Source organism: Balaenoptera acutorostrata, chromosome 2 (assembly GCF_949987535.1).
Source record: "Balaenoptera acutorostrata chromosome 2, mBalAcu1.1, whole genome shotgun sequence".
Classification (NCBI taxonomy): Eukaryota; Metazoa; Chordata; class Mammalia; order Artiodactyla; family Balaenopteridae; genus Balaenoptera; species Balaenoptera acutorostrata.
The window spans coordinates 75,739,007-76,842,612 of NC_080065.1; the positions used below are offsets into that span (position 1 = coordinate 75,739,007).

General features: G+C 37.2%; 6 protein-coding genes and 1 pseudogene across 10 annotated transcripts; 3 read left to right on the top strand and 4 right to left on the bottom strand.

The window, feature by feature from the left end:
• Positions 1-248,658: 248,658 nt before the first annotated feature.
• Positions 248,659-269,442, bottom strand: CETN3 (centrin 3). Its single transcript, XM_007193022.2, has 5 exons — positions 269,304-269,442; positions 267,341-267,476; positions 265,626-265,740; positions 259,633-259,824; positions 248,659-254,263 (listed from the first exon to the last, which is right to left on the bottom strand). Exons 1-5 carry the CDS (start codon positions 269,318-269,320, stop codon positions 254,220-254,222), a joined length of 504 nt encoding a protein of 167 aa, XP_007193084.1. The 5' UTR covers positions 269,321-269,442; the 3' UTR covers positions 248,659-254,219.
• Positions 269,443-307,707: 38,265 nt separating this feature from the next.
• Positions 307,708-309,273, bottom strand: LOC103020856 (phosphatidylinositide phosphatase SAC2-like; annotated as a pseudogene).
• Positions 309,274-315,525: 6,252 nt separating this feature from the next.
• Positions 315,526-329,355, bottom strand: MBLAC2 (metallo-beta-lactamase domain containing 2). Its single transcript, XM_007193021.2, has 2 exons — positions 328,438-329,355; positions 315,526-318,848 (listed from the first exon to the last, which is right to left on the bottom strand). Exons 1-2 carry the CDS (start codon positions 328,889-328,891, stop codon positions 318,463-318,465), a joined length of 840 nt encoding a protein of 279 aa, XP_007193083.1. The 5' UTR covers positions 328,892-329,355; the 3' UTR covers positions 315,526-318,462.
• A 136-nt stretch (positions 329,356-329,491) lies between these two features.
• On the top strand, positions 329,492-370,525 carry POLR3G (RNA polymerase III subunit G). 5 transcript variants are annotated; one of them, XM_007193018.2, is made up of 8 exons: positions 329,492-329,617; positions 337,597-337,718; positions 339,964-340,093; positions 352,334-352,390; positions 354,570-354,620; positions 360,304-360,386; positions 364,282-364,428; positions 368,081-370,524. In XM_007193018.2, exons 2-8 carry the CDS (start codon positions 337,602-337,604, stop codon positions 368,165-368,167), a joined length of 672 nt encoding a protein of 223 aa, XP_007193080.1. In that variant the 5' UTR covers positions 329,492-329,617; positions 337,597-337,601; the 3' UTR covers positions 368,168-370,524. The 5 variants fall into 5 exon arrangements, with proteins under 5 accessions (XP_007193080.1, XP_057397849.1, XP_057397847.1 ...); XM_057541866.1 differs by having other exon boundaries at positions 360,307-360,386; XM_057541864.1 differs by having other exon boundaries at positions 329,539-329,660; positions 368,081-370,525.
• Positions 370,526-371,290: 765 nt separating this feature from the next.
• Positions 371,291-384,681, bottom strand: LYSMD3 (LysM domain containing 3). Its single transcript, XM_007193020.2, has 3 exons — positions 384,393-384,681; positions 379,841-380,106; positions 371,291-375,355 (listed from the first exon to the last, which is right to left on the bottom strand). The coding sequence occupies exons 2-3, from the start codon at positions 380,093-380,095 to the stop codon at positions 374,690-374,692; spliced, it is 921 nt and encodes a 306-aa protein (XP_007193082.1). The 5' UTR covers positions 380,096-380,106; positions 384,393-384,681; the 3' UTR covers positions 371,291-374,689.
• Positions 384,682-432,985: 48,304 nt separating this feature from the next.
• Positions 432,986-973,460, top strand: ADGRV1 (adhesion G protein-coupled receptor V1). Its single transcript, XM_057540356.1, has 91 exons — positions 432,986-433,085; positions 438,199-438,420; positions 452,731-452,915; positions 454,942-455,091; positions 456,181-456,276; positions 459,449-459,553; positions 460,950-461,063; positions 462,054-462,619; positions 462,993-463,263; positions 463,633-463,962; positions 470,521-470,697; positions 472,863-473,086; positions 477,820-477,946; positions 478,876-479,061; positions 479,819-479,999; positions 480,709-480,872; positions 482,163-482,286; positions 483,317-483,583; positions 494,100-494,226; positions 494,881-495,098; positions 495,615-496,358; positions 498,565-498,938; positions 503,192-503,368; positions 506,954-507,134; positions 508,122-508,324; positions 515,823-515,952; positions 518,594-518,674; positions 520,085-520,224; positions 523,700-524,309; positions 527,660-527,875; positions 529,332-529,547; positions 530,256-530,500; positions 531,762-531,943; positions 532,747-533,558; positions 535,833-536,042; positions 543,691-543,821; positions 544,894-544,993; positions 545,632-545,811; positions 546,453-546,616; positions 551,376-551,469; positions 554,885-554,963; positions 555,068-555,206; positions 555,856-555,997; positions 557,020-557,282; positions 559,481-559,656; positions 560,461-560,585; positions 563,270-563,427; positions 563,518-563,664; positions 563,996-564,103; positions 567,191-567,455; positions 568,204-568,326; positions 574,164-574,386; positions 574,719-574,923; positions 580,011-580,157; positions 582,810-583,065; positions 584,522-584,724; positions 585,986-586,162; positions 586,533-586,715; positions 589,168-589,347; positions 592,463-592,627; positions 595,647-595,764; positions 597,638-597,761; positions 604,660-604,798; positions 604,971-605,156; positions 605,424-605,656; positions 607,818-607,966; positions 609,567-609,768; positions 610,290-610,509; positions 612,567-612,806; positions 614,248-614,397; positions 622,821-623,294; positions 626,266-626,409; positions 628,928-629,102; positions 629,761-629,896; positions 631,154-632,259; positions 635,868-635,985; positions 636,843-637,014; positions 642,069-642,311; positions 646,230-646,637; positions 662,150-662,334; positions 667,343-667,592; positions 668,119-668,258; positions 669,797-669,957; positions 677,004-677,104; positions 793,588-793,704; positions 803,926-804,104; positions 875,614-875,771; positions 909,867-909,988; positions 960,054-960,245; positions 962,677-962,854; positions 973,039-973,460. Exons 1-91 carry the CDS (start codon positions 432,986-432,988, stop codon positions 973,155-973,157), a joined length of 19,227 nt encoding a protein of 6,408 aa, XP_057396339.1. The 3' UTR covers positions 973,158-973,460.
• A 24,333-nt stretch (positions 973,461-997,793) lies between these two features.
• On the top strand, positions 997,794-998,512 carry LOC103001389 (ragulator complex protein LAMTOR1-like). Its single transcript, XM_057541502.1, has one exon. It carries the CDS (start codon positions 997,837-997,839, stop codon positions 998,320-998,322), a length of 486 nt encoding a protein of 161 aa, XP_057397485.1. The 5' UTR covers positions 997,794-997,836; the 3' UTR covers positions 998,323-998,512.
• Positions 998,513-1,103,606: the final 105,094 nt, after the last annotated feature.

Below are 1,103,606 nucleotides of genomic sequence, written 5' to 3' on the forward strand. Positions count from 1 at the left end.
TTGACTACTGCCCTTTTCCAATTGAGTTTAATTTGCATAGAAAACTCTGAAGCTAAATTTCTAGTACAAGTATATAAAATACAGAAAGTATGTCAAAGTTCTGTTTTCAGCAATGAACATCATTGCTACTGACTTCTCTATAGCCCCTAATACTTTCAGAATAATTTCATTTAGTTCATTTTATTCATTTCCATGATGGTAATAGGTTTGTACGAAGCCCTCAGCAAATCTGTTGCCTAGCATGATCTGTAGTCCATGGATTGCTAGATTTTTGTGAGATGCCCTCTAAGAATTACAAGGCTAGTCTATGGCTACAAAATGCTTTAGGTTTGTGTTAAAACTAGCTTGTTCTTGTGAAGAGCAAATTTTCCCCTTTATTTCTTTAACACTGTACTCTAACTGAGCTATATGGCTCATATAAATGAATGTATAATAATACTAGAATACCAGAACTGGAGCACAAGATAGAGATTAGGTTTCTGACACAAGTTAGAAACCCAGATGTTACAATGGAGAATGCATCTACACTTAAACTAATAGCAAAATTGATTTGACTCGCAATTTCCAAGTGCTGGACCATAACTCCAAGCCCTGGAGACTTGACCTCTTTACTGTAGCTTCCTTCTTCTCCCTCCCCACAGCCACAACTTGGATCAGGTCATCACTACTTTTAACCCAGATCACTACCACAGCTTCCTATGAGAGCTCCTTACCACATACACAACTGCAGCTAGAAAGACCCATCTAAGATGCAAACCTAATGTACCATGACCCCCATCCCCTTGCCACCTAAAATCCTCCAGTAGGTCTCCACTGCTTTCAGAAGAAGGTCCAAACACTTTCACATTGCACAAAATGGGTTTTTTATGATAATGTTGTTGGCAGATTCCATAACTTCCTCTCCCTCATCCATACCCTACACTTTACTTAAAACACACTAGCAGCTATTTTCAAAACACCCCATGTCCTGTCATACTGCTATTTTGAAGCTTTATCACTCTTTTAAAAAGTCAGATTTCCTGGGAAATTAATAATTCTTGAGGAGAAGTTTGACAGAAGGTGGAATAAAGGAGAATATTTATGATTTCATGATTTTCCTAGGCCACCAATTCTTCAGTGTAACTATCTTTATTATCAAAATTGAAGATGAGGGGCTGGGTGGGTGTGGGGAAGTGTAGCAGAAAGTTGACTGGGATCACCAGTGTAGAGGCTATTGATACAACTACACTGAGCTATAAAATTATTTTTTAAAGACACACTGACTCAACTTTTATTCTCCATGTAGTCTTTCTGAATAATACTTCCAGAAATCATCAAGGTAAAAGACTCAGATTTCGCTATGAAAAAACTATAGAAAGTCACAGTGTCAATTTGACCTATCTGCTTTCTGAGCAGACAAGTCTCAAGCATCTGATGGAAACAATCTCCACCCCCGCCCCAAAAAAGAACAATATTTGGACATGATTTATCGGTGCTCTAGAAAGTATTCAAAAGAATTTTGAAAGATTTTTTAACATATTTTACTTTTTATAGGTAGACAATATGTTTCTAATATTTGATTTTCGATTTATTAATAGAAAAAAATGTTTTGGTAAATTTTGAATTGCAGAACTCACAAACGTTTAAGTAACAAAATATAGATTTTACTACCTTTAATATTGGGGAGGGGATTCCAGATGGGAAGAAAAGAGCAATGAATGAGGAAAGGGAGAAAAAAAGGGAGGGAGAGAGTGGGAGGGAGAGAGTGGGAGGGAGAGAAGGAGAGAGGGAGGGAGGCAAGAAGGGAGGATAAAAGAAAACAAGAACCTTTGCCAAAAGAACTATCTGTTGAGAGGCGCTTCAAGATGGTGGAAGTGTAAGACGTGGAGATCACTTCCTCCCCACAAATACATCAGAAATACATCTACATGTGGAACAACACCTGCAGAACACCTACTGAACACTGGCAGAAGACCTCAGACCTCCCAAAAGGCAAGAAACTCCCCACGTACCTGGGTAGGGCAAAAGAAAAAAGAAAAACCAGAGACAAAAGAATAGGGACGGGACCTGCACCAGTGGGAGGGAGCTGTGAAGGAGGAAAGGTTTCCACACACTAGGAAGCCCCTTCGCGGGCGGAGACTGCGGGTGGCGGAGGGAGGAGCTTCGGAGCCGCGGAGGAGAGCACAGCCACAGGGGTGCGGAGGGCAAAGCAGAGAGATTCCCGCACGGAGGATCGGCGCCAACCAGCACTCACCAGCCCGAGAGGCTTGTCTGCTCACCCGCCGGGGTGGGCAGGGCTGGGAGCTGAGGCTTGGGCTTCGGTCGGATCCCAGGGAGAGGACTGGGGTTGGCGGCACGAACACAGCCTGAAGTGGGCTAGTGTGCCACAGCTAGCCGGGAGGGAGTCCGGGTAAAGGTCTGGAACTACCGAAGAGGCAAGAGACTTTTTCTTGCCTCTTTGTTTCCTGGTGCACGAGGAGAGGGGATTAAGAGTGCCACTTCAAGGAGCTCCAGAGACGGGCGCGAGCCGCGGCTATCAGCGCGGACCCCAGAGACGGGCATGAGACACTAAGGCTGCTGCTGCCGCCACCAAGAAGCCTGTGTGCAAGCACAGGTCACTATCCACACCTCCCCTGCCGGGAGCCTGTGCAGCCCGCCACTGCCAGGGTCCCGTGATCCAGGGACAACTTCCCCAGGAGAACACACAGCGCACATCAGGCTGCTGCAACATCACGCCGGCCTCTGCCGCCGCAGGCTCGCCCCGCATCTGTACCCCTCCCTCCCCCCGGCCTGAGTGAGCCAGAGCCCCTGAATCAGCTGCTCCTTTAACCCTGTCCTGTCTGAGCAGGAACCGACGCCCTCAGGTGACCTACATGCAGAGGCAGGGCCAAATCCAAAGCTGAATCCCAGGAGCTGTGCAAACAGAGAAGAGAAAGGGAAACTCCCAGCAGCCTCAAGAGCAGCGGATTAAATCTCCACAGTCAACTTGATGTACCCTGTATCTGTGGAATACCTGAATAGACAACGAATCATCTCAAATTGAGGAGGTGGACTTTGGGAGCAACAATATATTTTTTTTTTTCCTTTTTCTCTTTTTGTGAGTGTGTATGCATATACTTCTGTGCATGATTTTGTCTGTATAGCTTTGCTTTTACCATTTGTCCTAGGGTTCTGTCTGTCCGTTTTTGGGGGGTTTTTTGAGGGGTTTTTTTGTATAGTTTTCAGTGCTTGTTATCATTGGTGGATTTGTTTTTGGGTTTGGTTGTTCTTTTTTTTTTTTTAATTACTTAAAAAAAATTTTTTAACAATAATTTTTTGGTTTTAATTTTAATAACTTTATTTTTATTTTATCTTTTTCTTTCTTTCTTTTTTTCTCCCTTTTATTCTGAACCGTGTGGATGAAAGGCTCTTGGTGCTCCAGCCAGGCATCAGGGCTGTGCCTCTGAGGTGGGAGAGCCAAGTTCAGGACACTGGTCCACAAGAGACCTCCTAGCTCCATGTAATATCAAATGGCAAAAATCTCCCAGAGATCTCCATCTCAACGCCAAGACCTAGTCCACTCAATGACCAGTAAGCTACAGTGCTGGACACCCTATGCCAAACAACTAGCAAGACAGGAACACAACCCCACCCATTAGCAGAGAGGCTGCCGAAAATCATAATATGGTCACAGACACCTCAAAACACACCACCAGCTGCAGACTTGCCCACCAAAAAGACAGATCCAGCCTCATCCACCAGAACACAGGCACTAGTCCCCTCCGCCAGGAAGCCTACATAACCCACTGAAGCAAGCTTAGCCACTGGGGGCAGACACCAAAAACAACGGGAATTACAAACCTGCAGCTTGCAAAAAGGACACCCCAAACACAGTAAGTTAAACAAAATGAGAAGACAAAGCAACACACAGCACATGAAGGAGCAACGTAAAAACCCACCAGACCTAACAAATGAAGAGGAAATAGGCAGTCTACCTGAAAAAGAATTCAGAATAATGATAGTAAAGATGACCCAAAATCACGGAAATAGAATGGAGAAAATACAAGAAACATTTAACAAGGACCTAGAAGAACTAAAGAGCAAACAAACAACCATGAACACCATATTCATGAAATTAAAAATTCTCTAGAAGGGATCAATAGCAGAATAACTGAGGCAGAAGAACGGATAAGTGACCTGGAAGATAAATTAGTGGAAATAACTACTGCAGAGCAGAATAAAGAAAAAAGAATGAAAAGAACTGTGGACAGTCTCAGAGACCTCTGGGACAATATTAAACACACCAACATTCGAATTATAGGGGTCCCAGAAGAAGAGAAAAAGAAAGGGACTGAGAAAATACTTCAAGATATTATAGATGAAAACTTCCCTAATATGGGTAAGGAAATAGTTAATCAAGTCCAGGAAGCACAGAGACTCCCATACAGGATTAATCCAAGGAGAAACACGCCAAGACACATATTAATCAAACTATTAAAAGTTAAATACAAAGAAAAAATATTAAAAGCAGCAAGGGAAAAACAACAAATAACATACAAGGGAATCCCCATAAGGTTAACAGCTGATCTTTCAGCAGAAACTCTGCAAGCCAGAAGGGAGTGGCAGGACATATTTAAAGTGATGAAAGGGAAAAACCTACAACCAAGATTACCCTATCCAGCAAGGATCTCATTTAGATTTGACAGAGAAATTAAAACCTTTAGAGACAAGCAAAAGCTAAGAGAATTCAGCACAACCAAACCAGCTTTACAGCAAATGCTAAAGGAACTTCTCTAGACAAGAAACACAAGAGAAGGAAAAGACCTACAATAACAAACCCAAAACAATTAAGAAAATGGTAATAGGAGCATACATATCAATAACTACCTTAAATGTAAATGGATTAAATGCTCCAACCAAAAGACATAGACTGACTGAACGGATACAAAGACAAGACCCATATATATGCTGTCTACAAGAGAGCCACTTCAGACCTGGGACACATACAGACTGAAAGTGAGGGGATGGAAAAAGATATTCCATGCAAATGGAAAGTAAAAGAAAGCTGGAGCAGCAATTCTCGTATCAGACAAAACAGACTTCAAAACAAAGACTATTACAAGGGACAAAGAAGGACACTACATAATGTTCAAGGGATCAATCCAAGAAGAAGATATAACAATTGTAAATATTTATGCACCCAACATAGGAGCACCTCAATACATAAGGCAAATACTAAGAGCCATAAAAGGGAAAATCGACAGGAACACAATCATAGTAGGGGACTTTCACATCCCACTTTCACCAATGGACAGATCATCCAAAATGAAAATAAATAAAGAAACACAAGCTTTAAATGATACATTAAACAAGATGGACTTAATTGATATTTATAGAACATTCCACCCAAAAACAACAGAATACACATTTTTCTCAAGTGCTCAGGGAACATTCTCCAGGATAAATCATATCTTGGGTCACAAATCAAGCCTTGGTAAATTTAAGAAAATTGAAATCGTATCAAGTATCTTTTCTGACCACAACGCTATGAGACTAGATATCAATTACAGGAAAAAATCTGTAAAAAATACAAACACATGGAGGCTACACAATACACTACTTAATAACCAAGAGATCACTGAAGAAATCAAAGAGGAAATCAAAAAATACCTAGAAACAAATGACAATGAAAACACAACGACCCAAAACCTACGGGATGCAGCAAAAGCAGTTCTAAGAGGGAAGTTTATAGCAATACAATCCTACCTTAAGAAACAAGAAATATCTCAAATAAACAACCTAACTTTACACCTAAAGCAATTAGAGAAAGAAGAACAAAAAAACCCCAAAGTCAGCAGAAGGAAAGAAATCATAAATATCAGATCAGAAATAAATGAAAAAGAAATGAAAGAAACAATAGCAAACATCAATAAAACTAAAAGCTGGTTCTTTGAGAAGATAAACAAAATTGATAAACCATTAGCCAGACTCATCAAGAAAAAAAGAAGACTCAAATCAATAGAATTAGAAATGAAAAAGGGGAAGTAACAACTGACACTGCAGAAATACAAAAGATCATAAGAGATTACTACAAGCAACTATATGCCAATAAAATGTACAACCTGGAAGAAATGGACAAATTCTTAGAAATGCACAACCTTCCAAGACTGAACCAGGAAGAAACAGAAAATATGAATAGACCAATCACAAGCACTGAAATTGAAACTGTGATTAAAAATCTTCCAACAAACAAAAGCCCAGGACCAGATGGCTTCACAGGCAAATTCTATCAAACATTTAGAGAAGAGCTAACACCTATCCTTCTGAAACTCTTCCAAATTAGAGCAGAGGGAGGAACACTCCCAAACTCACTTCCCTTCTTCTCACTCCCAAACTCACTCCCTTCTTCTACGAGGCCACCATCACCCTGATACCAAACAGACAAAGATGTCACAAAGAAAGAAGACTACAGGCCAATATCACTGATGAACACTGATGCAAACATCCTCAACAAAATACTAGCAAACAGAATCCAACAGCACATTAAAAGGATCATACACCATGATCAAGTGGGGTTTATCCCAGGAATGCAAGGATTCTTCAGTATACGCAAACCAATCAGTGTGATACACCATATTAACAAACTGAAGGAGAAAAACCATATGATCATCTCAATAGATGCAGAGAAAGCTTCTGACAAAATTCAATGCCCATTTATGATAAAAAACCCTCCGAAAGGAGGCACAGAGGGAATGTACCTCAACATAATAAAGGCCATATAAGACAAACCCACAGCCAACATCATTCTCAATAGTGAAAAACTGAAACCATTTTCTTTAAGATCAGGAACAAGACAAGGTTGCCCACTCTCACCACTATTATTCAACATAGTTTTGGAAGTTTTAGCCACAGCAATAAGAGAAGAAAAAGAAATAAAAGGAATCCAAATCGGAAAGGAAGACGTAAAGCTGTCACTGTTTGCAGATGACATGATACTATAAATAGAGAATCCTAAAGATGCTACCAGAAACCCACTAGAGCTAATCAATGCATTTGGTAAAGTAGCAGGATACAAAATTAATGCAAAGAAATCTCTTGCATTCCTATACACTAACGATGAAAAATCTGAAATTGAAATTAAGAAAACACTCCCATTTACCACTGCAACAAAAAGAATAAAATATCTAGGAATAAACCTACCTAAGGAGACAAAAGACCTGTATGCAGAAAATTATAAGACACTGATGAAAGAAATTAAAGATGATACAAACAGATGGAGAGATATACCATGTCCTTGGATTGGAAGAATCAACATTGTGAAAATGACTATACTACCCAAAGCAATCTACAGATTCAATGCAATCCCTATAAAACTACCACTGGCATTTTTCACAGAACTAGAACAAAAAATTTCACAATTTGTATAGAAACACAAAAGACCCCAAATAGCCAAAGCAATCTTGAGAAAGAAAAACGGAATTGGAGGAATCAGGCTCCCAGACTTCAGACTATACTACAAAGCTACAGTAATCAAGACAGTATGATACTGACACAGAAACAGAAATATAGATCAACGGAACAGGATAGAAAGCCCAGAGATAAACCCATGCACATATGGTCACCTTATCTTTGATAAAGGAGGCAAGAATATACAATGGAGAAAAGACAGCCTCTTCAATAAGTGGTGCTGGGAAAACTGGACAGCTACATGTAAAAGAATAAAATTGGAACACTCCCTAACACCATACACAAAAATAAACTCAAAATCGATTCAAGACCTAAATGTAAGGCCAGACACCATCAAACTCTTAGAGGAAAACAGAGGCAGAACACTCTATGACATAAATCACAGCTAGGTCCTTTTTGACCCACCTCCTAGATAAATGGAAATAAAAACAAAAATAAACAAATGGGACCTAATGACACTTAAAAGCTTTTGCACAGCAAAGGAAACCATAAACAAGACTAAAAGACAACCCTCACAATGGGAGAAAATATTTGCAAATGAAGCAACTGACAAAGGATTAATCTCCAAAATTTACAAGCAGCTCATGCAGCTCAATATCAAAAACACAAACAACCCAATCCAAAAATGGGCAGAAGACCTAAACAGACATTTCTCCAAAGAAGATATACAGACTGCCAACAAACACATGAAAGAATGCTCAACATCATTAATCATTAGAGAAATGCAAATCAAAACTACAATGCGATATCATCTCACACCGGTCAGAATGGCCATCATCAAAAAGATCTACAAACAATAAATGCTGGAGAGGGTGCAGAGAAAAGGGAACCCTCTTGCATTGTTGGTGGGAATGTAAATTGATACAGCCACTATGGAGAACAGTATGGAGGTTCCTTAAAAAACTAAAAATAGAACTACCATACAACCCAGCAATCCCACTACTGGGCATATACCCTGAGAAAACCATAATTCAAAAAGAGTCATGTACCGAAATGTTCATTGCAGCTCTATTTACAATAACCAGGACATGGAAGCGACCTAAGTGTCCATCAACAGATGAATGGATAAAGAAGATGTGGCACATATATACAATGGAATATTACTCAGCCCTAAAAAGAAATGAAATTGGGGCTTCCCTGGTGGCATAGTGGTTGAGAGTCTGCCTGCCAATGCAGGGGACAGGGGTTCGAGCCCTGGTCTGGGAGGATCCCACATGCCGCGGAGCAACTAGGCCCGTGAGCCACAATTGCTGAGCCTGCGCGTCTGGAGCCTGTGCTCTGCAACAAGAGAGGCCACAATAGTGAGAGGCCCGCGCACTGCGATGAAGAGTGACCCCACTTGCCGCAACTAGAGAAAGCCCTTGCACAGGAACGAAGACCCAACACAGCCATAAATAAATAAATAAATAAATAAGAAATGAAATTGAGTTATTTGTAGTGAGGTGGATGGACCTAGAGTCTGTCATACAGAGTGAAGTAAGTCAGAAAGAGAAAAACAAATACCATATGCTAACACATATATACGGAATTTTTTTTTAAATGGTTATGAAGAACCTAGGGGCAGGACAGGAATAAAGACGCAGACGTAGAGAATGGACTTGAGGACACAGGGAAGGGGAAGGGGAAGGGTAAGCTGGGACGAAGTGAGAGAGTGGCATGGACATATATACACTACCAAATGTAAAATAGATAGCTAGTGGGAAGCAGTCGCATAGCACAGGGAGATCAGCTCCATGCTCTGTGACCAGCTAGAAGGGTGGGATAGGGAGGGTGGGAGGGAGGGAGACACAAGAGGGAAGACATATGGGGATATATGTATATGTATAACTGATTCACTTTGTTATATAGCAGGAACTAAGACCATTTTAAAGCAATTATACTCCAATAAAAACGTTTAAAAAAATTGAAAAAAAAAGAACTATCCTGTTATAAAGCTGAGTACTTCACATAGCTTTAAAATCAGGCCAGTGTTTGAGGGTAACAGATAAAAGAAATCTGTATCTTTTGGATTAGAAATTATCAAGGAAGAATTTGGGTAACCAAAAAAAAAAAAAAAACTACCCAAAAGAAATCAAGGAGGATTGTAAAATGTGTAAGATACCCCAAAGGTAGTTGTACATATACGTGTAACACATTTTTCCCAATTCAGCCCACAAGGCCACTATACTTCTCACTCAGTAATAGGAAATAGTCCTAATTTACCATGATGAAAAAAGAATTCCCTTTAACTAAAGATTAAGACATACTAGATTTCAACATCTCCCTCATTGCTGACACTCAGTAAATATTTATTTTTACTGTTGATCTCAATAGATCTTAGAATTGTGCTTGTTCAGGACGGCAACAAATCTTCAAGGCCTCCAGGTAAAAATTATGCAGCCAATGTGTAAGTTTCTTTTGGATTCAATTTCAAAAAGAAACTCTGAGTTTGAAGCCTCATAATTCATTTTAGGTATCATGCTGTCTTTGTATCTTCCGTGATGCTTTCAAAATTAGGTGAAGCTCTTTTCCTGCTCAGAAATATACAACCTTGTTAGACTAGTATAAAAAAGGTCTTCAGGCTGAAACCAAATTCCCTACTTTAGAATATAATGCAAAATTTTTTCATATCCAAGAGGATATATGTCAGGAATACTGAGTTTGATGTTCATGACTGTGACTTCTTTCATTTTTTTCTTAACAGAATATATATATATATATAATTTGCTTAAGATTTGCAAAATGCATGTTGATTATTTTTTATTGTTTTTGTCTTAGTTCTCACAAACCATTAGATACAATTCTAAAATTAATGCACAGGTTAAAAGCTTCATTTCAAAGATACACCAGTAAGTATTTATGTGTCTTAGAGAATTTTCATTTTTAAGACCATTTTCATTCATTGAAAATAAGTCTACTCAGAAGTATAGGATTTCTATACTTATAGTAAGAAGGATTTTGTAACAAATATTTAACATGTACTTCTCCCAGGCCATTACTTTTGACCAAGGCATAACCTCCAGGGATTTGTGGACATAGATATTAACATTAAAAAAGAAAAATGTTTATGCATTATATCATATAGATCATCACAGCAATCTAGCTGTAACTGTCTTTCTCTTTGATTTCTCCTTCTCCATTACACAAACTAAGTGATTCTATCTGTAAAAGGTTAAGCAAAATCTTTTGGTTTGGGAATTTAGTCTCCAAAAGCTAGTATTACAGAGATCAGCTAAGTACATTGTTTCTTTGTGGCTAGTGGGACTTTATTTTGGCAAACCTCCAAATCAGAACTGAGAGAATAAGTATAGAGAAGACCCCTTAATGGCACAGAAAAAAATAAGGTCTTACCAAAGAGAAATCTACGTATACATCTTATCTACTTCATTTATTTAAGAAAGCAGACCCACAACTTAGGGTACATATGAGCTTGGATTTTTGTCTTGTACCAGCTTTTCTAAATTGTATATACATATGTATTTTTATTTGCTATATTTTATATGTATATATATGTATTTTATGTATATATATATATGAATTATATACATCATATATATAGTTATGGTATGAGTAAACATAAAAAAATATATTTATGGATATAGATTCCACTATAAGACACACAGAGAACCCATCAAAGCTTTTACAGCATATTCCCCATTAACTCTTTTATGACACTGACAGTGTGTTATAGTTATTAGATTGTGTGTTGTAGAACTCTTCATTATTTTCTGATGTCCATCAGGGGATATACAGGGTTAAGTTTTTTAAATTACAAATTTAAAAAACATTACTACATTCCTATTCAGAAACACAAATTAATTATAGATGCAAATAAAGAAAGAAATTATGAAGGAACAACCCTGGACAAATTCAAACATGAATTCCTGAGGACAGGAAGAAAGGGAATTCTGTCATTGGTGTTAAACCCTCAAACTCTACTCCCTGAGCTTCCTCAAGTGTTCATAAGTGAGCACGTTACCCCCACTAGAGTTGTTTCCTCCCACAGTGTTTTCATAAATTTGCCATATTTTAATTTTCACAGCAATGGTAAAACATACAATTATTATCCCATTTTAAAGAAAAAGAAAACAAGGCTATGTTAGGTTAAATAAGTTGCTTAAAGTCATAGAATCAGGACTAGAATCCATGGGTCCAACTGTTAAGACTACTGTTCATGTGGATACACCAAGGACAAATGTTTCCAACAATGTGTGGATTCCTCAGCAAAATTTTTTCCTCTCAAACAGAACACAGACAGCAAGTAGACTGGGGAACTGGTTGTTAAGTTGTGTAAAGTAGTAGATAAAAGAACAGAATGAGACTCTTACATCCTGACTTCAGCACTCTAGGTACAAGTCCAGAAGAAAGAAGACATGTTAGAAACTTGGGGGGAATGCTAAAAGCAAAAAGACTTTGCCCCAGTTCTCATTTAGGAATCTAGGAAGAGACAGCTTTGCAGCAATTCCACCAGCACCACTGACTTAGGAATTAGCAAAGCAGAATGATGGCAATAGGCAGAGAAAGAACCTAAGTTAATACTTTCAAGCTGTCTTTCTCTCCTATGTAGTAATAGAAGAGACTTGGAAGTTCCCTTGTGCCCTGAGGTAGAAGTAGAGGTAGCTGAGATCTGTTGGGAAACATGATGACAGCATGGGAAAGGCAGATAGCAAAAGGGAGTGCCAGCCCCTCTAGGCATTCTCTAGAGTCAGTAGGAGCCGAGGTGGGACCCACGAGAAATGGGGATGGGCTCCTAGTTTTCCTCATGAAAAAAAAGAAACAGGAGGTACACCAGTTATGAACTATAGGAACAGGAGAACAGGACACCTAGTACACTATCAACCAACCAGACCTCAGCAGAGACAGCCGACCCTCCCCCAAGGGCAACACAGCTACCCTGCAGCCAAGAACAGCACAAGATCAAGGGCCCACCTCTTATACCCCAGTGCCCTGAGATCATCAATATTTCTCCTAAACCCAAGAACTACTTTGGGAAAAGGGAAAGGGAGAAAAGGAGGAGGTCTGTGGACTAATCAAAAGATCAATTAAACTGGAAGAGTCTGAAGAACCATAATCCCTCCAAGTCTAAAGTTGTAGGTTAGGTTTGTTTGTTTTTTCCTCCACTACATAGCACAGTTGGGATCAAATGGGGAGATATCAGTGAGCAAGATTATATGAGTTGCGAAATAAAAAAGTAATGTTTGTGAAATATGAAAGTAATGTTTTCTTTGGACATTTCAAAGTCCAAAGACTTTAGAGTATGAATACATTTCTAAACCACTACAGAACCAACACACACTGAGATTCAAAAAATGAGAAGTACATAAATAATCATCTCCCTTTTAAAATCTTTCCTCCTCATCACTCTACTATTTGCCTTTTCTGTTCTCCTCCCCTCTTGGTTTTATTTGCCTTTGAAATAAGATAACATGGAAACTGAAAAAAACAGAATGGCCCCTAAAACTATATGAATATTTGTTCTGGCCTGCTGTTAACTCATTTGGGTACCCAAGCAAAGAAATTACATCTTTCTGCACCTTACTAAACTCTATAAAATGGAGACAACATACAAATTCAGTTCAGATAGAGTTGAGAGTAAGAGCTTTAAAAAATGCCTGTGAAGCACTTTGCAAATGTTATACAATATAAATAATTCTATATTTTTCTAACTGTTCCCAAAAGAGAATCAGGGCCTTGTCCTACTCTCCAGAGGTCAAGACAGAGTTAGGAGAAGAACTCCCTACAGCTCTGTTACATTTCCTAGTACCTACTGACCAAACCAGATGCTGGCAGGTATAAAATCTGAGACAGCTGCTTATCCAACCCCTTAGGGCCAAATGCTCCAAAAAATCACTTTTTTTGCAGCACACATCCTGATTCAGAATCTCTGAGCTAATTATCAGGGTTATGATTCTCAACCTAATCATTTCTACTATGCCTCCAGAGTAAGAGGGAATCTCAAAATTAACACTTAGTATGCGGAATTGTACACAGACAATATGCAGATGGCCCACGCAGGTTTAAATCATTAAGGCAGTTTCCATTTCTGTTTATGCTCCTCTTAGGTTTATAAAATCAACCAAAACTATTTACCGAGCTCTTACGGCATACAGCATGCTTCAGAGAGACACCAAGATGTAACCTATTTCCTACCCCTTGTTGAACTCAAGGTTTATAAAAATCGTAAGGCAAAGAAGCAACTCTGCACCTGATATTGCACAGAAAATAAGCAAAAATCACACAAACATGCAGGCTTAAGTTAGTGAATTTTGTCAAAGGGTGATTGGTAATGAGAATTACATACCATGTCATTCTTTTCCTGGTCTGTCCAGAAAAACTATCTGGAGTCAGGATTCAAATTCATGAGATTGGCACAAGAATTAACAGATAACAATGTGAAGTTTTTAACACAATCCCTGCCACAAGCACCTAGTACAGTTAACTGTTGATACTGTTGTTACTGTTATTTAGAAATGGATTTCAGGGATTGGTCTTAGAAAAATGTGAATTACAACCCTACCCTCAATTTCATTATTACATAGTACGGGATACTGGTAGTTTATTCATGAAAAGTAGAAAAAGATTGCTTATTCACCCACTAAATATATGTTTCATTTATAAAATAAGCATCTTAATATTTTTCAGATCAAGATTCTTTGAGGATTAAATATTACTATGCAGCTAAAATGCTTAACGTAGTTCCTGACACATAACATAATAAGTGCACAAATCTGTGAGTGGCTCTTATCATCATCATCATTTCAGTTATTTAACATTATCACTATCAATTAGGCAAAGAAAAATTGGGACTCAGATAAAGAATATGATATTGAGGAGAGAAATGAAAGGAAAATGTGTAGAGGATATATTTTTCTCCACCTTCATTGCAAACTGGGAGATGTGGAATGGGTAATTGATGAAGCTGAGATAAGCAGGAGCCTTGCTCTTAATTCTGGAAAGAATTATTAGCATGCTTTTACTATGTGAGCCAAGCTTTGTGCTATGTGTTTTACAAACATTAGCTCCTATAACCTTCACAACCACCCTGTAAAATAGGCGCTATTGTCATCACCCTTGTATTATCAACATATAATACATTTTAGCTAGAAAGGTGGAACATCTTGATAGGAGTCTCATGACTAGTAAGTAGTGGACAGAGTCAGGACCTGAACCTAGGTCTACCTACTTCTAGTTCAGGTTCTTACCTATAATGTGTCACTGGGAACTTTGAAGGAGGGTCTTGAGAGAAATACAAGGAAGCAAAAGAGAAAAAGTATCTGTGAGAGAGTGTTTCTAACTTGAAAGCCAGAACTGTCCAAGCATTCTCCCATTACCCATTCCTCTAGAAATGTGCTTGGTTTTTATCATTAATACTATGCACCATTTTAGAATGTTTTTCTGGGAAGTTCAGTGTTGAAAATTTTTCTACTCATGCTGGGAATCTACTACAGTATTTCACAGAATCTAAACAATTCCCAGGTAAAAAGGGAACTGAGGTTAACTTTGAAAAGTTAAGCCTAGTCACCAAAAACAAGTTAGTAAGTAAGATAGCAAGGGAAATATATATATATATAAATTATTTGAGACAGAATATCAAACTTAAAAGAAAATCCAACTAATTATAATCTCGAGATACTTTCTCATCTTCCACAGACACTTTCAACTACTTTATCAATAAAAGTCAAAGGCTGAAAACACCCATATCTGGGAAAAACATGGCATCTGAATGCTAAACAAGAGTATATTACAGTGTCAAGTGGACCCACAATTGGTGAAATAATAAATAATGTGAATATTTATCTTTGGATACTATTAAATAAACCATAACTAACTTTCAAATAAATTGAATTCCTCATCTTAAAAATTCCTAACCATGTGAATGTAAAAGTATGGACCATGTAGTAAAGTTTTTATTTTTCCAACTTTGGTTCAATTCTTTTTTTAACCCCCAAAATGGGGAGAAGCAAGATTGTAACTTATTTTGCTAAGTACCAATAACTTTAGAACACATGTTACAAATTCCAGTTAAATTAAAAGTTGAGTCAGGTAGTACACACAATTACATCTCTCCACCATCCTCATTAAATTTCAGTTCAACCGGGAATGCTGTTATTTCTTCCAGATTTTCCTATTATACTCTTATTTTAGGCCAATAGCACTGATACTCTGCAGCAAGTACTTGCAGATCTTATGCAAATAGCATTATATTACCAAGAAGCAGAATGTGTAATTGTTTCTAATTTTTCTATACAATTATTGCTTTGGTGTGAATGATCATAGATTGTTTCAAAACACACCCCGGGTGACTACTTGGCAAAAATCAACAGGCAAAAGTTAGGTCTAAAGTTTTCACTTGGGGCATCTCTGCAGTAAATTGTCTTCCTCAGAGTAACTTCAGCTATCTAATTTTTCAAATCTTGCTGGAATAACAAGTAGCAAATTAGTGGATCTGTCACATGAATGCTATCTGCAATTTACTTAGAGTACACTCTTACTTCACAATCAAGTTTTGTCCTGATGTAATTGACTTAATAAGCAAGTATTTATCACACTTACTGCTAGAAAACATTAATTACCTTTGATCCTGCTGAACTTCACACCCACTTATTTTAAGAAAATTTGACCAGTTTAAAAAGTTACTTAGATAATTACAACTCATGTTGTATTAGCAATTTCTTAGTAGAGAATGTTGCATCCTTAGGAGTCTTACAAAATTATTTAAGCTTATTCAAAAAAATTGAAGCAAAATATACCCATTATTTAATAGCAAATTACAATATTCCAGAAGAAACTGGGCTGTATAATGAAAGTAAATTCAGTAATTATCCCTTTTCAAAGTTGATGAGGCTAAAAAATTTCTGAGTACAATATCATACGTCTCGGTTACTGTGGCCAAGGTCCTGGTAGGGTGGTGTAACACATCCCTCTTTATTTAAAAAATGATAATAAAGATCATGTAATCTTTAATTTGGGGGAAAATCTAAATTTTACATCTCATCTTCAAGACTCATTGCTAATGATGAAAAATTAAAAGTTGTTTCAGGTGTTAGAAGTGTTCTGAACACAAACCAAGCAGTGAATAGCATTTAATTACTTCATGTAAAAATTATCAGGATGTCCAAAATTAGTTCTATGCATAAATGTTTGGATATTCAATGGAGTTGTAGCCTAAGATCATTTAACTTATACAAAATTAATTACATGCACTCAACAATTTAAAAAATAAAGAGGGCAGGTGATCTTCCTTGCTTTTTCACTCAGTGAGGACACAGGGTAGACTAGGGGGCTAGAAACGGGAGATGCGTCTACATGTCCCCTGTGTCATCACAGTTCACGTATGTGTCTCACAATCTGAGCATCCCATCATGCTCTGTATGATTCTGGCGGTTAACAATATGCATTTTCAGGTTAGTGTATCCTGTAAACAAAAGTTAGTCATCTGTTTCTCAACCAAGGAAAGAGCAATTTTTCAAACACTGAGATGAAAATGTGGATATTTTGGACTCAATGAAACAATAGGTTATGTCCTAGGTAACGACTTCTTAAGGGAATTTTAGTGTTATTTTGACTTTGCAATTTTTGCCCCACATGTTCATTTAAGAAACTGACATACATGTAAAAGAAGTCACTGTTCCTTAACTTACTGAAGCCACCTATTATCACATGGATACTCAAAGTTCTCTCAGTAGTGGCAAGAAACATTTTACTTCAGTGCAAAGTAGATTATGCTTGCATCTTTAAATCTCACATACCCACATGCATTACATACTCATAATGCAACTTGATTTGAATATGTAAATAATATACATAAATATTTAAATATCAAAGAAGATTTCACATAGAAGTAGAGGACATCCATAATGAAACTTGATATTTACCTAATATTACAGCACAATCCAAAAAGTTAGTGCTAACTATCAATTGGAGATGCCAGAAGCAAGCCTTTCCCCACCACACTGAAGAAGCCTGAGCAGGTCTAGCCAGAGCAGCATTCTCTGCCAGGAGGGTTCCAGCACAGAAGACAGAAAAGAATTCAATCAGAATTCTTCCTGGAAAATCCCAGCTTGCCTCTAGGCCATCTTTTTTTTTTTTTCTTTTTTTAACATCTTTATTGGAGTATAACTGCTTTACAACGGTGTGTTAGTTTCTGCTGTATAACAAAGTGAATCAGCTATACATATACATATATCCCCACATCTCCTTCCTCTTGCGTCTCCCTCCAACCCTCCCTCTCCCACCCCTCTAGGTGGTCACAAAGCACCGAGCTGATCTCCCTGTGCTATGTGGCTGCTTCCCACTAGCTATCTATTTTACATTTGGTAGTATACATAAGTCCATGCCACTCTCTCACTTCGTCCCAGCTTATCCTTCTCCCTCGCCGTGTCCTCAAGTCCATTCTCTACGTCTGCGTCTTTATTCCTGTCCTGCCCCTAGGTTCATGAGAACCTTTTTTTTTTCTTTTTTTTTAGATTCCATATATATGTGTCAGCATACGGTATTTGTTTTTCTCTTTCTGACTTACTTCACTCTGTAGGACAGACTCTAGGTCCATCCACCTCACTACAAATAACTCAATTTCGTTTCTCTTTATGGCTTGAGTAATATTCCATTGTATAAATGTGCCACATCTTCTTTATCCATTCATCTGTTGATGGACACTTAGGTTGCTTCCATGTCCTGGCTATTGTAAATAGAGCTTCAGTGAACACTGTGGTACATGACTCTTTTTGAATTATGGTTTTCTCAGGGTATATGCCCAGTAGTGGGATCGCTGGGTCGTAGGGTAGTTCTATTTTTAGTTTTTTAAGGAACCTCCATACTGTTCTCCATAGTGGCTGTATCAATTTACATTCCCACCAACAGTGCAAGAGGGTTCCCTTTTCATAGGCCATCTTAATTCAGATGAAACTCAACTATGATTTTAAAAAAAAAATTCACAAATATTTATAGAGTTCCCTACTATGCATAAGGAGCTGTCCTGGTTACTACAGGAAATATAAGATATATTTTTACAAGAGTTCTATCTATTTGAAAAGAAATTCATATCCACACACAAAGTTACAAGTAAACTATGGGAAAGTTAGAAAGCTGTTGAAATAGTCTAAGGGAAAAGTGATGAAGGCCCAGAGTAGGATAGTAAAATGGGAATGATGACTAGAGCTTTGAGAGACACCTAAGAACTGGAATAGTCTTAGTAAACAAATACATTTGGAGTGTGAGAGAGGAGTCAAAGATGTCTCAATTCTAATTGTGATAGCATTAACCAAGATAGAAAATAGAGGAACAAGAAAAGGTTTCGTTCAGAAAAGATAACACATTTTTTACTTTGTTGTTTTGGTTTTGTTTTTTAATACGGGTATTTGGGGAACATTTTCTTTATTTTTCCTTAATATTTTCTTTTTAAAATTGTTTTAAATTTTTTAATTTTTATACAATTTTTAAAGGTTACTTTCCATTTACAGTTACTATAGAATACTGGCTATATTCCCCATGATGTACAACACATCCTTGAGCCTATCTTACATCCAATAATTTGTGCCTCCCTCTCCCCCACCCCTGTCCTGCCCCTTTCCCCCCTGGTAACCACTAGTTTGTTCTCTGTATGTGTGAGTCTGCTTTTTTGTCACATTCACTCATTTGTTGTACTTCTTATATTTCACACGTAAGCAATATCATACAGTATTTGTCTGTCTCTGTCTGACTTATTTAACTTAGCATAATGCCCTCCAAGTCCATCCATGTTGCTGCAAATGGCAAAGTTTTAGTTCTTTTTTATGGCCGAGTAATATTCCATTGCATATTCTATTCATCTGTTGATGGACACTTTAGGTTGCTTCCATATCTTAGTAATTGTAAATAATAACACTATGAACACTGGGGTGTATGCATCTTTTCAAATTAGTGTTTTTGGGTTTTTTTGGATATATACCCAGGAGTGGAATTGCTGGGTCATATAGTAGTTCTATTTTTATAAATAAGGGTATCTCAGAGGAAGTTGGGAATCATCTGTCTAAAGTGATGTAGTAGGCTCTATGGATCTGTAAAATCACTGTCATAGAGGTGATTATTCTACCAGTGGATATAAATAAAATATCCAGTGAGAATACAAATAGTATAGAGAGAGAATTAAATCTAGTAGTGCCCACATTTAGGAGCTTACAGCAGGAATAAGAATGGTGAGATGGAGAAAAGAAAAACTTGTAGGATAGGAAACTTGTAAGTCTAAAGAGAAGGATAGTTCTAAGAAAGAGGGCTTGGTAATTTCTGGCTGCTATTATGCTGAGGTAAAGAAATATGAGAACGGAAAAAATATTGGCATCTGTTTTAGCAATTAGGTCATTTGTACTTTTGAGAAGGTAAGAAAAATGTAGGAGGGAAAAAGCCATATCTTATGCTAACAATAAGAAACTGAGGATTAAAAATGGAGTTATAACTATAGACCAAACATCCAAACAAGAAAGGAAAAAAATCAGATGGTCACTACTAGTTAAGAAATGTATTTTTCAAGGTAGAGGAGAACATTCTAGTAAGGGATGATCAAGAATCATACAGTATCTCTTATGATCACTCTAAACCATAGATTTCTTCAACCTCTTCCCCTCCTTCCAAACTCTCTCCCACATACACTCTCCTCCCCCACCAGAGCCACACTTTTCTAGTAAAGGCAAGACAAAGTTACTGCATTAAGTGGATACTGACACGCCTGTCAGAGGACATCAAGATGGCTGAACTGCCATCCAGGCTTCCTTAGGATTCATTTCCGTGAACATATGCAAAGAGCTGTTTCTATTAATCTAAGAACAGAAAGTGTGTACTAGGATGCAGGTTCTTCTTGGTTTAGTAGAAAACACAAACCCCAGTTCTAGCATGCGAACTAGTTCCATCTCAGAATGCTGCTGGAGAGAGATGATGCTAAATTGAATATCCAGACCATACAACCCTAGGCTAATCTCTGAGCATGAATATTAGTGGCAGAAATTAGTAAGCAGGAGAAATGTGAAGGTTCAGTTCTTATTCATCTTTGTACGTGAAACCAAACACAATACCATGTGTGGAGGTTCAATTATTGTTAGATTGAACAGAATTTTCTAAACATTTATCCAGTCTAAAATTACTCTATCAAACAATATGTTATAGTGACAAGCATATAAGACTAGGACACAGAAGGTTAGGGTTTCAGGTCTGTTCAAACTTTTGACATCTTTTATCTCCTTGATAGTTCTATCATCTGCATTCCCGTCCTGCCAAATTTCACAGGTTTTGAGAGGGGAACACATTAAAAAAATACATGCGAAAGTGCTTGGTATATTTTTTAAATACTATACAAATATTAAGGCACTTTTTATGACTACTATTAATATGTTATTTAAGGTGATCAGATGTTGACATAAAATGCTTTTTTCCTCTAAATTGGCTTTGCCACAAGTGTTATTTTATTCTTATTTACCCCTGTTTCTCTAATCCCTGTTTGAAATCTGCTAAACTATTTGCCTATTTATCAGGGTAGCCCTAATTTGGAATACAGAGACGAATGGCATTGGAAAGTTGTACTGAAAGGAGTCACTCATGTACTATGATAGATCATAAATATGGATGACTAGAAAGTAAGATGCTTCACTTAAGATGCAAATTAGCAGAGAATGAGATGCAGCGAGTTGTGCACCAGAGATTCAAATCCTGATGGAGAAGTCCCTGTAGGGTCACCAGACAAAAAGCAGGTTTCTGCTGTCACTCCCCCACGAGGCTGTAGACACTCCCTCAGCCTGCCATGCAACACTAATTGAACAGGATACTAACAGGAGAGAAAGTGTGCCAACCACATCCTTGAGTGCGGAGCTGCCAAGTCAGTCTAGGGAGGCACTCCTCGCAAGAAGCATACAAGCCTAGAACTACAACCCAGAAATCATCAGTTAGGCCAATCCAAGCAGCAGAGTGGCTCAGAAAAATGAGAAAAGCAGAAAGGGAGAAACCGAAGCTTTGTGTGGAATGCAAATAGTCATAATGAGGATAAAAACACTTCTCAAGGGAACTACAGTGCTCCAAAATCGAAACTCTTCTCCCTGCCCTCCTATAACTTCTGCAAAGTGTATCACCCAAATCCTCCAACCAGCCACCCTCCCAGCCCCCCCAGATAAGATTCAGATGATGAGATTCTTGGTGTAATATATCAGACAACAGGTTTGGAGTACATTTATTCATGCAGACATGGTAATAGTATATGAATATGCAGTCTTGAGTATGGCCAATAGCAGAGAGAGGGAGCGAATTTAAAAGTCAAGGAGAAAGGAGATCACTATGTAAAATGAAACGACAAAGTATCTGCTGTAAAAGTCCTCAACAGAGGCAGAAAGTAACCAGAAGCACAGTTTTAGTTTCATAGGTACTTGAATTGCTTTCTTTTTGCTGCTCTGTTTCTCTGCATACCTTCTCTCCATGGCCTGTGTTACGAGTCTCTTCTCAGAACTAATGTTACAATTCAAACAGGCCATGTTCTTTGAAATGTGGCAGTAAGCAGGAAAAGAGAAGGCCAAGAGAAAGAGGAAACATGAGAAAATAAAAATGAGAACAGAAAGAAGGAATGACATGAATAAAAACCAGGGCTTGTTTTTTTTTTTGTCATGCCTCAGTTTACCTATACACCTTTCACAAATTCTAAAACACACGCAGAGCCACATTAATCAGGACTGCAGCCTCAGGAACACCAGACTGAGTAACAGGCACCTCTCAAATCTGTCTTAGCTGACCCTCTTCCCAGCTGCATCATCTGTTAAACTGAACTGCAAATTTCTCAAAGCAGGTCACTGATACTTTCTGCTTCTGATCACAAGATAAAGTCCCCAAAGGAACTGCCTCTCTCCAAACACAGGAATTTGGTATTAAAAAAAGGCAAGAAAGGAAGATAAACAAGAACACATTTAGAGCTTCCATTCACATGGTGAATCAGATTCCACAAACATCTTGAATATCCCTTTAATAAAGGGGAAATTTAGGATTAAGAAAATTTGTAATTTTTCCAAATCATGTTTAACACAAATAGATTCAAATGACTTCAAATCCAACTCATTCTCTTAAATACATGAATGGATATATCAAGTGACATTTATCCATTAAGAGATGTTTATTGAGCCTCAACTGTAATGAGCCTCAGTATGAGGCTTGCCATCAAGGATACCATCTTTAATATCTATAATCCAGGGTGGGGGAGACTGTACGGGGACTCCACATTAAATCAAGATGCCCGCTATAATATGATATGCAAGATAACTCAGAATCCACAACCAGCATGGGGAACGGATTCAGGGGCACAGAGCAAAATAACCTCAGTGAGATCCCCATGTGAGGAGTTATCAACAATAGCTACAGACCACATGTCAGAGGGAAACAATAAGTATAGTTAACATTTACTGAGCTCCTATTATCTGCTAGGCACTAAGTATTATCTCATTTAATCCTTACCTCAGGAACAGCAGGTAATATAATGAAGAAAGCATTGTAATTATAAAACTGAGTTCAGAGAGATGAAGTAATTTGCTCAAGGCCACACAGTGAATAACTGGTGATACGGTGCAGGTTTTGAACCCAGGCACTTGACACCAGAGCCTCTACTAACCCCCGTACTAGACAGTGACAGGCTCATCCTCTGACCTCACCCCTCACTGATCCATCCCTCTGTGAACCTCCATCACCCCTCACTGATCCATCCCTCTGTGAACCTCCATCAGAATTTAGAATTCTACACGGGTCTCTCATTATCTCTCCTGAGTGTCTGCCCTTCTCTAAGACCATTTTTGTCTCCATTTATTTCTTTTTCTCCTTTTTCAATATTTCTCTTTTCTCCCCCCGCAACCTTCTTCCATCTCCCTCCCTCCCTCCCTTTCTCTCTTTCTCTAAATCAAACTGAATATGGAGTTCAAATAAGTTCTTAAAATGACTCTATTTTATATCACCTGTTTTGAATTTAAAGTGTATTCGCAGTATGAGAGAAGGAGTTACCCTTTTATATAGCTATGTCTCCTCCCCCAGAAAAGAAAATCAAAATTATGTAGCTTTTTACTTCGACGTGGCCCGTGAATGATCTGTTTCTTGAATCAAGGCTTACTTACATGAAAAGGTTTCACCCTACCCAGAATTAGTGCTGTGGGCTGATTTGTGTCCTTCCCAAAATGCCTATGTTGAAGCACTAACCCCCATGTGACTGTACTGGAGATAGGGCCTTTAAGGGGGTGACTGAGGTTAAAGGAGGTCAAAGGGTGGAGCCCTGATCTCACAGAACTGGTGTCTTTATAAAAGAAGAAGATATACCAGATATCTCTCTCCCTCCACCATGTGAGGACACAGGGAGAAGGTAGCTGTGTGTAAGCCAGGAAGAGAGCTCGCACCAGGAACTGAATCAGCGGGCACCTTGATCTTGGACTTCCCAGCCTCCAGAACTGTGAGAAGTACATTTCTACTATTTACGCCACCTAATTTTTGCTGTTTGTTATGGCAGCCCAAGCTGACTAATACAATTGGTCTTAAAAATATGGCTTTTCTTTAAGTGAAAATCTCATACTTTAAAATGTTAGCAGTATGATTTCAAGATGAGCATTATCATCATTACTGAACAGTTTTGAACTTACTGAGCCTTGGTCGTTTCCAGGACAAAGAAGAAGCATATTCCTAAAATGCTTATATTTAAAACATGCATTTTTAAAAATCACATCCAAGCTTTACCTGGCCATTTAGGACAGAAAACTATTTTTCTGAAAAGCTAACAGATTTTAACAGATGTAACCTAGATCCTTCCTATGAAAAACAAGAACAAGAAGAGAGAGGCCCCTAGATTTATTTACATGTGGGTTTGAAATGTGGTGACATTTTTTTCTGAGTTATTTTATTCTATATCCAATAGATGACCCTGTTACCGATTCAATCCACATCCGGTAAAAGAAAAATAAACCACTCATCTAGCTATCAGGTCCAGAAACCGGGAACAACCTAACACAAGGAAAATACTTTTTCAAAGTCTCTTTATTTTCCATGCTAACAGCAGTGTGAACGCCACTGCTGTGCAGCCACTCACTGGAGCTGCTGAAACATCAAACAGCTTTAGGAAGAAACCAGTTGTTTTAATTATTTCTCCACTGGGAATCTTTGGCTTCATTGAAAGGGGTATATGAGCTGTTTGACGGCCAAATGGCAAAGTAAAAAGAATACAGAGACCACCGCCACCAACATCCCCTTCTAAGTTTCATGGAACTTCAACAAAATGTGGTTTGATGGCCTGTTGGATGACCTCTGAGAAGTGGAGAGTTACACTGAATCCATACTTCTTCTTCCTGTGAGATAAGCTGAGAAATTTGAGAGTAGTCCTTGTATCTGGGCCCAACTCAGACACGCTTTTTCTGATTCAGCCATAGCTCTGCTTGGAAACCTGTACGTCATGGCCTTGGCGGGCCCCCAAGCTTCCTCCTAAGCAGTCTGCTATTTTTCCTCTAGCTTACCCAAAATAGCTGGGCAGAGATTTAGTACAGTTGGTATGCTGGTGTTTATAGGCCAAAGTGTTGTCAAGTTTCTTTCTGTGGGCAAGCAGAGGTTCTTGCAGACAGACAAGAACAAAAGGAAAGGTGGTTCTGCCCTTCTAGTTTTGTTTCCTGGAAGAGTTAGAGATCCACTTTCCTTCCTCCAAACAACCCCAGTATCAGGAGACCTTTACCATGTTTAAGCTCCATCTCTATCTTCTTTCATTCTCTGAAAAATCCTTTTTCCTATTCTGAAGCCCAACTGCTTGGAATTACAGCATATCATTAGTCATATATTTAAACATATCTATTACCTAGGATCCTGCACAGGCAAGACAGGTATCGAAATTTCCTTCTTCCCTTCTGGAGAATTTTCAGGTATACTATTTCTAGTGTTCTATTTAAAATGCAAAGTCCAACATTTGTGGGGAGAAATGCAAGTGGTAAAGAAAACAGATCCCACCCTGAGGAGAAAAGAAGAAATAGATTTGCTAACTTATAACTATTTTCTAGAAGCTGTGTTTCTTTCCCCATACAATATTTGAACCTTTATTTTCCCCTTTTATAGAAATGGGGACCCCCCCCCCATCCTTCCCTTCAATTTCCTCTTTTCTACTCAATGTAGCCCAATAAAATAAGAAGATGGTCCAGGTCTTCCTTATCTGTTATATTCTCCCCGGTAAGTTGCCACTCCCTTTGAAATTCCCCAATCACACCGTTGCTGTTACATCAGGCCATGTTGCAGGATAAGATACAAATTGGTGATTTGATCCAGGTTTTACTCTTTGAGCACTCAATTATATAAAGCATAGGTCTCTGATGCGGAGAAAAAAAAGGCAAGAACAAAATTACAGATTACACTCGAAAGTCTTCCCCACTTAGAATCACTGCAGCCACAAGAAGTAGCACTCATGGCTCTCAGCTGCTATTTCTCTTAGCTAGGGCAGGACTGTGACACTTCCATGCCCTAAGAACTCTACAGGTCCCCTACTCCTAACCCAAATGCATTATTAGAAACAAAACCAATAGCAAACCATGAATGATTATTTTATAGTTTCTGAAATAAGACCAAATTCATATTTATGCAAAAATGAAATTAAGTTCTATCTAGATCTACTAATGTGTGTATGTATCTTTCTGCATCTGCTTTGCTGGGCTCTTAACCACTGTGGTTTTGAGCGTCAATGAGTGACCTAGCCTTGCCTGAGGCTCCTGGATTGGGTGCTTGTCCTCTGACTTTGCATCTATATGAAATGACTGACCCAACCTGATATGGCTCATCCCTGTGGAGAATGTCTCAGGGAACGTTCGAGAAAAAACATCAGAGAGGATCAAATACCAATCTTTTGTCCAGCTGCCAATGTGGTAGCTCCCTAATAATGGGATGAAGGTATCAGGAACAATAGGTATTTACATTTATTTTAAAAACACCAGTCCTAATTCTATCAAACATTTAGAGAAGAGCTAACACCTATCCTTCTCAAACTCTTCCAAAATATAGCAGAGGGAGGAACACTCCCAAACTCATTCTACGAGGCCACCATCACTCTGATACCAAAACCAGACAAAGATGTCACAAAGAAAGAAAATTACAGGCCAATATCACTGATGAACATAGATGCAAAAATCCTCAACAAAATACTAGCAAACAGAATCCAACAGCACATTAAAAGGATCATACACTATGATCAAGTGGGGTTTATCCCAGGAATGCAAGGATTCTTCAATATACGCAAATCAATCACCATGATACACCATATTAACAAGTTGAAGGAGAAAAACCATATGATCATCTCAATAGATGCAGAGAAAGCTTTCGACAAAATTCAACACGCATTTATGATAAAAACCCTCCAGAAAGTAGGCAAAGAGGGAACTTTCCTCAACATAATAAAGGCCATATATGACAAACCTACAGTCAACATCGTCCTCAATGGTGAAAAACTGAATCCATTTCCACTAAGAACAGGAACAAGACAAGGTTGCCCACTCTCACCACTATTATTCAACATAGTTTTGGAAGTGTTAGCCACAGCAATCAGAGAAGAAAAAGAAATAAAAGGAATCCAAATCAGAAAAGAAGAAGTAAAGCTGTCACTGTTTGCAGATGACATGATACTATACATAGAGAATCCTAAAGATGCTACCAGGAACCTACTAGAGCTAATCAATGCATTTGGTAAAGTAGCAGGATACAAAATTAATGCACAGAAATCTCTTGCATTCCTATACACTAATGATGAAAAATCTGAAAGTGAAATTAAGAAAACACTCCCATTTACCACTGCAACAAAAAGAATAAAATATCTAGGAATAAACCTACCTAAGGAGACAAAAGACCTGTATGCAGAAAATTATAAGACACTGATGAAAGAAATTAAAGATGATACAAACAGATGGAGAGAAATACCATGTTCCTGGATTAGAAGAATCAACATTGTGAAAATGACTATAACTACCCAAAGCAATCTACAGATTCAGTGCAATCCCTATCAAACTACCACTGGCATTTTTCACAGAACTAGAACAAAAAATTTCACAATTTGTATGGAAACACAAAAGACCCCGAATAGCCAAAGCAATCTTGAGAAAGAAAAACGGGGCTGGAAGAATCAGGCTCCTGGACTTCAGACTATACTACAAAGCTACAGTAATCAAGACAGTATGGTACTGGCACAGAAACAGAAATATAGATCGATGGAACAGGATAGAAAGCCCAGAGATAAACCCACGCACATATGGTCACCTTATCTTTGATAAAGGAGGCAAGAATATACAATGGAGAAAAGACAGCCTCTTCAATAAGTGGTGCTGGGAAAACTGGACAGCTACATGTAAAAGAATGAAATTAGAACACTCCCTAACACCATACACAAAAATAAACTCAAAATCGATTCAAGACCTAAATGTAAGGCCAGACACTATCAAACTCTTAGAGGAAAACACAGGCAGAACACTCTGTGACATAAATCACAGCAAGATCCTTTTTGACCCAACTCCTAGATAAATGGAAATAAAAACAAAAATAAACAAATGGGACCTAATGAAACTTAAAAGCTTTTGCACAGCAAAGGAAACCATAAACAAGATGAAAAGACAACCCTCAGAATGGGAGAAAATATTTACAAATGAAGCAACTGACAAAGGATTACTCTCCAAAATTTACAAGCAGCTCATGCAGCTCAATATCAAAAAAACAAAAAACCTAATCCAAAAATGGGCAGAAGACCTAAATAGACATTTCTCCAAATAAGATATACAGATTGCCAACAGACACATGAAAGAATGCTCAACATAATTAATCATTAGAGAAATGTAAATCGAAACTACAATGAGATATCATCTCACACTGGTCAGAATGGCCATCATCAAAAAATCTACAAAGAATAAATGCTGGAGAGGGTATGGAGAAAAGGGAACACTCTTGCACTGTTGGTGGGAATGTAAATTGATACAGCCACTATGGAGAACAGTATGGAGGTTCCTTAGAAAACTAAAAAAAGAACTACCACATGACCCAGCAATCCCACTACTGGGCATATACCCTGAGAAAACCGTAATTCGAAAAGAGTCATGTACCAAAATGTTCACTGCAGCTCTATTTACAACAGCCAGGACATGGAAGCAACCTAAGTGTCCATCAACAGATGAATGGATAAAGAAGATGTGGCACATATATACAATGGAATATTACTCAGCCATAAAAAGGAACTAAACTGAGTTATTTGTAGTGAGGTGGATGGACCCAGAGACTGTCATACAGAGTGAAGTAAGTCAGAAAGAGAAAAACCAATACCATATGCTAATACATATATGTAGTATCTAAAAAAAAAAAAAAAATGGTCATGAAGAACCTAGGGGCAAGACGGGAATAAAGACGCAGACCTACTAGAGAATGGACTTGAGGATACGGGGAGGGGGAAGGGTAAGCTGGGACAAAGTGAGAGAGTGGCATGGACATGTATACCCTACCAAATGTAAAATAGCTAGCTAGTGGGAAGCAGCCACATAGCACAGGGAGATCAGTTCGGTGCTTTGTGACCACCTAGAGGGGTGGGATAGAGAGGGTGGGAGGGAGGGAGACGCAAGAGGGAAGAGATATGGGGACATATGTATAGGTATAACTGATTCAATTTGTTATAAAGCAGAAACTAACACACCATTGTAAAGCAGTTATACTCCAATAAAGATGTTTAAAAAAAAACAAAAAAAAAAACCACCAGTCCTGAAAGAGAGCTCTTTTTGGCAGGGTACACAAACATTTATATTGAACCTTTTATCCCCAGCATTTTTAAGTATTACCTCAGTAATCTTCAAAGCGGCTATTTAAGGCAGGTAGAACAATTTGCTCTGCAATTTTATATGTCCTGCTTAATACGAGTGGGAAAGCGTGCAGGACAGCACTACCAAGCGTGGCTCACGACAGTACAGGCCACCATCCAGAGAAGAGAAGCCTCTCCCTGAGCTTCATCTGCCCGCGTCTTTCCATACATTCCTATCTCCCCAACACCCTTAGTGACCTCTTTTAGGGCTGCATCCCATCTACAGGAGCTTCCTATCATCCCTCGCCCCTCAGCCCCCAACCAAAATTGCTCATCTTTCTAGAATCCCATGTCTTTGCCTTTATGCTGAGCAATACTGAGTTAATCTGAGAAATGTCTTTGTGTTATACAGTCACGATGCCCTACATGTCACCCTTCTATTTATATTTTGACGAAGAACTTAGGAAGATAACATCGTAATACAAATATAATAAAAAGAATGATACTTTAAGCAGGAGGATCTGGTGAATGTCCCTTAAATGACATGAGACTTTAGTAGGCTTTACCTAATCATTGGGTCTGTCCAGTGGAAAAGTAAACTAATAGATAGGAATGAAGCTTAACCACCTCTCACTCTTCTTTATCATATAAAGAAAGTATATGTGTATACATGCATTGTGTGTGTGTGTGTGTGTGTGTGTGTGTGTGTGTGTGTGTGTATCCCTTTAAGACTACTACTTTCCAGGTCTCTGCTTCTGCACTCTAACCTTCATCAATATGTAGGTCCTCTGTGTTTTCCTTAACTTTCAGATTTTAGGTATTAGTTTGCATTTCAGATACTCTATTTACTATTTTGTGGAGGGGATACCTGAAACTCTGTGCTTCCATCTTTAAGAAAACTGACTAATCCACAGCAGTTCTGGAATGATTAACAGCATCATTACTGTAACCATTTAGAAGTATTAGCTTCAAGAGACCAAAGAGTTACCCAATACCATTTATTGGTTTGCGTGTGACTTCCTGTCTATTCTAAAAGAGCACTAATTCCTATTCATTAAATCTTTTTCATACGTATTGAGATTTTCCTTAATAGTACAATTCAATTTTAATCATCTGACCAGACAATATGGCTTGTCAAAGGCAGAACTTGCCTCCTGGTGCATTGAGAACACTTGCTCTATATAAATCATTACTTACAGTTGGCCCTCAGTATCCAAGGGGGATTGGTTCCAGGAACCCCCTTACCAAATTCCAGGGATACTCAATGGCATAGTATTTGCATATAACCTATGCAACATCCTCCCATATACTTTAAGTTATGTCTAGAATACTTATAACACCTAACACAATGTAAATACTATGTAAATAGCCAGTGCACAGCAAATTCAAATTTTGCTTTTTGGAACTTTCTGAATTTTTTTCAAATATCTTTGATCTGTGGTTGGTTGATTCTGCAGATGCAGAAGTCGAGGATATGGAGGGCTGACTATATATCTCAGAAATTAATTAGCAACTAACATGTTATCTTAATTAATCAGCTAACATTTACATAATGACAGCTCTGTTGACATCCCAAATCCTCCATGCAGTTTTCATACAAAGATACCAACTAATCCAGGAGGATTCCTCCAAGTAGAGCTTGAGAGAAAGTATACCTTAGATTAACCTAAGAGAAAATATCAAGTCCCCACCAAGAGCAGACTTCTGGGAGGAGTGAAATATAGGATGAAAAATAGCTTCTCAATAGCTTCTCTACTGTTTAAATTGTACCTCTAACATTTTATCTAAGATGAAATTCTAAATTGGCATCCATGTTTTTATTCAGATGTATAAAAATGTCTCTAGTGCCCAGCACAGTGCCTGACACACAAAGATGCTCAGCAAAGAATTGCTGGAAAAAAAATGAGTATACAAACACTCAAATGCCAAATATTAATCATTTTTGGACTATTCTCCATTTTATATTACCCAAACCTCGGCTTTCTTCCATTAGAGGAATCATCAGCAGTTGGCAATAGTTTAATTATATTTTAGGATATATACAAAAACATAAAATCTATGTTCATAAAACATGAGCCAAAAAACATCTAACTGCCTAAGTATGGCCATTCTCAACTGCCCTCCATTTCCTTCTTAAGCACCACTTAAATGTTCCCTTATTGCCAATTCCAGATATGTCTTAAATAAGTAATAAGATAATTATCCCTGAAGCACACACACTCAACAGGCCAAATATTAAAATAATACAAGACCTTAGGAAAAAACTGCATTATAAAAACAAATCATGAAAACCCAGTAGAGAGTGAAATAAACTGGCTGCAGGGCAGGACTGAATCAGACAAGTATGTACTGCAGTCTCCATGATTCTACTTCAGCATGAAAATTTCTGGACAGAGCAGGGATTGTCAGAGAGATCTGGAAATCTGAGACCTAGCTGAAATGTAAAACGAAGTAGCTATGTGAGCCTGAGCATGTGATAGACTCCAGTCTGAGTTTTTGTTCTGTTTTGTTTTCTTGCACAATGTAGACACTAATATTTAACCCAACTTTCCCCATCTGTAAAAATGATCATCTCAAAAGTCCTTTCAAGAACTAGTATGCATGGATTCTGAGATTTCAGGTTTCACTTCATGGAATTAGAGACTAACTACAATTAGAAGGGGAAAAAAATATTAGGAAACTTCTGCTCTCTGAAATTTATCATCAATCTTCTCAAAACACTAGATCCATTCCAGAATCAAAATGAAAGCTTCCCATTTTCTCTAATGTTTAAGTGCCTTATGTCCACAATATGTTATTGTGCACTGAAAATTAGAGTATTGTGAATTTTAAGATATCACATGGGCTTGTTTTCATATTTTTACTTGAGGTGGATCCTTGAATGAGAACCAGTGTTGGAAGCCTTGCCATAGTCTAGCAATTAAAAAGATAGGTCAGGCTAGATTTTGACCCTAACCTCAGTTCTCATACATCTTAGGGACCTGTCTAGACCAGCACCCCTAAAGCAATTCAAACTGAGACCTCTGAGTAGCCTAAATGACTCAGCTGAACAAGAGACTAGGACCAATCACCACCTAGAACCACTGTAGACCTAACCATTCCGTAACGATTTCTTGTCCTCCTCCTCTGTGCCTGGTACACTACCCCAGACAATGAGGATTCAGAGGTGAACATGACATAACTCTCCTGTTAGAGTTCATAGTCTAACAGTTCATATGAAGAAGTAAATAGAGAAATACAGTGAGCTGAGTGCTAGGTAGAGATAAGGACAGGATGTACAATAGTACATACGAGAGGCATCTATCAGTCTACGGGGCAAGAAGAGGCAACATCTAACATGAGATCTGAAGGACAACTCACGTAAGGTAAAGTGATAAGACCCTGGGGGAAGAGTGACCCATCTGGTAGAACAGGAAGGAAGTCCAATGTTGGCTATCATTGTTGTAGCAACAGACAATGGAGCAGTGTTTCTCTACCTGGGTGTGCTCTTTTACCCACCTGCAGAGTCCCACCTAGGGAAACTGTTAAATATGCAGATTTTTAGACTCCACCTTAGCCTGACTAAATCAACATCTCTTGTGGGTATACCCCAGAGTTCTGAATTATAAAAGTTCATCAAGTGATTCTGATGAAAGTTGAGGTCTGACAACCACTGCAATAGCAAGCAGCCATTTCATGCTGGTGGCTGCCAGTGTTTAGGAGCTGAAGACGATCACAGGCCTGCACAGGAAGATGATCAGCAACAGAGAACCCTGAATGGTTTCCCAGTCATCAGGTTGGAGTTTGGGAACAGATTCAAGTCATGCAAGGAAAGGAACTGCAGTCCCGGACAAATTATCAAGTCAGGATTCCACCACAGAAGAAAATGTCAGCATTCAGAGACAAGGGCAGACAGAGCAGGACCAAGTCACAAGAACGAGGAAAAAGTTTAAATGATAACTAGACCTTAAGGTTAGAGAAAAACTGGCAGGTATAGGTGACCTCATGCTGAGTGCCAGAATGTTGGGCCAGGTCTGTGTTGAGGAGTCAGCTGGACTATGATGATGAAAGAAGGCGGTTTCTGAGACTGATAAAGCAGGCAGGCCCATGTGTCCTGGAAATAGATGATAAGAGTGTGGTGTGCCAGGTCATGTTATAACTTACTATTCTAATAAAATCATTGAATCCCTTTTGCCCTATTATCATTCTCAGTGCTTGTAGGTATATGGCTCTCAATATTTCAACATTCTTCTCCTTTACAGTTAGATGGAATCTGTTCATATTCCTAACCAGACCTAAATCTTACATTGAGGTGTCCTCCAGCAGGATTAGAGAACCACTTCTTTGATATGTGAGATCAACACGTATCTGTGATTGTAATTTGGAATCACTGACCAATGATGGCCTTTCTAGTGTAAAACAATCAATCAAAATCCCTTTATTCAAACCACTTTTCTGACTTAATCTGCACTTTAGAGGGTAATTAATTTCACTTGTTGTTTCTAAATGACTAGCACAGTTTCTGCAGGTCATGGGATCACTCAAAGTAACTATGAGCCATACCGAACAAAAAGCCCCAGCCGTGTCCTGTTATGTTCATGACTCCAATACTGGTGTTCATGCTCTTGGCATATCAGCCTGGCTGACTTTCAACCACTTCCAATACTCATGTTGGTTCTGATAAAAAAAATGTACAACACCCTCTTAAACTGGATTTTTTACAAGAAAACAACGTATAATATATGGTATAGGCTCTGGAATCAAAAACACCTGATTTAATCTCACCTTGCATTGATTAACTTGTGTGAACTTGGGGAAATTATCTACCTCCAAGATCCTTATCTGTACAATGAGGGTATTTATAATACCTAAATCTTTAGTTCATCAAAGTGCTTTAGAGATTAAGATAACTGTTTGTAAAGCATTTATCAGAGCACATGGTAAGTTTATTGTTATCCTTCTTGCTGCTACTGTTATTCGGGCCACTCCAGCCTAGAGGTACTGTGAAGGCACACCCATAGGAATCACCTGTTTTACTGGGCTCTGTCTCCCAGTGAGAACGAAAAGTGCCCCACAGGTTTCTTCTTGGAACTTGCAAGGAAATGTTGCCTGTCCTGATGATCAAGTGCAGTCTATTACAGTGTATCATCCATCACGTTCTTCCTATCCTGCCCAGTGCCCTGAGTTACATCCCAGGTCTACGGCTTGAGAAGACCACTGTCACTGCTGCTGCTAAGAGTGTTTGTGTCTGAGCCTAAGATGTTGCCTTCTGACATTCTCCAAACTCCAGCACACTACAGCCCCAACGATGTCACACTCCATCACCGGAAGCAGGGTGACTGAATACTAGCCATCCACAGTTTCTGTGAGAACAATTTTTTCAGCTCGTATGCGTAGCCCACCCTCCATACATTTCAACTATGGCTCCGTGCACTAAGCCAAGGTAACTTTTTCTGAAAGAAACCCCAGGCTATCCTTCATCTCCACCCCCTTCCAAGCTCCTTTTACCAACTCTCCCCAGATCAACCCGCCAATAGACCCTTAAAACAGTGATTACTGGAAGATAGTATAGTTCAGTCATTAAAAGCAAGGGATCTGAGTCAGAAGATGTGGGTTTCAGGGGAAAGTGACAGCCCCTCTGTCCCTCAGTTTTGTTTTGTTTTGTTTTTCAGCAATAAAATTGATATAATAATAGAACCTAATTCACACAGAAGTTTTGAGGGCCTAAATGAGATGAAGTATATGAAAGATAGCACAGTGCCCAGCACACGGCATTGGCTTGGTAAATGGTGGGAATGACATCAGCTGTCACTCCAGTTTGAGCAGTCACATGTTTTGGACTGAACGTCTGTGACTCTCCAAAATTAACATTTTGAAATCTAATTCCCAATGTTATAGTATTTGGAGGGGGGGGGGGTCTTTTGGAGACAATTAGGTCATGAAGGTAGAACCCTCATGAATGTGATTTGTGCCTTTATAAGAAGAGACCAGAGTGCTACTTTGTGCTCTTTCCATTGTGTGAGGATACAAGTCAACAGTCTGTAACCCGAGGGCTCTCGCTAGGACCCAACTATGCTGACATCCGATCTAGAATGTCCTAGCCTCCAAAACTATGAGAAATAAATGTTTATAGTTTAAGCCACCCGGTCCATGGTAGTTAGAGCAGCTCAAACTGACTGAGACACTACAGTTTCAGACAAGACTAAGACTTCTTCTGTGACCTAACAGAATCATAATATTTTCTATTCCTGTAGGGGGTTTTTTTGTTTGTTTTGTTTTTTCCTTTTCATGGTTACCATGGGCTCAGTAGCTGTTGGGATAAAAACCTTTTAAGTATGAGAAAATGATATGGAACTTTGTTTTTCAAAGCCAATAACCAACTATATCCTACGTAAGTTTAATATATCAGATTTACAAAAGATGCATTCTTCATTTTGTAAAAGCTTGCCACCCAAGCAGATTAGCTGAAAAATATGACACATTGATTTAATTAGTTTTATAGCCATTGTTCCCCAGAATTATTCCCTTGTTGAAAAAGTGAACCACAAAATGTGTTTACATAAATACATATTAAAGCAGGTTAACCCACTGTAATAACATTTGTATAACATCTAAAACTATAAAATGTCATTTCACTTTTGTAACTTAATTTAATCCTCACAACAAACATGTAAGCCAAGTACAGCAGATATAGTTTCTATCTTATGGATAAGGAAACTAAAGCTCAAAGAGTGTAGGTAAATTGGACATGTCACATAGCTGGTAATGATGAAGTCAACACTTGAATCTGAGACTTTCCAAATCCTATACTAATGCTTATTTACTGTAATACCATTGGTTAAAGTTGTTTGCTTTGATTGATTTTGATATGTATGCATTTTGGTATGCCAATCCATTACCTTCCATTCTGCCCAATTCACTTACTGAACATTTAAAAAGAATCCATTCCACCCTGTGTCACAAGATGATGCCAAGAATCATCAGAATTCTTTATCCTTCTCTGACCTCTCTTTTGAGTTTCCCACCTAGGAAAGATTCTGGGCAAAGAGAATCCAGAAAGCAATTTAGGAAACAGTCAAAAACCATGAATTACCTTCACTGGGTTTTCTGAGGCTCTGAGGGACCTGTGAGAAAACACAAAATTGAGGTTGAGAACTAAGACAGAACTTCGCAAATTGTTTTCTTCCTTCTTCCAAACTTTACTAGACCAGTGGTTCTCAACTTCAGTTGCAACTTAGAAATAACCAAGGAGCTTTCCAAAAATCCCAAAGCCCGAGCCACACCCAGACCACTTAAGTCAGAATATCTGAGGAGGGGCCAGGATATGGGTAGTTTATAAAAGCTCACAGGTGCTTCCAACGTGCAGTCAGGGTTTGAGAACCAGAGCGCTGGGCTAAATGCCACATCTCAATGGCAATGATAAACTGGGGAACCAGAGTGGCTCTTAGAATAAGCACCCACCGCTGGTATGAAGAAGGGCCGAGACCTTCTAATAATGAAAGAATGGTGCTGTGCCTGGTCCAGTGACAAAACTGGAATCTGGGTCAAGAGACAGCCAGATCCAGACTCCTCATATCAGCCCTGGCAGCAAGTGCTGAAATAACACAGGAAACCTTTTCTTCACCCAGGTTGAGCTCTCCATTTCCATATGTTGCCTGAGTTTTTTCTAGACATTAAGGATTACTCTTCTTCCAATTTTCATTGTGCCTTCTGTGACTGTGCTGTTAATGTTGTTAAAGCTTTGTTTATTAGGGTGATTGGTTCATTACCAAAAAAAAAAAAAAAAAAGAGGAAATCATTCAAAATTTATCCTTCAGAAAAGAATCTGGAAATGTAAAACATTATAATTTTATCCCTGTTTTATACATATCCTTTTTTAACTCTCTGAAATCTCTTTTAGACCAGATTATTTTGCAAGTTAGAATCAAACATCAGTCTTACAGATATTGAATGTTAAAGAAATAAATATAACAAGAAAAATAACTTTCACATTTGTTTTAGCAGTATATTTAAAACTCCTATTCTCTCATTGTCTTAACTGCTGATATTTACAATAGAATTGAGGCCACAGCATTTATTGACCTTTCTTTAATCTTAAAATAAGTCACCCATTGCTTTTTGCACCAAAATTCATATATGAGAAAAATCCTAACTTTGCCCTTAATTTATGACTAAAAATATTTTTAACGTAAAATCATTCCTTATGTATTTATAGTATATTTCAGAAGATGTAGTCTTTTTGCCACTATTCTGAACTTGTCCCATCTGCCCTGATAAAAATACAAGTTATAGATTTAAGAATCTCCATAGGAATTCTTTAACTTTGTATCAACAGACAAAGAAATCATCCTTGAAATACATCTGATGACATGATAGACTGGTAAAGTCAAATCTCTCCAGAAGCAAAAATTAACTATGATTACTTGATGTAAGACATCACTCAAACCAATCAAATGTTATTTTGGGAAATCATAAATTTATATCCAGCGTCAGTTTGTCACTCATTAAATTCTTATAAGAATGATTAGGAAATTATCTTAATAAGTAAACGTTAGTCTTAACCTCTTCTTAGTTTGATGGCTTAAAAATATAAGTTTACATCAATCCATTGAGTCTTGCTAAAAGTCTCTTGCTGCTTGGAGAGTTATTTATCCTAGTATTAATAAACTTTATCCAGGACTGACAAGGAAATTCCTGCATTGCTCCATTCTGCAACAGATTTACCTATCACGTGTTAGGAAAGCCTTCAAAATATGATTTGACAATATTAATAAATATTTACTGGGTACCTAACTATATTCCAGGCACTGTGTGTGATGCCTGGAATATATGAAAATCTCATTATCTAAAAGTGTTCCCATACAGAAAAACTCCAGGAGCAGACTGCAGTCTTGCCAAGGTGTCGTTTCAGTGACTGATGTGGATCACCACCTCCAGCAGTCAACAATGACAGCAGGCAAAGCTGCTTACAAGAGAGTTACTGATCCTGCAGCTGTATTTTGCTTGTCGCTCTTTGAAAGATGCTCATTTGAAGATCTCGATTATGTGGAAGAGAGGAACAGAGAGGTTTTAGAGCCACAAGTAAATCACCCTGTTGGTAACTCAGAGAGATCACAGAGGAGGGAAATGTAGTGGGAAAAAAAATACAGAAAAGATTCTATGAACTTGATGACAAAGGAGTCAATTTCTTCTCCAATAAACTTGTTTTTTTAAAAAGTACTACAGCAAGAATAGAACCAAAGAGTGCCCTTTCATTTCCCAAAGGGAGAAAAGATCTAATCAAGGGAGACTCTCCCTTGTTAAGGTATCACAATGATTAGTTCTGGTAACATCTACTTTTCAATGAAAAGTATGCACTCCTTTGATTTGCTTCTAAATTACTCCCAAAGTAACTATCTACATTTCTCACTTCCATCCTTATTGAACCTAAGGCAGAAAAAAAAAAATTTCTGACATATCAATGATCACTTATCAATTCCCAGAAATGATAATAGCAAACTTTCTCAGATTGACTCTTAGGGTCTGTTCATCAGAATTATACAGAATGTTTGAATGAGGTAAGGGGTTTTATATCTGCACTGATTTCCTCATTTTCCATAAAATATCCTGTAAAAATGGTGATATAATTCAAGTTTCATCCAATTTATTATGTTTTAAACATCTTCTACATGGAGACAGTGAACAGGTGTGATCAATGAAAATGTCTAAAAATAGGACCATGGCTAACATCTCTTAATTTAGCCTAATCCACCTAAATTACAGTAAAACCTAATTTATTTGAACTTCATTAATTTTAAATGTGACAAATCTATACGGCACTTGGCTGAAGTTAATCTGTGAAATTAGATGTAGAATAGAATACCAGTTTACCACTTCTAGGAGACTTGGTTAAACTCTCTAAGCCTCTATTTACCTACCTGGAAAATGGGAATAGTCTCTCATCTATTTTTACTTTCTCTTGTCACCCATACTGTTAATACTCTATTCAATCCTCAAACATCTTCTGCATAAAAATAATACAAAAGCCTTCTAACTGAGACTTCGGCTTCCATTCTTGCCTACCCCACCCCCCAAAATTATAGGCCATTATTTACACAGAAGCCATAGTGATTTTTGAAGTCTAAGTCAGAGGGCTTAGACCTGGGCCACCCCCCAACCCCCAGGTTGCACAGCCAGCCATGCCAGGACTCCTTCCCACACACCAATGGATCAGCAGCCACTGTGACAGGCAGGGCCTGGAAGCCAATAGGGCCAGGAGCCAGCCCTACCTACCAGAGTGCCCAAAGCAGTCAGCCCTACCACAACAGAAGTGCCCCTGCAGTTCACATGAGGGTACCCCTAGAGCACAAAGCTCTAGTGACCAGAAGGGTTGTGCTTCTGAGCCCCATAGAATGTCTCCTACATAAAGCCACCTCTCCAAGATCAGGAATTGTAACTGACCTACCTAATACATAGAAATAAACACAGAGATTCAGGCACAAATGAGGAGACAGGGAAAAATGTTCCAGATGATTGAACAAGACCAAATCTCAGAAGAACAACTAAACAAAGTAGAGATAATCAATCTACCTAATAAAGAATTTAAGGTAATGATCACAAAGATGCTCAATGAACTTAGAAGAATGGATCAACATATGAGGAGTTTAACAAAGAGTTAAAAAATATAAAAAAGAACCAAACAGAGCTAAAGAATATGATAACTGAAATTAAAAATACACAAAAAGAATTAACAGTAGATTAGATGATGCAGAGGAATGGAAAAGTGAACTGGAAGACAGAGTAGGAGAAGTCACTCAAGCTAAACAGAAAAAAATTTTTTAAATGAAGTCATTTTAACAGACCTCTGAGAAAACATCAAGTGTATTAGCATTTGCATTATAGGGGTCCCAAAAGGAGAAGAGAGAAAGCAGCATAAAACTTATTATAAGAAATAATAGCTGAAAACATCCTTAACCTAAGAGAGGAAACAGACATCCAGGTCCAGGAAACACAAAGAGTCCAAAACAATACAAACCCAAAGAGAGCTACACCAAGACACATTACAACTAAAATGGCAAAAATTAAAGATAAAGAGAGAAACCTAAAAGCAGCAAGAGAAAATCAACTAGTTACGAACAGGGGGACTCCCATAAGTCTATCAGCTAACTTTTCAGCAGAAACTTTGAAGACCAGAGGGAGTGGCATTATATAGTCAAAGTGATGAAAGAAAAAAACCTACAACCAAGAATATTCTACCCAGCAAGGCTATCATTCAGATTTGAAGGAGAAATAAAGAGTTTTACTCTAAAGCAAAAGCTAAAAGAGTTCAGCAGTGCTAAACCAGCTTTACAAGAAATGCTAAAGGGACTTCTCTAAATGGAAAAGAAAAGTTGAAATCTCTTTCAACTAGAGATATGAAAATTATGACAGGAAAAATCTCACTGGTAAAGGCAAGCATAGAGTAAAGGAAGTAGGTCAACCACTTATAGAGGGAAGTTTATAGTGATACAAGCCTGCCTCAGGAAACAGAAAAATAACAAATGATCTAACCTCATATGTAAAGGAACTAGAAAAAAGAAGAAGAAACAAAACCCAAAATTAGTAGAAGGAGATAAATAATAAATATCAGAGCAGAAATAAATGAAAGAAAAACTTTAAAAAAAATAGGAAAGATCAATTAATCTAAGAGCTGGTTCTTTGAAAAAATAAACAAAATTGAGAAACCTCTATCCAGATTCACCAAGAAAAGAGAGAGGACCCAAATGAAGAGAAGTTACACTTGACACCACAGAAATACAAAAGATCACAGGAGACTACTGCAAACAATTATATAGCCTAGAAGAAATCTCCCAAGACTAAATCAGGAAGAAACAGAATATATGAGCAGACAAATTACCAGTAATAAAACTGAATCAGGAATCAAAAAAAAAAAAAAAAACAACAAACAAAAGTCCAGGACCAGAGGACCTACAGGTGAATTCTACCAAACATTTAAAGAAAAGTTAATACCTATCCTTCTCAAACTATTAAAAAAAAAAGAAAAGGAAGGAATACCTCCAAACTCATTCTATGAGACCAGCATCACTCTGATACCAAAACCAGACAAAGGCACCACAAAAAAAGGGGAAAAAAACTTTAAAGGCCAATATAACTGATGAACATAGATGCAAAAATCCACAACAAAATATCAGCAAATCTAATTCAACAGTACTTTAAAAGGATCATACACCAAGATCAAACAGGATTAATCCCAGGGATACAAGGATGGTTCAATATCCATAAATCAATCAATGTGATACATCACATTAACAAACAAAATCCTACGAAGAAAAAAAAATCATATGATCATCTCAATAGATGCAGAAAAATCTTCTGACAAAATTCAACATCCATTTATGATAAAAAAAACTCTCAATAAATAAAAATAATAATATAATAATAATAATTTATTATTATAAATTATATATAAATTTATATAAATATATTATAAATATAATAATATAATAATAATAAATAAAATGGGTATAGAGGGAGCATGTCTCAACATAATAAATGCCATATATGATAAGCCCACAGCTAATATCATATTCAATGGTGAAAAGCTGAAAGAATTTCCTCTAAGATCAGGAACAAGACACGGATGCCCACTTTCACCACTTTTTCCAACACAGTATTGAAACTCCTAGCCACAGTGATCATACAAGAAAAAGAAATAAAAGGAATCCAAATTGGAAAGGAAGAAGTAAAACTGTCACTGATTACAGATTACATGATACTATGTACAGCAAATCCAAAAGATGCCATCAAAAAACTATTAGCACTAATAAATAAATTCCATAAAGTCGCAGGATACAAAATTAATATACAGAAATCTGTGTTTCTATACACTGACAACAAACTATCAGAAAGAGAAATTAAGAAACCAATCCCATTCACAATTGCATTAAAAAGTATAAAATACCTAGGAATAAATCTAACCAAGGAGGTAAAAGATTTGTACTTGGGTAACTATAACACACTGAAGAAAGAAATTGAAGATGACATAAATAAATGGAAAGATACATCATGCTCATGGATTGGAAGAATAATTATTGTTAAAATGATCATACTACTCAAGGCAATCTACAGATTCAATACAGTCCTTATCACAGTATCAATGGCATTTTTCACAGTACTAGAACAAAAAATGCTAAAATTTGTATGAAAACACAAAAGACCCCAAAGAGCTAAAACAATCTTGAGAAAGAAGAATAAAGGTGGAGGTATCACAAGCCCTGATTTCAAACGATACTACAAAGCTACAGAAATCAAAACAGTATGGTACTGGCACAAAAACAGAAACATAGATCAACGGAACAGAATAGAGAGACTAAAACTAAACCCACACTTATATGATCAATTAATATACAACAAAGGAGGGAAATAGGGAAAAGAGAGCCTCTCCGAACTTTAGTGCTGGGAAAACTAGACAGCTACATGCAAAAGAATTGAACTGGACTACTCTCTCATACCATATACAAAAATAAACTCGAAATGGGTTAAAGACCTAAATGTAAGACCTGAAACATAAAACTCCTGGAAGAAAACATAGGCAACATTCTCTTAGATATTCATCTTAGCAATATTTTTTTCAATCTGTCTCCTCAGGCAAGGGAAACAAAATCAAAAATAAACAAATGGGACTACATCAATCAAAAAAGCTTTTGCACAGCAAAAGAAACTATTAACAAACAAAAAGGCAACTTACTGAATGGGAGAAGATATTTACAAATGATATATTCAATAAGGGGTTCATGTCCAAAATATATTAAAAAAACTCATACACCTAAACACCAAAAACCAAAACAACTTAATTAAAAAAATGAGAAGAGGACCTGAATAGACATTTTTCCAAAGACATACAGATGGCCAACATACATGTGAAAAGATGCTCAACATCACTAATCATCAGGGAAATGCAAATCAAACCACAATGAGATATCACATCTGTCAGAATGGCTATCATCAAAAAGACAATAAATAACAAATGTTGGCAAGGATGTGGTGAAAGGGAAACCTCCTACACTGTTGGTGGGATTGTAAATTGGTGTAGCTACTATGGAAAACAGTAGAGAGGGTCCTCAAAAAGTTAAAAATAGAACTGCCATATGATCCAGCAATTTCACTCTTCACTATTTTTCCCAAGAAAACAAAAACTCTAATTCAAAAAGATATATGCACCTCAATCGTTTTTACAGCATTATTTACAATAGCCAAGATATGGAAGCAACCTAAGTGTCCTTAGATAGATGAATGGATAAAGATGTGGTACACACACACACACACACACACACACACACACAGAGGAATATTACTCAGCCATTAAAAAAATGAAATCTTGGCATTTGCAACAGCATGGATGGACCTAGAAGGTAAAATAAGTGAATAAGTCAGACAGAAAAAGATAAATACCGCGTGATCTCACTTATATTTGGAATCTAAAAAACAAAACAGACAAACAAAACAAAATAAAAACATACTCATAGATACTGAGAACAAATGGGTAGTTGCTAGAAGGGAGGGTGGTCAGGAGGTGGGCAAATTAGGCGAAAGGGATTAAAAGGTACAAACCCCATATAGAGGGAACATATCTCAACATAATAAAAGCTATTTATAACAAACCCACAGCCAACATAATACTCAACAGTGAAAAGCTGAAAGCCTTCCTGCTAAAATCTGGAACAAGACAAGGATGCCCACTCTTACCACTTCTATTCAACATAGTATTGGAAGTCTTAGCCATAGCAATCAGACAAGAAAAAGAAATAAAAAGTACCCAGATTGGAAGAGAAGAGGTAAAACTGTCATTATATGCAGATGACATGATAATATATATAGAAAATCCTAAAGACTTCACACAAAAACTACTAGAACTGATAAATGAATTCAGCAAGATAGCAGGAAAAAAGATAAACATAGAGAAATTGGTTGCATTTCTTTACACTAACAATGAAATATCAGAAAGGAAAAGTAAAAAAACAATCCCTTTTAAAATTGCATCCAAAAAAAATAAAATACTTAGGAATGAACCTGACCAAGGAGGTGAAAGACTTAATATGCTGAGAACTGTAACGCATTAATAGAGAAAACTGAAGATGGTTCAAAAAAGTGGAAAGATATCCCATGCTCTTGGATTGGAAGAATTAATATTGTTAAAATGGCCATACTACCCAAAGCAATCTACAGATTTAATGCAATCCTTATCAAATTACCCATGACATTTTTCACAGAACTAGAACCAATAATCCTAAAATTTATATGGAACCATAAAAGACCCAGAATTGCCATAGCAATCCTGAGGAAAAAGAACAAAGCAGGAGGCATAACCTCCCAGACTTCAGACAATACTACAAAGTTACAGTAATCAAAATAGTGTAGTATTGGCACAAAAACAGACATATGGGTCAATGGAACATAACATAGATCCCAGAAATAAACCCACACACCTACAATCAATTAATCTTCAACAAAGGAGGTAAGAATATACAATGGAGAAAAGACAATCTTTTCAGCAAGTAGTATTGGGAAACATGGACAGCTGCATGTAAATCAATGTGAAGTTAGGACACACCCTCACACCATACACAAAGATAAACTCGAAATGGCTTAAAGATTTAAATATAAGACACAACACCATAAAATTCCTAGAAGAGAACATAAGCAAAACATTCCCTGACATATCATACCAATGTTTTCTTAAGTCAGCCTCCCAAGGCAACAGAAATAAAACAAAAATAAACAAATGGGACCTAATCAAATTTATAAGTTTTTGCACAGCAAAGGAAACCATAAATAAAATGAAAAGACAACCTACAGACTGGGAGAAAATGTTTGCAAACAATGTGATCTACAAGGGCTTAATTTCCAAAATATACAAACAGCTCACAGAATCAATAACAACAACAACAAAAAAAAAACCCAATCAAAAAATTGGCAGAAGACCTAAATAGACATTTCTCCAAAGACATACAGATGGCCAATAGGCACATGAAAAGATGCTCAACATTGCTAATTATCAGAGAAATAGAAATAAAAACTACAATGAGGTAGTTTTTATAAGGGAAAAGACTCTGGAAAAGAATAGATATAGATAGTTGTGTATAACTGAATCAGTTTGCTGTACACCTGAAACTAACACAACATTGTAAATCAACTATACTTCAATTAAAAAAATAAACACTACAATGAGGTACCACCTCACATGGTCAGAATGGCCATCATTAAAAAGTCTACAGGAACTTCCCTGGCAGTCCAGTAGTTAAGACTTTGCCTTCCAATGCAGCGGGTGTGGGTTCAATCCCTGGTTGGGGAGCTAAGATCCCACATGCCTCATGGCCAAAAAACCAAAACATAAAACAGAAGCAATATTGTAACAAATTCAATAAAGGCTTTAAAAATGGTCCACATCAAAAAACAAAAAAAAAATCTTTAAAATAAATAAATAAATAGATAAATAAAAAGTTTATAAATAACAAATGCTGGAGAAGGTGTGGAGAAAAGGGAACCCTCCTATACTGTTGGTGGGAATGTAAATTTGTACAGCCACTATAGAAAACAGTATAGAGGTTCCTCAAAAAATTAAATATAGAGTTGTCATATGATCCAGCAATTCATCTCCTGGGCATATATCCGGACAAAACTGTAATTCAAAAAGATACTGCACCCCAATGTTCATAGCAGCATTATTTACAATAGCCAAGAGATGGAAGCAACCTAGATGTCCATCAATAGATAAATGGACAAAGAAGATGTGGTACATATATACAGTGGAATACTACTCAGCCATAAAAAAGAATAAATGCCATTTGCAGCAACATGGATGGACCTAGAAATTATCATACTAAGTGAAGTAAGTCAGAAAGAGAAAGACAAATACCATATGATATCACTTATCTTGTGATCCAAAATATGACACAAATGAACCTATCTATGAAACAGAAAGAGACTCACAGACATAGAGAACAGACTTGCCGTTGCCAAGAGCGAGGAGGGATAGGGGAAGGATGGATTAGGAGTTTGGGATTAGCAGATGCAAACTATTATATATAGAATGGATAAACAACAAGGTCCTACTGTAGAGCACAAGGAACTATATTCAAATATCCTGTAACAAGCCATAATGGAAAAGAATATGTATATACATAACTATATAACTATATATTTATAAGTAAACCACTTTGCTTATACCAGGAACTAACAAAACATTGTAAATCAGCTATACATCAATAAAAAAAAGTTTTAATGGCAAAAAAAAAGAGGTACAAACCCCAGTTATATAAAAATAAGCCATGAGGATGTCATAGAGCATAAGGAATACAGTCAATAATAGTATAAGAACTTTGTATGGGGACAGACTGTTACTAGATTTATTGTGGTGGTCATTTTTAATGTATGTAAATGTCAAATCATTATGTATGAAGTGCACATGAAACTATCATAATACTGTACATCAACTACATTTCAATTAAAATTTTTTACCTCAAAAAGCTTAGAGTAAAAAAGAAAAAATCTAAGTCAGAGAATATCACTCTTCTGCTCAAAGCTCTGTAATGACTTCCCACTTACTCAGTTAAATCCAAACTTCTTCCCATGGCTGATATGGGCTACATTAGCTCCCCACCAACACCACTTCTTCTCTAACCTCATCTCCTTGTTTTATTCCTAGATTTACTGAGGTACTATTGGCAAATAGAAATTGAACTATTTAAGATGTACAGTGTGATGTTTTCATATATAAACACATTTTGAAGTAATTACATTTTGAAATGATTAGTGAAGCTAATCAAAATATCCATTACCTCACATAGTTATCTTTTTACTTCTTTTGTGTATGTGATGAGAACACTTAAGATCTACTCTTTCTGAAAGTTTTGAGAATACAGTAATTTAGTATTAACTATAGTCACTAAGCTCTACATTAGGTCTCTAGAACTTATGCATATTATAACTGAAAGTTTGTACCCTTTGACCAACAACTCATTTCCTCTACCCCACCATTTCTAAGAGTTTCACTTTTTTAGATTCCACATATCAGTGAGATCATGAAGTATTTGTCTTTCTGTGTCTGCCTTATTTCATAGATCAATGTTCTCCAGGTTCATCCATATTGTCACAAATGGCAGAATTTCCTTCTTTGTCAAGGCTGCAGATTTCATTGTGTCTGTATATGTGTGTGTGTATATATACAACTATATATGTCTGTGTGTGTATATTACATATATATAATACATATACTTCAGTTCCATTTGGATGGAAGATCCAAATTAAGATAGCTCACCCTTAATAACTATGGTTAATTATACAAGAGCTGATACAAAAATTCTACTAATTCAATGTTAGTTTTATAAACTTAAAAATTATCAAAGCTGGGTGTGGTGATTTTAAAATATAGCCCCAAATTCTTTGACATTTCTCACTTTGGGAGGGAGGGTCTACCTGTCCTCCACTTAAATCTGGGAAAGTTGTGGCTGCTTTAACTAATGGAGTACAACCTTCCCAGGCTAGGTCAGAATATGTCATGCAGCTTCCACCTCATTCTCTGGGGATGCTCACTTTGGGGTAAGCCAAGTACCATGTAAAATGTTGGACCATTCAGAGACCTCATGGTGAAGGGGCCATGTGTAGGTGCTCCAATCAACAGTCCCAGCTAAGCTCCCATCTGATGACCAGCATCAACTGTGAGCCATCTTGGATTTCAGCCTATGGCATTTCATGAGAAACCCCAAGTGAAGACTGTCCAATCAAGCCTTTCCTGAATTTGACCCACAAAACTGAGAGTAAGATTAAAGAGTTGTTTTGCACTTCTAAGTTTGGAATCAATGCATTACAAAGCAATAGAAATTCACATACCAAGACATGTAAAAATTGAGTTTCTTATCACATGCCACTTCACATATTATTTTCTCTTTTTTTTTTTGGCTGCATCGGGTCTTTGTTGCTGTGTGCGGGCTTTCTCTAGTTGCGGCGAGCGGGGGCCACTCTTCATTGCAATGCGCAGGCTTCTCATTGCGGTGGCTTCTCTTTTTGCAGAGCATGGGCTCTAGGCGCATGGGCTTCAGTAGTTATGGGACACGGGTTCAGTAGTTGCAGCATGTGGGCCCTAGAGCACACGGGTTTCAGTAGTTGTGGCATGTGGGCTCAGTAGTTGTGGCGCACGGGCTCTAGAACGCAGGCTCAGTAGTTGTGGCACACGGGCTTAGCTGCTCCGTGGCATGTGGGATCTTCCCGGACCAGGGATCAAACCCATGTCCCCTGCATTGGCAGGCAGATTTGTAACCACTGCACCACCAGGGAAGGCCCTATTCTGACTCTTCTTTCCACATGGTAAGAAAATGATCCATGTTAAATGTAGTCAAATATAAACATTGGCTTTGATTCATAAGAAGATAGGAAAGTATTAAAACTGGAAGGTACTGTTGATTTCGGTCTCCTAAAAATGCCGCCCATGAAGGTTGTGGCTTATCAGTAGCGCTTGAGTTAGAGCAGGAGAAGTCCAACTATAGGCCAGCAGACCAAATTCAGCCCAACACCTGTTTGCATAAAATAAAATAAAGATGGCCTAAAGTAGTTATTATCTTGCCCTTTACTAAAAAAACTGCCAACCTGAGTCAGAGAATGGCAAAATTGAAACAGCAACGTAAGTTCTTTGACTCATATACTAGTACTCTTTTTTCACTATGCTGCCTAGACAAGAATAAAATTTTTCATTAAAATCAGTGTATTTTAATACGCCTATTTCATGACCCTGTGAGTTTAATTCACATCACTAGTTTTTACATTTTATAAAGACTCTTTAATTTTTGTTTTTAGGGGTGGATTGGTTCGGTGTTTTTGTTTTGCTTTTAGTTTTGTTTTCAAAAAGAGGAGGGTTAGCCACAGGAAAAAAAATATACACTATTTAAAGTTTTCTGTGATACCATCCATGAAGGAAAAGAGAAGAAAACTGATATTTTAGATTAGGGGTTGGCAAACTTTTTCTCCAAGAGCCAGAATATTTTTCACTTTACAAACCATACAGTATGTGTCACAACTACTCAACTCTGCTGTTTAACTTGAAAGCAGCCACCGACAAGGCTTAAATGAATGTGCACGACTATATCCAATAATACCTTATTTACAAAAACAAGTGGTGGTCCAGAGTTAGCCTGTGATCCTAGTTTGTCAACCCTGTCTCAAATAATTTGGGGACACACACACATGTGCAGGGATGCAATGCTTAGGGTAAGAGTTACAAATTCTACACAGAGAAGAAGGGGAACGTTAAACATGAGGTTCATGTAATATTTTCCCTGTGTACTACATGGTTTGTTCACTATACTCTAAAATAATATCCAGTTTGAGAATAATATTGAATTAGAGTTGAGTATTACTGAAAGACCTCTTAAGTTAAAATTCAGTCTTTATTATTACAGCTTGAAAGTCTTATCTTTTTACAGCTGATTTATTTCTCCAAGAAATAAAAGGAGGCCATTCTATATTTCAATAGCCCACTAAAACAACTACATACCAGCCTTAAAATCCTAAAACATGGTCTTTTTTCACTTGGTGGCCAAACTTTCTTAAACACAGTATTCTCAGACTGTATGAGATTTTTTTCCCTCCTAGTCTTCAGAACCCCTGAAGTTCTCCCAATACCAAAAAAAAAAAAAAAATGCTTATTCTTACCAGTTAGTAGAGGACATACCACTTTTAAAGGGAGAGAATTTCTAATCCCCTCCACAGGGCTTTACACTATCATAAATTTCCTGGACATGCTGTCACCTACATGAAGGACCAACATTGCCTAAATGCTAACCACTCTGGGGCAAAGTGGGTGGGGTGAAGAAGACAGTGACCCAGTTCCCACTGCACATAGTTGAAGGTGATATTAAAGACTAGACACTTGGAAAAGAAGTATGGTTTATCTCTCAGCTTAAAATAAATGCCTACTTGAACAAAAAATAAAAATTTTTCCAGTGCTAAAAGCAAGCAAGTGGATTTTCTAGAGATTCAAAAAGAAAGAAAATATTTCCTTTGTGCCTAAGATATACATAGATTCAGAAAGGTTTTTTAGAAGGACTGATTAAGTAAGCAACTAATTGATTAGAAATTCCTAGTGATGTTAATTATATAAATATATAATAATGTGTATATATAGTAATAATTATAAAAAGCAAAATACAAACATTATAGTACTATTACTTTCAACCATTTCAATCTAAAGAATAGGAAATTTTGAAGTGTTTGCTTTGAAAGCTCATAGAATTATCCACATGTGAAAAATCCAAAATTGCTGTAAAGTGTAAAAACTATCCTTTTTTCCACCTACAGGTAAGTCAAAATTGCTGCACAAATTTTCTTCAAACTTTTTGAAAAGGAATTATCCAGAAAGGAAAATGTCTGAAGCTACACAATAGAAACTTCAGGAACAGAAGGAAACTGTCTTCAGTGCCTGCTTCTATAGAGCACAAGCAAAATAAACCACCCCCATGCACGCACCCACGCAAACACGTCCACACACACACTAGTGTACATTTATTAATTGATTCAACACAATTTTATTGAGTGCCATGTAAATTAATTTGCATATGAGGTATATGTATGAACATGTATATATCATGTGGATATAACCCTGTGTGTGAACGTATCTGTGAGACCAAAGCCAAGGACAAGGCCTAAGGGCAAGGAAGAACCATGCAGGTAAGGTCCTCTGAAGCAGGTTATGTGTACACGAATGCTATAAAGGTTGATGTTAGAGATCATAATGGGAATGTAAGTGAGAAAAGAGCATAGAAACATATCCTTCTAGAGCACAGAAAATGTCAGTGGTGGGCAAAGATGGAGAGACACATGCTCTTGGGACAGGACATGGAAGGAATGGGAGAAAAGATAAGCTATGCTCCATGAGTGATGAAGAGCAATTACTGAAACGGAATTCTCTACACCTTTTGAAGTGTAATTAATTATTTTAAAATATTTCTGAAGTTGCATGGAAGACTGCTTAAGTTTGTGGGGGTTTTGACTGCAGTTATCAATGGTGAAAACCACTGTTTTCACTTCTAAAGTAAGAGAAAGTAAGGGCTGGCCATTAACTTTTCTCCTTACTCTCTGGCAAACCTGTATTTCAACTATTTTAATATCCATAAAACAAGGTACCAAATTAGTAAACTAGATCTGAGATGCTGCTCATGTGGGAAACAACTCACAGTGACACCAGAGATACAGAATGCTCTTATACTCACACAATAATCCTCTAGTAACAAAGGCCATCATGTTTGAGTTAGCAGGTGGATACGGCCATCATAAGAATACAGTAAAAGGAAATCCAACATGGTAGAATACTAAGCAGTAATTTCTGCAGAGATGAAAACAACTTAGTCATTATAAAAGTCACTCGAGATTTCCAAACTAATAGCAATCCAGTTTTTAATTCTGATTTAGACATAAGATGCACACGTATCAGAAGTTAGTAATTCATAACAGAAGTAAGTAGAAAAAAACTCTTGGCTCTAATAATCAAGAAGAAACAGTTTATTTTTTAAAGTGGCAAGAATGACATCTGATACAATGCAGGGGAAAAAAAGGAAATCAGAATATTCTCTCCATTGTTGCTCCCAGGGAGTCCAACATTCCTCTTAACAAGAGAAAACGGCCCACTGTGAAGCTGAGGAGCCAGGAAAACCTGACTGTTTAAGACTCAAAAGTCTCCCCAAGAGATGGAGCACTGAAAAGAAGTAGAACGTGGTCAGTCTAGAGAAGCATTCAGCAGAAGCTCACAGGCTTGGAAACAACTGATTTACCACCCTTAACTCCAGGCTTCCAGGGAGCATCCGACTTCAAAGCCCAAGATCTCTATACCCTGTCCTTCCGAGACAGCGCCAGACCAAGCCTGCTCACCTGGCTGTCCTTCATTCCCACTCAGACCAGCCCAGGACCTCACTGTAGACAGCCAGATAAGACTACCTTCTGGGTGCAGGAGTTCAGGACATGCCACTCCACAATATGCTGCTTTGGTATATCATTTTGTGCTGAAGCCTTGTAGAGGCTTTCTCTGAACTCCCCTCACCTGCCTAAAGACAGATCCTCCAAAAAGAATCCAATTTTCATAAATCCCACCCCCACTACAGGAGTTTCATCAATCAGGGAAGATGGACTCATCATGGGAGAAGAGACTAGAAGTCCACTGCACCCCCAGACAAACTTTGTCACAAACTATCATGCCCTCCCATCTATTCTTCAAAGAGCCCTATATCTTTCCCAAAAATCATTTACTCTCCCCTAAGTAGCCTACATTCCCCTCCCCCTCCCCTATTAATACAATATATAAGCTCTCAAATCTTACCATTTGGGGGAGGTATTTACTTTTTTTTCTCCCTCTGATGCCGCCTTGCATGTAATATTAAAAATTAATAAGCTTGAATAAATTTTCTCTTATTAATCTGCCTATTGTCCATTTATTTCATAGACCCAGCCGTCAAATCCTGGACGGTAGAGGAAGAGTCTTTCCTCCCCTATAAGCAGTCTCCTCCCAGCACCACGCCATCCCCGCCAGGCTGCAGGCTGCCCAAGACAGGTGTGTCAGAGGAAATTTTTTTAAAAGGAAGAAAATGACCTTTAATATTTTGAGCAGGATGATAATTCCTTGGTAGGCTGTACTGGAATAGCACTTTTGTTAAACAGTAAGCATCTCAATGTCACATTCATTTTAAGAAGTCTTTGCCAGAAAATAATAATAGTATTAAAAATGGCACAGAGGGATTTGTTCCAGGATGTGAATGCTTTACCAACACCAAAGTAAGCTGTGTCTCTATGGCTCTCTTGCGCCTATGCAGAGTGAGTTGCCAGTTCTCTGTGACTCAGAAGCCATGCCCGGGCAGCTAGTGCATTCCATGTCCCAACTCAGTGAGGGCAGGGAGTTTGACCCTCGCCTCTACCAGGCCTAGACCTCACCTTCCCCACCAGAGGCTGCTGATCGCAAGAGCCACCCTGCTCTGCCACCACAACTAGTCCACAGCCAAGCTGGCTGAAACTTCCTGGCACCACAACCAACATGGCTAATTAGAACCTTTGTTCCCAATACATTTGATCATCAAAATAGCATTGCATTTCCCCCAGAGAAATTCAGTTTTGTCTCCATTTCGAGCAGTCTGATGTGCGGTAATCGGAGGGAGACACAAATTTTGAACTTGAGTCTTATGCTGTGACTAACATTAATTTAAATACCCTACATCAAGGAGTGGGGCTGTTCCTCCAAAGTGCTTTAAAACCCACCATGATTTTTCGTTGTTTCAGAAACCCACAGTGCAATCTGCAATGCATTATAAATTTTGAGCAGAGAATCTTATCTATATTTTCTTGTGCATTCCAAAACCCCTTAAAATACTGATCAGAGACAGTGCCCACATTCCAAGACCAGTGCCACAATTCTGCTGCAAGTTGAGGGAGAAAAGATCGAAAAGTAACAGATGTTTGGGTTGCCTAGTCTTGTTATTTTCAAGACTTCATCAACAATGCGAAATTTTAAATTAGAAATGTACTATAGTTCTATTGTTCCCTATGGAAATTTCTAACTAAAACCAGAGTCTAAGAATTCATTTTCAAACAAAAATTCTGAATTTGGTTTAAACAGGAAAAAAAAATTCTCTTAGAAGGGAAGAAAGTTCAGTCTGATGAGCAACCCCCTTCCCACTCCAGTCAGCACCACATTGGAGAAGAGGATTCAATGGGTGGTAACTGCTCTTTCCTGCTCTTGCAGACTTGGTGACTCCATGGCATGTGCTCCTGGGCTCCTGCTGTCCAGAAGGGAGGCTGTAGGGGATGCTCACAGCCCCATTACAGCGAGAATGTTTTGTGGATCTGGTCCCACCATGCTTGGGATAGCTCCACATGAGGTATCCTGACTCACTTCAAAGACAGGAGAGCTTTAGAAGCCCCTCCAGAAGGCTTGTCTGCATCAATGCAGCCATCCACACTGCTCATCCCCCGCTAGGTTTTTGCATGCCTGGGAAGGAAAGTTATTAGCTCCCTCCTGGACTCAAAGAAGAGTGAGAAGAGTCCATTGTTTACCCTCAAATCTGCATCCTTGGTGGCTGTTGCTTCACATATTAGCCAACTTCAAAGGGACAGCAACACAGGGCTTAAATTATACAGGATTTCAGAAGAGCTCAGATCCAGAGCTTTGGGGGCTGAGGACGGACCAACAAGTAAAACTGGTAAAGCAGAGCCAATTTTATTTGAATGTAAATTTATAGGAGGAAGTCAGTATCTTCTTGTTGTTGTTCCTAAAATCCTTTTATCCCAAGTCTTCCATGAAAGCACTCTCAACTACTCTAACCCACAATGATCCCTTCATTCTCTGAACTCTAAAAAAGACATCCAGTATCTGCTGCCAACTAAGCACTTTTATTATATACCCACCTGTATTAATATTTTTAACACTGACTCCCCAGATTGATTTTGAGTGTCTCAAGGACAGACAGAATGTCTTACACTTACTTCCAAGACCTATCACGGGGATAGTGGGGATGGGGGATCCAAGAGAACCATTTGGCATAAGTCTCATATTCAAAACAAAACTCAAATGTAAATTTTTTGGTATCTCCAAATGAAAGTATACCTAAACTTTCATAGATATACTGGCAAGAGTTTTAAAAAGAAGCATTTCATCCAACAACTTTAAATTCGTCACAGTTTCTATGATCCTTTTTGGCATTAATTTATTTTTTTTAATAATCTAGGAGCCTCAAAAAAAAGAGAAATGGCTTGGTTTACCTCAGATTTTCTGTAGTGCCTGGCATCATGTTACAAAAGATATGTTCATAAGGAAAATGTTCCCTAATGGTCAACAGACATTTTTGTAGGTGGAAGGAAGATGTATAAAACTGGCATGACACTTCCCATGCAACCGGAAGTGAAAGGCCCAGGGCAACTGAAAAGGACCCCAGCTAGACTGCCTAGCTCCCACCTCCAAAGCAACTGTGTCTTCAGGTCTTTCCTCCTTCTGTAGGAAGCAATAACGTTAGTACCAAAAGAAAGATACCCTCTTCTACTGATAATGAGTACCCTCTAAGAACTTAGAGATAAGGTGGCCCTTTGAAACTGAAACTAGTAAAATCCAGAGACAATGGCTATATTTAACCTGTTTCAAGAGAAAGCCATGCAGGAAACTATCATGTATGACCAAAGGGTTCTAAAAACGCCACAACTTCAACCAAGGTAGTCTCTAGAAGTGATCTCAGGGAAGCAGGACTAGAATGTGACTGTACTGGAGTCTAAAATCCCATATACTGTTTGGAGAAAGATACTGTGAAGCAAAGTGTCTGAAGAGTGACGTGAAACACAAATTAGTCACGAGTTCCTTGTGTGAGTTCACTTTGTGAAGAGGCTCGAGGGCAGCTGGTCACCTTTTGATGACACCTCCAAAACTGTCCTTATCTCCTAGGCACCTCTTTCTGGCCCATTCTTGATTTTAGCTGATGTGGTCACCATTAGTCCTGTACACCAAATTTTTCTGGCTGCCTTCTGGAACTTTGTGGAACGGCATTCCCTCATTCTTCTTTGCAGTTGGGTATGACCTTGTGACTTGTGGCCCATGAAATGTGATTGATTTAAGAGCCAGTAAATGATTCACCACATGTCCACTGTCCTCCCTTGCCCAGCCTGGATTGCAAAAGCACAGAGATGGAGCCTCCCTCTGCCTAGGCCCTGCGTAAGAACAAGCAGAGCTCTCCCGCTGACCAGCAGGGGCTATTTGCCATGAGGAAAAATAAGCCTTTATTATTTTAGGCAATTAAAATCTTGGGATTATTTCTTGCCACAGTATAACCTACCCTATTCTGATTGATAAGACCAGATACTAGCTCACAGTGTCTAATCTCCTACTCCCTAAACGGAAGTACATTCGGGGTTACATCGTTATATGCCAGGAGACTGTAGAAGCCACAGGATAAGAAAGATCCATGTTACAGCAGCATCCACTGGACTCGTTAATATTAAATGTTTTTTTTTTTTAATACTTGAAAGTTGCGAAGAGAGTAGATCTTACATATTCTCGCCACAAAAAAGAAATGGTAATAATGTGACGTGACAGAGGTGGTAACTAATGCTAAGGTGGTAATAATTGTTCAATATATAAGTGTATCAAATCAACACATTGTATATCTTAAATTTACACAATGTTTTGTCAATTATATTTCAATAAAGCTGGAAATAATCAAGAGATCTCTTGTGGAGAAAATAAAATGTTATTTTATATTAAGACAAACAGACAGATGAGTGCAACATGTCATACATTTTTAAGATAGAATAGAAAATGTCAAACAATTTTGGAGGCATAGGTTTAGAGGATGAAACAAGTAATCAGAGCAGAAGAGGGATCTTTGAGAGGAGTAGCCTCAGTGAACAGAAGAGGAAACTGAGGTGCAGAGAACCTATGTGACTTATCCAGTGTCACTTAATGTAGTCCAAGTTGGCTTATTCCAATTCCAAAACTCTTTTGCCACCTTGAGTGTGCAGAAAAATGATTCTCCTAGTGTTCCCAACAACACAAGGGAGAGACAGATGCTCATGTAAGAACCAGGCATCTTCACTATTCACTTGCGGGTGATTCCTTATACTGGAGGCAGTGAGGTGGCTGACCTCAAGATCAAACCGTCAACTGTTCACAAAGAGAGATATCTAACAAATACTCTGCTTTCCTTTCTTTCCCAACTCCTCACCTTACATAGGTGGAAAGATAAAAAAATAAACAAAGATTTGCCTTCCCCTCCCTCTACATGCCTCCAAAATTTTCCAGCTTTTGATCTTTGTAATCTAATCAACTGTCTCCACTTTGGGCTCATGAAATATAATGAGTTTTTTTTTTTAATATGTCTCAGAGAAGGTTCCTCAGTGCTAAACAATCTCTTTTAATAGGTGTCTTTAGAACAAGGCAGGGGTTAAATAAATAACCCTCTACAGTCAGTTTAGTATCAGATCATTATTAAAGTATTATCTTAGGTAACGTTTGAAAGTAATATTTATGTTTTCATTTTTAGGTTGGAACATAGGTTTTTTGTTTTTCTTTTTCAGACTCTTTTGGAATTTTATGAACCTGAGTTTTCAAGTGGGAGAATTCTTTGGAAGCAAAGAAAATGACTTAAAAATCATAACACACCCTTACTCCCAGTCTTTCAGAGCTAACAATACATATGTAAGATAACTTGATCTGAAACTCTAGAAGCAACTTAGCCAACATTCTTTGTATATATAAAATCAGCCTATGACGATTTAAGATCAGTAGCTTATAAAAGTCAATATTCAAGTTCTACCTGTTATAAGTGTGGTCCATTTCTACTACAGACCTTACTGAATGCTTAGCATTGTGAGGTTCTATACGCCATGTAAACTCCATGCCATGCAATGTCCATGAGCACTGAATCACATTACTGCTTACTTGTTTTTCATGCATATCACTCACAAAAGAGGAATTTCTTTTGCTTTTGCACAAGTCCCTGCTTATTTTCGGAGAGCATAACTCTCACAAATGAACTTTTGTCTCCCTGTTGTATTCTCAGTAAATGGATTTTTCCTGTGATGCTTTTTAGATGAAACTTGTTTCTAGAACAGTGAGTACCACCCCAAGTCAGATTTTAGTGATTCTACTGTCATCACAGCTGCAGAAGAAAAGTCTTTAAGAAATTTCCAAAAGCTCCCAAACTAAATGCCACAGGATGGTCCCCATCTTACCTGTCCAAATCGTCCTCCATTCCCTCTTGCCAAAATCTTCTCTGCCAGGGCCACCTCCCAGCAGCATTCCACTTCTAAGCTTTCACTCATACTGTTTTAACATACACATACATATCCCATGTCTATGTTGCACAAACTTTTCTCTCCGCCCGTCTAAATCCTGCTCAACCTTTGAAGCCTAATCCAAATTCCAAAGCCTCCTGGAGCACTTTCTATATTTACCTTCAACAATAGTCCAATTCTGGGCTTCCCTGGTGGCGCAGTGGTTGAGAATCTGCCTGCTAATGCAGGAGACACGGGTTCGAGCCCTGGTCTGGGAAGATCCCACATGCCACGGAGCAGCTGGGCCCGTGAGCCACAGCTGCTGAGCCTGCGCGTCTGGAGCCTGTGCCCCGCAACGGGAGGGGCCGCGATAGTGAAAGGCCCGCGCACCGCGATGAAGAGCGGTCCCCGCACCGCGATGAAGAGTGGCCCCCACTTGCCGCAACTAGAGAAAGCCCTCGCACGAACCGAAGACCCAGCACAGCCAAAAATAAATAAATAAATAAAGTTAAGAAAGCTAAAGCATTGAGATCTTGACAGCTTAAGTGCGATTTAAAAAAAAAAAAAAAAAAACAATAGTCCAATTCTGTGAATTCTGACAGCAATTGCTGCGCTTGCCATTCATTCGGATGTTCAGTCTTACTCTGTTCTGCATCATCACGTAACTGCTAGATTGCATGCATGTGTCTTGGTTCTTTGATGTGATCAAAAGGTCATGGAGAGGAGGAAATATGTGTAAGCTAGAGGATGAAATACATGAGGAAAAGCCTACATGGCAAATAAGATCTTCATATATTGCACAGTTCTCAGATCATTATAAATGTTCTAGGTCTACTATACAATGACCCAAAGAGGTAGACAAAACTTCACCTCTACCCACCTACCACAACAGCCACCCCCAAAATTGTTTGCCCTTTGGAGTCATACTAATATGAAGGCCAAAACTCAGATGACTCTGATGAGCCAATCTAGCAAACGGACTGCTTCACCAGTGAGACTAACACATCAGACAAGACCAGGTGGCGGGAAGTTTACAAAGCAGCAGACAGTAGTGATGTGTCATGCATAAGCAGAGGAAATCAGCACCTAGCCACTGTCAGCTGCAGACACTGCCCTCGTTCCCTCCAGGTATAATCGACCTCTAGAAATAGCCTGCATCACAAAGATGGCCACAGAGCACAGGCATCCCTGACACATCCAAGAGATATGATCTTGAAAAGGCATGCACCTATGTCATATATGCAAGTTTGTCACTATACGTACAAGTAAAGATGGAAGTAGATTTCTATTACTTTTGGAATATGGGGTTGGCCAAAAAGTTCGTTCAGGTTTTTCTGGAACAGCTTACCGGTGAACGAACTTTTTGGCCAACCCAATATATATAGTTCTAAACATATTTCAATGTTTTGGCTGTGTGGTTGGTTTAGTAGAGAATGGGAAATTTTCAGTATTTTATCTGTATTAACCAAAAATATTGTTGATGGTAAATCAATTCACTCTTCTCAGCATAACAGAGGTAGATGGCTGCACGTGCACACATCCACACCCACACCATCTTCCTTGGACTTTACTTTTTTTTGGTTAACATTACAGTTAATGTGCACTGCAGATGGTCATCCACATAGAGGCAAAATGCTATTTTAAAAGTTGCCTTCGGGCTTCCCTGGTGGCGCAGTGGTTGAGACTCTGCCTGCCAATGCAGGGGACACGGGTTCGAGTCCTGGTCTGGGAAGATCCCACATGCCGCGGAGCAACTAGGCCCGTGAGCCACAACTACGGAGCCTGCGCGTCTGGAGCCTGTGCTCCGCAACAAGAGAGGCCGCGACAGTGAGAGGCCCGCGCACCGCGATGAAGAGTGGCCCCCGCTCGCCACAACTAGAGAAAGCCCTCACAGAAACGAAAACCCAACACAGCCAAAAATAAATTAATTTAAAAAAAAAAAAAAAGTTGCCTTCAGTTTGTGCCTGTTGTTCCAGAGCAGCAGTTCTCAACCATGGGTGATGCAGCCCCCAGGGGACATTTGGCAAAGTGTGGAGACATTCTGGGTTGCATGACTCCGGTGGTGGTAGTGCTACTGGCATACTGTTAAACATCCTGCAATGCACAGGGCAATCTCCCACAACAAAGACTTATTAGGTCCAAAATGTCAACAGTGTGAAGTTAGAGAATTTCTGCTCTAGGGGTAAAAGCAATATATAATCTTAGGTAAAGTGTGCTTCTTCTTTTGGGGTGGGGGGAGGCAGGGGGTGGGGAGGGGGAATTACTTTAATGATTCTTTGTTTTATGCAAAAGAAAAACCAAAGTCTTTTTCTGAAATAGGGAATTTCAGACTCAAAGGCCTAATAATGGCTTTGTGAACAGCATTTCTATGGAAACCAGCATGGTGTTAACTTCCTTTTAAATTCCTTGGCTAGGGTGAGAATTTTAACTGAGCAGGACCCAATGGGGCCTTCCCAAGACAGATCCCTCCCCCATATCCTCTGCTTTAGCTCCTCTCTGAAGTACCTAGATAATAGTATCTGATGCACATTTCCTGAGTTGTTTTATGAAAACCCCTACCAAAGGGAAGATGTTAACTATTTGATAACCATGAGCACATATCCCCCAGGCCTACTGGAGCCTGAGGATTGATAATATTAACCCCTGCAACACAGTCCTATTACTTCACCATCAACCAATCAGAGAATTGTGCATGAGTTGATCACAAATCAATCCTAAGACCCTCCCCCCTCCCTCACCTTGCCTTTAAAATACTTTCCTGAAACCTATCTGGGAGTTCAGATTTTTCAGCACTAGCAGCCTGGATTCCTTGTCTGGTGCCTTACATAAATACTGCACTTTCCTTCACCACAACTGAGTGTCAGTAGACTGGCTTTACTGAGCATGGCCAAGTGGACCCAAGTTTGGTTCAGTAAAACGAGGAAGGGGGCAGGGACAAATGGCCCAGATTTCCAGGAAGAACTGATTTGAGGGAACCCCTTCTAAAGGAGATAAAACGACTCCCAGCAATGTCACAATGTAGGCAAGGGATTAAGAAAAGCCAGTCAAAAATATGCTCCCTGTAATGAGCATGGCAGATGGCAACTAGAATTGATGAGACTTGAACCAGTGGTAAGTTTTCCTTTTTCACATTGTTATTCTCTTATAATACCCCCAAGCCTTCAAAAGAAGTTTTGTAAAGTATCACAGCCTAGTATTTGTTGTGTTCAGGGCATAATGATTACCCAGTCGAGGATTTAATTAGGGCAAGTGCAGGTAAAAGTGGGAAGGACACCAGGGGAGACTAGAAGAGTAGTGAGAGCCACATGCAAGCCAAACCCTGAGTGAGGCAAAGAGGGAAAAAAGGTTGGGTCGAAGTCTCCTAGACCATTCAGCAGCCTAAGGGAGGTTCAGCAAGGCAGTGGGGAAGTCCAGGAACCAAAGGTGGCTGTCAGAGGAGTTGCGTGTCTCCCAGGATGAGTCTGCCTTCGTAAACCTACCTGGCTCAGATACTGGCTGGGAAGTGTGGCCTTAGTGCAAACGTGAGGACAGATGTCAGCCTGCAACATCTGGGGAAGTTTGGTCAATTACAGTCCTTGTACCTGGAGATCTACTAGGTGCATTCTCATGGCCATCTCACAAATATGACCATAACCAACTATTGGACTGGTCAAAGTATCTGTCTCCTGGACACCTACCCTCAACCCTATCATCTGTTCAAATGCCCCCCTTTCAGCCATTTGCAATTGATGTTTTAATTATTGATAAACAACTCAACGATAAATAGTTTCCAACCAACAAAGAATAAAGAAAAGGAAAGGCCAAATCTTCCATAATCGCTGGAAAGCCTTCACCTATATGACAGCTTCACCTAGGACTGACATATGGCTATGCTGCTCAGAGCTCCAGCTCAGGGTGCCTTAGTAACTTGCCAACCTCTGTCATACAATGACTGCCAGCTCGCTTTCCAGACCTGAAACTGCTCCATTAGAGATCCTTCATTACCCACTACAGAACTTCTAAGAGAAAATTGAGTTGAATAAATTATTAGCAATTTCATAATAAACTTCAAATAATCTTCCATACATTTTCCTCAAACTGCCAGGGTAATTTATATATTAAACATTTAGATAGTATCATCCTTCCTTGTCAAGTCTCCCTTGTGAGAGACTGTTAAGTAAAGAGTAGACCATTATATTCCAGGAGAGTTTAAGTTCAGAAAGGCCTCAAGGCAGACCGTGAGCTAGAAGACTTCTCAAAGGCCTGCCAGCAATGTGATTTTATGATTTTGTGATAATCAGATGAAGAACCTGATAGCACATTGAGAAACTTTCCCCACAACAGAAAAGGAAGCCAGCGGAATAGCCAGCCTTAGGGAATGCCTCGCTTCTTGGGCTATCTCCTAAAATATGGAATATATTTTTAAACCATAGATAATCATGTTGTGCTCTTATTCAGAACTTCTTTTGGAATAAGTTGTCATTAGAAGACAGTATTTGTTTGCATTTGTAAACATTCTAAAAACAGCATGCTGAAGGACTAGTGAGCCTTAGAAGATCATCATAAGATTTTTGGTTTTGGTCTTAGACAGAATTTCAAACATGACCAGCAGGTATATTTCCAGTAACAGTGTGGACTAAAGTTCATTTCTCCCTTGTATCTTACACAGTGTGTTCACATTTGCCAGCCCAAAACAGAAGAAATATTGATATAGTGATTTCAGACAAAGTTACAGTCAAGTTGGCCTAAAACACTGCGGACATAAAAATGTCCCTTAGCGTGTTCTTCACTCAAATCCATATGATTTTTGGTTGCCCTCACACTAAAATTACTGTTCACATTGTTTCCATCTTCTTCCATTTGCCCAGTGCTAGAACAAAAATGTTATTAACTTCAGAGAGTGCATACACCGGCACACACATACACTCACACACAAAAAGCTCAGCTTGTCAACAGCTTTGGCGTAGTAAAATACAAATGATAATTAGAAACATGTGTCCCCAGCAAAGAGGCACAGAAACTAAAAGGTCATCTTTTTCCAAATGACCTAATTAGAAAAGCCTGGAGTGCTGGCTACAGCATAATGGTTTTACACAGCTTTTAACTCCGACTTCCTGTTTTAAAACAGTGCAATTTACTGCTCCTGTAGCAAATATGAATTGTCACTTAATGCCAACAGATTTAAGCCTCACAACACCACCCGCCTCCAGCAATCTCCTCATTGTTAGACCCATCAGCTGAGGATTGCTGATTTACCATCCCAGAATGACCATTTAAAACCTAGCGCCAGGATTGCTGCCAAGCTGAGAACAAGGGTTTCATGTAGAAGAGAGCCCACGAGGTACTTTACATTAATGCCAATTGAAATATGCATGAATAGACCAAAGGGAAAAGCAGTTGGTCTGAATCAGACTATCAGTGAATGCTTTTTTAGATTCTTTTTTCTAGTCCCAGAGCTAAGATTTTGATGCTGAATAATTTTAATTGCCCAGAGACAACAGACACACACTGGCTGAAAATGCTGCATGGTAGAAACTCAAACAGGCACCCAAATAGAATTGTCGTTTTAAATAGATGTCTCTGTAAATTTGTATTTAATCTCTCTCATATTTATTCAATATGTTGTGATGTTTCATTAAGTATTCATTTCACTTGTCTGTTTCATTGCCTCAATTCTCCCATCTGAAACACCTAACTAATGCTATGAGGAGGAATGTTTATCCAAGACTGTGAAGAATTTAAAAAGCAGTAATAGCAACGGGTGCCCCGCTACAGATTATATTTCCTAGCCTCTCTTGTAGCTAAGTGTGGTCATACGACAAAATTTAGGCCTACAGGAGGTGTATAGAAGGGATGCATACAATTTCTGAGTCACCTTTGTATAGACTATTTGCCTTGAATTCTCTGTCTCCCTGTTGCTGTCTGTGAAATGGTGACAGAGCTTCTCTGACAGCCTTGTATCATTTGTCTATATACTTTTCCATGAGAGAGAAATAAACTTCTATCACTCTTAAGATACTATAGATCAGATCCACTTTGTTACAGTAGTTTAGCCTGCACCTCAGCTGATACAAACAAAGGGAGGATCAAGAAGTTGCATCTACTCATTGTGCTTTTGATTTTGGATAGATCTTTTGAATTGTTCAATTCATTAGTAAACCAAAGAGAAAGTGACCTTAGGCTAATCTTCATTCTTGCTAATCCTTGAATCTATACCAGTCTTTAAGATCCAACTTAGTTCCTGGGTTCTGTTCCATAAAATAAGGAGGATGAGGGTTGTTGGAATTTCAAAATCCTATGGTCTAAGGTTCTATACTGTACTATAACCTGAAGTAGATCAGTATGACTGAATTATTTTTCATGGCATTATATCAAAAGAGATACATCTGTAAATGTTGTTTCTATAATTCCTCAGATAAGAGAACTTTTGATACATGCATTTCTTTCATTTAATACTTTTCTGCAATATTTTTAATTCCTCTCTTCCTACTGTTTCCTTCCTTTTATCCTTAGTCACACAAATATCTATTCCAATTTTTTAAATCCTTTCATTGGATTCTGCTGTCCCTCTGGTAAGTATCTTATTTTATATATTACTTTCTCCATCCAAACTTGTCAAACGTGCGGTCTAGGTCATCTGTGTGTATATTACATTCTCATTCTCTCCTTAAATCCCTAAAACCTGTGTTTGCCTCTCCCAAATCTACTAAAATTTCAGAAGATAACTATATACTCTATTTTCCCAATCCTTATATTCCTGGACTATTTGTTTATACATCCAACAAGCATTTACTGAGCCTCTCTCATGTATCATGAAATAAAGGAATTAGGATACAAATCACAGTGCCTAAAGATCCCACAGTTTCATACCACTGGGCTGTTTTAAAGAATCTCCTTGAACTTGCCTTACTTTCCATGAAAATACCATTCTTCTGCTTCTCACCCTACTGCTCTGATTATTCCATTCTCTTTCTTGGCTGTTCTTCTTCCAGCACCCCTTAACAGGATTTTCCTCCCATGCTCAGTACCAGGTCCTCTGTTCTGTCTCTATACTCCTTCTTTGGAAATAGCATCAGTTCTCCTGGCTTCAGTTATAATGATTACTATCTGTCCCTAGGCATAAATTTCCACCCAAGCTTCAGTTTCATATTCCCAATTATACCTCACACTACCCTTGAAATCCCAACATGTTCAAAACTAAACTAATTTTCTTTACACACACTCCCATCTCCACACCCTACCTATTTCCCTAGTACATTCCCCTACCTATATGTACATTGTCTCCTCTTTCTCTTTCCCTATACAGGTTAGACAAGCCTTCCTAGACAATATTAGGAACAGAAGTTCCAGTCAAAGCAACATTATTTCCTTGGCTGCTTTAATTCAGGCCAGTTCACTCATGGCAACAGAAGAGCAAGCATTTACCTTTTCTCAGAGCATGGTTTCTTCCATGTAGTGCCAAGTAGGTGGCAGAGCAAATGAAGGAATGTCAATAAGCAGCTACATAATTTACCACCAACATTAACCTGACAAGAATTAGAGGGAGAAGTAATATGCCCAATCCCCAAAGAGTTCTCATATATTCAGACTTAGATGAATATATTTTTAAAAGCATTTTACTCCAGAACCAAATTATATGAGTACTCCTGGTTCCTTCCATTTCTGTATTACTAAAAAAAATGGGAAGCTACATGTCTTTTTCCTTTCTTCTACTATGGTTGATGTTAAATTTACCTATTGTCCTCTTGTTTTTGGTTCCACTTTTGGTAGAGACCTGTTTACCTTGATTTGATACACATGTTTACATGTGTCAAAAAGACTATGAGACCTACTTTTGCCTCATTTCATACCTTATTTCACACATGCATACTTTTTATTGTGTGCTTTATCATTCAGAGTTCTTAGATACAAAAAACACAAAAGGATTCTTAAAGAATGAATACAGAGTGCCCAAGATCACCTAAGTGTCAGGCTTAGAGGCTATGCAGTCAGGAACAATACCCAAACCAACTGAAGGACTACCCAGCAAAAACCCCTCCTACACTGCCCAAGGGACCCAGCACAGGACACCAGAAACTCTTCTACTGCTAACCTGGAAGGCCAGATGTCTCTGCCATCACCTTCACCTGAAATTAGTTATTCATATACTTTTTCCCATTGCCCACTTCTGAACTGAAGTCTCAGTGAGGGTCATCTGACTGGTAATATGTCAGTTACATGACTGTACCATATCTGCAAGGGAGGCTGGGAAAGTGAATTATTGCCCTCAGCTTTGGAGAGAGATTAAAAAGGTAAGTTAATATCATCAAATTAGAAAGCATATTCAAAGATTCTGTGCAAACAGTAAGTCTGACAAATGTCCACTACATTCACTCACTGGCTTCCCTTCCCAATTTCTCTATCTTTGCCAGTATTACTATTATTTTACCACCAAGGCTTCTACTATCAGTCATGTACGCAATTTTTTTATCCTTCATTTCCTAAATCCAATTAATTAACAATTGTTTTCAAGCCATCTACTACTTGTCCAGTATAATTATTGGTACTGGGAGAATTCAAAAGAAATATAAGCCATGATTTGGCCAAAAATCTGTAATAAACATAAAAAAGAAAATGAAATAATTAAAAGTGATGAATGAAAAAACTGATTTTATTACAATAGGAATTTTGAGAAGAGATCTATCAGCATGGATCAAGAAGTCAAGAAAGGAAGGTTTTATAGAAGAATTTAGTATCCAATCAGGCCTTAAGTTTGGGCTAAAGTTGGAGATTGTGCATACAAATCTACCTGTGTTCTTCCCAAATCCTCACTAAAATAATAGTGAAGAAATAGAAAGTTATGAACCTATAACAAGTACTACCTACTCAGGAACAATGCCCAAAACACAGAGGGAATGTCCAGCAAAGACACTATCTACACTGCCTAGGGCACCCAGCATGGAATCCGGAGAGGGTCCATTGGCAGATAAGAGGTTGCAACAAAATTATGGTAAATGTTAAGCAGATAGAGGAATGATAACTGATGTGAACGAAACCACAGATTAGAATGTTTCACAGAAGGATACAGTTAATAAAGATGTCAATTACCTCCCACAAACTCTGGACTCATGTGCCACATATTACAGAAAATACCAGCAACTAGGTCTTTATACTCTTGGAAGAAGAATGAATATTTTTCCTCTGAAAAAACTGAGTAAGCCTAGAGAAAGACACCACATTCTGACACACAGCACTTCTCTAGCATAAGCATCAGCCTCCCAAACAATAACTATAAAATAATCCCTTCCAGTCCGTGAGCCACATCGAAAAACACAGGTTTCCCATTCAATTCTTTGAGGCCTTACTTTTAAATATGGACAAAATCAGACTTGAGAAAAATGTTCAAGATGCAAGACTGAGGTAAAAATCAATCAGAATATATGACTCCAGAGAAAACAAAGACTCAAAGCCTTTTTTTAAAAAAGCCCTTAGTTATTATATTGCACAGAAACAAGGTGCTCTGAAAAAAACAAACAGTCAAAGAACAAGAAAGAGCGCTTTCAAATTAAAAATATTAATGAAACAAGAAATTTAAATGATGGGTTGGAAAATAAAATAAAAATCTCTCAAAAGATAAAGCAAAAAACAGGGAAAAGATGGAAAGTCTGACAGAAACTATATAAAATACAAGGTTTTGATCTAGGAAGTTCAACATCTGACATATAGAGAAAACAAAACAGTGAAGAGAAGGAAATTATCAAAGAAAAGGTACAGAATAAAATTCTACAGTTTATGAGATTGGTTACCAGCTTCAAGTAACCCACTAAAAGAACAGAAATATTAATAAACAAATGAAAATATTCATACCAGGAGATGCCCTAGAAATATTTCAAAACACCATGAAAAAGAAGAAATACTAAAAATTTTCCTGCAAGAAGAAAAATGTCAAGAATAAAGACATTAATTAGACATGCAAGAACTCATACAATTTTTCTCACACATACCCTTTCTTAGGAAGTTATTTGGGAATGTGCTCTAGCAAAAGGAGGGAGCAAACCAAAAGACATGAGCCAAAAAAGTAAATCCAAAAAGACAGAGTTGACTCCAACAGGAAGGTATTAAGGGAAGTCCTAAGATTACTACTTTATAACAGGCTTGGTGATAACCATCCCACATAGGAACAAAAAGATGAAGATTGAGTAATGAAGACACCAGGAAAAACATTTTAAAAACTTGAAAAACAAATGCCCGATATGATAGAAGGTTTGAAAAATGAGTGAAGAGTTATTAAAAGGAAGCCATAGCAAGAAAAAAAAGGAAGACATGTGAAACTACAAAAAAAAGAAAAAATCTGTAGAAGGAAAAAAAATGAGAATGTGACTTAGATCTGGAGAGAACAATATTCACATAGTCATAGTAATGAAAACAGATTTGATTACATTAATATTATTATATAGAAAAAAAGAAGGAAAATGAGGAGTATAAGAAGCCTATGTTCTTATCTTCAGGGCAGGAAGTAAGAGTTTCTAAAATTGCTCATCACAAAATAGCAGCATAGAGAGTTAAACAGCTAAAAGAGTTAAAGATTTTTTCCTCTGGGGAGTCAGGGAGCAGGGTAGAGTTAAGTTTTTTTTTTACCAGCCTTTCCATGATATTTGCTTTTTTACCATATGAGTGTTAATTTTGCATTTTAAGTTTTTTTTTTTTAATTAAGGGCTTAGGAGGGTAAACAGGATTTGGCAGAACTGAGGGGTGAGAGTGCACATTAAAATCATCAAGGAGAAATGAAGTCTTGGGCTCACTGAAAAGCCTGGCTGGTCAGAGTTTAAGTGTTACCATAAAACACAGCTGGAAAGCAAGGGTGGGACTAAGTTATTGAGGCCAGCAGTTTGTTGAGAGCTTTTGTAGATAGGTGAATAACACTTGCATGAATGCAATGTTTTAGAAAAATCTGATTGGCTCTAGTGTGCAAAATGCCAGAGAGGAGGGAAAGAATCAACTTTCAGTCTCTCTCCTAGTCTATCTAATATATCTGGTCTAACATGTCCACCAATTCATTTTTGCCCCATAATCATAAAGCATAATTATCATGGTACTCTTTGCCATGATAAAGTCAAATCAGCATTTAGGACTCTCCATGATCAAGATCAGTGGTTCTTATTACTAACTTCTCATTAGTATCATCTAGGGATACTTTTTAAAAATACATGATTTTAGGGCAACATCTCAAACTAAACTCTCTGGGCAATAGTTCTCAAAATGGGGTGCCTAGACTAGCAGCATCAATGTCACCTAGGAAATTGTTAGAAATTAAATTTTGGGGTCCCACCCTGCAATACTGAATCAGGGTGAGACCTCCCGGTGCTTCTGATGACTAAGAGTCAAGACTAAGAATCACTGCTGCATGGTATACTGCTTCTAGTCCAGACTCTGGAGCCTGGCAACTCATTACATGACCTTCAGCAAATTACTCAGCCACTCTTGGTTTCCTCATCTGAAAAATGGAGATAATATCTACCTATCAGGTTTATGGAAAGGATTAATTTGAGTAAGGAATTTAGTTTATAAGTACTCAATAAATTATTTTAAAATACTATAGTTTAAAAAAAAATTTTTATATTCTCTATAATCCAGACAAGCCAATCTACTTACCCTTTCATACACTTGTGTCCACATTAACTCAGTGAAATGGTTCTGCCTTCAAGAAATTCACAATCTACTAGAAAAACACACATACACACTAATAAAAACTTAATAAATGTTGAAACACATTTAAACAGAGTGCTATTAGAATGAAAAGAAAGCTCCTTAAAAAGTCTCACAGAAAAGCTTAACAGAAAAGGCGGAATTCAAAAACTGGTAGGATATCAGCATCTGGAAAGGGGGAGGAAGAGAGTAATGCAAACAGTCATAAGGATGGGTAGCAAGTTAAACATAATCTATTTCAGCACTTTCAACATCGTGTAATAGCCGGCCCCTCCTTCTCTTACTATTGTCTCCCCCAGACAATCTTGAGCTGCACTTCATGAGCAGTACATGCAGACTTTCTGAGGACAAAGGTGGAATTCATTACATACAGTGTCAGGGGCCACACTTCGGCCTTCAGGTGGACATTTCAGCACACTGGACTCACAGCCTTTCTTTCTCTTTGAGTTCTTTCCCCTTCACGCCCAGCTCCTTTCCCCTGTCCATCCTGCCCTCATTCACATAAGCTCTGAGCCTCTGAACTCCATTACTTTCTATACCAAGAATGCTCTTCTCTTCGTGTCTCCCAAAAATCCCATTTTACTTTTGGGTCAAAATTCAAATGAGAGTTATCTCCTTTTTGAAATCTTTAGATATTTACAACCAGAAGTAGAATATTCCTATGTCAGAGCATTTCTGAATTTCTATTATATTCCTTAACATATGCATGCTTTAATACAACTATCAGTATACCTGCTACTATATTTATGAAACTTTAAAGAGCAGAGATCAGATTTTGTTCATCTTGTCATGTCCCTCTATAGTACCTTACACATTAGCTTTCAGTTCTTATTAGCTGAATTCAATTGACCTCTCTTGTTCAGGAGTATTCAGTTATACCCATGTGTCTACACCATCAAGTCTAACATCAGAATCTTTCCATCTTTTGTAGCTGCATAGTGCCTATTCTACTTTATTTCCTACTTGACCCCAACACAAATACATCAATACAGCTTTATCGGTGATTCTCAGCACCGGCTGTACATTAGAATTCCCTAGAGAGCTTTTAAGAAATACCACTGCCCAAGTCTCTCCACCACAGATTTTTTTAATTGATCAAGGGTGGGGCCTAGGCATCTGTATTTTTAAAAAGCATCTAGATGATTCTAACGTGCAACCATGGTTAAGAAATGCGGAGCTAGTGTATTTGCCTCACTTCTTCCTGACAGTTACTCATTCATCTTTAAAAATATTTTCACAATCTTCTACCTATCTATTTTGGTGATTTCCAGACAACTCAGTATTTGTACAGGATTCAATTAAAAGTCTCGCCTCCTTCAGGAAGCTTTCCACCTATTTCTATCTGCTCTAATCTTCTATAGTCCCATGTTTTACTGACTTACTATTTTACAGTTTCACGTATCAGTGCTTGACTTTCCACTACAAAGGCCAGTAGGGCAGGAAATCCAACTTAATAAATATGCCACTCTCAATTATCTCTTTGGTTTGATCACATTTTAAGATAAACACTTGATACAAAATAAATGAAAATAATAAAAACTAGATGTATACATATATTCTGATTATATTTCTGTAATATAGTGTGAAGAATCCAAACTCTAGAGTCAGGCATACCTTGATTTGAATCCTAGCCCTAGCACCATCTAGTTGTGTGATGTGGGGCAAATTATTAGCCTTTCTGAGTCTCAGTTTTCTGATACGTAGAAAGTGAGTAATAGCAGTACCTACCCTCATTAAATTATTGTGAAGATTAAATGAAGTAAGGTATGTAAAATGTTTAGCTAAACATCTGGCACATATTAAGCAATCAGTTCATAAATACAATTAATTATTATTTAAGTGAAAATTTCATACCTAACTCCTTTTAAATCAGAATTTTCTTGAGAAAAAGCATCCACCTTTTAAATCTTTTCTTCAGAAATAAAGTGATCCTTTATGCTGTACTGCTATATCTAACCAGATTATTTCCCTATCCCAAAGTTTAACTGCATTATTATGTTAGAATGCTCGTTACGTAAACTGCTCTAAGTAATTTCAATGCTTATGGATATATCATCACATTATATGCAGTTGCCTACAATTTACAGATTTTAATTTAGTTACTAAATAGTAGGAAATTCTGATTAAGAATTCACCAGAGGGAGGAAATCAAATTGAAGGGAAGTCTGTATCATGGGCCATTTAGCTGAATTTAAACCCAGCTTCCATGGGATGGTACAGAGAATGATTAGAATGCTACATCTCTGGTTACTACAAACATCAAGTTGATTACCACCCAATCTACGTCTCTTCCTTTTCACACTCACTACCCATGACTTCAGAGCATTTCAATAATGAAACTCAACAGGGAGAAAAACTGTTTGAGCGTCTTCCTTCACCTTGTGTAATCTCGGTCAGCTAACTAACATATACTGAAGTTGCCCCCAAATGACACCATTGAGAAAGATGGAGAAATGGGAACATGAAGCAAAAGGAGTGAGAGAGGGAAGGAGGCAGGGGGAGAGATCACAGGCCACAAATCATATAACTATAAAAATCAATGAAAATTCATTATAAAATAATACAGAAAAATGTTTAGTTTTATTTACTTTGCTCTGAACCCTACTCTTCAAGGTGCTTTATTGTTTTGCTGTTTAGAAAGTGCTAAGAGATTTTGACAACAGAAGTACTTCACTATTTTATTAAAGATCATTTTTAAATGAGCACTGAGCAATTTATAGAAAAATCTATGTCCTCTTCGGCTCATGTGATTCAGCCCTACCTGTGAAAGGTTCAATAAACTGTTATTGCTTCATATTACTGAATAGTTGCAACTATGAAAACAAAAATATAAGTTTCACTTTTCCATTCATTCTTCACATTTCCCCCAGCTTTCTCTCTCATCTCCTTCTAAAGTTTTATTCTTATTTCCTTCATATTTACTTTCACTATGTATCAGTACATTCACATTATTTAAACAGTGTTTTCAGATCAAAGCACGAGTCTTCATCTGAAGTGTATAGGTTTCTGCTGTGTTTAGCAATTTAAGCTCGGTGCTTTGTGACCACCTAGACGGGTGGGAAAGGGAGGGTGGGAGAGAGGCTCAAGGGGGAGGGGATATGGGGATATATGTATATGTATAGCTGATTCACTCTGTTATACAGCACAAACTAACACAACATTGTAAAGCAATTATACTCCAATAGAGATGTTAAAAAAAAAAAGGAAAAAAAGCAGCTTTGACAGGTTCATATTTTTCACTGTTCAGTTTCACTTACTAGGTACAACTGAAGAAACTTCAGATGCAAAAGCAGCATAATGTACACAAACTGTATTTTTTCCCATCAAATCACACATTGAAATGTTTGGCTGACTGCCTAAGAATCAATTATCAGAATTTTTTTAATTTTAAGAACTTCATCTTTGAATATAAAAATTGAAAATATTTTTCTCTTCTAAGTTTTTAGTTTTTGCTTATGAACTTTAAGTCAAAAACAGAAGTAGTAGCGTCTGTTGTTTCTGCCTAATAATTAGTACAGGCTGCAGGGTTACAAAGGTTAACACAAGGAAATCATTTGTTTCTTCCTACACATAGGAATATGAAAACACTTTTCAATGTAAACATACTTGAGATGCTGAGGTATATTGTGAGGAGTTAAACTGTGGGTCTTTTGTAAATTCACTTGTTTGCCTGACAGACAAGGGCATGTTTCAAAGGCTGTCTATGCCTGGAAGCTTATACCAGAAAGAATCTGGTTTTTTTCTTTTTCTTTCTTTTTTTTTTTTTTTTTAATGTGGGTTTGGGACCCTGGGGTGATGATAATATGTATTATGAATGAAGTACAGAAATTTGGAAGAGTGAAGGAGAAAAATTATTTTTCCATTTATAATACAAATTGGTTATTGCTTGTTCCTCCAAAGACCAAAATACCGTAACTACTGGGAAGTCAACGAAATTATTTTCCAGTTTTGTGAATTGACACAGCAGAATAGGAGATCTTCATTTAAAATCTTTCGCAGTCAAAATAAACCCATCAGGGCTTCAGTATTTGGTAGCAATGTTTTGATCTTTGGGGAGGAACATACAAATTAGAATTATTTGGAGACCCACTCACCGCAAAGTGACCAGTTAGTTTTTATGGAGTCTAGATTAGTGCTAGCATAGCAACACCTACTGGTACATTTATGAAGTAAAGTTGAAACCATCATGACCAGAAATCGGTTCCTCCATCTTAATGAGAAAAATTACAACCTAAGTTTTACCTGAGACGTCTATGTATGAAAACGACTGCTTCCAAACAAAAGAATGGAAAGGGAAACTACAGCTGTGGAAGAAAAATAACTTGATGTTTAGAGTGCCACCAAGGCAACTGTTACACTTCTCTGCAAACTGAATTTGCCATTCAGCCTGCTTCTAAAAATTATGTCATGTAGTTCATGGTTGAGACTGACCCTTCCCTTCCCCCTCTTCCTGCTCCTCGGCTTCCTCCTCCTCCTCCTCCTCCTCCTCCTTCATACTTTGTTTAAAGGGAGTCGCACAGTTACAGGAAACCATTCACAAGAGTACTGAATGGACTGAAGCAAGCTGAGAGGCATCACGTTTATTTTTACCACAGATATGAAGTCTAGTCACCAAACAATGAATAATACAGCATGTAATGTCAGAGTCTGCCAGCTCTACCAACTCCTAAACAACATCTTAACTTAAAGAGACATTCAGGAACAGCAAGGATCACAAAAAATAGAGCTGCAGAGGGTATAATAAGAACCAAAAGGAAAATACAGTCAGATTGCTACTAATCCCAAAGTTCAGTAGAATTTGACTTCGCCAATATTTAGAAAAGCCATAGCTCCTGTTTAAACCCCTCTGCTCTGTAATAATTCCTTGAAAAAACAGCCCCAGGAAAGTAAGCAAGAAGCCATGTGCTGCCGGTTAACCAAGTTGTAGACCTGGACACAACTCTGCCTTCTCAAAAAAGGCAACAATTAGTCTTTGCTCATCAACGAGTGAGCCACTGAAGGAGTTTAGGAGGTGGGCCATATGAACTCTGTCCTAATCCTTGAAAGCCAAGGCCTGAGGGAAAGTAAAGAGTATCTGAACTGCGGCAAGTCTGGTCAGTCTCTAAAACCCTGAAATAAAAATCCTTTCCCTCCTAGATAAGGTGGTAATGTTTGCTTTCCGTCTTCAAGGGTTATATAAATTGAGTGTCTGCTATTCCTAGTCTGTGCAGTTCTACCTTTCAGTTAAGATGGACTCCATAACAGGTTTATTTCTTTAGTTAATGATGTAGATACATCCACAATCCCTGTAGAAAATATTTAAGTGTCCTACTTGGTTTGAATCTACTGAGACTGACGGACTCTTGGAGAACACTAGAAAAGTTTGTGTTCCCAAAACATGTGAGTTTCGTACACAGCTGGAATAAGTCTAGACCTTTATCACCTGATGCCTGGCTTCCTGGGGCCACCTCCTAATTGCTCCCTCTAATATTAGTCTTACTCCCTTTCTGAACATTCCTGGCAGATTTATTTGTGTAAAATACTTCTTTCACTGAGTCATGTCCCTTCTCAGAAACCTTAGTTGCTCATCTTGCCAAAGAATTTTCACACTCCATAGCTTAATGTTCTGTTTTCCAGACATGGGCCCCAACCTTCTTTTCAACCATGGTTCTCACCAGCCCTTTAACACAGACCTTCCTCTCCTGTCAAGCTGACCAGCAGGTTAATCAGCCCTTTGCTCATACACACATTCATTAGTACTGCCTCCATGCCTCAAGTCTTGGTGTTTGCCTCCCCCTTCTCTGTTACTATCACTTCTGTCCCCTCACCGCCCCCCCACCAGTGCTTTCTCCATTCCCTCTTTCAAAATCTTCTAGAAACCTCTATATAGACCTCAATTTTTATTCCAGCCCCACATGAAGAATTCCTCTGATTTCCTTCCTAAGTTTTCTCTGTTCCAGACATATACTATCTTACAATTTAACTTTCTGTGTGTGTATTCCTTCTTCCAAATATGGCAACAAACTCCTCTAGAATAGGGATGGAACTTTACACTTTTATATATCCTACATAACTCCAAATACAATATACTAATCGAGAGGTGAAAAAAGGGAAGAAAGTTAAAAGCTACAAAAACTACTAGAAAAATAAACTCTGAGATACCATCTAGAATGAAAAGTAACTCATATTTTCAAGCACTTTCACATACATTTTCTCATTGAGTAAAGTATTACTATCTCAAAATAGAGCCAGAAAATTCAGGAAACTCTCACAGTTTCCACAGGATAAGAAAATAGAAAGGGTGGTGGAATTGGAAGGTGGGGTACCTATAATACCTTTTCAGTGATTCAGTAATACTTAATTCAAGGAAGATCCACCTCCTGAGATACTGCCCTGGCATATTTTCTGTAACTTAAGGTTAAATCACTGCATTTTTCTTTGTTTTTTATTGTGGCTATATATATATATATACACACACATATATGTATATGTATATATATGTGTGTGTGTATATATATATATATATACACACACACATATATATATATATATATATATATCTCACTGCATATTTTAAGAGTGGTTACTTTGTAATTCAGACCTCCCTAGTTTTCCTCACTGAATATTTCTTTTTCACACAAAAAACTTTATTTCTTTGGACTTTTGTACTTACCTATTAGGAACATATGTTGGGAAAAAACTGGGGAGTTCTTTTACAAACTGCTTTAGAGGCTCAGGGGACAACAGATGTAAAAATATACTCTTCAAATATAAACCACTCTACAAATTCCATTTATTTTTATTATTGCTGCAGTTATTCTCATGTATTCTTAAAAGGTTAATTTTCCTCATAATAAAATGCATTTGGCATCTAGGCAATTATACTAAACCCTCTTTTAAAGAATATTAAAGGTCCTATACATTCCCATGGTTTGTTTTTTTCCTATCACATCTCAAATTGCTGTTACAGTGAAGTCAAATGTTATGTTAAACTAGGCCTGTGATGAACTTGCTTTCAGATGCTCTTTCAATGTAGTATTTCCTTCCAGTCATCCGTTTGAAGCTAGAAACACTCAAGGTCCTCAAAGGGCAAAAGGTAATGAGTCATCTTCAGAGCCCTAGAGATCGACAGGCAAGCTGGGGGAGTTGAAGGAGGAAGGGTAGGGGAAGAAGAGGAGAAACACAGCCCTCATACCACATAATTTCCATATAAACTCATATATGAACCAAAGTAATACACCTAAAAGCTAAACAAAGTCAGTACAAATGCTGTTAAAATAACTGACGTTGAGGAAGATAAATAAGCTGCTGCCTATTGATCTGACTCCCTTTTGCCTGTTGGTTCTCACTTGACACCACACAATGACATTTCCCTTTGTGACCCCTGTGTCTTGATCTGGAAACCTAACCAGTCATTTCTCACTGAAAGAGAAAGAACAGTTTTGTTAACATCTGTTTTTTAGGTCTTTTATTTTCAAGTTCTTGTTGAAAACTCCTTGATCTGCCTACCAGGGAATTGGAGCACATACCATGTGCCTGCCACCTAAATCTCTTTTCTCTTTATTTGTTCTACAGAATATTGATTTAGATTTTGGCCTATTCGCATTGCTTTAAACTTTTAAACACTGGCTCTTATAGCTAGAGGAAACACTTTGCTGAAGCTAAAATGATCACCCAAGAGAACTTATTGGGGAAACACATAGACCAAAATTAGCCCTTGGCTCTGAATGTACAGCTCCCATTGAAAGCAGTGGAAGCTGAACTCTTAGGATTTGAAGACACATTTTCCTTTACATTGAATATAAAGGCTTTTTGAAAAGGCTGGGTTTATTTGAGTTTTGTTAAAGAAGCTGAATTAGCTCTCTGTCATATTATAAAAAGAGAGGCAGCCATTGCTTCTCTAATTTGTCTTGTAAGGGTTCTTTTGATATCTAACAAAATTGCCAAGACACCCTTTTTTGTTTCTGTAGACTGATTGTTTAATACTACAAAGGACTAGGCATTATACCAAGCACTTTCAGTCTTCTATAGCTCCTACAACATTTTACTATAACATTTCCTAATCCTTTACAACCAAAATAACAATAAAAACAGAGTAATATTTAGAATCAAGATGGGAGAAGGGGGAAATGATGGTTGAAAGCAAGCGGTCTGAGTCTCTGATGAAAGAAAAATTTTAAGTTCTGACTTTACCAACTGACGACCGCCATAAATCCTCTCACTCTCCAGAAAGGTCTTTTATTCTGCTGTGAATAGTGCTGTTGAGAAAGATCAGATTTCCAAATGCCTCACCTGAAAACTGATCTTACTACTGAAATGCTCAGGATGAATTAACTGGCACAAACTGACCCTAAGAGTCTGTGCCTCCAAACGTTCTGCAAGAGGCAAGTGCTGTGCACGTGCTGACCACAGGAAACCTCTGCACCAGCATGAGTCCTCCCGCAGCATGACTGCACAACACAGCACTTCTCCAGGGCTCATCCGGAGGCTAACACAGTGCCGTCAGGTTGCTAGTTTACTCAGGAGAACCTCACCCTGGTTTCCCCATCTGTCCACAAACATAAAATGCATATTGTATACTTTGAGGTAAGTAAGGGCAACAGCCACGCCTCACTTCCTTTTGCATCTTCCATCCCTAACATAATTCCTGCACAGAAGCAATTAGTGTTTATTAAATTTTAAAGAATGATGAATGAGAGATGCCAGATGACACAGGGTACCTTATAAGTTCATAAAAAAAAACAAACCTTGAAAGACCCTGAGATAACTTAATCCAGTTCTCTACTTATAAAGTAAGATTATACTTATACCGATAGGCACAGCTAAGAGATAGAGCAATTTGGGGAGCACAGAGACGGGAACCTGACCTAGCCTAAGAGGGTCAGAGAAGATTTCCTGGAAGCCTTGAGTCTTGAATTGAGTCTTTAAAATTATAAGAAGTGTGTGTATGCGTGTATAGGTACTCCAAGCAAAGACAACATTCAAGCCAGAGGACAGATCACGAACAATGCATACACAGAGCAGGAATCTGTGTAACAAACATGAGTCAGGCTGTGGAGAAGAATTAGCCTAGAGAGGTTGGGAGAGACCAGACAATCAGGAACCTTGGCTGGCAAGTCAAGGGGTTGCAAATTTTCCTGTAAGCAATGGGTAACCACTGAAAGGCTTCAGGCTAGAGATGACAGGGCTGAATGCATTTTAAGTAGCTCACTCTGGCTGGTTGTTGGAGGATGGTGTTAGGAAGAACAGGCCTGAAGATATGTAAGTGGATGTTGCAGATGTCACAGTCATTCAGGTGAGGGAAAATGAAGGCAAAAACAGGGAAGTGGTAGTAAGAAAAATGTTAAAAAGTGGAGTCAACAGGTCTTGGTGAGTGATTATATGGGGCAGGAGGGGAATCGGAGTGTTGAAAATGGGAAAGAAACAAAGAGTAGTAAGTCAAAGGTTTATGACTTGGGTGACTAGCTGGCTAATGTCTCCATCAAATGAAAAAGAATACAAAAACGAGAGCAGATTGTGTGAGAAGAAACATGGGTAAAATGATGAGAGTGTCATGTCATCAAAAACAAGGGAATAAAGCATTTTAAGAAAAAGAGAGTATTGTAAGTAATTGGGAGTACGTTGAGCAAGCAGACATCATGGAATGCAATCATATAAATAACTTGATCTTGTCTCTTGACTGGCCCTTTAAGTTTGCTCAGTGAACCTTGCAAGTCTTCCCCACTTGGTAAAAATCTATGAATCTTATGACTTTTCTGCTTATTTTCAGGTAATAGAAACTACAATCACCTTAAGTCACAAATACTTTTTTCTCTTTTTACTTCTTATTTTGAAATAATTATGTATTCACAGAAGGTTGCAGAGAGGCCCCATGTACCCTTCACCTAGTTCCCCCCAATGGTTACATCTTATATAACTATAGTATGGTATCAAAACCAGGAAATTGATATTGATACAGTCTGTGTGTAGAGTCCTACATCACTTTATCACTTGTAGATTTGTGTAACCACCACTGCAATCACACTATCAAACTATTCTATTACCACAAAGATCTCCCTTAGGTTACCCCTTAATTGTCACACCAATGCCCTTCAACCACCACCCCTAACCCTTGACAACCACTAATTTTCTTTTTATTTCCATAATTTTGTAAATTCAAGAATATATTTAATGTAACCTTTTGAGATTGGCTTTTTTCACTAGGCATAATGTCCTTGAGATCCACTGAAGTAGTTGCATATATAGTTTATTGCTTTTTATTGCTGAGCAGTAGTCCACGATAATGGATGTACCAGTCTGTTTAATCATTCACCTATTGAGAGCCATTTTGGTTGTTTCCAGTTTCTTAGTATGATGAATAAAGATATGAACAGTCATATACACATTTCTGTGTGCACATAAGTTTTCATTTCTCTGGGACTGCTGGGTCATACAGTAAATGTATGTCTTTTTTTTTTTTTTTTTTAAACAAACTGCCAGACTATTTTTCAAAATGGCTGTACCACTTTACAATCCCAGCAGGAATATATAAGAGATCCAGTTTCTCTTCATCCTAGACAGCTTTTGGTGTTATCACTATGTTTTCAGTGTTCTAATAGGTGTGTGGTGATACCTCACCATGGTCTTAGATTTGCATTTCTCTAATGCCTAGTTATGATCAATATATTTCCATGTATTTATTTGTAATCCATTTATCCTCTCCAGTGAAATGCCTGTTCATGTCTTTTACCCATTTTCTAATTGAATTGTTTGAATTCTTTTTACTATTGCTTTTTTTTTTAATAGATCTTTATTGGAGTGTAACTGCTTCACAATACTGTGTTAGTTTATGTTGCACAACAAAGCAAATAAGCCATATGCATACTCACATCCTCATATCCCCTCCCTCTTGAGCCTCCCTCCCATCCTCCCTATCCCACCCCTCTAGGTCATGGCAAAGCTCCGAGCTGTTCTCCCTGTGCTATGCTGCTGCTTCCCATCAGCCAACTATTTTACATTCAGCAGTGTATATATGTTGATGCTACTCTCACTTCACCCAAGCTTTGCTCTCCCACCCCATGTCCTCAAGTCCATTCTCTATGTCTACCTCTTTATTCCTGCCCTGCAACTAGGTTCATCAGTACCACTTATTTTTTTTAGATTCCATATATATGCATTAGCATCCGGTATTTGTTTTTCTCTTTCTTACTTCACTCTGTATGACCGACTCTACATCCAACCACCTCACGACAAATAACTCAATTTCGGTTTTTTGTGGCCAAGTAATATTCCGCTGTATATATGTGCCACATCTTCTTTATCCATTCATCTGTCGATGGACATTTAGGTTGGTTCCACGTCCTCACTATTGTAAATAGTGCTGCAATGAACATTGTGGTACATGTCTCTTTTTGAATTATGGTTTTCTCAGGGTATATGCCCAGTAGTGGGATTGCTGGCTAATATGGTAGTTCTATTTTTAGTTTTTTAAGGAACCTCCATTCTGTTTTCCATAGTGGTTGTGTCAATTTACATTCCCACCAACAGTGCAGGAGGGCTCCCTTTTCACCACACCCTTTCAATCATTTATAGTTTCTAGATTTTTTGATAATGGCCATTCTGACTGGCATGAGGTGATACCTCATTGTAGTTTTGATTTGCATTTCTCTAATAATTAGTGATGTTGACCCTCGTTTCATGTGCCTCTTGGCCACCTGTATGTCTTCCTTGGTGAAATGTCTATTTAGGTCTTTGGCTCATTTTTTAACTGGATTGTTTGTTTTATTGATATTGAGCTCCATGAGCTGTTTGCATATTTTGGAGATTAATCCTTTGTTGTTTCATTTGCAAATATTTTCTCCCATTCTAAGGGTTGTCTTTTGTCTTTTTTATGGTTTCCTTTGCTGTGCAAAAATCTTTTAAGTTTAATTAAGTCCCATTTGTTTGTTTTTGTTTTTATTTCTGTTACTCTAGGAGGTGGATCAAAAAAGATCTTGCTGTGGTTTATGGCAAAGAGTGTTTTTCCTATGTTTTCCTCTAAGAGTTTTATAGTGTCTGGTCTTACATTTAAGTCTTTAATCCATTTGGAGTTTATTTTTGTGTATGGTGTTAGGGAGTGTTCTAATTTCACTCTTTTACATGTAGCTGTCCAGTTTTCCCAGCACCACTTATTGAAGAGGCTGTCTTTTCTCCATTGTATGTTCTTGCCTCCTTTGTCATAAATTAGGTGCCCATATGTGCGTGGGTTTATCTCTGGGCATTCTATCCTGTTCCATTGATTTATATTTCTGTTTTTGTGCCACTACCATATTGTCTTGATTACTGTAGCTTTGTGGTATAGTTTGAAGTAGGGGAGCCTGATTCCTCCCCAACTCCGTTTTTCTTTCTCAAGATTGCTTTGGCTATTCGGGGTCTTTTGTGTTTCCATACGAACTGTAAAATTTTTTGTTCTAATTATGTGAAGAATGCCATTGGTAGTTTGATAGGGATTGCACTGAATCTGTAGACTGCTTTGGGTAGTATAGTCATTTTCACAATATTGATTCTTCCAATCCAAGAACATGGTATATTTCTCCATCTGTTTATGTCATCTTTGATTTCTTTCATCAGTGTTTTATAGTTTTCTGAGTACAAGTCTTTCGCCTCTTTAGGCAGCTTTATTCCTAGGTATTTTATGCTTTTTGTTGAAATGGTAAATGGGAGTGTTTCCTTAATTTCTCTTTTTGATTTTTCGTTGTTGGTGTATAGGAATGCCAGAGATTTCTGTGCTTTAATTTTGTATCCTGCAACCTTACCAAATTCATTGATGAGTTCTAGTAGCTTTCTGGTGGCATCTTTAGGATTTTCTACGTATCGTATCATGTCATCAGCAGTGACAGTTTTACTTCTTTTCCAATTTGTATTCCATTTATTTCTTTTTCTTTTCTGATTGCTGTGGCTAGGACTTCCAAAACTATGTTGAATAAGAGTGGTGAGAGTGGACATCCTTGTCTTGTTCCTGATCTTAGTGGAAATGCTTTCAGTTTTTCACCATTGAGTATAATGCTTGCTGTGGGTCTGTCATATATGGCCTTTATTATGCTGAGGTAGGTTCTCTCTATCCCCATTATCTGGAGAGTTTTTATCATAAATCAATGTTGAATTTTGTCAAAAGCTTTTTCTGCATCTACTGAGCTGTAGATGTTAATGTGGTGTATCACATTGATTCATTTGCATATATTGAAGAATCCTTGCAGCCCTGTGATAAATCCCACTTGATCATGGTGTATGATCCTTTTACTGTGCTGTTGGATTCTGTCTGCTAGTATTTTGTTCCGTATTTTCCCATCTATGTTCATCAGTGATATTGGTCTATAATTTAATTTTTTTGTGATATCTCTTTCTGGTTTTGGTATCAGGGTGATGGTGGCTTCGTAGAATGAATTTGGGAGTGCTTCTCCTTCTGCAATTTTTTGGAAGAGTTTGAGAAGGATCGGTGTTAGCTCTTCTCTAAATGTTTGATAGAATTTTATTTGTTGGAAGATTTTTAATTACAGTTTCAATTTCATTACTTGTGATAGGTCTGTTTATATTTTCTAAGTCTTCCTGGTTCAGGCTTGGAAAATTGTACCTTTCCAAGAATTTGTCCATTTCTTCATGTTTGCCCATTTTATTGGCATATAGTTGTAGTAGTCTCTTATAATCCTTTGTATTTCTGCAGTGTCCATTGTGATTTCTCGTTTTTCATTTCTAATTTTATTGATTTGCATCCTCTCCCTTATTTTCTTGATGAGTCTGGCTGAGGGTTTATCAATTTTGTTTATCTTCTCAAAGAACAAGCTTTTAGTTTTATTGATCTTTGCTACTGTTTTCTTCATTCTTATTTCATTTATTTCTGCTCTGATCTTTACCATTTCTTTCCTTCTACTGACTTTGGGTTTTCTTTGTTCTTCTTTCTCTAGTTGTTTTAAGTGTAGGGTTACATTGTTTATTTGAGATTTTCCTTGTTTCTTGAGGTGAGAATGAATTGTTATAAACTTCCCTCTTAGAACTGCTTTTGCTGCATCCCATAGGTTTTGGGTTGTCGTGTTTTCATTGTCATTTGTTTCTATGTATTTTTTTTATTTCTTCTTTGATTTCTTCAGTGATCCCTTGGTTATTTAGTAGCACACTGTTTAGCCTCCATGTATTTGTGTTTTTTACAGTTTTTTTCCTGTAATTGATTTTCAATCTCATAGTGTTGTGGTCAGAAAAGATGCTTGATACAATTTCAATTTTCTTAAATTTTCCAAGGCTTGATGTGACCCTAGATGTGATCTATCCTGGAGAATGTTCCGTGTGCACTTGAGAAGAAAGTGTATTCTGCCACTTTTGGGTGGAATGTTCTATAAATATCAATTAGATCTCTCTGGTCTATTGTGTCATTTAAAGCTTGTGTTTCCTTATTTATTTTCTGTTTGGGTGATCTGTCCATTGGTGTAGGTGGGGTGTTAAAGTCCCCTACTATTATTGTGTTACTGTCAATTTCTCCTTTCATGGTTAGCATTTGCCTTATGTATTGAGGTGCTCCTATGTTGGGAGCATAAACATTTATAATTATTATATCTTCTTCTTGGATTGATCTCTTGATCATTATGTAGTGTCCTTCTTTGTCTCTTGTAATAGTCTCTATTTTAAAGTATATTTTGTCTGATATGAGAATTGCTACTCCAGCTTTCTTTGATTTCCATTTGCATGGAATATCTTTTTCCATCCCCTCACTTTCAGTCTGTATGTGTCTCTAGGTCTGAAGTGGGTCTCTTGTAGACAGCATATATATGGGTCTTGTTTTTGTATCCATTCAGCCAGTCTATGTCTTTTGGTTGGAGCATTTAATCCATTTACATTTAAGGTAGTTATCGATATGTATACTCCTATTACCATTTTCTTAATTGTTTTGGGTTTGTTATTGTAGGTCTTTTCCTTCTCGTGTGTTTCCTGCCTAGAGAAGTTCCTTTAGCATTTGTTGTAAAGCTGGTTTGGTGGTGCTGAATTCTTAGCTTTTGCTTGTCTGAAAATCTTTTGACTTCTCCATCGAATCTGAATGAGATCCTTGCTGGATAGAGTAATCTTGGTTGCACCTTTTTCTCTTTCATCACTTTAAGTATCTACTGCCACTCCCTTCTGGCTTGTAGAGTTTCTGCTGAAAAATCAGCTGTTAACCCTATGGGGATTCCTTGGTATGTTATTTTTTGTTTTTCCCTTGCTGCTTTTAATATTTTTTCTTTGAATTTAATTTTTGTTAGCTTGATTAATATGTGTCTTTGTTTGTTTTTCCTAGGGTTTATCCTGTATGGGACTCTCTGTGCTTCCTGGACTTAGGTGACTATATCCTTTCCCATATTAGGGAAGTTTTCGACTATAATCTCTTCAAATATTTTCTCAGACCCTTTCTTTTTCTCTTCTTCTTCTGGGACCCCTATAATTTGAATATTGGTGCATTTAGTGTTGTCCCAGGGGTCTCTGAGATTGTCTTCAATTCTTTTCATTTTTTTTTCTTTATTCTTCTCCTTGGCAGTTATTTCCATCATTCTGTCTTTCAGCTCACTTATTCGTTCTTCTGCCTCAGTTATTCTGTTTTTTATTCCTTCTAGTGTGTTTTTCATTTCAGTTATTGTGTTCTTCATCTCTGTTTGTTTGTTCTTCAGTTCTTCTAGATCTTTGTTAAACATTTCTTGTATTTTCTCAATCCCTGCCTCCATTCTATTTCCAAGATTCTGGATCATCGTTACTGTCATTACTCTGAATTCTTTTTCAGGTAGGTTGCCTAGTTCCTCTTCATTTATTTGGTCTTGTAGGTTTTTACCTTGCTCCTACATCTGTGACATAGTTTTTTGCCATCTCATTTTTTTTTTTTTTTTTTTTTATGAGTGGGATTGTGTTCCTGTCTTACTGGCTGTTTGGCCTGAGGCTTCCAACACTGGAGTTTGGAGGCTATTGGGTAGAGTTGGGTCTTGGTGCTGAAATGAGGAACTGTGTGAGACCTCACTCTGATGATTATTCGCTAGGGTCTGAGGTTCTCTGTTAGTCCAGTGGTTCGGACTCAGAGCTCCCACTGCAGGAACTTCGGCCCAACCCCGGCCTCATGAAGCAAGATCCCACAAGCCTCGTGGGGTGGTAAAAAATAAATAAATAAATAACAAAGTAAAAAATAAAATTAGACTAGGAAACTAATAGATATGTTAGAAAGAATATAAAAATAGAAATATAGATGAATCAACAACTGGAAGGTACATCAGTACCATAATAATAACAAAGAGGAGGAGGAAAAAGAAAAAACAGGGGGGGTGGGGGAAGGCCTTGGCTGTGGAGGATGGGGCCTAAGCAAGGGTGAGGTTTGGGCAGTAGGTGGGGCCAATGCTCAGGACCCACAGGGCTGGAAAAGGCCCTGGTCCTGTGGGGGATGTGGTTTAGGCTCAAGCAACAGAAGGGAACCAGGCATGCCCCCCACCCCTGGTCTCAGAGGGCAAGGGACCTCATCTGGGAGCCCAGCAGGCTTCCTGGGTTCAAGTGGGTGGGGCAAATGCTCTCCTCTCCTCTCCTGCTCCTCTGGTCTGGGAGGGCCCCTCCCACCTGCCTCTCCTGATCTTCCCTGCCTCCTTCCTGTGCCCCCAAGGTCCCACACAACCTGGACAGGGCTTTGGAGGGCAGAGGATCAGCCTGGGAGCTCAGCAGGCTCCCCAGTCCTGAGTGGGTGGGGCAATCGCCCTCTGCTCCTCTCCTGCTCCTCCCAGAGGGCCCCTCCCACCTGCCTCTCCTGATCTCCCCTCAGCCTCCCTCCTATGCCCCCAGGACCCACATGGCCTGGAGGGGGCTTTGGAGTGCAGGGCACTGGCCTGGGAGCTCAGCAGGCTCCCAAGGCCCAAGTGGGCAGGGCAATCGCCCTATGCTCCTCTCCTGCTCTTCTCAGAGAGTCCCTCCCACCTGCCTCTCCTGATCTCGCCGGCCTCAGGGGCATCGATCCTGTCTGGCCTCCCCTTCTCCTCCCCCCTCAGTCCCCCTACATCCTACCAGTTCACTTTGGGGCTCCTCCCGTCTCTTTGGGTGTCAGAGTCCCCCACCAGCGGCCATCAGGCACCCTAGCTGTGGGGAGACACTAATTCCACATCTTCCCACACCACCATCTTGACTCCGCCTCCTGTTTACTATTGCTTTTTGAGAGTTCTTTACATATTCCAGATATGAACACTTTATCAGATCTATGGTTTGCAAATATTTCCCTCCTAGTGTGTACCTTATCTTTTTATCCTCTTCAGTCTTACATAAAACAAATTTTTTTTAATTTGATGAAGTCCAATTTATTATTCTTTTCTTTTTTTCTTCCTTTTTTTATAAATTTTTTTATTTTTATTTATTTTTGGCTGCATTGGGTCTTTGTTGCTGTGCATGGGCTTCCTCTAGTGGTGGTGAGCAGGGGCTACTCTTCATTGTAGTGCGCGGGCTTCTCATTGTGGTGGCTTCTCTTGTTGCGGAGCGCGGACTCTAAGTGTGCGGGCTTCAAGTGTTGTGGCACACGGGCTCAGTAGTTGTGGCTTGCAGGCTCGAGAGCACTGGTTCAGTAGTTGTGGCACATGGGCTTAGCTGCTCCACAGCGTGTGGGATCTTCCAGGACCAGGGCTTGAACCCATGTCCCCTGCGTTGGCAGGTGGATTCTTAACCACTGCACCACCAGGGAAGCCCTATTCTTTTCTTTTATGGATCGTGCTTATGGTATCGTATCTAGGAACTCTTCACCAAACCCCAGGTTTCAAAATTTTTCTTCTATTTATCGTCCAAAAGTTTTAGTTTTATATTTTAAATGTAAATCTGTGATCCATTTTGATTTAATTTTTGTAGGTATGAGGTTTACGTCAAGGTTCATATTTTTACCCACAAATAGCCAGTTGATCTAGCATTATTTGTTAAGAAGACTCTCCTTCCTCCACTGAATTGCTCTTGCACCTTTATCAAGTATCATTTGGCCTTAGGATTTTTGTGGGACTATTTCTGAGCTTTCTGTTCTGTCCTATTAATCTGGAAGTCTCTCTCTACCATACATTCCTAAATACTATAGCTGTATAATAATTCTTGATACTGGGTTAAATGATTCTTTCTACTTTATTCTTCTATTTCAAAATTGTTTTAGCAATAATAATACCTTTGCCTTCCCATATAAATTTTAGAAAAAAAGCTTCTCTATACCTACAGAATTCTTCCTGGGATTGTGATAGGAACTGCATTAAAACTGTACATCAATTTGAGGAGAACTGACATGTTTACTATGTTTAGTCTCCCATTCCATGAACACAGCACATCCACTGATTTATTTAGATTTTCTTTGATTTCTTTCATCAGTATTTTGTAATTTATAACATAAAAGTCCTGAACATGTTTTAAGTTTACTATTTCTTTTTTAAATGATTTTAAATGATACTGTATTTTTAATTTGTTTTCACAAACTTATTCATATTATATCGAGGCACAATTTATTTTCGTATGTTGATTTTGTGGCTTTGTATCCTGTAACTTTGCTGAACACACTTATTAGTTCTAGGGGTTTTTTTTGTTAGATTCCTTTATTTTCTACTTTATATTTTTAGATTCCTTTATTTTCTACTTTATATTTTTAGATTCCTTTATATTCCTTTAGATTCCTTTATGTTCCTTTATTTTCTACTTTATGTTTTTAGATTCCTTTATATTCCTTTAGATTCCTTTATATTCCTTTATTTTCTACTTTATATTTTTATATTCCTTTAGATTCCTTTAGATTCCTTTATATTCATTTTCTACTTTATATTTTTAGATTCCTTTATTTTCTACTTTATATTTTCAGGTGTCTAGGGGCAACAGATTTTTTTCTGTCATATTTGACTGGGTAGAAACGTAATTGTCTTAAAATTTTCTGTCTTGGTAGACTGATCCTTTGGTGATAAAGGGCAGGAATTTGTTGGTTGTGTGTTTTTGCTTTCGCTTTTTTTGATTTTTCTTTGTCTGCACCCTTTGGAATTTCTGGATTATTGACTCCTCTAGAAATGGAGAATTACCCAGTCTGTGATCTATGAAGCAAAAAGAAAACCCAAGGAACTCATCACCATGTCTCCCCTCAGGTCCCAAGTTCCCTAGCTGGTCTGCCTTCCTCTCTTTAACGTTCAGTCTACTTGTGTTTGTTTTATATATAATGGTCAGGACTTTAGCTCAACTTAATGAGAGGAATATGGGAAAGAATATCTACTCCATCCTTCTGGAAAAGGAAGTCATCCATATCACAACATTTTTATGTCTCAATTAAATTATTTAATTTTTAATTTTCCCAGCTGAGACCTCTAGTTCAGGAAAAGAAGAGTAGTTTCCTTCTTTCTCTCTCTTTCCCTCTCCCCCTCCTTCCTTCTCTGTCTTCATTTCAGGGTATCTATACTTCCATTGGCTAGATAAACACACTTCCCAGACCTTCTGTGGTTGAAGGCATTGGAGGAAAGAAAAAGAAATGGCATCATAACTCTCTAGAACAGGTGGATATTTAAAGTTGACTCTTCCTCTTAAAGTTGACTCAACCTCTTGGATGGAGGTTCTCCAGAATCTCTCCATCCAAGCCCCTCTGAATGCCACTCCTTTGTCATAGAAAGTACCTCCTCTTTAGCCACGTGCTGCTGATCACACCTCAACTGCAGATTCCAGGTAGTACACTCCACAGCCTCTTACTACAAGAGCTTCCCTATGGCAGGATCACTATTTACAAGTCCCTCCAAAACATTTCTACTCAGAGTTCCACATCCCTTCCTTAAAATCGAAATTCTTTTGGCTGCGATAGAGGCAAGATATGTTATCAAGGTACCTAGACATGGCCTCTATTTAGCTACCAAAGTTTTTAAATTTTTTCTCAGATGTAAACCTCATCTACTGTGTCCCTTCAACTTTAGGACACACTTACAAAACACTCCCCCACCAGTCTAGGATGGCAGTGGTGGGGGAGAGGAAAGGAATCACAACTCAGCTTTGTCCAAAGAAACCCTACTCACCAAATCACATCAAATTCTCAACCTCCACCTTTTTACATGTTCAAAATAAGCAAAGGGCTCACGAGTCCTAAAGTCAGGTCTCAATCATTTTCATTGAAAATATGCATCACGTGGTACCTCTCCCTGTCTTATATTACCATATCTTGATACTTGAGTCAAATTTTCCCATTTAACATCTTATTACAGTTACAATAAGGGCAAATTCAGCAGATGCTCTGTAAATATGAATGAATGTGGTATTACTGCATTTATTTAGCACTTCCATCAACTGATTAAAACAAAATGGAAGGCTCTTAGAATGGAATCGGATTTCTTCTCAATCTTAACTAAGATATCCATACACAGGATACACATAGTAGGCACTCAAATTGTGAATTACTGAATTGAGTTACAGTCAATAATGAAACACTATTGTTCAACCAAAGCTCAAGTAGCATATAACGAATTAGCTGGCATGCCATAATCATGTGTTACTGAAATTGTGATAATTTACTTATTATATGCAATGGGTTTCTGAAAAAACTACTCTTTCCATTAGGATTTCATTTTCAGCATTTTCTTGTCAGTAAAATCCTCACATCACTAATGTAACTTCTCATCACAGGCAGAATTGAATATTCATGCCTAGCTCAAATCACTGTTATTCTGGCCTGTTGCTTTTTTTTCCCCCCAGATAGTTAACCCATCATTCGTATGGAAAATTTATTACAGTTTGCCATTTATAGACTCTCTTTCAGTCTGTTCTATGAACTGTAAATGTGGTAAGAAATTGTATTGGATTATTATGGAGGGTGGGGACAGAAAAATTAGACACATAGTAATCTTACGTTTGTTCATAAGACACTTATCATTCTTCCTACTTTTGCTGAATGTTCCTAGTAACAGAATTCTTCTACTAGTTATGTGTTCTTCTAAAGTTTTCCTATCATATTAATGAAGAATCTTATTAAAGTCCAAAACAAACTAACCAGTATAAGTTAATTTGTTTTGTTAACTTTCTATGAATACGGACAGGATGAACTGCTATGATTTCAAATAACAAAAAAAGTGTACTTCTCTTCTTACCTGATAAATAGACTTGCATTTTAATTTTTCATTAGATTATTTAGTAATAGACCAATAAATGTAGTCTAGCACTTTTTTGCAGAAGTAATGAATTCTTTGTAATATGAGATTTTCATGACAGCTCTCTGCTATTAATAAACTTTGCTGAGAGTATAGAGAGAAGGGTGAGGTTGGTTTGAGAATTACTGGATCTGCAGATTAGTGAAATTAATGAGTCAAGTTCTACTATATCAAAAATATTATCCATATTAATTTGTATGCTAAACAGTTTATAGTGATTCTGTCCAGCAGCAGCAGAAGCCACCATTAATTCTAGTGATAACCCAGGGCTGGTATTTTCCTCTACCAGGCAACCTGTGAAAACAAGCCCAAATTATAGTTGAAGCTGAATATTAATTAGGCTCTCTCTTGCCCTGTGACTTCCCCAAATAATTCTCTGATAGTTAGGCAACCATTAAATGGCTAAGTATGCCCTGAAACAATATGTGTGCAATCTGGGAGTAATGCAAAAGGAAAACTGGATTAACTGAATCTTATAAACAGCATATTCTGTAGGGTGTTTACTTTCTAGGAGCTTCCATTCTGAAGCCTGGCATTCATCATTGACACCATACAGCTTTTAGCATAAACACCTTCTAAACAAATATTAATTGCATGTTAACAATATAACCCCTATATTTTGCCCACATAGAAAGCTAAAACTGTACAATCCATTATCAAAATAATATCTTGCTGTTAACAAGCAATAACAGGCATAAATTCCCTAAGCATATTCAGGCTCAAGTCATATACTGTAACCCATACAGCTTCTACATCATATTCAGCTCATTCCAGCCACACCCCCTCCTCAACAGGTACAGCAGGCTTGCCATCTTCTCTGTCTTCTTATTTCCCCAGAACCTCTTCCCTCTCTCCTCCATGACAGGTCCTGTAGTTCCTTAAAAACCATTGCTTCTCACCAACATCCACCCTACCTCTCAGCCAACCTTCATATCCTCGCCTGCTCAATTTTGGACTAGTTGCCAATGTTTCATCCAGTTTAAGAAAGTTTCGGTTATTTGTCCCTGAAGGTTGGGTTTTCTTCCCTTCTGAAGGAGATGAAGGAAAGTTTCTTTCAATTATTATGATTTAGAATCCAGCAGCTACAAGACAATCAGACGTCTTTTAAAATGCCAAGAGTCATCAGTTCGCAGAGTATCATGATTCCTATGAGTTATTATGCAAAAAAAGTTTTTGTCTCTCCTTTTCCCTTGTGATACATTACCGAAGGCCTCTTACTATTATCCTAGCTCAATGTGAACCTGACCACAGAAGGCAGAAGGGTATGTGCAAGGAAGCAATGGTGACGTGGGGATAGGAGTGGTGAGGGGAGGAAAAACTCTATCTTGCCATAATACAGATTAAGGAAAATGTGATCCTTGACCTCAAAAAATATATTTGAAGGCGAGCCTCATAAATGTTGATTCACCTAAAGTGAGATAAATCAATAGAAAAATAGAATCCTGGATTGGAAGGGGACTGAGAGATCATCTAGTCTAAGGTTGACCCTCTAAAAATACTCTTCAAGTGTCTTTCAGACAAGGAAATTAATTCCTTGGGTGAATGTCAGACATTTGAGAGGATAACTGTCATTAAAGGGTTTTATTTGCCATGTGCACAAGCAGGCAAGGCACTGTATGAAGGATTGAATTAGCATGGCTTCAGGACCCGGAACACTACCAAAGAGTTAATAAAGTAGCTAGCCAAGAGCAAAAGGATAAATGACATGCCTGGACCTGGTCAAGTTTAAAAGCAGAAATTATTGTCCATGGAAAAATGACCAAATGTAAACTTCAAGTTACACTGACAAACCAAAGCAATCTCAGGAAATTTAACAGTCTTAGCTGTAAAGTGATGGGTTAACAATCTACACTTTCAGGAGGAAAAAAAAAAAAGTAAGAGGCCAAAATAACAGTGATTTGAGCTAAGCATGAATATTCAATTTTGCCTATGATGAGAAGTTACATTAATGATGTGAGGATTTAACTGACAAGCAAATGCTGAAAATGAAATCCTTAATGGAAAGAGAAATATTTTTCAGAAACCCATTGCAGATAATAAGTAAATTATTACCAACTTCAATAAAATATGATGATGAACACGCAAACCTTTAATGTCTAACATTAGGCATTACTGAACAATAGAGGTTTCAGAAAGATGAGCACCTTTTCATGTTGCTCCTTTTATTTTTGAAGTATCCACCTCTCCTTAAGATTTCTTTCAGCTACTAATAAAAGAAAAGCTGTTAGAGGGTTTTAATGTATTCTTTACTTTTTAAAGAAATAAGGGAAAGTGGAGGATTCCCTTTTTTCCCTACTAATAAATGTGATTTTTTTGAAAGTAGTGTGTGATTATGTTTTTTTGGACATGTCAATAAACACATATTTATAATTATAGATTAAATTTTTACTAGTAAACAGTATTTAGACGTCTACTAAATTAGGAATAAAACAAAATTTATTCTATCAATTTTAAATACGAAAGTGTCCAATTGTGTTCAGTCAGTAGGTGTTAACCTGTTGTTCTCAGGGTCAAAGAAGAAAAACCAAACCTTTCAAGAGCTTCTTGTTAACAGTGTTACTTCACAGAGCAAAATTTATATTCGGAATTCACAGTGGTTTGGCCTTTCTGAAGGAAATGCCTAAGCAGAGGACTGTCTGTCAGTCAACTAGCAGTGCGAGTTTGGAGAGAAAGTTGATTCCTTTTTCATTCCTGCTTAGTGTCAGCCTTTTACTGGGTTAGAAAACCATTTCACCCATCAGGATGAAAATCAAAGACCCTTTCTGAAGCAGAATAGAAAAGAAAATCTGAAACTGAGGTAAGGTGCTAATTTCCGGTATCTCCAGTGGCTGAGCGGTGAGTTGGCCCAAGGAGGTGGGACCTTGGGAACCCTAGGAGTCAGAATTCCCAAGAGGTCTCTTGCTGCAACAGCCTTTAAAGCTCTACGGATGTAGAACAGAATGGAATAATCTCTCCCCCACATAAAGATCTATTACTTCAACAGACGCCAAGGTAATTTACCACTGAATACTTGGAATTATCCTCCTGATGCTTTCTCCTGGAAATAACTATCTGTGGAAAGGAGGAATAAAAATTATTTGAAAAAAAAAATTATTTGAAAAGTAACTTCTTATCCTCTCTTGATCCCATACTGGGTTAACATGATCCTAATAGCTCTGTTAAACTTCAAGATGGAAATGACCTCAAGAAATAAATCGTTTCAATACAGAACATAACATTACTTAGCATGATAATGGTTCTGAGAAGTCATGAATTAAAGAACTCTATATATTCTCAGTGAGTACTTTTTACTATATACAAGTGTTCCTCTGGACACACTTTGGGAAATAATGCCTTAAGCAATCAAAAAAGACATGAGTCTTCCTTTAAGTGATATTAAAACCTGGTGTTTGCCTGATAGATTTGTCTGCTCAGTTTCCTCTATTTTTCTAGTGTATCTTAATGACTCAACTTGAATTTAGAAAGAAAAATAGAGTCCTATTTTTTAATCAAAAAAATCAACTTCGATCACTGAATGAAATTGTAAAGAGCCTTGGTAATCTGGTTTTTACAGAGATGAAAACTAAATTGAAATAATAAATGCTTATGAAAAGGGAAATATGGCCAAAATCACACAGGACATAAAACCAGGACTAGCATGTGCCAATCCTGCCTATAACCCATTATAACTCAGCACACTGGTCCAAGCCACAGGCCTGATTTTTCTCCCCATCCTTCTCAAAACCTGCCTCCCACTCATCCACTCCACCATTCTACACTCTCAGAGCTCCTGACTTCTCAATCTACTCCCTTGTCCTCTACCTATCTCATTTTCCTGAAGAGATGCCCTGGTTGTAGACTGCTTCTCCCCATGGAACTTCAGTCCCTATCACCTCCACCTTATTCTTGGATACAAATCCTTTCCCTGACCTCCAGATCCACACACTGTCTAGTTCCCTAGATCCAACAGAAAGAAGCGAACAGAACCCAGATCTCCAAACTACTAATCCACCCATCATTCTTCTCATTAGATTCACTGACTCACTGTCTTTTCAGTAAATGCTCTCATTTATCTTATTGAAAAGGATAATCAAGATAGCAAGTTCCTAGTTGGGCGGGGGGAGAGGCAGCATGAGAAGACCTTAACAGAGCAAAAAAATATTGTTTCCCTATATATAGTCTTTCAATTAACCAAATACAGCACTAAGCTTTTATTTTAGTTTTTAATTAAAAATTATTAGATTAGTGCCCAATTTATCATAACTTGAGTTTTACATTGGACAGGCCAATCACATAGTTATTCAGTACAAATAAACAACAAACTTTCTTGAGTAATAGAAAGTTTTCCAGATAGGCATTGTAGGAGAGGAAAATAAACTTTTTTTTCTACCCTCTTAGATTTGGTCAGGCCCAGCAAACTAAACTAACAAAAGACAGATTAACAGGAGAAAAACAGTTTATGTACACATATAATGAGCATAGATACAAGTGAACTCAAAGGAGTAGTTAGAATTGGAGGCTTATATACCATCTTAACAAAGGGCAATAAATTGTGGAGAAGTGATAAAACAAAGGAAAAGGGATTTGGGCTTGTAAGGATGGTAAATTGTGGTAAGCTAAATATGAGAGGAAACTAATGGAAGATAAGAGTTATGTCAGTAAGGCTTGTTTATAGAGATTCACCTCAGTGCCCACTCTTTGCCTCCAGTGAGAAGGGTTGTTCTCCTGCTCCTGTTACAGGAGAGAGGAGGGGGGCATACCTTCACAAATGAAATTTATGCTCCGCTTTTAGGTAGAAATGGGGAGGGCAGATAATTCCTCCTGTGTCTGCTCTTAATTGCCTTCAGTTCAAAATGATCCTTACACCAAAGTGGCATGTTTTGAGGTAGCATATTCTGATTCCCTTCAGCACAGAATGAAATGAGGGAAAAGGCCATGTGCACTGGGAACTGCAGGGATGTGAATACATCCAGCCTTGGATCTAGGGGAAAAGTCTCTTAAAGTGATGGTTCCTTATTTCACTTTGTGTGAACTGATATTTGATTCATATCATATGCATCACATTTGATTCTACAGAACATAAGGCTTGAAACTGTAAATCAAGAGATCAAAAAATACAAATAATCCTTAAACTGTCTATCCATCACATATCTGGAAGACTTATTATTTTTATTTTCCTCACTAGGTAGCTATATAAATGAATATTTGGGACCTGAAACCTTCAAACAGAAAGTGCTTGTGCTCTATCAGTAAATACTCTATTACTGGCAAGATGGTCCTCTCATTTATTATAGCTGCTAATATACCTAAAAAAAGAATGAATGAGTAGCATTTTCCTATTTATGAAAAATAAGCATGCCTAATTCGATAATGAAAAAATAATGTTTTCCAGAGGAAGTAATAGAGGAGAGCTTATCTGATTTTTCACTTCATGCCAGTAGAATTAGTACTCTGCTTATTCTGGTGATGAGTGTGGAAGAAGTGAGGAGCAACAGAACTCAAGGATACAAATTAAACTGTGACAAAGACAGATAATTTTGAACAACCTTACAGAGCACAAACCAACTACAACAGCCTCCAGCCTCCTTGCCTCCCCTCTTCTCCATTCTTCTTTCTCTGTCACTCTCTCTCCCTCTCTCTTCTTATAATCTGTTTTTTGTCTTTTTTTTTTTCTCTATCTAGGGAAATAAGATTTGGGGGAACATGAATATTTTTTAGTCTCACGAGTTTTTATGTATATGATGCTTCCTGCCAAATAGTTGAGCCATTAGAATTATAGATCTAGCCTGTAACACTGTGTGTTGTCCTTTAGTTGACCGTCTGCACCAATGAAAGGCACTGTTGTCAAGACATTCCCCTTTGCCCTTGTGGTTACCATTTTACTCCAAAGGATCTCCAAGGGTGAAGCTATTATATTGCTCCAGTTACTGTATTCACCCTATTAAGTCACATTTTGGCTAAAAGCCTAATAGATGGCGGAGTCAATACTGAATTCAGATGAATTTATTCTTCAATATTTTTTAAAAGATACTTTTAGAACAAGGTCCTACTGGCAATTAACTAATATAACTGACAGTTATAAAATCAAAATAACATAGAAGCATGTATCATTTAAGTAATGCTTAAAAAAACATTCTTATATAAAGTGAATTTCCTTTAAAATGTCATTGATTTTAATCTAAATTCAGATACACATTCTCCTGGCAAAAAAAAAAAAAAATAGCTCTTGTATCTGGTAGCAGTTATAACTAAAAATGTGGTTACTTGTATAGAATCAAATATTTAAAAGAAAAGTAACATTGTTCTGATAAAACATTAACCAAATATTCAGAATTATAATAATATAACAAATAATATAAATAATTTATATTATAAATTATAATAATATAATAAAAAACATTATAAAACAAAAATGGAACTATTAATATAAGGGAAACTCTGAAAGTACATCCCATTATGCCTCATCTGATGCTGCTTTTATAGAGTAAGCAAATTCTAAATCTAAAATAGTCTACTTTCCACAAACCTCAAAATACTTCAACTCTTGAGGCAACTGTCTTAATTTTTATTTGTACTTTAAACACAAATGGAAGAAATCAATCTCTATCTAAGCACTGGGGTTTAATAATCTTTGGAGTCACTCCGCTGCTTATTCGCTATGTTACCCTGGACAGTTCACTTTAAATCTCTGGATTTCAGTTTTTTCACTTACAAAATTATGAGAGAAAGTATATATTTCAGTGGTTTTCACTCTAAGGTTCCTTAGAGATGCTTCAGAGACAGCAAGAGAGAAGCTCAATTTTGTCTCTGTTATGTACTGAGGTCCCACACGGGGACATCATGAGTGGGTTGGAGGGGATTTATCTGACTCCCAAAAAGCCATTTCAAATAGATGTATAACCTAACAAAAAAGACACGCCCCCCAGCCTCAACATACCTGCAAACAGGCTGTTACCCCCAAATCCTTCCATTTAGACATTCTTAAGCCACAGCAGGACCCACGTCCTATTTCATTTTATAAAAGGTTTTTGAGGGGTTTTTGCTCAATTTGGAAGGAAAATTACCCAAATCAAATGAGCTTTGGGTTTTATAGTTAGACCACTTGGGACACAAACTCCTAATCTGCTCTCTATGATACCTTGGGCAGGTTCTTTAACATCTAAGAGCTTCAGTTTCCTCACTTTAAAACCAAGGATAACACCCAACTGGTAAAGTTGCTGCAGTGATTAATAAAATACTGCATATAACTGGGATGTTAAACATTGGGTGGCTTTCCCTGGGCTGTAACAACTCCACAGTCCTTTGAAGTGACACCTCTAAGACTTCCAATAATCCCCAAGGCAATTATACACATTGGCACCCTTTGTCTTTTAGGCTCTGGCTTCCCCAAATTTTACCTCTGCCTCACTCCACATAAAAATCAGTATACTTATTTCAGTTTTCACAAGCATTTATAAGTAAAAATGTGATAGATTTTTACTTATAAACCACCTAGGGTGGTTCATACTTTTTTCTCTCTTCCTGGCTTCCTCTCCCACATCTATCTCTAACTTTCCATGCCTCCCTCCAGAACTGGCTTGGGAGCTCTAAATTTTTCTCTATTATGAAAAACATCTTCTCTTACTGTAAAATCTTGGCAATAGCTATTACTCATATTCTGATTCTAGCCCACACATCGTCCATGCATTATTTAACAGTTACAGAAAATATAATTCTAAAAAATTTTAGACATTGTGATTATCTCCCCCAAATTTATTCTATCAATCACTCATTATTAAATAGTTACTCTGTTTAGGTTTACATAAATCTTGTTACTCAAAGTGTGCTCCACTGACCAGAAACTGTCAACATCACCCAGGAAATCATTAAAAACGCAAAATCTCAGGACCCACTCCCGACTAATGAGTTGGGGTCACAGATAACCCCACCTCTCTTGCTGCACAATCCTTGAGACTTCATGCAATTCATGCCTAAGCCAACCAGTGCCATAAATCCTTGGTCTCAGGAATCGGTTTAGGATGTGGACAATGCAATGATTGTCCAATCAGAGTGATGCTCAGTATTTGTGCTTTGTGTTTATCAGCAGAGGCCCTCTCTTCCACATCATACCATCCGTCAAATATGAATAAGGAAACATAAAACCCTAGTTGTTCTGCACAGCCATCTTGCAATGATGAAGACAAATCCAATACAAAGAGGGTCTCAGTGAGTCTCAGCAGAGTGGAACCAGAACTCTGATGAACTGCCTTCTGAAACATATCCTACATTTACAACACATAAGCAAGAAAGTTCAGCTTAACTCTTGAGGCTGGATGGAAAAATCATGAACTAAGAGCCAAATCTGGTTTGTACTGCTCCAAACTAAGAATAATTTTTACATTTTTAAAAGGTATAGGAAAAAAGAAGAAGGAAGGGGAGGGGGGAGGAGAGAGAGAAGGGGGGGAGAAGAGGGAGAGGAGGGGAGGTGGAAAGGGAAAAAAAGAGTGGAGGAGAGGGAGGAAACGAGAGACATACATGGCCCACAAAACCTAAAATATATACTATTTAGCCTTTTACCTCAAAAGTTTGCTGACCCCCTAAGGCAACCAAAGCAACCAAACAGAGGTTCTCTTAACTTCCTCATGCATGTAAATGGCCTGGCACTTAGCAGGTATTCAATTAATATTAGTTCTCACTATCACTCTCCTAAATTCTCCCTTCCCTAAGATTCTGTGATACAGTACATAAAACTAACAAGCGAAATATGCAAATATTAAATAAAATCATATTTTTTACACTTATAATTCTTTACATTCATCAAGAGATTGTGTTGCATTATTAATGGTTAAAAGCACTAGTTCTAGAACTAGTCGGCCTGGGACCCAATCCTTATCACTCACTAGCTGTGAGACTGTAGACAAGTTATTTAACCTTTCTATGTCTCATTTTCCTAAGTTGGAAATAATATCCACAGTACCTACCTCATAGGGTTGACAAGACGGTTAAATGAGTTACTACATGTAAAGTACTTCAGATAGTGCCTAACACATGGTAAAACAAATTAATAAAGGTTATCTTTATCATATCTCTGCTTTACAATTTTCTAAAATGTTTAAATATCAATCAAGATTCATCCTAATGTTGATAGAGATGTATAATTGTTCAACAAATGTTCACAACTGTGGGGAATAAAGATGAGATTGCTCCCAATACTACAAACTTCATCTAACTGATCAGTGGAATCCTCGCTTATGCTTTCAGCACACTGTTCTTTAGTAGTGATGGTTTGGGGTTGGTAAAACATTCTTTGTTGCCTACTAGTTCTCAAACTGTGGGTATTGGGAAAGAAACAAGATTAAAAAGTACCTGAAGAAATTGCTATTCTGTTTCCTCCTTTATTGGTTTAAATGATAATCTGTCACTACTAAAGAACAAAAAATATCCCCAAGAGCATTCCTTTTGACCCTTCTTAACTTCCTCTTTTCCTCTGACTTTATTTTTAGATAGCTATCAAACAGGAAATTCCACTCCACTAAGAAATGGTGAATTTTCTAGCTAGAGATTGGATGGTGGGGCCCATCCTAGTAATTTCCTAATTACTAGGAAATTAGTAATGAAGAATAAACCAGGGAGTTGAGGAGGGGAAGGATGGATGGATACTGGTAAAACAAGAGGCTATTTCTATTTTATTTCCCCTACTAGGAGTGAAACCAGTAGCTTCCATTTATCCCTAAGGAACAACTTTTAAAAACCAGACCAGATGATTTCAGGCAAAATTCAAAAAATCAAAAGACTGGCAAGACTACTGAGCAGGTACAGCCAACAGAACTGTTCTAATGCCCCAACACCGGATGGATGAGGGTGTGTAGGTACCAAGAGACATAACAATGATTTGCCGCTTACTGCTAAGTGTTGCCAAATGTGCTTTAAGCACCTCATGTACTGGAAATACACTGCAAATTACCTTCCTTATGTTGTGAAGAGGAACAGAAGCTTTTTCTTTCTTTCCTGTTTATATTATCGATCACTGCATATTCAAATCCACCTCTTCTGCCTTGTAAGAAATTGATGTATAGGATGTACTTTATAACACTTTGTACCATTTGGATTTGAAACTGTAAGATGCCACAGTGTGACCTTTCTGAATGAGTCTATTAGCCTAAATGTAGTTTCAACTTCTTAAGCCAGGAAATATGAAATCTCATACAACTACTAAAATTTTACATATTTTTTTGCAATTCGCAAAAATAGCATTATATTCTGGATTAAAGAATCAACCGTAAACATAATTCTACAGGTCACTATTACTAAGGATCTCTAGTATTGGCTTCTGTAGTGTCGGAGATGTGGATATGGTAATATTCCAAGTCGAGAGATTATCATTTTTGTTGCAGCTTGCACATAACAAGGTAAAAGAAATGTTATACACTTACATTACCAAACTGGCAAGCTCACATAACAAACAGAGACTGGCCTGCTGATCTTAAAATACCTTTGTACAAAAATAATGATTAACAAATGATTTAATACTATGAAAGCTTTCTTAAAGTTTTAATCTATTAAAAATCATCAAAAATTAAGCTTTATTCTTAGTTTGTCCTCTTAATTACATTTAACTATTTTTTCAGCCAAGTAATATCTGCTTATAGTAAACAACTGAAACGGTACAAAAGGGTATATAGAATATATATATAAATATATATATACACATATATATATGACTCCCTTCCATGACAGACACCATCACAGAAGAAACTACATATTACTAATAGTTTATTGCATCCTTCCTGAAATTTCTATACAATATAGGAATACATATTCTTTTTTTTTTTAAACACCAATGGAGCATCTTCTGTACTTTGCATTTTTCACTTAATATTTTTGGATTAAATTTCCATCCAATCCTAGTGGCCATGCAATCTTTTCAATCTAATGATCAAATCTTAAAATCTGAATACCGTAATACTGCACAAAGTGTTATTCCTAGTGCATCTTCTACCTACTCAATATAAGTAAAAGAATGGTTGGTCAGACATGTATGAGAAACACTTGGTTAAAAAAAGGTAAATAGCCTTCTTTCTTGCTGAACTTTCCAGATTCCTGAATGTACTGATTTGCACAGTGACTCGTTAAAAGTCTTATGCAGTAAATTACATTTCACGAAGTAATTTAAGCAAGAAGTTTTCTTGCAGAGGAGCACCTTTTGGGGTAGGTATTCCAAAGAACACACTTTGGGAACTGCTGAGTTATAGCATCTAATTTAATCATCCTAAAACCCCTGGCAGATGGGTTGTACTGTGCCCACTTTACAAAATAATAAAGCTGAAACACAAAGTTTAAGTGACTTTCCTATAGTCACCAGCTGGAAGTGGCAGAACTGGCATTAATCCACCAAATATATCCTCTGCTCCTTATACCACTCAGAGCTCTTCATCCTTTTAGCATCACTAGTGCCTAGTGATATTAAATACATATCCCTTGTCTTTAACTTAACTGATGAGCTAAGCTTAAAAACATTTTAATAGTATAGGTCTTGAATATCAGAAGGACCAAAAGCACCCTACATATAAAGCATGCAACAGGATTTCAGAGAGGGAAGAAATGATTGTGGACATAAGAGACCAGGAAGGGCTGATCTATATGACTTAAGAGTATGTTAATCATGCCCCTCCATACTCAGTTTTTTCAGCTACAAATCTAAGATAATGCCCTTCTGGTAGTATTTAAAAGCAGATCAAATGAAGGCACTTACACAAAAACTGACTTCTCAAACAATGTTGGTTCTTATTGTCATCTCCCATAATTTCCAATTTCCTTCCACTCTTAATCTTCACATTATTTGGAAAAATAAACCATTTTGCAGAAAACTGCATATCTTTTTGCCATGATTCACATAAACTTCTGGCTTATTAGAATTCAAAAATGCCAAATCTTTTGAAAATATTTCCCTAAAAAAAAAATTCAAAAATATTTTTGAAGATTTCTAAGTCAAAAAGTATAAATATTTTCAAAATAACTGTCAAGCCTTGTAATTTTTGCTTACAGATTAGAAAATGGAAATAAGACCAGTCGTAGAAAAAAATACCATGGGCCTCAGGTGATGAGGATGGGAGAAGGTTATACGCATGAGGTCAGGAAGTGGCCTGAAGGAAGAATAAGGAAGACACTGACTTCTCCTCTCCTCTCTACCACTGAGTTGAGATAGAAGGTAGAAAGTGGATGGGAGGACACCAAGAGATGTCTACTGGCAAGAGCAACCTAACACAGGGTATCACTATTCCTCCATAACTTTCCCCATTCAGTTTCAGAATTCACCTGCAGTCACAGTTTTCTCTCTCTAATCACATCCGCAGCCCAAGGAATAACAAAATTATGGGACACTCAGTTTCCAGCCTTTGCTTTAATTTGCTCCCTAAATTGTTAGCAACTTGACCTATCTCTTGATAGTTTTTGAATTTCTGACAGCATCTCCTCTTTCTTGCTATGACCTATTGGCTTTGGCAGAGATAATGCCATTTCTTGGACTAGTGGGCCTCTTGCTCCAGTAAAATGCAATGTCTCCTAGTAAATTCTCATATAAATATGCCATTATTTAACCTCACTTGCACACTGCCCTGCTCAGTGTTTATTTTATACAGGGCCTATCTCCCACTCACTCTCACCCCTATTAGATCTAGACACTTTAAACGGAGGAACCAAGCTGCAGCTCACATATTTTTGAATTACTAACTTAATTTTCTCACCTTGAAATTTTAGCTAAATTTTTATAAGACATTCAAGAAAAGATTTTTAAATATCCATTTCTTATTTTGGTAATTACACCGAACATGTCTTATGCACCAATTTACACATTCTGCTGCCTTCATCTCTTATTCCAACCACTGCAGCAGCAGTCAGTTCTATGCAGGCTTCAACCACATTGGCGCTGATGAAATCTGATAGGCTTTCACTCTAAACAATGGGAGAGGAAAGCCAGTGGATAAATGTTTACTCCAATCTTCCTCCTATCTGCTCTGAGATAGATTTCATAGGTTTCTTAGAAGGGCCCATGGGATTGAAAACCCATTGCCTACTATACTAAAAAGCTACAATAATCAAAAGAGTATGGTACTGGAACAAAAACAGAAATATAGATCAATGAAACAGGAAAGTCCAGAGATACACCCACACACCTATGGTCACCTAATCTATGACAAAAGAGGCAAGAACATACAATGGAGAAAAGACAGTCTGTTCAATAAGTGGTGCTGGGAAAACTGGACAGCTATATGTAAAATAATAAAATTGGAACACTCCTGGGACTTCCCTGGTGGCACAGTGGTTAAGAATCCACCTGCCAATTCAGGGGACATGGGTTCAAGCCCTGGTCCGGGAAGATCCCACATGCCACAGAGCAACTAAGCCCATGCGCCACCAACTACTGAGCCTCTGCTCTAGAGCCCTCAAGCCACAACTACTGAGCCTGCGTGCCTAGACCCCATGCTCCGCAACAAAGAGAAGACACCACAATGAGAAGCCCACGCACTGCAATGCAGAGTAGCCCCCACTCACCGCAACTAGAGAAAACCCGTGTGCAAAGACTCAACACAGCCAAAAAATAAATAAATTTATTTAAAAAAAAAAAAAGAACACTCCCTAATACCACACACAAAAATAAACTCAAAATGGGTTAAAGACTTAAAGGTACGACTGGATATTATAAAACTCTTAGAGGAAAACAGAGGCAGAACACTCTCTGACATAAATTACAGCAAGATCTTTTTTGATCCATCTCCTAGAGCAGTGAAAATAAAAACAAAAATAAACAAATGGGACCTAAATAAAAGCTTTTGCACAGCAAAGGAGATCATAAACAAAAAGAAAAGACAACCCTTCATTTGAAAATATTTGCAAACGAAGTGACCAACATGGGGTTAATCTCCAAAATATACAAACAGCTCATGTAGCTCAGTTTCAAACAACAATCCAATCAAAAAATGGGCAGAAGATCTAAATAGACATTTCTCCAAAGAAGACATACAGATGGCCAAAAAGCACATGAAAAGATGCTCAACATCACTAATTATTAGAGAAATGCAAATCAAAACTACAATGAGGTATCACCTCACACCAGTCAGGAAAGCCATCTTCAAAAAATCTACAAACAGTAAGTGCTGGAGAGGGTGTGGAGAAAAGGGAACCCTCCTACACTGTTGGTGGGAATGTAAATTGGTACAGCCACTATAGAGAACAGTATGGAGGTTCCTTAAACAACTAAAAATAGAGATACCATACGACCCAGCAATCCCACTCCTGGGCATATATCCAGAGAAAACCATAATTCAAAATGATACATGCACCCCAATGTTCATTGCAGCACTATTTACAATAGCCAGGACATGGAAGCAACCTAAATGTCCATCAGCAGAGGAATGGATAAAGAAGATGTGGTACATAAATACAACTGAATATTACTCAATCATTAAAAAAAAAACAAAATAATGCCATTTGCATCAATATGGATGGAACTAGAGATTGTCATACTGAGTGAAATAAGTCAGACAGAGAAAGACAAACATCATATGATATCGCTTATATGTGGAATCTAAAAAAAGAATGGTACAAATGAACTTATTTACAAAACAGAAGTAGAGTCACAGATACAGAAAACAAACTTATGGTTACCAGCGGGGAAAGCCAGGGGCGGGGGGGGGGGGGGGCAGATAAATTGGGAGATTGGGATTGACATATACACACTACTATATATAAAATAGATAACCAATAAGGACCTACTGTATAGCACAGCAAACTCAGTACTCTGTAATGACCTATATGGGCAAAGAATCTAAAAAAGAGTGGATATATGTATAACTGATTCACTTTGCTGTACAACAGAAACTAACACAACATTGTAAATCTACTCCAATAAAAATTTTTTGAAAATAAAAAAGGTTATGAAAAAAAGAAAGAAAATCCACTGCCTGCTGGCATGACCAACTTGATAACACATCTTTGTATTGCTTTTTCCTTCCTCCTGTTTCATTCCTCTGTCCTTGTCTTTGGCTCCCTAAGATTATATCCCCAAACAAACAGCTCTCACAAAGGCCTCTGCCTCAGGCTCTTCTTCGGTGGGTAAGCTGGTGTATTAATCATGGTCCAGTAGGAAAACAGAAACCACGCCAGAAATTTTAAGAGAGAAAATGTAACATAAAGAATTTTTTGATTTTAACAGAGGATTAACTACAAAGAGGTAAGAGAATGGTAAAGAACATGAGTACATCAGATAAAGGAAGCAGCAGCTGCTTCCAGGGCTAAGACAAAAGTACTCAAAGCAGGAATAAATTTGGAAGAGGGCTCTCCCCAAGGCTGAGAGTCAAAGCTCATTAGCGAGGGTGTGGCTGTGGCCCTTGGATGGCTGAGGAGTCAGCTGGAGTGTCCACAGGCAGTTTCCCGCTGGCCAGCCCTATTGGGGGCCAAAGAGGAAGGCATCCTCTGAGACGCAGGGAAGACTCTCTGTGAAGCTGTGCCCAGGGGTTCTGGTGAGACCCCCAGGAAGCACTGCTGCTTCTGACTAAACTGGCCAGGAAGCTACCTTTGGGGGCACTGGTAAAACTCACTGGGAAAGAACCCATCGTACCAACAAAGCTTCACATTGTGCCAGCGGGCTAAGAAAAATGTCTACAGGTTCCCACTCCAGGAGTACAAAGCAGGGCAAAGACGGTGGATTGGAAACAGAGAGGCAGTGATAACTAGCACACAAGGCAAAGGCCGCAATCTACTCACAACTGGCAAAACGTGTTCTTTCCCCCGGCCATTTACCAAAGTCCCTGGGACAGAGAAGCTCAGGCATGAGCCGCAGCTTCCTTCCAGTATCTTCCCAAACCACCTTCCTCTCACCTGCTGTTCTTTTATCTGCCTAGCTTCCCAGCTCAGAAGAGAACCTGAGCCTTCCTTGCTTTCAGGACTCACATTTTGCACTCACCAGCTCCTCGTATCTGTCCCTGTAAGAAGGGCTCTCGTGCCTGGTTATAGCCCATAAGGGCCCACGTAGGCCATACCAGCTGGTGAGCTCCTCCACCAGGGAGAAGCATCCGACACCTCCCTTTCTCTCACACTTTCACTCGGAACTAGCTCTTGCATGTTAAGATATTACCCAGATTCTTTGAGTCCGAAGTGCGCAGGGGATCTTGAAACCAAGGGTAATCACCAGTTAGAGCCATACACCTGCAACTTGCCTTCACTGGTCAAGCTCGCGCGAATTGTTTTTACGAAAACTTACATGTCCTCCAGGCGCCACGTAGCCTAAACAGTAAAGTGTTTCCTCGAGTTGTTTTTCAGAGACTTGGAGTCAGCAGCATCCAGTTCTAGCTCCAGCCAGCCAAGACTGGTTAAGACCACCGACCTTCCAACTGGGCATGCGCCGGCGTCCACTCCGTGACCTTTTGACGTCAGAGGGCCGAGAATTCCACCCCCAGAACTTGCTGGGGCCAAGCGTCTACAGCTCAGTTGCACCTGAGCAGAATGATTGTCTCACCTCTTTCTTATCTCCAATTACCTTTCTCCGGGTTTCCCCACCCCTCAGCTTTATCCCATAAACATCCTGAGCCTTTGAGGAGGCAGATTTGAGATCCCTTATGTCGGCTCCTCGCTTCGCTGCCTTGTGAAGAAACCCTTTCTCTGCTGCAAACCTCTATGTCTCAGCGTTTGGCTTGCTGCATGTTGGGAAAACGAACCTGGTTCAATAACACTTTCATCCTGTCAACTTCTTCCTCACTCAATAAAGTCATCACAATAATTGAAAAACTTTGAAATGGTAAACTCAGCTAATCAAAATGCTTCCAAAGTCCTGATATTGAGAACATTCGTTTTGGAGTCAAACAAACCAGTGTTAAAATTCTGGCTCTGGCATTTGCTAACTGTGTGTTCTTAACCAAATATATACTTTTTTAACCTTTCTCTCTTCTGTAAATGGGAGATAAGGTTTGTTTTATAAGGTTATTTTAAAAATTAAAAAAGATGCATTTGTTCACCCAACAAATATTTATTGAGCACCTACTATGTGCCAGAAATTTTCCTAAACACTAAAAGGTAATGTATATAAACATCTGGTTCATGATTGAAGCTAAATATACAAGAATTTCCTTTCCTTTTCCTTCCCTTTGTGATTATGAACATTGCCCATAGTAAGTGAGCAACAAAATTTAGTTATCATTATTCTTCTTCTTTGTATTTCTTTGTCATATAGGAAGCACAAAAGAAAACTCTTTATAAATTACATTCATATACTAGCATTATTAGGGCTCATTCCTATAAGGATACCCAGGTGGCTTTTTTCATAAAGGTGTTTTGAATATTCGTTATTTATGTGAAATTTGCCAAAAGAGAAAAATATCTCAGATAAACTGCTGTGTGCGATTAAGATCATTGTTAGTGGGCACACGTGCTTTCTATCTTACCCATTATAAATAATAGTACACATGTCAAATACCTTTGACATTCTTATTGTTTCAAAGATTTTTGTAAACATGAAACATTAACATTTTACATAGGGGGATGGAGAGGTTAAATCATTTGCCCAAGGTCACTCAGTACATCACTGACCTAATTACTAGCTAAACTCTTAGCTTCCTGTGCCCTGGTCCTACTACCTTTTCCCTGTCCTTGAGAAAACATTCACATACAGTGATGCCTACTTGCTTTTTACTCTTAAGAAAGTACACTGAAAAAAAGTATAACTTGAATTTTCCCCAAAATCAAATTAATCAGAAAATAAAATTAAAGCACATTTATTTAGCAGAAAGCTACTCTTTCCATTAATGAGAATTTTATTAAATATAATATTTCAGGCAATTCTTTTCTTCACGGTTTTTTTTTTTCCTCTTCCTTTCTCAGATTTATTGAAAAGCATTTTTATTAGTGCAATAATAGGTTCTGGGACATGCAATTATATTGAGATGCTGACACTTTCCTGTTAGTTGCAGCCTTTGGCCTGAGGCCAAACACTGAACCCAAGCATATGAGTTTCTTTGCCAGCAGTCCTGGCATGCCACTCGCCTGCATTTGTCCTTACAGCAACCTCCAATTTTATGCAATATAAAGAGAATTAACTAATTTTTCCCTACCATTACAATGGATCCAAATAGATACTTCCATCTCTCTTTTAGGGAAAACAAAAAATTCCTTATAAAATTTTTGGAGGATGCAGTTAAGGACAAACCTGATTAGAAGCTTTTGATTGGTTTCATGTGGGGAAACACCATAAAGGGTTTCATTACTTTGTGAGTCATTTACAAACATGAAATGCAAATGCTTGTGCCTTTGTCATGAGTTTTCTTTATAGCTTTCACTTCTGTATATTTTTTATTGCAAATCCTCCTTCCAAGCTCTGAGCCAGAGCATTTCAGAGTAAAAGTGTAGATATCGACTATAAATAAAATACAGATCCAAACCTCTGGAACTTTTTTTAATTTCTCAGGCAAGAAAAACCATCCTAAGAAAAAAGAAACCACCAGAGGATGCTTCTGAATCTACTCCCACTTTTCGTTTAAAGACATTATGTTCCAATCTTAAAGAAGTTAAACCTTTTATCTTTGCTAGATTCTGTGCCATAGATTACTTTACCCACATATCCCAACCTCCTTCTTGGAAATGTTGTATGTGTTGTTAGAAAACCCACATACAAACCTTAAAAATTTTGCTTTTCAGTTAGATGTAAAGAATGAGAAAACACACACACACTAGACCATGCCCTCTAAAGATATCTCTGGGGCTTCCCTGGTGGCACAGTGGTTAAGAACCCGCTTGCCAACACAGGGGACATGAGTTCGAGCCCTGGTCCGGGAAGATTCCATATTCCGAGGAGCAACTAAGCCTGTGTACCACAGCTACTGAGCCTGCGTTCTAGAGACCACGAGCCACAGCTACTGAAGCCCACGTGCTCTAGGGCCTACGTGCTGCAACTACTGAGCCTGCGTGCTGCAACTACTGAAGCCCACACACCTAGAGCCCACGCTCTGCAACAAGAGAAGCCACTGCAATGAGAAGCCTGCACACTGCAACGAAGAGTAGCCCCTGCTCGCCGCAACTAGAGAAAGCCAGCGCACAGCAACTAAAACCCAATGCAGCCATAAATAAATAAATAAATAAATAAATAAATAAATAAAGGTCTCTGACCCAAATGTGAACAAAAACAAAGGGCAAAGTAGGTTCCTGCCATCCCTAGACTGCCCAGCAATGTACTGATGACCTTCCACCTCTACAGGTTGACTGTTCCAGCAAACTTTGGCAGTGTTTTGGGCATCACTTCCTCAGCCAGGAGGTTGAGACTAGAAAGATTAGTCCTTCTGACCTAAATTGGTGTGAAAGGCTCCTGGGAGAGGTCCCAAACACTCATGTGTCTTTTGAACTACAGCCCCTCAGCACTGACCATATCCCCTTCCTTTCTCACGGCTAGGGTCATCCTTGGTTTCCTGGGGCCATTTCAGTCCTACTGGATTAGGACTCTGACTGCAGTATATCTCTCATCAATCTCCTTTCTTGGGTACATACTGGCCAGACTCCTGCTTTAATCTAGTCAGACCTCACTCAGTGGCAAAGATTACTGGGAGCACTTTGAAACCAAACCAGATGCCAAACCAGATCAGGCCCAGTAGGCACAGTCCCTAAGACACTGACTGGACTCCTTTCTTTAGGTTGGACACCCACCTTTCTTTAGGTTGGCTCTACAGCCAGGTACTAAGCAAATGAAACCCCAGGCCTACACAACCACCCCACCACCACCACCCTCCAGAGATCAAGCCTCTAAGCTAGTCTCAGGGGTTCAAATGGTACAAAGGTCAGAGATGATCGTTTTTCATTCTTAGGAAGGTGTAAAGGAACAAAGGTCTCTAGGAATCTGTGAAGTTCAGAATAGGTGTGAGGTGAAAAGAAATTGAATTTGTAACCAGAATGGGCTTTCATAACGGAGGAGGAATTACAACGAGGCAGCTGGTGATGCTCTACTGACCACCAAATCAACTCCATTTTAGCATCACAGAGAGCTAGGATGGAGGAACAAGAACTGCTTGGGAGACAGGAATGGGAAAGGACCTGGTTAACAGGCAACAAGTGAGGCTCCAAGTCCCCTCTCTCTCACAGAGTGTAGGACAAGAAGCCACATTCCCACACTGATAGAGTATATTCTCTTGAATATAATCTATAATCTTTGTGTTTTAAAGTGTACTCATTTGTGATTCTGTTCTTTTAATATAATCATAATACAATCGTGAATATTAAATACAGAAATATACTCATATATGTATATGTGCACCTATATGTAGGTATGTATATGATATATCATGCATATATATAATAATGATGCATTAGATTTTTCACAGTACCCACTGGAACCTCTCTCATCAGTGAGGACATTCTCATGTTCTCCACCTCTCAACAACACGTCTAGCCCTCTATATAGTCCCTGACAGCACTTGTAATTTACATGACTTCTGTTCCCTTCTCACATGCCCCCCACACCTACAATACAGGTCTTGACCATCTTGTGTGTTCTATCGCCTACCCTCTTCCTTCTATCACTGGCCAATGCAATTTACCTTTCTCCTTCTTAAACCAGTTTCCTAGCCTCCTTACACACCAATATTTTGCCACCTTCTTTACATATTTTACTCATGGGTAAGAAATAATCCCCATGTAATTTTGTCCTCATAAATCCCATTCAAGTGCATTGAATTTTCTTTGTCAAATTACTTCTCTGTTTTTGTTCAGAGCCCTAAAATGACATGGACAAAGACTAAATATAAGCAATAATAAATTCTCTTTTAAATTAATATTTGAATAAGTATGTGGAAAATAATTGCCATTAATACCAATAACAGTATTAATTTTGAAGCTAGAGCCAGAGAATCATTAGGGCCATACAGATTGGGAATTACTCTATTTGAAATGCTCATTTCATTGGAATCTACTTATATAAAACATTGCAGGGAACTTGTTTCTATTGTACCCTAATTTTTATGATGCTTGAAAAATATACACTGGTCACATTTTATGTACAAGATGAATGAAAACCTTACCTAATTCAACAGTCACATAATTCATATATTACAAAGGATAGGAAAATTACTGTTTACATTTTAAATGTCATCTCCAGGAGGAAATAAGAAAAATACAGGTTCCTCGCTTGATCTACTTGACCTATCAGGTTTGAAATGTGGAATTGTTAGCAGAATTTTTTTTAATGCAGGAAGAGTAGTTGCTTCAGATTTTGAACGTAAAGTGAGAAATTGTTGATATTTTTAACAGATGTGGGTTTTTCTATAATCCTGAAATGAGCAACTAGGGCTCAAGGGTAAGGAAAGGGACAAGCTTAATACTTCCAAATTTTAAAGAGATTTACCAATGATTAGAGAGAGACGTCTTCCCCAAGGCTTACTAAGAGTCAGCTGAGAGGATTCTACCCAATTAACTACTGCTGTCCTACTACTGCCTCTGCCATCTATATTAGCCATGGCCAGGGAAAAGGAGGAAGAGTCACTGGGATCATTAGCCTTATGGGAAATTCAGATTTCAAGGTGAAAATAGATTCTCTTGCCTCCTCATGGATAAGGGAAAGTGTTGCCTTCCCCCTACCAGACAAAGGAGGAGGAATCCAAGAGAATCACTCGTGAAGTTCAGAAGAGGCTACTTGGAGGATACCAGGATACCACTCCTCACTGTGAGAGTTTCGGAGGCAGCAGACTTGCTCGTCTGCTTCAGTGTCTATTTCAGGAGAGAAAAGGAGAACTAGCGAGATGGAGAGCAAGGTAGGAACAGCTGACAGGTTCACACCAGTTTTCCACCATTCAAGTGAACACTACAAGGAGTAGCTAGGCCTGGGCTATCTAACCTGAATTCCACCCAAGAGGGAGACTACCGTTCAAGCGTGAACCCATAGAGCAGGGAAGAGTAAGGCACCTCCCCTCCCCCAGAGCTTTTTGAAGAAGTTGGACACATGCCCTCAAAAGAGCCAGCTTTCAGACACCTGCCATGCCAGGATCACTAAAATTCAAGCCAAAAAAGCAGTGATAACTAAATGAAAACCAATTAACGAACCTTCTCCTTCCCCCTCATCCCTCCCCGCTCCTTCTCACAATGCCAGGGGAGCTAGACCCAGCATAAGGAGGAAGACAAGAAATTCAAAACACACAGTGTGAGACCCTCCCTTTCAGCATGCCAGAGTGAGAAGAATGAAAGAAGAGACCTCACTCCCTTCCTCACTTCTGGTCAACCCTGCTCTGGAAGCAGGCATGGTGATACAATTCAAATCAGTCAATGAATTGAAGATTTTAACTGAACTAGACTGAATGAGCCCAGAAAGTTATACAGTTTGCCTAGGATGTGTCTATGGGCTCCACAACCTAGACAGAAATATTCTTAACTGTACCCTTGAAGGCAGATTTTTAAATGTAATAATCCACATGGCTGAAACTCTTCAATAAATCAAATATATTTCTATAGACCCCCAAGCATGCATTTGCATAATTTAGATTTGTATCAAATAACTACTGTGTACTTTACTTTTGAAAAATAGGATGTTTTGGAACTCAAGAGGGTTCATGTGGCAGTGGCTACCAAGATGTCTTGAGAAGGTTTATTTATGAATCTAGCCCAGATGGGTACAGAGGAATCTGTAGCCATGCCACATGGTGACCTAAGTTCAGCTTATACCTGGCAAAATCTAGCTATGCTGGTCTCAGTCACACCAAGTACAAATTCTCAATTTTGTTAACTAGTAAAATGAACAGTTTAATAGTTTTGTCCTACTGTACTTACCAATAGTCCAAAAACAGGTAAATTCTGCCTTTGCTGAGACCAGGAGTCACTGGTACAAAATTTTTCTTTTGTAAATTCTAGGCCAATGTCCCATTCGTAATTCATCTATGAGTCAGTTTTAAAATGAGCAGAGCTACAAGTGCAGTCACTGCCCAGCACAAACACGATTGTTTTGGTTGTATAAACCTAACTACCTAGATTTATATCCAATTTGCTCAGCCTCAGAAAGAACAGAAATACGAGCTTAATATTGATGGTGAACAAGTATTATATTTTGATTGACTTTTCCGTGCTTGTGAAGATTAAGGAGCCCATATTATTTGAAACTGGAGTCCTTCATTTTCTCTCATGTTAATAGCAGGCAGTTGTCACATGAACATAGTCCATCAAAGCCTCCTGTTGCCAGAAGCCACAGTAAAACAATAGTGGGTCAAGCAGCAAGTAGCACCAGATTACACAAAGTGCCTTTGTCTCTGGCTTCTTTCTTGAGCAGAGACCAGCAATACATATGTAGTGTATCAGAGGTTAGAATTAGACTATATCCAAAGATGAAAACTGATATTCCAATTTGTTTAAGGTATTTTCTTTCATAGCTACATTAACTCATGAAGTCAAAATGCAAACACCCCAATTTATGTCTAAAAGTATATTTATGTAGTTAGAAGTACATTTGCTATACTAGTGATAATTGATAAAAAGCAAGAACTCATAAATATGATTGGATGTAATACAAAGTATAAGCCTTAATCAGTGTCAGTTATGCTGGAAACACAAACCATTATAAAATAACTATGGTTGCTTTTTTTTTTCCTTATTTCATTAAAATAATTTAAGCTTTTGCTATACATTTATTATTTAGATTCATATAAGCAAACAGTCAACTTCTTTTATTTGGAGTTTTACAGTCTTTGTTTAGAGAGAGGAGAAGTTTGACGTAAGCAATTTAGCTCCATTTTTTCCCCAAAATAACAAAAGAAACCATTTTTCACCTACAGAATCCCAAGGAGATTCTCCTTATAGAGTTATCTCATCCTATGCAACTGCTCCCATCGACTTTGTAGCCAGTGACAATGTAACTGTCTAAGTATTCTAATGAATCATGATGGGAACCAAATTTAGATACAGTTCAGCTTTTCACTGTACGAATGCTTTATTTTGAATTAATCAAAAATAAAAGTACAGTCTGTTGTTCTGACCTGAGGAGACACAAATAATTTACTAAGTTCAAAAAGCTAATTTTAATATTAAAAATAAATATAAATATTTAGTATTCATGTACATTCAGGTTATCCTAAAAATAAAATGGAAAACAATCTGCAAGAATTATTCCTTAAATCTGTTTTGATAAAGCTTGGAAGTAACATGAAACTCATGAGAAAGTTCAATATCATAAAGTTTCTAGTTTGATATTTAGGAAAAAGGAAAATAAAGGCTCCACATTTTTTACTACTTAACTCCAAATTCCGTCCCACATTTCAAAAGAAAGAAAAAGAGGAAAGGAAGGAAGGAAGGAAGGAACAAAGGAACCAAGGTATGAAGGGAGGGAGGGAGAAAATAAAACTGAAATTTTATCTACAAAGGCTAGCAAAAATTAGTAAGCTATTTAGCTAGTATAATACTTCTGAAAATTAACAGATACTGTAGAAAAAAAAGGAAAGGCTACTGTTCAAAAATTGGAGTCATTGTAAGGAAATTTACTTTTTTTGTCAATAAATATTTATAATGCCTTCCATGTGCCAGACACTGTTCTAGATGCTGGTGAAACCACAATGAACCACATAAATAAAATTTCTCTCATAATAGAGCGTATATCCTAATGAGAGAGGCAGGTAATTAACTATATAAACCAAAATATACTGTAATGGTAGGTAGTAATAAAAGTTATGAGAAAAAATAAGCAGGGTATGGGATAGAGAGATGTGGGTAAGGAGACTTTTGTGAATAGGTTAATCGTGAAAGGCTTCTCAGAAGAGATGACTTGTTTGCAGAGACCTGGGGGATGATTAGGAGACAGCCAGGGGTAAGTGTGGGGGAAGACCATTCCACGAGGGAAAAAGAAGAGTACCAAGGTAGGGATTTTATCCTGATTCCTCACATCTTCTGATTCACGTGCCAGCTTTCTTTAGCTCTTACTAACGCACTCAATTTTTATCAACTTTTCAATGATAATTTCTTGCTAAAGAATGACTGTTTTCAGTGAAGCCCTCTTTTAATAATGTTTATTTAAGGGCTGGAAAGGCTCTTGGAGATAAAGTGGATCATACTCTTATTTTACAGATGTGGAAACTAAGTTCCAGAAAGGCTACATGATCTTCCTGCTGTCACACAACCAGTTAATAGTAGAACCAGGAGTAAGGGGGAAAAAAAAAAAATATATATATATATATATATATATATATATATATATATATATATATATACACACACACACACACACACACACACACACATACATACATATATGGAGACAGAGAGAGAGAGAGAGAGGATGGTGGCTTTTATAAAACTGGTGACAATAAATATTTCATGAATGACCAACTACTCTTCTAGGTCAGCCATTTTTCAAAACTGTACAATCTCTTTGGTAAAGTTGGTTTGTCTCCCCTAATGGAATTCTTCAATAAATTTGCAGGGATCTCCTTCACATACCATTCTATAAGTGCAGATAGGATTAAGCATGGTCCTTGCCAAATGGTTCGTGACCTAAATTAGAAAGGAAGACAGAATATAAACATAGAAGAATCTAGTAATATGCTCATTTCATGCCTGGATAGTCCTGCTGAGTAATATATAATTTTGACAGTAAGCTCTGAAGAAAGAAACTTTATGTTTACTGTAGACATCTGAACATATTGTTGGTAAGAAATAAATAATCAACATTGATAACAGCCAAAATTTAGGCAATGTGCTCTCAATAAAATACATTGGTCTCTGTTGATTGGCACATATGCTATTAATAAACATTTTCTTAAGTACAATATTAGGCTTCCTATATTGTTATACTTGCAACACATATAAACGCAAATCAGGACTACAAAGGCTATTATCATTTGATCTGTATTAATTTATCAATGATAACAAGGTACACTGTTATACAGCATGGGAACTTAAAACTGGAGTAGTTGATAGTTCTGAAATACAGTAAATTCTTCCTAAATTTGTTCTTCCCTTACATAAACAATATAAAAAAGAATTAAACCCTCCCTGAAAGACAGCAATAAAAAAATGACCTGGTTTTCTGTGCCCAAGTTCCCAGTACTTTGCAGAGCATAAGTTAAAAGTCTCAGCTTTTCCACCGTGCGATTCAGAGAATGTGGTGGGAACAGAATGCGAAGGCAACTCAGCTGGAAAATATCTTAGATGAAATATTTTTGTCGAGCACTTTTCTCATGTGAATTTGCCTCTAGTTTGGTATATACCAGTCACCAGAACATGGCATTCATTTTACCTCATGTCTTGAGGATTTTTTTTTTAAATCAACAAACTGCTGCATAAGCCAGCAGAAGAAAAGCAAAAAACAAAGCAACCATGTTTAACAGGAGCTGTTTCTCTTATGAGATCAACAGACAAGAGTCAAATTTCAATATCCTCAAAGGTCCTTTCCTGTGATAAAGTGGCAATGAGGAAAACTCCTTAAGGCTCTCTGCCTAGTTTGGCTTTCTTCCTAACATCACATCAAATCCTTACCCATAAGGATTCATTTCTATTTTTTAAAGATACATGTCAATTTGATAGCTTTTATTCAAAGTGAATAACAATCTAAATATTAAAAGCATGTTTTCCTCCAGATGTGCTGATGTCTCAATAGGTTCTTTTTTAAATCAAGGAAAACAAAGCATGTACAACTGCTTATCAGATTTACAAGCTTGTAAAACTGATGTCCTGGACAAAACAGCAGCTTAACCAGTAGATGTCATCTGATCAAACGTATTTCATATACACGAAAAAAGAAAGTTAAGAGAACCATATGAAAATGTAATCGCTAAAAAAACAATTTAGAAATTAATTAACTCCAATGATGGAACAAAAATAAATTAGGTTATCTTGACCCTATTAAAAGTTTACATTCCAGAGCAGTGGTTCTCAATTGCTCTCAAATTTAATTGTTCTGGGATAGGGGCCAGGTATTAGGAATTTTCTTTTAAGCTCCATAGGTGATTCTAATGTGCAGCCAGATACGGGAATCAATGTACTATATTAACAATAAAAACTAAAATGGGAAATGAGATCTAACTCCAAATAATTTCTCAGAATACAGCAATAAACAACAAAGGAAAAGAAAAATTAAAAGAGTCTTAACAATACGTGTTCATACAAATTGCCATTTAACTTTACCAATGATCAGCAACCAACCATGTTTCTATAGAGGTGAATCTTCCAAAGTGTTGCCAATTCCTTTTTGCCCCGCCACAATCTCATAAACCCCCTTTCACAGAGTACTAAGAAACTTTTTTCCCTCATTCATTGCTCCTCTAGCTGGACTGATTCTGGCTTCAAAATTGCTACAGATCACAGAGGAGACAATCATTAACTGCTAATTTATTATGATGATGCTGGTACAACCCTAGAAGCACTTCCTAAAAGATTAGCCTACAAAAAGAAACAGTCATCTCTACTGAAAATTTGTTAAGATTTTACAATTATTTGAGGTAATGGAATCCTTTGTTTGCTCAAATATCCAGAATTTCTCATTTTTGTAACAGTCACCAATATGCTAGGATGGGAGGGAAAAGAATGAGTTAAACAAGGTGTAGTCATTAGACTTTTTTTCTTTTTTCTTTTTTCAAAGATTTATTGAGGTATAGTTGGTGTACAAAAAAACCCTGCATATATTTGATGTATACAACTGGATGAGTTTGGATGTATGTATACATCTATGATACCATCACCACAATCAAGGTAATAAAATTATCCATCACTTCCAAAAGTTTCCTTGCGTCCCTTTGGGATTTTTGTGGGGGGGGGGGGAGGGGGGAGAGGGTTGTTTGGTTTTTTGTGGTGAGAACATTTAACATGAGATCTATCCTGCTAAATTTTTGAGTACACAATATCATATTTTTTAACTATAGGCACTATGCTGAAGAGCAGATCTTTAGAACATATTCATCTTGCAGAACTGTAACTTTATACCCATTGAACAGGAATTCCCCAATTCCCCCTCCCCTGGCAACCACCATTCTATTCTCTGCTTCTATGAGTTTGACTAGTTTAGATTTTTCATATAATGAAAAACAGAATCATGTAGTATTTGTCTTTCTGTGACTGACTGATTTCACTTAGCATAATGTCTTCCAGGTCCCTCCACGTGGTAGAATTTCCTTATTTTTTACGGCTGAATAATACTTTATTGTATGTATATACTATATTTTCCTTATCCATTAATCTGTTGATGAACATTTGGATTGTTTATTTTGGCTATTGTGAATAACGCTGCAATGAATATGGAAGTACAGATATCACTTTGAGATCCTGATCTCAATTATTTTGGGTATATACCCAGAAGTGGGATTGCTGAACCATATTGTTACCGGTAAACTGGGTTTGACTCTTGTTGGGTGTCAAGCTGAAAGACACAACCAAGACAAAGATCAGGAGAAGGAAGAATATATTACTTGCAGCAAGTAAGGAGAACACCAGGGATCCTTCCCAAAGCAGTGTCCCTCCAGCAAAACTGGGGAAGCTTTAAGCTAAGGGTATGTGCATATTCGTGTAGGGGCTTGAGCAGGGGAGAATTCTGCATAGAATTGGGGCAAAGGTTGATTGAATCCAAGCTTTAGTTGACTGAAGTCACAAGAGTCAGAAAAGGTCAACATCATCATTCCATCCTCCACCTGGATGGGGCGCCTTAGTTCCTGCACAGCTCAAAGATATATGTCAGATTGTTAAGTATATTCCTTGAGGAGGAACTAGGACTCTGTTTTACCATTGAACTATTGTTTCTTGACTGCTTTTCCTTTGTTCCTGCATTCCCTTACTTCCCTTAAGATCATTAATTACTGATACCTGTTCAAGGGCAAGCACTGTGGCCAAGCTTAGATCACAAAATGTCTTAAGCCAAAAATGTCTTCTCTTATGTCAGAAAAGCCATGCCTGGTTCTCTTTCTTGGGGAATTACCTACCCTATCTGCTTACAATATGCTATTTCTATTTTCAATTTTGGTGGACTACATCAAACTAAAAAGCTTCTGCACAGCAAAAGAAACAATCAACAGAGGAGAAAAGGCAATCTATGGAATGGAAGAAAATATTTGCAAACCATATATCTGATAAAGGGTAAATAGCCAAACTATTACTCAATAGCAAAAATAATAATAATGATGATACTGAGCAGGACCCTGTGGGGCTTCTGGGCACAAAAGCCTTTCTGTGTCCCCTATTTCTTGATTACAGGAAACAGGCTTCATTCAGCCTCCATGACCTTCCCTGAGTTCCAAGGAGCAGGTTCAAACAGTTGCTAATTAGGGAAGGGAGGGAATGCAGAGACAAGGGAGGAACAGTCAAGAGAAAAAATAGTGCAACCTTTTGTTTAGGGGCAAGGTCCTGGTTCCCCATCAAGGGATATACATAACAATATCTTTGAGCTGTTTTGCAGATACTGAAACCCACACCAGGTGTGAGAAATTAACAATATGCTGCCCACAAGCATGCAGACCCCAGACCAGTTGGAACCAGAGGTTGATGACACTGACTCCCACTTACTTCACCACCAACCAATCAGAAGAATGTCCACGAGCTGATCACTCTCTCTTTGAACCATTACTATAAAACTTCTCACTACCCACTCCAGGTTGGGACACACAGTTTTGAGGGCATTAGCTCGCTGTGGCCCCCTTTGCCTGGCAAAGCAATAAAGCTATTCTTTTCTACTTCACCCAAAACTCTGTCTCCGAGATATAATTCAGTGTCAGGGTACAGAGGCCAGATTCAGCTTCAATAATAAAAATAACCTAATTAAAAATGGGCAAAAGGCCTGAATAGACATTTTCAAAAGAAGACATACAAATGGCCAACAGGCATATGAAACATCACTAATTATGAGGGAAATGCAAATCAAAACCACCGTGAAATATCACCACACACTAGGATGACTATTATTTAAAAAAAAAAAAAAAGATAAGTGTCAAAGAGGTGGAGAGATTGGGGAAATTGGAGCCCTTGTACACTGTCAGTGGGAATGTAAAATGGTACAGCCACAATGGAAAACAGACCTTCACTTCTGATGCCAACAAGCCTACAGTTTATGTGATCACAAAAAGAAAAGAAAAAGAAACGTTGACTGGATCAGGACTTATCCTTTAAACCTCATTTTAGAATTTATAAATAACTTGACTTCCATTTAGTCAGAAAATACATTATCCACTGTTATCCCTTTTCCACAAAGAAATAAGAATATTGCCATTTTCAGTATGGGGCCCATGTGGCTCATAGAGATAAGCTGGTGTCAAAAATCTATCTTCAGACAAAGAAAACTATAATTAAACAGATAAGCACAATGAGGGGTGGTGAGAAGGAACCTTAATTTGTAGTATTTGTCAATTTCCAACTTGTAAATACTCTCATCATGGCAGAGTTCAAGCTACAAATGTGATGTCAACCAGCTAGCGAAATTCCTGAAAATGTTAACAGTTGGCTCTGGTGAAACAATACATGTAGACTTCAGTACACCACTGCCTATTAGTGTCTAGTTTATTTTACCTATTCCCTGCTGTATATGTATTAAAAGCTTGATCCGATAGAAGTAATCATTATCTCCTCACAAATGCCAAAATATGTTGAGATTGCATTTTACAGGAGACCTGACCTGGAAAAACTCTCCAGTCAAGATTTATACCCTTTATTTTATGCCACTTGCCCCATTTCTAGTCCCGCATAGGAATCACATTAGCAATCTCATTCATTTACTATTAAGATAAATTTTAACTTCCTGGTTTTAATTTGGGCATGGTTTGTGGTATTATATTGCACCAAATGTTGTCAGATTTCTAGTCCTAGCTCTGCAGCTCCAAGAATTTTGTAGCCCTGAGGGAACAACCACAAAGCCCATGTATTCATTTACAGACCACTGTTAATAAATGAGGTACTCTCCATCGGGTAGGGGCAGTGCTATTCTCACAGTGGTAAGTGTTGGAATGACATTCCAGAATCTCTCATTAGGAATTACAAACGGCAGAAGGATATTCTGTAACATAAATTACAATAGAGATCAATCATATAACCATGAAATTTAGTGTTCATCAACAACCAAATGTTTGTTTATATAAATATTACGTATTTTAGGGGCTTCCCTGGTGGCGCAGTGGTTGGGAGTCTGCCTGCCAGTGCAGGGGACACGGGTTCGAGCCCTGGTCTGGGAGGATCCCACATGCCGCGGAGCGACTGGGCCCGTGAGCCACAATTGCTGAGCCTGCGCATCTGGAGCCTGTGCTCCGCAAAGAGAGAGGCCGCGATGATGAGAGGCCCGCGCACCGCGATGAAGAGTGGCCCCCACTTGCCGCAACTAGAGAAAGCCCTCGCACAGAAATGAAGACCAACACAGACATAAATAAATAAATAATAAATAAAAAAATATATTACGTATTTTATATAATAAAAGAAATCATGCTTTTAATAAATTATTTTTGAAGTCAGGAAAGAACTCCCAATCACTTGGATCTTCTGTAAGTTCAGCCCATTCTTACAGTAATGGAGGTAATGGAGGAACCCCAAGAGACGGAGAAGACAGCGGAAGAAGAACATTTAATATTTATTAGTTTATGAGGTTTAGTTTTAATTAGTCATTCTATTCGTCTTTCAATGTATCTTTCTGAGTTTCTCCAGAAGGGTACAAAAACTGGGGGGTAAGGAGAGAAAGATGTTTTTGCTCAGCTTTTAGATAACCTCTTGGTCATTTGTCCCCTACCAAACACAACTAGTCATAGTAGGAGGGCATCATTCACCTAGTATAATAGTAAAGAGATACTGAGGGAAGAGACTACTGCTCAACTATATATGAAACAGTGATGAATTTATTGCCCAGGCTAAGAGAGGGCAAAACATAGTCTCCTGAACAAAGCAAAAACCTGATCTTGCATTGGGTTTGGAGGAATCATGGAGTTCAGGGATTGGCTGAATTTTAGAAATGGAGTGAGTATATAGGCAGTGGCTGACTTTCAGTGTGGAGTTTAGTGATTGTCTGGTTTTCAGAAATGTAGGTACCAGGGCAAGACTGCTGCTGATTGTTTGGGAAAAATTTAGAACTAGTTTTGTGGTACTTTGTCAACAACTGGGATTGGAACCAAAACACAAAACAAAAAAAACATTCTTTTACTTCCTTTCACAAACTTGAAGAACAGGAACATTTTAGCCTCAGAAAAAAATCAGGAATGGTGATACAGTCAAGTGTAGAATTTCTTCTAGATGACACCTTCCTAATATATTTTATGAGAAAATATATGGATTGTCTAAAGAAATTAATTTTTACTTCATTAATAAACACAATTATTATTTACTAATATAATAATGCATTGCGTTTTGTAGTTAATCATAAAATCTCTAACAATTCAAATATGTGATTAGGTCTAGCTTTAATGGTGAGAGAATAAACCTGATCTAAACAGCCAAAGTTAAAAATGTTGAAATACGGAGGACTTCCCTGGTGGTCCAGTGAGTAAGACTCCACGCTCCCAATGCAGGGGGTCCCGGTTCAATGCCTGGTCGGGGAACTAGGTCCTGCACACATGCCACAACTAAAGATCCCACATGTTGCAACTAAAGATCCCACATGCCACAATGAAGATCCCACATGGCGCAACTAAGACCCAGTGCAGCCAAAAATAAGTAATAAATATTTAAATAAATGTTTTTTAAAATGTTAAAATATGGACTATTGCACATGATAGTTGGAGGATGTTTTTTGTGTGTTCTATGTTTATCTACTTTCAAAAATGGAAATTTAGGAATCAGCTGGATCTGTTCAAAATCTAACTCTGTCATTTACTAGATGTGTAACTGTAGAAAAATTAGTCACTTTGCTTCATTAATAAAATAAAGATAGTAATAACTTTCAATGTTGTGAGAAGCAATATATAGAAGAAATGCCTGCATTCATGTAGAATACATTGTTGAAATTATAAACAGAAATGTAATGTGAGAAAAGTAAATGATAATGTTGCCTGTCATTGCATCTACAAGAATTGCTGCTGAATAATAACAATGATAATAACAAATAAGAAAATTATCTAAATCCTGAATTATGTTTTACAATATATTTCTATCATTTTTATATGCAGTCTTTATCTTTATTTTCTCCTCAATTGACTTCACAGGTTAAGTTGAGGAAGAAGTTTTACCACTTTCAGGACACTTAACGATTTCTATCTATGCCTTAATTAAACCTAATTTATGAGACCCACATTTATTAAGACCAGTAATAACATTTTCATTTTTCTATTTCCACAAAGTGGTCAGAGAAAAATGTAATAAAATATTCAAACTGTTGCAGTAATTGCCAAAGACAGCAATAGTGCCAAACTCAAATCACTAGCTAGGAGGCAACAGCGCCAATGCAATTCTCAAACCATCTAATTGTTGAGTCAAATGTAAATGTTGCTATTTCTTGTGGAAGAGATGCTGCACTAATACAGTGGCCATTAGCCACATGGGATGATTTAAATTTAATTAAAATAATTAACATAAAATAAAATTTTAAATTCAATTCCTGTCTCACTAGCCATACTTCAAGTTATCAATAGTTACATGTGGCTAATGGCTACCATTTTGGACAATGCAGGGAACATTCCAACATCACAGAAAAAATTCAGATAGTGTTGGTCTAGACACTTTTCCATGTATAATGTTTAAAAATGCAAATATTTTCTGAATTGTCAATTCTTCTCTCATTATATTTCAGCCCTTTCTCTCCATTCTCACAACTATTTATCACCTTTCAAGTTCAGGATTCTCATGATTTAGCTATTATAATCATCTGTAAATAGTCTCACAGTTTCTATTCTTTTTCCCAGCTCATCCATCCTATAACCCAAACTTGATTAATTTTTCCAAAGCAATGCCTTTTTCCCCACCCAAAACCTTCAGAGTCTTCACCTTGACTATAGTATACATGTCAACAAAAGTATTTAGTTCATAAGGATCTTCCACCAACTGGTTTCTTTCCTTCTACAAAAGGATTCCCAAAACTATGCAAGTTCTCTGTTCCATCACAAATATAAGTTCATTACTCCCTAGTTATGCTTTGCCCATTTCCACTTTTGCTCAAGCTATTTTTTTTCTATCTGGAAACACTATCCCCCATACTTAAATGCTCTGCAGAATCCTATCATAACCAGTCTAAGTCTGATTTTATCCTTACAGCTGAACTTGACCACCTCACAACTGTCTAATAACCCATGTCAGTGATCTCTCCTCTGTAACTGAGATAGTCCCCATTGACTATCATATTTTATGACATTCATCATAACTACTGCTCCTTGCCTTCAAGAACTTTACAATCTGTTTTCTAGAGAGAATTATATATCCACAAACAGTAGCCAAGAACTGTGAGAGTTCTTTTTGTATACCCCCATACCATTTACCACACATCTTCCATGAGGTATATTTTACAAAATAATAGATTCAGATTTTATCTAGAAAAGGGAGTAAAAGGTAGGGGAAAAAAACAATATTTCTTGAGCATAACTCTGGATCTTCACAACCTTCAAGGTTAAGTATTATTTGATTTATTTTACAGATGAGATTCAGAGACGTTAAGTAAATTGTTGAAGGTTATAGCTAAGTAAAGGCACATCAGAGATTTTAAAACAGAGCAGCATCTAAAGCTCATGATCTGTAGCTCAAAGGCATATCTCCTTCAAGAAAGGACCTGTGCTTTTTCCTCCAGAGCCAGTAATTTGAAAAAGTACTCATGGCACATAATCAAAAGTTATCTCTATGATTTCTGTCTTCTTCTGTCCTTTAAAACGTGATCACAGGGGCAAGTTTTACCCTTCTCATTGGATTGAAAGTTAGGCAGCCCCAGGGGCTGTCTAGGCTCTTTTTGGTAATAGAAATTCCTATGGTCACTTTAGCCCTTCATTCAGAATTTACAATATTTAATCCAACATATTAATTAACCCCTCAAACGTCATTCAGTGGGGAAGTAAGACTCTTCCCCGCTGCTCTCCAGCTAGTCCTGGCAGCAGATGGCCACCTGCCTTCAGGAGTGAGATGTGGTCTATTTCTTCTCTCTTTCCCTCACTTTTTTTTCTCCCTTACTCAATAGCTGCTGTTTCTTGACCGTCCAGGATCAAATGTGTGGTGGGAGGAAGGAGAGGTAAAAGAGATAGGAAAGTTCTTCCTTGACTGTAAGTCAGGAAAAGGTACCATGGAACATTCTTTAGGCCTGGCAGACTCATACTTTCATGGGTGCTTTAGCAGATTCTTTGGAGACTTTCATGCTGGGTACCTGCAAATGTAATTCCCTTGACTATGCTATGGCTGGCTGCTCCTAATCATTCTGTGGTCTCTGACCTCAGTGACATAGCTCTTAGCCTCTTACTCTAGGGTCCCCTCACCCTGATACACCATCTTCTTTTGCCAATTCCCATGTTTAAATGACTTCAGGCTAATATTCCTACTGAATTTTCCCCATGGCTACAATTCATGTACCTTTGTCCCCCTAACAGAGGCACATACAGAAACTTTGCAAATATGGTCCTTTTCCTTTAAAGGTTGCTTTAACTTACTCAGGTATGAATCGGACATCAGTCTACTCTGTTCCCGATTGTAAGGAATACACACATCTAGTTCTCTGAGCTGAACCTCTCTCAACAAGACTCCAATCACTCCCATGTCAAGGAGGAGGGGTGATATTCATAGCACTCAGAGTTCTCTTTAAAAACTCTCCCCACAAAATCCTATTCTGTCCTCACTTTCTTGGTTCCTCAACATGGGTTGCAGAGTCATCTCTCTAGTTCTCAGATTGGGGGGGGGGGGGTCACTCTCATAATTCATTCTTGAATGTAGTCCTCAATGTCTTTATGCCTCAGCCAAAACTGAGAGGATGAGTCCCATTGTAACATCCTGTTGTGCATATTAAAGGACAATTACCTCAGATAGAATATAATCTCTGCCATGGGTTATAGATTGTATTGATCCCAAAGTGGCAACTTTTGCTCTAAAATATCCATTTTCTATGTACTTACTCTGCATCCTTTCAGTTCCCAATTATTCATGGCGACATAATTTCTTCTCTTTTCTCACCACTCTATATATCACTTTTAGAATCTACCAAGTACTAAATTATATTTTGTTTTAATTTTCATCTCAAGCATCACTCTTGGCATTTGTACTCTTTTAATCTTTCTCTTTTTACCTAGAAAATGTTGTTCAATAATATTCCTCACTTCCACCCATTTTGAGTCAGAATGAACAAAAAGTAGATATTGTTTTTGCTCTGCCTCTAATTTCAGATAAATTGCTAGTGTTATTGCAAGTAGTAATCTTCACTCATCCAGTTGTCTTTCACAAAAGGAGCAAAGCAGAATCTGCTCCTAAGTTAAACAGAAAGCAGAAATCAGAATGTCAAATTATAATTGGCATATCCCAGACATAATCAATATTGCCTTTTGCAAGTTCCTCCCACAGTTAAAGCAAACCCTGGTTAGCGCTGGCCAAATCTTGACTAATTTGGCTTCAAGTTATTACCATACTTAATATCTCTGAATCAACACTGATGACTAAGAAAAGTGAACTACAAGAAATGATCAGTCTTCAGTGCAAAAACTTTTTCACTTTGTGCCAACTCTTGCTCGTGCACCTGTTTTATGTTCAGAGTGGGAAGAAAATCAAAAAAGATGTGGCCAATTTTGAAAGAGACACAATGTTTTCAATGTCTCAAAATAGCTCAAATACATAGCATTGCTTCTTCTACTTATTCAAACTGCAAGGCTGATTAAGCATATGTGTAAAGCAGGCATGCAAATAAAGAATTACCTACTCAAGTCCCACTTTACTCTCCCAGGTTTCAACTTCTTATCTAAGAATTGATATTCACCAAGTAGAGGCAGAGAGAAACCAGCAATTCAGGGGTTCATACAAGGAGGCAATGTGCGAGGAATTTCAGTATTGCATTTGTGAAGGGCTCTAGAAATAATCTAACCCAGCCTCTGTTTTTCAGAGGAGACCTCCAGTCTTAGTTCAAGTACATTGCACTGGTTAAGCTAACATAATACTACAATAAAATCGCTGTGATTTGAATCCTAGGAAACTGAGAAGAAATGGAATTTATGTTAAACAGAGTCAGATTTTTACCAAAGTTGTCATTCGAGAACCATGAAAGGGCTCAGAAATTGGTGATAAGAAGGTATTTTAAAGGATTATTAATATGAATAAACCAATTTCATTTCCCTGGAGAGCCCACACTGCGAAAGTAGAAATATGAAGAGTCATGTTCTAGATTCTTTCCTTCAAGCAATTATGTGAGTGCCACGGGTTCTTGCAGGGTTCAGGACAAAATATAGGGTTAGATGTATGGGTGAAGACTGAGACACATCTGTGCAGATCAGGTTTAGACTATGAGGGACAAGATGAGAGTTGGAACAAGGATCAACCATTAATGGATGAGCGTGTTGTAATGAGACAGATGGGTGATTCAAAACTGAGGATAAATCCCTAGGAGGAAAAGATATCCAGGGTTTTAGTACAAATAGCTAAAAACTCAAACCAAGTTCAAGATTCAAAGTATGTACCCAAGAAATAAAGGACAGGAAGTGGTTAAAAATCCAGATGGGTAATGTTACATATGCAAAGAAGATTCTAATCTCCCATTAGCAGAACAGTGAAGAATGTAATGATGCAATACTTCATTGAAGAGTGAATGTACATTATGTTGTATAGATATTTTTCTATTGATCAAAAATTTTATTTCATTTAATCTCCAAGGGTAAATTTTTTAAGTTGAAACAATGACATTTTAAATAACCCACCAATATTTTCTAAAACTATTAGGTCACACTTTTTTGGGCAATTGATCCACAAATTGAATTTCAAATCAACTCAGTGCAATGTAATACAAAAACAATTTTTAAGAAACTATCTGGGACAAGGTAACAAGGATACAATGATGAATAAAACATAGGACCTGCCCTCACAGAACTCAGTGTGACCGTGAAAATATCCAAGCAATTAAAAATGCGGTGAGTGTCAGGAAATGAATGCTATCGGAGTACTACAAGGGGGATTCAATCTAGTATGTGGAATCAGGAAATGTCTCCTTGACAATGTATCTAAACTAAGATCTGGAGAGTGAGTAGAAGTTTGTCAGGTAGAGATTTGAAAATGTATGGGGTTTATTTTGGACTGTCGCCATGACTGGAGAGGCTAGACTGGCATTCACAGGAGTTAACCACCCAATCAACTGACCAAATTGTGAAAACTAACATATCATTGTTGTTTTAAGCCATTCAGTTTTGGGGTATTTTGTTGTTTTGCCTTCACATGGCCTAGCCAAGGTGCTGATGAACTAAAAATGGTCTTCTGATCATCCAAACACAGTACTGACATCAGAGCCTGATTTTCTATGCTTTTGCTGACTAAAAACTATGAGTACCCATGATTGGATCTGGCATTTAATTATTTTGTTGCCACAATGATGGAGGGTGCTATTAGCATTTAGTGAATAGGGCCCAGGGATGCTACATACCTTGCACCACAAGAAATTATTCAGCAACTCATTTGACTTTGGAATATCATGCCAGACATTCAATCAGGGGGAAAACCTGAGCCTACAACTTGTTTCTTTCACATATAAACACAGAGTGTGCTTTATGCTGTTTTGATATCCATGATATTTGAGGAATGTAGCTACTATGAAAAGTGAGAGAAGATTGTATTTTATTTTGTTTGAAAGTATACCTGTAGTTGTTCATCATTCTGGAAAATCACATCACTGACAGCAACACCACTCATGGTATTTGGGCTGCTGGTATAACACAACTGTGTCAGTTTGCATTTGTGCCATCAAATCCACAGGGATTCTTCAAACAGGGGCACACATCTGACTACCTCATGATATCTTCTAGTGTCACTTTGCCAGAATATTTATGTATGGGAATGCATACTATTTTAACATTAATCTTTTTATTCATTTTTACATTATATAAAAGTTGTGGTATTATTGATTTTATATTATCTGTGGAGTTTATTTCAGGAAACTAGAGGTGACATTACCAAATATATATTGTAAAAAGAGAACTTTGGCTTGGAGACGATTGAGCTCGGAAGGAAAAACGTAACCACTGGAGCCCGTCAAATTCTTGTAAGCATTTTAAAATGTTGGTATTCTAAAAGAAGATAATACCTTTGCATCCAATTGATCACTTCCCTATTCTTAGACAGTTCCTTTGGATTGAGATATGAGTTAAAATGTGTAATGTTTGCAGCCAATCTTAACGCATACAGTTATTGACTGCCGTACGTGTATCTCATAGCTTGGGCAAATTGCTCAACAGTTTGGCCCTATTTTCCCCCAAAACCAAGGACTGAATCAATTGTATAGGTTCCCTCTGGTCACTAGTGCAGCCCAATCTTATTCAGTCAGGGTTTCAATCGATTCTTCTATGGAACATCAAAATTGTCTTATTTGAACAACTCAAGCATGGATCAGCATTAGGACTGTACTCTGTCCACTTAAGTTCCCTGAATTAACCTTTCTTGCTTTTCCTTATTTCATTTTCCATCTTTACTCACTGCTTTATCTATCAATTATCCCCATAAAATTCCAAGAGATATATTCCTTGTATCTTGAATATTATGATACTCCTATACTATCTATACTGCCCTCTACATAGCCATCTGAGTCTTCCAATCTCCTCTCCTGGTCACTAAGTCTCAACTCAATGAGTCTCTAGAGCAGGTATCCATCTCCTGATTGTTTTGCCTCCTCCTACAAAAATAGCTGTAAATAGCAGCCCATGTAGAGTTCTGATGAATTTTTTTATGCCAGACTCTCCCAGAAAAAAAAAGAAAAGTGGGAGCTTTTGTATAACCTTGAGTTTTTGTGTAATTTAGGCAAAACACTTAACCTCTTTTTGCCTTAATATCCTGATATGTTAGCTGAGGTTAAAAGAGAAAATTAATCTCATAGAGTTGTGAGCATAAAATGAACTTATATAAGTTAAGCAATTAAAAGAGTGTTTACACAGAGTGAACACTATACAATATATTATTATTATTACACACAATTTTGGAAGTTATACTTTACAGTCCAGTTTGGTGTTTAAAGGCAATAATTTTAAATATATTTAGTAAAACACTCTAATTCCCATTTAATTAGAAAATTTGCTGATTATGCAAACATAAACATACACTATAAAATTCTAGGGCCCCCCCAGGAGACACAGAAGAATCTGGCCTATTTCCAAATAGAATTTGCTTCAACACCAGCAGCCTGGGTGAGGCAGTCAGCAACAGCCTGTAAGCATACATTGTGCTGGCCCTTGTCATTCATTGGGCTTTTGTCCCAACTGTGGCATGGTAAGCCCTCCAATCTGAAGTTCACTCCAGGTTACATGAAGTGAAAAACCATCCACTGAACTTTCTAGAAGCTTTGTTCTCTTGCAAAAATGACTCAGCATTTAGGCAGTTGTTCTGCACATGCCAAATTACTACAGACTTTAAAGCCCAGAGAAGGTAAGAAATCAGTTTAAGGTCTTACCAGCATGAAAATTAATCAGAATTCAATTCTCCCCTCTAGCTCTCAAATCTGTGCTTTAATTAGACTGCTGAGGGAGAACCAGACAATAAACTGAAACCAGTCATGAACTTCATTTCATTAAGCCCCTGGCAAGCTTCCTTATTAATTGCCTACCCAACATCCCGTTCTTGACTGATAAGCTCATCCAGTTGTGCAAACGTCCAAAATAGAATTCTAATTGTATGGTTGAGGTCCCTACATCACATACAGCACTCCATTCTGAGATTCTCAGAAAAGAGGCAGATGAGTCCCAAGTAGTTGGTTTCAGCATTTAAAATTGGGTGTGAGAAGGAAACATGAGCATTGCAAAAACAACAGACTTAAATCACCAGGAGAGAGATAGTTTAAGGAGGTGCTGGATCCCATATTCCCACCATGGGCACTGGGAGAATCTTGGCCTTCAGATAAAGATGGGCTGAGGGAGAAGCATAGGCATGGGTTGTAACAATTATAGAGTGGCCAAGAAAGAGATATTGGGGGCCAGACAACAGTCATGGCTTTCATTAACTGTTAGGAGGAGAAAGATGATTTTCCAAGTCTTTGGAAAGGAAATTCCGGGCTTAGGCAGTGGAACAAAGAAATATAAGGATTCAAAGCACAATGAATAAAAGATTATGTTCTTACCCTCTTCCTCTTTCTCTTTCCCCTCAGTGTCTCATTCCTTAACTAGCCATGATATAAAATTGTATTTTTGTATGACTTGTGAATCTATTTTCATTAGAAAATAGATTAAACTGCTTTGGTTTGGGGGTTTGGGAATTTCTTTTCTGGTTTTGGCTAATGACTATTGGCCCGCCATAGAAAAAAGATACCTATCACTTTGAGCAGCTACTTTGCTAAAGCAGTAAACTGTATAGCAGAGTAACCAACTATTTAAAAGTACATTCAATTTATCTGAAGAAGTGAATTACCATCTTGCATGGTTTGAAGACGTGAATTTGTGGTACACATATAATGTCTGACTAATGGAATACATAATTAAAAGAAGATCACTCTTTCAGGCATACAAATTATACAAGAGCAACACTTTGGACAGTGAATCATTAAATGTCTCCCTACTTGGAGTAGGCCAATTAGCAAAAGGTGCCCCCTTCCTAAGGACTGACACAATTCCATGCCAGGTTGTACTTTCCAGTCCTCAGCCAGCCTCTAAGGAGAGCATAATCATACATTGGAGCCCTCAACACAAATAACATCTTATTTTATAATCTTTACAGGCAACAGAGCACATTCAATATTCCACATCCCCAGGGCCATTGCACTGTACAACTCTAGGGGATACCAAGCACATGAAAACATCATGATGGTCTCCCTGGAGTTGTGCCACATGGCTATCCTGCATAGTACTTCTTCCCAAAGGATGGAATTAGCATGCAATTTTGAGTATAGGGTGGGAAATCTCTGACAAATGAGGCCTTCTCCCAAACCCTTCCCAACTACACATTGTTCAGCAGGCATCTGATCTATCAATTCTACCTATCCATTCAATATCTAGTCAATATCCATAACCTATCAATCAATTCTGTCTTGAGTCCATGTCCTTCTCTCCATCTCCACCTTCTTTTCTGAGGTACCATCCTCCCTCAGCTAGACCACTGTTCTCATGTTTCCGCTATGTTCCCTCCTCCAGTACATTTTCCACAAATATTACCATAGTCATATTCTTTAAACAAAACTCTAATCATGTCAATGTTTCTTAAAACTTGTCAATCATTTTCTATTTCTCTTAAAATAAAATCCTAAATCCCATGGTCAGCAAAGTCTCTGCATGGTCTTCTCCTGTCTTCCTCTCTAGTCTCATCTTACATCACCCACTCTTTCTCACTATCCTGCAGGCACATGTGCCTTCTTTCAGTTTCATCAGAGTGCCAAGCTCTTTCCTACCTCAGGACATTTGGATGCCCTGTTACCTTTGCCTAGAATTCTCATCCTCCCCATCTTTCATTAGGTCATTCCTGCTCACTCTTCAGGTTGCAACACAATTGCTTCTTCCTTGGAGAAACTTCAAAATCTAAATCAGTTTCCATCATGAGAGGTGGTAATCTCTCATCATCTTCTGTGCTTTACTGAATACTAATCACAGTTCATAATTAGATATTTATTTGTATCATTTATTGAATGCATCTCCCCAGGTTGTAACCACTGCCAGGACAGGTGGATCCACTGCATCTAGCTCAGTGCCTGCTATACTTGATGAATAACAAGGTGGCTAAAGCGCTTAGAGAGAGCTGGACTGGATACATGATTTTAGAAATTTTCAGCATATATTAGACATAAAAGTGCTACAAAACACTCATAGTAAGAAGAGAAGATGATGAAAGACAGAAATCTGGGGATCTCAAACATCCCTATGTATGGACAGCCTATGCCCAATCAAGTTAATTCCCAGCTACCCAGATGAGAAAGAAAACTTTATGTGAAGATGATGGTAGTATTGGTGGCAGTTGCATTGAAGGTAGCATTTGTGTTGGCAACAACGATAAGAAATTTTTTTTTCCTACCCACCATTTTCTGCACGATTTCAGTAACTTATTTTGATGTCAAACTTTATCACAGTTGCGTTCTAACTTCTAAGCACATAAACTACAGAACATAAAATCCTCCTCTTTGAAAACCATAGACAGTTCTGACAATATATTTGAATTCATTAACCTCTTAACTCTGGTACAAGTCCATATTCACAAGTATGACAATGATTAAGTTAATGAGTTAATCATTCCCTTCTAGTTACAGTCTTTCTTAATTAGTTGATTTAAATTGGGGAGTGGGAGGAGGAAGGGGAAGAATATTCTGTGGAGTCTATTTTCATAGTGCCAGATAAGATTTCTGAAGGCTCTTTTTTTTTTTTTAAAGATGCAGAAATGTAGACATCTTTTTAATACTGTTTATGATTTTTTAAGCTACCAAGTCCTACTAAGCCGATTATCATATTTTAGTGAAATAAATCACTTGGCAAGCACTTTCTACATGCCTGTCCTGCCCTGCAGAGACCATACTCTAAAATTGGGCCCTAAGGGAACACAAAGAGGCCAAAGGATGTGACATGGGCCTGACAGGCTTGTGAATTTGAAGTTTTCTAGTCACCTAACCAAAAATTAAGGGCCATGGATCATATTTCCAGGATCAGCTGCATCCCCTTATAGGGCCTTAGTTTACATGTAACACCCTGTTCTCTGGTTTTAAAAATAAGTGTCAAAATTTACTCTAATGTCCCCACATGAATTGGATGAGGCCCCACAAGTACCCTATCATTACATTATGCAGATATTTTTCAAATAATATTCTTGGCATTTTAATTTCTCTTTCTCGTTTATGATTTAAAGAACTCTCTCAAGTGACCTTAAATGAATGCTAGATGACAGTCTCAAATTTCCTCTCTTCAATAATTTCTCTCTTATCAGTGCACTTGTAAGTTTTAAAATATCTTTGCTCCTCCCCCTATATAGTATAAACAATTGGAATGGTGTATACTCATTCTGTACTTTTGGAGTTCAGGAGTATTTTTCCTTTTACCTCCCAGTGTCTGTAGCAGAAAGAAGCAGAAAGGTGAGTGATTCACTAAAAGCAAACCGAGCTAAAGAACTTAGAAGATGATACCAGAGATTCATTGAGGCATCTAAGAGAAGTGATTTACACACAACTTCCCTTTCCACTTCCACTCTCATCTACTCCCTAAAACATTTCTCACTCTCTGCTTCTATGAGTTTGACTCTTTCACATACCGCATGTAAGTGGAATCATGCAGTACTTGTCCTTCTGTGACTGGTTTATTTCACTTAGCCTAATGTCCTCCAGGTTCATCCATGCTGTCACATATGGCAGGATTTACTTTTTTTAAGGCTGAATCATAAAAGCAGAGAGTAGAATGGTGCTGGCTAGGGGCTGCGGGGAGGGGAAAATGGGGAGGCGTTGTTCAACTGGTATGTAGTTTCACTTACGTGGGATGAATAATTTCTAGAGATGTGCTGTACAACTTGGTATACTTAACATAAAATTACCAGGTTGAATTGATTTTCCTCTTTCCACTATTTTTTAGTCAAACTCAAAACATATTTTAATTTAAATACTTTTAGGTTTTGTTTTCTGTTTTATTTTGTTTGTTTTACTATGCATTAGTCTCCAAGATCCTGAAGTAATCAAAATTGGAACTCTGTGACACTACCATTTGGCAGTATAAAGAAGAGAATTTTTTTCTTTGTTTCTTAGGTATCATCTAATTGTTTACAATTTTTACAAATTTATCTTCACTTAACAATGCGAATATTAAGGCCTCCCTGAGAGTGTCTTGCCATAATTCTCTTCAGTAAATTTAAGCCATTGTAAAAAAAGAAAGAAAGCTTGTAAGGGCAGGAATTTACTGAAAACTGAATCTTTGCTGAAGAAGGCCACTGATCCCAGGACTAGTAGAGAGGTCTCATACTATGTTTGGCTCAAATATTGGCCATGGGAATGGGGATAGGGTCTCAGCTTAGCCCTGAGGTCCCTAGCAGGATGAAGTAGAAGAAAAAGGAGGGAATGGGGGAAAGAAAAGCAAGTTAAGCACTGACCTGGCAAACCATTATGTCATTTCATTTCTGATTTGCATTTTTCCCATGTATTCTGAAAAACAAAGAATATGAAAATTAAATGTAAGAAATCAAGGTTGTTCTAAAAAGTAAATACAACCTAGCACTTTTCACTTTAATACAAAAAATAATTTTAAATTGTTTATACCTTTTATATTTATTTATATTTATATTGTTTATATTTGTTTTCATACTATATTATAAGCTTCTTGAAGGCAGGGACCTTGAAGTAGGGTTTGTATATGCCACTCAGGAATCACAGTGCACCAAGTACATATGTACTTGAATGCAGAGATGAAACAGAATCTAACGTTACTTACATTTTTAGTGCCGTAAGAAATTAAACGTTTCATATTGAGTTACGAGGGATTAAATTTATCTGTATTTTAGTAAATAATTTAAAAATGTGTTTGAGAAAATTTTTATAACTTTACAGAAGTGTTTCTTGTTTACCTGTCATTTTAAAAATTAAAAACAACAGAATATGATAATTCCAGTCTTTGTGTACGTGTGCACATGTGAGGTTATGTGTATATATCTTTTATATGCGTGTGTGTGTGTATGAGGGAATGTGTGTGTGTGTGTGTGTGTGTGTGTGTATGAGGGAATGTGTGTGTGTGTGTCTGTGTGTGAGGGAATGTGTATGTGTGGGTATGTGCATAATAAGAGAATGGAGGGAAAGAAGCATCTCTGAGCACCTGAGCAGCCACTTGACTGAAGAGGACCACAACCAGCATGGCGTCTTGTCCTTAAGACTATACACTTAGTCAGCACCTGCCTTGACACTTGCAAGTCAGATCTCTATTGATTTGCAGCCTCACTGCCTCAGAATGTGCTGTTGGTGAGTAGAGCGTCTGGCAAGTGGGAGAATTCAGAATGCAAAACACTGGGGGAGACGTTGGCTCCACTGGGAAAGAGGTCACAGGGCTTTCCTCTTCATGGTGCATTCAAGGGAGTGCAATCTTTCAGAAAAGCAACAGCAGCAAAACAGAGAAGACTAGTATAATGCATCCAATATGATCAGACAAAGAAAAATAACCCCAATGAAAAATAATATGTAACTCATGAACCTGACTCTATCTAGCACCGGATAAAGAAATAATTTAACCATTATAAGTCCATCAGATCAAAATAAGTAGTCAACATTTAGACTAAAATGGGTATTTTTCACACTGGTTTATGCAGTTTGGCCAATTTCACTCTCTAAATCAATCTGTTTAAGCAGATTGATCAATTTCACATGGATGTAGTTTAAGAATGTTACAAGAATGTAAAAAAATCACACACACAGTCATTTCATAGGTGATTGACCAAAAATGGAATTTCCAACACAAGATAAAAACGAATACAATTATATGAATGGTGTTGGAAGTTGTATTTGCAGTTGAAAGACTGCTCTAAAACATATGATACCTTATAAGTGTGTCCAGTTTTTTAAAGCTGCCCCCAGGCATCCTTGCTGTAGAAGGTTTAGGGGCAGGTTATCAGACACTCATGGAAGTATCTCTGGGCTAAGAAAGGGACTTTCAGGCCACAGCATTCTCATGAGTTCTAAGAAGTCATTCCCAGTGAGAGGGACCACATTCGAAGAGGATTGACAGTTTAGACTGAAAACAGCTTTCAAAGAGACTAATCTTATAAAGTATTGCAAATGAATAAGGGCAACAGGAGTAGGTGTTCACCTGCCAGTCTCCGCCGAGCAAGATGAGAGCCTGTCTGTACTCACACATGCGCTGACTTAAAAAAAAAAAAAAAAAAAAATCACATAAAAAACAACATCTTTGCTACGGAGACGTTTTTAACAAGTATTACAGAAAGAGCACCAGCTACCAAAAAGAGTTGCCAGGGCCAGAAGGAGCCATCAATCGAAACAGTTTACATTTCAAAGTTTTTCCAAGAAGAGTGAAACCATCTCCCCGCCTTGATAGAAAACGGAGGCACTGTAGTAAAGGTCCTATGTGCTGCCTTCTAAGACAAGTTCCTTTCTCTCCAGTGGTCCTTTAACCCTTAGGTTGGTGCCAACAGGTACAGACAAACGGAAGTGTTTTCATCTCCTGGGGCTGGTGATCTGAGCAGCTTACTAGGCTGTGGAGTTAGGATAAAAAATCCTCTTCCTTTTATGAGTTTTGTAAGAAAAGATCTTTCTTGCTCTTGGGTACTATTTGAGATTAATAGGTCACTTTTACTTCTATACTCAGTACTTCCTCCTATCGCTTAACAAATAATTACACATATCTGCCTTGGAATGTTTTTTTCCCCTGGAGATAATTCGAGAATTGACTCTTACTTAGCTTCTTTAACAATCTAAAACATGAGTGCTAACAGTGCTACATTTTACCAGGGTATTTATTTGTCCCTTTTAAGAAATGGGGTGGTTTTTTGTGTGTGTTTGTTTGAAAGAAAAAGTTTGCATGTTTTTCTTTGGCCTCAGGAAAAAAAGAGCATTTCTTAAATTCAGTAACAATTTTCAAAAGGTCCATAACCTAATGTATACTTTTGGTTTTACTTTTAATTTTCTGCTCAATTTTTCCATGACATTTCTAAACACCATATCTAATTTCCTGAATCTATTAGAATAAACTCTACATACTTTCATTCCTCGTTCTAGAAGCCAGTCAAATAGAAACACTAGTCTAAAACAATCTTTAATTTCATAATTAAGACTTGGGGAAAGAAAATAACAGACACTGCGAACCTTTTTTCACTGACTTGGTCCGGTGAAAATAGTTACTTGTGTGCCTCCCACCCACACGTATGTCCCTATGTCAACAATCCCGCCACTAGATCCAATTGTGTCACCACATCTCTTTGACCCACTGGCAATTTGTACAAGCATGATAAAGATTCAGACACCCTGATAACCCAGCAGCATTGCCATAACCATTTTCTTAGATTGCAGTAGAATAGATCGGATAGAAAAGGGGAAAACTGAAAGGACCATCCTCTCTTTTTGCACACACATACAAATGCTATTCATTATGATTATAAAAATTACAGTCACTTTCTTAGATTGATCTGTTGATATTAATTACACAGTATCACTGAAAAATATTACCAGTTTCCATGCCAACATTCTTTGTAAATACCACTGGTTCTCAATGAACTCATTCTGACCTTCTGGTCTGAGGCTGTCACTGTGTGATGTACATAATTCTCTCAACACTGATCCATTACCTCTGCTCAGTGTTGGGGGTCAGGCCAATAGTGTAAAGTCAAAGATAATTAGCATCCCTATCAGTAACCAGCTACACGATTGCCGCCTAAGTGACAGGCCAGAAAAGCTAAGAAAAGAGGTAGCAATATGAAGTAGAAGGGAAGTGCCGGTACTTTCTGTGGTTCGAGCAGCTGCTATGGACTATCGGCATCACCAGGAGACCTCATTGCATTAGCATAAATTCAAATGACAAATGCACAGTGCTATTCAGAGACTCATTAATTTGCAATGGGTGCAGTGCTCATGACATATTAGTGCAAAATTCAAATGTCTCTGTAGCAATGTGAATTCAGTTGTGAGACCAAAGTCGCTAAAATGAAAATGTGTGGGTTTATTTTAGCAGTTTATTAAATTATGAACTGTGATGACTATATCCGTGCATCTTTTTAAGTAGATGAGGTCCAGCGTGCTCCAGCGGCAAATCGCATGGTTTATGTTGATATTTTCCTGTCAGACAATTTCCAAGCAGCAGATAAGATACTAGACTGTCTGCTTTGCTCTGCTGCATGTGGACTGAGAGCTCCCCCTTCTGGACAAATGACACTGCCACTCTAAAAGAAAGCCCGACCATTTATTGTCTTCTTTCTATAATTTTAACAACAGGTTCTGATGAAAAAATTTCGGTGTCCACCGAGAGTCAAAAGAAAGTAATTTGGTATCATTTATTGTAAATGAAAGTATATTATCACCTTCTACAAAATGCAGAAAAGCCACCCTCAATTGAAGTTGGTCTTGTATAATTTTATATGAAGCTACTCCAAGATCTCATTTAAAAGTATCTTTTTTAAAAATAATTGCCTGATTTATATATACCAAGAAAGTAAGCAAAATACAAGATAATAATAAAAAACTGTCATATCCATATGCTTTCATGATGCCATAAACAAGCTTACAATTATTAGCATTCAATTGTATAAAGAAAAAAGCATGCATATATATAGACAGAGCTTTTTAAACAAAGCAACCGAGTGTATATTGTATTCAACTTTGTTGAATGAGATTATGAACATACACAGACAAGAAAAGTCAGATTATACCTGTGCCAAATGTGTCTGGTGGATTAATTTTTCTTTTAATATAAGGAATCTTCTGCCAAATTATTTCAAATTAGTCAAAGCAGATTTATCACTGGTGTGCCTTTTAAATATAGGCATGCCATATATATATATAAATAATGATTCAGATTAGTATAACAATGGGATAAAAGGGGTTAACTTTGTCTGCAGTACTGACAAAACCCAAACATACAAAATGTCAACCCCTGGACTTCTTAGTATCTAGGGTTCATAGCCTCTTAGAGGAGACCCAGATCTCAGTTTATATAACTACTCACGTTCGTAACTAATACTTACAAAGACATACATTTAGCATTTCGCAGTAGAAGACATAGCTTTCCAAACCATGAAAACATACCTTTGAATAAACTGAAAAGGAGGTTACCATTTAAAAGTTGCTTTTAGGAGAATAGAAAATCCACAAGTAAAAGTTTACCCTTTGGCCATTTGAACTAACTAGTCTCCACCTGGCTACCAGAAGTGTGCTTTAGCAGATCCTTATGTAAAACTATGTTTATCACTTTCTAAACTTTGAATAAATTATGTAATGTAAAAAGAGGGTTATGTCACACTATTATTGCGTCTCAACTTAATTATGTACTTTCTAAGTACTCAGTTTATGATGAATTTGGGGAAAGCCATTCCACTAAAAGCTGTGTACTTTAAAATCACATTTTATAATATCATTGATGTTTTGTGTCATCTTCAACAAGTAAAAGATCATTGTCATCTATTCTACCTACTTGCACCTGAATTAGTCTTCCGTGACTTAGTAGTCTCATTTTATCTTATAGTCACTGCTACAAGAAAGATACAGAGGAAATGAGGATTGAGAAGGATAACTGTACATTAAACATGTGGAAGGAGCATGTAACTGAGCAATATCAGATTTATCTCTGTATCTGGATGTACGGGCAGTGCTTTTCCCTACCACATTCTTTTTCACCAAGTAATTAGAATACTAGGCTCACAATATGTTAGGGCTGGAAAGGCCGATTATCATTGATAATTGTTGATTATCATTTTACAAACACAAGAGCCAGAGACTCAGAAAAGTCCATCAAATTAACCAAGATCTAATGGCTAGAAAGTGGTAGAACTGAAAAAAAGGAACCCTGATCTCTAGACATTCCTTCCCAACTTTATCACACAACAGAACCGCTTGGAGGGCTTGTTACAACAGATTGTTGGGCCCACACCCAGAGTTTCTGATTCCATATGGGGGGGGTTGGAGCAGGAAGGGGGGAATTCTCATTTCTAGCAAGTTCCAGGTGATACTGCTCTTGCTGGTCTAGGGATCACACTTTGAGAACTACTGGTCTCTAAACCAGTTTTTGTAAACAGCCGTTATCTTATTCCTAATAACTTTTCTCATCATAATGAGCAAAGCAAACTCAAGTTAATACCACATTAATTCGCTATAATCTCTCTAATAGAGGGCTGGGGTAATACCTACAGTGTGAAAAGTCTGGAAGGGTACAACAACAAAAAAAAAATTAAAGCAAGATTAAGGACTGTAGGGGCACTAAACACTAAAAAGATTATGGCCACTGAGGTGAATCACTATCCCAGCCCAACCCACCTAAATCTTAAGGTAAAAAGCAATATTAAACCATATCCAGTGTAAAAGAGACAAACAACACCCTAAAATGTTCTCTTTCTCTCCATCCTCAGAAATCTCTATGTCACTTATATCCTAAGAATTTCCTACTACATTTAAGTCATACCAAAGGCAGCTCTACTTCTATCATTTCCAAGTTACCCTTTTTCATTATCGCTTACCATTATCACGTGTCTATTTTGTGAGTGCAAAATAATCTCCGAGCTGCAGTTTTCTTAAATCATAACAGAATCTAGTCAGAAGCCAAACACAGGGAAGATGACCTTATCCTCTGCTGCCTTCCCCCACTAGCTGGCAATATTTAGACCAACACAGACGTTTACCTTCTTTTCAGTCTCTAAAACAGAATAGCATCCATAGACCTAATGAATCAAAGTGCAACTCATCATTGCCTATAAAGTATTAGCAAATTTATCTCACAAGAACCAGAAAGAAAGAGCCCCTGCATAAGGGAACTTGAAATTGCCGTTCTTGAAGCAACAGCTCAGAGGAACAGGAGTATATTCAAGAGGAGTTTCACTCAGGCATTTGCCGGTTCCTTAGCCTCCTGTACAGAAGTCAGCAAACCTGTTCAGCACCATGGTCTCACAGTTGTGATATCACTGCCTTTTTTCCTGGTTTGGAGAATGACTGTGATGAAGGTAATCACCAGAATACCACCAAAAATAAAACAGTTTTTAAAATAGTTTGTTTGGAAAGTGAAAGTGACTGATGGTGTAAAAAGATTTTAATTATATATATAAACCTTGATATGTTTGTGCTCTCTCTCCCATTTTTATTGGGGTTTAACTACCTCTTTTTTCATAAGATTTTTAATTAAATTACCTTTTATCAGTTTTGTTAAAAAATTGATTTCATGGAATAGGTTTGATTCCAATTCATACCATAAATAAGATAGCACTGTTCTGAACATTGATAATCCTCCCCCAAAAAATAACACCCCTATTTCTGGGGCTCTTTAGTAAGTTATTACATTAAAATCTGCTTTAATATATTAAACGTCTACAGAAAATAACTTTTCCATTTTAGAATAATTTTCAAATATAAATGGTTTATAAGCAGATTTCACTCTTTTTGCCTTATATCCACTTTCTACCATTGTCCCCATTTTTCAGATAAGCCAACCAATGCCAGAAAAATTAACATAGGTTTGCCATAATTACAGGTGCATCCAGGGTGTCTCTGGGCTTACTCCCTGCCTAAACCAACACTTTATGTCCACCATCATTTAACCTCGGCCTTCCTTTAATAGACTCTGAATCCCAAAATCTTTCCCACTCTAGGTGGTTCCTTTCTCATTTCTTCTTCAGGTTTAGATAAAATAGACCTTCTGTCTACCACAATCCTTGAATGTTTTGAAATTTCTGAATTGTAGCAAAAATTTTATTTTCTTCTGTCTGAATTAAACTGAGTGTTTCTATCATTAATAATAAATAATAATAATTTAAAAAATCATGAGTGGCAAACATGGAATTTGTTCAGAACAAAAGACTATAAGAATATGATTCTTCTTTACAAGACAATAAAATATGTACTCCTTTGAAAAAAAAATTGTCTTTTTTTAAAAAATGTATTGAGACCAAGTATTGTAACTCAGAGGTTATTTGGCAAAAAGTTTATTAATGTAAATGGCTAAAAGCTAGCCTCATGTGAATACTAAGGCAGAAAAATAGTACTCCATTAATTCAGGTTATCTGCTCTACAACTGTATTTTATTTATACCTTTTCATTTCAAAATATATGCACATATACTATTTTTAATCCCTCAGTAAAAATAAAACTAGATGTTTTCCGGTATATTAAGCAAGTCTGTTTTACCTATTTCTAAAATCTTCTCTCTGATATTTTTAAGACAGTTATCTTACACAGACTCTAGAAATGCAAAGGCAATAAAAATGAATATGTTTTGTCTCATAGAGGAATCTTTTTAAATGAATATGTGAACATTCTCCATACAATTTAATAATCTGTATCCACACATAAAATTCTACAAAGAAGTATATTTTTGTGTGTGAGCCAATTGGCAAATTTGATTTTAATAAGAAATCAGTAAAATATGCATATTAAAAATGAAGAGGGTTCGGGTCCCTATCTGCCATTTATAGTAAGAGCTTATATTTCAGAGCTTAATAATGAACCTCCCTGGGGAAGATTTAATAAAGCAGGTGCTTTGGTATTGCAGGCAGTTTCGCTTTTCTGTCTCTCTTTTTCCTACCCCCAAAGGAAAAAAAAAAAATCTAATGACCCTGTTTATCTAGCATAAATCTAGTAAAGTATAGTCTGGACGATAAATCACCTAAGCTGATCCAGATCTCCGACCCAACCCACTGTTCGTTACTGAGTTTATAAAGCACAACATGCCCCATGAAATTATAGGTTGAATCATTCTTTCTCCATCCTTACCACAAGAAGTATAAAACCAGTTTAGAGCAACTGGCAATTGCACAGTGTTTCAAATTTAAAGAAATACGTGTTATGAGGGGGTGGAGTAGGGGTAGGAGTCGTTCTTAACTGTTCTTTTCTCCAACAGAACAGTGAACATCTAAAACATGTTCAATCCTGATAATGCTTGTCAAATATTTCACAGTTAAGCTTTGTTCAGATTTTTTACTATGAAAAATCAATTTAGTGGGATTCAGATTCTAGAGATAGAAGAGCTGGAAGAGACCTTAAATAACCTTGTTCTACCAGGTTCTATAGGTGAAAAACTGAGTCCCAAGAAAATTAAGTGATCTGTCCAAGCTTTTGCAAAAAGTCCAGCATAAAACTCAAGTCTGCAGACATCCAGTCCAGCATCCTTCTGACTGCTCTTTTCATCTGATTTTTTTCTTTAATAATTAAACAATTTCAAGGAGCTATACAATCTGATTTCACAATTAAGATAAAGCAGTCATTTTATAACCAGGACTGTGTAAAAATTCACTTGGTGTTTAGTCATTATAGTCAAATAGTATCATTATCTTTCAATTACAGAGATCAATTTTAGTTCATTAGCAAAATAAAATGCTTGCAGAAGGTCCACGCGAATTCTTCAAAGCTGCAATCTTCTAAATGCCAGAAGTGAAATACATTTCATAAAAAAACAAAATTTGACAAAAGCACTTGAGGTTAAACCACAGCTGTGCAAGCCTCACTGCCCTGCTTTATCATAGATCTGCTATAAAAGCATGATTCAAAGGTCTGAAAAGGAAAATATGTGCCATGGCCAACTAAAAATTGCCATTTCCCCCTATTTCTTAGTTTTAGCGGCTTTTCCAAGAGAGAGTTGGGTCACGGGATAGTGTGACATGAATAGAGCATTATGCATACAGATTCAAGCTAAGATGATCTACCGGCTACATAAAAGGAAGACTAGAATAATCTTTAAGATTTACAAAAGGATTACTACCTATAGGTAAAAACAGTGGCCCAAACAATATAGCTATTAGGAATGGTGGCAACCTTATTAGACTTTCTGAAATGTGAGCCTTAATTGCTACCCAGGGAAATCCCAGCCAGCTAAGCAGAGCTAAAGTCAGAGGGGTAGCAATATTATCAAGTTTAAGTTGATGCTAATATACTCTAAGTAAGACTGTATTGGTATATTTTGGAAGAAATCATTTACAAAATATATATAAAGGTGTTGCAGGACTTCCCTGGTGGCGCAGTGGTTAAGAATCCGCCTGCCAATGCAGGGGACACGGGTTCGAGCCCTGGTCCGGGAAGATCCCACATTCCACGGAGCAACTAAGCCATGTGCCACAACTACTGAGCCTTTGTTCTAGAGCCCGCAAGCCACAACTACTGAGCCCAAGCACCACAACTACTGAAGCCCGTGCGCCCAGAGCCCGTGCTCCGCAACAAGAGAAGCCACCACAATGAGAAGCCCGCGTACCTCAATGAAGAGTAGCCCCTGCTCGGCTCAACTAGAGAAAGCCTGTGTGCAGCAACAAAGGCCAAAAATAAATAAATAAATTTATTTTTTAAAAAAAGATGTTGCTCCTTAATATGTTCAATTATTGTGAGGTTACATGAGAGTTTCTAAGATGATATGGACTTGTGTAAGTCAGGCTTCTTTTATACATAAACCCTTTTCGATGTAAATCAACTCTTCATAAATTTGGTTATGCAACTTAAACAATACATGATCTCATTCTTCTTAGTGATTATTTGTTTCATGGGACACAATCCCTGGAATTCTCAGTTACTAGAAATTCAAGATGTTCATCTTGTTAAACAGTTAGTTAATATAATAGAAAGATCTTTTTGTGTCATACTGGACAAAGGGCCGTGGTAGTCAGGGAGCCTGACAGTAAGTTAAGGAGATAAGCAAGTAAACTGGTTGGTTCAGGCCAATCAGGCATGTGGAGGCTTGAGCCAGTCCAAATTTAACCTAGCAGGGGAAAAACTATGTGACTGTCCTTGCATGAGGAGTCTGGGAAATGGTTTATCCCAGTTATATAATATTGTGTTGTGTTGCTGTCCCTTCTATTTTAAAACTATCATTACTGAAAGTAACTGCTACATGTGCAGGTGAAAGTGAAAACCCCACTGCACAACTCTTGATCTATTCTGCATTTTTCACCTGCACACCTAGTCTTTTGGATTATGATATTTACAACTAAATGCCTTATACATAAAATCTAGTATTGTTCCTACTCTTGCTCTTGTACTTTATTCCATAAATAAATCCATGTTATTAGGGATCCTTCTTGTCAAATTGTCCTAAATGCTGCCATTAATTCTTAGAAATTTTCAGCACTGCCTATTGTTTCATAATATGTTGCTGAGCATTCTTCACTTCACTTATATTTACCTTACGAAGAAAACAGAACTAAAAGAAATACTTCGGTATATTTATGTTCTCTTGATTTAGCTTAGAGATGAAGGAAAAAGTTCCAACCTTAGAGTTTAAAAAACACTGGAATGGGCTTCCCTGGTGGCGCAGTGGTTGAGAATCTGCCTGCTAATGCAGGGGACACGGGTTCGAGCCCTGGTCTGGGAAGATCCCACATGCCACGGAGCAGCTGGGCCCGTGAGCCACAGCTACTGAGCCTGCGCGTCTGGAGCCTGTGCCCTGCAACGGGAGGGGCCGCGATAGTGAAAGGCCCGCGCACCGCGATGAAGAGCGGTCCCCGCACCGCGATGAAGAGTGGCCCCCACTTGCCGTAACCAGAGAAAGCCCTCGCACGAACTGAAGACCCAACACAGCCAAAAATAAATAAATAAATAAATTAAGTAGCTATAAAAAAAAAAAAAAAAAAACACTGGAATGATCAGCTCAGTGCTTTGTGACCACCTAGAGGGGTGGGGTAGGGAGGGTGGGAGGGAGACACAAGAGGGAGGAGATATGGGGATATATGTATATGTATAGCTGATTCACTTTGTTATAAAGCAGACACTAACACACCATTGTAAAGCAATTATACTCCAATAAAGATGTTTAAAAAAAACAAAACACTGGAATGACTAGAAATGAAGCTCTCCATCAATAAAAATTTTTACATAAAAAATAACATGCTACCTTAAATAGCTTAGATATTCTGTTTAAGGGCAAGCACCTAGAAAAGATAACTTCTCAGATTATTTTACTTTTTAGTCTCTTAAGTGACACATTTATGCATTTGCATTAAACTACAAACATTACAAGAACTCTAAAGTTCCACTTGATCATCACCCTAATCCAAATCAGCTTCCAAGAGGTAAGCACTGTGACCAGTTACAAGTGTCTTCTACTAAACTCTTTCCTATGCATTTCTTTCTTTCTTTATTTATGTATTTATTTTTGTTTAAGGCCGCACCGTGCAGCATGCAGGATCTTAGTTCCCTGACCAGGTATCAAACCCATGCCCCCTGCATTGGGAGCATGGAGTCTTAACCACTGGACCACCAGGGAAGTCCCTCTTTCCTATGCATTTATAAAGATATATAGAATAAGTGCAAAACTGCTTTTATATATATATACAGAGAGAGAGAGAGAGAGAGAGAGAATCAGGATATATTATTTGTTTGGTTTTACATGAACACAGAGAAAATAACTTTTAATTCTTGGATTGCATAATTTGATTAATTGTTCTGGGCAAAATAAAACATTTCCTTAGAACCATTGGCCTATGAGCTAGCATTGAATTTTGCTTCTGAAATACATAAGCAGGAGCATCCCCTACCTAAGGAAGAAAAATCTGCTTTTGTAGCCCTATCATGTTCTTTGCAGCCCTCCAACAGACAGCATATATTTGGCTTCAGGCTCATCTACAAACGAGCAATGTTATTCACCCTCAGTATCCATTATAAAAACTTGTACCTGATGAACCTCAAAGTTTCTGGATCACATACCCTTTTGGTCCAGCAACCGACTTTGCTCATCTTTTATTGTCATGCTTGTTAAATTCGCAACACACACACACACACACACACACACACACACACACACTCATAAACATAGCCATGGAAAGAATTAAACCCTACACTGTTATTTCCTTAGCGGGGAAAAGGAAAGAAAAACAGGAAAGTCAATATTCAATATTTGCTGTGGTTATTTAAGTATACATATGTGTGTGTTTCCCCTTGGAGGCTGCTTGATAGAGGATGGGTTTACAGAAAGTTTAAATAAGTGGGTCAATCACTCTTAAGACATACAGAGACAAATCTTTTTCAACTCTATTATTGGGGAGCTGTTCGATTTGATGTTTGATTTGAAATTAAAAGGTTTAAATAAATGCTTGGAAAGTATACTGGATGGCAGTATTTAGCAATCTTGTTTTCTTTACATAATGTAACACACTAATGGACTACATTTTTCTTTGCTTTCTGCCATTAACTCTGAAAATAAGCAAGTTACTGTCCAAAACAGAGCCAAAAACACCACAGGGTTTCTGGCTGTGAAGGGACACTTCATGCATAAATGTGGGAAAGGAAAAAGTTGATAAACAGCCAGTTGGGAAGTGTGAAGAGATTATTTTTATTTCGTGGTGTTTTCAGTGTGTAGTAAGTATCTCAGATGTTCAAAAATATATTACTGTGCCTGAGAGTTTACAATCCCCATAGTAGCTATTATCCAATGTAGTTGATATGAAACACTTATATCAGGGACATTCTCCCTTAGTCCCTCCCTCTTGCTCTCCCTCTCTCTATTTCTCTACTCCAAATCCAACAGGGTTAAAATGCAGCTTAACAGAAATCAAACAAACATAGGTACCTTGGAATTTTAATGAATGGGTCCATGAGATGCAGTTCCTGAAAAAATGAAACAGATGCTGCCCCTTTGCTGCTGTTCTCTCTTCCTGGTTATTTTTCTTTCTTTCTCAGTCAAAAGAGTCTGGAACTTCAGGGTGATTTTTCTTTGCTAACCATCTTCTACCCAACATTGAATACCAAAGTATTATGTTCAGACCTCAAGGTTTACAATGATAGTGTTTGAACAAAACTGGGAAAAGAAAAAACTTGAACAAATTACAATCTGCATTCCATTGTTGATCCTGTAGAATTTTTTTTTAGTTATATATAAATACACACACACACAACATGGCCAACCTGGATCTCTGAAATGATAAAAATTAATTATCTGACCAGAGTGCCGACCTCCAACATCTTTGCAAGGTTTCCAGGGTATGATACACATTTTCGGTCTACATGAAACATTACCTGTGCTAGTCTTGCTCATTAGTTCATTCTTCTCGTTGTCATTGCCTCTGATCATTCTATTAGTCATGATCTTGAATTTTTTATTATTATTTATAGATTGTGACAGTTTTATAACACAGGAAACATTTGAAATTTAATTTAAAAAATAGAAATTGTCTTATTTAATCAATAAAGGTGTGTTGCTTGGGAGTATAAATGGGAAGTTAATTTGTTTTGCAAAATAAATGCCACAATAGTGGAAAGACAAAAATATTCAAAATTCTCTTAATAAAAAGCAGCATGAAGAATATTTTCATTTGATATCTTGGAATAAAGGAGTATTAAAATATAATCAATTGACACATGTATAATCATGATTATAAATATTTCTTATATATTCACCTCCCCAAAAAGGCTACTTTAAAAGCAAAGAAATTATCACATAAGAGGTCAAAAGGATCCACCTATAATAAATCTGCTGAGTGAACATTCAGAAAGGCAGAGAGTTAGAACTTTTGTGAAGCTAGAAAACAATTTATAAATACCATCTAATCATAATAGGTAGTGATTGCATGGGTAATTCCTCTAGGTATTCCATCCCAGTTCATTAGGTGAAAAACAAGAAAATCCAGAATAAAATTTGTTTCTTGGACCCTCCATCCAAAAGGAACCGAAATAAATCACAGAATTTCCAATTTAATTTTGGAAGCTAGTCAACCCTCTGTTTAAACTTCTGAAATAATATTGGTAAAATAGAATCACAGACTCCTATCTGTTAGCTTTTCAAAGACATGTGGTTCCTCTGTTCCTATGCAAAGAAAAGTTTTATTTCTAGTAAACAAAACATTGCATGGGAAAAAAACAATAAAAATGATTTTATAAAGATAAAATAATACTTCTAAGGAGAGAAAAAATGGCAGTGTGCTTATATTCTCTATTTTAAGATAGTTTCTTTTTATATCAGCAGTTTCTTATCAAAACAAGAAATAAACTGTTCTTAAGATATTGAAAGATCAGCCCCTGAAGGATATTGGTGTTTGACAAATAAAAAATAAAAAACATAGTGATTTTTCCTTTTGTAAAATTTGAAGATTACTAAACTCAAAATAAACCTCAGAAATAAGAGGGACTCAGTAGCACCAAGAGAAATGTAGTACGCAGAGAAAATTCTTAACCAAAAACTGCCAAATTTCCTACTTAGTTATATTGAATAAATAAATCCATTGGTAGAGTAAGGGGTTGGGTGTTAAGGCTTCCTTCTTGAGTCTCCCTACCTTAGAAATAACCAGACCAATGTACTCCCACTAAGTGTTAGAAAGTGACGTACATCTCTGGGCCTCAATCTTTGGAGGAAATGTTCCCATACTTAGATGGCCACCCCCAACTCTCTCTCCTGAGTGACATCTTTGAGAATACTCTTACAGCTGTCCTGCCTATAAAACTAATTCCACAGTTCATCAAAAAGTTTAACATAGAATTACCATGTAATCCAGCAATTCTCCTCCTAGATATATACTCAAAAAAACTGAAAACAGTTGTTCAAACAAAAACTTGTGTATGAATATTCACAGCAGCACTATTCAAAATAACCAAAAGGTGGAACCCAGATATCCATCAACAGATGAATGGATAAATATCATATACCCATACAATGAAATATTACTCACCCGTGAAAAGTAATTGATATGTGAAGTATCAATACATACTACATGGTTGAACCTTGAAAACATTATGCTAAGTGAAAGAAGTCAGACACAGAATGCCATATGTTATATGATTTCATTTATATGAAAAAAAAAACAGAAAGGCAAATGCATAGAGACAGAAAGTAGTTTAGTGGTTGCCAGGCACCGAGGAGAGTGGGGAATGAGGACTGACTCCTTAATGGGTATGAGGCTTCCTTTTGGGGTAATGAAAATGTTCTGCAACTAGATAATGGTAATCATTGCACACACTGTGCAATAAAAGCCACTAAATTGTAAGTGGTTAAAATGGTGAATTTTATATTTTATGAATTTTACCTCAATTTAAATAATAATAATTTCAGTGCATGTGACCTGGCCCAGAAAGCCTTCAGGTTTGGTGTGCCTGGCGCAACTAAGTTAGAGACCCTGGCAGCCAAGACTCCTCACAGCAATACTGAAGGTGCACTGTTTTCACGTTGGGTAAAGTTCCCACAGCAACACCTCAGTGCCTAAGCTAACTCTCTTAAAATGTGGCATTGTGGTCCTAAAGATAAAACCCTTGGTATGTTGACTTTTATTAGTCATTTTAACAGTATGCATTTTCAAGAGATCTGGATTTTAGAACATTCTTCTTTCCAAGTTAAGGACTTTCCACCTTTTAGCTCTTTGGCCATTAGATAAAAGATATTTTGCAGAGGAAGTGGTGAATTGGCTTCCTTATAGGGCAACCATACATTCAGCTTCCTGGAAAACTTCTAGTTCACATCTATTGACCTAGTGTAATTATTAGTAGTGTCCCTACCACTTTCAGAAGTGTCCCAGTCTGGATGATAAATTATATGGTCTCCCTACTTCAAGGGGACCACTGTTAAGCTTCCCTTCCTGATCTGTCCAACAGAAGTCTTTTTTGTGCCAGCTTTGATCCAGTTCTCTGGCAAGTTAGATATGATTTGTCTTAATATATGCATTCTGTTTGCCAAGGCATACATAGCATGTTTGGACAATATGGTCTCATTTTATGATCTTTTGCTCTTATTTATTCTTCATATCCTATGGTAGAGCTAATCGTTTGTGAAAACCAAAATGTTAGGAATGATGCCAACAGTAGACTTTTCTGTAGGATATACTTTCAAAAGTAGGTTAATCCGAAAGGAAAATGTCTTAATATACTCAGTTTGGGTAGACCCTGGTGTTACTGAATAGTAGTATTGAGCTAAATCTGGAAGAAATTTCACTTTCACCTATTTGATGGGACCAAGTGCTACAGATAATTTCATGGTTGTCTTCCAAAGCTTACTAACATCCCTCTAGGTAAAAAAGTTGTCATCCTTCTTTTTTCTTTTAATTTATTCATAGTCTTAGAAATTATCTTCATACAAGATTAGATCAGAGAAGTAAGCGGTCTGAGAAGTCTGAAATGGGCTGAGAGGTTTTCAAATTAGATTTCTAGTAAGCATATCAAATTTAATGCATTCCCTTAAATGTCTGCTTATCACATCTAGAAATTTCTTACTTCTAGGAATTTGGTGGAATAATGGTTACATACCTCAGTATTTGCTGTCAAGATTATCCTAAACAAAAATTAATCAGGCAATACTTCAGTTGGGCTCCTTTGACTACAACAGAGGATCACATAGAACGTCTTAAGAGAAGGGAAGTTTATTGTGAGATTATGCAGTCTTGAAGAATCAGTTTCTCTCTGCAACAACCTTCCCTGGGCTAGGTGGTCTTAATTACTGCCTTCCTTCACTTATTCAAAATGTAAGTTCCCTAAAATCTTCACTTTCCTTATGGCCCACCATGGTGCCAACTTCACTCCATAGCATACCTTGAGCTCCAGCTCCTAATTCTGTCCACTAATTTAGTTCAAATAACTAAAAGTGAGAATCTAATTGGGCCAACTAATCTTGTATTAGGTCATTGACTCCCCTATTGAACAGCTGCCCTTGTGTCAGATTCACCACCCCCTCTCCTTCCCCCCAACCAAGATAAGTTGTTTTGGTCAGAGAAGAAAGGCTGGGTCATGTAGCATAGTTAAAATGCACACCACCTCCCTGTTGGCAGGGATTTTAAGCAAGGGAATCTCCCTCAAAATGGGAGATTCGGTATACCCACCTGGGGCAGATTTTCTTTTGTATTTTCATCAATCTTTTCAGTCCATCTCCATGAAAAGCTAGCACTGTGAACATGCTTTACCTCCATTCCTGCTCCAGCTACCCTGGACTCCATTCTCATTAACTCCTACTCTTAATTAGATATCAAATATTTCCAACACCAACTGTTAATGACAACTTGATGCTTCTCCCAGGAGATTACATTTAAATTAGTGACTCCTCACAGCTAATGGAGACATATTGGGAGCCTATCTGTACTATTAGAGGAATATTTAGAGACAAGAACTGCTGAGCACCTCCTAGCCCCCAATTATATCATACTTCTATTTACTTGACTAACTCGGGATTTTCTTGCTTTTCCATTTAATTCAAATCAATACCCAAACAAAACATGTTTTGCTTTACATTTCCATAACACTGTTTCAAAGTACAAAATTCATACAATAAAGTCTGATATTTTAAAGTATTTTTTAGAATTGTAAGCATAAGGTGTATTTGAAAGTCCTTTCTGTGGAAATAAAGGCCAGAAATCAGGTGATAAAGCATATTGTATTATCTGTGGTCTTTGCTGCACAGTCTACAAAGTGGTTTCTATGAAGTTTAAATAATTGAATAAGATTTACTAAATGACTATCTAGCATAATATAGTACTGTAAAATAATCTACTTCTTTAATGAAAGCTATCTCCTTGTCCTCAAAGAGCCTATATTCAGTTTATGAGTTCCTCAGTATTCCCATCCTTGCTCAGTCTCTCAAGTTTTCAAATGAATAACTCATTCAGAGACTTGGGGAAAATAGCAAGTGAACAACCCTGGAAAGCTTCTCTGGGCAGAAAAAAAAAAAAAAATCCCATGGAATTTAATGTGTTAAGAAAATATCTTTCTTATTTCTCTGGTCCCCCAAGCAAGCCTCTCGAATTCCCTTATTTGTCTGCGTAGGAGACAATCAGGGACTGTACCAGCAGCCAAGGTTCAGGAGAGTGACGTGTCATGAGCAGAGCGTGGCATCGGGAGCAAGCGCAGAAGATAAAGGTACACCTATCTTTAAGGGGTCGCGTGTTTTGACTATCTTTTGTTCTCTTCCTGTGTCCCCAGGAAACATCATTCTGGAAGGTGAGGGTATGAGAAACAGGAGACAAGATGAAAGATATCAGGCAAGAGAAAGGGAGGGGAAGTAGATACACGGCCTGGCATCTCAGAATGTGAGGATTTTCTCTTTTCTGGGAAGCAAAAAAAGGAAAAAAAAAGAAATGTCTTCTCAAGGAAATTTAACACTTTCATGCATATAATTAATGTATTAACACTTTAAAAAACATAGTGATATCAACTGTAGCTAATTCTATACTGAAGATACTGTTTTCAGGCATAGACCATGCAAAGAGTCCGCAAGCATATAATGAATTACATTCCTGGAAGAGAAGCTATCAATGATATAATTGGGTCTAGATTTTTCAATAGAAGTAATGCCGTAAGGAGGATAGGGGGAGTATGTCCCCAGCTAAAGCTGATATTAAACATTTTATAGACTAGGCAGCAAAAAGCTATTTAATCCCCCCAATTAAAATGTTTGTTTTAAACTTGTACAGATTAAAACCTAAAATATGTTGAAATTCAACAGCACCCAAGTATGAATCCCAGCTCTATCACATTCTAGCTATGTGACTTCAGGTAAGTTTCCCCATCTATAAAATTGAGATAATACCTATCTCATAGGGTGTGATATTGTGATATAACAAGTGATACATATTTTGCTTTTCTTCCCTGACTCCTGGCCAGAGCTCTTAAAACCCTTGTAATTTCCTAAGTGATAAAGGTAAAAGGAGTGTCTTTTGTTATAATGTTTGGTTTTTGTCCCTGGCTCCTGAAGTAGCTCAAGAGTGATAAAGGTGAAAGTAATGTCTTTTATTGCTAATGACAAGCTCCTTTCAACCACACCTGAGTTTATGTTAATGAGGGGACCTACGGCTAGCCCCTAGGGATGGGAGGGCTTGTTACCAGGGGAACCAACACTGTGATCAGAGACTTGGAACTTTTAGGCCACCCCCCAACCTCAGGGTGGAGGAAAGAGGATGGAAGTTGAGTTAACCACTATTGTGCGATGATTTAATCAGTCATGCCTACCTAATGAAGCTTCCATAAAAGCTCTACTAACCAAAGGGGTCTTGGAGGTGTTGGTGAACACAGTTGCTGGGAGTATGATGCATCCAGAGAAGGCATGGAAACACCCCACCCCTTCCCACATATCTTGTTTTATGCATCTGTTCCTGAATTGTATTATTGGGCTGTACCCCACAGGCCTGCAAGCCCTGTACTTGCCCAACTTCAGGACCAAAGAAAGAGCCTGGAGTCAGCAACAGAGCCATTAGTGATTTAATGGATGGGGGATCTACATGTCTGAAGCAAGGTCCTGGAGCAACACACCATGGTGTGCAGCAGATGGCAGGGTGGACATGGTGGCAGTCTTCACTCCCAGGGGGAGGGGGAGGTTACCAGTTATAGGGAGATTTGATGTCGGATTGGCTCATCAGTTACCAGGGAAACCAGCAGAGGGGCATGTCCCTCACCACCCTTTTGATAAGCTATCATGGTAGAGATGTTCTGATCTAAAGATTAGGACAATCACTAGCTGAGGCCTGGGACAAGTAAGTGGGAAGGTCAGTCAGGTGAGTAGGGAGTAGGTGATACAGGCACTGGTCAGGCAGAGGATGTACAGAGCAAGAGAACAGCCATCTTGAGTGGCCTGACCATACATGTATCTTTTATAATAAACCAGTAATTGTAAGTAAAGCGCTTTCCTGAGTTCTGTGAGCCATTCTCGCAAATGATCAAACCTGAAGAGAGGGCTTCAGAAACCCCTGATTTATAGTAGGTCAGTCCGAATTACAGGTGACAACCTGGGACTTTTGATTGGTGTCTGAGGTGGGGGGCACTCTTTTGGAACTGAGCTCTTAACCTGTGTGGTGTGCACTAACTCTAGTCAGTTAGTGTCAGAATTGGATTAATTGTAGGACACCCAGTTGGCATCCACCAAGAAATGGAGACTTGGTGGGAAAGCCCCACCCATTTGGTGTCAGAAGTGTTATGAGAGTAGAGGAAACGAGTTTTTCTGGTATAGGGTATTGAAAGAGTTAAATTAGGTAATCTATATACAGTACTCGGCAATGCCTATCAAACACTATGCACTCAATAAATGTTAGTTGTTATCATTATCACATGTATTGATTAATAAACAGGCTCCTGTCTTGCCACTCATCTTATAAATTGGCCTGGTTCATCAAAGCACTTTGCAGCTCACATGCCCTAGACAGAAACACCAGCCAATCCTGTAATGTAGAATCTTCCATGGTTATTTCTGACGTGATTTTGGTTCAGTCACTTCTCCTCCTGGCTTGAACCATACCTCTGGTTCCCAATATCCACACTGCGCCCTCTTTAGCTCCAGCCCTATTCTGGCCCCCAACACTTAGTTGGGACCTGCCCAAGCTAGCTATTTCCCCTGCACCAACCACTCCCCCCACCTCAGTTCAGTGAAAGGATTTGAATCACCATAATCATCATATATTTAATACAGTCCAGTATAAAGATATAAAATATAATGCCCTCATAATTTTCCTTTAATTTAATTGAATCTTGATTCTTCCCCTACTCCTGTCCCACTAAAAACTGCTCCTTCTCATCTCAGTGAAAAGCCCTCCCCTACTTCTCCAAAATTCTAGGTGTTGATTCTTCTCTTTTTCTTCTTCCTAAAATCAACCCATCAACAAGTTCTATCACTCCAATTTTAAAATACATTCTGACTCTTTCCCCTTTTATCTGTATTGTTGACACCTTTGTCCACTGGAGAGTCAGCATCAGCCTCACCTGGGAACTTGCTGGACTGTGCTCAGGTCCCATCCCAGATGTACTGAATCAGATACCTGACGGAAGGGAGAAGAGAAAGGGCCTCAACCTGTGGTTTAACAGGCCCTCCAGGTGATTCTGTTGAACATTTCAATCTGAGAACCACTGCTTCCATCAAAACCACAATCATCTCTCAGTGTCAGTGTGTGGAAATATCTTAAAAGCCTTCTGACTCAACTTTCTGCTTCTACACTTGCTCCCCTACCATCCATTTTCCACACGGCAGCCAGAATAATATTTTTTGAGTTGAAATGCTCCAATGACTTCCTATGTCCATTAAACTAAAATCCATTTTCCTTACTCTGGTTTACAAATCCCTATATGATCTGGCTACATCCTACTTCTCCAGCCACATCTCTCTCCATCTTTCATGATCTTGCAACACTGTTCTCTTTTCACTGCTTGAACATACCATGCTGGTTTCTGCCACAGGGCCTTAGGAAAAACTTGTTCCTCAGCTGGAAGCATTCTTGTCATTTGGGTCTCAGTTTCAATGCTTCCTCCTCACAGTGGGCTTCACATTAATTTTATTTAATAAACAGCTTCTGGGATCCAATAACTAGTCACTATTAGATAACCAACATTCATTCTCTACATATCAATGTGATCTCATAGATTTCTTATTTGCTATTTTGAGAGTTTATTATCTTTCTTCTACTATAATAGCCTAAGAGTAAGGACTTGGTCCATTGTGTTCACCTTTGTTCATCCGGAAACCAGAACAATCACGGGCATATAGCAAATGTTTAACAAATATTTATTGAAATAATTAGTTAATTGTAACAAAGCAGCAGAGGAAGAAATACTTTTACCAGTGTCAGGGAATTTGTAAAATCTTTGAGGAGATTGTGTCAAGTGACTCGAAAAGGAGGTAGAGTAGTACAATGGATCAAAGCTAAGCTTGGAGTTGGATCCAGCAAGGCTCAAATCCCAGCTCTACCTCTCACAGGGTAGAAGACTTGGAGCAAATTTCTATCTTTTTTTTGTAACCTTTTCAGCATCTTCCTCTCAGGGTTGTCATTGGGAACAACGAAAATGATATAACAGGGAACTCGGCACATGGGAAATACACAGTAATTATAACTTGGAACTACAGAAGATTTGGAGTTCCTTAAAAAATATGTTATATATTGCATATGACAATATGAAAGTAAATCAAAATTAAATAAAGGAAAACATTCACCTATAATCTTGTTACCTCAAAAAAACAATTTCATCTTGTTATTTCCCTTTTATATACATGGAATATTTTTACATAATGAAAATCCTAAAGTAGATTCAATTTTGTAACTTCTTGACTTTTTGAAAACCCAATTCAGAGATGTCTCCTTTTCTGTCTCCTTTTTAAATTTCCCTCAAGAAGACAGAGAGAAGTGTTCAAGCGGCTGGTCTCTCCTGCCTTTGAAGCTGAAAGTTTTACTACCTTCTTGAACTGTAATCTCTACATTAGCAGTTTCATCTTGCACTCTGATATTATGAATGTCATGCCTTTAAAATGCATGAACCAACCCTTATTTGCACTAAAAATTCCCAGCCTTTGATCATTTCTCATCCTTTTGTCTCAAAAATAACTATTCCAGGTTTTGACTCGAATAGTGGTCAACTCAAAGGCACACATCTCTGTGTTTGATCATGAATCCACAAAATTAAAAGACTTTGTTCTCATTGGAGGAATGCTAGTAACAGGGAGAGGAGTGAATCCTGGAGGCTGGTGGAAGCTGGAAGTCACGGTAGCATGATGACTGTTATTGTTCAGGAAAAACCCTGAGTGCCATAAATTGTTGGCGTGCCCGTGGTCACTCTTAAGTACTGGGAAGGGATGACATAGATGTAGTAAGAGAAGCACTGTAAACTGATGGACTCTCAAAAGTAAACAGGGGAAAGTGAAAGTCCCCAAGTTCACAATCTATCCAAACAATATTAAACGAATGACTACTGCACGCCATACAATGTGCTAAGTGCTAGGAAGATAATAATGATCAAAGATAAATAAATGCATAAAACTGAAACCTAGCCATAGTTCCTATGGCCTTAAATTTATAATCTAGTGTAGGTAATCACAATGAGCCAAATAAACGCACAAATGCACATAAATGTGTAACTGAGATTATTGTTGGAAAGAAAGGTACATAGTGTTATAACATCATGAAATAATTGGATCTCACCTGGATTTGGGGATCAAGAAAGGCCTAAGAAGGGGGCATTGAAACTGAGATCTAAAAGTAAATGTTAACTAGGAAACTTTTTGAGTTGGGGGTAGAAGGGAATGAATGGATAGCAGAACATTCTGGACAGTGAGAATAGCATACACAAAGGCCGAGTCAGGAGGAACAAGGCATGTTGATGGAACTGATGGAAAAGCAATATGATGATGACCAAAACTGCTCAGAAGGTGAGCTGGAGCACTCTGGAAGTCAAAGTCGCATGTAACTGAATCAGTGATGGAGTTCTAACTCACAAAAATCTGTTGTGAGGATTAAAGGAATTAAATGAGATAATTCTGGTAGAGCACATAGTACCATGTCTGGCACAAAATAAAGCAGCTTGTGTTTTCTATTATTATTAATGGGAAAAATTAAATAAAATGGAGTCACTTATGTCAAAGGGTTTTTAAATGGAGCCCGGAGCCATTAAGGAAGTGGACCTTATGCCTGTCCTCACTGGGTGAAACATGAACTTTAGAACTGGGCCAAACTGCAAATATTCCAAATATTCCAAGAACTCTGCAAGAACACCTGCAACTTGCTCCAGTAACAGACTTTAGCTTAGTGATAGCCTTAGCAACCAATCATGTTTAGCCAAGACTAACTTTCTGTTGCCAACACCAATGAAAATTCTTTATAAGCAATTTATGCAAACATTTCCTTTATTTTTTATTTTTTTCTTCTTTGGCTTTTTTGGTTTTTAAAGCCCATGACTTGCCTCCCCAGGGAGACAATATTTGGGTGGCTACCCAGATCTGTGTAACAAAAATTGCAATTCTTTGATCCCAAATAAATGTTTTTGCTTGATTACTGCCTCTTAACATTGTTGGGTTGGCATTAACATTATTTGGTATTACCATGTCTAATGCCTACTGTAGGTCATCCCAAAATATTCCTCAATGGCATATTAATTATTTTGAATTAAAGTTTCTCAATGAACAGCCAACGTAAGAGGGACACTCTGACTCTCCTTTCTGTCTCCCTGAAAGCAGGAAATAATTCTATCATGTGAAAAGAGCACCTCCTACATCTGGAGGTATAAGGACACTCATCACCAAAGACAGGGAATTTGGAGACAAGAAGCCTTGTCTCCTATTTGGAGACAAGAAGCCAAGTAAACACACCTTGTTACTTCTTTAATTTACAACCCCAAGCCCAAACTCTGTTTAGATTCTTTACCAACTGGGCATGAGAGTTGAGAACAGTTACTTTGTTAATAATATTTATTTATTTTCTGGTCATTAAAAAGTATATTCAATACAGAAAATTTGAAAAAAAAATTTAAAAACATGAAAAAGCAAATAGAAAATCAGCTGAAAACATACATAAACCCTTTATTAATATTTTGATGTATTTCCTTACAGTACACTTCTCTCTATGTGTTTATGTATGGGTATGTACACTTTTCTAACAGCTTTATTGAGATATAATTCATACATCATACAATTCACCCATTTCAAATGTACAATTCATGTTTTTCAGTATGTTCACAGGGTAGTGCAACCATCACCACAATCTAACTTTATAACATTTTCATCCTCCCCCAACTTCTACTCTCCCCTCCCCCCCACCACCATCATTTAATTAGCAACCACTCCCTATTTTCTCCAGTGGCCCAGCCCCCAGCCCCAGGCAACCACTAATCTACTTTCTGTCTTTATGGATTTATGAAATGCCTATTCTGGGCATTTCGTATAAATGGAATCATACACTATGAATTTTTTGTGACTCGCTTCTCAGTATAACATTTTCAAAGCTCATCCATGTTGTAGATGTGTCAATACTTCATTCCTTTTTTATAGCTGAATAATATTTCATTGAATAGATATACTGTATTTTATCTATCCATTCATCAATTGATGGATATTTGAGTTGTTTCCATTTTTTGGCTATTAGAAATAATGCTGCTATAAACATTCATGTACAAGTTTTGTGTAGATGTATGTTTCCATTTATCTTGGGTATATACAGAGGAGTAGAACTACTGAGTTAATGGTAACTCAACGTTTAACATTTTGAGCAACTGCTGGACTGTCTTCAAAGTGGCTATACCATTTTATATTCCCACTAGCAACGTATGAGGATTCCAATTTCTCCTATACTCTTTGAATTAAAATCTTAGTGTATTTAGTTTTGTGTAGTGCTTTACAAACTACATGAATGCTTCTCTCTTTGAAAGAATTACTTTTAATGACTGCATTAGTCTGCTTAGGTGTCATAACAAAATACCATAGACTGGGTAGCTTAAACAACAGAAATTTATTTTCTCACAGTTCTGGAAGCTGAAAAGTTCAGGACTAAGGTTCTGGCTGGGTTCAGTTTCTGATAAAAACTCTCTTCCTGGCTTGCAAATGGCCACCTTTTCACTTTATCCTCACATAGCCTTTCCTCAGAGCACATGCAAAGAGAGAGAAAGGTCTGGTTTCTCTCCCTCTTTATAAGTACATCAATCCTATCAGATTAGGGGCCCACCCTTATGATCTCATATAGCCTTTATTACGTCCTTATAGGTCCTATCTCCAAATACAACATATGAATTTGGGTGTTAGGACTTCAACATATGAATTTGGGGGGAGTGGGGTAGAGAATTCAGTCCACAGCAAAGGCTAAACAGTAGTCTACTGAAAAATTCTATATGAAAATAATGCTCCAGGAGCAAGATACTAAAGTTAAGAAACTTTTTCCTTAAAATATATTATTTGCAAATTTCCTTTAAAATTCATTTTGTTGTGTTAGCTACATACCCTTCACGTCCAAGTGTGGATAAAAGTGTCTTTCTGAAATTTCTCACCTGCATCTACTTGCAATCTGGAAGAACAGACTTCACACTCTTTCAAAAGATATTTAAATTTTCTGTGTAGCTCAACTGTTGTTGTCTCTAACTCCATTTCTATGCTAGAGAAAATGATGCCTTTTACACTAGTGAGAGCCTGAATAATCTTGAAAGTTTTCATGTGAACTGATGAAAGAAAAGAGGCCATCCTAGACTTAGCCTTATTGGAAGCTTCTACTAAGCAAAAGAAAAACTTCAGAATTCCAAAGAAAACTAATTGGAACCCTGGAGCAGATGGGAAAAGCAGAAATTTCAGAACACCTCTGTGACCTCATTACAAGCATAATGAAGGAGGCAAGATGGAGTTAATTAGAAAAGAGGCAAGAAAAAAGATTAAATGAGAGTACAAAAACAACAAAATGTAACTCAGAGAAAGGGAGGCATTCAGCAAGAAATAGAATAGGCTGATCTCTGCAAAACTATTCAGAATGGAGGGAAATGGGAGCTAGAATCAAACAAAGGGAATATAAGCCAGGTGGCCACTGAGGATGAAAAGTCTGTAGAAAACACAAAGAACAGGCACCTAGGAAAGAACTACCATGTATCAAGCAGAAAATATAGGCCTGGTAGCCAAAGTAATTTAGCTGGTTACACAGGAGGAGTCATTCTTAGCTGAGTGGCACTAACTGTGTGCCGTGTAGGTGATGGATAAAATTCAAGAGTTTTTTAATAGTCACAAATAGACACTAGTCCAAATTTGTCCTTTGCCATTTAAGACCACCTTAAATTTTTGACATCTTTACCACTTTCTAACTTAAGGGATATTCCTCTATTAACTATGTGTAGAGACTGAATATGACCTCTAAAGATCAATGATTATTTTCACAAGTAATATTTGTGCTTCAGATATAGCCTGCAGACAGTAAATTTTAAGACTTGTTCATAAAACAGCATTTAAGACATGCAGTTTGTTCATTTGTCTATGGCTCACACTTGTTTTGACAACAATAAAAAGACAATGTCATACCCCCAAATTTCACTGTAAAAGTTTGTGACAAAGTATATCATGCTTTCTAATCCAAATATAATTTTGCTACTTGTGTAGACTGGTGGTTTAGATTACGAGAAATAAGTGAAAAAGGGATCAGGAAATTACTCAGATAATACAAGTCAACTTCTGGCTAGTTCAGCCGAAAATCATGTTTCTGAATTGTCTAGATGAGCTAGTTACAATGAGCACACAGATGAGACATTTTCCACATATTTTCTTTATTTATATTTAAAATAATCCCTGTCTGTATCCTGTGGTTGAATTGAACATGAATGAAACCGTAAAACATGACTTTCTATGATTGTTAATACAAAAATGCTGGTAAATTTAGGGCTCCAGGTTCTCACTCATGTACTGCCCCAGGGATGTCACCAAGCAGGCATCAAACTGGACTGACCAATCATTTTTGCTGTATTCATACAGCTCTCTGTGTATCAAGAATGTAAGATTTCTTCTAGCTCATGATGGTCACATGAATAATGTAGAGGGTATGTTTCTCACATGTACCATATCTTTAAACCTCTCACAGAGCTACATTACATTATAAAGGTAAATGAAAAGTTAATGCTGCAAACTTCCTTTACAGTATAAAGGAAGAAATGAAAAGTTGAAATAAAACAGAGAGGAGGGTCAAGTTACTTTGAATGTGATTTTTGGAGGGTAGATTCCAAATGAGAGGAAGGTACTATCTTATTAGAACTTATTTAAGGATTTATACCATGGCAGTCTACGTCATTTACCCACCTTGTGAGAATTATTTCCTAGCAATTAGTCTCTCCTAGAAAGTCAGAACCTCATTTTAACAACCATGGTCTTTCTAATCCACTAATCTCTTTAATCTATCTACCTCAAACCCTTCCAATTATCTGCCAGGACAATTCCAATTTCTGCCTGAAATTCCTGACTGTTCTCTTCTGCATTTTCTGAGACTGTAGACCATTTCTAAAAGAAGTCAGATAGCCATGTGGACTGGCTTCTACAAACTCTTACCACACGTTTTTTTCCCCAATTGTTTTTAACGTACAAGATTGCCATCAATGAATAAACAACAGCAGCTGTCCACTTGTCAGCACTGGAGTCATTCTTTTCCCATCTTTTTACATCCCCTCCCCCTGCCTTCTTCATGATAATCTGTGTTTGTTAATAACCTTGATTCCTTATATCGATTCCTTCTCTTGCCTGGCCACTTGGATTTGAGCTGTGTTTTGAACTGTAGTTATTTGTACTTAGACTTGCTTTTTGATGATGATCATTCAGTGCAAATACAACACTTTTTTTTTTTTAATATTTATTTATTTATTTAGCTGCGTTGGGTCTTAGTTGCAGCACATGGAATCTTCGTTGCTGCATGCAGGATCTTCATTGTGGCATGTGGGATCTTTTAGTTGTGGCATGTGGGATCTAGTTCACTGACCAGGGTTCAAACCCTGGCCCCCTGCATTGGGGGCACAGAGTCTTATCCACTGGACCACCAGGGAAGGACTTCAGCACTACTCTTTGAGGATAGGTCTTAATCACCTTTGATTCTCACACACAAAAATACAAGAGCAGCCACTGAATTAACCTGTTCCCATCACCTACCCCAAAATTACTACCAAACCAGATGCTCCTTCTTCCTGACTCCTCCCAGATAGGGGTAAATTCTGAACATTTTTCAAACTTATTTAGGCCTCAACACTGTTTGATAATCTTTTTTTTCCATGTCCTGGTTTAATTTTTATTTCCTTCTATTTTATTTTATTTTATTTATTTTCCTTCTATTCTATTTCCTTCCTTTTATTTCCTTCTGTATTCTTCCCAGCTTCTACAAATCTCCAGAAGGCTGCCCAACACTCCACCCCTCATTTGCAGTAGACATTCTACTCTATCAATCACTCCAAAGTCATTCAACAATATTAAGGCCGTTGACTTCTTAACATCCCAGGGGGCAAGTACCAGTTTCTCAAGAGCTGAGTTTGGAAAAGCCTTGAGTTTGCAATGTCTTTCTGTAGCCTTAATACTTGAAGCCACTGGCAGAATCCTTGCAAATATGGCAGAAACGAGGTGGTCTCCAAACCTAAGCCCCCTATCTGAAGATCTGCTGGTTAAATTGGTTTTATTTGAAGTAGATGGAAAAACTTAATAAAGGAAAGGGTATAAATATCAAAGTCACAATGGAGATAAAGCGTTACTGATACCAAATTGAGCTCATGAGGATCCTGGAAAATGTTTTAAATACTCATCAAGGAAGATGTGAAAGCCAGCATCAGTCACTAGGAAAAGCATCAGAGTAAACAAGCAGAAGCAAGCAGAATGCATATACCAGGGTGGCCCGGCAAATAGAGCAGGATGGGAGTGAAAGCACATCTCTCCTTAGATGGAGCTGCGCTGTGAGCGACAGCAACACAGTATGATGACAAGGGTAGAATGGGGAACTGACCAGCTGAGAACCAAGTGCCAAGACCTCTGCTCTCACAGAAGAGGGCGAGAGAGGAAATAAGACCACATTAACAAATCATGCTCCTCTTTTAAAACAAGTTTAGAATTTCATTGTTACAGATTGACACACACTCTTACACAATTTGTTCTTATCCTATTTTAAATCAGAACTACATGCAATGCATGGAGCAAGTATATTCTATACTCTGTAGGGAAGTCTTTCAGGGGAAAGGCTTAAGAGTATAATAATAATGCCACTATTATATCTATAGCATTTTATCATAATGCATTTGACAAAATACTTAATTTTATAATAATGAATAGTATATAATGTATAGTATTTTCTTATTATTATGTAGTATAATAACAAAGATTACATAATATATATTATAATATAACATAATAGTCAATACTATAAAGTGGTATTTGTCTCCAAGCCTTCCACCAAAGCACCGACCTTCTTCTCTCCACTTCTGGCTAGCTCCTAAATTGCTCACACTTCTCCTTATCTGTGATTGGACTGTGAAAGTATTTTTCCTTCCACTCAGTGAAGGTCTTGCTTTGTGGTTGCTCTTTGCACTGCCCAGAAAAGAAGCCAGTCCTGTAGCCACTGAGGCTACAGACTACCTGCTGCCTTTCCCTTCTCCAGCCCCATTATTATCCAAGCATCAGTGTTCAGGGACATATTCTTCTCATTTATCTCATCTTCTCTCAAAGCTTTTCTAATAGAACTGAAGCTTCTATTTCAGAGTTCCCTGGACGTGACCAGGTAAGCATCAGTTCACATTTTCAGATCTCAAAAAGTATGCAAAGGCCAAGTAAACAGAAATCAGAGACCTGCCCACTCCAGCTCCCCCAGAGATCTATAGCAAAAAACACAGGCTGCATCCTAAGCCACTTCATTTAGTACCTACTAGATAGATCATCACAGAGGGAAATATTGTGAAAGAGTTGATGGCAAGCAAAGACCACACAATAGCCTACTGTGGGTAGCTTACTAAGACCGAACTTTGTGGAAGACAGACAAGTATGAAGATGGAGGAGATGGTGCAGGATAGAAAGGGGCAAAGAGGAGGAGAAGGAAAAAGAAACAGTATTCTTATTCGAAAACACATAAGATACCACCACTTTTACAAGATAAGTATATTTGGAAAATGACCACTGCTCAGTTAGACCCTAGATAACCACTCATCCTGATGGCTTACTTCATTCCCACAGTTGTCACTTTCCTCTGAGCCATGGAGATCTAAGTTGTCAATTAATAGATAGTGTAAGTTTACCTAGATGTCATGTAAGCTTTTAGCCATGTAGAAATACTTACAATGTTGTACTTCTCTTTCAAGGCTATCATGCTAATTAAACTCTGTTTTTCTGAGGCAAATCAGTGTTTAACAAATGTTCAAAGATTATAGAGTCAGTGATCCTTCGGGATGGGAAGTAATACAATTATTATTTTTTAAATGGCTCTCCACTCCTCTGAGACTACAGAATGTAATATCAGCTCTGAAAAATGTTTATAGTATATATATATATATGTATATATACATAGATTATATAAATTTTGAAATATAATTGCATGATATTTAAAATTTCCTAATACTAAGCATGGATTAATTTTAAACAGTTTTGTTTCAGTAAATGCTTTTTCTCTGTTTTTAACACCTGAGTACCACATAATAAATGTAATACAAACTGGAAAAGAGCTAGATAATGGAATATGATATAATTAGAAAACACTTGTCTCATAAAGATACAGCATCAATGTCTCTGAAAGAGTTAATATAACTTCCAAAAATACCAAACCAGGGACTATGAGAAAGCAGTGAGAAAACTGGTTCAATATAACATTGATTTTTCAAATTCTTGAGTCCAGAGCGTGAGTTCCCCACTTGGTCTATAGATCCAGTCTAGGTATTCCTGGAACGAATATCTATAGTTCAGGCAGAGAGCTCAAGAGAGATCTAGCAATATAAATAAAGTTTGACCAAATTAATTCTAACATGGTTTAGCTACAGGTCTACAAACAATCATGCCATTGTTCTCCTGTGAACCCTTGGACTTTCCCATATTATCCATCTTGCTGTGAAATGCCCAGATATACTCCAGCAGCCAGGTAAACAATGGATGGCATTTAATAAAAGCAAATCAAAGTTAACATTTTGAATCAATTTCTTTCCCTAATATAGCAGCAGAGATTTAAAGCAAATGCTTTAATTGTGCATTTCTTCTGGCCAATCTTATTCTAGCATTAAAACAGTGCCTCCTACAAATTCGTCACTCCCACCTGCCAGTACTAATGTTGTAGTTGTGTAGGCATAACCCATGTGCATTTAGGCCCAAATTTAAAATATTCTGGAAGTTAGTGTTCCTTTTCAGTGTACTTATCTATATACAAACAGGAAGAAGTTAAGTCTAGACAAAATCTGTATCTCTTAGGACATTTTGTCTTAAGCATTTTCCTCACGCTTTTTATTCTTCTTCATAAAACTGCTTTGTCAGATAATACTGGTTAAATTCTTAAACAAAAATAGCAGAGAATTGTAAATAAAGAACAGTATAAACAGCTCCTTGCTCCAAATTAATACATTTCCTATTATATTTTGTCAGTGTAGTTACAGCTTAAAAGATATAAAAGGAAGGTCCAAAGCAGCTGTGTAAACAATAAATATTATCTAAATATGAAACACCCTTTATTAGCTTTTTAGGTCTTTCTATTTCTTTTGGCTAATAGAGTGAATAATTCAAATAATACATTTGAAGTTGAATCATAAATCCATCAAAGAGCTTATTTTCCCTAAATCCCAACTTCCAAAACATACGGAAAATTGCCGTAAGGTAAAGAAAGTTGTTGCTTTTATCACACTGTGCATCTAAATTCCCAAGATGATTGATTTAACGAGGTTCGCGCATTAGAAGCCTTTTCCATTGTTACAATAAGAGGAAATCACGAGACAGATTAATGCCCTCTGCATGGTACCACTGTATTAAAATGTCTTTGAAATGTCTTCGCTCCAGGAGCACTTCCTACCCATGCCAGTGCTTAGTAAAGTTGGTCTCTGTGTAAAGAATTTATTAGTTATGGCCGATGAAGCAGTTGTGCTGGAAATAAATACCTGCGACATGCTTACTTTCAAAGAGACATATAAGCCAGTCAGTTTGCAAACAAAATTTGATTTCATGGCTTGGTTACAAGGAGAGCACATCTCTGAGTTGCTTGCAAGTGAGGCCACTCACAGGCCTGTCACGGTATCTAGGATCATGTCACAACAGGGCAGTGTTAGCAAACTGGAAGCAAAGCCATGCACCCTCCTATCACTTAGGAAACTTCTCACACTTAGAGGCTTAAGGTGTTTTCTCTAAAGTGACAGAATGTTTTCTTGCCCTCACCTTCCCTCTTTTCCACATACACTGGAGAAGAGAAAATATTTCAACCCCCTCTTACAAATCACTGGGATGGTGATATCTACCTGAGTCTGTCCCTTCTTACACCACTCTGGTAATACAAAAGAGGTGACTTTAGAAGAATTTTTTTAAACCAGATTAAGCTCATACCACATGCAATCAACCCTCCTACTAATAACATTAACTGGGCACCAATCATATGCCTGGTAAGGTGCTGCATGCTGGGATATACACATGAAATGATTTATGAACCAAAAATATTATTTATTATTTCATGACCATGAAGTAGATAATAAAGTCCAAAGTATGTAGCCTATACAGTAATAAGACAAGTTAGAAATAATAAAAATCACATTGAAAAGCAAGAGAACTATGGCTGACAGATACCAAAATGTATATGGCGTAGAAAGACAATTGTTGGCACACACTGAACATTGGACCAACAAGCCTGGAAACAGAAAGGTTTCTATCTATCACGTCAGTCTTATTCCCTGGTATTATGCATTTCTGCTTCCTAGCCTTTACTTACGCTCCCCTGGTCTGGAGTGTTGTGGCGCCTCTCCATGTATCCAAGGGATGCTCTTCATAAAGACCCAGCTGAAATCCCACTTGCCTCATGGCGACTCCGAACCCCAACAACCTCTCACTTCCGTAAATTCTTACAGTTTTTTTAATCTCCACCTCACACTTCAGCAAATATCATCCTATACTGCTTGCTATGGTTTCCCCTTGGTTAATTTTATAATCCTAGCTAGCTAGCTTGCAAGCTTCCTGAGGGCAGGAAACAAGTCTTCCTTAACGTCTGCCTCCCCGCAATACTTACTATAGGAATGAGCCCACTGTTATTTGCGCTAAATAAATACCTGACAGTTTGCTCTAGGATGTGCTGTTACCAAAAGGGCTTTGTGTGGTTCTAAAAAAGTTGAGAAGTGCAGAATACATTTATTTACCACTTTAAAGTAAAAAATGAAACAGTTATCAAAATACATAGAAAACAAGAACACTGGGGTACAAATAGTAAATTTGTAAATGTTTAATTAGGTCATTAGTTTAAAACAGTGAAGATTAGAATCATGAAAACAATCCATAAGCAAACATAACAGGAACAAACAATGTAAGAAAATGCATAGTCTCTTTGCCTTACTCTGAAAAATTCTAGTATTGCTTCTTGAGCATCCCCCTCGATTTAAAGAGAAGATAAGAGAGAAAAGCTGTTGAGGCAGCTACTGGTGAGAGAGGTAAGCATGAAAATACAGACCAGGGTTCCACTTCTACTCAGATACTAACCAGCAGAAAGATTTGGGAAAGTTATTTAAACTCTTTAAATTACAGACTTCATATCTGTAAAATCAGACTGATAAAACCTAGCACACTGGGTTGCTGGAAGGATTAAGTGAGTTCTTAGCCTATGTTTGACTCTCAGTAAATGGAGTAAATGTAACCATGTTGTTATCCATAACAGGCTTTGAAATTTTTACTGATAATTACTTAGAAGAAAAAAAGTATCATTTGTTCCTACTTGAAAACATGCTTCCTCTTAGAAATTAGCATATCTCTAGGCGAATTTTAAGAACTGGACCCTATAAGAGGAGATCCCTATAGCAGAGACTAAACAGCATGCTGGTAGTGCATAGAGAAGCCAGGTGAGCATGCCAGACCCTGAACTTTGCACATGTCCTTTCTCTCCATTTTGCACTTCACCCTTCCCATTCTTTTGGCTATTTCTTCAAGCATTCTTGACCTCTTCCTACCCAAATCCTACTTTCACCCTTTCTTCTTTTCCTATATTTTCATGAGTTCCCCTTCAGCCATCCTGTTGCCTACACATATTGCTCCTGAGAATGCAGAAATTTTAAAAATGAAAACAAGAGGGAAAATATTGATTCTCTTTCATGTGTGTAATAAGTTGAACCACATGAAATTGTCATTTTATAGGTAAAATTTATAGACACAAAAATATACAGTATGTCTACCTACAAATATTACAGATATCTTTTAATGCTCTTACTGTTCTGAGTTTGTAAAAAGTGAAGGTAACTTCACTTTGGTAACTGAAAAGTCATGTTCAAAGTGTGTTGAAATTTCAACTGGTTTTGAATAACCTTAAAATTTCCTTGCATTTGGCCAAGATGTGACTACAGCTTGTAAGTCAAATTCTTTTTCAAAAAATGAGTCATAAAACATGGATCAGTGTGTGTGGGTATGCAGTTAGGGTTCTCTGGTTGCAAGCAATAGAAGCTCACTCTATCTAACTTAAGCATGAAAAGTAACTTAATGAAAGATAAAAGATAATTCATAGAATTTTTAAAAATCTGAACAATCAAGTCTTGGGAGAAAAAGAAGACGGCCAACCATGAGCTCTCAAGAGCAGGAATTAATGTTCAGAATCCTTAGGAAGCTCCCAAAGAATGATAAAACTCCATTAAAAAAAAAATAATAGGGCTTCCCTGGTGGCGCAGTGGTTGGGGGTCTGCCTGCCAATGCAGGGGACACGGGTTCGAGCCCTGGTCTGGGAGGATCCCACATGCCGCGGAGCGACTGGGCCCATGAGCCACAATTACTGAGCCTGCGCGTCTGGAGCCTGTACTCCGCAACGGGAGAGGCCGCGACAGTGAGAGGCCCGCGCACCGCGATGAAGAGCGGCCCCCACTTGCCGCAACTAGAGAAAGCCCTCGCACAGAAACGAAGACCCAACACAACCAAAAATAAATAAATAAATTAAAAAATAATAATAATAATAGACTTTATTTTTTAGGGAAGTTTTAAGTTCATGGCAAAATTGAGTGGAAGGTAAAGAGATTTTCCCTATACCCCCTGTCCCTACACATGCATAGCCTCCCCCATTATCACCCAAAGTGTATAGTTTAAATTACGGTTCACCCTTGGTGTTGTACATTCTATGGGTTTTGACAGATGTACGACATGTATCCACCATTATAGTATCATACAGAGTAGTTTCACTGCCCTAAAACTCCTCTGTGCTCCACCTATTCATCCCTCCTTCCCCATAACCCCTAGCAACCACTGATTTTTTTTTTTTACTATCTCCACAGTTTTGCCTTTTTCAGAAAGTCATATAGTTGGAATCTACAGTATTTGCCCTAAAACTTATCTGAAAAAAAAAAAGTGGTAATAAAGTTCTTATAAGTTAATATATATAGAGTGCTTAGAACATGGCTTGGGACATCATAATGCTCAATAAAAATTAGCTGGATATTATTCTCCCAACTCTCCTGACATGCGACTGTTATTAATTCTACCATTACAGTCACCCCTCACCCTTTAAGCTTGTATTTATACCCGTCTCTCTGGAATATGGTCTTAGCTTTCCCCCAGACTATATTTCTTTGCCTCATCTCTCAGAAAACCAACAGAGAACACTCCTTTTGGACTGACCTAATTTTTTCCCACCCACATATTGCCCCCATAATCAGTCTCTTAGTCTGATCTCTTATGACTCCAAATATGTCAGCAAACCAATGAAAAAGCTGACCCTAGGTATTCAAGACATCACCCTCATGTTGTTTAGAAAAGAAGATCACAGTAATTAGGAGAGCATCAATTTAGTAGTGAAACCACCATTCAAGTTAGGTAACTTGGGATAAAATCCTATACTCTGGAAATTTCACTCATCTATGCTAAAAGTTATCTTTATAGTATTCTTCTATGCCTAAACTTCATATAAATGTTTCAAATACTAACAAGGTGGCTTGGACAGCAAGAGCTCAGTGGTACTCAGATTGGTCCCAGGGAAGGAGTCAGGCCATGGGATCATAAAGCAATGGCAAGCCATTGAAAGAGAGGGAAGGAAGTAGATCAGCCATTAAAAGTTGTAGTGGATTTTGTTAAGACGTAAAAATAAAGGTTCAAGGAAACTAAAGAGTACTCAGAGTATACAGGCAAAGGATAAGGTTTATTTTAGTAAATTTAGTTAGCTTGTTAGTGATCAAAAAATAAGGAGTGACAATGACATACATATAGAAAGTTATGTTCCACCAGGCATTGTAGTTGCCTACCCACTAGCAAGTTCTCTGCCTTTTCATTACTAACAGCACTCAGTTTTTTCAAATATAAAGCAGCATCTTCTCCTCAAAAATCTGGGCTTCTATTCAACCCCAAGAAGGTAAGCTTGTCTGATTCAATTCTACTGTGGTAATTCTACTTCCCTTGCAAATGATCACTTCAGGAATAGACATGTGCTACCAAAGTGGCCAATAAGAAGTAAAGGGAAACTTCTGAAGATGGATGGATGTGCAAGTTTTATCACTCTTAAAAAAGGCCAGGAGAAAATTTTAAAAACGGAAAGGAAGTATCAAGCATTTATTCTCTCTTTCCTGTATTTTGAGTAACTAAATCGTTTATGAGGAAAAAATCTTCTTTATTCAAGAATTCCAACTAATAAATGCAACCTTTAAGAGAATAACAAATCTAGGCAACAAGTATCAATGCATGCCAAAATACTATGCAAAAGCTGATACGGAACTTTATAAAGAATGGATCTTATTGACAACTTCTGAATCCACTGATGAATCATAATATCACTAACAGTAGAACAACCAGATATTACCTGTCTTCTGATTTGAACTTTTAGGAAGTACACAGTATCACTTATGAAATATTCCTGCAAAATAAAACAAAAGTGAATCTGAATCTGTTCAAGTCTTTATATTTAAATATCTTAAATATGAGGAAGAGGATCAAGTTTAATGCATCACAAGGAAGCAATCAGCCAAATCCAATATGTGGATAGTCTACAGGATAAATGATACAGTTTCTTCAACAAAATAAATGGAGAGAGACAATTATAGATAAAAATAGATTTAGAAGAATATAACAACCAAATGCAGTGTGTGGACCTTATCTGGATTCTTTTTTTTTCTTTAGATAGTTGGAGAAAATTGAACATAGATTAGTATGTAAATGATTTTAAGGAATTACTATTACTTTTACATGTGATAAAAGTATATGATTTCATTAAAAGTCCATATTTACTAAATGCATGCTGAACAATTTACGGGTTAAATATGTGATATTTGTTGTAATATAGTCAAGGTTAAAAAGTGGAGGAAAGGAATAAATGAAGCAGATGGGCAAAATGTTGATAATCGTCAAAGCTGGGAGAAGGGTGTATGCTTGACATTTTCCAAAATTGAAAGATTTTAGAGACATGGGAAAAATCTGACATAGAAGGATGCACCCTCTTCCTGTTTCCAGATTCTGAACATTACAATGACCCTGATGGGGCACCTCTTCTTATGGCAGAGCAGAAAAAGGGAAAGAAATTCAGTCACTGATGACATCATTGAGCCACTGGATTAGCCAGCTCTGACACCATCCTACTGTGTGATTTTATTAGGTCAAGTAATAAATGCTTTATTATTTCAACTAATTTTAAGATGGGTTTTCTATTACTTGCAGCCAGAATTATCCTAATTGGCACAATGTGATATGAACTTATTTTATTACTGCTTTTTAAACTGTTATTTTTAATTAAACAAGGTATTGCCTGCTCATTGAAAAAATAAACAAACAATAGAGAAGAAAATAGGGCACAAAGTTATTATTCCTCTTCATGCTCCCCCCACCCCATTTCCCGCTCCTTATCAGATGCATCCACTATTAACACATTTTTAATTAACTGGAATATCTGCACCTATGTTTGCCCAGATGATACTGTTTATGAGTATTCCTTTGTGAATCTGTGTGCCTATATATCTATGTGTATCCTCATATGGGACCTAATCCTTTTGGGACAAAGAACTTGTCTTTTCATTCAGCTATGATTGTCTCCCTAAGTGGCTAATGTAGCACTAAAATTTCACCAGGCTCTCAGTAAACATTTGTTTGTAGGTGATCATGATGTTAAAAAGAATAGCTGGGCTCACAAGAATCATTTCCAAACTGCACACAAACTGAACTCCAAGTCTGCAAATGCAATATTATACCTTCCCCACCCCCGCAGAAAAATAACAATAGATCACAACTAAAGATACCAGCAGGTGTGCAACATGCAAATGGCAAGCATGGAAACTGAAGTGACTGACATTCTGAAGACATTTTCCAGCAAGATAAATTGTCAAAGCTGAGAACATTTGAACAGCAGGGCACAGCAAAGAGGCATTACATCTTCACATTTCAAGTCATTTGGCTGTGCACAGCAGAGTTACTTATAAAACTTAGTAAAGAGAAATCTACATTAACTGTTGAGCCATCCATAGGACTGCATTTGGTAAGGAGAGAGGGCATATGTGCCCATCTGTTCCGGATCTAGCTACCTTCCCAACCTTCCCTCTCTTGTCATTTTTAGAATGTAAACATTTTGAATGTAGGGAGGAACTGGGTTCTGTGGTATGTTCTGAACAGTTTCCAGCACTTTGAGCACTTAGAACATTTTTAAGGAATAACAACATTTTGCATTGGACTGGAGGGAATAGAACTTCCCCTTCATTTGCTAAAATGAGAATATCTTTTATTCACCAAAAGCTGTTCTTTGGCTGACCAATTTAGTAAAAGAATAAAGAACTCTTCTCATGCTTAGAAGAGACCTGTTCTTAAACAATGAAATGGTAATTCAAGAAGACATGTAGCATCAGAGAGTTAGTTTGTAAAAGTAGTACTTCTGTGAACAAGAAAGATAGTTTCAGAATGTAAAAGCTCAGTTGAACCCAGCCAGTGGTTCTGCTTTAGGAGGCCCAGTCTCTAGAGCAGATAAAGAAAAGTGTGCAAGATTAGGCTGGGCACTTACAAAAATGGACAGAAAACTTTTTAATTCCACATGTCCAAGTTGCAAAAGAGGGGAAGGGCTAGTGTCAATCTTGTAGAATCTTTAAGAAATAATAATAACCTGTTTCTTAAAAAGAAAATCAAAAAATTTTTAATCCTATTTGGAATTTATCCTACAAATATCATTGCTCAAGTGTGAAGCGGGTATGAAATTAAAGTGAGTCATTGTGCACTGTAATAGTGAAAGATGGGAAACAATGTAAGCACCCATCAATAGGGGACCAGTTGAGTCATTTATAGCACATCAACACAATGGAATACTACGTAGCTATAAAAAAGAATGAAAAAGTGCTCTACATCGTTATGGAAAGATCTGAGTTTAAAAAATACAGAATAGTATGTATAATATAATGTCAGTTTTAGAATAAATGAAAGATAAATATCTATATTAATAGCAAGTATATGCATAAACAAAACTCTGTAAGGGCACATTTAAAATTTTCACAGTAGCTACCTGGGGAAAGTGGGAACTGGTCATGTGTGAGAAAAGAATTGAAGGACTGCTTTACACTGTGTAGGTTTTCATAGTTTCTTATTTTGAATCACATGACTATTAAAAACATTTTAAATTAAGTTCCTTTTAAACTTTTATTAAAATTTAAAATCAATTAAACAGGCCAAATTTCTTTTTAGGATGATTTTTAAAAATACATTCTTCCAAATATTACAAAAGAAGGCCATGCTTCCTGCCCCGATTGCCTCAAAAAATGAAAAATTAATAAAAAATTGGAGCAGGTAAGAAGGATGTAAGTATACAACACACTATTTTTCCCTAGATAGCTGTTAACCAGAATATATAAATATTTGAAATGGTGAGTTGCTAATGTAAAATGAAAGATGTAACCTCAGGGGTAGAACTGAATGCACAAGGGAATGACTACAATTCAGAGAAAGAAAAATACACAGTCAGACTAATGCTAAAACCTCAATTTTGTCCACAGAGACTGTAAACAAGAAGTCTAGGTGAGTGACAAACATGATAAGATCTTCAACAATGAATGCTGGTTTATATTCTCCACTCCACTTACATCAATAACAGTTATATTTATGGAATATATAGCTGGCATCACCCAAAGGCCCTATTACCATAGAAAATAAAAGTGTGGATAAGGGCAACTCTGCCCATTGCCCCTGGTGAAAATAAATTGTTGAGGATACAATCTAGTCAAAAAATGAATGCCTAAAGGCCTCTGTTAAAAGTTTTAACTTAATTCCTAAAAACTTTTGTTGTATCTTTATTTTCTGTTATTTCTCAATTGTTTTGAAAATAAGTACTTATGATAGTAGGGGAAATAAATGCTGTATTAGGTTCTCTGCCAAGGCAATATGGGTCCTTCTCCCTCAATAATAACACAAAACAAAACAAAACAAAAAATTCAAGTACTATTGTTGCCTTCATTTTACCCTCTTTTCTTATTAAAAATAAAAGTTTAAAGAAAATGGCCACTGCTTTTTAATGTTGATTAAATGAGAAATAAGCCAATATTACACTAAAAAAATGCAATGAACATAAATGATAAACCAGCTAACACTATTATATTTGCTATTTAATTTAGAGATATTAATTATAAATATAAATCAATATAATGTAGGCATAATATTCTCTGATAGTGATAAATAATTTCACATTGTAATTCACACAAAAATCTTTCACTGGAAAATGAAGTCACTTTTTTAAATCAGGGAAAATACACTTGAGAAGATTGGAGCCTCTCCAAATAACTCATAGAAGCACAAACATGAGTTAATAATCTGAGTGTCATTTCAACTCAGTGTTTGTGAAGTATCAGATGTATGAAAAACTATGGTGAAAAACAAGGGGAAAACATGTCTCAACAAATTATCATTATAAGTTATTTTATTTCTATACATGGTTTTTAGGTTTGTTTTAAATCAGTTATCTTTCCTACAATCCAGACCACAGTATATCATAGATGACATTGTTTCATTTGTCTAACATCATTAAAATTTATACCCAAGTAGTTATCAGTAGTTGCAACTTAAAAAATTTATAAAAGGCCCTGTTTAACAATTTGGGTATGCTATACTGTGACCTAAAATCAATCAATCAATCAATCAAATCAATCCAAATGCAAAAGCAAAAGTGCAGTCACTCATCTTGATAGTTTGCCTAAGTCACTAAGTATCCAAAAGTAGAAGTGAAAACTCTTAAGGACTGGAAGGCTCTAAGAGGCTTTTAGTAACAGAGGGGACTTCCACAACACCCCTTGACAGATGATCATTCACACTGGATAACTGGGTAAGCATACCAGAGATGAGGAATTAACAGAGAGCAGTTCCTTGTTGAATAGTTCTAATTCTTATTGAAAAGCTTTCCTTATTCCAACAACTAGCCCCCATACCTTATAGCAATTATTCCAAATCAAACAAAAAAAAGTCTCTTTCCCCTACATGGCAGCCTTTCAAATATTCAAACACTGCTGCCATGTACTGAGGTTCTTTTAGGTTCCAAACCAAATATCCCGAAGCCATTCCAGTGTTTTCTTATAACATACTTTCCAGACTCTCTACCGTCTACCTTCCCCGATTCTCTTTGATACTCATATATGTCAGTGTCCCTCTTGGAGTGTGACACCTAGAACTGAGTGTAATACAAGTTTAGTCTAACCAGCAGACAGTGCCCCAGGAAAAGTCTCTTGATGTGAACAATGCCAAGCTTCAATGAATGCAGCCTGTAATTGTATGCCTTAACAGTCATACCACTTTTTTTGGTCTCATATTGCATTTAGGATTAACCATAATGCTAAGGTCTTTGTAATATTATACTTTCTGATTTCTTTTATATTATTTTAATGATCTTAGGACTTTATATTAATATTGGCAAAATTTTATGATTTCATCTTTCCAATGAGTATTGATTCTGTTATCTAGTATATTCACTATACCTCAAAGTTCATATTAGTTGTAATTTTTATAAGCTTGGATACTGTTTCCAAGGCATTAAAAAGAATGTTTAATAAGACTAGCGCATTATGAAACTTCACTAAAGAAAGTCTTAAAAATTGACATCAGTGCATTAATTAACCATTTTTTTTTTTGCATTTAGTTCACAGTCATATGCAATTCCAGTTAATTACATTATCACCAATTCTACATTTTATAACCTGTTCAAAAAGTACATGAAGAGGGGCTGTCAAATGAGCAAGCCACTCTGTACCATGGAATATTGCTGACGCATCAATTTCACAATCCAAAAAAAAAAAAAAGGAAATGGCATTACTTAAGAAGGACTTTTTGCTGGTGAATACATGCTGCCACCCAGAGATTACATTTCACATTTCTATATACCATGTACAAGTTTATTTTCTCATCAAAAAATTTTTCTTGTCCACCACAGGTGACCTTAGAATTTGGAATTCAACTGTTATGGAGTGTGAAATTTTTAAAACACTAGTGAAATTACTAAGAGTGGTCAAGGGCAAAAAGTAGAAATATGGTATGATTACTCAGTTCCAGTTGAATTGGATAGGTGAGTTCTATCCAGTTTTATCTCCAATGTAGTAATAACATAAAATAGCCTGGAGAAAACAGTCTTCTTTTAAACCATTATCTTATTAATAGTACCCAAAGTTGCATGAGTGTTTGTTTTGAGTGGCTTCTCTTCTGTCAACATTTGTTACCTTCTTGGCAAATAGAGGAAGAGTCTAGGAACAAGATACTCCTCCTTGGTTATGATAGTATCTAGGATGAGCAAGTGAATGAACTAATGAATAAAAAATAGGTAGAGAGAAGGAGAGACAGGGAGGGAGGAGTGAGAATTTTGTCTACTAACAAATTGATCTTGAAGCTCCCTTTGTTAGGGTATAAATGCTTTCCTTAAGTGACTTGTGGTGGGAAAGCAAATTCACCAAGGAGAGGAGCACAGAAGCAGTGGGAAAGAGGTACACTAATAACTTGAGACATACCACCCAAATCTTTCACACAAGTTCTTGGATAGACTTGATTAACTTATTCTAAAAGATTTTTAATTTTTAGTAGGGAAAGATAAACCCCTCAAAATTCTGTCTGTGGACTAATACAGAAACATAAGCCAGTTGAGAGACCGTGGTCTGTCTACATGCAACATTTTGGAAGGCCTAATTAAAGTTGTAAGAATGATATAAATTATTTCTTCAATTATTTTAAAAATATTCCTTTTATAACAGATGAGTCTAATGCAAAACACTTTTTTCCCCAAGGGAACAAAATAAACTTGAGATGAATAGATTTCTAGAAAAAACTAATTGAGTTGACGTAACCTTATAAGAAAATATTAATTATAATACAAGTAGACTATGTAGAGATTAACTGATCTAAAATGCTACACATTGTGTAGGTGAAGATGAACTTGGTTTCACAAAGCAATTCTGGTCATTAAAATTTCAGGTTATAGGGCAAGCTAAAAGTTTTAAAGAATATTCTCAATTTTTGAAAAGTAGTTTATTCTATAAGATTTCTCATTAACATGCATTCTTTTCTTGGATCTTTTCCCTTGACATTAAGAAAATCACTTGATTTTTTTTTTAACTTGCACTGTTCTGCCAACTACAAATTGGAAAGGCAATATTATTTGCTCTTCCTCCCCCTTATTAAAAATTATAAGCATTAAAAAATTTTATTCCTATTTATGTTTTGTGCCACTTTGGATAAAGTGTGTAGGATGTTAACTGTGTAACAGAGAAGGGTGATTCTTGTTGACTTAACTCTCCCCCAACATCTTCTTAGCACGATATTGTGTTGGTCCAGGGATGGCTAGGAAGAGGAGAGATGCATGGGTACATTGAGCCACACTGGCTCTAAGCTCTCTGGATCCTTGAAGCCCGAAAAACTACCTTTTCAATACTGTGAGCAACTTTATGTCCTCCAAGATGTGAAATCATATACCACTTTTTCCTTTGTCCTTAGAAAAATACCACAATGAGTCCCTTTGTTATATAGATATAAAACAGCGATGTTTGGGAAGCTGTGACTCCTAAGAGCTAAATTGTTCATTGAGATCATGGAAAAGGCTGAGTTCAACTTCCGCAGACTCTTTCCTTTAAAGAAAAATTCCTTTTTCATATCTGTTTTCATTGCAGCATACTTCTAAACTGTTGCTTTCCTTGTGGGTGAGGATGTGTGATAAATCTAATTATTGCTCACAGAATAGCAAGAACTAAGATTTAGAGCTACTGAAAAGATATCTGATATTGTACTCGTTTCAAGGATAGAAAAGTGAACTCAAGTCAGAATCTCTGGGGATGGAGCCTGCACATGTATATTTTAGAAAGCTCCATGTATGCTTCTGAAGAACAGTCAGGTTTGAAAAGCCTTCTACAATGGATTGTAGGTAACCGTCTCATGGTCTAATTTAAGGTTAAAAAACCCAGATTTTGAAAATAATCTGATGTTGGGCTATTATGTTCTGATGTGACTAGAGCAAAGACACACCAGGAATGTTCTAAGACTGAGGGTTTTCTAAGAAGAAGTGGAAGTGAGAAGATCCAGGGACAAGACTGAGACTGCACGTGTGAGACTGGGATGGTAAAAATTTCTCAGCTCACATTGGGCCTTATAGTTCAGAGTATAGGACCTTGGAGTATCAAGTCATACTAGACGGTGCTCCTGGAATAAGCTGAACTTCACTCGTAGAAGCAGACCAAAAGCCAGACTAGAAAGCACATGGGAATGGCAAGTGCCAAGGGAATAGTGGCAGGGCACTGACAGCTTCACCTACACTCAGGAGCTAGGTTGTACTTGTGCATGAATTATGCACAAGATTGTCTAGTTACCCATCTATTTCTCATTTTTTTGTGTGTTAAAGTTATCTAAATTTGGTTCTGCGCTTAAGTACAAAGATCACTCCATTTAAGATATTACAAATCAAAAAAAAAAAAAAAAGATATTACAAATCATCACTAGTTCAAAACATCCTCTGCCTCTGGGACAAACAAATAGAGAAGAAAAGTTTCATCTGTCATTCTTGGCATTCGACTTCTTCTCCATCAGCAGCTCAAGATGAAATCGAAACGCTAGCACATGCTCCAGGCCCTGACAGAGAGAAATATGTTGCAACAACAATTGTTGCTACCATGTTCAGATTCACATGGATAGTAGATATGACTTTGCAGGTTACCTAGCAGTGATGGGACTGTATTTCATGTAAGTGAAAAGTGTATGACGGTAATATCTGCATGTGGGCTCAGAAAACTAACATGTTGCAATGAAACGTGCAAGATTTACAATATTTAATGACTTTTGTGCCATATAATGCACAAGGATCCTTGGACTCCTTTTTTTGGTAAAAGATCTCATCACTGAATGTGCTGGTACTGTGATGCAGTGGCTACAGGAAGATTCTAAAATTTCATACAGATTTACACATAAGATTCCTATTGCTGGGTAAAAAGGGAAAAGTCAACCTGTTATTTTGTTAAATATTGCAAAATTCCTTCCAGAGGAGTTGTACATTTTACACCCTCTTCCCCCAGAAATGTAAGAAAGTGCCTATTTCCACAAACTTACCAACAAGAGTATATTACCAAACTTTTGGGTGATGATAATCTGATAGATGAGAAATACACCTTGGTGTCATTTTAACCTAACTTCACTTGTTATGAGTTTGCTTGACTATCTTCTCATGTGTCTAGGGATCACATGTACTTTTTTCTGTGTTGTGTATGTTTATGCCCTTTGCTCACTTTTCTATTGAGTTCTGGTCTTTTTCTTCTCAATTTCTAAGATTTGTAAGACTCTCCCTAAATTAGCTTATAGATTTAATATAAGTCCAAGAAAAAATGCCAACAGTTTTTTTTTTCCTGAAATAAGAAGTGCTGGGTTTTTTTGGATGCTTCTTTCTTGTTTATTTTTCTCTAAAAACTTGAGAACAACTTGGGTTTGCTTTAAATATATAGAACAACTTATAAGATTTGCATATTTCTTGTTAACTTTTCTCTAGGTACCTATTTTATCTTTATGTTGCTATTGTAAATGGGGTCTTGTTTTCGACTATATTTTCTAACTCATTTTTGTGTCTATTAAAGCTATTTTTTGTATATTTTAATTTCATATCCTGTTACCCTTCTGAGCTTTGTTTGTAATTACTTTTTAACAGATTTTCTTGGAATTTCCCAGATATCCATTCATAGATGGTCTTTTCCTTTCCTATTCTTATCATTTTAATTTTTTCTCTTATTTAATTGTGCTAGCTAACACTGCCAATACAATTTTAAATAGTAGTGCCAAAAACACGTGTCACTGTCTTATTCCTGACTTCACTGAGAATGCCTCTGATGCTTCCTTTATTGGGTAAGATGTTGTTTGGGGGATGATGACACACAAATATGCACATATGTGTGTATATGTATTTCTCCATTTAGATAGATATATAGATATAGTTAATCTACCAATCGCCATTTTATTGTTTTTTACTAAATCAGAAATGGAGACTGAATTTTGTCAAATGCCTTTTCAGCATCTATAGACATAATCATATGATTTTTTTCCCCTAAATCCCCTAACGTTACTAATATCAAACTATCCTTACTTTTATGGGATAAACCCCACTTGGCTATGAAGTCTTATTTTTTACTATACTGATGAATACTGTTTGCTTATATTTTATTTAATATAGTAATTGCATCAATATTTAGAAGTGATACTGATTTGTAGGGTTTTTTTGTCTTGTGAAACTTTAGTTGTTTTGGTAACAGTATTATACTCCCTTCATGAATGAATTTGGACATATTCTCATGTTTTCTTTATTAAACTGGAACAGCTTAAATAGCATAGGAAACACCTATTATGATATTTTTAAGGGATAACACTTTGACCAATTTTTCTTTTTTTCCTAAACCCATCTTCCTTTTCCTCCATCATCCAATTTTAGTCAATAATTATTTTGCAGAGTACTTATTTTGGGAATCTTATATATGTTTATACTTCTACCACTTGATTTGTCACCTTAAAGTGATATTACTTTACTTCTGGTTATTACTAAGGAAGCACTATTGAACTTACATTACTTTCTACCATCTGACCTCCTCCTTCTCCCAAGTTTTTCTGAGGTGCTCAATTCTTGCATTGTTGAGGCATATAACATTTATATACCATTATTTCACCCTTATCCTTTTGTACGTTTTTTAAAATTCTTGGTGCTATATTTATATCTATGTATTGCTTACTTCTAGTCCTTCTGCCACAGCTTCCTGATGGGAAAAAGTGCATCTTCAAGTTCTTACTTGTTCTACACTTTTTATCTGAAACTTCAATTTCTTTCCTGAATGCTATCAATTCCCATTTTCATTTCATTCCTATTGTCATTTCATTCCTATTGTCTGGCCATCTTTTCTCTGAGTTCCTTTATTTCTATTTCATGATTTTTAAATAGCTGTATGATATATATATATATATTATATATATATTATATATATATACATATACACACATTTTCCTTTCTAAGAACATCGTTTGCAATTTTCTTCTGATTGTGGTGCTGTTCTCTAGTGAGTTTTCTTCCATTGCCAAGCTCACTTGTAATTCCTTACTATGTGGATGTAGCACTTTTACTTTTTTTATTCATAATTGAATGAGTTTCTTTTTCTTGGCTTACCTATTATCAAGAGAACCTGGTGGATGCGAGAAGAGAGGTAAGGGTGCTTTCCCAGTTTCTTAGATCAAGGAATCTGCCTTCTGTTGTTACTGTGACAGGTATTTTCTTTACTATCTTCCACTGCATCTTTCCACAATCGTTCTCATTGCTTCCCCAAGCCCTAATGCCTTGTCCTACTTGTCCTCAGTCCTGCCCTCAGCAGTCCTCACTCAGATAGGACCCTCCCTCTTTTGGACGGTGAATATTTGCTGATTTTGTGTGTGTGTTCTGCTTCTGCTAGAAAAATCTTACTCCAAGTTCTTCCCCACAGCACCTGCCATCCTGCAGCACCTGCCATCCTGCAGCACCCTTTGGCATCCCAAGCTATTCTGGTTTCATACGTTCTTTCCTCAACTTATATTTTATTTAGAGTTGGTGGAGTAGGGTGTGGGGAGTTGTATGTTTTGTTGTGGCTTTTTGTTGTTTTTACTTGAACCCAGAATTCCTCTAGTACAAATTTCAAGTTATTATCTCTGTTGTTCTTACCTTGTGTTATCCAGGAACCTTTAGTAAATTTTGATAAAACTAATAGCCAGGTCTCTGGAAGATCGTGGAACACTCAGAAGCATCTGTGTTCACATATAGCATCAAACAGAAGGTGTAGAAGAGCTTTTCCAGTCGAAGGATGGCCAGCCATCTGAGACTAGAGAAAGCATGCTGAGCAGAGGGAAGCTAAAAATCAGAGTATATCTGCAGTGTCGAAACAGCCAAAATAACACATGATGTGTTATTTATGAAGCTAGTAGGCACACTCAAGAACCCTCACAACTTCCTGTGGGGGAGAAGAATAATAATAACAGCAATAACAGCTAACACAGAGTGCCTCCTATGTGCCAGGCACTGTTCTCAGTGCTTTACATTTCTCTCTCACAACACTGTGAGATGGTTACTGCCCTTTTCCCTATTTTACAGGTAAGAAAACTGAGACACAGAAAGTATGAGTAATTTGCCAAAGGTTACACAGCCAGTGAATAGTAGAGCTGAAATTCAAACCCATTCTGCTCCAAATGCCATGCTCTTGACTGGCATGTGATCTATATCTGTCAATCTTTTTCAAAAAAATTAGGCATCTTCAGAAAAGCTGATTTTTAAGGTGTCCTAAATATAGGACTCTACTTTCTTCAGTTTCTTAGGACATATGCCCAAAGCCGCCATAATTTGAGCAGTAATGTTAATGTGACTACATATGAGCCAATGTATAGATCAGGGAAATTTTGCTTTGCACATATATATTAAGAACAAATATCACTCTGGTACTTTAGAAACCAATGGGTAAAAATTCAAATCTGGAAGATAGTTATTTGAGTGAGAAAGTAAATGATTTACTTCAAGATGGCAATGATTTGATGTGCTCCACATTTTAAATAGAAAATGCGATTACAGTAAGTCCCCTACATAGGAACGAGTTCCATTCCAAGAGCATGTTCGTACGTCCAACAAAGTTAGCCTAGGTACCCAACTAACACAATCAGCAATACAGTACCAGCTACATCGCCGCTGCTTTTAAACTTGCTTCCGACATCCTGGGCTTGAAATAAAGATACTGTACTACTGTACTCTGTACAGTACTGTACAATAAAGTACACAAAAGCACAACCACTTGTAGAGGATGCACGCATGTGATAATGTACGCCAGACATGTGAACTAACATGCAAATGCACATTCACATCTTTGAAAGTTTGCAACTTGAAGGTTCGTATGTAGGAGACTTACTGTAATTTTATTTCATTTTAAAATCAAACTAATATTAAAAAATAAAACCTCTTCAAATTAAAAACCATACCTGCTCTGTTTGCTAAAATGACATCTTTCATTTGGGTTCTATGTATGGCATACAATCTTGCTTCCTTGAATATGGTCCCATGACTAAAAAAAGAGAACTCTTTTAACAATCACCAGAATGTACCAAACACCACTGATGAGTTAGTGTCACAATTATTAGAGAATATAGACATCGCATAGACAATTTGTGTTCTTAATTCCAAACTAAAATCTGTCTAAATTTTTTTTTAAAAAGGTATTTTCAGGAAAGCTGATTTCCCTGAAATATTTTACTCAGAGATGCCTAAAAATGATTACTCTGATTCATATAATAAACTGTCCAAAGAAGTTTTTGAGAAACATTCACAATCTTAAAATTTTAAATTTCTGCTCAAATGGTTTTCTTATTGGTTTTCAAAAAAATCATTAAGAAAATGAACAAGCAAACCAATGACGAGGAAAAAAATAGTTACAGTACATATATCTGAAAAGGACTTGGGGTATATAAAAACTCTTGTAAATTAACAATAAAAACACAAATCACCTAATAAAAAATGTGCAAAAGATTTAAACACTTCACAGAAGAAGATATGCAAAGGGTCACTAAAAAAGTTTTTTTAAGTGCACAACACTATGAATTTTTAGGGAAAAAGAATGAAATCTTGCCATTTGGGACAAAATAGGTACACCTTGAGGGTATTAAGTAAAATGAGTTAGAGAAAGGCAAATTACATATGATTTCACTCACATGTGGAATCTAAAAAAAGACAAAACAAACAAACAAAAGAAATGAAAACAAACCCATAGATACAGAGAACAGATTGGTGGTTACCAGAGGGGAAAGGGGTTGGGGGTGGACGAAATGGGTGAAGGGGTCATTTGTATGGTGACGGATGGTAACTAGACCTTTGGTGGTGATCACTTTGTAGTGTATACAGATATCAAATATAATGTTGTACACCTGAAACATATAATGTTACATACCAGTTTTACCTCAATTTTTAAAAAATGACAATGCAAAATGTAGCAAAGATGTAGAACAACTGGAATGCTCATTCTCTGCCCATAGAGGTATAGATGGTATAACCACCTTGAGAAATGGGTTGATAGTTGCTTATGAAGGTAAACATACATCTACACTGTCATCCAGTGATTTCACTCCAGCTATTTACTCAAGAGAAAGTAAAACGTATGTCCACAAAAAGACTTATACAGGAATACTCACAGCCCCCAAATTGGAAACAATCCAAATATCCATCAACAGGAGAAAAAATAAATAAATTATGCTGTATTCATACAATGGAATACTAATATAGCAATAAAAAAGAATGATTTCTGAAACACACAGCATGGATGAATCTCAAAAACATTACATTGAACAAATGAAACAGAATACATAAGAATATCTGTTGTATGATTTCTTTTATCTGAAGTCCAAGAATAGGTGATATGTGGTGACAGATATCAGAAAGTGATCCCCTCTTAAGGGTTGGGAGAGTGACTGAAAAGGGACATAGGAAACTTTTGGAAATTATGGAAATGTTTTTTATCTTGATTGTGGTGGTACTTATACACGTGAACCCAAATATCAAACTCATCAAACTGAACACTTAAAATATGTGTATTTTATTGTATGAGAAATATCCCTCAATAAATAAAAAGGGAAAAATTAACAATGGTCATTTTGACTTATTTATTCAAAAACATTTCTTGAGTAAAGTTAGTATAATTATATATTTGATTTAAATTTGGACTTAAAATGATAAATGCCATATATTTCCTGCCATCAGGATCTTAAATTTCATTATTTTTCCTTCTATGAGTAAAGGAAACACAATAGCATCTGAAATGATCCTTAAGTTCTTTGGCTGAAAAAGAACAGACCCTCATTCAAATTACCTCAAATAATAAGGATATTTTGTGAGCATGCACACTGACGTAATCTCAAGAAAACCCAGAAACAGCCATGAGGTGGACCTCTGGAATTTGCAACAGGTCAAAAATTGAAGGACTTCATGTACCACAATGTTCATTGCAGCTCTATTTACAATGGCCAGGATATGGAAGCATCAAAAGTGTCCATCCACAGATGAATGGATAAAGAAGATGTGGCACATACATACAATGGAATATTACTCAGCCATAAAAAGAAACGAAATTGAGTTATTTGTAGTGAGGTGGATGGACCTAGAGTCTGTCATACAGAGTGAAGTAAGTCAGAAAGACAAAAACAAATACCGTATGCTAACACATATATATGGAATCTAAAAAAAAAAAAAAAAAAAAAGGTTCTGAAGAACCTAAGGGCAGGACAGGAATAAAGACCCAGACGTAGAGAATGGACTTGAGGACACGGGGAGGGAGAAGGATAAGCTGGGATGAAGTGAGAGAGTGGCATGGACTTATATATACTACCAAATGTAAAATAGATAGCTAGTGGGAAGCAGCCACATAGCACAGGGAGATCAGCTCAGTGCTTTGTGACCACCTAGAGGGGTGGGATAGGGAGGGTGGGAGGGAGGGAGACGCAAGAGGGAGGAGATATGGGGATATATGTATATGTATAGCTGATTAACTTTGTTATAAAGCAGAAACTAACACACCATTGTAAAGAAATTATACTCCAATAAAGATGTTAAGAAAAAAAAAAATTGAAGGACTCAAAGCAGGTATGGGAGCTAATTAGCCTATCACCCCCTCAACAGAAGGACTTTGTCGATCTCCCTCTGTTACTAGCTCCTGTGCTTCTGCTCTAGCCACTACCAAGCCAACTATCTCGCTCTGTGCTGTAGTATGTCTTTTGCCTTCTGCTTATGAATGATTTCTGCTTGCTCATAGCTTAGTCTCTAAGTAACGACTGCTTACTCATCACTTCAGCTCACTCAGCCTTACTGCTGCTAATAAAATAACCATTGCTTTCTCCATATATCTTCAGTAAGATGTACCCAAATAGAACATCTAAGTTGGCCTAAATAAACATCCACACTTTGACAGAACTTACTTGCAAAATCACCAGGCCATTCACTAGACAGCTTAAAGACCAGCTGCACTGAGTTTATTGTCCTTCCTTGAGTCAACCACAGTGACATAAAGACGGAATAGATGATGCCATCATAGCAAGATATGGGTAAGAAAATACATATGGCTTTACTATCAACAGGGTGCTGCTTTAAGCAGAGCAATCTCCCTTAGATGGCGCAATAATTGGTAAGAACGTGATTGGCCTGTACTGCATGTTATCACTCCTAAATAATCCAAAAATATACCTGAAGTCCATAGTGGATTTTTCTGATGGGAGAGGAGAGACTGGCAGGAGGGTACCAATCCCTAGAGATAATACTTAATTTGCATTGTGTCCTAAAGCTCATGGAAGTGAAATGAAGCGTAATCAGTGTGCTCTTGGTGGATCCTTACAAAAAGAATACCAGAAACCAGGCCGGGAGTGAGGCGTAAGTCACCCCATTTAAGTGAGGGGTCAGTTAGATTAACATAATTATAATATAATAACAATTACATGGCACTCCCTACACACCAGGAGCTCTTCTAAGCACTTTATGTTATTAACTCTTAATTCTCATACATACTATGAGGTAGAGGAGACCAAGACACATATGGAAAAAGTCATTTATTCAATGCCAAATATCTCAGAAATGGCAGAGGTGGGATTTGATCATAAATAGCTTAGCTCCAGAGTACATTTTAACCACTATATTATTTGGCTTCTTTGTGGCTATTCACCAATTTACCAAGATAGAATCTAGTTTGAAAATGGAGGACTGATGCCTATTTTAAAGGAAGGAAACCATCCCTGCTCCCAGTGGGTGACCTGCTTCTATAACAGTGACTTGATTAAACCTTGTAAGAAACCATTAGAGTAGCTCCCCAATGAAGTCATGAGACTTCATTAATGAAGTGACTTAAGTGACTCTCTAGATCTAAGGGGAAAATGCAGGCTCCATTCCTGGTACTATCTGGATATCATTGGTGAGAGGGAGAACCTTCACCCATGAGGTGGAAGATAAGTATGAACCAAGAGCCAAGCTCAGAACCATCCAGCAGTGGCTGCTCAATCACCTGCAACACATGCACCCAGGAGAACATCTCACCTCTCATCTTACCTCACCTGACACTGTTACACAGCACCTAATAATTTTCAAAGCATCTCCACTCCTATTTTGAGCTTACACCAACCTGGTAAGGTAGGTAGAGCTTTATCATCCTCATGTCACAGATTATGAGGTTCAAGTTCCAAGACGGTAAGTGATCATGCAAGGCCACATGAAAAGTTAAATAGTGAAAAGGGGATGAGGACCCAGGGTTTCTGCACCCAGATTCAGTATTCTCCCCATAGCACTTTACCAGCATGGACATGTGAGAGACAATCCAAATGCTTTCAAATAATAGAGCAATGAGACAACTTAGCCAGGCTTTCCACGTTAGGTCTAATATCAGTAGTCAGATACCCAAGAATGCCATCCTAAGTATATGGCAGCTCATGACTTCTGATTTCTTGTTCAGTAGAGAGGGTACAAATTCATTTAGTTTTCTGTATATTTGCCTTTTGAAGTCATCCATCGGTCAACAATAACTGGGTATTAAGAGAAGAACTGTCATGTATGTTAATCAAACATATGCCTAAGTTTTCACCGGGGCAAATGAGAGGCTTACATGGGTTAAAACTAGCTGAATTTCCATTACAAGTACATTCCAATAGATTAAAATCAGTTGATTTAAACCCACACAAATGATCCACCAACACGATATTTAAGTATACTACATTCTATTAATAGTCTATTTTTACAAAAATTGTTTTTAAAAACTAAATAACTCTTTGATTTTAAATTATGAACAACAAAGTTTAAATTTCTCAAGAAATGTACCATTCTTTAGGAAATAATGCATTTGTTTTGAGAGTCAAATTACCTTTGACCAGAACTTTAAAGATTCCGGTCAGAAAAGACAACAAAATATACTAATGTGGTAGCGCTTGAAAGGTAGCAGAATACGCCACCCCAAAATATGATCGTAGGAGTTCAGGACAGGACACCCCACCCCAAACTATGCTGGTCTGGTATATGGATTATTTTGAGCTGTAGGTACTTAAAAACACAGAAAATTCAGGGACAGGTTTTCTCTGAACTCCCCTTATCTGCCTAAAGGCAAATCCTCCAAAAGTAACTCAGTTGTCATAAATCTCCTCCCTCGGGAATTTCTTCAACCAGGAAAGACTGACTCATCACATGAGATGAGAGTAGAAATGGCATCACATGGGAATGTACATTGGCGCAGCCACTATGAAGAACAGTATGAAGGTTCCTCAAAAAACTAAAAATAAAGTTGCCATATTAAAAAAAAAAAAAAAGAACTTTATGGATTCAATAATTTACTTCAGGAAATATATCCCCAACATATATGATTTCTTCATATATGATTAACACTTCCTAAAATTCTCATTAATTTATTTATTCATTCAAAAACAGTTACTAAGTACCTACTCTGAGCCATTCTGGACACAAGGGATGCAACAGTGAAAAAAATAGCAAATTGAAAAAATCTTTGCCTTCATGGAGACAGCACTGGGGGAGGAAGAAAAGCAACCGATAAAAAACGAGTAGGTAAAATGTATAGTATAATAGATGGTGATAAATGCTAAGAGAAACAGCAAAGGAGGGAAGCCAGTTGGACGGAGCTGTAGTTTAAATAGGGTGACAAAGGCATCTTAGTTTGCCTGGGACTGATCGGGTTTTAAAACTAAAGTCCCACGTTCTAGAAATCTTCAGTCCCAGGCAAAACAGAATACTTGTCACTCTAAATCTAGACTGAGTGGCCAGAAAAGACATACCATGAAAATATTATTTGAGTAAAAAGAACATTCCAAATAGAGGAAACAGAAAGTGCAAAGACTGAGGCTGGAACATGCCTGGCTTATTTGAGCAAAAAGCAAGGACCAGTGTGGTTGGAGCTGGTGTGAGCAAGGTGTGAGAGAAGTAAAAAATGAGATGAAAGTATGACCCAGTGTGGTGCTTCAGGGAAATGTTCAGTGTCCTCAGCAGGAGGAAGGAATATCGTCAGTACTGCTGCTCCTTACCAGGAAGAAACCTGCCCTGGATGCTGGTTGTTCCCAGTTCTGACTTCTGGTACTTCAGGGAGACCAAGAAGCAAAAGGGGACAAGAAAAGTAGTTGGGGAAGGGAGGAGAAAGAAATGAGCCCAGCCCTAAGGAAAGGATCCCTCCCATAAATTCATCTTCCTCAAGGAAGTTTGAGGTTAAATCCTCAGATGTGCCTGCGTATTTATCCCATCTCTCCATTTCTTCCTCTCTAATCCTGTTCAGCTAGGCTCCTTCTGTTTGTTGACAACTCAGGGTTTTAAAGTTAGTACTACCACCAGACATTCCTGCTAATGGAAGAAGTCCAAATTCTATTTGGCCACGAATACAATTACACCCACAGAAGTATATTTTTGCTCCTAGCTTCAGTCTTCTTTTTGCCAGGTAGATAATTTATACAGAGCTAGAAAAAGATTGCTTGGGGGCAAATGACACAATACACTTGGCACAGAAAGACACAGCCTCCATTTCTGAGACCGAGACATTGAGCAGTTCACTTCACTTTTCAACTCCCATTTCAGCATCTGTTTTAATTTAAATGGAGACGATATTTCTTTACAATCTACTAGCACCAGAAGGGTGTCATGCGGATACTTTTAAAATGCTTTCAACTACCCAAGATGAAAGATACTTTATGAGCATTATGCGATGCTGTCACTGAATCTTCATTCTCACTAGCCCTATTGATGTATCTTTCTTTTTTATTCTCAACAAACATAATCATGCAGTACACCCATTGTCTGCATACTTGGTAAATTTGCTAACTAGGCATTCGTGTGCTCCTTCAGGTGTTTCATCCATATTTATTGATATTCATCAAATAAGCAGGAATAGTGATGTAGCCTGTTTGCTTTTTTTATTTTCTGCTGCTTTAGTTGAAGACGAATTAAATTGTCTTTCACATGTTATCAGCAGCTGTCAAAAAGCATACCTTACTCAAAGACTTATTTTGTATTCAGAAAGCACGAAATCATGCAACCCAGTCACCCCAGAAGCAAATTCAATAGTTATCTATAGCTGTTTATTGAGAGGCAACTATGTGTCAACCATCAAATTCTTAAGACTGTATCTGGGAGCATTACCAGGAATGGGTAAACCACCATGTGACATATATGATTTCAAAGACTCCTAGCAATAATCCTTCCCCTGAATGTATTTTCCTAAATAGATGCCTCTAAATAATACAAGAGGGCCCATTAATGGTCTCCAGGCCTTGAGTGGAGGCTTCACAAGTAATTTCAGCCACAAACACCCTCATAAGAGGGGTGAGTTTAGGTTTGGGAGAGTAGGAAGTAAGAGGATAAGAGCATAAGCATAAGAAAAACACTTGAAGGAGATTAAACTGGATATGTGAGACCCCTGCCTGATAGAAAAATGAAGAGTAAAAATGAAAATATTGTATTTTAAAAGGTATTTTTATAAGTATTTGAAGTCATTCAATTTCTAGAAATTGACAATTGATACCTTGTAAGAGCTTATAATGTAGCAAACATTTAGCCTTTAAAAATTATTATGTATATTTAACATAGCAGGGATGGGACTTCCCTGGTGGCGCAGTGGCTAAGAATCCACCTGCCAATGCAGGGGACACAGGTTCGAGCCCTGGTCTGGGAAGATCCCACTCGCCACTGAACAACTAAGCCCGTGCACCACAACTACTGAGGCTGCACTCTAGAGCCCATGCACCACAACTACTAAAGCCTGCACGCTAGAGCCCGTGCTCCACAACAAGAAAAGCCACCACAATGAGAAGCCCACACACTGCAACAAAGAGTAGCCCCGCTCGCTGCAACTAGAGAAAGCCCGTGCACAGCAACAAAGACCCAACACAGCCAAAAATTAATTAATTAATTATCTTTAAAAGATAATTGGAGAATATTAGAAGCAATTTAAAAAAAACATAGCAGGAGTTTTTTTGTTCAACTCTTTTTTTTCTTTTGTTTTCCTTGTATTTTGTTTTGTTTTCTTTCTTGAAAAAAAAAAGAGGGAGGAGTAAAATATTTACTAGAAAATGTACACACACACACACACACACACACACACAGAGAGAGAGAGAAAAGAAACAAAAAGTTTAAGTTCATGAACCTCATTCTTAAATCTGAGATTGTTGACAAATTCATTTAACCTTCATATATATTGATTACCTAATCTGGCAGATGCTTATAACATAACCACCCTTCTCTTATCCCAGGATTACTCCATTATGTGAGATAATGTGTACAAAAACACTCTGAAAAATATATCACTATTCAAATATTAGATAGAATTCATTATTTTTTTAGTTTCAACCTATTAATTTTATTCTCCCTTCTGTCCATCAAAGTTTACCCTGAACAAACTTGCAAAAAAAACCTTATGTGGGACTTCCCCAGTGGCGCAGTGGTTAAGAATCTGCCTGCCAGTGCAGGGAACACGGGTTCAATCCCTGGTTCAGGAAGATCCCACATGCCACAGAGCAACTAAGCCTGTGCGCCACAACTCCTGAGTCTGCACTCTAGAGCCTGGGCGCCACAACTACTGAAGCCCACGTGCTCTAGGGCCCGCGTGCTACAACTACTGAAGCCCGCACTCCTAGAGCCCATGCTCCACAACAAGAGAAGCCACCGCAATGAGAAGCCTGCACACCACAAGGATGAGTAGCCCCCACTCGCCGCAACTAGAGAAAGCCCACACGCAGCAACAAAGACTCAACGCAGCCAAAACAAAACAAAACAAAAAAAGAAAACAAAAAAAAAAACCTTTGGCATTTTCTTATGCAATTGCACTCTGCCACTTCCATAGGAGACTATGTTTATCTTCGCCCAGCCTCTAGCAAGCATATCACTCCACCCTGTGTAGCCAAAGTGAAAGAATAGTCCTGAATAAAAAAATAAGGGTCAATCATTCAATAGACAAAAACTCCTTGTGTTTCAGTCATCTACTTGTCATGATGAGAAGCCACAAAACTATATTTGCATAGGAAGTACAAAAATAAATAAATAAATAATAAAGAAGGGGGAAAAAAGAAAAACCTGAGCAATCACCACATATTTTTCCTTTGAGGGAACATTCCTCAGTCTGTGTTTCAAGAAGGTATTTTTGTTAAGGATTTTTTTGTAGATTTCCCAATATGTAACCTTATAATGATGTAACCTGCATCTCTATAAATTATATAGCATGTGTCAAAATCAAATGCTCTTAAAATATTATAAAAGGTTGCTAAATATATTTTGCACATTCCTTCCTAACTATGTTATACAGTAATTGATACACAGCCCACAAAACATCTAAAAATACTTTTACAGCAAAATAAATGTCTGCAATTTCTTTCTACTCTATAGTAAATGTGGACCACAAAAACCAATGTAGAAGTTCAAAAGTACAATTCAGGAAGCGAAGGAAAGGAAAGATAAAATAGCGGTCTCCACAACTCAACATTTACTTCATCTCTGCCTAATTACCGATCCACGCATAGTTCAAAGAGTTAGAATCCGTTAGAATCATGCCCTTTTCCCAAACATATAGAAGTATTTTTTTCTCTGGTCAGGAGACTGAATTTAAATTAAGCAAATATGAAGAAGTAGCAAACAACTTGCTTGGACACACTGTTGTTTGTTTATCCCACATCCAGTCTCCCTTCATCCTTCCTAACAGAAGGATGGTTTTCTTTAGGTATCCATGTCTCCCCTCCATGACTCAGGAGAGGAGCTCCTGACTCCTCACCCTCTCTAAGCGTAGCTCTCCACTGAGTAAATAGAAAATTGTGTAACTCTCAAAACTGCTTTTGGTCTAAGGTAGGATGTGTCCTAAGGTACACAGATTAGACTGAAGGGAACAACTTGATTCCATATGATTCCATACTTGAGGTCGGGGATCTCACTCTCTCCTGCTGGATGTGAACAAGAAATCATATAGCCCTGACAGTAACCACAAGGGAGAGAAACAGGAATAGGATGAAGCTGATGCTGTGTATGCTAGAGCACAGAGGTAGAAAAAAACCTGGATCCTCAATGACTTCACACCAGCCATTTGATAACAAGAAGCCTGCCTTACTTCTGACTTAACCAGTTATATAAAATAAATGTCATAATTGTTTAACCAATTTAGGTTGGATTTTTGTTGTTGTTGCTACTTGCAGCCAAACACATTGCAACTGTTAGCAGACATATTCCTTTCAAGTGTTATTTTGTGCAGCTTATTAATGAGTAGACCTGTTAGGTAGGTACAAGCAAGCTCATACATGTACGTTTGCATTCATTGTATTGTATGCAAGTGACTAGTCCAACTAGCTGCTGTTACTGGGCTGGAGAGGTGAGGGAGTCAACAGTAAAAATGCTTCATGCATCTCCATACAAAGGTATCAGTTATAGCACTAACACAAAACGAGTAGTGACTCTTCCCTGCTAGGAGTTGTTAAAACAACATTCTCATCACCACAGTGTACAAAAATTATTTATGAAGAGAAAACTTAGTTTAAAAGGCTGCATGCTATCTCATCTTCCTGAAGGAGTCTTTCCACTCTTCCTCTCCACCTGATCTGGCTGAGTCTTACTCACTCTTCAGGGTTCAATATCATGGCCTCTTCTCCTGGGAAGCCCTTTTTGACCCATGAACACCAGACTAGATGCTCTTCTTATTTGTTTCCAGAGCATTCTCTTCTAACCCCAATCCCAGCTCTCTACTATATGGCAATTTCCTTTTTGTTTGTTTGTACTAACACCTAGCATGTAAGTTCCCCTGGGGCTGGGATGATGTCCAATTCACTATTGCATCCATAGTATCTAACCCAATGCCTGTGCATCATAGGTGTTCAATAACCATTAACAGAGTGAACATAGGCCCAGAATGCTTTGAATAGAACAAGACCTAGAGTTGCAGCATAAAATAGCCATTCCTTTTAGAAAATTGAATAGGAACTATTTTGGAAAAAGCAAAATTTCCAAAATAAGACTTTCTTTGAGGTGAATTCTGAGCATTTGTAATTGCATATTTCAAAAAATTTATTAAAGGCCCTGATGCAAGAAGAAAATATATCTTATGCTATAAGAGATAAATATATGTATGTATATACACATATATATATACATATATTTTTAAACTATGTAAACTAGGGAAGAAAAAAAATTGGGCTTTATAGCAGAGACAGTACCCTTAGCTAGATTGTCTAGAGTAATCATCAGTTCCTTAATGAGAAATAATTGAACATGGAGATCAGAATTCTATGTCCTTTATCATTTATTGTTCTTAAGTACAGTTATACACTTCAGTCATTCTCAACAATTTTGTACTGTTCATAAAGGTCCAGATTAAAGAGTTCTTTCAAGTATTTTTGATGTAGGTAAGTCCTAATTGACTGTTTTACCCTAAAGATTCTGTTGTCCAGAAATGATGATTTCTATTATGTATGAAGTTTTAATAATTATTAACTTTTTAAAATTTTAATTGGGATTTCCCTGGTGGTCCAGTGGGTAAGACTCCACGCTCTCAATGCGGGGGCCCGGGTTTGATCCCTGGTCAGGGAACTAGATCCCACATGCATGCCGTAACTAAGAGCCCGCATGTCGCAACTAAGACCCAACACAGCCAAAATAAATAAATAAATAAATAAATAAATAAATAAATATTATTTTAAAAATTCCCCATCTCCACCTTTAAGTAAGTATACAAATAAATAAAAATTTAATCACTAGTCATGTTATTCTGGGTGCATATAATTCTAGAGGTCAATTACTATTTAAAATGGAACCAGAGACAACCAAAGTTATGTTATTACACCACAATTTTTGGTATCAAATAATTACAAAAACTCAAACTTCACTAGAACTTGGAAATCTCAAGCACTTTTCTAATATAGGACTTTGTTAAAAATAGAACTTGTTTTATGCCATTAGAAAATGTCAAAACTTTAACAATATAAATTGTAACAGAAGGCTTTCATTTTCCTTAATTAGAGCAAAGAAATTTGTTTTTTTAAAGTAATATTTTTATTCATGAAAACTAACACCTCAAAGAGGTCATAAAGTGTGTGAAGAGCAGATTTTATGGGAGATAAAGCAGAATAGTCACACTATATATCCAGAATACTTGCATTTGTTTTTTTTTATACATCACGTTCTTATTAGTTATCTATTTTATACATATTAGTGTATACATGTCAATACCAATCTCCCAATTCATCCCACCACCACCACCACCACCACCACTACCCCCACTTTCCCCCCTTGTTGTCCATAGGTTTGTTCTCTACATCTGAGTCTCTATTTCTGCCTTGCAAACCAGTTCATCTGTACCATTTTTCTAGATTCCACATATATGCGTTAATATACAGTATTTGTTTTCTCTTTCTGACTTACTTCACTCTGTATGACAGTCTCTAGGTCCATCCACATCTCTACAAATGACCCAATTTCGTTCCTTTTTATGGCTGAGTAGTATTCCATTGTGTATATGTACCACATCTTCTTTATCCATTTGTCTGTCGATGGGCATTTAGGTTGCTTCCGTGACCTGGCTATTGTAAATAGTGCTGCAATGAACATTGGGGTGCATGTGTCTTTTTGAATTATGGTTTTCTCTGGGTATACGCCCAGTAGTGGGATTGCTGGGTCATATGGTAATTCTATTTTTAGTTTTTTAAGGGACCTCCACACTGCTCTCCACAGTGGCTGCATCAATTTACATTCCTACCAACAGGGCAATAGGGTTCCCTTTCCTCCACACCCTCTCCAGCATTTGTTGTTTGTAGATTTTCTGATGATGCCCATTCTAACTGGTGTGAGGTGATACCTCATTGTAGTTTTGATTTGCATTTCTCTAATAATTAGTGATGTTGAGCAGCTTTTCATGTGCCTCTTGGCCAGCTGTATGTCTTCTTTGGAGAAATGTCTATTTAGGTCTTCTGCCCATTTTTGGATTAGGTTGTTTTTTTTTTAATATTGAGCTTCATGAGCTGTTTCTTTTTTGGAGATTAATCCTTTGTCCGTTGATTCATCTGCAAATATTTTCTCCCATTCTGAGGGTTGTGTTTTCCTCTTGTTTATAGTTTCCTTTGCTGTGCAAAAGTTTTTGTTTCATTAGATCCCATTTGTTTATTTTGGTTTTTATTTCCATTACTCTAGGAGGTGGGTCAAAAAAGATCTTGCTGTGATTTATGTTAAAGAGTGCTCTTCCCATGTTTTCCTCTAAGAGTTTTATAGTGTCTGGCCTTACATTTAGATCTTTAATCCATTTTGAGTTTATTTTTCTGTATGGTATTAGGGAGTGTTCTAATTTCATTCTTTTACATGTAGTTGTCCAGTTTTCCCAGCACCACTTATTGAAGAAACTGTCTTTTCTGCATTGTATATCTTTGCCTCCTTTGTCATAGATTAGTTGACCATAGGTGTGTGGGTTTATCTCTGGGCTTTCTATCCTATTCCATTGATCTATATTTCTGTTTTTGTGCCAGTACTATATTGTCTTGATTACTGTAGCATTGTAGTATAATCTGAAGTCACGGAGTCTGATTCCTCCAGCTCCATTTTTTCCCCTCAAGATTGCTTTGGCTATTCAGGGTCTTTTGGGTTTCCATACAAATTTTAAGATTTTTTTTGTTCTAGTTCTGTAAAAAATGCCATTGGTAATTTGGTAGGGATTGCATTGAATCTGTAGATTGCTATGGGTAATATAGTCATTTTCACAATATTGATTCTTCCGACCCAAGATCATGGTATATCTCTCCATCTGTTTGTGTCATCTTTGATTTCTTTCATCAGTGTCTTACAATTTTCTCAGTACAAGTCTTTTACCTCCTTAGGTAGGTTTATTCCTAGGTATTTTATTCTTTTTGTTGCAATGGTGAATGGGATTGTTTCCTTAATTTCTCTTTCTGATCTTTCATCACTGGTGTATAGGAATGCAAGAGATTTCTGTGCATTAATTTTGTATCCTGCAACCTTACCAAATTCATTGATTAGCTCTAGTAATTTTCTGGTGGCATTGTTAGGATTATTTATGTGTAGTATCATGTCATCTGCAAACAGTGACAGTTTTACTTCTCTTTTCCAATTTGTTCTGTTTTTATTTCTTTTTCCTCTCTGATTGCCGAGGCTAGGACTTCCAAAACTATGTTGAATAATAGTGGCAAGAGTGGACATCCTTGTCTTGTTCCTGATCTTAGAGGAAATGCTTTCAGTTTTTCACCATTGAGAATGATGTTTGCTGTGTGTTTGTTGTATATGGCCTTTATTATGTTGAGGTAGGTTCCTTCTATGTCCACTTTCTGGAGAGTTTTTATCCTGAGTGGGTGTTGAACTTTGTCAAGAGTTTTTCTGCATCTATTGAGATGATCATATGGTTTTTATTCTTCAGTTTGTTCATATGGTGTATCACATTGATTGATTTGTGTATATTGAAGAATCCTTGCATCCCTGGGATAAATCCCACTTGATCATGGTGTATGATCCTTTTAATGTGTTGTTGGATTCTGTTTGCTAGTATTTTGTTGAGGATTTTTGCATCTATATTCATGAGTGATATTGGCCTGCAATTTTCTTTTTTTGTAGTGTCTTAGTCTGGTTTTGGTATCATGGTGATGGTGGCCTCATAGAATGAGTTTGGGTGTGTTCCTTCCTCTGCAATTTTTTGGAAGAGTTTGAGAAGGATGGGTGTTAGCTCTTCTCTAAATGTTTGATAGAATTCACCTGTGAAGCCACCTGGTCCTGGACTTTTGTTTGTTGGAAGATTTTAAATCACAGTTTCAATTTCATTACTTGTCATTGGTCTGTTCACATTTTCTATTTCTTCCTGGTTCAGTTTTGGAAGGTTATACCTTTCTAAGAATTTGTCCATTTCTTCCAGGTTGTCCATTTTATTGGCATAGAGTTGCTTGTAGTAGTCTCTTATGATGCTTTGTATTTCTGTGGTGTCCATTGTAACTTCTCGTTTTTCATTTCTAATATTATTGATTTGAGTCCTCTCCCTCTTTTTCTATTTTTTTTTTTAGAATGCAAATTTTATTTTTGAATCTGCATTGAAATAAATATGTTAATCTTTGAAAAATATTTGGTTATATGCCACTAAAATTATTCTTAGAGCCCCCAGTGATAGTCATGCCCCATTCTGGAAAACAGTACCATAGGGAATTACTGGAGGTACCCTGGGGAGGTAGGATGAGGCCACTGTTTGTTGAGCAAGGGTCATCTTTGCCCCAAGTAAGCTGCTTGTTGCTGTTCATAATTCTCTGAGCCCCAGACCTACCAGCATATTTGATCTTATCTTTCCTGGCTGGCAACAATTTGGTGGCTCCCTATTCTCTTCTAGATAGAAGAGTAAATGCCTTAACATAACCTACAAGGTCCTTGGGGATCCTGGGATAGGCCTACCATGGCCCCATCAGGCTGGTGAAGAGAGGAAGACAGGAGACAGGGAGGATCTCCTGGAGGAAGTGACATTTGAGCTGAAGTCTAACTGATTTATGGGAGAGAAGTAGGTGATGGTGGTGAAGAGCTTTTTCAGGTAGAATCTCCCTCTTTTTCTTGATGAGTCCACTAAGGGTTTATCAGTTTTGTTTATCTTCTCAAAGAACCAGCTTTTAGTTTTATTGACCTTTGCTATTGTTGTCTTTGTTTCTATTTCATTTGTTTCTGCTCTGATCTTTATGATTTATTTCCTTATACTAACTTTGGGTTTTGTTTGTTATTCTTTCTCTAGTTCCTTTAGGTGTAAGGTTAGATTGTTTATTTGAGATGTTTCTTGTTTCTTGAGGTAGGCTTGTATAGCTATAAACTTCCCTCTTAGAACTGCTTTTTCTGCATCCCATAGGTTTTGGATCGTCGTGTCATCATTGTCATTTGTCTCTAGGTATTGTTTGATTTCCTCTGTGATTTCTTCAGTGATCTCTTGGTTATTTAGTAACGTATTGTTTACCCTCCATGTGTTTGTGTTTTTTACGTTTTTTTCCATGTAATTTATTTCTAATCTCATAGCTTTGTGGTCGGAAAAGATGCTTGATATGGTTCCAATTTTCTTAAATTTACTGAGGCTTGATTTGTGACCCGAGATGTGATCTATCCTGGAGAGTGTTCCATGTGCACTTGAGGAGAAAGTGTAATCTGCTGCTTTCGGATGGAATGTCCTATAAATATCAATTAAATCTACCTGGTCTATTGTGTCATTTAAAGCTGTGCTTCCTTATTAACTGTCTGTCAGGATGGTCTGTCCTTTCATGTAGGTGAGGTGTTAAAGTCCCCCATTATTATTGTGTTACCATTGATTTCCTCTTTTATAGTTGTTAGCCTTATGTATTGAGGTGCTCTTATGTTGGGTGCATATATATTTATAATTGTTATATCTTCTTCTTGGATTGATCCCTTGATCATTATGCAGTGTCCTTCCTTGTCTCTTGTAACATTCTTTATTTTAAAGTCTATTTTATCTGATATGAGTATTGCTACTCCAGCTCTCTTTTGATTTCCATTTGCATGGAATATGTTTTTCCATCCCCTCACTTTCAGTCTGTATGTGCCCCTAGGTCTGAAGTGGGTCTCTTGTAGACAGCATATATATGGGTCTTGTTTTTGTATCCATTCAGCAAGCCTGTATCTTTTGGTTGGAGCATTTAATCCATTCACATTTAAGGTAATTATCAATATGTATGTTCCTATGACCATTTTCTTAATTGTTTTGGGTTTGTTTTTGTAGGTCCTTTTCTTCTCTTGTGTTTCCCACTTAGAGAAGTTCCTTTAGCATTTGTTGATGGTGCTGAATTCTCTTAGCTTTTGCTTGTCTGTAAAGCTTTTGATTTCTCCATCGAATCTGAATGAGATCCTTGCTGGGTAGAGTAATCTTGGTTGTAGGTTCTTCCCTTTCATTGCTTTAAATATATCATGCCACTCCCTTCTGGCTTGTAGAGTTTCTGCTGAGAAATCAGCTGTTAACCTTATGGGAGTTCCCTTGTATGTTATTTGTTGTTTTCCCCTTGCTACTTTTAATAATTTTTCTTTGTCTTTAATTTTTGTCAATTTGATTACTATGTGTCTTGGCGTGTTTCTCCTTGGGTTTATCCTGTCTGGGACTCTGTGCACTTCCTGGACTTGGGTGGCTATTTTGTTTCCCATATTAGGGAAGTTTTCGGCTATAACCTCTTCAAATATTTTCTCTGGTCCTTTCTCTCTCTCTTCTCCTTCTGGGACCCCTATAATGTGAATGTTGGTGCATTTAATGTTGTCCCAGAGGTCTCTTAGGCTGTCTTCATTTCTTTTCGTTCCTTTTTCTTTACTCTGTTCTGCAGCAGTGGATTCCACCATTCTGTATTCCAGGTCACTTATCCGTTCTTTTGACTCAGTTACTCTGCTATTGATTCCTTCTAGTGTATTTTTCAATTCAGTTATTGTATTGTTCATCTCTGTTTGTTTGTTCTTTAATTCTTTGAGGTGTTTGTTAAACATTTCTTGCATCTTCTCGATCTTTGCCTCCATTCTCTTTCCGAGGTCATGGATCATCTTCACTATCATTATTCTGAATTCTTTTTCTGGAAGTTTACCTATCTCCTCTTCGTTTAGTTGTTTTTCTGGGTTTTTATCTTGTTCCTTCATCTGGTACATAGTTCTCTGCCTTTTCATTTGGTCTATCTTTCTGTGATTGTGGTTTTCGTTCCACAGGCTGCAGGATTGTAGTTCTTCTTGCTTCTGCTGTCTGCCCTCTGGTGGATGAGGCTATCTAAGAGACTTGTGCAAGCTTCCTGATGGGAGGGACTAGTGGTGGGTAGAGCTGGGTGTTGCTCTGGTGGACAGAACTCAGTAAAACTTTAATCTGCTTGTCTGCTGATGGGTGGGGCTGAGTTCACTCCCTTTTGGTTGTTTGGCCTGAGGTGACCCAGCACTGGAGCCTACAGGCTCTTTGGTGGGGCTAATGGTGGACTCTGGGAAAGCTCACGCCAAGGACTACTTCCCAGAACTTCTGCTGCCAGTGTCCTTGTCCCCCGGTGAGTCAGAGCTGTCCCTGCCTCTGCAGGAGATCCTCCAACGCTAGCAGATAGGTCTGGTTCAGTCTCCTATGGAGTCACTGCTCTTTCCCTCTGGGTCCTGATGCACACACCACTTTGTGTGTGCCCTCCAAGAGTGGAGTCTCTGTTTCCCCCAGTCCTGTCAAAGTCCTGCAATCAAATTCTGCTAGCCTTCAAAGTCTGATTCTCTGGGAATTGCTCCACCTATTGCCAGACCCCCAGGAAGCCTGACGTGGGGCTCAGAACTTCACTCCAGTGGGTGGACTTCTGTGGTATAAGTGTTCTCCAGTTTGTGAGTCACCCACCCAGCAGTTATGGGATTTGATTTCATTGTGATTGCGCCCCTCCTACCATCTCACTGTGGCTTCTCCTCTGTCTTTGGATGAGGGGTATCCTTTTTGGTGAGTTCCAGTGTCTTCCTGTCGATGATTGTTCAGCAGTTAGTTGTGATTCCAGTGCTCTCGCAAGAGGGAGTGAGAGCATATCCTTCTATTCTGCCATCTTGAACCAATCTCCTGCATTTGGTTTTTATTTGATGCCTATTTTCACTTATTTCTAGTTTGCTGGTGATAACAGGATTTTCCAAGTTTATTTCTGTTGAAAGATAATGATTTTAGCTGCATATCTCAAGAGGACACCTATAGAAGCTTTTAAAAGCCAGCAAAGTTGCCCCTAATAAGAGTTCTCCAAATATAATTTTTTAAAAGCAAGCAAAAAAACAAACAAACTAGGTTAACTGAATCTTTTGCAAGTTACAATTCCTATCTATAAATGTTTATTGAAAACCCATTGTGGTTATCACTCAGCGCCTGTATGGGTTAGGGGTAGGAGGTGGAAGAACTGTAGTTAAAGACTTTCATCTTGCATCCTAGCATCTTCATCCTTGGCATGTGCCAATAGAAAGAAAGAGCAAGAGATCTAAGGAGACATGACAGAGTTGGCAACAAGGTTAGCTTAGTAAATTCTTTGAGCCTCTTATAACCACCATGAAGAGTCTTGGTTCACCTTTATTGAGTAACTACCTACTTAAATCCAAGCATGTTAATTGGGACAGCTTATTCTGTTACTGTGTGATTGGTTGGTTGACTGGGTGATTTTTGTTGACAAGGGAGGGAGTAGTTCCCTATACTACTATTGCCTAGACTAGTACATATACTACAGTTTGTTGCTTTACTAATATTTCCTTTTAAATAGTGACTGTTCTTATATGTCACCTTAATGCTCCTCCCAAGATATATTATATTTGTGTCTCTGTCTCATGCTCTAGTTCTCTATCTCTCCTCTTTACCTCACTCCCACTCTCCCATAGGTAAGTCTCTTTAGAAAAAAATTGCTAAGAGTATTAAATATGAAATGATGCACCCTATAATTATATGCATCTCATTTTAGAAGTCTAGAAAGGAGAGAAATTCAAAAGCAGCCAATAGATTTTACCTACATAACCTACTAGGAAGAAGAGATGTAAGATTATCAAGCTGACCAACTTGAGAGAGAGACAACGTAAGGTTCAAAGAATGATGGCATTTGGGCCCTAAATATTGTGAAACATCTCACAGTGCACCACACATACTAAAAACCTCATGTTAAGCAAAGAGAATGGAAAGCTTAGAAACCTGACATTTTGAAAGGAGAAAGGTAAAAGTTGGTTACAATCCAGAGATGAACTGTGAGGAAGGTAGCATTGAGAAGAGTGGAAAATAGAAAGAAATCAGAAATGCTGCCAAATCCCAATCATATCTATGGAAGATGCATAAAGAAGAAGTGGATGGCAAAGTGGGACATTTTAAAAAAAAGAACTTACCTCAGAAAATAAAAATGTCATCATCAAAAGTAGAAACAACAATAAAGGGAAAAGCTAAATAGATTGGGAGTAGAAATTATAAATGTAATTGCATGGGATTTTGAATATTTACATACACAGACACATATGAAATGTCTATCTAACAAACTGCAGAACAATGGAGAAGAGGTTCACCTTGGAGCCCCTTTGTTGAGTGGAAGTGAGTCTTAGGACCACACCTCCCTATGCTTGCTAAGACATTAATGTCAAAACCTAATATTGATATTAAATAAATCACTAAATCTTTGCTGAAGTCTGTAATATGTAACTAGAAATAATTCTCTAAAGATGTGTGGATAAATGTGAATACTCATAATAGTGTGCTGTACTACTATAAGCACTTTTTCCTTTTTTGATATTTCAATACCCAGCAGTGTGTAATTATATAATGTCAACCTGTTATGTTTGAAAGTAATACCCCCACAGGGGTTGGCTTATATCACAAGATCTTTGAATATGAATGTGCTTATAAAAATTTTCCTTTTGATTATACCTATGTTGAGGTAGTTTGTTGCTATAAGTTGTGGTAATAATACTTCACATTTTATAGCCCTTTCATACAAGGATTTGGAGAGATGTTACTAAAAATAGGAGAGCTAAAATTCAATAACTAGAAAACCTAAAGTTGTGGTTCTTTCTCTATTTATTGTGGAGTATTTTAAAGATAAGATTTTTTTTCCTTTGGCTATTTCTCAAATTTTTCTGTGATAACACAGAGGAAGATTATACTAATATAAATGCAGAGGCAATTACAAAAAACATACAATTGCATAATCAACTAGAGTATATGTAATTGAAGAAAAATTTGTATCTAGAGCAAAGAAAAGACAAGCAGTTAAAGATTGCTTTGAACTCTGATGAAAACGTGCTATATTTAAAAATAAGATGACATTGGTAAGCTTCTTTTTGAATTGCTTTCTTGGGAATATAACTGGACCCATATTTGCAAAACAGCAGACTATGTCTAGTATGCTAGGCTAATTCACCATTTGGAATGGAATCTACAACTAGTTCTTATATAAAATATAAAAACTACAATGAGAAAAATATTAGTAAAATTATATTAGATTTTGAAAATTTATAATTCATTATAGCAAAAGTCCCCAACCTTTTTGGCATCAGGGACTGGTTTTGTGGAAGACAATTTTTCCACAGACCAGCAGTGGGGGAGATGGTTTCAGAATGGTTCAAGCACATTACATTTATTTTGCACTTTATTTCTATTATTATCACATTGTAATATATAATGAAATAATTATACAACTCACCATAATGCAGAATCAGTGGGAGCCCTGAGCTTGTTTTCACTTGCCACTCACTGATAGGGTTTTTTTTTTTTTAATTTTTTTATTTATTCATTTATTTATTTATTATTCATTTATGGCTGTGTTGGGTCTTCGTTTCTGTGCGAGGGCTTTCTCTAGTTGCGGCAAGTGGGGGCCACTCTTCATCACGGTGCGTGGGCCTCTCACTGCAGCGGCCTCTCTTGTTGCGGAGCACAGGCTCCAGACGCGCAGGCTCAGTAATTGTGGCTCACAGGCGTAGTTGCTCCGCGGCATGTGGGATCTTCCCAGACCAGGGCTCGAACCCGTGTCCCCTGCGTTGGCAGGCAGATTCTCAACCACTGCGCCACCAGGGAAGCCCCACTGATAGGGTTTTGATATGAGTCTGCAAGCAATTGATTTATTATGGTCTCTGTGCAGTCAAACCTCTCTGCTAATGATAATCTGTATTTGTAGCTTCTCCCCAGTGGCAGCATCACTGCCTCAGCTCCACTTCAGATCATCAGGCATTAGATTCTCACAAGAAGTGTGCAATCTAGATCCCTTGCATGCGCAGTTCACAGTAGGGTTTGCACTCCTATGAGAATCTAATGCCGCTGCTTATCTGACAGGAGGGGGAGCTCAGGCAGTAATGCCAGTGATGGGGAGTGGCTGTAAATACAGATGAAGCTTCGCTGACTTGCCCGCCACTCACCTCCTGCTGTGCGGCCAGGCTCCTAACAGGCCACGGACTGGTACTGGTCCGTGGCCTGGGGGTTGGGGACCCCTGCATTATAGTGTGATAAGAATATAAGAATTTACTGCTAAATAGAGAAGGTGAACATACATTGCAAAAAATTCTTATTTCATGAATCACTTGATTTCGAAAAGGATTGGATTTCTTCATACTTGTGAGCAAAACCTGAATTTCAAAGTAAAAAAAGAAAAACTCATTCTAAAATAAGGGCTTCAGTGACAGACTAAGTTTTAATTCTAACTTTGCCATTTACTATGTTCCTTCAGCATTTTCTTTATATATATTAATACCTGCTGTGGAAATATGTTGTGATGTATATAAAGCACCTAAAACTTCCTGTTAAATATGGTGGATTAAACACACCTGTTCTCTGACAGCTACATGTAAAAGAATGAAATGAGAACACTCCCTAACACCATACACAAAAATAAACTCAAAATGGATTCAAGACCTAAATTTAAGATGGGACACTATAAAATTCTTAGAGGAAAACATAGGAAGAACACTCTCTGACATAAATCACAGCCATATCTTTTTTGATCCATCTCCTATAGTAATGGAAATAAAAACAAAAATAAACAAATGGGACCTAATGAAACTTAAAAGCTTTTGTACAGCAAAGGAAACCATAAACAAGACGAAAAGACAACCCTCAGAATGGGAGAAAATATTGGCAAATGAATCAACGGACAAAGGATTAATCTCCAAAATATATAAACAGCTCATGCAGCTCAATATTAAAAAAACAAACAACCCAATCAAAAAATGGGCAGAAGACCTAAATAGACATTTCTCCAAAGAAGACATACAGATGGCCAAGAACCACATGAAAAGCTACTCAACATCACTAATTATTAGAGAAATGCAAATCAAAACTACAATGAGGTATCACCTCACACCAGTTAGAATGGGCATCATCAGAAAATCTACAAACAACAAATGCTAGAGAGGGTGTGGAGAAAAGGGAACCCTCTTGCACTGTTGGTGGGAATGTAAATTGATACAGCCACTATGGAGAACAGTATGGAGGTTCCTTAAAACACTAAAAATAGAGCTACCATATGATCCAGCAATCCCACTACTGGGCATATACCCAGAGAAAACCATAATTCAAGAAGACACATGCACCCCAATGTTCATTGCAGCACTATTTACAATAGCCAGGTCACGGAAGCAACCTAAATGCCCATCGACAGACAAATGGATAAAGAAGATGTGGTACATATACACAATGGAATATTACTCAGCCATAAAAAGGAACGAAATTGGGTCATTTGTTGAGACGTGGATGGATCTAGAGACTGTCATACAGAGTGAAGTAAGTCAGAAAGAGACAAACAAATATCATATATTAACACATGTATGTGGAACCTAGAAAAATGTTACAGATGAATCGGTTTGCAGGGCAGAAGTTGAGACAAAGATGTAGAGAACAAACGTATGGACACCAAGGGGGGAAAGCCGCGGGGTGGTGGGGATGGTGGTGTGATGAATTGGGTGATTGGGATTGACATGTATACACTGATGTGTATAAAAATGATGACTAATAAGAACATGCTGTATAAAAAAATAAATAAAATAAAATTCAAGAAGAAAAAAAAAAGATAGACAATCTACAGGGACCCATGGAGAACAAAAACTGGAGCTGGACTGGAAAAAACAAAAAGAAAGTAGTTGCCTCTGGAGAGAGGGAATTAGAAGAGGAGAAAAATAAAACAGGGGCCAGCTATTTCTCATGAGTCTTGAAGTATTGCTTGGGCTTCCCTGGTGGCGCAGTGGTTAAGAATCTACCTGCCAATGCAGGGCACACAGGTTCGAGCCCTGGTCTGGGAAGATCTCACATGCCATGCAACAACTAAGCCCGTGTGCCACAACTACTGAGGCGGCGCTCTAGAGTCCACGAGCCACAACTACTGAAGCCCGTGTGCCTAGAACCTGTGCTCTGCAACAAGAGAAGCCACCACAGTGAGAAGCCCACACACTGCAATGAAGAGTAGCCCTCGCTCGCTGCGACTAGAGAAAGCCCACGTGCAGCAAAAAAGACCCAATGCAGACAAAAATAATGAATAAATAAATAAATTTATTTTTTTAAAAAAAGCTGGAATAATTTATCACTATCCACCCCCACAACACCCCAAAAACAAAAAAATCGTTTAACACTCACATTTCACCTCCAAGTAACAATCAGTTCTGCTTAGGTGATCATATATCTGAGAAATGGTATTTACAGTGTGGCTATTTACAGCTTCAAATAGCACAGCAAACCTGATGAGTACCTGCAGAAACAAAGTAGTCCAGAGCAGAGGCTCAGTGTTTGTTATTAGGATGGACGGATAGTTGGATGGTTATAAGGATGAGTACTGACTAAGAGGACAAAACATAATCATAGCACACACCTAATCTTAGTCTGAAAATATGAGAGTGAGGCTGTACCTCATGTATTCCTTCTTTCACAATTTTGGGTTACCTTATACAGTCACAGGTCTCAGAATTGGAAAGGATATTAGGAGTTCATTTCGTTCTCTTTATCTAACAGATGAAGAAACAAAAGCCTTAAGAATTCAAGGTAAGGAGAAACTCTGGGAAGACAGTGGTGGCAGTGGGGTAGTTTTGAATCTCCCCAAATTCTGTCATAAAAACAGAAAACAGTTATAACAGCAAAACCAAAACCCACAGACCAATACCTAAAACAAAGTAGGTGATAAGGTATCCTGTTGAACCCCCAAATCAAGCAGATAGGGACAAAACATCAGCATCTACATGACCTGCGTGGAGTTGGCATTTTTGTATAAGGAGGTGGAGAGGTGTCTGACTGACCTGAGGATGGCAAAAACCCCAAATCATTGGAAAGTGTTTCAGGCTAAGACTCAAGGCTTCTTCCTAATAAAAATAAAATTGCTGTTTTAGAGGTAAATGTTGATTTAATTGATATCACAAAAGATCGGTGAGCTATTCTTATGCTCTAGACTGCAGATTGGGTCACAGAAAATTTGAATATTGGAAAGTTATCAGGTTATAACAGTCACATTAGTTGGCAGTTTTTAAAAATTCGTAGGAAAATAAATAGCAGTTTGAAAGACTATTCATGTATGTGTGGGTGACCTTATCTATAACAATCTATCAATATTTTTATATAATCTTTCCTTCAGACTATTAGTTTTGTACTCTTTTTTTTAGTACTAAAACAAATATTCTAGAAAATCACTATATTTTGATTTTAAAATTGTTTCAAACTATGAAATTGACCTTTAAAAATACTAATGTTTTAGCTAAGGGCTGAAGTATCCTTTTAGCATCAGGAATACTTACTCTTATTTTGGGGATATCAAATCTGCTTTATTCCCTCAGAATGCATGAGAAGACCCTCCAGTATACATTGATATGGTGCCCTGAGGATGTCTCTATTTATAATGTGGGGTATCTCATGAACAATTCTGGTTCTAGGCAATAGTGCTCCAAGGCAGAAGAGCGTGGTCTGTCCCAGGTGAATTTCTTAGGTGGACCCCTACGATGTAAATTGGGCTGCCCTCAAGGCACCCTGTAAATTTATTATAAAAATCTAAAATAAAAAATACACAAAAACCCCCAAAAGTTTGCCTTAATAAAATGAAAACTGTTCCCCTGAACTAAATGTAACTTTAAAATAGAGCAGAGCAACAGCTGCCATAAGAAACAATGGAGCAGGCCTCCAGCACCTCAAAAAACACTTGTATATAACTCTGAAAGAAGTTTTTAAAAATCTGATTTTAAGTTGCTGAGGTGATTATAGTGTCTTCCGTGCTTTGCAATCATTACATTGCTTTGTGGGTAGACAATGAGCATTGACAATTGTTACAGTTTATTATAACAAATCCAGGATTTGTTTTAATAACCTTCTCGCTTTAATGTCTCCAGAAATGGATCCTAGCAAGAATTGCTGAACAAATAGTTAAATCCAAGTCTTAAACTACCTTTTAAACTTTAGTTATTTGCAACATCTGCTTCTGACTGTGACAGAGTAACAGGGAGCGTTCCACCTTAAACAGTTAGAAAACTTGACCAAAATATAGGAGAGAGTTGTTTTCAGACATTGAATAATAGGTGGCATAGGAGTATGGTTCCTGAGGAGAGGGAGACGCTGAGCTCTACAGCCCTCCAGTATTCTGCATGAAGACAGTTAACAGTCCTCAGGGAAGGGGAAGGAGCCCAAAGCGAACCCAGTGGTCTTGCTGAGTTGAAGAGACAGAAGTTGGAATTCAGAAAGGCCAAGACAGGTAGACTTTCTGGGGCAAAGTACCAGAGAGGAGGGAGCTACAGAGAGATTTCCAGAGTTCTGTGGAGAGTGTCCCACAGATCTTTGGCTAAGCACTAATTTGTACATGCAAGAGAAGATAGTACCTCTGACCAAACAAAGAAGCAGCAGAAAGCAGTAAGCAGATCAATTTTCACATCTCCTACAGGGATGGAAATAGTCCCATGTTCCCACCAGGCAGAGTGGGAAGACATGTAATACACTAAGCTTGAGGAAGAGTCTGCAGAGGGTACTGCCTTAGCCACAGGGCCAAATTAGCCCTAGACTAAAGGCTGTTCTGGATCTGCCTAACAAAGCTTAAAACTCAGCCTCACCCCCATTGTGAAAGTGCGAAGTGAGAGAGTGGCATGGACATATATACACAACCAAATGTAAAATAGATAGCTAGTGGGAAGCAGCCGCATAGCACAGGGAGATCAGCTCAGTGCTTTGTGACCACCTAGAGGGGTGGGATAGGGAGGGTGGGAGGGAGACGCAAGAGAGAGGAGATATGGGGATATATGTATACGTATAGCTGATTCACTTTGTTATACAGCAGAAACTAACACAACATTGTAAAGCGATTATACTCCAATAAAGATATTAAAAAAACAAAATTCACCCCAAAAAACAAAAGCACAATATCCATTATCCAATCAGTATTCACCACACAGGAAAAAGAGGAGTACATGACAGGGATGATAGAATTGGCAAACATGATGTGATGAGGTGAGAAATGGAAGATTTTTTTTTTATGGAACTTTTAGAGATGAAAATTTTAGGACCTGAAATTTTTAAAAAATATATCCTGATATAATTAACAGCAGATTAGGCACTACAGGTGGGGGGGTGGGAAGTGGATTTGAAGACATGCAATAGAAACTGCCCGAAATGAAGCATAGAGAGAAAAGACTGGGGAAAGAAAGTATCACTGACCTCTGGGACAATGTAAAGTTGTGTAATATATGTGTAATCGAAATCCAGAGGAAAGCCAAGAGAGGGGAGGAGAGAAAAATATATGAATAAATAATAGTTTGAAATCTCCAAAATTTGGTAAATTCTAGTTATTTTTTAAATTCATACTATCTCTAAGAAAATTCCATTCTCCAGTGATTGATGAGCCTAATATTTAACTTGGGGAGATAAAAAAGTCAAAAATTCAAAGCTAGTACTGAGAAATTCAACATAACATCTCAACTCTTTTATCAAAAAAAAAGGAACAGAGAGAGAGAAAGAAAAAGAAAATAAATAATAGCCATAAGAAGTGAATTAAGGTTGAAATGCCATGTGGTATTTTACCCTTAATTCTGAATTTCCTTGTTCTCATCTATCTAAATGAGGCCCTAATGATATTTAAATGAAGCTACTTGTAATTCCCATAATAGGCAAAGAGAAGGGAGGTTAAAATAATTCTATTATTTCACAATGATGAAACAGATTGAATATTTCAATTATTCTACTTATTATAGTACACATAGAACAATGCTCTGTAATCTGCTTCGATATATATAGGTTCTTTACCCACACCACAGTGGGACTAATGCAGTCAATTTGGTTGAGCCTCACTCGCTGATTCAGTGTTGGAATAAAGTACTTCACAGATTAGCTTAGTCTGCAGCACTTAAAGGTCAGGATTTATTGTAATGTAAATCACAAAGCAATTTTATCTTGACAGAGATTACATACTGTTACAATATTTCTCGCTGAATCTAGCGATGCGTTTGCTTTTTCTTTGCAACTGCTGTGCAAATTGGACCGTAGCCCAGAAAAGAAAAAGAGATGGCAGGCTGCTTTGGCTTTTTAGAAACAACTTAATTCTCTTCATTTTTCAAAGTTCCACAAAGGAAAAAAAAACTCTGAATATACACATAAAACCATACATAAATACTTGTAAACCTTTACAAATCCTGAGCTTGAGTGCACACAGATATCTTTGAATGACCATCTCGCAAATATTTTGACGTGTTTTAGGAAAGAGTATAATTGCTAATGGCTGACCTCTTATCATTCATACCAAAGTGTCTTGATATATTATCTAAATTGTCTCCATTTGAAGCAATAACAAGCATTCATGCTTTCTATTGTCGGAAGTCACAAACAAAAAGAAAACTGACTGCAAACAAAGTAAGGTGAGCGTTAGGAAGTCCACTGCTGTCAGATCTTGGTAACACATACTGAAAGACAGTATGGCAACACCTTCCTAATTTTTCTGTTTCTTTAGAGACTGCAATTAAAATAGAAGGGATTGAGACTAGATATCAGAAAGCCCTTTTTGATTACCAGAGAATTAAATGAACTACTCAAAGAGTTTGAAGAGTATTCATTCCTGAAATTCTCAAGACGAGATCAACTAAGTCTCCATCCTAAATCATGTATCTCAAAGAATAAACATGAATAAAATGTTCCCACAAAGTTTAAACCAGTGTATGTATTAAATTTTGCCAAGTTTTATCAATTCTTCATACATAGCTTCCATTAATAACATACAAAATTACTGGTGAGGCCCAGGACTTACCAGGAAATATAACCAAGGCTTATCTTCAGGTGCAAATACTCCATTTCTATTCCCCTCACCTGAGCCACAGTTGGGTATTTGTCTTTTCTCCAACTCTTGCAAAGCACTTTTCCTGGAATGAAAGGTGATATATTATAATACTGTTTATTCAAATACTGAATAGTTTATTCTTTCATTCTCCTGGCTGTATCCTATCAAGCAGAGCTTCACACATGTCAGTCATTCTGTAACCCATTTATATGATTTATTTGTTTCCTTTAAATCAATTCTAAATTTGGTCTAAATAAATTTATTTTAAAATTAAAAACTTTACTTCCAAAAATATAGATTTGACATGCTAGTTTAAAAAATTTAATGTTTGCTATATAACAATTGAAATGGTCTCAGGTAACACCTGTTGTCCATGTAGCAAACTTTGGGAAATACAAGCTATACAAGGAGTTGTGAAAATAAAAGATAAGTGGTACAGGTTCATCTTGTATGTGGGCAATGAATGATATTCTTATTCATAAAATTCAGGTATCTGTTTCCACAATAATATGTACAATTAGGCATAGGCACTTCCCATCTGAAAGTTCCCTATGTATGGACTGATCAGACATCCTGGTTTACTCGGGACAGTCCCAGTTTTTGTCTGTCATTGTCCTGGAGCCCCGTCTTTCACAGAAAATGTTCTGGTTTGGATGATAGCCAAAAGAGTAGAAAACCGGACACCCTCAGAAAACTGGACAGTCAGATGTTTCTGATTGGCCTTAATCTTATCTGCTGGACAGTTCTGCAGCTGTTCCATACACATTGCCTTATTCAGTCTTCACAACAAACCTGTGACTTAGGTAGTATGTATAAATTACAAATGGGGGGAAAGGCTCAGGGAGGTTAACAACCCAGGGTTCACACAGCTATTCCAGGACACAGCTAGAACTCACATCCAGTCTCTGCTCCACATCGAGAGAGCTTTTCTAGGGAATTGGGAGGTGTGGGGCTCTAGGAAGGAAAAAGTGGGGTTTAGGAGGCAGAAGCATTCTGAGAAACAGCCCATTCCCTTTCACAGTGGATTTGAAGAGATCAGAGCAAGAAACAGCACAGCTCGTCTGCAATGTTGCCACATTCTCATGTCATAAGAAGAACTCATTTTCCATGAAAACTGTAAGTACTGGTTAGATTACCAGGATTATAATCAACAGGCCTTGTGAGTTAAATGGACTGTTGTGTTCTGCCCTGAAAATCTAACCAGACTTAATCACAGTTAAATTGTATAACTCTGTTTTCTTTTTTTGATGCTGAAAAGAAAAGAACTAGATGGAGGAAAAGGAGGCACCCCTGTGTGGAGACATGGAGAAAAGGGGAGGAGGTGTAACAACATAGTCAGCCTGCCTTTCCCCAAGACCCTCCTTTCCTCCTGTGCCACTGTGCACTGCCAAGCACATCTCCCCTCCCAGCTTGCGTCGGAGAGGGCCAAAAGCTTTGCGTCACACCACTGGTTTACACCCTGAGAAACGTCGCGTGAGCTGCAAAATACACTTTGAAGCAACTTTCTAAAAGGCACATCTATATTTACCAATGTGTTCCACATGATTAAGCTGTGAAATTTGTCTCCAGTTTGGCAATACCTTAGAGAGATGTTGTGAGGTTTAGAAAGAAAATGTCTGTGAAGTGCCTTAAGTTCCATGGAAGGAAAGCACTGTATACATCCAAGGTGCTGTTACATGCCTTGATGCTATATTGGTGCAACAGCAAATAAAATAACGTAAGTTATGATGTCACAATGTTGTCACGCAACATCATCCACAGTGAGAGCAAGAAAAATCTGTTTTTAAAATGCCTCTTTTCCCCCTCCTCTTCAGCATGTTAAAGCATATGGTATCCAAAACTAGTTCGCAGTGAACTTCATTTCTGCCACTGCTGTAAATGAAGTTTCTTCTCAGGCAGATGTCAGTGCTAAAAGTTTGGTGCTCATAAATACCAAATTTACATAAAATCTATATAGCTTTTCTCAAAAGTCTTCCTTGGTTGGTTTAGGCTGATTGGATAGAACTCATAGTTCACTTATTTACTCCTGAATCCCTAATACATTTCCAGATTCACTAATTTGAAAAACAATAATTATGACAGAACCACAAGTGATATTCCCTGAGGCCTCTCTGACTGTAAATGTCATATGTCAAAAGAAAGAGAAAAAACTAGAAAGGTAACGGATATTCTTGAACTGTTAATTTAGGCCTTATGGGTCTAAACTATGAGTCACCACTTATACAAAAAGCATTTGTAGATGGAATAAGAAATAAATCTTGTATGTACTTTACTCCCTGAAAACACCACCATAATAACCTCTTAATAAAGCAAACCTGAATTTATTGCTTACCACAGTACGAGAGGCCAATTCTCTTGACAAGAATCATGATGGTGTCTCAGAAGAGGAAAGGCAAAGACATACATATAAGATTTGGGGGATCTAGTTTAAGATGGATATACTGGAGGGCTTGATTACAATTAGGCAAATTTGAGATCTGATAGTTTAGGACTGGTAGACAGAGGGAGGAGAAAGCTTTTTTTAAAAAAAGGGTTTCAAAGCACATCTTGAAAAGTAAAAAACTGTTTAATGCTACTTTAGTTTGAGTTGTCTAATATTGGTTTAAATGGATTCCCAGGAATTTTCTGAAATGAACAATAGGGTTATTGTCAACTTTATCTTTTTGGGCAAGAATTTTCTGAAATAGTAAGTAAAGTCATGTCAATGCAAACCATAGGCTGTTGTGGGTAGAGATCGTTTTGTTTCTCAACTGTTATTCAGCTGGAAAAGCCCAGCACACCAAGAGCAGCTCCTTTTCTGAGAAAAGGACTCACTTTAAGCCACCAAAACAATGGTCTCCTCTCAGATGCCACCTCCCTTCAACCTTGTTGTCATTGCTTACCAAATTCAAATTGGTCCATTATTTCTTAAAGAAGCTACTACTTCTTTAAGCTCACAGTTAGTTCTTGGGACCATTCCTTTCCTTTACGTGACTTAACATATCTCTATGTATACAACATAGTTCAACACTTTGAGGACAAACCTCCAGTTCTTTGGAAACACCTCATCATCATTTCCACAATAAAAATCCTGATCTTATCTCTACTCTGCTTAAAACTTTTTAGTAAGTCTCCTTTGTCCTCTGGATGAAGACTAAACTTCTCAACATGCCTCTTGAACTATATTTCCCTCTGCTCCTCTCTCACTTCTCTACATTTATGAGTTCATACATGAATTCTTTATGCCAATCACATTAAACTACTTGCAATTCCAGGACACATTTGGCTTTCTCTTCCCTCACTGAAAGTTCTCTTCTGTGCAGAGCTGTGGCTTTCTGGAAAACTCACCAACACTCCTTTACTTCTCTTTCCACTGGTTAATTCTACTCATGTTAAATATCCACTCAGCTGGATCTTTCTCCAGGAAGCCTCTTGCAAATATAAGGGAAATGCTCCCCTTTAGTGCTCCGTTAATACTTTGTACTTATTTGCATCAGCCAACTCCATCCTCAATAATAAGGTTTTTGTTACATTGTATTGTAATGGTCCATTTACTTGCTTACCCCGTCCTCCCTGTCAGTAAGCAACTTGAGGGCAAGTACCATGTCTTACCACATTGTCTGGGAAATAGAGGTCACTCAAGATATTTTTTGAATAGGTAGTGAGTGAGTGGATAGATAAAACCTTATGACTGTGACCAAAAAAATTATAAAACTTGACAGGATCTCAAAAAAAAATCATCTGATAGATCCTAAAAAATAAAAAGGAATTCTCAAAGTGTTAGTTCCAAATCAACAGTAAAATTTAAGAGAATTAAAATTAAACTTTACACAAACCAGATAAATAAAACTTTTAAAACATGGGAATGAACTCTGTTAGTGAGGCTGTGGGAAGGCAGGCACTTTCATACCTTAGGGTACACCCTTTTGGAGGGGAATTTGACAGCAACTAACAAAACTACATACGCATGTACATTTTAGCCCAACAATTCCACTTCTGGAATTTAGCCTGAAGATTCACTTACAATAGAAAAAGACATATACATCAAGTTGTTCATTGCAACATTGTTTACAATTGAAAAATACTAGAAACAATCTAAATGCCATAAATAGAATAATGATTAATAAACCATGCTACATTCACAAATGGAGAATTATGCAGCTAAAAAAAAAGAATAAGGGGGCTTCCCTGGTGGCGCAGTGGTTGAGAGTCTGCCTGCTAATGCAGGGGACACGGGTTCGAGCCCTGGTCTGGGAAGATCCCACATGCCACGGAGCAGCTGGGCCCGTGAGCCACAACTACTGAGCCTGCGCGTCTGGAGCCTGTGCCCCGCAACGGGAGGGGCCGCGATAGTGAGAGGCCCGCACACCGCGATGAAGAGCGGTCCCTGCACCGCGATGAAGAGTGGCCCCCACTTGCCGTAACTAGAGAAAGCCCTCGCACGAACTGAAGACCCAACACAGCCAAAAATAAAGAAATAAATAAATAAAGTAGCTATAAAATTAAAAAAAAAAAAAAAGAATAAGGAGTATCTCTATGAGCTGATATGGAGTGATTTCCAGGATACTTGGCTAAGAGAAAACAGCAAAATGCAAAAGAGTATCTATGGTATTCTGCCATTTGTGTTAGAAAAAGAAAAGGGAAATAAAAGAAGATATACATATAAAGGACAAACCAAAAACTAATAAAATTGACTACCTACAAGGGGTGGGAACAGAATGGAAGGAAGGAAGAATAAGAACAGGATAGAATGGATAAGGGGAAATATCTCTAACTACATCTTCTTGTATAATTCTGGTTTTTAGAAAAATGACATTGTTTCACATACAAAAGAATATAAATAAATGATTAAAATCAACCAGGACTTGGAGAAAACCCAAAATGGAATATAAATAGCAACAAATGAGCCTAACTGTGTTAGAAAGGAATAACATAACTAAGAAGAAAAGAAGAAAAGAACTAACCTAAGTAACTTTGGAAAAAAATTTTTAATATATATTTTAAGTCTAAAGACAATAAAAACTGTACATAAGTATTATACCCTAATTAATAAATTATTCTGAAACTAAATACATTCTAGAACTGAGCAAATAAATACATTATGGATAATAAAATCCAGGTATCTATTTCACTGTTGGAGAAAGGATTTACAAATAATGAAAGAGGGAAGGCTAGAATGAATCCTGTAGTGTAGGATTGGAATTAGAGCTATCAGTATGAAATTGTGGTTTTTATCTATACAGAGAAAGAGAGAGAGAGAATGTTTCCTTGCTCTGTCCACTGAAAGGGTCTAGAAGCAATGACACCACAGTAGTAATGAACACACTTAGCCCCCAGATCTTGATTTCTAAAGGTATCAATACAATGAACCAGGACTCCTTGGAGAAATGACTGATTCAAGGGCTGGAGCAGAGAAAGTTCAATATGAGCCTGGAACATCTTGTGGAACCAGAAAGTATGGAAGTGTTCGAATAGGTAATGTTGATCTATAGTTCCTACGCACACACAAATATACAAATCTCACAAAACCTAAATGAAATAAAGAGGGTGGAAAATATATGAAGTTTTTTTTTTTTTTTAAAAAAACCCCACTGGTGGCAAGGGAGTGTAGAGAAAATATATAGGGGCAATATTCAAAATAGGTACCTAAAATTAATTAATTAATTTAACTCTTATTTAATTTTTAATTTTATTTTGTCTAGGTATCCAACTTTCCCAGCCACTTTTTGAAGGGTATTTAGAATGAAAGCATAAGCAAGTATTTTATATCATGTGCTCTAATACCATAAGTGGGAAAAAGAAAACATTCCACTTGCTTGATCATTTTAATCCATTTTCTCTTTACCTATTATGGTCGTTACAAATAAAGATTAAATACTGCATACTTCAATGGTATTCTCAAGAATAATTTCCAACAGTAAGAATAAAGATCCACTTTTATGTCTCATAGCCTTACAATAGCGGTTGGTAAATAACTATAGACAGTATTTCTTTGTTCTCCCTGGGTTACCCCGGAAACAGAAAAGGGAAAAATGTAATTCTCGTTGCCAATATCAACTTCAGATGAATGCTTTTATTTCAAATGAAAGTTGACCATTCTTCAGAGAGTTGCATTAGCAGATATTTATGCTAATGGTGAGTGTTCGGACAATTACTCAGGTACTACCTGGGTCAGCTCTTCTAACGTTGCTTTGAATGTTATTTAAATCTTCTATTTTTATTTACTTTTCCACTTGTTTCTGATGTCTGTCCACTGGTGAATCAAAGACACCTGAGGGCACAGATTATATCTTACAATTCTCTTCTTTACACCCCCTACAGCATGTACCACAGCATTTGCTTAAAGAAGGAGATAGGGTTTGAGTAAGAGAGTGCTTATTACCTTGCAATTTTGATACATGCTTTTTTTACAAAGGAAGATAGATCAATATTACATACTATGAATAGAAAGGACAACCAATTAATCAGAAAAAAATACCTTTAATCATCTTCAAACTATTAGAAAAATATAAATACAAAAGAGAATTTGAAAATGATAAATACCTTTAGTCAAGTTAAATTAATCTAAGCAATTTTTTAAATGGCCAAAAGTTACTTTAGAAAAAAAGTAAAGGAGGGACTACCCTGGTGTCACAGTAGTTAAGAACCTGCCCGCCAATGCAGGGGACATGTGTTCGAGCCCTGGTCCGGGAAGATCCCACATGCTACGGAGCAATTAAGCCCATGCACCACAACTACTGAGCCTGCACTCTAGACCCCATGAGCCACAACTACTGAGCCTGTGTGCTGCAACTACTGAAGCCCACGTGCCTAGAGCCCATGCTCCACAACAAGAGAAGTCACCTCAATGAGAAGCCCATGCACCGCAACGAAGAGTAGCCCCCGCTCGCTGCAACTAGAGAAAGCCCACACAGCAACGAAGACCCAATGCAGCCAATAAATAAATAAACAAATAAATCTTTTTTTTTTAATGGGGTTTTTTCCTGGCACATTCCATTCATTTTTTAAATTTAATTTTATTTATTTTTTTATACAGCAGGTTCTTATTAGTCATCCATTTTATACACATCAGTGTATACATGTCAATCCCAATCTCCCAATTCATCACGCCACCACCTCCACCTGCCACTGCTTTCCCCCCTTGGTGTCCATACGTTTGTTCTCTACATCTGTGTCTCAATTTCTGCCCTGCAAACCAGTTCATCTGTAACATTTTTCTAGGTTCCACATATATGCGTTACTATGCGATATTTGTTTTTCTCTTTCTGACTTACTTCACTCTGTATGACAGTCTCTAGATTCATCCACGTCTCTACAAATGACCCAGTTTTGTTCCTTTTTATGGCTGAGTAATATTCCATTGTATATATGTACCACATCTTCTTTATCCATTCATCTGTCCATGGACATTTATTTTAGCTGGCTTCCATGTCCTGGCTATTGTAAATAGTGCTGCAATGAACATTGGGGTGCATGTGTCTTCTTGAATTATGGTTTTCTCTGGGTATATGCCCAGTAGTGGGATTGCTGGATTATATGGTAATTCTATTTTTAGTTTTTTAAGGAACCTCCATACTGTTCTCCATAGTGGCTGTATCAATTTACATTCCCACCAACAGTGCAAGAGGGTTTCCTTCTCTCCACACCCTCTCCAGCATTTGTTGTTTGTAGATTTTCTGATGATGCCCATTGTAACTGGTGTGAGGTGATACCTCATTGTAGTTTTGATTTGCATTTCTCTAATAATTAGTGATGTTGAACAGCTTTTCATGTGCTTCTTGGCCATCTGTATGTCCTCTTTGGAGAAATGTCTATTTAGGTCTTCTGCCCATTTTTTGATAGGGTTGTTTGTTTTTTTAATATTGAGCTACATGAGCTGTTTATATATTTTGGAGATTAATCCTTTGTCCATTGATTCGTTTGCAAATATTTTCTCCCATTCTGAGGGTTGTCTTTTCGTCTTGTTTGTAGTTTCCTTTGCTTTGCAAAAGCTTTTAAGTTTCATTAGGTCTCATTTGTTTATTTTTGGTTTTATTTCCATTACTCTAGGAGGTGGATTAAAAAAGATCTTGCTGTGATTTATGTCAAAGAATGTTCTTCCTATGTCTTCCTCTAAGAGTTTTATAGTGCCCGGTCTTACATTTAGGTCTCTAATCCATTTTGAGTTTATTTTTGTGTATGGTGTTAGGGAGTGTTCTAATTTCATTCTTTTACATGTAGCTGTCCAGTTTTCCCAGCACCACTTATTGAAGAGACTGTCTTTTCTCCATTGTATATCCTTGCCTCCTTTGTCATAGATTAGTTGACCATAGGTCTGTGGGTTTATCTCTGGGCTTTCTATCCTGTTCCATTGATATATATTTCTGTTTATGTGCCAGTACCATATTGTCTTGATTACTGTAGCTTTCTAGTATAGTCTGAAGTCAGGGAGTCTGTTTCTTCCCGCTCCGTTTTTTCCCCTCAATACTGCTTTGGCTATTCGGGGTCTCTTGTGTCTCCATACAAATTTTAAGATTTTTTGTTCTAGTTCCATAAAAAACGCCATTGGTAATTTGATAGGGATTGCATTGAATCTGTAAATTGCTTTGGGTAGTATAGTCATTTTCACAGTATTGATTCTTCCAATCCAAGAACATGGTATATCTCTCCATCTGTTGGTGTCATCTTTAATTTCTTTCATCAGTGTCTTATAGTTTTCTGCATACAGGTCTTTTGTCTCCCTATGTAGGTTTACTTCTAGGTATTTTATTCTTTTTGTTGCAATGGTAAATGGGAGTGTTTCCATAATTTCTCTTTCAGATTTTTCATCATTAGTGTATAGGAATGCAAGAGATTTCTGTGCATTAATTTTGTATCCTGCAACTTTACCAAATTCATTGATTAGCTCTAGTAGTTGTCTGGTGGCATCTTTAGGATTCTCTATGTATACTATCATGTCATCTGCAAACAGTGACAGTTTTCCTTCTTCTTTTCCAATTTGTATTCCTTTTATTTCTTTTTCTTTCTGATTGCCGTGGCTAGGACTTCCAAAACTATGTTGAATAATATTGGCAAGAGTGGACATCCTTGTCCTGTTCCTGATCTTAGAGGAAATGCTTTCAGTTTTTCACCATTGAGAATATGTTTGCTGTGGGTTTGTCATATCTGGCCTTTATTATGTTGAGGTAAATTCCCTCTATGCCCACTTCCTGGAGAGTTTTTATCATAAATGGGTGTTGAATTTTGTCAAAAGCTTTTCTGCATCTATTGAGATGATCATATCGTTTTTATACTGCAATTTGTTATTATGGTGTATCACATTGATTGATTTGCATATATTGAAGCATCCTTGCATCCCGGGGATAAAATCCACTTGACAATGGTGTATGATCCTTTTAATGTGCTGTTGGATTCTGTTTGCTAGTATTTTGTTGAGGATTTTTGCATCTATATTCATCAGTGATATTGGTCTGTAATTTTCTTTTTTTGTAGTATCTTTGTGTGGTTTTGGTATCAGGGTGATGGTGTCCTCATAGAATGAGTTTGGGAGTGTTTCTTCCTCTGCAGTTTTTTGGAAGAGTTTGAGAAGGATGGGTGTTAGCTCGTCTCTAAATGTTTGATAGAATTCACCTGTGAAGCCATCTGGTCCTGGACTTTTGTTTGTTGGAAGATTTTTTAATCACAGTTTCAATTTCATTCTTGTGATTGGTCTGTTCATATTTTCTATTTCTTCCTGGTTCAGTCTTGGAAGGTTATACCTTTCTAAGAATTTGTCCATTTCTTCCAGGTTGTCCATTTTATTGGCATAGACTTGCTTGTAGTAGTCTCTTAGGATGCTTTGTATTTCTGCGGTGTCTGTTGTAACTTCTCCTTTTTCATTTCTAATTTTATTGATTTGAGTCCTCCCCCTCTTTTTCTTGATGAGTCTGGCTAATGTTTTATCAATTTTGTTTATCTTCTCAAAGAACCAGCTTTTAGTTTTATTGATCTCTGCTATTGTTTTCTTTGTTTCTATTTCATTTATTTCTGCTCTGACCTTTATGATTTCTTTCCTTCTGCTAACTTTGGGTTTTCTTTGTTCTTCTTTCTCTAGTTCCTTTGCGTGCAGGGTTAGATTGTTTATTTGAGATTTTTCTTGTTTTTTGAGGTAGGCTTATATAGCTATAAACTTCCCTCTTAGAACTGCTTTTGCTGCATCCCATAGGTTTTGGATCGTCGTGTTGTCATTGTCATTTGTCTCTAGGTATTTTTTGATTTCCTCTTTGATTTCTTCAGTGATCTCTTGGTTATTTAGTAACATATTGTTTACCCTCCATGTGTTCGTGTTTTTTACGTTTTTTTTCCCTGTAATTCATTTCGAATCTCATAGCATTGTGGTCAGAAAAGATGCTTGATATGATTTCAATTTTCTTAAATTTACTGAGGATTGATTTATGACCCAAGATGTGATCTATCCTGGAGAATGTTCTGTGCACACTTGAGAAGAAAGTGTAATCTGCTGGTTTTGGATGGAATGTTCTATAAATATCAAATAAATCTATCTGGTCTGTTGTGTCATTTAAAGCTTGTATTTTCTTATTAATTTTCTGTTTGGATGATCTGTCCATTGGTGTAAGTGAGGTGTTCAAGTCCCCCACTATTATTGTGTTACTGTCGATTTCCTCTTTTAGAGCTGTTAGCAGTTGCCTTATGTATTGAGGTGCTCCTATGTTGGATGCATATATATTTATAATTGTTATATCTTCTTCTTGGATTGATGCCTTGATCATTATGTAGTGTTCTTCCTTTTCTCTTGTAACATTCTTTATTTTAAAGTCTATTTTATCTGATATGAGTATTGCTACTCCAGCTTTCTTCTGATTTCCATTTGCATGGAATATCTTTTTCCATCCCCTCACTTTCAGTCCGTATGTGTCCCTAGGTCTGAAGTGGGTCTCTTGTAGACAGCATACAGATGGGTCTTGTTTTTGTATCCATTCAGCAAGCCTGTGTCTTTTGGTTGGAGCATTTAATCCATTCACTTTTAAGGTAATTATCGATATGTATGTTCCTATGACCATTTTCTTAATTGTTTTGGGTTTGTTTTTGGAGGTCCTTTTTTTCTCTTGTGTTTCCTACTTAGAGAAGTTCCTTTAGCATTTGTTGTAGAGCTGGTTTGGTGGTGCTGAATTCTCTTAGCTTTTGCTTGTGTGTAAAGCTTTTGATTTCTCCATTGAATCTGAATGAGATCCTTGCCAGGTAGAGTAGTCTTGGTTGTAGGTTCTTCCTTTTCATCACTCTAAGTATATCATTCCACTCCCTTCTGGCTTGTAGAGTTTCTGCTGAGAAATCAGCTGTTAACCTTATGGGACTTCCCTTGTATGTTATTTGTCATTTTTCCTTTGCTGCTTTCAATAATTTTTCTTTGTCTTTAATTTTTGCCAATTTGATTACTATGTGCCTCAGCATGTTTATCCTTGGGTTTATCCTGTATGGGACTCTCTGCACTTCCTGGACTTGGGTGGCTATTTCCTTTCCCATGTTAGGGAAGTTTTCGACTATAATCTCTTCAAATATTTTCTCTGGTCCTTTCTCCCTCTCTTCTCCTTCTGGGACCCCTGTAATGTGAATGTTGTTGTGTTTAATGTTGTCCCAGAGGCCTCTTAGGCTGTTTTCATTTCTTTTCATTCTTTTTTCTTTATTCTGTTCCACAGCATGAATTCCACCATTCTGCCTTCCAGGTCACTTATCCGTTCTTCTCCCTCAGTTATTCTGCTATTGATTCCTTCTAGTGTAGTTTTCATTTCAGTTATTGTATTGTTCATCTCTGTTTTTTTGTTCTTTAATTCTTCTAGATCTTTGTTAAACATTTCTTGCATCTTCTCGATCTTTGCCTCCATTCTTTTTCTGAGGTCCTGGATCATCTTCACTATCATTATTCTGAATTCTTTTTCTGGAAGCTTGCCTATCTCCACTTCATTTAGTTGTTTCTCTGGGTTTTTATCTTGCTCCTTCATCTGGTACATAGTCCTCTGACTTTTCGTCTTGTCTATCTTTCTGTGAATGTGGTTTTTGTTCCACAGGCTGCAGGATTGTAGTTCTTCTTGCTTCTGCTGTCTGTCCTCAGGTGGATGAGGCTATCTAAGAGGCTTGTGCAAGTTTCCTGATGGGAGGGACTGGTGGTGGGTAAAGCTGGCTGTTGCTTTGGTGGGCAGAGCTCAGTAAAACTTAAATCCGCTTGCCTGATGATGGGTGGGGCTGAGTTCCCTCCCTGTTGGTTGTTTGGCCTGAGGTGACCCAACACTGGAGCCTACCCAGGCTCTTTGGTGGGGCTAATGGTGGACTCTGGGAGGGCTCACGCCAAGGAGTACTTCCCAGAACTTCTGCTGTTAGTGTCTTTGTCCTCACGGTGAGCCACAGCCACCCCCCACCTCTGCAGGAAACCCTCCAACACTAGCAGGTAGGTCTGGTTCAGTCTCCTATGGGGTCACTGCTCCTTCCCCTGGGTCCCAATGTGCACACTACTTTGTGTGTGCCCTCCAAGAGTGGAGTCTCTGTTTCCACCAGTCCTGTCGAAGTCCTGCAATTAAATTCCGCTAGCCTTCAAAGTCTGATTCTCTAGGAATTCCTCCTCCCGTTGCCAGAACCCCAGGTTGGGAAGCCTGACATGGGGCTCAGAACCTTCACTCCAGTGGGTGGACTTCTGTGGTATAAGCGTTCTCCAGTTTGTGAGTCACCCATTCAGCAGTTATGGGGTTTGATTTTATTGTGATTGCGCCCCTCCTACCATCTCATTGTGGCTTCTCCTTTGTCTTTGGATGTGGGGTATCTTTTTTGATGAGTTCCAGTGTCTTCCTGTCAATGATTGTTCAGCAGTTAGTTGTGATTCTGGTGTTCTCGCAAGAGGGAGTGAGAGCACAGCCTTCTACTCTGCCATCTTGAACCAATCCAACAAATAAATTTTTTTTTAAAAAGTAAAGGAAATAGGAATGTAAGCATCTATTTGTTTCATCCTTACGATAACCTTATAATGTAGGAATTATTATCCTCATTTAATAGATGAGGAAATTGAGGCTCAGAGAACTTATTAAATTTGCTCACAGTCATTCAGCTAGTAATTGGCAGAACTAGAATTCACAATTCAATTTGATTTCAAAGCAAATAATCTTTCTACTATATCACAAAAAGAAACATCTCTAATAAAATCTGAAAAAGATAAAGTCAAAATAGTCAAATGAAGTTTTAATTATATTAAAACTAAAAACAGAGCATGAGAGGCAAAAACAACCTTAGAAATTAAAAGCAACTCAAATAGCACTGGACTAGAAATAAGGAGACCTGGGTTCTAGATTATTTCTCACTTTACACCTCTTCACTCTTCTAATTCCTAGCTCATCTAAACCAGTCATTAAATATTCATTGCCTCATCCATTGACTGCAAGGTACAAATAGAATTCTTAAAATCAATCAACAAACTGTATTATAGTAAAGTTTCAACTAGCCAGAACAATTAGGAGATTGTTCATTTTAATATAATCCTTGGTTAATTAACCATAAATGAGAAAATCCTTTTTGTAGGTTCAAGGTTGCCATTGGAAATCTTTCCAACTCTATTTTACTAAGCAGAGCAAATTTTATTGTACAGAAGCAGCACTGGAGGACTTGCTACAATGCAGATTCCTAGGTTCCACCTCAAGAGAGTCTTATTTGGTATGTACGTCTGGAGAGATTCTTATTCAGATCTTAAGATGAAACTAAGAAGCATTAAGTAAAGGATACAAAACATAATAAAACCTTTTTTGATGGCAAGACTTGACAGTACCTCAGCCATCATCCTGACCACTAATCATTTTTTCCAAACCTCTGAAATTAGAGGTTGAAGGCACAGAATCCTGGACAAGAATCTAAGAGTCAATAACCCTGGCTTTTACCTTTGTTCTCTAAGGAAACTATATTTTAAAACTTCAAACTGAGGTTAGTTGCCTTCTAGTAAATTGAGGTTTTGAAATTTTTATTAGATTTATGTGACATGGAATACAAAGTGATATTTGGGATTATTAAAAACAATGTTCATGATACATCATATCTCAGAAATTAATAAGAATATGCCAGTGTCACACAAATGGTGTACACCAGACCTACTATTTCACACCTCCTATTTCAGTAGATCATAGGCTCAGTATATTCATGATTACAACACAAAGTGCATGGTCAATAGCTATGGGTTGCTAATGGATATATTAGGAATTAGTCTATAAGTAGCAGAATTTAAAAGATATGTTAAACAGCTGGTACAAATATTATTCTTAAAGAGAGAAAGAACAGTCTTTGTTTAGGAAAATGTCCTGATGAGCCACTTGGATGGGAAAATATAGATCAGAAGAAAACAGAAGAACAAAAGGAAGATTAAATTGTTCTGGATGAAAAATGTAAGAAATTTGGGAAAGATCTTCCTTGAGAGTGGAGAAAGAATGGAGAAAGATAAAGGTAAGCAGTATGGCAGGAGGTTAGAGTACAAGCTATGAGAAATAGCTAAAGTTTTTCATTTTCTTTAAGCACAGCAATGTTCAATACAATTTAAAATTATCTGTTTGGCTAAGATATAAACTTTTTCTCTCTCCAAACATTCACTGAAGTCCACTATTCTCTAAACTTATACTTTTCATTTTAATCCCTTCTGAATTGTTCTATTTTTAATGTATATATATATTCATAAAAAGGAGATAATATTCAAGTACTAAGCTCTTCAATATTTATTATTTCATTTAATCTTCAGACCAATTCTATAAAGAAGGTACTATTATCAAATCCATTTTACGGATGAGAAAGCTGAGTTTAGAGAGGTTAAATAACTTACTCAAGGTCACAAAGCTACTAAATGATGTACTGGGATTCAAACCATTACTAGATCAAACTTATGTTAACAGCTAGATAGGTACATACAGACATATACACATATATACATACATACATAAAGAGACATCCTAGTATCTACATTTAAGTAAAATACATTTTTATAAAATAGGAATATTCAAAATATGAGTAAATATTCAAAATACTAGCAACAATGTTATATTACTATTATTTTCAAAATATTTCAAAATCACTAAAAGTGAAAGTATAGTAATAATGAATTCTAGCTATTGAATTCTGGCTATTCAGCATTTCTACTTTATTCCTTTATCACATTATCATCTTTGAAGAGTTAACCACTAATTAATTAATTGCTAATATTAGTAAATAACTAATAACTACTTAGTTAAATACTAATTATAGAGTATAATCTGTACATTGATTTTAAAATATGCCCACAAATTTTTTTGACACTCCTCCCTCCAAAAGTGGATCCTAATTCCCCTTCCCTTAAGGGTGGCCTGGACTCAGTGACTCACTTTTAATGAATAGCATGTGGCATAGTGATGGTATATGACTAGGTCATAAAAGTCTGTAGCCTCCTCATTGCCCTCTATCTTGGATCACTTGCTCTGGGGGAAGCCTGCTGCCATGACATAATGACACTCAAGCAGCCATATGAAGAGATGCAGATAACAAGGAACTGAGTCCTCCTGCCAACAGCCAGTGAGGAATTGAGGCCTCCTGTCAACAGTCAAGTGAGTGGGCCACATAAGAAGTGGATCCTCCAGCCCCAGTCTAGCCTTCAGATGACTGCAGCCCTGGCTGACATCTTGACTGCAACCCTATGAGAGACCTCAAGCCAGAACCAGCTAAAGCACTCCCAGACCTGTGCCCACAGAAACTGTGTAAAATAATAAACATTTGTTTTAAGTCATCTAAGTTTGGAATAATTTGTTATACTAGCAATAGTTAACTAATACACTCCCTGTGTCAGTGATTCCCAAAATGTGGTCCCAAGACCAGCAGGATCAGCATCTCCTAGGTACTTGTTAGAAATGCACATTCTCACTCTCTACCCAAGATTTACTGAATCAGGAACTCTGGAGTTGTGGGGCAGCAATTTGTGTTTTAACAAGGTCCCTAGGTGATTCTAATGTACACTAAAGTTTGGGAACCACTATGCTAAGCCCTCAATAATTTGGCTAACAGTTAACAAACCTCAAACCTCCTTAATACCAGCCCTCACTCTCCACCTCCAGGGAAACCTGTATTTATTCTTGGAATATGGTGTAATATTTCAGCATCAGATTGCGGACATGCTTCATTCTCATGACAAAACATCAGCTCGGAAAAGGCAGAGAATCTGCCTATCTCCACATTGTGCCTGGCACATAGTCAATGTTAAATAAATATTACTTGGATAAATACATGAATAACTAAATACACAACCATTGTTTAGTGAAGATTAAAATGAAGTCTTATCTTTTTTCTTTTCCATTTATCATCACTTGAACTTGAACTCTTTTAAATTGACTTCAGCCAATATCATGTTTGCTATGATATCCATGGAAATGAGATGCTCCTAGTATATAAAAGTAGAGATTAAAATGACTAAGCTTGACTTCACACAGACACTCACTTTGGTGGCTTGTGGAGTTGTAGAACACAAAATGAAGTCCATCAATTATCAGTAATGTACAATATGTCCCCTGGTCCTTATTAGGGACCTTATTTGGTGTTTGAACACCGAAAAGAGAGCTTGAGGAACGTGACAAATGCTAACATTTGCCTGACATTTGTTCTTATCATTCCTTTCTAAAACATGTATTATTAGAATATGATAACTCCAACTGACTACAGGAGTGTAGGAAAATTAACAGGTAGTGATATGAAGCCCGCAAAATCAGCCAACTTGCTGAGCTCATAACACTAATTCTGTAGCATTTTTAATTAATTAAATGATAAAAATCTGTATTCAAACAATTTTGGGTTACAAGGTAGAACAGCCTTTTTTCCTAGTGAACATATCAGAGCCTTTGACATAAACTAATGTGAAAATATGGAACCTTTTAAAGGAGCAGCTTGTAAAGCTAACACTTTAGTAAACAACAGTCTATTGTAAACCTTTAACAATTCCTTTACTTTCTTTTTTTTTAATTGGAGTATAATTGCTTTACAATGTTGTGTTAGTTTCTGCTGTACAAGGAAGTGAATCAGCTATATGTATACATATATCCCCTCCCTCTTGGATCTCCCTCTGACCCACCCCCATCCCACACATCTAGGTCATCACAGAGCATGGAGCTGAGCTCCCTGTGCTATACAGCAGGTTCCCACTAGCTATCTATTTTACACATGGGAGTATATATGTCAATCCTAATCTCCCAATTCATCCCATCCTCCCCTTCCCCTGCTTGTCCACACGTCCATTCTCTACATCTGCGTCTCTATTCCTGCCCTGCAAATAGGTTCATCTGTACCATTTTTATAGATTCCACATATACGTGTTATCATACGATATTTTTCTCTTTCTGACTTACTTCACTCTGTATGACAGACTCTAGGTCCATCCACATCTCTACAAATGACCCAATTTTGTTCCTTTTTATGATGAGTAATATTCCATTGTATATATGTACCACATCTTCTTTATCCATTCATCTGTCCATGGACATTTATTTTAGCTGGCTTCCATGTCCTGGCTATTGTAAATAGTGCTGCAATGAACATTGGGGCACATGTGTCTTTTTGAATTGTGGTTTTCTCAGGGTATACGCCCAGTAGTGGGATTGCTGAGTCATATAGTAGTTCTATTTTTAGTTTTTTAAGGAACCTCCATACTGTTCTCCATAGTGGCTGTATCAATTTACATTCCTACCAACAGTGCAAGAGGGTTCCCTTTTCTCCACACCCTCTCCAGCATTTATTGTTTGTAGATTTTTTGATGATGGCCAATCTGACTGGTGGGAGGTGAAATCTCACTGTAGTTTTGACTTGCATTTCTATAATAATTAGTGATGTTGAGCATCTTTTCATGTGCCTCTTGGCCGTCTCTATGTCTTCTTTGGAGAAATGTCTATTTAGGTCTCCTGCCCATTTTTTGATTACATTTTTAGTTTTTTCATATTGAGCTGCATGAGCTGCTTGTAAATTTGGGAGATTAATCCTTTGTCAGTTGCTTCATTTGCAAATATTTGCTCCCATTCTGAAGGTTGTCTTTTTGTCTTGTTTATGATTTCCTTTACTGTGCAAAAGCTTTTAAGTTTCATTAGGTCCCATTTGTTTGTTTTTATTCTCATTACTCTAGGAGGTGGGTCAAGAAAGATCTTGCTGTGATTTATGTCAAAGAGTGTTTTTCCTATGTTTTCCTCTATGAGTTTTATAGTGTCTAGTCTTACATTTAGGTCTCTAATCCATTTTGAGTTTATTTTTGTGTATGGTGTTAGGGAGTTTTCTAATTTCATTCTTTTACATGTAGCTGTCCAGCTTTCCCAGCAGCACTTATTGAAGAGACTGTCTTTTCTTCACTGTATATTCTTGCCTCCTTTGTCATAGATTAGGTGATCATAGGTGCGTGGGTTTATCTCTGGGCTTTCTATCCTGTACTACTGATCTATATTCCTGTTTTTGTTCCTGTACCATACTGTCTCGATTACTGTAGCTTTGTAGTATAGTCTGAAGTCCAGGAGCCTGATTCCTCCAGCTCCGTTTTTCTTTCTCAAGATTGCTTTGGCTATTCGGGGTCTTTTTTGTTTCCATACAAATTGTAAAATTTTTTGTTCTAATTCTGTGAAAAATGCCATTGGTAATTTGATAGGGATTGCATTGTATCTGTAGATTGCTTTGGGTAGTATAGTCATTTTCACAATATTGATTCTTCCAATCCAAGAGCATAGTATATCTCTCCATCTGTTTGTGTCATGTTTGATTTCTTTCATCAGTGTTTTATAGTTTTCTGAGTACAGGTCTTTTGCCTCCTTAGGTAGGTTTATTCCTAGGTATTTTATTCTTTTTGTTGCAATGATAAATGGGATTGTTTCCTTAATTTCTCTTTCTGATCTTTCATTATTAGAAAGTGGGCATACAGGGAACCTACCTCAACATAATAAAGGCCAAATATGACAGACCCACAGCAAATATCATTCTCCATGGTGAAAAACTGAAAGAATTTCCTCTAAGATCAGGAACAAGACAAGGATGTCCACTCTTGCCACTATTATTCAACATAGTTTTAGAAGTCCTAGCCATGGCAATCAGAGAGGAAAAAGAAATAAAAAATACAAATTGGAAAAGAAGAAGTTGTCACTGTTTGCAGATGACATGATACTATACATAGAAAATCCTAAAGATGTCACCAGAAAACTACTAGAGCTAATCAATGAATTTGGTAAAGTTGCAGGATACAAAATTAATGCACAGAAATCTCTTGCATTCTTATACAATTTCTTTACTTTGAATTTTAAATTTTAAATTTTAAGTAAATTGTTTGCTTTATAAGATATGTCTTCTAGTGATATTTAAATCATTATTTCATATACTTTCTATAAACTTAACTACATACCCATTCCCAACTCCATAAATACTATTATATATTCATTGATATTATTATATACAAAGTAATTCTTTTATTATAAAGTACAACTTAGTTTTTAAAATTACATGCCCAAAATCACATCAATATTTTCCCCTTATGTTATTAATTTAAATAAAAACCATATAGAAATATTCTTAACAGCTCAAGGAAACAATTTTAGAAACTGACTGTGATAGTCAAATCCTTTGAGAGTATACTAATAATCTATATAATTGTACTGATAATACTCTAAAACAATGATTTCCAACTATACTGTTTTCCAACTGTTATCTGCAGCATACGCATTCTAGGTTGTCAACCTCATTCTCTGAGAACAAATATTTCACCCCATTCAGAGATGGGTCCTGATACTCATGTGTCCTGGTGCCATAGACCAGAATTAATTGGGCCAGACTTGGATACTCAACTAAAGCTTGTCCAATCAGATTCTCTTTCCAGGAAATTGTATTTAGGAATAAGAAATTCTAGTATGTCTCTGCTGGTGTTAAAAACTGAGTCCATATAAATTAGGGGACTTGTGGGATGACTATTAAAATAGAAAAGAAAAATCAATCTGCAAGAAAACCAATAAAACATACACACCAAGGAAAGTGTGTATGACCTTAGAAAGGTGCTTCATAATTTTCTATTTGTAAAAGCATGGCATGTCTTTATAATGGATGCTTTACAGATTTAACAAAGAAAAGTCCCTTCAGTTTGTCACAACCTACATGAAATATACACAATAGAATGGTTATAAAGTAGTAGGTAAATTGCGAGTCACAGAACCATACTTAGAAACTTCTACTTTAACATAAATAAAAAAATAAGGAAACAAATAGATAAAAACACTAAGCATTCTCCATTCTCCAAGGTCAGGCTTTCAAAGATCCTTTACCCACGTCTAAAGCAGCAGCCCTATTTTTATAAATGGCTTCTGTAGCTGAGCCACAGAACTCAAAGGCTGCTCTCTGTTCTTCTATCAGCAGATTTGATTCTAGGTAATGGGCCCTTGTAAGGAAAAACTTACTTCTGTGTGTTTCTCCTTTGCTTTCACACTACTACCACACTCACACTTCTGATACCAGATGTGTGGGGCTTTTTCTCACACCAAGCAATTTTTTGTGACACCAGCTGGGTGTCCTACAATTCAATTCAATTATGACACTAACCAGAGTTAGTGAAGACCCCACAGGTTAAGAACTCAGTCCTACAACACTGTCCCCAACTTTAGATGTCAATTATAAGTAGTAGGACCTTTGGTTACCCACAACTGCTGTCCAACTTAGTATAAATTGGAGGTTCCCATGACCCCCCTCCTTGGATTCAATCATTTGCTGAAACAGCTCACAGAACTTAGGGAAACATTTACTTACATCTACCAGTTCATTATAAAGGATATGATAAAAGATACAGATGAACAGTCAGATGAAGAGATACATAGAGCAAGATCTGGGAGGATCTTAACACAGGAAATTCAGTCACCATGGAGTTGAGAAGTACCACCTTCTAGGTACATGGATGTGTTTGCCAACCAAGAAACTCCCTAAACCCTGTACTATGGGGATTTTATTGGAATCTCCATCATGTAGGCACAATGGAATATTAACTCTGTCTTGTCTCTGGAGAATGGAGATTAGGGCTGAAAGTTTCAAGCTTTTAATCTTGGCTTGGTCTTTCTGGTGATTGACCCCCATCCAGGAGCCCACTTAGAGTCACCTCATTAGAACAAAACACATTCCTATCACCCAGGAATTTCAAGGAAGTCTCAAGGAGCTCAGTGTCAGGCATTCTTTTCACTCAGGAAATTGCAATGGTCTTAGGAGCTCTGTGTCAGGAACAACATTTTTAAAAAAATTTCACAGCCTTGCTGGAAAAACTTTCACCATCTTGTGAACTACCTGTGACTGTCATGACCTGCAGAGAAAGCTAAAGGTAAAACTTACAAACACTCCTTGCCCTACAAGAGGTGGATGAAAATATAAGCTATTCGGTGTCTGAGATTTCAACTCTTCCTGACTTACTAGTATATGATAGCCATCTGGGTTAAAAAGAAAAAAAACTATTCATTTGAAAAACCAACTATTCAGCAAATAATCTGTGGATGGAAATCTGTGTTGTTAAGATATCAAAAAATTATACTTTTGTTTACTTTTTTATCGATCCAACAAAACTGGATTATGATGTGATAATAAAACACCTCCAAAACATAGCAACTTAATACAACCAGTTTAATTCTTTCCATGCTAAATATTAAAGGTAGATCATAGGAGATTTCAGTCTTGTCACTAAGTCACTAAGAAACCCAGGCTGTGGAAATTCCATCTTAACATATAGCTTCAGGGTCGTCACAGCAAGGGAATGCCAGACTGCACATGGGCTCTTAACATTCCCACCACTGGTTGACACATATCATTTCTGCTCCAGTTTTATCATCCAAAACATATAATATAGCCCATCTAACTTCAGAGGTGGTGGGAAGTTCACTCCTTTCAAACTCCTAGAAGTAGAATGTAATACTTGTGAATACATTATGACATGTTTTGCATTGGAGCACCTGACAGTTCACATTTCTGTGTAAGAAGTAGAAAACACTCCTCCTCACCTCCATAGCCTCTTCTCACTTAAAGTTCAAGTCTGACCCAAACATTTCACTTCATACACAGCACCTCAAACACTTCTGAACTAGCTTCTTATGATATAGAAGAATTCGCTAAGGGATTCTGGCACAGGCACTAGCAACCTTTCAGAAATAAGAGGAAGACGATTTGTGTAAGCAAAAGAAATAGTGAGGCCTTGCTTTTCACAAATATCTTCTACCCCCAAAGTCTATCAGTTTTACCTCTTTAGGTTAAAAGGACCTTAAAATTATTTTAAATTTAAAAAGCAATGTATGCTCAGAAATTTCAGAAAGGGTAGGAAAGAATCAAGACAATTAAACGTACTCTTTTTCACTACCTAGAGATATCTATTTCTTATTATAGAGAACTTCAATACATATTCAAAAGTATCTAAGCCTTTGACACATGGCATTATATTGTTGGGCGTTTAAGGAGATTATAGTTTTATCATTATAAATAATGATGCAATAGGAATTTGTGTGCATCAATCTTTGCACAAATCTCTAAGTATCAGATTAGATTAATAAAAATATAATAACTAAATAAAAAAGTGAGGACATTTTTTAAGGTTTTAATGCATATTGCTCACCTGTAAAATCCATAAGGTCAGGAACTTTGTCTTATTTGCCCCTGGGTCAGCAGAGCCAGAAAAGTGACTGGCACATAGTAGACCTTCACTAAGAATGTGCTAAATGAATGAATGAACATATTGCAGAGACTGTCCAAAATAAACTGTACTTTCAAATATTATTTTTCCCACAGAAAGTTAAGTCTCTCACTTGTTGCCATCTTGATCTGATTCGTTGCTTAGCTAATTTCTTTCTTCCTGATACTCACTAAAGGAATAGGCACATTTAATGAGAGCCATTTCCTGGGAAGTAGTAAATGAGAGGATACAAATTTACTTTTCCCTCTAAGTCCTCCCCCAAATTTCCCTGAGACCTTAGGATTCAACAATTTGACAATTTTGCAGCAAGAAAAAGAAATACACTCCATAGGCTGAAAATATTTATATTTTCCTAAAGCCTGGGTAGGGGATAGATGTTTATAGTTGAATGAATATAAATACTATAAATTACTGGTGTGTGGGTGTGTGTGTGTACACCCACTAATGGACACAATAACACCAATTACATTTTGCCTCAGATGAAAAAATGTTAAAAAAAATTGTTCATATTCTTCAAATTAATCCACATCCAAAATGCATACATTGTTTTCCATTTCTAAACAGTACTATGATCTCAGCTAGATCAGCCTTTGACAAATTCTTTAGCTTGCCTGGCTCACTTTTCTCTAATAATACAAACGAAGTACACATGTAGTAGTTTGATACGAGCTTCTACATCTCAATTCCTAAATTAAGACCTTTCACAGAGCTTTTAATAATACAGTCCCATGCTCCTGGAATTACAAAGTTAAAAATCATTCCTTCTTTGTCTTTCAACAAATTTCAGTTCTCTCCTCTGTGTGCATGTAAATTCTATTAATGCTAATGGAGGCAATGCATGTGCATACGGCATGGAATATATCTCTAAACCACACTTTAATCTTTAGCTACATAACTCTGGCGCCTGTTCAAATGATGCATGTGCCTCAGATAGACACTGTATGTCTGTGGTTTCCGGTCTGGATATTAAAATTTATTCACGTATTTTTAGTAGCTATTACAACATTTTGGTCAACAAATTTTCCTATTATTATTATACATGTGTTGAGTTTTCACTGAGTGCTAAATGTGACTGTAAACATTCATGATTTATTATAATGTATTAGAATGTAAATGCAATTCCTGACCAGGTTATATTTGTTTTAAAAAATGGAAAATTTCTGTTGTTTTCCACCTGGTTAAACATAGGTAGTAAAGAGAAAACATAATGCAAACAAAATAAATATAAGTAACCTGGTTGCTTGTTTCTGTACTGAATCATGGTTATCCTTACATTAAAAAAAAAAAAATTTAATGCATGTATTTAAAACCCAGTTAAATGATATCATATTAGGTTTACTAAAAATACTAATAATATTTTATTAACCATATTAACTTTTTGGAGAAAGTGGTTAGCTAAATAATTTTGCATTATTTTTACATAATCCTAATTGATGTTCTGTAAAACCATGTAGCAATTTCTCAAGAGAGCCCTACGAATCTCCATCTTTACATTTCTTCTTTCCTTTTCCACTTTTTACAATATTGCCCCAAAAGATTAAAGAAGGAAAAAAAAGAAGATAATCCTGAAATATGTAAAACATTGCATGGCCAAAATTTATATACTTTGAGGTGAAGAAAAATGGTAATTCTTCTCTATAACTGATCTCTTCTTATTCTGAAGCCCTATTCCAGTAGGAAAAGAATTCCCAATTAAATGTAATTCAGTCTATTTGCATTTTGAAATGTGAATATTCAGTCAATGCAAAGTTCAAAATCTCTGTCAGATCTGTTTTTCCCCTTCCTTCCCCTTTCCCTTCCAGAAACAGTAGAGGGAGTGTGAAGCTTTCATATCCTCAGGCAGTGATGTAGGGAAGCTCTCCTGTGATCCATGCAGTTTTGTCAGTTCTTTTGGTTGCAGCCCAGTCATTGGCCTCAACCAGTCTTCGGGCATAAAAATCCACCTTCTACAGGAACTTCAAATTATATGGCACTCACATACCCTCTCAGACACCTCTCACTTGCCGCATTCTTCAGCAATCTAATCTCTTACACAGTGGCATGTTGGATGTGGCTTTATTCCAATTTCAGGACTTCTCTAAAAGACTTGCAATGTCCTGAACCATGTCTTAAGAAGCCAAGACTAAGGGTCCCTTCACTAGGAACCTGTGTGTTTCCATCACCCTTAACCTCTGCCTGCAAGGCCCCTTCCCAAGTTTAAACCCCAAGGTGTGGAGTCAGGACATTCATCACTGACCTTTCACTGCCTTTCTCTCTCTCCTCCTCTCAGTGAGAGAATTTTCCACTTTCCCTTCCTACCTCACCAGAACTATTGCTAAAATGTATATTTCTTCTTTTCTATTCCATGGCATTTGCCTTTCTCCTCCCTTATTCCTTGCTAACATAATCCTGACTTTATGCAGGTATGAGTCAGAGATGTGTTTCAGGGGAGGCTGAGCCCCTTCCCAACTTCAGAGAGCATTATTTGGAGTAAGCCAACCTTGGTAATTCCATTACTCTGGTGACTTGTTTAGGAATGACATGTGATGCAATTATGATCGTTGAGATGTGAGAAGAGACATGCTGGGGCTTCTGGCAAAATGTTCAAATGTGAATGTCTTCTTCTCCCATGCTGCCTTTGGATATTTATGAGGACGTAAGGCCTGAACTGATGCAGTCAGTTATTTTGCACCTATGACAAAGAGTAGCCACCATGCTAAGAATAGCACACAGAATAAAAACAAAAAATCTGGTCCCTAATAATGTCATTGAGCCATTGAGCTAGACACCCTACCTAGAACCAGTCATCTCAAGATTTCTTTTTATGTGAGACAATATTTCCTTATGGTTAAACACTCCTAGGTGGCTATTATTTGCAGCCAAAAGCATACTAACTGATTATATCTTCTCTGGGGTAAAGATGTCAGAACGGCCACACAGAGAGAAATCAGAGACCAGACAAGGAAAACTATATGGAAATATAGTGTAAAAAAAATTATACCCATAACAAATACACTGTTGTCAAGTGAGGTGAGAGATATGTAGTATCATTTCACAATTCTCTCGGTGGGGGGGGGGGGGTTCAGCTATAAAAGAATTATTGGTGGACTTCCCTGGTGGCACAGTGGTTAAGAATCCGCCTGCCAATGCAGGGGACATGGGTTCGATCCCTGGTCCAAGAAGATCCCACATGCCACAGAGCAACTAAGTCCATGTGCCACAACTACTGAGCCTGCTCTCTAGAGCCCGCAAGCCACAACTACTGAACCTGTGCCACAACTACTGAAGCCTGTGCACCCTAGAGCCAGCGCACTGCAACTACCGAGCCCACGTACCACAACTACTGAAGCCCGTGCGCCTAGAGCCGTGCTCTGCAACGAGAAGCCACCGCAATGAGAAGCCCACTCACCGCAACTAGAGAAAGCCCACGCGCAGCAATGCAGCCAAAAAAAAAAAAAAAAAAAACAGTTATTGGTGAATTCAGGTTCCTACCCAGGAGTAATGAGTCCCAGTTGGCTACCTGCACATTATTGAGGCTAGATTTAATCTAGCCTGCATTAAAAAAGAGTGCCCAAAGTGCTATTAGCCCCTATTTAGTGGCATCTTTGATAGAGACCCAGATGTCTACAGTGCTTGAAAGAGAACTCCAAAGAGTTCTTAATGACTCAGATAAAAAAAGACAAGAGATAACTGATTTATCAGATGCTGCCTTCCATTTTTTTTTGTTTGTTTGTGCTTTTTTTCAGTTATAAATATACACAGTTTACGGAATCAACGAGTTCCACAAAGTTTTCATTAGGAAAAAAAAAAAGCCATCTCTCTTCTGTACTATCATATCCTGCTTCCCAGAGACAACCACTCTTAGCTCTTTAAGGTAAATCTTCTGGAATATGACAATGTATTAGTTTGCTAGGGCTGCCATAACAAAATACCATAGATTGTGCCTTAAATAACAGAAATATATTTTCTCACAGTTCTGGAGGCTACAAGTCTAAGATCAAAGTGTCAACAGGTTTGGTTTCTCCTGAGGCATCTCTCCTTAGCTTGCCTTCTCTGTGTGCCATCTGTGAGGAGGACACACTTCTCCTCACATATTCTTTTCTCTGTGCCCATGCATCCCTGGTGTCTCTCTGTGTATGCCCTCATCTTTTCTTATAAGGACACCAGTCAGATTAGATTGAGGCCTACCCTAAAGGCTTCATGTTAACTTAATTACCTCTTTAGAGGCCCTAGCTCCAAATACAGTCTCATTCTAAGGTACTAGAAATTAGGGCTTCAACATATGAATTCGGTGGTGGGGGAGGGCACAGTTCAGTCCATAACAAATAATGTAAATTGAAAATATTTATATTGCAGTTACTACATAGCAGTACAGCGGTGATCTAAGCTCACTTACATATTACCCTCACAATAATCGTGTGTGATGTGTATCATCATATCTCCCTTTTATAGATGAGAACTGATATACAGAGAAGTCAAGTAACTTGCCTAAAGTCACACTGCTGGAGAGCAGCAGAGCTATCTTTCAAACCTAGGCAGTCTGAACCCAAAATTCATGTTCTTAATACTAAAGTATGCTCCATTCTTATATTGCTACTTCTCTCTATAGAAGATGAGCATTTAGTTCTCTAACACAGCAAATACAGACACATGAACACATGCACATACACATGTGCATGTGCACACACACACCCATTCTTCCCTCATCTTCTCAATATTATTTCATTACTTTTGGTTAGATCAATATTCAACATTTACCTTTTATGATTATGTATGTGTTTTTTACAGTTAGGCAGTAAAGACATTATTTCTTTCTCTTTCTTGCATAAGTTTTCATTTCCCTGGAGTTAATAGCAATCTTGTTTTTACATTTACTTAGTTTTATGTGTAGTTATCACCAACTTAACCCCAAACTCTCTGAAAATTATTAAATCTCTTCTCAATTTTTTATTCACGGTAGGTGTTCTAGTGATTTCATCTTGAATAATTCCTGCCAGAGCTTTCGGACTTACTCAAATCTGGATTGGTCATTCTCTAAAGCCTAGGGCACAATCAATACCTTGGTATTTGCTTAATCCACATCATATTTTGCTTTGCTTCTTCTTTCATGGACAATACATCTTATAGTTTCTTATAATATGTCCTCATTTTACAGGAGTGTATCTTCCAGGAGCTTCCAAAGAAGACAAATGGAGAGGTAAATTTTTTGAGAACTTTCAGGTCTTCAAATGTCTATTCTATCTCACACTTAACAGTTTGCCTGGCTATGGAATATTAGCTTAGAAGTCATTTTTCTTCAACATTTTGAACCTATTGATATATAGTCTTCAAGCTTCCAGTGTGCTAAGAAACCATTCTGATACTTAATACTTTGTATGTGACCTATCTATTCTCTCTGGAAAGTTACAGAATCTTGTTTTTGCTCCCTAGTATTCTGACATTTTGCTGTGAGGTGCCCTATATTCACAACTGGGCCAAGCACTCAACCTGGAAGCTCATATCTTTAAGTTCTTAGAAATGTTATTATTTTACTGATGATTGCTTTCCCCTTATTCTCCCCCATGACACCCATTTCCTCTCTTGTCTCTTTCTGAAGCTTTTTTTATTCAGATGCCAGATATTTAGACTCACCTTCAGAACACCTTTTGCTGTACTTTCTGAGATTTCCTAAACTTTACCTTTAAACTTATCTATTGAGTTTTCTACATTTCTACTATCACATTTTTTTTTTTTTAATTTTCAGCTCTTTTTTATTCTTTTTTCTTCTTACAGTGTCTTGCTTTTGTATCATGGATGTAATATCTTCTCGTATTTATCTGAGGTTATTAATCTTTTTCTTTCCATTTTTTTTCTGTTTATTTGTTTTAGATTCTGTAATAGATAGGGTTTCCTGAGGCCGAGATTTAGGGGCAGGTGGTTAATTGGGGAGTGCCTTCAGGAACAATACCTTTAAGTGAGTGAGGAAGGCAGGATTGGGCTGACCGAGAAGCTGACCTCTGATGCAGTTGCAACAGCCAATCCCACAGGGAATTCTGAAGCCGGAATGGCCCTTTAGAGTTGTTCCCCATTTTTGTCCCCAGTTGAGGCAAGGGAACCATGTCTTTGTGACCGCAACTCAACATCTTACCTCTCAACCAGATGTGGGCTGCTCTGAGGAGAGGATGTAACCCTAGGCAAAGTGACACTTTTCAGCCACTCAGCTGAAAGTGAGCCCTCAGTAGTCAACATTACCAGCAGCTGGAGGAAAGCTTCAGTCCTTGAAGGGCCAATCTGAACAGTGCAACACAGCATCTACTACAGTCTTTATCTTTCAGGTTAAAAACTTTCCTCAGTTAATTAGTGATCTTTGGTTTTTCATATTTAAGAGTGAGGTACTAAAACGTTGCCTGAAAGCTCTAAGTTCATGTTAGCACTTGTCAACTGTGAGCTTTACTGTACTGTGTTTGGGCCGGTCATTCCATTGGATTCCCCAGATGTCTTTTCTCTTGACTGGTCAGATTTCATAAAGAAGTATCTTCAGCCTAGACTGGACTGTGAACACTCTGCGCACCAAGTGGGAAAAGAGAAATGAGAGAAAGGGTCTTGATATTCAGTACGCAAATGCTCAATTAATCACTTTGTTTTCAGCAAGTTACTTACCCCTCCCCTACCTCTTCCTGGTACATCTTAATCCAAAGAGTTTTGTGGGATTTTTTTCTTTTTTTAACCCAGTCCAGAAACTAAACCAGAAGATTGGGGAAGGGAATTTGCCTGGCTGTGAAACTGGGAACTTAACTGCTTAAAGAGGCTTTCAACCATTCTTCCTATTTTTAGCCCCACCTTCAATCGCATTTCCAGAGGTAACTGGAGAAGCCAATTCCTGAACTTTTTGGATATTCTGCAATGTGAAAGCTTCTCAGCTTTTCCCACTGTCAGCGAAGAATTTGGCTTTCTGGGTCTGCTGAGTCAGTACCATTCATTCATCTGCTTTCCAGCTTCCAGAAATTCGCTATTTCTTCCTCTTCCAATCTCTCTGTCCTTGTCGGTGTACGCCTTTTCAAAAATACCTCTTTATTGTCATTTTAGGAAGCAAAAGTGTATGTGTCTACTTAATCTCTGACTTACATATTCTCTTTTTCTTTCCTCTTTCTCACATACACACTTTTAAAATAGGTAGAATATTCTCCTGGTTCTAAAGAAAATGTCTTTTTTACCCATCTCTCAGCTACCCAGTTGCCTCTTTTGCCTCCAATCCCAAGCAGGTAATCACTTGTATTAATCCTTTGTGTATCCTTCAAGAGTTTATGAATATAAAAGGAAATATGAATATGTATTCTTATTCTTTCCTTTTTAGACAAAAGGTAGCTTAAGACTGTTCTGCATCTTGCAGTTTTCACTTAATATTGCTTAAAACTCTTTGCATATCAGTGTAGAGCTTTCTCATTCTCTTTAACAGCTGTGTAGTATTCTATTTATCCAACCTCCTATCAAGGGACATTTATTTCCAATTTTTGCTATAATAAACCTATGAATAACCTTAAACATAAATAATTTTGCATGTGCACAAGTATATCCACAGGCTAAGTTCCAAGAAACATGCTGCTGGACCAAGCAGTGTCTATCGTTTATAGGGCTGATAGATGTTATCCATTGGTGGTTGTACCAATTTTTAATCCCAGCAGTGGAAGAATGTCTAGTTTATTTATTTATTTATCACCCCCCAACACACACACCTTCTAGTGTTTAACAGAGTATATTACAAAAATAACTGAATAGGTGAAAATGGTATCTCACAGTACTTTAACTTGGCATTTCTTTTAGTATGAGTAAAACTTTTCACATGTCTGAAACACATTTTCATCTCATTTTGCTTGAGTTGCATTCAATTCTTCATAATGTAGAGTTAAAACTTTTCTTTGGGGAGAAAAATGGTGTATGTGTGTGTGTGTGTGTGTCTGTAAACAGAAATTCAAAGGCATCCTTAAAACACTGTTGAGTCAAATGTATTATTATGGTATGAACAAAAAATATCTCTTGCTACAACTAAAACACCATGTGCTGGTATTTCCTAGGGACAATGGAAATTATCCAAATACTTTATCTAGAGCAAGGCATTTCTCGTACAGAAAAACATATCTAGTCAGAAGGTACACTAACTCAAATTATGAGTTCACTAGTCTTGGTTGAGAAATATGCTTAGAAAGATGATTAGTCCATATCTGGAATACCTTAAAATCAACTGTGGTATTGTGGAGAAAATCCTGGGCTTAGAATCAGAAGGCACAGTATATTACATTAGTCAGGTGATGTAATCATTCTCAGCCCCAGTTTCCTGATCTGAAAAATGGAGATAGTAATATCTGCCCCACAGAATTTGTAAACTGTTCATCACTGAAAACCATTAATGTAAATTACTTCTAATCAGTAAACTCAGGAAGGAGGTAGTAACATGAGTCATGTAAAAAACACCTAGAATATAGAAACAGAATTACTTGAACCATAAAAAAAATTAAGGAATATTAAGAAATATTAGTATAAACAAATAGAATAGTACCTGATGCTAAGAAAGCGTGTATAATCTGAAGGCACAAAAGAGAATGTCTTCACTAGAAATGAGGCAAAAAGATTTACCAATTTTGTGATTACACAACTTACCCATTTTATGATTATAAATATTATAGTATAAATTAAAATGCTCCATAAAAACTATAAGCCTTTACATCACAGACAAAAGCCAGTAGAGTAGGGAATAAAATATACTGAATTGGCAAAATTTAGAAACGTGTTTTGTGAAAAAGATTTTTCTCTGTTTTCTGTAGGTCATCCTATATATAATTTTAAATACAAATTATTCTCAAATAAAGACTGAATTTATATTTTCATTTTATAATTATTTACTAAAAGAAGTTTGTTAAATCAAGAAAACCTCATCTTATTTCCCTATTTTTATATTTTAATTTTTACATATAATGTAAAAATAAAATTATGAGAAATATTCATATGGAATATAAAAGCATTTTTTCAAATGTGTGTATACCTCAAAAAAAAAAAAACTAATGTCATGTAACTGTCAGTGAAATGCATGTTCTTCCTCAGATTCAATTTTTTAGTTGCAGTAATAGGTCCCCCTGGTGGAAGTTGAAAGTATATTTTGTCCTATTTTTCTCTCTCCAAATACTATTCTAATTTGAACAGATTAAGTACATTTATATTCTTCCTTGAAGAAATGCATCGAGAAAGGTTTAAGCGAAGAACTGGTTGATTAAAATAAGTTAGAAGGTCTGTGAATTAATTGTCAATTGCACCACATGTAAATTTGTTCTTAACACATTCATAATTACAAGAATCAAAATCCCTCCCCCTAAAAAGAACATCCTCAAAACATAAGATTTAGTTAATAGAGATTAACAAAGTTGAACATGTAACAAGATGAAGCTTTAAAAAATCAGACCCATAGATTACAAGAATCTAGCTAATGACTCCTCTTATTGGTCTACAGCTATTAATGTATACAAGGCAAATGGCTCCCTAGAGACAAAAGTGCAATCACTGTTCACTGAAAACTCACAAGAATACTACCAAATTGAGGTACCAAGAGTTATTACACTTCTCACTTTTAGGTTACATGGGATGATACCCTAAGTGATACAAAATGGGAGAAATAAGTGTGCCAACTTCTTCTATGCATGAATGAAACAAGTTTTTGAAATGAAACCAGAACCAGGTGTTCCCATTCAATCCCATCAGTGGATTCCCACCCAGTCACCTTAGAACAGTATGGAACTAAGATTTCATTCTGTGCTCTTTTGAAAACTGAGGTCAAGCAAAGTCAGTCTCAGGACAAAAACAGAAATTTGGATGATATTGTTTTCCACACCCTAGAGGTCCTGGAGATCCCAGAACATCCAAGATCAGATTGTAAATGCACAAGCCAATAACTACTGAGCAGTCCTTGCCATCAGTGTTTCTGGGCTACCCATCCTTTTCCGACAACTCCTTCCAGCTTCTCCCACACCACTCCTAAATCTCTGGCTTCCTTGAGGCTTAGGAACCCCTGAGCAGCTATTGATATGGTTAGCAGCTATTGAATTGGGCATTCCTCAATGCCCAATTTATCAGAATCCTGAGCCATGTTTTAAAATACTGGGCCATACATTACAGCAATCCTAATTTCTTTAATTTCATGTTTCTAGACTTTCTTTAGAAAGTAGTATATGGGGTATGTCACTGGGCAAACAATGAGTCTGTGAATTACTTTGCACTTTGGAAACTTCTACATCAACACAGTAAGTCAGAGTCTAAATCAAGCTTATATTTTTTTTACCTCTTAGCCCTCACCTTTTACCTTGGTCTGGATTCCTGGAACAAATGTCTTGATTATGTAGGAACAGGTTAACTACTCTGTAGATTAACAACACTAAGGTATAGCAGGAATCCAGTATTTTCCCTCCCCTATAGTCTAGGAGTTGGGGGCATGTACTGGAGAATAAGGGGCTGCTGTAGGTTCTCACCCCCACTTCAACCAGAGATGCTTCTCAGTTAACTCAGCACTTCTCCAATCCCAGGGAGACAAAAGGAAGAAGGAGAGACTAAAAGGGGTAAAAAGCAGCTATTTATGATGGGGAGATAAGCCTTGTCCCAGGTCTCTGCTAGCCAGTTAATTTGAAAACTCTTTCAAGTTAACACTGAATAACTGAAGTTGACTCTGATTTGTCTCTTCTTCCTTCCGTCTGGTTTATAATCTATTACTGCTCATTAAATAATCTTACTGTATTTGTGCTGGAGATGTTTGCTATAAATTTTTCTTTGGAAAAAGATGAGATATAAATTATCAATAAAATAGAAACAACTCTTTAAGGAAAAAAATTTGCCTTTTCTATCTCTTTTTCACATGAATTAGAAATGAAGAAATGAATACCCTTTAGAAATGAAGACCCTAATAGCTGCTAGGAATTAAGATTAGCTTTTTACAATAATGCTTTTAATATCTTTTGATCATAATAACTTAAGTAGAAATATAAACTGTTATGATTTTAAGCTTATTTCAACCAAACGGAAATAACATTATTATTGTTTTGACCAAATGTAAACAGTATATGATTTATATAATTCTCTACTTTGAGATATCCCAGGTTCCCTAAGAATATACTTCCTTCAAATGTACTGAACACTGTGCCTGCTCATATGCTTATGAACATTCCAAAGAAGAAACTAATGTGGGTTTAAAATTTTCCTCTAAGCAATCGCCTAGCTACCTGGGTCTGGGTACACCTGAGAGTCCCTTAGGGGCCTTGCAGATCCCAGAATTTCCAGGATCACACTATAGAACTGTAAGTCACCTGGGCCCATAGATCAATAATTCCAACCAAAGTACACACCTAATTATATAAAAATTTGTATTTTAATAAAATTTGCAATTCACAAAACATTTTCACAAGTATAATCTGATTTAATTTTTCCCAAAACCAAATAAGTTAGTTACAACAGATATTACATTTTCTAGTTTTAAAAAATCTTTCCTAGCTATTTTTTTTTCTTTTAATCTTTGCTATAGCAGTGAAAATAGCCAATTAGATTTGAACACAGTTTCCTTTCGTAAAGAAAATCTTTAGAATCTATATCTTGCTGCTTTTCTTTCTATGAGGGAGTTATTTTGTTTTTATTGCCAATGCTGAAAAACATCACACCAACTCTTAGGACTTAGGTTAGCAATAATCCTCTCTCAGCAGGATTGGTATAGAAAAAGTCTCCTGGAAAGTTTAGTTTTGGCCAACTATTCCAGATTTAATTGAATATGTTTATCTTAATAGAAAATGAAAAAGAAAAATGTAGATTTTGCTTAAAGTATGGTTAAGTTTACCAGCTTGGCAAGGACTTTAAATGCCTGAATTTTCAACACAAGCAAAATGCATGTTTTCTAAGGAAAGACTGCTCCTCAGTAAGCCAAACACAAATCATTAATCTGCTGCTAAATTTAAGGAGGTCATCCATGATAGGAAATATGATTTGGACATATTTTAACCATTTAGCATTTAGCCGATGTATGCTGAATGCTATTTACTCTAAAGAGACATCCATTAGGAGTAGGCTTGTATCAATGAGTCAACAGAATTTATGTTCTACAACAGTACACGTTTCCTAGCTGTCAGGCTTACACAGACCTTTTGGAAGACCTTGGGGGCAGACAGTCTATGATGATGCCACACGGAGAAAATAATTGCTCTTTTCAGAGAACACAGTGGTATGTTGGACAAATGTTACAATCATATTAAAATTATAAATATTGGACTCCAGAAGTCTATTAAGTATCCCTGATTTCTCTTATTATGGAATAAAGAAAACCCATTTAAAAATATTTTTAATTAAGTATAAAATGGAAGTAACCCTGCTGATCTTTGATTCTATAAAATGTCAGTAATCTTCCCAAAATTATCATACAAGGAAAAAATACTTTACATATTCTCAGAACAGCACAAGACATACAGCTTTCCCAAGTTCTAAAGAAAAAGACAACTTGGATTTTTGTAGACAATTAGATAATACTATTATAATTACACTCAATATTTACAGTACAACTCACAAAGGTAACTCTAACGTAAATATATTATCTCAGAAAAAACAGAGACTTGATTTCACTAGTTTTAGATTGTATTTGGCAATCTTTTGTAGAGTCTTAGATGAAGTTTTCAATGAATGCTGTAAATGTAGAATGACATATGACTTAACACAGAATCAGGATATGTAGGCAAATTACCTATTTCAATTGAATGGGTAAGCTAGGCTGTTTAATCAAGATCTCCAAGACCCAACTAAGCTGCCATCCAGATGACTGCCACATTTCATCCCAAGAATTTCTCTTTGCAACCCAAATCCTAAACAAGTCATCATTCTACCATTAAAATAACCTTTACTGACCCTCTTCTCTGACCACTGAGACCGACAAGAGCTTTGCTTTAGACTATCAGGTCCATAAACCTTCCTCCTCTCCAGCTAGATGCCTCAAAGATCTTCCCACACATCCTTTTACCAAATATACTCCTAAGCCCAAGGTTCCTTCCATTTCCTACCAAGAATTTAAAGAGTTCTTACTTCATTCAAACAGCCCCTAAAATAAAATCTTCTCCACAAAGGGTAAGTGGAAAAATGTTTTCTCAAAATGAAAATATTTTATGACTACTCAATAATATGCACTTTATCAATAAGCATTTGCTTAATATTGTATTGATTATTTTTTTCCCAAACATCTACTTCTTCAATGTATTGACTCCATGATTTTAGAAACAGTCTATCTAAGCTTATTAGCTTCCAGAGGACTGGCACCAAATGTTAACTCACATGGAATAATACATAATACAACAAATGCCGTGCTAGATTATGCATAAATGTTTAATGCTTTTGCTGCTGAGCCTCTGAATTCCAGATTCTATCTCTTAGTTTTGTAGTTTTAAAAGTCTGATCCTTTACACCTTGAGATAGTTTATAAAAGTCACTGTAAGGAGATAATACAATCTAGTGGCTATGAGTGGGCCATGGAGTCAGAAGACTTAGGATCAAATTCCAATTCCTATTCCTACTACCTTGAACAAGTTACTTAAGCCTAAGCTTTGGTTTTCTTGTGTGTAAAATAAAGACAACCCAACAGTATCTACCTCAGGTTACTGAGATTAAAATATATAATGTATGTAAATAACTATGTGTGCCTGGAACACAGCAGCACTTAAGTTACTAAATTTTTAAAGACATTTCCTTTATAAAACTTAGCTGAAGAATGGATAGAATATTCATGTGGAAAAAACTACTTCTATAATTTCATGTAAATACAAAGGAAACAGGTTGAAAGAATCTCTAAAATAACAATGGTTACTATCCCAGAGATCAGGTGACAGTTACGTCCTAGTCTGCCCAGGCTAGTTCTGAATTACACCTGTTGTGCCAAGATAAATAATAGTCTCCCCTAAGCTCCTTCACTCTCAAGTAACCCGGTTTAGATCATAAAATATACGGTCAATTGTGTTGGTCATTACACTTTTTTTCCCCACAGCTCCAAACCACTATTCTGTATTCAAATGTGTAACAGTAGGGTTAGGACTGTGTAAACTACATTTCCCCTTTGCCAGCTGACTTTTTTTAAGCTCCACTAAAAAGAGGCCTAGAAGAATAAAACAGTAAGGCAGGAGGGGAAAAGACTCTTGCTGTTTCCAGTTTGCCTGGAGTTCCTGTCAGCATCCCCAGGGCAACAGTTCTTCGTTCCAGGAGCAGCACTTGGTTCCATCCTCCAGCTTTTTCTCGAGATTCCCCAAACCAGCCTCATCATTCCCCATCAACATTAGCACCACCTACCAGTACCCCCTTCCTCAACCATCTCCGAGTCCCTGCTCCATAGGACCTCTCCTCCCAGCTTCTAGTTTCCAGTAACTACAACTTTTACCCTCAGCTATCCCAGTGTTCCTTTCCTGATTTTTTTTTTTTTTTTTTTTTTTTTTGGTTCTCCAGCACCAATTTAACCTATTCCCTATATTACACTCTGTTAAAATATCCAGTTGTGCTCCTCTTGATGTCTGAGGTCTAACTGAAACTGATACTATTCAGAGGAATGGGAGTGGAGCTGGCAGTTAAAAAAAAAAGAATTTTCACTTTTACTTTATATATTACCTTTATATATTACTTATGTAATTTGTTTAACTTCATATTTTAAGTGGTTTTTTGAAACTCTTTTGCCTTCTTCACATTGGTCTTCAGAACATTAGAAATTATCTTTAGTGTAGAACACATCACTAGCAATTCCCAAGAGAATTTACATCCAGAGATTAGCATCAGACAGATGGTTTAGGGAGTTGAGGAAATTAGCAACTCAATTGGATCGTCTAACTCCTCACGGTGTTTGCTAATGCAAGACCATTAACACTGGCACATCAACTCAATTTGAAAGTCTTCCATTAGAAGTGCTGTATGCATTTCCTGCAATAAACGATTAAATAAGCCTAGTGCAGTACCCACACCACATATTAAGTGCATAACAAATATGTTTTTGATTTCCTCCCCATCCCAACTACCTACCGCCAGACTCTAATCTAGGAGCTGTTAAGAGGTACATAACTTAAAGTAGGCTTTGTTGGTTTATATGTAAGACAAGATCTTAGCTGACAAATCCCAAACTATCAAAGCTTACCAGGATACCAGAACAGCAGATGCAGTAGGTAAGTTTAGCAAGAAAGTTATTTTCTTACATCATGAAATGCCATTGCATAATAAATATAACTATAATGGTAAATGACTAATACCCACCTCCACTTCCTTCTTGTTTAAAGCAAATTCACTCCTTTCTTCTTATTGCCGCCTCTACTAGCCAATTTTATAAGCCTCTGACTCTACAGTTATTAACACTGGAAAAAACTTGAAAATAATTCATATCCTTCTGTAGGAGAAAGCTTTCACAAACATAAAGAACTGAAGTGAGCACTCTTCCCTCAACCCACAGTAAGAAGAAACAAAATGCTGGCATCCCAAGGAGTAACCATTTATATTAAGAATAAAGAAATTATCTCTGTAAGTGACAAAAAGTACCTTAGGTTATTTATTCCAATAAAGTGGTAGAAGACTAGCAAGCCTAGATACGTTTGTGTTTTATTCTTCATTTTCTTTATTCTTCAATTTCCTGGAAATCAACATATTTTGTGATTGAGATATAGAAGGCAAATTCATCAGTAAACGTGATACAATTTTTTAAATTTCACAGTCTATTTGTTGCCCTGGATATTGGTATTACTGTGAACACTGATTTCATATTCAAAACTGAATTTTAATATGGTGAACAATTAACTTGCTTTCTAGATAACTATCTGAAATATCACCACCGTTACATTATTCTCTACTGATTTTTTGGTTAAATTTCTAGTGGATAACTCTTTCTGTAATATTCTAGGAGGCTCACAACATTTAAAGTGCCTCAAATTATTACTATGACCTATCTTCCCTAACCATGTGTTTCCCCCTAACATACACTTCTACAAGGAAGAAGAACGCACCAATATCTGGAAAATCTGTCTCCACTGTTTCCTGGTGAATCACAGAACGTTCCTTTATACAGCTAAAACAGAGCCTTAAATGATTTCTGTGGCTTAGTTTCCTATTTTCATCACTGTGACGTTTAATTGAGTGATAATTATCTTAACAGATCAAAATTCCAAAATTTAAATCTTTCACTTTGTCAAGAAGTTAGATGATTCAAACTATATTCAATTAGTTTAAGAAAGAAATATCCAGATTTAACTGTCATAACTTAAGATACCAAAAGCGTTACAGAACATAATATTGAACACATGAGGATAAATGAGTCTATATGCACAATACTTTTTCCCTCCAAACTGAAAGACATGACTCATGAAAAAGGAATTATGCCTATACTGAGTCATTTTGTACTGAAACATCAAATGTCAAACTTGTAATGGAAAAATGTGCTCTTCTATTGCAATTTATATTTCAATTTTCGTTTCTGAAAACAACCGTGTAAAGAGAAAAGATTTAAGAAAGATACTCTTGAGGGTTAGCAGACATTTGGAATCAAAATAAACAGAAAATTTACCAAATTTTAAAATACTAAAAAATAAACATTTTATTAAGTCGGAAAAACATGTGCACCAAAACAAAAGTGACTACTAATGCTAAATAAAAAACCTTCAAAAAATGTGTACCACGATTCAATTTTTTAAACTTTATATATAAAAACTATATTATAAATACAAAGCTAAACTATTAGAGTACTAACAATACTGTTCATATAAAGAAACTTAACAGTAGTAAAATATGAATACATAAGATGCTTATTTTTGGTCCTTTTGGAAAAAAGAACTAAGTTGTTTTCTTTTTTTAAACACAGCTTCAGGCACAAAAATAGAATATAAGATGATAACTGCAACATTCTTAGTGTTTATCCTTGTAATTCTTTAAATGTCACCAGTCATAATAGCAATGAATTCCTCTTGATTTACTGTGGTAAGAAAGAAAATGTAAGTCAGAAATACAAATTTTTTTCAGAGAACACTATTACTATTTTACTAAGTATCTTTAAATTTTATATTATACAAAATTCTTAATAAACCAAGACATAGCTTTTTGCTTTTACTTCTTTGCTAGGAAGTTGAATACGTTAATTAAATTGAACTTCATGAATACAAAAATACATAAAATATAATAAACAATATAAATTAACATTCTATAATATTAGCTAGGGAAAAGACAAAATGGTATATGTTAAAAAAATCCATCATAATAATATTTATACACACTTAATAGTTTTAAAAACTTAAAATTTTAAATTTCTTAGATAGTTAAACTCTCTTGATAATCATTATTGTACTAGTTCATTTAGCAAACCCTTTCTTAATAAATAAGCTTAAATATATCACACATGTAAGTTAGAATTCTGAAGGATAAAAATATATTAGAATTAGAAAAAACGTCAAATCATTGTTTTTTGGAACTTTTATATATTTAAAAGCCTATGTTAAAGAAAAACTAAATGAAACATAGTTAAAGAAAAAAATACTGCAAAAAATAAGCTATAAGGAGTTAAGAGGAATGAGCCGTCCAGGAGCTGATAAAGAACCATGAATTCATGCATTCAATATGAAACATCTACAAGACACTATGATAGACACAGTAGAAAAGAATACAAAACCTGTAATACAAAACTGAAAATACTTTCAGTGATTTTATAAATTGTAGTACTGATCTTTAACCTTTGCAGTTAAATGAATACGTTTCAGTATCTTATGAAAGCTATGACCCCTCTCGTCCTAGTTAAAAAAAAAAAAATCCAAATATATAAAAATTTTAAACAATTTCATCAATATGTACCTTCATTTAAGAACCCCTGATTTAGAAAAATCTAGAGTGAGGCATCTAGACCAAAACAGGAAACAAGGGTATATTTTTAAGAAAAACAACATAAGGAAAGCAGCCTTGGAATGATCTGACTACACATTATTTTAACAGCATAATAGAGCCATGATTAAAATATTCAAAATCTGAAAAGTACTTATGTTTTGTTACTTAAAGATCTAAAACTTTTTTCCCACAATTTGTAAAATCTCAATACTCAAATTTCAAATTAAGCTTCATATAGTTCTAAAACAAAGCAACTCAATATTTATATTCTTTATATGTAAACACTTTAAAGCACTGTAGCATTTCAAAAGTATTTTAAACTATTCCATAATTTCATACCTAAAAACAAAATACTTAAGTACAAAAAAGTGAACCTAAAAGCTGAAGGGAAGAAAGTGGCTAAGGAATTTAAACTAGCTCCTTTATCGTCAGTGAGACTTTCAGACAATTAGGAGAATCTGTGATGCCTTTATACATTCGGTTTTATAACCTTCTCTATCAATCGTATCTTATATCAAGTTCCTTGATGTAAGGAACACAATGCCTACCTTAAAATAGGCATTTGATAAAATATATATTGAATCAAACATATATGACACTTCATTTTTTTCTACACCGCCTTTTTAAACAAAATTTTCATAAATCAATCATTTCATAGGGTAAATCTTACTACATGTCATTAAAATAAAAAATTTTAGAGAAATTAAGTACCTTAGAGACCATCTGGCTTTGAGGGGAAAAAACAAATTTTAATATCTGAAGTGCCAGTTGAATATTTTACTAACACACTGTTTCCCATAATAGTATACAATTTTAAAAACCCCATAAACATAGAAACCTAATTAATATTTTACTTTAAAGCACAAGAGGCAATACAGTGTTATGATTAAAAGCATATTCTTTGTCATTATGGAGGTATGAGTTTAAGTCTGGCTCTGCCATGTATTAGCTTTGTAATAACCTTGGACAGGTTATTAAACTCTCAGAGCTAGTTTCCTCATCTATATATATGCATGTATCCTATGCATAAATGGGTATAACACTGTATTCACTTCACAAAAGCTATTATGTAAATTAAGCGACATAATCCACAATGTAACATGCTAAGCACAGAATCTAACATATATAAAGTACTAAACAAATGTTAACATTCATCATAATTATTTAGAAGATGGTCCACTTTGGTTTTTTAAACGTTGCTTCCACTTTTCCAAAATGATTTACTGTATTTTATTTTATATATCTTGGGAGGGATTCTTTCTATATCATTACCACAGCTGTATTTATATTTTGTATTATGTCTTCTTTTCCTTTAATTCCTCATTCACCATGTTTATTATTCTATATATACAATAAAAAAAAAAAATTTTCATTGCTCTCAAATATTGAAGTGTGAAAAATTCGTAAAAACAGAACAATCACCGAAGTCCAAAAAAGGAAGTGAAGTATTATGATCTTTACCAGTTTAACATATACAAAGAAAGCAGGTTAGTTATATCTAAGAAAAACTCTGCCTACAGTCCAAAAAAAAAAAAAAAAACAGATTACGTGATCAGATTAATAAATTATTATAAAATCTAACTTCCCACTTTTTCAAAAATGGGCAGATTTTCAGATAGCTACAGAGACCCAATATAAATTAAGGCAGTAACCCAAAGCCACACTAAACAGATTAGGGTTGGAGTTCTCATTGTTTCTGAATATGAAAATGCCTTTAAATAATAATTTTCTGGACTTGCCACAATAACAGCTATCCTTAGTGTATCTCGTTTGAGAAGTAGATAATGTCAAATAGCTATATAAACTCTGCAATCAATCTCAATAGCATTTAAATATAACCGAAAAAAGCAGTATATGTATGCATGTGCAATACTATTATTCATATGGTCTACAGACAATATTTGATGCATACATGAACTCCCAGACCCTGCACAATACCTCAGAAGGCCTCCACCCCTAGATACCCACATCTCAGATTGGAAACTACTGGATTAGACTATTTTAATATGATAAGACCACCCTCCTATCCCCCCCCAAAAAAGACACGTCTTAACAATAAAAGATTATGTGTCAGGTGTATTTTATTTGTAATCAATCACTTGGAAAAAAGAAATAAAAAGTGTTATTTTGCCTGTTATTTTATTTGTAATCAGTCACTTGGAAAAAAGAAAAAAAAAGTGTTATTTGCCTGTTAGTCATGTGAATAAATGACAGTAGGATGCCCAAGCAACAGTTGTACAGTGACTTAAAGTGGAATAATGCAAGCAGTGAGGACCGAAGAAATGTTTTAAGGATGCACTAAAATAAATCTCCCAGCAATGGAGCACAGGTGTGAACTCAAACTCAAAAGCAGCAGGTAGAGCAGTCTAGCAAGGGATGCAAGAAATGGACACATTTTCTAAGAAAAGTTTCACATGATGTTTGAATTTAAGAACAGGTTACTAACTGGTATTTTATTCTAATGTCAAATGAAGCTAATAACTAAAACCTAACTTGCATGAGCCTAGTACAGGAAAAAGAAACTGTTTATACCTCTGGTCGTTTGACACATAAGTAGCTGGAGTATGAAAAAGGCATACCAAGATTCTCTCTACCACTGAAGAGAGTACCTTTACATAAAGGAACTCATTTAAAGCTAATTTAGGGTAATAATCAACAGCTAGGGAAGACACAAACATTTTTTAACTATGAAGACAGCGGATTATAAATCCAAATATTAGAATTATAGCTTAAGAAGTCCTTTAAGTCTTCTCAAGTTTTAATCATCTCTGTTTTAAAATATAACTAACTATATCGATACCCTTCAAAGAGCTAGTACTAAAAATAGAAAAGTTGTATAATGCTCAAATAATAGTCAAATAAATATAATGAGAAAGCATAATAATGCGCAATTCTAATGGACAATCTGAGCTGATAACTATTTGCTACTGTCTTATCTCCTTATTGAAGCATGCCAGTATTTCCAAGGTTATATATATATATATTTATGTAAAAATGAATAGTTGGTACTATAGCAACATGTATCTACTGTAACGCACACTCCTGCTCGCTGCTTAAGTCAACAAACGTCAGTACTCATCATGTTCAAGAAAATGCAGGAGAATATAAAGATGAAGAAGAAAAAGGAAAACAAGTTTACATTTAATGCTAGGCACCTTCAATTATCTTCATTTAATACTCACAACCATCCGGAAAGGTATTACCATTCTGATTTTTATAAATAGGAAAACTGAGACTCAGACAATGTTAAAAACTTGCACAAAATTACAGAGCTACTAAGTAACTGGTAGAGATTCAATTCGAATCCAGGTCTGTATGATTTCAAAGCCTCAGGCCTTTCACACTATATGATTCCAAACTACTCTTCAATGGCTCACAATATAACTGGAGTGACACACATGTATATAACTAACAGAAGGCAGTGTACAAAAGGTCAAAATAGTTTATTTCTCTAAATGTTATGGGCCCTTAATGGAAATCTCATAATTTATAAACAGAGACCACTGAGGGAGGCTTTTGAGAAAAAGATGGAGTTTAAAACGAACCTGAGAGAACAACTAACATTTTAGCAGACAGCAATTGGCAATTAGAGCATTCTAGGATTAAAGAATAGCATGATGAAAGGCACAGCATAAAAAGATAGGACAGAGTATATTTTGTCAAAGTATGTATACTATATGGGAGGTGAGGGTTAAAGTAGAAAGTAGAAGAATACAGTGGGAAATAAAACTAGATAATTATGGTACGACAGATCATAGAAGACTTTGGACTTTACTCCATAGGCAATGAAGAATCACTGTAAGTGTTTGAACAGGAAAATGACATCACCAAACCTGCATTTTAGGAAAAGAATGCTGCTAGAACAAATTAGGAAGAGAAAAGAGGCTTATAGGCATAGAGGGCAATTAGGAGGCTACAAGAGACTGTAAAGTCAGTGAGAGCAGGGACAACATCAGCCTCTTTCATTAGGTAGCACCAGTCAGCACACAGAACACGGTACCCAGCAGGCATTCAAGGAAATAATGAACAAAGCTATGATAACATTCCTACAAAGAAACTAGGGCCTGAATTAGGACAGTAGCAGTAAACAAAGAAATAAAACAGATTAAAAATATCTGGAGGGTAGACTCAACAGAACTTAGACGTGCACGTAGGTTGAGGAAGAAGACATTAAAGGCTGAAATTTTACTGAGTGGCTGAAATTTTGGAGATATTTCACCTCAAAGAAAAGTAAAGCAGTTTCTTGAAGTGTGGAAGCTCATACTATAATCTGTACAGTTGGTTTTAAAGGTCTGCTTCATTCTAAACTGAGTATGTGAAATACTTATGCAAAAATCCCATTATAGGATGAAAAACATTTACACTAAATAGATAGCTTGCAAAGGGTCTTGAAAATCATTCGGTTTTAGAAAAAATTACTATATGTGTACAGTAGGAATATTTGGAATGTATGTTTTACTCAAAACTTACTTTCTCCATCACCATCTTTATCAAATTCTTCTATCATAGCCCGAAGTTCTTCATCACTCATGTTTTCACCCAATTCTCTGGCAACACGTCGCAAATTCCTCAGGCTTATTTTACCTGAATCATCATCATCAAATAGTTTAAATGCCTTCAATATTTCTTCATGTGGATCTCTTTCCAAAATCCAGTCTGTCACTATAGTTAAAAAAACATGAAAAGTAAACCTTCATAGTCTCAAAGGCATTCATTTGTGAAATCAACTAATTATTAGATGAGAATTAAAGCTGAGTCTGTCAACATTTAGTTTGACAATAAAAATGCCAAAGTCCAAAAACCCAAAGAGATAAACAGAAAATTAGAAAAACCAAATCCATATTTTAGAATTTAAACTTTACATTATCAACAATTTATCCTATTATAAGAATAAGTATAACTATATCACACAGAAGCAAAATTTTGAAAACTACATTTATACCATATTTATTTAAGGTTTACTATTATCAAGAATTGTACTAGGCTCCACTGACATCAAGCACACAAGTCTAGGAGTTTGTAACCTAGTTGTAGAGATGATATACCAACAAAACAATTAAAACCAACTAGATAAAAGTTGTTTGTTGGCTAAACTTAATAGTAATACTGATTGTTCTTCAAATTTAATACAACTTAAAAAGAAACAAAAAACCCCTGACAAATTTATAAAATTAACTGCCACCATTGATACAGATACAGTCTCAGACAGTAGATGAAAATTCCACTCATATCCTCATGATTTAAAAGAACCTCTTGGTTTCTCAAAAGTAGTTATTAAAAGGATTGAATCTGATTGTAGTAAGAAAAAAAAAAGGTCTAAAAAGGAGATCTCTCTAAAGTCAAATACATTTTGTTCATCAAGATAATAACTATCAGACAGCTAAGTTAAAATTAAATGTGAGTAATTTCAGGCCTCAATAGTAATAATTATTTTAAAATACTAAATGTAATAATATATAATAATAGAGTCAACTTAATATTTTCAATATAACCACAGTCTTTAATCAATAGCCACAATAACAGAAAATTTTAAATCTGTGGTATAAAATTTTTTAAGTTACTAGATAAAATTCTGAAAATATCAAAGGAAATATCTCTGAAGTAATTCTACATGCTAGTCTACCACTACAACAAGACGTATTTATGACCTTCACTGTCCCATTAAAAATAACTCAATCCTGTTGAGGTTTACAGAATCACTAAAAATTTGCAAATGCTTATAGATGGAAAATACTGGAATATTTAATGCATCCAAAAGAAAAATACAATTCAAGTCCCCCACAAATAGTTGTTTTGCTGCTGTTTTCATATTTGGTTGAATAAGCTTTAGAATAAGCACCTATTCAAGCTAATGTTAAGTCATCTACACATATATTCAATAGTTTTCTTTTATCCATTAATTTTATACAAAAAGTCTTCCAAGTAACTAATTGAAGTATATTACTATAAGTATGCAAATCATCAAAGCTCATAAATATTCAGTTAAAAAGGAGTTGGCATATATACAGCCATAACACCAAAATAAAATACCACACTTAACTCTATGGCTCATACTCAACTTATTTTGAATTTAGTCCCAACAAAAAAGCAGGACAAGGAAAAAAAAGTGTTAAGAAATTTTCTTCACCAATTAAATAGTTTACATGACAGGTGAACCAAAAAAGCAGCTTGCTGAAAATATTAATGTATTTAAAGAAGCAACAGGGTGATGTGGGGAACAGATGGGGCTCCAAGATGTATAAATTCCTATCCCACTGGTGCTTTAATTGTGTTAGTTACTTCAGACTTATGTGTCTATATAATCTTTTATCAATACTTTGTCTTAGAATGCAACTTTTCTTTGGAACTATAAATACCCATCATTCTGGACAGCTAAAACATTGTAACTTTATGGTGACTATCCTCCAGGCCTGCATCTTCTATTCTTATTCTACAAAGTAGAATTATAAGAAATATATTTATTTTTCAATGAAAATAAATCGACTGACATACAAGCAGTAAAGATGGGTTCAATCTATTTCACAAATTTCTGTCCATGTAACTCAATTTTCAAATGATTTAATTATACTCTCAGAAATGTACTTACTCAAAATACTTAGGCTTTATACATTATAACAATCACTTAATAAAGCAAATTCAAAAACATCACATTAAAACTTTAAACCCTATCAGTTACTTATATCCTAGAGTACTGAGGTTACCACCTTTTTTACTCTTGAATGTACCCCTTTTCTTTTTATTCTCACCACCCTCAGCATAAAAAGTCTATTACAGTTATCCCTCAGTTTCCATGGTATCCATGGGGGATTGGTTCCAGGACTCCCCTCAGATACCAAAATCTGGGACGGATAGCATTTGCATATAATCTATGTACATCCTCCTGTATACTTTAAATCATCTCTAGATTACTTATAATACCTAATATAATGTAAATGCTATGTAAATAGTTGTAAATATGATGTAAATGCTATGTAAATAATTGCCAGGCACACAGCAAATTCAAGTTTAGCTCCTTGGAACTTTCTGGAATTTTTTTTTCCTAATATTTTCAATCCGCAGTTCGTTGAATCCACAGAAGCAGAACCCAGGGATAGAGAGGGCCAACTGTATCTTCTGCCTGCAATCTCTTCCCTCCAACACATCTTTAATAATCTCAACAGTTACCTCTCTAAAACATATTATCTCCTCTTCTTTAAAAACTGACATAGATCCTCTGACTAAAGTCCAAACTCTGTGTTATGCAAGACTTTACCTAGCTAGCCCAGTCCTACCTTTCCAGTTATTTCCCTATCCTCTAGAGCAGGAGACTAACTGAAGTTTTCTGAACATGCTATATGTCTACTATTACTCCTTGTTGTTGCTGTTTTCTCTGCTTAGAATGCCTTTCTATACCCCTCCCACAATTTTCCCCTTGTGATGAAATCCTATTCCTGTTCCCAAAGCCTAAATGAAAAATCCCCTCTGCAAAGTCTTCAATTGCTCTAGATCAGGAATTGACAAACTTTCCTGCCAAAGACCAGACAGTAAATATTTTAGGCTTTTTTTGGGGGGGGCCGGGGGAGCATAAGGTCTCTATCTCAACCACTCACTCTGTCATGGTACCACAAAAGCAGCATAAAAGAATGGATGTGGCAGGGACTTCCCTGGTGGGGCAGTGGTTAAGAACCCACCTGCCAATGCAGGGGACACAGGTTCGAGCCCTGGTCCGGGAAAGATCCCACATGCCGCGGAGCAACTAAGCCCATGCGCCACAACTACTGAAGCCCGCGTGCCTAGAGCCCATGTTCTGCAACAAGGGAAGCCACCGCAAAGAGTAGCTCCCGCTTGCCACACCTAGAGAAAACCCGCACGCAGCAATGAAGACCCAACACAGTCCAAAATAAATAAATAAATAAATAAAAATTTAAAAAAAAAGAATGGATGTGGCAGCATACAGGCAACAGCTGAATTTGGCCCAAGGGCTGCAGTATGCCACTACTGCCCTATACAAAATTATAATTTACCACAGAGTACCATAGCTTGTTATCACCCGCATTTAAACTGTAAGCTCCTTGAAAGAAGAAACTCTTAGTAACTTCTGATTAATTCCCCTCCCTCACCCCAGCATAGTACTGAATGCCAAAAAAGTCAGCAAATGTTTGCTAAGCAAAACAAAAAAATATATAATATTCTATTCTAAATAGGCAATGAAATAATAAATAGTACATGCCAAAAATAGACGAGTACAAATAGCTGACTTATCTTGGTCTTACTTTAAAGCAGCAATTCCTAAAACACCTGTAACTCACTAGCCTCAGGCTGTCTAAATTCTAAACTTACGTTAAGTATGTTTTAGTACTTTTTTCTAGCATTGGGAAGAATATGAAGTGCCAAACTTTATCTAGAAATACCTGTAAATATCTGTGGAACAATATCCTTAAACAGTAATAGATAGTAGATAAAAGTAAGATTCAAATATTCTGATTTAGAGTTATTTGTCCCAAACTATAAAACATATATTCATCTGTGGCCAGTTACTATTTAAAAATGATCAAAAAATGGGGAAAGTAATAGTTTTTGATTATTTGATTCCCAAACAGTAATAAAATTTTACTTAACAGTTGATATTCTCAATAGGTAACCTTAGGATAATTAAAGTATGTACTAAGCCTGCCAAATGGTTGATCTTTGAAAGTCAGGCTGAAGTTTACTCATGACCATTTATTCTAGAAGGAACCCAGTATTTCTGTTCTGTTAATAACATAGAAGAGATGCAGGGTTAGGAAAGGCAGAGATTACATGGGACTCTGGCTTCAACTGCTAATAAAATCAAAATTTTAAAACTGTATTCACCTAAGATGAAATAATGTGTTTTGTAAAATTATTAGAGGCAAATAGTGCTTAAAATAACCTACAACTACAGGAAAAAGATAATGAGAAAAATATAAATACATGGAGCAGACTACTTTTTATGTTCCAGTGATATACATATTTTCCAGCCATTGAAACAAAGACTAATTTTTGAAGTAATAATAACAACAAATACTTAATAGAACTTACTACATACTAGGCCTTTTTCTAAATACTTTACATATTTTTAGCTTAGTTATTTCTCCTAAGAACCCTATGAGATAATACAACTATCCCCATTTTATAGCTGAAAATGAGGCACAGAGAAGTAAAATGACCAAGTTACACAGCTAGTAAGTGGCAAAACCAAGATCTAAACCCAGGCAACCTGGTTCCAAAATGTCCATGCTAAACCACTACACCGTACCAAATGTGCCTGAATTATAGCTCTTTCCTAATAGTATCATTTCTACTGTATCCTGATCCTTGTTTCTATAAACAATCTAAGTTGAAACTTGAACTAAGATCATAAACCCCAGAAAGCTTCAATACTGGGAAAATAAAGATGGCTCTCTACCTCTTCTCAAGTAAATAATTCTACGAACTAGAGAAAAAAAAAAAAAGACTATGCTCTCCAAAGGGACAAGCTGCCTCTCTAAATAGTCATCTATTAGTTCATAAATTGGGGATCTTCTGTGCAGTGGTTTTTTTTGTCTTTTAGATTTATCTGTTCTTTAATTTCTTTTTTCCTTGCTTTTGGTTTGAATTTTCAGATTTAAAAGAAATTACTAATGATATGAATCTATTTTTTCCACATGTACTAACTGCCATTTCTTTTCATTTCTCATATTACTTCTTGTTGAATATTTAAAATAAAGGGTTTGTGTGTATGTCTGTGTGTAACTGAATTTTCCTAGATTTTTAAAATATCTAAAAATAACTAAATAATATGCTGATATTATAACCCAGTGGGTTGTTCTAAAATGTTTTCTCCTGCTCCCAGTCTGCTAAGTGCCTCCCTTACTACAATCTTCTCCCCAGCAGCAACTTTAAAGAGATGACTTTATTCATTGAGATCAAGGTCATCCAGAGTAGGAAGCCCCTCATAAGCTTTGTCAACCTGAAGGCATGCACTTCATCTACAGCTAAAGATACCAACTGCTACCAATTTCCTCTCCTTCCACTTTGCCAACAAAAATCACATACTAGGATGATCCTGGGAAATATTTTCCAAACAAAAATATACCAAATTTTATCTTTTACTGTGAGAAAATAATTTTTTGATCACTCTTTTACTTTTATCACATAATATAGGTACATATTACATGGAAAGACATCTTCCCGGGAGAAGCTACACAATAGTTCCTTGGTTAAAATCTTCAGAACAAAAGACAAAAAGATAAATCCCATTTACAGTGAAGCTATAAATCTTATATTTTCTTTGAAAATTAGCAAAAAAAAAAGTACCAAAAAAACTCCAAAATAAGATCCACATTACACAGCAATGTTCAATAGCAAAATTCCATAACCCAGAGACTTCTAAAAATATTGATAGTAACCAGATAATTTCCTAACAAACTGCTGATTACAAAGACTATTGTAAAATAGTCTTTACAATATTGTAAAATACACACCAACTTCATTAAAATCTTCAAAGGTGATTTTCCCTGTGGCTTCTCTGTCATAATCTTTAAGAATCTTCAGTACATCAGCTTTTTTTACATCAAACCCCAAGGCTCTCATTGCCACCTTTTGGATTAAAAGGGAAAAGCAAATTATAAACATTTTTTACAAAAGAAGTGAATTCCAATTCTTAAATAAGTTTTTACTACTTAAAAGATGACAACACATCAATAAAACACACACTCTTTTGCATGTTTTATGTCTCTAAAATAACAGTGATAGTTCTTCATTACTGAAATTAAATGGCAATTTTTTTCATTTATATATCCCTTTTTTAATGACAAACTAATCAATGAGTGTTTATAGAACACATTCTACAATGTACTGACTTTAGTGCACAGATAATTTTAATAAGTTATTTTTTTCTCAAAGGATTAACAAACAAATCCAAAAAAAGGCACAGCATAAATATTAAAAAGTTATACAATAGAAGAGATTAAAAAAATTATAAGAATTTTCATCAGACTCGACATGATTAGTTACCAAGTAAGTGGTCTAAGAACCTGACCTTAGAGAAAGAAGAGATCTAGTTACTAGTAGGAAGGAGAGATGTTACTGGTTAAAGAAGTCTTATTTGGAGAGATTCGAGTTGTTCCTCAAATCGTATATGGATGAAGTAGAGTAGAAGGGCATTTAGAAAAGAATGACTAGTATTAAAACACACACAGAAATAAAGAATAGTCTTGAAGGCAATGAACAAAGCAGTTTACCTTACCTGAATGGGAAAAGATCAGGCGGAAGAAAGCAGCTAGCAAATGAGAAAAGTAGGTGGTAGTAAAAGTGTGGAGGGCATTCAATACAAATGAAAAAAATCTGAACTTTATCCAGGGTACAATGAAGAGCCACTAAGGGTTTATGAGCAATGAATAATATGATGAAAGAATTTTAGAAAGACGAATCTAATGATAGTGTACAGGAAATGGAGAAACCATTTAGGAAGTTCCAGATATAAAATAAGATCCCAAACCAAGATAATAAGAATAGCAACAAATGGAAGAGACATTATAAAGGAAGAATGGATTGAAGCTGGGTAACTAAAAGAAACAGTGAAAAAGTGAGCTAAAGAGATACAAAAATACTATCTTTCTCACTGTGCTGAGTTTAAGACCCAAACTACCTTAAACATCAATTTCCCCTTGGTTCTTTATAAATAATTCTAAAACTTAAAATTGACATTTTTTCCCCATTAGCACTGTGTCAACATCAGACATCACTTATGTTGTTTGCACCAGAGAAAATAGGTTGAGACTGTTAATAACATGTTCAAATTAAAAAACAAATAACACTCCCTCAATCTGAAAAATGAATGGATCACCAAAAAAACCAAACCAAAACAAAACAAAACACAGTGGGAAGAGGAATATAGTTAGAACTGTTTAAAACCTACAGTTTCAAATTTTTTAAGTATGTGAGTGGAAAATAAGCTCCTCCATAGGAATGTATTTTTACAGTTAAAATACTATTCATTTTACCATGTGAAAAGGAGTTTCTAAAAAGGTATGTTTTGAGTACTATTCAATTTTATTATAGTACTTAATGGTAAATGCTTAAAATGGTTTCATATTTCCAAAACCAGTTTAATTAAAACACTTTAAAATATATTTTTAATCAACTGTCAAAAATGCAAATCATTTTAACAGAAAAAGATATATTTTAAGTATATTACCTTTAATTCATGATAATCTATTGCTTCATCTTTGTCTGTGTCAAAAAGTTCAAAAGCATCTTTAATTTCTTGTTTCTGTTCTTCAGAGAGTTCTCTTCTTTTTTTCCTCTTTGTTTTGTCAACTACAAGCTCATTTCTATGAAATGATAAGAAAAAAGTCTATTTAGTCCACTTTAATCCTATTCTCCTAGGCTTCTAAATAATAAAATTCTAAAAATGCAATAAAAATTAGCCAATGAATAATCTTCTAAATTTCGAAAAAGGAAGTATTTTGTAAAAATATAAAGAAATTTTCCCTACGTGAGTCAAAGCCCTGCTCATTTTATAGTCTAGGCTGCTATAAATGTGTACTTCCTAAACTGAAAAGTGTTACAGGTTATTAAAAGAAATGAGGACCTAGCTTTCCCTCTTCCTAGCTTTGTATTTATTCCCACTAATATTACTGTGGAAGAAACAAGAACTGTGAATAAGAAACACTAGTTTTATGTCAGAAACCCCAACAAAAAACAAAGCAACCGTAGTCCCATCATTCTACAATATAGACTGTTAAAAAAAAAAAAAAAATTCAATTCACAACTGATGATCACTATAGATTAGGTTTACTTTTATAGTGCTTATAATTATCAAAATCATTGCAAAAAACATCTAATTCATCAATTAACTTACAAACTATTTTGGCATTGTGGGTTAAAAATGTTTTTAGATTACACATTTTTAACAGTTTGGCACTTCTTTGTAATTTCTCCCATTAATATTAACAAATCAGCCAAAATAATGAACCTAAGCATACCATGAATACTAAACACCAAAAAAAGTACATAATATTTGTGCTAATCCTATATAATAATGTGAAGAGTCAATAGTCTTGTAAATCTCACTTAACATATACATCTAGACTTAATTTCTCATAAACTCTGAAAACACTTTAAGAAAGTAATTTACTGCAAAAGCCAGAAATGTCTTCCTTAAGAGGTGTCGATCTAAGTGTTCCAAATTTTCAAATGGGGCTACAAGACTTGTATAAGAACAAGTTTTGAAACGGAAGAATTCTATAAATTTAAAAAATGTAAAACCCAGTGGACTTTATTTGCATTTGAAGTTGTTTTGTTCTCTGAAATCTACCCCCAAAAAGGCAAGAGACGACTAAAAATGACCAAAAGAGGTATGACAAAGCTGAGGAAGTTCTTTCACAAGAGACCTGACTTCACACAAACTTGCAGCTCCCGGGGGTCATTCTCTTCCCAAGATTCTGAAGGGACAAGTTCGCAACCCACCAACAGCTGACCCCATCCAAGAATACCACGATTATCCCTTATTAGAACTCGGTACCTTTTTAGTGTGACCTAACTACATAGACATTTTTAAGGTAAAACTTCTAGCTGGGGTTGGGGGCGGAGGCAACAAACAGTGCGTTAGAGGTTGGAACTGAAGGAAAGGTAAAGAAGCTTAAGACATTTCGGAAATCTAAGAGATTACCAACTATAATCACTAAAATGTGTCTCCGATTATACCGTAAAGCATGGCCGCAGGAGATGAGCGAGGAGTGGGTTTTGTGTTATTTCCAAAATTTATGGGTAAGTATGTTAGCAGGAGGTCAGCGAGCTGGAAGCCGCTGACAAGGAACTGAAACAAGGGATGCTCCAAGGCCTGGTTTCCCGCAAACACCACGCATAGAAACCTCGCGATATTTCACTGCCTCCTCGAGACTAAGACACCCCACCTTCTTGGCGGTCCAAAGCCCAACGCCCTGACAGAAATGACCACCTCAGCAGAAGTGTGCGGAGCTCACCAGAGCCTCCAGGGTGAGGGGTCCGGGCCCGGGAAGGTTGGCCAAAGATCTCTCCTCTCGTCCCAAACTGCATTCCCTTCCTCGCCTCGGCCCCAAGCTGCCTCCCTTCCACACACAGCCGCCCTGGGGCCCGCGGCGGAGTGTGGAGAGCATTGCCGCCTGCTCATTACCGACCTCAGAGCTAAACTCATGTTCTCTTCGGACAGAGACGTTCCTCTCGAGAACGATTTTAACCCCTACCCAAGGCAGCGCGACTTCCACAAGCCGTTCAACAGACACCAACGACCTCCGCGGCCTCAAGCACCTCCCACAAGGTAGACATGTCTGAGCTGGATTGGTTGAAATCGCTAATGTCCTGCCCATTGAGGCGAAAGCGTCACTAGTCCTCTGCTCTCATTGGGCATATTTCGCGTCAATCAAAGAGATCTCCCTGCCGGCCTCCCCCGCTACGCCTCCGGCCCTTTAGATTGGCCTATTGCTTTTCCCCCCTAATCCTTTGCGAAGCGTGGATCTGAGTGTCTGTTTGGCTTTTCGGTCGGAAGGTGGCTGAGCTACGCCTCAGGGGAGAAGGCCTGCGGCTTGTGGGCCAGTGTCTGGAGACGGGGCGGGAAGGGAAGGGAAGAGAGACGCCGCAGGCTGTCCTCTGGCTAGAAGGAGGGCGTGGCTTACGAACGCGGTCTGCGAAATTTGACTGCCTTGTGTTCTACATTTTTGGATGGTTTGAGTACATGGGTAGTTCGTTTAAAACGCAGATTTAAATATCTCTCATTTTGATTCTAGTAGGTGTGAATCTGCGTTGGTTTTTTTTTTTCCTTACAAACGCCAAGTGATTCTGAGGCAGGTGCTATGGATTATACTTTGATAAGCACTGGGTTGAATTATTAGGCAATTTACGGTGGAGCTGTACCTAAAGGGCCGTTTGCTCCCCTCTTCCTCCTTTGAACGTTTCTGTCCTTATTTTCAAGGTCTGTAAGCTGCTTATACACATGATGTTACCTTCACTTACCTAACCAAGTCTCTTGAAGCTCACTTGGGTATTTAATATCTTTACCTGTTCATCTCTCCTACTAATCTTGAAGGCCAGGATTATACCTTTCATTTAACGCTATTCCTAGATGCTCAATATTTATTGAGCATTTGTTGCACTGAATGGAATCTTGCTGTGAAAACTCATCAAGTACTGAGCTAAACTGAAAATCTCATAAAGGAATGAAATTGCCTGAGGGTAGGTGTCGAGCCAGGGGAAGGAGGAAGATATATAAACCCTGTGGTATAAATATAAAGGGATACATGTACAGGTTTAGAGAAGGGAGAGAACATAGCAGGGTAGAAGAAAGACTTCTTGAACGAGATGACATATATGTTAGGCCTGGAAGGATGAGCTAAATTTGGTTAAGTAAAGATGGTATGATGGAATAAAGCTAAATAAAAATTAATATTTACAGGATAGCCCCCCAAAAAAACAAAAGTAGAAAACTTCAAAGTGTCTTTATAAATTATCTTTGAGTCTAAAAGGACAGTAAAATTGTAATTACATACTTGAACATAATGACAATGAAAAAACTATGTATTAAAATTGTAAGATAGAGACCAAGCTATAGAAGAAAATTATTATTAAATACGAATGAAAATAAACCAAACATTTATTAGAATATTTTAGAAATGAAGAACAAAATTAATTGAAATTAGGAAGAAGAAATTACTAAAGATAAAACGACAACAAAAGAATTAGAAAACAGGTTTTAAAAAGAAAATTGTTAAAATAGTAAATTGGTAAGATATTCTCATAATCTAATAATAAACTGGTTTTCGGCAATACCAATAAAATTGACAGAGAAGTGTAACAGGAAAGGGAATATTGCCACTAATAAAGTTGGTAGTTTAAAAGGGAGGTTTAAAAATTATTAAAATACTTTATACAACTTCATTCTGCCAATAAATATTAATACCAAAATGAAATAGTCACTTTTCAGGGAAAACAAAGATAAGGACTCAAAAAAGGTAGAAAACTGATTTAGGTTAATAGCTATAGACAGGACTTAAAAATGATGCCAAAGTTCTGTATCACAAAATAAAAAGGCATCCAGCCTACTCAGATGTATGGGTGAGTTTTAAAAATTCTTAAAGAGCTAATTCTTGTGCTTTAAATCCAAAGCATGATGGAGAGCTTCTTAGCTTAATTTTTGAAACTAGCACAACCCTTAGCGTCTAAAAAAGCATTTAAAGTGCTGAATGCATGCTCCATGATGAGAGTGTGTGCATGTTGCTCACCATTGTATGTGTTGGCCTCATATTTGATATTCATTAGTGAACATATGTGCAAAAGTCCTAGATAGTGACAAAATGTATTTGGCATTGTCTTAAGGAACATTTCACTATAACCAAGTAGTGTTTATTTTAAAAATGCAAAGATAGTTCAAAATGTAAATCTGTATTAATTAATCATAACTAATTAATCATAATTCTAGGTTAAGGTGATCATCTCAAATGTCCAAAAAAACACTGGAAAATACTCAATACCCATTCCTAATAAAATACATATTAATAAACCAAGTATAAAAGATACTTTTTTTTAACATGACGAGTAATGTACCTAATAAAATGTTAGTGTTTTTCACACCTGGTCTCTGAAACACTAGAATTTTGTGAGATGTTTATGGTCATTTCGTGGAGAATGGGTTTTGTGGGCAAATAATTTGGGAAAATAGAATATGGTAATCAGAATGGTAAGTCCAGAGCCAGAGCCAAAAGTAGATAAAACTCCTGATTTAAGACGATAGTAGCATTAGTATTTGTTTAGTCTTCCTCCTGAAACCTTAATGAAACAATAGTCGAGAAATTAATTTCTAATACTGAAGTGACCTGGAGAAAAACCATCAGCAGACAAGATATTTCAAAAAATATTTGAAAGATCTAAAGAGACATGGAAGCCTGTTAACAAATGACACAGATCATCAAAGTGGCATCTCAGAATTTGCAGGAGATGACTAAAGGTTCAGAGAGAGTTAATCTGACTGGCAGAGCCCCAGAGAGACCCTAGGATTAGAGTTATACAGTAGAGGGTGGACATGAGAAGAAGGCTAAGTACAAAATGTAAATTTAAAAGCTCTTTAGGAAACCACTGCACTTCAGTTTCTCCAGATACCCCTCCTCATTATTCTTTCTCTTCACCTCTGTCTAGAACCCCACTCTTAAAAAAATGAATGAAAAATCAAAAACCATCAGAGATAGGAAGAAAATCAATGGCATGAAAGATAAAACTACAGAAAACAAACAGCTATCTAGGAAGACTGAGCTTAGGAACCAAAAGAAATTCATAATTAATAATATTAAGCTTTCTAAGAGGTGGTCAAGAAAATATTGGAGAATGGGATACTTTGAAAAAGGAACATCCTGACAGTAAGAAAAGACTTGAAAATAAATATGATTGCAGAAATTAAAATTTTAATACAATGGTGAGATGGTTTAATTGAAATATTTCAGAACATACAGCATTCAGACAAAAACATGGAAAAACTGAAAAAACGTGGAGCATTAATTCAATAGATCCATCATATGATTAATAGGAATTCCAGAAAGAGAGCAACAACTGGAGAAGAGACAGAAAACTATCAAAGTAATAAATACTTGAAGAAAAATTTCAAGGTACTGAAGAGTAGCACAAGTCTCCAGATTGACAAATATTCCTAGTGCTGAACAAAATAAATGGTAAAGAAACCACACCTAGCCACATCAACAAGACATTTCATAACATCAAAAAGAAAAGAAAAAGGCCTAAAAGCTTTCAGAGACAAGAATCTGATCTCCTATAAAAGAATAATAATTGAATTAGCATTAGATTTCTTTTCAGAAACATTAGATAGATGACAATACCGTCAAAATTGTAAGGGGAAATTATTTGAATTTAGGATTCTATTCCCTGTCAAGACAAAAATCAAATGTGAGAACATAATAAAGATTTCAGAAAATCCAGTCATCATTTATGCTGTCTGAGAGGTATACGCCATAAAAATGAGTGAAATAAAAAAATAAGATAGACATAAAAGACAAGAATTATAACCTAGTGTGGGAGGTAGAATGGCTCACCAAAAATGTCCATGCCCTAATTCCTGAAATTTGTGAATATGTTATATTACATTGCAAAAGGAACTTTGCAGGTGTAATTAAGGTTACCAACCTTAAGATCGGGAGATTATCCAGTAGGCTCAGTCTAATCACATGAGCCCTAAAAAGCAGGGAACTTTCTCCATGTTGAGGCAGAAGAGGTCAGAGAGATGTGCATAATGAGAAGGACTCAATCCACCACTGTTGGCTTTAAAAAGAAAAAATGATGTTATGAGTCAAGGAATGTGGGCAGCTTCTAGAAGTTGAGACAACCTCCAGCCAACAACCAGCAAGGAAACAGGGACCTCAGTCCTACAAAAGCATGGAACTGAATCCTGGCAGCAACCTGATTAAGCTTGGAAGCAGATTCATCCTCAGAGCCTCCAGAAGGGAGCACATCACTTCTGACACCTTGATTTAGGCCTTGTGAGACCCTAAGCAGATAACTGAGTTGAACCACACTGTACCTAGACTTCTGACCTGTAAAACTGAGACATAATGAGTGGGTGTTGTTTTAAGCCATTGAATTTGTAGTAATCATTTATGGCAGCAAGAGAAAACTAGTATGTTTCATAATTCAATGAAAAGAGAAAAGGTGAGATACAAAAGGCTTAGAAGGCAATTAGTCTAAAATAAATAGATGGACACCTAGAATGTTTTCAAGAAGAAAAACTGAATGGATTGCAAGCAATAGATAGAAAAAATATATGTGTAAAAGACAAGTATGATAATAAAACCAATAAAAACCCCAAAATACAAAGATTAAAAAATGGAAAGGCAAATAATGAAGTAGGAAAAATATTTGCAAAATACATGAAGGACAAGGAGGTGTTATTTTTTATAATATAACTGAAAACTGTTTACTGTACAATCTGACCTTGACCTGTTCCAAACAAGAAAGAAGTTTATTTTCTTGTTCTTCAATTACTGCTTTCAAGTATATTTTACCCAATCTCTCCTTCTGTTGCTTTCTGTCTAAGGCATATCTTATAGCTTTCTTTTCATTGTTGATTATAAGAATAAGTCCCATTTCTATAATTATGATTTCCTTTCTGGTATTAAAACATCCAATCTAGTCTATGGCAAAACCACATCTAGTCCATTGCTTTTCCCTAATAGTTAGATAAGTTGTATTGGAACTGGGTAGCCTTGTGGAAAAAAGATAAAGATGGATTCATGCCACAAACTTAACACCAGGATAAATTTCAAATGGATGAATGATTTAATAATAAAAAATGAAGTCTAAAAAAGTACTACAAGAGAGTGTGAAGAAGTGCTTTTATAATATTAAGAGTGGTGAAGTCCTGCCTAAATGTGACACAAAAGTCAGATGCTATATAAGTGTGTTATAGGCTGAACTGTGTCTCCCCAAAATGCATATATTGAAGCTCTAACCCCCAATGTAACTACATTTCGTGGTAGGTTCTTTAGAGAGGTAATTAAGGTTAAATGAAGTCATAAGTGTGGAGCCCTAATCCAACAGGACTGATGTCCTTATGAGAAGAGGTTGAGAAACCAGGGATATGTGCACACAGAGAAAAGATCATGTGAGGACACAGCAAGGAGGCAGCCATTTGCAAGCCAGGAGAGAGGCCTCCAGAGAAACCAACCCTGCTGGCACCTGGATCTTAAACATCCAGCCTCCAGAGCTGTGAGAAAATAAATTCCTGTTGTTTAAGCCACCCAGTCTGTTGTACAGGGTTGGCCAAAAACTTCATTCGAGTTTTTTGCTACATCTTATGGAAAAACCTGAACGAACTTTTTGGCCAATCCAATATTTTGTTATGGCAGCCCTAAAAGACTAATACAACATGCAAAGATTGACAGATTCTACTATATGATAATGAAATATTTCTGTACAGCAAAAACTCCATTAAGCAAAGTAAACAAGCAGACAAAAGCATCGAATTCAAGATAAAATAACTGCATTAAAAAAATTGATTTGCAATGGAGAACTGTATCTTCATATATTTCCGAAGCAACGCCACATAGATGACTTTCTGGTCCCAAGGGGGAAAATGTAATTTTACCACAGGGTGTCACCAGTCTAATCTAATGATTTAAGTTAGCATCAGCAACTTGGAGTATTACCAGATATCAAATATCTGCTAATGTAATTCAATATGAAGTACCCAACCCAACCTCTTACATCTTTTAGCCAAGAATGTTTAACTTCAATTTTATTAAATTGTAATGTTTAATCTTCCATTTTATAGGAAATACAGGAGATAAGGAAACCTCTTTTTTAAAAAAAAAAAAAAAAAAAGACACCATGAGGAAACAATCAGACAAGTCCAGAAAGTAAAACATTCTACAGGACAAATGGCTATTCTCTTCAACAAGTCAGTGCATGGAAAAAAAAGGGGCTGACCTAGATCAAAAGGGTCTTAGAAGAGAGTACAACCAGATAGAATGCCTTGTCCTGAATTAGATACTGGTTTGGACAAAGCAGCTATAAAAGGCATTATGTAGACAATTGAGAAAATTTGAATATGGACAGGGTGATAGATGGACAGGGTGACAGATGATACAAGCAAATTATTTTGTCAGGCATTCTAATAATATTTTGTCAATCTATGAAAATGTTCTCTTGTTTAGAGATACAAATTAAAGTGTTTAGAGGTGAAATGTTCAAAATATTTGTAGTTTACTTTAAAATAGCATACCTAAAACAGTTTAGAGATACAAATTAAAGTGTTTAGAGGTGAAATGTTCAAAATATTTGTAGTTTACTTTAAAATAGCATACCTAAAACAGTTTAAAATTTTTTTAGTGCAATGATAAATTCTATGATGAAAATAAGACAGGAGAGTGAGATAAGAGGTGAGTTGAATACTCAGAGGTTGAGTACTACAAATTTGGGAAGGTCTCTGAGAAAGTGACGTTCAAACTGAGATATAAAATGATTTCCAGCTGTGTTACCTCAGGTCCTGTAAAGTCCAGAAGAGAGGATAGAATTGGGTGTGACAGAGACTAGGAAACATCTGTGAGAATAAGGTGTGGCAAGAAGAAGGCAAGAGAGTCTTCAAACAACAATCCAGTTGTGACACATGGGAAAGGAGAGCAGGAAGGAAGGAAAATTAGGTAGGAAGAGCTTCAGAGTGAAATGTAGTTGTGAGAAAATCTTAGGCCAATGAGGAGCCCCAAAGCCAGAACTGCCCTTTCAAGGAGTCCTGTGTTAGGCAGAAATAGCCTAACACTAGCTCTGATACCCCTGCAGTACTCACTCATTGGCTAGGTGCATCTCAGGGTAAGTGTGGTCTCAGTGTGAGTGGATCTGAAGGTAGAGCAGCTCGAAGGTGTTAACTAATGATCCTCACAGCACGTTCTTTTAAAGGGAGATCTGACCAGGATGCCTTCATTACTGTTGCACAAACCTTGCAAAGGTCTGGAGGGAGAGTATATCAAAAAGAGGAAATAGCAAAGGCCCTAAGATAGGAACAAGATTGGCATATTCAAGGGAAAAAAAGAATTCAATAAGTTTGAAGCACAATGAGAGTGGCAGAGTGGTACAGAAAGGCAGATTGATAAACAGTCCTAATCACATAGAACCTAACAGATTATGATAAGGAGATGAATTTTATTTCAAGTGTAATGGAAACCCATCAGCATGTTTTAAGCAGTGAATTATTATGATCTGATTTAGGTTTTAGAGCCAAACTTCCTGAAACAATCTATATACAGCATCCATTTCCTCATATCTCATTTTCTCCGAACCCACAGCAAATCTGGCTTACATCCTTACCGCTCTACTGGAAGAGCTTTTACTAGGTCACCAAAGACTTCTTAATTGCTAAGTTCAATTGCTTCTTTTCAATTCCCATCCTAGTTGTCCCCTGGGTCGCATCTGCACATTGACCACTCACTCCGTAAAATTGCTCTCATGGCTGCTTTTTACTACTCCTTCCTTGTTTCCTTTGATGGCTTTTCTTCACCTACTCCCTAAATGTTTATTTTTTACAGAATTATATCCTTAGTACTTCCATGCTATCTCTAGGCCCTCTCATCTCCTAAATTCCAATAATCACATAACATGCTAACAACTCCAAAATTTCTCAAATTTTTTCCTCTAGCCCTCTACTCTCAGTCTTTCCATTTGCATGTTATGCATGTCCATCTTAATGGAAAATAATATACCAAAACAAAAATCTTTTCTCCTAAAAGACTTCTTATGTATTCTCTACATTGGATAATGACATCGCCAGTCACCCTGTTCACATAACTCATTGGCATAACATTTAACTCCTCACTGTTGTCAAAGTATAATTTTCAAAATTTAAAGATATGACTATTGTACAAATGTAGAATGAATATGAATATGTTTCCAAGATCTATTTAACTCTTTAATCAGGAAACCAGCAAGATGATAAAGCTGGTTTATAGAAAAATTAGAGAAACTGAGTGTACGTAGGTAGTCACAAAAGGTATGCTGAAATAAATTTGCTAAGTTACAATGTCCTGCAGGTTAATGTTTTTACAGGTCAAAATAAACTCTAGCCTTTGGTGTTACATTCTCTACCAGAGAAAAATCATTTGCAAAAATCTACAAGTTAACATTTTACTCAGTTTTAGCCCTAATCAATGGCAAATGTATCAGTGGAGTAGGCCTACTCATACAGTCAGTTGATTCACTACAAAGGCACTAATATCATTCAATGAGAAAAAGATCTTGCAATGAATGGTGCTGCAGCAACCAGATGTCACACAAAAGAGAAATGAACCTGATTCCTACAAAAATTGATTTGAGATGGATCATAGACTTATACATGAAAGAAAACGTTATAAAGCTTCTAAAGGAAAATATAGGAGAATATCTCCATGACTTTAGGGCAGATACGATTTCTTAAACAGGACTTAAAAAGCATTAATCATAAAATTAAAAATTGACAAATTAGATATCATCAAAATTTTACATTTCTCTCATCAAAGACACCATTAAAAAAGTGAAGAGGCAAGCCACAGACTGGGAGAAGACATTTACAGTACATATATCTGACAAAGCGTTACAAGTCAATTATAAAACTACGAAAACCAAATAAGAACATTGGATAAAATATTTGAATAGGCACTTTGCAAAAGTGGATATCTAGGTGGCCAATAAACATATAAAGAGGTGTCCAACAGTATTAGTTCTTAGGAAAATACAAGTTAAAACCACAATGAATATTATCACACGTGCACCAAAATGACTAACATTTTAAAAAATGAAAGTTTTTTGAAAGACTAACAATATCACATGCTGGCAAGGATGTGGGCCAACTCTTAAACACTGCTGCTATGAGTGTAAAATTAAGCAACCACTTTGTAAAATTGTCTGTCTCTACTAATGTCAAGCTCACTTACCTTATGACACAGCAATTTCATTCCTAAGTATATACCCAAGAGAAGTAGTATGTCTCCCTAGAAAGATTTTTACAAGAATGTTTATTGCAGCTTTATTCATAATAACTCCAAACTGGAAACAACCCCCATTTCCATTAACAGGTTAAAGGACAAACAAAGTGAGGTATAGTCATACAATGGAATACTACCAGTGATAAAAGAAAAATAATAAAGGACTATTCATAGAGTCAACAAAAAGATGGATATTCATGGATATTGTTTTAAGTGAAATAAGTCATTTACAAAAGAGTACAGGCAAATGAATTTGTAGCACATGATTCCATTTGTATAAAGTTCAACAACAGGCAGAACTAATCAATGTTTATTTAATCACAACAGTATTACCTTTGGGTAGGTAGTAGCCGATGGTATGTACTGAAAAGAAGCACAAAGGAACTTTATGGAGTGGTGGAAATATTCTATATCTTGATCTACATGGTGGTTATGAGTGTATGCATATGTAAAAATCTTCTAACTGCACACTTAAGATTACTGTACTTTATGCATTTTATTAGGTATGTTATCCATTAAAAAATATTAGTTTTTCACAGGATTTTTGGATGAAAGTTTTGTAGAATTAGGAAATATAGATTGTAAAGGGTTAAAGAATGATGAAGCAGTGATTAACTTCACTTTGAAGAAATTCGGCTATGAAGAGGAGCAGAAGATTAAGGAATTAATAAAGATATCAACAAGTCAAAGAAAGTTTTAAAAATTCCTTTAGAATAGGGAATGCTTTATCAGGGGGGAAGCCAATTGAGAGGTACAGGTCAAAGATAGGAGTGAGGTAGGAGAAGAGAAAGTTGATAACACTAGATGCCTTGGAGTCAAAAGTGGAGGATTATCTAAATAAAGGGAAAGAAGATAGAGTGAAAAAAGAGAGGTAGGGTGAAGATACTCAGAGACTGTGAGGTGGAAGATAATTTGAGGACTTTTACTGTACCTGTTCTCAAACTTCTTAGTAAACTAGGAAGTCAGGACATCTACTAAAAGTCAGGAGGTGGGATGAAAAGATAACTGGAGGGTTTGATGTAGCCAGTTAGCTATTTCATTAGCTGTGAAGGACTAGTTATTTACTTTTTAAGTTTCCTCATCCCTGTGATGGAGATTACATTTACTTCACAGAGTTGTTATGAAGATTAAATAAATTAATGAATCTAAAGTATCCATTAAGACAATCAATAAATGTTAGTTTCCCCTTTAAAAAAAAAGGACCAGAGTTGCAGAAAATCATTCTCCATGAGTAGTTTGAAAAACAAATTGAATAATCTGAAGTCAGGATAAAAGACCCAGTGGAGGACAAGGAACCTAGTCCCCAGCACTTCCTTAACATTTGTGAGGGCTGGTGCAAATGAGACTCCAAATACCTTATATACAAATATTTTAAAGTTATAAATCAAGCTGGCAAGCTGTTAAATAAAATATGTTCTATCCTCCTACTTTGACAAGTATAGCTTCATAATGACCTGAAGTCCAGGTTCAAAGTTAGAATTCTCATTCCTTAGTGTTTCATACTGAATCCTGGTAATGTGGGAAGATCCAGACCAACTCAGCCTTTCCTTCCTTCTTCCAACTCCACCCCACACTGTGAGGGGCCTGTAGTGTACATGTGTGGATACGCCAGCCTGGAAGCCCAAGCTTCATTCTCACCCTAGCAAACAGCGGCCACTTGGCCACCCATGAGCTTAGGGTTATACACTCCAATGGCAAGGTCCTTGTTGTGCAAAAACCCTAGAGGCAGGCTCAGAGCCATTTGCACAGGGAATTCTGGGGTCCCAAGTATCTGGAACTTGGTCGTGAAGTGGGTATGTGGGCTTTGGGTGTGTAGGGGAGGAAAGTAATTTTCCCTCTACCTTTTTGAGGTCTTGCCTGAGATCCCTGTAATAAAAGACAGATTAACAAGAGAAAAACAAACAGAAGTTTATTAACATGTTTACCCCTCTGGGCTAATAAGGGTCTGTCTCTAATAAAGGATTTGTATCCTTTGAAGGGGGTGGGTAGAGAGAGCTTTTCCTGCATTTGCTGCTTCTTAATTGCCTTCAGCTCAAAATCCTTTTTTTTGTCAGAGGCACATTTTAAGGTAGCGTATTCTGCTACTCTTCAGACGGGTATATCTTAGGCCCCTGAGACTCCTCACCTCGTATGAAGTACAGCTGAGGAAAAGCCAGAGTGGGTTCCAAAGTGTGGTGCCCTGAGTAGGGACCTCTTGTGCCCAGAGCTCAGGGCAATATAGCTAGTCACACTTAGGTCTAGGATTAGCCACACTTCCTGCTTCTAGCAGTGAATACACATAGACTCTAATACTATTAACTAGAAAGAACAAAAAACTTAAGATCAAAATATGCTGAAAAATATAATAAAAGTGAAGTGGAACATATACATCCTTAAGAGGCTGCTTTCCACTTAAAAAGTAAGCCGTCTAGCCTTTTGAGTTATTTTGATGGATTGAAAGCTTCCCTGTGAAGCACTGCATAAAATTGAAAATGATTTATTAATCTCAGATCTACTCTTCAGATCAGAGTATTTAGTTACCAGCAGTGGTCTGGTAACCACCTTTGGGGAGCCTCGGCTAAAGCAAAAATATGTCATGGCTTCTTTGTCTGGCTTTACATTTCTTAAAACCAGGTAAGCTGTATTTAGGTACTCATGCTTGTAGATTCATAGGCTGTCTTTGAACCCAAATTGTGTTCTTATCACAACAGTTAGAAACAAAGGATTTTGCATTTTTTGGATGAATTCTCATTAGTAATGAGTCACTAAACATGCTACTAAATACAATATAGAGAAGAAGATTAATAGAGTTATTTTTAGCTACCACCTATATACTATAGGCAGACAATATCGAGAGCAGGAGGGAAATAATGGTTCTTTTAGTTTAATAAATCATAATGTTCCTTAAAAAGTCTTCTCTTTCCTCCCAAAATTGGGGCATCCAGTTATATAAAGTGATTACTGTTGCAATAGCTAAGATATGAAGAGAAAGAAAAAGAGAGAGGGAAAAGAAGGGGAGGTGGGAGAGAGAGAGAGGGAGAATTGGGCTATTACACACAAAAAAAGATTAAAAGAAAAAAGTGTTTTGACTGAAGAGTAAAATGTGGTAACTGGTAACTAAAAGAGAAACGAAACACTGAAATAATTATGTTTAGGGCTTGAACAACTCAATATCTGAATATCAAAGTAAAGAAAAACTTTCTGAATGTAGATAAAAGAAACACAATAGTAGCTTGCATAGGATAGGGTGGGAAATATATGTATATTTCCAAATAAACCCTCAAGTCAAATTCAATAGAATGTAAAATACCATATGAAATGAGAAGATCAAAATTTACATGTTATATAGTGTATTATATATTATATATTGTTATATATAACATTTAATATGTTTTTATATTAGAACCTAAAATGTATGGAAGACAGCTCACATAAAAAGACGTACAAATAGCTTTTAAACATGTGACTTGCTCAGCTTTTCTAAAAATAAGTTAAGTGCTCAAATAAATTACCCTGAGATATAAATCTTCACCTACTAGATTCGCAAATGTCTAAGTCTGGAATTATAAACTTACTACGGAAAATAGCAGGAAAAGCCTTCCTTAAGCATTGTTGATAGTTAGGTAATTTGCAGCAACCTCTTTGGAGAGCCTTGGAGTTCATATTTATCAAAATTTTAAATGCACATACCATTTGAACTAACATTTATACTTCCCTGAAATTATCCTGTAGATGTACTTGTGCATAAAGTATGTGCAAAACTATTCATTGCCATTTAGAAAAAGATTGGAAAAACACTAAATGTCCATGAACAGAAGGCAGTTAAATATATTAATTTACATCCATAGCATGGAATTATTATACACCTGTTAAAAAGAATAAGGCAGATCTGTACATACTAATATGAAATATGTTTGAAATATATCAAGTGAAATAAAAGAAAGTACAAACCAGTGTATATAACATACTATTATTTGAGTTAAAATAATAATAACAATAATAATAAAGAGAGAATTAAGCCCACTTCACAATGTCAATGCTCTTCAGCCAAAGACTAAGAGAAATAACTGTAGTTGAACAAGTGAGTTTATTTATTTATTTTTGCTGCAAACACCACGAGGGAACTGTGAGGTGTCTCAGAAAAAAGAGTGTAAGAAAGGACTTGTCTCTGGTTGAGTCATTTGAGAGGGTCCAAGGAAGCAGGGGGAGCTATAGGATTGGGTGTCTAAACAAATTTCATCTATAGAGAGGACAGCCTATAGGAGGATAAAGATATAATTGGGTGAAGTCTCAGCTCCCCACTTGGCCTTTGCTGGCATGGGTGGGAATGGGGCCATAGCTTCTTCTGTGGTAAATTGGTTATTTTCGAACAGTTTTCTGTCTTGCTAGGCTGCCCTTTTCTGGTCATTTGGTTCAAGGGAGCAGTCTTTTTCTGGGCCTTTGTCAGTGCCCATTGTCATTTTCAGGTTGCCGGCTTCTCCGGTATTCGTTCTGGGATGATGTGCATAAAAAAAAAAAAAAAAATCCAGGCAACTCACCATGTTGTTTGTTCTTTAGATCCTGAAGTCCTTAGCTACTCTGCTTTCTCTTTACCTATCAGAATCTTCATATGTTTGTTTTATATGTTATGCCCAGTATTTTTAATTGTAATTGGAAAAGTACAGCTATTCCATCTTCCGGGAAATGGAAATCTCCTGGATGTATTTTTGCACTGCTTGAATTGTTTCATTCAAAGCGTGACTCATCCATTCAGATAAGTAAAAACCTACGTAGATACATGCCTTGCTTTTTTAGAACTGATCATTGCTAAATATCTATGAAGAAAATAAAGGAGAACAATAAGATAGAGAGTAGATGAAGTATGTAAAGGTGCGTGGATAGGGTAGTCAGGGAAAGCCTCTCTACAACACTTGAACTGGGATGAGAAGCCAGTCTAGTGAAGAGCTGAAAAAGAGCAGAAGAAGGGTAAATGCAAAAGTACTGAAGTAGGAAGAAGCTTGGCATAATCCAGGAACAGAGAGAATTCTAATATTAGTGGAGTCCTAGAGCTGGCTAGTGTTGTCTTACTTATCGACATAATGAAAAGAATTAATGAACATTCATATTGGAACTACATTTGTTTTATCAGTTGCAACCACAGTTTGAATACAGATACAAGGTTTTGACAAAACTCAATGAGAGAATTCTGCAATAATTGATATACTATGTGGAATTTATAATAAAGAATATTTTCTATTTTTATTAATATTTACAGCTTTGTGCAACATATTCTTTATATCATTAAAATTTATTCTAAAATGTATGAACCTTTGTATAAACACGTGTGTGGGTGTATGATGCTTCAGAAAAAAGTGAAGGCTAAGAATAAATTTGAGTCATCAGTATTTAAATGGTAAAGCTATATAACTAGATAAAATCAACTAGAAAAAGTAGCGTGTGTCAAAAAAAAAATAAAGTTCAAGATGAAATACTGGGCATGTGAAATGGAATGGTCAATATAAGAAAGAAAGAAAACCAGGACAAAATGTTGTTCTCAAAACCAAATAGGAGGAAGTGGTCAACTCAGTTGGACTTGGCAATATTGGTAACTTCAGCAAGAGCACATTTAGTGAAAGGTTGTTGTTGGAAGCCAGACTGGATTAATTTAAAATAGTCATAGCATTTCTATTGTTGATCAAGATTTATGCAAAATGTATTTTGAAATTTTCTCCTAAGTAAGAGAACTATAAGGTAGAAAGAAAACTACTTATATGCATAGGTTTACCTGATAATTAGAGAAAGAATTCCTTCCTTTAACCTGACTCTATTATGAGACCATCCCTTCTTGCTTGCCCTTCCCCTCCCTATCATCACTAAGAACCTTCCCACAAGACCACTGTTTTTCATACATTCCTTAGGAAACTGTATAAATATTGAAGTATTTACAAGTGAGATGATGTGATGTCTACAGTTGGCTTCAAAATAATCCAGTATGTGTGTAGGGTAGGAGAGTAGGGATTTGCTGAGAGTGTGGATGAAACAAAATTGGCCACATGTTGAAAATTGTGAGGATAATCAACTCAGGGGTTGATTATAGTACTATTTTTCTACATTTGTATATGACTGAAATTTTCCAGAATAAAAAGATTTTTTAAGTGTGGGGGAAGAACAAGGATAGTCTTTACCATCAAAAAACTTACACACAACTTGAGAAGGACCTTATTCAAAAGAGTTAAAACTTGGCAGGTGAAGCGGGGAGATTGTGCACTGACGGAGATGGCTATACCGTGTTGATGGAGGAAGCCAGACTGCAGCATGATTCAAGCGTAGTAGGAACAAACATTCATGGAATGCTTATTTCTGTGTGCTGTCTTACAGATGTTTTCTCATTTACTGCTCATACATCCTGTGAGGTCAGTGCCATACACACACACACAAAATTAATGCTAGGATATGTTAAGTTATTTTTCTTGGGTCACAAAGCTGGTAACTGGTAACTTCTGGGTGAGTAATCTCACTGGAAAAGCCAGAGTGAGGAAGTAATGGGCTAAGGAAGAGATGACCAGAGACCACCTACTAGCTTAATAAGACCTACAGAAGGTACGTTTAAAATGTTTGATTTTGCTACGAATATTTACAAACCAGGAACAAGGAACAAAAACTTGCAATTTCTAGCTTGTCTTAAAGAATCGAAGATTTAGCATTACAGATGCTGCCCCCTCTCACGGCCGAGGCACTGCTGCCCCCTTTCTGTGGGACTTGAGCTCCTTTATGCCGGAATCCCCTTCACTCGTTTTATTGCAAATGAACTGCTTCACTTTGTGCATTATGGCCTGTATAATTATTTGAGTTCATTTATATACTAATTATATTCAACTTGAAGTGTTATGACACACTAGTGTGGGTCTGATCAGTGAGAGAGAAAGGAATATAGTCATAGAAACAATGTGATTTGTCCACCACATGTTGAGAACTACAGTCCAAACCACTCGTCTAGCCATTAATCCTGTACTCTATGCCTATTGTAATGTCTCTTGCAGAGTTTTCTTGTGCTATAAATGTTAAGTGCCATATGAATGAGTGATATAATAATAAATGCTTGATGATTCAGAGGAGGGCACAATAATTTCTACAATCATTAAGGCAAAGAATTTTAAAGTTGGGTTGAAATTTTATAAGAGAATCAAAAGTATTTCAGATGGAAGGAAAATCAAAGGAAAAATGCATGAATTTAGGAAAGTACAAAACATGTGGAGGGACTAGGATGGCAGACTAGTATATTTAAAGCTGAGACTCCTTCATTCCAGTAACTCGAGTATTCCATCAGGATTGGATGGAATCACAGAAATGTTAATACTAGAAAGGAACTTACAGGTAATCTATACTTGAAGCCCTTCTTTCCACAGATAACAACCAAGATTTTGAAAAGCTAGGTGATTTGCTTAATGTCACACAGCTAATTGGTGAAGGAACTGAAATTAGATCTTCCGATTTCTGATATTCTTCCTCCATACTTCCCTTCAATGTGAGTTATTTTCATTATAGACAAGGAGAGGGAAATATGAGCTGAGTTCTGGATATATTATTTTTAATGACCTCAAGTAGCAGCTGCCTTTTCCTTTCATCACTCACTTCCACTTCAAATTTTTAACCAGGAATTAAAGCATGAAAGTGCTAGGGGGATCTGAAAGAAGAATGAAGGTTTAAGAATAGTTGATGTATCATACCACTTTCTGCCATTATATTATTATATTTACCTCATTCAAAAGGGATCGGCTCAGCTTCTAAATTCTACATGACTACCATTCTAGTAAGAGGAAGAAACTACATAATGAATTTTCAACCGTCTAAAGTGGACATGAAAAGAGGAAACAGGGCTTCCCTGGTGGCGCAGTGGTTGAGAATCTGCCTGCCAATGCAGGGGACACGGGTTCGAGCCCTGGTCTGGGAAGATCCCACATGCCGCAGAGCAGCTGGGCCCATGCGCCACAATTACTGAGCTTGCGCGTCTGGAGCCTGTGCTCCGCAACAAGAGAGGCCGGGATAGTGAGAGGCCCGCGCACCGCGATGAAGAGTGGCCCCTGCTTGCCACAACTAGAGAAAGCCCTCGTACAGAAACGAAGACCCAACACAACCATAAATAAATAAATTAAATTAAATTAAATTAAATTTAAAAAAGAGGAAACATATGCTGGCAGCCAAGTCTCAGGTTTAGCCTTTATAATAGTAAGGATCAGAATCTGAAAATAGTAATCAGTCTCAATATTGCTCAAAAGAGACTGACAGGCTGCCTCTGGCTTTCACTCCAAGTTAGTCATGCCTGGTTTTACATCTTGGAATTTGAGACTGGCAGTATAGCATAGTATTAAGATCACAGGCTTTGGATTTGAACCCAGGCTCTAGCATTTACCAGCTAAGTGATAAGAACAATTTATTTAACTTCTCCAAGCATTAGATTGCACATATATAAAACAGTGATAAGAATAGTTTCTACCACTCTCATTGAGTTCGTTGAGAATTAAATACCTTGGTTTGGGTTTCCTCCAGAGCAACCTCTTAGACAAGGATTTGGGTTCGAGTAGTTTATTTGGGAGGTGATCCCAGGAAGCATGGTGAGGGTGTGATAAAGTGAGACAAGGAAGGGAATCCTATTGGGGAATCCTCCACTGATGGGCTAGGAAACTTGGAAGGATAGTTATCCACGACCTCTATTCCCCACTGGTTGAGGGTTGCCCCTGGGGTATTAACTGTTACACACTTCTGGCTTACCCTGAGCACAGGTCAGGCACACTCCAGGGTCAGAGAAAGCCCTCACAGAGAAAGGTTCAGGGCTTGAAGTAAGAAGCTTTGGGTTTTTCCAGGAACTGTCAATGAAGGCTACAGGTGACCTCTGGAGGGGGCTGAGAGGATATGGGTAGGGCTTTGACAGCATCTTCTATAGGGAGATAATGTGTTTGTCATGGTAGCATTTGGAACATAACCAGCCCTAGCAAAAGACATTAGTTACTTAAAGTACAAAATACTAAGATTCCAAAGGGAAAGTCTTCCCAATTAAAAAGAAGAAGCATTCTTACCAAGGAGATGAGATGAATGGACTCAAAACAAAACCTAGAAGTCATCCTTCACTCTACCTTCCTCTCATCCCATCAATGTAACCACTTTAACACGTTCCGCTCTCTCTTCTCTGTCCCAGCAACACTCCTTAAAGCAGGCGTTTCACGTTTCTTGCTTGAATTATCAGGTAACCTTCTAACTGGGCTTCCTGCCAGTCTCCCTTTCTTGCCCCACCACTACCCCACTCAACCCCTTCATTCAGGACTATGAGAATGCTTTTTCTAAAACCCAATTCAGAGGGAGTTACCTTCTACTTCACTACTTCAATGATTCGCCACTTATTTGTGGGTGAGAATAAAACTTTTCAGCTTAGGATACAAGACTCTTCATGATCTAGTCCTGCTTACTTCTCCAATCACATTTCCCCTGTGCCACACTCTTAACTCCTAAATTCCAGATGTAAGAAACTTTCCTTGGTTCTTCATATATGCCACACTTTCTCATAATTCAATGCCATTTTTCATGCTCTTCACCACCTTTCTTCATCTAGAAAACTACTAGTTTTTATTCAGGAATTCAAGTTGGGATCTTTTTATAAAAAACTATCCCTGACATTTACCCTTCCCTTTGGTCTAGATCAGTGATCCAATAACAGTTTTGTATATCTCTTAAAACTTACCACGTGTATTATAAATGTCTGTTTACTTTCTTACTTACTAATTATACCAATGTGCTTCATAATCAGATACTGAGAATCTGTATTCTTAACAAGTACCCAGGGTGATTTTTATTCCTACTGAAGTCTAGGAATCAATTTATTGTACTAAGTGCTTCTTAAGGGAAAACATTTTTCTCTGTAATTCTAGTGCCTATTTATAGCATCTGGCATGTAGTTGGTATTCAATAAGTAACTCCTGGTTTAATAAATACTACTGTTTACATTTTGAGGATTTCCATTCTTTCACAGAGATTTTATCAGGTTGCCATCTATGGTAATATGACTCATTAAAAAATTATTCCCTGTACCAATGGTATTATAAATTGGGAATCTCACTGGTGATCTGCCAGTCCTCCAGCTAAGTGGCTATTAAATTTGACCTGTTGTTCCACTTTTTCACCCTTGATTGCCTTTAAACCTTTTCCATGAAAAGTATTTAGTCTTATTGGTTTTGTTAATGGTGTCTAGAAGAATAGTTCTCAAACTAAGATGTATCATAAAGACCTGGAGAGCTTGTTAAAAATAGATATGGCCCCAATCTCATAGATTCTAACTCAGTAGTATTTGAGAGAGGAGGGGCAAGGCTCTATATTTTTAATAAGATCTTGAAGAAGAAACTATCCCCTATAATAAATAGATCTACGTATTATATAGACAGAGAAAAGGCTGACATTTCTACAAACTGACAGACTCATGTTTTATTTCTTCCAGACAAATAGTGTGACCTGTTTCAGCAGAGACTGTCAACACACTTTACAAATAGCACTTGAAGTTTAGCAGTTCTATAATATTTTGCCTTGATTGACTTGCCTGGTAACTTAATGTACCTAAAGAAAATACATTGTCTAATTTTTTTTCTTTTGCTTTTAGTAGATATAAATGTAGATTACATACTTAATCTACCAGGATCCTTTGCTTTTATTAAATAGCTCCATGACAGCAAAATTGGAAATGTAGTCAAGGATTAGGAATGTGGTCATCCAGCTTTGGCTTGTGTGTGCTCACATGGCTTCCTTCCTGCACGTAGCCTTCTTACTAGATGCCAGAATAAAATCTTTCTCCAAACCTTGAGTCTGTGCTTTTTTCCATTAGAACCACAACAGGATCTGTAGTTACCTGAACCCTGACAACAACTGTGTGTGGGTCAGGTGGGTGCCTGCAGGATGAGAAGTATACACAGTAATACTACTTCCTTCTCCTTTTTGTTTGTTTGTTTGTTTTTTCCACCTACTATCAGTCATCTTTCTTTTATATGTATATTTCCTTGAAGTATAGTTGATTTACAATGTTAATTTCTGCTGTACAGCAAAGTGATTCAGTTATACATATATATATATATATATATATACGTTTATTTTTATATTCTTTTCCATTATGGTTTATCATAGGATATTGAATATAGTTCCCTGTGCTATACAGTAGGACCTTGTTGTTTATTCACTCTATATAATAAACTTCTCCTTACTTCTAAACACTACTCAGGGGTTATATGGCAATCTGTGCCACTGAACCATTTTCAGAGTAGAAGGTTTCATCATTTCACACAGGGATCATAAATGGAGCCTATCTGTCCCTCTGTCTAGTTTCTGTGTCTCTCCTTTAGATTTTTGTATACCCTAGAAGATGCCATGAAAAGACATCTTTTCTCTTGTTTGTCCCAGGCTGGATGGATTCCATCATGATACTTTCCTGACCAAGGATGAGAAGGCTCTGCTAAGTTCAATGTAACATTTTGGTTCCCAGGGTATAAAGTCTGCTTTAAAAGTGGAATCAGAGTACTCAGAAATTTTTATTTAAAAATTCCTCTTTGAAGAAACCTGGGTACATGATTATCTGAAAATCCAAGAGGAACCTGGAAAAATCCCTATCACAGCCAGATGGAGTCAGAATATCTGCAGGAGCTATTGTCTCTCATGCTGCTATTAGAAATGAAATAGTTCTTGGGACTTCCCTGGTGTCACAGTGGTTAAGAATCAGCCTGCCAATGCAGGGGACACGGCTTCGAGCCCTGGTCCGGGAAGATCCCACATGCTGTGGAGCAACTAAGCCCATGCACCACAACTACTGAGCCTGTGCTCTAGAGCCCGCAAGCCACAGCTACTGAAGCCTGCGCACCTAGAGCCCATGCTCCTCAGCAAGAGAAGCCACCTCAATGAGAAGCCCACGCACCGCAACGAAGAGTAGCCCTGGCTCACCGCAACCAGAGAAAGCCCATGCACAACAACGAAGACCCAACACAGCCAAATAAATAAATAAATATTTTTTTAAATTAAAAAAAGAAAGAAATGAAATAGTTCTATAGTACAACAGAGTAATTCTGTTTTACACAAGACTGTAAAAATGTATACCAATGCAGAAAATAAATGATAATATCTGTGATTTTCTGTTTACCTCTAAATGAAATTTTGCTGGACTTTTAAGTATAATTTTTATGTTTAAATGTCAAAGTTTTGGGGTTGGAGAGGTTTTTTTTTTAATTTTTTAATTAACTTCAAATTTTTTTTTTATGATGAAAGCTTGATGGTATTCACATTGCTTAATTTGTGTCATGCTTTATTTATTTATTTATTTATTTATTTATTTATTTATTTATTTATTTATTTATGGCTGTGTTGGGTCTTCGTTTCTGTGCGAGGGCTTTCTCTAGTTGTGACAAGCAGGGGCCATTCTTCATCGCGGTGCGCGGGCCTCTCACTATCGCGGCCTCTCTTGTTGAGGAGCACAGGCTCCAGACGCGCAGGCTCAGTAATTGTGGCTCACGGGCCTAGTTACTCCACGGCATGTGGGATTTTCCCAGACCAGGGCTCGAGCCCGTGTACCCTGCTTTGGCAGGCAGATTCTCAACCACTGCGCCACCAGGGAACCCCTGGAGAGTTTTTTATAGAAATACATTTCTTATAATCAAAATGAGTGATAAAATAATACTTATTTAATGGAATACTCTTTTGTAGCCAATTTGCTGTAATGGAGCTATTTAATAAAAGCAAAGGCTCCTGTTATAAGAGCCTAGCTTTAGACCATACTTTAGAGAACACGCTATTATAATTGTATGTAATGTATACCTATTTACTTTATATACTTCCTTTTTAAAATTTGATTTGAACTATTAATTTTATCATTAATTTGATTTTATGATTTGGTTTAACATTTGGTTTGTGGTTTGTGTAACATCTGACAATTTATTCAGTGGAACATTGTCTTTTATTAATATTTTCTTCAAATTATGAAAACATCTTTGCCTGTTCTAATTCATATTCTACAGAGCTTAATAATTAGGGAATATAACATGAAACAAAAGAGTGACAAAATCTGAAACAGTAATTTTTTAAAGTATTTTAATAGTTGCTTTCTAAAAGCAAGTTTTTTGTGTTGTTGTTTTAACTTAGGGCCACATAAAGAAACTATTAATGTGAACCTTCATGAGAAAAATTGTTTTACTGAATTTTTTCAATTAAACCACTAGATGGCAATATCCTTCTTTCTTTATGAACCCACTAGACAAACGGCTCTTGAAGAAAACACTCAGTTATCATATGTTTTTAAAGCTCTGACCTCAGCTACCAAATTGCTATTCCTCAATTCTAAAGAAAGAAATCTACAGAGGAGAAAACTCCAGTCCAGTTAAAGAGTACTCTTTTGTATTTGGGTAGTAAATTAACGTCCTTCCTTAATAACCAGAGGTGTCACTGGGTCACTGAGGTGAAAACTCACTTTGAAGTTTGGCTTCACTTTGGAGCGCACAAACTTCCAAGATTTTAGGCCTGTAAGGATACTCTGTACAGAAAGACAGCTGAAACAGTGTTCTTGAATCTGTCTTCATTTCTTACCACTAATTTTTTTGCTTTCTCATCTGATTTCACTATTTCTAAAATTTCTCTTTCCCCTTTATGGATTGAAAAATACAGCCAATTTCTCTTTCCCTTTTATGGATTAAAAAATACTCCTTTGTGGAGGAGATTCCTTTACCACAGAAAAGTTTACATACTGAATACCGAAACTATAGTCACTATACCTAAAATATTCTACACCTAAAATTATCACTACAACTAATTTTTGTATAATTTAGGTTTACATATTTAGTAACCTGTCTGAGTTTCTTTTTCAATTGGAGCTATTGAGATACAATAATCAAAATATCAGGTATTTAATTGCTAAAGTATTATGTTCAAAAAGAAAAAATATATTTTTTACTTTTATGTATATATAAAATGAACACACATGAAAGATTTTATTCAACTTAATCATAATGAGAGAATCAGTTTAAAAGAAAATTTCAAAAACATACATGCATACACACACAATCAGGAATGCTGAAAAGAACTTGCTAATAGATGCAAAACTGGTTAATTACCAATAAGGCAATAAAATTTAGTGTTTGTGGTAATCTTTCCTATAAGGCAGAAATCAATTTTATATCTATGACACAAAATTAATTAATTTGCATTCTTGTGCAAAAGCATTATTTGCTTTATTATTAGTTTTGTGCAAGTTAATTTCTACGATATTGAGATGTAAAATAGCCTCCTCAGTAGAAAGTCAATCAAAGATGCACAACGTTATATAATCAGATAATCCCCAGAAGGTCTGCTAAACTCAATTAACTCTTTTGCCTATTTCCAAGCAGTGGACAGTTTTTCCTAACATTACTACTTTTTAAAATAATTACGTTGTTGGGATGAGCATTATGGTTGCAGAAAGAGCCTTATTCCATGTGCTGCAATATTTAGGGCAAACCACAAGGAGGCACTTTTTGCACTAGATTCCCTGCACAGATGATGACCAGGACCAATGATTAAATCAGGCGCACTGTCATTAAGTTTTGTAATAAATTAAGCAGACAATGGATTTCCTTAGCTCTGGAAGTAGATGTCAGAGGAGGTAAGCAAAGAGTTGTCCCTAAATTAAAAGAGAATAGAAATTACTTGTCTCTGACTTGCCTCACAATTTTGAGTGTAATGTGGCACCACAAAATATTCTCAAATCTGGAGATGTGTCACAATTTCTCCAGAAGTTAGATTTGGAAAAAAATAAAAGAATACAGTAAATTTCGTGAACTAAGAAAGATCAAGATTTGCAAACACAAATGCCTACAAGGGCAAGGCATTTAAGTAAAATGAGTCAAGCAGGCTGGATATAATACAGGACACAGTAGGGGAACTATGACAAATTGGGAAGCTCATGCCCCATCTAAAGGGGGAGACTACTATTTGGGTCCAGCTGTATGACAATACAGATCCCCAAAGGCCAGATTTTCAGATTTTTCAAGAGAAATAAGAAAACCATATTGTTATTTGAATTCTCCTGATTTTTTTTTTTTTTAAAAGATGCTGGCCACTTAACCAAAGTAAATAAATAAATAAATAAACATCATGTGTCTTCCCTTCCTCCCCCATAATTTGCCTAAGGGAATTTTCTAGAATCCTTCTCTCATGTGAAGCCTGTTGAAGGGGCAAGTTCTGAGAAGTGAGAGTGTGATTGCAGAAGTAGTGGCAAGAATTGAGCGTCACGGATGAGCAGGTCAACAATAAGTTTGTGTAGACTACACACCTATGAGCCCATTGGTAATTACCAGAAATGGAGGGTCCTTTAAGGGTTTAGACTTTTCATAACTTAGAAAAACCTAGGACGTCAAAGACCACTTTTATCACTTATTGTCCTCCTCAGCTCTCCCACCCCAAGTTGTCCAGTGCTGAGCTCACTGAAGGGAATCAATAAATATTTCCTCACTGAGTTTTCATTCAAATAACAAGTCAAACAGAAGGATCAAAATAACAACCTTAATTTTTTGTCAGCTGTTCGATAATTTAGACTGTGTGTGTGTGTATTGTCTAAATTTCTTAAACTCAGTGGGGAAGAAAAGCATGAATGAATTAATGGTGAGATTCCAAAATGGAGCTGGAAATATACTACCGCCATCGGCCTCTTTACCCCTTAAGGGTTTCACAAAACTGGAGATGATGTGTATTTTAACTGGTCACAGCCCCTGTAAGGCCATATACTAAGGCCTCCACATCCTATTGCTCCACCTGGAGACACCTGACCTAAACTGAACAAATCGGATTCTTTTTCTCGGACTTTTGAATACAGATACTGAGCCAATGAGTCAGAAGATGCTAAATACTTGAACTGAAAGGTCAGGGCAAAACATGAGAAAGGACAACAAATCAAAGCCAAGAACAAGATAGTTTATGTGGGAGCAGAGATGCCACAAGTAAACAGAGACAAACAGAGTCCATAACACTCTGACGGAGGTGAAAGGAAGTTGTTGGGTTTATAACAGTCTTTTTCCATTTTCCAGGTGACCCAACTGTATTTTATTCTTCAAATGTTTTTCAAATGGCCAGTTTTATCCCTTTGATAAATCCCCCTCTTTCCTGATGCTGATTTGAGTGTGTATTTATTATACTTACAACCGCACAATTTTCTGTCTACTAGATGCAGCCCTGCCAGATGCAGGGAACTCGTCTTTGGCAGAATGGAGAGACCTCATTAATGTGACCTGAGAACACGGTGTGGTCTCCATGGTGATTCTTACAGTTGATTCTCAAGTACTTTTTATCGTTTTGATTCTGAGGTTAAATTAAAGTGTTGCTGAAGAGACATGAAATAGAACCTCAGGGTCAAATTGAGTCTTCCTTGGCATTTCTTCTGTAATTCTCTCAACACAATACATTTCTGTTAAAAATATCATGATGACTGCTAGGCTTACATTTAAAGGTTGTAATTTTTGCAGTTTTTGCCATAAGAAATATCATTTAAATATTTAAAATTTAGTTCATCGTATTGTCTATTTAATGGCCAGATATTTCTAAAAGCTTGAAATAACCTAAATAGTTCAATGGAAACAAATAACCTAAAAACAAATGTATTTCTCCTTGATTCATTGATCAATGGTTCAATTACTTTTTTTCCCCTTTCCCATTGTGTCATTTTTCCCAATACCTTACCAGAATTTCTACATAGCTTGATAATATAGAACACACTCCCAATATTCTCTATTTGTGTATTCGTTTGTCTATTCCCATACTACAACATATAGTTCAGTACTATGTACCTTGTAAATGTTAAATAAGCAAGAATTGGGGCTTCCCTCGTGGCGCAGTGGTTAAGAATCCGCCTGCCAATGCAGGGGACACGGGTTCGAGCCCTGGTCCGGGAAGATCCCACATGCCGCAGAGCAACTAAGCCCGTGTGCCACAACTACTGAGCCTGTGCTCTAGAGCCCACAAGCCACAACTACTGAGCCCGCGTGCCGCAACTACTGAACCCTGCGCACCTAGAGCCTGTGCTCCGCAACAAGACAAGCCACCGCAATGAAAAGCCCACACATTGCAATGAAAAGTAGCCCCCGCTCGCCACAACTAGAGAAAGCCCATGCGCAGCAACGAAGACCCAATGCAGCCAAAGATAGATAGATAGATAAATAAATAAATAAATAAATAAATTTATTTTAAAAAAAAATAAGCAAGAATTGAAATGAATTATAGAAGATGCATAAAGCATAGTTTTTTAAAACATCTTTTTTCAAGTCTTTTACTGGCAAGTAGCTTTGTAATTATGTCTAATTATACTATGTGGACAGTTATGTTATGGATAATTAAATTTCATTATTATTATTTTGCTATGAACTTACAGTATAGCAATAAGAACAAATAGACTCCTCAGCTTCTTTACCTCTAGTAACAAGCTTCATTGTACATTAGTTTTTATCATCAGTAAATAAATATATAAATATTAAATGATACTGAGCTGGAGAGGATCTATTAAAACCAGTCTTAAAAAAAAAAAAACAAAAAACCAGTCTTTTAGGGAAATTATTCTAATGGTAGTACTCAGGATAAGAGAGAGAAATGATGGGAAGCACAGTAGGAGTTTCCTGCAGTAATCCATGTGTTAGACGATAGTACCTTGAAATAGAGGGAAGCAGAAGGGATGAAAAGTAAAAGGACAGCTTGAGAGGCATCATGAAGATGATGGCATTTTTGATAGGGAAGAATCAGGATAACTTGAGTGTTTGAATCTGAGTACCTGTGAGGGAAATGGGGAAATCAAGAGAGTTGGTTTTGTGGCAAGACTGTCTAAGTCAGAGTGATGATACAACTATTCCTTTCATGATCAGTGACAACTTTTATTGTTATATTCTACACTATTGGCACCAGAAATAGTTATTTTATCAATATTACACATAAGAATCCAACCATTCAGAATAATCAGGTCTACCCACATTGAATAATTCTAGCCTAGAGCAAAACTTGGTCTGAAATAGCCTTCTTTTTTTTTTTTCCTCAGTTATTCATTAGATAAATATATTACTGAGCACCTACCTTGAGCATGTTTGTCATATTCAAAGAACAACAAGGGGGCAGATGGGACAGGAATTATGTGAGCTGGGGTAGAATGGGAAGAGATCAGAGAAGTAAGGGGGTAGATTGGTAGCAACTTATAAAACTACATAAGCCATCATTAGGACTTAACTTTCATTTGAAATGAGAAAAAAAAAAACTGTTAAAGGTTTGGGGCAGAGGAGTGATGTGATCCACCTTATGAATTTTAAAATGTCACTCTGGACACTTGTTGAGAAAACACCGTGGGGAGCCAGGCAGGAGAAGGGAGACCAGTTAGAATTTGTTGTTGCAATAACTCACGTAAGATTTGATGGGACAAGGGTAACAGTGGTGGAGATAGTGAGAAGTACTCAAACTCTGAATTTGAATTAGATTTTGAAGGCAGACCAATAGGATTTGTTATAAGTGGAGTGTATCAGGAATTTAGAAACTGTATTCAGCAATTAGGAACAGAACTCTACCTAGACTGTTGTTTTTTTTTTTTTTTAATGTAAAATAATCCCAGAAGTAAGCCATCCAAAAAGGTGTGGTGGCTCTCTGTGTCTTCTATCCAGCTAAGTCAGACCTTTTAAACAACCTTTCCAGAAGTCCTACAAAATATTAACATTTTGACTTATAACTCCTTAGCTAGAGCTTAGTCACAAGGCTATGCTTAACTACAAGGAGTGTCTGGGAAATGAAGTCTCTCAGGTGAGAATATTATTGCTCCCTGCCAAAAAACCCTGAGGTTCTGATATTAAGGAAATAGGAAGAATAGATATTTGTGGTAACTATCACCTTCTGCCACATGAGTATGAGATAAACTGAGAGGTCAAGGATGACCAGAAGAAAAGGGCTTTTACCCCTCTTATGGCATGGACCCTTTTAGCCCTTGGTGATGCTTATGAACCACCCTCTTAGAACAATGTTTTAAGTGTATGAAGTGAAATGCATAAGATTACAAAGAAAGCCAATTATATTGAAATATTGTTATCAAAATATTAGAAAATATGTGATATATATGCCTTTTCATAATTGCTCCTATAATTCAAAGCAATGATAAGTATTAAAGATATTTTGAAATTTCTGCAACAACTGTATATGATATAAAAATATCTGTGATTTTTATTGGTGACAATGTGGTTTATTGCCTGTGATCATAAATGAAGGAAATATTAAATTTTAGTTATAGGTTCATGGTATTATAGGTGTAAACTTTTCCCCATCAAAGTTTATAGACTCCATCACCCCTTGAGCCTTCATGAACCCAAAGTTAAGGACCCCTTTCCAAAAGGATTTTAGCCTGTGCAACTGGAAGGATATAAGATACCATTACTGAGGTTTGAGAGAAAAAAAGCCAAAGTCCATTTTTGGACATATTAAATTTGAGATGTCTATTTTACTAGTTAGGTTTAGATTCAGTTAAAATAACAGAAAAATTCAAACTATCAGTGGCTTACATAACATTAACACATAAAGGTCTGAGATAGGCAGTCCAGAGTTGGCACGATGGCCCCACTATGTCAGTAACCCAGGATCCTTTCATCTTGTTGCTCCACCATGATTTTTCATTCCTAAGTTTCCTCTATGGGCCAAGATGGGTTTTGGACCTGAATCATTATATCCATTCTAAATGCCTAGAACAGAATTCTGGCAAAAAGATAAATATTTGTTGAAGGAATACGATAGAGACACAAATATTGTAGTCATCTTCCCAGAAGTAACAGCTCAAGTTTTAAGAGGAGATGAAATTTTTAAGGAAGAGAAATAGTTATGAGTGTGTGTATACACACACACACACATATATGTATATATAAAAGCATATATATTTGAGATTTTTCCTTAAAAATCTAATTTTTATATAAAAGTTTGTATTTGTGTATATATACATTCACATGCAAAACACACACACACACACACACACACGTGTAGAAGGGTCTGTGTTTAGAAGGCTTCTACACTCAGCTTAATGCTCTGCCATTGCCATCTTGAAAGTCTTCATAATTTCTGAACAAGGGGCTCCACATTTTCATTTTGCACTGAGTCCCACAAATTAAGTAGCTGGTCCTCTGAACAGACTTTTTGTTTTGGTGATCCAAAACCTTAGATCAGTCTTGAGATTGTACTTTGTCTGCTGGAGAAAACAAAACCATGATAAATCTTGAGCTAACGGTCCTGGAGTACAAATGGTGAATCACAAGTTTTAACTCCCACATAAAGTCTTAGTTCCCAACAGATAATACCTATGCTAAGATACACATATAGAATTATTACGTAGCCAAACACATATCTGAATAAGCACATATAGTGACTTGATGGAATCTAGATTAATACTGCTTTTCTGTATTCACAATTTGCAATACAGGGCAAAGAAATTCAACTTCCTTGCTTGTCAGAAAAGCCTCTTAAGTGGAATTCCAGGTTTTGAACTATTTAATCTTTAATGGATGACACCAAAACATAAAGTTAAAAAAGAACTTGGCAGTGAAACAAAAAGACTGGTGGCAGATAAGTTTAAAAAAAAAAAAATTCTTGACAGACTGTATCACTAGAAATGCAGCTGGTTCTAATCTGCATTCACCAGCTACTTTTTCCTCATTCAAGCACAGGCTGCTCTTCATCCTCTAACCAGCCAAGGTGACTGTCACTGTCAGTCCCAAATATAAAGGAAGCCAGCTTGGAGAAATGTTTTGGGCATTTTGCCTAGTCTAAGAAAAGAAAAGGAGACTGACCAAATCGTCATTTGTCACAACTGGATTTTTTTTAATTTAAAAATATGTTGATTACTTCAATCCAAAAGACCCTGGATATCTTGGAAATGGTGGAAAGAAAATATGAGTCAACAGGTCTGTTGCTTAAAGTTACCTAAACTGACATTCAATATTTCAGTATAATAATATTTCTAGCGGTGGTTCTTAACCCATTTTCTGAGCATCAGAATCACCTCTGGAAATTTTAAGCACTCAGATATCCAGGCTTTTAAAATTACAGCCCTTCAGTTATACTTTTTTAATTGGTTTGTGTGCATCCCAGGCATTCATATTTTTAACACTCCTACATGATTTATATGTACAGTCAGGCTGAAAATTGTTATTTCTCTCACTTTTATATAAAGATATTAAAATATCTATTTTCCTATCACCCAAATACCTCTGGATTTTTTTTTTTCTTTTTCTTTTTTAAATTGTAGGGCACGTCTGGGATGGTCTGACTTAAACTTTAGAGTTAATAGTAGACTTACAATTCACTTTTGGTGAGTCCTGTGATTACCTGAGAAAGATGGGCAGCCATCTGCAAAACAGCTACAGAAATCAGTATGTTTTGAGCTGATTCACACAACTTTAAAGAACGCTTATGCAGCATAGCATGCTCCAGGGTGAAGAACAGCAGGATTTTATTTAACAATAGTCAATGGACTTCCATGCAGTGCTGGGAAGGCCACTAACTGATGTGATAAAAGTTCAACTACTTGGACACCTTGGGAAATAAAGCATTTTGGGTGACAATGTTTCTTCCTTTAAGCTTTAAAACCTACTTCAACCGCTTGGGATACAAATAGTTCTCAACTGTGTTACAGACTTACTATTTTCCTAAGAATTTTATTGAGTATAATTTAATCTTTTCTTTTTAATACAGATTCTTAATTATTATCAACTATTATGGAGTAATCAGTCAAGAAATTGTAAAGAAAGGTAGAAATGGTGAGGTGAGCCAGGGTTATCCAAGGTCAATAGGACCTGCTTTCTAACTTGAAGGCCCAGAGAATCATTCTTATCATAGGTGTTAAAAGATAAACTGAGGCATATTAAAAATGTTAAGAGTTTATTTGAGCAAAAATCAATTTGAATTAGGCCGCATCCAATCTAGCAGATAGAAAGGAGCTCCAGGGAGCTATACAAAATGAAAGACTTTTTTATAGCTTTAAGGGAGCAGGAACAAGGAAGTTATACTAGGCAAAAAAGCAGGTGGTTATTGCAAGGTTACTTTTTTTTAGGGGATTACAGGGATCTATCAGGCAATTCCTGATTGACTGATTTAAGATTCCATTTCTGGTAGTGCTGAAACTGTAATTAAATTGTCTTGGTTTGGTGACATGGGGCTTAGAATAAGCAACTCCATTTTGGTCCTGTTGTCTTGTCTTTACCATAGCCTAGAGCCATGATCATATAAGATTAAACTCATACTCACTGGGGGGAGGGATAGTACAAGAATGCCAAGTTTGTAACTCTAACTCTCTCACACTGGAAATACTGATGTTAACCTAGCACGCTTTTGCTAATCTTCAAGCTCCAAGGGAAGCCAAATCAAAATTAGAAACTAATTTATAGATTCATCTTGAGAAATCTTAGAGGCTTAAGACGGTTTTCTCTATGTATAGGGAGTATAATGTAGTGGTGAAGAGTGTGGACTCTGGAATCAAGCTGCCTGGATTTTAATCCTATTTCATTCATCTGCGAACTTTTGGTCTCAGGTTCCCCATCTGCCACAAAAGAGTGGAGGGTAGCAAGCTATTAACAGTACTTACTTTATGTACTTTATTCTGAGGAACAAATAATGTAAGCAAAACAAAACAGAGTTGGGCATATGATACATTCTGTAAAAAAATAAAATAAATTCTGTATAAGCAGGCAAATATGGGAGTAAGTCATATTAAAAGATAATTTTCAAAAACAGTTAAAAACGGGAATTCCCTGGCGGTCCAGTGGTTAGGACTTCACGCTTCCATTGCAGGTGGCACGGGTTCGATCCCTGGTCGGGGAATTAAGAGCCTGAAAGCCACCGGTGCAGCCAAATAAATAAATACTTAAAAAAAATACAAAAAAACCCAATTAAAATCAAGCTCTGATATAGTTATAAAATATACATGTATCAAAGATTCTACTTAACTTATTCTTAATGAGAGAACCAGGAAAATGTCATAACTGATTCAAAGGCAAAGTTAAAGAATGGAGTTTTGTTTTGTTTTTTAACATGTTAGTCAGAGTTTAGTTTTTTCTAAGGAACAGAAACTCATTGCAGCTCGGCCCCTCCTTTCCCAATGGAAGAAAGCATGTTATTTAAAGTAGTGCTTCTTAAACCATCTGTGGTGAAAAATCAGGTGTTTTTTGTTTTGTTTTTAAAAGCTTTTTTTAAAATTAATTTATTTTATTTTGGCTGTGTTGGGTCTTCATTGCTGCACGCGGGCTTTCTCTAGTTGTAGTGAGCGGGGGCTACTCTTCGTTGTGGTGCGCGGGCTTATTGCAGTGGCTTCTCTTGTTGCGGAGCACGGGCTCTAGGCGCGCCGGCTTCAGTAGTTGTGGCTCGCGGGCTCTTGAGTGCAGGCTCAGTAGCTGTGGCACACGGGATGTGGGATCTTCCCAGACCAGGGCTTGAACCTGTGTCCCCTGCATTGGCAGGTGGATTCTTAACCACTGCGCCACCAGGGAAGCCCTTGCTTTGTTTTTTATTTTATTTATTTTTGGCTGTGTTCGGTCTTCGTTGCTGCGCGTGGGCTTTCTCTAGTTGCAGCAAGTGGGGATGGAGATATTTATAAATCAGAAATACTGAAATGAATTTGCAGAGGGACTTAAAACTTGCTTTTTGGGGTGAGAGGGTCCCTATTGTCCTTCCACCAGAAAAAAATATACTTGCACTTCTATAGACAAGAATTTTATACATTGCTATTTACTCTTCCAAGGCTAGGAAAACAAACCCAAGCAACTCTCTGACCAGGTTTCATAGACAGTACCTATAAATTTGGGGAAATCCCTCATTCTTGAGGTCTCCAAAATATCAGAGTATACCTGGACTGCCAGGAAGGAAAATTCCTTACCATTTGTCAGTCTGGAGCTGTCTTGGTCCCTTCAGCCTTCTATACCAAAAATGCCATAGACTAGGTGGTTTATAGACAACAGAAATTTATTGCTTACAGTTCTGGAGACTGGGAAGTCCAAGATCAAGGAAGATTCCATGTCTGGTGAAGGCCTACTTCCTCATTCATAGATAGTCATTTTTTCATTGTGTCCTTACATGGCAGAGGGGCAAGGGAACTCTCTGGATACTCTTTTATATGGGCACAAATTCCATGCATGTAGGCTCTGCTATCATGACCTAATCATATCCCAAAGGCCCCATGTCCAAATACCAGCACATTCAGTTTCAACATATGAATCTGGATGGGGGGAGCAAAAACATTCAGTGTATATCAGAGACCCCGTAAGGCAGGAACAGGCCAACTTTCCTGAAAGGACTCTGTAGGCACCAACTTACAATTTCTTTAACTTTGAATTCTTTTGGTATTTATGCCTATTTGGATGACACTAAATTTATAAACAGCTTAGGAAGTATAGATATCTTTATGATATAGAGTCTCCTTGTCAAAAACTATGAAGGGTATGAAATTTTACCCCATTTGCAAGCTAACAAGTTAACCTGTTACAATTTTATGTATGCTGGCAGAAGACATGAGACTTCTGAATAAGAGACAAAAGATTTCATCACTCACAGCAATGGCAGTAGCTAGAATATTAGAATTTTCTTACACTGGTTCCCCAAGCACCAATTCCACAAGGTGATGTGATGAGAGCCAGGTGACATCTGTACATGCAGTGAATTACTTCACGGGAAAGAAACTCTTAGCTTAGGGACCCAAAGTTTTTATATTGGACAGTAAGAAAACCTGCCCTTTGCTGTAGAGGAGATACCATCTCTATTTTTCAAGGCTGTTCACTATATAAACACCCTTGAAAAATTTATTTCAAAAAGGGTGCCAAGACAATTTAACGAGGAAAGAATAGTCTCTTCAGACAAATCGTGCTGAGACAACTGGCTATCATTTGGCAAAAAAAAAAAGAAGTTGGACCCTCTACCTCACATTGTAACCAAAATTAACTCAAAATGGATCAGTGCTCTAAATGTAACAGCTAACACTATTAAACTTATAGAAGAACACATAGGCATAAATCTTCATAACCTTGGACTAGGCAGTGGTCTCTGAGATATGAAAGTCCAAGCAGCTAAAGAAAAATTAGATAAAATTATCTTCATCAAAATTTAAAACTTTTGGGCTTACCTGGTGGTACAGTGGTTAAGAATCCACCTGCCAATGCCGGGGACACGGGTTCAAGCCCTGGTCTGAGAAGATCCCACATGCCGTGGAGCAACCAAGCCCGTGCACCACAACTACTGAGCCTGCGCTCTAGAGCCCACAAGCCACAACTACTGAGCCCAGGTGCGCCACAACTACTGAAGCCCGCGCACCTAGAGCCCGTGCTCCGCAACAAGAGAAGACACCGCAATGAGAAGCCCGCGCACCGCAACAAAGAGTAGCCCCTGCTCACCACAACTAAAGAAAGCCCACGTGCAACAACAAAGACCCAACACAGCCAAAAATTAATTAATTAATTTTTTAAAAAATTTAAACTTTTGTGCTTCAAAGGACACTATAAAGAAAGTGAAAAACTTTCACACAATGGGAGAAAAAATTGCAATCATATATCTGGAAAGTTATTATTATGCAGAATATCTAAAAATCTCTTAAAACTAAATTTTTAAAAATCCTATAAAAATGGACAAAGGATATGAATAGTCATTTATCTAAAGAAAATATACAAATGGCCAATGTGCACATGAAAATATACTCAATATCATGTCATTAGGAAAATACAAATCAAAACCACAACTAAACCTTCATACACACTAAGATGGTATTCTAAAAAAAGACGAACAATGAGTTTTGGGGAAGATGGAGAGAAATTGGAACACTTATGCATTGCTGGTGGGACATATGAAATGGGGCAGCCACTTTGCAAAACAGTTTGGCAATTCCTCAAAAAGTGAAAAGTAGAGTTGCCATATGACCCAGCAATTCCATTGCCAGGAATAAGTTGAAGAGAATTAAAAACATATGCACAAAAAACTTGTACATGAATGTCAGAGCAGCATTATTCATAGTAGTCTAATATTAGAAACAACCCAAAAGTCCATCAACTGATGAACAGATAATCAGAATGTAGTATATTATACAATGAAATATTATTTGACATTAAAAAGAAACGAAATACTGATACATGCTACAACATGAATGAACCTTGAAAACATTATGCTAAACTAAAGAAGCCAGACTCAAAAGACACATATTATATGATTCCACTTACCTGAAATTTCCAGAATAGGCAAATCCCTGGAGGCAGAAGGTAGAATAGTGGTTACCAGGTTCGGAGGGAGAAAATGCAGAGTGATTACTAATAGGTACAAAGTTTCTTTTCAAGGTGATAAAAATGTTCTGGAATTAGATAGTGGTGTTGGTTGCACACTTTAGTGAATATACTTAAAAGTACTGAATTGTATACTTTAACATAGTGATTGTTATGGTATGTAAATTATACCTCAATAATAAACATTGGGGGCTTCCCTAGTGGCGCAGTGGTTGAGAGTCTGCCTGCCAATGCAGGGGACACGGGTTCGAGCCCTGGTCTGGGAGGATCCCACATGCCGCGGAGCGACTAGGCCCGTGAGCCACAACTACTGAGCCTGCGCGTCTGGAGCCCGTGCTCCGCAACAAGAGAGGCCGCGATAGTGAGAGGCCCGCGCACCGCGATGAAGAATGGCCCCTGCTTGTCACAACTAGAGAAAGCCCTCGCACAGAAACGAAGACCCAACACAGCCATAAATAAATAAATAAATAAATAAATAAATAAATAAATAAAATTTAAAAAAATAAAATAAAATAAACATTTTTTAAAGTTAGTGTAGAAAAACACATGCATAGCCTCCCCCTGTTATCAACATCCCCCATCAGAGTGGTGCATTTGTTACAGTTGATGAATCTACACTGACACATCATAATCATGCAAAGTTCATAGTTTACCTTAGGGTTCTCTCTTGGTGTTGTACATTCTATGGGTTTGAACAGAGGTCCAATGACTTGTATCCATCATGATAGTATTACAGAGAGTATTTTCACAACCCTAAAAATCCTTTCTGCTCCACCTATCCATACCTGCCCCGGACCCCAGCCCCTGGCAACCACTGATCTTCTTACTTTATCCATAGTTTTGCCTTTTCCAGAATGTCATACGACTAGAACCATACAGTATGTAACATTTTCAGAACGGCTTCTTTCACTAAGTAATATCCATTTGAGTTTTCTCCATATCTTTTCATGGCTTGGTAGCTCATTTCTTTTTTTTCTTCCAGTTTTATTGAGATATCATTGATATGCAGCACTGTATAAGGTATACAGCATAATGATTTGACTTACATACATCATGAAATGATTATCACAATAAGCTTAGTGAAATCCATCATATCATATAGATACAGAATTAAAGAAATATAAAACATTTTTTTCTTGTGGTGAGAACCCTTAGGACTTACTTTCTTAACAACTTTGATATATGACATACAGCAGTGTTAATTATATTTATCATGTTGTACATTATATCCCTAGTAATAATTTATCTTATAACTGGGAGTTTGTACCTTCTGACTGTCTTCATCTAATTCCCCATCTCCCACTCCCTGCCTCTGGTAACCACAAATCTGATCTCTTTTTCTATGAGTTAGTTAGTTTGCTTGTTTTTGATGTTTAATTGACCAACAACACTATGTTGGTTCCTGTTACACAACAGAGTAATTCGATATTTCTATACATTTCAAAATGATTACCACAATAAGTATAGTTACGATATGTCACCACAGAGATATTACAAAGTTGCTGACTATATCCCCCACAGTGTACATTTCATACCCTTGACTCATTTGTTTTGCAACTGGAAGTTTATACCTATTAATCTCCCTCACCTATTTCTTTCCTCCCTTTTCTCCCCCCAACCCCAAACCTCCTGTTTATTCTCTGTAACTATAACAGTTTCTGTTTTCTTTTTTCATTTTTTTTCACTTAAATTATAATGATATTTTATTTTAAATAGTCACAACATCTGACACTTCAAAAAAAGATACCACTAATAAATAACAGAAGTAGAAATATCAAAGTTAACAACAGACATAATGTTTAGCTGAGAATCACTTCAACAGAGTAAGGCTCTTAAGATATCAGACAAACCAATACTTGTTTGGAATAAAGTGTGCAACTTTCTTACTGTACAGGCTTACAGACAAGGCCCTGGTTCCATGTGGTCAAGGTTACAGTCACAAAACCTAAAATTTTAGCACAATTGTGCTTCAGACTAAATTTTCAATAGTTGTGCTCATCTACACAGGATGTTATGGACTGCCCCCTGCAAAAAATTACAACTTGAAAGACTTCTTTCAAGCATTACCAGTATCCAATATGTATACATTCTTAACATTTCTGAAAATAGAGCAAAATTAATAGGCGCTGGTATTCACATCTCACATCTCAGGTTTTATGACTGACAAGTCTTAATGCTCCTAGACTTTGGGGTGTACAAGGTAGCAGTATTTTAAATTTGTTTAGGTAGAATGTGGGGAAACTCAGGATCAAATGGACATTCATTTCTTGACTGTAGTGCCATTAGCCCTCAATTAACTCTTTATAGGGAATGGTTAAGCCATCAAAAACTAAACCGGTAGTTTTTATATTAAAATGCTTCTCCATACTAGTAACACTTTGAAGTCACTAAAAACTAAGTATTTACCTTGCAGAGGAAACACACAGAAATGAACTGACAAACAGAACAAAACAAATTATGAAAAATGCTAATCACCTAAATGGATCCATGTCCACCCTTTGTGTCTACTTCATACATTCTACCCACCCACCCCACTCCAAAAAAGGTTCAGGTTATTATGTCCCAAAGTAATCTATTCTTGAATTACTTTCAGAGAGACAAACTGCTCTGTAGTGTATAAGCTACTTAGGTCTACACATTCTAGGATGATGCACTTCCATTGTCCTAGCTCTCAAATTTGGAAATCTGCTCAGGTTCAGTCTCCTTTTAAAACCTTTCCAAATAAACATAATTAGAATTTGGGATCCCTAGATTCAAAGACAGTACAGGTTATATGACACCTCCTTTTTTTTGGATTAAATAAAAGCCACAGGATTCTGTGTGGCTAAACACTAAATCTGAATTATTCATGTCTGGCGTTGAGTAAACATATTTTTAAGTTCATTCTGCTGGACTTCATTAACTACTTCAGGTTCTGCAGGGCTCTTCTGAACCTTTGCCACTGCAAAGTTTATCCCCTGGGTTAATGCAGCTTGGGTAATATTAGCAACCTGGACCATGCAACTTCGAATCTTTGCAAAGGGAGAGACTGCTCTGCTGCTACAGCTCTCTGAAGGAGAAGGAGTTACGTGAAGCCTTCTCTCAAGTTCAAGTGTGCCAGATTCGGAGCCGGGGGTCTTTTGAGATACAACTGAATGCCCTGGTTCAACTGACAAAAGATGTGGGCCTGCTGCAGAAAAAGACATATCTAATTGAGATGGTCGAGAAGGTATCTGTTTCGTTGATTCAAAGTGAGTTTCTTCTTTAGAAACTTGATTGGTCATTTGATTTCACTAGCCAGCTGAGAAACAGACCTGGTTTCTGACAGCTGGGTCATTTTGTTTTGTGCATCTTGAACAAATCTGTGGCAATAAATATCCACGGGCTAGGCAAAGCCAGTCAATATGTGTATGTTGGCAGCAGAAGGAATTTTCTTCAAAGAAGACGCATAGCCTTTTCCAAGCCCACTTTCATGAACAAGAGTAACCTCTGAAGGAACATAAGTGCTAATATCAGTGCTGCTAATAGACTGGGATGGACTGCCTAATCGAGGTATATTGAAGCAATTATACCACAACTAGGAAGAACATAGTCTACTGGCCACACATTCTCTAAAGAGTTTGCTAGCTGCCTGTCTTCATCAGACTTGGAATTTGTAAAGAATTCATCAGAGTGGTATGAGTCATTATCTGAAGACATTTCCCCATCTGACTCTGCCTGGGCTTCATTATCCATCACACTAGTGTTTTCCATGGTTTCAAGACTACTATCTGATTTCCAAAGATTTACTTTTAAGTTTGGTTTTAGAAAGTTAACTTTCATTTCAGATTTTGTAAAGTTTCCTAGCTTTCGTAGAATGCCAATATTTACATTGGATTTGGTCTGTTTCACTTTTTGATTTAGAGATGACAATTTGCTCATTAAAAAATTTCCCCCTGGGCCAAAGAGCCTTGGTTTTGAGATCTGATGCCAATGATGTCTTCATGAGGTCTACTGCTCTTCCTCTCAGGCTTTTTCTCTATTATAGGTACATCTAATCCCATGGCTTCCTTGGTGATCTGCAGCATCTCTGCAATGCACTGAAGGGTATCTTTTCCATCCTCTTCTGGATTGTGCATTACAGCTCTCAGGGTGTGGAAATAGCCACTTGCTTCTTTATATCTGTAGTGCAGTCGCATGCAGCAGAACTCTGCCTTACCGGAAAGAGTGGGTTCAGGACCTATTTCAATTTTTTCCAGGTCTTCTAGACTTAGTCGTTGATACTGGTTTACTTTGTCAACTTCATCATCGTAATAGGCCACGTAGTAGGCAGAGTTGGAAAGCAGCAACAGCATATCCACATCTCTGTGAGTAGCATCAATGAGGGTGCACTCTTAAAACTGTCGCTCGAGCCAAGCCAGAAAAATTACATCACGACACGTATTTTAATATGAAATAACTTCTAAACCTACTAATTAGTGTTACTTTATCTTAGCTTCTATTCTGACACTAATATTTACATTAGTCAGACATGATCTCAGTCAAAAGCATTATGTCCAGAACGAAAAGCACTTGGCACCTTAACAGGCAGTGGAGAAAGATGTCAGCCCTCCCCGCGCCCGCATTTTTACCGAAGTATAAGCTGCAGTAAATACTTAATTTCCCTCCCCGCTTAAACAGAAAAAAAAAACAAAAACAAAAACAAAAAACCCACACTTTTTCTTTAACACGGACAAGAAAACCCCTTTCAGTGCTTCCCGGCCCCCCACGCCTGCAGCTTGGAAGCAAGGGCTGCGCTGCTCGTTTTTCTCTTCCCGCCAGTCAGGCATCCCCTCCTTCCACACGATGAACACGATCCCCGCCAGCACCACATGCAGGCCCACCACCGCGACAATGGTCGCGCAAAAGCCACTGTCATCAGGGGACATTAACAGGAGGCTTTGGAAAAGCAGTAATTTTCAGGAAAAATACAAGCCCACGGGAACTTTAACCAGAAGTCCTGCAAAAAGGAGAAAAACCTTGAAAAGCCGTCGCCAGGCGGCCGCCTTCGGGCTTGGGCTCCGCAGTGTTGCCGGCTGCATCGCCCGGGGCGGTCGCCTGCCGCCGGGCTTGGGCTCCGCAGTGTTGCCGGCTGCATCGCCCGGGGCGGTCGCCTGCCGCCGGGCGGTCGGAGGAGGCCGGTGGGAGTGCGGCACCTCGTCAGTCCGTCGGTCCGTCCACGAGTGGAGGCTCAGCCAGAGCTGCCTGCACCAGAGCTAACACATGCAACGACTGCCTGTTTTGTTTTTTAAGATTCCACATATGAGTGAAATTATACAGTATTTGCCTTTCTCTGTCTGACATTCTCTATCTGATTTTGGTATCAGGGTGATGCTGACCTCGTGCATTGAGTTCAGAAGTGTGCCTTCTTCTGCAATTTTTTGGAATAGTTTGAGAAGGATAGGTGTTAACTTTTCTCTAAATGTTTGGTAGAATTCACCTGTGAAGCCATCTGGTTTTGGCATTTGTTTGTTGGGAGTTTTTTTTTGTTACTGATTCAATTTCATTACTGGTCTGTTTGTATTTTCTGTTTCTTCCTGGTTCAATATTGGGAGATTGTACATTTCTTCTAGGTTTTTCATTTTATTGCTGTGTAGTTGTTTGTAGTAAACTCTTATGATCCATTATGTTTCTGTAGTGTCAGTTGTAACTTCTCCTTTTTCATTTCTGATTTTATTGATTTAGGCCCTCTCTCTTTTCTTCTGGATGAGTCTGGCTAAAGATTTGTCAATTTTGTTTATCTCTTCAAGAACTAGATCTTTTGTTTCTTTGACCTTTTCTATTGTTTTTTTTAGTCTCTATTTCATTTATTTCTGCTCTGTTCTTTATGATTTCTTTCCATCGAATAACTTGGGGTTTTGTTTATTCTCCTTCTTTTAGTTCCTTTAGATATAAGATTAGGTTGTTTACTTGAGACTTTTCCTGTTTCCTAACATAGGTTTGCGTGGCTATAAACTTCCCTTTTAGAACTTTTTCATTTGTCTCCAGGTACTTTTTAAAAATTTATTTAATTTTATTTATTTATTTTTGGCTGCGTTGGGTCCTCGTGGCTGCACGCAGGCTTTCTCTAGTTGCGGCAAGCGGGGGCTACTCTTTGTTGCAGTGTGCGTGCTTCTCATTGCAGTGGCTTCTCTGGTTGTGGAGCACGGGCTCTAGGCACGTGGGCTTCAGTAGTTGTGGCACACAGGCACCTTAGTTGTGGCTCGTGGGCTCTAGAGCGCAGGCTCAACAGTTGTGGCGCACAGGCTTAGTTGCTCCGTGGCATGTGGGATCTTCCCGGACCAGGGCTCAAACCCATGTGCCCTGCATTGGCAGGTGGATTCTTAACCATGGCACCACCAAGGAAGTCCCTCCAGTTATTGTTTGATTTCCTCTTTGATTTCATCAGTGATCCATTAGTTGTTTAGCAGCATATTATTTAGCCTCCACAGGTTTGTATTTTTTGCAGTTTTAATTTTTTTTCTTATAGTTGATTTCTAGTCTCAAAGCATTGTGGTTGCAAAAGGTGCTTGATATTTCCATTTTCTTATAGTTACTGTGATTTGTTTTGTGGCCTGGCATGTGATCTATCCTGGAGCATGTTCCATGTGCACTTGAAAAGCAGCAGTAGGTGCTGCTGCTTTTGGATGGAATGTTCTATATACATCTATTAAGTTCATCTTGCCAACACATGTGTCCTCATGGTAGAATGACTCCCCCAAATGGCTGCAGTCAGTGTCTGTCCCAATGTGATGTCCCATTGCCTCCTTCCTCTCCAGGAGGCTCTCCAAGATCAGCAGGGAGGTCTGGACCCAGGCTCCTTTCAAATTACTGCTTCTGCCTTGGGTCCCAAAGCACATGAGATTTTGTGTGTGCCCTTTAAGAGTGGAGTCTGTATTTCCCAAAAGGGTCTCCCAAAAGTAAACCCTGCTGGCCTTCAAAGCCGAACATTCTGAGGGCTTGTCTTCCTGGTGCAGGAGCCCTGGGCTGAGAAGCCCAATGTAGGGCTCAGATCCCTCACTCTTTGGAGAAAAACTCTGCAATTGTAATTATTCTCCTATTTGTGAATCGCCCACTGGTGGGTACAGGTATTAATTATACCACATCTCTGCCCCTCCTACCTGTCTCACTGTGGTTCCTTCTTTACATTTTTAGTTGCAGAAGATTTTTTCTGCTAGTCTGCTGGTCCTTCTCATCAATAGTTGCTCTGTAGATAATCTAGTTGTAATTTTGGTGTGCCTACCAGAGGAGGTGAGCTCAGGATCTACCAACTCTGACATCTTGGCCACTCCCTGATAGCTGATTTCTTTTTTAGCACTGAATAATATGCTATTGTCTAGATGTACCACAGTTTATCCATTCATCTACTGAACGACATCTTGTTTGATTCCAAGATTTGGCAATTATGAATAAAGCTGCTATAAACATCCATGTGCAGATTTTTGTGTGGCCATAAATCTTTACTTCATTTGGGTAAATACCAAGGAGCACAATCAGATCATTTAGTAAGAATATGTCTTGTGAGAATGTGCCAATATTCTTACAAAGTGGCTGTATCATTTTGCATTCTCACCAGCAATGAATGAGTTCCTGTTGCTCCACATTCTCACCACCATTTGGTGTTGTCAGTATCCTGGATTTTGGCCATCCCAGTAGGTCTGTAGTGATATCTCATTTTTATTTGCACTTCCCTGATGACATATGATATGGAGCGCCTTTTCATATGCTTATTTGCCATCTGTATATCTTCTTTAGTGAAGACTGTATATTTTTTATGTTAATTTTATATCCTGCTACTTTGTTAAATTCTCTTACTGCTTTAAGTGGGTTTTTTTTCCATTTATTTCCATTTATTCTTTTAGTTTTCCATAAGATGCTGGCTCTTGGTGTATATATTTAAACTTAAGAGTAGAAGACTTTACAATTCCATGTGTGAAGGTGCTAAGGAAGGGAGGCTCAGCAATTGTGCACTGCACTGTAGGGTAATCTCACAGGAAACTTTCTTTGGGGACTCTAGATTCAGTATCATTAGGTCTTTTCTTTGGAGAGTCAACTTTTTAAGAAACGGCTTTTAAAATCTACTGTCTAGAGGGTAAATCTTGGTTGCCAGCATTCTTTAAGCTAGGTTAGAGGAGTCTGGGAATGTGAACTTTTATTATACAAACTTCACTGTACATTAAGCTTTGCTAAATCCCTCTCTTTTTAGTATAGGACCCTGGCTTAACAATGTCTAGTTTCTTTTGAGTAGAGATCTTATTTAATCCTCCTCACATAATAATCCTCTAGTCAGGAGCAGATCCCAGTTTTGCAGGGTCTGAAACTCATGAAATTTGGGGGCGTTGAGACAGAGAATAAAAAATAACTTAGTTTAAAAAATTAAAACCAACCAAAAAATGACCATTTGAACACATTTCTTGGGCCCCTCCCAGGGCCTTGGAAGGGACCCATGCCAGTGCTAGGCTCTGAACCTAAAGATTACTTAATTTCATGGTAAATCTAAACTAGCCTCCAATCTTCCTTGAGGTGGGGGGGAGAGGAAATTGCTTAGTAGTATAGAATTAGGGGGGATTTGATTTAAATTGCAAACAAACTTTGAAGCGAAAAGACTTTCACTCCAAGTCCTAGAGGTACCTGCTACTATCAATTTCTAAGCCTTTTTAGGGGGAGTTGTGTTGTAAAGGATTGCTTCTTTGCTTTCCGCATTCCTGTTTTCAGCTTTCTTGTGTTTGCCAAATTAGTTTTTGTTTCTCTATCAGCTTTCCAATGTCCAAAATGTTGATGCTGTTGGGTCCTTTACATTCTTGCTGTTCTTGTTAGTTTATGCCGCTTGAAAAAAGACAAAAAAAGCCTTCCTTGTCATTTTACTGAGTTTCAGAAAGGGGCAGAAGTTAAGGTGTGCTATACCTGCCATTCTTAACCCAAAATCAGAATGCGCCATATCACACTCCAAAATTGCCCCCCAAAAATGGCTGGAGGACTTTACACTCCTAGCAGCACAGCATGAAAATATCCACTTACCTTACCCTTGCCAACACTCCATATTCTCCGCATTTCTCAATCTGGTTAAACTATCTCATTGCTTAAATTTGCATTTCCCTGATTACTAGTGAGGTTCAGGATAATTTTATGTTTATTGGCCTTTTGTGTTTCCTCTTCTATGACTAACCTGTTTATATAATTTACCCATTTTTCTAATAGGTAGTGAAGGGTATCAGAACATGCCACCCTAAAATATATCACTTTGGCATACTGATTAAGCTGAAGGCAATTGAGAAAAAGCAAATACAGGAAAGGCTCTCTGACTTCCCCCTTACTACTCAAAGCAGGGCATAAAACTTCCCTTGAGAAAGATGCCCTCCCTGTACCAGGATGAGGAGAACATTCTTATCACTGGAGATGGGGATCCAACATCAAGATTAACCTGTATAAAAAAATATCCATTAAAATAACCCTGGGACTTCCCTGGTGGCGCAGTGGATAAGAATCCACCTGCCAAGGCAGGGGACACGGGTTTGATCCCTGGTCCAGGAAAATCCCACATGCTGAGGAGCAACTAAGCCCATGCGCCACAACTACTGAGCCTGCACTCTAGAGCCCGCGAGCCACAACTACTGAGCCCACATGCCACAACTACTGAAGCCCGCACACCTGGAGCCTGTGCTCTGCAACAAGAGAAGCCACTGCAAGGAGAAGCCCTAGCACTGCAACGAAGAGTAGCCCCCGCTCGCCACAACTAGAGAAAGCCCGCGAGCAGCAAAGACCCGACACAGCCAAAAATTTTTTTTAAAAAAAGTTGTATTTCATTAGTTTCCACAATTTATCAACCCTAGCTCAAGCCCCTTTTTCCTGTCTCATCATTCTCCAGTTTGTCTTTCTTTGCTAAAATGGTATACATGCGCTCAAGCCTATCCATTCCTTTGGGTTTATATTTCATATATATTAACCTCTGTGTACATGTAAAAATATTAACGTCAAATAAAATTTGTATGCTTTGCTCCTGTTAATCTCTTTTGTAAGTTTAATTCTCAGGTCCAGCCTCAGAATCTAAGAGGGTAAAGGAAAGGTCTTTCCTCCCATACATTAGTTTACCTTTTTCTTGTTGATTTGTAGGCATTCTTTGTATTTGTTTTAAAATTTTTTTCTGTTACACAAGGTAGGAATATTTTTAAATTTCTCTCCCTCTTTAACTTTCATTATGACATCTGAGTTCTAAGACATTTTAAATTTTGATATAGTTTTGCTTTTTGTTTCTATATAGAAAAGATCTTCCCTATCCTAATGTCTTAAACATGATTAAAATTTTCTTTCAGTACACATGTGATTCTGCTTTTTTATATTTAGATGTTTAATCCATTTGGAATTTATTTTTATGATGGCAGGGGCCTTCTTTCCCACATCAACAATTAAAATATATATTAAATAGTCCCTCTTTTATCCATTTATTTGAAATGCTATATTTATTAACTACTTAAGGCTTATACAGGTATTATTCAGTTTCTGGGTTCTCTATTCTTGCCTAGGGATTTACATCTTATTTATTACAAGCTTTTCAAAACTGCACTTCATATAGAAAATAACCTTGTAAGACATTAAATGGAAATTTGCTAACATTATAAAAAATACCAACTATAGATTGAAATAAAATGTCCACTTTAATAGTTATCACATAAATGTTTACTTACACTTATCTGAAAATTATAAGAGGACAATTTGTGCATGTCACATTCATATTACTATCCATATAAGAACAACTACACATAATCATTTATTCAACTATATCAGAATAACACACAAGGTTTTGTTTGTTTTAGACTTCTCAGTTAAAAGGAAACACCAAATAAGGAAACTGAATTTCCAAAAATTAAGTTATTAACAAAATGAATAATAAAAATTATTTCTAAATGTCTTAGGTTTTGACAACTTTGAACTATACTTACATAATATTACTTCCCCAAACCATAAATTACAACAAGGGTCACTGTCAGGGTGAAAATATATATTTTTAAAGTTTCTTTAAAATATGCTATTATGCTTTAACATCACTTGATTTATTCTTGGCACATGTGGCATCTTCAAAAGTAAAAATACACTTTGCCAGTTTTATGTTATTGTGCAGGTATAAGAGAAAGAGCACAGCTTGGGAGACAGACAGACTTGTGTTCAGTTACCAGCTTTGTCCAAAGTTGTGTTGTTAGGCTGGTCAATTACTTCTTGGCACTGGGGCCAGGATTAAATTAAATAATGCCTATTTTAAAATGCATAGCATGGGCACTAAATGAATGATACATCCTTTCCCTAATTTACCCACATTGAAGCAATAGCAAAATATCACAGTCTTATGTTTTGGTACAATTTGAAAAACTAGGAAAAAAATTGGGAAATTTAAAAATAAAATCAATGTGCTTTGAAAAACTCGCACTTTGAAGAAATAAGGAAAGCCTTCATCGATTTAAATATTTTTCAATAAAACTTAGTGCCTACTATAACCTGATTTTTTTAAAAAGTCCTAAAATATGATAAAATGGTCAATGGTTAAGGACTTTTGGTTTTCTCTTGTGCTATTGATATAAAAATAATGGCTATATTTAAGGCTCATTAAGTGATATAGTTTGTAGTTGCCCTGAACCAAATCTATGTTCTTGATGTTGCACTATCAATTAAAACAGACCTACTGCCTTGAATGACTGTCATAGAGAAATTCCCATGATATTCTTCATTTCAACAACCATGGCTTCCTTGCTGATTTTAAGTAAGGGTTCATTTTGTGGCATGTGGCAGTACAGCTTGTCTGTCTTAAGGATGGTTCTTATATACACAATCACAGACCCATCTTTCTTATGCTAAATGCTTGGTGTTTAGAAGATCTAAGACACCGGAAAATTGAATTGACACAAGGAATAGCCTACTCTAGACAGCAATACTTCCATCCCTATTCTTAGCACTGAGGATGCAGAAACAACCCCATTCTTGTTTTCTACCCTCACCACCCAACAAATCATCCTTCCAAATCTGACTCAAAAACTCCTCCTCCAGGAAACTTTCCCTAACCAAACTTCACACCCCTCCATTTATATCCCTGACACTCATGTGTAATTTGTATTAACTTCAACCTGCATATACTATTATTCAAGTTTTGTTTGTCTTCTACTTCCAGCTAGGATATAGTCTCTGACTTTTTAAGCTTCCACAGTGTTTAGCACAATGTATGCATGTATGTATGTAACTGTGTGTTTGCATGTGGGGTGTGTGTGTGTGTGGAATGAATAAAAGACTAAAGAACCTGAGTGGGGTGTAGGGTAGGAAAAGTTTCATATTTTTTCAGAAATCAAAATTGCTGGACCTTCCTAATACTAAAAAATCTGATTTCCAAAGCTATCTGAGTTTGGTTTTGGCTATGTCAATAATAAAAAGGCAGTGAAAAAACTGTTTAAAAAACCCTCATGAAATATTCCAAAAGGCTTTTCAATAAATTATTAAGAGTACCAAACTAAAATATTTTACTAAATAGTGGGATAATCTTTCCTATATCTTTATAAATGTAGACTTCTTTTCATTCAAGACAAAGAATACTGAACAGGAATAGGTGTTGTGAATCAGGATAAAAAAGGCAATTCACTCTAAGTCAATATCTAATGCACATATTGCAATTAATTTGAAAAGCCTTCTGTGGCAAATATGTATGTTATGTTAAGTAAAAGAATGGTTTATATTAGGATGTTGTTTGGTACTATAAAATATGACACATATACTACAGCTGCTATTTAAAAAGAAAAATTTTGTTTATTATAGCTGTTATTATTAAAATAGGATATAATTTAAAAATTACTCTTAATGTGTATATTTTCAAATTTGCCTGACAGTGTCCTTTTGAGAAATCCGACAACTTATAGTTAGGATTACAGACATTTGAATTTCACTTTTACAACTGAAAGTATTACACTTACTTAATAACAAACAACAATATATAGTAGTTTTTTTTTACTGAAGCACTCTGCAATTTATATTTAAAGCTTTGCAATAAAACAAAATTCACTGTTTTTTGTACGTAAAATTACATAACACATAATGTACACTATAATTACATTAAGAATAAATAAAATGAAGCATAAAAATTCTGTACCATAACAATGGATTGTTTTAGCTGTCATTCTAAATGTTAGTTTAAGTTTTGAGTTCTAATGTACTTTAAGCCCAAAAACCTTTATCTTCAAATAATATATTAAAAATATCAAGTTTGGAGTATAAACATAAAACTCTTTATTCTCTTTTTTCTAGGTCATCTAGGAAATAAAATGAGAGAAATGAGACTCAAGGATAGTTCTTTCTCTTACTGCAAAATGCCTCCTTGCTTCCCCATATACCTCTATATCATTTCTAGAACAAATATTACAGAATGATGGCAAATTACAAGCTTTGGCAAATTATAAGCTTATTTAAGTGGTTTCTTATTTGGAGAAAAGAAAAAATTTAAACTAAGAAGTTCCGTTTTTGGCTTATTCATTCTCAACCTTTTTTTCTCTAATACATAATAGTAGTAAAAAAGCACTTCTTAAAATGCTCACTATTTTAAACAACACAGAATTAATTGGATTAATTTACAGAATTAAATACTAGGGCGAGGTCCTAGAATTTGTTACACGTAGGGCTAAACTTGCAAGAGATCGCATGGCAAAAGTAGAAACTTTGTGACATATCCCAGCTTTTGAAATATAGTTAGAAGCCAATCGAAAAAGCCTTTCAGCACCAAAGGTATTGAAGTGCCCAGGAAGCACCTTCTCTACCAGACCTCTGTCCACTAATTCTATCAGACGTTCACAGGTTCCAACATAGTCACTTATCCTGCTGTATGGGAGCCAGTCAATCAGTGATCCATCATACACGACGTCTCCACTGAAGAGAATCTTTCGGTCTTTGTCATGTAAGCAAATACTGCCCCTAGAATGACCAGGCATGTGCATAACAGTGAGCTGTCTGTCACCAAGGTTGATCACATCCCCTAAAAATGGAAACAGAATTTACAGATAAACATGTTATATATTTGACTTCAATCACTTAAAGAATAGAAAAACACAACGGTTTCAAAGATGTTGGGAAGGATGAACTTATTTTACTTTTATTTAAAAAATACCTACTTCTTATTGATGATTTAAAATAAGTTGCCTATATTTCATTTCTGTTGTTTGCTAGACCAGTGTTTGCCAAAGTAAACAGTGAAACACAATTTCTGCCGGTTGTTATAATATATAAAAGAAAAGAAGATTCTGTGGTCAGATAATTTTGAAAACTCTTCCTTCAAAGAAAATTAAGCAGCTTTCTTTTCTGCAAGATATGCTAATGTACATTTAATATGCTAACGTACATTGTGGACATACACAAGGGAGATATGGCTGTATAGTTTCTCAAATTTATTTGACCCAAAACCTCATTTTTCAGAATATCCATTGTACTAGTATCTGGTGACACAATTCATGAATGGTGCTCTAGTGAACAGTATTATATTTTTGCCCTTTGTTTTGTCACTCTATGGAAATTAAGGCCTGAGGAATCAGTACAAATGATGATGCTCTGGCTACTGGTATTGCTGTAATAAACTGTTGTTAGTCTCTGACCCAGGAACCTCATGTCTTCTGTCAGAATCCATGAAACTGTGGGAGGCTAACTTACTAACCTGCAAGTATGGTAAAATCTCACACTCTTCCCAGTTATTTGACAGTGGGGAGGAAACTGAGCTATATGAATACAAATTGCTCTTTTACTGGATTTAAATCAGTACTAATTTAGGTAAATCATAATAAGTTAAAATACTCATATTGTTATCTCTAGTGCAAACATACACATATACAGAAAAAAATCAAAGAAATGTAGCTAAAACTAATAGTGAAATTAAAATGGTGTAATAATCAGGAATTGTTAAACATACAAGAAGATAATAAAGGAAAAACAAAGACATAAACAAGAAATGAGACACAGAAAACAGATAACAAAATGGCAGACCTAAATACAACCATACCAATAATTATATTAAATATGAAAGGGATAAACACTCTAATCAAAGGCAGAGATTGTCAGACTAGATTAAAAAGTGAGATATGTATGCAGTCTACAAGAGAGGAACTATAAAATCAAAGACAAAAATAGTTTGAAAAATTATACCATATGAATATTAACAATAAGGGCTTCTCTGGTGGCACAGTGGTTAAGAATCCGCCTTAACTTAATGCAGGGGACACGGGTTTGAGCCCTGGTCCGGGAAGATCCCATATGCCATGGAGCAACTAAGCCCGTGCGCCACAACTACTGAGCCCGCACGCCACAACTACTGAAGCCCGCGCGCCTAGAGCCCGTGCTCTGCAACAAGAGAAGACACCACAATGAAGAAGTGCACCGCAACTAAGAGTAGCCCCTGCTAGCCACAACTAGAGAAAACCTGCATGCAGCAATGAAGACCCAACGCAGCCAAAAATAAATAAATTAAATAAATTTTAAAAATATATATTAACAATAAGAGAACTAGAGTGGCAATACTGTCATACAAAATGGATTTTTATATAAGAATATTATTAGAGAAAAGAGGTACATTTTATGAGGCTATACATTAGATCAATACATGAAAAAAAATTCTAAATGCATATGTACCTAAAAGAGACTAAAAATTCTTCAAATAAAAACTGGCATAATTAAAATAAGAATAAACAGTTCAACAACTGTGCTTAGAGATTTGAATAGTTCTCTCTGAATAATTCATAATACAAGTAGATTGAAAATCAGTAAGGATACAGAAGACCTAAATAACACTATCAACCAGCTTGACCTATATAAAACTGACATATATAAAATAGTTTACACCAAAACAGTGAAGTACACATTCTTTTCAATTGCACATGAAAAAGGTGTTTTGTTATATTTGTACACTGAAAACTACAGAAACACTTTCAAGAGAAATTAAAGAGGATCTAAGCAAAAGGAGAAACTTGCCATATCCATTGATTGGAAGACTCAGAGCTGTTAGGATGGTAATTAAATCCAGTTTTTCCTATAACTGCACTGTCTAATAGTACTTTCTAAGATAATGGAAATGTTCTGTATCAACACTGTCCAATATGGTAGCCACCAGCTACATGTGGCTAATGGTACTTGAAATAAAGCTAGTGCAACAAGGAACTAAATTTTTAATTTTAATCAATCTTAATTAATTTAAATTTGTATTAGATAGCTACATGTGGCTAGTGACTACTTTAATGGTCAGTGTAGATCTATAGGTTCAAGAATCTCAATCAAAACCTTGACATGCTTTTTTACAGAAATTGAAAATCTGCCTCTGAAATTTATATGGAAATGCAAATGACCTAGAATAGCCAAAACAATTTTGAAATAGAGGTATAAAGTTGGAGGACTTAATCTAATTTCAAGAATTATAACGAAGTTGCAATAATCAGGAGAGTGTGGTGCTGGTTAAATGATAGACATAATCATTGAAAGAGACTAGAGTCCAGAAGAAAACACTCACATATATGGTCAGTGGATTTTTGACAAAAGTATCAATTAAGATAATTCACTGCTGGGCTTCCCAGGTGGCGCAGTGGTTGAGAATCTGCCTGCTAATGCAGGGGACACGGGTTCGAGCCCTGGCCTGGGAAGATCCCACATGCCGCGGAGCGGCTGGGCCCGTGAGCCACAACTGCTGAGCCTGCGCGTCTGGAGCCTGTGCTCCGCAACGAGAGAGGCCGCGACGGTGAGAGGCCCGCGCATCGCGATGAAGAGTGGCCCCCGCTTGCCACAACTGGAGAAAGCCCTCGCACAGAAACGAAGACCCAACACAGCCAAAATCAATCAATCAATCAATCAATCAAACATACGCATCTGATTCAAGATCCTCAATTAAAAAAAAAAAAAAAAAAAAAAAGATAATTCACTGGGTAAAAGGATAGTCTCTTCAACAAATTAGAGCGGAATACTTTGGATATATATATATATGCAAACAAACAATAAGCACCTCTCAACCCTTACTTCACAATATTAACAAAAATTAACTCCAAATGGATCATAATCCTAAATGTGAGAGCTTCTAGGAAAAAAAAAAACAGAAGAAAATCTTTGTGATCTTGGGCTAGTCATAGAACTCTTAGATATGACACAAAAAGCATAAAACATAAAGAAAAATGACTAATTGGACTTCATCCAAGTTATAAACTTTCTTGCTTAAAAAGATACCATTAAGAAAATGAAAAGGCAGGCCACACACTGGGAGAAAATACTTGCAAAATGTATATCTGATAAAGGACTTGAATTCAGAATATATAAAGAACTCTTACAACTCAATAAGAAAACAATTTTTCAATTTTTAAAAAAGAGAAAAGATTTTGATAGATCCTTTAACAAAGAAGATATTTGAATAGCAAATAAGTACCTGAAAAGATGCTCAATGTCATTAGCCATTAGGGAAATGCAAATTAAACCTCAATGAAATACCACTACATACTCACTAGAATGGCTTAAATCAAAGGACTGACAAAATCAAGCATTGACAGAGATGTGGAGAAACTGGATCTCTTATACACTGCGCTTGGGAATGTAAAATGGTATAGCACTTTGGAAAACAGTTTGGCACCTTCTTAAACATTTAACATACATTTACCATACAACCCAGGAATTCCATTTCTAGCTATCTACCAAGGAAATGAAAGCATGCATCCACACAAAGGCTTATATGCAAATTTTCATGCTGCATTATTCATAACAATTTCAAACTAGAAAGTTCAAATTTCCTTCAACAGGTGAATATATAAAATGTGTTATATCCATAAATGAGTTATTTCTCAGCAATAGAAAGGAATTATTAATAGATAAAACAACACGGATGAATCTCCAAAACAGTATGCCAAATGAAAGAAGACACAAAATATATTATATGATTACATTTGTAGAAAATTTTCAGAAAAACAAAACTATAGTGACACAAAACAGAGCAGTGGGGCCCGGCATGGGAGTAGGGATTGTTCTGGTCTTGCCTTGAATCCCAAAATTACATTAAAATGGAATCAGGTACTCCCAAATTTCCCCACATTCTAGTCATAAGGGGCCAGATTCCTTCACAGGATAATTGTTCCAGATACAAAGTGCTCCTGGGGCTCACAAACCACTGCCATTTCCTGTATGATTGGCAAGTAAGGTAAAGGAAATTATAGCTAAGTTGATTTAATAATAGAGCTGTTGGAGACAGATTGTTTAATAAATGTACAGGAAGGAAAGGAATGAGGGAAGTTCGATGCTAAAAAAGGAGCTCTAGAGAATTACCGATGGAGGGGTAGAGTCTTATGGGTTTTTGATATTCAAGGCAAGGTGATACTCAAAATACTTAGCAACAGATAAGACATAAGCACCCACCTATCAAAATGGATACCAACTATAAGCAATTGATAAGGCCATAGTGACTGAATATTACTAGATCTGCCATTACCCTATGGCTTTATAAATGCCTCCCTTACGCTTATAATGCTCACATATAGAGGTCATCAAGACCTCTCTTATAAGAACCAAAACTGCCTATGAAATGTATCATACGTATACCATATATAAATATATATAAAAATATATATATACACACACTATCCTTCCAAGCCCTCACGCTAACCCAGTTGTCACCAGATTCCAACCATACTAGACTTCTCTTGGCTGCTCAAATACCCTTTCCCATCTTGGCATCCCCAATTTTTAATTTTTATTTCATTTTTAACCAACAAACTAGATGTACATATTTCAAATAGAAAACTTCAGAAGCACTTAAAATATTCTTTGCCACATCCTGGCTCTATCTCCAATTCTGCTCCCAAGAGGCAACAACTTTTAACAATTTTAGCAACTTCTTCTGGTAGTTGCCTCTACTAGATATAGTTATGTAAATAATATTTATACTCCATTTCTTGTTTTCCCAATTAGATATACTCTACTGATTTCGTTCATGTATAACCACTTCTTGGTTTTTAGATGTTGCCCATTGACTGCCACTATGAAATATAAGGAATTTTAGTAGCTCTTTTTACTCCCCTCTGTCCACCTACCATCAGCACACATATATACATTTCTCATCCTTTCACCCCTCAAAAGAGTAATGATTCAACTGCTTAGATCTGGAACACTCCGTGCCTGAGGTTGTATCATTGTCAGTGTCATCCTTTGCCATCATCCTGATGCTTCCTTTCAACTTTCTCTTGCATTAGATCTCCTGTTTCCTTTACTCCGTATCTTCCTCTTGGTTTACTCCCTTATTTTGAAGGGAGTAAACAGGATAAAGGTATATCTTAGTATCTTCCTAAGTAATAGCATGCGGGATTTTTTGAGAACTTGATTGATAGTGGAATGGATGTTAGAATTCTAAGTTGGAAATCAGTTTTAGTCAGATAAAGCACAGCTCTTCTTTTCTAGCTCCAAAGCCATTGTGATCTAGATGACCTTTTTTCCTTTAAATTTGGAAGCCCGTAGACTCTTCTTTGACCCCAGTGTTCTGAAATTTTACAATAATGTGCCTTGGGTTGGATGTGTTTTCATCCATTGTGCAGGGAAGTCCAAGGGCTCTTTCAATCTGGAAATTTACATCCCTTAATCATGGGATATTTTCTTGAATTTTCTCTACTATGTTTCTTTTCCTCTACTTTCTCTGTTTGCTCTATCTGTGCTCCTATTATTCCAATGTCAGATTTTTCACACTGGTCCTTTACTGGTTCTCTCCTACTTTTCATTTTGCCTATTTGTTCCTTTTGTATGTTTTTCAACTTTATCTTCCAGATATTCTACTAAATAATTTCTGACATTTTAAATTCCAAGAGTTCTTTTATGAGTGTGAATATTGTTCTGTCTGCTGCTTATTTTTGAGGCATCCTGTTGTCTCTCAGATATCTTGAATGCAATAGATTGTTATCCCCTGATATTAATGATTGCCCTCTCCTCTCAAGTTGCTTTACGTTGTTTTAGTATTTGATTTCATGTAGGATTTTCTCAGATTTTTTATAATGCTTGGTTGTCTGTTTAAGAGTGGGGGGATAATGAAAAAGTTGTTTGAAGCACATGCATGGGGCCTGGTGACCTAGGCTTCACTGTAGAAAGTTCAAGCCAAGGATTACTTAGGAATCAGCATCTTAGTCTTTCCTCTAGGGCTGGGCAGATTTTCCAGATAAGATTCTTCCAGTTTCCTACTTGGGTTGGGGAGAGGTAAAGGCCTGGCTCTCATTCTTCTGGGAAACTAGTAAAGAACATATATATTACCTCCCTATCTATCATCTATCTATCTATCTATCTATCTATCTATTCTTTATTTGTATATATATATATATATATATATATATACACATACACTTATTCCTCCTATTTTCCATCTGAACTCCTGAGCTCATTAGTACTTGGCATCCATCAGTCAAGAAACCCTTTGCTTGCGACTTCCCTGGTGGTCCAGTGGTTAAGACTCCTCGCTTCCACTGCAGGATGGGTTTGATCCCTGGTGGGGGAACTAAGATCTCATATGCTGCGTGGCGCAGCCAAAAAAAAAAAGAACCCCCTTTACTTTATTCTCCCCAGAGAACAAACTAACTCTGGGGAGAGGAGCATTCACTTAGGGAGAAGAGTTCAGAGTTTTAACAGCTTCTTAAATGGCTTTCAACCAATTCTACTTATTTTAGTTTTCTTCCCTTTGCCCCCACTAAGGTACCAGCTACTGCTAATTCCTGAGCCTTTTAAGTCTCCTGCAGTGCAAACTGGATTGGCTCCCAATTTTCTATTGCTGGCATAGGATAAAACTGCTAACTCAGTCATGACATTTACTCTCCAGCATCCAAAACAGAACCTCAGTCAATGTGGATTTATACATAAAACAAATAGACAAACCATGGTCCATTTGCTGTAATCTTAGTGGGATTTTGAGAGGGAGACAAATTAGATGTGTTCGTTCAATCTGCTACCCTTCTGGAATCTATTTTTTGTTTTTAACCTCCCCAAATGATTTTTAAGTTAACCTGAAACAACTGTTCTAATATCTTGATGACTCTAGGAAAACTGTTTAAACATGTACAATAGGGGCCAAAATGCCTGCCTATTGTGAAAAACAGGCAGAATGATGTGTGCCCATTCAAGAAGAATGTGCTGTATCAATTTAGGGTTTATCGCTATCTTCTTATAGGAAGATATGATTTCACTATTAGCAGGGCGAGTTGTTTTTCCATCAAAGATGATGCACTTGATGATGATCTCTCCTTGTCCTCCTTGTCCCTCATAAACAAGTCAGCTTTTGGGTTAGTGATACACTGCACAGATTTATGCTTCTCCATGACAGGTGGTCATCAATACAGTAAATGAAATGTAATAAGCTAATGAATTCAGCCTCCTTATTTTCTAACCGAAACAATGAAGACTTCATGCTGTTAGGTATGTGCGGTTCATGTGTATGCAACTGTGTATGAATTTTTAATATAAATATTTTCTATCTCCTTCCAGGCACCTGGATTATGATAATATCAAGTTAGCAGGCCACACCATTCAGAAGAGACAGGAAATTAATATTCCTGAGAAAAGAGGATATTAGATACTACTTGAGAGGGTGAGACATCCAGCTCCTAATGAAAAACAATTTTTAATTTAACACAGTATTACCACCTTCAAAGTTTTTAGTAAATATTAAGCTTTCATTTCACACTTTCAAAGTCTTAAAGCACCACACAGGTAGCTTGCAGGTCCCTTGCAACTCCAAAATCCTGTAATTCCAGCATCAACTGGGATTTAGGAAACCTGGTTTCCAGTCCGAGCTCTTTCCCTAACTGGCTATGTGACTTCAGGTGTGATATTCAAGCCTGACACAGGCTTGAATGAAGGCTTCATCATGAAGCTTTTTATAGGCTTCATCATGAAGCTTTTTATAGGCTTCATCTATAAAACAATAATTCCTGTCATTCTTTCATCATTGATTCCCTATTTCTGGCACAGAAGCAAAAGTAAATAAATCAAAAGTCATTTATTCATTTAGACAATTTAAATATATTTTAAATACTAATGTAAACTTTTTTGGGGGGGGGAGCTGGGTGTTAATTTAGTCTGCATACCCATCAACTGCATGGAAATCCTACCTCTAAAAGTATCAATTCCATCAAGAAATACAGTAATTAAAAGTACCTTTAATGTAAATTTAGTTTTCTTTCACCTCAAATTGTCAGGTAACGTAAGACTCCCATCTAAACCATTGTTTTTTTTAATCTTTAGATTTAAAATTTTAATGAAAAGACTGTTTAAGTGGGGTGTGAGGTATAGAATCTTGCTTTCTATTTTTTATGCCTCAAGTGATCAAGATCTCATCTGTAAGATAAACGCATTTTTGTAAAGTACTTCATTATTTGTCATACTGGTTGGTCATAAAAGTGAGACTTATTGTACTGCAGCAACTGGATTTTTCTGCCTCTTAAAGGAACTGTTTAATAAATTAATTTGGAAAATAAAATAGTTTCAAGATAGAAAGGAAAGAGGGTTTCACCTCCTACTCAGAATTACCATAATATATTTATGGAGTAGGATTTATGTATGATCTGCATGCTTTGATCTATTGTGCCTGGGTTGCAATCCTAGCTTTTGTCTGTATCTTGCTCTGTGGACTCTAGACAAGCCATTTAATAGGGAGTCAGTAGCCTCACTTCAAATGTGTTGTGAGGATAAAATCAACAGAAGCATTCTAAAAAGAAAAAAGAAATTAATATACAAATATCACTGCTGTGACCAACTGGCTCAATTATTTAAGTGACTGTGAGGTTGGAAGGGCTGGAACCCTACACTATTTTATTCCATTAGTTTCTTTCTGAACACCATCCTGTTTTTCAGAGCCAAAGAGGCCCAAGGTTATCTATGCATCAGTCCACATACTGCACCATTACGGGAAATAGCCTCCTTATTAATCTTTCTCAGGCCTTGCTTTCAACCAGAACAGAGAGCTGTCATAACATAAGACTCAGACATATTCTACTTTTTATGTTCACAATCAAGCTTTTTCTCTTGTGAGGCAACATCAAGAACAGAAACCTATCTGGAAGATAAAGATGCATGAGCAGATGAGAACCACTGCTTTCTAACGGCTTTCTAAGACTACAGGTGGGAATTGTTCATACCCGGCGGATGAAGTCAGCAGTTCTCAAAAGCATAGAACATGACATGCACTCTCCATGAGGCGTCATTCCTTAAAAGTCTTTTCGCTAGAAAAGTGCCTGGAAATGTCAGACTTATGTTCGGGAAAAGAATGGGAATCCTAGTCAGAAGTCTCTATAGTGTTACTACATACCGTACCTTACACAGGAAACTGACTAGGGGGTGGGGCCGGCTTTCAGTCGAGTACTCAGCATTACTACAAGGTGCCGGAGCTTGTCTCTGGTAGGGAAGGCTGCAATGGCCTTCCAAAGACTCTATGGTCGAGTGAGCTTCTGACTCAGGGAAGGGAGAAACATAAGTAGTGTTTCTGCGATGTGACACCTTACAGCCGAGCAGGTCTGCAACAAGCATCCCTCGGACAGTTTCTCCCCAGTCCCTTCCCTTAATGAGAACGCGCGCCCGTGAGGAACCATTACCATCCTGCAGGATGAGGGTGGGCTGCACCGCTTGCACTCGGAACTGCCTGGCCCTCCAGCCCGGGCTCGGCGCCCGCACCACCTCACTGTCGGAGAGCCAGGTCACGGTCTCAAAGTTGTCCCCGCGAGCCAGCGCCTCGGCCTCGGCGTGGTGCACCGCCACCCGGTCGAACTGGTAGAGGCCGCCGGAGTGGTCGAAGTGCACGTGGGTGGCCACAGCCAGCAGTGGCCGGCAAGCCGCATCCTCTTTGGCCCTGCGGTCCTGCAAGAGGCCGGAGGAGTACAGGTACTCCGGGAGGCTGCGCAGCCCCAGGCCTGTGTCGATCACCACGTCCTGCTCGGAGCCGCGCACCAGCCAGATGTTGGCGCGGTTGCCAGACTCATAGAAGCGTTCCTGAATCCAGAAGATGCCGTCGCCCAGGGACTTGTGGGCGTACCACTCGAGCGCAGACATGCTGGGCAAGGATGCGGCCAGGTGGAGTGGGTGTGGGCGTGTGTGCCTCCCGCAGTCTGTCCAGACTCGGGCGCTGCAGCTGTAAGGAGCGGTCTGCCCGCAGCCTGGGAGAAAGCGCAGAGCTAGGAGGGGGCGGGGGATGCGGATGGGGTTGGGGGGAGAACCAGGAGGAGGAAAGACGCGCGGAGACTCTGCCTGGAGCGTCCGCCCGCACCCTCCCGCCAGGTCCGCAGAGAGCAGGAGCTGCTCTCCTCGCACCGGGGCGCTGGAACAATCGCAGCCTCACTGGCCGTAGCACAAGGGAGCGTTAACACAGGGGCCAATGCAGTAGACGAGAGATCCAGAAAGTGATAACTCTTCCCACCTCTGGGGGTCTGACTGCAGAGGCCGCGAGCTAAGCGTGGGAGGGAGCAGGACAGCCCACCCACCGCGCGCTACAATGCGCACTTCCAGCTGGCGCAGAAAGAGTCAGGCCAAGGGGTTGACGACTACGGCGCCCGCCAAGGGCTAAAAAGCTCTTTGCCAGGAGGGCGGGGCCTAGCTAGGAAGTGGGTGGGGCTAATTGGTTGGGTTTGAACGCGGCTCTGAGGCCGCGTGGAGGGCGGAGCGCGCTCCTCCAGAGGTGGAACCAGCCCTGTGAGCGCCGGAACCTTCTGTCCGCACCCCTTCCTTGCCGGCCGGCACTTCGGTTGCACAGTTTTCCAAGCCTCGAGACTTAGTGAGCAGGTAACAGAGGAGGCAATTGAGGGCTTGGGAGGAGTTGGAGTGGGTAAGTGGGGAGTTAAAGGGGCACGTGGAGAAGGTGGGGGAAGTCAGGAGTGGAGATTCATTAAAGCGCCTCTGGATTGAGGGGCATTGGGAGATAGCTTTACGTCCCCTTCTCCTAATCCCTTCACAATCGTTTAAAATTGTCGTTTCCAATTTTTACCTGGTCTCCACTTCCTAGGACTGTTTGCAGTGGGAATGGAATTTATACTCTTACTGATGGTAGATTTCCAATTCCGATGGTATGACTGGTTCAAATACGAGTCATTGCCGCAGACTTGCAGCTAAGGACAGACTATTCAATATGTTTTCTTAACTGTTAGCACTTTACCCTGTATCATGGGGGAGAGGTGTTGTTGATAAGATTTTTCCTCTCTTCTAAAAAATTAAATTATATATTCGTTCCCCTACCCTCCTTTGTTTTGCATTGTTTGTCCGCTCTTGGAAGAGAGCAAAGAAAGTTGGGAGAAAGGCTCAACTAAGGAAAGGTGGAGGCAGCCGCACCTTGAGAGGACGGGAAAAGTGGATAATGCCTGGGCGTGGCCCCAACAGCCACAGAAATCACCCCCACTGTTAACACCAGGTTCCTGTCCCCATCCCGCATCTCCCCGCTGTTGAAACATCCATTTAGGCTTCAGAAATTCCCTTGAGAACTTGACTAACCTCCTTGCTCAGCCAGGAAAAATTATAAAGAGACCCATGAGACAGCATTATAAAAGATAATTAGGAAAACACTTATTGTGGCAGCTGCTAATAAGCCTTCTTAGAGGGAGAGGTGTATTCTCCTCCCCTACAATCCTTACGTCTTTGATGAGGATGTCGCCTTTCTGAATATTTGCCTAACCTAGTTAGAATTTATCCAGACACTCTGTTCAGGGTTATTCTTTTTTTTTTTTTTTTTTTTTAATAGATTTTTTTTTTTAATATTTATTTATTTATTTATTTATGGCTGTGTTGGGTCTTCGTTTCTGTGCGAGGGCTTTCTCCAGTTGTGGCAAGCGGGGGCCACTCTTCATCGCGGTGCGCGGGCCTCTCACTATCGCGGGCTCTCTCGTTGCGGAGCACAGGCTCCAGATGCGCAGGCTCAGTAATTGTGGCTCACGGGCCTAGTTGCTCCGCGGCATGTGGGATCCTCCCAGACCAGGGCTCGAACCCGTGTCCCCTGCATTGGCAGGCGGACTCTCAACCACTGCGCCACCAGGGAAGCCCCAGGGTTATTCTTATGTGCAAGTCCCAAGCTAAAAGATGTGTAAAAAACAGAATTGTATTAAAAAAAAAAAAAGTCATGATCTGGGTTCTCAAGAATTTGAAGGAAGATAATAACTGTACACAAATGTTTGCAATGTAAAGCAAATGAGATATGTACCCCGGAGGAAGTAAAAACTAGGTGCTATGAGAATATGCATGGAAGGGATTGTTGAGTGGCATTTGAGCTGGCCTTAAAAGACCACTGTTTGTTAGGATGTTCTCAGCAGGGAAGTACAGAACTCTCTGCAGTTTTATTTTTCCTCTAGGCAAGGGGAGGTGAATTGGAGTAATATCCTTACTAGGCCATGAGCTCAGCAATAATTCTCCCAATTTTTATTGGACTTTTGCCAGGCTCTGGTTGGTAATGGGTCAGGAAAAGGTGAATAAGTCTTCAAAGAGGCCTTCACACTTACAGATCCTTCTGCTTGTATTACACTTTCCCCTATATATCCTTCCCTAGGTCTCAGCCTGGCTTTTTCCTTCTCTTTGTCAGGTTTGTGCTCAGATATTACAAAATACAGGAGGACTTATTCAACCATTCTTTCCATAATAGCACCCGTGTTTCCTGCCTTTTTTTTTCATAATACTAATCACTACCTGGCACTCTATAAAGTATATTTTTTTCCATTTCCCATAGTAGACTATGAGCACTATGAAACCAGGGATTTTGTTTTGTTCACTATTATATTCTCATTATGTAGAAGGTGGTCTGACACAGAGGGTGCTTAACAAATACTTGAAGGATGGATAATTGAAGAAATTACTGGGGAGACAGACAAGAACTGACAATTACAACATGATTTTTAAAAGGGTAATAAAAGCAGTGTAGTACTTGGGAAACAGAAAAGAGATAGGCCTACCTCCACTTAGGATGGAGGAAATTGTCAGAAGTGGCATTTGCATAGTATCTTAAATGATGATGGGGGCTTGCTTACGTGGATGTGGCCTTCGAGGAACGTGACATGCAGCAGCTGGTGTAGCAGAGTTGAGAGGGTTAGAGCTGGGGGGGGGAGGGGGGGAGGTGCAGGGTGCAAGAGGCGGAAAGTTAGTCTGCAAAGCTCTGTTAGTCAAGGAGAGTGATACATCAAGGTTTGTGTTCTAGAGAGATGACTGGTGAGTGGATTGAAAGGGGGAGTCTGGCCATGAGAAGTTTATTTGTTCTGTATTAGAGGTCCAGGCAAGAGATGGTGAAGGCCTGAACTAAAGCAGAAGTGAAGAAAGGCAAACATGTAAGAAGGGACACAGAGCTGATAGTCTTCTACTATTAGATGAGGAGATCAAGGGAGGTGGAGACAAGGTCAGCATGACTGTTAGTTTCTAATTAGGGCAATTTAGGTGTTATTCATCAGGAAAGAAACTGTGACCTGGCTTTCAGTGCCTCTCCTAGCTTCCATGCCTGCTTATATCTGTTTGTATGTTTACTGACGAAGGTAATATGTGCAAGAGACTGTGTGAGATGTGGAGGACAATACAGTTAAGCCACAATTATAACTCATAAAATGTTAGAGCTAGGAGGAATTTCAGAGATGAGCTAAATCTCTGCCACAAAGTTGTTTCCACTGTTAATTAGAATAGGCTTTTGCATTTCAGCTCTTGGATACTTGAATTACACTCATCAAACTATCTCAGAACAATTCTGAATAGGAATTTTCAGGAAGCATCCCAGAATGGAAGGGTGGTGCATCTGATTTTACATTTCTAAATCCAATCTATTTTGCCATTACTATTTCACTTCATTGTAAAAATTAAAGACATTGCTGGGATTTAAAAGGTCTTCGACTAACCCAGAAGTGTGCTGCAGGCAGCATAACATAAATGCAAGGACAATGGAAAGGTATCAGGAAGCTTTAACCCAGTCTTGTCTTTGTTAGGAATTAACTCTGTCTTTAGGCACTCAGCTGACCTCTTAGAGCCTCGCTTTCCTCTTCTATATAATGGGAAGTTCAATCTGGAACAGTGATTCTAAATGTAGGTTACATATTGGAATCTCCTGGAATGCTTTAAAAAGTCCTAGTGCCTAAATCTTACCTCCAGAGATTCTGATTTTATTGTTCCGGGGTGATGCTTGACGTGTTTTCTTTTTCTGTTTTTTTGTTTTTTTGTAACTCTCCTGATGATTCCAGTGTACAGCCAGGTCGCAAACTTGTTCAAGAAGTTAAAAAAAAAAAAAAAATCCTTAATAGTAGGCTGACTGAATTGTATTTCTGTGGGTAAATTTGCTCATCAAATCACAGTAAGTAAGTGAATAAATAAATAAGGAAAGCCTAACATTGATTACGGAGCTGTTGTATAGAGAGTATTCTGCTAAACAGTGGGAGATATAAAATCTCTACTGTTAATATAGTTGAAGAAATAAACCAAAAAAATGGAAGTGAAACTCCTTCTCTTTGGAACAGGTCCATTTCCCAAAAGGGGCATTGTCTGTATTTCTTCCAGAATTGAAGAATGCTACTGCCTTGTATGTATCACCTCAATTTTTAAAAATCCATTTATTTTAGCAAGAGGATCTTTCCAAGAGCAAGGTGGGATGCAATGACAGTTGTGGACGTTGAGGGACTTAAACTGGATCTTAAGGTAAAAAGGGATGCAGCCAGGCAAGGAGGAAGAGGGTTCCAGTGGAGAGAATGCTACTCAAGATATGATTATAGGCGAGTGAGTCAGGAGGGTCAGTGCAGCCATCTTAAAAGGGCCCCCAGTACTTGTAATAGGGAGTTGGGTTTTTAAAAAATAATTAATTAATTAATTAATTATATTTATTTTTGGCTGTGTTGGGTCTTCATTGCTGCGTGGCCTTTCTCTAGTTGTGGTGAACGGGGACTACTCTTCGTTGCAGTGCGCGGGCTTCTCATTGCGGTGGCTTCTCTTGTTGCGGAGCACAGGCTCTAGGCACGTGGGCTTCAGTAGTTGTGGCACGCAGGCTCAGTAGTTGTGGCTCGTGGGCTCTGGAGCTCAGGCTCAGTAATTGTGGCTCACGGGCTTAGTTGCTCCATGGCATGTGGGATCTTCCCGGACCAGGGCTCGAACCCATGTCCCCTGCATTGGCAGGCGGATTCTTAACCACTGCGCCACCAGGGAAGTCCCTGGGATTTTATTAAAACCTAGAGAAGAGACAGTTTCATAAGGATGGAGGCAGTAATGAGTGGTATGCTTTGGAAGTCCAAGAGCATGAACAAGGGAAAAAGGCCTGTGGATTTTACCACTGAGGACCATTAGGGACCTTTGCATTTCAGCATCTGCCTGAGTATATATAGTTCCCCTCACAAGTAAGATAAAGGGCAAACCCTTTACCATAGATCACCCAGGGCTCCACAAGATCTGGTCTTAACCAGACTCTCCTGGTTCCTCACCAACTGCATGAGCTTCATGTTCCTCAGACGCTCCCAGCTTGTGGCTTCCTCCTTTGCCTCTGTTCTTCCTTCTGTCCATAGCCATCTTCACCTCCTTCCTTCATCTTGAGGCTCACAGCCCCTCTCCAGCACACTGCTCCGATTTATCCTCCACAGAAAGGCTTCCCTTGTGTGAAAAAGTCAATACCATACCCCTTTGTTATTCTTTACCCGTTTACCATGATTTATTTTTCTTCAGAGCTATACTGATTTCCTAGGGCTGCCATAACATATTGCCACAAATTGGGTGGTTTAAAACAACAGACATTTATTCTCTCACAGTTCTGGAGGCCAGAAGTCTGAAATCAGGGTACTAGCAGAGTTTGTTCCTTCAGGACGCTCTGAGGGAGAATCTGTTCAGTGCCTCTCTTCCAGCTTCTGTGGTTCCTGGCACTCCTTGGTATTCCTGGGTTGCTGCTACAGCACTCAGGTCTGTGCCTGCATCTTCACATGATGTTTCCCCTGTGTGTGTCTCTCTCTGTCCAGATTTCCCCCTTATGAAGACACCAGTCCTTAGGAGGGGGCTCACCCTTATCTCATATGACCTCATCTTAATTCGATTACATCTTCAAAGAGTTGATTTCCAAATAAGGAAGGTGACATTCACAGGTACCCGGGGGGTTAGGACTTCAACACATTTGGGGGTGGGGGGACATAATTCAACACTACAGGAGCCCATAATATTATGTTACATACTTATGCTTGTTTGCGTTCTTTCATCCACTGAAATATGAGCCCTGAAGGCAGGGTCTTGGTTTTGTTCAGTGCTCTCTGAGTCCTACCACAGTGCCTGGAATGCTCAATATTAGTTGGATGAAATTGGCCCACATGAAGTAGAGGATGATTTGGATAATGAGAAAATGGGAAAAGCTCATTAAAAAGACTCTTCATTCAAGAAGTTTAGCAGGATGAAAAAGGACCACGGTAATGGTTAAATCAACTTTAAGGATTTTAAACAGTGAAGCTTAGGTCACACTTGTGAGCCACTTTTTCCATGAGACGGTTACCCGAGTCCAGGGATTACCTCTCAGCTCTGCAAGAGAAGAAAATGAATTTAGCAGCTTCCCCATGTACAGGAGAACTGACTCATGATAACCAAACTAAAAAGAAATGGATTTGTAGGCCAGAATGCCATGTAACTATTAAGAGTGTCTCAATAGTTAGGATTGATTTTTCTGCCAAGGGCAGTACATTCACTAATGGTAATCAGTTTATACACCCGAAGGTTTCTTGATAAATATGAAAGTTTAGAGTCAGCAGAGTTGATATTTCTCAAGGGATATTCTATCAAGCAACGGCAGCTGATATACTCTCTTTTTAGGGTGGGTTTTCCTTAGAGTGAGGGTGTGAGCTCTTCTGCCCAGCAATTTTTATACTTGGGAGACCTGCTTTCTGTAGGCTCAGCATATGCTTTAGTGACTCTGCAATTGAAACACGGCCATTTGGATATTTTCCCTCTCTTAGTGTGGACAAATGGAATGAGCTTGGTAATTAAAGTAAGTATCTTTTCTGTATGAATTGTGTTTCATAGTAACTAAATAGTAGATGAGGGGAATTGATTACTGGTGGGATTCTAGTTAGTAAAGAAAGAATGATAAAATTTGTGTATCACCACATTACAATCCATAATGGAACCGTGAATCTAGGCTATGATCATCAATGGCTGCAATTTTAAAATCATTAAGTGAAAACTGATGGGAACTTTATACTGGACGAAACAGACTGACAGCACCTAAACCCAATGACCAGAGAACATCACCGAGAAAGACTTCATGTGCGTCCTGTGATGCAGTAGGAAAAACAGAGCATCTCTTTTAAGTATTCTCGTAAAAAATCAAACCCAAATTTGAGTAAGCCTCTATTCCATCTGTTTATAGAAAATACAGGGAGTAGAGGAATGTGTTAAACCACATCTTGTGTAATCAATCATGCAAATCCAGAATATGGGAAATTGTACAGCCTTCCTACTCTCAAAGTGTGATCTGCAAACCGGTAGCATTGATAGCTTCAGAGAGCTTGTTAGAAATGCAGATTCTCAGGCCTCACCCTGGGCCAGCTGGTTCAGATTCTGCCATTTAACAAGATTTCTAGGTACTTTGCACATGCCTTAAAGTTGGAGAAGCATTGCAAAGGACAATGACCTTGTTTTTTTCAACACATAAATGGTTAGGGAAAAAAAGGAGGGAACTGTTACAGTGGTATGGAGGGCATATTATTGCTTTCTTGGGCTTACAGAGTTGAATGATACTCAGTAGCATCATTGGGGGAAAGATTTAAAGAATGTGCATTATAATCTTCACTACAGTCCAATGCAGAGTTGTAGTGAAAGAGCCCTAGTGTAGGAATCCTGTTTTCACATTACAGTTGACTCTGAACAACACAAGTTTGAATTACATGGGTCCACTTATATATGGATTTTTTTTTCAATAAATACTAACACTACACAGTCTGAGGTTGATTGAATTTGAGAATGCAGAACCACGGATTTGGAGGGCTGACTATAAAATTATACATGGATTTTTGACTGCATGGGGTGTCAGTGCCCCAAACCCCATGTTGTTCAAGCATCAACTGTAGAGTGTCATCACATTTCAGACGATTCAGAAATTCAATACAGGACTTAAGAATGACATTGTTATTATCTCTAAAGTTAAAGAGTACAGGTTTATCTTACCTTTAACTATTTGAGATGTTATTCTCTGAACTTTAAAAAATTTTTTTCCTTGGACAGACCTCTTCAAAGTTTTACTGAGCCCATTCCCATTTCTAAAAGGAGGACATTGGAGGATCTCAAGGATTCTAACACTCAAATTTTAGGATAAAAAAATTATTTAAAAATTTAAAGTATACATGACTGCTGATAGTCTTCAAGTTGATTAAAAAAGCAAGGTGTCCCCTCTTCATCAGCACAACCTTTCCTTGTCCACATTTTGTAATATCTATCTGAGATCTTGTTGCCAAACCACAGAGCAGTGGAGAGAATTGCATCAGCTGGCTGCCCAGCGCTTGGGGCAGCATCGCAAAGGAGCCCCAGGAGCAGCCCTCCACCCAGGATCTGGGTGAGGTAGTTGAGCCCATCATCACTTTACTTGCCAAACATGACTAGATGTGACGGGTTCAGGAGTCAGTTTATCACATATTTATTTCTTTACAGGTTTTGCTTTCCAGAAGTGTTTGAAATGGGCCATGCTATTTAAGGGGTGGAGTGTATTTTGTTTTAAAATGTTGGTTTCATTTTTCATTTGATCCAGTGAATCTTAATCATTAACAGTGTCTTAATTTGCCCACTTTTTCTGATGTAACTAGTTCTGATGGCTGGGAATAAAGGAAGAGGACGTGCTGCTTACACCTTTAATATTGAGGCAGTTGGATTTAGCAGAGGTGAAAAGTTACCTGATGTAGTATTGAAGCCACCCCCACTATTTCCTGTAAGTACATTAACAGCAAAGTGCTCACAGGGTGTTTTTTCATGTTTCAGAGAAAATTTAAATTCTGTATAAGACTTGAATATATGATATCATTACAATATCCTAACTATAGGAAAGTAAAAGAGAGTGTGTCACTTACCTTTAATTTAAACATTTCCACTGTTCTTTTCTGAAACTTTTCTAATTTTCAAACTGTTTCCTTAAAATACAGAAAACTATATACACCTTTTCCTGAATGTATTCAGTATTTTTTGAACCAAGAAATAATTTTTTTTTCAATCCTTGCATCTTATAATGCTGTTATTGATATATTCCAATATTAAAATAATATTTTTAAAAGTAAAGTCAGGTTTTACAGTGGTCCTCACTTCCCATTGTGCCAGACCTTCACCTAATGATTTTCTTCTCATCTTGTATCTATAGAATTTAATTTTGCTCCCTGGTATACCACTTGACCTTTTACCCACGGAACTTTTTTTTTTGCTTATTTCCTTATTAAAGTCAATTTTAATTTTGTTACTCTTTCTCAGAATATAAGCATTTCTACTACATTTAGTGTTGCTTTTAAATTTAATGAGTATGCTGCAGACTTAATTGGTGTAATTTTTAATCTAATGTTTTCGCTTTATATTAAGTTTAAAATGTAAGCTTACATTTCCAGATACACATGTGCTGTAGTATAAAATACGAAAAAATCATAAATAACCAGGTACTCCCTCCAGGAATCTTTTCCCTCTTTTAAAAGGAAACATCCTTTGTTGAAAGATTTACGTAAGTAGAGGACCCCGGATAAATGTATTGGGGATCTAGATGTCTCACATGGGGAGTGTCTACTTTTTGCTTTTGGTATTTTGCCTTTCTGATATATTCATTATAGCCTAAAAACAAAGGTAAATATCTCAGGTATAGACATAATGTCACTTTACATTGATTTCTTTTAAAACAAGCTCTTCTTCATGTGTGAGGTTACTTCTAAAGCTTGGGAATATTAGTACATACTGTTTTCTTCTGCACGGAGTAAAAATGAAATTGCTTATTACTGGCTAAAAGGCTCTGTCTGATCTGGCCTTTCTGATGTCTCTCTGACCCTTTTCCTACCACTGTCCTCATTCCTTAGCCATGCTGATCTCCTTGTTCCCTTAGGTATTTTCCTCTGCTTGTTTCCCTGGCTGGAGCCATTGATTTCCCCGTTTCTTTGCATGGATGGCTTCATAATTTTATCCAGATCTCTGCTCAAAGATGACTTCCCGAGAGATCATGCATGCTTACCCTGTCTAGACCAGCCACTTCCAATCTCCACGTACTCCGTTAGTCACTCTTTCCTCTTCCTGGCTTCAGCCCTTCTATTTCACTTATCACTATCTGAAATTATATATTACCTCATTTGTTTACTTATTTTCTCCCCTAGAATGTAAATTCCATGTAGGTAGGAAGTTTGACTAGTTCATCTCCTGTTGTCTAACCCCTTGTGACGTATAGTAGGCACTCAATAAATAGTTGTAGAATGAATAAATTCAGAGTGAAATTTTTTAAATGTACCCTATACTTAGCCTGTGAAACCAGAAATATCTTTTTTATGTACCCTGAGGACCCACATTTTAATGAATATATATACTATAAATATATATACATATGTGGGTGTGCATGTAATTTTTAAAAATTGAAGATACAGATTCAAATTTCTGCTTTGCCACTTTTGTGCTATATGGGCATACAGATTGTTCATTTCTCAGTTTCCTCACTGTAACAGGGGAGATATTGATACTTTAGATGAGTTCATGGATTTTGAATATTGAGTACATCCAGGTTGTAGTATGTAGTAACCAGTTGTTAAATGGTAGCTGCTACTACTTTTTTTTTAATGCTACTGCTCCCACCAATACCACCACCACTGACTGAGGTTAATAGGAGACTAAAGTGGCTGCTTTTATTTGGGGGCCTTGATTGTTAAAATATAGAATCACAGTCAACAGACTATATAGGAAAGTGATTATTGGTATGATCAGTAGAAAAATTAGGCAGTTAGGAAAACTAAGTATCTTTTCTACTTCTAAAAGAAGAGCAAAATAGGAGATGGGTGAAAGGTTTAATAGATTATAAAAGCTCAAAATCTTTTAAGTTGATGGTAAAACTCAATACCTATAAAATGTAGTTTTTCAATAAAACTGACATTTTTCAGAATATAGACAAAAAGGATATTAAAATATTTAATTTATTTTAAAAAATTGCCTCTCAATTTAAACAGGATACAGATTATAAACCAGTGCCACTGAAAACAGGAGAGGGTGAAGATTATGTGCTGGCCCTGAAACAGGAGTTGAGAGAAACAGTGAAAAGAATGCCTTATTTTGTAGAAACACCTGAAGAAAAACAAGGTGCGTATTGGACTCTTGATGTGGTTCACTGTCTACAGATGAAATAGTGTTTCAGCATAAGATATATGACCTTTAATGCTGATTGATTTGATTCAGTCAGAAATTTCAATCAACTACCTTGAAAAAGCATATTTATGTTGATTTAACAGAAAATATATTTTAAACTTTTTGATATTTTATTTTTTAAATTACCTTTCAAAACAGAAGTTTTATATGTTCAGTGAAATTTATGAAAAATAGAAATATTAAGAAAGTAAAAATCACCTGTATTCCTTATGTCTGGAGAACTACTATTAATATTTTATTATATATTCCAGATTTTTCTTCCATGTGTGTATCCCTTTTATAAAATTGGAGTCATATTACTTTGTATCTTCCTTTTTCACTCAATAGCATATTATTAGCATTGTCACATATTCTTTTTAGTTAATTTTTATTGGAGTATAGTTGATTTACAATGTTGTGTTAGTTTCAGGTGTACAGCAAAGTGAATCAGTTATGCATATACATATATCCACTCTTTTTTAGATTCTATTCCCATATAGGTCATTACAGAGTATTGAGTAAAGTTCCCTGTGCTATACAGTAGGTTCTTATTAGTTATCTATTTTATCCACATATTCTTAGTATTCTTAGAAAATATGATTTTTGATGACTATGTGGTATTCCATTGTGTGGATATAACATTTTTAATTGTAACTAGTTCCCTGCTGTAAGATTTAAGATTGTTCCTAGTTTTTTTTCTCATATGTATAATACTATGAGTACTATCCTTATACATAAATCTTTAATCAGGTCTCTGATTATTTAATATTTTGGTTAAAATTTTTGAAAGCCTTGACTATATTTTGGCTTACCATTTATATATCAGATATAAAATATAAAATATGTATTCACTGGTTATGCCAAGGACAGAGAGGAGAAATTACAGTTGGAGAAGGCTTGACAGTCTCAGACTGGAAGTGCAAAGTGGTTTTAGAGGAAGAGAACCCATTCCTGAGTAGTTATTTAGCACAGTAGAACTATATTGATTTTCAGTTTCTGCCCCTGAATGTTGAAATTAGAGAGATCGATACCATCCTTCAGTTCTCAAAACAACATCATTAAAACATGAGAAATTCATATAGTATCATTTCATTCCATTAGTATTAAAAATGCATAGCCTTTTCCCTCATTCTAAAAGATTTAGAATTGGATAAGAATCAAAAAGGAAGGCTTATATAGTAATATTACACTTGCTTATAATTGTAAGAAGCATTTTAGACAAGTTTATTTAATTTTTCAAAACAGCTTCTTGAAGTTATATAATAAATGGTTTGATATTTTTACCTCAAAAATACTGAATTTTTTTACTTTCATGATTATGTTGCATGCTTTTATCTATTTGAGTTTAAAAATGAAATTAAATCTCATTTTAAAGATTTAAATAAGTAAGATTAAATGAACTAATAAATATTCATTCTTACTGAATAGTGTAGGATATACTTTAGGCTTTTTAAAATTAGTCTCTTCTCTAGATTATGGGATGTACTTACTTAACTAAATGTCATTGTTATTAAAGTACATGTCTAACTTAAAAGTATGTCATAACATGGAGACATTTATTTGAGTCTTTTAAACCAGGAATATAATTTTGTTCCTGGTTTCTGAGAGTAGTTGGCTTATACCTGGATCAAGAGGCTCTTTACCTTTGATAACTGCATAATAAAGTATTTAAATATATAAGGAATCTTTTGTTACTGTTCCAGAAGAAACCTCTTGCATAGAATTTTCCAAATTGATACAAGTATATTCTCTTTGAATATACTCATGTTTACCTCTCTTTCCTGATATAATGTGTTATTAAAGAAAACTATGGTTGAAAATAAAGGCTTTTTGGGTCGGGGCATGACCTTGGCTGACCTGCACTCTGAGCCTCTGTTTACCGTGTGTAAAAGGCACACAAGGCCCAGGGCGCCGCCTAGAGGCACCTGCAGGAAGGAGGGTTGGTGCAGAGCCAGAAGAGCATGCAGCCAGGCGGGGGTCGCGGCTCCTACAAAGGCACAGAGCATGTCAGTAAGCTGAGATTCTGTGGCTGAGACCGCTGTTAAGAGCCTTCTGGCACTACTAATATCAGAGCCCTGTGGCTGACAGGGTCCTTGCTCCAGCTGGGTGTCAGGCCTGTGCCTCTGAGGTGGGAGAGCCAAGTTCAGGACATTGGTCCACCAGAGACCTCCCGGCTCCAGGTAATATCAAACAGTGAAAGCTCTCCCAGAGATCTCCATCTCAATGCTAAGACCCAGCTCCACTCAACGAACAGCAAGCTACAATGCTGGACACCCTATGCCAAACAACTAGCAAGACAGGAACACAACCCCACCCATTAGCAGAGAGGCTGCCTAAAATCATAATAAGGTCACAGACACCCCAAAACACACCACCAGAGGCAGTCCTGCCCACCAGAAAGACAAGATCCAGCCTCATCCACCAGAACACAGGCACCAGTGCCCTCACCGGGAAGCCTACACAACCCACTGAACCAACCTTCGCCACTAGGGGCAGACACCAAAAACAACGAGAACTACGAACCTGCAGCCTGTGAAAAGGAGATCCTAAACACAGTAAGTTAAACAAAATGAGAAGACAGAGAAACACACAGCAGATGAAGGAGCAAGATAAAAACCCACCAGACCAAACAAATGAAGAGGAAATAGGCAGTCTACCTGAAAAAGAATTCAGAGTAATAATAGTAAAGATGATTCAAAATCTTGGAAAAAGAACGGAGAAAATACAAAAAACGTTTAAAAAGTACCTAGAAGAACTAAAGAGCAAACAAACAGTGATGAACAACACAATAAATGAAATTAAAAATTCTCTAGAAGGAATCAATAGCAGAATAACTGAGGCAGAAGAACTGATAAGTGACCTGAAAGATAGAATAGTGGAAATAACTACCACAGAGCAGAATAAAGAAAAAAGAATGAAAAGAATTGAGGACAGTCTCAGAGACCTCTGGGACAACATTAAACTCACTAACATTCAAATTATAAGGATCCCAGAAGAAGAAGAGAAAAAGAAAGGGACTGAGAAAATATTTGAAGAGATTACAGTTGAAAACTTCCCTAATATGCGAGAGGAAATAGTCACTTAAGTCCATGAAGCACAGAGAGTCCCATACAGGATAAATCCAAGGAGAAACATGCCAAGACACATATTAATCAAACTATCAAAAATTAAAGACAAAGAAATAATGTTAAAAGCAGCAAGGGAAAAGCAACAAATACTATACAAGGGAATCCCCATAAGGTTAACAGCTGATCTTTCAGCAGAACTCTGAAAGCCAAAAGGGAGTGGCAGAACATATTTAAAGTGATGAAAGGGAAAAACCTACAACCAAGATTACTCTACCCAGCAAGGATCTCATTCAGATTAAATGGAGAAATTAAAACCTTTACAGATAAGCAAAAGCTAAGAGAATTCAGCACCACCAAACCAGCTAAAGGAACTTCTCTAGGCAGGAAACAAAAGAGAAGGAGAAGACCTACAATAACAAACCCAAAACAATTTAGAAAATGGTAAATGTAAAATGTAAAAATGTAAATGGATTAAATGCTCCAACCAAAAGACATAGACTGGCTGAATGGATACAAAAACAAGACCCGTATATATGCTATCTACAAGAGACCTACTTCAGACCAAGGGACACATACAGACTGAAAGTGAGGGGATGGAAAAAGATATTCCTTGCAAATGGAAATCAAAAGAAAGCTGGAATAGCAATTCTCATATCAGACAAAATAGACTTTAAAATAAAGACTATTACAAAAGACAAAGAAGGACACTACATAATGATCCAGAGATCAACCCAAGAAGAAGATAAAACAATTGTAACTATTTACGCACCCAACATAGGAGCACCTCAATACAAAGGCAAATGCTAACAGCCATAAAAGGGGAAATCGACAGTAACACAATCATACTAGGGGGCTTTAACACCCCACTTTCACCAATGGACAGATCATCCAAGATGAAAATAAATATGGAAACACAGCTTTAAATGATACATTAAACAAGATGGACTTAATTGATATTTATAGGACATTCCATCCAAAAACAACAGAATACACTTTCTTCTCAAGTGCTCATGGAACATTCTCCAGGATAGATCGTATCTTGGGTCACAAATCAAGCCTTGGTAAATTTAAGAAAATTGAAATCGTATCAAGTATCTTTTCTGACCACAACGCTGTGAGACTAGATATCAACTAAAGGAAAAAATCTGTAAAAAATACAAACACATGGAGGCTAAACAATACACTACTTAATAACCAAGAGATCACTGAAGAAATCAAAGAGGAAATCAAAAAATACCTAGAAACAAATGACAATGAAAACACGATGATCCAAAACCTGTGGGATGCAGCAAAAGCAGTTCTAAGAGGGAAGTTTACAGCAAGAGAAGCCTACCTCAAGAAACAAGAAAAATCCCAAATAAACAACCTAACCTTACACCTAAAGCCATTAGAGAAAGAACAAAAAACCCCCAAGTTCGCAGAAGGAAAGAAGTCATAAAGATCAGATCAGAAATAAATGAAAAAGAAATGACAAAAACAATAGCAAAGATCAATAAAACTAAAAGCTGGTTCTTTGAAAAGATAAACAAAATTGATAAACCATTGGCCAGACTCATCAAGAAAAAAAGGGAGAAGACTCAAATCAATAGAATTAGAAATGAAAAAGGAGGAGTAACAACTGACACTGCAGAAATACCAAGAATCATGAGATTACTACAAGCAACTATATGCCAATAAAATGGACAACCTGGAAGAAATGGAAAAAGTCTTAGAAAAGCAGAACCTTCCCAGACTGAACCAGGAAGAAATAGAAAATATAAACAGACCAATCACAAGCACTGAAATTGAGACTGTGATTAAAAATCTTCCAACAAACAAAAGCCCAGGACCAGATGGCTTCACAGGCGAATTCTATCAAACATTTACAGAAGAGCTAACACCCATCCTTCTCAAACTCTTCCAAAATATAGCAGAGGGAGGAACACTCCCAAACTCATTCTATGAGGCCACCATCACCTTGATACCAAAACTAGACAAAGATGTCACAAAGAAAGAAAACTACAGGCCAGTATCAGTGATGAACATAAATGCAAAAATCCTCAACAAAATACTAGCAAACAGAATCCAACAGCACATTGAAAGGATCGTACACCATGATCAAGTGGGGTTTATCCCAGGAATGCAAAGATTCTTCAATACATGCAAATCAATGTGATAAACCATACTAACCAACTGAGGGAGAAAAACCATATGATCATCTCAATAGATGCAGAAAAAGCTTTCGACAAAATTCAACGCCCATTTATGATAAAAACCCTCCAGAAAGTAGGCAGAGAGGGAACTTACCTCAAAATAATAAAGGCCATATATGACAAACCCACAGCCAACATCGTTCTCAATGGTGAAAAACTGAAACCATTTCCTCTAAGATCAGGAACAAGACAAGGTTTGTCCACTCTCACCACTATTATTCAACATGGTTTTGGAAGTTTTAGCCACAGCAATCAGAGAAGGAAAAGAAATAAAAGGAATCCAAATTGGAAAAGAAGAAGTAAAGCTGTCACTGTTTGCAGATGACATGATAATATACATGGAGAATCCTAAATATGCTACCAGAAAACTACTAGAGCTAATCAATGAATTTGGTAAAGTAGCAGGATACAATTTAATGCACAGAAATCTCTTGCATTCCTATACACTAATGATGAAAAATCTGAAAGAGGAATTAAGGAAACACTCCCATTTACCACTGTAACAGAAAGAATAAACTACTTAGCAATAAACCTACTTAAGGAGACAAAAGACCTGTATGTAGAAAACTATAAGACACTGATGAAAGAAATTAAAGATGATACAAACAGATCGAGAGATATACCATGTTCTTCGATTGAAGAATCAACATTGTGAAAATGACTATACTACCCAAAGCAATCTACAGATTCAATGCAATCCCTATCAAACTTCCAATGGCATTTTTCACAGAACTAGAAAAAAAATTTTACAATTTGTATGGAAACACAGGAGACCCCCGAATAGCCAAAGCGACCTTGAGAAAGAAAAATGGAGCTGGAGGAATCAGGCTCCCGGATTTCACACTATACTACAAAGCTACAGAAATCAAGACAGTATGGTACTGGCACAAAAACAGAAATATAGATCAATGGGACAGGATAGAAAGCCCAGAGATAAACCCACACACCTATGGTCACCTTATTTTTGATAAAGGAGGCAAGAATATACAATGGAGAAAAGACAGCCTCTTCAATAAGTGGTGCTGGGAAAACTGGACAGCTACATGTAAAAGAATGAAATTAGAACACTCCCTGATACCATACACAAAAATAAACTCAAAATGAATTAAAGACCTAAATGTAAGGCCAGACACTATAAAACTCTTAGAGGAAAACACAGGCAGAACACTCTATGACATAAATCACAGCAAGATCCTTTCTGACCCACCTCCTAGAGAAATGGAAATAAAAACAAAAATAAACAAATGGGACCTAATGAAACTTAAAAGCTTTTGCACAGCAAAGGAAACCATAAACAAGAGGAAAAGACAACCCTCAGAATGAGAGAAAATATTTGCAAATGAATCAACGGACAAAGGATTAATCTCCAAAATTTACAAGCAGCTCATGCAGCTCAATATCAAAAAAACAAAAAACCTAATCGAAAAGTGGGCAGAAGACCTAAATAGACATTTCTCCAAAGAAGATATACAGATTGCCAACAAATACATGAAAGAATGCTCAACATCACTAATCATTAGAGAAATGCAAATCAAAACTAAAATCAGGTATCACCTCTCAACAGTCAGAATGCCCATCATCAAAAAATCTACAAACAATAAATGCTGGAGAAGGTGTGGAGAAAAGGGAACCCTCTTGCACTGTTGGTGGGAATGTAAATTGATACAGCCACTATGGAGAACAGTATGGAGGTTCCTTAAAAAACTAAAAATAGAACTACCATACGACCCAGCAATCCCACTACTGGGCATATACCCTGAGAAAACTATAATTCAAAAAGAGTCATGTACCACAATGTTCATTGCAGCTCTATTTACAATAGCCAGGACATGGAAGCAACCTTAGTGTCCATTGACAGATGAATGGATAAAGAAGATGTGGCACATATACACAATGGAATATTACTCAGCCATAAAAAGAAATGAAATTGAGTTATTTGTAGTGAGGTGGATGGACCTAGAGTCTGTCATACAGAGTGAAGTAAGTCAGAAAGAGAAAAGCAAATACCGTATGCTAACATGTATATATGGATTCTAAAAAAAAAATAAAATAAAATGGTTCTGAAGAACCTAGGGGCAGTACAGGAATAAAGATGCAGATGTAGAGAATGGACTTGAGGACATGGGGAGGGGGAAGGGTATGCTGGGACGAAGTGAGAGAGTGGCATGGACTTATATATACTACCAAATGTAAAATAGATAGCTAGTGGGAGGCAGCCCCATAGCACAGGGAGATCAGCTCGGTGCTTTGTGACCACCTAGAGGGATGTGATGGGAGGGTGGGAGGGAGACGCAAGAGGGAGGAGATATGGGGATATATGTATATGTATAGCTGATTCACTTTGTTATACAGCGGAAACTAAGACACCATTGTAAAGCAATTATACTTCAATAAAGATGTTAAAATAAATAAATAAACCAAGAAATAAATTAATAAATAAAAAGAAAATAAAGGCTTTTTAAAAAAATATATGTGTGAATACAGGTTTATATATACTGTATATATACATTATATATATATATATGCACACACACATAGACACACATACACACACACACACACACACACACATATAGTGTGCATATACACACCATGAATGGAAAAGAATTGGCCAGATTGAATAGAAGTACACAACTGTCATAGGGAGCCATATTCTAGATAGTGTTCCATCTCTGTATCTTCACCAGCCTTATCTCATCACTCACTACCTATGTGCTTTAGGAAAGAGAGACTTACGGACTAATGTAAAGAACTAAAGCTCTACAGACTTGGACAAATAAGGTAGGAGATCTCTTCCTGATAATCAAATGGCTGGTGGCTCAGGGCATTGAGATTTGTTCACAAAGAACTGAGGGCACAGAATAAACATATTTCATGTTGTGATAGATTCAAGGTTTGTTTGTAGTGTCCTGAGGTAGAATTATAGAAATGGCTGGTATTTTCTCTGCAATGAAATTTATTATTTTTTTAATAAAGAGAAATGAATCAATGAATTTTATTATTTTAATGAGTTTTAGCTGCAAAGGTGCATAGAGAGCATCTGGTCCAGTGGTTCCCAGCTCAGGTTCCTGAACCACTGGGGTCCTCTGAGCTAGAAACAGGAGTGACAGTGGTGATGGTTCTGTAAGCCATTTTCAGAAGCTTAATGGAAATCATACATTTACCTGCATTATGACCACAAGGTCTGTTATTGAACAAATGGAGTTTGTTTGGTTTATTAACTCTCAATATACTGTCAGGGTCCGTTTTAATTTTTTAGTTTCTTTTTGAGCAGTTCTTACTATTTTATGTAATGATTGATATTCATTACTTATTTTTTCATAGACATCTTCCAAAGAACAAAGAGAATTTGCTTTAGAAAAGAAAAAAAATTCATATTATCTTAGCATTACCATACTGGCCAGTTGGACCCTTTCATAAATCTAAAATACATTTTTGAACCTTAGTGATCTTATTTTTCTTGCATCTTGAAATAGTTTTCTGTTTCATCATCATAGGTATTATTTCATCATTTTTCATTAACTGTTCTCTACTATGAACTCATGAATCAATGAGTAAACAGTATATCTCTAAGAATGAAAAGGAAATATGGTATTTTCATACAGTTAATCTTTCGCATAATATTTTGTGATAGGAACCTTGAAAATTCTGTTTGCTAAAATGACGTGACCATATTTTTTTTCTTTTTTGATGGTATTTATATACCAAATTTTATTTCATATAGTTTGTAACAAGACAACTGCTGAAGGCAAAGGCAAAGACAAAGATGATTGAAAGGAAATAGATTATGTAGAAATGAAACAATTTATTGGATTGATCACATTAATTGGTAATTATAAATTTAATAATGAAAATGTTTTACAATTATAGATCAAAGAAGATGGCTGGGCCATCCTTTCTTCAACAAAAGTGTGACCCATAACAGTTTTTTAAAGTGTTACATTTTGATGGTGCAAATACAAGAAGAATTGGAAGTAATGATAAGCTAAAACCTGTTAATAGAATTGTATTTGTAATCTAGAATCACTTGGGTGGTGCAGGTGTGAGAAAAAACAGAAATAGTAAGTTAGAATTTATTAAAGATGTATTTGAAATCTGGAATCAGGATATATGAAATGCTTATATTTAAGGCTTGTACATGACAAATCCACGATGCACAGTTGATGCGCAGTTAGCTGCATTCAAAGGATGTAGCTCATTTTGGGTGAATATACCTTCAAAACCAGGAAAATAGTGGAATATAATGAGTTTACTATATTTTGTTATTAAAATCCCCAGTAATTAATTTTCTTTCTTTTTAAAGAACAGCTTTATTGAGATAAAATTCACATATCTAAAATTTACTTTTTAAAATATTTCAGTGCCTTTGAGTGTACTCACAGAATTGTGCTACCAACAGTGCTATCTAATTTTTAGAACTTGTTCATGATCTTGAAGAGATACCCCCATACCCATTAGTATCACTCCCCATTGTCCCCTCCCCCCCCAGCCCATGGCAACCAGTAATCTGCTTTGTCTCTAGTGATTTGTCTGTTCTAGACATTTCATATAAATGGAATCATAATATGTGTTCTTTTGTGACTGATTACTTTCACTTAGCATAATGTTTTCAGGGTTCATACATAGTAAACCATGTATCAGTGTTTCATTCCTTTTTATGGTTGAATTATATTCCATTATATGTGTATACCACATTTTGTTCATTCATCAGTTGATGGACATTTGGGTCAGTTCCACATTGGGGCTACCATGAATAATGCTGCTATGAACATTTGTATACATGTTTTTGGGTGGACATATGTCACTTTTATTGTGTACATATCTAGAGTCATATGGTAACTCTTTATTTTACATTTTGAGGAATTGCCAAACTGTTTTCCAAAGTGGTTACACCATTTTACATTACCAACAGTGTATAAGGGTTCCAGTTTCTCCACATCCTTGTCAGCACTTATTACTGTCTTTCTAGTTCTAGCCATCTAACTGGGTATAAAGTGATAGCTTATTGTAGTTTTTTTTTTTTTTAAAGGATTTTCTTATTTATTTATTTATTTATTTATTTATTTTTGGCTGTGTTGGGTCTTCAGTTCGTGCGAGGGCTTTCTCCAGTTGCGGCAAGCGGGGGCCACTCTTCATCGCGGTGCGGGGACCGCTCTTCATCGCGGTGCGCGGGCCTTTCTCTGTCGCGGGGCACAGGCTCCAGACGCGCAGGCTCAGCAATTGTGGCTCACGGGCCCAGCTGCTCCATGGCATGTGGGATCTTCCCAGACCAGGGCTCGAACCTGTGTCCCCTGCATTAGCAGGCAGATTCTCAACCACTGCGCCACCAGGGAAGCCCTTATTGTAGTTTTGATTGGAATTTCCCTAATGACTAATTATGTTGAACATCTTAGCATGTGCTTTTTGTCCATGTATATCTTCTTTGGAGAAATGTCTATTTATATCCTTTGCTTTTTTAAATTGAATTCCAGTAGTTGGTTTTCAACATCTCTTATTCTTCTGTAAATTATTTGAAAGTAACAAAAATATAAAAATGGTTCATTGGTAGTAACCGTTATTATTAATAAATGGTAATAATTTTTTCTTGGTAAATTGAGGGTTAAATTTTTTCAAAATATACAATCTGTTTTGGAGAAAAATTTAAAATGCAGATGCTGGGAATCTCTCATTGGCCTTCTCTTTACAGATGAAAAACTTGAGAGCAAGATTGAAGTCAAACAGTTAAATATCTATAAAAGCCTTGTGTCTTAGTTTCTGATCTACTCTTTATTTTAGTTATCTTTGTCTAACACCATGGTCTTAGTATTATTTGGTGTACAATATTATATGTTACAGGTGTACAATATAGTGATTCACAATTTTTAAAGGTTATACTTCATTTATCGTTATTATAAAATATTTACTGTATTCCCTGTGTTGTACAATATATCCCTGTAGCTTATTTTATACCTAATAGTTTGTACCTCTTAATCCCCTACCCCTGTATTGCCCCTACCCACCTCCCTCTCCCCACTCGTAACCACTAGTTTGTTCCCTGTATCCGTGAGTCTGTGGAAGCATTTTTTTTAACATGGAAGAAAAATCAGTGTCTACTTGGGTCTTGATTTTTATATTTTAATCTTTTATATTACCGTCTGCTTTTCATGACTATACTCCTAAACCAGTTTTTATGATGAACCATGGTTTCAAGCTATTGTATAATGGTGTCACTTGCTAACTTGTGCTGTTGGGAAAGGGTTTGGACCCTCATCGAGGGAATTTCTTGTGGCAAAGTGGGCAAAGCAGAACAAGAGCCACAGCCACAGTCCCGTTTTTGGTGAGCTCATAAGGTCCCTGCACAGTTCTCAGCAGTGACATGGAAGGCTTACAGCTTGCTCATTCATGCCCCATCAAGTCCAACCTTGCCTACTCCTACCCTTTTCCCCATTCTCTTCCCCAATGGATTGTGAAAAGTAGCTCACTGAGAAGCCTAAGTAAATGTGTGTATTAAGCATTTGCTTACCTTACTGGAGGTAAGCAAACAGCCCTCCATCCTCAATTAGGTACTTAATACCTTCCAGTTATACAAGGTTTAGAGATTGGGAGCTGGAGGCCAGTGTCACAAGAAGAAAATAGAAGATGCCAAGTAGACCCCTGCCCTTATGTGTAAGTGGCTTCCTGACTTGCATTTGGGCTTTTGTGAATATTCTTAGAGATGAGTCAGATTGTCTGATTCTAAGAACCATAATTAGGGTTTAGGTCTCTGCTCACCCCCAGCCATTCATACCCAGATGCTTCTTGCCACTTCCCTAAACATGTAATACTCATTGAACTGTTCAGTATGTGTCCAGGAACACATTGTGGAGAAATGTAAGAAACTCCCTGTATGTGAAATAAAAGATGTTACCTGGTGTTTTCAATTATTTTAAAATTTGTTTTTTCTATCTTTTTTCTAGATATTGAAAGATATAGTAAAAGATATGTGAAGGTGTACAAAGAAGAGTGGATACCAGGTAATTGTAAAACTGAAAATGTTCAAATAATCTTTAAAGGCTATCTTCCTACCCCATATTTTTTAGGACAGATTTTGTATTTTCACCATAGGAAAATAGAGTCTGGCTCTTTTCCTATAATTAATTAGCAACATATATCTTTTGAAAACTAAGAAGAAAAAATTTTTATATTGTAACACGGAAGGGTTGAAGTGTTTTTGTGGAAATTCTTAGGATACTTTGTTTTTTTTTAATAAACTGGGGCTCACCAGAACCATTGGGTTTTCCATTTCCTTTTGCCACAATCACAGTTTTAGTCTCTAATACCAGTAATCCTCACTTCTGTGCACCTGCGTGATTTTATAGCTTCTGAGGAGAAAGCAAGTCTATTTTTATGAATATTTTAAGCCAAGTTTGTGTATCTTCCTTTCTTTCCAGCAGGCATAGACTCTTTTTGATTGTTAAGATGCCTTTTCAACAGAACCATACCTAAGAGAGTTTTTTTTTTTTCAACATTCACAAAATTGCCTTGGATAGAGACAAGGTGAAAGGGGGCTGCAGAGAACTCATCCAGTTCATTCATTTTATAGAAAATTAACAGTTGCCATAGAAATGAAGAGACCTGTCAGGACGACATGGACCATACTACTAAAACGCCAGGTCTCCTCATTTTAACTCACTTTCCTTTGACATCTCTGTCCTTGGTGTGTTATAGAAACTGCCTGTATGTAAATGCGTAAGTTGCATTTACAGCATTATTGCTTTCCTGACTTACAGTGCTCTTTCTTTTCAGTGCCGATTATTGATAAGGTTGTGTCCCTCTGAAAACACTGTCTTAGGTCTCTCATTTCTTCTACTTCATAAACATTCATCTCTAAATGATTCTCTTTAAATACTTTCTCATGATCACCTGTGGATTGTTTATAAAAAGAAACATATTTAAAGCAAAATTTATTAGTTCGGCTAAAATAGCTTGAGATATAAATGTTTTCTGCAGAAGACACTGAGTTTTTCTTTTATTAGCAGGCAGCATTTTTATCTATTTTTATGTTGCTTCATTTTTCTGATTAAGCTTAAAAATGAAAAGGAAGTGACAAATTAAAGGAATTGTTTAATTAATGCAGGCACAATTATTAATTGGAGAGCATTTACTTTTCCATAGCTATTTGTATTTTTAATTTTAAAGTTTTCCTATAATTATTAGAATTGTTTATTTAGTTTTGCATGTATTAGGATTGTGATCACATATTTTAACTTCTGAAAAAAAAAGTTTATTACATAAGAAATACATATCAACTACAGGGCTTCCCTGGTGGCGCAGTGGTTAAGTATCCGCCTGCCATTGCAGGGGACACGGGTTCGATCCCTGGTTTGGGAGGATCCCACATGCCGCGGAGCAACTAAGCCCGTGCACCACAACTACTGAGCCTGCGCTCTAGAGCCCACGAGCCACAACTACTGAGCCCACAAACCTAGAGCCCATGCTCTGCAACAAGAGAAGCCACCACAATGAGAAACCTACGTACCGCAACAAAGAGTAGTCCCCACTCACCGCAACTAGAGAAAGCCGGCGCGCAGTAACGAAGACCCAACGCAGCCAAAAATAAATAAGTTAAATAAATAAATTTAAAAAAAAAACATATCAACTACAGAAAACTTACAAAATACAGAGTAGTTAAATAAATAACACTTAAGAAAAACAGCTGTAATCCTAACACTCGCAAGGAATTACTGTAATATTTTGTCCCCCACCTAGAGCTTTCTCTGCACAAATATATATAAAAATATTTATATGGTAGGTTTATTTTTTAAATGGAATTCTATATGTATTGTTTTAGAAGCTTTTTTAATTTACCAGTATATCATGAATAACTTTTCATGCCCATAAATATTTTTCTACATTTTTTTGTTATGAAAATTTCTGTATTTGAAATTAATTATATAAATACTATATAGCTGTTAAAAGAATGTTGTAGAAATTTTATAACACTGTTTCAAAGCTATTTTAATAAACTTTTTTTCTTCATAGGAGAAAATATATCACTGTTATAATTTGATCCCAGCTAAATATGTATAGTCAGATATTAAGAAACTATTTCCTTTGCATGAGCAACTATCATGTTCTTTAAATAGTTATAGCTAGTGCCAGTAATTCCTAGAGGAAACTGCCATTTTTATATTTCTCCTTTTGTACACACAGATTGGAGAAGACTCCCTAGAGAGTTGATGCCAAGAAAAAAATGCAAAAAAGGTACATTAACTAATATAATAATAATAATCCGGGTGGGAAAAGGTTATTGCTTAACTTCCATTTAATATGGAACTGTCAATCTAATGTTACACTCAATGTTCTGAATGCTTTTTCTTAAAATATTTTTGACATTATGATTATTTTGTTGGAGCCTTTTGCTGTTGATTTTTTGTTTTGTTTTCTTTGTTTTTGTTTGTTTGTTTTTCCTTTAATTATGGAATTTTGATGTGCTAGGAAAGACTTTTCAATTATGTAGATATTCTCATTTGCATATTTGAAAGTTTTAAAATGATTATACTGGCTATATTTTAAGTTTTTAACTAAAACATTTGGAACTGGTAACGTTTGGGAACTGTCAAATAGAACTTTATGGTGTATATAAAATATCACAGTGAAAGCTTCTGTTGTGTTGTTCTTTCATAATTCCACCGAATACAAAGTTGTTGAGCATCTACTATTGCCAGACATTGTGCTAAGAGGGATAAAACAGTGAGCAAAGTAGGAGTAATCCTCGCCCTCACAGAGCTCATGGTCAGTTGGAGTAAAGACGTTGAACGTAACACACTGTCTTCACTGGGAGGCCAGGGAAGGGTTCTTTGAGGAGGTACAGTTGAACTCCAGATTGAAGGACGAGTACAAGCTTGCTAAGATGAGGTTGTGGGAGAGACATTGGAGAAATTGGGTTTTTTAATGTGTTTTTATTGTTGAGTTTTAGGAGTTCTTTGTATATTTTGGATGATAGTCTGTAGGAAAAACACTCTTGCTGGGTGTTTGTCCTTTCCTGTCACACCACTACCACATTCACAGCAATTCTGACACCAGATGTATGGAGTTATTTCCTGCACATCAAGCCATTCTCTGCAACACCAGCTGTGTCTCCTACAATTTAATTCCATTCTGACACTAACTGGAGTTAGCACAGACCCCACAGATTAAGGGCTCCGTCCCAGGAGACTACTCCCCACTACAGATGTCAGTCACAAATATAGTGTGTCTCCAGGTTACCCACGACTTCTGTCTGAGTTGGCTACAAATCAGAGGTTCCCATGCCCTCCACCCCCAACCTTGGATTTGATTTGCTAGAACAGCTCACAGAACTTAGGGAAACATTTACTTACGTTTACCAGTTTATTATATAATAAAGGTTATGATAAAGGATACAGATGAACAGTCAGGTGAAAAGATACATAAGATAAAGTCTGGAAGGTCGCCAGTGCAGGAACTTCTGTCTCTGTGGAATTGGGATGTGCCACCTTCTAGTACATGGATATGTTCACCAACCCAGAAACTCTTGGAACCACATACTTTGGGGATTTTTATGGAGGCTTCATCACATGGGCATGATCAATCATTAACTCAATCTCCAGCCCTTCTCCTCTTTTCCAAGGGATGGAAGATGAGGCTGAAAGTTCCAGGCTTCTAATCATGGCTTGATGTTTATGATAACCCACCCCATCCTGAAGCTGCCCAGCAGCCCACCAAGTGTCACCTCCTTAGAACAAAAGGCACTCCTATCACGCAGTAAATTCCAAGGGATTTAGACACATATTAGAACAACAACAAAAAAGCACACTGTTGTCACTTAGGAAATTATAAGGGTTTTAGGAGTTCTGTGCCAGGAACCAGGAGCTGAGACCAATATATATTATTTTCTATTATTTCACACAGTCCTTTTTCAAATATGTCTTTTGAAAACATTTTCTCCCAGTCTGTAGCTTGTCTTCTTATTCCTTGACAGTGTCTTTCATACAGCAGTTTTTAATTTTAATGTAGTCCAGCTTATCAGTTCTTTTTTTCATGGATCATGCCTTTGGTTTTGCCTCTCAGAAGTCATCACCAAGCTCAAGGTCATCTAAATTTTCTCCTATGTTATCTTTTAGGAGTTTTATAGTTCTGTGTTTTACATTTAAGTCTGTGATCCATTTTGAGTTAATTTTTGTGAAGGGTGTAAAGTCTGTGTAAATTCATTTTTTTGCACGTGGAAGTCCGGTTGCCTTTTTCTGTATTTATGTGGGTCTCTTTCTGGGCTCTCTATTTGATTTCGTTGGTCTATGTATTTATTCTTTCACCTATACCACTGTCTTGATTACAATAGCTTTATAGTATGTTTTAAAGTCAGGTAGTGCCAGTCCTCTAACTTTGTTATTTTTCTTCAGTGTTGTGTTGGCTATTCTGGGTCTTTTGCCTCTCCATACATACAGTAGAGTCAGTTTGTCGATTTCTGCAAAATAATTTACTAGGATTTTGATTGAGATTGCATTGAATTTATAGATGAAGTTGGGAAGAAATGACACCTTGAAGATATTAGCTCTTCCTATCCATGAATATGGACTATCTCTCCATTTATTTAGTTCTCTGATTTCATTAATCAGAGTTTTGTAGTTTTCCTCATATAGATCATTTTGTTAGATTTTTACCTAAGTATTTCATTTTGATGGGTACTAATGTAAATTATACTATGTTTTTAATTTCAAATTCCACTTGTCAATTGTTTATATATAAGAAATCTATTGAATTTTGTGTATTAACCTGTATCTGATAACCCTGCTATAATTGCTTATTAGTTCCAGGAGTTTTTTAGCCAATTCATTCAGATTTTCTACATGTCGTCTGTGAACAAAGGGAGTTTTATGTTTTCCTTCCCAATCTACATACCTTTTGTATCCTTTTCTTATCTTATTGTACTAGCTAGGACTTCCAGTGAAATGTTGAAAAGCAGTGATGAGAGGGAACTTTCTTGCCTTGTTCCTGATCTTAGTGGCAGAGTGTCAGATTTTTATTATTAATGATATCAAGTTTTTCAACACTAAGTATGATGTAACTATAGGGTGTTTTTGTAGATATTCTGTATCAAGTTGAAGAATTTCCCCTCTGTTCCTAACTTACTAAGAGTTTTTATCATGAATGGCTGTTTGATTTTGTCATATGCTTTTTCTGCATCTATTGATATGATCATGTGATTTTTCTTCTTTAGCTTGTTAATGTGATGGATTACATTAATTGATTTTGGACCAGCCTTATATCCCTGGGAGAAATCCCCCTTGAATGTGGTGTATAATTCCTTCTATACATTGTTGGATTGGATTTGAGAATATTTTGTTGAGGAGTTTTGTATCTTTATTCATGAGAGATAGTGATCTTTAGTTTTCTTTCTCATAATATGTGTCTGATTTTGGTATTAGGGTAATTCTGACCTCATAGAATGAGTTAGGAAGTACCCCCTCGACTTCTGTCTTTTGAAAGAGATCCCCCTCCCCTTTTTAACAGATTTATTGAGGTATAGTTCACATATAATAAAATGCACATATTCGAAACATACAATTTGGTGAATTTTGACATATATATTTTAAATGGAAGTATTTTTATTTTGTTTTATTTCAAAGCTACAACATATAAGAATATTTAGCTTGATTGAGAACAGAATTATTATATATTGAGATCTGATAGTTTACCTGCTGTCCTTTATACCCTTGGCTTTTCTTAGACAAATATATTATTTTCACAATAAAATAACATTTGCTTGAATGATACTGGTCATGTCCTAGTGGATCACAAATTTTTAGCAGACTTTAAAGAGCTGAAAAGAATATATCTGATTTGGAGGAGTTAATGTTCAAATACATCCCACCAACTGCTCATCCCTAGAATCACATATACACATTGCTGATTTGTAAAAGCTTCCAGTGCATCAGAATTTTCATTTGTTGAAAAAGAAAACAACAAAACTTTCTTTTTCCATTCTTCTTAATATTTTTATTGCATATTATATAATTTTTGTGTTATGTTCCTGGTAAGCTTATACTCTCTCTTTTGTTAAAATGGCCTCCCCTGATTTACATGAAAGTAGACAATACCAAAAAAGCCAAAGACTGAAAAAGTTTGTTTCTTGAAGAACCAGCTATTGGCAGGTGTTGAAAGAAACGAAAAAATTGAAATATATGCATGTATTTGGCCAAAGATGAAAAAAAATTCATGTAAATGTTTTGGGGTTGAAACAGTCTTTTAACAGATTTTCATAATTTGACACTTCTTTCTCAATTATAAATAATACATCGCCAAAATTGCTGAGTGGACTTGAATATGCAACTAACTTTCTTGGCTAAGAGATTAATAATTTTTATAAGTTTATTTACCTGACCATGTTCTATAATATCCATTTAACAGATTTATGTGTATGAAATTTAAATAATTTGATAAAAGCTCCTTAGAGAAAAAGACTTCTTGATGTAAGTTACATTCTTAGCTAGTGTTTTCTGGCATCAGTATTATAATATATATTGAGAGCTTGTTCATATATGATATTTTATGTGCTACAATTCAGATTAAACAGTCTTTGCTCTCAAGGGGAACAGAGATAGTTACCCATCATTAAATCTATCTATTTTTTTTTTATAACTTTTGTTTGAGCAAAACCTCACAAATATGTATGTTTGGGAGTTCTGAACTCAGTGACTCCCCGAGGGGCAATTTGGTATCACATAATAAATTGTAAATTCCATCAGTTATGGGTCATGCACCACATCTAAAAATTTCTTCTTCTATAGGTTAAATGTTAATCTTTAACAAAATTAATCTTTCTGAGCCATATTTTCCTCTGTTACCAAGTAATTTCTAGGTATTTAGTTTGATTTTGGAAAAGAATGGTAATACTTTTTGATCACCATGGGACAATTTTGTAATGTATCATAATGTTTTGGTAACTGACTAGCAGAATCTATATGTGAAACAATTCTTTATACCCTGCAGTTTCACATTAGCCTCAAAATGCAATATTTTTGATATAGCTTAAAAAATTTTATATTCCAAAGCTATTAAAACATTTTATTTATATTGCTTTGAGTTTTCAGATTCGTATGATGGGTGTGTTGCATTTAACTATTTTAATCTTCATTACAAAGATAATGCTATGCTGCCCTGAATATAACCTCTTTCTCATCTCTTTAACCACTGGCAAATACATATTTATTCTACACTTGTATGTTTTTTAATTGAAGTATAGTTGACTTACATATTATATTATATATTATATACATTATTATATTAATTTCAGGTGTACAACATAGTGATGTGATAACTTTTATACATCATGAAATGATCACCACTATGAGTCTAGTTACCACTGATCACCATATAAAGTTATTACAATATTATTGACCTATTCCCTGCACTGTACATTACATCCTCGTGATTATATATTTTATTTTATTTTTTTTTTTGTGTGTGTGTGTGTGATTATATATTTTATAACTGGAAGTTTGTTTTTTATTTTCCCAAACCTGGTAAGATTGCCCTATTTAAAATTCCTGATCAGTGAACAGGAAGCCAGTGCAGATGATACATTTGCGAGAGCCTTTCACTGGCCCTCTAGTGCTTCTACCTGAGGGAACCTTGTCGCAGTTTTGGCCCTGGGGACATTAAATGCCAGTTCAAATTTTCAGTAAAGATATCTGGTTGCAGTCTTAGAAAATATCCTATTAAATGATTATCGTTTACCTCCTCACCATGGAAAATTGGTGATGTGTGCTGATTTATTTTGTTCATTCTTTAGGAAAATTAATTCAGCCTGCAAGTTTTGTGTGCCTGCTATGGCATACCAGCATGCTAGATGGCATATTAAAAGGCAAAGACATTTAATATACAATTGCTGTTATAGAAAAATGTGTTAACAGTGGTTTTTCTTCAGCAGGCCCCAAATCCAAAAAGGCAAAAGATACAGGCAAAGGCACTTCACTCACTAATACTGCAGATGTATTGAAAAAAATTGAGGTAAGGTTTTCTTCTTATTATAAGAACAAACTGAAAAAATGTCATACCACTTTTTGTCTTCTTCCACCTTTCCACCTTCTGTCTCTTTTAAATAACGTGTACACTTGGCAGAGCCAAGCCCAGCATACAGGGTAACTAGCAAGGTTTGAACATTGTTGGCTAGGAGATATGGGGGCTCCATTCTGTCCTCTCTACAACTCACCTGTCAGCTTGCCTCACCTTTTGTCACCTGACTCCTTTCTCACTCTATTCGTCTTTTCCCCTTGCATTTGAATTATGCATGGGAAAGAAACATGAATGTATATCTTTATAAACCTCTCATTTTTTTCTCTTATTGGTATATGTGTATTTTTAATGCTTTTCTTCTGCTTTATGTTTAAGTGTAGAAGATTCTATTGAGGGAAAATCCTATCTTATGGCACTTATTTTTATATCTTTATTTTTTAATATTTCAAAAAAAAGATGTAAAATTTAAAAGATTAATAAACTAAAAATATGCCCTCCCATCTCTGTCCCTAGCCATCCATTCAGTTCCTCTATTTTAGATGGCCAGTGTTACCAGTTTCTTATATATCCTTCCAGAAACATTTTATGCATAGAAAATACAGATTTTTTTTCTTTTTAATGACAAAAAAGTAGCATATTGCACTGTTTTGCCTCTTCACCTTATCACTTAAAATATCTTGGCAATGTTTCCATGTCAGTCTGTGAAAGAGTTCCCTCATTCTTTTCTTTTTCTTCTTCTTTTTTTGGCTACACTATAAGAATGAACCATAATTTATTTAATCAGTAATCTATTGATGGACATTATGTTTCATCTAGTGTTTCACAATTATAAACAATGCTGCATTGAATCCATGTTAAGTATGTGATTTCACATGTTTAGGATAGATTTCTAGAAGTAGACTTGTTAGGTCAGCTGTTATGTGTACTGTATAATATGGAAAATATGGATAAATATTGGCAGATCATTCTCCAATGAGATTATACCAGTTTATTCCCTTTATTCCCACTATCAATGCATGAATTACCTTGCACTGATGGTGATGGTGATGGTAATGATAATGATGATGATGATAATGATAGCAGCTAGTGCTTTTTGAGAACTTTTTATATAGCAGGCTCTTTGATGAGCTATTTACATCCATTATGTGCTTAAGGCTTCATAACAACAAAGAGAGATGGGTATTAAAATTCCTTACTTACCGATGAGGACGTCAAGGCTTTAAAACTTTTACTTGCCTGGCCAAGTTGGCATAGCTACCTGGTAACAGAAACTCATCTTTTTAAATTTTACTTTTGACCAGTCCTTGAGCTGAAGATAACATGTCTGAAAATCAAGCCAGGAAGACTGTTGAAGGAATAGCAATAACTGTCAGGTTTTACTGTGGTGGAATGATGGGTGGGGTTGCAGAACTAGCCATCTTGTATTGATTGAACACAGGTTCTGACTGTTCTTAAAACTTCCTGGAAAGAAGTTGCTAAGATGACATGTGCTATAAGGAAGATAGATCTGGACCTCCGGATGCGGTTTCTCATCAGAACAAGTTGTATTTCCTTATTCCCTATATTTAAACACCTTTTTTCATTACACACATTGTTAAAACTGGAGTTTTACATCTAGAAATCCCAACGAGTTAGCAGCTTTATTTAATAGAGCAAAGTTAGCTTCCAGATGACTCCATTATTGTTCATTTCTTCAGCAAAAGTAGTTGCAAGTTTTCTTTAATAAAACTTCTATGATGGAGAGGGAATGACATCCAGTCAAACCTCATGGTTATTGTGTGAATAATCAGACAGCAGTAAACTAATATTTGAGCTTATTTCTGTATGACATACAGGTGGCTCTGTGAGTGGTCTATAGTATTTAAGCTAGAAGAACTGTTAACTGTTCATAATTCAACTGTTTTCAAAGTGTTTTCACATTGTTCTTAAAATAAATCCATAAAGTAGTAGGGGTAAATAGTTATATCTCACAGAAGAGAAAATGGAGACTACTAAGTAGATGAATTAAAACTAATACCTTAACACAAAAGGAATAAAGTGATGAGACAGTGTGTATGAGATCTTTTTTCTAAATTTCATAAATCTGATATTTGTTAACTGATTCAGGTATTTTATTGGTTTGATTTAGGTCTATGTAGTAGAAATAAAGTTGAAGTTATTTAAAGATAATTGAGGTGGCAGTAGTGGAAATCAAGACCTCCTAGTCCCTATGTAGCACTGAATGAATTATATATTTAAAAATATTTTTACATAAATGGTTTAAATAATTCTATTGCTAATTATTAAATAATAGCTAATAGCATGATTTTTCAGATATAGCGCATACCTTGCACAGAGTTAAATAAGCATAGCACTACAGTTCCCTTTTAATTATACAGTCTTGTGGGTTGTAGGCCTTTTTACTAGGGTTTGATTAAAATAGAAAAGAAAAAAATTTCATATCTTAATTAACATTAACATGTCATCATTATATGTATGTGTTTTTATAAACACTTAAAAAATCTGTAAATACTATTTTGTTTACATGCAGTTTTCCAAAGGGATTGCCAATTGGTAAAAATTGCATACATTATATTGTAGTAATAACTCATATAAGGTAACATGGGTCAGTATGAAGATAAATCATCTTATGTCTATTACCTTGGTCTTATTTGTTCTACCTAAGTGGGGTAGGGTGACAGGAAGGGTAGAGTTTGAATTTTGATTAAAAATTGAGACTATCTGATGTAGTCTTTCATTGCCTTTGGTTTTCTTAAATTCAAATTTGAATGTAATTAAAGGGATTAAAAAAATATTTAAGAACCAAATGGAATAGATAAGTTATAGTCACACCAAATACAAAATATGTTTTCTCTCTGTATGTAATCTACAGAGCAAATATCTTATAATAGGGTAGAGTATTTACAGATTTATGAATTCGTGTTCTGATTACTGATTAAGAATAATAGTGTTTTAAAGTGATCTTATGCATTAATTATGAGTATTAATATATGAAATTATTGCTGTCCCCCACCTCCTAGAAAACTGGTGAAATTCTGTCACTTGTGCAAATTAAGCATAGAACAATTTAGCAAATGGATAGTAACAGTAATAAAAACAGGTCACTTTTTATCAAAGGGAAAAAATTATTGGTAGTCATAATGGAAATATAAAGATGTAATCTTAAAGTTAAATCTCTGTCTTATGAGAAGGTGACAGTGGTTTTAACAAGGTGGATAAGTGGAGCCATCAGGTAATCAAAGTTTCTCTAACTCTGCATCTCTTCTTTGCCTCCATTCTTAGAGTTGCTAATAATTGCTAAGATTGACTGAGATTTGAGTTTTAATCTCTCTTTTCTTAAAGTACCTGCCAGATACATTAAGAAACAAATATCCTTGGACATGGGAAGTAAATAATGAGGGAGAACAGAGATAAGAACATGGATAATCTGCAAATAGGATGACCTGATATTATTTTAAACAGTTTCACTTAGAAACTAAAACATAGACATTTTGAAATGTTACCATTACATTCTCTTTTCTCCTTTCATGCTTGAAGGAAAACAAAATAACATTCTGAAAGTGCTTCTCCATAAACAGAATCAACTCAATATTTTAGAAGGAGGTAGGATAGGAATCATAAAAATAAAGCATCGGGCAGCAGAGCTGATATCACAGCATGACTCAAGACCCAGTTATGAAGTAGCAAACTCAGAGAAAATACCAGTGTAATGACAGACCATTTAGTCCCATCTTTCTTGAGTTAACTCACGGTGTCCTAGGTGGTGGCCTAGAGGTGTCGGTAAGGGAGGGTTAGAATTAGGGTGATAGGTAGCTGCTCTCTTGAGGTTGAGCAGGCAAGTCAGAGTCTAGTGGTTTCCATTTAAATTAATGAAGCTCATTTATACCAGGAATTGGAAAAGAGAGGTGATGGTGAAAAATCAGATGAGGAAAATGAAGAGAAAGAAGGAAGCAAAGAGAAAAGTAAAGAAGGTGATGATGATGAGGATGACAATGCTGCAGAACAAGAGGAATATGACGAAGAAGAGCAAGAAGAGGTAACGGTCTGTTCTGGGAGAGTAACAAAGTTAACTAAGCTTAAGGATGATCTAATACGGTATATAATTAAAGTAAACCAACAAACAAAAACCAAGTTGATGGGAACCAGGGGTATTATTATCACTGGCATCAAGTTCTTGGTACCAGGAGAATTATTATAGCATTGAAATTATAGTGATACCAAATGGAATGTAGGAGGTAAAAGTAACTTGATAGGCAACTTTGAAAGTGGAAGTCCACAAGTTAAGGAAATTGATCAGATTAGTTTGAGATCAATATACATACAATTTTAAGGCAGCAATAAGGTAATTAAGGGTTTAGTCACATAGGTTTGAGGGGGGACTCTGCAATACCATCAGGTTTTAAATCCCAAAGTGCATGTGGACATTATCAGAGAACATTCATAATCCAACCTCAAGTATCTCAGTCAGAACTCAGTGTTTTAGATTTGGGATTTCCAACTTTCAGAAACATGGTGCATTTCAAAATAAGCTGGAGTCAGTCAAGCAGGGTAAGTTTGTTGGTCACGGCCTCTTTGGGACTTTGTAAACGTCTCATGCATTAACCCTAGGCTGAGAGTTTCTTCTGCATTGCAAGTAACCATTGTCTTCACTCTATTTCAGCTTCTCACACCACACTCTGAATCTTTTTTTCACCTGAATTGCTCCACCTAAGAAATCTTTATTATATACTACAAATACTTTACATTAAATTTTGGATTCTTATAAAATTTATATTGGTGTGCAGTGAGGGGGTACAGATGCATTTTTATCTGTTTCCAATTGGTTAGCCAGTTGCCTACCTCATGTACTAAATAATTTTCTTTCTGCATGGATTTGAAATTCTCTTTTATCAGCTATTAGATTCCTTCACCTACTTAGATGTATTTCTGGACTCTGTTCCATTGATCTATTTCTGAACTATCACTAAGATGTTCCAATTAATAGAAGATTCTGATTATTTGTTAATATTTTTAGAGCATGTTACCCTTCTTTTTCAGAATTTTCCTGAATATCCTTTGGCTTTTGAAATGCTCTGTTTATAAAGTCTACTTGAGTTGAGCTGTGTTGAAATTTAGATCTGTCCTAACAAGAACAGCAAACATTAGGATTCTAGTAATTTCAGAATTCTGTATTGGGTCTTAACAGAGTCCAAAACACCACCAGTGGGTTTATATAAGTATATTTCATTAAAAAAAACCCCAACTTTCTACTTTAATAAAGAAAGGATATATATTCTGAGTGTGAGGCTGGGTGAGTCTGGGTATAAGCAAGCTTAAAGCCTTTCCAGATTTAAAGTTACTCTTTGCTCTTTCTAGCAATTAACTAATTAATGAAAAATTACTGCTAATTAACTCACCTGATATATATTGAGGATTTAAAGAGCATTTTGTTTTGAAGAGTAAAGTGGAGCAAATTATCTATGTAACACCTACATATAAAATTGAGAAAATATAGACTTTTTTCTTTCTGCAGTCTTTTGAGTGCTACAATTAAATAAAAAAGCAGGGGCCCAAATGAAGCCAAGAACCATTTAAGCCATCAATTTCAACAAGTTCTCACTTTGTACCAACCTTTGTATCAAGATTACTAATCTCACAAAATTACCTAACACGAATCATTGAACATACGTGGAGGTGCTCATGTCTAAACACAAGTGGCATATGCTCAATTTGAAATACAGTATCTCTTCCTGACTCATTTCCACTTGTATGTACAAATTGGCTAGCTTATATTTTCACACAAGTGTCCTTGCCAAGATCTCACTTACAAGGTGGCCTCACTTGAACTCTCAACCATGCCACTCCTCCCTGGTACATGGCCTCCGGATTCAGCCAGGTTTCCAGACTGTTGGATTTCTTGGCACCAGAGAAACCAGGCTAACTTTCTAGGGTCTTAGCTGGATACGGAACATTAAAGTGTTTAGGGAGGACAAAGTAATGAAATACATATCTGAATAATACAAGTTACCTTTCTTATATTATTTATATAAATCTATATATAAAATCCCACCATGCAGATACTAAAAAAGGTGATATCCAGGAGACTTTCTTTTGAGAATAGTCCCTATTTCTTACTCTATCATAATTTCTGCTGTAGATAGTAGAGATGTGGAGATTAATTTGGGGGGGGAGGGGGTGAAGTAGAAGAGAATCGCTTTATTGCTCTGCTAGGCCAAGGAGGCCACAGCGGGCTAATGCCCTCAAAACTGTGTATCCTGGAAATTAATTTTTTTATGGCAAATTTCAATCATTTACAAAAACTAGTGACTAGTAATATAAACACCTACAGACTCATCACCTAGCTTTAACAATGATCAATTCATAGCCAGCCTTTCGGCCACTCTTTCACCCACCCAGTCTGCTCCTTTTCCCCCCACTTCAAGCCCGCAGCTGCCTTGGATTACTTTAAAGCAAATCCCAGGCATTATATCATTTCATCCATAAATATTTCAGTATGTACTCAAAAATAAGGGCTCTTTAACAACATCACAATATCATTATCATACCTAACACAATAAAGTGTAACTCTTTAATATCATCAAATATTAAACCAGTGTTCAAATAGTTTTGATTGGAAAAAATTTTTTTGCTTATTCCAGTTGGAATCCAGCTGCAGTCCATGCACTGCAGTTGGTTAATAACTCTCTTAAATTTCTTTTAATCTATATCCAAAATGGATTTTTGAATTTTTGATAGAAAGCAGAAATATCGTGAGTCATTTACACAGATAGTAGTCTTACTCAGCCATAAGAATTGGAATGTTCCCAGGGGCTTAATCTCTCTTAATTTAAAAGAAACTGAGGGGCTTCCCTGGTGGCACAGTGGTTGAGAATCCGCCTGCCAAGGCAGAGGACACGGGTTCGAGCCCTGGTCCGGGAAGATCCCACATGCTGCGGAGCAACTAAGCCCGTGAGCCACAACTGCTGAGCCCGCGTGCCACATCTACTGAAGCCTACGCGCCTAGAGCCCGTGCTTCTCAACAAGAGAAGCCACTGCAATGAGAAGCCCGCGTGCAGCAACGAAGACCCAACACAGCCAAAAATAAATAAATAAAATAAATAAAAATTAAAAAAAAATAAACTGAGGGGCCCTAGATGTAAAATAATATGGCATCTTCTGCATTTGATTTAATATCTTGAGGTCTTTTCGTTTGTTTGTTTTTTGGTAGGAAGCAAAAATCTCTCTGCTTATGCTCAGCTATGCATTGTAACTGGAAACCTCAGCTCTGGTGTATTCGAATGAATGTTAATATAAATTGGCTTCGTTTCTTGAGTGTTTGTACATTTGTTTGGAGTAAGTGTTTAGTGCTTTAACTAACTAAACCATGTATCATCCCACTAAGGTATAATGAATGAGATGTATAATCCTATTAAGGTGTAATGGGCATCCGTTTATGTTCTCTTAGCTAGTTGGTGCCTGAGAATAGTAGGAGATGGTGGTCTTGAGGAAGAAAGCACAGTTAGATATGTGAAAGTTAATGTGTGTTTTAAGCATTGAAATAACAGAGGCTTCTTTTAAGCCTGGCATGTTTTCTAATTACCTAACTTTGATATTTATAAACTTATATTAAAGGGACAGCCTACATTATGTTCTTTAATGTTACTACTCATACTTTTAATGTTTACTGAGGAATATATCATTTCACTTAGGAAAATGACTACATTAATTCCTACTTTGAAGATGGAGATGATTTTGGTGCAGACAGTGATGACAACATGGATGAAGCAACCTATTAGCTATGAAATTTCTCAAAAAATATTTTTATGATACAGCTTCTGAACATTTGAACAGACTTGTTTTCTATTTTATTTCCGATAAGGAATGAGTATTTTATTTTTGTTCCTGTTTTGTTGGAAAGATACTTGTTACCAAAATATTCAGAACCACTTTGAGTTTACACACTAGTTACCTTACCAATTAGTCTCTGACATTCCTTCTCAACACCTCTGTCATCTCTCTAATGTATTCAAGTGGATTTTTTTTTTTTTGGTATTATTTGGATTAGAATGTACCTAAAGAGTTTTTGCATCTTTTAATCTATGTATTCATACTTAAACAAATTTTTCTTGTTTAACTGCTGATCTTTTCTAAAACTACTAGTCATCGTAACGGATTTCTATAATCTGAAAGTTGGTTTAATACTGCACATGGAGCACTTTAAATACAAAGAAACTTGAAAATAATTTTATTTTTTACTTTTACATGGTATGTTCTGTGCTACTATATTATGACTACATAAACCTACCTGAGCTCTTACAAGTGCATATTTTATGAGATTAAAAATTTCGTGATTGGAAACACATGCACAAGGAAAAATCCCAATCTGAGCTAAATAAATTTCACAGCTTACATCTCAACCAATACAAAGGCCTGGGATGAATATTAAAAATACCTGAATTGGAGGCTAACTTCATACCATACAATATATGAATTAATCATCCCACGGTAACAAGTTTGATATCTCTGAGTCATTGGCTTATGAAAAATTAGACTGAGATTTAATTTTGTACTTTATAAGAATGTAGACTAGTCATATAAATCTCATTAAAGGATGCATGTATGTGTAATCTGTGAGGTGTAGTGGCCTCTGTTACGTTTCACAGGACTGAGCTCTCCAATTGATTTATATAACAATGCAGAATGAAACTCAGGTCACTTTGAAATTTAGATTAATCTTTTTTGATTCATTTAAAAACTAGCTCCCCTGCCTTTTTGTATTGGGGTGGGGGAGAGGATATCTATAAACTTCAGCCTCCAATGACTCACATATGCCAAAGATTTTCAAGGAAATTCATATTATATATTTTAAAAATGATTTATGAACATCACCCACCAAAAGAAATACATTTTTCCCTCTTGGGAAGATACCACCCATTACCCTCTAACCTGAGAATCAGAAGCCCTAGATTCTATTTCTACCTTTACTATTAAACTCAACCTTGAAATTGAGCTTAAGTTTTCTGTGCCTTAGTTTCTTCATTTGTAAACAATTTTCTATAAAAATTGTTTAAACTCTAACCAAAGTTTACCATATGTATTCATTCTCTCACCTTGTAGAAATGATCATTCTTAATTTAAATTTGGTTCTCACCCTTTAAAAAATTGTAGATGGTAAAGTGATTGAAAACAGCTTTGAGAAACAAACATGTTTTCCTCATAAAATATATTATAATCTGATTTTCCCATCTTATTTTCTGGTGGGAAAAATTGGAGAAAATGTGTATTGTCTTGTGCCATTTTGTAACATGGCTTTCTCAGGAAAAAGATCACTTTCAATTGTAATATTTCCTCAGATAATTCAGTATGTGTGTGAGGGCCGTTATTCAGTATTGTGCTGATCCTATGTGATTTCTTATTTAAAGGAGCTTATCAATAACGTTAAAGATTCTAAATGGAAAACATGAATAAAACACTCTAAAGTATTAGCAATCTACCGTACTTCTTAGAGTAGAATCCTCAGTTTTCAGTTGTAATGGGCAAGTAGTCATTTAGGATTGATAATTAACATAAGTTTCTTAATCTCTCACCTCCTTAGTACTACAGCCAAATACAATTTAATTTATAGAAAGCTTATCTTTATGGTTCTGTTTACTTGCTTTATTATACATCTGAAGATAACACTTAAATTGGGCAACTACACCAAAGATACAGGAATCTTTTCCTGGCTTTCAATGTGTTGCCACCATTTTAGTCCTGCAGATGGTAAAGCATCTCCTATGGGCAAGGATTTCCCGGGAAGGCCCCAGCCATCTCCGTTAAGTGCATTGTCTTCCTCCTTTGGAAGATCTTTTTATGTTTAAAGTAGACTAATTGTGAGAACAGGCAGAAAGTATTTGCAGGTTGCTTTACCAGCATGAATCTTGTTTTTCTGGCTTAAAATCTCAGAGAATGCTAAATTATTCTATAATAAGGCAAGCTTTAATACAGAGATTAACCTCATACTTGTTGGTGAAGTATCTTTAAAATTTCTATATAAGATGCAAAACTGTTTTGTTGCTCTAATGCTTATTTTTCTGTATTTGTTTACACATTAAATTCTTACAATAGTGTCCTTTTGTTTTATATTGTTTTCTTTGACCCTGATGAAATATATTTGATAGAGAAAACTAATTTGTTAATACTTATTTTACCTAGTAAAATAACTGTATATTTATTGAGCAGGGATGCCAGTATCAAATGTTCTTGAACAAACCACCATCAACAAGAAAACTCTAGGTGATTAAAGTTGTGATAACAAACTAAGAGATTTGGATATTGAGAGAATGCTAAGAAACTCAGATGACCTTGTTAACCTTTCCTTCCCCACTACCTTCAGATGTACAGTATCAATGGCTTTCCTTAATATGGTTAAAGGCTCTTAAGTTAGTAAAAACTTCTTATAAAAACTGTAAATACAATTTTAAGATCAAGATACTTTTAAAAATGGAGAAAACAAGGATTACACCACAAATGCTCCATTAAATAAAAACTCCAAATAACTGTCAATTCTTTTTGCTACTGGTATTTTAAAAAATTAATATTTTGAGATGGAAAGGTTGTTTCATGATAATAAAATTTACATATAAATAGAGCATATTGTTACACGACCAATCTGTAACTTGCCAAGGTGTGGACCAGGTCTCATGAGGCCTTCTTCCGTGAGATCAGAGATCCCCCCCAAATAACATTCATCTGAAATTTGTTTTCATCTCCTTTCACTTATGTACTATAAATAATCCAGTGTATTTTGTTTCAGTATAACAAGGGGGAATCTGAATTGGTAAATCTTTGGCAATTCAGTCTATCTTACATAGTATGTCTAATAGAGGAGGAGAAAAGGTTTGCTTTATTCAATTAAATTAACCAGATTCCATTTTCGATTGAATAATAAAATAGAAACTTTATTACATTTTGCAGATCTTTTAAAATATGAAAAATGAGGGGCAAGAAGTTTTAAAAACCAGTTTTACAGATGTACATGCTAACATAACATTCTACAATTCCATGCTGCATCTGTATAAAATACATTATACAAAAGATTTATATAATTTGCATACATAAAAAATTAAATAAAGCATTCAGGTTTCTATGATCTAACAGTGCAATATGCACATACTTGGAAGAAAAATAGGTTTCTTGAGCAACTTTGTAATTCAAAATAAGAATGATTCCCATCATAATGTACCATTTAAATACAGACTCCTAAAAACTACACCTTTACTCTGTAACACTTTGACTGGATCTTTGTTTCACGATATTTCTAAAACTCTAACTGTATCCTTCATATTCCCAAGTAGGTAATTTTAGTAGTAGATACCTTTAAAAAGAACTAATGACTAAATAGTGGTTCATTTAAAGAACTCTTCAGGCCACTGAACAAGTGAGTAGAGTCCAGAAAAAGATAGATAAGCTTTAAAAAACAAAAAGTCTTTGGAGAAATTAATTTAACATTACTGTCTTCTAATTCTTAATGTGGCCACCAGACTCTATAACTGATCTTAATATATCTTTTGGGGACATGAATCCTATAATTTTCTAGGAATACGATGGCAAAAAATATTTAATTTAAATGGCATCTATTAGTTTGAAACAATCTTAACCATTTGTACCCATTTAAGAAAGAATCTGCCCTTTTTAAAAATAGCAGGTTTTTCTTCACTTGCAACTCCAACTTTTTAAGTGAACCAAATGCAATGATTCACAGTTCCGTTACTTTTACGTCTGCATGTATGTATGTGTGTGTGTATATATCTTCTAATGTAAAGCCTCAAAGTAAATTCAAATAAGGGTTTCAACACAAAAGCCACAATATCAAATAACTTTTCTTGTTTTATTAAATTTTACAAAGTAATCTGCATTTGTTACAAATTTTGATGTATTAGTACTTTTTAAAAGCTAAAATTATTCTAAATCTATTAAATGCTTAGGAAACTTTTCTTTTACAAATGACACTTAAGGATTAGAATCTAGAATTCTATATATATAACACAGAATTCTATATATGTTATACATATATATAGAATTATATATAATTCAAATTATATTCAATTAAGTAAAAAAATATATTGGGTTGGCCAAAAAGTTCCCTCTGGTTTTTCTGTAAAATGTTATGGAAAAGCCCGAACAAACTTTTTGGCCAACCCAATGTAATTCAAATATATGGACAAAGGAAACTGCCTGTGTCATACGGATATGTTATACTGCCTTCAAGGAATAGGACACTCTGCAAGACAGAAAAGGTTTTTAATCAAGTACATAGTATACCTCATTACTTTTTAAAAAGTTACTTATTTTATAAATCAGACTTCTCTATCACAATTTCAAAGTACCACTAGCAAAAAGGAATCCCTGACTCCGTAATTTCATCAATTTGATGTAAACAAAGTTCTTCAAAGGACATCTAGCCCATTCTACCCTAAAATAATCTGTATTTTCTTTCTTGAAACTTGATTTTCAGCAGGCTTAATAAATACAATGTAAACTGACCAAGTTAACACTGAGCATAAATTAGAAAGATCATACTTTTCTCAAGATGCCCAAAGCACATTAAAACAATTTTTTAAATCTTAAACTAATAGAGTTAACTCAAAAAATCAATTTGCTACAAACTTCCATATTAACACTTTTTGGTAATTGTCTAAGGCCCTCTAATATATGCAAGGGCTTTAATGTTTGACATCTTTGTCCTGTCTTTCTATGATACACTGCTCCTAAAAGTACATTAAGCCTCATTAAGCATATATATTTATTCATCCCACTTTGTATCAAGACTGAAGTTTGAAATATAAAATGACTGGTCAAAAGCTGAAACATTAAAAGTTAGGAAATAATGCCCAGAAAATGAGGTGGTATAATATATCTTAAGGTACATACTTTATTATACACAAACAGGCAAGCCAGACTCCACCAAATGAATCATTTTGATAGCATTTTAAAAACACATACTTTTAAAAACTAAACGATGGAATCAGTATGCAAATGCTTATTTAGCCAGACTCTGATCCACAACAGATCTTAAAAGTGGCACTCTTTTGACCAATCCATATACACCTTTGGCCTCTCTTCCCCAATTTGATGCTCTAGTTCAGGGAAAAAAGACCTAAGTTGAACATTTTCTCTTTGAAAAACAGAGGTTAAGGGATCAATATACAAAGCAATTTGTCTGTTTTTGCTAATGCAAAAGGTCTCTTTACCCTTGCTTTTCTGCAACAGACCTCAGAGACAGACAACGAAAATGTTATGATCCCATTAACTTGTGCCTGACAGTGAAGGTGGAGACAAATTTATACAGCCTATGTTATGAATCCTATCGGACCATCTGAAATAATGCTTAATTTTAATTCTAAAAATTATACTAGTTTACATAAAGTATTATGAGTCATTAAATGTAATTAAGGCATGTTATTACATGTAACACAGCAACAACTTATCACAGTATGTAAGGAAATATTTGCTAATTAATACTAATCTGTACATGTATAACACTTTTCATCAAAGAACAACAAAAGTGCTTTCAAACATCAGAGGCAAACATAATCACTTAAAAAACAGAAGCAGAGGCAGCATTCTTTAAGAGACAAAGATAACTTTTAGGTCCTGACATAATCCAGTGTTCTAGTGACCAAATGGCAACTTCCCAACAGTAACACATTAATTTGGGGGCTTAAAAATAATAATATATCTCAGCTTCTATTACAGACATTATACATTTCTTTCCCCTTTCTGTTCTACTTATGTTTTCATAGCGTATGTACTAAATGTGGGGTTTTATTTAAGTTTCGAAATGAAATTTTAAGTAAGTCCTATCAAATAATTTTAGAATCAAACTTTTCTGCAACTAAATATTTTGATAGTAATAAATTTTCTTCAGTTGCAGATATCTGATGCTATCATTATTCTGCTTAATGAATTTACTATTAATAACCTCAAACCAAAAACAATTGCTTAAAAAATAAAATTTGAACATAACCAGTCTTGAATAAGAAAAAATGCATTTTCCAGGAACTTCCGAGACACATATTTAAATTCATTTCTGCTTTAAGCATTGATAAGACAGATATACAGATTTACTGCTTTCAGTATCAACAACTAGCAACTGTAGGGATTTTATGCTCAATCCATTTGTAAATGGCTCCAAAAAACAAACAAAAAAAAGGTGAAAAACAAAGCATCTTCAGTCTCCCTAAATCCTGCCTTTGAAGTGGTTATTTAATATAACTGATTCACCCACCACATTCCAGATACACAGGTGATCACTAACACTGTAACTGAACTAACTGCTATGTTTTGTGTTGAGCAGCAGGTAACTGAGAATATTGACTATAAAGCTTATGGTCATCTTGTGGGCCAAAGGGTATTCCTTTAGTTGGAGCAATTTCATTTTCCATTTCTCTCTGCTGTGATGGGGGTGTGACTCCTGAATGCAAATGTGAAGAATCCACTGTTGAATGGTGACTAACATCCACTTTAGCTAAAATTTCATAATACAGCAAATAAAATACTGGCGTTATTATGCCTACTATCAACATTATCACTACAGCTGTCCACCACCCTATTCCCCAGTCTGCTCCATAATAAGGATCCTTACGTTGAATGTTTTTGTTATCAGGTTCAAAACGTACTTGTTGTGCTGTCAAGGCAGACACCACCTCATTAAGGTTCTCTCTTTTGGTGTCTGTACATTTTACTATTTGTTCTATGTCTCGGTCTACTTCTTTTAAAAAGCTACCAGCTGACTCACTGGAAGAAAGAGAATCATTAGCTGACAAAACTTCCTGTTGTTCTGAAAGGTACTGAACAGATGAAGGACGTGAAGTCTGTCTTCCTTTTGGAGGATAAAGTGTTTCAGTCAATGAACTAAACTTTTTTACTGGAATTTTGATAGACCTAAGGGCAAAAAAGTCTTGATCACTGATGAGATTGTTAACCCTCTTGATATCTGCTACCTGTAAAGAAAAAAAAAAAAAAAGCAAAATTCAACTAAATTCTAAATCAAAATAGAAGTAGTAATATTCATTCATCCCAGTTACTTTTGGAGGGAAAAAAATTGAGCTTAATTATTAGAAGTAGTAAGTTATCACATCCAGAGAGGATTTTATATTATTTGTGGATAACAGTTCTATACCATTCTTGATCTACCAGTCTTAAGGAATCACCAATTACATTCTATCATCACCCACATATTATCAATATTAACACTAATCCTAGCTATTGAAGTAGATTCTAGGATCTTCTGGTATTTCTCTTTCTATATCATGTGCAAATATCATACTTCTGCCGCTTGTAAACAATTTGTGAAGGAAGGATTACAGATACTTATGTTCTTTCTTCTAATGTGGCGATTAGAGTATAGGCAAATGTCAACTTACCCAACTAAAAGTACCGTATTTTATCAAAACCAAGATGCAATCCACTCTAAGATGTACCATTATTTTATGTATCATTAAGGTAAAAAAAACCCACCAAATATTGAAGATGCCACCATCCTAACTTCAAAGATGTTAAAATGTGTAAAAGTATACACACCTTAGAATTGATAAAATATGATAATTTGTCTCCTGAAGCCATTTCTCCCCAAACCTCTTGGTGTAAATGCATTATTCAACTATCCCCCAGATCAGCCATTTTTATAAGCTTTCCTTATAATATTTTATATAGTCCTCGACCTGTCTACATCTTCTCTCCACCTGCCATTGTGAGTAAGGGGAGCAGGAGAGTGTTTCTCAGGTTACCAATTACTATGCCAGGCTCTCCAACTGCCTTTAAGTTATTAATCCATCATTTCCATCAATGCTGTAAACCCAAGCACTGATCATTTATCACGTGATTGATATCAGAGAGGTAAAGTGAGTCTAGGATAAAACTTAGATTTCTGGCTTGGCCAACTCAGTGGATAATGATGTCACTCACTGAGATTATGGAACACTGTAGAGGGATAAAAGAATGAACGCAGATTTCACACATGTTGACTTCGAGGTGCTTGAAATGTGCCAAGTGGAAGATGTCCAAAGGCAGTTATAAACGTATGCCTGAAATTCAGAAGAATGATCTCAGCTAGAGATATAGATTTGTGGATTACCAGCAAAAATGGTAATTGAAGTCACAAGAGTAGATAGATTCACTAGAAAAAGTCTAGGAGAAAAAGGTAACATAGGAAAGATCCCTGAGGAATGCCAACATTTGAGGGGTATGCTGAGTTAAGAGAAATCCACAAAGGAGATTAAGAAACAGTGCCCAGGAAAGCATTATATAATGGTGGTTAAAAGCACAGACTATCTGGGTTTGAAGCATGGTCCTGACACTTTCTAGCTGTATGATTTGGGGCAAGTTGTTTAACCTGTCTGCAAATCAGTTTCACATATATAAAATGACAGTAATAATACTACCTACCACATAGGGTTACTGTGAAGATTAATGTATTAAAATGTCCAAAGAACATCTACAGTAGTGACACACAGTATGTTATGTAAATGTTAGCTGTTATTAAATTTTAATAGTAGGAAAGTCAGAAACCTGCAGAATCCAGGTTGTCAAACAGGGTTCTTAAGAGGTAGTAGTGACCTGGATTAACTGCATATTACTGATGAAGAATGAGAGTTCTTATTGGAAAAATCAATTCCTTTGAAGTGTAGTATATGTGGGAGGAAAAGGGAGAGAGGACTGAACAGTAACTTGGAGATGAGTGTAATGTTAAAGGGTGCTTTGTCATTTTACTACCTTGAGACTCTTTTAAGGCAAATGAAGATTCACTGACAAACCCCAAAGCCTGATTCTATTCTCTTTAAATGCTCTTTTGCCTCGTATTGTATATTCCGACTAATAACTACTCAATAATCTTTCTGAACCAGGTTTCCAAGGTTTAGCATCTACCTAGGTTATCTCTCTAAATATCCCTATAATATTTTCTCTGTTATGCTAACTTCCTTGGTTACATTTAGGATTCCAAATGTATCCTTGAACTTTTTGTTCCTCTTATCACTGTTTTATAACAGGCATATTTTTAATAATTCCTAAGGCTGAATATTTATAAGTGGAATACAGCACTAATTACCATATTTTTAAATGATAAATCCTTTTGTAAGGTTAATCTTTTGCTAGTTGAGCTCTGTCAAAAGGGAGCACTGCTTAACTCCCTATCTCTGCTATATCAATTTTCCCATTATTGTGGCCAATGCCATCTTTTCCCTAACGTTCAGCTAACTGCCTTTCATCACTCTTCATTTTAATTAAGGAAACCGCGGATACACCCTGTGATTTCCCCCCCAATACATTTTCTATTGGCTTCTTCTCTTCTTTACTATAAATATTTTAGCCTAAGCCCTAATCATATTCATTGGATCATCTTCCAGTAACTTCTTTCTTGGATTCCCTCTAATTCACCAGCAGGTTCCCGCCCCCCGCCCCCGCCATTCTGCAGCACTCTTGTTAAAATCTTACAATGATATTCTCTTACTATATATCAAACTTTCCCTCAGTTATCTTGAAGCACTTCATCCTAGTCTGTCACTCATTTCTGAAACAGCTATTAAACTTCCTCTGTCGTCCGCCTTATTTCCTCCTTGAAATCTCCACATCACTGAAATACTTTCATGCCTGAAATACTTTCTCCTTTTCACTTCATTGGAAATATAACCTATTTTTAATCATTCAGATGGCACTTCAAATTTCTCTTTTTCTAAGAAAATTTTCTAGGCTCATTAAAAGAAAACTAATGTCTTTCTCTAATAAAGCTGCTGGACCACACTCTTCTCTTGGATCTTCACCTTGATATTTTCAGTCTTGCCCCTAATTTTAAAGTCTTGATTACTTTCCATTATCATCCTTCTAAAGCACATTCTATAATTTATTTCTCAGTGGTCTTATTTCTCTACAGAACACATATTAACAATTTTATTTGCATTAAAGAATGAAATCAGGTATTTTCTGATTTAACAATAAATAATGTTGCCATACATGAACAAGTTGCAAAAAAAAACCCAAACCCAGCTTTTCTTACCTCATCAAGAAATGCATTTCAATAAAATATTTATTAAACATTTAAATTAAAATTTATAATATTTGTTTTGATCAACTGTGAATAATTGCAATAATTATTCAGGAAAAATAATACATAGAACCTCATGGTCATCGGAGACTTTAAAATTAAATTTAAATATATATATATATATAAATTTATCAATATATGTGTGTGTTTCTATTGCAGAGAACTATGACAGGTAATCAATAAAAGGTTTTCAAGATAAAAATATTTCATACTATGAAAGATTTTGGGGGGGATGAAAATATTAATCAAGGAGAAAAAAATTTTTAATATATAAAAAATTTTAAAATATAAAATTTCATGCTACTAAAAAAAGAGCTCATATATATATATTTTAAATGAATGATTTTAGGTAGCAAATCCTGGTGGTATTTAGGATTCCATGCATATATTTAAAGAGTATTCTAATAGTCTTGTTTTTAAAAATCAATATTGACAACATTCTGGAAATTAAATCCTTTATAACTACTTTAAGTCAGGATGTATTTAAGATGTTCACTTTAAAAGGTGCAAGGAGGTATACAGTATATACATTTCAAAATTCTTTTGGGAGCATGAGAATAAAAAGTTTGAAAACGAAAGATATCAACAGTTTCCATATCAATGTGTTTACATGAAAATAGATTCCATGCTATGGATACAAGATGGACATGACACAGACATTAAATGGATTTAAACAGAGTTTAATACCTAGTAAAATAAAAAATATACCTTTCATCTATAAATCCCACTTTTGAGAATCTATTTCACAGAAATAAGGTACCAGTTGTGATGATATTCACTGCACAATGCAAAACATGGAGAAAATCCTATCAGTGAGTAAGAGAACAACTTAATAATTATGGTACATCCATACTATGCAATTATCATATAGCTACATAAAATAATGAGTTAGATCTATAAGGCTATGAGGGATATCCATGATATACTAAGAAATGAAAAAGTCAAAGGCAACTTGCAGAGTAATAGGTATAATATAAACCAATTTTTAAAACACAAAAATCACTACACACATATACATCTCCCCCCCAAAAAAGGTATGGAAAGAAATACACCAACGTGTGTTATCTCAGGAAATTGGGGCAGGAAAAAACCTTTCCTTATATATTTCTACATTCCCTTACAACTTGAATAAGGAGAAAAATAAACACATTTGAGTGTTTTTCAATCTGAAAATAGAACCATGATTTAGAAATAAACAGAAATTCAAGTATTCACTTAAAAATTTTAAAACTTAACATCCACCAACATGATACTGATTTCTGTGAAAAGACAAAAAAGTGGGTGGGGGGGAATACAAGATAAAAGGGCACAGAATTTATTTCAATTTTGTGCTATGAACAAATAATTTATTTGGGGCTGCATTATGCAAAATCAAATTAAAACTTACCGTACAACAGTATTGAAGGGCTATTGCATTTAAAGTGTCTCCTTCCTGTATATCTTTTGTTAATACTATAATGTCATCAAGTCTATCTTTCGATGTACTTCTTCGGATTTTTTCTTTTCCTCTGGATCGAAGCTCATACACTTCAGCATCCTCCTCCAACATATCATTGTCTGTACAATTTCCAAATGCATGTACTTGACCACTTGAATGAACTCCTGGAAGAGGAAAACTACGATTCTGATGCCTCCCTGCCATAATGTCAAAATCTGGTAGGGAAAGAAGGCAGAGAAAACTTTGGAATGTAGCTGATCCATTTGACTGATTTACATGAATCTTATATTCAGGACACTTTATCTTTTGTTTTTTAAAGAATGGTTTTAGGTTCAAGTTTTATAGTTGTTGAAGTACAATGAACATATTTGGCAATGGAGACAATGGGATGGGAGGAAGAAGTAATCCATTCTTATAGACCATATATCACAAAACATGGTGATGATTACATTTTAACAAGGGCAAACTGCTATATTTTTTTAGGTCAAAAAATTAAGTTTCCCCATTCTGAGTATGTGAAGAAAATTACAGAAATAATTTTGTATTATGTCTTAAAAACGTGTGATCATATATACAATTTACAGATCTGATAGAATCAAAGTATATGTTTTATATGTACACACACAACACTTTTATGAACCCCAAACTTTGAGTTGTTCTGCATTTTAAGTTCCATGGGATTGAACTGTCTTTTGAACTCCCTACCTACTTCCCTGGATCACGCTGATTTCAGTGTTTTTATTTAGTATAGTATGTGCCTTCTATACAGGTCATAATTTTGCTCTCAACCAGGGATTTTTCTTCCCTGGCAGCTTTTCACCAAACTTTAACTTACCAAAGTCCTCATGAAACTCAATTTATGGTCTATAAAGATTGCGAACAGATTATAAGTTCTACATTCATTTCTACTTCAGAAAAGACATCTTAAGACGACTGAGGTGAGAGCTGACCTAAGTGTACTCACTCTCAACTCACCTTCATCAAGTTAATCTATCCTCATTAAAAAAGAACAATAAGCGGGAGAAGTTCTCCGATGGGAAGGGCACTGGGTGCTACATGTTCCGAATGGATGGCTTTGTTGTGGGGATGCCACGATGCATGGCAATGCTGCCCGTGTCATCAACCACTCCTGTGAGCCCAACTGCTTCTCTCAAGTCACCCATGTGGAGGGCCAGAAGCCCATCATCATCTTCACCTACCCTGCACTGCACCGTGCATGGTGAGGAGCTCACCTATGACTACAAGTGCACCACTGACAATGCCAGCAACAAGCTGCCCTGCAACCGTGGCGCCAAGTGCTGCTGAAGCTGTGGCTACCTGCCACAGCCCCTGCTGCCAGCTTGCCCCTAGCCTGGGGACTCCCTCATCCCTCCCAGAGCATCTCACCCCACCCTCATGTTCAGGGTGGATGTGGGCACGCAGGTGGTAAGGGCCCTGCCTCCACCCCTCCAGCCCGCCCACCCAGCAATCACCCCCTTCCTGCCCTGGGGGCCCAGAACGGATACTGTACAAAGGTTTCTAAAGCCCTTCTTATCTATATTAAGAGGGTAGGATCCCAGGTGGAAACCAGATCCCCGCCCCCATAAAGTCTGTCAATGTTAAAAACAAAAAACAATACAAGAACATAGAAAACTATTACCACATTCACAGTTTTAGCTTCATATTAATTGTTCACATAAGAAAGGACAGTAGATTGTTCTCAGTTATTGTGAAAGATGGGAGAGTAGAGAGGTAGTAAGAGGAATGTGGGGCGATAAATACTGAAGGCTTAATGATGTGGCTCAGATATGAAGAGAAGGAATTAGTTAAGGGCCGCACCAAGACCTCTGATCTGCATCCCGGAGTAAATGGTGGTGCCATTCCCTAAGATCTGGAACAAACACTGGAAAGAGCTTGGGGGGGCGGGGGGCTTGGTGACTTCGACTGTAAATTCCTTTAAGACAACCAAAAAGAACGTCAAGTGGGCTATGTAGTCAAATTCAGAAAGGTCTGGGTGATATAATTTCATGACTCATCCGCACATAGGTGGAAACTGAAGCTGTGTAGATGAGATTAGAGAGAGAGAGACAGAGAGAGACAGAGAGAGACAGAGAGAGAGACAGAGAGAGACAGAGAGAGGGAGAGAGAGCGCGCGCAGAATAAGAGGGTCCAAGACTGACCCTGGAAGAACTGCTACGTTTAATACCTAGACGAAGGAAAATCAGACTGCAAAGACGAAAAGAAGTGTTCAGAGGAGGAGGAAACCAAGAAAATGTTGTGCCATAGAAGCCAAGCCTAAATGATGTATCAAAGGCAGTTGTGAATACTATGGACAAGTACCAGGTGAAAAAGGAAAAAATCAAAAAAGACCAACTCCAGGGCTTCCCTGGTGGCGCAGTGGTTGAGAGTCTGCCTGCCAATGCAGGGGACACGGGTTCGAGCCCTGGTCTGGGAGGATCCCACATGCCGCGGAGCAACTAGGCCCGTGAGCCACAACTACTGAGCCTGCGCGTCTGGAGCCTGTGCTCCGCAACGGGAGAGGCCGCGATGGTGAGAGGCCCACGCACCGCGATGAAGAGTGGCCCCCGCTTGCCACAACTAGAGAAAGCCCTCGCACAGAAGCGAAGACCCAACACAGCCAAAAATAAATAAATAAATAAATAAATAAACCCAAAGTTACCAAAAAAAAAAAAAAAAAGACCAACTCCAGAAGTCTGAATTTGTAATATACATGACAATAGATTACATACTCTCTATGTTGGGACATACTTTAAAATTTGGGGAACTATTTCATATCATTGAATAGAACCCTTGAAAACCAGTTTCTGACTCTGCTCTATGGCAACACTGTAATGCTTCAAAAACTCAAAGGTTTCTATTCAGATAACATAAATAATAGCTATATATTAAGTCGATAATTTCACCTGTTCCCCCAAGAGCTACATTATTTATTACCATGAACTGGAATTCCTAACTCAACAGCCACCCAACTAAAGAAAGCTACCACATTTTACATCTTAAAAGCAGTTTTAAGTCACACCTGTTCCTTCAAGGAATTCTAACAAGTGACAACTCTAACAAGCTTAAAGATTAAACTTGTTTTAATACCATAATAAATTAAGGATGCTTTATTTTTATTCTGTTCTCAAAAAAGTTGAAAGAGTAGAGTATCTCACCTTCATCTAAAACAGATAATAATTTTATTTCCACTTATTTTACAGTCTTTCCTGTCTTTAATGTAGGGAATGTCTGTGAATCCTGTGGATTCCTAGGCAAAATTTTATACATATGTACATTTTTCTGGGGATAATATTTATTGTTTTCATAGTCTCAAAAAGTTTAAAAAGTTATGAACCACTTAATATACAGCAATTTACCCATGGCTATACTAACTCAGTTATGCTGCCCTTTAGACGTTTTTCCCCTGATAATTTGGTCTTAGAGCCCCAAACTGGCTTAGTACAGCTGAAATTCACTGAGCAATGCCCCAAAGCCATTTTAGATACTTATATCAACGTCTCTCCATGATATATTGCTAAATAATATTTAAAGACTAGACCGTCATCTGTTTCACGATCTCTTCACTCCGCTTGGAATGAAACGCAGGCAGTAGAATACCACAAACTGTGTAGTCTGTTTGTGGACAATCAAGAATTGGTTGTGTCCCTAATTGACGCGAAAAGGTAGACTCTGGCCCAGGCATATAATTATCTGAGCCAACTATATACAGATTAGAAAGTACACAGTATTCAAGTCATCTGGTTCAATTCCCTTCACCTGTCATACTTCTCTTAAGGCAGGAAAAAAAGCACGAATACCCCCTTCAGAAAACTGAAACAAGCCTGCAAGAGTAATCCAATGGATACCGTGTTGAAGCACTCATCAGCTAGCTCACTTTCTGACTGAAAATGATTTCCCAAACGCCTTCGTGCTGCATAAATGTTGGGTGTTTCGCTTTGACATTCCTTAAGCAGAGAGCAATAAAAGGGCCACAGGTCACAATCTAGTTCAGCACTGGGCCAGTATCACAGGGACTGTACCTGCCACGGCCAATTCAGTTTCTAAAAACTTAACTTCCCTCCTCCTCCTTTCCACACGTCTTGTTTTTTCTTTCCCTGTTACCCCCTGCGAGAATTAAATCTCAGATCTCTATCTTACACCATCACACTTGGACGATGTGGACGAGATGCTGTCAACGAATATTCAACAGAGACACGAAGTTGTGGGAGAAATGTAGTGTGTCTAGGTGGGAAATGCGCTGCTCCGGGATTGGGGCAAGTAGGAGTCCTTCCTCTGAGCCTCAGTTTCCCGGACAGTGTAACAAGGGGCTTTGGTGGAGCTGGTCTCGAAGGTCTCCCCTGCCTCGGAGTGTCTTCCACGCGGGCCGGGGTCCAAGCCCCAACCAGGCGCCTCGCCACATCTGCGGCCGCGGGGTCTGCGCCGCCTCCAGCGAGGGTGCAGCTAGGGCCCAACCCCGCCGGCCGGGACCCGGCCACCCCCGATCTCACACCACCATCTTTACCTGTCCCGTTAGCAGGCGGGACTCAACGAGGAGACGGCTACCAGGTCCGCCGCCGCCGCCGCCGCCAGGGCTGCCGTCCCGGGCCAGTTCATGGCCGAGCCTCCGTTTTTGGCTGCCCCTGTCGACCGTCACCGCCGCCGCCAACGTCTCGGCCTTTAGTGCCGTGCGCCGCCGCCACGTCCGCAAACCTGCCGTGCGTCATCGCGTCAAGTGGGCGGAGGTGGGAAGGGACCTGGAGGAGGCGGGGGCCGGGGCGCGAGGGCGAGCCCAGAACCTGGGGCTCCCCAACCACAGGCCTACGCGGGCGCGCAGGCGCAGAGATTCCGCCGCAGCCCAGGAGTAGGGTCCTGTTCCAGCCCCGCCCCCTGACTCCTCCCCTTCGGCCCCGCCCCTTCATCCCCAGTACTTAAGATCCAGGGCCAAGGCCCGGGGCTAACCCGGCGGCCCGGGGCGACCTTCCGGGTGCGCCTTTGTCCTTCGTTCGCACAACGGTGGCAAAGGCTGGCTAGAAAACACTGAGGGGGGAGGTGCTGGGGATTTGTCGGCGGCTGTTGTGCATTTCCTCTTGCTCGGCATCTGGAGGTTTCTGTGTGATGGGGAAGGACTCCCCAAAGCATAGTATCGACATCCATGTTTTAGATTGTTCTGTGCTTCTGACGCTTCCTGCTGAATCCTCTAGACTCCTGCAGAAAAGACAAAATGCTAGAGAAAAAACCCTTGGGCGGCGGGAGACAGTTGTTTCAGCCTTTGTGTTTTTAGGTGAGGAAAGTGAGCCACCTAGAGTTAGGCCCCGGGAAGTAATTGCCCTCGAGCCCTGGTTCCAGGCTTCCTATTCTCAATGAGACAAGGCTGTCTACAAGTTATAACTTAACTTATTTTGTTTTGAAAATTAACTGAAAGTATACCAAGTCAGTTTTGGAGTCAATAAGATATTAGTTTGTAAAATGACAAATTCATGACCTCATATATGATTCTTCTCAGAAATTTACTGAATGAGTATGATAATGTGTTTGAATTTATGTAAATGAGTGTAAAGCGTTTTAACGACGTGCCTAATGTCTCCCAGTGTTGACGTTAGACTTTGCACTTTGACGACCGTGCTGTCTTATAACAATATACATTTTAGACCCAAACAGGCAGGGTGCAGGGTGCAGGGCATTTCTTTTCAGAATGTCTGAATATTTATGCATCATGAAACCTTTGAAGCTTTGTTTTAAATTATTCTCAAAGAGTATGTTTTTTGTTTTCTGGGAAGTGCCTCAGTAAAGGTTAGGAATTCTGCATTGCAATATTTTTCTTTTATTTGAGGGGATAGGCACTGCGCTCCACAATCTGCAAAAAGAACTGGAGGAGAAGAAGACTTTAAAAAAAAATGTTTTTTAAGTTTGTCGGAGCTGTTCTGTATGCTGTTGCCCTTGTGACACCCCTGTCTGTAACCATTTATCACTGAGACATTTTCTCATCGGTAAACAAAGGATATATTCCCTACTTGATGTGTAGGGCTCAAGCTGCTCAGCCTTCATGAATGTTAATGTGAATACAACCTTCTTTCTGCATATAGGTTACTTTTCTTATTTTAATGTCAATAGGCAGTGGAATCCATGTGAAAGCCCAAGAGATAGAATTTCAAGCACTTCTACAGGACTGCTACCTGTTTCCTTTGTATAAATACTTTCTCAATGACATGTGCATGCTCTTGAACCATTATTTATATTTGACAAAGGTGCAGTTATTGAGCTTTTTACAAAAAGGCAGTAATAGAATTATATCTTATTATTAGAATATACAAAGGAAGCAGTTAGCCATGGATTTTGGCGAAGTTCCAAAAAGCTGGCCAGAAGGAACAAGTACTTTGTCCTTGAGAAAGAAGATGTGCCTAGTGCTGAGCAAGGCCACAAGGATTTTCAGTTTTTTTAGATCTCATCTGACACAGTTTTTATTAAAAGGCTGTAGACGAAAGAATACGTAGTTTCTATGAATGTGTATTTCTGACATTAAACATTTAGGTTTTGTGGTTTGCCCCAGAATAAAAATTGTATTTTAATAAGAGTATAAAGTGATGCAACCAGTTAGGAGTGTTACTTGGAAATGTGAAAGTTAAAAATGCAATTGACTGAACTAGTACATTGCAAAGTAATTACCTTACCGTGTAAGATTTAACAGATAGGTTCAGGAATGTTTACTACAGTAATAGCCAAAAATCTGAAAATATTCTAAGTGTTCATCAATAACAGACTGGAAACGTCTGGTACATTTAAATAATGCAATATTATGCCTTTGCTCAAAACAATGAAGTTGTTTTTCTTATTTTCTGATTTATTCATTCATTTACCTAACACATTTTTCCTGGAGAAAAAGTATTTGTGAGACCTTTGTTCTAGGCAATGGGGGTACAATGCTTAAAAAGACAAAGTTTCCTTATTCATGGAGCTTCCATTACTAGGTACATGGAAAGGTCTCCAAAATGTATTTTAAAGAGAAAACAGTAAGCTGCCACATAGAAGGTATGTTATTCTTTTGTAATAAAATTTTAAATGCACAGCCCTCATCGCCCACCCCCCCACACACATTCATATATCTATATAGGAAAATGCATTTAATTTTTCTTCCTAGAAAATAACTAAAGGAATTTTTAACAGTGGTTGAAAGGACTAGATGTGGCAGGAAACTTTGCCTTTTCTTTTTAGACCTCTCTACATAGACTGAATTTTTATTACCATGTGCTTTTATTATTATTTAAAATATTAAGACTGAACACATATTATTGATGAATAACTGGACTTGTTTTATCCACAGTTAACCAATAGTCAACCATGCACCCCCTTAATCATTCCTGAGTCTCTTTGTACTTTGTGTGCAAGTAGTGAGTGTCTGTAAAAAAGAACCAGATCAAATCTGGTTCTTGGAAATCAAAAAAATGAAAGAGTAATGGAACATTTAATTCTTTCTATATTTCTTCTTTATTTCCCTCTGCCAGATTTCTTTCATCCTTGCTTCTTAACTCTTTGCTCCTTCTTGTATCCTTTTATCAGCCGTTCCTTCTCATTCTACTTTCTAGAAGCAAAAGACTGTAGTACACCAAGGAAATACTTAAATGAATTTAAAACTGGATTATGAGATGAAACCTAAAAAAAAACCCTCATCTCTGATCTTCAAACTATCTATATATAGAAAAAATTATTGTGTCTCTTCTCCAAAAGTCTTGAAAAAAACAAACCAGACTGCATGATTCAGATTATGTTCTGCTAGAGATAAACCAGATGAGCTCCCTAGTTGCTGTTCACCCTGTGATTTTAAAGCATAGCGATTATCATAATCACAGCTCTGCCATAATGTAGATAAAAGAAGAGTCAAGCATACTTCAGGAATTCAGAGTTGCTTATAAATGCAATTATAAATGCATTTATATATGCAAATATAAATGCTTATAAATGCAAGTAAATGTAATTCAGGGATATTAACTGTGACTTGAATGACTTCAAAAGTCTCTATCTATACAGACGTTACTAGATGAAAACTAGACTCAAAATACTATTCTTAAATTCTTTAGCTAAGTAGTTGTTACACATAGAAAGCAATAGTTATATATGTTTACAATTAAGTAGACTATAGTTTTTTTTTTTTTAATAAATTTATTTATTTTTGGCTGCGTTGGGTCTTCGTTGCTGCACACGGGCCTTCTCTAATTGCGGTGAGCCGGGTCTACTCTTCGTTGCTGTGCACGGGCTTCTCATTGTGGTGGCTTCTCTTGTTGCGGAGCATGGGCTCTAGGCATGCGGACTTCAGTAGTTGTGGCTCGCGGGCTCTAGAGCGCAGGCTCGGTAGTTGTGGCGCACGGGCTTAGCTGCTCCGTGGCGCGTGGGGTCTTCCTGGACCAGGGCTCGAATCCACGTCCTCTGCATTGGCAGGCGGATTCTTAACCACTGCACCACCAGGGAAGTCCCAAGTAGACTATAATTTGACATGCCTTGTTTCCTGTGAGCTCTACAATTACCGTGGCCACATAAGTAAATTGGGGCAGGTGAATGCCCTAGAATCTATAACCTGCTTGCTGTTTTGCCTACTCCTCCAACGACCTATGATGGTCAGAAAGAATTAATTGAGTCCACTTCACCAAAGGAGAACATGATAGATGACCCAGTCAATGGAACTGGGTGAAGGCATCTGGAATTGGAGGGCAAGTCAAAATAAAGTCCAGAGAGTGGATATCCAGTTAGATTTCTCAGGTAATCAGTAATGTGTTCATGGAGTCAGGAAGATCAGGAGGTGGGGAAGCGTAAAGAAAAAATGAAGACATACATGGAAAGATCTCCAAAATGAAGACACAGAAGTGTTTTCTTGTTCTAGTCTAGGTCTTTCCAGATAGAGGCCACTCCCGTGACAGTCCTTAGCTTAACCAACAGTATTTGAAAAGACAAGATAGAAATTCAAAGCAAAGCTTCCATGCCCATCCATATAAAGGATCATAGAACAGCACGGTGCATATACCTAATGAGAAGGTAGTGCTCATCTGACAAAATATAGACAGAAATTACATCTATTCATTTGACAAATATTAACTAAGCACCTACTGGGTTTCAGGCTCTGTTTTAAGCACTGGGGATCTGTAGTAAACAATCAGGCCCAAATCCTTGTTTTCATGGAGCTGAGTTTCTTGTGGTGGAAGAGAGATAAAATAAATAAATGAAACATTAGTACGTTAGATAGTGATAATTTAATAGAGGAAAATTAAGTAGGGAAGGAGGTTGCCGTAGTTTGTTGTTTTTATTGAAGTATAGTTGATTTACAATGTTATGCCAATCTCTACTGTACAGCAAAGTGACTCAGTTATATACATATAGACATTCTTTTTTGCAGTGTTTTGGGTAGGGGGAGTTGCTTTTGCAATTGGGTAGGTAAGGAAAGGCCTGATTGAAAAATTGATAGACACAGGCCTGAAGAGAGTCAGTTTGTGAGCCATGTTGGCACATGGGAGGAGAGCTTGCCAGGCAGAAGGAACAGCCAAGTGCCAGGTCTAGAGGAACTGTGCAGTGTATTGGAGGGACAGCAAGAAGGCCTGCGTGGCTGGAGTGGATTGCACAGGGTCAGAGAGCAACAGGATATGAGGTTAGAGGGAGACAAATCGGATAGGACTTTGTAGGCCATTCCCAGGACTTGGACTTTTACTCCCAGAAAGATGGGAAACCATGGGAGGGTTTGGAGCAGAGGAGGACATTATCTACCTTTTAAATGGATCATTTTAAAAGGTAGAACTCATAGAAGCAGGTAGATCAGTTAGGAGGCTATTGCAGTAACTGGAGCAGGAAAGAGGTTGGCGTGAATCAGAGAGAACATAATATATCAGATTAATTTGGATTAAAAATACTTGGTTTAAAAATATTTTTTCAAAGCACCCAAATTCGTGAGGTTGCTCCATTTTGGTTTTTAAGATATTTTTCACTGGTTCCTTCTTGTATACCTTCAGTAGTGAGTCTGTTTTCCCTGTTAATACAAAATAAGCCAGACTTGCCACTGTAGCAATTGTTGCATCTAAGTTTCCCTTCTCCCTTCTCACCATGTTTTCTTTTATTTACAGTTAAGGTTGAGCTGATTTTTTTCCTCTTTTTTCCAAGCTTTAATCCTATCGGGCTTCTAAATCCTTTCAGAATTATTTGAAGCAAAGAATGCCTGCTGACTTCAAAGAGGGTTTCACACTTGGATTTACCCGCTGGGGCATATAACGAGAGTAGTGGAAACTTCCTTCCTTTCCACAGAATAGTGTGTTTGGCAATGGTATATGTTGACCAGTGAACAGTCTGTTAAGAAGAAACACATTGAAACTCATCTTTTTTTTATCTGTTATTTTGAAAAGGACTTATTTTCCTTTCTAATATTCTAAATCTAATCTGTTATTTTATAGGAGAATCAATTTGTATTAATAGAAACTTGATTTACTTCCCTTTTATTACTTTGCCTTTAAGGTTACACTATAGATTTGGTTATCTATAGCATAACTTAATATAAATGAATAATTTGTTTATAAAGATTTCTAAATCTAATTGCTTCACTACAGCAGTCCTCAAAAGAAAATTCCTGTGTATTACTCTTGGCTTTGTGAAAGACAATTTATATAGATTTTATAATTAATGCTGATGCAAAAGAAGGGATTAGCTTGAGAAAGAATGATTCTTTGTATAAAAATATTATGGTTGCTCATAAGACAAAAGCCATTAAAACCATTACATAATCTAGTCTGGTAAAATAGATATGCTAGCTTTTCTGCTTTATTTGGTTTTAGCAACTGGATGGGATAGAGTTTGGTGGTGAATGGGATGTGAATACACGAAAGGGTTTATAATAAATCTTTTTTCTTCCTGCCTTGTCCTACCTTCCATGAGCCATATTCACCTTTCTCTAAATATCTGTCCTTTCCCCATTAAAATTCCAATTTCATAATAATTGAAATTGGGGACTACTATTGCTGTTTGGGTGTGTGTAATGAGAGCACCTAAAGGCATTGCTAGTAGACTGGAAAACTTCAACAAGGAGATTATGATAAGAATGGTAACATCCACTTCTTTCAACATTTGTGAAGTTAAGGCAGTCTTATGCAAAACTGACATTTCAATAGCTATACCAGCTTTTGTCAGAGTGTGGTCTGCCAAACTTGTCTAAGTGTGGTCTTGCCAATCCCCAAGACTCCTTCATAGAGTCCTCAAGGTCAAAACTATTTTTGCAATAATTCTAAGAAGTTATTTGCCTTGCTCACTGTGGTATCATTTGTACTTGCGTGAATGAATCAAGGCCGTGGCATCAAACTATATTAATAGTCACTATATTGCTCACTGCTACATACTCATTTTTTATTTTTAATTTTATTTATTTATTCATTTATTTGGCCGTGCCGCGCAGCTTGCAGGATCTTAGTTCCCCAACCAGGGATCGAACCCGGGCCTGCAGCAGTGAAAGGGCCAAGTCCTAACCACTAGACTGCCAGGGAATTCCCCATACTCATTTTTTTTAAAAAAAAACCTTTACTTGAGAATGTTCCTTAATTATTAAATTTCAACCCTTGACTACTTAGTTTTATTATTATTCTTTCTGACGAAATGGTAAAGCTGCATAAAGGTCTTCTACTACATATCAAAGTACAGTGGTTGTTTGGAAGAAAAGCCCTTGAGTTGAGTTGGAAGCTGAACAAGCCATTTTTGTCATCGGACACAAATTTAATAGAAAGAATGACTGATAGAAAAACTATGGTCAATAAGACTTGGATATTTGGTGGACATTTTCTTGAAAGTGGACAGAGTAAGCCAGTTACTTCAAGGAAAACAAGACAGCATTTGCTACCATTGATAAAATTCAAGCTTTATCTCAAACAAAAATTAGATTTTAGAAAACTTTTATTGCCTCTATAAGTTTGGCAGCTCCCCAAAACTGAAAGAATTGAAATTGGTGGTGATGAAATTGGTGGTGATATTATAATAACATGGTTTTTCAAATATCATATTATGAAAAGTATCAACACTTAAAAAATGTTCATAACTCAGTATACCTAATATTTTCCAAATGTACAGTGTTACAAAATCATGCACAGATAAAAGATGCATTTAAAGTATAAGGCCAAGGGGGACTTCCCTGGTGTCTGAGACTCTGCGTTCCCAATGCAGGGGGCCCGGGTTCCATCCCTGATCAGGAAACTAGATCCTGCATGCCGCAGCTAAGACCTGGTACAGCCAAATAAATAAATAAATATTTTTTAAAAATAATAAAGTATAAGACCAAGGGATTTTAATGTGAGTAAATAAAAAATGCTTATTGATATGATTTCACATGCCACATTGCAGCTAACCTTTAAGAAACTATCACTTACTGAGACTTGATATAGTTATCAAAGAAAATATCTATAATTATCTGAAAAACTTGCTAAAATTCTTTTTTTCCTATCTTAACTAAATATATATGAGAAGCTGGATTTTCTTCATATACTTCCACCAAAACAATATATAACAACAGACTGAATGCAGAGCAAACAGAAGAATCCACCTGTCATTAGTGCTAATAAATACCTTTAGCGAAGTTGTGGGATGCAAGATCAATGCATAAAAATCACTAGTATTTCTATACACTGCAATGAACAATCTGAAAGAAAATTTAGAAAATAATTCCATTTATTATAGCACTGAAAAGAATAAACACTTAGGAATATATTTAACCAAGAAGGTGCAAGACTTGTGCACAAAAAACTACAAAACAATGCCAAAAAAATTAAAACAACATCAATAAATGGAAAGACATCCTGTATTCATGGATTGGAAGACTTATGATTGTTAAGATGGAAATACTCCCCAAAAGTGATCTACAGTTTCAATGCAATCTCTACGAAAATCCCAATGGACTTAGAAATGGAAAAGCTAATCCTAACATTCATAACGAATGGCAAGGGATTCCAAACAGTCAAAACACTCTTAACAAAAAAAAAAGCAAAGTTGGAGGACTCATGTTTCCCAATTTCAAAACTTACCACAAAGCTAAACTAATCAATACAGTGTTGTACTGGCATAAGGATAGACATATAGAATATATTCAATGGAATAAAATTGAGTTCAGAAATAAACCTATACATCTATAGTCAATTGATTTCTTCTTTTTTTCTTTTTTATTGATTTTTTAAAATTATTTTTAACTTTTTTAAAACTTTTTTTAATTGAGTTAGAGCTGATATACAATATTATATAAGTTACCAGTGTACAATATAGTCATTCATAGTTTTTAAAGGTTATAGTCCATTTATAGTTATTATAAAATATTGTCTATAGTCCCTGTGTTATATAGTATATCCTTGTAGCTTACTTTATGCATAATAGTTTCTGCCTCTTAATCCCCTAGCTCTATATTGCCCCTCTCTCCTTCCCTTTCCCCACTGGTAACCATCAGTTTTTTTTCTATATCTGTGAGTTGGTTTCTTTTTTGTTATATTCACTAGTTTGTTGTATTTTTTGGATTCCACATATAAGTGACATCATATGGTATTTGTCTATTTCTGTCTAACTTATTTTATGTAGCATAATACCCTCCAAGTCCATCCATGTTGCTACAAATGGCAAAATTTCATTCTTTTTTATGGCTGAGTGGTATTCCATTGTATGTATTACCAATCTTCTTTAGTCATTCTTCTGTTGCTGGACAGAAGATCACTTCCATATCTTGGCAATTGTAAATAATGCTGCTATGAACTTTGAGGTGTGTGTATCTTTTCGAATTAGTGTTTTTGTTTTTGTTTTTTATATATACCCAGGAGTGGAATTTCTGGGTCATGTGGTAATTCAATTTTTAGTTTTTTGAGAAATCTCCATACTGTTTTCTACAGTGGCTGTACCAATTTACATCCCCAGCAAAAATATATGAGAGTTGCCTTTTCTCCAGATCCTCTCCAACATTTGTTATTTGTGTTCATTTTGAAGATAGCCATTCTGACAAGTGTGAGGTGATATCTCATTGTGGTTTTGATTTGCATTTCCCTGATGATTAGTGATGGTGAGCATCTTTTCATCTGCGTGTTGGCCCTCTGCATTTCCTCTTTAGAAAAATGTTTATTCAGATCTTCTGCCCATTAAAAAAATTTTTTTTTGATGTTGAGTTGTATGAGCTGTTTACATATGTTGGATATTAATCCCTTATCAATCATATCATTTGCAAATATTTTCTCCCATTCAGTAAGTTGTTTATTTGTTTTGTTGATGCTTTCCTTTGCTGTGCAAAAGGAATAAACTTACCTCAGGAGATAAAAGACGTGTATTCAGAAAACTATAAGACACTGATGAAAGAAATTGAAGAAAACACAAAAAGATGGAAAGATATACTGTGTTCTTGAATTGGAAGAATTAGTATTGTTAAAATGACCATACTACCCAAGGAAATCTACAGATTCAATGCAATCCCTATCAAAATACCAATGACGTTTTTCACTGAACTAGAACAAATATTATACTTAAAAATTTTGCAAGGAAACACAAAAGACTTTGAATAGCCAAGACAATCTTGAGAAAGAAGAACAGAGCTTCAGGAATCACGCTCCCTAACTTCAGACTATACTGCAAAGCTACAGTCATCAAAACTGTATGGTACTGGCACATAGATCAATGGAAAAGGATAGAGAGCCCAGAGACAAACCCACACACTTATGGTCAGTTAATCTATGACAAAGGAGGCAAGAATATACAATGGAGAAATGACAGTCTCTTCAATAAGTGGAGCGGGGAAAACTGGACAGCTGTATGTAAAAGAATGATATTAGAACATTCTCTAACACCATACACAAAAATAAACTCAAAATGGATTAAAGACTTAAATGTAAGACTGGCTACTATAAAACTCCTAGAGGAAAACATAGGCAGAACACTCTTTGACATAAATCCAAATTTTTTTGGATCTGTCTCCTAGAGTAATGGAAATAAAAACAAACAAATGGGACCTAGTTAAACTTAAAAGCTTTTACACAGCAAAGGAAACCATAAACAAAATGAAAAGACAACCTATGGACTGGGGGAAAATATTTGTAAATGATACTACTGACATGGGATTAATTTCCAAAATATACAAACAGCTCATATAGCTTAGTATAAAAAAAAAAAGAAAACAATAAAAAATGTGCAGAAGACCTAAATAGACATTTCTCCAGAGAAGATATACAGATGGCCAACAAGCACATGAAAAGATGCTCAACATCACTAATTATTAGAAAAATGTAAATCAAAACTGCAATGAGGTATCACTTCATACCAATCAGAATGGCCACATTAAAAAGTCTACAAATAATAAATGCTGGAGAGGGTGTGGAGAAAAGGGAACCCTCCTACACTGTTGGTGGGAATGTAAATTGGTTCAGCCACTATGGAGAACAGTATGGAGGTCCCTTTAAAAACTAAAAATAGAGATACCATATGATCCAGGGATCCCATTCTTGGGCATATATCTGGAGAAAACTATAATTCAAAAAGATACCTGCACCCCAATGTTCCTTGCAGCACTATTCACAATAGCCAAGACATGGAAGCAACCTAAATGTCCATCGACAGATGAATGGATAAAGAAGATGTGGTATATATGTACAGTGGAATGTTAGGAAAGATGTTAGGAAATTCATAATTCAGTACAGTACTTCAATTTGACAAATGTATAATAATTTCAAATGTGATTTTTCCTGTTATCTAGGTAGCTATGCTAATAATACATAATTTACTGATTATTTATTATGTGCCAGGTATTGTTCTAAGAGATTTATTATGTGTATTGTACTATTATTTTTATTTTTAATATAATATTTTGAAGAATAATTTGAGAATAAGGTACAGACTTCATGACCCTTCATCCCTAAATACCTCAGCATATGTTATGTTTCCTGAGAAGGAGGACATTAACTCAAGAAATATAATATGATACAATCTTATTCTCTAATATTCAGTTTACATGTAGACATCCAAGATTGTCCTGATTATGTCCTTTATCTGATTTTCTTTTTGTGCTTATTTATTTATTTTAAAATAAGATCCAAGATTTAATCAAGGTTCATGCATTGCATTTAGTTGTCATGCCTCTTGAGTTTCTTTTAATTCAGAAGAGTTCCCCAGCTCTCCTCCCCCATCTCAGTTACTTTATCTTACACAACTTTGATATTTTTGAGAAATCTAGTCTGCAGTTGTTTTGTAGCTGTACCTCAATTTGGATTTGTTTGATTGTCTTCTCATGATTAGATTCAGGTTAAATTTTGGGGGACAAGAATCCTACATGGGTGATGTTGGGTACTTCTCAGTGCATCATATCAAAAGACACACAATGTGCAGATTTGCCTCCTTATTGGGGACCAGGCACTTTTCTAAGTACTTAACACACTTAATTTTAAAACAATTTATGTTGTAGGTATTTCTTTTATTTCTTATGGGTTCCAGTACTTTGTAAGGATGCTGAGAGATTGTGTCTTGTCTAAGGTCAGCTAGCTAGTAAATAGTATAGAGCAGAGTTCTGAGCTCAGGTGTTCTAGAATCTGCAAAATTAACCACTAACTAACATTGTAAACAGACTGATAACTGGTTTTGTGATTTTTATCTTTTACCTACAGGGTATATAAGTGGAATCCAGGAGATTGATCTTGAGGCTTGTCGTGAGAATTCCTTTGGAGAGAGCTGTCATTGTGCTGTGCATTCCACTCTGCCACCCCCAGGCAAGAGTGGTAGAGAGTCAGAGAATTGCTTAGGGAACTTGACATGGAGTTTGAGGGACAGATAGACTGGTACCTGACATCCTAAAAAAGTCAAAAGGTGAGTTTGACGCTGCTCTGAGTCAGAGTGATGGCAAGGGAAAGGTGTGGTGTTCTGAGGGTCAGTTGTGGACATGAGAGAGAGTCTAGATCGTTTAAAGATACCGCACTCAAGAGATATATCTGGAAGAATGAAGCGACCCCTACCAAGAGGATCTGTGACAGACTGTGAGCAGGCAGGGCCTGAAAGGTTAATTATAAGTGGCCTGCCCAGGGAAACATAGCCCTCCCGTGTCGGAGATCCCCATAGATGAGACTCTTCGAAGAACTCATTTAGGAAAGAACATTTCTTTACTTCTATATATCTCTTTCCCTTCTTTCCAACCCTGAAGGACCCATAAAAGAGCACAGTAAAATGGATAAGTTTAAGAGTTGGGAGGAATTGAGAAAAAGAATGATAATGCCCTCCTTCTCCACTGTAGGCTTTATCACCTGGATCAGACTCAAGCAAGAACAGACTGACTCTCAAAGCATAAATGGGAGGGAGGTTAAGCTTTGCTTATACTATCTGAGCATGAGATCATTTGTTAGTAATTGAAAAGTGAATGTGAAACATGGGATCCACCCAAGATTTCATCCTGGGACAGAGAAGAATACAGCGTAGCTTTAATGAGTCAGTGGTGAGAAAGAACAAAACTGAGTTAATTTAATAAACTGGCTACTTTGGTGTGGAACCGCTTTCCAGTATTTCTCCTCAGGTAACTCTGGAAAACAGCTTCATCCTCCATCACTGCCAGACTGCCTCTGATCTTTGACTTTAATTTAGGAAGAGTTGTTTAATGGTTATTCTCCTTCTGGGAAATGTCCAGAGATGTGTGCTAAGCACAGTTTTGTGAACTGCAAACAGTGTGAACTGCAAACAGAACTTTTCCAGTTGTTGAATGGAGGAGATCATCAATGACAACATAATATTTTTCAGTAGTACCACCCAAATCCTGCCCCTACAATGGGAGCCAACCACTGTTGTCTGAGCATGGGCCAAGCATTTGTTGGGATACCCATTCTGCTCTGGCCGTTGAGCCTGGAATATGGACAGTGCTTGTCCACTTCCCCATCCGACTCCCAGTACTACATCTTTAAACTAGGTTGTGCAGGCAGCACTCAGTGGCAAAGTTCTTTGTCTCTTTCAACTCAGTCCCATTCTGCCCCTCTTCTTGCTTCCCATTCTTCTCTCCTTTCACACTGTTCCTAAGATGAGACAGCTTCTCATCTTTAACGTCTCATCTTTTCTCATCTCAGCTTTCTCTCTTCTCTCATCTCAGAAGGCTTTACCTTCTGTTTTCCAGCACTAGGCTTTCTCTCGAGACCCTGGAGGAGATGTGGTATTTCTGATTGGAGGTAGGATGGTCATCCATAGTAGGATCTGCTTTTGCCCTCTAGTTCCATTTGGGTTAAATTCCACTCAGTCCCACTCTAGCAGCCCTACACCTCCCTCTCAGCTCCTCCAATCCCTCAACGCACCCATACTACCTGCTTCTGGGCCCCTCAAAGTAGCAAAGGGAGGAAGCCTGGCACATTGTTTATGTCCCCATTTTGTAGAAGGGTTATAGGACCAGAGTCGATCTGGAAAAGAGTTTTCTCCTCCTACCATCATCTCAAATAGAGAAGGGCCTGCACTGAAGTGCCTCACGACTGTCTGAGAGTAGCCCTAACAGAAGGACAAGTGAAAAATTTTAAGTAAGTAACTGTAAGTATATCCAACTTATAAAATATTTATTAAACAAGGCGGAAAGGGCTTCCCTAGTGGTGCAGTGGTTAAGAATCCGCCTGCCAATGCAGGGGACATGGGTTCAAGCCCTGGTCCGGGAAGATCCCACATGCCGTGGGGCAACTAAGCCCGTGCACCATAACTACTGAGCCTGCGCCCTAGAGCCCACGAGCCACAACTACCAAGCCCACGTGCCACAACTACTGAAGTCCGCATGCCTAGAGCCCATGCTCTGCAACAAGAGAAGCCACCGCAATGAGAAGCCTGCGTACCATAACGAAGAGTAGCCCCTGCTCTCCACAACTAGAGAAAAACCCACATGCAGCAACAAAGACCCAATGCAGACAAAAAAATAAATTAAATAAAAATAAAACAAAAAAACAAGGGGGAAAAAGGAACATTAATTCATTCATGTGTTTAGGGAAAGGGGCTAAAAATGTTAAATAATTTAAAATTAAATGAACTGCATAAAATTAAATAAATGTCTTTTATTCTACTGAATGATGATGATAAAGAACCGAATGGGCTGCCATTTTAAATTAGGAGGAAAATTGTGTATTAGATTAAATTATATAAAATTGCTACTATTCAACAATTTTGCCATTGTTTGACCATTTTAATGTAAGAAAATATCAGTTTCATGTGGTTCAGCCTAATATTGATGTTTTAAAGGCATTTCTGATAGTATTTCTCTGCTGTAAATAAATGATAATATATGTTAGTCTAAATTTTTTCTTTTATATTATTTTCAATTACTTCACACTGCCAGCAGAGTGTGTTGGGTGCCTGGTGATATCAAAGGAAATTTTTATAATAAAAATGTATGCTTAGACACATCTGGTTATGATTTGCTTTTCCTTTTCTCCAATTGCATAATTCAAGTTGATGCTGCATAATTCTTTCTTCTTTATTCCATTCCATATGGTGGCAGAACAACTACCAAAAGATGAATACTTTCAGTACCTTTCATATCAAAGCTGCAGCTTTCACATTCTGTTCTATTGACACCGCATTTTGGCAGTGGATTAAGGGACACAGTTAAAATCTCTGCTCATAATTGGTTTTATTTGGGAAAGATTTTCTTTGAACTGGTGACCACCCGTGATTTTATAATTATCAAAAATTAACCAGCTCAGCATTTCTTGTAGGACATATTCACAATTCACTTCTTTGCTTTTAGAAGAAAAAAGAAAAGGAAAAAGAGAAAAAAGAAAAACTAAGGAGTATTAGAGAACTCCATTTTGTTTGGGAGTGTTCCATGTGGGATTACTCTAATGCAATGCTAAGGCTGTATTTGTCTGCATAGTACTCTTTCAAGCACAATCTTAAAAACCTTTTTTCTTTTTCAGAACCCTACAAAGAGAAAAACTCAAAAGAATTTAGATTTTCTGAAGAGTGAGGCAATTCCAGTGTAACTTTTCTGATATGACCTGACTTACAATACAAGCTACAGACAAAGCAACGAAGCTTTCTGCAGAATACTCTTTTTTTCTTTCCTTTCTTTAAACCATTTTCTTGAGATATAATTCATGTACCATACAATTCATCCATTTAAAATGTACAATTCAATGGTTTTTGATATATAATGTTATTAATGTTGAAAAGTAATAGTAAAATAAATATAGCATAAAGTTTGCCATTTTAATCATTTTTAAGCGTCAGTTCAGTGGCATTAATTACATTCACGATGTTAAATATCATCATGATCCACTTCAAAAACTTTTTCATTACCTTAGCCAGAAACTGCAAAGAGTACTCATATGCATTTCAGTATGAGTTGAAATTCCTTTGGCTGTATGAAATTGTTTAAGTTCAGAAAGCTGACTGGATATTTGGAAGGTAAAGCACTCCAAACTTAAGTCTAAGGCTGCTGGCAACGATGTCTGTTTTAAGTAGACAGGCACCCACACATACATATACTTTGCAAGGCCCTGTGTGATCTCCAAACATAGCATCAGTCAAACCTCTCTTCCCACTGGGCTTGATTTTCCCACCCATGTGGGGAATAGACAGCGGGAGCTTTGTTTGCAGTGGCTTTGTTTCCTTGCAGCCATTGGTAAAATAAACATTACCTCAGTTTGAAGAAGTTCTTGGTAGAACTTGGGGGTCCTGGGATAGCAGATCCTATGGCCCAACGCCGATGACTTCATCATTTTATCTGGTGTAGACTAGCCCCACTGAAGATAACTGCATCACAGCGTCCTGTGTGGATCCTCGTAGGACTGGCCTAGGTCAGAAGATGTTAAGTGGGAGACTCCTTGGCTCTGGGAAGAGATGTAAAGGAGGAATACTGAAGAGAACCTTGCCCTCTCTCACATTAGCCTGCCCTATATGTCAATGAAGCTTCAAAGACATTTCAGGGTCTCACCAGGCAGATCCATACTTATGAAAATTTCTCATTTCATTGTTAGACAGTATTGATGAGCTCTACACTGAATTTAGCCCAGTGATAACTGAAAATACACACAGGGAGTATTTAGATTGAGAAATCAGACTCATTTTGTGACCCCATCCACTAGAAACTTACGTGATTATAAAAAAGTCTTTGAAGAAACCTCAGTATTTGAAAATAGAAAAGATCAGTTTTACAATTTTATATTTGTTGAAGGGGAAAGTGGACATTAATAAAGAGAAAGATTTAGTAGTTAACATGCTTGTCCTGGTTCTTATTAATTATGCCTCTAGATGGGATATATAAAAATGGAATTTAAGGAATCGTATATTAAAGATTTAAAGATTTTCTATCAAAAGAAAATCTCTCCTCCCTGCCCTCCTCCCCCACATCGCCCAGGAAATTAGCTATTTGAATTCAGCATTTGACAAGCTTACCACAGTCCACAGAATGTTTTTAGAAACTTTAAATTCTTTTTCACTGTATTATCAGGCATGTAAATGCAAGCTTATTACAAGATAATTATGCAAAGAGTGGAAACCTTATAGTCTATCCTCATAAATAAAGTGTCGACAGAAATCATAATCTTGACCTAAATGGAACTTGATATTAGGAATGAAGGATTTGTTTGCCTCGCTTGCTCCCAAACCTCAAGTAATAAATCTCAAAAGCTTCAATATTGATTCAACAGCATGAATGGCTGAGTCACACAGAACGACTCTGACAAGTGGACAAATGCTGCCATGGCGACATTTTGATATGCAGTGTGGTTACTGAGCTTTGCTGGTTTCTTCCCCTGCCATTAAAGCAAAATGACAAACCACGGGAAGTACCACACACAGCGTGCCTAAACCAGAGGCAACTAGGAAAAAAGATTTAATTAGCTGTTCTTAAAGGATTAAAAATTCCATACACATTTGTATCTAATTTATGGGGAAATTCCTTTTAAAATATGAGAAAAACTGTTCTGAGACATGCTTCTTGTTAAGAAATAGAAATTATTATTAATCTAAAAAAAAGTCTCAGATAGCATTTTCTGTAAATGTTTTGTAAACAGATTTCTTGAGGAAAAATCATTTTTAACTTGGCAAGATAAAGTTTTAAAATATTTTCTACAGCACATAAAATTGTACTTAATTCATTCTTTGCTAAATAATGTAATAGATATTGAATATGGCCATAATAAAAATAAAATACAGTATATATGGCCAAATACTACTACTGTGTATATTTAGATTTTTAATGAGATGAGACTATTTGTTAGAAAGTGATATGAATGCTCGGCTATTACTTGATCTTAATGTTTATTTGATGGAGCTATTTAGCAATTACATGTATATTCTTTTCTTTATTGGTATAAAATATACACAGATGTATTAAAGACAGATGCCATCACATCATAGCAATGAAAAGAAATTATTTAAAAATTTTAATGGGAAAATTCTTTTAAATATATAATTATAAATTTGTAAAATTATTTATGTATAATTACCATAGTGCTTTCAATATTGGATTGGTTAACTCACAAGAGAAACTTTGTCAACTACATCTAAAATAGAGCTAGAGTAGGAAATCATTGTTTTTATTTCATTGTTTTTCTGTCAGTTATTGAAATCTTACTATGTACCAGACTTCACTACCTCTTTCAATCCACACACAAGTCTGTACAGTAGGTATTATAAAAAACCTCCATTTTGCAGATAAGGAAAGTAAAAGTGTGAAAGACTAATAAATTTATATTTGCTCGACCTAGTTATGTTATATTACCCTCTTGGCATCATCTGGACCTAACTATGAGAAATGCTTTTATTTTTGTTCTTCTATGCCTTTATTTTTATTTTTTAAAAAATAAATTTATTTATTTATTTTTGGCTGCATTGGGTCTTCATTGCTGTGTGCGGGCTTTCTCTAGTTGTGGCGAGCGGGGGGCTACTCTTCATTGCGGTGCACAGGCTTCTCATTGAGGTGGCTTCTCTTGTTACAGAGCATAGGCTCTAGGCGTGTGGGCTTCAGTAGTGGTGGCTCGTGGGCTCTAGAGCGCAGGCTCAGTAGTTGTGGTGGACAGGCTTAGCTCCGTGGCATGTGAGATCTTCCTGGCCCAGTGTTCGAACCCGAGTCCCCTGCATTGGCAGGCAGATTCTTAACCACTGCGCCACCAGGGAAGTCCCTGTTCTTTTGTGCCTTTAGAAATAGAAACAGTGTTACCGTTCTCACAGTCACAATATCAGGTTTTGTAAATGGACTTCTTGAGGAAGAATATTTTTAACTTGGGAAGATAAAAGATTTAAAACATTTGTAGTGGAACATAAAAATCACACAATTCATCCTTTACTTTTTGCTCATTAATTTTAGAAAAATTAAATATTGAGAGTATGAGAAACTTAGAAAAGGAAGCTAATACCAAGTACAGAAAAAGTGAAATATTAATTTCACATGAAAAAGGCAAGAGAGAAAAAGTTTTAATGTTGTTATTTATTTTTTTGCATCACATTTCTGATTCTAAAATGCCACCTCAACTTCTGTTGTGGTCTGGGTTGACTGCTACCTTGTCAAACATCTAGTCTTAAATTAAGGAGGAACGACTCTTTGTACACTGCATCTCTGTAGGAACCAAACCATTTACAGAGAAGGTTCTGACACGGCACATCAGAGATTTCAAAATAATTGTGATAAATCATGACAAATTAGTCACCTCTAGACAACCCGTAAATAGGGAAGAGCCAGGGTAACCAAAGGCTTTGGCAAGACAGGAAAATATGGGGACCATGGCTCCTGCTAGCTCTTCAGCCTCTTCCAGTTGGCCCTCCTCCATTGGCTACTGAGCAGTAGCTTTTAGCAGCCCCAACTTGCCCAACTAGAACCAACCAGGGCTCAAGACTAAGTCTTTCCTCACGCCTAAGTCTTTTCTCCAGAAGGTGTGAAGCCATCTCTAGCTGAAGCTGTGTATGAACCCTTTCTGCCATACTCCTTTGCCCTGGCTCCTCCCTCATACGACTGTACAGATGTCAACTTTCCTGGGGCTTTGGTATCATTTTTGTTTTGTTTTTTGTCTTGTTGACCTAAAACAGATAGACTGCCAAATAGTTTTCCAGCAAAGATGGGTTTATTTGGGATCAGCAAAGAATATCAATTCAGGACCTGCAACCATGGTGAGCCACATGCAAGTACCCCCACAACAAGGAAAGGAGAACACTTTCATAGAGAGGAAAAGGAAGTTGGAAGGACTGCAGTAAACAAAGGCTATTCTTTGCCTGAGTCTTTGCCAGGAAAGGAGAGGAGTCTTTCTCCCTACTGGGCTCTGCTATTGCCACAAGGCATGAGAGCTCCCTCTTCTTGTCTCCCAACCCCACTTAAAAAAAAAAAAAAAAAAAAAATTATTTATTTATTTAATTGGTTGCACTGGGTCTTAGTTGTGGCTCGCAGGCTCCTTAGTTGTGGCATGTGAACTCTTAGTTGTGCCATGCACATGGGATCTAGTTCCCTGACCAGGGATCAAACCTGGGCCCCCTGTACAGGGAGTGCAGAGTCTTAACCACTGTGCCACTGGAAGTCCCCTGACCCCATTTTTAAAAAAAATAAACTTAATTAATTAATTAATTTATTTATTTATTTTTGGCTGCGTTGTGTCTTCGTTGCTATGCGCGGGCTTCCTCTAGTTGCAGCGAGCAGGGGCTACTCTTTGTTGTGGTGTGCAGGCTTCTCATTGCAGTGGCTTCTCTTGTTGCAGAGCATGGGCTCTAGGTGCGCCGGCTTCAGTGGTTGCGGCTCGCGGGCTCAGTAGTTGTGGCTCGCGGGCTCTAGAGTGCAGGCTCAGCAGTTGTGGTGCATGGGCTTAGTTGCTCCGCGGCATGTGAGATCTCCCCGGACCAGGGCTCGAACCTGTGTCCCCTGCATTGGCAGGCAGATTCTTAACCACTGCGCCATCAGGGAAGCCCCCCCGACCCCATTTTAACTGAGGTTTCTGTTTATTAATTTTTTACAGTCTGCAGAAGTTTGATCATGAAAGTCTTGTATAGGGTAGGAAAGACATGAAAAATGCCTCTCAGGAGCTATGGTATTGATAACCTTCCACTTATTCCAGGCTTCCAACTTTATTTTCTGATTTAAGCCTTATACTCCCCAGAAGGACTTACTCCTCTCAATTTTCCAAGACCTTTTTCGGCTTTTCAACCCCCTCATAAAGTACATGTTTTCTCATGTGGTCCTCATTGGCGCGAACAACTCCAGGGGGCATCCCTCACATAGATTTCCATGTAAATGATACTGCCAAGAGTTGCACAGCTCCTGCAGTCCTGGAGGGAATGACGCAGACAGGCAAGGAACCCAAACCCAAAAGAAACAGTTTTCTTTCCATTAATTGCCCAATTGGCATTCATATGACTTTGAGTTTAGACCTATTAGCCAGGCTTTGATATTTTTTTCGAACAGAATTTTCAAAAGTGTAGTTTGAAGAATATTAATAAGAATCACATAGAAAAAGAAAGTTTCTATGAACAAATAAATATATAAAACAGTGAGCTAAGCAAATTTAAACTGGTTTATTTACTATAGTATTCAGATGCTTTAACATTTTAAAGTGCTTAATGGTTTTTTAAGAATGTTTCCCACATTTATGGTTTGATTACAGAGCCTTTTGCCATTTGCAAATTTGGGAAACTGAAATCCACAGTACATGCTTTCGGAAATGCTGATACAGCTGGTTTACTGAGGAGTTTTAATTCTGTGGGGTTCAAACATGAACTCCAAACATAAATGTGATTTAATATTGTTGTCTACAGTCTCTTCCCTCTGTGTCCTATGTCAAATTATTCTTTCTCATTGGGTAGCAAATCTCTTGGGGAGATTCCGTAATTTCAATATATGCCAAACTCAAATCGGATTCAAAGCTTTTTCCTCCTCGCTACAGGCTAGACCAATGGCTCCAGGGGCCTGAAATGGAAAGGAGATATGATTAGGTGTTGAAGTATGTAGTGTGTGTGTGTATGGTGATTCCGGTTCTAGAATACCTGTCTTTTCTACCTGTTCCTTTTCAAGGTCTAACTCTTCTGATGCTGAGAGCTGAGAGGGAGAATAGGAGAAGGACAAACATCTCTTTGACTGCTTATCGGCATAGTGCCCTCCTTTAAGGCTGTGGCTGCTTCTCTGGATAATACAGAGTAGCTATCCTCTGTGAGACTGGCATGTTGATGTTCTCAAAGGCACATGGGTATGGTCTGGTGGGTTCTGTGAGCCCTTCCCATTGCATGCTTCCTTGAAGTCAGTTTTTTCTTAATCGCCTCCTTCAGCTACTTCCCTGAAGTACACGGTCTCTTGCTCCTGGGATGTTCCCACTTCATGGGCTGTTCTCTTGGGTCAGGTATTGACAAGATTTTACCAAAGTGCACCCTCCATGGTATCACAATCAATGAGAGATCTACACATTTTTGTACAAAGGTGACAGTGAGGCTGCTCCCTTACCCTCTTTCTCTCTGTCCTGCCTTCTTTCTTTCCCAGTTCTCTTTCCTCTTAGTGGTAGGGTCAGGGCAGATCAACAAATTTATTGGCCAGAGCAGACAACACTGGAATGAGTAGCCAATCCTGCCTCTCTACTTTGATCTCCAATCTCTACCACAGTTCTGAAAGAGAGATAAAAGCAAGAACCTCCCCCATAGGCTAACTACTCTGGGATGATTTTCTTCCCCCTGAGGTGAGGGTGGAGGTAGGTAATTGTCCTGTATTTATCTTTCCACCTCTTAAAAGGCCCTGGAGGCTCAGTCTGGTCTCAGTGGTTGGCCGCTTTCTTTAGAAGTCAGGTACTTGTCTCTTCCTTCCTAGTTTAGGCCAAATCAACAGTTCTATGGGAGCAGAAAACAGCCCATTCAGTACATTGATTTTTAATACTGTACAATGTACCCAGCAGGCGGACAAGACGCCCCAGTTGATGCATAAGTTGATAATAGTTGTTAGCTGCTTTTTTAAAGTTTCTTTTCTTTTCTTTTTTTTTTTTTAAGAGTGAGAATGTAGAACTCAAGGCAAGTTTGTTAAGGGTCAGAAGTTGAGATCAGAACAAGCAAGAACTTAGCCAGAACCTGCACATATAGTTGTTGTGAAGGTCAGATTAAAACACTGATTAGAAACTAGGCAGAGAAAAAAGAAACAGCAGATTATAAAAATGTGGATCTAGGACAGGGAATAGTCCAGACTTCTTGCAAAGACTCAGGGCTAGAATACATAAAAAAATGGAATATATAGAGGGACCTTGTGGAACAGGACAGCAAATTCCGCTACAGAAATATTCTTAAGGACTGAGACCATATCCTTATTCATCTTTACATTTCCGAAACATCATAGATCCTTGGCACTCAATAATTGTTTGTTGAGTGAATTAATCAATTTAGGATACCAGTATAAAAGAAAACCTGCTAACTAAAATAACTTTTGCTTCTGCATAGAGCAGGGATCAGCAAACTATGGCTCCTTGGCCATTTCCGGCCACTGCCTGCTTTTGTAAATAAGTTTTATTGGAACGCAGCCATGCTTATCTGTTTACATATTGTCTTTGGGTGCTTTCACACTACAATGGCAGAGCTGAATAGTTGCGACAGAGACCGCATGGCCTGCAAGTCTAAAATATTTACTGTCTGGCTCTTTATAGAAAAAGTTTTCTGAGCCCTGGCATACAGGTTTAAAATTGTTTTTCTATATGTTTCCTGTTGAGTGTGACTCAGTCACAGCATGGCTAGCTCAGGTCCAGAGGTCATTGGGAGCAGCTGGTTCTTCTGTCAGACAGGACAACGCAAGCCCTGGGAACCAGAGCCGGGTGGATATGACAGATCTGTCAGAGCCAAGAGGAAAGTCGTCTTGATGCAGCCCTGTAATCTCGTCTCTCCCTTCTCTGAACCATCTTTGTAATCTCTTTGATGGTCACATTGTACTTTCAATTATCATGATTTATGTCGTCTTTCTCCTACTCAATGTGGACTATAGGAGGGCAGAGGCCACATTTTGTCCATGTTCATATTCTGAAGGTCTAGCGATGCTTCTGGTTAAGTAGGTACTCACTTAGAAGACGAATTGTAGCTAGCAGGATTATGGTGCTATCCGAAGAAGAGGAAAAGCAAGGTCTGGCAGCTCAGAGGCAGATGGCTTTTAATTATCAGTAAGCAAGAGATTAGTTAAATGAATTTGGAGTAGAGTGTTCAAGGAAGCGGTAACACCAAGGGATAGCTATAGTTCAGGGACTTGCTCAGATTTTTATGTCCAGAAAGTCCAAGAATATTTTTCTTTTTCTAAACTGGGAGAAGCACCTCAAGCTTAAAGTATTCTCAGTTATTAAATGGATTCTCTGGTCCCTTTGTGGCAGAATGGTTTCCTTTGGCTCACGAAATGAAATTCTGGGTCCGACAGTGGGGCCTCCTTCTGACGTATTTGTCCAGTCACATCACTCATTCAACAAATGTTTAATGAGCTACTACAGTGCGCCAGGCCCTTTGAGAGCTTGGATTTAAGCTCTGTTTGTTTTTCCATTATGAAGTGCTAAGATGATAAACACTAAAATTTATTGAGAACTTTATGACATATTGGGGGTGCAAGGGAGGAAATTTGATTGGCTAGTTGCCTAGGCAGGTCTGAACCTAGAGAAAGAGGAGTCCAGGAGTGTAGCAAGCTCCTGACAAATCTTAATTTTTTCCTGTCTGGGCCCAAACAGAAGAAGCCTCTGGCAGACAGATTTGGGTACTCCTGCAGTAACATCCTACTTCTATTTTTTTGGAAGGAAGAGGAAGTAGATACTGCCTAAGCTTGGTTTTGTTCCTTTGATGAAATTCCCTTATGCGTATCTAAACTTAGATATCTAAACTCAGAATGTCAAGTATGAGAAACACCTTTTTCAAGGAACTGAAAAGATCTTTGGAGAAGATTTACAAGGCTTATTAGTATGCAAGACTAACTAAATTGGAGAAGGAAGAAAAATTGTACGACATCAATACTTTTCTTACAGGGTTTAGGAAAACTAATTATTCTTTAATGTGTGAAATTTAGTGACTGATTTGATTTCACGAAGATTACAATAGTGAAAAAGACTTACACTCCATCAGTGCTGCATTTAGGCAGAATTGGGAATTAGGCCTACTTGCCTTCAGATCTTTCAACTTTCCTTTCAACACCCTTCTCTCTCAGTGGCCCCTCCACCTCCCACTTCCAGATGCCCAGTAATCCCCCTCCTTTCTGTTTTCCTTATCAAAGCGTGACTTGAAGAACCAGCTCTCTAAGCTGTAAATGATGGAAGAAGTTTAAAATATCTCTGATTCCAGCATATTTGTACTTTAACATGGGATCAAGTCATGTTTTCTAAGGCTGGATTGTGAAGTACAAGAAAATAAGCTCTGGGAATCCTTTTGATATGATAGCCTCCAGGTTCTTCACACAATCTTCTTATATAGGCCTTTCCTCTCTCTCTCCCTTTCTTCCATACATATTAACTTTCTGCTATACCCCAGAGCCTATTCTAGCTCCTAGCTATAGGGCAGCCAGTGAGAGAGACATGGAACCTACCCTCTTGGAGCTTTCATTCCTATGGGCAGACAAAACACCTAAATAAACAAATAAGATCTTTATTAGGGATAAATAATATGAAGAAAATAAAGCAAAGTAGTAGGTAAGAGTGCCCACAGAAGTAATCAGGGCAGACACCTCCCAGGAAAGGACAGTTGAGCTACCCCTCAAATGAAAGATATGATGGAAGGAGCCAGCCATAGGAAGATCTCTGAAAACAGTGTGCCAGGCAGAGAGGAAAGCTTGTGCAAAGGTTCTGAGGCAGGAATGATGATTTTGCTGTATTTGAGCCAAAGAAAGAAGTTCAGTGTGATGGGAATACAGTGAAAAGAGGGAGAATGGGACAAGTTGAAGCTGGAAAAGAAAAGACAGAATCATGCAGTTCTTGCAGTCCAGGTGAGGAGTTTGGATTTAAGTGCAATGGACGGACATTCATTGAATACTTTCAGCAGTTGGTAACATCTACACGATTTAGCTAAAAATATCAGCTATACTGTTTGCTGTGGTTTTATTTTTCAGCTCTCGGGAGAAGCTTTCAGCATTCTATATAATCTCTTCCTCTCGAAGCATTGCTACTACTCTCTGGGATGCTCATTTTTTTGCTTGGCATATTCTGCTTTGTGGTTCATTAAACTCTCACCCAGAGAGAGAGTGCAACCTCAGTGAACTCAGGGTTGTGATTTAGAGATCATTGTTTTTCCCAGAGTGCCTTCCAGTGTTTTCTGCTTCCTAAACACTCAGTAATAATTGTTAATGAATTACTTAATTCCCTGAGGTAGCTTTGAGAAAGAGAGTGGGTGTTAAGTTTTCATTTTGACCCACACAGGGCCTAGGATGGTGTCACACACAGAGTGAAAATGCATGCTAAGTCCAGTTGTGCAGAATGGATTTAATCACAGAACTTGGTGAAACAATGATTAAGACAGAATAGTTCGTTGATAAACACTGACTTTGTTGGGGTCTCAGTAAAGTAACATTTAGCTGCAAATAAAGCCTTTAAGCATCCTAATAATACAATAAAACTGTGGGTGGACTTCCCTGGTGGCGCAGTGGTTAAGAATCTGCCTGCCAATGCAGGGGACACGGGTTTCGAGCCCTGGTCCGGGAAGATTCCACATGCTGCGGAGCAACTAAGCCTGTGCGCCACAACTACTGTGCCTGCCCCCTAGAGCCCACGAGCCACAACTAGTGAGCCCGCGTGCCAAACTACTGAAGCCCGAGTGCCTAGAGCCCATGCTCCGCAACAAGAGAAGCCACCACAATGAGAAGCCTGCGCACCTCAACGAAGAGTAGCCCCCGCTCGCTGCAACTAGAGAAAGCCCACGTGCAGCAACGAAGACCCAATGCAGCTAAAAATAAATTAAAAACAAACAGAAACAAACAAACAAAACCTGTGGGCTGAATATGTATTTTAGTAAGACATTTTAAATAATCTGAAAGCTATAAGAGGTTTTAAATAATTTAGAAGCTGTAAATTCATGGGTGTATTAACAGAGTAAACACATGTTAACAATAACTAATGTAAGTAAGCGGATCTGTTAATAATGCCTCATGGATTTACAGCTTCTAGACCCAGATTCACCTTTGCAGCTGAGCCTCACAGGGAAAACTGTTCAATCCCCTAGATCATTTAGGTCGCTCTTCTCACAACCTTCTCTTAAGCTTTGAAGTGCATCATTTGCAGTCCCACACCATTTCTGCATCAGAACCCTTTTGCCTGAATAACTTTTGGCTTTGATGCCATTTGTTGACTGTTGCAGCTTTGAGATGATGCACTTAGTAACAGCTCATAATAATGCTAAATGAATACTCCTGGATAGCAGTTTGGAACTCAAAGTAACATTCTGGTTATTCCTGTTCCTACACCCTTCCTTAGGAAGGGAAACTTGGAAATAGGAAACCTAGGACCTAGTCCTAATTATGCCTTTAACTAAGCCACTCAATCAGCATTTATTTTAATTTTTCGACCATAAAATCAGCGGTGAGGTGGTGCTGGACTGCTAATTGCTAATTTCAATCTCCCTCCTGGTTTCAAACGTCTATAATTCTAAGAATGCTGCATGTGCTTTAAAAATCTCTGATGCAGATGGTGATTTGCACGTTGCCGATGAGATGGTCTGACCTTGGGGGCTCTACTTTTAAGCCTTGGAAATAACCGCCAACATATGTTGAGGATTTACCACGTGCCAGGTGTAAAGAGTTGCACCTCATACGATCTCATTCATCTAATCCTTCCAACAGCCTTCTTAGGTAAGAATTAATACTCGTATTTTATAAACGAGGAGACATAACTTACTCAGATGTTGACCTCAGTCTGTGCTTTTAAGTGTATGTGAGAGTAGATTCCTCATTTCTAATATTTCACCAACTCACGCGCAAATTCTCAAGAGGTGAACATCTCAGGGCGTGCTTCGACGTTAAAACAAATGTCCTTTTAGGAACGGAACAAGAGTCAGTAAATGGGTTTTCTCCCCGGAAAGAACACTAGCAATTGCTTACAGTGGTGTACGTAGGGCGGAGTACCCCGCTGTCTAGGTGTGTGTGGGGTTCTTGTGCCCAAGGGGACAAACTAGCAAGTTTCGTCAAAGCGGACTACCAGAAAGCACAGTCCGCTCTCGAGGTCGAAGATGCGCTGCAGCTGCAGGACTCGCGTGTTCCTGCGCGCAGGCAGGTCAGCTCGGGGGCCTAGCTGCTGGAAGAGTCCATTAGGGACGGCCAAGACAGGGTGTTCCCGCCGCCGGAGCGCGGACCTAGCTGCCCGCTGCGCAACCGAGGGCGCGCTGCCTTGGGCGGCCACCCCCGCTCCGCTGGCCAGGTGAGCGCAGCCCGGGGAGCCGCGAGTCCTATTGGAGCAGACGGAGGATGGAGGGGGAGGAGGCAGGGGGAAGGATGAGAGGGGGAGGATGGAGCCACCTTCCTGAGCCGACAGCGGGAGAAAGACTCGGCAGCCCCGGCGAAGCGTGGGGACGCGAGCGAGAGGCGGAGCGAGGCTGTGCGAAGGGAGGGCCGGCGGGGACCTCGGGGCGCGTGCGGATGTCGGTGTCCCCGGGGCCAGGTAGGCTGTGGCTGCGGGGTGGTGCTGCGGGTATCCCGGTGGCCCACGGGAGCGCCGCCGCATCCTCGGCGGCACGGGGTCGTTCGCCAGCACCTGTTGCTGGAGGTGGGCGGCGAGCGTGCCGCGGGCTGCTGCTAACTCAGCCGCGCCGCCCGCGTCCGCACTGTCTACGGCCGCGGCGGTGCATTGAGCGTGGCGTTCCTGTCACCCGCCCTTTCCACAGCTGCCTCATCTCAAAGAAGGTGAGAAGTGAGTGAGCAGAGGGAAAAGTTTCTTTTATTCTCTTTCTGCCTGTTTGAAACGTGAATCCTAGCTTTAATTTTAAAAAGTCTGCCTGAGAAATAACCGATCAAGAAAGGCGCGCCTTAGGTAATAATTAATAGCGGGAAAGTTGAGATCAATTTAAGGAGTCTTATGTTCCAGAATACCCGCTACGTCGAAGAGCTTTCAGGGAATTAGGAATTAGCCTGGAGCTGTAGAATAATACATATTAAAAACGTACACATTTTTAATGTTTTAAACCATTTTAAAATTGATTTTTTTCTTAAAACTAAAACTAAGAAATTATGGCAGTTTTCGTCAGGGGTGCAGCTGATTTTAAGGCGCAGTGTTTTTTTTATTCTGTGTAACCATTGTTTTAAACTAAAACAAAAATTTCACAAAACCCAAAACCTTGAAAAACTTGTGTAATGTGTTTATATGTTAGATGCACACTGTTTTAGAGATTACTAACATCGAATCTTGAAGGTGCATAATTACTGACAATTAGGATAAAGCTCAAAAAATGTAGCGTAACTGATGCATTCAGCATTATATACCAATTCTTGCTGAAGTTATTACCTTACTTTACTCAAGTTCTTTTTCCGCCGCTGTGTGTCGTTTATCAAAAGAGCCACATGGAGCCACACAGAATAAAAAAGAAAAAAAGATGTTCTGTGTTCTAGTCATGATACAAATGAACACCAGCAATTTATTTATTTTGGGGTAATTTCCTAGGATGCTGGGACGTGCCAAATACATCTTGAACTGTGTTGCCATAAAACGTTTTAAATATATGCGTTTAAGTATAACATGCTGGCTTTGCCATTAACTTACAGTGACTTTGGACATTCACTCATCCTTCTGTGCCTTAGTTTCTTCATTTATAAAGTAAAGGGATTGGACTAGGTGCTTGGAAAGACTTCTTTCAGCTAGAAATGAAATGTCTCAAGATTATAACTTTTTAAAAAGGAGTAACCAAACTGTATACGCTAAAAATAAGTATGACCGAAGCCTATCTCCATGATGAATGACAATAGCAGTCACCCAGTATTGAATGCTTGCTATGTAATGAATTCTAAGAAGGCCTTTATATACGATATTTTATATAACACTCACAACAAGACCATAAATTAAATAGTGTTATCCCAATTTACAGATAATGGCACTGAGGCACGGAAAGTTTAAGCTCCTTGTCCAAAGTTAATAAGAGCTGGATCAAGGATTTTTCCTAAGTGCTTTGAGCATCTACACTATAATGAATGTGAAGATTAAAAGCTGAAACCGCCCATAAACACCAGCTAAGAAATAATCTTAGACTAAAATGTAAGTTCACAATGGAGTGAAAGTAAATTATGAAACAACACTGAATCTTGATATCATCATACATAGAAATGATGTATCGGTCAACATTTATTATATTTTAATAACAACGGTTATAGTTTATATTGTATATATACTTATCAAATATTGAGTGCTAATTGTATTCATTGTCCCAAAATGATAACATGAGGTATATTTGGAACACAAATGCTTTTGTGGTAATAAAAAGTAACGATTAGAAATAATATGGGAAGTCAGAGGCTAGTGTTACACAAAAGTATTTCAGATATCTTTCTACTTGGAGGTGCCCTTGCCTATGCTACACTCAAAGAAAAAGTGTTCATAGAAGAATCAGCTGTGAGTAAATCCTTTTGTGCATATTCCCACAATGAATGATAATAGTATGCCACATTTTTTGAAGGTCCAGTATATACCAGGAATTCTACTAGGCCCTTTAAATAGAGTAAGTTTATATTTAGTTGTCAAATACTATTTCCTTGATTTGCAGATGAAGAAACTGAGGCAGAAAGATCTATGCTGTGGGAGGGTCCACAAAGAAAATACATTTTGACTTAGATTAGGTGTGTGATCCTTTATTGTTCAGAAATTCATAGGCGGTGAATATAGCATTCAACTCCTCAAGTACTGGGAGGAGACTTGGAGCCAAACTAGACCAATCCCTTTATTTTATATTTGGGGAAACTAAACTTAGAAAAGTTAAGAGAGTCACTTAAAGACATATATTCTATTTTCCCATTTATGACTTAAGTCATCTGTACATTCCTAGAAACTAATAAGTGACAAGCATGTTACCATTAACTTGCTCATTAAATGTTGAATTTATTGCCACTCAACCAAATGCTGCCCCATGCCCTTTTTTATATTGCTGTCTTACTGTTATTGAAAATTTCAAAGTTGCCCCAATTAGGATATAAAATCTTTGAGGACAGTGACTGTATTATATATTTCTCTAGTATCTCTAGGGTTTAACAAAATGGTTAATATATTGAACAAGTGGTTTTGTTACCTATTTACCTGTGACAAGGGATTATTTTATGTACCGGGTCCAAAATCTGCACAGTGGAAGCACTATGCCATCACCACTTTGACTTCATGTAGAGGGCAACTAGACAATTTACACTTGCTTATAAAGCATATTAAGCTGCTTAGATCATGATTGTTTAATTTGACTATAAAATATAGTATGTTACCATGGAGAGATGTGGTTGGGCATTTCCCTGATGTTGTGAGAAAAAAAACCACACAGCTAAGTATTACACACAGTTGAGTGTACATTTCTCTCTCGCTGATTTGCAAATACCTTTTATTTTTCCAATTGTAAAGATAATACAAAGTCATGTAGGAAATTCAAATAGTACAGAAAAAAAGAAAAATTACCAGGAACTCCACCGTCCAAAGATTTTGGTGAACATCCAGCCAGAGAGATGTCTTTCTTCCCTTAAATCCTGCCGAATCAGGGTGAGAACTGAATTATTTATTTAACCGTTTACGGTTTAAAGCTCTATTTAGTCTTAGTATTCTCTCACTCTCAGGCAGCTCAACCATTATATAAACAAAGATATCTGTTGAGAAATGAAGATAAACATACTGCTAATAAACTAGACTCTTTCCCTCTCATGCAGAATGAAGTAGTACAGAAAGTTGATTTTGCCACGTATGCAGGCCTGTTTTTTTCCCTTCAGAAGGCAGGAGGCATCTTTGCAAGTTCGGAGGGTTCCCCGATATGCTAGGCTCTCAGGCCACACAGGAAGCCGAGCTCTGTTGTCCTGATAGAGGTGTGGCAGAGGAGGAGGAGGGTGGAGCTGGGACACAGGAGGCTGTGGTAATACAAAGGCTGTGTTTTCTGATCGCACTGTGACACACTATACACTTTAAAATGTACCACACCAAGTCCCTCCCCCAGCTGTTGGGCAGGTGGTCATGGGGGCCCTTTCTGGTGCAGTCAGGCGTAAGTCTGCCTGTACCTCAGAATGAGGGCAAGATGCTGAAAGGACAGTTCTCATTCATTTATTCAGGATTCTGAAAACCCAGAATGGACCTTCTTTCATATAAAGGGCTAAAACTGACTGTTGGAATAGATGTCCATAAATGAGCTTTGAACTAATACAAAATTATTAGTTAAAAAGGAAGGCTGGGGGCGGGGGGGGGGTGGTGTCTCTTTGAGAGAGGCAATGCCAGCTCTCCATATGCATTTGAATGTAATTACATTGAAAATATTCATTTTAAAGATTATATTGACTATTTAAATTTAATAAATGTATTTGTTATTCAAAATTCTTTTTCCCTAGGCACGTTTTCTTGATTTGTACTATGTATTTGGGAGTAGAGTTCTTTCATGCTTTACTTTATTAGGGGCTTAACATGGCTTAAATCCAACCATCTGTTCGCATCTTGGCACGTCAGGTTGGAGGTGGTGGTACAGGCTAAATAAAATTCCCACAATTTAAAGGTTAGGGAAAGAGCTACTTTTATGAATAGATTTCCAGTGATTCTCAGCAAGACAATAGTGCAGAAGTGGAATAAAAATGCACTTCATTCTCTGAAGCACAAGGTCCCCTGTCTGTCTGTAGTTTTGCTGAAAGGCAATTAGCATTTCAACTAGCCAATTTGGTTACATGCAACGAAGTACTTGGGTTTATAATTTGCTGCTCTCTCTGTCTGAGGCTGTTGAGCTCCAGCTCTTATGTAATCCTCTCCAAGTAGCCTTCTCTCCAGTATAGTTATTGTTGCTGGTCTTAAATAACTAATCAACAGAGAGTGTTCCTTGCCTTCAACTGTAGGGTGCTATAGGGCAAGGAAAATGAAATGCCAAGCTAATAAGGGATGATTGTAATTATTAAATAGTCATTATTGAAATGTGGCACAGGTTGAAAGATACTGAATAGCTTCAAATCAAATGCAACTTCAAAAAGGCATTGTGTGATACTCTTAATAGTTTATTTCTGCATGTAGTATGTGCAATAAACAGAGGGTATATATATTGGAATTAATTAAGATGACTCAAAATTAACAAAGAAGAAGCAATTCTTAATTATTTATATTGACTTTGCTCCTTTCTGCCAGAAAGAATTCTGTGGGGAATATGTGTAAAAGAGAAAATAATTTTTTTCTTAAGGGTTATAACAAACTTACAAGTGCTCTGAGGCATATTGTGGAAAGAATTCAAAGGTTTGTGTTTGTGTGCTAATTGGAAATAAGATTTTGTTAGCTTCTTTAGTCATGAATTCTGATAATTATAGTACTGTTGATATATTTCATGTATATACTCATATCCCTCTGAAGGAACCACTGTATGTTATGATAATCCTTTTGTTAGGATAACTGGAATGATATCCTTTAATCCATGTCATGTGGCAATAATTCAATTTAGCTCATCTTTTAATGCAGTCCTGTTTTTGCAAAGTTGTGCTTATGTAATTATTTGGAAAAATAATACATTTCTCATTTTTTCAAATAATGTTTAACTGAAAGAAGGCATGTATTAGATACAAGCCTTGCAAGTGATCATTATAATTGAGAACATATATGAAAAAATTGCCTGATCTTCTATATTTCCAATCTGTGATATAAAGTGAAAGCCCTATCTTCAGCTACAATTAGAGTCATTTGTATATTATTCAACTAAATTCAGCAGTGTTGATGAGTAGGAATGAAACAAAGAAGGCTTACCTGTCCTCTGGCAGACTAGTCAACTAAGGATGGAAAGTGTTCTGGAAAAAGTGGGACTTGATCTGGACTTTGCAGAGTGGTAAAGGAGAGGGAGTGGGGAGAGGTAGGAAGAAGGGCCTGGGGAGCATCTCAGATCAAAGGTGCAGAGATAAGAATGTTCCGGCTGTCTTGTCCCAGATACACATTATATCAACTTGACTGGAACTGTTCACAGAAGAGAAAAAGATGACTGAATGTACAGGGTGGGATGGATTTTTTTTTTTTAAATTGAGATATAATTCACTTAACAGAACAAAAAAATCACCTTTCAAAGTAGATAATTCAGTGGTATTTAATGTATTTACAAAGTTGTGCAACTGTCACCACTGTCATTCCAGAACATTTTCATCACCTCAAAAAGAAATCCTGTTCCCATTAGCTTTTACTCCCCATTCTCTCCCCACCCCCAAGTCCTCAGCAACCCATCTACTTTTGGTCCCTATAGGTGTGTCTGTTCTGGACATGTCATGTAAATGGAATCATCTAGTACATGGCCTTTCGTGTCTGCCTTCTGTCAGTTACTATGATATTTTCAGGGTTCATCATGTTGTAGCATGTATCACTACTTTGTTCTTTTTTATGGCTGAATAATATTCCATCATATGAATATACTACTTTTTGTTTATCCATTATCAATTGATAGACATTTAGGTTGTTTCTACGTTTTGACTAAATATTATGGACATTTGTGTACAAGTTTTTGAGTGAACATATGCTTTCAGTTCTCTTGGTTAGGAGTGGAATTGCTGGGTCAATAGAGAGGTGAATAAAACAGCCAGGATGCATTTAGAAGAACTTTATTCCTTCTATACATTCTGTTAAGCTTAGGGTCACATTATGAGGCAAATGCATCAAGTATGGCCTGAGGGTTTATCACTTAGAACTCTGCTTGCATGGATCTCTGCCAATTATAAGACATTTAATACAACCAAACTGTGATAAAACAAAATAAAGGAACAGTTTGCAGCCAACAACTTCTCCCTCACCACTGGCTGTATGTTTTCTTAAGAAGGGAAGTATGGTGATGGCTGGCATAATGCTTGACCTATCTAGGATATGCTAAAATAGGAAATATGATTGTATATTATCTGATGCAACTGAATTCAATTTTCTGATGACTTCTTTCCTTTTGGTAGGCACTCATCTAAATGATATGGTTGAATTGACAAAATGAGATAATTTAATTTTTGCTACTAAGACAAATTACAGAAGCTTTAAAATGTTATTTTGTTAATGAGGGTAATTCATTAAATCACTTGATTGAGAATTGGCCTTTAAGTAAAAGACATGTCCAATTCACTAATGTATAGTTTGCCAGATATCACTAATTCTGGTGTGTGTGTGTATGTATGTATGTGTGTGCATTCGTGTATTTGTTTATCTGAAACCTTAAGTAGTTTCCTGAAAGGGTCTGATATACTTTATAAAATAAATTGACATTTGAACAAATTTGTCTAATTTTGGTTGAGGCAAAATATTTTAAGCTCTTTTGAAAAAACCTAAAAAATATATTTGCTTAGTGCCTTATGATTTGGAACATATGTTCACATAAATTAATTCATGTCATCTTAATAACCACTTCATTTTAAGTTAACTGTTTCTACTTTATAGATGAAAGGAAGATTCATAAGTCAACAAAATTAATTAAAAACAACAACAAACCCAGATCTTCAACTTAATGTCCAAAAGTTGTCCACTCATTAATAATCACAGTAATGATCATATTGTAATATTTTGTTATTTTTGGTGTCTCACAAAGACATTTTTCTATTAATTTTAAAATGAATTGACTTCCTATCTTAAATCTCCTAATATAAACAAATCTGTTTTGTTGGGTAACATTACATTGAAAACCTCACTATTATAAAAGTATAATGAAAACCTCAGCCAGGACTTCACTTCTTTTGAACATTTGTTACCAAAATTATTATAAATAATTGGAGATAATCTTTGCATACCAGTGTAAAGCAGTTTGATCATTGTGTAGCAGTTTTACATAGTATGTAAATACCTTTCTTAGAGAAAGTCAGCAAATTTTGGAAATTGTTCTTGTTTTTTGGTGACTGAAATGGCCTCGCTTTTATAAGTCAGTGCTGTACCTACTACTTGAGACCTTGGAATAATATGATTAATAGAATTTCCAAAAGCTGTTTTAGCTTGCAGGGAATTTTATTACTAATATTCATGAAAGATATTATATTGGCGGTTGGTCATTCACGCATTCAGTGTTCACTGAAGCAGTCTACCATGGACTTGGAAAACACACTGAGCTGATAGTGCCTACTTTCATATTTTATTACATCTATTGACCTCAAAATTTATTTCGATTTTACAGTGATTTTTAATGATACAAAATTCCAGTGATTTCATAGCACTGCGTGTTTAGAAATCCTAATGCTACTCTTCTAGGCAGCCAACCAACACCTTTCCCCTCCGCCCCCAGGCTCACTTCTTTCAGCACAGGAGATGAATGTAGCCATGGAAAGAATTAGGGCTGCTTACTTGCCTTCTTTCATTGCTTCTGCTCTTATTAAAGTATCATCAGCTACAAATAAAATTTATACTGACAACTAATTACATTGCAAATGGCCAGTCACTCTGGGTGTGAAATTGTACATAATATGACCATTCTTATTACATCATTAAGCATTGGGTATAGCGCTGTTCTATTCACTAGACTCCGAGAGTGAGTAGGTTGTGACTGCCGGTAAGAGGCTGAGTTTGATTATAGAGAGAAGAGAATAAAGATGTGCACTTTTCATTTCATGGCTTTTTTATATGATAGGCTGTATGGAGTGGTGACTTTTTTTTTTTTTTTTTTAAATTTTTTTTTTTTATAGCTACTTTATTTATTTATTTATTTATTTTTGGCTGTGTTGGGTCTTCGGTTCGTGCGAGGGCTTTCTCTGGTTACGGCAAGTGGGGGCCACTCTTCATCGCGGTGCGGGGACCGCTCTTCATCGCGGTGCGCGGGCCCCTCACTATCGCGGCCTCTCCCGTTGCGGGGCACAGGCTCCAGACGCGCAGGCTCAGCAGTTGTGGCTCACGGGCCCAGCTGCTCCGTGGCATGTGGGATCTTCCCAGACCAGGGCTCGAACCCGTGTCCCCTGCATTAGCAGGCAGACTCTCAACCACTGCGCCACCAGGGAAGCCCTGGAGTGGTGACTTTTAAAATTATCTGTCCTGTATGACTGTTAGCAAGATTCTTTTGTTAATAGAGAATAGTAATCTAGTATTCACTTAAGACCATAGGACCTGGACCTTGAGAGCCTGAGTCTGTAACCTGGCTTTGCATTTCCAGGGTACAGTCTTGACAAATATATTTAATCTCTCTGTATCTCAGGTTCCTCGTCTGAAAATGAGTGTGATAATAGTACCCATCTTATATTTCAAATGGTTGCTATGAGGATCAAATGAGTTAACACATGTGAAGCAATTAGAACAACATCATTACCTAGCTTAGTAAAGTTAGCTGCTATTAGCTAATATTGTCACACATGAAATCCAAATTATTGATGATTAAGGTGCCGAAGGATATCTTCTTCCTTAGCTCCTTTTGCCCTCTCTAGATCCCTGAAGAGGATTTAAATTTACCTCGAAGCTACTAGAGCTCAAGCTTCAACCCCTAATGTTTTTTTTTTCTTTTTTACTTTGTAGGCTTATTTTGGATCCTTAGAACATTAATCTTTAGCTTTTTTATTTTTTAATATAAGCACTTCCTTGAGAAAGTCTTCCACAAACCCTCAAATTAGGTTTTACATCATTCAGGGTCCTGTTTCTATAATGATTGCTGCTTTGACCCATGAGATATTCTAGAACTTGTTTTTTTTAAAAAAAATTTACAAGTAATGCTACTTTATTTTTGGTTTTTGGTATTATTAATTTATCAATGAATTTTATTGTATTCAGCATACAAGCTCAATATGATAACCAGTTTCTGGAACTTACTGTCAGTTTTTATAAACCTTTCCTGTGTGTTCAAAAGAACATTGTGTTTTCTGATTGTTGGGGATATATTCTGTATGCCCATCGGATCATCACGTCAAGCTTATTAACTGTGTAGTTCAAATCCTCCAAATCCTTCCTAATTTTTGTTTACTTGATATAGCAACTACAGAGCGGCGGCAGGGAGTGGGGAGGGAGAGGTGGAGGGAGAGAGAGATAGAGGATATGAATTGAAATCCCACACTTCTTTTTGGGGTTCTAGCAATTTTTGCTTTATATATTTTGAAGCTATGTTTTAGCTTGTAGTATCTCCTGGTAAATTGATATTTTTGTTACTATATAATGACTATCTTTATCTGTAGTAATGCTTTTTGCCTTGAAGTCTGTTTTGTCTGTTAGTAACAGACACCAGTAATATTTCAGTAGTATTTGCCTATTATCTCATGAACTTCAGGAAGAAGGGAATGATCCCAGAAGGGTCTAAGGTATAAGGAATGTTGATTAAAGTAGAGAGTAAACATTTGGATAAGTGAAGAAAATATGAACGATTAAATTCTATATTCTAATGTTAAATATTGGGAGTTAAGTAAAACAAGATATAGCTTATGTTGTGAACAAAATTAGTATGATAGTGGGGTTTGTGTAACAGATGGTTGGGTTTAAGTATTCTAAGATCTTTTTATTCAACAGTAAGGTGAAGATATTAACTTTATTATCATTTTTTAAAATTAATAAATTTATTTTTGGCTGCATTGTGTCCTCGTTGCTGTGCGTGGGCTTTCTCTAGTTGCAGCGAGTGGGGGCTACTCTTCGTTGCGGTGCGCGGGATTCTCACTGTGGTGGCTTCTCTTGTTGCAGAGCACGGGCTCTAGGCGTGCAGGCTTCAGTAGTTGTGGCTTGCGGGCTCTAGAGCACAGGCTCAGTAGTTGTGGTGCACGGGCTTAATTGCTCCACGGCGTGTGGGATGTTCCCAGACCAGGGATCGAACCCATGTCCCCTGCATTGGCAGGTGGATTCTTAACCGCTGTGCCACTGGGGAAGTCCCGAAGATATTAACTTTATTTATTTATTTTTTCCATTTTAAAATTTAATTTTTAATAAAGACATAGTTGACATATAACATTGTATTAGTTTTAGATGTACATAATGATTTTTAAATTGAGGTATAATTGACATACAACATTGTATTAGTTCAGGAGTGCAACATAATAATTTGATGTTTGCATATGGTGTGAAATTATCACCACAGTAAGTCTAGTTAACATCCTTCACCTCACATAGTTACAATTTTGTGTGTGTATGTGATGAGAACTTTTTTCTTTTTTTTGGAAAAAGGCTTATTTTTTAATTATTATTTTTTAATAAATAGGTTTTTTCTATTTTTTTTTTATACAGCAGGTTCTTATTAGTCATCATTTTTATACACATCACTATACAAGTCAATCCCAATCGCCCAATTCAGCACACCACCAACCCCATCCCCCTGTGGCTTTCCACCCTTGGTGTCCATATGTTTGTTCTCTACATCTGTCTCAATTTCTGCCCTGCAAACTGGTTCATCTGTACCATTTTTCTAGGTTCCACATATATGCGTTAATATATGATATTTGTTTTTCTCTTTCTGACTTACTTCAGTCTGTATGACAGTCTCTAGATCCATCCACGTCTCAACAAATGACCCAATTTCGTTCCTTTTTATGGCTGAGTAATATTCCATTGTATATATGTACCACATCTTCTTTATCTATTCATCTGTCGATGGGCATTTAGGTTGCTTCCATGACCTGGCTATTGTAAATAGTACTGCAATGAACATGGGGTGCATGTGTCTTTTTGAATTATGGTTTTCTCTGGGTATATGCCCAGTAGTGGGATTGCTGGATCATATGGTAATTCTATTTTTAGTTTTTTAAGGAACCTCCATACTGTTCTCCATAGTGGCTGTATCAGTTTACATCCCCACCAGCACTGCAAGAGGGTTTCCTTTTCTCCACACCCTCTCCAGCATTTGTTTGTAGATTTTCTGATGAAGCCCATTCTAACTGGTGTGAGGTGATACCTCATTGTAGTTTTGATTTACATTTCTCTAATAATTAGTGATATTGAGCAGCTTTTCATGTGCTTCTTGGCCATCTGTATGTCTTCTTTGGAGAAGTGTCTATTTAGGTCTTCTGCCCATTTTTGGATTGGGTTGTTTGTTCTTTTAATATTGAGCTGCATGAGCTGTTGATATATTTTGGATATTAATCCTTTGTCCGTTGATTTGTTTGCAAATATTTTCTCCCATTCTGAGGGTTGTCTTTTGGTCTTGTTTATGGTTTCCTTTGCTGTGCAAAAGCTTTTAAGTTTCATTAGGTCCCATTTGTTTATTTTTGTTTTTATTTCCATTACTCTAGGAGGTGGATCAAAAAAGATCTTGCTGTGATTTATGTCAAAGAATGTTCTTCCTATATTTTCCTCTAAGAGTTTTATAGTGTCTGGTCTTGCATTTAGGTCTCTAATCCATTTTGAGTTTATTTTTGTGTATGGTGTTAGACAGTGTTCTAATTTCATTCTTTTACATGTAGCTGTCCAGTTTTCCCAGCACCACTTATTGAAGAGACTGTCTTTTCTCCATTGTATATCCTTACCTCCTTTGTCATAGAGTTGTTGACCATAGGTGCATGGGTTTATCTCTGGGCTTTTCATCTTGTTCCGTTGATCTATGTTTCTGTTTTTGTGCCAGTACCATACTGCCTTGATTACTGTAGCTTTGTAGTATAGTCTGAAGTCAGGGAGTCTGATTTCTCCAGCTCCGTTTTATTCCCTCAAGACTGCTTTGGCTCTTCGGGGTCCTTTGTGTCTCCATACAAATTTTAAGACTTTTTGTTCTAGTTCCGTAAAAAATGCCATTGGTAATTTGATAGGGATTGCATTGAATCTGTAGATTGCTTTGGGTAGTATAGTCATTTTCACAATATTGATTCTTCCAATCCAAGAACATGGTATATCCCTCCATCTGTTGGTATCACCTTTAATTTCTTTCTTCAGTGTCTTATAGTTTTTTGCATTCAGGTCTTTTGTCTCCCTGGGTAGGTTTATTCCTAGGTGTTTTATTCTTTTTGTTGCAATGGTAAATGGGAGTGTTTCCATAATTTCTCTTTCAGATTTTTCTCATTAGTGTATAGGAATGCAAGAGATTTCTGTGCATTAATTTTGTATCCTGCAACTTTACCAAATTCATTGATTAGCTCTAGTAGTTGTCTGGTGGCATCTTTAGGATTCTCTATGTATAGTATCATGTCATCTGCAAACAGTGACAGTTTTACTTCTTCTTTTCCAATTTGTATTCCTTTTATTTCTTTTTCTTCTGTGATTGCCAAGGCTAGGACTTCCAAAACTATGTTGAATAATAGTGGTGAGAGTGGACATCCTTGTCTTGTTCCTGATCTTAGAGGAAGTGCTTTCCGTTTTTCACCATTGAGAATGATGTTTGCTGTGGGTTTGTCGTATATGGCCTTTATTATGTTGAGGTAGGTTCCCTCTCTGCCCACTTTATGGAGAGTTTTTATCATAAATGGGTGTTGAATTTTGTCAAAAGTTTTTTCTGTATCTATTGAGATGATCATATGGTTTTTATTCTTCAATTTGTTAATATGGTGTATCACATTGATTGATTTGCGTGTATTGAAGAATCCTTGCTTCCCTGGGATAAATCCCCCTTGATCATGGTGTATGATCCTTTTAATGTGTTGTTGGATTCTGTTTGCTAGTATTTTGTTGAGGATTTTTGCATCTATATTCATCAGTGATATTGGTCTGTAATTTTCTTTTTTTGTAGTATCTTTGTCTGGTTTTGGTATCAGGGTGATGGTGGCCTCATAGAATGAGTTTGGGAGTGTTCCTTCCTCTGCAATTTTTGGAAGAGTTTGAGAAGGATGGGTGTTAGCTCTTCTCTAAATGTTTGATAGAATTCACCTGTGAAGCCATCCGGTCCTGGACTTTTGTTTGTTGTAAGATTTTAATCAGTTTCAATTTCATTACTTGTGATTGGTCTGTTCATATTTTCTATTTCTTCCTGGTTCAGTCTTGGAGAATTTGTCCATTTGTTCCAGGTTGTCCATTTTATTGGCATAGAGTTGCTTGTAGTAGTAGTCTCTTAGGATGCTTTGTATTTCTATGGTGTCTTTTGTAACTTCTCCTTTTTCACTTCTAATTTTATTGATTTGAGTCCTCTCCCTCTTTTTCTTGATGAGTCTGGCTAATGGTTTATCAATTTTGTTTATCTTCTCAAAGAACCAGCTTTTAGTTTTATTCATCTTTGCTATTGTTTTCTTTGTTTCTATTTCATTTATTTCTGCTCTGATCTTTATGATTTGTAACTTTGGGTTTTGTTTGTTCTTCTTTTTCTAGTTCCTTTAGGTGTACGGTTAGATTATTTATTTGAGATTTTTCTTGTTTCTTGAGGTAGGCTTGTATAGCTATAAACTTCCCTCGTAGAACTGCTTTTGCCGCATCCCGTAGGTTTTGGATCGTCATGTTTTTATTGTCATTTGTGTCTAGGTATTTTTTGACTTCCTCTTTGATTTCTTCAGTGATCTTTTGCTTATTTAGTAAGTAGTGTTTAGCCTCTATGTGTTTGTGTTTTTTACGTTTTTTCCCCCTGTAATTCATTTCTAATCTCATAGCGTTGTGGTAAGAAAAGATGCTTGATTTGAATTCAGTTTTCTTAAATTTACTGAGGCTTGATTTGTTACCCAAGATGTGATCTATCCTGGAGAATGTTCCGTGCGCACTTGAGAAGAAAGTGTAATCTGCTGTTTTTGGATGGAATGTTCTATAAATATCAAATAAATCTATTTGGTCTGTTGTGTCATTTAGAGCTTCTGTTTCCTTATTTATTTTCATTTTGGATGATCTGTCCATTGGTGTAAGTGAGGCGTAAAAGTCCCCCACTATTATTGTGTTACTGTCGATTTCCTCTTTTAGAGCTGTTAGCAGTTGCCTTATGTATTGAGGTGCTCCTATGTTGGGTGCATATATATTTATAATTGTTATATCTGCTTCTTGGATTGATCCCTTGATCATTATGTGGTGTCCTTCCTTGTCTCTTGTAATATTCTTTATTTTAAAGTCTATTTTATCTGATATGAGTATTGCTACTTCAGCTTTCTTCTGATTTCCATTTGCATGGAATATCTTTTTCCATCCCCTCACTTTCAGTGTGTATGTGTCCCTAGGTCTGAAGTGGGTCTCTTGTAGACAGCATACAGATGGGTCTTGTTTTTGTATCCATTCAGCAAGCCTGTGTCTTTTGGTTGGAGCATTTAATCCATTCACATTTAAGGTAATTATTGATATGTATGTTCCTATTACCATTTTCTGAATTGTTTTGGGTTTGTTTTTGTAGGTCCTTTTCTTCTCTTGTGCTTCCCACTTAGAGAAGTTCCTTTAGCATTTGTTGTAGAGCTGGTTTGGTGGTGCTGAATTCTCTTAGCTTTTGCTTGTGTGTAAAGCTTTTGATTTCTCCATCAAATCTGAATGAGATCCTTGCCGGGTAGAGTAATCTTGGTTGTAGGTTCTTCCCTTTCATCACTTTAAGTATATCATGCCACTCCCTTCTGGCTTGTAGAGTTTCTGCTGAGAAATCAGCTGTTAACCTTATGAGACTTCCCTGGACAAATGTTATTTGTCGTTTTTCCCTTGCTGCTTTGAATTTTTTTTGTCTTTAATTTTTGCCAATTTGATTACTATGTGTTCCAGCATGTTTCTCCTTGGGTTTATCCTGTATGGGACTCTCTGTGCTTCCTGGACTTGGGTGGCTATTTCCTTTCCCATGTTAGGGAAGTTTTCGACTATAATCTCTTCACATATTTTCTCGGGTCCTTTCTCTCTCTCTTCTCCTTCTGGGACCCCTCTAATGTGAATGTTATTGTGTTTAATGTTGTCCCAGAGGTCTCTTAGGTTGTCTTCATTTCTTTTCATTCTTTTTTCTTTATTCTGTTCGGCAGCAGTGAATTCCACCATTCTGTCTTCCAGGTCACTTATCCGTTCTTCTGCCTCAGTTATTGTGCTATTGATTCCTTCTAGTGTAGTTTTCATTTCAGTTATTGTATTGTTCATCTCTGTTTGTTTATTCTTTAATTCTTCGAGGTCTTTGTTAAACGTGTCTTGCATCTTCTCGATCTTTGCCGCCATTCTTTTTCCGAGGTCCTGGATCATCTTCACTATCATTATTCTGAATTCTTTTTCTGGAAGGTTGCCTATCTCCACTTCATTTAGTTGTTTTTCTGGGGTTTTATCTTGTTCCTTCTTCTGGTACATAGCCCTCTGCCTTTTCATCTTGTCTGTCTTTCTGTGAATGTGGTTTTTGTTCCACAGGCTGCAGGATTGTAGTTCTTCTTGCTTCTGCTGTCTGCCCTCTGGTCCGAAGATATTAACTTTAAACCTTTAAAAGTTAATAGGATAAAAATGAAATCTCTCAAAGAACAAACACATCCCCAAGCACAGCAAAGGGGAGAAAGAGAAGAAAAAATAAAACTGTGTAAGAGCAGGGCAAAAAACACACAAAATAATACGACAGAAAAAAACTAAATGTAAGACTAATTGTAATAAATGAATATAAATTGCACTCTTCAGTAAGAACTCAGAGATTATTAGAAATGACCAAAAAATATAGCAATCAATTATATGTTGTTTACAAGAGACACACGTTAAACATAAGGACATAAAAAGGTTGAAAGCCAGAGAATGCAAAGAGAGATAACAACCCCTAACAATTTTGTATTTAATTTTGTACTCTTACTTGAAGAGGAGCCCTCGGTTATGTATGCTTCAGTTACAGCCAAGCACTCTGAAACTTAATGGCTTAAAATAAACACTCCACACAGTGTTTTCTGGGACAGCTAACCTGGAGCTGGAGGGTCCTCTTCCAAGGTGTCTCACTCCCAGTGGCTGGCGGGTTGATGCTGGCTGTCGGTTCCTCTCCACGTGGACTGCACTACGAGGAGACTTGGACTTCCTCACAGCATGGGGATAAGTTCCTTGAGCAAGCATTATTTAAGAGACAGGAAGTGGAAGCTGTCAGTGTTTTAAGGTTTGGGCCTGGAAGCTAGTACAGTATTCACTTCCACTGAATTCTGTGGGCAGGTGGCCACAGAGTTTAGATTTAAGAAGAGGGGACATATAAGCCCATCTCTCAATGGAGAAGTGCCAAAAAATTGTGGGGCCATATTTGAAAACTACCACACTGCTGTTGTTACTAAAAAAAAAATAAGAAAAGTAGCTGTTGTGGAGTACTTTGTTGAAGTGACAGCAGTTTGGCAGAGGGTATGTTTTCTGGGTTATTTAAAAGGGGAAAAAGCCACTTTGACCTCCTGATGGCAGTATATTCATGCATTTTTTTAGACTGGAATTTTCAACTGAGCCTCCAAAAAATATGTATATTAATTGTCAAAGCAAGTTGTGAGAAATTATTGAGACTCAAAATTTCAAAGAAGATAACAGACTTATTGCATAATTTAAAAATTTACTCATATAAAGTGTATAAAAAATTCAAAAGAGTGAAGTCTGAGAGAGGATTTTCTGAGGAGAATTTATATTGTAAGAACCGTGGAAGTGCTGTGACTGTCCTCTTTCCTGGGTGTATCTGTGCCTTACCTTAAATGCGGTGAGGAGGACTTCAGCTTCCTTTGGAGAGTTTGATTTGTGGATGAGGACTGTAGGAAAAAAGTTCCTGAATAATTTCTGAGAGGGCTCAGCATGATAGAGGGATGTGTCCAGGCTGAATGCATCACCTCCCACAGCAGGGCAAAGGGAAGTAAGCCTTAAGGGCCAGCCATGACACTCACAGTAGGGATGTTAGCCTGAGGTCATTTTAAAGAGATCTTGCCTAAGAGGACTGCTTGCAGGCAGGCCCTAGTTGGGGTAAAAGAAGAGTTAGTGTTAAATTAATTAGAGCTTTGAATTGTTATGTGGGTTTGCCAGTAAATATGTATTATTATGAAAGCTTTCAAACATACACATACATAAAGAGAATAGTAAAATGGACCCCTTTACACCCACCGCCCAGAATTGGCAGTTTTCAAGATTTTGCCATACTTGTTTCATGTATCTCAACATATCACAGAAGGAAGCTATAAAAAATGTGGTCATTTTCTTACATAACCACAATGCTATTATGTTACCTAACGAAGTTAACAATAATTCCATAGTCTCATTCAGTAATGAGTTCATACTCAGATTTCCTTGATTGTCTCAAAAATGTCTTTTTAGAGTTTGATTCTTCTATTTAGGATGTAAATAATTCTTAGATATCCTATCTGACAGCCTCTTAAAGTCCCCTTGAATCTCCCCTTTCCCCCATACCTTTGATGTGCTGAAGAAACTTGGTAATTTGTCCTCTAGACCATGTTCTGGATTTGATTGTTTCTTTCTTTTTGGAATACTTAATGTTTCTTTATTCCCTGTTTTTTTTCTTTCCTGGTAAACTTGGAGTTAGCTTTCAAGCCTCCATTGGATTCAGGTTCTGTACTTTGGGCAACATAAGTGGTGCTCTGAACTTTATATGATATTTATATGGTCATGTCTGGTTCTCTCTCTTTAGTGACACTAGGCGTCAACAGTGGGTTTGGGTGGTAAAAGCCCAATCCCTCCATTCACAAGTTTCCCAGTAACTGCCCCCCCCCACCCCTAGCAGTTTTTATAATTGACATGTAACATTGTATTAGTTTAAGGTGTACAGCAAACTGATTTGATATATGTATATATTGCAAAATGATCACCACAGTAGTTGAGATAACATCCATCACCTCACATAGTTACAAATATTTTTTCTTACGATGAGAACTTTTAAGATCTACTCTCTTAGCAACTTTTGAATATATTGTCAACTGTAGTCACCATGCTGTGTATTACATCCCCAGGACTTATTTTATAACTGGGAGTTTATACTTTTTGAACACCTTCACCCATTTCCACCCCTACCCCCCTCTGGCAACCACTGATGTGTTTTGTTTCTGAGTTTGTTTTTTAAGATTCCACATGTAAGTAAGACTGTGCAGTATTTATTTTTCTAGGTATGACTTATTTCACTTAGCGGAAAGTCCTCATGGTCCATCCATGTTGTCAAAATGGAAGGATATCCTTCTTTTTTAAGGCTGAATAATATTCCATTATATATATATAAACATTTTCTTTATCCATTCATTCATTGATGGACACTTAGCTTATTTCCATGTTTTGGCTATTGTAAATAATGCTGCAGTGAACATGGGGGTGCAGATATCTCTTTGAGATAGTTAATTTTTTTCCTTCAGATATATACTCAGAGGCGGAATTGCTGGATCATATGGTGGTTCTATTTTTAATCTTTTTGAGGAAACTTTTTAATGTTTTCTACAGTGGCTGCACCAATTTACATTCCCTCCAACAGTGCACATCCTTCTCGACACATCTCTTGTCTTTTTTGATTATAGCCATTCTAACAGTATGTGATATTTCATTGTGGTTTTGGTTTTCGATTCCCTGATGATTAATGACGTTGAGCATCTTTTATGTACCTGCTGGTCATTTTTATGTCTTCTTTGGGAAATGTCTATTTAGTTCCTTTGCCCATTTTTTTAATCAGATTTTTTTTTTTTTGGTATTGAGTCATATGAGTTCTTTATATATTTTGGATATTAACTCCTTATCAGATGTATGATTTGCAAATATTTTCTTCCATTCCGCAGGTTGCCTTTTAATTTTTTTTGATGGTTTCCTTTGCTAAGCAGAAGCTTTTTAGTTTAATATGGTCCTACTTGCTTATTTTTGCTTTTGTTGAATTTGCTTTTAATGTCAAATCCAAAAAATCATTGCCAAAACCAATGTCAAGGAGCTTACCCCCTATGTTTTCTTTTAGGAGTTTTATGGTTTCAGGTCTTATATTTGAGTCTTTAATTTATTTTTTGATTTTTATCTAATTGTTTCATCTGTGAATGATCATTTCTTTAGTTATTTTTTTAGGAGTTGCAAACAGGTGCTTTTCTAACTCTGTCATTCTTGCCACATTAGCTGGAATTCTTTAAGGAAAAACTTTTTCCTTAACTAGGCTATTTGGTTACTCTGAAAAGGGATTTACCCAGGATAGACAGGATAAATATTTAATTCTTCTTCTTTAAATGTTAATTTCAGAGTAAGGAGTTGATGCCCTAGTTGCTTTCAGTGGTGACCAATGAGACAGACAGACAGACAGATAGATTGATTTTAGTATCCTTTTGAACATAAGGATTTATATATTCAATGTGTTTCAAACAATTGCAGTCATTACCCTTTTAGATGCACAAAATTTTAATCTTTGATCAGTGGGAATCCTTTCATGTTCCTCTTGTGTCCCATTGACATGACCTCATTAATCTTCAGTAGCTTCCTTGATGGTATGAGATGTTCAGGTTCATTTTGCATGTTTCCTTCCCCAGACATCAGTTATTCCTCTAAAGAGCCCTGGTTCCTTTTGGGGGGGGATGGTGTTTAGAGACAAAAATCTGGGCACTAGTGATGCTTATTGTTTTGGGTTTGTCATTACTTCTAAGCCTTTTAAATGCTCAATAGTCAGGAAATACCTATTTTTACAAAGAAAACTCATGAAGTGATACTGCTATTTCCAACTTAAGTTTAACCTTATATAGATTTGGCATAATTTCTTTGGTTTTATTTTTGTTTCTTTCTTTTCTTATGTAGTTACTTATTATTTGTTCTATTCTACAACATATATAGTTTCAAAATATATTCTACAATGTATAAAATATGGTCCTGAAATGTATATTCTACAATATAAAAATTTAATTTAAACAAAATAATACTGATATTACCACTGACAATAAGACTACTGAATGAACTATAAGCTTTCTTTACAGGTGTATTTGTCCTTAGAATTTACTCTACTTAGGGCAGACAGTCGAAATACTATGTTCTAAACACACTAAAGATAATTATTTTGTCTGTGTGATTATATCACCACTTGATATACAGTTACCTTCTTTTGCTTCAGTTTGTTTGTCTCTATATAGATATGTTTGCCAAAGAAACATTAGCAACATAATTCCAGGGCTAGTAAAAATGGTTTCCTATAGGGGGAAGAAAGGAATAGGTGGATGGAGGTGAGAATTCTTTGACTATACCTTGTTATGCTATAGGTTTGAGCTTGTATTCATGGAAATGAGTTATATATTTTGAAAATTAAAATTAGATTGAAAGATTACCTACACCTTGAGGTGTCAAATAGTCTGTTTGACATCTTTGCCCCAAATTTAGGGGCGAAGTTTGGCTGGAGATGTAAATTTGGAAGACTGTGTTTAAAGCAGTGAGGTGAATGAGATCACAGTGAGAGTGAGTGTAGATGGAGAAGAGGTCCGGGCCTGGGAACTGGAATATTCTGTCACGCAGACATCAGGAAAACAATAGGGATCCAGCAAAGGAGGCTGAAGGGTACCCAGTGAGTGAGAAGGAAAACTGGACGAATGTGGCGTCAGGAAGCCGCATGAGAAAGTGACTCAAGAAGCAGGAAGTGACCACCTGCTCTTTCAGTCACATTTTGTATTGCTAGCTTTCCAGTATATCCTAAACCACAAGAGCATATTTAAAGAGTTATAGGAGGTTGCTGAACTTAGGGAAATGGGAGATATTTAGAGTGGGAGGGGTTGTGCTCTGATAACGGGAAAGCAAGTCCAAGTTAGAGGAGAAATTCAAGTAAGCCAATTTTTGTAAACCCTTCACTCCTCGTCTGACTACCTTCTCACAACCTCAACCTTCTCAGTGGATTTTGTAAGTGTAAATGGGACTCGGGATTTAAAATAGGATGAAGTTAAAATTTAAAGTTGAAAGAATAAGAATTAACAAAAAAAGTATTGTCCTTCATGAGTTGTAAAAAAAAAATTCAGACAGAAAAGTGATACATCTTTTTAAAAAAGCCAGTTAATCTGATAAATTTTATGATGGAAGGAAGGGACAACTACCATGCTAGAAAGTGAGGGCCGAGTGGGTAGTATAACTTCAAAGTATTCTGTACCCTGGACACATCGATCAAAGGCAAAATAAAAAAAGGAGCAAGTCTGAGGGAGTCATTGCATTATGAGAAAAAGACTCCCTGTATTTCAGTTCGTGACACCAGATCTCCTAAGGCAAAGTCAAGAGATGAAAGATATTGTAGTTGATACACGCAATGAATTCTATTAAAGGCTTCCTTTCACTTGTGAATTTTCTTCAAAGGTAAGTTTTGGGTATAAAGGATTTCATAGAAGGATGTGAAATAACACATGTGTGGGGGGAACTGTGTTCTCTTCTCAAGTCATGTATTGCAGCTGAAAGAAGAAAATGGAGAATGGAACATAAGGAAGAAAACAGGAAAGGTACAGAGATGATGAGAGATTTGTTTGTATTCTTATTTTGATTAAATGATGTTTCTGCCTTTTTTGTTTTATAAACACACTTGGGTACTAAACATATCTAGAAGTTCCGTATTTTGATAATGGGTTGAGAATACATTCACAGAATTCTAAGGTTGTAATTCTTGGATTATAATGAAGCCCTGGGGATTTATATCCACAATTCAAGTGTTAGGATGGGGGTGTTAAATGATGTTAGTTTTAGGGTTTAGTTTCAGAGATCTGTATTTTGCTTTTCAAAAACAGGATCAGGGACTTCCCTGGTGGCGCAGTGGTTAAGAATCTGCCTGCCAATGCACGGGACGCGGGTTCGAGCCCTGGTCTGGGAAGATCCCACATGCCACGGAGCAACTAAGCCTGTGCGCCACAACCACTGAGCCTGCACTCTAGAGCCCACGAGCCACAACTACTGAGCTTGTGTGCCGTAGCTACTGAAGCCCAAGTGCCAGAGCCCGTGCTCCACAACAAGAGAAGCCACCGCAATGAGAATCCTGCACACCACAGTGAAGAGTAGCCCCCGATCACCGCAACTAGAGAAAGCTCACGCAGCAACGAAGACCCAGCGCAGCCAAAAATAAATAAATAAATAAGCAAATAAATAAATAAGTAAATAAATTTATTTAAAAAAAAAGCCGGACTTCCCTGGCGGCGCAGTGGTTGAGAATCTGCCTGCCAATGCAGGGGACATGGGTTCGAGCCCTGGTCTGGGAAGATCCCACATGCCGCGGAGCAACTGGCCCATGAGCCACAACTACTGAGCCTGCGCGTCTGGAGCCTGTGCTCCGCAACAAGAGAGGCCGTGCCAGTGAGAGGCCCACGCAACGCGATGAAGAGTGGCCCCCGCTCGCCTCAACTAGAGAAAGCCCTCGCACAGAAATGAAGACCCAACACAGCAAAAAAGAAAAAATAGATAAATAAATTTATTAAAAAAAAAAAAAGCCCCAAGAAACAAAAACAGGATCAGAAATGACCAAAGTAAAACATATTCAAATGTGGTAACTATGGAAAATGTAGAAAAGCACAAAGAAACAGCAAAATCACTTCAAATTTTTTTTACCTAAAGTTGACCACTGTTCTTTCAGTACTTTTCTATGTGGATACTCACTTGTATACATAAATGTGTGTGTATGTTTAGTATTTACTTTTTACATAAAGTATTATGTTTTAGGTTAACATACTGTAGCATAAAATTCAGTTAAAATAGACTATAATATTTCATGATATGATGTTCTTCATTCTTTTAAATAAGAACTAAAGTGACATATTTGATTTGGGGAATTAATATATATTAAAATGGCAGGATCATGTACAGAGATATTCAGGTTGTCTATTGCTGCATAAATGAACCATCCCAAAACTTAGTGGCTGAAATTAATTTATGATTATCTCTCACAGCTCTGGGGTTTGAAGGGCTGAGGGGTCATCTTGCTTGGGATTCATCACAGAATTAAAGCCAGATAGTGGCTGAGGCTGAGTCATCTGACACTTAATTACTCCTATATCTGGTCTGACTTGTGAGGTCATGTCTGGACATGGCATGTGTGGACAACTAGAAGCTGTCTAGGTATCTCTCTTTCCTTGCAGCCTTTCCATGTGCCTAGCTTGGGCTTCCTCAAACCATGGCAGTCTCAAGGGAGGCACATGTCTTAAATTGTGGTTGGCTTCTGCTGGGGCAAGCATTCCAAGAGGACTGGGCAGAAGCTTCAAAACTTTTTATGACCTAACCTCAGAAGATCCAGAATGTCACAATTATGCTACATTTTATTGGCAAGATTCAAGAAAAGAGGAGTTAGATTCCACCCTCAAAGGAGGAGTGGCAAAGAATTGGCAGCTATCTGTAACCTGTTGCCAGTGCCCTCATCCAATTTTAAAGTGGAATAATGCACTTCAGTTCCAACTTTCTATGATAGTAGACTCATACCAGCCATGTTATATATTCATTTAACTACTGTTTGTGAACACGGACATTTAAAAATAAAAATAGTATAATTTTGTATTAGTATACATAGTTATACATGTTATACATAGTATAATATTATATAGTTATATATATAGTTATACATATTATACATAGTATAATATCGTATTCATCCTACTTTTTAACCTTGAACGTTTTCTCATGCCTATAAATATTTTTATAAAAAATGTTTAAGGACTTCATATTGCTCTGATGCAGTACTTCTTAAAAAATAGGTCTTTGCACAAGGATTATCTACTGGTGTTACTGTATTAATGACAAAATAGTTTAAATTGTTTACTCCAAATTGCAGAGAGGTTAAGCAAACCAATATAAAGGGCTAAAGTAACTAGAGATCTGCTAAAGGAAAGGTATAACTGCTAATGGCTCATTACTTAACTAGCCATTAGGGAACTGTAAATGATTTAAGAAGTCAACTAATCAGAGACATTTAAAGTGAATTCCTGTCTTAGTTACTAAAAATAATTTCAACCTGGTGGAAATTACTACTTTTTGATACATCCTTATAGAAGCTATGATTTTTGTTAGTATTATTTGGGTGAATTAATAACAGTAATGCACAGTTATTGAGTAGTTACTCTAAGTTAGACATTGTGCTAAGAGTAGCTAGATGGAAGTGTCTAGGTAGTTGAAAATATGAATCTAGTTCTTCAGGATGTACATAGATACCAGTAGGGGTAAATTGTTCTGTGGTCATTATAGGCTTGGGAAATGATGGGTTAAATAAAGTTAAGTCTGCTGTGTTTAGGTCGTCTTGGTGCTTGTTGTTTGCTTTAAGTATTTTGAATATTTAGGAAGATATGTATAGTATCTATACAACTTTTTTTCTTAAACATAATTCACAACAGATTTCTTTAGTCTGATCAAAATGTGGGCATAGCATTGCATAGTATATTGGGGAATATTGGTTGGAGCTTACATGAGAATTTAAGAGTTGGACTTGGGAGTCTTTTATAGGGGTTAGGAAAAGTTGAGATTGCTAAGAGGGAAAGTTTAAATTTGATATTGAAGGGAAGGATAGAGTTGAGGTAGAAGCTTGAAGAGGAAGCAAGGTTGAGGACAGGGTATTGTTTGACTGCGTCTGGGGCACAGGGAGGGCTGGAAAGAAGGAAGGAGAGGGAGAAGAGAAAAGGTAGAGAAGAGGTAGAGAGACTAATAGGGGTAAAGTCTTAAGGAAGCATGAACGAATAGGGTCAGAAGCATAGGTGGTGGATTATTCTTAGCAGTATGGGTGTTCCATTTTGGGAGACAGTCATTGGTGATGGAGGAAGAGAGGGAATTTTGAGGGAAGGGAAATAAAATCCCTAAAGTGTTTGAAATATAAAATTTTAAATGTGGGCAGTTAGTATTAATAGGCATTCTGATGCAGTAACGAAAGCAAAGAAGAATAAACCTTAGTTTAATTTTGAATTTACTAAGATGTACAATCCATTTTCCAGTAACTGTTTACACATCCATGTGGAGTGCATAGTTGGGAGGCAAAAACTGATCTAAAGAGGATTTACCGGGGCTTCCCTGGTGGCGCAGTGGTTGAGAATCTGCCTGCTAATGCAGGGGACACGGGTTCGAGCCCTGGTCTGGGAAGATCCCACATGCCACGGAGCGGCTGGGCCCGTGAGCCACAGCTACTGAGCCTGCGCGTCTGGAGCCTGTGCCCCGCAATGGGAGGGGCCGCGATAGTGAAAGGCCCGCGCACCGCGATGAAGAGCGGTCCCCGCACCGCGATGAAGAGTGGCCCCCACTTGCCGTAACCAGAGAAAACCCTCGCACGAACCGAAGACCCAACACAGCCAAAAATAAATAAATAAATAAATAAAGTAAAGAGGATTTACCTTTCCTTTACCTAGGAAGAAACCCAAGAGGAAATTCTATTTTAATGTCTTGATTTTGGTCACGTTAACTGCTGTGTGCTCAGGCCTTAGACAATGCCTGGCACATAGTAGAGACTCAGTAAGTATTTTTTGAATGTTGTTGAGTGATGAATGAATGTTAGACACAGCCACGGTACAGCAGTAGGGTCCACGTGCCGCACATGGGTTTCCTTTGAGCTCTTTCAAACTTGTGTGCATGAACGAAAAGACTAAGGTCTTGAGAGGACTTGACAGTAAACTCTGTTGCTGGAGGGAGCTGGTTAGGGACTCTGTGAGCTGAAGAAGTGGTACAGTCCGTGCAGTGGCCCTCCTCTGAAAGGTGGTGCTGACCTGTGCTGGGAGCTGGGAGCAGTGTGGCACGAGGGCCACAGCCTGAGGCAGCAGGTCCAGGCAGATGGAGGAGGGCCAGGTTCAGACAGGGTACGGGGTTCTGAGGCTCAGTGGCAGCTGGAGCACTCGAGTCTGGGAGACACCAGAGCTTTTTTAGGAATGCATAATCCACTCGAATTCTTGGAGCATGCAAGTAAAGAGCCTCCAAGAGGTAAAACTGGATTTCCTTTTAGCATGATGCATGAGCCTTGAGTAGGATTTAATTTAATTTGGAGAAATAATGGCATGGTGACATATTTGCACCATGGTTGTTTTGGACTAGTTCATACTTATTACATACTAAGGATTCCAAGGAATTAATAATTTTCATTATATCATAGCTGTAAGAAAATTTTAATCAGATCTAACTCTGTCATTCTCCCAATGCCCAGCATAGTGCTGAAGTAGAGTTTGGGCTACATTTCAAACAACAAACACTATATCCTTTAAGAGGAAGAAAGAAGAGAAATATTTAATTTTGGAATACGTGTAGGCAGTGGATCATGGCCATGAAAGGCCCAAAAGAGTGGAAATTTAAGGTAAGAAAAGAAAAAAATTAGATGAGTTAGAAAGAATGCTTTGAGAAAAGCACAGATACAGTTACCAAGCATGTTTATGAAAGCAAGAAAGAGTCAAGTCAATATAGTTATTAGGCATTTACTTTTCTGTAAAGATGAGTTTAAATCAAACCTAACAAATATGTTATTTATAATGAAAAATCAGAAGATCTTTCAAAATGTTTTATACAGCTCAGACCCATCTCAATGATCTATTAATGATAAACTCCTGGGCTTTCCCTGAACTGGAAAAATTTCAAACTTTGACATAGAATTTTGAAATGATGCTCTGATAGATTTTATAACGTTAATAACATCTATCAGAACATTAGTCAAAATCCAGCCTGAAATGAGTTTACTCTGGAGTTAGTGGCACTTCCGGAGGTGCTTAACAGTATACAGTAAGTTCAGTGAAGAGTATTTTAGCATCTGGAAGTTTTGACCTGCTTGATAGGGATACTTTTGTTATCTACAAAGTGTTGTAGAGATTTATCAAAATGGATTTTTGGCTTTATCATGATGCTTTTTATTTGTAAACCAGTCTGTGTAATTGGACAGTGTGAGAAGGTTAATCTCAGTGATTTCCCTTAGAGATACAAGTATATCGACAAAACATGGTAGCATACTGAGGTGACATTAAATCTATTTCTCACAAGTTCAGTGTGTGTGAGACAGATGGAGAAATTTAATATTGAAAGGTCATTGGCTTCAAACTTTTTGGGATGGAAATGTTTGTAATCCAGTCTTAAGTTTTACAAGTTTCAAAGTTGCTGAGGACTATGGAAGTTGAAGGAAGAGTAGAAGGTGTTCAGACATTTTGGTTTCAAATTAGTTTTGTTTTAACATTAAAATTTTGAACAGTTCTTGAGGCCCTATGGAAAATTTGAAAATTGCTAATTGAAGGGGTTGGGTATCTAAATTTGTTTAAATTAGAAGAGGACTCCTGGCAGTTATAACAGATTGCATGGCATGTAATACCTTACAAATGGGAAAGAGGAATTACTCATCTGGACCGTAGGTGATTTTCTATCATTTTACCTAATTCATCTGAACGTTACATATTTAGGCAGTGTAGTTACTTTAAAGAAGCTATTTACTTTACCTTAACAAAATTTTGGTGAGACCAAAGAACTAAGGGCTTTTCCCCCCCTTTTTCTTGTTTTTTCCCCATATATTGTTTAGCTCGCACAATTCAGTTTTGTTTCATACTTAATAAGTGAAAGAGATTAACAGAAAACAGAATGTTATGAACAAAATTAAATAAAAGCCTACTTTTTATTAAAACAAAAGTAAAAATGATAATAAATTTTTAAAAACCTCCCTTCTGCTTGGAAACAAGAGAAAACCCAGCTCTTCTAAATAATCCTTGTTTTACCGAGGAACTAATATCTGCAGTAACAAAATTTTTAGAATATCATAACAGCAAAAACTTAGCTTATCAAAACCTATGAGATGCAGTCATAGCTATTCTTGGAGCAAAACCATAGCAGTAGAGGCTAAGGAGTAATGAAAACTAAAATAATTTTAAATTTATGAATCTTAAAAAAATACTATAATAAACCAGTCAGGATAGAGGAATTGATAAAGATTAAAGAAAAAATAGGTGAATTCAAAAACAGAAAATTTGTGGACTTGGTAAATAAATCCAAGGTCAAATTAGCCAGATAAAGTCAGTAGACTTACTACTTCATTTTACAGATGAGGAAGTAGACTCACAAGGTTAAGTGACTGCCTGAAGTAGCTCAAGAGTTTTATTAACAGAAGCAGTAATAAGCTTATGCACATATAACTTCAAAGAAATTGAGGAGCAAAATCTGAAATTGCTAATTAACCAACTATTTGGCAACATATCTTCATAATGACCCTATATTTTATTCTTTCTATTAGACTTCCATATGTATCCCTGAAAGGTACATATCTTCCAAGGATACATATGGAAGTATCTGCATCTTTCAATTAGATTCCATAGACAAGTTATTACAGAGTTACACTACTGTATCTAGAAGATGTTTTGATGCTTGATATAGTTTTTAATAAGTGGATGGATGGATGAAAGGAAGTTGAACTTGTTTGATTTAAAGGAAAGCAATAAGAAGCTTAAAAAAATAAAAGCGTAGTTGGCTGCACATAGTGACATCCTTCCAAAGAGTATAGTATGGAAAGGGGCAGAGGCAGGGGCCAGTAACTTTGCAGTGGAGAATCTGACAAATAGTATCTCAGTCAGGTGATCAAGGGCAGCAGCAACAGTGATGTCATTTTGATAGAATGTACCTTGGACACGATGTGAGGAGAGTGTCACTATGTCTGAAGTCTTCCCCATGACCCCAGTCTAATCATGAGAAAGTCATCAGATGAATTTCAGTTGAAGAACATTCTACAAAATACCTGGCCAGTACTTTTCAAAACTGCCAAGGTCATCAAAAATAAGGGGCTTCCCTGGTGGTGCAGTTGTTGAGAGTCTGCCTGCCAATGCAGGGGACACGGGTTCGAGCCCTGGTCTGGGAGGATCCCACGTGCCGCGGAGCAACTGGGCCCGTGAGCCATATTACTGAGCCTGTGCGTCTGGAGCCTGTGCTCCGCAACAAGAGAGGCCGCGATGGTGAGAGGCCCGCGCACCATGATGAAGAGTGGCCCCCGCTCGCCACAACTGGAGAGAGCCCTCGCACAGAAGCGAAGACCCAACACAGCCAAAAATAAATAAATAAATAAGTAACTTTAAAAAAAAAATAAATAAATAAGAAAAGTCTGAGAAACTGTCACAGCCAAGAGGAGCCTAAGAAAACATGACCACTAAATGTAACATGGTACCCTGGATGAGATCCTGGAACAGAAAAAAGACATTCGGTAAAAATTAAAGAAAATAAGAATAAAGTATTGACTTTAATTAGTTAAATTATGTGTTTTGTTTTTCTATTTCATTATGAAAATGATAAATATTTATTTATGAAATCATGATATAAAGTCATGGTGATGACCCAGCAGAAGCCAGGTGGTTAAAAGTGTGTAGTGTTTAAGCCTGAAGATATCACTGGGCTCTGGCACAAAGCGGTTGTGGCAGGGGTTTTGACCTCAACACACCTTCAGGGCCTCTTGGTCTGTCTTCTGTCTTTCTACCCTTTTTTTTTTTTTCCTCAGGAAGAATCTCACTTTACTACAGATAGAATACAAACCCATTCTTCTAACTCTGAAAAGTACTCTCTTTCTGGGTTGATAGGTTGGACCAGGAGGGTGGGCATTTCCCACGTTCCCAGACCTCCCTTCTACCTGTGCTTCCCATGCCAGGTACAGTGTTGTAGAGGTAGCTGATACTCTGGTTCAAGTTTTGCAGGTCATCCGGGAACATCAGGAACCCCACTATTTTGTTCTTCAAATACCATGTTGCAGTTCATTCCCCTTCTGACCTTGAAGTTAGAACCTGATGGGTTTTCATTGTGCTTTTTGAACTTTCCTAGGTTCTCAACATTTGCATTTACCACAGACATCCTCCTTTTATTCTAATGTTGCTGCTGTGAGGGTTGGTGGGTGGGAGGATGGTCTTTACACGGGCAGTCTAGGATACCCATTCTATTTCCTTTGGTCTCTTGACCATATGGACGTTGAAGGCCTAGAGCCTGGAATCTGGCACTTGGTGGCATGCTGGGATGAATTCCTTCCACTGAACCTGACAACTACCCCAGTGCTGTAGCTGTTCTTTTTTCCTCCCTTTAACAGTTGAGGGAACTTGAGGCCCAGAGAAGTGAATTGATTTGTCCAAAGTCACCCAGCTGGGAAGATGGTTGAGACTAGAGTAGAGCCCATGTCTGACTCCAGAGCCGGTACTTACCTCCTGCTTTAGAGGCATCTGTGGGCTCAGTACCCCCAGAGGCCTTGGCCGTGTCCAGCTACAGGCTTCATAGCATCTATAGCAGGATCTTCAGGTATAACAGGAATGCTTTCCCGTTGTCTTATAAAATCAAATTCCTGAAACTGCAGGGAGGCAGTCTGCAAAGTGTGTGAGTGTGTGTATCCATATGTATGTGTGGGCACACACTTGTGCTTGTTTTTCTACCTTTGATTGGCATAAATAGAAGAAATATTTTACTTTCCTCTTTGACCCTAGTCTGAGGAGACATTGGCAGGGTACTGGAGAGCAAATTGTCTGTCTAAATAACAGCTGCTGGACAGATCCAGCCAATTGATGTCATGTAAAAATGTGGACTCAGATTTGCCAGTTCTGTAATTTTTCAAAATAGTCTAGAAATCCATTTTTTAAAATGCAAAATATTCACATTTGATCTTGGCAAAAATTCTTTGTGTTATTTTGTAAACACAGTTTAGACTAAAAAACACACATCTCTAGGCTTCTTTGGGTTGAAACCTCTGGGTTTATATCATGAAGCTCTCTCCCTTACCTGCCATGAGTGCAAATAATTCATTTAGAAAATACAAGCACCTACATGCTCAGTAAAAACAGATGATATTCAATAACTAGGTACAGAATAGAAGGAAACTCACACAAAGTGGCTGAGAGAACCTTTCCCCACCTTTTTTCTTTAGGTTAATACTGAATCTCAGAGGAAAGACTAGAACTATTAGAGCTCTAATAGTGAGATCTTAATTTCAAAAAATTACTCTTGTGACTTTTGTCTTTGAGTTCTATGAAGAATTAAAAATTGTATTTGTAGAGAGTTATGGTGGCAAAAATCTGTCTTTAAATTCTTATAACCTCTTTTCATAATTTGAGAAATGGTTTATAGATTGTTTTGGAAGATGGAGGGGTGCCATCTAATGGTGGCTCAAGAAACCTTCCTTTAGACACAGGATCCTTGTGTTTCAAAGGTGCAGAAAGGCAAGTGTGTCTTAACTTCTCCTTGACAGAGCTGCCTTTCGCACACTCAGATTTGGTGGCTGCGTGAACATATCTTGACTTAATTTATCGCTTCTGAGTTTGTCTCAAAGGATTTAGTATAGTGAATCTTTCATTTTGCGTTTTGCCAAAGTGGCGTTGAGAGAGCACAATTGAAATCCATAATCTTCGAGAGCTCCGCATGTGTGCTCTAGAACTGAAGCATCTCTACACTGTTCATCCTTTTTCCTTGATGGGCATTTGTAATCCAGACATGAGCAGCTTGAATGGTTTTTGTGATATGCTTATTTGGTGACTTATGAAAATGAGAGTACGTGATCTCGTGGATAATGAAGAAATTTTACATAGAAGATAGATTCCAGAGTAAATACCAAAGCAACTTGGAGGTAACAGAGACTATAAAGAGAATAGAAAATTTAAAAAAATAAGTATTTTCTGAAAGGTAAAAGAGGTTAAAGGAAGAAGAACAGGATACCACTAAATTCTTATAAATTGAAAACACAGTGGCATAAATTAAAAAAAATTAGTAGAATTGAAATTTAATGATGAATTAAATTCTCTGAGAGGTCAGAAATCAAAGGATTGGAAATTAGAGAGAATTAAAGATTAGAAAATCATAGGGTTAGAGAATACCATTATCAAATAATAGGAGTTTCAGGATGAAAGAACAGTGAAAATGGAAGGAGGATAAATCATTGTGAAATAATATAAGAAAAATTTCCAAGTCTGTAGGATGTGTGTCAGATTGAAAGGAACTGACTGAGTGCTTAGCCAAATGGACAAAAATAAACCGATTCCAAGAAAAATCCTCTGCAATTTCATAACACTTTTGGACAAAGAGGAGAACATTCCAGAGAGGGGATGACACAAATATGCAAACAGATATAATACTTCAGAATCAGAATGATTTTGGATTTCTTAACAGCAACACTGTTCCATTGAAAACAATGGAACAAGGCTTTCAAAATAATGAAAGAAAACTGTTTTTACCTAAAGTTCTATACCCAGTGAACATATTAAGTGGAAGATTAATATTACAGTAATTTCTAATATGCAAGACCTAAAACATTTATCTCTACACACCCTTTCTTGGGAAGTTACTGGAGGATGTTCTCCATCAAAACAAGGGAATAAACCAAGTAAAACAAAAAAGAGGAAAACATGGAATCAGCAAACAGGAGATCAAACACAGGGAAGAATCAAAGGGAATCCTAGGATGATGTAAAAGGGGATCTCAAGATGGCTCTTGTGTTTCAGGTGTAGAGATCATGCTTAATGTAGGTCTTAATTAATGTAGGTTTGATAATGTGTGATATAGGAAAGTGCAGGTTTCCAGATTTGTGTCTACTGTTCCCTAGAGGGTGAATTGATAGGTATAGTAAAAGTCAGTGGAAACCATCATTTTATTGATGAGATCTACAATATTGATGGGGATGTAGTTGAGACAATAAATATGTTCCCATCATGAATGTCTACATCGAAGCCTAGTATTTACCTCTCTATTAACCACTGTCTTGAAAAAATGTGTTGATTCCTGTAGTCTGTATGTAGAAGAAAACAGAATTCGTTGCAGGCATTTTCTCCTATAGACGTACATTTTTTTTTTTTTTTGATGTGGACCATTTTTTTTTAAAGTCTTTATTGAATTTGTTACAATATATCTTCTGTTTTTATTTTTCTGGTTTTTTGGCCACGAGGAGGCATATGGGATCTTAGCTCCCCAACCAGGGATCGAACCTGCATCCCCTCCATTGGAAGGTGAGGTCTTAACCACTGGACTGCCAGGGAAGTCCCTAGACATACATTTTAATACGTGTATAATAGATTCTCTCATGAGAGACAGACGACATTGATAACTGTAATGGACTATGGGTAGAAGAAGCATTTGGCTGGTGGGGGCTGGAGTGAGGGAGACTGACTTTTTATTGTTTAATTTTTGTTCCTTTTTAATATTGTACTACCTCTACATATGTTAAAGATGACTAAAAATATATTCCTTAAAATTGTAAAGTAAGTAAAAAATAAAAAATAAAGGTAAGAAACATCATTTATAGTCTGAATAACTATGAGACTATTCCCTTTATCATTTTTTTTTTTTTTAAGATTTATTTATTTATTTGGCTGCGTTGGGTCTTCTTTGCTGTGCGTGGGCTTTCTCTAGTTGCGGCCAGCAGGGGCTGCTCTTCATGTGGTGCACGGGCTTCTCATTGCGGTGGCTTCTCTTGTGGTGGAGTACGGGGTCTAGGCGTACGGGCTAGTTGTGGCATGCGGGCTCAGCAGTTGTGGCTCGCGGGCTCTAGAGCGCAGGCTCAGTAGTTGTGGCGCACGGGCCTAGTTGCTCCGCGGCACGTGGATCCTCCCGGACCAGGGCTTGAATCCGTTTCCCCTGCATTGGCAGGCAGATTCTTAACCATTGCGCAACCAGGGAAGTCCCTCCCTTTATCATTTAAAAATATTTAGCATTTCCTCAATTTGTAACATTAAATTATTTTGCTTTTGAAAGTTGCACATTTAAATTCTATTTTGGTATGGAAGAAGGAAACGGCCAATTTTTTGTAGTACTCGCCAAATACCAGTAACACAAATTAAGAATTCTTAGAGGCTGAATAATTGATGATATGAATGATGAAACTTCTCTTGTTCCACAGGAGTAATTCTATAGTTTTAGAATGCTCTTTAGTAAATGTAATAGAATTCAAGTAATTCTAAACTTGAAAACCTTGCTCCATTAGGATCATATTTTCAGTATGAGTTACCTGGTGGTCACACCGTGGGAAGATGCTTGCTATGGCATTGACAAGGCAACAGCTGAAGCTGAATGGTCAATGTATCTCTTCAATTCATCACTAGTAATGTTTGTCTTTTCACCTTGTCCTGTCATTCACAGAGGTTGTACAGTTTTTATTGTGAAACTTAAAAAGACCAAGTTAACTTTCACATTGATGAAAGGTTATGTATGAAAGTTGATTACTTCAAAATCAGCAAAATCAGTTGAATTTTCCTGTTTTTCTTTACATTGTCATCTATTGGGTCCTGATTCTCATTTATATATTTTATTCTATTTTGTTTCTACAGACTTATCGAAACTTAAGGTAGAAGACTATTCCCATTTACTCAAAATATAGTATACTTGCTACCTTTCCTGAGGTACCTATTAATAAGAGGCAAGATGGGAGGAAGGTAATATCCTAGATGAACAGAATTTAGAATTCAGTGATTATTATAACATATTGTGGGAGCAGGTATTTTTTAATAAATGAAATTTAGTATGTTTCTGTGCTAAGTAATGCAAGTGAGGAATGAAATTAGCAACACCAGTAGATTTTCAGAAGGGAAGAAGAGCTAGGCATTAAGGGAAAAAAGCAAGAGAAAGGAATTAATGCCTGGCTAATTTGAAGAAGCATGATATTGGGGTTCCTTAGGACAATCAGAAGGGCATTAACTTTTTCTGAATCAGTGTGGTATACTCCTGTCCTGCTTTGTTCTATTGTGAAAGCATTTTTGGTTTGTCTACATGTCCTAAATTTCCTCACTAGTAATTGTCCATTTCAAGGTGGAGGGGATAATATTGTAGATGGTGGTAATAATTGCATGAGAACAGGAAAGATAGCTGGTGTGGTGTCCTTTCACAAATCTTTAGAAAAGACTGTGGCTGTTGAGTGTGAGAGGAGAGCAGGAGGGATCTTCCACTTGGAATATCCTAACATGAGTTCACAATGTCACAGGTTTGAATTTTTTTTTTTTTTTTAAATATTTATTTATTTATTTATTTATTTATTTATGGCTGTGTTGGGTCTTCGTTTCTGTGCGAGGGCTTTCTCCAGTTGTGGCAAGCGGGGGCCACTCTTCATCGCGGTGCGCGGGCCTCTCACTATCGTGGCCTCTCTTGTTGCGGAGCACAGGCTCCAGATGCGCAGGCTCAGTAATTGTGGCTCACGGGCCTAGTTGCTCCGTGGCATGTGGGATCCTCCCAGACCAGGGCTCGAACCCGTGTCCCCTGCATTGGCAGGCGGATTCTCAACCACTGCGCCACCAGGGAAGCCCACAGGTTTGAATTTAATGGATAAATATTGATGCTGGAAGTGACCGAATATCCAAACCAAGCTGGCTATAGCAGAAAATGTAATTTATTGCCTCAGCAACTGAAAAGGCAAGGGTAAAACTGGATTCAGTAACCTGAGCTTGATTATCAAGACTTGGCTCTTCTCCACCTCTTAGATCTGTCTTTGGCTGTGTTGGCTTCATTTTCACACTTCATAGAAAACTGGCCCCAATCAACATGATCCTGAATCCAGCAGTAGAGGGAATCTGCATCTTTATGCTTAAGCAAAAGTCTCAGAATTGTCTTTTAAAAATTTTTTTTAAATTTTATATTGGACTATAGTTGATTTACAAGGTTGTGTTAGTTTCAGGTGTACAGCAAAGTGATTCAGTTATACATATACATATATCTATTCTTTTTCAAGTTCTTTTCCCATTTAGGTTATTACAGAATATTGAGCAGAGTTCCCTGTGCTATAAAGTAGGTCCTTGTTGGTTATCTATGTTATATATAGTAGTGTGTATATGTTAATCCCAAACTCCTAATTTATCCTGCCCCCCACCCCCACCCCAGCCTTTCCCCTTGGGTAACCGTAAGTTTGTTTTCTAAGTCTGTGAGTCTGTTTCTGTTTTGTAAATAAGTTCATTTGTATCATTGGTTTTTTTTAGATTACACATATAAGTGATATCATATGATATTTGTCTTTCTCTGTCTGACTTACTTCACTTGTGTGATAATCTCCAGGTTCATCCATGTTGCTGCAAATGGCATTATTTCATCAGAATTGTGTCTTGTTGGCTTTGATGTCCTGATCTAAATCCTTTGCCCATCCCTGTGGGTATCCTGGAACCAAGGGCCATCTCTTGTGGGTCTTTGTGTCCTCAGTGATTAGCACAGGTGTTATACAATGTATAGTAGGCACTCAGTATACAGATGTTATACCAAACTGTAAGCTGCTCTTCTGAAAGCAACCAGTTTGCATTGTTAGAGCTGTTCTAATATATTCCTGATTTTAGTTTTGAAGTATTTTTTGTAGAATTAGGTGACTTGTTCTATAGGCTGAATATGATTACTAAAATGCAAGAACCTGAGACTTTGTGTCTGCATGCTATCAGGACTCTATGGAAACTTCATAGTATAATCCAGGAAATAAGTAAGAAAGTAACCTAAATCTCATATTGTTTTAACACAATAAGAGATTGATTAAGAGATAAGAGATCTACTGGCAGGAACAATTTTCATTTTTTTTTTTTTTTTTTTTGAATCATGCTGAGCAGGAGTGGGAGGTGTGAGGGTAACATGGATGATAGCTGGAAATGAGAGGATTTGAATGTTGGAATATCATGCCATTGCAGAGCAGAGGAATGATTCAGTGAAGCTAAAATTATTCTTTCACAATTGTGACAGAATATGAATTAAGCACATAATGATCTTTAAACATATGTGGTTTGAAATTCATTTTATAGAGACGTTTAAAATAGGTGGTCTTGTGGGTCATGTAAAACATTCATTAAATCTAATAAGAGAAAAGTGACCTGAAATAGACGTAAGCCTTATGTGTTGTGTCAGTTACTAATGCCTAGTTTTCTGAGTTTAATAAAGGGAATTCCAAAGACTAGATTTTTAGTATGATAGAGGAAAATGTACCTAGTTACCCTAAAAAAGAAACTATTCAGCATTTGTGTAATTATGCCTGTCTTCTAATGGGAACTTCACTTTCAAAGCTTTTGCTTCATCTTCTAACTTCTATTGAATGCCAACTTTGCCTCAACAACTTTTCTTACAAGTTGAAAAGATGAAAGCAGAGGAGATTCAATTATCAATGATGTCACAGAATTGGAGGCACTTCCAGTGATGCTTGTTTGTTCATTTTGCATAATCTCAAAACTCACTGATGTGAGTCAATTTAAAATGAGTTTACTGACTTAACCACAAGATCTAATTGCCGGGGAGACTGCAGGAATGCACCATTTGAGCTCATTGGTCCTGACATTAAAAGATGTTAAATATTTAAAGTAGTCAAGAGAACCATAGTTTTAGTTAAATAAATTTCATGTTTCTCAGAATAATAAGGTGCAGACTTTTAGGAGATGCGTTAAGTATGCAATTTTATGGTAGTTTTGGTTGTTGCGCATGAGTTTAAAATAGTAGAATGGTTGGAAACATGTAGCATAAATTACCTACCATGTTATTAAAGGCAGAGAGATGTGTGATTTGTAGGAATAACGTGTAAGAGGCAGTCTAGTGTGGTTATGGGTAGAGAGTCTGGAGGTAGACTCCTGGGTTCAAATCCTGCATAGCCACTTACTTAGCCAAGTAACACTGCCTGTGTTAACTACTCTGTCTGTGCCTTAGTTCCCTGAGCTATAGAATAGGGTTAATGATACTAGCACCTTCTTCACAGAGATGTTGTGAAGATTAATTGTGTTATTGTGTATAAAGTACATAGAACAACACTATATAAGCATTTGCTGTTATGATTACGTTCTATAGGTCATGACATTTTTTTCTTCAGGATATATGGAATCTTAAAATGCTATATAGTAATATGTAGAAAAATATATGAGGACGTCTGCAGTAAGTTCAAGCGTATTGCATTGAAAAATTCAGTAATTAACTTAAAGCTACAAATGTGATCTATTTCATGTCTCCTCCAAGACAGGTCCCTCATAATTTCTCACACTCTTGGATAATGTATTTAAAAGGGTGTCCCAAGGACCAGTTGTATTAGAATCGATAGGGCTGTCTGTTAAATGCAGATTCCTGGGCCCACCCTAAACTCACTGGATCAGAATTTCTGGGTTTGCAAATCAGCATTTTAACAAATGTTGGAGGTGATTGTTATGCATGACAGATTTTGGGAACTTATGTTCCCAGTCATACATGATTTGCCCTTCTCATGCTATAACTCACTTTTTCTTACTTAGAACTTCAGGTGTCATCTTATTTCTCTTAGCTCACGGTTCTATTACATCTCATGTTCAAGGAATTGAGATTTTTCTTTCAAAATTGCAACAGACCAAAGTTGTCTTTTTCTTACACATCCAAGGCCTGGCTTGCTACCTCCTCACCCCTCCATCCTGTATTCTCTTTCTTGTCCCTAGTTTCTTTCTTTCCCACTATTTGTCATAAGTGAGATGTAACATCATCCTGGCTTTAGAATTCCACAAAAGATCTTCAGTTGTCTCTGGTTTAGCCCAGAGCTCCCAGTTTCCCGCCTTACCTAGGCTTTCTCCTGTTTTCCTTCTCTTTCATCTTTTTTCTTTCCTTCTCTCTCAGTACACACTCCTGGCTTAGAAGTCGAGGAAGAGTTGGTGAGGGAGAACTATTTTATTTCTTCTCCCAAGTCCCTTAGCCCCATGGCAGCTTTCTAAGAGAGAAGGCACAGGTGTAAAAAATGCCTCAGTGCTCCAGAATCTCTGTCCCTGTTGGTCTACGTCTGTTTCCTGGACTCTATCTGAACTCTGCATCCCTGTCTATGGATTTTGCAGCCATAAACATGTGAGACATCATTAGGCAATCCCAGACTGCATTGTTTGAATACACTCGACTGAGAAAATTGCATTTTAACCCTAAAATATATCAAGAGCTCGTTTATGTGGTAGTTCCTAAATAGAAAGCCATGTTTCGCCATGTGGAAATACCAGATACATGAAAATTTTATTACATCTTGACCAAGGTAAAGATTAATAGGAAGCATTTTGGCTCATAGAGTACATAATGCAACTCTTCTTTAAAACGCATGAACTTGTTACGTTCGTGTGACTGATCACATAATCCTTTGGAATCTTCATGATCCGTGAGATAAATTGTTCACATTTTTAGAGGTACATCTACATTACAAAATAGCAGCTCTTTCAAGAGGCCACTGCACTGTTATGCTTTTGAAAACACTTGAATTACACAGTGTTAAAAGTAGGAACAATATTGAAGACTCATAAACACACACATTGTACTAAGAAAACTATAAGAGTTATGGAAAAGAAAGAAACACTTTGCCAAATTTCCTTAGTTTTAAAGCAACATGGACATTTTCTAAGAAGTGATATTAGTATTTTAGTTAGTAAAATGGGAGAAATTTAAGTCCTGGAAATTGACGTGTTCTTTGAAAGGATTAGCATTTCCTTGAAATAACTAAAAAATTTTAAAAAGCATTCTCAAGACAAAACTATGGGAAAAGTAGATACAAACAAGATACAAACTTTTAGCTTCAACTGCTTTATGTAACAGTTCCAAGAGTTTGCTCATATTTGTATAATCATCAAATAAATAATGTCCCATTAAGGTTATCAATCCATTTGGTAATTTTTAGTTTTGGCTTGTATTTTACGGTTTGATTTGGGGGAAGATGGGCTTTAATTCAACTTTCATGTTGCTGCTTAGGTTTTACTTAGAATAAATTGGAGGGACTTTTTTTTTTTAAAGATTATTCTTTTTTAAATTAATTAATTAATTTGTTTTTATTTTTGGCTGTGTTGGGTCTGTGTTGCTGCACGCGGGCTTTCTCTAGTTGCGGTGAGCGGGGGCCACTCTTCGTTGTGGTGCACGGGCTTCTCATTGTCGTGGCTTCTCTTGTTGCAGAGCACGGGCTCTAGAGCGCAGGCTCAATAGTTGTGGTGCACGGGCTTAGTTGCTCCACGGCATGTGGAATCTTCCCGGACTAAGACTTGAACCCATGTCCCCTGCATTGGCAGGTGGATTCTTAACCACTGCGCCACTAGGGAAGCCCTGGAGGGACAAATTTTTTAATAAACTAAATTTAATAAATAAGTTTAAGGCAAGTTATAACTATTATGTTAATATGTAAGTTAAATAACAAAAAGTACTTATGGATAGTAAACAGTACCGCAGAAGAGGGTTGTGATTTTTGACTTACTTCTGTGATCACACATTTGAATTGGATGGCTTAATATTTGATGGATTTTTATGTCTTAGTTGCTTACTAACTCTTCATTCTTATCTGTAGGTAATGCAACGTAATGAAAATATATTGGATATATTTTGTGAACAAAATCTTTTTTTTTTTTTCCCCTATAGGGATGCCCTCTGCATCTTTATTAGTAAATCTTCTCTCAGCTTTATTCATCCCTTTTGTGTTTGGAGAAACAGAAATAAGGTTTGCTGGACAAACAGAATTTGTAGTTAATGAAACAAGTACAACAGTTATTCGTCTTGTCATTGAAAGGATAGGAGACCCAGCAAATGTCACTGCAATTGTATCGGTAAGAAATGACAGTAGTTCTGTTTTTATGGAAATAGATAGGAAATGTCTTAGTTTCAGTGATAAGAATTTTTTAACTCTTTGAGATTGAGTAGTTCCATTATGATAAACAATTTGCAGATAAACGATTTATTCCTTTTATATCTGTTAGAAGTTTATAGAGTGCTCTAAGGTAGCATGTGCATTTGACAGTAAAGATATAGTATTTTAAAGATATAGGCTGATTATTTTTAAATGTTCATATGTTTATTTTAAAACAAATAAAACCCCAAGATATGAAGAAGTATTTCTAAGTAAAAGAACATTTTATTTTGGATAACTTGGATTCTCGTTATCTCTGCTTGGATTTATTACTTAGTATCAGGTGGCTTAGAGAAAATATGTGAAATATTTAAATGTAGAGAAATGGCAATTAAAAAAAAACGCTTCTTATGTCAGAGAGCTCCTTTTTTGGGAGAAATTAAGTATATTAAGTAGCAGTTAGATGGAATTTGTTAAACTATTGCTCTATCTTGCACACAGTTTAGTTAGTAGATAGATTATATGTACATGTATTTGTGTTTGTGTTTAACCAGAAAATCATGTCATATGACCACTAAGGACATTGATATATTTGAGGCCCAAACTACTTGGAATTTTTATTTTAAAAAATAAGTTTTTAAACAATAGGTTAAATCGTCACATTGGGAATCACTGTAAAAAGAGACAAAGAAGAAAAACTATCTATGAAAGAAACCCAGTATTATAATTTTGTGCATTGCTTTTAGTTTTTAATTTATGACATGTATATATATTTATTGAATTTATTTTTAGTTTGAGTATATATTATATTTGATAACTTTTTACATATAATTTTGATCATATCCTAATAATTTTTTCAGGTTGCTCTGTCGTATTCACAACTTTCCTTGATGGTGGGGTCATCATTTCCCAATCATTTCTCAGCAGTTTTTCATAGAGCTTGCTTCCAATTTTTGCTGTTGTAAATATTGCTCTGATGAAACTGTTTGCATACATATCAATTTTTGTATATTTTGGATTGTTAAATGATTTTTTTGGTTGGATTACTGTGGTTTTTCTCTTTATTTGTATCAGTGTCTCTTGATATTTAATGCTTTCTAAAAAGACTGTGCCACTTTTTTTGTGTCACTTTTTATATTAAGGTATGAAAACAAGTTTTCCAACACCCTTAACAACTTACTTGGATTTTTCAGGTATTTAAAACTAACTTTATTTTGTAAATGAGAACTAGAAATTGACTACAATATCCCTATAGACATCCTTCATTTTTAGTTTATACTAAATCATGTTTTTTTCTAGTAGCTAAGTTATTCATTTTTGGTTCTTTGGCAGAAGAAATCTCATTTGGATTTGCACAAGAAGTTGCTCCATTATAATTTCATAATTATTGCTCCCTTGAGAATCTTAGCAATGCTGATGTTACAGAATGAGGTATTAAAAAGTTTTGAGGAAAAATTTATAATGACTAATAAATTGGTATGCTAAAAGAATTGGGTCCTTATTGGTGTTGTGGGAGAATATAAATAAAACTTCAGGTTTAAAGTTTTGGAAAGAGTAGTTTCTTTAAGACTGATAGGGAAATAACTGATTTTCCTGATATATTTTGGCAGGCTACTTACACCTCTTCTTTGGGAGAGTTTTAGCTACAATTTGTCTTCCCTGTTAGGTTTGCTGTAATCCACTTCAGATCAATCAAGAGACGGAGAAAAAAATTTCACATCATTACTTTCCTATATAATTATTACTTTTCTATGTAATGATTCCTTTACCTTCTAGAGCGTAAACAAATGTTTTTATGTAGAATCATTTCTTCTTATAATGCTTTTTTTAAGGTGATTTTTATTAGTTGTTAGATATTTGTTTTGTTTTTCCACATCCTGTTTATAAACATCAGTGTCATTTGATGATTCATGTTTTTTTTGCCTGTTGATTGCTCTAATTAGCATCAATTTTGCTTGTCCTAACACTGTGTTATGTAAGAACTGTCTATGTTTTGCATTTGATAGCTGTATGGAGATGACACCGGTGACTTTTTTGACACATATGCTGCAGCTTTTATACCTGTTGGAGAAACGAATAGGACAGTGTACATAGCAGTATGTGATGATGACTTACCGGAGCCGGATGAAACTTTTATTTTTCACCTAACTTTACAGGTAAGTCCTTTTTTCCCAGGTAAGCTTAAACTCATAAAAATCTTACAACGCTTAAAAATAATTTTCTCTAGAGATGAGCCAACTTAAGTGCCTGGTGGTGGTTTTCATAGAAGCCAGAACTGACAATCTCTTCGGCAATTCCACGGTCTGGTTATTCCTCAGACAATCTTGTTTAGAAGATTCTACAGCTAGTTTTTGGATTAATTCAGCTTATTTAGGAATTGCCATGACAGATGCTCAGGAAAACCTTGTCTTCCCTTTGGCCCTTTTCTCTTTTATCCCTCTTCTGCTACCAGATGCACAAAGAATGACCGTGACTTCTGAGTTCAAAGGAGAAGGGTACAAAAAGCAGGCTTGGCAGTGGGAGGTCCCTGTGCCTTAGAATAAATTTGGAGCGCCCCTGGGAAAAATGCTTGACTAGCCTAAGGTTTAATTGTCCTTTATGGCTGAGGCAGTGACGGCTAACACTGCTCTAGTTAATTTTTCTGAAGTGAATTGAGAATTTTTTTAGAATGACTGGGTTGGTGTGATTAAAATTTTTGTGAAAATGGCACTTGAAGCGGTCATGTTTTACTTTTGTAAGACACTCTTTTTTCGTATTTCTTTATGCTGCTATTGAATATTAATAGAAATGTAGCAAACTCTTCCCATATTTATTAGAAAAATTGCTTTAATAGTTTAGCTTTAATTTGGTTCTATGATTTATAGAATAACTAATTCTTAAGTTTCAGCACCTTCTATATAGTGTAAGAAAAAATCACATATGAATAGAATTTCATACTGTTACTTAATTGTCTGTTATATTAGTAATGAAATTAGAATATATTGCTAGCCAGTGATTATTTATAGTTATAACAATTTATATTTTAATAGTGATTAATGGTTTTCAAAACTCTTTTGAAGAATTCTTGTTTGGAACTTAACCATGTTGACTTAGTTTTAATATATTTTCTTAATCTGTGCATTAAAAATATACTTGTATTTTTATTCATATTCTGAATGATTATGTAAAGACCAAAATCCTTTTAAAATAATCTTTTTTTTCCTCTTATGTTTAATTTCTTAATTTACTTTGGGCTTTTATTTTAGAAACCTTCAGCAAATGTGAAGCTTGGATGGCCAAGGACTGTTACTGTGACAATATTGTCAAATGACAATGCATTTGGAATTATTTCATTTAATATGGTACGGTTATAATTTGATTAATATTGTGGTTGCTTAGATAATAGTCTATTAAATTTTTTGATTACTTTCTATGCTACCTAGAATCATCCTGTCTTTTGATACATAAATAAAATTTGCTCTAACTCCGTCTGTATTCCACATTCTGTAGACTGTCCTTTTGTTTTACCTAAGATTTCTACGAAATGGGGGGACCCCTATGATCATGGTCATCTCTTGCCCTAATCTCTTTCTGCTGATCATTTCACCTGACTCATTTGTTACCTCCTCTGGTGGTCTCTAACTCAGATGTTGTCTTTGTCAGTTTGGTCTGCTATAACAAAATACCATAGACCGGGTGGCTTAAAAACAACAGAAATTTATTTCTTACAGTTATGGAGGCTGAGAAGTCCAAGATCAGGGCTTTAGCAGATTTGGTGTTTGGTGCGGGCTGACTTCCTGGTTCATAGACAGCTGTCTTTTTGCTGTGTTTTCATGTGGTGGAAGGGGCAAGAGAGGTCTCTGGGGTCTCTTTTATAAGGATACTAATCCCATTCATGAGGGCAGAGCCCTCATGACCTACTCCCCTCCCAAAGGCCCCAACTCCTAATAACATCACTTTGGGGGTTAGGATTTGAACATGAATTTTGGGGGGGACACGAACGTTCAGTCTGTAGCAGATGTTGTAACACAGTTCCTTGTGCTTGATGTCCCCAACTGGCACTTCAAAGAGCATTGTCTGTTAGCCTCCTCTGAAAGTTTGGAGTGATTCGAGACAAGAAAAATATATTGAGGGCTTCCCTGGTGGCGCAGTGGTTGAGAATCTGCCTGCTAATGCAGGGGACACGGGTTTGAGCCCTGGTCTGGGAAGATCCCACATGCCGCGGAGCAACTGGGCCCATGAGCCACAATTACTGAGCCTGCGCGTCTGGAACCTGTGCTCCGTAGCCAGAGAGGCCGCGATAGAGAGAGGCCCATGCACTGCGATGAAGAGTGGCCCCCACTTGCCGCAACTAGAGAAAAGCCCTCGCACAGAAATGAAGACCCAACACAGCCCTAAATAAATAAATAAATAAATAAATAAAAATTAAAGAAAAAATATATATATTGAAAAAACACTGAAAAAACCTATAGTAAAACTTACTATTGAATAGCAGACGTTATAGCTCTTAATATAGTTATTCTATATTTATTCCCTACCCTGAGATTTTCCTATTAATTAATATTTCTTGAAGGTTAAAACTCCATGTCATCTTCCTCAGTTTTGCTCAACAGTTCATTTTTTTCTCCTTTATCACCAAATTCCTGTGTCCCTGGCCAGTCCTATGTTCAGAGGGTTTTGTTCTTTAGAAAAAAACACACAACACAGGTCCCCCCACCCTTGAGAGAAATTGTTTTCAGCTCTGAAATAAAACAAAATTTATCTCAAGTAAAATTGGATATTGCAAGTAAGTTTTAGTCTACAATAAACTTCCTGGTGTGGAGTCTTTTTGAATCATGTTACTAATTACCATTATAAAAGGTAATGTGACACTCCCCAGCTTTTTATTTATTTTCCAATTTAGGTTGCTACTTCAGTTGGTGTATTGTATGTCATTTTCTTAGCACCTTGAATTATCTTTGAAACAAGGTGAGCTATAGATAAATAGGACCATTATAGTTGCAGTATCTTTATTCAAATGGATATGTGAATAATGCCAAGGTAGTAGACGTTTTGTAACTTCCATTATATCGACATTTACAAAAATTAATAATTAATCAATTAATCAATCGCTTCTATTTGAATGATATGGAATTTTTAGTTAATTATGAACCAGGCTCCCTTAATTGCTTAATTTTTCTCCCTACTGCTTTTCCTCTACACTCACTCCCAACTTTCATCCCCCACCTCAGACTGACTTGTTTAAAGGTTTCTTTCCTTCTTTCTTTTGACATTAAATATCTTAGCCTCTGGGAGTGAGTCCTAGTCTCTAGCATTGGTTCTAGGTCCCTGACTGTTGTGGTCTCAGAGCTGCCAGGAAGCCTATGACTGGGCACCTGCCCTGTGTGATTAAAATTAAACTAAGTAACTGTTGAGCTCACAGTCGTTACTACATAGGCTGGCTTTGATTTCCAGACTGGATAATGATTATATCGATGATGAAGGTAACGATGATGATGATAACAATTATAGCCAACATTTGCTGGGTCCTCACTATGTGACATGTACTAGGATAAGCACTTAGACGTGAATTATCTCATTGACACCTCATCACAACTGTTTGAGACAGGCATTCCTATTCCTGTTGATGGATGGGGATACTGAGACTTAGTGTCACCTGCTGCCTTAGCTAGCGTGTACCTGCTCACTCATCTCTTCTGCCCTGCCATGCCAACACTTTGCAACATTTGAAGCCCTGGCTTTTTCTTCCCCTCAATGATCATGTCCTGAAAAAAGTCATTAGCAGATGTCTGTTTTCAGTGGCTAGCTGACCAATGAGGAGGGAGCAGTGGTTGGGAGCAAGGCTGAACTGTAGTCCCAATGAGCTGCCCTGGTTTGGAGGCACAACTCATTTCTGTGACCTCCTGGGCCCCTGGGAGCATTTGAGTTCATCATCTTTCAATGAGATAACCTTTAAGATTCCTCAGCGGAGCAGCTACTTGTTGCTGGAAGCAGGACAAGAACCTACATCTTTTGCCGGACTAGTTTTATGTTCCCTTTATACTATTATTTTAACCTTTTTTTTTTATTTTTAAAATATTTATTTATTTATTTATGGCTGTGTTGGGTCTTCGTTTCTGTGCGAGGGCTTTCTCCAGTTGCGGCAAGCAGGGGCCACTCTTCATCGCAGTGCGCGGGCCTCTCACTGTCGCGGCCTCTCCTATTGCGCAGCACAGGCTCCAGTCGCGCAGGCTCAGTAGTTGTGGCTCACGGGCCCAGTTGCTCCGCGGCATGTGGGATCTTCCCAGACCAGGGCTCGAACCCGTGTCCCCTGCATTAGCAGGCAGATTCTCAACCACTGCGCCACCAGGGAAGCCCTATTTTAACCTTTTAAGCGTTATTAGCTACAGTTAGTGAATGCTAGGAAACCCCACATTTTTAGAGCACAATGTGGATTGATTTGTCTGTGGAAAATTAGGATTGCTAACGTAACAGTTTGCATGAGCTCCTGCCTCTGATTGATCAGCACCTGATGGTCTTTGCTCTTCCCAATAGCCTTTCTCAATCACAGTGCGTGAACCCCGGGGCAGAAATGAATCTGTGCCTCTTACTGTCATCAGAGAAAAAGGAACCTATGGGATGGTCACTGTGACTTTTGAGGTAAGTTTACTCTGAAATCATTTTAAATGGTAACGCTTCAGAGTTCATACCAGACGGCTGTAATTTTAAAATCAAGGTCCTTTGTATAATAAACATGACTCTTAATGAAATAAAATAAAAGTAAATACTTTGATCATCTGGTAAATTTCATGTTTAATATAAAACTGTTTTCCTTGCTGCTTGGATGTACTGTGCTTACGTGAAACACAACATATCATTTTAGATTACAGGATAATAATAAACCACAAATTTAATAATAATAATGTTAATTCTGTAAAATTCATAGAACATTTATGATAAATCTTCTCAAGGATATAAAATTTTAAAATGCTCATGGGTTCCTTAGGCTTATATAAAATTATTTAATATGTAGTCTTCCCCCATATACATTCCCCATTTTAAAAAATACACTTAATGGATGGTGTTAACAGCAGTTGTACTCCAAAATTTGGAAGAAAATTGGCTGTAGAAATGATAAGGCATCATCAGGTTATAGTGTTTTCAACTCTCTATGGATGTCTGAAGTTATTTTATTAGCTCTTGAGCCTTCTGTTATGTTGAAATAATTACAGCTAACATTTGTGGAGCACTTAATATTGCCATATACTGTTCTAAGTGCTTTACACTGATTATCGCTGCATGTAAACTGCAGCTCTTCCCAGCACTCAGTCTCCCTCATGCCCTTTAAAATTTTTTCTCCATAGTACTTACCATCATTGGACACACATTTATTTATCTTCCATTTGTTCCCTTTCATTAAATGTAAGGTCCTGGTGGGTAGAAAGTTTGCCTTGTTCCCTGCCATATCCTTAGTACCTAAAAGAGGGTTAGACACAGAGTACTTAATAAGTACTTTTCAAAAGGAATATGATTTTATTAAATATTCATATCTAGCCTGGAAAGTGGACATTATTACGCTCATGTTAGGAAAAAGCTGGACAGAGTGTATTAAATACCTTGCCCAAGGTTACACCGCCAGTGGTGGAATTGGTCTTTGATTCCCTTACTTAAGAGAATACACTAATTGTGAGTACATTCCACTCAAGAAAAAGTACGTATAAGTTTTTTTCTCAGGTTTAATAGTATGGTTGAGAAAAAAAGAGAAAGCTCTTAGAAACCATGTAGTTTAATGTAATTATAGTCAAGATCTGTAATTATATTACAGGCCTTGACTGTTAGTTAGAAGAGCAAACTTAATATAGGTTAGTATCATTCTTCTTCTTTTTTTTCTTTTTGGTGGAAGTACCAGGATATACTTATTTATTAAAAATTTTTTTAAAGTATCATTCCTCTTGCAAAACATTTTTAACTAAATATATCAGCTGATATCACAATAATGCTTTCTTATTCTTCTGAAATATTTCATGTTTATTGATGGCACTGTGTTTCCTTGCAGGTAGAGGGTGGCCCAAACCCACCTGAAGAAGATTTAAGTCCAGTTAAAGGGAACATCACTGTTCCTCCTGGCAGAGGAACAGTAGTTTATAACTTGACAGTTCTCGATGATGAGGTAGGATGTGTTAAGTGCTTAAAAGGGACAAGGCCTCTCTCTGTGTTACAGACATGTTAGAGAATATTATGTCAAGTATTAACGCAGTGGTTAAGAACCCGCCTGCCAATCCAGGCGTCATGGATTCGAGTCCTGGTCCAGGAAGATCCCACATGCCGCAGAGCAGCTACGCCCATGTGCCACAACTACTGAGCCTGCGCTCTAGAGCCTGTGAGCCACAACTACTGAAGCCCGTGCGCGCCTGGAGCCCGTGAACTGCAACAAGAGAAGCCACTGCAATGAGAAGCTTATGCACCGCAACGAAGAGTAGCCCCCGCTCGCCGCAACTAGAGAAAGCCCACACACAGCAACGAGGACCCAACGCAGCCATAAATGAATGAATGAATGAATAAATTTATTTATTTATTTATTTATTTATTTTTAAAAAGTTTCATTTTAACAGTGTCATCATTTTGCCTAACAGTGACTCTTATAGCTTGTTCTCCAGAGAGACATGATATGTATTTTGAAAATCATGTGATTGGTATCATATGTTTAAATCTTGAGATAGAAACTGTTCAGAGAGAAGCAAGAATAATTTGACATGATTGAAAACTAACAATTTGTATGTGATGTTAATGTAGTTTTCCAGATTCTTATATGTTATCAGACCTCGAATACTGCTTCTGACCCTACCCACCTGATGAAACTAGTAAGAACTAGTTTTTACTGTCAGATCTTTAGTTATCTAAAGATTGATCAAGGTTGAAAGCCATTATACTGACACTTCCTTACTTGTTCTTATCATTGCTTTATCTAAAATATGTTGTTTACCTTTGGAAAATATTTTAGTAAATAGACACTGAACAAGCCTCTTTATCTGCTCCCTTCAGTTAAAGATTTTTTTATTTCTATGTAATTGCATTGAAACAGAGGGACCTTTCACACTTTGTTTTTTTTGCAGGTGTTTCGGTTATTGATGTTTTACCACTGTTTATATTTCTCTGACAGGTACCAGAAAATGATGAAATATTTTTGATTCAGCTGAAAAGTGTAGAAGGAGGAGCTGAGATCAACACCTCCAGGAGCTCAGTTGAGATCATCATTAAGAAAAATGACAGTCCTGTGAGATTCATTCAGAGTGTTTATTTGGTACCTGAGGAAGACCACATACTCACAATTCCAGTGGTTCGTGGAAAAGATGACAAGGGAAATATGATTGGATCTGATGAATATGAAATTTCGATCAGTTATGTTGTTATAACTGGGAATTCTACAGCACATGCCCAGCAAAATATAGACTTCATTGATCTTCAGCCAAACACAACTATTGTTTTTCCACCTTTTATTTATGAATCACACCTGAAATTTCAAATAGTTGATGATGCCATACCAGAGATTGCTGAATCATTTCATGTTATGTTACTAAAAGATACCTTACAGGGAGATGCTGTGCTATTAGTCCCTTCTGTTGTACAAGTCACCATTAAGCCAAATGACAAACCTTATGGTGTCCTCTCATTCAGCAGTACCTTGTTTGAAAAGACAGTTATAATTGATGAAGATACAACATCAAGGTAGGATTTATTTTAAATGTTGTATTGCTACAATTATTTTAATATATTATTCCAAGATTTAATATTTGTGGTGTTGGACACAGTGCTGAACTGTTAAGTGTATGTGTCATTTCTTTGACCATGGTTTCACTGTTTTTTTTCTTATTTTGGGAGTGATATTTAAATCACATATTTAAATACGCAAGTTAATTCACATTATGGTAGTTTCCTAGGACACATCTACGTATCTACTCCTTCATATTAAAAACAGTCATTCTTTATGATTTGCATTCTGCTTTTACCAGTGTCTGGTGGCCAACTTGACGTTGAAAATGCCCATTTCAAGGGAAATAGAGTGTATCATATGACCATATATTTCTTTAAAAAATTCTAGATTTGAAGAAATTACAGTGGTTAGAAATGGTGGCACTCATGGGAATATTTCTGTGAACTGGGTATTGACACGGAATAGCAGTGATCCCTCACCAGTAACAGCAGATATCAGACCAAGTTCTGGAGTTCTCCATTTTGCACAAGGGCAGATGTTGGCATCAATTCCTCTTACTGTGGTTGATGATGATCTTCCAGAAGAGGCAGAAGCTTATCTACTTCAGATTCTCCCTCATACAGTACGAGGAGGTGCAGAAGTGAGCGAACCAGCAGAGGTAGATCTCTTATTATGCTTTACTTGTGGGAATATTTCTGTGTCATAGAACAGCTGAAGAATTTGACCACACAAAGCACATTTATGTTTAGTTTGATGTGACAGGAAGAACACTGGTTTTAGAAATGGTGGTTACTTCCCTTGCTGAAGGTTGTCCCTCTGTAAATAAAAAGTTTGCTCTTAAAAAAATTCCACAAAGTTTTCAAATGTGTTTTTGATTCATCTTTTACTCTATTACCTATGAGAGTAATCAGTTTTAGATGTGATACATAAATAAATATTAAAATTCAAAATAACCTAGAAAATAAACCGTTTGGTAATCTCAGATGTGAGAATTCTGCACTTTAATATTTTATTCCTTTATCTGCAGCTTTTGTTCTACATTCAGGATAGTGATGATGTTTATGGCCTAATAACATTTTTTCCTGTGGAAAACCAGAAGATTAAAAGTAGCCCAGGTGAACGATATTTATCCTTGAGTTTTAAAAGACTAGGAGGAACTAAAGGAGATGTGAATATGTTTTATTCTGCACTTTATATTCCTGCTGGAGATGTGGACCCTTTGCGAGCAAAAGATGGCATCTTAAATATATCCAGGAGAAGCAGCCTCATTTTTCCAGAACAAAAAACCCAAGTCACTATAACATTACCACTAAGAAATGATGCATTCCTTCAAAATGGGGCCCACTTCCTAGTACAGGTACTTGAATGATTAAAATAATCTCAAATTTGGTTAAACTACAAGCGTGCTTATCTGTGTGAGAGAGTTACCTAGTCATTATTTTGCCCTCATTTATATTTTGGATTCTGTTGCTTACTAGAAGTTATGTAGGGAGTCCAAAGAGAGACTGTCTGCCCCTAAGGCATATAAGGATGAATAAAACAAGGATTATACTAAAGTCAGTGTTTTAATCATGTGATAATAAAAGTAGATCAGACATGAAATGTAGGTCAGAATATAATGGATGATGTAATGGAGAAATTCATGAACTGTGAGTGGGGGAGGGCCAGGAGAGAGCGAGCCATTCTTTTGAGTTGATTTAGGAAAATGTGACATAGGAATATAGTTTGTAGAATAAATATGTTTTTCATGGTGGATGCTGCAAGGAAAGCATTCCAGAAATTAAAAAAGCAATATGAGAGAAATTGTGTAGATAACTTTAAATAGTATACTAAAAAATCTATTAACTGTAGATAGAACCTATGGACTTCTATCTACTTAATAAGAAGAAATAAGGGCCCTATATTTCTCCATCTTATCTCTTTTATTTCTTAACTTTTATTAACCAGAGCATATTTTTATTGCCAAAGTTTGAAACATCTGTACTTATTTATGATACTATGGTTATATTTTCCATATGGTTGGTATTGGTTGATTTTGAAAATTAGAAAGCAATAAAGGGTGCTTATCAAATTTTGGTTATGTAAATAAATTTAATACAGAATCAGATAGTATGAATGGATCAATAAAGAAAGAATGTATGATCTGTGTCACCATACATTTTGCTAACTGAAATATATATCAAATGAAATCTCATATTCCATTAATTTCTTTGAATAATGCTGCATTTAAATTTGTTTCATATTCTTGCCTAGACTTTGTTTTATACTTTATTATTGCTTTCTCTGGAGTTTCTAATTGCCCCGTTTTATTTATTTATTTATTTTTGGCTGCACTGGGTCTTCGTTGCTGCACGCAGGCTTTCTCTAGGTGCGGCGAGTGGGGGCTACTCTAACTTGCGGTGTGCGGGCTTCTCATTGCGGTGGCTCTCTTGTTGTGGAGCACGGGCTCTAGGCACGTGGGCTTCAGTAGTAGTTGTAGCACGCGGGTTCAGTAGTTGTGGCTCGCGGGCTCTAGAGCGCAGGCTTAGTGGTTGTGGCGCACGGTCTTAATTGCTCCGCAGCATGTGGGATCTTCCCGGACCAGGGCTCGAACCCATGTCCCCTGCATTGGCAGATGGATTCTTAACCGCTGCACCACCAGGGAAGCCCTGCTCCTTTTTATATGCCATTCTTACCAAATTAGGTCTTCCAGCTGTCTTAGATGTGTTGAATGCTGAGTTTAGCTGTACCAACTGCTTTCTTCACTTGCTTCACACCTACTACTTGGGACTGTTTTTTACTGAACTCCTCAGTTTTCTTGATTTCTTGCCTTTTACTTCTTGGATTGTGTTTTAGTTTTGTTGAAATATATCTACCCTCAAATACATGTGCAGAAAAAGTATGTGCAAGGTAAACTTTTTGAGTCTTTGAGCAACTGAAAATGAAATTTCATACATTGATAACTGGCTTCGTAGAATTTCTAGATTAAAATAACTTCTTCAGAAGTTGAAAGGTATTGCCTTTTAGCTTCCAGAGTTGCTGATAAGAAATTTGAGGGGAAAGAAATCATTTACCTTTAGGTTAACTTGCTCTTTATCTCTGAAAGCTTTTTTTTTTCAATCTTGGCATTCTGAATTTCTCAGGGCTGTGTCGTGCCTTGCTTAGCACTTGGTGGGGTGGGCCCTTTTATTTTGAAGACTTTTGTCTTTTTTTTGGGCTAAGTCACTGCTCACGCTTGTATGGTTTGTACATTAATTGTGGACTCCTAGTGGAGATGTCTAGTGAGCGGCCCGTTATGGGGATATATGATTTGTCAGTACGTAGGGATGCCTTTTTGCAATATGCCTACATATAGGGAGACCTTTGGTCAACATGCCAAAAGCTTTGTGGTGGGAGATCTGCTTTTCACCTTTATTATTATAACTATTATTATTATTCTGTTGTGTCTCCTCAAAGTGGGGAAATTATGATATGATGCATCCTTCTGTCTATGAGGATAACCCACTTGTTTGGAGGACCCTTGAATTCTCTTCTTGGGATGATGGGTGAACAGAACATGGCGTCATTCACAGTTGTTTCCATTCCCCCGGCAACTTGTGGAATGCTCTTATGAGATGACTGGCCAGATGGTGGGGGATCTGGATCTGTGAAGTGGAATTGAGCAAGTGGTCAAGCCCATGGCCCTGACCCCATTGAGCAGGAAGTTAAGGCAATTAGAATGCTGCCACCAGAGCACATTTAGAGAGATATTTAGAAAATTTTAAAAAGCTTTAAGTTTGACCGTCTAAAAAACATGTCATAACTTAACTTTTTTTTTTTTTTTTAAATTTATTTATTTATTTACTTATTTTTAGCTGTGTTGGGTCTTCGTTTCTGTGTGAGGGCTTTCTCCAGTTGCGGCAAGCGGGGGCCACTCTTCATCGCGGTGCGCGGGCCTCTCACTATCCCGGCCTCTCTTGTTGCGGAGCACAGGCTCCAGACATGCAGGCTCAGTAGTTGTGGCTCACGGGCCCAGTTGCTCCGCGGCATGTGGGATCTTCCCAGACCAGGGCTCGAACCCGTATCCCCTGCATTGGCAGGCAGAGTCTCAACCACTGTGCCACCAGGGAAGCCCCCATAACTTACTTTTTAAAGTTGGTCCTTTTAATATATGGAAATACATACTAATTTCACCAGTTTGCAATTAGGGTAGCATTTCCCAAACTTAGGAATTCTCAGGTGCCTCTGGGAGATTTAAATAACTTGTTGAGAGGAGTGTCAGAATTTATTGTGGGTTTTTGTGTTTTGTTTTTATTTTTGGCATCAGCGCTCTCCTTTGCCTTCTCTGTGGTTGGTGTCCTCTGGATTCAGAGCATTCTTACTAGTAGACATTGTCTTGGTCAGTTGGGGCTGCTATAAATACTACCACAGACTGGGTGGCTTAAACAACAGACATTTACTTCTCACAGTTCTGGAGTCTGGGAAGTCTGAGATCAGAATGCCGGCATGGTGGGGTTTTGGGGAGAGCCGTCTTCCTGGTTTTCAGACTGATGTCTTTTTGCTTTTTGTCCTCACATGGTGGAGAGAGAGAGAGAGGATGCAGGCTCTTTGGTGTCTCTCCTTATAAGGGCACTGATCTATCCTGAGAGATCTACCCTCATGACCTGATCACCTCTCAAAGGTCCCATCTCCAAATACCATCAAATTGGGCATTAGGGTTTCAACATGTGAATTCTGGGTTTGGGGATACAAACATTCAATTCATAGCATATATGTTTAAGGTTTTTTGTCCCTAGAACCTCAGTATTCAGTTCTCCCTCTGTCTGTCTCCTATCCTGCATAGGTCAAAACTCATATGAGAAACAAATTATTAAAACAAGTGAAATGAAGCAAAGGTTTCACACAGTTGCTTTTGCTTTCATGGAGGCCTGGGCATCCTGGAATTCCTGTAGTAGTTGCAATGACATGACATGAGTTTGAGAACTGATGATGCAGAAGGGTTGATTTTGAGTTGTAGAGAACTTTTCTGTTTTCCATTTCTGATATCTTTTCTTACTCTGCCTCAAAACCAGTTTTTACTGTGGATAGAGACCCCCTATATCTATGCCAATATTAGTAACCTTTATATTAAGCTTTCAGTCTCTTGAAAATATCCAGGATCTCTATCCAAGTAGCTGCAGAGAATCCTTTTGTAAACAAAACTTTATTAAGAAACTTCAATCGGTCAGATATTATTCTAGCTATTTTATTTCAGCATTCTGTATGAATATGATGGAATTTATTTTAGACAACACTTGAAAAGAAAGGAAAAGCTTGAGGAAGCATGTAATATCTGAATTTTGGTGATCCCGGGTTAGAAATCTGTTTGCACCGCTAATTCCAGACTCAGTTTTTTATCTATCTCTGTGTTCAGTTGAAAAACAAAGGTCTTACAGTACAGACAGTCAATTTAACACTTTAGGACAAAAGGTCATTATTAGTCACTGACACAATTCCTTAAAGTTCAAAACAGCTGTAGGTTCTGGAAGGCTAGTTGGAATTAGAAGGTTGTGTAGTTTGTATAGTACGTAATGGATGAGCAACTCAAGAATAGGAGGCATCAGACTCTGCATGGAAAGCTGAATGAGGCTGAAGAAAGGAGAATCTGAGACATGAGCTCCTCATTCTTCAGTAACCCTCTCAGCTAAAATACGTTAGTCTGAGATACCGTTTTTGGCAGGCATGGGGTTACTAATGTGCTGTCTAAGTTGCAAACTGTCTGGAAGCAAAGAACGACTCTTTATGAATGGAGTAGTTTGATTTAGCAGATGCTTAAGGAACCCAGACAAAAAGGCTTAGAGACTAGGAAATAAGCCATGGAAAATTAGCATTTTTCTTTTGATCAGTTCATTCCGTAGCCTTCTATATCTTCTTTCTCTGTATTTTCCAAAAATACTATATTTAGAATTAATTCTGTAACTGTTTTGATAAATGTAAGTAGAATATGAATTTTCTTCCTTTCTTTTTGAAAAGTTTTGAAGTAAAAATAAGTCATTATTTTCCTTGCTATATTCAACAGTATTATCAGTTTAACTCTTTGTGAATGTATGGGAATGAGAGTGTTCATTCACAAACACGTGCTAACTCACACAAGACCAGTGTATTTTAAAAAGTCTTCACCTCCATCCAATGCACACTTTATATTTATATGCCATTCAAATATATATTTTTATTTTTAATTTCTTGTGCTATTTTTAAAGATAAATACATATATATGGGTATGTATATTCTTTTTCTCTAGAAGGAATGACAGTTATACTTACGTGGTTTTAACTATGTATCTTTATGTTTCATCTATTTTATAAAGTAAATGCAGTATCCTAAAGAACCGCATGCTATATTTTACTTGACTTAGTCCACATACCAGTATTTAGCAAAATTGGTCAGTCTGATTTCTTTCTTTTTCTTTTACCCAAGTGAATATTTACCAATCATGGAATTTTTTGTATTCTTCTCCTGTGTATTATTTTCAAAGCAAAGTGTGTTACATTTAAAAAGGCATTGACTTTTACCCTTAAAATGTATATTGTTCATCACAAAATGTGAGCGTATGTGCAGGATCAGAACAGTCCTTGCCCACCTGTGGAATATCAACTTAAATCACCAGTCTCTACAGGGGGTTACTTAGTGGCATTGCTTCCACATTACAAAGCCTAACAGAGGGCTCTGAAGAGTGGGCAATCCATAATGCCCCGTTAAGTTCACAAGCAATGCCACTAATGCTTTTTAACTTAAAATCTCTATGCTCCTTGCAGTCCTGTAATGATTGTCTATGCCTGCACTCACGTGAACACTGTGAGGATTGATAAGTTGGATTTTGAAAAGTTAGAATATTAAGATGTTGAAAGTCTTGATGTATCAGGATTCTTTTAGAGCTCATTTTGTCTTGTAGGGATAAATCAACAAGTTTATTGTGTAGCTGCTGTACTTAATGTCATGTTGCAGGAAAATACTGAGAAGGACACAGACACACAAGAGGTCTGTAGTCCTGTTGGGAAGTAAAAGTCTGGAACACACAAAATGCTGATAAGCAAGCAATATGTGAAGTTTAACGTTAATTTCCAAGTTTAGTGAGTGTAGCAGTAGAAGTTCAGGAAGAGGTAGAAGAAAGAGGGCTGGAGAATCCAAGGAAATCTTCATGGGAGAGAGGGATATTTAACTAGTCTTTAAGCGCGAGTACATTTTGACTTGTGAGATGGTGGAAGGAGGCCATTCTACATGAGGAGAAACTGTGAAAGTTACTCTGAAGGTCATGTTCATTAATCACAGGGACATTATATGTTATACATGTGTCACAATTTCTTTAAACATAAAGACATAGTAAGTCACATTTGGAGTTCTGAATGGTCTTCTGATAGTGAATTTTCTCTGGTAGAGAAGGGGAGTGGGTGATTTGATTGGAGGTGTGGGTCAGTGGAAGAGAGGAGGGAAATGTGGGCAACTCGCCAATATTTGGCTTTACATCAAGGTAGTTGGGTATAGGCAACAAGGAGGAAAAGCGGATGGTGGTATTGGTGAAAACAGTGGTAAGAGGACATGGAGCAGAGATAGTGATTTCTCTTTGGCACATTCTATCTGTAAGGTGTCTCTGTGATATTTATGTCATATTCAGTGGCAGTTGGTTATAAAGATTTGGAATTGGAAGGAGAGATCCAGAGATTATTATGGAGAGGGTATGAAATTATAAGATAAAGGTCTTAGGAAGAACCCTGGGGAATAATAATAATTGAGGATCAGAAAGAGCTCAAGAAGCCAGTGTGGGAGGTTGAATCAGATGGTAAATGAAGAAGGAAGTTGCCAAGTTATTGGTGGCCTTTACCCATGCTTACTTTGTTTTCCCATGCAATTAAGACCTTAACATTTTTCTTAAAAATGTCTTTTCTTTCCATTTTTATGGGGTTTTTTTTGTTTATTATAGTTGGAAAATCTGGAGTTGGTGAATATAGTTCCCCCAATCCCACCCATAAGTCCTAGATTTGGAAAAATCCGAAATATTTCTTTAGTGGTTACTCCAGACATTGCAAATGGAGAAATTGGCTTTATTAGCAATCTTCCAATCATTCTGCATGAACCAGAAGATTTTGCTACTGAAGTGGTAAGTAGGCTTTTTCTTATTGATGGGGCCTAATGAGTTTGAGATAATGTAAAGACACTATTTTTTAGAGGGGGAGGTTGGGTTAGTTTATAGAGTTAACAGATCTTGAAAAGCTTCACCATTTACAGCCAGCCTTCAATATGTAATTTGACATAAGTAACTGATGAATGTGTGATTTTTCATCATCTTTTGCCATATTCGATAGAATAAAATTAGAATTAATTGCTCACAGCAAAAGTAGGATATTTTGATGAGGCTGCATTCAGCTAGTGGTATGACATTTGGTAGAGTAATAGCCAAACACAATTTTTTTTTATTGGCCAAGTCATATGTGCCACAGGAATCCTTGACCTTTTCTATTTCTGAGCACTCCTCATGCTTGCCTTGGGCAGGATTCAGGTGACGTCCTATACTTGGTGGTGGAGGTGATGGTGGTAAAGTAGTAGATGCCAGATCTTTGGAATTATATATATATATATAATTTTGTTTACATATATATGTAAATTTCTGGATACACACACACAGACACACACAAACATGCTCACATATACAGCACCTCTCCCTGCCTCCCCCCACCCTGGTTGAATTTTCCTGCCATCTATATAGGGACCACTCCGGTTTTTGACCTTACCATTCCCTGAGCCACAGTCTGTCCCTAAAACCCTCTCCAAGTCTCTTACACTTAGATTTGGTTTAAACTGGGTTGCAGTTGAGATCAGGAAAGTGGAGAGTTGTTTTTGTTATCAAAGCCTCATGTCAAAATATGGTGACCACAACTTCCTTTGTTTGTATATTTGATTCTGTGAATTGGCAGAGAAGCTCTATTTTTCAAGATGGTTTTGACTTTTTATATTTTTCATAATATTTTTATATTTTTCTTCTAAAAACTAAAAAGTGTTCAGTTTGTTCTGAAAGAATAGGTTGTTTTTATTCATTTATCTTACAAAGCTGTACATTTACCATTTCATATTTTTCCCTAGAGGGAAATTAGCTTCTAGGGAAAGTTTTGGGCTCTGTGAAACCTGCATTCTTCCCATCCTGGGAAACAGCAGAAAGAGTGAGAATTTCCCTTTGTTCTCTTTGTCCCCAGCTACAGCCTGGCCACGCCCACCCTCTTGGGGTGATTTAAGGGCCCAGTCCTTTCTTACTTTTTTTTGTCTTTTCTAAGAATCTTGCTTTGCTTGCTAGTCTACAGACTTGACCGTTGCTAGCCAAATTAGAAGAATGGTTAGTGAGGAAAATATCTTCCATGTTTTTCAAGATGGCCTATGTTCAAGGGCAAAGAGCAGAGGATACTTTTTTAGGCACTTAAAAAGAATAGCATTATATACTATTAAATATTTGTTTACATTCTTTGGGAAAAAAAACTTCATTATGATCTTCGGTGATCCTTTTCTTATACATATTTAAAGTGTGCTGCACTTAAATAAAACTACCAAATACAATTTGTTTCAGAATTATTATAATAGTTTCCATTTATTTAGCTCATGCTATGGAGAGACACTTTAATCTTCACCAGGAACTTGCAAAATAGGCAACCACTAGCTTCATTTCACATGTGGAAATTGAGGTCAGAGAGGTTAAGTAACTTGCCCAGGGTAACCCAGAGCCATGATTTGAGCATCTGATTTTGTTTCTGCTGCATTTGTTGTGTTGGTTAGAAACATTTCTTATTTGTATTATTATTTTCTTATTTTGCCCCCTATCATGTTAGGATGCATTTGACATAACTGTGTACTTCCCAGATTTAGTCACAAAAGCTTATTTTTCAGTTTGTATTGTGATATTAAATTAATTCTTTTTTTCCGAGAACCTCTGATGGAAATTTATTCTTTAGCCATTGTTCTGTGTTTTTCATGGTTCTTTGGCTTTTAAAATGAAGTCTTTTTATTAAGACAAATCCCAGGTTAGGCGTGTTTTTGGGTGGGGGAAATTTAGAGAAATTTGATTAGCAAAAACTAATATAAAATAGTCATCTGAAATTACCATCATACTTAAAGAGAAGCTTGTTCAATTGTGCTTTTAATATCATTTTAATTGTTCACTTCTCTATGCACAATACATAAACATATTCATATAACAAGTGTATGCACTAGCTGAAAAGCATATGTAATTTGTGAGCATGTATTTCAGAAGAACTTGTTCTGTTTTCTTCTTTTTATAAGGTATGCATTCCCTTACATCGGGATGGAACTGATGGCCAGGCTACTGTCTATTGGAGTTTGAAGCCCTCTGGCTTTAATTCAAAAGCAGTGACCCTGGACGATATAGGACCCTTTAATGGCTCTGTTGTGTTTTTATCTGGGCAAAGTAACACAACAATCAACATTACTGTCAAAGCTGATGACATACCGGAAATGAATGAGACGGTAACACTTTCTCTAGACAGGTAATAACCCATTTAGGTAATGTTTAGTGACATTTATATGTTCACAAATAATTTTGTTTCTTGTTTTAATTCTTTCCTCCACATAAAGTAAAAAGAAAAAACCTAACTAGATAACATCATGCTGACCTTCTTCTGACTTTTCTGCTGTTTGTTGATGGCTTCTGGTTAGACTTTTATAATATAGTGAACTCTTACCCTGCTATTTATCATGAAGAAACATTACATAGAGAATTTATGGAAGGTATTAGATACATCTTAAGCATAGCTAATATGTTGCTATGTTCAAAAAATAGGCAGCAGCAAATCCAAAATGTTAGGTTAGGCAAACATCTCTGCTGGCTTCATTTTCATCAGGGAAGAGGATTAGAGCTTTTTTGAGTGAGTAAAAAGAAAGTGTTAATCTTCATATAATGAAATTCTCTTTTTTACATGGAATTTAACATTAAATAATACTAATTTTCCAGAGAATAAAAAATAATACAAATTTAAGGGGTATTTTTAAGTAATAATAAGGATTTAGTTAACATTTCTCAGTAAGTAATTTATATCAAGAAAATATCACAATCTCTCAAAGAGAAATTTTTTTCAGCAATTCAGAAAATTCCAAAAATAAAAAACTACTGTGCTTAATTGATGTTAATTTAAAAAATTGAAACCAAGCTTATCTACTACAGGTCTCTATATTAAAGTTGATACATATTAGAGAAGGTTAATGTGTGACTTGAGGGCTTTGCAAAATTTTTATTTTAAAAACAATAAAATTCATAGGTGAATCAATAAGTGTTATTTTATACTGTTTTAATCAGGACTGAAGTAGTAATAATTATTTTATGTAACCCCTGGTCCTCTCCAAATTTTACTCTCAGTCTCTTACAGGTTCTTCTATGTTGGTGTATGTGTAAACACATTTTATAAACCTTATGAGTAGTTGTTTTTATTTTTATGTGGAAGAAAATTCAGAATATAGGGAACAAATCTGTTGAATGTCTGCTGTTCATTTTGTGTGCTTTCAGTACCACATTGTGTTTTCTTCCTTTTTCTTAACATAAAAATTAAAACAAAACAAAATAGGCAAACAAAAAAAAAAGCAAAAACCAAATACAACACACACACACACACACACACACACACACATGCACAGTCTAAATGACTTATGGTTTTAATATATATTTTCCATTAAATCTTAAGGAAAGATATTTCATATGATGAAAAAATTGGTGAAATGTAATGAAATGTAAACTGAAAATTATTATTTTTTCACTTGTGTGCTTTTTGTCCTTAAGTTAGATTTGAGTACTTATTAAATCAGTGGACAGTCTTAAAAACAAACTAAAGAAAAATGAACAGCAATTATAAGCCAAAGAGGTAGCAATCTATAGAAACTTTGTTAGCTAAGCTGTGAGTTTCTACTCTGAACTAAATGTCTAAAGAATGATTTAAATTATACCTCTGCAAGTTCATAAGTGACTATTCTTCATATTCTTTCAAAATAGTCATTTTCAACCTTATCATGTAAATCTTTGAAAGTAACTAAATATAATTTTAAAGTATTTTTTCTCTCTCTCTTTCCTCTGGGTTAAGGCAGTACACAAGAAAGTATAAACCATGGGGCAGAGAATTTCAGAAATTAATGGTTCCTCTGTTTTCAAGCAGAAGAAATTAGTTCAAATTTATACTAAAATGTTTTAATGCAATTAGTAACTAGTGCATACTTGAATTATCTCAGTTGTGCATGAACAAATTACAATTCAGTGTTCTAAGACATATTTAATTAAATAAATGTGACAATCTCGTATTTTGTCAAAATCTCCATCTCAATTTTGCAAATTTTTAACAAAACTAAAATGAAAGAATGAATGAATACTACTGTGATTACAGTAAGTTACAATAAAATATTGCAACAAAAAATAATTAACACTTTATTGTGATAGCATTTACGGTTTTCTTTTAATGTCAAATTCAAATGAAAATTTTCTATATTTCAGTTAAATAGAGATAAAAGTTGCCCTGGTACTGAATGATTTATGATGCTTTTAATACCATACTAATTAAAAATATTTTGTTGTTTAGTTCTCACCAAATCAGAAACAATATTATTATGCCAATTTGTTTCAGAAAAAATTGTAATATATGTAGTATACAACTCCTTATTTATAGTGTTATTTGACTTGAAAAATGAAGCACTAGGACTCTACATTCTGACATGTTTCTCCAGGCTGTTTAAAAATACAGCACATTGGGAATTTGGCAAAGTGTTTAGATTTCCTGATATGAAGTTATATTTAAGTAATATTTGTCATAATTAAAAGATACAGTGATATCTTTTGGCTTCTTGAGTATATTCCTATGCAAATGATGAAAGATATGTATTTCTCTGCTGATAGAGTTTTTATATTTTCAAACAATAACTGGCTTTAGATCTGAGGATGTGGGATTTTATTTTTTTGAAACCTAATTAAAGCTACTAAGTAATTAAAAGTCGGGCTGAATGAAATTTGCTCAGCTGCTGTGGTTTTGTGAGCATGCACAGAGCTTGGCAGCCTCCAGCGCCTTGGAGCAGGCCTGGAAAGGAATGTCTTCAATGGGTCTTGACGTGCTGGCTGGTCATGGGGTCATCTTCCCTAAGTGGGAACTGCCGAACCTTTTGCTAGCATTTGTGAATAGCAAAGAACCCAGTGTGCAGAGTTCCCTTAAAGTGAATATGAGTAGCTTGTGCGGGGGGATGGAAAAAAGAGAGCTTTCTTTAGCTTTATTTTTACCCTGCCATTCACATTTCTAACAGTATTGGTGAGATTTTGGCAAACAGTGTCTCTGTCTTCCCCCCCCCACCCCCCGCTCCCCCCCTCCTTTCTGTGTTGACAGGGTAGAAACCGAAAGGTTTGTCGTGTATTTTGGGTAAGTGTGCTAAAGAATGTCTTGTTTTTGGTGATTCAACATTTTGCTTTGCAAGTCAATGTTTTGGACAAGGCTGCTGTTCTGCATGACCACCAGTCTCGAGAAAGTTTGCTTGTCCACCTGCCTGTGCATGCTTTGTGTGTCCTTTTATCTTCTAATGATAAGCTTATATGAAGTTTTTTTTTTTTGTATTAAGAGTTTTAAATTATGAATGCATTTAAGATATCTGATAAAAATTTTGAGAATTTATATAATTCCATGTTTTGAAGAACTTAAAAATTTAAACTTTCCTGGTAGTGTACATATAACCAAGAGAACAATTAGTGTCCTTTGCTTGTGAGATTCTTACTTAACATCTTTTATGAATCTTGCGGTTTAACAAAGAATTCAGAAGCAGGGTGCTCATCTCTTCCATTGGTTTTTGAGTGCATCTAAGCAATTTCTTGCCTACATTCTCTCAGTTGTCGTATAAAGAACTTTGCAAAAATTTGCCTTTTTCCAAAAGGGTAGCACATTAAAAATAAATTCATTTGTTTAATGCTCAGAATGGATTTTTATATTTCACATTCTGATCGTGTTTTTTTGTCTCTTAGCTTATATGGACATAGGAAATTTTAATTAATTAGAATATCAATGTAAATGAAATATGGGCAAATTTGCTATGAAAATTTGCTATTAAAAAATTTGCTATGAAAAAATATGACTGCATTAATAATATAAAAAGGATAACTATCTTATTATTTGGATTATATCTTCTGTGGCCACTAGTATACTAGGTATTGGCTGTCAGGTTTCCAAAAGCTGGGGAAGGATGTTAATTCAGATTCTCTATTACACAGGAAGTGTGCTGTCCTTTTTATATATTAATTGTGACTGCATTGTAATTTTGAGGTCTGATCGGCGGTACTTTTTGATTCAATAGAAAGTGACATTTGGAAGGGTTTAGAACAGCTTGCAGGATTGAGAATTCTCAAAGAGTATGCTGGCTTTTAAACCGTCAGAGCTTTACAGTCCTCGTCTCTTTGATCATTCTAATTATAGGCTGAACATAAAAACCAGAAATAAAAAACATCTTGGTTTAATATGTTCTTTTGAGATTTGTATAGGAATTGCTATAGCATGTCACGTATCTCAGATCTATTCTATTCCATTTTTTCCATGTATGTCACGCATTTTCTTTTGTTTTATTATTTTCTTTTGTTTTATTTTTTTTATTTGTAATAAAACAAAAGAAAATGCGTGAGGTTAAAATCAAGGTGAATAGAATCATATTAAAGGTCACAAAATATTTCTAAAATCTAATCACAATTTTATTTTTGGTCAGTGTGTCTTGCTTTAGTCCAAGCAGTTAACCAACTTGTATTCAGTTAGTATAATCTTATGTAATGAGTTTTTTTTGTTTAAAAGAAATTCAAGTGTATGTAAAGTTAAAACAATTTTATTTAAATTATTTTTAAACTACATGTTACAAATTAACTTTTTCTAAAACTGGAAACAAATCTGTGAATTTGATACTACTTTATAAAATATATTTAAACCTTTGATTAATGTATTTTTAATGTACATATGCAGTGTTTGGTTTCAGTCAAATTATGAAAGAACCAATGAATTCAGAAATAGACGTTCTCCCATAAATGTTATCAGTAAAACGGTTTTGATCTGAAGTGATTTTAATACACTTAAATTCAACTTAAATTTTACCTCCTAATAACCTTCATATTCATTATCTGAAGTGTTGTAAATATTTAAAATAAGACTTCAAAATTCAGAAGTAAGACTATAGGTAGTCTATAATACTTAAAAAGCCTGTAAGACTTTTTCCCCTCTGATTTCTCCAGGGTCAACGTGGAAAACCAAGTGCTGAAATCTGGATATACAAGCCGTGACCTAATTATTTTGGAAAATGATGATCCTGGGGGAATTTTTGAATTTTCTCCTGCTTCCAGAGGACCCTATATTATAAAAGTAAGTATGAAAGAAACTTCAATCTATTCTGTACTCACAGCTTCAAAAGAACAATCTCGAAGGATTTAAACTTTTATGGACTTTTTTTTTCCTGTCCTATATATGGTACTTTACTGGCAAGAACACATCACTATTATTGTTATAATCATATAGATAACATATAATGAGGGCCTTCTATATTCTATTCCCTGTTCTAAGCACTTTGTAGTCACAACCCTTAATCTTCACAATGTGTTAAAGAGGTCTGTGCTCTATTTCACATTTTACAAATGTGAAAAAGAGACACATTGCCATTTCTAGCTGAGCCTTAGACACATTGCTTAAAGTTGTGATGCAAAACCTATTCAGTCCAAAATTCAGGGTGTGTGATTCTTTTGTTTTTTTAAATACAGTTTTGAAAGGTTACAGTTCCGTTTACAGTTAGTACAAAATATTGGCTGTATTCCCCATGCTGTACTATATATCCTTGAGCCTATCTTACACCCAATAGTTTGTACCTCCTCTCTCCCACCTCTATATTGCCCCCCCACGCACAGGTAACCACTAGTTTGTTCCTGTATCTGAATCTGCTCTTTTTTTGTTGTTATATTCACTAGTTTGTTGTACTTTTTAGATTCCACGTATAAGTGATAACATACAGTGTTTGTCTTTCTCTGTCTGACTTACTTTATTCAGCATAATGCCCTCCAAGTCATCCATGTTGCTTAAAATGGCAAAAGTTCGTTCTTTTTAATGGCTGAGTAGTATTCCATTGTATGTATATCTATATATCTATATATCTATATATATGTATATATATATATATACACACCACATCTTCATTCACCTGTTGATGAACACTTAGGTTGCTTTCATATCTTGGCAATTATAAATAATGCTATGAACATTGGGGTGCATGTATCTTTTTGAATTTTGTGGATTTTTTTAAGGAAGGAGAATCTGTAGAGCTCCACATCATCCGTTCCAGGGGAGCTCTTGTTAAGCAGTTTCTACACTACCGAATAGAGCCAAGAGATAGCAATGAATTCTATGGGAACACAGGGGTACTGGAATTTAAACCTGGGGAAAGAGAGATCGTAATCACCTTGCTAACAAGATTGGATGGGATACCAGAGGTATGGGATTTTATTTTTTCTGTGTGCTTTTGTGGAAAGTTGATAGTATCTTGTATATTATGAATATAAATATTTTGAACAGTGGCAAGGAGATACAGGAAAGGAAGCGGGCAAGAAAAGATTGAGAAGTGCTTATGTTTGGAAAATAAAAAAAAACAAGCTTAAAAAACAAAGTAAGACTTATTCCAATTTGAATTGTCCATGTTTGTCCTACGTAAAGCAATACCAAACAATCTGAAATGTTCAGTGTGTAATCAGTTTTCATCTCCTTTTAGGTTTATATATGTTAAACCTTATTTTATGTAGTCTGTATTGACTGAACTTTCAGTGAGACAGTTTTGAACTGAAGAAATTTTTCTGTGAAATTACTCTTTTAAAGGAAATAAATTTTAGTTGTATATTAAGGGAATCAGATATTGTTCCATTATGTTTGCACGCCGTTGCATATGTAGCTTTTACATTAATTTTATTTTATTTACTCTTATTAGTTTAAATGACTAGATCATCAGTGATAAGGTTAAGTCTTCTTACAATTTTAATATAGTATCATGGTTTATCTTTTCCCTTTTTGAATAATGTATACTTATATCTGATGTCTCTCTTAATTGATGGAAGGATGTTAAAAATTAAAAAATATCAGCTTTGTTTTTTCAGTGAGTGGCATGTTTGTGAAAAACTGATTCTTGAATACATATATTCTTATTTCCTCTGAAAATTTCAACTTTATATTTTTCCTAATTTGGCATGTTCATTTTAGTTGGATGAACATTATTGGGTGGTCCTCAGCAGCCATGGTGAATGGAAAAGCAAGTTGGGAAGTGCTACAGTTGTCAACATAACGATTCTAAAAAATGATGATCCTCATGGGATTATAGAATTTGTTTCTGATGATCTAATTGTTACGATAAATGAAAGTAAAGGAGACGATACCTATAGTGGTAATTTATTCTTTTTATATTCTATTACTGTTTACTGAAGAAGACATTAGTCATATTTTTAGTTTATTTCTTTAGTAAATAGTTATTTTTAGTTGTCCAACTGCTGAGAAATTATATGTAGTACAGAAATTGGTGTTTTAAAAAATCATATTGCTATTTTTATTTCTTACATAGTATTGTGATGATGACTTCAGTTATATTTTGATTTCAATTAACCATATGTGGTAGAACTCAAACACTCAAAAGAATGAGTTGAGTCAAATAGGAAAAACTAAGAGTTACTGCTAGGGAACTATTGCAGTGGCACGAAATGAGATGTATTGATAGGTTATTTTTAGAGCCGTGTCTGTCTGGGTAAGAAAATCACTTTTGAGTATACAGCTTCCTCTAGCTGCCCTTAACAAATATCCTTATAGGACTTTGTGATAGGTGTACCTTAGTAGTCACCATTCTGCTCCTTTTGCTGAATGACTTTTAAAATCGCAAACTGTGATAGAAAAGATCAAGTCCATTTATTTTATCAATTGTATACCTACAGAGGTAAGACTAGGTTAATTTATATATATACCTTGAGGCTGGGCTAAGGAAATAATTGGTTTTTATTAAAAAGAGGGCTTATTTTTACTTTTATTTGAACAATTTCTTCACTCATCATTTTAAAATTGTTGAATATATGCTCATATATGTTATACCCATTTGTATTTCACAGCTGTTTATGGTGTAATAAGAAATCGAGGCAACTTTGGTGATGTTAATGTATCATGGGTGGTTAGTCCAGACTTTACGCAAGATGTATTTCCTGTTCAAGGGACTATTTTCTTTGGAGATCAGGAATTTTCAAAAAATATCACCATTTACTCCCTTCCAGATGAGGTAAATGTTACACATATGACTCTCTCTTTTTTTGTTTAATAATTATTTTTTAAAATAATTAAACATCTGGTAATTTACTTTGTCATGAGAGTATGTGATAAAGCAGCGGTCCCCCAACCTTTTTGGCACCAGGGACCGGTTTTGTGGAAGACAGTTTTTCCACTGATGGGGGTGGGGGGGGGCAGGGGGCGGGGGATGGTTCAGACGGTCATGTGAGCGATGGGGAGCGGCTCACCTGCCGCTCACCTCCTGCTCTGCGGCCCGGTTCCTAACAGGCTGCCGTGGCCCGGGGGTTGGGGACCCCTGTAAAGAACTCATGTGTGATAATGTCTGACTCTAAGCCAAAATAGAAATATTATTTTTGGTTTCCCTGAAGGCACTTTTAACTCTTAGAACCGATAGTCGCTGGTGACACTGCGTAGGTGTCAAATATCAGGGATTCATACTTGTGAGAGAGGTTAAGCACTTGGTTTGTACTTAGGCCCTTTGAGGATGAGGGCAACATCTACCAAGTGTCCTATGGTGCACCCTCAGAATCAGGACATTGGACCAGGTGGATGGTGGATTCAGGGTAGTGCAGAGAAAGAAGTTAGTAACCATGGGGTGGACCTTTCTGAGGGACACTGTGCTTCGAGTAGGTATGGAAACCTGTCTCCTTTCCTTCACACTTGTGCCTCGAGAGACAAAGTTCCAACACTGTTCCATTTTAGGATCTGGAGAAGACCGGCTTACATAGATGAGAAAGAGAAGCAGTGTCCCCCTGGTGAGCCACATAGACTCAGATATGTGGGGAGTCTCATCTTGTTAGGACAGGGGAATGAGGTCTTTGTGCTGTGCTTCGGTGAAACTTAAGTAAGGTTTGTAAGGGGCGTTTGAGAGCTAGCTGAGCTTTTGTTATGATTATGAATTCTGTTCTGTGTCAAAAAGTTATTTTTCTGTTCCATTGTTTTTCCTTAAAAACAATATATATCCCATTTTCTTATAGAAATAACTTAAGCTATGTAGTATTTCTGTTTTTAACTTATATAAGGCAAAATATCTCTATTTCCCTTAAGTTTTATAGTGAGTCAAAATAAAGTGACTGTTTGGATGAATGTACATTAAAATTTTGAGGGGTTCTGAGGCCTACTTGAATAATTTAGAGTGGTTCTGCCTCAGAAGTAGAAACGAACATTAGTACTGTTATTAATAAAGCTCTTTTTTTAAAAAGATAAAAATAATTTAGGAATATGTAGTGGAATTATTTATACAAATCACCTGACTAAAAGCATGTGTAACATTTTCCAAAAGATTCCAGAGGAAATGGAGGAATTTACCATTATCCTACTTAATGCCACTGGAGGAGCTAAAATAGGAAATAAAACTACTGCAACTCTGAGGATTAGAAGAAATGATGACCCCATTTATTTTGCAGGTGGTATTGCTTTCTTATTTGAGTGAGTTCACATCTTTCTTGAACCATATAAAAATACTTTTTTTCAATAATTGTTTGAAGTGAACGTTTTCAATAAAGCACAATTGTTGCTTGTTTAAATAGGATTTCATAATTTGTTTGGATGATCATTATTCAATCTCTTTGACATTTTAACAAATACTTTAAAGAATCTTCTGCAGGAAAAAGAAAAGAAAATAAGTACTATTTTGTTAGCTTTGTTCTCCTCCCACTTTTAAATTCCAAGGTATTTTCTTTCCATTGTGCAAAAGGGAACACTCTTCCACATAACCTCTTCCAGTACACAGTGTAGCCAGTTCAGGGTCTGCGTATTGTACTTAATGAATGGTTACTTACTATAATTACTATTATTTAATGGACATATAAGTTAACGTATAAATTAAGGTTTCCCCATTTTTGCCACTTTAATGCTTTCTTTAGAACTGTCTTTTCCACCTGAGACATCTTTTAGTTTTATTTGGTATGTAATCTACTGGTATCTAATTCTTTCTTAAATCATTTTTGCAAGCTGTTCAATTTACAACTGTAGGACACTTAAACCTCTTGAGTATTATTGATTTATATTTTAACCTTCAGTTAACATGTACTTAATGAGTTAGTCCTGTGTTCAGTCTTCTACTAACCCTGTAGAAGAAGTGGCAAAAATAAAACCTAAGATATCTGGGCCTATTCTCAAGGAACTTATGGCCTAAATTTGAAAATAAGGTGTATGAAACAGTAGGCAGAGGATTCCAGATAGTATGTAATTTAATGACAAACTGGGTGTTGAAGACAATGGGTTCCATAGGAGTCAAGGCAAGAGGAAGGCCATTGACTAGAAGTAATCAGAGGAGACCTCTTGTAGACGTTGGGATCAGAGCTGAGTCTTTAAGTAAAGACACGGTGAAGGTCATTTCTTGTAGGGAGCAGGGAGAAACATATGTGATCTGAAAATATGTAGATGGAATCAGAAAAACTCACACGTTTCTTCTTTTCTTTATGAATATTTCAGAACCTCGTGTAGTGAGGGTTCGGGAAGGTGAGACTGCTGACTTTATAGTTCTCAGAAATGGATCTGTTGATGTTGCCTGCACTGTCCAATATGCTACCATGGATGGGAAGGCTACCGCCAGAGAGGGAGACTTTGTTCCCATTGAAAAAGGAGAAATGCTTGTTTTTGTGGTTGGAAGTAGAGAGCAGAACATATCTGTATTCGTTAATGAAGATGATGTCCCAGAAACAGATGAGTCCTTTTATATAATCCTCTTTAATTCAACAGGTAAATAAATTACATTTATGGCAGATCTGTTGTTTCAGTGCTTTTATGAGATGACATTAAGCACTTAACTGTCACCTGGGATTGTTCAAGAGCAAAATTGTTTATTTCATTGCTTTCTTGAGGGAAGGGCTGAGGAATATATGTGTTGAGACTTCGTGTACCTGGTATACTCTACGTCATTATTCTTAATCTTTTTTCACAATACAGCACACATAGAAAATTATGTTATTATTATATGAGGAATAGAAATCTTTTAGCTAAAGCTACCCTAAGTCTTTTCTAGTCATCCAAAGGCTTAGGGCATCTGTAGTCTCTTCCCTCCTAGCAGGCTGCTGGGCATAGTGGTTGGGAAGCTGCATTCTGTGGGTGACTTGAGCCCAATTGGCTCTACAGCCACAATGCATGACAATTTGCAGGAGGGGAAATTCCATCTTCTCCATGCTATAAATGAAGCAGGATGTTTTGTCCCCATTATATGGGTCCTGAGAATGTTTTCACCCCATCTTTAGTAAATTAGAGGGATTATAGCTTCTTTTGGTATTTATTGTATTCTTTTAAGAGTACATAGAGTTATTTTTTTCCTTAATCTTTTAGAGTAAGTTGAAGACATGATACTCCATCACCCCTGAATACATGAGTGTGTTTTTTCCTATATACTAGGACATTTTCCTACGTAACCACAATGTAACCATTGAAATCAGGTTAACATTAATACAATTATTGCCTCAGACCCCATTCAGATTTCTCCAGTTTAACCAACAATGTCCTTTCTAGCAAAAATGATCCTTTCCTAAATCATGCATTGCATTTAATTGCTGTGTCTCTTTAATCTCTTCAGTCCGGAATAGAGTCTTTCCTTGACTTGCATGACCTTTATAATATAGAAGATTACAGGGCAGTTCTTTTGTTGAATGTCCTTCATTTTGGTTTGTTTGATGTTCCTCATTATTAGATTCAGGCTTTGCATCCTTGGCAGGAATTTCATAGATGCAGTTCTGTGTTCCAATTATATCCCTTCTGTTGGCACATGATTTTGTTTTGTCCCTTTACTGCCATGTTTACTTAGACCACTGTTTAGGTGGTGACTGCCAGGCTTCTCTACTGTACTTTTGTTCCTTTGTAATTAATAAATATTTTGTGGGGGAGATAGTTTATGTAAATATCCTGTTACTCATCAAACTTTCAATATTTTCATTGATATATTTATCAGTATGGACTCATGATTTCTGTTTAATGCCGTCGGTTATATGTCGCTATCATTTTTCTTTTTTAACATCTTTATTGGAGTATAATTGCTTTACAGTGGTGTGTTAGTTTCCACTTTATAACAAAGTGAATCAGCTATACATATACATGTATCCCCATATCTCCTCCCTCTTGCGTCTCCCTCCCACCCTCCCTATCCCACCCCTCTAGGTGGTCACAAAGCACCGAGCTGCTCTCCCTGTGCTATGTGGCTGCTTCCCATTAGCTATCTGTTTCACATTTGGTAGTGTATATATGTCCATGCCACTCTCTCACTTTGTCCCAGCTTACCCTTCCCCCTCCCCGTGTCCTCAAGTCCATTCTCCACATCTGTGTCTTTATTCCTGTACTACCCCTAGGTTCTTCAGAACCATTTTTTTTTTTTTTAGATTCCATATATATATGTGTTAGCATACAGTATTTGCTTTTCTCTTCCTGACTTACTTCGCTCTGTATGACAGACTCTAGGTCCATCCGCGTCACTACAAATAACTCAATTTCGTTTCTTTTCATGGCTGAGTAATAGTCCATTGTCTATATGTGCCACAACTTCTTTATCCATACATCTGTCAACGGACACTTAGGTTGCTTCCATGTCCTGGCTATTGTAAATAGAGGTGCAATGAACATTGTGGTACATGACTTTTTGAAGTGTGGTTTTCTCAGGGTATATGCCCAGTAGTGGGATTGCTGGGTCGTATGGTAGTTCTATTTTTAGTTTTTTAAGGAACCGCCATACTGTTCTCCATAGTGGCTGTATCAATTTACATTCCCACCAACAGTGCAAGAGGGTTCCCTTTTCTCCACACCCTCTCCAGCATTTATTGTTGTAGATTTTTTGATGATGGCCATTCTCACTGGTATGAGGTGATACGTCATTGTAGTTTTGATTTGCATTTCTCTAATGATTAGTGGTGTTGAGCATCCTTTCATGTTTTTTTGGCAATCTGTATATCTTCTTTGGAGGAATGTCTATTTAGGTCTTCTACCCATTTTTGGATTGGGTTGTTTGTTTTTTTGATATTGAGCTGCATGAGCTGCTTGTATGTTTTGGAGATTAATCCTTTATCAGTTACTTCATTTGCAAATATTTTCTCCCATTCTGAGGGTTGTCTTTTCGTCTTGTTTATGTTTTCCTTTGCTGTGCAAAAGCTTTGAAGTTTCATTAGGTCCCATTTGTTTATTTTTGTTTTTATTTACATTTCTCTAGGAGGTGGGTTAGAAAGGATCTTGCTGTGATTTATGTCATAGAGTGTTCTGCCTATGTTTTCCTCTGAGAGTTTGATAGTGTCTGGCTTTACACTTAGGTCTTTAATCCATTTTGAGTTTATTTTTGTGTATGATATTAGGGAGTGTTCTAATTTCATTCTTTTACATGTAACTGTCCATTTTTCCCAGCACCACTTACTGAAGAGGCTGTCTTCTCTCCATTGTATATTCTTGCATCCTTTATCAAAAATAAGGTGACCATAGGTGTGTGGGTTTATCTCTGGGCTTTCTATCCTGTTCCATTGATCTATATTTGTTTTTGTGCCAGTACCATCCTGTCTTGATTTCTGTAGCTTTGTTGTATAGTCTGAAGTCAGGGAGCCTGATTCCTCCAGCTCCATTTTTCTTTCTCAAGATTGCTTTGGCTATTCGGGGTCTTTTGTGTTTCCATACAAATTGTGAAATTTTTTGTTCTAGTTCTGTGAAAAATGCCATTGGTAGTTTGATAGGGATTGCATTGAATCTGTAGATTGCTTTGGGTAGTATAATCATTTTCACAATGTTGATTCTTCAATCGAAGAACATGGTATATCTCTCGATCTGTTTGTATCATCTTTAATTTCTTTCATCAGTGTCTTACAGTTTTCTGCATACAGGTCTTTTGTCTCCTTAGGTAGGTTTATTGCTAGGTATTTTATTCTTTTTGTTGCAGTAGTAAATGGGAGTGTTTCCTTAATTCCTCTTTCAGATTTTTCATCATCATTAGTGTATGGGAATGCAAGAGATTTCTGTGCATTAAGTTTGTATCCTGATACTTTACCAGATTCATTGATTAGCTCTAGTAGTTTTCTGGTAGCATCTTTAGGATTCTCTATGTATAGTATCATGTCATCTGCAAACAGTGACAGCTTTGCTTCTTCTTTTCTGATTTGGATTCCTTTTATTTCTTTTTCTTCTCTGATTGCTGTGGCTAAAAATTCCAAAACTATGTTGAATAATAGTGGTGAGAGTGGACAACCTTGTCTTGTTCTTGATCTTAGAGGAAATGGTTTCAGTTTTTCACCATTGAGAATGATGTTGGCTGTGGGTTTGTCATATATGGCCTTTATTATGTTGAAGTAAGTTCCCTCTATGCCTACTTTCTGGAGGGTTTTTATCATAAATGCGTGTTGAATTTTGTCAAAAGCTTTTTCTGCATCTATTGAGATGATCGTATGGTTTTTCTCCTTCAGTTGGTTGATATGGTTTATCACATTGAGTGATTTGTGATTATTGAAGAATCCTTGCATCCCTGGGATAAACCCCACTTGATCATGGTGTATGATCCTTTTAATGTGCTGTTGGATTCTGTTTGCTAGTATTTTGTTGAGGATTTTTGCATCTGTGTTCATCAGTGCTATTGGCCTGTAGTTTTCTTTCTTTGTGATGTCTTTGTCTGGTTTTGGTATCAGGGCGATGGTGGCCTCGTAAAATGAGTTTGGGAGTGTTCCTCCCTCTGCTATATTTTGTTTTTTGTTTTTTTGTTGTTTTTTTTAAACATGTTTATTGAAGTATAATTGCTTCACAATGGTGTGTTAGTTTCTGCTTTATAACAAAGTGAATCAGCTACACATATACACACGTTCCCATATCTCCTCCCTCCCACATCTCCCTCCCTCCCACCCTCCCCGTCCCACCCCCCAGGCAGTCACAAAGCACCGAGCTGATCTCCCTGTGCTATGTGGCTGCTTCCCACTAGCTATCTATATTACATTTGGTAGTGTATATATGTCCATGACACTCTCTCACCTCTGCTATATTTTGGAAGAGTTTAGGAAGGATAGGTGTTAGCTCTTCTCTAAATGTTTGATAGAATTTGCCTGTGAAACCATCAGGTCCTAAGCTTTTCTTTGCTGGAATATTTTTAATCACAGTTTCAATTTAAATGCTTGTGACTGGTCTCTTTATATTTTCTATTTCTTCCTGGTTCAGTTTCGGAAGATTGTGCTTTTCTAAGAATTTGCCCATTTCTTCCAGGTTGTCCATTTTATTGGCATAGAGTTGCTTGTAGTAATGTCTCATGATTCTTTGTATTTCTGCAGTGTCAGTTGTTACTTCTCCTTTTTCATTTCTAATTCTATTGATTTGAGTCTTCTCCCTTTTTTTCTTGATGAGTCTGGCTAATGGTTTATCAATTTTGTTTATCTTCTCAAAGAATCAGCTTTTTGTTTTATTGGTCTTTGCTACTGTTTTCTTCATTTCTTTTTCATTTATTTCTGATCTGATCTTTATGATTTCTTTCCTTCTGCTAACTTTGGGGTTTTTTTTTGTTCTTCTTTCTGTAATTGCTTTAGGTGTAAGGTTAGGTTGTTTATTTGAGATGTTTCTTGTTTCTTGAGGTAGGATTGTATTGGTATAAACTTCCCTCTTAGAACTGCTTTTGCTGCATCCCATAGGTTTTTGGGTCATCGTGTTTTCATTGTCATTTGTTTCTAGGTATTTTTTTGATTTCTTCTTTGATTTCTTCAGTGATCTCTTGGTTATTTAATAGTGTATTGTTTAGCCTCCATGTGTTTGTATTTTTTACAGATTTTTTCCTATAATTGATATCTATTCTCATAGTGTTGTGGTCGGAAAAGATACGTGATACGATTTCAATTTTCGTAAATTTAGGAAGGCTTGATTTGTGACCCAAGATATGATCTGTCCTGGAGAATGTTCCATGAGCACTTGAGAAGAAAGTGTATTCTGTTGTTTTTTGGATGGAATGTCCTATAAATATCAATTAAGTCCATCTCATTTAAAGTATCATTTAAAGCTTGTGTTTCCTTATGTATTTTCAATTTGGATGATCTGTCCATTGGTGAAGGTGGGGTGTTAAAGTCCCCTACTATGATTGTGTTACTGTCGATTTCCCCTTTTATAGCTGTTAGCATTTGCTTTATGTATTGAGGTACTCCTGTATTGGGTTCATAAATATTTATAACTGTTATGTTTTCTTCTTGGATTGATCCCTTGATCATTATTTAGTGTCCTTCTTTGTCTCTTGTAATAATCTTTAAGTCTATTTTGTCTGATATGAGAATTACTACTCCATCTTTCTTTTGATTTCCATTTGCATGGAATACCTTTTTCCATCCCCTCACTTTCAGTCTCTTTGTGTCCCTAGGTCTGAAGTGGGTCTCTTGTAGACAGCATATATACGGGTCTTGTTTTTGTATCCATTCAGTCAGTCTATGTGTTTTGGTTGGAGCATTTAATCCATTTACATTTAAGGTAGGTATCGATATGTATGTTCCTATTTCCATTTTCTTAATTATTTTTGGTTTGTTATTGTAGGTCTTTTCCTTCTCTTTTGTTCCCTGCCTAGAGAAGTTCCTTTAGCACTTGTTGTAAAACTGGTTTGGTGGTGCTGAATTCTCTTAGCTTTTGCTTGTTTGTCTGTAAAAGTTTTAATTTCTTCTTTGAATCTGAATGAGATCCTTGCTGGGAAGAGTAATCTTGGTTATAGGTTTTTCCCTTTGATCACTTTAAATATGTCCTGCCACTCCCTTGTGGCTTGCAGAGTTTCTGCTGAAAGATCATCTGTTAACATTATGGGGATTCCCTTGTATGTTATTTGTTGTTTTTCCCTTGCTGCTTTTAATATTTTTTCTTTGTATTTAATTTTTGATAGTTTGATTAGTATGTGTGTTAGCATGTTTCTCCTTGGACTTATCCGTATGGGACTCTCTGCGCTTCTTGGACTTGATTGACTATTTCCTTTCCCATATTAGCGAAGTTTTCAACTATAATCTCTTCAAATATTTTCTCAGTCCCTTTCTTTGTCTCTCCTTCTTGTGGGACCCCTAGAATTCGAATGTTGGTGCATTTAATGTTGTCCCAGAGGTCTCTGAGACTGTCCTCAATTCTTTTCATTCTTTTTCTTTATTCTGCTCTGTGGTAGTTATTTCCACTATTTTATCTTCCAGGTCACTTATCCGTTCTTCTGCCTCAGTTATTCTGCTATTGATTCCTTCTAGAGAATTTTTAATTTCATTTATTATGTTGTTCATCATTGTTTGCTCTTTAGTTCTTCTAGGTCCTTGTTAAACGTTTGTTTTTTCTCCATTCTATTTCCAAGATTTTGGATCATCTTTACTCTCATTACTCTGAATTCTTTTTCAGGTAGACTGCCTATTTCCTCTTCATTTGTTTGGTCTGGTGGGTTTTTATCTTGCTCCTTCATCTGTTGTGTGTTTCTCTGTCTTCTCATTTTGCTTAGCTTACTGAGTTTGGGGTCTCCTTTTCACATGCTGCAGGTTTGTAGTTCCCGTTGTTTTTGGTGTCTGCCCCCAATGGCTAAGGTTGGTTCTGTAGGTTGTGTAGGCTTCCTCGTGGAGGGAACTGGTGCCTGTGTTCTGGTAGATGAGGCTGGATCTTGTCTTTCTGGTGGGCAGGACCGTGTCCGGTGGTGTGTTTTGGGGGTGTCTGTGACCTTATTATGATTTTAGGCAGCCTCTCTGCTAATGGGTGGGGTTGTGTTCCTGTCTTGCTAGTTGTTTGGCATAGGGTGTCCAGCACTGTAGCTTGCTGTTCGTGGAGTGGAGCTGGGTTTTAGTGTTGAGATGGAGCTCTCTGGGAGAGCTTTCGCCACTTGATATTACATGGAGCTGGGAGGTCTCTGGTGGACCAATATCCTTAACTCGGCTCTCCCACCTCAGAGGCCCAGGTTTGACACCTGGCCAGAGCACCAAGACCCTGTCAGCCACACGGCTCAGAAGAAAAGGGAGGAAAAAAAAGAAAGAAAAAAATAAATAAAAAGAAAGTTATTAAAATAAAAAATAATAAAATTAATAAATAAAAAATTATTAAAAATAAAAAAATTTAAAAAGTAATTAAAAAAAGAAAAAAGAAAGAAAGAAGAGAGCAACCAAACCAAAAAACAAATCCACCAATGATAATAAGCGCTAAGAACTATACTAAAAAAAAAGGACAGATGGAACCCTAGGACAAATGGTAAAAGCAAAGCTATACAGACAAAATCACACAAAGAAGCATATACATACATACTCACAAAAAGAGAAAAAGGAAAAAAAAAATCTTTAGTGAAGTGTGAGGTCTTCTGCCAGCATTCAGTAGGTGTTCTGTAGGAGTTGTTCCACATGTAGATGTATTTCTGATGTATTTGTGGGGAAGAAGGTGATCTCCACTTGATACTTGTCTGCCATCTTGAAGGTGTCTCAGGAAATTTATTGCAGATGACCTCATCATCTGAGGGGCTCGCACGCCACCGCAGTGACTACCTTCGCCTGCCGTCCAGTACCCTTCATGGTGACCGCAGCCGTCACCACCGAGCAACTGACACGAACAACTAACTAGTCGCCCTATTTTGCTCTCATTATTTACTTTGATGGTCAAATTGTCCCAGATTTGGCCAGTGGTAGCCTGTTCAAGATGACTTCTTTGTCTTTGTGACCTGTCCGTATTATTCTGTGAGCATTTTCTTACTTCCTGGAACAGCAAGCTATTCCAGACTCATCTTATACTTTCCCTGTGAAAACCTCGAAATGAGTCATTTTTTCAAGAAGCCCTGACTCCTCTTAGTGAGGAATGTTATTTATTTATTTATTTATTTTATTATTATTTTTATTTTTTGGCTGCGTTGGGTCTTTGTTGCTGCGTGGAGGCTTTCTCTAGTTGTGGTGAGCAGGGGCTACTCTTTGTTGCGGTGCATGGGCTTCTCATTGCGGTGGCTTCTCTTGTTGCGGAGCATGGGCTCTTGGTGTGCAGGCCTCAGTAGTTGTGGCTCACGGGCTCTAGAGGAAGGGCTCAGTAGTTGTGGTGCACAGGCTCAGTAGTTGTGGCTCACAGGCTCTAGAGCGCAGGCTCAGTAGTTGTGGTGAATGGGCTTAGTTGCTCCGCGGCATGTGGGATGTTCCCAGACCAGGGCTTGAACCCATGTCCCCTGCATTGGTAGGTGGATTTTTAACCACTGCACTACCAGGGAAAGCCCAAGAATGTTATGTAGAAACCAGGACCTTGGCACTAGGTATGCTAATTATTATTGAGTTTATGGTCCTCCTACGCCCTCTTACAGAGATAGGGAATATATGTATGTATGTATGAATTTATGTATATACACATGCACATTAACATCTGTAGTTCTGTACCTAACTGTATACATTGAAGACCGTTAGTTCACCTAGGGTCTCCATTTCTATCCAATATCACAAGTTTCATTCTAGTTTTCATATTTATCCTTTCCTCCCCTGGTAATGAGAAATCCAGCTCCCATTATCTTTAATATCAGTATATTTACTTATTTGATTAATTCACCCTGTATGTAACCACTTTCCCATTGCTTCGTTTACCTTCTTCCCACAATGAGACTGCTTTTCTTACTGCAGTAGCGTTCTAGCTTCCTGCTCTAGGCCAACCCCCTACCCTCATGTGGATGCCCTCCCACTCCACTCAGACTCCAACATCTAACCCCAAGCTTTTCTCTGTTGGAGATGCCCTCCTTACCCTGCGTGAGCTCTAACCTTGTGTTGGGTCACTGTGGTGTCCTATCCCTAACTCACAGTGTGCATGCCTACGTTGTGCTCTACCTCTTAGACTGAAATATTCAGAAAGAAGAAGAGGAAAAGAAAGAGATCACTTAATTTTTGTTTGTGCTGTGTCTATCATTCCCCCTATTCCTTTGTCTCTCTCCATTTGTGTCTTTCTTCCTATTCCCCTTCCTCTCCATTATTTTCAGTACCACCTATGACATGCTGCATAACAAATGCACATGATAGCAGAACCCTGCCAAAATTAGGCGTTCTTGTTTTTATTTGTTTTTGTTAGATTTTATGATATATTTTAAGTTATTTTATTACTCTGTAATGTCAGGATTTTCCATACAGTTATTTACTGTCTGTTTTTATGTTTTTTTCCTCTTTCCATTTGCTAATTATCAAGTAAGGTTGAGTATATTTATATAAATTATTTTTAATGTGCTGGTTTGCCACATATTTCTGTTTCTCTAATTTTAGTTTTAGGTGTTGTCCTTGTCTAATTTTCAAAGTTTTATTTGTATCAGTTCAGCGAACTTTGATAAATACCAATGACTGAGCATCTACCCTGCTAGGGGATGAAATTGATTAAGAAGCATTTGTCCAAGGACTTAACAGTAATATTGTGTGTGTGTGTGTGTGTGTGTGTGTGTGTGTGTGCCTGAGTGTGTGTACTTGTCAGTGTGTGTGTGTATTAATATAAGGTGATAATCGCTATGCCAGATTGACAAAGTGTGAAGTGCTGTAGGGACACAGTGGAGGATGCACTTAACTTGGGAATTCAAGGAAGAATTCCCGGAAGAGTTGTTGCTTGATCTGGGTCCTGAGGAGTGAAAAGAGGTGAATAAAGGTTAGGAAGCCTTTTGTTCACAGAGGGAACAGCTCCAGTAAGAGAAAAAGCTATGGACCTCAGGGGAGTGATGAGAAGAGACCTAATTTATTGGCTGTAATGGTGCTAACATGCTGTGGAAACAATTGGAGTAGAAAGGAATCAAGTTCAACACCATAAAGATTGCTTTGTTCTGTGTATGACCCGACCAGACTCTGCTGCCTAAAGGCGGAGATCTAAAGGGAAATATTGGGTTGCCCAAAAGGTTCGTTTGGGTTTTTCCGTAAGATGTTATGGAAAAACCCAAATGAACTTTTTGGCCAATCCAGTATTTAAACCAGTGATTCTAATGAATATACCTTATGGGGTAATCCTTTCATTAATTTTTATGAAATGAAAGAATCTACCTCAAAATGTTGAAATTTGATAAAGCTATGTTTTTAATTTCTAATTAAACTATTGAGGTGATATTCCTATTGCAAAGAAAAATATCATGTATGTTTTTCAGTAAAGTAGTTCTTCTGTAATTAAACATTTCTTCAGAGACAGGTCACATTAAACTTATTTAGGCATCTCTTTCATTTATTTATGACCTTCAATGAGGAAATTCTTCCTGGAATTTGAACCTTATTTTAAACTGTTTCTTAGTTTAAAAATACAAATATAACAATAAGTTAATTACTTTTTTGTTATTTTGACTTTTCCATTTTTAATTTAGGTGATACAGTAGTATATCAATTTGGAATAGCTACAGTGATAATTGAAGCTAATGATGACCCAAATGGTATTTTTTCCTTGGAGCCCATAGACAAAGCAGTAGAAGAAGGAAAGACTAATTCATTTTGGTAAGCATATTTGGACAAGGCAAATTCAAAATTGGTTAAAATAAAATAAAATCTTTACGTATGCAAAAATTTGAAACATTGTTAATCTTTCAAAATTAAAAAAATGGTTAAGAATGGAATTTCAAAGTTGGTAGTCTGAATGAATTGTAAACGTTGTTCATGCTGTTTCCACTTGTTTAAAAAAAAACCCTGACACTTTAGATGGAAAGCAGAAAATACTCTCCCCACCCTCCTTTACCCCACTTCTGTTCCTCGTCAGGACTGAGAGACTTCAATTATCCAAGGTCTTCTGGAATTCTTCTTTCAAATGATATGTGACTACCCTCACCCTAGGCTTTGCTTTTGAAGAACTTTTGCCAATTCTCATCTAAATATTTTTCGATTGGATTTATCTTAGAATTTATCTTCCAGTTTGGACTTCAAAGATTATGATTTTTAAGACGGCTTCTTTTTATTATTTAAAGTTCTACTTCATTCTTCCTTTTCCATGAGATTCTTCATGGTTGCTCAGTAAGAACTGGCTGGCTGGTTTATATTAAAGATGATAAATAGACAAAGTGTATTTCTGAGATAATACAGAAAGTTCTCAGTAGATTTAGACTCACTACTTATACATTTTTCATAAAAAATAATTTTCTTTAATTTGTTATACAGGATTTGGAGGCACCGAGGACACTTTGGCAATGTTTCTGTGGCTTGGCAGCTATTTCAGAATGATTCTGTTTTGCAACCTGGACAAGAGTTCTATGAAACTTCAGGCACTGTTAACTTTATGGATGGAGAAGGAGCCAAACCAATAATTCTCCATGCTTTTCCAGACAAAATTCCTGAATTCAATGAGTTTTATATTTTAAAGCTTATAAACATTTCAGGTGCTGTGTTTTCTCATCTATTTTATTTTACCACCAAAATTTACTATTTTATGCTGGAATAATTAGAGGTGTATAGAAAATGCAGTTAGATGAAGTTTTATGGATGGAGACATATCCATCCTCAAACTTGTAAATAGATTTTTTTCCACACCAAATAGAGTATCTCCAACAAAACATTAATGGTAGTTAGGAAGTACAGATTCATGGTAGCTTAAAGTTGGTCTTCGTACCATAATTTAAATAATCAATTTTCCCATCACTTGGTTTTAAGCATGGGAATTAAACCTTTCTAGTTAGTATCCTCTTTTCAGGCTCGACTGGTTGTTAATGAAATTATACTGAACCAGAATACCCTTGAAAATGTGGTGAAAGCCATATGGTGACACTATTATTCATTGATTAACAAGTAAATTACTTAATGAGAAGTTTGCTAAACAAATTCTTTTTGTCTTCATCTTGTACTAGAAAGTACTCCCAATTCTGCTTTTTTATTCCTTATAAATTATCTTATTACAGGTGGGTCCCCAGGTCCTGGGGGCCAACTAGCAGGAACCAACCTCCAGGTGACAGTCATGATTCCATTCAATGATGATCCCTTTGGAGTTTTTATCTTGGATTCAGAGTGCCTAGAGAGAGAAGTGGCAGAAGATGTCCTCTCAGAAGATGATATGTCTTATATCACCAACTTTACCATTCTGAGGCAGCAGGGTGTCTTCTGTGATGTACGAGTAGGCTGGGAAATACTGTCTAGTGAGTTCACTGCTGGTTTGCCTCCAATGATAGATTTTTTGCTGGCTGGAATTTTTCCCAGCACTGTGCATTCACAACCGCACATGAGGCGTCACCATAGTGGAACAGATGCTTTGTACTTCAGTGGGCTAGAGGGTGCATTTGGAACTGTTAATCCAAAACACCATCCCTCAAGGAACAACTCAATTGCCAACTTTACATTTTCAGCTTGGGTAATGCCCAATGCCAATACAAATGGATTTGTTATAGCAAAGGATGATGGTAACGGAAGCATCTACTATGGGGTAAAAATTCAAACAAATGAATCCCACGTGACACTTTCCCTTCATTACAAAACTCTGGGTTCCAATGCTACATATATCGCCAAGACAACAGTCATGAAATACTTAGAAGAAAATGTTTGGCTGCATCTTCTAATTATCCTCGATGATGGTATAATTGAATTCTACCTTGATGGAAATGCAATGCCCAGAGGAATCAAGAGTCTAAAAGGAGAAGCCATTACTGATGGTGAGTGTTATCTTTACAATTAGGACCCTGAATTTTGAGTTTTTAAAAATTTTGACTTCTTAAAAAGGCTAGTGGGTATTTAAAAATCTGCTGTGTATTGGTTTATTTTTTTAAATAAAACTACACGTCTACCAAGACCATAAGTTCTGTGCTGAGTGTTGCAGAAATGAATCAGGCAGAGTCTCTGCCCTTAAAGTACCTGAAATAGGCTCTGGGAGAGAGGTGTGCAAACAGATCACTTCAACACATTGTAGGAAGAAAGAAAAAATTAATAAGGAAGAAAGAAAAAAATTCTTCTTGTGATGGTAGGAGGGATGGGTGTGATATTCCAGGTAGAAAAGAGAACAAAGGTGTAGAAGTGTGAAGCAGAGTATTGTATCTGGAGAACTGCTGTCAGCTCAGTGTTCTGGAGGTAAAGGGTGGTGGAGATAAGGTTAAAGAGGAATCAGAAGAAAATCATATTGAACAATCCAGCAATTACAGGGGTTTATAGTATCAGGAGTTAAATTGATGAATTCTGTGGTGTGCTTTAAAGAGAGAATCCTTGTCTTTAAGCTGAATTATGTGCTGTTTCCTTGAGAAACACACTTGTGTGCATGTTTATGTACAAATATCAGTTATCTCTGTTATAATCACCAGTTCCCTCCCAGCCCCTCTATCCTATAATTTGATTCTGTTTTTTTATTTAGTAGGAAAGTAGAGCAGAGCTTATATGGTTAAATCTTAACAGAATATTTTCCTTCTGAACCTCCTGCATTAGATATCTGGTTGTATTTTTTCTTTCCTAGTGGGAAAAAAGATGGGCAAAAGAACAACATACACACACTACTGATTTCAACCTGAAGAACTGTGCTTACAACAATCTGTGGCATTAAATTATTAATCTTTTGATTGTGTGAATATATGCATATGTCTATTAACATTGATATTAACATCAATTTTTTTGACACGATGTTAACCACTATGATGACATGGTGGTAGAATGGGAAAGACTGGGGAAAGTAAGAGCTGGTGTTTATATAGCTTACTGCAAAGAACATATATTGTCTATGTAATTTGTAGCTTAGAAATAAAATTGAAAAGGTATATATATATTTTTAGGTTATTAATGAAATATAGGATATTTTATGTATATTATAAAATATATAAAAGTGTATAGAGGTGTACAGGTAGATGAATTTTTAAAAATTTTAAATTCATCAGTTTCAGCACTCCATGTAACCAGCCCCCAGATCAAGAAACAGTGTTCCAGAAGCCCTGTTTGGCTCTTCTCTAGTCATTGACTCATCACCATGCCCAACTACTATTGCCATTTCTAAGAGCATAAGATTAGTTTTAAATGTTTTTAAAATTTATGTAAATAGAATTGAGCAGTGCGTACGCTTGAGTGTCTGGGGTTTGTTCAGTATTGTGTGTGAAGTTCATCTGTATTTTTGTCTATTGTAGATATTTCACTTTCATTACTATATAGTCAGTCCAGTACCTCTGGAGAAGGCATGGAGGCAATCCCAAATCACTGCCAAACTCTCATCTTACATAAATATCTTAGTTGAGTTATTGGAGAGGGAATAAGTAAAGTAATAAGAATTGGTGAATTCCTAAAGAGGGTTATTATTGATGCATAGTAAATAGTTGAGCTGCATATTGTTATTATCATGAAAAAGTCCCTAAAACTCATATAATGTTCCTGGGAAGGAATATTTCTTTTTCTACATTTATTGCATTAGCTGTTTGGATTAAAAGTTATTTTTGGTCCACAAAAACTTTTGCTGAACTCTCACAGCTTCATTTAACTCAAGGTGAATTTCTAACAGATCAAGAATTGAAATTCTCAAAGAATAGTAATACTAAAGTTTTAAAACTGTGACTGAATTGAATCATTCCATTCTTAGATGTGCAAGGAAATTTTTAGATTTCCCAGAAGAAATGTCTATCCAAATATATACATATACCTCTGTATATACACGTACATACGCATGTACAACATATCCTTTGGTACAAAATATCTTAAATCCCAGCGATTACTTTACTGATTCATTTTTCCTTATAATAGATAGCCTTTATTTAATTGTGTTCTAGTTATGCGAAAGCTTTACTTACCTAATAAGACTTTCTAATAAAATCGCTTCAGTTTCTGAATCACACTTGTAATTCAGGACAGGATAGTTGTGGTTATTGTAGCATTTAAACCCATTTCTAATTTCAGGTCCAGGAACACTGAGAATTGGGGCAGGAGTGAATGGCAATGATAGATTTACAGGTCTGATGCAGGATGTGAGGTCCTACCAGCGGAAATTGACCCTTGAAGAAATTTACGAACTTCATGCCATGCCAGCAAAGAGTGATTTACACCCTGTTTCTGGATATCTGGAATTCAGACAGGGAGAAACTAACAAATCATTCATTATTTCTGCAAGAGATGACAATGAAGAGGAAGGAGAAGAATTATTCATTCTTAAACTAGTCTCTGTATGTGGAGGAGCTCGCATTTCTGAAGAGAATACTACAGCAAGATTGGTAATACAAAAAAGTGACAATGCCAATGGCTTGTTTGGTTTCACAGGAGCCTGTATACCAGAGGTAAGTAGTGAGCCTGGTGAATTTCAGAGTTAAAAAGTTCATCCTTAATGGATTTGTTTGGGAGTGGGCTTTCTTTCATTTGGTAAGATTGCCTGAGTATTGACGCTAGGCCCAGAAGTATGCTATAGCCAGCGGTGCAAATGTAAATTATAAGGTCTTTTCTCTTATAAGTTCACAGTTTGAATCAGAAGCTTAATAAGCTGAGGGAAGTAATAATAAGTTAGCAAATGAAACTTTAGCAATTATCTTTAAAGTTAATGCATTTCACAGAATGCATAATTGTACTCCACATGTAATTTACTTTTTGGCTACTGTGTAAGTAAATGAAATAATATATATTGAAAGCTTCTATGAATAATTGTAATTGAGACTTTATTAAAATATGATTTTTTGAGGTTTTTTTCCTCACATATGAAACGTTCTTAAGTAGTTACAGTGTTCTTCCATGTTGGATGCAAATGCCTTTCTTATCACCCATCTTGGCCAGCTTAATTCATTAGGCAGTTTTACTGCCCTTATCAGTCCTTTCCAAGCGTTCAGGGATTCGTAATCATCTTGGTTTCCTGTTCGGTAATGTGAGATCTTATGAAACCGCTTCACAGGTGTTGTGTGTGAAGCAACAGCTCAGTGTCCATGAAAGGATGCCAACGAACAAGAGAGGCTTTCCTTCTGCAAGTTGATTCTTGTAGGTTTAGAGGGGTGCATATGTAAATTGAAGCAATTAAGAAAAACATGAATGGGTAGAGCTTGAAAAAAATATCTAGGTCATCGGGCTCATTGTATCAATAGCTCAAATTGGGGTGCCTGGCTCTCTGGAGTGTTTTATGGCCCCTCTTATTCTTTGGTTTGGTGACAGTCATAAGAGATCTTCAATAAGTGTTCTTTTTCTATGCCAGAAATAGAATATCCTAGACAGGGAGGACAAATGTCATACAAATCTATGACTTAAAAGAGAAGTATGTTTATCTATAATGATAATACTTTTAGATACTTAGTTGTCAAAGAACTTTACATGTTAGTTTTTTATGCACCTTTCTGACAATTCATAATGTAGCTGCAACAAATATTAATTATTACCTTCTCCACTTCGTGGAGTTAGAAACGGCAGCTTAGAGACCTGAGAAAATAACTAACCCTAGTTGAATTAAGTGAGATAGGATGAAATACCTGATTCACAGTGTGGCAATTACTAGTATTTAATAAATACTTATTTTCTCCCCCCGCCTTTTTTGTTTCTAAGATACAGTGGGAAGAACTGGAACTTGAACTTATGTCTTGTGAATTCTAACCTGTTGTCTTTCCCCCATGTATGTTTGATATCATCATGTCTATTTTTAAAAAGACAAAGTGACTTCCATCAGGTTGTGAGAACCATTCTGTGCCATCTAAAATCAGCTTCCCTTCATATCTCTTCATGACCCGGCACCTGCCTACGGCTCTGACTTCTTGTGTAATTCTCCTCTTTGGTCAGTATGTTTCAGTCAGACTTGCCTTGTTTCAGTTCCAATCTCAGGGCATCAGCACTTCCTAGCCTTTCAATCTGGAACGCTCTTATTCCACATCCTCAGAATTAGTCATTCAAGTCTCAGCTCCAAAGACATCTACTCAGTGAAGACTTTTTAATTTAAAGTAATCCTCCCACTTCTCCTAACTGGTCACTCTCCATCCCTTCACCTAGTTTTACTTTTTTTTGTAGCATTGATCACACGCTTCAATTCCGTATGTTATTTATAAGCCTACTTATATACTGGCTATCCCTTTCTGCCACAAAGGTGAAAGAACTCTGAGTGTAACAAGGTTTTATTATTGTTCATTATTGTATCTCTAGGACCTAGCATGGCACATAGTAGGTACTCAATAAATCTTTGTTGAACTTGTGAATGTATTTTCATATCAAGACCTGAAAAGGCTCCTAGTTCAAATAACAGACACATCTAGATTCAGCTAAGCTGCATAAACAACCAAACTGAAAAACAAAACAAAACAATACATGAGTGTTTAAAACCTGCCTGAAATGAGTAGTTTTTGAGTGTTTCTCTGACTTTCTGGGCCATTATAGTAAGTCTTCAGTGCTGGCTTGTCTCACAATTTCCATTGATAGGTTGTGTTGGTGTTGGTTTAGTTCCACCTAGGTATGCACCTTTGTCCCCAGGTATTTCAGAATTTGAACAGGGCCAGTCAACCTTTGATTGCAGAAGAGAACTTCCTTATAGGAGCTACAGCATCTATAGTTGTGTAACCGCTGGAAAGAAAAAGCCCACTTGAGAGAGAAATAGAATACATCTATATTGGAAAGAGTAAAAGTTTAGATGGTGAAATAGGAAAAGTGTTGTGTCTAAAAGATCAGATATTGGAATTTGATTGTTAGGAAGATTACAGAATTTTCATTCCTGAAAGTCTTAAGAATTGAAGTATAAAACTCTTACTTTCATCTTGGTGTGATCTGAAGACAGGAGTGATAATGAAATATTTTTGTCGTGATGACCATCATCAATATTTATTGATTGCTTACTGAAGTCATTCTCAAAGTGTAGCACAAGAACCCCTAGGGGTTCCTGAGATCTTTCAGGAGTTCTACAAAAGTCAAACCTAATTTTATAAAATACTATGATGTCTTTTTCATTTTATTGACATTTGCACTGCAAAAGCAATGGTTGCCGAAACTGCTAGCTGCTAGTGCCTTTGTATGAATCAAGGCAGTGGCACCAAACTGTCCCAGTTGTCATTGTTTCATTTATCACCACACACCTGTAGTTTAAAAGGTGAAAATTTCACTTGAGTATCTTTGATGAAACAGTACAAAACATTAATTTGTTAAAATTTCTACCCTTGAATACCCACCTTTTTAACATTCTGTATTGTGAAATGAGAAACACAAATAAAGCACTTCTGCTGCATTAACAAAACATGATAGTTGTGAAGAAAAGCATTTGTGCAGATACTGAGTTGTGAGCTGAACTGGCTGCTGTTTTTGTGGAACACCATTTTTACTTGAAAAAATGACCAACAAAGTTTGGTTACTCAGACTTGGGTATCTGGCAGGCATTTTCATGGAAATTAATGAAGTGAGTCAGTGACTACCAGGAAAATGACTGATAGTATTTGTTGCCAATGATAAAAATTTGAGCTTTCAAACAAAAATTAGAGTTGTTGGGACATTTTACCTGCCAAAGTGAGCTTGATGGTTTCCCAATACTTAAAGACTTTTCAGATAAGATCGATAGTGATATTAGCAAGTGTGATTTACTTATTTTGTATAATGAAATACATCAACATTTGGAAGATCTGTATAACTCAGTGAACCAATATTCTCCAAATAATCAACGTGTATTGTTACAAAATCATGCATGGGTAAAGATTGATTTAAAGTGCAAGGTAGACCAATGGATTTTAATGTATTAAGAGTATGATTCCACATTGCAACTAAACTACTAAGCAATTAAGCAATTGCTTAATTAAGCAATTGCTTAATTCTAAAAATAGAATTGAGAGATGGAGAATTTAAGAATAGGAAGACCTATTCTAAAAGATATTCCAATTTCTTGCTCCATGTAATTTCTAAACATTATCTTAAATTACATAAATAAAAATACTTTTCACATGAAAAATGCACACACATGTATGTATACATATGTATATGTATATATGTCAGAAATAGCAAAAAGATATTAAACATGATATCAGTGCCCTTCTTTACCTGACTATTGTCTCCCCACCAGGAATTTCTCCAGGCTGTCCCCACTGGATAGTTTATACCACCCTCAAAATGATTTCACCAAATCCACTCGATTACTTCTTGTGTCTGTGCCTAGAAAGTTCTCCCTGATGTCATGTTCCACTCTTTTTGCACCTGACTTTTTGTACTGAACTCATCATAAAATCATGAGTTTGTTTTCCTCTTTAGAGTTACCCAGATAAAGGGTTGTGCTTTTTTAAAAAAAATCATTTGTAACCGTAGCATCTAGCATACTGGCTGACACACAAGAGGTTTCAATGAATGAATTACATGTGTAGTTAATTAATTATTATTATTTCTGCTTTTATTTATCCCTTTAAAGGAATGAGCAGAAAAACCAATGATTGTAAATACTTTTTAGCAGTCAAAAATATGTCCGGAGGAATGTAGAGGCCGCCTTAGAGAGGTAGAACGTTATAGAATTAAGTTTATGGTAAAAGGAGTTCAGGAAAGCCTTGTAATTTTATCACTGATTTGAATTGGTGTATACTTATAAAGAACTTATGTTCAATTTCAGATTGCAGAGGAGGGAGCCACCATTTCATGTGTGGTGGAGCGAACCAGAGGAGCTCTGGATTATGTGCATGTTTTTTACACCATCTCACAGATCGAATCTGATGGTGTTAATTACCTTGTTGATGATTTTGCTAATGCCAGTGGAACTATCACATTCCTTCCTTGGCAGAGATCAGAGGTAAACTCTACCTTCTCTGTTTCTTTGAAAGCCTCCTGGAAAGCTTTTCCTGATCTGTCTGTTCTGTAATTTATTTGCAGCTTCCTGCTTTTTAAGCAATTTAGAATATTTAGGTAATTAGTTATATATCGTGGCATAAAATATTTTTGTATTTACTTCTGCAGTGAAAAATTAAGGATGTTAAGTAATGTCTGTTATATCTGTTCTTTAATCTCAATATAATAAAAGTGGTATAGCTTGAAGATTTATCATTGTGGGTTTTTGGTTATTACTGATACAATGAGAAACTGCAGAATTCTTAATGGTACTCTTCCTGTCAGCCAAGAGGAATTACTAAAACTGTAATATCATTTTATTTTTAAATTTGGAAAAAATAGGTAATTTTTCTTTGTTTTGAAAGTACCAGCGATCACCAGTTTTATCAGAAGCTTTCCGTGAATCGTCTGATTTCTGAATAGATGCTCCAGAAATAAGTGACACTTATTGTAGGTGAAATTGAGATGAGACCTTCTCCTATATAAATTTTTTTTTACATTCTAATATAAAATGTCTGATATGTTGGAATATTCATATCAGTATAATTTTTCATTAGAAATGTAAATAGTTTATAGGTCATCAGGGATAAATAGTAAAATAACTTAAGACTTGCAAATATCTTTGAAGACATTTCTAAGGGACTTAGGAGTTGATTGGATGAAAGAGATAAAATTAGGAAAAATTTAAAATATTCTTAAGATTTAAAGAGTTCAAGCTAAAGAAGAGTGATCAAATCTCTATAATTTGGGGGAAGAAGGAAACAAATTAAATAACTTATAACAGGAGTTCCCAATAGCAGTCTGTAAATAAGAGCCATGATAAATGTTTTACTGGTCTTTGGTAAAATGAGGAAAATTAGGACAATGAGTAAGTTTTCATAAGGCTGAAATTATTCCATTTAAAGGACTATAGTTTATTCTGATCCTGTCTTTTTCACTTATTTTTTTGATTTAAATTGCTATTTCTTTTATCAAGTAACAGTGATGATATGTGATAACTTTTTAATGTTCCCACTTGGAAAACAGAGTTGATCCTCAACATTTTCCCCTGGAAAATTTACCCGCTATGAAATAAAAATATAACTGGGAACCACTGTTTTGTAAAGAGTATTCATATATATTTTGGAAGAGCTAAGAGTTAATAAAAGTTTGGTCAGGAAAATAGTCGTGTATGCTCCTGTCAAGATTTATTTAAAATATTTTCCTCTGTCATTTTAAAATTTCTTTAAAAAATAATTGACCTTTAAAGCAACAATAACATTGAATACTGGGGTTGGTTTATAGTGCTGTGCCTGCTGGATCTACACTAGCTTCTCAGTCTTACTAAGCCAGAGACTGGATACTGAGGTATCTGCTGATGCTCTGTGACTATGCTTTCCAGCACAGACAGCAGTCAGGTGACCTCCACTTGGCTATTGCCTTCCAGATGTCTGGGGAGTGCATTTAATTAAATACACTTAAATCACATCTAGAAACCTAGCGGCAAGACAGTCTGGGAAGAGTGTGTGTGTGTGTGTGTGTATGTGTGTGTGTGTGTGTGTGTTTTGCTGCAGTACAGGAATGTATACTGGAAATGTGTTTTTCAAGTGCTTTTAAATGGCCCATTAGTTATGAAATCAATTGAGTAAGTTATGAGGAAGATTTTCAAAAGAGAATAGAAAATAGCAGAGGGTATAACATATAGTAAAGGTAAATACTGTTTTGTGTAATGAGTCACCATGTGAGATACATTTATACCTTGATAGGGTCTTCAGTTTCAAACTCTTCATTTCACTAACTGAATTGAGTGAGTACTTTGGTATGCTTCAATACTTTAAAAATATTAATTGCTTCATTTTTAATGTACATCTTGATGTTTTGGTATTGCTTTTCATAGCAACATTTGTCAGCTTACTTTCTAGGGGCAAGATATTTTAAATCTTCAGACCACTATTGTTCCCTTTAGTTAAAAAATAATGACAAGATTTGGGTAGAAGTGTCATTTTTATACTTTGAGCACATTGGCCATGCCATGTCTTACTTTATTAATTAAAATTTTGATTAAAATGAACATTAAAACCAAATTCAGATTCTGTCTTGGGCCTACATTAAAAAAAAAGTTCTCCAAATGCTTTTAGGCCTAATGACTAGTGTTTTGGAGATTGCATTTGGAGTTACAGTTTGTTTTTAGACTGTTGTCACCCTCCTTTCTGGAAGAAACCAGGAAATCATACATCATTCCTTCCTGTCCCTCACTCCCTGTGCTCAGTCTTTAAGGCCTTGGTCTTCTATTTCCAGAACAAATTAAAATCCATCCATTTTTCCTCATCTCCATTGTCACTGAATTAGTTCAGTACCTCATTAATGCTGGTCAGTCACCTCCTAACTCAGCACCTTGCGTCCTTTTTTGCTCTGTCCACTCTGTTTACACTCTGCCATGGTATTGATTCTAAAATGGAATTCTCATTTTGTCAGTCCCCTGCTTATGATTCTTCCATTTTCCTTTACTCTCTGTGGAGTGAAGTTCATTTTTTTAATGATAGCATGAACTGTCCCTATGATCTTGACTCCTGTTTATCTGTCCAGACTTCTCTCCCACTCTAGCCTTAGTGGTCTAATTGTAGATACCCAGATGTCTTACTCTTTCATGCTGTTGTTCCTTTTACTTGGAATGTCCTTCCTCATTATTACTCATAACTACAACTAATTCATTAAGACTTGCTTCAGACTTGTCTGTTGTAAAACCTTTACCAGATAGAGTTGATTGTTTTGTTCTCAGTTTACTTTGTACATAACTCTATTATGACATTTTTGCATTGCATTTTAAATGTTTTTCCACAGATCTCTCTCCTACAGAAGACTGTGGGTCTCTTAGCGACTGGGGCCATTTCTAGCCCTGGCACATTGCAGATGTCAAAACATGCTTGTTCAGTTAATAAAAGAAGGAGGAATGGTTTTTTTCACTTCAAATTTTGACTTATATATTGTAGAGCATGGCTGAGTTATTGCTACTTCCTTTCCTAATTTTTTTGAGCAGTTTGTGTATGCCAGACTTATAGGGCTCATTGTGGATCTGTTTTCTAGCATTTATTGTGGATCTGTTTTCTAGCATGTGGCTGCTAGGTATGTCAGGCTTTCCTTAGGCCAGAACTAGACATGGATACATTGTCCTTTCCTATTGCCTTACCACATTCTATCAGATAACATGCAGTTCCTTAACCAGGAACTCTATACCCTGAGGTTGGTAATACCACTGTCTTTGGTACAAAGAATATATGATACTATATTGATATATCAATGTATAATATATGGTATGATATTAATACATGACTAGGATATTTTTATACAGAAAGTATTACTCTTCAGCACCCATTATTGATTAAAGAATTAATTTCTCAGATCTCTCTCTCTCTCTGTTTCTCTCTCGCTCTCTATTTTTATGTCTAAGTTTGTGTAGAAATCTGTCATGTTAAAAAGTAACTTTGTTTGGCTGCTTTATTTTCTTCTGATAAGTGGCAAATAATTTCTGCATGCCTCATTGCTTAATGCCTTTGGATTTTTATATTTATAGGTCCTGAATATTTATGTCCTTGATGATGATATTCCGGAGCTTAATGAGTATTTCCGTGTGACATTGGTTTCTGCGGTTCCTGGAGATGGGAAACTAGGTTCAACTCCTACCAGTGGTGCAAGCATAGACCCTGAAAAGGAAACAACAGATATCACCATCAAAGCTAGTGATCATCCATATGGTAACCAAGCCCTTTTGCAAGAATAATCCCCTCTTCTCTGGGTGTACTTGATCTCGCTAAGGGTTTAAGGGACTTCTGCAAATGACTGAAGTAGAACTCCTTCGGAAGCTCTAACTTCCGAGCTCTTGGAACTTCTAAGCTGCCATTTGGAGGGACAGTGCTTGTGAAAAAAATATAAGGATCGATTTCTAAAGTTTAATAATATATTTTGAAAAGTATTTTTAAATGCAGGATTATTTTAAATGAAAAAAGTATTTTAATTCATGGTAATCAAAATTTTTTTAATTTTGAAAATTGTCCTACTGTGATATGTTAACACCTAATTGAAATACTTTGTAATTTATATTTTATTTGACTTCAAGAAGTAGCGTTATCACTGTCTGTTTATATTAGTTTCTTTTTGTCTTATGCTGAAAAGTGATAATTTTCTTAATTGGGAAACTATCATAGACGTCTGTCATAATAAGTTGAGACTGTTTTCTGCATTGAAAAGTAATAGTTCTTTTGTAGGAATAAAGCAAGACCATCCAATAAAAGATCTGTGAAGGAAACCTGGGAAGTTCTTCAACTCTGATTTTCATACTTAATTTTCAAAAAAGCGTGTTGCAAATCCTTTAGGGTGCCATTAATTTTGTTCTGCTATAAATTTAAGGATGAATTCTAGAGAGTCAAATATGAGTAAATGTTTGATAATAATATTTTAAAACTCCATCACTATTCTTTTTATTGATGCTTCCATTAAAAAAAGCTTTCTTTGGGTGGAGACAAGGAAAATTAGCATTTTAATTTTTAACATCCTGAAAACTTACTAACATATTCTGTCAAGAGCATGTTAGTCAAATCTTCACTCAAGTCTTTTCTAAATGAGAGCCCTCTGAATTTTATCCTGGTGATCAAAATAATTGTGTAAGATTGTTTCAAGTGAATAAGAGATTCTTCCACAGATAATTGGGGCAAGAATGCCCTGCTTCTCTTTGTATCTGCCAGGCTTGCTACAGTTCTCCACTGGGCTGCCTCCCCAGCCTGAGGACGCAATGACCCTGCCTGCAAGCAGTGCTCCACACATCACCGTGCAAGAGGAGGATGGAGAAGTTAGGTTGCTGGTCGTCCGTGCTCAAGGGCTCCTGGGGAGGGTTATGGCGGAATATAGAACAGTATCACTGACAGCATTCAGTCCTGAAGACTACCAGGTAAATCACTTAATCCTTTTGAAGCAGTATCTATACTCTTAAAACAGACACGGTCCTCTTGGGGGATTGGAAGGGACTTGGCACTGTACCTGGAACTTACTAAACAAGGAAAAGAAGCATTGATGTCTTTTCAGCCTTTAAATTTCTGTGAATTAAAGTATTTCAGTCCACTGAAGCCTGACAGTTAAATAGCTGTCATATTGATTTCTCTTGTACCTTATATTTGTCATAGGCTTCATTTGTATTATTTATTTTAAGTTATAGGTTTTAATCATATATATTTAAAATTATGTTTCTTACACATTTTAAATCCTCTTGTCTGTGTCCATTGAACAACACCAAAATTGTAAAAATATTATATGTCTATGTCATTTCAATTTTAATTTTTTTTTTCTCCAAATGAGAACCAGTGTGGTACTGGCAAAAAACAAAACAAAACAAAAAAACCTGGAATTTGAAACTGGGCAGAACTGGGTTTAAATTGACCTTCTAAATATGTGGCCTTGGGAGACTCAGTCTTTCCTGACCTCAGTTTCCTTATTTGTAAGGGAGAGATAATATCTGCTGGGCCGGGCCACTCTGAGGATTGATGGCAGCATTTTAAGTGTCACGTATAGTACGTGGAACATATATAGTAACCCTCAATAACTGTTGCCTAGTCTTATTATCACCAATACTCATATTAAGTGAATGCTCATAATTTCTTCTCAGCTATACTTCTCAGGAAGTATTTTATATCTTTCAACATTTGTTTTCCCAAAGAATCTTTTTCTTTAAATTTAATATTAGTTTTCTTGATTTTCCTCTTATTCCTAATAAGACCTGTACAAGGGTGTAGTCTTCAGTAATTTGTACATACTTTTTCTCCCAAACCCCAGAAAACTTGGCTAATTGCATTCAATTAATTTTGGCTGTATTGCAGTTAGCAGAGTTTTCTTTGCTAACTGCAAGAAGATGATTTCTTCTTTCTCAAACGCTTTTATTGGGCAAGTTATATTTCTCTTGCCCTGACATTTATTTTGTCTTTAGTTTGGTATGTAGTATACTTCATAGGGCATCTCAGCTCGGCTTAGTATTGTCTTCTCTGGGTTCTGTTAAAGAAATACTTTAGTCCTTATATTGATGGTCTTTTTAAAGTTTTTTTTAGCTTTATTGAGGTATAATTGACAAATAAAAATTATATATATTTAAGATTTACAACTTGATATTTTGATATACATATACATTGTGAAATGATTACCACAATAAGCTAATTAACATATCCATCACCTCACATAGATATAATTTTCTTTCCCTCCCTTCCTTCTTTCTTTCCTTCCTTCCTTCTTTTCTCTCTTTCTTTCAAGATGCTTAAGATCTACTCTCTTAGCAGATTTCAAGTGTACAGTATAGTATTGCTCCAGAACTTAGCTGGCATAACTGAAACTTTGCATCCTTTGATAACTTCTCCTTATTTTCCCCTTCTTCCAGTTCCTAGCAAGCACCCTTCTTGTCTAGTTTCTGCTTCTATGAGTTTGACTGTTTTAGGTTCCACGTATTAGTGAGATCATGAAGTATTTGTCTTTCTGTGTCTGGCTTATTTTACTTAGCATGGTGTTCTTCAGTTTCATCCCTGTTGTGGCATATGACAGGATTTCCTTTTTTTTTTTTTTAAGGCTGAATAATATTCTGTTCTATCTACTATCTAATTTTTTTTTTTTTCAAACATCTTTATTGAAGTATAATTGCCTTACAATAGTGTGTTAGCATCTGCTTTATAACAAAGTGAATCTGTTATACATATACAATATGTTCCCATTTCTCTTCCCTCTTGCATCTCCCTACTATCTAATTTTCTTCATTCATCTGCTGAAAGACATTTAGGTTGTTTTCATATCTTGGCTACTGTGAATAATGCTTCAGTGAACATGGGAATGCAGATATCTCGTCAACATAGTGAATTCATTTCCTTTGGATATATATCCAGGAGTGGAATTACTAGTTCATATGACGGTTCTATTATTAAGTTTTTGTGGACCCTCCATGCCGTTTTCTATAATTGCTATATGAATTTGCATTCCTACCAACAGTGTACAAGCATTTCTTTTTCTCCACATCCTTTCCAATACTTGTCATCTCTTGTCTTTTTAACAGTATCCATTCTAACAGGTGTGAGGTGATATCTCATTGTGCTTTTGATTTGCATTTCCATGATGATTAGTGATGATTTGCACCTTTTCATATAGCTGTAGCCCATTTGTACGTCTCCTTTTGAGAAATGTCTATTCAGGTCCTTTATTCATTAAAAAAATTAAAAAAAAATTTATACAATTTTTAAAGGTTATGTTCCATTTACAGTTATTATAAAATATTGGCTATATTCTACATGTTATACAGTACATCCTTGAGCCTATCTTACACCCCATAGTACCTCCCACTCCCTCAGCCCTACATTGCCTCGCTACCCCACTGGTAACCATACTTTGTTCTCTATATCTGTGAGTCTGCTTTCTTTTTCTTATATTCACTAGTTTGTTGTATTGTTTAGATTCCACACATAGGTAATATCATACAGTGTTTGTCCTTCTCTGTCTGACTTATTTCACTTAGCATAATGCCCTGTAAGTCCATCCATGTTGCTACAGATGGCAAAATTTCATCCTTTTAATGGCTGAGTAATATTCCATTGTGTGTGTATATGTATGTATATATATATATATATATATATATATCCATATCTTTATCCATTCATCTGTTGATGGACACTTAGGTTGCTTTCATATCTTGGCAATTGTAAATAATGCTGCTATGAACATTGGGTTGTGTGTTTCTTTTCAAATTAGTGTTTTGGGTTTTTTTTGGATATATATACTCAAGAATGGAATTGCTAGGTCATATGGTCGTTATATTTTTAGTTTTTAGAGAAACCTCCATACTGCTTTCCACTGTGGCTGCACCAATTTACATTCCCACCAACAGTGTATGAGGATTCCCTTTTCTCCACATCCTTGCCAACATTTGTTATTTGTGCTCTTTTTGATGATAGCCATTCTGACAGGTGTGAGACGATATCTCATTGTGGTTTTGATTTGCATTTCCCTGATGATTAGCTATGTTGAGCATCTTTTCATGTGCCTGTTGTCCATCTACATTTCCTCTTTGGAGAAATGTCTATTCAGTTCTTCTGCCCATTTTTTATTTGGGTTTTTTTTTTATGTTGAGTTGTATGAACTGTTTATATATGTTGGATATTAATCCCTTGTTGGTCATATCATTTGCCAATATTTTCTCCCATTCAGTAGGTTGTCTTTACATTCTGTCGATGGTTTCCTTTGCTGTGCAAAATCTTTGAAGTTTAGTTAGGTCCCATTTGTTTACTTTTGCTTCCATTGGTCTGTGTGTCTGTTTTTGTGCCAGTACCATACTGTTTTGATTACTGTAGCTTTGTAGTGTAGTATGAAGTCAGGGAGTTTGATTGCTCCAGCTCTGTCCTCAAGATTGTTTTGGCTATTCAGAGTCTTTTGTGTTTCATACAAATTTTAAAATTATTTGTTCTAGTTCTGTGAAAAATGACATTAAGGGATTTCCCTGGCAGTCCAGTGGTTAAAACTTCACCTTCCAATGCAGGGGGTGCAGGTTGATCCCTGGTTGGGGAGCTAAGATCCCACATGCCTCGTGGCCAAAAAACCAAAACATAAAACAGAAGCAATATTGTAACAAATTCAATAAAGACTCTAAAAAAGTGGTCCACATCAAAAAAACTTTAAAAAAATGACATTAATATTTTGATAGGGATTGCATTGAATCTGTAGATTGCCTTGGGTAGTATAGTCATTTCAGCAATACTGATTCTTCCAATTTAAGAACACGGTATATCTTTCCATCTATTTGTGTCATCTTCAGTTTCTTTCATCATCATTGTATAGTTTTCGGAGTACAAGTCTTTTACTTCCTTAGGTAGGTTTAGTCCTAGGTATTTTATTCTTTTTGACGCGATTGTAAATGTGACTGTTTCCTTAATTTCTCTGATACTTTGTTGTTAGTGTATAGAAATGCAACAGATTTCTGTATATTAATTTTGTATCCTGCAACTTTACCAGATTCATTGGTGAGCTCTAGTTGTTTTCTGGTGGTCTCTTTAGGATTTTCTATGTATAGTATCATGTTGTCTGCAAACAGTTACAGTTTTACTTTTTCCTTTCCAATTTGGATTCCTTTTATTTTTTTTCTTGTCTGACTGCTGTGTCTAGGACTTCCAATACTATGTTGAATTAAAGTGGCGAGAGTGGGTATCCTTGTCTTGTTCCTGATCTTAGAAGAAATGCTTTCAGCTTTTCACAATTGAATATGTTGTTAGCTGTGGGTTTGTCATATATGGCCATCCCCAATCTCCAGTTGGATTATCATTTTCTTTAATAACTAAAACAAAATGAAACAAACAAAAATCTATGTATGTATCCTTCATGACTATCAGAAAGCTAATACCCTTGGAGATGTTTCTGAGAATTTTCAGGCCATGGGTTGCAGAATGGATGTTGTGTTAGCAGGTATGAAAACAACATGAATCTCATTGTACACCTCCATTAGAGCTCTTGTGACCAGGTGCATTGTCAATGAGCAGTAATATTTTGAAAGGAATATTTTTTTCTGAGAAGTAGGTCTCTACAGTAGGCTTAAATATTTAGTGAACCATGTTGTCAACAGATGTGCTGTCATCTAGGCTTTGTTGTTCCACTTACAGAGCACAGGTATAGTAGATTTAGCATAATTCTTAAGGGCCCTAGGATTTTCGGAATGGTAAATGAGCATTGGCTTCAACGTAAAGTCACCAGCTGCATTAGCCCCTGATAAGAAAGTTAGCCTGTCTTTTGAGGCTTTGAATCCTGCCATTGAATTCTCCTGTCTAGTTATGAAAGTCCTAGATGGCGTTTTCTTCCAGTATAACACTGTTTTAACTACATTGAAAATCTCTTGTTTAGTGCAGCCACCTTCATTCATTATCTTAGTTAGATCTCCTGGATAACTTGCTGAAGCTTCTACATCAGCACTTGCTGTTTCACCTTGTACTTCTGTGTTATAGAGATGGCATCTTCCCATCAACCTTATGAACTAACCTCTCCTAGCTTCAAACTTTTCTTCTGCAGCTTCCTTACCTCTCTCAGCCTTTATGGAACTGAAGAGAGTTAGGGCCTTGCTGTGGATTAGGCTTTGGCTTAAGGGAATGTTGTGGCTGGTTTGATTTTCTATATAACTACTAAAACTTTCTCCATATCATCAATAAGGCTGTTTTGTTTTCTTATCGTTCATGAGTTCACTGGAGTAGCACTTTTAATTTCCTTCAAGAACTTTTCCATTGCATTTAAAACTTAGCTAACTGTTTGGCTCAAGAGGTGTAGGTTTTGGCCTGTCTTGGCTTTTTTTTTTTTTTTTTTAAACTTTTGGGTTTATTTATTTACTTATTTATTTTATTTATGGCTGTGTTGGGTCTTCGTTTCTGTGCGAGGGCTTTCTCTAGTTGCGGCAAGTGGGTGCCACTCTTCATCGCGGTGCGCGGGCCTCTCATTATCGCGGCCTCTCTTGTTGCAGAGCTCAGGCTCCAGACGCGCAGGCTCAGTAATTGTGGCTCACGGGCCTAGTTGCTCCGCGGCATGTGGGATCTTCCCAGACCAGGGCTCGAACCCGTGTCCCCTGCATTGGCAGGCAGATTCTCAACCACTGCGCCACCAGGGAAGCCCCCTGTCTTGGCTTTTGATATGCCTTTCTCACTAAGCTTAATAATTATTTCTAGCTTTTGATTTAAAGTGAGAGACATGTGACTCTTCCTTTCACTTGAACACTTAGAGGTCATTGTAGGCTTACTGATCAGCCTAATTTCAATATTGTTGTATCTAAGGGAATAGGAGGCCCCAGAAGAGGGAGAGAGATGGGGGAATGGCTAGTCAGTGGAGCAGTCAGAGCACACACAATTATTAAATTAGCTGTCTTATATGGGTGTAGTTCCCTGTGCCCCAAAACAATTACAATAGTAACATCAAAGATCACTGATCACAGATCACCGTTTACAAATATAACAATAATGAAAAAGTTTGAAGTATTGTGAGAATTACCAAAATGTGACACAGAGACAAGAAGTAAGGGAATGCTATTGGAAAACATGGAACCAATAAACTTGCTCTACGCAGGGTCGCTAAAACCTTTAATTTGTAAAAAATACAATATCTGCAAGGTGCAGTAAGGCGAAGTGCAATGAAATAAGTTATGCCTGTAGAAATTTGGAAGTTGGGAACATATACATGACATTAAAAGCCTAGAATATGGTAGCCTTTTCTAGAGATAGGGTCTAGAGGGAATCTGATGAAAAATAGTTTTTCCAGGTCCTAGGAGAATGTTAAAATTGGCAAAGAACACAAAGATGAGCTAAAAAGGTAGGAAAAATAGGAAATGTGGTATCACGGAATACCAGAGAGAGAGGGAGTGACCAATTGTGTAAGATATTGCTAAGGTCAAATAATATGGTTTCCTAAGACAGTCAAATGTTATTTCTGCTGTTAAGATTTGTAGAATTACTCCTTTGATGACTGCACTCTAGGCAAGGTTAATTACTTTCTTTTCTTGAGCTGCTATATGTCTTTTATAGCAGTTGTTTTCTATCCTATGCTTAATACTCCTTAGGGAATGTTTTCGTGGAGATACAGATATGATTTGGCTGTTTTTGAATCCCAAGCATCTAAAATGGTGCAACGCACATGCTGTGTGTTTGAAAATATTGAAAATAATTAGTAAGTGAGTGATTAAGTGCATTGGTACTTGGGTTCCTCAGTTTAGCTTTAGGATCATTAATTGCTCCGCAGGATGAAATATAGTTGTCCACAAAAGCTAACCCTAGAAAAAATTTAAGCATCTTTAAAATTTATTGTCATGACTTGAGGGGAAAATGCTTATATTAGATAGTGGGAGAAAAAGGGCCTTAAGACTTTAAATAACTACTTTTCTAGTAGCTATGAACTTTTCTGATGGGAGATCTGTATTGCGAATTGCAATTGTGATATAATCAAGGAAAGATTAATGCCCAGTGGATTGATATTTATTATTGCTAGGGGAAATTTTTGGAATGAAAATACCATTATTATTATGCAGTGAATATTTAAATTACTCAATGACATAAACCGAATAGTTCTCAATATACTTAATCAAAAGAATTCCATGCATCTCATTGACTTAATTCTTTAGGAATTTGTGGATGTCACCTATTCAGATTTCTCATTTGCCTTAAAAATTTTTTTTGATGAATAGGAAAATAAGAGAGATCAAAATCCATCTGCTTTATTTAGTTTGAGGATATTTGTTTAGAATTTATATTGAACACTATTCATATCCACTTAAATGTTTTCAATTTTATATTTTACTTAATCTGTTTCAGTATTTATAACAATTTGGGATATAGTGAACATTCTCATTTTACACATTCACGTACAGAATAATTATAATCTAATGGATAAATCTTTTATTTATATTTCAGAGTGTTGCTGGTACCTTAGAATTTCAACCAGGAGAAAGATTTAAGTACATTTCTGTTAACATCACTGATAATTCTATTCCTGAATTGGAAAAATCCTTTAAAGTTGAGTTGTTAAACTTGGAGGGAGGAGGTAAGACTCAAAAATGTCAAATATTTACTTGTACACTCACCATAGTGGTAGTAGATTCTATTAAGGAAATAGGTTCTTTTGAATTAACCTATTGTGCTGGTTTTCCCCCTTTCATTACCCATTGGTCTTTTCCTAAAGTAGATGTGCTTTTACAATGAAATAATTTAATTATACTGAATCACCAAATTATAGCTATCATTCAGAGTAGGTGCCCCTAAAATCACCTCTCTACCTTCTTCCTTATTTCAGTTTTCACAGTAGCTCCTTTAGAGCCACCTCCAGCTGTAGAACAGGTCAAAGTTAATCTCTTTAGATAATCCATTATGAGGTGATTATCAATAAAACAGGTTAACAATACCTTACTCTCAATTCTGTAATGCCGAAAACTCTGATTATCACAGATTTTTGGAGTCAAAAATCCATTTTGTGGCAAAACTCATCTGTATTGAAGACAGGCTACTTATAATCTTTATTTATCCCACTTAGATTAACTACATATGTTTCTTTGCAGAAGTATCACTGTGTTTGATTATCAGGTGCTACTGGGGGTGTTACAGTATACATGAGATGTGTACCATATTACCTTTATAAATGTAAGAATTTGGGAGTTGGTATGGTATTCATCAGGTCAGTCTCTTCCATTACAAAACTGGTATTATTAGCTTACTATTATTTTTATGTTTTGATGAAGAAAGTCATAGTACTGAGTAAGCCATCCAAAGGGAGAAATTGGGTAAGACAGAAATACTAAGATTGTCTTTTAGTATGCAGTGAGACTTTGGGGTAAGTATGACAAAATTTTCCCATGTTTCCCTTCCTTGTTTTCCCAAAGCCCAGGTGGCAGCAAAGGAGGACAAGCCAGGGAAATGATTAAACAGCGCCACAGCTTGGTTGACTACATAAAACAGTGAAAGTATGCTGGACATCCTGCTGGGCTGGTGTCATGTAACAATACCAGCTTTGCTTGTCTTCTAGAGACAAGTCCTTTCATTTCCAAATCATTATTTTCATGAAACGACTTCATTAATCAGAGGTCACTATAAAGTATTTGAAGAGTTGTTCTTTGTATTACTTATAGCTAAAAATACTTGTGTAATAGAGAAACTGTTAGTGAGCATTACCTAATATTGATTAATAAGGAGCATCAAATATTCTTCAGAAATGATATTTGTGATCACAGTGATACTTGTGATTTTATATAGAAACTTCCTCCTGTATCTCTAGAATATGCATCGTTATGTATTATTCGGGCATGAGTACTCATTTGAAAACCAATCTTGCTCCTTAAGTGGGCAATACTGGCAGAGAATCTGATCCTCCCCGCCCCCTTTGAGTGCGCATTGGAGGCAGAGGAATCTAGACGCTGGCCTCCATTCCTCGAGTCGTAGCTGGGAGTGCCTAAGAGGTGAAATAGCTCGTAGAGCTAAATTCTTTTGAGGATCAAAGGAGAAACCCTTATTCCTCACTGTTTTGCCTATAAGACTAATTCTACATATGATAGCCACCTGAGTAGATGTTTTATGCTAGCCAGGGTACATTGGTGTCAAATTTCACCCCTCTTCCTCACAACTTGCGGTTAATATGGAAGCCAAGCCATGCACTGGATAGTCCCTGAAATCCATTTTGCCTCTTATGTCTCTAAGATCATTTCAGGTTTTGAGTGCCATAAATTCTCATATATATCCCAGTCCTTTGGAGGGGAAGCACAGAAGAGCAGGGCAGATCTTAGACTGGCATGTCAATCAAGGATACTGGTAGAAGCACATAGGTGTGGATGTGGTCTTGCTACTCTTACTCCTTTTCCACTGCTGCCATCGCTGCCCTTCCTGTCTTCTTTGTTTGCAAATATTTGGCAAAATAATGGTTGGCTTGTGAGTGTAGTGGAAGTAAAGTTAGAATCACTTTCTCTATTATAGTCTTTATATATTGCCAGGGTACTTCATTTTCTACAATATTATTTATTTGATCTTTACAGTAGTTCTGTAAAAGGCAGCAGGCACCTTTCATAGGTGAGAAAAAGTGAGGTACCAAGAGGTTTAGTGACTTGCTGAATGTTTTACAACTGCTGTCTCTCACAGCCAGGGCTGAAGCTGAGGTTTTTAGGCTGCTTGTCTAGGGTTCTTTGAGAAAGATCAGTGGCAAAAGGGTGATCAAGCCTGAGAATGGTACATATGGTGGGAATTTAAGTGTGTGGTTGAAGGGAAATGTTAGATGCCTTTCCCTAATTTTGAATTGGTGGTTGTAAGCGGTAAGGTGACTGTCAAAGGTATGTAGGACTAAGTGTAAGCTGATACGTGCACGCAGATGTTTAAAAAATATTTAAAATGTTAAAAACAATTTACACTGTTGTAAAGTGAAAATTTAAAAATAAAACTAGTTAAATTGGCAGAAATGGGGCATGCCAATTACAGCCTACATGGAATATGTCCTGAAGCGATGAATGAAAGTTTTATATATTGGTAGCTTGACTAATGTTATACTATTACCACCTAATCTGTTTGTTGTTTTTTTTTTTTTGAAGAATGCATGTCTAATATTACTGTATTTTCCTCTTTGCTGGATATGTTTTAAGAGCTCTCAATTTTCTCATTGTGTCAACGTGTGTTGCGTGGGTTGTGTCTCTGTGTTTCTCCTTGTGAAGTGACTGAACTCTTTAGGGTTGATGGCAGTGGTAGTGGTGATGGGGACATGGAATTCTTCCTTCCAGCTTTTCACAAACGTGGTAAGCAGCTGTTCCAAGGCCCTTTACTATTCTACATTTTAACTTTTCTTTTTAGAGACAAGAAAATTAACCATTTATTGATACCTACTACATGCAGGTCCTTTATGTATTTCGTCTCATTAACCAGCACAACTTTATGAAGTATTATTTGTTCCGTATTATTGTCAGCCAGCTAGAAAGTGATCAAATCACAATCAGGTCCTGTCTGCCTCCAAAGCCCAGACTCTCCTCCTCTCTGTGTGAACCTAATGCAGTTTCCTGATTCTAATTGTAACAGAAATTTTGCTTGGTATCATTTACAAAAGTGATTATTGAAAAAGATTTTACATCGCTTTGAGTACCTGAAAAAGAGATAAATAGAACATTTATACTTTCATGTAGAATGTATCACACTGATTTTCTTTACGAAAACAAATGGGTCTTTATATGTAACTTTTAATCAGAACAAATGGGAAAGAGAAATTAAGAAGAAAACAAATGGGGAGAATAAGTTGCCAGTTAATGGACGGGAATATTGAAAAGAGGATGCCTTTTGAATTATATTCGTATACAAACATGATTCAGCTTTTTACCTCAAATATTTTTCATATTAAGGGAGAATACATAGAATACTTGTTTTCTTTAGGGAGCACTCTTACTAACCCTCAAAAGGATTCCTGTTGAGGAATCCTCAGAACATTCCTTTTTCACCATGTCAGGTTTTATATTTTAGTTTCAGAACTCAGGTTCCCACCCCTCTCATTCCTGACTTCCATCAATGCCTCATGTAACTTCTGTATTTAATTACTCTCCTAATTTAGGCATTGTTTATTTTGTCATTCGAATCCATTAATACAACATAAATGTTGAACATACTTCTTAGGAAAAAATTAAATACTTCTTTAGATCTTGGCATCTTTTTAGTTATAGGACTGGATGAGAACAGGAGAGGTAGATCTATAATATCATAATATGATGAAAATATGCCTAGAATTAATGCACATTTGGAAACCAAGAATCTGTGCAGTCAGATTGATGAAAATCCTAGGGAAACTACTGTTTCATAAGGGTAAGAATCATTTTGGCTCACGTTCTTCTGAGGTTAACAAAGGTCATGGGAGACTTTCCTTACATGCTCCATGTTAAAGAATGTTCTCTTTCATAGAGAAGAAAAAGAAAAACAAGTTTTCCTTATTCATCTTCAAGTGCTTATGCAGCACTTGTATATCACGTTAGTGCCCAGACAGAAGAAGGTCATAAAAGCATGAATATGTGTGGCAGCCATTTGTGTGTGCCTTTCTTTCTAAAGCAAATTAGAACACGCTCAGTGAATGGTACATCTCTTTTCAAAAAGTTGTTCCTTGCTTTTCCCTTTGGTTTGTAAATTACTGATTAACATTTTCTTCTGTTTGTTGGAACTTATCCATGCAGCCAGTCTAGGAGCGGCTTCCCAAATTCTAGTGACAATTGCAGCCTCTGACCATGCTCACGGTGTATTTGAATTTAGCCCTGAGTCACTCTTTGTCAGTGGAACTGAACCAGAAGATGGGTACAGCACTGTTATGTTAAAGGTGAGTACGTTTTTCTCCATTCCTAGACATTGCTTTTAACACTGTTTTATTGTATTATTAAGGTGTACTTTATGTTCATTTTTTTCTATTTAAGTGGAGGGGAATGAGTCTAGAGGCACAGACAATTCAAACTGCTAATTAAACAGTGATTTGGCATTTGTCTTTGTATTTCACTTTGCATACAAATTCATCTCATGACTCTGAGGATTCCTGACTCTTTAAGGAATACAGTGGATCTGTACTACATAAATTTTTATATTGATTCACATAGGCTGTGGTCACAAACATCTCCAAAATCTCATTGGCTTACTACAACAAAGATTTATTTTTCACTCATGGTTTATGTCCATCTGAGGTGGGCTGTCATCAGTGACTTAGGACTGAGGATTGTAGAGGCTATATCTCAACAGGTGCTTCTCTCTCCACGGAGTGGGGAAATGTGAATGTGAGGAACTGCACACTGGCTTTTCAGCTTCTTCCTGGAAGTGATTCACAGCATTTCCACTTAACTTCTTTGGTTAAAGCAAGTGCAAGTCACATGACAACGCTAATGTAACCAGGTAGAGAAGTGCAATCCTGGCTTGTATCTCTCCCAGAAGGAAAGAAAATCCAAAACATTTGTGAACAGCAATAATAACAACTCTATGTGTGTGTGTGTGTGTGTGTGTGTGTATGTGTATGTCTGTATGTCTGTGTGTGTCTACTCTGCATTCATCCAGTAGGAATTAAGTAGGATTCTATGGTTAAATAACTTAGAGGAGCTAGAAACTTGCTCAGCTTTCTCAGATTTTATACAAGTGATATGAAGGATCACTCAAAATATATCCTTTTTGTATTCTCATGGCAGATCTTCAGTAAACTGTTGTGGAGTAAATTAAACAACTTCAGAAGGGATAACTAATTTATTTTATTATTATTATTTTTTTGGCTGCTTTGGGTCTTTGTTGCTGTGCACAGGCTTCTCATTGCGGTGGCTTCTCTTGTTGTGGAGCACGAGCTCTAGGCGTGCGGGCTCAGTAGTTGCAGCATGTGGGCCCTAGAGCGCGTGGGCTTCAGTAGTTGTGGCGCATGGGCTCAGTAGTTGCGGTGAGCAGGCTCTAGGGTGCGTGGGCTTCAGTAGTTGTGTGCTCGGGCTCAGTAGTTGTGGCTCATGAGCTTAGTTGCTCCACAGCATGTGGGGTTGAGTGGGGGTTACTTTTCGTTGCGGTGCGCGGGCTTCTCATTGCAGTGGCTTCTCTTGTTGCAGAGCATGGGCTCTAGGCAAGCAGGCTCAGTAGCTGCAGCATGCGGGCCCTAGAGCACATGGGCTTCAGTTGTGGCATGCAGGCGCTGTAGTTGTGGCTCATTGGCTTAGTTGCTCCATGGCACATGGGATCTTCCCGGACCAGGGATTGAACCCGTGTCCCCTGCATTGGCAGGCAGATTCTTAACCACTGTGCCACCAGAGAAATCCCGATAACTAATTATTGGATTGGCCAAAAAGTTCCTTCGGTCTTAAAGTAAAAATAAAAGACACATTTTTCATTTTCACCCAGAACTTTATTGAACAACGTATTCACCCTTCTGTTCCACTACCTTCCGCCATTTTTCAGGCAACGTCATAATTCCATCTTCCCAAAACTTTTTATCTTTTTGAGCAAAGAACTATTCCAGGTGTCTTTTACAGTCTTCCAGGGAATTGAAATTTTTTCCATTAAGAGCATTTTGTAAAGACTGAAATAAATGGAAATCCGAAGGTGCAGTGTCTGGTGAATATGGCAGATGAATCAGAACTTCCCAGCCAAGCTGTAACAGTTTTTGCCTGGTCATCAAAGAAACACATGGTCTTGTGTTATCCTAGTGGAAGATTTTGTGTTCTCTGTTGACTAATTCTGGATGCTTTTCGTCGAATGCTGCTTTCAGTTGGTCTAGTTGGGAGCAGCACTTGTTGGAATTAATCATTTGGTTTTCCGGAAGGAGCTCATAATAGAGGACTCCCTTCCAATCCCACCATATACACAACATCACCTTCTTTGGATGAAGACCAGCCTTTGGTGTGGTTGGTGGTGGTTCATTTCACTTGCCCCACGATCTCTTCCATTCCACATTATTGTACAGTATCCACTTTTCATCGTCCATCACAATTTGTTTTAAAAACGGAACATTTTCATTACATTTCAGTAGAGAATCGCATGCGAAAGTGCAGTCAAGAAGGTTTTTTTCTCTTAACTTATGTGGAACCCAAACATCAAAGCGGTTAACATAACCAGGCTGCTGCAGATGATTTTCAGTGCTTGATTTGGATATTATGAGTATGTCGGCTATCTCCCACGTGGTATAATGTTGATTGTTCTCAAGTAATGTTTTTATTTGATCGCTGTCAATTTTAACTGGTCTACCCAACCGTGGAGTATCGTTCAGCGAGAAATCTCCAACATGAAACTTCACAAACCACTTTTGACATGTTCAATCAGTCACAGCACCTTCTCCATACACTGCACAAATCTTTTTTTTGCTTTTCAGTTGTGTTTTTACCTATCTTGAGATAATACAGCTATATGCTGAAAATGTTGCTTTTTTCTTCCATCTTTAATATTAAAATGGCTACACAAAAATTCACCAATTTTGTTAAGTTTTCTTTTTTTTAATGCACGCTGATATGATAGCCGTCACAATACAATCTAACAAAATTGTTTCTAATGAAGTTAAAGACAACTAAGCACTACTAGAGCCATCTTACGGAAAAAACCAAATGAACTCTTTGGCCAACCCAATACTAAAGAAAGAAAAAAAAAAAGGATTAAGGGAAAGCATCAAGTTTTATAAATTCCTGTCTCTAACTTTATTTTGAGCCAGCATTCATATTTTAAGTATAAATAAAAATTACTTTTAGTTGGGACTTAACTTGAAGTGATTTTTTTAGGCTTTTTATTCTTTTTCACATTACTGTTGACAAAATATTTCTTGCTTTTTAAATGTGTTTTATATAACCTTGGGTTATGTACTTTCTTGGTGAATTTTTGTTTTTTATATTATATTGAACATACAATTAAATATAATTTTATAAAATGAGTTTTACGGCTAACTTTTCAGAAAAATTATCAGTCATCTATTCCTTACAATAAAGTATATACCTTCTTTGCAGGAAATGTAAACATTTTCATGAATATACTTAAATATAAGACACTATTAATTGCATTTGCTTTATTACTAATATATGTTATAGTTGCAGAAGTGATACAGCTATAGTTTAGTTAGAAGCTAAAAATGTTGAGTCAGTCTGTCGTTTCATGCAACAATCACGTTTTAAGTGGGACTCCCTGAAGGTCTTCAAATATGGGTAGTACATTGCCTTCAAGAATTTTATATTCTTGAGAACAGCTTATATAAAATAAAATAAAAAATTAATGTCCCTTTATCATTCTGTATTTATAGACCTCTAAGTCAATGGTTTTAATTCCTCTTTTAATACATTTTAATATTAAATATTTTAAAGATTATGAGAAGTCATGGGACTCTGTCTCGAGTGACTTTGCTTTGGAGCATAGACTCTGATCCTGATGGCGATCTGGCCTTCACCTCTGGCAACGTCACATTTGAGATTGGACAGAAGAGTGCCAACATCACAGTGGACATACTGCCTGATGAAGATCCAGAATTGGATAAGGCATTCTCTGTGTCTATCCTCAGTGTCTCCAGTGGCTCTTTGGGAGTTCATACTAATGCCACATTAATAGTTTTGGCTAGTGATGATCCTTATGGGGTCTTCATCTTTTCTGAGAAAAATAGACCTATTAAAGTGGAGGAAGCCACCCAGAACATCACGTTGTCAATAATAAGGTTAAAAGGCCTCCTGGGAAGAGTCAAAGTCACATATGCAACACTGGATGATATGGAAAAACTGCCTTATTTTCCACCTAATTTAGCCAGAGCAACTCAAGGAAAAGACTATATTCCAGCTTCTGGATTCGCTCTTTTCAGAGCCAATCAGAGTGAGGCAACAATAACTATTTCAATTTTGGATGATGATGAACCAGAAAGGTCGGAGTCTTTGTTTATTGAACTGCTCAACTCTACTTTAATAGAGAAAGTACAGAATCGCCCAAGTAAGTAACCATTAGTGTGTTGTTATTATTATTAGAGGTAAGAATCCTGAAACAAATTAAAAATTTGGTATAGTAGAAAATTCTATAAAAATAATAAGTTCTAACTTTGAAAGCATCTTCTTACAAAAGTTTATCGATAAGGCAAATGGAAGTGGGACACTTGAAAACATGAAATCATGTTTTAAAAGCCTGTTACATTCCCAGACTAAATTTTTAGAAGTGTCTGTGTAATCCAGTGTAACTGATCTCTAGTACTATTGTACTTGATGTTGTATCTTCCAAAACATTCTGGAATCAATCTGGGGATTCCAAGGACAGTCCTAGTAGCAAGATCCTGAGTCTCTTTCACCTTGATCCACTCTGGAAGATTCCTTAAACAACAGAGTCTCTTTGTATTAGTGAGGAGCATGAGTGAGGATCTGGCAACTGCATGAGGGAAGTGGGGGGACAGGGCTATGTAGTAGTAAGAAATCCTGGAAATTTTGTGGGTCACCGTGAGAGCTGAGAAGAAGGCAGTGGTAGTGGTTGGGGATAAGAATGAGGAATGCAGAGTGACCCGTGTTGGGCAGAGGATCTGGCGCAGCGGCTTCTATTGGAACACAGCAGCCTCTACCCCTGGGGTTGTGGCTCAGTAGCTTTGTAGAGAGAGGGGGGCTACTAGTTGAGAGCAGGGCCTGAGCTTGGGGAGCTAAAGGTAGTTATTGCACTATAGCTTGTTCATTAGTCATATCTCTCTGTGAAGACGTATAACTTTAGAAAGGGGGTTTTAAATAAAGAGAAGAATCTAGATTTCCTGGAACAAGACAACAAGGAAAGGAAGAATGGTGATATTAATTTAATATCAGTTTTAGGATAATATTTGTAAATATTTATAAATGTAATACAGTAAATAAATCTGTATCTAACAGTATAATAAAACCTTCTTAAGGAAATTGGAATTAAATAGTCCAAAGAGTAAAATTTAAGATCTGCATGTTGACTGTGTTCTGCCATATAAATTAAGGTTTCTTACAAGTAAATTTCTTCACCTTACTGATATACTGTATAGTGAGCACCATTCTTGCCCACAGTGTAATTGTAGTCCAGGGTTATAGAAGGAAATTTACTTTCTAGGACAACTGCTAGCATTAAATTTTCAGGTTACAGTCAAGGTTAAAATTCTCACACAATAACCCATCCCTTTTTTTCTTAGCAAGATTTAGCATCAGTTGTAATAGCAAATACATTGAAAAAAACCCCAATAATTAGTCTTGTTAAGTAAGATTTATAAAATATAGCCCTGTTTTCAAGGAACTCACAGTTTATTGAGTGAGCTAGAAATAAAACCGGGAGGGAGGATCGCATATAGCAGTGGCTAGGAGCGATGGTTGCTGGTGCAGATAACTTAGGTTCAAGTGTATAGTAATAAATTGTTGCCCATAAACTTTTAAAGCCCCAGTTTCCTAATCTACAATACAGAATTATTATAGGGCTTAAATATCATAATATATGTGAAAATGAATACAGTGTCTGGCGTGTGGTAAGCATTCAATAAATGTGAACGATTATTATTAATAAAGTGGTATATGCAAAATATTAATGTGCTGTGGAATGGGAGAAACAGTCAACATGTATTTATGCTTGATATGTTCTTGGAACCATGCAGCATACTTGGGGCGATTCAGAATAGGCATAAGCTATGATGTGAAATAATTAAAGGACAATTAAATGCATTAGAAAGAAAACAGTAAATGTCATTAGAAATGAAGAAAAAGAACAATTAAGTGCAAATCTATGTGATATTGTCTCCATTTTAATAGGCAAAATCAGTGTAGGACCTGATAGGGTCTCTGTACTCTGCTCTGAGTGTAATCATCAACCTTCAGGAGAGCAGTGTGAGAAGACTGGTGATGAACAGGCGCAGGGCAGGATGAACAGTCGTGGATAATTGAAGGTTGATGAGGAATTGCATATAGAGAGCAAGAGATTAGACAAACCCTTACATGATGCCTCTTAATTGTGTCCAGCAGGTACTATTCTAATGCCTTAGCTTACTTCCTCAACATCTTTGTGCCCTTGATTCCACATCTGTAAAATGTGGACAGTGTTACCCACCACACAGAGATGGTATGGGAATTAAATTCCTGGATGCAAGAAAAGTGCTTAGAACAATGCCTTTTGAATAGGGCATACTCAGAAAATGTCATCTGCTTCTACAACTCTGTGTTACTGCCATTTTTTCCAATGTAGTTAAATTTAATTGTTATACTGATTTATAGTTTTGTGTTTTTAACTATATAATTTAGTGCAGTCTGGGCCTGTATCATTGAAATTAAATTGTGTCATTACTTGTTTTGACAAGGGTGCTAGTTGGAATTGAATCTAGAAAGTAAGTCAGGGAGTTTGTGGAGGGTTCTAAATGCCTTCAAAATAAGTTTTGCTCTCTCTAAAATCAGTGGCAAGTAAGAAGAGAGTCTTAAAAGTAGGCTTAAAAGCATAGCCTTAAAGTATAGCCTTAAAAGCCTAAGTGAGCACACTATTATAGCAGCGTTGGGGTAGCATGACTCTGCTTTCTGTACGAGGTAGTTGCATGACTATTAACTGAGATGGGGCAGGGGGGACAGGTTTATGAGGAAGGACAGTGAAGCAGGGAGAGAGGCAGTAATTGAATTAGAGTGTGATGATTTTCAGCTCCTCTTTGAGGGCAAGTAACTAAATTACTTACCTACTCAATTTTGTAACTGTAGCGCCTTTAAAAAAATTTATGGCATGCTGGTAACTAATTAAAAGAGCATAATTCTGTAGGTTTCATCATTTTCTGTTATCATATTTTGCAAAGTGATGATTAATTATACTCTAATCATTTTTTTGCCTTTTTACAAGTTTCTAATAGTTATTAAAATAATTCTTGTAGGGTAACTATTCCTTTGCTATAATAAAAATCTCCCTAGAAGTTATAGGAGAGTAGGGACTTTCCATTTAGTTTATTTTTGTATCCCCAACATCTAGATTAGTGCTGGTACATAGTAAACGATAAATATGTTTTTGCTAAAAATAGTAGAAAACACAAAATGATTATCCCATTTGGCTGATGGATCTTGCTGAGGCTTTTTTAAAAAATTTTTTATTGAAGTATAGGTGATTTACAATGTTGTGTTAATTGTACAGCAAAGTGACTCAGTTATACATATATATACATTCTTTTTCATCTTCTTTTCCATTATGGTTTATCACAGGATATTGAATACAGTTCCCTGTGTTATATGGTAGGACCTTGTTGTTTATCCATTCTATATACTGGCTGAGGCATCTTGATGACTTTTGGCCAGTTCTTAGAATTTTGATATATTAGCTTTTCTTCTGTCTTTCAGTTCCAAACTCTCCATGCCTTGGGCCTAAGGTAGAAACTGTTGCTCATCTAATTATCATTGCCAATGATGATGCGTTTGGAATTCTTCAGCTCTCAGCACCAATCGTTCGAGTTGCAGAAAATCATGTTGGACCCATTATCAATGTGACTAGAACAGGAGGAGCATTTGCAGATGTTTCTGTGAAGTTTAAAGCTGTGCCAATAACTGCAATAGCCGGTGAGAAAAGACATCTAAGGAGCAGTGAAGTGTTTTAGAGGGAAATTGTATCCTTGATTAACAAAGCCCCTCAAAGATGCAGTTAAAAAAATCAACTAGAAAGCAATAATACCCTTGAATGTTTTCAAGGCACAGACCTAGAGTTTTTATTATATATGACATTGATTTTGTAGAATTTGTGAAAACTGTTGGCAAATTGTATATGAATTTAAAAGCTTTGATGACTCAAATATGCACAAACCAATGAAAAGTAAACCAAGGAAAGCATTGTTAGGCTTTCTCTGTGTGTACTTTTAAGGTTTTTGGAAGGGATTCATGTGTAAATAATACTGAAGAATACAGGATAAAATGTGCAGCCATATGATTGCAGTGCTTGGCAACAGTCTTGTCTCTCAACTCATTTATCTTGCTTATTTATTTATTTATGAAGAACATGGTAGAGGCAATGATTAGCATTAACTATTTTATGTATAAGCAAAAGGATTTCATTGCCAAATGCAAACATTAGGAGACAGCCGTCTTTGGTAGTGCAGTTATAGCATCTAGAGGGAGATTTGCCTAAGAGCTATTCAATCAGAACCTTTCTAGTGTGCACTCAAAGGACGTGAGTGTGAATGGATGGGGTAACATGATTGATTTTTTGAAATAAATCATCTGGATGTGATACTTGCTTGAAAAGACAATGAACCAGGCTCACCTAGTCCTTAAATGACGTGTGTGTAAGGGGTGGGGTGAAGAGGGGTAGCTCAGAGGAGTGCCTATCTGTAGGGGGCTTTACACATTGACAGATGGTGAGGGTTGATCACTGTTCTAGAAAATCAGCACCCAAATTCCATAGGAAACCTCTCTCTTTTCCTCATTCACTTTTTGACCAGAGACAAAGCCACCCCAAGTGGTATGCAGTAGCAGCTTTTAATCCAAATTTGTAGAAAATTTCATAGTTTCCAACCATAAGATTGATGACGCTGACATGCCCATCTCTGTGCAGCACTGTAATTTATCTCCCCAGTGAGATCAGAAATCTAGTTTTGCTCTTTGTTTTAAGGTATCTTACACATTTTTTTTTACTGTTGTAGATAAGGGGCCATCTTGCAGTAATGAATGACTCTCTGTGTTCATGTGCATATCCATATCCATATCTATATGTCTGTGTCTATATCTGTATCATCTATATGTGCATATGGCAAATAGAACACATATGTATACATCTTTCTAAAAATGAAGAAATGAACTTGAACAACCCGGATGTCTTTTTCATTATTTTGTTGTATGAAACCCATTTTTTTCTTGCAAGAGAGGTAAATCTTGTTTAGAATAAATGTAGTCTCTATCCTCAAAAAAGTCTTTGAAAGTATGTCCATGGAATGTGATATGTCATAGTATTTCCCTAGAGTATGGGATGTTTATTATCATATACTGGAATAAGTCTTAGCATTTTTCCTTTTTGTCTTTATAGGTGAAGATTATAGTATAGCTTCATCGGATGTGGTCTTGCTAGAAGGGGAAACAAGTAAAGCCGTGCCAATATATATCATTAATGACATCTACCCTGAGCTGGAAGAATCTTTTCTTGTGCAACTGCTGAATGAGACAACAGGAGGAGCCAAACTAGGGGCATTAACAGAGGCGATCATTATTATTGAGGCCTCTGATGACCCCTATGGATTATTTGGTAATGAGACTAGTTTGTGTCTCTCTTTTACTTGTCTGTATAGATTCATACATTCCTTTATTTTTAGAGACTCAGAATTGATTTGATCTTGTTTCCTTTTAACCTGCTATTACTGATACGTAGGGCACCTATGTATGCTCACTAGCAGTGGTTAGTAAACCTAGCAGTGTTTAGAAATCAACCTCACAGCATAAATCTGGAAATCATACACTTTTAGGCTTTTAGGTCAGATCTCGTTCCTAGATGTGTTTTGTGAAGTTTAGACAATTCTTTAAAAAACTAATTTAATTCACAGAAATTTGTACAAAAATCTGTATTTCTGGCCTATCTTTATAGTAGAAAAATATGGTGACATCAAGGCCCTTTCCTTCATAGCATCAGTCATAGGAGAAAAATAGCAACTGCCAGGCTTGTCCCATTGCAGTTAGCCCCCGAACTCACTAGACCTACTTCACTTATGACTGGTATATTCCTGACCTCTGTGGACATCTGAGTTTATGCTTTCTGCTTCTATCATAATGAAAAATAATTTGGAAAATTTGGCAGATCTGACCAATTTGTATCACAGCATGTTTCTCTGATTTTGTAGGGTTTAGCTTCTTAGATTGCGTAGGGGAAAAAAAGAATCAACTGTAGGATGGCAATGGTTTGCTCTACGTTGACTTAGTTTCACTTTGTATTTGAAATTATCTCTGCTTTGCCCTTTAGGTTTTCAGATTACTAAACTTATTGTAGAGGAACCTGAGTTTAACTCAGTGAAGGTAAACCTGCCAATAATTCGAAATTCTGGGACACTCGGCAATGTTACTGTTCAGTGGGTTGCCACCATTAATGGACAGCTTGCTACTGGCGACCTGCGAGTTGTCTCAGGTAATGTGACCTTTGCCCCTGGGGAAACCATTCAAACCTTGTTGTTAGAGGTCCTGGCTGACGACGTTCCGGAGATTGAAGAGGTGAGAGGAATGGCTACTCTAGAATGACACTGTAAAACATATCTTGTCTTATAGTGACTAGAACAGATGGCTGTTATTGTGACATTTATAGAGGTGTCCGATAAATTATTTCTGCAAGAATGTTCAAAATATGGTAGTGTGAAAGTGATCCTTAGAGATAACAAAAAAGAATGTTCTAGAAAACAGGTCTCGTACACATACTAGTTTACTAGTATAAGATTTTTTTGGTACAGTTATGTAATATTTTTCTACGTTTTGGTTAAATGATTAAACATGTATAGTCTCTCATAAGTTTTACTGTATTGTTTCGTATAAACTCTTAATTTGTTTGTATTCAGACTTCCTTTTGACTTGAGTGTGAGCCAGTCAGTCTTAATTAAGTGTAGATTTTGATTTTCCACTCATTCGTTTATTCTTTAGGATTTACTATGTGACAAATACCATGCTAGATTTATCTGCCTGATGTTTATTTTTCATCATGAGGAAGCAAGGTGGCAAATAAAGATAGAGTCTCAGTGGGGAAATTGATTCATCACTAACATATATTGGCTGAAGATAATTTTATTTTATTAAATTCAAGTATTAAAAGCTGGAGCTCATAAAATTACATTTAATAGCATTTATTCTTTAATAGTGTCAGATTTTTGTAGAAGGGAAGTGCATAACATTTCTTTTTGGGTGCTAATTGTGTCATTACTCATTTCTTAAATATTAGATATTAGTTAATACATATACAATATTTCTCTTTCCTTTTCTCTAAATTTAGGTATGAAAACCTAAAAACTTACCATAAATTTCTCTAAATTTATGATATGTTTTTAGTTTTACATTTTATCAGAGAATTTTCATTTGTGAGAATGTGGGAAATAAAGCATAATAAATGAACTATTCATAAAACACATATGCAGTATTCTCCCTAAGTAAAAAAAAGGTATAGGGATTAAAAGTATATTATTGAAGTGGTAAACGTGAACAGGCATCTTAAAATTGATTCACAAGATTGTATAACAATATTAAGGAACTTAAACAGCCTGTATTTCTTCTGTGCAATCATGCTCTATTGTTAAAAGTTGGTGATGGATTGTTCTGTTACGTGTTGGGATTGTAAATGTAACGGAGGAGTTTCTTTGAGTCCATTTATATTTTACTCCATTTTGTTCTTGTACTTGTATGGATAGTTTTGATTTTTTTTTTCCTGCATCATTTTTATTCTAATTTCAGAACCGGGATTCTGTTAAGGAAGTTTTCACTGTATTTTTAGGTTATCCAAGTGCAACTAACTGATGCCTCTGGTGGTGGTACTATTGGGTTAGATCGAGTGGCAAATATTATTATTCCTGCCAATGATAATCCTTATGGTACAGTAGCCTTTGTTCAGTCGGTTTATCGTGTTCAAGAGCCTCTGGAGAGAAGTTCCTGTGCTAACATAACTGTCAGGAGAAGGTATATGAGATGGCTACTTGTATCTGGCGGGGGAGGGTGATGGGACTTGTGGGGTGGTGGGAAGGGATCTCTTACACAATCAAATAAAGTTTGGTAGTTTTTATAGAATGTAAATTATTTTATAGGTTGTTATAATTTGTTAATTGAATTATGCCTATTAATATAAAGAGCTCATTGTATCTATCATACCTTTTGTTAGTGAAATGGATTATACATCATTGGGCTTTCTAGCCCCAGACATCTATTGCTTTAATTGGTGATGTGTTTGAATTAGAACTTACATACAACTGGCTTCTAAATTAAAGAACATTCAGATGCCATATGAAGTGGTTGACTTTCAGGTTCTGTTTTGTCTGGATTTCTTTTGTGAGGCAGCATCCAGTTCACTGAGCTCCTTCAGAAATAGAAAATAGTTGGTCTTGTGGCAAGTAGTTACATTTCCTTAAAATGTACTCATGTTGGTATCATTGTTACTTTGTTTCAGTGAAGGCTAGTAATGAAGATTCATTTTCTAAGTCTTTGAAAATTCTGAAATGGATATGATTTGCATATCTTGCAAGATATTTTCATAGCTTGGTTAAAAATAAGTAGTATTTGATTGAAAACGAGCCAGATTTCCTTACATGAGAAAACACAATGCGAAAGACAAATGTAATTAAGAAACATGGTTGTGTTTGCACTAGTACTTTATCCACTTAAAAAAAAAAAGTGAAAACCACAATCAGCGTTCTCTTCTCTATTATGTAATCCACAGATTGCTTTGAGTGCTTAACCTGTCTTTTAATTGTCACTCCACATTTTAGCGGAGGGCACTTTGGTCGGCTGTTGTTGTTCTACAGTACTTCCGATATTGATGTAGTGGCTCTTGCAGTTGAGGAGAGTCAAGACTTACTGTCCTACTATGAATCGCCAATTCAAGGGGTGCCTGACCCACTTTGGAGAACTTGGGTGAACGTCTCTGCAATGGGGGAACCCCAGTATACCTGTGCCACTTTGTGCCTCAAAGAACACGCGTGCTCAGCGTTTTCCTTTCTCGGTGCTTCTGAAGGCCCCCAGTGTTTTTGGATGACATCGTGGATCAGCCCAACTGTTAACAACTCAGACTTCTGGACCTACAAGAAAAACATGACCAGGGTAGCGTCTCTTTTTAGCGGTCAGGCTGTGACTGGTAGTGACTACGAGCCTGTGACAAGGCAATGGGCCGTAATGCTGGAAGGTGATGAATTTGCAAATCTCACAGTTTCTATTCTTCCCGACGATTTCCCAGAGATGGATGAGAGTTTCCTGATTTCTCTCCTTGAAGTTCATCTTATGAACATCACAGCCAGTTTTAAAAACCAACCAACCATAGGACAGCCAAATACTTCTACAGTTGTCATAGCATTAAATGGTGATGCCTTTGGAGTGTTTGTAATCTACGGTATTAGTCCCAATACCTCAGAAGATGGCTTATATGTTGAAGTTCAGGAGCAGCCCCAAACCACAGTGGAGATGATGATCCACAGGACAGGGGGCAGCTTAGGTCAGGTGACAGTCGAATGGCGTGTTGTTGGTGGAACAGCTACTGAAGGTTTAGATTTTACAGGTGCTGGAGACATTCTGACTTTTGCTGAAGGTGAGTGATGGTTCTAAATGGATTTCAGTTCCCCCTGGTAATGTCATTATAGTCAGTTTTTATGACAAGGTTCATATGAATTTTTACTGTATACATTCTTGCTAATATGTAAAAGTGAATGATGGTTTTGAAATAATAGTAGTTGGCTTGTTAATGGTTGACATGACATATGTAGGCCCATGACATAGGGCCCTACATGTGTATCTTTTTAGTTTATTAAAAAAGATTTTCAGGGAATGTGAGAATTTTATCCCTTTTATGTGTGGTAGCAGAGCCTTTAAGGAAGTGTAGAGACAACTCTAAAGCAACTTTTAATTTTGTAAGGGAAGTTACAAGAATGAGCCGTGTAGCTACAACCAAATGTGGGTAAGAAGTATGGGTAGCTAGGAAAATGGGTACTAACTAGGAAGCTTTTTCATATGCACTAGACAAATCAGGATAAACCTCCAAAGAAAATAATTTGTAAGTATAAATAGCATAAACTTTGGTGACTTGATTCATATTAAATTAAGCCTAGTGGTAGATCAACTTATAATACTGTTCTTAGACCTGGATGGAACCACTATTTTAAATTTTCATGAACAATGAAATTACAGAGAACTTGGACAGTAATTATAATTAGGGTCAGATTCACTGATTCTTTTCCAGGGTTGGTTGAATCATTTATATTTGAAAATTTCAAAAGTTCATATATTTTAAGTAGTTTTCTTTGGGTAGAAGAACGATATCTTTACTGAGATCATTATTTAAATCCTGATTTAGGCAATTATAAATTCCATATAGTTTTTTTAACATAGTGTTTTTCTGATTGAAAAGTAATATTTATTCATGAAAACTTCAGGTTATACAACAAAATGAAGGAAGTAAATGTTATTCACAATTCCATATCTTAGAGCAATTCATTGCATCTTTTATCATTTAATTTTAATGCATATACTTTTTTGGAAACAGTAGTCAGGGGTCATGATACATATAGATTATATACTTTTTGAAACATCTAGTAAGCATTATATTTTAGAGTAAATTTTAAAAATAATATAAAACTTCTCAAAAATGATTATTTCCTAGTAAATGGTTTTGGGAACAATGGAATAATGATCTGCTTGATGCATGGGGTTGTGTGTGTGCACAGGTTAGTAACTGGTAACATTTCTCCCTATTTCAAAGGAAATAATGAGATTTGAGGAGGGAGTGGAGATGAAAATTTAAAGTTAGATTTTTTTAGTGGCTTTGGTAACAATAAAGAAGTTATCATATAAAGTAGTGGCATTATACAAATTAGTATTACCTTGAATTGTAACTGTAGAATCACACAAAATGGACAATATTTTATAGTTAACCTAGATTCTCAGATAATATATACTCTCTTGAGGCAATCTTGACACTGAATTGATAAAATATACCAGGGTCGTGAGAGAGAGAACATGCATTCACATCCATTTTCTCCTTTCTCCTGCCTTTTCTCACCCTTTCAACCTCTTTCCAGAAAGTGGCAAAGAATTAGATGGGGAACACTGTAGGTGAACAGCAGAAGCAGTGTTGGGTTTGGGGGTTTTCAGTGATGCCCTATCTACTAGTGGGGTCCTAGACCAAATTGCAAAGTAGATTGCTTGGCCCTTGTTGCTGTTATGCATCCCTTTGAATTCCTTTTCTGCCTCCTTCCCTTATTGCCCAAATCCTAGAGACTAGTATTTGATGTTGTCATCTCATCTGGCTCCCTGAAGACTTATCCCATTTAGGTGGGTTCTCTTGCTCAGAATTTACCATCCTTTTCTGTTTCCCATTTTGACCACTATTCCCTAAGTGTTCCTGGTCTTTCAGGGAAGTTTTGGCTTGATTACCTGAAAATCATTCATGGTAACGCCAAAATGAGAATGAGACCCCACTTTCCAGAGGGAACTGTTTCTAAACAGTAGATGCTTCAGAACCTCTTCCCCTCGCTAGGTCATGGTTCTAGGCTAAAGACCAGGAAGTAAAACCATGATTCCTTGAAATAATTCTACCCTTTAACTTTCCATAATTCAAAGTGTCCTTTTCCACAATCTGCCCATATTAATGAAATTTTTACAGTGTTTTATAGGTGAAAGGGTATACAGACTAACATACAACATTTGCTTATAGTGGCACTAATACTGCTCATGGTATTGAACTGTTATAATTCACTCATGTATTTTTACTTAACTTTTTTTTTTTTGAAGGAAGTTATCTTGGACCTTTGTGAATTCTCTATTGATGATTTTCTTACTTAGATTTTATTCCATTAATTCTTTATAGGTGAAACCAAAAAGATAGCCATTTTAACCATTTTGGATGATTCTGAGCCAGAGGATGATGAAAGCATCATAGTTAGCTTGGTGTACACCGAAGGCGGAAGTAGAATTTTGCCCAGTTCCGACACCATCAGAGTGAACATTTTGGCCAATGACAATGTGGCAGGAGTTGTTAGCTTTCAGACTGCTTCCAGATCTGTCATAGGTCATGAAGGTGGGTTCCTTTTTTTGTTGAGCTCATTCATTCTCTTTTCCATGGATGTCTTTTTTTGTCTAGTTTTTTAATGTTTCCCATTTTAAAAATTCTTTCATTATTTTGTACAGCTGGGTATGTTAATGTACATGGAGCTTATTTGGGAGAGGGCTGTATAGTGAACTGTTTAACTAGATTTAGGAGCCTCGCAGATTGGTATTGTGTTCTAGCTTGCCACTCCCCACTAGTGTGGTTTTAATGAAATTGGTCAAACCTAGGATGCTCAGCTTTCTCATCTGTTAAATGAAGGGAAATACTACTTCCTTTGTAGGTTTCTGTGTGAGGATTAAGTGGATAAATGTAAAGTGCTTAGCATGGTTCTGGGCACATAGTGTGTATGTGCTCAGTGGTAGCTGTTGATGTTAAATGATGAAATATTGGCTCTCTGTTCAAAAAAAAATAGCAGTTTCTGATCAGTGAATATTTTAGCCTGGATTTTATGTTTATATGTTTGTATATTTTATGAACAAAGTGCCAAACTAGAAAAAAATTATACAATGTCCTCTTTTCCCATAAAAAAACAGTAATTTCCTTGAATCTTAATATTGTACATCATTTATAGGGTTTACATTTATAGGCTACTTTTTGTTTAAACCATTATAGCAGTGTTTTTGTCTTTGAATAAGTCTGTTTGAGATAAAACTGGTATTTATAGTCTGTTTCACTATGATTTGTGTTTAAAATTAAAAAATAATTGTACCTAAAAGAGTTAAGAAATGAAAAGGATATAGATCATGCATTTGGACTTTGATTTTATGGATGAGAGAACTGAGACAGAGATTAAGGGACTGGGCAGAATCTCATAGCTAGTTAGTGGCTGTGCTGGAAACTGAATGAATTTTAGTGTGCATCACCTTTTACCTTACTGTACTCCCAACTCGCAAGTTTATTTAACTTAATGAAAATATCTGAGCCATTTTCCAATACTCTTTCCTTTTATTAGCGGTTTAGAATCTCATGTTGTCACAGCAATAGTGAGTAAAAGTAACTAACAAGTTGCTATAAGTCAATCTAAAGACAGATCATCAACTCTCGAAAAATTATTTCTAGTGTAATACAAGTAAAAAGTCACTGGAAGAGAAGTTAATCTCAATAATAATGACAACAACAATAACACTTACTGAGTGTTTTCTGCATGCCAGACATTTTACATCCATCATTTCACTTAATTTTAACAACAGGGCTATGAAGTGGGTATGACGATATACACCAGATTTTCACACAAGGAAACTGCGAATGTTAGAGGGATTACCCAGCACATAGTTATTCATGGTGGGGCTTAAACCTAGTGTTGTCTGAATCCAGAGCTTATGCTATAGGGCACCTTGTGAGAAGAAACTTGTTTTGCTTGAACTTACATCTACTGCAGAACCCGACAATGCAGGAACGTTGGGTAAATATTTCAAGATTTCAGTTGGAAGAATAATGAATTTGAGTAACAGTGTCCATGTGAGAGGAGAAAATTTAGTGAGAGAATCTGACTCTATCTTAAGCTAGGGGTGGAAATTGGATTTTTAGAGATAATCGTTGAAATCAGGAAAATTAAAGATGTAAAATTAAGATCTTAGTGGATAGAGGGAGAAAAGCAAGTTGGCAAGGATGGAGCTATGTGGGACACCAGGGTAAGGTGCTGGGACAGGCAAAAGGCAAAGGGGAAAGGGGAAAGAAGGCTCTGCCAGAGAGGTGGGAAGAGACCAAAATAAGAATGTGTTTTCATTAGTTATCAGAAGAAAGTAACCAGCGTGTCTCGTACTAACATGGGCAACAAGTGAGATTAGATTCCCAAATGGGCTAGAGGGAACAGTAGTAACTGCAGAGGAATTTTAAAGGAGAACTTGGCATGGAAAGCAAATAACTAAGGATAACAAAAGACAGGACTGTAGAAGCCTTGGGGGCAGTGCTCCTCAAAGTACGGTCCTCAAGCTGACGTCTGCACACAAAGTGTTTGCTTTTGGTTTGTGACAGGATAAGTTTGAAAATTGAAAGAATCTTTTCTAGAGACTTTTATAACGATTTCATTTTGCTGTGATATCTATGGGCTTACATTTTGTATGTGTGTTCTTTTTGCCGTTTAACTTATCTAGTCATTTATTTTATTGTGTTTTACAAAAATGTCAGTTTATGATAATCAAGGAAAACAAAACAAAACAAAACAAAAAACCCCTTGTCTGGGACTTCCCTGGTGGTCCAGTGGTTAAGAATCCACCTGCCAATGCAGGGGACACAGGTTCGACCCCTGGTCTGGGAAGATCCCACATGATGCGGGGCAACTAATCCTGTGCGCCACAACTACTGAGCCTGCGCTCTAGAGCCCGTACACTGCAACTACTGAGCTCACGTGCTACAACTACAGAAGCCCATGCGCCTAGAGCCCATGCTCCGCAACAAGAGAAGCCACCACAATGAGAAGCCTACACACCGCAACAAAGAGTAGCCCCCGCTCACTGCAACTAGAGAAAGCCCGCACACAGCAACAAAGACCCAGCGCAGCCAAAAAAAGTGCTCAAAGCAGAAAAAAGCCAACCCAGAATTCTATACTAGTGAAAACATTTGTCAAGAATGAAAGTGAAATAAAGATATTTTCAGATAAAAGAAAACTAAAAAAAAAAAAAAAAATTATTAAAACAAAACAAAACAAAACCCTTGTCCTTCACAGCATTAGGGGTGAGAAACACTGCCTTAGGGGATACTCTGTTTGTTGGCTCTGAGAGCAAGGAAAGGAGAAAAATTGGAGAAACCAGATTAAAGCGTAGAGTATTTTGGACTTGCTTTGTTTTGTTGAAGAAATATAGAGAAGAAGGGAATGTAGAAGAAGAGAATAAAAGTGTTAGTGGCATGGGGGGTATAAATAAGTTCAGGGACCAGAAAGGATTAGATTTAAGGGAGGACACAGAGCTGGACTAGGTATGTGATTTTCAGCAATATGATGGGATTTTTTTTTTTAAAGAATACAAAAATATTTGGATGTCCAGGATCACTTGAAGGGCATTTTAACTGTAAAGGAGCTAGCGTCATTACATGCATCCTACGGGAGTCTGGGTGGTGACAGTGGTGGTGGGTTGGAGGCTCTGAAGAAACCCAGGCTCTTGTGCTGAGCAAGGAAACTGGGGAAACTGCATCTTGGGGAAACTGCAGGCTCTTGGCACCTGTGTTCTCTTTCAGCTGAACGCACTTAACACCTGAAAACCAGATTGTGGTCTCTTTAGTCTCCAACAGCTAAATATCTGCAGGGGATGCAAAGAGGAAAAATGATTAGTCATTAAAACACGTGGTCCAAGTGTGTTATTGGTTTATCATATCAAAAGCGTATCCTATCTGCTTCATCATACCAGTCTATGAGCATGAGTTTGGTACAGGAAATAGAACAATGAATTGCTTTCATTAATCAGTACTCCCTAGAATTTTTACATTTTCTAAATAAAAATTGGGAGGAATTTCTGTTTTTTTTTATTTACTTTTCTTTCCCTTTCCTCCTAAACCTTTTCCTAGAGTCTAAATTAATTTTCTTTTTTCAAAAACATTATGTCTAACCTCAAGAATTCAGTATTTTGTGCATGTATTCTTTGTACTACTGCAAAATTGCCTAGAGAAATGTAAATCAAGCAGATGTTTACAAAACTGAAAACTTCATGGTGATTCTTCAAAGATAACTGCTAAAGAAATGGGGTAAAAAAATCATGCCATGTAGGCTTTTGACAATGTTAACATTGCTTTTGACTTAGTGTTGGAGTTTCATTTATGTGATTAGATTTAAAATGTGGACAATGCTGAACTTCTGGCTCTAGAATACATTTTCATTTCATGGGGAGGAATTGCCTTAGTGTTTAACAGTGTATTGAATTCTGTAGAATCCTATTTCTACATTTTTGTCCTAAAGCAATTGGACAGATGCCCAGTGGTAAATATTACTTTCTTTCAAACGTAATGGGCAGACTTTAGAAATATAGGACAATAGATTTTTACTGTGGTTGCAAAGTATGTATAAATGTGCTCTTTATAAATCTGTGTTAAACGTTTCACTTCACACACCTCTGCAGCATCATAATCATTGTGTTATGTTCAATGGATTTAAAATTTCTCCTTTTCTCAGAGAGAGCATGTATTTTTTCTAGGTAAAGATTTGAACAAGAGATGTGATTCTTTAAAAATATATATCGAACTGCTATATTAGAAACACTCAACTTTTTTTCTTATTGACAGTTTGTGTTTCATATTATTCGTATCCCTGTAATTGTTTTAACTCATTTTCTATTCATTGTAGAGCACAATCAGTTTGGATGGTTCCTGTATACCACGTATACATGAATCTATTAAAACATATTTCCTGTATTTTAGTTTTCCATTATTTTTATACACATTGTAGTTGACGTCTGTCTTTGTAAAAACAATCCTGATTTGTTTTAGGAAGAAATACACGAAGTACTCTGGGTTATTAAAATGAATTTTATATTCATATTTCTTATTTGTGTTAGGCTAGGTCTAGAACCCATATGATAGATCTTCCTTTTTTTGGTTTTTTATGGCCGTGCCACATGGCATGTAGGATCTTAGTTCTCAGACCAGGGATCGAACCCATGCACCCTGCAGTGGAAGTGCGAAGTCTTAACCACTGGACCGCCAGGGAAATCCCTTTTTTTTTTTGGTCTTAGATCTTCTGCTTAGAGTTAAAATGTATCACCGGTTTTTGGTGGACTCTAGATTTCATATCAAGATGATCTTCCAGGAATTAGTCAGACTCTTTAGTGGGGGAGGGCCCTCTCTAGGTCTTCATTCTGGGCAAAAACTAGAAGGCAGTGTGATAAAATATTAGCTATCTGAAAATTTTACCTTCCTTCTTTAGGACCTATCTTCTGTCCTTCCCTTGTATTTAGAAGACTGAGCACTTGTTTCTAATTTTTTCCTTTTCCTATGTTCTTTGACTCCTCCTCTAGGTAGAAGGTAGCTTTCTGGTAATTCTTCCTAGAAGGTTTTTTTTTTTTTTTTAAATAAATAAATTTATTTATTTATTTATCTTTGGCTGTGTTGGGTCTTCATTGCTGAGCGCGGGTTTTCTCTAGTTGCGGTGAGCGGGGGCTACTCTTTGTTATGGTGTGTGGGCTTCTCACTGCGGTGGCTTCTCTTGTCGCGGAGCACAGGCTCTAGGCGCGTGGGCTTCAGTAGTTGTGGCACGTGGGCTTCAGTAGTTGTGGCTCGTGAGCTCTAGAGCACAGGCTCAGTAGTTGTGGTGCATGGGCTTAGTTGCTCCGTGGTATGTGGGATCTTCCCGGACTAGGGGTCGAACCCTTGTCCCCTGCATTGGCAGGCGGATTCTTAACCACTGCACCACCAGGGAAATCCCTAGAAGGCATTTTAAATGGACCTGATTCTTGGCAGTCTGCCTTAAAGAGGCAGTTAATACATCTGTTTTGATTCTTAGGAAAATCTTCACACTATTTATGCTGTTGACGTGATTTTTAATAGGCTCATGAAATTATGTGTTTAAGGAATACTTGGTTTACCTTTTATTTGTGTGTGTGTTGTGCTTCAAATTGTGTTTCTTGTAATATTTTCTTGCAAGTTAAATTCTTGCATGGTAACATTAAATTTTCAAAGGTGATATTAAGTGGTATTAGACTGAGCATTTTTACATGTAATAAGTTTGTAGGAGGTTTTACTTTTTCCTCTCCTTAGCATTTCATTTTTAGTTTTGCCTTTAATGGTGTATTTATTCCCAAAGCTCTCTGTACCATCTTACAACCATAATTTTTTTTATTATGATATTTACAGGTTCCCCTTCAACACGGATTTTCATTGACCTACATTATTTTTTTGCCACTTGTATTCCCACTGCATTTTTAGCACTTGTTCAAACTTCTATAATTTTCATTTTGAAATATTACTAGGTTTTGTGATTTAAAAAAAAATTGAAAACCATGACTCTGTATACCTGTTTATTTGGGTCACCAGACAACACTGTAGGTGAAAGAGCTTAATAACTCCAAGGTTCTCTCTCTCTGGCATTCAGTAATAAACCCTTGAGAAATTCTGCCTGGTATACAATAGAGAGACTCCAGGGTTTCATTGTTGTGCCTGTGTTTTATTCATATGAGTTATAAAAGTATAAAAATTTTAAATAGCATGGCAATTATGGCTGATTGTACCCATTCTTTCAGTTATATCCTAACCTTTGGACACTCTGATTTCTAATAACATTTCCTTTATGTTTCAAAAAAAACATCCAAGTCATAGCCTGCTATTGTGATAGCAATTAAAAATTTTTTTATGTATTGAAACATTTTAAAATGTATATATTAAACATTGAACTGTTTTAGGAAATTTTATTTAGAAGTCTTCCTGTTTTTGCTTTCTTATATTTTCTGCTGTCCCAAAATAATTTATGTAATAAATGTATTAAAGTTATGTATGCTTAAATTTAGTATGAAAATTTTATTTTGTTTTTTAGTAATTGAAATAAGATAATCTCTAAATTAATGAATTTATGATATTTTAAGAAACCTTTCTATTAGAAATAATTATTTAATTTTATTATTTTAAAAATTTAAAAAACTGTGGTAGTTAAAACATATTTGGAAAGGGTGTTTGTATTTTACTGTGTTGTTGCTACTCTCATTTAAAAGTGTCAGAAGTGTGTATTTATTTGGATAACTAAGTAAAAGTGATATTTTTAATGAATATGCATGGATTTCAACTATATGTCTATGCTATAAGGATGTGTTCTTTAAAGCCTTTTAAACATGAATTCATTTATCTTTTAGTAATTATTAGTTTTTAGTAATATAGTTCATTAATGTACCTTAACTTCTGTTCATCATCATAAAACTTTTGAATTCAGCATATTTTCAGCAAGACACATGGCCATCACCAGTACTCCCTAGGAGCTTACTTTTCACTTCCAGCAATTTAGAAGAAATGACTTTTATGATTTTCTTCAATTTTACAAAATATTACATGAGGATAAAAGCCAGGAATGGAAAGTATCTAAAATGCCTCATTTATCCAGGAAGGATAGCTGTAACTTCGGTGAAGTTACAGAGGTTGATATACAGATTTGACACCTTTCCTTTGTATTTCTTTCTATAAAACAAAATCGTTGATGGTATATGTAAGTTACAATTTCAAGAAATGTGATTTTCAGGTATTTGCAAGCATTTTTATGCATGCATTGTGTAAAATCACATTGCATACCAGTGTAAGGAATTTTTGTCCTTTTGGGAAGTGAAGGAAGAATTTACTTGTGTTATTACTAGTTTTGACCATGAGGACTTAATTATTTTCTTTAATTTACAGAACATTTATGTTCTGGTGCATGTTTTGGAGTGTATAAAAGTTTGTGTTTTCCATTTTAGCGTGTGCTTTTGTAACTTTTACATATTAAACTTCCTGAAGTTCTACTAAATGGAAGTATTTAGAAGTGGGATAAGCTATAATGTGTTAATAAACAATAAGCATGTATAAAGCTTCTAGAAAATTGCAAACAGAACAGGTTTGTAATGTTCTTGGAAAAGGTACTGTAGTAGTTGCATGTTTGGGATTTGGGTTTTGTTGACTTCAAATGTTAATAAGCTCATCTTACATTAAACATTCATCAATCTGTACATTTCACCTGCAGGAGAAATTTTACAATTCCATGTGATGAGAACACCCCCTGGTCGAGGAAATGTTACTGTTAACTGGAAAATTATTGGGCAAAACCTAGAACTCAGTTTTGCTAACTTTACTGGACAACTCTTCTTTCCTGAGGTAATACCACCAAGAAAAGCTTTACTGCAATATCTGGAGGTAACTGTGTTTTGTGAGGAAAATGGGAAAACTCTGATTACATAATACAAAGATTAATAGAGATCCATGAGGGAGCTGCTTCCTTAGAAACCTAAAGGAAGAACATTACTCAAAGAATTTCTAAGACTTAAGGAGGGGGGTTTGTTTTTCCATATGTACTAGGTAGATCTCCTTTAAGGAAACAGAAAAAGTTGACTTTGTATTTGAGGCAAGCCCTCTTGTTGCTTTCTTGCCCTCCCACTGTTGGTGTCAACTGTGTCATTCTAAAGATGATGAGTACCGCTTGTCCCTCTTCTCTTAGCCCTCACTGTCTTGGAACTTTCAGTGCACTTGGAACTTAAATGTTTCACTGCTATGAAACAGCAAATATAGCCTGAGAAACAAATGTCTTTTTATCTTCTGTTCACACAGTATTTTTGAGGTTACATTTAAAGGCTCTTGCTGACAGTTTGAAAGAAGATGATGGTGGAAAATAACTATAAGAAAGCAGTTCTTGGGTAGAAAGTTAGCACTACTTTATTGTTTCTCTTCGTCTTCTCTTCTCCACGCTCACTTGATATGAATTCTTATTTGGTAAATTGTTTAATTCTTTTTCTCTTCATTTCCACTCCCTCAATATTAAGCCTAACCCCTATAACCTTCTGCCTTGAGGACTATATTTGACTTCTAATAACTGGTTTCCCTATAACACTGGTCTTCTTTTCCATACTCCAGTTTTTCCCATTAACCACTGCCATAGAAATCTCTCCAACTTATTGCTTTGTCTGGAATTTTCAATAGGGCTACATTGCTCACTAGATAAGATCTATATTCATGAGCTCAGCACTCAAAATCTTCCACAGTTGTTCCCTATCTACTTTAAGCCTGTTTTCTTATGAGTCAAGGGTTTTTTATTTAATTTATTTTTTAAGCCACAGAACACTTTGTTTAAGTGAAAATATAGTTGGATGCACAATTTATAAGGCCAGTAAAAGCAGGAGATAGTTTGTGCTCAGTGACAGTAGAGGGATGAATTTCTTTCTGTTTGACATAGGGGTCATTGAATAAAACAATATCTGTGCATCTGTTGGATGACAATATTCCTGAGGAGAAAGAAGTGTACCAGGTCATTCTGTATGATGTCAGGACACAAGGTAATGCAGAATTTAATTAAATTATTTTTCTGGTGTATTATTCTTTTCAGAAAAAAATAATAGTTGCTGTCTCTATATTTAACAGTTCGATGCATAGCGATTTTAAAAATGTTATTTAAATATCGTCTGCCCCATAACAATTTAGATCCAAAAGAATCAGCTCAGAATGAAAATACTTACCTTTATGGATTCAGTTAAAACCTCTAAAAATTTTGCTAAATATTTCCTATGGAATAAAATATATTTCCAAAGGTAGAATTTAATGAAATTAATTTTATACTAAGCTGACCAATTTGGATTCTGGATTAGTTTTATGGATAAATTAGATTTACTAATTTGGGCAAGTTATCTGGGTATTTTCCTCAGTTTCTAATCAATTTCTGTAATTCAGATGACCAGTATAGCACATAATGACAATAATAGGTCGAGCCAAAAAAAAAAAAATTTTTTTTCTGTCTAAGAAGAAAAAAAACTAAAAGGTAACTTCTGTTTGTCATCGTGAAGATTTCTGTTAGAGGAGTGAAAGTAACCACTTTCTGGTTACTTTAATGTGTTTCAGAAAGTAGGGTTATATTTTAAGTATTTAGAAGTTAAGGTCAAGTCACTGTTAGATTTCTTGTGGTCCCTGACTTTCTTAGGAGTTCCACCAGCAGGAACTGCTCTGCTTGACGCTCAAGGATATGCAGCTGTTCTGACCGTAGAAGCCAGTGATGAACCACATGGAGTGTTAAATTTTGCTCTTTCATCAAGATTTGTTTTGCTACAGGAGGCTAACATGACAATTCAGCTTTTCATCAACAGAGAATTTGGATCTCTAGGTTTGTGTTACTCTAGAATGAATGGAGTTTCCAGGCAGGTGCTTTTTTAATATTCTACTAGGGTGGATGAAAGCCATTGCTAGAATAAATCAGGGACAGGAAAACAATGAATATTTCTTAATTCAGGACAGGACTTTATAACTTCTTTATTTTTGAAAGATTAAAGGAACTTGTGTCACAGAATGCTGTGCAACAAACAATCATAAACTCTCAGCAGCATATGGTAATGGGCCAGCCGTGGGTGCACTAACTGAGCCTGGGCTTGGCTGGGGTGGCTGTATTCCATGTGTCTCTCATTCTTCTCCTGGCACCAGTAGAGGCACAAGAAGGCAAGCAAAAACATGCCCGACCCCATAAGGTCTAGGCTCAGAACTAGCACACCATCACTTTTACCTTGTACTAGTAGCCAAAACAAGTCACACAGTCAAACTCAAAGTCTAGAGGTAGGCAGGGATGCCTTGCCCACAGTGCACATCACTGAGCCGTTACATGGTAAAGGCCAAGAACAGAGGAAGGGGTGAGGAATTGGGGCCAATCATACAGCTACTGACGAGCTTTTAGGAAAGTCAGCAAGCTCATAATGAGATACTATTTTTTAACTTTAAATAATTTTAAAATCGCTTCCCATCCAATTCAATTAGGAGCCATTAATGTCACATATACCACAGTTCCTGGAATGTTGAGTCTAAAGAACCAAACAGAAGGAAACCTAGCTGAGCCAAATGTTGACTTTGTCCCAGTAATTGGCTTTCTGATTTTAGAAGAAGGGGCAACAGCAGCAGCCATCAACATTACTATACTTGAGGTAAAACGCTTATTTTGCTATTACTGTATTAAACGTGAATAACCAGATAAAAAGTAGAAGTTGATTAAATGTTCTGGTGTCTTTAAATCAGCTTATTTCTTTTCGTGACTTTTTTTTTTTTTTAAATCACACAGGGGATTCTGTTCTTGTCTAGATAGGCTGGTCTGTTGTTGTGTATTTTATCACAGAAGCAACTTGTGATAAAGAAAATTTCCTTAGGGCAGTCCCGTTTAAGATGTCTTTGGCCTAAGAGATTCCAAAGGAGCATTTTGATTACTCCAAGGGATTCATTGGACCAGCAAAGCCATGTAGGTCAGCGACTTGGCTGTTAGGACCGGTTAAATTAGAGATAGTGAGAAACTCACTAGAGGCTGATGGTATAAAATGCGATTATGGTCAGACTTAAAGTAGTCATTTCTGACTGAAATTATGTTTTAAATGATTTTTCATGTTGGGAAATCTCGTGTTGTTTTGGGACTTAGTGTTTCAACTACCTAAATTCATTTCCAAGAAGTTTATGAAAATAGTACATATGGAGAGGGTAGGACATGGTGTGTGGGGTGGAGGGGTAAGGGAAGGGAGAAAGAGAGAGAATGAATATTGCCTTAGAAAAATAATTTTCAGTTACTATGTATTTTGGGTTTCTACTTTTTAAAGTTTTAATTTTCTCAGAGGCTCTTTACTTTTACAATATTATAAGTACTGTAAACCATCTACCCTCTGAAATCAGTAATTCTTATTTTGTTGATTACTGTGGCACTGTGACCTAATATGGTAGTATGAGAACTCTAAAGCCATAAGATGAAGGGTAATATTATTTCAGTACGTGACATACAACACAAGATTTGATAAAACTTTAAGGTAAGTCTTCTTCCAAATATATAATCTATTAATGTAATTGAATAAAAATAAATGGATTATTCCTTAGATACATTAGTTTTTAAAGCAGAAAATATATAGCCACCTTCAGAGGTCTGGTTTACAGTCTTGTTTTATGAACACAAGGTTTCAAAGTTTCCTTTTTGCTCCCCAGGTTTTTGCAGTCGTTTCTGTTCTCAGAGTAGCACAAGATTAAGAGACTGCAAGCCTGTGTTTACAGAGATAAGCTAGCCTGGGGCATGATAGGGGAGAGTTGTTGCATGGAGGTGGGGAACAGTGCGGGTAGGTGGGGGACAGTCCCTTTTACATCGCTGATTCTGTAACTCACGTTGGTCCCCTGTATTACAGAAGATAGAAACTGTGACCTTCATTTTCTTATTTTTTCACATGCCAACATATCTCCATTAAATACAATGAAGAGAGAGGTGTATGTACTGATATTATATATTCATATATATACATTGGGTTTCTATGTCACAATATTGTTGGCTGTCTGGTTACTACTGATGTGGGTTTTGCTCGTCCTCATGTTTTGAGCAACTGCCTTACTAGTGATTAATAGTAATATTGTATTAAAATTAACCATCATAAATATCTATCACTTTGTAGGGACTCTCTCTAGGCCAGGTACTCCATACACATTATTATTATTATTTTTAAAATTTTATTTATTTATTTATTTATTTATTTATTTTTGTCTGTGTTGGGTCTTCATTTCTGTGCGTGGGCTTTCTCTAATTGCGGTGAGCGGGGGCCACTCTTCATCGCGATACGCGGGCCTCTCACTGTCGCGGCCTCCCTTGTTGCGGAGCACAAGCTCCAGACGTGCAGGCTCAGTAGTTGTGGCTCACGGGCCTAGTTACTCCACGGCATGTGGGATCTTCCCAGACCAGGGCTCGAACCCGTGTCCCCTGCATTGGCAGGCAGATTCTCAACCACTGCGCCACCAGGGAAGCCCGTATACACATTATTTTTAATCATTATTACAATCCCCAAAGTAGCAGTTACTTCCCTCATTATAAAGATGCCAGAATTGAGGCCTTAAAATTTAAGTAACTCACCTAAAATTATGGAAGTTTGGTACTAGATCTCTTTGACTGCAAAGCCTATAGTTTTTCCATAGTATTATTCTATTCCTCATTCTAATCATTGAATATTAAGGTAATTTAAAATATTTAGCTCTTATTATATTTAAGGTATACTAAGTTTGTATATTTATATAATTGGTTTACATATTATATTAGTCCAGGTAAAAAATGATATAATATTAGCAGTTTCATGTGGTTCAACCTAATAACTTATATAACCAGGTGTAAGTTTAATAATTTTATGTTTCTTTAAAAATGTCAGCTTTATTGAAGTACAATTAACCAGTACTGTATGGTAAACTTATGTAGAATCTAAAAAATATATAAAATTATAAGATATTTAAAGTGTATATTCTGTTGCTTTGATATATGTTTACATTGTGAAAGAATTCCCCACATCTGGTTAATTAACACATCCATCACCTCATGTATTTATCTTTTTTTGTGTGTGAGAACATTTAAGTTCTGTTGTCCCAGCAAATTTCAATTATACAGTACAGTGTTGTCAACTATATTCACCATGTTTTACCTTAGATCCTCAGACCTTATTCATCTTATAGCTGAGTTTTGTACTCTTTTACCAATCCCTCCCTATTCCCCCTGCAACCCCAGCCCAGCCACTGGCAACCAGTTTTCTACGCTCTGTTTTTACGCGTATGACTTTTTTTTTAGATTCCACATGTAAGTTATACCATGCAGTATGTCTTCCTCTGTCTGGCTTATTTCCCTTAGCATGATGCCCTCAGGGTCCATCCATGTTGTCAAAAATGGAAGGATTTCCTTCTTTCTTGTGGCTGAATAATATTCCGTTTTATATATATACCACATCTTATCCATTCATCTGTTGACGGACACTTGGGTTGTTTCCATAACTTTGCTGCCATGAATAATGCTGCAGTGAACATGGGAGTGCCGATACCGCTTCACTATTCTGTTTTCATTTCCCTTGGATAAATACCCAGGTGTGGGATTGCTGGTAGTTCTATTTTTAAGTTTCTGAGGAACCTTCATATTGTTTTGCACAGTGGCTGTCCCAATTTACATTCCCACCAACAGTGTGAAGGGTTCCTCTTTTTCCACATTCTCACCAACACTTACCTCTTGTCTTTTTTTTAATTATTATTTATTTATTTATTTATTTATTTTCCCCTCCCTCCCACCCTCCCTATCCCACCCCTCCAGGTGGTCACAAAGCACCGAGCTGATCTCCCTGTGTTATGCGGTTGCTTCCCACCAGCTATCCACCTTATGTTTGATAGTGTATATATGTCCATGCCACTCTCTCACTTTGTCACATCTTACCCTTCCCCCTCCCCACATCCTCAAGTCCATTCTCTAGTAGGTCTGTGTCTTTATTCCCATCTTGCCACTAGGTTCTTCATGACCTTTTTTTTTTTTTCCCTTAGATTCCATATATATGTGTTAGCATACTGTATTTGTTTTCGATTTTCTGACTTACTTCACTCTGTATGACAGACTCTAACTCCATCCACCTCACTACAAATAACTCCATTTCGTTTCTTTTTATGGCTGAGTAATATTCCATTGTATATATGTGCCACATCTTCTTTATCCATTCATCTGATGATGGGCACTTAGGTTGCTTCCATGTCCTGGCTATTGTAAATAGAGGTGCAATGAACATTTTGGTACATGTCTCTTTTTGAATTATGGTTTTCTCAGGGTATATGCCCAGTAGTGGGATTGCTGGGTCGTATGGTAGTTCTATTTGTAGTTTTTTAAGGAACCTCCATACTGTTCTCCATAGTGGCTGTATCAATTTACATTCCCACCAACAGTGCAAGAGTGTTCCCTTTCCTCCACACCCTCTCCAGCATTTATTGTTTCTAGATTTTTTGATGATGGCCATTCTGACCAGTGTGAGATGATATCTCATTGTAGTTTTGATTTGCATTTCTCTAATGATTAATGATGTTGAGCATTCTTTCATGTGTTTGTTGGCAATCTGTATATCTTCTTTGGAGAAATGTCTATTTAGGTCTTCTGCCCATTTTTGGATTGGGTTGTTTGTTTTTTTGTTATTGAGCTGCATGAGCTGCTTGTAAATTTTGGAGATTAATCCTTTGTCAGTTGCTTTGCAAATATTTTCTCCTATTCTGAGGGTTGTCTTTTCGTCTTGTTCATGGTTTCCTTTGCTGTGCAAAAGCTTTTAAGTTTCATTAGGTCCCATTTGTTTATTTTTGTTTTTATTTCCATTTCTCGAGGAGCTGGGTTTTTGATAATAGCCATTCTAAGAAGTGTAAGGCGATGTCTCATTGTGGTTTTGACTTGCATTTCTATGATGATTAGTGATGTTGAGCACCTTTTAATGTACAGGTTGGCTGTTTGTATTTCCTACTTGGAAAAATTTCTGTTCTGTCCCTCTTCATTTTAAATCAGATTATTTGTTGTTTTGCTATTGAGTTGTATAACTTTTAAGATATATTTTGGATATGTATGATTTGCAAATATTTTCTCCCATTCCATAGGTCGCCTTTTCTTTTGTTGATGTTTTCTTTTGCTGTGCAGAAGCTTTTCAGTTTGATATAGTCCCACTTGTTTATTTTTGCTTTTATTGCTTTTGCTTTTAGTGTTAAATCCAAAAAAATCATTGCCAAGACATGTTTATTTTTTCTGATTTAAATCTTTTCTACTCTATGTTTGCATTTTATATTTCCTGTATACTATTTATATATATATATTTATATTTAAAATAATTTTTAAAAACAGCTTGCAAGGTAATTAATTTGAGAGCATAATTATAGATAATTTAATGGGTGTAATTTTTGCAGGATGATGTACCAGAACTAGAAGAATATTTCCTCGTGAATTTAACTTATGTGGAACTTATCATGGCTCCTTTAACTTCATTTCCTCCTAGACTAGGTATGATGGGCTTTTTTGTTTGTTTCTGTTTACTCACTGCAAACGAAGTAAAGTTTCTTCATTTTTTAATCAGAAGTGATCATTGTGAAGTTTGCTAATCTCAGCTATATGTGTAAATATGTGAGCTTTTAGATTTATTTAAATTTAAAGACCATCATATATTGTAGCTTTGTACATTGGACAGCATAAAGACATTTAAAAATTGTGTGATGCTTTTTAAACATTACAATTATTTTATAACCAAATTTGTAATCTTCAAAATAGAATTAGTTCTTACGAAGGCATTTTCCTCTTAAAATTTAATTTGCTATTTTCATTAGATCTCCAAACTATCAGATGTTTTTATTTTCTCTTAGATTAAGTAGAGTGTTTGCTGTGTTCTCTGCTTCTTTTTTGACTTTTTATCTCTTTCTTTTCATGCTTTAGAAAAGACTCAGTTAATTCATTACAGACTGAAAGGTAAAACTTGAACCTTAGTGCAACTTTATGTAGATTACTTTAAAAAGATATATTCCTGTTATTAAAACACAAACTCTTGCTTACGATTTGGACATTTGATATTGGAAATTTTGAATGAAAGTTTTAGGTGTGACGGCCTCGTGGGGGTTGGTGGTGAGTTGCCATGAGATAGCCTGTTCCCCATCCCTTGGTTAGAACAGTGGTCCCCAACCTTTTTGGCAACAGGGACTGGTTTTGTGGAAGATAATTTTTCCAAGGACCAGGGTGGGGGTGGGGATGGTTTGGGGATGATTCAAGCATATTACATTTATTGTGCACTTTATTTCTATTATTATTACATTGTAATATATAATGAAATAATTATACAACTCACCATAATGCAGAATCAGTGGAAGCTCTGAGCTTGTTTCACTTGCCACTCACTGATAGGGTTTTTTTTTTTTTTTACATATTTATTGGAGTATAATTGCTTTACAATGGTGTGTTAGTTTCTGCTTTATAGCACAGTGAATCAGCTATACATATACATATACATATATCCCCATATCTCCTCCCTCTTGTGTCTCCCTCCCATCCTCCCTATCCCACCCCTCTAGGTGGTCACAAAGCACCTAGCTGATCTCCCTATGTATGAGGCTGCTTCCCACTAGCTAGCTATTTTACATTTGGTAGTGTATATATGTCCATGCCACTCTCTCACTTCGTCCCAGCTTACCCTTCCCCCTCCCTGTGTCAAGTCCATTCTCTACATCTGAGTCTTTATTTCTGTCCTGCCCCAAGGTTCTTCAGAACCACTTTTTTTTTTTTTTTAGATTCCATATATATATGTTAGAATACAGTATTTGTTTTTCTCTTTCTGACTTACTTCACTCTGTATGACAGTCTCTAGGTCCATCCACCTCACTACAAATAACTCAGTTTTGTTTCTTTTTATGGCTGAGTAATATTCCATTGTATATATGTGCCACATCTTCTTTAACTGATAGGGTTTTGATATGAGTCTGCAAGCAATTGATTTATTATGGTCTCTGTGCAGTCAGACCTCTCTGCTAATGATAATCTGTATTTGCAGGCGCTCCCCGGCGCTAACATCACTGCCTCAGCTCCACCTCGGATCATCAGGCATTAGATTCTCACAAGGAGCGTGCAACCTATATCCCTCGCATGCGCAGTTTATAGTAGGGCTTGTGCTCCTATGAGAATCTAATGCCACTGCTGATCTGACAGGAGGCGGAGCTCAGGCGGTAATGCGAGTGATGGGGCGCAGCTGTAAATACAGATGAAGCTTCACTCGCTTACTTGCCTGCCGCTCACCTCCTGCTGTGTGGCCTGGTTCCTAACAGGCCATGGACTGCTACTAGTCTGTGGCCTGGGGTTGGGGACCCCTGGGTTAGAAGGTGCTCTGGGCAGAGGGAAAATTAGTCTGAGTTAAAGGGGCCCAGAGCAGGGGCGTGAAGACTGGGAGTTCCTCACTCACTTCTGAGGCTCAGTATGACAACTTTGAAAATAGCAAAAGGGAATAATCAGTTTTTAACATATTATTATATTATTACTTGGAAAACTTCCATTTTTATGCAAAAGAAATATACTGTTCCAACAACTAGGCTGTTTACATTAAGCAATTATTACAAGTTAATTATTGTTTACACTAAGAAAACTGACAGAGTACATCATATTTCCTTATACTCAGAGGTAATTTGAATAGTTTAACTTTTTTGTTTTTTAAATTTTTATTTATTTATTTATTTATTTATGGCTGTGTTGGATCTTCGTTTCTGTGCGAGGGCTTCCTCTATTTGTGGCAAGCGGGGGCCACTCTTCATCGCGGTGCGCGGGCCTCTCATTATCGCGGCCTCTCTTGTTGCGGAGCACAGGCTCCAGACGCGCAGTCTCAGTAACTGTGGCTCATGGGCCTAGTTGCTCCGCGGCATGTGGGATCTTCCCAGACCAGGGCTCGAACCCGTGTCCCCTGCATTGGCAGGCAGATTCTCAACCACTGTGCCACCAGGGAAGCCCAATAGTTTAACTTTTGATAAGTGCTTTCTAATGCTTCTGTTTCAAGTGCTTTGTATGTTAGTACCATTATTCCTTATGTTTGCCCATTTTATAGATGGGGGAGCTGAGCTAAGTACCATACCGAAGTCACACAGCTAGGAACTGGTGAGGTTGGGCTTGTGCTCTGTAGCTTCTAGCTTGATGGGCACAAATCCTGATTTTATATTCTTTCTTCAACATTGTTGATCCCTTCACTCAGAGAGAATTCCACTCTCCTTACCCATTCTTCACCCCGACAGCTGTCATACGTATCCGAGAGTAAGGTAGACCTTCTGAAATTTAAAAGATAAAGGATGAACATATTAAAGAACAGAACAAAACAGTAACAGGGTTAGTTACTATTTCAAGACTGAATAATGGATATTGGTAACATACTGAGCTTGGTGGACAGAATACAGAATAAAAAGGGATAAGAGAAATTTACTCTAAGCTTAGTCTTTATTCCATCTAACCTTCCCCCATCTTTCCTACCTTCTCAACTTCTGTTTGTATCCCTGTATCTCTCTGTTTCTTTTTCACACCTGTATTTTTCTCTGCAGCACGTCCTGCCTTTCTCTTCCCATTTTTCCCCTCCTCTTTCTACTCCTTGCAACTCTCCCCATTTTCCTTTCCTCTTGAAATGGATTAAAATAATAGAAATTAACTGTAACTTCAGTTGCTTATTTTATACTGTTCTCAGTTGATTAGATTTCTGTAAGTCAGTGGTTCTTGTTAGCAAAAGTTTCCTCATTCATATATTATAAGCATTTATGTCTTATTTTCTTAAACATCTTTTGAGTAATGTTGGCAATACCTCTATATTAGGAATTATATAATACCAAAGGTCTTTAAATTCTATATCAAATAGTTCTCTTTTTAACTACATATATTTATTTAAAGATATGTTTCTCTGCTTTTTCAGATTCAGAGGGCTTGACTGCACAAATTATTATTGATGCCAATGATGGTGCTCGAGGCATAATTGAGTGGCAACAGAGCAGGTAAACCGAAGGCTGCGTAAGAGCCCTTTTCTGAGTTTCAGATTCTCTACTATCTACTGAATAAAAGCTTATAAGGAAAAATGAATGTATTCTCTTTATTATAGATTTGAAGTAAACGAAACCCAAAGAAGTTTAACATTGGTAGCCCAGAGGAGCAGGGGGACTCTTGGCCACGTTTCCTTGTTTGTGTATGCCCAGAATTTGGAAGCACAGCTGGGGCTGGATTACGTCTTTACCCCAATGGTGAACTCATTGAGAATTATAGTGATTTAGGCCCTGTAAATAAGTTAATCTTGAAATAATAAACTACTGTATATTCCATAGTAAATTAGGGCAGAAGATTTCCACATGATGGAATAGCTCTCTTCACTGTTTTGGTAAATTGTATAAATTAAACTTTCAGTACTCTTTTAAAGATTCTTCTGTATTTTACTTCATTCATTATTTTATTGTAATATTTGATACCCACTTCTTATTAATTTACTATCTTATTGCAGTATTTGATACTGGAGAACACACATTATTGTGTTAAACAATTTATATCATTAGATGACCTTCCCAGAGTGTTTCTTAACGCTTCTTGAAAATGTTAACTCTTCTGTTTCTTTGTTTTACTTTACCAAAACACCTTTAGTGTTTAAGAATGTTTTTTATCTTGTCTCTTCTTGCCTTTTACTGCTTAGTCAAATGTTTCCTTTCTTCCTCCACAACTTCTACTTTTTAAACTTAATATTGTCAGTTTAAATAAAAAGAGATCATGAAAAAGTAAGGGAAAAAGTCCTGTAAATAGGTTAGTTCACATTCAAAAGTATATTGTATTTATTTCCAAACATTTAAAAAAAACTCAGAGTGTATTTAAATATAATACTGCTACTTTTACTTTTTTGACCAGATTCTTCATTTTGCTAATGGAGAAAGGTATAAACATGTTGACATCATGATTCTTGATGATGACATTCCAGAAGGAGATGAAGCATTTCAGCTGATTTTAACAAATCCTTCTCCTGGACTGGAGCTGGGGGAAAATATAATAGGTAATTGATGATTTCTTATACACAGCTCCTTTTCACCCCTTCACTCCTGAGTGAGCCACGGGCTATGGGTGATGCACTGACACCATCTGCCGCAGTCACACATTAGCATTTTACAATTTTTTTCATGTAGGTCTTACTTTTTTACTTTGATTGCTAGGTATTGTTGCTATTATGAACGAGGTCCATTTTTATTATATTTTTAAATGGTTATACCTGATATATAGAGGTATTACAATAATCTTTTTGAATGCATGCTCCAAAGCAGACTTCCTAGCTTTGAGTACCAGTACTGCCACATACTAACTTGTGAACTTCCACAGATTGCCTGTCTGTGCTTCAATCATCAGTTCTTAAAATGAGAATGATAATATAATGAACCCCACAGGGTTATTGTGAGAATTAAATGAGTTAATAATATAGGTTAAGCAATTTGTAAGTTCTCAGTAGTATTATTAGTTGTTGTTTCGGCTATTATTATTAACATTATTAGTAGTGGTGGTAGAAAATAGAAAGCTCTTGATTTCTGAAGGTTACTCACCTTATATTTTAAACTCTTATAATAGTTCTAATAATTCTTTTCTCTCGCCTTTTCTAAGAAGACAATCATGATGTCTAGAAAATAGTGACAGTGCTGGCTCTTCCTTTCCATTGCTTTTATACCTGTTACTTGGCTGTTAGCTCCAGGACGATGCTGAATAGTAGCAGTGATGACAGGCGTCATTGTCTTGTTCTGTTTTTAGTGGCAACCCTTCTAATGTTTCAACATTAAGTATAATACTTTCTATTGGCTTCTGAGACATATCACTTCATCAAGTTGAGGAAGCTGTCTTTTATTTCGAGATTACTAAGTGTTTTTATTTATATCGAGTGAATGTGGAATTTCATTAGATGCTTTTAAAATTTCTCTTGTTTTTAAGATGATCTAGAAAAGAGTTGGCCTGGTTTACAATGAAACATGCACATGCTTCTCACTTACAACCCATTCTATTTTCATTTATTGTTTTAATACTTTTATTTGACAGCCTTAATCACTGTCCTTGCTAATGATGATGGCCCTGGAGTTCTAGCATTTAACAACAGTGAGCACTTTTTCCTACGAGAACCGACAGCTCTCTACATCCAGGAGAGTGTGGCAGTGTTGTACATTGTTCGGGAACCTGCACAGGGACTGTTTGGAACTGTGACAGTTCAGTTCATTGTGACAGAAGTGAATTCTTCAGTGGAGTCGAAAGATCTGACTCCTTCCAAAGGCTATATTGTTTTAGAAGAAGGTGTTCGTTTCAAGGTACAGGATGAACTTTTACTGAGAATGAATGATTAATAGTTACAAAATAATTTTCTCTTGGAGGAACACCCTAGATCCTAGAAAGAAAAAAAAAATCCAGCTTAGGTGTTAGGTAAAGACGTGATTAGATTACCACGTGAAAGTGCTCTAGTGCTGTATTGTCTACATAGAGTGCAACCGGAGAAATTTGTTCCATTAATAGAGTAGTGGAATGTGCAAATAATAAAGAAAATATGAATGTTGCTGCTTTAAATGTTAAGTATATTTAAATGGCATACTTCACTTTATATTGTCTATAAATCACAAACTAAAAGAAACTCCAAGCCATTCATTGCAGTCATTAAGCCATAGCCAGTCATTCTTTTGCCACATTTTCATTAGACAAAATACAACTGCTTCCTTCAGACTGCTTATTTGAGAAGCAAGTATCCTATGTAAACAGGAATAGCTTATTGGGGGGAAAATGCTGGATTTGGGATTAATCATAAATGTGAACTATACTTGCAGAAGTTTACCTTCTGAAACTTCTATTTCTGTATATTAGTAATTTTCTGTTCCTGCTACTAAATTTTATTTTTAAGACACAGTTTAAGTTTAAAGTAACTAATTGTATTAGCTTAAGATATTTTTTAAGCCAGCTATATAAAGTATAATAATTCTAAAATAATATACTTTACACTATTTCATCTAAAAACAGTCCACCTAATTATTAATTTTATTTATGATCAGTTTGTATAAACTTCAGTACATTTTTGAATTCATATTCATTTGCATGTCTAATTTTTTCATGTTTCTGGAAATTTAGAACGTTTAATTGATTTATTAAAGGACACTTACATCTTGATATAGTCGAAAAGAATTCAAATTTGAAGTATTTTATGAATTTTCTATTTTTTTACATTCACATGCCTATTTTTAAAAGTTTTAAATTTTATTTCATTTAATTTTTTGTATATTTTAAATTTATTATATTTCTATTGTGTTTTTTTCTTAAAAGACTCTTTTTCACAGTGTGTTTAGAGACCTTTCTGTTCATTAGGCAAATTAAATTTTAGAGCAATTTGGATTAAATCTATTTTTCTCTCACCCACATAATTATCTTTTTCTCCACATGTTTTTATTCTGAGGTATAAACAGTAAAATATAAAAATCTTAAGCGTATGGCTCAGTGACTTTAAAAATATGTATACACCAGTGTAACAACCACTTGGATTAGTATATTAATCATTAAACAGGGCATCCCTGGTGGTGCAGTGGTTGAGAATCTGCCTGCCAGTGCAGGGGACACGGGTTCGAGCCCTGCTCTGGGAGGATCCCACATGCCGCAGAGCAGCTAGGCCCGTGAGCCACGACTACTGAGCCTGCGCGTCTGGAGCCTGTGCTCCGCAACGAGAGGCCGCGACAGTGAGAGGCCCGCGCACTGTGATGAAGAGTGGCCCCCGCTTGCCGCAACTAGAGAAAGCCCTCGCACAGAAACGAAGACCCAACACAGCCAATAAATAAATAAATAAATTAATTAATTAAAAAAAATCATTAAACAAACCATCACACAGAAGTTTCCTTCTTGTCCCTTACCCTCCCCAGAGGAAAGTGCTTTCTGGTTTCTGTCACTGAAGACTCATTTGCTAATTCTTGAACTTCTTATAAATAGAACCATACAGTATGTATTCTTTTTGTGTCTGACTTCTTTTGGTCAACGTCATTTTTGGTTGCACACATGAGTAGTTGGTTCTTTTTTTATTGCTCAGTAGCATTTCATTGAATAGACCACTCTTTGTTTATCCATTCTTCTGTTGATAAACATGTGGGTTGTTTCTGATTTGTGCCTGCCGTGGCTATAACTGCTTTTTAAGAGTGAATTCTAGGCTAGAAAGAGGCTTAATGCAGTTACATAGCCAGGGCAGGATAAAGAAGTAGCAAAAATGAATATCTAAATTTAATTTTTTAATCTCAGTGATGTTTTCAAATGCCATAAATTTTATTTTTAGACATTTCAGTTGGACTGTGTCACAGTGTTGATAATCTTGAAAGTTGTAACTTGAAACAGTTGTAACTATTACTTTATGAGGATCAGTATTAAAATAAAAAAGAGGTACTGTTTTCCAAAAATACTGTTTTGTTGTCATAAATGTTTAGCAAATTACTCTGTATGTGTGTTGCTGAATTCTAGTAACTTTATCTTTTGATTGTGTTTTCAGGCCCTACACATATCAGCCGTATTGGACACGGAACCAGAGATGGATGAGCATTTTGTCTGTACCTTGTTTAATCCGACTGGTGGTGCTAGACTAGGGGCCCGTGTTCAAACCCTAATAACAGTTTTGCAAAACCAGGCCCCTTTGGGGCTATTCAGTATCTCTGCAGTTGCAAATAGGTATAATTTATTCGTAAGGAAATTGTCACTTCTGAAGCTAAGTAGGAAATAACTTTTGAACTAAAGAAAATGCAGAAGAAAATTGATCTCTGACTCTCGTAATGGGGACTTTTAAAATGAGCTCTAGTGGATAGATCGAGAGAGGCCATATGCCCCCTCATAACAGGGAACATCAAAAACCTAATCATGTGCTGTACAGTGGTGTCATTAGAATTCTTATTTTCTCAGAATCCACACTTCCAGGTAAAAGCACTATTTTGTGTTTTCAGTAATAATAAAAAGCAAGAAATAGTTTTAACTTATATTTAGCTGCTCAAACCAAATGAATGACTCTTCAAACATATATTAACATGATTGTAGTTTAAAAATTCCCTCTGGAAACTGACAAATATTTGTTTTTTTTATATCTTAGAAATATTCTAATAGATCTAGTTTTATTAATATGTCAAGAATTTCCTGATTCATTTTTTCTCTGTAAAATGTTTTTAGTTTATGTGAGAAGAAACTCAAGAATGACAAAGCTTTATTTATTTTAGAATGTGTAGTGTGAAGTTACTGAAGTTACTGACTCTCAGTATTTTCTTACTATCATAGTATCAGATAATAGTGCTTTTTAAATGTCTTCATAAGTGAATATTTTTGAGCTCTAGAGTCTAGTCTTCCTCCTGTATAAAATTCGTGGATGGATCTCACCTTGCGTAAATTTAAAAGTGTATTAAATATATACTAGCAATGTGATATAGGTATCTAACATGTAGAAATTACATGCTTTTTCTGCTTTCTGTAACTGTTTGTTTCTTTTAGAGCCACCTCTGTAGACACTGAAGAAGCCAACAGGACTGTATATTTAAATGTGTCACGTACTAATGGCATTGATTTAGCTGTGAGTGTGGAGTGGGAGACAGTTTCTGAAACAGCCTTTGGCATGAGTACGTTTAGTTTCTTATAAAAACAAAATTCTATAACCAAGAAAGATTGCATGTATAAGATTTACATTTTCCCCCATGAATTGTATCTTACAGATCTGTTGAAAATGGAGAACAGATATCTAATTCTTTTACTGCATTCACAGATATTTATTGAGTGCCTATCCTGTGACAGGCATGGTACTGAACTCATGGAACTTAGAATTTAAGGGGAGACAGAAATAAATCAAATAAGTAAAAATCAATGTGTAGTTTGAACTATAATAAATGTTTTAAAGGTGAAGTTCTAAATGTTGTGAGAACATAAGGGAATGCTTCCGAGGGGAATCAGTGTTTGAACTAAGACTTAATGTTGAGTAGGGATTATGCAAAGACTTGAGTTGGAGGAACATAGAAGAGAAAGCGGGAAGCTATCAAGGCAGAAGTCTAGAGCGTATAAGTGAAGAACTGAAGAGTGGGCACTGGGTTTAGAAATAAGGGGGAGTGCTGAGTTTGGAGAGCTAGATAAGACTAGATCATTCAAGAACTTGAAGAATATATCACATACATTAGTCTTTATCTTAGGGTTATGGAAAGTCTCAGTGGTCTAGGCATGAGGGAGGGTTCCCATGTATAGATGTGGGGTGGTCTGATCACATTTGCACTTTGAAGGTATCATTCTTGGTGCCAGGTGAAGAATGGATTGGCACAGGAGAAATTAGAGGATGAAGGGAGACAAACAAAAGGGCAACAGTTGATGGTAGCTTGGACTGGGTGATGGACTAGATGTGAAGAAGGTACCTGAGATGACTCTTAACGTTTCTAGTTTGTGCAGTTGGATGGAGATTCAGGCCGTTCAGTAAGAAGGGGAGTGCCTAATGAAAACAAGGTGTTACTTTGGTGAGGGGAGTAAAATATTTGAATTTGAGTTAACTTTTTAGAAGACATTTCTCTAGACTCAAAAGAAGATCTCTGCTGGAGAGAGAAATTTGGGGACCTTTAGCATGCATATTGTTTTTAAAGTCATGGAAGTTGAGGTAAAAACCTGGAAAGCAAGGATGAAGATAGAGAAGGGAAGAGGACTCAGACAGACTGAGTCAAATTGAATGACTAGGGAGAGGAGAAGGGGACTTCAGAGACCTGGTGAGAAACCCAGGGGAATGCAGGATTGCAGGCAGCAGTGAAAGAACATTTTAAAAAGAAAGGAGTGGTAAATTGTGTCAATTGCTGGTGAGAAGTCCAGTAAGATGAGAACTGAAAAAATACACATTGTCATTAGCAATATAGAAGACATAAAATCACAAGGGCTATTTGTATAGAGGGATGTGGACCGAATAACATTTTGAATGGAAGTGAGAGAATGCAGGCCTCAAATATGTACAACTAGTTCAAGAAGTTTGGCTGAGACGGGTAGGATCTAGTAAGAGTAGTGATGGGGTGTAGGAGTCAGGGTTTTTGTTTATTTGTTTAGTTTGAAGAGACTAAGCATGTGTAAATGCTGATGGAAAAGGCCTGGTAAGTAGAGAAGGACTGAATATTTAGAAGAGAAGGGATAATTAATAGTGGGACAGTGGCCTGGAAGCCAGGAAGAGATGGGATCCAAAAAAGAAAGATTATGGTTTCTAATTCAGAGTTATCTCATTATAGTTTGGGCTCTGCATGTGTTTTGTGGAAGTGCTTGTGGGAGTATGTGTTGGAAGTTCTAAATGTCAGCAGGCATTGTTTATTCTTCATTCACCATCTTCCGGAATTACGGTAGGGGAGGATTTGACCATGTGGTCGACTTCAGTGCAAAACATTCAGACTCTTAATGCAAAAGCTGTAGTGTGCCTTTAAAAGGTGGCAAAGCAGGAATCTAAAATATTGGATTTCTAGGAAAGGATATCACCAATGGATAGTACATAAAAGGCACTGACATTATGACTTCATCAACTGGTAATCTAAAAATGATCAATAATTTACAAGGAGCCTAGGTTTCAACTTTGACATTTGTTCTTGGTGTATCATGTTCACACCATTAACTAAAGTTTAAGAAGAACTAACTTTCTATGGGAAACTGTCATGATAATAGAACACACAAGGTGTTTTAAAGGTATTCTTCATTAGGCAGGAATTTTTTGTTTCTGTCTTTGTTTAATTGTAGCACGGAATTTTAGGACATGTACCTGTTATAGCAGGCTGATTAAAACTTGATAGCTACTTGTAGTAGGTGAATCTGCTTTGACATTCTTAAAATATACAACATGTAAAGTTAGAAATCATTGGATGGGGATAGTTTCAAATTAATAGTGTAAGTTTTAAAAACCTATCATTTAACATGTTTCCATAAAAGGTATTTATTATTTCTAAATTTCTCTGTTATATTTTCATCATCTTTATGAAAGCTGATAAAAATCATACTGAACATATTTCCTTTTAAAGTATAAATTCAGTATTTATTTATAAATATACCCTGGAAAAGTCTTTGTGGGTTTAGAGCACAGTATTAACAATTTTTCTTGTTTTTGGGTGTTGATATTTTTAGTTACTATCTATTTTGAAGTTCTCTAGTTTGTCTCTTCTCTGTCTTTCTCATACATATGCACTTACCATGGAAGCATTTTCACTTCTAGTAACAAACTCACTAGTTTCACTATTTAAACAATAAACAGAATAGATAAAGTTTGGAGAGGATTTTACACAAGCAAATAACGATTTATGTTTTTCAGGGGGAATGGATGTTAAGTTTTCTATATTTCAAAGTTTTTTGGATGCATCGGCTTCTGGCTGGTGTTTCTTTACTTTGGAAGATTCAGTATATGGTATAATGTTAAGAAAATTGTCTTCTACTGTTTACCGATGGCAAGGGATTTTTGTTCCACTTGAGGTAAACATCGCTTATTTTATGGTACACAAACTATAATGTACATATAGATTTTGGATGCCCCGTGAATTACTCTTATTCCTTGTTTCCTAGGATTTACATATAGAAAATCCTAAAACTTGTGAGGCCTTTAATATGGGTCTTTCCTCCTACTTTGTGATTACTCATGAAGAAAGAAATGAAGAAAAACCTTCTGTTAACAGTGTGTATACATTCACATCTGGATTCAAATTATTCCTGGTAAAAAAACACTTCACTTTTTTTTATAGATTGCTTTATTTAAAAGAAAAATCAGATTCGTGAGATTGAGCTAAATAGAAGATAGTGTATGTTCTATGTTAATGTGATAAGGGGTTTTTGGCAAATTGATACACATTTTAGCAAGGTGTCTTAATCCAGGGATATTTTGGTCTTTCTTGAAATGACATCTGGATATGCATACCTAGGGATCAGAATGATTTTTCAAGTTTTGAACTTCAAATATTTACTCAGACTATTACTGTAATTCAGAGCTTTTCTTAGTTAAATTTTCCTTTAAATTTTTATTCTTACTGTTCTGTCTTCCTTGCAGGTACAAACAATCACTATTTCAGAAAGTTCTCAAGTAAGATACTTTACTTCAGACAGTCAAGATTATGTAATTGTTGCAAGTCAAAGTGATGATTCTGAATTAACTCAGGTTTGATTCTTTTAAAATGAATTTTTTTAATACCATAATTGAAACACATCAAAGATGTAGTCTGTAGGTTTAGTATAAAAGAAAACCATAATTTGATTATGGTGAAGTAGTAAGAAGAATATAGATATTGATTAGTCATAGTTAATTTTTAAATGATAGAGTTTTGAATATTATATTGTCTTCAAGAACCAGAGCAAGTGTAATAATAAGCATGAACATTTAACTAGAATTTAATTGCATTGGAAACATGGAGAAAAATCACACAACTGGATAGATGGTATCACTAAAAATTCATGATTAACATTGCCAGATGGACACACAACGTCACTCCAGAAATCCCGTATTTCTCTAGTAAACTATATCACAGTGTCTTAATAATGTTTATTTGATAATTTTCGTCACTCCTCAGATTTCCATACCTGCGTCTCATCTCTTCACTTTCAGCTCATGACTTTGTTGAAATGAAAGCTACCAGAAAGGAGATTACCCATCTTCCCAACACCAAATTCAGAAACTGTCTTGTAAACCAGTCTTATTCCTGCCTCCTGTTACAATGGCAGAAGTGTTTCTTCTATAAAACACAGGCGCCTCACATAGGCTCCCCTCTTGCCTTCATAAGGGTCAGTTATTCCCTCTAGTGCCAGCGTAACTAGCATCTCTCTCTCTCTGTAGGATTATTACATTCAGCATAAATGCAGGATTTCCAAGCTTAAAAAGTGATTTCTCTTCTGATCTTATCCCCCTGTACTTCCTGCTTCATTTCTTTTCTCCACTCTCTATTGATACCTTGAAAGAATTATCTACTTGCTTTGCAAACTTCTTCATGGTCACCAGTGACACCTGGGTTGCAAATACAGTGGGTGTTTTTTTCTGTCATTATTTTGCATTGCTTCCCATCTGCACTTGACCGTCGCCTCATCCTCAAATTTAAACCATCTCCTCTCTTGATTTTTGAACTACCACACAGATTTTCATTCTGTCTTTCTGTGTCTCCTTCTCAGTCTCCAATGCCACTTCCTTCTCCCTTTTCTGAACTTAGGTATCTTGAAGTTTTTCAGGTTCAGTTTTGGTTCACATTTCTTTTTTCTTTCTCTTCACTCACTCTGAGTACTTTTATCAGTCCTATGGCTTTAAATATCAACTATAGGCTGTCTTCCAAATTTATCAGTAGCCTTTCCTGTGTATTCTAGATTTCGTGTCTAACTGCCTGTTGGCGTGTACACTTAAATATATTCTAGGTATCTAAGATTTAACATATCTCAAACTAAACTGTAGATTTTCTCTATGAAACTTGTTTCAAGTGTTTGCTTTCATCTCGGGAAATAGTAACCTCATAAATGCAGTTGCTCAAGATAGAGTGCTGGGTTATATCTTTTTTAAAAAATATTTATTTATTTATTTTTGGCTGCGTCCAGTCTTTGTTGCTGCGCATGGGCTTTCTCTAGTTGAGGTGAGCCGGGGCTACTCTTCGTTGCGGTGCACGGGCTTCTCATTGCAGTGGCTTCTCTTGTCGTGGAGCACGGGCTATGGGCCTGCAGGCTTCAGTAGTTGCAGCTCGCGCGCTCAGTAGTTGTGGCTCGCAGGCTCTAGAGCACAGGCTCAGTAGTTGCGGCTACTAAGCACGGGTTTAGTTGCTCCACGGCATGTGGGATCTTCCTGGACTAGGGATCGAACCCGTGTCCCCTGTATTGGCAGGCAGATTCTTAACCCCTGCACCACCAGGGAAGTCCATATCTTTCTTGATTTCTGCTGATTATTCATTCCCATCTAATTTGTTATTAAGTGTTTTTGATTATATCTCCTGATACTATTTTGAGTACAGATGTTTCTTTCCATCTCTGCTTCTTCTTCCCTAATCCAGGTCCCCATCACTTCTCACCGTGCTAGTAGAATAGCCTCCTAGCTGGTCTCCAAACTTCTCTGATCTCCTCAGATCCATGTTTCAAGTAGTTGGAGTAGTCTTTTAAAAATATTATTTCATGTTGCTCCTCATTTTAAAATTATTCAATGATTTCCAATTATGTTTGGAATAACTTCTAAATTATTTAATATGGACTGTAAATAGGATAACCATATGTTCTTATTTGCCCAGCACAGTGCTGCATTGTGCCTATTGTCCTACAGTGATTAAGATTGTCTCTTTCACTCTCTAAAGCATCCCTGTGTTAAATTATATGGGCACCTTAACAAAAGGTACCTCGTGATCGTACCTCTCCAGTATTATCTTCATTCCCCCAGTGCTGTCAACTGCATTCCAGCTGCACCGGTCTTCATTCAGGTTATGACAAACTTTTTCTGCCTTAGAAACTTTGTCATGTCATTCTTTCTAATTTTATTAGGACATTCATAATTCTCTATCATACCTCCCTAATTGTTGAGTACTTGTCTCAGTTTAGTAGTCATACATTTATTTAATGATTGATGTATTTATTGTTTGCCTTTCCCTAGTAGTTAATAAGATCCATAAAGGAAGAAGTGATTCTGTCCCTAACTTCTTGCATAATGCTTGGCTTATATAAGATTCCCAGTTTTTACTGAATAAATATAATTCTTTGTGAAATTGACCAGATGCCATAAGAAATCAGGTAGATTCAGGGTTTTCTTTCAGTTTAAAATACGTGAACACTCACCTGAAACCTTGTATGCAGTGCCACCTTCAGGACTAAAAAGTTTAGGTGTTTTTCTTTATATTCTATTGCTTGAGCAGTGGGTAATGATAATACAGCATTAGAAAGTTTCTTATCTTGCTCTGAATTTTTCATATTTAAATAAATTTTCTCCTATTTTTGGCTTCCCCTTCTCTTGCTGTCACCCACCCCTGCCCAGATGTATATTTGAAATTGATTTATTTTCAGATAACTTCTCTTTCATTCTGTGTGTGTGTACTCAGGCACACACACATACACACACAGATAAAAAGAGGGAGAGAGCAATGAGAGAGGATCAGTTTTGATATTTTCTCATTTATGAAAGTATCTTCCTAACTAAATTAAGGGGTCTAGGAGAGTAAACATGTGATATTGGCTAAATTCTCACAAGTGCTGAATTCCTAGTCATGAGTGTTTTGTATTTGAACATTCCCTGCAGGTCTTCAGATGGAACGGAGGAAGCTTTGTGTCGCATCAGACACTCCCTGTCCGAGGTGTGCTGAGCATGGCCTCATTCACCAGAGGAGGTGCTATGTTCTTAGCCATTTCCCAGGCTAATGCCAGGTCAAACTCCCTTTTACTCAGGTGGTCTGGAAATGAGTTTATTAACTTTCAAGAAGTTCCCATCAGTGGAACAACACAAGTTGAAGCCTTGACTTCAGGCGATGATATTTACTTAATTTTTGCCAAAACTGTCTTTCCAGGTAAGACAATTTAGTGTTTGCAATGCATACATAGTTGTTATCGAAATTATCTTCCATTCATTTTATGTTCATATGAAAATGCTCTTGTAATAATTTTTTAGCTAATCCATAGTATGTTTCTTGATGGATCTAAGTATTGATTGTCAGCTAACAAATGGATTTTGGGAAAAAAGAAAAACATTTTAAGTGTTATGTCCATAACCTGTGGGTGTTCTAAACCACTATTTTAAAGATATTAAAATAAAATTGGGGATGGGTGGGTAAAGTAGAAAGAATTATGAAGATTTTACACCCAAGGTACAAACAGGTAACTTTTTATATGGCTATACTTGGGATGCCATGCATAATCTGCAGTGGTAATAAATAGTGCCAAGCAACTTTCGATAAGACCATTTAAAAATGTTCTCTGAATACAAATATGCTTTTTTCCGCTTAGTAGGACTTTCATAGGTAAAATTTCAACATTCCTGAAAAATAAAACATTTGTTACTATTCTTTTCTTTGATATCAGATCATGATTAATGGCTAAAGCATGTATCAATATATACTTCATGTGGTAAATGCAAGAAGACTTTTAAAGTGTTTCCTACTAAATTGTATTTTTGTTTAATTGAATGAATTCTGAGAAATGTCCTAAATTTGTTTCTTTAATTAAGTTTAATATTTTTATTATAGTTTTATTGTGTAATTTTGTCATTTTTTTCTGTAACTTGTGCCTTCAGATTTGCTTTTTATTCTGTTATTGTAGGAGATCAGAACTCAATTGAAATTTTCATCTGGGAGGGAGGACAGTCTTCTTTCAGATATTTTCAATCCCTGGATTTTGCTACTGTTAATAAGATCCACTGCTTCACACCAGCCTCAGGAATAGGTAAGGGCATTTAAAAAAAATTTGTTATTTATTTATTTTTGGTTGTGTTGGGTCTTCATTGCTGTGCACAGGCTTTCTCTAGTTGCGGCGAGCGGGGGCTACTCTTCGTTGCGGTGTGCGGGCTTCTCATTGTGGTGGCTTCTCTTGTTGTGGAGCATGGGCTCTAGGCGTGCAGGCTTCAGTAGTTGTGGCACGTGGGCTCAGTAGTTGTGGCGCACAGGCTTAGTTGCTCCGCGGCATGTGGGATCTTCCCGGACCAGGGCTCGAACCCGTGTTCCCTGCATTGGCAGGCGGATTCTTAACCACTGCACCACCAGGGAAGCCCCCATACGTTTTAATTTTAAAAACAAAAACTTTTGTGAGAAGGGTTTTCATTACTTTTTTGTTTTTGCAGATCTCTTTAATGTCTGGTTTAATAGTTAGATTCTCATGTTTGCATCTGTAATTCAGCCTTTTTCAGTAGTATCAGTCATCTGGCCTCTGGAAGATCTCAGTGTGCACTCATGAGAAAATGAGAGTGAAGTAGACAAACAGCATCTTAGTATTATTAGGGAAATAGTTTTTACCTCACAGAACTTCTTGGAGGGTCTCAAGGACTCTTAAGGGTCCTTGGACTCACTCTGAGCATTACTGAGGTAGAGAAATCCTTGAAGGCATTTCAAAGGCAGGTGACGATCCAAGGCGTGTTTTTCAACTCCACCTAGCTTCAGTGTGTAGAACATGCTGGGTGCAGTTTGCAGCTGTCCGGGCAAGAGTAATGGAGAAGGCTTTGTGGGTGGTTAGAGGTGAGGGACTGAAATCAGGAGGACATTAGTAAGAGGACATGTTGATGCATGGGGGTAGTTCAATTCACAAAAGTTAAAAATCTACAGAGGAAATGCTGTTGAGAAGAGTAGAGGATTTCGCACAAATACAGGAATCTATTCTTGGGTTTTTCTCTTAGGTGCCGCACTGCTGCTTTCTCTATCAGGTGTTATAAACTTTAGGCACTGTCACCTTCAGTCACCTCAACTGCTGACCAGGACTCAGAGGTTATTTACCTCATTTTTCATAGTAGATTGTTTATCTCATTGTACTTTGCTTCCATGTGTCCTACTCCCCCCTGCTCAGCCCTGCGTCCTCCCCGATGTCCATGCCACGTGCTCCCCTCGCTCTGGACTCTTACATCATTTTCCAGCCTCCCCCCCAGGTTTACTCTGCTGACAGTCCTGTGTCTGTCTCTGCTCTGCTCATCCTCTTCTTAAATAACTTCCCTTTACGTTGTCAGCCTCTGACAGGCCATATAAATCTGTGATGTTATCCTGTGATTTCCAACTCTGTGACTTTCTTATCATTCACTCAACAATTGATTTACTGAATAAATTATGTATCCTTCATCATGTATGTGTTTAGTTTTCGTTTACTTGTCCTTTAATTTTGTGCCTTTATCATTTTTGCTTTCCTTATACCTCAAGTTTTCAAGTGGACTAACTACATCTACTTGAGTCACTTATTATGATTCAAAATAGTTGCTTAATGAATGTTTTTAAGGATGAAGAGTGCTGCCTGAATGGGCCATTAATTGAAGTTATAGAATTCTCTTTAAAGGCTTAAAAAAATAAAATAGGTACTCTTTCTAAAAGAATTTGTGAAAAATTCTGCCAAAGGCTTGTTCTCTTTATTTCTTTTGTTTCTGTGACTTGAGGATGTAGAAGTATGAAAAGATTATAGGTAATTATTTAGAATGGCTTATTATAGATCCCCTGAAAGCTGAAATTATGCAGTAAATAATATTCAAGGACTTTCTTATTTTGAATGTGTCAAATATTTTATTAAATGTGTTAGATTGGAGCCATGACTGTGAGGATTACATATTTATTCTGGTTAATGGCTTGACAGAGATTATTGGGTAGTGACTGAATTCTTTAAACGGCAGAGGAAGAATGAATATGACAGAGACTGTAAAGACATATAAACGTAGCCTCCCCTTCTCCCTTTTCTCCTTCATTATTTAATAGATATTTCTGAGTGTCAGTTATGTGCCCAGCACAGTGGAAGACCCCAAGGAGACAAGGGTAAGCAAAATCAGGTATAGTCCTTGCCCTGAAGAAGTTTAACATCTAATAGGGAAGAAGGCCATTATATATAATCACACAAGTAAGTTTTTAGGTACAAACAGATAACTGCTATGAAAGAATAAAGTACTTGCATAACACGAAATGGAGAGGAGATGAATGACCTGGTCTAAGGGATGCCCAGAAAGCTTTCTTAAGGAAGAAACATTTAATTGTGAACTATAGGATGAGTAGGAGTTAATGAGGCAAAGATTTGAGCATGAGGCAGCCTCTAGGCAAAAGGAGCAGCAGGGGTGAAGAGGTCAGAGTGTGGCAAAGGACCAGGAAGAGGCCAGTGTGGCAGTGAGGGGAGAGTGGTCCAGGGTATAACTGAAGATGTAATCAGATAGGCCAGATAGGGACTTAAAGGGCTATTGTCTTTATCCTGTAAGTATTACAGTGCCTTTTATGAGAACATAATGAGGAGATGAAAAAGAGAAGGGTTCTGAGAGAGAAAGAGAGAGGGAGACAGACACAGAGACAGATATTGTGTGTGAGAGTGAGTGAGTGTTAGTGTATGTGTGTGTATGTGTGTGTGTGTTTTAAAAATGGAATGTTGACTGCCAATGGGAGAAAAGCTTAGAGGCTGGTAAGAGAATATGCCTGTAGACAAGTTGGAGGCTCTTATCACAGTTCAGACTGAAGATCTTGCATGCTGGAGCTTGGAAAGTGGTAGGTGATACAGGTGAAAAATCTGAGAAGTAGATTAATTCAGAAGCTGTCTCTCAAGTAAAATCCTGGGAGTTGATGATAGATTCCATATGGGGGTAGGTAAGAGAGTGAATATCAAGGATGAGCCCTAATTTCTGCAACTAATGGATGAGGGGTAGTCCCTTAACTATTATGGTGATCCCTGGGAGGAAACCAGGCTTTTGGGGGCAGAGATAATGAGTTTTGTTGGGATAATTTGAAATGCCTTTGAGTCTTGATATTTAGATACCAATAAGTGTTACTGGTTGGAGCTTAGAAGAGAAACCTAGACCGCAGCTACAGATTTTATACGTACAGAGGGTCATTTTACTACAGACGGGTGAAATTGTCTAGAAAGAGACTGTGTAGTATGTATGAGAGAAGGGGGCCTTGAACCAAGTTTTGCTGAATTCCACTTTTTAAAGAGAATATATGACAAAGGAGTCAGGAAAGATGGAAATCTGTAGCTAACACATGCTGAATGTTTATTATGTCCAAGGTCCTATTCTAGTCCTTTACTTTATCTCGTTTAATCCTCAAAGCTCTGTATGTTGCTGGAAAAATTCACCCCTCCCTCCCTAGTCCCTGAGCACTCTAAGTTTCATCAAAACGATTACCTTTGGAAATCATGGCCTTTGGAGATTATTTGTATTAATTCATCACTCTCTTCATCCCTGTTTACTCATCCTAAGAAGACCAGGCCCCCTGGGGATAAAGAGACGCTCTTCCCCATGTGGTCTATGCGTGCTCTAGACCATATGAGCCCTAATTTCCAGACTGGATGCTCAACTCGCACCTCCCCCAACTCCCCTTCCGTAATGCCCTGTGTATTGTATCTCGAACGTTTGTCAGAATCTTCCCTTCATCTCAGGGCTCTGGAACTCAGCACTCTCCTGAGGACACTGCCTCTCATGCAGCCCTCTCTGGTTGCTCTGTCTCTTACTGGTTCCTTTTTATATTCCCAGATCTCTAAATGTTAGGAATGCTCGCTCTTGCATTTAGTCATGGAACTTTTCTTTGTCTACACTCACTTTTTAAATAATCTTATCCAGTTTCCTTCCTTTGGGATATTTTTTCTTTTTCTTTTTTTTTTTTTTAAATAGTTTTGCTGTATGGAAGAGAATTCTGTAATCAGTACTAGTTAAAAATCCTGTTCCCCAGAGTAGATAGAGATTTAGGGAGTTTTTTTTTTCCCCCTTATAAATTCTCTGTCTAATATTATCTTGAACAAATATGAATGTCTGTTTTCTGAGAAAGTACTCTCTGCACACATATATGTAGATTTGAGTCCCTACATGTCCTGCTCTGAATGTCTGATGATCTATTTGCTGCCTTGTCATTCTAATCAGATTGCGAGGAATTGAATAGGGTATATCTCCAAGGGTTAAGATAAATAATCAGTGATGTTCAGGACACTTTAGTTTATGATTTTGGTTGGACTATGGAATCACTTAAACTTGAGAGATGTGATTCATCTGAGGGGTTTGCTCTTTACTGAATGTACATAACTTTATAAAACTTCATGAAAAATGTTTTATCAGTTTTAAAATGCAAGTTTATTAATAACAATCTTCTTTGATCTTTATTATATAATATTTACTAAACTGAAATAGTACTTAAATTAATTACCATAAATAAACATTGTCAATAGTTTTTGATATTTAAGAGTAAGGATATGGGATTTTCCATTTCAACCTATTGGCTAAAATTTTCGAAGAGACTCATGGTTTCTGGTTCTACATGTTATTTTAATGCCCAGTAAAACTTATTTGATATCTTCAGATTCCATTGTGTTTTTCCAAGTACTGGAATTTGTACGTTTCTCCATGATTTCCTACTTTTCTTCCCAGTTTTAAGTCTGAAGATTGCTTAATGGTATACACAGAGTAGTAAGCCCCCTTCCCCTCCTAATTTCTGCAGATATAAATATATGCCATTGCTTTGAACTATTAAGAGTATGCTTTCCTACTAACATTTCAGAAAGCATTGGCAGAATATACTCTAAGATCATAAATTTGTTAATATCCTTTGGACACCTTTAAGAATTTATCAGGTGGAAATAAATAAAATGATGAATGCTGTCTCTAATTAATATTCACAAGTTAAATAGAATACAACAATAAACATCCAATGTAGGGGAATAATTAACTATATTTTAAAGATCAACTCTGTAGATTAGTATCTGTATATTAAAATTATAAATCTGAATGCTATATAGCAAAATATAAAGCTATATATATGTATAAAATGTATACTATAAATATAGCATTAAGCTTTTTAATTAAGATTTTTTGTATTTAGACTGTCGATTATGAATTCATATGAATGGTGACTGGAAAGGAAAATATAAAAATGAAACATTTAGTGGTGGGATTATGAGTCTTTTTCACTTTAAAAATATCCTACCGGGCTTCCCTGGTGACGCAGTGGTTGAGAACCTGCCTGCCAATGCAGGGGACATGGGTTCGAGCCCTGGTCTGGGAAGATCCCACATGCCGTGGAGCAGCTAGGCCCGTGAGCCACAACCACTGAGCCTGCGTGTCTGGAGCCTGTGCTCCGCAACAAGAGAGTCCGCGATAGTGAGAGGCCCGCGCACCGTGATGAAGAGTGGCCCCCGCTCACCACAACTAGAGAAAGCCCTCGCACAGCAACGAAGACCCAACACAGCCAAAAATAAATAAATAAATAAATAAAATTAAGAAGAATGCAGCCTATCAGCCAAAAGCTGTTAAAAAAAAATATATCCTACCATGCTATCCAATAAATAAATATTAAGATGAATACAAAAGAGTTCAAAATTCATTTGGGTTTTATCATCCAGTGATTTTTTTTTTTTCTTTATTAAGTGGATTGTGGGTACACTGTCAGGCTGACTTGCACCTTCCACAGTATTTAAAAATGTTTATTTATATCTAGTTATTTCAGAAATTGAATCATATTTAGTTACTGCAGCAATCACAATGGAACTTTGAGAGGTGGGAGGGTTTTGCTGGGGGGAGCTGGTGAGGTGACATTCACTTTTCATTCTCGCTGCCTTTTCTCTCCTTCCTCTAGTCCACATACTTCTTGTTGGCCAAGCTGTGTCTGCTCTTTACTGCTGGAATTCAGAGCTGAATCAATTCTCTTTTATTCTGGAAGCACCATCTGCTCATGATGCAGCCTCTGTTACAGTAAAGTCCCTTAATGCAAGCAAGCATTTAATTGCTCTTGTGGGAGCCTTCCACTCACACACATATGAACTGGCCTATGTCTCGAGCCAGTCTGACTTCATTCCTAGGTAGGTTCAACATTTTATGCTGAATGTCTTTGTCTCACCATAATTTTATATAGTACCTAACGTCTAAGTCTTTATCTAGTGATGGAAGAATATACAAAATATAAGAGCTATGAATAAGCCAGAAGTTTGGTTATTATCCATATTTCTAATATCTATTCTACCAAGTTAATTAGTGGTATATGAACATTTTGGATTAAAATTTTACTTATGAAATGTGATTTCTGCAAACTTTTAATAGTAATCAGTATTATGAGAATTTTATGATTAATCTACCATTTATATGTCTTTAATTTGTTGTAGTTGACTTATTTTATATATACTTCTTATGCTAGTTCAGGTGAATTGATATTTGAGCCTGGAGACAAAGAAGCTATAATAGCGGTAAATATCCTTGATGATACAGTTCCAGAGGAAGATGAATACTTCAGAGTTCAGCTTAAAAATCCCAAAGGAGGAGCAGAGATTGGTATTAATGGTTATGTAAAAATAACTATTCTGTCTAATGATGATGCCTATGGAGTTGTTGGATTTGCTCAGGTAAAAATTCCACACTTAGACGTCAAATGGTTTATTCATTGTATTTATTTATTAGTTTCTATCAGCACTCAGTGAGTCATACTTTGAGTATCTTAAGCCTCTCTTCTTTTCCTTTCCCTGCTTCATCCCCAACTCTGCATTATAAGGTGAATTCTACTGATGATTGAAATTTACAGACTTGCACAATGGACCCTTGAGTCAACTTGTCTTTTTTTTTTTTTTTTTTTAAGGATTTTCTTTTTAATTAATTAATTTATTTATTTTTGTCTGTATTGGGTCTTCGGTTCGTGCGAGGGCTTTCTCCAGTTGCGGCAAGCGGGGGCCACTCTTCATCGCGGTGCGGGGACCGCTCTTCATCGCGGTGCGCGGGCCTTTCTCCATCGCGGCCCCTCCCGTTGCGGGGCACAGGCTCCAGACGCGCAGGCTCAGCAATCGTGGCTCACGGGCCCAGCTGCTCCGCGGCATGTGGGATCTTCCCAGACCAGGGCTCGAACCCGTGTCCCCTGCATTAGCAGGCAGATTCTCAACCACTGCGCCACCAGGGAAGCCCGAGTCAACTTGTCTTAACGTTTTTTTTTGGTACTGATTCCTTTCCTAAGATTAAATTTGAAATGTTACCAGTTGGCCTTGGTCCAGGAGTTTGGCTCTGCTCTTACCCTTGTTTCCAGAGGGTAACAGTGAAGCAGGTTCCAGATACACACTATGCACTGTGTCTTGTCACACACATCACCTACAAATACATTACTGTCCTTTTACGCCTTTGTTACTTCTGTGTATTAAGAGAAAGAGAGAGAAAGATGTTTGTAACTGTATGTGCACTGTACACATGGAGATGCTTTCTCCTGAGGAAAGAGAGCTATCCAGTTATTCCAGTTTGACTTCCATACCCAGACTTCATATTCCTTTACCAATGAGCAAAAGGACAACCTTCATATTGCATCATTTAGTCCTATTTGCAAAATGTATCACGATTTCTTAGTTAGAATTACAGCTGCCGGTATCTTGTGTTTTTCTCCGAAATATTCTGCAAATAAGGAAAACTGAACTGAAACTGACTTGAAACACCTAGGGCGTGTCCACAGAGAAGGTGGGCTTGGGGTTGACTGGATACTCTGCTGTGTCACTATGGCTCAGATTCTTTTCATCTGTCTATTTTGCCAGCAGAAAGCTAACCTTTCGTTTTGTTGTTGGAAACCTGATGCTATCATTAGGGCTACTGCTTTCTTGTTCATGTCCATTAGCAGAGAGAGAGATGCTTTATGTGACTCTCTGTGTAAGGAGGAAGTTTCCCCAAAGCCTCTTCTTATGTCTCATTGGCCGGAACTGGGTAACAAGCCCACTTACTCAGTCATTTATTCATTCATGTAGCAGGTATTTAATAAACACCTTCCATGTACCAGATGCTGTTTCAGATACTAGAGATACATTAGAAAATAAAACAGTAAAAATCTCCGTCCTCCTGGTCCTTAAATTCTAGAGAGGACAAGGGGAGACAGACAATAAGCGAAGACAAAAGAAACATCTGTACCATAGCTGATGTTAATAAGTGCCATGGAGAAACATTAGACAGGGAAGGCAGATGGGGAGTGAGGGAGGAGGTGGAGGTTGTGTGCTGGGAAATCAAAAAAATCAGGGAGGGCTGCGCTGAGCAAATGACATAGGGCAAAGGCCTGGAGGAGATGAGGGAGGGAGTTCTGTGCATATCTCGGGGGAGAACATTCAAGGCAGGGGCACCCATCAGCAAGGGCAGAGGCCCGAACGTGAAGCCTTGCTCCTCTGGTGCAGCGAGAAGGCCACTGTGGCTGAAGCCAGTTACTAGGGGAGATGAAGGGCCAGGGCCCCGTGTCGGGGTCCCCACCAGCACCCACAGTTGCAGCGACTTGCTAGGACGACTCACAGGATCAGCATTTAGTCTTTCTCATGTCTCTGATTTATTGGAGTGAAAGGTTACAAAGCAAGATCAGCCAAGGGAAAAGGCTCATGGGTGAACTCCAGAGGAAACCAGGTGCCTTCTCTCCCAGTGGAGTCACACAGGACACACATCAATTCCCCCAGCGTCAAGTTGAGTTGTGATAACGTGTGTGAGTGTTGCTGACCAGGGAAGCTTATTAGAGACTCAGTGCTCAAGGTTTTAACTGGGGGCTGATCACATAGGCACCCTGTACCTGGCATAGAACAAAATTCCAGAGTCCCAGAAGGAAAAGGAGTGTTCAGTATCAACCACATTGTGTGTACAAACAGTTCAGGCACAAGAAGCTGGTTATCAGTTCTGTGGATGGTGAGAACCCTCCCGATATCCAGGTTCCCAGACATCAGCCAAGAAGGAACCCCGTAGACCTTTTGAAGGATAGCGGTCAGGCCTGCTACCTTAACTCTTTCCTGCACGAGCCCCTTAGTGTTTTCATGAATTTGGCCTGTGAGGGAAACAGGGAGCTTTTGGAGGACTGGGGTAAAAGAGAAATTTGATCCAACTTGCACTTTTAAAGGACATTCTGTTCATAGAAATGAGACTAGATTGTAAGTGGGCAAGGACAGAAATAGACTAGGAGACTATTGCAGTAATTCAGCAGTAAATGATAGAGCTATGGGGAGCAGGAATGTGCCTTTCACCAAGACACAACCACTGTAAGAGGAGCAGTTTGGGGGGATAAGATTGGACTTACTAATACCCTGAGTCAATTCCTTGCAAAGATCGTAGGGTCACCCTGTTACCTGCTCTGTCCCATCTCTGGAGCCAAAGGCAGGTCAGCTTCCTCTGAGGCACCTCTGCCCAACAGAAATATAATATGAGCCCCTGGGTAATTCTGAGTTTTCTAGAAGCCCCATTAAAAAAATAAAAAGAAACAGATGAAGTCAGTTTTCATGTTATATTTCATTTAACCCAGTATATTTGAAATATTATTGTTTCAACATGTAATCAACGTAAAATTACTTATGAAATATTTCACATCCTTTTTTTCCCATATTTTGTCTTCAAATCCAGTATGCATTTTTACACTTAAAGACTGGTCACATTTCAAGTGCTCAGTAGCCACATGTGGCCAGGAGCTGCTGTGTAGGACAGAGTAGCTCTAAGATGTGAGCTGCGCGGGTAGGGTTAGAAAGAAAGAAGACAGCTTCTCTCCCCACCAGGTATTCACATGACTTGTTTCCTCACTTTGTTTCCTCTCTGCTGAAATGCCATCTTACAGAAAGGCCTTTTCTTGCTGATAATTGTGACTCCCACCATCATTCTTCATTACACCTTAATCTTCCTTATGGCACTTACAATGGCCTGATTTGACTATTGCCAGTTTCTTTTTACTAGAATTAAAGAGTATGAGAGCTGGCATACTGCTTTCCTCGCAGCTTTCCCTGAACCAGGCAAGTGCCTGGCACACTGTAGGTGCTTCCTGTGAGCCCGTCATTATGCAGGGGAGGAAACAGAAGACTCACGGGGCCTTCTCAGGATCTCATACAACTATGGAGGGCAGAGCTGGGGCTCCTGGGGCAGAACCCAAATGCTGTGCAGCTCAGCCTCATCTTCTCACCAGAAGCTGTGCTGCAGATGGGGAGTACATTCTGTTCCTCAACTGTTTAAGCACAGATCGCGCTTTATGAAGCCTGTTTCACAACTGTTCTAGAGACACGAAGTCACCGTGGTCTGATCCTTGCCAATAGATAGTATCCTAGGTTTCTTCAATCCATTCAGGAAAATTCCTCAATACAGGCCTCTCGTGTCTGGACAGCCTGGTTCCAAGATGAGACTTAGTAGATGTTGAGAATCTCTTGAATATTTTCTGGCTGTATTAATCCTCATTTTACTAATCCTTGTTAACAGATGGCATGAAGCCTGAGAGAGGCTTCTCTTTTTAAAAAGCATTTTCTTTTTTTTTTTTAAAAGGCATTGTCTTTTGTGAACAAATTATATGCATATTTTAAAATCAAAGCATTTTCTGTTGGAATGTGTGATTGCCTTGAGCAAGATTTTACTACTATGTAACATCTGTAACAATGTGTTAAAATGCTGTGTAAAACACTATAGGATTGGATATCTCCTCAAATTAGCATTCTAACTGGAAGCTTACATAAGCTTAAATGAAATTTCTTTATTTCATTTAAGAAATTAATGGAGGAGTCTTTTTTTAGATTAAGTAAAAGTAAATAAAAAGACGAGAAAAATCTTACTGGAAAGATTTTTAAAAATCTTTGTACTCTGTGTTCTTGCTGTATTGCCTATGGAGAAACAAAGGTTATTGTAAGAAGGGATTTTTTGGAGTATTAATTTTGAGGAAGCGTTCATTAAATGGCTGGCAAGAGAAGTTGCAGGCCTTGGGCAAAGAATGTTATAGTCATACAGAGGCAGAAATCAGTTTGGAACAAAGGAAAGAGGCTCAGAAGTATAGGTGAGAAGAAGAAGAGAGTAAGAGATTCTTACATGAGGGAAAAGGATCGTTCTGGCAGGAAAAACAGTGGTAAAGACCATGAGCTAAGAATGAAACATCATCCATGGAAACATCACAGCCTATAGAAACGTTTCAGAGGATATGAATTTAAGGATAAGAGACTTTTGTAAATGATCAGAAAGAGCTCACTGCTTCTCATGATGTCATTACATTTGGATGGGTCCTTGGGGACCACATAAGCCAAACACTTATTTTACAAACAGCAAACAAAGACCTAGAGGGATTGCCAGAGCTTAACATAGGGGAGGAAGAAGATTTCTCTCTTCTCCTGACTCTCTCTATGACACTTCTGTTGTATAAGCTATTTACATGCTATGTATACTCCTTTTAAAAATGTGGATGCTTTCTGAGTATAAAAATAGTATGTTTATTGACGAAAATTTGAAAAATATAGAACCTGGAAAAAAATCCTATAAAAATTAACCTTTTCATTTACTTTAACTTAGTCTTTTACTTATTCAGACATGCATGTTTTAAAGTAAAATCTTGGTCATCCTATGTTACTGTTTTTTAAATATTGTTTTTTACATAATATGTCATGTTGCTTAGTACTGTGAAGTTTGCAAATGCATAATAGCATGACCTAAAAGTCTGCCTAGATGATTTCAAATAACCCCTTATGACTTCCTGTGTATTTTTCAGAATTCATTATATAAACAGGTGGAGGAAATGGAGCAAGATAGCCTAGTAACCTTGAACGTTGAACGCTTAAAAGGAACATATGGTCGTATAACTGTAGCGTGGGAAGCTGACAGAAGTATTAGTGATGTATTTCCTACCTCAGGAGTGGTATGTAATTTACGAAATTATAGGAGAGTCACTTTTAAATTATGGTTACTATTGATGCATGAGACCAAACCCTGTCTTGTGGGTGAAGTGTTTGAGTTTGACCATGTCAGCATTGGATTCCTCCTAATCACCATAGAGAGGGATACAAGTTAAGGTTAGTTTTATTGTTGTGATTTTTCTTTTTTCCCTATAATACCAAAATTGTCTGTAAAAACACCATCCCTTTTGAGATTCAATACACTGGTTGGCCAAATTATGGATGTATTACACTGTCAGAAAGATAAAACTAATCCAGCTGGGGCTGGAAATGTGGTTTCGAGATTTGGGTAGAATAGAAGCAGTAAATAGGGAACAAGTCCAGTGAAATAACCAGAAGTATGGAAAAGTAGACCAGAGTTGCTGAGTGATGTAGGTTGAGTTTCCTATAAATAGACTCTGAGATTGAGAGTTGTGGGCCAAAAGTTCATTGGGAAGAGCACGTATAAGGAAGTGAGGAAGGCAGTCATGTGCAGAGGGAGAAGTTGATCCACAGGGACAGTTGTCCCTGAGGTTGAGTTTTGGAGCTGAGCTTGTCCTTTGGACTTGTTTCCAGTTGGGGCGAGAGGATATAATGTTGCATCCTGTTTTAGCTGTCCTTGACCTCTGGTCATCTTTTGGTTGAGGCATAACCTGGGGTGAAATAGTTTGCTGCAGCTAAGGACAGTTCCCAGTGAGAAATACAGAAGCTGTTATTCCCAGCAGCTGGGGGATGCGTGCATCAGTCCCACAAAGGGATCTGGACAGAGGATCACATTATCTACTGTTGGAGGGTAGAAGACAATTGTGGCACAGGTTCAAGAATGGACTCAGAATGGGCCAGAGAAGTAAATGACTAACAAAGTGAGGATTCAAGGGGACTTTAGTTCCTAACTGGAAGATGGGTTCCTTGACTTGTCTTGGGTTTCATAGATTAATCTGTATATTTGGCCGAAATGCTTCTCTGAAGAGTGCTTTTAAAAGACCCCTCGTGGAATTGTCTCTAAAAAGGATGGGTGTATATTATGGTTCATCATTTCTTGGTTTCTGTATCATTTGAAAGGTGATTGAAGCTTCAGTGTCTTAAGAATATTATGGCAAATTTTCTTGCAGTGAATATTTACTGTATTCAAGCTACCAAAACTGTAAGTTCTCTCTCTCAGGTTCTGTGTGTTCTGAATTATAATATGTTTCCCCAATTAATATTTCTTATATAAGCATGATTAAAATTATTTCTAATTTAAATACACAATAGTATCTTAGGTATGGACTGTATTTTTTAAAAATGTATTTATTTATTTTATTTTATTTATTTTTGGCTACATTGGGTCTTTGTTGCTGTGCACGGGCTTTCTCTAGTTGTGGCGAGCAGGGGCTACTCTTCGTTGCAGTGTGCGGGCTTCTCATTGTGGTGGCCTCTCTTGTTGCAGAGCATGGGCTCTTGGCATGAGGGCTTCAGTAGTTGTGGCGCACAGGCTCAGTAGTTGTGGCTTGTGGGCTCTAGAGCGCAGGCTCAGTAGTTGTGGCACACGGGCTTAGTTGCTCTGCGGCATGTGGGATCTTCCCAGACCAGGGCTCGAACCCGTGTCCCCGCATTGGCAGGCAGATTCTTAACCACTGCGCCCCCAGGGAAGCCCTGGACTGTATTTTGGAAGAGAATTATCTTATCCAAAGGTCAGTAAGTTCTGTAAAGGGCCAGATAGTAAATATTTTAGACGTTGAGGGCTATATGTTCTCTTTCCCAGCTATCAGCTTTGCCCTTGTAGCACAAGGGAAGCAATAGACAGTATGTTATCAAATGACCTTTTCTGTTTTCCAATAAAACTTAATTTATAAAAAATGGATTTGACCAAAGGGCAGTAGTTTTCTGACTCCTGATTTTATTAATAAAGCTCTTGCGTTTACATCCTGAAGTGCCTTCTCTAGGTAGAGAGATGAGTGTCAGCAAAATAGGCCTGTAATGCTAGTTTGAATTGTTGTAAATAGTTTGTATCCCTATTACTAGAGAATAAAGTCTGAGATGGGGAAAAAAGGGAAATGACATTCAAGAAGCAGACAGAAGCCCTATCAGAAAGGACTTCAGACGCTTTTAGCAAATTTAGGTTTGACTCTTCAGACAGTGGAGACACAGGAGGAGAGAGAGACTCTGATTTGTATTTCTGCCTATCTTTCTCTCTCTATTTCTATTTTGATTGATTCATTGTTAAATAATACATCTATTCAGAGTTTAGGTGAGGGAAGTAGCACTCTTAGCAAAAGTTCTGTTGAGAAAAATGTTTAAACTATATGCTGCCTGCTTTTATGTTTTTAGATTTTTATATATGGTATCCAGGACTTAAATTTCCAGAAAGAGTATGTACTCAATATTTTATTAAGAAGGTAGGTTTCAGGATAGGACAGTTCAGCTACATGTTTTATTAGCTAAGTTTTAGCAGTGGTTTACTTTTTCTTTTTCCTAACAGTCTTCTACTTCTCATGTGAAAGGCATTTGATTGATTTGTAGGATCATATTATATTGCTTAAATATCTCATTATTTAAGGTATGGTCGATATTAAAAGATAATCTAACCTTTTGATATTCTTACTGTACAGTGATAAGTAGAATATAAATAAAATCTTCTTTCTTTAAAATTTTAGATTTCATTTTCTGAAGGCCAGGCACTGTCTACAATTACTCTGACTGTTCTTGCTGATGACCTACCAGAGTTGTCAGAGATTGTGATTGTAACACTCATCCGTATTATCACAGAAGGGGTTGAGGACCCATCAAAAGGTGCTACTATTGATCAGAAAAGAAACAAGTCTGTGATAACCACTCTGCCCAATGACTCACCCTATGGCTTGGTGGGCTGGCATGCTGAGTCTCTCTTCGTTAGAGTAGCAGAGCCTAAAGGTAAATCTTGTTAAATATTTTTCAGGTTCTAGTAAGTTTTATTGGATGACTTAATTCTAATATTTACTAGGGATGTAAGTTTCTTTTTACATGATATTTTTCAGTTTGACAGGTCATACTCAATCCTTTTTTACTTTTTGTTTGTCTTTATTAAATTTTCTGACCATGTCATTACACAGTGATATGGCTATATGAAATACTTTTACTTTTTGAGACATTACTATCATAATAGAAATAATAATATTTTAGTAAATCATTGTAGTAGAAGTGTTTGGTTTTTATTTTACTTTCTCTTTTTCATTTTTGATATATCTGCTCTCTTTCCTCACTCAGATTTCTCCGCTATAGATTTTCAATAGTTATAGAAAACAATGAGCAGCACAGAGAAATGCATGTGGTACTCGAGGTGTTAATTATTTAACCCAAAGCAGTAATTAGAATAATATTTTTTCTGTGAAGCGTAAGTGATCAGTGCCTCTTTTCCTGTTTCCTTTGAGCTTAGTGTTGACATCTTTGTCTAAATGACTATTCTTATCAACTGTAGAATAAATAGATTTTTATAGATAAAGGTCATTTGACTTATTTGAATAAAAGGTTATATATAATATATATGTATTAAGAATATGTGAAGGCTCTAAAATTTTCAGATAGGAACATGGACATCTTTCAAGGACCTTTTATTTAAATAGTTGATGGAAAAAAACGACGTGTAATTATGCATCTAAGTCTTTATATATCTGTATATATCGGAATAGAAAGAACAATCTTAAAATAAAATGATCTGTTCATTTATCCATTCAACAATCATTTTTGAAGCACCTAGTAAGTACCAGAAATTGTGCTATGTGTTCTGCAAACAAAGACACGGTATTTGGTCATTAGAAATTCACAGACTGGCAGGGAAATTGACAAGCAGTTTTTTCATTTATATAGCAAATTAAATTTTAAAAATCTAAGAAATGAAATAAAAAATACGTGCTGGGAAATACTTTGAACTTTGTGATAGCCACCTTTACTGTAAGAACGAAATTGCTCTTCTTCCAATGATTAGTTATTAAATGATGACTCTGTGCTTAATTTTTCATTTTCCAAGAATCTTCCTAGCATTTGTAATTAGCCCCTCTGCTCAACCAGCAGGTATGCACTTTCCTAAGATTTTCAGCAGTTTCTGTTAAAGTGCATGACATGTGCAACATAGGAGAGTGAATTAGAGTACCAGAAGTGAGGGTTTAGAACTGGGATATAATGCTAACAGCGTGTGGTGATTCTCAGCACAACTTTGGAGACAAGGTGGATAAAACACTAAATACTCCTTGGGAGTATACATTGTCTTTATTTTACCTCTCTTTTTTACCTGTCTGAAAGGGGTAGTGCAGAGCATTCTATCCTAAGTGCTTGGAATAGCATCAACAGCAAATAGAAAAGCTTACTTACTTAAGGCATGTCTGTCTCACAGAGAACATCACCACTCTTCAGTTACAAATTGTTCGAAATAAAGGACTACTTGGAGACATAGCCGTTCAGTTGGTAGCTAAACCCAATTTCTTACTGCACGTCAGTAATCAAGCCACTGAGAATGAAGATTATGTGCTACAAGAAACAATGATAATAATGAAAGAAAACATAAAAGAAACTTATGTCAAAGTTGCCATTTTGCCGGTGAGTCTAAGGCTGCAATGAATGTGATGTAAAATAAAGGAAAATACTCTTGAAGATAAAAATGTGATGCTCTTAAAGGTAAAATCTTTAAAAAGGGTGCTTTTTAAATATAAAGATACATGTACTCTAATGCTCCCACCCACCCTAATATTTAATAAGGAATGACTATTTAATAACTGAAAGATAAAATAACAAGTGTATTAGTTGTTTATATTTATTTTTGAACTGGAATATTGTTTGAATGAACTTTGAAGCATTGAATCTGGATTGATTATGTGTCTGGTTGGATCCTCTATTCTGTTGCTTTGTTAGTTGTTTTCAACTAATGATTGAATGAATAAAATACCCAAGTCAATATGGTTATTTTTATTATTGGTTTTATAGGACAATGTTTTCATTCCATGATACAATCACTTGAATTAAGATTAGTCTTCAGATGGGGTTTAGATCTGGATTTAGTGCTCTCGCTCTCTTTCTCTCCTTTGTCTAAAGAGAATGTGTATATACGTCTGTAGTGATGCCCAAGAAACTGAAATTTGTTAATAGTATTATCACTAATATATAATTAAATATTGTATTTATATATTATAGTCCTACATATAATATTATTATCATATCCTATTAAATGAATATAATATTGTATAATAATATTAGTGTTATTAATAGTGGTAATAGTGGTATTAGTGGTATTAGGTAATAGTGGCTTCTGGAGAGGACATTCTGGAAAGATGCAAGGGATGGGGCAGAGCGGAGGTTTCCTTTCCTTTTCACTAGGTATTCTTTCTATCTTTTGAAATTTTTTATTACCTATTGAAAAATAAGGTAACAATTTTTAAAAAGTTAATTAAAATATAGGATTATAATTAGATTTACAAGTCCAGAGCTTTCACTTTTTAAGATGTATGTAGCATTTACCAGTTTCTCCTAAATTGAGGGGATGTTATATATGTAAAACATATTCAGTAGGATGGGGTCAAAATTGTAGAATAGATACTTTTAAAAAATTATTTTACTTGCTCATGAGTATGTGGCTTCCATTGAAACACCACCGATAAGCTTGAATATCCCCTAAGATTCTGAAGTTGTCAGTGGGGATGTACTAAAATATGAAAAGGAATCTTTTTTTATATGTGTGGTAGAGCTGCCCATGCCTGTGGACAGTCATTCTTTACTGAAAAATATTGTCTATCCAATGCAAATTCAATATATTTAAAAAAATGAAACACCGTCTCTCTCCCCTCCCCCTGTTCCTTACCCCCAGGATGATGCCGCCGAGCTGGAGGAAGGGTTTATTGTCAACATCACTGAGGTGTACCTGGTGAACTCTCACTTCTCTGCAGGACAGCCAAGTGTGCGGAGGCCTGGGATGGAAATAGTTGAGATAATGATTGAAGAAAATGATGATCCCAGAGGAATTTTTAAGTTTCATGTTACCAGAGTGAGAGGAACTTTCACATATTTATAGTAATAACAAAAGCTTGTACCTGCTGATTTGGCCAGTGTCATTTATTTTCTGAAAAATAATTGACTTTTCTTGTAGGTATTAATAAATGCCCATCTTAAAAGTTTTTCTTATAGACTAATTCTTAGTCCTCTTTGAGTTAGAACAAAGGATTAAGCAAGTTTATTTACATTACATTTAAATGTAAGAGTTCTGAAGACCGAATATGCATACTTATAGTCAACTATTGATTTCTACTTTGAAGAGTGAAGTATAAGAACTAATAGTAGAAATAATAAATTTAGAAAGTGATGACTTATATGAGTTACTTTTGTCTTGCATTTTAACTTATATTCTTTATTTAAAGGATGTTGGTGGAGTTATTACTGCCTATGAGGTACCTCCACCCCTGAACATTCTTCAAGTTCCTGTAATCCGGCTGGCTGGAAGCTTTGGGGCAGTAACTGTTTATTGGAAAGCAACACTGGACAGTGCTGGCCTGGAAGACTTTACTCCATCTCACGGGATTCTTGAATTTGCAGATAGACAAGTATGCTAGTTATGGACATATTAACATTTTTTGGTTGTACTTGAAACATTTTATAGGCATCCACCAAATGAATGTGTAGTAGTGATTGCTGAATGTATTAAATTCTAAATTTCCATGTCAAGCCAACAGAGATATCATTAGTTAATGTATAATTTTTTAATGGACAGGGGAAGAGAATATAAATAGGCAAGAATCTTACCGTCTCTGAAATTCCCCACCTTACTCTATTTTAAATAGAAGTTGTAAAATGATAATAACTGGCTTGGAAGTGCCTAAGAATGTATAAAATACTGCCTGATGAACTAGACTATTCCTATGAACTTCAGGTTCTTTTATTCTATTTATTTCTTAATGATTATAAATATAAAATTTTTTTAGGATTTGCAGTAAAAGTGTATGCATTTATTACTAAAGACATTTATTATTATGTACATTTATTATTACCCAAAGATTTTTTTTACAATTAAAAAACACTAAAATGATAGAAAAGGAACAAAGTAGTTAAAACTGGAAAAAATTGAAAAACAGTATTCTAGATTTGGGCCAACCAATCTTAAAAATTACAAAATATTCCTTAAGAATTGTAAGCTTGTGAACTGGGCATTTTGCAATATGTAAGAATAAAGTGTTGTGATAAATTTTTAAATCAGTAAGTGGAAAAAGCATGTGAACAACCATGAAAATGTTAGTAACTTCAAATAGCAGTATCTATTTACATGCAGTCTGATTTTGCCTGCACAGATTTGCACAGTGGGCATCAACTTATTAGTTGTCGTTAAGGGGATAGTAAATACTGCTAAAAGATAAGCATACAGATCTAGATTTTCCTACACATAAAGGTCTATTGTTAATATTTGAAATCATGAGATTTTAACAAATTTAAGACTTTAAAACATTTCCTACTAAAAGGAGGGGAAATGCAGATTTTCATGTTAAAAGTAGAAACAAATAAATTGATTTTTCATTGAAGTAACCTTCCAACTTTATATTATCAGGACTTTATTCTTTTCATGAAGTTAAAAGTCCCATCACTTAGCAGCACCCTTAAGATCATCATCATTCTTAAATTTAACATCCTGTAGGGAAAGTATTCTGTGTTCTACAGTACTGATTTGAGGTGCAGCATTTTGACAAGCTTATATTTTAGCATTTGATTTTGTTCAGGTTTCTCTTTCTTTGAATGTGACGTCTAGATTTCTCACTTTTCTCTGTTATTATATTAAAGGTGGATTTAGGTAGGAAAACTTCATTTTTTGATAAATGTCTGTGTCATTTCCCTTTGGGATACAGAAAAATATTTTAAATATGGACATACAGCTGGGATATTTTTATGACTAATAGTGAAATCACAAGCTGGGCCAAAGTTTTACTCATTTATAAGTTATAAAAACTTTTAACATAGATCCAGACAGATGAATGAACTCCTGATCACAAAGTTATGAAAACATGAAATTTGGGTTTTCTTCCTGCCTGTCTTTTTCCCTACAAGAACAGTAATTTGAAACCGAAGGGATTTATTCTAGTTACAGAAGACAGTAATAATTTATATGGTACCATTTTATATCAGGTCGTATTAATGCTAAGTATACTAAAATTTATGTTTGTGCAATGGTTATTGGAGCCTGCATGACATTTTAAATATTTTTCTTCAAGAATAAGCCTTCAGGGCTTCCCTGGTGGCGCAGTGGTTGAGAATCTGCCTGCCAATGCAGGGGACACGGGTTCGAGCCCTGGTCTGGGAAGATCCCACATGTCACGGAGCAGCTAGGCCCGTGAGCCACAACTACTGAGCCTGCACGTCTGGAGCTGGTGCTCCACAACAAGAGAGGCCGCGACAGTGAGAGGCCCACGCACCGCGATGAAGAGTGGTCCCCACTCACCGCAACTAGAGAAAGCCCACGCACAGAAACGATGACCCAACACAGCCAAAAATAAATAAATAAATAAAATTAAACAATTCTTAAAAAAAAAAAAAAAAAGAATAAGCCTTCATTGGTTTTTTGAATCTATAAATTATCCTATATTTTATTACATGTATAATTTCCTTTCTCTTGGAAACAATAGACTGAAAAGTTTTGACTTTGAAATACTATAAATATATGACTTTTTTTTTTTTAATTTTTAAATTTTTATAGAATATTTTTGGCCGCACTGCACGGCTTCTGGGATCTTAGTTCCCTGACCAAGGATTGAACCCAGGCCCTCGGCAGTGAGAGCACAGAGTCCTAACCCCTGGGCCGCCAGGGAATTCCCTGACTTTAAAATAGTATTATGAACACCACAGGCAAAAGTTCCTGCTTTTTTCTTTGGTACTATGTTTCTAAGTTTCAACTAAAAAGTTAAAATGTATGCGATCAAAAGTTGCTATTACATTTTACCCTCTCTGCCTCTCTCCCTCCCTTTTTCCTTCTCTCCCTCCCTCTTTTCCTTCTTTCCTTCTTTTCTTTTATAGGTTATTGCAGTGATAGAAATCACCATAATTGATGATGCTGAATTTGAACTCGTGGAGATATTCAATATTTCCTTAATCAGGGTGGCTGGAGGTGGCAGACTTGGAGAAGATGTTGTGATAACTGTTGTTATTCCACAGAATGATTCTCCATTTGGAGTGTTTGGATTTGAAGAAAAGACTGTAAGTGAAATATATCAGGAAAGGGGTGCCTTCCCCTAGGCTAATTTTTCGTGTAATTTATAGTAGAAAGGTCTTTTTCTTTTTTAAAAAAAACTCTGCATTACTCTTTACTTGCAGTTCTTTTCTCTTTTGAGTTGGCTGTTGAATTAGGGGCCAATCTGCTAACCTGTGCACACAGTTTGATAGTAGTGAGAGCTCTTAACATCAGGCAGTTACAAAGGGGTGTAATAGACTACGAGGTACTTTTTGTCTATACATGCTGTTCTGTACCGGCTCTGCTACCAGGCTGCCATCCTGGTTACAAGGCAAGATTCTGTCATGCTCCGGTTTTACACCCCAGGAATGGATTTAGCTGAGGAGGGATTTATATTCCCCACCTTTCAGGCCCTCTATCTTGATTTATATTGAACAAAACACTACAGTCACCCCAGCTCCTGTGTTTCTCTGTGTTTCTTCTCTCTCTCTCCCCTCTTACTTCTCATTGGCTGCCTACTTCTAAGAACTGCAAGAGTGAGCCTAATTATTATTGGTTCAACCCCTGAGAGAGAAAAAGAAGCTTTGGCTAGTACAAAATTATCTTTCTACCTTAACTATACAATGAAGTGTTATAAACTATATCATAATTATTATGACATAATGATTATATCATCATCATTATGACTTTACCTTTCAAAGGAAATTTCAAGATTAAATAATCATACAAATATTTAGATAATTTCGATAGACACAGCAACTTTTCTGGCTCCTTTGTCACCATTCCCTTTATTTAATCACTTATAGGTAATCAGTAATTCACCATAGATCATTTTAAATAATAGCAAATTGTTCTAATGCCTATTGTCTTTACTGTTCAGTGGATGCAAGGCTAGACCTGCAACTTGCCTATCAGGGCTGGGCTTCCTAGATGCTCCAAAATTTAGATAAACCCTAATAATTGCCTAATTATTTGACCATTGAAATTTCAACTTCATAAAAAAATGGAAACTATAAAAGGAACAGAACCCTTCTACTGCTGTAGCCTATTTGAGACTCTTTTTCTTCCTTGAGAAAGGAATGAGCAGAAATAAGTGTCTGTAAAGAGTGGTAGATTCACAAAAGTAGCTGTGAATGTTTTCTAGGCAACCTAAAAAGTCTGGAAAATACAATATGTATAAAGAAAAGAGTAAAAGTACCCATAATATTATTGCTCTAAGATAGATATCACTAGTATTTTGTCATATTTCCATCCAGGCCTTCTTTGCATATATGCAGAGAAATATTTTAATATATACAAGTATGAAATTTATTTTTAGAAAATGTATTAAATGTACTAAAAATGTATTCTCTATTACCTTCTGAGGTTAGATAAAATGTTCAGGGTTTAAGTAGTCCAACCTCCAACTGATGAAATGTTATAATAATGTTTTTGCTTTTAACTTTGTCACACTTTTGGACTTAGCCATTGGATGGTATATTTACAGGTTTCTCTCACCTTTTGAGAAAATGAAAGAGTTATGCTACTATTCGTAAATAATTTCTGTTTATTCATTCTATCTTAACTACTGTCGTAAACCTTACCGCAATAACTTTAGTGCATCCTTGATCTGGGAACTACTGTCTTACTGTAATAGCCTCAGATTTCCAACTTGTCTTATAGTCTAAAAGTAAGATTTAAGGTACCCAAACCCTTGTTGTGAGGAGTGAGTTGATACATGTAAAGCACATATAATTGGGCTTTACCCTCAATAGGTGTCAATTGCTGTTTTAATTGTTGATAATATTAGTAGTAGCTTGTGGCTCAGCCCTTTGTGGCTACTTTCCTTGTATCCTATCTTTCTTATAGCCAATAGCTCTTGATAACTTGGAGTTTATCTTTTAACCTGTATCTAAGATACACAATATTGTGCGCATAGTGAACATTCTGGTAGCATTATTTGGTGAGACAGATTATATTCAGAACTGAAGAACACTGAGAAAGGATTATTGGTATTAATCTGTCAAAATTAATAAGCTTCTCACAGGGCAATGTGCTGAGTATACCAAAACACTGGGAATCACAGAGACTCCTGGAAATATGCTTGTGAAACTGAAACTAGAATATTATTATCTATGGAAACGAAAAGGGCTTATATACGCAGTTTGTTTATAATGGATTTTTTTTCTTTCTCACTTTGCTTTTTTCTTACTTGATATTTCTGGTGTCTGAGGAGTGCTTTGAACAGCACTGCGTGTGGAGTCAAAACATCTGAACTAAATCCCAGGCTCCTTTTCTCCAAATACATGTATATCTGTGCTCCTCAGCTTTCTTAGAGTTTTTGTGAGGCTTAAATAAGATAAAGTATGTGCAAGAACTGACACATAATAGAACCTCAACAAGTATCAGTTGGCTCCAAATCCCTACTCTTGGCACCAATGCAGCATCTCATGAAAAAAGAACCCAACAAGATTGAATTATACACTCGTTAAGTGTCTTTCTTGAAAATGGAAAGCATTGTGTTATATTTTTGTATTTACATAACAAGTGCATAGTATAGGCTCAGTTTGGACTTTGCTTCACAGAGTCAATATGTGTAATTCATATTAGGTCTGTATTATGTGGGGAGCCTGACTGCCATAAAAAGAACCCCCAAATCTCAGTTCCTTAATATAATAAGAGTTTATTTCTTCTTTATGCAAAAGTCCTACATCAGTGTTCCTAGTTGGGGTCTTATGGACACCTCTTCTCCAACTGGCATCTCAGGCACCAGAGTCTCTCCATCTGTGACTCTGTCCTCCTCTAGTCATCCAGCAAATGGAGAAAGAGGGAATGTGGAAGATTGTGTGGGAAGTTGATGGCCAGACTATGATTAGCATACTTCACTTCTGCCTGTATTCTTTTGGCCAGAATTCAGTCACAAGCTCCACCTAATTGCAAAAGGGGCTAGGAAATGCCAAGTAGCTCAGTGTCTAGGGCAAAAAGGGAATGGGATTTGGTGAAACATTTTTTTTCTGCCACATGATTGTAACATGCTGTGATTAGAGTTCTAAATTCAAAAATTGCAGTCATTGAGAAGAGAAATGAGATTCTGTTTGTTCTTCCTGCTGCTTTTCGCTCTTTTTTTTTGTTTTTAACCTTACTGGATTTTCTTTTTTTCAGGTAATGGTTGATGAATCCCTTCTGTCTGATGACCCTGATTCGTATGTGACATTGACAGTTGTCCGGTCCCAAGGAGGAAAAGGAGCCATCCGACTTCAGTGGACCATAGATGAGATGGCTAAAGATGATCTCAGTCCTTTGAATGGGACACTTCATTTTGATGAGGTATAATCGTCATCAGGACTCCTGTAGATTTTCTCTAATTTGTCTTTGTTTGATTTTCTGAATTTTTTGAAATCATATGCACCATGGAGAAAAATCACACACACACACACACACACACACACACACCCCACCCCAAGATGTCTGAAATTTAATTCAGACACTACCTACATCCCGCCCTTAAAACTGCTCTTTTCTTGACATATCCTCCCCTGACTGCGGGCAAAACCAGTTAACCGAGCCAGACATCTGGGTGTCATCCCCATCTCTACCCATTCTGTAACTCTTGCATATATTTGACAACTGAGTTTAGTCAGTTTTCCCTTTTAAATACCCTCTCTGTTCCTCCTACTCTGTCATGGCTGTGACAATCAGTGCCTCCATCATCTTTCCTTGGATGGTCTTTTAACTGATATTCCCACTCCAAGTCTTTTCCCTTTTCTGTCCAGTATCCGTGCCACTAAGTAGGGTTATTCTTCTATAAGGAAGATCTCGTTATGCCACCCCCTGCTTAAAATGATCCAGTGGCGGCGTCTTACCCACAGAACTTCAGGCTCTGAAATGTGGAACACAGAGCCTCTTGGAGGGAATCCTGGCTGTACCTTCCTCCCAGTTAATCTGAGCACAGAATTTCACTGTGAATGCAGTGTAACCAGAGCCAAGGAGCATTTATCTGTCAAACTCTGAACTCTTTTTCCCTGGAAGGAGGGATGGAGAGGTGGAAGAGAATTGACAGGCTGATTCTTAAATCCATATGGAAATGCAAAAGACCAAGAATAGTCTCGGAAACTCACAAAGAAGAATGGAGGGTGCCCTTCCCTAACTAAACTTAAGATAATATGTAGCACAGGTAAATGTGACAGTATGATATTGGCTCTGGGATAGACAAATAGACCAAAGAGAAGAAACTGGAGAGTCCAGATTTATCAATCTTTTATGGTTTTTGCTTTCATGTTTGCATAAATCTTTCCTAAATTAGTAAAAACTAAAGCAAAAGGAAATTAGTTAAAAGCCAGAAAAACAGTAGAACTGATGAATAAGTTTTTTAAAAAGCAACAAAAAATAACCTCACAAAATAAGAACAAGCAAGAAAGAACCATTAAAAGAGAAAGTATAAAATTTTAAGAGATTACTTTGTACGTATCTAGACAAATGAATGTAAACATCTATATGAAATTGACCCTAATAGGTAAATAGTAGATATAGAAAGTCTAAGCAGATGAATTTTCATAAACGAAATAGAATTTAAAAAATTAAATAGGAGAGTAGAAGGTCCCCAAGGTGGTTTTCTAAAAGAAATTTGACCAAACATGTGAAGATAAGATGATCCCAATGAAACATGGTCAATCTATTTTTTTTTTTTGAGTCTATTGACCTTTTATCAGAGCTTTCAACACCAAACAACAGAAAAGCAAATACTTTTTTTCATTCAGTTTTCTAATAGATGATGAATAAATTAATCGGTGATGCCCTCTGGCAATCCATTTGCCACCTAGATATTCTGCCACCATTTTTGAGGTGTTGGTTACTCTAATGGAATTAAAGATCTCAAGCCAGATGGCACAGATATTTCATCCACTCATTTCTTAGGTTCTGATGTGCGATGGCTCAAGAAACATCTCAGTTGCATGCCCTAAACCTCTATAAACTTCACATTTGGCATGAGAAGAATTTAGAAATTACTTTGAAATTTCTTTAAAGATTTTCCATAGTAATAATGAGCAGTCATTTCCCAGTTACTACATCTACTTCCCAGATGATTAGAAAGATTTTCTGGTGTTGAGCAGGATATCCGTACCAAAATGGCAAATAGTCTGATCTTTTACCCCAGGGAATAAGGCCATCCTTGTTCAGAGTACTGCATCAGGAGGGGTGAGTTTATGGGTCACCCTGGACTTGACCCTCTCCATCTTGTTCTTTGCTTGCCAACCTGGTGCGTTCCATGTACCTCTGCATAATAGCTTTATTGTTCTTGTATACTCAGCTACTGACATATCTATGTCTCCATTCTAACAAATGACTTTGTAGCTAAGCACATAGTTCAGAGCCGCTAATTGACAATGTGCAGAGAGTAAAAGGGATGGGAGTGATTCATTGCATCCCAGGAATTATAGATTTTCCATGAGTGCATTTAATAAGGTCTGAGGCAGGAAGTATACATTTTCCTAGCAGCTCTTATAAAAGTTTTAAGAAGTACAGTTACTGTAAAATAGAAAAAAAGGACTCTTATGAAGAGAGGACAGCTTGAGTGAAGAGATTAGAATAACGTTTTAATAATAAAAATCTCAAAGAAAAGATGTGATTGCGGAACTAAGATGTACATAAGAAGCAATAAACAGCAGAATTCAAACTGTAGAAAATTAATCAGTGATGCATAGGACAAATTCGAGTTTTTTTTATCAGCATACGGAGGAGGCGGTAAAGATAAAAGTGATTTCTGTCACGGTTATGTCTCGAAGTATTAAGCTGGTTGTCTTCTATATATTTGTTTTTCCTTATTCTTTCTCTTCCAGCCTACACTGAAAACTTAGCACACGTTCCAAGAAATTACTGAGCTAAGTTTAAACCAAGAGAGGGAAGGAATAATAGTGAAAATGCTTGAGATCAACACCTATGGAAGGAATGGGAAGGAAGCAGGAGTGGGTAGAGGGCAAGGAGTAAAAATGGGTAGTAGAAAGATAACCTTTCTAAGTATTAAACCTATGACATTCATCTATTTACATCATGCTGTGACCATTTAATTCTAAGTGATCGAACTTTCAATGGTTGAAAATTTTCAGAAAATTTAAAAGTTGTGTTAACATTTCCCCCCTTTTTCCTATTATGAACCTTAATCGGATTTATGCTCAGAGCTAATTTTTACATAGTAATTCTCTCTAGCAGAAACCCATAATTCCAGGGCACAGAAAGGACACACTTTAAAAAATGCTTATGCACATAAATGTTATTCTGCTAATGAGAACATTCGAAACTTAACTTTGGTCAATCTGGAAAATGTGTTATTCCTCCTCATTTGATGTAGACTGAGTCCCAGAAGACCATTGTGTTGCACACACTTCAAGATGCCATGCTGGAGGAGGACAGGAGTTTCACCATTCAGCTGGTACCAGTTGATGAGGTAGAAATATCTCCAATAAAAGGTAAGAGAAATCGACATTTTTGGAAATTAAAAAGTAGATTTTTAGAAAAACGTGACCAGATAATCAGTAGTTACAAAGATAGGTAGTATTTGTTTTTATAATTCCTAAAACGTTTTCTAAATCATAAAGATGTTATTTCCTACTTGTATAACAGCTAAAGACTTTTTAAAGCTAAAATTACCATACCCATTGTTGGTAAGGTCATACGCCAAAGACTTCATACTACTTAGCTGTGTGATTTTTAAAAAGATAAAGATGTTTGTTTTAGCAGTGTTTATAAAGTAAAATAGGAAAGCTTCTTAAATGATCCTACAGTAGGAGACTGGTTAAATGTAACAGAATACTATGCAACTATTCAAAAAATGTGGCAGAAAAAGCCTTACTTACATTAAAATTAAGAACACTTCATTACATGGATAATTGTTACATTAATAAAATGGGCTTTGTAACAACATGTTCATTGTAATCCCCTTTTTGTCACGTGCATGTCATAAACATGTTTGAAATTATTTATTTGAAATGTTGATAGTGGTTTTTGATTACCTATATTTTCTACACCTACTTACAATGATCACATGTTACTTTTGTAATAAAATGTTATTTTAAAACAGCATCTTATTATGTCTCTTTCAGCCTATCTATTGCCTATTTTGATAAGAAAGTAATTACTTAGATTTTGACATTTCAGAAACAGGCATCATAATTCTCACTTGCCTATGGTCCATGTGAAAATTTGTTTCTTAGGTCTGGAGAGAAAGGATTACTGGAGCTAAAATGGTTTCATTATTGTACAAATAGTAATAACCATAAAAAATGGCCCAGCAACTTTGATATGAAAGCTTAGTTACTGTTGCATGTCCTTTTTTGCCATCAAGAACTTCATCCTATGCAAGGGTTCGTGGTCAAGGAAGCAGAATTCCGTGGCTAAGGAAATTTGCAGAATTGTAGAGAGTATTGTGTACTGTCACCTATGATATCACATAGGGTAGTTATTCCTTTTGCATTTATATCTAGAGTACTTCCAGCAAGCACTTGAGGGATTCATATCTTTGCATTATATTCTTCCATAAGTTTTAAGTCAGCTCAGTTGTCTACATCGTGTTAAACGTCAGGGTTGATATTATATAGACTAATTAGACGCAAGAACAAGAATATAACAGTGGATCAAGGTAAATCATTTGTTAATATAAAAAATTCATAATATATTTCTAATTGTGACATCCTTGCACTTGACAAACCACTCTTGATCCCATTAATCCATTGCCAAAGAAAGTGATAGTATAGTAATCCAATCCTTTGTTTCATTAAACTCTAATATGTGCTTCTGGAAACAATTTTATTTAAGTTACTGCTAAATTATGATATGAATACTCAAATTACTTGATATGGGTTTTATTTCCATTTTAGTAGGAATACTTGACACATTTTATAAACACTTAAAGCAAATGGTAGAGACAGAAAATTAAAAATAAAAAAGGGCCCCCAAGAATTCTAGCTTTTGCTACATAGCTAATAGATACAGCCACATAGCCAATTTCAGTGAGCTACAAAATGGTTACTGTAGAAGTGGATTAATGCACATGGTAGAAGAGTACTTACTTATCATGGGAGTGATAGTGGAAGTACTGCCCACTTTATCCCTTTCATTAAAATGTGATCTTGGGCAAGTCATTTGCCTTACTGTCTTCAATGCTTCTATGTGCTTAAATATCTGCACTGGTAAAATGAGGATAATATTAGTACCTAACTTATATGATTGTCATGAGGATTAACTCACAAGATTAGTATATGTAAAGCCCTTAGAACATTGCCAGGCATGTACTAAGTGAATCCATGTGTTTTCTACGTAAGTGGTATATCATCTTCAACTTAGGTAGCGCATCAATAATCATTCGAGGAGATAAGGGAGTGTCAGGAGAAGTTGCGATAGCTCCATCATCTAGGCACGTCCTCATTGGGGAACCCTCAGCAAAATATAATGGAACTGCTATCATCAGGTAAGGATTTCCTAATTTTTGTTTGCCTACGTTAGGGTTTTAAAGTTTTATTTAAATAATTAGCATTATTAATTAAATACATTGTTCTTAATACAGACATATTCTTCAGGCATTGTCTTTTTATATATTTGTAAAATCCTGTGGAGAGTAGAACATATTTTTGATAAAAACTGAAGGTATGTTTTGAGTTATCTTGACGTTAGATCATGAGATGTTTTGTTTTGTTTTTTTACCAACTTTATTGGAGTATAATTGCTTTACAATGGTATGTTAGTTTCTGCTGTATAACAAAGTGAATCAGCTTTACATATACATACATCCCCATATCTCCTCCCTCTTGTGTCTCCCTCCCACCCTCCCTATCCCACCCCTCTAGGTGAACACAAAGCACCAAGCTGATCTCCCTGTGCTATGCGGCTGCTTCCTACTAGCTATCTACTTTACATTTGGTAGTGTATATATGTCCATGCCACTCTCACACATCGTTCCAGCTTACCCTTCCTCCTCCCCATGTCCTCAAGTCCATTCTCTATGTCTGCGTCTTTATTCCTGTCCTACCCCTAGGTTCTTCAGAACCATTTTTTTTTTTTTTTAGATTCCATATATATATGTGTTAGCATATGGTATTTGTTTTTCTCTTTCTGACTTACTTCACTCTGCATGACAGTCTCTAGGTCCATCCACCTCACTACAAATAACTCAATTTTGTTTCTTATTATGGCTGAGTAATATTCCATTGTATATATGTGCCACATCTTCTTTATCCATACATCTGTCGATGGACACTTAGGTTGCTTCCATGTCCTGGCTACTGTAAATAGAGCTGCAATGAACATTGTGGTGCACGACTCTTTTTGAAGTATGGTTTTCTCAGGGTACATGCCCAGTAGTGGGATTGCTGGGTCGTATGGTAGTTCTATTTTTAGTTTTTTAAGGAACTTCCATACTGTTCTCCATAGTGGCTGTATCAATTTACATTCCCACCAGCAGTGCAAGAGGGTTCCCTTTTCTCCACACCCTCTCCAGCATTTATTGTTTGTAGATTTTTTGATGTTGGCCATTCTGACCGGTGTGAGATGATACCTCATTGTCGTTTTGATTTGCATTTCTCTAATGATTAATGATGTTGAGCATCCTTTCATGTGTTTGTTGGCAATCTGTATATCTTCTTGGAGAAATGTCTATTTAGGTCTTCTGCCCATTTTTGGATTGGGTTGTTTGTGTTTTTGATATTGAGCTGCATGAGCTACTTGTATATTTTGGAGATTAATCGTTTGTCTGTTGCTTTGTTTGCAAGTATTTTCTCCCATTCTGAGGGTTGTCTTTTTGTCTGTTTATGGTTTCCTTTGCTGTGCAAAAGCTTTTAAGTTTCATTAGGTCCCATTTGTTTATTTTGTTTTTATTTCCATTTCTAGGAGGTGGGTCAAAAATGATCTTGCTGTGATTTATGTCATGCAGTGTTCTGCCTATGTTTTCCTCTAAGGATTTTATAGTATCTGGCCTTACATTTAGGTCTTTAATCCATTTTGAGTTTATTTTTGTGTATGGTGCTAGGGAGTGTTCTAATTTCATTCTTTATATGTAGCTGTCCAGTTTTCCCAGCACCACTTATTGAAGAGGCTGTCTTTTCTCCACTGTATATTCTTGCCTCCTTTATCAAAAATAAGGTGACCGTATGTGCGTTGGTTTGCCTCTGGGCTTTCTATCCTGTACCATTGATCTATATTTCTGTTTTTGTGGCAGTACCATACTCTCTTGATTAGTGTAGCTTTGTAGTATAGTCTGAAGTCCGGGAGCCTGATTCCTCCAGCTCTGTTTTCTTTCACAAGATTGCTTTGGCTCTTTGGGGTCTTTTGTGTCTCCATATCAATTCTAAGGTTTTTTGTTCTTGTTGTGTAAAAAATGCCATTGGTAATTTGGTAGGGATTGCATTGAATCTGTAGATTGCTTTGAGTAGTGTAGTTATTTTTGCAATTGTTGCTTCTTCCAATCCAAGAACATGGTATATCTCTCCATCTGTTTATATCATCTTTAATTTCTTTCATCAGTGTTTTATAGTTTTGTGCATACAGGTCTTTTGTCTCCCTTGGTAGGTTTATTCCTAAGTATTTTATTCTTTTTGATGCAGTGGTGAATGAGAGTGCTTCCTTAATTTCTCTTTCAGATTTTTCATCATTAGTGTATAGGAATGCAAGAGATTTCTGTGCATTAATTTTGTGTCCTGCAACTTTACCAAATTCATTGATTAGCTCTAGTAGTTTTCTGGTGGCATCTTTAGGATTCTCTATGTATACTATCATGTCGTCTGCAAACAGTGACTGTTTTACTTCTTCTTTTCCAATTTGTATTCCTTTTATTTCTTTTTCTTCTCTGATTGCCGTGGCTAGGACTTCCAAAACTACGTTGAATAATAGTGGTGAGAGTGGACATCCTTGTCTCATTCCTGATCTTAGAGGAAATGCTTTCAGTTTTTCACCACTGAGAATGGTGCTTGCTGTGGGTTTGTCGTATATGACGTTTATTATGTTGTGGTAAGTTCCCACTATGCCCACTCTCTAGAGACTTTTTATCATAACTGGGTGTTGAATATTGTCAAAACCTTTTTCTGCGTCTATTGAGATGATCACATGGTTTTTATTCTTCAATTTGTTAATATGGTGTGTCACATTGATTGATTTGAGTGTGTTGAAGAATCCTTGCATCCCTGGGATAAATCCCACTTGATCATGGTGTATGATCCTTTTAATGTGTTGTTGGATTCTGTTTGCTAGTATTTCGTTGAGGATTTTTGCATCTATATTCATCAGTGATATTGGCCTGTAATTTTCTTTTTTTGTAGTATCTTTGTCTGGTTTTGGTATCAGGGTGATGATGGCCTCATAGAATGAATTTGGGAGTGTTCCTTCCTCTGCAATATTTTGGAAGAGTTTGAGAAGGATGGGTGTTAGCTCTTCTCTAAACATTTGATAGAATTCATCTGTGAAACCATCTGGTCCTGGACTTTTGTTTATTGGAAGACTTTTAATCACAGTTTCAATTTCAGTGCATGTGATTGGTCTGTTCATATTTTCTATTTCTTTCTGGTTCAGTCTTAGAAGGTTCTACCTTTCTAAGAATTTGTCCATTTCTTCCAGGTTGTCCATTTTATTGGCATAGAGTTGCTAGTAGTAGTCTCTTAGAATGCTTTGTATTTCTGCGGTGTCTGTTGTAACTTCTCCTTTTTCATTTCTAATTTTATTGATTTGAGTCCTCTTCCTCTTTTTCTTGATGAGTCTGGCTAATGGTTTATCAATTTTGTTTATCTTCTCAAAGGACCAGCTTTTAGTTTTATTGATCTTTGCTATTGTATTCTTTGTTTCTATTTCATTTATTTCTGCTCTGATCTTTATGATTTCTTTCCTTCTACTAACTTTGGGTTTCATTTGTTCTTCTTTCTCTAATTCCTTTAGGTGTAAGGTTAGATTGTTTATTTGAAATTTTCTTGTTTCTTGAGGTAGGCTTGTCTTGCTGTAAACTTCCCTCTTAGAACTGCTTTTGCTGCATCCCACAGGTTTTGGATCATCGTGTTTTCATTGTCATTTGTCTCTAGGTATTTTTTGATTTCCTCTTTGATTTCTTCAGTGATCTCTTGGCTATTTAGTAACATATTGTTTAGCCTCCATGTGTTTGTGTTGTTTACGTTTTTTTCCCTGTAATTCATTTCTAATCTCATAGCATTGTGGTCAGAAAAGATGCTGGCTATGATTTCAATTTTCTTAAATTTACTGAGGCTTGATTTGTGACCCAAGATGTGATCTATCCTGGAGAATGTTCCATGTGCACTTGAGAATAAAGTGTAATCTGCTGTTTTTGGATGGAATGTCCTGTAAATATCAGTTAAGTCCATCTTGTTTAATATATCATTTAAAGCTTGTGTTCCCTTATTTATTTTCATTTTGGATGATCTGTCCATTGGTGAGAGTGGGGTGTTAAAGTCCCCTACTATGATTGTGTTACTGTCGATTTCCCCTTTTATGGCTGTTAGCATTTGCCTTATGTATTGAGGTGCTCCTATGTTGGGTGCATGAATATTTACAGTTGTTATATCTTCTTGGATTGATCCCTTGATCATTATTTAGTGTCCTTCTTTGTCTCTTGTAATAATCTTTAAGTCTATTTTGTCTGATATGAGAATTGCTACTCCAGCTTTCTTTTGATTTCCATTTGCATGGAACATCTTTTTCCATCCCCTCACTTTCAGTCTGTATGTGTTCCTAGGTCTGAAGTGGGTGTCTTGTAGACAGCATACGTATGGGTATTGTTTTTGTATCCATTCAGCCAGTCTATGTCTTTTGGTTGGAGCATTTAATCCTTTTACATTTAAGGTAGTTATCAATATGTATGTTCCAAATACCATTTTCTTAATTGTTTTTGGTGTTTTATTGTAAGTCTTTTCCTTCTCTTGTGTTTCCTGCCTAGAGAAGTTCCTTTGCATTTGTCGTAGACCTGGTTTGGTGGTGCTTAATTGTCTTAGCTTTTGCTTATCTGTAAAGGTTTTAATTTCTCTGTCGAATCTGAATGAGTTCCTTGCTGGGTAGAGTAATCTTGGTTGTAGGTTTTTCCCTTTCATCACTTTAAATATGTCCTGCCACTCCCTTCTGGCATGCAGAGTTTCTGCTGAAAGATCCGCTGTTAACCTTATGGGAATTCTGTTGTGTGTTAATTGTTGCTTTTCCCTTGCTGCTTTTAATATTTTTTCTTTGTATTTAATTTTTGATAGTTTGATTAATATGTGTCTTGGCGTGTTTCTTCTTGGATTTATCCTGTATGGGACTCTCTGCACTTACTGGACTTGATTGACTATTTCCTTCCTCATATTAGGGAAGTTTTCAACTATAATCTCTTCAAATATTTCTCAGTCCCTTTTTTTTTTCTTTTCTTCTTCTGGGACCCCTAGAATTCAAATGTTGGTGCATTTAATGTTGTCCCAGAGGTCTCTGAGACTGTTCTCAATTCTTTTCAATCCTTTTCTTTATTCTGCTCTGCGGTAGTTATTTCCACTATGTAGAATGTTCTTCTGCCTCAGTTATTCTGCTATTGATTCCTTCTAGTGTATTTTTAATTTCAGTTATTGTGTTGTTCATCACTGATTGTTCTTCAGTTCTTCTAAGTCTTTGTTAAACATTTCTTATATCTTCTCGATCCATGCCTCCATTCTAATTCGGATTCCTTCTAGAGAATTTTTAATTTGATTTACTGTGTTGTTCATCATTGTTTGTTTGCTCTTTAGTTCTTCTAGGTCCTTGTTAAACGTTTCTTGTATCTTCTCCATTCTGTTTCCAAGATTTTGGATCATCTTTACTATCATTAGTCTCAATTCTTTTTCAGGTAGACTGCCTATTTCCTGTTCATTTGTTTGGTCTGGTGGGTTTTTACCTTGCTCCATCATCTGCTGTGTGTTTCTCTGTCTTCTCATTTTGCTTAACTTACTGTGTTTAGGGTCTCCTTTTCGCAGGCTGCAGGTTCGTAGTTCCCATTGTTTTTGGTGTCTGCCCCCAGTGGCTAAGGTTGGTTCAGTGGGTTGTGTAGGCTTCCTGGTGGAGGGGACTGGTGCCTGTGTTCTGGTGGATGAGGCTGGATCTTGCCTTTCTGGTGGGCAGGACCGCATCTGATGGTGTGTTTTGGGGTGTCTCTGACCTTATTATGAGTTTAGGCAGCCTCTGTGCTAATGGGTGGGGTTGTGTTCCTGTCTTGCTAGTTGTTTTGCATAGGGTGTCCAGCACTGTAGCTTGCTGGTCGATGAGTGGAGCTGGGTCTTAGCATTGAGATGGAGATCTCTGGGAGAGCTTTCACTGTTTGATATTACGTGAGGTTGGGAGGTCTCTGGTGGACCAGTGTCCTGAACTCAGCTCTCCCACCTCAGAGGCTCCGGCCTGACACCAAGCCAGAGCACCAAGACCCTGTCAGCCACACAGCTTTTTAAAAAATGCTACTTTAAGGTTCCTGCACCTCTTTCTTTGTAGAATGGGAGTGTGGACCTTCTGCCTTCTGCCTTGGACCTGCTAGTGTTGGAGGGTCTCCTGCAGAGGCGGGGGTAGCTGTGGCTCACCGTGGGGACAAGGACACTTGCAGCAGTAGTTCTGGGTAGTACTCCTTGGTGTGAGCCCTCCCAGAGTCCACCATTATCCCCACCAAAGACCCGGGTAGGCCATGAGAAGGTTTCTGACTGTTTTTTAGATTATTTGCACAACCCCATGCCAAGGAGAGCACACTGAGTAACATCAAGAGATCTATGCTTTCAGCCCTGTTCTGTCACTAGCCATGTAAAATAGGAGTTACTTCATCTCTGTAAGCTTGTGTGCCTTAGCTACAGAATCATTCCTTAAAAAATCATCTGGATCAAAGATTTTATGATTCTGATTGTTCTAAAATTAGGACCTATTATTTAACTAGGGTGGTATGATCATAGGCAATTTTGTTTATCATAAATTTTCTCATGAGCAGTGAGATAGCAGTTATCAATAAAATAGCTGAATTTGTGTTAAAACTTTATCTTTTTGGTAGTTTTTTCATTAGCATTGAATGTGTGAAGTGTTTACTGTCCTTTATTCGTATTTTGTATCTTGTGTAGTAAGTGAAAAGTCCATACATACTTTTTTTTAATTCCTTTAAACCTTCTACTTTTAGTGTTCAGCTTTTCCTAGTGTCCTTGTCAAGCAGATTTACGCAAGCTCACTATTTTGGGTGTTACTGTCTTGGAATTAAAAGACTTTTTTTGCTTTATAGTTGATAGATAGGGTTATTGAAATTCATAATATTCTTGAAATAATTGAAAATTGTTTATTGTTGAAGGATAGAGCAAATATTTAGGAAAAGCTCTTTCAATAAAAATGAACTATACATTTGTGTGTTGTTGTAGCCTCGTTCGTGGCCCAGCGATTTCTGGGGAGGTCACAGTGTACTGGAGGATATTCCCTCCTTCCGTGGGGGAATTTGCTGAAACTTCAGGAAAACTAACAATGCGAGATGGACAGTCTGCGGCAATTGTAGTGTTACAGGTATCAGTATTACTGATTGCTGTTATGCCCTTTGCTGTGTGTGTGTGTGGTTGGGGGGTGGGGTGGTGGGAGGTGGTCAGTATCACAGAGTTCGTTGTTTTGCTTATATGATAGATATTTTTCTTTAAATGTTCAGATTCTGCTGCTCATGGCTCTTTCTGTCCTTCTCTAGGCTTTGAATGATGACATTCCTGAGGAAAAGTGTTTCTATGAGTTTCAGCTCACTGGAGTCAGCGACGGGGCGGTACGGCGTGAATCCAGCAGCACAGCCAACATCACAGTGGTGGCTAGTGACTTTCCCTACGGACGATTCGCCTTTTCACAAGAGCAACTTCGGGTGTCAGAGGAAGTGCAAAAGGTGGAGCGTGAAATGCTTAAAATCTTAAATACCATTTTTATTTTTTATATCGTGAGCGATCTTTAAAATGTGTTTCTTTGTTCATATTCCAAAGTGTTCACAAACTGATTAATGTGTTCCTGATATCATTTTAACGTAGAATTTATATACTTTGATAAATTTACATGTAACTTCGACCTAATCCTGGTAAATAGAAGTAGAGACACTCAAAATTAAGTCTTGCCTGGTAGAGTACTCATCCAAAATAAAAAACTGCTTCTTGCATAGGTTAACCTCACAGTCGTCCGTTCGGGTGGCTCTTTTGGCCCCGTGAGGCTCTGGTTTGAGGCTGTGAGTGGGACAGCCGAGGCTGGCGTGGATTTCATCCCTCCACCAAGGCAGCTCCTCTTTGAAGCGAGGGAGACGGTGAAAAGCATGCACATTGAAATCCTTGATGACAGCCTTCCTGAAGGCCCTGAGGAATTTTCCCTAGTGATTACAAAGGTGGAACTCCTGGGAAGGTAAAGTAAAAGAGAAAAATAGGAAAAAGGAAACAAAACAGAGAGAAAGGATGAGTGAAAGCTAGTTTGTGCAGGGATGAATACTGAACTGACTGTAAAACAGTCTTTCCCTGCTTTGTCTCACATTTATGTGACACTAGACCAGGACAGTGGTGGCAAAGACTGTTAATTATACAATGTTCTAAAATAAAATTTTTTCGTGAAAGTTGAAAGTATGTGTTTCTGTTGTGTGAAGTCACTGTGGGCAGCAGGGGAATCGAACATGGTGTGGGCTTGTAGTAATTTGGTGAGGAAACAGAGGGGCCGTTCTCTAGGTCAGAGGGCAGCTGGCGGGGCCGATTTTGGTTCCCCCATCTCTGTCTCTACACCAGGGAACAGGCTGGACTGAGAGATTTCTTTCCTTGATGTCTCTGAAGGCTGTACAGTATTGTCTTCTGTGTGATGAATGAGGTAGATGTTTGCCCAATGGCATTTTTAAAGCAGGGGAGAAAATTTGAGTAAAAGATGGTTGTTACTGCACCATGTTTTCATTGAAGATCAAGAGTTAACCATATTGAGGCCCTCTCATTCTCTGATTTAGTGCAGCGACTTGATTAACAAGGGTGGGAAACACGTGTTGCATGATGAAATAGATGGAATACGTACAGGTTAAGTGGCTCAAGAAGCACCTCTGCACCTATGGCTTACATACAACCTTCAACTGGAATAATGTTTGCACTTAGATAGGTCCTAAAGGAAGTTTACTTGTGCATGCAATGAAAATGCTTTTGCATTTGTGATATTAATGCAATGCTTTAAAGCTTTTTTTAACTAAAATATTTCACTGAATGACTGAGGCAGAGTGTATATCATTCCCCTGGGAAAAATTACTGTGGCCTTACTAACACTTCAACTCTTAAATTTCCCAGGTATGATTCTGTGTCTGACGATGGGAATGAATTTGTACTTGTATTAAATGTATTAAAACTTGAGATGGTCACTGACTATTTTAAGTGAGTGAAGTTTGGTAAATGTAGCGCATTATGTGTGAGATTATATCTGTGTTTTTGACTAAGTGGGGCTTGAAGCATTTGTCCTCGCTGCCCTTTAGAAAAGGCAATTCCTACTTAAGCTTAATTCTGAGGAAACAAGTTTTTCTTCCAGATAAATTTCTAGGCTTCCTTTGATCTGAAAAGGAGAGTAGTATAAACCCAATTTGCCTAGTTGCTAGAAAATTTACTGCCTTGATATTCAGTTACGGTAAGCAGCTAAACCATGATCCATCTCAGACTACTGATAACGGTTTCTCTTATCATTTAATATTTTAACCCCCAGTTTTCTAATTTTGTCTTGTATGTAATCTAATTAATGAGCGTTCAACCTTTCCAAACTAGGTAGGTTAAAAATACTAGGTAAATAGAATTTGGGAATTGAAGGAAGGACTAAAATGGTTTAGTGCCATCTTTTTTGGTGGCTTCAGGAATTAAAGCGATGTAAAACCCGGGAAGTCAAAACTTTTCTTTGATGGGAGTAATAGCAATCTTTAAAAGAGACTTTCTCAGCAGAAATATATTGCTAGACAAGTAAACTACCATCTGTATGAAAGAATAGAGGCATTGATTTAATTGATATTCACAGAAACTGGAATATTTTCTTGAATCTTGATGGTTTAGCTTAAAATTTCTTTAGTGGCATGACACTCATTATATCCTTAAAGTAACTCTCTCTTCCATAAAAGAAAAAAAAATAATAAAGTAACCCTCCCAACCTAACACTGTAGATCTCTAGCCTAGCTGGTTTCCATCTTTGAGTGCACTACAATTTAATGTACATTCCCGTCCGTGACCCATTACTGTAGTATGTGCTCAGCAGTACATTCCTAGCCCCAGAGGTTCATTTTCCAACTTCTTCCCAATTTCCTAATAGTTTTATTATCTTCCTATTGCCTAAGTTTAATAACTTTATATTAGTTTTAGTTTTATGCAGGCAGTGATAATTGGGAGCAGCACAGAAATATATTTCAAACATCATTTCAGAAAATTAAAGTATTTTCGTGTTGGGATCTTTAAAAGGATGAAAAAGCTTAATAGGAATAAATTATAGGAGCTAATAGGACCCTTCTTCAATTCATGCTAAGCAATTATACTCAGTTTATTTTATTTATTTCTTATGACTCTGAAAGAGGGTATGATTTTACCATCCAAGAAAATGGACTTCAGGTGGATCAACCTCCTGAAATAGGAGACATCTCCATTGTCCGAATCATCATAATGAAAAATGATAACGCAGAGGGAATCATTGAATTTGACCCAAGGTATACTGCCTTTGAAGGTAGGTTCAGTAACATTACTTATAAATTTACCACCAATTTCTGAATTAGAGTACCTCAGCACGACATTGTCAGTTTGAATTGGCTTATGCAAATTTTCCTGGTTTGGGGTGTGTGCATGCATGTGTGCGTGTGTGTGTGTACACATATATACACCTTTGTATGTATTTATATATGCCTTTATATATATTTACGTATTTATTTTAAAAATATATTTTGAGTTACCTTTGGGCAGTCTTGAATCTCACTTTTGTATGGCAAAGTGGAATGGTTGGGAATAAGGCATTTAAAGAAATTATGTTTAACTTTAAGATTGTTGAAATGTTTGCATTTTGAACACTTTTATGAATATATTTCTAATTTATGTAATGCTTAATTTCCTTTGTGATTAGAAATCAGTGAATATTCACTTTCTAATGAATAATCACCTTTGAAATATTTTACTGGACCGCAGGTGCAGGTAGTATCTGGACTCCTAGTCATGCTTTCTTGAAACAGTTCCTAATAGCAGCTTGCCTTATCTTGCCAATTCTCCCCTCTTGTAGAAGCAGAATGCAGAAAATATGGTTATATTTCCTCCTGGTAGAAGGAGGTGGCTGCTTTTCTGATTTTATTCAAAAGCAGAATATGAATATACCTTTCAAAATAAACATGTTATCTTCTCATTGCAATTAATTTATTGGCTTCATTGCCGCCGTCAGATCTTTCGTTATCTAGCCATTTTTAAAGTTCATCAGAAATCACTTTAGGAGTTGATTTGTATTGACTTCATGGGTAAAGTCATGGAAAACATCACCATTTTGTGAACTTCAGTCTACAGCGAGTAAAAAAAGGCTGCATTTTTACACCAACAGAAAAATGGGACTTGGATCTTTTTTGTTCACTGATTTCTGTTTGATTCACTATCGTTGGGGATATTTGGGACAATGCATTTATAATTACAGTGTAAGTTCAGTACTATTTACCCCTGGCTAGTGTGAACTCTATTAAATGATATTTTAATATACATACATTAGCATAGCTGAAGAAGAAATAAATTTTTGAATAGAATTTTTAAGTTGAAATCAAGCACTGAGGATACATTTTCAGATTTACAAGTAGATTTCATAGGAACTGAAAATGTAACAGAATCATCTTTATATCTGGATTTTTCAAGCACTCATATGATATAAATAACATACACCTTATTTTTTATATTACTGATGTTTCAGTTAAATATGCAGAAACAATCCAGAATGGTTTCCTTTGAGTACACATATTTTAAGTGTTTTTTGTGCTCATCTAGCGTTGTCAAAAAAGCAAGGGTTATTTATTTATATGTGGCACACAGAGAAAGAATGGCTATGCTAATGATTAAATCGATTATTTAAATTCTAACTTACACTCACTATAATTTTCAACTTGTGACACACTATAGTTCTCCTAAAAAAAATAAGTCATGACATTTTCACTAATTGTTTTTTAAAGCGATAAATGAACTGCGGAAAAATTGAGTGCTTGTGTTGTACTGTTATATTTAATTGTCACGTTTGATTTGACTGGATCTTATAAAAGTCACTTGCTTTGTCTGGCATACCAATTAATTTCAAATTCCTGTTACAGTGGAGGAGGACGTAGGGATGATCATGATTCCAGTGGTGAGGCTTCATGGCACTTATGGCCGTGTGACAGCTGATGTCATCTCTCAGAGCTCTTCTGCAGTTCCTGGTGGTGTTGATTATGTACTGCATGGTAGTTCAGTCACCTTTCAGCATGGGCAGAGCTTAAGTTTTATAAATGTTTCCATCATTGACGACAATGAAAGGTAATACTATTTAGTGATATTGGAAATAACATGGGCATATGTAAAGCATGCGTATTGTGCTCCAGTCCTTACCTATGTTTTGCACTGATAATAGAATTTTAGATTATACTTGTACCCATTGAAAAATGAGTGAGAAACTTTAGGGGGTGCTGAGATAGGGAAAAAGGGATTGGGAGACCATTGTGATTGTGTGTCACTTTTTCTCAAATAGAAGAAGAAATAATAATTTTTATTCTTCTAGATTTGAAAAGTCTAATCAGAATGTGGAAACATCCTGCAGATCACTTCCTTAATGCATTAAGCAATTAAAAAGAGGGGAAGAGAGTCCAATAACTATCCCAGTTTATGTAATATTGAAGTGATCATTTGTGCTTTTAGCTAAGCACCCTCTTCTTACCACTTGGTGTGTGACTACTGTGCCTTGAATATGTATGACCAATTTGGAAAATGACTAGTTATTTGGATTTTAGAAGCATTTTAATATGTTTAGACTCACAGAATTGCTCCTTCTTGCTATGCAGTGAATTTGAGGAGCCCATTGAAATCCTGCTCATTGGAGCTACTGGTGGAGCAGTCCTTGGGCGCCACCTAGTGTGCAGAATCACGATTGCCAAGAGTGACTCTCCCTTTGGTGTAGTAAGATTTCTCAATCAAAGCAAAATTTCTGTTCCTAATCCCAATTCTACAGTGATTTTACCCTTGATGCTGGAGCGGACTGGAGGACTCTTGGGAGAGATTCAGGTAGAGTTATTCTTCCCATGATTTAAAAAATAATTTGGATTGATAGATACGGTGTTGGATTTTCTTATTCCTCAAATACAGTCATTTATTTATTCACAGTCAGTAATATTTATTAATTACCTAGTAGGTATAAAGCAGCTTCTAAAATCCTTTGAAGTACATAAAAATGCATGAGGTATATAGCTGTCTTCAGGGCACTCTTGAGAGAAAGTTAAAAATTAAATGAAGGATTCTGGTAAAAGTCAACAAGTATTTATAGAGGGCTTTCCATGTACCAGACCCTGTTATAGGCCCTGAGAATGCACCAGTGAACAAGACAGACTTCATCTCTGTTCTCATAAAGTTTTCAAACAATAAACAAAAAAAAAATGAAAAGAAAATGATCTGATAACACGAAGTTTTTGGCAGGAATGTAAAATCAGGAGACACAATCATAAGTGACCTGCTGGCCTCTGTTGATTGGATGGTAAGGGTGTGATATTAAAGCTGAAAGATGATAAGAAAGAGGTGCTCAAGTAATTGTTAGAGGCATGAGCATTTGGGCAGAGGGATTAGCTAGTGCAGATCTACAAACTTGGCATGTTTGCGGTGTGCAGAGAGCTCCATGTGGTGGATGGGCTTGGAAATGAAGGGATAACAGCACAAGATAGATCAGAGGGGCCCATAGGTGTTTGGTCACAGAGAACTTTCTAAGCCAGGTTAAAGATGAGTCTAAGTGCAAATAGGATGCCATTAGAGAGTTTTAAGCAGGGGAATGATGTCAGTGTCACCGGGTTGTCAGCTCACTTATAACTGCTGTGAGGAAAATGGGTTGTCAAGAAGCCGGAGTAGAAGCAGGGAGAGCAGTTAGAAGGCTCCTGCCCTCTATAGCCCAGGGCAGAGCTGACGATGGCTCAGACAGGGGTGGAGATGGAGCTGGCCAGATGGGAAGGGACATCGAGTATGTTTTGGAGGAAAAATTCACTGGGCTTATGGAGGGAAAGAGAGTAATCAAGGATAACTGCTAGAATTTTAGTTGAGCAACTGGTTGAATTGTAGTGCTGTTTACTGAGATGCCGAAGCTTGGGGGAAAAGCAAGGGTTCTGTTTTGGCCTTGTTGATTTGAGATAGCTACTAGACACCCCACTGGAGGGGCAGGTAGGCAGGGGGAAGTTCGAGTGTGGGTTGTGGGGAGGTCAGGGCTGCAGACAGATTCAAAAGATGTTGACACACCTGGAGGCATTTGAAACTCTGTGGCCTAAGGAGTGTAGACAGGGATGTAAGGGGTATAGACCCAAGCGCGGGCTCCCAACATTTAGGGATCTGAGGAGGGAGAGCCAGCCAAAAAGACTGAGGAGTAAAGAAGGAAAACTAGGAAGGTATGTGTTACGTGAGTAACATGTAAGCCAAGGAAGACAGGACACAGTGTTTCAAGAGAAAGAAGTGGTCAGCTGTGTCCAATGCTGATGAAAGATGAAAGAAGCAAAGAGAAGTGCCCAGTTTTCTTTCTTTATGCATATGAAAAGTATACAATTTTAAATTATAGAAACTTTAAAAAATGCATTTGTTGCAATATAAAATTTTTGTTTCTTGTAACAATTTATGAAAATTTCTGTTCCTCTTACACTAGGAATTTAAGTATATTTATTGCTGCACGCCCAGCAGACCTTTCACATGGTTTTATAGTCTGATTCAAATAGGTTTTGATGGACAGAAGCTGTGCACTAGCAAGACAGTTTGTACTCATATTTTTAAAGTTTATATTACTCTAATATACATATTTAGAATATATACCTTTATGTTTTTGTTATCCTGTGGTGATAACAAATGACTGGGTATTCAGATCTTTCTTTACTTGTTAGACATTACTATTCATGAAAACAGATATTCTATAGATACATAGCTTATATTTGCAAATATTATTTTAAACAACATGAGTTGATAACATAGGAATTTGCTGGAGATATTCTAGAATAATTTTCACATGTATGTATATATATTTTTAATACTACATATCCTGCTAAGTAATTCTTTGTTTAAAGCTGATCGTTTCTATTAAAAAAACGAACACCCTGCAGGTAAACTGGGAGATAGTCGGACCCAATTCTCAGGAAGCCCTACCATCACAGAACAGAGACATCGCAGACCCGGTGAGCGGGTCCTTCTCCTTTGGAGATGGGGAAGGTGGAGTGAGAAGCATCATTCTGATAGTCTATCCTCATGATGACGTTGAACTTGAAAAGACTTTCATTATTAAACTTAAACTTGTGAAAGGAGAAGCTAAGTTAGACTCCAGAGCTAAAGATGTTACATTAACAGTAAGTCAGACTTTGTTTTGCCCACAAAATTTTGGATTTAACGGATTTATTGGAAAATGCATTTACATTTGTTGAAACTCTATAGGCTTGTGATGAATTGAAAGTTATAAGACCAAATGAAGTCATAGTAATTCCTGTGGGTCAGATGTTCTGGTTGTTATGTTAGTTTATTCCATAGCCTCATTATTGATAATTTTTAAAGGCTTTAAGATAATGAGAAATACTTATTTTACACTTTCTGAGAAAATCTGATGCTTTGGGGATATTTGGCACTTTTAGAGACGAGGCATTCGTCATATCATACGCATAGGATATCTTTGCCATTAAAGTGCATAAAAGTTCACAGATAGTCACAAGTCAGATTGTTGGAAGGAAGCATGGTACTTGTTCAATTAGGGCAATGATGGTGTGGATCAGATCCGAGTTCAGCATATTTTGCGTGAATCACCCAGTCCATCGGGGCAGAAGGTACTGGGGACCAAGGTTACTGAAAAAAAGACTGAAAGATGCACCTTTTTTTTAAGTTTGGAAAACACTCTTGTCCTGGGTCTGTATCAGTCAGATGTCTCCAGAGAACCAGAACTATTAGGAAATAACATATGGAGAAAGAGAGAGTTTTTTTTTTTTTTTTTTAAGGAATTGGCTCATGGGTTTGTGGGGTCTGGCAAGTCCAAAATCCATAAAGCAGGCTGGCAGGCAGGAAGCCCAGGAAAGAACCGAAGTTGCAGTCTTGAATTTGAATTTTGTGGGGCAGGCCAGCAGGCTGGAAACTCAAACAGGATTCCTAAATTGCAGTCCTGAGGCACAATTCCTTCTTCTCCGGGAAGCCTCAGTGTTTGCTCTTTAAGGCTTTCAACTGATTGGATGAGGTCTGTTCACATTATTGAGAATAATTTTCTTAACTTCAAGTCAGCTGGCTGTAAATATTAATCACATCTGCAAAATACCTTTACAGCAACATCTAGACTAGTGTTTGACCAAACAATTGGACACCGTAGCCTAGCCAGGATGACACATTAAATTAACTGTCACAGGGCCTTTGCTTCTCTCCATATTGTATTATATCATAACCAGTAGAAAGAGGTTAGCTAAACTTAACTGGTTAAATGAAGCAAATGAGAGGTGAATAAAGCTAAATTCAGTCATTGAAGTATTATCCTTTGATGATTCTACAAATTGTAGTTTTCTGAACACTTATTCCCATTATCCTTGGGGGAATAAGAACCTACTTGTTTTGGGTAACAATCAGCATAATAAAGAAGGTTTTTAAAAATCAGGTAGCCAGGTGGATTATATCCAAGTATCATGATTGTGTTTCTTTCATTTCCTCAGCATCTTGTACATACACAATAATACATCAGTGTATTGATATATTGGATACCGTAATTTCATCCATAGCTGTTATATACATTTTCACTCTGCTCTCTGTTTCTGTTTCTAGATACAAAAGTTTGGTAATCCAAATGGAGTGGTTCAGTTTGCTCCCGAGTCTTTATCTGAGGAGACCTATTTGGAGCCATTAGCTCTGGAAGGGCCCCTGATCATTACTTTCTTTGTCAGAAGAGTCAAGGGCACTTCGGGAGAGATTATGGTATCATTTTTCCTTTGATTTTTAAGTTGAGTAGTAATTTGCCTAACTGCAGTTGAGGGGAACAGAGAAACTGCGTGTTCTGGAGAATTAAAGTTTTAGATATACTGAAGTGACATGAGTTTTCACACAGGCTGAGAAGGCTCATTGAAGCACCTTTGGACCCTCTAGCCAGCACCAACCTCTGGCTGTCTTTCTAAATTCAGTTACAATTAAGTTAAAAAGATCTTTCTCACATTTAATGATGGAGAAAATGACTGAACTATTTTGTAATTTTTTGTTTGCTATAATGTAAAGCTTTTCCTACTGAATAGGCCTATCCATGATTTTTATAAATTGCTTAATATATTCTTAATATATTCTTTTTTTGGATATACCTCTTTAAATGCGTTTATTATTTTAAGAAGGTTAGAACATTGTTTGAACTGAGTTAAATGTTTGTGGAATCCTTGAAACATTTCAAGAAAACATGGCTTGGAATCTCTGCTCTAGACCTATTACTCTCTGAACATAGATCAATATGCATATATTCTTTATTTTCAATATATTCGAGATGCTCTTGTAAATCATCAGCATATTCATCGAACAGATCAAGGTTATCTGTTTGCTAGCAAAACTTATTTTGTGAACTCTGTCTATAAACTTACCTCTTTTCCTGTATTGGTGATTAATTGTTACTTCTTCAGTTGAAACTTTATGGTTTGGAGGTAAAAAAATTCTTAGAAGATAATTTTTTACAGATTTTGAGAGGGGGGAATTCTTAATTTCTGAAATCTTAGATATCTTCTTTTTTTTTAAACATTCCATTTTCTCTCTTTTTTTTTTTTTAAATCTTTATTGGAGTATAATTGCTTTACAATGATGTGTTAGATTCCACTTTATAACAAAGTGAATCAGTTATACATATACATATATCCCGATATCTCTTCCCTCTTGAGTCTCCCTCCCTCCCAGCCTCCCTACCCCACCGCTCTAGGTGGTGACAAAGCACCGAGCTGATCTCCCTGTGCTATGCGGCTGCTTCCCACTAGCTATCTATTTTACATTACGTAGTGTATATATGTCCATGCCAGTCTCTCACTTTGTCCCAGCTTACACTTCCCCCTCCCCGTGTCCGCAAGTCCATTCTCTACATCTGTGTCTTTATTCCTGTCCTACCCCTAGGTTCTTCAGAACCTTTTTGTTTTGTTTTGTTTTTTAGATTCCATATATATGTGTTAGCAAACGGTATTTGTTTTTCTCGTCCTGACTTACTTCACTCTGTATGATAGACTCTAGGTCCATCCACGTCACTACAAATAACTCAATTTCGTTTCTATTAATCGCTGAGTAATATTCCATTGTCTATATGTGCCACAACTTCTTTATCCATACATCTGTCAATGGACACTTAGGTTGGTTCCATGTCCTGGCTATTGTAAATAGACCTGCAATGAACATTGTGGTACATGACTCTTTTTGAAGTATGGCTTTCTCAGGGTATATGCCCAGTAGTGGGATTGCTGGGTCGTATGGTAGTTCTATTTTTAGTTTTTTAAGGAACCTCCATACTGTTCTCCATAGTAGCTGTATCAAATTACATTACCACCAACAGTGCAAGAGGGTTCCCTTTTCTCCACACCCTCTCCAGCATTTATTGTTTGTAGATTTTTTGATGATGGCCATTCTGACTGGTGTGAGATGATATCTCATTGTAGTTTTGACTGGCATTTTTCTAATGATTAATGATGTTGAACATCCTTCCATGTGTTTGTTGGCAATCTGTGTATCTTCTTTGGAGAAACGTCTGTTTAGGTCTTCTGCCCATTTTTGGTTCGGGTTGTTTGTTTTTTGATATTGAGCTGCATGAGCTGCTTGTAAATTTTGGAGATTAATCCTTTGTCAGTTGCTTCATTTGCAAATATTTTCTGCCATTCTGAGGGTTGTCTTTTCGTCTTGCTTATGGTTTCCTTTGCTGTGCAAAAGCTTTTAAATTTCATTAGGTCCCATTTGTTTATTTTGTTTTTATTTCCATTTCTCTAGGAAGTGGGTCAGAAAGGATCTTGCTGTGATTTATGTCATGCATTGTTCTGCCTATGTTTTCCTCTAAGAGTTCGATAGAGTCTGGCCTTACATTTAGGTCTTTAATTCATTTGGAGTTTATTTTTGTGTATGGTGTTAGGGAGTGTTCTAATTTCATTCTTTTACGTGTAGCTGTCCAGTTTTCCCAGCACCACTTATTGAAAAGGCTGTCTATTCTCCATTGTATATTCTTGCCTCCTTTATCAAAAATAAGGTGACCATAGGTGCGTGGGTTTATCTCTGGGCTTTCTATCCTGTTCCATTGATCTATATTTCTGTTTTTGTGCCAGTACCATACTGTCTTGATTACTGTAGTTTTGTAGTATAGTCTGAAGTCAGGAAGCCTGATTCCTCCAGCTCCGTTTTTCGTTCTCAAGATTGCTTTGGCTATTCGGGCTCTTTTGTGTTTCCATACAAATTGTGAAATTTTTTGTTCTAGTTCTGTGAAAAATGCCAGTGGTAGTTTGATAGGGATTGCATTGAATCTGTAGATTGCTTTGGGTAGTATAGTCACTTTCACAATGTTGATTCTTCCAATCCAAGAACATGGTATATCTCTCCACCTATTTGTATCATCTTTAATTTCTTTCATCAGTGTTTTATAGTTTTCTGCATACATGTCTTTTGTCTCCTTAGGTAGGTTTATTACTAGGTATTTTATTCTTTTTGTTGCAATGGTAAATGGGAGTGTTTCCTTAATTTCACTTTCAGATTTTTCATCATTAGTGTATAGGAATGCAAGAGATTTCTGTACATTAATTTTGTATCCTGCTACTTTACCAAATTCATTGATTAGCTGTAGTCATTTTCTGGTAGCATATTTAGGATTCTCTGTGTATACTATCATGTCATCTGCAAACAGTGACAGCTTTACTTCTTCTTTTCCGATTTGGATTCCTTTTATTTCTTTTTCTTCTCTGATTGCTGTGGCGAAAACTTCCAAAACAATGTTGAATAATAGTGGTAAGTGTGGGCAACCTTGTCTTGTTCCTGATCTTAGTGGAAATGGTTTCAGTTTTTCACCATTGAGGACGATGTTGGCTGTGGGTTTGTCATATATGGCCTTTATTATGTTGAGGTAAGTTCTCTCTGTGCCTACTTTCCAGAGGGTTTTATCATAAATGGGTGTTGAATTTTGTCAAAAGCTTTTTCTGCATTTATTGAGATGATCATATGGTTTTTCTTCTTCAATTTGTTAATATAGTATATCACCATATTAACCATATTGATTTGCGTATATAGAAGAATCCTTGCATTCTGGGATAAACCCCACTTGATCATTGTGTATGATCCTTTTAATGTGCTGTTGGATTCTGTTTGCTAGTATTTTGCTGAGGATTTTTGCATCTATGTTCATCAGTGATATTGCCCTGTAGTATTCTTTCTTGGTGATGTCTTTGTCTGGTTTTCGTATCAGGGTGATGATGGCCTCCTAGAATGAGTTTGGGAGTGTTCCTCCCTCTGCTATATTTTGGAAGAGCTTGAGAAGGATAGGTGTTAGCTCTTCTCTAAATGTTGGATAGAATTCACCTGTGAAGCCATCTGGTCCTGTTCTTTTGTTTGTTGGAAGATTTTTAATCACAGTTTCAACTTCAGTGCTTATGATTGGTCTGTTTATATTTTCTATTTCTTCCTGGTTCAGTCTTGGAAGGTTGTGCTTATCTAAGAATTTGTCCATTTCTTCCAGGTTTTCCATTATATTGGCATATAGTTGCTTGTAGTAATCTCTCATGATCCTCTGTATTTCTGCAGTGTCCGTTGTTACTTCTCCTTTTTCATTTCTAATTCTATTGATTTGAGTCTTCTCCCTTTTTTTCTTAATGAGTCTGGCTAATGGTTTATCAATTTTGTTTATCTTCTCAAAGAACCAGCTTTTAGTTTTATTGATCTTTGCTGTTGTTTTCTTCATTTCTTTTTCATTTATTTCTGATCTGATCTTTATGATTTCTTTCCTTTTGCTAACTTTGGGGATTTTTTGTTCTTCTTTCTCTAATTGCTTTAGGTGTAAGGTTAGGTTGTTTATTTGAGATGTTTCTTGTTCCTTAAGATAAGATTGTATTGCTATAAACTTCCTTTTTAGAACTGCTTATGCTGCATCCCATAGGTTTTGGGTTGTTGTGTTTTCATTGTCATTTGTTTCTAGGTATTTTTTGATTTTCTCTTTGATTTATTCAGTGATCCCTTGGTTATTTAGTAGTGTATTGTTTATCCTCCATGTGTTTGTATTTTTTACAGATTTTTTTCTGTAATTGATATCTAGTCTCATAGCGTTGTGGTCGGAAAAGATACTTGATACTATTTCAATTTTCTTAAATTTACCAAGGCTTGATCTGTGACCCAAGATATGATCTATCCTGGAGAATGTTCCATGAGCACTTGAGAAGAAAGTGTATTCTGTTGTTTTTGGATGGAATGTCCTATAAATATCAATGAAGTCCATCTCATTTAATGTATCATTTAAAGCTTGTGTTTCCTTATTTATTTTCATTTTGGATGATCTGTCCATTGGTGAAACTGGGATGTTAAAATCCCCTACTATGATTGTGTTACTGTCAATTTCTCCTTTTATGGCTGTTAGTATTTGCCTTATGTATTGAGGTGCTCCTTTGTTGGGTGCATAAATATTACAATTGTTATATCTTCTTCTTGGATTGATCCCTTGATCATTATGTAGTGTTCTTCTTTTTCTCTTGTAATAGTCTTTGTTTTAAAGTCTGTTTTGTCTGATATGAGAATTGCTACTCCAGCTTTCTTTTGATTTCCATTTGCATGGAACATCTTTTTCCATCCCCTCACTTTCAGTCTGTATGTGTCCCTAGGTCTGAAGTGGGTCTCTTGTAGACAGCATACATACGGGTCTTGTTTTTGTATCCATTCAGCTACTCTATGTCTTTTGGTTGGAGCATTTAATCCATTTATATTCAAGGTAATTATCGATATGTATGTTCCTATTACCATTTTCTAAATTGTTTTGGGTGTGTTTTTGTAGGTCTTTTCCTTCTCCTGTGTTTCCTGCTTAGAGAAGTTCCTTTAGCATTTGTTGTAAAGCTGGTTTGGTGATGCTGAATTCTCTTAGCTTTTCCTTGTCTATAAAGGTTTTAATTTGTCAGTTGAATCTGAATGAGATGATTGCTGGGTAGAGTAATCTTGGTTGTAGGTTTTTCCATTTCATCACTTTAAATATGTCCTGCCACTCCCTTCTGGGTTGCAGTTTCTGCTGAAAGATCCGCTGTTAACCTTATGGGGATTCCCTTGTATGTTATTTGTTGTTTTTCCCTGCTGCTTTTAATATTTTTCTTTGTTTTTAATTTTTGATCGTTTGGTTAATATGTGTCTTGGTGTGTTTCTTCTTGGATTTATCCTGTATGGGACTCTGTGTGCTTTCTGGACTTGATTAACTATTTCCTTTCCCATATTAGGGAAGTTTTCAACTATAATCTCTTTAACTATTTCTCAGTAATATTTAAATATTTCTTTCTTTTTCTCTTCTTCTGGGACCCCTATAATTAGAATGTTGGTGCATTTAATGTTGTCCTGGAAGTCTCTGAGACTGTCCTCAATTCTTTTCATTCTTCTTTCTTTATTCTGCTCTGTGGTAGTTATTTCCACTACTTTATCTTCCAGGTCACTTATCCGTTCTTCTGCCTCAGTTATTCTGCAATTGATTCCTTCTAGAGAATTTTTGGTTTCACTTATTGTGTTGTTCATCATTGTTTGTTTGCTCTTTAGTTCTTCTAGGTACTTGTTAAACATTTCTTGTATTTTCTCCAATCTATTTCCAACATTTTGGATCATCTTTACTATCATTATTCTGAATTCTTTTTCAGGTAGACTGACTATTTCCTCTTCATTTGTTAGGTCTGGTGGATTTTTTCCTTGCTCCTGCATGTGCTGTGTGTTTCTCTTTCTTCTCATTTTGCTTAACTTACTGTGTTTGGGGTCTCCTTTTCACAGGCTGCAGGTTCGTAGTTCCTGTTGTTTTTGGTGTCTGTCCCCAGTGGCTAAGGTTGGTTCAGTGGGTTGTGTAGGCTTCCTGATGGAGGGGGACTAGTGCCTGTGTTCTGGTGGATGAGGCTGGATCTTGTCATTCTGGTGGACAGGTCCACATCCGGTGGTGTGTTTTGGGGTGTCTGTGACCTTATTATGAGTTTAGGCAGCCTCTCTACTAATGGGTGAGGTTGTGTTCCTGTCTTGCTAGTTGTATGGCATAGGGTGTCCAGCACTGTAGCTTGCTGGTTGTTTAGTGGAGCTGGATCTTGGCGTTGAGATGGAGATTTCTGGGAGATTTTCGCCGTTTGATATTACGTGGAGCTGGGAGGTCTCTGGTGGACCAATGTCTTGAACTTGGCTCTCCCACATTAGAGGCACAGCCCTGACGCCCAGCTGGAGCACCAAGACCCTGTCACCCACACGGTCAGAATAAAAGGGAGAAAAAAAGAAAGAAAGAAAGAAAAAAATAAAATAAAATAAAGTTATTAGAATAAAAAATTTAAAAAACGTTATCAAGTAATTTAAAAAAAAGGAAGGAAGAAAGAAAGACGAGAGCAACCAAACCAAAAAACAAATCCACCAGTGATAACAAGCGCTAACAACTGTACTAAAAAACAAAAAAAACGGACAGACAGAACCCTAGGACAAATGGTAAAAGCAAAGCTATAGAGACAAAAATCACACACAGAAGCATACACATACACACTCATAAAAAGAGAAAAAGGAAAAAAATACATATATATTGTTGCTCTCAAAGTCCTCCGCCTCATTTTGGGATGATTCGTTCTCTATTCAGGTATTCCACAGATGCAGAGCACATCACGTTGATTGTGGAGATTTAATCCGCTGCTCCTGAGGCTGCTGGGAGAGATTTCCCTTTCTCTTCTTTGTTCACACAGCTCCTGGGGTTCAGCTGTGGATTTGGACCCGCCTCTGTGTGGAGGTCGCCTGAGGGCATCTGTTCCTGCCCAGACAGGACGGGGTTAAAGGAGCAGCTGATTTGGGGGCTCTGGCTCACTCAGTCCAGGGGTGGGGGGGGAGGGAGGGGTATGGAGTGCGGGCGAGCCTGGAGCGGCAGAGGCGGTGTGACGTTGCAACAGCCTGAGGCGCCATGTGTTCTCCCAGGGAAGTTTTCCCTGGATTCTGGGACCCTGGCAGTGGCGGGCTGCACAGGCTCCCAGGAGAGGAGGTGTGGATAGTGATCTGTGCTTGCACACAGGCTTCCTGGTGGCGGCAGCAGCTGCCTTAGCGTCTCATGCCCGTCTCTGCGGTCTGCGCTGATAGCCGCGGCTTGCGCCCTTCTCTGGAGCTCGTTTGGGCGGCGCTCTGAATCCCCTCTCCTCGCGCACTGCGAAACAAAGAGGCTAGAAAATGTCTCTTGCTTCTTAGGCAGCTCCAGACCTTTTCCCGGACTCCCTCCCGGCTAGCTCTGGCACACTAGCCCCCTTCAGGCTGTGTTTAAGCAGCCAACCCCAGTCCTCTCCCTGCGATCCGACCGAAGCCCGAGCCTCAGCTCCCAGCCCCGCCCGCCCCGGCGGCTGAGCAGACGAGCCTCTCGGGCTGGTGAGTGCTGCTCGGCGCTGAGCCTCTGTGCGGGAATCTCTCTGCTTTGCCCTCCGCACCCCTGTTGCTGCGCTCTCCTCCGTGGCTCCAAAGCTTCCCCCCTCCGCCACCCGCAGTCTCTGCCCGTGAAGGGCCTTCCTAGTGTGTGGAAACCTTTCCTCCTTCACAGCTCCCTCCCAGTGGTGCAGGTCCCGTCCCTATTCTTTTGTCTCTGTTTTTTCTTTTTTCTTTTGCCCTACCCAGGTACGTGGGGAGTTTCTTGCCTTTTGGGAGGTCTGAGGTCTTCTGCCAGCGTTCAGTAGGTGTTCTGTAGGAGTTGTTCCACATGTAGATGTATTTCTGATGTATTTGTGGGGAGGAAGGTGATCTCCACGTCTTATTCTTCCGCCATCTTGAAGCTCCTCCTCGATATTCTCTTTTTATTAAAAACAAACAAAAACAAATTCCAATGTGAATGTCAGATTATCTACTTACTTTTTACCTTCAAATATTGTCTGTGGTTCACTATTGAATGCATTTGTGGTACTGGTATTTTAAAGTTAACTTGTTTCTCTTTATCTTTTCAAATTATGTTATTTTAGAAGCAGGTGAAATGAAATTTTATAATCCTGTCCTGCAAATTGCATACAACAGCCTGAAAGAGTTAAGATAGTTTCTAAATTATCTAACTACTTGGAAAGTTTCACTTGGAATATAATGATGCACACTTAATTTTTTTTGTATATAGTAGAGGAAAACTAATTTAAAGGATTTTTGATTCAATATATGGAATTGTATAACTTTGTTGGGTGTTTTTTTTCCTTTTATTTTAGGTTTACTGGGAATTAAGCAGTGAGTTTGATATTACTGGAGACTTTCTGTCTACAAAAGGATTTTTCACCATTGCTGATGGAGAAAGTGAGGCCAGCTTTGATGTTAACGTGCTACCAGATGATGTACCTGAGTTAGAGGAAGTTTATGTGATTCAGCTTGTTTCTGTAAAGGGAGGAGCAGAACTTGATCCAGAAAAATGCATCGCACGGTTCTCTGTTTCTGCAAATGATGACCCACATGGGGTATTTGCCCTGTTTTCAGATCAGCAGTCAATACTTATTGGGCAGAACCTTAGTAGATTCATCCAAATTAATGTAACCCGGCTCGCTGGAACATTTGGAGATGTGACTGTTGGATATCGAATATCATCTGGTCCTAAGGAGCAGCCTTTTGTTACTGAAAATGCAGAGAGGCAGCTGGTGGTCGAAGATGGCGTCAGATATAAAGTGGACACAGTGCCAGTCAAGAGTCAGGTTTGTAGCATTTCTTTAATTTCCTGATCATTCCGATAAAGCTCCTTCAAGAAAGCCCTAGTTAATCTCATGATCAGTTTGAAGTCTTATTCTGATATTTAAATGGAACCATGAAAAATGCCTTAGAAAATACATAGTAATTATTGGATAATACATCTACTGAAGTATTTGCAGATTATAAGTAAATAAGTATATTCTTATTTGGAGATAAAATATTTTTGTCTAGATAGTAACAGGCACTTATTTAGTACTCCAGAGTTCCAGAAATTGTTCCAGGTGCTACACACACACACACACACACACACACACACTGGATGCTTGTTGAAGGGAAGATATTTGTAGACTTCCTAGGACAGCAGACTGTTCTGCCGACATATTAGGTGAGAGCGCTAGGAATACATGGATTTTTCTGTGGGTCAGATAGATACCTAGCAGTCTTTCTCGGTCTGATCCACAGAAAGTGATTTGTGCAACTGTTTTCATCCTCCCAAGAAGATAACTAGTATCATTCCATATGCATGGCAGAGAAGTTAATTTATTTCATGCATGGGATGCATTATAGCTGTGAGGATTAATTATCTCATGGTTGAGAAAGTCTGTACCAGAGGACACTTTTAGATTATCTCCTGTGGTGGTACCTGGGACATTTTGAAGGATGGTAGTCCTCTTTTCATTTCACTTTGAAAGCTTAATGGTATAGTTGATAAAGATACTTAGCTTTCTTAATACCTGTTTGAATTATCTATGGATTTCTTAATATCTGTTTTGAAGCTCTATTATTTTTATGATTTCTGTCTCTTTTCAATAAAGAGTAACAAAAGTTTACTAGCTTACCCATATATGAAAGCTTCCTCTTATTTGCTTACTTTAACATCTTCCGTTAGTATATTTAAATTTGCGTGGGTTCCTTCTGTCTCTTACATTCTACTATGTGTGGTGTAGACTGCACATAGATTATTAGGTGTTATGTATGTGAGTTAGTCTTCCAAGGTGACTGTTTGGGGCAACGTGTGACATGTGCATAAACTGAGGGGAGGATTTTTCCAGCAGTCCCTTTCTCCCCTCACACCCTGGGTGTAATGCATTGCTCTTTAAAGTTTGGGATATTAGTTACAAGTTACATATAGATCTACGTGATCTACCGCCCTGATAAAAGTTAGGACTTCGGATAGGTCCGCCACAGAGAAGGACCTTCAAGTGGGTCTTGGGACAGAATGAGTTTCCATTAGGCTCTGAAAACTAGAAGACTCTTGATGTTGGTTTAACATGAGGACCAGGGAGTGAACAGTTACCTCGCCTGGGTAACAACAGGCTTCTCAGATGAAGTACTCACTGATGATAAGAATCATTGGCACGATAAAGAAACAAGTCTACGTTTAAAAGAATTTAAGTTAGAATGGAAGATAAGATTATGTTCATGGCTGTCATTTATTCAGATATTTATTGAGCACTTACTATGTGTCAGTCATTGTGAGAAGCACAGCAGCTACAGTGATCACAAAGACATAATCTCTGTTGTCAGGTTGCTCCCTGTCTAGTGCAGGAGAAGGCCCTTGAACAGCCAATTATAAAAGCAAGCAGATAAGCAGTGTTCAAGATGCACACAGGATGTTATGGGGCTGTTAATTCCATTTGTGCCCAAAGCCATCAAGAATGATGGGAAATATGTAGAATAGTATTGGTGATGTAGTCCTGGATCAGGGACATGGAAGGGCAAAACAGAACACCCTCAACTCCTAAAAACCTTCAAGATCCTTTTCAAATTAGTCTACCTGCTTTTCTTCTGTAGGCAAATCAGCATTTCTCCAAATCTACCGTTACTCCTGTTCAACTTTAATGTTTAATTACTGTACCTTGGGGACCTGCCACACTCCATAAGTCTGTGTGCTGCATGGGCCCATGAACAGAAGAGTTGGGTAGGAAGGCACAAATGCCTGGGAGCTTTGAACTGACATCTGGCCCTTCATTCTTTAGGAAATAGGGACAAAAACATCCTTAGCTGCCCAGCCAGTGAACTGCATGGGGAAGGGGCACACCCTTCAAGGAGAGGAGGGATTGATTGAAGTCAGGACACCATGATTTATTTCTGTTTCCTCAGCACTTGATCTATGCTTCATGTTCAGTGAATGCGATTTTGAAAAAATGAAGATTGATTGAATGAATAAAACATCTGTTCCCCTCATGTTGCACATTTGAAACCACTATAGTACATATTTTACACATTTGGAGGGTGTGATATGTGTTTAAGTAAATTACATTTAAAAGAAGAACAGACTTCACAGAAATGGTTATTTGTACATTCAGTAAAGATGTACAGAGTTGTTAGTAATGTTCCAGGTTACGGGGGCTTATCCATTATCAATAACAAGGTTTCTATGGAAAAATGTATTATATCAATAAGTGTTAAAAAAATCTTTTAAAGTAATACCAGGTTTTAAATTAAGGACTTCCCTATTTTGTTGGATTCTAAAACTTTGAAAATTGGTAGTCTAATACATGGTGTTAGTTAGTAGTCTTTATTTGTCCAAAGTATTCAAATAATCAGTACACCTAAATCATTATCTGTTTTAAGTAACTGTCATTAGAGCTCTTAGTTTCTACCCAATGAAAAGGGAGAAAGTGAGTTTTGCTGGTTTTAGGGGCTGACACTGTTCACCAGTGAGCTCTTTCCATTCCTGTGGCACGTGATTTTGTCACTAATACTACTTCTGAGATTCTCATCATTCTTCAGGTCATTTGGGCACACAGAGAGTATTTGCAGATTTGTGTTTTTTTAATATTGTATGGCTCTCAGTGTTAGCGTCAAAGTCTTCCTGCTGGTGCTTTGTTTTGTAACATGGGGGAAAGGGCATACACTGATGAAACTGATACAAAAGGAGGAAAGTGCTAATGACTCATTTCAATGGTCAGTATTTTTCTTTGAAAATTATTTTTTACTATTAAAAAAGTCATTGATACTGTTTGTGTATAGGTCTTCCTACCCCTGGGCTCTAATTTCACCTTGCAACTGGTGACTGTGATGCTTGTTGGTGGAAGTTTCTATGGCATGCCAAGAATTCTCCAGGAAGCAAAATCTGCCGTCCTTCCAGTCCCTGAGAAAGCTGCCAATTCTCAGGTAACTGGCCCTGGGTGTGGTACTACCCCGGAACCACTAGAGGGCAGCTCTTACAGGAAGGACTAAGATTCTTAGAATTTCTTAAGATTCACTGTTTCCTTAAATCTAAGTAATCCTATGAATATCAAAGTAGACACTGTGGATACACTATATGAAAATAATTTGTCAATTTTCGACATTAGATAGAAAAATATATTTCCTTTCTGGAGTTTTAGAAAGTTTCTGTCTTGTAGAATGTAAGGTATAGAATTTTTTAATTAATTAATTAATTAATTAATTTTTGGCTGCATTGGGTCTTCATTGTTGCGCACGGGCTTTCTCTAGTTGCAGCGAGTGGGGGCTGCTCTTCGTTGCAGTGCGCGAGCTCCAGGCACTCGGGCTTCAGTATTTGTGGCTTACGGGCTCTAGAGCGTAGACTCAGTAGTTGTGGTGCACGGGCTTAGTTGCTCCATAACAATGTCACAACATTATGTCACGTCAAAGGGCCAGATCAGGGCCAGATCAGGGAAGATGTGGGATTTTCCTGGACCAGGGCTCGAACCCATGTCCCCTGCACTGGCAGGCGGATTCTTAACCACTGCGCCACCAGGGAAGTCCTAGAATTTTTAAAATAACAGTCACCTAGAGTCAAAACCTCAGGTTTTTTCTTGAAAATGAATATTTAGCATTGAGGTATTTTATGCTAAATAATTAAAATTAGAATGAAACCTCAGTTAATATTTCAGACTTTCTCATTTACTAACATTGTAAATATTTAATTTGTGGGACTCTTTTTACTGTGGCAAGTTTGTTCTGATGTAGGTTAATACCAGTGGTGCACCTAAGTATTTGAATCTCCTACCTGAGTTCATTTTAGGGAAGATTGTTCCCTAATCACTTTATAAATTCACATGAGAACAAAGAATACCTTGAGGGCTTTGCTTCCTGTGTAGGCCAATTCTGTCAATATAGGAACAAGACAGGGCTGCTGTCTCTGGCTACGGTAATGTGTGTATTTTATAAACCATAATAAGGGATAAGCATGCATCCTACTCCTTCAGGTGGGAGTTCCTTCAGTTCCTTGACCAGGATGTGGAATCTGTGCAGGTGGAGGGGCAGGAGTGTGGGCAGATCTGGCCACCAGCTTGTGTAACAGGGTCTCTGGCCATTAAGGGGATGCTCTTCAGTTACTCCCACCTGGGCTGCTTCTCCCCAGGGAATGAATTTGCTTTGTTCCCTAAAGTGGAATCCACCAGCATTAAAATTAACTGAGAGGAATTGTCTTCTTTCTGCACCTCCTCTGTTCAAGAAGGAAGGAGGATATAGAATTTAACGCTTTGACATTTTGTTACCTTCTTTTTGTTCACAGGTTGTTATAACAAAGATTCCTTTCAACCTGAATTCTTCATTTGGCGTAGTAAACTATTTTCTTCTCCTTGTCCAGGCATGTTGTCACAACATTATGTCACGTCAAAGGGCCAGATCAGGGCCAGTCACGGAGTATTCCTGTCCTTGGTGTATCCTCTGTACTCCTTACCAGTATTTGTATGTGGTGTGTGTGTGTGTGTGTGTGTGTGTGTGTTGTGCCTAGGACACTTTCAAACAGCCTCTAGCCATTTGGCAAGCATGAGCTCAGATATGCCAAAGATTTTGGCAATTGCTAACCAGAAGCCTCACTGTAAATAAGGAATCTAGGCTGGTGTCAAATTGAAGTTGTTGTTTTTTCTTTTCTGTGGCTTCAGAAGCTGTCCTGTGGCACCCTCTCCTCTCACCCTTTTCTGCTACCCTCCGTTCCAATTTAAAATGGGGAGAATGAGTCTTAATATAGAACTGTTGGTCCTATGGTATTCCAAATTTATAGATATTGGGACCAAAAGAGGTAAACTGAGTTGTCTAAATAACAACGTGAAGCCAGGAATCTGGTTTTATTCTTATTCTTTGACCAGAACTTATTTCATCTATAAATCCCAGGGTACCCTGGGAAGGTTGCCCTGAAAACCAGATCTTACTTGGTGTGGATGAAAAAGATTGTTATTTAAAAAAAATCTTTGAGGGTTTCTGATCCTCAAAAAAAAGATATTGTATTGAATCAAAGAGCTGAAAAGAACCTTAATAGAAAATCTAGTTCATGGTGCTCACTTTATAAATAAAGAATTTATTATTATACCTTAGAAAGAAGTCAGATTTCAGCTCTAGACAGATTAGGTTCTGTAAAGACCCATGAACAAGTCATATTAAAATACCATTTTTAATCTTTCCTTTCATTTAACCATAATTACAATTGTATTTTTAGATATTGTTAATTCAGGGGTTTACATTTTGATAAAAAAATAAAGCTATAAACTATAATCAGCATTATAAAATAGAATAAATTTTCAAATTTCACATGTCATTTCTTAGATACTATTCTTTAATTGAATATGTTTTAGAACAGGGAAATATACTGTGTAAACAAAGAGAAAGTTGACTTTTAACCCACTCTTCAGAAAACAAGAACCTTTAGAGGGAAATAAAATGTTCTAAGCATGTTTTTCCTCAGGTTGGATTTGAGTCTACTGCTTTTCTACTCATGGACATTACTGCCAGAACAAGCCAAGCTGTGATTTCTAGGAGAGGCACGTATGGCTCTCTCAAGGTTTCCTGGGCGGCTGGATATGTTCCTGGGTTAAAAATCCCCGAATTCGTTGTTGTTGGCAATATGACCCCCAAAGTGGGTGAGTTGTGGCTTTTCTAGGATTTTCCCTATAGAACATGGAAATGTGTAATTGGCCACTAATTTTCCTGGATCCTCTTTACTCTGGACAATGAGCTATTTGCCTTCTAATACAGTCCTCTCAGATTTAAGTGATCGGAATTTCACAGGCTGCTTGGTGAGAATGAGAGGAACTTTATTCGTTCACATGGAAAACTTCATACCTCACCTGGAAATAATGGTCACTAAGCAGACTACTCTGTTTATACGTGAGGAGATTGTTAAAAGTAGTTCTAAAAACCTAATGTGGCCCGTACAATAATCAAAAAAGACACACCTTTATATCCATTTACATGTTCATCTGAATATTTCTGACAGTTGAGCAGCTGTTATTTCATCTACTTTATTTTTAGTTATACCATAAGCTCTGTGAGGATCAGTGAGATGCAAAACTTAGATGGTTTGACCTCTACCTTGTAAAGTAGACATGATTAAAGGCAAGGTGTGTGTGGTCTACGGAGCTTCCTCTAAATTTATTTACACTCCCTCCCCCACTGGCTTTTTAAATGTTTTACCTTTTGTAGACTGTCATAGAATTTTTCACTATATTTTTAAGAGTTGAATCCCAATTTAAGAACTCAGAAATGAAACCCAACTTCCCTTTTCATGTTCCCTGTCAGGGAGTCTTTCATTTTCCCATGGAGAAGAAAGTAAAAGAGTCTTGCTGTGGACATTTCCTAGCCCTGGTCGTCCAGAGGCCTTTGTCGTTCACCTCTCAGGAGTGCAGAGCAGTGCCCCTGGTGGGGCTCAGCTTCGGTAAGACCAACTTGATTTTCAGCCAAGAAAGTCTCTGAGGAGTAAGCTGGAATTTACCAGTTGAAACAAAAAAAGGACACAAGGATCTCTCTCCTTGAAGCAGAGGCGAAAACAGTTTTAGTGTAGAGCAGTGTATGGCCTGCATTGCCAAAGATGCCACCACCCACTGCTTGCTTGAAGAGCGTTTATCATGACCTCTCACTCAAGAATGTTGGCCTGAGGTGACATCTCCAAAAAGAACCATGATGGCAAAGCCACCTATTTTTAAAGGAAACTGTCTTCTGAAAGGTAGCCAAAAATACCTGATTTCTCCAAGAGATAAAGAGTAAGAATAGAAATCATAGTAGGATAATAATGTGACTTGAACTAGTAGTTCTTTTGAGTTTAATTTATATCAGTATATTTGCAGATAAATATGTCCTGGTCAAAAACAATTGACTTTTCTCATACTTGGGATGGACTTGATCAGAACAGCAGAGGACAGATCTTAGAGCCAGACTCCTGGGTTTAATCCTGGCTGTGTCACTTACTTTCTGTGTGACTTTGGGAAAGTTACTTGATCTTTCTGTTCTTTAGTTTACTTATTTGGAAACTGGGAAAAATGTGTGGGCAAAACCAGTGTGTGTTCAAGTGTGTTTGTATACATATTTATGTATGGGAGATATTGGTTGGTGGAATCCAATATGGCTTTTGATTATACATATGCCATTCAAAAAGTGTTTGGACACAACGTATTTTAGGTTAACAAATTCACATACCTTTAACAATAACAATAATAGCTAACAGTTTTTTTTATTTCTTATTTTTAAATTTATTTTATTGAAGTATAGTTGATTTACAATGTTGTGTTAATTTCTACTGTACAGCAAAGTGATTCAGGCTATCAGTTTTATAGTGCTTACCCTAGGCCAGGCATTGCCCCCCGCCTCTCCATATATATATACATACATATATATATATATATGTATGTGTGTATATATATATATATATATATATATATGTATGTGTGTATATATATATATATATATATAGACAGACCTTGTTAGGTCCTATCACCTGCAACTGCAGCTCCTGTTCTTACCTTTCTTGTGCTCTGGTATATTCATCAATAAGTAAATAGGGTTTTATGGAATTTGAAAGGGCATGTCATTTTTAAGATGTCCTCATGAGCAGTATCTTAAGTGTGTGAAAGGTGAATCTCTACAGTGGTATTCCTATTTTTCATCAGTTCTCTCATGGTTTAATTTTTTTTTCCAGATCAGGTTTCACCGTTGCTGAAATTGAACCAATGGGAGTCTTTCAATTTTCCCCTAGCTCAAGAAATATCATAGTGTCAGAGGATACACAGATGATCAGATTACATGTACAAAGACTGTTTGGGTTCCACGGGGATCTTATTAAAGTTTCCTATCAGACAACAGCAGGAAGGGCAAAGCCCCTGGAAGACTTTGAGCCTGTTCAGAATGGGGAGCTGCTTTTCCGAGCATTCCATGCTGAGGTTGATTTTGAAATAACTATTATTGATGATGAGCTTCCTGAGACAGAAGAAGTTTTTTACATTAATCTAACTTCAGTAGAAATTAAAGGATTACAAAAATTTGATGCTAATTGGAGACCTCGCCTGAATCTAGATTTCAGTGTGGCAGTGATCACAATATTGGATAATGATGACCTGGCAGGAATGGATGTTTCCTTCCCCAAGACAACTGTGGCTGTAGCAGCAGACACAGCTCTTCCTCTGAAAACCGACTCCTCCACCACACACCCTGACACAACCAAGATAACTGCCATTCCACAGCCAACCGAAGTGGTTGCCATTGTTACTGAGGCGACTGATGTGTCTCCCATCCCTGAGAACCTTGTCACCCTTCCTGGTACATCTGCTATGTCTGAGAAGCCTGATGTGCCCACCGTAACTGCAGATGTTTCCAGTCATGGAACGTTTAGTCTTGGGCCATCTGTTGTTTATGTCGAAGAAGAAATGAAGAATGGCACGTTTAACGCCGCAGAAGTTCTTGTCCGAAGAACTGGTGGGTCTACTGGCAATGTCAGTATAACAGTTAAGACTTTTGGTGAAAGATCTGCTCAGAAGGAACCAAATGCATTGCCCTTTCCTGACATCCATGGAATTTCCAACCTAACATGGGCAACTGAAGAAGAAGATTTTGAAGAGCAAACTCTTATCCTTGCATTTGTAGATGGAGAAAGAGAACGTAAAGTATTGGTTCAAATTTTGGATGATGATGAGCCTGAGGGACAAGAATTCTTCTACGTGTTTCTCACAGACCCACAAGGGGGAGCACAGATTGTGAAGGGAAAGGATGACAGTGGGTTTGCAGCTTTTGCCATGATCATTATTACAGGTATATATTTGGAGTGATGGAGTTAAAAATGTACTTTTGTGGTACAGAATTTGTAATAAGATCATTCTATCTTTAATTTAAGAAGGTGAATTACTTGACTCACTCATAGTGAATCATTAAAATTTTGTTTTCCTATGGCATGAACCCATAACATAAACTCATGATGTTGTTCTGAGGTGCCAGGCTAGAGTTTAATGGACTGTAAATGTCACTTAGCTCAGAGCCAGCTAAACAATTAAACAATTTATAAATCTGTACTTTCACAATAAAGGGAAAACCTTAAAAATACTTAAGTTCATGTACTTCTTCTGAAATATACTTAATCACCCAAACATGATTGCCTCTCCTGTTTTGAAGCCTCATTCTGAATTTCCCAACCACTTTCATTAATCTGTCCCAGAGTCTAAGATCTCATTGTCAGAAAATTCTTTATATCTGTTGGGAAATATATTAAAACTATTTCCTTTTGTTCTGCTTTTGAACCAGTGCAGTTTATATAAGTTTTGTACTATTGGGGAGGTGTGTGCATATATAGAGTTCCTCATGCATGTTATAAAATTTTTTGGTGATAATTTGCAGTTTTCCTCTGAAATCATACTATATTTCTTTAAGTGGCTTAGCTCAGCTTGTCAATACCTTACTGTAATTAGAGTATTGACAAAGCTGTCTCATGATTCTTACCCACTCCACTCTTTCATACAAACAGTTATGAGTTTTACATAGTGTTTTAGAGTTTCAGATAACAGTATGGTAAAACACAGTGAAAAGAAAATTAAAAGTTATGAAGCCTGTATTTTGACCCAGCTCAACCATTAATTGAGGAATGACTAAATCATTTAGTGTTTATGCTTTGTTTTTTATAAAAGGAAATATTTAGAATAAGCATGTTTATGATCCCCTTTTAGGATTTGGTGCTTCCTAGAATTTTATTTATTTTAGCCATTCAGTTATAATTCAGCCATAATCTTACAATCGTGTAACTTTTATACTCAGCATCATCTCATTTATGCTACCCTGCAAACTTACACCAGTTAGAATTGTAATTTATTCCTATTCCTTCAGTTTATTGAATATTGTAAAGTCAAATTCTGTTCTCCAAGTTACTTACTGATTTTGATTCACATTAGCTTAATGCCATCTATATATTTCTATTAAAATTGTTTTGGCACTCAGAAGCCTCCTCCCCCATTCCATGAAATAGATATTTTATTACATTTATTTGAATAAGACCAGAGCTGACAATCAAAGTATTTAGCGATTAGTTTGACAGAGGCACAGACCAATCACAGTGGTTGCTGGAGGCTTTTTGCTGTCGCAAACATTACCCCATTAGTTACTGGATCACAGGGAGATCTCATAATGGTTAGGGTGGTGACAGAAGGTTCTCTGGGGGCTCAAGACAGCAGCTGTATTCCAACTGGAATGGAAGTGCTCCTCAGTCAGTTTGGCATACCAACGCATACCAATATGGCGTGCTGATACTATATCAATATGGCGTACCGGTGCCTACCCATGCATCAGCTCTGAGCCTAACTCACCAGGCAAATTCCCATTTATCAGCTCTGAGCCTAACTTACCAGTCACTCAGTGGAGCCTCGATGAAGTTCTCTAATGAGAAGTTCCCTACCTAACATGGCATCATAAGTACTTGGCAAATGATTGGCTCCTCTTAGTGTCACATGATGTAATTCACCAGCACTTTTGCATGTCATGTACCCTAAGTTCCCTTACTCTGTCTGTGAATGTTCCTATCATTTTCTCCTCACCTGGCTTTTTAAAAAAATTATTTTATTTTATTTTATTTTATTTTTTTGGCTGCGTTGGTTCTTCGTTGCTGTGGGCTTTCTCTAGTTGTGGCGAGCAGGGGCTACTCTTTATTGCGGTGCATGGGCTTCTCATTGAGGTGACTTCTCTTGTTGCAGAGCACGGTCTCTAGGCGTGTGGGCTTCAGTAGTTGCGGTGCATGGGCTCAGTAGTTGCAGTGTGTGGGCTCGGTAGTTGTGGCGCACTGGCTTAGTTGCTCCATGGCATGTGGGATCTTCCCGGGCCAGGGATCGAGCCTGTGTCCCTTGCATTGGCAGGCGGACTCTTAACCACTGCGCCACCAGGGAAGTCCCTCCTCACCTGGCTTTTTATTTTAACATAGTATTTCTGTTTTAACTATATCATTAATTTTGCTGATTCCTCTTACCTTTAATCTTCATAATCTCACATTTAGATTTTAGAACAAACTTTCAAGATAAATCAGGGGAAAATAGTTTATTTTGTTTTGTTTTTGATCATTGGCACATTAGAAGTTTTGATTCATCTTACTGGAAATTTGACATCAACTTTATTATTGTAGATGTGGCAAGGGAAGTATTATACTCATTAGAACCATGCTAGTTGCTATTGCATTGAAAAAGAAAATGAAGGTTCTGCTTGTGGGAAGCTTATAATCTATTATTAACTGAGAGACCAAATTCCCATTAAAAGTGACCAGAAAACAGTTGCTGCTGAAGAAAAAAAAGTTGAGGTCTGGTTCTGATGCAGGGCTAAGAAGCGATTGTAGTGATTAATTGGTGAGGATGAGGATGGGCATCTGGCTGAGACAAAACACACATGAGGCACCAGGACAAAAGTGGTCCATCACCTCCATGTCCCTAAGCCATGGGCTCCACATTTGCTTACACTTCAGACCTGCAAAATAGGGGCTGGTAACCACTAGCTTTCCCCTTTCGGGACAGTTCAGTGGTTTTCTGTTTCCTTACAGAAGTTCTGTCTACTTGGAATCTCAGGAGTCAGGTTTCAGGGTGAGGGGTACAAATGGTTTTTGAGGCTGATTGCTTTGGATCATTGCTTTTAGGATCACTTTGCAAAACTGAGTCATTGAGAAATAGAAAGCAGCAGGAACTGTTTATTGGTATTTCTCTCGTCTGAGAAGCTAGTTTACATTTTGGCAAGGATTTGGAGTGACTGTTTCAGTGTAGTGTGAGCCCTAGGTTTGTTCCAGTTTAAACACAGTTTTGTAGAATGATGGTGCCTGTAACCTCAAGAGTTGCTCAGAGGAGTTTCTTTTACTCAGAGGTTCTCGAGAGTTCCTTAATAGTTCTGTTTTTCTCTGGGGAAAATAACCGAGTGTGAAACATAAATGGTCTTTTGGGTCAACTCTCTTATAGAAAAGTAAACAGTCAGATGGAGTTCATGTATTCACTAAATATTTATTAAACACTGTTCTTGGTACCAGGGATACAGCAGTAAATAAAACAGTTGCTTCTCAGTAGAACATATATTCTGTCAGGATGCACTGATCTTAAACAGTAACACCAAGGACTATGAAATAAAAAGTAGGGGCTCATCAGAGAGAGGTGAACCTGTTGTCAGTATGGGGAGCAGGATTTGATATTTTCTTTCTTTTAGTCTTCTGTTCTCAAAGTGTCAGCTACCTTGATGTGATCATTTTGATTCTAGTCTATTTTTAGTAAAGATCGTTCAGTGTTGTAGCTCCCGCCCACCCCATTCACTTGTGAATGACTTGGTTTTATACCATCTGAGCTGGAAAGATGAGTGAAGCATTGGAGATCTTTTAAAGTCTTAAGTATATTATAATCTTCTATTTTTCTTTTCAGGGAGTGATCTTCACAATGGCATCATAGGATTCAGTGAGGAGTCCCAGAGTGGATTGGCTCTGAGTGAAGGAGCTGAGATGAGCAGACTGCATCTTGTTGTCACAAGGCAGCCAAACAGGTATGTTTATATATATGTTGAAGGTGTAACATCCTGTGTATCTAATTTGAATTCATAAAATGGTAGAGGCAGGATGAAATGTTGGTAGAAGAAGGTGGGGTGGAATTTGGCATGTCAGTGTTCAGATGCTCTAGTTCCTAATCTGTGATTTAACACGCTTGGTTTATGAACATAACTTGGGGCTGCCTTAACATTTTGTACTTTATAAAGTACCATACAGATGTTAGATTATGTTAAGTCATCACTTCATCGTATTTACTATTCTCTGATCACTCCGAATACGCAACCATTTACTGTTAGGGAGACTGGGATTACCAACGTTTTGCTTGCAACTTAGTACAGTATAGTATACATGAGTGTTCATCATGTACGTGCACTTGGTATGCACACATGTACATGTATTTGTACTACCTTTTCCATTTTGGGTCTAAATATTCTCTGAAAATGTAGGTCATCTCTTGCCCTTTATTTTTATAGTAACAACCATTTTGGCAGTAGTGTTTTTCCTTTAGAAGGATTCTTGTCAAAAGACAAATGAGGAACACTTACTTGAAGGCAAAGGGTCCTCTATAATTTTTATGTTCATACTTCTGGTATATAGCATCAGGAATCATAGTTCAATAAATACTTAATTAGTACTGAATAAAGTGTGGTTAAAGAAATGCCATGTAAACTCTGGCCTTAATTTCTTAACTGCTGTGTGGAGAATTGGTTATTTTTGACATTATCAGTGGGAGAGTAAGTGCTCTGCTTTGGATGAAGAGGTACACTCAGGCACAGTGATAACACATTCTGCATTAGCTACAGGAATAATGCACTCTGTGACTGCATTTGCATAGGTTTTGCTTTGTTCCTAGAGCCTTTGAAGATGTCAAGGTCTTTTGGCGAGTCACGTTTAACAAAACAGCTGCTGTGCTCCAAAAAGATGGTGTGAACCTGATGGATGAATTTCTGTCTGTGTCAGGGACCACAATCTGTACAGCGGGTCAGACAAAGTGCTTTATCACCATTGAGCTCAAACCAGGGAAGGTAAGACACCATGAGACACAGTATTGGCAAATTCTGATTATATTTCTTTACAATTAATCATTTTAAAGCCACTTTGTTGAAACTTACACATTGCTTATGTGGAGATTCTTTGTGTCTCGCCTAGCCATAATGTCTAAATCTCTTAGATGAGCAATAGATGTCACACTTAGAATTTATTACATTATGAATTTTTGTAAATAATCTCATCACTTGTGCACTTAAGACTTACACAATGTTGTAAGTCAGTAATAAAAAAAAAGCTTGTATCTCAGTGCTAAAAAAAAAAAAGCTCATCAGTTTTCTCTGTTCTGTTTCTTGTCATTTCCACGATTCTTCCTGGCCCACCTGCTCATTGTGTGAATGATCCCTTGAGTCATTTTCAGCCAGATTAATATCGCTGATTACTCTGAATGTTTAGTTTTTTGCTTTTATCATATTGATAGATTTGGTCACGTCATGTTATATCCATAGATTTCATCCAGAATGAAAGTTCTCTCATTCTCTAGAGAGTTCGGTTCTGACCCACTGAAGAAGCACCGAGGCCATGCTTGATGAGCCTTTGGATAAATTTCTGTTGGTTCATGTTGCACATGGCACCCAGGAGCCAGATGTTCCCCCCTCTTTCTAAAGGAACCTCCATTATTCAAACGGTATCGGTCACTGATGACCTAACAGAGCTTTAGTCATTTAGTAATCAGGTGTGGCTTTTTTTAATGACTATTTCGTGATACTTTAATGCCTAAGGAGCACTCAGTAGTATTTGTTCTTTGTCTACTACTTAATTTATTAAACTCAAGTATTTATACAAAAACTAGCCATAATATTACGAATGTTCAAAAGTATCATGATTTCTTTGTACATGCCAAACACTCTAAACAGCAGAAAAAGCATTGCACAAATAAAATTATTTCCAAATGTATAGCTATATTTAAACTCATTCTAAATAACAACCCTGTAGATTTAACTCTTTATTCATTTTTTTCTCTACTTGTTTTTTCACTTTCTGAGAATTAATGAAACAGTTATATTGATCTTCTCTAAGATTACAGTGATACATATTTTCATACCTTCCCAAAACTGTAGTAATTTTATTGGTTCCAGAAGAGAAAGAATAATCGTCTCAGATCACTTAAGGTTACATGCTCTTGGTTATCAAGAGCTCTTTGTTCTTTGTTAGGACCACAGGTCCTGGTGCTTGTCTGAAGCTGTTTCAAATGAGAATTGCTGGTCATCTGATTGGGGTCCATTTGATGACTTGACTTGTGAGATCAACATTTTTTTTTAAGTTCATGCTTTACAAGTTAATTTTTTCAACACCATGTGTTTTCCTCAGAATGATTTGTTCTTTAAATTTTGCAGTGCCAGCTTTAACTTAACCATTGCCCTGTCACTGTTGAACATGGACCTGGTCTATGAGTGGTATTGGAAAGATAGACCTGCCTTGTTAATATTTAAGAAGGCAACCTAGAGGCTTTACCTCATAAGAAATGAGATAACAAATCTGTGATCTTAGTGCATCTCTACAGTTCATCTGTTCTATCGTATTCAAACAAACATTCAATTGCATCATCTTTCAACTTCTGTGTGACCAACAGTACTCTTTAACTTCTTACTTGTTTTCCTCTTCACTTGTATGTGTTTCACAGGTCCTAATAATTTATTCCTATTTTTGGTGCAATTCTTACTTTTTCTAGAAATAATTGTTTTATTAACATTTTTTATTAACTCTTTACTAACACACAAAGAGAAGAATGTTTATCATTCCTTAATAAATGAATATATACTTAATAAAAGATATAACTGCCTTGATATGTTAACATTCTCCTACACATTAAACTTAATAAAATATTAGGTACACACTATTATACTCACATTTTTCATTTTAACCATTTTTTAATACATTACAATAACTTTTCTCCTTTAAGTACCATTATAGATTCAAATTCAACTAATTTTAATTGCTTACTAAATGCTTTTCTTTTTGCTACTCAAATAGTCATGTCATGGACACTGAAAGATCTATTAAGCTAGTCTTTTGTCTTTTCATATTGCTTTAAAAATCTCTGGATGCTTATTTGCTTTATAGCAATAACCTGTGTTCTAGAGCCATCTTGATTTTTCCTGCTCTAAGACATCCAATCAACTATTGTCTAAGATCTTGATTTCTTTCATCAAAAAGAGTTTCAGAAATCTGAATGTATGTTCTGGAGATAGGCATGAGAGCTCATGGGTGACAAAGATGCTGCTGTGAGCCATCTTGGTAGTGACGGAGCTAGAAAATATGTTTCTTCAAATATTGAGTTCCCACTGATTTTTTTTAAACTTGGGAAATTCCAAGAATTTTCTTTTTAAAAGTTTTTAAGGGGCTTCCCTGGTGGTGCAGTGGTTGAGAATCCGCCTGCCAGTGCAGGGGATACGGGTTCAAGCCCTGGTCCGGGAAGATCCCACATGCCGCGGAGCAACTGAGCCCGTGCGCCACAACTACTGAGCCCATGAGCCACAACTACTGAAGCCAGCGTGCCTAGAGCCCATGCTCCGCAACAAGAGAAGCCACTGCAATGAGAAGCCCGTGCACCGCAATGAATGCGTAACATTAGACAAGTTGCTTAGCCTTCCTGAGCTTCCCAGACTTGGTTGAGTTAATAATAGGGCTGTTAGATTAAATGAGATAATGACTAAGAGGTTTTTTGACACGGTTCTTGGCAAGGAGTTGGCCCTTCACAAGGGAGGGTTACTATTATTCAGAATGGATGGGAACGGAGCCCGAGGTGATTCAGTGACTTGAGTAGTCACCACATCAATGCTGGTGGCAGGGGAGTGACAACAAAACAACACAGCAAACGCAATGCACGCTTTCATCTGTAGAGTTATACCACTGATGGATGGTGGTTTCTTCTAAAGACGCTCAACTGAAAGTTTTTCTACTCTATCATATCTCTAATTATCGTCCCTATAGTTATTCAAAATTTTCATTTTCAAGTTATAAAGAATTTAAGTAACTTTCCCCAGGTCAATTACTTGGCAAAGATTAGAACTCATCTTTTGAATTCCAGTCCGTTTACCCTTTCTCTGCTGGGTATCTTACTGTTCTGTGGTTCTGTCTTATGGTTCTGTATTAGCAAAATGTATAAAGGTCATAGTTAATTAACTTAGGATGCATTTCTTAGCCCACAAAATCTGTTTAAACCAAACAGATTGTCTAAAAGTTTGTTGCAAATATTTTTTAAAAGTATTTAAGTAAGACATTATTTCATTATTACTTTGTTTGCTTCTGAGCAGGTCTGGGCCCAGGAAAAGTTATTTTATACTAGTTGGGCAAAAGATCATCCTGGAATGCTGCTGCCCTAGCTAGGAAAGGAACTTGAGTTCTTGTGAGGTCTCCAGTCATATTTAGGTCCAGAGAGGTTCAGATAACGATCTGTGAGTTTTGCTTTCCCAATATACTTCAGGCATATTGTTTGAATAGAGTATTTTGTTGTAAGACTGGAAGATTCCTTTTGTCTCTTCTAATTATGTGTTGGCGCCCATCTGCACACTGTTCAATTTGCATGGTTCCTTACTTAGATTATAACATATTCTTTTGACTCAAAGTAGTTATAAGTAATGTTTTAATCATCATCACAATGAGAAGAAATATTATGCTGAAAAACAAAGACAGGAGTATGTTAGAATGTAATATGCTGAAATCCTTAGTTAAATGAAACTATTGTGAATTCAAGCTCATTGGCCATTAGGGAATAATAGTTATTGAATATAGTTACCCATACTTTTCTAGTGCTTCAGTTTATTGTATTTGCCAAGTTTAGTTTCTCAAAAGTGGGAAGAGTGCATTTACCTTCATTTCAGTATTTACTGAGAGTTGATCAGCAAAAGTAAAGCATAATATACACCACAGGAAAACTAAATATGTTTCTTCAGACAATAGAAAGAGATTAAGTTCATTTATTGTGCTACTAAGAAGCAACTCATTTTGAATAATACTAAAGAGTTTGTTGTATTGCTTCATGACATAATGATTCTCATTAAAATGATCACAAAACAAATGATGAATAAGGTCCTTGCTGATAAATAAAAATGATGCATTATAACAAATTAGACAATGATACACGCAGTTGAAAATGCTTCAGCTTAGCTCTTGGAGTTATGCTAGGAAGCTAAAAATGCTGCTAAGATTTTTAGATTATTGTGTAAGAGCAAGTAAGTAAAAACAGGTGATTGACAGTATGTTATAGAATTGAATTCAGGCTTTGAAAAATTATTTGAGATTGTTGAGAAAGAACCGAGGTAAAACATGAGCAAACTGTAACCAACAGACTAAACTTAGATTTCTTGATACAGAATTTAGGGAAATTTTGAAAAATGCATAAAATCACTAAATTAACTCTTATCAATATTTGGTCATATTTATGTAAAACCTTTTAAAAATAAAACCTTACAAAGTTGAAGCTCCCTTTCACTCCTATCCCATGTTTTTTCAATTCCACACCCTGCCCTACCCCCATTGCCACCCCTCCACCTGAGATAACTACCATCATGGTGTCTTATTTTCCTTTTTACTCTAAATAAATATGTATCCATTAACAAAATGTAGTAAGCTTTATGTAATTTAAAATTTTACATTTATTGTAGCATGCCATACATATCATTATGCAACTTGATTTTTTACTCATTATCATGTTTTTGGACCCACCCATGTTGAAAAATACTGAAATAGTTCATTTTTTTAAACTACTAGATAACATTTCATTGTATGAATATATCTTATGTATCCTTTTGTTTATTGAAGTATGCATAGATTGCTTCCTGACATTGATTTTCTAGTAAGAAGCTCACCCAGAGAGAGTAAAGGTATTAAAGAAAGACCAAAACTAATAAATCTCATGGTAATCTAACATAAGAATTTAATTCTGTAATTATACAGAATGTATCTCTAGATGTATACTTATTTCTGTAATAATGTATATGAATAATACTATTTCTTAATATCAGAATTATCTTAAAATAGAAATCTATTAGTAATCATCCTTTTTTTTTTCCTTTTATCTCATTGTCAGATACCTCAAGTTGGAATGCATTTTTTTGTGGAACTGTATGAAGTAACTGCTGGAGCAGCCATAAACAATAGTGCCAGATTTGCACAGATCAAATTATTACAGAGTGATAAACCTCCAAGTCTCGTGTATTTCTCTGTGGGTTCTCGGCTGCCGGTGGCTCATAAGAAAGCCACTCTAATCAGTCTGCAGGTGGCCAGAGACTCTGGGACAGGACTAATGATGTCTGTTAACTTCAGCACCCAGGTATGTATTATCACACAGTAAGGTTTTCTTCTTTAACTGTAGCATGTATAATGAAACAGAGAAGAATTGATATATTATTTTCTGAATTACCATCATAATTCACATTATATTTATTACATTAAGCTTTATCCTTGAAACAGTTCAATTTTTTTCACTTAGATCATGTTTTAAAATGATAGTCTTTTGTCTTTTTTTTATCTTTTGGAAAAGTTGATTATACAGTGCAAAGCGTCTTACATAAATCTCTTCTATAAAATCTGTAGAGAGTTGAAATTTCTTCAGAATGAAACTGTATAAGACCAGAAACAAAAAGTATGGGTCTTTGTTCTGATTTTTACCTGAACTAGTTGAAAATCTTCTTCAGGACTTCAAACACTAACTGATCTTTATGTTTCTTCAAATCCATGAGTTCATGAGGTCTCACAGCCACTTTTCACATCCATCATATTAGGTGACATCAAGTGAAAGAGAGGGAGCAGGTGGGTGTCCAGGGATTCAGAAGAGTAATGCTACGAAACGCTAAGCAACTAGAGCCTGGGGCTGGTCCACACAACGTGCTACACCTTTCGAGCATTATGTTTTAAACTTTGTTTTAGGAGCAAAACTCTAACATATTAAGGCAAAAGTGTGCATCCACTTTTCTTCAGGCATAATTGTAGAGGTTGGAGCTTGCCCACCTTAGCCCTCTCTTATTTCCCCTTGACTCATATAACTCCCAAAACCCCACAGTTTGGAAACCACCATCCCGGACAGCGCTACCATTTCCCCGGTTTCAAGATTTCAAAGCTGATGACACTTTAGGCCTCAAGGTATCAAAGTTGTTTTCTGTTTTTTATACAAAGTGCTGTTTAGTATGTCTTTGGTTGTTGAGTGGCTCAAACACATAGAACATTCTGTGTATAAAATACAGCATTTGTGCAGCCAGTTTGCTGTAGCAATCATGTGAGTCAGGGATCTGAGGTTAAGACTGGAGCTGTGGGTAGTGAGCTGTCCTGAAAGCTTGCCAGGCAGAAAAGTTGTCTTTATGACAAAGTCTACAGCTTGGCAGGTGAGAAGACGGCACTCTATATCATACGAGACTCTAGAAATAAACTCCATCCTAAATAACGTTGAAATGGTATGAATGTGAAAAGAAGTACTTTGATTCATGGAGATTTTAGCATTTTTTTCTTTTAAGCATTTAAGATGGTAAGAGAAATGAGAAAAAAAATATGTGCTTCCTTCTTCTCCCATAAAATATATATCATCATATGCTCACTACTTTGTAGAGTGGAAGACTGGAAGAAGGGATACAAAGATTTGAGGCATACTTTAGTTTACACACTCAGTTGAAAGGGGAGTTGAAAATGCCAAAATAAGAGTGTGAATGCCAATATCTCTTATCATATTTATTTATATTCTTTCTAGATTATCCACAAATGATTCCTTGCAAAATACATGCTGTCACTAGCATGTAACTCATAGCATTTTTGTAACACTATAAAAATCAACATAGAGGATCTCTGTGGTGATGAAAATGTATCTTGACTGTATCAACGTCCATATCCTGGTTGTGATATATTATAATAATGCAAGATGTTACCAACGAGGGATGTTGGGTAAAGGGCACAGGAGACCACTCTTTATTATTTCTTATAACTGCATGTGAATCTATAATTATCTCAAAATAAAAAGTTTAATTTAAAAAATTAGAAATAAAAGTTTTACCTCTCTGGTATGATTTTATTTTCCTGTTGCTTCATTGCCCCTGCATTTTCTCTCTCAATGCTAGGCATATTGTTAGAAGAGAAAGTCATATAATTCTAGTTTCCAGTAGTTGACAAGGATGAGAAAATAATTATGGACCAAGTTGCTATTCTGTTACAGTGATATTAATTTTGCTTTTACTTTAAACACATTTTAATAATGTAGTTAAAACAATAGCTGTAGCATACCTACCCTTCGGTAGGTCAGCATTCCTGGTACATAAATACTATAAGTTCCCTTACATCTACATATTTGTGATCTAAAGTTAAGGGGTATAAGGATTTGAGATAATGAAAATATCACTCATTCCAGTTATCTTTCTAAGCCAAATTTGAAAACCAATTCCAGATATTTCATCTGTATATATGTGTACTAGACCAAAGCCCACAAGTTCAAGAAAGAATATGCCTTTCCTTCTTATTCTCACATTGCTTATTCTATCAAAGGCCATTTCTATGTTGATTTTCGTTGTTGCTTTTAAATTGCATAGTGTTTCTTTTTTGTGTTTGTTATATGTATTTTATAAACACAAGAACATTTTGATTGTTCCATTTCCTTTAAATGTCTGAATTGTGAAATAAATTCTACCAGAAAATAGTGAACAGAATGTATATGTGCAGTTTATAGTAATAAAATCATCACCACCTACCTTAAGAAATCCAGCTTAATCAGGATCTTAAAACTAGCTGCCACGAACTCTTCTCTGATGCCATCCTGCTTTTTCCTTGCAGAATAACCTCTCCCCATCTTGCAGATAACCTCTATCCTATATTACATGATGAATTATTACCTTGTTTTTATTTATAGTTTTACCACATACCATATGCTGTAACCTGTTTTGGAAATTATGCAGATGAGATTCTTCCAGTTGTATTGTCTTACGGTGTGCTTTTTTTGCTCAACCATGTTTTTGAGAAATACGTGTGCTAATGTGTACAGTTCTTTCATTTTTCCTGTTATATGGTATTCCAGTGGATAGTTTAATTTCTCCATTCTGAAGCCAATAGTCTTTTGTGTTGTTGCCTTCAGCAAGGCTTTTTTTCCCTACCATTATGCTGCAGAGGCTCTTGAAAACCCTTTTTCTTCATTGATTTTTCACTTTTTATAACACTTGGTCACTTCCTCCTTCTGGATGTGTGCTCTTCTCCTTTGGGCATCTGGAGCACCACACTTTCCTACTCTTAACCCTTTTCTCTCTGGCAGCTCCTTCCTATTGCCTATGTTGGTCTTCCTGACCAATAAATATTGGGGTCCATCTAGACATACTCTCTAGGCTAGACCATCCATACCTGTTTTCTTTCAATATCTTCTATAAAATGAGAACTCCTGAATTTTTATCACTAGCCTCCTCACTGCCCTGGATCCAGACTCATATATCTGATTGCTCTTACCTGACATCTTTGTTTGAATTGTCTAAAAGGCATCTCAGGCTTAATATATATAATACATAACTCTTGATTTCTCCCTTAGCGCTATTTCCCCCCAGTTTACTGCCTTTCAGTCAGGCACACAGCCAGGAGTTCTCCTCATTCTCCTCGCCTCTCCATCCAGCATTGAATGAATCAGAAAGTCCTGCTGACTCTACATTCAAAATATATTCCCAGTCTGAGTACTTCTTACCCTTTCTACTTACACAACCTAAACTACCGCTTGTGTTTTTTTTTTTTTGCAGGAACTAATGTAAAAATGCTCTATCTCTTCTTCCTGCTTCCATCCTCATCCCCTGCTACAGCCTAACTATCCACAAGAGCCAGAATACTCATGAAAATATGAAATAAAGTGTGTCTCTCTCCTGCTGGAATCCTCCAGTGTCTTCCTGCTGTACTTTGTATAATGGACATACATGATCTGACCCCTGGGCATATATGCCTCTGAATATCTTCAAATTGTTAGTAAGATCACAATTGGAGAAATTCTGTGAGGCAGTAGTGACATTTCTTTTCTCATTCTCTTTCTTGATCTATTCTAAGGCATCCGTCTTTCCTGATCTCGTCACTGTATGATGTGTATTTATCTCTCTGATTTGTTTTAGGAAATTGGAAAAAGTATAAAACCTCCTGTTTTAATAGTAACATTGTTGTGGCCCATCAGATTGTTTAGGAGAAATAAAATTTGTTTAGGACAAGACCAGAGGTTTATAGTTTCACTTAAGTGGTGTTGTTTAATTTCTAGGAGTTACGGAGTGCTGAGACAACCGGTCGTACTCTCATATCTCCAGCTATTTCTGGGAAAGACTTTGTGAGAACTGAAGGCATGTTGATCTTTGAACCTGGCCAGAGAAACACCGTATTGGATGTCATCCTAACACCAGAGACAGGGTCTTTAAATCCATTTCCTAAACGCTTCCAGATTGTGCTTTTTGACCCAAAAGGTGGTGCCAGAATTGATGAAGTTTATGGGACCGCTAACATCACTCTTGTCTCTGATGCGGCTTCTCAGGCCTTTTGGGGGCTTGCGGATCAGCTGCAGCAGCCCCTGGATGGTGACATCCTCAGCAGGGTGCTGCACAGCATTAGCGCGAAAGTGGCAACGGAGAGCACAGATGAACAGCTCAGTGCTGTGATGTATTTAATAGACAAGGTAAGAAGCCCTCGCACATGTTAGCAGTTGCAACACTGCCTCATACGTTTTTTTTTTTCATAGAAATTTACTTTTTGTGGGGAAGTTCTTTCTAAACATAAAACAAAACCCCCAAGTCATAAGGGAAATGATTGATAGACTTGACCACATAAAGTGTAAACAAAATTTCTCTTTGCATATACCACAAGCAAAATCAAAAGACACCTAATGGTTATATATCAATTGTATCTCAATAAAACTGGGGGGGGGGGAAGTAAGAAAAAAAGAGAGCGCTAATAGGTGTGGGGTATATTTATGCAAATTTATGTATAACAAGAATGTTTATTTCAGCGTTACTTATAATAACAAAAATTGGGGAAAATAGCTACTAAGAGGGGCCTGGCATATCCATAAAATATAAAAATTTTTTATGATTTAGACATAAAACAATTAGAATAAGACAATAATGAAACCGGCATTGAAAATGTAGATAATCACATGGTAGGGTTGAAATTTTAACAATAAAATACAAGATGCCCAATTAACTTTGTATTTCAAATAAACAATGAATATATTTTTTATTATAGGTATATCACAAATAAAAATAAATATTTTTATTTACAGGCACTATTTGGGACATACTTATTATATCAAGCAATTATTGGTTGCTTATCTGAAATTCAAATAGAGTCACCTATACGTTATCTGGCAACCGTTCTTATGTCCCATATGTACTTCATATGTGCTCTAAGATATCCTCGAATTCAGGAATACAGGATAGAACTTCCAAGTACTGATACAATGTCATTCTATAAGGTCTTGTATTTTAAGTGAAATTGTTTCATATTTGTAAGTTTTATTATCCCTCAGAGTCTAACTTCTTTGAAACAGAATCTGCTTTATGCTATATATTTCTTTATAGGAAGAGCTCAACAAATCTTAGTTATTGTTTAGTCAGTAGTAGAAGTGACTACTTATTTATGTTCAGTAGAAACAGCTACTGTGCTAAAGAGAGCAACAGCCTTAAATGACTCACTATAAAGATGTTCTGGATAAAACTCAGCTGTGGTTTTGGGCAAATTTTTGTCATGACATAATATTCTATCCCTTGATTTTCCTAGGTATGGTGCAATGAAAATTATTTAAAACGCTGTCATTTGCTTTAATAATAGTATTTGTCTTTTAAGACTGCTGGATTTGATATGCAAATTTTTAATTTCATTGGGTTTTGGTTTCCAGGTTATTGAAGCTTGGTAAAACACAAGTCAGGAGGCATTGCCTCTAATTTTGTGTTCTAGGACACTTGAAAAACCACAGGAATAATTTCTTCTGTGAAAGTTTGATAGACCCTCCTTTCCCGTAAACATCCCCCCTTCTTTTTTCTCTCCTGACAGTTTTTAAAGTTTTCCCTGTGGTTGATTCAGGTTTTCCACTTTTTCGTAAGACAGTTTTGATAATTTGGGGAGTTCTTTTCATTGCTGTTGGCTCTATATTTTCCTACCTGGTTTTGTATTTCATGCTTGCAATAATTTTGACTGAATTGTCTGCAGACTGAGTCAGTCTGTGTTGTTATTTTAGGACGAGCAAATGGGATGTTTTCAGTCAGGGAAGGGTGGCTGTCACAGGTGCCTCCTGGGATTGGCCATTCATCATCTCTGTCTCCCTGGAAAAGCTAGGCATCCTCTTTCTGCCTCAGTTTCCTTATCTGGAAACAAAGCAAAAGAACACTAGCATCTTCCTCACCGGAATGTTGTGAGAATTAGAGAAGTTAGTATAACGTGCTGAGAACAGCACCCTTACAAACCAAGGGTTACATGAACGGCCTTTTTGTTTTATTTATTTATTTATTTATTTATTTATTATTTTTTAGACATCTTTATTGGAGTATAATTGCTTTACAATGGTGTGTTAGATTCTGCTTTATTACAAAGTGAATCAGCTATACATATACATATATCCCCATATCTCCTCCCTCTTACGTCTCCCTCCCACCCTCCCTATCCCACCCCTCTAGGTGGTCACAAAGCACTGAGCTGATCTCCCTGTGCTATGCGGCTGCTTCCCACTAGCTATTGGTTTTACATTTGGTAGTGTATATATGTCCATGCCACTCTCTCACTTCGTCCCCGCTTACCCTTCCCCCTCCCCGTGTCCTCAAGTCCATTCTCTACGTCTGTGTCTTTATTCCTGTCCTGCCCCTAGGTTCTTCAGAACCATTTTTCTTTTCTTTTTAGATTCCGTATATATGTGTTAGCATACTATATTTATTTTTCTCTTTCTGACTTACTTCACTCTGTATGACAGTCTCTAGGTCCATCCACCTTACTACAAATAATTCTGTTTCTTTTTATGGCCGAGTAATATTCCATTGTATATATTTACCACATCTTCTTTATCCATTCAACTGTTGATGGACCCTTAGGTTGCTTCCATGTCCTGGCTATTGTAAATAGAGCTGCAATGAACATTGTGGTACATGACTCTTTTTGAATTATGGTTTTCTCAGGGTATATGCCCAGTAGTGGGATTGCTGGGTCATATGGTAATTCTAGTTTTAGTTTTTTAAGGAACCTCCATACTGTTCTCCATAGTGGCTGTATCAATTTACATTCCCACCAACAGTGCAAGAGGGTTTCCTTTTCTCCACACCCTCTGCAGCATTTATTGTTTGTAGATTTTTTGATGATGGCCATTCTGAATGGTGTGACGTGATACCTCACTGTAGTTTTGATTTGCATTCTCTAATGATTAGTGATGTTGAGCATCCTTTCATATCTTTGTTGGCAATCTGTATATCTGCTTTGGAGAAATGTCTATTCAGGTCTTCTGCCCATTTTTAGATTTGGTTGTTTGTTTTTTTTGATATTGAGCTGCATGAGATACTTGTAAATTTTGGAGGTTAATCCTTTGTCAGTTGCTTAATTTGCAAATATTTTCTGCCATTCTGAGGGTTGTCTTTTCATCTTGTTTATGGTTTCCTTTGGTGTGCAAAAGCTTTTAAGTTTTATTGGGTCCCATTTGTTTATTTTTGTTTTTATTTCCATTTCTCCAGGAGGTGGGTCAAAAAGGATCTTGCTGTGATTTATGTCATAGAGTGTTCTGCCTATGTTTTCCTCTAAGAGTTTGATAGTGTCTGGCCTTACATTTAGGTCTTTAATCCATTTTGAGTTTATTTTTGTGTATGGTGCTAGGGAGTGTTCTTATTTCATTCTTTTACATGTAGCTGTCCAGTTTTCCCAGCACCACTTTTTGAAGAGGCTGTCTTTTCTCTGTTTTATATTCTTGTCTCCTTTATCAAAAATAAGGTGACTATATGTGCGTGGGTTTGCCTCTGGGCTTTCTATCCTGTACCATTGATCTATATTTCTGTTTCTGTGCCAGTACCATACTGTCTTGATTACTGTAGCTTTGTAATATAGTCTGAAGTCCAGGAGCCTGATTCGTCCAGCTCCGTTTTTCTTTCTCAAGATTGCTTTGGCTATTTGGGGTCTTTTCTATTTCCATACAAACTGTGAAATTTTTTGTTCTAGTTCTGTGAAGAATGCCATTGGTAGTTTGATAGGGATTGCATTGAATCTGTAGATTGCTTTGGTAGTATATTCATTTTCACAATGTTGCTTCTTCCAATCCAAGAGCATGGTATATCTCTCCATCTATTTGTATCATCTTTAATTTTTTCATCACTGTCTTACAGTTTTCTACATACAGGTCTTTTGTCTCCCTTGGTAGGTTTATTCCTAGGCATTTTATTCTTTTTTTTGCAATGGTAAATGGGAGTGTTTCCTTAATTTCTCTTTCAGGTTCTTCATTATTAGTGTATAGGAATGCAAGAGATTTCTGTGCATTAATTTTGTATCCTGCAACTTTACCAAATTCATTGATTAGTTGTAGTAGTTTTCTGGTAGCATGGTTAGGATTCTCTGTGTATAGTATCATGTCATCTGCAAACAGTGACAGTTTTACTTCTTCTTTTCTGGTTTGGATTCCTTTTCATTCTTTTTCTTCTCTGATTGCCGTGGCTAGGACTTCCAAAACTATGTTGAATAATAGTGGTGAGAGTGGACAACCTTGTCTTGTTTCTGATCTTAGAGGAAATGGTTTCAGTTTTTCACCATTGAGACCGATGTTGGCTGTGGGTTTGTCATTTATGGCCTTAATTTTGTTGAGGAAAGTTCCCTCTATGCCTACTTTCTGCAGAGTTTTTATCATAAATGGGTGTTGAATTTTGTCGACAGCTTTTTCTCCATCTATTGAGATGATCATATGGTTTTTCTCCTTCATTTGGTGAATATGGTTTACCACATTGATTGTTTTGCGTATATTGAAGAATCCTTGCATTCCTGGGATAAATCCCACTTGATCATGGTGTATGATCCTTTAAATGTGCTGTTGGATTCTGTTTGCTAGTATTTTGTTGAGGATTTTTGCATCTATGTTCATCAGTGACATTGGCCTGTTGTTTTCTTTCTTTGTGACATCTTTGGTTTTGGTATCAGGGTGATGGTGGCCTTGTAGAATGAGTTTGGAAGTGTCCTCCCTCTGCTATATTTTGGAAGAGTTTGAGAAGGATAGGTATTAGCTCTTCTAAATGTTGGATAGAATTTGCCTGTGAAGCCATCTGGTCCTGGGCTTTTGTTTGTTGGAAGATTTTTAATCACAGTCTCAATTTCAGTGCTTGTGATTGGTCTGTTTATATTTTCTATTTTTTCCTGGTTAAGTCTCTGAAGGTTGTGCTTTTCTAAGAATTAGTCCATTTCTTCCAGGTTGTCCATTTTATTGGCATATAGTTGCTTATAGTATCTCTCATGATCCTTTGAATTTCTGCAGTGTCAGTTGTTACTTCTTTTTCATTTCTAATTCTATTGATTTGTGTCTTCTCCCTTTTTTTCTTCATGAGTCTGGTAATGGTTTATCAATTTTGTTTATCTTCTCAAAGAACCAGCTTTTAGTTTTATTGATCTTTGCTATCGTTTCCTTCATTTCTTTTTTTAAATTTTATTTCTTTTTTAATTTTATTTTATTTGTTTTTTGAATTTTTGAATTTTATTTTATTTATTTTTGTATACAGCCGGTTCTTATTAGTTATCCATTTTATACATATTCGTTTATATATGTCAATCCCAATCTCCCAGTTCATCACACCACCACCACCACCACCACCACCACCACCACCACCACCCCCACTGCCACTTTCCCCGCTTGGTGTCCATACGTTTGTTCTCTACATCTGTGTCTCTATTTCTGCCCTGCAAACCAGCTCATCTGTACCATTTTTCTAGGTTCCACATATATGCATTAATATATGATATTTGTTTTTCTCTTTCTAACTTACTTCACTCTGTATGACAGTCTCTAGATCCATCCATGTCTCTACAAATGACCCAGTTTCGTTCCTTTTTATGGCTGAGTATTATTCCATTGTATATATGTACCACATCTTTATCCATTCGTCTGTCGATGGGCATTTAGGTTGCTTCCCTGACCTGGCTATAGTAAATAGTGCTGCAGTGAACATTGGGGAGCATGTTTCTTTTTGAATTACGGTTTTCTCAGGGTATATGCCCAGTAGTGGGATTGCTGGGTCATATGGTAATTCTAGTTTTCGTTTTTTAAGGAACCTCCATACTCTTCCCCATAGTGGCTGTATCAATTTACATTCTCACCCACAGTGCAAGAGGGTTCCCTTTTCTCTACAGCCTCTCCAGCATTTGTTGTTTGTAGATTTTCTGATGATGCCCCTTCTAACTGGTGTGAGGTGATACCTCATTGTAGTTTTGATTTGCATTTCTCTAATAATTAGTGATGTTGAGCAGCTTTTCATGTGTTTGTTGGCAATCTGTATATCTGCTTTGGAGAAATGTCTATTTAGGTCTTCTGCCCATTTCTTGATTGGGTTGTTTGTTTTTTTAATATTGAGCTTCATGAGCTGTTTATATATTTTGGAGATTAATCCTTTGTCTGTTGATTCGTTTGCAGATATTTTCTCCCGTTCTGATGGTTGTCTTTTCGTCTTGTTTGTAGTTTCCTTTGCTTTGCAAATGGTTTTAAGTTTCATTCGGTCCCATTTGTTTATTTTTGTTTTTATTTCCATTACTCCAGGAGGTGGATGAAAAAATATCTTGCTGTGATTTATGTCAGTGTTCTTCCAATGTTATCCTCTAAGAGTTTTATAGTGTCCAGTCTTACATTTAGGTCTCTAATCCATTTTGAGTTTATTTTTGTTTATGGTGTTAGGGAGTGTTCTCATTTCATTCTTTTACATGTAGCTGTCCAGTTTTCCCAGCACCACTTTTTGAAGAGATTGTCTTTTCTCCATTGTATATGTCCTTGCCTCGTTTGTCATAGATTAGTTGACCATAGGTGTGTGGGTTTATCTCTGGACTTTCTATCCTGCTCTGTGATCTATATTTCTGTTTTTGTGCCAGTCCCATATTGTCTTAATTACTGTAGCTTTGCAGTATAGTCTGAAGTCAGGGAGTCTGATTCCTCCCGCTCCGTTTTTTTCCCTCAAGACTGCTTTGGGTATTTGGGGTCTTTTGTGTCTCCATAAAAATTTTAAGATTTCTTGTTCTAGTTCTGTAAAAAATGCCATTGGTAATTTGATAGGGATTGCATTGAATCTGTAGATTGCTTTTGGTAGTATAGTCATTTTCGCAATGTTGCTTCTTCCAAGCCAAGAACATGGTATACGTCTCCATCTGTTTATATCATGTTTAATTTCTTTCATCAGTGTTTTTATAGTTTTCTGCATACAGGTCTTTTGTCTCCCTTGGTAGGTTTATTCCTAGGTTTTATATTCTTTTTGATGCAATGGCAAATGGGAGTGTTTCCTTAATTTCTCTTTCAGACTTTTCATCATTAGTGTATAGGAATGCAAGAGATTTCTGTGCATTAATTTTGTATCCTGCAACTTTACCACATTCATTGATTAGCTCTAGTAGTTTTCTGGTGGCATCTTTAGGATTCTCTATGTATACTATCATGTCATCTGCAAACAGTGACAGTTTTACTTCTTCTTTTCCAATTTGGATTCCTTTTATTTCTTTTTCTTCTCTGATTGCCATGGGCTAGGACTTCCAAAACTATGTTGAATAATAGTGGTGAGAGTGGACATCCTTGTCTCGTTCCTGATCTTAGAGGAAATGCTTTCAGTTTTTCACCATTGAGAATGATGCTTGCTGTGGGTTTGTCATATATGACCTTTATTATGTTGTGGTAAGTTCCCACTATGCCCACTTTCTAGAGACTTTTTATCATAACTGGGTGTTGAATATTGTCAAAACCTTTTTCTGCGTCTACTGAGATGATCATATGGTTTTTATTCTTCAGTTTGTTAATATGGTGTATCACATTGATTGATTTGCGTGTATTGAAGAATCCTTGCATCCCTGGGATAAATCCCACTTGATCATGGTGTATGATCCTTTTAATGTGTTGTTGGATTCTGTTTGCTAGTATTTTGTTGAGGATTTTTGCATCTATATTCATCAGTGATATTGGTCTGTAATTTTCTTTTTTTGTAGTATCTTTGTCTGGTTTTGGTATCAGGGTGATGGTGGCCTCATAGAATGAGTTTGGGAGTGTTCCTTCCTCTGCAATTTTTGGAAGAGTTTGAGAAGGATGGGTGTTAGCTCTTCTCTAAATGTTTGATAGAATTCACCTGTGAAGCCATCTGGTCCTGGACTTTTGTTTATTGGAAGATTTTTAATCACAGTTTCAATTTCATTACTTGTGATTGGTCTGTTCATATTTTCTTTTTCTTCCTGGTTCAGTCTTGGAAGGTTACACCTTTCTAGGAATTTGTCCATTTCTTCCAGGTTGTCCATTTTATTGGCATAGAGTTGCTTGTAGTAGTCTCTTAGGATGCTTTGTATTTCTGCTGTGTCTTTTGTAACTTCTCCCTTTTCATTTCTAATTTTACTGATTTGAGTCCTCTCCCTCTTTTTCTTGATGAGTCTGGCTAATGGTTTATCAATTTTGTTTATCTTCTCAAAGAACCAGCTTTTAGTTTTATTGATCTTTGCTATTGTTTTCTGTTTCTATTTCATTTATTTCTTCTCTGATCTTATGATTTCTTTCCTTCTACTGATCTTTGGGTTTCGTTTGTTCTTCTTTCTCTAATTCCTTTAGGTGTATGGTTAGATTGTTTAGTTGAAATTTTCTTGTTTCTTGAGGTAGGCTTGTATTGCTATAAACTTCCCTCTTAGAACTGCTTTTGCTGCATCCCACAGGTTTTGGATCATCATGTTTTCGTTGTCATTTGTCTCTAGGTATTTTTTGATTTCCTCTTTGATTTCTTCAGTGACCTCTTGGCTGTTTAGTAATGTATTGTTTAGCCTCCATGTGTTTGTGTTTCTCATGTTTTTTTCCCTGTAATGGATTTCTAATCTCATAGTGTTGTGGTCAGAAAAGATGCTGGATATGAATTCAGTTTTCTTAAATTTACTGAGGCTTGATTTGTGACCCAAGATGTGATCTCTCCTGGAGAATGTTCCATGTGCACTTGAGAAGAAAGTTTAATCTGCTATTTTTGGAAGGAATGTCCTATAAATATCAACTAAATCTATGTGGTCTATTGTGTCATTTAAAGCTTGTGTTTCCTTATTAATTTTCTGTTTGGATGATCTGTCCATTGGTGTAAGTGAGGTGTTAAAGTCCCCCGCTATTATTGTGTTACTGTCGATTTCCTCTTTTAGAGCTGTTAGCGGTTGCCTTATGTATTGAGGTGCTCCTATGTTAGGTGCATATATATTTATAATTGTTATATCTTCTTCTTGGATTGATCCCTTGATCATTATGTAGTGTCCTTCCTTGTCTCTTGTCACATTCTTTATTTTAAAGTCTATTTTATCTGATATGAGTATTGCTACTCCAGTTTTCTTTTGATTCCATTTTCACGGAATATCTTTTTCCATCCCCTCACTTTCAGTCCATATGTGTCCCTAGGTCTGAAGTGGGTCTCTTGTAGACAGCATATAGATGGGTCTTGTTTTTGTATCCATTCAGCGAGCCTGTGTCTTTTGGTTGGAGCATTTAATCCATTCACGTTTAAGATAATTATTGATATGTATGTTCCTATGACCATTTTCTTAATTGTTATGGGTTTGTTTTTGTAGGCCCTTTTCTTCTCTTGTGTTTCCCTCTTAGAGAAGTTCCTTTAGCATTTGTTCTAGAGCTGGTTTGGTGGTGCTGAATTCTCTTAGCTTTTGTTTGTCTGTAAAGCTTTTGATTTCTCCATCAAATCTGAATGAGATCCTTGCTGGGTAGAGTAATCTTGGTTGTAGGTTCTTCCCTTTCATCACTTTAAATATATCATGCCATTCCCTCCTGGCTTGTAGAGTTTCTGCTGAGAAATCAGCTGTTAACCTTATGGGAGTTCCCTTGTATGTTATTTTTCGTTTTTCCCTTGTTGCTTTCAATAATTTTTCTTTGTTTTTTAATTTTTGTCAATTTCATTACTGTGTGTCTTGGCGTCTTTCTCCTTTGGTTTATCGTGCCAGGGACTCTCTGTGCTTCCTGGACTTGGGTGGCTATTTCCTTTCCCATGTTAGGGAAGTTTTCAACTATAATCTCTTCAAATATTTTCTTGAGTCCTTTATCTCGCTCTTCTCCTTCTGGGGACCCCTATAATGCGAATGTTGTTGCATTTAATATTGTCCCAGAGGTCTCTTAGGGTGTCTTGATTTCTTTTCATTCTTTTTTCTTTATTCTGTTCTGCGGCTGTGAATTCCACCATTCTGTCTTCCAGGTCACTTATCCGTTCTTCTGCCTCAGTTATTCTGCTATTGATTCCTTGTAGTGTATTTTTCATTTCAGTTATTGTATTGTTCATCTCCATTTGTTTGTCCTTTATTCTTCTAGGTGTTTGTTCCTTAATTCTTCTAGGTCTTTGTTAAATATTTCTTGCATGTTCTTGATCTTTGCCTCCATTACTTTTTACGAGGTCCTGGATCATCTTCACTACCATTATTCTGAATTCTTTTTCCTGGAAGTTTTCCTGTCTCTACTTCATTTAGTTGTTTTTCTGGCCTTTTATCTTGTTCCTTGATCTGGTACAAAGTCCTCTGAATTTTCATCTTGTCTGTCTTTCTCCGAATATGGTTTTTGTTCCACAGGCTGCAGGGTTTTAGTTCTTCTTGCTTCAGTTTTCTGCCCTCTGGTGGGTGAGGCTGCAGGCTGGCTTCTTTGATGGTCACAGGATGAGTTTCTGCAGCTCCAGAGGTGCAGAAATATCCTCTTCAGATGTCTCCTTCAGAATAAGAAAATCTTTCCCAGATATCCCCTTGCAGACCTCTATTACCGCTCTTTGGCTAGAACTGGGACATATGACTGCCCCTGAACCAGTCACAGGAGAGGGGAATGACATTTTGATAAGTGATAACTAGACTAATTAGGTTCAATCTTCCTGAACTGAGAATTTGGCACATTATTGCCTGAAAGAAAGGTGGATGGATACCCAACACATTGCAGTTCTTGGAATGACTCTTCACACCAGCCAGTAAGAATCTGTTTATGTGAAGATCTCTTTCCTGCTAGTGTTGGAGGGTCTCCTATGGAGGCTGGGGGTGGCTGTGGCTCACCATGAGGATCTCCTTCATTTCTTTTTCATTTATTTCTGATCTGATCTTTATGATTTCTTTCCTTCTGCTAACTTAGGGTTTTTTTGTTCCTCTTTCTCTAATTGCTTTAGGTGTAAGGTTAGGTCGCTTATTTGAGATGTTTCTTGTTTCTTGTGGTAGCATTGTATTGCTATAAACTTCCCTCTTAGATCTGCTTTTGCTGCATCCCATAGGTTTTGGGTCGTCGTGTTTTTATTGTCATTTGTTTCTAGGTATTTTTTTATTTCTTCAGTGATCTCTCGGTTATTAAGTAGTGTATTTTTTAGCCTTCATGTGTTTGTATTTTTTACAGATTTTTTCGTATAATTGATATCTAGTCTCATAGCATTGTGGTCAGAAAAGATACTTGATACGATTTCTATTTTCTCTAATTTACCAAGGCTTGATTTGTGACCCACGATGTGATCTATCCTGCAGAATGTTTCATGAGCACTTGAGAAGAAAGTGTATTCTGTTGTTTTTGCATGGAATGTCCTATTAATATCAATTAATTCTATCTTGTTTAATGTGTCATTTAAAGCTTGTGTTTCCTTATTTATTTTCATTTTGGATGATCTGTCCATTGGTGAAAGTGGGGTGTTTAAGTCCCCTACTATGATTGTGTTACTGTCGATTTCCTCTTTTATGGCTGTTAGCATTTGCCTGATGTATTTAGGTTCTCCTTTGTTGGGTTCATAAACATTTACAATTGTTTTATCTTCTTCTTTGATTGATCCCTGATCATTATGTAGTGTCCTTCTTTGTCTCTTGTAATAGTCTCTATTTTAAAGTCTATTTTTTCTGATATGAGAATTGCTACTCCAGTTTTCTTTTGATTTTCATTTGCATGGAATATGTTTTTCCATCCCCTCACTTTCAGTCTGTATGTGTCTAGGTCTGAAGTGGGTCTCTTGTAGACAGCATGTATATGGGTCTTGTTTTTGTATCCATTCAGCAAGCCTGTGTCTTTTGGTTGGAGCATTTAATCCATTTACATTTCAGGTAATTATCGATATGTATGTTCCTATTCCCATTTTCTTAATTGTTCTGGGTTTGTTATTGTAGGTCTTGTCCTTCTCTTGTGTTTCCTGCCTAGAGAAGTTCCTTTAGCATTTGTTGTAATGATGGTTTGGTGGTGCTGAATTCTCTTAGGTTTTGCTTGTCTGTAAAGGTTTTAATTTCTCTGTCGAATCTGAATGAGATCCTTGCTGGGTAGACTAGTCTTGGTTATAGGTTTTTCCCTTTCATCACTTTAAGTATGTCTTGCCACTCCCTTCTGGCTTGCACAGTGTCTGCTGAAAGATCAGCTGTTAACCTTATGGGGATTCCCTTGTATGTTATTTGTTGTTTTTCCCTTTTTGCTTTTAATATTTTTTCTTTGTATGTAATTTTTGATGGTTTGATTAATATATGTCTTGGCGTGTTTCTCCTTGGCTTTATCCTGTATGGGACTCTCTGTGCTTCCTGCACTTGATTGACTATTTCCTTTCCCATATTAGGGAAGTTTTCAACTATAATCTCTTCAAATATTTTCTCAGTCCCTTTCTTTTTCTCTTCTTCTTCTGGTACCCCTATAATTCGAATGTTGGTGCGTTTAATGTTGTCCCAGAGGTCTCTAAGACTGTCCTCAATTCTTTTCATTCTTTTTTCTTTTTTCTGCTCTGCCTTAGTTATTTCCACTGTTTTATCTTCCAGGTCAGTTATCCGTTTTTCTGCCTCAGTTATTTTTCTATTGACTCCTTGTAGAGAATTTTAAATTTCATTTATTGTGTTGTTCATCTCTGTTTGCTCTTTCGTTCTTCTAGGTCCTTGTTAAACGTTTCTTGTATTTTCTCCATTCTATTTCCAAGATTTTGGATCATCTTTACTATCATTAGTCTGAATTCTTTTTCAGGTAGACTGCCTATTTCCTCTTCATTTGTTTGGTGTGGTGGGTTTTTACCTTGCTCCTTCATCTGCTGTGTGTTTCTCTCTCTTCTCATTGTGCTTAACTTACTGTGTTTGGGGTCTCCTTTTCGCAGGCTGCAATTTTGTAGTTCCCATTGTTTTTGGTGTCTGCCCCCAGTGGATGAGGTTGGTTCTGTGAGTTGTGTAGGCTTCCTGGTGGAGGGGACTGGTGCCTGTGTTCTGGTGGATGAGGCTGGATCATGTCTTTCTGGTGGGCAAGACCACGTCCTGTGGTTTTTTTTGGGGTGACTGTGACCTTATTATGATATTAGGCAGCCTCTCTGCTAATTGGTGGGGTTGTGTCCTTCTCTTGCTAGTTGTTTTGCATAGAGTGTCCAGCACTGTAGCTTGCTGGCTGTTGAGTGGAGCTGGGTCTTAGCGTTGACATGGAGATCTCTGGAAGAGCTTTTGCCACTTGATATTATGTGGAGCTGGGAGGTCTCTGGTGGACTGATGTCCTGAACTTGGCTCTCCCACGTCAGAGCCACGGGCCTGACACCCAGCCAGAGCACCAGGACCCTGTCAGCCACATGGCTCAGAAGAAAAGGGAGAAAAAAAGAAAGAAAGAGAAGAATAAAATAAAAAGAAATAAAGTTATTAAAATAAAAGAAGAAAATTATTAAAAATCAAATAATTGAAAAGTAATAAAAGAAAAGAATAAAGAAAGAAAGAAGATAGCAACCGAACCAAAAAAACCAATCCACCAGTGATGAGAAGCACTGAATACTATATTAAAAAAACAAACAAACAAAAAAACAGACCGACAGAACCCTTGGACAAATGGCAAAAGCAAAGCTATATAGACAAAATCACCCAAAAAGTATACACATACACGCTCACAAAAAGAGAAAAAGGAAAATAAAATCTATATATAAAAAAGAGAAAAAGGAATAGAGCAACCAATCAATAAAGAAATCTATCAATGATAATAAACCCTAAATACTAAACTGAGATAAACATAAAACCAGAAACCCGTCAGTCACATACAGCAAACCCCAAGTCTACAGTTGCTCCCAAAGTCTACTGCCTCAATTTTGGGATGATTCATTGGCTATTCAGGTATTCCACAGATGCAGGGTACATCAAGTTGATTGTGGAGATTTAATCTGCTGCTCCTGAGGCTGCTGGGAGAGATTTCCCTTTCTCTTCTTTGTTCGCGCAGCTCCTGGGGTTCAGCTTTGGATTTGGCCCTGCCTCTGCTTGTAGGTCGCCTGAGGGCATCTTTTGGGAAGTCTGAGGTCTTATGCAAGCGTTCAGTAGGTTTTTTGTAGGAGTTGTTCCACATGTAGATGTATTTCTGATGTATTTGTGGGGAGTAAGGTGATCTCCACGTCTTACTCCTCCGCCATCTTGAAGGTCTCCCCCCTTGTTTTATTTTTTGTGTGCTTTGCTGAAAGAAACTTTCTGTTACCCTTGAATATGTATGAAAGTTTGAGTGGCTCTAGAATTCTTGGATCACAGCCTTTAAGTCTTGAAACTGCTTATGTTGCTCTGCTGGCTTCTGTCATTTCATTTGCAAAAAAAGGCTGATGTCAGACTGAATTTTTATTTCTCTGTTAGTAATTTTTTTCCTGTCTGATTTCTGGTAAGATTTTTTAAAAACTCTTGAAATTATATTTAAACATCACCCAAATACATCTGGTATTGTTTCTTTTCCTAATTTTCTCTGGCATAAAGCAAACTCTGCATTTTAGACATATTTCTCTAGCTTATCAAGGATCTGTGTTGGTTTTGTCTTCTACCTAATATTTTATATGCTTGTTGTATCTTATGGGTTTGTCCCATTTGTCTGTAATATTTTCTCTGAGTTCTGGGAGTGTTCCTTGAGCTTATTTTTCATTTAACATATTCAGTTTGATCGTTTTAGTAACCAATGGGCTGTTCCCTGTCTCCCCATTGTAGTTTTTACCTTGTTAAATTTCATTTTGTACCTTTTATCTTTTCCCTGTGGATTATTCTCCATTCTTCCTAATAGTCTTTAAGATGGCTACTCTTATAAACTTAAATCTTCAGCCATCATCTTGGCACTCTATAGATTACAAAGTTATAAAAAAAAAATACAGAGAACATTGAGCCACTTTCTCAGTGAGCTCAACTAGTAGCAGTAACAGAAAAATCATTTCAACATTGTCATAAGTTCATTAGTAAAAGTATGTGCAAGTTACAGAGTGTAATCATGTATGCCAGCAGCTGGGGCATAGGGTAGAAATCACAGAAAAAGTGATGACTAATTTGGATTTTGAAGAATTGATAGGGACTCCTCAGGTATCTAAGAGTATAGTGGAATAACAAGTCAGTGGCTTCACACCCATGCTTACTCTGACAGTAAAAATGTGTCGCCCATCATTCATGTGAGGGGTAAAAATTAAATCATGAAGGCTATTTTCCTCTTACTCTCCTTGTCCCTCAAACAACAAATAACCCAGTCCTTTCAGGTAGGAAGGCTCATACTTACCAATAAAGACAAGAGTATCAGGAGCCCTTGACTACTCTTGGTTGGAAAAGGATTTTCTCATTTGATGTTTGAGAAATTTAGTGATACGTGGTGGCTTCTGTCCAATAAAAAACAGATAAGAATAAATTTGCTTCTTTTATAGACAAATATTCTTGTGTCTATTTCCTTAGTTGTTGGTCAAAAGAAAACAGAATCTTGGGGTAGGTGTAAAAGTGAGATTAATTTGACTCGTGATGTTAATTATTGTAGTTAAAATTAAGTGACCCATGCAACTGTTTGGGGCTTTATCTAGATATTAAATAGAAAATATTTTGGTGATTATGCCTTTTCTTTATACAATGATTATTTATGCTTTTTAAAGTACAGATGTATTTGAAATATGATTCTGATGCTAACTTCTCTTAAATTCTTCATAGGTTCATCTTTATTTTTGTTAATGTTAGTAACTGGTAATAAAGAACAAGTTATACCATATATATCATTTAAGCAGTTTATTTTTGAACATATATTTTCATACTTGGATTTTTTTCCAGATAACTGTTGAAGGAAAGAAGCAAGCATTAAGCATTGAAAGCCGAAATCTTTTCTATGAGATTCTTTGTGCTCTTGTTAATCCAAAACGCAAGGACACTAGGGGATTCAGTCACTTTACTGAAGTGACAGAGAATTTTGCCTTTTCTCTACTGACTGATGTTACTTGTGGCTCTCTTGGTGAAAAGTAAGTATCATTTAATATAATAGCAGTACCTTATATGTATTCCTTCACAGTTTACAAAGTAATATGCAGTACAAATTGACATTTAACTGATGTAACTAAGGATTATACAATCAATACTTAGTACCTAATGGGCAAATTAAGTTAATTATTTGAAGAAAACATAGAAACTACATCAAGAAAAATTAATTTATACTGTCAGTAATATATTCTTCTTGTTTTGAAGGTTCTTTTAAAAATAAAAATGTGTTATTGCTTACTCCTATTTATATAATGAGTAGAAGATACATTCTGAATAGAAGAAAAAGCAAGATGATTCCAACTTTTAGACATATTTTAGGCCATATTTTTTACTGTGGTAAAATATACATAAGATGGAATTTACCATGTAAACTATTTTTAGGTGTACAGATCAGTGGCATTTAGTATATTCACACTGTTGCAACCATCACCACTTGCATCTCCAGAACTGTCATCTTCTCAAATTGAAAATCTTTACCCATTAAGCAGAAACTCCCCTTTCCTCCCTTCCCGCAGCCCTGGTAACCTCTATTCTACTTTTCAGTCTCTATGAATTTGCCTATTCTAGGCACCTCGTAAGTGGAATCATACAATATTTGTCCTTTGTGTCTGGTGTACTTTGCTTAGCATAATGTCTTCAAGGTTAATCCATGTTGTAGCATGTGTCAGAATTTCACTCCCTTTTTAAAAAAAGGTTTTTTTAATTGACATATAGTTGATTTACAATGTTGTGTTAGCTTCTGCTGTATAGCAAAGTGATTCAGTTATAATATATATACATTCTTTATTACATTCTTTTCCATTATGGTTTATCACAGGATATTGAATATAGTTCTCTGCTCTATACAGTAGGACCTTGTTGTTTATCCATTCTATATATAATAGTTTGCATCCACTAACCCCATACCCCCAACTGATCCCTCCCCCTACCCTTGGCAACCGTTTGTCTGTTCTCTATGTCTGTGAATCTGTTTCTGTTTTGTAGGTAGGTTCATTTGTGTCATATTTTAGATTCCACATATAAGTGATATCGTTTGTTATTTTTCTTTCTGACTTACTTCACTTAGTATGATAATTTCTAGGTCCATCCATGTTGCTGCAAATGGCATTATTCTTCATTCTTTTTGTTTCTACGTAGTATTCCATTGTATATATGTACCACATCTTCTTTATCCATTCCTCTGTTGAAGGACATTTAGGTTGTTTCCATGTCTTGGCTATTGTGAATAGTGCTGCTATGAACATAAGGGTGCATATATCTTTTTGAATTATAGTTTTGTCTGGATATATGCCCAGGAGTGGGATTGCTGGATCATATGGCAACTCTATTTTTAGCTTTTTGAGGAAACTCCATTTTGTTTTCCATAGTGGCTGCACCAACTTACATTCCCACCAATAGTGTAGGAGGGTTCCCTTTTCTCCACACCCTCTCCAGCATTTGTTATTTGTAAGTTTTTTAAGATGGCTATTCTGACTGGTGTGAGGTAGTACCTCATTGTAGTTTTGATTTGCATTTCTCTAATAATTAGCCATGTTGAGCATCTTTTCTTGTGCCTGTTGGCCATCTGTATGTCTTTTTTGGAAAAATGTCTATTTAGATCTTCTGACCATTTTTTGATTGGGTTTTTGTTTTTTTGTTGTTGAGTTGTATGAGCTGTTTGTATATTTTGGAGATTAAGCCGTTGTCAGTTGCATTATTTGCAAATATTTTCTTCCAGTTTGTAGGTTATCTTTTCGTTTTGTTTATGGTTTCCTTTGTTGCACAGGCGCTTGTAAGTTTGATTAGGTCCCATTTACTTATATTTGCTTTTGTTTCTATTGCCTTGGGAGACTGACCTAAGATAACATTGGTACGAGTTATGTCAGAGAGTGTTTTTCCTATGCTTTTCTTCTAGGAGTTTTATGGTGTCATGTCTTATGTTTAAGTCTTTAAGCCATTTTGAGTTTTTGTGTATGGTGTGAAGGTGTGTTCTAACTTCATTGATTTACATGAAGTGTCTGTCCAACTTTCCCAACACCACTTGCTGAAGAGACTGTCTTTTTTCCATTGTATATTCTTGCCTCCTTTGTTTAAGATTAATTGACCATAGGTGTGTAGGATTATTTCTGGGCTCTCTGTTCTGTTCTGTTGATCCATATCAACTTTTAGACGTACTTTAATATACTGTTAATTGTGCTTTTCCCTGGAGTTTTGATTCAGTTTCATCCACTTGGAGGCAGTTCTCTGAATGTTGTTGAACTTCAGAATCTGTTGTTTTAGAACATATTGTTGAACTTCAGAAATGTTGTTTCATGGCTGGAGTTTCAGGGCAGAGAGCAAGCAAGAGGAAAAGGAAAAAATAAAATGTGGTTTGTGTTATTAACTATATAGTTAATTTTGTAACTATGTTAATATTCTCCACTTCTGGTGTTTTATTGATAAATTACATTCATAAGGTAAATTGGATCATTGTAGTACAAAGACCTAAATCATGTTTTAATTCTGTTTGACTTAACATAAAAATAGCTCATAATAGAACATGGTTGGAAGTTGATATTTCCCTCCAATTTTCACAGAGTACTATGTTATTTAAAAAACAATTATTGTTACTTAATGGGACATGTCTGATTAAAAGTGTTGTTCAGTGAAGTCAAATATTTCATAGCTTTACATAGTCCCAGTCCTTTCTCTTTGTTTTTCCGTATTTATGCAAGATCACCAGGATGTTGAGATAGTCATAGACGTGAACCATCTACCCTGCTGTGTATGTTGATTCCATCTGTGCTCTCAAAGGCCTGGTGAGAACTCAAAAGGGTATAAGATGCACAAAAGGAGGGGCTTTTTCTGTCTTGTTGCCTAATGTATTCTCAGGGCCTAGAATAGTGTCTGGTACATGGTAGGTTGTCAGTGGTTATGGTATAATGAGTGAATAGAATGAATAAAGGAATCAATACTTTTTTGGCCATGTGCATCGTCCCTGTAGACTTGCTGTTTCGCATGTGTAATGGCAGTCAGGCAAGAGGAGCGAGCATGGCATATTTGGGGAAATCATCAATTGGGGAGATCATCTACCTTTAAAGATTGAATATAGAATACGTTAGGTAGGGTGTGTGTATGTGTGTGTGTAGGAATCCGATTTAGGATTTTAGAGCTGTCATGTTGAAGACTATGTTAAAGATGAGTTTTTTTAACTCAGGGAACTCTAAAGATGTTGACCATTCTAATATGCATTATTTATACATTGTCTTAAGCAGTATTCAGGGGCATCTACTGAGAGTGAAGGGTTTGGGAATAGAGCAGGGATATTGAGGAGAATGATGGTATCTAGAACAACCGTTTGGAAGCCAAGTAAAAACAATGTCAAGTGGCATTGAGGGTCTGACTGAAGTCGGTCATTGTGGATTTGTAGTGGTGCCAATCTACATGTTAATGTGAGGTTTTCCCCCTCATTTAAGCCTAGGTGTAAAGCAGATTTGGGGATTGATCAAAGTGAGTGCATTGGAAGGGCATGGATATAGGAGGTTAAAGTGTCAGGGAGAGTGTAGTTGTCGTCAGGCCCTCTTAAGGGGCCAGGGATTTGACACACTTGTGTCAAGGTTGGGTAGAGTCACTGTACATGTTGTGTTGGTCTCAGAATGCCAACGTAATGGGGTCCCTGATAGCGCTGATGGGCTAAATATCAGAAGATTCCAGGGTGGGTGGGTAGGGGGTAGGTTCACTGGTCTCAGTCACATTGTACCTGGTCAGGGGTGGGGAGGTCGACAGTGGCAGCTTTTTAGCTCTGAGTCACCAGTGAAGATGTAGGAAGCTAGATGGGAAGATGAAGAGATGAGCTTTTTATAAGCTGTTGTGGAGGTGCAGATGGCCTATATGGATTGAAATGTTTTAATAGGAGTCTTGGACACAGGGGTCTAGAGCCTGGATGAATGGCTGGACTAAAGATAGATGTTTAAAGGTACCAATTCAAATGTGGTAGTTAAAGATTTTTTTAAAAGAAAGTATATAGCTAGAGGAAAAAGTTAGCCGTTACCCTTTCCTTTCTTTTTCAAATCTTCTGTTTAAAATTCTCAACTCCATTTCCCAGGTTAGGGGCCTTGACGAGGTATTTGTATCCATGATACATTTATACATATTCAGCATCTCTTGTGGACCATGTAACTTTTAAAACTTAATGCATGATTTTTATCCTAATATATTCTCCATACTTTTTGAGGCAGGTTTCGGGTATGATTCACCTTTGTGTCTCTTCATTGTTTGCAAACATGATAGATCCACAGAAAAAATGTATCAGATTTTTTGGAGGACTGGTTAAAAAATACAGATTCGTAGAACCTCTAGCCTCCCCCAGGCAAGGTTTCTGATTTAGTAAGAATGGGATGTGATCTAGAAATCTGTATTTTAAAACAAGCTTCAAGGTGATTTCAACACACACTGAGGTTTGGAAGCAATTTCACTGAGCACAGGATCTCTTGCCTAGGGAATGTTGAAAACAGAGTTGTTAAATGGATAAAGATCCCAGCTCAGGGCTGTTTATTTTATCAGATATATGGTTAAATTCGAAATGGTCTGATGGCTTAGAAAGGGGTGAGGTAAACTTGATGAAAACATGGCTCTAGGTATATAAGTTTTATGATATTCTTGAATATAAAGCAGAGTTTCAGTTTAGTGGTGCATCCTTTCCTCAACCTATTCCACCAATGCTGATGTGACTAATACAGAAAAGTACATTTTATAGCCACAGATCTGATATCTGTGAAACAGCTTTCAAAAGCCCATGTTTTAGGTTATAAGGGGGATCCGGCAAGGGGATGCAGAAAGTTCTGTGCAGAAAATCCTAACAATTCACCATAAAAGAACTGAAAGCACATTCTCTTTACTGCTCCTGTGTAGGTAGTGTCATGGTTATACATAAAGAACAGAGCTCCAATGTGATGAATTTTAACAAATATGAGTAGATACACATATGCAAATGCATGCCATTTTAGCAGAACCTTTGCTTTTCTGTCATAGAAGCAAAACCATCCTTGACAGTTGCCCGTATTTGTCCATACTGGCTCTTCACTGGTACCCTCAGCAAATCAATGGGCACAAGTTTGAAGGAAAAGAAGGTGATTATATTCGAATTCCAGAGAGGTTATTGGATGTTCCAGATGCAGAAATAATGGCCGGGAAAAGTATATGTGAATTAGTCCAGTTTACAGAGTATAGCAGCCAGCAGTGGTTTATAACTGGAACTAATCTTCATGCCCTGAAAAATAAGGTAATCTATCATTTAAAGAATTATGTGGTTAGAATCTGATTTTTCCTTAGCAAACATATTCCTCAGGATACATTCACTTGATCAGATTTGTGGTAAGTGCTAGACATGGCGAGCTAATTACGAAACATGTCCTATCTTTATGAGCTAGTTGTAGGATGTTTAGTTTCAAAAATAGTTGGAAATATTTCCTTCATGTTTTATTAAGTAAAAATATATATATAAGTGGAGAAAGTGGAAAAAAAAACATAGCTTTCTCTAATGCTATATCGTATTGTATATCCCACTTGTGATGAAGTCTGACAATGAAAGTCTGTCAGCTGGAGACTGCTCAGTAGCTGGGGTAGAGGTAGAATGTTTGCAGTGGAAAACCAACCAGACGCCCTGCATTCATAAGCTATGAATAATAGTGACAGTAAGCAAGTAACTAAAATGACTAGAAAAATGAAGCAAAGTTCAGAATGGGAGATTCAGTCATGTCGTTAATTTGAAAAAATCATTACATTTTCTATTCTTTTTGGCATTATAGGTATTATCTTTGAGTGTGAAAGGCCAGAGTTCACAACCCCTGACCAACAACAATGAGATTCTCTACAGGATTTATGCTGCTGAGTCTAGAATTGTTCCCCAGACACCTCTGTGTCTCCTTTGGAATCAGGCTGCTGCAAGGTACTTGTTAATAATTCTTTAAAATCAGAATTTGTTCCTTCTCCATTCCAGTATCATTAAGCCCAGTTTTTTTTTGTACTGAACATAGAGGTCTCAGGTGAGATTTTAGACTGGAGAATAACCTCTACACTAAATGAGACAAAGCAGCATAGGAAATGGTCTAGCCTTGTGCAGGTGGCAAACGCAACCAAACAATTTAAATATGTGTTTAACACATTATGTACTCCTTTATTATTACTACTTTCATGGGACTTAGTGTGAGTTCTACTCAATTCAGATAACCTCCCTGTGGTTATTGGTTAATTTATTGAGCAGGGAAGGAATTTCTTTTGACCCCTTCCATCTGGGCTTGTGGTTCTGGATCTGCTGCTCTATGTTTAGAGGGATTAGTAGGGATTTATAATTCTATTGCACATATGACTTGGACTACATTTTGGGATTAAAGCCATGCACAAGAATGGGAAGAAGACCGTGATTCTTTCTTTAACTCTCCTTGGCCTAAAACATGTTTCTGAGCACTTCTGTCTCTGGGACCTCAACCAGGGCTGCAGGGTCAGGCATTGCTGGCGTAGAAGGTTTAGGGTTCAAATCAGTCACTAGGTAGGTTCTGTTTGTTACTGACTTACAGCCACACCAACTAAAATTCTAAAGAGGGTTCAACAGCTTACTTGGGTAACCAACTGTCCTTCAAACACCAAAACTCTCCTTAGTCTCATTGTGAAAAAATAATTTTCCATTGAAATTCCTAATGTCCGAGGACACATCTTAAACCTAATACATAGATACTCTACAATCCTCAATATATAATTAATACTGAATGTTTCAAGCTTGAATCTGCAGTTGGGATTAAGAAGTTTTATGTCCTTAGAAAAGTAAAGGGATCAAGAATCACTGGAAGGGAAGAGGCTCAATCGGTAGTCACTGAGGGATTCTCAGAAGGCATGGAATGTGACACTATATTTGCTATAATCGTGACAGTTATTGTGGTAAAAGCCAAACCTTACAGAAGGAAACACCAAAGAACCCTGGGAAACATTTACGTAATACACCTGGCTCAAAATCCAAAAAAGATGAGGAAGGAAACTTAGAAAAGCATGTAAGTAATTTATGTGGTTCAAAATAAAGGAGTTGTGAGAAATGAGGAAGGGTGAACACTGCACATTTGATGGCTGTGTTGACCTTTTGGTATTCTTGAATGCTAGGGAAGAGTACTTTCTGTTGAACACCCTGAGTGTGTTTGCTTTAGATTAGGTAGGGACTGCTAATACTGCTCTTTTGAGAGGACCAGCTTCTTCGGTGTTGGGAATGCTTCTGCAGGTTTAGTTAGTATTTAGGCTGCTGCTTAAGGTATCTGTGGGATCTGTTGTGTCATGTCTTGGACAAGATGTTCCCTCCAATGTTTCTTCTTGAAAATGTGGTCTGCTTACGTCTTGAGTAAAGAACACATAGGTTCAGTAAGTTATTTTTTCTTTAAAAGCCATCTCAACGCCTAAAGTATTGATGAAAGAGGAGTAGTGACGATTGTGTTTTTGCCCTAGCTGGTTGTCTGACAGTCAGTTTTGCAAAGTGGTTGAGGACACTTCAGACTACGTGGAATGTGCCTGTTCATACATGTCCGTGTATGCAGTCTACGCCCAGACTGACAACTTGTCTTCATACAATGAAGCTTTTTTCTCTTCTGGATTTATATGTATCTCAGGTGAGTTATAGTATTTTTGAGTCAACAATTTAAAATATCGATGAAAATAAAACCCGTTTTCCCGGAGTCCTTTTATATATGCAAGATGTGGGCATACTGTAATTCATCAACACTAGGAGAAAATAAACTTTCCCATGGTCTTGGTCATTAATTCATACAGCAGTTGTTTATGGAGGACCAACTTTGTACTGAGGGAAAGGAAAGAACAAGACATAGTTCCAACTCATCCGTAATATAAAGTACAGTGTGGGATAGAAGCTAGATAGTAAGAAAGGGTATAATTGATAGTGCTGTGATTTAGAAGGCAGATTCTGCAGTGGAATATCAGGATTGTGTGAGATAATATAAACAAAGCATTTTGTATTTTCATTAGAAAATAAACCTATCCCTTGGGTTGATTTGTATTCTGCAGTCTAGAAGCTCTGAATATGGCTTAACCACTATGTTAAAAAAGAAATTGTCTTTCACCTTCTACATCTAGGTCCCATTTCTGGCAGGAGTAGGAACTTGAGTTGTGTTAATGGCTGTCAAACTATTTACCTGTAACTTAGCTTTGAATAACTATAGAATTATTCTCATTTGCTGTTTTGATTTTGTGGTTGGGAGTCTGAGAATTCTTTACACTATATTTCTGTCCCCACCCTCATCCATTCTGTGCCCTGAATCATCTTTTACAGACGTACAGCAGCTTCTGTGAACAATATGCTACATAGAGGACTGGGTATAGGGTAACTCTGAAGCCAAATGGCCTGGGTTCAAATCCTGGTCCTGCCATTGGCTAGTTGTGAGACCTGGGCCTAATACCTCCATTTCCATACCCACAATATATGATTTTAAATTGTGTTAACAGGGTGGTAGATATACTAACTCAGACATTCTGCTTTCATGATATTTTGTATGTAAATGTGATTATCATTGAATTTATGTCTTTTACTTGGTGTACAAACAGTCCCCTAATAATCTTTATCGATTAGGAAAATTTTGTGGAGGTAGAAGCATGTAATTAATTATTCTTCTTTGTCCTGGTTGTTAAAATCTTTCCACTATAATTTAATATTCTGTGTCCTAGTTAAAATATTTCCACTATAATTTCATTTTATAAAGTTATATATTTTCCTTAATGTATCTTAATTCTAAACCTAACTTAGATTCAGTAGCAAAAGTTAATAATTTCTTATTCTTAAGAGCATCTTCCATAAGAATGATGTTTCTTGCTTAATAGCTTCTTCTAGGTACACAGAGTTCCAAAGTCAGATGGAGGCATCCTATTTTACTTTGATGCAATCTATTTACAGAAATTTCATAGACTGATGAAATAGAGCCAAAAGGTAAAATGCTGAAATAAAATCTATTTAGATATCATTTCATGTATTTCCATAGAGACATAAATCTAAGTGCTAATATAACCCACAAAAATCCTTTGCTTGTTCTAAATACTAAACATCAAAACAAAGAGTTTTAAAAACTAAAGAGAGAATGTTACCTTGATTTTTTTAGAAGACTAGCAGGACTGTAAAATATTTCCTGAGAGAATTGTTAATAAATATGCATTTTTGCAACTAACTCTTGAAAAGACTGCATAGATTTACTCATGTATTTGAGAACCAACACCCAAATATTAATATCTACATTTATTACTTTCGACTTGGACGCATATTTAAAATTATTGTTTTTTTCCCCTCTGTCCATGACATATTGTAACATGGATTGCACGTTCTGTGGATCAGGAGACATAAAGTCCTATCTTTGTGCTCAGTTTCAGCTTCTGGGGAGGATGACATTCCATCCCTCTGAGGGCCCCCAGGAACGAGGCAAGAGACTTTTATATATCTTACATAACACATTCTCTAACTTAGGTCAGGCCACACCAAATATCCCTCTGAATTTGGAAGCAATCTGACAAACTCTTTTCAGGAAATGTGGTAACATACAATTAGACAGGAATTAAACCCTTTTCTAAAAAACGTCAGGATAGATCACAGTGTATCTGTTCCAATTCTAGTTTACAGTTCTGGTTACTTTGCTAGAGCAGAACAACTAAAATGATCCAAGTGTATGAAATGGGCATGTAGGCCAAGAAGTTAATAATCCTCCATTTAGAAAGGTGAAAGACTAGGCTATATACCTGTGACTTTTAAAATTGTAAACCAGTTTATCAAATTCCAAGAAATTAAAGTTATCCCTTAAAGCTAAAAAAAGATAGAGAGGACAAGTAAATAACTGTGCACAGCAGTGTAACGTTATGGGACTCGCCTCAAACGTGATTTGGAAGAAACACAACTTACAATAACTTCAGATGATAATGCCTTAATTTTATAGTTATTGAGGAACCTAAGCATGGTTTGAGGTACTATTACTATTTGGAGAATAATATCAAAGAAACCTGCTCTGCTTCCCATAACTCTGTTGATGTTGGTCTCTCAGAGGTAGACATTGGGTTAAAATCATCCTAATTTTGACTCTGGAATACAATCCGTATGGCCTTATGAACTTAATGAGACCCTGTAACATTCCGTAATCCACTTCGTTTTTAACATCAATACATGAACTAGGTCATGTTTGATGTACTTGTAGGTGGGTGAGTCTCCTGTTTTGAAGTGCTTTTAAGCTGAGACCTCACATTTGTTCTTTTTTGTTCTCTTATGGTGGAGAAATCCTTTAACACATTAGTCAAACTAAAGCTTTCCCTTTTAAATGATGAATAGTTTTATTTACTCTATAGATTACTAAGTATATAAATGCCAACACAATGTCATTGTTTACAGTAAGTAACAGGAGATAATTGTCTATAAATTGCTAAATACTAAGACTTACAGGATAAGTAAATCAGCACAATCCAAAATCCTTTGAAGCATGCTTATTCTTTTGTTCAGGTTTATTAAACTGCAAGACTATTCTAAAAAAAAAAAAAAAAGAATATTCTAGTTGTGCTTTTATATTTTACAAGCTGATATTCTAGTTGTTTTTCTAGAAAAAAAACTCTACCACCCATTCATTTTTAATTATTTTTAAATATAAGAGATATTTACTAAATTTCTGTGTCAGATTCTTCTAAAGATATTAAGTTCATATTCACAGTAATCATTGTCCTAAGATAGCCATTATAATTATAATTATCAAAACAGTTTCATTCTATCAAATGGGGAGCTATTTACAAGAAGAATCGAAAAAAATGTCAGAACTTAAAAAAAAAAAGCAGTTTTAAGGGGTCACTGCAGGTGATAAAGAAGTCAGAGAGCTTAGTCTAATTCTGACATGGCATAAAAATGTTGGATTTCTCTAGCTATGTATCAATAATAACATGTATTGTTTAGGATGGCCCTGACTGCAAGTGACTGAAAACAAGTCAAATATCTTCAATAAGCAGAATTTAGTTCCAGGGTTGATTAGTTCAGCACCCCAGTGGCATCATCAGGGGCCCAGCCTCTTTACATTTTTCTGTTTTGCTCTCCTCAAAGGTTTTATTTTATTTTCTCCGCCTTGCCCCTACGTGGTCTTGAGCTGGCTGCAGCAGCTCTAAGCATCCCACAACTCTGCCTAGGCTTGCCAAGGGAAAAGCACTTAATTTGGATCCGGTTTTAAGAGCAATGAAAACTTTCCTGAAAACCACCCAGAGCGTTTTCCTGCACATCTCTTTGACCAGAATTGTGTTCTGTGACCTTTCATAAACAGTCTTGGGACAGTTTAACACAGCACTCTCCAGTAGATCTTTCTTCGATGATGGAAATGTTCTGCCCTCTTCAGTGTGGTGGCTACTGGCTACATCTGGTTATTGAGCCCTTGAAACATGGCTGGTACAATTGGGGCCTGAATGTTTAATTCTATTTAATTTTAAATAGCCACATGTGGCTAGTGGCTACTGTATTGAACTTCATAGGTTACCCAGAGGTTGGTCTCCTGGTAACCTCTTCCCTCTGGAGTAAACCCTTCCCTCTAATACACAGAACTTGTGTACTCTAAGGTGTTTCGTATTAACTTTTGTTCACCCTAGAAAACTTTCCAGGATTGACAATTTTGTTTTCCTGTCCTTAGCTTATTAGTAGCTGTAATCGAGAGGCATCATGCTGAGGGGAGAGCTGCAGGAATATGGGAATCAATAGAGATGAGCAACAAAAAGTAAAAAAGGTGACAGTTACAGCTAACATTAGGTGGGAGAAGAGAAAAAAACCTAAGCTAACAAGCGAATAACTGATTTAATAATCTGGTGATCATTTGGTTTTTAGATTGATCTGTAGAGAAGACAGAGATACATAAGTAAAGCAATACAAAATTTATAAATATTTTAAAGAGATTTTCATGGGAAAAAGTATTAATATTTGGCTTGTGGAGGGATAAAACTTCAGTGATTTGGACAGTATGTCCCATTTGTAAGTGATGCCAAACAGTAGAGTTATTTACTGGATATCTGTATTCATATACAAACAGTACATATGTATTTACACGTACAAACATTCGAATATTGTATAGATAGATAAGATCTTTGGTCCAATTTGGTAATAGCAAAAGAATCCAGCGGTTCTTTAGAGTTTTTCTTATCTAAATCAAAGATTATCAATGTTATCATTTTGTTAAGGGTAATTTATCTTCCATCTTACTGTCTAATCGTATAGAAAAGTTATTTGTGTTAGTAAACGGATTAATTGCTTTTTTCCAACGTATTCTGTAACCTACATAGTGCTAGGGAAAAAAGCAAATGAAAATTATTCAATCAGCAACTTGTTTTTCTACATAATTGCCGAGGAATCAGTTTTTACAGACCTGTTTAGAGTATACCTTTAGGTAATACCTGGAATTGTTATACTTTATTTTTTAAAAATTCTATTTATAATTATACCTTTTTGTACCCTGTGATTTACATATTAAGGGAATTTAAACCAAAAAAAAGTTACAATTTTTAAAAAACTGACTTGTAAATTTAAATTATGGATGCTGAATACAGCTCTTCAGTATCAGATAAGAAAATAAAAGAAAAATACTTAGCATATAGTGTTTAGGAACTTGGTAATTGAAGTATTTATTTCTTTAAATCTAAGGTATTCAGTATCTCTCCCAAGGCCAGTTGAGGCTAGGCTGCTTGAGGTTTTTTTAGCCACATTCATTTCTCCTAAATAAAAAATGCATCTAGATAACCATCATACATTACACTTACAGGCTAATAGAACCTAGCGCACTTTCCTGCCACTGGCTTTGAATCCTGGACTGCCACCAGGTGTCATGCTAGCATTTTAATTGAAGCTTAATAGACTTAATTAAATATTCTTGATCTGGTCAAGTTTAACTGTACTAAATTTATATCATGAAATGGGAGTATAGTGGAGAATTACCAAGTTAGGGGAAAAGGCTGTGAATAAGCTCTTCTTGTGAACTAGAAAGAAACAGCTGACTCAGGAGTATTTCTCCTTTGCCCAGCCCTAATCCCCTTGCCTCACATTGTTACCATCCACCACAGTAAACTCACAGTAAAGCACATATTTGTGATCATGTGGCCGGCAATGAAATGAGACTTCCAAGGCCCTGCTTTTAAGTCAGTGTGGTAACACACACAGACCCACACACACGCACTCATACACACACTCTCACACTCAACCTGAACATTCAGTTTAAGGTGACTCTGACCATCACAGGAAGTTCAAAGTGTACATTTTTGAGTTTGGAGCAGCAGCTTAAATAGTTTATAAGCTACCTAAGTAAAAATGCAGTTTCTGGCTATACTGTGTAGCTGTGTGGGAGGATTGGGCAGGCAGCCCCAGGACCTGCGCACCTGTCCCAGAACACCTCATGGCAGCCTTCCTAAAAGTGGATTACTCCGGATTTCTTGGCCAAATTTCTAGGCTGAAAGCCTTGGCTAATGCAAAGCCTCACTTCCTGTGTGGAACTTTGTCTACCTAATGCAGACCTAAACATACTGAAAGCTTTTCCCAGAAGGATTTCTGAGAGGCATTTTTGTGCTGACAATTAGTCACAGACCCCGTGTGGGCATTTTGCAGATGCCCCCAGTCCACTTATGCCAACATGTGGTGTACGTACTTGAGAAGTTTGTTCCATGGCTTCAGAAAAGATAATGAAGAAACAAAATGTTAAACAAATGCAGCATCTCCTGTTTGCCACGGAGGCGTTGATGAATGAGCTAATGCATGCGGAGTACAGGGCAAAGCAGCATACACAAGCCAGTTGTTATGTTTCAACACTTCTTAGACAAAATAACCCTACTGAGGATGAGAGTGGAGTAAAAGGCTTAAGTGGTAAAGCAAATAGGTTACTTTGTGCAGCACATTTAAATTTTAAAAGGCAGGAAATATTTTTAAAATATATATACGTTCTACATTTAAAACCTAACATTAAAAGAAATTTATACAAGTTGCAAGATAAAAGATTTATGGGATAGTCCTGAGATTCTGATCTTCTCCTTGAAGTAGTATAGGTAGGTGAATTCAAGTAGATTTAAAGAAGATAAGAATAATGTTCTTCACACTACTTGGAAATGTAGATGTTTAGGTTAAAAATCATCTCAGTGAGAAAGAACACATTTTGTTCCTGGTTTTGGCACCCAGGAGCATAAGGTTGCTTTAAAAATTCATAATCACCACTGTTGTAATTACATAATTATTTCTAGTAGACAAAATGGGGTAATTACCAAACCTGAGTTTTGGTAGCACCATTCACAATTTTATGCCTGAAAAATCCTATTCACCTCCCTAAATATCTCTATTTAGCCAAGCCACCCGATCATGGAAAATTAGATTGGAATTTGATTCTTTTCTTAAACAGTAAAACTTGTCTAAATTATTAATCTGCTTAATTTGTGCTTTCTTTTTAGTAGGGAAGTAAACAACTAGATAATTTGAAATTTGAAGTTAACCTTTGGGCTTAATAAGTGTGAGGATTTTATATGTCTTGTCAAGTGGAGTGGATTAAAATTGGAACATGAATGTTCCCTGAGATGTTGTGCTATGCGGCCTTATGTGCTTACCTTTTCCAAAGATTTTACCATGCTTCTGTTTATTCATGGATTGTAAAACCACACATGGGCTTTTTTGTTTCTACAGGTCTCTGCTTGGCTGTTCTTTCCCATATCTTCTGTGCCAGGTATTCCATGTTTGCAGCTAAACTTCTGACTCACATGATGGCAGCCAGCTTAGGTACACAGGTAGGAGAGCGCTGGGATTTTCCACTTTCATGTGATGTTCATGTTTCTTCTTCCGTGATCCTTGGGTTGAATGTATAAGTAAAGTTTAATCTTAATTTAGTTGAAATAAGCTTGTTTAAATTGTAGTGGAAGAGGGTGGGGAAGGAGAGCAGTAAGAGGAAATGAGAGTGTCAGGTCTAAAAAGTGTATTTTGTGAACTTTCTACAGAGAAATACCTTAGTGTCACTGCTTACAAGAAAATAACTGCTGCTTATCTTGATGCATCATATTGTCAATTTATGTATTACTAATGTGTATATATGTTAAAATGAGCACATTTTAATTTAATCTGAATAATATATGCTCTGTTACAGATCCTTTATATGGAGGGCATTAAAATGATATATACTATTTATTTATTTATTTATTTATTTATATTTGGCTGCATTGGGTCTTTGTTGCTGCGCGCAGGCTTTCTCTAGTTGCGATGAGTGGGGACTACTCTTCGTTGCCCTGTGCGGGCTTCTCGTTGCGGTGGCTTCTCTTGTGGCGGAGCACGGGCTCTAGGTGTGCGGGCTTCAGTAGTTGTGGCACGGGGGCTCAGTAGTTGTGGCTTGCGGGCTCTAGAGCACAGGCTCAGTAGTTGTAGTGCACGGGCTTAGTTGCTCCGTGGCATGTGGGATCTTCCCGGACTAGGACTCGAACCCGTGTCCCCTTCATTGGCAGGTGGATTCTTAACCATTGCACCACCAGGGAAGCCCAGAATGATATATACTTTAAGACATCTGAATAATATATTTTGCTTCACTTAATATTATAGAATACAGTTTGGTAGAACATTCTTTTTTGAAAAACCATTTCTATGGCAGAAGAAATAGTGTGAAAAACATTGAGTCATTCATTAACATGCGTTTTTAAGCATACAGTTTAAAGCCCGGAAGGCAGATCAAAAAGATGAAATTAAATGCCTTTTCTGTCCATAAGGTGTTCACAGTCTGGAACAGTAGATGTACATACAAGTAACTCTAATGCAGTGTAATTAGCGTGAACACAGACTATTTGTGAATATAGTTGAGGACTTAATATTTCTGCGAAGGTAAGGGAAGTCTTCACAGAGGAGGTGATATTTGGGGTGGGCTCAAATGAGAAATTCATGCAGTTTGTTGATTAGGAGTAAGATGGGCATAGACATCTGTATAAGCAAAGAGGAAAAAGCATAATCACTTTTACTTGAAGACTGTAATTACAGTTTCAACTGGAAGAATACACTATATAATGTTATTATTGAGAAAACTTTGTAAAATTGTTTTATAAAATTTCCTCTTTTCTGGGTAGGTGGGTGCACATCTGAAGTGCAGAAAATGCTGGTGCCTGATTGCATGCTGGTGTATGCATGTGTTCAGTTTACGTAAATTTATTGTGCCGTCCTTACACTTAGGAGTTGCACGCATTTTAGAATGCTAATGGCATTCTATTGACCTCCAAACAGAACCTTTAAAAATAATACTAGAGGAGGAGCTGAAATATAAAATGGAAGATTATCTGGGACATTGGACTTCTCTTGCCTTTTTTGGTCCCAGGAGTGAAAATGACATGAGTAAGTTCCATAACTCTTTTTTAGGGAACAATGAAGTGCTGAATTCTAAGTAGAAGATCCCAGATTGTGCTTTTAAAGTACCTATGAACTATGAGAGGTAACAGCTGTTACCAAAGGGGGGCTTACATTGAGTTTGACAAGACTATTTATATTGCCTTGGTAGCTATCTTAGTTGTCTGATCTTGCCTTTGCTTCTTGTATTTAAGATCTTAGAAAACCCGCCTTCCATAATTAGAGTTTACTTGGCTGTATTCACCACCCACTCTGGTGATTTTTTGGCAGCAGAATTTGTACAAGTCTTAATTATAGAACCATAGAATTACAGACAACTCTTCAGTGTCCTAGCAGACAAATTTGCTCATGTCTAGGGATGTAAAAAAAAGACAGGATTTATATCTTGGGATACTGCCTTCAGATTCACATTATACTTAACATTAATTTTGGAGAAAATAGTCAAATCCATGTTATTCAGTATATTTTTAGAATAGATAAAGCAACGTGGCATGAAAACTCCTACAAAGTATGACTTGTCACGTGACATAACTAAAAAGCAACTTCCGTAGTTTATTTTTGGCAGGAAGAATTGTTGATAGGTTGTGGATAGAGAGTACTGTTTGCTCAAAATGTTTTACCTATCTACTTTGATTTTTAAAAATACTCTCTAAATTAAAGAGAATAATTTTCTCCCTTAAAACCTTTTAGCAAAGCCTTTGAAAAATTCTTCGACTCTCCAAAAAAAGGAATGAAGCTGACTGCAGGAACTTGGGCCTACCCTTTCATTTATGAATTTTAAAATCACGTTTATATCTCCAGTTACAGAATCTTGCCAGTGGGGGGATTCCAGTTCCAGTCTTGGACCTCTCATTTGGGATCCTCCATCAACTATATGTTCACATTCTTATAGTTTGTTTCCTATAGAGAAGTCTTAAAAAATACAGTTTGGCCTGTGGGTCTTTGGCTAAAAGAGTAAAATTTCTCTAGCTGACCTCAAGTGTTTGAGTTGTGAATACTCTGCAGACAGGTCTGCCAAGACCATTTGGTTTTAAATCTTTATTGCTGGCCTAGGACTAAGTGGAATGGCTTTTGTGGAAAGGGGAAGAATGAAAACGTAATGGCCTCTGACTTCCTTTCAGGGCAGTGTGTCAGTGAGGGAAGCAGTCAGCATCAGGAAAATGTGATAGTCTGTATTTCTTGAAACATATATTGTATCTAATGTTCTTCCTTTAAAAGGCAAAAGATTCTGCTTTAATTTAGAATTTATGTCATTCAAAAATTACCAGCAGGTGGCAGTAGAAGTGGTTTTTTTTGTTTTTTTGTTTTTTTTTTTTTACAAAACTGGTTTTTAGTCTCTAGCAAAGATGGAGTTCAGTAGAGAACTTGAGATATTTTCACAGCACTTCTTGCACTGGGCTAGAGAGTGTTCTTCTGCAGCTTAGCAAATATGCATTTGTGATTTTCTACTTTTCTCTTTATCCCCTTTGTTCAGAATTGAACTAATGAGTCTGAAAGGCACTGTAAGAAAGCTTGGGCATCACTAGCTTGGACTATATCTTTCTGTCATTTATCATTTATAGTTAAATTCAGGGGTATAACATTATTTTCATTATATTTATGTTGTTATAAGATTTAAGAAGTGTGTTGTTGGAGAAAAGTGTGTTTATTTAAATGTCACAGAAGTTTTAAGATAAGATCTGTGTTTTCAGTATTGTTTATTTTAAAAGTATGTATTTTTCTTCAGTGCCAAGTTAATGTTTCTCACTTATCTAAAAGAAAATGATTAAATGGCAAGAAATTGTGAGATCATTATCTTTAAATATGTAGGCGAAGAGAGCAAACAAATTTTCATTGCATTGGTGATATTTCTTGGAAAAACATCTAATTATATCTTAGGAATTTTTATCTTAGAATCACATTGCCAACCCATGTGTGCCCTGATAAGGCTGGTAAACAACTAGGACAAAGGACAAGTTTGCAGTTCAGGGTTCTCAGTTCTGGGGGTTCTGTCAGGAAAAGCAATTCTCCAAATCTAAAAAAAGAACAGAAGTTTCCTCATAGAAAGATGATAAGATAGAACTGCATTTACTCTGATTAATAAACTTAACCAGAGGGAAACGTTTGTTTGTTTGTTTTTTTCTCTGTTTTTTGTTTGCATGGCTTAAGCACATTTTTCTGAAACTGAAGAGCAAATTAGTCTAGAAAAAAATGTATGTACAAATACTCTCTGAATTCAGATGACACCGAATATCTGAGAATTTGAAATACTTAAATATGAATTTTGGGTAGCCGCTGGATGTATGGGAGTTTTAGCTTCCATAGGCCCTCTCCTTAAGAAGGGACAAGGAAATCGCCTTAAAATTCAGAGGACTGTTCTCTGGAATTTAGCAAAAAGTTGGACTGTCAGTGATGTGTCCAGTTTCCTCATTCTGTAATGCTTTGGGATGTCATCTTGCAATGTCATTTTGTTTCCCGAGTAGGATCCTGTGTAGATAACTCCTGCCAATAGATTCTGCTTTAATCTGCAATTTATGTTATTTTAGCTTTGATACGTATCTAGCATTTTTGAGATGCAGAATCATTGGCTGTACGTGAAGGAAGCCAGAAGCCAACTGTGACCTCTTCAGTACTGACTCCTTATGGCTACTCCAGGGTCTGGTTTCTCTCCTGGCAGCTTGCACTGTTGTGTTGAGTCTCTCAGCTCAGGAAAGTCACTGTGTGTGTAGGGTCTGAAAACATGTATCTTATAGGCATATCTTTGTGGATTGAAGCAGAGTCCGATAGAAATTGTAAAATGTTCATTACTCAGAACAGATTTTTCATTAGTTGGAAGTTTTAGTTAATTGCTTGTTTAAGCAGGGTATCCTTTGTTATTTCTGCTTTTGTTATTTAAGAAAAAGGAATTTAAGAGTTTGAGTACAAGAATAAAAATTGGACCTTGCTTTGAGGATTGGGAAGCACAAAGGATCATTATTCAGTGAAACATTTATGATCGTTTGTTAGTGTAGATGTAAATGGATTAGGAAAGTGTGTCCTAAAGTTGGATGTAGGCATCTTGTTAAAATTCAGATACTAAATCATTAAGTCTGGGTGGGTTTCTGGATCCCACTAGCTGAGAGATGAGGTTAGCTCTGTTAGGACCCAGATACATTTCTGGTTGTTGTTGCTGCTACTGCTGCTGTTGCTGTTACTGTTTTTATTATCACTATTATTATTATTACTAAACCCATAGTACTAACCTATTTTCTTTACTATAAAAATTATTTGTGGAAGAAATTCCATTAATTAAATTTTTACTTCATTTAAAGCGTCATTGCCTTGAAACCGCTTACAAACATTTATCTTTCCATCCTGAAGGGAAAACTTCGGCTACCATTCCCTTCTGGCTTTCTTTTCTTCCTCCTGGGTTACTAAGAAAAGATCCTCAGACATGGGAACTAATGTAGGACTGAGAGTGCAGACCAGACTTTTATTTTGGTCTTTCTCATAGCATTTCACACTTGCAGAACTTCTCAGTATTGTATGTGGACGTAAACCACTAGAAAGAAGGTGTAACCAGCACCTCCACCACCATTTCTTCCCTATAAAGAGCTTGTAAGCGCCTCCACTTCAATAGTATTGAGTATGTAAGGCTTTTATTTTTTATACAAAAAATCGTTAGGTATTTAACTGTACCTTTCCTTCACATAGACATTAATTTGGTGAACATGAATAAAGAGCATTCTGCACACAGATATGAATATACATTTGAGTTGAACTTATTAAACTATTTGATTCTAGTTTAGGTATGTTCATTAATGTGGCCAAAATAGTATCACATTCATGACTATGAACAATCATCCAGCGGTGAAATTAAAGCAAAAAAAAATTGAACAAACCCTACTTATGCCCCCATCAGGATCATCATTCATCTATGAACTCACCTGCTTCCACCTTATCTACCATATGCACAGTATTGAGATTGTGCAACGGGAAATACCAGGCAAGATATGTACACGTGAAGCATGTAGATAACGGTCTGAAAATGAACCTTATGGTAAGAACCAAGTTGTATGTAGAAGAAAGTCTCCTCTTCTCTAGGATACTAGGTAGTATTGCATAAGCTGTGGGTGAGGGCCTTAGCTTGAAAAGGCTCCACAGAGCAAGTGGAATCAGACTTGGTTGTTGAAAGATGGATAAGATTTGAAGAAATAGGATGTGGCGTATTCTAGGCAGGGGAAAAGAACAAGAATAAAGACCTGAAGGGTTTAGTGACCCTGGGAGTTCCACTTAGGTAAGACCTGCCCCTGGGCATAGGGAACTAGATAAGCCGATTGAAGGTGAGGTAGTTGTATATTGTCTGAGAATTGGTGGGAGTTACCAATGGAGTAGTCCGAAAGGGCACAATAAGAAAGGATTGTTCCAAAGGATTGATCTGGCAATTAGGGTTTAAAAAGAAAATGGATTAAAGTAGAAGAATGCCTGGAATTCGGGAGATCGGTTTAGAGAGGCGGGTGGGCAGCTTTTACCATCATCTGGTTATGCTGGGTCATGAGCGTGGACAGTGGTAGTGGCAATGAGAATTCAAAGGAAAGAAGAGAAACTAATAAAAAACACCCTGTTTTGCGCTATGAAAGTATTACTGAATTAGTTTTCTATTTAAATCAATACAAAGGTCACACTGTAAATTTTATTTTGTTTAATAAACGTATTAATAAACATTAATATAATACCTACTAAGCATTATATGAGGTTGGCACTAGTACTCTTCCTGTTTTACAACTGAGGAAACCGAGGCACAAAGAGTTTTAAGTTATTTGTCCTAGGTCATGTAGCGATACGTTACAGAACTGGAAATTGAACGTAAGCAGCCTTTAACCACTACGTATACTGCCTCATAAATCGTGAATTAATGAGATTTACTCTATCACCGAAGAGATAGATAGCCTTTTCTATTAAGTCATTTGACTTAAATAGAAAAGGCCAGAAGTTTTAATAGATGGAGGATACATGCAATTTTGGGCATTAGGAATTTAGAGTTCACTAGCACATTTAAGCTAGTGATTTCAATGTTAGCTACATAAACAAGTGTTGACACTATAAGATAGTTTTTTGGGACAAGTTGAGGAGAGAACCTGATTATAGAATACATGTAACTGATGTCACTGAACTGTGCCGTAAAACATTTACATGTATTGCTTTATTCACTCCTTGTAACAACCAGATGAGGTGGGTACTTTTATCATCGCTATTTTACAAATGGAAAGAATGGGACTAAGAGAAGTTCAGTTACCTGCCCTAACCTTCAGAGCTAGAATGTGGCAGCTGGAAGGGTCTGAACTCAAGTCCATCTGCTTCCAAAATCTGTGTGTTTTAAGACACTGTGCCGTGTGGAATGAGAAGGATCATTAGAAGCAGCTAACTAAAACATAGTTAAAAGTTTCTGAGGCCAAGGAAGGAAAAAATGTTTCAAATGGAAGGATTTAGCATCAATGGGAGATTAGTCCTCCAGTTTGGCAAGAACAAAGTCGCTGGAACCCTTGGTGAGAGATGATGAAAATAAGACACAAAAGGTTAGGGAGTTCAGTCGATCGGGAGGAAATGGAAGGGCTGTTTCAGACCACACCTGAGAGAAGCTTGGCGGTGAAAGAAGGGACCTGTTGGGGCACAAGAAGCGGGAACAGCTCTGGCGCCTCTGATATAAAAAGCTCGCTGAAGAGAAGCTGGACCCAGGGGCTACCAGCTACCACCCACCAAAGGGGTAGGTCTCCTCCTCTCCCATCCCACTCCCCCTCCCACATTGGTATTTTTCTTTTCTTGAAATAGAACTTTCTTTAGCAGTTTGATGAAAGGGTAATAGGAATTAGTAAATTTCTCTGTGATCCATGTTTTTATTTATACTTTTTGATTACTTTGACATTTTTTATGCCTAAGACAAGTAACTCCCTGCTTGTGTGCCTAACCTAATCATGTTATACCTAGGAGACGATTAAAGCTCTAGTTTGAGCTCTTTTTTTCCCCCCATTTCTTGAATCCAAATTTTCTTTGATGACCTTACATTTTTGGTATTATTATTATTGAATTTCACATAAACTTGCAATCAGTCATGAAGTAAATTTGTAGCTAGTGCTTATCAAATAATTTTATAATCCATTCTACAATCAAAAATATTAATATTATGCTATTCACAAGTATGTGCTTTGAGGGATTAAGATGATGTTGGTATTTAAATGGAGGAAAACTTGAAGAAATAGTATGTTTTATGTTTGCTTTCTTCTTAAGAACATATTTTCTTTATATATCAAAATTTTTTATTCTTAAAATCTTTTAATAATAAAATCCAGCTCCTTTTTTCCAGCAAGCTTTCAAAATTCAGCTCAACCGTAGATTCACTAAATTGAAAATAAGTGGACGCTGAAGATACAAAAATAGTATCATGGTCACACTACTGGGAAATTCAAACTTTCCCGAGTGCTGAAGTAGCAAAGCAACAGAAAGAGTGAGTAATATTCTGAATGAGGCTACAGTGACATTATCATGTTTGCAACATAGCTTTTGTTACTAGGAAAAATTGTGAAGCAAATCCAGACTTTACCAGAAAATACCAGTTTGGAATCTTCTGTTACAGCCTCAAAAATATAAACTATCCTTGACTTTTAAAAGTCTTCTTTTGATCTCCCTAAGTAAGGAAAATCAGCATCTGAGAAAAAATGTTTTTATGAATGTTTAATGATAGCTCTAAAGAACTTTAAGTAACAAATATGGAGTGTAGGAGGAAGAGTCCCATTTTTGGAATTAGAGGACCAAATGGGGGAATATCTCTGAGCTGCAATCGGAAAATCATTGGAAAAATAATAAGAATGCCTGCCTTGCAGAGTAGTTAAGAGGATAATAGGTCATGTTCAAAAATCTTGAAACACAGGCCTGGGGAGCAAACGAGGGGCAAAGGCGGAGGGTAAGGATGATTCCTGCTGCCACACAGCACTGCAGAGGCCCGTTGGGTTCTGCTCTGAGTCCAGCGCTTCCTAATGCCCTCTGGAGAACTGAGCCTGCTTTTCTCTTCTGGAGGTTTTCTTAAATCAACAGCAAGGGCGGTGAAAGTTTCTTCAGCCCCGCCGTTTTTAAATAATCTTCTCTATCATGCCTATTATCACACCTCTCACTCTACTCTCCCAGAAGGGTGTTATGTTGGTCTGCATTATCTTTAGACACTATATTCATTTTTGCTTTGTTTATATTTTTCAAATGTGATTTTTTCCTCCTAATCTTAAGTATCTTCTAAGTGTTGTGTCATTATTGTTTGTGTTGCATTGTTAGAACCTTAAGAACGGTAGAGATGTAGATAGATACTTGAAAAAAAAACTGCATGTGTGTCTGTGTGTATATGGTTTGACCTTGGGAATGTGGTTGTGTGTACATTTGAAATTTGCAATAAGCATTTAAAAAAAATTTTATAGAAGTATACTTGATTTACAATGTTGTGTTAATTTCTGCTGTACAGCAGAGTGACTCAGTTATACATATATTCTTTTTCATATTCTTGTCCATTATGGTTTTTCACAGGATATTTTTATTTTAACATCTTTATTGGAGTATAATTGCTTTACAATGTTGTGTTAGTTTCTGCTTTATAACAAAGTGAATCAGCTATACATATACATATATCCCCATATCTCCTCCCTCTCGCGTCTCCCTCCCACCCTCCCTATCCCACCCCTCTAGGTGGACACAAAGCACCGAGCTGATCTCCCTGTGTATGAGGCTGCTTCCCACTAGCTATCTATTTTACATTTGGTAGTGTATATATGTCCATGCAACTCTCTCACTTCGTCCCAGCTTACCCTTCCCCCTCCTCGTGTCCTCAAGTCCATTCTCTACGTCTGCGTCTTTATTCCTGTCCTGACCCTAGGTTCTTCAGAACCATTTTTTTTTTTAGATTCCATATATATGTGTTAGCGTACGGTATTTATTTTTCTCTTTCTGACTTACTTCACTCTGTATGACAGTCTCTAGGTCCATCCACTTCACTACCAATAACTCAGTTTCATTTCTTTTTATGGCTGAGTAATCTTTATCACAGGGTATTGAATATAGTTCCCTGTGCTATGCAGTAGGACCTTCTTGTTTATCCATGCTATATACAGTAGTTTGCATCTGCTAACCCCAAACCCCCAATCCTTCCCTCCCCCCCACCCCCCGACAACCACACGTCTGTTCTCTGTGTCTGTGAGGCTGTTTCTCTTTTGTAGATGTGTTCATTTGTGCCGTATTTTAGATTCCACATATAGGTGGTATCATATGGTATTTGTCTTTCTCCTTCTGACTTATTTCGCTTAGTATGGTAATCTCTAAGTTCATCCATGTTGCTGAAGGTGGCATTATTTCATTCTTTTCTATGGCTGAGTAATATTCCATTGTGTGTGTGTGTGTGTGTGTGTGTGTGTGTGTGTATCTATCTAGGTAGATAGATACACACACACACACACACACACACCATATCTTCTTTATCCATTCATCTTTCAATGGACATTTAGGTTGTTTCCATGTTTTGTCTATTGTAAATAGTGCTGCTATGAACATAGGGGTGCATACATCTTTTCCAATTATAGTTTGTTTTTTTTTTTTAATAGCTACTTTATTTATTTATTTATTTATTTATAGCTGTGTTGGGTCTTCGTTTCGTGCGAGGGCTTTCTCCAGTTGCGGCAAGCGGGGGCCACGCTTCATCGTGGTGCGGGGGCCACTCTTCATTGCGGTGCGCGGGCCTCTCACCATCGTGGCCCCTCCCGCTGCGGGGCACAGGCTCCAGATGCGCAGGCTCAGTAGTTGTGGCTCACGGGCCCAGTTGCTCCGTGGCATGTGGGATCTTCCCAGACCAGGGCTCGAACCCGTGTCCCCTGCATTGGCAGGCAGATTCTCAACCACTGCGCCACCAGGGAAGCCCCCAATTATAGTTTTGTCTGGGTATATGCCCAGAAGTGGGATTGCTGGATCATATGGCAACTCTGTTTTTAGTTTTTTTTCAAGGAACCTCCATGCTGTTTTCCATAATGGCTGCACCAGTTTACATTCCCACCAACGGTGTAAGAGGGTTCCCTTTTCTCCATACTGTCTCCAACATTTATTATTTTTAGACTTTTTTAATAATGGCCATTCTGACTGTTGTGAGGTGGTACCTCTCTGTAGTTTTGAATTGCATTTCTCTAATAATAGCGATGATGAGCATCTTTTCATGTGCCTATTGGCCGTCTGTATGTCTTCTTTGGAGAAATGTTTATTTAGATCTTCTGCCCATTTTTTGATTGGGTTTTTTTTTGGTTTTTTGTTTTGTTTTTTGATATTGAGTTGTATAAGCCATTTGTATATTTTGGAAATTAAGCCCTTGTTGGTTGCATCATTTGCAAATATTTTCTCCCAGTCCTTAGGTTGTCTTTTCATTTTGTTTATGGTTTCCTTTGCTGTACAGAAGCTTGTGAGTTTGATTAGGTCCCATTTACTTATTTTTGGTTTTATTTCTATTGGGAATAGGCATATTTTTAACAAAGGGACACTATATTTAACGAAATAGTACTGCTAAGGACTACCGTAAGCGCTTGATCTGTGTAATTCCATGTAATCCTTACGACACCCTGTGAGACCGTCAGTATTATTATGATTGCCTCTGCATTGCACATGAAAAATCTGAGACCCCAAAAGGTTACATTACTTGCCCCAGGCCCAATGCCCCATCTCTGTCTGTGAAAGACACCTCAGGACCTCTCAATGGTGCCTTTCCCCTCCACTTCCATGGAGCATAACAGCATGGTCCCCTGCAGACAGTTAAAAAAAAAAAAAAGCCTTGTTGAGATAGAATTCACATGCCATACATTTCACCCATTGAAAGTGTACAATTCAGTGGCTTTTAGTATATTCACCGAGTTGTGTACCCATTTCCACAATCAGTTTTATTTTTGTAGCTTTATTGAAGTATAGTTAACGTTTGCTACTAGAGTAATCGTGTTAGTAGGCCTCTCTTTAATCTTTTTAGCTCCTCAACATCTTGCTTCCTTTTGTGGCTCTTTTCAATGACTGGCCCTCACCAAATTGGTTTTTACGTTTCCACATACATCTGTAAGTCCCAGGAAGCTGTGCCTGAGTTTTAGCTGCTTGCTCTACCTACAGTGTCTTACACTTAATTGCCTATCTGCCTAACCGAGCTTTAAGTTCCTGAGCAAAGAGACTATTCTTTTTTTACATCGTATACTATGCCAAAAGGTGTATAAGAGGGCCAAAATAATAGCAGTTATACAAGTAAAGTAGCGTTTTCTATCGGCTTGTTAGTTGTGTGAGTCCAGAACCACCTTTCTGGCAGAGCCCCATTTGGATCCCATCTCCCAGGAACGTGTACTCTGTGTTCTGCCAGGGATGAGGAGGAACTTGGTTTCAGGCACTATGCTTTGGTTGTAAGCGTGAATGTTATTGCCAAGTTGAAAAAGTTACATATCAACAACCAAGTGCATTTCCTGGCCAGGTTTCATGTGCAGAAGATGGCATGTGCAAATGATTTTATGGGCCTGGAAACGGAGAAATTCCACAGCAACCCCAGACCTCACCTCTAAGCCGCACCCCAACTCAATTTATGCCCTTGGATCCTTCTGGAATACAGAAATCAAAGTTAAATGAAAGTCAGCTTCTGAATTGATATTCTCAATTTTTGCATGTTTTAAAACTTTTTTAGTATGGATATCCCCTTTGAAAAATATGTATAGGATTAACCATATTTGGAAATTAAATGCATTTTATCTCTCTTCTTCCAGAGGATATCTCAATTGTATCTTTTTCTGTCAGTCTTTACCTTTATCATACTCATCTAAGCCGTCTCTCTTTTATAGTAGTGTCCAAATTATTACCCACGGTTTTGCTCTGGCCCCTTTCTTTATCATCTGTTCTCTTCTCCGCAGCCACAGTAGTCGTTTGCAAGACAAAATCAGCTCAAGTCACTCTCCCACCTAAAATCCTTCAGTGACTTCCTACTGCACTGAAAGAGAAGCTTCTGACCTGCATCCAACAGACCATGAGGATCACCCCTGCCTACACTGATCTCACCTCCTCCCATCTCCACCCGTTCACCCAGCACCAGTGACAGTGGACTCTTTCCAGGGCCTGAAACATGCCACCTCCTTCTTGTCTTGGGTCCTGGGTTCCAGTTAGTCTCTAACCCTGGAAAGTCCTACACTAGTGCTTTGCTCATTCATGTATTCATTCATCCATCCTTCATTCACACTCAGCTCCCATTAGCATCACCTCAGAACAGCCTCCCTGAGTAGCTCTCCCGCCCCACAATATCGCATCCTCATTATGTGTGCTTTATATCATATATCGGTATCTGAATCCTCTCGTTCATTTGTTGGATTCATTCCCCTTCCTCGCTCCCTACTCCCCTTCACCTAGAAGGTAAACTCCATTAGATCAGGACTCCACTGTCTTGCTCCTTGCTGTGTTTCTAGCACTCATAAAAAACTTTTTGGCACGTACTAGATTTCCAATAAAAACTAGTTAGAATAACAGAACAAACAGTGAGGTGAAAGGAAATTGTAGGCTTGCGCCTAATGAACGTCTTCAATTTAAAACTAACCTATCACCATTTTCTCATGAAAATAAACTTCCTTATTCGCAATTCCTTAAAAAAAATCAGAATTAAAAAGAAAGATTATTCCTATTCTTAAAGAATTGTAATGTTGTAGTGATCTACAACTTATAAATAAATTGTATTATAAATTTTGGTTTATAATTTAAATGTGTTCAATTCCCAATTAGTTTTCCCCCCAAAAGTAGTTATAAAGAGAAGATAAGATCCCAAGCCAGCCACTAAAGCCCTTTAACTCTTAATCTGGCTATTGTGGGTTCTATTAGTAATTTTTCTTCATGTAAAACGCATTTCGATGTCTGGTGGGGAACTTCAAGAAAATCCTTCCTCCTTCCACAGCCTCTGTTACCTGGGTCGCCTTCCTTCAGAATTCCATAGAAGCAGACATGACGGCTCAGAATGGGGCGGGGAGAGGGGAGAGGAAACTCGTGGGGAAAGGCAGACTTCTTGAAACCAGCTTCCTGAGTTTTGGGTGGATGCTTGTGCAAGTGAGTTGGATAGCAAATGTGAAGGTTCTCTGGAGCTTGGGGACATAGTGTCAGGATAGAGAATTGGCTCATAAAGTAGCTTTGTTAACTTCTTATTGAGAAGCAACGTTAGAGATGAGAGACCCGCCACTGGAGTACACAGAAAAAGTTTTTCAATATCCCATAGTAAAATTTCTATATCCCATAGGAATAACATTTTGTGTTAAGATTGAGTGTAGACACTCAAGATAGATAATAACTAATTATAATAGCTACTTCTGATAAATAGTTAACTAGTAAATGTCTATAGTGCCAAAGTAATTAAAATGGACCGTTAAAAATAAGGATATAAGTAACAAGGTTGTCATATTGGTAGTGTGTTGGAATTAGGGCTGGGATGAAATACCCCAACATACTGTAATACGTCTACACATAATGAACAATCCTGCCTTGTTTAGAGTCATGATGAAACCAATGTTAGTTTCTGAGCTTACTGTATATATCTAATACAACATCCCCAAAGCCTTTGAACTTACGAGTAAAGCATTCATTACAATGCCTGGTATTACAAGTGAGTTAATGAGACGTAACAGTCACAAAACCCCATTCCTTCCCCCCAAAAAATATTGTAAAAAATTAGAGACTTTGCCTTTCAGGAGTATGGTTTTGTACCTTGGAAATCTTTAATTAAAAAAGTAAAAGTACTGGTTAAGTTTCTTTGCCTCTTTGAATCTGCCTAGAAAAGTGTTCAATAAATATTTGTTTTAGAAGGGCAATATAAGCATGTTAAATTATATAAATAGAGGCGTGTAGGTATTGCTTACACAGTTTCTTCACTCCACAGAGGTACAAAGGCCAGAGGAGTTTAAGAGATTAACCCCAGGAAGACAGAGTAGCTGGAGTGCTGGAGTTAGCTCAGGTCATGGTCATTACTATTGTTAACTCACTAGGTGCTTGTGAGACTCCATAAAAAATGGTCTTATATTGTACAAACAGTCCTTACTTGAGCAACTTTCAACTCTAAGGATTAGGGATTGCTCTTTGAAAATGTTTGTCAGGGTAATTATTGAAGGCTCTTTTGTGAATGTAGACCAGTCAAATGAGGACAGGGAGGTCTGTCTACTACCTTGTGTTTGAGTCTAAATCAGAGCAGCAGAAAAATATATTTATTCTGTAGGTAACAAAAAGACCTTTTCTGAAGTTTTTGTGGAAACCCAATTTAAATTTATCTCCTTGTACAGCCACCATTCATTGTTCCCATTCTGCAGATATTATTGTCGTATATAATATATCAAGCTCTTTGGTAGGAACTGCAGACATAAAGATAAATAAAACATAGTTTAGACCCTGGTACATTTATAGTCTACTGCAAAGGGGATAAACATGTAAATAAATGAATGCAATAGAGTGTGATAGGCAGTCTGTACAGCATACAGTGGGAACCAAAAAAAGGGGAGTTTTTAATTCTATCCAGGATGAGGGGTGGCGTCAGGAAAATCTTTATAGCGGTGAGAGTGCTAAAGCTGTCTTGAAAGATGAGAAGTCTTTACCAGGTAGACTCTACATATAATTAAAATACAGACTTTAGTAAAGGCAGAGGAATGGGCGGTGTCTGGCAGGATTGCTCTACATTGGATTATATTCTGTTTATTTCACAAGGCTTTTGGGATGTTTCCGCTGGTTAAGGGTTGATGGTGACAGAAGGAGAATTACTTCTGGTGCAGACCTGGAAGAGATGGAGAGTAGTCTCCAGACCTGAGCAGAACTGATATTTGGGGAAGAAACAGGAATGAGAATTTCTTATAGGTTTTTCTAGGATAAAAACTTGGATGCCACAGATATATTTTTGTGTCTCATGAGCATTTTTCTTAGAAGTGTGTTAACTGGTCTAACCTGAAAAGGCTAACATATCCAATTCTATACCATAGCTCATAAAAAAATCAGAAGTCTCTATTCTGTGAAGTGTCAGTAGAAGTTCAGATGGTTTTTTTTTTTTGGTCATTTATTAATGCATGAGGTAATATGTTTTAGAAATCGAAGCATTCATTATACATGGAGATAAAAAGCTATTTCATATTTTAAAGAATAATTCCTCAGAACAATTCTTTTTTATTTATTTATTTATTTATTTATTTATCTATTTATTTATGGCTGTGTTGGGTCCTCGTTTCTGTGCGAGGGCTCTCTCCAGTTGCGGCAAGCGGGGGCCACTCCTCATCGCGGTGCGCGGGCCTCTCACCACCGCGGGCTCTCCTGCTGCGGAGCACAGGCTCCAGACGCGCAGGCTCAGCAATTGTGGCTCACGGGCCCAGTCGCTCCGCGGCATGTGGGATCCTCCCAGACCAGGGCCCGAACCTGTGTCCCCTGCATTGGCAGGCGGACTCCCAACCACTGCGCCACCAGGGAAGCCCCCTCAGAACAATTCTAATGAACTCTTTGTTGTTAGCTTTGGTGAAGAAATAGGAAAAAGCTGATCAGGTATAAAGTATTTTTCAATGTTATTTCAAATATAATCTGCAATCATATGTTAAAGACCCATAAAGGCCTAAATCAATATAGTCATATATATTGCAATATTTAAACTTATTTAAAAATATTAATACAACACTACATTTTATATGCCCGTTAAGTAAGCCCTAGGGACAAAATTCCAGAAAAAGGCTACAGTGAAATTGTGATAACTCCAACTGTATAACAGTAGGAAATATATCCTGTGTATATTTTCTGTGATACTACCCATTGTGAATTTACTATTGAATTCATATTCTTCAGGTAAAGATAGAATTCAGAGCATAGAGAAATGCAGTGAAAATACCACAGGAAAGTATTTGTGTTGTTGTTTAAAATTCAGCATGTGTAAAGTTATCAACAGGCTTGAGAACAACAATATAAGCAATTTTTTCCTAAATAGAAGCTAGTCTGAGAGAATAGACTTCCGTCAGAAGTGGCTGCTGTTCGGGAGAGGGGAAGCTGAATTCAAATAGCTTTGTGAGAAACTAGAAAAGAGGAAGCAATTCAGCTTCACAATCAGTCCCTGACATTTGACTTACTCTCTTTGGAGTTTACAAGTAGCTGACAAGTTACATATAACGCACTCTGCCTAATCCTGGGCGGCCTCTCTTCCAGCTGATGTCTGCGTCAGTGGTGGCCATGAGAGAGGAAACAACTTGAAGAAAAGATTGTTTACCACTTCGGTGTAACATGAAATTTAGAAGGAAGTGGTTTAGCGCACCCTTGGAATACTGCTTTGTATAAATCTAAAAGATGTACTTAGCATCCAGTCCTAAACGATAATTAGGATCTCATTCTGAAGGGCACCTTCTTACTACTTCTTCGGGGGTAACTACAAAAAGTCAAAGACATACTTTTAATAAATACCTCTTATCTTTATAGTCATTTATAAATTCTGCATGAGATTAAACAAATAATCAAACTGACTAACAGACACCAAAGTAGTCACAGTCGTGTCCTCAAGAAGATTGTAATCTAAGAAGTACTGGGGCCACTTATACAGATATGGAGCAAGAGAAAATAAGGAGAGCATGAAATCAGCTACATGAATGTGGTGTAGCTGACACACATTCTTTGTTGCTGCACATTTATACTTTTTCCTACTTAGAGATGATAATTTACTTGAGGGTAATGACTCCAACCACATTTGTTTGTTACATCTCTTTCGGTGGACAGACTGGAACAGATGGGAAAAGAAACCATTGACCAGTTGCATGTGAGTAATTCTTTCCCTGGAATAAGCCTGCTTCAGCTTTCAAGGGGAGAATGGCTTGGGGAAGGTGTTGTAGAAATAATAAGGTCACAGACTCAGACTTGTTTGAAAGGAGGCTTTTGCTGTTGTTCTCCCAGTCTGCAAGCAGGAGGAAGGGAAGGGAGCGCCCACCAGCAAAAGCAGGGTGAGGACTCCAAATTCACTTCCATAGTTCACAACGCAGGAGTGGAACCCAAGATTCCCTGCCCCCACTATCTTTCCAGAAATCATTTTGAGAGCGACAGGAAAGATGGGTCTTACACTCACAAGTAAGCCCACTTCACATATGCATCTGAAGGGCGATACATGTGCACATTTTGAAAACAAGACAACTATCACTGAACAAGATGAGATATAAATTTGAAAGGAGATTTGAAAGAAAAGAACAGTTTTCATTCAGATAAATAAATAAGGTATGACATTGTGGGAGTAAAACAATTAAGATACTTTGTTAGTTTAGGCTAAAAAAATTTTTTTTAACTTTTAAAATATGTGATACATGGATCTTTTGATTGTGGAAGATCTGATTCCCCTCATCAAAGGAAGTGTGGCCTTTCCCCCAATTCCTTTCAAGGTTTAGCCTTGTTTCTTGAAGTTTCAATTTTATTTTTCATTGTGCTGCTTTGATTTGTTTGCTTTTTTCCCCTTCATTTTCCTAAATGGTAAGTGACATATATTTAATTTTAAATTTTAATTCAGTTAGAATAAATTCTTTTAAGAGTCTGTGTTCAGGATTTTTTCCATTTTATTTATATAACTTTTAGAGAGGTGATAGCATTGTTAATAATATTCTTTTTGAGCTCCTGGTATAATCCAGAGACTTTTAAGTATGGCTACTTCATTCTGTTCTCACAATAGCGCTCTCAGTAGGCATTATCATCTTCACTTTATAGCCGAGACTTAGTTTAAGGCTCACAAAATACAATTAAATTTGCCCAAGATACCACAACTATGAAGCAGGACTAAGATTTTAACCCGTGTGTGTCTGATCCTCTTTTATCCACTAAACTACCCAAAAACGTGTATATGCACATATATGTCACAAGTACATGAATGTGTGTCATATAGAGCAGTACTTTTCCCTTTTCTTGGAAATTACTGAAGGCTTTAGCCAGATAGATGAAATTGGAATAGTCAGAGTCAGAAGGTGACTTTCAGTGGGAAGAAAGCATTTTGAGTAAAGAAAGCAGCATCGGTGACACCTTGGGTCTTTGAATGAGGGTGTCAAGGGAAAAGCTTGGAAAGGCAGATCCAGATGAGCTTATGGGAGACCTTGAAAGCTCGATTTTCCAGACATTGGAAGGGTGTTGGTCAGAGAACTGACATGGTCAGAAGGTCCCGGAGCTGCCTCTCAGCTCAGCTTCTTTGGGCATATGGAGTTACTGACTTCACACCAACAGTTCCTTGGCTCTCAGCAGTGGCAGTCACCATCCCAATATGTCAGTTTTCTGGAGACTGGTGTTGCTGTGTTACGATATGGTAGTAATCTCAAATTTCCCATTGCTTTGTAGTCTCTTACCCTTATAAGTGAGCTTGCACTGAGCAGTGGACAGAGTTTAGCAAGGACCTTTTCTGATCAATGACTGCTCTATAAACCCCATGGCTCTACTTGGCCACTTAGAGTTCTGACATCCCCTGCTATCACTCTTTGGGGAAACTTAAACTCTGTCTGCTTGGTGATGCATCCTTTTCTTCATAGCTGGTTGATGTTTGGAGCTGCTTTTTAGCCAAATCGGACTCTGAGGGTGAATACCAATGTGAAGAATTTTGTTGTACATTTCATCCCTAGTTGATAATTGATGGAATATTTTGTATTTCTTGGATCCTATCTCAGTCCATTGCCAAGAAACTGCTGGATTCCACCTGTGCAATTTTTAAAAAGAAATTAAATGATGCGTTCCAGGAAGGGTTCACATTTGCTCATTATTTCTGGCTTAATCAAGTTAAGGAGAAAGAATAAAAAATAGTTAAGACCAGAGCACCCATAACTAGTGTTGCCGGAAATTATGACCCTGTTACTTTGACATTTTGTGTGTATGTGGCAAAGGGGTCTAATTATTGGGCTGTTAATAATATTATTTAGGTACTCATTAAACGTGCTACCATTTAATAGACTTGTCTCATCACAAACCTTCATTAAAAGTCTTAGAAAGTTTTTTTTTTTAAATCTTGTATTTTTCCAAAAACTTCAAGTCATTGGACATGCTCAAGAGAGGTGGACCTTGGCCAGTGGGTCACAGTAAAGGACAAAGATTGGGTATTGTGTGTGAAGGATGCTCAAAATTTGTAGTATTTCATAGATGTTCCTGCAGTATTAATGCAAATTGTGGAAAACAAAATCTGGAAAATGATTAGTGATTGGAAAGAAGAGATAACAAGAATAAAATTTGGGGGTGATTTCATCTTTAACATTTGACTATAAGCTAACTTTTACTGAGAATTAAGTCAATGGAAAAACTTCTAAAATTCATCTTTGGGAGAAAATTGCAGATTTTCTCATAGGCGTAAAACAATTAGCTTTTCCATTAATATGTTCGCTTCCAAACAGAAAGCTATTTCTGGATTTAAAAATTGAATTTGTTATTTTGAGTTAGTGTAATTATTTTAAAAGAAATACTTTTCTCATTTCTGAAAGCAGTTTTACAGAGCTCTTCAGTGCTTCTTTGTGTGTCTTTCTCATTCATTTTGGAGGTGAGGATAGGAAATAGTATTGAATACTCTGTTGAGAAACAGGTATTTTATCTTTTTGAAATCCCCATTTTACAGGTGTGGAGACAGACTTACCCACAGTCACCTGCCTAAGTAACTGAGGCAGCTGTGAATATAACTTGTATCTGGCTCATTTCAAAGCCTATTTTTTTTTTTCTATTACACATATAACTGTATATATATTTTTCGCGACAGACTTTTAACAATTTCTGTGTTATTTATCATTTAAAAATTTCAAGAAAGCTATTGTTCTGCTTGGGAAAACACCACCTGTGCCCAGACAGGCCTTTGGATGCACTCACCACTTACCTGTTTAGACATGATCAATTGCTCACTGTGTTTGCATTTCACATCTAGAAAATAAATGCCTTTCCTTTTTCTAAAGAAACTTGTATATATGGATCAAGTTCATGGAAGATGAGAGACCACATCCAAAAATACACAGATGTTTTTAATCAATAAGTACCTAAGTATATAACAAATAATTTTAACTGTGTACAGAATTGTGATTTGAAAATTCTAAAGATTCTATCAATGTCCTTAGAATCATGTTGAATTAAAAAGTCTTACTTTAAAAAATGTCTGTGACCATATTATATATTATTCTATTTGTAATTAGAGATATGTAAATTAGATTTTTTTTTGGTAGTAATATTTCTATGAAAATAGCAGTGCAGTAAGAAAAAATTCCATCTCCAGTTTGAAGGTTCAGAGAGCCTTCAAAGGTTAGTGGATACGTCCCTAACACTACTGTTTGCCTTAATTATCTCTGAATTCATTTTGTTTTTTCAACAGTATGATTTTAAAGAATCATGATTCTTTCTAAAATATTTTCAGATGAACCCTAATAGATTTTTAGTAATAGAGATATTATACTAAAAATTACATATTCATCTTTGGGTACCAGAAAGAAGGCCATATCTTGCTTTGTCTTCTAGACTAGCTGTACAGTATTTCAGGCCTTGAAGAAAAGAGGCAGCAAATATGTGTTGATTCTTAAATAGCTATCTGGCTTTTTCCCCTCTTTTTCATGTTATTTCAATAAGTATAAAGTCCAATATTGAGTTATATAGAAAATGCTGGTCTGCAAATCCCTAGTTAGTACTTCGAACATTTCATTTTAATTAATGATTTCCTTACCAACTGGTCCTTTTTATGATACATAGTTCCCTTTCACAGCTTCCAGATTTAACTGGCAGAAATACTTGTCCCTTGTCAACCTAGGAATCACACTCCTAGAATAAAAATACTTTTCATGCACTTTAATGTCACTGGTATTAAACTAAGTGGTTTTTATAAAGATTTTATGGACCTAAACTAAGATTTCCCAACCTCTGCACTATTGACATCTGGGCCAGAAAATTTGTTGTGAGGGACTATCCTCTGCATCGTAGAATGTTTAGCACCATCCCTGGCCCCTACCCACTAAATGCCAGTAGCACCCTGCCACCCAACTGTGATAACTAAAAATGTCTTCAGGCATTATCAAATGTCTCCTGGAGACCAAAATTGCCTCTAGTTGAGAGCCAGTACTCTAGACAACCAATCTATTCCTTTTATCATTTTTATCTACATGCTTTATGAAATGTATCCTGTTGTTTTTATTTTATCTTTTCTTCCAGTTTTATTGAGACATAATTGACGTACAGCACTGTATAAATTGAAGGTGTATAGCAAAATGATTTGACTTACATACTTCATGAAATGATTAGCACAGAAAGTTTAGTGAACATCCATCATTTCATATAGACACAAAATAAAAGATAGAAAAAATTTTTTCCTTGTGATGAGAACTCTTAGAATTTACTTACTTAGTAACTTTCATATATAACATACAGCAATTTTAATTGTATTAATCATGTTGTACATTACATCTCTTGTACTTATTTATCTTATAACTGGAAGTTTGCACCTTTTTTTTTTTTTTAATTTTTTTGGCCACACCGCATAGCATGTGGGATCTTAGTTCCCTGACCAGGGATCAAACCTGCGCCCTCTGCATTGGAAGTGTGGAGTCTTAACCACTGGACCGCCAGGGTGGTCCCAAGTTTGCACCTTTTGACTGCCTTCATCTAATTCCCCCTACTCCCACCTCTGGTAACCACAAATCTGATCTCTTTTCCTATGAGTTTTTTTGTTGGTTGGTTGGTTGGTTGGTTTTTGAAGAATAATTGACCTAGAACACTATGGCAGTTCCTGGTGTACAATATAGTGATTTGATATTTCTATACATTTCAAAAAGATCACCACAGTAAGTCAAGTTGCCATCTGTCACTATACAAAGATATTACATAATTATTGACTGTATTCTCACTGTACACTACATACCTGTCACTCATTTATTTTGTAACTGGAAGTTTGTACCTCTTAATCTCCCTCACCTATTTCTTTCTCCCCCACCCCACCTACCCTTCCCTCTAACAACCTCCTGTTTGTTCTCTGTATCCATGACTTTGTTTATGTTTTGTTATGATTGTTCATTTGTTTTTTATATTCCACATGCAAGTGAAATCATACAGTCTTTTTTTTTGTTGTTGTTGTTTTTTTTAAACTTTTAATGGGAAAATTGACATAGCTTTTTTTTTTTTTTTTTATTTAATTTATTTATTTTTTGGCTGTGTTGGGTCTTCGTTTCTGTGCAGGGGCTTTCTCCAGTTGCGGCGAGCAGGGACCACTCTTCATCGCGGTGCGCGGGCCTCTCACTGTCGCGGCCTCTCCCGTTGCGGAACACAGGCTCCAGACGCGCAGGCTCAGTAGTTGTGGCTCACGGGCCTAGCTGCTCCACGGCATGTGGGATCCTCCCAGACCGGGGCACGAACCCGTGTCCCCTGCACTGGCAGGCGGATTTCCAATCACTGCGCCACCAGGGAAGCCCCCAGTCTTTGTTTTTGTCTGACTTATTTCACTTATCGTAATACCCTCTAGATCCATCAGATGGTTGCCAAAGGCAAGATTTCATTCTCTTTTATGGCTAAGTAATATTCCATTTTATGTATATACCACATCTTCTTTATCCATTCATCTGTTGATGGACACTCGGGTTGCATCCATATTTTGGCTATTGTAAATAATGCTGCAGTGAACATAAGGGTGCATATATCTTTTGTAATTAGTGTTTTCCTTTTCCTCAGATAAATGTCCAGGAGTGGAATTGCTAGATCATATGGTAGTTATATTTTTAATCTTTTTTTGGAACCTCCATACTGTTTTCCACAGTGCCTACACCAACTTGCATTTCCATCAACAGTGGGAATCCTCGCCAACATATGTTATTTGTGGTCTTTTTGATAATTGCCATTCTGACAGGTGTGACGTGATATCTAACTGTGGTTTTGATTTGCATGTCCCTAATGATTAGTGATGCTGAGCATCTTTTCATGTGCCCATTGGACATCTGTATGTCTTCTTTAGAAAAATGTCTATTCAGGTCCTCTACCCATTTTTAAACGGGTTGTTTTTTTTGTTGCTGTTGAGTTGTATGAGACCTTTGCATATTTGGACAGTAACCACTTATTGAATATATCATTTGCAAATATCTTCTACCATTCAGTAGTTAGCCTTTTCATTTTGTTGACAGTTTTCTTTTGCTGTGCAAAAGCTTTTCAGTTTGATATAGTCTATTTGTTTATTTTTTCTTTTGTTTCCATGTCTGAGAAGGCAGATCCAAAAAAATGTTGCTAAGACTGATGTCAGAGAGCATACTGCCTATGTTTTCTTACAGACATTTTGTAGATTTGGGTCTTACATTTAAGTCTTTAATCCATTTTAAGTTTATTTATTTATTTTTCAAACATCTTTATTGGAGTATAATTGCTTTACAATGGTGTGTTAGTTTCTGCTTTATACCAAAGTGAGTCAGATGTACATATGCATATATCCCCATATCTCTTCCCTCTTGTGTCTCCCTCCCTCCCACCCTCCCTATCCCACCCCTCTAGGTGGTCACAAAGCACCGAGCTGATCTCCCTGTGCTATGCGGCTGCTTCCCACTAGCTATCGGTTTTACATTTGGTAGTGTATATATGTCCATGCCACTCAACTCACTTTGTCCCAGCTTATACTTCCCCCTCACCGTGTCCTCAAGCCCATTCTCTAGTAGGTGTGCGTCTTTATTCCCGTCCTGCCCCTAGGTTCTTCATGACCTTTTTTTTTTTTTAGATTCCATATATATGTGTTAGCATACGGTATTTGTTTTTCTCTTTCTGACTTATTTCACTCTGTATGACAGACTCTAGGTCCATCCACCTCACTACAAATAACTCAATTTCATTTCTTTTTATGGCTGAGTAATATTACATTGTATATATATGTGCTGCATCTTCTTTATCCATTCATCTGTCTATGGACACTTAGGTTGCTTCCATGTCCTGGCTATTGTAAATAGAGCTGCAATGAACATTGTGGTACATACTCTTTTTGAATTATGGTTTTCCAGGGTATATGCCCAGTAGTGGGATTGCTGGGTCATATGGTATTTCTATTTTTAGTTTTTTAAGGAGCCTCCATACTGTTCTCCATAGTGGCTGTATCAAATTACATTCCCACCAACAGTGCAAGAGGGTTCCCTTTTCTCCACACCCTCTCCAGCATTGATTGTTTGTAGATTTTTTGATGATGGCCATTCTGACTGGTGTGAGATGATATCTCATTGTAGTTTTGATTTGCATTTCTCTAATGATAAATTTGAGTTTATTTTTTTATATTATGTGAGAAAGTAGTCTATTTGATTCTTTTGCAGGTAGTTGTCCAGCTTTACCAACACCATTTATGGAAGTGGCTGTCTTTTCCCCATTGTATATTCTTGCCTCCTTTGTCATTGATTAATTGTCCATGTAAGTGTGGATTCACTTTTGGGCTCTTTATTCTGTTCCATTAATCTGTGTTTCTGTTTTTTGCCAGTACTCTGCTGTTTTGATGACCATAGCTTTGTAGTATAGTTTGAAATCAGGGAGCATGATACCTCCAGCTTTGTTCTTCTTTCTCATGACTTTTTTGGCTATTTGGGGTTTTTTTGTTTGTTTCCAAACAAATTTCAGAATTATTTGTTCTAGTTCTGCAAAAACTGCCATTGGTATTTTGATAGGGATTTCACTGAATCTTTAGATTGCTTTGGGTAGTATGGTCATTTTAACAATATCAGTTTTTCCAAACCATGAGCATGGTATCTCTTTCCATGTGTTGTGTTATCTTTAATTTCTTTCATCATTGTCTTATAGCTTTTTGAGTACAGGTCTTTTACCTCCTTAGATTTACTCCTGTATATTTTATTCTTTTTGATGCAGTTGTAAAAGGGATTGTTTTAATTTCTCATTCTGATAGTTTGTTTTTAGTGTATAGAAATGCAACAGATTTCTCTATATTAATTTTGTATCCTGCAACTTTACTGAATTCATTGATAAGTTCTAAAAGTTTTTTGGTGGTGTCTTTAGGATTTTCTCTATATACTATCATGTCATCTCAAATAGTGACAGGTTTACTTATTCCTTTCCAATTTGGATTCCTTTTATTTTTTTTCTTGTCTGACTGCTGTGGCCAGGACTTGCAATACTATGTTGAATTAAAATGGCAGGAGTGGGCATCCTTGTCTTGTTCCTGATCTCAGAACTGAAAGTGCTTTCAGCTTTTCACCATCAAGTATGATGTTAGCTGTGAACTTATCATATATGGCCTTTATTATGTTCAGGTATGTTATCTCTGTAACTACTTTGTGGAGAATTTTTATTGTGAATGAATGTTGAATTTTGTCAAAAGCTTTTTCTGCATCTATTGAGATGATCATATGATTTTTATTCTTCAGTTTGTTAATGTGGTGTATCACATTGATTGACTTGTGGATATTGAACCATCCTTGCATCCCTGGGATAAATCCCACTTGATCATGGTGTATGATCTTTTAATGTATCGTTGGATTTGGTTTGCTAAGATTCTCTTGGGGATTTTTGCATCTGTATTTATCAGTGATATTGGCCTGTAATTTTTTGTGTGTGGTATTTTTGCCTGGTTTTGGTATCAGAGCAATACTGGCTTCATGGAATGAGTTCAAAAGCATTCCTTCCTTTGCAGTTGTTTAGCATATTTTGAGAAGAATAGGTGTTTACTCTTCTTTAAATTTTGGTAGAATTCACCTCTGAAGTATCTGGTCCTGGACTTTTGTTTGTCAAGAGTTTTTAAATTATTGATTCAATTTCATTCCTGTTTATTTGTCTGTTCATATTTTCTATTTCTTCCTGATTCAGTCTTGGGAGATTGTACATTTCTAGGAATTTGTCCATTTGCTCTAGGTTGTCCATTTTATTAGTGTATAACTGTTTGTAGTAATCTCTTATGACCCTTTGTATTTCTGTGGTGTCAGTTGTACCTTCTTTTTCATTTTTGATTTTACTTATATGGGCCCTCTCTCTTTTTTACTTGATGAGTTTGGCAAAAAGTTAATCAATTTTGCTTATATTTTAAAAAAAGCACCTCTTAGTTTCACTGATCTTTTCTATTTTTTAAACTATATTTATTTCTGCTCTGCTTTATTATTAAATAAACTATTATTTCTTTCCTTCTACTAACTTTGGGTTTTATTTGTTCTTTTTCTAGTTCCTTTAGGTGTAAGGTTAGGTTGTTTATTTTAGAATAGGCTTGTATCGCTGTAAACTTCCTTCTTAGAACTGCTCTTGCTACGTCCCATAGGTTTTGGTTTGTTGTGCTTTTGTTTTCATTTGTCTACAGGTGTTATATGATTTCTTAGTTGATTTCTTCAGTGACTTATTGGTTGTTCAGTAGCATATTGTTTAGCTTCCACATTTGTGTGTTTTTTGCAGCTATTTCTTGTAGTTGATTTCTAGTCTCATAGCATTGTGGTTGGAGAAGATGCTTGATATGATTTCAGTTTTCTTAAATTGACTGAGGCTTGTTTTGTGGTCTAGCATGTGATCTATCCTGGATAGATGTGCACTTGAAAAGAATGTGTATTCTGCTGCTTTTGGATGGAATGTTTTATATATATGTATTAAATCCATCAAGTCTAATGTATCATTTAATTCCAGTGTTTTCTTACTGATTTTCTGTCTGGAGGATCTGTCCATTGAGGTAAGTGGGGTGTTAAAGTCCCCTACTATTATTATATTACTGTCAAGTTCTCCCTTTCTGTTTGTTAATATTTGTTTTATGCATTTAGGTGCTCCTATGTTGTGTGCATATATATTTACAATTGTTATATCTTCTTGTTGGATCAGTCCCTTTATCATTATGTAATGTCCTTTGTTTCTTGTTACAGTCTTTGTTTAAAGTCTATTTTCTCTGATATAAGTACTGCTACGCTGGCTTTTTTTTCATTTCAATTTATGTGGAGCATATTTTTCCATCCCCTCCCTTTCAGTCTGTGTGTGTTTTTAGATCTGAAGTGAGTCCTTTGTAGGAAGCATATATATAGGTCTTGTTTTCATGCCGACTCAACCACTCTGTGTCTTTTGATTGGATCATTTAGTCAATTTCCATTTGAACTAATTATTGATAGGTGTGTACTTATTGCCATTTGTTAATTGTTTTGAGGTTGTTTTTATACTTCTTTTTTGTTCCTTCCTTCTTCTTTTACTCTCTTCCCTTGTTATTTGATGACTACTTTAGTGTTATGTTTGGATTCCTTTCTCTTTTTTGTTTGTGTATCCGTTAACAGATTTTTGGTTTGTGGTTACCATGAGCTTTATATATAGCAATCTAAATATGTATGTGTGATTATTTGAAGTTTTTCATTTCTTACATTCAAATGCTGTTAAAGAACTCTGTACTTTTACCTGTCCTTCTGTTATATTTAATGTTTTTGACACAATATTTTACATTTTTTGTTCTGTGTATTCCTTAAATATTTATTGTGAATATAGATGATTTTACTAATTTTATCTTTTAGTCTTCTTACTAGCATTATAAGTGGTTGATCTACTTCACTCTATATTTGCCTTTACCAATGAGAGTTTTCCTTTTGTAATTTTCATGTTTCAAGTTGTGGCTTTGTCTTTTCTGCTTAGAGAAGTCTGTCTAGCATTTCTTATAAAGCCTGTTTTGTAGTGTTGTACTCTTTTAGATTTTGCTTATCTATAAAACTTCTGATCTCTCCATCAAGTCTGAATGAAAGCCTTCCCAGGCAGAGTATTCTTGATTGTAGGTTTTTCCATTTCATCACTTTAAATGTATTATGCCACTCCCTTCTGGCCTGCAGAGTTTCTTTTGAAAAGTCAGCTGATACCCTTTTAGGAGTTCCTTGTACATAACTTATTGCCTTTCCCTTGCTTCTTTTGATATTCTCTCTTTATCTTTAATTTTTGCCATTTTAATTACAATGTGTATTGGGGTGGACCTCTTAGGGTTGATCTTGTTTGAGACTCTGTGCTTTCTGGACCTGGATATCTGTATTCTTTTCCAGGTTAGGGATGGTTTCAACTATTATGTCTTCAGATATGTTCTCTGCTCCCTTTGTTTTCTCTCTTTTCCTTCTGGGACCCTATAATAAGAATATGAGTATGCTTGATGTTGTCTCAGAGGCTGCTTAAACAGTCCTCATTTTTTTAAATTTATTTTTATATTTTTCAGTTCAGCTTGACTGATTTCTACTACTCTGTCTCCCAGTTAGCTAATTTGATCCTCTGTACCATCTAATCTACTATTTCTTCTAGTGCATTTTTCATTTCAGTTGTATTCTTCATCTCTATTTGGTTCTTCTTCATATTTTCTAACTCTTTGTTAAACTTCTCACTGTGGTTCATCCATTCTTCTCCCAAGTTATTTGAGCATCTTCATGATCATTACTCTGAACTCTTTATCAGGTAGATCCCTTATCACCACTTCACTTAGTTCTTTTTCTGTGGCTTTATCTCATTTCTTTGTTTGGAACACATTCCTCTGTCAGCTCATTTTGCCTAATTCTCTGTTCTTATTTCTATGTATTAAGTAGGTAGTTACATTTCCTGATCTTGGAGAAGTGGCCTTATGTAGGAGATGTCCTATGGGGCCCAGCAGCACACTCTGCTCTGGTCATCAGAGCTATGTGCTCTAGGGGTGCCCTCTATGTGAGCTGCATGGGCCCTTCTGCTGTGGTGGGGCTGACTACTGTGGGCATGCTGATAGGTGTGACTGGCCCCAAGTCCAGTTGGTAGCCAGGCCCTACCTGGTGGGGAGGCTGCCAGCTCCTGCAGGGTGGGGCTGGGACCCGGCAGAGTTAGCTGCTTGGCCTGGGAAGTCCCAGTCCTGGTTCCAGCCTGCTGGTGGGCATGGCTGGGTCACAGGATAGCTGTCTGTGGGGCTGGGGGTCCTGTGCTGCTGTTGGCCTGCTGGTGGGCAGGCCAGGTCCCAGCTCGGCAGGCTGCAGGGACCAGGAGTTCCCAGGGCTAATGTTGGCCCACTGATCAGTGGGACTGGGTCCTGGGTTCTCTGGTGGGGAGGGCCAGATCTCAGGCACCTGGGGTCTCTTGAGTTTCTCAAAGCATTATTCATTCCTTCTTCTTCATCACCCACAGTATCTGATCTATCAGCAAGTTCCATTGATTCTGCCTCCAGATTATGCCATGACTTCATCTACTTTTTTACAGATCTATCCAGTACCTTCTGTGCAACCCACCACCCAAACTTATGTGACTACTGAAATTGACTTCTAATTGGTCTGCCTACTTCACCTCTAGCTCCCTTCTAATTTGTTGTCTCTTGAGGAGCCAGTGTCATCTTTTAAAAATGTCATGTCGGGCTTCCCTGGTGGTGCAGTGGTTGAGAGTCTGCCTGCCAATGCGGGGGACACGGGTTCGAGTCCTGGTCTAGGAGGATCCCACATGCCACGGAGAGGCTGGGTCCGTGAGCCACAACTACTGAGCCTGCGCGTCTGGAGCCTGTGCTCCGCAACGGGAGAGGCCGCGACGGTGAGAGGCCCGCGTGCCACGATGAGGGGTGGCCCCTGGTTGCCGCAACTGGAGGAGGCCCTCATGCAGAAACGAAGACCCAACACAGCCAAACATAAATAAATAAATTAATTAATTTTTAAAAAAAATGTCATGTATATCCTCTATTGAAACTCTTTAATGACTCCCTGCTGCTCTTCAGATTCAACTCAAACATCTTACTATGGCTGGTAAGATAGTACACAGCCAGCTCAGTCTGCCTCATCAGTCAGCCCCCACCTCCATCACTCTGCCCCTTGCTCACTGGGCTCCAGCCACACTGGCCTTTCTTGGTTCCCTGAAGGTCCCCTGTCTTGGAACCTGTGTGGGTATTGTGGCCTCTTCATGAAATGCTCTTTTTCTTGATCCCTGGCTCTTCACATTGCAGATTCCTTCACTCACTTCAGAGATCAGGTTGAATGTTACCTTTTTAAGGAGGCCTTTCTCATCACTCTGCTTCACTCTGTTTAATTCTCCCTCATCCTCAGCACACAATATTCTCTCAGTTCATTTTTCCTTCCCTCTATAATACTAAGCATGTTGTAGTTATTTATTCATTGCTCTTTCTCTCATGAGACTGTATACTCCATGAGGAAAAGAACTATGGCTGTGTTCATCACTACTGTACATTCGGTACCTGGAACAGTGCCCGGCTAATAATAAACACTCAGTGCATATTTATTAAATTAATTAATTAAGGTTTAGGTTTTATTTGTTTGTCTTTAATGTAGGCCTAAAAAATGTTAGCTGGGGAATAGAATTTGGGTTACATTTTTAAAAATTACTGATTTCATATTGAAAGTGGATACCTACAGACTGAAACCTAATGTGGAGTTGTAATAATTCAACTCTGTGTTATCTGTCATCTATCATGCTTTTATGTAGTTTAGGTGTAAATATTTAACAACATTAACTAGCCAACACTTACTTCCTTTATTTGTATAATTCACAGTAAGATTCTTGTGCTACTTTTTTTTCACATACAGCATTCCAGACACAGTAACTCATATTTTTCATTTATGTGGAAAAAGAACAAATACAGGCTTGACCTTAAATACAGGTAGAAAATGGCCATCTGCCTGCATACTCCGACTTCAGGGAGGTTATAAAAGCAAAAATAACTAAAAAGTATTCTTTTACTCTTGATTTTTGTGCCTGAAATTTTACCATTTTGAATATTATCTTGTCCCTGGGGTTCTGTTAAAATTATATATACATGAGGGATTATTACACTATCCAAGTTCAGTATACTTGAGATCTATTGCATCACTTTTATTTTGACTAGTGGAACTGGATAGCATTAAAATCATTTTTTTTCCTATAGAAGGAATAATGAACTTTAGGAGAAAACTGATCTCCACATATAGGCATACCTCAGAGATATTGCAGGTTTGGTTCCAGAGCACCCAAATAAAAGTGAATATCACAATAAAGCAAGTCACACAAATTTTTTGGTTTCTCAGTGCATATAAAAGCTATATTTACACTACACTGTGGTCTATGAAGTATGTAATAGCATTATGTCTAAACAACCAATGTACATAGATTAATCAGAAATACTTTATTGCTAAAAATGCTAACCACCATCTGACAATGCAGGTTTGCCACAAACCTTCAATTTGTAAAAAAAGGAAAAAAAAAAGTGCAATATCTTCTTAGACATATCTCATTTTACTGTGCTTCACTTTATTTTTCTTTGCAGATACTGCATTTTTTTAAAAATTGAAGGTTGTGGCAACCCTGCATTGAGCAAGGCTATTGGCAGTTTTTTTCAAACAGCATTTGCTCACTTCATGTCTCTGTCTGTGTCACATTTTGGTAATTCTTGCAATATTTAAAACATTTTCATTATTATATTTGTTATTGTGATCTGTGACCAGTCATCTTTGATGTTACTATTGCAAAAAGATTATGACTTACTGAAGGTTCAGTTTTATGACTTACTGAAGGTTCAGTTTTTTAGACATAATGCTATTGCACACTTAGTAGACTATAGCGTAGTGTAAACATAACTTTGATGTGTGCTGGAAAACCAAAAAAGTCATGTGACTCACTTTATTGCAGTATTCTGGAACTGAACTCACAATATCTCTGAGGTATGCCTGTATATATTAGCAACTTCTTGTAGCTGTTCAAATTATATACACAAAAAACTTAACAATTGGAATGATATATTAAAACATGCATAAATATGCTTATGGACTTTGGAGGAAGAAATGACTCTACTTGGCCTTTTTTCGTAGATAATAAAGTATTATGTTGGATGTCATGTGTCAGTTACTTGGTGTTTTTAATCATAGTAGTACAGATTAGCTTAGTCAACTCTTAACGTTAGTTTTCTTCTTTCTTATCTAGCCATTTTCACCTTCTATGCTTGGCTTATTTTTGTTAAGTGGTACAAATATTGAGTAACGTTTATTGATGTTGGCACACTTTCACAACCGCCCCCCACTGTGGCCTTTCTCCTTATTACCTTATCTGACACTCTTAAGCTGTATTTTTATTATTCTTGCACAACTGATTCAGGTGAAACAGAGAAACCATAGTTTCTAATCCCAGCTACTCTTTTTCTCACAATAGAAGCTGTGGTTACATCTGGGGTATCATTAGTGAGTTAAATGCTGAATATCACATCTTGGATTGTGGCCTCTTATGAGTCATTTGTCTTTTGAACAAGGTGTGTCCAATGTTGGAAAGAAATCATAGCAAGGTCTACACTGGAGTGCCAACAAGCTTTTCAAAAGAAGTTGCCACACCTAAACCTAAAACATTTTTTCAACAGCTAAGATTAAGAATAATTAACATTAAATATAGCCCCACTTATTTGTCCATTAAGTTTCCATGAAAACTAACATTTTAGCCATGTGTGTCACTGCGTACTTTAACTTCTTGATCTTTCAAAGATTTGTCTTCATTAGATTGGTCTTTTCTCCGTAGAAACCTTTTTTTTTTTTTTTTTTTTTTAATATTACTGCTGTTCCATAGAGAGTATGGAACTGCTCTGTGGAGGCTGATGGTCTAGATGAACTGACATCAACATTGTGATCTCTTGACAGGCCTTCCTTGTTCGTTATGCATAAAAGTCTCATTTGGGGAGTGAGGAAGAAGAGCTCAATGCTATGACCTTGTACAGATCATTGTTTTCAGAGCTAGAATCTCCCTTAAGTATATATTCTTAAAGCAAATACTTTTTTGTTAAGAGTCTATTTCAGTAGGAGGGAAATTCCTTGATAGGCCTATCTTCTGAGACTATAAAATATGAAAACTGTTACATTTTATTTTTTCATCATTTGTTCATCTATTTTGGTCATGTAAAAGTAACCAGATTTCTTTTTTTATTATATGGTTTTCTATGAATATTTTTTGTATGCAATTTGGTATGTAAAAACCTTTCGATGTATTTGTGAAAACCATGTCTACTGTGTGTTAAAGCTTAGTGAAGTTGTTATACTATTAAGTTTTTTGAGTTTTGTATGAAGATAATTGTCATAAATCAAGAATATAAGCCTTATGATAATTATGTGCCCACACATTTGATGAGAAGCCTATGGAGAGATGATAGAGAACATTTTCCTTTCTTGCACGTAAGCAGATTTCTTTAATTACTTGAAAGACTTTGCGTGCCTGCTCCAAACAGCTACAAAATCCTTCACCATGCCAGCTGCTCACTCCAAAACCCAATCTAGTTAGTCAATCTTGCGGTTCCCGGAACTGACACATTTTTTTGAGGTGTTATCAGTTCTTAACCCAAGGGCAAGAAAAGGAGCCCTTTTTTTGCGCTTGATTCTGTATTTTTATTAATATGTATAGCCTAAGAGTGCTTTAGCTTCTTTAGCTATTGGTAATAAATCATAAACACGGTGTCGTGCAGTACAAATAATTTTGCACCTTGCCTTTTCCCTCCATGCCAGGCTGTTGGAATGTATGCAAGCTGCTGTGTGCAGTCTGGCTTTTGCATCTTATTACTGGCTGGGCTCTTCTGCTCCATGTGAATGTACTGCCAGTTGTTTGTTCCTTCCTCCTTCCTCTCTGATGGGCTCTTGGATGATTTCACCCCTTTCATTCTTCCATGTGGTACTTCAGTGACCCGTACATAGTGATTAACAGACTCCGGAACTAGATTGCTTGGGTTTGTGGTCCCACCACTACTAGTTATGCGACTTTGGCGAGTCATAAACCTCTGTGCCTCAGTGTACTCATCGGTAAAATGTAGTATATTTCCTCTGAGAAAGGCGTGTTATGAGGGTAATAGAGTGAAAACATAGGAAGGACTGAGAACAGTGCCTGGCACGTAAAAGGCTCTGTACAAGTCTTAGCTATAACATTTATTAACGTGGTTCTTTGGCATGCCTTTTGAGGTCTAATGTGACACTTTCTCATGAGTAAATGCCTAGAAGGGTAATTTCTGGGCCATAGCATTAGGAATATTTTCAGTTTTGCTTGAAAATTATTAAGTTATTCTCTAAAGACATTGTACCAACTTACACTTCTACTTGCAGTGTGTAAGTTCCTGTTTTTCCTCATCTTCACCAACACTTTCAGTCTGATAGGTGACAGGGTATTTCTCTGTGTTTTTTTTTTTTGTTTGTTTGTTTGTTTTTTACAAAAGGCATTCGACTTATATCCTTTATTTATTTTTTAAATTAATTAATTAATTAATTTATTTATTTTTTGGCTGTGTTGGGTCTTCGTTTCTGTGCGAGGGCTTTCTCTAGTTGTGGCGAGTGGGGACCACTCTTCATCGGGGTGCACGGGCCTCTCACTGTCGTGGCCTCTCTTGTTGCGGAGCACAGGCTCCAGACGCACAGGCTCAGTAGTTGTGGCTCACGGGCCTAGTTGCTCCACGGCATGTGGGATCTTCCCAGACCAGGGCTCGAACCCGTGTCCCCTGCATTGACAGGCAGGTTCTCAACCACTGCGCCACCAGGGAAGCCCTCTCTGTTATTTTAATTTACATTTCTTGTTGAAGAGTGAAGTTGAAAATCTTTTCTGATTGGCCTTTCTGGGAATTGCCAATTAATATTCTTTGTTCGTTCTTTGTTCAAAACAACATATATAATGCTGGATACAAGCAGATGAAATTAAAATGTAAGGAAGCTCACTTTTTACCTCTAGGAGGAAGGAGCAGGAATGGAATGAAAGAATAAGACTTAAATGTAACTGAACATTTTAAACAACAAAAATTTCAAGAAAATTTGGAAAATTTTTATGTTATATCTGGGTGATGAGTAGCTGGTTATAGTTTACATTATTTGTCGTTTTCAATATTTTATAATTTTTAAAAGAGAAATCAGTTAGGTTTTATTGTCAAGCCAGGTCATGATGTGTTTGAGATTCAGACCCTCTTTTTGATTGGACATACTTTTGTACTTTTCTCACTTTTGGGTAGAAGGCATTGGTTTTCTTAGTATCTCAAGAGTAGTTAGCAATGGGTGTGTGTACAGAGGTAGTCATGCACTGTCATGTAACACAAACTGAAAGATACTGTCTTAAAATAGCCTTTTTATGAAATCACCTTCCCGTAGATAACCAATAATTAAGTGATAGCAATATTCTAAATATCATTGAATAAGAAAATTAGTATGTACGTTACTGCAAGATAACCAGTTACTTACAGTAAAATCTTAATTATAAAAGTATAAACAGTAAAATTAAAATGATAACATTCACTTTATTAAAAAATATGGAAAATATATTTGGAAAGTAATAGGATCAGAAAAGGGAAAATCTTCAGCTTCTTGACAATACAGGATGATTATGGTGTGATTAAATAATAAAATATCCTATAGAATATTCTATTTTAAATGTTTTATTGAATATAAGTTACCAAAATTAACTATCAGTTATTATACTTGGATATCATATAAAAGTACTATTCTTCTTCATTTTAGAATGACTTCTATTTTAGATAACATCATTAAAATAGGTTAAATGTTATTGCCTATGTAAGGAAACAAATCACATAAACCCACTTGCTCTCATTGCTTGTCTATTTAGCACGTTTCAAGGCTCTTGTGTATTCAACCCACAAAATCCACTTTAGCAGGGTCCATTTGCCTAATATTTATTGGCTGATTACATAACAGTCTTACAACGTCTTGAGTAACAATTTTTAAAAGCAAGTATTTTTTTAACAGTTTACCAATAGCCGTTGAAAATAACAATGTTGCATTTCCTTTAAATATCCTCTCTATTTCAAGAACTTTTTGTTAAATCTGGTGTATTTTGTCCCTTTGTGTTGGTTAAACCTGAAGCATGTTATGAAAGAATCTGATTCCATTATTTGTAGTTTTAGTCAGAAGGATTAATAATATTAAATTAGAAAGATTAGCTAATTCAATATTTATTTTTCCCAAACACTACTGTAGCAAAAAGTTGTTCATTTTGAGGACTGTTATTGTGTTGTTCACACTTTTCAATGTATTTCCTATATTTTAGGTGTAGATACATTTAAAATTCCTTCTTAGCATTGCTTTGAAAACGGGTATGGGGAGAAATAAAGAGGAGGATTTGAGTGTAAAAATAAGCCCCACTTAGAAATTCAGCATACTTTTAAAAGATCATCTAAAGTTAAATTATAGCTTATAGTTAAACTCTAATAAAGACTCAAAATATTAATAGATGTTCTCACATATTAACAGTAATAGAGTATGTGACTCAAAATAGGCCCCCAAATGCAAACAATGAAACTAAATGGAGCACAGCATCAAAAAATCTGGCAGTAAAATCATTTTGCCCCACCCTATAGCTCATGCTGTTCCCAAGCAAGAAGCAGTGAGTTCTAAGGCTTAAGTTTTGGCAAAAGTTTTCATCATTCTCAGACCTCCTTCAAACTCCTAGATCTGTATTCAATTTCACCATTCTTTTCATCCCTCTGTTCCATTTCCTCATCCTCCGCTCTTACTGACCACTTTATAAACATCAGGAATACCTGCACAACTTGATGTAATTTAAGTGCACCCTAAAACAAAGCGGCATCTAAAATGAGTAGGTAAAAAATAGCTTGCCTTTGCTTAGTAACTTGAAGACTCACTTGTTGGGTGGTAAGGGTAGGAGGGAGACTGAATTTGTTGACTAACTGACAAAACTGAGTAGACTAATACGTCTTAACTATTCTATTCCCAGGACAATTCTTTATTTCACTGATACTTTATGACTTTGTTCAGAGCGCAGCGGTCACAGACTCTGCAAGGTAGGCTGGTTTCTCAGACTCCAGCAGGTTCCCTGAGTGTTGGCATAGATACACCAAGCCCAGCACATGGCAGAGCATAGAGCACTGAGTATCATTTCCAAGAATGAATGTGGAACCTGATTCATTCTTTACCTTGAATTTCTTCAAGGTAGATTTTTTTTTTTTTAAAGAAATTCACGTTCTTTTATTTATTTATTTATGACTGTGTTGAGTCTTCGTTTCTGTGCGAGGGCTTTCTCCAGTTGCGGCGAGTGGGGACCACTCTTCATCGCGGTGCGCGGGCCTCTCACTGTCGCGGCCTCTCTTCTTGCGGAGCACAGGCTCCAGACGCGCAGGCTCAGTAATTGTGGCTCACGGGCCCAGTTGCTCCGCGGCATGTGGGATCTTCCCAGACCAGGGCTCGAACCTGTGTCCCCTGCATTGGCAGGCAGATTCTCAACCACTGCGCCACCAGGGAAGCCCCTAGATTTTGATTAAATGTCAGTATTAAGGAACAATGTCTCATCTCCAAAATTTGGTCCTAAAATGCTTTTATTAGATCAGTTTTAATCACTCATTACTTATCGAGTTTCTAATAAGGGCCAGGCATGGTTCATAGTGGTTAATTTTTCATTCGCATGGAATATATATTTTATAATACTAGTTTCTAATATTATAATTTACTTTTTAAAAACTATCATAAATTAGTTTAAATGCAGTAGATCTGCAGTTTCTTTCTGAGATATTTCAAAGTCATTGGAAAGAAATTTATCTCTTTGTTTCTTGAACTTGTGAGTTTAGCCTGAAGTGATTAAATTTAAAAACAAATCTGATATTACAGTGAATTATTTGTTACTCATTATATAAGCATCGGGGTTTATTCTTAAGAACTGAGTGGTTCTTAGTTTGTTCACTGTGGTGAACAAAAAAAGGCAAGGTTTCTACTTTTTGTCTGTAAGTATCATAACATTTGAGACAGACGTAAAGAGGTAAATAAACACACTTTACATACTGGTAAGTGTTAGGGTGAAAATCAGTTGGAGGGAGGTGGGCTCAAAGAAGACATCATCACTGTAGAGGTGACATGTGAACTGAGAGGAAGTGCAGAGACTGGGGCAAGAACATTCTTGGCAGAGAAAACAGCAAATGCAAAGAAAGTCCCAGAAACTAGAACAAGGTTGGCATACTTGAGCAGTAGAAATGGCAGTGTAGCACTTGCTTAGTGAACAAGATGGGAAGTCTTAGAAAATGTGGTCAGGAGGTGGATGGGGCTTTGGTAGGACATATCTTTAAAGCTTAACATTTCTTTTCTTTTTTCTCAGTTCAGTAAATGCATAGGTTATCTGCCTCTTTTTCAGCAAATTTTAGGTTAGAGGGCTAGCTGATAATAATGTCATTATTTTGGCTATTTAGGGTTGAAATAATTTTTATTTTGCCGATGTCTCCAGCTTGGGGATTGTACTATAACATGGAGTGAGCGTATAGCCAAGATCATCCCAGACACTTGTAAGCAAGCAGTCAGGAGGGACATATCAAAAAGAAGGGTAGTATCCACACTTTGCTTTAATTGAACATGCATTTTTCTATTAATTTTGTGCAGAAAGTTGTTTCATCTATAGATCTGTGACATTCATTAGAATGAGATGTGCTCTGATCTGTCTAGGCTCAGGAGTGCCTGTGGAGTGACAAATAACTCCTTGAACCACAGCCTCTGACACAGCTGACTATCAAATGGTCAAGCTAAGCGGACTTTACTGCAGTTGAAAATATAAATTGTTGGACCATATACTTTTTTACAACTATCATAAATTAGTTTAAATGCAGTAGATCTGCAGTTTCTTTCAGAGATATTTCAAAGTCTATGGAAAGAAATTTATCTCTTTGTTTCTTGAGCTTGTGAGTTTAGCCTGAGGTGATTAAATTTAAAAACAAATCGGATGTTACAGTGAAATTATTTGTTACTCATTTATATAAGCATCGGGGTTTATTAAGAACTGAGTAGAAAACAGTTTGTATTGTTGTAGCTAATATATCCGGCAGTTGATACCTATTCAGTGTGTTTGGTCCCTGACTGCTATGTTTTATTCTTATGGTTTCAATATACATGTATTAGAAGTGAAACTAATATTATAAAATATATATCCCATGTGAATGAAAAAGTAAGCACTATGATTTCTCAAGGAAGAAAACTCTTAAAAAATAACCTTGTCATGAACTCCTTTTTACTGCACCAGCACAAAGCAGAATTAAATGCAGAAGAGGGAACTGCCAGGTCTACATGTAGCTTTCATTATGGTGTGATCTTGGTGAGCGAACCAACATAGGGTGTAGACGGTGAAGTGCCTAGGTGCTGAAGCTCCTTTGCAGACAAAGACAAAATAATGGGTAACACTTTCTGTTTACAACCAGAACGTTATGACGTTAATCAGTATGCTTGGGCCAAGAATTAGGGACCCAGCAATTCAGTCACATTTTCTGGGTCTTCAGTGGTCATTTCATTGCCTTAAATGGTTGATATATTTTAATTTAGCTCTGCATTTCAAACTGGTCATAGAAATTAGTTTTTAAAGCTTGATAAACACACAAGTTCCAAGGTTTGGTTCGCTTAGTCAGTCTTGAGTCATTAGTGTATTCTCACTTTCATAGCAAAATGTCATCATTAGGATTTGTTATACTGAAGTACTTTCCTTCTGAATAAAAATGTAGGTTAGGGTTTTCAATGTGTCTCACTTTCAAGCATGCTTGAATAAATTTAAATGCTGGTAACTGGTTGAAAGTAACTGAATCAAAGGAACTGGGGATGGTGTTAACTGATTCTTGGAAGTCAGTTATGGTTAAAGATTAGAATGGACTCTGCTGCTCCCTTTCTCTCTTAGGCAAACATAAAGTCCAAGGATCACATGATATCAAAAAAAATTACTAGCTTCTGCAAAACTTTTTTTTTAACTCTTTCTTTAAATAGTTTCCTGATCATATTCTGTTTGCAAAGTCGGTGAAACAGTCGAACTAGCTGGCTCTTGGGTTTTAGCAGAAATATCTCATGTGGCACGCTCACTGGCCTCGTTCACCCACGGTGAAGGAAGATGCACTGCTCTGTCCTGGGTCTCCGCTCTGTCCAGACCTGTGGGACGGTATTTCTGGCCTCCAGTCTACTTGGGGAACAGATCACCCCACATACCTCTCTGTGGTTGTGTTCTCTATTCTATCTGACCCTTCATAGGTAAACATCCCTTACCTGGCCAAAAGCAACAAAGTTGGAAAAACTTGGCTGAATCGGAAACCTGTTATTAGTCTGCCTCTTCCTGTTTCCCAGGGTCCAACTTCAGGCCACTGTGCTTCCTCGCTGTCCTTGACCTCAGCACCCATCTAGTATATGAATTTGGACCTTCCTCTCTCTGCCTCATTTCACCCTCCTTCTTTGTACCCTGCCACAAATCTTTACACTCCAGATGCCTTTGGTTTTTCTTCTTTCTTTGAATGGACTTCCAGGTTTCCCCAGGCCTGGTATGCCTGTCCACGACATCTTCTAGACTCTCACTCTTCATTCTTCCCACTCCTCCCCCACTGTTTCCCCATCTACTCCACCTCAGCTGAACAGTCTGAAATCAAGTGTGAGCTTCTTGCATCTCAGTCTGATAGAATTTTGGGCACCTAACGTTCCCCCACCATCTAATGGACCTCACCAGTTTGTTTTCTGTCCACCAGGGGTGACACCCCTTGCCACTGGTTCTTTAGGAGAGGGAGTTCTTACTGTGGATTTGTCCTGATTGATCCCTCTGGTTTCCTTTCTTTGACTTACCTTGTCCTTGCACTTTTTCTCACCCCAAATTTCATGTTGGATGCACAATATAAGAAACATATGTACTTCTTTCATTTACTATTTTAGTAAATTTTACCACCTGGCCCTCATTTTAGATCACTCCACTAATCTTGTTCCGTCTGTTAACATGTGATAGAAACTTAATGATAAGCAGAATGGAATAAATTTTACTAGCAGAAAGTAATACTTTAGAAATGTCTACTATTAGATAGGGATGTCTCCATTTAGATAGGGATTTAATAGTTCTTTTAGTCTGCATATAGACTACTGTTATTCTTTTCTTTGATTTAGAACTGTGCTTCTCAGACTTTAATGTGAATATGGATTTGTATACAAAACAAGTAAACAAATACGTATCTCGTACTTTATGGGCAAAATCACTTAAGTTTTTTGGCCCCTAAGAGAGTTATGTGTTTTGTTTTTTATAATTTAAATCATTTGCCAAGATTTAAAAACCAGGAAATTTCAACAAAAATCCAGATTGCCAGTGTCAAAAAAATTTTTAATCTTGCAACACCACTACCTGCATTTCTCTGCAGCAGCTGTGTCCTGGCACTGAGGAACAACTGCCTCTTGACATGGGGATGTGCTCACTGGTTTGACACAATTCCCATCTTGCAGGCCTCACTCCCTTATATTAGCTGCTGCCTTATAGGCATTTGAGTTTGTGATCCTTGTCTTAAAAGGAAAAGAAAGGTTGGAGCCAAAGAGTTAAAGGCATAGATTTCCACCAGGCAGCACTTTGTTTTTTGAAGAATTAAAACGTACAAAAAAATTACAAAGAATAAAATGTCTTTTGTATTGCCACCACCCAGAATAAGTTACTGTTAAGTTCTGAGAAATTTGCATTCAAGGTTTTTTTTTTCCCCTTCTATCCAGCACCATTTTTTATCCTGTAGAATTTTATTATGCTGTACAGAGCTTAATTTCTCCCTCAACAAGTTCCCCCACAGTTCTTAAAGATTTTACTACCTTCTTCCTCAGGAGATTCAGTAATCTCAGGTTTGCAAAATCCATTCACTTTGTAACTAGGGCATTAGACGTTCTCCAAATCAGGAACTTGAATGGTTCCCAGTCAGGATTCTCTCTGGCCACTAGGCGCAAGTAGAAAACGTGGTTGTCACTTGGTTTCATGGTGAACAGCACAGCCCTGAGTCTTTTTAACAGGTTAATTGGTGAGTACTCATAAATGTGGAATATTTCAAGGCAGTTGGATTCATCTTAGTCCTGACCTCACCTGTTCAGGTGTGTTTTTCAAAGATTCTGGCCATCTTTGGGCCAGTGGAAGAAATGAATACAATCCAGTATTCATCTGGACCAAAACTGGGAGAGCCAGCTGCCTTTCTTGTGTGGTATGATACCCCCAGCCCCACCTCCATTGCCTTCAAACCTTTGCAAACCTTTGCAAGCCCTCCCCTTGGGAATGAACGTGAACCCATTTGACTTTTGTTCAGACTACGTATACAGTTATCAATCTCTGATTTGTATTGAATAGTTGCTGTGCGTTTTAGCAGTTTACCTTACTTATACGTAGGTGTTTAGGATGCAACTAATTTTTAAAAATTCGTATTTAGACTCCTTTGCTTGCTCCCCAAACTATAATTTAAAACCATAATATGGCTGTGATACATAAATACATATATATTAAGGTGATAAAATCAATTTTTCAATGAGTTAAAGCGTAGAGCTCCACACTTTAGTATTTAATTGTTGTTCAGTTGAGGTCAGTGTCTTCCTTATTAAAAATATGCACTGTCCCAGCAGTATAATGGATTAAATAGGATTCTGTGGTCTGTTCGGGAAGCCTCGCCACCTCATAGCATGGTTTCTATGGAAAAGTGCATTCTGTCCTAAGCACGTTAGAAAAGGATGCAAAGATGCTGGGATACTTTCTTACTCGGCCACAACCCCTAGGCATGGTGGAAAAGTGTGTGTGACAGTCACTGCCTGCTGACTCTGGGATCTTAGGGATTAAGACTAGAGCCCTGTCTCCTCCACTTATCCCAGCTTGACATAGTAAGTATGTACGGCACATTTTGGCACCTATGCTACACCTCTCTTCCTGTCTCTCTTTTCTTACTATCTCTCTCCTGTTTGCTCCCATGCACGCAGCGTTGGTGAACATACCTCATGCTTCAAAGGAACATATTCACCCAGAGGCCATTTCTGTGTGTCTTTCTGCTTATTGTTCTTATCTTAAAGATAAATTTGAAAATGCCTGTATTGTACTGCTTTATTTGTTCTCTAATCAGGTAAGTCACCACTGCTGTTATTTCCAGATGTAAATTTGTGCAATTCAATTCAATAGCAAATTCTCCTAGCTAAGAGAGGACACATGATTAAACAGTTCTGTACACGGTCAGGTTTTAGTGTTGCATGAAACAGCAGTTAACGGGGATTTTGAATTGAGTACCAGCAGGAAGTCCAGTATGCCTTGGCTGGTGAAAGCAGGGCAGAGAATAGAAGAGGGTGAATTTAAAGGGAGAAGTAGGGTCCAGATAATGTAAGGTCCAGTCGCTTATGATAAACAGTGTGATGCAAAGTCACTATAAAGTTTTGGCTGCCAGGTGGGGTATAGACCGTGGTGTATAGTGGATGGTGGGGAACAGTGAAAACAAAGAGAACAGTTAGGCCTTTGCAAGAGTCCAGGTGAAAGATAGTGATGGCTTGAGCTAGGGGAGCCATAGTAGGGAGAAGAGGTTTCAGGTTTGCACTATACTTTGAAGGTAAAACCAATAGGATTTACTATTGGTAAATAGTAAATTTACTGGATGAGATAGATGTTGTGGGTAAGGGGAAATGAGGAGTCCAGGAAAACCCCTGGTTTGAGTCATTTAATCTTCTTGATTCCTTTTCTTCATCACACCAGTTATCCAAGCTCCTCCTTCCTATGAGAAATCAACTTTGAGCCATACTCCATTACTCAGTTGCTTCTCATTACTTCTGTCACCACCCACCTCTGGAAGCTTACTGATTGCACCTGTTCTGTGAACTTTCTAACAGATTTTGAAATCCTTGCTCTTTCATCAAGCTCTTCTGATTGACCAGAGACCAGACTATTTCCACATAGTTTATTCAGTTGGGAGGAAGAATTTCCGTAGCTTTTCTGTCCTCGACCCAGTTGCATATGTTGCCTCCTTGCTGCAGTGCGCACTACCTGTAACGGAGAAATACTAATGCCTCATTTTCCATTCACATACTTGCTCTGCAAATTTAATTCCGTGTTTCAGTATATGTGCATTTGTGTGTCTGTCTTTGGTTTTTAATACCTAGAGGGCACTTCCTGCCTTATACTTGTGTAATTTGGTTTTAAAATAAATGTGTTTTAAGTGATGATAATATTTTGATTCCACTGTAGTGACAGTGTTTGGTAAGAATTTTAATCACACTTTTGCCAGTAGTCAGGCTCTTTCCTTCCCAACATACTAAAATGCTGATACACGTGGGTTTTTCAGAAGGCAGCTCTGTGCTTTCAGGTTTCAAGGGCTGATCTCTTCACCACACTGAGTTTACCATACTCTCCATTATGCCACCCTCATACCTTTGCTAATCTACACATTCACCCTATATTTCCCAATACTGGAAAGCCACTTTTGTGTTAGAAACTGTTTGGAAAGGGATGGAAAAATCTCTTGTTTTATAAAAAAAAAAAAAAAACGACACCTCATTTTAGTAATAAATCTAGATTTTTTTATTGAGTTCACTTTAATAATATGTTTTTATGAACCATGGTTAGCAAAGGGAATTAATTTCCTTTGAGACTCACCATGGACTTTTAGAAACCAAGAATGATTTATTTGCTTTGTGTCTAAGATTAACCAAGTTAAGAATGGAAAAATCCTATTAGATCATAAGAGACTGTTCCCTTCCCCACTGCAGGGTTATGCATGAGAGTATATTTCCTAATCTTTGTTCTTTTTAATAACATTCTTCCTGTATTCATTTGAAAGTCATTACCCCAAAATATTTCCATGAAATTATAATATCGTGCATGATTTCAGGTGGAGATAAATTCTGTATGTTTATTTTATAATACAAACCAAAGTTTATTTTTTAAAAATATTGAGTAATGTTTATCTCTTTGAAATGGGACAATTATGTTAGCTTTCTTTTAAACTAATTTTTATTTCTTTTAAACTTTTTTTCTTAAACTTTCTATATAAGTTTAAATAATAGCAGTATTTTCTTTTACTTGAGTAACTTTCACTGTTATTTTGGAATAGTGATATTTTGTTTGGAATATACTGTGGACTATGGATTATTTGTCAGATATGCTTTAAAGAAATTAGAATGTACCCTAAACTGAGAGGCAGGCAGATCAGGGTTTTTTTTTTTGTTTTTTGGGTCTTTTTGGTTTCCATTTTTTAATATAAAAAGGGCAGAATTGGTAGACTAATGATCCATTGGAACATGAATAACTCAAATAATAAAATAGTAGTTTGTAATATTCCATATATATGAATGGGTAAATAAATTATATATATTTATATGTATATAAATTGCTCCATCCGTATATCCATGTGTGAAGATGCTCATGTAACCCACCAGACCTCTCAGCAAGTGACTTCTGCTGTGGTTCATGATTCCCAGATGATGGTCCAGGTAGGACTTAATTTTTTCAAAGTTAAGATACGTCTAGAAAATACAACTAGGAAATAGTCTAAATTAAATTAATTAGCAAATTATCAGGCATGTCATTATTAATACATTAAATGGTGTCACTGTGGACATTTCTCTTTCAACCTAAATGTGTGTATGTTTTGAATTATTTTCAAAGACAGTTGGGAAATCAGCTGGCTTTTTAAAAAATAGCTAACTTGGAAACAAAAGAATAAGCCTGAATGTTATGTATCACTTTTGAGTCTCATATTATCTTAGTAACAGTTTGCAATTAAATAATCACTTAAATCAATAAATTTTAATTTCTGTTTACCAACCCAGATGAAATCTACTGATTTACTACTTAAAATTAGCCATGGCTCATCAAGGCCTCCAATATGAAACCTAAACTCCTTAACACCGTGTATGCTTCAACACCAAGCTATGCTTCAGTCTCACATTCCATCCCTTCTCTTTCTCACATACCCCTCATGCCCCACACCCATACTCTGGTGGTCTCATATCTTTGCCCCTGTAGATTGTGCTGCCACCTGCAGCTTCTCCACTTTCTTTATCTAGTGAGTTACTACTCATTCTTCATGCCCAATATCAAATGGCTGGACAGCCTTTCTGGGCTTCATTAGGTGGACTTGAAATATTTCATATTGTCTAGGTTTTTCTAAGGCTGAGATGATGCTTTATTCATCTCTGTATCCCTCTTTTCACCTAGCATCTATCCCAGTGTCTTCAAAGTATTCAATAGCAGGGATATTGTGGAGGTTTATGGAATTTGTCAATAAATGAATAAGTGAATGTTATGGTAATCTTTCCCTGAATGGATAGTAATCAATGATTTAATGACTAGTGTCTAATATTTCCTATTCTAATTTTTCATATTTCACAGAAGTGAAGAAATCTATATCTATTGTATTTTGGTACAGAAGCCTTTTTATTTTTTAATTTGCTAAATAACCTTTACTTTGAATTCAGTGGTAGAATTTTATTATAATTATCTCAGGTAAATTACCTGATCTCGTAGAATTATATACTAAATAGTGTGTGCATGCCCCTCTCTGCATTTATCTGAGTAAAGAGTGATATCACAGTATTCAAAGAACTCAGAGACATTTAAGAAGCACTGACTACTAAAAGTCAAAGTGTACCGTGAATTCATAGCTCACCACTTGTTTGCAATCTCTTTGGGAATGCTGACACATGGAACAAGAAGAAAGTGCAAGGCTTCACACAGTCGTATCAGAATGCTCAGAGGATAAAATAATTGCTGTAGGAATTCATAGAGTGGTATGTTGAGATGGTTAAAGAAGGACTAAGAGAGCAGGTAAGATTTGTATGTGATTTTAAGGATGAATAGGAGAGGCGAATACTCCAGGAGGATGGGAGTATCATAGCAGAGGTATGGGCTATGGAGAACATTCCCTTGATCCCTCCTCCTTATTCCATCTTTTCCTCCAGACACTCACATCTGCACAGGGTCACACTAGCCACGTTCTGGGAAAGGATCCAGTAGGAAACGTGTAAGAAACTTCCTGGCCATTACAAAATTGCTTCAGTATCAAATTGCTTTGTTGCTTGGGTCTTGCATCTGTTTCCTTGTCCTTTCACCAGCCCCTGTGCTAGTTAAAGTGGATCTCCTGATTCCTGACTCCTCGACCTTTTGACCATTCCCGAAGCTTTGCCGTTGTGACTTGGGGTTCTCATCTGCCTGCTTGATTTCTTTTCTGTATTTGGTATCTGAGCTCCTCTGACCTGTGTGGTCTAATTTCTGACTGGCTGAGGTTTCTGACTTGCTGTTCTCACTCAGACCCTTGGCTTGTTAGTATAGTTAGCTTACTATCTATCTAGTTGCTGAACTACTGCATAGACTACATTTCCAAACAGAGGCTGTTGTAATCTCAGTTTTCTGTGCAGTTTCTTTTTCTATTGTAAAAACCAGCTTGCTTGCCATGAAAGATTCATTTGTGGGAATACTGAAAAATATTTGTGGAAATACTGAAAGAAAAAAGGTTAAATTTGGGCTGTGAAGGAACTTTCAAGACAGGTTGAATTTTACATTTCTACGTCAGTGGTCTTCAAAGTGGGGTGTTGGCACCTGAAAAATATGCAGGATGATCCACTGGGGTGTGGAAAGATATTATTATAGTGATTAGTTCAATGCATTTTTATCTTTAAATTTTTTTAATGACTATAATTACTTAAAGTACAAAATAAATACAAAATGAAAATATTTAAAATAAAAATAAATCAAAAATACAAATATTTAAATAATAGAATGGCCCAAGTTACTCTGTATAATCATGTATCAAGTGTGGTAACAGTTTTCTGGAGGAAGGAGTCTAAACTCAACAACCTAGAAGGGTTGACAGTGGGGACCTTATGTGTTTATTCACTTACAGCCTTTTTGGGGTATTGCAGTTTATATGTGCCTAGATTTACAGATTGTGTTTCTAGCTTTAACCAAAATAGCACTCACAAAGTGATCAAGAGCCTTAAAAAGATTCTTGCCAAGAACCTGCAGCCTGAAGCTGCTACTCATGATGCAATCACGTTGAAGCTGATACTTATACTCCTAATACAGACCCTTCCTTAACCACACTTAGAGCAAAAAATCAATGGTATTTTAGTCAGGTGTCACAGAAACCCCACCAACGAAAATAGGTAATTTCCAAGCAGACTATTACAAAAGTAGATACACACCAATATCTTTGAAGAAGAACCTCATCCTAAGTGTATATTCTGTTTTGAGGTAGCAAGCACTGTGAGTGTGGTATTATCATTTAAAAATAGTGTTTACTTCATGTTTATACTCAACCTTTAAAATGTCCACTTTTCCCCATGTTTAGTAATGTATGTATTTAATTCTGAGAATAGATGCATATATTTTATACATAAATAATATTCATGTTTTGAGTATATGACCAAACATTTTTTTAGTGATTGGGGTTATTTTGTGGTCAGCTGATTGAAAATGTTTGGAGACCCACAGGTTCTCCCAGGGAGGGGTGGTTTCAATCTGGGAGTGACAAGATGAATTTAGACTTTCCTGAAGTTTATTCTGAAGAGGTTGAAAAGAGAATATACCATTTATTGAATCGTTAGGTTCTCATTTGAAATCATAACCCAAAAGAATTCAGTTCTCTTGGAAAATTAAATTGTGTATCATTTTCCTGAATACTCAGTATAGGCTTAATGTGAACTAATTAATTTTTGAGGAAGAGGATATATGTGGATGGATAGATAGATGATGATGATAATAGATCGATCAGCTTTGACATGTGATCATGAGTAGTAGCTTCAATCTTCAGGTTCTTGGAAGGAATCTTTTTTTTTTTTTTTTTAATGTAATATATTTATTTATTTATTTGGCTGTGTTGGGTCTTCGTTTCTGTGCGAGGACTTTCTCTAGTTGCGGCGAGCGGGGGCCACTCTTCATCGCGGTGCGCGGGCCTCTCACTGTCGCGGCCTCTCTTGTTGCAGAGCACAGGCTCCAGACGCGCAGGCTCAGTAGTTGTGGCGCACGGGCTTAGTTGCTCCGCGGCATGTGGGATCTTCCCAGACCAGGGCTCGAACCCGTGTTCCCTGCATTGGCAGGCAGATTCTCAACCACTGCACCACCAAGGAAGCCCGGAAGGGATCTTTTTAAAGACACATATGTATATAATTTCACAATTTTACTTTAATCTTTAATAGGAATAAACTGATTACTGACTAAAAATCTGATTTTTTATGGGAATTAATTTTTTGACAGTGGTGATGGCAAGTTCTTTTGTCAGCATTTCTATCTATTTCCTACTAAAATTTTGGTCAGATATTTGAACTTTGCAACTCACAAGAGAAAGAAGGATAATGTTAACCTAGTCTGAGATGGTCCTTATGTTAACTAAGTAGTGGCCAAATCTTATTTAATATAGAAAAATAGAGTTCCAGTTAATGTGTTTTCTGTCTGTTCTACAAAGAAACCTGGTGAAGGAGTCTTAATAGAGAACTATAGCATCTTAAACATATTTGATAATGGTTTTACCAAGGAAAGTAATGATGGCTGTAAAATCAGTGTGGCTCTATTTTTAAGTGAAGTTCTTCAGGAAAAGGGGGTAGGCAGCATAATGAGAATTCTATTTTTAACTTAGGTCAGTTCTTTCATGTATTGACAACATGTGACTCTTTCAGACAGACAACTTGGCATTTACCTTTTGAACTCTTTTGTATTCTGTAAACATTAGGAAGGATCAGTTTGTCTCTTGATCCAGACATTCTCATCCAGACCTCATGTGCTGAATCTGTGATCAGTTACCTTTGTTTATTCAAAATCGATTAAAAGGTGTGATTTGGATCTGTTCTCTCAATATTTCCATAGAAACTAAAAAATTGGTCTACAATATTATTTTACATACTGGCTTATCTAGAAGGAAAATACAGTTTATTTTAGCTTTTGGTAATTTTTATTAATATAAAACATAAAATGAATCACAGAAAAGTTGACCTTGAAACTTCTCATTTGTTATATTAGTGGTTTTAATATTATTACAGCTGAATTTCAAATAAGAAATTTTAAATATATAATATTTCCTCCCTTTATTTATGTATTTATTTTGGCTTCTGCCTTCTGCCTTCTTAGCTTTCTGCATCTCCAAAAGAATACACAATTTTTGAATCAGAAATGGTATCATGGACTTTCTTCCCCTTGTCCTCTCAGGAAGTTAATTAAAATGGGAACTGTCTCAGGTCCCACAAAAAGTGTCTTCCTATAGCTCAGGTTGAGGACACACTATACATTAGAGAACAATTGCAAAGTCTCCTGTAGGAGCAGCCGCATAATGATTAGAACATTGAGTCTGCAGTGCAACTACCTGGGTTCACATCTTGGCTCTGCCAATTCTGAGCTGCCTGCTATGGGCAGTTGACTTAATGGGACCAATCTCAGGGAGTTGTTAGGAGCATAAAATAAAAAAAAAAAAAAAAAGAAAGCATATAAACACCCTCACAAGGTACCTAATACATGGTAAGTACTTTATAAATAAAAGGTGTTATTATTGTCATTATGATTGTGGAGAGGGGAGAACCTTGTTTAACAGGGGTGTTTAAGGAGATAATTAACTTCTCAAAAAGACCAGTGATGAAAAGCAGAAAGCTGATACCAGGTCTCCTTGTAATGAAGGAAGGGGGAAGGGAAAGGAAGAAGAGAAGCAGCTGAATGGGAGGACCTGAGTAGACTTGTGGCCCCAGTGGCCTTTAGGATTTTAAATGACAGTACCAAGCATTTCTCTTGACCATCTGCCGGCATCAACTTTTGCTCAAAGTTACTTAAGTCCAGTTATTCAACCTATATTGTCCATGCTTACTGCTGTATAGTAGAAATTTGGGACTTTGATGTTTCAATGTAAAACATATTATCATTCTCCGTAACACTCCTTTTCATACTGTATGAAAAGTAAGACTAGATAAACATAGTAGGTCTTGAAAAACTATTTTCTAGATTGAATTGAATAAGAAAAATTGTTCAGAAGCAAATCCTAAAATCAAAGGATGACCATTCCTACCTTTGAAGAAGAGAACTGGAATATTCACAATTGTATTATTAGAAACACATATTAATGCTTTATTAATTAGGCACTGTTCAAGTCCCTTTATACATACATACATATATATATATATATATCAACTTATCTAATCCTCACAATTATCCTAGGTACTTACTGCCATTTTACAGATGAAGATATTGAGGCACAAAGTATTTAACTTTCCTGAGGTCAAACATCCACTAAATGGCTCAGGATGTAGCTAGGCTCCAGAGCTCATGCCCAGACCTCTGCGTCCCATCACCTCTCTTAACCTTATTGTATGTTAATAAAATGCACATAGATTTCTGATCATTAAAAGGCTCACTGTAAAAATGATGTGCTGCACTTAACCAGGAGTTGGTGGTTTTGCTGGGTAATTTGCGCCCCAGGCAAATTTGTGTACATTATAGACTGCAGAAATGAAGGTCAAGTGCCTTCTCAATGAGTTAATACTGAGGGCACGGTGGAAGCAGTGCTCTGCATTGATCTGGGTTCACCTTTGGAATGAAGTGCTATCTCACACAGTAGCAGCACTTACACTAGCCATCAGAGAATTAGCACTTTCGTGGATTTCACTCCTAACCTATAGCATAAGCCTAAATTTGTAGACTTTTTACTGCAATTATCCTGTTATATCAATGTTTGCCATTTTCTTAATGAAATTTCTTATTTTTATGGTTTGATAGAAGTTATCTAATTAGGTCTAATAGAAGTTTTACTTCTGAAAGTGGTAGCATTTAAAAATTAGTTTTGGGGGGACTTCCCTGGTGGCACAGTGGTTAAGAATCTGCCTGCCAGTGCAGGGGACACAGATTTGACCCCTGGCCTGGGAAGATCCCACATGCCACAGAGCAACTAAGCCCATGCGCCACAACTACTGAGCCCACGCAGCACAACTACTGAAGCCTGCGTGACCAGAGCCCGTGCTCTGCATCAAGAGAAGCCACTGAAATGAGAAGCCCACGCACCGCAATGAAGAGAAGCCCCTGCTCGCCGCAACTAGAGAAAGCCCGCACACAGCAACGAAGACCCAACACAACCAAAAATAAATAAATAAATAAATTTTAAAAATAAGAAAATAAAAATAGTTTTGGATTTAATGACTGATACAGAATTGTAAAATAACTTTAGAAGAGTATCAATTATAAAATTTTAAGAAATGTCAAGTTTTTTTTCTCAATTGCAAGAAATGTAAATTTGATATGGAAACCTAGGTATCCTTCATTCAGAGTTTTTCAGCTGTGTGCCTTGTAAGCCCCATTGTCACAATTCATGCATCTCTTCCCGTTGCAGAGTAGTTTTCTAAATATATCACAAAGGGTCAGCTTCCTTTCTGTAGAACCTCATTCTAAAATGAGTTCCATGTGAGTGTCCACAGGGAAAACCAAGCCAACCCAAAGTCACTGTCAACATGAATGTGTTCATTTTATTTGAAAATATTTAGAATTAGTTGTTCATAGACGTATGATACTTTTGTCCTGCTTCAGCATCATAAATCTTTGCAGGTGAATTATCATGCTATACTGTTTTGTCACATGGCACAGATTTTAAAGTTTTGATAAGACCCTCTTAGCACAGTTACACTGACAGTGAAAATCTAATCCTCTGTTAGGTATGTGCGGTAGTGGGTGGGACTAAGGTAGTGGATCCAGGCTTAGCTGAATAATAACATAACCTTATTGAGGGAGGCTTGACTCTGTGCCAGCCACTGTGCTAAAGCTTTCCTGGAGACCATATCATTCAATCACAACAAATCTTTGAGTGAGCTGCTCTTATTGTCCCTATTTAAAGAATGATAAACCTGAGGCTCAGAGAGTTTATTCAGCTTGTTTAAGGTCACACAACTATTAAGTGGTGATAAACTCTTTGGTCCTTAATTCCAGACTAAAGAATTTGGATATTATACATAGTGAAGCATAATTATACAAGTGTATTACTAAAAATTATATAAGAAAAACTTTTGTAAATATGATTATTTTATCTAATAATTAACCTTTAATAAAAGAGGTATTTCCCCCATTTCTCATTGGTTTTCATTTACCAGAAGCTCCTAGATTCTTTTCATTAAGTTTATAGGTCAGGTGGTTAACAGTCTTTACACAGAGCTTTAAATCTGCCAGATATGTTTATTTATTAACAACAATAAAAACAAAAACAGCCTGTTTTCCAAGAAACCTTTTCTAATTTAACAGTAGTCATATGATCATGATATTTTAATTACCTTCAAGAGCTCTTAAAAGACACATTCTCTAAGTAACTGTTGGAATATTTATGGACAAGGAGAGTTTATAGTCTCTGCCCGCGTGCTCTCTTCAAAACTGGATGTTGTGATTCTTTTTCAGTTATATATTTTATATATATATGTTTGTATGTATTGCTGTGTGTCACACTCACCATCCTGTGCTGGCTCCTGGAGTCCTTGTCTCCCTCCTCACTTCTCTGCCCTAGCTAACAAAACTGACACCAACCTTAATTAATAAGTAGAGGCAATGTCCAGTGCTGATATCCTGAAGAACACAAAATGATCTGATATTTCTCCTAACTATACAATAATGAGTTGGACCCAGTAGGCCACTACTGTTTTGTGATTTATTCCTGTAAAAACATTCAGTGTATATTATGCATAAAAATTCTCCAAAGGCTGTCATTTTGCAGTGGCAATGCAAAATAAAACCTTGGGAATTTTTTTAAAAAGCATATTATATGTATATGTGTATATATATATATATATATATATATATATATATATATATTCTTTTTTGGATTCTTTTGCATTATAGGTTATTACAAGATATTGAATACAGTTCCTTGTGCTATATAGTAAATCCTTATTGTTTATTTTATATATAATGGTGTGTATCTGTTAATCCCATACTCCTAATTTATCTCCCCCCTCTTTGGTAATCATAAATTTGTTTTCTATGTCTGTGAGTCTATTTCTGTTTTGTACATAAGTTCATTTGTATTATTTTTTAGATTCCACATAGAAGTGATATCATCTGTTTGTCTTTCTCTGTCTGACTTAACTTCACTTAATATGGTAATCTCTAGGTCCAACCATGTTGCTGCAAATGGTGATATTTTATTCTTTTTATGGCTGAGTAATATTCTGTTGTATACATATACCACATCTTCTTTATCCAGTCATCTGATGGTGGATACTTAGGTTGCTTCCAGATAAGTTGTGATGTTTATAATTTTTTCTTTTGCTTTCTTTGTTTTTCTTTTAACTTGGAGAAATTTAAACATAGTTAAACTTTTTTTAATATTCATTGTTATTAATTGGTGGGAATTATTACCTAGAAAAGACTAATTATCAAGACAGTAATCTTAATCTTAGAAAATGTAATGTATTCAAATGTAGTGTAGGATAACTTTTAAAAAATTATTTGTTATAGGCTATTATCATTTTTAAACAACAAATAAATAATTAAAAATAATCAATATTCTGGTTTAAACGGACATTGAAGTTAAAATATTATTTTTAAATTTGTGTTGAGTGACTATGCAGTTTGGCTTAAGAATTCAGTGGTTGTTTAATTCTCTGACTTAATATTACTTATTAATCTCTGTGACCTTTGATCAGAAATCTGGGGAAGAGCCACATGAACTGAGCATGATAAAGTCCATGACCTTGTTTATTTGTTTTTTTCATTGTGTCTGAAGGCTAAACTCTTTTAGGAATGCAAAAGCACTCTGCAAAAATGAATGCTGTGAGATTCGTAGAAAAAGGGTGGGAACAAAGTAAAAAATACACATCGAATTCTAAAATTAGCCACTATTAATCAATGCGCTGCCCACCAGGGGCTGTTGGCTGGCCTGTGGACCCTCCCCCTCCCACTGGGATGCGCTGGGGAGGAGGAGCCCAGCCTCATAATCACAGGCTTTGCCCGTGTAAGTGTACTACGTGGGCATGCTTCATCCTTAGGCAGAAAAATTACCAAAATCACTTCAAAAGAGTAGATTGGTTGATTTTACTCGTAAATATACATGTCATTAACAGTTCAGCGTTTCATAATTTATACGTGTAAACATTCAGACTCTAATAATAAGGCTTCTGGCCCTACTTAACAGCATCATTTGTTCATACTTTCAAGCCCTGGAATGTTTCTGATGTGCCTATATTTGGAGTTGACAGGTTGTTGTTTAGATGGGTGTGGGCCAGGAATCTTGACCTCCTTGTAGTGTTGCCAGGAGGTTTTCTCTGAGTGTGCACTAACACCAGAGCTTAAGCGGAGAGATGTGGAGGGGATATTGGGGTGTGGGATGCTTTCAGCTTCCCCACTAAGTATTCAGTGTAGCCACTTTGTAATATTTTTATGGGATTGCTTCTAGAATCCCATTCTAGTGAGTTAATTGAAAGTAAGGTTTATATTTAATAAGGCAATGGCAATTTTTAAAAACATAGATTTAATATAACAATTTTTATTTAATTTGAAGTGGCAACAATTAAGGTGATTTAATAACATTTAAATCAACTATGTGATTTAATAACATTTAAAAGTATGAAGGTATTTTGAAATTGATAACATCATTACACTAAATAAAATCTAAAAGAAATGTAAATTTTCAACAGTTCCACCATCAATAGATCAATTGATTAGGATCCTTTTGTGATAGAGCCTTGGCATTTAAATATTTAGGAATCTCTGCAGGTGGTCTCATGGCCATCCCAGTAAAGAACCAATGTTTTATATAGTTTTCACTATGCATATTAGTGAAATATGTACATATTTTGTACATATTATTTTATATTTTATTTATATATATGCTATTTTACTTAATGTTATAGCAAATATTTTCAGTGCTTCTTCATAGTCTTCAAATGTTTCATTAAAATGTCCATATATGTATATATCATAATTTCTTAAAATCGTTCTTATAACGTTGAATGTTTCATGTGTAAGTCAGTAGAAAACAATGGTGCTGTATCATTTGATTTCTGTTGGATCATTTCCAGACCAAATCAAAGAGAATGAACAAACCTTGCTGTTCATTGTTGCCACATTGCTTTCATAAGGGATGTAGCAATCACAATACTATCAGCAGTGAGTGCTTGTTTCACCACAAATTTCCTGGAATTGGGAATTATCATTTACTAAACACATGTTAAATCTTCATTATTTTGGGGACTCCAAAAATGAGAAGAGGGGGAAAATGCTGCAAATAGCTACATTTACAAATAGAGCCATGGGCAATTCCCTACAAGTAGGGGGATGTATGTAATATGTGTCTGTAAAGATAGATACAGGTATGTTATTCTAATTTAAAAGTGACTTTCTAAATCATTACCAACAAAAAAATTTTTTAATGCAAATTACCTACAGCAAACAAGAATGGATGAAAATTAACTACTGTGACTTATGCTAGCCATGTGTTAGCAGTTGGAATACTCAAAATAAGCAAACAAGATTGTGGTAAATCAAAACAAAATGAACAAGTGAAATCGGCTTCACATTCTTAAGGTTTATATTAAGCTCTAAATCTGACACACTGCTGAAGAAGTAAGTTTCAAACCCAATAATCCCTTTAATTGAGAGAACAAACTTCTTTCCTTAAAAGAAAAACCACCTAGAGCGTCTTATCTTATGTTGTTTATTACCCTTTGACTATAGAAAGCATGCTTCCAAGTAGAAAGAAGGTTATTGGCTAACAAATACATAGAAAAGCAGATGTAAAGAGAATATCTCTGAACCTTTGAATTGGACTCCTTCTCTTCTTTCCCCTCCTCATCCTCTATCATTTTTATCATCATCATCATCATCATCATTTTTGTTAAAGGAGCATTTGTACAGTACTATACCGAGTACTTTCTCTGCCTTATTTTATTTCATCTTTATCATAGCTGTTAGGGAGATGTATTTCACGGTTTCCTTATTTAGATGAGGAAACTGAGCATGGAGAGAATAAACACCCAGTTCAAGGTTATACAACCAGCAAGAGCAGAAGCTGGAATTTGACTGAGGCCTATCAGATCCTAGAGTCTATCCTTCTAATCCCTGCAATCAAACATCTAAGTGCACTTTCTGAGACTGTTTGGCTCTCACAGATGCTGTGATTTGGGTGCTAGATCATTCCAGTCTGGTGGCTATAGAAGGTGCTAATTCCTATAGGAAGTAGTCTCAGAGTTTTGGACCAGCTCTGGCTCTAATCATCCTCCAGAAGCGTTCCTTGACTTTCAGGAATCCTGCAGTGGTTTTATGACAAGCCACATCTGCTAGAGTAAATGAAGGCCCAGATCGAGAGAGAAATGACCTAAACTTCTATTTCCCAGACGCTAGTTCTCTTTTATTAACAGTCACATCACTAAGTTTAAATCTTGAGGCTATTTTCAGTGATTTTTATCTCTTGCATCTTCCATGTCTATGAGTCACCAAGTTCAGTAGAAGAGGTAGGTACAAAGATTAGTGTGGAAAGACTAGATTTTGAATGTAGCTATTTCCGGTTTTGAAATCCAGCCCCACTATTTACTGTTTTTGTAACTTTGGACAGCTAAGTTACTTAATGTCTCTGTGCCCTGGTTTTTTGTTCTTTAAAATGTATATAACAAGTGTTAAATGAGATATCTGTGCATAAATTTTTTATACGGTTTCTGGTGCATGTAGGCTCTTTATCTCCGGTATTTTTCACTCCACAATGATTATTTAAACCGTTCTTTTACATTTCCACTTCTAATATCACTACAGCCAAGGCTTCCCTCTCTTCACTTCTTAGTTAGTGGAACATATACATATACCAGCCACCAGGATCTTCTCAAATAATCCTTTATCTATGTCTTTCCTTAGTTTAGGAATTCGGTGTTCATCACCCAGGGACTTAATCAGTCTGCCCCCAGGTCCTACACTGGACCATCCTGCCTAGTGTGCCTTTCTCTGATAGGGATTTAGGGATATATATTGTGTCTAAAAGTACTAATCCCAACCCGTTTTGTCAGCCTTAGGAAACAAGGCACGTTTCCCAGCGTAGTCACTGCTCCTTATTGTACTCCATTAATTTCTATAGATCTGTTTTTTCTGTAACCACTTTTTTGTGCCATAACACAAGCTTCTCTAAAAGTTTACGATCTTTGGTCTTAAAAAAAAAAAGTAATATTGGGGACTTACCTGGCGGTCCAGTGGTTAAGACTCCACACTTCCACTGCAGGGGACCGGGTTCCATCCCTGGTTGGGGAACTAAGATCCCCACATGCTGCGCAGTGTGGCCGAAAAAAAGAAGTAGTATTTATTTTAAAGTGAATCCTTTAGACTTTACTGATGCCTTCTAGTTCCCAGTTTCTATTTGTGCTTATTCTTTCCATATTTATGACTGTATAGTCGATTCTGTCTCCTCTCAGCCTTCTCCTCTTGAATCTTAAAGACTGACTTTGTCAGGTAGTCACTGCAGCACCTCTTCCATCCCCTTCAGCATTGTATTTGATTGATTCCAGACATTATTACACATTGACTTTTACAAGCATAAAAACTTTTTCTTTCTGGGTCAATTATAATGCATAAACCTTTACTTGGGCGCTTTGTAGCAGCATAGGGCTTTGAGGAAGTAGCCTTCAAGGACCATAACATTCCATGTTTATCTTTTAAAGCTGGCAGAAAGCTCATTAATCAAACATGGAGTTTGGGCTAAGTTTCTCTAAAAGTTTTTTGTTGTTGTTTTAATTTGCCTACTAAAGATCATCCCTCGGTTTTCTGACTACACATAAAGCATTGTGAACTACCCGCTACCCCAAATATCAAACCAAAACCTCTTTTTCTAGTTTTTAATATTTTCCAGCTACTAATAGCATCCTTCTTCTCACCTATATTTAGAATGACAGAATCATAAAGGACCAAGGAACTCATCTGGTCCAATCATTTCCTTTTTGCCCAAGCCTACACCCTTGTTCCTATCTCATCTCTTACATACTTCTCGACAGTGTCTCTATATTCACAAATAGTAGTGAAATAGAAAATCTTGTCCAGTCATAATAGCAATTTATTCTAATGATTGTAGGGATGGTATTTAGATGGAATTAGAAATTTCAAAAAGAAGTCGATTAGAGAAAATAATGTTGGGGAATGTAGTTCATATATATAAAATTCTTTTACTACAGTTTCAAATTAGAAGTTCACTTTCTTTTATTTTACCAGAATCTTATAGTGATTGTAATTTTAAATAAGAAGAAAAACAACTGGAGTTTGAAAAATTAAAGTTCTTCCTTAAAAGTAATCTCGTACCTTGATAAAATATACTACAATTACTTAATGTACTTATCTGTGATTCAGGTGAGATTTAGTTTTAGCTTTGAGTTTAGTTCCATTAGAGGAAATACAGACAATAGCCTGAGATCACATCACTGCTAGTATAAATAGGAAAAATGTTTTGAAAGAGGATTATTTTGCAGTACTCTTGAAAGTTGTTTGTATAAAACAACTTGAATAAAAAAGATATTTTTTCCCTTCAGAGTCAGGTTTTACTTTCCATTATTCTAAATTCTGCTGCCCCCTAGAATTAATATAATTTTATCAGATATGGGATTTATTTTTAATATGCTAATGGAGAATGATTAACACTTTATAGTTTACTCCTATAATGAGCTAAGCTAATCAAGAAATTTATGTTTTGTTAGATAAATTGAAGTTATAATCTTGTTAGTATTTTTTTCTCTAATTACTGAAGAAACAAAATTCATTTATTTATTTTTCTCATAAAATAATTATATAATTTCCTGTAAACTGAAAAGCTCAACAGAAACAGTGTAGCTAATGTTTAAAATTTAAACATGGAATTCTACTCCATTAACTAAAAGAAAAATCTAACTCAAGTTCTTCTGTACTTACTAAAATTCTTCTTATAAATGTCATTAACAAACTGCTGTCTGCCAAATTCAATTGTTTTTCCATTTCTCATCTTTGAAACTGTTTACAACATCCTACGTTGTGAAACTTTTTCTTTTCACCATTTTAATTAGTTTCAAAATTTTATTATGAAGCATATAAACTATTAAAAATGTGAGCATTCATGTGCCCCCTCCCAGTTTGATAAATAAAATATTATCAACAGAGTTCAAAGTCCCTGTGTGTTCTTCCCTGATGGTAATTTCCTCGCTGCCCAGACAGAAGTGTAACCATTATCCAAAATTTGGTATTTACCATTCTCATACATTTTTTATACTTTTACTGAGTATGTGTGTACTCCTACCTCAGTATGTCATATGTCACATTTTTATGTTTTAACCTTTATGTAAATGATATCAAAGTGTGTGTGTTATTTAGCACCTATTTTTGTATTTTTCACTTGACATTGTTTTATGAGATTTGTCCTCTCTTTTGCTTTTTTAAACTTCTGTGACACTGTTTTCTATTTGCTCATTCACTCCCTCTACTCATCTCCTTTGGTTGGACCCTCCTCTTCCATTGGTTTTGCTCCCAGGGCCCTATAACTGACAGTATCTGCATTTGTAACTAGCACCCATGTGATCTGATACTGCTGGTGCTCAGGCTTTAGAAATAGTATACATATATTTGGTTCTTGAGGCATTGACAGGAACTGTATCTTGTTCAATTTGGAGTCCTCAAAAACTTCTACAGAGCATCTGTTACCTAGTGGCTGTCAGTACGTTTATACTGAGTGACCAGGTTTGTATTTCCTCTTGTCTTCTCTGGAAATATGCTGTCATAAGAAATCATGCTTGGAATTTGGGTGTTTTCAACACTAAACCAACCAAGTTGTTTATCTCCATGAGAAATAGAAGCATGTTTTGCCCCACCCAGACCATGTCCTTTTAAACTTGTGAGCATTACATGTATGTGTCACATAAATTGGATAGAATAAATTGCAGGTTATGCTCATAATGTTTGCTATGCCTATAAGGGATCCATTAGCTAAAAGGATATTTTCATACACAAATGTTAGGGTAAGATTTAATATATTGTATATAAAAGATAATCACCTCTAATTTAATATGTACTATAAAATTCCATCACAAGTTACAGATTTCCCATGAATTCAATTTTAAAGGAATTGCTTTTTTTAAAGAGTAAGGGAAGCATAATCTAAAATTTAAGTATATACTAGAATATATATATGTGTGTGTATATATATATGCGTATACATACACACAACTTGGAAGTTGAAAGGTACTGTTAGTATTTTTTTTTTTATTTTGCTATTTATGATTAGGCAAATCTTCTCTAAATAGGTTTTGGTCATGAGTTGGTCCAATGTGGATTATACTGCTCGGAGTATATTTAAGTTGTTGACTAATATATAGACATATGAGTATTTTTTTCTGTACGTTTTCTGTACAGAAACATTTTGTTAAGGAAAGTAGGGTGATGACTATGGGCTACAATCAAGGAAGATTTGTATTTATATTTTAGCTTATTTGTTCATCCATGTTCTGCTTTAAAATAGAGGAATTTAAGGTGGCCAGTCTATATTTAAGTATGCATTAAATTCAGCCATGGGTTTTGGTTTTCCATTGAATGGACTGACCTGTTAAGATTTCTTTTGTTGTTTGTTTCTGTTTTCTTTAATATGATTTGCCTAAAACTCTTAGGAAAAAAAACATGTTTCGTAACAGTACTGGTTTAAGGTCAGATCGTGGTGTGATTCTTGATTTGACAGCTTCCTGAGCTATAGGTCGTGAGGTGCAACTTTCTCATTAGAAACACTTGATGCCAATATTTACTTTCAGTGTTGGTCTAACAAAATTTGATAGGTCCTTTTGGCAAACTATGAAAAAAAAACAAATAAAGTGAAGAAGAATGCCAACTTAAAAAATCGTTTTCATTATGGGCTTATTTGTCCAGGAACATTCGTACACAATCTTCTACACAATTCATAATAACCAAGTGGTAATGCCTTTTCATTGTCTGGTAGTTTTGTACACAGATTTTTATAACTCTGTATTTAATGTATGAATTTGTCTAAATGCAATAATATTGCTTTGTGCATGTATGTTTAAGTTTCTTACCAAATAAAAAGTGGCCAAATGTTGGTGTTAGCCAAATTTTTAATTTTTAAATGTTAGAGAATTATTTTTAGATTTACGCAAGTCCACACTTCTGAGTGGGTAATATAATTCTCCTTTGCTCACGTGATAATTTTTATTGTCCTCATCAGCTTGGTCCTGCACTCTTTTTTTTAAATTTTTATTTATTTATTTTTGGCTGCGTTGGGTCTTTGTTGCTGCGCGCGGGCTTTCTCTAGTTGCAGTGAGAAGGGGCTACTCTTTGTTGCGGTGCACGGGCTTCCCATTGCGAGAGCTACTCTTGTTGCGGAGCACGGGCTCTAGGCACGCGGGCTTCAGTAGTTGTGGCACGTGGGCTCAGTAGTTGTGGCTCGTGGGCTCTAGAGCACAGGCTCAGTAGTCGTGGCTGCACGGGCTTCGTTGCTCCGTGGCACGTGGGATCTTCCCAGACCATGGCTCGAACCCATGTCCCCTTCATTGGCACGTGGATTCTTAACCACTGTGCCACCAGGGAAGTCTGGTCTTGCAGTTTTATAAATGACTCCACTTAATGGAAAAGAGGATATATTGTGGTTTCAAGTTTAATAACAATAATTTTCCTGGGTTTTGAAGAAGTATCTCTCATGATGTGAGACCCTATATAATATAGATTATTCAACTCAGTGAACACTTACAGAGAACCCACCATGGGCAGTGCATGTTGCGGGGGGCTAGGGATAAACAAAACCTGACTTTGAGGAGAACCCTAAACAGATTGGTTTACTACAGGGTGTCAGTGCTAGAATATGACTTATGAACAGGTGCCATGAGAGCTCAGAGAGACGGCTACTTCATTGATCCCAAGGTGACTTGGGATAGATGACATCCCAGCTGATCACTGAAAGATTAGCTTAGTAGATTTTGTTAGGTGAAGCAGAGGAGGAGGGGAAGAGGAGCTACTGGCTGCAGTGTGTCCAGGTAGAGAGAGTAGCCTTGGTAAAAGCAGGCAGCTCTGACAGAATTTGTCATGTGTTGGTGGAGGAAGAAGATCAAAGTTCAGTTTAAGATGACTGGAGTGAGTGTAAAGTAAAATTAGGCCGAAGTGGGAGATGAAACTAGACTGGTAAGCAAGAGCTAGTTGTGAAGGTCCGTGTATCCAAGAAGCTTGTATTTTACCATCGATGGGGAGACAGTGCAGATTTAGAGTAGAGGGGTGATACGAAAGGAATCAATTATCCAAAAAGTTCATCATTTATCCAAGAATATAGCTAGCTAACTTAATGGAGCTTCTATAAAACAAGTGTCTTTTTTTTTAGTTCAGTTCTTATATTGCTGCCCAAATCGATGAATTTCATTAGGCAAAAATGTTTAATTTCCTAAGAGTAATACAGTTCTACTTAGAAATTAGGAAGTCTTTTAAAATCACAAATGCTAAGAATAAATAACTTTTTGGTATTATCAGTGCTTTTGAGCAAAATTTTATATAATGATTAAATTGAAATATGGAAAGTAGAGACCATTCAACAACATGCAATTGACAACACAGTTTCTTAAGAGAAATATTTTAATAATTTGTCCATTCCTTCTTCTTTGATTAATTCATAATTAGGTATGTTTCCTAGCTGGTGGGCAGACATGAAATAGCTATTCCTGGACAGGCATATGTTTGAAAACCTTTGCTATATATTGACTGAGAAGAATCACTGGCAATTTACTGCTGATGTAAATTTGAGCACCTGAAATCTTAACACTTAATTGAATATTTAGTGGTCATAAAATAAGTGGTCCATAGGAGCAGATGTACAAAGTTAGAACAGCAAGAACCATAAAGAACTCTAGCTTTAGGTTTTCACTTTACTCACTTGGTTTTATTTTTCTTCACCACACAAATTGTTATAAATTTTCCACTTGCTAGAAAGGATTTCTCAAGCATTGCTGGACAGTTTAGCTTATTTTCCTCGTAAATAAATCTGTATGGAATCATTTTAACAGGTGAGAGAATTCAAGGAAGTGGTGACTTGCTAGGAAATGAGTTTGCAAGGCTGTGAGTTTTTTTTTTCTTTATTGGTATGATTTCCCAAATAACCCATTTCATTTTCACGTGAAAGGTACTTTTCCATCTTGTCACTTCTACATTGAACAAGTCTACCCGCTAGGAGGCGCTCTTTCCAAACTCTATTTTTCAAAGCACCCGGAAGACTTTTCCCCAATAAAACTTGTGGGTATTTATTCACCTTTTCTGTTTCTGTTTCTAAACTGAAGATGTTTGCATGCAGTCTCTATTTGCTAGTGGAGACAGGTCTTTTTATTGTTGTTAAAACAACAGTAACAAAAACTGCCAAATGTTTTGGTTGATGCCTGTTTTTCTAGGTGCTATTTTTTGGACAGAGATATTTAATTTGTTAGAAAAACACAATCTATTTACTAAAAGTTCTATTAATACCTTTAAAATAGTGATTCTGTCCCCAGTATTTTTTTCTCTTAGGTAAAAACATATAGATCTGTAAGTTTATCTCAGTTGTGAAGAGTTGAGGATATTAAGCCACAATAGCATGCAATGTTACAAAAACTAAACATTGATTTGCGTTAGGAAGAGCTTTCAGGTTCAAAAACTCGTCAGAGACTGTAAGATTGGTGTGTAGTAGATATCCACAAACATAAATACAGTTGAGAATGACCAGTCCATAGAGAACATTTTCTTAATGGCTTGTGAAGGTCAGTCTTATTACTACTGGTCACAGACTGATATAGGCAGACCCCTTGTGATAAGGCTGCATATAAAATTAAACTAGAGTTATTGGTGATGTCCGAAAAAAAAATCACACTCTGCGTTTTAGAGATAGTAATTAATGCAGTTATTGAATTTTTAGATAGTTTCAGATTTCTATTATCAAAGATTGTAACTGAACATTTAAAATGCACTTCAAATCGAAATTGGTTGGTTTACTTAAAAAGCATGATTTTTCAAATTTGTTATATCAGAGTTAGAGGCCTGGCTCCAGGTATTCATTCATTTATTGAGTGTGGACTGTGTCAGCGCCTGTTCCTGACTTGGTTTAGAGCAGCAAACATAAGGACAAAATCCCTTTACCTGTGTTTGTATTTGGTAGTGGTGGTGACAAGGGACAAGGGTACATTCCAGGTTGCAACAAAAAAGGGTAAAGCACTTGTAAAAGGTTGAGAGTATGTAGAAGCTAAGCTACTTTATACAGAGAGGCCAGAAGGGTCTCACTGAAAAGGTATTATTTGAGAAGAGATCTGAAGGAAATGAGAAAGAAAGTCATGCATATAACATTCTGGATAAAAAGAAAAGCAAGCACAGTCCTGTGGTTTATTCTAGGAAGAGTCAGAGAGCCTGGGCCTGGAGTGTAGAGGAGAATGGTAGCAGAGGAAGTCAGAGAGATGTGAGAGGGCCTAGTAGAATTTTCTTCCAAATGAGACGGAATGTCACGGGTGGGATTTGTGCAGAAGAATGGGCTGATCTGACCTAACTTTTCAGAGGGTCACTCTAACTTCTGAGGTGAATCTAGGCCACATGGGGCTGGGATGAAAGTAGGAAAACTAGTTTAAATCGTTTTGCAATGGTCTAGGCAAGAGATGTTGGTTCTTCGTGAACGTGAGGAAGTTCCTTAACTTGGTCGAGGCTGTTTCCTCCTGTTACTAGGAGATATTGAGACCTATGTATAAACTTATTTTGAGGATTAAATGACAGAACATGCTGGGTTAATTTGGCCGAGAGTTTGTGGGACTGATTCATTTAGAAGGTCATCTCTTGAGTTTTATATACATGCACACGTGCACACGCACATATATATTGTATATATATTTCACCCAATCAAAATCATATCTTTGATTATTGCAAGAATCAGTCAACTCAGTGTTCTCTGTCTCCTGTCTTCTCCATCAAATACGTTTTACCATTAATTGTATTTCTCAATGCAGTTCTGAGTATGTGTTTCTTTGCCTGCACGCTCCCAATTCCCAAACCTGTGATGGTTCCCTGTAACTTAGCATAAAATCAGAACTTTTGAATCCAACATTTGAAAGTCTTCGGTATTCAGTTTCCTTTACCCACTGTTTAAGCAATGCCAGACTGATGGCTATTTCCCGTAAATGCCTGGCTCTCCAATCCTTCTGTTTTATTTAGGGTCCTTCTGCCTGGAATGTCTAGGGTGTGAATCTCAGTTCACCCACACAGATATGTAAGGAATATGACTCTATTTGATCATAGCTGAATTGAGCCCCATTCTGCTGGGGGCGGAGGTGGAAACTTAATCTGGCAATTCTGATCTCCCTTGGCTTTTTTTCCTGTGGCTGTACTTAGGTTCTTGGGGACTCTTATAATTGTAAGCCATCGGGGGAAGGAAGGCAGGGACATCAGTCTGGTCCTCTGCAGTGATCCTATTGGCAATAACACGCTGGCTGGCATCCCCGAGATGTCTGCCATTCAGCTGCTCTAGAGTTGGAGACTAAGGTCTTCACTTCTGCTCCCTCAGAGTGAGTAGTTACAAGCACCGCCCTTCAAGGGTGAGTAGTACTGGGACTTTGCATCTCCTTATAACACTCACTCACAGTTTCTGTAACCCCTGGGCCCTAACTGCTAGCAGTGGACTGAGGGGAGTAGCTGTAACGTATCTGGGCGAGTTTTGCTCTCTTACATAGAGAGGAGAGATTGATTATGCTCTTCAAACTTTTGGAAATTCATAGTCTGTACGTTCAACAGGAAAACATGGGCATGTGATTTTCTAATAGTTCTTTTGTTACTGTTTTTAGTTACTAATTCTGTAGGCACCACAGAATTTATACCTTTACCCCTATACACACACCTATGGTATGTGTTCACCACAGTTAGGAAGATACACTGAGCTTTTATAGATAGATGTCCAAATGTCTTATGTCTTAAAACAATGTTTCTCACAAGGTGGCTGGAAGGCCAACTCTATCAGGGTTACTAGGAATGGTTGTTTAAAATGCAGGTGTTCCAGAATTTTTGATTTAGAATCTCCCATGATGAAGATGGATAGTTTGCATTTGTAATAAATTTCCAAGGTGATTCTTTTGTGCCCTAAACTTTCTGAATCATCACTGTAAGTTATGGAGAAAGACAGTGGCCAAAAGACAGTGTCCTTCCAAACAACCCTTTTGATTACTTCTGGGCCAGGATATTATGGATTATGGATCAAATTTGGTTAATTGTTACTGGATTATTAATTATTTTATTATCTGTTTATTTCCAGCATAAATTGTAGTTTTCTTTCTCTCTCACATGCACACTTACATTCTATCTGTATCTAAATCTGTATTTACATCTATAGCTTTCAAATTTGTTACTATATGAATTTTTATATCTCTTTATGATTTTTAAAGTGCTATCAATTTACCTATAAACATCTTCCCCTTTTCATACCCAGTATTGTTTATTTGTGCCTCTTTTCTTTTTTTTTTTTTTTTTTTTGTGCCTCTTTTCTTGATAAGCCTTTCTCTAGGTTTATCTATTTTATTTATATTTCAAAGAACAAGGTTATGGTTTTGGTTACTGTCTTTGCTTTTTTCCAGTAAGTTTTTTTTTATTATTTATTTTTCTACCTAATTTATTTACATTTAAATCTATAGTTAGCTTTTGAATTAAGTTATCTCTTTTAAGTTTTGTTTTGTAAATAAGTGCAATTAAGTCTATAAATTTAGCTTTCAGTGTCACTGTAGCAGCTTTACAATAAAATTTGGTACCTTCATTTAGTTCTAAATATTTTGTGATTTTCATTTTAACTTCAATTAGTTTGAGAGCACATTTTTAAAAAGGTTTTAAATGTTTCATTTTTATTTTCCTGCTGAGTCCTAATTTAGTAATATTGGGTCAAAAGCATAGTGTGTATGACATCATTTTGAAAAATTTTTTTGAGATTTTAGTGGGAATCTTGTACATAGTAGTTTTTATCAATATTTTCTGTTAACTTCTCAAACTTTTTGTTTGTTCACACCTTTTCTATCCTTACTACTTTTTTATATGCTTGATCTATCAGTATCTAACAAAAGTGTTTTAAATCTTTTATTTTGATCGGGTATTTCTCACTATCTCCTTTGAATTCTGTCAGGTTTTGCCAAATATGTTTTAAGATTACATTGATATTTTTCATGTATTTTGATAGTTTTTTCTATTACAAATATCCTTTATCCTTTTAATGCTTTTTTTCTTTTAAATTATATTTTGTCCAATTTTCTTATTGCCAAGGTAGCGTCTTGTTCCTGTTTTTAGTGTATTTCATACTTTATTTTCAGCCTTTTGTGTGTTTTTGTTTTAGATAAGATTCTTGTAAACAATTAATAGCTTGATTTTTTTTTTTAATAAATTCAAGAATTCTCTCTCTTAATAAGTGAGTTTAGTCTATGTACATTTATTGTGATTACTGATACATTGGATGACTTCTACATTATTTTATGTTTTCTGTTTATCATCTTCTTTTTCTTTTCTTCTTAATTTTTCTCTTTCCCTATCTTCTGGTCAATTGATAGTGCTTTCTTCAGCCTCTTATTTTTTTCTGATAATTTAGAAATTGTGGATTGTATTAATGTTTCCTCATAAATTTTAACATGTATATTTAATTGTGAAAATTTTAACAGTATCTATAGTTATTATTTTTGTCCTCTTTCTAATTGAAACAAGTCATCAATGTTTTGTTTATAGATTTTTTCAACAAGAATTATTATCATTTGTTTAGTACATAGATAAAAATTTTGGCCCATGTTTGCTGTGGCCAAAACACTTGCTGTGTTTATCTTTGTTTCTTGTATATTATACCTTACTGATGAGTTTAATTTTCTTGTTCCAGAAGAATGTACTTTAATAAGTCTTTTGGTAAGTATGTTGGTGCCAAGTATTTCAGTCTTTTTATGTCTAAATTATATTTATTTTGCCCTCAATTCTTGAATAACAGTTTGGGTGGGTGTGAAATTTTAGGTTAAGAGTTATATTTCCTTGGCACCTTGCAAATATTGCTTCATTGTTTCTTGCCATCTGTTGCTGCCTATCTGTCATTCTAATGTAGATAATTTGTATTTTACTCCCTCTGGTAGTTTTTAAAGTTCTGCTGTTTCATTACAATATGTTTAGGTCTATATTTATCCTTATTTATTCTACTTATACTTGAAGTGCATATCAACTAATGACATGTTTTTCCTTAATTCTGAAAAATTCTCAGCAATTGCCTTATCACATATTTCTTTTTCAATTCTCTTTTTCTGGAGGATATTAGGATACTTTCCAGTATCTTACCTATTCTTTCATAATTTTTAACCTTGTCTTTCTGTGCTGAATTTTGGGTGAGTTTTTCAGTATTTACTACCCTTTCATTAATTCACTCTTTGATCCCAGCCTAAAATTATCCCATTTATTGCATCTTTTAATTTCAATAACTGTATTTTTAAATGTCAAGGTTTATATTTTTTCACATTTACCTATTCATATTTCATTTCTGTGTATATTTTGTGGACTCTTGTTATTTTTATTGATAATTTTGTCTGCACTAATTCTGGCCATTATTAACCTACTCTCTTAAGCTCTTTGTCAGATTGTTTCATGAAATTAATTTCATCTGGAGCACATTTATATTCAAATAGTTGATTTTATTGATTGTCTTTATTTTCATTAGATTTATTCATGTGTTTTGAAATATTGGTTGGCAGACTCATTTTGAGTAGCAGGTTTTTTGTTTTCTTTTCTTTCTCCTCCTCTTTTCCCCTCCCTCTATCATCTCTTCACGTCTAATAGTACTGCAGTGGCTTCCACCCAAAACTTAGAGCCCCCATTCTGGAACTCAGACTTACAATAACAAAGTAATACGGGGGATATGGTCAGTCTAATCTCGGAGCCAAATGATGACTTGGCTCAGTTTCTGGCCAGGAGGCTGTATTGGTGTTTTCACTTACCCAGTCTTACAGCTTCATAAAACACTAACACAGGCGACAGTTGACAGAAACTGTTTCAGTCTGTTTTCAGGAAGTTGAGCTAGAGAGGCATCAACACATGCCACGTGCAGTCCCCCATCTCCTGTGAAACATTTTAGTTTCTCTTTATCCCACAGGAGCTGAAATTTCTGATGTCTCAGCATACTTCCAGACCCATAAGCCCAACAAGATCACTACTTCAGCACCTGTCCAGTCCCTTGATTTTTGTTCCATTTCCAGTTCACTAAAATATTCGATTATATTTGACCCTGGCTGTAATTTTTACTCTTCGCACCCTTTTTTTAAAAAAAAAAAACTCCATCGTTGGTCTGTATTTAAAGTGGACTTTCCTCTGTGACGCTATTGTGCATCTTGAATTGGAAGTCCCGAACAGCTTGTTGGAGCAAGAGGAAGAAATAAAGAAATAATTTTGAGTTGTCATTCAGCAATTTTTAATGTCAATTAAGGCAAAAGTAACTTTTTTATTTACTGGCTTTCATTCTAGTTGTACAACTCATTGCTCTGAAAAATTCACTTTGATTGCCTTGAAGTGTTTCTTATTTAGATTGACTCAATTTTAGGACTGCTTGGTTTTGACTTGTAATTTGTTGCCAAATTTAATAACACTACCATAAGTATTGAAGAGTATGCTTTTTGGAGGGAAAGTATAACAGCAAGGCTGGCAATGTTTCACTGTCAAAAGAGATATTATTTTATTAAAGGCTTCCCTACTGAACACTTCGATTAAAGCTTTTTGTGATCTACTCTGGATAATATTACTCTGCTTTCTCACAGAGTCTCTGCTTAATTCCCTAATATTTTTCACTCAACAAATATTTTATTGAGTGCCTATTATATGCCAGGTACTGTTCTATGCATAAAATATGGGCATATGATAGCAGACAAATCATATAAAGTCTCTGACTTCTTGGAGCTTACATTCTAGCTTATTGTAAATAATATCTTTGATCAAGCAGCATTTTTTTAATCACTAAACACTGAGGAAAGTTAGAATTCTGGGATTGGTTATTATGTGCTGTATTGGTAAGAGAAGTGCAGTTGGTGCTTCTAGGTTTACTTTTATTATCTTTCTACCCAGGTGCTATATCTAGAGGAACTCAATTGATTCTTCTTGTCACGTGCCTAGAACACTGACAAAAGAAATAACTACCCAAATCTGTACATGCTTGTGTCTTTCTATATATTTTCTATTGTAAATCTGCAGTGGTAGAAGACTATCAGTTATTCTAATGCTATAGTTATGGAAGTTATGGACTTAAAATAAAGGTAATCCAGGAAAAGATAGATAATATATTTTGTTTGTCTAAAAATTAAACGTGCCACTTTTAGAAAACCACATTGAAATCTTCTAGCTTGAAAAACAAAGTTAAACTAAGAAGATGAAAGAAAAATGTATTGTCAGTTTAAGCCTTGGTATTATGTTTTAAAACATAGTAGTCAAAGAAGGGTCCCATTTTTAATGAAGTACAAGATGTGGATTAGAGTTTCTCTCATTAATTAGTTAGCTGTGTGGGGAATGACACTTAAAAGCAATTTTAGGGTGTTAGTTTTCATTGACTTACTCATTTTGTTCAGATTTGCTGCTGTGATTAATGAATTTTTGAGCAATGACGATTAGGTTAATTTGAGTTCATTATTCAAATACCAGGGCCTAACAGATGGAACACTAAACTGAAGGTCAGGAAATGTGGATTCCTGTCTAGGCTCACTGTTTACTTTCCCTGCAATTTGAATTTCTTCCTGCCTTGTAGAGATATTGTGGATTAATGTTACTGTGAATGAAATGCTTTAAAGGACAAGGATATAAAGTACTATGAAAGTACATGTGGAAAAAAATAATAATTTAGAGAGAAAAATCTTTCTTATTCACCTGGGAATAATATTTGGAATTGATAAACAACTTTTCACTGGAAATTTAGATACTGTGCTCTACAGTTAGAAGAATAGCTTTTCCTTTCTGTTTTTTTTTTTAAATAATCATAATACCTATTATTTTGAATAGTGATTTCTAGATTTTTAAGTACTTTCTCATCCTAACTTCATATGATACTTACAAAAGCCCTTTGAATTAGACCATTTCTGTATAACCTCATGTAAAAAAAAGATAATAATCTTTTCTTGGAGAGCTTAAGAGTGACTGGACACATTTATCTTATCCTTCAGCACTGATGTCATTTTAGAATTTCCCCATACAGGCAGGAGATCCTGTCATTCTTACCTCACCTCACCTCACCTCACCTCACCTCACTTCACCTCTTCATGGAGTTCAGAAATAACATATTTCCCAAGCATGCAACTTGATATTCTGATTTTCCTTAGGCCTTCAAAACACCATTGTTGACTTTGTTCTCTTAAGACCTGTTCCTGTAAATAGCTCCTAGCGTTTATTGCAGACTAGCAGAACAGCAGAAGAACTGCAGTTATTTCAGAAAAGGAATGTAAATAGACTAAAAATCTACCACCCTCCACGACTGTCCTTTAAGAATGTGGATATAAATCTGATCCTGTCTTATCCAAAATATGAGCTGCTCTTATTTTGTGACATACAGAAGCACACTCAGCATTCACACAATTTCACAAAGGGAAAATACATTATTTGTATCATTTTTTAGTTTTCTCTAAGAATGCAAGGTAATTCAAAAAGCCAAGTTTAGTTGGCATTTACTCTGAATTTATGAGTCATCCATGATTTCGATGATGTTACTTCTTATTCCAAGTTTGTCCATTCCTGGCAAAGGGATGATACACAGGTGAACTGGCTAAGTTTCAGTACAAAGCTCTGTTGAATTGTAAACGTGTACACTGGGGACAGACAGTGTAGGATTATGTATATACGGTCCCGTCTATTGTCACAGTGAATTTGCTTCTGAGATGAAATTCCTAAAATAGAGAAGAAAATATGTGTCAGGAGCTTGGAGGCCGGCTTTAGAATGTGGTCAGTGGAGATGCTGGGTCATAGGACTCAGTTTCTGAAGTGAGGTCACAAACTTTAAGGGCTTCAGGGGCCAGTCACCGGAATGAAGACAAATATAAGGCAATGGGGAATGGAGACAGTGGGGACCCGAGGAGTACAGGCGCTGCCTAGGGGCATTCACATTCAGATTATTAAAAACACTGTACTGGCCAAACAAAACACACATGCAGGCAGAAGTTCACTTTCCAGTGTGTGACGCCTGCTGTTAGGCCAAGTTCAGTTCCCTCAGCTGGTTTAGTGTGGTAGATCCCATTAGATCTGTCAAGTGTATGTTAGCATCTGAGGGGCTCTGGATCCTTGACTGAAAGAGTCACCGACCTTGTCACAGTGCCCTTACTGTTCACACTCTGTTCCTCTTCATCTTCCCATAGTGCCCATGTGCGGCTGCAACAGGCCCAGAGATACAGGAACCTGAGGCCAGAACTCCACTCACAACAGGCTGGCGTATGAATCCGCAGCACTAGAAGGGGAACTGCAGTTAATGTGGGGCGGCAGATGTTTGGTGTTATAAATAATGCAAATTTTTATTTTATCAGAACAGACTCTTTTTTTTTTTTTTAATTCAAACAGAAAGTCACAAAAATTATCATACTCATCAGTTCACTCAGTCCCATGTAATTAATTTTTTTTCTCATCTTGATCTTTTGTTAGCACTTTTATGAATTCATCAGTTTTCCATTAGAGTTCCAAAAATGCTTATTCATTCAGTTCAGCAGTATGGTCAATTACCAGAAACCTGTACTTGTCAGAGTCTTTTCCATGAATTCCTTGAAGATGAAACCGTTTTATAGGAACATTTTTGTGAAAGCGTCAGAGTACACCCAGAACTGTCTGTAAATGACCAAAGACTTAAAAATGACCACGGTTAAAGATTTGATGAAAGTTCATAATGATGCAATTGACAAGGAAATTTAGTTATTTCTGAGATATGCGTTTTAAAGTAATAACTAGAATTATGACTTAAAACATTATACCAGAACATATAAGATTTTTAGAAATTTCATGTAATGTCTGAAACATTTATATTAACATATTTCCATACAAATAACCCAAAGAAAGTTTAGCATTAGCTGTTTTTTTGTTTGTTTTTTTATACTGCAGGTTCTTATTAGTCATCAGTTTTACACACATCAGTGTATACATGTCAATCCCAATTGCCCAATTCAGCACACCACGATCCCCACCCCACCGTGGTTTTCTCCCCTTGGTGTCCATACATTTGTTCTCTACATCTGTGTCTCAACTTCTGCCCTGCAAACCGGTTCATCTGTACCATTTTTCTAGGTTCCACATACATGTGTTAATATACGATATTTGTTTTTCTCTTTCTGACTTACTTCACTCTGTACGACAGTCTCTAGATCCATCCACGTCTCAACAAATGACTCAATTTTGTTCCTTTTTATGGCTGAGTAATATTCCATTGTATATATGTAGCACAACTTCTTTATCCATTCGTCTGTTGATGGGCATTTAGGTTGCTTCCATGACCTAGCTATTGTAAATAGTGTTGCAATGAACATTGGGGTGCATGTGTCTTTTTGAATTATGGTTTTCTCTGGGTATATGCCCAGTAGTGGGATTGCTGGATCATATGGTAATTCTATTTTTAGATTTTTAAGGAACCTCCATACTGTTCTCCATAGTGGCTGTATCAATTTACATTCCCACCAACAGTGCAAGAGGGTTCCCTTTTCTCTACACCCTCTCCAGCATTTGTTGTTTGTAGATTTTCTTATGGTGCCCATTCTAACTGGTGTGAGGTGATACCTCATTGTAGTTTTGATTTGCATTTCTCTAACAATTAGTGATGTTGAGCAGCTTTTCATGTGCTTCTTGGCAATCTGTATGTCTTCTTTAGAGAAATGTCTATTTAGGTCTTCTGCCCATTTTTGGATTGGGTTGTTTGTTTCTTTAATATTGAGCTGCATGAGCTGTTTATATATTTTGGAGATTAATTCTTTGTCCATTGATTCGTTTGCAAATATTTTCTCCCATTCTGAGGGTTGTCTTTTCGTCTTGTTTATGGTTTCCTTTGCTGTGCAAAAGCTTTTAAGTTTCATTAGGTCCCATTTGTTTATTTTTGTTTTTATTTCCATTACTCTAGGAGGTGGATCAAAAAAGATCTTGCTGTGATTTATGTCAAAGAGTGTTCTTCCTATGTTTTCCTCTAAGAGTTTTATAGTGTCCGGTCTTACATTTAGGTCTTTAATCCATTTTGAGTTTATTTTTGTGTATGGTGTTAGACAGTGTTCTAATTTCATTCTTTTACATGTAGCTGTCCAGTTTTCCCAGCACCACTTATTGAAGAGACTGTCTTTTCTCCATTGTATATCTTTGCCTCCTTTGTCATAGATTAGTTGACCATAGGTGCTTGGGTTTATCTCTGGGCTTTCTATCTTGTTCCATTGATCTATGTTTTGGTTTTTGTGCCAGTACCATATTGTCTTGATTACTGTAGCTTTGTAGTATAGTCTGAAGTCAGGGAGTCTGAGTCCTCCAGCTCTGTTTTTTTCCCTCCAGACTGCTTTGGCTATTCGGGGTCTTTTGTGTCTCCATACAAATTTTAAGATGATTTGTTCTAGTTCCATAAAAAATGCCATTAGTAATTTGATAGGGATTGCATTGAATCTGTAGATTGCTTTGGGGAGTATAGTCATTTTCACAGTATTGATTCTTCCAATCCAAGAACATGGTATATATCTCTCCATCTGTTGGTATCATCTCTAATTTCTTTCATCAGTGTCTTATAGTTTTCTGCATACAGGTCTTTTGTCTCCCTAGGTAGGTTTATTCCTAGGTATTTTATTCTTTTTGTTACAATGGTAAATGGGAGTGTTTCCATAATTTCTCTTTCAGATTTTTCATCATTAGTGTATAGGAATGCAAGAGATTTCTGTGCATTAATTTTGTATCCCGCAACTTTACCAAACTCATTGATTAGCTCTAGTAATTTAATGGTGGCATTTTTAGGATTCTCTATATATAGTATCATGTCATCTGCAAACAGTGATAGTTTTACTTCTTCTTTTTCAATTTGTATTCCTTTTATTTCTTTTTCTTCTCTGATTGCCGTGGCTAGGACTTCCAAAACTATGTTGAATAATAGTGGTGAGAGTGGACAACCTTGTCTTGTTCCTGATCTTAGAGGAAATGCTTTCAGTTTTTCACCATTGAGAATGATGTTTGCTGTAGGTTTGTCGTATATGGCCTTTATTATGTTGAGGTAGGTTCCCTCTCTGCCCACTTTCTGGAGAGTTTTTATCATAAATGGGTGTTGAATTTTGTTGAAAGCTTTTTCTGCATCTATTGAGATGATCATATGGTTTTTATTGTTCAATTTGTTAATATGGTGTATCACATTGATTGATTTGCGTGTATTGAAGAATCCTTGCATCCCTGGGATAAATCCCACTTGATCGTGGTGTATGATCCATTTAATGTGTTGTTGGATTCTGTTTGCTAGTATTTTGTTGAGGATTTTTGCATCTATATTCATCAGTGATATTGGTCTGTAATTTTCTTTTTTTGTAGTATCTTTGTCTGGTTTTGGTATCAGGGTGATGGTGGCCTCATAGAATGAGTTTGAGAGTGTTCCTTCCTCTGCAATTTTTTGTAAGAGTTTGAGAAGGATGGGTGTTAGCTCTTCTCTAAATGTTTGATAGAATTCACCTGTGAAGCCATCTGGTCCTGGACTTTTGTTTGTTGGAAGATTTTTAATCACAGTTTCAATTTCATTGCTTGTGAATGGTCTGTTCATATTTTCTATTTCTTCCTGGTTCAGTCTTGGAAGGTTATACCTTTCTAAGAATTTGTCCATTTCTTCCAGGTTGTCCATTTTATTGGCATAGAGTTGCTTGTAGTAGTCTCTTAGGATGCTTTGTATTTCTGCGGTGTCTGTTGTAACTTCTCCTTTTTCATTTCTAATTTTATTGATTTGAGTCCTCTCCCTCTTTTTCTTGATGAGTCTGGTTAATGGTTTATCAATTTTGTTTATCTTCTCAAAGAACCAGCTTTTAGTTTGATCTTTGCTATTGTTTTCTTTGTTTCTATTTCATTTATTTCTGCTCTCAGAACAGACTATTTCTATGCTTTAACTTGCTTTTATTTCCTTTGAATTTTGATAATGACATACAAGGGAGGGGGAAGGGGAAGCTGGGACGAAGTGAGAGAGTGGCGTGGACATATAAACACTACCAAATGTAAAATAGATAGCTAGTGGGAAGCAGCTGCATAGCACAGGGAGATCAGCTCGGTACTTTGGACCACCTAGAGGGGTGGGATAAGGATGGTTGGAGGGAGGTGCAAGAGGGAGGGTATATGGGGATATATGTATACGTATAGCTGATTCACTTTGTTATACAGCAGCAACTAACACCATTGTAAAGCGATTATACTCCAATAATGATGTTAAAAAAAAAAAAAGACATATTCTTATTCCAAAAACAGAAATTGCTTTGCCAGAGTTTCCTTCCCACAGGTATTGTTACAGACTGAACACATATTCTGTGCTTCAAATAACTGATTCTAAAACCAGTGCATTGCTTAAAATAATGCCACTGTATCAGTGACATTTTTCCGTTTTCCCTTTGTTGGATGATTCAGGACTGTTCTGTTTACTCTTCCTGTCTGTCCAGTGGAAACAGAAAAAGTTAGGATATTTGAATGAGCTTTCCTTGGATTCTTTACAAATTCTTTATATAAATATTTCTGTAGGACTTTATAAGCAAGCAAAGAGAACAATTATACTGAATGACTTATACAGAATCAGGAAAATAGAGGAAATACAAATATATCTGATAACAAACAGTAAAGATGCAGTTATATTTGCTTTAGATTAATATTATCTTTTCAGATAATTAAGACATTAATAGGTTATTCAATGAGGTGTTTCAGCTTGGTGGTTAATTGCACAGGCTACATGGAAGCAAAAAGCCATGCTCTGTTCTAACTCAAACAAAAGCCCAGAGAAAGAGAGGAAGGATGATGCAAAGCCTGGAGCCAGCCAGTTTGAACCGGCACTAGTTGGTAATGACAGGGAGAGCCGAGGTGGGACCTGCAGAGAGGAGGAAGGCGCAGAAGGGAAATTACATTCATTCAGCCTGGGCTCGTTTCAAGGTTCGCTGTGAAGGCCATTTAGAAGCTCTCATTTAAATGTGTGGTTACGGGCATCATGTTCTCACAAACTTCTTATTCTTCTGTGAAAGAAACACAGAAATAGCTGTTTGCTCTAGAGCAGAGCTGTCTACATTTTCCCCCCCGGGATTTGCCCTTTTCTCCCCGTCCTGTTTAGAGCAGAATATGAATACCGATAAAAGGGAATCCTTAGTTTTGAACATTTCCTGTGAAAAAACAAAAACAAAAGCAAAAAATAATTAGAACCTGCTTCTAGAGAATTCCTAAGCAGGCTGTGCCAAGTAAAAGCACTTCTTTTAAATGTTGTAAAAGCAGACGTCACCATGCAAAGCAAATGAAACTTCACTTCAGACCATGTCTAATTGCAGTGTTGTAGACTGTGCATCAGAGATGCCCATTTGCCGTCAATCAACAGACAGGAAATCACTTATAACCCTCTGTGAGGATTAAAGTCACAAAAGATTTTAAGGAAATGAAATTGGTTGATGGTAAATGATCAGTCTTGTGAAAATGTGTAATGCACATAGCTATTTTTTAAAATGAGAATGACCTTTAGGAATGAGTTAAATTGAGTGGGCAAGAGTGTGGCTGTGGGGCTTCTGGTATATTTCAAACTCATCATTCTCAAATCAGTTCTGTCTCATTAATTTTGGTTTTACTACTACTAGGCAACAATCCAAAACCATTTAAAACCTGCTAGATGGTTTCCACTCTAGGAGTCACTGCCAGCATGGTCCCCCAACTGAAAATACAAGAGACAGAATCGGGAGAACGGTCTAACCCCCAATCTCAGCCACGCGCGTATCTTAGGAATTTAAAGATGCGACTTCAGAGCAGACTCTCATGCAGAACAAGGGTGGTCTAAATTCAGGTGCGCATGAAATAAAACCCGTAGCTAACTTGACATTGCATTTCATAGAAGCCATCCAGGATGAGCTCATAGTGTTATAACGATTTTGGAAGCTAAAATATGATGATGAAATTGATTTTTAATTTTCCATGGTAATTGTGATCACAGAAATCCTAGGTAATCTAATTATCTTATTTTAGCCATTGATTTCTATCTTTCTCCTCATAAAGCCTTATGTTAGAGCATTCACGAGAAAACCATACCCTTCTTTTTATTCTCCCCACTCTTCGATAGATACCCATCGAGTAAGAAATTGTCTAGAAGTAAGAGGGTGAAGCCAAAAGCCTAGCTAATCTAATCCAAAGTGTGAATAATTAGAATTATTAACTAGCCAAGTCACTAACACCATTCACTCGTCAAGCAGTTTATGAAACTAACCACGAGTATTGTAAGTGTTAAGTGCTAAGATGATAGCAAAGACATTCATGATGACCCTATTAATCTTTAGCTTAAATACATGTACTTGACAATTAACTAACAATGGCAGTCAGCATTCAGTTAAGAAAACTCTAAGTAGCAGACACAATAAGGAGTTAGTTCTAGAAAAATAGTGGGCCAGGTATATTTGGAGAAGATGCCATAACTTTTGTTCCCTGGCGGAGGGTAGATTTGACTAAAAGAGAGATGAGGAGGAGAAATGAATATGAAATATTTACAGAAGAGTTGAGGAATTTCTCAGAGTTAGCAGTAGGTTCTGAGTTTGAGACTAGCGAGAAGTTTAAGTGTACAGATAAAGTGGGGTCAGGTTGAAGATTGTAAAGTTAATCTTTATGGAGCAAGGCTCGCAAACCGAAATGCCTGCAAGAGACCAGAAAAGCTATTTAAGTGAGTCTCTAGGGACTGTGGTAACCCATAACTGCATACCCTTTCTAGGTGGAAGCCATTTTCCAACTCAGACCAATCATTCCCTACGGCAAGGACTTCTGACTTTTTAAGAAAAATTGAGTATCTGAACTGTTGTGTGAAATATCCGGATTTTTAAAACACTAAGCAGATCAAACAAAACCTACCTGGAAGCTGATTTCAGCCTATGACACTACAGCTACAATTTGTGTAGGAAAAGGTGAGCCTTGCAGCTTTTTCATCAGGCCAGAGAACGTGATGAATATTTCAGGAAGGTTTCACAATGGTTGCCTCTAGGTGGTTTTGAATAGGAGAGAGCTACAGCCTCCAGGAAGTCTTTTCTGCCCCTTCTCCAACTAGGAGCTACAAATAATCACCAAGACTTGGAGATTGATTAAGCTAGTTTTCACATGTGTTTCTTGAGGGTGCTTTGGCCTGGAGGGAAAAGTATAGATTACCTCTTTAATACTAGCCTTTTCCTGTCCCTCATAAAAATGTCCATTGTCAGCAATATCTGCCCTGCCTGCCTCTAGCCATACTTCACTTTTAATTGCCAATAAAATTGAACAGTGAGGGGTGAATGGGTGGGTGAGTTGGCTGGTTGGTTGGTTGTTCTGAGGATGTTCTGAGATCTGGGATGTAGAAGGAAAGCTTTAACCCCTGATCTTTGAATTGGAAGTCTTGGAACCAAGTCTCAGTTCTTCTCTTCCTGGCTTTATGACCGTGGACAAATCATTCAGCTTACTGAACCTGACAGACTCTTCTCCAGCCTGGGGCCATAGCACATGCTGTGTTTCCTTGGCCTGCAAAACCTCTCTTACCTTTATCCGACTGCCACTTTCTTGTCTTTAAGATGACAGCTAAAATGTCACTTCTTCAAAGAGGCCTCCGATGACCTTCCCATCTAAAGTGGAGCCTGTACTCGTTTCCTAGGGCTGCTGTAGCAAAGTACCACAACTTGGACAGTTTAAAACAACAGAAATTAATTCTCTCACAGTTCTGGAGGCTAGAAATCTGAAATCACAGTGTCAGCAGGACCGTTCCCCCTCTAAAGGCTCTAGGGAAGAATCCTTCCTTGCCTCTTCATAGTTTTTGGTGATTTCCAGCAATCCTTGGCATTCCTTGGCTTGTAGCTGCACTACTCCAGTTTCTGTCTGTGTCATCACATGGACTTCTTCCCTGTATGTGTCTATTTGTCTTCATATTTTTTTTTAATATTTATTATTTATTTATTTATTTATTTAGGCTACGCCAGGTCTTAGTTGCGGCTCGCGGACTTCTTCGTTGTGGCATGCGGACTCTTAGTTGCGGCATGCATATGGGATCTAGTTCCCCGACCAGGGATCGAACCCTGGTCCCCTGCTTTGGGAGCGTGGAGTCTTACCCAGTGAACCACCAGGGAAGTCCCCATATGGCCTTCTTATCAGGATACCAGTCATTGGATTTAGGGCCCACTCTAAGCCAGTATGACCTCATCTAAACTAAGACCCTGTTTCCAAATAAAGTCAATTTCTGAGGCTCCAGGTAGATCTGAATTTTGGGGTGACACTATTCAAACTAGCACAAGCTCCCCTTTTATTTTTAAAAATGCAATTCCAAAATTCCTAAGCAAAATGGTACTAGGCCTCACCTGGCCAACGAACTGAATTTCTTCGTATTCAAAAGACAGATTTTTCTTCTTTCTTTCTTTTTCTTTAGTATTCTAAGGAGGCCTAAAATACCAAAATTTAATAGAGGTAGGAGGAAGAGAATGCAGGTTCTGAAGCAGCATGGAGAAGGTCATGGTAGTCTATTCTTGTCACAGGTATATTTATCCCCCAGATAAGGAGGACAGTGTTGCAGGGTGAATGAGAACCCATATGTCTGTCCTATCTTCCTGCATCATCAGTTATCAATGTTATTTTACAGCATAATAAAATTAATATATAGTTAAAGTTAAATAAGCATGATGATATTAAGCAACATGTAAATTCACATAGTATTTAGGATTAAGTATGACACACACACAAAAGAAGTCTTTGTCAAGGATACAGCCCCAGACTTCCCAAGAAGAGTCAGACATGCATATTCTTCTCCAAAAGAGGTACATGAATAGAAAAGTTTGAGATATGCTAAATGTGTTATAACTTGACTTCACAATGACCCCACAAGGTAAATATAATTTTAAAGATGTAGATACTGAAGTTCAGAAAGTTGAATAACTTCCCTGACATCACTGTTAGCTGTTGGTAATATTAAAATTTGAATCCAGGACTCTGATTCAGAAGGATGAAATCTTTATGTTATATAAGGAAGAGATTTAGGAGCAAGCAAATGCAAAGGAGGGCATGCCAATAACATAAAATATCAAACAGATCAAGTTGGATGAGGACTGAAAAGTAGTTTTGGTGGCTACTTGGTGACTATGGAACCTAGATTAAAGAAGGTTGAAAATGAATGTGAACCAGAACGGTATACAACTGTTCATCAACCAGAATGACTAAAATTAAGAAAAAACAAACATACAATTCCAGGTGTTGCCAGTGGGGATTTCTGCTAAACATATAAATCACATGCCTATCCTACAACCCATCAATTTTACTTTTAAATATATACCCAAGATAAATATGCCGTAGAAGACAAGTCTGTAAGATATTTATTGTAGCTTTATTCATAGTATTCCCAAATTGTAAATAACCCAAATGTCCATAGGAAGTAGAATGGATACATTTTGGTATATTCACTCAGTGGTATACTACACAACAATTAAAAATGGAGTGAAATACTATTACATACAACAACATGGATGAATCTCACAGACATTTGTTAAGAGCAATAAACCAGACATGAAATAGTACATACTATAGTTCAAGAACAGGCAAAACTAACTGATGGTAATACAGGTGAATATGGTGATTTCCTTAAAGCTGCAGGGTACTGACAGGGAAGGGTCACAAGTGAACCTTATATGTTCTATATCTTGATCTTGGTGGTGGTTTTGTGGGTATATATAGATGTAAAATTTTATCTAATTGCAATTAAAGATTCCTGAGATCTACTGTATGTAAGGTAGACTTTAATTTTAAATATTTGAAATGAACATTTTTCTTATGGTATCCTCATGAGCTGGATGGGGAACAAGGAGGTAGTAAATAAAGAGAATATATTTTTTAAAGAAGAAAGAAAGAAGGAATCAGGCCAGAAGGTCCAATATCTGGATAATAGTAGATCTAGAAAGTATGAAAAGAGAAAATAGAGGGGAGGAAATTATCAAAGAAATAATATAATAAAAAATTCCCGGAATTGAAGACTGTGATTCATAAAAGCCCTTCAAATGCTTAGCAAACAAAACCAAACAAGGCACATAATCATCATGACATTTTAGAACACTGTAATAAAAAAAAAGGTGTAAAAGTTTCCAGAGGAACCCACGCCCAGTGTCGCACGTTAGGGATCAGAATGGTGTCAGACTTCTTAACAGCAGTGCTGGAGGACAAAAAATTAGTAACTTTAGAATTCTGACAGTAAATTGTTTCTGTATCACAGCTATTTTCCCAGCTAAATTAGTATTCAGTTGACAGAAAAAGTAAAACATTTTCAGTCATACAAGACCTCAAAAAATGATCTCTGTGTACTCTCACATAGCTACTAGAGATGTGCTTCACTAAAAGAAGGAGGGAAACAGAGGGAAATATGGAATCCAGAATGCAAGGGAAATCTCAGGATGATAGCTGCACAGCAGGCCTTAGAGAGCAGCTGGTCTGTTATGAACCTTCTAAAACAATTTTTCTCTTAAAACCATGTACATGAATTTCTTTTAATGAATTTAAAAATGAATTGGGCTTAGATGGTAGAGGTAATAAATGGGAGAGCAGAGTCCCAGAATAGGTTACCAGAAGAGGGATTTGGTTATGAGCACAGGTGTAGAAAAGAGATGGGACATGCCTTTCCCTGTTACAGGGAAACTCTAAGGGTTCTTTGCATAATAAGATGTCCGTGCACATGATGGCTAGATTTGGTTTACAGTCTGACCCAAGTATTTTGAGATGCTTTTATATAAGTCAGAAAATGAAGAAAAAAAATCATGGTATTTTAGAGCAATATGGTAAGGTATGTTCGCTTGCATCCAGCCCAACCCTCTTAATTTTAAAATGGATTTTGTTCCATTGACTGTTTGGAAGTGACTCAGTAAAGTACACGGTGCTCTGATGTGGAGTTTCTTTGACAAAGGAAGGATGACTTCACTCATGCTTGATTAACCATTTCCAGAATAATGCATTGTTAAACATGGACTTGGTACAATGGCTGGTCCATAATTCCTATCAGTATCTTAACAATCAAATGTTTCTGAATATAGGAGAGCTGGCAATCAATTCATAATTATGGTAGTTATCTCAATGAAAAATATAGTAATGAGTAGATTTAAAAGTTTCATGCTTCATTTTAAACTGTTTTTATCTCCTGGATCCAACTGAATATATATATGGAGAGAAAGAGATAGAGAGAGAGAGAGAGGTATATAGAGTGTATATATTGCTGTACATTAAGGGAATCACACCACCCTGTTCACCGTGGAGAGGAAGTAGTCCAGGTGAAAGATAATAATAGAAGGAGGGGGAAGGATTGACATATTCCAGAGGTACTTGAAAAGTATAGCTGATAGAATTTGAGAATTAATTGCACAGGATGAAAAATAAAAGGAGTCAAGGTCTTGAGTAACTGGATGAATGGTGGAGCCATTGACTAGGACACAGGACACTGGAGTAGTAGGAGTACTTTTGATGGAGAGGATCAGAATTTTAGTGTGGAGCCTTGTAGGAAGAGGTTATGCCTGAGTATATATCTTGCATTAATTCCTTAATCATAAATAATCACTTTATAAATAATGTTCTGTTATCTGTATCTCTCTTCCTATAGATGAGAGGCTAATTGAATAAAACATTAATGCTGACTATTTCATTTTACTGCCATCAACAGAAATAAGCCTCAGTCTTCTTTTATATCCTTATTCCTACTTTGCAGAACAAAGAATAACCCCTTTAGAACGTTTGTGGTTAAGACATAAAAACAGTAGGAGGGAGGGCATCTGGTGTGTGACGCAGCCTTGATATAGATCGGCTCATCTTAGCTTCTAGATGATCCACTGTTCCCAACTAAGACATGTTTCTTCTGATCTTTAATCTCTTCCATAGCGCCCATCTCAATGCTAGTTATTCTCTGCCTGCTAGGTAAGAACTAGTTGGATTGGGTTGTAGAGAGGTAATGAGACTGCTAGTTTTTCAACGAGTCAGAAACAAGGCAGAATTATGGATTCTTTTTAAAGTGACACAAAATTTTGAAGATGCCTGTTCCTCCTACTTTATTGAGGAAAGAGTGAATAAAATTTCATCAATTACTGTGGATCCTTGAAAACAGACTATATAATTTTAAACATTTCCTTGAAATCTTAAGTTTTAAATTTAGTACCATTTATCATTACTTATCTCATAAGCCTACTAAATTCTATTTTATTTTAGTCACTGCTTACTCGTAAAAATTAGAATTTTACTTAAGTTAATGCAATTTCTGTTTTATTGGAAACAAAGACTGTGAGTAAATTGACACATAGTTAATATTTAGAAAAAAAAAAAACCAAATAACTTTAAATGGTGCAAGCAATCAAATGAGTAGGTCTCCAATTCAAATTTAATTTCTAAATCACAGATTTGTCAACATTTCCAAATGAGTTGATACCCTACATGAAATAAATTCAACAAATATTTTTAAATTAAATAATAAGTAATATTTTATTTTATTTTTTTAGATTAATTTTTTACTGGGGTATGGTTGCTTTACAATGTTATGTTAGCCTCCACTGCACAACAAAATGAATCAGCCATACACATACAGATATCCCCTCTCTTTTGGACTTCCCTCCCATTTAGGTCACCACAGTGCATTAGGTAGAGTTCCCTGTGCTATACAGTATGTTCCCATCAGTTGTCTATTTTAAACATAGTATCAATAATGCATATGTGTCAATCCCAGTCTCCCAATTTCTCCCTCCCCTTTTCCCCTTGGTATCCATAAGTTTGTTCTCTACATCTGTATCTCTATTTCTGCTCTGCAAATAAGATCATCTATACCATTTTTCTAGATTCCACATATATGCGTTATTATATATTTGCTTTGCTCTTTCTGACTTCACTCTGTGTGACACTCTCTAAATTATTGCTTTAAATAATAAATATTTCTTTAAATTAAATACTTAACGAATATTTATAAATTCTCACTAGAGCTTAGCCAATGTACTAAGTATTAGGGATACCTCAATAAACAAGACATGAGCCCTGCCCTCAAAGTGCTTAAATCTGAGCTGAGAATTTATTAAATCCAATTACATGGAGTTGGACCTATTTTTAAGGATATATATTATGCTGTATATAAAGCTATATTAATTTTTCCACACAATGGATTATTTGCTGTAATACTCTCATGCCAATCAATGGCAATATAGATAAAGCTCAGTTATTTGTCATTATTGAAGTAGAAATTTTCTCTAAAGATGAAGGGTTGAAATTTCTATGCAGGCTTAAAATTAATGAAAATTTTTTATGGACATCCAGAGCTCCATTATACAAAGAAGTGATAGTTGCCCATAGTCTACACTGAATCTTTAAAAATTCTCTCTCTCTCATTTTAGTGCTGACTTTGCTGCCAAGATAGAGCTCCACTTCTGACCTCTGTCCTGCTGCCACCCCTCCACCTCAGTGTTTTCTTTCTGGTTTTCTTTTGGTTTCTGCCACTTCTCCAGAGAATCTTCACTTTAGTTCCACACAGCTGACTGTTTATGGACATCATTTGGCAGTTGGCATGTGCTTTTCCTGTGATCAATCATGGGCTACCATTTATTCTCTCTGAGCCCTTTTTATTTTTCTTACAACTTTCTGTTCAAGGGTGGTCATTGTGTTAAATCTCATTTGTGCCTCAGGGTGGGACCATGGGAAAGATTGGGGTATGTGGGAAGGTGAGCAACTTTGAAGTTTGACTCAGCCTGGATACCTGAAGCTGCTATAAGGCTGATCTGTAGATACCCAACATGTAGAATATGATCAAGTACGATTCATCTTCCCTAAGTCCTTGTCTTATTTCAAATAGTATTTTTATAACCCTCTCAGGAGAATAAGATTTTCTCCTTTGGGGCACGAATTCTCTGTGTGGATAATAATAAGAGAATAATACCAAAATATCCCCTCAAATGCCTACCATTTAGATACAGGAGTAAACTTTTATGTAGATCTTGACCTGTTTATGTTGACTTGCCCTGTTTTCTTATACATAGCCTTCTTTTGTGTTATTTCCTTTATGCTGCTGAATGGTCTATAGAAGGAATTCTTCATTTTTAAAAATTTTAAAAGAGAGGCACTTGGATTTTATGTTGATAATTGTTGTGTCACCTAGTTTATCAGTTCAAGAATATAAATTTTAGTATTAATATAAATTTAAAACAGTTTAATAAAATTTATTCATTGAAAAGAACAGTTTGAAGCACTTGTGAGAGTCACTAGCTTTGACCAAGTATATAAGAACACTGGTATTAACAGAAATATTCTTTAAAGCCATGCGGCAAATCTCAATTCTGTCTCCACATTCAAAGAACTAATGGCAGTCCTTGCCTGAATTTTAGCAGTTATCATGGAACAGCATAAAAGCAGCAGAGAATAGCAAAAAGAGCATCGAGTTAGTGGTCAGATAAGCCCAATCCAAATTCTGTCATTGGTTAGCTGTAAAGCCTTTGAGTTTCTGTTTCCTTAGCTATCACACAGGGGTAATAACCTAATAGGACTGTTATGAAGATTAAAATGAAATAACCTATCTACAGAAACCACAGAAAGCCCACCACATCTGAGAAACCCAATAAGTGTTGATTACTTTACTCCTGGTTTATTTGAGTCAAAACATTGCCCAGGGACTTCCCTCGTGGTGCAGTGGTTAAGGATCCACCTGCCAATGCAGGGGACACAGGTTTGATCCCTGGCCGGGAAGATCCCACATGCCTGGGAGCAACTAAGCCCGTGCGCCACAACTACTGAGCCTACGCTCTATAGCCCGCGAGCCACAACTACTGAAGCCTGTGCACCTAGAGCCCGTGTTCCACAACAAGAGAAGCCACGACAGTGAGAAGCCCACGCACCGCAACGGAGAGTAGCCCTACTCGCCGCAACTAGAGAAAGCCCGCGCACAGCAATGAAGACCCAACGCAGCCAAAAATTAAATTAAATTAAAAAAAAATTAAAACATTGCCCAATGTCCCCATAATACTCAATAGTTTCAGACAGTTCTGGGGTTTATGTACTCACTTCTAGACCCAGGAATACTGGGTCTTCTTGGAGGAACTAGTTTATTTTTAGTGCAGGTTTTGGTTTTGGTTTTATATTAACTGACCTGCTCAAATAATGAAGACTCTCGACAATTTATAAACATCCTGATGTTTCTACTTTAAGAACAGTTATGCAAAATTAAAACACAATTCAAACTGAGAAAAATCTGAGAAACTCGTAGGAAATGTGACTTCATTTATACAATAGTATCCTCTATTTCTTTAAAATATGGTTTTATTGACTAACAAGTTATTTACCAATTGGAAATAACTGGAGTCTTTAGTTGCTAGCTGTTCATCAACTTTCCAATTTGAGACTCTCTTTAACTTCAATTTTTTGAAATTAATTTTAACTTGCCCTTTAATTTCAAATATTAAATGTCTTTAACAGATTCTCATGACAACACAGATGAAATTTGCATTTGTGGCTTCACTTTTTTCCAAAGATTTTTATGAACTGGAAATAGTAAAATATGCTAGCCTAAATTCTACAATTCTGGCCCTTTCCTTCATCCCATCAGGCAATGAGCTTTGTTGCTTGCAGTGTCCAGAGCACAACCTTGTTGGATTAATGGTACAGTGGAGAAATCTAGGTACACACACTTATTCTTCTGATTTGAATAAAATGTATAATCTTAGTTTTTGTTTTCATCACAGATTTATGCTGTCTGATAAAAGAACATGGCTTGTTCATATAATACTCAACTTCTCCGTTTCCTTATGAGCAGGTGATTAGATGCTTTAGTTCTTGTGGGCTGGCTAATGAGATTATAAACTGCTATAATACCTCAGGAGCCCTCACTCTGTATCACAGGTATCCTGTTTCTTCCAGAGGGCCACATGTTCTACACGTAGAGTGGACTTCATTTATTAGAGCTGTCTTTTTCTAAATAATACACATCCCTCACCAGAATTGATTCAGTCATGTCACTTTCCAGGTATGCTGTTGTTGCTTTAGACCCTGCAGATGCATCTATTTTGCTACTAATGAATCTAATGACCTCTGTGAAATTACGGATAAGGTCAATGCAACTTGCCCAGCATTTGAAGAACAGCAATTCAAGTGAAAAGTTTAAAAAGTTGTATATAGAAGTTTAGCTATTTGATTTGATTTGAAGTAAAAGTATGAATTGAGACTAATTAACCATAAAAATAATGTATGCCTTTCCTTTATAATAATTGTTATAATTTTCTTGCGTAATTCTAAAAGGGGAAATGGTGCAAAGAGTAACATAAGAACTTCAGTTAGATGTACAGTAGAAACTAACACAACGTTGTAAAACAACTATACCCCAATTAAAAAAAAGAAAGAAAGAAAGAGAGAGAGAGAGAAAGAAAGAAAAAGAAAGAAAGAGAGAGAAAGAAAGAAAGAAAAGAAAGAAGGAGTATGGTAATGCTTGTAGAAAATGTATTTGGTTGGCCAAAAAGTTCGTTTGGGTTTTTCTGTTAAGATGTTACCCGAACGAACTTTTTGGCCAACCCATATTTCATTTTTTTTTTATTCCTTAAAAATCTAGATGAAAGATAAAAGCTTCTTTCTTTAAAGGTCTTTAAAAATGTGTTTAGTTTTTCTAATTGTGAATTAAACTTCTGCCATGCTCATTTAATTTTAACTATGCCAATGGATTGATCAAATAATTATCAATAGTAAACAAAAAGTACTTCATATATTTAAACAAATATTGGGGTAACTAAGTGTTAAGCTGACATTGATTTTTAATGATAACAGAATATATTAGATACCCACAAACTATGTAAAATCCTAAAAAGTTTTTTAAAACTTTTATAAAGCCTCAGTGTTCTCCTCTATAAAATGGAAGCAACGATCTCTAAATTCCATGGATTATTTAGGAATAGGATGAAATAACATCTTGTAGGGCATTTAGCATAGTACCTGGCACATAATAGCCATTCATTAAATGGAAATTATTATTATTGTTATTATTACCGATAAAAATAAGTTAGTACTTCTTTGACTCTGTGCCAGATAAAAAAGACTAGTCTTGGTGTTAATGAATGACTCCTAAAGATATGCTTCTCAGAGAGATTACTCTTTAAAGAAAAACAAAGAAAAAAAAAACAATAAAACAACTCAAAAAATATGAAATGAGGACTAAGAGAGTGTTACATCTTTTGGAAATTCTGGTGTCTTTTACAAGATGGCCTTTTAAGATGTCTTTTTCTCTCGGTGGCATATGTCCCAAGCAATCTACTTTACCAAAGATGAGCTAGGACGAAAATTAAGATGTTTATAGATAAGCCATAAGGTTTTTATTTTTTAATGATAATTAACAACATTTTATAGACCAACTTTTTTTAAGTCATTTACCTAAACAGATAATCTGACTGTGTCTGCAGTTTGAGTGAACACTCCCAATCTCCATCTGCTTCTGACTAAGAGCTACTGATTTACTTGTGTTCTGACAGTACCATGCAGCATGAGTAGGAGATCTGTGTTATTTACAGCAGTTAGGCACAAGGATACACTGAAGACAGAACACGTACAGAATGTGCCACGTGAAAACTATAAATATGTTGATTGTTTTTTTAATTGTATTTTCACTATGACAGCTATAAAAAAGTAATAATTATAAAAACCTGTTCAAACCAGCTTGTGACATTCAGTAGTTGCCAGAAACTTGCATAAAACACCTTCCTGACACACCTAGGCATTCACAGCCATATTTAGTTTATCATTCAAGGGTCTTTGATTCCGTACATTTTATATAATAGTCAAAGTAAGTATAAAGTACAGGGAGTAGGGATTTGTTTGAGATGGAAGGAAGAGAGGGAGGGAGGGAGGAGGTTGGGAGGAGGGAAGAAAGGAAGGGAGAAAGTCATGAAAGTGAACATAATAGATTTTGTATTCCTTGACATGAAGACCGTAAGAAAGCTATTCAAGAATGTTTAAAGTCTTCTAGCCAATGTACGAAAAGAATAGCTGTGTGAAATCGGTGAAAAGAATTAGAATGTTAAGTCAGATGTTTTTAATAACAGTGAAAATTAAGATTTGGTATTGACAGAACATTCCTGACACTTAAACACTCTCTTAAGGGATAGGGTAGAAATACAAGTGAAAAATATGCTAGCCCAGAAAAAAAAATAGTCGCAAACATACTGTGTGATCACAAGGTAATGAAGAAAAGATATAAGAAATTAAGTATGGCATTATTCCAAGTGCTGTGTTCTTAGGGACATCGTCCTGGCAATCTCTTTTGGGCACAGTCAAGCAGGAAAAAAAATTAATAACCTTTCCTCAGAGTTACTTTTCCACTTCTGGCTTCTATACTATTGCATAAGGAATTAAGGATTGTCACTAAGTTCTATTGATATTTTATGTTTAATACTGTGTTAAAGTTCTTCAGACAATTTTAAATGTTTTTTCAAATAATTTTTAAAATTGCACAGGTAATGCTGATAAAAAGTTAAACAAAAGGGAGTCTGTTACCACAGAATGCATTAGTGTCATGGAAATGTCATTACACTTGTGATGACACACTTGGCATTGCCACTGTGGCCAGTGCATCAGCAGCATGCAGAGATCTCTTTGTCTCTAGCATCAGATTAAAGTTATACACAATTCTCTACGAAAAGGTATTTTGCAGACATAAATGATTTACAAGTAACCGAGATAATTCAGAGCTCAGCATTTTGTGATTTTTTTTGAACTTAAAACATCTTGTTTTTGCCATTGAAACTAATGTTTAAAATAGTTTACTTACCAGCTAACTTTGAAAGAACAGAGTGTAAAACTTTTTGTGGTCAAGAGAAGCTGAGGGCTTCCCTGGTGGCGCAGTGGTTGAGAGCCTGCCTGCCAATGCAGGGGACACGGGTTCGAGCCCTGGTCTGGGAAGATCCCACATGCCGCGGAGCAACTAGGCCCGTGAGCCACAATTACTGAGCCTGCGCGTCTGGAGCCTGTGCTCCGCAACAAGAGAGGCCGCGATAGTGAGAGGCCCGTGCACCGCGATGAAGAGTGGCCCCCGCTCGCCGCAACTAGAGACGGCCCTCGCGTAGAAACGAAGACCCAACACAGCCATAAATAAATAAATAAATAAATAATCTTTTAAAAAAAAAAAAAAAAAGAGAAGCTGAGCAGGTTAGAAAAAGTGAGCTGTAAAAATTCACAAAAGAGATTATATTGATAATTTAGATTTCAGTGCTTTTTAGTTGAGCTTAAGACTGAGCACCGTAACAACAGAAAAATTTTAATAAAAAAAAAGTATACTAATAACAAGATCCAATGCCTTGAATACCTACTGGATTCTGCTTCAAGCTAAGATGAAATGACAGGGATCAGATTTACCCTCGAATCTGAAACAAATAAAAAATTAAAAAATATTTTAATATTTTAAATTTAAAAAATGAAGTAACAGTTTCCAAGAGACTGGAGATAAGACAGTGAAATATAGTGATTCCTGAGGTGTGGGAAAGAAAGTGAGCTTAACAATTGTCCTGCAATTCTGCCTTATGAGAGTTTCCAGCCTGTGGCAGAAGGAGGAGGAACCCAGGTGGAGTCCAGCAGACTCACAGAACTCTTTTTAGCATATAGTTTGATGAATTTATATATATATATATATATATATATATATATATATATATATATATTTATATATATATATATACACACACATACATATATATGTATATATGTACATATACACACACATTTGTGTAATCAGCATCTAGGTTCACAAAGGATATTTCCAGCACCTCAGTCAATATAAGAGATAAATATAAGATATATGATATATGATATAATATAATGTAATATATGAGGTAAACCCTTGCCTTTTTTTTGTGATAAGCACTCTTTAGATTTACTCTCTTAACAATTTTCACACATAACATAAAGCACTGTTAATTATATTTACCATGTTGTACATTGCATCCCTAGTACTTATCTTATAATTGGAAGTTGGTACCTTTTGACTGCCTTCATCCAATTCCTCATCTGCCCACCACCTGCTTCTGATAACAACAAATCTGATCTCTTTTTCTATAAGTTTGTTTGTTTGCTTGTTTTTGAAATATAATTGACCTACAACCCTATGTTAGTTCCTGTTACAAAACACAGTGATTCAGTATTTCTGTGCATTTCAAAAATGATCACCATGATAAATCTGGTTCTGATGTCACCATAAAATATATTACATTTTTATTGACTGTATTCCCCACACTGTACATTTCATACATGTAACTTATTTATTTTGCAACCTCTTAATCTCCATAACCTACTTCTTTCCTCCACCCACTCCCCTCCCCTCTGGCAACCGCCTGTTTGTTCTCTGTATCTATAGTTCTGTTTCTGTTTTATGTTTGTTCATTTGTTTTGTTTTTTACATTCCACACACAAGTGAAATAATACAATATTTGTCTTCCTCTGACTTATTTCACTCAGCCTAACATCCTCTAGGTCCATTCATGTTGTTGCAAATGGCAAGATTTCATTCTTATGGCTGAGTAATATCCCAATATATATCACATATATATCACATCTTTATCCATCCATCTATTGATGGGCACTTAGGTTGCTTCCATATCTTAGCTATTGTAAATAATGCTGCAATGAACAGAGGGCTGCATATATCTTTTCAAATTAGTGTTTTTGTTTTCTTTGGATAAATACCCAGGAGTGGAATTGCTGGATAATTTGGTGATTCTGTTTTTAAGTTTTTGAGGAGCTTCCATACTTGCATTCCCACTAACAGTGCCCAGGGGTTCCTTTTTCTCCACATACTTGCCAACATTTGTTATTTGTGGTCTTTCTGATAGCCATTCTCACAGGTGTGAGGTGATATCTCATTGTGGTTTTGATTTGCATGTCCCTGATGATTAATGATGTTTAACATCTTTTCATGTGCCTGTTGGCCATCTATATGTCTTCTTTGGAAAAATGTCTTTTCAAATCCTCTACCTATTTTTCAATCAGGTTGTTTGTTTTTTTGATGTTGAGTTGTATGAGTTTTTTGTATATTTGGGGGATTAACACCTTATTGGATGTATCATTTGCAAGTATTTTCTCCCATTTAGTAGGTGACCTTTTCATTTTGTTGGTAGTTTCCTTCACTGTGCAAAAGCTTTTTAGTTTGATGTAGTCCCATTTGTTTATTTCTGCTTTTGTTTCCCTTACAAATGAGGAGACACATCCAAAACTATATGACTGAGACCAGTGTCAAAGAGCTTACCTATGTTTTTCTCTAGAAGTTTTATGGTTTCAGGTCTTATATGGTTTCAGGTCTTTTATGGTTTCAGGTCTTATATTTATGTCTTTAATCTTTTATATTTATGTCTTTATTTTTGTGCATAGTGTGAGAGAGTAGTCCAGTTTGATTCTTTTGCACATAGCTATCAAGTTTTCCCAACGCCATTTATTGAAGAGGCTGTATTTTCCCCATGTATATTCTTGCCTCGTCTGTCATAGATTCATTGTCCGTGTAAGTGGGTTCATTTCTGGGCTCTCTATTCTGGGCCATCCATTTTTGTGTCTGTTTTTGTGCTAGTACTGTGCTGGTTTGATGATTGTAGCTTTGTAGTATAGTTTGAAATCAAGGAATGTGATGCCTCCAACTTTGTTCTTGTTTGTCAAGATTGTTTTGGCTGTTTGGGTCTTTTATGTTTCCATACAAATTTTAGAATTATTTCTTCTAGGTTTGTGAAAAATGCTATGGGTATTTTAATAGGGATTGCATTTGAATCTGTAGATTGCCTTGAATAGTATGGTCATTTTAACAATAATAATTCTTCAATCCATGAACATGGTGTATCTTTCCATCTGTTTGTGTCATTTTCCATTTCAGGTCTTTTACCTCCTTATTTATATTTGTTCCTAGGTATTTTATTCTTTTTGATGCAATTGTAAAAGGGACTGTTTTCTTAATTTCTCTTTCTGATAGTTAGTTGTTAATGTATAGAAATGCAATAGATTTCTGTATTTTAATTTTGTGTCCTGCAACTTTACTGAATTCATTGATGAATTCTATTTTTTGGTGGCATCTTTAGGATTTTCTATGTATAGCATCATGTCATCTGTAAACAGTGACAGTTTTACATCTTCCTTTCCAATTTGGATTCCTTTCATTTCTTTTTCTTGTCTGACTGTTGTGTCTAGGACATCCAATACTATGTTGAATAAAAGTGGTAAGAGTGGGCATACTCGTCTTGTTCCTGATCTTGGAGGAAATGCTTTCAGCTTTTCACCCTTGAGTATGATGTTAGCTGTGGGCTTGTCATATATAGCCTTTATTTTGTTGAGGTGTGTTCCCTCTATACCAATTTGTTGAGAGGTTTTTATCATACATAGATGTTGAATTTTATCAAAAGCTTTTCCTGCATCTATTGAGATGATCATCATATGTTTTATGTTCTTCAGTTTGTTAATATGGTGTATCACATTGATTTATTTGCAAATATTGATTCATCCTTGCATCCTTGGGATAAATCCCACTTGATCATGGTGTGTAATCCTTTTAATACATTGTATTTTGTTGAGGATATTTGCGTTTATATTCATCAATGATATTGACCTGTAATTTTCTCTCTTTTTTTTGTGATATCTTTGTCTGGTTTTGGTATCAGAGTAATGCATTCCAGTAAGTTCAGAAGCATTCCTTCCTCTGAAGTTTTTTGGAATAGTTTTAGAAAGATAGGTATTAACTTTTCTCTAAATGTTTGCTAGAATTCATCTATGAAACCATCTGTTCCTGAACTTTTGTTTGTTGGGAGTATTTTTATCACTAATCCAATTTCATTATTGGTAAGTGGTATGTTCATATTTTCGTTTTCTTCCTAGTTCACTCTTGAGAGATTGAACATTTCTAGGAATTTATCCATTTCTTGTAGGCTATTTTATTGGTGTATAGTTGTTTATAGTAATCTCTTGTTTTCCTTTGTATTTCTGTGCTGTCAGTTGTAACTTCTCCTTTTTTCTGATTTTATTGATTTGGGCCCTCTTTTTTTCTTGATGAGTCTGGCTATAGGTTTATTAATTTTGTTTATCTTTTCAAAGAATGAGCTCTTAATTTCATTGATCTTTTCTTTTGCTTTTTTAGTCTCTATTTTATTTATTTCTGCCCTGATGTTTATGATTTCTTTCCTTCTACTAACTTTGGGTTTTGTTTGTTCTTCTTTTTCTAGTTCCTTTAGGTTTAAGGTTGTTTATTTGAGATTTTTTTCTTGTTTCCTAAGACAGGCTTGTATCACCATAAACTTCCCTCTTAGAACTGCTTTTGCTGCATCCCTTAGATTTTGGATTGTTGTGGGTTTTTTTCATTTATCTCTGGTAATTTTTTATTTCTTTAGTGATCCTTGGTTGTTTAGTAGCATACTGTGTAGCCTCCATGTGTCTGTGGTTTTTGCAGGTTTTTTTTTTCTTGTACTTGATTTCTAGTCTCAAAGCATTGTGGTTGGAAAAGATGCTTGATATAATTTCAGTATTCTTAAATTCACTGACACTTGCTTTGTGGTCTAGCATGTGTTCTGTCCTGGAGAATGTTGCATGTGCACTTGAAAAGAATGTGTATTCTGCTGCTTTTTGAGGGAATGTTCTATATATATATCTACTAAGTTCATTTGGTCTAATGTGTTATTTAAGGCTAGTGTTTCCTTATTGATTTTCTGACTGGATGGTCTTTCCATTGATGTAAGTGGGATGTTAAAGTCCCCTACTATTATTGTGTTACTGTCAATTTCTCCCTTTATGTCTGTTAATATTTATTTTATGTATTTAGGTGATCCTATGTTGGGTACATATATATTTACAATAGTTATATCTTCTTGGATTGATCCCTTGATCATTATGTAATGTCCTTCTTTTTCTCTTGTTACAGTCTTTGTTTTAAAGTCTATTTTGTCTGATATAAGTATTGCTACCCTGGCTTTATTTGCATTTCCATTTGCATTAATACCTTTTTGCATCTCCTCACTTTCAGTCTGTGGTGTCTTTAGATCTGAAGTGAGTCTCTTGTAGGCAGCATATAGATGGGTCTTATTTTCATATCTATTCACCCACTCTGTGTTTTTTGAGTGCAACATTTAGTCCATTTACACTTAAATTAATTATTGATAGGTACTTACTGCCATTTTATTAATTGTTTGGGGTTCTTTTTTGTTCCTTTCTTCTTCTTTTGCTCTCTTCCCTTGTGATTTGATGACTACTTTAGTGTTATGATTAGATAAAAGTGAGTATATAGTATATATAGTATACTATATATATTTGATTAAGTTGCTGATCTCTTAAGTTCAAATGCATTTTAACAACCCTACATTTTTACTCCCCCTGCCCATTTTTACTGTTTTTGACATCATATTTATCATCTTTTTGTTTTTTGTATTTATTAACTACTTATTATGGATACACATGAGTTTACAGTTTTGTCTTTATCCTTCCTACTAGCTTTATACATGGTTGATTTACTACCTGTACTATATATATGCCTTTAATGAAGAAACTTTCTCTTTTGTTATTTTCATGTTTCTAGTTGTGGCCTTGTCTTTTCCTCATAGAGAAGTTTCTTTAACATTTCTTGTAAAGCTGGTTTGGTGGTACTGAATTCTTTTAGCTTTTGCTTGTCTGTAAAACTTCTGATCTTTCCATCAAATCTGAATGAAAGCCTTGCCAGGTACAGTATTCTTGGTTGTAGACTTTTCCCTTTCACCTTTTTAAATATATCATGGCACTCAATTTGGCCTTCAGAGTTTCTGCTGAGGAGTCAGCTTATAGCATTATGGGAGTTCACCTGTTTGTAACTTGTTGCTTTTCCCTTTCTGCTTTTAAAATCCTCTCTTTATCTTTAATTTTTACCATTTTAATTACAAGGTGTCTTGGTGGGTTGCTCTTTGTCTTGATCCTGTTTGAGTCTCTTTGTGCTTTGTGGACGTGGATGTCCTTCCTAGGTTAGGGAAGTTTTCAACTATTGTCTTCAAATATATTCTCTGCCTCTTTCTCTCCTCCTTCTGGGACCCCTATAATCTTAATGTTAGTACACTTGATGTCCCAAACTGTCCTTATTTTTTTAATTCTTTTTTTCTGTTCAGCATCAGTGATTTCCACTACTGTGTCTTCCAACTCATTGACCCATTCCTCTGTATCATCTAACTTTTTGATTCCTTCTAGTGTATTTTTTATACCTATTATTGAATTCTTCATCGCTGTTTGGTTCTATTTTATTTATGTTTTCTAACTTTTTAAAAAAACTAATAACTTTTCACTCTGTTCCTCCAATCTTCTTGCTAGTTCTTTAAGCATCTTTATGATGATTGTCTTCAACTCATTATTGGGTAGATTGCTTATCTCCATTATACTTAGTTTTTCTTCTGGAGTTTTATCTTGTTTCTTCATTTGGAACATGTTTCTATGTCACCCTATATTGTGTGACTTGCTGTTTTTATTTCTGTGTATTTGGTAGGTTGGTTTCATTTCCTCATCTCAGAGAAGTGGCCTTTTGTAGGAGATGTCCTATGTGTCCTAGAAACACATTCACCTCTGGTCACCAGAGATGTATGTATTAATGGTGCCCCCTATTTGGGCTGTGTGGGTTCTTCTGTTATGGCGGGCTGCCTACTGTGGGTAGCCTGGTCAGTGTGGCTGGCCCTGTCCATTTCGTTGCCAGGTCCTGCCTTGTGGGGAGGCTTCCAGCCACTGGTGGGTGGGGCCGGGTCATGAGGAGACTGACTGCAGAGCCCCAGGGGGTCCTGGGACTAGTGCCAGCTGGCTGGTGGGCAAAGCCAGGTACCAGAGTCTCTGGCTACAGAGCCCTGGGGGTCCCAGAGCTGGTGTCTGCCTGCTGGTGGGTGGGGCCAGATGTCAGGGCAGCTAGCTGAGGAGCCCAAGATGTCCCAGAGCTGACGTTGGCCTGCTGGTGTGTGGGCCATGTTCTAGGTTCTCTGGCTACAGGGCCTAGGGGTCTTGGAGCTACTTTTGTGTTGCTGGTAGGTTGAGCTGTGGCCCAAGGGGTCTCAGGGCTAGTGTCAGCTCACTGGTTGGTGGAGCTGCATTCCAGGCTCTCTGGCTTCAGAGCCCTAAGGGTCCCAGAGTTTGTGTCAGCCCACTGGTGTGCAGGGCTGGTTCCTGGGCCCTCTGGTGGACAGAGCCAGATTCTGGTTTGGCGGGGCTGGGTCCCTGTGCTAATAAGCTGGAGTGAGGTTTGCAAAATGATGCTTGCCAGAACCAGTGTTCACATGGTAGAACAAACTCTCAGAAGGAGCTGCCACCAGTGTCTATGTCTCCAGGGTGAATTTCAGTTGCTCCTGCTTCTCTGGGAGGCTCTTCAAGATCAGCAGGTGTGTCTGACTCAGGATCCTTTCAAATTATTCCTTCTACCCTGTCTCCCAGAGCATGTGAGATTTTGTGTGCACCCTTTAGTAGTGAAGTCTCTATTTACCACGGCCCTCTGGGACTCTTAAAATTAAGCCCTGCTGGCCTTCAAAGCCAAACATTCTGAGGTCTTTCTTCCCAGTGCAGGACCCCCTGGGCTGAGGAGCCCTGTGTGGGGCTTAGACCCCTTGCTCCTTGGGGAGAACCTCTGCAATTGTAATTATCCTCTTCCGTGTGTGTTGCCCACCTGAGAGTATGCAGCTCTGCCCCTCCTTCCCATCTCAATGTTGTTCCTTCTTCCTGTCTTTAGTTGTAGAAGATCTTTTCTGCTAGTCTTCTAGCCTTTCTCATCACTAGCAACTTTGTAGATTGTTGTGATTTTGGTGTGCCCATGGGAGGAGGTGCGCTCAGGGTCTTCCTATTCCATCATCTTGGCCATTCCTCCCAGACCCACAGAGTTAAGGAGACAAGATGAGAGTCTTGGGAAACCATGACAGCTAGAGTTTGCAGGACAGAGTACTGGAGAAGAAAAAACTATAAAAAAGAACTCTGGAGATATGCAGAGAACTTGGGGAAAAGCATTTGAAATAATAATGATTTACAAATTTTCAAACTTGTTGAAAGTGTAAAGCTACAGATTCAAGAAGTTGAAAGAACTGCAATGAATCACAAACAGAAGAAACATAAAGAAACTATACCAAGGCACATCATGATCAAATTGCTTAAAACCAGTGATAAAGAGAAAATATTAAAAACAACAAAAATTACAAAAAACAAATTTCAAACAGCAGATTTCTTGTCAGAAATCATGTAAGTGAGGGGATAGTAGAAACCATGTTTAAGTACTGAAGGAGAAAAAAACCTGTTAACCAAAATATATTTCAAAGTAAAGATGTTTTCATGTATACTAAAGCTAAAATTATCACCAGATAATTTTCACAGATGTGACAACTAAAAATCAAATAATGAGATGATAGATTTAAATTTTAGCCCACAAAATCACATTAAATGCAAGTGGTCTTAAATATGCTGTTTAAATGGAGATTTTTCAAAATGAATAAAAAGCAGGGCACAGCTATATGCTGCCTGCAAGAAGCATACTTCAAATGTAAAGCCACATATATTTAGGTTAAAAGTAAAAAGATGGAAAAAAATTGGATTGACTATATTAACATCAAAGTAGATTTCAGAGCAAAGAATAATATAAGAGAGAAAGAAGTTTATTCCATAATAATAAAAGGGGCAGTTTATTGAGAGAATATAGTAATTCTAAATATTCACGTACTTAATAACAGAGCTTCCAAATATACCATGTAAAACTGATAGAATTACAAGGAAAAATTGACAAATTCACAATTACAGTTGGTAATTTAAAGACCTCTCTTTAATAACTGAAAGAAAAAGACCCAGGAAATAAGTAAGAATATAGAATATCTTTAAAATGTTATCTTTAAAATGAATATAGAATATCTTTAAAATGTTTATAGAACACTTCACCCAGCAACAGTAGAATATACATTTTTATCAAGTGCACATGGAATATAGGCTAGTAAATTTAAAATGATTAAAGTTATACAGAACATGTCATGTGACTACAGTGGAATTAAATTAGAAGTCAACAACAGAAAGATTGATGGAACATCCTCAAATATTTGGAAACTAAATAGCTTACTTTAAAATAATTCATAGGTCAAAATAGAAATCAGTATGAAAATTTCAGAGTATTTTGAACTGAATGAAAATGAAAACACAATATAACAAAATTTGAAGGATTCTGTTAAAGCAGTATTAAGAGGAAATTTAAAGAACTAAATGCCTATATTAAAAAAAATATGATTGCATAAAAAGAAAAACAATTTTTAAACTCAAAATAAATAAATGATAAAGAGGAGAACAGAAATTACTGAAATAGAAAGCAGGAAAACAATACAGAAAATCAGTGAAACCAAGATCCAGTTCTTTAAGAAGATCAATAAAATTATCAACCTTTAGCCAGAATGATCGGGGAAAAAAAGAAAGTAGATCCAAATTACCAATATGAGGAAAGAGAGAAATGACGTCACTACAGGAAAGATCTTAAAAAGATAATAAGGAAATATCATACATGACTTTACATCAAAAGATTTCCCAATTGTGGTGAAATGGACAAATTTTTTAAAAGACACAAATTACCAAAATTCATTCAAGAAGAAATAGATTACCTGAATATCTCTATGTCTATTAAAGAAGTTGAATTTATGTTTAAAAATCTTCCCACTAAGAAAATTGTAGTCCAAAGATGGTTTTACTGGTAAATTTTCTCAAACATTTAAGGAAAAAAAAATACCAATTTTACACAAATTCTTGAGAAAATTTAAAAGGAGGAAATGATTCCCAACTTACTCTCTGAAGCCAATGTTATCCTGATACCAAAATGAAACAAAGATATTACAAGAAAAGAAAACTATCAGCCAATGTTCCTTATGAACATTGATGCAGATATTCTTAATACAATTTTAGCAAATCAAAAGGATAATACATCACAGTAAAGTGGTAACTATCCCAGTAATGCAAGGTTGGTCTAATATTCAAGTCTCAATCAATGTAGTTTATCATTAATGAATAAAAATAGAGTAATATTTTTCAATATCTCAATAGAGAAATAGCTTTGTCAAAATTCAATATCCATTTCTGATAAAAACTCCCAACAAAGGAGGAATAGAGGGGGGAACTTTCTCAACCTGATAAGGGCATCTACGGAAGAAAAAACATAGCTAACCTCATACTTGTTTTAATTTGTTGGGGCTTCCATTGCAAAATCACAGACCAGATGGTTTAAATAGCAGAAATTTATTCTCTCACAGTTCTGGAGTCTGAAGTCTGAGATCAAGGTATTGGCAAGGTTGATTTCATTTTGACCCCTCTTTTCTTGCTTTTTAGATGTTCATCTTTCTCCTTTGTCTTCATATGAATTTTTCCTCTGTATGTCTGGATTGCTGTATCCAAAATTTTCACTTCTTATAAGGACACCATTCATATTAGGTTAGGTCCCACCCTCAAGACCTCATTTTAACTTAATTACCTCTTTAATGACATCATATTTGAATATAATTACATTCTGAGAAACTGGACTTTGGTACTTCGACATATGCATTTTGGGAGGACACAGTTCAGCTCATAAAAATACTTAATGGTGAAAAACCGTTTAGCCTTAAGATGAGAAGTAAAACAAGGATGTTCATTTTCACCACCTTTGTGTGTATATATACACTATATCTGTATTTGTAGCTATCTACCTATCTATCTATCTATCTATCTATTCGTCTGTCTATATCCAGTGAGTACAGTAAGGCAAGAAAAAGAACTTAAAGCCATTCTGATTTTAAAAAATAAGTAAAATTTCCTTTATTCAGAGATCCTTTATGTAGAAAATATAATGTTTTCTACAGAAGAAGTATTCAAACTAGTTAAGTGTGTTCTATAAGTTTGCAGAATATATATACAAAATCAATATGCAATCAATACTTACAATCAATACAATATATAAAATCAATATACAAAATTAATTAATATGTACAGTCAATATACTAGCAATGAACAATCAGAAATTAAAGCTTAATGAAATACCATTTATAATAACAGCAAAATATAAAATACTTAGGGATGAATATTTTTTAAAATATATGAAGGACGTGTGCGTGGAAAATTATGGAACACTCCGGAGAGAAATTAGAAAAGACCTAAATAAATGGAAAGATAAAATGTTCATGAGGCTCAAGAGTCAATATTGTTAACATGTCAATTCTCCCCAGATTGAGATTCAACACAGTCCCAATCAGAACCCCAGCAGGACTTTTTTGTAGAAATTGAATACCTGGTTCTAAAATTCATATGGAATGCAAATGACTTGGAATAACCCAAACAACATTGAAAAAAAAGAAGAAACTAGAGTCTAGCACTACCTGTTTTCAAGAATTACCGCTACAGTAATCAAGATGACGTAGTATTGTGTAAACATAGACAAACTGATGAATGGAAAAGATTAGAGAGTTTAGAAATAGATCCCCATGTATATAGGAAAATATGCAAAGATAATTCAGTAGAGAAAGGGTAGTGTTTCAAAAAAATTACACTGAAAAAAGTGGTTATCCACCTGCAGAACAAAAAGCTTTGGACCATACTTTGCGTTGTATTCAGAATACCTCAAAATTTATCAAAGACCTAATTTTAAAACCGAAAACTATAAAACTTCTAGGAAACATATGAGAAAACCTTTGTGAATTTGAATTAGGCAAAATTTCCTTAGATATGATACCAAAAGTATAATCTATAAAAGGTCAAAAATGTATGACACAATTCGTAATTGGGTTTCATCCATGTTAAAAAGTTGTTTTTCAAAAGACAGTGTTTAGAGAATGGCAACACAAGTCACAGACTTGGAGAAAATATTTTCAAACAAGTATCTGATGAAAGGCTTTTATCGTGAATATAGAAAGAACTCATAAAACTCAATCACAGAAAAACAGACCAACTTTAAAAGTGGGCAATAGAGTTAAGTGGGAATTTCTTCAAAGAAGAGATATGGATTGCAAATAAACACATGAAAAAATGATCAACATCATTGCTGATTAGGAAAATGCAAATTAAAACCACACTGAGGAACTTCTGTGTACCTATTAGAAAGGCTAAAATTTTAAAAGCTAACCATTGCAAGTTTTAGTGAGAATGTGGAGTATCTGGATACATACATTTCTCATGGGAATGTAAAATATTACAACCACTTCGGGAAAATAATTGATCAGTTTCTTAAAATATTAAATACACACTTACCATATGATCCAGCCATTCCTCTCCTAGGTATTTACTCAAGATAAATGAAAGCATATGTCCATACAAAGACTTGTACGTTCATAGCAGCTTTCTTTGTAAAAGCCAAAAACTGGAAACAACCCAAATACACATCAACAGGTGAAAGGATATGTAATTAGAACACTATTCAACAATAAAAAGAGAATGAACCATTGATACATTATTTTGGATGAATTTCAAATGCTAAATGAAATAAACTAGAGAAAAAAGTACCTATGATTCCATTTGCATGCAATTCTAGTAAATGAAGCTAATGCGTAGTGACAGAAAACAGGTTGTCTGGGAAGTGAGAAGTGGTGGTGGTGCAGGGTGGGTACTGCAAAGGTCATGATGAAGCCTTGGGGATGATGTATACGTTAATTATCTTGATTGTGAGGATGGTTTCATGGGAGTATCTGTGTGTCAAAATCATACACTTTAAATATGTGCCATTATGTATTGTCTGTCAATCATACTTCAGTAACGCTGTTTAAAATAACACTTAATATGCTCAAAATCATGATAGGGTCTGTAGGGGATACTGAATACTTGCTATGTTTTCCTTCTTAAAAAAATGTAGTTCAAAATAATAATACTAGAGAATACGATTGAATTGTTGCCTTTAAGGAGTTGACAGTTTTCCAAGAGATTAAGGCTGATTTTTATATAAGAATTGGGAGAACTGGATAGGAAAATCAATCCTTATGTTCATAAAATCCTGTTTTAAAAATTCAGAGGAGGGAAGGGTTATTTATGGTTGAAAGCAATAGCCATATAGTCATGACAGAGTTGACATTTCAACCACACCTTGAAAAATGGACTTTCAACAGAGAAAGATAAGAAACAATTCTAGCAACACGGAAGACAAAGAACAAAGGCAGAGCATTGAGAGATGATGGAACGTGTTTTAGGGAATGGCAGTCAATGCAGTTAGAGTAGCAGGTTTGGAGTATGCGGGGTCCTGTGGAAGGTAAGCTTAGGAAGAGAAGGTGGGGCAGTTGGGACTTGTAGACAAAGCCACTGCAATTCTGTTTCTTTGAATATTTCTTTGACTTCCACAAGCAGAACTACTCAATCTTGAGTTTGCATTCCCCTGATATTTTACCCCATATTCTGTTACAACATCTGTTACATTTTATTGCATCATGTGTGTGTCTGGCTTCACCCATACGCACTCTCCTATTAGAAAGGACAACATTTGGCCCATTATAAATACTCGACAACACGTGCTGTTAACACTCTAAAAAACAGGAAAGTCTAGGAGTCTGTCATGATCAGAGTAGGCAGGTGGAATTTGAACTGTTCCTGTAAAAACTGAGTAGGTTCTGGGTAAGATGGAGAGTAGAGAGAAGGGCATTTCATAGAGAGAGGAGTGAGAATGTCTATAGTAAAGTGTCAGGGAGGGGTGGGAAGTGTATATTAAGGAGTACTGAGAATTGAGGTTTATAGGAAAACCAATTTTTATTATTTGTTATTATTTAGCCCAAGTAAGAAGAGACACGTGCTATATGTATTTTTTTATGCTTTTATATCTTTATTACAGTTTTGTCCAGCAGTAAATAGTATATAATGTTGTCTCTTGTGTCTAAAAATTTTTTAATAGATCTTTATTGGAGCATAACTGCTTCACAATACTGTGTTAGCTTCTGTTGTACACCAAAGTGAATCAGCCATATGCATACATATGTCCCCATATCCTCTCCCTCTTGAGCCTCCCTCCCATCCTCCCTATCCCACCCCTCTAGGTCATCGCAAAGCACGGAGCTGATCTCCCTGTGCTATGCTGCTGCTTCCCACTAGCTATCTATTTTATGTTCGGTAGTGTCGATGTGTTGGTGCTACTCTCACTTCGCCCCAGCTTCCCCCTCCCATCCCGTGTCCTCAGGTCCATTCTCTATGTCTACATCTTTATTCCTGCCCTGCAACTAGGTTCATCAGTACCATTTTTTTTTTATTCCATATGTATGCGTTACCATACGGTATTTGTTTTTCTCTTTCTGACTTGCTTCACTCTGTATGACAGACTCTAGGTCCATCCACCTCACTACAAATAACTCAATTTCGTTTCTTTTTATGGCTGAGTAATATTCCATTGTATATATGTGCCATGTCTTCTTTCTCCATTCATCTGCCAATGGACATTTAGGTTGGTTCCATGTTCTGGAGATTGTAAATAGTACTGCAGTGAATATTGTGCTACATGTCTCTTTTTGAATTATGGTTTTCTCAGGATATATGCCCAGTAATGGGATTGCTGGGTCATATGGTAGTTCTATTTTTAGTTTTTTAAGGAGCCTACATATTGTTTTCCATTGTGGCTGTATCAATTTACATTCCCACCAACAGTGCAGGAGGGTTCCCTTTTCACCACACCCTTTCCAGCATTTATTGTTTCTAGCTTTTTTGATAATGGCCATTCTGACCGGCGTGAGGTGATACCTCATTGTAGTTTTGATTTGCATTTCTCTAATAATTAGTGATGTTGAGCATCTTTTCATGCGCCTCTTGGCCATCTGTATGTCCTCCTTGGTGAAATGTCTATTTAGGTCTTCTGCCCATTTTTTAATTGGATTGTTTGTCTTTTTTTTTTTTATTTTTTTTTTTAAAGATTTATTGATTGATTGATTGATTGCTATGTTGGGTCTTCGTTTCTGTGCCAGGGCTTTCTCCAATTGCGGCAAGCGGGGGCCACTCTTCATCGCGGTGCGCGGGCCTCTCACTATCGCGGCCTCTCCTGTTGCGGAGCACAGGTTCCAGACGCGCAGGCTCAGCAGCTGTGGCTCACGGGCCCAGCCGCTCCGCGGCATGTGGGATCCTCCCAGACCAGGGCTCGAACCCGTGTCCCCTGCATTAGCAGGCAGACTCTCAACCACTGTGCCACCAGGGAAGCCCCTGTCTTTTTGATATTGAGCTCCATGAGCTGTTTGTATATTTTGGAGATTAATCCTTTGTCTGTTGTTTCATTTGCAAATATTTTCTCCCATTCTGAGGGTTGTCTTTTTGTCTTGTTTATGGTTTCCTTTGCTGTGCAAATGCTTTTAAGTTTAAGTAAGTCCCATTTGTTTATTTTTGTTTTTATTCCCGTTTCTCTAGGAGGTGGGTCAAAAAAGATCTTGCTGTGGTTTATGTCAAAGAGTGTTTTTCCTATGTTTTCCTCTAAGAGTTTTATAGTGTCTGGTCTTACATTTAGGTCTTTAATCCATTTGGAGTTTATTTTTGTGTATGGTGTTTGGTAGTGTTCTAATTTCATTCTTTTACATGTAGCTGTCCAGTTTTCCCACCACCACTTATTGAACAGGCTGTCTTTTCTCCATTTTATGTCCTTGCCTCCTTTGTCATAAATTAGGTGACTATATGTGCATGGGTTTATCTCTGGGCATTCTGCCCTGTACCATTGATCTATATTTCTGTTTTTGTGCCACACCATACTGTTTTGATTACTGTAGCTTTGTAGTATAGTTTGACGTCAGGTAGCCTGATTCCTCCAACTCCATTTTTCTTTCTCAAGATTTCTTTGGCTATTCAGGGTCTTTTGTGCTTCCATACGAATTGTAAAATTTTTTGTTCTAATTCTGTGGAGAATACCATTGGTAGTTTGATAGGGATTGCATTGAATCTGTAGATTGCTTTGGGTAGTATCGTCATTTTCACAATATTAATTCCTCCCCTCCAAGAACATGGTATATTTCTCCATCTGTTTATGTCTCTTTGATTTCTTTTATCAGTGTTTTATAGTTTTCTGAGTACAAGTCTTTCACCTCCTTAGGCAGGTTTATTCCTAGGTATTTTATTCTTTTTGTTGCAGTGGTAAATGGGATTGTTTCCTTAATTTCTCTTTCTGATCTTTCGTTGTTGGTGTATGGGAATGCCAGAGACTTCTGTGCATTAATTTTGTATCCTGCAACCTTACCAGATTCATTGATTAGTTCTCGTAGTTTTCTGGTGTCATCTTTAGGATTTTCTATGTATAGTATCATGTCATCAGCAAACAGTGACAGTTTTACTTCTTCTTTTCCAATTTGTATCCCTTTTATTTCTTTTTCTTCTCTGATTGCCGTGGCTAGGACTTCCAAAACTATGTTGAATAGGAGTGGTGAGAGTGGACATCTTTGTCTTGTTCCTGATCTTAGTGGAAATGCTTTCAGTTTTTCACCATTGAGTATGATGCTTGCTCTGGGTTTGTAATATATGGTCTTTATTATGTTGAGGTAGGTTCCCTCTGTGCTCATTTTCTGGAGAGTTTTTATCATAAATGGTGTTGAATTTTGTCAAAAGCTTTTTCTGCATCTGTTGAGATAATCATATGGGTTTTTTTCCTTAATTTGTTTATGTGGTGTATCACATTGATTGATTTACGTATATTGAAGAATCCTTGCATCCCTGGGATAAATCCCACTTGATCATGGTGTATGATTATTTTAATGTGTTGTTGGATTCTGTTTGCTAGTATTTTTTTCAGGATTTTTGCATCTATGTTCATCAGTGATATTGGTCTATAATTTTCTATTTTTGTGATATCGTTTTCTGGTTTTGGTATCAGGGTGATGGTGGCTTCCTAGAATGAATTTGGGAGTGTTTCTCCCTCTGCAATTTTTTGGAAGAGTTTGAGAAGGATGGGTGTTAGCTCTTCTCTAAATGTTTGATAGAATTCACCTGTGAAGCCATCTGGTTCTGGACCTTTGTTGGAAGATTTTTAAATAAGATTTCAATTTCATTACTTGTGATAGGTCTGTTAATATTTTCTAAGTCTTCCTGATTCAGTCTTGGAAAATTGTACCTTTCCAAGAATTTGTCCATTTCTTCATGGTCGTCCATTTTATTGGCATATAGTTGTTTGTGGTAGTCTCTTATAATCCTTTGTATTTCTGTGGTGTCAGTTGTGATTTCTCCATTTTCATTTCTAATTTTATTGATTTGCATCCTCTCCCTTTTTTTCTTGATGAGTCTGACTAAGGGTTTATCAGTTTTATCTTCTCAAAGAACAAGCTTTTAGTTTTATTGATCTTTGCTATTGTTTTCTTTGTTTCTATTTCATTTATTTCTGCTCTGATCTTTATGATTTCTTTCCTTCTCCTGACTTTGGGTTTTCTTTGTTCTTCTTTCTCTAGTTGTTTTAAGTGTAGGGTTGCATTGTTTGTTTGAGATTTTTCTTGTTTCTTGTTGTGAGATTGAATTGCTATAAACTTCCCTCAGAACTGCTTTTGCTGCATCCCATAGGTTTTGGGTCATCCTGTTTTCGTTGTCATTTGTTTCTATGCATTTTTTTATTTCTTCTTTGATTTCTTCAGTGATCTCTTGGTTATTTAGTAGTGCACTGTTTAGCCTCCATGTATTTGTGTTTTTTACAGTTTTTTCCTGCAGTTGATTTCCAGTCTCATAGTGTTTTGGTGAAAAAAGATACTTGATACAATTTCAGTTTTCTTAAATTTTCGGAGGCTTGATTTGTGACCCAAGGTATGATCTATCCTGGAGAATGTTCCATGTGCACTTGAGAAGAAAGTCTATTCTGCCACTTTTGGGTAGAATGTCCTATAAATATCAATTAAGTCTACCTGGTCTATTGTGTCATTTAAAGCTTGTGTTTCCTTATTTATTTTCTGTTTGGATGGTCTATCCATTGGTGTAAGTGGGGTGTTAAAGTCCCCTACTATTACTGTGTTACTGTCGATTTCTCCTTTCGTGGTTGTTAGCATTTGCTTTATGTACTGAGGTGCTCCTATGTTGGGTGCATAAACATTTGTAATTGTTATATCAATTCTTGTATTGATCCCTTGATCATTATGTAGTGTCCTTCCTTGTCTCTTGTAACATTATTTTAAAGTCTATTTTTATCTGATATGAGTATTGCTACTCCAGCTTTTTTTGATTTCCATTTGCCTGGAATATCGTTTTCCATCCCCTCACTTTCAGTCTGTATATGTCCCTAGGTCTGAAGTGGGTCTCTTGTAGACAGCATATATATGAGTCTTGTTTTTGTATCCATTCAGCCAGTCTGTGTCTTTTGGTTGGGGTATTTAATCCATTTACATTCAAGGTTATTGTCAATATATATGTTCCTATTACCGTTTTCTTAATTGTTTGGGGTTTGTTTTTGTGGGTCTTTTTCTTCTCTTGTGTTTCCCACCTAGAGAATTTTCTTTAGCATTTGTTGTAAAGCTGGTTTGGTGGTGTTGAATTCTCTTAGCTTTTGCTTGTCTGAAAAGCTTTCAATTTCTCCATCGAATCTGAATGAGATCCTTGCTGGGTAGAGTAATCTTGGTCGTAGGTTTTTCTCTTTCATCACTTTAAGTATATCCTGCCTCCCTTCTGGCCTGCAGAGTTTCTGCTGAAAAATCAGCTGATAGCCTTATGGGGATTCCTTGGTATATTATTTTTTGTTTTTCCCTTAATGCTTTAAATATTTTTTCTTTGAATTTAATTTTTGTTAGTTTGATTAATATGTGTCTTGCTGTGTTTTTCCTAGGGTTTATCCTGTATGGGACTCTGTGCTTCTTGGACTTGAGTGACTATTTCCTTTCCCATGTTAGGGACGTTTTCAACTATAATCTCGTCAAATATTTTCTCAGACCCCTTCTTTTTCTCTTCTTCTTCTGGGACCCCTGTAATTTGAATGTTGATGTGTTCAGTGTTGTCCCAGAGGTCTCTGAGACTGTTTTCAATTCTTTTCATTCTTTTTTCTTTATTCTGCTCCTCAGCAGTTATTTCCAGTATTTTGTCTTCCAGCTCACTTATTCGTTCTTCTGCCTGAGTTATTCTGGTATTGATTCCTTCTAGTGTATTTTTCATTTCAGTTATTGTGTTGTTCATCTCTGTTTGTTTGTTCTTTAGTTCCTCTAGATCGTTGTTAAACATTTCTTGTGTTTTCTCAATTCGTGCCTCCATCTATTTCCGAGATTCTGGATCATCTTTACTGCCATTACTCTGAATTCTTTTTCAGGTAGATTGCCTATTTTGTCTTCATGTATTTGTTCTTGTAGGTTTTTAACTTGCTCCTTCATCTGTTACATAATTTTTTGTCGTGTCTTTTTTTTTTTTTTTTTTAATGAGTGTGATTGTGTTCCTGTCTTACTGGTTGTTTGGCCTGAGGCTTCCAACACTGGAGTTTGTAGGCTGTTGGGTAGAGCTGGGTCTTTGTGCTGAGATGAGGACCTCCATGAGACCTCCCTCCGATGAATATTCCCTGGGGTCTGAGGTTCTCTGTTAGTCCAGTGGTTCAGACTTGGAGCTACCACCCCGCCCGACCCCTGGCTCATGAACCAAGATCCTGCAAGCCACGTGAGGTGGCAAAAAAAAAAAAAAAGAACAATAACAAAGTTAAAAAAAAATTAGACTAGGAAACTAACAGGTATGTTAGAAAGAATATAATAGTAAAACTATAGATGAATCAACAACCGGAAGGTATAACAGTGTCACAATAGTAAAAAAGAGGAGGAAGGAAAAGAAAAAAAAAATGGGGAGGGGGCCCTTGGCTGTGGAGGGTGGGGCCTAAGCCAGGGCAAGGTTTGGGTCTGGGCAGGGCCTATGCTTCGGACCCACAGGGCTGGAAGAAGCCCTGGGGGCTGTGAGGGGTGGGGCGTAGGCTCAATGGAACAGAAGGGGCCCAGGCGTGCCCCTCACCCCTGGTCTCAGAGGGCGGGGAACTTCACCTGGGAGCCCAGCAGGCTTCCTGGGCTCAAGTGGGTGAGGCAAATGCCCTCCTCTCCATTCCTGCTCCTCCAGTCCGGAGGGCCTCTTCCACCTGCCTCTCCTGTTCTCCTCTTGGCCTCCTTACTATGCCCCCAGGACCAATGCGGCCAGGGGCAGTGGGGGGTCTTGGAGGGCAAGGGACTGGCCTGGGAGCTCAGCAGGCTCCCTGGGCCTGCGTGGGTGGGGGAAACGCCCTCCGCTCCTCTGCTGCTCCTCCGGGAGGGCCCCTCCCGCCTGCCTCTCCTGATCTCCCCGGTCTCCCTCTTATGCCCCAAGACCCACATGGCCTGCACAGGACTTTGGAGGGGGTGTACCAGCCTGGGAATTCAGCAGGCTCCCTGGGCCCAAGTGGGTGGGGCGATTGCCCTCCACTCCTCTCCCTCTTCTCCTGGATGGCTCCGCCTGCCTGCCTATCCTGATCTCCCCAGCCTCAGGGATGCTGAACCTGTCTGGCCTCCACTTCTTCTCCCTCCCTCAGTCCCCCCACATCCTACTGATTCACTTGGGGGTTCCTCCCGTCTCCTTGGGTGTCAGGGTACCCCACCAGCAGCCAGCTCGTACCCTAGGTGTGGGGAGACGCTAACTCTGTGTCTTCCCACACCACCGTCTTGACTCCGCCCCCTGTATATTTTAAATGAAAAAAAAATTAGGTATTTCCTCCCTTGGTTATTACAGCAGAGCTCTAATCAACCAGAAGAAGAAAGAATTTTATAAGTTGTTAACAAAATATATCAGATACTCTCTTCTGGAAATATATACATATATATTTTTTAGTTAAGATGTACGTATGTTATATCAATATAAAATTAAGAGTAGTATTATATTTGCCACGGGCATTATGTTCTATTGCCATTGTGAACCTCTGGTGGCCCATGGGTTAAAAAAGATTGAGAAACAATGAACTAGAATTTCGGCACTTTGAGACAGGACTCATGCTGGATGTAGCTTGGTGGGCAGCAGTGTGATGTTCTAGATAGAACTCTGGCCTCTCAAATCAGAACACTAGGATTTGAATCCCACTTTAAAACTTGTTCAGTGACCCTTAAACAAGTTAGTTCTCCTATCAGATCTTCTTTCATCATTAATTGAACTGGGATAAAACAATAGTGACTTCACATCATTAATATATGGCACGTGTGCATGCACACACATGGACAACAAAAAAAAACCAGAAAACATGTAGCACCTTGCTGGTACATAGTACACAGTTTTCCGCCATCACATTCTTCATCTTGCATAAGTGGCATAATGCTCTGTAGATAGCAGGTATGCCAACACTTGCTTACTGAATGAATCAACACATGAATGAATGAGAACCATTGAAAAATTCCTTATTTTCTGTTACGGTGTTCAACTTAGTGTATCCAGAGAACTGACTGAAAATAACCTTTTTCCTGATCATCTCTATGTGTTTGAGTAAAAAAGCAACGGTAAAACTTCCTCTCTTCCTCGGTTATGTACCTTAAGAATATGTGAGCTAAATATGCTAGGAGATCTTATTTTATTTTACTTTAACCATTTAATTTATATTTTAATTCAATTTAATTTTAGATAGGCCCCATGACACATAATCTCTGATTCTCCAAGTATTCTTAGCTCATCCCTGTTGTAGTAATGTGTATTGAGAGCTCAGCCCTGTCTTGCTTACCAACCTTCTCCCATACAGAGAGAAGCATTTCTCATAGTTCAGAGAACATTCTGGAAGAATGTTCATAGTTTACAAAAGTAGGTATGTAACTGGTCTTATGACTTAGAAAAAGAAATTAAAGCATAATCAAATATGAAGAAGCCATATCTTAAGAATGGAATTTTGGGTGTTAAAACTGTATTCTGAAAATAAATATAGTTTTAAACAATAACTTGTACTAATTTGCTTCAAAGAAAAAATATTGAAAAGAATAAGAGTTATTTAAATTAGCATACCATTTATAAATAGTTTCATAGTTAAAACTAAACACATTCAATTGCAGTTTGGATTACACTGTTGTTTTACCTAGCAAACCATTCAGGTTGATTCGTACAAAACTAGGAAATAAATTCAACACAATCCATATTATAGAATCTGAATTAGAGAGGCTCAAATTTATTATAAGTACACTTATAAAGACTTTATGAAAAGATGCCACTTTGTGAAAAGAAAAAGCATAAAATGTTAAAATTATTCTTTTTGATTTTTGGATTTTTTTATTTGGCTGAATCTCACAGTTCTGTGTTTCTAAGGTCTTTTAAGGCATAGTTTTCGGTTATTTAGTGTTCATTGTTAGTGTTTTGGTGAAGGTGTTCAATGAATATTTGTGGAATTTAGGAAGTTTAAATGTATGACCTATAATATATTACAATTCAGAAGTTTGAAGCTAAAATCTAGGGAAATCTAAGCGTGTTTTTAAAATAAGCTCTAATAATTCAAAAGCTATTTGTGATACATTCTGGAAAGGCAAATTCGTTGGCTTTATTTTTTCCAGGGAACTAATTTGTACCAGATTGTTAGGATATAACGAGACATGCATTTCTAGTGTCTGCTTTTTTTTTAATTGTTTGTTACAAATACTCCAAATCTAGAGTTAAAATAAACAAAAAGTTGAGTCAGGAATACTTCTTATTTAAAAAATAATCCTGGAATTTTGGAGTAGAAAGAGACTTTAGAGTTTATTTTTTCCAACTTCCTCCTCCTACTGATGAGGGAATTTGTCCCAGAAGGGTAAACTGACTTGTTTAGAGTCCATAGCTTGAAAAAGAAAACAGAAAAAGAAAAAAGGAAAAAGGTTTCTTTTTCTTCTATACTTGGTACAGGAAGTACTCAATAAATAATTCCCAAGAGGGAAGTCAGCATGGCATGAGATACATATTATTGTGAATTTATTAATTAGCATTTTGGTTCTTCTGTAATTGACTAAGGAGACTGGTTAAGGTAAGTCTTTCCCCATGAAATAGAGATGCCGGGAGCATGCAAGTTCTTATCCCAGATCCTGCCATTCGCCACAATGATGCCATCCTGGGAACACTCCTGGGCAGAAATTTTCAAGAAGATTTAACGTACACACCTTTGAAATAAAAGGTTTGGGGAGGGGCATATTTCATTTGAAAATAAAATCAATGTTCTGATTTGATTTTGAGCACAGTATTCATTTTTTAAAATCCAAGAAACATTAATGACATTTGCATTTCCTTTTTAGAAGTTGAGAGATTTTGAGGCATAAGTCAGCTAGTTTTCTCCTTACAACACCCCTCTGTTTTTTGGAATCAATCATTCTTTCTTTCAACAATTATTTATTGAACATTTCAGGCATATTCCAGGCATAGTGGTAGCTTATTAAAATATTAAGTTAAAAAGACTTGGTCTCTGTCTGAAAGAGGAAGGGAATTTATTCCTTGAGAGGTTACAGTACACTATTATTGCTCCAAATTTTCCCTTGCCATCTATACTTTCCATTATAAATTTGACATAGTAGTCATATAGTAGAGAAAATGATAGATAGAAATTACAGGAGTGTTTTACTGCATTTATTTATCCATTTATTCAACACGTATTTATTGAGTACCTCCAATAGAGACTTTGAGAGTACCTACTGTGTTCTAGACACTGGGCTGTGTGAGTGTGGGGTACACCAGTGAGTAAAACATTCAGTGATCCTGCCTTCATAGGGATTACATTCTAGTGGGTGACACTAACAATGACCAAGAAACATAACAAATAAACAAATTACAGAGCATGTTAGAAAGTGACAAGCACTGTTTAAAAAAAACAGAAAGGTAGAGTAGGGAGATCATATATGTGGGAAGGAGAGAAGAAAAGAGGGTGTAATTTTAAATAGTGTGGTCAAGAAAGGTCCCATTGTGAAGGTTACTTTTGAAGAAAGACTTGAGGGTAGTCAAAATAAAAATCCAAGAATTAGGGTAACCGTAGGGTTTGAAATTTTACATTTATTTTAAGTCTATTTTGTTATATGTGTACTTCCTGACCAGAGGATGCAGATGATGGTAGACTCAGAGCTTTTTTCTTCTATTTCTTTTCTCTCCTATTAGCTTTGACTTACACAAGGAATGGTATTTCCACTCTATTTTCTCTTTTGTACTGAACTAAAATAAATGTATTTCATATGATTTTTGTCCATCTGTAAGAACAAGGTTTACTTTGAGAATTTCCTCTTGACAGTCCGATGCAGCGTGTAGCATAATCTCGTATAATTCATTGTTTCTTATAAACATAAAAATCTGTGTATTGCCATTTTAAGAGTGACTTAGTCATCTCATTTTGGGCAACAAATCAAATTCTTTTCCCTTTGAGTCATTGAATCATCGATTCAGATAAGAAAATGGTTTATTTTCTTAATATTCTTGATTAATATGATTTAAAAATAAAAGTATTTGTTTCTTACAGATTGCATTTCTGGCATCTGCATATGCAAGTCCCCAACTCACGGAGGAGAGCTGTTCAGCCGTGGCTGCTGTCATACATTACCTGTATCTTTGCCAGTTTAGCTGGATGCTCATCCAGGTTGGTACCTCATTTCCTCCCTCTGCCCCCTTCAGCTTTCCAGTGTGTCTGGATGGAGTGGCCTTTATATCTGATATTCTTTATACTGAAATGGAAGTAATTCCATATATCCATCACTGCATTCCCACGAGATCAATGCATGAAAAACCTTATAAGCTGTACAACATTAGAAAGTGTAGTGAATTTGAGGAAATGAGAAGAAATCTAGTAGAGTTGGAAATAAGGGAGTGGTAGGAGATGAGGCTTGTGATGCAAGCCCTCTAAAGCACAGTAAGAAATTTTAACTTTTTTTCTATGAGAAGTCATAGAATTATTTTTAAGCAAGAGAGTGACATGATGAGATTTGGATTTTAGAAGGAACTCCCTGTTTGTAGTGAATTGAGTTCAGCAAAGAGTTGACATGGGAGCCAATTAAGTAGCTTTAGCTGTATTCAGGGGAAAGAACGTGGTGGTATGAACCAAAGAGGGAGCAAAAGGGGCAAAGGGAAGTGAACAGCTTCTAAGAATTGTTTTTTTAAACTAGAACTATAGGATGTAGAGATTGGTTATAAAGAATGCAGAAGGTGGAACCAAGGATGTTACCCAAGTTTCTGGCATGAGTGAATGGGTAGATAGTGGTGCCTTGAACTAAAATAATGATCCCTGGAGACTGGGAGAAGATGATGAGTTTTTTTTAAGGACATGCTGAGTGTGAAGTTCTTGTGAGATCTCCAGTGGAGACTCAGGGAGAAGTGGAATATGCAGAGCTAAATCCCAGAACAGAGGTCCATGCTAGAGAAATACATTAGACAGTTACTGACTTAGAGTTGGAAAATGGAGCCATTGCTTTGGAAGAGATCACTTTGGGAGAGAGTACAGAGTGAAACCCAAAGAGACCTAGCATACTCTCCTGAGGAACTAGTAAGGGTTGGGGAGAGATTTGAACTCTCCTTTTCTGACTAAAGTCCCAAATTCTCTCTATTGTCTAATGCTGATTTGCTTGATAAAGAGGCTAATGTGAGAGTTGGATCCACTTAAGCACTATTAATGTCAATAATTCAATAGCTCAACTAAGATGCTGCCTTCGAAAGTGATTTCTACATGGTGGTATTGTTCAGTCTTTCATGTGATAGTAATAGTTTCATATGTGTTTCTGAGTATGCAGGTGAAGTATACTATGTAAACAGATGCATTCAGGCCCTTGCATATTCTTTTTTCTTGTTGAATAAGAAGGATGTGGGATTTCTACCATCTGGCAGTATTGGAGGAAGGTGAGATGATACTATTAGTAGAGAATACCATACAGATTCAAGGAAGGGATCTTTTCCCAAGTATGATATTATAGTTGGCTCTGAAGGAGAAGAAGACTGAACTGTTTAGTTAACAGAACTACTTGGAACAATTGGAGGCCTGCATCTGGGTTTGAATTCTGGCTCTGTTATTATCTTTGTAACCTTAATCAAGTTATTGACTCTCTCCAAGGTTTGTTTCTAAATCTGCGTATGGGGATAATAATTCCTACCTCATAGAATTATTGTTTTATAGCTCTTTGAGCAGCTCTAATTATGGAAAGTTTATGGTGTTCTCCAGTCCCCCACCAAACAATTAAAAAATAAATCTAAACCATACAACATAAAACAAATACTTGCTGAAATTACAATAGCATTTGCAAGATTCTCTGACTCTCTTTAGCAGTTTATCTAAGTTGAACTTTTTATGTGCGCCCTGTGTATGTTGTCATTTATCTGCCTGAACTGAGGTCCATAGCAGTTTGCTGAAGGTCTTTGTCCATGTCCTTGACCTATTCAGTTTTTGATGAATGACCTGGATGAAAACACAGGAAGCTGTCTTATCAGGTATGCAATGATACAGAGCTGAAACAAGGTAAAACAGCAAGCTGCCTGCATTAAGAGTACAGGTAGAACGAGTGTAGAAAACCTGTACTGTGACAGCTTGAAAATGAGAGTGAAAGAGACATAATCTGATGGGGGTTAATGTAAACAACTTGAAACTTTAATTTAACCCAAACTCAGTAGCAATCAAATGTGTGACCAGATTGCTTAAACCATAGCAACTACAGTAACTACAAAAACAACACAGACCTGGGTTACATTAATAACAGTATGGAGGCAGCTGGGAGAGCCATGTTTAAATTATAATCTACAATAGTCAGACAACCCTGGCACCCTGTAACCACTTTCAGCAGGAATATTATTAACCAGCCAATGAGAAGTTGGAAGACAGTCCTATAAGAAACTTGGAGGCAGCTGGAGACAACTAACCTGGAAAGAACTTAGTGAGATGTTATGGCTGTCTACAGATACTGGGAGGGCTGCTACAGGAAAGAAAGAATGGACTATATAGCTCCATTTGGAAGAACCAGAACAAATGGGTCAAAAATTAGGGAAGCAAATTTTGAATCACGTTAAGAACTTTTATAGTCAGTAAGAATTTCAAAGTTGAAAAAGGTATGTCTAAAAGTAGAGAGCGTCCAATCACTGAAATATATTCAAATGGGGGAAATGACCAACTTTCAAATACGTTGTAGATAGATTTCCTGCTTTAGGGGATGGCATATAAAATTTCATCTAACTTAATAGAGATTGCTGTATTCTGTATGTCTTCTTCCAGTTTTGAGTAAATATGATTGTGGATGGTGCACATTTAGTAAACTAATTAGATTTCTGTATGGCTAACGGTTTAGGAAAACTATTTAAAGTACCAGTGAAGTTTAATGTGTTTCAGATGGTACACCACACACTTTCATGGTTTGTGGTGTGACCACAAGGGAAAAATTCAATAACTTCTGATTCTAGGTAGGTTACTTCTAATGAGTTACTTTGTGGTCAGAGGCTATCGCCTTTACTAACCTGTGTTTTCCTGTTTATAAAATACTGTCTGCTAAAATCTTCTTTTTAACGAGAATTCGTTTTTAAAACATTATGTAAAAGATAAGACTACTGTTAATCCAATCTTGTTAGTCGAACAGTTGAAAATATTGAAAGAATATTAACATTTCAATAATTCTACTTCGTATTTCTAGCAATGTAGGAGAGAAATTGATATATGTATGTGTGCATAGCTTATGATGAAAAGTTAATCACTAACTTTTAATCATTGAGCTAAGCATGCAAGAATTATTTATTTTGATCTGCATTATATCTTCAATCTTAGAATAAATACATTTAAATGAATTTATCTTGAAAAGTTGTTTTACTTTTACATCATACTTTTAATACATTGTAGTAAAAAGGGACTCTATTTTAGAGTGGGTAAAGAACAATTTTGTTAGTAAACATGTTACATAACTTCTCTGAGCCTAGATTTTCTTATTGAATGATTAGATTTGTAATAACAGTACCTCTCTTTGAGGATTGTAAAAAGCCAAAATGAATGAATACATGGAAAGAGCTTGGAATGATTCCTGGTATAGACTGCACACTCCATACGAATTTACCCATATTATCAGCTAAGCAAATATGTAGACTAATAATTCTTAGATTTTGAAACATGTTGAAATACTCTGTTTTTCCAGTATAATTTACATCTTTTTTTGCAAAAGAGAATTAGCTTGATATAGGGGAACGAGAGGGCTGACAGTGTAAGGCAGACGTGAGCTGAAAAGCTTTAGCAAGCTGATAACCTCTGACCTCTTTACTGAAGTGCACGTGTGGCTTATAGCAGGCTCCAGAGCTGGTGGCCGTGACTGTTTTTTTAGGCTTCCCCTTTGTTGAGTGTTTCTTTAGGCTTCCCCTTTCTTTGACAGGGAGGTCACACTGTGCATGATGGGAATAGAGTAACAAATTATTTTACTTATTTTTAAGAAGTATACAGCTCACAAATTCCTTTTTGCCCATGGAAATTGAGTTATCCTGCTGTTTGCTCTTCATGTAAGATCACTCTGAAATTACTGAAACAGTAGGGTTATGTCTACTCTAAGAAAAATTGACAGTGAGAATTTAAGCTCTCATAGTATGTTTGCTCTATTTTCCTAGTTATTGTTCTAATTTTTGTTTCTTTTTTCTGTTTTGATTTGCTTTCATTTTAGAAATAACATATACTAATTGTACAAAACATAATCAAACACTATAGAGAAATATTAAATGAAAAGTACATCTATTTCTCCCTCTTTCATATGCTCTCCACCCTCTGCTCTACCCTCAACCCTACTCCCAAAGTTAAACACTGTTAATGGTTTCCTGTGTATGCCTCCAGATATATTCCACAAATATATAAATATTTATAAATATATAAAGAAGCACATATGTGTGTTTGTGTGTATATAGTGTATATATGTTTATATATAGTGTATATATATACATATATATAGTATATATATAAATTTACCCCATACTGATATACTTTTTTTCTATTCTATAATATGGTTATTCCATAATTTTTTTTCTGATTCCTATTAATGAAATGCTGGTTATTTCCAATTATTTTTGCTATTATAAACAATGTTTCTTAGAACATCCTTACACTCTGAATATTTGTTTACTTACAGAATGTCCGTAGAATAAATCCCTAGAACTAATGTTTTTGCTCTTAACATCTACGTGAAACATGCTACCAGATGGATTGCCAGACCATGAGTGAATTCATGTAGGAAATAAATCACAAGTAAATTATTTGAGATATTAGTATATAATATAGGTAAATAGAAACTTAATTTTGCCTGTATATTCATTTGGCCCAGTTTTATGATCGTTTCCTGTCACCAAGTTAAATTATGTAATAATCTGCTTCAGTTATGATCAATATCCAAGCCTGGATTGTCCTTGCAGTCTGTTCATTTCGTGCCGAAGGACACAGCTTACTCAAAACTATAATGTTTTATTTTGAAACTACAGCTTACTTGAAGAACATATTTCTTAAATGGTAGAATAAAGTTAGAAATCATTTCACAGTTGTACTTGAGCATTCATATCTTGTGCTTTAATCTCTCCTTAAAATCTGGCTATGAAGAAGCAAATGTATGTATATTTATTTCTTGGTAGAAAGACTACTTAGTGCCAGAGCATAACAACAGGAAGGGAAATGCTAATATTAGCTGTGTTTTTCCTTTGTCATTGATTTAATTTGAGGGGACATCAAAGGTATTAAGGAAAACAGACTGGTAATTATCAAGATAAAAATGATATATCCAGGAAATACTGAATTCTCCAATTCCCACAAAGCCTTGTAAAAATTGTTAAAAGGGAGAATAACTGGAACAAGGACACGTGGTAACATTTCTTAGACTCTCCTCTGAAATGAATGACTAAGAACGTATGGTAATGACAGAATTAATAGCATCCGTGATCTCTGACTGAACTTGATGCTATATATCAGTGCAAGATTTCTGGTGACACAATTAATAACCAAATATTAAACAACAGGCTAGATTCCAATCTTATTCCACATATCATGAAAATGTATGGGATTCAAGCAGCCTATTTTAACTTAAAAAAAGAAAAGGTAGGGCTTCCCTGGTGGCGCAGTGGTTGAGAATCTGCCTGCCAATGCAGGGGACACGGGTTCGAGCCCTGGTCTGGGAAGATCCCACATGCCACGGAGCACTAGGCCCGTGAGCCACAGTTACTGAGCCTGCACGTCTGGAGCATGTGCTCCGCAACTAGAGAGGCCGCGATAGTGAGAGGCCTGTGCACCGCGATGAAGAGTGGCCCACGCTTGCCGCAACTAGAGATAGCCCTCACACAGAAACAAAGACCCAACACAGCCATAAATAAATTAATTAATTAATTTTAAAAAAAAAGGTATTTCTCCTTTATATTTTATAAATATAATATGTATTATATTAGCATATACTATATGAGCAAACTAATGAATCTGTGTTTATGGAGCATAGGAAAGCATTTATGACTTATTACCATCAAACAGTTAACGCAGTATAGCTTCAATTTTCCTGTGCAGACACTTGGAAGATAGTAGCGGTAATCACTGAAAATGTTACTGTAAAAATAAATAGACATGTCCGTATACGAATGTAAGTAAATATGCTTATAGACACACCATCTTTTAGTTTATTCCTATCTATATTTGAACTAAATTGTATCTGGGTAATTCATTTGGTTGGTTTGCATCTTAATCAGAATCAGTTTAAATTCTAACAGCCTCGATTCCCAATGCTGAGAAATACGCTTCTCCTGTCCTCAGTTTCCTCCTGTATTAATAATAATAAAAATAAAACTTAGGAGAGCAGTTGTCTTTATTAAATGAGATATAGCTCAATGTGGGGTCTACACTTATTAACCAATTAGTAAGTACTGATTCCATTCTTCTTCTCTTAAACTGTTGTATTTAACATTTGTAAGTTTCCACAAGTTTAACGTTGACCCCCTTCATTAGGAGTTCAATCAAATCAATTCTACAATTCTTTCTGGCAAGGTAGTATATAAATGAATAAACTCAATAACTAAACCAAATTATGAAATTGTTATTAAATTCAATGAAAACTGTTCAATGTTGAAATTGTGTACATCATCGTTTATTTGATATTTCTCAATAAAGATTGTATGCAGAGCATTTTACTAGGTACTACAAGGTATACAAAAATTAATCTACCATAGCTCACAGATATGTTTCAGCCATTTCTGTTCTGATTAAGGCCTTTATAAGTTCTCATTTAGTGCTGGCAAAAAGTGGAGAGGGAGAGAGAATGGGTTATCTCCATACTTGAACCAGGAAAATACATCTCCATTGGCACATACAATGAGTGTGGGAAAATGAGCACAAAAAAATAAGCTCTCATGGAAACAGTAATATTGTCAGTATTTGTGTGACTTTCTATGGAAATAAATCTTAACCTTAGTCTTCACAAGATGCTTTTATGAAAAAGCTATGTTTTTCTCTCGCTGCTTCAGCTTCCTTATCTCTAAATAAGATGTCTTGAGATGGTCCATAAGATGGTTCTAACAAAGTGTTTAAAGCCTAGAGATAGAAATGTAACTGGAGACCTAGATACTGAAATTTCGATTCACATTTAATCTTTAGCAAGAAATATGTAAGTGTGGTAAGCTGTGCTCAGTCAGTATGAAGCATGTTGGTGAGAGTGACACCTTTAACTTATACTGAATTTTCATAATTCTTTTAGTTCTAACATTGGATAAACACAGATACTGAGGCACATATGCTATATATCTGGCAACATAAAAAATATTATGCAAAGATAATGGTCTCTTGATACTCTAACCTTCGATTACAAAGGAGGAACCACGATTACAGGGAAAGGAATGTATCTCAAATGCTCCACTCCCACCTTATTGTGGAGAATGGCAGTACTGGAGCTTTTAACCCAAGGGCTTCAGAGGAGCAGTATATGCCTCAGTGTTTTTAGAACAATGAAGAAAAACTAAGTTAATCTAAGCAAACGTTCAAATCATAAAAGGAATAATAAGCATATAGGCTAACTCACTGAACCCAAGTTCTGTAAGTACAGTTGGACCTCAAGGAGCTGTGAGCAGGAATGGATGGCTTTGTCCCTTCTTCTCTGCAAACACACTTTCTCTCTTCACTGTGCTTTTGGCTACTCCCACCACTAAAGTTCATATGTTTTCTTTTCTCAGTTGACCAGCTTAGCTATCACAAAATTTCAGGGAACTCAATGAGAGATGATTGGTCCAGCCTGAGTCAGGCTTTGTCGCCAGATCCACAGCTGTGGGCAGAGGAACAGGGTCATGAGCCCACCCTGCATATGTTGGCAGGGGGTGGGGGAAGGTGAGGAGGGAGACAGGGCTCAGAGAAAGAGCGCTGATGGCCTAGGCATACATCCCAGAATATACCTACCATGCATACTATATTAAAATATTTTAAAATTCAAGTAAAACTTGGAGTTCGTCAACACAAATCTTAGGTTTAGGCCATATGGTATTTCCAGAATAAGTAGATGTTGTTTCATTACATAGTGTTTCCATTCTTTAGCAAAAACAAAACAAAAAAAAGTCATATAGTGGTAAATGCTGTCCCTAGAGTATACCTCAATGATTGGATTCTTTTGAGAAGGAAAGAGATGTTTTTAATTAACAACAGCTTATGACATTTGGAGCTTGATTTGCTTAACTGAGTATTCAAGAATCAGTGACCCGGTACCTTGAGCTCTTTAGAGCAGAAGCATTGCGTTTGTAAATCTAACAAGCAGTTACATTTGTCTCAGTCTTATCTGAGGCTGTGGTAAAGGTCAGACAGTTGCTGAAACGTTCAATGATTCTAACTGATGGAACTAATGTTCATCTGTGTAAAAGCGGACATTTTGGAAATGCCCCAATCTTTATCATGATGAATCAACTTAAAAGTCATTTACCAATCTTTGTGCTCCTTCCTGATTCTTACACCGACTGCACCACTGAGTTACCATGTTATAAGGATACACACAACATCGATTTAAAATAAATAATCCGTACTTTTATTTTGGAAATGGGTTAATCATCCTTACTTTGCATGGATTTTCATTCTCTAAACAGGCAGTATTGACCACTCCAGCATCAGACGCTTGATACAGTCCCACCTATCTGAGTCATGTCCCTACGCTAATAATAGAAAGGAGGAAAAAAGCCTCTTGGACCTAATAATTTTTAAAAAGAAGTTAGAACAAATTTACATAAGCAGCAACTCAAAACATGCTTCATAATTACAGATAAATGCAGATGTACATAAAGATATGGAGTGCTGACAGGAAATAAAATTCAGAGACAAAAATCTTCAAGTAACCAAACATTTTTATCCTTTCCTGGTTTAGGCCAATCAATACTAATCCTTCAAGGCTGATTTGGTTCAGATAGAATCTTACCTGGAGGCCTCAGTAGACTATCTGAAAGCCTTCCCAGGAACATTAGGCATGTTGTTTTTCACATAGAAGAGTTTCCATTGTATCACTGCTTACTTTTGGTCTTTATCTTTTGTTTTTCACACTGTCCGACATTCTAATAGGAGATTTAAGTGAGATGGTCACATTTTTTAGTGCTGACTATGTGCTTAGCACTTTATATGTAGTGTCTTATGTAATCTTTATAATAGCTTTGTTGTACACATGAAGAAACTGAGATTGTTGTCACTTGCTCTGGGATTGTTGTCACTAATGTATAAAAATATACATATATGATTAATCTGTACTCACACTCCACAATATGAAATTGAGAAGGGGGATTTATCTAGTGGATAAGCATCATTGTGTGAAATATGTATGATATGACTTTCAATGTTGTTTCTGTAATAAAGGATAATTAAACATAAGTGATCTCATGGGAAAAGAACATTAGAAGGCAGAATATATAAGTTCTAGATTTGGCTTATATACGCGCTAGGTGTGATTTAGGGCCAATAGTAACATTTCCAGGCCTTGGATTTCTTCTTCTATTTATCTAATGTATCCCTTCATCCCCCTTACTCTTTATATACACTTGTCCCTTTTATATTTTTATCTTAAGAAGATAAGACATAACAGATATAAAGTATGATATAAATATAAATGTTTTCCTTAATGATTTCTTCCCATTTGTTTGGAAAGTAAGATTCAAGAAGGTAAATACCTCTACCACCTCTGTTACTGTTATAGCCCCAGTGCCTGGACGGGCCTTTGAAATTTAGTAAGCATTCAATAAGCATTTATCAAGTGCTTATCAAATGAATGAAAAAGAGAGAGTGTAAATTGAGAAAGGAGAATGGCCGCAAAACCTACCCCATCACAGTGCATTTTTCTCTGTGCAAACAATTTCTGTATACTTGTCTGTCTCCCACTTGGGACTGAGACTGGGGCTGTTGTCACAACTATATCCCCATTCCCTGGATCAGGTGTCTGACTCTACCACATGATAAGCCCTCAATAAGTAAAAATTGTTTAAAAGTCTGGAACATAGGACTATTTACTTCACTATCATCATGAAGCTGTTCACATGGAAAGTAAGTTTGAGTATCAGTGTGTGTTTCTTCAAAGACATTGACAGAACAATCACAGACGATTATGACTGAGTAAATCAAAACAAATTAAGCAAAATATAAAGAACAGTAAATAAACTAAGTATTTACTAATGTTTTCGGACTTTTGAGATACCCTGAATTTCTCGGGTATATGAAAAAAAATGAATGTGTGAACTGACTTAAAAAATCAAATCAAAACTATAGTTATTGAGTAGAGCCTGGCCCTTTGTTGATCTGTTGTCACTCTTTATGCCTAAGTCAGGTGAGTGTGTTTCCTGTGCCACTAGACCAGAGCCTGTTCATCTTATGCTCTGCTTCTCTCCTTAGTCTGTGAATTTCTGGTACGTGCTGGTGATGAATGATGAACACACAGAAAGGCGGTATCTGCTGTTTTTTCTTCTGAGTTGGGGACTTCCAGCTTTTGTGGTGATTCTCCTCATAGTTATTTTGAGAGGAATCTATCATCAGAGCATGCCGCAGATCTATGGACTCATCCACGGTGACCTGTAAGTACATCCAGACAGAGCACACTGCCTCCTCCGCCTTTCTGTATCCACGCGGCTTTACTGGTAGAAGATGGGAGCAGTTGACTAAGGGGTCTGACTGAAGGAGCACCATGAAGACCTTTGCCTTCCTGCCACACCTTCTAAATCTCTACTTCCTCTCATTATCTCTATAAATAAGAAGCTATTGCCTCTCCAGTTCCTTTGATAGATGCAGTTTTCTCAGGTGAATTGGTGTATCAAACAGTTCACAGTAATTTATACTTTACCATAATTTAGTTTGTTAGATTGGGACAAACAGAAATACCTAGTGAAATCAGGGAACTATGAAAATTTTGGTGAAGAATAGAATCAGTGACAAATTTGGAGTGTGGCATGTTATCTAAGGAGTCTGATATTTGGGGGGGGGGGGATGGGGGAGCACAGCAGGCACCATCATTCATAAAATCCCTAAATACCAAAAGACTGTCAGAGTGAATGGAGAGTGTCTGCAAAAGTACATGGGAAGGAGGCAAGGTCAGCTGGGTCCTTCTGATAGATTCTTATTAAAGTACACTGTAGTCTTGAAATCTAACAGATCTTTATACACACATATATATGCATGCCTTACTCCTGAATCTGGTATCTTACAACTTTGAGGACCACTCAGCCCCTTTTATTGACTCCACATTAAAAAAAAAAAATAACTTTGTGGTAATAAAGCTTAATCAACTCCCTTGGTGTAATGAGGATTTAGAGGAAAAAGTAACATTTCTAAATAAGAAAGAATAGCCTAGTCACAATCTTATGAAGACAATATTACCTAATTATCTCACAGGTTATTGTGAAGATAAAAATTAGTTAATAGATATAAAGAATCTTTTGAAGTAAAAGTACTATATAAGCAGAAGTCATTTTCATATTATTATTGCCTCTGATCAATTATGATCATCCATTATATACTTAATCAACACTTGTTATTGATGTATGCAGATATACTTCACACGTGGGCAATCACAGACTAATATCCCATACCACATTAAACCAAAGGAGATGAGCTATGTAATACACACACACACCCATTGAGATACCATATATAGTAATTTAGTCTTTTTATTGCAATTCAGTAAGATTCCCTCATACTGATTAATTTATAGCATTACAACAATTGTATTGAAATATAGTATTATATTTTGTTGATATAAAATTCTAAAAGCCAGATCTTCTAGAAGGGAATGGTTGTGTCTTTTCACAGTTATATTATGACATATTACTACTCCTGGCATTAATTTAAATCTTGGGCTGCCAGGATTAATTTCAGAAAGTTCTGCATCTTTCTTTGTCAAGTACAAAGTAACCATGAGACAAGTCCTGGTGGCCAGTAGCCATCTCTTTCATGAGCTCCCTGGCAAGATCAGAGTTATTTGGCAGCAGTTTTAGCATCACATGTATACACACCCAGTCTGGATAAATGGGTGTGTATCACCCGATGAAAGTGATGAAAGTGATGTTAATTAGAAGAAATTCTCTCTTGATGCTTCTAAGAGGATTTTTAAGAGAGAAATAAACTGTTATACAAGAATGTCCAAATCAACTGACTCTTAAAATATTTGCCTTCTGAGGCTTTTGCAGAAAGTTCTTTATTACCAGCTCAACTATAATAAATGCAATGTAAAATATATTAACCTTTACCCAATCTTAAAATTATAGGCTTATTCAACCAAAAGTGACTAACCTTTGTAAGTAGTATAGGTTACTTTTATTCTTCATTCACATAGAATATTCATGTGAATTTATTCCAGTTTTTAAGAAATTCTGTATTTTTGATATTACTTTAATCTCAGTGTAAGAATAAATTACTATGTTATTTTTGTAAAATATTGTATACTTATATCATCATTTAAAAACATGCCTTTTCTCTGGAGATGGTAGGATTTGTGGTTGTAAAATAACTGGACATCTGTTGTGCAGTGGTTGTTTGCAGTAATAAAACTTTCTTTTTAGTGAAGAATTTTCTCTAAGTAGATCTCTAATGTATTAATATGCTCAAGTTGTTATATTTACAATGTTTTTGTCAACTTTTGGAACCAAGATTGTGATAATTTCGTAAAACCAGGAAGTGATTGCTCTTTTCCTATTAGCTGAAAAAATTTGCAAGTTCAGTGTTATTTCTTCTTTATTATTTTGGAAGATGTCACACATGAAGCCAGCTAGGCCTCAGGCTTTCTTTGTAGGAAGACTTTTAATTACAGATTCATTTTCTTATAAACATATAGAACTATTCATATTTTCCATATGCAGTTCTTTCTGTGTCAATTTGATAAATTGTCTTTTTTTCTAGGAATGTTTCCATTCCATCTAACTATTCAAATTTTTTAGTGTTTGTAAGATCTGTAGTAATGAATCTTTTTTCGTTCTTGATATTGACAATTAGTGTCTTCTTTCACTATTTTTTCCTCTCCTCATCAGTCTTGCTGGGGTGTTTATGAATATTACTGTTTTTTCCCAAATTCAGCTTTTGACTTCTTGATATTCTCTATTGTGCATTTATTTTCAATTTCATTTCAATTTCATCAATTTCTAGACTCATCTTCTTGATTTACTTTTACTTTTGGATTTTATCTGACTTTTCTCTTTTTTTATTTATTCTGTTTATCTTATTTATTTTATTTGCTTTGCTTACTATGTGCCAGGTACTATGTATTTATTTTGTTTATTTAAAAAAATTTCCCCAGCTTTATTGAGATATAACTCGCATATATAATTTTGTAAGTTTAAGGTGTACAATGTGATGCTTTGATACCCACATCTATTGTGAACTGATTACCACAATAAGGTTAGTTAACACCTCCATCACCTCACATAATTACCTTTTGTGTGTGTGTGTGTGTGTGTGTGTGTGTGTGTGTGTGTGGTTAAGAACATTTAAGATTTCTTCTCTTAGCAACTTGCAAGTATATAATATATTATTGTTAATTATAGTCACCATGCTATATGTTGGATCCCCAGAACTTATTTGTCTTATGCTAGAAATTTGTGCCTTTTGACCAATATCTCCCCACTTTCCCCATCCTCAGGTCATGGCAACCACCATTCTAATCTCTGTTTCTATGAGTGCAGCTTTTTTAAGATTCCTCATATAAGTGAGATTATACAATATCTATCTTTCTCTGTCTAAAGTACTTCACTTAGCATAATGCCCACAAGGTCTATCCATGTTGTTGCACATGGCAGGTTTTCCTTCTTTCTTGTGGCTGAATAATATTGTAGTGTATTGTATATATTGCAATATATATCTCACATCTTTATGCATTCATTCATAGACACTTAGGTTGTTTCTATATCTTGGCTATTGTGAATAATGCTGCTGTGAACATGGGGGTGCAAATATCTCTTCAAGATCCTGATTTCATTTCCTTTATATGTATATACCGAGAGGTGGGATTGCTGGATCATATGATAGTTCTATTTTTAACTTTTTGAGGAAACTCCATACTGTTTTCTGTAGTGGTTGTAACAATTTACGTTCCCACCAACAGTATGTAATCTTTATTATTTCCTTCCTTCTGCTAACTTTGGGCTTAGTTTTTTCTTTTCCTAGTTCCTTGAGGTTTAGAGTTAGGTTGTTTGAGATCTTTCTTTTTTCATCATGTAGACTTTTAGCACTACAAACTTCATCCTAGAACTGCTTTTGCTGCATCCCATAAGTTTTGGTATATTGTGTTCCATTTTTGTTTGTTTCAAGATTTTTTTTATTTCCCTTTTGATTCCTTCTTTGACCCATTGGTTGTTTAGGAGTGTATTGTTTAATTTCCACATATTTGTGAATTTTCCAATTTTCTTCCTGTAATTGATTTCTAGTTTCATACTATTGTGGTTGGAAAAGATACTTGATATGATTTCAATCTTTTAAGATTTGTTAAAACTTTTTTGTGCCCTAATATATGATCTATCCTAGAGAATGTTCTGTGTGCACTTGAGAGGAATGTATATTCTGTTGCTGTTGGATGGCATGTTCTATATGTCTTTTAGGTCCATTTGGTCTAAAGAATAGCTCAAGTCCAACATTTCCTTATTGACTGTTTGACTGAGTGATATATCCATTGTTAAAAGTGGGATGTTGAAGTCCCCTACTATTATTGTATTCTAATCTACTTCTCCCTTCAGATTGGTTAGTATTTGCTTAGTATATTTGGGTTCTCTGATGTTGGGTACATATATATTTATGATTATTATATCCTCTTGATGAATTGACCCTTTGTCATTATATAATGGCCTTCTTCATCTCTTGCTACACCATTTGAGTTAAAGTCTATTTGTACGATGTAAGTATAGCTACCCTTGCTCACTTTCAGTTCCACTTGATGCAATATCTTTTCTCATCCCTTCACTTTGAGCCCATGTGTGTCCATAAAGCTGAAGTGAATCTCTTATAGGCAGCATATATTGGACCTTTTTTTAAAAAATCTATCCAGCCATTCTATGCCTTTATATTGAAGAATTTAATATATTTACATTTAGAGTAATTATTGATAAGGACTTACTAATACATCTTATTGTTTTTTTGCCTATTTTATTGTTCCTTTCTTCCTTTTTCCTCTCTTGCTATTTTCCTTTTTGAATCGGTGATTTTCCATAGTGATATGCTTTGATTCCCTTCTCTTTATCTTTTGTGTGTCTACTGTAAGTTTTTTGCTTTGTGGTTACCATGAGGCTTACATAAAATATCTTATTGATATAACAATCTATTTTATTGGTCAACTTAACTTCATTTGTGTACAAAAACTGCTCTTTTACTCCTCCCCTTTTCTTTTTTGGGTCATAATTTACCTCTTTTTATATTGTGTATTTATTAACAAATTAATGTAGCTATAGTTATTTTTAATACTTCTGTCCTTCAACTTTTTTAGTAGAGTTAACTGGTGAACACACTACCTAACTACTGTGTCAGAATATTCTGAATTTGACTACATGCTTACCTTTACATGTATTGTATATTTTCATATGTTTTCATGTGACTAGTGTCCTTTCGTTTCAGCTTGAGGAACTCCTTTCAGCTTTTCTTGTAAGGCGGGGCTAGTGGTAATGAATTCCTTCAGTCTTTATTTCTCCTTAATTTCTGAAGGGCAGCTTTGCCAAGTAGGGTATTGGTTGGTAGGTTTTTCTTTCAGCACTTTGAATATATCATCCCACTCTCTTCTGGGATACCTCTAAGGTCTCTACTGAGAAATCCACTGATGGCATTATGAAGGTTTCCTTGTAAGTTACAAGTTTTTTTCTCTTACTGCTTTTAAGATTCTTTCTTTGTCTTTGATTTTTGACAGTTTTGTTATAATGTGTTTTTCAGAGAAGATCTCTGTACGTTGAGTTTGTTTAGGGACTTCTATTATTTATTCACAAGTCCAATAAACATCTTTACCAGAATGACATGCAGCTATCTTATATTTAACAGGTTTAAAATTAATCTCTTAAATGTGTGCTTTGACCTACATTCCCTAGGAAAAGTCCACTGTCTACCTAGGTACCCATGCTGTGAACTTGAGAGTTTTTCTACTATTTTCCCCTTACATTTCACATCCTATCAATCACAAATTGTTTCCTAGTCTAACTCATAAATGTCTTCCTACTACTTTCTCATTTTCATCTCTTATTTCATCACCATCTCTTCAGTTCATTTGTGTCATCTTTGTCTTCTCTGTTGGGTTGCCTCTTAACTTGTGTTCTTATCTCTAATTTATTCCTTTTACAGTCCATTCACTAAATTTTGAAAAATGGAAATAACCATATCACTCTGATGCTTAAAACCCAAGAGCTGCTTTTCATTACCGTCAAGGTCATGGACTGTTAGGTTGTCCACGGTTTGACTCTAAACTATTGAACCAGCTTCTTTTAGCATCCTTCCCACCCATCCTTTCCAGTTATCCTTTGTAACTGAATCACTTGATATTTCCCATGGTCTCCTATGCACATACCTTTAACTATATCTTCTATGCCTCAAATAATTTTCTTTCTTTATGTCTGCCAAAAAAATACCTATTTTTCCTCTAAACATCAACTTAAATATCAACTCTTTAAAGTGTCTATTTTCAGATTAAAACACTACCTCTTATATATAATCTTGGTAGACTCAGAACCCGTCATAAATGCTATGATTGTACCAACCATACTATATAATGAATACTTGAGTAAGTTAGCTATGTAAATTGAAATTCATCCTGGAGGTCAGTGATTAATTATAGAATATATGGTAAAAAATAATAAATTTATGAAGAATGTGGGGCTTAATTTACCCCTTGATGGAAATATCTGAACTGGAAAAAAGAAAAGCCTTAACAACCAAGGCAAGTTTACACAAAAGTAGGTTTAGAGAAAACTTTCATGCTTTCTCTATAATATATACATAATAAAATTTTACACAGTATATGGTTAACAAAATGTATCTAAAATACCTGGAAGTCATCAAATGATACTAATGTCTCAACATTTTAAATACTGTGTGAGGCATGTCATATCTTATAAGAAAAAAGTCTTCTTATACATATATAATAGATAAAATTCTAATTTACCAAGAGTAATGGATTTTTGAATCTAGATTTAAATCACACAACATGATTTAGAGAAAGGTTTTAAAGAGCCTATAAAATTTTAAATTTACTTTTGTCTATGAAGTAGAACACCCAATATAGACTTGTTACCCCTTCTTTGTCACTGAGCTGGTTAATTCTGTGAAACTATGAAAAACTATACTATACTCAAAGTTAACAAAAGAAGGCTTCCTATACCTTTAAAAAATTTTAAAGACATTTTCATCACTTTTTGAAAATTGTGCTAGAAATTCTTCTAGCTTTCTTTTTTATCTTATAATTGAACAGTGTTTAACTAAAGTAAAGCTAAAGTAAATGAAGTCTGTCCTTGATTGATTTCCATTGGTTACCAGAAGTAACTCTACTGAGAGTACCTAGAGGTAGTCTCTATTGCGTGGTGTATATTTAGTGTCTTTGGAAGTAGCCACTGATTTTTCTTGCGTTGGCTTCTCAGCTGCTCTAGGAAAAGGAACAATCTGAAGAAAAATCCCTAGCTTTATCATGCCAAATGCAGAGGAAAGAGAATACAGAAGGGTCAAGAGCCAGGGTAGAAGCCAAGGGAATATGGCCCTGAGATATTGTCCCTAAATAGATAATATGCTATTAATCTGGGGCCACAATTATGTGACTATGGAAGGATAGAGTGATTGAGAATGAGTGGCAGAGTCATGTCATACAGAGGGGAGGAGAGTGAAGACTTACTTATCTCCATATTCCTACCTCTGAGCTGTAAGACCCTGACACATTAATAAATGTCAGTAACAGTAAAAATGATATAACAAAGATGATAGGTTATTTTGTACTTCCAAAACACTTGCTTTTTTCTCTTTCTTGCTAGGTCATATGAATTCAACCTTAAAGAAAAAAATCAGCAAATTGCTTACTGAATAACTATTATGTGCTAAGGCCTAAGTGAATTCTCTTCTATTTAAGCTAAGAATTTGTTTGCTCATGATGAAAAAATGCATAACTTAATTTAAAAATTCATTACAGTTTTTTAGTTTTTCAGTACTTTAGTTTCTTAATATTTTGGCATCATGTTTTGTTTTAGATATTCTTAACAAATCTTAATTATAACCTATTCTGATTATCCTGCTCCTGAACTGAATTACTTGTTTTATAAATAACTCAGTCCTCTGAAAACAATCTAATTTTGCTAGCTATATTAGGAGAAATGTTGTTAACGTAGAGGACAAATCTGTGTATTCTAAATTAGAACTAAGTAGGAGATACAGCTCTGTATGGGAAGTATGATATCATATGAGAGTCTTTATTTTCATTGAATTACTTAAAAAGAGAATCATGAAAAATGTTTATAAATACAGGGAGGCTATTTACCTATCGTCTGAGGATTAGAGAAAATTGCAGTAAATCTATGGAAGAGAGATGTTGTCAGGATCTCTTCAAGGATTTTCTCAGGTGGGTGGTATGTTATTGCACATGAGTGTGTACGCACACACACACACAAATACATGAATAGAAATAGCAGCTTTCGACTCGCATTTTCCATTTATCCAGAACTCCAAATAAAAAAATATTGAGAGTATGCTTCTCCACAAAGTCTTAGAATCATAGAATCAAAGGGTTGGAAAACTTCCAGGCATGTCCTCAAAGGCATATCATGATTCAAACCCCTGTTCAAAGACTCATTAGCTTCTTGAACTTCTTACTCTAAACATACTCAGTTTATATGACCTTTTATAGCTACTGATTATACAACTCATTCTACTACCCTTACCTCATTCTCTTAGCTTATGTTAGCTTTAGCTCTCCTAGCACCAGCCTCAGCTTTTCTGACTACTGCTGTATCTCTCCGAGAAAAATTCCAACTGGTGCTTTGACATATACCCCTCATGACTTCTCTTAAGTCCCTGGATCCTCTTCTTCACATGCAAGATGGAACCTAGGTGAAAAGAGAACTTTATAAAGCATTGGATCCAGTCTCCATACAATCCTTGGGTAATCTTTACAGCAATCCCTGACAAATGTTCATTCACTTTATATTTGAACTCCTCTATGAGAAAGCATGTATTTCCTCCCAGGACTTTCCACATAGAGTAGAAATCTTTTAGATTCTGGCTCAAAATCTAATTGCTGGATTCTCACCAAAAAAACCCCTAAACATTTCAATTTAATAATCCTTCAGTTTGTCACTGTTATTTTGTTTCCAGGCTAAACATTTCTTATTTGTTCAAATATTTCCATATATAGCATGCTTTGCATCTTTTCACTATCGTAGTAGCTCTCCTCTAAACTTGTTCTATCTATCCATCTATATCCATCTTCTTCTCTTACATTTTATTTTGGAAAGAATTTTAAACACAGAAAAGTTGAAAAAATTGTCAGAGTTCACATATATCCTTCACTCAAGGACATATATATACATACTTAAATAACTGTAGTACAGTGATCAAAACCAGGAAATTAACTATGATAAAACACTATTAACTAAATGGCAAACCTTCAGATTTCACCAGTTTTTCTCCATCTTTGGAGACAAGCATATGATTTTATTAATGTACATCAATATATTAATGTGATGTATGATATTATTAGATAGAGCATACCTACCATTCCTAGAAGAAATCCCTCTTGGTCATTGTATTATTTCTTAATATGGAGTTGGATTCTCTTTATTTATATTTCACTTAGTATTATTGTATCACTATTCATGAATGATGTTGGTTTATAGTTTTTTTTCCCCTTTGGACTGCCTTTATTTGGTTTAGGTAACAGTGTTTTACTTGCTTTATAAAAGGACTTAGGAAGTTTTTCTTCCTTTTAACAGTGCATGAGACAGTCTGGTCTCAAAAGGTTTGGTAGAATTCCCCTGTGAAACCATCTGGGCCTGTTTCTTTTTGTGGAGTTGTCCCTCAATAACTTTTTCTAGTTCTCTGTAGAAATTGGTCTGTTTAAGCTTTCTAAATCAAATGGGAACAATTTTGATAGTCTGTATTAAACTAGGATTTTATCCATTGTGTGTAGGTTTTCAAATTCATCTGCATGGAGGACTGCAAATCCTCATCACTTCTTTATGATATACCCACAAACATAAAATTCTGTTCTCCACAAATGATGTCACCATAGTGACCTAGTTTGGCTAATGTCAGACAGCATGACAGAGTTCTTTATTAATTGCTTGTAGCTCTGGATAATGAAGAGAAGGCATATAATAGCCTTAAAATGTGTCTAGCATACCTTTGCCATTATTCAGTTTAATTTGAATAATAATTACAAGGGTTTTTGTATTCTGTACCTGTGTCCCCATGATGTGGTGTATTACTTAAGACACACAAGCAAAATAAGTTTTCTTATTCAAGTAAGTGAAGTTGCCATTAGAAGACAAAGATGAGAATTATCTGTGATCAATTTAATATTCTAAGTTAAATGACCTGAGTCATTTTACCTGTCGTAATTACTGGACAAATTCATAGATAGATTACCTCCCTTACTCCTTCTTTCCATAAGCATTCATTGAATACTATATAGGATATCCAAAAAACCAGTTCTACCATGTCCTATATTTGAGTAAAAATCACACATTTTTTAACACTCATTTAAAATCCACCTGTAATATCCTTCTATGTAAAGGAGATAGCATCACCAAATAGCATTATCAGTAAAAAGAATATTTATTTAGTCACTCTAGCTGGTTAACACTTATAAATAAGCACCCATGGCCAGATGCCACTCTGACTCTTATTTCTAGTACACAGGCATCCAACTCTTAAGTAAATGTGCTTAATATTTGGCACACCCAGGTACTGAAACGTAGGGACCTAAAAAAAGTGTACTTTAGCCAGTTCACTGTACTCACTATGTGTAGGGAGGTGGCTGTAAAATTTTTCTTGATCGGAACACAGTTGAAAGAGCAGAGGCTTTGTAGGTAGATAGACAAGAAGTCAGCTACTGGCTCTGCTGTGTTCTAGCTCTGTGACCCTGAGCCGGTTACTCTCTGAGAGTTTGCTGTTCCCCATCTGTGGAATAGGTATAATAAAACCTGTGTGTCATAGGATTGTGATGTGGATTGAGTGAGATAATGCATGTAGAGAAAATGCATGTGCAGAACCTGGCATGGGGGGGGGGGCCAGTTCATGACAGCCTTGTGATGGGTCTGTGAATGTGTGTCACACATGAAGTAATAATTACATGTAGTCTATCAGACAAGCCTGGCTAAACATTATTGACCCTATGAATTCCTGAAGGGCAGCTTATCATTTTACTACCTCCAGTTATTCTGAAACTATTATTTAAATTATTTCTATCATTTTCTTTTGCATCTTTGACATTGGGATTACAAATAATACACTCTTTAATATTTCTGAAACTCAGAAGCTTTTATCAGCCAAAGTCAGGAGTTTGGTTTATTTTGCTTTGTTTTGTGTTTGTCATAAATGAGAACAAAATGCCTCTAAAGCTTGCAATCTTCTATGATACTATCTCATTTGGTTTAGGTTGATATAACAGAATACCATTGACTACTGGGTGACTTAAACAACAAACATTTATTTCTCACAGTTCTGGAGGCTGGAAATCCAGATCAGAGTGAAAGCAAGGTCAGGTTCTTGGTGAGGGCGCTCTAGCTGGTCTTGTCCTCACATGGCCTTCCTTGGTGCATGCAGAGAGAGATCCTGTGTTTCCTCTTATCTAAGAGCATTAATCCCATCACAAGGCCCCACCCTATGACCTAATCTAACAGTAATTATTTCCCAAAGGTGCCGTCTCCAAATACATCACATTGGGGGTTAGAGTTTCAACATATGAATTTGGGGAGAGGAGGAACACAAACTTTCAGTCCATAGCTGGTATTTTTATAGTTTATCTAAATGTAAATACAATCTGAAGTGAAAGATTAAGTATCCATTTAGTTCCAGGGAGTCCTTTTTGGTAAGACCACAAGTTGTAAAAAATAATAGAACATTAGCTTCATTTATGTCGAAAGATGAGGAACTGTATCCTTCCATATCCAGAAACAACTAGATTTATTCTAATATTATTTTCGGACAGTAGTGTCATATAAATATTTTTATTTGTGATTACTTCAGTAGTATCAGTAATAGCTTTTTCCAAGTCTCAATACTTGTAACAATATTATAATAATATGTAACTTCACCTATAACTTCATATTAAAGGTATCTGGTATGTATTTTTCTACCTTTTCTCTATGTATATTCTAATATATGTATATACACATGCTCATACCTACATAAATACACACTCATAGGGGCTTCCCTGGTGGCGCAGTGGTTGAGAATTTGCCTGCCAGTGCAGGGGACACGGGTTCGAGCCCTGGTTTGGGAAGATCCCACATGCCACGGAGCAACTAGGCCCGTGAGCCACAACTACTGAGCCTGCGCGACTGGAGCCTGTGCTCTGCAACAAGAGAGGCCGCGATAGTGAGAGGCCCGCGCACCGCGTTGAAGAGTGGCCCCCGCTTGCCACAACTAGAGAAAGCTCTCGCACAGAAACTAAGACCCAACACAGCCAAAAACAAATAAATAAATAAATAAATAAAAATTTTTTAAAAAATACACACTCATAATGAAAACAGGATATGTTCTGTTTTGTAATCTACTTTTTATTTATGGGACAATTTTCTATATCCGTATATATCAATCATATTTTGTACTGTAATGTTCTATTATATTTATTTCACCAAACTTCTATTGGTAGACTTTTGGACTATTTCCAGTTTTTCTTTATAACATTGTAATGAATATCCCTATATAGGTATCTTTGTATACTTGTGTTATTGTTTGCCATAGGATGAATTTTGAGCAGTGGAATGGCTTATTCAAAGAAGACATATATAATTTTTTACTTTAAAAGATATTACCAAAGCATTTTCTAAAATGAACACACCTGTTTACACTCAAATCACAAAGTATGACAGAGCCTATTGCTCCACATTCTTGACAACTCTGGGCATTGTAAGTTTTTTTTCAGTGTTTGCCAACGTGAGGTAGGTAGGTAGATATATAGATAGATAGATATACACATACACACACATAGACATATATGTTTACATATATACATATATAGATAGATATGTTTTATATGTATATACAGATATATGTTTTTATATATATGTTTTAATAGCATCATTTATTATGTATCAGACATCATACTAAGTACACGTCTCATTTATATATCATTGCATACACTTATTTACCATTTTTATCTATTTTGTGACTTGCTTGTTCATCTTCCTCCATTAATTTTTCTGATTGTTTTTCATGTTTTCCAATAATTTGAAGAGTAGTATTTCCTTGTTTTCTTTGTCACTTTTTTTGGAGGTGAGGTGCACTATATTAGGGCTATTAGCTTTTGTCTCCCTTGAATTTTTATTTCTCTATTAACACATCTTTCTCCTATCCATTTGTAAGGAAAATTTACATTTTAATGTATGAGATAAGCTTTTGTGTGATATCAGATTATTTCAGAGAATTAGTTTAAATGTTTTGTGTGCTAATTAAATTTTCCAAGTACAATAATGGTACAGTTAACACATTGAGAACATTTAAAGTGATTTACTCAGGGTCAAAATGGTGAAAACGTGTTGCCACAAGAATCTCAGTCTGTGTTCATCCTAATTTATTAACTAGAGGCAGAATCAGGAAGAATAATGATTACGTTTTAATGCAGAGTGCTAAGAACTTAGGCATTTCAAATATCAAGCTGAATAAAGCATTAGGAAAGAGGTAATTGTAAAACTGCAGGAGGTGGAGTTGTAATGAGAGATGCTTGTGAATTGCATTTCATCTTGCTTATTTTCTTTAAAAATTTTACAGATGAAATGAAAAAATTGATCAGCTTTCATTTTCAGATGCTCTGCATTACAAGGTATTTTGCAATATATCAAAAACTCTCATTTGGAAATCTAAGAGAGCTCATACAACCACAAATGGTCAATCGTGTATTAGTTCAGGAAATAAATCAGTTATTTATAGGGGAAGTTTTGTTGAAGTCTCTAATGAAAAAGGAAATGCCCACAAATATAAACAGTTTGTCCAACAGGATATTTAGTGACTTAAGAAAACCATACCTGGCTCAAAAAGATTTTCTGACAGTTGATTTGGGGGTTATATTTTCTACTTTGTGGCTTTTCAGGAGCAAGGAATCTGCTTGCTTTTTTTTTTCTTAAAATAATATTTTTTTAATTATAAAATTTTAGTGTTTTTAGGTGTTTTAGAAATTATGGAAAACTTAGAAAATATAATTTAAAAAATAAAAGTCAGATATGTTCCCATCATTCAAATATTATTACTTCTGTTTATATGTTTCTGTTTATATCTAGATTTATAGATTTTTGCTTTTATTATATAAAATTGGGGTCACACAGTTTTATCTCCTCCTTATTTCACTTAATGTTATATCATTAGAATTTCCCATGCCATTGGGTATACCTCCACATTTTTTTAATGGCATCACAATATCTGTCTCAAGATGGACTTTATCATAGTGTGTTTACCATTCCCCAGCATTGGACATTTAAGTTCTTCCCTTTCCTCATTTTTAATATTTAAAAGGTCTGCAGTATGTGTGCTGTGTCACATTTCTACATCACAGATTTCTTGAAATGAAATTACTGGATTAAAAATATGAAATTTTTAGAAATATTGCCAAACTGTCATCCAGAAAGATTAAAAATTTAGTCTTAATGATGTTTCTGGAGAGTACCAGTCTCCTAACAGCAGTGCTAGTCTTGATTGTGAGCTTTATGGTTTTGATAGGTAAATGCAGTGTGTTAGGGTTGTCCAGAGAAATGGAACCAATAGCATGTAGGTAGGTAGGTAGGTAGGTAGATAGATAGATAGATAGATAGATAGATAGATAGATAGATAGACACAAATTTACAGTAAGGAGTTGGTTCATGAGATTACCGAGGCTAGCAATTACCAAAATCTGCAGGGAAAGTCAGCAAGCTGGAGACCTGCGAGAACCAATCGTGTAATTCCAGTCCAGAGGCTGGCAGGCTTGGGACCTCAGAAGAGGCAATGTTTCAGTTGGAGTCTGAAGACAGGAAAAAAGCCAATGTCCCAGTTCAAAGACCATGAGGTAGGAAAAATTCCCATTAGGGAGAGCAATCTACTTTACTCAGTTTATCTACCAATTTAAATGTTAATCTCATCCAAAAACACCCTCACAAACACAGGCAGAATAATATTTGACCAAATATCTAAGCATCCCATGGTCCAGTCAGGTTGCCAAATAAAATTAACCATCACATGGAGTGATTTATTATTGTTTCTATTGCTATTTCTTTAATGAGACCAGGGAGTTTGAATACACTCATATATTTATTCGGCCATTTGTGCTTCTCTTATAAATTGTTCATGTTGTTTTTCTATATTTTTATAGATTTGCGAGAGCTTTGTTCCTATTAAAGACATTATCCTTTGTAGTATTTGATGAAATATTTGTCACAATTTGTGATCTACGTTTTTAAATTGTAGTAAAACCTATCCATCTTTTCCTGCATTTTTCTTGGCTTATTATTGGTATGCTTAGAAAAGTTTTGTGTTCTTTCAGCATGAAGATTTATTTCTTCCTTAATTTCAGAAAATTTTTCTTCAATTACATCTTTAATGCCTTTCTATTCCCTTCCATTTAGGGAGGTTCTTTATTTCCTGAATACCAATTAATTTATTGGATCTTTGTATCTCCCGTATATGTATTATATTCTCCTTAATTTCTTTTCCCTTTGTGTTTTTTTCTCTCAAACATTTTCTACTTTTTGCAAATTCAGTTGCATACTGTATTTTTTATTTCTTACGCTGTTAAATAATTTGTTATTTTTGCTGGATATTATTTTTCACATCAGAACTCAGGAAATAATATATTATTATTGTCTGGCATTTCGTGTTACAGAGATTAGCCTGATACTGTTTTTCCATTCAGGTAAATTTATTCTTTACCTTCTTGGATGCTTGTAGATCTTTAACATTTTATTTCTATAATGTAAAAATTTGGGCTGAATGTATATAGTTATAGCTATTTTTTCCTTTAAATGTATCTGGTACTTGGGCTCTTAACTCCACAGACATAGCGTGTTCTGCTTCATTGAGTTTTTCAATCATATACATTTTCTAGAATCAGAGATAACAAAGTATTATGAGTACTTATCACTATACCTTGTCTTCTATGATCATAGTAATCACACTTAATCATTTTCAACTCTTTGACTTTTTCCCATGCATCCTGCCACAGCTTCTCAAGTTTGTCTGCTCTGTTAGTCAGCTGAGTTTCTGCATTGTTATTCTGCTTATCCCTGCTTCCAATGCAGATTTCAGTTGTTACACATTTTTTTCCTGTTTCTTTTGCTTCTTTGACAATGCCTTCAGACAACATTTGTCTGGGCCTTATTTTGCTTCTTTTCCTTAGGCTTTGCCTTCTTATAGTCTATTTAAGTTCTAAGCAGTTAGAAAAAATTTTTTTCTGGCCCCTTAATAATTTTCAAAATCAGTATTTTTTTTTTTTCGGGGTTTCACTGTTTCTTCTCATGTATCCCATGTTGATTTTTCAAAAATTATTTACTCATCCTAGAATGAGATTTCCATGGAGCCTTCTGTTGTCCAATACATGAAGCTGTGATGGTTAGCTCTGCTCGCTTTGTTCTTAGTTAGAATCTTCTTTTTAAATATCAAGGTTGATTTAACGACTATGTACATAATAATAGCCCAATTAACAATAATGTATAGCATACCTCTGCTGCAGGCCTATAGGATAGAAGTGGCATTTTCATCTGCCTACATAGCCTAGTTGTCTGACACTTTAAACCGATAAAATACATGAAAAATGTTAGCCCCCAACAGACGTTGCTGCCAGGGTTTTTCCTGTCTCTGTACCTGTGAAATACATCTTTCCTAGGAACCATACCTCTCAGAGTACCATGCCCCACACAGTCCCCTTTACTCCTATTGTTCCTATGGATTTGGTGAACTGCAGGCTTGGAAACAATGGCTAAAGGTCATTAGTATCAATTGGACGAGTAGACTGCTGGCAGGAGGAAAAGAACTCTGGCTTCCTCACAAGGAAATTTCTGTGAGCTGCCTAGCTTTCCAGCGAAAGAGATCCTGGCTGTTATTAGCTAAATGAATGCCATGGGAATTTTTAGGTAACTTGTTTCTTCATGAGAAATTAAGGTGCCAAGAGGTGGAAAGTCAGAAAAAGTATGGGTAGCACAGCCGGGATTAAACCCAGTGGGTCTGACTTATCCGTAGGTCCCTAGCTGCTCTCGCACATGCACACTGGAAATCCTATTCTGCTTAAAACAGAGTAACTGATGATATTTTATTTGACTATCTGACAGTTTCTCAGAAGGTAGAGGAAGCAGTGAGGCATACTTGACACAATTCTGTTCAGTTCGAGAAACAGAAACAATAAGATCCAGCAGCTATCAACCTTTGCCAAATGGAGCCCTTGATAAACAGAGGGAAAGCTTGAACATAATTAGATATGTGTTCACACTAAAATTTAGGAAGCTAAATTTTAAAACACTCAGATAAAAATTAGATAACATTAGTATTTCATGACCAGAGACTCTAAAAGGAAACACAGTACTAGAGGAGAAAGTTTAAAAATTAAATTCAAATGAAATGGTTGAAATAATTTTAAAGAGAAAAAAGGGAGAGATAGTCATCAGAATCATTAGGGTATATGTATTCTTTCTGGTGGGCTCAAATGAAACAAGGACAGGCATAGTGAAAGAAAGTAGGAATATATCATTAATAGAAAAAGAATGGCTAATATAAGAAAAAGGGATGCTTAAACCTCAAATGATGTGAGGCTTGCTAAAAAAAAATGATAAAATGACAACTGAAGGGAAGGAGGGGCCATTTAAAGTTATTGTTCATATTAAAGATACACTAAACAGTGAGGAAAATGTCTACTATAGGAAGGCATTTAATATTAGAAAAAGAAAACATGATTAAGGTAGATTTTGCTTTACCTTTCTCTGTCAAGTAGAAAGAGTCTCTAGAGAGAAGGAAAAAAAAGGCTGCTGGTAAAAGACTTGAAATCTCAAAGAGGTGAACTGTTTATGAGAGCACCTAAGTGTTCTAAATAACTTCACATTTCTCTTCCTGCATTAATGATAATATTCAAATGTGAGAGAATTTGCTGAACTGACATTGAGGAATGCAGGACAGTTAGGGAACAAATGGAGAATAAGCAAATATTGTCCCCAATTTCATAAATTGGATTCTCAATCTTCCTGGTCCTGAAAAAAGTTCCCAAAATATCTTCTTAAATTGATTCCTTAGGAGCACTTAGAAAAAAGAAAGTGGTGATAAACTAAAAGATAACATATACTCTTGGACTGATTTCCTTTATAAGGGGTATATCAATATATCAGGAGAATCCTATAAATACTGTAGTCTGTGACATATTTTCCTATGATTTTTTTTAAGGATAAGATACTAAAATATGGACTGGATATGGTTGAGTTGTCTTATGCTTGCTTAAATAAATGTATCTAACAGGTATTGATTTAATAATTTGTTTTGAATTCTGAAGGTAAAGAGACATGCAAAAAACAATAGCCTGTCAGGAGGAGAATGGCCATGATGGTTAGGAGGATGTCAAATGACATTATGTAGGGGTTTATGAATAGAAGTGGGGCCTTGTTATAAAGGAAAAGTCTTAGGGGACACAATACAGCTTTCTTCAAATGTGTGAAGGACTGACATAACAAAAAGGGAGACTGGGAGAGTCAAGCTTTGATTGAAAGCTAATTAAATGACCTTTAAAGTTCTTCTACCCTCAGTGGTTTATAATTTGATTCTCTTTTATAAACCTGAAATACTGATTTGTATTTTTTAATTGCTTTTAAATGTAACATACTACATTTAATCCTCCACTAAAAGAGCACACTGTGTATGCTTTTTCAGAATTCATTTTAAACTTTATAGCTTATCTGTGCTGGTTTTAGAGTAAATCCTCAATAAATACTCAATAAATAAATTTGGTTAACTTGATTTGCTTTAAGATTCTATTTGTTGCTAAAATATCACCTAGGATATAACTGATAACCCCAAAATTGACTTCTCCTAAGGGGAGAAGACAGCCCAAGATACTCATAAAAGAGAAATTTAACAGTATTTTAACAAATCTATTTTAAAAGTGTACAGAACTTTTTAAGGCAGCAATTCTAATTTGTTTGCCATTATTACTTATGTTGTGAACATCTGCTTATGCTGCACTCTCCAACTTATTATCAGCCGTATTATTCCTCTAGGTGCTCAAGCAAGAAAATTGAGTCATCTTTGGCAGCTTCCTCTCACCTACTTTCCACATCCTGTTAGTCACAGGGCTGTTGATCCTTTTGATAACACTTGAAACCTGTTCCCTCCTGTCCTGTTCTATTTCATAGGTCTAATTCGGGTCCTCATAGTCTTGAACAAAGTCTACTGCAATAGCTTCAAAGTCAGTTATTTTATTATTTACTCCCCATTTTAATTCTTTCCTTGTACTATCACCAGAGTTATTCTAAAACAAGATCTGCTTAAAACCCTTTGGCAACTCTCTGGAAAAAAAAATTCAAACTCCTATAAACAGTAAGCAGCACCATTAACGCCTGTGTTTTTCTCAGCTGTTCATATCCACTTGTGTTTGCTAAGCCCTGGATCTATACTTTTCAAACTAGAGTACTTGTAGAATGCCCCAGAGTCGTAGACAGAGCCTCAGAATAGACATGGCTTACCTTCCTGAAGTTTAATTTTATTTAAGTATCTAGGGTAAAAATAAAATAGTTTAGTTGGTACATAAATTAAAATATTATTTTTATACTAGACATAATATTATGCTCTGTGACATTTGAGTGGGAATACAGGCACAGGGCCTTACAGGAGCTGATCCAGATTCCAGGCAAACTGTGGAGAGACTGAAAAGATCAGTGATTGCCAGGGGTTATTCTGTATTATATTATAATGATGGAAACATCATTATACATTTGTCCAAACCCATAGAATGTACAACACCAAAAGTGAGCTGTAATATAAACTATCGACTTTGGGTGATTATGACGTGTCAATGTAGGTTCATCAGTTATAACCCATGTACCACAACTTTGGGGAATGCTGATAATGGGGGAAGCTATGCGTGTGTAAGGGTAGGAGATAAATGGGGACTCTCAGTACCTTCCCCTCAATTTTGCTGTGAACCTAAAACCGTTTTAAAACAATAGTCTTAGTAAAAAAAAAAAAAAATGTATATAGAGTATCATATTATTCATTAGATATACTTCTGACAGAAGAGAAAAGGGGTCTAATAATAATTGGAAGCATTTTCTACAGGCCAACTTCTGAGTATATACATTCTAAACCTTGTTCCTCCACCATGCTCTTCTAAGGCTGCACTCATTTGCACATTTTCATATTTCTATGTAACCTCTGACCCTGCATGTCCTCACCACTGATGCCCAGCAAGGTGGTACCGTGGATTATGTCTAACAGTAACTTCATAAATGGAAGTGACTCTATGCCACATGAACATATCCCACACATTCCAGCAAAATTTACTCCCATCTGAACTTCCCCTTAGCCACATCCCAAATTATCAGTCATTCCAGTATCACCTAATGCAAGAGGTAGTGTGACAGAAGGAGAGTTGGGATTGAAAAGACAGCAGTCTCAACTGATTGCAATTAAAATATCTTAGTTTTATAAATTTTACAAAAACTCATAACCAGGTGAACATACTGCTAGGGCCATTCCCAGGCCCTTGAAAAGGGTTTATGCAAGTGGGTAGTCCTAAGTTTAAGCTTAAGCTTCATTAGCTTCCTGGTACATCCAATGCTGGTTCATTATAAGAAAGAAAGTCTGCTGATACCTGATCATATACATATTTGGAGTCTAGGGGACAGTTCGAAAACATATCTCTACAGTGTAGCTTTCAGTGCTTAGAATCATTCCAAGAAGCTTTCCCTCCTTGATCTCTCTACTTCCTTTTCTATCTCATTGACCCTGCTCCATCTTGCTACTGCATCTTTGCCCATTTTTCTCTCCATCCTGGGAGATTATTAATGGGTACTTACACCCTCAGAGCATAGCATATACAAGAAATACTAATATTTCCCTTCATAATATTGATTTTCCCTCATGCCTTTAAATACTTGATGTGTTGAAAGACCTTTTCCCTCCTAGTGGAGAGGTCAAGATGGAAAAACAGAAGATGAAGAAGACAAACCCTATCCCAAGTGAAAATATCAATACATAAGGATGATGGAAAATTTTGATGAATTTTAAAGGCAAAATAGATGAAATTAAAGAAATATCTCTTAGTAGTGAGCCTTTTCAAGCTGCAACTTAAGATCACCCGAATAACCCATTCATTCTTTGCCATTAATGGTTCTGAGTAGGAAAGTCTCAGCACCACTGCCCTCGACATATTCAATTATTAGCCCTTTCCAAAACATGCCAAGGCATTTCATGCTTTACCCTTAGTTCTTTTTTGGAAGAGCATTTCCCTTCTTCTCTGCTAGTGAATTTTTACTCAATGTTGAAGGTCTGGTCAAAGGTTGTTTACTCTAAGAACACCTCAAGCAAAATTAATTACATCTCTTTCTTTTCCTGTAACACCTTTAACCCCTATTTTGTCACTTAACAAGACAATCTTATACTTAAGTATTTACCTGTCTCCCAATTAGGTCATAATTTCTATAAGGCAAGGTCTTATTCTTCTTTGTAATCCTGGAACCCACCCTGCCAGTATTATGCTGGTAAATGTTTAACAAGTGGCTCATGGGAGCAGGGCACAACTGATTGTAGCATTAGTTAGTTTCCATGTTGTAAATGCTCCCACTATGGCTGGGTTCAAGCTATCAGTGTGACATCCTTGAAAATAGAGGTGGAAAGGGATGCATAATAGCACACCATTATATGACATTTCCACCACACGAATATAATAGATGCACGGGTAATAATAAAATGAAGTAAAATAATTAGAAAATGGTGAGTTTTGAGTATTTATTACCTTTGCTTTTAGTATAATTAACTGTAAGTCTGTATAATTTTATTTTTAATAATGGGTCTGTTTAACAACTGGTTCACAAAATTCTTGAAAATTTAACAATCACTTCTCATGAGCTTGTACAAGCCAACCTCAGCACAACACTGTTTGTAGTTCCTTAGAAGCAAATGTTGACAAATCATAACAATCATTTTCAGGGGATTCTATTAAAAAATCATGTTGGTAGTGGAGTAGGGACACTAATACCTCCCCCAAGTTGATAACTGATGTTAACCTCGTAATCTATTGCATTTGTATGTGACTTGCTATCTCTTCAATTCATAAAAGTCTTCAAACTGTGTAGTCCATAGGGGCGAATCACAGACTAAGGAAAAGACTATTGACTATTTCCTAAGGTTCCTCCAAGTGTAACTTTCCCCCTCATGTAGATATGAGGTGAAAGGAAGCAACTATGACCTTCTACTCTCAGAATCTCTGCAAAATGATCTTTCATCAAGGAAATGATGAAGAGAATAGATGTGGTATCCAGAGCTGTCAGTATTTCCTCTGATAAGGTTTTACTAGCCCAGCATCGTAATCAGGCCACATGTCCTCAGATTGTACCTCCTGGTTCTGTTGGACAGAAGTGAAACAAGACAAGACGAGGAGGACCATACAGTCCTGGCAAGTCCCAAGAATGACTTACTGCTGATTTCCCTTGACATGAAATAAGATACTCCTGGGAGATTTCAGAATGCTTTTTTTTTATTCCAAATGTTCATACCTCTGATGTTTGCTTTGTCATATAATAAATGTCTGTCTGTGACAGATAATTAGAGCCAAATAATGAAAAATAATTACAAATTTTCTTTTGTTAAAGCTGTAACTTTTGAGTATGATTTTAATAAAAAGAATTCCATTTAAGTTTTTTGTTCCATTTTGTAATGGCAAAAGAGTGGCAAATCAGTCATGTCATGAACTAAAGTAATATAATATGTGTTTATTAAGTTGTGCTATAATGCCTATGTCACTAAATTGGGTGGATTTCAAAACACTCTATCATAGCCCTTCAGGTATTTGGAGTCAAGGAGGAAGAGAGACTAAAAGCATCAGAAAATTAAGGCCATATATTTAAATATGTTTCAGTAATTTAAGGGTAGTTATGTGAATTATAAGTATGCATTTCATGTGTCTCTAAAACACTGAAAGTTGCTTTTATTTCTGAGTTCCATTAAGGTGTTACAGAAACAAAGGGACATTGACTGGATCAGGGTCACCCTAGTAATACTGCCATCGTCTTAGCATCTCATTCACAAAAATTTGTCTATGGTAGGTCACAAACAAAATAGTCTTTTAATGTGAGTTACTGAAAGCTGGATGGGGTAGGAAGTAGATCTTAGTAGGGGAACAAAATGAATGGCAATGTATAAAAGCTAAATGCAGCATGACACACGGGCTTTCTAAGTAATGAATAATGATCTCATTCAGAGCTTCTGAGAAGCGGTAGTTTCATACGCAGTTCCTAGGGTGTATCAAAGAACCACCTAAATATGAGCATACATCTGTCCATCTTCTAAAAGAAGGGGAAATGCTTGACTGAACACAAAGCCTGAGTTAAAACACCAGTCTTGTTCTCAGAGATCAGATGATCTCTGAGGCACTTTTCATTGACTCTCGTTTGCCCTTGTACAGGCATAGTTATGAATAGTAAGTGAAGTTTTGTTTTCGTCTGAGCCCTAAAATATTTGGAAATAGAGAAATCAGTGTTCACAGTTGTTCAATGGATTTTTGATGGGGCAAAAATAAAATGACAATTTTTAGGTCAAAAATATTTTCAGTAATTAAAACCACTGGAGAATGAACACCTTAAGTGATAGTCACTCTGTATATAGAGAAACTTTGCCTGACTTATCTGAAAATGCCTGGCTAACTCTTGTAATATTTGCATTAGAAACTTTCTGAAAATCTAGATTTGCATCCTAGAAATCACCTTTTACTCAAATATGTTAATTTTAATTTCTAAAAATTTTCTGAAATTTTTGAAATATTCAATATGCATTAGACAAAGTAATGATTCTCATACTACTAAGTTCTGTATTATAATAATTGACTTCTCTCTCTTTCCTGATAGTAAATTCCCTGAAAATAAAATCCAGACACTTTTTGACTTTAGATTCTCAGCATAGTGCAGAATTACTATTTGATAAATGAATGATTTCTTGGAAAGAGATAGCAACATATTTTATTGAATTCAATTTATATTACAAATGTTAGTATGTATAGAACAAATCTGTAACAGTTTACAGGAAACCACTAACAGTTGTTTTCTCTAGGGAAGGAGATGGGGAAAGGGGTCAGGAGGCCTTTACTTTCTGCCTTGGAGTCTTCTGATTGTATTTATCACAAACTTTCTCTATTACTTTCTTAATAATAATGTTTAAGGCCAAAAATGTATGGTACCTTAAAGCTTCATAGAACGGAAAACTTGGCAACTAACTCTCTTACATTCATATTGGAGGCTGCACAAAGTTTTGTTACTATTTATTTTGTTTCCAGAGGAAGAAAATTTTAATTTGAACATTTTTATAATTATGAACGTGTCATTTCTAGTTCTTTTCTGATTTCTCGGATTCAGCTTCTTTACATAGTTCTGTATCCATTTCCCTTTCTTCCAGTTTCCTCATTTAGTCATATCGCCTTACTAAGTGGCAAAAAACACTGTATCCTAGGAGATTTCACTCCACATTTTTCCTCATTCATTTAGAACACTATTAAACTCAAAATATTTACTTTCATGGACCCTTTATATGTATTAGTATATTAGCATGTTGTGTACGTATACAGCATTACTCATCTATAAAACTAGAAAGTGATGAATTTTAAATTTCTCTATTCTTCCTCTTACTATCCCTGTATCATTGTCAATTTATCTGTTAATGATATGGTTTATGCTTTCCTTTCACAAAGGCTTTTACTGTGCAGATTTAGTAAGGTAAGAAAAAAAAGTGGTGCTAAAAAGACATGGCTTCCCATGTAATAGAGCTACTTTATTAGCTTCAAATGGCATTCCATTGAAAATAGTAGCAATTAGCTGATCTATCCATTTAAACTAAAACACTTTCCTGCCTGGGAAATGAGCCATGATCTCCTTCAATTCTGAGAATTCTCCCAGGTATCTGAACTTACCTTGACTCCATTCCCCTCCTCCATTCTTCACGTCAAATACAATCTCCCCTTCTTTTTGATCTTCCTTCGCAGCACATCTCACATTCGACCTTTTCTTTCCATTCCCACTACTACCGCTTAAATCCATGACCTGAAATATTGAAATAAAATCAACCTCAATAGCTTGCTGGTCACCTTCAGTCTCTCTTTACATTGGGGCTGGGTTGGTCTACCTTCCCCTGTTGCTATTCTTCTAGTGACTCGTTTCCTACTAATGCCTAAATAAAATCTGATTTCCCTTTGCCTGACTTTCAATATCCTTGGACACCTTGTCAGCTTGGTCTGTAACTGTTAGACATTCCATTTGTTCCAGTCTAGTTGGGATACTTTTTTATTCCCCTTCTAACAACTTACTCTTTCCTTTCTCCACCCATTTGCTTATACCATTTGTTTTAATAAATCTCCTTCAGTTTTCCTTTCCTACTTGTCTGTTAAAATCTTATATATACTTTGGGGTTAAATTCCATGACTTTCTAGAAGGCTTGCTTCGTTTTCATTATAGGCAGTCTCTCCTGTGAATAGCTTTCTATTTATTTAAACACTCTTATGGCACTTATCACATATTTTCTTGTATAATTTATGTAGCTTTTTCTCTCCTTATTAACTTACTCATCTACTGTGTGTCAAGTAGTGTGCTGATGGGGACGTTTTCCACGGCAAACAAGAAATAATTGCTCCCTGTCTGACAAAGGATTAGTGATAAAGTATATTCACAGATGATTAAAATATGCTTAAAATTGAGATGCTCAAATATACATCTGTTTGTAATTTTTAATCAACCTTTCATTGACTGATTTGGGCCATACTTTGCCTTCTATTCATTCAGCAAAGATTTACAGAGTATCTATTTGGACCCAGGCACTGTGTGATGGGGAGTTCTTCAGAAATTACCAGAACCTGGAGGGTTCTTTCTCTCTTGGAGTCCAGTCACTGCCTCAGCTCCCAGCCCCTGCAAGTTTCACACACAAACGCAGAGACAAATTCCCACCTCCACAGATCCAGACTTAGGACCCTGGTCTCTTTCTTGGCCTCTTTTTCTATCTGAATTTCCTTAAGCTGACTACTGATTAAAGAAAAGAAAACCTTGGGACTTTGGAGGGAGGGGAAATGCTGGCCAGTATTCCATAAGAACCTCTCTGCCCTTCGGGATCATCCGTTGAGAACGCAGACATCAATCCCATAAGCTTGCCAAGGGCAAGGTTGATGGATTTTAGGTGTCCTGTGGCAAATGGTAAGAGTGAGAGATTACTCTCACCCACTCCACCTTGAGTACAGAGACTGAGTAAAGTTAAGATGGAATAAAAGATAATGTGACCAAAAGGGGGAAAAGCCATTTAATTCATTTATTCATTCACTTGTTCATTCATTCAAGGAGTATTTATTAATCATTTTTATGTGCCATGCACTGTAATAGATATTGGAGGTATGGTATTGAAAGTAGTCTCTGACATTATTCCCAGTGATAGTAAAAAGAGAGAGGGTATGGGGATGAAAAGGGGAGGATAGAGAGAAAAGAGAGCAGAGAAGAAGACTCTGACGTCACTCAAGACTGTCACATGATTGTAAAACCTAGGGATGTTTAGACTATAATTTGAGGAGTTCCAATGGAAGAACCATTTATGAAACTATTGTCCCATTGCATTCAGTGGTACCTAACAGCCTATAAGAATTAATACATATTTCAAACATGCCTTACTTTAGGTGTGGCTTTCAAAATGTATATATGTGACCCATGAAGAGCCTTGTTCTATATGCTCTTGCTAAATTGTCAATTTTACATACATATTTTTTCTCATTAAGAGATGTTCTCTCTTGCAGTGGTGATTGATCAGCTACCAAACCATGTAAACTGTATTTAGACCACAATTGGCAGAACGTGTTCTAATGAAAAGTGTAAAACACCAGGCACTTTCCTATAATTCTGTGTTAAAAATTAGAGGAAAAAATAAACGCCCCTCAAAATGTTAACTTTTCAAATTAAAATGTATCAGTGGGTCCATGGGAGTCTATGAAATGTCTTGCTTTGTGACCTGAAGGAGAACTGAAGCTGTTTGTTTATATTGCGCTGCTACTTCAGCCGTGAGTCAGGAACGCTTTATCCTCCCATGGCATGAATACTGGGGGTGATAGCAGACAAAATAAGTAGTCAGAGCAATATTCTACTCAAATTATTAACTCTGTAGCTCTTGATAAATTAGACTTTATGCTAAAAGCATCAAGTTGAAGATGCGGCACCAGTGATGTAAATTGCTGTTGCATTTACAAAGTAGGAATGAATGCAAAGTACAAATGACTCTGTGCCCTTGGCTGTGAATTTCCCCCCAGGATAGTGTTTCTCAGCGTGTGGTTCTCAGGTGATTTGCATCACCTGAAAATTCAGATTTCTAGGCTCTGCCTACAGTGATTCAGAGTCCTCAGGTCTGGGGTAGGCCCTGGGAGTCTGTACTTTGAACAAGTCCTCGAAGGAGTCTAATGCAAATTGAAGTTTGAAAGCTAGGGACCTAGAAGCAAAAGAATCTTTTACTGTCAGTCAATGTAACTAACTTGTTAATAGAAATAAAATTATAATAATTACATGTTCAAAAGTAGAGAATATATGTCATACACTGAAAGACAGTGTAAAACAAATTTATCTTATTGAAACTGTTCATAATCAGCCCCACCCAGTTTTTACGAAGTACATGCTGGGTTTCCCATATTTATTTAGAAAAAGAAAGCAACATCCAGAGACCCAATAAAGAATCTGGTCCCGAAAGGGAAAGGAAAACCTTTTCTGCAAGCCTCTGAGCCATCTCCTGCCCCTTCTGACCGTGTCTGTTTTAAGAGCTGGTGTCCTGCAGGAAGTCCCAGGTGGGCTTTCTGGAATGCAATTTCATACTCTGCCAGCTCTCCCTGCCCTTAACTACTTGGAGTTAATTGAAGCTCCAGGCAGCTCTGGTAGCCAGCTACGTTTCTCGTGCAGTTCCGTCTGCTGTCCCAGGACCTGGATGTAGATTCCATGGGAGATGCCGTTAGTAAACTTGATATGGGAGATTTACTAGCTTGTAGGACAGAGGTTTTGGCAGAGCCTCTTCAGAGAGGTGTTGATAGAAAAGTTGAGATTTATGTTACTCAACATCTTGACCTCAAATAGTGTTTGTTTTGGGTTCTTAGGTGTGAAAGGCAACTTTTGCCCTTCTAAAAAGTAACAGACACTGTAAGTCTTGCATCTCATGTTTGCTTTAAATCAGCTAATAGAAAAAATGTACTGTATATTCATGCAAATAAATTAAGAAGTGAGTCTGAAATCCTTTTATGCAATAGTCCCATTGATATTCCTTTCAAAAGCAGTGTTCTAAAGTGTATTGATACCGATTCAATAAAAATCCCCACATTTTATGAAGCAAGATTATATTACTCAGAATTCATGCTAATACAAAAGGCAGAAACCCAGTGCAAACTGGCAAGGCATAAGCCTTAAAGATTATGTATATTAATTGATATGCTGTGAATGAATGGCTTCAGGCATTGCTGAATCCAGGGGTTCAAGATGTCATAGCACTGTGACTTTCACCGTCCAGGGGTGGAGCTCATGTCATAGCGATCAGTCTTTCAGTCATTTATCACTGCGAGACGCTTCCCTTATGGTGGCAACATGATAGCTGGTGGCTTCAGACTCTCATCCTACCAATATAGATGAAAGAGATTTTTCTTTTCAAGAGTTCTAGGGCTTCCCTGGTGGCGCAGTGGTTAAGAATCCGCCTGCCAATGCAGGGGACACGGGTTCAAGCCCTGGTCCGGGAAGATCCCACATGCCGCGGAGCAGCTAAGCCCATGCACCACAGCTACTGAGCCTGTGCTCTAGAGCCCGCGAGCCACAACTACTGAGCCTGCATGCCACAATTAAGTGAAGCCCGCGTGCCTAGAGCCCGTACTCCACAACAAGTAGAAGCCACAGCAATGAGAAGCCCACTCACCGCAACAGAGTAGCACCTGCTTGCCACAAGTAGAGAAAGCCCGCGTGCAGCAACGAAGACCCAACCCAGCCAAAAATAAATAAATAAAATAAATTATTTTTTAAAAAAACAGTTCTAGCAAAAGTCCTAAATATGAGTCTCATTGGCTTCATAGAGTCAGTGTCCAGCTCTGAGCTTATCCCTGTGGACAGGGGAGCAGGTGACATCAATTGGCCAGGTCATAGGCCCATTCTTAGAGCAAGGAAGAGTGAGGTAAGCCATGACCAAATCACATGGATCTCAAAGGAAATTCTCTAGTGCTGTGACCAGAAGAAGAAGGAATAAATGCTGGGCAGGCAACTAGCAACTATGTCTATTACATAGGTACATCATAAGTAATAATATGTAAAAATCAACAGGAAATTAATCCTAGGGTTAGGAAATGTAAGGGAAACAGCAGTGGGCTTTTTGATCCCCACTCTTCTGATGAGATTGCGGTCTACTTTGATCTAGTATAGATGACCATTCTTAGCTAGAATACTTTTAATAATCTCTTCTTCCTTTAAACTGTTGAATAAGCAAGGATGTTACACTTTAGTGTAAAATGAAACCAATTTAAGATTGCTCTTTGGTACACTTGTCTAGTGGTAATAGATGTGGTAGCTTGACCATTGCTGTGTCATTAATTCACTTAGTTTTTTTCTCATTCTCTGGGGAAAAATTGGAAATGATGCCATTAGATCTTCACTTTTTTCACAGGAGTCTGATGATTAGGAAACTGCTTTATTATTTATTTTTAATTGTAAAACACCCAGGATTCTTTGTGGTAGATGTCATCCAAATAAAATGGTTGTTGGTGAAAATACCATCATCCAAGCACATTTTTTTAAAATGAATATTTTTAGTTCTTCACATTTTAACTCTTTAGATTTGCATAACTATTTAAATATATATGGAGAGAGGTCCAGTTCTTCTTTCTCAGAGAATTTCCTTATTCATTTGTCTAGCTATTTCCTAGTCTCTGCATCTCTCCCACTCCCAGGTCTCCAATACTTCCTCGTTGTATAATTATCATTTGAGCAGCTGGAACTTTAAAATTCTCATCACATAAGTCGGGCTTAGCTAGGCCTTGGTGATCAAAAAAGGTCATGTTTAAGAAAAATTGAAAGAAAATACAATAATGTTTTTAAATGTAATTTTTTCATGGCTTATAGTTATGGCACAATGACTGTGGTTTCTTCCCCATAGATTGCATGTGATGCTACTAGATTGCATATGATGCTACTGTCTGTGTAATATTTGCTGGTTTATGTTATTTCTGGGCAGGTCCCAGTAGTCATTCTTATCGGGCTGCCATGGGTATACGCTTTTGGAAGCTGGCCTTGATCCTAAGGAGTGAGACTAGGAATCCAACATGTGTCCAGTTCCATTCTCAGCCCTCTAAACTATGTGACTTCCTTAGTACTGACATAGGCACTGGCCTGCACTACCTAATCCGTGGATCACAGAAAAAAGAACTTTCCAGACAGCTTCCATTTGTATGTGACTTTCCATTTTAGAAACTATTTTCATGTACATTATCCCACTTGAGTCTCGTAATAGATGAGGTATCGTTATCCTAAATTTTCAGGTAGACTGGAGCTTGAGGACCTTTAGTAAATTGTGCCAATTTATGGAAGTAGGAAATGACAGTGTCAGGACTTTGACTCTGGACTGAATGTGTATTCTTTCCATCATGCTGTTGCCTGGAATCCATTCTGGCATTTGTAGACTGTGAGACAAAGCAAAGCATGTGTGGAAGACCCTCTGCCATTGTTCGTGTCCATAAGGAAGGCTGAGGAATTTCAGTTGGCAAGCATAAAGGCTTGAGAGAAATTGAGACACTGGGAAGAGAATGAACCAGTAGGAGACATCTTAAAGGACATTAAACCTACTGAATGCCATTGCCTTGCCATCTAAATTTCTGAAATATTATTTAAGAGGTACTGACTTTGCGTATAAGTTCTTGCGCTGCTTGTATCACAATTCAAATAAAATATTTTCATTGAATGTCACGTATTTTGAAATATGTAATGTTTAACTTTGAATTCTTTCAAACTTATCCCATTTACTAGTATGCAAAAAGAAAAAGCATGCTTTTTCTCTTTTAAGTCCTTTTTATATATTTTCAAATTTTAATGTAAATTTAGAGCATATATTTCCATATCAGAAAGAGACACAAATCAATGATTTGGATCCCTAAGGGCAATTATTTTATGTCAGTTACTTTATTGTTGGGACTTAGAATTGCAAAAAGAAAATATTTTATTTTATCTAACCTCATTTTTATCTTGTTTCAAGAATGTCAATTACCACTGTCACAATTGATTTTTTGGGGCTATGATGCAGAATGGCATAAGGTTGTCAGTTTCATTCATCAGTAAGTAAGATATGACTTGATTTCTAACCGAGGCCTACTGTCTTTCCCTTGGTGATATTATTTTTCTCTCGATTTCCTCACAACGTTGTATTTACACAGTTAAGTACATAAAATCCAATTTGAGTGGCTGGAAGCAGATCAAATGGTTTAATAAACTCAGCTTTATTTATATTAGGTGGGGAAATCAAAGCTGAGACTGATAATTTCTGTGCCCATGAAAGAATCAGAGACCTAATTAAGCCCACACAGAGAACCAGGTTAGAGACTGCTTATCTTCCACATTTCCTGTATGAAATAATCCTGTGCCATCTCATCAGCTTTTATGTGAATCTCTACCAAGGAAGTGCAAAACCAAGGTAAATGTAAATCACACTGGCTCTTGACAAAGGCTGGCAGCAGGTAGATAATAGTGTGGTTGTACCACCAAATAATTACATCTGTGTGGCACAGGCCCATGGTGACCCTTGCCCTGGTTTTTCAGAAAATACTGCAGCAGTTCTGAATTTTATTTTAAAAGAAGGGTAGTGTCTAGGTAGAAAGCATGATAGTATCTTCATCTGGAGCAACTGCAACACTCGGAATTCAGATTTAGATGCTTCATATGAGCCAGGGTATCGTACATCCAGGGAGGGAGCCAGTGAAGATCATTTTTTAAATGATTGCCTACCCGGGAGAATAGGGCAGCACGGTTATTAGTGTCCTCTTCAGTCAGCACGATGGCAACTGAGGATGGGGATACAGTGACAGATTGTAAAATTGTGCAAGCAGTTGTATAGCACGCAATGCAAAACACTTTGAAATTAGAAAAAAAATGGTGGAACGGTTCATAGAGTAATCACCACCTTCAAAACAATTCCATTTTGAACTAGTTAAAATTGCATAATCATTGTCTGTCTTGTAGCCTTATGTGTCCGACTCAACCATCCACTGTGTATATCAATGCAGTCTCAGTTCTGTGATAACAGATCTTTATGAGTAGAATTTATAGCCAAGTAAACATATTTCTGCTAAAGCTAGACTTAAGCTTAGATACATCCAACTGCTTATAGAATGTCCATGGAGCTCAGGTGGGAAGAACCACTAAGATTACCATCAGAGAGAGTTGAATAGTTGAGCTATAAAAATTTTCTATGACCTCTAAGAACTTCTTTTTTTTTCCTGCCATGAAAATAGGCAGCAGGAAAAAAAATCTGACTGAAAGATTTGATTCAGATGCTCAACATAGAGTACCCCCTGTGCTTTAAGATTTATGGAAAGGAAACCCTCTAAGCAATTTTCTAAGTCCTGAATACATTTGGGTTCTTATTTGTGTAATGCCTGTAATCAAGGCTAAATAAAGACAGCTAAGAGTTTAGCTTGGCCTCTGTTTTCTTGAAATGGCTAACATCCATTTATAGGCTCATAAATCCTTCAAGTGTTTCCAACTGTGGGGTTTGCAGAACCCCCACCCCCATTTATGAGCAGCTAGAATTGGGTCACAGCTTGATTACTGGTACAGATACAATTTTGGGGAGATGAATACAGCAAATTAGTTTCCCTTAATGTGAGGACTGAATTTGTTCCAGTAGGTTTACAAGTTACACTTTTAGCCTACAGCTTTCTGTATTGCTGTTTTAAGATGTTACATTTAAAGAAGACAAAAGAGCTAACAATACCTAAATTTAGGTGTGAAATCCTGGGACCTCTGAAAGGAAATTTGAGATCCTATGATTATTTCTGTCATTTTTAAGCTCCCTGTTGTCTCAGGTCTTACTTCCTTTCTGTGCCAGTTAAATTAGAAGTGATTTTTTTTTCCCTCTTGAAGATCCTGCAGGTGAATTTAAGATCTAATGATTTTAAAAGGGGATCGATGCTTAAACAGAAACCCTTACTTATAAGCAAACTTACATGTTACAGTTTTACAGTTAATAAGGCCAGTGTTTAAATGTTAAAAACAGTCTTATGACTAAAACACTGTAACATGTAGTTAAACTATGACTTTAATACAAGCACTACATACTCAGAGCATTAAGATTAATCTGCAGATGTTCACAGGCTGAATTAAGGGTGGGATATCAGAGCCCAGGGGAAAAATATGATAGTCTAAAGAAGTGGTAAATGTGAGGTGATAAAGACCTTACTTAGAGATGCAGTGGGAATGGAATGGAAAACAAGGACCTGACGCCAGAAATACAGTTGTTGCTATATATTCAAATTAAAAGGTATATGATTCCTCTCCCTATCTTTTGTTTGGTTTTTGAGTTAGAGAATTGTTAATTTTCCTGAACTGTTGCAGGTTTAGTTGCCCAAGAATAGTGGATGAAAGATATTTGGAAATGCTTTCTGGTATCAGGTTCAAAAATAAATCATATCCACACCTATGTTTTCTATCTCATAATCTCAAAAGGATCCTAGGCCACCCCCAAGATGCAGGGGTAGCTTAGGGGACAGGGAACCCAGAGTCCTAGCAAAGCTTCCCCCTGGAGCCCTGAGCAAGGCTGTTAGAGCTACGTTTCCTTTTTTGAAAATGCAAGTGTTTATACTGACAGAGATGGGATGAAAAACACAGAGTGTTACTTAAATGCTTTTAAAATATTATTTTTGTTTATTTTTAGAATGTAAGTGTAATAATTAATATATAGCAACTAGTAACTACCCATACTAGAAGTTCACACATTAAAGTTTATCCCTTCATGGTTTTCATCCTATAGACCAGTGGTTTTCAACCTTGACTATACACTAGAATCACTTTTTGAAACTAGTACTAAACCAGTTTCTGCACCTAAGGCCTAGGGCCCAGATGTGAGTAGGTTCTAAAAACTCCCCTGCTGATTTAAATGTGCAGCCAGAGTTGAATTCCTCATCTCTGGATGCCCAACCACGTAGCATTGCTTTGTCTCAGCTGTTTGTTCTCTTGGTGATCTTAGACATTTCCTCCATGGTATTACTAGCCTTATTTACTGTGTGATGATTTTGAGACAGAGAAGAATGGCAATGAAATTGAAGGTTGGAGCATTTTCATTCTAGATGAAGAAAGGAAATTCATGTTAGTGATATCCTGTTTTAGAAAGGGAAGCAGTCTCTCTATTGCCTGAATTATTTTTGTAGATTAATAAACCCTAAGGTAATGCTCTATTAAGTGCTCTTTTTACTCTGCCAACATTTAGGGTTTGAAAACATTAAACCTTTGTTTACATCCTCTATAAATCAGCAGCGATTTGTTTCTCTCCTGGGATTTAACTAAGAGCAGTGCTCAGTTACACACACATATTAACAAACTGAACAACTATACAAAATGATTAAAAGATGTAAAATTAAATTCCTAATCCCCAGAATATGCCTCTGAATATGTGCATATTTCATAATGAGGGCAACTAGGTTCCACTAAAACTTTTACTTTTTGGTTAAAAAAAAAATCGGTTTGTTCTCATAGACACAAACTAAAGCATGAGCATTTCTGTAGGGTTTAGAATGCTGCTTATTGCATAATGGGCTAAAGAGGTTAAATCTTTCATTTAAGGAGAAAGCATGCCCTTTAAATTTCACGCCAGGCTAAGTGACAGATGAGACAGTTTACATCCACTGAGATTTCAGTAACTTGATGCAATAGCCTTGGCAACAAAATTCTACCAAATGAAAAGCGTCAAATTGCACAGAATGGTGTTGGTAGCCAGTGGGTCTCCACATCGACTTCCCTGGGAATTGTGCCAAGATAAAAGGCTTTAAAGTTTCCATTGCTACTTCTGAGTTATAAACTGCAGCTTTTTGAGCTCTCATTAGACTAGGAAAGTTGAATGGCTATAACAACGTTCTCTGACCAACCCCAGTGACCTCGAGAACATTCCCAACCCATCCAAGTAGGAGACCTGCTACACACTGAGTAACATATCCCTATTCTGCATAATTCTCCCTCTCTTCTCTCTAGCATCCCCTTGGTTCTCTGTTCTGTTTTTCCATTTACTCCTTCTCCCATTCACAGCCCCCCACCTCTTCCCCCATGCAGAACTTAGCTAACTTACATAAAAATCCCACAATTCGTCAGGGACAAAATCAGGAGCTAGCGTATTGTAAAAACAATAAAGTTGCCCAAGGGCAGAAGGAAGATTTTGAGGCCATGTCTTACCTATGCCTGACGATTAAGCATTTTAATACCAATTATCAAAATGGATGCACAAATACCTTTAAAAGAACTTGGGATTGATTTAGGATAAAAATGATTGACCTTTGTGGACAGAGTTGGAACAATGGAGATAATTACTTTTGAAAATGTAGGATCTTTTTGCTTGTGAGAGACCTTGAGGAAAAGCAAGCTCTGAGATAAATAAGGTTTATTTCCGCTGATCTCTCAATGGACTGCCACAGGCAAAAGACAAAGCCAGTGGTGTACTCTTCCCCTCCCTTCTGCCACAACATTCAGCCTATAAACCACAGCCATCACCAGTCAGCAGCAGTGAAAAGACACCACACAAACTCTTAATGTTTGTTTCCATGAACGGCCACTGCATTTATGCCAGTACCTCCACTGATAGCCCAAACAGGGAATGGAAAGAACACTGTTTTAGTGCTCTTATTCCACTGTGGTTGGCCCAGGAGCTCTGGATATACTGGTAAAAAATAAGGCATAGTACATAGAAAAGCTCAGCAGATGAGCCTCAACATGTGAAAGCACCTCAATTCTCAACAAGGCAGAGGTGACAAATTTGAAGAATTGGGCACATTATATTGATGAGATGATAACCCAGAAAATGCCATCTAACAATAGTAATAATAATAAATACCTATTGAATGCTTACTACAAAGTGCTGCTATGAAGTACATACTATTATTATCATATCCATTTTAGAAATGAGAAAACTGAGGAACTAAGTAATGACGTAAAGCTTGTACAAGTCACCCAGCTAACAAGTGGCTTAGCTGGGATGTGAACCTGCTCCCAGGTCAGTGCTTTAAACCCCTAGCCTACCATTCTGCTAACTTTTAGGAAACTTCTGTGACTTACAGACAAGATTAAATATTTGCAAATGCTTTAAAGCAGAATCGGTATGATGCCAACAAATGAAATTAAAATATTTCATTGGAGCAGGGCATAAAACAATGCCTTTTATTTTCTTTTATTGGAGTATAATTGCTTTATAATGTTGTGTTAGTTTCTGCTGTACAATGAAGTGAATCAGCTATATGTATACCTACATCCCCTCCCTCTTGGACCTCCCTCCCACCCCACCCCCCATCCCACCCATCTAGGTCATCACAGAGCACCTAGCTGAGCTTCTGTGTTTTATAGCATGTTCCCACTAGCTATCTGTTTTACACATGGTAGTGTATGTATGTTGATCCTGATCTCGCAATTCATCCCACCCTCCCTTTCCCCCTCTGTGTCCACATGTCCACGTCTCTATTCCTGCCCTGCAAATAGGTTCATCTGTACCATTTTTCTAGATTCCACATATATGCGTTAATATGCAATATTTGTTTTTCTCTTTCTGGCTTACTTCACTCTGTATGACAGACTCTAGGTCCATCCACATCTCTACAAATGACCCAATTTTGTTCCTTTCTACGGCTAAGTAATATTCCACTGTATATATGTACCACATCTTCTTTATCCATTTAAATGTCCAAATGTCACTGGACATTTAGGTTGTTTCCATGTCCTGGCTATTGTAAATAGTGCTGCAGTAAACATTGGGGTACATGTGTCCTTTTGAATTATGGTTTTCTCAGGGTATATGCCCAGTAGTGGGATTGCTGGGTTGTATGGTAGTTCTGTATTTAGTTTTTTAAGGAACCTCCATATTGTTCTCCACAGTGGCTGTATCAATTTACATTCCCACCAACAGTGCAAGAGGGTTCCCTTTTCTCCACACCCTCTCCAGCATTTATTGTTAGTAGATTTTTTGATGATTGCCATTCTGACCAGTGTGAGGTTGTACCTCATTGTAGTTTTGATTTGCATTTCTCTAATAATTAGTTATATTGAGCACCTTTTCATGTGCCTCTTGGCCATCTGTATGTCTTCTTTGGTGAATTGTCTATTTAGGTCTTCCACCCATTTTTTGAATTGGACTGTTTGTTTTTTTTGATATTGAGTTCCATGAGCTGTTTGTATATTTTGGAGATTAATCCTTTGTCTGTTTCTTAGTTTGCAAATATTTTCTCCAAATCTGAGGGTTGTCTTTTCGTCTTGTTTATGGTTTCCTTTGCTGTGCAAAAGCTTTTAAGTTTTATTGGGTCCCATTTGTTTATTCTTGTTTTTATTTTCATTACTCTAGGAGGTGGGTCAAAAAAGATCTTGCTGTGATTTATGTCAAAGATTGTTTTTCCTTTGTTTTCCTCCAAGAGTTTTATAGTGTCTGGTCTTACATTTAGGTCTTGAATCCATTTTGAGTTTATTTTTGTGTATGGTGTTAGAGAGTGTTTAATTTCATTCTTTTACATGTAGCTGTCCAGTTTTCCCACCACCACTTATTGAAGAGGCTGTCTTTTCTCCATTTTATGTTCTTGCCTCCTTTGTCATAAATTAGGTGACCATATGTGCATGGGTTTATCTCTGGGCTTTCCATCCTGTACCATTGATCTATATTTCTGTTTTTGTGCCAGTATCATACTGTCTTGATCACTGTAGCTTTGTAGTATAGTTTGAAGTCAGGGAGCCTGATTCCTCCAGCTCCATTTTTCTTTCTCAAGATTGCTTTGGCTATTCAGGGTCTTTTGTGTTTCCAAAAAAATTGTAAACTTTTTTGTTCTAATTCTGTGAAGAATGCCATTGGTAATTTGATAGGGACTGCATCAAATCTGTAGATTGCTTTGGGTAATATAGTCATTTTCACTATTGATTCTTCCAATCCAAGAACATGGTATATTTCTCCACCTATTTATGTCATCTTTGATTTCTTTCATGAGTGTTTTATAGTCTTCTGAGTACAGGTCTTTTGTCTCCTTAGGTAGGTTTATTCCTAGGTATTTTATTCTTTTTGTTGCGATGGTAAATGGGATTGTTTCCTTAATTTCTCTTTCTGATCTTTCATTGTTAGTGTATAGGAATGCAAGAGATTTCTGTGCATTAATTTAAACTTAATTAAATTAAAATTAAAATAATTAAAAATAAAGCATCATAGATTATTTGACCACTGTGTTGCTTTGGAAACATTAACCAAACTACTATTTAAAAATCCTGCAATTTAATTATTACATAATATATATTTTTCTATCTTGGTGCAATTCCCTTTCCCTATGTTGTAACACAAGTCTTGAAAAATGGAAAATGTCAAGATTAAATCTCTGAGCTTGATATTGAGAAGTAGTAGGAAAATAAGTATATGCTGTTAACTAGGGATAACTTTGGATTGGTGCCTCCTTGGATTTCAGTTAATAGAAGGAATGTGTTCAATGTTGAAGCTCTTAGGGAGGTTTAATAGCACTTTGAACATGAACATTCCTGAACTCATAGGTGACAGCCATCTGTGCTGCGAGTGGATTTTAGAGGCATGCCAAAGAGACCTGGCAGGTGGGAGACAGGAACACTGAAAGCCTTAGTCAAATACCTCGTCTATCAGTAAAAATGAATGTTTTCATGAAGACAAGTGAACCTCAGCTCTTATAGTGTGATGAGGATAGGACCAAAAGTCCACAGTACTAGAAATCAGTCCTCCCTGCCATTAACGAACTGCCTGACTGGAGGAAAGGAACAATCTCTCAGCTATTCATTTTCCAATCCATAAAATAATTAATGAACTAAGTAATGGTTGCTAACCTCTTTGATAATCTAATGAAAGCTCAGAACTTTCTCTCTTGAGAAACGTGCAGGCATAAATTCAGTGGTGTTCTTGGGCTCCTAAACATCATCATAGAACCTAGGTTAAAAACATATAGGTTAAATCTCTCACATTCTTTACAATGCCTACTTTGGTGTAATGCTGAGAAGTTAAGATACAGTGGGTGTGTTTCTTTGTTTGGGAACAAGGCAAGGCCACCCCAGAATACGGAGAGATATAGGAACAGCATGAGAAAGGGCATCAGAAGGTTATTGGGTTAGCTGGGACAGGCAGTCAGTGACAAGAGGGAGGTCATTGAAATGAGAAGGCTCAGCTCTGTGCCGAGGATAAACTGGAGTGACTTGATGGTTGTGCTTGCAGGGGAGCGGGTGACAAAGATTTTAATTTTGCTCTACTGCTTTGGTGTACTATACTTTATACCTTCGTCCAGACTGTCTAATCAGGATCTCATTAAGGAAAAGCTTAGCATTGTTTGAGTTCTCTTTCCCACAGCAGAGCGAAAAGTAAACAGCAGCCAAAGATAAACAAGGAACATTGCTCTTTTCCTGTGTTGTACAATAGTAAGTCTAATTTATTGACAGTATTGTTGGTGGTGTAAATACTGAATCTTACAATTAACTTTTTTTAAGAGCCTGCTGGTTTCTACGCTTTACCAGACCAGCAGACTTTCTTTTGTTGTTAATGGAATTTGTTTTCTAAATCGGGATTTCTTAAACAACGGGCTTTGTGTACTAGAAGACACTAGAGACCACTTGCTATTCAGGTCCAGTGGTTTGTTTTGTTTTGAATTCTTTAAACCAATGAATGGCTGAATTTCAGCTTTTCTCTGTTTTTGTTTCTTGTAAAAAGAGTAGAAAGACAGATTTATGAGTAAAGAAGAGTTATACATCCCTGCTCTTGAATCTGTTTTGAGGCCGTCTGGATCATGGTGTAGGGAAGGATTCCTACCAAAATCCATTCCTACCAAAATTCCTCTTCACCCTCATACCCAGTTATCTACATAAACCTAAAGAGAGGGCCTGACCCCATAGAACCTAGAGTTTCAAACAGAGCCATGGCTGGCCTGGGTTACAGGCCTGGTTTGTGCCAGAAAATTACATTTACCGAGGTCTGCTTCACCATTCCATCTTGACTGCTTGCTTATTTACTTGTGGCTATATTTTCAAAAGAATTTAAGCTGTCTTTGATATTCTTAAGGTTGGTTTTGGTATCCTTTTATTTTGCGCTTTGTTTGTCTGACCCAGCTCACATCCTGCTCCTAAGCTGATTCTCCCAGCAATAAGGCCCATTTAAACATGGCCAGAATCTAACACACTAGAAACATCCTAATCATCTGCAGGCAGATTCTTAACCACTGCACGACCAGGGGAAGCCCTACCCATGTTTTTATACTCTTCATGAGCTACATAGAATATTGATTTATTTAAATGTACCTATCCTTCTGCCTTTTGGTTGTTTAATCAATGTAATGTTTTAGAGATTATTCCAACATGGTACATATACCTTTAGTTCACCTATTTAAACTATTCTCCTATATGCCAGGGTATAAATAGAATATGATTTATTTCTCCAATTTGTTAACTATCAATAGATAGACATGTAGATTTTCCCTGATTTTTTGTTGTTATAAATAGTGGTTCAGTGAACACATTTGCATACGCAAAAATGTGCATATGCAGAAAATAAACAAAAATTTCTCCGGGACTTAAAACTAGAAATGCATGGAGGCACATCTCAAACATTAGTGGAAATTGACAAATTGCTCTTGAAGATGGTTGCAGCCATTCATACCCCACCAGACATATATGAGCATATCCCCACAGCTCTGCCGACACTTGGTAACTGGTCCTTTCAAATAATTGCCCATTTTTCCAATAGATAGTTTATCCTTTTCTAATTGATTTTTAGGAGTTTGAATAACTTCTTTTCATGATAATAACAATTTGTCTTAAATATCTGCTTCCAGTCTGTCCCTTGTCTTTTTAATTCTGTGTATCTAGTGAATATTCAAGTTGATGTAGTCATATTAAACAATATTTTCCTTTAACATGTACTTTGCTTAAGAAAAAAATCTAACCCAATACCATTAATAATCTTTTATATTGTCTTCTAAGATATTTGAAGTCTTATTTTTTACATTTAGATATTTTATTTATCTGGAATGTATTTTTGTGAGTGGTGTCAAGTAGGGATTTATTTTTTAAAAAATAGCCACCAATTGTCTCAATACCATTTACTGAGAAATTTATTCTTCCCCCATTTATTTGTCTTATACTAAAATTCCCCTTCGCATGTGGGTAGACTCTTTCTTCTGTTCCTTTTGCTTATCCCTGTACCAAGATCATACTCTTTTAATTGCTGCATATTTCTCCTATAATCTGTGCGTGATAAGATTATATTTATAGATATCCTTATGTTAAGCTATCTTTGAAATCCTTGGATAAACCCTACTTTGTTTTGGTCCACTCTTGGATTCAAATTACTAATATTTAATTTAGATTTTTTGCATGCATCTTCATAAGCAAGATTGGTTTTTTTATGATCCTTCTCATACATTTCTGGCCCTTTGATATCCAAGTTATGGTAGCATCAAAACATGAGGTGGAGAACTTTCTATTTTGTAATATTATTTGTATAAGATGGAGTTATCAATTTCATAAAAGTTTATTTAACACTCACCTGTAAAACCTTAATGACCTGAAACTATAGGTTGAGTTTTGACTCTAATTTCTTTAATTATTTTTAATCTATTCATGTTTTCTATTTTTATTGAGTCACTTTAGAACTTTTTTTCTAGAAAACAGTTTATTTCACCTAAGTATTCAAATTTTTTGGCATAAAGTACTTGATATTATTTTCTAATACCTAAAGTTATATCCCCCTTTTCATTTTTAACACTGTTTTTTGGCTTTCTTTCTTTTTAATGACCAGAAATGCCAATGATTGTTCGTGCCTTTTCAAAGAAGTAGCTTTTTAAACAATTACGCTTCATTAAGGTGACTAGTAAACTCCACTGAATAACTACTATATACCAGACTCTGTTCTAAGTGATTAGGATGGGGACAAAGAGAGAGCAGTGAAAAATAAACAAATCCTACATCCCTGCTCCTGTGGAGTTTATGAGGCAGAGATGAAAAACAAATGTAAAATATGATTAATTATATGAGATATCTTAAGAAAAGCTATGGAAAAAAGTGGAGCAGGGTAAGCAAGAGCAGAAGTGCTATAGGGTATGAGGGGGCATGTGGGTTGCAATTTTAAAGAAGGTGGATAGGGGAGGTGTCACTGAGAAGATAAGAATTGAACAGATTGAAAGGGGGTGGGGAAGTTAGCCATGTGTGTATCTGGGAAGAAATTCCTGGTAGAGGGAACAGCCAGTGCAAAGGCCCTAAGGCAGGAGCATTCTTGGTATGACTGGAGATTGAAAAGAGACCAGTGTGGCCCAAGTAGAGTGACTGAGAGAAAGAGGAAAGGAGAAGTTAGGGAAATAGGTAAGTGTAATCACTCTGGGTCTACACTGAGACAGCTCTGGTGGGAATGACAGGATCTGATTTCAAACGTAAAGGAAGCAGGGTGAAGTTAAGAGGCTATTGCAATAATAGAGACAAGAGATACTGACCACTTAGCTCAAGGTGGTAGCAGTGGGACTGCAGAGGTGAACTTGGAATCATCTCTCTGCTGTTTTTGTTTATTCATTTCTATTTTAGCAGTGTTGGCTGATATCTTTATTATTGTCTTCCTTCTACTTTCTTTAGTTGAATAATTAACCACCCTTTCTTAACTATTTTGTTCTAATAATTATAAGTAAACATTGTATTTAGCCAAATCCCTAATTATATAGTTTATTCTTTCACTGTTTTTCTAACTTTTTTGTTTTTGTCAACTTGATCTATCAGTTTCTGAAAAAAATGAAATTTCCCAATTAGATTGTAGATTTGTTGATTTTACCTTATATCAGTGTTTGCATTATGTATTTCAAGACTATCTCGTTAGGTGCATATAGGTTTCAAATTGTTACATCTTCCAGGGGGAATTGTTCTTTTTATCATTAAATAATATATCTTTTTATCTCTATCAGTGCTTATAAGCTTTCTCCTCTATTTGGTTTTGTATTAGTATTACTATCCCAGTTTTCTATTTTACTGTGGCATTTCCTGACCTTTTACTTTAAACTTTTTGGGTATGATTTTTAGGTAAATCTCATGTGGCATGTATCTGGATTTGCTTAAATCAAATCTAAGCTTTATTAGCTAGTGGGTTTAATACATTTACATTTACTGTGATTGTTGGTAAACTTTGAGTTATTTCTACTAACTCATTTTGTATTTTTTGTGAATCTGAGCTCTCTGTTAGCTTTTCTTTTTGCTGTTCTTTCACTGGTTTAATTAAGCAATTCAATTTTTACTTACAGGTTTGTGTAGTTTTTGAATATATATACTTAGCAAAATTTTTAAAGTTAATAGTGTCTTTAACATTTTCTTGAATGATACAAGCACCTTTATTTCCTTGTGTGGTGTATGATTTTTTTTAGTTTAAGTTTAGCTAGACAAAGGTTGTTTTCTACAGGAATTCTCTGTGCACTTTAATGGGTCCTATACAATTAACATGTTCCAAACCAATTTTATCTTAATTTCTCAGCTTGATATTCCTGATTATATGAGTATGTGAATTTGGATGCCGCATCTAAATACATAGGGTAGGGGTTGGAGTTCAAATTTCTGGCTGGTAACTGTTTTCCACTTCTTCAGGGCAGTGAGCAAAGATTTTTCTGGATCCCCTTTCATGATCTTGGCAGCCATTCATGGGTCCTAGATTTCTGCATGTAACTCAGTTCTACAGCTTGCAGGCAGAGCCCTGCCACCTCCACACAGGCATTAAACCCAGACCTTCCTGGTTCTGATTGCTCTGTGTCACAGGACTTGCAGCCCCCATTGACCAATGTGTGACTTTAATTTTGGCGTGTAAGGATTTGTTGTGTTATATGTTCAGTTAGACTATATGTTTATATTTTTAGTATTCTTGTTTATTTACTTATTTTTTCTTGTTTATTTTTAAAGTAATTTATTTGGAGTAGAGGGGAATTCAGTATAGTCAACCATATTGACTTAAAGTCCACCTCCACATTTTTACTTTAAATTGACATTCAGAATATTAGTGATATTGTTTCATATTTCTAATACATTGTTCATTGTTCAAATACATTGTTCATTTAAAGTTTTTTTTTCTTCTTTTGGGTTACCAAATATTTTAATTCCTTTATATAAGGGAAATAAAATTCAGTATATAGAAATTCTCAACCAGCTGCTGTTTTGTGATAACTTGTTTTTATATATGAATACCAAAATTTAAAAATTTTTAAACTTTTAATGTTTGGTTGAGTGCTTCTAAGAACATAGGAACAGTGATTGCTTTCTCTAAATCTCCCAAACTGCAGCTAGAAGACCGAGGCCAGGGTAGGCTAGGAGGTTACCCACACATTTTTCTGAGACTTGTAAAAACCAGTCAAGGTAAGTCTAAATACAAACCCATAACATTTCAATCCAGTAAGACCTGGATGCAAACTTTAAGCAGGTTAAAATCTGACTACCACGAAACTCCTAGAAGAATTAACACAAAAATTCATAGATACTGCACTGAAGCAAGGTTTACTGAACATCTGAAGAGAGATTCATGAAGGGTGACATTATTAACATCAATTAATATTTTGTTTTAGAAAAAGGATCCTTTTAGAACTTTTATTTATCAAGTACTCCATCCTCCCGGGGTCACCCTTCCATTTAATGGTTTTGAGAACTTGACCCGATTCCCCATCACAGGAGAGGTGAGGAGTCCAGTGTCCTCACCTGTATCTCCATGAACACTTGTGCTTGGATTCCTGCATTTCTTGTATTCCCCCTCTCCACTCTGCATCTATCTTCTTTCGTGAATTTTCTTCTCTCTTTCTCTTATCAATAAAGACAGAAAACATAGACTTCTTTTACTTTTTTGTGCCCTGCCAAATTCTACAAGCATAAGTCAGGGTAAAGAGGAGACAAAACAGTATAATGGACATCTTGCTTGACATCCCTATTTTTAATTATTCTCCTGTCTTCTGTGACATAGAGACTTTCTCTGTGGCTCTATCTTCCAGCCCGGTCCTTCTTCCATCATCCAGCTTTCATATCTTCTCTATCCTCCACCCTCTTTTATGTCCTAAGCTTTCACTACCTCCCACTTGGCTGCCCCTGGAAAGGAACCAGTTTTTTCTCACCTTCTTTGAAGAGCAAATCAATCTTCCCTTGGTCTCACCTTTTCTTTCTCTTGAGGCCCATGCATTTACCTCCCAATGGCCTATTAAGAAGTGTTACTAACTAAATTAGATCCATAAGAAGAATTCTGTTTATCACATTTTGAAATCAGATTTTTTTCTTCCTCAACATATGTTTTAGAATCATTTTTGCTGAATCTCAATTTTCTGAAATGCTTCAGCCAACTTTGATTTTGTCAAATAATAAAAATTATAAGAATGTAATTTTCAAGAATGTGATTGGTTAGCTATTACTTCGTAGTTATATTATTAACTAGCCCAACTTAGTTAAATCAAATCAAGTAGCACACATAGGCCAATATGTAACAGCAAAAGGAATCCAAAAGATCTTGAATTTTTAATCAAACTGAAAAGCCAATATAGCTTATGTGTGAAGGTCATATATAAATTCATATATCTCCCTGTCTAGTTTCAAGTCTTCCATCACTTGCTAGCTGTGTGACTTTGGACAAGTGATTTAACCTCTTTGGTCTTCAGCTTTCTCATCTGTAACATCCAATAATAATAATAACAATAATAATAGTACCTACCTTATATGGATGCTGTAAGTAATAAATGAGTTAATACACGTAAAGCTCTTAGAACAATGCCAGGCACCATACAAGCTAAGATTCACATATTCACACCACACACATTATTTCAAGTACTTAAGAACAAAAATATGATATAAAGAAGGGTGACCAATTGGGATTTTTAGATTAAGTATCACAGATATCTGACATTTAAAACATACTTAATGAAAAATTGCAGTTTTTCAACCTATTCTAGTATATCATAAATAAATCTAAAATATTCATAAGGAGATAAGGCATACACCCTTAAATTGTTCTTAACATATTTTCTGGCCTTTTGGAAAATATAATAAAAAGCAGTTTACTCTTTTCAAGAACTGTGTTAAAACAATAGTGCTTATATATTGGATTCTTTATTCCCATGAAGCCCATCCTGCTACCTCAGCTTAAGTATTCATGGCTTAAATATTTTCTTAGATCAGTCTCCTAAGGCAAAAGAAATAAAAGCAAAAATAAACAAATGGGATCTAATTAAACTTAAAAGCTTTTGCACAGCAAAGGAAACAGTCGACAAAATGAAAAGACAACCTATGAAATGGAAGAAAATATTTGCAAATGATGCAGCTCACAAGGGCTTAATTTCCAAAATATGCAAACAGCTCATACAACTCAACAACAATAAAACAGACAATCCAATCAAAAAATGGGTAGAAGATCTAAATAGACATTTCTCCAAAGAAGACATACAGATAGCTAACAAGCACATGAAAAGATGTTCAATATTGCTAATTATTAGAGAAATGCAAATCAAAACCACAGTGAGGTGTCACCTCACACCTGTCAGAATGGCATGAAAAGATGTTCAATATTGCTAATTATTAGAGAAATGCAAATCAAAACCACAGTGAGATATCACCTCACACCTGTCAGAATGGCTGTCATCAAAAAGTCTACAAATAGCAAAAGTTGGAGAGGATGTGGAGAAAAGGGAACGCTCATACACTGTTGGTGAAAATGTAAATTGGTGCAGCCACTATGGAAAACAGTATGGAAGCACCTTAAAAAACTAAAAATAGAACTACCATATGATCCAGCAATTCCACTGCTGGGTATATATCTGGAAAAAACAAAAACACTAATTCGAAAAGATACATGCACCCCAATGTTCATAGCAGCCCTGTTTACAATAGCCAAGACATGGAAGCAACCCAAGTGCCCATCAACAGACGATTGGATTTAGAAGATGTGATATACATTTACAATGGAATGTTACTCAGGCATAAAGAAGAATGAAATACTGCCGTTTGCAGCAACGTGGATGGACCTAGAAAATATTATGCTCAGTGAAATAAGTCAGAGAAAGATAAATACTACATGATATCACTTATATGTGGAATCTAAAAAATAATACAGATGAATCTATATGCAAAACAGAAACAGACTCACGGATATAGAAAACAAACTTGTGGTTACAGAGGGAAGGGGGAGGGACAAATTAGGGGTATGGGCTTAACAAACTACTATATATAAAATAGATAAGCAACAAGGATAGGGTATAGTGTATAGCACAGGGAATTACACCCATTATCTTGTAATAACCTATAATGGAGTATAATCTGAACAAATACTGAATCACTATGCTGTACCCCTAAAACCAACATGATATTGTAAATCTACTATACTTCCATAAAAAAAAATCATGGCTTAAGAGTTTCTAGTAGTGGGGATATATGTATATGTATAGCTGATTCACTTTGTTGTACAGCAGAAACTAACACACCATTGTAAAGCAATTATACTCCAATAAAGATATAAAAAATAAATAAATAAGAGTTTCTAGTAGGAAATCAGATGCCAGAAGAAGTTTTAGCATTGTTTTTAATGTTAAGGATTACAAAAAATAGGTGATCTCCTGTTGTCAGAAACTCAGGATCTAAAAGTTTACCTTCCTTCCTAGCCTGCCACAGCTCATGGATACTGGCAGATATGAGAATTCTGGGTCAGAGACAAAGCAACTTTAATACTCCTGACACAGCCAGCGGGTCAGCTCCTTATAGCAATTCCCCTTGCCCTGCCCACTGCCCCCTGCCCCAAGATGCACAGGGGCAATGCGGGGCAACCTAGGTAGATGCTGTGCTCAGAGTGGATTTGCATCCCACCTGAAGACCCTCAAGTTTAGGAAACCCCAATCTTTTATAATGGGCTGCAAGCAAACCTACCTGATCTTTGCACAGGAAGGACAAATATTTATTATACCAGACAGTAACTAAATCCGCCTTCTGCTCCACAAGGAAGCACTATCTCTACCTTCCAAAGCTGTCCATACATTCTTCAAAAGATAGTCCAGAACAAAAGCTGTCAGCGCCTCTGTTTGCAAGCCATCCAGAAAGAGAGAGACCCGTGGAGAACTGTCTCGCAATATTTATCCCATCAAGTCAGGGGGGAAAGGTATTGTCATATGTTCTTTGGGGGAGGGGGAATAAAGTTAGTTATATGGATAGATAAACAATGATCTCTTCATTATAATAGGAGGAAGATGAAAGGAACAAGATACACATCGTGTTTGCCTTCAGGAAGCTTACAGGTTTTAAACAGATAGGCCTTAAAATGATTAATTGCAATTTGGATAAATTCTACCAGAGAAAATTAAAATTAAATTATGAAATTATATATTGGGGGGACTTGATCTAGTTCATGATGTCGAAGAAGGTGTCACTGAGGAAGTAACAGTTGAAAACAAGGCCTAACAGAGTAGTAGTAATCATCAGGTTAAGAGTAGGGCGTACGGTGTTCTAGGTAGAAGGAAGATCCTACTCCTACTGGATGAAGCAAGCCTAGGTTATTTGAGGAACTACAAGAAGGCCAGGATTATTAGATCAGAATAAAATAAGCAGGGGCTAGATTGGATTTTGGACTTGATCCAGATGACAATGCAAAGTCACAGAAGGGTTAAGAGAGAGAGTGCCATTATTATGTTTGCGTTCTTAAAAGCTTCCCTCTCACAACCATTGTTGTATAAGGAACAGGTTGTGGGGGAATAGTGAATGCAGACAGTGGAGTTGAAAGTTTATTTCCATAGGCCAGGCAGGAGGTGATAGTGATCTGGTCTATAGACAGTGGCAATGTAGATGAAAAGAAATGAATGGATTCAAGAAATATTTATAAAGTACAGTATAGTTGTCAGGCCTGGGTGATTGATTTGATTTAGAGAGAGAAAAATAAAGTCATGGATGATTCTCAGATTTCTGGCATGGGCAACTGCACAGGCAGAGTGCCTAGAAAGAATTAACTAGCCTCTTGAGGATTTATCTCGTAAATTCACTTCTATTTCAGTGACAGCAAGCATTTTAGATATATACACATAAGGAACCTGATTCTCTCCAGGGCTCTAAGAACTAACTTTTGTGCAGATGAAAGACAAGCTGTAGGGAATTGAGATGTTGCATATACCTCTTAACCTCAAAATATAGTGCTTTTTTGCTTAAGTTCATTGAAGAAAGAAGGCCCTTATGCTATCAGTTGGTAAAAAAATAATGCCTCAAATTTTCCTACCAGTATGATCCCTTCCAAACTCCTACAATTAAAATTAGGGTATAATGCCATCATTAATGCTCCCTAAATTCCCAGCATGTTAGTTCTGAGGCTTATGTCCTTTTCTCATATTGTCTTACTGGTCAGACATACTGAATATATAGTAGATAAGCAACTATATCAAATATGTATTGAGCCTGATGTTCACAACGTGTAAGTTATTTCTTAGCATTTAGGAACTCCTAGAAGCATATTCTTGGAGTATTTAAAATGTAATTGACAAAAATCCAACTCAAAGTAGCAAAAGAAAACATACAGCTCATGTATGTAAAGTCCTTCAGAGCAGAGTAGGATTCAGCAGCTATGAATACAGAAGAAGTCATCAGGGTTCTGTCTCACTCCATGACTCACCTCTGGATTCCTTTGTTACTTTCATCATTGGCAGGCTTTCTCCGTGAGGCAGGAAGAGAGGCCACTGGCAGCTCCTAGCCTATGTGGTCCTTCTGGTTTCCCAATGGAAAACTGTATTGTTTTCCCACCATGAAAACAGGGAAGACCGTTTGAGTCATGTACCCATCTCTGAACCAATCAGTGTGGCCAAAGGATGAAGCACTTACTGTCCAACTGAAGACACCTGTTTGCCTTAATCAGCTTAACCAGTGTTATATGTAATCTCCTCTCCACAAGAATGGGGGATGTGATCCCAGAACATGGGGAAGAGGTGATGGATGGGCATGCAAACTAACGAACAATAGATGTCATTTCAGGTAGGAAAATAGGAAAAGTGCTGAAACATCACTGGATGATTTCAATAAGGGCAAAAGCAGAATTACAGACCTGGAAGGTTAAAACAAAGTATATAAATGTAAGATGAAGAGGAGGTAATTATGCGATATTATAAATAAAAAGATGAAAAGACTATATTGTGTTGCTTGTGAATCAGTAGGTGCCAAAGTTTTAAAGTCAAGAAAGTACAAGGATGAATAAAAACTATGTATAGGACTTCCCTGGTGATGCAGTGGTTAAGAATCCGCCTGCCAATGCAGGGGACATGGGTTCGATCCCTGATCCGGGATCGATCCCACATGTTGTGGAGCAACTAAGCCCAAGCGCCACAACTACTGAGCCTGCGCTCCAGAGCCCACGACCCACAACTACTGAAGCCCGCACGCCTAGAGCCCGTGCTCTGCAACAAGAGAAAGCCTGTGCACAGCAACGAAGACCCAACGCAGCCAAAAATAAATAAATAAATTTATTTAAAAAAAAACAACTATGTATAGAATATGGGAATAATGATTTAGTTTTACTATTTTACTACCCTTAAATGAGATGCTTGTATCTAAGCTGGTACTCTTCAACTAAAAAAATAGACTGAAAACAAATTGAAGAAGATTCAGAAGAGTTTTACAAAGATGTGTAGTGGGTAGAAAATGAAATTTAAAAATCAATAATATGAATGTAGTGCTTTGTCTATGCAAAACAAAGCCTTTTGAGATAGATAAAATATGTAAAAGTATTGCAGCAGTAAAAGAGAAATTGAATACTTTTATATATATATATAGTTTTAATTCAGAAAAAAATGCATCTATACTCAAGACAAAAAAAACAATACAAGAAGTTTGAGAAGAAGCATGAAACATTTGGATTTGAGATAGAGAAATTTTTAGCTAAGAGTTAATAAAGCATTGGAATGAATCAGAAGCCTTTCTGAAATCTTTTAAAATAGCGTTCCTGCTAATACGTTTGACTGGTGAGGACCCTGTGCTGTTCAGAGTCAGAGTGAAGAGTTAGATGAATATAGGCTTCCTGAGGGCAGGAATCATGTGTTTTGCAAATTTGCATCTCAGGGGCTGGAGCATAATAGACCCTAAAATATTTGCTGAGTAAACGTGTGTTGATGCAAATTTGTATAATACACTCAATTCTTAATTATCTGTGTATGGAATCTGTTTTGTGGATCTGCCAAATAAATATTATATTTATGCTGGTGTTATCATGCGCAACAGATGCCTAGACTGCCAATTTTCTAGCTGCTGTGTTTTCAGTGAATAGAAGCAGGATATGCTATTCATCCAAGTAAAAGATTAATGACAATGTGAAACGATATAATTTCTAATTATCTGCAATTTTGGATCCTCTGGTCCATTGTCTCCCTCTATTATTGTCATCAACTAAGAGTTCATTTTAACAATAATTATGAAAGATGGCACTTATTAATATCATAAATTATACTAAATAAAAAGCACATGTTCATAGCACCTTTATAAATAGATTTAATATTGAATCCAGGTTAAAATGGAATTGAGTGATAGAATTTGGATTACAAAAAGAAACTGAAGGCCCATCTTCTACGTAAGCTCTCCTATAATCATCTCATTATTTAAGTGATAATGAGATGGAGGCCTAACCATGTTAAATGATTGCCCAACGTGAAATAACCTCTTTACGGCAGAACCAGTACTAGAACCTGCTTAAAATATGAAAATTTCCTGGAGTCAGAGGAAAGTTTTCACAGGCTCTTTCTTAATGGAAAGATTCATTCCAATTGGTTAATATAATCCCTACCTTAATACCATCGTGAGATTGATTTGTAATTTTCTTTTTCGCGATGCTCTGAAAACAAATTCCACACATGCAGATAAATACAGGCTTAATATGTTTTCCTTTCTCTTTATATATAAGGAGCATCTTAGATTTGAGAATTGTGGTTCTTCTTTTCTTCTTCTTTTTTTTTTTGGGGGGGGGGGCCACACCAAGCAGCATGTGGGATCTTAGTTCCCGGACCAGGGATTGAACCCACGCCTCTTGCAGTAGAAGCACAGAGTCTTAACCACTGGACCACCAAGGAAGTCCTGAGAATTGTGTATTTAAAATCAGGTCTCCCTTAGAAGGTAGGTTTAAGGATAAAGAAATGAGGAAGTTATTTAACTGCATTTAAACTTGAGGTTCTTAGTCAGTTTTACCGATTTACCTTCAATCTGATTAATCTACACCACTGGCCCAGGAAGACATGCTCATTCAGTTCAAAGATCTCCCCAAGTTCTGCCTAAACTTTTCTGAACTCAGTTGAGTAGTTAATGCATTATGAAAAGATTGTGCTTTGCTACAGACAGTCGCTTTTATTTTGAATAATAAAGTAATCCAGTAATCATGCTGTTGGGAGCCACCGTAAGTGACAATGGGTTATATTAAGCATCACAGTACAGTTGGTATATTAAAAAATAACACCTTTCTTACAGCCACAAAGAAGACTGTTTTATTTCATTCACAGCTGGGCCAGAGCTGTCCATTTGGACTTCACAAGACACGTCTACCACCTTGGACATTAAAGCAGATGTTACGCTGCTTCAGCATGATGCATTTTGGTTTTTAGCCAATCATACTGCAGAGAGCTATCTATTAAATCAGGATAATTTAATCTGAATAAAATGTCAGCATTAGAAAATACAGCAGACTTTTAAAAATAATACCCTACAATCTCTTTCCTGTTTCCTTTATGCATTTCTAAAGTTACGTATGTCAGGGCTTTAATAAACTTTTGCTTGTACATCCATAAATGGGAGGCACCCTAGAAGGCAGCCTAATTTTTTTTTTTTTACATGGGATTCCTAGTGCTGAAAGCATTCACTGTTTCGTTCCAACTCTTTATTGAGATCCTTAAAACTTGATTTCTGGCTTTTTTTTTTTCCCTTCCCAAGAGAACAAACAAGCTATAGTTTGAGCCAATAGTAACCCCCAAGCATTTTTATTAATGTGTGCTCAGCAACAGGCTGAGCTTTCTATGGTTGCTTTATCCACAGTCCAATGTTTATCTGCAATTTCCTGTTCACCATCTGGGAAAACCAGATGTAACTCTTTTGAGAGGAAGCACCGAAGTTTCATCTCTGCTTCATTATTTCAGATGTAATCAAAGAAGTAAGCCTATGGAGTGTTTTTGACTCTAATACAGTAGAGTTGTCCCTAGCCTGGACAAAATTCCATCTGGGTTCATTATTCTTTTAGAGGAATTTCTATTCCAGATATAGTTATATTAAGTATTATGTTGGTTCAAGCTGATAAATCTTAATTTTTTAAATTAAAGCCAATATCTTACATCTTGATAGCAATACTCTTTGAAGCTCTGGAAGTTCTTGCTACAACTTTTTAAGGAGACTTCACTCAGTGCCCAACCCCCAGAGCCCCCTTGTTGAGAGAGGGAATGTGATGCAGTGGTTAGAGAAGGGACTCTGGAGGCAGACCAACTGCTTGGGTTCAGACTCTGATTCTGCCTCCTCTTAGAGTTAACCTGGAACAAATTATTTAACCTCTCTGTGCCTTGACTCCCCCATTTGTAGAATGGAGATGATAATACTAGTACTACCTCTTAAGGATTAAATGTTATTCCGCTCATTCTACCCTTCTACTACTGAGAAGAGTGCCTAGCATTTAGTAAATAACACAGATGCGTTACATATTTTTACAGCTATTCCTGTCTCAAACCCTTTGCACTTGATGTTCCTTCTGTCTGGAATGTTCTTCGTTCAGATACTCCCATGGCACGCTCTTTTTTTTTTTCATGTATTTTTTATTTTTGGCTGCATTGGGTCTTCGTTGCCGCACGCGGGCTTTCTCTAGTTGCAGTGAGCAGGGGCTACTCTTCGTTGCCATGCATGGACTTCTTATTGCGGTGGCTTCTCTTATTGCAACGCATGGGCTCTAGGAGCGCGGGCTTCAGTAGTTGTGGCTCACGGACTCTAGTGTGCAGGCTCAGTAGTAGTGGTGCATGGGCTTCTTTGCTCCACAGCATGTGGGATCTTCCCAGACCAGGGATCGAACCCATGTTCCCCGCATTGACAGGCGGATTCTTAACCACTGCACCACCAGGGAAGCCTCCAATAGCATGCTCTTTCACTTCAAATATCACGCCTCAGAGAAGCCTTTCCTGACCATCTTTTTCACTCTCTATCTCTATTCGCTACTTTATTTTATTATAGCTTTGATCACCACCCAATAGTATATATTATATTTATCTCATCTTTCTAACTCTTTTGTTTCTTCAAAAAGAATGTAATCTCAGTAAGGATTTTTGTGTAATGTTATATCCCTTGAGTCTAGAATGGTGTCTGGTGTGTATATATGTATATATATATATATATATATATATATATATATATATATAGTAGGTGCTCAACAAATATTTGATGACAGAATAAATGAAGACATTGTGTTAAAAGGATATTTACATTAGAGTACATTTCTATAGATATATGGATCTTTCTATCAGAATTCTCTAAAGCACAAAATAATCACAATTACTCCAAAATGAACTAAATTAAATAGCTAGGTAAATGCATACTACATCAAATCAAATGGCCACATACGGACACTCGTTGCCCTATGTATTAATGCAGACTTGTAACAAATACTATTATTCAAAGTATTTACTGGATAGCTTGTGCTTAGGCAAATACTGGGATTTAAGGGATGACTATAATCAAATGAATTGGATTCTAAATAAGATAGAAAAAAATGTCACCCTCAGGCAAATTTAAGGTTTGAATCACCAGTGTCTTTTGATTATTTTTGAAGGGAGAATGCTTTAGGCAAAAGATATAAACTGACTGTAATTGAGAAAAACAATACAGTGTATGAGGTCTCAAAATGCCTCATATACATCTGTAGACTTATCAGATAGTGCAACTATTTTACTGACATGGGTCACGTGCTGGCCTGTCAGGGAGAATTCCAGATGTCCTCCTCCAGATCCTGCTGATAAAGAATTAGAAAAATAATTAACCATACCCATTTGGGTACATATGGTGACAATGAGGATCTTTATGTTTTAGAAATAAAGTGATAGGATTTTTTTCCAGTAGAGTAAGGTGTTCATTGGGTGATATTCTGCCATTTCAAGACTTAGCATTAATTTGTTCAGGACAACAACATGTTGGTAATAATACTGGAATATTACTATCTTTTCCTGTTGTTTGAAAGAGACATTCAGTTCACTGATTTGTTTCTAGAAAAATCTCATATCTCAGTTGAGATATATCTCTCTGACTCTTTCATGTAATATTAGTAATTCCCAGAACTTCATAGTGACCTTATCCTATTTTATTTTCCGTCATGGCATTATCACCATCAGATGTAGTATCTATTTATTTATTTGAATGTGTTTTTTCATATTTTCTTTCTCTCAGGTATCCATGTCAGATTCCAGTTGTGGTCTAAGAGGAAGTTTTTACTTTTTAATTTCTTTCTAATAACTTAGCTCAGGACGAGGTTGATAACAAAGAATTAAGAAAAAGCAGTATCCACTAGAAAGTAAGCTCCAGAAGGGCAAGGACTTTTTGTTGTGGTGGTTATTCACTGCTCTAGTCCTGGAGCCTTGAACAGTCTCTGGAATTTAATAGGTGCTCAGTAAGTACTCACTAAATGAAAAAAATGGAGAAAACACTGCTAGTCTTATGGATTTGTCATGAGGATTAAACTAAAGGTTGTGTGCAAAAGTACCTAATACAGTAGAAGATGGAATCCAAAAACCCTGAAAGGACTCATGTGGCACCCAGAAATGCCAAACCTGACTTTTAAGTGTATGAACGTCAACCCTTAAATATTGATACTGATTAAATGCATGTTTTAAATCAATTTGACTTCTGAAAATTATATTCAGCATCCTCATTTTTATAGTGAATGAATTTTTTATAATGATGAGAAGCTCATTATGATTTGCATTAGCAATTGGCTTTATGTTTGGCTTATACAAGCTTCTTTCTTATAAAAGATGAAGTAATATCCTAAACATTTTACCAAACCATAGACTGAGAACTACTGATGATCTTTATTTGACTGGTATCTTGGCACTGTTCGTTTGATAAAGATGACACTTAAACTACTGAACGAACTTGTTGGCTTTGCTTTTCTTTTTTTTAAAATTAATATCAAGGAAGGCCAGAGACAGTGCTCCACTTAGAACTCTTAAGCAAATGCAAATATTAACATCAGGACCTCTGCAGTGAGATTTTACAAGGATTAAAGAAAGGGAGTTACAAAGCATAAGACATCTGATATTAGCGTGTGTGATAGGCTGATAGCCTCTTTATTTTCTTGATCCTTTCTCCTCAAAAAGATGCATCTTAGAATCTAACTTTTCAAAATTGCATAGTAATTGCACTTATTAGATGGACTGTAGTGTTTTATACTCTGTTTTTGTTGAAAGCATTGACATACAGGAGAAGCTCTGCCGTATTTCTTTACAAGATAGATGCTTTACATGCTGATGGTGACACTTCTTTTAGGCTATCAGGAGAGTCTAGCTTTTAGACCTAGCGTTTTAAATATCTTGTGACTTGTTAAAGATGTCTATGTCAGATTCAAGTTATAGGTTAGGAAAAATTTTTATTTAGCAATCAAGGACAAATTTACCTTGAAAAGATATGGGGGGAGGGGGGAGCAGTATCAAAGGCCTCTTCTCCCTCCAGAAATATTGCTTCTTCAGTGTTCTTCAGTTTGCTACTTTTTATCCAATATTAGTACATTCTTCAGTTGTTAAGTTTGGATTAGTTTTCAGTTAACAAAAGTGGAATTTTTCAAGGGATGGTGAATTATACCTCTACTCCACTTCCCAAGCCCCCTCCACTCAGCTTTGATCTTATGGATCACATCTTGTCATGTCCATTGGGTTGAAGGGTCATGAGAAGAGAGCATTGGTTCAGTAACTGCTTCCTTCCTGAGGCTGCTGTGATTTCTGGAGTGTCTGGGCTTCTTTTGAAATTCTTATATGGCAGCTCTCTTGAACTTTCTTCCATAATTATCCTTCACACAAACTGTATTGGAGAGGTTGTGAAATGACATGTCTCTCTTTTACTCTGGGCCTTTTTTCTAAAATTAGTAAAATACACAGTCCTTGTATCTTTGGACCAATCAAGCCTCTGTTTTAATTCTATGTAGTTATTAATTTTGGTCCCTGCATATGCCCCAAATCAGGGTCTATACACAAATCCTTGGCTTTGAAGGTTTTATAGCCCCAGAGGAACAAAGATTAATCATAATTATGTTATCTTCCTGAAAATCTCAGACCGTGCTTCCTTTTTAAGAGCACAGATGATTCCTGAAGCAACAGGAAACAAAGCTGAGAAGTTTTTGAGCATTGCCTTTTCTTTGCCGTTGTCCGGGAAAGGGAGTATGGCTCTCCCAAGACTGTCCAAATTATTTTCCTATCAGGTGACTTAAGTAACAAATGTCCTTCTCGATTCTCATCTCTTTTTTTTCTTGGCAAATATGATTTCACCATCCTATTCCCCTTGCACACAATAACTCACGCCTTCCTTTGAGCTCCCGCCACCCTCCAGGTGGCTGTGCTATCACATTTAACACGTTGCAGTAAAATTTGGCACGAGCCTCTCCTCCACTGTAGTCTCTGATCTTCTCCAGGTCAAGAGGCATGTATTATTCATCACTGATGAATAGCATGGCAAATAGCATGCACATAGTTTTTGCTTAGTAGGTGTATGTTGAATGAATGAATAGCCGTCATGTAACATGAACATTGTAACATGTAACGTAGCAAGAACACTGACCATTGTATGACACAGTAACCATGTTGCTCTCATATTGGAAAGAGTTGTACTTCTCTTGAACTATTGTGTGTGTGTGTGTGTGTGTGCGCGCGCGTGCATGTGTGCATGCCTCTGAAACATCTGCTGGAAAAAGCACATTGGAATGAATGTATAGCTCATTTTTAGCAAATAGTACTTTGATACCCCACTCCTGATGCAGTCTTAGTTTATTTTCTATTTGCCTCATTTCTCTCATTTTTATTTTATCTTACGTAGATTATATGTCTTTATAAACTACTTAAAACCCTTTTAGGAACATTAGTTAAACTTTCATATTTTATAGGAATAATAAAGAAGCATAAAGAGAGTCCAGTACCTCTTTGCTGAGGAGGAAAGTAGGGGAAAAAACACCCTGAGAATGCTATTTACTATTACCCAGGTACTGAAATAACATGATAGGCAGCTTATTTACAAAGCTGCCTCAGCTGCCAAAGAAAATGTCTTCCAAGGACAGTAACATAGCTGTGAAAAGAAGAGCTTAGTCGTAACAAAGGAGACCACTGTGATGGCATGTGTTCCTTTACCCTTCAAAACAGCAGCCATCGGGAAACACATCCCTAAGCTGTTAGGCAATCTGCATCCGAACATGAAGACTTCATCACACCTGACCTTTATGTGGTTTTAAACCTAGGATTTAGTGCAAACAATTTTGGGTTACCTCAGCAGTACCAATTGAAGATTTAAACATATATTTTTTAAAGATTGCATGTCTGTCTTAGCTTTCAAATGACTAAATATTGACCCAGAGCCTTAACGTTTTGTTTTTCGTTTTTTGTTTAATTTTTTTGTAATTGACTTACACTATATATTAGTTTCAGGAATACTGCATAGTAATTCAATATTTTTATACATTACAAAATGATCACAATAAATCTAATAACCATCTGCTACCACACAAAGTTATTACAATACTATTGCCTATATTTCCTATGCTGTACATTGCATCCTTGTGACTTATTTATTGATATTTTATAACCGAAGTTTGTCCCATTTAATCCCCTTCCCCTACTTCACCCAGCCACTCCCCCTTCCTGGCAACTACCAGCTTGTTCTTTGTTTCTATGAGTCTGTTTCTGTTTTATTATGTTTGTTCGTTTGTTTTGTATTTTAGATTCCCTGTATAAGTGAAATCATATGGTATTTGTCTTTCTCTGTCTGACTTATTTCTCTTAACATAATACCCTCTGGGTCCATTCATGTTGTCATAAATGGCAAGATTTCTTTCTTCTTTATAGCTGAGTAATATTCCATTGTGTGTGTGTGTGTTTATATACACCACATCTTCTTTATCCATTCATCCGTCGATGGATACTTAGGTTGCTTCCATATCTTAGCTATTGTAAATAATGCTTCAGTGAACTTTGGGGTGCATATATCTTTTTGAATTACTGTTTTCATTTTCTTGGGAAAAATACCCAGAAGTGGAATTCTTGCTGGGTTATATGGTAGCACTATTTTTAATTTTTTCATTCAAGTCACTGCTATGGGTGTTAAAGGAAATGCTTGCTCTTCTGAGAAATGGTGTTGGACCTTAAGTTAGAGGTGATGATGACTTTGTGGATAAGCTTGCTATAACAAAAAAAGTCAGTGATATTCACCAAATACATGAAACAATCTGAATACAGTTAAATGCCACATATAATTTCTATTCACAAGTTCACATTACAGTGTTTCAGCAAAGTAATTTAACGAATTCACACGCTAAAGTGAATGGTAACGGCTGTCCTTTATTGAGTCTTTACCACATGTGAGGCATTGTGCTAAGCACTTTAATCAAGTTAATCTAATTTAATTCTCACAACACATTTATGAAAAAAATAGATTTTATTCATATTTTATAAACAAGGATACTGAAGCTCAGAGAGGTAACTTCACTTGCCCATAGTCACACAGCTATTAAGTAGCAGCCAAGGTTCAAAGCCAGGCCCATCTGATTCAGAGTCCACATCTGTAAGCACTTCACTTTCTCACTCCCTGTTTTGTGAAATCATCATATTCTTCCTGTCTTCCATTTAGAATGTCCCAGGCAGTAGTGGGTTTTGATGCATTTTCACCCATAATCAAAGCCAGTTAGTCTCTGTTTTTAGTGATAACAGGCAGCAGAATCTTCAAGCAAGTGTTTGATTTAGAGGAGATGATATCTCCTGACTCCTCTCTCCACACACCTGAGTAATAGGCCTTCAAATGAGTTATGAGGAACAGTCTTGACATTTGGTAAGATTTTATCATAAAAGTACATGATACCCTCCCAGACAGCATGTATATCACACTCTTGCATTTTCAGCATGTTTTAAAAATTATTTCCATTTTGTGGCACATGAAACTTTCATTTGAAGAAAGAGAGAATAAGAAATAAAAAAGAGAATACACTAGTATACCATCATAAAGGGAAGTTTTTCAAGACTTTAGCTGGCCCAGCTCTACATTTAAGAAGTTTGGCTACAATGAAAAAGTTAAGAATTTTAGCCAAAAAAAAAATCTTTACTGCATGTTAGATCATGATATTTTTTAATTAAAAGAAATTCAGAAAATTCATGAAGGAGATAGCCTTAATTTTTTTAAGACAGGTTTTGGACTATTTGGGTTTTTCTCATACATTCATGATTATGCTCAGAAAGTAATATTACTCTGCTGTTCCCATTTCATTTCACTGCCCTGAAATCCTGTTGTTGAAATTACAGGACTTGAAAATAACAGGAACATCCTGTTGTCAAAAATAAATTCCTTAGGATAAAGTATTAATTCAACTGAAGCCAGTTTTTTTTGGAGGGTGGGAAGTTCCTCAGTGGGAGGGGAGCTTATGAATGACAGTGCCATTCACTGCCCTTTCTTCATATCTTTGGATTCACTGGCCTTTTTTCATATGTTTGCTGTATCTCTAACTAAATGAAATTTATTCTTTCGTATGAATATTTATATGTTGCAAAAACTTAATATGTGGTGTCATTACAAACTTTCATGAGAGGGATAAGTAAGGTCTAAGCTGTTTGGGTCACTACTATTGAGTATTATATTCAGAAATATGCATGTTTATTGTTTCTATGATTTATTCAGTAGTCCCCTAGCCCCTGGGAATTCATATGCAAGGTAAAATAAAACACTGGGGACACTTCCTAAAAAAGGAATTTTTAGATTATTAGCAGAATATGGCCCCTGAAAACATTGGGGTTATTTTTCTTGAGTCTGACTTATGCTTTGGACCCTCATTTGGAACACTGACTCAGGAGTTTAGACAGTCAGGTTCTGGGCAGGCCTCAGAAGTCCTTGGTTCTTGGGTTCTTCACCCATACAGCTAGAGTGAGGGTGGAATGACCTTTATTATTTCTTCTAGTTTTAAGATTCTATGAAGAAAAAATGCCTTCGTGAAAGGAGGAGGTACAGTTATCTTTCCGGTGGGCGGGTTGGGTTGATGGGACATTCACAATGCCTTGCTTTCTGATAGTCAACATTGGGAGTCCTTCAGCAGTCACCCCATCCAGACTATGGGCTTCCCAGTGGCTTGAAACTCTCCCTCTTCTAGAAAACCATCAGCTAATTGGCCTTTTCCCTCCAGAACTGTTTGCCTTCTCCTTAGAGGACAGCAGGTAAGAAGCCATCCGTTCAAATGCCTAGAGAAGCCCCTGAACCCAGCTCTGTCTCCTGCTGCTGACATTTCTGGGCCAGGCCTGTTTGTCAGCCTGTGGCAGTGCAATAATGTTATGTTGGACTTCCTTGAGGGTTACCTACCTCTTTTTGAATGACCCATAATTACCTTGACTTTTCAAGTTGGAACCAAGTTTCAACAATGGCTTTGCAGAAACACAGATGAGTCATGCGGAAAAGCTGCAAAGGGAAAGTTTTCCTCTTTCCCCTCTTGCAGAGCCTCTGTGGACAAAGGCGGATCATCTTATTTGCATGACTAAATCACAATAAGTATCTGCTGATTGGCAAGGAATTCCAGAGGGAAAAAGCTGATTATCAAACCCCACCTCTTCCATGAAGTCTTCCCTGACTACCGCAGTTTAAAGACTTTTCTATCGTTAAACTAGTACTATTCAGCACTTTTCCCTAACAGATAAAAAAGGTGCTAGGTGTTCACACTTCCCTCTCTACTATTTGGTATCTTCTTTTTATTCAAATACAGGTTAAGTCTTGTATAGACATAAGAGGATTTGGGGCTTAGTAATAGCTGATATATATATAATCATCATAAATATCTTTATTGAGCACCTACAGTGTTCCAGGCTCCCATCCAAGAGCTTTACATTCAGTTCTCACTCCACTCTTATGAGGCAGATGCTGTTGTTCACTCCATTTTATTTTTTAGGAAACTGAGGTATAGAGAAGCTCAATACCGGCCCAGGTCACAGAGTCAGTAAAAGGTATACCTAGGATTGACTCAAGACAGCCTGCTTCCAGAGCCTTCATTCTTAACAGTACACTCTTTTTTTTGTAGGCAGTATTATCCTGATGCAGTAAGAGACTTTTTCCTACTCTGTCCTTCTTCCCGCACATAAATTGTCAATAGCAACATCATTTTCTTTTGAGAAAATTCTTTACATAAATCATAAAGGAAATCATTTTATATCTATGTATCTGGTATCTAGTGTAAGACTTTCCAACTTCAGACTTTCAAATGTTGCTTCTACATCTGTATGATCTAATCCTTGAGATTTCAAAACTTCAAGGAAAGTGAAATGTGTCATTTCCCATCAAAGCTGGGGATTCCCCATAGAGTGGACAGAATTTTGGCCTCCATTTGCTTCCAGTTTTACTTTCCTTTTCTGAAATTAATCCATAAACTCTATCTCGTTTCCCCCAGATATTTTGGCCTATATTTCTTAACCATTTAAGCATTTATTAGATATCCCTCACTTGTTGGCAGTGTATTGTGGGATTTTATAATGTTCTCTCATTGTTGCATCGTACTTCTCTTGCTCCAAGACCCTTCAGGGAAGAAGTTATGCCTTTTACATTTGCTAAGTTTCCAGCTGTAACTGCAACGTTGCAGGAGGTATAAAAATACTCAATAAATATCCATTAATTGTAGTATCATAAACCAGCTCTAACAACGACCCAGTATGAACATATTAAGGGTGTTTAGATATCTTAAAACACATCTTTGATGTGCTAACCCATTACTCTGAAGACCAACATCCTTAAATATTTGTTCAATAAAAAATTCAGCACATCACATTGAATTGAACTCAGCAACAGAGTATTGGAATTGAGACATATCTATGTTATCTACAACTTGACATAATGACCTTGAAATAATTGACGTTATCACCTCGTCTACTTAACATTATCCTGTTTTCTCAATAGTTAAAAGTTAACACTGTTGTTTCCAGGATTACAATTTTACAGAAAGCACAAGGAAGTGTATAGTGTATTTTAAACAGGGTATGACTAACTTCAATTAACAATTTCTTAGTGATTTTAAGTCAATCTTTAGGAACATTACTTATTGCAATGTGTTATAAATTTTAATGTGAGTATAGATGATACAAGATGTGGGTATGACTGAGCATTCACTCCTACAGGGAATGCTCTAGGCATTTTTTCTTGGAGTATCTGCAACTTTCACATAAAGTCAGAGAAATCTGTGGGCCTAATCTTCAGGACAGTGTAATGTGGCTACTGTTTAGTAGTATATAGTCGATTAAAAGTTAGATTATCCTTCTACCAAGTGATTTTGCCCTTTTGAAAAATGATTACCATTGCTGTCAGGATTTTTTGCCACTTGAAACACCTATATCATTAATAGAGTGGCCACAGTGACACTTTTGTAAGCATAGACCTGCACTTCTACCTTTCTCATAATTTCCATGGGCTCTAAATGAAACACTACAAGTGTGTTCTAAGACTGTTTGTGGAGGGAACAGTATTCCAAAATCTACAAAGTCTTAATCAGGAAAAGGAGAGAATATTTATGCTCTCATGAAACATAGCCCCTAACTTCTTCTAAACTATTCCTAAATGTTATGAGTTTATTGAAATCACAGATTCAAAGCACAAAAAATAAAAAATTATATCTCCAACGTCAATCTAAAATCAGAAAGTATGGATACTTCATCCTGCCTGTGTGATGAGGGATTAGCCTCACCTGAATCTGCTTTCCTGCTTTCCTCACTCTGTTGCTGAGTCCAGGTCAATCTGATGTGCTGAATTTTTTATTGAACAAATATTTAAGGATGTTGGTCTTCAGAGTAATGGGTTAGCACATCAAAGATGTGTTTTAAGATATCTAAACACCCTTAATATGTTCATACTGGGTGGTTGTTAGAGCTGGTCTATGATACTACAATTAATGAGTATTTTCTGAGTATCGTTGTCCATAAGTGCAATTGTGAATGAAGATGGGGGTGCAAAAAGATAAATATTTCTTGCACTTTAATCTTGTATTCCCACGGTCACCTCTATCACCTTTTCAGATACAAGAAGGTGATAGAATTAGTCAGAAAAAAACTTTTTAGCCAACCATTCAGAGGCTTGGTAAGCAAGAGGTTAAGGAGGACACCTTTGAATGCTCTAGGACAATGACATTTTCCAGTACCTATCCATTTTGTTTTATGAGGACATAGAGCATTAGTACATGCAAAAAGTAACGAGTCAGACCTTATTCTGATTAAATCCTGAAGGGGCTTGATTCACTGGAACCTACCTGGAGCGCAGTTGACAAGCACTGTCCACTGGACCGATTTCAACAGTATCATCAAGTTGTTAAGGGGACAGACTGCTCAGACTTGAGTTTCTTGGAAAAAGAACAAAAAGAAAAGGTCATTTGGGGGTATCATGATTTTCAGACTGTTTTTTATCAATTCTTTCTACGCTGTTAATACTTTTAAGTTTTTAATGAGCAAATTATGTACAATACAAGGCTGCATTTTAGTGTATGTAGTATATCTGACTACTTCAAAATTTTAGGCAGTTTAATATTCACTGAATCAAAATATCTGCTCCTTTTGAAGTAGATGAAACAGTATTGCTTGGATATGTCCACATTTTTCTTAGCTCAATCTTTTCAAGTAATATAAGCATGTGGATACATTTTAAATACTAAAAGGTGAGACTGATTCTTATTCTTTGATCACTTGTCAATGCATAGAATTAGATAGCAATGCTAACCATGGAGTAGATTTGAGCTCTGAAACTGGTAGACATGGCAGTGATATTGGCAGGAAATGAGGTGTAGTTGGACCTCAGAGGACCTGGAATTAAAATGCTGAAAACCAGACCACACTCTTCATCTCTCAGGGACACAGAGTCTCACTTCTTGTTGTGGTGGACATCTCAATGATCCTCCCAACCCTTGCCTCCCCCCGCCATTTTTCTATCCATTTATTCTCTATATTCATTGTGTGTTTACTCCAAGATGGCTGTTTGCCCTGAACTTAGAATGATTCTAGTGCCCACTACTCACTGGCAATTATCCATGTGAAATTCTCAAGAGCAAAAAACTGATTGGCTCAGCTCAACGTTTAGAGCAGAGTCACCAAGTTATAAATCAGGGGCAAGCCAGAAGAATGGCTGTCTTTGGGTCAGGTATCCATCTCAGAGCTAGTCACCTGTATTTGGGTGATCTGTGGGTGGGGTGTGAGGATAGAGGCATATGGAACACAGGCTCTTCCAGAACCCTTGAGCAGTGTCGGCAGTTATGGAACATGTCTATTGTGCCCACAACTAACAGAATCCTTATTCCTTCAAGGGTTGTTTAGGTGCAGCGGATTGAGTATTTACATCCCATCCACACCTGTCACAGCCCAGCACTCCCCTTCTTGTTTTGTTCCACCGGTCTGCAGATCGCTTGTGTCCTCTCTCACTTTATTCGCTATCTCTCTCTCCTTTTCTGTAACGAGAATGTTCAGGTTGCCAATCCCAGGCTTCTAGATGTGACAGAAGCTAATTGCCAGGCTTCTAAATATGACAGATCTCTGTTTCTCTATCCCTTTTGCTTCCTGCTGCTTTTCTCTCTCTGGTTCTTCAGGCTGCTGTGACCACCATGTGCTGCAAAATCTCTGGGCCTGATTCTCCTTGGGGTTACACTTGGCTTCACTGCCAAATAGATGTAAAGATTAGTTAATTTTGTTAATTACTTTAAGCTACTTTATGCCTCATGAGTGCGCTAGAAGAGTGCTTCTCCAACTTTTCAATGTGCACATGAAACACGTGGGGATCTTGTTAAACTGTAGTTTCAGGAGCTCCATCATGGAGTGTGAGATTCTGCATTTATAGCAAACTCCCAGGTAGTGTTGATGATGCTGATGAATTAACAATGCTTTGAATAGAAGATTAGATTGACTTATTGTAACTATGATCTTCTTGATGGGAAGGACCGTGCCTTAGGCATCTTCATCTGCCCTTCCATGTCCAGCACCATACCTGATACGTGAGAGATATTCAAATGTTGCTTGGACTTTGATTAAACTAAGCACACAGGAAACACAGGATTTTCTATGCCTACTTTTTTTAAAGTGAGTGGTTTCAAAGACTGCTAAAAATCAGTGAAATAAATAAACATTTCTTAAGGGTCTGATTATGCAAAGGACTAGGAGAAATATTTTAAAAATTACAGTCCAAGTCCTCAAGGAAACACTGTCCTACTAACTCTAATATGTCTTTGCTAGAATTGTGAAATAATTTTAGAATTGTAGGGGTAGCAGAATGAGCCTATTTATGCTATAGCATTTGACCTCATATACTTTGTGTCATTTTTCCATACGTACAATGAGGCTAACGGGACTGTTATGATATTTATGTGTGATAATACATGTAAGGATTGAGTTTCATGCCTGGCACATAGTAAATGATCACTGCTAATACTGTTAGTAGTGGTAGAAGAAGTAGAAACAGTAGTAGTAATATTTAAGATTGTTTTCATTACTAGCTAATTCAGCTTAAGAAAATACTTTGCTCTTCCTCTTCTTCTCTAAGTCCATACATCATCCTAATATGAGATTTCACTTTGTAGGGCTTATCTGCAATTTAGTCTTAATATTATTCTTGTTTAGAGTTTAAAGGAAAATGAATTTTAGAATTCAGTTGTATGCACTACAACAGAAGGACTTCTAGAAGAATTTATTTTCCTAACTTGCAGCTAGTTAAACAGTTATTTTCTCTTCACTCCAATGTCTTCATAAATTTATTCCTGAGAAAAAAATGAATGTGCTTAAAGGGCTCTCTCTAAACCTCTCCAGTCATTTTGGATGGGACAGGAAATGCACACATATACACAGAAATACATGCATACATACATACATACATAACTTCACAGGTGAATTAAAAGTGTGTGTTAAATAATAACATCATCTTTGGAAAGAAAGTAAATTGAGCGGGCAAGGAAAGGAATATTGAACTCATAAGTATTGGCTTAGATATTATTTATAAGCATCTACATAATGAATAACATCTGTATTCTTCAACTAATAGGGCCAATACATCGATGTATTGTACTTTCTACACAAAGTAGGACTCAGTTTGCAACAAGTGAACAATTCTTGATTCATCATACATTTTAAAATTTCTGGAATAAAACTGACAGACCATCTCTTTTTTTCCCATATAAAGTAGGGGCATCACCATGAGTTTCCACGTGGAAAAGAAAAAGCTGGTTGGAGCAGCAAATGTAACCGTGACATAGGTACCATCATTAGAGAAATCTCCCCTCCTGGGGGAGATTGGCACATGAGCCTATGAGTCATAACTATTATCATTGTCTTGTTGAGGAGAAGTACTTATAAAGACCTTAGAAACAAACATCTATTATCCTTTCATTACCTAGTTCCGTTTTCATTACCTATGTAACCCAGATGTAACGCACATGTCAGCTGCCTGGATTGCTTCATGTCCTGCAGTGCGCCAGGGTCAGCTTGTTCTCTAGAATATAATTTAAATGGACTCAAATTACAGTTTCACGTACAGGGAGTTCCCAGCATCTCTTCCAATATTTTTAGCAGTTGTAAGTGAAGCTTTTGTCTCTCCTGGACTCTTTGCTTCTGAGCCCCTCCTTATGCTGATTTCATACAAGAATAAAAAAAAATTGAAATACCGTATACCACCCACATAATTTTTTTTAATCAAGTTGGGTGATACAAGTAGAAACACTTCAATAAGTATAAAGAGCTACCTGGGCGGGGTGGGGTGAGGGAGTAATAATAATCTTACTAAATGAGAAAGTGACATAAGGCATTGTGAATGCTCCAGGGTAGACGTGAAGAGGAAAAACTGAAGATAGTGAAACAACATCCACTCATTTCATCTGGCTTAAAATAGAGAAAAAGATGAAGTCCTGGCAAGATTTTGAAATAAAGTAGGATTGTCTGAGGGTTATAATAAGAAAGAAAATTTACCCGTGAAACTTTAAAAGGGAACAGCAAAAGTTAGTCATGTGATTACAAGAACCCCAAAGAATATTTAACACCAAAAGAGAGAAGGGTCACCAGAATGCTTTGAAGCTGGTTGAGCTAGTAATTACAAGGAACAACTTTCCTCGCCCTTTTTAAGAAAGCAAATCCACATGGCCTTTGTCTCATTTTCTGGTAACTGCCACAGCTGTCCTTGAAGCAATAGTTGCCAGCAGGTTAATCAGCTGCTTCCACAGCCCTGTGTATGCAGAGTATTCAGTCTGCTTGTTTCTTACATTACATTGTTTTTCCAAGAATTTGTTCCCAGCCTTACTTCAGAAACTGTTTTGAACGTGATATTCAGTTTCCTAACTCCCCACATCACTTTCATGTGATCTAATCTTCAGACTACCTGGATGTACTGTACATCTTGTTCAGTTGGACTAAAGAAAATTCTGGTTAGTGAGGCTTTTTTTTTCCTTTAAGGGTAGGGTATAGTTCATTTTATCTTGGGAACTTTTAAACGTATGTCGCAAGTTTTATTCTACATCAGTAGAAATTCCATTCAGACAAGACTGATCAGAAACTTAGAATACGTATTAGCTTTAAAGGAAAAAGTTCAATGAGAATTTAAAACAAGGAAGTGTTAGTATGTCAGATAGAATGTAGAATGACATAGCCAGCTCCACCTGCATTCCGTGGCCCAAGTCGCATGAGTAGGGTCCCTGACTGCGGCCTGAGCTTGTGGGTTACCCTTTCAGCCCTGTCTCATTTGCAGCTGTTAGTGTTGCAGGAGAGTTGTCTGACCCCCTAATCCCTAAGAGAGGTAGTACACAAGGCAGAGAGTTTTTGTTGGAGGGAGACTGGGATGGAGTCCCAGCTGGACAGGAGTGGGCCGGGGAAGCCCCTGCCGGACTGTAGTACCTGAGCAGGAGAGGAAGGCAGGAGGGGCTGCAAACAGGGCAGGCGCGCTGGGGGCCCAAGCCCTGCTCATTCATGATCTGGCCCCATGCTGACCAGGTGGAGGACAAACTTAGGGCACTCTCACCAGCCTGATGCTAATGAGAGGCCACGATTTGTAGGGCTCTGAAGAAACAGAGGGGAAAAGGGTTGCTTCAGGATTAGATAATTTTCCTGCCCCTTTCTCTGAAAGAATGGCCCAGCGTGGCCACGTCACTGTACAAACAGGGAGAATTGCAAATGAGATTGTGAAGAGCTATGACACTTCGGGAATTTCTCCCCTCTTCCCAAAGCCACTGCAAACATGCCTGGTTACTTCTAACCTCCCAGAGGTCCACTTTGCCCAATTTATTTTTTGACCAGGATCGCATGGCACTCATTGAAGTCCTCCTTTCAAATGTTTTCCTCTAAAATAAAGGAAAGTTTTCAGGAAAGCACTTCAGATAGAGAGGTGAGAACCAAACATGGCCAGCCGCCGGCAAGTGTAGATGTTGGAGAGCCAAACCTATACGCCATAAGACTGTGTACAAAATGTTTATTATCCTAAAACAGCTCACAGTAGATTCGGTAATTATCCCCATTTTACAGCCTGAAATTGACTTGTGATGACATTTTTCAAGATAAAAAATAAAACACTGAAGCCCGTGTGACTTCCTTTGTCAGTGTCTGTGTTTGTCTAAGCCGCTTTAAGCCAGCCTGTGGCAGTGAATCCATAATTCAGGTGAACACAATAAGAAATCATTTAAAGCCAATGTACATAAAAACAAGTAGCCAACCTGACCCCTATTTTTAGTGCAGAAATATATTCAAGATCAAAGCCATTCGTGTTTGCCTGTTTTATTTAATCACATGCCTTTTACCTGGAAGATGTGGGTCTTATGGCATACAAATGAGTGTACAGGGAAGGATTCAGGCATTATGCTGTCCAAATTAAATTTTAAAAGCCAGAAAATTCATCATTCTGACATCTCTTTGCAGATGCAGAATGTGTGTTGAAATATCTCTTGAAATGTGTCTTGTTTACTTGAGGAATACATTTAGCAGATCATATTAATTAGAAATGATATCTGAGTAAAGTCTTTAATAACGTATCTCTTTTTAAACATAAAATCAAAGGGAATGATTTCCCAAGTTGCAAGAATGGGTGTTTCCCCTGATTACCTATAGTTTGGATTTTGAGGTTTTCTTCTTAATAAGTTATATTTTTTTCCTTGAGTTATCAGCATCCATTATTTTTGGCTATATTACAATCTAGGTTTGCAGATATTATGTATTAAAAAATGGAGAAGTTGGGGAAAATATTTCACAAGAGACATTCTCTACTATTAAGATTTCTTGTAAAGTATTATTGCCATATAAGTTGTAGGAGGTGTGTCCTCTATAAGAATACCTCAGAAGCACAATTTTAGATACTGAGAACCTATTTAACAGTCCTCCATTTTGAGATTTTTTTGTGAAAGATTTTATATGAACAAGATGATTTTTATAACCCGTGAGTAAAATCTTCCAATTACATCTCTAAAACCATTTTCCATGGAATTTCAGTATTACCAAAATATATAAATAATGTTAAGTTTACCTTAAACCTCATTGATCTAAATGAACTCCAGTAATAATAGATACAGTTATGCAGTATAGCTTCTAAATGGAAAATTGTCATCATTTTCAAGAGAATGAATGGCTCTAGGGAAATGTACAGCTTAGGAATGACAAAACTGTCATTCAAGCAGAGAACAAAATTGTGGAAATTACAGAGTTGAGCCCTGGGAATCTTCAAATATGCCTTTAAACAATACCTTCTTCAAACTAGTGGTTACCAGTGGGGAGAGGGAAAGGGGAAAGGCAATATAGCGGTAGAACTATTAGGTATAAAACAGGTAGGAACTAAGAGGTAGGAACTATTAGGTATAAAATAAGCTGCAAGGGTATATTGTACAACACAGGGAATATAGCCAATATTTTATAACAACTATAAATGAAGTATAATCTTTAAAAATTGTGAATCACTGTATCGTACACCTGTAACTTACATAATATTGTACAACAACTATACTTCAATAAAAAAATAAAAAGAAAAGATAAAAGAAAACAATACCTTCCCTCATGTGGTCCCTAGTGAAACCGTGGTCTCATTAGACGAAGAAGACAGAGCTGGAAAAGCAAGTATGCGTTTCTGAAATTTCTTTGGCCGTAACCTTTTTTTGAAGTTTTCTGAGCACCTCAGGATATGCATGTTCCATGGAACCTACTTTGTGAAGCAGTGAGTTAGATTTAGTCATGTAGCCTCTACCCAAACAGAGCTCCAATTTGGCAAGCCAGAAAGTTGCTTTTGCCAACATTTAGGTACAAAGAGCTAGTATAAAGCGGTGATGTAATGCATGGTGCATTTAGAAATGTTTGTGTTGAAGCTGAGTTATCTCTTCGCTTGTCTCTTCCAGGTGTTTCATCCCAAACATCTATGCAGCTCTGTTCAGTGCAGCTCTTGTTCCGTTAATGTGCCTCGTGGTAGTACTTGTGGTGTTCATCCATGCCTACCAGGTGAAGCCACAGTGGAAAGCATATGATGATGTCTTCAGAGGAAGAACAAATGCTGCAGGTTTGAAAGAAACTGTATTTGTATTTTAAGATGGGGACTTTTAATGGAGGGAAAAGATCACTGAATATTCTTTATCAAGAAAAGGAGTGAGGTTCAACTCAGCTTTCAGCTCTGAAGCCATAAGTTAAATTATAGTTCTCCAATTTCTCCTGCTCCTTGGGACTTCCTGACATCTCTCTTTCTTCAGGGCTCTGCAGGTTTTACTGCTGATGCCAGTTTTGTCCCTAAGACATTAATATTCAAGTAAATGACTCACAGCCTTTGGGAGCTGCTTCCCCAAGTGTTGTTTTTTTTTTTTTTAATACTTTATTTATTTATTTATTATTTATTTATGGCTGTGTTGGGTCTCAGTTTTCGTGTGAGGGCTTTCTCTAGTTGCGGCAAGTGGGGGCCACTCTTCATCGCGGTGCGGGGGCCGCTCTTCATCGCGGTGCGCGGGCCTTTCACTATCGCAGCCCCTCCCGTTGCGGGGCACAGGCTCCAGACGCGCAGGCTCAGTAGTTGTGGCTCACGGGCCCAGTTGCTCCGCGGCATGTGGGATCTTCCCAGACCAGGGCTCGAACCCGTCCCCAAGTGTTCTTCAACTCAAGCATTAACAACCTGTGTTCAACCTGTGAAATCTGTTCATTTCTTTCAGATTCTGAGACTTCATCACACACCTCCATAATGCTTGGGAGTGCTGTATTTTGCATGTGGAGTTCTGACTGTGATGACAAATGTTTAAAAACATATGTGACCAGACAGCTTCATAAGTGGCTACACATGTCTGGTTATTTAAGAGTACAGTGTTTCCAGCTCAAATTGGCTCTCACTACAGCTCATTTTTTCCCTTTGAATCATACTTAACACAGGTTTTTATGATGTGTTTCTTTTTCTGTTGTTAGATTAGCGTCTCTTAGGAATTTTTTTAAGGAACAATAACCAAACACCTACATACAGAAAACTCACTCTGAAATGGTTTGAGTGATATTAGGGAGAATCTAATGAGCTGGGGGTGGGGGGATCCCTCTTGGGCCAAGAGGAAGACTAGTCTTTTCTAAGCTTTTACAAATCTAAAGCCAAATGAATGGAGAAGTTCTTCACTTTTTAAGTGCTTTTCAGAGTTTAAGCAAGATACCATATATGAAGTCCCTGGAATACATAATATAATAATGTCTAATACATTATTAGAGACTCAATAGATATTGTCATTTATAGGCTAATAAAAGGATTCATTCTAATATAAGAAAAGCCTCTAGCTCCTAAACTGTGTCAGGGAAGATACAAAAAGATTTTCCTTGTTGTGTAAAGAGAAGGGACTCTTTTGTTATTAGTCTGTGGGGTAGTTTGTAGGATAGTTGTATCTAGCCAACTCTTCCCTCTTCTCTCTCATTTAGCATGCAATTATTATGTGGGCAGAAATATTATTTAAGGTTATGATTAATCTTAGATTCTTCAGTTAAAAAAGCAATATTCAATATAGAAATCCTACTTTTTCACGGGGTATAGAATTTATCTAGAAGCTATGCTTTTATTCAACTTGAGATTCATTTTATTAAAATGCATATTCTCTTTTGAAGGAAAAGTTTGTTTCTTTCCCCAAATAACCGGATTTATTTTGTTACGTATATTATATAAAAGTGCCAATGTTTGCATGTTTTCAATAATGATAACATCATACGGGTCTCACCTAACGAGTTAGTCCTTTCATGCCTGAATCACCCCTGTGCCTTTTGGATATGATCCATCACGGTTACAGTAGATAAACAATGCTCTGATTATCTGAAAAACAGCCCTCAAGCATTGAACATAATGCTAAAAGTGCTAGCACACTTCTATCTCAACTAGCAAAACCTCTCTTGCAATGAAATATTAATAGAAGCATTGCTCTTATTGTAGCTTTTCAAATAAAAAAAATTATGGCAGTTCTGATTCCCCTATTCCCACTCAAACTAACAGTCATTATCTCACTTGGACTCTTACAGTGTTTTCCTGATAGGTCACTAGTTCTAATTCTTCTCCAATATCATTTTCTCAGATGTCTATATTTCAACAAAATGGCTCCCCTCACTCTCTAGCTTTACAATCATTCAAAGTCTCTCTCATTGCCCAGAAGAAAGTCCAGGCTTTTTATAACACAAGAGTCTCTATAAGTCCACCCCTGGGCCATCTTTTCATCCCCAAGTTAGTTACCATTCAGCCTGCATTCTGACCATGCCATCAATTTACTCCTCTTACTTGTTCTTTTTTTAAAAATAAATTTTATTTATTTATTATTTATTTATTTTTGGCTGTGTTGGGTCTCCGTTGCTGTGCACAAGCTTTCTCTAGTTGAGACGAGTGGGGGCTACTCTTCGTTGCGGTTCACGGGCTTCTCATTGCGGTGGCTTCTCTTGTTGCATAGCATGGGCTCTAGGCGCACGGGCTTCAGTAGTTGCAGCACGCGGGCTCAGTAGTTGTGGCTCACGGGCTCCAGAGCGCAGGCTCAGTAGTTATGGCACATGGGCTTAGTTGCTCCATGGCATGTGGGATCTTCCCAGACCAGGACTCGAACCCACGTCCCCTGCACTGGCAGGTGGGTTCTCAACCACTGTGCCACCAGGGAAGCCCCTACTCTTACTCATCCTTAAAATTACCTGATACTGTCATCTTTGCTCATGTAAGGTGCCCTCTATGAACTCCTCATCATCAGTTGATAAAACTCATGTGTTTAGTAAATAATGTGAGAAAATGTGGATGAAAGAGAGGTGGAAGGTGCTTATTACCCTTCCATAATCTTCATTATCTCCCCAAAGCTGTCCTAAATAAACCCATAATCTAAGTAAAAGTGGTGTGCTGAACGAACACAAGTTAATCCCTAGGAAGCCCTTCCAGCAAGATACTGCTCACTCTTTTATAGAAATCTTGGAAGCTCCCAACATGCTACCTCTTCTGTGACGCCTTTGGAATTCCCTCTTTACAGAGCCACACCAAATAAGCATTACTCATTCCTTCTTCTATACTTTTAAAGCACTTTGTTCCTGCAGCCATTACAGCACTTAGCACTTATTTCAGAATGAAATGGTGACTTGTTTTGGTGTGTGTGGCTGATTTCCTTAATAAATTATGAATTCCTTGAGGGTAAGGACCATTTATTATTCACCTCTGTATCACCAGAGCCTGGTAGAGTGCTCAGTAGATAGCAGGAGCATAATCAATATTTGTTGACTAAATGAATAAATTAATCATCAATGCACCATAAAATCTTATGATTATAGGAATGGATCCCCAAGCTAAATATAGCTTTAAGAAGAAGAGCAAGAAGAAGAGCCATATCATCAGAAGCAGAAATTATAGAATTTATCTCATTGATCTGTTTGTAGGTATCCCTTTAAAAGTTATTATTAGGACTATCATTTTTTCCTTGACTTCTCTGATTCCCAAAACTATGTGTTCAGCTTCGATCTCTAAGCTGATATCTTACATTTTATCTGAAACCTCCTTTAACTCTCTTCCATTTGAACATGCTCCACTTACCTTGAATTCAAATTTTCAAGAAAAAAAATGTCAATCTACTACTCTACCAAGGAGCATTTGATACTCTCTTTGAATCTGTCTGCTAAAATTCCATTGCATTGACCTGAAAAATATCCAGTCAAGAAGAACTGTAAATTCATGTTTTGCCCATTTCCCTGCTCCACATACATAGCAGTTAATGACAAGATATAACAAGAGAAAATTACAAAGAAGATGAATTGTGGATCAGAAAGAGCAGAAACACAAAGTATAAGCTGGGCTACTGTCAAGGACCTGATGTTTTCTGGGTCCACAAGCCTGTGAATGCAGGAGTATCTCAACTGCTGTGGTGGTAAGTTGGGAATTAAAGGTCTCACCCAAGGCCGGTAGACTGGAGCAGTAGCACCTGTAGGAAAGGAACCTGAAAAAGAGCAGCCATAGTAGCTTGGGCTTTGGCTTAGGGATCTGGGAGCCCAAAGAGAAAGCAGAGGAAGCATCTCACCAAGTTCCTGGGCCAAAATCTCTAGAGTTCAGAGTTTATCTGCCATATTCATATGTATATGTCATTATGGGGACAGAAGACCCATGACACCAAACTAGTCCTTTTTGGACAGAAGGGTTAAGTGGAGGCCACCACAAAACCATTAGACAGAATAAGGTAGCCAGAGAGAGAGAGAGAGAGAACAAGCAAGGAAGCAAATGCTTTCTACTCAAGATTAGCTGCAATATAAAAGTCCCAAACATTGGAGGAAAACTAACAAAGATAGCCCTTAAAATCAGCAGTCAAAGAGATGAATTTAACACAGAAAAAAATATAAAAAGAGAATAAACTATAAATAACTTTGTTATTTAGGCTCCTCAGAAATATAAAGTAGGAATCATCAAACTATGGCCCTGCCAGCCACTCACCTGTTTCCTCATTTTATCTATTTATTTTCTAACAGCTTCATTGAGATATAGTTTACATGCCATAAAGTTCATCTGTTTAAATTGTACAGTTCATTGGTCTTTATTATATTTATATAGTTGTGTAACTATTGCCATAATCTAATTTTAGAATATTTGCATCATCCCAAAAAAGAAATCCCATACCTGTTAGCAGTCACTCCCCATTCTCCACTTCCCTGAACCCTAGGTAACTAGTAATCAGCTTTCTATCTCTATAGATTTGTCTATTCTGGACATTTCATATAATGGGATTATAGAATAGGTGGTCTTTTATTATGTCTGGCTTCTTTCACTTAACATAGTGGTTTCAGAGTTCATCCATATTATATCATGTATCAGTACTTAGTTCTTTTTATTGCCAAATAATATTGCATTGTGTGAACATACTACATTTTGCTTTCCTATTCATCAGTTGATGGACATTTGGGTTGTTTTCACCTTTTGGCTATTATGAAGAACATTCCTATGGTCATTTATATATAAGTTTTTGTATTAACATGTGTTTTCATTTCTCTCGGGTATATGCCTAGAATTGGAATTTCTGGATCATACAGTAGCTCGATGTTTAACATTTTGAGGAACTGCCTAACTGTTTTCCAAAGTAGCTGCAGTGACCTGTTTTTGTAAGTAAAGGTTTTTTTGACACCCAGCCACACCCATTTGTTTACATATATTCTATGGCTGCTTTCACAATACAGAGTTGAGTATATGTAGCTGCAACAAAAACCATGTGGCCTGAAGAACCTAACATATTTAATATCTGGCCCTTACAGAAAATGGTTGACCATTGACCCCTGACATAAAGGAAGATGTATCCATTCAAAGTACTTAAACATAAAAAACAAAAATAGATATAAGCAAGTAAAATTAAAACAGACCAATATGAAAATGAAAAAATTTCAGTAATCTTGGCAATGAAAAATAATACTAGTTGAAAATTTTAAATATCTTGATATTTGAGATAAAATATAGATGAGACACAGAGAAGAGAGAATTAATTAATTAGAATCCGAAGCTAGGATTAAGGAATTCATGTGAAAGATACAAAAAAAGAGAAAATATGAAAACAGAGCTCAGAAGTATGAGAATACGTTGCCAGGAGAAAAGAATACAGGGAATGGAGAGAAGTCAATATCTGAAGAGGTAATGTTGAGAATTTTCTAGAATTAAAGAAAGAAATTAACATAACTACCCATAAATATCTACCTTGTTTAAAAATGGGGGGAGAGGGATAGGGGAATGCTGAAAAGTCTACTATATTAGTAAAGTTCCCACATCTGTATTTTTGAAAACTGGATAGTAAGTACCCTTTCTTTGCTTCTAATATTCTTTATTGTTAGAATAATTGGCACAAACCCCACTCAGGAGTTTGAGTCCACAGTGCAAGCAGTTGCCACTACGTTCTCTAAAAGCCAAAGCTTCAAATACAACACAGACTGGTACCAAGCCTCTTCTCTTCTTTCCTCTGAGATTCCTGCACTTTTTACACCCCGTGTATACGTTATATCTGAGAAGGAGGGCAGTTCCAATTACAGTCGGCCCTCTGTATCACCACGTTCTGCATTTGCAAATTCAACCAGCCATGGGTCGGAAAATATTTGGGAAAAAAAAATTCCAGAAAGTTCCAAAAAGCAAATCTTGAATTTGCCACACACCAGCAACTATTTACATAGCATTTACATTGTGTTTACAACTATTTACATTGTATTAGGTATTATTTTAAGTATTCCAGGGGATGTGCATAGGTTATATTCAAATAGTATGCCATTTTATATAAGGGACTTTGAGCATCCTTGGATTTTGGTATCCTGCAGGGTCCTGGAACTAATCCCCAATGGATACAGAGGGAAGACTGTAGTCTCAAGCAGATGTGGCTTAGTTCTCTACAATTCCAAGCATGCAAAATAGCCCTTTTTCCTAAGGCAGCTGAGATGGTTTATAGTTTAGTTTTATTTTGCCCTGAGTTTTTTAAAATTTATTTTAAATTTTTTTTTAAATTAATTAATTTATTTATTTTTGGCTGTGTTGGGTCTTCATTGCTGTGTGCGGGCTTTCTCTAGTTGTGGTGAGTGGGGGCTACTCTTCGTTGCGGTGCACAGCCTTCTCATTGTGGTGGCTTGTTTTGTTGTGGAGCACAGGCTCTAGGCATGTCAGCTTCAGTAGTTGTGGCATGCGGGCTCAGTAGTTGTGGTTCTCGGGCTCTAGAGCACAGGCTCAGTAGTTATGGCGGATGGGCTTAGTTGCTCCGCGGCGTGTGGGATCTTCCCAGACCAGGGATCGAACCTGTGTCCCTTGCATTGGCAGGCAGATTCATAACCACTCTGTCACCAGGGAAGTCCCCTGCATTTTTTTAATTGGTTGAGTATTTTCAGATATTACAGTTGACCCTTGAACAGCACTGATTTGAACTATGCACTTATATGCAGATTTTTTCAATAGATACGTACTAGAGTACTATACCATCCACTGTTGGTTGAATCCTCAGATGCAGAAAATACATATATATTATTATATATATAACTGTAAAGTTATATGTGGATTTTTGATTGCGAGGGGGTTTGGCACCCCTAACCTTTGCGTTGTTCAAGGCTTAACTGTATTAGATAGTAGCCTGAGAAATATATTCTCAGATAATAAATCAAGAGTTGAAAGTAAATCCCCTTTTATTACAGAAGCACAGTTTCCTAGTTTTCCAAATTATGTTAAATTTTGAGTACTTTTGGTCAAACCTTGTCAAGAGTTTTTTGTTTATTTATAAATTACCTTTAACAATGAGTAAGATGCATTATGAGAAGGAAAGGTCAATTTATAGTTTCCTTATAGCCAAGCTGTTTTTTGTTTTTTAGTAGCTAGAATGATTACGATTATTTATTTACCTTAGAGTTTTAGGTTTGGAAAACAGATGTGATTAGCTAACACCAGCATCAGCCCTGTTTGAATAACTGAAGAGCTTATATCAGTCATTTTGTTTGGGCTGGAATCTTCCATATTTCTATAGAACTGTTCTCCAAACTATTCACTCTGGTGCAGATTAGATGTGCCTGACAACAGGAGCAATTTTACATCAACACTTGTGTGTTGGTTATGTCTGCTCAGTATCAACCCCTTGACACTCTATATTTTGAGTGACTTCTTCACTCCTTGACATCCCTTAATTTCAGAGCTCAAATTTCCACTGAAATCCAAAGGAAAGGGGGAACGGAGGAAGAGCTGCTGGTAAATCAAATACACTCTGTGCTGTAGTCTCCAAAGACAGCCACTGTCAGTCCCTCCCTTTCTGAGCGTGGCTGGGACAGCGATGTCAGCTTTGCTTCCTTCTGTGCCCTTTTTGCTGCTCGACTGCTGTGAACCACATTTTCGAAGGTCGGTGGCTCCTAGTGAAATTCACTGGCCTCCTCCTCCTTCAGTGAAGTGAGTGTGCAGTGAGAATGAGTCAGGATAAGGGTATGTTCCCTGAACTAAATTTCAGTGTTTTAAACAAAGCCTGTAATTTTAGGGTTTGGTTTTGATCTCTGGCAATGATAAGCTTGTCTCTCCTTTTAGGCTCATTAGAATTTACTGACTCTTTTCTGATTCATCAGCCAGTTCTTATGTGAGGAATGATTCATGGATCAGGGAAGGAAAATTAATTTGAATAAAGAGGAAGCAGATTACAAATCCCTTTCTTATAAAAATCCCATGCATATGTTTCAATATGATATATAAAAATGTAAAGGTGGCTTGATCCAGCTAGCCATGTATAACATGAATCTGAGGTATTTGGAATCTCCTGGTACAATAATGGCCGCTTCTCTGCTTGGTAATATATTTGAGGATGAATGCTTCCATTTCTTCTGAGTCTCCACGTCTTCATATTTAGAGAACAACAATACTAATGTAAATCAAGATTCCATTGCTATTATGAAAATCATTAGAAACTTGCTCTAATGAATATTATGAAGTATCATCCCTTTCATCCTAAGGCTGAGTAACTTTTTTTCTCCTGACATCTTAGAAATTTCAAAAAGAGTTCAGGGAAACTCAATATAAGCCAAAGGAAAAAGAAGAAAAGGAAATAGCTCCTAGTAAATGCAGTACACTCTGTGTTGTGTTCTCCAAAGATGGCCACCATCAATTATTTCCCTCCCTTTACATGTGTACTTCTCCTCACATACAGCAGTGGAGTCTATTTCCCCTCCCTTTAACTCTTTGGACTTGCTTAGAATAAGATAATCTGATAGAAGTGATACTGCCCCATAATGGGTCTAGCCTTTAAGAAGACTGGCAGTTTCAGCTTCCTTTCTCTTGGAAGCCAGTCACAGTGTAAGAAGTCCAGTTACGGGCTTCCCTGGTGGCGCAGTGGTTGAGAATCTGCCTGCCAATGCAGGGGACACGGGTTCGAACCCTGGTCTGGGAAGATCCCACATGCCGCGGAGCGACTCGGCCCGTGAGCCACAACTACTGAGCCTGCGCGTCTGGAGCCTGTGCTCTGCAACAGGAGAGGCCGCGATAGTGAGAGGCCCGCGCACAGCGATGAAGAGTGGCCCCCGCTTGCCGCAACTAGAGAAAGCCCTAGCACAGAAACGAAGACCCAACACAGCCAAAAATAAAAATAAATAAAATTAAAAAAAAAAAAAAAAAAAAAAGTCCAGTTACTCTGAGACCACCATGATGTTAGAAACTCCAAGCTAGTCATATGGAGTGGCCATGTGAATAGGCATAGTTGTTTCAGGCGTCTGATTCCAGACATGGGAGTAAAAAGCCTTCTTGTAGGTTCTAGCCCAAGTAGACACCACACAGAGCAGAAAACTGCCCAGCCCAGATTGTAAATTATTTTAAGCCACCAAGTTTTGTGGTGCTTTATTATGTAGCAATCAATAGCTGAAACACTCTGGTTCTAGTATCCTTATTATTCTCACATCAAAATTTTAAGTATGTCATTGTCATTTTAAATTCTATTTTCATTCTTATTTTATTGTGCGGTTTTATTTTAGTTTTTATTGCTTGTCATTTCAAATACATATTACAGAATTCTAAGTGTGTCATTATCATTTTAAATTATACATGGTTTATAAATATAAATGGAAAAACACAATATGATTTTTTTTCCCTAAACCAAAATTGAGGCTTCCACTAAAGCAAAGTAAAAGTAATCTTACCTAGCTACAGTATGTACTTGAATCGGATCCAGAATGACCAATATAACAGGTTTCACATGTCCTTGGCAGTAAGCTGCTTGTTTGCAGTGTACTCCCAGTTCCATTGCTGAAAAGAAAATAAAAAACAATGCCTAGGGACCTAAGGAAAACCCCAGAGCTCCTCACTACACAATGAACAATCTCTTCCACTTGAGCTTAAAAAAATCTTTGTGAGCACAGTTTAGTCTTCCCACATTTTGTCAGTAGTGCTGGGGAAAATCCAGAATATTTAAAGAAACATTATGGATGCTTATCCTCTGCTTAGAATTATATCTATGACCTCAGTCTTCAAAGATTCAAATCAGGAATCTCTGAGCCTGAAAGATGATGTGTAGTCATTCAGTGTGTGTTGGTTTTTTTCATTATTGTTTTTGAAAGAATTGGGGATTTGATATTGCTCATTAAAAACTCCTAGAACAATAACATCAGGAATTAGTTTCCTAAGGCTTAGAACATCGAGATAAAAAGTTAAAAAATCAGAGAGTTGAGAGAAAGCTTAAATTTCTGTTTGAACTCCTGATTGACACATGTAACCAATGAAGAAAAGGGGCTAGTAATTTGTGGCAGAGCTGGGTCTTTCTAAAACTCAAGTTTCCTGAATGTCTATACCTCAGTGACTGCCTTTTACCTAGTCTGTTGAAAACTGATGAGACAAGGATCGTTCTCTATTCAGGCTATTTCAGTACTAAACTGTTAAATTCAATTTACATTTGTTTTCTAGGTGGGCAGCGGGCATAGAGCATGAATGTGGTAGGGTTGGGAGAGAGAGTAAAAGGCATGTAAGTGGCAGCTGTGGATGGACTTGGGCCCTGGTGGTGATCATCATTATCCTCATCACCACTACCAGTCACCGTATGCCAGACACTGGGCTAAGCATTTCGTATATATTATCTCAATTTTTTACAAGAATCTTGTGAAACAGGTATTTCTATTCCTATAGTGAGACAAGAAAATGAAGGAAATGAGAGGCTTAGGAAAGTGTCCAGATTTGCAAAGCCATTAAACTGTGCAGTTGGGATTAGAACCACAGGTGACTCTGGCCAACACCAATGCTTCACAGTTTACCATTTTGTTATCAAAACTTTCATTGAGAAAAATAACATGTAAACATTAAATTAAACCTAGAGAGCTCTAATTCCATAAAAGGAATTGTTAGATTTCATTCCCGAGAAAGAATTTGAAGTGATCCAGGCTAGCAAATTATTTCTTCATCTTCTGATTTCCAAGAAAGACTGCCCCCTCTCTTTATGGTACTGAAACGTGCCTAGTTTTCCTCACTATTTGCATATGTAGTGCAGGCATAATAATAATAATATATAACTTTATAGCACTGTTTGACGGATTAAAGAATTAAATGTCAATTCATATAAAGTCTTTAGCACACTCTGAAACATAGTAAGCACTCAGTATGCATTGGTATTTTTATTAGCATAACAACTCTTTCAATATGTAATTGGTGCAGAATATACTCAGACTTTGTCCTGTATACTTACTAAATGTCTCTCAAATATGCCTCTCTCTTCCTTTCTTCATGATTATGCCTGATGTATTAATCAGCTCGAGCTGCCATAACAACATGCCATAGACTGGGTGGTTTAAACAATTAAAATTTATACCTCACAGTTCTGGAGGCTGAGAAGTCCCATAATCTGGGTGCTGGCCAATTCGGTTCCCCATGAGAGCCCTCTTCCTGGCTTGCAGACGATCATCTTCTTGCTATGTTCTTACATGGGGGAGAGAGGGAGAGAGAGAGAATGAGGGAGAGAGAGAAAGGGAGAAAGAGAAATATCTCATGTCTCTCCTTACAAGGACACTAATCCCATCATGAGGGCTCTACCCTCATGACTTAATTAACTCCTTAAGTCCCTGTTTCCAAATACCATCACATTGAGGGGTGGGGCTTCAACATATGAATTTGGGGGGGGCCTCAATTCAGTTCATAGCACCTGGGTTATATCCTCCATCATCTCACAACTCTCTTAAACTGATATTCCTTGATTCTTGTCTGTCCCCATTCCACATTGAACATCTAAAAGGTGAAATTGATCACATCATTAATTCATCCAGTAGCAATCCTTAGGGACTTCTCTGGCAGTCCAGTGGTTAGAACTCTGTGCTTCCAGTGCAAGGGACACATGTTCAATCCCTGGTCGGTCGGGGAACGAGGATCCCACATGCTGTGAGGCGTGGCAGAAAAACAAACAAACAAACAAAAAACAATAGCAATCCTTAAACTGTAGGATAAAAGGAAAATTCCAATACTTCCCTGCATAAACTCTCCATATGCACAGCCATACTGAACTAGTGCTGTTGCCTAAAAGTGACATGATGTCTGGTAAGTCTGGACTTAAACAACATAACTGAATTCACTCTCACTTGCTGAGTTCATCATTTATGGTGGTTGGGGAGGAGAAGGAATGGAATTGAAATTAATTTCTTGATACCCATCGTGAATAGGCTTCAGTAGAATGTTAGTGGAAGATGTGGTCAGTATGATATACATTTAAAGCCAGTGTCTAAGAGCATCACAGTGGCATAGCTGCTCAGATTCACTGCACACTCTTTGCCATTCATCTCTTATTGACATAGGCTTACCATTGCCATGCCAATACCATTGCCATGCCTCAGCTTGACCCAGAGGGTCAGTGAAACTTTCCCCATTGTTTATAATTTTTATGCATAGGCTGAGTTTCCCAAATATTTCCTTGGCAGCTTTTTCCCAAGTTAATTAAAAGTTTACATTTTAACTTTCCTGGCATACTCCACTCTTTCAAAGGACTTTTCCCCCCTTAAATACTTTTTTTAGTTATCTTGGAAAAATTACAGTGAGGTATTACTTTCTACTCTTTTGAAAATTACATGAAACAGTTATTCATATTTATTGCTTTGATCTAAGAGCACATTCAGCTTTTTAATGGGTGACTGAAGTCTTCCATTCAACTCTTAGCTAATGAAAATACAATTTCTGATTTTTTTTAACGTGTCTCTCTCAAATTTGTATTTAGACCATTGCCAAAGAATATATATAAAACTCTACTGAAGAGTAGAAAAATGAGTTTTTCAAGCCTGTTTTATCTTGGAATATTTATGGCATTGAAAACACTATATTCCCACTCAACCTGGTCTGTGAGCCACCTCAATTGGTGTCAACATTGTGATGTTGTGATACTCCATGGTTCTCTGTAATCAGGCAAATCCCAAGTTCTAAGATGTAAATTCCATTTGTGATTTGCAACTTTTTTCATGTATTATTTATTGCCATTCTCATTATTTAGAGATACTTTCAATTTATTATTCAGTGCCTATACAATTCTTTAAAGAATACATAGCCACAAAATAATAGTTTGATCACACTTTAATAAATCAACTGGTACAGAATTAAAGAGAAGATCCAGAAATAAAGGAAAATAGCGTTGATAGGTCTAGGGAAATAGGCAGTGGGGACAAGTAATCTGGGGAATTAGCAATTGCATCATAAATTTCTTTAAAAATGTATGGTTGGCACGTCTGTGATCACAATGGTATACTTAATAGTTTATGCATTATAAAACTCAGAAAGTTGAATCGTGAAAAAGGACATTTTTATAAGTTGTTTCCTTTTGGAAGAAAAGGACATCCATATCAAAGGTGAAGTTTGAATTTCGTTGGGCCAGAAGGCAGTAACAAACTTGATCTGATCCTTTTATAAAATGACTCAGTTGCCTTATCATAACCAAAATGGTGGCCTCGTAAACCAATCACTTTCCTTACAACCAGTTATAAGAGGCTACTCCTTCCAACTAACAGGATATCAAAATATTTTTGTTCCATCTTGTACTTACTTCAAGGTCATTATGTCCCTGCTTAATAACTTTTCCTATTTTTAAATGTTTGCATTTTGCTTACGCCACTCTTTTCCTATTCATATTACCGTTATTACCATTTCTCATGATATCCTCCCTTCCTGGGTCACCGTTTCCCTCTTCATATCTCTCTCTGCCCTCCTCTCCCAGTTCCTCACTCCTACTGGTCTTTATCTTCACTGTGACCTCCCTCTCTCTGACCTTGTGATTGAACATCCAAGGATATTTTCACTAGCTCCCTTGATTTCCTCACCAACTTGGCTCTCTCCTTAAGCAATTTTGCCAGTCACCGTTCCAGTCTATGTCATGTACTTCTCTTCTTTTTACGAGCCAATTAATGCTACTCTGTAATAGATACAAATTTAGTCTAAGTAATCTTAACTGAGCCATCTCTGCTTCTCAGTAATCCTTTGCATTATTTTTAATTGATTCTTTGGCAGTCTTTGAAACAGATTGCCCATAAGTCTTATACTTAATACCTTCTAGTCTCACTCTCTATATAAGATGTGAAAACAACCCGATGTTCTCTCACTCAACTACCCTTGTATTATCTGATCAATTCTTTTTTTTTTCTCCCTTCTTTGCCATTTTTCCTTCCATTTTAGGAAGGGAGTAAATAACTCATTCTCACCAAAGCCAACCCTCCCAATTGTGCTCTTCATCTCTTTTTCCTTTTTTGGAACTTGTTTCATTGAATTTTCCACAATTGCCTTACATCTTAAACATCTCTCTATTCCGGGTCTTTCCTCTCCATCTAAAAACATGCATCACTTTTCAGTGCCTGAAAGAACTTACTCATAATGCTGCTGCTTTATCAAGTTACCTCCTTGCCTGTCTCCTTCACCAACAAACTTCTTGTAGAGTAGTCGTTATGAGCTATCTATACTCATCACCTTATGTTCACTGCTAAGCCTTGAGAGTACCTTGCTTATTCTCTTCCATTCATCACTTATAACCTTGGACACCAAATCTACTGACCACTTTTCTCATGTCCTTATCCTTAAACTCGTCTGTGTAAATCGATAACTTCCCTTCCTTGAATAGTCTATCTCCCTTGGTTTTCATGATGCTCTCTTTTTTATTTTCCTGTTAAATCCCAGGCCATGACTCATTCTTTTTGTGACTCATAACTCTAGAGTGTACGTGTTTTCCAGGGATTGCCTTTGCCTTTTTCACATCACAGTAATAATTTTCAAATCTGTCAACTTGAGCTCAACTTGTCTTCCCATCTTCTTTTCTGTCCTCTTCCTGGGAATAATAACTTGTCCTCAGGAAGTACAAAACTTGTCAACAACTTGCCTGCCCCAATTGCTCTGATCTCTGTGTTACTCTTTCTCCCTCTTCCTTCTCTTCTTCCTCTTAATCCTTTTCTCATTTTCCTAATTTTGATGCCACTGTAATTTCTTTTACTCCACACTCCGAGACTTTCAGGTCAGTAGTTGTCAAAACTGATCATCAAAATCACACTTTCACAAATGATTGTTTGATGAGTCTCTCTAGAGGCTCAGTGAATTGGAACCTCCAGAGATGAAGTCCCAATATCTGTATAATTTTTAAAGTTTCTCACTGTTTTCTGATTTGGGGGTACTTCACCTTTAGATTCTCTCTAATATTTTTGTGTCCATCCCCTTCTTTCCATTGTGGGAGTCCCTCCTCCGCCACTGCCCCAGGCCTTCAGTATGTCTCACGTTGAGCACTGCAACAGTTACCTAACCGGAATCCCTGCCGCCAGTGCTCTCTCCACCAATCTGTTTACTTTCCTGTGAGATTAGGGAAATTTCTGTTTTGATTGGGCCACACATCTTCTCGGAAATTTTAAATGTCTCTCCATTTCCTGTAAAATAATTCTGTACTGCTTAACCTGGTCCTCAAGGTCCCTTCATGACCTCATGCTACAAATATTCTTCTCACTATTTACCTTCATGGACCTTTCACGCCAATCAAAAGGGATATTTTACACTAATTTATGCATTTGCCTTTTTGCCTCTCTTTCCACTACCTTGAGTTCAAAGTCCACATGTTCAAATATGGCTCATCTTTAAGTCCCAGTTGAAATGCCAGTGGCCTCTCTGGTACCATCAATGGTAAGTAACTGCTCCTTTCCCTGAATTTTTGTATAACTTGATCCCTCTTTTCTAATATTGATCTTCTACCTTTTATTATAGTGGATATATATATTATATATATATATATAAAATATTTAAAAGAAGACCCATATGTAATTCAGCCTTTTACCTGTCACATTTTATCAAATACATTTTTGAATCTTAAATAAATATATATTTCTTGAATAATAAGCAATAGCTGAAGTTTATATAAAACTGTTCTAAGTATTCTGCATTTTAACCATTAAATCCTAACTGAATTCAGTATTCTGTATTTAGGAGGTACTAATGTTATTCTCATTGTACAGATGAGGAAATTGTGCATCAGAGCAGTCAAGTAACTCACCAAGGTCACACAGCTCATAAATGGCCCTCAAGTAATCTGGCTCCAGAGTCCATGCTCATAACCACTCTAGTATTCTGCCTTCTGATGAATAAATCCCACTCAGTCAACCTCAGCACATGCTTTTTATTTTTCATTTATTTATTTATATATTTATTTATTTTTGCCTGCGTTGGGTCCTTGTTGCTGCACGCAGGCTTTCTAGTTGCAGCAAGCGGGGGCTACTCTTCGCTGTGGTACGCGGGCTTCTCATTGAGGTGGCTTCTCTTTGTTGCAGAGCAGGGGCCCTAGGCGCACGGGCTTCAGTAATTGTGGCACATGGGCTTAGTTGCTCTGTGGCATGTGGGATCTTCCCAGACCAGGCCTGGGACCCATGTCCCCTGCATTGGCAGGCAGATTCTTAACCACTGGGCCACCAGTGAAGTCCCAGTGCATGCTTTTTAAAAAAGTTTATTTGACTGACTGCCCATATTCAAAACAGATCTTTTTCTTTTATTTGAATTTAACAGAAGGAAATTAGAAAACTTAGTATAAATAACCTTCAGGAAAGCAAATGATGTGATTTATAATTAGGACACATCAACTTCAAGAAAGAAGTAGAAATTAGGTCGTAGGAAACACTAAAAGTATTGAAGAGCAATTTGACGCTCTATTGTACAGTTTTATAAAGACAGTATAAATCCATGTGGTTGTAAATTAACAAGTAATTGAAATGAACAATAGTTGATACTTACACTCATTTAATTTTATGGTTTCCACTAAGTGTGGTGATTTCCCTCTCTCCATCATTTTCCCACTAATGCCAGAGTCTTTGCAAATAAACACTTAATCTATGGTTATAGTAAAGCTGCTTTGCCACCATGAGAACAATTGTTTTTTACAAATGTGGCTCACAAACTTTGTAACAGAATAAACTTCACCTGGTTTAAAAAAAAAAACAGGACAGAAACAAACAAATGAAAAATACAGCAGGATCTGTCTAACCTATTAAAGATGGAATTGAATAGTAAAAATAGCTCCATGTCGGGGGCTTGGGAAGCAAGGAAGGGAGGGAGGGAAGGAAGGAAGGAAGGAAGGGAGGAAGGAAGGAGGGAAAAAGGGAGGGGGGAGGGAGGAAGGAAGGAGTGGAAACATAAGCTAATTTGATTATGGGGAGGGAGGGAGGGAGGGAGGGGAGGAAGGAATGAAGGAGGGAGGGAGGGAGGGAGGAAGGAAGGAGTGGAAACATAGTTTTGAGCCTGAGGCAAAAATAAGCTCTAGTATCTACCTTATATTTGCTACTAACATCTGACACTTGTGAAACAGTGTAACCATTAACAATTTTAATTCCACATGAAAGAGGAGAAAAAGAGTTGGAATTAAAATCTTACAGATTTTAAGGTCTACACATGACACTGACAAACAAATACAGAAAGAAAATTTTAAAGTTTATCATTGGGTCCAAATCACTTTGATAAAATTACTTTGATCACTAATATAGAAATATTGTACATGTAGATGTTTTTTTGGACAGCCTCCTTCTCCCTAGATCATACACATGCCATTCAATCTGGGGATTACCTTTCTTTCTTAACACAATGGTTTCTCTTTCTTTTCTCTGTAAGGGCTTGATCCAAGGTTGTTAATAAGAATGAGCAATAAAATATTAGTTCATTCCCATATGCATAGACCTTCCTGGCACAACTGTTACTGTGCCATTATTTAATGGTTAACGATAAGCTTTTATATAACACAGGTATTATACTACTTTATGGTCTGTTCTTGTATATTCCTGAAAACAGCTCTCTATGTGGGTTTGGTACTAGTTTTCTGTATTTGCAGATGTAGTTATTTAACAACAGAGGGTAAGCAATATCCCCAAAGCTTTTGAGAAATACATAACATTATTTTTAAGACAAGACAATGCCCTGATAATCTGATACCGGAATATCTTTTGGGAGAAGAGACGCAATTAATCACATTGACAGCGAGGAACCAAAAGATTTCATTCAGTTAGACTTTGTAGAATAGTGACATGGCAAAGGAAATTAAAATAAAATAAAATTTTAAATTGGTGTTACAGTTTTGTAATGTGAGGGCTAGAGAACCAAATTAAAGAAAGGAAATACGCATTGAGGTCAGCTGGCATTTATCCAGATTGAGGGTCTCTACCAGGAAACAGTTCTGGGAACTGACATATTTAAAACACTGTAAAAATATTTTCTTGAACATACAGAGTTATTTTTAGTGTTAATTTTTCTGAGACATTGTGTCAGAATTGATTCAAGACTTCAGTGTTGAACTTGAGCCTATTAAATGGTAATGACTGCTCTGTGATGTACTATCAAACTATCTTTAAACATAACTGGCTAGTCATGGCCAAATACATAGCAACCTGATTCCCAAAATTATGAGACCATCTAGTAAGATTTAAAATATAGATATAGCAGGTTGAAAGATGCATTGTATGTTTTCATTGTGTTATGAAAGCAGAGTGTGTTGGGAATTGCTGTTAGGTGCCTGAGCATGCCTGGAGATGACTGTCCTGAACTCCTTAATGGCTAATTAACTGGAAGTGTAGTTAGGAAGCTAAGTTAAGCCAGTCTTCGATTGTTGGTTGGCTGACTTCATGGTTGTTTTAGAACTCTGATCTTCTAAAAACGTTTGTCATAATGTGATTTTATGAAACATTTCTGAAGTGTGTAGAGAATTACTATGTTGGCTATGAAACCAAATGGTAATTCTCCTTCCCATAGTTTCAAGACATTTTTCCTCACAAGAAAAAAACAGATCATTTAACCTTTTCCTTAAGAATCACAGACCTATCTGATCCCCGTCAGTAGGATATTCTCTGGCAACTTTGAAGTACACGGTTCAAGTGGTATTACTCTAATAACAGTGCGTGCAAGGTCCATGTGGGTAGGTCTCATCTAAGTTGATTATTCTCCTTGGATTCAAAATTATAGCCTGCAAATTGAAAATTATACATAGTTTTTGCAAGGCGAGACCATAATTCTAGGCTTGTGCCATTTTGTTTCAATCCCAATAAATCACCCTCAAAGTAGGCCTGACACTCAACTGTCTTGTAGCATCCAGGAGAGCCTCAAGTCAGCCACTGACAAAGTGCTGCTATTTAGGGTCCCAGCAGTCTTGAGATGCCTCTGAGAATTTGCTCACATTCCTCCTCTTTACCCCTGGAAAATATACTCTAGGCTAGTACTGACTCTGTGCTCTGCCTGCAGATCTAACGTGTCACCTGTACAGATCCCTCCAAATTAGGCTTGCCTCCTTCCTATAGCAGGAAGGGTCAGGGTAAATCCATGTCAGAACATCGTAGCTATAGGCCTCCCATGATAGTTACGTTTACTCTATCTACCTTATGTCTGAGATATCCTACTAGCTACTTAAATTACCTTTTAGAGCAGAGGTTTACACATTGTGGGTCACAATACATTGGTGAGTCTCATTGCCAGCATTTTAAAGTGGAGTGGGATGAAACAGGATGGGATGGGATGGGAGGGGAGGGGATGGGAGAGAATAGAATAGAGTAGAATAGAATAGAATAGAATAAAGTATCAAAGGGAGACAGAGGGGAATAGAGGATACGGAGAGGTCCATTTTAAATAGGTTGGTCAGGAAGTTTTCAGTGACAGTTTGGATGTGATGGAACTTCGAGTCTGCACATTGAAAGCAACCCTCCTCTCTGTGTGATCTTCATATTACATCAGGATAAACAGAAGGGTTCTAACACCAAATAAGTTTGGAAAATCCAGGTACAAAAAAGTTAAACATGTTTATTACATGATTTTTTGGCCTTTTAAAGATGCAAGAGAGGGCTATCTATAGCCATATGCTGTTTCTGTAACTTGACTAAAGTCACGATGGTGATGAGGGTGAGGATGATGGGATGAGGGTGAAGATGACAGGAGGTAAGGCTTTTTGAGCACGTGCTTTGTGCCAGGCTCTGTGCTGACTGCTTTCTGTGCGTGGTTCTCTCTCCCTCCCCCCATTTGGTGCAGTGTATGAGGAAAAATGAGTCGTGGGGTAAATCCATTTGGATGGTGGTACTTGTACTCAGAAGGACGAGAGAGTTTGAGAGGAAGGATAGCAAGTTTAGCTTTGAATGAACTGAATTTGAGATGCTTTGTGGATCTCCAGACCTGGAGGTCTAGAACTCAGGAGAGATGGAGATGCATATTTGGGTATTGTTGGCCTAAAATGCTCACTGAAAGAAGGTGACGCTAGAGACTATGAGTTTGCTAAGGATGGCTAAATAAAGTGAAGAGCCAGGTACATCATCCAGGTGACATACACAGAGTCTAGCCTGCTGCAACAAACGTTTGCAACTGTGTCTGGACACCAGAGCCACAGGACTGAGAGTGGGTTCCCTGTTGTCCAGATGGTTCTCAAGAGCTCTTTTGGGAATGTGTTGAAGTACTGAGGCAAGGAGGAAATTCTAAAACTAGAACCAAGTATAGGACTAGTGACCCAAGGTTAGGAATGCAAACTACCCAGATGAAGTATGGAGTGTTTCTGTGAACAATTGACAAATCCAATCCATAAGTTTGTTGTTATCTGTTCCAGCCACAGTATCCTAATGCCGATTTGGCAGTTCTGTGAAACATGTGCCTTGTTCTCTTCTACAGCATTAGGTTTATTTGCTGAGAATACCGGTGGGTGACTATACATTGTGTATTAACCCTTGTTAAGAAAGCTCAAGAACGCATTTAATATTTTCTCACCAGGAAATGGATCAGATCAATGAAACTTCTTGGCCTTCAAGTATCTGCTCACTTCAGAATGAAGGCCCATATTTTAGAAATAAGACCTTTTTTTTTTTTTAATTTTTATTTATTTATGGCTGTGTTGGGTCTTCGTTTCTGTGCGAGGGCTCTCTCCAGTTATGGCAAGCGGGGGCCACTCTTCATCGCGGTGCGCGGGCCTCTCACTATCGCGGCCTCCCTTGCCGTGGAGCACAGGCTCCAGATGCGCAGGCTCAGCAATTGTGGCTCACGGGCCTAGTCGCTCCGCGGCATGTGGGATCCTCCCAGACCAGGGCTCGAACCCGTGTCCCCTGCACCGGCAGGCAGACTCTCAACCACTGCGCCACCAGGGAAGCCCTAGAAATAAGACCTTTTGATGCCTTTTTTTAATTACCTTTTTTTTCTAATTTAAAAATAATGCATGCTTATTGTTGGAAATAGACCCATAAATATCTTAGATCCACATTATTTCACAGTTGTGTTCCTTATTTTACGTTGATGAGTTTGTTTTAGTAGCACATCCACATTGGTAGAATCAGAAGGTCAGTAAGGTAAAATTAAAACAAGTACTTTAGAAGATTGTAAACACAGAATAAATTTCAGCTTCATGTAAATGAGGTGTGATTTCTATAATAAAGCCATTATTGTTGTCACTGGTGCATAGCAATAAAGCCAAGACTGCAATTACAAAGAAAAGACATAATATAGAACCGTACTTCCTTTAAAAATGGCAATTCATTGAAATCATATTTTCCACTAAAAAGTAAGAGATTTTATGTATTCTCAATGGAATCTACTAACTCCCATAAGTAGACTTTACTAATGATAGTAGTACTAAATAACAAATCTACTTGTTGGGTTTTTTTTTTTGTTTTTTGGGGTTTTTTTTTATACTTTCCACAAGTAATTTCTTTCACTAAAACCTTTTCAGATCACTTTGTTTTTCACATTAGTGACCCTTGCTAATGTAAGTATTTTAAGTACTTTGAGGATTGATTGTTTTCTCCCTCGTTGTGGAACTTCATCTTGACACAAGCCTATCTTTTTTAGCATGTAATAAAATATACGTAAGGTAAAATTTACCATTTTAACTATTTTTATGTGTACAATTCAGTGGCAATAAATACATTCACAATGTTGTGCAACCATCGCCACCACCTATTTTCAGAACTTTTTCATCATCCCAAACATAAACTCTGTACCCATTAAGCAATAACTCCCTCTTTTCCCCCTCCCAGCTCCTGGTAACCTCTATTCTACTTTCTGCCTCTGAATTTGCCTATTCTAGGCACCTCATGTAAGTGGAATAATACAATATTTGTCCTTTTGTGTCTGGCTTATTTTACTTAACGTAATGTTTTCCAGGTTTATTCATGTTGTAGCATATGTCAGAATTTCATTCCTTGTTAAGGCTGAGCAATATTCCATTGTATGTGTACATTGTATTTTGTTTATCCTTTCATCTGTTGAGGCACATTTGGGTTGTTTCCACCTTTGGGATACTGTGAATGATGCTGCCACGAGCATTGACGTACAGGTCTCTGAGTCCCTGGTTTTAATTATTTTGAGCATATACCTAGAAGCGAAATTTCTAGATTATGTGGTAATTCTATGTTTAACTTTTTGAGGTACCACCAAACCGTTTTCCACAGGAGCCGCACCATTTTACATTCTTACCAGCAAAGCACAAGGGTTCCAATTTCTCCACATCTTTGCCAACATTTGTAACTTTCTCGTTTTTTGACAACAGCTATCCTAGTGGGTACAAATAGTATCTCATTGTGGGTTTGATTTGCATTTCCCTAGTGACTAGTGATGTTGGTCATCTTTGCCTATGCTCAATGGCCATTTGTATATCTTGGGAGAAATGTCTGTTCAAGTCCATTGCCCATTTTTGAATTGGGTTGTTTGTTTTTTGTTGACTTCGAGGGGTTCCTTGTATATTCTGGATAGCACAGTCTTTATATAGATACCCTTATTCCATGGATCCAATACTGTGTTTTTAGGGTTCCCTTTTATCGGGAACATCGAAATGACTCTGTTTTCTATTAACTAATTCACTCCTAAACATATATTTCTAACATTACCTATTATAAATGCCTGCTTCAGTAAGCAGTGACTTATATAGCCAACAGAAAAGTTACTAGTATTTCACCAAACGTGAAGTATCAGCTTAGGAAATATGTAACTAAATGATTTTCATTAAAAGAACATTAATTTTCAGTTTGCCAAGAGGAATTCATAGTAGCTTTTAAACAACAGCATGCTGCTCCCCACTTTCATCACCATCACCCACTCTCACACCCCTTCTCCCTTTGGTCATTGTTACTCTAGGCCCCAGAGGTGAAAGGTACCTCCTTTAGGTTAACCATGAAGCTGATGAGGCATACGTTTTAGGGCCTGTTACTTGCATGGGCCTCTTCCAAGATCTTCTACCTAATTATGCTTTTGAAATTTTTAGTTTTTAAAGAAGCCTTTCCAAGTTTTATAAAAGTTCAGGCCGGGGCTTCCCTGGTGGCGCAGTGGTTGAGAGTCTGCCTGCCAATGCAGGGGACATGGGTTCGAGCCCTGGTCTGGGAAGATCCCACATGCCACGGAGCAGCTGGGCCCGTGAGCCACAATTGCTGAGCCTGCGCGTCTGGAGCCTGTGCTCCGCAACAAGAGAGGCCGCGATAGTGAGAGGCCCGCGCACCGCGATGAAGAGCGGCCCCCGCTTGCCACAACTAGAGAAAGCCCTCGCACAGAAATGAAGACCTAACACAGCCATAAATAAATAAATAAATAAATTTTTAAAAAATTAAAAAAAAAAGTTCAGGCCCACAAATTCCGGATGTACCTCTGGATATGTTTCTTCCATCTGAAATCATGTCTTAGTTCTTGTTGCACTGCTGGAAAACCAGCCTGGGGTCTATGGTGCAGTATACTGAGTTATTTATGACTGGCTTTCTTTCCTTGCAGTTTCTGATCTGGGTTGCCAAACTACCACACTTTTCTGCAGAGTTACAGAAAAATATGAGCCCTGGGTGTTCCTAGTCAGCCCCGGTATGCTCTTTTGGCTTCCGCGTGGAGCTTTGTCAGCACACAGCGCTTGTCTGGCTCCAGGCACTCACAGGAACATGCAGGCCAAATTTTGAAAATTTGGTTCCTAGCTGTTCATGCAAAATATGCATGTCCTTTTATACTGTACACAGAGCCATAAATAGAATTTTGTACTTGCACAGTGAGAGCAAAGAATGCAATTGCCAGACTAATACCTAATCTCTGAAAACTTTCATGAGCATAGCTTAGGCAATTTCCTAAATATTAGGGTATCTTGTCAGAAGTAAAAAAGAGCCTTCTGGCCTTTTATCAAATTGTATGATTTCATTAAACAAGAATGATGTTTTCAAAAAAAATTAAGTAAATCTTAATATATTCGCTCCTGTCCTGTGGTAAGGCATCGATGACACAGGAACTATTCATCTGCATAAACTGTGTCTTATATTATTCTTATTTTCTCTGTGTAGTTGTAATAACTTAGACAATTGACATTTTTTCTAAAAAGGGGATATCTGAAAAGATATCAGTGTGGTCTCCTTCGAAAGCCTTTTTTCTTCTCAAAAAAAAAAAAATGCTCAGATTCCCTCTTCCTTTCTTTCTTTCCTTTCTTTTCCCTTCCAGAACAATTCCATCCTAAAGCCATTAGTTTGACAGAGCCAGGTATGCATCCAGTGGAAGGTGTCAAGCAGGGAATATCACAGCCAATCATTGTGAGGGGGCATCCGTGTGAAGGGTCGAGCGTACTCACGAGGCTCCTAAGAACCTGAGTGGATTTGGGAGGCCGTCTGTGCAAGGCAGGGACAACAGCAATGGGAGATTGGTTACAATCAAATAGAGTTGATCAAATAGGTAAATATTTTAAGAATAATGAGAAATACATTTCTTGCCAACAGAGAAAGAAGTTACAAATACAGGAAAAGAGACAATTACAATTAACCTTGTGGCATTGGATTGGAATTGGAAATACACTATTATTTACCTAGTTTCAAAGTAATGCCATGCAAGATACATACTAATTACAAAGGGAAAAAGACTAACTTTACGGTGGAGAATTCATGCAGCCACTACCTTAATCAAATGACCAAAATGAACATCCTAGATAATGCGACAAATTGAAATCTTGTGCCAACCAATAGAATGTTATGAAAAGAACCCAGAAAAAAAAAAAAAGAAAAAAAAAAGAAAAGAACCCAGGATCACTTCTGTGATTTCTGGCAAAGCTTATAATCTAAATCATGGGAAAATATCAAACTCAAGTTTAAGGGCACTCTACAAGACAAACTGGCTGGTAATCTTCAAAAATGCCAGAGTCACAAAAGCCAACGACACTCAAAGGAGCCATTTTATTTTTATTTATTTATTTTTTAAACATTTTTATTGGAGTATAATTGCTTTACAATGGTGTGTTAGTTTCTGCTTTATAACAAAGTGAATCAGTTATACATATACATATGTTCCCATATCTCTTCCCTCTTGCGTCTCCCTCCCTCCCACCCTCCCTATCCCACCCCTCTAGGTGGTCACAAACCACCGAGCTGATCTCCCTTTGCTATGCGGCTGCTTCCCACTAGCTAGCTATTTTACGTTTGGTAGTATATATATGTCCATGCCACTCTCTCACTTTCTCACAGCTTACCCTTCCCCCTCCCCATATCCTCAAGTCCATTCTCTAGTAGGTCTGTGTCTTTATTCCCGTCTTACCAGTAGGTTCTTCATGACCTTGTTTTTTTTCTTCTTAGATACATATATATGTGTTAGCATACGGTATTTCTTTTTCTCTTTCTGACTTACTTCACTCTGTATGACAGACTCTAGGTCCATCCACCTCACTACAAATAACTCAATTTTGTTTCTTTTTATGGCTGAGTAATATTCCATTGTATATATGTGCCACATCTTCTTTATCCATTCATCCGATGATGGACACTTAGGTTGCTTCCATGTCCTGGCTATTGTAAATAGAGCTGCAGTGAACATTTTGATACATGACTCTTTTTTTTTTTTTTTTAAAGAAATGTTCTCTCTTTTTTTTTTTTTTTTAATTTATTTATTTATGGCTGTGTTGGGTCTTCGTTTCTGTGCAAGGGCTTTCTCTAGTTGTGGCAAGCAGGGGCCACTCTTCATCGCAGTGCACGGGCCTCTCACCATCGTGGCCTCTCTTGTTGTGGAGCACAGGCTCCAGACGCGCAGGCTCAGTAATTGTGGCTCACGGGCCCAGTTGCTCCGCAGCATGTGGGATCCTCCCAGACCAGGGCCCGAACCCGTGTCCCTGCATTGGCAGGCAGATTCTCAACCACTGCGCCACCACGGAAGCCCCACATGACTCTTTTTGAATTATGGTTTTCTCAGGGTATATGCCCAGTAGTGGGATTGCTGGGTCGTATGGTAGTTCTATTTTTAGTTTTTTAAGGAACCTCCATACTGTTCTCCATAGTGGCTGTATCAATTTACATTTCCACCAACAGTACAAGAGTGTTCCCTTTTCTCCACACCCTCTCCAGCATTTATTCTTTCTAGATTTTTTGATGATGGCCATTCTGACCAGTGTGAGATGATATCTCATTGTAGTTTTGATTTGCATTTCTCTAATGATTAATTATGTTGAGCATTCGTTCGTGTGTTTGTTGGCAATCTGTATATTTTCTTTGGATAAATGTCTATTTAGATCTTCTGCCCATTTTTGGATTGGGTTGTTTGTTTTTTTGTTATTGAGCTGCATGAGCTGCTTGTAAATTTTGGAGATTAATCCTTTGTCAGTTGCTTCATTTGCAAATATTTTCTCCCATTCTGAGGGTTGTCTTTTGGTCTTGTTTATGGTTTCCTTTGCTGTGCAAAAGCGTTTAAGTTTCATTAGGTCCCATTTGTTTATTTTTGTTTTTATTTCCATTTCTCTAGGAGCTGGGTCAAAAAGGATCTTGCTGTGATTTATGTCATAGAGTGTTCTGCCTATGTTTTCCTCTAAGAGTTTGATAGTGTCTGGTCTTACATTCAGGTCTTTAATCCATTTTGAGTTTATTTTTGTGTATGGTGTTAGGGAGTGTTCTAATTCCATTCTTTTACATGTAGCTGTCCAGTTTTCCCAGCACCACTTATTGAAGAGGCTGTCTTTTCTCCACTGTATATGCTTGCCTCCTTTATCAAAGATAAGGTGTCCATATGTGCGTGGGTTTATCTTTGGGCTTTCTATCCTGTTCCATTGATCTATATTTCTGTTTTGTGCCAGTACCATACTCTCTTGATTACTGTAGCTTTGTAGTATAGTCTGAAGTCAGGGAGCCTGATTCCTCCAGCTCCATTTTTTGTTCTCAAGATTGCTTTGGCTATTCGGGGTCTTTTGTGTTTCCATACAAATTGTGAAATTTTTTGTTCTAGTTCTGTGAAAAATGCCAGTGGTAGTTTGATAGGGATTGCATTGAATCTGCAGATTGCTTTGGGTAGTAGAGTCATTTTCACGATGTTGCTTCTTCCAATCCAAGAACATGCTATATCTCTCCATCTATTTGTATCATCTTTAATTTCTTTCATCAGTGTCTTATAATTTTCTGCATACAGGTCTTTTGTCTCCTTAGGTAGGTTTATTCCTAGATATTTTATTCTTTTTGTTGCAGTGGTAAATGGGAGTGTTTTCTTAATTTCACTTTCAGATTTTTCATCATTAGTGTATAGGAATGCAAGAGATTTCTGTGCATTAATTTTGTATCCTGCTACATTACCAAATTCATTGACTAGCTCTAGTAGTTTTCTAGTAGCATCTTTAGGATTCTCTATGTATAGTATCATATCATCTGCAAACAGCTTTACTTCTTCTTTTCCGATTTGGATTCCTTTTATTTCTTTTTCTTCTCTGATTGCTGTGGCTAAAACTTCCAAAACTATGTTGAATAATAATGGTGAGAGTGGGCAACCTTGTCTTGTTCCTGATCTTAGTGGAAATGGTTTCAGTTTTTCACCATTGAGGAAAGTGTTGGCTGTGGGTTTGTCATATATGGCCTTTATTATGTTGAGGAAAGTTCCCTCTATGCCTACTTTCTGGAGGATTTTTATCATAAATGGGTGTTGAATTTTGTCGAAAGCTTTCTCTGCATCGATTGAGATGATCATATGGTTTTTCTCCTTCAATTTGTTAATATGGTGTATCACGTTGATTGATTTGCGTATATTGAAGAATCCTTGCATTCCTGGAATAAACCCCACTTGATCATGGTGTAGGATCCTTTTAATGTGCTTTTGGATTCTGTTTGCTAGTATTTTGTTGAGGATTTTTGCATCTATGTTCATCAGTGATATTGGCCTGTAGTTTTCTTTCTTTGTGACATCTTTGTTTGGTTTTGGTATCAGGGTGATGGTGGCCTCGTAGAATGAGTTTGGGAGTGTTCCTCCCTCTGCCATATTTTGGAAGAGTTTGGGAAGGATAGGTGTTAGCTCTTCTCTAAATGTTTCATAGAATTCGCCTGTGAAGCCATCTGGTCCTGGGCTTTTGTTTGTTGGAAGATTTTAATCACAGTTTCAATTTCAGTGCATGTGATTGGTCTGTTCATATTTTCTATTTCTTCCTGGTTCAGACTCGGCAGGTTGTGCGTTTCTAAGAATTTGTCCATTTCTTCCAGGTTGTCCATTTTATTGGCATAGAGTTGCTTGTAGTAATCTCTCATGATCCTTTGTATTTCTGCAGTGTCAGTTGTTACTTCTTCTTTTTCATTTCTAATTCTATTGATTTGAGTCTTCTCCCTTTTTTTCTTGTTGAGTCTGGCTATTGGTTTATCAATTTTGTTTATCTTCTCAAAGAACCAGCTTTTAGTTTTATTGATCTTTGCTATCGTTTCCTTCATTTCTTTTTCATTTATTTCTGATCTGATCTTTATGATTTTGTTCCTTCTGCTAACTTTGGGGTTTTTTTGTTCTTCTTTTTTCTCTAACTGCTTTAGGTGCAAGGTTAGGTTGTTTATTTGAGATGCTTCCTGTTTCTTAAGGTAGGATTGTATTGCTATAAACTTCCCTCTTAGAACTGCTTTTGCTGCATACCATAGGTTTTGAGTCGTCATGTTTTCACTGTCATTTGTTTCTAGGTATTTTTTGATTTCCTCTTTGATTTCTTCAGTGATCTCTTGGTTATTAAGTAGTGTATTGTTTAGCCTCCATGTGTTTGTATTTTTTACAGATCTTTTCCTGTAATTGCTATCTAGTCTCATAACGTTGTGGTCGGAAAAGATACTTGATACGATTTCAATTTTCTTAAATTTACCAAGGCTTGATCTGTGACCCAAGATATGATCTATCCTGGAGAATGTTCCATGAGCACTTGAGAAAAATGTGTATTCTGTTGTTTTTGGGTGGAATGTCCTATAAATATCAATTAAGTCCATCTTGTTTAATGTATCATTTAAAGCTTGTGTTTCCTTACTTATTTTCATTTTGGATGATCTGTCCATTGGTGAAAGTGGGGTGTTAAAGTCCCCTACTGTGATTGTGTTACTGTCGATTTCCCCTTTTATGGCTGTTAGTATTTGCCTTATGTATTGAGGTGCTCCTATGTTGGGTGCATGAATATTTACAATTGTTATATCTTCTTCTTGGATCGATCCCTTGATCATTATGTAGTGTCCTTCTTTGTCTCCTGTAATAGTCTTTATTTTAAAGTCTATTTTGTCTGATATGGGAATTGCTACTCCAGCTTTCTTTTGATTTCCATTGGCATGGAATATCTTTTTCCATCCCCTCACTTCCAGTCTGTATGTGTCCCTAGGTCTGAAGTGGGTCTCTTGTAGACAGCATATATACGGGTCTTGTTTTGGTACCCATTCTGCCAGTCTGTGTCTTTTGGTGGGAGCATTTAATCCATTTACATTTAAGGTAATTATCGATATGTATGTTCCTATTCCCATTTTCTTAATTGTTTTGGGTTTGTTATTGTAGGTCTTTTCCTTCTCTTGTGTTTCTTGCCTAGAGAAGTTCCTTTAGCATTTGTTGTAAAGCTGGTTTGGTGGTGCAGAACTCTCTCAGCTTTTGCTTGTCTGTAAAGGTTTTAATTTCTCCATCAAATCTGAATGAGATCCTTGCTGAGTAGAGTAATCTTGGTTGTAGGTTTTTCTCCTTCATCACTTTAAATATGACCTGCCAGTCCCTTCTGGCTTGCAGAGTTTCTGCTGAAAGATCGGCTGTTAACCTTATGGGGATTCCCTTATGTGTTATTTGTTTTTCCCTTGCTGCTTTTAATATGTTTTCTTTGTATTTAATTTTTGATAGTTTTATTAATATGTGTCTTGGCGTGTTTCTCCTTGGATTTATCCTGTATGGGACTCTCTGTGCTTCCTGGACTTGAATAACTATTTCCTTTCCCATATTAGGGAAGTTTTCAACTATAATCTCTTCAAATATTTTCTCAGTCCCTTTCTTTTTCTCTTCTTCTTCTGGGACTCCTATAATTCAAATGTTGGTGCATTTAATGTTGTCCCAGAGATCTCTGAGACTGTCCCCAGTTCTTTTCATTCTTTTTTCTTTATTCTGCTCTGCAGTAGTTATTTCCACTATTTTATCTTCCAGGTCACTTATCCATTCTTCTGCCTCAATTATTCTGCTACTGATCCCTTCTAGAGTATTTTTTATTTCATTTATTGTGTTGTTCATCATTGCTTGTTTTCTCTTTAATTCTTCTAGGTCCTTGTTAAATGTTTCTTGCATTTTGTCTATTCTGTTTCCAAGATTTTGGATCATCTTTACTATCATTACTCTGAATTCTTTTTCAGGTAGAATGCCTATTTCCTCTTCATTTGTTAGGTCTGGTGGGTTTTTACCTTGCTCCTTCATCTGCTTTGTGTTTTTCTGTCTTCTCGTTTTGCTTAACTTACTGTGTTTGGGGTCTCCTTTTCGCAGGCTGCAGGTTCGTAGTTCTCGTTGTTTTTGGTGTCTGTCCCCAGTGGCTAAGTTTGGTTCAGTGGGTTGTGTAGGCTTCCTGGTGGAGGGGACTGGTGCCTGTGTTCTGGTGGATGAGGCTGGCTCTTGTCTTTCTGGTGGGCAGGTCCACGTCTGGTGGTGTGTTTTGGGGTGTCTGTGGCCTCATTATGATTTTAGGCAGCCTCTCTGCTAATGGATGGGGCTGTGTTCCTGTCTTGCTAGTTGTTTGGCATAGGGTGTCCAGCACTGTAGCTTGCTGGTCGTTGAGTGAAGCTGGGTCTTGGTGTTGAGATGGAGATCTCTGGGAGATTTTCGCCGTTTGATATTACGTGGAGCTGGGAGGTCTCTTGTGGACCAGTGTCCTGAAGTTGGCTCTCCCACCTCAGAGGCACAGCCCTGACACCTGGCTGGAGCACCAAGAGCCTTTCATCCACACGGCTCAGAATAAAAGGGAGAAAAAATAGAAAGAAAGGGGATAAAATAAAATAAAGTTATTAAAATAAAAAATAAAAAAATAATTATTATGAAAATAATTTTAAAAGAACAGACAGACAGAATCCTAGGACAAATGGTGAAAGCAAAGCTATACAGACAAAATCTCACACAGAGGCATACACATACACACTCACAAAAAGAGGAAAAGGGGAAAAAAGAATATATCTTGCTCCCAAAGTCCACCTCCTCGATTTGGGATGATTCATTGTCTCTTCAGGTGTTCCACAGATGCAGGGTACATCAAGTTGATTGTGGAGCTTTAATCTGCTGCTTCTGAGGCTGCTGGGAGAGATTTCCCTTTTTCTTCTTTGTTCGCACAGCTCCCAGGGTTCAGCTTTGGATTTGGCCCTGCCTCTGCTTGTAGGTCGCCTGAGGGCATCTGTTCTTCGCTCACACAGGACGGGGTTAAAGGAGCAGCTGATTCGGGGGCTCTGGCTCACTCAGGCCGGGGGGAGGGAGGGGTACGGATGCGGGGTGAGCCTGCGGCGCCAGAGGTCAGCGTGACATTGCACCACTGAGGCGCGCTGTGCGTTCTCCCGGGGAAGTTGTCCCTGGATCATGGGACCCCGGCAGTGGCGGGCTGCGCAGGCTCCCGGGAGGGGCGGTGTGGATAGTGACCCGTGCTCACACACAGGCTTCTTGGTGGCTGCAGCAGCAGCCTTAGCGTCTCATGCCCGTCTCTGGGGTCCGCGCTGATAGCCGCGGCTCGCACCCATCTCTGGAGCTCCTTTAAGCGGCGCTCTGAATCCCCTCTCCTCGCGCACCAGGAAACAAAGAGGCACGAAAAAGTCTCTTGCCTGTTCGGCAGCTCCAGACTTTTTCCCGGACTCCCTCCAGGCTAGCTGTGGTGCGCTAACCCCCTTCAGGCTGTGTTCACGCCGCCAACCCCAGTCCTCTCCCTGCAATCCCACCGAAGCCCAAGCCTCAGTCCCCAGCCCCGCCCGCCCCGGTGGGTGAGCAGACAAGCCTCTCAGGCTGGTGAGTGCTGCTCGGCACCGATCCTCTGTGCGGGAATCTCTCCGCTTTGCCCTCCGCACCCCTGTGGCTGCGCTCTCCTCTGCGGCTCCGAAGCTTCCCCCCTCTGCCACTCGCAGTCTCCTCCCGCGAAGGGGCTTCCTAGTGTGTGGAAACCTTTCCTCCTTCACAGCTCCCTCCCACTGGTGCAGGTCCCGTCCCTATTCTTTTGTCTCTGTTATTTCTTTTTTCTTTTGTCCTACCCAGGACGTGGGGATTTTCTTGCCTTTTGGGAGGTCTGAGGTCTTCTGCCAGCGTTCAGTAGGTGTTCTGTAGGTGCAGCTCCACGTGTAGATGTATTTCTAATGTATCTGTGGGGAGGAAGGTGATCTCTATGTCTTACTCTTCCACCATCTTCTCCTGGTCCCCGCCCCTAGGTTCTTCATGACCTTTTTTTTTTTTTTTTTACATTCCATATATATGTGTTAGCATATGGTATTTGTTTTTTACTTTCTGACTTACTTCACTCTGTATGACAGACTCTAGGTCCATCCACCTCACTACAAATAACTCAGTTTAGTTCCTTTTTATGGCTGAGTAATATTCCATTGTATATATGTGTCACATCTTCTTTATCCATTCATCCGATGATGGACACTTAGGTTGCTTCCATGGCCTGGCTATTGTAAATAGCTCTGCAATGAACATTGTGGTACATGACTCTTTTTGACCTATGGTTTTCTCAGGGTATATGCCCAGTAGTGGGATTGCTGGGTCGTATGGTAGTTCTGTTTTTAGTTTTTTAAGGGACCTCCATACTGTTAAAGGAGCCATTTTAGATTAAAGAAGACTATAGAAATGTCAACTGGATTCTTCTGCTACAAAGGAAATTACTGGAATAATTGACAGATCTTGAGTGGGATCTGAGGATAGTCATAACATATCAGTGTTAATTTTCTCATTTGATGGTTGTATTGTGTTAATGTAGGAGAATGTCTTTGTAGAAATATATACATTACAGTGTTCATAGGGTGATGGGGGATCAGGTTGGCAACTTTCAGATGGTTCAGGGAAAAACAAAACTTTCTTGTCATACTGTACTTGCAACCCTTCTATATGTTTGAGATTGTTTCAAAATAAAATAAAATTTTTAATTTGCTAAAATTGTAAATAACCAGTCAGATTTCCACAATGTATGTAGATTTTAGGCATTAATTGATGATGTTGAGTATATATGGACTTTGAGGTCTGTCATGAGAGTTGTCAGTGATGTGGTCCTTCCTGATGTCTTTCAACAGCTTGAAAATGTGTTTATGTGCAGCTGCTAAGATCTGATTCACTTTCCAAATATTCTATAGCTTGCCATTTAAATATTAATAACCCTTCTTTAAGATTATTATTCTAAATCCCAAATATCAAAGATAAGTAGAAAGGGTAATGAAGTCCTTTGGCCCTGAAGAAATCTGTTCTGGTAAATATTACAACAAATTGCACAACAAAATGTTGGGTAGAATAAGCTTAGTGTTGTCAGTAGTGAATCCTTCACTTCATCTTTGCTATTAACCATAGCTGTGACGTTTGGTGTCCACTCAGTCAGAAAAAGAGATAAATATGTACTTTTCCATTACATACAAACAAGTTATATCACTTAAGTTTTAAAATGTCAGACTGGACTACAGTAATTTTGAGAGCACACTGCTGCCTACCATTTTCTGGTAGAGAGCTCTTTTAAGGAGATTTATATACCTGGTCTTCCCTGGGATTGAAATGTGATTGCACCTCCCCAGTTGTTGGTGGCACTTCCTAAACAGTCCAGCAGGTGGTAGTCTAGGAGAGGAACAGTTCTCGTCCTTCTTCAGTCCCCTGCCTACCAGCAAAACAGAAGGAAGGTGGACTCAGCAATGTTACCGTTGCCTTCTCTGTCGTAAGACTGGTATTTCCAAGGTTGTTCTTTCAAAATGAGTACTTAGGCATAGAGAGTATTTCCAGAAAGTGGCTAAAAATAATTTTGTGTATATGTATGATTATGCAGTATTCTGAAGTTCAAAAATTCTTTTTCTTTTCTTTTTATTTCATGGTGTCTAGAAATTCCACTGGTTTTATATCTCTTTGCCCTGATTTCAATGACATGGCTTTGGGGAGGCCTGCACATGGCTTACAGACACTTCTGGATGCTGGTCCTCTTTGTCATTTTCAACAGTCTGCAGGTAAGCCTTACAGTTTGGTTACAGCACACATGAACACGAGGCAGGGAGTTTCACCGTAAAGAAATCAAGTGTCCACATGTAGGTGAATTCGTATGCACAAAAACATCACGCAGAGTTTTAGAATAAAATGACAAAGATTATGTTAAAATTTTTTAACACCTGAAATATGGCTGGACCTCTAACTGCTGGTTATACAAATAGGGAAGACGTAAAATATTTACCCTCCTTCATTTTGACAACACATCAGTAACTACAAAAACATGTTTCTTTTTCAATAGGATTGATGTTTATAAACTTCACAGATGGCAGCCATTTAGGGCATATGCACATATTTGGAGTGGGTCTGTGTCTAGAAATTAGATCAACTGAGAGTAAAATAACAATGATGGTCAAGCAATTCCCTCCTGAGTCTGGTGCTTGGTGTTTTGGTTCACTGAAAAATGATTGACATCCTCCAAGTCTGGCAATGCCTAGCTTAAATTAGCTTTGTGAGAATGTTTGGATAGCATAACCAGGAATTATATAACTGTAACAAAAGTTAAAGCTGACTTTTTTAGTGCTTTTGTTAAATGGAAAAAGAAGTTGTACCCTGAAATTAGCAAATGGAACAAATGAACTCATTTTTTCTTACTTTTCAAAGTGAAAAGATGTGTCCTAGACTAAAACAATTTATTGAATTTGCCAAGGATATCTGTAAACAGCCCTTGTTTGGACCACCATCTTACAAGAAACCTCTGTAGGAAAAATATTAGGGTTATAGCATAAAACTGAAACATGACTCAAAACATATTTAGGTTTGCTTTTTAGGAGACAGATTCATTAGTGAGATCATATCTAACAGCATGGCGCCTAATCAAAACATAATATCGATTTAGGGAGGGAAAAATACAAAGTGGCTTAAACATTTGGAATCAAGTTGATACAAGTTGATATATAGACGTCTCCCAATAGAGTTATAATTGAGTACCAGCTACTAGCACAGTGTGCCAGTGCTGCCGTTACTAGGATGAAGATGACAGCACTGCTTCTCTAGGACCTGATGATTCAGGGAGTAAGCAAACGATTAGCTGTAAGGGTGTACTCTGGCAGCTGCCATGTAAACAAAGTGTTATGAGAGCAGAGTAGAGGACTTGTTTACTCCTGCCTGTGCTAGTGTTTGAGCTGAACACCAAAGGTGAGCCACTCAGGTCAGAGGCCCTGTCTTGGTCACCTTTGAATACCTAGGCCTAGCGGAACTAACACCAAAGTCCGCACTGACAGCCTATAGATGTGTTTTATTTGGTGGACACACAATGGTACACAGAACAGGGTTTTAGATTTTTTTAATATACAGAGTGAAGTAAGTCAGAAAGAGAAAAACAAATACCGTATGCTAACGCATATATATGGAGTTTTAAAAAGTTGTACTGATGAACCTAGTGGCAGGGCAGGAATAAAGACGCAGATGTAGAGAACAGACGTGAGGGCACCGGGGATGAGGGGAAGGGGAAGCTGGGATGAAGTGAGAGAGTAGCACTGACATATATACACTACCAAATGTAAAATGGATGGCTAGTGGGAAGCTGCTGCATAGCGCAGGGAGATCAACTTGATGCTTTGTGACCACCTAGAGGGGTGGGATAGGGTGGGTGGGAGGGAGACGCAAGAGGGAGGGGATATGGGGATATATGTATATGTATAGCTGATTCACTTTGTTATACAGCAGAAACTAACACACCATTGTAAAGCATTTATATTCCAATAAAGATATGAAAAATAAATATTTGCTCAATTTTTAAATTGAGAAATTTCACATGAAAACCTGAATGTCTGGCTTTTCTCTAATGGCAGTATTTGCATGGCAGCAATTTTCAAGTCTTGAGTAGATGCTGCCCTCTTTAGATGGGGCACGTTACCTCATTATACTTGATATATTCAATTTGTTCATTTTACCTGCCCCTGAGTTTGTGTAATATTTAATGTTTATTAAATAAGTGATGATTAGATAGTTAGAGATGGGTATTTCAGGCAGAGAATACAGTGTTAGCCTAGGCTGCAAAAAAGAAACGTGATTAATCTTGCCTACATTCAGCAAAGGTTTGGGGGAAGAAGAAAGGTTTTGCAGTTAGTGGTGGGAGAGGAGACAGAAGGCTAGGTTGGCTTAATCGCCATGTTACCATGCTCAGAATGGGATGTTAAACTTCACCCTTTAGGTAAAGGGAAGCCATAAAAGTTGGGTGTTTTGTTTGTTTTATTCTGATTAGTTTTTTAAATTTCGTTAGGTTTTTTGCTTTTAATTTTTAAATTTTGAATGGGAATGACATGCTTATACCTACTTTTTAGAAGGATAACTGGAAATGTTTAGGAGGGTGTTGAAAAGAAGAGCAGCTCCAGGCAGGAAGGCTGTTATCATATTCCAGCCTATAATGTTTGGGAGTGCACCTGGGAATAGAGATAGGTGACAGGTTTGAGAATATTCTAGAGATAAATATTGATGAAATTTGGTTAGCCAATTAAATGTAGGAATGTAGGGTGCAAGAGAGCAATGTCACCTAGAGATGCTGGCTGCGGTGAATGGCTGGGCACTGACTCCTTTGGTTAACATGGAGGTTACATCAAGAGAGGGTCCTAGGGAACATGCAGCAAAGTTGGTGAGTTCGTGAGATTTGGGAGACATTGGTAAAGCTAACCAATGTTTTAGCAAGAAGGCTAGTGAAAGAGATTGTTAGTGAAAGAGAATCAAGATATAGTGGTTTGGAGTTTCTGGTAGAAAAGAAGGCTTCAAAAGAAAACACCTAACTCTGTCAAGTGTAGCAGAGAAGTTAAATAGGATGAGAACAGAAGGGCATTGTGGTCTAGTGCACTGGTCCCCGAACTGTAGTGTCATCAGAATCTCGTGAAGGGCTTGTTAAAACACAGATTGTAGGTCCCACACCCAGAGCTTCTGATACAGTAGATCAGGGTGGGACCTGAGAATTTGCATTTCTAACAAGTTCCAGGAGGTGCTGATGCAGCTGCTCTAGAGACCACAGCTTGAGAACCATTGGTTAAAGTAAGTGTGATCGTAACTCCACCAGCCTACTATCTGGTTGACTTCAGCTGAGTCACAGATGTTTACCCAGTTCTACTTTCTTCATCTGTGAAACGGGAATAAATACCATTTAGGATTACAGTGTGATTTAATTAAATGGCATAATGAACATAAAGCAATTGTACAGTAACTCACACTTAAAGAACAGGTTTTTTTGTTTGTTTTATTCAAGAAGTTTAATGGAGAAAGCAATAGCTTAGGAAGGAAGGTTGATCGGTTGGTTCAAAGGAAATTTGCGGGTTTGGTTTTCTTTCCTTGTTAAAAGAACCAACAGAGAAGAAGAAACTGACAACTGGAGGAAAGGCTCATTGCCTTGGCAAGATCATGGACAGGGCAGGAAAACAGAAGAGACAGACGGCCTGTCTGAGGGAGGAGTTAGACATGTTTCTTTCACTGAGGCTCAGGAAAGAAGGAAGGATAGGAGTACACGAAAAACTATTCTGGAGCTGAAAGTCTGGAAAGTTGGGGTTTGTATGTAATGCTCTCTCTTATCTGAAAGGCAAAAAGCAAGGACATTTGTTGAGAGGAATGGATTAAAAGCTTGTGGTAAAAATAGTAAAAGGTAAGGAGCAGTTTCTAGGCAGAAAGTAAATAATTACGGTGGATTGGAAGATGGTAAAGAAATGACTGCTTAGAGAGAAATTGGTGGGATTCAGGTTGGACACCTGAAATCTGTAATTGTAATTCAGCAGTAATTAAATAAATTAAGCCTTACGATTGAAATGGCAGCCATTGTAACCTATCAAACCACACACAAGAGAAAGGTTTATTGAGCTCTTATGGAGGTTAGAGGTTTGGTAATAAAGGAGGATTGTTGAGGATTAAACTATATTTCACAGGAAGATGAAAAAGGAATTGTTATGATCTCTTTCTTTGAGGAACTGAAAACAAGCTAAGTATAAGTAAAAACTAAAAATATTTCAAACTCATCTTTACTGAGCTTAATTCCATCTATGCGGCACCGTTGAAGCAATGACTGTTTGTATCACTGTTGCCTGGTATCTGGTGCACTGGCACATTCCTAGCACCAGTGCTCAGTGAGTCAGTCCTGAAAGGAATGCCTGTTAAGAAACACTTGGAAAATATGGTTTCTCTAGGGTTTATTAAAGCTCACTTAATTTATAAACTACTTCACGTCTTCAACTTGGGCATTTCCATGATTCCATGCTTTTTTTTAATTAATTAATTAATTAATTTAGGCTGCTCTGGGTCTTAGTTGTGGCATGTGGGATCTTTAGTTGCAGCATGCGGGATCTTTTAGTTGTGGCATGAGGACTCTTAGTTGTGGCATGTGGACTCTTAATTGCGGCATGCAAACTCTTAGTTGCGGCATGCATGCAGGATCTAGTTCCCCAACCAGGGATCGAACCCAGGCCCCCTGCATTGGGAACATGGAGTCTTACCCGCTGGACCACCAGGGGAGTCCCTGACTTTTGTATTTTCTTATTGGCTTTTGTCAACACCTGTGACCGGAAAAGTGTACTATATATCTTACGCTTGGCTTTTATATTTTGCTCAGAGGTGATTACTGCCTCACTTTTTAATCTAGATTATTATTATGCCATAGGTGCTCTGAAACTGACAGATGAAAGTTATATTTTTATAATATTCTTATATTTGATATTTATTATTGGCTACAATTTAAAAAAGAAAATCTTGATCATTTGAAATATTATCAGAAATTTCTTGATCACTTTCTGAAGATTCAGGGTTGAGCTACCAAACTTTTAATATGTTTGAGCATTTTATGAAAATGTATATGAAATACTTTCTAAAGCATGATGGATGCAAATGCAAAAGTGATGTAAAAAAAGTTATCATTCTAAATATGTCTACTGTTATTTTTATTGCTTCTTCCTTGAACTCTTAAGACATTTTTTCCCCAAGAACAGAACTTTAATTCAAATTTTTATTGATTTAGGCATGTTATTTACATCTTCTTGATTGTTTAAAAAAATTTAAACTGTTGAGTATCAAGAGTAAGCAGAACATAGAGAATAAAGGGGGAAATGTCCTCTGAGTTTATTCCCTGGGTTTTTTTTTTTTTTTTAATTCTAGGAGTTGCTCGCTAGCATGTCAGCATGTTTATGGTATCTGCTTTTTTTCCACTTCCCCATGATGTGCTTGATGTGTGGATGTGAGGTGAACAAATCCTGATTTTCATTGTGCTTTCTTTTGTATCAAAAGAGGGACTCCAAAATTTCCAAAAAGAAAAAAGTAGTTCTGTACATAATTGCTTAGCAATCCCAAATCCCAAAGGCCTCGGGGCTCTATCTTGTTTTTTGCTAAATGGGCTTTCTGAGTGCGCTGAGCATGGTAGCCACCCCCAGTCTTAATTCCTACCGGCTTTCCAGCCCCAGCAGGGAAAATCCTGTGAAGGACTTAAATTACCCTCACTTTGAATCACTGATTATCCAGAAACCAGTCACAGGGTGACGGGTACTCTGGCCAGGCCTGGGTCATGAGCAGACGCTAACAGTGGAAAGATGAGTTGATCTCACAAAAACCACATGGAATGGAATTCCCACCAGAAGAAAAGAATCTCTTACCAATAGAATGGTAACAGTGCTAGGCAGACCAAAGTAACAGATGTCCATTATATATATTTTCTAAATTTTCTTGTTCACTGATATAAGTTTGGACAAGGCCAAGGACAGCTATTGTCAAACTACTAGGAAACTTAATCAATGTGACATAGGTTTATTATGAATATCCTTGGGATCCATCATATAACCAAATGTCTCTATATTGTCCACAGGAAAGTCATAAGGGACTACATTATTTTTCTTAATTTTCTCATCCATTAACTCAATAACCTCTATTTTTTTTTAAAAAAGTTGAGTTTGTCGTTTCTAAGTAGATTTATGCTAAAACTTACAGATGACAACTTTCTTAAAATGTTTCGTTCAAGGTATATCCACATTTGTGTAACAATTAAAGAAAATAATCACTAAGTTCGATACTCAGCTGGTAGTCACTAGTAGAACCCTATCAGTCATCATAATATTGAAATAGCTACTGTCTAAACCCCCTGCAAGAATAGTGAGAGGCCCGCGCACCGCAATGAAGAGTGGCCCCCGCTCGCCGCAACTGGAGAAAGCCCTCGCACAGAAACGAAGACCCAACACAGCCAAAAATAAATAAATTTATAAACCCCCTGCAAGTGTCCCAGACTTCTAGCTATTTAAGCTAGAAGCACCACAGACCTCTAGCAGCTAAAAGGCTAATGCTTGGCTAGACAGGGAGTGCCAGGACCCTGCTCCAGCACTAGACCTGCAGTCTGATGGGTCAGTGCCTATGCCACACTCTAAACGTTTTGTGCATTGCTCCTAGCTTAACTATGTTCTAAAATACTTTTCTATTTTTAACCTAACCACTCAGCTTCAGACTTACATACAGCATTTATTTGAGGTTTCTCTAGTGGTCTCACATTGACTATGTCAAAATTTCACTGACTGACAATCTTCTTACATGTAGGTAATCCCAGGTCAGATAATGAGGGTAGCCGGCAGTAAAGAGGCATGAGCTTCTTGGAGATGCTGAAAAATAAGTTCTGGAGAAGATTCATATACAGAGAAGAACCTTTCCAAAAGCTGAAATGCATTCTTCTTGCAATGCATAAGTTGGCAAGGGAGCGGAACTTTACATAGTATGGGGATATGACATTTCTCAGTATGTGAGTTATGAGACCACATTCTTCAGAATCTTATTTGACTGTCTCCCTGTAACTGACTTGTACTTGTTAGTTTATGCGAGCATCTGGTCTCGAGATGTTCCCTGGCAGTTTTTGAATCATTCCCTATTTCAGAGAAGGGAGTTACAACATGGAATTTGTAGCTAAAAATATATAGCCTGTATTCAAATTTAAGGTCAGCTAGTTAAAATCATTTTCATTCCTAGCCCCGCATCTTTAACAGCTAAATTGCTAGGGAAATAAGTGACTTAAAGGTGGGAACAGTTTCTCCTACATTTTAAAAAATTATTGTTTTTTAGTGGCCACTAGAGTGCCTTGAACACATAAAGCATTTTTCTTCTACTAAAAAATAGTGTTTCTTTTCTTTATCCTCTTCCTTCTTTCTCTCCCTTATTCCTTCCCTCTCTTTCTACCTTCTTTCCTCTTTTCCTTCCTTGCTTTCCATGTATCTCTTGTTGTTCTATGTTGAATTTCAGCTTTAAAACGAAAGCCATCTTTCATGAAGAGATTTTCCCAATAAAAATAGTCCTTGAAGTATCGTGAGAAATGGAATATGTTTCCTTGCTCACGAAAAGGTACAGGGTTCATTGCAAATGGAATAGAAAAGAAAATAATCCTCCATTAATTTTCTTCTGTGAGAATCCCCATTTAGCATCCAGAGGGCTTCAGTGCAGGTGTCTACATAGATACGTACATTTAGTCTTGGCTGCTTCCTTTTGAGGATAAACAGCTCTTGGGAAATACACATTGTTAAATAATCAGTTACAGAGGACTAATTGTTTCAAGGCACTCCCTTTGCGATTGCTTTCCAACAGCCAGCAGTAATAAGAAATGTCACTTTGTTTCCATCGGAGACTAGCACATGAACTATTCATGAAGAGTGGAAAAGCAGTGTTCCCAGAAAACCCTGGAATAAACATGTAGAAGCCAGAGGAGGTTGGGATTCTATCATTGATTTGTCCCAGAACCATGTCAAGTTCAGTGGAAAAAAATTACTACACTTGTTTTGTAGAGTGAAATTCAGAAACTAATGAATGCCTCGTGTGCTCTTCAGAACATCCCAGAACATTTCTGTAACTTTACAAATAAATATACAGAAGCTAAGACAAGTAGATGTATTTAAATTGTCTTGATTAGGTCGTGCAACTCTGTTCAATGTTCAGTAGCATCTGGGCTGGTGAAATATCTTTGAGTTTTCATGTAATAAACTTCTTACTCCATTTGACAATGAATGATAGCATTACCTTCTCATTAACCTGTTGATTGGCCAAGCAGGGCTCTTAAGACAGACTGCAGGATTTTTACCTTTGTTTGTGCTGGGTTCTCTAAATACAAGTGTCAGGATCTGATCTGCCAGTGAATGTCTTCTACAAATACAGGTTTAGAAATGATGGGATTGAATAGACTACCTTTTGACACCGGGCTGCATCCTTGCAAAACAGGTACCCCATTTCTCCTGCCCTAATCCTATGTTAGTTTCTTACTGGGTGGTTTTTCCATTTCAAAGTTTTTTCCTGTGCCCTCTATGACTGCATTTTTTGCATTTTAACCGTGTAACATGGCTTCTTGGGCTTTGTGAGCCTTTACTTTACCTGTGAAAGGATTTAGCACGCTCTGATTCTGAATTATCAAACCTACAAGAATTAGAGTAAGTGAGACACATACGTCCACTTGTTAAAACAGTTTTGGGAGAATAAAGCAGTTAACGTTTGAGCCAGTTTTTACCCAGTCATTCAGATTCTTTGCCTTGGTGTTAATTTATAATTTTTCCAGGGTCTAAAATTTTGTTTTTGTCTCATGTATTACTCAGACGTTGGGGTGGGGAGAATACATTTTTTTGTAAATACATTTATATGCATATTTTATGATAACATTCTTTAATATTGAGCTGTTAGGTATAGTAGAAGAAGCATACAATTAAGTGTCATGCAACCTCTATTCTACCAAATGACTTGACATCTCTGAGTTTTAGTTATCTACTTTCCAGAGAGAGATGCTAATTCTTGCTCTCAGTTTTGTCCTAAGTATTATATAAAAATATATGTATAAAATATAATTGGTAAACTACATAATGTTTTACAAATACAAAGTTCTATAAATGAATAAATGGACAAAAGAAATGTTTGTCAGAAGCTACATGAAGGCAAATGAGAGGCCAAAGAGAGGAAGTTTGTAAGCTCAGTCTTTTTTTTTTTTTATTGAAGCATAGTTGATTTACAGTATTGTGTTAATTTCTGCTGTATAGCAAAGTGATTCGGTTATACATATATACATTCTTTTTTTTTTAATATTCTTTTCCATTGTGGTTTATCATAGGATATTGAATATAGCTCCCTGTGCTACACCATAAGACCTTGTTGTTTATCCATTCAATATATACTAGTTTTCATCCGCTAACCCCAAACTCCCACTCCATCCCTCCCCCCCTTCCCCTTGACAACCACGAGCCTGTTCTCTATGTCTGTGGGAGCTCAGTCTTTTTTTTTTTTTTAACATCTTTATTGGAGTATAATTGCTTTACAATGGTGTGTTAGTTTCTGCTTTATAACAAAGCGAATCAGTTATACATATACATATGTTCCCATATCTCTTCCCTCTTGCATCTCCCTCTCTCCCACCCTCCCTCTCCCACCCCTCTAGGTGGTCACAAAGCACCGAGCTGATCTTCCTGTGCTATGCGGTTGCTTCCACTCGCTATCTGTTTTACGCTTGGTAGTGTATATATGTCCATGCCACTCTCTCACTTTGTCACAGCTTACCCTTCCCCCTCCCCATATCCTCAAGTCCATTCTCTAGTAGGTCTGTGTCTTTATTCCCGTCTTACCACTAGGTTCTTCATGACCATTTTTTTTTTTCCTTAGATTCCGTATATATGTGTTAGCATACTGTATTTGTTTTTCTCTTTCTGACTTACTTCACTCTGTATGACAGACTCTAGGTCCATCCACCTCACTACAAATAACTCAATTTCGTTTCTTTTTATGGCTGAGGAATATTCCATTGTATATATGTGCCACATCTTTATCCATTCATCCAATGATGGACACTTAGGTTGCTTCCATGTCCTGGCTATTGTAAATAGAGCTGCAATGAACATTTTGGTACATGACTCTTTTAGAATCATGGTTTTCTCAGGGTATATGCCCAGTAGTGGGATTGCTGGGTCGTATGGTAGTTCTATTTTTAGTTTTTTAAGGAACCTCCATACTGTTCTCCATAGTGGCTGTATCAATTTACATTCCCACCAACAATGCAAGAGTGTTCCCTTTTCTCCACACCCTCTCCAGCATTTATTCTTTCTAGATTTTTTGATGATGGCCATTCTGACCAGTGTGAGATGATATCTCATTGTAGTTTTGAGTTGCATTTCTCTAACGATTAATGATGTTGAGCATTCTTTTGTGTGTTTGTTGGCAATCTGTATATCTTTGGAGAAATGTCTATTTAGGTCTTCTGCCCATTTTTGGATTGGGTTGTTTGTTTTTTTGTTACTGAGCTGCATGAGCTGCTTGTAAATTTTGGAGATTAATCCTTTGTCAGTTGCTTCATTTGCAAATATTTTCTCCCATTTTGAGGGTTGTCTTTTGGTCTTGTTTATGGTTTCCTTTGCTGTGCAAAAGCTTTTAAGTTTCATTAGGTCCCATTTGTTTATTTTTGTTTTTATTTCCATTTCTCTAGGAGGTGGGTCAAAAAGGACCTTGCTGTGATTTATGTCATAGAGTGTTCTGCCTATGTTTTCCTCTAAGAGTTTGATAGTGTCTGGCCTTACATTTAGGTCTTTAATCCATTTTGAGTTTATTTTTTTGTATGGTGTTAGGGAGTGTTCTAATTTCATACTTTTACATGTAGCTATCCAGTTTTCCCACCACCACTTATTGAAGAGGTTGTCTTTGCTCCACTGTATATTCTTGCCTCCTTTATCAAAGATAAGGTGACCATATGTGGGTGGATTTATCTCTGGGCTTTCTATCCTGTTCCTCTGATCTATATTTCTGTTTTTGTGCCAGTACCATACTGTCTTGATTACTGTAGCTTTGTAGTATAGTCTGAAGTCAGGGAGCCTGATTCCTCCAGCTCCATTTTTCGTTCTCAAGATTGCTTTCACTATTCGGGAAGAATCAACATTGTGAAAATGACTCTACTACCCAAAGCAATCTACAGATTCAATGCAATTCCTATCAAACTACCACTGGCATTTTTCACAGAACTAGAACAAAAAATGTCACAATTTGTATGGAAACACAGGAGCTCAGTCTTTAAAGCCGCCCTTCAGCCACTGGTTCTCCCCCTGAATGGTCTCATCCCCTCTTAGGTATTCCCCTCCTGCAGTCCCTTGCGATTACACTCACAGTGCTTGGCTTACAACATAGATTGTTGTCATCACTCATCTGCTTTTAAATGTGTAGTACATGCCTTCAGTTTCAGGTAAGTAACTTATGGGGGCAAAATAGGTTTATTGTGAGACTGCAGGGATTGGTGGGGACTGTAGAAGAACCAGACAGTAGAGCCTCCTCCCCAAAGCATGCAGATGAGAAAAGCAAACATTATGTGGGCCAAACAAAAGCTTTGGCAGGTCAATTCTCATAGGGGGCAGTCAGTGTGCAACTCCCGTATAAAAAGAAGTTCAAATTTCTTTCTCTGAAGAGGATTTAATTTTCTTTTGGAAGCCAAAAGAGAATACGGGCTGATCACCTCTTTGGTCCAGCAGAAACTGGGTTTCAGGCATTGCAATGGTTACTCTAGTTATGGTTTGCCCCCTCTCTTGGGGCAAACTAAAAGTTTGTTCAGGGGACCCAGGTGACTCAGCTGAAAGCCTATCATGTTTCCTGGAACTCCTCTTCCTCTCAGTCTCTGGACTCCATTGATTCATTCCCTGGTACTGTGAACCGGCTGAATTCTCCGCTTAGCTTTTGAGCCTCTGAGCAGCTGCTTTCTGCCTAGTTTCTTAGCCTTTCAGCCTCACACAGGCAGCTTCAGAAGTGGCAAATGCCTTTACCGTTCCCTTTCTCTTTGGAGCCTTGGCCCCTCAAGTCCTGGTTGCTTTAGTAGATTTGTACTCTATTTTTTGTCTCCCCAACCTTGTCAGATTGCTGCAAGTCCCAGCTACAACTTTCTGTTCAGCCTCTGGGCATCTCACTTTGAATTGGAAAACTCCCTGAAGAAAAAAAAAAAAAGCAGTGAATATAGGGCTCCCCACTCAATGGGTTTTGCTTCTCTCTAGGATCTTGGTCCCTCAGATACTAGCTGTTTGGATGCCTTCCCTCTGCTGTTTTGTTACTATATTTGTTGTTGTTTTGTTATTGTGTATGTGTATCTGAAAGTATACTCTCCAGCTTGTAGAATTGTAATCAATTAGAGTTAATCTGATATAAACTCTATCAGAGCCAGAAACAAAAGTCTCAAATTTATTTCAACAAATAGCTAATAAATGTTTAACATAAACAGAATGCACATTAATAAATGAAGATATTTAGAGTCACTGCAATTCATCAGATATCCAGTGGATACCTCTTAAAACATATGCACTGGGCTGGTGCTCCTGGGAACACTGATGAGGAAGCCTATACATGCAACTGCTTAAGGTCAACTGATGAGGTGTACTTTATGTCTTCTATATCACCAAAACATATACATAATATATATATTTTATATATAATATATATTTTATATATATATATATAGTATTTTGAAAAATAAAAACTGAGTAAGGTCTTAGAATTTATAATCTATCAGTTGAAGACTGAGATTCAAAAAGGATATTCTGGCTATAGAATAACCTCATAACTATTTTACAAAACTAAAATACACCAATAAGACAAACAGACAGTCAATACAGAGGAGCAGCTAAAGGTGCATATTTTGAAAGGTTACTGCTCTAGGAAACAGGTCTGCCTTCTCAGAATATGGATTTTAAAAAATGCCAACTAGGGGCTTCCCTGGTGGCGCAGTGGTTGAGAATCTGCCTGCCAATGCAGGGGACACGGGTTCGAGCCCTGGTCTGGGAAGATCCCACATGCCACGGAGCAACTGGGCCCGTGAGCCACAATTACTGAGCCTGCGCATCTGGAGCCTGTGCTCCGCAACAAGAGAGGCCGCGATGGTGAGAGGCCTGCGCACCGCGATGAAGAGTGGTCCCCACTTGCCACAACTAGAGAAAGCCCTCGCACAGAAACGAAGACCCAACACAGTCATAAATAAATAAATAAATAAATAAATAAATAAATAAATAAACGCGAATTTCTTAAAAAAAAAAATGCCAACTAAAATTCTACTGAAAAAAGTTTTAATGGCATGAATTCAAATATAAACTGAAATTTTTAAAAAAATAATTTTGGATAGATGGATCCAGGAAGTTCTATCTTCATCCTTCAGAATAAATCAATTCCATGTCACTGTTTTCCTCTGCAAATATTTAAATAACATTCTCGTTAGCTTGAGAAATACCATGAAATAGTGAGGTAAAAGTATTTTGGAATACAAATACTATCCTACAGATTTTCAGCTTTGTGATCTTAGGCAAATTATTTAATTTTTCCAAAATGGGAATACGACGATTTACTTTGTAAGGCATCTGTGGATATAAAGCAAAAAATATTTTTAAATTTCTAGCATATAGTAGGTGTGTAGTAACATTAACTGCCTTTCTTCTTTCCCTCACGTGACACTATAATTGGGTATGCATTTAAGATTATTTCCACACAAATGAAACCTCTGAGCTTCAGATCTTCAGAGCATACCACTGAAATCAGTTAGCAGTGTTTCTCTAATTGCTGCTTATTCAGTCTTTTCAGAACCCTGCTGATGTCACAGGCCACATTCACTAAGATATCATCTCAATGATCTTATTTAGCTACAAGACCCCAGTGTACAGATACTATATAAATGTGATGTAAATATGACATCTGTTAGTTATAGGGTGTCCTTTGTTCCAAAATGTTAGTTATAACTATAAACACTTCAGACTCTCTGTCAGCCTTGGAAACTCTCACTATAAAGTGGTCATATGGTAGATTACATGTATTTTACCTTATTGTTTGAGCCAATATCATAACACTGGAAATTTTATATTCATCCATTCAAAAACATTAATCTAGAATGTGTTTGTGTATGTATATGTTAGACCACACGTCTCCATGCCTCTCTGCTCAATATATATTTATAATAAAAATCACAACAATAGTAACTAATATTTATTAAGTGCTTATTATGTGGAATTGTATTTATTTCATTTAATCCTTACAACAACCCTGCAAGGTAGAGACTATTATATTTGCCATTTTAAATACAGAGAAACAGAGGCTTAGAGAAGTTAAGTAATTTAGGCTAGGTCAGACACCCAGTTACTCATGAGCTGGCATTCTATAAACTATGATCATTTCCCCCACTAGGCTCTGCAATGCTGCAAGACTGTAGAACCTCTTACTATTTCCTTATTCCACAGTACCTTAGCAGAAGGCTGTGCTTATAGTAGCTATTCAATAAATGCTTGTTGAATTAAAAATTTTACTAAATTAAAATACATAAAGAGACAAGATGAATTAAAATGAATCAATAAGCATAGTTAACATATGAATTATTGTTTTGTTATCTTTCACTTATAAAAATTAATGCATTTCAACAAATGTTTGTCTGTTCTAACATTGATATTCACTATAAAGTCACATTCTCCCAAAGAACAGTCTCTTTTTGGCTTAGTTGAAGATCTTCATTGAGGGATCTGTGGGGCAGCAGTATCGTACAGCAGACTCCAGATATTTAGGCAGTCTTAATAGAAGTGACCTTGAGCATCAAGTTAGCAAGTCAGGTTCCTGTGGCTTGCTTATTTAGGACACTTGTAAACACTGAGAAAGCTGAAACAGACATTAAAAAAAAAAAACATGATCCCTACCTTCAGAGGCAGGAAAAGCTCTAAAAAAAACATGTGAAGTTGGTAGTATGTCTATGGCTCCCTTACAGATCCCTTGCTTTCTCTTCCCATCTCTCATTGTCTCTGCCACTCTCTAAAGCCCAAGCTCTTAACTGCTGCTGCAACTGAACTGCCCTCCATCTGGACCAATTGCCTAGTCTGTCTTTTTAAATATCATATAGACCTTACTGGGTAGGAAAAAACTTACATATGGGACACAATTAGAGACTAAGACAGGGTTAGAAGAAATCAAGCGTTGGATTACATGGCCCAGGCTCCAAGCATCTAGGAGGATGATCGTTAAAGGAGATCCAAAAACCATATGCCTTGAGCTAAACAGGCCAGATGGAGTGGGTTTCCCAAACCTCTGGTAACACTCTTATCCATGAACTCCACTGTTTTCTGAAATCCCTAACACACATTACTTTTCAATGAATATCAACTAAGTTTAAACATGGCAGCAAAAGCACAGTACAGTTAACGTTCTTCTAGGAAAACATGATAAGTCTCTGGCTTTATTTTTCTCCACTTCATTGATATTTACAGTGAAGACAAAGACATAGTAAACTTAGCACTAACTAGGGCTAGACAAACCATCTGAAATGATGGAATTGCAAAAAAAAGGAATGGAAACTTTGGATTCACTGGCTGTATTCAATCCAAGGAGCAATTGTCCCAGATGTGCTTGGGTCTCTTAAAATGAAGTCAGGGAATTGGTGCTTGAGAAGCCATTGTCTCCCTTTTGCTTCTCTGCTTTCTCTCCTTTTTGAGGGTTTAGGCAGTCTCTTGTCTGCTGATGTGGTCACAGCACTTTGCACTGAAGATTTCTTGTTTCATCACTGAGTGCCCACCTCCATCCCCAGCACTAGCAAGAGTTGGAGAATCTTAAGTGAAAGAGTGCGGGAAAAAAGATTACTAGAACTGTATAACCTGATTACTAGAACTGTATTAGCGACCTGATCATTTGCTAAAAGGAAGTTTTTCAAAGGAATTTTTTTCTTTTTTCAATGAAGAGTGATAGGCAAATTAAAATTGAGTAAATTTACCCATGATTTTTTTTTTTTTATCAGAAAACCCTCGAATACTTTTCCCCTTTAAAGTCTAACAGTTCATGGGGTAACCAGAGCTGTTACAATGAGTTGGACAGGGTATAGTCTTACTAAATGAATTTTGCAATAGTTGTAAATGTTACCGAATTACAGACGATATATGCTTTTAAGTTATCCACTTTTCATGAAGATTCGCTATAAAAATAAAGGGGAGACTGTACAGGGATGCTTCCCTTTTCACTTCTCATCCCAAGTGTGAAAATTTAGTTAGGTGTTTCTGAGTCTGTCAGGAATCTGCTTCTTTTTAATTTTCTTATAATAATACTGTATTAGTAATAGATTTATTCATAATAATTTTCCTATTAATAATAACGCATTTATATTTCTCTGGGTCTTTTACAAATGTACATGCTTGAAACAAATTTAAGAAAAGTAGTCATCCCCATGGACGCTTTTCAACATCACATTCCTATGAGATACTTTTGAGAAATTTAACTTTCTGCCATGGCCTTTTGCTTTTCTTTTATTCAGATAATCTCATTCATCATATTTTAAAGGTTTACTTTCTTCCAAAGAAGCCAATTAAGTAGCCATTATAGAAAAAAAATCTGCAAAAGTTTTTCACATCTACTTGAATTTTGTCCGTTTGCAAATTTGGTTACTTCTAGACTAGTCTCAATATTTTGAGGAAACATCCAAGAAAATATTTTTTATTTCTAAATACATACTGGCCTCAGATAAAGTGTTTGGATGTCTCTCATCAGTGCCAGTGTGACTTTATGTGTGTACAGTCTTCAGTAAAATGAAATAATGTACTACAGGTAAACAGAGAGAGACAAATTCCTGTTGACTACACTAGTTGAATACAGGTTCTATACGAGAACCTCTGCTCTGTTCTTCACTCATGAGCTCCACTTCAAAATTAAATTACCTGAAAAACATTAACCTAGAATAATATAGATGTGTACTGCCAGTGCAAAAGTTATCTTGAAGAATGGGTGCCTTCAAATCATTGCTGCAAATTTTCTGGACTTGCTGTGTTTATCACCCCAATTTTTGTGGGTTTTATTAAGATGTGCTTGTAAAATTCTTATTTCGTCCTCTTCGTCCATGCTTCAGTATGTTATTTACGTATAAATGATAAAATCCACAGTGTTTTGTAACTGGTAGGTTTCTCTTAGTACACTATAATTTAGTACTTTCATCTTTGGACAGAGTCCACAGTGTTTTTCTATGCCTCTGAAGCATATAAATCAAACATTTTATTCGGAAAAGTAGAGTCAGAGAAACAGAAAGGTCATCTCTACCAAAACAAAACCACATTTTGCTAGTCCTTGATGCTTAATTTCATCATGTGTTCTTCTCTCTCAAGCATGGAATGCACATTTTTAATGCAAAAGTGAATTGAAACCATATATAAAATCTGTTTGAAATCTGGCTTTGTCTGAATCACCAAATGGGTTCATTAATTGGTGTGAATTAACAAAATCCTATACACCCCTGACCTTGATACTCACTACTCTGTTCCTTTCTCCTGCCTCCCTTTACTGACCTGAGGGAAAGAGGCGTGTTCTCTCGTGCCTGGTTATAGCTGTGCTCGCCCTCTGCCTGCCACTGTGAATTTTCTGAGAATCCTGTCTGGTTGCCACTATTACCCCCACACACCTGTAGGATTCATTCCAGCTTGTTCTTTCTTTTACACATTAGTCTTCTTCTGCAGACCTCTCCCTCTCATTCTATACAACCATAATTCTGAGAGATTCTGCACTTTTCTCTATTGGTATCCATACTGTTTATAATTCCGTTCTTCTACTTAAAACAGTCACCTGCCCCTGCCTAACCTTCTTTGTTTTCTGCTCCTCTGGATTATTATCTCCTATCACATATATTGCATTCTTTGCTCCTTTCACTATGACAACTTGGGTAATTCTTGGGCACCAAAAGTAGTTTTATCATTCTGTCAGATTCTCACTGACTTAGTAATCTTTTTTTTTTTAATTTATTTTTTTTTTATTTATTTATTTTAGGCTGCGTTGGGTCTTCATTGCTGTGCGCGGGCTTTCTCTAGCTGCGGTGAGCAGGGGCTACTCTTTGTTGCGGTGTGCGGGCTTCTCATTGCGGTGGCTTCTGTTGCGGAGCACGGGCTCTAGGCGCGCGGGATTCAGTAGTTGTGGTACGTGGGCTCAGCAGTTGTGGCGCACGGGCTTAGTTGCTCCGTGGCATGTGGGATCTTCCCGGACCAGGGCTCAAACCTGTGCCCCCTTCAATAAAATAGTTTAATGACAGTAACAAATAGCAACTCAAGAGATACAAATATTCATAGTTAAATGCTAAATTGATGATACTGACAAGAATACTCTATCACTTACTAGGTATCACTGGGAAATGTACTTCACTTCTCTAAGCCTCAGTTTCTCTCTGTCTGAAAAATAGGGATGATAATAGTACCTACCTGAGGATTGAATAATATGAAAAACATAATATATGTGAACCATGGTCAAGTTTGTGGAGTTGAAAGACCACTCAGAAATATTAGTTACTCTTACTGTGATGGCTGTGATCTAGTCTTATTCGTAATTATTCTTAGCAACAATAATAATAATTAGAGAAGTTCGCTGAAAGGTCTAGAAAAGGCAGAGATGACTTCATGAAAGATGTGGTCCTAGAGCTGGGTTGCAAAGGATTCCAAATTTGGATGAGTTTGGAGGAGAAGAAAGTCTCTTCAGGGTCTTCAGTTAGAAGAAATGGATCAGTCAAAGGCACAAGACGGGAAAGAACATGGTCATCTTCATCTAACTGGAATGACGCTTATGTAGGAGAACAAAAAGAAATAGCATTGAAAAGGCCCTGGAGTGGGAGTGGGGCGGTGGCATGAGCAAAGTCTTTTCGCCACATTGTTATGAGATCTATTAGAACAGTTTCAAAAACTTTTTTTAAAACTTCTTTAAAAAAATCATTCTTTTGGGCTTCCCTGGTGGCATAGTGGTTAAGAATCCGCCTGCCAATGCCGGGGAAACAGGTTCAAGCCCTGGTCCGGGAAGATCCCACATGCCGCGGAGCAACTAAACCTGTGCGCCTCAACTACTGAGCCTGCGCTCTAGAGCCCGTGAGCCACAACTACTGAGCCCGTGTGCCACAACTACTGAAGCCTGTGCACCTAGAGCCTGTGCTCCGCAACAAGAGAAGCCACAGCAATGAGAAGCCCCACAACAAAGAGTAGCCCCACAACAAAGAGTAGCCCCCGCTCGCTGCAACTAGAGAAAGCCCGTGTGCGGCAACGAAGACCCAGCGCAGCCAAAAATAAATAAACACATTTATAAAAAGAAAAAAAATCATTCTTTTGTAAATACCTTAACCACTGTAAATATTTAATTCAGTTCTTCTGCATTCCATCTATAAAGACAAGTTCAAAGACAGCCACCAGGGTGTTTGTTTGGCTGGAACTCAGAACCGTAGCCACGGGTGCTCTTGCTCCTCCCACCGTCACTGCCTCAGCATGAGCTCCGAGCAGCATGAAAGAAATAAATAAATAAAACGTAAATGCATAAAATAAAATAATATTGTGATCCAGAGTGTAATCTTGAGATCAGGGCCCATGATTTATAAATCTTCCACGCATCTTACAATCCCAGCCCTTCCGATAGTGCTGAGAACCTACTGAATGGAACCCAGAAAGCACTTACAGCTTGGACACTGCACCAAGGGGCACTGCTGTGAAACAACCTCACCCCATCCGTAAGGCACAGAGAATGGCAGCATCGAGGGCTCCTCTGAACTTCGCCCTGTGTGTATCCATCTAAAACCACCGGCCGTTCTCTTTTTTCTCTTCCTATCTCAATCTCTGTTCCATCAGCTGGACTTTGTTATCATTTTTCTTTCCCTTTCAACATCTGTTTTTGATTGCATCTGTTCTCCTTGTGTTTTAATCTGTCTTGATCATTCTCACACATTCGGGGTTCCGTCAGTAATCCTCAAGATAACCATGTATGTTATCGTCTGAGACAGCAAGGCTTCCGCACACAAGGACCCATCTCTGCACTGAAAACACAAAGCCAAGAAATCCACCTAATAGTGTTCTGCAAGGCATTGTTTGTTTGTTTGTTTTAGGAGACATGCTGAATTTCCCAGTTCAGAAAGGGTGAAAAGACAGAATAAAACATCCAGATTTGCGCGATTTCAGAAAACTAATGCACATTCCTAGTAGCAGTTAATAATGGCCGGTGCTGTGAGGAATCATAGGCAGGCAACTGGATTCCCGAAGTCAGCCCAGGGTTGATTGCTTATGTTTTCAGAGCTGTGTGAAAGAAAGAAATGTAGCTGCCTCACTGCTGTGCAGTCAACGGGCGTCTTACAGCTGCAGGCCCTGAAGCACTTTGAAAATCACCCCAATTGTCTTTTGCCTCTGTGTTACCAACTTATCACCTAGCCCTGCAGCAGGTTTCACGCTGCGTTTCACCAGAAGCTAGCCTCTGCTGTTTTCTAAGGAGAGAACTGGCAACTGTCCTGAATACGGAGTCTAAATGTAATCTCCATAGTTTCAGGTTGAAGCAAAGAAAATATTTGAGTGCCCTTATCTTGACTTCGGACATCAGACCTTATATTTATAACACACACACACACACACACACACACACACACACTCCCTCTCTCTCTCTCTCTCTCTCTCTCTCTCTCTCTCTCTCTCCTCCTTTGGCCCTCAGCACTCTCTCCCTTAGCATGACGTTCCATCTTTTTATCGACAAATAGTTGGCTCAGTTATATGAGTTATCCACCTTCCTCACTAATAAGTCTTTTCCTGCCAAAGCAATTCGATTCACAGACACAAGGCCATCAGAGAGGGGTGGCATTTGGGCCTTTCTTGAACTTCTGACCTTTTGGCAAAGGAAGATGGTTCTTACTAGTAAGTGCCCGCATGCGGCTTCAGGGCAGCTCAGAGGCAGGTAGAAAGGGGAAGGAAGAGGTTAGACAAAGTACCAGGCAAATTGCCAAATATCTGCTGACAACAGCCTAGTGCTTCCACCAGGTTCTCTCTTAGGAACTTCGGCTGCTTTCACGAGCAGCTGCACACACTCCCACGCTCCAAGGCCTGAGAGCAGACGGGCCGGGCCTGCGGTCAAGAGGCAGCGTGCGTTGTCTAAAGGGGCAGCAGCTACTTGGCTCCAGCTAAGCGTTTACTAGACAGGAAGCAGAGCTGGTGTCAGCCCAATCGTACGATTTTTCTAGAGAAACCAGAAACCAGATTTTGATGTGCAAGCTCCTAATTTGTTAATGTTGGCAACTATTTAAAGGCAACCTTGAAATAGCGTACAGGCCAATCACAGCCTGTTAGCAGGCGATGCTCAGCTGCCAGGGTGGGGCCTCTGGCTTTACCTAGGAGGCACTCGCTGAAGGGCTCCTTCCCTCATAGTCCACGTGGATCAGGGAGAAGAAACTCTTTCCCGGCTTCGCTGTCATTTACACATTTTTTTTTTTATACCAAACATTTTTTTAAAAAATCAGAGTTGTTTTAAGAATGCTTGGACCCCTTTTCTGAACATAGTCTGGAACGAACCCCAACTCCCAGGGTGGCCACAGGATGATCCATCCCCTCAAGTGACCTTCAGTCCACGGCTGATCCGAGAGGGGAAGGGGAAGAGGCTGGCCCTTCTGGATCTTCTGGATGACTACGAGACGCGGGGTTCAGCCTTGCTCAGATCTATAGCCCGAGAGCAGGCGCAAATCCAGTTATCCTTGATAGATGGGGAAAAGCACACGCCTGGCAAGTCAGGCCAGGACCTCCTGAGCTGTGCTTGGCAACCTGCAGTATGTCCGTGCAGATGGGAATGAGAAGCTGTGGGAGACAGAGGAGATAAAGGAGCGATGGAATGGGGAGTGTCAGGGAATGGTACTCGTTCCTATTCCTCAACTGGAGCTAAAAACAGGCCATGAAAATCAAAAGTAAAGGAGCTCAGTAACGATGCTCTGTGCTGCTTCCTTACGTGTTCCTTGAATGTGCCCCTCCATCCACCAGGCTATTGGAAATTTTCACCAAAAATAGAAACAGTGCCAGTGGTCCAGTGGCTGGGATGGAGACAACAGATGATTTTTGTTCCAAGTGGAGGACTGGGGCATGTGAGCAGATGAGACGTGGGACAAGGCAAAAGAAATGTCAGCCCCCTGGGCTCATGGGTGTATTTCTTCTTTACGCTTCTTTATGGTGTGTGAGAGTTGGGCCAGAAGTCTAATTAAGTGAGTCAGGACCTGCAGTTTTGGCTTTATCCAGCTGCACTTCAAAAATGCAACTCAGCATTTGAGACAGTGTCATCTGTATCTTGTGTTTGTTCCTTTGTTTCTTTTTAATTGATTTTTTTTTTCCCAGAGAGGCGAGGCTGACATCAGTCAAATATGCGAAGCAAGCTTATCTAATTAAAATGTTGTTTATTTACTTGTGATTTTAAAAAGAATATGAAGCATGGTTGTGAGACGTTTGTGTCTGGAAAGAGTTGAGCAACTCTAAAGCTGTAGCATGTGGCTATTGGCTAAAAATTGCTAAATTATGTTTCTTTATTTTCCACAAAATGTCAGATGTTGTTCTTGTGCTTCTATAAAGGTCAGTATGGCTTAAAGAGAGGGGAAAAAATGAAACTTGGACCATTCACTTGTTATTGAACTTCAGAAGTGTTTTATTTACCAGTAAAATTAAATCTAAAAATGCTTTCCTGGCTCTGAAACAAGAGGAACTAGATTGCAATAAAGTTAATGACTTTGTATTACTTTCCTCTTCTTTCTGGGCCTTTCACTGAAAAAGCAAGGAGAAAACTAGTTTGACAGGAAAAGTTGTTTATGATTACTCTGTGTGTACATATATGTGGAATATATATTATCATGTGATATGGGTGGGTTGTCATAATTTTTCCCTTATGCTTTTCTACCCTTTGTTGTTCTTGGACAGAATATAGTTGTGGAAATAAAGTCTTTTACTGAATACATTGCATAGGCAGTTACCAAATGCTAACCAGGGACTTGCTTCTCAAGCAGAGAGGTCGTCTCCTGTTTATAATTGATGATGAACAACCGATCACACACATACACACAGGGCTAGAAAAAGAGAAAACACTGTTTGTTCTAGGTTATTTCCAAATAACCATTTTTATTTATTAGCACTGTTTGATTTGGTCATGGTGCACTGCCACCTCATAACCTCTTTTGGGGGAAAAAAAAAGTGAAAATAATAAAATAGCATTATTTAACAGTGAGAAGCCATAAATTTCTATTGAATTGCCTCTTCTGATCCTATAACAATGGCTGAAAGTAGTCTGGCAAAATACAGGTCAGGAAACTATCATTGCTATCAGTGACAGAACACATACTAGTAACATTTTCAAGATAGAGTATGCAAAAGTTTATCTTTAGTAGCTCCCTACTCAGCTTCCCATGTCGTTTTCCTTCTCCTGCCCCCTCTACCCCCTACCCCCTAATTGTGCTTTTTTGTTGAGTGTGGTTCAGTGTTACTTAACCCCCCATGACAGTCTCAAGGTGCTAGTCTCAGGTGTGCCTCTTACCAGAATATTGGCATCTTAGAAAGGGACCCCCCCCCAGACCTCCTCCCATTTCTCCTATTCCCAGAGAGAAAGTGAACCTCCTAAAACCCATGTGCCTCAGTTGTCCACCTTCCAGCGTGTGCAGATAGCAGGCACAAGCTCTCCACCACACTTCCTGGGTTCAAATCCCAGCTCACCATTTGCTAGTTCTGTGATTTAAGACGAGTTACTTAACATCCCTGTGCCTCGGTTTCCTCATCTGTAGAGTGAGCATGATAAATGGTACCCATCTCACAGTGCTGCTGTGAGGATTACATGAGGCAATATATGTAAAGCATTTCAGAGTGGTAGTACCTAGTAAGCATTCAATAAATGTCCATCTTTTTTGTTTTTACTGTTATTCTCAGTGTTACCTCCTGTTTTACAAATCTCATTTGCTGAATTGACTTGCAATAATTGCTTCTCTGTTCCTGGACTATGAATTTTCTGTAGTTAGCACTAGAAGATGGTTAATTTTAATTAATTGATTGATTAATTAATTAATTTACTGTGTTTCAAGAACTGTTATATGTACTTAGGATAAATCAATTAACAAAACAGACAAAAATGCCTGCCCTTGAAAAACTTGCACTTGGGGGTGGGGAGTGGGGGGGGTGGATAGATAATACAAATAAACTTAATAAGGAAATTAAGTAGCGTGTTAGAAGGTGATAAATGCCAAGTTCAGGAGAGTGAGGGTCAGGCAAGTGGGCTGCAGTTTTAAATTAGTGGTCGGGGACGCTCATTGAGAAGGCAAGTGATGACCACATCTAAAAGGAAACAAGGGAAGATCTCAGAGTCCAGCTTCAGTTGCTTTTACTTCCTTGTCTATTTATTTTTAAAATTTTTTCCTGACTAGAAGTTTTTGTTTGTATTATTTCTAATTTATTTATTCATTTATTTATTTATTTTCGGGCTGAGTTGGGTCTTCATTGCTGTGCGCGGGCCTTTTCTAGTTGCAGCGAGCCGGGGCTACTCTACGTTGCGGTGCGCAGGCTTCTCATTGCGGTGGCTTCTCTTGTTGCGGAGCATGGGCTCTAGGCACGCGGGCTTCAGTAGTTGTGGCTCACGGGCTCTAGAGCGCAGGCTCAGTAGTTGTGGCACATGGGCTTAGTTGCTCCACGGCATGTGGGATCTTCCCAGACCAGGGCTCGAACCCACGTCCCCTGCGTTGGCAGGCAGATTCTTAACCACTGCGCCACCAGGGAAGTCCCTGTTTGTATTATTTCTGAGTAGCCATTAGTGAGTTCCATTACATTATTAGTATCACAAAGTGACTGTCTCTTAGACTAGCTCTTTTTTTTTTTTTTTTAATTTATTTATTTTTGGCTGCATTGAGTCTTCGTTTCTGTGCGAGGGCTTTCTTTGGTTGTGGCGAGCGGGGGCCACTCTTCATCGCGGTGCGCGGGCCTCTCACTGTCGCGGCCTCTCTTGTTGTGGAGCACAGGCTCCAGACGTGCAGGCTCAGTAGTTGTGGCTCACGGGCCCAGTTGCTCCGCAGCATGTGGGATCTTCCCAGACCAGGGCTCGAACCCATGTCCCCTGCATTGGCAGGCAGATTCTCAACCACTGCGCCACCAGGGAAGCCCAGACTAGCTCTTTTGGTCTATTTTTTTTGGCCTTTATCCTAAAATTTCCCATTGCATTAATTTTCTGGTATATTTTGAGTTCGTCCCTCCAAAGGCACCACAAAATTAATTTTTAAAAATGTTTGTCTTGTTTTTCTCTCCCAAGTAAGTAGGGTTAATGTTAGGTTCATTATGTAAAGTTTCAATTTCACCTTAGGCCAATCTAGTATTGCTGCATCAAAAGGAAGTTAAAACTTATTTGCTTCACATCACTTATCAATATAGGTGCAATGTGAGCCAAAGTAGGACTAAAATACTAGATCTGGAGATTGAAGAGTGCCAGTGGTGACTTTACCACAGCTGTGGAGAAAACTTTCTCTCTCTAGTACAGACACCTGAAGTTAACTTAATGAAGGACAGAAAAGGTAACAGATGGGACAAAAGCAAACTTTCTGTAAATTGGAGTTTTCCTCAAAAAAATCTCTTCATAACTGACTTCGGCATTCCCGAAAAACAGGAAGAAAAATTTTAGATTGACTGGTTTAGTTCAGGGAAATTACATAAAAATATATGACTCTAAAGTTTTCCATAGTACTCTCTTATATTTGAATTTGTATGAGTTTGTATAATGAACATCAAAATAAATATTTTAATTATTTCATATTAATATTAAGTTTCACTTCAAATGTGAAGTTTAAAAGTCTCTGGAACTGAGCCGGTCCCTCAGATACGGAGTTTTAGCAGTTTTGTTCTGGGCAGTGCAGACCTCAGAGTGAACAAGATAAAACCAACAGAGTAGAAGGAGGGGTGTCACGCCCTGCTTTTCTCTCTACTTCCTGTTGAGGTATTGTCAACTCTTAAGACTTGCTTCCCCTGAATCTATGCGGGGAGAGAAGAGCGACCATTGCCGCTCCCTGAGTGTGTTGCTTCCCAGGCATTTTAAACTATGGGCTGCTGACGTGATGCGTAAACACTGGTCTTTAAAAGTACATATCTTTCGCTCTGAGTGGGTCATGTTATGTAATACCATTTGCCCCAAAAGTAGGCGTTCCTTTGCTTCTCTGCTTGGATCCGGAGTGTAGTTAGAAGATACAGTGAAAGCTGTAATCTGGAGCATCACCGCACAGCATTAGTAGGGTGAAAAACCTGAATGCATTGAAAATCGCTAAGGTCCAGAGAGGATCCAGGCAGCACTAGCCTTGATAAATTACAACAAAGAGTTAGGGATTTGGAATCAGGCCCAAGTTTGAATTCCAGGTACAGTGCCATCCCTAAGTCCCAGTAAATGAAATAACACACATAAAGTGCTTAGCCCAGCACTTGGCACATAAGTAAACACTCAATAAAGGTAGTTTTACTATTGGGGAAAAAAAAAAAAAAACAAAGGAAAAAAGAAGAGAGGAAAAGAAGAGTTGCACAGCCTTAAATAATTCTCCAGATTTATTTTGAGTAAATACGTTTTGTGCTAGAGCTTTTCATGGTAACCAGGTCACCGAAGCATGAAAAGCACTATTGCTAGGGCATACTGGCTGGAATGAGCAAATACAGCAATTATGGTCGTTTACGATACAGAGGGGTTTTATTTCATTCCCATCTCCTTGCCTTCGACCACACTGTTATGTTCATGTGTAATTGTGTTCCCCTTTAAAATTTTTTTCCCAAATCTTACCTTTCTTAAGGATCCAGCTTTAAACGTCCGCTTCCCTGAAATCTTCTGTTCCTCCCTAGTTACCGTAATCTCCTGATCGACCCACATCGTATTCTGTATTTTCACTCACTTGGTACATCCTACACCACCTGGGGGTGTTCCCCAACCAGTTCCCTGAAGACCCACTCTCCCACTTCTTTTGTACTGCCCGGAATGCCTAATTAGAGGGCTGGCAGAAGGTCCTCAGTAAATTCTTGTCGAACTAAATCTCTTATTTGAAATTTCCAGTGTCTGCACTTCCCTCCCACAAATCTCCTCAATTTAGGGAAGTCTCTTGAAATGACTCACAAGTTTTAGCACCTCATCCCAAGCTGACCTTTTCAAATTATTTACATGCTTCATAGTTTTCCAACATGTACCACCAAAATATTTATATTAAAATAACATTTAATTATCAAACATTGGCCCTAAGGGCTGTGTGATAGCCAGCAGCATTGTTCCAGTTAAGAGCTAGTTTAATAGCTAAAGGTTACATGCTTTGCCTCAAATCATAGACTTAGTGGTGGGGTTAGGAGTAGGAGTAAGAGTAGCCTCCCAGGGCAGTCGGGTGACTTTAACCAACCAGGAAGGTGAAGTCAGTGCCTCAGCTAACTCACTAAGTTTACTGGAAGTGCATATTTTCCACGTGCCAAATTCATTAAGTCATGGAGCAAATGTTGATTTTGCTATGCTTTGAAAAGTTGCTTTGCTTCTTGTACGTTTTCACGGTGGAAGAATTCCAAGATGTGACTTACTCTATGTTTGCAGCATTCAACTGGAAACAGGGTTTGTTATGTGACTTGGCCCTGTCGTTTATGGGCCACTTCTGCAGGGAAGGTGTGTGGAAACAACAGGAGAAATGCCTGATGTTTGAACAGTTGTCTCTCTCACAGAGGCAATAAGCAATATCCCCATATTACCAAGTTTGTTTTTTCTTTTTTTCGTAAAACCAAGTTTTTGATTTTCCAACATCTGAAGGCAGGCATGCCACCTTACAGAAGAGTCATGTGTCCATCTTGTGGATTATTGTCACTTATTTCCAGAATTACAGTATCCAGGTTATACATGGGGTCCTCTCATTGGACTTCCCAGTAACCTGGACAGAGTATACTTTTGCACTCTCCTGTAGCTATTATGGTGTGACGGTTTCTATAAACTGCCTCAGGCCAGAGGTGAGCCAGCCATCACAGTAGGGAAGCCCATCCCTGGTCAGGCCTGTTATTATCCCTTGAACTTACTCTGCAGGCATCCTATAAAGCATTGAGACTTTGCTTGTTAACTAATAATAATCTTATTAGAGATTTGATTTATTATCAAAGGGACTACTAAACAGTTTACGTCTCAGAAAAATCTCTCCTCAGCTGGATGAATAGGCCATGTAGTCACACAGTGGACAAAGCCAAAGCAAGACTTTCTGACAGCTTGAATCCTGGGTAAGAAATTAGGAAGCTAACTTCATAGGTGACACCAGCACGTGGCCTGAACCATTTCAAGTTTTTTCTGTTTTCATAATACAAATCTGGGTTGTTTTCAAAATCAACAGACTGTCTTGCTGTTGATTCACCAGCTAAACAACTTTGTTAAGCCTTTCCTAAAGTCACTCTGATTCTTGCACTCACTGGAAGTGTAGTAGCTTTACAAGTCTTCAGAATTCCTCAGGCCCCCCTCAAAGCAACACTCCAAAATATAGTTTAAAATCTAATCACACTTCTTGATACTGTAATTTTGAACAATCAACAGGATTCATTTGGGGTTTGCAGTGTGCTCACTGGAACAATAATGCCCGTTTAGTAACCATCTGTGATTCCCTTTAGTTGTACACTGAAAGTAATAGGCTACATGAAGATTTGGTTCAGTGTGATATCCGAAGCTTCACTGCTCTTCTCCACTGCTTGCTTGAGCATGAACATGTTGTCTGGTCCTCTTGGGTACCTTCTTCTACTGCCCTTTCCTCCTTCCTCCTGCCTGCTGCCTGGCTTCTTAATTGTTTTTTTGAAAAACTCACTTAGGAGTCAAGTCTTAGAAGGGGTCTTCTTTGCTTGCCCCCAACCACTTTTTGTTGTACTTCCTCTGAGTTCCTACAATATGATTATGTTTCCTGATTCGTATGCTATAATATCATTACTTTTGTTTTTCTCTCACTCACCTGCTGGCCACTTGAAGACAAGTGTTATGTGTTTTATCTCTTGGTTCCAAACTCTAACAATGCCTATGCCCAGTAAATATTAAATGAATGAATGGATCCATGAATGAATGAATACTTGAATGAATGCTAAGAATAGTGAAAGGTTTACTGTACCTTTCCAACATGTTGACTTATACTGGTGTGTCCGAAATTTAAATGGCTCTCTACCACCCCCTAACCCCCCATACCCCACACACACTTGGGAAAAACTAGTAAAGACAGGAAGACCCATTCTGCTGTTCTTGTAGTGAACTGATAAGGACCACACTGATTCCAGAATGGTCTATCCTGTATTCCCAGTACTTAGTACTCAAATCATCAACATTGGTCAGTCCTAGGCAAATCTGAGAGGATTTACTGGGAAGTAAAACTTCTGTTTAAGTTCCTAGAGGATTATTATAAAAACAATGAGGCAAGGATTCTTTAATGTTAAAAAAATAAAGCAAGACTTCTGTAATGAAAACCAAAAGTTATAGTATAGATGAAGAAAAACAGTAATCAGCCTAAAATAGGAAAAGCCTGAGTTTAAAGTATTTAATTTTCTCTGGACTAAGAAATTGATGCAGACTACTGTCGGTGTTTTAAGGTCAAAATTATTTAGACAGATACATGTAGAATGTTTTGCTATTTTATTTATGGGTTAGAACTAACTCTGAAATTCATTTCCTTTCTTTATAAACAAATATGGTTGACATTTGCTAGAGATGCTCTTTCTTCTCTGACACATAAAATGCGGATCTACGTAACAAGAAGAGAAAAAAATCACTATTAAAGATCTAGTTCTTGGGCTTCCCCTATTACCACTCTCAGTCATGCAGGCCATGAGCCAGGCTAAATGAGAAAGCACTTTGGAAAGAAGTAGACTTCTTCCCTTCCTATGAATTCTATCATCACTTGCTGTGATTGGATTCACTAGTATTTTTATGATATGTAGGATGAGGAATTACTTGTTTTTTCTCAAGTATCAATATATTGTAGAAGCTGCCTTTATCTTTCAGGACACCATAGATCAGAGTTTGATCCTTTACTTTGCAGGCTCAAAAACTCACACTTAACAAGGCTCCAGAAAGCTGATTCACTACTCAAGTATTCATGATGTATTAATTTACAATGAGATTTGTGTATGGCTGGGAAATAGACAAGTTATCTACAGAAAGTAAATTCGTAGATTTAACCTTCTTTGTGATAAGCCCTAAGAGAAGACAGAATATCTGCAACTGTGTTATGTTCCGCAAGGAGAGAAAAAAAAAATCAAACTTTAATTCTAGAAAGATTCATATAAAATCAGGTCTACAGCACACCTTGGTTTTGCACATAAGAAACTGGGACCCTAGGTTATCAGCACTATTTAGTGACAGAGCTGAGACTAGAATCCAGGTCTCCTGGTTAGAGATCTATGTACTTTTCACAGCCCCTGCTGTCTCCCTGATTTTAGAGTGAAATGAGTAGTCCGAAGTTGGACCAAGAGATGGTTCAAATTCTTTAGTGACCCCAATCCAAAAATGGGCAGAAGACCTAAATAGACATTTCTCCAAAGAAGACATACAGACGGCCACGAAGCACATGAAAAGATGCTCAACATCACTAATTATTAGAGAAATGCAAATCAAAACTACAATGAGGTATCACCTCACTCCTGTTAGAATGGGCATCATCAGAAAATCTACAAACAACAAATGCTGGAGAGGGTGTGGAGAAAAGGGAACCCTCTTGCACTGTTGGTGGGAATGTAAATTGATACAGCCACTATGGAGAACAATATGGAGGTTCCTTAAAAAACTAAAAATAGAATTACCATATGACCCAGCAATCCCACTACTGGGCATATACCCAGAGAAAACCATAATTCAAAAGGACACATGCACCCGAATGTTCATTGCAGCACTATTTACAATAGCCAGGTCATGGAAGCAACCTAAATGCCCATCAACAGACGAATGGATAAAGAAGTTGTGGTACATATATACAATGGAATATTACTCAGCCATAAAAAGGAACGAAATTGAGTCATTTGTTGAGACGTGGATGGATCTAGAGACTGTCATACAGAGTGAAGTAAGTCAGAAAGAGAAAAACAAATATCGTATATTAATGCATGTATGTGGAACCTAGAAAAATGGTACAGATGAGCCAGTTTGCAGGGCAGAAGTTGAGACACAGATGTAGAGAATGGACATATGGACACCAAGGGGGGAAAACTGCGGTGAGGTGGGGATGGTGGTGTGCTGAATTGGGCGATTGGGATTGACATGTATACACTGATGTGTATAAAACTGATGCCTAATAAGAACCTGCAGTATAAAAAAACAAACAAAACAACTAATACTAAACTTTCATTGGGTTATTTGTATGGAAATATGTTAATATAAATGTTTCAGACATTACATGAAATTTCTAAAAATGTTATATTTGTATTTGTATGGAAATATGTATGGAAATATGTTAATATAAATGTTTCAGACATTACATGAAATTTCTAAAAATCTTATATTTGTATTTGTATGGAAATATGTATGGAAATATGTTTAAAAAAAAAAATTCTTTAGTGACTATAAAATTAAACAGGAAAAAAATAATAATATTTCCATTAAGCTAAAGTCATCTGCTAAAGCACTTTGTCTCCACTTTGGGTTGGGGGGACTGGTAAATTTCTAAATTTAAAAATGGAAGAGGACATCAAGAAATAAAGCGTCTGGGTCACTGGTTAGTGATGGAGAATCTCTGACAGATTCTCGCCTCTCACTGGCTACCTAAGTGATCACCTGTCATTGATTTCCTAAAAGTTTTGTCTTTATAGAACAAACTGTTAAACTTATTTTAACTGTCTACACTTTCGATTAACGTGTCTTTAATTATAAGGTCCTCTGGAGTTTCTGATAAATTTGAGTTTTATTACCTTCATCAGTAACACATTTCCAAATCATATTTTAGGTTGTAACTGAAAAGATTTCAACAGGCAGCTTCCCTCATCATTTATTCATTCAAAGGTATTTATTAAGTTGGCCACTACATCTGGTTCTGAGGGCAAACAGAAATGGTCTTAAAAAGAATGCATAAAACCACAGAGGCTGCTTCTCCTGTAGGAGGCATATTTTGATAAGATAATCACACAGACGTCGTCGTTAAAAATCGTGATAAGTTCTACAAGAGAACAGTGCAGGGTGCTATTAAAGAAAGTGTAAACAGAAAGAAAGCGAAAACAGAAGAAAGTCATCTTATCTGGGGGATTCCTAAGGAAGTGAGGTCAGAGGTTTGAGTAAAGTGGTACCAGGCCCAGGAGGGATGATGTGTTTTAGAAGAGTTTTCTGAAGAGAGCAGCAGTGTGAGAAAGCAACACTTAGAGCTGTGCCTGGCCATTCTCCCTGTGTCATACACGTTCATGGAATGACTGAAAAAAGAACTATGCAAAGGCCCTGAGGTGGGGCACTTGAAATCAGACTAGTGTAGCTGGACGTGACGAATGCAGGCTGGGCGGTGACGATGAGCTTGGAAAAGTGGATAGAATCCAGGTCATGCAGAGGCTTATAAAACATGGTAGGATTGGGGCCTTGATCTTAAAAATCGTGGTAAGCCTTAAAGGGTTATAAGGAGTCAAGTGACACTTTCTATTATGAAGAATTAATTATTGTAGGAGAGGAGGGGAAGCGAGTAGGGGCAAGTTGATACAGAGATTCTTGCCATGAGGAAGGTGTGAGATTGTGGTTACTTTGACCAGCCTATGAGCAGTGGATTTGGAAAGAAGTCCAAGGTTCAAGGAATGTTTTGGAGGTAAAATTGACTGGACTTGATGATGAACTGGATTGGGAGTGGGGAGGAGGCGAGAGAAAGTGTCATCCCAGGTGTCCCAGGCCCTCCTGGGGACCTCAGTATGCGTAGATGATCTACCCTACACAGCTCTAGGTGCTCTCCAGCCCCACTCATGCCACCTGGTACCACCGGGACCTTGCCATCACCTCAAATTACTTCACTGCTCCAATATAAGGGAAGCACAAACTCCTGTGCTTCCAGCCACTTCACACCTCGGTTTCCGAGCCTGCTAAGGAGAACTGTGTACTTGAGGAAGTTACTGAATCCCTCTGAAGGAAGGCTTCATAGCATTGTTAAAAGGTTTGAATGACAATGTTTGCAAAGCCCCTAATACAGTGCATCGCACACACAGAATGCAATAAGATAGAAATTACCTTTCCTCTTTTTTGTGCTGATTCTTGTATCTTATACTTCTGAGAATCCCCACTAACCTTGTCTGATTTGCTACTACAGTAAACAAGTATGTTCTTTTTTTTTTTTTTTTTTAATTTATTTATTTAATTAATTAATTTATTTATTTTTGGCTGTGCTGGGTCTTCGGTTCGTGCGAGGGCTTTCTCTAGTTGCGGCAAGTGGGGGCCACTCTTCATCGCGGTGCGGGGACCGCTCTTCATCGAACAAGTATGTTCTTAATACAGCACTTCTTTTATCAGGTTCTTGTACAGAGGTCAACACCACCACACAGCTAATTAAAGATACATACTTGCTATCAATTAGGCAGTAATAGGTGTTCTGAGGCCAGATTCCAATGTGTTTGGGAGAATGTTTTCCCCACACCACCAACTAGCAATTCTCAGGACACCAGTTGGATGTCCTGCCATTCAACTCAATTCTGACACTATCTACCTGGAGATAGGTTGAGATTCCACAGGTTAAGGGTTCAATCTTATAAGACTGCCCATCTCGGCACCTCCCCCCAACTTCAGATGTAGTTGCAAGCCCAGGTTTTTACCTGTACTTCTGACTGTCTATAAACCAGATTCCCAAGGTCCCCTCCTCAGGTTCAATTAATTTGCTAGAGCAAAACTCAAAGAAACATTTACTTACTAGGTTATTGGTTTATTATAAAAGGACGTGACTCGGCGACAGCCAGATGGAAGAGATACAAGGGCAAGGTATGGGGAAAGGGTGAGGAGCTTCCATGCCTTCTCCAGGTGCACCATTCTCCCTGAATCGCAGTGTGTTTGCCAACCCGGAAACTCTCCCAACTCCCAAACTCTCCTTTGGGGTTTTTATGGAGACTTCATTACATAGGCATGATTGTTTAAATCACTGGACGTTAGCAACTGATTCAACCGCCAGCTCCTCTCCCCTCCTTGGAGGTCACGGGGTGGGACCGAAATGGCACCATTGGCATCCAGCTCCCATCTTAGGTGCTTTCCAAAAGTCACCTCATTAACCTAACCAAAGACACCTTTATCACTCTCCTCGATACAAGAATGTCCAAGGGTTTTAAGAACTCTGTGCCAGAAATGAGGGTGAAGACCAAATATATATTTCTTATTATAAATCACAATATCACAGGCAGTAACTCTGCTTATAGCACCAAGAGGGTGCTTGCTCCTTTCTTTAAAATGTAGCTACCATTTTTTTAAAAAACAAAAGGTAAATGCTCAGGATGCCACTGACTTCAGCTTTCTATATTAAAGATTGAATAAAATGGAAAAGACCCAACTACCAATATCTCAAGCCTGTTAACTTCAAATCTGTGCATAAAATATGTAGGAACGAGGAAACAATATGTAACCTACGGAGATACATGTCCAAAATTCCTGAGGGAATTTTGAAAAATAGGCAAGCCTAAAGCAATCTGTTTTACCCCATGTAACGTATTGTCAAGGAATGGCCTGATGCTTCTCTGTGTCCAGATTTTGTTGTTATTGACAAATAATATAAAGGACCTCAGTCATCCTTTTGCCATGTGGTAGAATACATAGATTCACTATTTTTCACCAATAACATGTAAATAAATATTTTCAGATTGTTTTTATTGACTGTACAAACATTTCCTTATACAAACTTAGAATGCTTTCTTATAATTTTTAGATTATTTTTTCAGAGAATATGGGATTTCATTTCTTTGTCTTGTAAGTCCCACATTTTCATTTGTTGATAAGATTTTTTTTCTTTTGGCCACGCCGCACGGCTTGCGGGATCTTAGTTCCCCAACCAGGGATTGAACCCTGGTTTCACAGCAGTGACATCTCTGAGTCCTAACCACTGGATCGCCAGGGAATTCCCCACATTTTCATTTGTTCTAAAAATTACAACCTAGGTTAGAATAATGTTGTAAAATACGCATTCTCTTATAAGGGTGGTAAAAATTTAAAGTCAAGGTACAAACCACTTTCTGCATTGAAAGATTTGCAGAAGTACATAAAGTACAAAATTTGGTGTTTGGAGTTTAGTTCCTTAATTTTAGCAAAGTTTCATTTTAGACATAGCTATTGCTTCATATACTTAAATTAAAAGTATTTTTAAACCAATAAAATAGTAAAATGTATCATGCTTTCACATATATACTCCCAAGGGCTTTACACACACACACACACACACACACACACACACACACACACACACACGGTTCAGCTTTTATTGCCTTTCCCATAACATTCCTTTCATCCCCTCCCACTATAGGTGGTTTTTGTTCCAACTTAATAGCCTATAAAAATTTGTGATGACATACCCTCATACCCCTCCTTACTTGGGATCTGAGTCATGGGAGCAGCTGCCAAAGAGATCACCCCAATTTGTCTTCTAGAGTTTCTGGGAAGGTGTAGTAAAGAAATGGCATAGATGGTACAACTATACCCATTTCTTAGTTAAGAGTAAGCCCTTAAGGCATCAATGCTGTTCGTACTGGGATCCTGGTTTTTCTTGCCCTTATTTTTCAGATAATACAGATTTGGGGGGGGACTTCATATATTCACTCACCCACTCAACAAAGATTTATGAAGAACTTGGTCTTCACAGGGTGCTGTGCTGTGCTTATGGCAGTGATGCCCAGGGTGTGGGACGGAGTGTTGGGTTACCTAACCCAGAATGGAGTGGTGGGGTGGCCAAAGAAGCATCTCAGTGTCCTGGAGGAAGCTGATACTTACTTAAAGCCTTAGCCAGGCTAGGGGAGGAGGAGGGAGCAGAGAGAACAGCAAGTCTACAGGGCAAAGCTGAGAAAAAGTGCAGCACATTTGGAGGAGCTGAAAGTTCCTGGTGGTTCATTTTGCCCGGAGTGTGGAGTCTGAGGCCGGGAGTGGTGACAGACAGGACCAAACGGCGGAAGGCTTTATTAGCCAAGTTACAAATTGTATACTCTGAAGGTACTGGGAACCACTGAAGCATTAACACTTCCCCACTACCTTCACGTTTTTGTGAAATGACTCAATAAAGAATAAACCGTATCAGTGAAGAAACTGATGCCCATGCCTTAAGGAAGATGGTCAAGACTTGTATTTGTAATCGCACTAAGGCAGAACAGCACCGTGGTTTGTATTCTCTACCAGTTCTGGGAAAGAAGTGGTTCTTAGCCATGTAAAATATTCAACCACCAAGAGCCTGCTTAGCTTTACAGTGTTACGTTATTTCTCGGAACACAACCTTGTGGCGGGCCACCTCAACTGGTAGGAATGTGCTATACAAAGAAAGAAACCAACCAGGTTGAGGATGAGACTAACTTTGTGCAAATCGTTTTAGCATAAAAACAATATCACCTTATATTTATAAAGCAGATTTACAGCTTACCAATATACCTTACATTTCTTTTATCTGAGCCTTATAATAATCCATTGAGGTAAAAGTTATTGATTCCCATTTTATAGATGAAGAAACTGAGGTTCATATAAAATATAGCTCAATATAACAGTATTTAGCAAATAGCAAAGCAATGTATACTAATTATACTAATTAGTATATAATTATACTTATTTACTAATACTACCTATTATACATTAAATTCTAAGATACATGACTTTAAATCCCATTCTCCACAAGAGAATGATTATAACCAGTCAAGAAAATTAAGTTTAAGGCTAGAGTAAAATCCTTATTTAGAGTTTTTGTTAAATTATCAGTCGTAAGAATTAAACACTGCGCTTCCTAAAAGAGTAGAAGATAATACATAGTGTTCTTGGACTCCAAATATAAAACAATATAATACCCACTTTGCTGATTGGTATACTTGTTTTGGTCTAAGGAAGAGAAATGCTCTGTTTAAGATGTTCTTTTTTAAAAAAAAAAACGTTAATTGATTGACTTAAGGTCATGGTCATTAAAAGAAGCACTAACTAAAAAATTTATCTTTTACTACCAGTATAACATATATATAAATTGTGCTCTGAAATATTGGCTATGGAATCAATACATGAAACTAAATCTTTTTTTCCTTTGACTTTCATCACAAGAGATAATACATGCCCACATATGAAACTTACCGACTATCACAAAGTTGAAAAATTCTGTTGTGAAAGAAGTTTGGGAGTGTGGACCTGCATCGTAGGAGGCATTTTAGGCCACAGGACTTAATTAATTTATATGCCTCATATTTTTAATTCTAGTGTAAACTCTTTGAAATAGATACCACATCTTTTATATTATTTTATGAATCACAGAATTTTCCTATACTAGACACTCAAAAACTTTTCAAAGAATAGTATACAACATTATTTTGCTGAAGAAAGATAAAATATTTGGAAGAGCATCCCCAAATTTAGGTAAGGCCAATCACTGGACCCATCTTCCACTTCACTTATTTCCCCCTGAGGCAGCGATCTGAGATTTAGGAAGCAGAGGAACTCCTGGTGGAGCTCCAAGCATTGAACCATGAGACTGGGCATGAAATACTCGAGAAAGCACTGAGCCTGTCTGTCCACTGCCTGTGTGGAACCTAAGTGCACTTCTTGGTGGACACTCAGCTATTATGTATTAACTTAATGAATGAATTGAAGATTGTTAGGAGAGAATTTAAATTGCAGACCATCCTTACGTAAAGAGGGCTGGTTAGAATCTGGATTTTTCTTAGGATATACTCGATAGCTCTGCTGTTTCAAATAGGATTTCTTCCACAATGCAGGACCCTTCTTGAGCCCTATCTAGCCCTACTAAATTGCCATATAATTCACTGTCATTGACACTTGAGTGAAAGGGGGTGATGTTAATAAAAATGCTAAGACAGCAGGCTAAACCAGGAATCCCAAGCAAACCGGGACCATCCCAGGCAAACCAAGATCTGAGGTTTCTTCAGCTATCACCCAATTGTAAATCCAACCTTCAGCTCTTTTACCCAAAAAAATGCTTACATATAAAAACGTGTCCTTACATAATTAACAGGTGGGGAAAATAAACCCTCTCTAGAAATTGTAGTTTTAAGAAAGTTCATAGACAAGATAGAGTGGTTATTTCTGAGTGTTAAGATCTGGTATAAATTTGGGGTGCAGGGGGGTTGGCTTCTCTGTATTTTCTTTTCTTCTTCCCCCTTCTGCAATAAATGTTAACAATTGAACTTGGGCTGCTTTAAACTTTTGCTCTTTAAAATTAAAATATCCATACATTTTTAGAGTTTTGTTAGTAAATTAATTATTCCATACAGCATTCCTAGAGATATCTTAGTGTCCTTGTTTCACTGACTAGAAAATTGCAATAAAAAGATACTAAATGATTTCTCCCTATTAAGTAGCTCATTAATCATCAGAAAAGAGTATTTGAAAATAATAACAAATAATATTTCGATAATATGTAATCTGGTTCTTAATATCTAGGATTATTATTGATTTCTGTTTACGTGCTATATTATCTCAAATCTATAAATGCAAAGAGTCCCAGAAGTGTGGTAACTCAGAGTTTTTATCTGCTGGTGAGATGTCTCAGAATTTTCCAGTTTTGCCAGTTATAATAAGAAATCTCTTTTTGTCTCCTCAGTGCATGATTTATAACCTGTGAGTTTCAGTACAGCAAATCATAGGATGTTGAGTTCCAGATTTCTATAAAAGTCTACATAGACTGTATCCTTATTTTGGAATTGACTCATCCAAGAATGTTTCTAAAACAAGGCCATTTAGATCACCTTTGATATTTGATTAACCATGTTATGATGAAACGAATAATTTCTTAAAACCTTACTAGATTTTTTTCCTTTCAAAAGCAATATAAAAGATGTAGAAGCCCAGTAGTTATATGTCATTGGTTGACTGTCCGCCTTCAGCAACCTGTGGGACAGGAATAAGTCAAAAGTACAAAAATTGGGCATCTCCCAAAGGGACCTTGGTATCAGAGTTGACTTAATATTGGCAGGCAGGCACACCCATTGTAGAAAATGTGAAATATTCAATGTTCATTGAGTATCTTCAGATGGAATGCCTGAAGTTTGTAGTTTAAAGGAATTAAACTCTGTGCTGTATAGTCTTTTGCTCTAAGAATAATAATGAATGAAGTAGATGAGGTGGAAGGAGGAAAACCCCCCATCCAGTGTCAGCATGTAGTTATCAAACTGGCTGATCTCATGTCGTGCGTCAGATCATTCCGTAGCCTAAGGGTACGTTTTTCTTGACAACTCTGTGTATTATGTATTTCAGTCTCTTCTCATTGCTCTCTGGATGGGGGTGACAATAGACTGCAATATATAATATATAGTGCTATCAAGGAAAAGCTACCCTTAGGTTAGGGAGTGATCTGGTTGTGTTTTTCCCAAAGATATCAGTTACATCTGCAGTGAAGAAATGCCTCCTTTCGCTTCTTCTTAATGTCTGTTTGTGCAGATGTGGACCACCTCGCTCTCCTGGAACAGAGTCTTCTCTTGGGGTCCCTGATATAGTGAACTGTGGCTATTCTCTCTTCTGACCTGCCTGACCAGTCGGTCGTTCCTTGTTTACTTCACTTGTTCCTCTTCCTGTTCGCGTTCTCCAGCTGTGCCGAATCCTGAGCACTCAGCATTTTCCTCTACATAGTGTCTTCCTTAAAAAAATCGTATACCATATGGCTTCAGCTTTTACCACTGCACAGCTATTTGCACACTTATGTCTCTAACCTTGCCTTTTCTCCTGATCTCCTGTCTAGTACTTACAGTAATCTTATTTTCACTTCAGCATGGATGGTATGTAATTTAGTTTCCACAGCAAAATGATCCCTTCTCCTCTCTTATTTTTATTGGCACTGGGTCATTTAATTTTCCCTTTTCGTCATCACCAACATTATTCTTTGGTCTCCTACCACTGCACAAACAATTAAGATTAATCCATAGAGTTGTTAACAGATATCTGAATGCTAAATTTTTAAGGCCTTTAGAAAAGGCAATTTAAAGGGTGCTGACCAAAACTATGTTAAAAAGTTCTTATAGGGTTAAGAATGGTTTTTTCATTTATAAATGCTGGAAAAAATAGAAAGGAGAATGATATTTTGTGACATGTGAACATTGTATGAAATTCAAATTTCAGTGTAGTTTCGACAGAGACCATATGCCCTGCTAAGTCTAAAATATTTACTATCTGACTCCCTTCAAGAAAAAAGTTTGCTGACCCTTGGTTTAAAAGATTAGTGTTCACTTTATTAAAACAACAAATTCAAAACTCTAGTGTGTTCTTCAGCTTTTAAAAAAAAACAGGTGGTTACACACTCATGAAACCACAGTCAAGATACAGGACATTTCCATCACCCCCAAAAGATTCCCCAGGCCCCCTTGCAGAACATCCCTCCCTTTGCTTCCATAGCCAGGCAACTACTGATCTGCTTTCTGTCACTGTATATTAATTTGTAGTTTCTAGAACTTTGTATAAATAGAATCATACAGTGGGTACTCCTTTATGTCTGGCTTTTTTTACCCAGCATACTGAGTTTGAGATTCATTCATGTTGTTATGTGTATCAGTAGTTTGTCCTTTTTATTATTATTGGGGGTTTTTTTTCAGCTTTATTGAGGTATAATAGACAAATGAAATTGTAAGATATTTAAAGAATACATCTTGGTGATTTTCTATAAGTGTACAAATTGGCAGTGGGCCGATTTGACCCATTACCATAGTTTGTTGGACACACTGCAGACTTCTTACTGTTAGACAAAACTAATAGTAAACTTTTGAATAATCTCTTCTGCATAGGAAAACCACCCCAGAGGACAAGGGAACAACTCACTTTATTTTAGTATTGTCATTGTTATTATTATTATTAATATTATTCTACAAACTCTAGGTATTTCCAGTGCCTGTGGCAGAGATTTCTCAGAGTAAACCAAAAATGGTTCAAATTATTTTTTTAAGTACTTATAAATATAACAATATTTAAATAAATAGTCATGGTACAATTTGGCATTTTTGTAATTTCAGTTAAAAACATTTTTCACATTCAAAGCTTAATCCAACTTGAATCTCTTCTCCACTTTTTATTAAAACCTTTAAAAAAAATTATCCTCAGATTTCAAACCTCTTCTCCATTATTTAGTTCCATCCCAGTACTGTCATGACCACTTCCAGCCTTCTCTGCCCCTCAATCCCACCACCAACTCAATTTGTACTTCTGAAAATTTTCTTATCTAGGAACTCTCAAAGTAGGGTGTTGGTGGGGTCAGGGGTTTGTGTTGTTGTAACTTAAAAAAAAAAAAACTTAATTTTCAGTTCCTTCTATCTTGTCAAAAATAGTCTGGCTCCTGATAAGTAGTATCATGACTGATTAGCACTCCATGCTTTGAAACTTAACAGAAGCATAAAGAACATTGAGAGTCTCTGTGATGAAGTCCTGTAGAACAAGGTTCAAGAGGAAAAGCTGAAGGAAAAGGGACCATACCATCTGGAGATGAAATTGCTGAGGCATAACCTAATAATTGTCTTTTGATTCATGAGTATTAATCTCGAAAAAGACTGACCAAATGTTTCTCCTGTCCATAAGTGACACACAGAGAAATATGTTCTTAAATTGCAGATAGAAACTTTAGTTGTATAAAAGCAAAAATATCTTGTCTATGCTCTCAATATCTATGATAAAAAAAAACACATAGAATTGTTGCTCCTAGGACTTACAGTATTTAGAATAGACATCTTTCAAAGCCCCAACCTTGAAAGTGAAGCCCTGCTACCCAGATATTTCCGTCACAGACGTGTCTGAAGCCAGCAGACTAAGTTAACTGAACTTCTGTTGACTCTCCTTGTTCTGAATAAATCATGTCCCTTAAATTAATAAGAAATTTTAGAAGAACTTGACATAACCCATGGTGAACACTAGGTAATTACTGATCCCATCCAAATATTTTTAAGAGCAGTTGGGTGATAATTATTCCCAAAGAGTTCTAAATGTTACAATTGCACTGATAACCAATGGCCATCAAGATGACTCACTTGTTTCCTTTCCCTGTATATTTAATGCACACGTTAGATTGAAGATTCTTATTGTAAATAAGAACATTAACAAAAGCAACTTAAACTGTGAAAAATAAGAGCAGTTCAAAAAATATGAAGCAATGAAAAATGAAATTCCTACTTTTCTCACACCTGAAAAAAATGTACAAATGCATATACTGCATTTGTCTTTTCAGTTCTGTCATTGGCATAACATCCATTGTCTTTGCTGCTAAGTCACTGGTGATGCAAAACAGCAGTAGGTCAGCAGCCCAAGAGCTACGTGAAGCCAAAAACAAGAAATCACAGAAACTTCACAGGGGTGTCTACCAAGGGGAGAACAAAAGCAGAAGCTGTGAAGCCCTGTAAGGAGAAGTAGTCACAAGAAAAAGCAGCAGCAATATGCAAACCCAGTCCCAGCAGAGAAGGCAGAGACAGCCAGGAAGTCACCTGGGGATTCAGCACCAAACAAGCCTACCACCAGAGGGGCACAGACCCAGAAGAGCAGAGGCCCAGCCAAGAGTGGATGCTTCACTCTCCCATAAGAGAGTCTTGGCACATGTAATGTATAAAACACAAAGACTGAGCCAAAACAAAATTTTATTGAGCAACTACCAAATTACCTAACTATAGTGAGAAAATTAGAGGACTAAAACGAACACTTGCCTGTCCCCACTCCATCGTACTCTCTCCCACTGATGAAACTTAAACACCAGAATTTCTTATTTAACAAATATTTCTTAAGCTCCTCCTGTGTGCCAGGGACCATGCTATAAACTAAAAAGTACAACAATGAACTAACTGGACATAATCTCTTTCTTTCTAGGAGGTTACAATTTAATGAAAGATATTCTTTTTGTAATCCCAAATTTGTAATTTTTGAGTTGAAAAAAAAAACCCTAATTTTAATGAAGATTTCATTCCTCTAAGTCCTTTATCCTGCATTGTTTTGTGCTCTTTCTTAGGCTATCCAAAAGATAGGTGGTTTTGATTAGGCCATTTGTAGGATTACACTGCCTATTTCTTAACTATTTTTCATAACAGAATTAGCATACACCTGGAGATTTTGAAATTGCACATTTTCCCTGGGTCTCCAAAAACAATATTCCTATTATTTTAATATCTTTGTGCTTCAAAGTTTTAAAAACATAGAAAAGAAAAACAGCATTAATAAACGGTCCCTGTGTCCATGTTCCCTTTATTACTAATATACTGACAAATTTGCTTAGACTTTTTTTTAATAATTATTATTTTTGGAAAAATAAATATTAATTGTAAAGAATTGAAACAAATAATAAAAATATAAAGATTAAAAACTTTTAAAGTCACTTCAAACTTCATAAGTAATCCTCATAACTATTAGGTGACTATAATGATGGCCAGGAATTTTCCAAATTTGTTAGTACAAACCACAGATCCAAACAGCTTAGAGAATCCCAAGCAAAGAAAAATATGCCTAGGCATATCATAGTCAAACTCTTGAAAATCTGAGTAGGAAATCATGAGGGCAGCTTGGGGATGCGAAGGGAACATTGTATTCAAGAAAATAATGATAAAAATTAATACCATTCTCATCAGAAACTCTGGAAACCAGAAGACAATGGAATGACATCTTTAAAGTCCTGTAACAAACGAGAAAACAAAACCTGTTAACCTAGAAATCTACATCTGGTGAAAATATCCCTCTAACAGGAAAGTGCAGTAAAGACATTTTCAGGCAAAAGCTGAAAGAATTATTTTCAAAAAATCTGAGCTTTAAGAAATGCTAAAAAGAACTTATGCAGGTTGAAGGGAAAGGGAAATGATATAAGAGAAATCCAATTATATGGAAATTAGTGGAGAACACCAGAAAGAGTAGGACATTAAATATAAAGGATCATTTAACAAAACATTCCTACTTTATACATATGTATGTCATTTTGTCTCAAAGACTATTGACTATTTTAAAGTAAAAATAACAACATTAAGTGAACATCATTTCAGGCATCTTTCTAGACATACTAAATATGATTGGATGCCTAATTATAAATAAAATTTAAATAATGTGACCATATTATAGTTGCTATAATATATTGGGTGGGCCAAAAAGTGCCTTCGGTTTTTTAAGTAAAAATAAAAGACACATTTTTCATTTTCACCAAGAACTTTATTGAACAATGTATTCACTCTTTTGTTCCACTACCGTCTGCCATTTTTCAGGCAACTTCATAATTCCAAAACTTTTTATCTTTTTGAGCAAAGAACTGTTCCAGGTGCCTTTTACAGTCTTCCAGGGAATAGAAATTTTTTCCATTAAGAGAATTTTGTAAAGACCAAAATAAATGGAAATCCGAAGGTGCAATGTCTGGTGAATACGGCAGATGAATCAGAACTTCCCAGCCAAGTTGTAAGTTTTTGCCTGGTCATCAAAGAAACATGCGGTCTTGTGTTATCCTGATGGAAAATTATGCGTTTTCTGTTGACTAATTCTGGACGCCTTTCGTCAGGTGCTGCTTTCAGTTGGTCTAGTTGGGAGCAGTACTTTTTGGAATTAATCATTTGGTTTTCCGGAAGGAGCTCATAATAGAGGACTCCCTTCCAATCCCACCATATACACAACATCACCTTCTTTGGATGAAGAACAGCCTTTGGTGTGGTTGGTGGTGGTTCACTTCGCTTGCCCCACGATCTCTTCCGTTCCACATTGCTGTACAGTATCCACTTTTCATCGCCCATCACAATTTGTTTTAAAAACGGAATATTTTCATTACGTTTCAGTACAGAATCGCATGCGGAAATATGGTCAAGAAGGTTTTTTTCGTTTAACTTATGTGGAATCCAAACATCAAAGCGATTCACATAACCAAGCTAGTGCAAATGGTTTTCAGCGCTTGATTTGGATATTTTGAGTATGTCGTCTATCTCCCGTGTTATATAATGTTGATTGTTCTCAATTATTGTTTCGATTTGATCTCTATCAACTTCAACTGGTCTACCCAAACATGGAGCATCGTCCAGCAAGAAATCTCCAGCACGAACTTTGCAAACCACTTTTAACACTTTCAGCACCTTCTCCATACACTGCACAAATCCTTTTGAGTGTTTCAGTTGCGTTTTTACCTTTCTTGAAATAATAAAGCATAATATGTCAAAAATGTTGCGTTTTTTCTTCCATCTTCAATATTAAAATGGCTACACAAAAATTCACCAATTTTGTTTTCTTTTTTTAAATGCATGCTGATATGACAGCTGTCACATGCAGTCTAACAAAGTTGTCTCAAATGAAGTTAAAGACAACTAAGTGCTACTAGAGCCATCTTATGGAAAAAACCAAATGAACCTTTTGGCCCACCCAATAAAAAATTTAATTTCAATTTATTTGAATTTGTCACAAGAAAAACTAAAATGGAAGAGAAATAATTGTTGAATAGCAAAAAATGCTTCTACACCGCAAAAGATATACTAATCATCACAAGAAAGATAAAGGTCTCTCTTAAGAAAAGAAATTACAAATACAGTAAAGGATTGGAATCACTGTTTTTTATGAGCTAGGTGTTTCAATTTTATAGTGTCAATTGACTACATACTATAAAAGATGATAAAATCATCAATATTCAGAGCTCCTCCCATTTTCACTCTTCCCAACCTTAAGTATTTTTTTGGTTAATATTATACTTTTTACATTGTCTAGACTTAACATTTACATTTGAATCTATAACTGTAATTCTGATAGTTTTTTTAAGATTGGTCCTGTATCTAAATGCACAGATGCAGGTCCTTTTACATGATCCTTTTACCATCATCATTACTGAATTCTGTTTTTTCCTTGGTATGGACAATTCATCTCTTTGTTAGTTATATTTTATCATCATGTAGTTTGGGTTGTAAGTTTTTTTCCCCGAGAAAATTTATTAATGCTGCATTCCCAGTATTATTTTTATGTTTGGTAATTTCAAATGCTGTATTGGCTGGGTATAATATTCTTGAACCACTTTCTCCCACAGAACTAAGTAGATATTGCTCCACTGTCTTTTTTTTTAAAGATTTTTTTTTTTTTGACGTGGACCTTTTTTTTCTTAAGACTTTATTGAGTTTGTTACAATATAGCTTCTCTTTTTTATGTTTTGGTTTTTTGGCCCCAAGGCATGTGGGATCTTAGCTCCCCCACCAGGGACCGAACCAGCACCCACTGCATTGGAAGGCGAAGTCCCAACCACTGGACCACCAGGGAAGTCCCTCCATTGTCATTTAACACTAAAAGTTGATGTAAAGAAGTCTGAAGGCAGCATAAAATTTACCACTTATTAAGAGATTCGGTTTTTTCCCACTGGAATCTCTTAAAGTTTAAAACCTAATAAGGCTATGATGTGGTATTAAAGAATCTGTATCAAAATTTCCAGAGTACATGGTATTATACTTTCAATCTGCAGATTAAGTTTTTGTTTTGTTTTTTTTTTTTCTCCAGGAAACTTTTCTTGTGTTAGTATTATATATTTTTATTCATCTTCAGTTACATTCATTGGATTCCCTATTTCAAGGATAGCAATTTCCAATTCTTGAGTATTTTTCTTACGGAGTAGCTTCTTTAATTCCTTTAATCTCTCTGGTTTTTTTTTTAGTCTTAATTCATTGGAATTTTATATTAGCAAAATCTCTTCCTTTATTTTCAAATTCTCTGAGTCATGATATGCCTTATCCATAATCAGTTCCAGCTACTGACAGCACAGTTGTTCATCAACTCTCATGGCATTCGTGAGATATATGGTGTCTGTAAAACCAATCCCTCATTGCTTGTAGGTCTCCAGCTTCTTATTCCTCAAATATTTAAGTGCTAATACCACTATCAGATTTATATTTTAATATCTAGACTGATTCAATTCTTTGTGTTTTAATGGCTAGCGAGACACTATCACCAGCATATTTTTATCACATATAATAACTCTTTGCCAGAATCTAAAATAAATATTAGAAATAGAGGCCATGTGGAGTCAATATGTCAGGTTGCTGAACACATTCAAGTCAGGATTGTTGAGAGTTCTTGCTGTGTGGGTGTGTCCATGCTCACTGTTCTGTCACACTAGCTCCAACTGGCTGTGCATGCAGGCCAGCATTCAGAATGCAGACAAAATAATGAACTAATATTTCACTTTATTTAGAGACAGATAAAATTAAAGGAATGAGCCTGGGCAGCTGTTAAATGGGTTCATTTAATGCATTGGATAGTTTAACCACTTTCCTGTAACCTGAAGAAATTATGGGATGGGAGAGGCAGAGACAAAAAAGACTGCTGCCTAAGACTGTGCCTTTAGTTACAGTTTGATACCTGGTTTTACCCTCCTCTGAAATCTTTTTACAAGTCCTGCGAAGCTTAACTATTCTTAGTTGAGAGTTGTGTATTAGTCCTCAGAGGGGATACTCAGATGAGGTCTCCAAATCAGTATGAAGCCCTGAGACTTCACTTCCTTCAGAGATAGACAGCTTAATCAGCTTCCCATTTTACCCACTTCTCCTCTGCCATCACTTCTCGGGAAAATTTGGCAAATGGCAATGTTGATTCTTTCCCACCTCATACGGAACCAACATAAATTTTTGAGGTAAGCAGCCAAAATCTTCTGTACTTATTTGCTCCTTCAGATGTTAAGAGTATTTATTAACTCCTTTAGATCATTTTGGTCTCGTTTGTGTCTCACTGAACGTTTGCTAATAAGTTTAAATTCCTGAATCAAAAGAAATCCAAGGTTGGCCAATCCAGATACAATCTAACTAAAGACTTTTGAAAGCATTTTTCATCATTGTAGCAGGAGACCCAACAAAATAATCAAAACAGCAATGCACAGAAAGAATTTCCTTCTCTGTAAGCTTTCACTAAATAAGGAAAAGGAAGGACAGATGAATTATATACGTCCTGCTTCTGGAACAGTTAACCTATTATTTTGTAGGATATTGTTGTCTTTGTGAGCAACTTGGGAGTAGCAGCCAATGTTCTATCCTTGCATCTCATTATCTGGCAGTGCACATAGGGGTGGTCTGCAGATTGGATTGAATAATTGAGATTCTAGATTCTCTCTTAAAATTCTTTTACAGAACATCATACAAAGGAGAGCCTGAGATTTAACATACAGCGTTTGGAATAGGGACTTGTTTTCACTCTGAGGTCAGAAACCTCCACAGCTGAGTACTTTGGATAATGAAGGTCCTTTTTCTATATTCGCCCAGCCTGGGCTGGACACAGGCACATGTCATACAATCTGCATTTAAACATTCTTTTCTTTCCATTTTAACAGTGTTTATGTTTCCTGGCACACATCTAAAAGATTCAAAATATTTACTGTATATGTAAATATGCTTTTAAGGAAAAAAAAAAACATGCAGTTTTCACATGCAAGTTATTTTCAGCAAACAGTTCCTTCTCTGAAACACAAAAGGCTACATATAAAAACAAGAGAGAAGTGCTGTTTTAACAAATGAATCCTTGGAGATGGATTTTTAGGACTTTTTTTTTTCCTGATCCAGCTTTTACCCTATCACTTAGTAACGCTAAGAGAAATCCTGAAATAAATCGGTGACATTCTCACAGTTTTTAAGGCTGACAGTTTAATTTTTTTCCTGTTTTGTCTGTGGCCAACATAATTAGGTCATACCCATGTGAAAAATTACTTGTACAAGAAAAATTTTGGATGTGTATGTGCTTTCAGGAAGATTTGTTTCTGCTAATGTACATGACATCATTTGCACGTGAAACTAATTCACTTACCCTACGTAATTTAGAATATTAATGTTGTTTCCAAAAAACCAAAACGAGCCCAATTCAAAAGGGAATGAATGTTTCTGTTACTAATTTTTTATCATGGTTAGAGTAATTACATTTTAAAATATTTTTAGCAGGTAAACCACTGATTTTAAAACATATTTGTTAATTACATAGACTGGATGCCAACTGAGGAAGGGGTCATTCCAGTAGAAAGAGGAGAAAGGCCTAATTTATAACAATATTCCAGAAATGGCAACAGAGATCAAATGCTAGCATGCCTACCTTGCAGACTGTCCTCTAATTTCATTTTACATTAAAAGTTAGTTGTAATTCTTGTGCCTTGAGGATTTTCTAATAGACTTTTTACTATTTATACCAGTAGATACAAGTTTTAAGCCCACAATATTATTTGCTTTACTGCTTCTACACTGCCAGAAATATTAGGAGCTATGGGAGAATGCAAACTTAAAAAAAAATGACCACACTTATTTGTGTTTTATGAAGATCTTGACATTAACTCCTTTTCTTCTTTAACAAGCTGAGTGTCTTGCTTTCATTTTTGTGGATTAATTTAAGAATTTTAGTAATTAAGGAGATTCTTATTTGCTTCCAAAACTTAAACACCAGGATTAACAGACACAAAAGGCACAATTTAACATATTTTATTGGCTGAGTGTAAAGGTCAAAATTACCAAGCTTTGTAGAAGCACCATTAGAAGTATACAGTAGATCCCTTGTAGAAATCATGAAGGAAAGCCAGTGTAGGCAGTGTCTGGAACACAATTGTAAAATGTGAGTTGCTCTCTGTGACGGAAGCAGAGCAATTGTCAAGAGTTTGACTAGGTTGCAAAAGAATTTAAAGGGCCTGCAGATGTTTAAGAATGCACAAGATAGCTTTGTCCTTCTCATGTAACGTTTACTGAGAAGCAAGGCATGCTAAATATTAAGCAATGCATACTGAGTCCCTACCCAGCGATTTTATTTCCAGCTGAGATAAGTAGGTGAGATATTTAAACAGAATTAGAAGGCTTAATTAGTGCTGCCCTTCCCTGAGTCTCCAAGGTGGCTGGAGCATTACTCACCATTTTGCTAAGAAAAAATAAATGAGATTAAGTGAGATAGGTGGGAAAAGACAGTAATTTTTCAGAAGGCAAGAGGTTTGCCCTCTAGAACAAAATGTACACAGCTAATCAGATATACTTCTGCAATTCTGTTTTCATGTATTCGTCGAGCTAGATTCAGAGTTACTGATGTTCTAACCAAGAAAAAAATGACTTCTAAGTGAGAGAGCAGTTTTCTCAAATGACACTGAAGAACTTTTGTGACATTCAGAAATTTACAGTGGCCTGTTGGTAGACTTCGAACATGTTCTGTCGTTCCCAGCTTTGGGTAGCATTTGGAGAACACTTGTAGAAAATCAGCTATGCTTACAATCATGTTTATTCTTTAGCTATGGTAGCAGGACTTCCTTTAACATGCTAGTGTTCTCTTCTTTTGCAGGGACTGTACGTTTTTGTGGTTTATTTCATTCTGCACAACCAGACGTGTTGCCCTATGAAGGCCAGTTACACAGTGGAAATGAATGGGCACCCAGGACCCAGCACAGCCTTCTTCACACCCGGGAGTGGAATGCCTCCTGCTGGAGGGGAGATCAGCAAGTCTACCCAGAATCTGATCAGTGCTATGGAGGAGGTGCCTGCCCTTGCCCTTTCTCCTTCTCTGTCTCTCTCTCTCTCACTCTTTGATACACAACCTTTCCATTTTATGGAGTGCAAGTTAAATGGTGCCGAGTAACTTTTAAATCCTTTTCCTACTGACATTCTCTGATCTCTGGTATTTGCTGTGCTTACCATGGTATCATGTCTGTTATCTGAGTCTTTTTCCTCCTTGCTTTGTGAGCTCTGTTAACCAGCAGTTTGTACTGGGAGGTCAGAGCTCTTTCTTCAAAAGCTTCCTAATTTGTTACGGCAGTGACTGAATCTGCTTCAGAAATGGTTTTTCAAATACTGTTTCTTCCTGAAAATATTTTCACAGCTCTCTTCCTTTACTCATGCCAATCCACTACTTCAATCCCAGCAAACAAATAAACCTCCCAATGTTCTCCCTCCACGTCATTTTGGGCTCTTGTGTCTAAATCACATTGCCACCAACCTCTCAGTAGTGCCGCCCATAGCATTGGTACCACTGCTTGTATTTTGAAACATACCTGAAGACATTTGTCCAGGAAGAGATGGTAAACAGGTCCCTGACAATTTCTGCAGTGCCTGAGATGCGCTTGCCTACCATTCCTTACACAGCCCATGTTAGTGTCTCTGTATTAAAGAGCCAAGGGGAACAGTATTTGTGTTTGCATCCTGAAAAATGGCAGGAAATCAAAGTGCATATGTCTGAAAAGAAAACAGTTTATAGATAGTTAAGTAGGTAAATAGATAATCTACCTGCTCAGTGATATTTTTTTGTCTTCCATGTTAATTTAGAAAATAATTTTATTCGTGTCAGGTGAAAATTAAGGTAAGTGATCACAAATAAAGTACCATATTTAAAAATCTTGATATGTGTTTAGTACCCTAAAGTGTTCAGCGATCTAGTACCATTTCTATATCCCGTAAGCTCTTAGAACTGAATTATTTTCGCATCCCAGGTGATAACAATAGAAACAGATATTTTTAAGATCAGCAGTGTGGGAGTAAATCTTTAAAAAAATGGTTTTTGTCTCTTTACTTGGCTACCCAGTTTAGCATTTGTCTAGATCGGGACTATACATTAACCATTAACCATGTGTGTCTGTTTAAATTTAAACTAGCCACAATTACTGAGAAGCAAGGCATGCTAAATATTAAGCAATCCATGCTGAGTCCCTACCGAGCGATTTTATTTCCAACTGAGATAAGTAGGTGAGATATTTAAACAGAGACAGATAAATATTATATTCATTATAATATATATAATATTATATTATATAATTAATATATTAATTAATTAATATATTAATTAATAATATATTATATTATTAATTAATAATATATTATGTTATAATATTTTATATTTATATATATATAATATATAAATAACGTTTAAAATTCACTTCATCAGTCACCCTGGCCACGTTCTAATGCTCCATAGCCACACGTATCTGGTAGCTGCCATAATGGAGAACAAATATCTAAAACATTTGTGGCATCGCAGTGCTATACTGAACTGTACTGAACCATCACTGTGTTGAACAGCGCTATTCCAGATGTCCCGCTTCTTCGTGAGATCTTTGAAGGTTTCATGTTCTCTCAGATTTATTTCTCCAGCCCTCAAATCACTTTTCTCAGTGCGAGGCATCCCCGCAGTGTCTCAGAGAACCTTATTATATTGGGAGGCAGCAGCTGTGACAGTTCAGTTCCTGGCCTGAGCCACTACTTGAATGTTCTCTGGGGGTGGAGCGCAGTGGCATACCCTGAAGTGTGCTCTGCATTCCTCAGCGGCTTACAATTGGCCTGGATCCAGCTGTCAAGGAGGGGCTGGCAGAGACATTCCAGAAAGCCACGCAGAGAAGGGAAAGCATTAGGAAAGGAAGGATTAAGGGGTATTTACCAGTAACCACAAGGGAAGCAAATAATATTTACTCATTTCAAGATAGAACTATCTTTTTAGTCATTTAATTTTTAAAAAGGAGGACTTTAGCATTCTATCAAAGAGCTTTTCTTTTCAATTCAGTATATCCTCATAAATAGCTACTATACTTAAAATTATATGTTGTATCTTAAAGATTTAGGAGGGTTCTTCTCCAGTTCTTATATTTTTAACAGCTTTCTTTGCACATATTCTATGAAAAAATTTAACGTATTGATTGGGTTCAAAAATAAGTCTCTTCTTCCACGCACGACAGCTTAGAAACCTACAAGTAACCCTCGTAGAGAAGTTGTTTCGCATCACCAGATTAGACTGTCTCACGGAGAGACATACTTTTCTAAGGAACAAAGGTAAAATTAAAGGTCAATTCTAAACAGTTCAACAGCCCTTTCACTTAGTCTTTGTAATGCGATGCAGAGATAAATAGCTCATAGAGATTTCAGGGTAAGTATGTATCGACTCATATTATGGTTTCCTTTTCTCCCAACCCCAACCCAAAAAGGTGCCACCTGACTGGGAGAGAGCGTCCTTCCGACAAGCCAGCCAGGCCAGCCCTGACTTAAAGCCGAGCCCGCAAAATGGCGCCACGTTCCCTCCCTCTGGAGGATATGGCCCGGGGTCACTGATAGCCGATGAGGAGTCGCAGGAGTTTGATGACTTGATATTTGCATTAAAAACTGGTATGTGAACCCACAAACCCCATTGGAAGTAGGCACTCCTGCTATGCTACGATTTCTATCTTCTTCCCATGAAGTTGCAAAAGTACAATCAGTCACCCGTACCACATCCCAATTCTCATGACCCATTCCTAATCCCAGCCGAATTCTAGGATATTTTGTTCTTGGCACCAAATGTGAGACAGCCTAAAAATAATTGACAATTTGCTTTTCAGAAAAAGGCACACTCTAACTAGATGTAAATCTCTCTGCACTGGAATCTTGCTAGAACACCAAGATACTGCTGAGTCATAAGAATCTGGTAGTGAGCTCCCTGAGAGAGTTTTGCCTCTGACCTACCAAAGAGAATTTCTTAGTGAGTATCTTTGGAGCAGAAACTTGCAAAGGCAACCTAATGGGCCTCGTATAGTTCTACAGTTTTCAAAGTGCCATGATATATATAGTATTTCATTGGCTCTTCCTATATGTTCAACTCCACTCAACCTGTGACCCCGATGGAGAGTTGTTTTCAAATCAAATATGCAACTTTTTTCTTTTCTTTCTTCCCTCAGAAAAATGTTGAACTGTCACTGTTAGAAAAAGTTCAGTGAACTTTTTCATTTCTAGATGTACAAACATGCAAGAAGATGTGTCCGTGTTCAGATGAACCTATTGAAATAGTCATTCGAAAGTGCATGCTACTCTCTATATATTCCCACGTCAGATCAGTGCTTGGCAGTTGGTAAACCTTTTGTAGATGTTGTTGGAGAATGAATGAATGAATTCATTTCACGAATGAGTGAAAGAAAAATGAAACTTAGAGTTTGCTTGGAGGAATGGACATTAGATAAACATGACATAAAGAAGAGTAAAATAAGTAGTGGAAAGAGTTATTAATTATTGAGAATTCAAGGAAATTTTTTTTGAAACCTGCTCAGTTGATTCTTGAAGATATATAGAGCTTAAGTAAGTAAAGAGTGGAAGGAAAGCATTGCAGATTGAAGGAATAGAATTAGCCAAAGCCCAGGGCTGCAGGTGCATGACCTGCTTGGGGAGAAGAAGCATGCAGTGTGGCTGGGATAGAGGGTGAGTAAAGCCAGGCAGCAGGAGAAAAGCCCAGAAAGTAGTTTACCTACATTGTTAATAAGTTACTGTAGTTCCTCAACTGGGTTTCAGCAAGCACCCTCCTTGGGATATTCCTAGACATCCTTGGTGAAATGATCCCCTGACCAAGTATATTTGGGAAACTGCAGAGATTGACAATTCACTTCAGCATTTTAGCAGCTCTAAAAAGTCCTAGAGTAAAGAAACCCACTTCACTTAATTTAACTTGGGGCTTCCAGGATACATTTAGTGATAGATTCATTTGGGGGGAGCAGAAGACTTCCTGATACCCTGCATAATATTAAAATGCTCTTCAGATGCCATGCTAAGGGATGGGATTTTTATAGAACTCAGTGAGCCACCAAGGTTTTTGAGGAGAGACACAACATGTTCCCACTGGTTTTGAGGCAAAATAACTCTTAGGGAAGTCTGAAGAATAAATTTAGAAGCAAAATCAGAAAGGCTGAGAGGTGTTTACCGTGGTCCCAGGGAATAAGGTTTAGGCCTCAAATCTGGGGAGTGGAAAGAAAAAGGACAAGAAATGCTGAGGAAACACTGAGAGGACAGTCAGCAAAGGCTCATGCTTCTCACCTAGGTGACTGAGGGGTCATACATAGAGCATTTGCTTGTTTATTTGTTTTCAAGGGGAAACTGATGAGTTCAGACTTGGATAATTTGATCATTCTGCCTGGTGACTCTTAAATAGTCAAGTTGGGATCTTTGGTGAGGGATCGGGGTTGGAAGTAATGGTCTGAAAGGCATCATGCAGAGATTACATTTGAAGCTATGGGGATGAATAAGTTTAGTCTGGAAGAGTGGAAGCTAAGAGAGGAGAAGAAAAGAAGTGAGGGAGGGAGAGGGAAGAAGGGAAAACACGAGAAAGGAAAAGGAACAAGAAGAACATCTAAGATAATACCTACGTTTAAGCGTAAAAAGAAGAGGGTCCCACAGAGGACACTGTAGCATGGTCAGCACGAAAACTAGAGAGAAGAGTTTCATGAAGGAGGAAGGAACAACTGTATAAAATGCTCATTCGAGCTAGGACTGAAAGGGGGCTTTCAGATTACAAATAGTTCCCAGGGTAGATTATGTCCCCAGCACTGCAATGCAGTCAGTTGATGTTACAGCACTGGAAGCATAAAATGAATTCTTGCAACATAATTAAATTAGATCTGGGTCCTATATATATATATATATATAACAAGTATTAAATGCATTCCGTTCCGAATGTATGGAATGACTTACTTACTTATAGACTGAGTTTAGCATTCCTTAGAGTTCACTAAACTCTTCAGGAAGTAAATACTTTGAAAGACCACAATAGCAGTCTGTAACACTGGCCCCCTCTATTTTTAGAAAAGGTCCGATAATAATCAAGTACCACCCCCTAGATGCTTTCCATCATGCAATATGGTCAAATCAAAGGAGCAGTCCACCTGCCACTCCATCCACAGTGGAATTCACAATTGATACATAGGCCAGATGTGGACCAACAGGGAGTTTTATTTGACCTTCATTGCACTCTAACAATTTTTTGTGGCAAAATTTTAAAATTTAGAGATATCCCGTAAAAATCCAGAATTTCTTTAAAAAAAAAATCTACCAATAGAGTGCTTAAAATCTAACACAACACTGCTTGATTGGAGCTGAGTAATGGCTGCCCCTTTAGACAGGACATGAGCTCTTCAGTTTGTCCAGTGACCACCAGACCTGTGTCACTGATTTATGTGAGCCTCTCTGGCACCTGTGATGTTTGAGTTTGCAAACCTTGACCTATCTCAGGTCCACCTTAACTGCGGGCCACTCCAAGTCAACTACTGGGAACAGTGGGACTTCCAAGTCTTTTTCATTTGAACCCCTAAACAACTTTGAAAAGTTATGTTACCCTTTGCATATATCTAGATAAACATCCAAAGGGTTTCATAAGTTTAAATAGAATCAAACAATGTCATTTCTATTGTATTATAAATTTTAGGGTTTAAGGGCCTAAGTACCAGAGCAATTTGATACCCACTGCTATTCATTTTATTTTAAATATATACAAGAAAGCTTTTCTTTTACATTTGGGGATTTTACACTATTCTCTTTTCTCTTTGAACTTGTATTACCATTCTACTCCCGACACAGAATTTTATCCTAAGGTAATATATTTTATGTTTGAAATTCATTTAATTGGTATAAAATAGAAGCCCTTGCCCCAAAGCCAGTCATGGACTTGTTTTTCCATTTGAATTTTAGCCATATTGAATTCCTTAAAGGGAAAAAAAAAAAAAAAAAGGACACAAAGGAAAACACTATTGACCTTTTTCATTTTTAAAATAAATTGTCTTTCTATGAGAAATTCACATTTCACTCTAAAAAGAGGACATCATATCTTTCAATTAGTTGTTCTTGAAATGCATCAGCCTCTCCACAGGCAAATGAGACACTCAGTTCTAGACTAGTGATGCCATGGTTATTATTACTTATTTTAATAGAACTCTCCAATGTATCATCAGTGTCCCCAACCAGGACTTTGGGAGAATGAGAACAGTCACCCTGGGACAGCGTCCATTTAGGGAAGAGGAGAAGGTAGTGAGCTAACTAGAACAGATTCAGCCCACACAGAGTGTGAGTGCAGGATGGAGGGGCACGTACTCTGTTTACATCCCTAACAAGAAGTGTTTTGAGTACTGGCATTTTTATGTTGATCCAAAGCTGACAAGATTCTAGAAAATGTCAAACTGGGAGCCTGTTGGGCTTAGAAACAGGGTGTTTTTCCACAGGGGCTTCTCCCAGAGGGACTAATCTGATTCTCCATCATCCTTAGTCCCTTAACTTCCTGATTTTACCTCAGACCAATAACACTAATGTCATGGTAAACGTTTCCCTACTGGAAACTTTTTGTTTGTTTTTTTGTTTTGTTTTTTTTATTTTTGGCTGCGTTGGGTCTTCGTTGCTGTGCACGGGCTTTCTGTAGTTGTGGCGAGCGGGGACTACTCTTCGTTGTGGTGCGCAGGCTTCTCACTGCAGTGGCTTCTCTTGTTGTGGCACGTGGGCTCAGAAGTTGTAGCTCATGGGCTCTAGAGCGCAGGCTCAGTAGTTGTGGCGCACGGGCTTAGTTGCTCCACGGCACGTGGGATCTTCCCGGACCAGGGATCGAACCCGTGTCCCCTTCATTGACAGGCAGATTCTTAACCACTGCGCCATCAGGGAAGTCCCCTACTGGAAACCTTTAAATGATTTCTTTTTCAGCCAGAAGAAAATAAATAAGTCCTTGAACACAAATGAAAACATTCAGAATCAAGGTCCAAATTCATGAACTCCTCAAAAGACTCATAAATTTCTCTTTCAGAGACATCACATAAAACTACAATGACTTATTTAACTTCAAGAACTTCTGCAGCCCAATGTACTAAACAAAGTTAGGTGGTCATCAAGGTGGAAAAGTAAAATTGGAAATTTTTTTTTTTTTAATAAATTTATTTATTTATTTATTTATTTTATTTTTGGCTGCGTCGGGTCTTTGTTGCTGCGTGCGGGCTTCTCTCTAGTTGCGGCGAGCGGGGGCTACTCTTCGTTGCGGTGAGCGGGCTTCTCCTTGCGGTGGCTTCTCTTGTTGTGGAGCACGGGCTCTAGAGTGCAAGCTCAGTAGTTGTGGCTCGTGGGCTCTAGAGCTCAGGCTCAGTAGTTGTGGTGCACGGGCTTAGTTGCTCTGCAGCATGTGGGATCCTCCCGGACCAGGGCTCGAACCCGTGTCCCCTGCGTTGGCAGACGGATTCCTAACCGCTGCGCCACCAGGGAAGCCCAAATTTGGAAAGATTTAGATTTTTTTTTCCTCAGGAGAAGATGAAGGAGTATGACCTTTGTTTCACTGCCGCATTTTAAAAGGTCATAGAAAATAAGAGTGGGCTCAGAGAGGGTTCAGAGAGCTCTGTGTTGGAATCCTAGCTCTGCAGTCTACTATCTGTGTGACTTTCAGTAAGGAACTCAACCTTTCAGTTTCCTCATTTATCAAATAAATGTTCTTTTTTAAAAAAGTTTATTTTTTAAATTTATTTATTTTTGGCTGCATTGGGTCTTCGTTGCTGCATGCGGGCTTTCTCTAGTTGCGGCCAGCAGGGGCTACTATTCCTGGCGGTGCATGGGCTTCTCATTGCAGTGACTTCTCTTGTTGCGGAGCACAGGCTCGAGGCGCGCGGGCTTCAGTAGTTGTGTCATGCGGACTCAGTAGTTGTGGTGCACGGGCTTAGTTGCTCCGTGGCATGTGGGATCTTCCTGGACCAGGGCTCGAACCCATGTCCCCTGCATTGGCAGGTGGATTCCTAACCACTGTGCCACCAGGGAAACCCATCAAATAAGTGTTCTTATTGTAAGTTTTCATGAAGTTTGGAGATTGTCTATGTGAAGAATCTACCACAGTGTCTGGCAGAATTTAAATTCAGTATGTGATATAAATTATTTGTTGGGTTCGATTTGTTGTTATGTTTAAAAACACTTTTAAATATTCATAATGTGTTCTGTAACACCTGGGTGTTCACTGTACCATAACTATTGAGTGAGGGAGGTTCGTGCTTGAATGTGTGCCAAGGAGTTTGAAATTTATTCTATAGACAAATATGAACACGTGAAACCTGTGGGACAAAGAAGTCACACGAATAGAGCTGCCCCCATAAGAGGCTGTAGGATGTAAAAGACAACACCCTACGTCTGGGGTCAGAAGTCCAGTTGGGGGACTTCGCTGGTGGTCCAGTGGTAAAGATCTGCCTTCCAATGCAGGGGACACGGGTTCGATCCCTGGTCAGGGAACTAAGATCCTACATGCCGCGGGGCAATTAAGCCCACATGCCACAACTACTGAGCTCGCGCCTCAACTAGAGCCCACGTGCCACAAACTACAGAGCCCACGTGCCCTGGAGCCCACGCCACAACTACAGAGAGAAAACCCGCACGCCACAACTACAGAGAGAAAACCTGCATGCCACAACTACAGAGAAGCCTGCACACCATAAGGAAGAGCCCGCTCCACAACGAAAGACCCCGCACGCCTCAGCGAAGACTCCGCATGCCTCAACTAGGACCTGACACAGCCAAACAAATAAAGTTTAAAAAAAAAAATTAAAAAAGAAAAGAAGTCCAGTTGGATATCTTCATTCTGTGACTTCCCTGCTGTGTGACGTGGGCAACTCAGTGAACACCTCTGATCCCCATTCAGTCCCTATGTCTGTAAAACAGGACTAATAATCATGCTTTCCTAACTAAAGCATGTTGAAATGTTGAGGAAAGGAGAGACGCTAGATGAATGTAAATTATTACTTGTAGTTCCTTTGACATTGCCCGTTCAGTCTACCAAGGGGGAGAGTTAACTGTTATCGCAGTTGCTGGCTTTTTCGTGAATTTTTGGCTTAAAATTTAAGCATGAAAATACCTTTCAGAAAATCAGGATACTTACTGCCAAATACCTTCCTAGACCATTGAATGAATTACAAAGAGACAAGAAACCTGGGCTTGTGTTCCCAGTTCTGCCGTGTTATACTTGTATGTAGAATGTGTCCTTTCTGAGTCTCAGCAAGGGATTAGGATTTGGGTATTGTGCATTTATGTCAACTGGGAGGAAATTGAAAAGGAGGATGAGGTGGATTGTACAGATGTGGTGACTCAGGGGAGGCTGTATCTAGAACTTGCTAACATCTTCCAGGGCTCTGGGCTACTGAACAAGCTGGTGACACCCAGTCGCTTGTAAAGCTGCACCCCACGTTGAACCTTCCAGCCCAGTGTGCTTCGTCCCTCACAGTCTGCTCAGCAGGCTCTTAGTTCAGAACTTCTAGTGTGCTTTGTCCCCATGCTGGGCAGACGTTTATGCATTCCTAGTGGCATTTAGAGCAGGCCAACCTTGAAATCAGAGGGAGTTGGTGCTCATTTGTTCATTAAGACCCACTCTTCCCTGGTGCTAATGCTGGGGTCCTCTCTGTTTCTCTGTAGTTGACCCCATATTGGGCAACTCTGTTACTCACCGAGATCAAGCTGCTATAGGCCTCAGGGCCTCAGTCACCTTCTCTTTATAAAATGGCAATGTGTCACTGATCCACTTGGAGGTTCTTCTAAGTCGGACAGTTCATCTGCTTCCCTGGCAGAGAAACATGGGCCCTTTGTCCTTCAAAGGCAGTGTGGCAAACTCAAATGTTACTCACATGTCGGGCCAGTCAAACACCATAACTGATTCAAGAGGGCTGATAAAAACAGCGGCATAGGGCTTCCCTGGTGGCGCAGTGGTTGGGAGTCTGCCTGCCAATGCAGGGGACACGGGTTCGAGCCCTGGTCTGGGAAGATCCCACATGCCGCGGAGCAACTAGGCCCGTGAGCCACAATTACTGAGCCTGCACGTCTGGAGCCTGTGCTCCGCCACAAGAGAGGCCGCGATAGTGAGAGGCCCGCGCACCGCGATGAAGAGTGGCCCCTGCTTGCCGCAACTAGAGAAAGCCCTCGCACAGAAACGAAGACCCAACACAGCCATAAATAAATAGACAAACAAACAAACAAAGAAGTGGAGAATTGTTTAAAAAAAAAAAAAAAAAAAACAGCAGCATACCAGAAGGTAGTACCTGATCCATGTTTTGGTTGTTGTTGTTTTATACAATCCAGAAATACAGGCCCAGTGTTGCCTTGTCTTCTACTTTTTAAAGAGTAACCCCAAATCTGATTTTTTATGTTAAATGTATTCATTTTTAAATCATGGCAACTAACTAAATTTTTGAAGATACATTGTCATTGGTAATATGCTAGTTCTTAACTTGAGGAAAGAGTTCGTGGGTGTTTGTCACGTTTTGCTTCATGACTTACATGTACATTATATATAGAGGTACCCTACAATTTATCATCCATACCAGGACAATTCAAGAGAGTAAAAGGGGTGTGATTAATAATTTTTTCAGGTATAAACTAGGACTTTTCTTTTCAAATATTGCATCCTCCAGCTCCCTGCTTGAAGGAATAGTAAAAGAAGTATTTGTGAAAGGGTGTGGAAATGGGGCTTGACGGATAGGTAGGAAGACCCTCAGGCTGGATTTACATGGCACTGCAGGACCAGTCAAGAGACATCACTTTGAGAAAGCTCTCCAATGGGCAAAAGTTGGAATATGTCTATCTGGTGAGGTCCAGCCGGGTTAGGAGTATCTTGAAAGGCAAGGCAGAGGGTTCCAGGCTGACGCAGTTGACAACAGGAACTAATGTTTGTTCTTGAGAAGGCAGTGGAATGCAGAATGGATCAGAGGAACAGAACAGGCAATACAAATGGAAGAGGAATTTTCAAGAACTAGGATGCAGAGCATAATTTATTAATACGTTGAGCAAACATTTACTGAACACTCACAGTGTGCCGGGCACTGTCCTATTAGCTAAGAGACATAATCCAATGGGTGAATCTGAAATTTTAAAAGAGAATCATCATGTTTCCATGGGTAGCAGAGGGGATACTACCTGAGTTGATATTTATAGGAAGAGTGGAAGCAGCCAGGAGATACAAAAGAAAGCAGAATAGCTTTGGAAAGGGTCAACAGGGGACTTCCCTGGTGGCGCAGTGGTTAAGAATCCATCTGCCAACGTAGGGGACACAGGTTCGAGCCCTGGTCCGCGAAGATCCCACATGCCGCCGAGCAGCTAAACCCGTGCGCCACAACTACTGAGCCTGTGCTCTAGAGCCCGCAAGCCACAACTACTGAGCCCACCTGTGACAACTACTGAAGCCCACACGCCTAGAGCCCGTGCTCCACAACAAGAGAAGCCACTGCAATGCGAAGCCCGAGCACCGCAAGGAAGAGTAGCCCCCGCTCACCACAACTAGAGGAAGCCTGTGCGCAGCAACGAAGACCCAACGCAACCAAAAATAAATAAATAAATTTATTTAAAAAAGGAAAGAAAGAAAGAGTCAACAGGTCAGTGGATGAGTGGATGAGATGGGCCAGTGCAGTGTCAGAGAAACAAAGCCAGGAAGTGGGGTTTCAACAGCAGCCTTTAACAGAGAGAAGGTGGGAAGGACAGAGACCCAAAAGAGGGAGGGTTTGGCTAGAAAGAGGTCATTAGTGGGCTCCTGCTTCCATCTCCAAATAGGTTAAGAAAAAGCTAATCCACTATCTTCCCATAGTTACTAACTGCAGAATTGCCTTTCCTACATCTCAGACAGATAGGGAAGTCTCAGCTGCCCAGGCAACTGGTTTTTCACTTCCCTTCTTGTTTGCAGTCTTGTGCCCAGCAGAGGGGGTGGGGCTGGGAACTGTAATCTCTGGTGATTCAGCCAACAGCACACCCTGTGACCACATCCCTAGTCTGTGTGTGTGTGTGTGTGTGTGTGTGTGCATGAGAGAGAGAGTGTGTGTGTGTGTTTATGTGTTCCTCTGCACATTACAGAAGAAAACAACAAGGTGTTAGTCTAACATAGTGTCAAGTTTTCCAAATTATTCTGAGTTGTGAAAAAAGTAGTAAACAGTGGAGCGTCCTCAAAACAGAGATTCCAGGCGCTCTCTCCAGTTAACAGCTAGCTTTGTGGGATTCTTGTGCGGATCTGTTTTGGCGCTGTGTTACATAATTATTTTTATCTTGGGAGCAGATCTGAGTCATTGAGAGCCAGTGTCTTCTGGGCACTGATATGATACCAGGTGTTGTCAATGCACAGTTTTCTTCTCGGATCCCTGCCACACTGAGTCTCAGCTGAAGGACCTACTAGGTTCGGCACATGTAGGGTTGGAGGTTATACGTTTTCTAACAGCAAATCCTACCCCCCTGCTGAAAAATTCTAATAACCTGCCTGATCTTTTTTATTTTAGTAAGCCCCCAATTAAGAAATGCTGTTCTTTGGAGTAAGGTATACCTGTCAACCATGTAGAAACAGAAAAAAAGATTGAGAAGCCAAATTCGTGTCTTTAGAAATTAATTTGTACTTATAAAAACTACCAAAAGGAATTTAAAATACAGTTTTATAATTGCTAGGTATTAATAATATTTATTCTAAAGGTATAGCTCACTTTTTACTAATATAATAGAAATAAACGTGTGTTGACTTACTGTAACTTGACCATTAATTTGCTGGACTAATAGTTGGGAGTTTTGTGTTTATTCTTTTTCTATTGCAGGTGCTGGTCTCAGTGTCAGTGATAATGAATCTGGTCAAGGCAGCCAGGAGGGAGGCACCTTGACTGACTCCCAGATCGTAGAACTCAGAAGGATCCCCATCGCCGACACCCACCTCTAGCACCTCAGTAACCATTAGAATGAGGGTACTTCCCTGTTTGTATTGGCTCTGTGCTAAAAGTTTCTAAGTACATGCAGCCATATGATAGGACTCTGTGAATTGTACTGGATGACTAACCCAGAGGTGATTGTTGTGTTTGGAATATAAATTACTTATCTTTGTGCAACCTGAAAATTAACTGCTATAATGAAAGACTGGATCGACTTGTATCAGTTAATAGGATTGACATATCAGTTAATAGAATGTACATATTCCAAGAGTATTAGTTGTTTTTTAATGATGCTACATGGCTAACATTGTTTAATAAAGGTAATAACAATCAATAAAAACCATAGAATCCATTTGGCATGACCCAGGCTCATTATTTATGAGGAAATATTGTGCCTGAGCAAAGAAACAAACTCTATCAAGATGATGTCCAGCACCCCGTTTCTTCCCACATTGATACAGGTGACCCAGATTTAAGACTTCACCTTCATTCCTAAAAACCATAAAATGTATTGTCTGTTGATTTTGCACCTGAGTGTCGACGGAGTACTGTAGTTTACATAGTCTTTGATCAAAAGTATGTATTTCTGCTCATTATAAAGTTAGGGATCTGAACATTTTCCAGAATGAATGTTCTGTTCCCAGTTAAAAATAACTCCATCAAGCATTTTAGTACAGCTAAGAAGAGGATCATCCAAACAGTGCAGAGTTTGTTTGGGAGAAATATTTCTTGGTTTGGATTTTTCAGTCTTTGTCTTGGAATGAGAAATCAGCAAGTACGTCCTAGAACAAACCCTATTATGTTCAAGATGATTTCATTGACTATGGTTCCAGAGGAATCATTAAGAACAGAACAAGTTTGTTCTAAGAAAGCCTTTTTGACCTTTTATTTTTGAACTCTTAAGTATTTGGGGAAAAATCAGTAGTCATTTCAAGAAAAAATTTTAAAATTGAAAAAAAATCTGCCTAAGGGAAAATTTTGTTCTGTTAATCATTTCACTTAAAACCATAATTAAAACACCCAAGTGTTCTGTCATCACTGTGAAGCATGGCTTTATTTTTTATAAAACCTGAGGTGGCATTACTGATCTTGATGAATTATAAAATGACTCTCCTTTCTTCTTCCTATTGGTCCTCCCCTACTTCCATCTCCTCGTATACTGAGTTTTGATCAGTGACTTTTTAGGTAGGAAACAAAAGCTGCACAACAAAATCAAACAGCCTAAAAGACAAAGGCAGCATCATTGGCAGAGTTATAATCCTTTTTAGGAAGTTTAGAAATGGTGCTAATAAGATTGAATTTACGTTACATGACAAGTAAGTTAGTGTCTCTCTCAACCTACAGCATTGTACTGTAGTCTCTTCCAAAATAAGAAGCAATTGATGAGGCTTCCCTGGTGGCGCAGTGGTTGAGAATCCGCCTGTCAATGCAGGGGACACGGGTTCAAGCCCCGGTCTGGGAAGATCCCACATGCCGCGGAGCAACTAGGCCCGTGAGCCACAATTACTGAGCCTGTGCATCTGGGGCCTGTGCTCCGCAACAAGAGAGGCCGCGATAGTGAGAGGCCCACGCACCACAATGAAGATGAAGAGTGGCCCTTGCTTGCCACAACTAGAGAAAGCCCTCGCACAGAAACGAAGACCCAACACAGCCATAAATAAATAAATAAATAATTTTTTAAAAAAACAAGACTTGGCCCTGCTGTGTGCAAAAAAAAAAAAAAAAAGCAATTGATGGAATTGGTTATAAAATAAAAATTTAACATGAAAATTTTGAAATTGGTAATAAGCATTTTAAAATTATTAATAGGTTTTAATGAATTTGAGGCTTAGATAATGATTACAGAAATGTGAGATTTCATGGTGTGGAATCCATGAGTCATAATTACTATAACATTTTTTTTGCAGATAACTCGATTCCTATTTGTCACTTAAGGTAAAGTTATTATCAGCATTTTTAAAGTTCCTAAATGGATTATAACCACACCATAATGAATTCTCTAACAAAGACAATTGTCAATAGCTATTTTCATTTCTATGTGTTGTCAGAATTTGGGAAAATCTGGCCAAAAACATGACCAATCACAGACACCTTTCTTACTTCAGCTTACTGAATTTCTATTGTTATCCAAAACGCCATCTTGATAAAGAATCAAAAGAAACTCCAGCCACTGAGCAGCATGATTCTTTAAACATTAGAAGGAAAGGGCAAGATTTCTAGAAGCCGCAGTGCTAAAACAAATAAGCTTCATATTCCAACAGCAGCAATATTTTGCTATCCGGTTTCCTCTCAACGTAGAGTGAGATGGGACATCAGCCAGGGAAGGATAGTACCAGGTAGGAGGAAGCAGATCAAATCAAAGTCTTAAAAATGAAAACTCGAAGACTAGAACTATAACACTTTGTGATCTTTCTTTTTCAGGAGGTTTTATGCTCCCTTTCTCCATGACATTTTAAAAATAGCTTTATTAAGACAGAATTCACATTCAATACAACTCATCCATTTAAAATGTGCAATTCAGTAGTATTTGATTATATTTCATTATTGGGGGTTTTTACAATTAATTTGAATTGGAGTACAGTTGCTTTACAATGTTGTGTTAGTTTCTGCTGTACAGCAAAGTGAATGAGTTATACGTATACATATATCCCCTCTTTTTTAAAATTTCCTTCCCATTTAGGTCACCACAGAGCATTAAGTAGAGTTCCCTGTGCTATACAGTAGGTTCTCATATTGGGGTTTTTTTAATTGCTCTAAAATATGTGTAACACCAAATTTGCCATTTTAGCCATCTTCAAATGTAGTTTTTAAATTCAGTGATATTAATTATACTCACAATGTGGTATAATCATTACCTCTATTTCCAAGACATTTTTATCACCCTCAGACAGAAACTGTGTATTCATCCCATCTCCTTGACATTTCCTTCCCTCTGTCAGTAGACACCTAACATTTCTTTGGGAAATGTCTCTGCTTCTGCATTTTTGTAATTATTTAAAATTTGTTTTTCTTGTTGCTTTAGTTTTTTTCTCAACTTTTTTTTTTTTTTTTTTTTAGAATGTTAAGGCCAAAAAAAAGGATTTTCCTAATTTGGATGCAAGTGCAGACAGGTATGCGGTTGAGGTGTGGAGCAGAAGTAGGGCCCACAGAATTCCAACCAAGCCGGGAGCCCAGGCAAATGAAAATCTCACTAAGCAAAACCCAGAATGAATTTCACTCTGGAACTGTATCTTTGTGTTGGTTTTCAATCTCTTGAGGTGTTTTAGGGTTTAATTAATACTTTCCATGGTTCCTAAATCTGACCAGAGAAGTTTAAATACGCAATGGGGTTATGGCTGGAAAAAGAAAATGCTATTCAGGAATATAGCTCCCAAACAACTTAGCCTTGTGTTTATCCGCCTTGAGTTTAGCCTTAAGTACTCTGGGTAGATCTGTTTGAGGGTAGGTCTCAATCAGATCAGTAGGCAATGTTGAGTTTTCAAAGCAGCTGGGTGGCAGAGTGGATCTCCTCTAGACAGCCTGACCTTGATAGGAAGAGAGAAAGCAACATGGGAAATCCTGTATTTCATGTGGTTTTTAATTGTTCATGGCATGGACCCAGTTCCCCAGTACTGCTCTAGCAGGATGTAAGTCAAAGGACCACATTGCCTATAAGTAACATATTTAAAGAATGGACCAAGTGACTGAGGCTCGGAACTCTTCCATTATCTTGAATCTCTTTTAGTCTAATTGATTAGTGAAATACAGGTGATTGATATTCTTATTGGTAAGATTTAGTTGGTACATTGATGTTGTTATTCAATACATCTCACCTACCTAAACTTTTCACTCATCAAAATAATTTTAATATCATAATAGAAAACCAAACTCACCTTTGCAAAAATTTAGAAAGCCCCAGATGCTTTCTAGCTAGCACATACAATGAATACATGCACAGTATTTTTAAGAAATAATAGCCCTGAGGGGGAAGAAACTTTACTTCTATTGTGGTCTGTAACTATTCAAATCACCCTGACAAGTTTGGCAACCCTCTTAATTAAAAATTACTACACTGGAGATAAAAGAGTTTAACAATTATGGTTAGTAAACATCTTTTACTTAAGTAACTTACATGGTTTCAGGAAAAGAAGCAAATGGAGAATAACTTTGTTTCCCATCATCTATGACAATGGGATGCAGTTATCAAACACTGTTGCCATGGTCCTTGGGAGCACTATGGGATGCTTCAGTTCAGTTCCCAGCCTGCCCCTGCCAGGGACTCAGCAATGGGGCCCAATAGCTTAGGCAGTGCTGTGAGCACCAAGGTTAGCGCTGAAGTCCCTAGAAAGACTCAGCTCAAGGAAATTGTTAGCATTCGCAGGGCATGAAATGGTATGTTAGTCCTGTGAGAAAAGATAAGTACTCACTGTTTTCTAACAGATAAAAGGATTCCAACTTAAGCAGGGTAAACTATGCTTTTCCCTGTGATTAACCTTTAGGAGTCTATGAGCAAAATCACAAATTTGATATTTTTTAAAAATTTAAGAATGTATTAATACCATTTGTTTTGTAACAAGAATGAAGGGAAGAGACAATGCAAATCATTTCAACATCACTTATTTGATTATGTTTATTTCAAAGGTAAGGGTGTATGCTCGTGAGAGAGAGAGAAACAGAGAGAAAGAAAAGAAGAAGGAAGGGAGGGAGGGAAAGGAGGAAAAGAAAGATTGAAAAAAGAATAAAAGAATTCTGGGAATTCAAAGCAAGACAAGGAAAATCAAGATAATAATTTCCATTACGGTTTACAATGCACGATAAAAAGATATTTTGAAAAGCTGATTCATGAAGTATGTGACACTGTCCGTCATCCTGCTCCACAGTATATATCCTTAGTCTGTACATTCATCAGAATCATCGCAGGATTTCCTTCTTCTTTTAAGGCTGAATGGTATTTCATTGTATGTGTACACCACATGTTCTTTATCTGTTCATCTGTTGGACATTTGGGTTGTTTCCATGTCTTGGCTATTGTGGATAATGCTGCAATGAAGATGGGAGTGCAGTGTCTTCAAGATACTGATTTCAGTCCTTTTTCATAAATACCCAGAAGTGAGATTGTTGGATCATTTTTCATTTTTTTGAGGAACTTCCATACTGTTTTCCACAGCAGCTGTGCTATTTTGCATTCCCATTAACAGTGCATTCCACATCCTCACCAATACTTGTTTTTTGTTTTTTTGGTATTAGCCATCCTGACAGGTGTGAGGTAATTTTTCATTGTGCTCTTGATTTGCATTTTCCTTATGACTAGTGACATTGAGCCTTTTTGCATATACCTGTTGGCCATTTGTATATCTTCTTTGGAGAAACATCTTTTTACATCCTTAGACCATTTTTAAATTAGGTTATTAGTTTTTTTTGCTATTGAGTTGTAGAAGTTCCTTATATTTTAAAGATTAATTTCTTATCAGATACGTGGTTTGTAAATATTTTCTCCCATTCCACTGGTTGCCTTTACACTTTCTTGATGGGTGAAACAAGACAGTGACAGAAAAACAAATACTGCATGATTCCACTTATAAGGTATCTAAAATAGTCAAATTCATAGAATCAAAGTGTGGAATGGTTGTTGCCTGGGGCTGAGGGCAGGGAGAAATGAGGAGTTACTAGTCAACAGACATAAAGCTTCAGTTAGGCAAGATGAATAAGCTCTAGAGATCTGTTCTTCAATATTGTGCCTATAGGCAACAACACTGTATTGTACATTTAAAGTTTTGTAAGAAGGGTAGACCTCGTGTTCAGTGTTCTTACCACGATAAAATAAACAATTTTTAAAATTGTTAACAGGACTGCTTGATCACTATTCTTCACTGCAAGTGCTAGCATTTCATGGAGAAGGAAGTTCAAACAATTTTTTAAATGTTTTCCAGTCTCTTCTGGAACTCCTAGTTAACCTCTCACAGAACCCCTAATGACATCTGCAGAACCCCAAAAGAGAAACCCACATTTGACTGTAAGCTCCTGAAGAGCAGGAACTACGTCTTACTCGTTTTGGTATCCTGAGCACTAGCACAGTGCCTGGAACAAAATTGATGACCAATAAATACTCGTTCAACTGAAAAATAATTATCCTATTTGGATAGCTAATTAGAGCATAATTTTTCTTGATCTTTTATAGTTTTATTTACAGATGTTTTGCCTTTAAGAATCTGAATGAATGTCAGTTATTGCACAAATCAGATGCCATATCATCTTCACGTTACCAACAGCTTTCATTTCCAAAGCTATAATTTGTTGAATTATATATATGTAATTCATCTGCTTCCTAGTCATCCAAGGAGTCTTGAAAACCACTGAAGACTATGAAAAACTTGTCATTTTCATTTTGGCAGTAGTCTATATAACAAGTTTCAAACTAGGATAAGTTTTTTAAGGCTTACTAGGCAAGGAGGAGGCCAAACCAAAAGTACATAGACAACAAGAGGTGATGTTTACTCATCATATCTCATTGTTATTCCATGACCTGTTAGTCATAAGGGCTTTGTGTGGGAAATTACATATGCATGAATATTTTGTAACCAAAGGGTTATAATCTACAATCTTTCTCATACTTAATTGGTTCCACAGTAGGAAGTCAAAGAAGTATATATGTGTCATTTCATGGTTGATTCATTATGCCCGTACTAAATATATTTGAAATAACGGTCTGCATTGTAACACTCAAACCTAGATAACATATAATTTCTAATCTTAGTGAGCCAAGGGAATAAGACTAATTGTACTCTGAAGCTAAGAAGTCAATGTCTACCAGATTAATTGTTAGTGTCCAAGGTTCAGAAGAACACACTATCATCTTCATAACTGAGCAATGCCTCTACCCCATGCTGTTAGGAACTTATGGATAAGAGTCAAGACCTTCCCATATTCAACCACTTCGTGATTTCTCAAGACAACCCAAAAGATTATGAGTCAAAAGTCATTGTTTCTTGTCATTATCCAAGATAAAGACTGATCTGTGGAAAGTAGACTTTCTTTCTGGCAGAGGACAAAAATATGTTTGAAGAAAGCAACTAATTTTTTAAATAAACATTTTAAAGTCAGCCAAAAATAGTTGATAAATTGCTCAAAAATCACAATTTGCCTGTGTAGATGCTATAGACTATATAACAGAATTGCCAGATTGTAAGGATGAACAGAAAGATGAACAGATTTTATTTGAATTTATCTTTGGTCCAAGTATTTTAAAACTCTATAAATGAGAACTGTATAAAATATTTTGAAAGAGAGAAAAAACATTTGTTTAATTCTACAAAATCTCCCTTTTTGTCTTAGCTTGTAAGACTGCTCACATAGTAAAGAAGGTTTTGGATCTTTACCCTTTGTCTTCCTATTTACTGTTTCCCCTTTTCCTCATACTGGCACACTTATTTTATATGAGAAACAATTTCTGAAAATTTATATTAGAATCATGTATTTAAATAAAGTATATCACATTTTTCACTGCATGTGAGAAAGTTTGATTAGAAATAAGGATTCTTTCTTTTTTTTTTTTAATCAGTCATCAATTTTATACACATCACTGTATACATGTCAATCCCAATTGCCCAATTCAGCACACCACCATCCCCACCCCACCGCAGTTTTCCCCCCTTGGTGTCCATACGTTTGTTCTCTACATCTGTGTCTCAACTTCTGCCCTGCAAACCGGTTCATCTGTACCATTTTTCTAGGTTCCACATACATGCGTTAATATATGATATTTGTTTTTCTCTTTCTGACTTACTTCACTCTGTATGACAGTCTCTAGATCCATCCACGTCTCAACAAATGACTCAATTTCATTCCTTTTTATGGCTGAGTAATATTCCATTGTATATATGTACCACATCTTCTTTATCCATTCATCTGTCGATGGGCATTTAGGTTGCTTCCATGACCTGGCTATTGTAAATAGTGCTGCAATGAACATAAATAAGGATTCTGATGGATAAACAACAAGGTCCTAATGTATAGCAAGGGAACTATAGTCAATGGAAAAGAATATGAAGAAAGAACGTACGTGTATAACTGAGTCACTTTTCTGTACAGCAGAGATTGGCACAGCATTGGAAATCAACTAGACTTCAATTTTTAAAAAAAGCAAAAAAAAAAAAAAATAAGGATTCTGATAAAAGTTTAGCTTATATTAAGATGAAGCGCACCTGCTTGCTCATCAAAAGGAAAAGAGAAAAAAGACAAAAAATGGAGATGTGTGATGTTCAGCCAGTCCTCCTGAGAGCCTAAGTCACCACCTGATCATGATTCAGCTGCTGGAGATGAGCTGTAGGCTCAGGTACAAAAGCATGCATTAGAGGCTAGACAGCCGGACAGGGAGAGCGGAGCAATAGAAAATGTTTCTCTTTGTGTTTTTATCTTATCATCAGGGTTTGTTTAAGGCTGATAACAGCTCTAAAATGTTGCAGTTACTCCTTAATACAGAGATGTTGACCCTTAGATTGGATTAGCCACTGCATTAGAGGCACTGTTACAGAATTCAGTCACACTAACTTCTTCACAGCAAGGAAGGTCTTCTGTCCCCAGAGAACAGATTGAGGTTGGAGATCTGCAGCCCAGAACGAGAATCTCTCCCCTCCCAACCTCAGCTGCCCTGATGCAGGCACCTGCATTTGTGCCTCAGGTGCTTGGGGATATTTGAGAGCCAGAAAGGCCCACTTTTGTGTGCTGATCGTGGTCGGAACAAGTAAAGGACCAAAACGGTCAGCATGTTCTTCTCACCTCACATCACTTCCACTTTGTAGCTGGAAATACCAGGTAATTTTTTTTCCTTTCACAGTTCCCACCTATATCCTCCCCACTGAGTGTTGAAATATGGGTTATGTAATCCACACTGGATTTTTAGAAACTCATTTAATAAATACCCCCACTCCATTACTGCCTTTAGGGAAATGAAAAGCAGTTGGTATTTTCTACCTTCTAGGATTTTCACCAACAAACTAAATATGTTTTCAGCATAAATGAGGCAGAAAGACACTTAACTGTAAGTGTTCTCAATGCAATTTGTGTTTTTGTCAAAGACAGGCAAGATTTTTCTGTATGTGGGTGAATTCTTTTGATATAAGATAGAGACGAGAGGCGAGATGGGATGAACCTTTTTGCTCTCGCCTCAGCTCAGGAAGTTTTGTGATACTCTCTCCCTTCCCCTCCCCTCTCCTCCCCTCCTTTCTTCCTTCTCCTCCCACTCCCCCTCCTCCTCCTCCCTTTAGGTTCTCTGAAGTAGTTGTTAGGGGTTAACAAATTAGCAAGTCCAAACAATTATTCATAGTAAGTTTAAGAATGATTTATTTTATTTAAACAGTGATCAGTTCCCTTATGACATTCAGACTAGTAGACTCTGCTTGTTAATAGCTAGGAAACCCTATAAGGAAATTACTTTCCTGGACTTGAAAGGAATTTATACAAATAAATATGACCAATTGTATATGCTACAACTAAAGAAAAATGTATAGAACATATACTGGATTTTCATAATAGAGCAAACAATAAAAGCAATGAATCCCATCAGGTGGAGAAATTTATTTTTTGAAGGGTCACAAGTAGATGCAGTTATTAGAAATAAAGTAGGAATTGAACATGCTTTAAAGACAAGGTAAATTGGATTTATTTTGCAATACAATAATTTAAGTCAAGGAGTAAAAGACAAAAGCACTATAAAATATTTGACAAATTTGGAACACAAGTGATTTGTGTTGGAAAATGGTACAACTCTAGATTAATGTCTGCCTATTTTACTTAAAGGTGAGCTTAGAAACAGAATTATTCACTAAATGATTACTCTGAAAAGCTCTCTTTGCAAACGCCCAAAATTTTCTAAAATTCTATTGGATTTAGCCTGCTGCTTCATTTCTACAAGAGAGTAGCTTATATTTTCTATTAAAACACATACAACTGCTTACTTTTCTTGGTTTCATGGTACCATACTTGAGATTATATACTCCTATCTCATCCAATCAACAGAAGTTTATAGGCAAAGTTCAGTGGATTTTGTATTTTGCTCAAATATTATCTCTAGAATACAGGGTTGTCCATTTGGAATTAAAAGATTCCTTCACTTTCCAGCATTTAAGCTATTTGACTGCTTTTGCTGTCCTTGGAGAACAGCCATTCTTTGCAGGACTTAGATCGCAATAAATAACACTGAGACCACAAACTAGAAACTCTCTAAAGATGGCAAGCCTTTTAACTTCAGTGATTTGTACTTCTCTTTTCATCTACACCTTCTCCAAAGCATAGTTGCTGAAGACTTAGACCTTCAGAGTGGAAAAATGCCAATCGGATATATAATAAATTTCATGCATTTCATCAACTCGATTCCAGTTGTCATATGGTACGATCTGTAGAAACCAAGGCCCTGTATGGCTTTTGGAATACACAATAGTTGATTACTGTTTTAGGACTAAACTGTGTAATGTGAAGCAGAGTGGGGAATTGCTCACACTCTGCCTGCTTCAAGGCAAAGTAAAAATTAAGCTCAGCATGTCATCACATACTTACAAGTGACTTATGTGAGCATTCTTTATAAGTAGATTTTGACAGTGCCAAGGTTTCCAATAAAATAGGAAACCATTAAAATGGTTTATCGTTTATCATTTGTATTATGAGAAAAACAGGGAGAACCCTGATTCCCCTCAGGCAAGAATTGACCCTTCAGGGAGTGTAAAAGAATCATAGACAATGGTGCAAACTATTAAATTCATTCCCAAATAGGTAGGCTTTTTAAAATATGGCTTCTACAATGACCACCTTGGCAGTACGTATGTTCACGGCATGCGAAGAAGTACACATAGTAAAAGATTTTATAAGCTTCCTTTTGATGACATTGATGAGCTGTAGTTCAGTTTTCTCTAATAACTCTAAAGCTTCATTTCAAAGAAGAGACCATCATTTGTTTTAAAGAAAAATGTAACAGGGGTAAGATTAGAAATTTATACACGATACATGCCCTTCTACGGTACAAATTTTATGGACAGTGAAATAAATGTAGGAAGAAAGCTCTTGTGAAGTCACTTGAGAGAGAATATTTTTAGAGTGTCTTAAAAATATGAATGAATAGGACTTCCCTGGTGGCACAGTGGTTAAGAATCTGCCTGCCAATGCAGGGGACACGGGTTCGATCCCTGGTCCGGGAAGATCCCACATGCCGCGGAGCAACTAAGCCCGTGCACCACAACTACTGACCCTGCGTTCTAGAGCCCATGAGCCACAACTATGGAGCCCATGTGCCACAACTACTGAAGCCCGTGTGCCTAGAGCCCTTGCTCTGCAACAAGAGAAGCCAAAGCAGTGAGAAGCCCGCGCACCACAACAAAGAGTAGCCCCTGCTCACCGCAACTAGAGAAAGCCCGCCACGCAGCAACGAAGACCCAACACAGCCAAAATAAATAAATTTATTTATTTATTTTAAAAAATATGAATAAGACAACTTTTATAATACAAACCAAAGTTTATAGCTAACAAAGTTATATACAGTAAAATTCTACATATTTACATATATGCAAATATATAAATATAAAAATATATTTCCACATTATATGTATATAAATATATAACATATACATTTATATATTACATTTACAATGTAAGTATATATTTACACACATCTTCACAGACACACAAATGCACACATATAATAGTGTTCAGAGATTTTCCATTTTTTCTTTGGTTTTTGTGTATTTTTCAAGTTTTCTGCAAAGAACACGTATTATCTTTGAAATCAGAGAAAGTATATAGCTTTTTCGAAATTATTTTAGCCCTGAATTTAGCACAGGTGGTATTTAAGACACCTCTTTTTTTTTTTTTTTTGCTCAATTTCTAGTGAAACAATTATAGCTAGTGAGATCTTTTTAAAGACAATCTTTAAAAGCAGTTTTAGGTTTATAATAAAATTGAGAGGAAGGGACAGAGATTTCCCATATACCTCCTGCCCTGATACTTGCATAGTCTCCCCTATTATCAACATCACTCCCCAGAATGGTACTTTGTTAGGACCGAGGAACCTACGCTGACACATCATAATCATCCAACATCCAAAGTTTACCTTACAGTTCACTCTTGATGTTGTAATTCTCTGGGTTTGGATAAATATATAATGATGTAATCCATCATTATTAACTCATACACAGTATTTTCACTGCCTTAAAAATCTTCTGTGCTCTACCTACTTCTCTCTCCGCCACCCACCCCTACCCCCGGCTGGTGAGATTTTTAGAGTCTGAGGTGAGGACCTTGAACACCCTGTTCCTGGAGGAAATTACCTGCTTTTATAATCTGCTTCGTAGATGATATTAGGAGACCACAGTGATTGACTCACAGTGACCACCATGAGCCTTGGGACCACTGGAGCCATGGGCGCTAGAGCCTTGGGGAGCTCTACTCATAAGCTCTTAGACTTCCCTCTCAGCCTAAGGAAATCTTGAATTTGTGTGTGGAAAGCAAGAGGGAAAAGAAAAGGGAAGCCCCAACCCACAGGAAAGGTCTGTCACTGGCAGTTTATAGACGGAACAAAGGAGTGCTTTTATCCCAATCAGTGGGTGCCACAATGTTAGCATACTTTAAAGATAATGACATATATTTGGTGGTTATTCACCGAAGAGTGAACATTTGGGGTATTATTTCAGATGTTTGGATTTCTAACATGTTTCAGGGAAAAAAATAAACAACTGTGCTATATTTCAAAGAAAAACGCTAGCTCTAATTTTTTACCCTTCAGATGTTTGGAAATTTCAAATAACTGTTCCAAATCTGATCACTAAATATTTCTTTTGTTGCACAGAAACTGACTTTTAAGTCACTGTATTTAAGTACTAAAAAGCAAAGGGAAAAACGGGTCCTCTCCTGCCACTTTCTCTGGACTCCCAGGCCCAGCATGCTTCATATCTAATTGCATGCAATCCAAACCTTCTCCTCATACGGTTCCCATCCTCACAGCACCCTCTACTCAGCAAGCTCAGAGCTTCCAGCCTCTCCTATTTTGAAATACAGGTAGCATAACTCAGCATTGTTTTAAAAAATCTTTTTTTATATTTAAGAACTTTATAGTTCTTTGATTTGTTTTCCTATCTTATATTTTTAAGTAAACTTAATAGATTGGGCTTCATTTACAGTTGTATGAAATAGATATTCTTTTAATTATAGTTGTCAAAAATAAGTCAGTCTACTTTTATACAAATTGAGGTTCATTGAGAGGTGTCCTGCTCCGTTCTAAAATTAGATCAGTACATCCACAAAATGTTTTCTGTCTCTGGAGGCCCTCCATGCCCAATGCCATCTGTTTTCTCCTGCTCTTCCTCCCACCCCCCTCCCCTTGAATATTCTCTCTCTTGAGTAATATTTTTCGGCTTCTTTATTCTTTCTTTTATTCTCTTACTGTGACAATATCAAAGACAATATCATAACCAAAGAGATACTATGTTACTCAGGATAATTAATGTTAGCTATTGTAAGAAACAAATAGCAACTTTCAGTGGCTTAAGTTTATTTCTTGTTTTGCAAAATTCAATATTCCTCCCCTCCAAACAACGACTCAGGAGACCCAGCTCCTTCTATCTTGTGGTAGCATCATCTTTCAGACCCTCAGAATCCTTCATTTTTAGCAGAGTGGCCTGGGAAAGAGAGAGAGAGTGGAAATCTTCACGGGATGTGTTGTGATCAGAACTACAAGTTCATTGGCCAGAGCTCAGTCACATGACTGAGTACAAGAGGGGCCAGGAAATATGCTGAACTGTGCACCATGAAGGAGTGTATCTAGGTAAACACCAAGAGCCTATACCACTCAGTTCTTTCCATAATCACACCATCTCAGGTGACCAACCCTTATCTGGGGCATGTTTTATGCACACCCTCCTCTTACCATCCTAGCCACCCTGTTGCCTTCTCTGTCTTACCTCTCTGGCACTATCATTTTAACTCACGCAGAGCTACTCTTCCCACAATCCCAGTAAATTACTTCCTGCCAACCCTCACCACTGTACTTCAATTTCCAGGTAAGAATCAAACACTTCCAAAGCTAATATCCTTGCCTCAGTTTGTGTTTATCCTTTCAGTGTTTGTAAAGAACAAAAAATGATGGAGAAATGAGCCAATAGAATCATCACCAGCCACCATAGGAAACTATTAATACTAAGAATAAGAAACCATAAACATGGCTATGATGAAAATTCTAGAGAAGAGAGAAGCTGAAATAAGAACTTAAGAGTTTTCGTAAAAGATAAACACAATATTACTTGATACTCCGATATAGGTCTACAATCCTTCAAAATTCCCTGAGATGAAAAGGTAAATCCTCAGTGCCAGAATAGAATGCCTGGGGGTAGAAACTAGAGTTATGAAAGAGAAGTGCTCCAAAGAACAAGCTACATGAGGAAACATCTTGCAATTTTCAGACCTGAGGTCAATGGCCCAAAGATGAGTTGAAATATTCTGAAATACAATCTCTTACACCAGACGTCACTACTAAACCAGATATTTTTCTTCCCCGGAAACAAAAAAAAAAAACAAACAAAAAAAAACCATGATGAAAAGACCTCACAGCTCTTCTGGAATTCAAAATCATACAAACACTGCTGGAAAAATAAATAGAGGGAGGTACTGAGGGATTTCCTAGTCTTTGCTTGTAGCCATCAAATTAATCATATAAAATAAAATTAAAATGTTCCTATTTGACTTTATAATAAGTCAAATTTGACTCTTCTTTATAAAGCATGTTATAGTTTTTCAAACTTTGTTTAGGTTTATCTTATTAACTTCTTTATCTGTATCTCTTGAATAACTTAAGGGAGTATAACAGTCCTTCTGATTTAGATTGACTTTTTGCTATTGAAACTTTTTTTTAATCAAAATTATTCTAAAGCTTTACACCAGGTCAGATTGTTCTTGGCTGATTGGGGCAGTAATAGGTATTATAATTAAAAGTGAAGAAACAACTTAGATCAGAATAAAAAATTTTCCCTGGCTCTTTTACGTACAGGAAATCATAGATTATTCTTTTCCAAAGGGTAAAAAAACAATCTTGTGTGAGTAATAAGACAAATTTTTACACAAATAACCAATAACATGAGCTAGGCAGATGTTTATAAATTCTTTCACTTGTGCCATTTCTCTGGGAAGTTATTCAATTTAGGAAAAAGAAAATCATTTAAAGTGCAAGAGAATAGATGCTTTGCTCTTGGGACCTTATTATAATATGCCAGAGACAAAGTTCAAGTCATTCTTATTGTTAATAAGCCTAAACTGTAAAATCATGAATAGTGTGATAGATTCTTTTGGTTGCAGAAAGATCCACCTATAACCAGCTTCTGTGATAAGAGGAAATTGACAAGTTATTATAAAATTACTGGTCATGGTATGGAACTCTTTTCTCTACCTCTCTCTCTCTTCAGACTAGATTTCTGTGCTTCCCGGGTAGCTATGAGAGAAAACGTGGCTGACAAAATACACCAACCTATCCTCCGTTTAAGAAAGTACCTCAATCAAGTCCCAATTCTTAATTCCTGCAAATGAATCTCAGGTTGTTCCAGTTTGAATCAGGGTTTCAACCTCTGATTCAATCAACTTTAGCAGGGGCTGGGTCGTTTCATACAAATGGGGGTTAAAGGTGCACTGCTGGTACAGTTCAAGAAAAACACAATATACAGTAATAAACAAGGGCAAGAACAATGTTAGCATTAAAGCCTGGAAAAGTAAGCTTGCACAATGATGAATCAACCACCTTAACTAAAATTATGTAGTAATCTGGCTGATTAGCTGTCAGCTTTAGTAGCATATTACACACAATCTCAATGAGCTACTTAAAGAGCCAGGTTAATGTACTAGTTGCATCATTGGCCTCAGACAACTCACAACCACGAGGAAGATTCCCAAGGAATGGCTCATCCATCTACCTATCCATCTGTCTGTCTCTGTCTCTGTCTCTATCTCTATCTGATCCACTATTTTGTGTTGCCGCACAGGCTCTGAATTGTTTAGCTTTAGGGCACTCAATTCACAAAGACTGTGATGTGTATATCATCTTCTGGTTCTACTGTACAGCAGTCCTCTTCATATGACAGAACAGTTAAAGGCTTTCATATTTTGTTATGTTTTTTGTGCTGTAACCTACTTCTCCAACTACATTGCAAACTTGTGGAGGCCAGGGGTCATGTATTACTGTATTAGTTATGTATTGGAGCATAACAAATTACACAGAAACTTAGCATCTTGAAACAACACTTATTTATTCTCTCACCCAATTTCTGACTGTCAGGAATCTGGGAGCAGCTTAGCTAGGAGCTTCTGGTTCAAGAGATCTCAAGAGGTTGCAGTCAAGCTGTCAGCCAGAGCTGCAACCTCGTGGCAGTCATCTGATGGGCTGACCAGAACTAGAGGATCCACTTCCAAAATGGCTCGCTCAGATTGCTGTTGGCAGAAGCCTCTGTTCATCACCGCGTGGGCTTCGCAGGGCTGCCTGTGTGTCCTGACGAATTTCAGCTGTTCTCCCTAGAGCCAGTGATGTGCACTCATGAGAAGGAGAGGGGAGAGCACCACCGGGCCTTTTTATGACTTAGTCTCCAAAGTCACACACCACAACTTCTGCTTTATTCTTGTTGGTTAGAAGCAAGTTATTAAATCCATCCTCAAGGGGAGGGAAATTAGGCTCCACCTCATAAAGGAAGGACTATCAAAGAATTTGTGGACATGTTTTTAAAGCTGCCATTGATTTTCTAATGACATCTTCAGAGTTCACCTTTGAGCCAGTACTCAACTTTTCGTTTTCTGATTGATTGCATTGTACAGTTCAGCAAAGTGAGGTAGAAGACCGTGATATTGTGATTTATAATAAGAAATATGTATTTTGTCTTCATCCCATTTCTGGCACAGAGTTCCTTTAGTGATGAGAGCAATGTTATGTTAATGAGGTGACAACTCCCCCCTTATCCTAAGGATGAGAACAGGGAAGGAAGAGGGCCTCCAGGTTGAGTCAATCACTAATGGCCAATAACTTAGTCTTGCCTTGTAATTAAGCCTCCTTTAAAAACCCAAAAGGAGAAGATTGGAAGAGCTTCTGGGTTGGCGAACACAGGGAGATTCAGGGAGAATTGTACTCCTGGAAAGAGTATGGAAGCTCTGCTCCCTTTCCCATACTTTGCCCTGTGAGTCTCTCCATCTGGCTGTTCCTGAGTTATATCCTTTTATAGTAAACCTGTGATCCAGTAAGTAAAATGTTTCTCTGAGTTCTATGAGCCACTCTAGCAAATTAATTTTACCCAAGAAGGAGGGGGTCATTGGAACCTCCAGTCTGTAGCCGGTTGGTCTGAACTACAGGTGACAACCTGGCTTTGCTATGGCATCTGAAACGGAGTCCAGGGGTTGGGGTGTGGAAACAGTCTTGTGGGACTGAACCCTTAACCTCTGGAATCTGATACTCTCTCCTGGTAGATAAAGTGTCAAATTTGAATTGATTTGTAGGACACCCAGCTCATATCCCCAGGGAACTGGTGGTGGTATGGGGCAACCCCTCACGCCCATTGTAAACTGGGTGCTCAGAACACCAAAAGGAGTAAACCAAGATCAGAGCTCAAAATACCTGCTCTTGTTTCAACTTTCTAGAAAAGTGTTTAATTTACATGTGTGTTATTTAATCAAATATATTGATCACTTATGCATTTATTAATACATTTATCCTTTCCTTTTAAAACCATAATTGAGCCCAGACTCTAACCCAGAACAATTAAATCAGAATCTCTTAGAGTAAGGACTTGGTATTGGCAGTTTTATATAATTTCTCCGGTGATTCTAATATACAGCTAGCAACAAGAACCACTGAGCCCAATAGTAATTCTGGATGTCTTTTTCAGCTCCAATTTTCCATGATTTATTCTCTTCCATAATGGTCTTCTGACGTTATAGCAGGTCCCTCACACAAGACCTATACAAGATGGATGCATATAGGACCCAAGGAGGTCCAAGAGACAGTACAGGAAAAGATAATAGGTATTTCTCCATTCCCTGGCATATGGTGTGTCTTTAGCTATTTGGATATGTGAAAAACACATTCCCAATTGCTAACTCTTTTCTTTGACAGAATGCCTTGGATACCACTTGTATCTGCTTCTATAGCTAGATTGTAACTAAGATTATAACTAAATGAGGCACGGAATTTCCTTCAGCTGGGGTAGGAACAGGAATTCAAGAGACCAGAGAGGACCCCTCAGAGATTCATCATAAGGGAGGACTTGGTATGCCTTAGATATTTTTCTTGGAGTTTGCTGGCTCAACGTGTAACTAGATAATTGCCTGCTTTATATAAACACGGCACCCGAGGGTAAAGATAGAGGCATCAGCTTCCTTCTTCCATGTTTCTATATCCAGAGCTTTGACAAAGTCATTTCTCTTTTGCTGGCTACAGACTTCTCATCTGGGTGGAGCTGAGCTCACTGAAAGCAGGGTTATTTTGAAAATAGCACACCTATAATTGAAAAGGATTTCTTAAATCCTTTTATGATCTATCTTTTTTCTATGGCCTCTTACACCCTCCAAAATCAAACCAGCTGAATCCAGAACGCAGGTGGCAGCTGTTCAGGCCTGGCCCCCAGCACCCTTAGGACTCAGGGTGTGACTCTTCAGTGAGATCAGACGTAACCCATGAGGCATCTCTGGCTACTTTCTAATTATTTCCATTGCAAAAGGCCCTCAGTTATTTGATGAATCATGTCATTTTTATTGAAAAGTAAACCAAGGGTGGTAAGAGACCTATGGCCACACACACAAGAATCATAGGTTCATAACTGGGATCCAGAGGAAGAAAATCTGTACATACTCACTGTATATTTGGGTTTGGGGCACCAAGAATCGTGGCCAGAAGGCAAGGGTCAGATCATCTATACCACACATTTCAGCAACAGTAGGGATTATGGTTCCTTTCTTTCTTTCTTTCTTTCTATTTATTATTTATTTATTTTTGGCTGTGTCAGGTCTTAGTTGCAGCACGCAGGCTCTTTGTTGTGGTGTGCGGGCTTCTATTTGTGGCGTGTGGGTTTTCTCTTCTCTAGTTGTGGCATGGGCTCCAGGGTGCGTGGGCTTTGTAGTTTGCGGCATGCAGACTCTAGTTGAGGCGTGCAAGCTCAGTAGTTGTGGCGCGCGGGCTTAGTTGCCCTGCAGCATGTGGGATCTTAGTTCCCTGACCAGGGATCGCACCCGCGTTCCCTGCATTGGAAGGTGGATTCTTTACCACTGGACCACGAGAGAAGTCCCGGTTTGTTTCTTTTTTTTAAACAAGGATCTATCTTTGGCTAAAGACAGATTGATACACATCTGATATTTAAAAATTATTCCTTGTTTCAATTGCCTTGTTATAATAACATAATATAATAATTACTGATTACTAGTAATATACCAGGCACTGCTTCATGTTTTTTTCTATACTTCCTCTTACAGAATCCTCCTAACTTTTCTAAAAGCTATTTACTCGATCATTCCTGTGTTAGAGAAGAGGAAACTGAAACCTAGAACAATTGAGATCTTTACCCAATAGTAATTTCCACCTCAATCTTTTCCTCTCTGTCCTCTTCTAGCTTTCTTTCTGTTCCACCCTAATATTTGCTTTTGTTTTTGTCTTTTTTCCTTGATTCTTCTTTTCCCTGCCACTTGACTCTCTGGGCTTCAGGAGCAAGAAGTTCAATTTTAGAAGCATAAATGTTGAACTCACATAAAAAAAGATAAGTACAACCCGAGTTGAGGTGAAATTGCTGTGCAAAGAGGGGGAAGAAGCCAGGTCATCAGTGCAAGGATTTTCTCCTGACCCAAGCCCTCCCCTCGTTGCTGTCTTGAGAAGGAGTTGACTCGCTCACCTGACAGCCAAAATAAGTTTGCTAAGGAGGGAGAAGTGAGCACAGGAGCCTTACAACACTTGCCCCACCTGCCACCCACTTACTCAGAGAGCAGGAGGGTAAACATCACCTCAACTGGTGTAGCTGCAATTCAGCTCTCGACGCTGGGGGCCATGCACCCCAAGGAATCTGGAGGACTCAGATATGTGAAATTTTAACCATAATAACGTCTTACATTTGTATAACCTCTTTACAAAGAATGGTCTCGCATGTCATATCATCACTTACATATTTTATTCATGAATGTGTATGTGAAGTTTGAGATTAAAGTGAGGATGTTATTCCCCTAAAATAGCTTGAGACTTTGATTAAAAAAAAAAATCCTGTCTTTATTATCCATTTTTATAGTTTTCTGATGCAGTTTCATGAAACACAGAAAGGACTTGGTGGCACAAACTAGAACTATCTCTGGAGACATCTATGTAAGGAGCTATGGGTAATTCCTGCATATATGCAAGTCAGCAGTAGTCCATTGAAATATTCAATCCACTGGCTGTGTGTGAGACCTCTCCCTACAGCCTCCCAGAAGTCTCCACTGATTTTTTTTTTTAATAAATTTATTTTATTTTTGGCTGCATTGGGTCTTCGTTGCTGCACATGTGTTTTCTCTAGTTGCGGCGAGCGGAGACTGCTCTTTGTGGCAGTGCACGGGCTTCTCACTGCAGTGGCTTCTCATGTTGAGGAGCACGGGCTCTAGGCTTGTGGGCTTCAGTAGTTGTGGTGCACGGGCTTCAGTAGTTGTGGCACACAGGCTCAGTAGTTGTGGCTCGCGGGCTTAGTAGCTCCACAGCATGCGGGATCTTCCCGGACCCGGGATCAAATCCATGTACCCTGCACTGGCAAGTGGATTCTTAACCACTGCACCACGAGGGAAGCCCCTCCACTGATTTTCTACACAGCTCATGAACAGGAGAGATCTTAAAGTTACAAAGACTTGGAAAGACTTATTTTTATGGAAAATTGAGAAACTGGATTTAGAGAATGAACCTAAGGGTTTAATTAATCTTCACAGTCAGCTTGTGACCTTTCAATATATTGATGTCTCTAGGATCTGTGAAGGGCACTGGCATGAGATTAATACACTCCCCTTAATCCCTACCTCAAGGGGATTTTTGTTTCGCTTCCTGTTCCCAGCAGCCCTGCACTCCTGCCAGCAGTCCCAGCCCTTCCCAGAGGTGTTTTATCAATGGAAAGAACCAAACGGTAATTCCTACCAGGCTCTGGAATTTCCAGATGCACACAGAACTTTTATCATTATATATAATACAAACTTGGGAAGCCCTCACAGCTCCTAGAAGCAACACCCATTTAGAAAGGTAAACTGATTTGTTTCCAGCCCAAGCAGGTAGTTTCAGTTAGAGCTCTGCTAATCGGGCAAATAAGCATTTTAATCAGTCAACATATAAAATGTGTAATAATAAAAGTAATATATATAAAACATATTTACTTTTATAGAGTGAATATAAAATTTATCATTTAAAGCAAGACACTTAAGATCAAGAGGGACCACTAATAACAATCACACCAGGACAACAGATATAAACCTGGACTGTCCCAGGCAAAATAGGACATGTGGTCAACCCACCCATCAGTGAATATTTAAAACAGTTTTTCTCTGTTTCTCATAATATTTTTATTACAGTAGAGTGTGGCAAGGATCTTCACTTTCTTTTTTATACTGAGAAGTGGATTTGTTCTAATTTCTTGAAAAATAATCCTACATTCTAAGTCTCAGCTAACCTGTTCATCGTATAATTGACTTCTGTGAAACTGAGCTGTAGGTTTCCCACATATATTTCTGTGAACCCTTCAGAAGATTATTTTAAAATACCTGCAGTCCTTCCCCTGATTTCAACATTTATTCAAAGACTTTTAGTTTTATTTTGAACAAATTCAAAGTTTATTTTGGAAGTAAAGTGTCAGTTTTTCCCTAAAATGCTCCAATTTTTAGTAGAGCAATGGACTCACCTTTGGGAGGAACTTTGAGTACCTGAGTATATCAGCAATTTATTGGTCATCAAATGTTATAAACTAATTCTCCAGCCCCCGCCCCATGGGTCACTTGCCTGCCTAATTTATATATAGATGTAGATGCAGAAATATAGAGACAGATACATACATTCTATTGGGCCTAGGTCAGACAAACACACAGGGAAAATCAGTTTGAACATCCTAGATTTTAAGAGGGCTCATTTGGCAACATTTCCAATTTAATTTTATTTAACAGTGTGTTATGTATTTTTTCTCCTGCTGTACACATTTTTGTAAGCTTTCTCAAATTCTTTGGAACTAGGTAGAGTACCAAAAAACAATCACAGAGTTGTGACAGAGGGTGTGAAAGCAGTGGGGGTTAGAACTGGTAAATTCAGAGGTTTAAGCAATGGCTAGTTAGGGACAAAAATGACATGGTACCTGCAAGAAATGGAGAGGATTCCTAGCACATGGGTCCTCCAGGTTGCATTATGAGGTGTTTTTAATTTACCTATTTTTCTCCCCTGTATTAGCATCCAAATATTAGTTTCCATTTTTGCATTAGTTGACATAGTTGCTTAAGGTAAGGGCACTACTCTAAGGGATTTCTGGAATACCTGTTTTCCAATAAAATTATCAGTTATTTATGAACATTCTAGAATCTAACTTGTTGGTATTGGGAAGCTATTCTGGATTTTTTTGAGCAAGCAATAACATGATAAAATGCTTTAGAAAGATTGGGCAATGAATAAAATAACATTTACATAGTGCTTGCTCTGAACTGAGCACAATAAGTATATTATATTGATTATATCACTGAATTTTCAAAACAATATATGTAAAGTAGATACTTTTATAATACCCATTTTCCAGGTGAAAAAATAGGATCTATTTGTATTGAAATAACTTGTCCAAGTTCATGTAACTATAAAAAGGTGGAGGTGTGTCAAACCTCTGCAAGTAGTGCTGAAGGTTGTTTGATCATCCACTATACTATCAAGACTAGATTGACTAGAAAAAGATACTGAAAGCAGGAAAATGATGTAACTGACTATTGCAATAGTCCAGACACAAGAGGATGAGGCAAATGGAAGGGGTTGGCAGTAAGGGAAATGTTACAAAGGGAGAAATAGTAGGATTGTGATGTTCCATGGACTTGTCAGGTTGTAAAGAGGGCACTAGATATGATTAGCTTGATTAATAGTAATTAATCGACACTGATAAACTAGTAAACATTGATAAAAGAGTAGAGGTTTTTTGTTTGTTTGTTTCCTTTCAATCTTTATTCCATGCATGTACTTTTTTTCCCACAAATTTTGAGTCATATCATATACAATGTTTTATTTCTTAGCCTTTTTTTAAAGATACAATTTACCTTAGCATAAAATTCATAATGTAACATTTACCCTTTTAAAATGTACAATTCAGTGGTTTTAAGTATATTCACAGAGTTGTTCAGCTATGATCATAATCAATTTTAAAACATTTTCATCACTCCAAAAAGAAACTCTTGTACCTATTAGCAGTCACTCCCCCAGACCTTGGAAGCCACTAATCTACTTTATGTCTCTTTGCTTATTCTGGACATTTCACATAAATGGAATCATACAATATGTGGACTTTTGTGACTGACTTTTTCACTCAGCATAATGTTTTCAAGGTTTATCCATGAGTAGCATGTATCAGTACTTCACTCCTTTTTTGGCTGAATAAAATTCCGTTGTATGGATATACCACTTTTTACTTATCCATTCAGTAGTTATTAGACATTTGGATTGTTTCTACCTTTTGATTATTGGGAATAATGCTGCTGTGAATACGTGTACCAGTTTTTTGTGAATATGTCTTCAATTCCCTTGGGTATATACCTAGGGGCAGAAATGCTTGGTCATATAATAACTCTGCTTAAAATTTTGAGGTATCTCCAAACTATTTTCCAAACTGACTGCACCATTTTCATACTGTTGTACAGGCTGCTTTTTTTCGAGAGAGAGAAAAAGACAGAAATGATAAATGTATTTCCCACATCAAGTTTTAGTTACTAAACCATTTAGGTTCTTACTGAAGAGTAGAGGTTTTGCTAGGTGGGGGAATAACTCCTCTTTGGACGTTTTGAATTTAAAGGATATCTAGAATAAACAAAGATATTTGATATATTGATATTGTTTGCAAAGCAAAACTAAATACCCAAATGAATGTTTGCTGGACTTCCCTACAATATTTTACTTCATTAAGAGGAAATCCTGTTGGTAGGACGTATGGGATGTCTAATAAGAACCATATAAAAGAAGTATGATAATTTTGTTGCAGAAATAACAGGCTCTTGAGAACTTAAATAACTTGTTCAATATCACACAACTTGTAAATAACCAAACCTTTTGTGTTCCTTTGGTTATCAATAATAAGTCAGAATACTTACCACCAATGATGATTTTCAACCCCTTAGGCAAGGAGAGCTCAAAGTGTGAAGAGGACAAGGGAAGGAATGAACAAATGACAGACTGATGAATGAATGCATGGTATGTAAATTACAGGAAGAAAGAAATTCTCACCACTTGGAATTTACTTTTCCCGCTTTTCCACTAAACCCTGTAGGTTGTTTTATTAAAAAACATTACTCAAAATTTAACTTTGGTTTCTTAAATCTTTCTAAATGGAAAATCATTTGCCTCTTATCCCTTTGTTGTTGTTTAGCAACCCTTCATACACAGAAAGTAATCTCAAGATATTTCTGGGCGGGCGCAGGTCATGTGACCGGAAGGGCTCCTGACCGACGCCGTCCCTCCTCGGCGCGGCCTGAGCGCCCGGCCCGACCCCCGCCATGGGGCGCTGCTACAGCAGCGGGAACGGGGACTGGGACCAGGACCGAGAGGAGCGGAAGCTGCTGCTGGACCCTAGCAGCCCACCCCCCAAAGCCCTCAACGGAGCCGAGCCCAACTATCACAGCCTGCCTTCCGCTCGCACCGACGAGCAGGCGCTGCTCTCCTCCGTCCTCGCCAAGACAGCCGGCAACATCATCGACGTGTGTGCTTCAGACTCCCAGGGCACGGAGCAGCACGAGGGCGTGGACCGGGCGAGGCAGTGCAGCACCTGCCTGGCTGTGCTGAGCAGCAGCCTGACCCACTGGGAGAAGCTGCCGCCGCGGCCGTCCCTCAGCAGCCAGCCTCACCGAGTGCTGGCCAGCGAGCCTGTCCCCTTCGCCGACTGGCAGCACGTCTCCAGGATAGCTGCTTATGCCTACGGTGCACTTTCTCAGATCCGCGTGGACGCACAAGAGGAGCTGGTTGTGCAGTTTGGGATTCCATGAAGAGAGGGGGCCCCTGGACAGCTCTTCCTCTCCTCCCTTCACTCCGTCTCCACCCTGCCTCCCCTGGCCCCCAGCCTCACTGTGGCTTATACAGTATCCTAACCTGCTACTAATCACAGAAGAAAGTGGAGGAGAAGAGTGAGGCGAGGAGCCTGAGCAAGTGAGGATGGAACAAGGGAGGGTAGAACCATTTGGGACTGGCCTTCGAAGCCCTGGCCAGGGGTGGGGTGGGGGTCACAGGGACAGGGCCTGGTAGGTCTTCACCGTCACTGGGAAGGTGGAGGTGCTGGTGTGAGGGTGATCACTAGGGGGCCTCTTCGGACCCCCTGCCCACCCTTTCTTGGCCTCACTCCTGTCCCCCTCTCCCTGACTTGGTGCTCACATGCACCTCACGAGGGCTTGTGACCAGGGTCTGGATGAGCTTGAATTTGAATGAACTGAGTTTGTATTTCTAGCACCCTGGGTTTTTACATGTTTGGGGTTTTTCTGTTTTGGTTTGGTTTGCCACCCTCGATAAAGGAAGTGTATCTGTCTGAAAAAAAAAAAGATATTTCTGTTTAGAGCCTATACCGATGTTGGGCTTGGTCTCCTTTAGGAAATACTGCTGTCCCAAAGGATTGGGCAGCAACTTTCTGTCTTCACTTTGTTCAGAAATTCATGCTAGGCCATATTTTATGGTTCACTGGACGAACATATCTAGGACACTGCCTGTGTCTTTGTATTTGTATGCAGGTTCGCTTATCTTTTGGCTTCTAAAGCACTAGTTGTGGGAGCAGGTTTCTTTCTGCTAACTAAATCTTGACTGGTGAACTCCTCTTTGTTTGGAGGTATTTTAATCCTTTCCAAATAGATATTAATTTACCTAGTTGATTGACTGGAGTTAAAATTCAACTGCAAAGTGAGAGCAGCTTGTTCTCTTCCTTCTGACAGATTCATGTCCATCGGAGTACATAATCTTCAACAAAAGATGACCAACCCATGAGGTGACTCTGAGGATTAACAAGGTTTGGCAATGTTTATACAACTTTTTAAGCTCTGATTGGAAAAGTGCTTTGGTGACCATAAAAAGTTGATCTTAATCTGTCTATGCTTAGAATAAGAATTGTTTCACAAATTCAACTTTTTTCCAAAGGTAGTTTGCGTTAGCAAGTTGCTGTTTTCCAAAAAGGTCAACCTGTGTTTGAGACGAGTTTAAATTATAGTTGGTGTGAATTCAGTTGTTCCCTGGAACAGGGGTCCTCAAATTTTAGCATGCCTGCAATCACCTGGAGGGCTGGACCTGGGCCGCAGAGCTTCAGATTCAGCAGGTCTAGGAAGATGCCCAAAATGGTGCATTTCTATTAAGTTCCCAGGTGAAGTGGATTCTCCTGGCACCAATACTTTGAGAACCACTGCCCTGGGAATTGCACACTCCCACCAGTGGGACTGAGAGCAAAAACATCCAAGGGAAGTTGTGTAAACTTCTCCAGAGAGGTTCATATGTGGTCATTTTAAATTAGATCTGGTTTTTGTTTGTTTTCTTATCGTTTGTATATTATTTGTCTTGGAAGGGAGCTATGAAGGAAAAAAAGATGGCTTCTAATACTCGTATCTAGTTCTTTTGTTACTTGATCGAATTTCTATCAATGCGTGCTTCTAAATCCAGTATCTCCACTCACGTCTTCTCCCTCCACCCAAAACAGAACAAAACAAAGCAAAAATCTAAACTGAATGTTGTCTCTTGCCAGCACTTAAAAAGTTAACAACAGCGCCAAACAGAATCGCTCAGGTCAGTGGAGGGTAAAACCAGCATTTGGAAATTCTGTGAGAACACAAATAGTTTAAACTGTAGAAGAGGCCTGAGGAAATTACAGAGGGAAAACTTGCCGTCCAAGGTTCCAGTTGCCAAGGAGTTTGTGTAGGTTGCTGGAGACCTCACCCCTCCATGGCTCCTCTGTGACTCACTGTGTCCCTGGGAAGCCTCAGATTCAGCAACCAGAGAGAACTCAGAAACTCTGCCTTTGATCTCACTGGGATGCACCAGAGAGCTTGGTTTCTAAAACATGGATGTTTCTGATCAAATAGATGGTAGCAGAGCCAGTACTCTGATTCCTAGAAATCAGTTTGGTTCTGGCCCAGGTGCAGAGGTTGAGATTAGAGAAAGCTGTGTCGTGTGTCCCACTGCAGTAGCAGGAGAGAGGCAGGCAGGGTTAGAACACACTTGGATCCAGTTTAGATGTCTGGTTCGGTTTGGTACATCAAAGTCACTCTTGTTATGTTCTTGGAATCCAGCTCCCAGACTCCCCTGTTTTGGACTTGGATGGCCTCCTGCAGGTAGAAACTCCCATCCGTGAAACAGTTTTTCTTTCTGGATACATCTTATTCTTTGCCATTTCACATTTGCCCTTGCTGGTCCAAATCCAATACTAACCAGAGGCAAATATGTCAGTTATCTTTTCCACAGCAACAAGGAGAGTATAACCTAATGCTGCAGTGCTTAATCAAACTTTTTCTGGGTTTACATGAGTGCTTCTGACACTTTAGCGTGCGTGTAAATTATCTGAGGATCTTGTAACGTAGATTCAGTAGGTCTGGGTTGGGGTCTGAGATTCTGCATTTCTAACAAACTCCCAAGTGCTGATGCTGCTGTTCTGAAGACCAGGCTTTGAGCAGCAAAGGGATTAGTTCTCAACTTGGGCTCCTCAATAAGATCACCCTGAGAGGGTGTTTGTTTGCTCTTTCTTGAGACCATTACCCAGGTACGCAGAGATTTTGATTTGACTGCTCTGGAGTAGGGCCTAGTAGCTTTTAAAGAACTTCCTAAGTGATTTATTATGCAACCAGGATTGATAAGACAAATAAATTAATGTTTCTCAAACTATTGAGTAGCAATCATTAGTGGGTCAGAATCAGAAATAACATTAGAAATATTGTTTAAGTGAAACGTAATGTGTTCTACTGTGTTCTGCTCAATTCTTAGTGTAAAGATTGTTTTGTGAAACTTTTCAGCTGTGTGTCTGTGTGAATATATAGCTCTCAGTGTAAAATATATTACTGAGGGGGCTTCCCTGGTGGCGCAGTGGTTAAGAATCCGCCTGCCAATGCAGGGGACATGGGTTCGAGCCCTGGTCCTGGAAGATCCCACATGCCGCGGAGCAACTAAGCCCGTGCACCACAACTACTGAGCCTTCACTCTAGAGCCCACGAGCCACAACTACTGAAGCCTGCACACCACAACTACTGAAGCCTGCACACCTAGAGCCTGTGCTCCACAGCAAGAGAAGCCACCGCAATGAGAAGCCCGCGCACCGCAACGAAGAGTAGCCCCCGCTTGCCGCAACTAGAGAAAGCCTGCGCACAGCAACGAAGACCCAACACAGCCATAAATAAATAAATTAAATATATTACTGAGGATTACAGTCCTCAAATTTCAAAAATTTGAAAGTTTCTATTGCAACTACTTAACCCTGCCATTATAGTGTGAAAGAAGACATTGGTAACAAGTAAATGAATGGGCATCGTTGTGTGAAATTTGTATTTCATACTAATTTTTACATATCACAAAATATTTTCTATTGTGCTTTTCAACCATTTAAGTATATAAAATCATTATTAGCCCATGAGCCCTGTGTAGATTGCCTACCCTGATTGAGATATCTTCTTGGTTTTGACTTTCAACTTGATGCAATCAGTTATAACCAATTGCCTGAGACTTGGTCCCAGAATAGCCTTCTATTATGGTTGGCTACTTCATCTTTTTATTTTGATTAAAAACACCTGGATTTAGACATGCGGCCTTTTGTGGTGGTAGTAATAATAATTGTTGTTGTTAAAACAAAATAGTATTTTGGGCTTTAAAAATCTATGTCAAAGCCCTATGTTAAATATGGCAAAGTAGTTTTGGCAAAGAAGACCTGAATCACTGGATAGAACATGTGTGCTCACACTTTGTGTAGCAACATTTCACTTTGATAATGAAATCCCAACACCTCCCTTAATAAACTGGCAGTTTGTCATAAGGAATAGATCTAAAAGGGTGTGCTTTGCAAATGCACAATTGATGACTAATTACTAAATGCAGGTAAGTTCCTTACCAGAAAACATGATTTTTTCATACTATTTACAGGAAAGTTTTCTTGAACAGAAAACGAAACCATTTCAATGAAAGCCGTGGTTGAAACACCCTTCCCTTTTCTCAGTTACTTGGCATATTGTACATTTTGTAGTAACCTGTTATTGGATTTTACTTTAAGCCATTCAAGGGACCAGAAATAAAAGCCCGTTGGGTACTTTTTGGGGTGAGGGAGAGTGTTCCCCTTATTTTGGCTACAATAATAAATACTTAATGATTGCCCACTGTGTGCCCGGTACTCAGCTCAGCCCTTGAAGATATGGAGATATGTTAAAAAGTAATAGACCATGACTTCTGAATTCATAGAGTTTACAATCTCACGGCAGAGGCAGCTCTTGGGCAGTTACAGATCTGTAATTACCGACCATGATAAAATTAAATGTAAGTGCTGTAAAGAGAATGCATCAGGGAGACTCAGTTTTGCTGAGGTGTTTCACGGGAGGCATCTTTGAAGAGTGACATTTCAGTCAAGGCCTAAAAGAAGCAGCAGTTACTCAGGACAAGAATGAATTTTCCCCAGACTGGGAAGATCCTATATGAAAACTCTGAAGGGAGAGGCAGGTGGAAGTTTCAAAGGGCTGTGAGGCTATTGCAGTCAGAACGCAGAGTGGTTGGAGGAGAGCTCTACAAGCTGCAACTGTAGAAGTAGCAGAGCCAGACCACACAGGGCCTGGTGGCCAGGTAAGAATATTGTCCTTTATTCTAAGGGCAATGAGAACTAATCTTTAAGGACTTTTATAGGGTAGTTACATGAACAGATCTGCATTTTTAATCTCCAGGGGAGCCAAAACCCATGTTGAGTTTATTCATCTTCAAGTGCCAACAGAGTAACACATAGCGGAATCCAATACCCATTCACTACTGTGATGAAATACCCAGCATCACTCTGGCTACTGCTTAGAAAATAGTTGGAAAGGTGTGCCAAGACTGAAAGTGGGAAGATCTGTTGTTAAGAAGCTGTGCTCCAGGCCAGAGATGATGGCATTAAGGACAGCAGTGGTAGAAATGGACCAAAGAGGACAGAGTCATGATGTGTTTCAGAGATAGGATAAGAAGATTGCTTATTGACTGAATGTAGGGAGGCAAGGAAGAAGGAGAAATGAAAGGTGACTCCCAGATTTTGCTTGAACCACTATATGAAGGGGAACATGGGAGAAGACATAGGTTTCACGGGATAGATTAATCAATTTGGAAACTTTCACTTTGAGATGTCTATGAAAGAGTCAAGGGGGACAATGTATGTGCAAGACATTGGCATGTGCATCGTATTTCAGTTTTTGTAATAAATGCTAACTTAGTACCTACTATATGCCAGGCACTGTTCTAGTCACTGAGGATATAAAGAGAAACAAAACAAAAGCAAAGTTTCGTATATGATGTCCTTTGAAGGCACAGTGCTCATAGTAACCAGAATATACAGTTAGAACTAGAGAAAGAGGAGTGCCTCAAGGTGACAATTAAGAAGGTAAAGATGAAGACAGAAAACAAGCCATTCAAAGATGTGGAAAAGTGTGCTCCAGAGCAAGGAGCCAGCAATCTCAGAGTCCCTGAAGGAGAAGTGAGTAGGTGTGTCTGAGGAGTGGCAAGAGACTTGGTGTGGCCGGAGTGAGGTGAACAACAAGAAACTGGAAGAAGGAAGAGGGTCTGAATCATATGGAAATTTGTAATCCACGGAATAATGGTTTCTAAGTGTGACTGAAGTCATTGGAGGATTTTGAACAGGGGAGTGATGTTATCCGATCTATATTTTTCAAAAATCTATCTCTCAGAATAGATTATAGGGTCTAGTGAGGAAGAGGAAGATCCATCAAGAAAACTAGTAGAATACTCCTATTCATGTATTATGTTAGTGGTTTGGGCTAAGTTGTGTCCTGCCCCAAATTAGCATGTTGAAGCCCTAACCCCCAATGTGATAGTATTTGGAGATTGGCCTTTGGGAGGTAATTAGGTTTGGATGAGGTCATGAGAGTAGGGCCCTTAGGAGAATTAAGAATAGGAATTAGGGGCGTCCCTGGTGGCGCAGTGGTTGAGAATCTGCCTGCTAATGCAGGGAACACGGGTTCGAGCCCTGGTCTGGGAAGATCCCACATGCCGCGGAGCGACTAGGCCCGTGAGCCACAATTACTGAGCCTGCACGTCTGGAGCCTGTGCTCTGCAACAAGAGAGGCCGCGATAGTGAGAGGCCCGTGCACCGCGATGAAGAGTGGCCCCCCGTTTGCCGCAACTAGAGAAAGCCCTCGCACAGAAATGAAGACCCAACACAGCCAAAAATAAATAAATTAATTAATTAAAAAAAAAAAAAAGAATAGGAATTAGATGCCTTATAAGAATAGACACCAGAGAGCTTGCTTTGTGTCTGTCCCTCTGCCTTGTGAAGACATAGCTGGAAGGCAGCTATCCGCAATCCAGGGCAAGGGCCCTCACCAGGAACCCTGGTCATGCTGACACCCTGATCTTAGACTTCAGCTCCAGAACTGTGAGAAAATAAACTTATGTTGTTTAAGCCAACCAGTCTATGGTATTTGTTATGGCAGTCTGAGCAGACTGACAGAACCAACCAGAAAGCGAAAAATGACCTGTGGAGTGTGGGAGGGTCCAGAAATATTCCCTTACTGAGTTAGCTAATCTAGGTAATGTGCAGAGTTCTAATTTCCAGTGTGAACAAACAAAAGTCATGAGTGTGCTTGGCATGGGAAGGAAGTTACTATGGTTTGGAATAAGATTCAGCTCCTGAACAGTACAGACAAAAGAACAGCTTCTACACTCTGGCAGCTAGTTTTCCTTCTGTCAGTTTCCCTGTCATATTCATTTTCGGTCTCTGAGAAAGACCAAGACATAAATGTAAAGAGAGCAGTTCCACAGGCTGTAGGATTAGTCAGTTCTCCAAGGAGACTCAAAACTCCATCTGCTGCAATTTATTAGATCACTGTGAACCACACGAATCTACCGATGAATGGTAGCCAATGATACACCATTACAACAATGGAGATAATGTAATAGCCATGTCATAAAATGATTACCATCATCATGGTTATGTTTCAATTGTTTCTCAATGCGCCGAGCACATTAAAGGGCTGTATTTCTACCTGCTAAACTGAATTCTGCTGCTGGAGCTCCTTGGAGACACCTGCTGTGAGTGAGAGGTAATATTGTGATGATTATTTCTGCCTGGAGAGCGATTGCACAGACCTGTGCCAGCTGCCTGTCCCTGTGCTGGATTATGTAACAGTGGGCTTAAATCCAACTGAAAATCAAATCAGTTAACTTTATATTATTTAAATTTCCCAACGAATTAAAATTGCAGATAGGCTGAATTATCCTGTCCAATTTTGTGGCCATACTTTGGGCAACAGGCTGTAATGAGGCTGTAGTGAGGCACGGATATATTACTATTATATATCTATTACTATTATATATCTAGACTATTTCTTATATTACTAATTCTAGACTATTTCTAGGATACCCATTTCACAGTTCATTCAGTATCTATTTTTCCTTTCCTCTGAGGAGCACAGAGGCCTGCAAAAATAAAACAACCTCATTTTTTGTCAGATGTTTGAATCTGTCCAGTCTTATTTCTCAGTTCAGATTAATGAAGAAAAGCATCCTACCCTTGCAATATTCAGTGAATGACAACTGATTTCTAATCACTTTCCCAGGGCTGCATCAAAGCAACCCTTTGACCTCAAGAATGAGAGGTTTTCAAACCGGCAGCCTAGATTCATGGGCTAACTGATCGTAGGTCTGGGATAGCTGAGAAGCCGACAAGTAGCCCCAAATCTAGTATTCTACCCCAGCCTTTGCTCTCTGAAAAGCCTGAAGGAGCCCTAAAACACAGAGCCCTAGATGCGATTTACATAGTCATCACCCATGAATGTATCCCCACCCCACTGTGTCTCTGTTATCTCCTGCAGCTTTTTTTTTTAATTTGAGTGGTTTTTTTTTTTAATTGAAGTATAGTTGATTTACAATGTTGTGTTAGTTTCAGGTGTACAGCAACAATGATTCACATATATCTATATATAGATATATGTAGATATATGTATTCTTTTTCAGATTCTTTTCCCTTATAGGTTATTACAAAATACTGAGTATAGTTCTCTGTGCTATACAGTTCCTTGTTGGTTATTTTGTATGTAGTAGTATGGAAATATTAATCCCAAACTTCTAATTTATCTCTCCCCTCCCTTTCCTCTTTGGTAACCATAAGTTTGTTTTCTATGTTTGTGGGTCTATTTCTGTTTTGTAAATAAGTTCATTTTTATCTGTAAAAAAATTTTTTTTTTTTTTAGATTCCACATATAAGCAGTATCATATGATATTTGTCTTTGTCTGGCTTACTTCACTTAGTATGATAATCTCTAAGTCCATCCATGTTGCTACAAGTGGCACTTTTCATTCTTTTTCATGGTTGAGTAATATTCTATTGTGTATATATATGTCACATCTTCTTTATCCATTCATTTGTTGATGGACATTTAGGTTGCCTATACTGCTGATGGGAATGTAAATTGGTACAGCCACTATGCAGAACAGTATGGAGGTTCCTTAAAAATAGATCTACCGTATGATCCAGCAATCCCACTCCTGGGCATATATCTGGTGAAAACTATAATTCAAAAAGATACATGCACCCCAATGTTCATTGCAGCACTATTTACAATAGCCAAGGCATGGGAGCAATCTCCCATAGCTTCTGCTCAGGAAACCTATGGAGGTGGAAAGTGACCTTTCCTTTTTTTTTGAATTTTATTTGTTTTTTTATACAGCAGTTTCTTATTAGTTATCCATTTTATACATATTACTGTATATATGTCAATCCCAATCTCCCAATTCATTCCCCCCCACCACTTTCCCCCCTTGGTGTCCATACGTTTGTTCTCTACATCTGTGTCTCAATTTCTGCCCTGCAAACCGGTTCATCTGTACCATTTTTCTAGGTTCCACATATATGCGTTAATATACGATATTTGTTTTCCTCTTTCTGACGTACTTCACTCTGTATGACAGTCTCTAGATCCATCCACGTCTCTACAAATGACTCAAGTTCATTCCTTTTTATGGCTGAGTAATATTCCAATGTATATATGTACTACATCTTCTTTATCCATTCATCTGTCAATGGGCATTTAGGTTGCTTCCATGTTCTGGCTATTATAAATAGTGTTGCAATGAACATTGGGGTGCATGTGTCTTTTTGAATTATGGTTTTCTCTGGGTATATGCCCAGTAGTGGGATTGCTGGGTCATATGGTAATTCTATTTTTAGTTTTTTAAGGAACCTCCATACTGTTCTCCATAGTGACTGTATCAATTTACATTCCCACCAACAGTACAAGAGGGTTCCCTTCTCTCCACACCCTCTCCAGCATTTGTTGTTTGTAGATTTTCTGATGATGTCCATTCTAACTGGTGTGAGGTGATAACCTCATTGTAGTTTTGATTTGCATTTCTCTAACAATTAGTGATGTTGAGCAGCTTTTCATGTGCTTCTTGGCCATCTGTATGTCTTCTTTAGAGAAATGTCTCTTTAGGTCTTCTGCCCATTTTTTGATTGGGTTGTTTGGTTTTTTAATATTGAGCTGCATGAGCTGTGTATATATTTTGGAGATTAATCCTTTGTCCATTGATTCGTTTGCAAATATTTTCTCCCATTCTGAGGGTTCTCTTTTCGTCTTGTTTGTAGTTTCCTTTGCTGTGCAAAAGCTTTTAAGTTTCATTAGGTCCCATTTGTTTATTTTTGTTTTTATTTCCATTACTCTAGGAGGTGTATCAAAAAAGATCTTGCTGTGATTTATGTCAAAGAGTATTCTTCCTATGTTTTCCTCTAAGAGTTTTATAGTGTCCGGTCTTAGATTTAGGTCTCTAATCCATTTTGAGTTTATTTTTGTGTATGGTGTTAGGGAGTATTCTAATTTCATTCTTTTACATGTAGCTGTCCAGTTATCCCAGCACCACTTATTGAAGAGACTGTCTTTTCTCCATTGTATATCTTTGCCTCCTTTGTCATAGATTAGTTGACCATAGGTGCGTGGGTTTATCTCTGGGCTTTCTATCCTGTTCCATTGATCTGTGTTTCTGTTTTTGTGCCAGTACCATATTGTCTTGATTACTGTAGCTTTGTAGTATAGTCTGAAGTCAGGGAGTCTGATTCCTCCAGCTCCGTTTTTTCCCCTCAAGACTGCTTTGGCTATTCGGGGTCTTTTGTGTCTCCATACAAATTTTAAGATTTTTTGTTCTAGTTCTGTAAAAAATGCCATTGGTAATTTGATAGTGATTGCATTGAATCTGTAGATTTCTTTGGGTAGTACAGTCATTTTCACAATATTGATTCTTCCAATCCAAGAACATGGTATATCTCTCCACCTGTTGGTATCATCTTTAATTTCTTTCATCAGTGTCTTATAGTTTTCTGCATACAGGTCTTTTGTCTCCCTAGGTAGGTTTATTCCTAGGTATTTTATTCTTTTTGTTGCAATGGTAAATGGGAGTGTTTCCTTAACTTCTCTTTCAGATTTTTCATCATTAGTGTATAGGAATGCAAGAGATTTCTGTGCATTAATTTTGTATCCCGCAACTTAACCACACTCATTGATTAGCTCTAGTAGTTGTCTGGTGGCATCTTTAGGATTCTCTATGTAGAGTATCATGTCATCTGCAAACAGTGACAGTTTTACTTCTTCTTTTCCAATTTCTATTCCTTTTATTTCTTTTTCTTCTCTGATTGCCGTGGCTAGGACTTCCAAAACTATGTTGAATAATAGTGGTAAGAGCGGACATCCTTGTCTTGTTCCTGATCTTAGAGGAAATGCTTTCAGTTTTTCACCATTGAGAATGATGTTTGCTGTGGGTTTGTCATATATGGCCTTTATTATGTTGAGGTAGGTTCCCTCCATGCCCACTTTCTGGAGAGTTTTTATCATAAATGGGTGTTGAATTTTGTCAAAAGCTTTTTCTGCATCTATTGAGATGATCATATGGTTTTTCATCTTCAATTTGTTAAATATGGTGTATCACATTGATTGATTTGCTTATATTGAAGAATCCTTGCATCCCTTCGATAAATCCCACTTGATCATGGTGTATGATCCTTTTAATGTGTTGTTGGATTCTGTTTGCTAGTATTTTGTTGTGGATTTTTGCATCTATATTCAGTTATATTGGTCTGTATTTTTCTTTTTTTATAGTATCTTTGTCTGGTTTTGGTATCAGGATGATGGTGGCCTCATAGAATGAATTCGGGAGTGTTCCTTCCTCTGCAATTTTTTGGAAGAGTTTGAGAAGGATGGGTGTCAGCTCTTCTCTAAATGTTTGTTAGAATTCACCTGTGAAGCCATCTGGTCCTGGACTTTTGTTTGTTGGAAGATTTTTAATCACAGTTTCAATTTCATTGCTTGTGAATGGTCTGTTCATATTTTCTGTTTCTTCCTGGTTCAGTCTTGGAAGGTTATACCTTTCTAAGAATTTGTCCATTTCTTCCAGGTTGTCCATTTTATTGGCATAGAGTTGCTTGTAGTAGTCTCTTATGATGCTTTGTATTTCTGTGGTGTTTGTTGTAACTTCTTTTTCATTTCATTTCTAATTTTATTGATTTGAATCCTCTCGCTCTTTTCCTTGATGAGTCTGGCTAATGGTTTATCAATTTTGTTTATCTTCTCAAAGAACCAGCTTTTTGTTTTATTGATATTTGCCATTGTCTTCTTTGTTTCTATTTCATTTATTTCTGCTCTTATTTTTATGATTTCTTTCCTTCTGCTAACTTTGGGTTTTGTTTGTTCTTCTTACTCCAATTCCTTTAGGTGTAAGGTTAGGTTGTTTATTTGAGATGTTTGTTGTTTCTTGAGGTAGGGTTGTATTGCTATAAACTTCCCTCTTAGAACTGCTTCTGCTGCATCTCATAGGTTTTGGATCATCGTGTTTTCATTGTCATTTGTCTCTAGGTATTTTTTGATTTCCTCTTTGATTTCTTCAGTGATCTCTTGGTTATTTAGTAACGTATTGTTTAGCCTCCATGTGTTTGTGTTTTTTACGTTTTTTCCCCTGTAATTCATTTCTAATCTCATAGCATTGTGGTCAGAAGAGATGCTTGATATGATTTCAATTTTCTTATACTGACTGAGGCTTGATTTGTGACCCAAGATGTGATCTATCCTGGAGAATGTTCTGCGCACACTTGAGAAGAAAGTGTAATCTGCTGTTTTGGGATGGAATGTCCTATAAATATCAATTAAATCTATCTAGTCTGTTGTGTCATTTAAAGCTTGTGTTTCCTTATTAATTTTCTGTTTGGATGATCTGTCCATTGGTGTAAGTGAGGTGTTAAAGTCCCCCACTATTATTGTGTTACTGTCGATTTCCTCTTTTAGAGCTGTTAGCAGTTGCCTTATGTATTGAGGTGCTACTATGTTGGGTACATATATATTTATAATTGTTATATCTTCTTCTTGGATTGATCCCTTGACCATTATGTAGTGTCCTTCCTTGTCTCTTGTAACATTCTTTATTTTAAAGTCTATTTTATCTGATATAAGTATTGCTACTCTAGCTTTTTTTGATTTCCATTTGCATGGAATATCTTTTTCCATCCCTTCACTTTCAGTCTGTATGTGTCCCTAGGTCTGAAGTGGGTCTCTTGTAGACAGCATATATCTTGTTGGTGTTATTGGTCTTTTTTTTTTTACCCGTTCAGCAAGCCTGTGTCTTTTGGTTGGAGCTTTTAATCCATTCACGTTTAAGGTAATTATTGAAATGTATGTTCCTATTACCATTTTCTTAATTGTTTTAGGTTTGTTTTTGTAGGTCCTTTTCTTCTCTTGTGTTTCCCACTTAGAGAAGTTCCTTTAGCATTTGTTGTAGAGTTAATGTGGTGGTGCTGAGTTCTTTCAGCTTTTGCTTGTCTGTAAAGCTTCTGATTTCTCCGTGGAATATGAATGAGATCCTTTCAGGGTAGAGTAATCTTGGTTGTAGGTTCTTCCCTTTCATCACTTTAAATATGTCATGCCACTCCCTTCTGGCTTGTAGAGTTTCTACTGAAAAATTAGCTGTTAACCTTATGGGAGTTCCCTTGTATGTTATTTGTCGTTTTTCCCTTGTTGCTTTCAATAATTTTTCTTCGTCTTTAATTTTTGCCAATTTGATTACCATGTATCTCGGCATATTTCTCCTTGGGTTTATCCTGTATGGGACTTCCTGTGCTTCCTGGACTTGGGTGGCTATTTCCTTTCCCATGTTAGGGAAGTTTTCAACTATAATCTCTTCAAATATTTTCTTGGGTCCTTTCTCTCTCTCTTCTCCTTCTGGGATCCCTATAATGCGAATGTTGTTGCATTTAGTGTTGTCCCAGAGGTCTCTTAGGCTGTCTTCATTTCTTTTCATTCTTTCTTATTTATTCTGTTCCACAGCAGTGAATTCCACCCTTCTGTCTTCCAGGTCACAGAATGTGACCTTTCCTAATGCTCTTCAGTCTTAAAGGAGCTACAGTGGCAAAGTTGCCAAGGTTTTTCTCAGTTTTAGTTAAAAAAAAAGAAAATCACAGTTTGGCCTAGAGACTATAGTACTCAACAAATATCCATGTGCTTTCCACATTTCCCAGGCTCCCTGACAGTAGATCTGGGCCATGTGACTAGCTCTCCACATAGGATAAGGGCAGAGGAACACAGTCACTTCCAGGCCTGGCTCCTTAAGATCCCCATCCCTCCAGCTCTTCCCTGCCTTCCCCTTTGGAGGCACTGGTACAATTGTGAAACTACAATGGTGGAAGCCACCAGATCTGTATCAGACCAGAATGTGAGGGAGAAATATCTTTGTTGTATTAAACCACTGAGATTTTAGGAGTCTGTGTTAAACGTGCCAGCATTCGTAATCCCGACTGAAATAGTCTTCTGGCTGCCTCATTGAATTAGTATCCAGGCTCCGTACCTTGTAGTTCGGCCATTCTGATCAAGTAGTAGTAATCTTAAGGCTTGCACTAGTGGGCAGAAAAACAGTTAAATGATTATGGTTAAGCACATTATGTATTGCTGACTATATATACAAAGCAGTGAGCTGAAAGTTGTGGGAAACACCCAAAAAAAAAGAAAAAAGAAAACGCTATATTCAGTGAGAATATGTGAGAGGCAAGGATAAAACAATTAACACAGAACAGATAACAATGGTTCTTAGGAAAGAATTCAAGGTATGGGAAGGCCAATGTGGGTTGGACTTATCTGAGGAATCTTCAGGTATAGACTAAGGTACAGTCACAAATAAAACAAAAAACAAAACAAGTTCAGGAAAGCCCAATATTGAGAGTGTGTGTCAGTATGAGCTCATTTTAGTTCAAGAAAAGATTGTCCCTAAACATATAAACCTGGAGAGATGCCCTATATACTGTTCTGATTTTTTATTATAATAATCAGAATCATTATTTAACTGAGTCAAATGTGAACATTTCTAACAGAGCAAATAAAACCAATCAAAAAGTGTTTATTAAGACTCCATAATATATATCAGATTGCTTACAGCACAGATATTGCCTTGCCTTCTGAGAAAATAAAAACACAGTATTCCAGGCAGCAAAAGAAGAAACAGATAATAAGTAGGTAAAAAATAGGTGAGAGGAAGCATATACACTGTTTAAAGATCAAAGTTTAAATGAGCTCTAGGGCAGCTGGTGTAATTGAGTCAAGTGTTAAATTTATATGAAAAAAGAAGAAATAAAGGCAAACTGAAAGTTAAATTTTTGTTTATGTAAAATATATCCACATAAAGATATAAAATGCCAAGCTACAAAGACACTTAATTTTGAATCAGTGTGTCCATTTTCTATCTTTGGGCTTTAAATTCTCAACGGCGTCAATATTTCACTGAAGGATAGAGACTATTTGTCCAAATCTTACTTTCCTTACATTTGCCCAGATAGCAGCAATCCCTGTGGCAAACTTCAAAGGACATTTTCTTAAAGCTCACTTCTCTTTGCTGGGTGATTTTTGCTGTTTACCTAATGAAATAGATATTATCTGTAGAAATGATGTTATTTCCTGTTTAATAAGGATATTATCCCACTAGTTTCTTAGAAGTCTAAATTAACTTATATTTGTATGGACCTTTTTCACACGTCTCACAATCGTCCAAAAAGGACATGTATTTATTCTTGCTATGGTACAGATAGGGAAGCTATGCACATTTAGTGTAAGGTAGAGCTGGGACTCAAACTTGACTTCTCTGACTCTAGATTTGTCACCTCTGTTCTATGTAGCATTCAAAACTAGAATAAAACTATTTTATTAACTGTCTAGCAAAGCAGGTAAGTAGCAGTAACTTATTATAAGCATTAGAGAAGTAGAAACAAAAGAGAAAAGGGTTTTTTTATTGACTTGACTGAAATGACACAAAATTAGTTGCATTAAAATAAAAAATATTTTATTTTCTTTAAATTATGAATTACAATAAAAAATTCTTAGAGAACCAGTTGAAAAGTAGGAATGAAGCCACATGGATCCACAGATAGTCTAAAAAAGAATTGTTTTTCCCATGAGAAATGGCTTCTATTCTCCGCCATTAATTCACAAGATAAAAAAGCAAATAAAACACACTTGGTTTGTACTTCAGATACACGTCTTTTGGGATTTTAGAGAATGAAAGAAAACCAAAACAACAAAACAGCAACAACAAAAAAACACTGTGCTATAGCCTCTAAAACAATCCTTTCAACATTAATTTTGCCTCACTAAGCTAATTTAACTGCAAACTTTTGATATTATGCTTCTTTTCAGATGAGTCAGGTATATACAATAAATCAACATTTAATGCATATGTTGAGTTTACAACTCTGTCTATGGTGACGTCTCCCCTCTTTCAGTTTTATGCCAGAGGTCCCACTGGCTCTGAAGATCACAGAATGGTTAGTACAGAAAGGACTTTCTCTGTACAACCTTCATGAGAAATGGTTTCATTTCAGAGCCAAAGTACTGGAAGCTGCCAAAATGATTCTGAGTAATGGAAAGAGGTCTCACATGTACCTCATGGCTCATTTAAGAGTTTGCCCCTTATCCCCAGACTTTTTCATCTTTATCATAGATTTCTTTCAATCTCCAGCCATTTTGCAAAATTTCTAGAAAGAATAGTGACATCTGATGCTTCCACATCTATACTTCCCTCTCAGTCACCATAATCTGGCTTTCCTCCATTCTACTAAATTTTTCCCCAAAAGGTATCCAAGGGCTTTGTATTAGTAAGCGTGGAAGCCTCTGGTCCTTCCTGTTGTGGCATTTCGAGCACCTGACAGCTTGCCATGACAGCCTTGCTCTGAACTCGAAGGCTTGCTTCACAGCTGCTTTCCTCCTTCTCCTTTAGTCTCTCCTTTTATTTAGGTGGGTGCTGAACTGTAAGTGGCTCCTAAGCCTCCATATTTGGCCCTCCTTTCTTTCTGCTCACCCTGGACAATCTCTCTTGCTTTCATGCAGGCTTCTACGGGGACTTCTATATACTGATGACCCTCTGCAATTTATCCCCCCCCTTCCCTGATCTTTGCGAGCCTGAGCCTGTATTTCTTTCCAAATAAAAGCTCAACACTTCCCCTTGGATGTGCCTTGATCACCTCAGGATCAGTTTTCCAAAAATCAAATGTTCTGTCCCCCCCAATTTTTCTTTTCCTATGTCTTGGGCCCTTCTTGGGTGAATAACATTGCCATCTCCCTGTTCATTCAAAATCAAGAACTTAAGTCATCTTCGATAGTTGCTTCCACCTAAGGTCCCTCCTTAAGTTGTTTAATCTGTACCTCGAGTTCTTCCCCTCTTCTCTCTTTCCTTTGACTCCACCTGAGCTCAGACTCTCACCACCAGTGTTCTGAACAATACCGATAGCCTCCTAAATTGTCCCCTCACTTCCAATCTTTCCTAATCTAGTGCATGATGATCCCGATGGTGATCCATGAGCACTGAAACTATTATTTCTTATCAAATGATAAGGTAAAATTCAATGGGAAAGCTCATCTCAATAACATTTTTGACAGGAAAAAAAAACCAAAACACCGCCATATTGAAAGACTTCCTGAACACCAGTGTTTTCCACGTGACTCCCTGCCGGAGGAGTATTTGTAAGGTGAACATAAGTTCCATTACTTCCCTGCTGAAAACTCCTTAGATGGTCTTATCGTCCACTCCCGTCTCAATTTCTTACCGACCTTACTTCCCACTCCTACCTCACTCCATCTCTGCTAATTGTGTTTAAATCCCTAGAGATCACTATGCTCTTTAGTAGCTCTGGGCTTTGTACTTTCTGTTTTTTCTGCCAAGAATGCTGTCTTCCCACCTGTTCTTTGCCTGTCAGATGTCTATTCCTCCTTCATTAGCTAGCTCCACTTTACCCTTCTAGGCTCCTGTCTCACCATTCTCCTTAAAGTAAGTCAGTATTTAACCCATCCCAAATGTCTTTTAGTCCTTTGACATTACTCTTTCTTGCCTGGGGGACTTTGTACATACAAGTCTGTCTTGAACACTCTTTCCCTACTTGGCTTGCCTGACATTTACTTAGCCTTCAAAATTCAGTTCAGATGTTACCTCCTCTACCCCTGACTCCCCAGGCCATCCTCTGTTCTTGGATCAGAGCATGTTTTACCACTATCAGAGCACTGTATTATATAGTGGGTTTTTAAAAAAAATCTATCATCCTGTTTGGTTTTGGGTGCAGTGTATTAATTAGGGCACAGCTAGTTATTGTAGGAGATAAACTCTTACATCTAAGAAGTTTAATGCAATAGACGTTTATTTCTTGTCCATAAGAAGTCCAAAACAGATGTTGCTAATTGTCAGGTGGCTCTTCTCCAAGCAGGAGTCAGGGTCTCAAGTTCTATCTTGTGGCTCATCCGGTTTCAATACATATTTACTTTGAGAAAGGGGAAGGAAGTGCTACGGGTCAGGCCTGCTAGCATCACACTTGACTAGTGCCCACAGGCCACTGGGCTTGGGCGCACGGCCACACCTAATTAGAGGGGCTGGGAAAAGTGGTCTAGCTGTGCACCCAGGAAGAAGAGCAAACGACTTGAGTAACAGTCATCCAGTCTCTGCTGGAGTTAGACACTGCTTTTTATCTCTGTCACCAGTGCCTCTCATAGGCCTGACAGTAGAAGTTGAATGGGTGAGTGATTGGAAGGTAATAGAGCTTCCAGTTCTCAGCCCTGAGCAGACAAGTACAATAATCCATAAATAGAAGCCCATGGAGAATCTAGAAAGATTCAGAGAAGAACAAGAAGAGATTACTAAGCAATTGGAAAATAGGTATCTGTGGAACAATGAAAAGTTCTGGATTGTTATTCATGGAATAAAATAGCCCGAGAAAAAAATTCATTGTGTTCCTAAAAGTTATCACAGTCTAATAAAAGTACTTCAAATATTATACTTAATCATTCCACCGCCAAGCTTTGTTTCTTGGTTGTTGAAGAGTTTGGGGGGTATAACTAGGATTTCTAACAAAAGATAATGCCTTTGGTAATTTTTAAAATGTGCAGGTTATATGAGATTTGCCGAAAGAAGGTCATGATATATAAATCTCAAGTAACATCTGGTCTGTGGATCTTTGGAAATGCCAGGTAGGGACATACTTATCTTTTTTTTAATTGTAGAAAAAAAAGTAAGTTTTCAGATTAAAAAATAAAATCTGGAATAGGAATTCACTCTGTTGGTGCTATATAATGATTCTTTTTTCTTTTTGCTTCTACCCTGTGCAATAAGAGCAGAAAAGTTAGGCGTAATGAACTAGGGTAAAATTTCTGTGTGATTTTCTTCTCACTAGCAGTTTTGTCTCTGCCATGAGAGAGAGGAGGAAAAAATGAAGAGAGTGCTGATACTTTGGTTGGTCTAAAGTTCTGAGGTTGAGATCTTAGTCCCAGAAGATGTCTTTTTTTCAAGATCATGGTCAGGGTTTTAGACAGGAGCACTTTTAAAAATCAGCCTCCTGTTAACCATGTGAATGACAATTAAATATATAAGACAAAGACATCACACTTTAACTCAGGAATTATTTTTGGTATATATAACCTCTTTAAGCATAGAGACCAGTAATATTGCTTTAGTTTATGTCTCAACTAAAACGTATATGAATAAGCTCTATAATTGGAAGAAGCGTAATCTAATGGGAAAATAATTGGTATGGAAATCAGGACACCTGAGTTCTTCTCCCAGTTCTGGCATAAACAATGTAATCCTAATAAGTATAAAATTGAATTCATCTAAAAGTGTCATGGTTATAAGTCCTATGTATCTGAATACTAGGCAATATAGAGCTCTTCATGTATTAGCACTAAAGCATAGTGGTTAAAGATGGGGTTTTGGAATCAAATAAACTGAGTTTACTTCCTGACCCTAACATATACTAAATGTGTGACATTGGGAAAGTTACTTAATCTCTCCAAGCTTCAGGAAATGAGGATAATGAGGGTATAATAAAATGACCCACTGCCTTGCAAATAGTTTGAGAGTAAGATGAGATGATGGATATAAAGCTTTAAATTCAGGGCCTGGCCCTTTGTTGACTATCTTATACACTTAAGATCATATGTATTAAAAAAATTCTGCACTCATCTGGCTGCTGATGCTAATTTGTGGGCAAATAATTTATCATGAAAGAGTGTCCAAGAGGACTTACCTCTTGGTGGTGCAGTGGTTAAGACTTGCACTCCCAGTGCAGGGGGACTGGGTTCAATCCTGGGTCCGGGAACTAGATCCCACATGCATGCCGCAACCAAGAGTTTGCATGCCACAACTAAGGAGCCCATGAGCCTCAACTAAGACCCGGTGCAACCAAATAAATTAAGAAAAAAAAGTCTCCAAGAATGCTGAATTGCAAACAACCTCACAAGACAGAGGTTACTTGATTTCACAAAAAAACTATAACATTGAGAAAATGGGTTATTTAAATGCCGAAGAATGTCTTTTTCATTAATTGTAATTCTTAAACACAAGAATGGCTTATTTAATTCCAGAGCTAATTTTACAGGCATTCAGCTTCAATTTCTATAGGATTCTTTTTTCCATTATCTCCAGTTTTAAAGGTCTCAAATCTTATATCTGAATTGATAAAATAAGAGGACTATAGGCAAAGGAAATCCTTAGTAAATTAGGCTTTGCTAGATTGGGAAGCTGGTCACACACATACACACACACACACACACACAATCTGCTTATAATGCAAAAATTAATATTTCAGTTACAACCACACTTGCTTCAGGTAAAGGTAAAATCAATTATATCAACCACAACCACTAGCCAGAGAAAAACCTAAATAATTAAATTTACTTCTATTTCAACTGATATTCACTCGTAATAAGAGCTTAAAATAATAGGTCCCTGGCAACAATTAGGAGTATGTGAAGTATATCGCCCTGGATATTTCTTTCAAATTGCGGAAGAGTGATGAAATTTTGTCAGGGAGTGTGGAGTAAAACTTCTTTATGTAGGCATTATAAGAAAGGCTAAAAGAAAACCTGTAACAGGCTAATGTTACTCTTAAAATGTTTAGTGGGTGGAATATAAGGAATGAGGTGGAGAGAAATTAATATCAATTCTACGCTTGGGTACATATAGGTCATTCACTCAACATACTTTTAATCACCTATGGAAGATACCATGCTTGGTACAGGTTAATATTATACAGAACAAGATAGAAACAGTCCCTCCCTTCATGGAGCTTAAATTTTAGATGGAGAGACATATATGAAACAATGAAATCCTTAATTATTTGTTTAATTGGAATTGTGACATGCTAGGAAGAAGTACAGAAAATTGATAGAATATAATCACGGAGACTCTCTTGGTTTGGGAGGATCAGAGAAAGGCTTTAAATGAAGCGCCACTGAGCAGAGCTCTGAAGGATGAGCTGGAATTAAGTAAGAAAGGTGGGGCAGGAGAGAGCAGAGTGGGGTATGTTTCAAGCAGAGGAATCTTTGCTCGGAGACGCAGAGATAACCAGTATAACTGGAATCTGGCTATGCTAAAGGGGTTGGCAGGGGACATGAGAAGATTTTTGTCTTTATCCTAATAGCTGTGGCAGATCATAGAAAGGATTTAAACAAGGTAGTTAATTGATTGTGTTTGTATTTTGAAAATTAAATTTTAAAAATTTACCTCATTCTGGCTGCAACTAGGAGAATGGTTTGGAGGAAGCAAGAGTTGTTGGGGGAGATAGGACCTTTTACAGTGGTCCAGAGTGAAAGATGGTGGTGGCTTGAAAGAGGCATGCAGGGGAAATAGAAAACAGTGAGTGGATTCACAAGTTCTTTTTGAATCCTGGAAATTTCTCTTATTTCCCTAAAAAGTCAATTATGCATTTTAAAGGATATTTATTGTATTTTAACTCAGTACCTCTAATGGTTTTTTAAGAACACTTAGACCACAAGTCCACTTAAAAGTCTTCTTCTATCCAATTACCTAAAAAAGAAAACCAAAACAAAACATGTTTTTTAAGGAAAATGTAAAATAAGCAATACCGGTGATGTGTACTACTATAGCAAAAGTCATGAAAATGTTACTCAAATGACATTTAAGAAATCCCCTCTAGAAAATTAACAGTGATGGTAGTTGTATTCATTTGCTGGCACTGCCATAACAAAGTGAGTGGCTTAAAGAAAGCAAACAAAAAATTATCTCACAGTTCTGGAGGTTAGAAGTGTGAGATTAAGATGTTGGCAGTATTGGTTCTGTTACCAAATCGGTCAACCGGACCCACGCTGGGGTCCTAGCCTGGGCCAAGACCCCCTTTATAGGCCAGGGAGGTTCTTTTTCCAATCGGATTCACACAGCCAGTAATGAAACTGATGCTGAGACTAGAACAGCATGAGCTTTATTCAACGGCTAAAGAATGAAGAAGTGAAACCTTGTTCACTGCAAATCAACTTCCCAACCCAATTCAGGTAGAGGCACCAAATACACAGGAGGGACCAAGTAAAAGAGAGAGAATTGGAAAGAGTGGGAGGAATATTCGTGAGAACAGGGGTGTGGTTTGGACCTGGAACTGATGACAACTCTCCTTTTCAGTCCTTGTATGGGCTTTTCTGGTTGTTGTCATGGCAACAGTCAATTGTCATGGTGCTGGTGGGTGTGTCATTCAGCATGCTAATGTATTACAATGAGCATACAATGAGGCTCAAGGTCTACCGGAAGTCAAATCTTCCTCCATCTTGGGCCTAGCTGGTTCTAACCAGTTCTTGTTTTTTTCTCTTTGCAGCCTCCTTCTGAAACTTAGATAAGAGTGATTGGTTTCTATTCGAGGGAGGGGCAGGAGTATGATTCTGGGGCTACAGCCTTGGTAACACTTCCTTCTGAGGGCTGTGAGGGAGAATCTGTTCCATGCCTCTTCTCTAGCTCTGGTGATTTGCTGGCATTCTTTAGCCTCTGCTACATCACCCTGATCTCTGCCTTCATCTTAACATGCCATTCTCTCTGTGTGCCTTTGTCCACATTTCCCCTTTTAATAGGGACACCAGTCATATTGGATCAGGACCCACCCTACTCCAATATAACCTCATCTTAACTAATTACATCTGCAACCAATGACCTTATCTCCAAATAAGGTCACACTCTGAGGTACTGGGGGTTAGGACTTCATCCTATGAATTTTTGAAGGACATAGTTCAACTGATAACAGTAATATTTGTGAAGTTCAGATATGTTAGCCTCCCAATTTATCCTTACCTTGACATAACACTTAAAAAGAATCCCCCCATCTGGATTAGACTCTTTTCTGTTAAAGAGCAAACTGTGATTCCAAAGGACCTTACTAGCTGAAGAGGGATGATGAGATGGAAGGCAACCCTGACACCAAGTGCACAAGCCCCACTTGCAACAACAATACTAAGAATTAACCTTCCCAGATTACTTTCTTCCTTTGAAACAGAACTAATTAAACCTCTAAATGCCCAGTGTAAGTCTGATATAAATTTCAAATTGGTCAGAGAGGCATAAAACATACTGAAGACCTGATATAAAGCACTCTTTTTTTTATATAGTACAATGAATCATTTCTGATGATGGATCAGTAGCTTGTATTAATTCAAGCATTCAAGAAGAAAAGGGCTAGTCAGTACAAGAAAATGTGAGTTTAGCCCTTATTCAAATTTTATAATTTTGAATTATCAGAGAAAATTTTTATTATTTTAATGCCCATGGATCTTAAAACTATAAATAAAATAATTCTATGACCAAAAAAAAAAAAAAATTACCTTCCCAACAACTGATACTGAGCTCTTACAAGAGACATATTTGGAAACCAAGGTAGAGTACTTTGCTTTGACTGGAAAGTCAATGTCAACTGTTCTTTATGAGTACATTTTATTCCCCTGAAGTTCCATCTAAATGAAAATATATGAGGGATCTTCTCGTTTCAACAAACACATATACTAAGTGATATCTAGCAATTAAAATGACAGCTTCAATAAAAATCTGATTTCCCACGTCATCTGGTCCTTTAAATCATAAATATCACAGTAATCAGAGAGCCTTGACAAACACTAAGTGCAACAAAAGACATATTTTCTCTTCTTCTGTAGGGTTTTCATTAAAGACCTCATAGAATTGTAGAATTAATGAGCTTGAAGCAATTGTGGAGATTATCTGGTCTGGGGAATTTCCAGGTGTGCTCTCAGCAGAACCATCAGAGTCCATGGGAGTCCCAAGGACTGGAGGTAGATGGGGGCGTGGGGCATGGGTAGAGTAGTGGGGCATTGGGAAGGGAGCCAGGGAAAGAGGGTCCTGGCCTTGTCAGCCCAACCCCACCCCGACTGGACCTGGGGCAGTCTATCTTCATCATATCCACAAAGTACCTATTTGTGGCTTTGTTTGAAGAAAGGATTTCACACTTTATAAAATGAGAAAATTGAGACCCAGGGGAATTGTGACTGGAGCATTTTTAGCTCAGCCCTCCCTCACAGCATAGTGAGGATTTTCATGATGTAAAGTCATAAATCTTATAGATGATCTATTATATTTCAAGTTAATAACAAATCTAGACCTTTATTCCTCATCTGCAATTCTTTTTCTCTCAGTTCAATGAAGAGCATCTAATTTTTAAAGACCAGTTAGTGCCACTGAAGCTGATTGAGCCAGAGAAGTGTTTCATCAAGTAAAACATTAGAAAAGGTTAAATTTCAAAGATAGTAATAAGCATTTTCATTTGCTACATATAAAGACTGTCGAGCCAGCCTGAAGCTGCTTCTTAAATTCAGTGTACTTAACAAATGGGCTATTTTAAATAAATATACTCCACGTATTATATTTTAGTATAAGCAGTCACTTTCTCATTTGTGCCCGAGTGGTCCTAGGAGTGTCCCTCTGCTCTTTTCCTCTCCATCCTGGCCATTTATTTCTATTTAGGGCAGAAAGAGTCAATACTTGGAGAAGAACAGAGGTGGGAAAAGTAAAGAAGGTCGTCTTCCTCTTTGAAAGAGAGAACAGAAGAAAGTTAATAGTAGAAAAGGAAGAGCATCAAAAGGATCAAGGAGCTGGAGAAAGAGGAAAGGGAGAAAGAAAAGTGGGATGGAGGAGGCAGCAGAGAGAATAAGATACAATTTTGTCTTCTCTTCTCCCAAAACCTTGCTGTCCTGTCATCAGGAGCACATTTAAATTAGCTTAAGTGAAACAGAGGAATTAATTGGAAGGACACAAAAGATATTTCATAGAAAATCCAGACCACAGGAGGGACTGCCATCTACAGCAACAAATTGACAGGCTTCAAGGAAAACTCTCTCCCTCTATTTTTTTTATTTGTTTGTTTGTTTTCACTCTTTCTCTCTCCCTTGTCTACTTTTTCTCCCTCTCCTTCCCCACCCACAATGCATGGTTCCTCATCTCTTCTCTCTCTCTGTGTCTCTCAATCTTTGTCCATGGATGCTGGCCCCCTGCTGGTCCATTCTGTTGAAATGACTGGCTCCCTGGTAGCCCCTGGAAATCTCTTCATTTCAAATAACCAGCAGGGGTTAACTGATGTATCTGTCCCCATTTGCAAACTCTTAAAGTATCTGGTTGACTTACGTGAGGTCATGTGTCCACCCATGGTTTCATCAGTTTTCGCCTAATTGCCAAAGTAACTACTTTGTTGGATATCGTAGTAGGGAAGGCAGTCGACTTAATATATTTCTACACCCCCTGGTAACCCTGTCTTGGGCTCTCAGCCAGTGTCCTCAGTCTCCTGCCCTTATCACAAGGGTCTTCAACCTTTGATAATAGTGTTTCTCACAGTATTGTTCAGATCACTTGCATCAAAGTGTGTTTATGAAAAAAAAAAATACAGATACTCAGTCCCTTACCCCTTATCTATTCCAGATATCCTATGTGCTGAATACACTTTGGGGACTGGCATGAAAAACTCACCATTAATAAGATTTTTTGTATTGGAAAGCATGCTCTGAGTTTCAAATAACCTATAGACAAATTAACTTCTGGAACAAATATATTCCAGATAATAAATATAAAACACTAGTGACAAAAATTATATAGCACTTTGAAGATTTAAAAGATATGTACTTTAATATTTCAGATGCTATCATGCAAAAATTAACATGCAGGATTTTCTCCTTTATTTATTTGCCATGCCATTTACTTCATACAGCTGCAATTGCCGTAGGTCTATAAGGAACCTAGGAAATGTGCACTGGTTTAATCACATTTCTGCCTCTTCCGCATCCATCTTTATGACTCTGTATTTTGACTTTATTGTCTCTTCAACTCCAGTGCTATCTAGATACTCTTAACATCCCTGTCTCCTTACAACTATGTACTAGATCTTATCATCAAAAGCCACTGTTCCCCTGTGAATGTCATCCACAGCAGAACTTGGGCTAATCCTCCTTACCAACAGATTAATCATTAATACCCATTCTTCCCTGACTAGATCCTCTCCCTCACTATTCTTCTAAGTTTGTGCTTCTCAAATTTGAATACATATAACCCTGGGGATACACAATTTTAGATCATAGGAGCTACAAGTTAATAGTGATGTTTCTTACTGGAACATTTATTTAACTGAAGATTTAATAACTTACCTGAAAGCAACCTACATGTTATTTTTGTCTTAAACACGGATAGGTTAAAGAGAAAGATGCAACTTTCACATTAAACTTTTAAAAAAAGGTAAGCCTTCAAAAAATTTGAGCTATGTTTTCCAGGTTCCCAATCTCAGGCACATTATTAATTTGATAATATGTTATGGATTTAGCTGATCTTCATGAAACACATGCATTCAACAGTTATGAAAATACCAGCTTAAACAATGAGAAAGTTTAAAAAAGCACATCAAGTCCAGCTGTCATCTCCCCTCTCTATCTAATTCTAATTGAGCCCCAAGGTTCTCTGGTTTTCAAGGGGCTGGGTGGGAGCCAAAAGAAAGCAATTTCATTTTCAAGCAAGTGTATCTTTCAGTAGATCTTCAACGAAGTAAATATCCTCTGGAGCTGGTTTCATAATAGGTTCCTCTTATGAAGGCTGGCTCTAACCGGTTCTTGGGAAATGTGCTTGCAGACAGGGATTGCCCAACTGATTTCAGTAGACAAGAAAGTACATAGGGCAACAGAGGTCATGCCAATGAATGTACACCCTATACACATCTTTATGGACAAACTAATCCACCAAACAATGCCACATACTTACCTGTTATTAGTATTTAGATAATACCCTCTAAACGAACTCAAAGTATTCTTCATAAAAATTAAAAGTAAACAAAGTTGTTCATTCTTTTCCTGCTTAGCAGATTAAAAATTACCTCCGTGAGGGTTGGCCATATAGATAGCTGGAGTGCACAGCTGCCCGCACAGTTTAATTTGATTTCTCAAAACATAGCCTTCTTCATATGCCTGGCCTCTAGTCCCACCATTAATCACCAATAAATTAGACTCTAAGTAGAAGTGTTATCTCCATGAGGTCACTGTGGAAACGTATACTTAAGTGATCTGGGAGGGGTGTTGTTTTTTTTCCCATTTATACAATAAAATACATTACTCATTGATGTGGGTTAATTTACCTGGATTAATTGTCAGCTTGGAAAACAAATACTAAGATTCCGATGACATACAACATAAAATGGTAAGTTTTTAATGAGTGTTGAGCCATGGGTTTCATGGGCTGTTGCCCAGAATTAGAACTCCTGGTTGGAGCCCAGCAGAGGGCACCCTAGGAAACCAACACAAGGAGACTAGATATATAAATAGTGAAGACAGATTTACTAAACGTAACCTTTTTCTCCTTTGTAATTTTTGCTAAGCCAGCCCTGATCACCACAAAGCAAACTGGACAACCTCAAGGTTAAATGGTCATGAGTAGAGTGGTCAGGAGGCAGCCAATCACTTCTGAATTCTGTAAAATGCTAAGATAACAACAGTCATCATCATCATCATCACCATCACTCCTGTGAGCCATATATAACTTCTCAATTGCTTCTGGTAGAATCAAGTCATTTTCATTCCTCTGGTAGGTGATATAAAGTTGCTGGCAGCCACAGAAAACATAAAGAAAGATAATTAAGAAGGCACAGAGGGGAGTCAAGACTGATAAGCACAGTCAAGGGAAAATAGTCAAAGGGTAGCTTAGATAACATTCTCGCTGATTGCTCCATAATGTCTATTGCTGGAAAGGCCATCAAATTCCTTTTCTCTTTTAGACCTGTTTGCACACATACCTGTAAGGTCTTTATAGAAACTGACAAATGAAGCCAGATTGGTTTTTAGAGAGCCAAAGGATACCTCATCCACACGGCATACTAAATTATTTCTAAGGAAAAGTATGGAGTTTGCTTTGCATTCATGAAGATGATCCCAGAATAGAATTGAGTGTGTGCTTGCACTATGTCAAGGAGTAGGAAATGAACTTTGAAAATTTATCAAAACAAAATTAATCCTTGGACTTCCCCCTGGTGGACCAGTAATTAAGACGATGTGCTTCCACTGCAGGGGGCGCAGGTTCGATCCCTGGTCAGGGAAGTTCTGCATGCTGCATGGTGCAGCCAAAAAAAAAAAAAAAAAAAATTAATCTAAATCATCCCAATCGTGTAGAGCAAAACATGAGAATCCTATTTTGTGACATAAACAAATGTAAAAGTGTTAAGCTTTGATGAGAAAAAAGGATATAGGGATGATCAAGGCCTACAACTGTCCCTGTCCCTTTTACACCTTCTGTTGTCCATCTTCCCCCACGATTCTGTAAATTGTGAGTGCAGAGCCAAAGTGATTTGATTTGATAAATGCTCCACAAATACTGATTTAATGAATAAATCCAATATATTCCCTAAGATTGAGGCAGTATTTGTGGTGATAGCCCAATCAGAGGTACTAAGAAGGAGTCTAGTTGGGCGGTGGAACTTGGTGCCAAATATGTGTACTTAGAGGCAACAGGTATCAGTGATATCCAGAAAGTAGTTCTGGAATGTGCCAGTGGTCAAGTGGCACGAGCCCAGAAACAAGAAATCTAGAAGGGGCAGCACACAAATGTATATGTGCATGGAAAAATAAGATCAGGATAATCTGTCAGCAGGTAGCAAAATCCCAACATCAAGCTGGTGTCAAGGAGAGATAGTCATTGAGAAAGCATCCATACAAAGAAGGCAGAGGTTAAGTCCTAGAATATCAGATGATCAAGCAGGACTCTAGGGACTTCCCTGGTGGCACAGTGGTTGAGAATCCGCCTGCCGGTGCAGGGGACACGGGTTCGAACCTTGGACTGGGAGGATCCCACGTGCTGCGGAGCGGCTGAGCCTGTGTGCCACAACTACTGAGCCTGCGCTGTACAGCCTGCGGGCCACAGCTGCTGAGCCCATGTGCCACGGCTGCTGAGGCCTGTGCGCCTGGAGCCTGTGCTCCACAACAAGAGAAGCCCCAGCAATGAGAAGCCCACACACCGCAGTGAAGAGTGGCCCCCACTGGCCGCGACTTAGAGGGGGCCCGCACTCAGCGACCAGGACCCAACGCAGCCAAAAATAAAAAAATTAAAAAAAAAAAAGACAGCACTCTAGATATTTTAGGAATAGAAGCTTCCAAAGCTAGGTTAAACAGGAGAAGAGGTTTGGTTTCATTAACAAGGCAAGCAATTGTAGCAGATCAGCAACAGGTGTTATTGGTCCATTTTACAGATGAGGAAGCTGAGGCTCAGTGAGAATAAGTAACATGTCCAAAGCCTTACAGCTAATTTAAGTCTCTGATCCCAGGTTTAAAAATAAAGCCTACTACAGTCTAAAGCTAATTATCCCTCTTTTTCTTACTTCCACCTGCAAATCTAGGAAATCAATTACTGGAACTAGTAAGTCATACTGGCTTTGTAACTTGAGTTTGACTTCTCCAGACTCCTCAGAGCATTGTGCTAGCAGTCCTCAAATCACCCCTTAAATGATTCCAGAGCTAGGGATGGAGCTGTGTCTGCAGTAGTGTTTCTCAACTTTGCCTGCACACTGGAATTATCTGTAGTGTTAAAAATACTGGTGCCTGGGTTCTGCTACCAGAGCTGATCATTTAATTGACCTGAGGTGTGGCCTGTGCCTCAGGATTTCTAAGAAGCCCTCCAGGTAATTCTAATGTGTAGCCAAGCTGGAAACCACCGGCTACAAGCAAAAGTCAAGAGCCCTCAACTGCTTGTAGAGGAGAGATATGAGGGCCAAGCTTGTATACTTCAACGAGCTAGGAAAAATACTACAAGACTCATAGGCTTATTTTTTTTTCTTGGACAAGTGGACCATAACTTACTCTTTGCTTTTACAGTTTAACCTCTTAGAAAATATGCCAAAAGTAAACAGGTGTACGATTAACCTTGCAAATCAAAAGGTTCCATGTTTTTAGATTCTAAGTGCTAGTTGTGTGACCAAAGGCAAGGTTTTAGAACTGAATCTCCCCAACTGCTCATTACTATTCCATGCTTGGTTAAAACTCTTACATCACCCCACAATGGAATGTGACCCAAGTTAAGAACAAAATGAAAACATTTGCATCGCTTTCGTGATTAGTAATGATATTGGAGAGGGGTTGAGGTGTCTCAAAAGAACTTGTAATTTTCCCAACCTATTTGAGACCTGATTCATGTTATTTACTAACTTTGATGCTCCCAAATGATATAGCAAATGTACAATTTCTGGATATGTAACTCTAGATGTGTAATTTGCTTGGACTAAATCCAAATCCAGAAACTCATTTATTATTTAAGGTGTATATATATATATTTTTTAAATTAATTCATTTATTTATTATTTACTTTTGACTGCATTGGGTCTTTGTTACTGTGCACGGGCTTTCTCTAGTTGCAGTGAGTGGGGGCTGCTCTTTGTTGTGGGGCACAGGATTCTCATTGCAGTGGCTTCTCTTGTTGTGGAGCACAGGCTCTAGACGCGCGGGCTTCAGTAGTTGCAGCACGCGGGCTCAGTAGTTGTGGCTCGCGGGCTCTAGAGTGCAGGCTCAGTAGTTGTGGCGCACGGGCTTAGTTGCTCCGCGGCATGTGGGATCTTCCCGGACCAGGGCTCGAACCCGTGTCCTCTGCACTGGCAGGCGGATCCTTAACCACTGTGCCACCAGGGAAGCCCTAAGGTATATTCTTAATACAGCAAATACAGCAAAGTCCCTACTCCCAACTTCCATTTTCAGAATTCTTGTCCACAGCTCCCTAATAAAAAGCAATTAACTATGAAACAAGTACACATTTGTCTATGGTGACAATACATCCTGGTTTACCCAGGGCAGTCCTGGTTTATGCCTATTGTCGAAGCAGAATTATTAATAGCACCCTCTCTCATTCTCAAAAATGTTTCCATCTGGGTGATAAATTATCTGGTCACCCTACATATAGCTCACTCAATCTGCATTCCCTCTACAAGTCCTATAGGGAAACCTCATGATTGGAGTCCCTTTATATTTAGAATGCTCCTATAGCTATACATGAAAGTAAGATCATTGAAATATCAATCAGCTGATCAATATTCCTTCTTTAAAAACAAAATAATAGAGATTTCTAAAATATTTTCCTGTTTAACTCCATTAACACAGAAGATCCCATTAAACGAAAGTAAAAACCCTGTACTTTTCCAGCTTAAAACCTGCGTTCTTTATCTATTTCTGCTAGAAACTAACCATGTGGCCTTGAGCAAGAAGTCTATTCTTTGTGATCAAGTTTTCTTCTTTGCAAAAAGAGTAGATTAAACTAGGTGGTCTCTATCATTCTTTGAGGGACAATTCTGAGAGTCTACATTGCTACTTTCTCTAAGCATTTTATTTTAACCAATGTTTTGCCAGTTCTGTACTTCTGCACTGTTTTAAACTAAGCTCATAGATATCTAAGACCAAATCTATTGAATTCACTTTTTCAGTCTTTACCATCATAAACTATACATGTGATAGTTAAATATTTTTGAAGTTAGTCTTGATTCCAGCAATATTTATTTAATACAGCAAATACAGTTTCACTATCTGTGAAACTCTGTCCTGGGCACATGGATACTCTACTAGTTAAGTTTTTACTAATTAAATTTCATTTATTTGGCCATTGTTCACTGTCTATGGCATTATCTATGAAATATTTAGGCTGTTTTGAAAAATATGTAGCGAACTATTTTTAAGCACTTAAACATATCAAAACATATCACTTGTTTTAAAGCATGCATCTGCCAGTTATATGTGTGTTTTTAAGGACAAGTGCAAAGTTTTGTGTTTAAGCTAAAAACAATGATTAGATTTATCCACCCCCTTATTCAATAAGCATGTATTTAAATATCTACTATATCCTGGAACTGAGCTAAGCTCTAGGAATACAAGGTCAAATATGACATAGTCCCTCAAGTAGTTCACAGCCTAGTGTACCTGTGCCTGTGGAATAACCTGTCACATCAGTAATAGATAGTGGTTCAAGACTAGGGTGACCAACATGAGATTCTGAAAGTGAAAAAGGCACCAATCATAATTACACTAGCCCAGAAGGCATAATTGGGGCTGTCCTAGGCAATGCAGACTATGGTCACTCTAGTCAAGACAAAATATAAAGTGGCCTATTGCATCCACTTTATGTCTAAATCCAAGGATTGGTATCCTAACCCAACTGGACTGCTTGTAGAAAGATGGGCCCCAGGTAACAAAATGATAGTCTGTATTTCATGGTGTAATCTTGTTTTCTTGTTGTTTCATTTATCCTCTCCCAAAGTATTCTTTTTTTTTTTTTTTTTTTTTATTTATTTATTTTTGGCTGTGTTGGGTCTTCGGTTCGTGCGAGGGCTTTCTCCAGTTGCGGCAAGCGGGGGCCACTCTTCATCGCGGTGCGGGGACCGCTCTTCATCGCGGTGCGCGGGCCTTTCTCTATCGCGGCCCCTCCCGTCGCGGGGCACAGGCTCCAGACGCGCAGGCTCAGCAATTGTGGCTCACGGGCCCAGCTGCTCCGTGGCATGTGGGATCTTCCCAGACCAGGGCTCGAACCCGTGTCCCCTGCATTAGCAGGCAGATTCTCAACCACTGCGCCACCAGGGAAGCCCAAAGTATTCTTTTATAGAAGCATATTTTTGATACCCTAGTAAAAGGAACATAGAGAAATAAGAAAATGTCTTGAGGAAAAGTGTCGAAGACAATGAAGGTCGTAGAAAATGTGTCATTTGAGAAATGGCTGAGGGAACAATACTGGGTGGGAAGCATGATTTGCATCGTATGTGACCTCTTACACTTGAAAGAACATCATTTTAAAGTAGGAAGGGGCAAATGCTATACTCCAGAGAGCAGAGCGTAGACAGATGGATGCTTTTAAAATCCAAGGGAGCAAATTTTAATTCATTATAAGGAAGAACTTTATCACTTATTGGCAACAGAATAGATTGCCAAATGAGAAAAAAAATGTTATCAACGCAAGGAGTGTACAAGTGGGAGCTGAGTAACAGTCAGTGGTGTTACAGACGAGCCTGACGCTCCAGGTGGTTCTTAGAATCCAAGGTCCTCTAGTGACATGGCTGTTACTTCTGCCTGGCCAGCATCCCATTCCTTCTTCTTCTGGTCGTAGCATCCCAATATTCTTTTTGAACAACTTCTCCACTTCTATGAGGTTTGAGGTTTGATAGAGTTGAAGTCATCCTCGGGTTCTAGCAATGGGAATGTGATCCCAACACAGGCATTCAATGTCCTCCATATTCTTGGCCAAAAATGGCACATGAATCATGCTGGGTAAATCTGTGTCAGACCTAGGACTTTTTAAGAAACTGTTGGGGAAAAGAAATTTTTTTTTGGACAAGATTGCTGAAAGAAAAAGATGTAGGCCCAGAACTTCTGGCAGCTGACTTGCGAGCAGTAGGAGAGGGCTTGCCCAGGAATGAAACGAATACAGAGGAAAGTATAGCCCAACAATGGGGAGAGTAGACTGGATCCTAGTGATTTTTAGCCCCTACGTCCAGCGATGCCTGAAGCCAGACTAACTGGATTTTTCAGTTCTGTATGCCAAACACGTTCCCTTTTTCAATTTAAGCCAGTTGAATTGAGTTTCTATTATTTGAAACAGAAAGAGTCCTGAAAAATACAGGTCCCGCTCAACAAAACTTGATTGTATGGTTACGTATTCTATAAATCTAGCTTGGCAGATTTCTAGTAACTTCTAGTAGATTTCTATCATCTCTAGTAATGCTTTGTTGGTATTTAGATGTAGTTACTTATTGTAAATACTTAGAAATTATAAAACTTCATTACTTTAAAAATTGGTATTTTTACATTGACATGGAAACTCCTTCCTCCTGTTTAATTTGAACTAATGAGGTTTTATTGCATAGTGTGTACATTATCTGAACCTGGTGATCCTCAATCTAAAAGTAGTGATGAAGGCATATATCTTATTTTTAGGATTTTTAAATTGATGAATGGTGTAATTTCATCTGAGCTAAAGTTGCACAGACTTAATAAATGCATTTTGCTTAATATTAAAATACTTTAAAATATGAGGTCTGTGACTGACTTTTTTTTTTTTTTTTTTTTTATTTATGGCTGCGTTGGGTCTTCGTTGCTGCACGTGAGCTTTCTCTAGTTGCGGCGAGCAGGGGCTACTCTTTGTTGCGGTGCACGGGCTTCTCATTGAGTTGGCTTCTTTTGTTGCAGAGCACGGACTCTAGGCACGTGGGCTTCAGTACTTGTGGCATGCAGGCTCAGTACTTGTGGCTCGCGGGCTCTAGAGCGCAGGCCCAGTAGTTGTGGCACACGGGCTTAGTTGCTCTGCGGCATGTGGGATCTTCCCGGGCCAGGGCTCGAACCCGTGTCCCCTGCATTGGCAGGCGGATTCTTTAACCACTGTGCCAGCAGGGAAGCCCTGTGACTGACTTTTTAAAACAGAGTTTTTTTTGAATTTTTCTTTATATTTTTATATATTTTCTAAATTTTCTTCAGTTTATGCATTACTTTATTTTTTTATTTTTTATTTTTTTTAACATCTTTATTGAAGTATAATTGCTTTACAATGGTGTGTTAGTTTCTGCTTTAAAACAAAGTGAGTCAGTTATACATATACATATGTTCCCATATCTCTTCCCTCTTGCATCTCCCTCCCTCCCACCCTCCCTATCCCACCCCTCTAGGTGGTCACAAAGCACCGAGCTGATCTCCCTGTGCTATGCGGCTGCTTCCCACTAGCTATCTATTTTACATTTGGTAGTGTATATATGTCCATGACACTCTCTCACCCTGTCACATCTCACCCCTCCCCCTCCCCATATCCTCAAGTCCATTCTTTAGAAGGTCTGTGTCTTTATTCCCATCTTGCCACTAGGTTCTTCATGACTTTTTTTCCCTTAGATTCCATATATATGTGTTAGCATACAGTATTTGTTTTTCTCTTTCTGACTTACTTCACTCTGTATGACAGACTCTAACTCCATCCACCTCATTACAAATACCTCCATTTCATTTCTTTTTATGGCTGAGTAATATTCCATTGTATATATGTGCCACATCTTCTTTATCCATTCATCCGATGATGGACACTTCGGTTGCTTCCATGGCCTGGCTATTGTAAATAGAGCTGCAATGAACATTTTGGTACATGACTCTTTTTGAATTATGGTTTTCTCAGGGTATATGCCCAGTAGTGGGATTGCTGGGTCGTATGGTAGTTCTATTTGTAGTTTTTTAAGGAACCTCCATACTGTTCTCCATAGTGGCTGTATCAATTTACATTCCCACCAACAGTGCAAGAGTGTTCCCTTTTCTCCACACCCTCTCCAGCATTTATTCTTTCTAGATTTTTTGATGATGGCCATTCTGACCAGTGTGAGATGATACCTCATTGTAGTTTTGATTTGCATTTCTCTAATGATTAAGGATGTTGAGCATTCTTTCATGTGTCTGTTGGCCATCTGTATATCTTCTTTGGAGAAATGTCTATGTAGGTCTTCTGCCCATTTTTGGATTGGGTTGTTTGTTTTTTTGTTATTGAGCTGCATGAGCTGCTTGTAAATTTTGGAGATTAATCCTTTGTCAGTTGCTTCATTTGCAAATATTTTCTCCCATTCTGAGGGTTGTCTTTTGGTCTTGTTTATGGTTTCCTTTGCTGTGCAAAAGCTTTTCAGTTTCATTAGGTCCCATTTGTTTATTTGTGTTCTTATTTCCATTTCTCTAGGAGCTGGGTCAAAAAGGATCTTGCTGCGATTTATGTCATAGAGTGTTCTGCCTATGTTTTCCTCTAAGGGTTTGATAGTGTCTGGCTTTACACTTAGGTCTTTAATCCATTTTGAGTTTATTTTTGTGTATGGTGTCAGGGAGTATTCTAATTTCATACTTTTACATGTACCTGTCCAATTTTCCCAGCACCATTTATTGAAGAGACTGTCTTTTCTCCACTGTATATGCTTGCCTCCTTTATCAAAGATAAGGTGACCATATGTGTGTGGGTTTATCTCTGGGCTTTCTATCCTGTTCCATTGATCTATATTTCTGTTTTTGTGCCAGTACCAAACTGTCTTGATTACTGTAGCTTTGTAATATAGTCTGAAGTCAGGGAGCCTGATTCCTCCAGCTCCATTTTTCGTTCTCAAGATTGCTTTGGCTATTCGGGGTCTTTTGTGTCTCCATACAAATTGTGAAATTTTTTGTTCTAGTTCTGTGAAAAATGCCTGTGGTAGTTTGCTAGGGATTGCATTGAATCTGTAGAATGCTTTGGGTAGTAGAGACATTTTCACAATGTTGATTCTTCCAATCCAAGAACATGGTATATCTCTCCATCTATTTGTATCATCTTTAATTTCTTTCATCAGTGTCCTATAATTATCTGCATACAGGTCTTTTGTCTCCTTAGGTAGGTTTATTCCTAGATATTTTATTCTTTTTGTTGCAGTGGTAAACGGGAGTGTTTTCTTAATTTCACTTTCAGATTTTTCATCATTAGTATATAGAAATGCAAGAGATTTCTGTGCATTAATTTTGTATCCTGCTACTTTACCAAATTCATTGATTAGTTCTAGTAGTTTTCTGGTGGCACTTTTAGGATTCTCTATGTATAGTATCATGTCATCTGCAAACAGTGACAGCTTTACTTCTTCTTTTCCAATTTGGATTCCTTTTATTTCTTTTTCTTCTCTGATTGCTGTGGCTAAGACTTCCAAAACTATGTTGAATAATAGTGGTGAGAGTGGGCAACCTTGTCTTCTTCCTGATCTTAGTGGAAATGGTTTCAGTTTTTCACTATTGAGGACAATGTTGGCTGTGGGTTTGTCATATATGGCCTTTATTATGTTGAGGAAAGTTCCCTCTATGCCTACTTTCTGCAGGGCTTTTATCATAAATGGGTGTTGAATTTTGTCGAAAGCTTTCTCTGCATCTATTGAGATGATCATATGGTTTTTCTCCTTCAATTTTTTAATATGATGTATCACGTTGATTGATTTGCGTATATTGAAGAATCCTTGCATTCCTGGAATAAACCCCACTAGATCATGGTGTATAATCCTTTTAATGTGCTGTTGGATTCTGTTTGCTAGTATTTTGTTGAGGATTTTTGCATCTGTGTTCATCAGTGATATTGGCCTGTAGTTTTCTTTCTTTGTGACATCTTTGTCTGGTTTTGGTATCAGGGTGATGGTGGCCTCGTAGAATGAGTTGGGGAGTGTTCCTCCCTCTGCAATATTTTGGAAGAGTTGAGAAGGATAGGTGTTAGCTCTTCTCTAAATGTTTGATAGAATTCGCCAGTGAAGCCATCTGGTCCTGGGCTTTTGTTTGTTGGAAGATTTTTAATCACAGTTTCAATTTCAGTGCTTGTGATGGGTCTGTTCATATTTTCTATTTCTTCCTGGTTCAGTCTCGGTAGGTTGTGCATTTCTAAGAATCTGTCCATTTCTTCCAAGTTGTCCACTTTATTGGCATAGAGTTGCTTGTAGTAATCTCTCATGATCGTTTGTATTTCTGCACTGTCAGTGGTTACTTCTCCTCTTTCATTTCTAATTCTATTGATTTGAGTCTTCTCCCTTTTTCTCTTGATGAGTCTGGCTAATGGTTTATCAATTTTGTTTATCTTCTCAAAGAACCAGCTTTTAGTTTCACTGATTTTTGCTATTGTTTCCTTCATTTCTTTTTCATTTATTTCTGATCTGATCTTTATGATTTCTTTCCTTCTGCTAGCTTTGGGGTTTTTTTGCTCTTCTTTCTCTAATTGCTTTAGGTGCAAGGTTAGGTTGTTTATTCGAGATGTTTCCTGTTTCTTGATGTAGGCTTGTATTGCTATAAACTTCCCTCTTAGAACTGCTTTTGCTGCATCCCATAGGTTTTGGGTCATCGTGTCTCCATTGTCATTTGTTTCTAGGTATTTTTTGATTTCCCCTTTGATTTCTTCAGTGATCACTTCGTTATTAAGTAGTGTATTGTGTAGCCTCCATGTGTTTGTATTTTTTACAGATCTTTTCCTGTAATTGATATCTAGTCTCATAGCGTTGTGGTCGGAAAAGATACTTGATACAATTTCAATTTTCTTAAATTTACCAAGGCTTGATTTGTGACCCAAGATATGCTCTATCCTGGAGAATGTTCCATGAGCACTTGAGAAAAATGTGTATTCTGTTGTTTTTGGGTGGAATGTCCTATAAATATCAATTAAGTCCATCTTGTTTAATGTATCATTTAAAGCTTGTGTTTCCTTATTTATTTTCATTTTGGATGATCTGTCCATTGGTGAAAGTGGGGTGTTAAAGTCCCCTACTATGATTGTGTTACTGTCGATTTCCCCTTTTATGGCTGTTAGTATTTGCCTTATGTATTGAGGTGCTCCTATGTTGGGTGCATAAATATTTACAATTGTTATACCTTCCTCTTGGATCGATCCCTTGATCATTATAGAGTGTCCTTCTTTGTCTCTTGTAATAGTCTTTATTTTAAAGTCTATTTTGTCTGATATGAGAATTGCTACTCCAGCTTTCTTTTGATTTCCATTTGCATGGAATATCTTTTTCCACCCCCTCACTTTCAGTCTGTATGTGTCCCTAGGTCTGAAGTGGGTCTCTTGTAGACAGCATATATATGGGTCTTGTTTTTGTATCCATTCAGCCAGTCTGTGTCTTTTGGTGGGAGCATTTAATCCATTTACATTTAAGGTAATTATTGATATGTATGTTCCTATTCCCATTTTCTTAAATGTTTTGGGTTTGTTATTGTAGGTGTTTTCCTTCTCTTGTGTTTCTTGCCTAGAGAAGTTCCTTTAGCATTTGTTGTAAAGCTGGTTTGGTGGTGCAGAACTCTCTCAGCTTTTGCTTGTCTGTAAAGGTTTTAATTTCTCCATCAAATCTGAATGAGATCCTTGCTGGGTAGAGTAACCTTGGTTGTAGGTTTTTCTCCTTCATGACTTTAAGTGTATCCTGCCACTCCCTTCTGGCTTGCAGAGTTTCTGCTGAAAGATCAGCTGTTAACCTTATGGGGATTCCCTTGTGTGTTATTTGTTGTTTTTCCCTTGCTGCTTTTAATATGTTTTCTTTATATTTAATTTTTGATAGTTTGATTAATATGTGTCTTGGAGTGTTTCTCCTTGGATTTATCCTGTATGGGACTCTCTGTGCTTCCTGGACTTGAATAACTATTTCCTTTCCCATATTAGGGAAGTTTTCAAGTATAATCTCTTCAAATATTTTCTCAGTCCCTTTCTTTTTCTCTTCTTCTTCTGGGACCCCTATAATTCGAATGTTGGTGCGTTTAATGTTGTCCCAGAGGTCTCTGAGACTGTCCTCAGTTCTTTTCATTCTTTTCTCTTTATTCTGCTCTGCAGTATTTATTTCCACTATTTTATCTTCCAGGTCAGTTATCCGTTCTTCTGCCTCAGTTATTCTGCTATTGATCCCGTCTAGAGTATTTTTAATTTCATTTATTGTGTTTTTCATCGTTGCTTGGTTCCTCTTTAGTTCTTCTACATCCTTGTTAAATGTTTCTTGCATTTTGTCTATTCTATTTCCACGATTTTGGATCATCTTTACTATCATTACTCTGAATTCTTTTTCAGGTAGACTGCCTATTTCCTCTTCATTTGTTAGGTGTGGTGTATTTTGACCCTGCTCCTTCACCTGCTGTGTGTTTTTTTGTCTTCTCATTTTGCTTATCTTACTGTGTTTGGGGTCTCCTTTTCACAGGCTGCAGGTTCGTAGTTCCCGTTGTTTTTGGTATCTGTCCCCAGTGGCTAAGGTTGGTTCAGTGGGTTGTGTAGGCTTCCTGGTGGAAGGGACTAGTGCCTGTGTTCTGGTGGATGAGGTTGGATCTTGTCTTTCTGGTGGGCACGTCCACGTCTGGTGGTGTGTTTTGGGGTGTCTGTGGCCTTATTATGATTTTTAGGCAGCCTCTCTGCTAATGGATGGGGCTGTGTTCCTGTCTTTCTAGTTGTTTGGCATAGGGTGTCCAGCACTGTAGCTTGCTGGTCGTTGAGTGAAGCTGGGTCTTGATGTTGAGATGGAGAACTCTGAGAGATTTTCGCCGTTAGGTATTACGTGGAGCTGGGAGGTCTCTTGTGGACCAGTGTCCTGAAGTTGGCTCTCCCACCTCAGAGGCACAGCCCTGATGCCTGGCTGGAGCACCAAGAGCCTTTCATCCACACAGCTCAGACCAAGTTCGTGGGGATTTTCTTGCCTTTTGGGAGGTCTGACGTCTTCTGCCAGCATTCAGTGGGTGTTCTGTAGGAGCAGTTCCACGTGTAGATGTATTTCTACTGTATCTGTGGGAAGGAAGGTGATCTCCGCGTCTTACTCTTCTGCCATCTTGCCCCTACTCTCCAGATTTTTTTTAAAGGGATTGTTTTGAAGGTATTTTTAAAAAGTGATTCATAAGGTTGACAAAATGTTGGAAAGTACCGCAACAGATGCTATATTAGTTGGGACTCTTGATTTCTAACAATTCCAGCTAGAGTTAAGTAGAAAAGGAATTTATTAAAAGGACATTGACTGGTTTACAGACACACTGGGAGGGCTAGGGAGCCCAATTTCAGGCTAAGAATCCAAAGGAAAATCTCCAAACTAAGTCTCAGTCTTGTTTTTTGTAAAGAAATTATTGCTGTCATTGCCACGGTCACAAACACACAGAAAAAAGCCTCCTATTCTTGGTTTCTTGCATTACTAACTACTTGGTCAAAGTCCAGCTATGAATTTAAGCCTCACAAGAGTGTTCTGTCTTTAAGGGAAATTGCTAAGTATCTAACATTTTCAGCTTCTATAGCAATAGACTCTTTGCCCCACTCTAATACTCCTAAGTGGAGAATTCCCCAAATATAGAAAGGGGCTTGGTTGCTATATAGCCAAATGAATCACAAATGTCCTCTATAAGTCAAACCTTTTGCAGCCCAACATCAATTTACACCTTCTCTTGCACTTAGCCTAAAGTAACTACTTTTCCCCATATAAAGGGAACGAGCTGAAGTCTTATCCAAATTGAAATCCAGGCTTTCTGGAAGATGTCCAATTCTTCTGGAGTTGTGCCATGGTCTCGTCTCAATATTCTATAAATTATCTACCAATATTTAAGCTAACCACCAGTAAAATACACTACATAAATCACAGGAGAAATGGAGGGAAAACGTAGGAAAACCTGATAAAATATATAAATACACACCTGAAAGAATATATGCGTAGACCCAGTCCTTATTTCTGCAACTCATCGTTGGTGCTGTATTTATGTTGTTGACTTGCCTTCTCTATCATCAATTTCATGTTTCTTTTGCCCTTACCCAAGAGTTTACCTATACCTTAATCCCTGAGAAAAGGGGCCCTTGACCATCTTTCCCCTGCTGGGTTGTTGTGGATCTCCTTTAACTTTTTTTTTTTTTTTTACATCTTTATTGGAGTATAATTGCTGTACAATGGTGTGTTAGTTTCTGCTTTATAACAAAGTGAATCAGCTATACATATACATATATCCCCATATCTCCTCCCTCTTGCGTTTCCCTCCCACCTTCCCTATCCCACCCCTCTAGGTGGACACAAAGCCCTGAGCTGATCTCCCTGTGCTATGTGGCTGCTTCCCACTAGCTATCTATTTTACATTTGGTAGTGTATCTATGTCCATGCCACTCTCTCACTTCGTCCCAGCTTACCCTTCCCCCTCCCCTTTAACTTTTAACACTGGAAAGGGCAGTATTAAAAGGCACCTCAGAAGATCACTGGGTTTCCATTAACACCTTTTTGATCCCATTGTGTAATAGCAGCACTCTTTCCTCATTATAGCTAGGATCAATCATTCCTGTCATACCATAATCCTCTTTTTGACTATTCATCCTGTGGTTTCAGAATCAGAAATAGAAAAGTGGCAATCTCAGCTTCCAATTCAATTAAACCAGTCTTTAGTTGATTCATGGCAGCAGCCTCCCCTAGCCTACTAAGACCTCTAAACTCATGGAGCCTAAAGGGACTGGAATAGGATGCAAAATTTTTGTGAATGAGCCATTAGGTGAATTTGTGGGAGGTGTCACTTTCACTTTTGCCCCTTGCTTACCAGATTCATGTATTCTGGCTGTGGAAGCATCAGTGCCATAAATGTTTACTGGTTCAGAGCACATACCATATGTATACTATGGTATATAGTGTACCATATATACTAGCACCTCAACTTCCAAGCTAACATAAGAACTGAGTATTTCATGTGCTGTTCCAAAATTCTGTAAGGTCAACTGCTGCTGGATAATGGGAATACATGGTAAAGCCAGTAATACTGTAAACACTAGTCCATTTTCTTATTTCTTTCACCGTAAGTTTCTTGATTGGAAGTTATGTTGTATGGTGTTTCATGATGGAGAATACATACACTAAATCTATGAATGGTGATTCTGGCAGAATGGGCAGGAAAAGCAAATACAAACATAAAATAATCATCTAATCATTTATTCCCAAATAATTGTGCTCTTCATTATGGAAGGAGTCCAATATAATCAACAGGCCACCAGGAGGCTGGCTGGTCTCCAGACAGTATGGAAACTGAGGTGTTGGTAGTTCAAGCCCAGCTGGAGGCAATATCATCCTAAAATATATTTAGCAGTTTTCTTTCCAGAGCCAGTTCTGGTTTTGGGTGTTTGGGGGAGATTTCCTTGATTAATTATGCCAAATTCTGGTTCTTCAGCTTTCCCAGTAATGCCGTGAGGTACCCAATATGTTACAATAACTGCTTAATTCAACAACAATTAATTTCAAGAGCTTATAACTAAGTAGTAAGTAACCTTCCTGAAATAGATGCTTTTATGAAAGTTGGTTATGAATCAACGTTCCACAAATTGAATATTCATCTAACTGCTTATTCCAAGTCACCAAATGACTGTCTAATATGCACCTCAATCTTAACATGTTTAAAGTGTAACTCTTGATTTTTCTGCCTTTCCTCCCCTAGTCCTGTTTATCTTAGGTTATGATACCACCATGCTCCCTCATGCTCAGGCCCCAAACCATCATCTTTTTCTTCCTTGCTTCTTCTCATTGTTTTATCCATCCACATCTAGCAAGTTTCTACAGCTCTGCTTTCAAAATATAATCTGAATCTACATATCATTCCAATTTCCACCACTGTCATACTATTCAGAGCCTTTATCATCTCTTACCTGGACCATTGCCTTAGACTAATAACTAGTCTCTCTGTTTTCACTCTTTCCCCCATGTGGTCTATTCAGCACACAGGAACCAATGTGATATTTTTCAGAGTTAAGTCAGATCATATTATTCCTGTTATGGCCTAAATGTTTGTGTCCCCACCTCCAAATTCATATGCTAAAGCCTTACACAGTATGGCCATACCATAGATGGGGCCTCTAAAAGGTAATTAAATTTAAATGAAGTCAGAAGGATGGAGGCCCTGCTCCAATGTGATTAGTGTCTTTATAAAAAGAGACATCACTAACAATAAAATATCTGAAAATGAACTAAAACAATCCCATTTACAATAGCATTTACCAAAAAAAATTAGGAATAAGTTTAACCAAGGAGGTAAAAGATCCGCACACTAAAAACTGTAAGACTTTGATGAAAGAAATTGAAGAACGCACAAACAAATGGAAAGATATCCCATATTCATGGATTAGAAGAATGAATATTGTTTAAATGTTTACTCAAAGCCATCTAGAGATTCAATGCAATCCCTGTCAAAATTTCAATGGCATTTTTCACAGAAATAGGAAAAAAAATCCTAAAACCTATATAGAACCACGAAAGACCCCAAATAGCCAAAGCCATCCTAAGAAAGAACAAAGCTGGAGGCATCACACTTCCTGATCCCAAACTATATTGCAATGCTATAGAAATCAAAACAGTGTGGTACTGGCATAAAAATAGACACAGAGATCAATAGAATAGAGTCAAGAGCCCAGAAATAAACCCATGCATGTACCATCAACTAATATTTGACAAGAGTGCCAAGAATACTCATTGGGCAAAAGATAGTCTTTTCAACAAATGGTGTTGGGAAAACTGGATAATCAAATGCAGAAGAATAAAATTGGACTCCATCTTACACCACTCACAAATATTAACTCAAAATGGATTAAAGACTTAAATGTAAGACCTGAAATTGTAAAACCTGAAGAAGAAAATAAGAAAAGAAAGCTCCTTTACATTCATCTTGGCAATGATTTTTTGGATATGACACCAAAATCACAGGCAACAAAAGCAAAAATAAACAAATGGATCTACATCAGACCAAAAGCTCTGTACAGCAAAAGAAATAATCAACAGAATGAAAAAGCAGCCTACAGAATGGGAGAAAATATTTGCAAATTATCTATTTGTTAAGGGGTTAGTATCCAAAATATATACGGAACTCATATAATGTAGTAACAAAAAAACAAACAATCCAATTAAAAAATGGGCAAAAGATCTGAATAGATATTTTTCCAAAGAAGGTACACAAATGGCCAATAGGTACATGGAGAGGTGCTGAATATCACAAACCATCGGGGAAATGCAAATCAAAACCCCAATGAGATATCACCTCACATCTATTAGAATGGCTATTATCAAAAAGACAAGAAATCACAAGTATTGGTGAGGATGTAAAGAAAAGGGAACACTTGTGCACTGTTGGTGGGAATGTAAATTTGTACAGCCACTATGGAAAACAGTATGGAGGTTCCTCAGAAAATTGAAAATAGAACTATCAGCAATGATCCAGCAATTCCACTTCTGGGTATTTATCCAAAAGAAATGAAAATACGATCTCGAAGAGACATCTGCACCCCCATGTTCATTGCAACATTATTCACAATAGCCAAGGTCTGGAAACAACTTATATGTTCATCAACAGATGGACAAAGAAGATGATATATTATATATATATATATATGTATATACACACACACACAATGAAATATTTTTCAGCCATGAGAAAGAAGGAAATCCTGCCATTTTCAACAACATGGATGGAGCTTGAAGGCATTATGCTAAGTGAAATAAGCCAGACAAAGAAAGACAAATACTAGATGATCGCACTTATATCTGGAATCTGAAAAAGCCAAATTCACCTAAACAGAGAGTAGAATGGTGGTTGCCAGGGGCTGGGGGGGTGGGGAAAATGGGGTGATGTTAGTCAAATGTTACTAACTTCCCATTAGAAAATGAATAAATTCTAGGCATCTAATGTATAACACAATGACACTAATTAACAATACTGTATTATACACTTGAAAATTGCTAAGAGAGATCTTAAATGTTCTCACCACAAAAAAATGGTAATTATGTGATGTGATGGAGGTGTTAACTAACCCAATTGTGGTATCATTTTGCAATATATAAGTGCATCAAATCATCATGTTGTACACCTTAAACCCACAAACTGTTATATGTCAATTATATCTCAATAAAGCTGGAAAAATAAAAAAGAGATACCAGAGCTCGCTCACACGCTAACTCTCTCACTTGCTTGCTTGATCTCCCTCCCCCATGCAAGCACATATGGAGGAAAGGCCATGTGAGGACACAGTGAGAAGGTGGCTGTCTGCAAGCCAGGAAGAGAGTCCTCACCAGAAAGCGACCATGCTGGCACCCTGAACTCAAACTTCCAGCTTCCAGATCTGTCAGAAACTAAATCTCTGTTGTTTAAGCCATCCAGTTTTTAGTATGTTGTTATGGCAGCCCCAGCTCACTAATACGACTCCCCACTTTTACATGAAGAACAAAATCCAGAATTCTCAGTGTTACTAAAGGAGGCCAACATTATCCTAACTTGTCTGTGACCAGCTTCTCCTGCATTCACTTAGCACCAGGCACACTGGCCCTCTCGATGTTCTTTAAACGCACCATGCCCAGTTCAGTCCCATCTCACGGGCTGTGCACTTGCTTCCCCTCTGCTTGAGTCAACTTCCTCAGGCCCTCTAATGTCTCAGTTCCTCACTTGGTCTCCGTGTAAAATCTTCTCTTCACAAAGATCTTCTCTGACCACCTCATCTAAAACAGCAACTCCCATTTTCACTCATGCTCCATCACTTTATCCTTTCACTCTGTTCTATTCTTCTTTGTAATGCTAATCCCCACCTAAAATTGTTTATTTATCATTTTACTTGTTTTCCTAAAGTATCTTCCCCACTGGAAGATAAACTCCATCAGGGCAAGAATCTAGCCTGTCTTGTATACTACTGTATTATAGGAATGTACATATTCCTATTGAAAATTCTAGCCTTCCAGATATTGGTTTTAAAAAGCCATGCATAGTTCAAAAAAAAACCAAAAAACTTTTGCACATGAAACAACAGGCAAAGTTTTAAAAACTACATGTTAAACAGAGTAATGAAAACTTTCTAGGAAAAATCAATAACATTTTAAGTCAAGCATTGTGCTAAAAATGTAACACTGCAGAGTAATGCATAGCATGACTTCATCAGAAATCCATAGAAAAGAAAAGCCCTTGGTGTACTATTTATGATAGAAACACCTAAAGAATTATTTTTAAGGGACTATTAAAAATAGGTGTTAAATGAATGAACTTACCTACGAAACAGACAGACATGGAGAACAGACTTGTGGTTGCTAAAGAGGAGGGGAGGTAGAGGAGGGGTGAATTGGGAGTTTGGGGTTAGCAGATGCAAACTATTATATATAGAATGGATAAGTAACAAGGTCCTACTGTAGAGCACAGGGAACTATATTCAATATCCTGTAATAAACCATAATGGAAAAGAATATATATGTGTATATATATGTGTGTGTGTATGTGTGTGTGTGTATAACTGAATCACTTTGCTGTACAGCAGAAATTAACACATTGTAAATCAACTATACTTCAATAAAACAAATTTAAAAAAAGAAAAATAGGTGTTCAAATATAGTTGCCTTGAACAATTTCTTAACCTGTGGTTATAGCTTTAACCCACTCATCTCATCCCAAGAATTTTTGTTTTTGATAATGAAGCTATAGTAAAAAAAAAAAAAAAAAGAAAGAAAGGAAAAAAACCCCAATAACATGTATCTGTGATACTTCTAGGTTGAGAGTGTAGTTAAGATTAGCAGCTGGAGACAAAAAAAAAACACCCCAGCTAGAGATTTCTGTACTTTAGTAAATTCTCCTTCCTACGCTCCTAACAGCAGTAGCACCGCCACTATGAGCAATGCTGCAAGATAGTTTGCTCACACACCCTGCTTAGCCAAGAATGGGTGGCTTGAAGCAACCAGGAAGACAGGTTTAAATTGGCAACATCATTTTCCTGCTTTGACCCTGTGACTGAAGCGTCCTCACAGGACTTGGGTCAGTGAATCAGCAGGTATTTATCCAGTGCTTACTTGGTGTCCAGAGGCTATTAACTCAGCAGGATAACACAGGCAAGGCAAAAAGTTAGAGGCAAGAAAACAAAAAGGCAAAAGAACAAAAACTGGGAATAGAAAATCATATTTCACTGAAGAAAATTTTAGTACCACTAAAAAGTAGGAGATAATTATATTCACAAATACATGAAATAAAGAATCATCCACAGCTATAATCTATTGATTTAAACCAAACGCACCTATCAAACATATGTTAAAAACATTGGATAAATATATATATATATTTTTTAAGTGTTTTGCTGGTTATTTCTACTGACAACAATAGGAACTGCCTAGCTATTTGTTTTGATGATAGAAAATTCCATACATCACCCCTCCCCCCAAACTTCTCATTCCTCTCAAAATTAAACAGTTGTTTAAAAACATTTAAAAGCTCAAATTTGAGACAGTCAAGCATTATCAGACAATGCCTCAAATTGTAGTGATTCCTAAATGCACTCTAATGGCAAAAAGAAGGTGGTATCAAGGCCTACACCAAAAAAGAATCAGTCTCTATGACAGTCTGATGTTCACATTCAGAGGGGATCTCACCTGCTGTCCCAGCTACTTTCACATCCTTGATCTTGGAACCTCCTCCTCTGGCCTTGCATCCCTATTTTTAGTCCAAGAGAGACATATCTGCTGCAATGTCACAGCCTTGAATATTTTATTTTATGTGTGGGTCAAGTCCTCATAACCATGAATATATAAAACCATTATGGTTTAGCACCATGAGATATATCCATAAAGTTACTGAGATCAAGTTGCTACTTTCACGTCCTCTGGCCTCTTAGCAGTGACCACATCTCCTACCCCACTGAGGAGAATCGCAGCAAACAGATGTGTAAGGAGCCCATGACTCATTTCACCTTTTTTCCCATCTCAAGAATTTGTTCCTGCACTAAAAGGTAATTCTTCTTGATTCAAAAGTAGATTCCCTACTCTCTCTTGCAATATTTTGTTTCATAAATTATTTCCTCAAAAACTGTATTTTAGTATCACACTTCTTTCCCCTGTAAAACAGATTTAGTCTCACTACTATAAAAAATAAATTAAAACACTCTTCCTCAACTTCGCACCCACTTCACAGCTGGCCACCCTGTTCCTCTACCCTTCACAGCCCAGCTCCACAAAAGAATGGTCTTCAATCTCTGTCTTCATTTCTTTTTTTTTTTAATTGAAGTATAGTTGATTTATAATACTGTGTTACTTTCAAGTGTATAGCAAAGTGACTCAGATATATATATATATATATGTTCTTTTTCAGATTCTTTTCCATTATAGGTTTTTACAAGATATTGAATATAGTAGTTCCCAATGCTATACAGTAGGTCTTTGTTGTTTATTTATTTTATATGTAGTAGTGTATATCTGTTAACCCCAAACTCCTAATTTATCCCTCCACCCACCCCTTTCCTCTCTTGTAACCATAAATTGTTTTCTACGTCTGAGTCTGTTTCTGTTTTGGCTCCACTTCTATATATCCCAATTCCTCCTCAATCTCCAGCTACTTTCGGTGTGGCTCAGTTTCTCATATTTTCCTGGTAAAACTCATCAAAGACTTTCCTATTTCCAAATCCCTGGGTCCTTTTAGTCCTTATCTTAATTAAATTATCTTCTATGTTTCTGCGGTAGGAAGTGGACCACTTCCTTCTTGAAACCCTCATCTCCCTTGTCTCCAGAGACAATTTCTCTGACCACTTCTTTATCTTCTTTACTGGTGCCTGCTATTTAAATGTTGGCATTTCTTTTTTATTACTCTACAAATTTTCCTAGGAAATTGTATGTGCTGATAACTCCTAGATCTCTATATCCTTCCCTGCCTTTTATGTATCCATCCCATAATCTTCCCCACATACCCAGTTGCCTAGTCTCTATCAGTCTCTATCCTGCAGTCTCAGATAAATCAAACTCAACATGTCCAAAGCAAAGATCATTCTATCTCTCAAAACTTAATCCTCAGTCTATTTTTCTCATTTTAACAAATGTCAGTGATATTTCTATGTCAAAAGGTTTCTTGCCATCTGTATTTTATCTATTCTGTTCCCTCTGCTGAAATTACACTTTTGTCCCACATGTCTGACTAGGAAAGCTTATTCATCTTCAAGTTTGAGAATCACTCTGTCATGAAGCGTTACCAGCCTGGCCCAGTAAAACTAACCACTGCCTCCTGACCCTTAAAGAGATGTCTAGAATAGTACATGCAGCACTAAATTGTGAATGAGAAGCATATTCCAGGGAGAGGGAAGAGCACAGGGGAAAGCTTTAAGATAAGGAAGAACCAGAAGAGCTCCAAGTGCCTGGAGTCAAAGGGACAGTGGCTGGAGAAACAATTGAAGAAGGTAGGGTCCTAATCAAGCAGGGTCTTATAGGTTATGGCAGAATTTTTGCATTCTATCTTAACTGCAATGGGAGGCAAAACTTTTCAAAGTCTCTTGTCTAGTGACAAGATCCAAATTAGGTTTTAAAATGATCTCTAAGACTAAAGTGTGAATAGATTTCAGGGAAGCAAGATTATTAAAGAGGCAACCAGTTAGTACGTCATTACAATAATCCAGCTGAAAAACAGTGGTCACTTAGCCTGGCATGGAGGTAGAAATGATAAAGAACAGAGTCAAGATTTCTCTTGACAAATTCTCTCTTACAAGCAAACGAATGAGACTATGTTGCTTGATTAAACTAATAATGTTTCAGGATGTTCCATGGTCATTACTGGCTGCATCCTGTGACCATCTGGAGGTCCGAATGACCAGCCAAGCCCTGTGTCTTCACACACCAAAAAACAACTTTTACAAAATTCATTGGCATGTTCCTCAAAGTTTGCTGTGTTCTTTGAACTCTCCTGACCTTGGGAAAATGCTTTGCCCACAGAAAACTTTTCAGCCAATAGAGCTTGGACTCTTCTTAAAAGTCACATGGACTCCTGTATTAAAAATGTTATTTTGTACGTTTCTATTTCCTTTTTGGCTCCAGATTCTACATTTCTCTCATAGGGCAAGCAAAGCATAAAGTGAGATGCATGAAGAAAATGGGTTGTAGGGACCAAAGTACCAGGTCCAGCTGTGAATTCAAAGTTATAGGCCTAGTTGCAAAGATACTTCATTATTAAATCAGTTATGCAATGTTCATTCCATAAATATTTATTGAGAACTGATTATGGTCTCAGATCCATGCTAGGTGTTAAGGATGACAAAGCCATTGCCCTCCAAGGAACTCACAGACTATCAGATGGAGACTTTTTGTTAACCATTCAGCAATTTAAGCCCTACAAACACACAGATAACTCAATTTTTTAAGTATCATCTAAGAAAGAGATAGAAGTATGGCTTTTTTTTTTTCTACTAGCTTTATATAATAAAAGCCAAGTGAAAAAAATAGGCTATTTTCTAATGGATTTACATATCTTGTAAATCTGGATAATCTGAATTCATCTGGGTTGGCTATCTTCGCACTATCCAACCCATGTCTGCTAGTTAGTTATCAATTTTAATCTGTTTCTACAGTGGATCTAAAATGATTTTTCACATTTCCTTTATAATATAATAATGGTAAGAATAAGTAAATAGGGAAAGTTGTTGAAAATGACAGCATATCTACATGGGAATAAATTTCCCTAAGACCACCTTTAAATATTTTTTTTAAAAACTCTCAGTGAGAATATGGATCTCCAACATAAGGAAGGAAAATCATCTTATTTCATTTCACTGTTGAAAAGTGTCTGATCTCTGGGACTTTTAGGGATGACTGAGTTTGTTCTTTACAATCAGGTTAATTAGGACTTCCCTGGTGGTCCAGTGGTTAAGAATCCGCCTGCCAATGCAGGGGACACGGGTTCTATCCCTGGTCCAGGAAGATCCCACATGATGCCGGGCAACTAAGTCAGTGCGCCACAACTACTGAGCCCACGTTCTAGAGTCCACGAGCTGCAACTACTGAGCCCATGCACCGCAACTACTGAAGCCCACGCGCTCTGGGGCCAACGTGCTGCAACTACTGAGCCCGTGTGCCACAACTACTGAAGCCCGTGTGCCTAGAGCCCGTGTTTTGCAACAAGAGAAGCCACCGCAATGAGAAGCCCACGCACTGCAACGAAGAGTAGCCCCTGTTCGCCGCAACTAGAGAAAGCCCGACGCGCAGCGACAAAGACCCAGCGCAGCCAAAAAAAAAATCAGGTTAGTTAATGGTAACTTCATCTGGCTCTCTGGAAAATTATCTTTTTTTATCAACTAAAATGCTTGCAAGATACTTTCTTAGTTATTTGTACTAAGTTGAGACGTGACATCTGAAACATAGTTTCAGTGTTTAGTAAGCTAGGTGCAAGTGAGCAACATTTATATGCTGGGTTTGTTTGTGTATCTTCTCTATTTCTGATTTTAATGGTTGCTGTGGAATCTCAAATAGAGTAGAATCCTGAAAGTTTTCAATCATTGAAATTTCTTCATCAATCTTTGTGTTAATTATTTCATCTACTTATTCAGCAAATATTCATTATCTATCATGTGCCAGTTGGTAAAAGAACATAGCAGTGGCAATAAAGTAATGAGCAAACAGAAAAGGCCCTTGCCTGCATAAGCCTTCACATTCTAGTGGATGGAAATACATAGTATAAGAACAGTCAGAAAACTATGTAGTGTGATAAGTGCATGGAGAAAAAATAATCCAGGAAAGGAGACACAGCATGTTGATTAATAATAGAACAGTAATTATGAGAATAGGCCTAATTATCTGGAAATCACGGTGGCTTCACATACTTGACTATGCATCTGTTTATTACTTATAAATATTTTTGATAGCTAGGATGTCCTATGGGTTCATATTATATTCAAAATAACTGGTTCTATATTTTATATATAATCAATCAAATTACATATTGAAATTGAGCTATGATAACAATAAGAATGAGTTTTTCTTTGTGAATTTCCACTGTGAAACTCAACTGGGGTCAAATTATAACATCTTAGAACTTTGTCTGTTTTCATTGCTCTGAAGTGAAAGCTGACTTCTGTTGGCTCTACAAAGTGAAGAATATAATTACCTGGCCCCTGCCAATGAGTATGCATTTACTTTCCAGTGTACACCAACCTACACCCTACATTTGAAGGACTTCTGGTCCTCCACATCAGGTTTGGCTGAGGTTCTAGGGAAGACTATTCTTGTTTCAAATCAGGATAACCTGCAGCAGACCAGAACCAAGGTGTTTGATAAGATACTCATTTAATTACATTGCACATCCCTTTTACAAACATACTAGATTCCTCAGAACTTCCCATAACTTAAAATTCCGAGTAGCTGCTTCCAAATTTTCCAAAACGAATTGATCTCACGATGCTGAAAATATTCTTCAGGTACATGACATTTTGAATATACTCCAATTCTAAATCTGACTAGTCATTCTAAACTCCAGTTCCAAATTCCATTGCCTTCCTACAACTAAAACCACATCCATGTTTTCTTTTCTTTTTTTCCCCCCTAAATAGTGATATGCAGGTCAGTGTTTAACAGCTGATACTCCAGGGTAAGAAGACCGGATTTATAGTGTTTTCCCATTTCTGTGGTATAACTCCTCTTGCCAGGGCTGATTTTGAACTATCAGTATGATGTCACTGAATGTGGGGTTAGAAAACACCCACACTGGTTCTCAAGAGTCAGTTTGCACCAGCTCTAACACACCATGGACATAACACACCTCTTTATATCGTACTGGAAGGTACACAGAATTTGACCTGTGAAAATTTTTGTTTAACTGTTTCAGGCAGCTTTGATGGTTATAGTTGAGAAGGCTGGGCATAAGATATTCGGATCTGGAATCTAGTTTATAAACCAGACAACTGCCCAAGATACGGTCTTTTTTAGTATCAATAATAATGATTATTAATGATAATTTTACATCTCAAAAGAAAGAACTAAAGATTTATTTGAATTACAAATTCCTGATCTTCAAATACCCCCAAATACATTCTTGATTAAAAAAAAAAAAACTATTATTTTTCACTGAGAGGTAAAGGCCTTATGAAATTTTGTTCTTGGCATCCTCACACAGAAATACTAGCCAGTTCACCATCAGCTGGCCAGCTCATGATTAACATAAAAAGTATTATAAACATAGCAATATTTACTTATAATGATGTTGGGTTACTTTCATTGTTGAAGGAGAAAAGTGTGTTTTTCTTGAAGATAACTCAAAATGAGGTATTTTGAAATTTTATACAAAGTCTCTAATAACAAGTATTTTGACAATTCCAGCAAACTGAATTTAGAAATAGCAACACTTTAAAGTTTCGAAATATTACACAATACATTAAGTTCTACCTCATGCTTATAAATTACACATGAAATCACACAAACAAACAATTTTTTGTCACTGCACAGATATGCATGACCTTCCATTTGCAGTCTTTCTACATGCCTGGGAGAGAGTAGATAGTTGACAGTGGCCTTTGCACAAGTATCACTGATAGTAACATGCAAACACAAGCAACACATGCATGCAGAATGTTGCTTGTGCTGAGCTGGAAGTGAAGAAACTGTTCAGAAAATATTTGTTAGTCAGTATCACACTTATTAGAAATATATGAGATATTTTTATTTCAACTACTAATTACTTGAACTATGAATTGGAAGTAGACCAAAACACAGTATTTTTGTTTTCCATTACATTTTTAGACAGACATTAATTCATTTGATAACTTCCGTCTATACATGTCCTACAAAATTATCTGAAAATGGAAAGTTTTTTTCATTTAATTTTATTGGCCTATCACCCCTCCAAAATTTAAGTGTTTTTCTCACAAACTAGCTAAAATTTCCTGTCAAAACCACTAGCTTAAAACTCTTATTGGTCTTATCTCAAAGGAGACTGAGCTTAATACTAATACTTTTCATTTTAGAGATGTTTGCTCCAGTGATTCTAGAATTTTTATTCCCATTTACACACGTACACACTCGTGATGTGTGATGAGTTAGAACTGAAGTGCAGATTGTTTTTAACTACAAATTCAAAGCATTTTGTAACACTTGTTGGAAACAGCATTTATTTCAGAACCTATTACTAGAGCCTTCCCCCAGATTTTATGGGTATATTATGGAATCTCCTTTGAATGCTTTTCTCCTTTTACCTTCTTAAATGTTGATGTTTTGAAGGTTCCCCCTTCTCACATTATATTTTTTCTTGTGTGATGTCGAGTAGAATTCTTCTTACCTTGTTTGCCATATGTGTCTTAGTTACACTTGGCCTTTTGTATTTTCATGGAAATTACAGACTCAGCTTATTAAGTCATATGCACATGCTAGAATTGGAAAGGAAGGTGGAAAAGTATACTGGGGAAGGAGAATGGGAAGAGAGGTTGGGAGGTTTTGCAGGGCATGTAAAGTACAGTGGTCGAGAGATCCACATCTACAAACTTGGGCTACTCTGCGAACTTGTGTCAGGCAAAAGGAAGAAAAACAAAAAATAAATGCCCTTTTTTCCCTCTAATAATCCAACTCCTCCATAGATAAAATTGTTTCCGTACAAGTAGCTAACTCCACCACTATGCCTCCAAAGATTGTGATGCTCTTCCCCACCATTTGAGGTCATTGAGAAAGAGATTAACATTAGGGTTAATGGAAAAGTCCATGCTTAGCACCATAAAATCTCAAGGCTGTGTGGTAGAAGAATGCAGTTGAATAACATCGGCTGGAAAAAAGGACCAATATGCTTTGCTTTTTAATTCTTTCTGATAAGACATTAGACTCATAAATGACCAAATTTCCAGAGATTTTCATTTTAGGGACTGTCAATCAGGAACAGAACTGAGGATCTAAATGTGTGCATGTCTGGACTCCAAGACTGCTAAAAATGTTCCAGCTGCCAAACAGAGGGAGTGAATATTTTGTCAGCATGCAGCTGAGGGGTAAATGAAGACAGCCAGGCTGGGTACACTGCCACAGTTGCCTCTGTATGTTCAGCTCACGTCATAGATTTCCTTTCCCCACCAGTCACCTCCGTCTTTCCCTCCTTTATGCTTAATAATACTCGTATACTTAAATTTAAATATGTTCTTTGTATATTTCTGTATGCATTTAGATGTGTTTTTTATCTCTTTTTGAGATAAAGCTGGTTAAGGTTAGAGATCATCTTTCTTCCCTTATAACTCATGTGATCTGATTCACAGTAATATGAACCATGGAACTGGGCTGTGATACAGAACAGGAAGTTTGTTAATTTCCTCAACTCTTGGGTGGCAGTGCATGACAGACTGTGATCTACTAATTCTAAAGAGTCTAGAACTTCAGATTTAATGGTTTAGTACAAGAGATAGGATCCATTCAATATAGAAATTCTTTTATGAGACACTCCTCCAAAGACAACTAAAATTTGTTCCCCTCAATAGGACAACTAAGAAAAAAGAAAATAATAAAGAAACTTGCCTCTCTTAACCTGCTGTATAAAATAAATAAATAAATAAAAATAAATTAATTAAATTAAAAAAAAATTTTTAAAGCACACTTATTACAAAAATAAATATTAATGGGACAAATGAAAGATAGCAATGATTACCAATGTTATCTTTATGTGGTAAGTCTATGGGTAAATTTTTTATTCTAGTTTTTCTAGGCTAATTTCTATAATTAGCACTCATTACTATTACCTAAGTAAAAAATCATTATTAAAACATTCCACAAGGAAAAAAAAGAAAGAAACTTGACTCTCTTGATCTTAACTCTGGATAGGGTGGGAATTCTTCCTTGACAATATTTAACCTCAAGCTAGCCCTCAACCTGAGTTTAGGTCAAACTTTATACTCAGTGTCACTCAAAATGCCCAACCTAAAAATTTACATCAAAGTGGTCCTAGGTTGACAATGTTCCCAGGTAGCACTGATAGAAGAAAATGTAGGGGTTTCAAATCCAGGTCTCAAAGAGTTCTTACAGATACATTTCCAAGGAACAGGAGTACAAAATGAAAAATCTCAATACATATAACACAAGAGGCCACTCTGAACAGGAGAAACAAGAAGAAGAAAACAAAATGGCATCACCACAGCAGAATCAAAACTGCAAAGGCTGAAGATGCTGATATTATAGGCTATAGAATATAAGATAATAAGCATGCTTAATGTATTTAAAGTAATTATTTTTAGAAGAACTAAATAGATTCTAGAAATTATATAATAATTAAAATTAGAAACTCCACATTCAGTTTAAAGCAGTTTATAGACACCGCTGAAGGGTGAATTAGTGGGCTAGCTTGTTACTTTAAAGAAATTGCCCAGAATTGTGCACAGCTTTGTGTACATTAAAACTGTTAGTAGAAGGTAATTTTCAAAGATGTAAATGAGAATATTCTAGAATTGAGAAAAGATACAAATCTTCACATTCAGGAACATAAGGAACCCCAAGCAAGACAAATGAAATCCACACCTAAACTTGTATTTAAATTGCAGAACAGCAAGAACAAAAAAAAAAGGGGGGGAAGTCTAAATAGGACTCAGAAAACTAGACGAATTTAGCAGAACTCAAGAAGCTTCCTACTCTAAGATGACAGTAGAGAAAGTAAAAAGAGCAACCCAGTATATACCCCAAACTCACTAATATCTCAGCATTGCTAGTATCTGATCATTTTGGAAGTGGGAGTAAAGTTAGGCCTGAAAAAGGAGGACCTAGCTACCCAGAGCCTTGCAGCTCTGTGTAGCCAGGGGGTTGCTGTTTTCCTACCCCAGCAGAACACTGGAGGTTTATCCCCTGGAGAGGATAGAACAGAGTGTTTCTGGACTGGAGGGCTCAGGGCACAGCTGAGGACAGAACTGGCTACCACCCTGAAAACAGAGGGATTAAATGTTTACAAACTGGGTATTGAGATACCACCATCGCCCACCATCCTCGTGACTCTGAAACATTAGCAGTCAGGTTTTACAGGCAAGGGAGGAGAAAGGAAGAATCTCTTCTGGGGAATCTTCCAGCTCTCATAAAAACACTGCTAGGCAAGATGTCAGAGATGCACCAATAAAATTGTTTAGCCAAAACATCTTCAAATAAGCTCCCAGTCAATAAGTCCAAGACATGAATATGGAACTGCGAACACATTTTTAATGCCCCATTCTTAAATGACAGTGACAGGACAAGGATCACTGTAAGATACTGAAGAATGTGAGAAAGAGTCACCAAAACAAAGAAACAGAAAAAAGCATTTCCAAGAAAATAGAGACCACACAAAGAGGAGAAAAATATTTTTCAAGTTATTTATATATTCAGAGAAATAAATAAGATAGTGTAGCCATAAAAGCATCTGAGACTTTAGTGAAAGAACAGATGAGGAAAAGGCACTGTATAAGAAAAATCACCCCATTTTTCCCTTCTGTGTCTCTCCTTTACTACTCACATAGAACACTTCACTTCTGACATTCTGGTCACCAAATGCATGGAGGTTTTTCCCCACATCAAGCAATTCTCCATGACTTCAACTGGGTGTCCTACTCTTTAAATTAATTCTACCTGGAGATAGTGTCAGATGCCACATGTTAAAGGCTCAGTCCCACAAGACTGCCCCCACCCCACTTCAGATGCCAATCACAAGTAGTAGGTCCCCAGGTTACCCACAACTTCTGTCCAGTTTGTCTACAAATTGAAGGTTCCCATGACCCCCTCTTCAGGCTTGATTATTTCACTAGAGCAGCTCACTGAACTCAAGGGAACACTAACTTATGTTTACCAGTTTATGAAAGGATATGATAAAGGATATAGATGAACAGCCATACGAAGAGATACACAGGGTGAGGTCTGGGAGCGTCCGAGAGCAGGAGCTTCTGTTCCCATGGAGTTTGGGGTACATTACCCTCCTGGTGTGGATGTGTTCACCAACCTAGAAGTTCTCTGAACCCCTTACTACTGGGATTTTTATGGATGCTTCTTTACGTAGGCATGATCAATTATTAACTCCATTTTCAGCCTCTTTGCCCTCTCTAGGGAAGTGGGGGACAGGGCTGAAAACTCTAAAGCTTCCAATCATGGCTTTGTCTTTCCTAGAGTCACCTCATTAGAACAAGAGATGCTCCTAGTGCTCTTATCACGTAGGAAATCACAAGGGTTTTAGGAGCTCTGTGCCAGGAACCAGGGGCAGAGACCAATACGTATATTTTTCTATTATCTCATAGGAGCCATTGGAAATTATAAACATGATAGAAAGAAATTAGAAGGGCTTAAAGATAGAATTAAGAAAATGTCCCAGAAAGTACAGCAGAAAGGCAAAGAGATAAAAAAAAAATGAGAGAAAATGTTTAAAAAGTTAGGACACCAGCCCATCGCATCCAAAATTTAAATTACGAGCAGGGAACATAGGTAATCATCAAAAAAGTAATCTAATAACATTTCATGGAGCAGAAGTTTACGAATTTCCAGAGTGAAAGGGTTCACAGAGTGCTCAGCACATGGATAAAAATAAACCCACACTGAGACATCGTTGTGAAATTTCAAAACACTGCAAAGAGCTTCCACAGAGGGCAAAAAGCAGGTTATATACAAAGGATAAAGAATCAGAATGGCATCAGGTGTCTGAACAGCAACACTGGAAGCCAGAAGGCAATGGAACAGTGCCTTCAAAATCCTGAGGTAAAATTCTTTCCAACCTAGAATTCTATACTCTGTCAAACTATCAGCATTGGAGAGGGAAACACAGGGGTTTCTAAGATAGGAGTAATGTTTTATCATTTAGACTTGCTGGAGAGTACATGAGTAGTCATTTTATTACTCTTTAAGTCAGTTTAAATATACTATTTAAACTGTCTAATCTAGCACATAGTTTAAAAGAATAATTTTTTTAAATTAACAAGTAATGTTAGAACAAAATGTTAGGCAAAATGTTAGAACTTAATGGAGTTGAATGATGGGTATGTGTATGTGTGTTATGGTATTCTCTGTACTTTTTGTATACTTAATAGATATTATGATAAAATATTTAAAAAATTTCTTTCAAAGAATAAAGGTTTGGAGGGGAGATGGTGTGGAGAAAGAGTGAGAGAATGAGTGACAGTACACCAAAAGAACGTTCTCTCTGTCCCGAATTATAAAAAGACTCTTCTTCATGGTGGGCTCTGATCCTTACTACCTTATCTTTACCATTTTTATAGGTGTAATCCTAAGCATTTGGACTCAATGAGTAGTCTGTTCCACTTACAAACCACAACATGACCTCTTCTATCAACTTACAGACTCTTGGCTTTTTGCATATGCCATTCAAAATGCATGTTGGAGTCTTTCTTCTTCACGTATTCTACACTAGAAATAGGCAGGCTGTCATGCCCCTTGCAATGCTGTCATTATGTTCGTACAGTTTTTACCTTGTGTAGACTAGCTGGGCTCTAACCACTTAGTCGTAAATTTCTTAGTAAGTTTCTATCTTCTTTTTTAGTATCCTCATCAGTATACTGGGAATAATAACAGTGTCTGACTTGTAGGGGTTTTGTGAGGATTAATGTTAGCTATTGTTATTATCACTATTTGTAAATGGCAGAGTTGTATTGTCATAAACTAAAAGTGGTCGTCATAGTTCTCTAACATTGTTAAATAAATGCATAATGAGCATTTTGACTTGTAAGGTTAGATGTAAACATAGTCATATTGCAGAGAGACAATAAAATAATACTAAGACAAATATAAATATGACAACACTAAAGATTGGTATACATCAGTACTAAAAGGGTCTCTGAACTAGGGCGCTGTTCATTACTTTTGAAATAATCTTGTTAGCATGGAATTTTGGGTTTTTTCCCCAGTCAATACTCTTTACTTCTTATAGTGCAAGGTAGTTGAAGGACAGCTAAGGACTTTTGGTTTGCTAAAAAAATATATTACCAAAAAAGAGGGAATAAATGAAGATGGCCTTACCTCCTTGGAAACCAAAATTGTAATTATTTCTACCAAACAGGAATTCTTTGGCTGAAGTCTTACAGAGCAGTAGGGTAGCCTAAATACTAAATTTCCTATAGCCAATGGTTGCCTCATAACAGGTTGAGTAGGTCACAGTACTCATCAAAAATAATATTAAATACAACATTTAAAAGATCAAGTAAACTGCATATAAACATGTTGGTAGTACTAAAATTTGTCATAAATTCATAGTCTTAATTTTAAATTATATAGTAATTTCTGCCCTTTGACTATTAGTACAATATTCCTGAATAAACTCTAAAATTATAATGCTGTATAAACTCGAAAACTTATATAGTACTTCCTTAACCTGAAGGCATCCATTATAGAGCTTAACATTAGTGAATTTTGGTGCTAAATCTGGAATAATTTGGTTATGATCCTGATTACATCAGAGGAAAATATTAAATGAACTCTTGTCCTTTCTGGCCTGTGAAATCATAAGACTTCTTTGAGTTTGAGTTATACTATAGTTATAGATGCAAATACAAAATGCATTAAAAATTTTCCAAGCCTATTATCTTTTTTTTGTCTGCCCAGACTCTGCTTATTCTCAATCCATGAGGCTCAGATAAAACTGACATCACCGCTGGCTAAAGTGGTAACTCAAGAAAACAAAAAGAATAGCACATCCTCTTGGGCAAGAGATTGCTTCCCTCACTGGAGCTACTGAGAAAAAAAACTCCCTTTATCTGCTGAGGTTTCTAAACCATTAGCATATAAGTCTGGAGCTACTTAGAGTATGTTTGCTGGGATTGTCTGCCTGAGAACGAAGGTAACTCAGAAGAAAACAGAGCAGATCAAAGGAGTGACATCGTTTCTTAATGACAATGTCTGAATCTCTGTATCTGAAGTAGGTCAAACCACAAACTTCCCAATTTCACAAATGAAGAAACAAGACAAAGACCGACTCTAAGGAAAACAAAAAATTATGCAGGAAAGAGAAAAGAAATTATAAAATGCTACAGGGATCAGCTGTGAATAGCTTGTACATAGTCATAATAATGTAAATATTGAATATTGATTTAACCAAAATTGCAATATAATTATATTAGGTGGATTTGAGGATGAGAAGAGAGAGACAGATGAAGGGGGTAATGGTGAAACAACACTAAATCTACATCTATCACGTTAGGGAGTCAATAGATAATACCTAAAGCTGCAAAATCAAGAAGCAGCAATATAAGCACATTATACTGGAATATGGCAAAAAAATTACCCCCCATCCCCCCCCCAAAAAAACACTGGAAGATTTAGTAATCTTTGTTGTGCGTACTTGGTAATCCCTTTTAATGGGGGAATTCAAATCTTTCATTTCTGCAAAATGTTCTTGATTTACTTATTTGATTATTTTCTTCTATCCATTTTCTCTTACTTCTGTTTCTTAAATTTCTGTTACTCAGATATTGGACCTCCTGGATGGTCTGTAGTCCTCTGATTTCAAAATCTTTTCTTCCTTCTTATCCTCTCATTGTCTTTTTCCTCCACTTTCAGAGAGATGTCCTCAACTTATCTCTTTATATTTCAACCCTTTTTGTTATTTTTGTTTTAAATTTCTACTCTCATAATTTGAATTTTTAGGAGCTCTTTATTTGTTCTCCTTAGAGATGAGACAGATGATAGATGATAGATAGGTAGATAGATAGATAGATGATAGACAGATAGTCACCCTGTTCTAATTTATGGCTACTGTACTATCTTTTGTCGATCTGGGATACGAAAGACAGTATTTTCGTTTTCTTCCCTTGCCTATGTTCATCTCTTCAATGCTGCTTTTATCTGATTGTTTCCATCTTTGTCTTTCACACAGAGGCTCCCCTCAAATATTGAGGGACCTCTGGTTTTCTAAGAGTGGGGGGACTAGAAAGCTGATAGGAAGCTCTGAGCACCTCTGGGTGCAGTATGTTGAGGGGGGCTTTGCTTTTGGTGGGTGATTTGGGTGGCTCATGTCATTGAAGGAACCCTGATGTCAGGATTCTAGGGCTGATCAGATTCCCCAGAGGTGACTTTTCCATTCCTAGGCCTAGGAAGTAGTGGATGGAAGCGTGCATTCTGGGAACCAAGTGTGAGAAGACAAGATGGTTGTTCTTAGAATTCCATATGTTAAAGTTCACTTAATTCTACTTTTTAGCAAGGTACCAGTAACTTCGATTTTGCCTAGTGTCCTTCTTTTCAAAACTCCTCTTTAGAATAAACCTGTGATCTTCTGTACTAATTAGGAATGCTCAAGTGGTCCATTTTACAGATAGGGAGAGAGCTCTGTGGGGGGAAGTGTCCAACTGCATCCCACTGACATTCAACTCATTCTCCTGTTTATAGCCTCACATTTAACACAGTTCAAAATCACCTAGTGCCAATAATTTTGAGCCCTCCGAAAATCTGAAATGTAAATTAATTTGCTTCTTGACTTTCCCCACAGTTGCTTTCTAAAGTTTTAATAGGCAGTTACCACTTCTGAGTCTGCTTCTCAGTTTCTAGAATTTTCTTGTATTGACTCCTCTTCCATCCTCTTTGTCTTTATGGGTTTGTTCTTTTTAAATCACTATCATTTTGATGATATTATAGAAAGGAAGCAAACACAAGTACATATATTTGGTCCATTATCTAGAAGTCTAATCTCAATTTTTCATCATTTTAGCTCTTATAGCAAGCACCCTAAAACTATAGATATTAGGTTCATATAAAATATCTGAAGATAGTAACTTTTAAATGGTTTAGATTGAGCAGATTTAGGTAAATCATGGAAACTCCTATTTGGCCGCCAAAATTTTATTGAGTATTATTAGCTTTTATAGCAGTTTATGCATTTCTTAAATTGACTCAGAAAAAGTTCCCCTCTCATTTTCTAGGTCCTAAAACTGATTTATTCTATACATAATTTCCTCCATATTTTGAATTCAATAGGAGAATATTTTCAAATCTGTTTTCACCAAAATATCTGTGTATATATATATATGTATATACTTATACATATATATAAATTTTTTATGGCATATAAACAATGAGCAAGCTCTAAAAACTGTTTTCCCTTCAGTCCTCATTCAATTTTTAATGATAAAAGTAATATTAGTCTATTTAGTTTGACAGTAACATATTCAAAAGTGTAGTTTTCAGGTACATCTTAGTATAAATTCAACTTTATAGAATTTATGGGATTATCTCTGCTAGATGGTAAGCATCTGGACATCAAATATAGGTTAATGTTTGTGTTTCTTTCCATGTCTAGCACAGTGAATTGTACCTCGAACTTGGACAATAAATGATTATTGAAGTGCAATTGATATTCAGCATAATGATCATGAGTCAGGATTACATATAAGAAATCTAACAGATTAACCCTTTACCAGTCTCTAGGTAATTTTTACCAAAAGTTTGGCACCATCCGAAGGAGTCCTGTGATTCTGACAAAATTTGGTTCTCTAAAGAGGGGTATCAAGAAGCACCTAAAGCTTTTATCTACCAATCTGAAGCAAAATCGTCGCTAAGAACTAACTAGATTATAAATCCTTTGAGGGCAAAAACAATTTCATTTTATCTCTCATATTTCTTCGTCACTCTAAACCACTGATGGACATAAAATAGATGCTCAATGCCCTTGTTGGCTGAATAAGCAGTTTCCAAAAGGGCTTATCTTTTCCTATTTTAAATGGATTTTATTGAAATTTACTACCTGGGCAATGTTAATTTGTTACTTCATTGAGGAAGAGCTATAATTCACATTTCTACTGGTTAGTAAGTTTTCCAAAGTTGTTTAGCAAAATGAATTTGATGTTAAATCAGCACAAAGGTTAGAAAAGTCACTAAGAAACTTTGCTTATTATTTTATTTATTATTTTATTTATTCTGCCTATTCTGATATTCCAGAATTACATGAATCCCAATTTTGCTTGTTCTTAGAAGCCTGCATTTTATTTGGAAAAGGAGATCCTTCCCACTAACAATTTATTCCACTCTCAATATATACCAGTGTAAAATGTGCATTTGTAATCTCTCCATCAGCAGATTCAGCAAACATCTTTGCCAAAAGAACAGCCCAGAAACAGAGATATTTGGGGCTCACTGATTTGTAAATCTAAAATTAGTGAATCATGTTCTGGTACTCATTCTACTGTTTGTGTGATTTTTAGCTTGTTGTACCACATTTAAATAATTACACCTCTGTCTGTAAAATAGAAACACTACCTCCCGAATAGTTTCAAGGAATAACCAAGAAAATCCATTTTAATACTAAAATATATGTGTGTGTATTGATGTAATGAGTCATGATTGATTACAGAAAAAAATGATCAAGTATCAAATTGTATGTGGCACATTATTACGTAATATAAAGAAGGTTAAAATTTCAGCCTTAGGGACTTCCCTGGCGGTCCAGGTGTTAAGACTGCGCTCCCACTGCAGGACGCGTGGTTTCAATCCCTGGTTGGGGAACTAAGATCCCGCATGCTGTGTGGCGTGGCCAAGAAAAAAAAAAAAATTCAGCTTTGGAAAGAAATGTTCTCCATTAATTTCCCCCAAAATTAGGTAAAAAGCTTTCTTTATAAAATTTTAAACTATGTAGTCTTTACTATTTAATAAAATATGTTTATATCATATCAAGTAAACAATAAGAGTCTTGCTAGCCATCTTCGCTTTTATAGACAAGGCTCTGAGAATTACTTAACCTAGTTATCCTTAATCTTTCCAAATATACACAGCTCTTGTGTTTAAGAGTGACAAGTTACCATTATGGCCTAATTACTGGTGCTTGCTCTAAACATATGCAAAATATTTACAATGGAATAAAAGAATCCACACATCCCAATTGCCTTGGTACAGATAAATTCTACAGCCCTCTCTTTTTTAATTTGAATTTTTTATTTTAGGGGAAATGCATGCTCAGCATCAAAGAAGTAAAAATCACAGTTCTTAACCCTGCTTTGTTTAAATGTGTTTGCAAACGTTCTTTCTGTGTGGATTTCTAAACATCCCCCTCACTCCACTACCTGCAACACACACATATTTGGACATATTTTGCCATTACAAAGTAAATCTACACAATTATAGTAGCATTAGATGTTTTAAAATACTTAGGGTTACTGATACAGATCATAGTTTTCCTAGAAATTGGCTTGTCCAAGTTCTTTGTGCTTCACTGAGCTGTCATTTGGTGGATCCTACTAAATGAGTTAACATCATGTAGAATCTTCTCATAGTCATCTTATTGAGGTTTCAGGACATAGATCATGGGTATTAAAGATATTGATATTTGATATCCTTCATTAAAATTGGCAGAAAAGATAGGCAGCCCTGAGCAGGAGTCAGCAATTGATCAAAGAGTATAACTGGGCTAGAATTCGAATCAGTAGACTCTGATCCTAGTCTGACTCATTAGATTTGTCCATATATTTATCTCGATTTTAAATTTATAACCTATAGAATAGTAGGACTAATAGTTGTTCATCTCATATTTTGTAGGATTGCTATGATTCTCATTTTACTCTATTATTAGTTATTTTCCAAACTTTAAGTATTTTTATATGCTCAGAATTCTAAAGCATTCACAAATCAGCATACAACCTGTATATTACATTTTTTCATAACACTGAATTTACTTTACGCAGACACCATGAGCCATTTAAATTGAAAATATTTGGGGTGATTAAAATGGTTTGGATTCGCCAGTGACCATGAGTTTCAACTTAGTTTCTTACAGTTTTTAAGCATACAAACTGTGTGGTTTTTTTCTCCCTTTTTCTTCTTTAAACAGATTTTTTCTATACTTAGAGAAGGTATAGGTTTGGAATTACATTGATCTGAGTTTGGCTCCTCTTTACAGAATACTTCCAATCCATTGGGTATATTGTCAGCTCTGCCTTCAGAATATGTCCAGAACCCCACTACTTCTCTTCAGCTTCACTGCTAGCATATTGGTCCAATCTTTCATCTGGGCAATTGTAATAACCTCCTAACTGGTCTACCTACATCAACCCTTGCCTCCTATAGTTTATTTACCATATCAGAGTGATCCTTCTAAAATACAAGACACATTGTATCTTTTTAATGTTCAAAATCCTAAAATGACTTCCTATTTCATTCATTCCAAAGTTCATTAGCCTAAAAGCCCTTCATGAGCTGGGCTTCCTACCTTTCTGACCTCATTTCCTATTCTCCTCTCTCACTCCACTGCAGCCCCCTTGGCCTCCCTGATATTCCTCAAACACACCAAGCTCTTCTGTACATGCTGTTTTCTTTGCCACCTGAATGCTGTTCCCCGAGATATTTTCATGGTATTCTCCTTCACTTCCTCCAGGTCTTCACTCAAATGTCTAGAAAGCATTTTTTGACCATCTTCTGCAAATAACAATGTATCATCTAGGCCTTTTTTACATCTCTCCATAGCACTTATTCTCAATGAATATATTATATATTTATTTATTAGTTTATAATCTGATTTTCTCCATTAGAATGTAAGTTCCGTAAGGCCAAGGACCATGTGATAATTTCAGTAGATGCCAAAAAGGCATTTGACAAAATTCAATATCTACTTATAGCAAAACTCTCAGCAAATAGAAAAGAAAGGAGTATCCTCAGTCTAATGAAGGGCACCTATAAAAATCCTACAGGTAACATCATACTTCATATTGAAATACTGAGTATTTCCCCACAAAGACTAGGAAAAATGCAAGGATGTCTGCTTTCACCACGTATATTCAACCTTGTACTAGAGGGCCTAGCCTTTGCAATAAGGCAAGGAAAAGAAGTAAAAGACAAGATTGGGAAGGAAGAAGTAAAGCTATACTTACTCACAAATAACATGATTATAGAAATAGAAAATTAAAAGGAATCCACAAATAAACTACTGTGACAAGTGAATTTAGCAAAGTTATAGACTACAAGGTCAATATAAAAGAGCAATTGCATTTCTACACACTAGTCATGATCCTCTGGAAGTGAAATTAAAGAAAAATTATATTCACAACAGCACTGAAAAACATGAAATACTTAGGGATAAAATTAACAAAATATGTGTAATACCTGTACATTAAAAATTTCAAGATGCTAATGAAAGAAGTTTTAAAAGGCTTAAATAAATAGAAAGATAAATTAGATTCATAGATTTGTAGACTCAGTATTGTTAAGATGGAAATTCTCCTCAAATTAATTAATGCAATCTTAATCAATAGCTCAGCAGGCTTTTTGTAGAAATTTAAAGTCAATTTTTAAGTTTACATGAGGTTGCAGACAACCTAGAAAACACTTTTGTTAAAGAAGCATAAAATTTCAAGACTTCTATTGACTGATCTCAGCATTTACTATAAAGCTAGAGTAGTTCAGGCAGTCTGTTACTGGAATCAGTATATATGATTCCATGATTCCATTCCATACACATATATTTCAATATAATCAACAGTAAATTTTTAAAAATTGGCCCAAACAATATTGTTAATTGATTTTCAACAAAGTTTATCTTTTAATCAAATACTACTTGAAATGAACCTCAACACTTACCTTATACCGTAAGCAAAAATATAACTGGATATTGATCAGAGACTTAAATATAAGAGCTAAAATCATAAAACTTCTTGAGTAGAGCATAAATGTTCATGGCAAACTTGGGATAGGCAATGCTTTCTTAGGGCATAAAGCATACAAGTCATAAAAGAATGAAATTGATAAATTGGACTTTCTCAAAATTAAAAACTTTTGCTCCTTGAAAGACACCATTAAAGAAATGAAATGACAAGCCAAAAGGTAGGAAAAATATCTGTAATACATATATCTGGTAAAGGACTGGTTTTCCAAATATATGAAGAACTTTTACAACTCAGTAAGAAAATAACAATCCAAAACAATATCAGCAAAAGATTTGAACAGACATTTTATTAAAGAAGCTATCCAAAGGGCCAATAAGCACATGAAAAAATTGTTTGATGTCCTTGGTCTTCAGAAAACTGCAAATTAAAATCACAATGAGACAACTCTATAAACGCAGTAGAATGGCTAAAATTTTAAAAAGTTGACAAAGCCAAGTGGCATTGAGGATACGAAGCTACTTGAATTCTCATATATTACTTGTGGGAATGTAAAATGATGCAATCACTCTAGAAAACAGGTTGTAGTTTCTTAAAAGCTTAAATGGGTACTAATCATGCAACTTAGCCATTTGCTCTTAGAACTTTGCTCAGGAAAAAGGAATATTACACAGAGAATTATACACAAAGGTCCATAGTGGCTTTACTCATAACAGCCCCCAAATGGATACAACCCAAATGTCCCTCAACAAGCAAATGGATAAACAAATGGTATATCCATAAAATGGAATACTTCTCAGAGGGAAAAAGAAAAAACAAGTTACAGATACATGCAACAACATTGACGAATCTCCATAAATTTATGCTAAGTAAATAAGCCAGACCCAAAAGAATACATGCTGTTTGTAGGAAATTCTGGAAAAAGTAAAACTAATCTATCATGTTAGAATGCAGATCAATTGCCTGAGATTGGGAGTGGAGGTAGGATTGACTGAAAAGTGCATTAGGAAGGCTTTGAGGGGGGAGATGTTCTTATCTTGTAGTGATGGTTTACTCAAGTATATACATTTGTCAAGATTGTACACGCATTATGCGTGCATTTTATTGTATGTAAACTCTAACTCAACATAGGGTTTATTTTTTAAAGGAGGCTTCATGAGAAGAAAAAGAATATAATCCATGGCTGAAAACTGTATTTTTAACTATATATCTTAGAAAAGGGGGGATCTGAGGGTACATCATTGAAAATTTTTATTCTTTTTTTCAATACAATTTCACTGTGCATTACAACTTAAGATGGCTGGTAAAAGTATCCTGGTTGGCATGATAAGAAAAGTGAAGAAGTCACCCTGAAATCAAAGCTGTGATTCCTGTTAAGCTTCTGAGCTAGTACAGAAGCTCTGGTCCTTGTGAACATACAAAGTAGTGTTCTGGAGATGCAACGTCACAAAGAATAAAACCCAAAAGGTTGGGGAGGTGGCGAAAGGGGGATAGTGCTAATACCAACCTGGCTCTTTTGCTGGGAATTCTTGTTATCTTGTTCTGTACTTATCTAGTGCCGTATTTAGAAAAGATTAAATCAAAACTGTGAAATTAAAACATGATGAGTGATAGTTGTGAGAGACAATAGCTGTGGCATTAGATTTTCATCATGTCAGGCCTGAGATCTGTATTTCAGGTTACTTTTTTCCACTGGCACCAATCCTGAACTATATGTAGAGAAAACAGATCACTCATTGCTGAAGGCTGAGGGAAGGTAGGACTTGACTTTAAATGAGTTTGAGGAGACTTTGAGGAATAACGAAATTGTTCTGTATTTTGACTGTGATAGTGGCTGTGTGTCTGTATGCATTCGTCAAATCTCACAGAACTGTGCACTAAAAAGGCTAAAAATTACTGCATGTAAATTATACCTGATTTTTAAAAAGAAAAAAAAATCAGTATTTTCATAGAACTATTTCCCCCAAAAATGTGTTTTAATGTGAAGGAGCTGTTAATGGTCATCACAGGTATTACAGATCTAAACATCCTCATTAGACTGTCAGTGTACAAAATGAGTCATCAGGCTGTTCTATTAATAGAAATTGAAATGTGTGAATAGAAATATTTTAGTAAGGATGTAAGACATAAATAGCTGTAGATACTGTTGTGGGTTTTGGTTGGTTTTTTTTCTTTGCATTTGTGTTCAAATGTAGTAAGTATAAGAGTTGTTGTATATTTGAATTTTGCTCTTTTACATTTGCAAAATTAAGACACTTTATTGAAAGGAAAGCAGGAACTTTCCACCAGTAGATTACTCACATTTAGTTTTAGAATGCTCTATATATGCTTTTTAATTACCTTGTAAGTTGTTTAAAGTGAATAGATTGTTTTGTTTGTGCATATAAATACTAGTTCTCCAGCCTGAAAATGTATTTACACATCTATTGATTCATCATTCTATTGTATCTAACATCATTCTTATTAGTAATCTTTCTACAAAAAGAGCACTTTAGTAATATTTTGTGGGAGTGGCACTTAGTACAATATCTGGAAGTAAAAATCAGGAAGAAAGTAAAACCTAACCTTCCTGATCACTTTCCTTTTTATGCTAATGGCACTATCTATCACTCTGGGAGTCAACTCAGGCTTAAAACCTAGTAGACAGTTTTGATTCCTTCCTCTTTGTTCTTTCTGTACCCAGTCATTTGCCCATTCATGAGCCTCCTACATCTGCTTTATCTTCTCTAGTTACCTCCTCCTCAGGAAACTAGTAACTTCTTGGTAGTGCCCAAAACTGAATGTGTGCATGAGCCAGGGAAGGTATTAAAAAAATACAGATATCTAGGCCCATCCCAGATGTGCTGAATCAGGATCCCTAGGTAGAGCCCAGGAATCTGTACTTTTTGAGAGTTTCTAGGAAAATGCAGAAGGCTGCCTATTCGTACCACCCAAGCAGTCTCTGTTCTCAGAGACTGAGAGGTGTAAGAAAGGATAACAGTGAAAAGTGGGACAAAAACATTGAGATGAAGTGAAAGTCCTATGGAGAACAGTGAACCACAGTGAATGAACAATGTTCCCCATTTCCCTACTTCCAGCCATCTAGCTCAAAACATGTAACCATCAGGCATTTGTGCTAATCCAAAACAAAAAGCAAAAACTGAAGATTTTCATCTAGGGGCATTGAAAACAAACATTGCCTGGGAGAACTATGACAGCTAGTAGCAAACTGGATTCTCGATGCCCTAAAATAAGATCATTTTGGAATTTGAGGACCTAGGGGCTTATGTATCCTAAATTGATGTATTTCTGGTGCTTTTTATAATACAAAAACACAATCAACGATTCCTAGACATTTGAAGAAAACCTGCAAAATGAAAGAAATGCATCAATAGAAAACCCAGTATAAGGAAACATAAATAATTCAGGGAACAAAGAACTCTTAAAAAAAAAAAGAAAACTCTAATAAGTTTATCAGAGAAATTCGAGCAGATAGGATGTTATAATAAAAGAACAATCAGACACTAAGTAAAAGTTCTCAGAAACTAGAAGTATATTTGCCAAAATGAAAACATAATTGGAAGGATTAAAAGATAAAATTAAGTAAATACATCAAAATAGAAAAAAATCAAGAAAACATAAGATAGAAGAAAGTTATAACAAAAATAGAGAGTTCATCCAGAGATCCAAGATCTAAATACTAACAGTTCCATAAAGAAACATCAGAGAAAATAGAAACAGGAAGTATTCAAAGAACTGAAGGGATTCATGAGTCCTCAGACTAAAAGTTTTTACTAAATGATAAATAGAATAAATGAGAAAATGCCTACAAACACCATGAACTTACAGAAAGTTAAGAATAAAAAGAGATTCAAAGGTTGGAGAAGAGAAAAAAAAAAGGATTGAGAGTCTGGCTTTCATCTGATTTCTCATCTGCAATATTATTAAAAGAAAATAAAGTAGTGCTCTCAAGCTTTTTGAAGAAAAGTTATCTTCAACCAAGAATTCTATAGCCAGCTTAAATATCAATTAGATGTAAAGGCAGAATAGAAACATTTTCAAATGTGCAAGAATTAGTACATGTATCTCCCAAGCATTCTCTCTTTAAAAGATATTTGAGAGTGAAGGGAGTAAGTTAAGGAACAAAGATGTTAGATCAAGCAAACAGTGGCTGTAACCTAGTGTTGCAATGCACAGGAGTCTCACAGGGATAGCTGTGCACCAGGCCTAGAGAGCAATCAGTTCAGAGGCTGAAGGGGGACCGGAGGCTGTACATGTCCTAGAAAAAGAGGTTTCCACAGACCAGGTAGTACGTTTGACAATTTTTTAAAAAAAATTATGGGAGATAATGGAAGAACAAAATAAAAGGGCGAGACAATAAGAAACTCTAGGAAAAACAAGAGACTGTAGAAAAGGATATGTAATCATACTACACTGTTTTCTCTGCTGTGAATAGTCATATAGTCTTAATATAATGCACATGTTGTTTACGAATTTTTTTTAGTTGTGTCAAATCTATAGACAAACCTCAGAACAAGTATATAAATGTTATCAATCCCAATAAGATAAAAGGAAATATACAGATGACAGAATTTAACAGAAAGAAGAGAAAGGTGAAGAGAAAGAATGGGGAGCATATACCCTCTTCTAACAAAGTAAATATTCATATTGTCTGTCCAAAAAAATAAAAATTTTTTTTGAGTCTTAAATATTTTACGTAAAGTCATAGGTGGTGTAAGAGAGCTAAATCCACCTATCATAAGCAGGAAATCGATGGATAATGTAGTTCCAGGCATATAATATGTACTCAATAAATGTCACTCTTCATCTTGATCAAAAACCATTAAAGAATTATGTTTACGTACCTCTCCATGATATTCATGATTCACTATAATTTCAAAACAGCTACCTTGGTGGCTTATTCTCCCTATAAACTCCCTACTCCAGCCAAATGAAACCATATCCACCATGCAACTATTGATACAAGCACGTGATGGGAGAGAGATTAGTAAGAGTAAAGAATTAAGGATTCTGAGAAGCTGATGTACCTTGATGAAATTAAATTTCATCTGTAGAACTCAAAAGACACACATTTATTTAGTGTTGGCCAATATGAAGGCTTTAGGCTAATCTTTGCTTGCAAAGAAAAGATCACATTTAATCTGGCATAACAGGGACTCTGTTTCTATTTTGCCAGTTAGCCCCCAGTAAACAGCTCTAATTAGAAACTTTGGAGTACTCTTCTTTAATCTCCTTAATACTGCAAATATCATGAAAACCACAATGAGGAGCTGGAGGCAACATAAAGAAGATTATTGGTGTCCACAAGTAGCATAACAAGAGTGATTCTCCCTTTTGCACCCATTGGCAATTTGGATTGTCCAGAAGGGAAGAATGATTCAGCTTGAAACACAGGACAATAATGATAGCTGAAAAAATCAACTGAAATAAGCTGAAAAGAGCTTCATTACATTTCAAGAGTACATATTTTGTTCATCATGAATGCAGACTACTATTTCAGGTTGTCTTAGTATGGCGGCTGTAGGCAGTATGTGTTCTCCCATCAATATATTCATGGTAGTTATGTTCCTTCGGTTGTAAGCAATAGAAACCAACTGGAGCTAACTCTTAGCCCCGTTAAACAATAGTTAGTAATAAATTATAATAAAATAATAGAAAATAATGAACTAAAAAGAGTAAGTTAAAAATAAGGGCTTCCCTGGTGGTGCAGTGGTTGAGAACCCGCCTGCCAATGAAGGGGACACGGGTTCGAGCCCTGGTCTGGGAAGATCCCACATGGCGCGGAGCAACTAGGCCCGTGAGCCACAACTACTGAGCCTGCGCGTCTGGAGCCTGTGCTTCGCAACAACAGAGGCCGCGATAGTGAGAGGCCCGCTCACCGCGATGAAGAGTGGCCCCCGCTCGCCGCAACTAGAGAAAGCCCTCGCACAGAAACGAAGACCCAATGCAGCCAAAAATAAGTAAATAAATAAATAAATTTATTTATTTAAAAAAAAAATTTGAAATTTTACATTTTTAAATAAATTAATATTTGGAAAGATACTGAGTAGCTCTCAGAATAAAAGGAAGAGTTAAACAATTGGGACTTGGGTCCCAATTGGGTAACTAGGGTTACTCTGGTATTCTCCGTGCTGAAACGAACAAACAAACAAAAAGACCTGATTGGTGTCTTTGAGCACTGCCACTGAAATGACTCAGCTTCAACCACTTCTGCATTTTTGAGACTCACCCAGATTCAGATGTGCAGGACAGAAAGTAAACAGTCATGTGTTTTAGCCTTGGGAGGAAGGGGGAAGGGAAACCCTGCGGTTGACAGTCCTGCACAAAAATGTTGAAGTGGATGACGAGAGCTTTCTCAAAGGAAAGAGGGAAAATGCATGCTGAGCAAACAAAATCAGGTGCCCACTACAAACTGTCAAGGGCTCTTAAAAAGACGTTACTCTCTTGGAGCTGCCTCTCTGGTCCTATTCTTATCCTTCCCTGCGGTTATAAGGATTCCCTTCATTTTCTTGCCCTGGTCCTAAGGTATTTTCAGTTTGCCCATCAATGTGGTTATAGTTTTAGCTGTAAGTATTTTTTTTCCTTTATTTTAGGGCTTAATTTTTATGGTCAAACTAATCTTTGTGGTAGAATTTTCTCTTACCCTGTACCATTAATAGATTAAAACGTGAGATTTTGTATATTTGTCCAATAGTATTTCATAGCTTGATTATCATAATTAATAACTACTAAGTTCTTCCTATGAACTCAGTATCATGTAGAAAGGGTGGCAAAGAAAGTTGGTTTTGGAAAGAGTTCATTATCCAGCTGAGAGAATACGAGATAAAAGTGTGAAATAACAGCCAATGGGAGAGAATAGTTTATAATTATTTTATAAATTGTGATCAGATTATTTTAAAACAATACTTATTTTTATTTATTTTTATTTTTTTAATTAATTATTTATTTATTTATTTATTTATTTTTGGCTGTGTTGGGTCTTCGTTTCTGTGCGAGGACTTTCTCTAGTTGTGGCAAGCGGGGGCCTCTCTTCATCACGGTGCACGGGCCTCTCACTATCGCAGCCTCTCTTGTTGTGGAGCACAGGCTCCAGATGCGCAGGCTCAGTAATTGTGGCTCACGGGCCCAGTTGCTCCGTGGCATGTGGGATCTTCCCAGACCAGGGCTCGAACCCGTGTCCCCTTCATTGGCAGGCAGATTCTCAACCACTGCGCCACCAGGGAAGCCCACTTATTTTTAATGTTATTTTTCACATAATGCATTTCTACTTATTGAAAATGGAATTTCCACATCTTCCTGTCGTGGGTTGAATTGTGTCCCCCAAAGAGATATGGTGAAGCCCTAACCCCTGATACCTGTGTATGACCTTATTTGGAAATAAGAGTCTTTGGAGATGTAATCAATTTAGCATGAGTTCATTAGGGTGGGCCATCATCCAGTATGACTGATGTCATTATAAGAAGAAATGTAAAGACAGAGAGAGACACAGAGGAAGAATGCCATGTTATGACAGGGGCAAAGATAGGAATGATGCAGCTATAAGCCAAGGAATACCAAGGATCCACCATGACTATCACTAGAAGCTAAGAAGAATTCTACTCAGTCTCAGGGAAAGCATGGCCCTGATGATACCTTGATTTTTACTTCTGGCCTCCAGAACTGTGGAAGAATACATATCTATTGTTATAAACCACTTAGTTTATGGTACTTTTGTTACAGCAGCCCTAGGAAGGAAACAAATATACCCCACTTCTGTCTCTTCTCTTTTCCTCCACCAGCCCCAGATTATAACTCTTACCATTACTATAAGACAGCCCCTCCCAAATTTTAATATACATACAAATTGCTTGGGGATCTTACTAAAGTGTTGATTCTAAGTCAGTAGTTCTAGGTGGGACCTGAGAGTCTGCATTTCTTATAAGTTCCCAGGTGATGTACATGCTGCTGGTCCAGAAACCTCACTTGGAGAAGCAAGGCTATATAAGAAAGTCAGCGTGGAGACGCCTCTGTCAGGTGTGTGTCAGATCTAAGCTTTTTGACACAATGCTAACAATGATGAAGTGAAAAACTTACCCAGTGAGACAAAAAGAAATTGAGTAAATAGAATATCCAAAGAAAAAGAATAAGAAAAATTTCAAAATCAACTCCCAGATTATTCTCCAATCATCCACCATTCTCCCCACCCCCGCCCCTCCAAAGATTTAGAATACAAATATTTCAAACTTGCTTTCTGAAGAAGTGAATTTACCAATATAATAGTAAGTTGATATTTTATGTGGTCATTTTTAACTTTATTTTTTAAATGGTGATTTCAAAAGCAAACAGTGCAGGGGACTTCCCTGGTGGCACAGGAGATAAGACTCCGTGCTCCCAATGCAGGGAGCCCAGGTTTGATCCCTGGTCAGGGAACTAGATCCCACATGCATGCTGCAACTAAGAGTTCGCATGCCAGAACTGAGGAGGCTGCCTGCCACAACTGAGGAGCCCACATGCCGCAACTAAGGAGCCCACCTGCCGCAACTAAGACCCAGTGCAACCAAATAAATAAATAATAATTAAAAAAAAAAAAAGCAAACAGTGCAGACTGAGAGATGAGTGAACACCATAGAACAACACAGGCCAACCACCCTGCAGTTAATGACATTTCTATTGTATTTGGGAATAGTCGCCTTTTGCAAAGGAACAGAGACTAACTTTCAGAGCTTTTCAAACTGCCTGTTCTTGGACTTCACCTTCAGATAGTGGTTCTTTAGGCCTAGGGTCTGGCCCAGGGATTAGAATGTTTTAAGGCTCTGTGGGTAATTCTAATGAAAAGTCAGGTTTGGGAAATACTGGTCCAAAATAAGAAAATGTACTCAATAGGTACTTCATTTTATTCTATACCTGAATTTCTAATTAAAAAGAAAAAAATCTGCCTATATTAATACACAGTTAAAGCAAACACAGTATTATATATAAAACTAATTTTAGAAATATGATTACCTGGCATCAGAACTTCAATATCAATTTTAGAACAGAGTGTTCTTGATTATAAAGATTTCTCCTAGTCTTCACAGAATAATATCTCATACCCTCATCCTCTGCCTAGTAGTTTACAAACCTAAGTGTACATTGGAATTCCATATGGGCTGATTTCCAGGCCCCAGCCCAGGACATTCTGAGTCGGCAGTTTGAAGTGGGGTCTAAGAACCTGCCTTTTGGCCACGTATCGCTGGCACTCTCCATACAGGTGGCTGGTGGGCTACAGCTGGAGAAATACTGCCTTGGTATTGCTCTCTGTGCTGAACCCTGCAGAGGAAGAAATGAACATGACTGCTCAAGAATCTGGCTATTAACAATCTAAATCTATCCCAGGACCTTGCAAAGGGTAGTGACAGACTGAAAATGAGCATGGCATCTAATCAGCAAGCGAGATGGCAGATAAGGACGTCTTTATGAAGTGTTCCCTAGTTTTTACAGTAAGCCACTCAAGGCCCACACATAATGCCAAGTTCCAACCTGATTTGCGTCACCGCAGTTGTGGGTTTGGGCCAAGGCTAGTTATCAGACATATTGAAAAGATAACCTCGCCAAATGTGGGACCAAATAAGATGCGAGCTCGGTGCGCCTGAAGCAAAAATCTGAGTGGAGGTCATCTCTAAGTCACTGTGGAAGGACGACGTTAGGGATTTGTTCCAACAAGCCTTTGAAAGAATTTGATCAGTGGACTATGGAGCTCTTAAAGTCAAAGACAACAAAGCCAGTTAATTCCCTGCTTGATCGGGATTCAAAAGCTATAAAAATCTGTCCCGCTCTGTTGAAAGCGCCAGGACTGGTCCGCGTGCAGGAAAAGACGAGGGAGCAGGCGTCTGCGAGAACTGGCTGAGCGCGCGGACCGGGAAATCCACCGGCAGCGGCTGCGGTGAGTCAGCGCTGAGTCACGCCGGGCGCTACGTGCCGGCCAAGGCGCCTCAGCCCTACGCGCAGCCGCTCGCGCAGCCGAGCTCCGGGCTTCCTGGAAAACCCTCCCCGAGCCGTTTGCCCCCAGGTCCCCACCCCGGACCCCCGCGGTCACACACTCACTCGCCTGCACGCACGCCTCCTCGTCCCAGCCTGGTGACATCTAGACTTCAGCACCGAAGAGTCACAGATGACAGTCGGTGACAGAGCTCCGGCGGATGCTTCAATCCCATGTGTTTCCTCAAGACCGAGATTCCAGTTGCTCTGGCTTTTTTCGTGTTTGTTAGTTTTTTTTCATTTCTTTTTTTTTTTTTTTTCCTGGCAGGGGAGTAACGCACTGATCTTTTTATAGTTTCCAGTATTTTAAATGAACCTCAGGAAGAATGGATTAATAAAACATGTGTTGAAAATTATGCATCAAATGGTCACACTGCTTTGGGGTCTAAAATTATTACAATGTGACTACGGTTAGAGCTTTGAATGCTGGGTAACTGGAGAAAAAGACTAACTCTGTTCTGATTTGCTTTTTGTTAGTGAAAAAAAATCTTTGCTGGTTTGTCCAATCACCTTTCTAATAACTAAATTATTTTGAAGACTGGAGATGTGTTTGGTAGCGATTTGATGTGAGGTTACCAAAGAACGGGGAGCCATGTCTTTGTGTATCCTATAATATCCCACTGTCCTGAGGTACAGATGATACTTTGTTGGTCTTACAAAATATGGCAATGATTGCATTTGTGCTGAAAGTTGATAGCAGGTATTATGTCATTGAGTGGCTAGTCAATGAGATAGTCCTGATGCAGATGGGGTAGTAATTATTTAAGGGCAGTTTGAGGCTGATTTTCAAGACAGAGTCAGACTGGATCTTTAGAAGTTGTTGTACCAGCTGTTGCCAGTTGTTTTGCTTCTTTGGGAGAATTATATCCCTCCTTATCCCTGTGTGCGTGCGAGATGATGCAAAACATTGGAGTGTTTTTGTATTTTGACAGCCTTTCCTGCAGGGAAGGAGACTGAAGTAATTAGAGGTTGAACTGACTCACTAAGGTTACAGAGAAGCATGACTATCCAATTTTTTAAAAGGAGGGAAAAGCCACCAAACTGAAAAAAAATAAGGAAACATGAAGATATGAGAGTTGATGAGAGCCCAGAAAAGCAAAATGAGTAGTTTTGACCAGAAGTAGAATCTAATATACTTGAACTGTTCATAACCAGATATATACTTGTGTGCAAGGCTTTTAAAAAAGCATGTTATTCTCATATAAAATATCTAAAATTTTAACTAAGCATATACAGATCTTCCTCAACTTACAATGCGCTTACGTCCCAAAAAACCCATTGTAAGTTGAAAATAACATAAATCAAAAATGCATTTACTATACTTAACCTACTGAACATCATAGTTCAGCCCAGCCTACCTTAAACATGCTCAGAACACTTACATTAGCCTACAGTTGGGCAAAACCTATTTTATAATAAAGTGTTGAATATCTCATGTAATGTATTGAATACTGAAGGCAAAGAGCAGAATGGTCGTAAGTGTATTGGTTGTTCACCCTCGTGATCGTGTGGCTCACTGGGGGTTACTACTCACTGCCTCTGCCATTGTCATGGGGAGTCTACACCTCATAGCTCATGAGCTTGGGAAAAGATCAAAATTCCAAGTACTATTTCTACTGAACGTGTATCACTTTCTCACCATTGTAAAGTCAAAAAATCATAATTTGAACCATTGTAGGTAGGGGATCCTCTGTACATCATTTGTTTAAAAAACTGTGCATGGTTCTGATTCTTTCTTACTACCTTATCAATATTGATACTATCTTGGCACTTATGGAGTCATACAAACTTCAGTTTGAAACCCAAGTTCACATTATAACAGTGTGAACTTGGGCTACTTACTTGGCTTCACTAAACCCGTTTCCTTCTCTGTGAAATGGAGATTAAAATCACTATTTCATGGGCTTGTTAGACAGGATTAAAAGAGATGATGCCTGTAAAAGTTTAGCACAATGCTAGGCACATTAAAAACAAATTCCTTCAGTAAATGAATGCTTGCATCCTGCTGTCATTGTTATTGAACTTGATTAAACTATAGGTTAGGTCACAAAGAGGTAGTATTTTGTCCAGATCACAGAACTAAATAAAGGCTTTGGGAATATACATCACAAACTGACCTTAGGCAAGATATTTGGGTAAGACTGTGAAATAGCTGGGTGAGTGTTTGATGTTCTTTGATTATGAAAGGAGAGCTGAAAGAGAATGCCTACAGTCATCAGTTGGCCAGAAAGGTGATGCAAAATAGCCAAGCAAGAGCCCTTTTCTTCTGTCCTCAGAGAGAACAAGTTGGCAGAGTAGAATGGCAGTCACTAGGCAAAGAGAATATAACATTTGCCCTTTAAATTATAGATCAACTCCCTTGACATGCAATTATTCATTATTTTGCAGAGACAGAAATTTAGTTCTTTCCAAGTATAAAGTAATGAGCTTAGCTATTAATGGAGATTAGCGACCAATCTCCAAGCAGCTCTGAGCCCCCCACCCATAAGACATAAGTCATTCTCTTGAAATAATAAAATAAATATTTTTTTAATAATTACCTCCCTCCCAAATAAAGCAACTGTTTTGTACATGATTGTAGTCTCACATTTACAGAATCAAGAGGTGAACATGGTCACAAAAGCAACTGCATTTTATGATAGTTACTCTCTATAATAGTTTTCCATTTATTTCCTTTTGCTAATCCATTGAGTATTCTCTGCAATCTTCAGTATAGATCCTGGAGACTGAAAAATGAACAAGACAGACAAGACCTAATTGTCGAGGTTATGTTCTGGTAGGGAGAACAAACATTTTAAAAGTTAAGAAACTTACAAATTCAGTAAGTATCAAAAATTCTCAAAGAATTGATAAGTGCTAAAGAGGAAAATTCATAGGCTGCCATCTAGAATCCCAGAAGGAAATTATTTACATAGTTAGATCAAAGAAGAACTCTCAGAGGAGGTGACCTTTAAGCTGAAGCTTGAAGGGTAAGAAGGGTTGCATAAAGCAGGGGGAATAACAGCTCAGACAGAGGGCACAGGAATCACAAAGACAAAGACCTTGAGTCTGAAAGCACTTTGTTCAAAGAACAGCCAAGTGAGGGGATGAGTAACATGACGTTAGGTTTGAGAGGCCAGATTCTGCAGAGCCTTGAAGGCCATAGTAAACATTCTGGATTATATGCTCAGTAAAATTGGCAGCCGTTGAAAGGTTTTAGCAGAGGGTTCCGTGACGTGATTTACATTGTCAGAAGACTGCCCTGTGGAAAATGCATCGCAGGGATCAGGAATGGAATGGGGGTTCCTTTAGCATTGGTACAACAATGGATAGCGAAGGCTGATATTGGGGCAGTGGAAATAAAGAGAAGTGGAGGAATCTGAGATATATGCTGGAGGGAGGAGAGCCAGAATGAGCTGATAGATTAGAGTGAGAGTCAGGAGCCAGAGGAATCAAAGATGACCTCTACTTTTCTGGGTACTGAGCACTTGGGGAGTCATCAAGTTTTTGGTGTTGTTTCCCTGCCAATATTTAAAGTTGAGAGTTCTGAAATGTGTGCTCATACATACACACACATATACACTTGTGAAAACTCCCACTGCCACTAGAGAACTAAGTTCCACATAAGGAATGACCGAGTGAACGCTTAAGTGAATGCCCCACACTTAATGGTGTTTGTCTCTACCTCTGTACTTTTGTCCAGGCACGTAAAGTTGCAAGGCACATAATACCTTCCCCTCTCCTCTCCGCTCCTCTTTGAATTTGTGTATTCAGACCTAGCTCAATATTCATGCACAGGTAAAGTCCTATTTTCTCTATGAAGCCATCACTAACACCCAAGTCAAATGGATCTCGCTGTCCATGTCCAATCCGCTTGACACTTAAACTTTGGCCTTGTCATGTGGCTATACCAAAGGTTTACATGTCTCATAAATGTCTATATAAATGTCTCTCCAACTGAACTTTAAACCATCTTAAGACCAGAGACAGATTCTCATACACCCATTATAGCACCCACAGTATGAGCAGCATGTTTTTTGTTTTTTGGGTTTTTTTTCATTTTTTATTAATTAATTAATTTATTTTTTGGCTGTGTTGGGTCTTCGTTTCTGTGCGAGGGCTTTCTCCAGTTGCGGCAAGTGGGGGCCACTCTTCATCGCAGTGCGCGGGCCTCTCACTATCGCGGCCTCTCTTGTTGCGGAGCACAGGCTCCAGACGCGCAGGCTCAGTAGTTGTGGCTCACGGGCCTAGTTGCTCCGCGGCATGTGGGATCCTCCCAGACCAGGGCTCGAACCCGTGTCCCCAGCATCGGCAGGCAGACTCTCAACTACTGCGCCACCAGGGAAGCCCTGAGCAGCATGTTTTGAACATAGGAGGGGCTCAATAGCAGTGCAATCACTGGCATTTTTACATGGATGGAAACTTGGTGATCACCCAGTCTAATAGTCCATATATTTGGTAAATAGATTAGGTCACAAAGAGATAGTCCTCTGTCCAGATCATAGAACTCATAGAATGTTTGGGAATATACATCACAAACATGTGGGCTCAGTCACCTTAAGTGGGATCCTTTACTTCTGGGCCTCCATTTCTCATTTTAAACAAGAAGGAGTTTACACCTTGTGACCCCAAAAGTTCTTTCAGGATTTCTTTTTTTAAAACCATAGTTTACTGTCTATTGTTATGAGCCAGATACTGAAGTAAGCACTTTAGGCATGCTTTTACTTAATTCTTGTAAAAGCAACTTTGTGAGGTGAGACGGTACTATTCTCATTTTCACAGACTGGGAAACTAAGAAATAGGAAGTTTAAGTAAGTTGCCCAAGAGTACTCAGGTAATAAGCAGCAGAATATAATGAATTGGAATCCTGGCCTGTGCAACTGCAAAGGCTGAGATCTTCATCATAATGCTATGCTGCCTCATTTCTACACTCTTCATTTTTATAGAGACTGAGAAAAGTTAGATATTTTACTCAGAACTTCACATCTAAGAACTGGTAGAGGTAGGCCTGGATTCCAACACCAGCTCTCTTTCCTTTATAACATGCTTCAGGTATCAATTTTATCAATGAATATTCAGAATGGGGGTTGTTTTAGCCTATTTCAATGAGTATACTGGTATTGAATATAATTCAACAATGAACATAGTCGATTGTGTTTGTTGAATAAATAAATGAGTTTATCTTCTAGTTTACAAAATACCTCTATGCTTCACCAGTGCTAAGTCAAAGTCAATGTCAATGAAAAGACAAGTACCTGATAGATTCCAGTAAGTAATTGTGGGAACACCCTGGAGTGTGAGGGGTGGCAGTCATCACTATAGTATAGGAGACAGCCTCTGTGGGCAGGTTGTTGAGAAGAAAGAGTAGAGTATAAATTATATTCCCTCTTAGTCACATTGACAAGGAATGACCTAGTTTATGTCATCTCTATCTCCAAGGAAGAATAAACGTGGTTCCCTGCCCTGAGTTCAAACTATGATGTGGATCACCCCAGAACCCACTTTTCCTCAGGGAAGGAGAATCTCTCAGGGTGTAGCCCATGAAATACATAAAAGAATAGCATGGACCCCCCCCCCCCACCACCACCTGCAGGAATTTGTAATCTACCTTAGGAAACAAAGTAAGAGAGGAATTCTAGGGCCTAACAGGTCTATCCTTAACATTTTTTTTTTATAGTAATCTTTTATTTATTTATTTATATATTTATTTTTGACTGCGTTGGGTCTTCGTTTCTGTGCGAGGGCTTTCTCTAGTTGCGGCAAGCGGTGGCCACTCTTCATCGCGGTGAGCGGGCCTCTCACTATCGCGGCCTCTCTTGTTGCGGAGCACAGGCTCCAGACGCGCAGGCTCAGTAGTTGTGGCTCATGGGCCTAGTTGCTCCACGCCATGTGGGATCTTCCCAGACCAGGGCTCGAACCCATGTCCCCTGCATTAGCAGGCAGATTCTCAACCACTGTGCCACCAGGGAACTAACAGGTCTATCCTTGATCACGTTCTGTCCTTTGAATAAGTCCCCTGAAATGACCTTGCTGGGTGCTCTGTGAAGCCAAGCAGGCCTGGGCCCCACTCAGCATCTCAGGCCTTCTGGTCTCTCAGGTCTGAAGTCAATGAGGGAAGCATTAAGGTGACAAAGACCTTCTGGAGAGCCCTCTGTGAGAAAGAAACAATTCTGAAGGGAGGGATCAACGCTAGAAGGATGATGACGGTGATGATCTAATCACATGTCCCAACCAAGTTATTCCTAGAGCTACCCTGGGATTTTCCACAGCCAGACCAAAGCATAAAGCTGGCATTCATCCCAGTAGACCAGGGCTTGTTTAGAGTCTCCTCAGCAATTTGACAGACCCTGAGGAAACTTAAGTAATAGTGAAAAAACAGACTCTCCCATGGCTTCAAACGTCAGAGTTGCCCTCAGAGTTAAAAATGATCATTTGCAACTTTGTGTGTGTTTTTTCTACAAGTGTACATAACATGTGTATTTATAAGTATGACTGGAGAATGATTCACCAAGATTTCCAGATGAGTTCTAAAGACACAAACTTCTGGGTAGCTTGAATAACATATGTATATGGCAAGGAACATTTATTCTTATTAATAATTGTCAGAAAGCACAGTTCTGCTTATTAAAGCACTTCCCAAATGTTGATCTATATACATATTTTCTTTTCAACAGTATAATCAGATGAAATGAAAGATCTGTGTGTGAGGGCAGGCCCTAATTCAGCTGACATCTGGCCACTTGGATTTGTCTACTTTCATATGGCCAAGCCTTTGCCTCTAAACTTCAAACTTTGTGGGACAGAACCTCCTTTCTAATGGAAAAGGTTGGTTTGGTTTTGTTTCAGAATCTAGGAGAAAGACTCAGAGGCCCAAATGAATTCTATGTCTATCTTGAATAAAATCTAGAGACCCACATTGAAAATGCTGTTATCCACACTTTACATTAATATAGGGAATGGCTGTAGTAAACAGTAAACAAATGGATTCACCATTAACCAGTGCTGGTTAATGATAATCACAGCATTTGCATAGTGCTTTGTCCTTCCACAGTGCAATCTTTAGTTTTACATAATACCCTTTTGAGGCAAACTGGCATGATATCATTATCCCCCCTTTGTAGATAAATTAACTAAGTCAAGAGATTGGAAGCTTTGAGGCCACCCAGAGATCAAGCAAAGCCAAATACAGACTACTGGCCCCTGCGGCTATTGTTTTATTAGCTGAGGACATGGCAATTCCTGCAGGCTTTGTACTTTGATAACCTTGGGGGGTGGAACTAGGATTGCCCACCCACTCTTTTTTTTTTTTAAAGGATTTTCTTATTTATTTATTTATTTATTTTTGGCTGTGTTGGGTCTTCGGTTCGTGCGAGGGCTTTCTCCAGTTGCGGCAAGCGGGGGCCACTCTTCATCGCGGTGCGGGGACCGCTCTTCATCGCGGTGCGCGGGCCTTTCTCTATCGCGGCCCCTCCCGTCGCGGGGCACAGGCTCCAGACGCGCAGGCTCAGCAATTGTGGCTCACGGGCCCAGCTGCTCCGTGGCATGTGGGATCTTCCCAGACCAGGGCTCGAACCCGTGTCCCCTGCATTAGTAGGCAGATTCTCAACCACTGCGCCACCAGGGAAGCCCTGCCCACCCACTCTTGAATAAGAGGTGTAGGGTGTTTAGGCCAGAGGTGTGGTGAGGCATCTTGAATGCTTTGTCAGGTGAAGTTTCTCAAATCAGAAGGAAGCCCGGAGGCATGGATATTGCTGCCACATCAAAAATGTTGAAGGATAGTAAATACCTGGTTACTATATAAGAGCAATACATTAATAAAACCACAACATGACTGAATCTCCTAAAGGAGCCTTCAGGATGCCAAGAACAAAGCAGTGCTCTTAAGTGTGTGCTGGGGTGAAATTCAAGGGCACTGTGCCTCTGATGAGTTTGGCAAAGAGGAAACCAAATGTGAACCTTTGGGCCACCCACCGTACTTCCACCTAAGTGATGGGGGGTGATGGGGAGGGGGTGGAGCTGGAAACAGACTTTCCTTGTTTAAAATTTAGATTTTTATCTTGGCTCAAAAGGAATTTTATCTCAAATTTCCCCAAATCTAGAGGCACATATCCCTCCTTCAGAACAAACTTACGGAATTAAACAATAAACAAACATGTAAAAGGGGGTGCACATTAAATACTGTCACTAAAGACGCGTGCATGAACGTCCCTTCACCTCTAAGCATTTACAATCTTGGTAGCTGGATGTGCAATGCTATGTGTACAACAGGTAATTAAATCCTAGCAATCAAAAGTTCATACTCAGTCAAAATGAGCAAATGTACAATGATAATTATTGTCACGATCACGATAAATAACATTTACTCTGGGCTTACCATATGCCAGATCTTAGGGTAATGTCTATATCTCATTTAATCCTCACAATACGCCTAGAAGATGCTATTATTCCTAGTTTTACAGAAGCAGAATCTTGGATCAAAAAATTTGCCCAAGGTTATCCAGCTATTTGTTTGCCACTAGGGTCTATGATATTATGACTGGGCATATATATTTCACTGGGCATGAAATTCCAAACACAGACTCAGGTATAGCATTGTTACTGAATTGGTCATATAGACACCCCCCTTGGGCCCTAGCCCGACAGAAGCCCCCTGCCTCAGCTGGGAAGGTTCTTTCTCTGTTCAGATTCACACAGCCAATAAGGAAAACGTTGCTGAGACTGAAACAGTACAAGCTTTATTCAATGGCCAGAGAATGGAGAAGGAGAACTTAGTTTGCAAATCAACTTCTCAACCCCACTTGGGCTGAGACGCCATATACATAGGAGGGTCCAGGTAATAGGGAGGGAACTGAGTAAAGAGAGAGACATATTCATGACTTATCAGTCCTTGTAGGGCTCTTCTGGCTGTTGCCATGGCAATTGTCAACTGTCATGGCACTGGTGGGTGTGTTCTATGGCATGCTAACATATTACAGTGAGTCTATTATGAGGTCAAGGTCAACTGGAGGTCAGGTCTTCTGCCATCTTGGGCCTACTTGGTTCAACCAGTTCTGGCGGACTCTTGTTTTTCATTTCTGGTGGTTTCCTGTAAGACAAGGATAATGCTTCTCTACAGCCTACATTTTTCCCTGGAGGAAGAGGGAGGGTTAGAGCTGAAGGCTAACAGCCATGGTAACAGCATGTAGTTTTATTTCTCTATCATTAATCTTAGCCTAACCCTACTTCCACTGCCAGTGGAAAACTGCATTTTGCTAATTCAAAACTCATTTTCTATTGAGTAATTCTCACTGAACTCAAGATTACTCTTTCTCTATCTTTCCTATCCCCCTTTCTGGGGATGAGATATTGAAGAGAGGAGAGTAAAGCATCCTGACATCTGATGGGAATGGGGCCCTTGGTCTTCCATCATTCTCTGTCCCTGCTGGCCTTGGTTGATGCAGAACCCAATCTGCTTGGCCCCGCTGGCCTCTGCCGCTGATGTTCACCGTCCATACACTGCAGACGTCATGTCCAGCGTTCGGTATCCTCCTCATCCCACCCCAGGCTCCTTTGGGTCCCCTCGCTATTCTCAGCCAACCCAGTGCTCTTGAGAACTGGGGGATCTGGTGGGTCCTTTCCTGCCCCGTGTAGGGTGAGACTCCCCTCAGTTCTGACCACCCAGACCCTCCCTCATCCACTGTGCTCTGTTGCCTTGCTGGATGTGACAGTTCTCTGAAATGTCTGGAGTCTCCTCTGGGCATACTCTACAAAGAGAGGCAAGATTTCCCACATTCTCCATCTCCAGTCTTCCTAAGTCTTTATGCGGCTTCTACTGCCCCCTCTCAGGGACCTAGGCACTAACTAGGTCTCCCTTTGAATTTCTCACCCCTTCAAGCTGGAGGAACATATATCTCCTATCTTAATGGTAAGGACACTAGCCATTTTACCCACTTTATGTCTTACATAGAAACTCTGTGGGGCTCTGGCTCCTTCAGGCTCTAAGCCTTATGGAACTTAAAACACCCTTTATTCTTTTGTAAATGTTGGCTTTCAAGATAATTCTATCTATCCGAAAATTCATAAAAACTACTGAGTACTTTCATTTACTTTTTTACTCTAGTCTGTGTCTTCCTGCTTTCTGAGGCAATATTTTCCCCTAACTTACAGGTCGATGAGGGCAAACAAGAGAAATGCAAAAAATAAAAACCTTAAACATTATCTCTAAATAGTAACTCATAAAATTTCTGTACAGAGATATATATTGTGTGAACAGTAATACTTTATAATTGTCTTCTATGACATCAGTGTCTTAACCTCAACTTTCCCTATAAACGTGTGTCTTTTAGTTATTTTTCAACAGTATTCAGGATATGTTACCTGTTAATTAAATGAAGGATGCCACACTTTTATGATCTGCAGTTTCACTTTCCTTAGCAGAAAAGCAGTTAAGATGTGTGAAAAGCACTATATTTGTGTGTGTGTGTGTGAGAACAACTAGTCAGGCTACCATTTTGCACATACATCGTAATTGCCTTTTGTGCTAAGAGCCGTGCAAAAGTGAGCCATAAAATTTTAGCCACTGGGAAGTTTCATTCCAATTTCACTGCATTCAAATCATTGACATTTTCAGCTGAATCACATATCACGGATTCATTCACATGTTCCCTCCTGGCTGGTTAAAGTCGGTCTGATGCTGGCCTGTGTTGGGCCCTGAAACACAAGTACCTGACTCTTGGCTGCATGACTTATATTCGAAAACCAGATGTTCTTTGTGCCATTGGCCATGCCTCTGCTGCACGGCCAGATCCTGGATGCTACACCAGAGAGCTCTCCTCTGTCATGAGGTCACACAGAACCAGCTCACGGGGCAAGCCTGAGAGGGAGGGGAGGAAGGCAAATTGCACCTGAGTCTCTTCCACCTGCTGCCCACACATATTTTAGCAGATAAAGTGAACATTGAGAGCCCATTTTTGTAAAAATAAGCCCCCAAAATCACAAACTCATAGAATCACCTACATATATATATGTACATATACACACACACATATGTATATATTTGCATGTATTTAGAGAAAAGTCTAGGAAAACACCAAGACACTGGGGGTACAGAAGGGCAGAAAGGTGGACTTCTACCTTCAATTTATATAACTCTGGGCTATTCTGATTTTTTTTCCCCATAAGTACAGTCTAGTAATCTTTTTTATAATGCAATGAACACCACTATACCCATTAACTCAATTCAATAATTGTCTTTTTAAAAATTAATTATTATTATTAGTTTTGGCTGCATTGGGTCTTTGTTGCTGCACGTGGGCTTTCTCTAGTTGCGGCGAGAGGGGACTACTCTTTGTTGCGGTGCACGGGCTTCTCATTGCGGTGGCTTCTCTTGTTACGGAACACGGGCTCTAGGCATGCAGGCTTCAGTGGTTGTGGCACGTGGGCTCAGTAGTTGTGGCTTGTAGGCTCTAGAGCGCAGGCTCAGTAGTTGTGGCTCACGGGCTTAGTTGCTCCATGGCATGTGGGATCTTCCCAGACCAGGGATCGAACCTGTGTCCCTGCATTGGCAGGCAGATTCTTAACCACTGCGCCACCAGGGAAGTCCCCTAGTAATTTTTTAATATGTATATTTTACGAAAGAGAACATCAGTGCCAGCATTATAAGGGAACAGGTCATGCCAGAAGGGGAGTTTAGAAGGTGTTTCCTTCCTTCAAATGCAGTCAGCTCTGGGAACTGCTGTTGTAGAAGCATTTGGTTATACAAAAGGAGCAAGGGAGAAACATGAACGCTTTACTCTTAAGAATGATGAAACAAAAGGGTCCAGGAGAAACTTTCAGGTACATGATGTAGACAGGTGGGCTGAAATCTACAGGCTACAGCCTGACTCTTCTCCAATACATGCCTCCCAAGGCTGAGATAATAGACTCAGCACGTAAGTCACATCTTGACTCTGTCTCAACAGCATCTCTGCCCAGTCACCCAGAAATTCAGTATAGTAACGAAGTGAAGGATGTGTGTCATGCCCAGCTCTGCAGTTGGGACACAGCCCTGGCACACCTCCTGCTGACATGTGCCACTCCTGGAATGTTGGGCCACTCCACCCTCAAACTAACTTCTGGCTGAACTGGGGGTGTCCTGGCTCCAGCAGAGAAGAAAGTCCAGTCCTGGTTTTCACACTTGAACTTTCCAGTTCAGGAGCGAGAGCCAAAAAATGCAACCTACCCTGAGCAACAGCCAGGATGTTGATGCTGCCAGGCAATTCCTGGCTCATTGGACCACCGCCTCCCACTTTCTGGACCAAGAGGATACACTAGAGACCAACCTCCTTTGATTCAGGTCTTGCTGACAAATCACTGATCCAGCCAGATTGCTTCCTTTGCTTGAGTTACTACCTGCTAATGAGTTATGCACTTTGTGAAGTGTATTAATACTCTTACACTAGCGAGATGTGGAAGAAATTCATACAGCATTTATTTTAAAATGACGGCCTTAGGGACTAAAAGAGTTTTAGGGGAGGTGGAATTTTATTTTTACTACCATATCTGCTCTAACAAGTTTAAAACTTCATATAAGTTGCTACTGATGTGATTCATCATATCGTCATTGCAATTCTAGTGTAGTGGTGGTTTTTTTTTTTTTTTTTTTTACATGGAAGTGTTAAATGCATGGGGCTTAAAATGCTGTGATCAGGCCACAGCTGTATGGGAGGATAATTCTTAATCTCTTTGGAAAAGTTGACTGTGATTCGAATAAACTAAATAAACATGGTTGTGGTACCCATTAATACAATGTGGTATAGTAAAGATGAGAAAAATCTAAGAATATTGAAAGAATATGCAGTGAAGGATTCTGCAATTATAATAATGAAGATTTCTCAAAGCCTTGTTTCTGGCTCTGGCAATAATACACTTAATAATTTGCATTTTATTTCCATATAATCTATTTGTGCCACTTTAATTGTCAACTTTACTTTTAAAAATTAATTCATATCTTCATGTTCTTTTTGCTTTATTTTGAAAATCGAGTCATGAAACTTTGACTAAAGTTTACCAAATAAATGCTCAATAGAGACAAATTCCAACCATCTCCTGACTCCAAAACAAATATGATGCATTTTATTTGACCAACCTACCTCCAAGGCTCTGATTTCCAGGCAATTATGTTTTATTGCTGCTATTCTTAATGCCATTTCGAAACTTTAATTTTTTTTCTTTCCTCCTCACTTACCTATTATCACTGAGCCATCTCTACTGTACAAGAAATGCTCAACAGAGGTTGGAAAAACACATAGAACCTTGGAAAGCATGAGTAGGTTAACAGCTTAAGTACCAGCAAAAATTCTCATGGGTGCTTGGAGTAGTAAAATATGAGAAAACAAGAATGTGTTTGCTTGTTTACAGTTGCATTGGCTTTGTCACAATGATGAGAGCAGAGAGTTCAAACTTTAAATATGGGAATGGAAGAAGTTAATAACCATTTTTTACATATTTCCAATTTCATCAGTTTATATTTTAGCTCCGGAAATTTGCTGTATCTTTGTACTAACTATAAGAGGTTTGCATTCTTCTTGAGAATACTGACTACAAGATTGATGAAGAATGTCAAGTAAGGAAAACTGAATTCCCTCTACTTGTTCCAACTTTGACCTTGGAGAAGACAGAAAGTTTTCTTATTAGGCATTGTTTATGGTTCATGTGTTCAGATGAAGCAAGCTAGTAAATTTGTCAGAGAAAAATTAATGTTTCTCAGGAGATTGAACATTAATGCCAGCCAGCATCCCATTAAAGAACATGATTATATATATTCATATATTTAAAACTCTGGGGTTTTGTTTATAGTATTTTAAGCTTCAATTCACGAGCTTGTTGACGTATGAGAATCTTCCTTTTTGGAAGTCCAAACAGATGGAAAAACAAATTGTGAAATTACATGACACTCAGAAATATTGCATCACTCTATTCCCTCTTTCTGTCTCAAAAGATTTCCTAACATCTGAAAGCATCATCAGTGTGAGTAAACTGACATTTAAAAAGATGAAGAGATTTTTAAAGCCCCCAAAGCATTTACTCTTAAAAACCATATATAGAATGAATTTACCATTGAAAGTTAATCTCAAAGGACTTCCCTGGTGGTGCAGTGGTTAGGAATCCACCTGCCAATGCAGGGGACACGGGTTCGATCCCTGGTCCGGGAAGATCGCACATGCCGCAGGCAACAAAGCCCGTGCGCTGCAACTACTGAGCCTGCGCTCTAGAGCCCGCGAGCCACAACTACTGAAGCCCGTGTGCCTAGAGCCCATGCTCCGCAATAAGAGAAGCCACCGCAATGAGAAGCCCGCGCACCGCAAGGAAGAGTAGCCCCCGCTCGCCGCAGCTAGAGAAAGCCCGTGCGCAGCAATGAAGACCCAGTGCAGCAGAAAATTAATTAATTAATTAATTTTTAAAAAGTTAATCTCAAATATGCACGTGTTTTATTCCATCTCAAGCACAGTTGAAAGGACACTGTTGTTTTGTGCTAAAACAATGTTAAGATGGCTTTTATTTTATATATCTCTTCCAGTATTTGATTAAGTAGGAAACAAAGAAGTAAAGTTAGAAGAGCTGGTTCTAGTAATTTTAAAAAATCACTGTAAAACAAGTCACAACACTCAGTTCCAGTCGCCTTTCCAAGGACAGTGAGCGGAAGTCCGTTCTCATTGGTACATGCATCACCAACAAGAGGCAGGCCCAACAACAGCTGCTTCTGAGAGAGGGCCCTAAACCTGGAGAATGTCAAAGTAGATTAGCTATCTTATAGTCAATGGATGCAGCCCCCAAAAGAATGTTAGTTCATACTGAGTTTTGACATTTTATTCAGCAAACTATTATTATTATTTATTGATATATTATTAGTACTTGCTCATTAGCTGTTATTATTATTAATATCATCTGCTTTTGATCATTGTTACATTTCCAATACAGAGATTAGTACTTGGCACGTAAAAGGCAATCAATAAGTATTTGTTGAATGAATAAATGAATGACTCAATTAATCAAGAGATAAGAATTACTACTCAAAGAGTAATTTTGCCCTTGTTTTACTGTGTAAAAATAGCACTTAATAATCAGCTATATTTAATTTATTTTCTTTCAGGCCTTTCTTTGCTAAAACTTTACATTTCTTCTGTCTCTTCTGCTGAGTCAGTGAGTTTAGACACTCAGCTTTAACTTGATTTTCCTCCTATTTGTGGATGTCATCCATATATATGCCTTTTCAGCCAGTGTAATCTTTCCAGAAGTTCTTGTTGACTGCAAGAGCTTAAAAGCTCTTTATTGTTGAAGGGATGAGAAGACTGATATCCATTGTGTTTCATTTGGTGACTGAAATGTGTGACACATAACAAGGCCTTTATCCTCTGTTTATCCATCTGGAAAATGAGAACAACAATAGTCACTAGTCTGGTATGGAAGTGATTGCTACGGACTTTGCGATCCATGCAGGGAAGGTGACATTTTAGTTGGTACCTAATACAGATGTTTCCCTTTGATTAATTGGGTGTTCAGGTACCAAAGCACTTTCAGAGATGTTAAGCAAACAACAGGAACAACAACAACAAAAAGCAGAGTCTGGCTTATAGATTTTTAATGGTATTTACATGCTTCTATCTTAATGTATTAACTTTATATTCAATAATTCTTTAATACACAGCCACAGATTAGAGACCACTGAGTCTAGCACTTCTTAACCAGGCTGTGTCCACACTCCCCTGTGGAGTCTTTAAGTCTACACATGCCCTGTCCCCACCTTATTTTCTCCTGGGTAAGAACCGAGGATCCAACCTCTTTCCTTCTTTATGAAATAGCACATTAAGGGCCAGCTGCTAAGTGTAACATCAGGACTAAAATCCTCATCTTCTGACTTCTGGTGGGTTGTTATTCCCCTACATGTGAGGTCTCTATTCTATTATTTTTTTTGTTTTGGTTTTTATAAATTATTTATTTTATTTTTGGCTGCATTGGGTCTTCTTTGCTGTGCTCAAGCTTTCTCTAGTTGCGGTGAGCGGGTGCTACTCTTCATTGTGGTGCATGGGCTTCTCATTGCTGTGGCTTCTCTTGTTGCAGAGCATGGGCTCTAGGCGTGTGGGCTTCAGTAGTTGTGGCACACGGGCTCAGTAGTTGTGGCTCGTGGGCTATAGAGCTCAGGCTCAGTAGTTGTGGCGCACGGGCTTAGTTGCTCCATGGCATGTGGGCTCTTCCCGGACCAGGGATCGAACCCGTGTCCCCTGCATTGGCAGGCAGATTCTTAACCACTGCACTACCAGGGAAGTCCCTCTATTCTATGATTGATAGTTTGCATTGTTATACAGTTGACCCTTGAATAACACAGATTTGAACTGTGAGGGACCACTTATGTGCGGATTTTTTCAATAATAAACACTACAGTACTACACAATCCTGGGTTGGTTGAATCTGAGGATGCGGGACTAAGTTTCTAGAGGGCCAGATGTAAGTTATACCTGGATCTTTGCACAGAGGGTCAGCACCCCTAACTCTCACATTGTTCAAGGGTCAACTGTATTTTAAGTTAACTGCCTAGATAGAACTTTGCTGTAACTACTAGAAGTTTAACTATCTCTGCTGCTTTTAGTTCATAGCTATTTTCCCCTTTTCCATTTCTTATCTATTCTATAAAGCCTTCTGAGATTCATCTTGTTAGAAATAAATTCAACCCCTTAAGAGCTTTCAAAGCAAATTAAACCTGTATTAGAGCATTTGTCAAACAGTATGGTCCTGATTAAAGAACTTAATAAAGGGCTCTGTCTTTCCCTAGATTGTGAACTCTTGGAGATAGAAGTCAATATACTCATTGTCTTTAGAACAATAACAAGAAATAAAAGCTTAGACGCCAGGCAATGTGTTAGACCAGCAGTTCTCAAATTTTAGCAACCATCAGAATCACCTGCAGAGCTTGTTAAAGTTTTTTTTTGCTGGACTCCACCCCCAGAGCTTCTGATTAAGTGGGTCTGGGGTAGGGCAGGGAATTTGCATTTCAAACAAGTTCCCAAGTAATTGGGCTAAAACAAAATTGTTTCTTCAATAATTACATTTATATTCATTGATTCACTCCCAAACATGTTAAAATCCAAGTTTTAAAAGGAAGCAAGAAAGGATAAGTAGAGGACACACTATCTTTAGTCAATAGATGATTCCATTATGATATCTTTTAGGGTCTGGAATACCCTGACTAGGGTATTAGACAAAAAAATTCATAAGAATGGGCTAGAGAGAGAGGGAATAGATCCATTTGAAATTAAAGTATATGATTTTGAGAGTAAATTTCCGAGGGGAGAAGCTTGCAAGTCACCGGAACATGCCCTGGACTCTGTGTCTGTGTCTGCCTTGGTAGTGATGTTGTGTCATTGCCTCATTCTTGGCCCTCGGTCTGTACTCAAGAAAACCAGATTGAAAATTTGGAATCTGTGCTTTAGTGGATTGAAACTGACCTCCAGTCACTAAGGAAAAATCAAAACAAAACACACAAGAGTTTAGAGAGGACATTTTTCTGCCAAAAAATAATTTTTCCTTGATGTTATTTCTTAGCTGGGCCAATATTCCAATGGAAAAAATAGATAGATTGGTCAAGAGTTCAGTATAATTTTCTGTAACATTTGACCTAAAGTGACATAATAAAAAAATGACAGAAAATTGTATGCTTTCCTATGGATGCATGTGTGACAACTTGTCTCACACACATTGTTTAAGAGAAAAAATAGAAAAGATGAACTAATGATATTTTGTTTTACTTCAAATGTTAACTCAAACTAATTTATTTATTCAATACATATTTATGCCAGGTGTTCTTATAGGCACTTGGGATACACCTGTGAACAGAACAAAACCAGTAACAAAACTGTACGTGGAAATGAGGGTTTAAATTATTGTTGGACTTCTGAGACTCTTTTGTGAACTCATTTATTTGCTTGCTATAATTGCTGTAATAATTGTTGTCTACTATAATGTCTCGATTTTGGGAAAACTTCACTTGGGATCTAACTTCCTGTCCTTTGTGAGCCAAATGACATGACAGGGAGGCTGAGAGGAGGTTAAACTGATCTTTGTGAAAACAGAGGGGCAAACTGGGATAATTTGGAGGAAACAGGGGAAGAAAATTGTCATCCAGGTAAGGAAGAACCTATATGAAGGGCGATGTTGGGATTTCTTTTTTTTTTTTTTTAACATCTTTATTGGAGTGTAATTGCTCTACAATGGTGTGTTAGTTTCTGCTTTATAACAAAGTGAATCAGCTATATGTATACTTTTATCCCCATATCCCGTCCCTCTTGCATCTCCCTCCCACCCACCCTCCCTATCCCACCCCTCCAGGTGGTCACAAAGCACCGAGCGGATCTCCCTGTGCTATGCGGCTGCTTCCCACTAGCTATCTATTTTACATTTGGTAGTGTATATAAGTCCATGCCACTCTCTCACTTCATCACCACTTACCCTTCTCCCTCCCTGTGTCCTCAAGGGATTTCTATAGAAAGAAATTCTGAGAAAAACTGTTCAAGGTTTCAACAGGGTATTCATTATCTTTGTGGTGTGAGGTACAATACAAATGCCTCAGCAGTACTTAAGAAAACTCCAATAATACCTCCCTTTCTCTTCAGTATTTTTGCTGGGGATGGTTTTTTCCCCCCTTTGTATCTTTTCTTACTTCTCCTCCTCTTCTTTTTCTTTTGCTTCTTTTTTTCCCCTTCCTCTTCTTTTAGGTCAAATGTGCAGAGAATAGACCTTAGGGCAGGGGCAAAACAAACTACCTTAATTAAATCAGGAGGTCATTAGTCTGAGGTGGTTCTAATGCCTTAGCAGCCTAGTAAGCAAACCAAAACATAAGCCTGTAAATGCCTCAAGGTTAAGAAATCAAAACCTAAGGACACCCAATCACAAACAACCAACCAGGCTTTTCCAAATAAGGCAACCACTTATCTATAGCCAATAATTTCCTTGCTTTCTTCGACCTCTTTTCTATAAAACTCTTTCCCCTGGCTCCTGTTGGTGGAGAACTCCTAACCACTTCTGGTTTGGCACTGCCCCATTTAGTTCAATCTTCGCTCAAATAAATTCTTTGTAATAGGCCTCTGTTTATCTTTTAACACTACTATATTTGAGTTACATGTAATTTAGAAAAATTCAATATTACAATTTTATGTTTGAGAAAAAATATTGTTCTCATAAATTAAACATTGTAAGTAACCCAGACAGTATCTTCTTGACTGGGATTTTCAACTGGAGGTCAATTTTGAGTTTTTATGACTGTTCAAAGAAGAATATGGATTTAGAAAGGATGAGACAGGTAATTCCCTGGCCATCCAATGATTAGGACTCCGTGATTTCACTGCAGCGGGCATGGGTTCGATCCCTGGTGCGGCGAAGCCAAAAAAAAAGAAAGAAAGGATGAGACACACTGAACCGTAGAATTCTATCATTAAACATAGGACCACTGGTCATACCCTAGAAAAGTTGCTGGCTTTATACGGGCAACCTAAGTAATAGTAGTAGAAGTAGTGATCATAATGATAATAAGAGAGGTTGCAGTTGTGATGGCTTCTATTTACAAGGAGCCTACTGTGTGCCAGGCACCATTCTAAACATTGTTTCACTGAATTCTCACAACTCTTTTATGAGGTGGGTAAATTATTTCTTAATGTTACACAGATTTGCAGCCGTGCTTTGACACGTCTGTTGGGCACGGACCACCAGAGGAATGATAGATTTTCTATCATTAGGGATTCTGACCCATTCTGAGGAGAAGAACAAAGAGCGTTTTACTCTCAGAGGGGATTCTCAGGACTTTTAAGTGTTGACCTAATCTCAGAATGGGCCTCCTCGATTCCAGAACATCCCTGGTTAAGAGCCTGCGAGTGTCCTGAGGCACTGTAGAATCTCCAGATCCACCTAAGAGCAGAAACCTACAGTCTATTTGAAATTCTCATTACAGAAGAAAAAAAAAAATTAACTGGATGCTTTCATCTTTACTTCCAAATACAACAAAAAATAATAGTGAGATGATTTTTTTCCCTCCTCCCTCTCCTCCTTCCTTATTTCTTTTCTTTATTTCTTCTTTCATATATTTATTCCACAAACAAGTATTGAAGGGGCTTCTTCATGTAAGGCCCAATGCTAGATGCTGAGACTGCATGATTGTGATATAACAAGAAATATGTATTTTGGTTTTCATCCCTGGTTTCTGGCACAGAGCTCCTAAACCTCTTGGAATTTCCTGAGTGATAGTGGTGATAGGAACATCTTTTGCTATTCATGGTAAGCTCCTTTCAACTGTACTTGAGTTTATGATAATAAGGTAACTCTTGGAAAATGGGGGCTGGCTGCCAGTGGATCCAAGCATGTGATTAGAGGGTTGGAACTTTCAGCCCCACCCCCTGACCTCCAGGGCAGGGAGAGGGCTGGAGATGGATTTAATCAATCATGCCTACATAATGGAGTCTCCATAAATATCCTAAACTAGGCGTTTGGAGAGGTACTAGGCTGGTGAACAAGTCAAGGTACTAACAGGGTGATGTGTCCAGAGAGGACATGGAAATTCCACTGCTCACCCCTCCACCCCGCTCCAACCTTGCCCCATGTAGCTCTCCCATCTGGCTGTTCCTGAGTTGTATCCTTTATAATAAACTGGTGAACATAAGTGTTTTTTTCTGAGTTCTGTGAGCCATTCTGGCAAGTTATCAAACCTGAGGAGGGGATCGTGGGAATGCCTGATAGAGCCACTTAGTCATAAGTACAGGTGATAACTGGGACTTGCTGTTTGAAGTTGAGGCTAGTCTTATGGGACTGAGCCCTTAACCTGAAGGGTCTGTGCTAACTCCAGGCAGTTAGTGTCAGAATTGAGTTAAATAGTAGGCTACTCAGTATTTGCCAAGAACTGGAGAAGTTCTTGGTGTGGAAAAACCCACACATCTTGCTGTCAGAAATGTTCTGTGGGTAGAGAGGAAACAACAGTTTTCCTTTAGTTGATGTTCCTTTTAATGGTATACAAGGCACAGCCCCTGCCTCTAGAGGGGGGAGTATAAATTCCATAGAGCATAGAATATCAGCACCATGAGGTCAGGAGCTGGACTATTTGCCACTGTATCCTCTACACCTACCCAGGACAATACATGGCAATGAGCACGTGCTCAAAAATACATTGAATGAATGAATACACGTCTAGTGTTGCTTCACTGATAAAAAAGTAATCTTGCCACTTTATCTGGGTAAAGACACCCTACAGACTGTTCAGGTTGCCCTCAGGAAAAACATAACTAGTCTACATTCAGATCTTGAGAGTGGTCATCCAGAATACATACCCTATGAAATGGTAAGGATATGCAGGTTGAGTAATGACACACTTGGTTTGCAAATAACACATGTTCGTTTTTATATTGCCGAAGACTCCTTGCTAGGAAATGAAACACTTGTAATTTAATATGTAGTGTTCTCAGAGTCTGAGGCCAAACCACCTCAAGCTGTAAACGCCTTGGCTCTGAAGAGCCAGTCAGGGTCAGGGCAGGGCAGTACTTGGCCTGATGCCCTTCCAGAATAAACCAAACAGCTACAGGAAGTGGTTTCCGTGATTCAGTAGGTGGCACACTTCCTTTTGAGTCAGAACTGAATCACAGCTGTGAGAGGCGAGAAAGACCTATTTCTTTATCCCATATGTTTTCCCTATTCCCAATAGTCAATTTATCACAGTCTGTCATATGATATATCCCGTTTAGTTTAATGTGTTTAACTGAAAAGAAAAAACCAAAAAAACAACAACAACAAAAAAGTCAACTACAAGGAAGCAGGAAGGGAGTGGGAAACCTCACAGATTATAATGAATCGAAGCATTATTATTTCATCAGAGGGCCATATTCTCTGAGGAGATGGAAAGAAAAGCCATAATCTGATTTTGCTGGGGTCATTAAGGCTCCTGGTTCTCTTGACTCAAATATGACCCATTTCCAGTGGAAGCAATTAGATCACACTTACATAAACCGTGTTGCTTTAAATGGCCCTGCTCTCCACTTCACTCACTGACCCTGGATTACTCCCTGGCATGTCTGCTGGAAGGCTGTTCTCAGTGCTGTCCCAAGCATGGCCCTAGTTCAGCTGTGGGTGAAATGATCCTGTTCTGAATGTACTGAATGCTGTTGGCAATGTTGTAAATTGTTTTGAGGCTTAAGGAAAAACCCCATAGATATCAACAAGTCATAAAAACAGACATATTTTCCCCTCATCTTTTTCTCAGTGGGTCTTTCATTCTTCAATATTAAAAGTTCTGCGAACATAAACATATTTATCCATATTTTCATCTGGTGAATTAGATTTTACTCTATGTTCTTTGCTTCCTTCTACTCCAATTTATTCCAATTGGTTTCATGTTTCAGAGCAAAGATTCAGACACTTGTGCTATACATCCTGTATTTATATCACTCTGAGAAGACTGATAATCAGACTGGAATCAGAAATTTTATTGCCATATTAATATTCCACAGCTTTTTCTGTGAACTCTTCCAGTAGTTTAAAGAATACAAGAGTCAAAGTCACATAGTCCTGTGTTCAGATTCAAGCTCAACAAAAAACTGTAAAACTGTGTGACCTTGGATAAGCCTCTTGACCTCTCTGAGCCACAGTTTCCTCAATCTATAAAATGGGATTCTGACATACAGACACTATTGCTGTGAGAACTAAATAAATCTTTTACATAGTGCCTAGGACAGCTCCTAGTTCATATTTGGTGTTTAAAATAAGGTAGTGCCCTTTCCCTTTATTTACAGTACCTTTCCGTTGGGAGGTAAGGACAGAATTTGGACACAACAACTGCATGGGCACGCAGTCTCGTCCTTCCCAAAGACGTCAGTCATATCCAGCAACTTTAGCACTTTCATCAACAGCACCTGCAGCACATGTGATATCAAATGGTATCCTTAATGGAGTGGTGGAGAAGCCCAGCCAGGAAGCAGGCTTGAAAGCCAAAGCCAGCGCTTCTGGTCTGGAGAGTCGTGGCTGATAGATGAGAGCCAAATGTGAAGAGAGTCCTCATCTGACACGCTAAAGGGAGCACCTAGAGGATGGGCAGGGAAAAGAATCATCAACAGTACTCACAGCCAGACAGGGCAGCCGTGAGGGCCCAGGTCAAACAGGGTGATGGCTGGCAGACAGGTGAAATGCAAATACACTCAGATTTGAAAAGCCCTTCTAAAATGTCCATCCTCCCACATCGCTTTGATGTCTCCCACATCCCTTCAATTCCTCCCAGAGAGCCACACACAGAGGGTGATAGCTTTTAGAGAAGAGTAGTGGTACCTTCCCCTTTCCCCAAAATATCATCTTGTACTACTTACCTATCTTGGAGCCATCACTCTGTAAATTGTGGTTGCCTGGTTACCTGTCTCTTCCACTTTAGCCTCTAAAGGCAAGGAATGTGTCTCATTTATCCTTTGACCAACCCTTACCTGTAGGTCAGTGCCCAACCCATAACAAGTGCTCAACCAATGTCTGCTCACTTGACAGAAATATTAGAAAGACTATGAGAAAACTTGGAACAGGAATTGGTGGCCTCTGGGGCCAAGGTCCCATTGGAGGATCGGCTGGATAGGCTCATTTTGAGGAAAGGAGCCAGAAGTCAGAACCCCCTAGCATGACAATACTGGGAAAAGAGGATGGAAACTGTTTTTGGAAATTGTCCTTGTCGTGGGCAATCCAGGCTGGACACGGTTTCTGGAGGTCTGGGCATTGTCTGAGTGGAGTGTTGATTGTATGTCTGCTGGAGGCTTCTGTTTAAATAGCTACCAGACTAGGATGACTCAGCAGCCGCGATGGGACACTCTCAGGCTTCCTCCTCCTGTAATTGACAAATCACATTGCCCCGGGTGTCTGTGGCGGTCTCTGATATAGCTCCTTTCTCGACAGCCCATCCGCCTGGATGCCAAGTCACCCATTACTAATCTGGAGACTGACAGAAACTGTTGGACAGGCCTGATCTCATGCGCCAAGTGTATCCCTATTTCAAATGAACTCTTATCAACGGATTCCATTTCTGAAATTTTTTTTATTCTATCTCCTTATCAAGGACCTCTGATTATCTTCAGGGTAAAGACAAAATTCCATCTCCTGGCAATTGAGATCCTGCAGACACTGATCTGATCTGCCCCTGCTTCCCAGCACCACAGACCCTGACAGTGTTTGGTTTGTTGTTTTCCTTTAACACTGGCTTGCTACTTTTTGCTTCTTTGTTTTTGTCGCTGGCAGATAAACAGGAGCAAGACAAAGCTTTAAGAAAGAGGCCTGGGAGGAAATCCTACCTAGTAGTTATTTCCTGAGAATTGTGGAAGTTAGCATTATTCATATTGGTCAGAAAGAGCAGGGTTCTCTGGATTTTTTGTTTGACAGATGCTGGTCACTTTTCAAGTAGGGATCCAAGAATAGCTCAGATACAAGGATCAAAAACTATACCTAAAAAAAAACAAACCAAAACTATACCTATAGGAGTGCATAAATTAAACTTTCGAATTGGACTAGCTGGAAAGTGCTATGCCTGAAAAGAACTAAATAAGATTTCAAACCTTTATTTTTAAGCACTCTAAGTGTTTAAAATATCTGCAGGACTGAGTCAACTTTCAAATCACATTTTTGCAACCCCTGGCTCAGATTAAGGAAGTAACACAACCAACCACAACTCCACTCTTCATCTCCAGCACCATCCTTCCCACATACTCAAAACAGCCTTCCTGATGAGAAGGTTCTCGGCTGCACCAGGATAGTCACTGGTCAGCAAGCACTTGGCAACACACGTTCTTAGGGCTTAGTTCTGTGGGTCCAGCGTAGGCAGGGTGCTTACTACCATTTATTTGATTTAAATTTGACAGAGGACGTCTCCACTAACCTCCGCAGATTCCACTCAAGGATAATGGTGAATTGTGGGTTTTGTATTTACCCCCCAGGGTTTTCAATGTCAGCCTAATTATTGTTTGCAATAATAATTTCTGTTGGCAGATGGTGGTAATTCTACAAATCCCTTTTGGAGACCAGAGAAAAATGTGTTCCACTTGAGATAAATATTGGATAACAGAAATAGAGAGAGAAAATATTCAGACATTTTTGTGATTCTAACTCACTTGAAAATTTCATTTTTCCACTTTGAGATATGCTGTAGTTACGAGTCCTTAGGAAATCCGTTCTGGATTGCTTATAATAATTTTTAACACTATTGAAAAATGAAATAAAATTAAGCAATACTTTGTTTCAATAGTTTATTGTAGACATTTAAAAATATGTGGATAAGCACACAAAAGAAACTCTGAAATGTCTATACTCTCACAACCCAGAAATAACCACAATTAATATTCTGGAGTTCCCAAAGTTTTTCCATGTATAAGGAATTAGGCTGAACGTGCTACTTTGTTACCTACTTTTAAAATTTAATAATATATAATATACCTCTTTCTACAGCAATTTAATTGCTATAATGATTTAATATTTTATGGCTTCTTCATAGTATATCTAACCAAGCCTCCTTATTTTTTTTTAAATCAAATATAGGGTATTTTATTTTATTTTTTATTTTATTTTATTATTATTATTTTTTAACATCTTTATTGGAGTATAATTGCTTTACAGTGGTGTGTTAGCTTCTGCTTTATGACAAAGTGAATCAGCTATACATATACATATATCCCCATATCTCCTCCCTGTTGAGCCTCCCTCCCACCCTCCCTATCCCACCCCTTTAGGTGGTCACAAAGCACGGAGCTGATCTCCCTGTGCTATGCAAGCCTCCTTATTTTCCATGCTATTACAGAGATGCTGCAAAGACACTTTTGTAAATAAATATATGAATCTTCTATTAAGCCCTACAACTTGAGTTTCTGAATCAAAAGTCCTGTTTTTTCTTGTTTATTTTTTAATATATGGTAAAATTTCTCCTTAGAAAATTTGAGTCAATTTATATTTCTACACATGGTGTACATTTTTAAAAATCACCATGACAATCTCTGCCGTCAAATACCTTTGAAATAAAAGTGTGTGTGTGTGTGTGTGTGTGTGTGTGTGTGTGAATTAATAGAATTTATTGAGCCTCTTCCTCATGGCCAGCGTCGGTTCTAGGCACCGGAAGAATAAACAAGTCAGGCAAGAACTTGTCTCAGAGAGCTTACATTTTATTGATGGGGTTGAACAGTAAGCAAATAATATAAGTTCAGGCTGTGCTATATGCTGTGAAGAAGAGTAAAGTGTTCCGCGTAGGCATTCGTGTGAAAGTAGGGCAGGAGGGAGGGATCACAATTTTAGAGAGATGGCCGAGTAAGCCCAGTCTAAGGGTGCGATATCAAAATAGAAACTCTTTCTAAAACTAATACCCGATTAACTCAGAAATCTTTGAATGTGGACAAGTATAAACAGAAAATTAAAAATTACCCATAATCTTAGCAATTTGGTTTTTATCTTTTCAATTTTTGCTTCATCATACACACGCACGCAGCTGTATATTATTGAGGTATTACTGAATGTACTATGCATATTTGCTCAGCATATGTAGGCGGCAGTAGTCAGAAGATTGTACGACCAGTGTTTCTAAGTGAGAAGATTCAGTGCTCAGAAATTTAGGGTTTTGCAATTGCAACATCCCTTGGTAATTTGGCTTAAAATATTCCTTTTCCTCCTTTTTCCTAAAAAGTCTGTGTGACATGTGTGCAGGTTTGCTTTTTTAATTAAAATGGGTTAAAATTCATTCCCTTGGGTGGAAATATCTGCAACAGTCTAGAGATGATTGGAGAAACTGCAGAAGGCCCCAGGACAGGTTCTAGGAATTCCAGTTTTGAGATGAACACTACCAATAGGAAAACACTTGCTAAAGCAATCTTGAAAATTCTTGGAGGATATCTTCCCACCTCTGAAAAAAAAAACAGTCAATTCCCTTTCTGTCAGGCCTCTAAATAGCACCATTTTGTTCCACAGATTTATAAAATGAGGAGTCTTTTCTGACACTTTTTTCTTAGTGCCCATAATTAATGCATCAGCAAGTCCTGTTGGTTCTATTTACATTCAATGAATTCCGGACTCTGACCGTTTCTCACTGCATCTGTTGTTACTACTGTGGTTCCCAGCACCATCCTCTCTCACCTGGATTGTTGCCGTCGACTTCTAACTGGTCTGCTTTTATAGCCTCCTCCAGCACCCAAGTAATCTTTTCCCTACAAAACAGCCAGGGCAACTATATCTCGATGATATCAGGGTCTTAGTAGGAAACAGATGACACACACAAACTAATTTGAAAAGTTTAATAAAGGCACAATTTACAAAGGTAAGGACAGGTTTGAGGGAAATCAGAAAGGAATGATGTGGTATCTCAGAGCACAGGAAGTGGTTATCAGAATCCAGAAAGGGGAATACTCAGACCTCGCCCAGCCTGATCTCTTCGATGCCCCCCTTACAGTCCAATCCCATTCACCCTGGACCACCCAGCCAGAGGAGGAGAGTGAAGAGTGTATCTGGAGGGGCAGATAGAAGGAATCCTCAAAAGTGTAAATCAGAAAATGTCCTTCCCTGCTCCAGATCCTCGAATGTGTGTTTAACTCAGTCATTAGAGGATCTACTTTTTCCCCTCTCCTGGTTTCCATAAGGAGGAAGT

What these genes read in the sequence shown, in the direction of transcription:
- CETN3 (XM_007193022.2), bottom strand. An exon ending in TGAAGATTTTAATGAAGTTG is followed by an intron (nt 259,825 to 265,625) that starts GTGTGTATTTTA and finishes TTTTAACTATAG; the next exon opens with TGACAGACTGGATTTTGGAA. An exon ending in TAAAGATGGTGATGGAGAAA is followed by an intron (nt 254,264 to 259,632) that starts GTAAGTTTTGAG and finishes TTCTTACCACAG; the next exon opens with TAAATCAAGAGGAATTCATT.
- MBLAC2 (XM_007193021.2), bottom strand. Translation starts at nt 328,891, where the DNA reads ATGTCTGCGCTCGAGTGGTACGCCCACAAGTCCCTGGGCGACGGCATC. An exon ending in CACCCTCATCCTGCAGGATG is followed by an intron (nt 318,849 to 328,437) that starts GTAATGGTTCCT and finishes TTCCATTTTTAG; the next exon opens with GGGATGTGATCAACCTTGGT.
- POLR3G (XM_007193018.2), top strand. Translation starts at nt 337,602, where the DNA reads ATGGCTGGGAATAAAGGAAGAGGACGTGCTGCTTACACCTTTAATATT. An exon ending in ATGTATTGAAAAAAATTGAG is followed by an intron (nt 360,387 to 364,281) that starts GTAAGGTTTTCT and finishes CATTTATACCAG; the next exon opens with GAATTGGAAAAGAGAGGTGA. An exon ending in ACGAAGAAGAGCAAGAAGAG is followed by an intron (nt 364,429 to 368,080) that starts GTAACGGTCTGT and finishes CATTTCACTTAG; the next exon opens with GAAAATGACTACATTAATTC.
- LYSMD3 (XM_007193020.2), bottom strand. Translation starts at nt 380,095, where the DNA reads ATGGCAGGGAGGCATCAGAATCGTAGTTTTCCTCTTCCAGGAGTTCAT. An exon ending in CCCTTCAATACTGTTGTACG is followed by an intron (nt 375,356 to 379,840) that starts GTAAGTTTTAAT and finishes TTTTCTTTACAG; the next exon opens with GTAGCAGATATCAAGAGGGT.
- ADGRV1 (XM_057540356.1), top strand. Translation starts at nt 432,986, where the DNA reads ATGGAGAAGAGGTCCGGGCCTGGGAACTGGAATATTCTGTCACGCAGA. An exon ending in CATTCTGACTTTTGCTGAAG is followed by an intron (nt 533,559 to 535,832) that starts GTGAGTGATGGT and finishes AATTCTTTATAG; the next exon opens with GTGAAACCAAAAAGATAGCC. An exon ending in AAGGTGGAACTCCTGGGAAG is followed by an intron (nt 605,657 to 607,817) that starts GTAAAGTAAAAG and finishes TGACTCTGAAAG; the next exon opens with AGGGTATGATTTTACCATCC.
- LOC103001389 (XM_057541502.1), top strand. Translation starts at nt 997,837, where the DNA reads ATGGGGCGCTGCTACAGCAGCGGGAACGGGGACTGGGACCAGGACCGA.